The sequence below is a fragment of the Ursus americanus genome, chromosome 32 (assembly GCF_024610735.1).
Source record: "Ursus americanus isolate L20-20 chromosome 32, mUrsAme1.1.p, whole genome shotgun sequence".
NCBI classification, from domain to species: domain Eukaryota; kingdom Metazoa; phylum Chordata; class Mammalia; order Carnivora; family Ursidae; genus Ursus; species Ursus americanus.
The window spans coordinates 23,091,929-24,198,676 of NC_142158.1; the positions used below are offsets into that span (position 1 = coordinate 23,091,929).

The 1,106,748-nt window shown below is 41.1% G+C and overlaps 3 protein-coding genes, 1 long non-coding RNA gene and 4 pseudogenes across 9 annotated transcripts; 6 read left to right on the forward strand and 2 right to left on the reverse strand.

Annotated features, from left to right (window-relative positions):
* Positions 1-125,118: 125,118 nt before the first annotated feature.
* On the reverse strand, positions 125,119-169,440 carry LOC123791042 (uncharacterized). The gene is given in 6 exon segments (XM_087858098.1): positions 125,119-127,119; positions 128,118-128,235; positions 153,657-153,821; positions 168,774-168,969; positions 168,971-169,020; positions 169,023-169,440. Coding segments are annotated over 3 exon segments (540 nt in total). The 3' UTR covers positions 125,119-127,119; positions 128,118-128,235; positions 153,657-153,821; positions 168,774-168,897.
* Positions 169,441-171,022: 1,582 nt separating this feature from the next.
* Positions 171,023-243,092, forward strand: E2F3 (E2F transcription factor 3). Of its 2 annotated transcripts, none has more exons than XM_087858097.1 (7): positions 171,023-171,321; positions 231,050-231,161; positions 232,361-232,562; positions 233,832-233,990; positions 236,812-236,926; positions 238,232-238,367; positions 239,497-243,092. In XM_087858097.1, the coding sequence occupies exons 1-7, from the start codon at positions 171,304-171,306 to the stop codon at positions 239,757-239,759; spliced, it is 1,005 nt and encodes a 334-aa protein (XP_087714223.1). In that variant the 5' UTR covers positions 171,023-171,303; the 3' UTR covers positions 239,760-243,092. The 2 variants fall into 2 exon arrangements, with proteins under 2 accessions (XP_087714223.1, XP_087714222.1); XM_087858096.1 differs by having other exon boundaries at positions 171,025-171,321; positions 232,343-232,562.
* LOC148107329 (uncharacterized) lies at positions 171,331-184,051 on the forward strand. Its single transcript, XR_015722606.1, has 2 exons — positions 171,331-171,397; positions 176,204-184,051. It is a non-coding gene; the product is annotated as an uncharacterized LOC148107329 (long non-coding RNA).
* Positions 243,093-261,690: 18,598 nt separating the features above from the next.
* On the forward strand, positions 261,691-262,336 carry LOC123791082 (large ribosomal subunit protein uL13 pseudogene; annotated as a pseudogene).
* An 18,930-nt stretch (positions 262,337-281,266) lies between these two features.
* On the forward strand, positions 281,267-955,114 carry CDKAL1 (CDKAL1 threonylcarbamoyladenosine tRNA methylthiotransferase). Of its 5 annotated transcripts, none has more exons than XR_015722607.1 (18): positions 281,267-281,354; positions 282,170-282,208; positions 296,953-297,127; positions 298,660-298,772; positions 384,343-384,427; positions 448,593-448,689; positions 468,179-468,227; positions 499,825-499,945; positions 501,074-501,145; positions 568,450-568,553; positions 661,425-661,591; positions 692,535-692,680; positions 745,193-745,373; positions 784,828-784,890; positions 866,005-866,088; positions 869,050-869,214; positions 948,900-949,603; positions 950,893-955,114. XR_015722607.1 is itself a non-coding variant. In XM_087858100.1 (18 exons), the coding sequence occupies exons 1-18, from the start codon at positions 281,282-281,284 to the stop codon at positions 896,884-896,886; spliced, it is 1,959 nt and encodes a 652-aa protein (XP_087714226.1). In that variant the 5' UTR covers positions 281,267-281,281; the 3' UTR covers positions 896,887-897,784. The 5 variants fall into 5 exon arrangements, 3 of the variants coding, with proteins under 3 accessions (XP_087714226.1, XP_087714225.1, XP_045651676.2); XM_087858100.1 differs by lacking the exons at positions 501,074-501,145; positions 948,900-949,603; positions 950,893-955,114 and adding exons at positions 421,039-421,127; positions 445,007-445,022; positions 896,695-897,784; XR_006779269.2 differs by lacking the exon at positions 501,074-501,145 and having other exon boundaries at positions 950,889-955,114.
* On the forward strand, positions 411,060-421,010 carry LOC123791039 (large ribosomal subunit protein uL6 pseudogene; annotated as a pseudogene).
* Positions 471,813-472,592, reverse strand: LOC123791038 (small ribosomal subunit protein eS1 pseudogene; annotated as a pseudogene).
* Positions 955,115-1,076,785: 121,671 nt separating the features above from the next.
* LOC123791068 (large ribosomal subunit protein uL18 pseudogene) lies at positions 1,076,786-1,078,876 on the forward strand (annotated as a pseudogene).
* The last annotated feature ends 27,872 nt before the right edge of the window (positions 1,078,877-1,106,748 follow it).

A 1,106,748-nucleotide genomic window follows, 5' to 3' on the forward strand; every position in this document is an offset into this window, starting at 1 on the left:
AAAATCAGGGGAAAGGGAGCTGATGTGAACCCCCAGGATTCCAGCAGAAATGAGGCCCAAGCTTTTGCATCAGCAGTTTACCTGGGAGCTGTTACTGAGCCAAGCCGACTCCAGACAGGGGGGCAGTGACGTTCAGGACGACTTTGTATGATTATCCACGTGGCCTCCAGCTTCAGAGCCACCTGCAGGCCTGCCAGGCACTGGTTAGCAACTTCCCTTCCACAGCTCGGCCCTCAGTCTTGCTTCTGGAGGAACTCATCACCTGCAAGCTTGCCAGGCCTGAGTTTCTCAGCCTACGTTCCCCCACCGAGGGGCCAAAAATAAAAATAAAAATAAATAAATGTCCCTACCCCCACTCCCTGTCCCCAAGGAGATGTTATAGGAGGCCACCAACAGCAGATGACAATCTCTGCTCTACTCTCATCACACCCACATTCACACTTACACAGGCATGATTGCCGATCAGCGAGGCTAGACAGGCTCATTAGATATCACACAGTTCTGGAAACTGCCCAGAACGGAAGCAGCCTTCCTCTTACCCTGAGCAGGATGACAGCTGAAGTGAGGTGTCTCAGGGCAGAAGGGGCTTGAAAGCACTGTTAAAAAAAAAACCCCGAGGCCTAGGTGGCGCAGTGGGTTAAGCATGGGACTCTTGGTTTCGGTTCAGATCCTGACCTCAAGGTCATGACCTCAAGGTGGTGAGATGGAGCCTCACGTACATCCCGCTCTGCACTCAGCGCTGAGTCTGCTTGGGACTTTCTCTCCCTCTCCCTCTGCCCCTCCCCTCCACGCTTAGATGCACGTGCTCTCAATCTCTCTCTCAAATAAATAAATAAATCTTTAAAAAAATACCAACACTTTGATGTGAACTCCCAGAAAGCAAAAGTAGACCAGTTTGGGTAATATTTATGAGGAAGTACTCAGACCACTCATAATCTCCTACAAACAAATCTATGTTCTTCTGACTCCCAAAAACGGTCTTCACATTGACATAGATGTGAAGAGAAGAGTAGCCCTCTACAGACGTTCTTCTGCTCAACAAAACCAGTTCTAATCTAGTTTTAAAATTTCCCTTAAAAATGCAGTAACTATGCTCAGATCCTGAAAACAAAACGTTACAGAACTTAAACCTTACTTGTTCTGTTCTATTGATACTATAATACAATTAATGCTAAAAGAACTGTCAGATGGTACAAGCGAATGGAACAGTTCTACTATAGATTAATTCAACAGGCTTCTGAAGGAGAGGCTATGATTCTAAGACATTGAAGAGCTCCGCCATGGACACGTTGCTCTCTTTTCCTCCCATTTATCTCTGTTCCCATGTGTTGTCAACTGTAGATTCATCATAATGATTATTATATATTAGCTATAACTTCACAAAAGTTGTTTCAATAGCCCATGTTACTATAATCTCTATTTTACCGATGAGAAAACTGAGTTTACAAAGTTAAGTATCATGGTTGGTTTAGGGAGGTGAAGCAAAAACATGGCTTGATTCCAGAGCCTGGGTACTCAGTCATTACAATGCATTGCTTCCTCTAAAACCAAGCATTTCTCTATCAGGAGGCCCACCCACACATGTGACATGGGCCTGTCATCCCTGTGGACGGGAATTACATTTACCGTTCAAAAATGAGGTGGCAGGGGTATCGCCTGCTTTTTTGGTTTTTTTCTTTTTTTTTTTTTTTAAAGATTTTATTTATTTATTTAACAGAGATAGAGACAGCCAGCGAGAGGGGGAACACAAGCAGGGGGAGTGGGAGAGGAAGAAGCAGGCTCATAGCGGAGGAGACTGATGTGGGGCTCGATCCCACAATGCCGGGATCATGCCCTGAGCCGAAGGCAGATGCTTAACGGCTGTGCCACCCAGGCGCCCCTGGTTTTTTTCTTTTTAAGTCGGCTCCACCCACAGCATGGAGCCCAATGCAGGCTTTGAACTCAACACCCTGAGATCAAGACCTGACCTGAGATCAAGAATCAGACGCTTAACCGACTGGGACAGCCGGGCGCCCCTGTCTTGCCTGTTTTCTGTCTGCAGTAGAACAAGTCTTGATACCAAGATCGGTCATTTAATCTCCCTTACAGAACTGTGAACTCCTCCAGAAGATCCAGTGCTCATCCTGACGGCTGGTTTAAAATTAAAAGCCAGACAAAAAGAAATGGAAAAAATTCTGGCATATTTCAGGAAGGCAGAGTGATACTAGGGACTGATAAAAATTCAAAACCAGTCACATGCGCGCCCAGAACCAGCCAAAGATATGCCAACAAAACTGAGTTAAAACAGTCTCCAAAGTTTACAAAAGTATAACCTACCCCTTGAGAAGATAAAATTCTAGTAATCCATTCAGAAGAGATTCAACTGAAGATAATCACCGACCAAACACCATCTACAGTGATTTAACCCATGGAAAAATAAGATTGCCGTCTTAGTAATACTACATAATATTCACAAAGCATATTCATTTGTATCATCCTCCCAAAAGTTGATGAAGTTGGAAGGCCAGGCAATATCATCATTTTTATTATTATGTCACCATCATCCTCTCCGTTTTTATCCATAATACTAATTTCTGGTAATTTGCAGGTAGTTATAGAGCTAATGAACAGTGAAAGGAGGATTCAAACCTGGTTATTCCATTGTTGTTTTTATTACACAGAAATCTTTTTATTATACAAGGAGTCCACCTTCAGGAAAATAGCAGAAATTGTTGCCTGCATAGGACATGACACTCCACACTTAACGTTTGAGAGGTAATCTCCAGAATGGTCTAAACTGACCCGTGATGAGTATCGCTCTTGCTTTGAGAGCAGATTCTTTCAGCATCATCCACAAAACCTTAGGGAATTCAGATTTTGCAATCAGTGCTCCATTTTCTTCACATTTTAGCTCAGCCTGTCCGTGCTTGGAAGGTATTTTGCCACCTACCTGCCTAGCATATTTTCCAGGCTTGAGATCACAGTTAAGCATTGTTTGTATATGTGTACATGTTCAGAAAACGAAGAAATTAAAATAGCTGAGCACCTGCCAAATTTAGCTATTACTGTTGAGTATTAGCATTTTTCCCTAAGGATAGTATACCAGTTAGTCATTCGGGATAAATCGACACGTATCATTTCGTTGTGCTAACCTATGTGTGCACCAAGAAATGCTTTTATGTCTAAAGACAAAAGACACCAAAATAATATCCCAACCTCTGAAAGAAATCAGTTATGAGAAATACAAAGCAGAAATTAATCACTGATAATGGAATGCAGAAATAAAGCCTGCTAACAAAACGCCATTAACTAAAAATACTCAGAACGATATTTATAACTATGATTTTATATTTTATCCAACTTCTGAACGTCAGGACTGGAGCCTAGAACTTAGAAGAGGAACAGATTAATTAACAAATTAATTAACTCTGCTTAGCTGAAGCTTCCCCTTTACGAGCTGACATTTTATTTTTAACTTTAGTCTTTTGGGAATGAGAGCTTCCCAAAATGCATCCCCGCATACTTAAATGGAGTTAGTGATCACAACTGAATTTTTATCGGTGAGTCAGGGCATTATGGTGACTTATGCTGCAATACAGCAACGTCTTGGAGCCCACTGAGGCGTCAAGAGTTTGTCCTTGCCCTAAAATTATGCCGGAAGAGGTAAACTTTCTCAATTTCTGTGTCTGTTCTAGTTTTTCAGTCTCCTCTTCTGCTCTCATATTTCAGTTGTCGCTGCCTTGCCCGCCATTTTGGTTCTCCTATGATCTGGGCAACTCCATAGATTGCCTTCACTAGGCTTTGGCTCAGTGCCTAAGGAGTTCTTAAAGAAGTGAAGTATTTCAATCTTAAGTAAACTTCATACTGTCTATCTTGGATATTCAGAAGCTTTTCTCCCCCCTCTTACTTCCTGCTTCTTTGGCTGTGTTCCAAATACTTACACTTGCCAAAGAAGTGTTCTATGAATAATAAAGTGTGATCGAAGATAATACTTGAGAATACAGAGATAGGCAGAAACCTATCTGCTTATGCTGTCAGGATTCTCTGGTTGGCTGCAGTTTAAAAAAAAAAGAGAGATTGAGAGAGAGAGCAAGGTAGGGCCTTGCCTGATGGCCTTGGAGCCTTGGGTGTGCTGCCACCCTCAGCCCCCACTCTCTCTATCCCCCCAAGGCAGCCTCACTGTGGGTGTGGCTGCTGAGGCCACCTTCATCATAGGCTTCGGAGAACTCCACAGTATTAACTCTTTAGCCCAGTCCTTGTATTCATCTAGGAGACCACTTGGAATCTCTCTCAACTATTCTATTTTTCACCCTCCTCTTCACTTTCTGTTCTGCACCTGATCCAGTGATAATGCCAAGCACCACCATATTTTTTTAATTGTTTTGCACAACCATATTTTGGACTGAACGGGTAGATGACTCCCTAGCAATCAATGCAGCCAACGGGACTCATGACTCTCTTTTCCAATAGTTTATCCTCATGACTTGTCATGTTGTTCAGAGCCTGCGCAGCCTTTGGTCAGCACATTAGGCTGGCAAGCCCTAAATGCTGAGTGGACAGTGAAGTCCTTTATTTATAGGACTGAAGCAGGTATTTGGCCCTATTCCCTTGGATCTTTTCCTGTATTTCTGATGTGCCATTTCTGCAAATTCCATGTATTTCTGAACATTTTTCGATCCTTATTGGTCAATTCTCACAGAGTGTCCTGTGAAACAAGCTTAGGTTTTTCCCAAAAATATTACTCATGTCAATCATCAATCTCCGAGAAATGGACATCAAGCTTAGTTGACCACAGGACTTTTTTTGTATATGTGATGTATCCTTCAGAATTAGCATTCCCCAGATTCACTTGGGGAAACAGTGCTTTCACTTGTGAAGATTGATTCAACACTCAGCAAATATTCATTAAGGAGACTTTATTTATAAAGCACTATTCTAGGTGCTTGGAATACACATCAGCTACAAACAGACAAAAATCATTCCCCCAATGGAGCTTACAGAGGAAGACATAAAAAATATCAAAAGATAATATTAGTATGCCAGAAGATGAGGAGTACATAGAATAAAAGAAAAGTATGGCAAGGTAAACAATGTATGTACGTTATAGTGCTCAATAGAGTGGTCAGAGTAGGCTGCATTGAGAAAGTCACATTTGAACGAAGACTTGAAGGAAGCCAAGGATTTCTGGACACAGAACATTCCAGAAGGAGGAATTGTTAGAGCAAAGACTCTAAGACAGGAATGGGCCTGGCAGGATGGAGAAACATCAGTCTGGCCAGGAAGGCTGGAACAGAGTAAGCGAGGGGAGAGAGAAAGCAGATGGGCCAGCAAGGCGTTGGGCAGCAGGCTATGGGGACCTTGGAGACCATTATAACAATTTCTACTGTTCCTTTGATTTCAATGGGGAGCCACTGCAGGGATTTGAGCACAGGGGTGTCTATACCCTTGAAATAATCACTCCCTTCTTCCCCTTCCTCTAGTCCCTGGTAACTACCATTCTACTTTCTGTTTCTGTGAATGTAACTACTTTAGATATCCCATATAAGTGCAATCATACTGTGTGTGTCTTGTGGTAACTGGCTTATTTCATACTACATAATGTCCTCAAGGTACATGCATGTAATAGCATGTGACAGGATTTCCTTCCTTTTTAAGGCTGAACAATATTCTATTATATGCATATACCACGTTTTATCTTTTCATCCATCGATAGACACTTGTTTCCGCCTTTTTGCTAATGTGAATCGTGCAGCTATGAAAATGGGTGTGCAAATACTCCTTGAGACCCTGCTTTCAATTCTTTTGTGTATATACTCAGATACGGAATTACTGAATCATTTGATACTTCTATGTTTAATTTTTTGAGGAGCCATCATCCTGTGTTCCATAGTCGCTGTGCCATTTTACATTCCCCCAATGGTGCCCAAGACTTCCAATTTCTATACATCCTTGTCAACGCTTAGTATTTTCTGTATTTTTTTTTAAACAGTAGCCTTCCTAATGGGTATAATGTGATAGGTCTCATTGTGATTTTGATTTGCCTTTCTCTGACGATGAGTGATGTTGAGTATTCAGCGGTTGTTGGCTATCTGGATGTCTTCTTTAGAGAAATGGCTATTCAGGTCCTCTGCCCATTTTTAAGTCGGGTTGTTTGATTTTTTTTGTTTTGGAGTTGTAGGCATTCTTTATATAATAATCTGGATATGAATCCCTTCCTTATCAGATATTTGGTTTGCAATTATTTTCTCCCATTCCATAGGTTGCTTTTTCACTCTGTTGATTGTGTCCTTTGATGCCCCAAAGTGTTTAAGTTAGATGTAGTTCCACTTACGTCTTTGTACTTCGTTGTTTATGCTTTGGTATGGTATCCAAGAAAACGTGGTCAAGTTGTTTTTCTTTTCCTTTAAGATTTATTTATTTATTTATTTGAGTGAGCAACAGAGCGAGCGAGAGCACAAGCAGGACTCAGTCCCAGGACCCTGAGATCATGACCTGAGCTGAAGACAGATGCTTAACCGACTGAGCCACCCAGACACCCCCATTGCCAAGTTTAATGTCATTAAGTTTTCCCCTGTTTCCTTCTAGGAGTTTTTAGTTTAGGTCTTACGTTTGGGTCTGCAATTCTTTTGAATTAAATTTTGGATATGGTGGAAGATAAGGGTCCAACTTCATTCTTTTGCATGTGAAATGTCCAGTTTTCCCAACACCATTCACTGAAGAGACCGTCATTCCCCGTTGAGTGGTCTTGACACCCATGTGGAATACCATTTAACCATATACGCAATGGCTTATCCAAATTCCTTTATTTTTAATATAAAACTATTGAACTATCACTTGGCTTACCAAGTTCTTTAAAATCTATCCCATAAAAGGGCTTATTATTTTCCTACATAAAGACAGTTCTCTCCCTGAGATGAACTCTCCTGCCAGCTATGAAAATTTTACATTTTCCCAACTGTCACACTGTCTTGTGAACCAGACGAACACCATCTTGGACAAATCTGCTATGGCGGCCTCTCTGTGACCTAAAACCTTCTTGAGCACAGCCCCCCGCTGCACATCCTTTCCTTTTGTTTAAGCACATCCTTAAGTACTCCCTGGTGGCATAACATGCTTGTGCCTTGGAGATATGACTGTGACACACACCTATTCTCCAACGTTCTCCTGCTGGGTGGTCCCCAGCGTGTATTCCCAGCCTCTAGGACTATAAAAGCAGGTCTTAGCAGGAGGCGGGGTTGCAAAGATCTATTCCTGTTGCAGCAGGGCAAGACATATTTCTGTCCCTAAGTCCCTCTAATAAGCCATTTCTCATCAAGCTAGACTTTTCGAACTTTTCCCTCAGTCTTCCAGCTACCTTTGGCCTTTGGAGGTCATTTTGCATATAGAGCCCTTTCACATAACACCCGCCTATTGATGAAGGCAGGTCAGGTCCAGGAACGCAGAGGGGATTCCCCGCAGGACCAACCAAGAGGGTCCTTGAGGCTTTGCCCAGGATGGAAATCAAAACCGAGGCAGCAGGAGACGAAAGAGTTTATTGAATGAAGGTATAAAGAGTGTGCAGGTACAGAGTGTCTGGGAGACTCAGAAAGGAAAGGAGGGAGTCTCATCTTTGCTCAGGGTCTGGAAGTTTTCAGTGAGGACAGTAGTCTGGTGTATGTGTCCCCTCCGGCATCCAGAAACTGGTTAGAACAAACCAAAGGCCCAGGTGTTGTTCCTTGGAGCCATGGGGCCTTCGTGTCAAGGTGTCCAGTGCACTTAGTCTGGAACATGCATATGATGGCCTTAGCCGGTCATTCTCACCTGGTCCTCCCTTAGATGTTATCTATTTTAAAGAAATCGTTAACTTTTTGTCCCTTACAAGGAGGACAAACACTATCTGCATTATGAGGCATGTGTAAAGTGGGGTGAGGTGCAGGGCCCAGCAAGAATAGGAGCAAGATAAGGAGCAAAACACAGATTTTTATGGAGTCCCTCTCTTACTATGAACCCAATCTTCCTAAGCTTCAGTTCCCCTGTGTGTGTGTGTGTGTGTGTGTGTGTGTGTGTGTGTGTGTGTGATATGTGCATAGAGAGAGAGAAAGAGAGAAATAAAACTGTCTGCAAACATCATAGATTTTTTTAAACTATACTTATTGAAAGATACATAATGTATAGATGTTATTATATATTTAATTTAAATAAAAATCATAAATAGTAATAGTCATTTAAATAAAAAGAGTAAAGCGTGCATGCATGTTCCCTCAACCCATTCTAAGAAACAGAACATCAGGAAAACCATCAACGGTGCTCTTCAAAGGGGGACTCAGCCTCTCACCCCTCACCTCACCCTCCCTCCCACCGAGGGTCCATAAGGACTTTCCAGGATACCTAAGCACTTACCAGTTTCAGGAAGTCTATTTCTAGATACCCAAATTCCATCTATACTCTTCCTAAAGCCAATTTGCCTAAGGACTCTTGAGTTCACAATAACCCTTCCACTTGACCAGAGCACCCCTTGCAAATCTCACAGCGGACCACCCTCCTGGGCTGTAAACCTTCTCATCTCCAGACGGCCAGGTCTCCTGGAAGATTAAAGGTACAGTAAACCCACAGAGCTTTCTTTGTTTCTTATTTTATACATATTTCCATTAAGAGTAAAGCATGAGTTTTAAAATCGAATATTTTGGCTCCTGTGGAGATGCTATGAAATTAGATGGACGGTGATAATAAGGATGGAGGGTTAGCAACGATGATTTTCACCTCTTCCTTCCTCCGCCCATTTTCAAAGAATGGGGAAAACAAAGAGAACACGGACAAGAAATATTCAACACTCAAAATTTGGACTTTTCCCCTCATATTTTAAAAATAAGCATTTATTTTCAGCTATTCTCAATACTCTCTCCCAGGGTGTGTCATTTGCTGGAAATAAAAACATCTCGATCAGCGAAAGAAGCAGAATGATTCTGATTCTTTTCAGTGTAACTGGAATGTTTTCTGAGACAGCCAACATTTTCAGGATAACTTTGGGTAAAACCCAAAGAAAAAACTTTTATGTAATTTTGTTCCATCTTGATATGTGGCACTCAATGGAGTAATTAAAACCTATTTTAACGATTACGTTATGAATTCTTTTGTAATTACCAAGATTCCTCATCTTATTTCATCTGATAAAATGCTTATAATTTTCTGTCTCCTCATTTTTTTTCTTTCTGTTTTTTTTAGCAATCTCTGCACCCAACATGGGTCTCGAACTCACGACCCTGATATCAAGAGTCACATGCTCCCCCAACTGAGCCAGCCAGGCACCCCTCTAGCTTCTATTAATAAAAATTTTTAAATAAACTAACTGCTAGTCCTACCAGTTTTTACCAGCAGAAACCTTTCTCTTCATTAAAAGCATAGAAATAAGATCATGACTCTTACAAAGAGATGTATTTCTAGTAAATTTTAACATTAAATTATTGTTTATCAATATTTATAATATATTTGAGTTTGATCAAGTGTACAGTAATAATTATAAAAGATAACTCCTTCTAGAAGAATTTTTTTTTGAAGATATTATTTATTTATTTAAGAGAGAGACAGAGCACAAGCAGGGGGAGCAGCAGGCAGAGGGAGAAGCAGACTGTCCTCTGAGCAGGGAGCCTCACACAGGACTCGATCCCAGGACCCCAGGATCATGACCTCAGCTGAAGGCAGATGCTTAACCGATTGAGCCACGCAGGCACCCAAAAGATTTTTTTTTTTTTAATCTTATAGCCTTATGACGTCAGGAAATTAGGTGAATGTCAAGAATTACATTTACATGCATCTTGTTTTGGAAAATTTGAAAGGGTAATCAGTACAGAACTTTCAAGCATACGAACGTACATATCAAGACAAAGGTTTGTAGAGGAAGTAGAGTAGACCTATGATTCAAAGAGGAAAAGGAAAGATTTGCATATTTTTTCATAGGAAGAGCTTGTTCGTGTGTGCTTTAAATGGTTGGTGGTGACAGTATCAAATTATTACCGTTTTATATTTTATTAAATACTTTTAAGAGCAAAATATAACAGTTTTACTTTAAAATGTCAATATTTACAACATGTTGGAAATTACATTCTTTGCAACCTTTTCGACTTATAATGGAACGTTTTTGATTTTAACTTTTAAATGTTAAGGAGGAAATGCATGGTTTTTCAAAATTCTTTTGGGGAAAAAGAGAACAAAATATTTGAAAGTCAGTGCCTTATGTAGCCCTGTGTGCCCCTTCTCAGTGTATCACCACCACACAAAGGTAACAATTATTTGAATTTTATTTTTTTTAGTTTTATAGTTTTTTTTATTATTTTTTAAATTTGCATACAGTTGACACACAATATTACATTAGCTTCAGGGGCACAAAAGGTGATTCAACAACTCTATATGTTTTCTGTTGCACTTGCAAATTTTTCTTTTTTACCTTACATGTCCTGTTTGCTGCGATTTACTCTTAAAATTGATTTATCATCTTATATATAGAACCTTCTAAATTTTTATTATTAATGTATTTGTATATAGCTTCTTTTGAGTTTTCCGTGTAGAAAATCATATCATCTTCTTTTCAAAGTTACAGTTTATGGGGCGCCTGGGTGGCACAGCGGTTAAGCGTCTGCCTTCGGCTCAGGGCGTGATCCCGGTGTTATGGGATCGAGCCCCACATCAGGCTCCTCCGCTATGAGCCTGCTTCTTCCTCTCCCACTCCCCCTGCTTGTGTACCCTCTCTCGCTGGCTGTCTCTATCTCTGTTGAATAAATAAATAAAATCTTTAAAAAAATAAAAATACAAAAAATAAAAGTTACAGTTTATTTCCTCCTTTCTCATTGTTCTATTTCCATTTCTTATTCTCATCCTACTGAGCAGGCTAGAACCTCCCAGTACTTTCACATGGAGTTTGGTAAGACATAGTCCTTCTCCAAGAAGTGTTTTTTGGGGGGAAGCTTGCCCATCAATATGTATAGTATGACAGGACATAGGGATAGTTTATATAAAGTATACGGAAACTAAATGAGGCCATATTTAATTCCTCCTTAGTAGACAGAGGTCAAGTCCTGCTATGTGCTTACCATTGTAGCATAAAAGTATAAATTAATATTTTGCTAATCTAAGTCAATTATATAAATTAACAAAGTCTTAAGACGGGTAGAACATTGTTTTTGAAGTAACTCTAAAAAAACCAACAACACTTTCATTCATACATTCATTGAATATATATTATAACACTCTACCCAATATTGTCTCAGACCATACAGATATAAGGATGTACAGACAAACACAGTCTGCTTTCAGTTATTAACTGGAGGAGGGGGAGGAACTCTGTTTAAACAGTGAGAACACTTTTGTGTCAACTGGTTCTTCTAAGAAAATAACCAACATACGGGGCTCATATGTAACCCACGACAGACACAGGGGAAAGAGAATATTCTCTAAAAATTTTGCTCATATTGAGTTAAAATCTGCCTTTCTGAAACTCTTAACCACTATTCCTAGTTCTGCCAAAGGAAAAAAAATGATAAAATCAATTTTCTTCCAATTGACAGCAGTTAAAAATCTATGTAAAGATCCCTCTTTATTCCCCCCAAGCCTTCATTTTCTTGTCTAAACTTCCTTTTTTAAAAAAAAGATTTATTTATTTTAAAGGAAGAGAGAAAGAACTTGTGCACGTGAGCAAGGGGGAGCGGCATAAGGAGAGTGAGAGAGAGTCCCAAGGAGACTCCAAGCTAAGCCTGGAGCCCAATGGAGTGGGGCTTGATCTCATGACCCTGAGATCATGACGTGAGCTGAAACCAAGAGTTGGTCACTTAATAGACTGGGCCACCCTGGTGCCCCTAAACCTTTTTTTTTTTTTTTTTTTAAGAGAGGGAGGTGGAGAGGGGCAGAAGGAGATAGAGAATCTTAATCAGGTTCCACACCCAGTGCAGGGGGGCTTGATCTCACAACCCTGAGATCATGACCTGAGCCAAAATCAAGAGTTGGATGTTTAACTGACTGAACCACGCAGGTGCCCCTCTTGTCCAAACTTCTATTTCTTCAATAAGGGTGTGATTTTAAGATCCCATCCCATCCTAGCCCCCCTCTTCCTGAGACCCTCTTCTTTTTCCCCAATCTCTCTTAAAACCATTTCACAGAAATGAAAATAATCTTCCAAATGAGAAATGGCTGGTGCGGTGTAGATGGCAACTATCATCAGCTTTCTCTAGAAGTTAATAATATCCCTGACATGTAGAAGTAAATTTACATTATTTCATTTGGTTCCTCAGTATAGAACTGAGACCTAATATTATGTATTTCAGGAAATCAGATTTCAGCTAAATATGAGTTAAGAATTTCTACTAAGATCCTTTTCCACATGAATATTTATTAGGTGATGCCTCCCAATTCTATACATATCAATTGGCTTTTTGATCAAGTTTTCATTGTTTCTTTCTGTTGCAAGTGACAGAATCTCATTTCAACTGAAACAAACAAAAAAAAACAAACAACAAACAGGATATAGACTCACTGTCTCATATAACTACTTAGTCGGATAACTGCAAAGTCTAAGAGTATCCACACTTCAAAGACCTCTAGATCTAGTGTCTTCAATGTTTTCAGGATTGGTCTTCCATCATATCTAGGCTTCGTGTTTCCCTAGGATGGCCCCATTCTTGTGCAATGCTCCCCTTAAGATGGCAAGACGGCTGCCTGCAGTTCCAGGCTAAAAGTCCTACCTCGCAGTAACCAGGGTGATTCGTCCTCTTACCAGAAATCCCAGGACTGAGTCTCACGGGCCCACCTCAGGATGGATCACTGGGTCTCCCCTGACCCAAAGGAGGAATGCACCACTCTGATTGGCCAGGCCTATCCCCCCTGCCCATCCGTGGAGTTGGGGTTGAATTAACTCCATCCAACCCTCAGACTGAAAGTGGAAGGGGGAGTAAAGGAAAAAGAAAAGTGAGGGAGGAGTAATTTTCAAAGAAAAAAAAATAGTGTTCTCTTACCAAAAGAAGGAGCAATGGATATCAGACTTTTAATAAGCACAAATGTCCATGTCAGCTCTAAAATTTCAGATATATTTATCCCTGTTGAATTGAACCCATTTTTCTCTTTCCAGTGTTGATGTCCTCACCAGCTAGCTGCTCAGGTTGGTTTAATTACTCAACCCCTTTGAGTTAATTTGCTAATTGTAAAATGGAGGAGAGTAGGAGGTGAAAATAATCACCAACGCTATGTGCCCCCTCTTACTTCCCTCATTTCGTGATACATATGTTAAATGAATGGAGGAAAACAAAACTTTAAAATGTATTCTCAAATGAAAGCAATGATAAAATTAAAATTCCTGTGGCTATAAGGTTTATCAAGTATGCTGGCTCCCTGGGAATCCCTAAATTAAATTCTAAAAATCTTCATTGAGTGCCTCCTGTCAATTAATCAGCAAGGACTCCTCTAAATGGAAAAAGGCTCTTGGATGTATTCAAGACAGGAATTCTGATTTCATAATTGCAAATGATTACCAAAAGGGGTAGAGGTTAGAGGTAGGGGGTCTAAAGAAATAGTTTCAATTGCAGGCTCTGTTTAACTCAGATTTTTAAAAAGATACCCAGGAAAGGTGGAAGAAAGGAAGCAACCAAGCACAAACAAAACATGACATTGACCTGTAAGAAATAACAGGAAGTCTAAAATCCAGATGATTTGAGGCCTGCCGTGTGAGACGTGGCATGGGGTACAGAAGGAAAACACGGGCCTTTGAGTGCAGACAGAAATGGATGCAAGACCATCTCTATACTTACTACTTGTTGATTTCAGGAATTTGAACAATTTGCTAACCTATGTCCTAATCTATAAAATGGCTATAATGATTTTTTTCTCAAGAGAATGGGATTGTATCAAATAAAGCTGCTGGCACCAAGAATCCCTCAGTAGGATTCCCCTTCTTCAACCAACAGGCCTGACCTTATGAACATTTGTATCAATCACGTGTCTGAAATCATGGAGACATTCACTTGATTCACAAAGGATATGAAACTAAAGGAATAGGAATGGGATGAAAGCGGGAGGTCATGAAGGTTTCCCACCACCGTGCTCTGTGATCTCTGGCATTTGTTAGACATTTGAATCTGTTTCCCCACTTAATATAATTAGGATGATCCTATTTACCTATCTTGCAGATCAGATCGCTTTTGTGCAAACATATCTAAATGTGAAGCGTTGTATAAATCCGTGGTCGCTCAAGGTGCCACGATGGGATGTGCAACGACGCCCAGCACATAGGGCTGCATTTAAGGGGCACCGTTTGCTGTACAGACACCACGGATCTGCCCATCTAGTGCAACAATTTCTTGACCGGTGGCAGCAAAGCACCTGTTGATACAAAATTGGTACGTTGTAACGATTATCCAACAGCGGAAAGTAAAGACCCTTGAAAAGAGGTAATCTCAGGGCGCCTGGGTGGCTCGGTTGTTACATAGCTGCCTTCAGCTCAGGTCATGACCCCGGAGTCCTGGGATCGAGCCCCGAATTGGGCTCTCTGCTTGGTGGGAGGCCTGCTTCCTCCTCTCCCACTCCCTCTGCTTCCTCCTCTCCTACTCCCCCTGCTTGTGTTCTCTCTCTCGCACTCTGTCAAATAAATAAGATCTTAAAAAAAAAAGATAGTCTCTTTTCTGACTTGCACAAAAGCACTGTAGAGGCTAGCAGTGTCCACATGGCTATTTATTCCAGTTAACTCCAAAAGACGGAATAAAACTAGTACCTAGAAATGGGGGAGAAGAGTGCAATAATGATCACGTGGAAAACAAAGAGTGTGGAGTGAGCTCCATGTCACTCGGGGTATTCAAGAAAAAGGCTGACTCACCATGAATGATCTATGCTTCTCTCCTTCTCCCTCTCCCTCCGTCCCTCCCGCTTATGCTCTCTCTCTCAAATAAATACATAAATCTTAAAAAAAAAAAAAAGAAAGAAATCCCTCGATCAAGTACAAGTTAGAAATGATCATTTCTATAGGAAAGAGAATTAACATTCGCCAAGCATCAGCTACGTGTGGGTATTGTGCCAGAGGTACAGTTACTGTTATCCCCTGAATCCTGATAAAAGTCCTTCCAAGTTTGTGTCTTTCTACCTGCTTTGAAGATGAGAAGGTCATGCAGCCAGCCAAAATTCACAGAAAGCTCGAAGGTGCCAGTAAGGAAACTGGCAGACTCTATTAGTTTTCTATTGTGGCTATAACAAATTACCCTAAGCTTTGTGGCTTTAAAGATCGGATATTTTTTATAAAAGATCTTATGTATTTATTTGAGAGTGAGGGAAAGTGTGTGACTAGGGGAGGAGTAGAGGGAGAAGGTAAACATCAGATACTTTTTTTTTTTTTTTGAAGATTTCATTTATTTCTTTGACAGAGAGAGCGAGCACAGGCAGGGGGAGCGGCAGGCAGACGGAGAGGGAGAAGCAGACCATGCCGCTGAGCAGGGAGCCCAACGTGGGGCTCGATCCAAGGACCCCGGGACCATGACCTGAGCCAAAGGCAGAGGCTTAACTGACTGAGCCACCCAGGTGCCCCCATCAGATACTTTTTATCTTACAATTCTGGAGTTCAGAAGTCCAAAATGAGTTTCACTGGGCTGAAATGAAAGTGTCAGCGGGGCGGCATTCCTTTCTGGAGACTCTAGAAAATCTATCCTCTTGCCTTTTCCATCTTCCAGAGGCTGCCCACATTGGCCATGGTCTGTGGGTCCCCTCCGTCCCCAAAGCCAGCAATGGCTGGTCAGGTCTTTTTCGTATCACCTCACTTCACCGCTGATTCTTCTGCCTCTGTATTTCAACGGCTCCTCGTGATTCTCATGAGCCCACCTGGATAATACTCTCAGGTCAGCTGATGAACAACCTTAATGCCACCTGCAACCTTGATTCCCAGGTTCTGGGGATTAGGATGTGGCCAATCTTTGGGGAGGCCATTATTCTACCCACACAGACCCCAAAGCCCATGCTCTCTTCTTTTATCATCTCTCTTTTTGCTGCATCTCTGACATCCTCCTCAATTTTTTTTAAGTAAACTCTACCCCCAACGTGGGGCTCGAACTCACCACCCCAAGATCAAGAGTGGCAAGCTGCACCGACTAAGCCAGCCAGGAGCCCCCAGCCTTCTCAATTCTCAATGAAGCTTATGGCAAGTGTGGGAACAAAATAGCAGACATGGTCCCCGCTCTTCAGGATCTCCTAGTGGAGTTGGAGCAAGACTTCCTCACATAAAGGACAAGAGTCAGTTTGGGTCTGTGGTGACGAGCCCGTCACAGCACCACAGCTCTAACTCAGTTTACAAAGTCTCTCGCTGTGGAAGCCCCGGTACTGATGTTTAGTTCTATCACAGCTGTGCTCATATAAACAACTTTTAAATTCCTTGAATGCGAACGAGGAGGGCATGGAACTGATTCGGGGGGCTGGGCAGTGACATCCCAAGGCGGGGGAGGAAGGGGCCTGGCCGAGGAAGAGGCAGGGGGAAAGCCACAGAGGCAGCGAAGGCTGAGGTGGGAGGGCAGGGGGGCTGACAGAGAGAGACTGAGGCAGGAGCAGAGATACGTCAGGGGAAGAACCATTTCTTAGTAAAGACATCGCGTGGGCTGGCCAGAGCCTGGAAGCTTCCTCATGAAGCCCTCAGAATGCTTCTGTCTCATGCATTGTGAGGATAGCAAGTCTAAAAAAGGGGAACGTCTCTGGGGACCGAGGCCGTCAGTCACATTCTCGGTGAAGTCGGGAGAAATGAAAGTGGAGGATTGTTGTGGCTGCTGACAGAACAGAGAACATTCCGTAGGAGAGGCCGCTGGAGAGAGCAGACAGCTAAGAGAGCCTCTCAGCACTGTCTTTGAACTGGGGCACCAGAGATGAAAGAGGACCTGTTGCCACATACGGTGGAGACACTCAAAGCCACAGCATCTGCATGACACATTGTCACACTGGGTCACTGTGTAAAAGATTCGGGAGAAATGCCCGGTCAACAGAAGCAAATACATATATGTTGTGACTTAGGATGATGTGAACTGTAGAAGGATTTTAAATAAGACTTCAAAGAAATTTTGCTTTCCGAACATTTTGGCCTACATTACCAGATACCAAATCAAGGATTACATTTCTTTAAAAATAAAACAAAACAAAACACAGACTTGGGGGCTTTGCGTCAGGCCTTCAGAATGGCTGGAGTTGGAGACCAGGAATCCTCGTCTTGAGCAAGGTTCTCCAAGGGTGTGACAGTGAGGGCTGGGCGAGCAGGCGACACAGTTTCCCTCACTGTGACAGAGATCACCAGCAGGGAAAGGTAATGAACTGGGCAAGCGGAAGAAAACGTGAAGAAAAAGACTTCTCTTTCCTGGTTCTGTGGCCCCTGCAGAAGGCAGCCTCGAGGAATATAAATGTAGTTGCAAACAAACATTCCGCTTCCCCAAACTATGTTTTCAGACCCAAACTTTGGTGGTGCCGGCTACCTGGTACGCTTTTGAAGATAGGGAAAGGACTATAATTTGCTGAAATGGTATTATTTTAATAATTCTGTCATTTCTATACCTATGTCTGTATTAATTGCAGGGGGTGGATAGAGTACGAATAGCATTGAAAGGGAGCAGATATCCCCTCAGGCATGTATCCACGTAGCCACAAATGACTGCTCTAAATTATAGGGAAATTGTAAGAAAAATAGTAACACTGATGCTCTCCAGATATAGCTAAAAATTTTTTCAGTTAAAAAAAAGAAAAGCAAAGTGGGGCCCGTGGGTGGCTCAGTCAGCTAAGCGCCTGACTCTTGATTTCAGCTCAGGTCATGGTCTCGGGGTGGTGAGATCGAGCCCCCATCACGCTCTGTGCCCAACACAGAGGCTGCTTCTCTTCCTCTCCCTCTCTCGTGCCCCTCCCCCACTCACATACATGTGCTCTCTCTAAAATAAATAAATAAATGTTAAAAAAAAAAGAGGAAAGAAAACAACAAGAAATATATTACCATATCTGCCATTACTGATCTCATTTTCAGATAAGCTTCTGAATGTGGCTCAGGATTCAAAATACCTGGTTGAGCTGGCCCACCTTTTAAAATCCTTTAAACTTTCAGCACTTCTTTTTATCACCAGGTTCCTGGAGGAGGAAATGCTTTCACATTCTTAAATTGCGCCACACCTGTCTAGAGTATTTTGCCTCCATAGGTGTGGCCAAGACTGCGTCTAAGTCTTCCGTTTGTTCAAGCCAAGTGCGAATTGTGTGGCTGGGGAGCATTCTTTGGGGCTTCGTCAAGGTGAGTTGAGCAGGGGCCCCTGGGTGGGGCAGTTAGTTAAGCATCAGACTCTTGGTTTTGGCTCAGGTCGTGATCTCAGGGTGGTGGGATCGAGCCCCGAGTTGGGCTCTGGGTGGAGTCTGCTCAAGTTTCTCTCTCCCCACTGCTCATTCTCTTAGTTCTCTCTAAAATAAACAAATAAATCTTAAAAAAAAAAAAAAAAAAGATTAGTTGAGCTACTTTTTCAAATGTAGGCTTCCACCTCCTTGGATGAGCATTTAATAAAGACTACCTGGCCATTAAGAGATTGTTATTTCTCATCCTTTCACTTCTTTAAATTCCATTTCATGATCTGTTTTCTTAGAAGATCCCACCTATTCAAAATTTCAAGCCAGCACTTGGGTTACACATTCTCCAAAAACAATTTTGGTTTAATGGTGTCTAGCTTTAAACCAAAGTTCACAACCTTGGATAAACATCAGAATCATCAGGCAGGCGGGGAGGTGGCTTTTATAAATTACTGAGGTCAAGGCTCTATTGAAGGCCAATTAAATCAAAATTTCCTGAGATGATCCCCAGCAAGATATAGACAAGCTTATTGTAAAATTTATATGGAAAGGCAAAGAACCTTGAATCACTAAGGCAATTTTGAAAAAGAAGAATAAAGTGGAAGGAATCACTTCTACCTGATATTAAAGTTTATATAGCTACAGTAATCGAGACAGTGGTAATGATGGAGGGATAGATACACAGATCAAGGCAACAGAAAAAAGGATCTAGAAAATAGACCCGCATAAATATGCCCAACTGATTCTTGACAAAGATGGAAAGGATATTCAGTTGAGAAAGGATAGCTTTTCCAAGAAATGGTGCTGTAGCAATGGGACATGCGTGGGCAAGAAATGAATCTCAGATTAATATCCTACCTTACACAAAAACTCACTCAAGATGGATCGCAGGTGTAAATATAAAATATAAAACTCTTTATCTTTTGGGAAAAAAAATAAGAGAACATCTTCAGGACCTAGGTCTTGGTGAAGAGCTCTTAGACTTGATGCCAAAAGCACCATCTATAAAGGAAAAATTGGGTCTCATTAAAATTAAAAATTTTTGCTCTGTGAAAGACACTCAGGAGAATAAAAAGACAAGCTACAGAGAGAAAATATTTGCAAACCACATATCCGACAAAAGAAAATATCTAGACAATATAAAGGAAACCTGGAAAATATGAAGAATTCTCAAAAACTCATGATAAATTTAAAATTCAAATTTAACAATCCAATTGAAAAATGAGCAAAAGTCACGAAGGGACATTTCACCCAAGAAGATATATACAGATGGTGAATAAGGACATGAAAACATGTTCAATATCATTAGCGATTAGGGAACTGCAAATTCAAACCAGGAAATATCACTACACACCTATCAGAATGGCTAATAAAAAAAAAAATAGCAATAGCACCAAATGCTGGCAAGGATGGGGAGAAACTGGGCTACTCATACAATCCTGGTGGGAATGTACAGCCACTCTGGAAAATAGTTTGGCAGCCTCTTATAAAACCAAACACACACTCGTCATATGACCCAGCAATTCCACATTTGGTCATTTGTGCCAGAGAAATGAAAATTAAGGTTTACACAAAAACCTGTTACATGAATGTTTATAGCAGCTTTATACATAATAGGAGCAAACTGGAAACAACCCAAATATATCCTCAGTGGGTGGGTAGTTAAATAAACTGCGGTAAATCCATACCATGGACTAGAGGGAACAAAGTGTCGATACCTGCAACAATTTGTATGAATCTCAAGGGAATTATGCTAAGTGAAAAATGCCAACCTTCAAATGTTACCTACTGCATACTGTGTCATCCCCTTTACAGCACATTCTTGAAATATCAAATTATAGAAATGGAGAACAGTGGTTGCCAGGTGTTGGGGGGGGGCATGAGCGAGCCTTGTGGGGAGGGCACAGTTCTCTGTATGTTGAGTGTGGTGGTGGTCACGTGACTACACACGTGGTAAAATTGCCTAGAAACACACACATGCGTGCAAGCATATGTAAAACAGATGAAATCTGAATAAACTCAGCAGAATACCATATTCTTGGAATTAATATTGTTCTTTGGTTATGCAAGATTATCATTGGGGGAAACTGGGCGAAGGGTACATGGGACCTCCATGTACTCTTTTTTTTTTTTTTTTGCAATTTCTTGCAAATTTATAATTATTTCAAAGTAAAACTTTGAAGCAAAAAATAAATAAAAATACACTGATAAAATACTGATGCCTTGGCCCTATTCCAGACCAATTAGATAAAAATCTCCTGGGGTAGGACAGGATGTCGATATTTTTTTTTTTTAAAGATTTTATTTATTTATTCGACAGAGATAGAGACAGCCAGCGAGAGAGGGAACACAAGCAGGGGGAGTGGGAGAGGAAGAAGCAGGCTCATAGCAGAAGAGCCTGATGTGGGGCTCGATCCCAGATCGCCGGGACCATGCCCTGAGCCGAAGGCAGACGCCCAACCACTATGCCACTCAGGCGCCCCCCAGGATGTCGATATTTTTTAAACCCTTTCCAAATGATTCTAATGTGTGTTCAGGGTTGAACCGCTGTTTCAAGCAAGCATAGATTTCAAAAAAATATATGAATTAAAAAGATGCTAACTTGCTTTGTAAAGCGTCTTTGCTCTAAAATACAAAATTGATCACAAGCAGTCTTTTAAATAGAGAGCCCTGTAGATCACTCAAGAAGTCCAATTTATGCATTACCTTTTAGGAATATATATATATATATATATATATATATATATATATATATATATATATATATATATATATATATATATATTGTTTATGCCGAAGCATGTGACCAGTGATAAGGAAGTACTGCCATAAAGAAGTACTTTTTAAATAGATGTGTATCTGTGAGTGAGCCTTGTCCTTAGTGGTCATCTTTGGAAGTATTACCATTAAGACGGCAGTGCTCAAAGGAGTATTCAAACCTATTTTCTTCCAAAGTCCCTGATCACGCCCACTATTCACAGAGCCTGGAGCAAGAGTGCAAATTGAGACCCACATGCCATATGCCTAAATAATTAAAAGTTATAAATCAAACCTGCAGTTAAATAAAATATGTCCCATTTTTCTCACTTGACAAATATACCTTCATAATAAAAGGAGAAAAAAAACCCTATATGTAAAGCCTTGGATTTCATATGCTTGAAAATCAGTGATATATCAAAGGCAACGGAGTTTAATTATTATCTCATAAGCCTGGATATTTTGCTGAGGGGTTGGAAAACTTGGATGAGCAAAAAAAGGAAAACATATAATTTATAAGTTATTTATTTCAGAACATTTCTTTTATCTTCCGATCAGTAAAAAAATCACTGGTTATGTTGTACTAATCAAGATTTTCACGTCATTTGTGTTCTATCAATGGTAATGATTGGAAAGATTAAAAAATGAAGTGCATTTGTAATCAAAGTATATATAATTTAAATACATTTTCATGAGAATGTAAATTAAAGTAACAGTTAAATGAAAATTATTTATATATATACTTTCCAGAGAAGTCATTTTTCTTCCACACTTCTAAAATCATCTTTTGATATGAATGGCAGATTGCAAACTATAACTAGTGAATACTAAAATTTAAAACAAATATTTGAAATTGAAATTTTTGTTTAGTTTTTGAGATCTTCATTAAACATGATTAAATACCTGTAAAAATATAGCTCCTCACAATTCTAGTCTGGAGTGTCCATTTGTAGCTGCCATAAAGAATTAAGATCACACTTCATATGTGTTATATCTAGACTTGCATAGATATGTAAAAGTAACATGAATTGTTTCATACTTAATATTGCGAAATTGTCCTCATTCACCACGTGCAATTTTTGTGAACTGACTCTTCCATCACAAATAGTAACACGAAGAGAAGGGTGAAATTAGACACGGACACTCACGGGAAATGACAGTTCCTGAAGTAAGAAGCTATCGCATTCAGCTCTGCAAGAAAATGTATTTAATCGGTTTATTAATCTATCTCTTCTCTATTAAGTACATCTGTTCCAAACCATCTGGCTCTCCAAAGCAGTGTGGGCAGCGGCACTGACACATACCTTTTGTTTCAAAGACATCGAGGGTACTGTATAGAAACCATCGAGAAGCAGCTTCCCGCACCCTGAACGCTATAAATCACAAGGACAGACGTTTCAAGGGTATGAGTTGTACTGTACCAGGGCTGAGCCCTAGATGCCGAGTGATAGAGGTTTCATGTGTTCTTTACTTTTATTTTTTTTTTAAAGATTTTATTATTTACTTGAGAGAGAGAGTGAGCGAGAGAGAACATGAGCAGGGGAAGGGAGAGGGAGAAGCAGACACCCCGCTGAGCAGGGAGCCTGACGTGGGGCTCGATCCCAGGACCCTGGGATCATGACCTGAGCCAAAGGCAGAGGCTTAGTTGACTGAGCCACCCAGGCGCCCTGTTCTTTATTTTTAGTGTATGTGTGGCATTTGCAGGGCCCTTTATATCATGCACCCAATATCGGGGCTCCCCCTCCCCAGGACTAAGGGCAGTCCGACACACGTAGCATCATATAAGCCTCACTTTATTGTTTGTATCTCAATTGTGTGTGCGCGACCCATTTGATTACCAACTTAATTTGCCATTCTCAAAGTCATTCTCATTCTAAAAATTAGGCCTGCCCACAAACAACGGTCTTTTACCATTGAAAAGATTTCTAAAGAATATGCCAGAGGCTCAGAAGGAGAATCTAAAACAATGTGAACAAGTGGCAGCATCCCGGAATATTGGTGTAGATTCTCAAAGTAAAGCGTTACGAAATGAAAATACTGATTTATTTATTACACGCTGCAGGCGTCATTTAAAAACCCTTTCTCAAAAGCTCATGAGTGCCTGGCTACCACCCCGCAACAGCGAGACGAGGCTCAGAAAGCTTTGGAGGAGACGGAGAGATTGGAAGGTTATTACACACTGGGGCTCGAGGATAAAGAGAAGAAAGCGGAGCTCGGAGAGCTCTAGCCCCCACACTCTCAGCCCATGACAAGAGAGGCAGCTCAGAAGTAGGGGAAGGGATCTGTGTGGGGGTCGTGGTTGTGGGGGGCTTGGGAGGACCAAGTGCTGTTGTTGAGAGATGGATAAGCAGATCAGACGGATGGACCACAAGCTGAAGCGTCGAAACGTGCTGGAAAACAGCCCTCTCCACGGAAGGCAAGCTCGGGGATACGAGAGATGAAATTGGCAGAGATTAGGGCTGAGCTCGCTGAGAGACTGACAGCCACCCTGGGAAAGACAACTGATTCAGAAACTGAACTGCAAGCACCACGTAGGGCCTGTCCAAAGGCAGAACCCTGGCCCAGACTTCACCCGACCTGCCTGAGCTGTGGCGCGCCCTCACTCCTGCGCTCAGCCGCTCCCTACAGACATCGCCTGAGCCTACCTGCCAAAAACTGACCTTTGAACTGAGGCTGACCTTTACCTGGAAGGCTGCTTTCTTCTCCTCTGCCTCTGGTCCCCAGTCGTCTGTGCCGTCCTTCCTGGAGATCCTAGCTAGAGTCTGGCCGGAACGCCCCTGGGAATAACATGTAAAGGAATGAGAGCCGCAGAGACGTATCTTTAAAAGTGTGTGATAGACACATTTTGCAATTACCTTTATTGATGTTGTTTGTAAAATGTTCCAGATTGTTCTATGGTTCTCAAGCTGTCTCTAAGCACTTTCTGAATTTAAGAAGGTAACTTTTCCACCTAATGCATGTTGGCCCCTGTCTTCTTATCAGAGCTGGACACAGAAACTCCATTGTCCATACCAAACACCATCCAAACCAGAAGATAATTCCAGAAAGAGTTTGCACAACTCCACGAGTAAAATCCCCAGGCTTCAGGCATCCGAGGGCATGTTTTTTTAAGTTGTTGGTCATCCTCCAGAATGACCGTCACCTCCAAGTGACTCTGCCAAAAGCAATCCCCATAGTCTCGACTTCCTGGAAACTTATTTATTTAGTTTGGGCTCTGTTCACATTACATCAAAGGCCAGGGAATTCTGCCTGCATTATTTAGAAGGGGACAAGCCCAGTTTCTGCCCGTGCGCCAGCCAAGAACTCCCTGCCCAGAGCTCCACTGCGTAAGAACGAGAGTCACCAAACTTGGCCGCAATAATCGTGTCAGGCTCCCGCAGGTGATTGGAACAGAGAAAACAAAATAGAACACAAGTTTTCATGGTCAAATAAGTTCAGGGGACACTGGGTTCAATCGAGTTTTAAAAATTTCTTTTTTTTTCCTACCAGATATTGCAATGCTTTTACTGAGCTAAGTTACACTGTGCTTCTCCAATAAAGAAATAAAATATCCATCACCCCCAGAACTTATATGACCCCCCAACCGCCCCTTTTTTTTCTTTTTCAAACATCTCTCCTGATTAATGTTCTCTGGAAGTCATTTTAGGAAGTACTATTTAATATGATATGATGGAAACAACACACATGAATTTTTTTTTTTTCCTAACAGCTTTTTCATTTTAGCTGTGCCTCAGCTAATTGCAAGTACTAGTCCCTGTGAAATTCGGGATCTACCTCCTTCTAGCCTGCTTTTCATCACTGTTCTAGTTGTGGTTACTAGCTTCTACGGCTCTGTTCTGTGCTCTATCAGCACGATGCCTTCCTTTTAAATTTCAAGTGTTTCCATACCTACAGATCTGCCCCTTAAGATGTTCCTTTTTTTTTTTTTTTTAGATTTTCAATGTTTAATAGAGGATATAAAATATATTCACAAGTAACTATAAAGTAGACGCTAGAAAAATGACTTAAAGATATTAAAATTTTCAATAATATTTAAAGGTATTTCCCAATTAGGATGCACGTAAGTATCACTGTAACTTGGGCTCTCTGCATAAAATAGTCAAACACATTGCAGGGTTACATTGTGCATGTAAAAAGCAATTCAAACTGAATCCACCCACTGATTAGAGAGGTGACATATTTATGTGTAATATTAGATGACACATACATGCATTATATACATGCAAAACAGTCCCTTATGTGTTGCTATGATTCAGGTGAAATATAGATCAGCCAAAAATGGTGGGCTTGTATTTAACGGGAAATAGTTTACACCGCTTTGCTTTAAGTTAAAATGAAAATTAATTAAAATGAAATAAAATGAAAAATACATGTCCTCAGTTACCCTAGCCTTATGACAGGTACACACCAGCCACAGGGCTAGTAGCTACGATATTGGGTGATAGGTAAAGAGAAACGTAGGGTCCCAGGGGAGCTTCTCAAAGGATAAGGGACACCTGCACACATTGTACACTGAGGGACGCTTGTACGCTGATGTAGATGGGCAGTGCATTCTACATGGTGATGAACGATGTCCCCAAGGACATATGAGGACATAGGATCCAGAGGGACTGACTTGGAGAGTGGGAGGGACATGTTACTCTAGCCCTAAAGCAGCCCTCAAGCCCTTCTACCACATCTCCATATACCCCACCCCCCATATCTCTAAAGAAAGTACGTAAAATAAGATTAAAGTCTCCAAAGATGAGCATAAAGAAAGGGGAGGCAGTCTAGTGTATCTTAAGGGAGCAAACCCTGTGATAGCAGACAGATCTGGTTTCCAACCCTGATTCTACTGTGTACCAAGTGACTGCTGTCAGGTTACTTGAACGTCTGACCCTATCTCCTTATAATCAAAATAGGGAAGTAACTTTGTATCTTAAAGGATGGTGTGAGAGTTAAAAAAAAATAATAATAATGCACACAAGGAAAAGCTTAGCAGAGTCACCGTCTTATTAGAAGCACTCAGTCTCAGGGCACCTGGGTGGCTCAGTGGGTTAAGCATCTGACTCTTGACTTAGGTTCAGGTCATGATCTCAGGGTTGTGAGATCTGGCCCCATGTCAGCGTCCGCACTGGGCTCCGCACTGGACGTGCAGCCTGCTTAAGGTTCTCTTTCTCCCACCCCATTGGTCCTCCCCACCCTCTCAAAAGAAGAAGGAGGAGGAGGAGAAGGAGGAGGAGGAGAAGAGAAGGAGAAGGAGAAGAACCCAGTCTCTCACATCAGATATTAAGAACCCTCCTTGCCTAGTTTGCAAATTTGCCTGAAACTCTGATAGCTATGAGGACCCCCAAGCCTAGCCCATAATACATTCTATTCAGCCGAATGTCAAGTCACAGAATACTAGTGTTGGACTGAGAATATCCTGGAAGATTCAGACACTTTCTAAAGTGCTTTCCCTTAACCACCGTCCTTTTAGGTAAGGCTGTCTTCAGCTAAATCTTCTGCCTTCACACCAAAACCACACTATGAGACAGAAGGAGACAGTTATAAGTAAAAGATGGTCAAGTATCCTAGTTTGGTATCATACAGGCCTTCCTTCCCTGTATCTCTGAAAATCGAAACTCAACGAATGTGACATTTCACAGAGTAATTGACGGGTTTTGTGGGTGGGACATTTTTCCTAGACCCTTGGAAAGGCATTCTTTGGTTCTCTGGGAGCCAGATCCCCTCAGAAGGGGCCCAGCAGCCCCTCACCGAGTGGTAAGGCAACCTTCTCTGAGGGAGGAGGACCCACATCTCACCCCCCCGCCCTGCCCCCACCACACACCTGCCCACAGCACCACCGCCAAGAACAGAGAAGTTCTCACCCCTCCAAATTTTCCACTCCATCTACCAGTTGCTCTCCCTACCTCCACTAACTGGTTGGAAGTTCTAGTCACTTTATACTGCCGCTTTTGTGGTGTCATTTCCCCAGTGGTGAATCAAAACACCCATGTCAGAGTGGGTGTGCAGAATGATTTGATGACTTATAAAAATGACTGAGTCTTTCTAAAGCCTGTGGGCAGGTGTTTTATCATGAGGCATTTCAAACAGACAATAAAGGAGGGAGAACAAAATAACAGGCTCTTAGTCACCATCATCCTGATTGTTCTCATTTTCCCCATGTTTACTTGACAGCTCAAGGAAATACAGTATCACAGATATAGACAAAGTCTTCCTTACACCTTGTCCTGAAGTTGCAGTTATTATGAGTATTCTTTTAACTTTTAAAAATTTTTTATTTATTTATTTGAGAGAGAGAGAGAGAAGAAAAGCTGGGGGAGGGGAAGAGCAGAGGGGGAGGGAGAAGCAGGCTCCTTGCTCAGCAGGGAGCCCTACTCAGGGCTCGATCCCAGGACCCTGAGATCATGACCTGAGCCTAAGGCAGACACTTAACTGACTGAGCCACCCAGGCACCCCTTAACTTTTAGTTTAAATAGCAGGTTGTGAGCACAGGAGTAATACATCTGAAGACAGTATTCAAAGGCTGAGTAATAATTTTCTTCTGTTGCTATGTGGGCTTTAACCTACTTAGTCTTAGAGCATGCTTTCCTTCTCATGCATAGTGCATTTCTTTTTCATTTTTCCAAAAATCTCGAAACCAGAATTAGAATTCACCAGGCTATTGGGTTGTGAACAAAAAAGATCTAAATTTGCTTTGAAATTCTTACCTGCCTTCAGTCTAAGTAATTTAAGTTTAAAATGCCCTAACACATCATGAAGATCTTGTGTAATTTCACAAGTTAAGATATTTGATTTCATATGTATATGTATTTTTATACATATATATATTAAAGATTTTTATTTTTAAGTAATCACTATATCCAACATGGGGCTTGAACCCACAACTGTGAGATCAAGAGTCACATGCCCTGCTGACTGAGCCAGCTGGGTGCCCCGATTTTATATTTTTCCCCCATAGAATAGCCATTTAGGGTTGGAAATACCCCTGCAAAAATAACTGAGTGTGAGGGCATCTGGGTGGCTTAGCCAGTTAAGCGGCTGCCTTCAGCTCAGATCAGGATCTCAGGGTCCTGAGATTGAGCCCCATGTCAGGCTCCCTGCTCAGCCCGGAGTCTGCTTCTCCCTCTGCTTCTCCTTCTGTCCCTCTCCCAGCTCATGCTCTAGCTCTCTCTCAAATAAATAAACAAAAATCTTAAAAAACCAAAAACAAAACAACTAAGTGTGGCTCTTGCCCAATTGAATCTCTTCCTATTCAACTGAGTTTTTATTCATTTCCATAAAAATTTGAATGTTTACTTATGTATCAATTCATTCAAATTTATATAACTCAGGGTGAGAGCCCAGCAAATGTAATGACTATATATTTTTAGTTGTTAACTAAATTTTAGTTAGCATGTAAAATTTTCACATCTTAGAAGCCTGGACTGTCTAGAAATTTAGAAGCTTTTTATTTTCCAAGAACCCATTTGGAAAACCCAAATTTCCTCATCTTCCCTTAAGTTTGTTAATTCAAATTATTCTTTGATAAAGCATTACACCCTTTCTCAAAGAAGAAAATCTCCATGAGCCTGTGCCCTCCCCCTACAGGCCAAAGAGTGAAACAACTCATAATCTTTGCAAGATTTTTTTTCCCCAGAATGCTTAAACCTTCCAAACTGTATCAAATTATATTATTTTCCTCCAACACAGGAATGCCTATAACACTTTGTACTTCTGATAATTCGTTGTTACATTCTATCTTATGCCACAGTTATTTGTGAGCAAGTCCTAGATCCCCTTTTAGACACTGAATAGCTTAAGGGTCAGGTCCCTATGTTACCAATTCATCTTTCATTGCACTTGACTCAATGTGTTTATGCAGAGAAGAAGGAAGGAAGGAACAAATGACGAAGTAGACAAATATATCAAGAGACAGATTGTCATTCATCCCCATTTGGTCTTGGTTATACAAGAAAAGATGACAAGGAGAAGAAAACGCTCCTGGCAGCGTGGGGTATGGAAAAGAGGTGGAAAGTATGGTGGGAGTGTGGAAAGAATGTGACCTTGAGGGTTGGATTCTTGCTTTTCCAATTCTGGCTCCGCCACCAGATAGGACATCGTTGCCTAAGTGACTTGTTCTCTTAGCCTTGCTTTCTCTGTCTCTAAGAATGATAATGCCTATCTTACAAAGATGTGTGAATATCAGTAGTGCCGTGCTCTCATAATACATAAATAATAACTATCACGATTGTTGCTGGAGAAGGTGCTTGCACATAGAAAAATGAAATATCCAGGGGAGCCTGCGTGGCTCAGGGATTAGGCATCCAACTCTTGGTTTCAGCTCAGGTCATGGTTTCAGGGTTGTGAGATCGAGCCCCACATCAGGCTCTACACTCAGCACAGAGTTTGTTTGAGATTATCTCTCTCTCCGTCTCCCCTGCTCGTGTGTGTGCACTCTCTCTCTCTCAAATAAATAAATCTTTAAAGAAAAGAAAAGAAGAGAAAAGAAAAAAAAGAAAAGAAAAGAAAAGGAAAGGAAAGGAAAGGAAAGGAAAGGAAAGGAAAGGAAAGGAAAGAAAAGAAAAGAAAGGTGGAAGCTCCAGACTCCACAGGCTAAGCCATTCACCCTCTCTGAGACTCCCTTTTCTCATTAGTGAAATTGAAAACTTGTGCGTATCATCTTTGAGGTCTCTCTCAGCTCTGTGACTTGGAAAGTAACTGTTTAACAAACCAGCTCATTATCATAGTATATCTGGGTTAACAGAACTCTATAATTTCCTTTTTTTAAAAAAAATAGCAACACAGTTGACAAATTTATAGTAACTACAACTTCTAAGTTTTGTTGCTGTCATGAGAAAAATAAGGATCTGACTTAAAAAAAAAAACAACCTATGCCTCTCACAGAAAAGAGTATTTAATTGCCTTTATATATGACACCATCCACGGAGCATATTTTTGCCTCAACATATTTTTGCTGAATGAATGGATGAATAAGGCCTTAGTGGGTGTTCGCCAAAAGTTCCATGAATAATAACACATATTCACTACTTTATAGACAGCCAGCTTAGCTTTTTTTTTTTCCTCTCCCCAAATTGGTTTTGAGTCACTCATGGGATTCATAACTTTAAAAAACCTGAACCTGAAATTGCCCCAGCAGGAAATGAGCTAAGGAGCATAGTACAAGAGGAAGGGAGATGCCCCCTCCAAAAAAAAAAAAGATAGTTTTTCTTTTCATTTTCTAGTTCCCAAGATGAAATGAGAAAATGTCAACAAGTAGCTTTATTCTTATCTCTCTGATTGCTTTGGTTGAAGTGGCAAAATCAAATGAGAAGCACAGAGCAACCAAATCTCTAGGATCCACAAGGCACAGTTTTCCAGGTAGGGCTGGCCTCCCCCACTCCGCCCGCCCCCGGATGAATCACTCGGCAGGCGGGAGGCAGGGGGGGGGTGAATTGGCATTCTGTGGGCAAAGCGGCACATACCAGGATTCAGGAGATCTAGGTCAAGCCTTGACCCACAAAGAAACTCTCGATGGCAAACAGAGAGATACCAAGGGCAGGAGCTGAGAGAACCATGGGACAGAGGCGAAGGTGATACAGGGCCCTCAGCCCTTCTGGCATCCTTCACAAGAAGGAGCAAGACGTACAGGTCACATGGGGAAGGGGGGCCTGACAAAAGGAGTCAATGCATTTGCTTATTGTAGAAAGTTTGCCATGTTGAAGAAGCCTCCAAATGCAAGAGGAGAATTTCAGTTCCCTGCTTTCAATATCCTCTATATGGCCCAAACTTCCAGTAATATCTGGAAACTACTTTGGCTATTTTCCCCATGAATGATGGCACAGCCTAGTGTTTGTCCAGAAGTCTATAAAAATTATTCTAGGGAAATAGACAAGGCACTGTGGGAGAGTAAAACACTGTTAGATAGGAGTGGGGGTGGTTTCAGCCTTAGTTAAGTGCAAAGAAGTCACCTGGAACCCACCCTGTGTTGTAGGCAAGAGAGGCTCCCACCCTGGATCCGATACTTTAGAGAGCTCACTCTTGCTCTTCTCTGGCCACGCCCTCTCTTCATGATCAAAGAGACACACCAAACTGGCACCCATGACCTCTCTTCTAGATCAGACTCCAGGTACCCAAGACCCTGGAATACCCTCCCCCAATGACCCTGAGCCCTCCTCCAGGACCTTCACTGGTCTCTTCTCTGGGTCCGGCCCAAGGATGGACAGAAGAGCTGGAAACCCACTCCTAGACCTGCAAGTGGCCATGGACGGCTGTTGGGGAAGTGGTGAGAGGTGGACAGAGCTTGTATTTGCAAGGCTAGGGCATCCACATGGACTACGTTCCACAAGGCCCTGCAGCACAGGATGGAGCCGGTGGTGAGAAGAGGAGAGGGTGGCCTGGGAGAGGGGAATTACAGGCATACAACACTAAGGGGTCCAAGAATTCTAAATCTGAGCTTGCCTTTCTGATCATGAAAGTATATTTGTTAATACAGAAGGATAGAACACATTTTGGGGAGCAAGTTGTTAGCTTGGTTTATGACTTTTAGACCTTTGGCATGTGAGCATCTCTTTGTATTCCCTACTGGGCCCTGAAAATATTAGAAGTGGGGTGAGCACAACATGCATTTCAATCTAAGATTGATTATTTATTGCTTTTATGATGACAAGAGGGGTTTGAACTTGGTCAGTAGTGAAGGGCTGTTTCTTTGATACGTATCAATTTTTCAGTCTGTCAAAGAGATTGTTATGGTCTGTATGCTAGAGTCATTTTTAACTGCATGTCAATAATTCTTGACAATACCAGAAGAGAGGCTATAGTTTTTAGTGCAAAGGAAAATTAAGGTGTCAGATTGGATTATGGTTTCAAGAAATCACTCCAGTGACAGCTGCTCATTTTATTTAAATTTCTAAACGCTTTTTCCTAAGAGTCTTTATAAAAGGACCTTGTGAAGTCTGAGTATTTAGCAAACGAATGAATATTCTATATTTTGATATATTTTATTTTAGAGGGAGCCCTATCAAAATATTTAAACATCTTTATTTTTATTTTTTAAAAGATTTTATTTGTTTATCTGAGAGAGAGAGTGAGAGAGAGAGAGAACACGAGCAGAGGCAGAGGGAGAAGGAGAAGCAGACTCCCTTGCTGAGCAGGGAGCCCGTTGTGGGGCTCGATCCCAGGACCCTGGGATCATGACCTGAGCTGAAGGCAGACACTTAACCAACTGGGCCACCCAGGTGCCCCTAAACATCTTTAATTTTAAAAAAATGTTTGGTAGATCTCAAAATTACACTGGTTATTACTATAGTAACTATGTTGGGCTGTCAGGCTCACTTGCCTTACTGCTTTGCACATCATAAAAATACCACATAGACACTGAAGTCTTGTTAAATGCATCCTGACACAGCACAGACTTCTGTTTTATAGTCTGTTTCTAACACTGTTTAAGGCACTTAGTTGCCAAGGAACCTTGTAATCACAGGATCCTGCCTGTGCTCCAGTCTTAACGGCAATCTTGGGCAACAGCATCCTTGTAAAATGCCAACGATCACAAATACAGATGTTTTCAAAATGTCTTTAAAAAAGGGGTAGAGTATATTTGACTCTTCCTGGCTCCATCACCATATTATTTGGGCTTCGTGCATTCAATTAACTATTTGAAATAGATATTAAATTCCCTTGTCTTATTGGTTTGGACATGCAAAGTCTAACGGTAAAAGAACAACCTGAAAAGAATACAAGGTCACTCACTGTCCAGATGAGACCCTCTAAGGACAATTCCTTTCCAGTGACAAACAACCACAGTCCAATCCAAAGACTTCAGAAGACAGGGGGACAGGTCCTCCCTCATTTCTCCCCTTCCAAACAAGTGCATGGACCCCAAGTAACTCCTTTCACAAACCCGAGATATTGTTCAGGCTGCTCTTCCTTGCCCTTGGGTGCCATGTTGCTTTTATTCTTTCTGCAACCTCGCTTGGCTGCTAATGGCCTTGCCTCACCAGTGGGATGGCAAGCCGACCTTTACTTCCTGATGGATGGAACACAGTCAAGGCTGTCCCAGCTAGCCTGATAGACAGTGACATTCCTCACTCTGACCCTGCCAGCCATCACTGATTCTACCACCACTGCCTCTACTCTCTCACCATATTAGTTACTTAGAGAAGCTGCAAAAAGCAGGGACACCTGGGCTACAGACTCTCCATTGCCCAAGGCAGATCCTTGACATCACTCTTGCCCTGGAGCAAGAGGAGTCAAGGCAGCTATCTACCCGTCTACACAGATGGGCTGGACAGTTTCACTTACTTCCTCCGATCAGCAGGCTACATACGATCCTCTCCTCCTGGATAATTTTTTAGCATCTTCTAAGTCCCTTATCATAAGACTAGTCTGTATCTCCTTATATTTACTCGTCCGCAAGGGCAAGGGACTTGTTATGAGGGTGGGGATTGTATTTGTTTTGCAAACTATTATCTTTCTAGCACCTGGCCCTTTAACTAAACGGAACCTCCAAAGTTAAAGCAAAGCATCTTTCAACACTACAGTGTGTGTCTACTGATCTTCTTCCCCAGGCTTCACCCACCTTCCCAGCCCAACAACCCCAAATGATGATCAAAGGAAAATGCCTCATCACCTGGTCTATCACAAGGGCACAGGCAGCTTGTTCTGGGTGGCTAGGTTGCATTTTCATCTTTGTGGCTGAGATTTTAAAACAGCTACTCAAAATTAGGGATGTGACTAGGAGAGGAGGGGGAAGCATGTTTCTGTTCGGATTCTTGAGGGACACGGCATCAAATGCCTGCTGTGGAAGCCACTCTCTCCATCGGAAGGGCTTCAGCCTTTAAACTAAGGCCCCACAGCATCTATTCTCCACCTAGGTTGGGTGGTAAAAATGGAACCAGGAGAGATGGAAGAAAAGAACAAGACACAGAAGAGAGATGTTACCATGCTCATTCTTAACTCTTATTCCAACAAAGCCATAATTAACTAAGTTATAACTTTGTTATCCTTAAATGGAGGAGAATTCCAACTTTCCTTCTAGCATTTGGCATTTGTAGGGGATACCACTCAGAACTATTCTTATCTGAGCACAAGGGATGACTATATGGACCAAGGCAAGCCCAACCATCCTACCACGCTGAGGAGATATGGATTATGTCTTGTTGGGGACCATAGTGGCCATTTGCAAAATCATCATGACTGCTTATAAATCAGCCTCTTCGACAAAGAGCCCTTGTGGGTCAAGCTGCCCCCTCCTAATGACCTCAGGCACAGCCTTGTCTATGGTTCTTAGAACCAACAAGTAGCACTATTTAAAACTTTTCTTCAGAGGGTAAAGTCTTTCTCTTGTGTTTCAACTTGATGTACTGCTGTAGCTCTCAAGATGGAAAATAATGATCTTTTCTTCCTGACAATTCATTTCAGGACCATTCGGCATTGTGGTGACAGTAAGAGAATATGGACGAGGTTCTACCAATATCAGATGGAAAGACAGTGACTCTCAATGTATAATTCAACAGATACTTACAGAATATACGGCTGGACTGATGCTAGGTGCTAAGAATATAAAGTTACATAGAATGGAAGAAGACTTACACCTTGGTCTCCAGGGGCTAATGGTTTAATGTGGGAAAAAGACTCAAGTAAACCAGCAATTACAGCAAGTTTATTTGGCAAATATTCTGATAGAGCTATATTGGCATAGGGAGGAATATTTGCGGTAAAAAAAGCGGGCATGCAATCAGACTGGGGGAGGTGGCTCAGTGGGTTAAGCATCTGCCTTCAGCTCAGGTCATGATCTCAGGGTCCTGGATCGAGCTCCACATCAGGCTCCTTGCTCAGCAGGGAGTCTGCTTCTCCCTCTGCCTGCTGCTCCCCCTTCTTGTGCTTGCTCTCTCTCTCTCTGACAAATAAATAAAATCTTAAAAAAAAGAAAAGACTGAATCATGAAGAAATAGAAAAATCTGAAGACATGATTCCTAGTTAAGACATTGACTCAGTAATCAAAAAAACAAAACAAAACAAACAAACAAAACCAAACTCCCAACAAACAAAAGTCCAGGACCAAATGCCTTCACTGAATTCTGCCAAACATTTAATGAAGGATGGATACTAACCCTTCTCAAACTCCTCCCAAAAACTGAAGAGGGAACACTTCAGAACCCATTTACAAGACCAGCAGTTTGACCTGAACCAGTCAGTTGGGAAATGTTTCTTTCCATCACTGCCAATCATGCCACCTGGGTCCTCTCCATCCCCCAAAGAAAGATGAGGTCATCTGCATGAGAAGACACCTTGCTTTTCCCCTAGCAAGCAGCCTCCTCTGGAACAATCCTTTTCTTATACTAATAACTTTCTTTCCCCCACCGCCTGGGTCTATAAGAACCTTCCATTGTGTACAACTCCTTGGGGTGCCTCTCTACTTGCTAGATGGGGTGCTGCCCAATTCATGAATCACTTAATAAAGCCAATTAGATTGTCAAATGTACTTGTTTGAGTTCTGTTATTTAACAGAACTGGTGGCAGTGATGACATTGGAAGCAAACTTCCAGCAGCATTTGGGGACAATGAGAAACACAGGCATGTTACCTGCAAACTCTCTGAGTTCACTGTCTTTCTCATAGTTTCCAGGGTCTATGATTAAGTTTCTCTCCATCTGAACTGTCTTTTTGCATTTGAGCTCCTGGTCTACTTGGCTTTCCTTTACAGAGTGGGCGAGCTTGAGCTGGAGGACAGTTATGCCCAAAGCCAATTGAGCTGGCATATTTGCCTGGAGCCTAACTGAGCTGGCAGAAGGATCTGCCTGGAGCCAAGCCCCTAGCCCTTCAGGTCTCAATTCCTCTGGTAGAAAACCTCAGCAAGGTTCCGCGGGAATTGGTGGTGGTGTGCACAGGATCAGGGTGAAATACCGCTGATCTATTAAAGGCACATGTTTGCTTGTCTTGTTTTGTGTAAATAACAGGCTATTGCTAGTGGGATCTCAGAGGCCAAAAAGCACAAAATCAGTGGGCATGGATCAAGCATTTAATGGCTGTTATAGTGCTTACCACCTCAAGAAGACTCCCCTGATAGGATAAATGGGTCATGGAACACGTTAGATTGACACTGGGTCACCTGCCAACCTCAAGAAAACGTCCTTGCCACCAGGTACCCTGTAAAGTGCACAATCCCCAACCCCGAGGCACATCCCTTTTAGGTTATTAGTTCAGCTCCAAGAAACCCAAAGACTTAGCTAATGAGATCTTTAAGTTCTAAAGAGCACACTGCTCTCCAGCACACCTGCTTATTTTATGCCTAAGCACTTAAGCTCCAGGAGTTAAATGTATCTAGGAATATAAAAGAAATTATTTTAAAAACTTAGAATTACAGTGGCCATTGTGGGGACTGTTCTAATTAGACAAGATTATTCATTAAAGAAGTGTACTTGAAAGTAAAGACTCAAAAAAAAAAAAAAAAAAATTCCAGGGCGCCTGGGTGGCTCAGTCGGTTAAGCGTCCAAGTCTTGATTTCAGCTCAGGTCATGACCTCAGGGTTGTGAGATCGAGGCCCGCATTGGGCTCCACACTTAGTGGCGAGTCTGAGATTCTCTCTCTGCCTCTCCCTCTGCCCCACCCCCCACTCATGCACGCACATGCATGCACTCGCTCTCTCTCTCAGATAAATAAATAAATCTTAAAAAAAAAAAGCAAAGGCTCTTAAATTAAGTAAACAGAATGGGATGCCTATTTCAATTGGTATGCAGAAGCTTCCAAAAGACTTCAAGATTCCAAAATAGTTTAATCGAAAGATTTGTAACAAAAGGCTAATGAAAGAATTAAAAGCACAAGAGGTACCTAGGACAAAAGGCTATAACACTGCTGTGACTCCTACTGGTCCTCTCTGTCCTTCTTTCCTGAGTAGGAAGTCTACTATCTCTCTGAACTGCCTTTCCACTTGGAAGTGATGGTTACCTTTTAAAATAAAACCACCTGAGGTTACAGGTGACCCTCCTCAGAGATCTTTCACTCCCTGGTCAAAGACTAAGGGCCACAGTTAATTTCTTAAACCCAGGCAGAGTCCTCAAAAGTTGTTTTAAAAATAGATTACCATCTGAGCCCAGTTGAGAAAGGGAAATAAAAATTCATGGTGTTCCTTCCTTTCCAAATCCCGAACCACTGGTTATTGATCCTTTTCTCCTGGGAATAGCTGTTCCCTTCTTGACCATCTTGTTTTACATTCTGAGAACATGGCTTGGCTTTCCGCCTGCCTTGGTTCTTTCTTTGGCTTTCTTTGGGAGTGGCTCTAGATCTTATAAAAATAGCATCTTTTACACCCTCTTTGAGGATGCCTCTTAGGCCCATGAGGTTGTTATATACTGCCAGAAATCTTTACTGTTTGTCCCAGCTAAAACCTAACAAGATATTTTAAAAAGATTTTAGATAAAAACTATAATAAAAAATCTGGCCAAATTAAAAGCTGATATTCAGAGCCCAACAAAAAATTTTTAGGTCTTCTGCCCTAAGCTAAATGTACCCAGAAAAAAAGAAGACTTTCTCATAGGAAGATGGATATGTGAGTCATTCGATATGCTTTAGGCAACAGCCTGATTCCTTGAGAAACTAAAAACAGCCGTGTTTTACAAATCTAGTCTTTATAGGACCAGAGGTATAGTTCCAAAAATAATTCAAAGACCAATCCTCTTTACTAATTCCAAAAATCTTCCGTATTTATCTCAAGGAGCGTGTAAGTATTGTAAAACTTCTGTCCGTAAGAGAATAAAAGTCCTTCTAGAAAGTGCTTGCTTTTTCCCCCTGTGCCTTTACAATCTAAATATACAATGTTCTGCCTGGTCTTCTGCAGGAATTCTTTATCTAGCCCATCTCTAAAGTTCAAATTCCAGGGAGCTAAATCTTATCAAGTAAAAACAGCGGACAGGTGATTTAAAATTTGACTTGCCAAGAACAAATACAAATCTTAAGTGTTTTCTCCAAAAATATTAAAAAAAAAAAGCATTAGCCATCTAGATCAATAACCTTAACTTATTCGATCCACCAGAAAAGCAAACTCAGGTTCGACTTTCATACCTAGTAAATTCTGTAACTATTTCAAGGCAGTAATTTCAAAATAGAAGCTATTGGGGGTGCCTAGCTGGCTCAGCTGGTAGAACATGCAACTTTTGATTTGGGGGTTGTAAGTTCAAGCCTCACACTGGGTGTAGAGGTTACTTAAAAAATCAAATATTTCAATAAATAAATAAATAAAATAGAAGCTATTGGGGCGCCTGGGTGGCACGGCAGTTAAGCGTCTGCCTTCAGCTCAGGGCCTGATCCCGGAGTTCTGGGATCGAGCCCCACATCAGGCTCCTCCGCTATGAGCCTGCTTCTTCCTCTCCCACTCCCCCTGCTTGTGTTCCCTCTCTCACTGGCTGTCTCTATCTCTGTCACATAAATAAATAAAACCTTTAAAAAAAAAAGTAGCTATAAAGTCTGCATCTATCTGTATATTCACGTGTGTCTATGTGCTGTAAATGTGTTCCTACCTTGTGATGATATTGCTAAAATTAATTTGTGAAAGAATTCTATTTAGTTGTTTTGAACACAAGCATTTGCAAGGATTGGGAGTTCTAAACTTCAAAACGATAAAAACTAACCCAAATGCTTTTCAAGTTCATGTGATCTGGGAAAATATTTGATATAAAAGCTAGTCTGTGATTGATGGTTTGATCAAAATGTTGTGGAGGAAGAACTTCATCTACCTTTGAAGATTCTTCTAGCTGGACTTAGAATCAAATTGACACGAGACAGGAGACGATAAAATTTAATAGTGTATGTACAAGAAATCCAGACAGACATGAAAATTCCAAAAATAGTCAGTCAACAAGACTTATACGAGCTAAAGAGAGGGCTAGGGATCTGAGGATACCAAGGGGAGAAAGACCACTAGCAGGAGGGTGAAAGGAGGTATTTGGAAAACACAGGTGCCCTATAATGCAGATAAGCTTCTCAGGTAAAGAGGAATCTTTGTTAATAACTCTCTTCCTGGCAAAGCAGGCAGTCAAAGGGGAGGTAAGGAATTTCTCCTGAACTCCTGGGGTTTGACTGGTTTTAATTCAAATTAATCTCAATGTCAGAGTGGTCCATCTTGGGGCTGCCTTCCCTTGGCCCCCACAAATATAAATACGTCGTTGAAGCTATTGACATTAAATATAAAAAAATTTTTTCTACCTGAGTTTACTAGCCAAATCCGTTTATGTTATCTCTTATAAGACTTATCCACAAAAAAATAATAGCTTAGAATAATGACTGACTTTGTCTAATGTTTAATAAAGCTTTTGTAAGTAATCTAAACACAATTATTAAAAACAAGTAGGTTAGGGGCCTCTGGGTGGTGCAGGTGGTTAAGTGGCCAACTCTAGGTTTCAGCTCAGGTTGTGATCTTGGGGGTCATGAGATCAAGCTTCGCATCTGGCTTTATGCTCAGCATGGAGACTGCTTAAGTACTTTCTCCCTCTCCCTCTGCCCCTTCTCCCCCCACTTGTGTGCTCTTCCCCGCCCCCCCCACAAATAAATAAATAAATAAATAAATAAATAAATAGATGGATAGATAGATAGATAGATAGAACTTAAAAAAATAAAAACAAGTAGTTTAAATAAAAAATTTTAGGTAAATTTTCCAAATAGTGTAGGGACCAAGGGCAGACCACCCCAAGATGGGCCACTTTGGCATGAAGATTATTTTGAGTTAAAAGCAGTCAAAACCCAGCAGATTCAGGAAAAGCTCTTTATATACCCCCCCCCTGCCAAAACTGCCTACCTATACCAGAAAAAGACCTACTAATAGAGATTCCTCTTTATCTAAGAAACTTACCTGCATAGCAGGACAACCTTTGTTTCCAAACACCTTCTTTCTTCTTCCTGCTAATGGTCTTCCTGTATCCCCAGACTCCTCCTCTTCTCTTTAGCTCAAGTTGTCCTGTTAGTCTTATATTGCCTGACCTTAATATTTCATGTCTATGCAGAGTCTCTGCATGTTGGAAACTAAATTTGATTTTCTCCCATAAATCTGTCTCACATCAATTTGATTCTTAGTCCAGGACCTTAAAGGAAAAATAAAATTTCTTCCTCCCCAACACTTGTTTTCCCAAATCTTTTTGGTAACTTAAAAATCTTAAAAGTTTTGCTAAGTTAAATAATGAATTGAGTTAAATTCATTAAATATCTAAATCATTTCCAAATAAGACAAAATACTAGAATACTAATTACTAAGTATAGGTTTATCTACTTTTAGCTTCTTATTACAGAGAAACTAAAAATATTTAGATATGCTAGTGTTACATTAAAATTAATTAAAAAGGCATATGCTTCTAAAAATTTTTTAATGCACTCATAAATTTGCAATTTTAAAAAATGTTGATGTGACAGACTGTTCACAATTGCTTAGTTTTCACTAGAAACCAAGATTACTAAGGGTTAAAAATTCTAATTGATATGTAATTAAAACTACTAAACCTTCATATGCCAGAACATGAGATATGAGATACATAAATAATAATAATTTTGCCTTAAAATGAAGCTCGTTTAAAGTGAAAACTGAGGACAAAATGAGAATATAGAAAAAAATAGAAATTTATTAAAAAAATTTGAATTTTAATGTGTGGTCAAGCTGGCTAAGATTACAGTAAGTTTTAATATCCAAATTAAGCTGGTGCAAATGTTAGCTGGGATGCAACTGGAAGTTACTCAAATCAGAGGGTTGAAAATTACTAGCAGAAAGGAGGGGGAGGAAGGGACAAAAGCAGAGAAAGAATGTGTTTTGTCTTGCAACACCAGCAGTTCCCACCAAGGAGATGCAATGTTGTTTCTTTTGATAGTCCCTTGCTAGGTGTGTCTTGCCTGATAACCTCCTACATGAGCCAGTTTGTGTGGATTTGGAGCTGAGGACCTGTGCAGAAGCCCCCCCGAGTTATCCTGAAGTTACCTTTAGTCATTATAATACAAAGATCTCCTCCTACGGGTTGGGTTTCCTGCCATGTTTTGGACATATGACGTATGCACTAGCGTGTTGAGACACTAGACATGTACAACGAGCCAAAGTGCCCAAGTGGTAGAACACGTGTGAGTTCCTTAATGTATATGCCAGCCCCTGCCCCCGAATACCATGAATAAAGCTTCCTGTGCTAACTCCACAGGAAGACAGCGCTTTGACAGCCATCTCCCTGTCTCTTATTTGTATTAAGTAATAAAGGTTCTTGGCTTCCAATACTTCCTTGGGTTTTGCTCAATTTCATGCTTCCCAAGCAGCAACCTCCTTGCATTCAGTTACACGAAATTAAAATTTGGTCTTCTCTCTGTTTTCTTGGACTTCTGTTTGCTTGTTTTTAAAATATTTTATTTATTTATTTGACAGAGAGAGGGAGACAGCAAGAGAGGGAACACAAGCAGGGGGAGTGGGAGAGGGAGAAGCAGGCTTCCCATTGAGCAGGGAGCCCAACGTGGGCTGGATCCCAGGACCCTGCGATCACGACCTGAGCTGAAGGCAGACACTTAATGACTAAGCCACCCAGGTGCCCCAGTTTTCTTGGCCTTTTAAATACTAAGTTTTATAATGATCTATGATCCTATTTAGATAAGTGCTTTAAAACCTTTTCTGATATTTTTGACAAACTTCCCAAAATCAACTTTAAAAAAAAAAGTCTTTGGACCTGGCGTATTCCAAAAGAATTCAAACTAATTAGGCTTATTAAATATGTAAATTACACAGAAAATATTGTCAAAGAAATAATATTAAGACTTTTTTAGATTATACTTATAAAATTGTAGTACGTGTAGATAAAGCCTATTCTGCTTCTGTGAAAAACTGTCCTCTCATTGCCAGGCCTTTTTGTCCTAATGTCATTGTGACATGGCTACAGTCTGTTTGAGGAAAAACATTAATATAGACAAATAATGATTGTAAATTCAGTAAACAGGGCCATGAGAAGTCCAAGATGGCTACTTGGTTCTTCTTAGCTCCCTAACAAACCTCATTTCTTGGTTTCTGCATTCATTCACTGACCATAGTACATTTAAGATGACTCAAATTATGAATAGACATTGGTGTAGAGACTTCTAAAAAATGTTAACTACCAACTAGTATGAGTTATTAATATGTTCTTGTTATTCTGTGTGTGTTTTCTGGATAGATTAAAGTCACAAGGCTGATGCCCTCACAGTAGTAGTAGTAGTAGTATTGGTAGTAGTAGTAGTAGTAGTAGTAGTAATAATAATAATAATAATAATAATAATAAATTTGTTTCCCAACTGGGGTGCACTTTCCACTATCCCCAGTGATCAAAGCTTGAACCTCACTAGATAAATCATAGGAGTCTTAACAGAAACCTTGTGAAATTCTTGCAATTCTACCAGCATGGAACCTTCTACTGATCCCTTTTTGTCTCTTGCTAGTATGACCAGCTACTGTCTCTAAGGTTTTATGCTCGAGGTTGTCATCAACAGTTAAAGAAGCCTTCCTGGATCCTAATTCAAAGGAACCTGTAAGTCAAAGTCGAGAGCCTGGTGACCGGCATTCTAAAGCATCATCAGAGATGCCCTTAGAAGGAAGCTTCCCAAGTGCTTCTGACCACTGATACTGCTGCAAAACTAAAAGATGCTAGAGAGCTCCACCTCAAACTGACGGGGAAGAAGTCGCCTGCTTCTGTCAAGACACCAGATCAAGGGGCGCCTGGGTGGCTCAGCAGTGAAGCGTCTGCCTTCAGCTCAGGTCATGATCCCAGGGTCCTGGGATGGAGCCCTGCATTGGGCTCCCTGCTCAGCGGAAGCCTGCTTCTCCTTCTCACACTCCCCTTGCTTGTGTTCCCTCCCTCGCTGTCTCTGTCAAGTAAGTAAATAAAATCTTAAAAAAAAAAGACACCAGATAGAGACTCTATACTTTCAACATAGTCTCTTTCTTTTCCTTTCCTTTACTCTGACATTGGTCTAGAAGGATGGCTCCCATGTCTCCCAGGCCACTGCTAAGCTGGGGTAACCTTTTCTATTTTAGGCTGGGAAAAAACCTAACTGTGCCTCTAACTTTTCGCAAACAAAATAAGACATCTCATTGGTCACTCCCCTAAGTTCACATTGTTGAATTTAAAAAGGGCACTTCTTTTGGCAGGTCTTTATTTCGCTGGTTAGGGATAAATGTAAATGAGGCTATGATCAAAAACTCCTTAATTCTTGAGGCACCTGGGTGGCTCAGTTCATTGTGTCTGACTCTTGATTTTGGCTCAGGTCATGATCTCAGGGTCAGGAGATCGAGTCCCACATTGGGCTCCATGCTTGTCCACGTGAAGTCTGCTTGTCCCTCTCCTGCTGCTCCAGGCCCCACTCAGTCTTTCTCTTTTTCTCTCAAATAAATAAATTTTCAAAACCTCCTTAATTCTTAAAATCATTACAAACTACAGCAATAGCAGCCCAAAAGTCCTTTGACTCTCTGGCCAAAGTTGTCCTTGGTAATAGTATATCTCTTGATTATCTTTTAGCTGAGCAAGGAGGTGTCTGTTCTGTGTATGCCTGGATTAAGCTTCTGGGGAAGTTAAAATTCAATTACATAAGAACAAGCTGCTTGGCTTTAAAAAGTGACTCCTTCCATGGGGGCTTTCTTTGACTTATTTGATTTTGAATGATTTAGGTCTTAAGAACCGTGGTCTAAAGTGCACTCCAAATATTAGGAATTATCCTGCTTATAGTAATCATAATAATCACCCCGGTGCATTGTATTCTCTCAAAAGCCTTAAATGCATGTTTTGCAGCCACTACCCACCAAGCAAGTGATCTCCCTAACACTGGAACATCAAAGGACTGAAAAAAATAACCAATTTGAAGAATGTGAGCCAGAAGCCATGACCTATGACTATCACAGAGGCTAAGTAAAAACATTATGATCTGTAGATACCAAAGAAAGGAGCAACAAAACCTGAACTAGAGTTGTAGCTGAGAGTGGTTTTAATGCCTTAAGATTTGATCTTATCTCTCAGTAAACTGAGAGTCTGATCAAAAGGAGGGAATTGTTAAAAAAAAACAAACAAAAAACAAAAACAAAAAAACCCACACAAACCTATGGGCCCAAATTGGTGTCATTTAGACTGAATTCCCCAACTGGGACTTAATACCCAATGTAATTGCACTTTCAGCCTCCTCAGAAATGTGGCCTTAACCGGTCAGTCAGGAAATCTGTCTTTCCATCCGCGCCAATGAGTCTGTCATCTGGGTCCTCTCCATCCCCCAAAGAGAGATGAGGTCATCCGCAAGATAAGACACTTGGCTTTTTCCCTCGTAAACAGCCTCCTCTAGAACAATCCTTTCTTGTACTAATAACTTTCTTGCCCCCACCCCCGTCCATAAGAATCTTCCATTGTGTGCAACTCCTTGGGGTGCCTCTCTACCTGCTAGATGGGGTGCTGCCCGATTCATGAGTCACATAATAAAGCCAATTAGATCTTCAAATGTACTTGGTTGGATTTTGTTATTTAGCAGCAGTTAGGCAAGAAAAGAAATAAAAGGCATCAGAATTGGAAAGAAAGAAGCAAAACTGTCTCTATTTGTAGACGACATAATATTTTATATAGAAAACCCTAAAGACTCCATCAAAAAACTGTTAGAATTAATAAATGAATTCAGTAAAATTGCAGGATACAAAATTAACATTCAAAAATCAGTTGCATTTTTATACATGAACAGTGAACTATTAGAGAATTGAAGAGGAAAAAATCTCATTTATGATTGCACCAAAAAGAATAAAATACTTAGGAATAAATTTAACCAAAGAGCTGAAAGACCTGTACATAGAAAACTGTAAGACACTGATGAAAGAAATTGAAGAAGACACAAATAAATGGAAAGATATTCCATGCTCATGGATTAAAAGGATTAATACTGTTAAAATGTCCGTAGTACTCCAAGTAATCTACAGATTCAATGCAATCCCTATCAAAATTCCAATGGCATTTTTCACAGACATAGAACAGACAATGTTAAAGTTTGAATGGAGCCACAGAAGACCCTGAACAGCCAAAGCAGTCTTGAGAAAGAAGAACAAAGCTGGAGACATCAAACATCACACTTCCTGGTCTCACACTATATTATGAAACTACAGTAATCAAAATATGATGGTATTATATGATTTCACTCATAAGTAGAATCTAAAAAAAAAATGAATAAACAAAAACCAGAAACAGACCTGTAAAAATAAAGAAAACTGATGGTTGCCAGAGGAGAGGGAGTGGGAAGATGGGCAAAATGGGTGAAAAGGGGTAGAAGGCACAGGCTTCCAGTTATGGAAGGAATAAGTCACGGGAATAAAAGGTACAGCATAGGGAATATAGTCAATGGTATTGTGATAGTGTTGTATGGTGACAGATGGTAGCTACACTCGTGGTGAACATAGCATAATGTATAAACTTGCTGAATCACTATGTTGTACACGAGAAACGAACGTAACATGGGGAGTCAATTATAACTCAAAAAATTAGAAAATAAAATAGGAAAAAAAGAGTAATGATATATTTTCTATGACACTTTAGAAAACAGTATGGTATTGGCATAAGATAGACACATAAATCAATGGAACAGAATCAGAAGCCCATAAATAAATCCACGTAAATACGGTCAGTTAATCTATGATAAAGGAGACAAGAATATACAATGGAGAAATGATAGTCTCTTCAATAAATGTTGGTGGGAAAACCGGACAGCCACATGAAGAGGATAAAACTGGACCACCTACACTCTACACAAAAATTAACTCAAAACTGATAAATGATTTGAACATGAGACGTGAAACCATAAAACTCCTGGAAAAAAATATAGCCAATAAGCTCCTTGACATTGTTTTTGGTGATGCGATTTTGGATTTGGGACCAAAACAAAGGCAACAAAAGCAAAAACAAAAAACAAAAACAAGTGGGAATATATCAAACTAAAAAACGCCCAGCAAAGGAAATCACCAACAAAATGAAAAGTCAGCTTATGAAATAGCAGAAGATATTTGCAAATCTTATTATCTGTTAAGGGGTTAGTATCTAAAAATATATAAAGAATTCACACAACTCAACAGCAAAAAAATTAACAGTCTGTTTTAAAAATGGGCAGAGGATCTGAACAAACATTGTCCAAAGATGACATAGAGATGGCCAACAGGTACATGCATAGGTGATCAACATCTATAATCATCAGAGAAATAGAAGTCAAAATGACAATCAGATCACTCTACCTGTTAGAATGGCTGCTATCAGATAAGAAGTAACAAATGTTGGCTAAGATATGGAGAAAAAGATACGCTTGTGCACTTCTGCAGTGCATGTAAATTGGTCTAGCCACTATGGAAAACAGTATGGAGGTTGCTCACAAAATTAAAGATAGAACAACCATATAATCCAGTGATTTCACTTCTGGGTATTTACCAGAAGGAAAAAACACTAACTAGAACCTGCACGCCCATGTTTATTGCAGCATTATTCACAATAGCCAAGATATGGAAGCAACCTAATTGTCCACTAATGGATGAATGAATAAAGAGGATGTGGTTATATACCTACAATGGCATGTTATTCACCCACAAAAAAGAAGAAAGTCTTGCCATTTGAGACCACATGGTTGGAACTTGAGGACATTCTGCTAAGTGAAATAAGTCAGACAGAGAAAAATAAATACCATATGATTTCACTTATGTAGAAAAAAACAAAAACAAAAGCAAAACTCAAAGTTATGGATGCAGAGAACAGACTGGTGGTTGCTAGAAGTGGGGCACGGGGAGAGGGCGAGTCACCAAATGGGTGAAGGGAATCAAAAGGTACAAACTTTCAGTTCTAAAATAAATAATTCATGAGGATATAGCATACATGCAGAATGGAGACTATAGTTAATAATACTGTATTGTATATTTGAAAGTTGCCAAGAGAGTAGATTTTAAAATTTTCATCACACACATACAAAAGATAACAAATATTTAGTACCTACCACAATTCATATAAACAGGTTTAAATGTCATCAAGCAGATCTTAGGGAGGCATAGAGTTCTGGGGAGTGTAGTCTTTTTCTTGTCTCATCAGAAACACACCAGAAAATCTTTGAATTGTAAAGCACTGTTCAAGTGTCCCTTAGAATTCTGATTCCATATACCATGTCCCATGCAATATCCCTTACTTCTACTAGAAATTATTCGTTGTTCATCTGAAATCCAACTTTAAACCAGATGTCCAGTATTTCCTCTGGCAGTCATTTTAGTGCATGCAGGTTTGGGAAATTCCGAGTTAAATAAAGTAACACGAACATCTTTAATGCTGGTCTTCGTGGAGCCACTAGTAAGCTCTGGCATATAAAATTTCTCCAGGAGGAAATGGGGATGCAGTTTTTCTCAAACTTATTTGAACAAAAATTTTTAAATGAGCATCCCCAAAAAGCTACTCTGAAGGACAGTTGTTCAATTACCTCTGTAGATTCAGTGTCACTAAGCATTTCGATGATTTTCTCTTAGATTCTGATCAAATCATTTCCCCATGTAATATCATTACATCACTTCTTCCACGAGAAAGTCTGAAAGCCCCAGCATGAAATGTGGCACCTTCCCAGCATCACTCTCAGGTCCTCCTCCTGCATGATCCTACCTGTGGGTCTCATTGAGCTCCCCTTCCACTTCTGAACATCTCCACACTCGTTCAAATCACCGTGGTCTTTGCACTGTTTCCTCTTCCAGAACTGCCTTTCTCTAGCCCCCAACGTCTCAGTGAATCCCTTAAGACTCATGAATGAGGATGTTCCTGACTCCCCACGATGCACAGTGAGTCATTCCTCGCTTCCCCTTCTCACGACGATTGTCTATTAGTACTTATTCACTGCATTACTCATGTACAGGTCTGTCTCCCCCAATAGTACAGCCAACTTTGCAAGGACAAAGCTTTACTTATTCATCTTTGAGTCTTCAGCTCCTACCATGGTATTGGACACAGAGCATCTGCTCAACAGATGATTGATGAATTAATGAATGTCCAGTGAACATGATTTTTAAAAAGAAGATTCAGAGTGTGGTCCCTTCTCCTTTTCCCTCGATCATCTCTCTTCTGATTCTAAAGAAGACCTAACTTGTCATCCAAGAAAATAAATATTTAATAAATAGGTACCATTTTATAGAAATTGACTCAGCATTCTAATACTCTCTCTGAAAAGAATGAGAGGCCATGTATTTAGGTAAATGTCTGCAAACATAGTATGGTCTCTATCTGTGGCTCCTTGCCCTCCCAATGATTATGATTATGATAAATTATTTAAGTCGTGTCTTTCTTTAGTTACATAGGAACATATTCAAAGAAGTTGACTGGCATCTAACCTATCTTCCACTCATGAGGTAGTATTCTTCTCACCTTAAGAAGTCAGGAAAATGTAGGGCCCTGGCTGGCTCAGTCAGAAGAGCATGTGACTCTTGATCTGGGGGTTGCAGGTTTGAGTCCCGCACTGGGTGTAGAGCTTACTTAAAAAAATAAAATCTTAAAAAAAAAAAAAGAATCCAGGAAAGTGCAAGGAGGTGCATAGACTTTTCTGTGAGTCTGTTCCCGACTGATTTAACTACCTTCAGCAACTAATTAGAGACCCTAAATGCTGTGAGGGCCTTATCTGATTCCGACATCTCTCATTAACAGTATATGAAGAATTACTTCAAAACTCAGGACTGTATAAATGCAACCAAAAGATTAGTTGAGAATAATGAATCCATACTATGGAATTCATTAACTACAGACATATAAACAGATAGAGTCAAATATATAGAATCCCTTCCCAACTGGAATTTGCTCTCACGCCAAGTTTTAATGCATGGAGATTTATTTAGGAATGTATTTTCAACAATGGAGATAATTTTATTTCCATATTAAAATGTGTATTAAAGTTGTGATCCCCTCTACCGAGGACTCTTAGGAAGAGAGAATCAAAGGCAGAGAAAAGAAAAAGGAAGTAAAGGGCGTGAATTTAAGCACAGTAACCGGTATAGAGCAGAATCACAGACGGTATTTGTTGAGTGGGGTTGAACCAAGATTTAAGGAACCTAAAGTTCTGTGTAATGAAGCAAAGAAAAGCGTTTCTTTTTTTAAAAAATGAAAAGTCTAAGGGGAAGTAAACAGGCCATTAGGCTTTAGAAATGCACTATTAGGAATGAGAAGTCTGTGATGTGTAAAAGAGTGTCTGATGACAAATTGGTTGACATGAAGCCACAAGGAGCCATTGTTGCAAAGTAGAGGGAGGCTGCTCAGAAATATGGTGACATGACCAGGTCAAGTTAGCCAAGCACGTCACACTGCTTTGCCTACTACAGGCCGTCGTCGTCGTCTTCTCTTTTTTTTTTTAAGATTTTATTTATTTATCTGACAAAGAGAGACAGCAAGAGAGGAAACACGAGCAGGGGGAGTGGGAGAGGGAGAAGCAGGCTGCCCACTGAGCAGGGAGCCCAATGTGGGACTCGATCCCAGGACCCTGGGATCATGAGCTGAGCCAAAGGCAGACACTCAACGACTGAGCCACCCAGGAGCCCCTACTCTGGCCTTTCAAGTGAGGCTTTATCTCCGAGCCCTTATAAGGACTCTGCAGTAAAAGTTCATTTATTTGAGACAAGCTGTTTTGGATCATAAAATGAGGAAGACACTCACGCAAGGTGGAAGCCCAGAAAGACAGAGCAGCCTCAGCGCCCCACGGAGCATCTTCTAGTGAGCGAAAGATGATAAGCAGAAAGGGGCTTCACAGACCTCGTGGTCCATAAAGGGCATGAAGATATCAGGAAAAGTGTCCTTATTTACGAGGTTGTCTTTATGGTTTTATTCCAGTGAGCTATATGTTAGTAATAGTGACAACTAAGAATTCGTATTCCGGGTTTGTTCTAAGGGCTTTACATACCAGTCATGTAATTGTATTAACAAACCCATAGAGTTGGTACTCTTATTATTTTCATTTTATAAACAAGAAAACTGATACATTGAAAGATTGCTTGGCTAGTAAATGGTAGAGTAGCCATTTGAACCTAGTCGGTCTGTTTACATGTGCACACTCACATACCCCAGGGTGGGGTTCTTATAGTAAATACCCATCCCTCCTCCTCCTCGGTGAGGTATTAGGAAGGAATGAAAGTGGTATGCGTGTGGGGGGCCTGATGTAAGGGCTGTCCAATGCAAACAAATGTATCAGTGGTCATGTCTGTGCTAAGCCACCATCTGGCACAGAAGTTTCTCACTCTCGCCCAAAGAAGGGAGCATGATCCAAGATGGGTCAAAGAGAGCCCACTTCCCAACCACAGTGACAGTCTAGGAAGTGGGTATCAGAATCCTGTCTGGACCGTCTGACCTCTTTCCTAGGATCTTTCCAACTGAAATCACTTGGGATGTTGTGTTGAGGAGAGATGGGCAGGGGCTGGGAGATCAGGTGAAGGGTATGACCTAATCCAGGCACAAGATGGAACTCATTTGAAGATCTTGAGAGGTAGTCAGATTTTGGTTATATTGTGAAGGTAGAGCCCATGAGATGGGTGGATGGAAGAGAAAATCATGCATGCATTATTCTTTTTTTAAAGATTTTATTTATGTATTCCAGAAAGAGAGAGAGAGAGTGGGCAGAGGGAGAAGGAGAGAGAAAGTCCCAAGCAAACTCCCACCTGAGCATGGAGCCCCACACAGGGCTTGATCCCAGGACCCTGAGATCATGACCTGAGCTGAAACCAAGAGCTGGGTGCTTAACTGACTGTGCCACTCAGGCACCCGCATGCATGCATTATTCTGTTAAGATAATAATTACTGTGGTGAAGGTTTACAGCATACAGAAGAACCATAAGAGAATTCGTGCCTGGATCCGGCTCACATGTTGAGTTCTCCACTGAAATATAAACTCTATTCAACACTGTGTCCTAAGCTTCTAGGAAATGGCTTGGTATATAAGAGGTGCTCAATGTAAATGTATATTGAATTAAATTCAGTTGAGGAAGTTTGTAAAGGCTTCACAGGGGAGAATGCTTTTGAGCTGAGACTCAAACGGTGAAAGAATTTTCAAGGTGACAAATGGGCCACGGGCTAAATTTACTAACCATCCTGACACCTCTCCCCACTCCCAAATTAAAATGCTCTCTCCTTACATAGTAAAAACTTGGGGAAGGGGCAGAGGATTTAAATTACAGATCTCTAAAAGTAAAGATCTTTACATCAGTAAGTATCCAAGCAGGTGTTAAAAGAATATAGGAGAATATATTTTTGACTTCAGGGTTAGGAAGAAGTCCATAAACAAAACCCAAAAGTGTAACCATAAAGAAAAAAACTGATTCATCTCATGGGTATATGAAATGAAATGACATGACACAGAATGGGAAGATATTTAGAGTATAACTGAAAAGGGATATATAAAGATGTCTAATAAATCAACAAGAAAAAAACCAACTATATATAAAATGAACAAAGGATATGCACTGTTAATATCCAAGAAAAGAATTCTAAAGGGCAAATAAATGGGAACAGATGCTCGATTATTGGTAATCAGACAGATGCAAATTTACACAAAAATCAGATGCCATTTCCTACCCATCAGATAGACAAAAATTAGTTTGGTGGTACCAAGTTTTGGTAACAATGTCCTGATAATGTGTCACAGGCATTCTGGAGCCAAATTTGGCAATCTCTCAGAAAGCTAAACATGTCATCCCTGTGCTCCAACAGTCTTGCTCTTAGTCACATAACTTAGAGAAATTCCGCAAATATTTGCACAAGGAGACAAGACCCATAATGTTTACAATAGTATTAAGAAAAAATGAATTTGAAATGCCCCAAATATCCATTGGGTTAAATGTATAAATAAACTGTAGAGTTCCTATTTACAGGAGTGCAGCCATCTAGATATTCTAAAAAGTCGTCTTGCTGAAAAACGCCCAGATACTGGACTAATTATCAAAAATATTTTTCAGTGCATTGCTAAATTGTGAAACATAAAAGAAATCCCCAGGGCATTCCCTATCCAAGGAAATAAAATGTAGACATTTCCAAACCTGGAGTGGTAGGAGAATACAGAAGCTGGGGCTTCCCTGGGGGCAAATGCTAATTCCAGAAATGTAAAGCTTTGAGGATCAACAGCTGGCGGCCTGGGGACCAGGATACTAGGCTATGGTCTCTCAAAAGGTAGCTTGAAGAGTTCTAAACAAATAAATGTGGGACTTTGAATGGTCCTTGCTCTCTGTGAAAGGGTAGACCAGAAGAAACACTGTCTGCAAGGCAAGTCAACAAGAAAATCTATCTACCAAGGAAAAAAGGGGGACAAAAACTCCCATGAGAATTTGTATTACTAAGTCTATCTACGTAGATCTGAGCTTTGAATTTAAATATTTGTGCAGATGCTAAATCACAAGTTAAGGCATTCAATTAAATGGTCCCAGGTTATTAGTACCACCCAAAGTCAAACTAAACAGATGCAAATCCTCTTCGGAGAAAACAGCCTCCCATCAGGCTTCCCCACATTCCCACAGATTAAGTTCTGCCAAATATGAGTTTACAATCAAAATGCATGAAACACTTGAAGGAGGGAGTCCCACAGACAAGATTTGGCAGAAACAACAAACAAAAGGCATAGAGTTCCCAATGTCTTAAGAGGTTGGAATTATGAGATATTGTGTTATCTGAGCATAAAATAACGGCACACAATGTTCAAAGATGTAAAAGTTGGAATTTTAAAATGTGGAAGGAAGAAATACAATTAAGCATACCGAGGAAGATTTGAAAAAGAACCTCACAAAAATTCTAGAAAAGATTAATCATTGAAAGGAGAAACTGAATAGGCATTTAAGTAGCAGATAAAGTATAGACAAAAAGACAATTAACTGGTAGACAGAGCTGAAGAAATTGCCCACAATTTAGTAGAGTAAAAAGCAGCTGAAAAATATGAAAGGTTAAGAGACAATTATTTTAGAGTAAGAGAGCCTACGGTATGTGTAACGAGAGTTCTAAAGAAGAGAGTAGAAATGATAGTCTTGTCTCGAAGACATAATAGCTAAGAATTTCCTGTAAATGATAACAGGTATGTATACATTCTCATATTTGGGGAGGGAAAAAAAGAACAACCCTTGGATACAGTGTAGTAAGACTTTACAAAATCAAAGATAGGAAAGATGTCAAAAGCACTCCTTGCCGGAGGGAATGCAAACTGGTACAACCACTTAAGGAAACAGTTTGGCATCTTCTTATGGTGAGACATACCCGTACTGTAACAGCAGCAATCCCATTCCTAGCTATTTATTCAAGAGAAATTAAGATATGCATCTACGAAAGCCCTATATGTAAATAGGTATAGCAGCTTTATAATCACCCAAACTGAAAACAGCCTAAAACGTCTTTCGACAAGTGAACAGATATTGAACTTGAGGCATACCCACACGATCAAATACTATTTCACAATAAAAGGGAACAAATTAAAAATACAACAACATGGATAAATCTTAAAACGTTATGCTAAATGAAAGACACCAGACTGAAGGAATACATACAGTTGATTCCATTCACATGATATCCAGGAAAGAGCAAAACTATAGGGACAGATCAGTGTTTGCAGGGACTCTGAACGAGGGGAAAAAATTTGATTACAAAGGGGGACTAGGGAAATCTTGGGGAGGATGAAAATATTCCAGATCTAGATTGTGGTGATAGCTGATGAGTTGTACATATTTGCCAAAATTTATAGAACTTTAAATATATTGCATTTATATTATATTATGTTAAACACAACTTTATTTTTTTAAATGTTTATAGAAGGTTGGGAAAACATCCAGAGATAAAAGACAGATCACTGTAGAGCAATTAAAATTATACTGACAGCAGACTTCTTAACAATAGGAAAGTCCAGAAGACGGTAGAAAAACATATGCTGAGTGAAAATAACCAGCAACCTAGAATTATGTATCACTCCCTCAAAAAACATATATCATTCACACCTGAGGGTGAAATAATTTTCAGATTAAAAGAGAATTAAGAATTAACCTTTAGTGGGCATTGAGAGGGACCCGTGAGGAACTTTGCAGACCCACTCCCAGCTTGTGAAACTGGATAGACAGTTAAAAAGAAAAAGAAAAACAACTAACCATTTAAAGTCTCTAGAAATGGACCCAAGGATGTACAGCAAATAAAGAAACATTTTCTCAAGAAAATCTACTAAAACTCAGTAAGAACAGTGAGAGTCTGTGCTATTTGAACATAGCCTCCTTACTCTACCCCAACTCAGCAAGATGGAAACTCCACTTCGGATTGGTGCCACCAAGAATATGGGGCTCACTCTTGCCCCAGATCCCAGCCGGAGGTCTATCCTCCCAGTGGAAGCAGGATGTCAGCATTTTTCCTGCTGCCCCCTGCTACCTGTTACTGAGGCAAAGTTCTAGACAAGAGTGGCTGAGAGGTGAGGCTCTCTTCTACCCAAACTCCATTTGTGGGGTGGGGGCTCTATCTTCGATGTGGCACTGCTGATAATACCGAGACCCTGATTGCCCTTGACTCAGCTCTCATATCACAATTCCATGCTAGGACAAGCTAAGAACAATTGGGGCTACTGTCCCCCCTCTACCACCAAGAATTCAGCTCTCGAATTGGGGGTGTCATGCAGAGAGAGGTATGCTGTTGCCCCCAACCCTTTTATCCAGAACCAGGCTCAGGGATTTGCAGAGAAGCAGGCTGTAAGACAGATAGCTCCTAATCTCTTCCTAAAGGTCCTGACTTCATTTGCACCAGTGGGGAGAAGTTCAAGCCTATAGGTACTGGCAAAAACAGGGGAGTTTGTATTGATATGCAATTAGGAGGTGAGTGGTAAATACATGTGACCTATAGGCTAAACTGCAGTCTGACTGGTTTACCTGAGAGAACTGGAGAAAGAGGCAGTTGGGAGGACCTTTCCTGGATCTAGAAAAAGTTTCAAGCACTGATTCAGGAACTATCTTTTCAAAGGAACCCACATTTAATTTGTTTGGTCTATGGAGCAGTTTATGTTCCAGGGCACTGGGGGGAAGGAAATTAGAGCAATTGGCCAGCAATTAATAGAATTTAACAACGAGTTGTCAGAGAGAGAGAGTCACAGAGGGCCCACGCCACTGTCACCCCAAAATCTATGGGATGTAACAAAAGTAGTTCTAAGAGGGAAGTTCAGAGTAATACAAGCCTATCTCGAGAAACAAGAAAATTCTCAGATAAACAATCTAACTTTATACCTTAAGGAATTAGAAATAGAAGAACAAAGCCCAAAGTTAGTAGAAGGAAGGAAATAATAAAGACCAGAGCATAAATAAATGAAATAGAGACTAAAAAATCAATACAAAAAGATCAGTGATGCCAAGAGCTGATTCTTGGAAAAGATAACAAAGTCAATAAACCTCTAACCAGACTCATCAAGAAAGAAAGAGAAAAGACCAAATAAGTAAAATGAGAAATGAAAGAGAAGTTATAACAGACACTACAGAAATAAAAAGGATCATAAGAGACTAGTACAAATAACTACACCAACAAATCGACATTAAAAAATTATTAGAACTAATAAAGGAATTTAGTAAAGTCACAGGACACAAAATTAATATATAGAATTTGATTGTGTTTCTACACACCAATAATGAGCTATCAGAAAGAGAAATTTTAAAAAAGATCCTATTCACAATTGCATCAAAAAGATTAAAATACCTAGAAATAAATTCAACCAAGGAAGTGAAAGACCTGTAGTCTGAAGACTCTGAGATATTAATGAAAGAAATTGAAGAAGATACAAATAAATAGAAAGATACTTCATGCTCATGAATTGGAAGAATTAATATTGCTAAAATGCCCATGCTACCCAACGCAACTTCCAGATTCAAGGGAATCGCTACTAAAATATAAATGACATGCTTCACAGAACTAAAAGAAATAATCCTAAAATTTTTATGGAACCCCTAAAGACACTGAATAGCCAAAGCAATCTTGAGAAAGAAGAACAAAGCTGGATGTATCATAATCCCTGATTTCAAACTATATTACAAAGCTATACTAATCAAAACAGACACATAGATCGATAGAATAGAGCATAAAGCCAAGAAATAAACCTATGCAGATATGCTCAATTAACCTATGACAAAGGAGGCAAGAATATACAAAGGGGAAAGACAGTTTCTTCAATAAATGTTGGTGGGGAAACTGGACAGCCACATGCAAAAGAACAAAACTGAACCATTTATGCCATACACAAAAACAGACTCAAAATGGATTAAAGACTTGAATGTAAGACCTGAAATATAAAACTCTGAGAAGAAAACATCAGCAGTAAGCATTCTGACATCAGTCTTAGTAATATTTTTTTAGACCAGTCTCCTAGGCAAGGGCAACACAAGCTAAAACAAACAAATGAGACTATAACACACTGAAAAGCTTTTACACAGTGAAGGAAACAATCAAAACAAAAAGGCAACCTGTTGAATGGGAAAAGATAATTGCAAATCATACATCCAGTAAGGGGTTAATATCTAAAATACATAAAGAATTCACATAACTTAATATAAAAACAAACAACCCAATTAGAAAATAGACAGACGACTTAAATAGACATTTTTCCAAGGAAGATACACAGATGGACAATAGAAGCATAAAAAGATGCTCACCGTTAGGGAAATGTGAATTAAACCACAATGAGATATTAGCTCACACCTGTCAAAATGGCTACTATGAAAAAGACAAAAAATAAGCATTGGTGAGGAGATGGGACTAAGGGAGCATTTGTGCACTGCTCATGGGAATGTAAATTGGTGCAGTCACTATGGAAAACAGCATAGAGGTTCCTCAAAAAATTGAAAATAGAACTACCATATGATCTACCAAGTCCACTTGCAGGTATTTATCCAAAGAAAATAAAGACACAAATTCAAAGAGATATATGCACTCCTATGTTCACTGCAGCATTATTTCAAGAGCCAAGATGTGGAAGCAACCTAAGTGTCCAGCCATGGAGGGGTAAAGATGACCAATAGATAAAGAAGATTTTGTATATACATACAGTGGAATATTACTCAGCCGTAAAATAGAATGAAAGCTTGCCATTTGCAACAGCATGGATGGACCTAAGGGTATTATGCTAAGTGAAATAAAGCAGAGAAAGATGAATATTCTATATGGAATCTAAAAAACAAAGCAAACAAAACAGAACAGAAACAGACTCATAGATCCAGGAAACAAACCCTTGGCTATCAGAGTGGGGAGGGGTTGGGGGGTGAGCAAAATAGGTAATGGGGGTTAAGAGGTACAACCTTTCAGTTATAAAATAAGTAAGTCATAGGGATGGAAAGCATAGCATAGGGAATATAGTCAGTAATACTGTAATAACTTTGGATGGTGACGGATGGTAATAAGACTTACTGTGGGGATCATTTCATAAGGCATAAAATATTGAGTCACACCCAAAACTCATTTGGTATTGTATGAAATTATACTTCAGTTAACATAAAATCATCTTATATTTGGCAAAGTTGTCTTTCAAAGTGAAGGCTAAATAAAAACATCCCCAGATAAACAAAAAATGAGAATATTTGTTGACAACAGACCTGCTTTGCAAGAAACACTAACGGAAATTTTTCAGGCTGGAAGGAAGTGATTCCAGATGATAATCTGAATCGATGTGAAAAACAAGGAGCATTGAGAAAGCTAACTATGTAATTACAAAAGACACTAATAAATGCATTTTTTCTTTTTATAAACTTAATTGATTTATAAAGCAATCGTCTAAAACAATATTTATATAATGTATTGTTGGGTCTATAACATACAGAAATGTAATATATTTACCAATAAGAGCACAAAAAAAGTGAGTGGGAGCAAAGCGGAACTGGACTAAGAAAATGATTGCAGATGGTAATTCCACAAGAACAAATGGAAAGAACCAGAAATCATAACATGCTTATGAGAGTACAACAAATGCTAAATAAGCTTAACATGCCAAAAGCTATAGATATATACTTGTTCTCTTTGTTACTCTCAGCTTCTTTAAAAGACATACAATATAGTACATTATATAATTTGATATTTATTTCATAAAATATTATATGTTATATAATGTAATAATTATAACAATGTATCCTTGGTTTTATAACAATTATAGATGTAATATGTATAATGACAATGCCACAAAAAAAAAAAGGAAGAAAAGAGAATAGAGCTAAATGGGATTAATGTTTCTGTATCTCACTGGAATTAAGTCATGTGAATCTGAAGCTAATTCTGATAAGGTCAGAAATATATGGCAAGCTCTAGAGGAACCACTAAAAAAAAGTAACAAAAGACAATTGAATGGAAAAAAGCAAAGGCAACGCAATGGAGAAAGGATTGTCTTTTCAACAAATGATATTAAAACAACTGGACATCCACAAACAGACGAAGAATCTAGACACAGACCGTGCACCTGTTACAGAAATTTACTCAAAATGGATCACAGATCTAAAGAGTAAAATGCAACTATTAAACTTCTAGAAGATAACAAAGGAGAAAATCTAGGTGAGATCTAGGGAGCCCAAAGCAGGGCTCGATCCCAGGACGCTGGGATCATGACCAGAGCCAAAGGCAGACACTTAACAACTGAGCCACCCAGGCGCCCCATATATCAGTTTTTTTTTAAAAACTCAATAAAATAGGAAAATAAGAGAATTTCCTCTACCTGGTAAAGGGCATCTATGAAAAACTCACAGCTATAATTATACTTAATAATGAAAAACTAGGATTTCCTCTCAAGATCAGGAACAGGACAAGGATGTCTGTCCTCACCACTTCTATTCAACATTGTACTGGAAGTTCTAGCTAAGACAATTAGGCAAGAAAAAGAAAAGGCATCCAGATTTGAAAGGAAAGAATGAAACTATCTCTTTTTGGAAAATGGCACGATCTTGTACATATAAAACCCTAATTATTCCACTTAAAATTATTAGAACTAACAAATTAGTTCAGCAATGTGCACAATACATGATCAATATAAAAAGTCCATTGTATTTCTATGTTCTTGTAATGAATAATGTGAAATTTTAATTAAGAAAACAATTCCAGTTATAATAGCATCAAAAAGAATAAAACACTCAGGAATAAATTTAACAAAAGAAGTACAATACTATACTATGAAAACTACAAAACATTGTTGAAAAAAATTTTAAATATCTAAATAAATGGAAGAACACCTGATGTTCATGGATCAGAAGGCATAATATTGTTAAGATGGCAATACTCCTCAAATTGATCTACAGATTCAATGCAATTTCTAACAGAATTCCATCTGACTTGAATTCATAAGTCAATCCTAAAATTTATATGGAACTATAAATCACCCAGAATAGCCAAAACAATCTTGAAAAGTACAACAATGTTGGAAGAGTCACTAAGTGATTTCATAATGTAATACAAAGCAATGATAATCAACACAATTCATACAGCATAAGAACAGACATATAGATCAATAGAATAGAATTGAGAGTTCATGAATAAAACCATGTGTCTATGGCCAAATGATTCACAACAACAGCACCAAGACCACTCAATGGGGAAAGAATAGTTTTTTCAACAAATGATGCTGGGACTACAGGAAAGCTACATGCAAAGAAATGAAGTTGAACCTTTATCTCACAAACATACATAAACATTAACTCAAAATGAAGGGCAGACCTAAATGTAAGAGCTATGACTATAAAACTCTTAGAAAAAAATATAAGAGTAAGTCTTCATAACCTTGGATTTGGCAATGAATTCTTGGATATGACACCAAAAGCATGAGCAATGAAGAAAAAAATTGATAAATTTGAGTTCACAAAAATTAAAAATATTTGCGCTTCAAAGGACACTATCAAGAAATGAATAAGCACCCCACAGATAGGAAAAAATATCTGAAAATCATATTATCTGATAAGGGTCATTTACCTACACTATATAAAGAACATATACAACTCAAAAATAAAAAAGAAAATAAGCCAATTTAAAAAATGGGTGAAGGATCTGAATAGACATTTCTCCAAGGAAGATATACACATGGCCAATAGTTCATGAAGAGAGGCTCAACATCATTACTCATCAAAGAAACATAAATCAAAACCACAGTGAGATACACTTCACAACCACTAGGATGACTAGAGTCCAAAAGTCAGCAACACATGTTGTTGGTAAGGTTGTATAGAAATTGGAAACCTCATTCACTGCTGGTGGGAATGTAAAGTGCTGTAGCAACTTCGGGAAATAATCTGGCAGTTTTTCAAACAATTAAATGTAGACTTACCATGTGACCCAGTGATTCCACTCTTAAGTATACACCCAAGAGAAATGAAAATATGCCTACACAAAAACTTGTACGTAAATGTTTATAGGAGCATTATTCACAATAGCCAAAAAGTAGAGAGAACCCAAATGTCAATCAACTGATGAACAGGTAAGCAAAATATGGTATATCTTTAGAATGGAATATTATTTGGTCATAAAATGGAATGAAGCACTGATACAGGCTATAACATGGATGACCCTTGAAAACATTAAGTTAGAGAAGCCAGATACAAGATGCCACCTACTGTGTGATTCCATTTAGATGAAATGTCCAGAACAGTCAAATCCGTAGAGTGAGAAAATAGATTCGTGGTTGCCAAGGGCTGAGAGAAAAGAATGGGAGGTGTATTCATTTCATAACAAATTACCACAAATTGGACGGATGAAAACCACAGAAATGGTATTCTCTTACAGTTCTGGAGGCTCAGAAATCTAAGGAGCCATACTCCCTCTGAAGGCTCTAGGGAAGGATCCTTCCTTGCCTCTTCCTAGCTTCTGGTGGTTCTGGGCAATCCTATGCTTTCCTTGGCTTGTGGCCGCATCATGTAATCTGCTACCACCTTCAAATGGCCTTCTTTTCTGTTTATCGTTGTGTGCACTCTCCTTTTCTTAGAAGGGCACTAGTCATTGGATTTAGGACCCCTGCTAATTTAGTATGACCTCATCTGAACTAATTTCATGTGTAAAGATTTTCCAAATATGGCCACATTCTGAGGTTCCAGGTAGACATGAATTTTAAGGGACACCATTCAAGCCGCGATAGGGAGTGACTGTTAACAGGTGCAAGTTTTCTTTTTGATAATGCCCTAAAACTGACTGTGGTGATGGTTGCACATACGTCTGAGTGTACTAAAAACCACTTAATTATATACTTTAAGTGGGAGAACTACATGGCCCATGAATTATATCTCAGAAAGGGCTATCTAAAAAGCAAAAATAATCGATTCAACAAACCTCCAGTAAAGAACTTCTAAAAGATGTGCAGGAAGCAGGAAAATGATCCCAGGAGGAAGATGGGAGGTGTAGGAAGGGACAGTTAACCTGAGCTGGAGGTCTCTGAAAATCAGGGACTTTGTTTTCTTCACTTCTTGAGTCCCTAGACCGATAGTAAGCCTTCAAATATATGCGTTAGATAAATGATTGATGTGCAAACAAATTGGTAAATAGAGATGTAAATCAAAATAAACATTTTCATTAAAAAATAATACCTAATTTGTATGGTTTAAAACAACTAAATATCTTGTTCTGGGAAGATGGCAGAGTAGGAGGGTCCTGAACTCACCTCATCTCATGGACACACTGAAATAACAGCCATATCAGTGGCACTAACTTTGAAAATGACCCAAAGCCTGGCAGAAGAGACTTTGAATTGTAGAGAGGCCACATCAAAAAAGGGGCAGAGATGTAGTTAGGAACCAAATCCTTGGTAAAACTAACAACAAACAAGAGGGACACCATAAACACAGAGAGGCAAGAGTATCAGACCCCATATCAGGAACCCCAGGAACAGGGGCACTGGGAAGATGAGTCCCCATAATATTTTGGCATTGAAAACCATCAGGGCTTCACTTTTTAACTTTGCAAATTTTTACAATCAGTGCAGCTTAACTCCAGGTACTTTTTTTTTTTTCAGGAGAAGAATTTAGTGATTTATCACTTATATATTACCCTCAGTGCTCATCCCAACAAGTGTTCTCCTTAAGGCCCATCACCTGTTTAGCCCATCCCCCCATTCACCTCCCTTCCAGCAACCCTCAGTGTGTTCTCTATATTTAAGAGTCTCTCATGGTTTGCCTCCCTTTCTGTATTTATCTTATTTTTCTTTCCCTTCCTCTATGTTTATCTGTTTTGTTTCTTAAATTCCACATATGAGTGAAATCATATGATAGTTGTCTTTCTTTGACTGAATTGTTTTGCTTAGCATAGTACACTCTAGCTCCATCCACATTGTTGCAAATGGCAAGATTTCATTCCTTTTGATCACCAAGTAATATTCCATGATAGATGATAGATAGATAGATAGATAGATAGATAGATGATAGATAGATAGATAGATAGATAGATAGATAGATAGATAGATAGATATCTCCCACATCTTCTTTATCCATTCATCAATTGATGGACATTTGGGCTCTTTCCATAATTTGGCTATTGTTGGTAATCCTGCTATAAACACTGGGGGCATGTGCTCCTTTGAATCAGCATTTTTTTATCCTTTGGATAAATATTTTATAGTGCAATTGTTGGGTCATAGGCTGGTTCCATTTTTAACTTTTTGAGGAACCTCCATACTGTTTTCCAGAATGGCTGCACCATTTTGCACTCCCACCAACAGTGCAAAAATGTTCACCTTTCCCCATATCCTCGCCAATATCTGTTTTTCCTGAAACTCCAGGTACTTTGAAAATCAGTCGGCTTAGTTCCAGAAAAGCTGAAGGCAATAGGAAATTGAGTCTCTGCCCTTAAAGATACAGCACTGAAGCAGCAGTTTGAAAATCATCCGGGGGATACAAGAAGGGGATTTATTACTAACCTTAGAACATATGCTGGAGGAACAGAGATCTTTGGAAGACTTCTCCAATAACAGAAGAGCTGGTGGACACCATTTCTTCCCCCAACCCACCCCCAGCCTAGCTAGCCAGACACTTATGGAAACCAGAACAAACCCTCTCCACCTATCTTGTTAATACCACAAGCCCCATCCCTGTGTTCTCCTGTGGATCTACCCCATCCAAGCCACCCCGCTCTGCAAGTGTCTGTCCAAAGTGGCTCCTGCCTGACACATCTTTTAAGCAATCCCAGCAGGGACCAGAGCTGCTCCAAAGTGACTCCTGCCCTGGTGAGATGGAAAGATAACTACACACACCAGTGCACCCACAGTCCAGGCAGCTAACCTTATAGGTGGCAGTACAGAGAAAGTGCCTCAATAATCAGTGTGACTAGAGCCCCAGGGATAGGCTGGGGGCAGGCATCTGGTCTGACTGCCGGCCCCGCTCAACAATGAACGTCTCTTGGCAGACAAGGTAAGCAGAGCACCCTGCAGGCCTGTGTGACTGCAGCCCTGCCAGATGGACTAAGGGCAGGCATCTGGTCTGACTGCTAACACCACCTAAATCAAGCACATAGCCCCAGTTAGTTCCCTAAACAGCACAGGGACCAAACCCTGCCTGGCAAGTGAGCCATTGCCCCTGACTGCACTGAAGGCAAACAGAGCTCAGCCACAATGGTAGGGTGTACACAACACACATAGGAGACAACCCTGAAGCAGCAGGTTCTGGTGAACAGGGGACATTGTGCTTAAGGCACCATAGGACCTCTTCTTTAGAAGGCCACTACTTGGGATATGGCTGACTTTCCTAGTACACAAACAAACACGAGAGTTAGACAAAATGAGGAGACAGAGGACTACGTCCCAAATGAAAGGACAGGACAAAATCACATCAAAAGACCTAAAGGAAATGGAGGTCAGCAATATGCTTGATAAAGGATTCAAAGTAATGGTGATAAAGATACTCACTGGACTTGAAAAGAGAAGAGGATCTCAGCGAGACCTTCAACAAAGAGATAGAAAATGCATAAAAGAACCAGTCAGAGATGAAAAGCTCAAAAACTGAAATAAAAAATACAATAGATGGAGTCAATAGCAGGTTAGAGGCTACAGAAGACAGATCAGGATCTGGAAGACGGGATAATGGAAAGCAACCACGCTGAACAGCAAAAAGAAAAAAGAGTAACAAAAATGAAGACTAGGTTAAGAGCACTCAGGGACACCATCAAGTAAAATAATATTTGCGTTATAAGGATTCCAAAGGAGGAGAGAGAGAGAAAGAGCAGAAAATGTATTTGAAGAAATAATAGCTGAAAAATGCCCTAATCTGGGGAAGGAAACAGACATCCAGATCCAGGAGAGACATAGATCCTCCGACAGAACGAACCTAAGAAGCCCACACCAAGACACATAATAATTAAAAGGTCAACAAAAGCAGTGACAAAGAGAACTTTTAAAGTAGCAAGAGAAAATAGTTACACACAAGGGAAACCCCATTGGGGTATCAGTTGATTTTTCAGCAGACACTTTGTAGGCCATAAGAAAGTGGCATGATATATCCAAAATGCTGAAAGGAAAAAACCTGAAACCGAGAATACTCTACCCAGCAGGGTTATCATTCAGAAGAAGAGAGAGAAAGAATTTCTGAAACAAAAGTTAAAAGAGTTTATCATCACTAACTCAGCCTTTACAAAATGCTAAAGGGAATTCTTAGAGTAGAAGGAAAAGGCCATAATCAGGCATAAGAAAATTTTGAAGGAAAAAATTTCATAGGTAAAGTAGTATATTAATCACTTATAAAACCAGTCTGGAGGTTAAAAAACAACAGCAGGAAAATCAGTTATATCTACCAAAAAAATCTCTCTCCGTCAAGAGATTCACAAAATAAAAGGATGTAAATTATAACATCATGTACATAAAATGTGGGGAGGGGAGTAAAAATTTAGTGCTTTTAAAATGGGTTCAAACTTAAACAACCATCAACTTAATATAGAATGTTATGTACCTAAGATGCTATATATGAACCTAATGGTAACCACAAATCAAAAACCTATAATAGGAAAAAAAAGAGAGAGAGAGAGAGAGAGAGAGAGATGAATCTAATGAAAACACTAAGGAAAGCCATCAAAACACAAGGGAAGTGAGCAAGAGGAGAATGAAACAGAAAAGAACTATAAAAACACCTGTAAAACAAGTAACAAAATGGCAATAAGTACATACCTATCAATAATTATTTTAAGTGCAAATGAACGAAATGCTCCAAACAACTTAGGGTGGCTGAATGGACAAAAAGCAAGACCCATCTGTGTGCTTTCTACAAGAGACTCAATTCAGACATAAAGACACTTGCAGATTGAAAGTGAAGGGAGAGAAAAGCATTTACCATACAAATGGAAGCAAAAGTAAAGCTGGGGTAGCAATGCCTATATTGGAGAAAATAGACTTTAAAACAAAAACTACAACAAGAAACAAAGAAGAGCACTACACACTGATAAGGGGAACAATCCAACAAGAGAATATAACAAATGTAAATATTTATGCACCCAACATGGGAGCACCTAAATACATAAAGCAACTATTAACATGCATAAAGGAAGAAATTGATAGTAATACAATAATAGCAGGGGACGTTAACACCCCACTCACATCAATGGATGGATGATTCAGTCAGCAAATCAACAAGGAAACAGGCTTTGAATGACACGTTAGACCAGGGGGACCTCACAGATATACACAGAACACTGCATCCCAAACCAACAGAATACATGTTCTTTTCAAGTGCACATGGAACATTCTCCAGAACAGATCACATATTAGGCCACAAAACAAGTCTCAATGAATTCAAAAACACTGAAATCATATCATGCATCTTCTCTGACCACAGTGGTATAAAACTAGAAATCAATGACAAGAAAAATTCTGGAACGAACACAAATACGTGGAGGCCAAATAACATGGTACTAAACAATGAATGGGCCAACCAAGAAATCAAAAAGGAAACCAAAAAATACATGGAGACAAATGAAAATGAAAGACAATGGTCCAAAATCTCTGGGGTGCGGCAAAAGCAGTTCGAAGAGGGAAGTTTACAGCAATACAGACCTACCTCAAGAAGCAAGAAAAATCTCAAAAAACAACCTAACCATATACCTAACGGAACCAGAAAAAGAACAAACAAAGCCCAGAGATAGTAGAAGGAGGGAAATAATAAACATTGAAGCAGAAATAAATGAAATCGAGACCAAAAAACCCCAATAAAACAGATCAATGAAACTAGGAGCTGGTTGTTGGAAAAGATCAACAAAATTGGTAAACCTTTAGTCAGATTCGTCAAGAAAAAAAAGAGAAAGGACTCAAATAAATAAATCAGAAATGAAAGAAGAGAAACAACCATCAACACCATAGAAATACAAAAGATTATAAGAGAATATTATTAAAAATTACAAGCCACAAATTGAAGAGTCTAGAAAAAAATGGATAAATTCCTAGAAACATATAATCTTCCAAAACTGAAACAAGAAGAAATAGAAATTTTGAATAGACCAACTTCCACCAATGAAATTGAACCAGCAATCAAAAAAACTCCCAACAAACAAAAGTCCAGGACCAGATGGCTTCACAGATGGCTTCTACCAAACATTTAAAGACGAATTAATACCTATTCTTCTCAAACTAGACCAAAATATAGAAGAGGAAGGAAATCTCCCAAATTCATTCTACAAGACCAGCATTACTGTAATACCAAAACCAGAGAAAGATACTACAAAAAAAGAGAACTGTAGGCCAATATCTCTGTTGAATATAGATGTAAAAATCCTCAATGAAAGATTAGCAAACTGAATTCAACAATTCATTTAAAAAAATCATCTACCATGATCCAGTGGGATTTATTCTAGGGATGCAAGTGTGGTTCAATACTCTCAAATCAATCAACATGATACATCACATTAATGAGAGAAAGGATAAAAACCATATGATCATATCAGTAGATGCAGAAAAAGCATTTGACAAAGTACAACATCCATTCATGATAAAAACTCTCAACAAACTAGGTTTAGAGGGAACAAACCTCAACATAATAAAGGCCACAGAGAAAAAAAACCACAGCTAACACCATCCTCAATGGTGAAAAGTAGAGATTTTACGTAAAGATCAGGAACAAGACAAGGTTATCCACTCCCTCCACTTCTATTCAACATAGACCTTGAAGTCTTAGCCACAGCAATTAGACAATATAAAGAAATAAAAGGCATCTGAATTGGTAAGGAAGAAGTAAAACTTTCAGTCTCTGCAGATGACATGATACTCTCTATAGGAAACCCTACAGACTCGACCAAAAAACTACTAGAACTGATAAATGAATTCGGTAAGTCTCAGGATACAAGATCAATATACAGAAATTTGTTGCATTTCTATACACTAATGATGAAGTAGTAGAAAGAGAAATTAGAAAATAATCCCATTTATAATTGCACCAAAAAGAATAAAATACCTAGAAAGAAACTTAACCAAGGAGGTGAAAGACGTGTACTTGAAAAATACAAACATTGATGAAAGAAGTTGAAAATGTCCCAAACAAATGGAAATATACTCCATGCACATAGATTGGAAGAACAAATAATGTTAAAATGTCCAAACTACCCACAGCAATCTATAAATCTAATGCAGTCCCTATCAAAATACCAACAATATTTTTCACAGAACTGGAATAAATAATACTAAAATTTGTATGGAACCACAAAAGACCCCAACTAGCCAAAGCAATCTTGAGAAAGAACAAAGCTGGAGGTATCGTAAGCCCAGATTTTCAAGATACACTACAAAGCTGTAGTAATCAAAACAATATGGTACTGGCACAAAAAAACACACATAGTCAATAGAACAGAATTGAGAGCCCAGAAATAAACCCATGCGTATATGGTTAATTAACTTATAACAAAGGAACCAAGAATATATGACAGGGGAAAGACAGTCTCTTCAACAAATGATGCTGGGAAAACTGGACAGCTACATGCAGAAGAATGAAACTGGACCACTTTCTTACATGATAGAAAAAAAACAAAACTCAAAATGGATTAAAGACCTAAATGTGAGACCTGAAACCATAAAACTCCTAGAAGAAAATACAGGCAGTAATTTCTTTTACATCAGCTATAGAAACATTTTTCTAGATATGTCTCTTCAGGCAAGGGAAACAAAAGCAAAATTAAACTGGTGGGGCTACACCAAAATAAAACGGGTTTGCACAGTGAAGGAAACCATTAACAGAACAAAAAGGCAATCTACTGAATGGAAGAATATATTTGCAAATGACATCCAAATGAAGGGTTTGGGATAAAAAATATATAAAAAACTGATATAACTCAACACCCCCCCCCCAAAAAAATAATCCAATTTAAAAATGGGCAGAAGACATGAACAGACATTTCTCCAAAGAAGACATCCAGATGGCCAACAGACACATGGAAAGATGCTGAACATCACTCCTCATCAGGAATCAAAACCACACTAATATATCACCTCAGACCTGTGAGAATGGCTAAAATCAAAAGCACAAGAAACAACAAGCGTTGGCGAGGACGTGGAGAAAAAGGAACCCTCGCGCACTGTTGGTGGGAATGCGAACTGGTACAGCCGCTGTGGAAAACAGTATGGCAGTTCCTCAAAAAGTTAAAAAAATAGAACTACCTACGATCCTGCAGTAACACTACTGGGTATTTACCCAAAGAGAACAAAAACACTAATTTGAAAAGATACATGCACTCCTACATTTATTGCAGCATTATTTACAATAGCCAAATTATGTAAACAGCCCAAGGGTCCATCGACAGATGAATGGATAAAGAAGATGTGGTATGTATATACGGTGGAATATTAATTACTCAGTCCTAAAAGAGAATGAGATTTTGCCACTTGGAACAACAGGAATGGAACTGAAGGGTATTATGCTAAGTGAAATAAGTCAGTCAGAGAAAGACAGATACCATATGATTCCACTCAACTGTGGAATTTCAGAAACAAAGCAAATGGAAGAACAAAGAAGAAAAGAGACAAGCAAAAAACCAGACTCCTAATTATAGGAACAAACTGTCGCCAGAGGGCAGGTGGGTGGGGCAATGGGTGCTATCAGTGGAGGGGATTAATCGTGTACTTACTGTGGTGAGCGCTGAGTGATGCAAAGAACTGTTGAATCACTATATCCACACTTCCAACTAATGTAGCACTGCATGCTAATTACGCTTCAACAAAACAAACAAACAAGCAAGATAAAACATAGAGTAAGCTGGGAGAGTGTTCAGAGTTAAAGCAATGAAATGTTTTGGAATTTTTGAGGCATAAGCTAAAGACATTAATTTTGGACTTTGTAAATTAAATATGCATGAAATTATTTCAAAAGGAACAACTAAGAGATAAAGAGGGTATAACTTCCTAGCTAATTGAGCAAAAACTTGGAAAAAAGAGAAAGAGAAGGTCAATTAATTCAGTAGAATGCTGGAAAAGAGGAAAGTATAGATAATGTGGGACAATTAGGAAGCAAAATAAATGAGAGGACGGGAAAAAGATCCAAATACATTAGAAATAGATGGAAACAGACAAAATCTTCCACTTAAAAGACAGATTTTACTTCAAGTTGAGCACAAATCCAGCTAAATGCCACTGAAAGATATACATCCAAACCATAAGAATGCGGGAAAAAATGAACATATATAAGCAAAACCCAAAACGCATATATTAATCCAAACCCTAGAACCAAACGTGTTTCCAAATTCAGGTTAACTTTAATTTAAGAAATTAATATAGGTCACGTGTTGTATTTCATGCAACACTCTCATTGGGGTTTGAGGCATCACCTCATAATCAAACAGTAGTATTTCTGAAAGAAACATAAATATTCACAGGAAGTACAATAAGACTATAAATAGCTTCACCTCAGCATGGAGCAGATCTTGCTGTCAAATAAATTATGAGAAAAACTTTGTTTTTGGAGCTTTCCAGTTTTCAGAACTGCGGATATGTAATTATAGACTTAAACCAAGAAAATATTAGCCAAAAGAACTGGCATACCTGGGGCAGTGTCAAGCAAAATAGGTTCTAAGGAAACAACATTATTAGGGGTTACCACACAGGGATGTTTTTTAAAGCTTCAATGTACTGGGAAGATACAACAAGTCTAAATTTATACACACTGATTGAGATAGCCTCCAAACATAAAGACAAACTGATAGTACAACAAGGAAAATGTGTTGTACACATCAAATAATTTTCCATTTATTATACCCTGTCTGCCTGTTCAGTATTTTACTGTGTGTCTTGTCATCCCAACTAGACTATAATAAATCAGCCTCGAGTGGGTAAACTTCCAAGTGAAAGGCACTAGGTGAAGCCCTTTACACTCATGACCTCCTTTGACCACACAACATGGCGGCTGGTTCCCCTGGTTGCAATAAGGGAGATGAAGCAATTTGCTCAGTCATATTGCTAAGTATCAGAGTTCGGATCCAAATTTAGTTCTGTTTAACTCCAAAGACCCAGGACCTTTTCAACATATCATGAAATAAGTATAAGACATTGTCCCTTGATTTCTTGAAAGTATTGAAGTTAAAATGGCAGCCATCATATAGGAGAATTAAAATCAAGATCGATACCTACTCTCTGTTACCATTTTCCAGGAGGCATACCCTCAAGCACCCATGCATGACAGACACGTTCCAAAGGTTTACACAATCTTCACCCTCTTGCCTCTCGGCAAATCTTGCCATTTTCTCCCTGACCTTACGACAGCTTTGAAATGAGATGAACTCCCAATTCCAAAACATTCTGATATTTCTCAGGCTAACACTCATATTACGCTTTTAACACAAAAATGCAGAGTTGTTTGGGTAAAGGACGAGTTTATCATTTAAAATGTGAAGCCTTTTTAAACTTATCTCAAATGCTATTCTACTCTCATTCACCAATTACCCTCCATAAAATGGAGAAACCAATTATGACTAAAATCGGTCACAGTAACAGCAGTTGGCATACAAATACACAGTGAAAAAGTCTAGAAATAAAAACAGCGTATCTGCCCTTATGTTTAAAGCACACCAGAGACCGCTCAAGAAGTAAAATCCGACAGGGTGTACTTCCTTTTACAAGGAATACCAGAGAATCATCAAGACAAAACTCTGTTCGTGGCTCACAAAGAACCTTGAAGCTGGACCGAGACGTGCAAACTCACCACCCACCGCAAGAGGGCGCTCATCCAAAGGGAGTGAAAGGTCATCCTGCCCTATATGTGCACCGGAAGAGTAAATCCCTGTCCAAACGGGTTAAGAATATTTTTATAACCCGGGGCTGCTGCTAGAACTGGTAAAACAAGGATCCAAATTAAGATTTTTTCCAATACTATTTTTGTGTTGTCAATCCCATTTCTATACTGAATTCTTAGAGCAATGATATGCAGAATGGTAAATTTGCCTGGTCTGTATGGTAAAACAGAAACCAAATGAATTGTTCACGTAAAACAATTCCAGGCAAGTGCCAGCATTAAGGGACTCTTATTTTTGGTGGACTTTGCCAAAAATTGGCGGATAAAAGGGATTCAGGCTGCATTTCCCTTTTAGAGAGGAAGGGAGGGGGAAATGTGAATTTAAACCTTGTAGCCCTTATAAACCACTGAAGAGTGAAACTTTGGGTTCAAATTCCAGTTTTATTATCTTTCGAAAGTATGCATAGCAGCTGCCTCAGCCTCTGTCTCTCCAGGTCACTGGTACAAGGTTTCCCTTGGATAACTCATTCCTTCAAAGGGCCTCCACTGACAAATCCGTCCTTGCAGATCTGATCTGTCAACCAAGAACGTGCGGGCTTCCGAGTGCTTCCCAGTGAAGAGGTGGTGTGAGGGGTGGTGGGCCAGATGCAGGCTTTGGGGTCAGGCATTTCTGTGCTTGAACACTGGCCCCACCTCTTGCTATGTAACCTCGGATTAGTTTTGTAATCTGCCCGAGCCTCTGTGTCCTTATCTATAAAATGGGAATAGTAATAGGACCTCCCCCAGAGAGTGACTGGAAGGATTCAATGAGATAAATAATATAAAGCCCTAGGTAAAGTGCTTCATCCAAGCATATGCTCCCTAAATGTTCATTATCATAATTCATTTATTCACAGATATTTCCTGAACACCTACGGTGTGCCGGGTGCTATTCTAGGTGCTTGGGATGCATCCATGAGCCAAATTGGGAGTGATCCCTGCCTTTATGGGCTTGCATGCCAGCGAGGAAAGGCACACAGCAAACAAGAGGCATTCTAAGTACATAACATATGCTAGAAGGCAGGAGATAATAGCCCTAGGAAAAAGAAGATAAGAAAGCAGAATATAGAACTGGAGAAGGCCAGTTACAGTTTGAAATAGGGCGGTCAGGTAGGCCTCAGTTAGAGGTGGGGCTTAAGTAAAGAATTGGAGAAGGTGTGGGAGATACTGTGGGGGGGAGCATGTCAGGCCAAGGAAACAGCCAGTTCAAAGGCTCTGCAGCAGCAATGTGCCTGGCTTTTCCCACAGCAGCAAAGGAGCCCAGGGCAGGAAAAGAGAGAACATCTCCAAACCGAATGACGCATTCTCACATCAACCGACACGAGGTCCAAAACAAAACCCAGGATCCTTCTTTCCAGCCTGTCATATTTTCCCTCTTTATTAATGGCACATTCTTCCAAGATCATAACTTTGTTCATTCCTTCTCTACTTCATTCCTGACATATTGTTGTTATTATTATTATTATTATTATTATTATTAGCTGCTGCTGCTGTTGCTTTTAGTGTCTTTAGATTTACCCTTTCTTTCCATCTCTGTGGGAAAGAAACACAGAGACAGATCACAACTTGGCCCTAAGACTGAAAAATGTATGGTGCCCTTCTTTATAAGTCGCCAAGGTCTGTACAATTTTACAAAGCTGGGCATTTCTCATGTTTAGGTGCCCCTGCTTTGTCCCTGAGTGTGTCCTTGATCTGACTCTCAGGTATCCAGCACGGCCTCGCCCCTGTCTGCATGCTTATCACCCACCTTACTTCTAGGTTAGCTCGATTGTTTCTTAGGGGTCTCCCCCTTCAGTACCTCCCAGCTATAATTTATACAATGCAAAACTTTCTGATTGACCTTTCTAAGGTGGTGCATTCATTAGTCATCTTCGTACTTAAGGACTCTGTAATGACCATTTAGTACTTACCAGATAAAGTCTAAAAGCAATGCCCGTCCTCCTAACTTTAACAACTTGAGATCAGAAACCTAGTTTTAAACTTCTGTTGTAGTCCAAGAAATGCTTCGCGTGGTGAGTGATACATTACTGAATTGATTAGAAAAGAAAAGAGCATTGAAAGAAAAAGTGAAATGTACATAATGCCAAGTTCTTCCAGCTATGGCCTTCCAATATGGAGGGCCATATTGATTTTTTTTTTTTAAATCAGGTTCCTTGAAGTATAATTTACATACAGTAAGATGTGCTCTTTATAGTGTATAATTCTCTGAGTTTTGATAAATGCATATGGTTATGTAACTCCCGTCCTAACCAACACACAGAAGAGTTAGAGCACTCTGAAACATTCCCTCCTGTACCTTAGAGTCAACTCCTCCCTCCGCCCCCAGCAATTATTGATCTGTTTCTTGTTCCTGTACTTTTCTCCTTTTCTGACTGTCATATAAATGGAATCATTCAGTAGATGAGCTTTTGAGTCTGACTTCTTTCACTTAGCATCATGTAACTGAAATTAACCCATTTTGTTGCATGTATCAATAGTTTGTTCCTTTTGCCACTGTATGGATGGACCAGTTTGCTTATCCATTTACCAACTGAAGAACATTTAGATTGTTTCCAATTTGGGGCAATATGAATAAAGCTGCTATAATCATTCATGTATAGGTTTTTATGCAAACGTTTGTGTTCATTTTTCCTTAGATAAGTACATAGAAGTGGAATTGTTGGAGTATGTGACATGCTTAATTTTTATTTTGTTTTTTTTATTTTTTTAGAGAGAGAGAGCAAGTGGGGAGGGGCAGAGAGAGAGAGGATGTTAAGGAGGCTCCATGCCCATTGCAGAGCCCAACACGGGGCTTGATCTCATGACCCCGAGGCCATGACCTGAGCTGAAATCAAGAGTCCGATGCTCAACCGACTGAGCCACCCAGGTGCCCCAGCTTAATTTTTAAAGAAACACCAAACTGTTTTCTAAGGTGGCTATAACCATCTTCCATTCCCACCAGCAGGGCAGGACTGTTCCAGGTGTTCCAAATCCTCACCAGCACTTGATATTATCAGTTTTTTTCTTTTTTATTATTATTTTACCGATGGGAACAGGTATATTTCATGGCGGTTTGACTTCGCATTTCTCTAACGACAATGTTGAGCATCATTTTCACGTGCTTACTTGCCATCTGTATATTGTCTTTGGTGAAAAGTCTATTCAAATCATTTGTCATTTTTGGGGTGCCTGGGTGGCTCGGTTGGTGAAGCGTCTCCCTTCAGCTCAGGTCATGATCCCAGGGTCCTGGGATGGAGCCCCACATCGGATTCTCTGCTCAGCAGGGAGTTGGGTTCTCCTCTCTCCCTCTGCTTTCTCTCTCTCTCTGTCAAATAAATAAATAAAATCTTTAAAAAATGTTTAAAAATCGTTTGTTGGTTTTAACTGCTTTGTTTGTTTTCTTATTATTGACTTTTGAGAATTCATTATAATTCTGGGTACAAATCTTCTAAAAAATAGATGTTTTGCAAACATTTTTTCCTAGTCTGTGGTTTGTCTTTTTTAAATACTCTGCATACAATAGAATTCACATTGTGTACAATCCTACGAGGTCTTTTTTAAAGATTTTATTTATCTATTTGTCAGAGAGAGAGAGAGAGAGTGCACACAAGGAGGAGGAGTGGCAGGCAGAGGAAGGAGCCCGACGGGGGACTTGATCCCAGGACCCAGAGATCATGACTTGAGCTGAAGATGGATGCTTAACCGACTGAGCCACCCAGGCATGCCCAATCCTATGAATTTTAACACATGCACAGAGTCTTGTAACCACCTCCACACACATGACACAAAACATTCCAATACCCTAAAGAATTCGCTCATGGTTTCCCTTTGGTCAGACCCTGTCCCCACTCCAACCTCTGGCAACCTGTTCTCTGTTCCTATAGTTTTGCCTTTTTCCGAATCTTGAATAAATGCAAATCTTAAACTATATGATCTTTTGAGACTGGCTTCTTTCACTTAGTAGAACGCCAAACAGTGGTCTCTTACATGGATATACCACAATGTACGTACCCGTTTGCCCACTAACGGACATTTCAATTGCTTCCGGTTTTTGGCAATGTGAGTTTTAGGAAAATAAATGCAATTCTTACGATGAATAAACACAAAATATCAGACATTGTTGAAGCAGCTCATTTAAGCAACATTGTTAACTTTGAGAAAGCCAGTGAAGAAGGGTTACCAGACGCAGACAGAAAGAGCACCATGGGGCCAGCTCAGTCAGGGTAATGCACCCTCAGGGAATGAGAGAAACCCAAAGTGTGCGTGAGGAACACGTTGAGCCAGAAAGGCAGCCCAGGTCAACACAGGGCTTTGGCTTCCAGTTGAATGCAAGAGAATTACTGGTAATATTATGAAGCTACAATTATATTAAATATTTTACTTACATTTTTATAATTTCTCCTCCCTGCTTCTCAGAAAGCATTATAACCAATAAAAAGTGATTTGCACCAGAACGGGTAAAACCTAAATGGGAAAAAAAAGTTCAGAAGCATATTGAGGAAGAGAACAAGGAAAATATCCACTGAGAACCTCAAATGACATGCTTTTTTGTTCTCTGAGCTTCCCCTGGATATTCCAGGAGCAGGGAGCAGAGAGATAATTTTTATTCTTTTGTTGTTAGTTGGAAGAAAATCAGTTTTTCAGGAGAGGAAAACTTTTTTTCTGTCACTCAGGAAATTCTCAGATAAATTTGTCACATAAGGAATGCCTGGGTGGTGTAATTGGTTAAGCGTCTGGCCCTTGGTTTCAGCTCAGGTCATGACCTCAGGGTCGTGAGATCAAGCCCTGTATTGGGCTCTGTGCTCAGGGAGGAGTCTGCTTGGGTTTCTCTCTCTCTCTCATAAATAAATAAATCTTTGAAAAAAATTTGTCACATCATTTCTTACATAAAAGACCCGTAAGAAATATTGAATAACAACATGGAAACAACAGTTTTGCAAGAGATGCAAAATTTCTTCATAAGAAATTGCCTTGTTTTTTTAAAAAAAAATTAATTGTTTTTAAAGATTTTATTTATTTATTTGACAGAGACAGCCAGCAAGACAGGGAACCCAAGCAGGGGGAGTGGGAGAGGAAGAAGCAGTCTCTCAGCAGAGGAGCCTGATGTGGGGCTACATCCCAGGACTCCGGGATCATGCCCTGAGCCGAAGGCAGACGCTTAACAACTGAGCCACCCAGGCGCCCCCAAAATTTAATTAATTGATTAAGAAATCTCTACACCCGGGGCACCTGGGTGGCACAGCGGTTAAGCGTCTGCCTTCGGCTCAGGGCGTGATCCCGGTGTTATGGGATCGAGCCCCACATCAGGCTCCTCCGCTATGAGCCTGCTTCTTCCTCTCCCACTCCCCCTGCTTGTGTTCCCTCTTTCGCTGGCTGTCTCTCTCTCTGTCAAATAAATAAAATCTTTAAAAAAAAAAAAAAAAAGAAATCTCTACACCCAGCATGAGGCTCGAACTCGCAACCCTGAGATCAAGAGGCGCACGCTCTTCCGACTGAGCCAGCCAGGCTCCCCCACAGGAATGGCCTTGTATCCATGTGCAGCATCAGCTATCAGAACACAGCATGTAGAAAATTTTGACACGTTCATGTCCGATTTCTCAGACGTGGTCAGTGGTATCACAGAGGGGTCAAAATCGCCTAGGGCTACTTGACATGCACGCAAACTCCTAAGCCCTGTCTAGACCGACTAAATCAAAATGGGGTGGGAGGGGGTGCGGCATAGAACAGGGCCCAGGTACCTGGTACATGAAAGTTTGAGAAACACCTATATGGCAAAGTATGGCTGCTCTTAGGCCACGTAATAATGCAGAAACAGAAAATGGAGAGATTTAGGAAAATGAATAATTAACAGGTCCTTTCAACAGCTTCTGTGGATATTAATTGCTTCCACGGTGCTTTTTGGCAGCCAATTAAGAGCTGAGTTCTTTGGTAAAGTGCCTGGGGTACACACCTTCTCTTTGTTGACTAAATCTTTCTAATTTAAATACTTTGAAGTATGTTAGCATGGAAGAAGCTGTATGATGGCTCCTGTCCTCAAAAACTCTTGATAAGCATATTAATCAAGAAAAGATGTTGATCCCATTTTCATGTCCATTTGCCCAAACAATGTGCTCGGAGCGCGCGTTAGCGCTGTTCGTGTCTGCACTGCCCATCACGAGTGAGACATAAACACAGACCAGGAGGTCCTTGGCTTGCAAACACCTATCCCCCAGCCCCAGTTTACATGTGCCTGAAAGTCATAAACCGCAGTTCCTAAAAATATTCTCAGGTCTGGATTGTGCTCCCACAGGGAGTGGGGGTTCCTGAAGTGTTAGACTACATTTCATGAATCTCCTTATTCTTTCTTCGGGAAACCACTAGAGGATTTGACAATTTTGTCTTTAAAAGCAGCATAAACAGAAGAGGCTAACCAGCGAGAAATAACTGGAAGTTTCAAGTAAAAAAAAAAACATATTGCATTTATTTTATAATCATATTTATGCTTAAATCTAACACGTCCCCAGAGATCTTGATACACACATAGTTCCTGGGAGAAGATGCCAGCCTGTGTTAACAATACCCACGGTCACTCTCTGTGTCTGGTAGCAAATACCATTTGTTAGGCCTTTGTGGGCATGTGTGAAATGCTGGATGTGTTTACAAAAAGCCTCTATAAGAGTTTACATTTTAGGGGGAAAAAATAACACTAGCTTCACCTGGAAAGATATGTTCAAATAATGTGGATTTCTAAAACCCAACAGCAAATTAGGAAGAATACATTCACTGAAAGTGACACGATATGGAACTTTCAATCCATAAAATTAAAACCACCATTGTGCCTCTCGGGACGTACAGAGAAAATCAATAACCACCACCATTGTTTGCTTTGGAAAGATTAGAAAAACAAAACACGTGAACATTATAGTTGACTTACTGGTTAGATTTAACTTTCAGTTCTATTTGACTCAATCCTTTTTGTTTCATGGGCAGAAAATTTCTGATCATAAGCTTCTCATTCAATACGGCCCACTCTTTCTTTTCCCAGCCCCCACCTTCAACTCTCAAAGAATGTTATTTCCTAGAGGAAATTTATGGTCTGCATTTTCACTTTTGCATTGTACATGGTATTACATATACATAGAAATATATACTTTCTGATGTTTGCCCCTAAAGAACTTTGGTTTGGCTTGTTACCCTAAGACTTTGTATGATTCCTTTTTAATCGTGCAGTTGTTAGTAGCTGGAAGTTCCCTTAGAGTTCCCCAATTTTTAAACATTAAATCTTTTAAACTCATTCCGGGCCATTTCCTTTTCTAGTCCTTGACTCTTTCTTGAAATGACCCCTTTTAGTTCAGCCAAATGTAAACAAAACTGAATTTTAGCTCTGCTCTTCCAAGAGCCGTGTTTAGACTATGATTTGCTTCAGGCCAATCCTTTTCAAAGGGAAGATGTTGATCTCTGGAAATCCTTGAAGGTGAAAGATGCCAGGGATCAGGAAGGCAGATTGTAAAATGTATATATTTATCATTCATAACTTAGAGGAAAAAGAAAATAGATTTAGATGCAAGTATAAAGCATCTAAGCATGGCAGGCCACTTACATAATTCAAAAAGGCAAAATTGTCTTATAACTCATTGAAGTATTTATTTAGACCCCCATCTTATTTCAAAATGGATGTTATTATATGATTCCATTTATGTGACATGTCTAAAATAAGCAAATGCATTGAGACAAAATTTCAATTGGTGGTTGCCTGGGGCCAGGAGGTGGGGGTGGGAAGGAAGAGACTGGCTCCTAATGCTTATAGGACTTCTTTTTAGGGTGACAAAATGTTCTAAAATTAGACAGTGGTGATGGTGACACAACTCTGGGAATATACTAAACACCACTGGATTGTACATTTTCAAAGGCTAAGTTTTATGGTTATGGGCGTAATATCCCAAGAAAGCTGTGACTTTTAAAAACAGATTTACATAGTTCCCTTCCGTCAATAAGACGATAAACAACCCAGTAGAAAATGGGTAAATGACACCTACCAACTACACAGAAGTTCTTTATCAAAATTGATCCAACACATTTCTATTTTTTCTGCTATCGGTTTATAAGCTAATTAGAAAGTTTTGTTTCTCACATGTTTATTAAATGCATTCAAAACCCGGGGGAGGGGAGGAAGAGAATGGGCCAAGGATGTGTCCTGGAAACTCAACAAAGGAGGAAACACAATCAGGCACATAGATATGGAAACAGACACAGGATCACGAGCGGCTGAGGCAATGAGACATTTCAGCCCATTCTATTGACAGACATTGTAACAGTTCCCAGCAAGGCGGGGCGGGGCGGGGCGGGGGGTGCACAAGTGAGATGCTCAGAGGGCGCTGGTGGGGAAGTAAGCTGGGACAAGAGCGTTGGAGGGCGATTGAGCAACATCATAAAGCGAAGAGCAAGGGTAGGCTACAAGCCCGCGGTTCCATTCCCCAGTGCACTCCCAGGCACCAGCGCAAAGACAGACACCCAGGGACAGCCATTAGCTTTGTCCCTTACAGGGAAAACTGGAAACAACTCAAATGCCTATCAATCAAGGGATCGAGAAGTAAACTCTGGTGCGTATATACAATGGGATACTATACAGCACCAAATAAATACATCCGATTCACGAGGAGAAAAACATATTGACAAAACACACGTCACGGGATTTTTCTTAAGGGAGGAGCACTAGGAAAAATAAGATTCCGCTGAGGGTTTTATGCACAGAATGAGGTCTGGCTCACTTGCTAGCACTGGGTCATATTTGGCTCTTAAGGTTTAGACACGAATGCGAAGATGGAAATCTGATCAATTACCGAATTAGACTGTGATGTAGAAACCTACGACTATTCCTGACACTAAGATCAGAGAGCAATTTCCTCCAGGATTTTCAGAAAAAGGCTGCTATGTAAAGTGGGTAATAAGCAATGTCCTCAAACATCATTGTCTCATCCGTGGAACTCATTCCTGCACAATTGAGTCCCTGCACTGCAATCCCCAAGCGTCTGGCTTTATCGGATGATTCATTTTTGGGAGTGGAGTATTGAAACGAGGGTACCAAAGTATTCTGCTTGGCCAGCATGGTGTTCAACATTTCTAAACCTGAATGCCCCTGGTGGGATATACGCTCCTTAGAACAGCCCCGTTGAATAGAACTTCCTACCACAATGAGAATGTTCCATGTCTGCCCTGTGCGGTGGGGTAGCCAACACTCACATGTGGCTGCCTACTGAGTACTTGAAATGGGGCTAGTTTGGTGTAGGAACTGACTTTAAATTTTATTTCATTTTAATAAATTTTCATTTAAATAGTCATGCGTGGCTGGTGGTACCCAATTGCACAGAACTCTAGAAGAGGAGATCTGGAAAGCCACGGGTCCCCTGCCCCCATTCTCTATTTTATTATACCTCCACTCTCCACATCACACATCTGGGTTATCAGGCCCCTGGAGGTGTTTTCGTCTGTAACTCATGCTTCAAAGCACTGCATCTCGAGGAACGGACAGGTTGTTATTTTATTGTAGATCTGCCTTTGTTCATTTATTCAATAACTCCTCCTCCTACCTGGAGGTATCAGGTCTGTGTCAGACACAGCACTTACCCCCTCAAGGGCAACACGGAGCCAGGTAGGACAGCACTGTATGGATAGGCCATGCTTATGGTGGGGACAGCAAGGCCCTCGGGGAACTCGTGGGGTGGTGGCATTAGGAAACCTACCCTCAACTTGGTGGGCAGAGAAGTCCCCCATAAGGGAGAACGAAGAAGAAACACAAGTCAGCTGCGACTTGGGGGAAATTCTTTTTTTTTTTTTAAGATTTTATTTATTTATTTGAGAAAGAGAGAGAGAATGAGAGACAGAGAGCATGAGAGGAGGGACGGTCAGAGAGAGAAGGAGACTCCTTGCTGAGCAGGGAGCCTGACACAGGACTCAATCCCGGGTCTCCAGGATCATAACCTGAGCCAAAGGCAGTCGCTTAACCAACTGAGCCACCCAGGCGCCCCCTTTAAAGATTTCATTTATTTATTTATTTATTTGAGAGAGAGCAATTCTCAGAAGAAGAAACTGTGTGGCCTATTCTGGGGATTGGAAGAAATTGGCTAGAATTTAGAACGAGGTGGTGGGGACTGTGCAGGATGAGCCAGGATGAGACCGTATGGAATGTCTGAACCGTGTCCACCTGACTTTGGACTTTGTCCTGATGGCAGAGGGAAACCACTGAAAAATATTAAGCAGAGCTCTAGGTTCCTTCCATATCCGCCATTGGAAACAGACCCACAGGGATTAGCGTATGATCCTACAATTCCACTTCTGGGCGTTTACCCCAAAAAACTGAAAGCAGCGCATGGCTTGAGTAGATACTGGTCCACCGATGTTCACAGCGGCATTGTTCACGATGGCCGAAAGGTGGAAACAACCCAAGTGTCCACCAATGGATAAATGAACAAAATATATAGTCCTACAGTGGAATATTATTCAGCCTTAAAAAGGAAGGGAATCCTGACACCTGCTGCCACGTGGATGAACATTGAAGATATTATTGCTAAGTGAATGAGTCAGAGACAAGAAGACAAATATGTGATTCTGCTTATATTAGGTACCTAGAAAGGTTAAATTCATAGAGACAGAAAGTAGAATGCTGGGGGAGGTGGGGGTGGGGAGTTGCTGTTTAATGGGTATTCATGAGTAATGGGTACTTAACGAGTTCAAGTTTGAAAGATGTGAGCGTTCTGGACCCGGATGTTGGTGATGGCGCACAGCAGTGTGAATGTATATAATGTCCCTCAACTGTGCACTTAAAAGTGGTTAAAATAGTAAATTTGATGGGGCACCTGGGTGACTCAGTCAGTTAAGTGTCTGCCTTCAGCTCAGGTCATGATCCCAGAATCCCAGATCAAGCCCCAAATTGGGCTTCCTGCTCAGCAGGGAGTCTGCTATTCCCTCTCTCTCTCTGTCCCCCCCCCACCACTCATGCTCTCTCTCTCTCTCTCATTCACTCTCTCAAATAAACAAATAAATCTTTAAAAAAATAGTAAATTTTATGTTACGTTTATTCTCCCACAATAAAAAAAAAATGAAATAAATCTTCCAAAACGAGGCACCTGATCTCCTAACTGATCTCTCTGCGACCATTCCTGATCCTTTACGGTTCATTTTCTACATAGCAGAGGGAATTTTGAAACGTGAATGTGGGGACGTCACTCCCCTGCAGAAGAGCTTTCAGTAGCTGACGGGCCTCTAGTCGCTTGGTCCCTTGTCACCACCATGGGCTCATGTCCATTCTCCTCCTGGTTCCCTCCACTGCAACTCCACCGGCTTCCTTGCCGCTCTTGGAACTCACTAAGCAAGCCCCTCCTCTAGGGCTTTCTCACTCCAGAACGTTCTTTGCCCTGATGTTCACCTTGTTTGCTTCTTCGCTTCATTCTGGTCCATTATCACCCTTCAGATATCTTCCTCGGCCACCCTACCTAAAAACATTCCTACCTTGCTTTTCTTTATTGCACGTACCCCTCTCCGTCCCTTTAGTAGATAGCCATTTGTTAAGTTACTTCTCGTCTGCCTCTTCTGTGATGTAAGTTCCGCAAAGGCAAGGACTTTATTGTGTACACTGTTGAATCCCCAGTGACTGGACAGGGCCGCTCATGTAGGAAACATTCGATAAATATTTGCTGAGTGAAAGAATTACATTGGCGTTGGAAGATCGTGTGAATGGCTTGCAGGGCTGGCACAGAACAGCTGGCTGGCTGCTGTGGCAATCACACGAGGGGTGGAGATGGCCGGGGTGGTGGCAGTGGGAACACAGAGAGGCTCAGGCACACAGATAGTTAGAAGAGAGAATCAAGAGGCTGGACGGAGGGTTCATTTGCTGAGCTAGGAAACTCAGGAGGAGGAGCGGGTTTGCAAGGGAAGTAAGCTCCGTTTTAAACTCTTTCGGTGCAGACGTTCAGGGGCAGTTACATACATTCAGCAGAGAGATCCGAGCTAGAAATATCATTTCAGCAATTCACAAGTGAAATCTTGGTGAACCTTTGATAACTGTTGAGCAGGGGTTGGTTGGAGGTTACACTTTTTGAAGAAGTACTTAACCTTACATGTGCAATGCTACTGATTAATTTCAGACTCGTGCTTCGGTCAGCCAAGGTGGTCATGTTTTTAAAACTGTGTATGGAAAGCAGGAAAGTTTTTAAAAAACTATTGTTATTTTATTTTTTTAAATTTTTTAAAAACTTATTTGTCAGAGAGAGAGAGAGAAAGAGAGCACATAAGCAGGGGGAGTGGCAGGCAGAGGGAGAAGCAGGCTCCCCGCTGAGCCGGGAGCCTGACACGGGACTCGATCCCAGGACCGTGGGATCCTGACCTGAGCCAAATGCAGATGCTTAACTGACTGAGCCATCCAGGTGTCCCCAAAAAACTATTTTTAAAAGTAAAACAATGCTACTCTTTTTTCCTTTTTTTGTGTCACTATCAGTGGGTCAATTTTGATGATATCCAAACCGGAAGCCATAGATTCTGTAATCCACCTAATTCAACAATTAATTAATGTTCAGCCTTTTTGGGAACATCATTTTCCTTTTTAGTTACAAGGGATCCCCTAATCCAGCTTCCTCATTTCACATATGTGGACATAAAATTGCAGACATAAAATCCCACAGACATTACTGAGGTGCGTAAGGTCACACAGCAGGACGGTGGGAGAATCAGAACTAGACAGGATCCTCCTTTTGCATAAGTAGTTCATAATTATGCACAATTGTTTCAATTTCTGTTTTTGGTCTATCCTTGGAAGGACTCCTTCAAAATTGCTCATCACAGAAAGATAAATACCATATGATTTCACACATATGTGGAATTTAAGAAACAAAACAAATGAATGAAGGAGAAAAGAGACCAAAAAACAGACTCTTAACTGTAGAGAACACACTGAGGGTCAGCAGAGGGGAGGTGGGTGGGGGACGGGTGACGTAGGTGGAGGGGATTAAGAGAGCACTTCTCAGGAAGAGCACTGAGTAATGTCTAGAATTGCTGCATCACTATATTGTACGCCTGAAACTACTATAACATTGTATGTTAATTATACTGGAATAAAATACAAATACATACATAACATACATATATACATAAATGCAACGGAGGCACTTTAAAAACAATTGCTCATCATGACTGCACTGAAGTTGACCAAGAGCAAAGCCACCTGGATACATCGCATGTACGCTCTATTCTACCCAGTGAAGCTATTGTCAGACACTGAGTTTTCTCTCTTTTTTACATTTCAGCACAGTTTACCTCTTGGTTGAAGATGGAGGGAACTGCTTGAGAATAAAGATTTGACATCCAAGAATTCACATTCCTAAAAAGTATAGCCATTGGTGTCTCGAGACTGAAGGTCCAGGCTTTGATACCACCCACAGACTCCTCTTGGATGAGTTTCTTATTTTATAGAAAACCATTATTAGGTGGTGTCCTTAAGGACCAAAATTTAACAACCAATTCCTACGATGAAAATCTTACATTAGGGGCAGAATAAAGTATCATCTCGATGGTGATAGTCAACCAGCCGGACCTGGTAATTTTTCTCACCATCCCAGAAACCAATTGTGGTGGATTCATGGAGTGGCTACTCCCAACCCTTCCCAATGTCTTCTTCTTGTCCCCTCCTGCTATACATCCTTCCTTGCAGCCTGGTTCAGACCCAAGAGACATAAGCAGAAGTCTTCGCAGGTAGCTGCTTGAAAGTTGGCATGCCCCTCTTCCCTGTCTCCTTTCCTGCTGATGGGCTGGATGGCTCATGACAACGGTTACTTTGCATTTATGAAGGAAAAGGCCAAGGGAACCACACGGTGTAGCCCCTGCCATTGCCTAACCGCTGAACCAAATCCGCCAACTCCACATTTCTTGTGTGAGAAAATTCTTCTCTTTTTGTTTAAGCCACTGTAGATATACTTTCTGTTTCCCACATCTAAATGCAATTGTAACCAAAATACTAATGAGATAACTCAAGTTAAAAGGGTTGGGGTTTGGGATGGAACCTATCAGAATCTTTGTGGGTGGGACCCAGTCATATGTATAATTTATATATTTATATATTATATGTATAATATTCATGGGTAGGGCCCAGTTATATATATATATAATATATATTTTAATATATATTATATATATTTTAATATATATTATATATATATTTTAATACATATTATTTATATATATAAAATAGTACCCAACACCTCCTCTTCCAATTAGGAACTACTCGTATAAGGTTTTCTTAATCAATTCAGTTTTTATACAGCAACAATCAACTATGAAAAAAATAACACCTTAATACACTCATGAAAAAAACCCTCAACAAAGTGCGTTTAGAGGGAACATGCCTCAACATAATAAAGGCCGTATATGAAAAACCCACAGCTAACATCATACCCAATGGGAAAAATATTTTCCCCTAAGTTCAGGAAAAAGACAAGGATATCCGCTCTCAACACTTTTGTTCAACATAGTTTTGGAAGTCCTCACCACAGCAATCAGACAAGAGAGAGAAGTAACAGGCATCCAAAGTAGTAAGCAAGTAAGAAGTAAAGTAAGTAAGAAGTAAAATTTTCAGTATTTGCAGATGACATGATACTATATATAGAAAACCCTAAAGACTCCACCAAAAGAAAACTACTTGAACTGATCAATGGATTCAGTAAAGTCGCAGGATACAAAATCAATATATAGAAATTTGTTGCATTTCTATACACTAACAATGAAGTACCAGAAAGAGAAATGAAGAAAACAATTCCACTTAAAACTGCACCCCAAAAAATAAATAAAATACCTAGAGAAACTTAACCAAGGAGGCAAAAGACCTGTACTCTGAAAACTATAAAACATGGGTTAAAAAAACTGAAGAGGGGGGCGCCTGGGTGGCGTAGTCATTAAGCGTCTGCCTTCGGCTCAGGGCGTGATCCCGGCGTTCTGGGATCGAGCCCCACATCAGGCTCCTCCACTAGGAGCCTGCTTCTTCCTCTCCCACTCCCCCTGCTTGTGTTCCCTCTCTCGCTGGCTGTCTCTGTCAAATAAATAAATAAAATCTTAAAAAAAAAAAACAAAGACAAAAACTGAAGAGGACACAAAGAAATAGAAAGATATTCCATGGTCATGGATGGGAAGAACAAATATTGTTAAAATGTCTATACTACCCAAAGCCATCTACACATTTATTGCAATCCCTATCAACATACCAATAGGATTCTTCACAGAGCTAGAACAAATAATCTTAAAATTTGTATGGAACCACAAAAGACTCTGAAGAGCCAAAGCAATCCTGAAAAAGAAGAACAAAGCTGGAGGTATCACAATCCTAGATATCAAGATATAGCTGTAGTCATCAAAACAGTATGGCACCGACACAAAAACTGACTGATAGATCAATGGAATAGAATAGAAAACCCAGAAATGAACCCACATTTATATGGTCAATTGATCTCTGACAAAGCAGGGAAGAGCATGCACTGGGAAGAAGTCTCTTCAACAAATGGTGTTGGGAAAACTGGACAGCAACATGCCAAAGAATGAAACTGGTGGGTAATCAGAAGGGGGAATGAACCATGAGAGACTGTGGACTCTGGGAAACAAACTGAGGGCTTCAGAGGGGAGGGGGTGGGGGAATGGGATAGGCTGGTGATGGGTAGTAAGGAGGGCACGTATTGCATGGAGCACTGGGTGTTATACGCAAGTAATGAATCATGGAACTTTACATCAAAAACCAGGGATGTACTGTATGGTGACTAACATAATATAATAAAAAATATATTATTTAAAAAAAAAGAATGAAAATGGACCACTTTCTTACACCATGCACAAAAATAAACTCAAAATGGGTTAAAGACCTGAAACCATAAAAACCCTAAAAGAGAACACAGGCAGTAACTTCTTTACCATTAGCTGTAGCAACATGTTTTCTAGATATGTCTCCTGAGGCAAGAGAAATAAAAGCAAAACTAAACTAGTGGGACTACATCAAAATACAAAGCTTGTGCCCAGTGAAGGAAACAATCAACAAAACTGAAAGGCAACCGAAGGAAAGGGAGAAGATATTTACAAACAGCATGTTTGATAAAGGGTTAGTATCCAAAATATATAAAGAAATCATAAAACTCAACGCCCAAAAAACAAATAATCCAATTTAAAAATGGGCCTTAGACATGAATAGATATTTCTCCGAAGAAGACATCCAGATGGCCAAAACATATGAAAAGACGCTCAGCATCACTCATCATCTGGGAAATGCAAATCAAAACTATAATAAGATCTCTCCTCACACCTGTCAGAATGGCTAAAATCAAAAACACAGGAAACAAGTGTTGGTGAGGATGTGGAAAAGGGGACCCTCTTACACTGTTGGTGGGAATGCAAACTGGTGCAGGCACTCTGGAAAACAGTATGGAGGTTCCTCAAAAGGTTAAAAATAGAACTCCCCTATGATCCGGCAATTGCACAACTAGGTATTTACCCCCAAAATATGAAAACACTAATTCAAAGAGATACATGCACCCCTATGTTTACAGCAGCGTTATCTGCAATAGTCGAACTATGGAATCAGCCCAAGTGTCCATGGATAGAAGAATGGATAAAGAAGAATGGACTATTACTCAGCCATAAAAAGAAAGAAAGCTTGCCATTTGCAACAACATGCATGGAACTAGAGAGTATATGCTAAACGAAATAAGTCCATCAGAGAAAGGCAAATACCATAGGATCTCACTCACATGTGGAATTTAAGAAACAAAAGAACAGAGACAAACCAAGAAACGGACTCTAAACTCTAGACAACACACTGGTGGTCAGCAGAGGGGAAGGGGTGGGGGAGGGGTGAATAGGTGATGGGATTAAGAGCACACTTACTATGAGCACTGAGTCATGTATAGAGTTGTTCAATCACTAGACCGTACACCTGAATCTAATATAACACCGTATATTAACTACCCTGGAATTTAAGGGGGAAAAAAAAGAAAGATTGACATCAAAAAAAAGGGAAAAAAAACCCTAGAACGTTGGTATACAAAGACAACTTCCATCCACATGGAAACTTCTCTAATTTGGTAAGCTCCGAATATCACCAAAAGATCACAGACACTATCCTAGGAGCAGGAAATCAGACAAAGCATTAGAGATACTCTTGGAGAATTTGAACAGCTCTCTAGGGCTGCACCCCCCGTGACGACGTGCTGAGGAGATTAGGAGAAATCTGCTTAGTCCAGCCAGGACTCGGGCTCCACTCCTGTCCTCACACGACCCTGGAACAGCCCACTCCCTCGTCTGGGCGGTATGTGAAGGCCTCCGCTGACTAAGCAAGTGCCGGCGCTGGGCTCTGTTGCTATTAGCGCCTGGGCCACACCGCGGTAAACCATCTGCTGGCTTTCCCTGCCTCCATCGTTCTGCAGAGATCACGGTTCAGTCTGTGCTGCCACACGGAGGCCCGAGCTCCCTGAGTGACAATGTGAGTCAGTTCGGAAGGCAAGATCTTGCCGACAATGGGTCGTTGCTTAGATGCTTTGTGGTTTTCCTCTGCTTCTTACAAATAACAGGGCTCGCAGGCCTTTGAAATCCTCCCCAGCTTTGCAGGAAACAGCAGGGCAGATGTGTGAACAATATTTTGTCCTCGTTCTTGAATTTACCACCAGCCCGGGAAACGCTGTGACACGGGTGAAGCTGGCTTTCCCTGGCTCTGTGAGAACACCCGTTAGCACCCTCAGAGCTTCCTCTTCTCCCGGCTGCCACCTGGTGACGCTCTGCCTGCCCAGAACCACCGTCAGGAAAGTCTAGACACAGGCATCCCCAGCTGATCGTCTGCCACACCGGGGAAAGTGCGCCTCATGAGTAAGCTAGGCTCCACTGAAGGTTTTATACTGTCTGGGCACTGGTCCTTTAATAACCAACCCTGAACCCAAAGGAATGAAGCTGGGGCTACTATTCCGGGCTCCAGGGATGGGCTGCTGGGAGGCAGTTTGCGGGGACACCAACCCCATGCGTGCTGAGACCCAGCCTGCCCCTTTGAGGGAGCCTCTGTGTTCTCGCTCGTGTGAGACGTTTTTGATAACTGTGGTACATGCAAATAACAAAATAAGAAGACAACCTGTACATGTTTTGTTTGTCCTCTCCCATCTGCTAAACCAGTTGACCTGTACCATGCCACTGTAACCACCCGCAGGCACGACTTTCTGTCAAAACAAGCCAGAAAAGCAGCCCATTGGGTCACTTTCCTTCAGATCAGTGGCTCTCTCCCGGGGTCACTCAAGGTCATCCAGCTGGTCTCTCAGAGCATGGATTTTCTCTACTATGACCTAGTCTCTATTTTTGTTTCATGAATGAATTAGTCTCTTTAGTCTCATACAAATGAAAGAACACCTGGTTCTTTCCTCATTGAGTGTACCATTAGATTCCCCCAATTCTGCAAGTTATTTTTTTCAGTGGTACGTGGAAGCTGGCAGAATAAGCAATCTATTATTTGTCCTGTTGCAGTGGCTTATGAAGAGACAAGCATGACAGTGACAATAGCAATGTTTTGAGTACTTAGGACTGATGCCATAACGAATTTCAAAAAGTCCTTATAATCACAATCTCCTCTCACACCTTCTGCTAGACATTTTGGGTCCTTTAAAAGAGCCTCTAAAATCATGGGGAAGTGTATTCCAAGTAATTTAAGAAAATAAACTTTACACCTTTGCAAAAATAGCCCCTTGGGGATTACTGGTGTCAATTTCCAACCCCCCAGGGAGTGCCTGGTGTGAATTTCACCTGTGGCTTGCTAGTGCCCTGGAGCTTGATTCAGGGCAGCCTGGGAAGTAAACAGGAGACTCGCAGAAATATAATTAAAAGGGGACCCCCTTGTCCCACAAGTATTTTTTTCTATTTCTTGCTTGCTCTCTGTAGAATGGACTCTCAGCCTGAAAAAGTCTGCCTCTTAGAAGAAGCCTAACAAGGAATGGGCAAATGCACTCTTTGTGACACAAAGCAAGCCCATGCTATTCATTCTTACGGGATACAAACAAACTGACATGGAAACAAAATGCATTACCAGGCCTATGAAGTCACGGATGAAAGATTGTATCTTAGGGGCTCTTCTGTCACATGATGGCAGGTGCTCAAACACTTCAGTCCTGCCGTGTGCTCTTCTCTCCCCGAGTACTTTCCTGGTGAGGCTTCGGAGGAGGGCTCTGCTCTTCCAGATGTGAAACAAGCACAATGATAACCTCACACATCAGGTGTGCCAGTGAGGACTGGCCCCTCAGCCATGTCTCCATGTCTGTGTCACGTCATTTGCTTGTCTGCATGCAAGACCCCCTTGGAAATCTGCAAAAGGGATTTCTGTTTCTTTCTCTGTCTTTATCACATCCTCTTTTCCTATTCTGCTGCTGATCCTGTCTCTCTAGTTCTACTAACTTCCATCTGGCTGCCAATTCCTTCCCACAAAGCCAGATGGAATTACAACCCAACCCTGCACAGTTTGAGTGTGGGTACCTACTTGTCTTATGCATCCTATCGGTACTTTGATAAAACGAGAATCTTTGACCATCATAAAATGATGATTACCTTTTAGTGTTACATGTTCAAAGGTCAAAAGAAATATGGAGGGAGAATCTGATCCAGTTTCCTTTGTAAACTGTAGGCTTGCAATCAAACTCATGGGATTACATAGTGACTTTGTTTAAGGAGTAATTTTGCATTTATTGCCTGCTAATCTGGGGGAAAAATTAGGGGGGATGGTAGTGCTAGAATGTAGCAAATTAGCTCAGGTTTAGCAAGTTCCTGCAATGCCTGCTTTGTTAGGTAAATGATATCCCCACATGCTTTAAGGTTCAGAAAAACCTGGTGCTGAAGGGACAAAAATGTCAAAAAAACCATCAACCCCAGAGCACCTGGGTGGCTCAGTCGGTTAAGTGTCTGCCTTTGTCTCAGGCCATGATCCCGGGGTCCTGGGATCGAGCCCCACCTTGTGCTCTCTGCTCAGTGGGAAGCATGCTTCTCCCTCTCACTCTGCCTGCCATTCCCCTGGCTTGTGGTCTCTCTCTCTGTCAAATAAATAAAATCTTTAGGAAAAAAAAATAAACTGTCAACCCCTCTCAGCAGTTTTCCTCTTACTTCTGAAGGGACCTGGACCGTAATTTCAAGAAACAACAATTGTTGGAGAGGATGTAGAGAAAGGGGATCCCTCCTACATTGTTGGTGGGAATACAAGTTGGTACAGCCACTCTGGAAAACAGTGTGGAGGTCCCTTAAAAAGTTAAAAATTGATCTACCCTATGATCCAGCAATTGTACTACTTGGTATTTACCCCAAAGATACAGACGTAGTGAAGAGAAGGGCCATATGCACCACAATGTTCATAGCAGCATTGTCCACAATAGCTAAATCGTGGAAGGTGCCGAGATGCCCTTCAACAGATGACTGGATTAAGAAGATGTGGTCCATATATACAATGGAATATTACTCAGCTATCAAAAAGAACGATTTCTCAACATTTGCTGCAACATGGATGGCACTGGAGGAGATAATGCTAAGTGAAATAAGTCAAGCAGAGAAAGACAATTATCATATGGTTTCTCTCATCTATGGAACATAAGAACTAGGAAGATCGGTAGAAGAAAGGGATAAAGAAAGGGGGGTAGTCAGAGGGGGGAATGAAGCATGAGAGCCTATGGACTCTGAGAAACAAACTGAGGGCTTCAGAGGGGAGGGGGGTGGAGGAATGGGATAGGCTGGTGACGGGTAGTAAGGAGGGCACGTATTGCACGGTGCACTGGGTGTTATCTGCAAGTAACGAATCATGGAACTTTACATAAAAAACCAGGGATGTACTGTATGGTGACTAACATAATATAATACAAAATATTATTATAATAAAAAATAAATAAATAAGGTTAGGCTCAAATCATTGCTGCTCAGAGAATGTTTGAGAAGTAATACAATCTATCTAACAATATAATATTTAGAGGCAGCGTTGCTTGGTAGAAAGAGCAGAACCATTAGGCTGTAGACTGATGTGGGTTCAAATCTTGCCACGGCTGTTCACCAGCTCTATGAACTTGGACAAATTACTAAGCCTCAGTTTCCTCATCTGCAAAAGAGGAATGAGAGGATTTTTTTGAGATTAAAATGGCTTTATGGATGTAAAAGAGGCATAACATAAATAGCGTCCTGACTTGGGATCAGATCTGGGCGTTGCTGCTTACGAGTTCTGTGACTTTCAGCCGATGGCATAACCTCTCTCAGCTTAAACGATGCTATGCTACATACCTCTTGGGCTGCTGTGGAATTAAATTCATTACTTGAGGACAGGGGTCAGCAAGCTTTTTTTAAAGAGTCAGTATATATTTTAGCCTTTGGAGGCCATATGGTCTTTGTCACAACTGCTTAACTCTACCTTTGTGGCACAAAATGTTTACATGAATGGGTATAGCTGTGTCCCCCTAAAATTTTACTCACAAGAGCAAGTGATGAGCTGGATATTGTCCATAAGCCATTATTTGTCAATTCCTGATGATAAATGATAAAACTCTAGTAAGAAACACAAACTTTAAAAAAAATTTTTTAAAGCAATCTCTACACCCAATGTGGGGTCGAACTCACAACCCCAAGATCAAGAGTCGCACGCTCTACTGACTGAGCCAGTCGGGCACCTCAGAAATACAATCTGTTTACTTAAAGTAATTGACACTAGATGAGAGACAAAGGAAAAGAATTGAAGATTCCAATCTTGCCCTCAACATCTGTGTATTTTTACACAATTACTCCCATTAGATATCCATACAAAATCAATGAGCAATAGTGCAGGTGACTTGCTTCTGACAAAATCCTTAAAATACACACGCACACACACACAGAGTTACAATTTCTGGGGGAATAAAGAAAAATATGGAAGCAACAACAGCAACAATAACAACAAAACCAAAAAAGACAAGCTCCCAAAGCAATAAGTAAGTCTAAATATTTTAATAACAAAAATCAAATAAAAAGAATCACAAAACTGAAAGGGAGAGCAAAATCACAGAAGACGAACTATGCACAGTGGTGGGATTGGAGATCCTCCCGAAGGATTCTAAGGTGAGAAGAAATCATCTGGTACTCACTAGGCTATGAGAGATAGGGAAGAGAGTAGGGCTATAAAATAAAGAACATACATGGGACGCCTGGCGGACTCAGTCGGTTGAGTGGCTGCCTTCAGCTCACGTTGTGATCCCGGGGTCCTGGGATTGAGTCCCACATTGGGCTCCTTGCTCAGCTGGGAGTCTGCTTCTCCCTCTGCCTGCCGCTCCCCCTGCTTGTGCTCTCTCTCTCTCTCTCTCTGACAAATAGATAAAATCTTAAAAAAAAAAAAGAATATACAGCAATACAGAAAGATCTCAATAAATGTGTAAACACTGAAACAACAAAACAACTCCAGGAATTCATAAAGAATAGAACTAATGGAGCATTGATGGTCTACCTAGAAAACAAAAATCTTGGCTAAATAGCACAGCAACTGATTAGAATGAAAACAAAACAAATGGCAAACTGAAAATAAAGAATAAGAAGAACCAACTTAAGGATAATGAAACAACCTAATAGGTAAGGCCGTAATGGAAGCCACTGGGTGCCAGACACTGGTAGTGGCCAATTCAGTATCCACTCTTGTGAGCCTTGAGGGAATCACGAGACAGCCACAGGCTGAGGATAGAAGGAAAATAGATGGAGCCTGGCTACTTGTTGGGAACCATGACCGATGACATCGTAGAGTTGATAGACCAGTCCAGACTGCCTGCCTCCATGCTTCTTGACATGTGAGAATAATAAACTGTATTTGGTTATGCCAATACAGTGCAGTGTCTCATACATGCAACTGAATATAATCTCTGACTGATGTTCATATATTATCAAATCTAGGATGCTGTAGATTATAAGATGTACCATTATTTTGTGCACAACTTATTAAGAAAAAAATGTTGCCAATTATACTATAACACAATGCCATGACAGCCCTACAGATATGGGAGTCAGGCCTAATACCTCTCTTTTTTGCTTTGAAATTTCTTTCACTTGTTCTGAAGGATTTTCCAGTCTTTCCAGCTGTGCATTCCAGTATAGAGGGAGAATAAGCAATCCTTTTACACATATCTCAGTGATAACCCAAATCTACTTGTGGACATCTTTTCTTAGGTCCCACAAAGCACTTGGTTGTTGCTTTACCAGGCCACTGTGTGTGGTTGTGTGGTCTGTGCTTTGCACAAAAGTACCTAAGCAAGCAGGGCAAAGGAAGGCCCAATCTAGTCCAAGTTCTAATATTCTGGCATGTGGCTCCTGCTAAGATGAGAGAAAACCCCATTGCCTGGAGAGGGGACTTTTTCTGATTGGCACAAAGGTTCAGTGTCTTCGCTGTAGCCCTTATGCTAGGGATACTGTGGACAAAAGGAGACACGTGGTTCCTGACTTCCTAGCTCTTGCAGTCTTGTGAGGCAGAAGGACAGCAAGCAACGATGTGTGACTATGGGGGTGAAGGGGAATGTCAAGGCTCTGGGAGCACAGGCAAGAGTGCCTAGAATGGGTTCAAACATAAATGACTTAATAGAGACTGCTATACACAGAAGAGGTTATATACAAAGCTAATGGTAACCACAAATCAAAAAACCACTAATAAACATGCAAAGAATAAAGAGAAAGAAATCCAAATGTACCACTAAAGAAAACCAGCAAAACACGAAAGAGACAAAGAAAGGATCAGAGAAAACCTCCAGATACAACCCAAAACCAAATCATAAAATGGCAATAAATACATATCTATTAATAATTACTGTGATTGTAAATGGAGTAACACTCCAATCAAAAGACATAAGATGTCAGAATGGATTAAAAAAAAAAAAAAGACCCGGGGCGCCTGGGTGGCACAGCGGTTAAGCGTCTGCCTTCGGCTCAGGGCGTGATCCCGGCGTTCCGGGATCAAGCCCCACATCAGGCTCCTCCGCTATGAGCCTGCTTCTTCCTCTCCCACTCCCCCTGCTTGTGTTCCCTCTCTCGCTGGCTGTCTCTATCTCTGTCGAATAAATAAATAAAATCTTTAAAAAAAAAAAAAAAACGACCCATCCAAATGCTGCCTGTAAGAGACTCATTTGAGACCTAAAGACATGTGCAGAGTCAAAGCGAGGGGATGAAGAAACATTTATTATATAAAGGGATGTCAAAAGAAAGCCAGAGTAGCAATACTTATATCAGACAAGCTAGACTTTAAAACGAAGACTGTAGCAAGATACAGAGAAGGGCACCATATAATAGAAAAGGTGACGATCCAACAAGAAGATATAACAATTGCAAATATTTACGCGCACAACCTGGGAGCACCCGAATATATAACGATTAATAACAAGCATAAAGAGACTAATTGATAATAATACAATCATAGTAGGGGACTTTAACACCCCACTTAGATCAAGGGACAGATGATCTAACTAGAAAATCAGCAAGGAAACACTGGCTTCAAAGACACACTGGACCAGATGGACTTAACAGATATATTCAGAACATTCCAACCTAAAACAACAGAATACATGTTCTTTTCAAGTGCACATGGAACATTCTCCAGAACAGATCACATATTAGGCCACAAAACAGGCCTCAACAAACACAAGAAGACTGAAGTCATACCATCCACCTTTTCTGACCACAATGCTATGAAACTAGAAGTCAACCGCAAGAAAAAATTAGGAAAGGCCACAAATACATGGAGGTTAAATAACATCGTACTAAACAATGAATGGGTCAACCAGGAAATAAAATCAGAAATAAAAAAGGGGCACCTGGCCAGCTCAGTCAGTTAAGCATGCGGCTCTTGATCTCAGGGTCGTGGGTTCAAGCCCCACATGGACATAGAACCTACTTTAAAAAAAGGGGGGGGGGATAAAAAAATACATGGAAACAAATGAAAATGAAAGCACAATGGTCCAAAACCTTTGGGATGCAGCAAAGGCGGTCCTAAGAGGGAAGTGTATAGCAATACAGACCTTCCTCAAGAAGCAAGAAAATTCTCAAACAACCTAAATGTACTGCTAGAGGAACTAGAAAAGGAGCAATAAACAAAGACAAAGGCCAGCAGAAGGAAATAATAAAGATTAGAGCAGAAATAAATGATACAGAAACTTAAAAAAAAAAAAAAAACAGGTCAATGAAACCAGGAGCTGGTTCTTCAAAAAAAAATTAGTAAAATTGGTAAACCTCTAGCCAGACTTATCAAAAAAAAAAGGAGAAAAACCCAAAGAAATAAAATCACAAATGAGAGGAGAAATAACAACACCACAGAAATACAAATAATTCTAAGAGAATTATTATGAAAAACTATATGCCAACAAATTGGACAACCTAGAAGAAATGGATACATTCCTAGGATATATAAACTTCCAAAACTGAAATAAGAAGAAATAGAAAATTTGAACGGACTGATTACTAGCAATGAAATTGAATCAGTAATCAAATCTCCCAGCAATCAAAAGTCCAGGACCAGATGGCTTCACAGGCAAAGTCTACCAAACATTTAAAGAAGAGTTAATACCTATTCTTCTCAAACTATTCCAAAAAAATAGAAAAGGAAGGAAAACTTCCAGATTCATTCTATGAGGCCAGCATTACCCTGATACCAAAACCAGATTAAGATACCACAAAAAAAGAGAGAATTACAGGCCAATATCCCTGATGAACATAGACACAAAAATCCTCAACAAAATACTAGCAAACCAAATCCAACCATAAGTTAAAAAAAAAAAAATTCACCATGATCAAGCAGGATTTATTCCTGGGTTGCAAGGGTGGTTCAATATTCACAAATCAATCAACATGATACATCGCATTAGTAAAAGAAAGGTTAAGAACCACATGATCCTGCCAATCGATGTAGAAAAAGCATTTGACAAAGTATAGCATCCATTCATGATAAAAACCGTCAACAAAGTAGGTTTGGAGGGAACATACCTCAACATAATAAAGCCTGTGTATGAAAAATCCATAGCTAATATCATCCTCCATGGGGAAAAACAGCTTTTTCTCTATGGTCAGGAGCAAGACAGGGATGTCCTCTCTCACCACTGCTCTTTAACATAGTACTGGGAGTCCTAGTCACACCAATCAGACAACAAAAAGAAATAAAAGGTATCCAGATAGGCAAGGAAGAACTAAAACTTTTACTATTTGCAGATGACATGGTACTCTATATAGAAAACCTGAAAGACTCCACCAAGAAATGGCTAGAACTGATACATGATTTAGTAAAGTTGCAGGATACATTGGTACAGAAATCTGTTGTATTTCTATACACCAATAACAAAGCAGAAGAAAGAGAAATTAAGGAATCAATCCTGTTTATAATTGCACCAAAAACAAGATACCTACAAATAAACCCTGACCAAAAAAGTGAAAAACCTGTAATCTATAAAACAATGATGAAACTCAAGATGATGTAAAAAAATGGAAAGCCATTCCATGTTCATGGATTGGAAGGACAAATATGGTTAAAATGTATATATTACCCAAAGCAATCTACACATTTAATGCAATCCCTATCAACATACCAAAAGCATTTTTCACAGAGCTGGAACTAACAATCTTAAAATTTGTAAGGAACCACCAAAGACCCCAAATAGCCAAATCAATCTTGAGAAAGAAAAGCAAAGCTGGAGGCATCACAATTCTGGACTTGAAGTTATATTACATAGGTGTAGTAATCAAAACAGCATGATACTGACATAATAACAGACATATAGATCGATAGAATAGAAAATCCAGCAATGAACTCACATTTATACAGTTAATTTTTGACCAAGCAAGAAGAATATCCAATGGAAAAAAGACAGTGGTGTTGGGAAAACTGGACAGCAGCATGCAAAAGAATGAAACTGGACCACTTTCTTACACCATACACAAAAATAAACTCAAAATGGATTAAAAACCTAAATGTGAGACTTGAAGCCATAAAACTCCTAGAAAAGAGCACAAGCAGTAATGTCTGTGACATGGGCCATAGCAACATTTTTCTAGATAGGGCTCCAGAGGCAAAGGAAATGAAAGCAAAGATAAACTATTGGGAATATATCAAAATAAAAAGCTTGTGCACAGAGAAGAAAACAGTCAACAAAACAAAAAGCAACCTATGGAAAGGGAGAAGGTACTTGCAAATAGCATATTTAATAAAGGGTTAGCATCCAAAATATATAAAGAACTGATAAAACTCGACACCCAAAGACAAATAATCCAATTAAAAAATGGACAGAAGACATGAATTGACACTTTCCCAAAGAAGACACCCAGATGGCCAACAGACACATGAAAAGATGTTCAACATCACTCATCATCAGGGAAATGCAAATCAAAACCACAATGAGATATCACCTCACACCTGTCAGAATGGCTAAAATCAACAACATGGAAAACAACAGGTATTGGCAAGGATGTGGAGAAAGGGGAATCCTCGTGCACTGTTGGTGGCAATGCAAACCGGTGCAGCCACTCTGGAAAAGAATATGGAGGTTCCTCAAAAAGTTAAAAATAGAACTATTTACAATCCAGCAAATTGCATTACTAGGAATTTACTCAAAGGGTACAAAAATACTAATTCAAAGGGATACATGCACCCCAATGTTTATAGCAGCGTATTTACAATAGCCAAGTTATGGAAGCAGCCCAAGTGTCCATCAACAGATAAATGGATAAAGAAGATGTGGTATACATGTGCGATGTAATGTTACTCAGACATAAAAGCGAATGAAATCTTGCCATTTGCAACAGCATGGATGGAGCTAGAGAGTATAATCCTAAGCGAAATAAGTCAGTCCAAGAAGACAAATACCACAGGATTTCACTCCTATGTGGAATTTAAGAAACAAAAGAAATTAGCAAAGAAAAAAGAGAGAGAAACCAAGAAACAGACTCCTTACTATAGAGAAGAAACTGAGGGTGGCCAGAGGGGAGGGGTGTGGGGGGATGGGTGAAATAGGTAAAGGGGATGAAGGAGTGCACTTGTCATAATGAGCACCGGGTGATGTATGGAAGTGCTGAATCACTATATTGTGCACCTGAAACGAACATTACACTGTATGTTAACTAACTGGAACTTAAATCAAAACTTTAAAAAATAATTTGAAAAAAAGAGTGCCTAGCAGCAGGGTGGGCTGGTGGGTGTCAAGAGAGGCTGCAACCTGAATGCTGAGTGGGAGGGAGTCAGCCGGGTGAAGAGCGCAGGGTGAGGAGGAAGAGGGACCCACCAGTGTGGTGGAAAGACAAAGGTTGCAACTGAGGAAAAGGGGCCTTTATGAGCAGAATGTGTTGAGGGGGATTCAGTTATTGTGAAGAAAAGACATGTTAATAGGTGAGGCCAAATGAAGTGGGGTCACGTGGGTCTTGATAAGGCTCCATCCTGAGGCAAGTGGAGACCCCATAAAGGGCTTTAAGTAGGAGAAAGGCACAAACAGATTTGTGTTTCAGAAGACACTGTGGCTACAGTGTGGGGAATGGACGGGCAACGTCCGTCAGTCAGGAATCTGTCACACAGCCCAGGTACGACATGAGGGCAGCGTAGAGAGGTTTAGTAGCATCAGGGATGGAGGAAAGTGAATATATCTGAGAAATATTTAGAAGGTACAGTTGACACAGTAATGTTAGGTTGTCTTCTACGAAGAAAGAGGCAGAGTGACAGTCTGACAAGAGAAGTGAGTAGATGGTCACATCATCTACCGAACTAGGGAAGAGGAGTAGAATGACATAGGGACAAGATGTTTCTATGTCATATGTGTTGAGTTTGAGGGACCCATGATGCCCAGCAGAGACAGCTGCCCACCTGCCACCATGCTCCTCTGACCCACTTGTCTCCCTTCCTTGTTCCCTTTACTCCTGAGTCTGATGCCTCCCACCTTGGTCTTCCTTCAGAGGAAGCACATCAAAAAAAAAAAAAAAAAAAAAAAAAAAGGCATAAGAAACAAGAAGGGTTAATCTTGCAGTGCTCCCTAGAGAAGACATTTAACATCAGAGTCTGAGGCATCTGCTTCAGTTGGCTTGTGTCCCCTGGGCCAGAGGTTCTCCAAATCATGGTTGGTTTTCCTCTTATAAAGCCTGATCAAAATCCATCTCCAGGGGGATCTTTCTGAGATGACGACCAGAAAAATCACTGAAGGATGAATTTTAACCTCTTTCCTCAGAGCCCCCAGAGGTCTCATTTACCCTGGTAGATATATCATAATACAACTGAATTAGACCCATGATTTTTACATGGTGCTTAGTTGTGGAACCATTTTGTCTAAGGAATCCTTTGGTCTAGAAATGGAACCTGAGATGGACATTCTTGTGCAAATGATTTGTGGAGGAAATGCTCCTGGAGCAGAGGCTCAGGAGAAGCAGGACCTGGCAAGATGGAAACACTGAATAAGGATGTGGGCTCAGCCCGGAGCTACCTTCAGCCTCATCCCAGGGAGCCCAGGAGCCAATCCTTACTTCAGAGTCCATGACCCGCCAGGCAAAGGGCCAGCCTTGTGCATCCTGTCAGTTGGCCATTGGCTGAGGGCTGCTGAGTGGGGTTATAACCTCCAGGCAGCCCCTTGCTGAGGGCAATTCTTTGTACAAGGGGGCAGCTGGGGGTCACAAGGAGCCTATGGTCACAGCAGCTGGGGGATGGGTGCACCAGGCCTGATAAAGGGAATCTAGACAGAGAACTGATCAATGGCTTTCTTCAAATAAAATCTTACCCAGAAGACAGATGTAAAGGAAAACACATACACACACACACACACACACACACACACACACACACACACACACACAGCTGATGGATGGCACCTTCACAGAAAACTTTTTGACTTCTTATCTTCCCCAGGAGAGAAAGCTCACCAGTTTGAACGAGAAACTTATAGAAGTAAATCATAAGCACTGTGTTAAAAAATTAATTTAAAAAATGTTAGAAAAGTAACCAAATAAGATCATCATCGTCATCACCACCTCAAGAAGATACAGAGTTCCAAGCACACTTTTTAAAACCCTATGAATGAAAAAAGAATAGTAAAAATAAAAATACATTGTACAAGGAGATGCAAAAAAAAGAGTATGACTAGCTCAGTTATTGGACGCATTGCATACAGAATACTTACTAACGATTTGTTGAATCGAACAGAATTGAACTGAGTATCCCCAAAACATCATATACTGAATGTTTCACTTTTGTTTTTTTAAAAGATTTTATTTATTTATTTGACAGAGATAGAGACAGCCAGCGAGAGAGGGAACACAAGCAGGGGGAGTGGGAGAGGAAGAAGCAGGCTTATAGTGGAGGAGCCTGATGTGGGGCTCGATCCCATAACGCCGGGATCACACCCTGAGCCGAAGGCAGACGCTTAACCACTGTGCCACCCAGGTGCCCCTGAATGTTTCACTTTTTATATTCATATGTTGTAGTCCCAAAGCCTAGGACCTTAGAATGTGACCTCCCTGGAGACAGAGTCTTTACAGAGGTAATTGAGTTAAAATGGGGATAAAGATGAACCCCAATCCAATCTGACTGGTGTCCTTACAAAGAGGAGGAATTTGAACACAGAAACACACAGAGAAAGAAGACAAGATGAAGAGCCACAGGGGGAGGACAGACATCTAGAAGCCAGGGAGACAGGCATGGATCAGATTCTCCCTATAGCCCTCAGAAGAAGCCAAACCCGCCAACACTTTGACCTTGGACTTAGCCTCCAGAATCATGAGATAATAAATTTCCGCTGTTTAAGCCACGCAGCTTGTGGTACTTTGCAGCCCCAGGAAGCCAATACATAGGCCAAGGAACATGCTAGGGGCAAACACTGCGGAAGGAGTAGACATGGTTTGCCTGTTTGATCATAAGAAAAGTAAGGGTGGTTATCTCACTGTCTGATTTCAAAACGAAATGAATAAAGTCATTATGTAATAGTAAAAGTTACAATAAACAACAGAAGCCCGAGGACACCAGAGCACCATGCAAGGAAAAAATAGGCAGAAATTAGAATTGTAATTTGAAATGTCAATGTTCCACGTGACAAATTGGTAGGAACCAGATTTAATGAAGAAAGTATGGAGTTGATTAGTATAATAAAATTGGGTGGAATTAACAGACATGTAGAATCATAGAAGAAGGTAATACATTTTTACAGTGTAATGGGTCATCGGAAATATCAACCAAAGTAGGTACAAAAAATTTCTTTACGTGAAGAATAAAAGAGATTTCTACACATCACATTCCCAAACTAAAAAGGAGTGCAATTTGAAATAAAGATCAATAGAATTGATTAAAATTTTAAACTAGTCTCTTAAATAATGACCTACATCAGAGCCAAAATCTACTACATAATTTCAATATATTTTATTTATTTATTTATTTATTTTTTTAAAAGATTTTATTTATTTATTTGACAGAGATAGAGACAGCCAGCGAGAGAGGGAACACAAGCAGGGTGAGTGGGTGAGGAAGAAGCAGGCTCATAGCAGAGGAGCCTGATGTGGGGCTCGATCCCATAATGCCGGGATCACGCCCTGAGCCGAAGGCAGACGCTTAACCGCTGTGCCACCCAGGCGCCCCCATAATTTCAATATATTTTAAACAATAGATTCATACCATGTAACACACACACGATCCGCAATATGTAAAGTTGTATATATAGCTGACACGTAATTATGTAAATAATATGCAAGTAAATGCATAAAATAATCATAGTTGTCTTTGGTTTCTGGGACTGAGCCATAATTTTTCTTATTTTATGAATTTTCTAAATTTTCTGCTTTTTTAAAAAGGAAAAAATCATCAAGGGAAACTAAAGAAATGGAGAACTAATAAACTAAGCATAAATAAAGTAGGAAAAAGCTGTAAAATCAATAATAGGAGGTCTGTAGATTGATTGATTGATTGATTGATTGATTGGGTTCCACCCCCAGCAAGGAGCCTGACACAGGACTTGAACTCACAACCTTGAGATCAAGACCTGAACCGAGATCAAGAGTCAGAAGCTCAATCAACTGAGCCACCCAGGCGCCCCTGTTGACAATTTTTTAAAAACTATTAATCATGGGAATTAGAGGAAAACTCAAACTAGTAATATTCAGTGCAAGAAAAAAAAAAGCAATTATAATTTGAACCAAAATTTTCTGTTTTGCTGAAACGGAGGAATATTATTTTCAATTTTATGTTAAAATATTCAATAACCAAAATGAAATGGTTGAGTTTTCAAACACATGAAATACACAAGCAAAGAGAACAAGCAGAAATATAGGCTCTCATTCCCACTGGGGCGACCTCCTGAAGAACATCTCATGAGGTTTCCCGAGAACCCCTTTAAGAAGCATTAGCAAGATGACTTATTATAATAGACTGATCATAGTTGAGGGGGAAAAAAGCCAGCAGAACTAACTACAAAAACTAGGAAAAGCTGTCACACCATAATAAAAACAGGAGCAGGAGGAAACAAGACACCTGCCTCTGCAGATCTTTCAAATAACAAATAATTCTATCACATGCTGTTTCAGAAAACCGGGCAAGACAACACGCTTCTGAACCAACTTTATAGTGACACGTGCACGTGTTTCCCTGGCCGGAGGCCAAAATCAAAGAAGAAAATTGTAACTATCAGCACAGATGCAAAGGAAAAAAGGCAGAAAGGAGGAGAGAAAGAGAGAGAGGAAGGAAGAGGGAGGGAGGAAGTGAAGAAGCAAAGGTAAGAAGGAAGAAAAAAATGAGATCATTCCAAGCATCTAAAAACAAATTATCACTGAGGACATCCAGGAGCGAGAGGTTAATATAACACAGAAAACATCATCAGGATGATTCACGGTATTCACAGGAAAGGGTAAGGTCGCATAATGATATGAATAGATACAAATAAAGTGTTTGCTTCAATACAAAGTATTTTCTTGATCAAATGGAATTTTTCTTAACTTGATACAGACTCCGTATTTAAAGCAGACAGTAACTATCACCGAGTGCAGAACATTAGAAAAGTGTAGCTTAAACATAGGAACATGTCAGATTTCCCTGTCATTAATCTTAATACTTTACTAGGAAAGTTGTCCATCATTAGTTTATTTTAAGATTTATTTATTTTAGAGAGAGAGAGAGACAGAGCATGGGGGGAGGCGGAGGGAGAGGCAAAGGGGAGAAATAATCTCCAGAAGACTCCCCACTGAGCCCGGAGTCCGAGGCGGGGCTCAATCCCACCACCCTGAGATTGTGACCTGAGCAGAAACCAAGAATTTGACGCTTGACCAACTGAGCCACCCAGGCGCCCCATCCATTTTAAATAAAATCAAAGAGATGCAAATATAGAAAAAGGGAAAAGTAATATATCACTTCTTACAAAATATTGTAAGTTTCATGAAGAAGCAGGTTATAAGGAGAGCCATACATTTTAATGAAATTGCCATGAATTAGTGACATAGCTTAAAACCAACCAATGAAGTAGGTGTAGAAGTTTGTTCAAGAAACCAGAAAACAATGATAACTAAAGAGAAAACAAAATAGGAGAGGAGTCACTATGTAATGAATGTGATTGGCATAACTAGATAACAATATTAAGAATTATGTGAATTAACTACCTCTGTTGTACAATGAAAGAAAGTCTATCTTAAAAACTTAAGCTATGAGAGTTTTATAGCCATGGAGGGTTGGTAGTCACTATTTTCAATCGAAGATATCAAAAGAGAAGAACAAATAGCCTTAAAAAAATCTAGCCGAGGGGCGCCTGGGTGGCTCAGTCGTTAAGTGTCCGTGTCCGCCTTCGGCTCAGGGCGTGATCCCGGCGTTCTGGGATCCAGCCCCACATCAGGCTCCTCTGTTGGGAGCCTGCTTCTTCCTCTCCCACTCCCTCTGCTTGTGTTCCCTCTCTCGCTGGCTGTCTCTCTCTCTCTGTCAAATAAATAAATAAAATCTTAAAAAAAAAAAATCCAGCCGAAAATACATACAAAATCCATAGGCTTACCATTCATTACGAAAATCATAGGATCCGCCTTCTAAATTAGCTAAAACTGATCTGTATCATAAAAATCCAATACATCAGAACCATATGCCAAGAGGCATATTAACGATAGCTGGTAAGCTATAATGCAGTATGTCTTTCTAGAAATCAATCTGACAACATTTAAAAGCATTATGAAATTGTTTTGCAAGTTGACAAAATAGTCATAACTTGGAGATACCATCTCCTCAAACCTCCAAATTTAATTTAATTTAATTTAATTTAATTTAATTTAATTTAATTTTTATAAAGCAAAACCCCCAAACTTTAAAAATAAGAATTTATGTAAGAATGTTCAAGGTGCCTGGGTGGCTCAGTCCCTTAAGCATCTGTCTCTTGATTTCGGCTCAGGTCGTGATCTCAGGGTCATGAGATCCAGCCCCCAGTCCAGCTCCATGCTCGGCAAGAAGTCTGCTTGAGAGTTTCCCTCTCCCTCTGTCCCTGCTTGTGCACTCTCATTCTCTCTCTCTCAAATAAATAAATCTTTAAAAAGCAAAAAAAGAATGTTCACGGCAGTACTTTAATAGCAAGACTTTTCAAACAGCCTGAGTGCCCGACAATGGGGAGATGTTTAAGCAGATGCTGGTAAATGCCAAGCACAGCGCCTCCCTTCATTGCAAGCCCTTCTCTCCGAGCAGGACAGCACCGCCCACACAGTAACCCAACAGAGAGAAACCGAACACTTCCTTACCTTATTCCAGCCCTTCCCCCACCTTGGAGCCTCCCAACTGGTCTCTGCTTCCAATGCCCTCCTCCTCCAACTCATTTTCGCCAGTGCTGCCAGGGTGCTAATTCTGAAACTTGAATCTACTTCCCCCTCTCTGCAATTACCCATAAAAATAAAATCCAAACAGCATGGCATCCAAGTCCTCCAAGATCTGACCCAACCTACCAGTGTATTTCTTCCCTCACACACACCCCATGCTCTAACCATCTGGATGATTGTCAGGTCAAGTCCTTCATGCTGTGGACAACCGAATGCCTTTGCCTAGAATGCCCTACCCCACCCTCTTGTCCTGCTGACAAACACTGCTCATCTTTTTAAACCTAACTCAAGCTTCGCTGTCCTATAAGCCTTTCCTGACATACCAGGAAATGTTTGCACTTCAGCTTAGATACCCAAAAATACATTACTGTGTTTCTCTTCTCTGTGTTCTATTATTCCTGCTAATGACAGGAGCAGTGGAGTGGGAACACCCCAACTTGCCAGTGAAGGGTAATGCGGTCTCTTCAGGTTGAAGCTGTTGCTTTCAGGAAGATAGGGAAGGTTCCCACTCCTCATCAGTTTCTTTCCTTTCAGAGGAACGCATGCAGCGCCCAGCACTTGACAAGATGGCAGCCACATGCAAGGACACACGGCTCTTCCTTGCAGTGAGGTGACCCGCGTCCATCTCTTCGCTAGCTGTGCTGACACGTCACTTGCCTTATTAAGCTTCTGAATGTACCGAACTGGTAACTGCTGGGATAATGGCTTGTCCAACTTGGTGTTTTGGATGCTGTGATGATGCCAACTGCAGAAATCCATGACCTCTGGCAATGTCCCCACGTTCTGAAGCCTCCTCGTTCTGAGCCCAGGGGACCTTTTCAGTCCCTGGATTTTTGGCCCATTAGCAGCCCTGCTCTGAGGCGTGTGGAGCTTCTGGGTGTGCTCAGTGCTGTGTGCAGGCCGCGGACACCTGCTCACTGCCTCCCCCTCATAAATTTAGACCCATGGTCTGCCAGGGCTATTCTATTGTTCTTGCGTCATACTGGATGTAATGATGTGATGACTACCCCCAGATAATACCCGAAGAAACAAGAAATCTGCCCCGATATTCATGGTTGCCTCAATCCTGCCTGGCTGTTCCTACGCCCTCTGCCAATTCTAAAGAGAGAGTCCAACACTCACGACTAAATTCTTGTCCTTCGCCCCCTCCCCTCCGTGTCTCCTCTTAGTGCTGGAATAGGTTTCTAATTGTCCTTCCTGACTTAGAGACGTTACTGACACAGTGCTGTTCAAAAGTTGTTGTGGATACGGGGACACCTGGGTGGCTCAGTCGGTGAAGCATCTGCCTTGGGCTCAGGACATGATCTCGGGGTCCTGGGATCGAGCCCTGCATGGGGCTCCCTGCTCAGAAGGGAGTCTGCTTCTCCCTCGGCCCCTCCCTCCCTTCCCCGCTCATGCTCTCTTTCTTTCTCTCACTCATATAAATAAAATCTTTTTTAAAAAAAAAGTTGGTGTGAATATAAATCATCTGAGGATGCTATTAAAATGCAGATTCCCGAGAGTCGGCATTTCTAACAAGCTCCCCGGGTCTCGCTAGCCGGGCTGGCCAGTGACCACTCTTGGAGAAGCAAGACTGATCAGTCACCGGCTTGTATGTGCTTCCCCCGCTCCCCTTCCCTGGGACAAGAATAGCAGACAAGGTACAGGGAAAAGAAATAGGTGAGCAACGGGAAAAGATGTCAGGAGCTCAGTCCCACCAACCACCACACCTTTCCCTCTCCCACTTGAACCCCACGGCTTCTTTGAGACTCATATGCTCTACAAATTTCAGCCATTACTTCTGTATTTGATTATATGTGTTTCTCCCTAACTATACTATAATTTTCTTGAAAGTGTAGAGTAGAATTCCCAAACTGGTGGTGACAGGCTGCATATGGCCCCACAGATGTTTTGTTTTACCATCACAGTGTTTTTAAAATATATGAGTCAGTTGCCAAATGCAAAGCACTGATTCTCAACCCTAACTGCACATTACAATCGCCTGGAAAACTTTCCAAAAACGTCAGTGCTTGAGTCCTACCCTCTTAGCGATTCTGCTTTAACTTGTCTAAGAAGGGTCCTAAATATCAGAATGTATTTTTAATGAACTGTTCATTTTAGGACAGTGTGAGAGTCATAGAATTATTGCGGATAGTACTACTTTCTTCTATCACGCGGCCGGTTTTCCCTCTTAACATCTCACGTTGCTATGGTACGGTTGTTACAATTAGTGAGCCATACCGAGCCAGTATTATTCACTGATGTCATATTTTATTCAGACTTCTCTCATTTTTCCCTAGTGATTTTTTTTCTCTGTTCCAGGATCTCATCCAGGTTACCACGTTCCATTCAGCTGTCCTGTCTCCTTGGGCTCCCTTGGTCATTGCAGAAGCTCAGACTTACCTTGGTCTTGGTCATCTTGACCGTCCTGAGGAATACTGGTACGTATTTGTAGAATGTCCCTCACTTGGGATTTGTGTGATGTTTTTCTCATGGTTAGACGGGAGTATTTTTTTTTTTTTAAGATCTCTAGGTTATTCTGAAGTCCAGCTAGCGTTAAAAAAAATATTGATTTTAAGAATGTGAAGGGTTCACATGAAAGTTCAAATTCTGGCTTTCCTTGACAGTGGGGAGATGTGCAAACGTTGAGACTGCAGTCTTTCCCAGCAACAAACGACTGGCCATGAGAAGTGCTTGCCAGCACCTTCCAGGTCTCCACAAATCACTTCACTAATGGCCCTCACATCACCCCCAGTATAGACTGTAACTTCATCTTTTATGCCTAGCTCCTAGCAAGGTGCTGACACAAAGCATGCACTTGATAACGTTGATTAAGTCAATAAATAAGTGAGTAAAGGAGAGCCTAAAGGGAGGGACATGCAGTTCCTGAAAATGGCAAATTCGTGTATGATGTTAGCAGGTTAAATTATTCGGGTAAATATTGCCCGTTGATTTATTCAACATTTGTTCAAACCTACTTTCTCTCTTATAGGAAGCTGTGCTTCCTCACGGGACACTAGTCCTGACCAACTGGCTTTGCCCAATTTGGAAGGAGAAAGGATGCCACATAAGGAGGAAGCCATGCCAGGGAGAGAGGCTTTTTTCCTGTCAAGCGCACTGAGACCAGCAGCATCCTGACTGGTGCAGAGGCCGCGTGGGGTTGGGGGCCTGGAAGCAGCAGCCAACTGAGCAGGCCAGTCCTGCAGTGTGGTTCTAGGAGCAGCTCCCCAAGCATCGCCTCCCCAAACCTGCGTTTTCATCCGCCCAAGGCTTTCTCCATAAATTGCCAGGATGGATGAATTCTGTTATCCTCATTTACTCGTTTTGATACAATAATTGGTCAGAGAGTGCTAATTGCCTTGCCAGTATTCACTCTGTTCTTCACTCACTTCTATATTTGGGAAGCATAAATATGTCATGCTTTAAAAACATATGCTCTATCTCCGTGTTCCTTTGCAGAATGAATGGCCAAGGAGTGGAAATGGAAGACTTGGCACAGAGCTTCTGGGAAAACTCTTGAAAGGGGTCTTCTCATCTGGCAAGTACTCTTTGTCCTCTGTCCGTCCTCCGACTTAGATGTGATGTTTTTAGCACCCACAGCCTCTTGTGGAGATGGAAGCCACATGCTAAGGATGGCAGAGGAGAAAGCCCAACGGGGCTGGATATCGATGCGGCTGTGGTGCTGTCTTGTCAGCCCTTGACCACCTGCCTCCAGCCTTTTTCTTATTTGAGAGACAAACAAAATTGTCTTGCTTAAGCTACTATGATTTGGGAGTTCCCACTTCCTACGAGTTTAAAGCTGTCCCTGAATAACATAAATATAATAAAATAGGATATCCAGCTGGAAATTAGATGTTTTGAGGGTTTTTAGCTCTAGAAGTTCAACTCAGCCTTTTCACGTGCCCAGTCTAATCTCTTTTGAGCCACTGAAGCATCCTCCTCCACCTTTAGAGCCAGTTTAAGATCTCCAGATGCTTCTCTGGGTAGCCAAGCAGGTGAAGGATAGCCCTATAATTCGGCAAGGGGATTCCAATCAGCCCTTTCGTGTTTTTCCAGATCCAGACAGAGAGCTCTGGGGAGACACTGAGGAAGGGAAGGCAGTCCGGCTTCTGGATTCATTTTCTTCCACAGTACTTTCTAAATATTCATGGCAGGTCTCCCTTAAATGCCGTGGAACTGTCTAGGCATTGAGAGCAACCAAGGAATGAAAGCTCAGGTCTCTCTCCTCCAGGAGCGTGCACTCTAGTGGGACCCCTGCAAGGAAGCTGGGCTGTGTTACAGAATGTGACGAGCAGGGTGTGAGGCTCTCAGTCCCGTTCATGCTTCACGGAGACCAAGGGAGTGAGTTACTATTATCTTCATTGTATGAATGAGATCAGTGTTCGCAGAAGTTAATTATCTTGATTGGCACGGTAAGAAATCAAAATAGATGCATCTGACTCTAAGGTCACATTCTTTCCACTTCACTATCCTGCCTCCTCCATGCCAGCCTGCAACTACAGAGACGTTGTGTCCTAGAGAATATTGCCAGCCTTTTCAAGCAAATCTTGCCAATTCACATCATAGCCACAGCAGTCATTGCACAGGCCAAAGTAGGCTGCCCAGCTTGGAGGAGGGCACAACAACTGTATGAATCCAGGACTTTAGTGGGTTTCAGTAGTATCTCCAAGATTCTATCCCTCCAGGAAATATTTGACAGTGCCATAACTTGTAGGTTTTTTGTTGTTGTTGTTAATTTACATGACCTGTTCTTGCTCTGGATGGGGGTTTAATGCCAATCACTGCCTCCCTACAGAAAGAAAAATATTCTCTCTTGTCATTTTCACCAGCTCAGTCTTTGACTTGACCATAGGGTCTTCGGCAATATCCACCAGTTAATGGAAATGCACAGACGAGGGGAAATTGGAGAAGAAAAGGAGTTGCCAGAAATTCTTTCCAAACCACTGGGTCCTCCTAGAACTAATTAGCTTGAGGCGTGTAGGAAGAGAGAATGTATGTCTTATGGTCAGGGGGAGTGTGGGCAAATCACCAACTGTTACCCTCCCCAGGCTGAGGGAACTTACTCCCTGGCCAGAATCAGCTGCTCCCTCTGCTCTAACCCCCACACTGGGAATTTATCTCTAAATTTCCCTTCCCACAGTTCTGCAGCCTGGGTGTCAGGAATGATGTCTTTTGTCTCTATATCAAAATTCTTTCAGTGTTGGTGGCAAAGGACATAAAATCTAATTCAAACTGGCTTAAGCCAAGGAAGAGTTAAAAGAGAGAGAGAAAGAAGGAAGGGAGGGAGGGAGGGAGGAAGAAAAGAAAGAAAGAAAGAAAGAAAGAAAGAAAGAAAGAAAGAAAGAAAGAAAGAAAGAAAGAAAGAAAGAAAAGAAAAGAAAAAAAGAAAGAGAAAGAAAAGAAAAGAAAAGAAAAACCATTGGCTCACAAAATTGTCAAGTTCAGGGCTAGTGCCAGACTGATTTGGCCTGGATCCAGACGCTCTAATAATATCTTCAGAATTCCATTTTTCTTCATCTTAGCTCTGCCTCCCACGATGTAGGTTAGGCGCTACGTGGTAGGTCCTGGCAATTCCAGCTCACTTCATTCTTAACTGTTAGCAATCCCAGGAGAAAGACGCCTTCCCAGCTCTTCCATCTTAAATTCTGGCTTTATTCTGATTGGAAGAACCCGAGTGACTCAGCCATCTCAGAACCAATCACCAGCCAAGGGGACTCAGTGTGGTGATTGGCCAGCCCTGACACATCTGTTCTGTCCCCCGCGCTGGGGGTGGAGACTCTCTAAACGACGTGGGCTGAGCAAGGGCGGTGGGAGTGGTTCCCTAAAAGAAATTCATGGAGTTGTTACCCAAGAAAAAGTGGATTGGGTAGTAAGTGACCAAGAGTAACATGGGATCCTCACTACCCAACACAGCGCTTGGCCCATATAGGAGCTCAGAAGGCTTTATTCAACTTATTGTTGTAGGAGGAGGTCCTGCCTGGTGCCGAGATGTGCGTGGAGCGGTGCCCTGCCTCAGGCACCCGATGGTATGGGTGGGTAAGTGATGCCCATCTTGGATTTCTTTTCCCTTTCGCTGGTCTTCTCTGAGTTCTGACTCCGGCCCCGTAAGCTGCACTTGAGGCTTAATTTCCTCTCTCTCACGACGTGCCTTCTGTTCTCCGCATCCTGACCAGTCTACGCTCTTTCTGCTGAGGTAGAGCGCTTTAGAAGGCAACGCCCGTGTCCTCCTGGCCTGGTCCACAGAACTTAACTGGACCTGACTTGTCCTGGGTGAGACACTAATTGGGCCGGGTGCCTTGCTTCACCAGGATGGAGGACAGGAAGGAAAAGAATGCCAGAGCTGAAACCTTATCTTCTAGATGCCCCACTCCATCCTCTTCCCAAGCAGCCCGGGGCCTCTTTTCCACAGTGTATCTGGCTGATAATCCTGAGAGTAGGACCAGTGGTTTTTCAAGATGGCAGCTATTGGTGTTTCAACAACTTACAGCTGCCTTGGTAAAGTTTCATCTCAGGGTATTGTACTAGTTGACCAGAAAATGTTGTGCCCTGGAAACAAGAAGTCAGTAGCTAAGCCCTGTATGTATCTGTGAGAAGACACACGTAATCCCAGGCTGCCGTGGTTTTACAGGCAGTGTTCCACGACTCCCTGAAAGTACTTGCAACTGACTGAATCATCTAATATCATAAAACTCAGATGTCAAGGTAGCGTCACAGGATGCCAGCAATCCCCTTTGTTTTCCCAAAATAATTAATGTTTTCTTATCTTCCTAATCAATGCTCATTAAAAATTTTACATTGTACATAACAACGATCGATCTTTATCATAAAAAGTGTGCTCCACAAGATAAAATATCCAATTTCCTATTTTCACCACCCATACACTTTTAAATAAACCTGAAATGTAAGACCCTAAATGTAGACCTGTATTCCAATTCAGGCATCATACATGAACCCTGGAGTAACTAATAAACTCGTGATTTCTTAGGCATTCCAAATAAGAACCTGACAAAGAGGATGGGGAAGTCATGACCCAGGATAGGGAGATTTAAAGAGCGCCCGATGATTTGTCTTAGAATACGACTTTCGCACACTCTAGGCAGAGGAAATAGAAAGTGAAATATAGCGTTGTTTCTGATAACAGAAGTATTCTGTACCTGTGGAGTGCATTTCATCAGAGGATGTTGTAACCCTTATCTCGGTAATCTTTATAACCACAAGGGGAGTTGAGTAGGCGGTCAATGACTCCATTTTACAGATAAAGGAAATTGAGGCACAGAATAATTGAGTTTCTCAAAGTCGCATACATCAGAGAGGACGCTGGGAATCAAGTCCACTTTCAATTCTCAGTCGATCCAGAATTTCACCTACTCATATTTTTAGAGGCTAAGACCCACCCAGCTTGGCTATTAACCTTTATTCGACACACTGTTGTCCTTTGTGTCTTCCTTAAACTCCTGTTCTCATTTTCTTCCCGGATGTCAGTTCTCTTCCTGACACCAGATTTTTTTTTGTTCTAATCCTTAGTTGGATCTCAGTATAAATTGATTTCCCGTTTGTGTTCCTAAAGCTCATGAGTGCATTTATTTCACTAGCTAAAAGACATGAGCCAAAATTCTTGTGACATACATTGAAATGCAGTTAAGTTGATAAGTGGAGCGCAAAATGTTGCAAAATCAAAAAGAAAGGTTTATGGGTGCCCAGTGTACAGGTTTGATTTTTTTTTTTAAGATTTTATTTATTTATTTGACAGAGATAGAGACAGCCAGCGAGAGAGGGAACACAAGCAAGGGGAGTGGGAGAGGAAGAAGCAGGCTCCCAGCGGAGGAGCCTGACGTGGGGCTCGATCCCAGAACGCCGGGATCACACCCTGAGCCGAAGGCAGACGCTTAACCACTGGGCCACCCAGGTGCCCCTACAGGTTTGATTCTATTCAGCACGGATTTCCAGGAGGCATGTGTCTGCCCTACCTTGATGTAAGTCTAAGTTTGATAAATTTATTTATTTTTTTAGCCAGTGTTAAGTAACTATTCATTTCCCAGGAGTGTAACTTCCCTAAGGGGTTATAATGAAATGTCTTTGCAATGCCTTGTCACAGTGAGGCGAGAGAAACGTTGAATCTTTGGGGTTTAGATATGCTTTTGACGGGCAATAAAAAATGTTCGCAACAATGCCTATGGCTTGCACTAAATACCGACACTTTCTTGATCATATCATTTGTTCTTTAAACATATCACAAGTTCCAAGAGGGGAAGCATTTATTTAGCATTAATTACCTTCTAGGATGCAGGGTCTTCTAGGAGCTGTCTCCCGAATCAAAAAAGTATTGGGAAAACCAAATCCTGAGAATAAAGAGTCAATATTTGATTAAGCTGTTGATAGGAGGCTAGAGCATGTTGGTTGAGAGAGTGGGCTTCGTAGAGATGTGGATTCAGGGTTGAGCTCTGCTGACTTGAGAAAGTCATTCGATTTCCTGTGCTTGTCTCTGCACCTGTAAAACGGTGCTGATGATACCCACTTCCTCGCATCCAGGGGAAGCCAAAACAAGATGAGGTATGTAAAGTGCTTATTATACTCCATGAATAGCAACTATCTGAAGGTATGTTTAAAAATAGATAAGGCTAGGGTTGCCTGCCTGACTCAGTCAGAAAAGCATGCAGCTCCTGATCTCGGTGTTGTAAGTTCAAGCCCCATGGTGGGTGTAGAGATTACTTAAAAATAAAATCTTAAAATATAAATAAATAAGGCTATTAATTGCCCCCGTGTGTGTGAGAGAGTATTCAAGGCAATTTGTCACTAATGGTGGGCAATAACTTGACCTCTGCCGAGTGTTCTGTTTATTTTATGTATACTGGTATATATCAGGCACTAAGTAGCAAGTCACCAGGTGTCCGTTTATAATTTGAATGAGTACAGACAGTCTGGTTCTCTGGTCTGCATGTGGTAGAGCTTTATGCTTTTGTAAGAAAGGAGAGAATTGATTTCCTATCTTTACAAAGAGGAGGGAGGCAGAGTTCCTTCCCCCTCCTCCAGGGTCACAGAGAGGGAGTGGTGGATCTTTGAAGATTAGAGAACTGCACTGGTTACCTCTTCTTAAATAGAAAACCTTTGTAGATGGGATGAACTTGAACTTAACTATTTTTGCAAGTGATCTAATCTGAGGCTCCAGGGTTAAGACACATAGGAAAAAAAAAATATCTCCCACTAAAGACTGAACCAGAACTGAAGCTTATTAGGTGTCCTTTGACACCACCGTGACTCTAGGCGGCCAAGCCATAAGGACTTGGACATGACCGAAACTCAGTTTCTCTTCCATCTCCTCCTCTGTCTGGTGTAGGAAAGCCCTGTGGCCCATCTGCACTTCCTTACATCCAGCCAAGCAGCTGGAATTACTAGCAGCTGCCACTAGCCCGTCTTTGCTGTGAGCGTCCCACGCGTCCCTCCAGGCTCAGTCTGCTACAGGTGGATAGAGCCCCACGCATTCCCGGCTGAGCAGCTTGCTGGTGTCACAGCATGGAAGGAGCTCATTAGCAATGCCATTTCCTGTGTGAATGGGGCCAAGGCCATGGTGTTCTATGGGTGGGAGTCAGCTGCAATCAGACCCATAACCAGCCCTGCGTCACTGACCCCCACCAGCCCGCCTGCCTGTGGACAAGCAGTGCCATGACACCCCATCACACAGCCATCACGACCACTGGGAAGCAAGTCAACCGGATTCCTTCATGTTGGGGAAAGTGGGCACTGCTACTAGAGAAAGATCCTCAAACTATCATTCTCGGGAATAGCGATGCCCAACGTGTCTTAGGAGTAAGGTAGGAAGAGTGAGGTTGTGGAATGATTCAGGAAACAGGAATGGAAGAAAAAAATATGAGGTCATGTTGGTTAGCTATGATCAGAGTCCTTTTTTTTTTAAACCACAAAATGTGTTTGTGTGTACATGAGGCCCAAAACGTCAACTAGTATCTATTAAGCAACAGTTTTGATCACAATATCCAGTTGGATGTGGTTGGAAGTACATTAGAAGTATCTAAATTACGGGGCGCCTGGGTGGCACAGCAGTTAAGCGTCTGCCTTCGGCTCAGGGCGTGATCCCAGTGTTATGGGATCGAGCCCCACATCGGGCTCCTCCGCTATGAGCCTGCTTCTTCCTCTCCCACTCCCCCTGCTTGTGTTCCCCCTCTCGCTGGCTGTCTCTGTCTCTGTCAAATAAATAAATAAAATCTTAAAAAAAAAAAAAAGAAGTATCTAAATTACGCCCATCTTTTAAGCCCTGGCTTAAGTACCCTGGCTTCTAAAAGCCTATGGACACAAGCAGAATTTCTCCCTCCTCTGATTTGCATTCTCTGTATTGTCTACCAAAAGATTCCACGCTTTTGAAGGCCATAAAATTCATCGAGGACAAAAATCCAGCCGAAGCCAATATGGAAAGCAGATCTAAGCAGAGGGACTCTGGGAGGTAGAAGTGGGGCTGTGGCGGCCCTGTCATCCCTCTGTGGACAGCCTGAGAAGCACTGGGGTATTCTAGAACACCATCTGAAAAGTGCTTCCCTGTATCACTTACTGGCACTTAATTGACGTACATTGTCTGCTTTTTTTTTTTTTTTCTGATTCTTGTATGTTTGTTACTAGATTACAGATTTACAAAGGGCAAAGATTGAAATGAAAGACAAGAGAAACAGCAAGAGCTGGGAGGCAGGAGCCTGGCACTGCCACTCACCAGACCTTGCACACAAGCCGACTCAGTGCACTGAGCCTGCAAGTTTCTCATGATAGCCCTGGTTTGCATTTGCTGGAGACCAGTTCACTTCACTAATTATTCTTAGGACCGCTTTCATTCTTAAAAGTCTCCCCATTTGGAGGATCAATCACATGACCTCTTTATATATAAGGCCTCTTTTCTTTTCTTTTCTTTTCTTTTCTTTTCTTTTCTTTTCTTTTCTTTTCTTTTTTCTTTTTCTTTTCTGCCACAGCACTTTATTTCCCACACACAGTGACGCAGTACTGGGGCCTAATGTTCTCACATGACAGGAACGAACCAAAATTTGTTGTCATCTCTTAAGGAATTGAGAACTGTGTACAAAAACCTTACATAAATTAAAAGTATGAATACGTTTACTGTCGTAAATGCAAACCATTTTCCAGCTCCAGGCAATTAACAACCCACCATGTGCTGGCATTAAAACATGGGATAGGAAAGGAAAGTGGGTCCCAAGGCTTGGACCTTCCCAATCCTGTCAGACCGGCAAGACGAAAACGACAACTGGGTCAGGACTCTTGCTAGCCTGTGGAGCAATCCCGGAACAGGCAGCTCTTACACATTATACCCTGCACAGAGCAAGAACCTCACCGTCTCGCAGCTTCTCAAACCAATGGATCTCTCTTCCAGACACCTGTTCTCCACCTCAGCCATGAAGGGACCGAGCCACATGGATGAAGGGTTCAAATCAAAGGTACGCACAGGGTATCGAACATATACCAAGGGAACAGTTAACTTGGATACAAGGTCAAGATCAGCAGCAAGTTCTGCAGTCCAGTGCTGACCTCAGATACAAGCGTCAAGGGCAAATTTTTTTTCAAAGGCATATCCCGGTTATAAGGCTTCTTTTTGATTCATGATGCTGCACTCGCGCCCCCCCTCTACCCACTGCCCCCTACCCTGGGATTCAGCACAGGGCTAAAGACTCAATAAGGGCTCGATATCTATTACATTAGTTCAGGATAAGACACGGTTATGAACCTAAAGGAGCTCAAAACCTAATCGAGGAGATGATGTACACGTATGAAGCCTCTCGAAATCAATATAAGCCAGTGTGTGGGGAAGGGGGGGTGCTGTGAGATGAATGAGAAGAGCCATAGGCAGGTCCCAGGTGCTCTGTCCTGCAGGTTGGCCGTCCCTTCTTGGCAATTGGATTTGGACCATCAGAGCCAGGGAGAGAGGCCAGATGAGGAATGGGCCATACCAGACCCCAGACAGACCAGCGCGTGGAACCCATGACTGGAGCAACAGGGGTTATGAGGCGGTGAGTGTCAGGGAGGCAGGGGCTGAGCCTGGGTGGGTGTCTGGCCAGCTGGAAGGCCGCCAGCGGGGGAGCACGCGGCAGCAGTCCAGGCAGGCAGTTGGGGTCAGCGAGGTCCCTTATGTGGACGGACCGACAGCAGTGAGGGCATGTGGTGGGGGAGGGCTAGGCGTTGGGTCCTGGCAAGCCCACGCAGTCTCTAGCTCTAGGGAAACGAAGTCCTGAGGCGAGAACAGGGCACAGCAGTCTGAAAGTCAGGGGAAAGTGGACGCTGCGCTTTGGGCTGATTTGGCTACGGGACATGCGAGGATCTCAGCGGTAGGTGAGCACTGGAAGAATGAGCTGAACATTGGCAGCGACCACGCTAGAGGGATTCATTTGGTTTTGGGCATGGCCCCAAGGAGACGAGCCAGCTGTCCAAACCACAAACAAGGGTCTGACATGGGTCAGTGCCGGTGTTCAAATCGGCCAGCAGGAGCCCGGTCCCTGCCTCCTCTGATAGGTAGAAGCCAAGCAAAATCCACTGGGGCCAATCCCACAAGTGAGGGTAGGTCACGGGGCCCGGGAAAGCTTCCCAGCAGCGGTTACAGGATGCAAGGTTGAAGGCAGAGCCTGGGAATCATGTGAAATCTTAGCAAATCCAACCCTGGGTCATAAAACAGGAGTTTGACTGAGACTCGGTTTTGAGTTAGAGTCCAACGGGAGATCATGAAATGAGGCAAACGGGGTGAAGAGTGGAGGGTCAGGGAACACGGGACACCTCTCATAGCAATTTCATGACAAAGTGTGAGCCCCGAGGGGGGTCTCACATAGAGCAGTCCCATCATGGGCTGACATACATGGGCGTGAGCCATTTAAAGAGGAGCGGATTGTACATGGCAGCAACCATCTCCAGGTCAGGATCATGAAGCTAGTCAAGTAGGAGGGGGGGTCCACGATTCACAAGACTCCATGTAGCAGCCGGAGGGAACAGGTGCAGCCCCGGGGGACAGGAGGTAGGTGAGTCCTGGGGCAGGATGCAAGGGTCTCAACAAAGTAGACTGGGGTCCGGGTGAGCCTCGGTCCCAGGAGAAAAAGTCAGGATCCAGGACGGGAGTACAGCCACAGAGATAAGGCACATGCACGTGAGGGGAGAAGGAGAACTTGAACGTGCTGGACCTACCCCAGCCCTACCGGATATCAGCCCGGGCAGCAAGACCGTGTGGTGGTGGGATTTGCTCTGTGCTCTGGACTCAAATGAGTTGGGGTTGTCATCTTGATCCTACCATTAGCTGGCTGTGAGATCATCAGCTAGTTAATTAATATTTCTGGGTTGTGGTTGCCTCATCTTTAAGATGGGGATAACAACATGTATTTGGCACGGTTGCATGAAGATTAGGTGACGTCATGTGTGTGAAGCACCAAGCTCCCTCGGTGCCCACCGCCATTATAGATGCCCCATAAACAGAACTATTACTACCATGAAGGCTACATCCAAATCACACCTACAGGGAGGGAGGCAAGGAGGACTTTTCTTACACTGCCAGGCTGGCCCAGATTACCATGGGAGAACGGATGGTTCTCAGGCTGCCGGTTGAAACCTGGGTGGTGCTGACACAGGCAGGGACTAGGAGTGGCCTGGGTCCTATGGAAAAAAGCAAGGGCTTGACTTCTAAAAACAGGTGTTCAGGTGCAGAGAAGGACAAGCTGTGAGGTGCTGACTTACTGGCCCTCATTTTGAGCTCAAAGAACACTGAGCCTACAGGCAGGGTCCAAATACACCCCTTGCAGAAAACATGGGATTAGACAACCGAGTGGCTCATTACACTGACACCAGTGGACACTGTCATCCTAAAAATATCTCCTCTCCTTAGATTGAGGATCCATGGTACCTAAAATTCCACCATTATAAATTCATTTCTTTGAATGAAATATCCTTCTCCCCAAGCATAACTGTTTAAATGTAAGCGTTGGAGGACATGGAACACACTGGGTCACTCACTCCTAATTCATGCGTCCAGGCTTCCATCTGCTGAGAGCCTGCTACTCCCCCAGAGGACTCATGTGGGTCCTGACCTTCCCCAGACACAAGGCAACCAGCGCGAGGGAAGGAGAGGGAGCATTTTTAGGACTATGAAGACTTGGGAAAGAATCAGGAAAAGGTAGAAGCTCACACAGTGTTTGTTGTCTTCTTTCTGCTGACACTGGTGTTTCACAGGAGCTAGTTTACTACAGGCATCTAGATATGGGAAAGATGGTCTTAGAAAGGTAGGGAGAGGGACAGTGCGTGCACAATTTCCCCTCCCTGGGGCCCCAACTGCCAGGATCTTCTCCCTTTGGTCTCCAGCCTCCCCTGAAGAAGCTAATACCTGTGAGCCATGGACATAGAACTGCTAAGGCCACTTCGGCTTTCAGCACCAGTAGTGCATTGGAAATACATGTGTGTGGCTGGCTTCCCACGTGGTTGACCAGTAGTGGGCAATATATGGGAACCCCTAGCGACACATGGCTCCCGAGCCCTCGAGATGTGGCGGGTTTGAATTGAGATGTGCTGTCGGGGAAAAGAATGTGCAAAAGGGGAAAAGAATGCAAAATGTCTGGAGTGCCTGGGTGGTGCAGTCGTTAAGCGTCTGCCTTTGGCTCAGGGCGTGATCCCGGAGTTCTGGGATCGAGCCCCACATCAGGCTCCTCCGCTGGGAGCCTGCTTCTTCCTCTCCCACTCCCCCTGCTTGTGTTCCCTCTCTCGCTGGCTGTCTGTCAAATAAATAAATAAAATCTTTAAAAAAAAAAAAAAGAATGTAAAATGTCTCTTTGATACTTTGTACGTTGATTACCTACTGGAATGATCATACTTGGGATATGTTGGCTTAAATAAGATATATTATTAACACTAATTCCACTTTTTAAAAAAAAACTTTTTGATGGGACTGCTAAGCATTTTAGATTCCATACATGGCTCACATGATATTTGTATGGGACAGCATTGTTTTAGGCAAATTGATGAGTCAGTTTTGTTCGAGGGGCCCCAGCTCCTGAGGGTCTGGCCACCCGCACTATGATTTGTCAATTGGCTGGTCACAAAGGGGTCAGCTTCTGTGGCAAGAGGGAGGGTGATGGCTCTAGGCGAAGATCACTGAACATTCCCTTTCCCCTTGTTGGATTCATCAGGGAAGTGCTGTCTCTCTTCTCGTCAGACACTTACCCTCACTTAGTTGAGAAGCTCTCCTAGTCCTTCCCCCCATCACCACATTACGGTTCCTCCCTGTGTTGAGAAATGGACTCTTTTTTATTAGGACTATATTTATTGATTTGAAAGAGAGAGAGAGCATGAGCAGGGCAGAGAGGGAGAGGGAGAAGCAGACTCCCCGTTGAGCAGGGAGCCCGACATGGGGCTCCATCCCAGGACCCTGGGATCATGACCTGAGCCGAAGGCAGATGCTTAACCAATAGAACCACCCAGGCACCATCCCTGAGAAGCAGAACCTCTTAACTCCCTGTATTTTCCCCAGCTGGTGCTAGGGAGGGATAGGGTCTCCCTGAAGCATCTTGTGCTTCTCTGTCTTAGCTCAGAACTCTGTGTGAAGACCCTCTCTTCTAGATCAAAAAACCCATTTTGCCTCCACCTCTGAAACTAGAAAGTTCGTCCTTCGTTAGATTAATAAGGACACGAGCTTCAGCTCATCTCTTTATTCATTCAACGCACATTTATGTGACACTGACTACATCCCCAGCATTGGCGAGAAGAGCTAACAAAACTGATGAGTGGCTCTGTCTGCCACATTGGATGAGCCCATGGCTCCTTCCTTCTTGAAAAGCTTGCTTCACGTGGGCCTGAGACATGACTCTAGATTATTTCTTCCCATTTTACCGTCAGGTCCTTCATCCTCTTCACTAGCTCCTACTGGCCCTGATCTTTGAATATGGGCATCCCCTTTCACACCTCATCTGTTTAACTGTCGCAAAGTCCCCAGGTTACTGCTCTGTTCCAAGGGCTATAAGTACAATCCGTGTGCGGAGAACACCTCATCTTCTTGACCTGGCCTGGTCCCAACCTCTCGCTTGCACCCCAGACTCATAAACCCATCCCTCTCTCTCCAACATTTCCACTTGGCTGTCTCCCAGGCGTCTCAGATGTCACATATCCAGAGCTAAGTTCTGGTTTCTCCTCCAAAATCTGCTCCAACTTGGACTACTTAGAATGCATCCTTCCGGTTAAAAAAAAAAATTGAATCATCCTTGATTCCTCTTCCTCTCACATCCCACTTTTAATCTGTCAGCAAGTCCTATCAGCTCTCCTTCAAAATATATCCACATTCTGACCGCTCTCTGCATCCCAACCTCTCTCCCTTGGGTCAAGCCGTTGCCATCGCGTATGGGGGATTTTTGCGATAGATTCCTGATGGGTCTCCCTGCTGCAATTCTTGCCTTCCCCTACAGTCTATTCTCAGGTCAAAAGCCAGAGCAACTGTTGAAAAATGTAAGCTGTAGCCTATCATCCCACTGCTCAGAAACCTGCAACAACTTCCGTGTCTCTCCAAGCGAAATCCAAAGTATCTGCTACATCTCCCAGGCCACCATGCTCTCCCTTGGGGTCTCAGTGCAGCCACTCTGGCCTCCTTGCTTTCCTTGAGCACATGGGCCAAACTGCTCCTGTTTCAGAGGCTTTGAATTTGCTCTTGTCTCTGCAGAAAACGCGTCTCCCAGATATCTGCATGGCTTGCTCCCTTATTCCCTTCAGGTTTCTCTCTGCTCAGATGTCAAAGCCGTACTCTGGGGGCGCCTGGGTGGCTCAGTCGGTTAAGCATCCGATGTTTGGTTTCTGCTCAGGTCATGATCTCAGGGGCATGAGACTGAGCCCCTCATGGGTGTCCAGGCTTGCATGGAGTCTGCTTGAGATTCTCTCTTCCTCTCCTTCCCCTTCTGCCCTTCCCCCTGCTCATGCTAATAAATAAATAAACAAAATCTAAAAAAAAAAATTAATTAAAAAAAAAAGCAGCACTCTGCCCCAGGTCTTTGTATCCCCTTATCCTGCTGGATTTTGTTTCCTGGCGCTCATCACCACCTGGTATGTTGTAGATTCACACGTTTATTGCCTGCCCCCAGGAAGGGGAGCCCTCTGCCAACAGGGATGGTGCCTTTTTGTTCCCTGCTGTCTCCCAGTATCTGCGACAGCCCCCGACACATTGCAAGTGCTCAGTAAACACTGCTGAGTGCATGATGGCACAGCAATGGTTTTCCCTCATGAAGAGTAGGAGGCGGACATGAACCACGTACGAGAATAAATACACGCCATTACAAATGGGGATGAGAGCTGCGAGGAAGCTGACTGGGCCAGTGATGGAGAACCTACTTCAAATAGGATGGCCGGAGTGGATCTTCTGGAAACAATGGCATTGAGGGTAGGATTAGAAGGATGAGATAGGGCCAGTCCTGCACAGGGTGGGAAGACCATTTGGAAGGAGAAAAAAACAAAACAAAACCCAGCATATTCGAAAATCCTTTTGCAGGAATGAGTTAGACATCTTCAGAGAACTGAAACGGGGCCAGTGGGGCATGAGAAAAATAGGAATTGGTGTTGAAGAGGCATCCAGAGGCCAAATCATAAAGGACCAGGTAGGCTGTGGTAGAGATTAGCTTTTATTCACAGTTTTGTCTAAGGTTCCACGTGTTAGTAACATATGGAGAGGAATGTCTGAGGTCGTGTCCAGAGATGGCATTTGGGCACATGGACCATTAATTTAAGCTACTGCATACAGCTTCTCAGTTAGGAAGGGAGTGGCCTCTACAAGGAGAGAGCAGACGGGTCCTCCTACAACAAGGCTTCCAAGACGCCATTTCCCGTGCAGGAAGCAACAACGTTCTCCCTCTATCGGAAGCAGCCCCCGACTGCACCCACTCCTATGTTATTTCATCCCTCTTTAATTATATAGTCAGTCTGAGCACGCACTCTGACAAAATACACATGACATTTCTGGTACAGTTGGCCTAGTCCCTGTTCTCTTCCCTACATCCTCACAGCTGCCCCGGGGCCTTTGCTCATGCTGTTTCCCTGGAAAGAAATACCCTGTGCTTCATCCGCATTGCCAGAACCCAGCTCTGGCCCTAAAATAACCATGAGGTCAGATGTATATACCGGGATCATGATTTCAAATTTACTTTATCACTGCAGTAGGCTGAATAATGCCTTCCCCTACACCACAAAATAAATAAATAAATAAATAAATAAATAAATAAAATAAAATAAAATAAAGTTATCCACACTCTAATCTCTGGAAACTGTGGCCATTACTGTATGTGGCAAAAAAGGTCTTTGCAGATGTGACTAAATTAAGGATCTTGACATGGAGGGATTATCCTGGATTATCCGGATGGGTCCTAAATGCAACCACATGTTTCTTTATGAGAGAGAAGCAGAGGGTGAAAACACACAGAAAAGGCGAAGGCAGTGGGACCGCGGAGCCAGAGATGGGAGCGGGGCAGCTCCAAGCCAAGGAGTAGAAGCCGCTGGAAGCTGGGAGAGGGAAGACCGGATTCTGCCCTCCAGCCTCCGGACAGCGGGCGGCCCTGTTGACACTGATTTCGGATTTCTGGGTCTCCGGAACTGTGACGGAATAAATTTCTGTTGCTGTAAGCTAACAGGTTTATGGTAATTTGCTACAACAGCCACAGCAAATGAATACAGTTACGTTGCTCTTTACCTGGGCGTCTTGTCCCTGGGGTCATTGCTGCTTCCGGGCTGGCTTTCCCGGGAATTGCTAGGTACCTCCTGTCCCCTCCTGCTTCTTTATGTGGGACGCACGCACATGGACTGCATACTGGTTCCCCGGTTTGTGGAGGCGTTTTCTTCCTCCTGCCCCCTTCACCTTCAAGCCACATGATCAAGCCAGCCAGTTGCCAGGCACATATCCAGGGTGACCGTCTCGGCAAGCCCGGGCTAGCTGCTGGGCTAGGTCCGTAAGCCGCAAGCGAGGTGGTGGGGTGTGGACGAGTGGGTGGCTGGAGCTAGTTAGCTTGTTTGGGTTTTTAACTTTGACAACACCAGGTGTTTGGGATTGTGAGATGGAGAGGCAAAAAACAAAGGCTCCGGTCATTACCGTACCTAGGGCTCTGGGGACCTGAAATGCAGGAAGGACTGGCAATACCTAACAGCTGACGGCTCTTGGGGAGGGTGTGGGGGGAAAGAATACAAACACCGGTTTTAAATTTAAATCACGAGGGGAAATAAATAGTAGCACTATGTACCAAAGTGCAAAAAATTAGGAAACAATGAAAGGGTTTTTTAAAATATTTTATTTATTTATTTGAGAGAGAAAGGGAGAGAGAGAGAATGTGAGTGGGGGGGTTGCGGAGCAGAGGTAGAGGGAGAGAATCTCCAGCAGACTTCCTGCTGAGCACGGAGCCGGATGTGGGCCTCAGTGTCATGACCCCTGAGATCATGACCTGAGCCAAAATCAAGAGTCGGTCGCTCAACCAACTGAGCCACCCAGGCAGCCTGCGATGAAAGTTTTGGAGAAAGTTATGAATTCTTTATTTAAAACGTTGAGTCTTAGGTAGGTGGAAATGACCACTTGGGAGGTCGTCTCTTATGGAAAGTCCCATCCTCAACTCCGGTGCTTCTAGAATCCTCTGGCTATGGGTTTTTGTTTTATTTCGTTTTGTTCGTTTGCTTTTTGTAAGAGAAAGAGGAGGTACAGGCAGAGGGAGAGGGAGAGAGAGAACCGTAAGCAGGCTCCATGCCCAGCATGGAGCCCGCCATGGAGCTCAACCTCACCACCTGAGATCATGACCTGAGCCAAAACCAAGCAGTCAGGTGCTTAACTGAGCCACCCAGGTGCCCCTCCGGCTATGCTTTTTTTGTAGCCCTGATAACCCTATATCATGAATATGGGCTTTTCTGTCTCCCTAGGAGTCTGCAAGCTCCTTAAGGGAAGAAATCACGTCTTATTCTATCTCCAGCACCAAAGAGACTATCTGGCACCTAGGAGATGCTCAGTGAATCAACTTGGAATGAGTTACTGAATGGAATTGAGCTCAGATCAGAGGTTCAGGCTGGGGTAACAAGCTTGGAGTATGCAGGCCACTTTCAGGGGTAAGAGTTGATGCCATGGTAAAGACCCCAACAGAAGGGGGTGGCTGTCTGATCTGCCATCAGCCAGATGCCGCAAGATTAGGAGCTGGTAGCGAACCTGAGTTCTAGTGAAGCACGCTCTTAAACTTCGACCTAACATTCAGGTGCCCGGGGTCGTAACGCTCAAATAAGGAAGAAGACAGGAGTCTGAGCCATTGTCATCCACCCAGGGCTTTCTGAGAACGCAAAGTGATTTTGTATTTGCCAGCTGGTTCAAGGGTCACTCACCCTTATCATGGTTGTCATGCAACATTATAATAAGCATCCGTCAGGGGCATAAAGATATTCTGCATGTGACGTGCCTGACTTCTGGGTACTGGTAATTATATTTTATGCCATACCCAGGATCTGGTCTACAGGGAATACCCTTTTTTTGTTGGAGATTGCTACTCCTAAAAAGCAGCCAAAAGCATGGAGCATTCTTGAAAATGCATTTCAAGCATTTTAAGGCTGCCCCTTAAATTGCCAGCCAGATCCTTGTTTGACTTCCTGCAGGCACTGGTATATGGGGGTCAAGTTCTTCTGAATGCCAAAAGAGATAGATAATAATCCTGGCCATTTTAGACACTGCTCTTACCTTCAGAGCCTGGACCTGTAATTGAATTTCCCCAGGAATTTTATGATATATTGATTGAACCTAATTAAGTCAAGGACCTGCTCTCTATTATCTGCCTTAGTAGCCTCCACACAGAACTATTCAATTCAAACAACATTTACTGAGCTACTAAGTATGAAGCCATGTGCGGAGCCTCTGCTAGACACAAAGATAAATAAGACACGTCCCCGTCCACCACGAGCCCTGCAGCCCCCAGTCCTGGAACTGTGAGGGTTGATATACGGATACTCTCGCACAGGAGCACCACGATAAATACTGTAAAAGAAATGTGGAGAGCCATCATGACGTTCACCCTGAATGATTGGATTGCGATGGTAAAGATCCAAGTGATTTGTTTGGAATAGTAATGACTCTACGTATAGATTTTTAAGCCCTTGTTCTTCAAACAGAGCCTACGGAATACTGACTCACCTGGTCCTAGGTACCTCGCTTACTTCCTTCATGATTAACCCCGAGGCATCCTTCTGGTAACCATCATTCTCGTGCCTCCACTTCCAGATCCCTTGTTTGAACTTACACAGAGTGGGGATTATCTCCTAGGGAAATGCACGAACATTTTTAGGATGACCCTGGGTAGCTTTTGTTCCTTTCCTCGGCTCTGCTCGGGAGGACGCTTCCTAGCCCCTTGGCAGAGACGAGGACGTGGTGCTGAGTTAATACCCTTCACAGCTCTGTCCCACTCCTTCTTCCTGAGAGACACTATTGTTCTTACAGGTCTCCACCACTGCCAAGGCTAGAAGCCAGACATTCAAGAATTGGATGAAACCAAATTTGCAAACAGGCATCACTCTACCCTAACTTTTGAGAGAAAATTATGTTTAAGGAAAATCATAGCTATTTTTCTAGAATATCGTTTTACATAACCCTGTCAAATAACTTCAAGGTAAATGGTACTTGGTTTTATATATATTTCTATGTGCGTATGTGTGTGTGTGTGTATCCTAATGCCTATATGTATGTATATATATATATATATATATATATATATATATATATATATATATATACACACACATATATATATATTCGATGTGTGTATGTAAACTTGTAATTTTAAACTTCGTGGTTATTTTCAGAAACTGCACCGCAATTAGAGCCAACTCTAAGTAGGCAGTAAGTGCTTTGATTGCATCACACAGCCTTCCAGACTTAAACTGTATGTGTGGTTAATTTAAAAAGAGATTACCATGCTTTCCTCCACATATTAGCCTGAACAAGTCACTTAGCCTAAATCTGAGATACTTTTACAAAATGGGAATATCTGCCCTTCTGAATTTTCAAAGTGGTTATGAGAAACAAATAGGATGATGTTGGTAAAACCACTTTATATAAAACAAGGGAGGAGTATTATTATTCAAAAGTATCTTCTAGACCTTTGTGTCCTTCCTTTGTGATCTGTAAGCCACCAGGCTACTTAGCTATCATGGGTACAGGAGATGGACTTCTTTCTGTCTTTCCATTAAAACTACTCGTAATCTTCGACCCAAACCATCTGTCCGGAAGTTACTCTGTTCAGGAAATTCTAGAACCTCACCTGTCATTTCTTCAGGAAGAGTTGTATTAAATGTTCCTCTGTGCCAGGCAGAGCAATAGACCTTGGAGACGCTAAGACGAATAATTCACAGTCTGCATATAAAGGGCTTGGAATATAGCTGAAAGAAACAAATAAATAAATGCAGTAAAAATTTTATAGGTGCAATCTAGAAGCCTGTGTGAAGAACAAAGAGCAGAGAGGAGGGAGTGGTTGAAGCTGGCGTGGGCGTGAGTGTGACAGACTTGGCTGATGCCTACCTAACAATCATCCCTTCCCCTCCCCCACACCAGCTTCCACTAAGTAGACTTGAAAGTCAAATGCTCCCTTTCTCACCCTTCCCACCAACTAAGAGCCCACGTGACATAGATGGGTTCAATGAGATAAAAGTGTCACTTTGCTGGTTTCTGGGAAAGTGGCGCTTTCTTAATAAAAGGGTTTGGGGTTGATTGTATTTTTCAGTGATGGCCACAAAAGTATCTCCCACCAGCGGTGCTCTTCTAATGATGTGATTGTAGAACTCCTCCCAGGAAGAAGTAGAGTCCGTGTCCTCTTCCCTTGATCCCGGAGTGAGGTGCTTTTTAGACAGAGCCAACAGAGTGCAGTGAAGGTGACACTGTGACGTGTGAGGCTAGCTCATAAAAATGCCAGGCGTGTCCACCTCTTCCTTTGGTGTAGTTGCTTCTGGAAGCCAGTGGCCGTGCTGTGTGGAAGCCCAAACCAGCCTATGCCAGGAAACCCCGTGGGGAGACTGGGTCTAGATGTGCCGGATGACGGCACGGTGGAGGTTCCAGCCGGCAGCACCCACTACGAAGCTGGGGAGCAAGGACATGTCTCAGCGATTGCAGCCCCATGATTGAATCGAGACTGTAAGTCTTCCCAGCTGAGCCCCCAGACATGGTAGAGTAGGACGACCTCTCCCCACCGTGCTCTGTACAAACTCCCAGGCCACGGAATCTGTGAGCATAACAAAATGGTTGTTTTGAGGCCACTTAGTTTTCGGGCGGTTTGGTCTACATCTGGACTGAGGATATGGCTGGCGTTACTCCTTCTCTCTGCTTCCAGCCTTGGGTCTAGCTGAGCAGGGCGGGAGTGAGGGAAACCTTACAAGCGTGTGGCGAAAGCGCGATGTTGATCTTGACGTGGTCGGTCTGTTAAACCAACATCTGCAACTGTCTATCTCCAGACGTCCTGGAATGTGAGAAAAATTAATACACTCCTGTTGGTCTCTACGCTGAATGCCAGGTTATCTGTCACTTGTGGTGAGAAGCACCCCTACCTCACACACGCAAGCCCTACTGGTAAGATTTGGTAGATTGGTGGAGGATAAAATTTGGTTTTTAACCATCACCAACTGTCTAATCGGAATAAAAGTAGAAATAGTAACTATAGTCTGGTCTTCTGAGAAGTTTGGCTGTGAAGAAAATGAGGGAAATGAATTGGTAGCTGGGGGGCGAATTTGCCTTTGGGCAAATGTTACGGTCCATGAGGAAATACCTAGTAAACCCACAGAGATGAAAGCAGGAGAGAGAACGACCTCAGCAATTATTGTTACAGCTCAACCCACTTTGGCCCTCTCCGTCTTCAGCCAATCTCGAAGACTCTCTTGGGAATTTTTAAAACAGAGCAGGCTTCATGGCCGTACCACTTAGAGAGTGGCCTCGTGCTTAGAAGGACTCCGTGTTTGATTGAATGCTCTCCTGTTTCTGTCCTGAAATTCTTAATGATTTTTCAACAAGGGGCCTCATTTTTATTTTGCACTGATTCCTGCAAATAATACAGACAGTCCTGCTTAAAAAAGCATTCTGCTCGCATTACCCATTCATGTGCAGGGCCAAGAAACAACCTGCACTTTTATTACCCATGGATCTTCAAGGGCATTCTGTTCTGTTTTTTAAGTGACATGGCACGTGTTGTCATAACAGGGACCCATCTTCAGAGGGCCATCAAGATAGGGGCTTTCTCTGTCTGGAGAATTTTCCAGCCCTGTGGAATGACTGCAAACCCAGAGAGACTCCTACAGATCCTCATTAAAACTGTGCTGTTACATTGTCCACAACAGCCAAAGCGTGGAAGGAACCGAGATGCCCTTCAACAGATGACTGGATTAAGAAGTTGTGGTCCATATATACAATGGAATATTACTCAGCTATCAGAAAGAACGAGTTCTCAACATTTGCTGCAACATGGATGGACTGGAGGAGATAATGCTAAGGGAAATAAGTCAAGCAGAGAAAGACAATTATCACATGGTTTCTCCCATATGGAACATAAGAACTAGGAAGATCGGTAGGGGAAGAAAGGGATAAAGAAAGGGGGAGTAATCAGAAGGGGGAATGAAGCATGGGAGACTATGGACTCTGAGAAACAAACTGAGGGCTTCAGAGAGGAGGGGGGTGGGGGAATGGGATAGGCTGGTGATGGGTAGTAAGGAGGGCACATATTGCATGGTGCACTGGGTGTTATACGCAACTGATGAATCATCGAGCCTTACATCGGAAACCGGGGATGTACTGCATGGTGACTAACATAATATAATAAAAAAAAATTAAAATAAATAAATAAATAAATGTTAATCTCATAGAAAAAATAAAATAAAACCGTGCTGTTAGGGTCTGTGGGTCCTCTCCCCAGCCCCTGCGCCCTGACACTTAAGTGCATGAGCAGAGCTGGCAGTCGGTGACTCAGGACCCAGACCACATGTCACCCGGATGCCTGGGCAGGTTCGTGGCCCACCGCTGACTAATACTTTCCATATGACCTGCTGGAATATTCCTTCCACGGTAATTACGGATTCTCTCGTTCATCCTTCCGTCTCCCCCAGAACTACAATTGCACCCATAGAGTAAGCTCTGGGTCAATCTCTGGGACACCCTTCATGGAACGAAGCCTTGGTAGGAAGTCTCTAAAAAATGCAGCCAGTTAAAGGAGATCCTCTATAGATGGAATAACCTTGGTTGCCACCCTCTTTTTAAATTTTTAATCTGAGTACAGTTGACACACAATGTAGCATTCGTTTCAGGTGCACAACATAGTGATTCAACAACTCTATGTGTCAGGCTACGCTCACGACGAGGGTAGCTAGCATCTGTCACCATGCGATGCTGTTACAATATTGATTCTATTCTCTGTGCTCTGCCTTCCGTTTCTGTGACTTACTCATCCCATCACTGGAAGTCTGCAACTCCCAGTCCCCTTCACCCATGTTGCCCAGTCCCCACCTAGCTCCCCTCTGGCAACTGTCAGTTTGTTCTCTGTATTTATGGGTCTAATTCTGCTATTTGCTTACTCATTTGTGTTTTATATCTCACATGTAAGAGCAATCATAAGGCATTTGTCTTTCTCTGCCTGACTTATTTCACTTAGCGTAATACCCTCTAGGTCCATCCATGTTGTCATGAATGACAAGATCTTGTTCTTTTCTGTGGCTTTTTTAGATTCCATTGTACACGTGTGATATGTATGTATCACGTCTTTATCCATTCATCTATCGATGGACACCTGGGCTGCTTCCATACCTTGGCAAATGCAAATAATGCAGCAATAAACATAGGGGTGCGTATATCTTTTTGAATTAGTGTTTTTGTTTTCTTTGGGTAAATACCCAGTAGTGCATATAATATTTCTATTTTTAATTTTTGGGGGAACTTCCATACTGTTTTCCACAGTGGCTGTACCAATTTGCATTCCCACCAACAGTGCACAAGTGTTCCTGCCATAGTCTTTATATTCTATCTTTCTAGCTGCCCAGAAGACTTCAGAATGTCTCACTGGGGACATGGGTAGCTAAAAATAGTCAAGCAAGGGATTTAATCAACTCTCACTGACGTGGACTAACAAAACACCATTCTCTCTTTCCTTTCTCCGTTGAGATGACCAGAACCTGGGACCTCCCCCATTGCCTCTCATAGGTATTCCCTGAAGTTGGGCAAAGGGGCACCAGAATGTTCTGTGAAGCCATCATTTTCAAGCCATCAGATATGTGTCACGGCTATAGATCAAGAATTCCAGAGGCTGAGTTTATTCCTTTTCTAGAAAGAGTCATGGTGACCAGATTTCCAACAGGCTGAGTTTGAGTCCTGCCAAAAATAAAAACCAGGAATTGGAGCAGAAAGTCTGTTGGGTAGGGGGAGGATTTGGTGAGGTAGCGAGAGGGTCTACGTAGATACCCGGGACGGTGTTCATGGTCCCATCATCCCAGAAACAAAGCAGTGGACTCCTACCAAACTCCCTCATCCTCTCCACCACCGGGTGGTTAGGGAACTGTGGACATGCCCCCCCAACCCAACTCTAACCAGCCCAGGGCCTGCGGGGGAAGGCATGTGGTCAATTCCAGCAGATAGGAGTGTGTGTTGCTGAGAGATGGAGACAGGGAAGGTGGGAACTTACCTCCTCCTCTCCCCTCACCTCTCCCTGTGCTAAAGAAAAAGGACAGGATGAATTTGTGTTTCCGCTTCTATGAGCAAGGCTCAGCAACCACTTAAAAAAAGTAAATCTAAGCATTTGTTTTTAATTACAAATGGAGAAGTACTAGCAGAAAACTGAAAAGCAGAAGGTGGATTTTACTCACCCAGAGGAAAAGCTGGTTAAAAAACAAAAGCCAAAAATTTAAAACCCTGGGCGTTTGGTATATATCTTCAGGACCCATTTCTATGCCCATGATAGAGAGATCCCAGGGTTCAATGCCTGCATTTCATAGCAGCTTGAAATAATTTCAGCGCAAATACCTTGAAGAGGCATATGGTCCACAGACATACTTTTCAAAATCCTCTTTTTCTTCTCCCACCCACTGTCCCACATGCAACAGCTCACCTCTCCTTTCTCAAAACCCTTTGGAAAATATCCTCCTAGCCCTAACCAACGTGCCTCATATCTTTCTCCCCCTTTTTCTTTCCTCTCAGTTCTCAAGACAGAAGCCTGAGAAATCTCATCTGGCAAGACACGTCCTTCCACCAAGAAGGAGAGAGAGAGAGAAACCTGCGGGGCTCAGTTAGAATTCTTTGCAGGTGGAGAGAGGGAAAAGCTGAGATTATTTACACGGGCAATCATTTCCTCATCCTACCTGTGCAGGTAAAAAAAAAAATAGATGTTTTTCTACATCAATAAATATTCTTATATGTAATAATTTTGAATGGCATCCTAGTATTCCATTGTAAACTATAATAAATTATTATAAATAAAGTATCATTTCTTTAACCAAGCCACTAGTAGCTTATTTGCAACTTTCACATAAGGTCTGTGATAAATTTCACTGTTGCTTAAATCTTTACACGTATCCTCAATTATTGACTTAGGATAAATCTCCAAAAGTACGGATTCTGCTGCATTAGTTAGGATATTTTTGGCCACACGTGTGACATGCTGGGACTTAATTGATGTATGTGTATTTGTATCTGGGATAATGTCAGAGCTGGGATGGTGGGTTTTTTTCTCCATGATATCGAGGACCCAGGCTCTTTCTACCTTGCGACTTTGGAATCCCTAGATGATGCTCTTGTCCAAGCGATCTGGATTCCAGACAGCAGGACAAAGAAAAGGGGGGGAAACAAGAGACCTCACTTCTGGCCTTTCATAGCTCAACGTGGAGGTCACCACATCCCTCCTGCTGTCATCCCATTAGCCAGAACTTACTCATATGCTCATTCTCAGTTGCAGGGGAAGCTGGGAATATCATCTTGATTCTGAGTAGCTCAGCTAAAAATTCTATTACCACGCAAGAAGGGATTAATGAGCATACATGTTTTTAAGGCTTTTTCTTTTATTATTATTATTTTATTATTTTTAAAGCTTTTGATATCTGCTACCTTATCAATCTGCAGAAAGACTGTAGCAATTGACATCACTCTTGCCAGCACAGGGCCTTTAAAATATCTCGCCAAATTAATAACAGAAGAAAATGATCATTGTGCTATTTTATGTTGCATTTTCTTAATGTCTGGTGATGTCCGCACCATTTTTTTTTCTGTCGAAATACATCTCAGAAGTGGCTTCAGCCACTGCTTCTAAATGCAGAGGGAAGCGGGAAGCCCAGATTTCAAGATTACAGACGCTCAGCGGGGCACGCCAGCTTGCCCACCTTCCTCAGGTCTGTTTTGTTACAGACAGTCTTAATCCTGATTCTCAGGGGTGGTCCCTTTTTTTTCACCAGGTATGGACCTACTTTTGCCAAGTAGGTCTGCCCTTGGGTTTTACTATTTCAAAGACTGATGGCACAGGGAGGTGGCCCCTTTGAAGCAAAGGGGGAATTACTCAACTTGAAAGGACCGTTGCCTCTGGGAATTCCAGCTGGACTAATTCCAGTATCACCTTCGTTCATTTAGTGCTGCAGGTCACCTGGGACCCCCAGTCCCAACGCAGACTAGATAGCCTGCCTCAGGGCCACAAAACCTCGTGCCAGGTCTGGGAGATGTCCACTGTCTCTGTCAGGAAAGGCTAGGTTCTGCTGAGGTAATAAACACTCTCAAAGTCAGTGGCTTAAAACAACAAAGGTTTTTCATGTTTACTTAATCGTTTATCTTGGGTCCGTGTCGGGGGCTCTATTCCAAGTCACCCTTATCATGGAACTCAGGCTAATAGAGCCCTACTGTGTGGAACATGGCCAGTCACTGACAGAAAACCATGTACTTGCTCATCAAGGCTTTTTCTCAGAAGTGACACAGGTTACCTCCATTCACATCTTATTGGTCAAAGCAAGTCGCATGGCTGCTCTTAACTTCAAGACGGAGGGAAATGCAATGGTACCGTGAGCTCTAAAGGAGGAGAACCAGAAATTTTGGAACCATGAATGACTACCAGACTGCTGGAAGTGGGGGTGTGGAGCGGACTTCAGGTTTGGGGAGTCTCCAGAGTTATCCTGGTTGGCTTCCTAAGGAGTCTAGTTATGTTTCCCATGGTCCTTATGAAGCTGGAGGCTTAAGACAAAGTTTTGTCTTACTTTAGATCCCTAGCAAATAGTATATCTCTTGGCACACGGCAATTGCTCAACAAATATTTAGTGAATGGGGAATGAGAGAGGACATACTATCCCTGGAAGAGCTTTTATATAAAAAGTACTAGAGAGCATAGGACCAAATTGCTAGGAAGGGTGGCCCATTGCTTGGGGCGGTCCAAGTCACTACATGAAAGGAGCCAGAAATAATATGTTCATATAATATAACTAGCAGGTGTGGATGAAACAGTGGGTGGCTAGCTAGAATGGAAGGATATTGACCCACCATTCTCACCATCGCACACCCATGCCTGTATGACCTTGACTCACACATTCCCAGTGTGTCTGAGTTCACATAAGTTCAGCTTAAGTTCCAGTTATCATGTAACACCACACACACACAAGCATGCACACACATACACCCAGCGCTAGCTGATTATAAATGTCTTGTTCATTCTTAAATGAAATGCTAATAATCACTGCCGGCTTGAAAGAAGCAAGAATAAAAAGCCCAAAAACTTTCTGTGACTTAACACTTCATGGGCAAGAGGACAAAACCAATTTATTCTTTATGTTGTATCTTGTTAATCTTTTAAACCAAACAAGTAATACATGTTTTGTTAGTAAAAATAGTTTCATTGCAAACCCCCCAAATCAATGCAGACCAGAGATGAAACCAAAGATGAAATGAACAGGAGCACCTGGCTGCCTCAGTAGGTAGAGTATATGACTCTTGATCTTGGAGTCATGTGTTCGAGCCCTACGTTGGGCATAGAAATTACTTGAAATAAAATTAAAAAAAAAAAAACAACACAAGATGAACCGAAGAAACTGCATAACCCTAAAATTAAAGTAACTCCTAAAACCTCAAGAAAGAAGAAACCAGAGAAGTTCCCAAGGTTCTTTTTTTGACATTCCCACCAGATGATACAACTCCCCAAACCATCCAATGTGTATGTACAGACATTCAGTTTCCAGGAAAGCATGTGACTGGCCAAGTCAAGATGATATGTATTCACCTTCATGCCGGGTGGGGCAGGGAGGCAGGGAGGTGGGAAGGGAGAATTCTTAGCTCTCAGGACATCCAGAATCACATGGACCAAAGGCAGGGTATTTTTCCAAAGTAACGGACACTGATTAGAACAAAAAAGTAATAGACGCTCATGACAGGTGCTTATATTTTTTAAGTAGAAAACATACACAAAGAAAATGAAAATCACCTGTATTCCCCCTACAGTTTATATTTTTGTATATAGCCTTCCAGACATCTCTCTAATCAGATATATTTTTTTTCTTGGCAAAAACTGAGCCATACTGCATATCCTGCATTGCAATTTGCCTCCCCCCCCCCCACTGAAAATACCTTGTAAAAACTCTAAATAAATAGCGACAGGATTGAAATATAATTTTAACTCAGAGTAAGGAGATTCAAAGGAATTGTAAACAAAGATAGTGACCAGCAGACTAATTAGTCAATGTTAGAGTAGGAATTTTGGAGTCATAATTTCTAGACCTTCTTTCCTACCCATGAACAACTCCTACCAGAATATCTAAATTTTTATCTCTCTGTATATCTGTCTACATACATACACACCTACCCATCAGCTAGTTCGCTACCTATATTACCAGTCATGGTGGATTCAGTTATGCTCCAATAACAGACAATTCTGAAAGCTCAGTGGCTTCCTAAGTACATTTCTCCATCCCACTACACGTCTAATGCAGGTTGGGGAGACTCAGCTCATCCAGACACTTGGGAACCAGGGTGATAAAAGCTCCATTTCAACCCAGCAGGGGCATAAAAGGTGGCAAAGTACACCCCACTTTCCGAAGCCTCACCCAGAAGCGATACATCTTGTTACTTCTACTCACAGGTCATCAGCCAATGTAAGTCTCATGGTCAAACTATCACCAAAGCATGAATCCTGCCGTGCATCTTACCATGTCTTCAGAAGAACTAAAATATTTGTGAGTGACAAGTACCAAAGATGACACTTTGTTTGTTTGAGTGTATAAACAACTCGTAGTCGAAATTGGGTTGGAATAGAGAATAAAATCCTTCCCGATTTGCAAAGCCTTTAAGAGGATCAAGTGATTTAACCATATTAGTCAGAGTTTGCATCATAAACCATTTCCTTTTCTATCCTAAACTATATTTCGTCTCTCTCTCCCTAATCCTCTGTTCATATAATATCAAACAAACCAGAAAGTAAGGACACCGACAGCTGGTTCCGGTAACACACAGAAGACAATTTCGTGTTATGCTAAAATGCCCAGTGGTATTAATTCTAGGTGATCTAAAACAAAATATGAGTAATTTTGATTACTTAAACTGTTTTTAAAACTATCCTGAGGAATTTAATATTAAAATGAGAGCCCTATTACCAGTGAGTCCACCCAGGAGACTATGATAAAGATAATACCCATGCTAATACATCGCTTTGGAGCCAGTATAGTTCAAGTGTTGTCTACTGAATGTATTAACTGATTAAATGTTGGAGATCTTTTTAAACAAGTAATATATTATGAAGATTATGGGAAAACTACATCTGGGGCTACACTGCGTGGGGGGACTCAGGTCTATCCATCTGTTACATTTATTGATGGGTCCCAAGGGGCTGTAGCCTTGGGGAAAGAAAGATGGCATTGGTCATCACGGGAGGTTCACCTGAGCCACTGGGTACTGCTGGAACCAAGTACAGTCATCTGGGTGGAGGCTGAGATGGGAGCAAATGTAGCCGACTGAGCGTTATTGGAAGCAACAGATTTCAGGCAGACGGGTTCCAGAGATGTCCTCTGATGAGCCTAGATACAAATGTTCACTTAACAACCAATCTCATCAGCTCGCTGGCAAGTGTAACAGGCATGGCGGGAATGAAAAGAGGTGATGGTACTCTAGGGCAGACAGTTTGCAGCCCTTGGAGAGGGATGCCGAGCAGGTGCTCGGGAGAGCACAGGACTTCCTGAGGCCCAGGGAAAGGGGTAGCAGGATCTGGGCATAGAAGGACTTCTGCATGTGGGGTAGAAAGGAGGATGTGTCCTAGAAAAAAAGCCAGACTTACTGAAGAACCAGAGTTCATTGCAGAGGAAAACTCCTAGCTGGGGATGGGGGATGGGGTTTTGCTTCCTGGTCCTGTCATCTGCTCACTGAACAGATAGGGAAGGTGCAAATGTCCTGTGTCTAACACACACTCTCTTGTCAGATCTTAGCTACTCTGAGCAGAGAGGAGAACTTCTCTCAGTCCCAAAAATGGAGGGGACAGGGTGAGGGAAGAGGCCTAGATGGGGCTAAGCTGGACTCAGAAAAATGCTGCCAATACTGCTACTATTCAGTACATCCCTCCCCCTTTTGGGTCCCAGCGGGTGTATGCTTGGTGATATAAGGCAAGATTTAATCAAGTCCGCAAGTGTTTTTTCCGTTTAATATAACATGCATCATGGTTAAGAGTCACTATTATTTTTTAATGCATCCAATAAATTAGAATTTCTTTTTGTAATTACAAAAGCAATACATGCAAATTGCAGAAATTTTTGGAAAAGCAGAAAATGATAAAGAAAAAAATTTACAGTGCCCGTAATCTTACTGCTGGGAGATAGTTATCGTTAATATTTAATATGTTTCCCTCTTGCCTTTGTCTATGCAATTTTTAGCAATTTAGATTTTTAAAAACATTTTAGATTAAATGTTGTATACAGAATGAATCCTACATTCATCGTTTTAAATTAAAATATGGACACCTCCCCTATAACTATCACTATTTAAAGGTTTTATGTGATCTTTGTGGTTTGCCAACATTTATTTATTCTTTTTCTATTGTGAGTCATTAGGTTTGTTTCTAATATTTCACTATTATAAATTATACTGAAATATATATGTGTATGTGTATATATTTACACTCAAAACTTTATTCACATTTTGAATTATTTTTTTTTTAAATATTTTATTTATGTATTTGACAGAGAGAGAGAGAGAGACAGCCAGTGAGAGAGGGAACACAGGCAGGGGGAGTGGGAGAGGAACAAGCAGGCTCCCAGCGGAGGAGCCTGATGTGGGGCTCGATCCCAGGACTCTGGGATCACACCCTGAGCCAAAGGCGGATGCTTAATGACTGAGCCACCCAGGCGCCCCTTGAATTATTTCATTAAGATAAATTCCTTGAAGTGAAATCACTGGATCAGAAGACATAAACATAGAGGCAGTTTTGAAACGGTACCCCCAAATCTCTGGCACCCCTGCCAGAGAGAGCTGGAGTCTATTTCCCTCTCCTTGGGTCTGGGCAGGCTCATGACAACTTGAACCAACAGACTGAGCAGAAGTGAGGCTGTGCGACCTCTGAACTTTGATGGCCGGAGCACTCACCTTTGGAGCCCTAAGCCACCACATAACCATGCAGACAACCACAAGGCCCCCGTGCCAAGAGGAGGCCAACCCACACGGGGGTCCCGCAAGGCACTACTCTTTGGCTTACACCAGTCTAGGCACCAAACTTGTGAGTAAACATACCTTCAGAAGATTCCAGCTCAAGCTGCTGAGTCACCCTCACCCGCCGGCCTTTAGGTCTTACCCACTGAGGCCCCACATGCCATGGAACAGACTGTCCATCCCTACTGTTTGAAATCCTGATGCACAGAATCTATGAACTTCATAAAATGATACAGGTTTTTGTTTTTGTTCTTGCCTTTTTTTTTTAATAATAAAGAATTTTAATAATAAAAAATAAGATAATAAAATAAAATAATAAAAATAAAATAATAGAAAATAAAATAAAATAATAAAATAAAAATAAAGTAATAAAATAATAAAATAAAAATTTTAATAATAAAAATAAAATAATCAAAATAAAAATATTTTTAATGATAAAAATAAGATAAAACCTAAAAATAAAACAATAAAAATAAAAAAATTTCAACTCTAATTTCCGGGTAATTTTTCATGCAGCAATAGTAACTAGAACAAACATTTCTAGGGTTCTTAATATATCCTGTCCCTGTTTTCCGGGCGGCTTGTAGCAATCTGGCTTCCCACCCAGATCCTAGGAGAGCGCCCAGCTCGCTGCACTTCATCCACACTGGTACAGCTCCGAGTGCACCTCTCGTTTTGTTTGCAGGTTTTTACTATGGACAATGAATATGGACAGAAATGAGAAAATAGTATATGAACAAAACACCCGAGTGCCCATCACCCACTTTGTAATTCCCACTTTTATTCCGTCTCTTCCCCTTCCTACGCCTATCTTTATCAGCAGAGCTGTTCTATTTCGACATCACTCTTCCTCAATAAAAGTTTGTTTGCTCCTCTTGGTCAACGAAGACCAGGACTTGCCGGAAACAGCTAGGTCAGACCGTCAACAACAACGGAATAGAAAAGGAGATTGTAGCTACTACATCCCAAATGAGCTAGGAACTAGGTTATTTTATTTTTATCTTATTTATTTATTTAAGTAATCTCTACACCCAATGTGGGGCTCAAACTCATGAGAGGAAAGTCACATGCTCTTTCCACTGAGCCAGCCAAGCGCTCCATTTTCTTTCTTTCTTTCTTTCCTTCCTTTTTTTTTTTTTTTGAAGTAAGCTCTTTGCTCAATGTGGGGCTTGAACTCATGACCCCGAGATCAAGAGTCGCATGCTCTCCTGACCGAGCCAGCCAGGCGCCAGAGCTAGGCACTATTTTAAACACATCACCCGTAATCACTCATTTAAGCTTCACAGAACTCTAATAGGCAGGTATGATGAATTGCTATCATCCCATTTTACAGATGAGGAAATTGATGCCCAGGAAATGAAGTGACTTGTTGAAGTTTGCACGGCTAGCTACTAAGTGCTGGAGACGGAAGTTGAACCGAAGCTGTGTTTCTCTAAAGCCCATGGTGTCATCTCTCTACTACCTCAATGCTCTTGAGGGAGGCTAACTGCTGTGGCTGGTTATAGCAAATCTGTTTGTAGGGCACACTTGAAATGATTCTCTGTTCCACCACGACCCTGGTCACCGGGAACAGATCTGAAAGCTGGAGATAACGCACGGAGCCGTTTGACCAGATGGCTCATGCCGAAGTGTGGCTGGCTTGTGTGTGGAGCCCCGTAAAGAAAGAAGCCAGGCCAGGAAAGAGGCAAATAGGGTATAGACTGATGAGGTCAGGGTTTCTACTGCATATGCAATAGGTCTCATTCCTATTTAAAGGGAAAAATAGAACTTCTGGACGACTGGAGCAATGAAGCTGCCTCATAGCTAATGCCTAAAGAAATAATGGAAAAAAAGTAAAAGCGAGTCCTCCAGAAATTCCCCAGCAGCAGTCAAAGGAGGAGAGAAGCACACTCCCATGCCGTCAACCTCAAAAAAGGTACTTCAGAAGGACACAAGACTTGGGAGCTTACCGGGGCTGCAAGTTGTTAAGGCTCCCAACCCCAGCTCCTTCTCTCTGAGGTCACAAAATGCTAAGCATTGTCATCAACCCTCCCATCAGCAAACAGCCCATCCATGCGGTGGTCTCTCTCTTTCCTGATGGCAGGGAATGACGATCGGGTGAAACATTCAACGGGAATGGCACGGGTGGGAAAGCTTTAGGGCTGCCCCTGTAATGGCAGGAGGCATCCGAAGCCCGTGGAAATAGAATCCACCAGGTGGAATGAACTCTCTGAAATAGAAACAAACCCAGAGCTCCGGGTTTCTGTTGAAGAGCGCGCACAGCAGCCCGCTGAGCCCCCCTACCATGCCCGCGGGGCACAGAAAAACAGGAAACACCAAGCTCGCCCATTATAGCACTTTGGGGAAAACAAACTGGTCTCAGATAAGGTGGGAAGGCAGTCACGAAGTCACCCACACTCCATCAGAGCAAACAGGGGGTTTGACAGAGCTGCCCGAACTTGAGCAAGATGAAAAGAGGCACCGGGGCCTGCGGGGCTGGGGGTGGTGTGGGGGTGGAAAGAACAGAGTCTAACAAAAGCCAAACACACCGCGGCCTGCGTGAACACTTGACTCCAGTAAAAGAAAGACTTGCCCTTAGCAGAGGCTCAAGGACGAGACCGAGCCATCCAGTGATCAGGGCCTTCAAGAGAAGGGATCAAAGAGAAGAGAGTCAGTGAGAGGATACCCATCCTCTTAAGGCCCAGCTCCGGAGGTCTGGGTCCATATTCCTTCGTGTGATTCAAGCCAGGGGCCCAGCTCCAGGCTGAGGACCCTTGCCGAACCCTTCAGAGAGAAGACAGAGATTTGAGTACCACTGGGCTAGGTACCAAGTTTTTTTTAATGTATCAAGTTATTTAATCCTTACAGCAGCCCTATGAGATAGTCACTATTATCATCCCATTTTACGAACTTCGCCGGGCACACACAGCCAGCGAGGGCTCTGGGTCCAGACTCTATCCTCTTACCTATTATACTACGTGCTAGCTTTCGCTCAAAAAAAGAGAGAGAGAACGTTTTGCTCTTCTTCTAGGGCTGGAGAAGCCCCTTTTGTTTACCAGGTAGACAGGAGAACTGACCACAAACTTCCCAGCCTGGGAGAAGAATTCTTTGATTTTTGCTGTCCACGCCTCTCCCCCAGAGAGCAGCTGGGGTGGGGAGCAAAGGGCCTGCCATCTGGTTACATTTTCTTTTGCTTACAAACCTTACTTTACATGTAAATAACCAGTTGAAATTAATCTGATTTCTATTAAGTGCTCAGATCGTTCTCGCACGTAAGTGAAAATCCCTTCACCGACAGGTTTAGCTTCCCGGGCTAGACTACACCCATACATAAAACACCCACACAGGCGCACACGGCTTACAGCAGCGTTTTCACACAGACACAATTATGACTCACGAATAAGCATGGCTGGAGCAGAAAGGACTCAACCAGAAGTTACATAAGCGTGGAAGTCATCCATATTCTATCAGAGCATACTAACATGACGCATGGTGGATTGCAGATTAAATTAACAGGAGGCAGAATAGGCCGTGTATTGTAATGAATTCCTGAAGGGAGGTATCTGTCTGGTAGTCACTAGTTTACGGTGGGGAGTATAATATTCCGTCAATTAACAGTCAGCTCAATAATAAGCCCCAATATTGCTTCCAGAGGAGCCATCTGGCCTACAAACCAGTGATTTAGAAGCTTTCTATCTGGACTCAGTGTCTCGTATGCTAGAGCTGGTTGCCCTGAAGTAATCCCCACATGAGAAGGATGATGGGCTTTGAAAGCTTCAAGAAAGCACCTCCATTGTATCAAACTTCCCAAATCACGAATAGGAAAGAAGGGCAAAGGCCCCCCCTGGCCGGGGGGAAACATGAAACGTCTGCAGCATGCAGGCAGCAAAACCATTTGGCCCAAATGTGACACTCTCCCTCCCACTTCACCCCCTCTGTCTTATTTGCTCCTTGATCAACTTCTCTAAATTTTTACTGTATGCATGTATGGAAAACTTGGGAGGATAGGAGGGGTAGGACTTGATTATGGTCCTACCTCCAATGATCTATTACTTATAAATATTTATTGATCACCGTCATCATCACCATTAGTGCTTTATCTATGGCACACCCAGCTGCTGGTGCATGTAAGGGTATTAATTGTGAAGAGAAGAAAGGGGAGAGTCCAAGTGCCCTCGAATGGAGGACAGTGGCTGAAAGTTATATTGGCACAGTTAAAACGCCCTCCCCAAGGCACGTAGACTTGAGGCGGGAAATGATCTCACATCTTGGGAGCCTCTGCGGCCACGCCTGAGGCAGTCATGAGTGTTTAGATGGAATTTAGAACAAGTCAGTAAGAGCTACTGTGATTTAGAAACACGACAGGTCTCTAAGTAGTTTAGGTGTGGGCATGTTTAGAGGGCAGAAGGTGGAGGTACATCATGGGAGGAAAGAAGCAGAGGGACAAAACAAGAAAGACCAGGGGAAAACAAGTTCACGGAAGCCACGACAGTAGAGTTGCAAGAAGGAAGGGGCGAGTTAAAAGTGTCCAAGTATCAAGCCTCTTGAAACTTATATTCCTTTAGAAAAAAGGTCCCTTTGGATCCCACAGCCATCAGTCCCTGCTTGATTCCCAAATCTCTTCCTGCAGTTTAGACTCTTTCTCTGTCTTTCAATTACTTGCTAAACAATTTCACTTGGATGTCCCACGGACCCAACGCAACCCTTCCTTCTCCCCTTTATAAAGCAATGCGCTGCCGAACTCACCATCATCTGACAATTACCCAAGCTGGACACCTGTGTGTCAACTTTGATAACTCCTTGCCCTCCAACCTGCATGTCCGATCCCTGAGACTTGCCACTTTGGTTCCTCCGCGTTCCTCATGTGCACCACCCCTTTTCCAGCCTGGGTTCCTGCCACATCATCTCTCTCTTCCACCATCACTGTGGTCTTCTGTCATCGATCTCCCCATCTCTGGTCCTGCCTCCCTCAAATCCATGCTTTCCACAGTCTCAGAGTCACCTGATGGCCAAGATCACCATTTCACTGTCTTGTTGAAAACCATCCATCTGCCGCCCCTCCTCCAGGAACACTATGGAAACAACCTAAGTGTCCATCAGTGGGTGAATGGGTAAAGGAGATGTGGTATCTACGTACAATGGAATATTACTCAGCCATAAAAAAGAAGGAAAAGTTGCCATTTGTGACAACGTGGATGGATCTAGAGGGTATAATGGTAAGTGAAATGTCAGACACAGAAAGATAAATACCATCGATCTCACTTATAGGTGTAGTCCAAAAAACAAAAACAAAAAACAAGCTTATTGATACAGAGAACAGATTGGTGGTTGCCAGAAAGGGGGGAGGGCAGTCAGATGGTGAAGCAGATCAAAAGAGAGAAATTGCCAATGGTAACATAAATAAGTCATGGGGATGTAGTGTACAGCATGGTGACTATAGTAACTGCATTGCATTTTTGAAAGTTACTAAGAGAGTAGATCATAAAAGCTCTATCATAAGAAAAAGAATTTGTAGCTGTATGGTGATGGATGTTAACTAGACTTACATGGCAATCACTTCACAATATATATTAATATCAAATCATTATGTTGTACCCCTGAAACTAATACAATGCTATGTGTCAATTATATCTCAATGAAAAAAAGTTGTCCATTAGCTGCCCATCATCCACTGGATAAAATTTATGCGGGCCTTCCATCATCCAACCCTTGGTTCCCTCTTCAATATGGCCTTCATGCTCCCTTCCCCAACCTCAACAATGAACTTCATGAGGTTCCAATCACACTATTTTATTTCTCTGTGGCTCTGTTCTCGCCCCCTTCCTAAACCAAGCCCCACCCAATTATCTCACACCCATACTCTAGGACTCATTTCTACTTTGCTTCCTCCAAAAATCTTATCTGATCTTTCCAGACTAGTTTCCTTCTCCAGTACTTTGTACATTGTAGAGGTTTTTTTTAGGTCATGCAGAATAATGCCTGGCATATAGTAATCACACCAGTGTATGCTATACAGTTACTCCATCACATCCCATGCTGTATTATAAGCACCTGTTTTTATTTCTGTTAGATACTGATCTCCTTGAAGACTCACAGAATACCTTTTATTTGCTCATCCAGGTCCACTCTACCCTCCTCCTTCCTGCTCTGCTCCAGGAGGCCCATGTATAGACTGCATCAACAGGCTTCCTCTTCCACTGGCTTCCAATTGGTTGGGAAAGGGCACTGCAGGGTAAGGAGAGTGAAGTCAAGGTATTTATTCCCCAGCTCCCTCCTCGCCAGGTTGCCATCAGCTGACTGTGTCCTTGACCAAAGGCCACACTGTCGGGAAGCCCCTTTACGTAGCTTGCTGGTACTTCTTTATTTCCCATGGTCCGGCAGCTATGCCTCCCATCCTCCCCCCTTTCAGGACTAAGGATGGTAACTTCCACTATTACTAGCCTTAGGGGACTACTCTATCCCACGTGGCTTCTCTAAACTCTGTCTACGTTCTCCTCAAATGACCCAATACGAAGTGCCATCTCTCTTCTGATGGGATTCTAACCGCTACAAGCACAAACACAGCCTCTTATCTATCTCTGAAGCCTCACATCCAGCATAGCACTTGGCATACAGTAGGTGCTCAGTAACGGTCGAACCAATGAATGTGTCATCTTGCTGCAGTTTGCCAAGTCATGCCCAACTATGTCCGAGATAACAGAAACTGGTGGTAATGAATGAACTCCTTGAACATAGGCTCAAGGGGAGGTAGAAGGAGGTGCTTCCAAAAGCACAGGTGGGGGATGAGTCTCAACAGGGCGACTCATAATTGGTTAGGACTAGAGGGAAGAGGGGAGGGTCTGAATCTTCCTGGTAAATTTAGAAGTTCGCCTTTGGAATGTGAGGAAGGTTAGAACCATTGATGTGAAAGACGAGATATGGAAGATATAGAGAAAAGAACTGTGAGTCTGCAGGGAAAGTGCAGTTGATGTTAGAATTTTTTTTTTTTTTTTTGCATCTGCACATATTTATAGTATGTCAGGACAGCAATTCTCTGGCTTGGATGCAGGAACAGAATTCAAATAAACATTGTACTGAACACTCCCACGTGTCCGGCATTGTGCTAGGATCTGGAGTCCTAGGCATGAATGAGACACAGTTTCTATCCTTGTAGTACGATGGTCTTTGGAGACTGAAGACAGCCCAGGCTGGAGGAGACAATGTGAAAGAAATCCGGAAAGACTTCCTGAGGAGGTGAGCTCTGAGAGGTGTCTTGAGTAGGCCAGGGGAAGGAGGGTGGCCTGGATTTGGGTGTAAGAACAGTGAGAAGAGGAGAAGTTCAAAGGGGTGAGAAGCACAGGACCCATACACCTGACACCAGCCCCGAGATCCAAACACTGTGGCACGAATGGGAAACTGTTGTGTTTTATCATTAATTTTAATTACAAAAGAAACCTTTTTTTTTTTTTTTATTTGAGAGAGAGAGAGCATGAGAGCAGGGAGGGGCAGAGGGAAAGAGAGAAGGTTAAGTGGGCTCTACACCCAGCTTGGAACCCGACATGGGGCTCGATCCTACCACCCTGAGATCATGACCTGAGCTGAAATCAAGAGTTGGACGCTTAACCAACCGAGCCACCCAGGAGCCCCCCAAAAGATATCATCAAAATATGTCTATAAATAATCTAAAGAAACCAAAAGAAATTTTCAGAGTGAAAGTGGTCTGCTTTCACCTCACTATCAATCCCCCTCCATTCCTCACAGGTGAATCCCACTAACAGCCGGGCTGGTTTCCTGGATTTTCTTCTATGGGTGGTGAAATACTATTTTGGTATATTAATCAGTGTGGTTTTGTCCTCCATATTTGTTGTTGTTATTTCTGATGGGGTCTTTTTCGTAATTCTTGGGGGTTTTTTTGTGTTCTTTTTTTTTTTTACTCTTTTGGTCATACTCCCCATGTACACACAGCATTAAAGCAGGACAACGAGGCCAGGGCATTGCAGGAAACAAGATGACACATGGTCAAAGCTGTGAATTCCAAAAACCTGAAATAAAAGTATCCTCAATTCCCAAATCTTGGTGTTATGTGTCCAAATCAGAGCGCTGAAATATTTGCAGCAAACAGTAGTTTGGAAATAGAATGCATGAAGAGGCCAACTTCTTTGCCACCAGAGACTGGCTAGGAAGTGGGGTGACAGGAGGGACAGGATGTGACAGGGCCTCTGTGTGAGTCAGGACAAGGGCAGGACACGAAGCAAGCACATCCATACAAGAGGAGAGACTCCACCTTCCTCCCTTGGGTGCAGCAGAGCACTCCTGGGGGCTGCAGTACGGCCTGCGGATGATCCCGCAGCTATCTGAGTCAACAGAGCCACCAAACACTCTGGTTGTTCCTCTGGTTGTTCTGTGGCAAGGGCTTTCTATAAACAGCAGCCAGCTGGAGAGCCATCAGTTGTCCAGCAGATATGGTGGCTGGTCGCGCCTTACAACTTTGCCCTTTCCAAACATTCAGGCCATTTATAGACCTCCAAGATGGAGCCAGGATACATAAGGGGTGGTGATGTGGGAAGGCAAGCCCCTGCATCCATACGGGGTGGTCTGAGGAGAGCCAGCTTGAGACCTCTTCACCGCCTGGCAGAGGTGACCTCAGCCCAGGAGACATCTGCACACAGGTGCAGATAACTGTCTAACATGCATTAGTCATGCTGCGTAGACTACTCCATGATTTAATAGTTTTAACTTTCAGCACCTGGAATGGTTTGGGCGAACTTCAGTCCTCAATAAATATTTGTTGAATCAATGGACAATACATATTTCCCCCACTGAAGAACATTCTGGCAAGTGTATTTCTGTAGGTTAGATACAAAGTACAACTGCTGAGCCAAAGTACATAGACAGTTTGAAAGATACTGCCAAATTGTCCTCCAATAAGGATATACTGATTTATACTCAGCAAAGGTAAATGATATGATAGCCAGTGTTGACTGACAGTTTATTGTACCCAAGGCAAACTTGCCAAATATTCTGCACGGATTGCTTAGTTTGTTCCTTAAAACAGACCTTTAAGACAGGTACTTCTGTCTTCTTTTTACATTTTATTGAGAAATGGAAGCATAAACAAGTCCAACAGCTTGACCAAAGTCATGGATTAGTAAATTGGTCTCCAGAAAATATGTCCTTAAGCATGTGTTTCTCTAAGGAAGGGTGTCTGTTTTCCTATATCTTCAATAATAATAGAGGATTATGCATTTCTGTCCATCTCTTATGAGATAATGTGGGTGAACATACTGTATGAGCTCAAATGTGGGTGCAAAGGATAAAAGGTTAGAAAGTTGGTTCCATATGACTACTTCTCCGGTAGACCCCATTTTAAGTATTTTTGTGATGAAACGAAAAATTCTCAAGTTCTTGCTGACAGGGCGAGAGTATCAGTCAGGGATCTGAGTGGCAGACGGCAGAATCCACGTGAGCTAGTTTCAACAGATATGGATTTATCGTTTGCTATCTGGGTTTATAGAATTTCCAAGAGGGCCAGGAAGAAGTTTGGCAAGCCGCACAGCCAGGAAGAATGCAACCAGGAGAAATACCCAACCACACTAGGAGCCTGTCCGACACCAGGGAACCTCTTGGCTGCTGTTGAGAGCATATGGGACAGCAGACAGTTGTGTCAGTGGCTCTCCAAACATCTGTGTCCGCCACGGGATCCTAGCTCCCGATGGGCTGCCAGTTCATCTTGTTCATGCCACCTTCCAAGTTTCTGGTGGAAGCTACTTGCAAAGGAGCCTGAGAAATGGGTATTTAGCTTGCTTGCCTCTGCAGTACAATCCAGAAGAGTTTGGAGTACATTCCATACAAACGGCGGATTCCGCTACAAGCGCACACACTTTTTCTCCCTAGGGATTCCATAGAGTTTGGCCCTCTGTGAATAAGGGGGGAGAAAAAGATGTGATCTAGACATATCTTTATTGTTCCTGAATTTTTCCCTCTTGCAATTTGTCCTAAACATGAGAGCAGGGTGAGAACCAGAGACTCCAGCTATGAAGAGAACAAAGAGCAGAATGGGACCAGTAAAGATTCACATTCTCGGAGAGAAGTAATTGATCATCTGCTAATATCGATATAACAGTGGTAGATATCAGTGGCATCATCTCCCCCCCACCGGATTTGACTTCTCTGCTCCTGACAAGTGCACTCCCCACCAGCCCTCCTAGAGCTACCTAGAGCACCTTTCTTATTCATTTATTCTCCTTATGATTCTTTCACAACTACGTTTCTTCCTCCAAATGTGACTGATCTCGGGACAGGCATCTGACCGGAATTAAGACAAGGAGTGCCTTTAGTGGTAGTTTTGAATTTGTGTCTCAGTCCGTGGAACCCAGAAGATATGAAACGAAGAGGCTGTGGGTAGTCCTGGGTCTCGCATGTCGAGGAAGGCAGTCTGCAGCGAGAGAAAGGCAGCCCACCCAAATGAGGGAAGACAGTTGGACAGAAAGTTCCAGTAGGGTTTGAGCTTCTGGTTCAAGTAGTTCCAGAGACTCCACTGCATTGCAACCTCCTCGTGACTTCCCTATAGGATCAAGTTTAAGGCCCCGGCAAGTAAAAGAAGCACCAGTTTGTTAGCATGTATGTTATGTAAATACGCCTGCAGTTAAACCATAATGTGCTATCAAGTGTTAGACTCATTTTATTGCAGAGATATTTTTAAAAATTGTAATGCGAAGTTTAGAATCAACGAAATAGTTACTCGACTGCTCCTTGGAGTCTAAGCAAATGCAAGTTGGCTTGCTTGAGTTACAGTCACAACGAGCATAAGTGAATGCCATGGAAAGATAGGTTCTGACCTGGGAATAGGATAATGTGAAAAAGACATGGCAGTAAGTATTTCTTTTTTTCTTTTTTAAGAGAGAGAGAGAAACAGAGGGAGAGGAAGAGAGAATCTCAAGCAAGCTCCACACCCGGCACGGAGCGTGACACAGGGGCTCGATCTCACGACCCTGAGATCATGACCCAAGCTGAAATCAAGAGTCAGACGCTTAACTGACTAAGCCACCCAGGCCCCCCGGCAGTCAGTATTTCTTAAGTGAAAAAATGATAATCATGCAAGAATTATAAAGAGCATAAATTACCCTGAAAATAATTGAGGTTGCCAGTGTCTTCCTTTATTCTGTTACTCAGAAGCACTGTAGCGACCCACCTTGAGGTGAAGAGTGACTGAAAGGGACAATAGTGTCAAGCAAGTCAATCACAGTGTTTTCCTATAATTCTTATTTGTAAATACAATTTTGTATATTGGTTAATATACATGAGCATAGAAAGTCCTCAGAATTCACCCTCCTAATATAATTAAATTGTTTTCTAACTAGTGATGAATGAGCGATTCAAACGGAAGAACTTTGAAAGTCCACAAATAAGCAAACTTTTCTTAGGTAAAACAATTTGGAAGCTCAGATCTACCTTGGTCAGTACAGGGAAAGGACCTATCCAAAGGCTATGGAAATTTACACACTATTTACAAACGGTTGTCCCACCAACAAAATTTCCGGAGCTACATGAGAATTCATTCTTACAGACTGAACTGTCCTGTAGCCCACTTTTACTTTAAATTTGGCTTGTGGTATTGCTTCTGCCGTAGTGTGAGCTGTGAACTTACACAGTCTGCCAGATGGCGGTGGGAAGCCCATTAGTTATGCATCACACATCCTGATCAAAACTGAAAGAAATTATGCTCAGATTGAGGAGAGATGCTCGAGAGTAAGGCAATGATTAGAATTTTCTGTATTTTTACAGAAGATTTCACATAATCATTGTCCATAAATAAACTCATTCTTATGATCCCGCAGACCCAAATCTGGGATAACTTCCAAAGGAGCTCCTCTCGTGGTTTGGGTCAAAACGTGCACGTTCCCATGATATTCATTAGAGAACGCCATAGAGCGGATGCCCTTTCAAGGTTATCTCGAAAAGTCTGAGAAGCAGAGTGTAAGCTAATACATTAAATGTTGTGCCTTCCAGAGAAGGTCTGTTCTTTAGTAGGTGCTGGAGAGGAAATAGAGGAATTCAGTCACAAAGGAAGCTTCTTAGAATCCTGAGAGAACAGGCTTGATGAAAATAAATGGGAAATGCAGTATATAAATACTGCTGATAGGAAAAGTCTAAGTAGTATTTTGAAAGGGGCTGAGGGACCCAAAGTGAATAAAATAACATTATCTGATTGTAAAGTTTATCATCTCTGAAATAAAATATAAGATGGTGTTTGTTGCTGAACAAAATCATGAGATTGTATCATAACCATACATTACCAGCTATCTGTGGAGTAGAAGACATTTATATTAGGGCTGATTCTAATGTACTCTTGTGAGAAAAGATCTTCATTTTTATGGCTTAAGGAGAGCCAATCACTGTAAATATGTCCATGGAAGCCAGCCCCAGCTCTGCTTTGAATTGTCTTTTGGGCAAGGAGTAAATGGATACATTTTTCTAGTTGGTTTCCCTATCTATAAAATAAGGGAAAGAAATGCTTGTCTTTCCCCATCCACTGGGATGCTGTGAAGAAAAATGTCAGGAAGAGACATCTCAAAGGGAGAAAACTCTATCTGGATGAAGAGAAGAAAAAAAACCTTTTTGCCCTGTCCCCAAATTTTCCGAAGAATGCTAGACTACATCAATGGACATTCACTGAGTGTCTATGATGACGCCAACAATCCTTGGAATCCAAAATCAGCTCTGAGGGAAGCTTGGAAGACCACAGACCTGCAGCTGTGGTAGGAGAAGCAGGGAACAGAGTGTTGGCACTTCCGGTGAATGTGGCCCTTGAGTTGTGAGGGATACAAGGTGTAGACTCCCTGCTCTCGTGGGCATCCAGTCTAGTGCCCAGGGGAGCCTTGGAGCTGCACCTTCCAAACCTGGCTCTGCAACCGCCCCGCCCCCCCAACACCCAGCTCTGCCTCTCCCCAGGTCTAGTGAATTGGAGCGTCTGGAATGAAGAGGGCAGACTGGGGGAGGGGCTTGGATGACATCACTGGACATCCCATTTGAACTTGCATTCAAGTGTGGCTGTCCCATTATTTACATTCAGCAAGATGTTGTTTGAAGAGAGAATTCAACATCTAAAACAACAAAACAAAACAACCCTTTGATTTAAAAAACCATGGATCTAACGGGTTTCCTCATAACCAGGAAATTGTTTCCAGAGTTTCTTCCGCTCCTTCAACAAATATTTATTGTATGCCTGTTGTGGGCATTAGGGTCTTAGAAGGGTGTACACCCACTTCCAGTGTGGCTGGGGAGAAGGGGTTCAGTCCCACAGGGCTGCCCCTGCCCTGCCCCACCTCAGATGCCCATCACAAACCCAGGTTGTCACCTGTGCTTCTGACCAACCAGCTTCTACATTTGAGGTTCCAACAACTTCCTCCTTGGGTTTCATTAATTCGCTAGAGCGGCTCACAAAACTCAGGGAAACATTTTACTTACTAGAATATTGGTTTATTATAAAAGGATGTAACCGAGGGAGTGCCAGATGGAAGAGATGTGTAGGGCAAGGTGTAGGGGAAGGGTGCGGAACTTCCATGCCCTGTCCAGGCCCCCCACTCTCCCCAAATCCCCACATGCTCACCAACCTAGAAGCTCGCCAAACCCCATTCTTTTGGGTTTTTACAGATGCTTCGTTACTTAGTCATGCTTGATTAAATCATTGACCACTGGTGATTGATTCAACCTGCAGCCCCTCTCCCCACCCTGAGGTCAAGGGGTGGGCCTGAATGGGAGCTCTGTGACAGAAACGGGGACAAAGACCAAATACACATTTCTTGTTATAAATCATGATATCCCAGGTCTCTGCTGTGGAAAAGGACAAAGTCCCAGCTCTTATGAAGCTATCGTCAACATAAGCTGAACATCCGGGCCCCCAGGTTTTGTTTTTCTAGGTTTTATTCTTTAACTGAACCAGATGTTCCTCCCATAATTCTATGCATTCTTTCTTACTCCACCCCCTTTCCACCACCTTCTCTTCCCTCCAGAAAGTCATTTCTATTTATTTGCAAACACGGATTTCAACGTTCACTCATCTGCAGTATATTAGTCCCCACCTATCTCTGCCATTGGTCCTGAAGCAGGCGGTGCAGAACACAAGCACGTCTGTGGAACATGTGCTGGTTCCCTGGCTTTATTTCCTTCTGTTTTATATTCAATATGACATGTCAGAAATAGGTCTTAGAGCAGGATGTTTATATGGACATACCTTGGGTAGATTTGATTTGATGGGTCGTGTAGACATAATCAATCAATCCACAAATATTTCTGGAGACATTCCTGAATGTACAAAACAAGGTCCTCATTCTCAAGAAGCCTATCCAGCTTCCTGTGAGGGGCAGCTCTGTAAGGCTCACCCTCTCCCCGCAGTCAGCTGAAAAGAGAAGGAAGGATGTTAAAAGTGACAGGGAAATTATCTCCTCTTGTAGTCCACAGCCAAAATGATGACTGCCTCAGAGCGAACAGTGTGTGTGTGTGTGTGTGTGTGTGTGTGTTGCAAGAACAGGACTAGTGGGTACCTAGAGCGATCAACTTTTCACTGTTCCTGGTGGATATCTCACCAGGTTTGGGCAGGATGAAAAAGGTTAGCCCTAGATAAAACCATCTAAAGGGAAGGTGGTCCTCTGAGTGTCCTTTTCTCCTTTGTTCTTCCTGTTCTCTCTCTTCTGGGCTTGCTCATCAGCACCAACTCCCATCTTTCTGCTCCTAGAATACTGTTACTCAAGGCCCACTGCGCATCCTGCCTCCTCACTAGGGTCTGAAGGTAGTATTCTTACCCATCCCCACCTCCATTCATCAATGGCGCGGTTGCAACTGCTCCTTGGCAGGGGGACCTTCATTCTTAACTGCTCCAGAACATCACTGCTAAAGCTGGCTAGCCCAAGGGAGAGGATGACCTTCCCAGATAGTGAAGGACCACTGTCCAAGTAAGAATGTTGTCCAGGTAAGAATGTCATCCACTGAAGGACATGATCCACATAAGGACGTTGTGCACACAAGGAGCCTACTGGTCTCTCCAACAACCTTCCATGTTCTTATTACTGTGCCTTCTCCACCACCAAAATGAACCTCTCCAATCCAGATTCTTTGACATTGCTGCTAAATTTTAGCAGATCAAGTAAACTGTTCCATGCTCACCAGCCAATGGGACAAGGGTCATGGAAAATCTAAACCCTCATCTTTTGCCTCTCTCGGGTGTCTGAGTTATTACAATCTCTAAAGACAATCCCCTCACCTTTGTTCTCTAGCCCAAAGAAATGACTCTAAAGGAAGGAATGTTAGGTCAAGGTAGGAAGGATAGGAGATATATTAAAACTGGAAGGACCTTCGCCTCATACTATTACATATAGGTCATCCCCAGCACAAAACTAGCTCAATGAAAAAAATTCAGTGACCTTCTTGCAAGCCTCTTCCACAGGAGAGGAAAAAATTAATATATACTTCAAATAGCATTCATGTTTTATAAATTTCCTGCCATCGCTTAAGTTGAAAAGGTTCTCATATAACAATAATGTGTTAGTATTTCTTTTTATGTTTCCAACAAAATAACCTCAGAGTTAAAAAAAAATTTATAATAAGATGTTGAGGAAAATAACCTCGGGGATTAAATACTGACTATTTGCTCTTAAACCAAGGACATATTCTTTTTCTTTGACCTCTTAAATCCTCATTGAGTAACTGAAAGATAAAAATCATAATATTTCTGGCATTTTCTGAGCTTCTGCTTTGTTTTGAGCGACTTAAGATATAAACAGAAAATGTCACCCCGACCAAAAGCATAGGATCACTTTTTATGACTAGGTTGTTAGCAAAGGCTTTTCCCTCTGTTATGTAGAATTTACCTGGTGTAGTGGTGTCTACGGCTGCTGTAACTTTGCACCTTAAAAACAACAGAAATGTGTTGTCTCCCAGTTTTGGAGGCTGGAAGTCTGAAATCAAGATGGTGTTGGGACTGTGCTCCTCTTTAAAACAGTAGGGAAATCCTTCATTGTCTCTTCTACCTTCTGGTAGTCGGCTGGCAATCTTTGGCATTCCTTGGCTCGTAGCTACACACCCCAATCTCTGCCCTCATTACCACAGGAACATTTTCCCCGTGTCTCTGTGTCTTCATATGGCCATCTTCTTAAAAAGACACTGGTCATATTGAATTAAGGGCTCACTCTCCTCCTGTATGACCTCATCTAATTTAATTAATTATATCCGCAATGACCCTATTTCCAAATGGAGTCACATTCTGACATGTCAGGGCTTAGAACTTGGACGTGTCTTTTTTAGGGGGACACAATTCAACCCATAACATTTGGGATCTGTGATTTTACTTGAGAATGACTTGGAAACCAGGTATTGCTCTCAGGAGAAGCTGGCTACTCAGGTTAGACTCATGTTCCATCTTCAGAGCTGTGTCTATAGGCCACTGGGCTCCCCTTTAGAGGGTCAGGGCAGGTAGAAAGATCACAGAATCAAGAGTATGAACATCTGAGAAATTCAGCTTTGCCATCTGACTCGAGATGATACATCTCTCGTCTTCTGTGTTAGAGAGGGTAAAAACACCTACGTATTACACAGGGTGGAACTACATAGCCTCACTGTTTATTGTGAATGTATATTTTATATATATAAAATATTTGTTAAACTTCGAACAAGAATGTATCCATATACTACTCATAAAATTAAAATATTTTAATGTAAAAGCAGAAGGCTTCATCATCTGTAAAGTGCTCACAAACTAAGATATTTTTATATCTCGTAAATCATACCCAATGTCCTAAAAATATGAATACTCCTTCCAGAGGACCTACCGCTCCTCTTAGATTTCACATGTGCAAATAAATGGCATTTGAGGCAATTGTCCATAGCCCTGCCACAGGTCCACATTGTACCTCTCTCTTTTCTTCCACTTACCTTGCACTTTTTGCATTTGCTCTTCTTTTCCTTTCCCTGTTTGCTTCTCTTAGCACTCCTTCTCCTCCACCCAAGGGCATTCCAAAGAGCACACAGGACACTCTAATCCACCTGCTCACCCTTGACATTACGTTCCACGTGTGTGCATGCAAACCATACAAGAACAGAGCTAGTAAGTAGCCGGAGGGATAAACTTTCACTTTTCCTCATGGATATCCCGCCAGTTTGGGACAGGATGAAGGTTAAGGTCAACTCTAGGCAATACTAAATGAAGGGAAACATGGCCCTATGAGTTTCCAAGTAATAAAAGCGAAGACCTGAAAAAGACTTACTCGACAGGCCTGGATCACATTCCTCCCCCTAGAGTGGGGGTAAAAGGGCTCAGTTGCAACGAAATCACATGGTTCCTGGCAGTGAGGAATAGGGGTCAGCAAACGACAGCAGCAGATGCTTTCTGTATGTCTACACGAGAGCGTCACACCCGTGTAAATCCACATACATCTATCTCTCCAGCAAACATTTACCAAGCAAGTACAGTGGGCTAAGTACCAAAGACAAAGTTAAATGAAGAAAAAATATCTACTCTCAAGATGTTCACAGTTTAGTGGAAGGGGAAAAAAAAGAAAATAAGAAATCAATAGATTATCATTTTAAGTTACATGCTATGGAAAAGAGGAGACGTCTCGATCTGCCTGGGTTGTCTGGTCTAATTCACTATGATGTCTCACTTGGATCAGAGGTTGGCCAACCTTTTCTGTGAAGGGCCAGACAAATCTTTCCAGCTTTGTGGGTTAAACTGTGTTGCAACTACTCAACTCTGCCCTTGGAGCCCCAAAGCAGGCATAGACAGTATGAAAACAAATGCGCTTAGTGATGCTCTAATAAAACTTTATTAACAAACGGAACTTTGAATTCCATTTAATTTTTCATGTGTCATTGGATATATTCTTTTGAAATTTTTCAACCATTCAAAAATATAAAAAGCTAAAAATTATTCTTCAATTGCAGGGTGTATAAAAACAGACTATGGGCCAGATTTGACCTGGAGCCATGGTTCGCTGACCTAGATCATTCCCATTGTCCTGGTTCCCCCAATACATTCCCCATACTGCAGCCAGAGGAGTCCTTCTTAGACCAGATCTTATCATGTCACACATTGCCTCAATGACTTCTCATCGCCCTCAGGATACACTCCAAATGTCTTGATCCTGGTCTATAAAGGTCCTCCACAATCCCCTGCTGAACCACTTCCAGTTCCTTCGAGAAGCCATACATTCATGTTCCCCACTCCCATTCTATATTTCCTAAATAATTCCTACTCATTCCTCTATGTTCTCCTCCAGGAAGCCTTCCCTGAATTCTCCCCTAAGAGAGAGGTGAGGTGTCCTTCTGTGGTGTTTTGATAGCACCATGTATTGCCTCACATCGCAGACTTGTTATGTACTATCATTATATATAATTATAATTCTACCGTTATTATTCCCTATCAGCTAGCCTCTACCTTCAAGCCTGGAGAAGATACCTTTAAGTCTACCCATTTCTCACTTACAGCCACAGTCTCTAAATTGGAGTCTGGCACAAAGTAGGTGCTCGATCAACATTTATTGGATGAATGAAAACATTGGCTCTAAGGAGGCTACGCAGAGGAGGTGTTCCCTGAGCTGAGTCTTCAGAGGTGAGTAACAGTGTACAACTTTGACAGAAAGGGACAGGCATTCCTAAGCAGACAGCTGTAGCCCTCATGGAAGTGGGAGAGAGCATCTGAGGCACTCCAGGTGGTGTGGTGTGGCTGGAGTGTTGTCACCTGTGGGAAAATGATGTGAGGTGAGACTAGAAAGAGAACCTGAGACCCTGTAGGCTGAGACAAGAAATTCAGTCTTGCTTAATCCCTCAGGTCATGGGGAGCCTCAGAAAGACAAAGTTGGTTGGATTGACATTCTAGAAACTTCACTTAGATCTCATTGCCCATGTAGGTAGTCTAGATCCAATTAAAGTGTCTGAGATAGAGGAGACAAAATCATCTTGGCAGTAGAACTGACTGGAGTTTGATGCCGATTTCACATTAAGAAATAAATTTGGAGTCTGCAGCAAGAGTTCACAAAAGAGGTAAAGACCATGTGAATTGAGGATATGTTAGTGGAAATACAGTGAAAGTTTCATGCTTGAAACTTGGGAAAAATGGCTAAGCTGGAGATAGAGAATTGGGAAAAGCCACAGCCTGCAAGTATATGCTATCTGATTCACTAGCCCATGCACGGCTATTTAAATTTGGATTTAGGGGCACCTGGGTGGCTCAATGGGTTCAGCGTCTGACTCTTGATCTTAGCTCAGGTCTTGATCTCAGGGTCGTGAGTTCAAGCCCTGCATTGGGCTCCATGCTGGGTGTGGAGCCTACTTAAAAAATAATAATAAATAAATAAAAATAAATAAAAAATAAAAATAAATTTGAATTTAAATTAACTAAATGGGTGAAGGGGGTCCAAAGGTACAAATTTCAGGTATAAAATAAACAAGTCATGAGGATGCAACGTAGGGCACAGTGACTACGGTTAATAATACTGTGTTGCAAAACAAATAAATAAATCTTGAAAAGGCAGTTCATTCATCACACTAGCTACATGTCATGTGATCATTAGCCATATGTAGCTGATGGCTACCGTATCTGAGAGTACAGAAGCATAGACCATTTCCATCCTTGTAGCAGCTTCTATTGGACAACACCATCTAGTCTGAAGCTGAAGTTACAGTTAAAGTCAAGACTGTCCAGGAAGCCTCCCAAAAAGTTAAACATAGAATGACCATAAGACTCAGAAATTCCACTACTAGTTATGTATCCCAAAGAACTAAAAGCAGGGACCCGAACAGATATTTGTAGACTCAGGTCATGGCAACGTTATTTACCATATCTAAAAGGTAGAAGCAACCCAAGAGTCCATCAATAGATGAATGGATAAACAAAATATGGTCTATACATCCAATGGAATGTTATTCAGCCTACGAAAAGGAATGAGCTTTTGCTATCTCATACAAGACAGATGGACTTTGAAAACATTACACTAAGTGCAACAGGCCAGACCCAGGACAAACATTATAGAATTCCACTTATATGAGGTACTTAGAGTAGTCAAATTCACAAAGACCCTGGGGATTACCAGGCACTGGGGGATGTGGGGGATGGGGAGTTATTATTTAGCGGGTACAGAGTTTCTGTTGGTGATAATTAAAAAGCTTTGGGTATAGATAGTGGTGATGGTTACACAACATGGTATGTATTTGATGTCACTGAATTGTACACTTACAAGCGGTTAAAACAATAAATATTATGTTGTATATATTTTATTATAATAATTATTTAAAAAATATTGTCTAGGGAGAATGTATAGAATAGGAGGAGGAGAAAGTTGAAAAGAGATTTTTAAGAGAAGAATGAAGAGAAGGAAGCCATCACGGAGTTCTGGAAAGTCAGGAGGGTAGAATGGGAAACGAGAGGGAATGCTGTCAAGGAAACCAAGGTGGAAAAGAAAACGTCATTTTCTACCCACAGACCCATTTGTGATGCACTGCCAACAACGTTCCCTATTTAAAACCCACAAGAAAGAGGTACAACCAGGCTACCAAGTGTAGAAAGGTAGCTGTGTTCCTCTGCTTCCTCCTACTCTAGATCTCACTGGAGTCACTGCCTAAAATAAAATTAAGTTTCTTGACTCCACTTCTCTTCCTCAGCTTGTTTTTTCAAGTTCTATCAGATAACCTGGAAAGGAAATAGCTCTAACGTTCCTTTCCCTTCATGCTTATGGAAATGTGTGGCTGCATGGCATTGTTTTCATGACAGTCCAACGTGGTGGATTCAAAATAAATTTGATTAAAGGGAAAGCTAAGGATATTTACCCAAAGACTATCAAAAAAACTAATTCAAAGTGATACATGCACCCCTATGTTAATAGCAGCATCATCCACAATAGCCAAACTATGGAAGCAGCCCGAGTGTCCACTGATACATGAATGGATAAAGAGAATGTGGTATGGGGGCGCCTGGGTGGCTCAGTCAATTTAGCATCTGACTCCTGATTTCCGCTCGGGTCATGATCTCCAGATCGAGAGATAGACTCTGTGTCGGGCTCTATGCTCAGCAGGGAGTCTACTTCTTTTGCTCTCCCACTGCCCCTCTCCCTGCTCACACACTCTCTCTCTCTAAAATAAATAAATAAATCTTTAAAAAAAGATGCAGTATATATATATATATATAGAGAGAGAGAGAGAGAGAGAGAGAGAGAGAGATTATTCAGCCATAAAAAAGAACGAAATTTTGCCTTTTGCAACAACATGGATGGAGCTAGAGAGTATAATGCTAAGCAGAATAAGTTGGTGAGAGAAAGACAAATACCCTCTGATTGCATTCATACGTGGAATTTAAGAAACAACATGAGCAAAGAGGAAATAGAGAGACAAATTAAGAAACAGACTCTGAATCATAGAGAACAAACTGGTGGTTACCAGAGGGGTGGGGGGTGGGTGAAATGGGTGATGGGTTTTGTTGAATCATTATATTGTATAGCTGAAAGTATTATAACACTGTGTGTTAACTAAAACTGAAGTATAAACTTAAAAAAAAAAAAGGAAAGGTAAATCGGAAGATGGTGATGAGGGAGCACTGTTCTTCAATCTCTCCTTACCCCTGTATGAAACCAGAAAGGACATCTAGATAGGAAAACCAGAAACCCATGAGCAATGTTCATGACAAAATTTGGTGACAGAGTAACCCCATGAGTCCCAAAATACAAATGAGAGGGAACAGACCAATTGCCATAAGAGCTGTGTGGTATCAGCACCTGTGTCTGAGAAAGAAAGAAAGAAAGAAAGAAAGAAAGAAAGAAAGAAAGAAAGAAAGAAAGAAAGAAAGAAAGAAAAGGAAAGAGAGAGGGGGAAAGAAAGAAAGAAAGAAAGAAAGAAAGAAAGAAAGAAAGAAAGAAAAAGAAAGAAAGAAAGAAAGAAAGAAAGAAAGAAAGAGAAAGAAAGAAAGAAAGAAAGAAAGAAAGAAAGAAAGAAAGAGAGAGAAAGAAAGAAAGAAAGAAAGAAAGAAAGAAAGAAAGAAAGAAAGAAAGAAAGATAGATAGATAGATGGGGGAAGGGAGGAAGAAAGAATAGGGTAGTGTCCGTTGGACCTGTGAACAGGAGAACTCCCAAAGAGCTCACAGAGCTTCACAGAGCTGTGAGCAGAGTGATGTGGAAATGACAGCTGAAACTGTGGGGGCTTCTACCCCCGAGGAGTAAGTGAGAGCAAGGACAGTGGTAGGATGGATGGTCTGGAGGCACAGAAACAGCCTAGCCTCTGCTTCTGAAAAGCCTCAGAGTTCCCTTTTAAGATGGGGGAGACACCAAGCAGGAAGTGCTAGGACGGAATCAAAACTGACCAGGAAGGGGGCGCCTGAGTGGCTCAGTCGGTTAAGCATCCAAGTCTTGATTTTAGGTTAGGTCATGATCTCAGGGTCATGAGATTGAGCCCCAAGTTGGGCTCTGCACTGGGCGAAGAGCTTGCTTAAAATTCTCTCTCTCCCACACCGCTTCCCACCCTGCTTACATGCGCTCTCTCTCTGAAAAAAGAAAAAAACAAAAACAAAAACTGACCAGGACAGGGACAAGGCAGAAGAAGGAAAGGGAAGGTCCACACTAGACTGAGATAGGGGTGGAGGGGACACAACAAGGAAATCTCAGAAAATAAGCCTCCACCCTCAGGACAACAATGGAAGATGGAGCTCTGTGAAGACAGACAAGCTTATCTGAACCCTTCTCACTCAAGTCCAAGAAAACAAATTTCACATACAGAAAAGTATTGAGGACAAATATCATGGGAAAAAGAAAATAAGGAGCGTGAATGATTGCTAAGGTCACAGAACAAGGGACAAAGTGGCATTGCATGCCTCAGGTTTGCCAAACGAATCAAACCTGAGTCTGGCCCCTACTGTGGATGGAGCCGCAAAATCTGCAGGAAATGCGGGAGACAGAGCAGCACGGTGAACTGCACCATGGCTGTGCATTCTGCCAAATTCCGGCCATGAGGTTAAAAGGCCGAAAGTCTTTGAATGAGTTCCTGGAGCTGTTATAACAAAGGACCACAAATGAGAAGGCTTAAAACAACTGAAATTTATTCTCTCCCAGTTCCAGAGGCCAGAGTCTGAAATCAAGATGGCGGCAGGGTTGTTTCCTTCTGGAGGCTCCTGACAGAGCATCTACCCCATGTCCCTCTCCCAGCTTCTGGTGACTGTGGGCAGTCCTTGGTGTGCCTTCGTTTGTGGACACATCATTTCACTCTCTGCCTCTGCCCCCGTATCTCCTCTACGTTTCTCTTCTCTTCTCTTACAAAATAACTGACATTGGATTTAGGGCTCATCCTAATCCAAGGCCATCTCATCTTGAGATCCTTACCTTAATAATTCTGCAAAGACCATTTTTCTAAATAAAGTCAAAGGTCAAAATCAAAGGTCCCAGGGGACACATCTTGTAGAAGGGGCCACCATTCAACCCACTCCCTGCTTCGACATAAATTGTAAGAAAATAAAAGGATGGATGAGGAACCATAGATTTAAAGAGACTTATAAGGCATATCAACATTTTCTTTAAATGGGCAAGATGAAACTATAATTTCTAAAGATGCATATTTGGGTGATTAAACTTTATAAAAACATATAAGGAAGTGAAGACTAAAAATATCAGGCCAATGGTTAACTTTTGGTGGGAGGCAGGGGGCTGTGATCAGGATGGAGCATACGAAAGGGACTTCGGTCGGTGTCACAGTTGCCTAAGAAGCCAGTGTATAAGGCAGAGGTTGCTAGGTCACGGATGGATGCCTCTGGGTGTTTCTCGAGGTGGTTTCTGTGGACTGTCTGCATCACAAGTACCCTGTTTATAATAAGGCACATTCCTGGACTCCAATCAGACATGCAGATTCACTAGAAGTGACTGAGAGCCATGTTCTATGCCAGAAGTTCATCCTAGATTTATTTATTTTATTTATTTATTTGACGGGTGGGGGGGGGAGCATGAGTAGGGGGAGGGGCGGAAGGAGAGGGAGAGGCAGGCTCCCCGTTGAGCGGGGATCCCAGGGATCCGCTGGGATCACAAACTGAGCAGAAGGCAAATGCTTAACCCACTGAGCCACCCAGGTGCCCCATCCTAGGTCTATTTAAAAACACAAGAACTCTAGGGGCACCTGGGTGGCTGAATCCATCAAGCATCTGACTCTTGGTTTCATCTGAGGTCGTGATCTTCCGGTTCTGGGATCGAGCCCAGGAGTCGGGCACTGCACTCAGTGCAGAGTCTGCTTCTGCTTCTTTCTCCCTCTCCCTCTGCCCCTCCCCACTCTCACTGTCTCTCTCTGTCTCTCGAATGCTGGGAAAATTGGATAGCTACATGCAAAAGAATGAAACTTGACCACTATCTCACACCATACACAAAAATAAACTCCAAATGGATGAAAGACCTCGATGTGAGACAGGAATCCATCAAAATTCTAGAGGAGAACATAGGCAGCAACCTCTACGACATCGGCCAAAGCAAACTTTTTCATGATACATCCCCAAAGGCAAGAGAAACAAAAGATAAAATGAATTTATGGGACTTCATCAAGATTAAAAGTTTCTGCACAGCTAAGGAAACAGTCAGAAAAACTAAGAGGCAGCCCACGGAATGGGAGAATATATTTGCAAATGACACTACAGATAAAGGACTGGTATCCAAGATCTACAAAGAACTTCTCAAACTCAATACACGAGAAACAAATAAACAAATCAAAAAATGGGCAGAAGATATGAACAGACACTTTTCCAATGAAGACATACAAATGGCTAACAGACACATGAAAAAATGTTCAAAATCATTAGCCATCAAGGAAATTCAAATCAAAACCACACTGAGATACCACCTTACGCCAGTTAGAATGGCAAAAATAGACAAGGCAAGAAACAACAATTGTTGGAGAGGATGTGGAGAAAGGGGATCCCTCCTACATTGTTGGTGGGAATGCAAGTTGGTACAGCCACTCTGGAAAACAGTGTGGAGGTCCCTTAAAAAGTTAAAAATTGAGCTACCCTATGATCCAGCCATTGCACTACCGGGTGTTTACCCCAAAGATACAGACGTAGTAAAGAGAAGGGCCATATGCACCCCAATGTTCATAGCAGCAATGTCCACAATAGCTAAATCGTGGAAGGAGCCGAGATGCCCTTCAACAGATGACTGGATTAAGAAGTTGTGGTCCATATATACAATGGAATATTACTCAGCTATCAGAAAGAACGAGTTCTCAACATTTGCTGCAACATGGACGGCACTGGAGGAGATAATGCTAAGTGAAATAAGTCAAGCAGAGAAAGACAACTATCATATGATTTCTCTCATATATGGAACATAAGAACTAGGAAGATCGGTAGGAGAAGAAAGGGATAAAGAAAGGGGGGGTAATCAGAAGGGGGAATGAAACATGAGAGACTATGGACTATGAGAAACAAACTGAGGGCCTCAGAAGGGAGGGGGGTGGGGGAATGGGGTAGACTGGTGATGGGTAGTAAGGAGGGCACGTATTGCATGGTGCACTGGGTGTTATACGCAACTAATGAATCATCGAGCCTTACATCGGAAACCGGGGATGTACTGTATGGTGACTAACATAACATAATAAAAAATCATTAAAAAAAAATCTTTTAAATAAATAAATAAATAAATAAAAACCGCAAGAGCTCTATCCAAACAGTACCTTCCTGGACAAAGAGCTGAAGACAAAACTACGCTGGTATCTAAACCACCATCTATAATAACTATAATGGTCAATTTTCTAGGATAAGCACCTAGAGATTTTGTTATTAGCATGTGATGTGCTAATGGCTTAAGGACATGCTCTTCCTAACCAGGAAGATAAAACAGAGAATGTTATTTCTACGCAGGCAACTAATTGAATTGCACTACAAAAGCCTTAAATTCTTAAACTAGTCTTCTCCAGACCCTCCCATTTTAAAGCTAAAAACCAGACTTGGCTGAACTGGGATTAGAGGCACAATTTAAACTTTCGCTGCTCCAAGGACTCTCTGGGTTTATGAGCAGCCTCTTTAGTTTCCTGAACCTACAGTTTTTCTATCTGAAGATTTAATATTGAATTGCCACAAAACTGTTTAATAGTCCTGTTTCTTGGGAATTATGTATATCGGGCTGATGGACGTTGGCAAAATTGTATTTTGAAATTGAAAATGAAGACTTTTAGAGAAGATTATAACATCCAGCTTTATACATATAGTGTGTGTGTGTGTGTGTGTGTGTGTGTGTGTGTGTGTGTGTACGCGGGTGAACAGGAATGCAGAGCTTGTTATGTTAACCGGCAGGATGAGAAGGGGCAGGAGGATGAGAGACGCCCATCAAGGCATTTAGGCCCAGGAGTGGCACCACCAGTTGTAGCTAGAATAGGAAATGATGGGAAGAAGTCCAAAGTCATGCAGCTGACTCTGGCTCTTCCTCTAGTGCTTGAAGAAATCACCTGGAGGGACTTGTTAAATAAGATTCTCGGGCCCTGCCTCAAAGGATTCCGACTCATTAGGACTGGGGACAGCTCAGGAATGTGCATTTCTACAAACTCCTTGGGTAAGTCTGCAACAAGTCATACTTTGAAAAGTCTTCCACAGGGGCTCTAGCCCGAGCTGACAATTAGTGTCATTGGTGTCCAGCAAGGAATGGTCTCTTGGCAGCAGCACAAACCAAGGTGAGTAGCAGAGAAGAGGTTTGAGATTCGGGTAGGCAGGCTAACAGATGAATTAGTCCCCCAGGACTGCCATAGTAAATTACCGCAAACTGGGAAACTCCAAACAACAGAAATGTACTCTATCACAGGTCTCGAGGCCAGAAGTCCTACATCTAGAGGTTGGCAGGGCTCTGCTCCCTCCAGAGGCTCTATGGAAGATTCTACTCCTTGCCTCTTCTGGCTTCTGGTGGCTGTTGGCATTTCTTGGCTTTCAGCTGCTCATTCCAACCTCTGCCTCCACTTCACAAAGCCTCTCCTCCTCTGTGTCTTTCCTCTGGGTGTCTCTTATAAGGGTATTTGTCATTGGATTTAGGGCTCACCCAGGTAATTCAGAAGGATCGTATCTTGAGATTCTCTTCTTAGTTACATCTGCAATGATCCTTTTCCCAAATAAGTTCACACTACAGCTTCTAGGGATAAGGATAAAGACATGCCTTTTTTTTTTTTTTTTTTTGAGGGGCCACCACTCAACCCAACTATCCAGGCCCATTTTGTCACAACTAGCTGCCTGGGCCACTGTAAAAGCACGAGAAAGGGGGTGGTGATTGGCAAGAGCAGTCTGGCTCTGGGGCTAGCTCAGTCTAACCTCCAAGGGAAGGACAGGAAAGCTCAGACTTAGGAACCAGCCAGGAGCCGATAACAGTTGAGATGGGAGTGGGATGAGCAGCAGAGCTGACTTTATGTTATTACCTTGAACTTGTGAGTCAGGATTCTAGAATCCCTAAGAACCAGGACATGACGGTGCTCCTACTCTGGGACAGAGTTAAACTATCGCAGCAAGTGGACATCCAAGGGCAATAGGGAAGGTCTGAGGCTGGGAGTCAGACCGGACCACACAGACCTACAAAGCACAGTCACACAAATAAACAGAATCATAAATAGCTTCCACTTATTGAGCACCTGCTATGCTATATGCCCGCACTTCACATTTCTTATTGCCTCTTTTCATCATGACCTTGTGTTATGGGCATTGCAATGTCAGTTCCCACTGAACAGATGAGAAAACCGGCTTTTAACGATTTAAGTTATATAACTAGTAAGTGGCTCCAAAGCCCATTAGCTTTCTACTAAAACACGCTGCCTCTCCACAAATCAATAGCCTGCCTCAAATTTTAGCATCTTATTTTCTGTCACGAGACCTAAAATGTCGAAACATTTGTTTTCTACCAAATACCCTACATTAAAAACATAACTTGGCGAAAGTAGAATGAGTATGTCAGAGCTTTCTAAACCAGAATCACAGGTGTGATCTGGACTGTGAACACACTCCTTTGTGACTGTCACATTCATCTTAATATAATCACTCGCGAGGAGCTCTAGCCAGGATTTTGTACACAGTTCCAAATCCTGGGCTTGTCTCTAATTTTAAAAATGCAGGGCTGTCACGACTCCCCGACCACCATCACGGCCACCACCCAAAGCATGCTGCCAGTGATATTCTACAGGTGGTAATATCCACCTAGCAGTACTAGGGTTCGCAGTAGTGACCCACGATGAAAAGCAACATCGGAGCAACAAGATCAAGGAACCGCTTACACACTATGCCTCTAGTCCAAAGGAATCGATGCCCTCTGAGTACCACCTAATCCGCCCTAAAGAGAGTGTCAGTTTTATGACTGTCAATAAATGTTTGACCATGTGTCCTCAACTCGCTTGCATGCAAGACCAAAACATTCCTGAGCCCGGTGCCGGGTTTAACGGTACTTTTAGCTCGTCCTGTTCCAGACTAGGTAACAGGACTGAAGTATTAAGGAGTACGAGCCTCAACGGACATATCTGGCCAGGCCTTTCATAATACTGAGTATATGACTTTTTGGAAGTTATTATAATAAGTAACAATTATTAAGTTTTGCATCAGGGCATGAAGAATCGCAACCCTCATCACCCGGTGAACACCAGCTTGGCGGCTATTTTGTACAATTCTCGGTGACTGGAATTGTAAATGACGACTGACACGTACACCTTTCCCCACATTCCTGCAGGGGTCCCTTTTCCTGTTCAGCCTCACAGAAGCAATCCTCAACCCATGAACAGTTGCATCAATACAGAAGTCAATTTGACAATAATTTAATAGACTTCTGGAGACGATTTCTGGTTTACTAAAAAAAAAAAAAAAGTCGTTTAAAATGTTTTGGAATGAGTCTGGATCATCGCGTTCGCTTTCAGCCAGAGAACTTGGTAGGCAACCGAGATTGTAAAGCGGTGGTGCCTGGGCGTGCAGCGTTTGCTAGGAGCAAGACGTCATCGTGGGAAGCGTGTACTTCTTCGGATTACTGCTTGGCGGATTAGAAACCCGCAGATCAGTCCTAGGTTAGCCCTGATTAACTGCCTTGGGTGCTTCTGGGTCAGCGGGGGGTGTCCGCTGGACTCAAACCAATACTCGTGGTAAGGTTTCGCTCAAAACGTTCCAGAGTTAATTTTTACTTAAACCCCATCCAGGCTAATAATGAAGCTACCAGGAAGGATCTGGAATGCTAACTCAAGTGGTGCCCGCAATCACGTCAGTCGAACCTTCTGCCCCCACGATCCCGTCTGCCCACATGCTTCTGTCTATCAGCCTGGGCCTCGGGATCAGCTCTCGCCGCCGCATTGGTTGGATTTCAGGAAAAGAGAAACCCACGATTTAAAGGGCTCAGTTCCCACCTGCCAGGCATCGTCCGCATGGTCCAACTTGCCTTTGGAACATATTTGGGAGAATCTCCAGCTCGTGTACATCTATTACACTGACTGGCCAAAGGAAAGAGAATTCCCGCAAGTGTCCCCTTGGTCACCTTGACAATTTCCAAAAGCGAAACTTGCGCTTCAGACTAGATCCACACTGAGTCTGCGGGGCGCTGAGCGCCTGCCCAGGTCAGCAGCCCCCGCCCGGCGTGCGGGCGGGGACCGGGCGGAGCTTGGACAAGGCGTGGCTTTCCGTGGGAGAGAAGGAAAGGCTTTGCCCCACCTCCTAAAAAACTCTGCTTTCCCCCAGCCAGTCAAGGAGGCCTATGCAAATAGAGCCCCTGTCGCCCCGGTAACCGTGATGCACGATAGCCAATGGAAACCAGCAAGTCGCGGCCCTGCGCCGCGATTGGGACTTAAGTAAGGAGGCAGAGGCCCAATGGGCTGTGGGAACGGTCCTCGGCGGGTTGAAGGGCGGGGATATGCAAATATGGTTTGAAAAGCCGGCGGGAAATCTGAGTTTCGCGGGAGGACCTTGGCGCGTAAACCGTATCCCTTCATTCATTGTCAGCAGCAGCTTCCTGGAGCCATTTTTCAGCTGCCGGCCGCAGCACCCGGGCTGCCGCCGCCGCCTCGCAATCCGTTGCATCGGCCGCCCCCGACGCCTCCATCCCCCCTCGGGGCCCGATATCCGTGCGGCCGGGACCCTCCTCTCTCCAGAGCCCCGATTATTTTTGGCCCCCGGGGCCCGCGCGGTGCGGAAAAATAAAAAGAAAAGAGAGAGAAGGGGCTCGGAAGCGCCGGGAGGGGAGGAGAGAAGGAGGAGAGACTTGGAAACTCCGGCTGCAAATAATAAAGAAATTGAAAACAATACATTAATATACCATAGCAATAAAAAGAGCAGGAGCGAGAGATGAGAAAGGGGATCCAGCCCGCCCTGGAGCAGTACCTGGTGACCGCCGGGGGTGGGGAGGGGGCGGCTGTCGTCGCCGCCGCCGCTGCAGCCTCCATGGACAAAAGGGCACTGCTAGCCAGCCCCGGCTTCCCCGCCGCCGCCGCCGCCGCCGCTGCTGCCGCCCCGGGCGCGTACATCCAGATCCTCACTACGAACACTTCCACCACCTCCTGTTCCTCCTCCCTCCAAAGCGGCGCCGTCGCCGCCGGCCCCCTCCTCCCCAGTGCCCCCGGCGCGGAGCAGACCGCCGGCAGCCTCCTCTACACCACGCCGCACGGACCCTCCAGCAGAGCCGGGCTGCTGCAGCAGCCACCAGCGCTGGGACGCGGCGGCAGCGGCGGCGGCGGCGGCGGCCCTCCGGTAATGCCCTCCCGTTCCCACCGTCCCCAGCCCGGGCGGGAGGTGGGATCGCACCGCGCGGGGTGGTGGGCGCGCTGCGGGCCGCCCCGGAACAGCGCGGGGCCGAGCGTCGTGGGCCTTGGCGGCTGCCCCTCCAACACAGCTTTATTGTTAGACTAGTGCACTCCCCGCCAGCGCCCGGAGGGTCGGGGGGCTCCGCCAGGCGCGCGGGGCAGCGGGGATTGCCTTGGCGCGGACCACGTCAAACACTCTGAAACTTTTCGCGGCCCCCCCTTCTTTTCCTGCACTTTTCCCTACCCCCACCCTCCCCTCCCCTCCAACTCGAAGCTTCCTCTTTCTCGGGCGTAGGAAGGGGTCACGCCCCGGATGGAGAAGGGGGTGGGGGAGGGAGTAGTGAACTGGGGAGTGGGGGACTCCGGGGGCTGGAAACCGGGGGACTGTTGGGGTGATCGCCCCCCGCCGGCCTCCGAGGCCCGTTGGCTGCCGGGGGTCCCTAAGGCGTGCTCGGGGCGCAGGGGCTCTGCCATGCTGCGCTTGACACATTTTGGGATCTGTAACTCCCGGCAACAAAGGGGCTGGGGGAGGCGGAGAGCGGTGGCGGGGGAGGTGGGGCTGGAAGCCGAGTGCGAGCTGGGGCGTGGGCTGTCTGGGGGTGAGGGACTCGCGGGCAGGCGCCCCGGCCTGGGCGCATCCTGGCGGTGGCAGCGGCGGCGCCCGCGTGGCCCGAGCGCCCGGGCCTTCCTCGCCGGGCCCCGGGCCTGCCCTTGACCCGCCTCTCCCCTTGCCCCTTCCTTCCCCGCCCTGTCCCCCTCCCCGCCCCCCGGCGACGGAGGGCGGGGGCAGCCGTGTTCCCGTCCCGCCGCCTGGGTCTGTCCCTCTCCCCGGGACCCGCCGGTGACGTTTCGCACACGTGCGCGGAGGACGCGCCTGTGACTGGGGAGGAGGCGGCGGCGGGAGGGGGCGCTGGAGGGGGAGAGGGGGGCACCCACTTCCTCCTGCTCGCCGGCTCCCTGGCCTGGGACGGTCCCGGCGCGCTCGCACCCGCCCCCGGCACGGCCACCCTCCTTCTGCTCTCCCTAACCCCCCCTCCCGCCACGGGCGCCCGCCCTCGCCCGGCGCCGCCGGTCTGTTCGGCCCTCCGGGCCCCCTCTCCAGCCGGCCCCCCCCACCTCCCCCGGAGCCAGGCTGGTTTCGGAAATGCCCTTACAGCAGCAGGTTAGTGACCGGGACGGCTCGGGGTCTGCCGCCGCCGCGGGGACACCGGATTCTGTTGGGGGCAGAAGCCGTGGGGGTAGGCTGTTGAGCGGGGTTTTGGAGTGGGAACGGGGGGTTGGGTGCTTGAGGGAAATGAGTAAGCAAGAAAAATCTAACTAAGTAAATGCCCCGGCCTCCGGTTCTAGGAACCTCGGGCCGGGAGTGTCCGCCCCAGGGGGTGGGTATGGTGTTTACGTGTATTTTTTTCCTAGGGGGCCGATGGATGGGCGATCGAAAGGCGGAGGGGGGGCTTCTCTCCAATGGCCGAGTTGAGCTCTGTTTTCTGTCTTCCTTCCCTTGTGCTGGAGGGGGAGGGGGGCGGGTCAGAGGGTAGGGTGTCTGTAGGATTCCCAGGCCACCCGCCACCCCCTCCCTTTGTCCCTGTAATTTATAAAGCGCCTTTGAGAGATGATTTAGGTCAGTATGCGGCTTCTCTTTTTGTTGATACTAGAAAGAAGTGTGGCCCGGAGGTCTCTCCCCTTTCTCCTTTTCTCTCCCTTCCTCCATGCCTCCTGTCTTCACCCTCGTGGTGAGGCTTGGCCCCCACGAGGCTAGAAACGAACCCGAGTCAGCTGTGGTTGATAATACCAGTCGTTGACCTCACCTTGTCTCAGTTCCAAATGGGTGTATTTTTTTGGAGAATCAAGATTTTGCAGGGCTCTTTAAGAAAGTCAGCACATAGGCAGCACTTTGGGAAATGAGATGGGTTTTGGAATAATGAAAATTTTTTTATTCCCTTACTCTTTTCCAATTTCTCCCATGGTTGAATCTTAACTGCTTTCCAGCCCCAGCGATACTTGCTGAGGATGTGTGTGATAGTCTCAGAGAAGCTCATCGTTTTTAGTGACAAGGGTCTGCCAGCAGGGGGGAGATAGAGTACAGTACCTACTTACACATACTGTATTCAGGATGCTGGATCTCAGGTGCAAGAATATTCCATGCTTTTAGCATTAAATCCTGCTAACTTCATCTGACCTGAACATGTTTAGAATCTTTTTTAAGTGTATTGGCCCCTTACACAGTTCTCTTACTATATCATACACCTAATCTGAAACAACCAGCTATTGACATAATTCTTGTATTGGATTCAGATTTATGGAGAGTAGTTTTGATAATGGGAAATTATGAGACCACCAGATTGCTGGGTTGTTGTTTTTTTTAAATCCTAGCCTGCTTGTCGAGCCTCCAAAACTGTCTAGCCAAACTTACATGTAGTTCATTGTATTTAGAGTATAAAAATTATCTTCACTGTCTTCCAAGTTATTTCAAAACTTTTATCTTTCTTTCCATGAGATTATTCCAGAGTCATGAGCACTGAAGATAGTTTGGTTTTCTTATCAGAATTATATTAGACTTTCATTTAAGTCTTGAAATTTTGTTCATCTTCTTTCCCCAAGGCGGAAGGAAGATGGCTTGGGATAGCTAAATGATTGGCTGAGCAGAAAACCATTTAAACACTTTGTGTCCAAGAAGAGGTTGAGAACTCTGTTCTGGTGACCAAATATGCAGACCTACCTGGTTCCAATTCCCAAGAACATCTAACGGCTTTTAACAGGAACAGATCCTTACCTTTTTTTTTAATGGGAGAAAATAATATGAGTACTGCCTTACTAGCTATATTGCCTCTATCATTTACAAATTTCATGATCTTAGGCAAATAACTTAATTTCTCAAAAGTTTTCCTTTTCTGTAACATAGGAACAATAGCAATACTGACTTTAAGGTTCTTTTTAAGTGTCAATATGACAGTGCATGCAAAACTCTTTGCACAGTGCCAGGCAAATAGTAGATATCCAACAAAATTAGCATTCAGCAATGTTATTTCTTTCATAACTTAGAGAAATAGTGTCAGACTTCGTGCACGCTCCCTTGTTTACATATGAGAGTAAAATCTTTAAAAGTTTTCTAAAGTGATATGGAATTTATGATACCAAATTAATTTGGGTTTTTAAATCCACAGAACATGGCTGTTCCAGCAATGGGTAAAATAGGGACATGTCAGTAGGACAGGACTATATAGAGATGGTGTCGAACCGCTGTACATGATCTTGTGCCCTGAGTGGTGATAAATTTAGATCAACTCATCCTCGCTTTTTCGCCGGGGCTCTACCTCTCCCATGACTCTATGGACCTCCTCACTTTGGGCTGCAGTCTTGTCCTTCCTGGCTCTCAGCTGTCCGCAAGGCAGAGGCATGGTCTAGGTAAATTCATTTTCACCTGTGGACTGTTGGAAATGGAAGAGCTGTAGAGAACCAGAGCCAGAAGTGCTATTTTCTGAAGCCGAAAGGGCCTCATCATTTTCTGCCTCTCCTAAAAAAGGTGAAATTTATTTCATTCTCCTCCTAGAAAATTTGGGATCTATTAATGAAAGAGACAGTGGCCTTTCACATCTGATTTACTTTAATCCAGTCACAGTAGCCTCCTGATTATACTTTGGGGAAGAACCCACAGTGCTGGAAATTTCTGTGTGAGAGTGGAGGAACCATAGATGCTATGCTGGGTCTGTTTTGTTTTTTTTTTTTCTGTGTGAGTATAAAAGAAAAACGCCGGGTTCCTGTGGTTCTATACTCAATAATCTTGCTTCTGCTGAGATATATGGTTGATGCCAAGTTTAAACTAGGAGAGAATTTTTAGTCACTACATACCCCAAAATGGAAGTTTTGATATAATGCAGTGCCCAGACTCGGGCAGTACAAATAGCTGCTCTATAATCAGTACCAAGGGCGCCACTCTAATCACCCTCTGAAACAAAGCACCCTTAAATGTGGCACTGTGAGCTGAGGAATCCAAGTTTGCGAACAGGAAAGGATTTTTTTTTCTATAAGTTGTCACCTTGTGTAATGCTTGGAAGAGTAGATTCCGAGATTAATGCTGTGCGGTGTAAAGCTAACTTGAAAACAGAAAATAATACTCAAAGCTTAGGCCTGAATAAACAGCAGCACCTGGAGATTTAAAGGCTGGGGGGTGGTGGAGGCGGGGAGTTGCTTTTATTCTCATTTCTCAGAGATCTCATGCAGTAATTTTCTTTTAACTCTTCTGTTTTGGGGCACCTGGGTGGCTCAGGCAGTTAAGCGTCCCACTCGATCTCAGCTCAGGTCTTGATCTCAGGGTCATGAGTTAAAGCTCCGCGTTGTGCTCCACGCTGGGCTGGGCAGGGCATGGAACCTACTTGAAAAACAAAACAAAACCTCTTCTGTCTTGATTGCCTCCCCCAAGGTATACCACCCACACCTTCAACCCCCTTTCCACAGGACGGGGACCCATTTGGCAAAGCTTCAGATAACCATCCTTAGTTTCCGGATTTCACAGGATTTACCTTTCATTAGTCCAGTTTACGGTCAGTCATTTTGCCAGGCTCATTGGCTCCCATTTCTTTCTAACCACCTCCTTTCTCACTTACGTTGTTATACCCAAGATGAGAGAAAGCCAACGATTGCCTGTGCTCAGGGTATCGAGTCCCGCCCCGGTGCCCATGAAACCACCCCAAAGAGTGCAAGGCCCAGAAGTAGATTTCAGTTCTTATCAGATTCTCTGTTTCAATTTGGTTTTTAAAGAGAGGAACTTTCCTGAATTCTTCGAGGTACTAAGCATGTGGTTTAATGCATATTTTCGTGCTTGTTAGCAGCTTAAAAATAGTGTTTTAGGGATTGTATTTACAATTGCTAAGAAGCATTTTTTTTCTACTGATCATTTTTCATGGGACTAAGAAGGGAAGATAAACTGGGAAAGCAGTAAATAGAGGAAACCACTAATGGTATCTCCTTCCTCCTACTCTGATCCGCTCTTCGGCTTCACAGAGTGACTTGGAAAATGTATCTTACACAAAGAAAAGTTAGACGATGAGGCTTAGAAAAGCAACAACTGAGGTGGGGACAGGAAACCCAGGAGGGGGTTTAATATAGAGGGATAACACATGTAGCTTTTGCTCCAATAAGAAGGAAATTGGTTTGTTTTCTGTTGTCACTTTTGCTTCAAACACTTCCCCCACCCCCATAAAGCAGTGTGTCTTTAGAACTCAAAGAATGTACAAGTTACAAAAATGCATTCTTAGTCTTCCCCGGACCTTAACTGGGGGTCAGTCTTGTGGCCATAGCGGCCACAGTCATCTGCAGTATCACTTTGAGCAAGAAGAGATAAAGCCCACTGGTTGCCAGATTGTATCGCAAAGCCCATGCACTTTGCTTTGCTGGAGCGAACCTGAGCAAAGCAGGCCATTACTTAGATCTGTCAACTAAGGCCAGGGCTTATGTCCGCTGGAGGTTGATAGGGAGAATTGACAGCTGATGGAATAGGGAAGGGATAGAAAGAGGTACAGTTGACCCTTGAACAGCACACACACACACACACACACACACACACCCCGTCAAAAAGCTGAGGATAGCTTTTGGCTCCCCAAAAACTTAACTACCAAGAGCCTACTATTAAAACTTTCCTGGTAACACAGTGAACACAGATTCTTCCCATGTGTTATATACAGTGTGATAATCAAGTAAGCCTGAGGAAAGAAAATGTTATTAAGATCACAAGGAAGAGAAAATACACTTCTAGTACTGCAATAAATAAATAAATAAATAAATAAATAAATAAATAAAACCTCATAGAAGTGGATGCGTGTACTTCAAACCCATATTGTTCAAGGGTCAGCGAGCAGTGGCTTTGGCCCAGCTGTCTAGGGCTATCTATAGGGCCCAGGCAATATTCTTATAATTTGGCAGTCCTTAAGAATAATGCTTTAGGTTAGCACAGGCAACAGTCGATGACTGCCATGGTCTTCGTTCGACTCCTGACGTTGAGAGCTGTAAAGCAACAGTCATCATCTGACCCAATCCCCTTCATTTTGCAGGTGAAGAAATTCAGCCCCAGTGGAGTTCAGTTACTTGCCCAAGGTCACAAGCTAGCTCATGGCAAAGCCAGGACTGAAATTGGAGACTTGAATTCTTAGAGGAAGCCTCATTCACCAAGAAAAAGTTAACTATGTCTCGTGTGCCCTACATGGGAAAAATCGGATGTATAGAGTACATTTTAGATGGCCTTCAGGAGGGATTATATATATTTTTTTTCTTTTGAAATGTGCACATATGGAAGTGTCCTTTGAACAGTTGGTCTTGGAGTAACAACTCGTTGTCAACTCTTCAGAATAAGCGAAGCAACTTTAGATGTTCAATGAAAGGGAATTTTTTAAAATGGAAGGAATGACTGACTCTTACCAAAACGTGGTAGTATTTTTAAAGCTTTGTTACTTACAAGCCTGTTCTCTGTGTATATGACGTTTCTGGTGCTTAAAGGGGGAAACATGTACTTCACAGAGAAGAGAACCTCAGAGGACTTTTGAAACTTTCTTCAGGGCAGGGGCAGCACATAGCTGTGGTGCTGGAAGTTTCGTCGGGCCATCCACGTCCGGAGTTGCTGGACAGGTTTGCAGAGGTGCTCGCCGGTCACATTGGACTAGATGCTCTTCCCCCAGGAAAGACTTCTGATTTAACCAAGTGGCTGGTCAGTTAACACTTTCAGAGGAAGTCGCCATCCCCTAAAACCCAGAACACATTTCATTAAAATGCCTTCTTTTACTGGTGGGACTGAGTAAGCTTAAAAATAGAATCCCTTCAAGCCCCGAGGCCTAAAAGTGAAACCTAATCTGAGGTGTCTGTAGTTCTTCCAGGCGTTAGGGGCTCGGATCTTTGGCTTGTGTGGCTCCCACAGACCCACAAGGGGCCGTGTGTAGACACGGTCTCGCAGCTGGGGAGCGGTCAGTAGCACGAAGACAGCAGTTGTGGTTATCAGTGAAACTTGTTGTCCCAGAAGATATTTTGGTAAACGGAGTTGGGCTTCCAGGCAGGGAGAAGCCGAGTGCCCTTGATCCTCCCGGCCAGCTCATGCCTGGCTTCTCCGGCATGCCCTGCTTTTCATGACCCCAGTGGTTGTGGCTCTGGACACTGGGGTCACGGGAAGGGAACCCAGAGCCCAGAGAGCTCACCCCCTCCTTTGCCCTCTGCCATTTCTGATGCTCCGATTCTCTAGAAAAGCCAAGCTGTAGCACTGGGTCCGGCAGGCCTTAGGAGAGAGGGAGGCTCATGTGTGCCAAACGGCACCCTCACCCTGAATTCAGGCGAGAAGGGAAGGGCAGCTGGGTGTGAGGCTCAGATGGCGGAGTCCAGAGCCAGAGTGCCTGGGTGCCTCCTCGGTTCCGTGCACCAGCTGTGTGCCCTGGGGCTTAGCACGCTGAACCTCTGCGTCTTAGTTTCCTCACCGGTAAAATGGGAAGATCATAGTACCTGCCTCCCTCCCCCCCTTAGGAAGGTTGCGTGAGTTCCTATTTGTTAAGTACTTAGGGCGAGGCCTGGCCCGTGGGAGGGGTCGTGAGAGTATTGGGTAGATGGCAGAACCGCACGCCCCTTCCACGGCCATCTCTTGGGCTGTCCATGGTGGCATGTTTTCTTAACTAGCCCTGTGTTCACTTAAACGCAGTCACACCTCTACAAATGGTGGTGACTGGGAGGAGGAGTGACACACCGGGCAGTTTTCTCCTGACCTGGTCATTAGGGTCTCTGTCTCTTTATAAGCCGTGCATTGACTTAGGAGAAGGAACAGAAGAGTAAGCTTCTTATTATAATAGTACTAGCAGTAGTAATAGGTTCGTGACTAAAGTCTTTATTTCTGCGATTAAATGTGTTAATAAAGTTGCACTGCTCACATGAATTGCACTGTTAGCATGATTTCACTTCTGCACAGTAAACTATGGCTTAAGACTGAATGGCAGAAATGGGGGTGTCTGAGCACCCCGGGCCCCCGGCCAGCATGGAGGCCCTGTCCGTGTAGGGGGTGGGAGGAGAGGGCTGCCTCCCGGCCTCCCCTCCCTGTCCCCTTTCCCAGCTCCCTCCCACCCCTCACCTCTCCCTCTGCCTGGCTTCTAGAAGGACGCCAGAATTCCAGCCTTCCCTGGCTGCTCCTGGGACTTACCAAATTAATGACAACCTTTCCGCCGCCCCCCCCCCTCCGGCGTTCGAGGTCCAGTGAAATCTCGCCTTTCCCGTTCTGCCTCCCATTCCTCCCGGCTCGGCTGCTGGCCTGGCTCAGGGCTGCCCATGGCTGCAGGGTGCCCGCTGGTGTGCTCCTTTGCTCCTGGGTTCCCTCTCCTCCCACTCCACCTCCCTTCTCTTGCTGCCCTCCTTCCCACTGGCCCACCCAGTACTCCTCCTTGCAGCCTCATCATTGGTGTCCCTGCAGGGTCCAGGAAACCCATCCCCCCAGTGCCTTCTACACCCTAGACCCAGATATTCTAGAGGCGTTTTCATTCAACGTCTCCGGTGTGCTCGGCACCCTGGTCGTTCTTTTGGTGCAGAAGAAGTCGGAGGTGTGACCCGCCCACTCTCGAGTTTACAGCCTGTTTGGGGAGACAGGCTTTAAACACAAGGTGATTTCTCGAGCAAGACTAAACAGGAGTCAGGAGGAAAACAAGACTCATCTGGTCCTCAGTGGTGCGGCGTCGACAGGAGGTGCCCGCTGGGCCAGGAGAGCAGGGAGCTCTCACGGTCCTCAGTCTCCCAGCGCACGCGGGCGCACACTTGAATTGTCTGGGCACTTTCAGAAAAGGCCAACACTCGGGCCCCGCCCACATTAATTAGAATCCTTGAGGGTGGGATCCACGCATGGGGATTTTTTTTTCTTTTTTTCAAAATGTCCCAGATCATTTTGCTGTTCATTCTCAGTTGGAACTGCGGTGCTAGATGGAGAGGGAGATTGAGGACGTTGCTCATGGCTGGGGAGGCATCATAGGGCAAAAGGTGGGGAGTGGAAAATAGGTTGCCTAAGGAGAGACCAGTTAGACTGAAGTCAATATAGGGGGAATAACAGAACCTAACATTGGATATGTTGGTAAAATTGGCCTAGAATAAGGATTGGCCTTCCTACGAGGGGCAGGCAGGGAGTTAATCATAAGTGATGTGGGGGGCTATGCTTGCTGTCAGAAGGGGGCCCTGGGGCCCTGCCCTAGGCAGTGTCTGCCAGAGGGGAAGGCCGGCCCTGTGTGTTGCCATATCTTCAACCTTCTTAAAACGCCAGAAATCTACCAGTTTTAAAATGTTGGCTCGATTAAATAGGAAAATGTGCAGGCCAAACAAAATAGGTCTCTAGGACAGATTTGGCTTAAGGGCTGCCACTCAGCAGTCTCTGGTCTATGGGATAATAATAGCTCATGTTTATTGAGTGCCCGCGTGTGTGGAGGGCGCTGAACTAAGTGTTTTATGCACATTAGCGCATTATCCACATAACAACCTATGAAGTGGGTATTACCATCATGCTTGTTCTGCACAGGGAGAAACAGCGAGGGGCTAAGGGGCTGGCTCGGGTCCCCACTGATGCGTGGGGCTCGGAAATGGAACCCAAAGGGCCTGGCTACAAAGTCTCAGCATATTCCTGGCTTTTCTCCTCTGTGATCTCTGACATGGTATTCGTTATAGAGTAGAAACTCAAGCTGCCTGTCCAAAAGGAGTCACCCGGTGTTTTTCCAGGCTTACCTGGTGGAAGAATTGCCTGTAGCACTTGTTCCAGGCTCTCCCTCTACCCTCTTCAATTAGAGTGAAATACCAAGATCTGATCTTCTGGGACGTTTGGTGAATGCCGCTGGAAGTCGTTGAATGCAGGCAAAGGTTCTGGAAGCTGGAACGACCAGGCGAGGACTGAAGCTGCCCACAGAACCCGTGCACTAGTGTTAGGCTCATCTGAACTTCTTGCTCAGTTGGAGGGAATAGCCCAGCAGAGCCCGGAAACCTGGGCCAGGTACAGTGGACCCCAAGCCCACCCCTGTGGCTCCAACACCCGTATTCCAGCACATTGCTAAGGCAAACCATCTGAAGCGGGGTTACCCAAAACCCAGAGTGGGTGAAACGAGAAGGGGCTTCCAAAGCATGGAGGACCTTGGCTCAGGAGGTCCAAGTGGGTATGACTGCCACATGCCGGGTACCAACAGGCTGGGGACATATCGTATGATATGCTGGACGTCGTGCCCTCAGGATTTACTTGACCCTGTAGCAGGAAGGCTCTTCATTCTGTTGGGTGTAGGCCTGCCTGGAACAGGTTACCGAGTGAACTCAGAGCCCAGAATTTCCCTGGGAAGAGAACCACGTCACACCCTGGAGGGTATGGGCACCATAGATCTCATGAGTCTGGAAGCAGGATAGCAACATTGACCGTGTGAAAAGGCAGCATGGAAGTGAAGGAAGGGCGAAGAAAAGAAATGAAAGGACTTTAGACTGCCCCGATGTTTCACTCCCGGGCTCTCGGAATGGCGGGGGCTGAGCATGCCCTCCACCAAGGTGTGCGCTGTGGGGAGGGAACGGTTGTTTGGTAGGAGTCGGTGGCGAGTGACACCACAGGCCAGCCAGCTTCCTAAGAGGCTAGGGCCGCACGCTGGAAACGTGGCTTCGGCATAGAGGTCATACATAGTGGGCGTCTTGAAGAACAATGGCGAGCCAAGAATGGGTCTCCCTAACTTAAAAAAAAAACAAAAATTAATGTGGTGCCACCAAAACCTTTCATCGTTTTCCCTTCTGCCTGTGTAATATGAAAACAAGACAGATCCATCAGGTTGATTTGGGGGATCAATACTGTCAGGGCTCACAGAGACGAGCCATCAACGTTATTTATTATGTGCTTTACCAGGTCCAGGCCTGGCTCTGGCTGCTTTGAGGAAGCCCACGGATTGCAACCTCTCGAAGGCGAGAGCCAGCTAAAGAGTGCTGCGCGTAAAGAAAGGTCACATAATTACGTCTTGAACTAAGATGGCTCTTTGGACCGTAATTTCCTAGGCTCTCTGATTTTGCTGATTTAAAAAAAAAAAAAATCTTAAACTTTCTTAAGCTCTAGCACATTAACATTTAAAAATGAGTCTCTGAGTATTCCTCTGGAGGAAGGACTCCCGTAAATTCTAAGTATCTTTATAATTAATTTTTAAATATGTAACGTGTACATAAGCCCAAATTTGCAGCACTCTGTGAACTGACCGATTTTGTGACTATATTGGGTTGCACAACTTGTGACGATCACACTAATAATGTGAAGTTTCCAACCTTTCACGCTGCTGTTTTCCCTGTTAGCATCTCTGACGCCCTAAACCCAGGACTGTCGTGGCGGTGGGGCACCGAGGGAGCACAGGGCTGGAAGAGCTGGCCTCAGAAACAGGTTCTGTCACTTACCCGCATGTGACCTTTTACCAATTAGATGTATGAGCCGTAGGTACCTAAAATAGTGTTTCCTGTCTCCTTCAGTGGTTCGGAGGATTCAATGAGATAGCGTTTATAGGAAATGTGTGTTCCTGATTTAGCGCGTGCCCCTCCGCCACCTCCACGGGAGCAACTCTTGAGGGCTGGTGAGTCTGAATCCTCAGTATTTTTACCGCCTCCAGGGAAAGCACAGTGTTGGACAGATACTTATCAAACACCCACTTTGTGCAGAACGCAGTTCCCAGTGTTCTGAGACGTCCAAAGGCAACCAAGGCACTCCTGCCCTCATCACAGGAGAAAGGCAAGATGGAACGTGTTCTTCAGTCATTAAGACGAGATAAAAGACAGTGAAGGCCGTAAGATGGTATCGACGGAGCTTCTTAGGCATCCACACTTGGGGAAGAGGACAGAAAGCTTTAGGGCATTTGAAAATAGCAGGATTTCAGGCACCACTGATGTTTTGGGCTGAGACTGCCTCCACTCGCTCGATGCTGGTAGCCCCTCCAATTACGACTGTCCCCACTATCTCTGGACATTGCCATTGTCTCCCGGGGGCCAGATCAACCCCCCACTCCCCTTGAGAACCTCTGTTCTAGAGCTTGAAGGAAGGGCAGACACAGGGAATGCCATAGATATGTCTTCTATATCAAGTGTATATTGACATTCTAAAATATGGTAGAGATTTTCAAAGCAAATGATTTCTCGTGGCTCGGTTTTAATTTCGGCGTGCCTCCCCTCCTGTGGAACCCCGGAGCCGTGCTCCCACCCTTGGTAGATGATACAGAGAAAACTTGCTCTGCCTAGCCTCTCCGGTTTCTGGTCGGGCGTGCTGTGAATCGGCCCCTCGAAGCCTCCCTGTAAATTGGAGAAGAAAGGATCCAAGCCTGCAGCTCAGGGAAGGCCGAGGACGTTTTGCCTTTATCCTTCGCTGACCTAGGTCATTAAGGCAGACCTGGTCAGGACCTCCTCCTCAGCGTGGTTGTGGAGCCCTGTGTGACCACGCCATTCTCCCGATTATTTGGGCACATAATTTCCCCTCTCACCCCCGTCTCCCTCACCCAAATTGGGGTTCCTACCTAACGGGGCTGTAGTGAAAGTCGAATGCCATGATGTGTATCACGTGCCAGCTCAGGAGTGTTGCTGCATCATCCACGTGGTGGTTGGTAGTGGCACCATCATCGTTGAGTAGAAAGCTTCCCTTCCAGCGCAGGCCACCTGTTAGCAAATAAGGTGACGTGGACTGAGAGGTATAGACTTGCAGTTACAAAATAAGTTAGTCACAAGGATGAAGAGTACAGCATGGGGGATAGTCAGTAATATTGTAATAACTTCATACGGTGATGGTAGCTACACTTACTGGTGGTGAGCATTTCCTAGCGCAGATAATTGTTGAATCGCTGTGTTGGACACCTGAAACTAACATCATATGCGTCAACTATACATCAGTTAAAAATAATGGGACACTTGGGTGGCTCAGTGGTTAAGTATCTAACTCCTCGTTTTGGCTCAGGGCATGAGATGGAACTCCGCATCAGGCTCCGTGCTCCGCATGGAATCTGCTTGGGATTGTCTGCCCCTCCCTCTCCCCCCTCCTCCCTCCTCTCTCAAAAAATAAATAAATAAAAATAAATGCTTAGAAGAAAATAATCTTAAATGTACATATCAAAAAAGAAATTGGAAACGTAAAAATCTTTTTAAAAAGAATTGGAATTGTCTGTAGAGATTTAGGAAACATCTGTTAATGTGTTATTAATAAGCTAGCAGAAGTGAATCAATGTCAACTGAGAAATATTAATTTGCATCAGATGCTTAATAAGAAAAAATGTATAATACACGTTTTTCATCATATATAGTAATTGTGCAATCCAAACAGTTTGAAATACATCAGCCAAGCAGGAAGTTTATACATTGTTGAAGACTAGATTACATTTGTAAATGAAGAGAAAAACCTGGTGTTTTTTCTTTAACATCATGTTTATTATATTTTGCAAGTGACAGTATTAACTGCGGTACACACAGGAGCAGATAACAAAAATAAGTCAGCTCTACGTCCCCTTGAAGTGACACAATTTTCCCTTCTACTAATAAAAAAAAAAAAATACTCTCCCAACTGTAGACTTGCTCGCTGAAACACGCAAAATCTGAGTTTTGAGTTTTCGGAACTAGATGCTTAGGAGGAATATGCATGTCAGTTACTTTGCATTCTAAGGTAGTATTGGGCTGCAGGACTAGGAAGATACGAACATGCCACCAAGAGGTCAACTGGGCCGCCGTGGCATGGGCTCTGCACAACATTTAAGTGTATCCTGGGGGCGGGTGCGGAGAGTCCCCACCTGCTCAGGAGGGCAGACTGTGCTCATCCCTCCCCAGCTGCATCTAGTGATGCCACGTGGTCGGCTCATCATGGACCATAGTGGAAGGATTTACACCAGGGAACATGGCACATGCTACAAATTAGGGTGGTTTTTTTTTTTCTTTTTTCCTGGAGAGCTGGTTGTGAAATATTTAAAAATGTATTCTGTTGTGACCGTGAATAAAACGAAAAGACAAAAACTATTAGCAGCCATTCCCTTTGTAGCCGGTGCACGTACAACCACTTCCCTCACTCACCCATGCCGGCCGCTTCTCCACCAGGGAGCGTATGGATTCATCTGACTTCCCTGGTAGGTACGGACAGGGCACCTGCTATATGCCGGTCCGTCTTCTAGGCGCTAGGCTTACAGCAGCAAGCAAAATCCCCTGCCTTTGTGTGTGCCGTATCATAAATATCCTGTTCCTATCTTTGATGGATTCTGGTCTTTTTTTTTTTTTAAAGAACTGTGGTTTTTAGGTATGTGATCTCAGACCGGGGGGAAGCACTTGGGAGCATGTTAGAAATGCAGACTTTCTGGTCACACCCGAGACTTACTGAGTCAGAAACTCTGGGGTGGGACCGGCAGTGTAGGGTTAAACAGCACCCCCCTCCCCCCGCCCCCCATCATCCTGGTGCACCAAGTTTGAAAGGCACTGGTAGAGAAAAGATAGCTCTCTACAAGGAGGGATTGGGGAATGCTAAGGCCTTGCTTGTGCTGCAGTGTTGCTCGGGTTAAGTGCAGGTCTCATAGCAGCAGAGCTTACAAACGATAGTCTTGGGTGTATCAAGACAATTCAAAACTGGCAGTACCCCTTGATCTCTTCCTGGGCCTGGCATCCCTCCCTGAAACCGGAGGACTCCGGGAGGATCCTGCACGCCGCAGCCCAGAACTCAGTAACAGAAATTCTTAGCCTTCTTTGGGCTTTTCATCATCCAGCGAACAGGGAAACTGCTTCCCTCCCTTTTCTCCGGAGACTGTTGACATGTTTGCTTGACAAATATTTTCCTCCTTTTAATTCCTTCCCTCGTAATGGTCCTCTTATCTAGCACCATGAAAAATCTTTATAACCAAATTGCCAGCCAGATGTACAAGACTTATCTGGAAATGAAATGGTTGCTCTCCTTACGTGTCTGGTAATTTGGGTATTTAAAGATATTGTGAGGAGCGGATGAAATGAGAGACCACGGGAAAGCGTCCAGCCTGGAGCTGGGCACGGAGTGGCCGGGCACTCGATTACTGTCTGTGCAGTTCCTGCCCCATCCCCAATAAAGGCATTAAACAGATCACACACAGCTTTGTGTGAAAAAGCTTTTGAGTACCTTAAATTTGAATGGGTGTGACTCACCATCATATAAATTTATAATCAAAACGATGGAATCAGAAATTTTTATAGTTAAAACTTTTATATACATATATATAAATTATATATATATACATTTATATAAAATTAAACTTAGAAACTAGAAAATAAAAAAGATGTTAACCTGATTTTTTTTTCTTTATGAAGAGGGTAAAAAAAAAAAAGGCCCTAATCAGAGTGGCAGAAATCCTTTACTTCTGCACCAGCCCAAACCGTCTGCTCCTAAGTAAACTGTCTTCAGTTTATAAACTCTCATCAACTGCTACCCATGCTAAAAGGAGTGTTTGGGATGGAACGGTAGTTTCTTTTTGAGAAAAGGCTGTCTTGAAAATGCAGGTGAAGGATCATGGGGCTTGATTATGGCCCAGGTTTGTCTTGGTGGTTCTCTTTCTAAAAATGCCTCTCTAGCCATTCGGTGGGCTACTCCGCCCCCTTTCTGTCCTTCAGCCAAAACAGCTTCTGGTGACAGAGACAGTTTTAAGCTTGCCGTTTGCGGTCGATGCTGTTACAGAGGTCGAGAAAATACAGCAGGCACTACTCATTTCTTGCTTCCTGCTTTGCTCGAGAGTGTGAGGATCAGCTTTTCTGAAGCCCTCGGAGTGCTCCGTGTCACAAGGGTGGCCAAGGTGTGGCCCTTAAACGTCGGCCACTTCTGAAGGTCTAGCATGACTCAGCTGCTGCTGTCCTTCCCAAAACCAGGTCCGGGGTGTGGTCCTCCTGTCCCGCCTTGGGGAGTAAGAGAAGTTAGCCATGCTGCCTACCATAGTTGAGTTTTATAAATGTTTTTCAAATGGATCCGGGGATACGTTGTCACATTTGACAGTTACAAGTTGCCAAGTGGTGAGCTCTTTTGGGTCTTGCTTTACCTTTTGCTGTAACACAAGAATAATGGTGTTGAAATGGCCAGCTTGTTGGCTGCCCTTTTTGGGTAAGGAAGGTCTCCTGCTATTTTTGCCCCTCCTAGAAGGGATCTCAGTAGGGGAATCCCCATAGGCCCCCACTTGGCATGGTTAGAAACTCAGATCTCCTGCCCTGGGAAACTTCTTTGTGTAAATCAGACTTCTGAAGCCTGATCAACTAGCGTGTGAACTTACTCGTTTACCCTGAGACACAGAACCGCTGGTTGCTGACATTGTTGTTGCCTTGCTTGCATTCCCGATCAGGGGGTTATTAGCGGCCTCAGGTTCAAGTTGAACGATCCTGTTCGTATCCAGCTGTGATAGCTCCTCTCTGGAGCCGACCTGCAGGGGTGGGGCTCCGGCTGGCTGTTGAAGGAACATAACAGACCCTGTCATTTTTACTTAGGTGTCCACCGATGACTGCTGTGAAACATTGACTTTGTTGCCTTTTTTTTTTTTAAGAAAATACTTGTTTTTAGTACATGCTTGCTTATTTAAAGAAATCAAAGACAGTCAATGGAGTAAAACTTTAAATACCCTGTCCTCCCTCCTCGTCCTGCTTCCCTTCCTAGACGTAACCGCAATAACAGCTTGGCCTTTCCCTTTTTTGTTCATTTGCAAATATATATTTTATATGAAGGTGCAAATTGTGGTTTGCAGCGTGTGCTTAGCAAAGCAGGAGACACATTTCCACGCTGGCGTTCACCCTCCGTCATGGCTGCGCCGTTGCCCGTCATATCGATGAATGCCGTTCGCTCTTCCTCCCCATGTGATTGTGGTTTCTGTTATTTCTGGTTTTGACTGTCCTTGTGCGTATGTGTTTGTACATTTGTGTATCTCCTCCCGGGAGGTGTAGAGGGTGCCTGTTTTCCTATACTGTTTCCAGTATTGGGTAACATTAGTCTGCAGTTTTGCTAGTGATGGTTTTGCTAGTGATGCTGGCTGGTGATCTCTGATGTTTATTTTTTGTTTCTTAGTGAATACTAGTTACCACCTCCGCTACTACTGTTACTGCTCCTGGCTAGTATTTATGGAGTGTATTTATGTGCCAGGGTTGTTTTAAGCACTTTACATGGAGTTTACTAATTTCAACTTCAACATCCCTGTGAATTTGCTATGATTATCATCCTCATTTTACAGATGTAAATCGAAGCATCTCTGACCCGATTTGTGTTTCTGTGAATTGCCTCTTGGGACCCTTTACCATTTTTGTTTACAAGGCTATTTATAACTTTCTTTTTGAACTATTGGAATTTTTGATGAGTTACAGATACTGAACTTTCTCTGGTGTGTGCATGTGTGTGCGTGTGTAGTAAATATTTTTCCCTTTTTGTCATTTTCCTATTAATTTTACCTACGAAATGTTTCTCTCTACCAAAGTTTTGCTCATTTTTTTAAAACATAGAAAAAGTATACTCTCAACAGTGTATGAGTTTGGGGGCTTGTTTTGGGAAAGTCTTTCTTAATCCCTAAATTATAACAGTGTTCTGTATTTTCCTCTCCCGACTTCATAATTTTGTTATTTTGAGCTTCAACCTCCTTGGAAGGGGGCGTGCGTGTGTGTGTGCGTGTGTGTTAGAGACCTAACTTTATGTTTTTCCCAAATGCATAGCCAATCATACTAGTTAGTGCCCTTTGTTGAATGGCTCAGCCTTTCCTCATGAATTTGAAATGCCACTTCTGGGGCGCCTGGCTGGGCTTAGTTGGTAGAGCACGCAACTCTTGATCGACGTTGTGAGTTCAAGCCCCATGTTGGGAGTAGAAATTACTTAGGGAAAAGAAAGAGAAATGCCACATTTATCCTACAGAAATGTGTGTGTGTGTGTGTGTGTGTGTGTGTGTGTGTGTACACGCACATGGACCTGTATTGGTCTGCTTCTGGACCTTCTACTCTGCTCCACTGGTATCTTTGTCTGTTTCTAAGGAAATAGTACGGTGCTTTAAATACAGTAGCTTTATGGTATGTTTTGCTATAAATAGGGAAAATCGCACCCCCTCTCATCTCATACTTTTTTTTTTTCTTTCATTAAAATTACAGTTTCCAACATTATGCTTTCTTTCAGGTTCACAGACTGGGGCTCTGTCTCACTCCCCTCCCATCTACAATGAATTTAGGGTAATAAGAAAATAGTAATTGTCTGCCTTATGAAATAGTTTTGTATGCCAGCCGTGGCCGTGGCCGTGGCCGTGGCCGTGGCTGTGGCCGTGAGTATCTCGTGTATGTTATTGCACCTGACAGAGCAACCCTTCCTCATCTGTAGATGAGCAAAGGGAGGTTCAGCACTTTGTCCTCTTCTTTAACCCTGAAGCTATCCGGACATGTGCAGTCACCTCCCGAGATGTTTCCAGGGCCTTTGGGATGGGTGATGAGGTGTCTCCTTGTGCTATGGGGCAGTCAGTGCACTTCCAGAGTGTTTACTGTGTGCAGTGGAAGAGCCAACGAGAGCCCTCCTAAGGACTCCCACGTTGGGGCAGCAAGGTTGAAAAATCCAGCCTCGCTCAAGGTATTTGTTCCCATTCAGGACGTGGGTCACAGCAGGACCCCAGTGTAACACAGACAGGAGAGGGGAGGGAAGTGGTTTAGCTACATGCTTCTTCGGCCTGGAGTTGTTGAGCTGTCCCTGAGCCCGGAGCACCGGGGTGTGGAAGGCAAAGGTGAGGAGTTCGCAGCCCTGGACATTCCAGAGCATTCTGGCGGGAAAGGCCTTCGTCAAGTGCCCCCCCCCCCCCGCCCCCAGCAGCTACCTTTTCAAAGAAAAGACAACACGTGTTAGCTCTGGGAGAGGAACAAAGGTCTTGGTGGATCTGGAAACACGGTGCTGGAGAGGAGAACGTAAACTGGGGCATTTTTTCTTCCGTGTCTAAATCAGTCTACCTGCCAGGCTAAGCCTTCCTTTGCAGGCAGTTGCCCCTTGATTGGATTTCTCTCGGGTGCCTCCTGTTCTTGGGGCTGAACATCAGGGAAGTCATTTTCTTTGGAGAACTTCGAAACTGCCTGCCAGACAGGACTCCAGCTGAGCGCCCACCGGGAGCCTTAGAGAAGGAATCCGATTTATTAGTGGGAGTGTATTGATTCTGTGTGTAAAACCGACCCAGAGGCCTGTGACAATGAGTCCATCTGAAATTATAATTTAAAATATCTAACAGACTAGCTGTGCTGAAATACTACTCCAGAATATAAATGATTAGGTGCTTAGTGAATTTCTCATGTACGTGTAATTAAATTGGCAATTGGTAGGTCAAGTTTGTTTTCATATCCTAAATCATTTAATTTACTTTTTCAACAGTCACTGGTGGTAAAGAGAGAAGAATCACTATTAAATCTTATAGGCCTTTGTAAAAATAGATAATTGTGCCTTCGTCTTTCATTTATCTGTTTAATCAGTCCACATTCCCTGATATATATTATAAAACAGAAGGCACCTCATCAAAGAATTCTCCTTTTTACTGCATAACGGCAGTCTTAACTTTGTGGAAGTCTGCAAGGTTTCCTTCGCGATTGAGAGGTGAATGTATAATCATCCTATTATCTATTTAGCACATGCCGTGTGGCCTTGTTTCTTCTGTGTGCACTTGTGTCCCTGGAATCTCTCTGGTCCCCACCGAGTGTCACTCTGGGACCGTGGCCACAGGTGGGCCCGCCAGGGTCATGCTGGTGGCGAGCGCCATGTTGCAAACTGTGGCGTGTGGTCTGTGGCTTCGCCTCCAGTGGCCTGGGCTTTCTGTCCCTCCGGGGTTTAAGCTTCACCTCTGCCCGCTCAGGTAGCGGTCCTTCTCCTCATTGCCTTCATAATGTATTTTCACTTCTTCCCTCCCACCCCCCACCCCAATACAGCTGCCCTGGCATCCTGGATTTTTCCATTCTTGACAAATGATCTGTCCACTGTAACTGGAGCTCTACTGTGCTGATATCTGTTGAAATGAGACCCAGAATCTAAACGTGGCTTCATGAAACGATGGGTGGGACATTGTTCTCTCCGGATAGTCCGTGGTCTTCAGGCACCCAGAGCACCCAACCGTACCTTCTCCATTGTGACACGTGGGGGGAATGGGGTGACCGGTGCCTGAAAATGAGTTGGAGTTACAGGTTCCATCGAAGGTGCGGTGTTAGCTGGTTTTGCAGCTGTAATAAAGTAGAGAGGTGTTCCGCCGCCAGGGCTGCCTGCCTCCCCCAGCCATAGTGAACCAACTTCAAACCAATTGCCTCTCTTATCATATAAAAAGAATCCAGAGCCTCGCTAGGTTTGCTCCCCCAGCTACTTCTTAACCCTAATGAGACTTTGTAACCCAAAGAGTAAACGTTTTATTTCGCCTTCCTGGACTGAGTTACCGACACACTTTGTATTTGGTCCTTTTTCCCTTAGAAGCTCAAAACAGTAATTTGGTCCAGAAACTACTACAAAAAATAGGTACCTGACAAATGTGACGTGACTTTGTTTGTGCTGGAGGTGAGCCAGACTGCGCGGCTATCACCCACAGGGCAGGGAGGAGGTCCGCCAAGGAAAGTGGGTTTGCTATGTGGTCAGTCTCGGGGGGCCTGGTGTCTGGCAGGGGTCACAGCCTGGATGGACAAGGTCAGTCCATCTTTCCACCTCTAGGTTCCTCATCTGTCCAATGTGAGTGATCTTCAAAGCCTCCTACTCAGACTTTCCGTGGTTTGTCCACTCTAGCCACGGGCACCCAACACCATGGCCCCAGGTTCTTGGGTGCCTCGGGGAGGTTTCGCTGCCCCAGCTGGCCACTCACCTGCCCCCCGTGGATTTGGAGCACCACGGGAGGTGACTCAGACCTTGTGCAAGGGGGGAGCCCCAGAGTGCGAGTCGCCTCCCTCCCACCACTCGCCACACCCCTCCCCGCCAGACTTGATGTCTCTGACTTCTCCACTTTTCAAAGTCCTAAGGGTTAATTATGATGTTTACTATTTACATTTGCATTCCTGATAGTGCTCTTTCAAAGTGAGTGGCACTGGTTCATTTTCAAGCCGAAGTAGATGTCAGACTCAGGGCGTGGTTCTCCTGGCCTTTGAGATGGGCCCCACGCCAACGCAGCAAGCCTGGGTGAATGTTACACTCGCCCAGAAATCGCTGGATCTCATTGCTTGCTGGTTGCCAGGACTTTGGTCCCTTCCCTCCCACAACCCAGGAAACTGCCTCTGGGTTCTTACAGTGATTCTGAAAAATACTAAGAAATGTCATTTCCAGGTTCCAGGTGAGGAAACGGAATGAAGGTCAAAGACATCTAGTGACTTTCTTTTCCTCTCCAAGCTGAGATGGGATTAGATTTTGGAGTTACTTAGGTTGAAAATCTCATGAGCCCTAGGGGCTTGGGTAAGCTAGTTCACTTTTCAAGGTCCTGGGTTCCTTCCTCCATTACAAGGGACACTTAATGACCATTGGCTCAGGGCGGAGATGGAGGGATGGGCGAGAATGCATGCCTGCAATGTAGAAAGTGATCCGAAAGGTTAGCTCTTGCTCTGTGTGGTGAGGAAGTTGGAGAGACAGGCCGAAATCAGGTCTCGGGTCTAACCTCCCGTGAGCACAAGACTCCCCGTGTATACGGAGATTCACAAGCATCTTTAGATAGACCTGTTTTTTTTTTTAATTAGACCATACATATTTAGAACCATTTCAATCAGCATGGCTTTGGTGCAAATTCTGTTGTAGTCCTCTCTCTCTCTCACTTGTTATTCTAAGCTGTCCTGCAATGGTATTTTTAAAAATTGCTGAAACTCAGGACGGCACAATTGCCAAGGGAGAAGCCAGGACGCTGAAGGTTCTCCTAGGCCAGTGGTTCTCGACTAGGGACAAGTCTGCTGCCAGGTTTGGTTGTCACACCTGAGGAGAGGGAAGGTAGGGATGCTGGAGGCATCTAGAGAGTAGAGGCTGTTAAGCCCCCTCACAACAGAGAATGCTCTTAGAGCCAAATTTGGGAAGCCGTGCCCTCAGGTGATTCTCTTCCTGCTGCAGACAGGCTCCCCCGCCCTCCCCTCCCCATTGCAAAGTCCTCAGTCTTTTCAAAGAAGGTGCTTTCATTTTCTAAGATATCTTGGTTTTCCAATGAAAAATCTTCAAAATCCTAAAAATCTAGAACCATCTCTCAAACTCTAAGGGGAGGAGGAAGCTGGAGAGGAAATGGTTTAGTTCTGTCATGTAGCTCGAGGTATAGAAAGCTTTCAGATCTGCTCAGAAATTCTCGCAACAGCTTTCTTTTTTGTGTGTCCCCCCCCCCCCGCCAGTGTCTTTGATATTTTAGTTTTTGTGAGCACTAAGTAAACAGAGGCAAGCTATACAAATAAAATGTTCTTCTTACACTGTCAGTTACTCTTTTTTATACAAATAATACATGACTTTTTGTTCTTAGACAAACTGATGTCTAGGGGAACTTTAATATTTGTTTTGAAACTTTTATTTCTTTCAAATTGAACGACCCAATTGTTAGAATGAACTATCAGTTCTAGAATGAATCCTGACTATTAGAATAGCAGCCTGTTCTAACTAGTCATGCTTTGAACATTCTGCTGTAGTTTATCAAAGTGAAAACAGGAAGTTCATATTTTAAATAGAAATTCTACTTTAAAATTCTAATTTTGCTAATTTTCCATTCTGGAATATTAAGATCGGTAGGCTTGCCATATAAAACATAGGATGCCAAGTTCAATTTGAAATTCAGATAAACAACAAATGCCTTTTAGGATAAGTATGTCCTGTGCAGTATTTGAGATATACTTACACTAAAAATTATTGGTTGTTTGTCTGAAACCATAATTCCACTGAGGGTTCTGCATTTTTATTTGCTAAATCTGGCAACCCTAAAGATAGGACTCAGGATTGGAAAACACCAGGAAATACCACTCATGTCTGGCATCTTCCTGCATAACTTTATCTTGGATGTTGGACCTTATGAAAGTGTTCAATAATAAATCTGAGGCAATTATTTGCTAAAAAGAAAGAAAGAAATTTCTGAAGGGAATTTAGAAAACTTTGCTCAGCAATCACATTCCTCGGTATTTGAAGGTGGCTGGAATCCACCAGAGTTAGAAATCTCTGACCTCATGTTCAGAAGGGCCTTGTATCTGACCTAAAAACTCAGTTCCAGAGGTGGAACCCGGATGGGAGAGAGAATCCTTTTTCTGGTTTGGCTTCCAGGCATTACCTAAAACGTAGTGAGATTGTACAATATCTAAGCTCATTCTGTTCCTCATGGGCGGAATCCACGTTAGAGCCCAAAGGCCGGTTGGTTGTAAGAGAACTAGATTAGCTTTGGAAAATAGCCCCAAAGCCCAACCAGAATTCTCATTAAAAATACAGAATTTGCAAGAGTCTGCTGAAAGGGAGCATGCCCGAGTGAGTATCTCTTAACACCCCCTCCCCGTTATCTAGCGACATCCATATTTATGGGTTCGCCCCTGCCACCGAGTGTCCCTTTCTGCTTTCTCCCAAGGAGCTTCTCTAGGGCCACGGGTGCACACACTGCAACCCACAAGTCCAGAGCATTACCACCTCTGGAGGCAACCCTGTGCCCCCAGTAAACATCCCTGCCTTCCAGGACAGTTCCAGGGGGGCTGCGGCCAAATCAAGCCCCCACCATCCACAGCCGCGACAGGGTTCACACACCCTTAAGTAATACACCTGCCTCACACTCCCGGCACCCTAACCCTTGCTTCCTGGGATCACTTGCAATTAAACTGCCTGCACCCAAGTCCTTGTCTTGGACTCGGTTTTCAGAAATACCTAAATTCAGACGCCTGTCACGTGAGTTTGCTAGGGCTGCCATGACAGAACACCACCAACTGGATGGCTTAAACAGCAGATTCATTTTTCACAGTTTCAGAGGCCGGGAACTCTAAGATCGAGGTTGGGTTTAACCAAGACCAACAGAGCTGGTTTCCTCCAAGGCTGCTCTCCTTGGCTTGCAGATGGTCCCCCCACCCGCCTTGCTGCCTTTCCACATGGTCCCTTGTGCATGTGCAAGCACACGGGTCTCTTTGGACTAGAGCCTACACTAACGGCTTCATTTTAACGTCGTGCCCTCTTTAAAGAGCCTCTCTCCGAATGCGGTCCCATCGTGAGGTACTGGGGGGTTAAGGGCTTCAACATACGAATTTTGAGGAGGGAACAAATTCAGCCCCTAACACCTGTGAGGAGGAAAAACTCATAGAATACAGGCTACCCCGTCATAATGGGTCTCAAGGTTGTGGCTGTTTTCACAAAACTGTTCTGTCTTGTAGGGCTTTGGGGAGGTGGTCTGTGAGCTTGGAGGGGAATAATTACACTAGCTGGCTGTCTTCCTTTAAATTCACCTAGCAGCCTGTCTCTACGTCCACTTCGTACGCTCTGGAGAAGAAGGCAAGGCAAGGGTGCTGCTAGGCGGAAGCAGCCGAAAGGCTAAATAAGAAGACAAGGCCGTTAGTCATACATCAGCAGAGAAGAGTGTAAGTTTGTTTAAGACAAGCTATACGATACAGATCATAAACTTAGAAGTTTAGGGGGGATGTCCCGCTTCAGGGAGATTCAGTTTCCTGTCACTGAAGAAATGGTCAGATTATTAGAGGTATGATTGAATCAGGTGATGAAGTCCTCTGATGTGAGAGATCAGTGCAGCCTGGAGTTTGTGAAAACGTGAGCGATGGAGGGAAGAAGGGAAGGGTCCAGGAGAAATGAACACCACCTGCTCCGGGGTCTTAGAAGAAGCCAGAGGTTTTGTGGGAGGAAATGTTAAACAGGGTGTGGTATGGTCAGGCGTGTTGGGGAATAGGGAACTTTTTCTATATTTGAGCGAGGGCCCCAGAGCACAGAAGCGCTTAAGGAGGATGGCCTGGGCCGTGTTGTGCAGGCAGGAACACAGGGCCCGAGAGCAGAGCAGCCCTTCAGAGCACAGCCAGTGCCTCGAATGCTGCCTGACACTTACTGAGGGCTCCGTGAATATTTGCTAAGGGAATGAAGAGGTTGAAGTAAGCTGGCCATCGGTGGACCAGCTGAGATTTGGAGTTTGGAAGGTCACCCAGCAGATAATTCAGACTTACCTACTGACTCGGTTCAGGCATTCACTGAGTGTCGACTTTGTGCCGTGCCTCTCGCTCATGCGATCTCAGGAGTCGTGGATGAGTAAGACGTCAAGGAGATCTTTGTCCAGGGTATGGTTCTTCACCTGGGTCCCTGAATTGGATTCTAGATCTTACTTCTTTATACTATGACCCTCTAACTGAAGTGTCCCATTTCCTTCCACGACGAATGTGGTGCCAGCAAACCACACACACGGTGGTATTGGCAGCGCCTAGGACTTCGTCACCCGCCGAAATCACAGATCTTTTCATATTACGTTTTGATATCGCTAGTTGGCAGATAATCTCGAAATATTGTGTACACTGTGTACACTCATCACCATTTCAAAATTACAGTAATTTGGGGGCGCCTGGCTGGCTCAGTCAGTGGAGTGAGCGACTCTTGATCTCAGGGTCATGAGTTCAAGCCCCATGTTGGGCGTGGAGCCTACTTTAGAAAAAAAAAAATTACAGTACTTTCTTGACCTGCTACTGAGTCTTTTTATTTAATGCATTCATAAAAAAGTACATAGATGACTGTATCATAAATTGCTTTTTAGTATTTTGAATAGCTGTATTTTCAGTACAGAGTGTTTCCTTTATAATCCTGGGTGCTTTGTTGTAGGTATATAAAAACATTAGTCTGAGAGGGGGTAAAGGGTTCTGTAGCCTTCACCAGAATGCCAAAGGAGTCCATGGCACCAAAAAAAGGTTAGGAGCCCTCGTGGAATTAAGTAAAAATAGAGGTCCTATCACCTTGGCTTATATTATACTAGTGAAGATTCCTATCAGAGAACATCCCAGCACTGTCCTGGACTTAACTAATTCCTTTAGAATCTCCTCCTCCTCCTCCTTTTCTCCACCCCCCCCCCAGTCTTCTGTAAATCTTTCTGTGAAAGATTCTTTTTTTCACCATGTGGTTACAAGAGGCACTCGCCTGGTCAGGACTGTAGGAGAGGGTAATGCGAGCCTTGATGATGAGCCGGAAAATCGTAGGACAGCTGGTCAAAACAAGCCCGTCCTGCTTTGTGGGAGGGGACAGAGCTTTCCAAACGATCTTTCGGTGAAGACCTTAATTAAAAACAGCCTCAATTCACTTGTGGCCAGAATTTATTAAAGGAAAATAACCACGAGCCAAGCCCTGTTGTGGTTTAAAGAAAGGAGCACAGTAGTGGGAGTCAGGAGGCTTGGATTCTGGTGAGCGGGGCACCCAGCAGCCGGGAAGCCTCCAACTGGTCCCTCAGTTTGTGGTCCTTATAATTAGGGGGTGGCTTGGTCACTGGGATCTAAGAATCTCTGAACTTGAAGACACTATGATGTGTGGCATAATTAGGTACCATTTATACTATCTATCAGGGTGTCGGAAGTCAGATGTACAAGTAAGGCATCTGCCTCACTTCTCCTGTGCCCCTGAAATCTTAGACCCGCTGAAAGCATCGGAACGCATCAGTGGGTTTTTAAGCATTACCCAAAGCATGCTGCTTGCTGTTTTCTCGGGGAAGTCTGTGGAGAAACACAGGTTTCTTCCAGAATGCCTTTATTAAGTTCAGCTCTTGTACCTTGGAGCTTCACGTCTTTGTTTAAGACCAGAGGGGGTCAGGTTGCCGAATATCCGTTTCTTGTCCGAGCACTCTGTCCACTGCCGCAAGCTTGATAATGCTTGTGGTCACCCTTGGTATGAGTGAGCCCTGGTGACTGACCCACCGAGCAGCGTCTTCTGCTCTTCAAAATCATCAAAGGCACGTGCATATAAGCAGAGCGCGGCAGGTGAGGAGGGGGAGGGGAATCGGGAGAGTGACCTGTGCCCAGCGGAGGCGATGGAGGGGGGGCAGGGGGGGTACAGGAACATGGCGCCAGAGCGAGGACAGTTGGACCCGCCCTGGGTGCTCTGCACGGCATGGGTGTGCAACTGGGGGTGGCCTTGGATGAATGGGGTCAGGATGGACCAATTCAGAGTATTTCGTGCTAGTTTTTATTTGTTCTCCCCACTTCGAATTCGTTCAGTGGTGTATCCATTTTACAGAGGAAGAACTTGAGACCTGGGTCGGTTATAACTTGCCCAAAGTCAGGTATAAAATTAACAGTGACCCCCAATAGGTAGTAACTTGAGTAGTGCTTGGCCTTTGAATGGACAGTGAGCCCAGACCACTTGAGTGTAATAAAAATAGACGTTCACCAAGCCAATTTGCTAACTTTAAAAAAAATAAATAAAGGGAACAATGGACGTCACTAACCCTCACTGAACTGCTAAATACTGTCATTAAAGGGATACCGGAGGTAAGAAGAACGGGCTCCTTTTGTTATTATAGAGCCATAATAGTAATTATTATCACAGTTCTTTCGCTTGTACCTCTCAGCCTCCCCTGGGGAAAAAGAGCGCTTTACCAAACTAACATTGTATATTAAAGAATTGTCTTCATGGAAAAGGAATGTTAGAGTTTTCCCTATTATGGTCAAATGGAGATTCTAGCTCTTCCTCTTTGTCGGTGCGTGAGACGGTTTTCCTCGCTGGGAGCAGCCCCTCTTCTCCTTACACAGAAGTACTGGGCGGAAGTGAGAAAGCATGAAGGTGAAGGGGACACGCCCCCCATCATGTAAGCCCTTGAGTTCAAGTAAAGCTCCAACCCGGACTTACAAGCAAGTGTCACAGTTACGACCATTTAGGGAGAGGGAAAGTCTTCTGTGCCTTTGAAAACATCAGAAGTCAGTATTCCCAGGTGGGATGTACTCCTGGAAACAGGAGTCTCCTGGCCGGACCTGCTGTCTTTGGAAAGTAAAACATGCCACTGCCCACAACAGGGGACTGTGATTCTGAATCGCATCTCTCAGCATTTGAAACAGCATCAATTCAGAAGGAGTTTGTTTGTCTCTAGGGAAGACTGTTCTTGTCTGGGCTTCCACTACCCTCGATCTGTCTAGAGAGGATAAAACCTGGCTGGCATGCATCAAGTTTGGGAGCGCGGCTGAGGTAGTCACCTCCAGAAAACACTGAATGATTCTACACGTTTGTTCTGTCGCATTTGTATTGTGTTTACTTCTTACATTGGGCAGAAGGTGGTAGAACGCATTTTAGATGCATACCCTGTTTTCATGTCAGGGTGGGTCGCGAGCCGTTGACCTGGAGAAGCATCTATTAATCCAGAAGGAGGAAGAGCATTGGTTGACACCAAATTCTGAGTAGGCGTGAACAGAAAAAAACTGAAGCCAGTTAATGTTCTAATCAGCTTGATGTTGAAGGGACTTGGGGGCTCTCCACTCAGTCGTTTCTTTACTGATTAGGAAACCGAGTCCAGGAGCAGACCGAGCTGGCGGGAAGCAGCCTTCAGGATCCCTCCTTCCTGTTCAGTGTGTATTCTCCAGCCAGGCCTGGCCTGGTTCTAAGATTGCCCTAATGGCATGTGTTGACTCTAAGACTCTCCGTGATGGCGAATACCACAGATTTGGCCGGGTAACCTGATCACTTTTATTTGCGTGAACTTGAGCCCTTAGCAGGGCGTGACGGAAAGGGCACTCAACTTGGACCCGGAAGGCTTGGGTTCAAGTTTCAGCTTTGACATTAGCTCTGCGTCAGCAAATCCTAGGGCCCTGTTTTCTTAATCCATAAAATGGGAATAACACCATTCCCCCAATTTCCGTTACACAGTGGTGAGGATTAATGATGGAGGGCCTGGTTAAAAAAAAAAAAAAAAAGACACAAAGTGCTACATGAGTGTGAGAATTAGTCTCACACTTTGGTGATAAGCTAAAAGGCACATTTTCAAATTGGGGCTAACTCTCATTTGCATAGTCTTGTAAATTCCCTATTTTTACTCTTGGTATTTTTTTAATTAATTAATTTATGTATTTATTTTTTGATGTAAAGTTCCATGAGTCATTACTTTTTTTTGCTTTAGAATTCATGCAAGGCGTTAGAGCACCTCTCCTCCTGCAAACTTTGTCTCCAGGTGTTTTAAAGCGTTACCTCCAGTGTAATTTGTCAATCCCTTGGCCTATTGGAAATTTTTGATACTTTATTCAGTGTAGGATAACTGCGTCCTGCAAGGCCATAAGACATGTAAGCAAATGTTCAGGCTTAACGCTGTGAAAATCCAAGCCTGCTCCTCCCTGGGGAAAGGGAGGACTGAGTACGGTTTGTGATACACTCATCACCTGGGAACAACAGCCCACCTAGGCACAGCCTTGACAGCACAGATTGGAGGGAGATTTGGTCATTATACTCTTTAGTTCTACTGTGAATATGGCCAGTCTGGGCAATTTGAGCGCCAGAGTGAATTTTTAGGCATGGATTATCTGGTTAAGTTAGCCACGTAATTGCCAGCTGTCTCCTCTGCTCTCTGCTCCGGAGACCCCAGCCTGACTAATTGTCTTCTATTTACTCATGCAAGCAAGTGGCTTGTTTCCATTTTCAAACAAAAACGAACTTACATATTAGGATGGTATTTTAATTGAGCTATTTTTGCTGCTGATTCAAAAATCCTCCACCCCTTGCCAAGGGAGCTGTCTAGATCGGAACCCATGAATTTAGCCGATTTGGGGGCTTCCCTTGTTGACGTGGGGAAAGACTTACATTGACTAAAAGAAGATTTGGAAGTGGATGGTATGAGGCTTTGTGAAACATTCAAAACTTATCTCAAATTCTGACCAAACATTTTTCTACTAATTTTCCTCGCGAAATGGAGACTCCAGCTGTATAAATAATGATTTTTGTTTGGAAATATTTCTTCCCTTGTTTTTAGAACCATCGGGGGAATTAACTTATAAATAAGTAGCAGCAAAGGACTACTTTGTCAGCGTGGAACAGAATGCAAAATGGCTCAGATTTTGAACTGAGTTCTAGAATGCAGAGACCGCCCTTTAGCATGGGTTGACAAAGCAGGCTGCCCTTGGGGAAGGAGGAACAGCTTTCCTCCGATGTTCCTTTTTGTGTCTTTATTTTATAATCTTAATTTATTCGCCCATTTCTCTGTTGGATCTGATTTTAATACTGCAGTTCCTTCCGTATGCCCATAACTGATTACAAATGCAGCGACGTGTGCCTCCGCCACCATTCCCCCCCCTCCGATTTTTCCTTTTTAAAAAAAGAAAAAGAGGGAAACAAACACCAAAAAAAGAGAGTCCACATTTCATTAACCTCACAAGCCGCGTCTTACTTAAGCGTACATATTGGAAGTACTTAAGCTTCTGACCAGTACTGATACTTTTCTTGCGGTATGTTTGGGTTTGGGTTATCAGTTCCTCAGCCTAGCCAGGGTGCGCGCTACCCTAAGTCTCCTCATCTCCTGACCCCTTCACTGCACTTCCTTGAACCCCCATTCCTACAGACCAGTGATTTCTCCATGTTATTACACTGTGCGCGTCATTACATTTTGAGTTTATCTTTTGTTTAAGGGAGTCGTTTTATTATTGTCTTTAACCCACAAGTACTTACCCAGTGCGTATTTTGTGACAGGCGTATTACTACCAAAGAAATCATAATTATGTCAATGGGTTATCCAGAAGGATTGTAATAACTTAGGTTAATAGTGTCAACATTATCTTCCATCGGACATTCTTCCAGAATTACTCAATGGAAACAAATGGCCGCTGTGAATTTTTTACCTTGGCCCCTGCCTGCTTCTGATCAAGGCAGTTAGAGCTTGCGAAGCATATCCATGAGCCCGAAGAAGAGAGGAGGAGGCGCGGCCTCCGAGTTGGGGAGAGTGCATGATTCACTCACAGGCTCTTGGGAGGCTTGGCCCCTTTTCTGTCTCTCTGGCTTCTTCGTAGGAAGGCAATGATACCCGTAGAAAAATCCCACTTTTCCTCCTTAGGATTTGCTCTGTTCTCTGGAACCTACTGGAGAGACTGAAGTTTTCTTTCCAAAATAATTTTAAGTGTTGGTAGTTACCGTCTGTGTGAAAACTCATTAAGAATGATTTCTTTTCCTATGGAAGGGGAGGTCACAGGCTGGAGCTACCTGGGGAACACAGGACCGAGGATCCAAGCCTCCTGCCTTAACTCTGGTTCCCGGACTTACGGGAGCCCTACTTCTGCCAGGACTAGTTTCAGTGGACCAGGAGAAGGACGGTGATCAGAGGCAGGGGTGGGAAGACGACGTGATCCAGTGTGGACAGGCAGGGGTGAGGGCATCCCTTGGGAATCCTTGTTCTGTTTTGTTTTTTTATTGTGGTAAAATATATATAATATAAACTGATCATTTTTAGATTATAATTTGGTGACATTAAGTACCTCTATAATATTGTGCAACTATCACTGGTATCCATTTCTGGATTTTTCCCACCATCCCTAACAGACACTCTGCCCTCAGTAAGCAATCACTCCGCATGCCCCTCTCTTCCCAGTCCCTGGCAAGCACTGTTCTGCTTACCGTCTCTAGGAATTTGATTACGTTAGGTGCTTCCTCTAAGGAGTCAGAATGTTCGTCCTTTTGTGTCTGTCTTATTTCACTTAGTATCTTCGAGGGTCATCCCTGTTGTAGCACGTGTCAGAATTCCGTTCCTTTTTAACGGCTGAATACTATTCCATAGTGTATGTATACCCCTGATTGCTCATCCGTCCTTCTCTTGATGGGTCATTTTCACCGTTGGGTTACTGTAAAGAAAGCTGCCATGAACGTTGGCGTGGAAGTATCTGTTTGAGTCCCCACCTTCAATTCCTTTGGGTAAATACCCAGAAGTGAGATTGTTGGACCGTAGGCTATGTCTGTGTCTAACTTTTTGAGGAACCTCCCACCTGTTTCCCACAATGGCTGCACCGTAGTGTACGTTCCCACCAGCAGGTGCGTGAGGAGGAGACCCTCGTGTAGACCTGCTCTGACCATCGCCTAACTGATGGGCTCGCCAGGCCTCATGCGTCACTAGGTCTCCTGTAAGTGACTGCTTTTGCTCACGGTAGGTTGGCTTTGACTGGGGAGGAGGGTCATTTTTGTTTTGTCCTTTCCTGGCTGAATATGCCTGCCTGTTTCTGGGGTGCCGGAAGGCTTCCTGTGCCTGTGGGGTCCGGCACTGTGCTGCTTTGTATTCTTTGCCTGTAAAGGGAGCCAGGGTGGCAAAGTGTGCTTCCCCCGCCTTCTCCAGAAACAATCTCCCCGTGAGTCTTTTCATTATCCTGGTAACCGGCTTCTTAATAGCTGCTGGTTCATCTAAATGAAAAATTTATCTTGTGCTGCTTACCAAAGGAAAGGCTCCTCACGTGTCAGATATTATTTTACCCATTATCCTGGAAACTTCTGTACTTTTTTTATTTCTTAAAGCGAAGTTCAGAATTATTGGAGTTTCTCTAACATTCAGTTCTTTATACCTTTTTATCATTATGTGGTAACAGTAAGTCAAGCGGGGTTTAGAATTATTTGAAAAGCTGTAACACCTTCAATTATATATGTGTTTGTGTATGTGCATATTTATATCTGGACGCCATTCTTCTCGTTGACTGCCATAGATAGAGCCTTTGGTAAACATTTAGGTTTCTTGATTAATCATTTTTATAGAAACCTCAGTCTGCTTTCTATTTAACCTTTGAAACATTTGTGTGAAGCAGGTGGCTCGTGAGCTGCCATTATCTTCTGGCAGAGAAGGAAACCAGTGTGTCTGTCAACAGGGAAAGTGGGACCTGCCCAAGAATTCCCGACGGGGTACAGTGTGGGAGGGGCGATGTAGACTGGACAGCCTCGGAGCTGCCCGCAAGGGGAGGTGGGCACGCGTGGGGACAGAGACGTCTGCACTTCCCTGGAGCTCATTCTTTCTCTCGTCCTAGAGTTACTGTGTCGGATGTGTACGCGGGTACCCTGCTCCCTAACTCAGAGCTTCCCCAGACCTTCAGCTCTGCACAGCTCGTGCACTTTGTTCCTCTGAAATCCCCAGCGCGGTTATTGATCATATTGCTTGAAAACTGTAGTGCTTCATAGCCTGTCTCAGCCCATGGGAATTCCGGTAGCTTGATTGCCTATGGAAATTATTTGTTAATAACAGTTAACTGTGCCTACTGATGATACGTGCCTTCCATCCAACTAAAAATTATTTTATTTATTTTACTTCAATTTCCTATCGCTACTTTATCCTTGTTTAGCTTTTAAAATGATGGGACGCCTAGGTGCCTCAGTTGATGAAGCATCTGCCTTCGGCTCAGGTCACGATCTTGGGGTCCTGGGATTGCGTTCCGCATCAGGCTCCCTGCCAAGCGGGGAGCCTGCTTCTCTCTCTGCCCCAGCCCCCGCTCCTGCTCCCTCTCTTTCTCAAATAAATAAAATCTTTTTTAAAAATAAAATAAAATTAAAAATATATAAATAAATTATAGAACACTCTCCCCACTAGACTGTAAGCGTTCTAGAGATAAAAGCTACCTATTCTTATCCCGGTGGTTTCTCCAACAGCACAGGTCCACACCGCGTATTTATGGTCTGATACGGTGCTGATACAAGGAGACTTGTAATACTAGCCACTCATGATTCATAACAAGTTCAGTCTTGTGAAATAAACTCCCATCCTTGAGCTGTCCATTTTTTCAGTAGAGCTATGCAGTGGACACCTCGGACAGACGAAAGGCTTGTGTGTTTCTTAGTTCCTTCACAAGAGAAGAACACGCAGCATGGAGCATAATCCCGGTGGGCCCTCCCCCTCCACCTGAGGTCGAGTTAGGGAACTGTTCCTCTGTCTTCCCTTGCACATGCGTTCCTTCCTGCAGCGGTACCCGGACCTCAATGCAGGCAGGCGGCGTGCGTACTGGCCGCGCAGCGCCACGCGGCTTATTGCCCACATCCCACCCAGCAGCAAGAGTCTTGGAAATGAAAGGTTATGTCACACAAGCAAAAAAACACAAAGCAGAGAAAACACATTTTCTTAACCATTCAACACTTACATATTATACGTCTTGGGAAGTGTTGCGCAGTGAATCCAAAGTTCACAGGAAGTCTCCTGCATCCCGGGGTGGGGGGGGTAGACCTTTGACGTGAGGACCGCTTGGCTTTTGTTCTGAGGCTCAGTCCGGTCAGGAGGACAGGAGTCACACCAAGCACCAGGCTGCTCCCAGTCATGTCTCATAGGTGCTCAGTACGTGTGTTCTTAAGCTCATCGCACGTCGGGGAGGAAGTGCCGGGAAGCAGGTCACAGCAGGTGTTCCTTCTGTGTAGGCATGAGCGCGTTTTCTCCATTTTCTGAGACAGACATTTCTTCTTTTACGTCCATACCCGTCTTACCAGTGATCGCGCTACGTTTGTTTACCAAACCAGGGTACGTCTTGCAGTCAGTTGCTTCTCAGAGCCAAGGACGTCATTTTCACTTCGCTCTTAGAGGCAAATTAGGTATTAGGAGGACGGGTTCAGGTCTCCACATTGCCACTCTCCAGCTGATGCTCAGCTCCCTCATCTGTGACTCAGAAGTCTGGGGAAGATGAAATAATAGTGTCTAACACAGTGATCCGACTCTCAGCAGAGGCTCAGCGTGTAGCACCTGTGATCATTTTGCCAGAAAGGGCAGGGACTCCACATGAAGGCATGAGGAGAGGAGGGCCTCCCAGACATCTCCACAGGCATCACCGGGAGCATTGCTGAGCCCTGATGGAAAACAGCCGCTTCTGGACTAGGAAATGGACAGTGAGATTGGTAATCCTCCCTCTGTAGTGTTTTTGACTGGACAGACAACACACACGGTTAGAGGGAGACTGGAAAGTTAAAGCCGATAACTCTTAATCACGAAAAAGCAGTTTCATGTAATATCCCTGTTACGCTGCCTCTTTATGAAGAAATGCAGCCACTTTGGACCCAAAAGATGATCGTTTTCTAAACTGTCTTTCTTGGGTAATATCAGGACGCAGTGTAATAAGTTAGATTAATGTATTAGCTTGTGTCTTCTTGTCAGGCAAAAGAGGTAAGTCCGCAGAGCAGAGAGGACAGAGGCACCTCCCCGTTACCCTGTTTAATGTCATTTTGAAGGGGAGTAGCACCAGGTAGACGTGGGGGCACGGCACTGCCTCTCTTTGAGGATTCTTGCCCAAGGGACAAATGAGCTAAGCAATACTGCATTATTGTGTACGTATGGGAGAGAGAGACACACACACGCAAACACACACACACAGGCAGAGCCAATAAGTCTTGCCATTTTGCTTTGTCTCTGACAACCCACCCCTAGTCCTCAGCCCAGAAATTTAATCCTAACCCCAAGCTACTGCTTTGTCTGCTTGGGTTTCTAAACTTGAAAAGGTCCTGGAGGCAATTCACCCTTGCACCAGATTGAGAACCACAGCAATCTTCTGGGGTTTGTTTTTTTCCCCAGAATGTCCATGATTTGCACTGATCCAGTCTCCAAGGATAGGGGACAGGATGAAATAGAGAATTTATTTTTACATTATGTCATCTTGTGCAGAGACTGCTGTATAATCAGGAGCCAGAAATCTAAAGGATTGGGCTCTGAAGTCACTTCATGCACTCTTTGGGTTACAACACACCCATTCATCGTAAGCAGTCACCAGCAGAAGAACCCACAGTCACGGACTTAATTTATTCTTGCCAGTAAATCGGTATTTCAAGTGACAGAGTACGGTAGCGGAATTAAGCCACCTGAAGTTCCAGTCTCTGTTCGTGTGGCTGGAAAAGACCTTCGTGAGACCTCAGGGACCACCCCTGCCTTTTGGGGTTGAGCAACCGGAGGCCCAGAGAGGGGAAGTGACTTGCCCAGGGTCACACGCTGAGTTCTGTCGAGGACTGGAAAGCTCCTTTCCACTTACACCGCTTCCTGGTGACACAATAGTTAGGATTTTACTCAAGTGTCATTCCCTTGTCCAACTTTCCCTTGTCCAAGCCCATTCTTTTTTTCCGGTGGCTCACAGGCGGCAACATCGGAGGCCAAGCGAGGGATGCTGAAGAGCTAGTTTGTGTAGTGGGCTTTTTTGGTTTGGTTGTCAGGAGTGCTCTCCAGGCATTAGCTTGGAAACATCTCCAGAAGAATGACGATCAGCTCTCTAAGGAGCGCTAGCGGGACTGGCACGGTCCCTGCCCACTGGTATATATGCTGCTCCTGGAAATTCCTGGTGTCGGGAGTCGTCAGTCCAGGGGAGGTCAGCAGCCTTGTTTTCCTCATTGATGATATGACAGACGGTCCTAGAATTGTAACTCGGGAGCCTTGGCATGTGCTCGGGTGAGTTAAATATGTTTGTCTTTATTTTAAAAAAATTTTTTTACATAACATTTATATAAGATTTATATTAAATTTTTACATAACATTTATATAAGGTTTATATTAAATTTTTATAAATTTTATATATAACAGTCTAAATATAGGGAATGGTGTGAAAATAGGATGTTTTAGGGAATATGTAAAAGCTGGCATCTCTTCAGGGAGACACGGAGGTGGTACCCAAAACCCTCGGTTACCATGACTTATTTGTATACGCCACGTGGTGTGCTTTGTACAGTATCTAAAGGTGTTTCCTTGCTCCGAGTTAGAGAAGAGACAGGCTGGGAGGTGGGGGAAGGGTAGATCGTATTTCTTATCTGATCTGGGGAATTTTATATTCCAGAAGTCTATAATAAGGCGCCGATGTTGATTGCTTATTTATTAAGACAAAGGGGGGGGGGAGAGTGCCACAAAGTGAGAAGCATTCTAGGGCTAACATCTCAGCTTCGCTTAAAAGCATGGGCTCCAAAGAAATGTAAATTCATTGGCTTAATTGGAAGAGAGTATTTATAGAAATTGAATGATCCAGTAAAACGAAAAGCCTGGCTTCTTTCATCTTCAGAGGCCCTCGTAAATGCCGTTCTGGAAAGCTCTTGCATGGAGAGTGGACTTTGCCATCGATGTCTGGCCTCCTGGAGGTCAATAACTTTGGCCAAGCCCTATCACTTGACTGGTATTTACTAAGTACTTAGGGGTGTGTGTGCGTGTGCGTGTTTGGCTTTGAATTGTGCTGGAAGCATGTAAAGAAAAAAAAGTTCAGGTACACCAAAGTTTTCTCATTGGTTATATTATTAACAATTTGATTTCAGTAGCTATTATAAAGGAACTTGATAAGAAGGTACGCTTGAAAATCTTGCTGTCAAGCCTGTTCCCCGCCCCCCCCCCCCAAAACGGTGTCCTCCTGTGCCTTTTACGGGTCATCATTTCTCTTGGTTTGTTGTGAATTTGTCCATTGTTTATACAAAATCAAAAAATTAAGTATTTTTTACTTTCTCTCTTAGAAAAAGATAAGTATATGTTCTTCTCCGGCTCCTTCTTACATTTAGTGATGCACTTCAGTGAGCTTTCCAGAACATGCAGAACTCCCTGGTATTTTTCATCTTCCATTGTGTGGTTGTGCCGTAGTTACTAAGTCAATGTCCTGTGAGTAGACTCTTGGATTCTGTCAGCCTACAGGTGCAAGTGTATCTGTATGGTTGTTTACTGCAAGGTGCATCAGAATTCTGGCCAGAGGACGTATGCATATGATTTTGGGGTGCTGTTGATTGCCCTTCCTTAGGATTGTTTCATTTTGCACTTCTACCAACAACTTAGGAGAGCTTCACCAGCAGAGGGGGTCATCCCCCTTTTGGTTTTTTGACAATCTGATAGGCAAAATAAAATATTAATATGGTTTGACTGTGAATGCTTTCTTTTTTTAAGTGTGAGGTTGGACACCTGTTACGTGTAAAGGCCATTGGTATTTGTGTGTGTGAACTATGTTCCTATACTTAGCCTTCTATTGGTTTGTTGGTCTTTTTCTTATTGACCTATAGGGCTCTTTATATAATAGGGAGGTTAATTAGCTCTAAGTCCATGATACGATCCCCAAATACTCTTCCCAGTTCGTCATTTGTGGTTTTATGTGCCCCATACAGACAAGTGATTCTCATGTAGCAGAGTTTTTCCAGTTTCTTTCTTTTATGGCTTCCAGACTTGGAGTCTGTTAGAAAGCACTCTTCGCTATGCCCCTCCACACACACATAGAGAAATTGACCCCCCTTTTTTTTTTTTGCAAAATTTCTGTGGGTATTTTTTTACATTTAAATATTTGCTCCATTTGAGGTTTATCTTCTATTCTGTAAAATATGATTCAACATTATTTTTTTTCCAGATGTGTCAGTTTTCCCAACCCCTGAGTTAAAAAGCCCACCCTTGCCTCCCCTTAAATGCCATATTATAAAATAAACATTTATAAATGAAAAATAGCCACTATTCCCCTGTGAAACAAAGCACGCATGAACATTTTTTGGAAAGAATGTTTAGGTCCTTAAGGCATCCCTTCCACTCCCTCCTGCAAGGTGATGTTTACTCACCAGTGAATGAATGATGTTAACTGAACCCACCTGCTCCTCTCCAGGGGAATGAGACAGTTTTGCCTCCTGGCATCTCAAGATTGAACCTAAGACAATTTGTCATTTCACTCAAAGTAATTTGTCTCTTTATCACAAAGCCTGAAGCAGGGCAGAAACATTTCTTGATACCACTCAAGAATCTCGCCACTTGTGAGCCCTTAAAACAAGGCTTCTCAAAGGGTGGTTCCCAGACCGGCAGCCTTAGCGTCCCCTGGGCACTAGTCAGAAAGGCACATTCCCGTCCTCCACCTACAGACTAGAGAGCCCGGGCTGTGGCACCTGTCAACCTGCGTGTAACCAGCCCTCCAGGGGATTCCGAGCTGGCCCAGGCTTGAGACCCATGGCCTTCCAAGTTACATTTCATCTCTTGATGGAGACCTACAGTCCTGTATGCTGCCCTCCTGGTGGTTGGGGTTGGGACCTTATCTTCTTGATATGGAAACATGTAACGACCAACATCAAACAATGTCTGTTCTTCCACCGCGGTATTCTTTGAGTAGAAAACTTCCCTGGGTTTTTCCAGAAGTCACAAAGATACCTCACCTAGTGCTTTGGACTAGAACGTCTTACATCCAAAATTCTGCTATTGGGTCAGTGATTCCCTTTGTCCTATAATAAAAAACCAGCAAAACTGGTTTCCATAATATGCTAGGAAGTTTTGTAGCCTTGAAGACTTGTCTTACCTCTACAAAAGCGTCATTGTTCCTTGTCATCCTTTGCCCCTCTGCCTTTAAAAATAATTTGATATCTGAACAGAATCCCTATTTGCCTCTGATGACTGTTGGCCACACCATAATTGTGCTTATATTTGGCAGGTGAAGGCAGACTTGCCATAAACAGCAGTACTTTCTGGGCCTAACTGCCAACAGGGTTCAGCTTGGAGCAGCGGTTGGAAACTGCTGGACATTAGAATCAGCTGGGTAGCTCTTAAAAACCCTGCCACCCAGACCACACCCATGTACCTAAACCAGGATCTCCAGGGTGGGACCCAGGCTTCAGAGTTTCCCTGCTTGATTCCTGTGTGTACTCCACCCAGCTCAAGAAGCAGGACTCGTGCAGTTGTCTTAAAGTGATTTTGGTTGTAACAACAAGGACTGTTAACGGAGCAGATACCATGTGCCAGAAAGCGGTCCTGAAAACAGCAAATGCAATCAGCACGAGACCTTTGTAGCTGAAATAGCAACTGGCTTGAAACTTAAATCACCTCCTTTTTGGAAGACTTTCTCATCTTCTGAAGAACCCCAGTTGAGGCAAGGTTTCCTCTCTGCAGCCTCTGTATTTCATTATAATAGCCTTGCTGGTTTTGTTAGCTGCAAGGAAAGGGACGGGGTGGGTGGGTGGTCAGTACCGGGCTGTCCCACTGGCTCTGCTCTGATGCATTAAGCAGATAGATTCAAACCCTTTCTTGGAAACTTGACCCCCAGCAGCTTCTGCTCTCTAAGCTGCGGTCCTTGGTAGACCTTTTCCCGCGTTTTTGCTCTCAGATACTGTTTTGTCCGCAGCAACAGGTAACAACAGCCCCTCCTAGCAGACCGTGATTCTATTCTTTCCTCATAGTGAGTCCTAGTTCGCAGGAAAGGGAGAGGAGGACGGAGTACAAAACTCTGAACACCCTGCTTTCCCTGAAGACAGGGCACTGCTCGTAATTAAGTAAGCGTTCTTCCGCAGTGGCCCTGGGGCAAGGGTGTCCCAACTGCTTTGACAAGGGTGCCATTTGGTCATAAACACTGCGGTCATAGGGGTGGGGACCAAAAGAGAGTCTCTCATCCCTTTTACAACTCCAGTCAACTCTAGAACCAGACTCAGGAAGGCAAGGGAAGAGCTCAGGGAAGGATCCAGGAGGAGGTGTGCCTTGGCCACACTTCACGATGACCAGTGGACGGAGCTGGGGAAGGAGCTTCTGTGTTTGGCCACAGACTGAGTCACAAATCAAGAGACTTTGACAATGAAATTTTTCCTTGGGATTCTGCGATGGTTTTTGAAATAGATTTCCGTTACCTTATGTTGGTAACTGACCAAGTACAAATGTCGGGTGAATTTATTGCTTTCTAGGTTCTGGTCACTACATACTGGGGCAGGGCATCTTGCTCAGAGATGGTAAGCGCACGTGAACAAGAGGTAAACTTTATTGGGGGGTGAGGCTTCCCGAAACTCAGGGATATTTCTAGTCTCGTGTACGCTTGGTACAGTGGGGAAGCTAAGGCCCAGGAAGGCTCTGTGTCTTGGTCAAGGTATCTTGCCGTCCCTCCACAGCCTGACAGTTCAAAAAAGTTTTTTTTTTTAAGTTATATTTTGAAAACTGACAGAAAGAATTACATAATATGATGGAAATAACACTCATTTTAATGTATCTGTTCCTATAGTTTATTTTACTCACCTTTCTAAACCGCTCTGAGAATATCGTCAGAAAGAACGTTCTCCTAAATTGGAAAGTAATTCAAACAGTCTTCTTTTCTTCCCTGATTTTTATGAAATCACTGCCTACACGTGTGCACATTTTAGTAAGCAATACAGTCAGCGTACGAGTACAAATAAATAATTTTGTAAAAGATTGTCAGTCCATTACTTGAGGAAAGTGCCAAGGTAATTACAAGATTTATTAATCATATGATTAATAAAACTATTGAGGTTTTTTTTTGGATTGCTTAATTTTATTTTATAAAGCTAATGTTCTCAAGTAAACATCAAATGATCTGTAGAGATCTTGAAGTTTTACTTATCACACAGATAAGCATTCATTTTTTTTTTTAGTAAGTATGTACTTATTTTGCATTCGTAATGATTAACTGCAAAATAGTTAACCCTGGCAATAGAAAACTCTAGATGAATTTTCAAGTAAGACCTCCTGTGGAGTCCTTTGAGGTTCACTTGGGGTCATTCATCAAGAAAGAGATGCACTTCAGGTTTGGCAACTCCCTCTGCCCACACGTGAGCTGTCCAGGTGGAGAGCCAGCGGGAGGACCTGAGGTACGTGGGGCTTCAGAGATGAAGAGAGTTTCTCCTTGGCGCACTCCCCTTGCCGACCTCTGGAAGTAAATACAGATGAGGGAGAAACGGTTTTCCAAGGTGTCAGGTTCAAGTGGAGTACTTTTTGAGATCCTTCGCTCTCTCTCTCTAGTTACCCAGTGAACAAATACCAATTGAGGTAACATCTGATGCCTGGAATGATTCTGAAGTATATAGGCGAGAGCAGAAGAGGTAAAACGAGCAAGGAAAAATGCACCTGTAAAAAAGAAGGCAGGCCATCAGAGTGGCCACCTCGCTGGACCTGCCACTCAGTCGTGTCCCCTGACAGAGCCTCACTGGCTCCACGTGAGCATAAGACCTTTTCAGATCAACCGTTGCTTTTCCTGTGATCATGGAGCTGTTAGACTCAGGTCCTTCATAAACTTTCCAGTTTGTTACTGGTTTTTTTTTTTAAAGATTCATTTGAGAGAGAGAGAGCATGAGCAGGGGGTCGGGGAAGGAGCAGAGGGAGAGGGAGAGAGAATCTCAGGCAGACTCCCTGCAGAGCACAGAGCCCGATGTGGGGCTCGATCTTAGACCCTGAGATCATAACACGAGCCGAAGCCAAGAATCAGACGCTCAACCAACTGAGCCACCCAGGTGCCCCTGCTACTAATTTTTTATTAATAAAGGTTAGCAGTATTATCATCCCTTTTCTACAGAACACTAGTCTAGCATTTTTTTTCCAAAACTCATTTAAAGAACATCTTTGTCTACATGTTCGTTTAATTCGTTATTACACAGTTTGTGTGTCTTCAAAGCTGTTGTACCACCACTACTCCGTCCTACATTTTTCTTTTTTTTTTTAAGATTTTATTTATTTATTCGACAGAGATAGAGACAGCCAGCGAGAGAGGGAGCACAAGCAGGGGGGAGTGGGAGAGGAAGAAGCAGGCTCTCAGCGGAGGAGCCTGATGTGGGGCTCGATCCCATAACGCCGGGATCACACCCTGAGCCGAAGGCAGACGCTTAACTGCTGTGCCACCCAGGCGCCCCCCATCCTACATTTTTCATAGCATTTATTCCTGGTATGTTTTCAGGATCTTCTTACATGCATTTGGAAAATGAGCATGATTTCGTACACACATTCAGTAGCAATCACTGTCGTAGGTTTTTCTAGTCTGATTTTTCTTCTCTGCTGCCTCAAAGGTTGTGACTCAGTAAAGTAGAAAAAACCATGACCTTGTTCTGAACCTTTAGTGGGTAAGTCAGAGGCTCCCAGTCCTGATCTCTGTCAGAATGTTGGCCTAGTCCAATGGGGAGTTAATGTCCGATTCGTGTAACAGAACCTGGGGAGTCATAAAATTGCAGGATGCGAGTGGATGAATGTGACTCCTTTCAAAGAGTTGTAATGTTTCTGTTTGATGGCAGTGTTGTTTTGCCGTGTAGACCAAGAGGATCCATCTTTGAGTTCTGCCGGTTGAGGAACCTTTAACTCCAAGGTCAAGCGGAAGCAGTACCTCCTAGCCCAGGACTCCCTGAAGCCACAGCAGCCCATCTACGGCCCTGCCTACCTTCCCAGCCTGGTCTGGCTCCTCTCCAAACCCTCCTCCTAGACATTTCCTCAGCCTCAGAAAGCTCATGGGTGGCCCTGTTTGGAGGGAAATTTCTATTCCCTGGTGATAGTTTTTACAAAACTTTTACGAAAGTTAAATTCTCGTCTTAGGGCCAATCCACGTCTTTTCAATATAACTTTACTCACCTGCCCAGGATTCCATTCGATCCTTGAAACTCTAGGAATTTCTCAGGAATGGTTGTCAGCCTGTTGGTAAAACCCTGCCATGACAAAGGGGCAAAATTTGCTTCTATGTGTGGTTGGTGCTTTTTTAATATTCCTTTTCCCAGAAACAGAATTCCAGGATGCTTCTCTGGAAGTTATTGGAGGAAAAAACCCAAATAGGATAATGGAGGGCCCATCACGTACCCCATTCTGAGTGTCGTAGGGTGATTTGCCCACTTCCAGAGTTCCCTAATCCTTTATATACCATGTTGAGGATCCTATGAATTGGGGTCTAAGTCAGATTTTCCTGTTTGCTCTTCAGTGGTCTAGCTAGGAACACCCCAGTGAGAGGAATGAACCCACAGGGATTATCTGTGGGGACTGATCCCAGGACCACCAGCTGTGAAAGCCAACTATCACTCATACTGTTAGACGAAGAGACTAGTCTGCAATCCTGTTACCGACAGACTATGTTAAATATTGGTTCTGAACAATGTATCTGAGGACTGATGGCACTATGTTTACATTAATCTTTTTTTTTTTCATCAAAACTTTTCATCCCCAGGACTTACTTATTTTATACCTGGAAGTTTATACCTTTTAATCCCCTTCGGACCCATACACTGATCTTTTTAAATACAAAGAAATTTTCATCTTAACAAGTTAAAGGTTTGCTAGAGGACCCACTTTTCCTTAATTAAAATAATCTGCACTTGACCGTGTACAGGTCCACTCATAGGCGTATTTTTCTTCCATAAATACAGTACGGTACTTTTAAATGTATTTTCTCTTCCTTATGATTTTTTCTTTTCGGAACTTTATTTTCAGACTACAGTGTATAATACACATGATACACAAACTGTGTATTAATCAACTTATGGTATCGAAGGTGTCCAGTCAACAGCAGGTGGTTAGTGAAGTTTTGGAGGAGTCAGAAGTTATATGGAATCTTTGGCTGTGCGTGGAGGGGTCGGTGCCCCAGCCCCTGTGTCCAAGGGTCAACCATATACAAAAGTACACAGTAGGCATTGGATCAATTTTAGTTTCCTTCCTAAAAACTTGGGAGTTAATTGAATTATTGGGAAGTGTACAGAAGTGGTACTATAGAAACAGCCACGAATTCTAAAATCTGAAGGCTCCCACCCCCATCCCTCCCTTCCTTCCTGTCCTCCCCTCCACTCATTCTTTCACTGAACTTTGTCCTTTGCCATTCCTAGTGAGCCCCCCCCCCATGCCCTGGCCCCCAGGAGCCCACCTTTCAGTCTCAGTCTCAGAACTTCTCGTGGCCTCGCTGGCCCCCACTCTCTCCACCTTTAACTTCTGGTTCCTCGGATTGCTCATCATTTCTTTGGTGTCTAGGCAATTAATGTGTTTTCAACATGTGTTCCCTTTGTTTATATCCTTTTTTTTTTTAAGGCTTATTACTTATTTTAGAGAGAGAGCACACAAGCAGGGGGGAGGGTCAGAGGGAGAGGCAGACTCTCAAGCAGACTCCACAGTGAGCACAGAGTATGATGTGGGGCTTGATCTCACCACCCCCAGATCGTGACCTGAGCCAAAATCAAGAGTCGGCCGCTTAATGGACTGAGCCACACAGGTGCCCCTCCCTTTGTTGATATCCTATTTTCACCAACTTAAAATGAGTGACAGAGATACTTTCGGGGTTCTTTTAGGTTTTATTTATTTATTTGACCAGAGAGTGTACAAGCCACAAGCAGGGGGACAGGTAGGCAGAGAGAGAGGGAGAAGCAGACTCTCCACTGACCAGGGAGCCCAGTGTGGGGCTCGATCCCAGGACTCTGGGATCACGACCTGAGCCAAAGGCAGACGCTTAACTGACTGAGCCGACAAGATGCCCCAAGCTATGTATTCCTGCTCACCCTCCATCAGTAGAGGGCACTGACTTCCTCCACCCTTCGCTTCCCTCCTCACTGACAGACTTCCTTCTAGGCCTTCCCTGGTTTTGTTTTTCCATAAGAGATCCTACTGCAGATGCTGTTCTGACTTGCTTTTTTTTTCTCGCTAGATAAAGCTGGAGAGGGACCTCACCATCGGATAGTGCAGCTACTGGTGCGCTCCAACGCGGGTGTATAATACAGAGTGCTTTACTTAACTATCCTCCTGCTAATGGGCATTTAGGGGTTTGGGGTTTTTTAACTTCCCCCTGTTAAACAGAATGCTGTAACAAACATCCTGTACATGCCGCCCTGTGCATGTTTTTGTCGTGTTTCTGTGGATAAATTGATTTCCAGAAGTACACTTGTGGGGTCAAAAGGACGTGCATGATTAAAATACTAATAATATTGCCAGATTACCCTCCAGGTGGTTGGTCACACACCCATACTTCTCCCTTGCCAGCTGACTCCTACTCGTTTTAAATTTTTTTAATTCTACTCTGAAATATTTCAGATACAAAAGGTAGAGAGAAAGCACCATGAGATGACATCAGCAATGCAGTTGAAGATTCTTGTTTCCCTCCCCAATGGCTTTTTCTCTTTTTCCTCTCTATTTTGTGTGTTTCTAATACTTTTCTACCTATGTCTTAGGTGTGTATACTCATACTACATATGTCGTACCCTAATGCTATTTAATAAGGTTTTCGGTGTTTTCACATTTTATGTAAGGATACCATGTCCATTCTGTGGTGGTGTTTTTGTTGTTACTCAGAATTGGTGTGATTTATCCATGTTGGTAACTACAGCCTGGTACGAATTCTTGTCGTGCCTCCTTGGCATGTGTGCAAGAGTTTATGGTGCATACTGAGCAGTTGAAGGTTTTCACTAAGTATGAATAAAACTTTTGTCCAGAGGATTTACAGCCCCCAAACCCCACCCGCTAGGAAGGTATGACAATTTTGTGCGTTTGCAATACCTGGTATTTTCAGACTTCACAGTTTTTGCCAGTCTGATGAGTATGAAAAGATCCTTTTTATTTTTTTTTTAAGATTTTATTCATTTATTTGAGAGAGACAGAGATCACAAGCAGGGGGGAGGGGAAGAGGGAGAAGCAGACTCCCCGCTGAGCAGAGAGCCCATTGTGGGACTCGATCCCAGGACCCTGGGATCATGGCCTGAGCCGAAGGCAAATGCTTAACCAACTGAGCCACCCGGGCGCCCAAGATTCTTTCTATTTAATTGACATTTCCCTAATTACGTGTTCTAGTATTTCGACCATTTGGTATCCTCTTCTGGGAATTCCCTGTTCCTGTCTTTTATCTATTTTTCTCTTGAGTTGCATTCCCTTTTCTTTCCAGTTTCTACTGATTCTTTTATCTTTTTTGGATAATAATTCTTAGGAGGTTATGTGTGTCGCATGTATCTTCTCCTAACCAGTGGCTTGACTTTATTGTGGCCTTTCGATGACAAGAGTTAATTTTAATGTGGTTTTTCACATGTACAATTTGTGCATTTCTTTCTTAAAAAACTGAAGCCAGGTATTTCCTTTGTTTCTTCTCATAGCTGTAAAGTTGAGTCCCTTCATTTAGACCTGCGGTTGAATTTCGTGTGTGGTTTGAGGTAGGGATCCAGTTTTATTTACTTCTCGGATCAGTAGTCATCCTGGCACCATTTGTTAAATAGTCATTCTTTGATAGCTGCACTTGTGGTGAGCATAGAAGAACATCAAGAGTTGTTAAGTCAATATGTTGTACACCTGACTAATGTTGTGGAATGTGTCAAGTATACTGCAGTAAAAAAACAAAGATGTTGGGACGGGTGGCTCAGTCGGATAAGCCTGTGCCTTCAGCTCAGGTCATGATCCCAGAGTCCTGGGATTGAGTCCCACGTTGGGCTCCCTGTTCAGCAGGAGTCTACTTCTCCCTGTCAGTCTCCTTCTGTGTTCTCTGTCTTTCTTTCTCTCTCTCTCTCAAATAAATAAATACAATCTTAAAAAAAAAAAGACATAAACAAAAAGTAGTCATCCTTTCCAGCAGTCTGCAGTGCCTCATTTGCAATACATGACCTTTCCATGTATGTGTGGAATTGTTTCTGGGTTTTCCATTCTATTCTCTTGGTCTGTTTGCCTCTCCCTGAGCCAGTACACATTTCAGTAATGACTAGTTTTACAATACAAGTCTGGATATCCAGTAGGGCAAGTCTCTCTACCTTGTTCTTATTTCTTCAAAATTGTCTTGGTTATTCTTGGCTCTTTGTACTCACCCCTACTCATTCCTTAGGTATGCTTAAGATTATACCACTTAACTTAGGATGCTGTAGTTCCGTTTCTCCCCTTCTGGCCTTTATGCTAGTATTGTCCTGTATTTTACTTACCCGTATGTTATCACTTCCGCAATATAATTGACTATTTTTGTTTCGACAGTCCGTTGTCTTTTACAGAGATTTAAGTATAAGGGGAGAAGAAGCCACACATTTACCATGTAGTTACCATTTTTGACATTCTTAATTTCCTTGTGTAGTTCCATATTTCCAGCTGGTATCATTTCCTTCTGCTTGAAGGTCTTCCTTTAACATTTCCTTTGTCGTGGATCCACTGGTTAAAAAGAAGAAAAAAATCCTTCAGCTTTTGTATCACTGGAAAAGTCTCTATTTGCCTTTGGATTTCGAAAGGTAAGTTTGCTGAGTATGGAATTCTAGCTTGACGCTTTATTTTCCTTCACTATTGAAATGTTGCTGCTCCATTGCCTTCTGGCTACATTGCTACAAATGAGAATTCTCATTTTTGGTGGGGTTTTTTTGTAACCTATTCCCCCACTCACCCCCACGAGCTTTTGAGATTTTTCTCTTTATTACTGATTATGAGCAGTTTGATTGCGATGTGCCTTGTTACAGTTTTCTCTGTGTTTTCTGGTGTTTGGGATTCATTGAGTTCGTTGAATCTGTACGTTTAAATCACTGATCTCTCCCCTTAACATTTTGAATATATGGAATACAGTCACATTAACTTTTAACTTTTTTCTATGTCATTGTCAACTACGTCTACCATTTGTGTTCATTCTGGGTCACTTTTGATGGATTATTCTCCTGAATCTGGGTCATATTTTCATGCTTCCTTGGAAGCCAGGTAATCTTTGGTTGAATGATAGTCATTATTGGGTGCTGGACATTTTTGTATTTGGGTAAAGATTCTTCAGTTTTGTGCTGAGATGCCATTAGGTTTCTTAGAAATAGCTTGATCTTTCAGTTCCTGCTTTGTAGGATGGGACCAGAGCAGTCTTCATTGTAGGGCTAATTTTGCCTCGCCAATGTAGCAACACGCTTCAGTCCTCTACCTGTGCCTCTGAGTTATGAGGCTGCTTTTTGTTTTGGTTTCGTTTTTTGGCATTTTTCTTTCCCCCAGTCTGTCTGCTAGAAACAATTGTAGGAACAGTGTGCCTACAGTTTTATAATTCTAGGCCCCATGGGAACTCTAGGCACGCTGTCTTTATTATTTGTTTCAGGTGTTTTTCCTGGCCTTGGCTAGTTTCCTCACACACATCCACTGTATTCTGCTGGATTCTCCATAGGGACCTTCCACAGATTTCCAAGATTCTCTGTCTGACCAGTTCTCTCCTTTCAGGGCTCTATCCAAATTCTAGCTACTTTGACCTCCCTGGACTCTCCACTCCATTTTCCCCCACTCAGGGAGTTTACTGGCCTCAACCCGGGTTCCTCCTTACTGTGTTACAACCCAGAAACTCCCCAACTCTCAGAGACAGGAATTAAGTTTGCCACCAAATGAAAGTGGAGTGTGTGGGGAAGTCGCACGCTTTGGTCTTCAAGTCCGTTGTACAAGTATTGGATGTTCCTGACGTGATGCAGGACTACCGATGTCCGCTTTCCGTTCTTTGTATCTCTTAGAGTAACCCCTTCCTATGTTAAGCGGAAGTTCCTCAATTAGTTCTTTGGTTCAAAACATCTTTCAAAAGTGCTCTTACCTCGTGGAGTCCACTAGTCATGCTCCTGTACCGGGGGCAGTTTGTGAAACTGTGTCCCCCAGGACCAAGTGCCCTGTCTTTTGGAGCCACAGTAATCATTAACCCACTGCTCTTTTTCTGAGGTTTAAGGTGCTCGCACTGTGCTGCAAGCCGCTTTGGCGACTTCATTCTGAAGTCTGGTTGAGATTCAGAACAGTTACTCTAATGTTTCCACAATCACTCAATGGGAGAAAGTGTGCTGAGAGAAGATTTTTTTGATACAAGTCATGAAGCAATTAAATTAATATTCTCGAAAATTGATCTGTCAAACCCATAGTAAGAATTTGTTTATAGCTCTTCATTGCGCCTATAAATTATCTCTTTAGCTGTAAAGTTTGAGGACATAAAAAGCATCTTCATGTGTTTAATGATCATTGTGTTCTGTGGAAGGGATGGGGTTCGGCTGTTCAAACGGATAGCTCAGATTGGCTTGTTATTGTTAGTACTTCTTTGAAGGCCTCACATGTAACACAAAGCATGACAGAGACAGAAGTCCATTACCCAAAAAGATGATTGGCTTTCTTCATAAAATTTCAGTATTTGGTGTGAGCAATATAGATATCCTTTAATAAAAACATAAATCAACTTGTAGGAGGATAATGCTTTATCCCATGAGTCCACAAACTGTGGCCCGTGGGCCAAATCTGGCCCCTGGCTTATTTTGTAAATAAGTTTTCTCGGAATACAAGGAAGCCCATTTATTTACGAATTATGGCTACTTTGAACAGTGAAGGGAACTACAACAGGTCCCACAAGGTCTAAAATATTTACTACCTGGCCTTAGACAGAAAATGTCAACTCCTGGTTTATTCCATTGGTGTTGAGGTGAGGTAAAATCGTAAGACCAAAAACCAGGAGTTGGGAAGGAAAGTCGAGATCAACGGAATAGTACTCCAGTGGGAGATTCAAATACGCCGTTGCAGGGAGACATCTGAGCCTCAGAGCCCATGCTTCATAAGTGCCCATCACTAGATCTAGTTTAAATTCTCTTTGCCAACCTCCAAACTGGAAATTCAGCTGTCAGAAGAGAAGAATCCCTTAAATTCTGTTTTATGGGCAATAACTACATACTTAGGGTTAGCAATAACTTAAAAACACATTATGAATTGGGTAATATGAGTGAATTTAAAACTCTTTTTTCAGTTAGTGGTTTAATTGGACAGTTTTCCATGTTTACTTTCCTGCAAAAGCATGTCAAGTGTAGACTTCAGAGGGAATAATAAAGCTTGAGCATTGTGTGGGGAATTAAAAACCTTTTGCCCTCTCTGTTTGAGACACCACGATGGTTATGATAGAAAAGGTCATCACAGTATTTCTTATTATTAAAAATATTACTTAATTTTCACTTCATTTGCATAACATTAAATCTGATTTATTAATCAGGCCCTTCTCTTAAGCCTTTTTATTCATTTACTTTTCATTTGGGATAGATACAGAAGTAATCTGTGAAAGGTTCTCGGATATTTTGCTTTTTTACAATCCGTATTCAGTTATTGGGATGGAGACTTAAGTAGGAAGGATATCCGGGCTTCAGCGGCTCTTTCCTGCAAAAGGAGCCACTGCCTTTATCATGGGAGAGCCTAGCTGGGTGCCTTACATATGGTAAGTGGTCGGTGTCACCTGCTGATAAAGGAGAATTAAATACATAGACACTTCTGCTTCAGAAAGGCACATTGTCAAACAGAGGTATCTCCTTTCCTTGGAAGCCTGATGAAAATAATACTAAACAGTTAAAATCATTGAAAATTAGAGTGGGGCTTTTAGTGGACAAGATTACTCAGCAGATTTCTGGAACACAGAGAAAGGATAGAGGAGTAGAAGTCAGTAAAGTAGAACAGAGGGGGGCATCTGCCTTCGGCTCAGGTCATGATCTCAGGGTGCTGGGATCGAGTCTGGCGTCGGACTCCTTGCTCAGCGGGAAGTCTGCTTCTCCCTCTGCCTGCTGCTCCCCCTGCGTGTGCGTGCTTGCTCTCTCTCTCTCTCTCTCTCACTCTGTCAAATAAATAAGTAAAATCTCTAAAAAAATAATAATAATAATAATAGAGGAAGCTAGGGCAGAGAGAGCATTGGTTTGCCTTGGAGAAGCTCAGGTGTGACAAAACCAAAGTAAGAAAGGGAATTCGCAGGAAGGACTTTATGCAGAATTTGGGAGTCTTTTCCTCAGCCGGATCGGTTTTGAGAAATCTGAAAATAAATGGATTAGCTCCATTTTGGCATTTAAGGGTATCACCTCTATCTGAGTCATACCTCCCCCAGGTATCACTGGGTTGCTTTATTCTTAAATAGGGACTAGACATTTGAAAAAAGACCACAGCAATTACAGAATGGGGCCAAGATTTCCTTTTTCTTTAAGTAGGAAAAGAAGGCAGTGGAGACAATAGATTAAACGGGAAGCAAGAAAACTTGAAATAGTGAGTGGCGAAGGGAGAGACTCTCCTATTCATAAAAGAAGAACAAGATGCTACAAAAATAGATTGAGCAGAAAGCAAAAGTGAAACAAATACTCTTGGATATTAAAAATCTAGTTGCCCAAACTTAAAAAAAAAACAATTTAGTGAATGGAAGCGAAATTTGATGTAAGAATAACTAAGTAGAACAAAAGGCAAAGAAATGGAAAATAGAAAATAAGAGCTTTAGAGGATCACTCTGGGAATCCCAGGGAAATGACAGGAAGTGGGGGGGGATGATCTACAACATAAATCCTTCTCGTAGCTGAAGGCCACGCAGGTGGGTTGTAGGAGCCCGGGAGTCCCTCACGCAGTGAGAAATGATGTGCACCTGAAGAGACGTTAGGAAATTTCACAATAAATGTGAGACAGGCTGGGAGGTTTGCAGAGAGGTTAGAAGCCCAATAGCTTCAGACAAATGAGAATCGGTGGCTGCAGGTTTCTCATCATCAACTCTGGGTTTAAAAACCACTACAACGGTGGCCTCCGGGTTCAGCGAGTGTGAGGGTGAAACACACATTTCAGATACACGAGGACTCGGGTTTTCTCTTCCATACTGCTGTTCGGGTGTGTTCCGGGGAAGCCATGGGTTAACAGCACTGGCTGACTTAAGCAGACAAGGCGTTTATGGGAGTGTATTGAAGATACAGAGAACCAGGCTTGGAGAACAGGCAGGAACGAGGAAGGATCCGTAGGCAGAACCACAGCCCAAATGTCGAGCCACGGAACGAGTCTAGCAACACTAGTGATTTCTCGTGGCTCCAGCAGCCGTCACCAACCGTCCTGCTGCTTTGCCAGAGCAACTCCAGAGTCCACGCTCCAGGTCCAGGGCGGGTGTGTCTGCCCGGGCCACGCAGGCAGCGTTCTGGCAAAGCTAGGAAAGAGCGTGCGGCGTGCTTAGGGTCTGCGGTAGAAAGGCCACTATGCCTTCCACCAAGACTGATAAAGTAGGGAGTTTCCTAACCGTAGGAGGAAAGGTTCAGAGGCTGGGCAGCCAAATAAAGTGATAGGTGTCCCCCTCGGGCTTCAACACGGTACAGTGAGTGGGAAGATCAAAGAATGGCAGCTTTGCAACAGGCTTGCAGAACTGTCACGAGTCTAGACAGCTGGAGGTCCAAGAGTTTCAGGTGGGAGAAAAAGTGGGGCTTTGATAGCATACCTGATATGATGGAGAAGATCTGCCGGATGTAAACAGGTGAGGTCATCTTAGGTTGGATGATAGTCCTCTTTGGGTGCTGGACATTTTTGTCCCGAAGTAGCTATACAAGCTTATTCCTTAGAGATGCAGAGGTGACCACCAGGAGAAAGAGTAAAATTGATTCCTCTGGGGAGGTAGCCATTAGAAGCTGCCTGAGCTAAGTGGATTTTTAAAAATCATGTATATTGATTTTCTTTTATATTGTCTTAAATTATTCTTTTTCTTTATTAGTAGGCTCCACGCTCAGCGTGGGGCTTGAACTCACCACCCTGAGATCATAAGTCCCATGCTCTAGCAACTGAGCCAGCCAGGCGCCCTGTCTCAAGCTATTAAAAACAAAACAAATGTCTATAGAAAGGGATGCAGTCACCAGTTTATAAGTAAATGGCTTCCATTCCAAAGTTAGGCTTTCTTTTCCTTTGGAAGCCTTCATATGTGCGTGGTTGGGAGTCCCAAAGCAGTCCAGAAACATAAGCCATAGTGAAGTTAAGATACCCTGGGTCCGTAGTTTAAAAATGAAAAGAAAAATGGCCGAGTTTGGGGGCCGTCCTAGGTACCCAGTGGTGGGGGATTCGCTGGGGCCGGGAGGCGTGGGGAAGAGAGACGCTTGGGATGCAGGACTGAAGGGGCGATCCTCACGGAAGTAAAATGCACACTTGCTCCGCCCGTGTGCACCTGCATCCGTCGGGGCCTTCTGCATGCCCTTCGGCTCATCAGGTCTCGGAGAGAATTCGGTTTCTGATTAGGCTTCTCACCTAATAGCTCACAGAGACCCTGCTCTCGTTCGATTCTGAACGTGCCCCTGGCTGAGGAAAGCCAGACAGACAGGACGACCTTTGAGCTCGTCATCCTGGGTAACCTCATCTCAAGGAAAAGGGGACACGGAGTGTGGTTCAATAACCACACGGCATGGAAGGGACCAAGGATGCAGCTCCTTCTGCGCCCAAGCCCTCTCGCTTCCCACCAGCACCCCTGAACCACGGCCCTTCCACGTCTCTGCGCTTCTGCGCATGCTTGGACCCCGACTCCCACTCCCTTCTGTGCTGGACAGAGCCGTTGCCTTCCAGGACATGGTTCAAGCTCCGCCCCCTCTAACCACCCTCTCCCGACCTCCACCCTCTTCTCCATCCAGCCCCCCTGCCTGCCCCCAGCTATGGGCTCCTTGCTGGTTTCATCGTGCATTTTCCATTATTGGTTTGCCCGTAGCTTCTTTTATACCAGGGACCACCGTGTCGCCTTTATAATCAATTATCTGCCTGTGCGAGGCTTGGTACACAGCAGGCACTTCATAAATACTCGAATGGATGTAAAAATGGTTAGTCAGATTGAGTTACTATGCAGTCCTAACTGGAAGCTAGGTATTCCTTTCTTAAAATCCTCCTGCCCTAGCCTAAGGGCCAGTATCCGAGGGCGAGTCTGGAACTGGAGAGTGTCTCCAGTTATTTCACTAATGAACCTACCCTGGCCCTCATTCTTCTTATCTAATTTCCGTCTTCTGTTTCTCTTCCTCTATTCAGAATGCCGTCTCACCTTTAGCCGGGAGACACAATGTATCCTAGATCCTGTTCTTTCCCTTGGCTGGATCTCTTATGAACTGGGGTAAAGGGAGCTTATTTTAGGGCTCAGTTTGTGAACTACAGCAGGCCATGCCTTTTTCTTGATTTAATTTTTTCCTGTGGTTCAGTCACATGGTAGATAAGGACACCACTTCCCTCCCCATCATGAGCCTGGGATGCCTTTCTGGTAGTGTATCCATCCCATTTCTGCTGGGAACTCATACCCATACCTACTGAATGGTACATAAGATTTTCAGCAGCCTAAAAAACAAGCCAGCAGCTTTCTTTTGTCTAACCTCAAATGGCAAATGGAAGTGATTTTTGTCTTGTAATGCAAGTAACCCGTGCTCACTTTTAAATGATTTAGAAAGAAGAAAATAAAATCACTGTAATCCTACCACCCAAAGATTAATATTCTTAAACTATTTGGTGTATATCCTTAGATATCCTTTCTTTCTATGCATATAATTTCCCCACAAAAATAAAATTTTACTACTCACACCTACTTTTCTTTTAAACTTACATATATAGACGTACGTCATTATTAATTGCATAACATTGCGTTATATAAATGTACAATAACTTACTGAATTTTTCTCCTGAAATTGGGCATTTATTTATGTTGGACATATGTGGAAAAATATAAAAATATTCAAGACACTAGCTGTGCCATTCTTAATAGGCAAACTCTGGAAACAACATAAATGTTCTCTGAATATACTCCAAAGAGTTGAATTGCTAGTTCAGAAGGTATAACTTTAATATTTACACATGGCTTTGTAAAATACAATCAAATATTATAGAACTATAAACATGAAATCATTACCCTGTATTTAATTTTATTTCTCAGAGATAACCTCCATTAACATTTGATGTGGATCTTTCCAGACTTTCTTTCTCTCTGGATACTTGGAAATATTTATAGCGAAGTCTATATTTTATAGTTTTTATAGTTTTAGCCTTATAAAATCACATTATATGTATCCTTGTGCAACTTTAATTTTTCCCCTTTGTATTTCTTGAAAACCTTTCCAAATATGTAGGGATTAATCTCCAGCATATGTTTATGTGTATACACACATACATGTGTGTATATACACATGCATTACAACATACATGCTGGCCCTACAGGTGGGTAATGTTGGAGCTTTGTGATTTACCTGCCAAGAGACTTTGGGAATTTATTCCTTGGTTCATTCAAAATAAATAAATAAATTCCACTGAATGCATGCCAAGTGCAAGGCTACTTAAGACCTGAGCTCATGGTCCAGTGTGGAAACCTGGAACATAGACATAAGTTATGATGGCAAGATGATGCCGTGGTGCCCCAGAAGTTGCTATGGCAACAGAGGAGGGACATTTCCATCAGTTCAGGGACATGGGCTCAAATCCTTGTGTCTTTGACTTATTAACCAAGACGAAGTAAATTCTTACCTTCTTACCTTGCCTCAGTGCAAGGTGGATATAGTAGTGTCTACCCCAAAGTGCCATCATGAATGCTTGTTGGGAAAATGTAGTCGTTTCTAGAAGAGTGTTGAATGTCCATGAGTAGGTGTTTGCTTAAGTAAACAAATCATGGTGTCTTAATTAATCCAGTATTCTGTAGCTGTGAAAAATAAAGTCATTCTGTGTACTGACAGGTCAAACTTGGAGATGTGTTAATAGAGTAATGTGTGGTTTGCTATCATTTGTGTACTTTTTATAGGTTGCAGTGGTATATACCTGTATACATACTTGTATTTCCATAGTCTGTCTAAAAGGGTGGCTGGGTGGCTCAGTTGGTTGAGTGTCTGACTCTTGATTTCAGTTCAGGTCGTGATGTCAGGGTTGTGGGATCAAGCCTCACATCAGGCTCCCTGCCCAGTGGGGAGTCTGCTTCACCCTTTCCCTCTGCGCCCCCGCCCCCACCCGTGTGTGCACTCTCTCTCTCTTTCAAATAAATAAAATATTTAAAAAATAAAAGGTTGTCAAAGGAACTTCACAGTCTTGCCTTTGAGGAAGGGAAAGGGATCAGGAGTGGGAGAAAGATTTGCTTTCCTCATATGCGCATTTGTGCGATGTGAATTTCCATGTGCGTTTACTGTGTAAAGGAAAGTTCGTAAAAATTATGAATCAAGTAAAACGCTGCATTTATCATAGAGTAAGATGGCACCAGTTTAATGAAATTTTTCAAACATTCTTACATGGCAGTTTTTCACAATCATTTTGTAAAGCAATTAGTAGGCATGGGCTTGGGAGTAGGCATATTTATGGACTGTGGGATCTTGGAAAAGTTACCTAAGCGCTCTAAACCTCCATCTTTTCCTAGAGAATAGGAAATAATAATAACCTGGGGATGTCGTGAAAACGAGAGAGCATAATGAAATAGAAAGCAATCATGGTGCATGACATCGTACATACTCCGACGTTCCTTGTGTGCTCGCTGATGCTGGCAGGCTAGCTCTGTCTGGACACCGGGTTGCAAATGCTGGGGAATTTGTTAGTTCATACAAATGGAAGTCTTGGGTAGACCTGCCTTTGGGCGTGGCTCTGTCCAGCACCTCCCTTGAAGGCCCTGGGCCTCAGTCTCTCCCCAGCTCTTTCCTTCCGTGCTGGTTCACTTCCCAGGTTGCTCCCGGCTTACCTGATACTGGTAACTCCCAGTGAAGAGAACCCACCGTTTCTAACCAAAGTCCCAGCGCTGGCTGATTCTCTTGCCTTGGTCATAGGCCCATGAGCCAAGGGACTGGAATACAGTGTTCGGTGGGCCCAGATTACAGTCCTCTCCTTTGAACCCGTGATGGGCAGGGCCAGCCTAAGCTGTTGAGCAACGTCAGGCTTTTTGCTTATCAGGCTTAGAGACAAAAAAAAAAAAAAAAAGCGAAAAACACCTGAACCAAGAACTGTGGAGAAGTTTCTTCCCCAAAGGGAAAAATAGGGGCCAGGCAGCCAGCAACTGTGGCTGTTCCCCCTCACGGCCCACTGCTTGGCTGCCTGACAGTTATTCCTATTATTTTCATATATACATTTTCGGGAATTTAACAGTACAACTGTTTCATTACAGAAGCGCGTCATCTTAGTTTCGGCTGAACCTCTAAAATTAACACATGGTTCCTTTGTAAGAAAAGCTGCCCTTGATAACGCCTCCGGAAGATGGCAGTGTGGTCCACATAGCATCGCTCCTGCCCAGCCTTTATGCTTGCTTAGGACCAAATGGCTGGGCCTTCTGCTGAGCACTGGGTAGAGGAGTTGGCTTTACTGGAAAGGGCCCTGTAATATGAAGGTCTTTTTGTAAACAGAATAAGTCACAGTTCAGGGAGATGGTCACACTAAGAGCAAACAAAAATGGAGCTGACTGAGAGAGAGTTCCATCTGCCATGGTGTAAGCAGAGACCACCTGTACTATTTAAAACCTCCCATCTAGTGTTTCGGTGTTTTAAACCAAGCCTGCGTGCTTGCCTTTGTTAAGGTAAGCGTTGGAGTAATGTGCTCCATCAGAGACCAGAGTGTTCGGCCCTGTCCCAAAAGAGAGTCCAGTCATGTGCCCTCTGGGAGCGACAAGTAGTGAGTACTGTGTGTTCCTCTCAAGTCCAGGTCAGTCCTTGCCACTGCACAACAGAGGAATGTCACGGGATAGCCCCCCAGAAACGTCCATTGGGAGAGGGGAAGTGACACAGTGATGGCCTCCCAAAGCCCGTCGTGTCTCCCGCACAGGAAGAAATTCCAGGCACTTGGAGACTTGGTGGGGATGTGACTATTTGTGCAGCCGATAGGACTGCCTCGATTTCTACTCCCTGGGAGGATTTGCTGGGGCTGACCTTCCTCCACGGCTCTTTCTTCTTGGTGTAGACATATTGGCTTGGTGATTGATTCCCTGAGAGGCTGAACTATCATAGACCTTTGCTTTCTGGACTTGAGGATTCTCTGGCAGGAGAATTGCCTTTAAGATTTTGTAGATTTTCTATCTAGTATTTAGATTGGATCAACTATCCAAAGTCACACAGCCTGTCTAGTCCTGGTCCTTGAAGTTAGATCTCTGTTTCTTAGCAACAGATCTCTGGGAATTTCCCCAGCTTCCAGCTTACTGCTTCCATAGGCCTTTGCCTCAAAGCAATTTGGAACACTTGCCCAGATGGGAAGAGAAAAGTAATAATGCCCCTAGGCAGCTGGCCAGTGAGTGGTTCTTCATTGCGAGTGTTCAGTGGGAGTAGACAGACTTCCTGACTTAAGGGCCCCGGAGTTCTAGGTCCCAAAGCTCTTTTCCCAGTTGGCTTCCATCCGGGGACCTTTGCATGGAGGCAATACAGCTCTGTACCTCTTGGATTGCTTTCCATGGAGCGGAAAGGCCTCCATAGTAAAGCTGTTCCCCTCTGGACCTTCAGGTAAGCCTCAAATGAAGCCTATCCGAGTAATTTCCTGAAGGCCCCAAAAAGTGACCCACCCACTCTGCCGCTCTTGAATGAGGCTTGCCAGCTCCCCATTGCACCAAGGCTCAGCTTGACTCAGCCCGTTCCACAAGCTGTCACTTGCAACACCACACTTCCATTTCCCTAATTCAAAGGGCTTTAAGCAAAAAGGAGATGCTAATGCAACAGAGAAATCTGGGGCGAAGACCAGCCGTTGCCCCCGGCATTTGACCTGATTCAGGGTTTTGAATGATGGCCTCAGACCCTCTCTCTCCATTTTTCCACTTGCCCCTGTGGACCCTTTACTCTCGGATGGCTTCTGGCTCATGTCAGCCTTCCTGGGAAGGCACAACCCCTTCTTGCCAGTAGCTCCAGAAAAATCCCTGGGGTTGGCCTTGGTTCACTCCACTTTGGTCATATGCGGCTACTGTGAGGGAGGGGGAAGATAGGCGACAAAGATGGGCCAGGCCTGGGTCACCTAGGGGCACAGCGCACTTGGGCTGACACCAGGAAGGGGTGCTCCCCAAAAACAGTTAGGGAGCTTTTGCCTCATGAAGAGGGAAGGTTGGCCCGGCCAACCAAAGCAACAGGCTCACACAAGGATTTGACAGAATATTTGGGAGGGGAAAATGAAGTGCAGAAATTTGCCAAATGGCATTCCTAGGCCTTTAGAGTGAAGTTCAGCCCAGCGTTGCCCAACAGAAGGGTCATGTGTGCCACAAATGCAAGCCACGTGGTAAAAAGATATGTATAAAAGGAAACAGGTAAAATAATAATTGTAATACTATCTGATTTAATCATAGTTTATAAAGCCAAAATGGTATTGTTTTAACATGTAATCTGTATAAAAAGGACTGCCGAGCTCCCTTACCCTTTTCTCTGCTAAGTTTCCAGCCCCCAGTGTGTATGTCATACGTCGAGCACATGTTGATTTCCATGAGCCACGTGTGGCTAGGGGCTGCTGGGGTGAACAGAGCCAGATTCGCGGGTAACTTTCTATAGAGAAGCTGAGTATCTTGAATATCTGTCATCAGCCGATAAGTTATTCCTTCTGTTTCTGTGTCGTGAGGGTTTACTTTGAAATTGTGCATCTCCTCATTAGAAGACTGTGCCCACCGATGAGCCTGAAGACACGTGGCCCTGCGGGGTGTCCAGTTGGTAGCACTTCTGTCGGAACACCCATCCCACCGTACAGTTAGTTAGCACACAACAATTACCTAGTTATCTGTCTCCTCTCTGGGACCCCACGTGCTATGGAGGCAGACACCCTTACCTGTCTTGCTTTACCTTTGTTCCCTAACCCCAGTGCCAGTCCGTAGACACTAAGTGGATATTTTTTCAGTAAAATTTAAATTAAATGCAAAACTTGGATGAAGGAGCGCCTCGGCGGCTCAGTCGGTTAAGCACCCGACTCTTGATGTCAGCTCAGGTCGCGATCTCGGGGTCTGTGAGATCGAGCCCCGAGTTGGGCTCTGAGATGGACGTGGAACCTGCTTTAGATTCTCTCCCTCTGCCCCTCCCCTCCCCCAAAAAGAAGAAATTGGGATAAAGACTTCTCATTTGCCAGGTTTGATGACAAAAATGGAGACAGTAATACTAGTTGAAGCCTAAGATAGAGCATTTGCGATATTTGTTCTTCTGATGAATGACCATTTGCAGTCTGACTAGCTGTGTTACTGTTTAATCACTCTTTCGTTGAATATAAATATATATAGAGAGAGAGAGTGGTTGAATACCTACAGAAACCCAGGCTCTATGCCAAGCATTAGGTACACAGAGATAAATGGGAAACAGTCCCTGCCTTAAAGGAAATGAGAAACAGATAAGTAAAATAGCTCTTCTGTCCAATAAGTGTTACAATACACATAAGCACAGAGTGTTCAGGGGGAGCACAAGGAAAGAGGTCCAACCCAGATCAGAGATGAAGGTAGGCGGCCAAGTGTCGCAAGGGACAAGCGAATTTACGTTCCACGATGCCTGCTGGGGTCTGACTGTCTCACCTCACGCCTGGCACATATGTCGAATCAGTGAAGGAGTAAGCAGTGTGGCCCCCGAGCCTCCTCCTGGAGGACCGGTGGCTGTGTCCATCTGAGCCTGGACGGGGTAATCCATTGCAGGTGAGGAGAGTTTCCGTGCCAGCCCAGCCCCCGAGCCGGCGCCTGGCCGTAGGGCATGACAGGGTCCCGAGGGAGGCCAAGCAGAGGCACTGGGAGCTGGCACGAGCCCGCAACGTCTGGCAGGGCCGGGTCCCACGCAGCCCCACTTCTTGTGATCGCCCGCGTGACCAGTGACGAACGGTTGTACTTTCACGTTGCAGGCAAAGCGAAGGCTGGAGCTAGGAGAAAGCGGTCATCAGTACCTCTCAGATGGCTTAAAAACCCCCAAGGGCAAAGGAAGAGCCGCCCTGCGAAGTCCAGATAGTCCAAAAAGTAAGGATCCTTTCATCTCGTATTCTCCTTGGTGTGGGCTTCCCACCTTTCAAAGCTTGTGGCTGAGAGGATGCCAAAGTGTGGATAATTTTGGCATGTTGTGTCCTTTTTCATTTCTTTCTATTCCTCTCCAGAAAATAAACACAGTGTCTGCAGACACCCCACAAACGGGGCAGAGTCCCTTCGGTCCCTGAATACTGAGTCAGGAGGCCTCTTTAACTGTGCACGGTGTCATTTTACACCTAGGAATACAAGCTCTCTGGCACCATTCTATAATCAAATTTAATTTTAACTTCCCTTAATGGGCGTTACTTTTGAGACCAGGCTAACTGGGCGTAGGACTGTGCCAGATCGGGTGGGTCCGCGCCGGCCTCAATCTCGAGCTCCGCATGAGGCAGTGCCAGAACGACCGAAACCCCTACACTGCAGCTCGTTTTCCTTTCCACCGATTGTTTCTTTGGGGAGAGAGAGAGGAAAGTCGGTTGGAAACAGCGAAATCGTCCTTGATGTCTGTGGCGTTGAACATAGGTGCTAACTTAGAGTTTGTTCTCCCCTTTCGCGGAGTTTACGAATCAGGCCGTCCACAGACCCTGTGTGATGGGCACCCGCACCACAGAGCAAATACGACACCGAACGAGGACATAACATTCGAGAGGGATGGGGCGAGTCGGTGGAAAGACTGTTCAGGGATTCTGCACGCACACGAAGCATTGCCTGAAAAACTGGTCGCGAAGGCCCAGGCACACGCAGACCACGGAGCCTGCCAAGCCAGTTGCCAGGGGTCAGCGTGAGCCCCGGCCCCGTGGGGTCAGGCTCCCCACGTGCTGGTCCTCGGAGACCGTGGCACGTTCGCGTTCATTCAGCAGATCGTGTTGAGCACCTACTGCGTGTGGGATCCTTCACTAGACCCGGGGAGGAGGGTGAGGCAGCGTAGAAGCTACTGAGAAACTCACGGCAAAACGCCTTCGTCCAACAGGCATTTGTACTGTCCCTTCCTTTTCTCGTAAAGCCATTTCAGAGCTTTCTGGAACTTACCGAGAGCAAGAGCCGCGGCTTTGCTTCGACACTAATGACTTGGGCTGCAGCGGGAAAGGGGGCTTGCCTACCTGCAAAGAAACCCTTCATTTCTTTACCTCTCCCCCCTATCCCCCCCACCCGCTTGGCTTTTGTTTTTCTTTAAGCTCCAAAATCTCCCTCAGAAAAAACACGGTATGACACATCACTTGGTCTGCTCACCAAGAAGTTCATCCAGCTCCTGAGCCAGTCCCCCGACGGGGTCTTGGATTTGAACAAGGCGGCGGAGGTGCTGAAGGTGCAGAAGAGGAGAATCTACGACATCACCAACGTGCTGGAGGGCATCCACCTCATTAAGAAGAAGTCGAAAAACAACGTACAGTGGATGTGAGTAGCAGCCGCGGCCCCCAGCCCCGGAGGGCCCGCTCAGGCCCGCGCTCCGCCTCCGCGCTGTCCTCCCTGCTGCCCCGCAGCTCCTTAGCCCACAGGTCCATGTCTCTGTGCCCTCCAGATGCCGTCAGAGACATCAGATGAGCCTCAAGCTGGGGGATCCCGGGATTCGGTTGGGGGGCCCTGCGGGTGTCAAGTAGGGTGCTGTTCAGTTCACCTGCGGCCATGAGGCCCGTGTGTGCTCACGTGTGTCATCGAAAGGCCGCTGGCACTTGTCCTCGAGTGGTCTCTCACGGGTTCGGAAATGAACTGCGGCTGAACACACCGTGTATGGGTCCCATCGCCACGTGTCTTCATCCGTGGCATTCACGGCAGGTCGGCTCACTTTCTGGGGAAGTGGAGGCAAGACTTAGAGGCCTCAGTTCCTCCTGGAAAACAGGGATGATAACGCGTGGCACCCCCCCACACACACACACGTGTGAGTCCGTGTATGGTTAATCTCGGTGAATTACGGACAGAGCACCGGAACAGCCGGTGTTTGGAAGGGACGGTGAAGTGTTGTGGGAAGGAACAAATCTGTTATAGGGTGGCTTTGAAAAAACTCCCTCAACCATGAGGTGAGCGGGGAACTTTTTGTACTTTTGGGGAATTTTGTGACGATGCAGTGACCCATTTTGGCCTGTGCTTTGGGTGTTGGTCTCTGTGCTTGCATACAGCACACGCATCTGTTCCCCTAACCGCCTCTTCCTTTTCGGTGGTTGGTGGAAGACCTCAGAAACTACCTAGGTCTTTGTGCTCCCCGAATGTATTTTGTTGAATTTTGAACCACTCCTCCTCTTTTCTTTTACATTTTTCTATCTCTCAATGTCTCTCTATCCTTTCCCTGCCCCCCCTTCCTTCTCTTTCCTCCCGGGAGGCATGTGGCAGACAGGAGCTCCTCCTTTTGCCCTTTGAATTTGAGCCTTCTGAAAAAACAGGCCTCCTCTGGAGGAAAGAAACCTGAAAGTAACAGTGTTGGGGGTTTTTTGGGGTTCCCCCCCCACTTAATTTCTGTGGTGTAAAAGGTGAAGGACTATGACAAAAAGTATATACAAATGTATAAGTGTTCTGATTTTAATACTTGGCTAAACAAGCAGTGTGACCTCCTGCATCAAGAGGGGACATTTGACTCAAAAGGACCATTTCTCACTGCCCCTCCCTTGCACCCTCTCCCCCTTGCCCCCCCCCCCCCGAGCAGCCATGAACAGTATGTGTTTGGGTTTCCAGGGGCTGCAGTCTGTCTGAGGATGGGGGCATGCTGGCCCAGTGTCAAGGCCTGTCCAAGGAAGTGACCGAGCTCAGCCAGGAGGAGAAGAAATTAGATGAACTGATCCAAAGCTGCACCCTGGACCTCAAACTGCTAACCGAAGATTCAGAGAATCAAAGATATCCTTTGTGCCACCTGTTCCTTGGGGATTAGTGCCTCCTAGAACACACCCAGCGTTGACAGGCTGACTCTTACACACGGGTAGAATTTTACCCTGGTTAACGCATGTTCTTCACGTGTGTTTGGGGACATACAGATACACGCAGCGCGTAAGGCAGCACTATCCTAAGATAGGTAAGCTGTCAGTGTTAATATGAATGACACCCTCCAGCAGCTCCCTCTCTGCCTCCCCAGATTTTTGGTGGGCGTTCGCTGTCGCTGTTGGGGTTCTCACATTCTATTTTCTTTTCATCAGATATTGGGCAATTGGAATTTGTTGAATCTGTCTGAGCTGTAGCTAAAGGAATGAAGAGTCTAGAAGAATCATTCTGTGACCTCTACCATGCGTTAATGCTGAGGCACAACCCCAGAAACTGATTTCCGAAGCAGCCCCCCCCGCCCCCCCCAAAGCCTGAGACATCTCAGTTTATCCATTCATTTACAGATGTTGGAAATAAAAATTTTTTAAAGCCAGTTCTTGTCAACTGGCTGACAGTCTGTTGGCCATCATAGGAAAACTCACTGCTCATCATCTCACTCCCGACAAAAAGGGAGAAAGATGACTTCATTGTGTTGACAAGATTTTGCAATATTCTCAGTTACACGTAGATATTTTAAGACATCCCATCTCTAATTTGTGTTCCCCACTTCTGATTGTTCCACGTTACTTTTTACGTCTGATAGGCTTTCCCTTGGAAGGTATAGGGACATTTATTTTCCAATTCCGGCAGTTTTTTGAAACTGCGATTGCTCATTTTCTCTTGACCACAGGATTGATCTTGTCCGCCGATGATTAGTGCGGTGGAGAAGAGGTGTGGTGATTTGAACGCCTGGTGGCAGCCAGAGTGGGTTTACAGGGGACGAAAGAAGAATAGCTCTCGTCGGGCTGTTTCATTCAGTCTTTCGCGGGGAGCCCCGTGGAGGACGAGATGGGGTGGTTATACGTGATATATACGTTACACTGTGCTTACAGCACAGTCGCCAACCTTAGCTTTCTTTGGGGCCTTTGTTGCAGAAACCGAAAGCTTCCTTGCGGGGAGCTGCTAACCCAAAAAAAGCAAATTCAGGAGGGAGCCACAATGGAATTACTTTTAAGTTTGTAAGATCAAAAAATGTGTTTGCACAATTTATTTCAATTCGCCATTCAGTTCCGAATGTGGTACAGCTCGTTCACAAATGTGTCGAAATTTTCCTTCCTGCGGCATGTTGAGTAATTGTAGATGAGTTTTTATTTTAATAAGTTCTTGTCACGTAGCTTTTTGACAGTGGGCTGTGGGGTAAGTACCTGGTTACCAGTTTCCCCAGTGTTCTCAGTAAAAATTCAGAATTGTCAAGTCTCACATGAAGGCAACAGTTGGCTTCCTTGATGAGACACGTAGTGACCTAAGACCCAGACTCTTGCATGAGCTGTGCTGTCAAGCTCATCACTGAATTAGCTGTCGTCTCAACCATTAAGACTTAAAGAAGATAGTCAGCGGTAGATGCCCCTAAAAGTACATACAGATTTGGGGTGAATGTGCTTTTTTTCTGCGCAGTAGGTTCATAGCTTCCTTCAATTTCTAATTAAAAGCCAGTGTTCTAAGAGACGACATTTCCTCCTGACCCTCTAAACCCTATTTCTCTCTGAAACGTGTTAGATCACAGGCTCTATTTGCTAATATTATATTACCTGCAGAAATGCCTTCATTGAGTCATGTGATTTGCTGTTTTATCCTAGGCATTTTTTGTGGGCTAACGTAAAAAAAAAAAAAAACACACACAACAGGCTAAAGACCTCGGACATTAATTATGTTACTCCATGTCCCTTATAGAAGAGAGCTACGTGATTCTTAGAAGAGAGCTATGTGAGCTCTTTTAGTGCCAAGTAAAAACTCATCTCTCCAGGCAAACTTGCATGAATACTTTTATCATGTAATAAGTACCATATTCTTTCATGATATCCTCTTAGGTTTGGCTGCCAGGGCACTTAGAAGAATTGTTCAGCACTCAGAAGTCATGACCAAGGGTACTGAAATACTCTTGCGCTCTCTTTTCCTGCGGCAGTGTTTCTCAAATTGATTCAGGCTGCAGACCACTTGGAAGCTGCTCTCCCTCCTTGTGAACGCTGAAATATCGGTAGTCAGTAATATCATACAAAGGATAATTTTTCTAACAGAGAAATAATGACTCTCTTATCAGTAGGCAGTATACAATCACAACCAGCCCGGGTGCCCTTAAGAAAACAAGCTGTCTGTCTGACCCGTCTCCTGAGTTCATTCCTCCACCAATATATCTGTTCGCTACTCACGTGTTCATGTGCGTGGCTACTGACATTTGCTAATGGTCAAGCAGCAGGTAGAAGTTACTGGAGTTCCAAAAAATATATGGGCAATAGAGCTTGCTTTTTTTTTTTTTTCCTGTAAATTGGAATCTGCCATCATTCAATTTGAGTGATAGAACGCTTCACCAAAGTTCACAGAATGTCCACGCTCCAGAGGAACCGGGCTAGAAAATCCCTGACCAAACTGGGTTTGGGTTTTCTTCTGATAGTTTAACTATTCTATTTCTGTGTTTAACATTTTAAATCGCCATGGACTTTTTAGAAATGGGCAGGAGAACGCTATGCATTTGTCTTATTGTTTAGAATATCAACTAGAAAAGAAGATTGACGAGAGATCCCATATGTTTAAAGAACAAGACAGAGAGACCGATATATTCTTACAAGTCATAAAATACTTGAAATTTTTCTATGCATCTGTTCTGTCAGTCTTCTGAATGGTTACATTCCTTAACACGCACTACGTTAGCTTACGTTACATATCAAGATATTCGAAAAATTAGTGGCCTTAAAGACCAAACTGTTATAGTTGTCAAAGCCCCTCCAGAAACAAGACTTGAAGTGCCTGACCCAATAGAGGTAAGGAGATAACATCTTTGTGCATCTGCAGAGATCTTTTTGGAATGCCCGAAGTTAAAGAATCATTGACACATGGTCACAGTGTGCATCCTCCTGAACACTCAGTAGTTCTTTCCCGTCCCTGTTACCTAACCCGAACTTCAAAAACATTTCAACAGTTCGATCCGTATCGAGTGTCCCAAACGTCTAATTTTAACATCGCGGGGCATTGAACGCAGGGTATGGTGCCCTGTCCCTCTGGTACTTTTTCTTTCTCATAATTTGGTATCTGGCGGTTCTGATTGATTTGAACCATTGGGGAATTTTATGTTGATTGCCCTGGATATGATCCCCACTAGGAACAGAGACATAAATGTTGTAAAGTATTTCCCTAACTTAAAAAAAAAAAAAAAAAGTATCTCCCTACTTATCTTCACACATTTTGAGAATTTATCTTTTAGAACATGTTTACTTTTAAGAAATCACACGTGACTTTGGCTGAATCGGTAGACTAGAATATTATAAGAAAGTAGGGAGCATATTTTTGTGATTGGTTTCCAATAATCTTTGCTAAGATAGGCCTGGGCCGTAACTGTAAGATAAAGAAATGTAGCAAAAAGGAAATGCATAGAAAATAAAAAGAGTGAGATTCTCAAGCTCCCATCTAGGGTAGAGTTCTCACCTAAATGATAATAATAGCTCTATGACCCAGATGAAGAAGAATTTTAGATGTTAAACTCTGCTCCTAGCACTGAAGAATGCTATTCATCCAGTGGTTATTAAAGTTCACATAAAAAAGCCCCGCCCACAAAGGGTTGCAACATGGAAATACTGTGTTTGGAACACTTAAAAGACCTTTCCATAGTTTGCATAGAAGGAATATATTTAAAGAACACAGTTCACCTCTAGGGCAGGGGTCAGCAAACTTTTTCTTTAAAGGACCAGACAGTAAATATTTTTGGCTTTGTGAGCCCTAAGACTCTGCTGGGACTACTCAACCGCACAACTTTCCCATTGGAGCGTAAGAAAAAAAAAAAAAAAAAAACAGCCAGAGGCAATCTGTAAACAGTGGGAATGGGCATGATTCTGTGCCAATAAAGCTTTATTTACAAAGCCAGTTGATGGACTGGATTTGGCCCTCCGGCTACAGTTTGCTGGCCCCTGCTCTAGAGGATGACAGTCATCAATTGGTGGGGGGGAGGCGGAGGGCGGGTAGCAGTGAAGAAGCAAAATGAACAATGAAGATTACCCTTACTTCCCATTTCTAGATGAAAATTACTATAGCGTTCATTTCTCAGTTTGAACTTTTCTCACTTCTGTTGATAGAGCCTACAAATACATTTGGCAAGTACCCAAGGGCCCATTGAGGTTTATTTATGTCCAGAAGAGACAGAAACACACAGTCCAATGAAAACAAACAACCAAGACCACAATGGGAATATCCCGAAACCCCCTTCCAAAGGTAAAATTCCACTTTTGTCATTTGGAAACTATATTAAAAATGAAGGTGACCAGAAGGATCCGGTGTCGGAACCACATGCCTAGTCAAGAAACAAAAACTTCTGTTATTAAACGTTATTAAGGTAACTTTTTTTTTTAAGGCATTCTGACTAGTTACAGAATAAAATCATGATCTTGAGCCCATGACTCCTCCGCCCACGGCCGGAGTCCCTCAGGCTTTCGCTATGGGCAGAAATCGCTTCCCAGCAGTGTTTTGGAAAGCCGGCGGAGGTGCGGAGGGAAGCTGTGAGCTGTCTGGGTGAATCATCAGCTCACTTGGCCACACACCTTTGCATGATGCTGCAGAGATCATGTTAGCGAAAGAGAACAAGTTTGGAGCGAAGAGCCTTTTGTCAAAGAAGTTGTAACTTAATTTCCTCTCCCTCCCCGCTGCACCCCCAGGGTGATGGACAAGATACAGGAGGAAAACCCCAGGAATATCTTAAGTTCTTCCCCTTTTTCCAGTTTCAGACTGGGGATATGTATTTAATTTGTCTCCCAGTGTAGCAGCAAGAATTGGAGCAGTGTAAGTGAACCAGGTCTGATTTGTAATACTGAGCATTTGTAATTGCCACAGCGCCTCAGATGGGAAAATGAAAGATCGCTTTTCTTCACCGTAGAAATTCAAAGTGGATATGTCTTATGTCTTATTACAAGCGTTTTTAAGACGTATCTTTAAAAAGTTAGTTGTTCAAAAACGGCTAAGTTAAAATTGGTGAGTCCCTACGAGGAAGCCAGCTTTTCAGTATGTATGTTTTGTTTTGTTTTGTTTTCCTTTAAATATTGACTAGCTGATAGCAGAGAGAAGTGTTCGAGCTTGTTAGTCTCTAATCTTTGAGACAATTTGTATTCTTGTTTGCTAACAGTAGGCATCTCAAAAGTTGAGTGCGTTAGACCAGAACGGAGAAAGGCTCCCAGTCACTGTGAACGGTTAGCACAAGACGGTCTGGCTCGTAGTGGCATGTGCTCGTCCTCAGCAGAGGGCGCAGGCTTTTATAACAGCAGCGGGCATCATCTTCCAAAAAGTTGATTTGATTTTTCTCCTGACTTACTTTTCAGTGTCCTCCAATTTTTTTTTTTTCCCCTTTCAGACTTGGCTTCAACCAACTCAGGACATAGCGATTGTTCGATTTCTATGGCAAACCTTTCTCCTTTGGCCTCCCCAGCCAACCTCTTACAGCAGACTGAGGACCAAATTCCTTCCAACCTAGAAGGACCATTTGTGAACTTACTGCCTCCCCTGCTCCAAGAAGACTATCTCCTAAGCCTTGGGGAGGAAGAAGGCATCAGCGATCTCTTTGATGCTTATGATTTGGAAAAGCTCCCACTGGTGGAAGACTTCATGTGTAGTTGATTATGCTTTGTGTGACCTCCCCCTACAAACCAATATTTTTTTATTATGGAACCAGAATATCTGTCATGCAGTGTTGTCCCTTCCTACCTTCTTCCTCCGAGATAGTATCATGAAGTAAACTACAAACTTCAGAACAAAGCTGATGTTTTAATGAATTAAAAAAGGGGGGGTTCGTTTGTTTTTTGGGGTTTTTTTTTGTCTAAACGCACAGTCGCAGGCTCCCTTGGGAAAGCCTTGCTTTGCCCCAGGCTCCAAAATCTCCTGAATGAGTCAGCAAGTGAGAAAATGTGCAATCAGGTGTCTCTCACCCGTATTTTTCTTCCTTCCCTCCCGGATTGGCTTGCTGTGCCCGACGGATGGGCTGTAGAATGGGGTCTGGCCACCTGGCCCACTCGAAAACAGCAATCTTCCTTAATAGCATTTCAAGCCGTGCCTTCTCCGCAGAATGCATGTCTTTGGGGTCTTCTAATATGGAATGGAACGGCAGGAACTGTAAACTTGAAGTCATGCAAAAGTATGAAATGGATTTCTTCAGCTCTTCTTAGGAATATTTAAATTACTGTCATATTTCAGTGTAAGCTACGGACCTTGTGTCCCACTAGGAGATCAAGAGAACCTGCACAGCCTTTCGGATGAAGAACTGTTTTCCGATATTTGTTGCAGATACAGAAGAACGGTAGAGTTCTGCCACTCGAAGCTGTTGTGGATTTTCCTGTCTCCATTAACCACTCCCACTCCCCTGCCCCCAACGTATTTGTAAGTTTAAAGTTGATTTGTAGCAAATGCTTACTTAGGAGTTCTCTGTGGATTGTTTTCGCCTTTTTTTTTTTTTAGCTGCCATTTAAGCATTCCTGTGGCACCCAGCACCATTTCAATTTAATTGTTTACTTTGAAACGGTTTTTGCTAATTCACATTATTTAAGCAGAGGTAGAGGACCTCTACTGATCAGAGCATCTAAACGTGTGTGATCTAAGGTTTAACAGCCTCTGCTGGAAGCATTACCCCATCTTGCTTCCTATCCCAGGACGGGGAGCTTGGAGCAAGTCGGTCCTGGGGCTCGCTCGTGGACACGGGTGGCCCATTTGAGAGGAGAACCAGGTCAGATGACATAGCAGTCCCAAGGAGCAGCAGGTGTGGATCCCTCCGTTCTTGGGCTTCCCGACCCTGTGACCAGGGCAAGGGCTCTCTTACTCTGCACTCAGGGAGACCACTTCTCAGGATGGGGTCAGATGGAGAGGCCTCTGGGGACAAAGACATCCCCACTGTGTCAGTGGCATTTACTTAAAAGCTGGTGAGAACAGGGCGCTCCCCCTGCATCGGGGGCTGCGATCGTCCTGGCCCAGAACCCATTCCCCTTCCTCTGTGAAGGAGTAAGTTGGACCAAGGGAAGTCCTTATGTGGAAGGAGAAGCGATAGAATGCCAGGGCGTCTCCCACTTTACTCTTCAGGAACGGTGTCCCCCAGTTGGAGGCTTCGTGTCAGCTGCGGATCCTACCAGTTCGGTCCAAGAACGGCTTTCCCGTTGGCCCCGGGGAGGTGCCCTTCTCCCGCTGGGCATGTGGCATGGTACCTCAGGTCCATTGCTTGGATCCTGAAGACTGCGGGAATGAGGGAGTCAGGTTAAAAAAAAACAAACCTCAAAACGAAAACAGTTAAATTGAAATGCTATGTGCCTGACACAGTAGCACTCGATTCGTGTGTTTAATGGGATCGAAAATATCCCTTAGGAAAAACACAAAACGAAACAAAAACAAAACAAAACAAAAAAACCACGAAAGCCCCAGCCAGTTTACTCTAGGTAGATTTCCACAATATGCAAAGTGGTGGTGGGGTCAGAGCAGACGACACCAGCACTTTAAACTCTGTGTGTGGGTGTGCGTGGGTGTATGTTTGGGAAGAAAAACAAAGGTGCACATTATCCTCCTTTTTCTTCTTCGGCCTCCGTCCCCAGCCTCCTCCCTCACACACACTGGCTTCAGTACAAACAGCAGTGTGGTCTGTGATGAAGCGTCGGGGTGGGGGGGGAGGGGGGAGCTTTGTGTCAAGTGCCTACTGGAAATGCACTGTGGGGTTTTTTCCTGTATGGGAAACCGTTTATGCCAAGCTTTTCCCCATTTCCCATATTTATCTCATCTGGTTAGCTGCCTCTGCTTCCAGCTTTCTGTGATTCTCTTTGCCAGCTGCCCAAAGCTGATTTTTTCCCAAAGTCTAAAGACTGAGCTCTCACCTGGCTAGGTTGTCGTGTGTTCTGTTGAGTTTCTCGTTAAGCCTTTTCGTAATGTAATAATGCCGTATTTATTGTTTGGGAAATGAAAGGAATACTAATAAGTCTTAAAAGTTCCTTCATGCATAAGATTTTTCCAGTGAGTGGGCTGAGCTGGTGTACGTGAATTAGCAGCCCGTGCTGTGTTCTGTTTGCAGCCCCCATTTTTCTTTCTGACATAGTATCTGGCACACAAAGTGGGTTAGTACTACAGTATTTGTGTTACTTTGAGTACTAAGTATGCAGGTTTTCTGGTACCGTTGAGTTGCTGCTATTAACGCTCACACATGAAATGGCTAAAAGTTACAAGTGTGCGAATTATGACTGCGTGAGCCTTACAAAATAAAAAGTGTATAAAGGGCAACACATGAGCTGTCCAACAGTGTTAGGTGTGTGTTCATATGTACAGATCTGTGCATAGCGATCGTTTTATTTAAGTTGATATGTAGTCTCCTCACACTTTCATTATCTAGCAATTTTGTACAAAAAAAAAATAGCAATTAATTTGTAAACACTGCCAGAATATTTTCTAGCTGGTTTGTAATTTTTTAAGAGTGTTCTATTTTGTTTCTGGTTTTTGTTGTTGTAGTTGTGGTGGTTCTTGTTTCCGTTTTTGTTGTTTAAGTGTGGATCTGTAAATAAAACTGCAGTATTTAAAGCTTTACTTTCAGGAAAAAGAAAGTAAGAACTCGATGCGTGCATGACAGCCTGTGTGTGAGAGGAGGGATTTGAAGGAACATGGCTTGCAGAGTGAGTCGGGTGGCAATTGTCAGATTGTGGGAATTTCTTTTCCTACGGGGTACGTGATTCTTGTCAAAAGGAAGTATTTCTCCCAAAATTGGGAGTAGGCAAACTACTAATCGGTTTAGCTTTGTGTTGTATGCTAGTTGAAAAACGAAAATGTGTAATATAATGTAAAAAAAAAAAAAAGCTTTTATGATGGATTTTGTAAATAGATTTGTTACAGGGTAACCTGTTCTCTAGCTGTGATCTTACCACTTCAAATGGGTGTAATTTGAATAAATTTTGTATGGTAAAGGATCAATAAAATGATTTTTTTTTAAGAGTTCAGACTTGTAAATGGCTTTTCTTAATAGTGTCTTATGTTCCTGTATTAACTTCATTCTTAAAAGACATGCTTTAACATGGGGAAAGGCGGCCTCAAAGCTTAAGAACATCCCACACCCTGCCCTTAATGTGGGACGTCAGGAACGCTGGACAGGTATCTCTCGAGCACCTGTGGTGTCCTTGGCACTTCGAGAGGCAGAAGAACTTGCCACATCTCTGACCAGTAGCAAAAAACACTTTCAGATACGGAAGGATTTTTATGCTACGTGGCAAGTCAAGTTTTATTCTTCATAACTAGTTATAAAGCCAAAAAATTCTAATTTCTCACAGTGGGTAATTACCTCCCTTGTCCTGGATTCCGTGTTTCTTGTAATGCCACCTCCGAACAGTTTAGGATTTTTGGATGGCCATCTCCTACTCTTAACTCTGAGCTCATCATCTAAAATTCCAACATATTATGTATTGTACATACACACACAAGCAATCAGTCAATACACAAAGGTATAAAGTACGAAAACAAAACCGGCTCTGGCCCCCCCAACCTATTCCCCCCAAAGGAAGCCACTATCCTCATTTTTCCTATGCGCCTAGTCCAGTCCAGCTTTTTCCAGGCATATTACGCACGTGTGCCTGTGCATGTGTATTTTAACATAAATCGTACCGTGTGGACTCACCTGCAGCTCTTTTTTTCTCACCGTAGATTTGGGCATCTTTCCATGTTCGTACTTACAGACCATGTTCACTGTCTATAAAGGCTGCAGAGCGTTCCAGTGATTATATCTAATAGTTTATTTTACCTAGGTAATTTTTTTAAAGATTTAATTTATTTGAGAGAGAGCACAAGCAAGGGGAGGGGCAGAGGCAGAAGTCTCCCTGCTGAGCAGGGAGCCTGACGTAGGGCTCGATCCCAGGACCCTGAGATCGTGACCTGAGCCGAAGGCAGACACTTAACTGACTGAGCCACCCAGGTGCCCCTAGGTAATTTTCTATTTGAGACATTATTGTTCATTTTGCTATACAAAATAATATATAATTTGTATTGAATGCTTATATTATGCCAGGTACTATTTCTTTTTAATGTGGTAAAATGCCTATAAATAAAATCTACCATTAATGACATTCAGTCAGTACATTTACATACTTGTGCAATGACAACCACTATCTGGTTCCAGAACATTTTCATCATCCCAAAAGGAAACCCCATACCCATTACTAAACCCCATACCCCTTTTCCCAGCCCCTGGCAACTGTTAATCTGCTTTCTCTCCATATGGGTTGGACTGTTCTGGATATTTCCTATAAGTGGAATCATACAATAAATGACCTTTGGTATCTGCTAATGTCCTCAAGGTTCATCCATGTTCAAGCATGTATCAGTCCTTCCTTCTTTTTTTACACTTGAATAATGCTCCATGGTGTGGATAGACCACATTTTGTTTATCCATTCATCAGTTCACGGACATTTGGGTTGTTGCTACCTTTTGGCTATTGGAATGCCAGTTACCATTTTAAGTGCTTTATATAGAGTGCCCTATGTTTTCTCAAAGCTTACATCACTAGCTAATATATGTATCTGTTACTTCTCTACTTCTGGAATGGAAGCTCAGTGAGGAGAGGTACTTCATGGGGCTTGAACTCACAAACCCTGAGATCAAGACCGGAACTGAAATCAAGAGTCAGATGCTTATTCGACTGAGCCACCCAGGCATCCCTAAATATTGTTTTAGAGATGGGCTGTGCTTGAGGAAGTGTAGAAGTCAGTCTCAGTATTAAGAGAGAGAAAATCAGAGAAGCTCACTGTACTCACTCATGCAGTGAGTACATCAGAAACCTGCCTCTTCTGAGGTTTAGCCCTGGAACCATAGGCTGGCTGTCATGGTTAATTCATCATTTGGATCAACATAGCTTCTGGAAGTTGCCCGTCCAGATTGTCCACGGGCTCTGTAATTCCTTCTACTCTTCCACACCATGTTTCAGAGGTGCATGCTTCTAAACAAGGTGCTCCGTTTCCCCCTTGAAAGACTTGGGCATCTCTTCCCGTGTAGACCCCTTTTCAGCTTCAGAAGGCTTTAAGACAGTTTTTCTAAAGAATCAAAGTCAGGGGCGTTTGCCTCCGTGGAAGCCTCAACTATACTGTGTATCTTATCCCTGAATCATCCTCAGCAACATACAGGGCTTTACAGTATACAAGGTATTTTCATATGCCTCGTCTGTTTGTCTAAAACGATTTGTAACTGATGGCAACAACTGCAGAAGTAACTAATCAATCTAAAAATGACAGAACAATCTATGGGCAGTGATGTAAACGGAGGAAGAAAAGCATTTAGCTTTAAGCCATACTCTGACCCAAAGAGCAAGAAAGAACACTGTGGTTCCACAGGGGGACCTGAAATAATGACGTCAGTGAATAAAAATTAAACCACGCCAACAAAGAGATCGTGTGTACGTGGATTAGGGCTGAGAATAGAGGTTGTGTGTGTTCAGAAAATGGGTGGAGGCAGGAGACCCAAGATGCTTGAAAAGAGCCACAGCTAAATTCTGTCCTTGGCAAGAAACTAAAGAACGGGTGTTTCTTGGGTCAAAGGGAAGATACCATCATTGTCGACTCCGAGTTTGGGTATCTGTTAAGGGGAAAAAATAAGTGCTGAAGACAAGGACAGGTGTAGGGCTGTCACAAAGGAAAGGAAAAGGTAGAAAGTATAGAAATAATTCCCTCACCTGGTCCTGGGAAGGAGATAAACCAACAAGTGGGGGCCAAAATTAGTCATAATGGTAGAACAAAGAACTGGATAGGACTCCCACCCCAGCAATATAGCAGATTAGATAGCCAGGAAACCCTCCTGTTATGTAATATTGAGACTGCATAGAAAAAAATTTTGTCCAGATTACAGGACATTCCTAATGGTTAGAAGAATAAAAAAGAAAACTGAGCAGAAAAGAAAATGGAGGAGCACGCACATGGGAAAGCCAGGATTGCCTAAAGACAGTCACCAATTTAATTGCCAATATTGGTACTGAAATGGAGGGAAAGAAGTGTTGGGTCAACAAAGACTGGAGCATCGAACCCCAGACTCCCAGATTAATCCAGAGAAACTGGAAGAAGGCTCTAGTGCTCTAGGTGATAGTCACCTCCCTGGCATCCAGCAGAGCAAAATCCTCTCTGGACAGGTCCTTAACGTAGGACCACAGACATGATCTACCAAATCTGAGCTCACAATCAAAGATAATCAAATGCATAAGGAAACAATCCAACATTAGTAGCAGAAGCAGCAATATCAGATTCCAACCTCAAGAGATTTGAACAACGGAATTATTCAGGTACAGAATATAAAATAAATATATATGAAATCCATAAAGAAATAAAAGATGGTATCACAAAAATTGCTTACTCAAAGCAATAAGAGATGTTCAAAACCTGCCACATAGAAAAAGGATAACATACAGTGTTAAAAATGTTAAATATAATTGTGGAAGAAAGGGGGGCCAATGATGTCTAAATCAGGAGATTAGATACGGCTAAGGAAGTCTTAATAAACTGGAAAATAAATAACGTAGCACAGAGAAAAGGAGATTTAAAAAATATAAAGAAATATTAAGAGATAGGGAGCAGGGATTGGATTTTTTTTTCTCTGCAAAGAGCCAGATAATAAATCTTTTAGGCATTGTAGGCCCTAAGGTCTCTGTCAAAACTATTCAGCTTGCCTGTGGAGCATGAAAGTACCCATAAGCAGCATAATAAGTGGGCATGGCTGTATTCCAATAAAACTTAATGATGGGTCCTAGAGCTTGATATTCATGTAATTTTTACTAGTTGTGAAATAATACTCTCTTTTGATTCTTTTCAACCATTTAAAAAAAGGCAAAAACTGTTTCCAGCTCACAGTTGTACAAAAGAAGGTGGTGGGTGGTTTCTGGTCCGACCTGTTAAGAGTGTAGAAGTTGCCTCATAGCAAGAATAAAGCTGAACAACGTGAAAACCAACAGTTCTCCTTAGATTCATCAGAGAATTGAGATCCAGAACAAACCGCTACCCTGGAAACTGGACAGAAAGGGAAATACAGAGAACCAAAGCATACCCAGAGCAGAAATGGCCACGGAACTAGCAAATAGTATGAAAACCTAAAAGAAGATTGACTAATTGTTGGGGTCTGAGCATCGAGATAAAACCCCCTGAGGACCCAGTCTTAGGAGAACCCCTCCCACTTATACCTGTTTTTCCTTCAGGAGCCCCACCCAGTTCTCAGGTTGAAGATCTGAGAATATTTCCGTCATGCTTCTAGCAGGGGGAGGGTGAAACGAGCTATTTTGAAATATGCCCAGAGCATTCTGGTCTCTGTAACAAAGGCCTGCTCTTGAGGAAAACAGTTTTGCCAGATCTTAACCAACATGGATTTGGTCAGAGCCTAAATAATGTGGGGAAAAGGACATACCCAATTCCAGCCACTTCAAGTCTTCCTGTCCCACCTAAGGGGCAGAAAAAAAAAAATAAATGAAGAAACACACACACAACAACAACAACAACAAAAATACCTGAGATTCTTGTGGAGGTCTCAGTCCAGAGGCACTTAAAGAATGAAATCCAATCATAGGATTATAGGATGCTTTCCATCTCCCACACTTTACCACCACATCAACAGGACTGGGTATAGTAATAGGGAACTACAGTGGAAAGACCTGTAAACCTTGGATTCTATTTAAAAAGAAGGAAGTCTCTAGGAAAACCCAAAGACAACAGAGAAGACAAAAACAAGGACACAAGAGGAAATTTTAGCCACAGCTACAGCAAATAGCACACACAGCCTAACTCCTAAGCAGATAAACATAAAACCTCATGCTAAAAGCCTATCTACCTCAGTTTCTTTTATCCTATACATAACATCTGACTTCTGGCAAAAAAAAAAAAAAAAAAAAATTACAAAGCATGTTAAAAACCAAACAATAAAGTTTGAAGAGACAAAGCAAGCATCAGAACGAGACTCAGTTATGATAGAGGTTTGATAATTATGAGACTGGGATTTTAAAATAACTGTGATTAAGATGCTAAGGGCTTTAATGGAAAAAAGTGGGCTTTACACAAAAATAGATGGGCAATGTAAGCAGAGAGATAGAAACTCTAAGAGAGAATCGAAAGGAAATACCAAAGGGCTCAGTCGGTTAAGCGTTCGCCGTCAGCTCAGGTCATGATCTCAGGGTCCTGAGATTGAGCCCCGTGTCAGGCTACCTGCTCAGCCTGCTTCTCCTTCTTCCTCTGCCCCCCCTCCCCACCTCATGCTCTCATGCTCTCTCTCTCTCAAATAAATAAAATCTTTAAAAAAAAAAAGAAGTACTAGAAGTTGAAACAGAAATGAAGTACATCTTTGATGGACTCATTAGTAGACTGGACATAGTTAAGGAAAGAATCACTGAGCTTGAAGATATGTCTCTAGAGACTTCTCGAGCTGAAAAACAAAAAGAGAATGAGAAAAAGAAACGGACTATTTTAAAGTAGCGGGAGAATGTAAAAAGTTGTATCATGTACTCAATAAGAATACCAGAAGGAGAAGAAAGAGAGAATGGAGCAGAAGAAAAATCCTAAGTAATAATGTCTGAAATTAACATAACAGTGTGCCTTAATCATATGGGAATTATTTAATTAAAAAAATAATGGCTGAGAACTTTCCAAAAGTAATGACAAACACCAAACCACAATCCAGGAAGCTTATAGGACACCAAGGAGGAAAGAACATCTATATCTAGGTATTATCATCTCCAAACTGCAGAAAATCAGAGACAAAGAGGAAACCTTGAAATAAGCTGGAGAAGGGGGACCTTATTTGTAGAAGAGGAAGGGTAAGTATTACACTGGACTTTTCAGAAACCATGTGAGCAAGATGAGAGTAACTTGAAATATTTCAAGTGTTGATAAAGTGCTGAAAGAAAAAAACCTAGCAACCTAGAATTCTATATCCAGAGAAATTATCCTTCAAAAGTGAAAAAAAAGAAAGAAAAACTTCCCAGATAAATAAACATTGAAAGAATTCATTGCAAACAAATCCCAGCAAGTTATTTTGCTTATTTATTTATCAGTAAAAGTGGATAACTAAAGTTCACATGGAAAGGGGAAATTCCCAGCATCACCAACACACTAGTGAAGAACAAAGTGGGAAAATCGAGGCTATCCAGCTTGAAGACTTACCATCATGCTGTAGCAATCAAGTCAGTACGGCACTGGTGAAATAGACAAATAGATCTGGGGAGCAGGATAGAGGGTCCAGAAATAGATCCATGAAAACATAGTCAAGTGATCTTTGACAAAGGACCAAAAGCAACTCAATGAAGAAAGGACAATTTTTGCAGTCAATGGCACAAGAATACCCACATGCAAAAAAAAAAAAAAAGGAATCTAGACACGGCCTTCACATCTTTCACAAAAATTAACTCAAAAAGAATCATAGGCCTAAATATATAAAACACAAATCCTTAAGATGTGAAGATGACATAGAAGAAAATCCAGGTCGCCTGGGGTTTGGTAATGAATTTGGTGTGCAATACCAAAAGCACAATCCAGGAAGACGGTTTTGATCCCTGGAACAGTTTAGGGCAACAGTGCCAGAGCCTCGTGCTTACCTGAAGTGGTGAGTTCACAGGTCTTGTTTTATTAGTAAGTATCAAAACTTTCATGCTCCCACCTATCTTTTTTCAATGTAAAATTATTATACCATCTAAAATTCTTTTAAGTTTGGGCCCCGAAATGCCCAAGAAGAAATCAGGTAAGGGATTGACAGGTTCTTTGACAACAAACTGGTCTTTAGAATACCAAATGGGATATTTCATGGCCCATCTATTGCTAGTTAATTATAGAGGAATAACACTGCAGTTTGACGTCCTTTTTCCTTTAACTTGTTGTGTGCTGCAATAAAGGCTTCATATATATGGAGAATTAGGTAGAATTAAGTGAAAGGCAAAGCTTTATAATTCATTATTTTTTTTAAAGCCAAGAAATCAATCAGAAACATAAAACAAACGAACAAACAACAACAAAAACCCAAAAAACAAAAAAACCCAAAAAACAAAAAACCGCAGGAGAGAAGCAAGGAGACAGAAAAATTTAGTTTGACTGCACCAGGCCTAGAGAGTGCTGTGCTTAGCCCTTCTTTGAAGTGCTGATGTGTGCAGACAGAGTGCCAGGAACTCTTGATAAAAACTGCTGTTCGTCCAGGTCCCTTGTCCAGCTGTGCTCAGTTCCCTTCTCAAAGGCCCCAGGCACCACTTGCTCATGGATAGGTGCCAACAGGGGAGAGGCTGATAAGAGTGAGAAGAGTTGAGGAGCAGGGATTTGCGCTGTGTGCTCTGCTGCTTTCATAGTAATTTCTTTTTTTTTTTTCCCTAAAGATTTATTTATCTATTTGAGAGAGAGAGAGAGCACATGAGCGTGAGCAGGGAGAGGGGCAGAGGAGAGGGAGAAGCAGACTCCCCGCTGAGCACAGAGCCCAACAACGACGTGGGGTTCATCCCAGGACCCTGTTTCTCAGGTGACAGCAGACTGTGTGACCTCTGGCTGGATGCGCCTGCCCCGCACTGACCATCCCCAAGCCCAGATCCCCTCCGACCACCCAGCGTTAGGAGTTGGCATCTTGGTCCTTGCTATTCCCATTCAGGCTATTATCACAGCACGCGCTTCATGGAAGAACAGAGACAATAAAGCAATATTTTATTAAATATTTGTGGAAATACCCACCCAACTCAGTTTAAAAACTCCCTGAGGACCCTGCTCTTTTTTACCCCATTTATTGCACTTTAGAGGAAAATACATACAGCCCATATATGCTTTTTTTTTTATCCCATTTATTGTACTTTGGGGGAAAATACATACAGCCCATACATACTTTTCATCTTTTAATTATTTAGCTTCTTAAATTAAAATTGTAAAGATACTCTCTTCTGGTAAAATTACCAATGTTTTTCTCTCCTATTTCTTTTGGCAATTATTTGGCATAACTGAAATAGATAGTAGTAACCTTATAATGGAATTCATCATTATTTATGAAAGCTTCTCTTGTTTTAGGAGGACTATTTTCCTTACCAGGGCAAGGAGGTGATAGAAAAGAAAAGGAAATGGAGACCACCCTCTGGCCTCTTCCTACCACTTAAGGCTGCCACACCCAAGACTTTGCAGGATATTGTATGAACATAACTTGGAAAGCCTCAACTCTTACAGTTAAGTATAAGAATAAAGTTTCTGTTGCTTCAATTATCAAAAATAGAGGTTTCAATGTAACCGCTCACACTTAATTCTATCATGGCATAATTAAGGAGACTTTCCAGACTGTTCAGGAAACTTCTAATGCCAACCATGTCTTTTGCATAAATTCAGATACCACCCCAAAGACCCTTCTCCTGGCTCTGTTTTGGCTCTCAGCAACTCTTTCTTACTTTGTCTCACTTTTCAGCTCTGCCGCCACTGGACAAAGGGCCTCTTCTAGGAGTCAACATTTTTGAAGACCTTGAGGAAAACAGTGTAAGTTGTTTTCTTTTTTTTTTTTTTTAAGATTTTTATTTATTTATTTGAGCGAGAGGGAGAGAGTGCGTGCACACATGAGCAGGGACAGAGAGGGAGGGAGAAACAGACTCCCCACCAAGCAGGGAGTCCGATGTGGGGCTGGATCTCCCGACCCTGAGATCATGACCAGAGCTGAAGGCAGACGTTTAACCGAATAAGCCACCCAGGTGCCCCACAGCGTAACTTTTATAAGATGGTTGAAGAAGAGCATTTTAAGCTGGTTTAAAAAAAAAATGCCTAGAGGCATTTTAACAACATATTGTGGCATTGAGCGCTTGACTTACATTATGCTTTGAAAGGTAAAAGATTGATAGGTGCTGAGTTTCTTCTAAAAAACTATAAACAGAAATGCCAGAAAGGAAGGGATGTCGGGATCAGATCATATGATGATTCCTAAAAACATGTAAGTGGCTCATTTCAAAATCATCTGAAATGAAGGAAGTCGGTTTTTGCTCTAGGAGAAGTAGATCAAGAATATTGCAAGTGTTTGCTTCCTTTCTTTACTAATTCATAGTCTTTCCATACAGGGCTGTTAAAATAAATAAGCTGAAAAACAAATTAGCGAGGGGAACCGTTCTGCGCTGCTGGTGAGAAGGTAAATTGGCGCAACCGTGATAGAAAACAGTGTGGAGGTTCCTCAAACAATTAAAAATGGAATTACCACACCATCCAGCAATTCTGCCTCTAGGTATTTATCGGAAGGAAAAGAAATCACTATCTTAAATATGTATACGCATCCGGGGCGCCTGGGTGGTGCAGTCGTTAAGCGTCTGCCTTCGGCTCAGGGCGGGATCCCGGCGTTATGGGATCGAGCCCCACATTGGGCTCCTCCGCTATGTGCCTGCTTCTTCCTCTCCCACTCCCCCCACTTGTGTTCCCTCTCTCGCTGGCTGTCTCTATCTCTTCAAATATATATATATATATATATATATATATATATATATATATATATATATATATATATATATATGCATCCATGCTCAAGGTAGCATTATTCACAATAGCCAACACATGGAAATACCTAAGAGTCGATCCATCAATGGATGAATCGATAAAGAAAATGTGATATATATTTAGCCTTAAAAGTTATTCAGCCACAACAAGGAAGGAAATTCTGCCATTTGCAACAACATGGATGGAATTTGAGGGCATTTTGCTAAGTGAAATGAGTTAGACAGAGGAAGACAAATATGGTATGAGTTCATTATATGTGGAATCTGGAAAAAACCAATCTCATAGACACAGGCAGACTGGTGGTTGCCAGTGGCAGAGGTAGGGAGGTGGGTGACATGGCTGAAGGTGGTTAAAAGGTACAGATTGCCAGTTATAAAGTAAATAAGCTCTAGGGATATAATGTACAGCATGTTGACTATAGTTAAGTTAAAAAACAAGCAAACAAACAAACAAAAAATTAAGAAATGAAAAAAGAGACACCTGACCAGCTCAGTCAGTAGGGGATGCAGCTCTTGATCTTGGGGTCGTGAGTTCAAGCCCCACGTTGGGCATAGAGATTAATTTCCAAAAAAAAAAAAAGAAGGAAAAAAGTGAGAGTTGTCTTCAAGACAATATATAGATAGCAATGCAATTAGCATGCATGACGCATCTATGGAGTGCTGCGTGTTTGCTAGGAAAGAAACACGAATTCAACTCCAACATTTTTAGAACCAACACAAAGAGAGAAATACAATCAGTTCCATGGTTCGGGGTTTATGGGATAGAACAAACCAGGGCTCAGGAGACATCCTAGCTATGCCTTGGTTCTCAGATCCTGAAATCACAATTTCTCTGAGAATCTTCACAAAATAATATTGTTTAAATGTCATAAACAACAAAAATTAGTCAATTCAGCACACGTTTATTGAGTATCGATAATGTGTCATTAATTTTATGTGTTGGCTTGGCTGGGCCATAGTGCCCAGATAGGTGGTCAAATAATATTCTGGATGTTTCTGTGAAGATGTTTTTGGATGAGACTGACATCCAAACCTGTGGACTTTGAGTAAAGCAGATTGCCCTCTGCCATGTGGGTGGGCTTCATCCTATCAGTTCAAGCTTCGAATAGAGTGGAAGACTGATCCGTGTAGACATATATACACAGGCGCAGTCTGTTGGTTCTGTTTTCTGGAGAACTCTGATTAATGTAGTAGAAACCCTTTCAGGGTCTGCCCGTCCTCCAACCATCAAAACTCCCTACCAAACCATAGGGGCACAGGTAGGCCTCTTCTATACTACATGATCCTCGTTTCCGAGACTCGGCTGATTGAACCAGTCTGTTGCCCCAAAATTGGAATTGGGGTTAAGAGAATTAGTGTCTATCTCTCGAATGGAGGACATGTAACCATTCTGGAGTATTGTGCAGCCATTCTCCCCATGCAATGAGTGGCAGAGAAAGCCATGGCTATTAGAGAAGAGAGAATTCCAGGAGTTGAGAGAAGCAGGGATAAGAGGGAAAGAGAGCAATGAGTTCCACATGCTTCCTGAACCCAGCTGCCCAGGAATTCTCCTTACAATAAATTCTTCATTGCTTAATTGGGCTTAAGTTTGTCCTTTCCATTACTTGCCACCCAAAGAGCCTAATGAATATAACCTAGTGTGTCATACAATGCGCCGGCCTCTAAGGATGCAGAGATAAAATAAAAAGATATGGTTTCCATGCCACACCCCCACCCCACAAACTCCCCGCCAAAAAAAGATGTGGTCTCTTCCTGTAAGAAACCCCCGGTACCCAAGGGAGAGGTACACATGGAAACATAAATTCCATACAGTATAACAAGTGAGGAAATGTTTAGTGTTGCCAGGTTCGGAAAAGAAAAACAAAAACAGGATGCCTGGTTAAATTTGAATTTCAGATCCACAATAGACAATTTTTTAGTAGAAGTGCTCCCCAAATATTTCCTCTGGCAACCACAGAGATTTACTGTATACAGCTGTCAGAGAAAGGGGGGGAGCTTAACCCAAGGTGAGGTGTCTCAGAAATCTTATTTTATTTATTTATTTAGTTGGTTGGTTAGTTCTTTTCTGGAGAAAAGAGTGCTTTGGGTTGAGTTTTGAAAGATAGGTAAGAGTTCACCAGATCAAGAAAGGTGGAGTTTTTGAGTGAGAAAGACCAAAGGCACAGAAGCCTGGTAGGGCCTCACACGTGTGTGTGTGTGTGTGTGTGTGTGTGTGTATGTAGAAAACTCCAGTATCTTGGTACCGCTAAAGCTCACGAGCTCTAGGCAATGAGATGAAAAATGTCAGTAGCCATATTAGAATTAAAATGACATGCTAAACACAAACAATGATTCCCCTTCCTGTGCATATGCCTATTGGAATGTCAGGAAAGATATTTTAAAAGCAGTAATTCATGACCCTAGAAATCTAGAAGGGCTGTAGGCAGCAGATAAAAGAGTTAAAGAATTCCTGGAAAATAGAACATTGATAGCATCAGATTAACAAAGAAATAAGACAGAGAAACTGTAGTCAAAACACACACAGGAGAGAGTCACTTCAGTGATATTTCAAGGATAGGAACAGATTTTCCTAAGGAAACCTCAAGTTCATTGTCAATAAATAGGGGAAAAGAGAAGAGCCTGGACACGTCATGATGACAATCATTGAAAGATCTGACCTGGCACAGCAGGATCTACTGGATTTCCCTCCCCTCCCCCTGTTGCTAGCCAATAGTTTGCTTCCAGAATTGAGGCCTGAGGATGTTTTTTCCTACACTTGGCAGGGAAGAGGTTGAGTTAGTATTGTTGTGTATATTCGGGTCAGAAAACAAAGAAGGAGCCATTGGTGACTCTAGACTTTGGCCAAGACTATGGAGGGGGAAACTTCCAAACTAAAGTCATGAGCACTACTCTCTAAAGAGAGGGGGTGCCGGCTTAGTCGGTTAGACATCTGCCTTCAGCTCAGGTCATGATCGCGGGGTCCTGGGATTGAGCCCCACATGGGGCTCCCTGCTCAGCGGGGAATGTGCTTCTCTTTCTCCCTCTGCCTCTCCCCCCACTGCTGCGGGCTCTCTCTCTCTCTCAAATAAATAAATAAATAAATAAAATCTTTAAAAAAAAAACGAAACTACTCTATTTTTTTTTAAGATTTTTAAAATTTATTTGACACAGAGAGAGAGACAGCCAGCGAGAGAGGGAACACAAGCAGGGGGAGTGGGAGAGGAAGAAGCAGTCTCCCAGCAGAGGAGCCTGACACGGGGCTCGATCCTAGGACCCCGGGATCACGCCCTGAGCCGAAGGCAGACGCTTACCAACTGAGCCACCCAGGCACCCCCAAAACTACTCTTTAAAGAGAGAATTGTGTTTCAGGAGATAGATAGAGTGCCCAGGTAAGAGTAAGCTGTCTCCATAACACTTGCTCTCTCTGTACATATATTATATATGTACACATACTTGTGTATATATTATCTTTCTACCTTGTCGAATACTCCTGAACAACAAAATATTTTTTTTTAATTTCTAAAGATTTATTTATTTATTTGAGAGAGAAAGAGGTGGGGAGGGACAGATGGAGAGGGAGAGAGAAACTCAAGCCGACTCCATGCTGAGTGCAGAGCCCAACACGGGGCTGGATTCCATGACCCAAAGATCATGAACCAAGCAGAAACTAAGAGTCAGATGCTCAACCAACCGCACCTACCCAGGCGCCCTGAAAACCAAAATACTTTAAAGTATGCAAAGCCATGGTTTTGCAAAATATCAACAATGTCTGACTTTAATTATTATTGCACCTGTCTGGATACTCTGTTGATGGACCGATTATGTTTCGATGTATAAGGGGAAAAAATCTAGAGTTCATAGATTATTATATATTTATTCCCTAGCATTTCTTTTTCTTGACCGTTTCGGTGAAATCACTAACTATATTGTTACAATCAAGATTTTTACATAATTTGTATTCTATTGAAAGTAACTATCTGAGGGATCAAAAATAAAATGTAATCTTTAAGATGTACAAAATTTACATGCTTTTATCAAAATGTGTAAATTTAAGTAAATGTGATAATTATTTTTCATATGTTTTCAAAAATGCTATTTTCTTCTATACTATTTAAAATTGTCAGAATAAAATGACAAACTGCAAATTAAAGTTCATGAGTATTGAATTTTTTAATCAAATTATTTTAAATCTGAAATTTCAATTTAATTTTTAAAAATTTTATTTAACCATTATTAATTTTTAAATAAAATACACTAAAAGCTAGTTAAAAATTTAGTTTTCACTGTCCATCTAGTTGCCAGTAGAATCAGCATCATGTTACATGCCTATTATGTTATAAACATATACATACAAATTTAAAAGCAATATGAATTATTCAACATTGCAAAATTTTATTCAGCTGTCACGTACAATTGTTTCAAATATTGAGCTAATTCAAGAGAACCCCCAGATCCACAAAGGCAAGCAAGAAAACGGGCTCTCAGCCTTCTTAGAGAATAATTCTTCATTATGTAAGAAACGATGGCATTCATCTTGAGAGGAAGGATTTGTCACAATAATTAATTTGTATTTTCTCTTCCTTCAGTGATTCTGCCTCTCGGATCCTCCAAGCTGAAACCACACCTATTTCTGAACTCGATAGGGCACAACTCACAAACCTTCATGGCATTTGGACGGGATTGTTTCTTTTTGTTTCAAGGTCCCAGATGCAAGGCAAGGAAATGTGTTTCTCTGGGGTTTGAATAGGGTTAGCATGAGAGCATACATTTAAGAATACAGATTTTGCTGGGCCAGGACCAAGTGCCTAGTCTGAGTGGAAAAGTCACCACGTGTTCTTTAACCATTTATTTTTGTGTAGAGCCTTTTATGTCCAGTTCTGAGAGTGTGGGTGCCCCCACACTTCACGTTGTCGCATGATTCAACTCTCACCTACAATCATCAGAATCAGTGTTCTGTGATCAAAATTTGAACCCACCTGGGTGGGTTCAGTTGGTTAAGGGTCCAACTCTTGGTTTCAGCTCAGCTCATCGTCTCTGGGTCGCGAGATCGAGCCCCATGTCAGGCTCCTGGGTGCGGAGCCTGTTTAAGATTCTCTCTCTCCCTTTCCCTCTCTTCTCCCCATCTCTCTCTCTCTCTCTCTCTCTCTCTCTCCCTCTATAAAAAAACAAAACAAAAACAAACTTGAACCCACTGGGATAGGTGACCAGAAAGCCTCATTTGGGCATGGAAATAAGCTGTTGAATCTAGAGCCACCAGCAAATATTTACAAGAAAGAAAAAATAAAAGCAAAGACCACCAAACACTTAAGAAAAATCAACACTGTGGAAGAGAGACACCAAAGGCAACAAATAAGAGAATCGACACTTGGAAACACAATGTTAATAAGAGGAGAAGCAAGTGATGACCAGATCCTGACAGGCCTTATTGGTCATGCTGAGGAGACTGGACTTTATGGACTTGTCAGAGGGCCTGTGGAAGGTTTCCACCAGGGAATGGCTTTATCATATTAGGTTATAGATAGACCACTGGCTGCAGTGTGAGAAACAGTTTTGAGAGGAATAAGATTAGAGACAGGAAACAATTTAGGAATCTATTTAATAGTCCAGATGGGAGTTGATAGAGGCCTGAACTAAGGCATGGGATAAAGAAAATAGTCTGAAAGTGCTCAGTAGATATAATCAGTAGAACATAATGATTGATTAGAGGTAAGGAATGAGAATTAAATCAGTCAAAGATAATATCCAGGTTTCTGGTGTTTCGACTGACGAGATCATTGTGTTGCTAATTGATTTTGAAAAATGGGAGCAGAAGCAGATTTGGTTAAAATTAAAATTTAAAAAATAATAGTCATAACAAATAACAGCAAATAATAATGATGGATGACACTTACTGTGCTGCTACTATATGCTATTTATGATTCCATTTCATTCTTTAAACTAACTACACCTACTATTCCAGTTAATGCTAAACACATTTTGAAAAATGGATACTGTTAATTAGTCTCTTTCGACAGAAAAAAAACCCATGGTGTAGCAAGGTCAACTAACTTGCCAAAACTCCTAGACGATACCCTTGATAAATAGTGTTATTGTTATTCCAGCAAATAGCGTATTAGGATTGTTTCTGATAATGTCTGCTTTAATTTACTGCTGCATAACAAAATACCAAGAGGTACTGGTTTAAGCCAACAATAAACATTCATCATATCACACCTTTTCTGTGGATCAGGAATTCAGGAGCAGTTTAGTTTGATGGTTCTGGCTTGGGATATCTTGTGGTTGTAATCAAGATGTCAGCCAGGGCGATAGTCATCTGAAGGCTTGACTGGGACCGGAGGGTTCACTTCAAGATGGTGCACTCTTATGGTTGGCACATTGGTGCCATGATTGGCAGGAGGCTTCAGTTCCTTCCCACGTGGACCTCTCCATAGGGCGGCTTGAGTGTCCTCATGACATGGCCATTGACTTCCCCAGAGCGAATGATCCAAGAAAAAAAGAGATGGGAGCTACAATATCTTTTATGTCTTAGCCTCAGAAATCACATAGTGTCATTTCCCCAGTGTCCTATCAGCCAGATTCAGTGTAGGAGGAGAATAGAGAGAGATGAGCATCATTGGGGTCATCTTGGATACTGGCTGCCACATATCCCTTAACTTGGTCATGTGGCATTAAGTCACAGTACCTTCAACAGTGCAGCCTGGCTCTCAGCTCATCCGACTCAACCCATGGATAGATTTTTGGAGACAAGCATGCGCTCCATACCCTGAAGGCAATCCTTTATTAATATTGTATCTGTCAACCAAGCTTTAGTCATGGTGAGCATCAGGAAATTTGACATCGTAATCCCTGACGAGTTCCTTGAGGGCAATAAACCCCCCCTGGTGGTTAACAGTATAGAAGGCCTAGCATATCTGATCTCTGTCTATGTGGAACCCTCATCTCTGGCCACTCTCTGCCCATTCATACTTTCCACTCTCACCTGTCCTTCTCCCTGCCTTGGGGCCCTTGAAGCTGCAATTGTCTCTGCCTGGAATGCTTTTGCTTGCTTCCTCCCACTCTTTTTCTCCCTTGGTTTCTTATTCTAGACTTCAGCTTACTTGTCATTACCTCAGAGAGTGCATCCCTGCTCACACGGGACTCAAATGGAACCATGGCCTCTCATAATTGGGGGTCCTGAGCTATGTTCTGCCAGGAAGCAGGTGAAAAGAAATCTGTTGTACCTGAGGAAGGCAGCTACGTTAGTGCTCTCATGGGGGAAGAAAAGCACCATTTGTTATGGTTGTCATGAATAATAAAGGCAATTATTGCTACCATTTGTCAGTACTTAGATAACAGTTATGTCCTTGTCCTCATCTCCTTCAAGAATTTACTTGCATAAGCCGATAGTGAATAAAAGGGACTTTACTAAAGATGTCAAGGGAAGAATGAGAAGTAAACAATCTGAAAAAAAAAAAATCTCCCTTAGATATCCCTGTTGCTCTGACATAGGGATAGTTCTGGTTTTTTGGGATTTTTTTCCACTTTGTTTTTTTTTTTTCTAAATAGGCTCCATGCCCAATGTGGAGCCCCATGTGGGGCTTGAACTCACCACCCTGAGATCAAGACCTGAGCTGAGATCAAGAGTCGGACGCTTAACCAACTGAGCCACCCAGGTACCCTAATGACATGGGGATATTTCATCCAATGTTGTGCTGTAAATACTTACTAAGCAGGTCTTTGGAAGGTGGGAAGGGCTCGTTTGTAGGCTTGCCAGGTGCCATGGTATAAATATTCTCACCATGGTTAATTTCATACTACCAACACAGTATGACCAAACACAGAGCTGGAAGGAGATGCCAAGGATCAGTCCTAGGAAGCCAACAGAAGCCAGCTCCAGCACATCCTAACACCCCTTCAACACCAACATCTCTAATTCTTTTTTTCTTCCTCAGATTTACTCCATCCCTCAGCTCCTAACCATCACACGTTGTCTATCCAGACCCTCTTCAGCATTCGGAAAAGCAAAAGGCCTTCAGTGAATGGATTCCCCCTTCCTAGAAGGCAGTTTACTTTGACAGCAGAGCTTGAATCTTGGGGTCTTAGGTCAAAGAAGCCCATCAAAGTATTTCTTCTAAACTCATGTACTAGAGCCAAGAGTAATTCAAGAGAATGTTATTTCCTGCTTCTCCTTACACATACACATCATCTCGTTTATCATCTTTGTCACTGTCATTTGGGATATCATTACCCAATTTTCCAGTTAGGAAATTGACGTTGAGGAATTTTTTCTTCAGTTGTATACCTTTATTTGACAATCAGCGATTAGTTCTCATCCATTAACTAGATTTTTGAAAGTGGTGACAGGTACATAGGTAACCAATGTGTAGAGCTTGTTTGGTGAAACTTCATCCTTGTTACATTTTCTGGACAACAGCACATGAATATGGTATGGAACATTCCTTATGCCTTTGGCCCAGACAGCTTTGTTGAGCCTGGTGTCATGTGCACATCTGGAGTTCCCATCTCCTTTATGGCAAATTTCTGGATCTCTTTGAGTGCCTGAGGGGCACGCTTCTTGAAACCCACTCCATGGACGTGCTTGTGAATATCGATGGTATATTCTCTGGTCACTACCTCGTTGATGGCCCTTTTTCTTCTCGCCACCCTTCTTTGTAGAAGCTATTCTGCTGGGCCCTTTCCAGGTTGGAAAAGTTGAAGTTGAGGGACTTTAAGTGACTTGTCCAAATTCATTGCTTCAGGAAGCAGGATACTAGGATTTGCTGGGGCTGTCTGATTCCATGTCTGTGCTCTCCGTCCTTATCTTACATTATGTGCACCTGTGCATCTATGCTGGTCATAGAGACCTGACTGGGAAGCCCTGATACAGTTATTTCTCCATCAACCAAACAGCCTTCCCAGAATGTTGCTGGAGAATTACAGAATTAACACTATGACTTGAATTTAAAAAGTGAGGTTTTTTTTTTTAAAGATTTTATTTTTAAGTAGTCTCTACACCCAGCATGGGGTTTGAACTCACAACCCCGAGATCAAGAATTGCATGCTCTACCGACTGAGCCAGCCAGGTGCCCCCAAAGTGATTTCTGTTTTTTTAAAAGACTTTATTTAGCTTTCCCGGGCAGCTGCCAAAGATGGTGGAGGGGCAGGTCATGGTGCTGGATGGCCGAGGCCATCTCCTGGGCTGCCTGCAGACCATCGTGGCCAAACAGGTGCTTCTGGGCCAGAAGTCGTAGTCGTGTGCTGTGAGGGCATTAAGATTTCTGGCAATTTCTACAGAATCAAGTTGAAGTACCTGGCCTTCCTCCACAAGCACATTTACACCAACCCATCCCGCGGCCCCTACCACTTTGGAACACCCATCTTCTGGCGGACAGTGGGAGACATGCTGCTCCACAAGACCAAGCGAGGCCAGGCTGCCCTGGACCACTTCAAGGTGTTTGATGGGCTCCCGCCCCCCATGACAAGAAAAAGCGGATGGTGGTTCCTGTTGTCCTCAAGGTGGTGCACCTGAAGCCCACGTGGAAGTTTGCTTACCTGGGGCGCCTGGCTCACCAGGTTGGCTGGAAGTACCAGGCAGTAACAGCCACCCTGGAAGAGAAGAGGAAGGCGAAGACCAAGATCCATTAGCAGAAGGAAAAGCAGCTCATGAGGCTATGGAAACAGGTCGACAAGAATGTGGAGAAGAAAACTGACAAATACACAGAGGTCCTCAAGACCCACAGACTCCTGGTCTGAGCCCAATAAAATTGACTGTTTATTCTTCACAAAAAAAAAAAAGGACTTTATTTATTTATTTATTTATTTATTTATTTATTTATTTGAGAGAGAGAGAGAGAGAGAGAGGATGCGCACATGCCAGGGCTGGTCCTACGAGTGAGGGAAAGGGGAGAGGCGGAGGGAGAGAAAGAGAGAGAATCTCTTAAGCACACTCCGGGCTGAGCGCGTGGAGCCCAACTCGGGGCTCGATCTCATAATGCGGAGATGGTGACCTGAGCAGAAACCGAGAGTTGGGCACTCAACCAACTGAGCTACCTAGGCGCCCCCAAAGTGAGTTTTAAATAAGGAAATTCATAAGACTTTTTTTTTTTTAACGTGTGTCAACAATACAGGAAACACGGAGCTGGGAAGAGCTGTGGATATAAACCTGGAACCTAAGACTTTTTGAACATTTGTAGAAAAGCAATGAATAAGTTGTTTTAGGCCAAGTCTCATAGGGTGCTTCATGTGGGAAACAACCCAGGAGATAAGTGTTAACTATACAAAGCTGTAATATGTGAGATGGGATCCCTATAAAATAAGTTCACATTACTGAAACTCAGTTTTTGGTGGCCAGACTCCACTCACCCTTCTTTTAATAACAGTGCCCATTTTGTTCTGGGATATCTTGCCTCCAGAATTTTCAGTCCAGGTGCTCTAGGTGTTATTCATTCAGTGTCCTACTTCCTAAGGGTTCATGTGGGGTGAATTTTATGGTATGTGAATTATATTTCAATAAGGCTATTATTAAAAAAAATAGAATTCATGGGACTCAGTCTGGCTAATTAGAATATTACATTCTCCTGGCCAGAGTGAATTTGTTCAGGGACAGTTACGTAACCCAATCAAGCTAATAAAAAGAGATGAGGCTTTTTGCTGGGATTGTTGAAAAGCACACCTTAACAAATTTTTTTGTTATTGAATTGAACTGGGAAGGTGATTCTAGAGATAGTTCTCTCATGGGGTCAGAGAACAAGCCCAATCTTCTCAAGGCAAATATTTAGATGGTATTTCCTGATGACACTTTGGTTTAACCTTCTGCCGAACCCAGCCTTGCTTGATGCCGGATCTTTTCTTTTCTTCTTCTTCTTCTTTTTTTAAAGTTTATTTATTTAGGTAATCTCTACACCCAGTGTGGGGCTCAAACTCATGACCCCAAGATCAAGAGTTGCATGCTCTACTGACTGAGTCAGCCAGCTGCCCCTAAATGATCTTAAGACTTTTCAGTACCATAAGCCGATAGCTTATCTTTCTTTCCTTAAGCCAATTTGGGTTGTGGTTTTTGTCACTGGCAACTAGAAAGAAGTTCTAAATGATGACACAACTCATACGAAAACTGGAGTGTAAGAGACACTCAGCTGTAGAATTATCTAAGTTAAGGATAGTTTCTGTAACAATGAACACCCCTCCACCATGGGATGCCTGGGTGGCTCAGTTGGTTAAGTGTCTGCCTTCGGCTTAGGTCATGATCCCAGGGTCTTAGGATCGAGTTCTGCATCAGGCTCCTTACTCAGCGGGGAGCCTGCTTCTCCCCCTGCCTGCAGCTCTTCCTGCTTGTGCTCTCTTTCTCTCCCTGACAAATAAAGAAATAAGATCTTTAAAAAAGAAAAAAAGAGTGAACACCCCTCTTTCCTAGACTGGAAAGTTGGTCATTCTTATAGCCCTTAACTTGAAGTAGGAAAGAGCTGGTTAGATGACTACCATGTATTTTATCTTGGGACTAGGACTATTCATTGCCAAAGGATGGAATGTTAAAAGATACAGTACAACAATGGAGGAATTTGAGAGTGCGTTGGCTGTTTCCTGTGGCCTATGTGATGGTGCTCCATAAAGGAGGGCTTAGGTTGAAAGTGGCTCAATCTGATATCTAAGAGCTAGAATCAATATTTTTAAAATGCTCCTGATCCCACAGGTGCCATCCAACCAGGTCTCCTAACGTACTTCTGTCTGACAAAGTGGGCAGTTACCAATTACAAACTGTGGCAGGAACACAGGCCTGGAGCAGATTAGCCTCACCTGCCTATCTGAGAACATCATTTTGAATTTCATAAGACAGATGTAGAGATGAAGCCATTAAGCTAAGGGTTATAGAAGAAGAACAGAGCACTGGAGTTTGCTGCTAAGAAACAGAAGCCCATAGGTCCAGTTCTAGACTTGAGGAGTTGTCCGGCTTTGGTTATTAGCTCAGAGAATTGCATGGAAGCAAGAGCTAATGAAACTCCAAGTGTGGCATAAAGACTAGTGATCATTTCACCCCTAAGTCTCTTGTCATACTGTTAGTAGCTGAGGAGGTGTAACCTCAGGAAGGGAAACCCTCCCCAATGTCTATCTTAAATGTGGCCTTGGAGGAAAAGGGACTGTTTTGGTAAATTACTTTACTTCCAAGATCGGGGACCTTGCTATTAATGTCCAGCAGTATATAATGCATGCTATGGATTGGAGACAACTGTATATTTTTTTCTACTTGTCTTTTTTCCAAAGAAGTGTTGATGGGGGCTGGGTAACAAAAAACCAAGATGATGGACAGATCACTACTCTACTTTTTTTTTTTTTTAAGATTTTTTTTTTATTTTTAAGGGGCACCTGGGTGGCACAGTCGTTAAGCATCTGCCTTCGGCTCAGGGCGTGATCCCCGCGTTATGGATCGAGCCCCACATCAGGCTCCTCTGTTGTGAGCCTGCTTCTTCCTCTCCCACTCCCCCTGCTTGTGTTCCCTCTCTTGCTGGCTGTCTCTATTTCTGTCAAATAAATAAATAAAATCTTAAAAAAAAAGATTTTTTATTTTTAAGTAATCTCTATGCCCAATGTGGGGCTGGAACTTACAATCAAGAGTCACATACTTGGGGCACCTGGGTGGCTCAATCAGTTAAGCATCTGATTCTTGATTTCGGCTTAGGTCATGATCTCAGGGTCATGATCTCAAGGTCGTGAGATTGAGCTCAGCCTTGGACTCTGAGCTCAGTGGGGAGTCTGCTTCACTCCCTTTCTCTCCTTCTGCCTTTGCCCTCCCCCTGCCCCCTGCTCACATGCTCGCTCGCTCTCTCTCTCTCAAATAAATAATAAACCTTAAAAAAAAAAAGAGGGGTCACATGCTCAACTGACTGAGGCAGTCAGGTGCTCCTCAGTACTCCACTGTTATTCCTGATTCTGTTCCCCAGGTACTTTGATACTGGGAATAGTGTTGTGTCAATTCCAGTCTATTGGAAAGCAGATGGTGATGAAGTTAGAAATGCAAAAAGTTTATTAGGGGGTGGGGGGAGGATCCATAGGAAAATTGATACTCTAAAAGATACTCTGAAAAAGAGATTTATCAGGAGTAGTGTCTGTAAAGGATAAAGGGGAGCAAGTTGGAGTGGGTGGGCAAAGCCTTCGGTTGGCTACACAGATCATACAAAGCCTAAGTCAGTGCAATGGACAGCTCTACAGCAAAATTGCAGTTACAGTCATCTGCCTTGTGCAGAAGCGGCTAGATAGGAATAAGCCTGTCATGCTTAATCATTGCCTGGGAGGGATGCCCAGGAAAAGCGTGGCCTCCGGGGAGAAGCTGGGTGGGTCCTGAAGGTGCTGCTGATGAAGGCTGTTAGTTAGCTGCCCTCTTCTACAGCTGAACAGATGTCCTTTCTTGAGAGCGGACCTGATGGTTGCACTTCCATGGCCGACACAGTGTTTGGTTCTTTGTATTACCATTATTAACCATACACATTATTAACCATACACATTGTGTTGCTTTTGTCATTTAAGCTGGGCTTTGCGGGGTTAAAGGAAGTCACCCAGAGAACTTCGACAAGTATTTCAACGGAGCCACGAGACAGAACTTTGCGTTGTCCTATTTTCAGGACGAAGTGATTGTGTTTTGGTTGCATATGGTATTCCGGTATGGAAGTGTGGGCATGTTCTAAAGCATGTGTATGGAAAGAAGGGTATGTGGGAATGTCAAGAAACAAATTGAATAGTGAAAATCCATTTTGCTACCCAGCACCTGTTCATCATTCTTCTAACAAAAGTTTCCTAATTTTCCTCAATGGAACCATTCTGTCCTACGCAACCAATCCTGATGCTTTAGAGAGAAGCTCATTCCACACCTGCTTCCAGGGGTGGGCGTGGCTCAGCCTTAGCCAATCAATGCATTGCATTCTCCTTGCCATCCTGATAATACAAAGGCAGGCACAAGATCCAGTCAGAGCCAATAATACCACGCAGAGAGACTTTTTTTTAGATTGTTGAGTGAAAAGCAAATTTTTTCGTTTTCTTCTGGGCTTGAATCTGGAAATCGGCCTTGAAGCTAATGACAGCCATCTTGACACCTTGTAGAGAGTCTGACAATGAAGATGAAGTCAAGATGAATGATAGAGCCAAGAGGCTGAGAGAGATGGGTGCTGGCTGAAACTATTTGAGGCTCTAAATCCACTTTCACCTGATGCATGATCCCTCCTAAAATTTGAACATGTTTTACCTAAGAAAATTTGGTATATATACATACATTGTGTATACACACATATATACACATTTGTATTTACTTCTATATCTACTATTACATATTAAAAACAAGTTTATACTGTAATCTCCATTTCAAATCCAATACCAAAGGGTTCATTCTTATTTTCCTATTTTTTTTTAAGTCATCTCTATGCCCAATGTGGGGCCCAAACTAATGACCCCGAAATCAAGTGTCACATATTCTGCAAACTGAGCCAGTCAGGTGCCCCTTATTTTCCTCTCTCTAATTGTCTTTGACAGTAAGAAGCTTGGGTCCTGTTATGATGCATATACTAACTTATCTGCTTAATCCTCCTGTATGTAGCAAATCTTTCATTATGGCCGCCATGCCTCTTCCCTTGTCATAGAGCCCTCCTCACCCCACTTAGAATCTTACATCCTGCCCGCCTTGGCAGACACTATTCCTACTCTGCCGGAGCTCTGATACTTTGTGCCTGGCTGATACTGGTGCTATCCTACATCGATATCCTTTTCACCCACCTCTGACTTGGACATCCCACTCTGGATCACCACTACTGAGTAATATCCATAGTATGGATGTACTGTGGTTTGTTTAACCATTCACCTATGGAAGGACATGTGGGTTATTTCCAGTGTGGGGAACTACAGACAAAGCTATTGTGAATGGTTGTGTACGTGTTTTCGTATGAACACAAGTTTTGTTTCTCTGGGATGAAAGTCCAGGAATGGGATTGATGGTTCATGCGGTAAGGACATGTTTCATCTTTTAACAAATGGCCAAATTCTTTTCCGGAGTGGCTCTCTTACTTTATACTCTCAGTCTAATGACTTTTTCTCTAAGTTGTTCAGGAAGGGCAGGGCAGGGAAGGGAAGACAAAGGGAGAGATGGGGAGGAAAGGAGGAAAAGGAAGAGTTAGTAATAAGCTATTACCTATATGTCTATGTCTGGTGTCTCTAATTTTTTTCTTTTGATTTAGCTTTCTGTTTTCATACTATCAACACATTATTTAAATTTTTATTGTTATGTAATATTTTCTTATAAAAGCACTTTTTACCTGTTCTTTTTAGCATTATTCTCTAATAGTTTCTCCATTAAAAAATTTTAAAAGCCATGTTATTCAGGTATTATACACATACAATAAAATTCACCATTTTTAGTATACAGTTCTTTTTTTATGATTTTATTTATTTATTTGAGAGAGAGAGAGAGCAGGGGAGGAGCAGAGAATCTCCAGCAAACTGTACTGAGCTCAGAGCCCAGCTCGGGGAGCGACCCCAGGACCCTGAGATCATGACCTGAGATAAAACCAAGAATCAGATGCTTAACCAACTGAGCCACCCAGGGGTCGCTTTAATGTACAATTCTAACAGTTTCAACAAATGCGTAACAGCCACCACTAGCAAGGCACAAGGAAACATTTTCAAGTGTTGAAAATGTTTCCTTGTGCCTTTATTTTTTTAAAGATTTTATTTTTAAGTAATCTCTACACCCAGCATGGGACTGGAACCCATAATCCCGAGATCAAGAGTTGCGAGCTCCACTGACTGAGCCAGTCAGGCCTTTATAGCCAACTCTTCCCCCTGCCCCCAGTTCCTGTCAATCAATGATCTGTTTTCTATGGTTTTACTTTTGCAGAGTGTGATACAGATGGAATTAATTATACAATATGTAGCCACTAAAATCTGACTTTTTTCATGTAGTGTAATGTATTTGAGATTCACCCATATTGTTGTGTGCCTTAAGGGTTCATTCATTTTTCTTGCTTAATCGTATTCTATTGTATGTATGCCCCATACAGTTAATTATTTACTGGTTGAAGAACATTGGATTATTTTTCAGGTTTTTCTGGTATTTTAAAAACTGAATTAGATGAACATTTCCTGATTTCTACAAAAACTGTAATAATGTTCGTTATTTTCCTTTATAGTTTTTTTTAAAGATTTTATTTTTAAGTAATCTCTACACTCAATGTGGGGCTTGAACTCACAACCGCTAGATCAAGAGTTGCCTGCTCCACTGAGCTAGCCAGGTGCCCCTATTTTCCCTTATAATTTTCTCTTCCTTTTATTTATTTTTATTTTTTATTATTTTTTTCTTATTTATTTTTTTATCTTCCTTTTGATTTGTTTGCCATATTTGTCTTCTTATTTCTAGTAATTGTGTTTTTCTCTCTTTGCTCTATTATATGTCATTTGTTCATTACATTGATCTCTTAAAAATCAGCTTTTGTTTTTGTCAAATGCATTTCCTTTTTTTTTTTTTTTTAGTTTTTTAGAAGGGGAGGGGCAGAGGGAGAGAGTTTTTTTAAAGATGTTATTTATTTCTTTGTCAGAGAGAGAGAGAGCACAAGCAGGGGGAGCGGCAGGCAAAGGCAGAGGGAGAAGCAGTCTCCCCACTGAGCAGGGAGCCCCATACAGGACTCAATCCCAGAACCCTGGGATCATAACTTCAACTGAAGGCAGCCACTCAACCAACTGAGCCACCCAGGTGTCCCAGGGAGAGAGAATCTTAAGCAGGCTCCATGCCCCAGAGTGAGCCCGGTGTGGGACTCCATCTCAGGACTCTGAGATCAAGACCTAAGCCGAAATCAAGAGTCAGATGCTTAACCAACTGAGCCACCCAGGCACCCCATGCATTTTCAATTTCTGATTTACTTACATCTGTTTTAGTTTTACTTCATTCAGGATTTACAAATTTTCTTTCTAAGATCTTAAATTGAATGTTTATTTAGTTGTCTGTTAGTAATAAAATAATTTAAAAGCCTATAGTTTTTCTAAGAAGAGTTTTCCTGCATTTCAAAGCTTTTGAGAAGTCCTTTATTATTATTATTTTCAAGGAATTACATAATAACGTTGTGAAGAAGTGTTGATGTCCTTTTAATATTATTTTAAAACAGACTTTTATTGTGTTCTTAATTTTCTCCTTAGTAAGTCCATTATTTAGGAAAATTTAAAATTTTTTCATGTAATTACATTTTTTGTTTTATATTGGTATTATTAAGTGTTGTTTTTATCACAAGTAATGGCCTAGAGACTATTTTGTATGTACTATAAATAGAGATCTTCGACTTCATTTAATTGATTCCAGATATCTGTATTGAAGATGTCACAACCCTTTGCACAATACTTCATGCACTCCGTCTCTCATTATTGACACTGGAGAATTAAAATCTCCAATATCATGTTCATCCTGTCAATTGCCTGTATTTCTAACAAACACATACACAAAGGGCTTTGGTTCATGTTCTTCTCTACGTAACTACGGCCACTTTCCCAGGTAAATTGTATGTTATGTCTCTTACTGCCAGAGTTCCTGAACCTCTACTCCAACCCTTGCTTCCTTGCAACAGCCCCCTCTCCTAGCCACATCCTGGACCTTGTTACAATTTGGGACTTTTCTACCTTTGGTATCTCACTTTGAGACCACATCCTTCCTCTCCATTCCTGACTCTCACAAAGCAGCAAACTCATCTAACCCTGCCCTCCAGTTCCCCAGTCTTTTCCCGTCTTCTAGTTGGGTATAGCCCATTTTCGATTCTCTTTCTTCTCAAACCCAACTTGATCCTCATTTTCAGTCACTTGGACCTTGTTCTTCCTGGTACCTTCAGTTTCGTTTCCTGCTTCTCTCTGTCTCCTCTCTCTGTCCTACAAATTCCCAACCCTGGCTCGCTATAGTCATCTGCCTTCTCCTCTACTTACCTTCAGGGGCTGCAGAATTAATAAAGATTCTTGACTGAGAAGGAGAAACCAACTGGAGCTAGCTTCAAAGAAAAACTGGCATGATGATTCTAATGTGTTTTCGGAGGACCAAGGGTCAAGAATGTAGCCCGGCTGAGGTGCCTGGGTGGCTCAGTAAGTTAAGCATCTGACTCTTGATTTCGACACGGTCATGATCTCAGGGTCATTAGAGTGAGCCCTGTGTCAGGCTCTGCTCGAGGTGTGGAGCCTGCTTAAGATTCTCCCTGGCCCTCTCCCTCTGTCCCTCCTTCTGCTTGCACGCGTGTGTGAGTTTGCTCTCTTCAAAGAAAAAAAAAAAAAGGAATGCAGCCTAGCCTCAAGAGGACCAGAATCAGGACTTCTCTTTTCATTTTTCATCTCTGCTTCTCTCCACCTGACTGCTTCTTTCTTCTAGAAGGCTTTCTGTTCTCTCATAGTCACATGGGAGCTCCCTAATATACAATTCTTCTGTTAAAGACATGTCAAAACTGATACTGGATGTTCTTAGTCTAAATTTCAAAATCATGGGGAAAGAACTCTGATGGGCCCAATTTTGGCCAGAAGTCAATTCGAGATCAACCAGGGCCAAAAGTGCATAGTCGTATTTTATAAAAATGGCGGCAGGCAATGCACAGTGGTTACCATATACTCACTCATGAACCCATGGCCAGGGAGGATAGGATGTGCTGATGGACCTCGCCAGAGTTGTATGTACTCATGAAATCCAGTACTAGGGTCAGAGAAATACGAGGTTCTGATTGAACTGGTCTTACTCACTTGCCCACTAGTAGAGGCTGAGCTAGTCCAGGGCTAACTGAACCACACAGAATTAGAGTAGGCTCTTCTGGATAAGGAAAAACAATGACTCTCTGACATAGTTGCTAAATGATAGCTAAGGAAGCTGACAAATTTCTTGGTGATTAATTACCACCTATTTATTGCAAGTGTAATTTGTGTAGGGCCAGGCTATGAGCTAAATAAGGTTTTGCTCAGTATGTTTTTGCTGCTTTATCTGAAGTTTAAAAAAATATCTTAGAACATTAAAATTTTCCACACTCATTACTAAATATTGAACTTTTTTCAAAGTCAAATATAAAAGACTTTAGATTATTTTGGGTTAATCACTTTGTTGTTTCCTTCCATTAATTAAGATAAGCAACAATTAGATAAACTCATAAAAAATATAAAAAATTAAATTATAAAATAAAAATAAATTTATATGTGTCCTTGTCTAATAAACATCACGGTTATGTAAAAACAAATCAACTTCAGGGAGTATAGTTTTGCTTTGAGCAAATTCATTTAGGATGTGAATTCTGCCCATATTTATGCATAAAATAATTAACTATGCTTTGAAAATAAGTGCTGTAATTATTCACTGAGTGCCTTTTTACTAAACATTTTTTTCTGCCTCCTTACAAATTATTTATTGAGAAATCATAGAGGGTAACTATGAGAACACACAAAAAGTAAGACAAAAATAATCTTGTTTCCTTTATTTTGTCCTGGCTTAGTTTTTCTTTTTATCTGGCTCTTAACTCTCCTTGAATGAACACCACCACCAACAGGGTTTATTCGAGAAATTTAGAATAACCAAATACACCAAAACTGAATAAAATAAAATGGAATACTCCCTTTTCTTCCTCCTCTCATAGCTGTTTCGATGTAAACTTGGTGTCTCTGCAGTTTCAGAGAATAAAATTCTCATAATCTCTGGCAGAGTTTCTGAGGAGCAAAGCCCTCCGTGGCCTTCGTTATTTCTATTCTTCACTCTCAGAGACATTTGTTCCCAGTGGAATTGCAAATCTCTGAATTTCCCCTATAGATTTATCGCTGGTAGGAAAATATTTGGAAAGAAACCAGTGAGAGATATGGCTAACGGTATTAATGATGCATTTTTCTTTTTTTTAACCATAGGCCACGAATGTCCTATGATTAAAAAGAAAAAAAAGGATTTTCTTTTTTCCACATCTTCCTGGAAGTGACCACATTCTGGTACTTGCCAGGGAAATGCATTTTCAGCACAATATTTTAATTGACTCCTTTTTTCAAGGTTTTATTTATTTATTTATTTATTTATTTATTTATTTATGTCATCTCTCCACCCAACGTGGGGCTCGAACTCACAACCCTGAGATCAAGGGCATGTTCTTCTGACTGAGCCACCCAGGCACCTCTATTTTAGTTGACTTTTTTTTTTTTAAGTTTACTTATTTATATACTTATTTTTAAGTAATCTCTCCGCCTGCAATGTGGGGCTCAAACTCAGGACTCCGAGATCAAGAGTTACATGCTCTTCCAACGGAGCTGGCCAGGCACCCCTAGTTGACTTTTCTATTTTTTTTAAGATTTATTTATTTGAGAGAGAGAGAGAGAGAGAGTGAGTGCAGGCAGGGGGAGGGGCAGAGGAAGAGGGACAGGGAGAAGCAGACTCCCGGGAGACAGGGCTCTGATCCCAGGACCCTGAGATCGTGACCTGAGCCAAAATCAAGAACCCAACGCTCATCCAGCTGAGCCACCCAGCCAGCCCACCCTCATGGACTCTTAATGGTCACTGCTCAAATCTCATTAGAATGCTCTAGCTTTGTTTGTTTTTTTTAAGTCATATTTTTTAAATTTTGGCTTTTAAAATGATATCAGCCAAATGTATCAGATTTTTTAAGCTAGGTGAACAACCTTTACTTATTCCCCAAATATTTATATTTCAGGCACTGTGATACAATGCTTAGAAAAGTCACTATCTTTCCCCAGGAATATTATTTCAGTGGTTTCCACCTCTTTGTACTATATCATCAATTTCTTCATCTCCATGGCATTGTTCTTATTTAGCGTATAATGATCTCTTGTTTCCTCCTATCTTTAAAAAATAGTCCTTTTTTAAATTTTATTTTAATTCCAGTGTAGTTAACATACAGTGTTATGTAAAACAGTCAACCTTTATGAACCCACTTTCTCCACCACTACAGTCCAACATTTCTGCTCCTCTTCGCAGCAGATCTGCAGAGGTTTCTATACCTGTTGTCTCCAGTTTCCTTCTATCCTTCACCCTGGAATCCACTTCATTCAACTTCTACCCACACCACTCCACCATAACTGTCCTTCCAAGTTGCTCAATCCAATGATTAATTCTCAGTTATCTTACTTGACCTATCAGCATCATCTGACACTGTTGAGCATTCTCTCCTCTGTGATGCACCTTTATCATTTGGCTTTTGGGATACCATATTCTTAGTTTTCTTCCTACCTTGCTGATTGCTCCTTCTCAGCTTTCTTTACTGGCTCTTCCTCTTTTCCCTCATCTTTAATTTTTTTATTTTTAAAAAATTTAAAGATCTTTTCAAGTAATCTCTACACCCAAGGTGGGGCTTGAACTCATGAACCCGAAGTCAAGAGTCATATGCTCTACTGACTAAGCCAACCAGGCAACCTCTCCCTTATCTTGATATCGGAGTGCACCAGGCCTCGGTCTTTGGTTCTCTTCATTATTTACGTTCATTCCGTAGCCAATCTCATCTAGTCTTTGGGCTTCATATGTCAGCTATATGCCAGTGTCTCCCAAATTAATGTCTGCAGCCCAAACTTCTCACTTGAACTTCAGAATCATCCATCTAATTGCCAAGTTAACAATCCATTTGGATGCCTAAAAGCTATCTCGAGCTTAAGAAGTTCAAGACTGAGCTTCTGAAGCAACAACGCCTTTTAGCAATGAGCGTACCTGGTGCGCACATCTTGGTTTGTGAATATCACTTCTCACTAAAGGGACCATGACTTCTTGAAGAATTGGCTGATTCCGAGGGGCGGAGAAAGTACAAGGTGAGCCTGGAGCATCTTGTGGTTCCAAAATATAGGAAAGTGCTAAGAAAAAACAAAACACCCTCCCCCCCAAACAGACTTGTCAAAAGAACACAGAAGCCATCCCAAAGGCCAATGGCCAAATCTGGGATATTTGGAACATCAAAATAATGGTAGTAATGGATTATAAGCCATAGAATAAAATAGACATCTATGAGTTTATATTAATATAAATAAATAATTGAGCAGATAAATAAATGATGGGAAGGAACAGCTCATCTAATAATAAAAGTAGAAGGAATGATGGAAATGGAAAATTATCATTTGGCAAACACCACAGTAATAATTGTTACTTACAAGAATCATTAAGGGGTACTAAAATTAGTGGATGAGTGGATGTTGAGAAACAAGATACTTATATACTCTCAAAGTATCTTCACGCAAGGCATTTACTAATAACAAAGGGGAGGATAGTAACTTTCCATTGGAGAGATCAAGTGTTCAAAGTACATCATTACTAGTGAGACATTCCAACATCACGTGTTTCTGTGCTTGTGATGGGCTGACAGGGGCATGGCATCACTTCTATAGTAATACTGCCAATATTTCATACCTGAATTTAGTTATGAGGGAACATCAGACCAACTCAAATTGAGGGACATTGTACAAAATAATTGATCAATATTTTTCAAAGGTGTCAGGGTCAAAAAAGACAAAGAAAGAACAAGGAAGTGTCCCAGACTGGGACAGTTAATAGTATCATGTCAATGTTAATTTCTTGGTGCTGATTGTTGTACTTCATTTATATAAAATGTTAATATCTGGGGAAGCTAGGTAAAGGTTATGCATAAATTCATTATACTATTTTTTGCAACTTTAAAAAATTTTGAAATTATTTCAAAATTAAACATGGTAATAAAAGGTAAAAGAAAAAAAAAACAAATTAAAAAACCTCCTGAACTCCTGATCTCCCCCTTCAGTAATCAATTCCGAATTGTGGTAATTTCATTCTTCTTGTATTCGAGGCCAAAAACTTTATCATCTCTTATCTCTCTTTTTTCCCCCTCATAATCTAGATCCAATCTATAGGGAATTCTATAGGCTGTGTCCTCAAATATGTCCAGAATCTAACTACTTCTTATCACCTCTGCTGCTACCTGCCTGATCCAGGACACCATCTGTGCTCCCCTGGATTATTATGGTTAACTCTAACTTACCTCCTTGAGCCATTCCTCTCTTCATAACGCTCTAATGGCTCCCATTTCATTGAGAGGAAAAGCCAAGGTTCTGGCTATGGCCCATAAAGCTGTACCTGATCTGGTTCCATTGACTCTCTGATCTCTTTTCTTATTACTGATGCATTCACACACTCACTGCATTCAAACCACTCTGATCTTCCTGCTATCTCTTGAACATGGCAGGTGTGAGAGCCTTTAGAGCCTTTCCACTGGCAGGTCGCTTTTCCCTGTACCTCCCTTCCTGGACACATGCCTTGGCTAACCTCCTCATCTTTAGTCTTTGTTTAAACGTCTTTTTCTCCATTAGCCTACTCTGACAACCAGCTTTAAGAATTGCAGGACTTCACTCTTGGTTATCCTTACTTTGCTATGAATTTTTGGCCATTTTTATCACCTTTGAACATATAATTTTTATTTATGTCATATTTACTGTGTATCATCTATCTGTACCTGCTAGCATGTAAACTCTTAAGAGGGCAGAAATTGTGGTCTGTTGTTTAGTTTTGTTTTAGTCTGAGAATTCAGAACAGCTGTTGGTACATTATATACGCTGCAAGTCTATTATTCTATGACTCGGTATATTTATCATATATCGAGTCACATATTACTGAAAGACAGAAAAAACATCCTATGTCTCTTTCCCACAGACACTTATAAACAATCAGGGAGTTAGACAACAGATATAAATTATCTTTTTTTTTAATCAAGAGAATATGTAAAACCAAGGAATTTAGCTAATACTCTTTCAGTTGCAAGTGAAAGAAACCCACTCAAGTTAGCTTAAGAAATAAAAATGGGGAATTTACCTATTTACAAAACTAAAGAGCTCAGAAGTAAACCTAGCTTTGGGTGCCTGGGTGGTTCAATTGGTTAAGTGACTGCCTTCAGCTTAGGTCATGATCCTGGGGTCCTGGGATCAAGTCCCGCATGGGGCTCCTTGCTCTGTGGGGAGCTTGCTTCTCTCCCCCCCCTCTGCCTTCCACTCCCCCTGCTTCTGCTCTCTCTCTCTCTCTGTCAAATAAATAAATAAATAAATAAATAAATAAAATCTTAAAAAAAAAAAAAAGAAGTAAACTAGCTTCAAGCAAGCTGGATTGTAGGGGGCCTGATAGCTGTCCTCAGAACTTACTGATTTCTCCCCTCATCATTCACATCTACTTTCCTGTGGAATAGCTTGGGCCCCAGGCAGGTGTTCTCCACCTGGTAGTTTCAGTAACTTCCAGCTGCAGGTTCTCCTGGCAGACAGAAAGCCTGGAATTCACCCTGGCCTAGAGTGGGTTACCTACCCTGCAGCAAGGGGATGTGCGCCTCTCAGTGCTCTGGCCTGGCCCAAAGGCACAGCTCACAAACCACTCATACGAAGAGTGGAAGAATCAAAACGGAAAATTAATCACGGAATTGGGCCAAACCTATTTGCGCAAACGGATAGGAGTAGCTTCTATTACTGCAAGTATAGCACTCTGACCCCTAGTGGTTAGATGACATGGAGACAATTCAGTGTTTCAAAGCGAACAGCAGGTTAATTTATTTCACATCACGTTTTCATATAATGTTTTTTTCAGTTTACTTAAGAATATCAGTGTCCTTCCTTTTTATCCTCGCCATTGAAGCCTTCACCTATTGAGGGCAAAGTTTCTTTCTTTTTTTTTTTTTTTTAAAGATTTTATTTATTTATTTGACAGAGAGAGAGACAGCCAGCGAGAGAGGGAACACAAGCAGGGGGAGTGGGAGAGGAAGAAGCAGGCTCACAGTGGAGGAGCCTGATGTGGGGCTCGATCCTGTAACGCCGGGATCACGCCCTGAGCCGAAGGCAGACGCTTAACCGCTGTGCCACCCAGGCGCCCCGAGGGCAAAGTTTCTTTTGACATACTTTCTGTCTCCTCTATCTCAACTGTCACCATCTTTCTCCTTGGGTTTGTATTCAGATCCTGTGATAATGTCCTAACTTATTTCCTGATCTTCAGTCCTTTGTGAGAACCAACACCTGAAAAGGCTTCCTAAAAAACTGCTTTGGTTGTATAGTTTCTAGCTGGGGAGTTTACTCTGACACTTAATTAGATCCAACCCAAGACCCTGGGTCTAGAACCAATTTTCATGTGCTCCCTTCATTCTTTTTGCTTATGAAATCAGCTAGCTTTCTGTCACATGCAATGGGAACCTAATGTAAATAATAATGCATTCACGTGATATGTGTTGGCCTGCTGAGCTTAAAAAATTGAGAACACTCATCCTTTTCTGATCTCATACGAAATACATTAATACATTTAAAATTTCATTCTACTAAACTTATCTAATATTCTACACAGAAAACTTCATTATATTTCTCAGCATTTTTCAAGGGTGAATTAAGTGCATGATTTATTTCTCATAAAAAGACATCAATTGGTACAAATTTATAAGTATACTAACTAAAGGCTCAGATCATAAGCTGAAACTAAAATACATGTGCCTAAATGTTTATAATTTTCATGTTTCATTCTTTCTTTCTTGGTTAGTGGCTGAGATAGTAAGAATTCTAACTTCATTATTGTCTACATTTTCTCTTCAAGTTTCACTATCAAGACAAACAGAAAATGGAGTTGATCACTGACGGCTTACAGATTTTATTGTATATTTCCCTTATTTTTGTTTTTTCTCTCCAATGTTTATCTCTATGTGAATTTTTGCATTTTCAATGTTAGTATACAATTTCTTTCTTCTGAAGTATTCATATAAAGTTGCTAAAAAAGACCAGAGTAGGACTACCTATGCTTCAGTTTTCTTCTCTGTAAAAAGAGGATAAGAGTGGGTTCCCTGGGTGGTGCAGTTGGATAAGTGGCTGACTTTTGGTTTCGGCTCAGGTCATGATCTCAGGGTTGTGAGATCAAGCCCTGCTTCAGGCTCCAAGTGCTCACCTCAGAGTCTGCTTGAGTTTTTCTCTCCTTCTCCCTCTGCTCCTTACTCCCATTCGCTCTCATTCTCTCTCTCAAATAAAAAAATAAATCTTGTTAAGAAAAGAGGATAAAAGAATAATAATAGTACTAATTAATAGGATTATTCATAGAGTTATTGTGATGAATCCGTTTGATAATTCACACGGAGGGCTTACTGTGGTTATTGGCACACACTTAAAAGTTCTCAAAAATTGTTAGCCTTTACTATTATTTTATGGATTCACTTGCATTTTTAGTGTGTCTTTGTACACATAAATTGGTTTGTCTGCCACTAAATTAATATTATATTTAATATTATATTTGTGGGCTGAGAAAACAATAAGGTAGAGTGTCTATTCTTACAAAGTTTACAATCTAATTTGAGAATCAAAGCATAGAGATTTAAAATTTATAAACAAAATGTGATATATAGATATAACGGAATATTATTCAGCCTTAAAAAGGAAGTTCTGACACATGTGACTACATGGTTGAAGACATTATGTTAAGCAAAACAAGTTAGTTACAAAAGGACAAATATTATATGATTCCACTTATATAAGGTTCCTAGAGTCATTGAATTCACACACTCAGAAAGCAGAACTGTAGTTGCTGGTGGTGGGGGGAAGAAGAAAAGGGGAGCTATTGAATGAGTACAGATTAGTTTGGGGGGATGAAAAAATTCTGGCAATGGTTGCATGAAAATGTGAATGTACTCAATGCTACTGAATTGTACACTTAAAAATGGCAAAAATGGTAAATTTTATGCTATGTATATCTCACCAAAATAAATAAGACATATAATTTTAATATTAACATAAAGGAAAATCAGAGTTCGATACTATAAAATAAACAGATAAACCAGTAAATTACAAATTATCAAGTGCCACTTTAATTTTATTTATAAAATGTATCTTTATTTTTTAAATAATTAATTACATATGCATGGTACAAAAATAAAAGTTACAAAAGGGAATACAGGAAGAGTAAATCTTCCTGTAGCCAATATATATACTTTCCAATAGCTGTACTTGTACACTGTGAACACAATGTTGCAACTTTCTTTTTCCACTTAACCAATGTCTTGGATAGTACATTAAAAGCAACCTTATTCTTTCTTAAGAGCTGTATAGATACCATAAATATATTTAACCATTCCCTATTGAGAAGCCAGAGAGGGTTTCTGGTATTTTGTTATTACAAGCAAGGTTTCAAAGAATAACCTGGCACATATGTCATTTGGTGTAACTGTGAACATTTCTGTAAGATAAATTCCTAGAGGTAGGGTCACTGGCTTTTGAAATGATTCATATTAAAAGTGTTTTCCCTTACCATTTCCCCATCCCTCACAGCCAACAACACCATTTAGGTTTTCAATATTTATTCATGTCTGAAGTGTTGTCCTCAAACCCATCCTCCTGAAAGGATCACCTGCTCAGACACTTTCACACTACCTAATTCATCCAAGATTAGGTCTGATGTCTGTTTTAGCAAACAAGGCTCACCTTCATGTAGTCCCTGCATTTTCCCTCTCCAGCCTTGTCTACCATCACTCCCCTTTACTCTTTTCGCTTTTATAATATACAAGAGTTTATACTTCAGGCCTCTATGCATTTGCTCTTACTCTCTCCCCGCCTGGAATACCTTCCTCCATTGCTCTTACTTCCCCCCATGGGGAGTCTTGACGCCCTTATGTAAAAGGAGGAACCTCCCCTTTGCGCTCCACAAGTCCCTGTGCACTCATCTTCCACAGAGATTGCTCTTCTCTACCGAAACGATATCCTTGAAGTATCCTTGAGGGAGGAAGTTGCCTTTTTTCCCTTTCTAGCTCTGATATCCAGCATTGTGCTTGAGGTCATGTGGTGTGCACTCAGTAAAATTTCTTTAAGTGAACTCAACTAGATCTTAGGGCATGCTTATGGAGAGGCCATTTAGTGGAAGTTTATGTGCCAGGCAGCGGGATTACAGTGAAAGAGATGGGGCAACATAAAGGTACAATTCTAATTCAGCCGGGCGAGGACTGCTGTGGATTCTAGGTCACAGTTTGGATTTTTTTCTTGGATGTGGTGAGCAAAGGGTGGCACTGTAATTAGAAGGATTGCACTAGGCATAAAGCTTGTGATTTCTGTCTTCTTCTTCATGGCCAATTGTCTTCATTTCTTAAAGTGGAGATGCTCTTTCAGTAAACAAGGTCAAGCACAGTATCTTGGGTAAAAAATAATAAAGTGAGAAAACATATTGAAGGCAACTAGGTCAGAACCAGTACATTCCATGAAAATTCTTTCTGCTAAACTGCCTTACAGTTTAGTGCCTTCTAAGCATTAAAAAAATCCCTTGCTTGGTGTTAAATGATAAATACTGTTTAATGCAACTGTTCTTCGTCCTTTTCTACTCTCTTCTCCAATATGACCTCTTTTCATAAAATTTTGAGGAAGAAAGTAAAATGTAATGAAAAGAGTAGGTAATTTCAGAATTGGGCAAAACTAAATTCAGCACAGAGGACTGTCACTACTAGCAGAGTAACTTTTGGCAAGTACTCGCACTCCCTGTTTCCTCTTTTGTAAAATAATAATAATAAGGAGAAGGAGAAGAAGTTCGGAGATAATGTTTATGTTAAGCGCTTAATACGGTGGCTGACACATAGTAAGAGCTCAGCAGAAGACAGCTATTAATCGATTCTAAGAACCTGAGGTTTTGGTGTCTATATTAACTCTTGCTACCAAAGGAATTCCAAACGTAATCTTTAGCAAAATAAGTTAAACCCGAACTCGCACTTTCAGCGATGATTCAATTTGACCTCTCCGGGCCACCGTCGCGGAGCATGCGCAAATAGACGTGGCGGGACGTATATGTCATGGCGAGCTCCATATGAAGTGTTTCCCGTATCGGCAGAACGGCGTGTGGTTCTCTCACTTTGGGCTGGTATGTTATTTCCTGATCTCTAGGTAAGGGTGGCGGGTGGATCTGTATGGGGCAGAGTGTGGCTAGAGCTTCTTTAATGGTGGAGCCTTGTTTCTCCAGTTTCGGTCTTTCTCGGGCCGTTTACAGGTTTGTTTCGTAGTTGAAAGGGGACTTGCCAGCTGGGGTCTGGGAATTAATTGGGAAGCGGGTGGCGCTGCCCGAATTGAGGACAGAGTCGTTGGCGTTAGGTGCTGCAGGGCTGCAAGGAATATTTAAGGGACTTCGTTCCTTATTGTCTAACCGAATTTCATTCTTTCTCCCACTTTCTGTGCTGAATTTGTGGGCTGGGACAAGGCTTTCGCACTTATGTAGCTTTCACACAGCTGTATTTCAAGAATTTAAACTGAAGTTGGCTAGAAGGGGCAATGTCTTGTGGTTTTTCACTTTTGTTCCCTTTTTCTCATAAAACCTCTCTGTGAATCTGGGACGACACGTGTTTTTCTGGTGGAAGGTGATCTGTATACCTATCTCATTGCCTGGTTTCCGTTTTGTAGTTGGTATTACTCGAATAACGCAGACGTGTTGTAGTGCTGGTTCCTGGGTAATGTTTTTTACTGTAGTCAGACGCTCGATCACCATCTTGGCAAATAATGGTGGGTGTAAACACCTGACCCAATCAGTAAGAAGTTGGAAGTAGTAGGGAACATCATTCACCGTGCTGTATAAAGCAGTCTTTAATGAAGTCTAATCTCTTCTAGCTAGTTTTAAAGAGTTCTTACTGTGGGTTTGTGAACTTGGTCGGAGCTTGCTTTTTCTAATCAGTTTTTATTTTCCAGACTTTCCAGAGGATTTGAGACTAATTGCAGATAGTCAAGGTACTCATTTATTTCAAACCTTTTATGCTTGAAAGAAGTGTTACGCTTTAGAAAGTTCCGAAAGGCAAGCCTAGTTTCTTAGTAATGTTGCCGCCATCGTTCTGTGGAAATACCATCCTCTCCATATCATGCCATATCACTAAATCTAATTTTCATTCTCTTTCCATCTACTTAAGCAGCACTGACCTTGTTGGCCTCTGACATGTTCTCTTCCTTTGCCTTTTCTCACCCACAGATTGTCGCTATTATAGGCTGGTTCTCTTATATTTGGCAGTTAAATTTGGAGTTCCTCAAGGCTTGGTTCTTAAACCTTTTTCTTTCTGGGTAGTCTAATCTCCATCATAGTCAATGCTGTTATTTTTATTTATTTATTCATTTATTTATTTAATTTTATTTTTGCCATCCTGGTGGGTATGGAGTGGTATGTCATTGTGGTTTTGATTTGCATTTCCCTTATAGTTAATGACGTTGACATCTTTTCATGTGCTTGTTGGTCATTTGTATACCTTCTTTGGAGAAATACGTGTTCATATCTTTTGTCGTACTTTACATTGGGTTATTTGTCTTTTATTGTTGACTTGTGTGCTTATTGCATCTGGATGTTTATGAGACATATGATTTGCAAATATTTTCTCCCATTGTATGACTTGTCCTTTTACTTTCTTGATGGTGTCCTTTGAAGCATACAAATTTCTAATTTTGTTGAAGTCCAATATTTTTTTCTTTTGTTGCTTATGCTTTTGGTGTCATAACTAAGAAACCAATAATACTTAATCTAACATCATGCAGATTTACATCTATGTTTTCTTCTCAGAGTTTTATAGTGTTAACTTTCAAATTTAGGTCTATGGTCCATTTAGAATTAAATTTTTTATGTAATGTGAGGTAGGGCTTCGACTTTTTTCATTGTATGTGGCTATGCAGTCGTTCTAGCACTATGTTTTGAAAAGACTCTTCTTTCCCCCCAGTGGATTTTTTTGGTACCCTTGTTGAAATCAGCTGATGAGGTAATGCATTTTTTTAAAAGATTTTATTTATTTATTTGAGAGAGAGAGAGAGGTAGTGAGAGAGAGCATGAGAGGGGGGCACGGGGAGAGGGAGCAGGGAGCCCAATGCAGGGCCAATCCCAGGACCCTGGGATCATGACCTGAGGCAAAGGGCAGACGCTTAACTGACTGAGCCACCTAGGTCCCCTGAGGTCATGTATTTTCGAGAAATATTCTAGATGATTTTTATGAAAGAATAACTCTAGAATAATGATTTTCAAACTTTATTGCGCGTCAAGATCACCCGGAGGGCTTGTTAAATATTGCTGAGCTTTACTCAAAGTGTCTGATTCAGTAGGTCTGGAGTGGGGCCCAAGACTTTTCATTTCTACCAAATTTCCCAGTAATGCTAATCATATTGATCTGGAAACCAAGAACTATGAAAACTACTGGTGTAGGACTTTGATATACAATGTGCTACACGCATGAGAACTACTGGAAAGTTTAAAAAATAATATCAATTCCCAGGGTCTGTTCCCCAAGATTTTTTTTTTTTTTAAAGTAATATCGAGGGGCACCTGTGTGGCTCAGATGTTTAAGCATCTGCCTTCAGCTCAGGTGATGATCCCAGGATCCTGGAATCAAGGCTCACGTAGGGCTCGTGGTTCAGTGGGTAGCCTGCTTCTCCCTCTCCCTCTGCCTCTCCCCGTGCTCATGTTTTCTCTGTACCTTTCTGTCTCAAATGAATAAATAAAATCTTCAAAAAAAAAGTAATCTTGAGTCCCACACTGGGACTCATGACCCTGAGATCAAGAGTCCCACCCTCTACCCACTGAGCCTGCCAGGTGCCCCTGTTCCCTCTGATTGATTCAACTGCCCTGGAGCTGAATTGTTGGTATATTTTTAAAGATTTATTTATTTGAGAGAGAGAAAGTGCTCAAAGGTGCATGGGTGGGGGTGGGGTTTGAAGGGCAGAGGGAGAAGCACGCTCCCTACTGAGGCAGGAGCCTGACATAGGGTTCAGTCCTAGGACCCCTGGATTAGCTCTACTTGAGCTGAAGGCAGATCCCTTAACTGACTGAGCCACCCAGGCACCCCTCAATTGTTGGTAATTTTTAAAAGCTTCTCGGGTGAATACAGTGAGCACTCAAGATTGAGAACCTCTGGATGAATGGTGGATCTCAGTCAGGGATGTTTCGTAGAATCACCTGGGGAGGGTTTTGCGTTAACGTCCTTAAATTCCACTCTCGGAGATTCTAATTCAGAATGGGACCTGGATATTTGATACTGTAAAACCTCCCCAATAAATCACACATGGAAGTAACATTACTGTAGGATATTTCTCTTTTTTCTTTTCATCGTTTTCAGTATCTCCCTTTCCACTGGTGATTTTTCTTCCCTTTATCAAACTTGAATTCCTCCACCTTTTGAGAAAAAACTTTATAGTCCTCTTATTACCTTTAAATATTGTCTTGCTTTCTTTTTAGTCTCAAACTTTCGTTTCCTTATTACTCATTTATAAATTTCTGAGGGCTAGCAATTCCCTCTACCAGTTTGTTGGAAGTAAAAACTCTATTAATAGTGATGAGTGAGATTGTTCTAACGTGCTTATGATATGCAGCCGGATTTACCATCCTCTGCTTTATATTTGTCCCCTTAGTTTCTCTAAAGTGAATTTCTAGAAATGGAATTGCTGGGTCAAAGGATATATATTTTTTAAAGTTTGCTAGGTATTGCTAGAAAGCCTTCCAGAAGGGATATACCAGTCTTACCATACTTTCAGCCAACCTAGGCTTTTTGTTCGTCTTTTTTTTTTGTCAGTGGGGTACACAAAAAAATAATTATTGTTTAAACACTTGCTATTAGTGTGCTTAAGCAGTATTTCTAGTGCTTATTGGCTATTTGTATTTCTTGAGTGACTGTTTTTTTTCTTTGCCCCTTTTTTCTGCAATGTCTTTATTTCTTAGCGTCGCATTAGTCTCTTACATGGTTTAGGCTTTGCCAGTGAGGCAGAACTATAGCTGGGGGAGCTTGGTGTTGAGAGAAGGCCTGGGTTCTAATTCTAGCTCTGTCGGTGTACAAATCTTTTTCTTTCTCTGGACTTCAGTTCTGTAAAATGAGAGGCCTAGCAATGTTTTCTTCTTCCCTCACTGTGTGATATTGTATTTCTACTTCAGTGGACCCATCTCATCTTTCTCTGTGTTCTCTTTCCCTTCTTTGGGTCCATACACAATGCTGTATGGGATGTAAAAAATGTAATTAAGAAATATGGCTTTTAATGTGTCCTTCAATTCAGAATCCTTCAGTCATTCTTTTGTAACATTTGAAGGCACTACCTGGTTTTACCCTTTCTCACTCACCTTATTTATTTCATAGACTAATAGTGATAGAAGAAACACTAAGGGTTATTAGGTATTTGCTTCAACTTCACATCCAGTGTAAGAATTTCCTCCTATGTTATAGAAAGACTAGCTGAATTTACCTTAAGCATTTTATTAATTCATTGATTTGGTTAACAAATACCGTGTGCCTCCTGTATGCTGGGCATTGTCATAGGTGTCATAGATACAGTGGTGAGAAAGAGGTGATGCCTTTTCTCCTTATGGAGCTTACACTGCAGTGAGAAGGATGGAATTATGTTCTGCAGTTATGGTGTCAGCTTAGAGGTCATTGTGAGTGTGTGTGGATGCTTGGTCTCTGTGTGGTTATTTTATTTTATTTGCCTGAGAGAGAGAGCACAAGCAGGGTGAGCAACAGGCAGAGGGAGAGGCAGGCTCCCTGCTGAGTAAGGAGCCCGATGCAGAACTCGATCCCAGGACCCTGGGATCATGACCTGAGCTGAAGGCAGACACTTAACTGAGCCACACAGGCGTCCCTGTGTAGTTATTTTAGATGTGGTGGTTAGGAAAGGCCTCTCTGAGGAGGTGTCATTTGAATAGAGAAATGGGCAGCAAGCCATACCAATTTTTGGGGGATGATCTTCCAGGCAGGAAAAAAAAAACAAGTGTGAAGAGCTCTGAGTCAGAAACCAGTGTGGCATACTCAGAGAATATCTAAAAGGTTTAGTATAGTTGGGTCAGAGGGAGTAGCCAGGGGCCATATCTAGTTAGAGTGGGTCATCTACAGTAAAAAAAAGTATTTATTGAGAATCTGCAATGTGCTAAATGTAGTTTTAGACACTACTGGGATAAAGCAGTGAGCAGAACACACAAAAACCTTCACTTTCGGGGAGCCTGGGTGGCTCAGTTGATTAAACGTCCAGCTCTAAATGTCAGCTCAGGTCATGGTCTTGGGTTGTGAGATCCGGCCCTGTGTCCAGCTTTGCTGAGTGTGGAGCCTGCTTGGGAATTTCTCTCCCTTTCCCTCTGCCCCTCCCTGTTCACATGCGCCCTTGGATGGAAAAAGAAGGAAAGCTTTCTTTCAGTAAAACAGCAGCACCTTTACCTTCATGGAGTACATATTGTAGTAGAAAGAGCTTAAAAAAGTAATGAAAACCTCCAAGTGGGAAATGAAGTTGCTGTGGTACGGAAACAAGGCAGGGAAGGGGAGAGCAAGTGTGTGTGTGTGTGCGGTGAGGTGGGAGTTGCTCAGAAAGGTTTCACTGGTGACGTTTGAACAAAGTCCCAAAGTCATCCCAGACAAGACTAAGACCCTGGGATGAGTGCGTACTGGTGGGTATGAACTAGCAGGGAAGCCTGTGTGTTGAGTGGAAAGAAAAGCGGAATGGTAGGAAGGAGGGTCAGAGAGGTGACAGGAGGCTGATTATATATGTCCTCGCAGATCTTTGCAGCGATTTTGGTTTTTTTACTCTGAGACGGAATGCCGTTGGCAGTCTGAAGCTTGAGATGAAGTTAGGTTTTAAAGGAATCCCTGGCTGCTGTGCTGAAAATGTCCTTTGGGAGTTAAGGGTAGAATCGGGGAGACTAATTATGGCAGTAATCTAGGCAAGAGTTGATGTCTTGGTTCTTGGAAATAATGCTGCGATAAACACAGGGGTGCATCTACCTTTGAGTTAGTGTTTTTCTTTTCCCTGTGTAAATACCCAATAGTGGAATTATTAGATCCTGTGGTATTTCTGTTTTTTATTTTTTGAGGAACCTCCATTCTGTTTTCTGGGGTGGGTGCCCTAATTTACATTCCTGCCAACAGCGCACAAAGTTGCTTTTTCTTCACATCCTCTCCAGCACTTGTTCATTTTTGTCTTCGTTTTAGACCTTCTGACAGGTGTAAGGTAATAGCTTATTGTGATTTCAATTTGCATTTCCCTGATGACTAGTGATATTGAGCATTGCTTCATGTGTCTGTTGGCCATGCTTGTCTTTGGAAAAATGTCTGTCCAGGTCCTCTGTCCATTTTTTAATAGGATTTTTTTTTTTTGGTGTTTGAGTTTTTTATATATTTTGTATATTACCCCTTATTGGATATATCATTTGCAAATATCTTCCCCATTCAGTAGGTTGCCTTTTTGTTTTGTGGATGGTTTCCTTTGCTGTGTAAAAGCTTTTCATTTGATTTAGTTCCAGTAGTTTGTTTCTGCTTTTGTTTCTCTTGCCTTAGGGGATGTATCTAGAAACATAAACTGAACCATGTCATCTGCGAATAGTTACAGCTTAACTTCTTTTTTACCAATATGGATGCCACTTCTGTTCTTCTCTCGTCTGATTGCTGTGGCTAGGACTTGCAGTATGTGTTGAATAAAAGTGGTGAGAGTGGAGGTCCTTGTCTTGTTCCTGACCTTAGAGGGAAAGTTTTCACCACTGAGGAAGATGCTGGCTGTGGGTTTTTCATATATGGTCTTTATTATGTTTAGGTATGTTCCCTCTAAATCCATTTTGTTGAGAGTTTTTTTTTTTATCATGAATGGATGTTGAATCTTGTCGTATACTTTTCTCTGTGTTTATTGAGATGGTCATATGAATTTTATCCTTTTTGTGTTGATGTGTTCATGACATCGATTTATGAGTATTGAACCATCCTGGCATCCTAGGAATAAATCCCATCTGATCGAGGTGAATGATCTTTTTTAAAGTATTGTTGTATGAGGTTTGCTAATATTTTGTTGAGAATTTTACATCTGTGTTCATCAGGGATATTGGCCTGTAGTTTTTTATGTGTGGTGTCTTTGGTTTTGGTATGAGGGTAATGCTGGCCTCATAGAATGTATTTGGAAGCTTTCCTTCCTCTTCTGTTTTTTGGAATAGTTGGAAGAGAATAGGTATTAATTGTTTAAGTGTCTGGTAGAATTCACCCATGAACCCAGCTGGTCTTATATTTTTATTTCTTGGTTGTTTTTTGATTAGCGATTCAGTTTCACTACTTGTAATTGGTCTATTCAGATGATCTATTTCTTCTTGTTTCAGTTTTGGAAGATTATGTGTGTTTCTAGGAATATATCTATTTCTTCCAGGTTGTTCATTTTGTTGGCATATTGTTTTTCATAGTATTCTCTTATAACCCTTTGTATTTCTGTGGTATCAGTTGTTACTTCTCTCTTGTTTCTCATTTTATTTGGGTCCTTTTGCCGCCTTTCTTGATGAGTCTGCCTAAAGGTTTTTCACTTTTGTTTATTTTTTCAAAGAACCAGCTCTTGGTTTCATTGATTTTTTTTTTCTATTGTTATTTTAGTCTCTATGGCATTTATTTCTGCATTGATCTTTATTATATCCTTTTTTCTACTCATTTTGGGCTTTGTTCTTCTTTTTTAATTCCTTTAGGCATAAAGTTAGATAAAATTTTTTTCTTGTTTCTTGAGGTAGGCTGTATTGATATATACTTCCCTTTTAGAACTGTTTTTGCTATGTCCCATAGATTTTGGACTGTTGTCTTTTCATCTTCATTTGTCTTCATGTATTTAAAAAAATTTTTTTAAAAAAGATTGTATTTCTTAGAGCAGGAACACATGCACAAGCAGAGGGAGAAGCAGACTCCCTGCTGAGCAGGGAGCTCAATACAGGGCTTGATCCCAGGACCCTGGGATCATGACCTGAACCAAAGGCAGATGCTTAACTGATTGAGCCACCCAGGTGCCTCTAAATTTCTTCTCTGATTTCTTTTTTGACCCATTAGTTGTTTAGTATCATGTTGTTTAGTCTTCACGTGTTTTTCCCAGGGTTTTTTGTTGTGATTTATTTCTAGTTTTATACCATTATAGTCATAAAAGATGCATGGTATCATTTCAGCCTTCTTAAACTTGTTGAGGCTTGTTTTTTGGCCTAATATGTCATCTCTTCTGGAAAATGTTCCATGTGCATTTGGAAAGAAAGTGTATTCCGTGATTTTTGGGTGGAATATTCTTATATATCTGTATGTCCGTCTGGTCCAGTGTGTCATTCCGATACATTGTTTCCTTATTGAATTTCTGTGGATGATCTAGCCATTGATGTAAGTGTGGTGTTAAAGTCCCCTACTATTATTGTATTACCATTAATTTCTCTCTTAATGTCTGTTAATATTTGCTTTATCTGTTGAGGTGCTTTGGTGTTGGGTGCATAGATGCTTAAAATTGTTATATCGTCTTGGTGGATTGATCCCTTTATCATTTTGTAATGCCCTTTGTCTCTTATTACAATCTTTGTCTATTTTGTCTAAGTATTGCTACCCCAGCTTTTTTTTTTTTTTTTGACTTCCATATGCATGGCAAATGTTTTTTCCATCCCTTTGCTTTCAGTCTGTATATGTCTTTAGATCTGAGGAGAGTTTCTTACAGGGTCTTTTTTTTTTTTTTAAGATTTTATTTATTTATTTGAGGGGAAGGAGCAGAGGGAGAGGGACAAGCAGACCCTGCAGTGAGCACGAAGCCTGACATAGGGCCCCATCCTGTGACTACGAGATCATGACCTGAGCCAAAACCAAGAGTCGGACACTCAACCAGCTGAGTGCCCCAGGTGCCCCAGATGGGTCTTTTTTTTTTTTTTTTTTAAATACAATCTCTGTATCTTTTGATTGGAGCATTTAGGCCATTTACATTTAAAGTAATTATTGATAGGTGTGTACTTCCATTTTAAAAATTTGTTTTCTTGTTTTTATAGTTCTTCATTCTCTTACTCTTTCTTTGAGATTGATATGTATTATAGTGTTTTGTTTGGCTTTCTTTCTCTTTATTTTTTTGTGTATCTGTCATAGGTTGGGTTTGTTCATATATAACATACTAAGTAACATACTAAGTAAAGAACAGTTCATATTGATTTGATGGTCATTTAAGTTCAAACACATTCTGGGGAAAAAAAAACCCCAGAAAATCTTTTTCCTTTTTCTTTTTCTCCTTCTCTTTTTACTCCCTGCTCCACATTTTATATATATGTTGTCCTGTTCTACATCTTTTTCTTATGTCTAATTATGTCCATTTCTTTTCCACTCAAAGAAGTTCCTTTAACATTTTCATAAGGCTGGTTTAGTGGTGATAAACTCCTTTATCTTTAGTTTGTCTGGGAAACTCTTTATCTTTCCTTTAAATCTGAATGATAATCTTGCCAGGTAGAATATTCTTGGTTGTGGGCTTTTTCCTTTTAGGGCTTTGAGTATATCATGCCCTGGACTTCTGGCCTGCAAAATTTCTGCTGAACCATCAGCTGATAGCCTCTGGTGTTTCCATTTTAGGTAACTTTTTGTTTCTCTCTTGCTGCTTTTAGGACTATCTCTTTATCTTTAACCTTTGACATTTTAATTATTATTTGCTGTGGTGTGAACCTCCTTAGGTTCTTTTTGTTTGGAACTCTCTGCTTTTTGGACTTGGATGTCTATTTCCCTCCTTAGGTTAGGAAAGTTTTCAGTTATTCTTCAAATAAGTTTTCTGCATCTTTCTCTCTTTTTCCTCTGGGACCCATCTAATGTGAATGTTTGTTCACTTGATGTTATCTCTTAATCTTTCCACATTTTTTAGAATTCTTTTCTCATTGCTGTTCACCTTGTGTGCTCTCCATTACCCTGTCTTCCAGATTGCTGATATGTTCTTCAGATCCTCTAACATACTGTTGATTACATTAGTGTGTTTTTTATTTCGGTTGTTGTATTCTTCAGCTCGGATGGCTTCTTTTCAGTATTTTCTATCTCTTTATTGAAGGTTTCACTGAGTTCTCCCACTCTTTTTTTCCAGCCCAGTGAGTATCTTTATGATCATTACATTAAATTCTTCATCACGCATGTTGCATATATGTTTGGTTTAGTACTTTTACTGAGGTTTTTTTTCTTTCTTTTTTTTTTTTTTCTTTTGGAGCATATTGCTCTGTCTCCCCATTTTGCTTTATTTCTGTGTTTGTTTCTATAGATTAGGCAAAAGGGTTACTTCTCCAAAAGTTGAAAGAGTGGTCTTGTGTATGGTGATCCCTGTGCAGACTGTGTGTTCTTGTTGACTTTGCTGACTGGCTGGAGCTGTGGCTGTATGTGCTTACTTTTTTGAACTGTGGCTTTTTGCAGAAAAAATAAAATTAAAAAAAAAAAAGAAAATAATAAAAGGAGAAGAAAATAAAATAAAGAAAAAAGACAAGGAAAAGGGAATAAGAAGGGCGCCTGGGTGGCTTGGTGGGTTAAGTGTCTGCCTTCAGCTCAGGTCATGATCTCAGGATTCTGGGATCGAGGCCCACATCAGGCTCCCTGCTCAGTGGGTAGTCTGCTTCTGCCTCTCCTCCTGGTTCATGCTCTCTCTCTCTCTTTCTCCCTCTCTCTCTCTCTCTGTCAAATAAACGAATAAAATATCTAAAAAATTCTCAAATCCTAAAAAAAAATAAGAAATAACAAAACCAAAAAGAAAAAAAAAGCTAAATAAGTCAAATTTTAAAAAGTTAAACTGTAAAAATTGAAACACACACATACAAAACACAGAACTGCAGCTTTTGTTTGCTTTGTCCCAGCACCACAGGGCAGCTGGTGTGGGCTTGTGGACCCTGGGCTCGCTGAGGTCACAAGCTCTCTGTGACGACGGGACCTGCCAGTTATGGCATTGGGACTCTCTACTTATGGTGTTGGAATCCACCTCTTATGGCAGCCAGACCCTTCTTCAGTCTTGTCTTTTGAGGTGGAGAGGGAGATTTTTCTGTGCCCCAGCACATCTAGGGCTGGTGTGAACTTGTGGACCCTGGGTTTGCTGAAGTCACAGTCTGATTGGGAGGATTGGACCTGCCTGTCATGGTGTCTGGACCCTGTTCAGATCTAGGCTTTTAAGGTATGGGAGCATCAGCTGTAGTTCCCCAGTCCCTCTGACCTGGAGAGCTTTCCTGCAGGTCCTCTGCTGCGTGGCAGACTTTTAGTGTGGTCTCTTTTATATGTGAGTTGCTCTTTTTTTTTTTTTTTTTAAGATTTTATTTATTTGAGAGTGAGTGCGAGCGATAGAGCATGAACAGGAGAGGGGCAGAAGGAGTGGGAGAAGCAGACTCCTCACTGAGCAGGAAGCCCGATGCGGGGCTTAATCCCAGGACCCTGAGGTCATGACCTGAGCCAAAGGCAGATGCTTAACCAACTGAGCCACCCAGGCGCCCTTGCAAGTTGCCCTTTTATTTTATTTTATTTTATTTTTTTTTTTAAAGATTTTATTTATTTATTCGACAGAGATAGAGACAGCCAGCGAGAGAGGGAACACAAGCAGGGGGAGTGGGAGAGGACGAAGCAGGCTCTCAGCAGAGGAGCCTGATGTGGGGCTCGATCCCATAACGCTGGGACCACGCCCTGAGCCGAAGGCAGACGCTTAACCGCTGTGCCACCCAGGTGCCCCAGCTAGTTGCCCTTTTAAACCATGGTTTTTGTTTTTGTTTTCTGTGCCCAAGGACAGAGGGGTCTGTTCCTGGTCCTTTAGTTCTATCCCTTCCCACTGCAGTTCCCAGTGTTGGTGGTGGCGGTTCCCTCTGTGACCATGTTTCTGTCTCTCTTGCTGTTCTCTTGCTATTTTGTCTTCAGTTATTCGGGAGTTGCTCAGTCAGCCCTCAGTTCTTCAGGAGGAGTTTTTCTATTAATAGGTGTAATTTGGTGTGTTCTGTGGAGGAGGTGAGTTCAGAGTCTTCCTACATCACCATCTTGAATTGGAATTTGCAGGAGTTTTTCTTCTTTTTTTAAAGTTTTTATTTAAATTCCATTTAGTTAACATACAGTGTAATACTAGTTTCAGGGGTACGATATGGTGATTCAGCACTTCCGTACAACACCCAGTGCTCATCGCGGCAAGTGCCCTCCTGAATCCCCATCACCTATTCCCCCCACCCCCCCACCCGCCTCCCTTCTAGTGACCATCAGTGTGTTCTCTAGAGTTAAGAGTCTGTTTCTTGGTTTGTCTCTTTATCTTTTTAACCCCTTCGCTTGTTTCTTAAGTCCCACGTATGAGTGAAATCATATGGTATTTGTCTTTCTCGGACTGACTTATTTCACTTAGTGTAATACACTGTAGCTCATTCCACATCATTGCAAAAGGACGATGAGTTTTTCTTTAAGGGAGAGGAATATGATTGGGATAGTTAGGGGAGGAAGTAGGGTCAAGATATGGTTTTTGTTTTTTCAGTGGGAGAAATAACATCATGTTTCTATGTAGATAGTAATGGTTCAGTGGGGAGACAGTGATGATGCAGGAAGAGGAGTCATTGCTGGGAGTCTGTGTTTGAGTAAGTCAGTAGAAGGATTGTTCTTGGTGGGGGGTGGGTGGACCGTTTATTTGCAGGAACAGATTGGTAGGCAGAGTACATGGGCAGAGAATCATTTCCCTGTAAAAGAAGGAAGTCATCCATCTGTGCAGAAAGTGGGAAGGGATCTGAGGGTCTGCTTCATTCAGGCCTTCTGTTTTTGGTACCATCTTTAGCCTCATTAAGAAGAGATCTGTGAGAAATTAATTTTCAGAAAATTCCTAAGATAAATGAGTTTTAGGTTCTTTACTGCAGTTTTTCACAGTCTTTGCTCTACTAATGAATACTAGGGATCTCTAAGGAGGCAGAGTTTCCTAAATTTGTTTGACCGCAGAACCACTTTTTTTTTTCACTGATCCTTCATATTTCAAATAAATAGAACCAATTTCAGAAAGATTAACCTAGTTCATTTCTCCTCTAATTTGCTGAGTTGGCCAGAGCTCTCATTTGCAAGAGCAGAAAACCCAATTTAAACTAATTTAAGCCACAAAGGGAACTTACTGGCTCACATGACTGGGCAGAGCAGGGCTTTGATCCAGGTGCTCAAATAATGTCAGTAAGGCTTTTTCTCTCTCCAGCTCCTATTAGGCTTCATTCCCTAGGTATTTGATGCCATGTTGCCTGCCATAGGGCATTCTCAGTTTGACATCCTCCCAATTTATCCACTTCAGTGAAAAGGGAAGCCATCTTTCCTGTTAGCTCTGGCATAGAAGTCCTCTTGATGATTTTCATTGGCTAGGCTTGTCAAGTCCATCCCTGAAGCAATTATTGTGGCCAGGAGGATGGGTTGCTTTAAAGGCTTGGGTCATCTGCCCCATTCCTGTGTCTAGGGAAGGAGAGGCCTGTGATTGGCAGTCCCACCACGACTATCTGGTATACATGTAAACTACATTTTAACCAGTCTTTTTTAGATTTGATTATTTCTAGTTTTTTGCTGCTACTACCAATGTCAAACTAGCTGAGCTTTGAACACAGGTTTGTCTGATGGACTGGGCATAATTTGTCATAGTTGTAAAGAGTGCATTACAGTAAAGGGCACAAAATGATCCTGGCGGGACGCTGCTCTGTTCATTGAAAGTTGTTAGTGGAAGGGTGGGGATCTGGCGGATCGAGAGGGGAAAATTTGTCAGAGACTCTTGAGACCAACAGAGAGTATTAGGATCCTTAACACTGGTTTGGGCAACCCAGATGAGGAATAGTGGTCACTCGGTATATCTACATTAAGCAGGCAGTCGAGTGCTGCGCAGCAAACGGGCTTGGGCTCGTTTGGCGTGGTTGCTCTTTGGGTAAGTTAGCTTTTCTAACTGTGAGGATGGTTGTACCACCAAACTCATGAAATTGCAAATGGTTCATGGATGACCCTGTGAAGCACTTGCTTCATGTCTAAACATAGTGGTGGTACTCTCAGCTGGTGTGCTCGAGTATATATTCCTTTTACTTTTCAGGTAATTTTTTTCTTAATTATTTTATTTTCACGTAATTACAGATTCACTTTCAGTAATAAAAATTATGTGGAGATGCTATAAGATTTATCCAGTTTTCCCCAATGGTAACATCTTGCAAAGCTGTAATATAGTATCACAGCCAGGATACTGACATTGATAGAGTCAGGATGTAGAACATTTCCATCCCTCCAAGGATCTCTCATGTTGCCTTTGGATAGTCACATTCACTTCTCTCCTGCCTGTCCTCTGCTTAATCCTGGTAACCTCTGTTGTGTTCTCCATTTCTGTAATTTTGTTACTTCGGTCTCAAGTATGTTATATAAATGTAACCATAGAGTAGGTCACCTTTTGGGCTTGGCTCTTTTCACTCCGCATAACTCCCTGGAGATTGATTCGGGTGTGGTGCGTATCAGTAGTACATGTTTTATTGCTGAGTAGTATTCTGTGGTACGGATGTACTACGGTTTGTGTAACCATTCCACTCACTGAAGGGCATCTAGGTGTTTGCAGGTTTTGACTATTACAAAGAAAAGTGCTATAAACATTTGTGTTGAGGCTTTTGTGGAAATATATGTCTTTATTTGTCTTGGATAAATCCTCAGCGGTACAAGTTTTGTGTTTTGTGGAGTTTGTTTCGTTTTATGGAGTAGAATGGTTATTGTCTGAAAGTTTTTGGTTTCACTAGGCTGCCTCTTTTCTGGTTCTTTGCAAAGAGAACAGGCTTGTGCAGGGGGTTGGGGGGAGCTTCTATTGTCTGCATCTTTTGGGTTGCTGGCTTCCTCAGCTTCAAGTCTGAGATATAGGAGGCAAAACAAACCCCAAGCAACTCACCATTGTGTTGTTCCTTGGGTTCCCCGGTCCCTAGCCAGTTTACCTCCTTCTCTCTACTTTTCGAAGTCTTCTCGTGTTTATTTTATATATAATGTCCCTGGTTTTAGTTGTATTTAGTGGGAGGGGAGGTAAAAGTATGTCTGTTCTTTCTTCCTGGAAGCTGTATCCACATTTTCTTTTCTTAATTATAAACATTTTGAACATTCAGGAAAGTAGAGAAGCAACACCAACACACCTATTTCTTAGATTTAAGACTTGTAAATGTTTTCCTGTATGTCTTACCTATTTTTATTGTTTTAAAGTAAATTATAGGTATAATGATATTTAACCTCCGAGTATTTAATATGCATCTCTAAAAAGATTTTCTAAAAATAATAAATAAAAAGTGATATCCTGTATACAATGTTAGAAATAAGATTTTTAAACATAAGGACAGTATTTTACATCTAATGACTTAACGGTAATATCCTAATATTATCTATCACCCACTTCATATTCTGATGTTCCTAGTTGTCCCCAAAATATCTTACAGCTAGTTGGACGAAGTATGATATAATCAAGAACATGAATTACCTTTAGTTTTGTTGTGCTTTTGAGTCTCCTTAACCATGAACAGTCTCTCTCTTATTTTTTTCTCCGTGATACTGATCCGTTGAGAGGATAGATACAGGGGAACCTTGGGATGTCCCATTACCAGTAGGATTTGTCTGATTGTTTCCTTTCCTTGCATTTCTTTATCTTTTGTGTTTTCTGGAAACCTGAGGTTAAACTAAAGGCTTTATTAGACTCAAGATCAGCAAGAATGTTTCATGGGTGATACTGCATTAAATGGATTTCTCAGGGACTCATGTGCTGCTGCCTTTTATAACTTTCTTATATGATAGAGAAGATGCCTTCTGCGTCCTGCGACACACTACTGGATGACATAGAAGATATCGTGTTACAGGGAGACTTAAAGCCACAAGATAGGCATTCTGCACGAAAGCATGTAGTTCCAAAGGCACGAAAGCGAAACACCCAAAAATATTTGCAAGAGGAAAACAGTCCACCAAGTGATAGGTAAGCTCTTGTTTTGAAATTATATTCAGTATCCTACCAGGGAAGAAACTGGTACTACCGTATGTGGTATATATATATAATGTCTCTTTCTGAAAGTCTTTTGAACTTTTGAGAGCAGATATGTAGATTTATTTTTTTATTTGAATGGTTTCAAATTTAGCAAAGTAATTGCTTAAAAAAGAAAAAGATATCAGATGGCACATTTCTTGAAGACAGGGCCAAGGGCACTATTTGGCACAAGCATGGGGGGAGGGGTCGCGCCCACTGTCCCAGGATCTCTGATATTACTGCAGGTGGTATGGAATCTTGTGTTACTTCCAAATTAAAACTTTTACTGGAATTTTTAATTCTTATGAGACAGTGGTGGTTTGGTGATTTGGGTATTTCATTTTTCTTAACAAATTTACAAATACTTTTGGATCGGCTAAAGGCATTGGGCACAAATAAATTCGTGCTGTTCATTCTGTTAGGTCTGTATTTGAGTGAAATTCTAATACAGCCTAGCCAGGAAGGCTTATGCAGTTGTCTAGCTTTAATATGCCTGCATTTGTTTAGATAGTAAATTGTTGAAAGCTTTAGTACACTTGGTTATTTTGTATGAAATAGTAAGCTTTTAAAAATCTGTGAATTTAAACTTTCTTATATTTAAATGACTGAAGTTTATCAAACGTACTTTGAATATGTCTTTAAGGTAATTTCTATTTAATTTTAGATGACTGGGCAGTCCAAATTGAAAGTCTTTTTTTTTTTTTTTCCTTCCTAAAAAATATATTTTTATAACTCTACTTTTATGTGTGGAGTATTTTTAATTATGCTACAGGGTGATAGTTTTTCTGTTTTGATTCAGCTATTTGTATCTAAGTTATAAAATAAAGATAGTAACTATTGGGGCGCCTGGGTGGTACAGCGGTTAAGCAGCTGCCTTCGGCTCAGGGTGTGATCCTGGCGTTATGGGATCGAGCCCCACATCAGGCTCCTCCGCTAGGAGCCTGCTTCTTCCTCTTCCACTCCCCCTGCTTGTGTTCCCGCTCTCGCTGGCTGTCTCTATCTCTGTCAAATAAATAAATAAAATCTTAAAAAAAAAAAAAAAGATAGTAACTATTATATAGGAGTCAGTGAGCAGGTAGATGTACTTAGTTTTCCTCATTTGCTTCTCTTGCTAGAACCATTTTCTTTGTATTTACCTTTCTGTGAGTTTAACTTTGTGATAGCACATTAGTGGTACTGAATTTAAACTACAATTCAGAGCAAAAAGAGATCTTGTTATATAGAGAGTCTTAATTTAAAATGTAATTCAGAGAAGAAGGAGGTCTTTTTATGTAGAGAGTCTTAGAATTCTGTGGTTATTTTATTTTGATTATAGACTTGGTATAACAGTTGATTGTGGATTAAGTTGGTGCATTTCATGAATAGATTGTGAATGGGTTGCTGTGTGTTTTTGAATAATATGCCCAGAAATCATCTTGTGTTTTTTTGCTCTAAAAATCCTTTGGTGAGACTTAACTTTTTTTTTTTGATTGATTGTTTAATAGCACCATTCCAGGCATACAGAAAATTTGGATGAGAACGTGGGGTTGTTCTCATAATAATTCGGATGGAGAATACATGGCTGGACAACTAGCTGCTTATGGATATGAAATTACAGGTAATGAGATCTATAATGTATTTTATTGATTCAATGTTTCAGAGCTAAGTTTTTTAAAGATATGTATTTTAGCTTCAACAGTTAAAGCATATTTTAACATAATGATTTTAAGGCAAAACAAAATGATAGCCATTATACATTGTCTGGATAATTACAGATATCATATTTTAAAAATACTTCAAAAATATTTTGAAATGAATTTAGACTTACGGAAAAGTAGTAAAATTACAGTTTGCATATGTGCATTACCCAGCTTCCCCTAATATTAATATTTTACATAATTATACTGTAATTAATAAACTGGGCAGTTAACATTAGAGCAATACTCCTACCTAAACTGCGTATCTTATTTGATTTATGCCAGTTTTCCCATATACATTCTGTTGCAGGATCCAATCTAGGATCTCACTTTTCGTTTATTTGTAATGTCTCCTTAGCCTCCTTCAGTCTGTGACAGTTCCTCAATTTTTTCTTGTTTTTTATGTCTGTGGACTGTTGAGGAAAACCAGTGAGTTACTAGTTACTGTGTAGAATGCCCCTCAACTTGGGTTTGTCGGATGTTTTCTCATGATTACGGTAAGGTTATGTATGCAGTCTTGGCAAGAAGGGCACATTGAGTTCTCAATGCATCATATCAGGGAGTTTATAATGAATCAGTATGTCTTATCACCAGTGGACTGTGTCTTCCAGACTTCTCCATAGTAAAGTAAATATTTTTTCTCATTGTAATTAGTAAATATCCTATTTCTCCTCAACCTTTTCTCTACTAATTTTGGTATCTTGATAATTTTAGTTTCTGTCCATGGAACTTGTTTGCAACAGTCATTACTGTTTGTTGAGTGGTGATTATCTGTTTTCTTTTCTTCTACACTTACTCATTGGGATTCCTCTGTAAGGAAAGACTATCCTTTCTCCCCTGTTTTATTTATATGTATCCATATGGACTTACGTATTGATTTTTCTATTCTGTGGGTTATGGTCGAACACTGTCATTATTAATTCTGCTGCTCATATTGTTCTGGCTTTGGCTACAGGGCCTTGTTCAGGCTGGCTCCTGTGTCTTGTCAACGTGCCCCCATTCTTTTTGAGCACTTCCTTATTTTCTGATACTACAAGATGTTCTAGTCTTGTATTTTCCCTTCCCCAGCCTTGGAAGCAACCACTTCTCCAGGAAGTCCTGATCCCTTTCATAAGAAGAAGGGTGTTCAGAGCGAAACGAGAACCGTGGACACTAGGTGTGCTCACCGCCACCGTGAAGTGTCCATGCTCCTAGGTGCTCTCAGTGGACTGAGCTGGGAAATACGTATAGTAACCAGCATGTACACACCTCTGTGTTACTGTATCTATCAGCACGTATATTAAATGGGGCCATCATTTGAATGCTTTGCGCAGGCACTGGCCAAGTGCTTTCTATATATTAGCTTACTTAGTTTTTGGGAGATGAGGAAATATTGGCATCCGTACTTCACAAGTCAGAATGGAGGGATTGTGTCCTACCTTCTATCACCCAGCGAAGCCTCTGTCACTCCAAAACACTGCTCTTCACCACTGTTCTGGAGCTTATAGTCACCTCTGTGTGACTGGCAAAGTCCTAGCCTCAGTGTGTACCATGAGAATTTGGGAGGTTTGGAACTTCTTTCCTAGCGTCTGTCCTTCAGCAACTAAATGATCCTAATGTCTTAACTCTGTGTTTTTGATAACTTATTCCTTAGCGAAATCACCCTTAATAATTTGTTCTTTGGATAAAAGTATCAAAATGTGCTTTTAGAATTATTTCTCTAAAAAAAAAAAGCATTATTTTTCTGTATTCATTAGTAGTTTTTAGTGTAAATTAGTATAGGTTTGCCTATACATCCTGATGGTGCAGTTTGGTTACTCGGACAGTAGCCTATGAGGTAATTTCCTAAAACATTTAAAAAAACGAGCTTGACTTCTCCCTGGTGGTATTAAATATCTAACCCATTTTAACTTAAATTTTAGTCCGTTAGCAGTTTGTATTTGGTCTCATTACAATACCTTTCTAAATAATAAAGGTAAAACAGTAGTCCTGATGTGTTTATACAAGAATACTAAGTTTTGTTATGTATACTCAGTTTTAGCTGCTTATTTGGGAATAGTGGAAAAGGAAGATTAAGGGAGTGTCACTCAAATATGAAATTTATTTTTCTTATTAATGTGGTGTATTACTTTTATATAGTTGCATTACCTGTATATATTAGTATTAACATTATGTACTGCTGATTGTCCCCACTTTAGAAATTTATAGTCCGTGTTTAATTCTAGTCTGACTTGTATGCAGCTGACTGTGGAGGCACTTTTCTTACTGGTCAGGTGGTGTAGCCCAGGAAGAATGAACAATAGTAGCTTCTGTAAGACATTTAAAGGAAATCTCTATAGGTTCTATTCTTAGATTAAATATATGAGATGAATGATTTCTGGGTTATCTGTGCCAGTAGTCTCTTTCATTAGTGTGGAATGGTGGGAGTTTATAAAAATTATTATTGCTAAATAATTTAAAATGTTTTATTTATCAAATATAGACCTAAAATATTTTCTTTTAACTTTATAATTGATGTGAAGTAGGTATAAAATATAGATTATGTAAAATGTATGCAGAGATTTTTGGAAACAGTATATAAGAAATTCAGAATTAGCTCTCAATTACCAATAATAGATATTTTTACTGTTTGGGGACAAAAGAGAAATTATGTGGGTATATACTTGAAATTGCTTTTAACTATGTGAATCCAGAAATGTAATTATTCCATAGGGAAATCTCATAGAGGCTTACTCTGAGGTGTTAGCTCTTGCCCAATGTGGTTTTTTTTTTTTTTTTTAAGATTTTATTTATCCATTTGAGAGAGACAGAGAGCACAAGCTGGGGGAGCAGCAGAGGCAGAGGGAGAAGCAGACTCCCCACTGAGCAGGGAGCCTGACATGGGGCTCGATCCCAGGACGCTGAGATCATGACCTGAGCCGAAGGCAGACGCTTAACCATCTGTGCCACCCAGGTGCCCCTCCAATGCCTCTAACTGTTTCTATTTTGAGGGAAAAGGTGGTTCATAAGTTATAAAATAATGTTTGCTTGTAAAGAATGAAACCTACCAAGGAGAAATGATATCATTCCCTCAAACTCAGAACAGTTGATTGTATCATGGATACATGGATGCGTGATGCAGCAGGTGCCGTGGAAAGCAGTGAAACTGTCCCCATCAGTACCACGGCTTTATAAGGAAACACGATTTGAATGCATACATTCCATGAGTGTTGTTTCTTCAAATAAGCAATTTTTGTAGACTGAACTTTTTTTTCCCCCCAGTAATGCTGCCTTTGGGTCATTTCTTTGGAGGTGTTGGGGAAGTATTTTCAGTGTCCTCAATTGGTGTTGGTGGCTGATCTTCATCTCTTCAGGGTGCATGTAATGTTAGAGTGGTCACAGGTCATTCGAAGATGATACATAATAAATGAAATATGTGATATGATGTTGAACAATGCTATTTTAGATAAAGTAAGTAATTTTTTTAAATCTTGATTGATTCTGAAAACTGTTATAGAAGAGTCTCAGAAAATGTTTATAGCTGTGATTCTTATGGTTTTTGGGTCTCTTCAGAATCTCACAACTCACATAATTTCATCAAAGAATTCATAACCATTGCTTAGTCCAGTAGTGGAATAAAGGCATGGTCTCCTAAGGTGACTGCTTTAGGGACAACTCTCATTTAGGTAGAGATATGTTAGAGATATTTTATTTTATTTTATTATTATTTGTAAAGATTTTAATTATTTATTTGACAGCACAAGCAGGGGGAGCAGCAGAGGCAGAGGGAGAAGCAGACTCCATGCTGAGCAGGGAGCCCTACGCGGGGCTCGATCCCAGGACCCTGAGATCATGACCTGAGCTGAAGGCAGATGCTTAACCGACTGAGCCACTCAGGTGCCCCTAGAGATATTTTAGATAGAGAGATATTGGAGGGAGAAGAGATGTGGAAAGAGGTGTTTTATTTGTAGCTGTGCCTGCTGTGATTGAACATAGCATGTGCTTTTTGGTTAGGGGAAAAGAGTCCATTACAAGGCCATTGACTGAGGTTCTAGTTCATAGACATAAGAGAAAAATGTGAGTTATATACATGGAATATTTGTGATAAGCTTATGTGGGTGGGAATAGGGCATTTAGCTTGGGTGCCCCCCAGTTTCAGAGAAATCATTTTTAAATTGCTGGGCTTTGGGTGCCTGGGTGTCTTGGTTGGGCGTCTGCCTTCGGCTTTGGTTGTGATCCCGGTGTCCTGGGATCGGGTCCCGCATCAGGCTCCCTGGTCAGCGTGGAGTCTATTTCTCCCTCTACCCCTCTACCCTACTTGTGATCTCTCTCTCTTTCAAATAAATAAATAAAATCTTGAAAAAGAATTGCTGGCTTCTACAGTTCTTGATAGTTCCTTTGTATATTTGTCTATCATTTATTCATTCCACAAATGCTGTCTGAACATGATGTGTGTTACAGGGTATGTAGTGCTAGGAGGTGTGAAGACGTGAAAATGAACTAGACATGGATTCCAGCAAATGAAAAGTTTATTGGTTTTTGGCAGAGGAAAAGCCTTCATATTGTGTGTTATATCTTAGAAGTTAATAGTAAGTGGTCAAGCTCTTAATGTATTCTTTTAGGATACAGTGAAGTAGGACCTCTTTGTTAAACAAGCTTTCACAATTTATACTTTAGAAATGCTTTGTGATAATGTCAAGTCAGAAATAACATTTATTTTTTTAGCATGGTAAGTGTACTCTTTAATCCCTTATTATCTTTTTCATCCATCCCCTACCCACGTCCCCTCTGGTAGCCATCAGTTCATTCTGTCTAATTAAGAGACTGTTTCTTGGTTTGTCTCTTTATCCTTTGCTCTTTTTGTTTCTTAAATTCCACATATGAGCGAGATCATATGGTATTTGTCTTTCTCTGACTGACGTATTTCACTTGGCATGATACTCTGTGGCTCTATCCCTGTTGTTGCAAATAGCAAGATTTCATTCTCTTTTATGGCTCAATAATATTCCTGTGTGTGTGTGTGTGTATACATACACACACACACACACACACACACACACACACACACACACCCCACCTCTTTATCCATTCATCTATCAATGGACACTTGGGCTGCTTCCATAGTTTGGCTGTTGTAGATAATGCTGCTATAAACATAGGCGTGCATGTATCCCTTTGAATTAGTGTTTTCATATTTTTTGGGTAAAACCCAGTAGTGTGATTACTGAATCATAGGGTAGTTCTATTTTTAATTTTTTGAGGAACCTCCGTACTGTTTTCCACAGTGGCTGCACTAGTTTGCATGCCCACCAACAGTGCAAGAGGGTTTCTTTCTCTCCGTGTCCTTGCCAATACTAGTTGTTTCTTGTGTTTTTGGTTTTAGCCATTCTCAGAGGTGTGAGGTGATATCTTATTGTAGTTTTGATTTGCATTTCCCTGATAATCAGTGATGTTGAGCATCTTTTCATGTGTCTGTTGGCCATCTTTCTGTTGCCTTTGGACAAATGTCTGTTCATGTCTTCTGCCCATTTTTTAATTGGATTATTTGTTTTTGGGTGTTGAGTTGTATCAGTTCTTTATATATTTTGGATACTAACCCTTTTTGGATCTGTCATTTGCAAATATCTTCTTCCATTCTCTAGGTTCTCTTTCAGTTTTGTTGATTGTTTCCTTTGCTGTGCAGAAGCTTTTTATTTTGATGTAGTCCCCAGAGATTATTTTTGCTTTTATTTTCCCTGCCTCAAGGGACCTATCTAGAAAAATGTTGCTTTTACTGATATCAGAAAAATTACTGCCTGTGTTTTTTTCAAGGATTTTTATGGTTTCGGGTCTCATATTTAGGTCTTTAACCCATTTTGAGTTTATTTTTGTGTCTGGTGTAAGAAAGTGGTTCAGTTTCATTCTTTTGAATGTTGCTGTCCAGTTTTTGCAACACCACTTGTTGACGAGAGTGTCTTTTTCCCATTGGATATTTATTCTTCCTTTTTTGAAAATTGATTGACCATATAATTGTGGGTTTATTATTGGGTTTGTTCCATTGATTTATGTCTGTGTATTTATGCCAGTACCATACTGTTTTTCTTTTAAGAGTTTATTTATTTTATTTGAGAGAGAGGGAGAATAAGCAGGGGGAGGAGCAGAGGGAGAGGGACAAGCAGATTCCACGCTGAGTGTGGAGCCCATCATGGGGCTTGATCCCATGACCCTGAGACCATGCCCTGAGCTGAAACCAAGAGGCAGATGCTTGACCAGTTGAGCCACCCAGGCGCACCAGTACCATACTGTTTTAATTACTACTGCTTTGTAATGTAACTTGAAATCTGGAATTGTGATACCTCCAGTTGTATATTTCTTTTTCAAGATTGCATTGGCTATTCAGGGTCTTTTGTGGTTCCATACAAATTATAGGGTTGTTTGTTCTGCTTCTGTGAAAAATGCTGTTGATATTTTGTTAGGGATTACATTAAATCTTAGATTACTTTGGATAGTACAGACGTTTTAACAGTATTCTTCTAACCCATGAGCATGGGATGTCTTTCCATTTCTTTGATCATCTTGAATTTCTCTCATCACTGTTGTATAGTTTTTAGAGTATAGGTCTTTTACCTCTTTGGTTAAGTTTATTCTTAGATATATTATTGTCTTTGGTGCAATTGTAAATGGAATTTTTTCTTAATTTCACTTTCTGCTGCTTCATTATTAGTGCAAAGAAATACAGCAGATTTCTGTACATTGCTTTTGTATCCTGTCACTTCACTGAATTCATTTATCAGTTCTAGTAGTATTTTGTTGGAATATTTTAGGTTTTCCAAATTTAGTATCATGTCATCTACAGATAGAGTTTGACTTCTTCCTTACCAATTTGGATTTTTTTAAATTCCTTTTTGTTCTCTGATTGCTCTGGCTAGGACATCAGTACTGTGTTGAATGAAAGTGGTGAGTGTGCACATTCTTGTCTTGTTCCTGACCCTAGGGGAAAGGCTCTTAGTTTTCACCATTGAGTATCATGGCTGTGGGTTTCTCATATATGGACTTCATTATGTTGAGGTACGTTCCCTCTAGACCTACTTTGCAGAGGGTTTTTATCATGAATGGATGCTGTATTTTGTTGAATGCTTTTTCTGCATCTATTGAAATGGTCATGTGGTTTTTATCCTTTCTTTTACTGATGTGACATATCACATTGATTGTTGATTGTTTTGTGAGTATTGAACCACCCTTGCATCTGGGGAGCAAGTCCCACTTGATTGTGGTGTATGATTTTTTTTTTTAATGTATTGTTGGATTTGGTTTGCTAATATTTTGTTGAGGATTTTTGCATCTATCAGAATATAACATTTTATGTTAGAATTAAGAAAATTAATGTCCTTGTAGAAATAAGTACTAGTTTATATGGTATAGGAGATAATATTATAATTGAATGTCCAAAGTGGAGGCATGTTTCCTGGACCTGGCCATTTAATTTGAAATAGCTTTAAATTTTAAGACTGAGATTAATATATTAGATTGATATACGCAGATGTTTGTGTAAGGAATACATTCAAGGACATTTCACATTAATATCTTGAGCTTACCTGTATAATAAAAAGATACTAAGATGTGTAGACTAATTCTGTGGGAAGCTGAAAAAGCAGTGGACCTCCACCTTCTTCAAAATGAAACTAAATGAAAATGTGTATTTTGCTTCTCTTAGGTGACACTGTATTTTGTGCCAGCTAATTCTAAGTGAAATCAGGATTTTTGTATACATTTCCAGGCAAGGAAGTTGAATTAGTTGAAAGTCTATAATGTGTTAGGCATTTCACATAAGTTATTGCAAGGATCAAATGAAGTAACTTTGGCAAGAGGCTCCTGCATATTTTAAGACCAGCAGATTGAGACTGGGAGAAGGGAGACGTATGATTTACACACCTTCACCCAACTACTATGTGCTAGAGCGGACATTGAGACATAGCTGTCTGTCAGCACGGCTCTGCTCTTTGCTTTATACCGTGTAGTCACTCAAGCTTGATAATTTGAAGGCAGGTCAGCATGGAAACCTAATATTGGATAGGTTTTATTAGATAGGTTGTGTTTGTTTGTTCGTTGCTTTTTATTTTTTATTTTTTTGCTGCCCAACATTTTGAAATTTCTCCTGAAAGACTTTTAGGACTCTTACGTGCAATCCTTATTAGAAGCCTTTTTGTTGTTGTTGTTGTTTTGGAGGGGAGAATGGAGGAGGATACTTAACCACTGGAATCCATACCTCAGGAATATGCTCAGTTTCTTAATTTCAGCGCTGTGTTGGGAGTCGGAAGTAAGCTATTTCTTTAGTTATAGATAGCATTGTTGGCTGACAGCTACCGGGTCCATTTCCCCCTCCTTTATCATAACTGTAAAGTCATCTCCTGGTAGAACATAAATATAACATCTTTCTTTTTTGCTTCGATCAGCAGTAATTGCCTATGTTCATTCGGGGTTTACCATGTGCTGGGCCCCATGCCAAGGGCCTTCTCCATATTCCTTCATTTAATCTTCACAGTAATATGTGAACACTGGTACCCTATTTCTTTTTTTTTTTTTTTTTAAAGATTTTATTTATTTATTTGACAGAGAGGCAGCGAGAGAGGGAACACAAACAGGGGGAGTGGGAAAGGGAGACTCAGGCTTCCCGCTGATGCAGGGCTCGATCCCGGGACCCTGGGATTATGACCTGAGCCAAAGGCAGACGCTTAACGACTAAACCACCCAGGTGCCCCGGTACTCTATTTCTGTTAAAGTTTTTTTAAGTTTTAGTTGACACACCTGTTAATTACGTTCAGGTGTACAACATAGTGATTTGGTAGCTCTGTTATGTTCTGCTCTTCTCACTACAAGTGAAGCTGCCATCTGTCACCATACAACACTCTTACAAGACCATTGACTGTGTTCTCTATGCTGTACCTTTTATTCCTGTGACTAACTCATTCCATAACTGGAAGTCTGTATTTCCTATACTCCTTCACCCGTTTGCCCATCTCCCCAACCCCCAAGTGAAACATCTTGATTTTCGTATTCTAGAATTCTCTAGTGGAATTCAGTGAAATAATCATCAGCTGTCTTAGTGTAGGGCTTGGGCCTTCCACATAGAGCTCTTTAATCTAGCCGCCTTATTCCTTAACCATCACTGCTATTATTTACCTGTGTATAGTGTGTTACAGTTCATAAAACACGTTCATCTCTATTTCTATTTTTATATAGATTGTACCTGAAGATAGAGAACAAAGACTTTGTTTACCTAGGAATTTAAAGAATTACTGAAAAAATCCTGACATTTAGGTTTCTGACTTAAATTACACGTATTAGTAGTATTTACAGTGAGGTATTGTTATGTGGTGAATAGACGTTTTATTAAGTGTAACCCAGAGTTTTCCTTGGAGAAATTCTTCATTCTGTAGCTAAGGGTGATGCCTTCTGAAGTCCATCTGGAAATTATAGTGAAAATAAATTCTGGTGATTTGCAGAGCGTAGTATAAGGGGTCGCCATCCGCTCATGGATATAGTTGAATCTTAGTTCTGAAGCTCAGTGGTAAACATAGGAAGGTTTTATTTTTTTATTTTTTAAATTTTTATATTTCTAAAATATTTTATTTATTTGTTTATTTGAAAGAGAGTGGCAGAGGGAGAGGGAGAAGCAGGTTCCTTGCTGAGCAAGGGAGCCTGATGTGGGACTTGATCCCAGGACTCTGAAATCATGACCTGAGCTGAAGGCAGACACTTAACCGACCGAGCCACCCAGGCACCTAAAAGTACTTCCTGGGGTGCCTGGCTAGCTCAGTCAGTTAAGTGTCTGACTCTTGGTTTTGGCTCAGGTCATGATCTCAGGTTTCTGGGCTGAGTCCTGAGGCAGGGTCTGCTCTCAGCAGGGAGTCTGCTTCCCCTCTGTCTCTCCCTCTGCCTCTCCCCTTGCTCATTCTCTCTCTCTCTCTCTAAAACAAATAAGTAAAACTTAAAAAAAAAAAAAACTTCCTTACCTTGCCAGTAATTCACTTTTTTTTTTTTTTTTTTTTTTTTAAGATTTTATTATTGGGGCGCCTGGGTGGCTCACTTGTTAAGCGTCTGCCTTCGGCTAAGGGCGTAATCCCAGAGTCCTGGGATCAAGCCCTGCATTGGGCTTCGTGCTCTGCTGGAAGCCTGCTTCTTCCTCTTCCACTCCCCCTGCTTGTGTTCCCTCTCTCGCTGGCTGTTTCTCTGTCAAATAAATAAATAAAATCTTAAAAAAATTTTTTTAAATTTATTCATTTGTGTATGGTGGGGGTGGGGTAGAGGGAGAGGGACAAGCAGACTGCATGGAGCATGGAGCCTGATCCCACGACCCTGAGATCACGGACTGAGCCACCCAGGTGTCCCTGCCTGTAATTCATTTACCTTTGCTCCCTGGTTACTGTGGCCATATTCATATATTAGGTTATATGCATGAACCACTGGGAATATTCTTCATAAGTCTTAATAATGGCAAAAATAACAAGAAAAATATTATTTCACATTGAAAGTTGAGAATTTTACTATAAGGTGACTTAGTATAAGGATGTGACAGCATGGGGATGGCAGAAGCAGCCGTTTTTTTCAGGATGTGACTCAGTAAAGGTGATGGACCTGTTGTGGGAGAAATGACTGTTGTTACTGGATCACAGAGCTGTATTCTTCCGAGTCTTTCCAAAAAGTTCATCTTTCAAGGATAGAAGTCTTTTTTTTTTTTTTTTAATTTTACTGATTTGAGAGAGTGAAAGAGAGAGCGCGAGAGCGAGTGCACGCACGCGCATGAGCAGGAGTTGGGGGAGGAGCAGAGGGAGAGGGAGAAGCAGACTCCACACTGAGCAGGGAGCTTGATGTGGGGCTCGATCCCAGGACCCTGAGATCATGACCTGAGCTGAAGGCAGCCGCCCAACCGTCTGAGCCACCCAGGTGCCCCTCAAGGACAGAAGTCTTAAAGAGGTTTGGTAGTCTTCTTACCTTTTGTCTGCCCAGTTGACAAAAACAAAACAACTCGCAGTATTAGGATTTGATGCGAAAAAGTAATTTGGAGATCTCTGAATGTAAAATGAGACCTGTAGGCACATTGCATTATAGTATGTATAATAAACAGCAGCTCTTTAGTAAAACTAGACAGCCTTTTTTTGACCAGACCTCATGTTACTGGAAGATGGAATTTTGGAATCCTATACTTGGATTTCTGGAATGGCTGGCTTGAGCCAGGCAAAGTTGTTTTGTGATTGCAGAAGGAATTGAGTAAAGAAGGTCTGCTTTTGTTAGAAAGTGGATTGGGAATGCTAACAAAGTAAAAGATGCATTGGTTGAAGTTGAGGAAGAGGAAGAGCAATCTTAGGGGGTTGAAATAGGATTTTGAAAGTGGAGGATTTTGAAAGTGGGCATAGTTGAGAACAGACTTGAAAAGAATTGAGAGTGTAAGAGAATTAGCATGTGTTTGTGCATGTTTTATGTAGTATTAATGAAAGACTCCATCATCTGGAAGGATATGGACAAGTGGAAGTGGAAAACCATTTATATATAATTCAGTCTTAGAAATGCTTCAGTTTGGAAGGCCATTGATATATATAATTGATTGCCATGTATTATACATAACTTGATTTTGTGGCCCCCTTGTAGAAGGTTATGTCACCTGAAAATGAAGCCCAAATGTACACCTCTTAAGGAAAGCATTGTAGTAAAGATTCTGTGTAGCTTACTTGGTATATTGTGATCAATGTTTGTCCTTATAAGTTTTTTTTTTAGTTTTAAACAACTGTAATGAAGCATAGTTTATATTTCATTTACCCATACAATTTTACCCATTTTACCTGTAAGGTCTTGTAAGGAGGTTGTCTTTTTTTAAAAATGTGTCCAGGATGACTGAGAAGCGGAGGAAAATTGCTTTTCATTACATCAGGAATTATATTATGCCTTATATTGTAAAAACTGAATGGGAGTCTCTATTTAAGTCCCTAAAATTTGAATTTGATATGCTAGCAGTTTTGTTTAAACTTTGTGATGCTTCAGTGGAACATAACATTTTAAAAAGATGTTTTAATACATTTTAACAGGGTGTTGGGACTCATTACTGTGATATAAAATAGGAAGCATGCTCATTTTCCTGATTTCTGTATTCTAGTTTTCTTTTTCCTTCTTTAAATGGAGCATGGAAATATTTAGTTTCTGTTACTTCTGTGACTTTTCATCTGTTGGTCTAAGAGTCTCTTTTTTTTTTTGTGAGTGTGTATATGTATTTTTTTAATGTGTCTCCTTTTTTTTTTAAAAAAAAAGATTTATTTCTCTGAGAGAGAGTGATTGAGAGAGCACAAGCAGAGGGAGAAGAAGCACAGTGCCTGCTGAGCAGGGAGCCCAGTTCTGGGCTGATCCCAGGACCCGGAGATCATGACCTGAGCTGAAGGCAGATGCTTAACCTTCTGAGCCACCCAGGCACCTCAAGAATCTCCTTTATCATGTGAAGCACAAAATTACATATGTTTGAATCAACAGTTTATTAAGTGGCATAATCAGTAGTTTTGATTTTTGTACTAAATTGTGGGTTATCGGTACAAATTAATTAGTGTCAGCCTTTTTTTTTTTTAAATCCCAGGCATTATTTCCCTTCTGTTTGAGAGTAGACTTGCACGGTTGATTAGAATCTTCACCTTTTAAACAGACAAAGAGAAAGTCTAGTTCACACTTGTGAATTCTACAATGCGTTGGTTCTAAGTCATAATTTTTCTTAGCCTGGTATTACATCCAAAGTGAAATACCAGTAATAATTAATAAATTATGTGGTAATTTATTTCGAAAAAAGTTTTGAACTCTCTCAGTTTTCTTACCTAGTAGATATGGAAAAGGTTTGTCTTTTTGTCTTTGGACACTTGAATATCGTGTTTCATCCTGTTCCAGTTTTAGCCTGACCTTTCTAGGTTACTTAATTCTTGTTTGTATGTCTTGTACCATGTAGGTATTACTAATACTTCAATTCATGTGTAGTTGTATTTTTGTGAATAAATTGCTGTAGAGTGCTAAATTGTGTGAAGATGACTACTCTTTAAAATTGCTGGCATTCTGGTATCGAACAACTTATTTTCTACTTTCAATATTTTAGACTTTTAGGAGAGAAAAACCAACACAGGCCCAAAGATTTTCAGAGACTTGGTATTTGCTTAACTGCTTAATGATCCAGATTACCTTTTGAGATTTTGTTAACTTTATTTTGGATAATTTATTTAGAAATAGTCTGTTTTAATTTAAATTTTCTTTTTCTTTTTAAGGAAACGAGTAGATAATAAATTGGCGTGGAAGCTTCACTTAAAAATCTGGTTTTTGTGTTACTGTCTTTGATTTTTGGGAAAAACCTTTTTTTTTGAGATGTTGAGCCTTGAATGTGTGAACTAGTATTGGCTCTTTTTGACTTTGAACAGTTCAGTGGGTTTGATTAAAGATATGATGTATTTTTAGCTCTTGGACAATAGATGGCAGTATTCTATTGCATGATCACTGTCGCTGTACTGTTCTGTATGAAAAGTGAATTTCATGTTACAAATAGTCTTCCTATAAAATTATTAGAAGTCATGAACTTGGTTAACACCTAATTTTTTTTTCTAATTTACTACTTTTTAAATTTTGTAGTAGCGTTTATGTAAGAATTAGACAAGTTGACCTTCTCAGAGGTAGCACGGATCATGTGCAATCTGCTTGCGACATGCATGCCGGGGACCAGATGTGAAGTTACTCATTCATTGACTCACTGCTTGACATCTTCGTAGCTCTTGCCCTGACTGTATCTGTCCTAGAGTTTGGTGGCTGTCTTCTTTGCCACAGGAGCTTACTAAGGTGGGAGTTTTTGACTCTGAGGACAAACACTAGCTACCTTTACCATTGCATTGCTTGGACACTTTCTAAAAACTAACCTTTGCATAAGATGCATTTTGAGTAGCTCATTAATCCTCAAATCTGTTAACATATATTAAGGTTAAAGAAGCTTAATATTAAAAGAGGATGCTGTAAGTACAGCCCTTTAAAATTTCCTACCATTCCCACTTGACCAACATGTGTTTGATGGTTAATATAAGGGGAGGTGATTTGAAGATCCAGGCATTTGCAGAGATTTTCCTTTTGGTCCTTCCTTTACTGCAGCTTGGTGATTCTCACATTTAAGAGTCTCTACGAGTTTTTGTAGTGTTATAGATTCACGTATGTCGTATGTATATGGTGATGGGGGCTCGCGTGTGTGTGTGAGAGAGAGAGACAGTTGACTGTACATATTAGATCAGATTTCATCATTTTAGGTCCCGACTCCTTGTACGTTAACTCTGCTTGCGCTGCCGCATTCCATGTATTTGCCTGGCTTCGAGGCCGAGAGGAAGTGGTCCCTCAGCTAGTTCCTGTCTGTTTTACATGTTCTCTCCCAACATATGTGAATTCCTTCTCTCTTACCTTTGATATCTTTACCTTTGACATCTCAGAGACAAGTGTCGCTTCATTTTTAGGATCAGACTTTAGCCAGCTATTAGTATTAAGCTAGACTGTAAAACCAGCTACTGCTGCATAATAGCTGTATGACTTTGGACAAACGACAGTATCTCTGTGCCTCAGTATCCTTATTTACTTAATGAAGACAGTAGTAGTTTTTTCTAAAGATTAAATGTATACGTATATGTAAAGTGTTCAGTGTGTGTTTGGCTTATCATTATTATTATTATTATTATAACTTTAAAGATTTTATTCATTCATTTGACAACAGAGAGAGAGCACAAGCAGGGGGAGCTGCAGGCAGAGGGAGCAGGAAAACCTGGGGCTTGATCCCAGGATCATGACCTGAGCCGAAGGCAGGGGCTTAACCAACTGAGCCACCCAGGCGCCCCATGGATTATCATTATAATTAAGCACAGAACCTGGTACAGAGTAGGAATTCAATGTAAGTGCGTTAGTGAACCAGTAAAAATGTTGTTTTGACTATATCGTAGTAACTTTATTCTTATCTTTCCAGCAGAATAAAACAAAGTATATTCTAAAGGTTAAATAAATGTGGGGTGTGTGTGTGTGTGTGTGTGTGTGTGTGTGTGTGTGTGTATGTGTATGTATGTATGTATGTGTGAGAATCCCTTGAGTTTTTCAGTAGAATCCTATTTAGGTTTATGTCACGTCCAGTCTGCATAGTCTTGACAGGTCTTGAATAAGATCCTCATACTATCACTTTTCCTGACATGGACACTACAAATTATATTGAATCAGAAATCTAATTTAATCCATCCTTATTAAATGAGAGCAGTAATTGCTTTCAATTTAATGGGATTGAGTTCAGTAATAGAAATTTTGATGTTTCTTCATACCTAATAAAATTTGGTTATATATATTTCCATATATTTGTGTGTATGCCTGTGCAGTCGTAGAGAGACAGGTGATCTTGGAATGTTACTTGTATTCAAACGTTGAGTTATTTCTGACAGTTGGTAAGGCTGCATAGTGTAAGGATGGCAGTGGGAAAGGCACTTCTTCATTCTTTTTCCCTTTCTACGCAGAAACTAAAGCAGAGAGAAATAAAACTAAGGGTCTTCAAAATGGGGTTTCATCCATTCAGCAGTAGGGGAAAGCAGTTAAGCGTCTCTAGAGAAGATGCGGAATGCTGTCTGCTCTGGGGGGTGAGCATCCAGCCCTTGTAATGATGAGAAAAGAGCTATTGGGTGAAATGAAATCCTTCTAAAAAACTTAGCATGTTTTTGCTCGATCCTTCCCACTAAGTCATTTTTAGAAATAGCTCAGTTTACCAGCTTTCATGTCTTACACTGTGCCTTTTTCTTGAATATGTTATGATTAAGAGGTGAGGCTAATTCATGCACTAAATGCACTTCTGGGTTAAGGTCAAACTGTTGCATTGGTTCTTGGAGTTGTGTTTCAGGGAAGAAGCAGTGCCCGTGGCCCCTCCCTCGGGCTCCCTCTCTGGTTTGACTCTTGCAGTGTTTTCCATAACCATTTTTTTTTTTTTTAAGATTTTATTTATTTATTCGACAGAGAGACAGCCAGCGAGAGAGGGAACACAAGCAGGGGGAGTGGGAGAGGAAGAAGCAGGCTCATAGTGGAGGAGCCCGATGTGGGGCTCGATCCCAGAACGCCGGGATCACGCCCTGAGCCGAAGGCAGATGCTTAACCGCTGTGCCACCCAGGAGCCCCGTTCCACAACCATTTTTTAACTATCATTATATTAGCTGTTTTCTTTGTCAATGTCTTTTTGATTTAGTTGCTATGTCATTTAAGATGGAATCGTTACATATTAACTATGATTTTGAAGTCTCTGTAAGGAAGTACTTGAGTGCGGTTTGAGTAAAATTCATGGTAACAAGCGAATTAAAGACAAAAATCATCGGGAATATTTTGTGCTCTGTGTGTGAGAGCTGAGTTGTTAGCTAGCTGGGAAGAACAAAGGACCTGTGAGGGTGTTCTTGAACACTGTACGTTATAGGTCTTACAAAACCAGTCAGGAAATCGCTGAAAGATGTAAAAATGGAAGGCATTGAAAATGGTACACAGACTTCTAAATATGAGATCAAATTAAGGCAGAGAAGCTTTAGGGGAGAGTATTTGAAGCTTATCATTTCCATCTCTTCAGTAGCAGCTTTTAATCTTGTGACTTTGGTGAGTTGCAAATCACATGCAAGCCATAAATCTCCTGAGATGGGGCGGGGAAGGTAGCGAGAAGGCTTTGAGTTTCCAGTGAAGGTTTTTCTCTCAGCAGAGATAGGAAGAAGATGGTACTGGATGAAGAGGTGGTGGTGGTTGTGTTTGTGATGCGTGAAGTGCTCTGTGAGTGCAGTCCATGTTTGTGTAGCCTTCATGGAGGAATGTAAACATAAATGTGTTTCCATTTGCACATGTCTGCAACAAGCACTGTAAAAACAAGAACTATTTTGCAAAATCTTCCACAGGGTAGAAATGTGTGCATTAATTGCAACATAGGATAATTTTAGGATTTGACTTATTCTATAATGTTTTAGGAATTAATATGGGAATTTAAAAACTAGCAATTTTGAGCTAGTGATGGCTCAGCCATTCTCACCTGAGGGATGTTTGGATCAGTCATTAAAACTTTCTGAGCCTTGTCAGTTCTGTTTGTTCGTTCTTTTTCTTTCTTTCTTTCTTTCTTTCTTTCTTTCTTTCTTTCTTTCTTTCTTTCTTTCATGAAGTGATGTTCAAACAGCCTCATGAAATTGAAGTGAAAACATGTAAACATGTAATGTTTTAGTTTTCAAAAATATTTATAATTTAAAAGGTAAATAACTCATTTATTTATTAAGGTTTAATGTTATTAAACTGTAAACTGATGGTTTTTGAATTCCTTGCTTTACTCTTTCATCTGTGTTGCATTAAAGATGTTTTTCTACAATTTAGAAGCTCAATTTCTAAGTATACCAAAAGGTGGCACTGTTGACCTATGTTTAATATTTTAATTTGCTTTTTGATGAGAACATGTGTTGGATGTTTTATCTGCAAATGTATTAAATTGAGGTTATATTTTTTACATTTAATTTTCTGTTTTGTAAATGGATCTTTAATTCATGTAGGGTTTACTAGGACCAGGTTTCATTTTTATTTTGAAATGGTTTGGATATTCAGATATTTAACATTTTGTAGACATAAACTCCTGTATAATCAGTATAATTAATGATAAAACCTTGTATTAATGTGACAGCTAATGTTTCATGGAAAACATAGTTGCTTTTGTATAGCAAAAACCATTAATTTTTTTCAGCCTCTAAAAACAATCCAGTGATTAAAACGTAACAGCCATAAATAAATGATTTGTGTGGGCTTTTAGGTCACACCACGTAGGTTTATCCATTCTGGAATGTTATTTTATGTTAAAAGTACCTCTGAAAATTTAGAAAATCTGTCCTTGCTTGAATTTCCTACTGGCAGTAATGTGATGAAAGGAGAATCTAGGTTCTATGAATAGCTTCTCAGGTGAGAAATGCAAAAATTAGATAACAGCAATGTGACTAAAGGTGAGGGTCATTTATTTAGCAGCATGCGGTGCATATACTTCCCATACGGTCAGGCGAAAACCTCCTGATTGTTCATTCATGGAACGTAATGCATCCAACATAGTTTATGACCCGAGCAGGAGAATACAAGTAGGATGTTTTTATGTCCAGTCAAAGCTGTCTGTAGTTGGTTTTCCATATGAACAGAATTTGTCAGTAATTTTTACTGGAAGTAAAAGCATAGGACACCTCTGTTACTAATATTATAAAATGCTTGACTCTTGTTTGAGGGGCAGGGTTAAAAAACCTAAGGTAATTGCGAGTGTGCTTCCACTGTTTCCTTTATTGAAAACTAGAAAAATGTTTCAAGTTAACATAACTTGTACTTTTGAGTTTTTGTTAATTTTCCTTAAATACCATTTTCTAAGGAGCAGGACTTAGAAGTAAAGAGTTTGCCTCTTTTTTTCTTGAAAAAGTCATCCTTAGACCTCTGACGTGATCGTTTCAGTTACTGACTGTATGTAGTTTGGGGGAAGTGAGGACATACATGGCAGTTAGAGGTTGTTTTATGTTCATGAGAGTGTGTGTGCTTATATTTAAGTATTCACTCTTGTTGCTGCCTTTGTTGACGTTAGTAATAGGATACATATGTGATTTGTCTGAATTGTTTAAAAATGCATAATTAAAGAAGGATTTGATTATTCAGCAACTGTTCTAGTAGCTAAAGACTATTATTTAGATATTTTCTTCCAGTATTTGACAACTGTTCTGTGAGCTATGAATAGTATGAAAAATAGAAGGGATGTATTATGACACTTTAATACCTCAGACCCCATACTTGTAGGATACTATTATTGTAGAGATTAAAAAATAATGTTTTAATTATTTAAAACAGCGAGAAACTGATCTGCTCTCTCCCCTTTGTGTGTGTGTGTGTGTGTGTGTGTGTGTGTATGTAAAAATTCTGTGGATTTGGTAAATAATGAAGGTTTATTTTCTTAAATGACTTTGTGCTTTCAGATTTTTATAGGGAAATTAGAAAAATGCATTCAGAATTGACTTTTAAAAAACCCTCTATTCCTGCAAAAATACAAAATGGAGAAAGATACCAAGTGTCCCCAAAATGCTTTAAACAGAATTCCCCTTCTCCACCCTCCCCAACCCCCCACACACCCAGGCTCTCCCTAATTCCAAATTTCCTTCTCAGGGAAGCTGACGGAGTAAAATGTGATGTTACCCAAGCAATACTTTTACTGCAAATAATACTTGTAATTAAAAGAAAGCCAATCAAATAGCATTATATATTTGTTATGAAAAAAGATCTGTCATGGAGATTTTATCTGGCTCCTGTAGATGCCTTATAATAATGTGCTAATTTATGCTGATGTTTTTACCTTGTGACACTTCTGTGTGGCCTAGGTATGTTAATATGTTACAGCTTTTTAATTTCAGTAATCTGCGTTGGTTGAATGTGCTTGTTAGTCCATGGTACCCCTCCCCAGTCTGTGTCAGGAACTGGAAAAGAACAAGAAAATGTATCTCAGAATCCCTTTCTTTAAGCATGCATTGGTAATAGAGGCAATTATAAAATGGACATAATTTTCATAAGACTGTTATATCTGAGTATTCACTCAGAGTAGTAAGTACTCCAGATACTGTCAGCTTTTAATCAGGAAAGAGAGTTGGGTCATTGGTATTATTAAGCAAGGCCTTGTTAATACCTTTTGATTTTTAAAAAAATTTTTGAAAAATGTCAGAAAATATTACAAGAATGAGAAATAGGTGGCATAGGCAGTTTTTAAGAAGTAAACCATTTTATTATAACCCTTTTTCTATTCTGTACACTTTGAAGATTATGTGTCTAAAAATCCCCATGGTAGGAAACTGCTGTATGTGGTTGAGAATTTCAAGGCCTCATGGTAGAAAAAGGGATAAGGATGACCAAGGTCTAAAACATATGTGAAAACGAAAATATTTTTAAAAAATTTGTTACAATAAAAACTTCACAGAAGGAAAATAAAAATTTGTATTACTTAAGTATAATTAATTCACTTCTTCCCAGAAACTCCTTATAAATTATTTTTATCTTTTCCATAGAAAGTATTTATCCTAGGAGAGATTTTCTTTTTCTTTTTTTTTTTTTTTAATTAACCTCTTGTATTTAGCCCTTGATCTGCAAGTGTAATGCTCCTTTAGCTTTGCCTTGAAATTGTTGTTTCCCAATTTTGGGTCTCACTTCGATCTGAAAGACACTGACCAATTCAAATGTCTGAAAAACCTGGGATAATTTTTAAATTAGCATGCTTGGCATAACTGAGTAAGTATTACTCAGACCTCTCTGAGCTTGTGGTTCCTCGTCTCTAAAATGGGTTACAGGGTTGAGAAAATTAATATATGGTTGATAAGTGTTAGCTATTATTAACTATTAAAGAAAATTCAGTTATATAGAAATGTTTTAAATTTGAATCTCCGAAACAAACTGGAACTTTAAACGTGTTTAATTCATTTTAATCTACTTAAATGGTTTTGCGTTTCTCTCTTGCACATGGGTTTTGATGGTGAGTGTTAATTAGGAAATGAGGCTAAATAGGATATCGAGGTAACATATAATAGGTGGCTTCTTTGGGCAGCCGGCAAGGCAGAATGGAGTGATTTCACAGGAGGAAAAGGGATTAGGAGTTGGAAGATTTGAGGTTTTGCTTCAAAGATGACATTGTTAGTGAACTTATTTATCTTTTTTCAGTGAACTTATTTCCATTTTATTTTTTTACTTCTCATCTATGGAATAACCCATCTTGATTGTTCCAGAGGTATGAGGGACAGGTCATGTTTTTTCACATACGTTCTCATACTTGGAAAGAGGTAAAGCACTACATTAAGAAATGTCAGGTGTGAATCCTTTTTGGACATTTCTAACTCTGCTCCTCCCTCCTCTCTCCCCCTCCCCCCCGTCCGGCTCGTCCTTAACACACTCCTTTCACCAAGATTATCTTTATCTCTGTTTGTAGCACTTATTAGACTCTGTTGGGATTATGTGTTCACAACCCTCTCTCTGTCCTATTAGGCTGAACTTGAGTACGGCTTTTATATTCATACGACCAACTACCATGTTTGGCCTATAATAAGCTCTCAGTGTTTGCTGAATGAATTAATATCCATATTCGTGTCATTCATGAGGAACAAGTAAAATGTACTGAGCAATCATATGCAGAGTTGGTTTCTCATTTGCGTTGCTCTTCTTTTTACTCTTAGGTGGAAATCACTGACGATTTCTTGCCACCTGAAAGAATTAAATTTAGCATTTTTCTAGTTCAAATAGTTCTTTTATAGGTTTTTGGGACTCTTTTATGAGCCTGACCACAGTAAATGGCCTTATTTGTGCTTTACAAATGTTGTGATTCATGGGCACTGTGAGTATAGATTTCATGCTTAAAGTGACTAAATAAAATGGGCACATTGTTCTTTGTTAGTTTCTTCAATTGGTTCTTTTAATTTTCCTGTTCTTACTGGTGATACCTTAAGGCATCTGGCCAGTGTTGAGTATTTCTTCCTGACTCATCATTCCTTCCGCCACCTGCCAAAGAAATGCTTTTTTACTTTGGTCAAGAACATTTGGAGTTAGATTTCATTATGGGTATAGGTCATGGGCCATCTGATAAGTCTAAGCATGTCATACTAATTAGCATTGACTGCCAGCCACTCGAATGCTTTAATTCTGGTGCTGTGCTGTTTTAAACCAAAGGTATTCTAGAGGATGGAGAAATCCTTTATCTGAGTATGAAACTAGCTACCAAATTTGAAGGTTCTTCCTCCACTCCCAGTACAATTTCCCTTTGTGTGAAGTTCCAGTAGATTGTATTAAGTTGATGTTTATGTAATCTTTCAGGGTCATTAGATTTTTTTTCTTAGGTATATTTAAATCACCCCTTTTTGAGATAATTTAGAAAAGAGGATATTGAGGGTTGGGAATTCAGGAGGAAGAAAAATGGCTGATAGGTCCCACGGTAGAGGTTTTAACCTTTCAGCCTGGAAGACAGAGATACTTTTGGGCCCTAGTATTTACCATCTTGTATTTGAGAGCCAGGAGAAAGTTGAGATCTGTGTTGAAGTGTCCCTGGGACCTTGTGGGACCCCAGAAATATAGGAATCTATTATAGTATTAAAGTAATTGATTGGGCTTATAAATGTTTTAGATACAGCGAAAGCACTTTAGAATGTATTTTATCTGTTGCAAGTCAAAAAATTTTCTCATGTTTGAATGAGACTGTAGAAGGGAGATCCTGAATTTTCTCAAAAGCAAAGGATAGTTGGCCTTAAAAATGCAGTGTTCATCATTATGAACTGAAAGGGTAAAATGTCACTTAGTCTTTTCTTTTAGTGCAATATCTTTATTAAGTAGTAGCAAATTAAAAAATTTTTGATAGGGGCTTTCATGGGTTTGTTCTTCTTTCTTTCATTCTCTCTCTCTCTCTCTCTCTCTCTCTTTAAATGTATGTGGGGCCTGAACCACGACCCTGATAACAAGACCTGAGCCGAGACTAAGAGTTGCATGCCCAACTGACTGAGCCACCCAGGTGCCATGGGCTCTTTTTCTACTTATGGTCTCTCTATTCTATTCTTCCCTTAGATCTTAAAATTACCCCAAAATAGATTCTTTTGCTATGGGAAGTTTTAGAAAATTGGCTCCCTGTTTGGGAAGGGATTACTTTCCACCTTTATTTCTATAAAGGGGAAACCTATGTAAATCTCTAGAAAAGAGGGTTGTGTTGATTTTAAAGAGTAAGTGCTGTAGGTGGGAGAACGAATAAGAAAAATGTTGGTGTTAGAGAGTAGTATCCATTGAGTGAGACTCTGTGTCAGGTTGACCAACCTGCCTTGTGATCTTAGCCAAGCCATTTAATCTTTCTGGGCCTCAGTTTACTTCTGTATAAAATGAGCGAGTTCAACTCCAGTATTCTCTTGTTCTTCATAAATTCATTTTTTCATTAGAGATTGTTACCTGCTGTTAGGTGCTGTGTATTTGTCAGTGAAAAAGACAGATATGGTCTCATACTTGTGAGAAGATCCCTATTTCTCCTGTCTTTGTTGACCTATCCTTCTCCCTGTTCTTCCCCTTATCTAGTAATGGGGTGGATAATGAGGAAATGAAGCAATGCAAAATGATCAGTTACAAATTTGGGGATGATGTCTGCTTTTATGTACAAAGTGAATCAGCATTTTTTGGAGGAAAAACATACTTGCAAAGACCATAGTTTATATATGTTAAAAATGTTATTAAAATGAAGAATTATCTGTTAGTGGAAATAATTGGGTGACTTGGGAGAGAGAGGAATGAATGTCTGAGCTAGAGAACGATCTTGTTTCAGCGGACCAGGTATAAACGGGGAAGATTTATCCTTGATGCTGAAAAGTAATTAAAAAGTATTTGAGCTTTTTGGGGGTAGTTACTCATGCCGTTGTATATGCTGAAGGTCCGATGTAATTTTTTTTAATCTGGGGGAGAAACCTGTTTGGTATGTCAGCCTTTAGTCTGGAGAATTGAAATTTATTATCTCACCAAAGTGGAAAATAATTTGAATAGAGTTAATAAAAATGAAAGGAATAACATTTTACTTCATTAAGAAATACGGTGAGGCATCCAAAATGAAGAAAAGTCGCATTTGGCTTCAAGGTTTAAAATGATCCTCCAGTCTGTGTAGGTTGGTTCAAGAGCATTTAACTCTGTCGGAGGCAGCCTGGTTAGCTTCGTATAATTTAAAACTCTGACTTCTCCCAAGATACTGATGAAAGCAACTAAATTTATTGGTTATTAGGTAGAGAGAGTAAGTTCAATTTTCTCCAGACTTGTGACAATTAGAGGTTGGTTCTAGCATATCTAATGCTTAAGTTTCAAGGCTACCTCTATTTGAGAGCTGTTTTGGGGAGATAACCTTGTAACACATACATTTTAATGAGTACATTACTCTGACCACTTGCTGAAGTCGACTCGGAGTGACTGCTGACCTGAAGTGAAGGCCCGTGCTCAATATTAATACAGCCCGTCTGCATCCAGACAGCAATCTTTCATTTTGACATGCACATAGTCAAAGTAAATTAATGTTTAAAACCCGAACACTTTAAGTTCAGCCAGTGTGTGCATTCCATAATAATCCTTCAGAAGCAGTTTACATAGAAATGCTGAGTGCTTTCTTATACTTTATTTATCATATGTATGGGTCCACATTGTGGTATTTGTAACAATATTTATCCAGTGCTGTTTTTGTGACTCACTTGTCCTGTGGTGGCTGAAGAAATTGATTATTTTAGGATTTAGTTTTTGCATGTTTTAAATAAAATTACTCTTTTTATATATTCATGCCTGGCAAGACAGTAGCCTAATTTCAGTTATATTGTTTTTAGATACTTTTATTAAGCTAATTCCTTTCTTTAATTCTGCTCAAATAATCGCAAGTTTTTGAAAGCGTGGTACTAATTTTTAATAAACTAGGCTAGGAAATAGTGTGTATTTGTGACTATCTATGTAACAAGGATATTGCTGGAGGATTTTTCTTTTCTTACGTACCATTTTCTAAACTTGCTTTTATTGGTTGAAAAAACATTCATGGCAGATGTAGTAATGGGGAAATTATATTAACATTTAAGTATTAAATTAGCTTTTAGCCAGAGTCTCCTACTAATATGATGACATTCAGTGAGTTCAGGATTTTAAGGACCACGTTGCACAATTCATTGTTACACATTTCCTGTTTGCCTTTTTGAGAAAGTATGTTAGGTCTGCTTTTTCAGATTGAAAATTTCCATTGTGGATTTCAGTGGTGGTCTTATTTTACTTTGCTTGTCAATGTTGGCTCTTGACGTATTAAGAATATGTGTATAGTGACCATAATGAGAATAGTATGCTATTGTTGCTTTGTATAACAAGCCAGTTTTCATAACACTCTAACAGTTTAATTCCAAAGAAAGACCTCAAGTTGTATTTATTAGCAAACATGTTTTAGCACGGGGGTTTTCCATTCTCCAAAACAATGGCAGATGCAGGTGAACCTAATATGTGCTTAAAGAACATGTGCTGCGTTTACTTTCTATCTCCTATGTCAGCATAATGTTTTTATATTTTGTCTTAGAGGTATCATAAATGCCATACTTTTGCTTAAAAATCAAAATTAGATTCCTTCTGTGTCTGATAGAATTTATTTTCTGTTCAGAAATAAATATAATATTTGGTTTAGGTTATAGACCATCAGATAACAACTGTTAGATTATACTTAATACCTTTATAGTTTCCTGGGTCTTGGATATCCCTAACATCAGAAAAATCTGTGCTTTCCCCATGGTACAGTGGATTTAGATTGGATTTGGAAACATTGCACAGAGAACACCTATTGTTTCCACTGAATGATGTATGCCCTACAGAGGTGAACTTTTTGACCCACCGCTCTTCCAGTAGTAATGGATTTACACTGATTTGAGCATAGTCTCTCACTTGGTCCTGTTTTCAGTTCTCATGTGTGATGACTGGCTGGCAGAATTAAACATCTGCTTTGTGGCTGTGGAAGGCAGTGTAACTAGCGGGCTCATACTTTAAAATTTACAATGCAGGCTTGATTAGTGTTATGTTGTCACTACCTGAATTAACTAGCTGTGGATAAATTGTCTGTATCATGTGAACATATTCATTTTTGTTCTGCCATGTGGGGAATTTTTGTCCTCTTATGAGTTTTCATAAAGGCTTATATTAGCATGGATCAATTAGAAAATCAGCATTTTAACACCACCTCTCCCCCAGTCAGAGACTTTGTGAGTGATTTCTACAAAAAGAGATTACATGGTTGGGGCTGCTGTTTGTGATCTGATTCTAATTTGCTTGCTTTTATAATTCTCCCACAAAAACCAGCCATGTTATACCTCTAGAAAGATCAAGGAGTTTAACTGGAATGTTGTGTACACATGTAGGTTTTTATGGAGTCATCTGTACATCTGTACAAACACACTGTAAAATAAGTGCATTTTGCTGAAGTAATAAGACCTCTTGGAAAGTAAGAGTTACTATGGAGTCCTCAGGGGTCTTTGGCTATTTTGATGGAAGCTATCCCTGTACCTCCAATGACAGAAATACAACGGGCAGACATTTTCTTTGGTGAAACGTAGTGCACAGCAGACTGTGACCTCCACTTCTTGCAGTTTTATGGACTTAGTTCAGAGGGCTGGTTACTGAGAGCAAAATATGTGCATGATTACATATAATCAAGGTTAATTTTTATCAAGGGTCACCATGTTTTTGCTATGGTCTGACAATCATGACCTACATTAAAAGAGCCCTGTGGGTCTGTCTGGTATGTTTTTGCTTGATGTCTGGGTAGTTTATTTCAGATGCTTGTCAGTTTCATTGTATATTATCGTTTGGGGCTCTTGTTGGATTTTCAGGTATACCATAAACACAGTGCTCTTTGCAATTAGATTGTCGTGAGGGAGCTTCTGTTTTATGGTGTGTAAACATTCTTTAATCTTGAAGGATGAGTAATTTGGGGGACATTTTCCATTTGGTTTTGTGTTATGTTCAATTTGTGGATTATTTTGAAATAAGATACATTTTAGCCCTACAACCGAGATCCCAGATTTCGTTCAGTTAATTCATTCTTCAGTTAGTTTTTCTTGAGGAAAATGTTTTGGAGTTTTTAATTCAAATGCATTTTCCTTGCTTAAGAAAAATCCAGATGAGTAGTTTATTTCACAACATAGCAACTAAGTAGGACTCATAAGACAAATTTACAAATATTTTCCTCTTCTGCTGGTACAAAGGGAATGGTGGGTAGTGTTTAAAAAAACATGTGATTTAGGACATTTTGGTAACTCAAAGACAAAACTTAATAGCTGTTAAAACTGGGTATTTGGTTTTATAGTTTTGAAATCATATTTAATTTTGGCCATATCTGTCTTGGTAGTTTAAAGGATAAACAGTTCAAACAATAAGAAAAAAGCAGTTTGTGTTTTGTCAGTTTTCAACTTTAGATATCAGTAAATCATTGCTGTAGCCTTCTTTATCTTTTGTTTGCACAAAAAACCTGTTAGAATTATGTCTGGGGGGACCATCTGCTGTGGTTCCCAGTCTTGTCAGTGTGATAAGGGATAAGCTGTATAAACAGGGGAACCAGAAAAAAAAAAAAAAGAGAGAGAGATTGAGAGAGAGAGAAAAGCAGGCTGCTTTTAGGAAGGAAAAAGTCTGATGTGGATTTAATTTTATAATGTAGCCACAGAAAGTCATAGGATTTTGCTCACACTCTGTCAGGATTGACGCTGTCATGTATTTATTTAGAAACCACAGGTCCATGTTATTTAAATGGTTTATCCTCACGTTAGTATTATACCATTTTTTTTTTTTTATTATAGGATTCCTGTTTTGGAGGTCGAGCTTTTAAAAGTTCTTTGAAAATACATCAGTATAGCACTTGACATTGCAGTATTTTCCAGATTGTCTCTTTAGTTTTTGAATTATTTTTTTCTAACTATTAATTTTTCTCTCAGTTGAGTCCTCAGAAATCATCCTCTTCCTTTTTCATTTGCAATGAGGTCATGGTGCTTCATAAGGAACAAGCCAGTCATTTCCATGGCAACGCACTCTATCAAAACATCACAAATCTGTCTTGTCCCTTACCTTTAAACTCTCAAGTGCGAGAAGTGTGTAAGCAGCACTGTTATTCTTACAGCACATTGAATTATAGCAGGAGTGCAGAAAGGAGAGGAAAGTCAGTTAAAAAAAATTAATCTGAAAAATACCTTAAATTCCCTTAGCTACATATATGTGTATATTTGTGTGTGTATACATATAAAATTTATTTATTTTTTTATGAGAACTCCGTTTATAATTACATATAAAATTTATATTAAAATACGTTTTATATTAAACAGTTTTTTTAAGATGGAAAAATAAAGATTTCAAAAAATCGATCTGAAGAGTGATCCTTTAGCACCGGTTCAGGAATAATAAGAAACTGAGTTGTATGGTGCATATGAACGCTATACACAGTTGCTCCACTCATGAGAAGCCCACCTTTGGTTTGAGGCTCTAGCACATTCCCATCAGTCATTTTGGCTTAAGGCAGTATTATTTTGGCACGATAGTGGCACCTTGAACTTTAAATCAGTTCCAGAATTTCGTTGGTTGTTTTTTTTTTTTTTTCCTTATTAGGAGGTGCTAGTGAGATGATGTGATTACGGTCAATCTTGATCAACTTAGGTTTGAACTGTGCGGGCCCGCTTATGCTCAGGTTTATTTTGATAAATACAGTACAGCACTGTAAGTATATTTTCTCTTCTTTATGATTTTCTTAATAACCTTTTCTGTAGCTTACTTTATAGTAAGAATACAGTTTATCACAAAATATGTGTTGATTGACTGTGTTATTGATAAGGCTTCTAAAGTAGGCTATTTGTAGTTAAGTTTTTGGGGAGTCAAAAGGTAGATGCGGATTTTCAATTGTGCAGGGGCTGGGGGTTCTGACCCCTTAATTTCCACGATGTTCAAGGGTCAACTGAACTTGTTTATGGAATAGAAGAACAAGTGCTGTATCCTAATTACTGAGAACTTCATACTCCTTGAGTCAAGATGAGCTATTACAGAGTACAGTAACATTTTAATAATTAAAAATTTTTTCATTCTTTCCCCATATGTATTTTGCAAAACTTCCAAGGCTCATTGGTGTAAGCTGTGAGAATGGTATACATTGCAAGGCTTAGTGCTTGCTGGTTTCCTGTGAGCCCCATTGCGTGCCGTGTGGTGTGTCTGTGCCCGTCCTTGTTGTGGGGGCTGTCGCTTGACCTCCAGAGGCAGCCTCATCTGACCCGCTCCTCCCACATGACTGTAGGAAGTTTGGAGGCAGCCACCTTCTTGTCTCTGTCTGTAGGTGGCATGGAGCGAATGCTCAGTAAATGTCTGTTGCGAGAATAGTGATCAGAATGAATGGAGTTAGTTGTTTGTGATAAACTGTTGTTTCTGTGGCAAAGCTGTATTCTGTTTTTTTCCTGTGTGTGTTTAAAAGGAAGTTGGACTGTGTTCTACGTAACCATTTTGTATCTTTTTTTTATTCCCCAGTATAGCTGGATATCTGGGGCCCTCCTCCTTGCCCTGCCCAGGCCTTCTCCTTAGCCATCACAAGGGAACTCCTAAGCCTGGCTCTTCCCGCTTATCTTCATTTCTGATGGGCTAACCTGGCAATTCTAAGGTATCTGTTGTGGGAGAAGGAGCTGCTGGTGGTGAGGGTTTCTAAAGGCTGCAGGCAGTGTGTGGTGGACGGCACTACATTTTTTATTATGAATTATTTGGCAGAGAAAGGGACTAAGAGAATAAGCTAAGGAACAGCTACACACCCCCTACCCAAAGTCAGAAATGAAACATTATGGATATGCTGAAGCTCCCTTCTGTACGGAGTGGGGAGTAGGTGGGAGACACTTTTCATTCTCCCTTTCTGCCTCTTTGCTCCAGAAAAGCTTCAGCCTTCAAAGGAAATCTTCCTTTCCTCTGTGCTTTCTGCGTACCACCTCGGGCCCGTGTGTGTTATTGAACCTGCCAGGGCGTTGTAACCATCTGTTCAGATGTCTGCCACCTCCAGCGGGCCGTGCTGCGACTTCGTGTTCCCGACACCGTGCACAATGGCTGGGATGGAATAGGTGCTCACTAAGGGCTGGCGGCGTGAATAAGTGAGTGAATGAATAGGCATGATTCTTTTCTGACGACCCCCCTTTCAGTGTAGGATTCTGTTGAGCAAAACTATTTCCTTGTCTAGCCCCATAGTTCCACGGCCTTGCTGCTCTCATTTGAACAAATTGAATTAAACATAAAATCCTGTAGAACAGATGCATTTACAAGTCCCTGCTCACACAGCTGCTGGTCTCTTTAATAAAAACATTGCTGTTTTGATTGAGCATTCATAGGCCTTCTTTCTGTTAACTCCGTTCGTATCGTGCTGTAAGCAGAGACCACAGACTCCCGGGATGAGTGCAGGAATGAGCCAGTGAAGAGAAGTGAGACGGTAGGAGACAGTGAGATGCAAGGCAGAAGGGTGGATGGGGAGCAGGTTTTGTTCTTCGGTGTGGTTTTAATAAAAAGAATAAATACATATGTGTGTCCTCCCTGGACCATAACTTAGAAGTCTTCGTCTCCGTATTTTCTCCGGCAATTATTCTAATCTTCCCTCTCCTAAATCACCTGTGTATAACGTTCCTCCTTGAGGTTACCCAGAGCATAAACGGATGTATTTGCTTTTTAAATTTTTAAAAAGTTGAGGCATGATTTCTATCCAATAAAATGTACAGGTCCTAAGTGTTCAGTTCAGTGAATGTTTCCCCATTGTACGCATCCATGTACCCCGCGCCAGAGAAGATGGGGAATATTTCCATGTTGTACCTCTTTCCCGTCAGTCCTCCCTTCCCTTTCCCGTCTGCCAGCGGCCACTTTCTGATTGCGCCCCCTCTTACTTGTGGACACCACGTGAACAGCGTCATAGAGTGTGGCCGTTTGGCTTCTTTCACTCAGTGTTTTTGAGATTCATCCGTGTTGTTGCATGTGTAAGTTTCATTTGCTTCTGACAACAAAGATGGATAGGTTAGCAGCCAAATACATGTTTATTTTTACCTTAAAGCTGAGAAACTGAGGACTGCTTTTTCAGGAGTTTTGTTAATAGAATTGATCAGAACTCCAGTGTATGGAGCGGCAGCCCCTATGCCAGGGGCTTGGCCTGCGTTATCTTCGGTTCCTGCCGCGTCATCTCTTTGCTTAGTTCTCTGTGGCAGACATCCTTGGTGAAGGTCTTGACATCTGATGAAGGACTTGGTGTTTGCCAAAGAAACTGTCTTGTGTTGTGAAATTCTGGTTGTTTTCCTCACGACTGAGCACTCTCTGTGGCGGGTATTGGGGAACTAACTGAATGGCTGTGGAAAGACGCACTGGGTAGGAAAAGTCGTGCAGGAGTTGAGTTCCGGTTCCCCTCACGCTGGCTGCAAAGAAATCGCCTTTGTATGTAGGAAGAGTTATGTTAACTTTCTCAGAGGTGCTTCTAACAATGTGATGCCCTTGTTTGTGTTCTGAATTCTGTCAGTCCAGCTTTGAATTTTTACGCATAGGTTTGTTTTGCTTGCGCTTCCGTGATACCTACTGTGTGCCAGACACCCTCCCAAGGGCTTCACATCTGTCAGTTCTCATACTTCTGCGAAGCATGGGTTTTTTCTTTTGAATCTCTGTTTTGCACATGAGGCCGTGAGGTGCTCAGATTATAGAACTGGACCAAAGTCGCATAGGAAGCAAGAGTGGGGCTGGGATTCCTGCTCAGGCAGTCTGGTGTCAGAGCCCTGTGCCCCCCCAACCCCGAGTACCTGACCACCACGTTCCTTACTTTTTCCTGATCACCCTGCTGGGTGAGTATTGGCAGGGATGCTAGGGACTGACGATATCCAAACAGATGTAATGACTGTAGCTTACTTTTTATGACTTGTATGATTTATGAAGTAGGTCTTGACATTGGTGGGGGGGGGTGCTAGGGAGGATATTTAGGAAGGAACTATTTACATTTGGAATCTATGCAATAATACTTTAAGCCTCAACAAAACTAATCATGCATCCAACATTGTGCTTATTCAAGTCTGTATGTGTAGTGGATCGATGCTTCTCAGGGAGTTGTCTGTAGATCCTGGGGGTGGGAGACTCACCAGATTTATTGCAGGGAATGTACTGTGTGTTGTCTTAGTCATTGGCAGTTGAAAGTATGATACCACCATGAGGGGTCCTTGTACTCAGAAAGATTAGACACACATGCACTAGGTCCTTGATATTGGTGAATTTAGCATTTGGGGTTTCAGTTATTTTTGAGCATCCAGAAAGTCCATGACATTTAGTAGTTTGTCATGAGAGTATCAGTTTCATACAACTGTGGGGTTATGAGAATTAATAAATATAATGTATGTAGAAATTAGCCACCAGGAGGCTGGAGTATACGTTCTAGTCATTTGGTTCATGAATGAACTTAACAGAGGTTCCCACGTGTCTGTTTCACTTTCTGATACTCATGAATTTGGGAAGCGTCCGAATGCATCCATTACCGTGTCCAGAGGGCACGGATGTTGCCACTCCTGCTCCATGCAGGCCTATGGGGTTTCTTCCCTGGACTTGGGCCTTCAGTGTTACTTTGCTCTCTTGCCCTTTATGGAGAGGTCACTGTTTACTTCTGTTTGGTCTTTAAAGATGAACTTTTTTTTATCTTCTTGACTCCCCTCTCCAGGCTATAACATAGGCTGTCACCTTTCTTAGCTGTGGGTCAAACATGCTGGGCAGTATTCTTCCCCTTAATGCTGTGCCCGCTGCACCTGTGTCTCTCTCCTCAACTCATCGTTAGGTTGGTTTCACTGACACTTTTTCTGCCTTTTACTTTTCTCATTTTAAAATACATTATTAAAATTTCTAGGAGAATCCGAGGTGTTTTTATAGCTCAGCCTCCAGAGCCTGGGTCCACCCTTGATGCATTAGGTCTCTTTGCTTCCTAGAAACTTGGGACAGTGGATGTTGTGGAAACAAATAAACAAACAAACAAACAACCTCGAATGGGGTTATTGTCATTCACCCTTATTTTTTAAGTCAGACTTCCTTTTTACCGTGCTTTACTGTAATTTGAAAAAATGGGTTATCGCATATTTATATTTTAGCAAAGGTGCCATATATCCTCTCGTTGGTAAAGGTTGTTTTAAATACGTAGTTTTCTGGTGAAGAAGTGTTTTTCCCATATACTAATTCATAAGATATGCTGTCTGTATTTGATTTAGTAAGAAGCCTTATAATTCAGAGTTTCAAAAGGAGTCATTTTTATAGGGCCTGTTGAGTGCATACCTAACCATGTAGAAGATACTGAGGTTGATGCTCTGGGGGACACAGAGATGAAGTTCTATTCTTCTTTCTTATAAAGCATTTATCCTTTTCATATTTTTTTTAATTTTAATGTTTTTTTATTATATTATGTTAGTCACCATACAGTACACATCCCTGGTTTCTGATGTAAAGTTCGATGATTCATTAGTTGCGATGATTCATTAGTTGCAATACATGCCCTCCTTACTACCCATCACCGGTCTATCCCATTCCCCTGCCCCCCTCCCCTCTGAGGCCCTCAGTTTGTTTCTCATAGTCCATAGTCTCTCATGCTTCATTCCCCCTTCTGATTACCCCCCCTTTCTTTATCCCTTTCTTCCCCTACCGATCCTTTTCATATTCTTGAAGGTGTTAAGCTAATGTTTTGGGCAAACCAAATATAATCCCTGTTGTTATAGGTTAGGTAAATATTTGAAAAAAAATTTACATACTGTATGAAATTCTTAATTTATCTCAACTTTCATTAATCTTTATTTCTTTAATGCTGTTCCTCATGAAATGTTGATATTAAAGAGATCCAGGTAGTGTGACAGAGTCATTAATGATGGATGCTTCGGCAGCCTTCAGAATTGAGCAGCGGAAGATTTACAGCCAATACAAAGTGCCTGTGGTAATCGTTAAAGTATGATCTCCAGATTTGGTATTTTACATCTCTGTGATTTATAATAAATATCATGAAATGGCAGGTTTTGCTTTTTGCAATAAAGCACAAGTCAGTAAATAATGTTACAACCTTAACACCCAGTTTTTGGCTTAGCAATTCATGGTAATATCTAAAACGTACTTAACTTTTACTGTGTGCTAGGCATTATTCTGAATGCTTACATATATTAACTTCATGCTAAGGATTAAGCATGGTTTTCAAAAATGAGTACTAAATCCTTTTGGAAAAATCCAGCAGAGCTGCCTTGCAGAGCCTGGGTTTGGAAAGTCCAGTCCCCATCTCCACCCCTCCTTTAAAAATATGTGCATACAGATATACAGGTTAAGTATATTTTCAGAACTAAACATAGCAATTCATAGTTACTTTTTGGAGAGGAAGTATTTTCTTCATGTATCTGACCCACAAAATACTCTTTTTATTTCACAAAACATTTTACACAGACCTTTTCATGTATTTGAAGTAAATATTAGCATGTTGCTTAATATTCAGCATATCTGAGATACATTGCTATGGGCTGAAAGAAATAATTTTAAAAATGAAAAGATTTGGTCCTTGTTTTTATTTTTTCAGTTATTGCAGTGGCAAAACATGGATGATCCAAATATAAGATGATGCTGTATTTTCCCAATGAGAAGATTAAATGAACTGTTTGGATTAGCTGGAATATATGAACTTTAGGAATGAAGATGAAATTGTCGAATGAAATTGTCAGATATCCTCACCTTTAGTTAAGTTATATATGCATAGTTAAAATTGCATTATATGGAGTAATTTTAAAGTTGTTACTTTTCTTTTCCGGCTTTTCCTCTCTAGAATCACTTTTTGACTAGTCTGACACAGTTTTCTAGACTTGATTTCCATTTGACTTGTTTCAAATTCAGCATATTTAGAATCTATCTATGATGTGGTTGCTAGAAATTTCTCCCAGGCGTCTGTTCTTATAATTAAAGAAGAGTTGGTTTTGTCTTTCCTGCCGTGGAAGCATATATGTGGATCTCTACAGTGTAACCATTTATTATAATGCTTAAAAAATTAATCTTCGAAAGACTTGTTACAATGAAATCCAATACTTGCCTGTGTGAGGTTATATTCCTAGGAGTTAAATCAGGGTTAAATCTCACTGCAGCTGTTTTTACTGATTCTGGCGACTTCTAGGCTTCCGGAGATCCTGTTGCTCAGGGTAATGTCTTCTCCAAGTGATAGTCTGTTATTCAAAGTAAGGGAATGGAAAGAGTAAGAAAGAGCTCCTGATAATAAGAAAGACCTCTGCATGGATTTTATTAGAAATATAAAACAGTTCCATCTTTTCTGTGGGTAATTTTTGGAGGAAAAATAAACTGTGCCTTCCATTTGAGCATTTGTTCAGTAGCTAGCTGTCAAGTCTGGGCGAGAATAGGTAGGTGGTACTTAAGCCCATTTTTCCCCTGGGTATGCTGTCACCATTGTGTACTGCTTTTCCTTGCCATGAATTTAGCTATTTCTGCCTGTTTCTTCATTTTCACATTTCTCTGCTTCATATTATCTTGTTAGATTCCCCCCCTTTAGTCAGATGAAGACTATTTATCACTATTGATGTCTTCAGAATCATAAATATCTGTAACTTAGAGTGTGAGACTAATGTTCTGATGGCATAGAGTCTACCAAATTGACCTCCAGTACAGACTGATGTATTTCTGGAATGAATGTTTCAGTGATTCTTGCTTGCAGATTAAACTTTAATATTTGATATCAGACCTGTGTAATGTGGAAAGATAAAATACACTCTTAAAAATATTTGCATGATAATCTAAAGAACAAAAACATTTAGTAGGAGTGGTGGTAGAAATGTTTCCAGGATCAACACTTGAATGCTATGGGAGAGCAATTTTTTTTTTTTTTAATGGCTGGCAGGTGGCAGAGTTGAAAAACAGGTTTTTATAATGGAAATGCTACGAGTCTTAGCTTTAGTGGTGTGAATGGTATTGTTACAATAGATATAATAGATGTATTGCATTATCTTATCTAATCAGACACTTTTGTTAGAAAAAGCTCTCCTCCCCATTAGTTTTCAGCATGCTTGTTGCAGAAAATGGTTCTTTTGAATGATTTTAGCTACTCACAAAATTTTTGAGAGACTAAGGGTATTTTTGTTTTATCTTTGTCAAATTTTAACAGATTTAATAAGCCTAAATGTATTTTATTAAAAATACTACTTTAAGCTAGGAAAGTAAGTATAGGAAACAGCCCAGATGTATTCCGGATTAGAGGATATGACTTTGCCCCTTTAATGAATATCAGTAATGTTGGCAGTGTTCTCCTGTTTTTTTTTTTTTTTTTAAATGTTAGTACTCATATTTCACATTTGATTTGTTTTCAATATCCTTACTCGTAGAAAGGGGCTCAGGAAATTGAATTACATTTTGTATATTTAGTTCTAATCTCATTTTTATTTTAAAAATCCTTACAATTTCCAAAGGCATTTGTAAATAGGGGTCTGTAGTGTCTGTAAGTCTGGGAGGCTAGGAGGGAAATATCACACAGGAGTGGGGTTTGATCACAGTGGGGAAGGTACTCTATAGTATACTTAAAGGAAAAGGAACTCAATTGTATTCCAAGAAAGAGTAGAACCAGTTGCTCTGTTTTGAGTAAATAGACTACTGTCTGAGGGGGTCAGTCAAAGTCATAGTGGATAGTTGCCATTTGGGGACTTTAATCCAATGGGCAGGAAGCATTTTCTGCACATGTAGGCTGGAAATGGACACATCCTTCCTACCCCATCTAAGAGCAGCAGCATTGGGTGGGGAGTGGGGATGGGTGGGGCTGTGGTTGGTGAGAGCTGTGATGCCTTTTCTTCTGTGAAATGTTGAGCATCTACAGCGCAGAACTGACGAGTAAGTCCTGCACCTGTCAAGGCTTAAGCTGAGGTTCCTGGGTAGCTAGGTAGTTCTGAGAAGGTATTTGTGCAGTGGAATTCTTGAATAATTTCATGTGTGCCAGCTTGCTAGTGCTAGAGATATAAAGATGACCAAAACACAACCCATTTTTCTGAAAAGCTGTCAGTCCAGGGAAGCACACAGCCATTTAGGACCATTGGAAGAGAATACCCATACATTCTCAATACCAAATCTCCCTGCCGCATGAATTTGCTTCATGAACCACCTTCTGGTCTGTCCACTGCACTTGCTGAATGGTCCATGCTCTTGAGACCAGCTCTGTCCCTTGTGTACTCCTCCCATCTCGCTCTTTGACACCATATTCCTCTCCAACTTTTACATCTCCTTCTTCCTTTTTGTAGCAGAATTCCTCGTAAACAGTTGTTTATACCTGCTGCTTCCCCTTCTGTCTCCGATTTACTCCAGTCGGGTAACTGTTACTAGAATTGCTCTTGCCACGTTCGCCAGTCACCTCTGTCTGGCCAAGTGCAGCTGTCACTTCTGAGTCCGTGTCTTATAGTCTTTATCTGTTAGCAGTTGACGTAGCTGATCACGCTTTCCTTCTTGAAATACCTTTATTGGGCTTCCGGGACACAAGTTCCTCTTGGTTATTAGTTCTTTTCTCATTTCACTGTTTGCTCCTTCAGTCATCCTTGCTGGTTCCTGCTCAATATTATGATTATCTGAATGTTAGAGCCCCCAGGGTACTTCTTTGTATTATTTCTCCACCTGTACTAAGTTGGAATTTTATGGAGCTCCATAGCTTTGAAGTATTCTCTGTATGCAGACACGACTCAAATATATATTTCCAAATCACATCCCTCCTTTGAACCCTGGACTCTCTGCCTATGTATCATCTGAATTTAAATCTTTAATAGGCTTGTCTGTTTAACATGTCTAAAAGGCCTAATCTCCCCCACAGATCTCCTCTATAGTCTTCCTATCTCAGTAGAAGGAATCTGTGTCCTGTGAGTTGCTTAGGGCAAAAATTTTGGAATCAAGAATAACTACTCTTGTTTTCATGTCCCACTTTGAATCAGCAAATCCTGCTGGCTCCATCTTCAAGACGTATCTGGAGTCCTGTCATTTTTATCACCTGCATTTAGGCCACCACCTTGGTCTAATTCATCTTGCCTAGATTATAATAGTTGCCTGATTTATCTTTCTGCTCCTGCCCCCCAAATCTGTTTTCTACATAGCAGTCAGATTCTTTGAATACCTGCTCAGATTTCACAGTGCTGTCTAATAGAATTTTCTGCAGTGATGGAAGTGTTCTGTTTTGTACTATTATGGTAGCTATGGCCCCATGTGGTTGTTAAGCACTTAAAATCCAGTTAGTGCAAGGGGGCAACTGAATTTTAAATTGTATTTAATTTTAATTAGTTTAAATATCAATAGCTACATGCGTGGAAGCCACAGTTTTTATTCATGACATGAGAGCTGTTAAGAGAAGTGGAACTCTCTCTTCTCTGACTTCATCTCCTGCCAGCACTGTTACCCTGATTTTCTTGCTGTTCTTTGAACATACGCAAGCATGTGCTCATACATCCTGTTCCTATGCCTGGAAGGTTCTTCCTCCGAGGTATCCACTTGTTGTGTTCCTTCATTTCAGGTCTGTGCTCAGATGTCACCTTGTCAGAGAGTTTTTCCCTGAGCACCCTATCTAAAAAATAGCACCTTTCCCTCACTTTCTGTCTCTAGTCTACATTATTTCCTTTGAGTACTGATCACCACCTGATGTATTTATTTGTTCATGATCGGTTTCTTCCCCACTAGAATGTAAGTTCCAGGAGAGGAGGGGCCTCTTGTGGTGATACAGTTGTAGCCCCAGAGCTGAGAACAGTTGCCAGCCTGTAGTAGGCACTCAGTCAATATTTAGTTAATGAATAGTAATTAGAGTCAAGGTGATGTGCTTTTGTTGGTGTATGAATGAAGGCTTCTTGTAGTTACAGAGGAATTCGTAATGCCTTTAACCTCAGGACTTGGGAAGACTTCATAGAGGCAATGAAGTTGGAATGAGGCCTTCAATAAGCAATAGAAATATGTCTAATTTTAGTAGAGAGATTAAAATTATGTGACTTACTTTATTTTTAGTTTTCCCGTGTTTTAAATGATGGTGACATTTGGTATATGAGTTCTGTCATGTGGTGGGCTCTACGCTGGGCGCTGGCGATGCAAAGAGTAAGATGAATGAGATGCTCTCACTTCCTTCAGGGAACTCCGGGTACTACTGTATATGATAATACAGTAGTGTCCCCTGATTGTGACTAGAGGAAAGTGGTAAAAGGTTCAAGTCCAGCTTTATTTCTTCTAGCATTTTATTTATTTATTTATTTATTTATTTATTATTTTTTATATTTTTAAAATATTTTATTTATTTATTAGAGAGAGAGAGAGAGACAGCCAGCGAGAGAGGGAACACAAGTAGGGGGAGTGGGAGAGGGAGAAGCAGGCTCCCAGCGGAGGAGCCTGATGTGGGGCTCGATCCCAGAACACCGGGATCATGCCATGAGCCGAAGGCAGACGCTTAACAACTGAGCCACCCAGGTGCCCCTCTTCTAGCATTTTAAGTGGTATGTTTAATTATTTAATCCTGAAGAGATTGATATGTACAAATGTCAGTAGAAATGTCTGTTTCCATCAGCACCAGGTTTTTGTTAATAGGGATCAAATTTTCTTTTCTACCTCCCCCCTCTTTTTCTCATTATGGGATTGGAGCTCTACAGAAAGCTGAGACAATTAAACTTTCAAAAATTACAAATCTGGATTGTTGAGATTTTCATTTTGAAAGAGAAGCACCAACTAGGATTATATGATGATTTCGGACTGCTACAGAATAGATACTAGGTGAGTATTGATGAGTTTAATGCTGTTGAAATCCAGTAGAAACAGATTTGACACTGCGCCTTAGTTCCCTTTTCATTACCTGTTGTCGTTCATCATGATGTGTTATGGGCGATGAATGAGGTTTTCAAAAATACTCATTCTTTTCTACAACCCACAGAGTGTATTCTTCAAAGCCACCTTCTACATTCCTCCCTCATCCAAGAAAACTCATCTTTCCTCCTAGCTGCCTGTGTTACTCTTATTTCTTTGAGCCCACCTTTGAATTTAGGACTTGTAAAATTATAAACATTTATAAATGTTTGATCTCTATGTCCATGGAACAGCTTTAAAAATCTTCTTTAATCTCCGAGATGAGGCAGTCAAGAATAAGGCATCTTCGATTACAGAATCTCTTTGAAGTTTTCTATTTCAGTTTTTCCCTCTAGCGCTTCTACTTGCAGTGGCTCAGAGGTGGTTTTTTTTTCATTAAAAAAAATTTCCCCCTTTCGCTTAGGTCTTTTTGGCAGTCATTCAAAAGTTCAGAGGCAAAATTAGTAAAATTATACTTCAAGCTTTGTTTATTGTTTTCAAGCTCTGCTTTTCTACTAAGATAGTTGTTGGGGATGGAAGGAGATCTCCTTTTAAAGTATTTTCATCTATTTTACATGTTATTGCTGCTTCTTGTGGATATAATAGTCCTAAGCATGACCTGTTATTTTCCTTGAGTAGACTAGGAAGCTTAAATTAATCGAGATGTCTTGAGTGTAGTTTAGCTACTATCCATTTTTGTTTTAAAGGATTATATACTTAAGTTTTGAAATGAAAAATTTGAAATCTTATAATTTTAGACTTTTGTGGCTTTACATGAATCAAAGTCTTATTAGTTCAGGCGATAATATTAAAAATATCACTACAAAAGGGGCGCCTGGGTGGCACAGCGGTTGAGCGCCTGCCTTCGGCTCAGGGCGTGATCCTGGCGTTATGGGATCGAGCCCCATATCAGGCTCTTCTGCTATGAGCCTGCTTCTTCCTCTCCCACTCCCCCTGCTTGTGTTCCCTCTCTCACTGGCTGTCTCTATCTCTGTCGAATAAATAAATAAAGTCTTTAAAAAAAAAAAAAATCACTACAAAAAGAAGGGTATCTTTTTACTTTTTTTTGTTCAGGTTGTCCTGCCTGAAATTATTGGTGGTCTTTTTGTCTACCTGAATACCTACTCTGCTACGTTAAGAAATTTGCTTCACCTTTTGTTACGAGATTCACATACTATGAATGTTCAGGCTAGATTAGAGCATTAGAGCCAATAAAAGTACACGTATCACAGTCTGTTGTATATTTATGCTGGGCTTTTACTTCAGTGATGGCTTTACTGTTTTCTCTGTTACACTTAATATCATACACACGCATACAATTCACACACTCACGCTAAGGAGAAAGAGTTTCAGATTGCCTCCTATTTGATTTAGATGTAATTGAAACTCTTACTGAAAGCCGGTGAAATTGAAAGGCCTAACTTTATAAGTAGAATTTTTGTTTCTTTAATTCTGTAATTAATAATTATTGTTTCACAAGTTTCCTTTGGTGGGTGTTCTCATGGAACATTCTAGGATCCTGTAATACTTCTTGTTTGATTAGAAAATGATTCATTACTTGTCTCTCAGTTCTTAAGGAAAGCGGGGTCCTCCTCATTGACATCAGTGGGATTGAATTTCAGAAGAAGAATATACCATGAAAAACACTTTCTTAATTATTATTTTAGGTAGTTTTTCTCTCATTTCAATGAAATATTAAGAATAAAGTCCAGATTTATGTTTTCAAGTTTGACAGAGTCATTAATTGTATTGCTTTATTTGAAGCATTGGCGAGATGTTACAGGGAAGGAGGTAAGAGGGTGTGTGATGGTCCCAGTTTGTGTTATGTGCAAGAGCCATTTCATTACTTGCTGTGTGACCTCGAAGACATTGTTTACCCTCTCTGTACCCAGTTTTCTCATCTGTAAAGTAGGATAAGAGTACCTATTCTATATGGTTGTTATGAATAAGAAATGAATTTAAATGAGAATATTCAAGATACTTAGGAGTGTCCTGAGAAGCAGCTCAGTGTAATAGTAGTAGGCAGCGCTGCTACTGTTGTGGTGGTGTTGTGTTGTTAGGGTCGACAGCTAGGTCTGTGTTTGAATGCTTGCTTTGTCATTTTCATAGTCGAGTGACTCTCCCCGCTTGCCTTACTTGAAGTGTGATTTTTCATCTTCATAATGAAGACTGTAACATGGTACCCAATAAAGTCATCGTGAGGGTTAGCGATAGGCTATGTAAATGGCCTGCTATCAGGCAGAGTAGGTAGGGTGCCGTGACTTTACTAATCCTAGTGGTAGTTTTTATATTGTTTCCTCTTGAAACCCTGCCTGATACCCGTTTTCCTTTTTCCTTCATCTAACATTGTATTTAACCATATCCTGCTAAGTGGATATCTAGACAGTTTCTAAAAGGAGGAACTCTTTTGGGATTCTAGGGCTTTAGACATGATTGAAACAAATGTCTCTTAATTGCAGGTTGAGGGAGACATGGTGGGGATCATTAGGGTCCCACTACTGAGTGCCAAAAAAGGATGTGAGTGCTGAGCCAACATTTTCTTCCTCCTTTACCTCCTGTTATTCCCTTCTCTCTGTGCATTAATATCTGTTGTGAGGTTGTTATGGTAGCTGGAGTCATGGTGCAGACATGGTAGTGCCTGCGATAGGAATTGCAGGCCTTTTATTTTAGACTGATGGCCTGGGGGCCACAGAATGCTGTGCAGGCATTAATGCATTCAAAGAGCTTCGAAGGCATCGTTGGAAAGATGAAGTTGCATTTCCTTAAACGCTTGATTTGTAATGGGTCTAGTTACCAAAAGCATTGGCATAATTTGGAATCTAGGGAAGGCTGTGCTGGGGGCTAATTTTGTAATAAATTTGCTTTTGCTAATGTCACATACTGATTTTCTTTGCCCCAAAAGGCAAAATTGTTTCTAAACTGAAACCTCAGTTTACTGAGCCTAATATTGATTTTGAAGGCTGTATAGCAATGACAGAAAAATAGGTTAGAGCCGTTTTTGAAGAGAGAATACATTTGAACTTTTACATTAAGTACAGCATGTGCTACATGTCTGACACATCCTGCTAACGCAAGTCATTAATGACATGACCTCCTGTCATGAGCACAGACACATGTTTTAAATGCATAAATGACAGCGTACTGAGAAATGTCTGTTGTGTTCATTACAATATACATGCGAAACTGGAGTCACATTAAACATTTCAAATAGCTAATTTTATCAACTCTTAATACGTAGTTAGTTTTTAGCACTGAGAATAAAGGTAATTTAGATTAGTAAATTAGTAATCTATTAGTAAAATAGATTTACTACATGCTATACGATTTCAGCCTCAGGAAGATGAAAGGGGATGGTTATTTTTCATATACTTAAACATTGGCATTTCTATTTTTATACTCAGGGTTTGTATGTAACAAAAGAACTTAGAATTTTTGTTATTATAAAACTATAATTATAAAATATACTTAATGCTTTTTAGTCTGCATCAATTTAATTGCAGCCTGTTGGAATGTTCAAATTCCACCTTTAGCTTCTGCAGTTAAATAAAAAAGTATTTTCTGCTATTGTGGCTTATTTTCACATTATTTACATTTTTATTAATTTGATCTTTAGGATGGGTTTTATTTTCACATGGTTTAAAATACCTAGAATACAAAAAGATTTATAGGCAGGAATTTTGTTTCTATCTGAATACCTTAATTGCTCAGTTCTTCTACCCTTTCCAGGTAAAAACATTAGTTTCTAGTGTATCATTCCATAGTTTGTAAAAATGCAAACAAATAGAACCATATATCTTTATTTTCTCTCCTTTATTACATTTTATTTTTTTATTTTTCCTTTATTACATTTTAAAAAGTGGAAGTCCAGAGATAATAGATAGTAAATGCTAGATATTAGATAAGTACTTGGAAAGAACAAAGTCACAGTATTTTTATATTTGGAAATCCGTTCACTGAGTTGCGTGTATCCCTCCCTTTCCCTGTTATTTCAGGTTGAGTGTACATGTTTGCTTCATCTTCAGAAGCGAAAGTTCCTGGAGAAGACCTACCCTTTCTGGAATTGTTTCTGTTTGACCCATCCTATGCAAACTTACTCACTCATGCAAACACTGGGTGCTTTATACAAATATTACCACCTGTACTTTTTATTTGTGTTTCTCAAAGGAGTTTTTGGTAAAATTTGCATAATGACTTGGCTCATTTAGCTTTGTATATTGTTAAGAGTTCAAATGCTGTGGATATGAAAGATTATAGTGTGTACCAAATAAGAAGGTTCTGTGACAGGTGACGTTCTCAGGATAACTCTGTTTTAGGTATTTAAATCTAATTTGCATATTGAATCGACACCTATGATTATTAACCTAACTCCATTTACAGTTGATGAAAATTTGCATAAAATTGGTCTTGATAGCTTAAGGTATGGTGAGCAAATGTTAACTCCTTATGTAGTATGCGCAAGTCTCACTGTCATGGTGAAAAATTAATCTAAGCACATTTGGTATACTGATAATCTTTTCTAGAAATTAACTGTGGTATCATGTCAGAATGTCAGAAACAGGTCTGACAGTTTGCCTTTTCATACTGGAAATGGTGGATAGCATATTTCAAATCCTAGCAGCTGTGCGATATCAAATTCTTTCTATATGACTCTCATTCGTGGTAGGCCCGTCATTCAGGAGGGCCTTGTGGCTTGTGATTTGTTTGATGATTTTGAGAGAAGTTACAATAATTTTATTCCTTTTATGTTGGGTTTTGCTTTATTGCATGCTTTCTTTTATGGCTTAACTGGTAACTTCCCAATTATTTGGTCTTTTCTTTCTTTGGTTGTTTTTTTTTTTTTTTTCTTTAATTTGTTGTTTGGAGAAGATGATTCTTTTTATTAAATACTGTGTGGGTATGCATGTGTAATGGTTTACTGGGGGCAGTGCGGGTACAAATCTTTTCAGGTGAAGTTCCTGGCTGTTTACAGAGGTTGATTATTTCTTAGAACACTGATTGCTTCAGATTTGCAAAAGCAGAGGAGAATCATGCCTCTTATTTTACCTTTTTCCATCTGTGGTTAAACCTCCTGTCAGGATATTGGTAAGGGTGTTAGGCCATTGACTAGGCCTCTGTATTTGAACAGTTTGTTCTACCAGTTTCACTGAAGTCCTTACTCTTTGTTAGGACCTTGGGATGATACCACTTTCAGGGTGGTGACTGAACGAACATCAGTCCTTAAATAACACAATTTCTGTTAAAATTTTCTTCTTTTCTCAGAAGAGTGGTCTATGCCTTCTAAAATAAGATTTTAGTAAGATGGTAATTAAATAATACTCAGGGTGTTTGATTTTATTTATAAAGTTTTGGTTGTCTTGAGCAAATCTCATGATGTACAAAAAAACCTGGAGGGCGAGTATACATTTTAACCAGTATTTATAAATTATGTCTGGCTAGCAAGGACTCTTGAGTGTATTTAAAGTATTAGATTTGTAAAATTCACTTCATGTACAGTATTAGATTAGGATGTGTGTTATATAAAGTAAGGTATTCCTCTGTGAAACCTGGCATGTTTTTTCATTCCCAGATTCTGTGGTGTGCTGAAAGATAAACAGTCATGTCCTTAGTCCCATTGATCCCAGATCCCCTGAGGGAACTGGCAATTTCCCTTGGATTGCATTGCTAAATCTCCAGTTTTCTTTCTGCATTGTTCTCCCTGTGGCCCACACTTTGGTCAGATTACTGAGAAAGTCAGTGTTACTGATAAATGCTTTGTATATAATTCTAAAAGTCTCAGTACCTCTGAGAAAGAGCAGAAACACATAATTAAATGCAAATGGTGGCAACTTGTTTAATTTTGAGTTAATGTAGATTAAGCCAGTGTCATTGGTCACTTGGGGTAGTACCACTTGGGAGTCCATAATAAAGATCATAATGATGCTTATTTTTTTCTTTTAGGTAAATTAATGTTTGAGGATAATAAGTTTTTATTACGTTTTAACAAAAGATCATTTTAGAGGGAGAATAGTAAGTGGTGATTTAAGTTTTGAGTTGAATGAATGGATGGAAAAAGAATAAACTGAGAGTTGATTTAAATTTGTCCTCGGAGAATAAGAGATCAGTGCTGTCAGAGCCGCTTCTCTGGGAGTGAGCTAGTCATAGATGGGGGTGAAGAAGATGATGATGTGAGCAAAATCCGGGAGGATCAAGTACTGGCGTACTAACAGTGCAAACTTGCAAAATGTAGCATGCACTGCATTGTGGAATTGTAGTGGAGGCAAAGACTCGATGGCATTTAACTTAAGCGCGTCTTAGAGCTAACAAAACTGAGGCCCGTGTAGAGTGGGGCACCTGCACCTTGTGCCAGGTTGTGGAACTAATTAGTGGCAGCCTGGACTCTGATCTTTTTTATTCATCCCCAGCACCGTTTTCTGCACTATCGTCCTTCCAAGTTTATTGCTTCTGCAGAATTTTTACTGGGTTACTGGATGGTTGGGTATGATTGAGAAGGGAGGTGGGAACACCTAACGCGAAAGTTTATTTCACAGTTGTCAGACCAAGGCCGCTGACAGTCAGTTAATAATAGTAGCTAATGTAACAGTGAGGGCTTGCTATATAAGAGGCACATGTACTTTACATGTAACTCTCCAGAGAGATCAGTGAGGTGGATAGCATTGTTATCCTATTTCGTGGATGCAAAAGCTAATAAGTCTTAGGTGAAGTAATGTGCTAAAAATGCATACCTACTGAGTGTGGGAGCACAGATTTGAATGACCATATCCCATTTAGCTTCCCATGGTATGTCATTCCACATATAAGGGGAGACCTTTGAACAAATCCAAAGTCCTTTTCAACTCTAACACCCTGGGACCACTGAATTTTAACTCTTTCTAAAAAAATTTTTTTTCTTTTCGGTTATGATATGGAAGGTTAGCTAATTGGATTATACTCTAGCTTCCGAGGTGGGTAGACTCCTTCATGTGACAGAGTTCATGTGACAGAGTTCATTCAGGAAGGTCTGCTGACTCTTTGGAAGAATTGAAGTCAGCTTCGCTGTTATTTGGTCCTTAGGATTTCAGACTTTGCCTTATTGATTAGTGATTTCTTTCTGTACTGGTTTTAAGCCATCTTTAAAATGGTGTAATTATAGCCCTTTGAGGATTGATGGCAAATGGACAAGTTACCCACTTTACCTTAGCTTGGAAAATTGGAATACATACCTACCTCTTGTGTTTCCATATTCTTTCTCTGGGATTCCTCAGAGATTACCGATAGATTCTACAGCCTCACTTGCTTGTTCTGTCATTACTCTGGGGTATCAGTTACCTGGGCTGGTTTAGAACAGTGACACTTAATTCTTCTTACTCATCTTGGCCTCCAATTCCTTTTAACTATATTTATTGTATTCTTTTCTAATCTGAAGGAAATGGTCACATCCAGTTTCTCAAGGCAAGGAAGAGAAACTCACTGGTAATCTTTTCTCTGGGTCTCCTTTATTATTTGCGACTATAGCCCTGCCATACTGATTAAATCAAAGAGGGGTGTAGATTCAGGGAGTGGCATCCATCTGTTCCAACTGTGTTTAGAAACAAGGAGGATATTGTGAGCAAAGGTGGTATTCTATGACTTTCCCCCTCCTACTTTTTCCTTCTGCTCCCTATTATTTGCCTCTGGCAAGTACCAATAAGAGTCACAGTGCAGACCTCAGGAATTTGATGCAAATCTATGTCCTCTACTGCAGATAATGATTTTTCTTTTGAGAAACAGCTCTTGGCTTGTATTGGCCTATCAGGGACTGAATACCCAATTGTGAGAAATCAGGTGACCATGTGGCCTGAGCTTCCCTTCATGAGTTAGATGTTGTCTGACCCATTTTGCCATAGAGGGAAAATGAACAGCAGCACTCTGTTATCAAACGGAGATGGTATATGGCAGGCCAAACTTGGGTGGGTCTGGATGGTATGGCTAGCTTATATGAGCAGGTGGCTCAGAAAACTTTGAGGCCAACTTCTGTTTCATTGTTTCCTTCAGACCATGCCTATGGCCTTCTGGGAGTTCCTTATGACCAGTTGAACAAAGAAGAAAAAACCTTGAGCCTGGCTTACAAATGAGTCTGTGTGACGTGCATTCAAAAGCAAACATTGCAGCACTAAAGCCCCACTCAGGACTGACCATGAAAGACAATGATGAAGGAAAGTCCATCTAGTGGGCAGACTGAGCAGTGTGTGTGTGTGTGTGTGTGTGTGTGTGTGTGTGTGTGTGTTTCCTACTGTATTTTGAGTAGGTGAGCAGAGATAAAGATCTACATTGATTAATGGGCAGTTTCTAATGTTTTGTCTGGATGGTCAGGGACTTGGAAGGAAAAGGAGCTGAAGATGGGTGACAAGGAAGTGTAGGGAAAAGGTGTGTGCGTGGACCACTCCGAATATCCACAGACTGCAGATTGTGAATGCCCACTAAAGGGCATGTCCTGCAGAGGAGACTCTTGCTATGAGGTGGACAAAATGTGTGCTTTGTGAATGTCAGTCTCTTTCTGTAGCTACCTTAGGGCTTGCTCAGTGGGCCCATGAGAAGGTGGCTGTGTTGGCAGGGCTGGAGAGTCCATGGTTCAACAATACGGCATTTCTCTTAACAAGCTTGACCTGGCTAATGCTATTGCTAAGTGCGTAATGTGGCGACAGAGAGTCCAGCATTGAGTCCCTGGTATAGCACCATTCTTCAAGGGAACCAGCCAGCTTACCTCTTGGTAGTTGACTGCAGTGGTCCTCTTCCATCATAGAAAGGGCAAAGGTTTATTGTCACTGGAATAGCCAATATTCTTCATATGAATTTGCTTTCTCTACCTATAATGTTTCTGTTAGCATCACCATCCGTGGATTCACAGAATACTTTATCCGCTGTCCTGGCATTCTGTATTGCTTTGCTTCTTCTGAGGGAATGAATTCCACAACAAGGAAGGTGCAGAACGGGCTTATGTCCTTGGAATTTACTGGTCTCCAAGTGCCATGTATCCTGTTACCTGAAAGTGGCTGGCCTGATTGAAAGGTGAAGTTGACTACTCAGCAATTCATTACAGCACCACTTGAGGGACAAAATCATGAGCAGATGGGGTTCTGTTTTACAGGATGCAGGATGTACTTTGAATTATATGGTGCTGTGTCTCCCAGGGTCAGAATTCTTGGAATCAAGGGTTGGAAGTGACAGTGGTTTTTCTCATTGTGATACCTAATAATCCACTTGTAGAACTTTTGCTATCTGTCCTGGGAATACTGGGTTCTCCTGGTTTGGAGATCTTAGCCCGCAAGGGGAGGATGTTTCCACTATGGGGACACAACAGTGGGTATGAGGCTGCCACTTGGCCATTTTGGGGTCCTTGTATCACTGAGCTAATAGGCAAAAAAAAAAAAAAAAAAAAAAAGCAAAAAAAAAAAAAAAGCTAATTTACTTGCCGGATTGATTGATCCTGATTACCAAGGGGAAATTGGGTTACTGTTGTACAGTGGAGTCAAGGAGACAAAATTTGGAATTCAGGAGGTTTTCTGGGGTACCTTTTACTACTTCCAGTTCCAGTAGTAGAAGTTAGTGGGAACCTACAGCAGCTCATAAAGGGCAGAATGATTAATGCCTCAGATCTTTAAAGGAAAGGTTAGGGTCATGTTGCCGGGTGAAGAACCCAGAGCAGCTGATAGAGCTTAGTCTTTCTTCCTTCAATTTGGGTCTTTTTAAAAATCTTTCCAGTCTGTGCTTCATTTTTTGAACATATGTAATTTAGTTATAGTTTTTTTTATTGTGTTTCTCTTCTAATTTTAACATCTGTGTTAAATCTGGGTGCATTGTGATTTACTGATTTTTGTCTGCATTATGGAATTTGATTTTCGTTAGTTTTTATATGCTTGGCAATTTCTGATTGGATGTTTGACATTGTAAATATTACTTTGCTGGATAGTTTTGTATTCCTAAATATTCCTCATTTTTGTTCTGGGGTGCAGTTTGATCCTTTTGAGCCTGAGCAGAACCGTGCTCAGTCAAGGCTGCTACTGAGGCAAGACCCTTCTGTGTACTCTACCCTGTATTCCCTGAATCCCATTTTGCCTCCTGACTGGAAAGAACAGACATTACTTCCAGCCCTGAGTGAGCTCTGGGCACTGTTACCTCCATTCTTCTAACATCCTTCTTTCCCTAACTTTGGGTAGCTTTCTCACATGCATTGATCAAGACCCAGTGGGGTATTTCAAGAGCACCTTCTGCAGATCTCTGAAATTCTTTTGCTGTGTAGCTCTCTTCTCTCTAGTACTCTGTCCAGCAAACTGTAGCAAATCTTGGCTTCTCCGAACTCTTAGCTGTGGTGTTCTCATTGTGTAGTCCTCAGGACTGTCCTGGTCAGCTCCAGCTCAGACTTGGAAACTCTCTCAAGGCAGTAAGCTGGGGCCCACCTGATTCCTGCCCCCTCCCCATCACGTGACGTTCAGTGTCTTGAAAACTGTTGTTTTGTGTATTGGCACATTTTTTGGGTGGTTTCAGCTGGGAGTTTTTAGTATCATGCTTTAGACGACGTATTCATGTAACATTTAATAGGCTAAGATTAAAGAAAAAAACCCCATGTTGATAAGTTAAAAGGAAAGCTTTCTGCATAATGGGAGCCTGTTTTCAGCAATTTATAACCACTTCTTTATCATGACAAGATAATTTGTTTTTATTGAAGATTGTGTCTCTCCAACTTTTTCCTTATAAGTTGTAGAACACAGAGAAGAGAGAAGGCAGATAAGATTGGCCTGATTGCCTCTGCAGGTTTGTAGACACAGAGAAGCTGAATGTGTAGAATTTCAAGAAGGTAATAGAGAAGTCTGGATGTAGTTTATCTGAGCACCAAAGAATCGTTCGTAAATAAATGCAGCATGAGAAAAGCAAAGAATCAGAAGCTTTAAAGCACAGTGTTCCTCAGGTCTTGTCATAAGGATATATTTCTGTGTTTGTTATTTACTGATTTGAGGTCTGCTTAGTGTGTGTTGGAAAATTTTATCAGTCGGAAGGAGTTGATCCAACATGCTACAGAAGAGTTAGATATGAAATGGGGAAGAAAGTTAGCTTTCATGAAACTTTTCACGGAATCTGTTTCAGTTCTGGGCAAAAATAAAACTGCGTGTCTCCCACTGAGGTTTTAAAAGGTATGAGGGCTGTTTATGTGAGTTTTCTGAAGTGAGGTTTTATTTATTTGGCTTCTTTTTGCCTTGCTCTATGCCAGTGCTATACATATGTTATCGCCTCTGGTCCTCCTGACAAATCGGGGGAGGGGTGTGGTGTTAATCTGTCCTGAAGGTGAAGGTTTAGAGCCTTACAGGGTTTAGGTAGCTCACTTTGGGTCAGCGCTAGGTGGTAAGTGGGGATTGTGCCTGGGATATCGACCCCGAAGCAGATACTCTTGATACCTCATCCATGCGTGGGTTGTGTGTGTAGTTGCTTTTTCTGAAGGTAATAGACAAGTACTTCTTTCTTCAGAGAAAGAGCAGAAAATGAACTGAAAGTAGTTCTTAGGTTATCAGTTTCTTCTGATTACCAGATTAACAGAAAAAGGGAAGTATGGACCAGGCAGCCTTTCTCACTTGGGTTTTGCTTTTTCCCTATTTACTCCAACATTGTATTTGTTGAAATGGCCACATGTGTTTCTAATTAAGATTGTTACATATTTTTAAATGCATACTTTAATCACTTAAGTATGCCTTCTTATTAAATGATCCATCGGCTGTCATAGGTTTTTATATCAGGTGGCACTTGGAGTCATAACTTTAGTACTGTAGGAGAAAGATTCAGAGCCTCCCCTTTCACCAATAAAATCATCTGAGCTCAAAGCCCAATTTAAGTAACACTGTAAAAGTAGAGCTATTAATAGAGGGGGTGGTGCCTATAGGTATTTGGCCTTTTTTTCTTGGGGTGGAGGTGTTTGTCAGATTAGAATAGTGCCTGGGTGTGTGGTAGTTTTGTTTCGTTGTTTGTTTCAGCCTGTTGCTTTATTAGGAATGTCAAATAATGGTATCCTGAGATAGCTCTTCATAGATAGCTCATAGTAGTTTAAATCTGGCTGTGTTCTGTTGTTCCTGAAATAAATTAGCGTGTGTATAGGAGATTCTAACATACCACCATTTGGACAGATAGAAGTTTCCTAAGGAAAGGAAAGGTTTAAAGTCGGATTTTCTGAGTGGTATTGCTTTTAGCACTGTCAAAAGCCTGTGGCCAAAGTTGAGAAAGTTCTTGAACTAATAAAAAATAATTTGCACTGATGGTGAAATTGGCACTTTGTGTACTTTTTTTTCTTTGGTATACTCTGTATTCTTTAGGAGGTTGGAAATTTTAAGAATTTGAAGGTCTGCTCCTACTTTTAGCACTTTTTAAATTTGTTCCTGGTTCCAAGTTATATCAGTGTATACAACTGCGTTGTACAATGTTTTCGTCTATCCAAAAATAAGTAAACAAAATTCAGTGTGTTATATCCTTGATAAGAATACTATTTTGTTGCTGACATATGGTTAGTCATTAGTTGTATTCAGTACTATACTTTCCTCATCTAACAGCACCATCTGTTAAAACTTTGACTGATACCAGTAGAGAGAGGAAGCCCATTATTTTTTAGCTTGTGAACATGGACTAAATGAAAATGTGCCCGAGGTTACCTGCCGCCAAGTACTTTACAACTGGTTTAGTCAAACAATTGGAGCTGGTGCTACCTTGGGAAACCTGATCTGGAGAGAACATGATAATGCTTGTTTAGTGTCTTTATCTACTCTTAGCAAGGGTAATGTTTTATAAAAAAATAAATAATTAAGTTATTCAGAAAGATTTGCACGATATGCTTTGTTTTTAATGCTATCGAACTGCTGGTGTTTGTGGTTTGTGATTGTAGCTAGCATAATGAGAGTTGGAAAAGGTGTTTTTGCAATGAGGCAAACACCTTTACAGGAAAGATTTTTCATGGACTTTTGGATTTAGGATGATTTTGTACTAATAAAATCTTAAAATTATTAGACATCAGGGTGCGTGGGTGGCTCACTCAGTTAAGCGTCTGACTTTGGCTCAGGTCATGATCTTGGGGGTCCTGGATCAAGCCCCACATCAGGGTCCCCACTGAGTGGGATTTCTGCTTGTCCCTCTGCCTCTGCTCCTCCCCGCCATTCACTCATGCTCTCTCTCTCTCTCAAGTAAATAAAATCTTAAAATTATTAGACGTTTATAATTGATTTTTTTTCATGTGTGACTTTATCTGTGTTATGACGTAATGTTTTGCAGCATGGATGGGACTCGAGCAGAATGACTGGCCCTGCCAAGGGATGGGGGAGGCAGTTCTTCACAGCCTCTTTGTGTGCATGTGTGCGTGTGTGTATGTGTGGCAGTGGTGTGTGTGCTGTCACTGTCTTTTGCTATCTCTGTGTGGGCTCCTGAAACACTTTTATTTTTTTAAAATAGTTTCGACTTGGAAATTACGTGTGGTTTCCTCTTAACCCATCCTTCCTGCCCAAAACTCATTATAGGACCAATAACTGATACTCAGATCAGAGTTTTCCTTCCCTCTCTCACTCCCCGCTTTTCTCCCTTTCTCCCTTCTGTGAGTAAATTTTATCCACGTGATGACAACAAGAATTAGCAAAATATAAACGATCGGGAAATATGTCAACAAAATTCAACTTTGGTCTAGAATCTGTCCTGAATAATTGTTTCAGAAAAGATCTGTGGTAATAAATTCTGTGCTCATGACCAAAAATATTTCCTATCTTTTGGCATGGGTATAACTTCTTAGGTTGAAAAAAATTTTCCCTCAGATCTTTGAGGCATTCTTTTCTTTTAGAATTCAACCTAATAGATATGAAGTCTGATGGCAATCTGTTCTTCTCTCTCTGTAGTACCTTTTTGTATTTTTTCTTTTTAGAAAATATATAGGACCTTATCTTTAGCCTCAGTCTGAAATCTCGGAAGGGTATTTCCAGGTGTGGATGATTTTTCAGTTATCATGTTTAGTAGTCCGTGGGTTATCAGTCAGAAGGTTTACATCTGACCTCTAGGAAGTTTTTGTATTTTGTTTTTTATTTTCAGATCTTCTCTCTCTCTTTCTCTCTCTCAGTCCTGTTATATATGGTAGCCTTTATGGGCTGGTCCTCTATGTCTTTTAACTTTTCTATCATATTTTCTGTTTGTCTTTCTGCTTAACTTTCTGGAATTTCCTTGACAGTGGTACACTAAAATATACATGGTAGCAGTTAATTTTAGTGCATATTTAAAGATACATATGTGCGTTAACTGTACCTAAAGAAATCTGTATTCATAGCATTTCACGTTTTCATGCAGATTAATTTTTTCTTGAATTTTTATGTATACATATACATAATATTAATTGTATATATTAGGAAGACCGTGCTTTTATTTTATCAATAACTTTCTGGGCTCATCTTTCATACTTCTCTGGAATTTTCCCACATTTCTCTGCTAGAGATTGCTTTTGTTTAACCACTAAACTGCTTTTTACTTTTGTTGTCTCCTTTCTGGTGGAGAAAGTGCATTAGTTTGCATCAACCCACCCTAGACTAATTTTCTTCCAGTTGTGATCATTTCATCATCTTACTTTAGTGTAGAAAAAAATTGCTGGCAAACTACTATTTCTTGATAATCTAGACTAGTAAATATAATGGACTGTTGATTGGGCCTTCGACCTCGCTGGTTGTAGGAGGGATTCTGATAGTCTCAGTGAGAGCAAATTAGAGATGAAAGATTATTTTTGAAGCGATAATATTTTTGGGAGGCTAATTCATTAGTATATTTTGGATAGGGAAGGCTTTCTCTGTGACTCAGGACCCAACACATTTGTTATGTATTTCAGTTTAAAATTGATGGTGTATGTAATCAAGACTCTGGTGTTTACTATTGCTGTCATTCTTTTGGCTTAAACTAAGAATATTAAAATTTTTTTTAATGGATAATTTATTCACATGGTACAAAATTCTAAAGGAGCCAAAGGGTATACGCTGATAAGACTCCATCTATCTGACCCAGCTACCAACTGTTTCTGAAGAAACTTGGTATTACAATTTCTCTTTCTATGAGGAAGGATTTGGATTTATAAGAATAAATGTATATACACACAGTTGTGCACATGTGCCCACACACATTTTTTACTTTCTCCGTTTATGTAAAACCTAGCTTATAATACATGTAGTTTGGCACCATTTTCACTTAACAATATGATTTGGTGATCACTTAATACCATTTCATTACAAATTTCCTTATTCTGTTTTTTAAAGTAGTATTGTATTCTATTGTACAGATGTAGGATAACTTATTTAACCAGGTCTTTATTCTGGATATGTATGTTGTTTCTGTTCCTGTCTTTTGCTACTACCCACATCTGTGCTACAGGGAGACCCACATCTCTCTCTGTGTGTGTGTGTATCATTTTGCACGTGTGTAGATATATCTATAGAATAAATACCTGGGCTGAAAGGTGTATAAATTTGTAATTTTGATGGATATTGCCAAATTGTTTTCTCTAGTGATTGTACTAATTTATTCTTCCATTATCAGTGTTTGAGCTTGCTAGTTTCCCCAGAGCCTTGCCAACGTCGTATATTATTAGCCTTTTTTTTAAATCTTTGCTAGACTGATGAATGAAAAGTGGTATCTCAGTGTCTTTTTTAATTTGCATTTCTCACAAGAGCTATTTTTATTTCCTTTTCTGTGACCTATCCATATCTGTTTATCATTTTTCTGTTGGATGATGATTACTGATTTGTAGGCACTCTCTAATTGGTAAAGTAAACTTTCGTGATACAATTTCCAGATTGTCCTCTTTTTGTTGTATTTGTTGTTTATGGTTGTTTTGGCCTTGAGGAAAGCTAATTATTTGTTATACAGTTGACACAAATGTTTGGTTTTTACTTCAAGATGATGATTATAATTCTCTGATTATTTCTGCTGTTACTTTAATGGTTTCATTTTCTTATACTTAAATTGACCTATATTCAGTTTATTTTGCTTTATCTGTGATTTATGGACCCAACTCTTCCCCCCAACCCCATGACTAACCAGTTCTGATATTCCCCCCCCCTACTGATGATTAATCAGTTCTGATACCATTTATTGAGTCATTTACCTTTTTCCTCTGATTTGAAATGCCACCTTTACCATACACTACATTCCTATATGCATTTGTATTTTCTTTTCATATTTAAGAATTATGTTTATTTTCTTTTCATATTTAAGAGCTAAGCTCAAACATACAAATAGAGGGAATAGGCGAGTGAACTCCATGTACCTATCAACAGATTGAGTAATTAAGATTTATCTCCTTCTTTTCTCTTATTCTGTTTTTGCTAAGGATTTTAAAGCAATTCCAGGTACCATGTCATTTGACCCTTATATAACTTCTGTATACAGCTCTAAAAATATGGATATTTTAAAAGATAAGTTAAATATTTGACTTTTTATTCCAAATTAAAGTGAAAACACTTTTGGGGCTAACAGTTGGTGTCTTTGCGTTTTTTTGCTTCAGAAGGTGATACCATATTAGATTTTTAGCTGTTTAGTGTTGTGTCATTGTAAAGCTTTCTTCCTGCATTAGTTTTTAGGAGGCCTGCTTCTGTGTTACATGGGTATTGAAATGTTTCATTAGTGTAGAGGTGTCCAGGTGACTTTACTAGTAGGTCACATCATGAGCAGTCTCTTTGGGCTGCATGAATAATAAAATTGTAAGCAGTGGTTAAATATAGCCAAATGTATAGATGGGAGCAGGGCAGTGATACACAGGCAGTTCAGATACCGCTTAATCTATTTTTGACTGTGTAATAGAAGGCTTCATGCTAGAAATTAATAATGTTTTGATTAAATTAATGACTGCAGTCTTGAGAATAAGGATGTCAGGGCATATGTCCCATTTGATTGTAGAATTGTACCATTACAATTAGTGCGCAGTTTCACGTTGTCAGTTTCATGTGAGAAAATATACTTCCGTGATGCCAAATGGGCACAACATTTTGCATAATGATACTTTGTCAATTAGATTGCATGTATAATATGTTTCCTTTCAATTTAATCTTCTTAAAGCTGAGCTAACCTCATAGGGTTTGTTCTTGATAATTCGGTTATGTCCTCAGATTTGTTCTACAAAGACAGCTTCAGAAACTTAAAATATGGTTCACATTTTTGTATGTCTATTAAATTCTTTTGAAAATGAGAAATTATTTTTATTAAATAGCCATGGTATTCACCAGGATTTACCTGGTATTCACTTGCAGTGATATAAAATAAATATAGATTTAGTTACCATTTGTACAATTTATAAAACCAACTTGGAAATTTTTCATTTTTCGAACAGTTCCACAGTTCCCTGATTTTCTCCTGCATACATATACATGTGATGCATACATATACAGTGAAATATTACTCAGCCATAAAAAGAATGAAATCTTGCCATTTGCAATGATATGGATAGAGCTAGACAGTATTATGCTAAGTGAAATAAGTCAGTGAAAGAAAGACAGATACCAGATGATTTCACTCGCATATGGAATTTAAGAAACAAAACAAATGAGCCAAGGGGAAACAAAGAGGCAAACCAAGAAACAGACTCTTAACTCTAGAGAACATACTGATGGTCACCAGAGGGGAGGTGGGTGGGGGACGGGTAAAACAGGTGATGGGGATTAAGGAGGGCACTTGGGATGAGCACCGGGTGATGTATGGAAGTGTTGAATCACTGTATTGTACACCTGAAACTAATGTTACACTGTATGTTAACTAACTGGAATTTAAATAAAATCTTGAAAAAATAAATACTATAAACTGGCTTAAAAAATAAATATCTCCCTAACTTCTCTGTGTGTTCAACTGACTTGAAAGGGTTATAGCACAATCTCTTAATGAGTGACTTAGTAGAAAACTAGTCACACCTCTCTTCTTTGACTTGAATAAACTGTTAAAGAATCTTTTCTCGTGTTCGAAATAAGTAAATTATGCATGGCAAGTGTACTCAGTTTTTCCATGTTAGAATTTCTCAGTATCCTTCTAGTAGGTTTTCAGCCCTATTTTTAATTCATATGTGCTGGCTAAATAAGTAAAACAAAGTTTGGGCTGAAAATCTTATTTCTCAAATACTAAAAACCATAGTTTATATTTGAGGGAAAAAACCCCCGCAAAACTATCTCAGTCTATTAGAGGGAAATGGTAAAATCTGGGACACTATTAACCAGGCAGTGTGTATGTCACAAGATAGCTTGAAGATATTCTGATTTATAAATTTAACATCCTTTTAGAATTACTAAATTTTTAACTGTTAAAGATAATTATTCATCCAGATTGTTAAATAATTTTATTTATTTATTTAATTTTTAAAAAGATTTTATTTTTAAGTGATCTCTGCACCAAACGCGGGGCTTGAACCTACCACCTGGAGATCAAGAGTTGCTGCTCCACTGACTGAGCCAGCCAGGCGTCCCTCTTAAAGAATTTTTAAAGAATTTAAATGTATGTACCAGTTGTTAAGCTTCTGCAGTGCTGGTTCTGTCCTAGTGGCAAGTTTGCACAGATCATCTTTAATCTTGACAACAGATCCACAAATATTATCCCCACATCATAGATGAAAACAGCAAAGCTCCAGAGGTTAAGGATCTGATAATGTCGCACAGCTAGTATGTTGGTGGAGTGAAGATTTGAGGCTTAGCCCCGGCCACCAAATGTGCATGGATACTGTGTTTCCTAGTACTTACTCATGTGTTTGAAATTCTATTTTTTTTTTTAAATAAAAATTGGGTTCTATCAATGAGATGTTTATGAATTTTCTTATTTTCCTTTTCATCCTCATAGTCTTGCTTTTGGATTTTTAGATGGATAATGTGAGCAAAGGGAGTGAAGAATAGCATTGGGTTGATTATCAAAATATTTTGTTTTCAGTTTCATTTGTTACTGGGCTTCCAGGTGACATTTTTCAAAAGTTTGTAGATTAAGTTTGGCTTCTTACCAGATTAGAACACTTGCATTTCTCTTTACTAATTTTATTTTATTTCTTTTGTTTAGTTCATTGAGATTTGAAAAAGATGGGTTCAGGGGCTGGCTTAGTCTGACGAGCACGCGACTCTTGATCTCAGAATTGTAGCCCCATATTAGGTGTCGAGATTACTTAAAAAAAAATCTTTAAAAAAAGAAAGAAAAAGTTGTGTTCAGTGCTTCTGTATTATTCTTTCACTTTGGTCAGCACATTTTTCTCCCAGAGTTATTTCCACTTGTACCTTGCTGCTTCCTCAAATTTACTATTTACATTTAAGTATAATTGTAATTTGGAATTATCTTAGCTGTTATCTAGTACAGCTTTCATTTTATAAAGAAGCTATATATATATATATATATAATTTTTTTATTTTTATTTTTTTTTACTATTCTGAAATAAAAGAGACCACTTGCATTTGCTAGGCTTTTTTCAGTAAAATGTTTTTGTGCATATTTGTGGGGACTAATTATATTGGTTTTGTATGGACTTTTTGGGAAAGAAAAGTACACTATAAGGTGGGATTTTTTGTTTTGTTTTTTGTTAGTGAGGCAATGAAATATAACTCTGTACATTTCCAGGGTAAAACAGGCACATAACGTCTCTTCATATAAACTCTTGTAGTCAGGTTTCATTGCAGAAAGCCCATTCATTTTTTAGTAACATAAAGAGAGTTTAAAGTTGCAGTGAAATCTATACCCTTATTTTAGAAGAAGAATTTTTGAAAAGTCTTAAATCAGTTTATAAGCTGACTTTGTAATAAGCAAAGAAAGCAAACTAGTAAGTTAATGCAGTGATCCATTTGGAGTATGGGGGATGGGATATGATATAACATAGCTTGCCAGTTAGACTTATTTTATGCACTTAAGTTATTCAGTGTATTAATGGTTTTAAAATGGGATCCTTTACATTATACTTTCCCAAACTCATGGGGAAGGGGAAATTGCTATGTTATGTTCAAATCTTGTTAAAATAAAGTCTGTTGCTGTAGTTTACAGAAGAAGTAGTACACCTATTCCGAAACTTTTCATTCAGTGCAAGATGTTGCTATGTTCTACAAAGTAAATCAAGGTGGAGGTTAGTTATTTAATAAGAAAGGTTTTGTTGGTTTCTTAACCATGGTGCCTAATGTAAAGAAAAATAGTACTATGTAATAGACCCTTATTTTATTACTGATATATTTTGATGTGCTTTTAAATACATTTGGCAGCAGTGATGGTTAAGGTTGCAGAATCTGTTTGCAAATAACTTCTCCCATTCCGAAGGTTGCCTTTCAGTTTGTTGATTGTTTCCTTTGCTGTGCAGAAGCTTTTTATCTTGATGAAGTCCCAATAGTTTATTTTTGCTTTTGTTTCCCTTGCCTCAGGAGACCTATCTAGTAAGAAGTTGCTACAGCCCATGTCAAATAGGGTACTGTCTGTGTTCTCCGTATCTGATAAAGGGTTAGTATCCAGAATATATAAAGAAGTTATAAAACTGAACATGCAAAAAACAATCCAGTTAAAAAAATGGGCAGTAGACATGAGTAGATATTTTTCCAAAGAAGATATACAGATGGCCAACAGACACATGAAAAGATGCTCAACATCACTCATCATCAGGGAAATAAAAATCAAAAGCACAGCGAAATATCACCTCACACCTGTCAGAATGGCTAAAATCAACAACACAAGAAACAACAGGTATTGGCAAGGATGTGGAGAAAAGGGGAACCCTTGTGCACTGTCGGTAGGAATGCAAACTGGTGCAGCCACTCTGGAAAACAGTATGGAGGTGCCTCAAAGAGTTAAAAATAGAACTGCCCTACAGCCCAGCAATTGTACTATTCGGTATTTACCCAAAGGATACAAAAATACGGACTCAAAGGGATACATGCACCCAGATGCATTAGCAGCATTATCAACAATAGCCAAACTATGGAAAGAGCCCAAATGTCCATCGACTGATACATGGATAAAGAAGTGCACATGTGTGTACACACACACACACACACAGAGGAATATTAGCCATCAAAAAGGATGAAATCTTGCCATTTGCAATGACGTGGATGGAGCTTAGAGAGTATTATGCTAAGCGAAATAAGTCAGTCAGAAAGACAAACACCATATGAATGACTCCTACGTGGAATTTAAGAAACAAAACAGATGAACATGAGGGGACTAAAAAGACAAATCAGGAAACAGACTCTTAACTAGAGAACACAGTGATGGTGACCAGAGGGGAGGTGGCTGGGGGGATGGGCTAAATGGGTGATGGGGATTAAGGAGGGCACTTGTGATGAGTACTGGGTGTTGTATGTAAGTGCTGAATCCCTAAATTATATACCTGAAATTAATACTACACTGTATGTTAACTAACTGTAATTTAAATAAATACTTGAAAGAAAAAAAAAAAAGGTTCCAGAGTCTATAGCCAGACTGCTAAAGTCAGATTCCTGTTTTACCATTTGGTAATGTGTGACCTTGGTCAAGTTTACTTAAGCTCAGGTTCCTTATCTGTAAAATGAAGATAACCTGCCTCATGGAATTATTGCAAGGATTGAATGAATTTATGCAAATAAAGTTCTTATAGGTTGGCACAAAGGGACATATTTTATAATATATAAAAATAATATATATAAATTATATATAATTAATAATATATATAAATTATATATAATTAATAATATATATAATTATGTATAAATTATATATATTTATATGTATTTATAAATATAAATCATATATAGTTATAACTAATATATATATTGATTTATTTAAGGAATATTGGTTTTCCAATGTGCTTTCTTTGGGAGACCGGAGAACCTTTTACATGGTGCCTATTGTGGAATTCTTTTCTTGAGATGAGATCTTTGTAATTTGGAGAGTTCACTACCTAATTCCAGGGGTTTGTTTTCAACTTATGAATAGGTATTTGGTACCACTATGGCGTGACCACTAAGATGAGGAGCTGGCAGTCAGTGCTCAGCAGAGACCATTTTGTAGGAGCGTTTAGAGCTGAGATCACGGAGCTCCTACTGTCCCACAGGCTTTTCGTCCCCATCAGCAGTCAGTTCAGAAAACTTGTTAGAAGAGCTCATAGGTTTTCCTTTGTCTGTTTTTGCTAAGACTTTCCTCCCTCCCAAAGATGCTTCTCATTATCCTCTGACTCTGGAGCAAGCTAGGCAGATAGACACCAGGGCGTCCGGTTGCTGCTGCGTCCTGTATGGACAGTATGAAGTCCTGCCTTTGATGCAGCCTATCCCTGCTTCTCTTAACTTCCATGCTCCTAACACCTCACTACCACCCTGACTCCTGCGGACTCATGAAACTGGGCTGTGATCTCACAGATTAGATCCGAGGGCTAGAATTAATTTAAAGGCATCCATTTCCACAAGTGAAGGAAGTACTGGGGGAAAAAATGAGACACAAAAATTTGAGAAGAATTTCAAATTATAAAATGATTCAGTACTAATGTTTTTTACGTCAGCTTTTGTATTTCATTCTATATGGCATAATATTTCTCCAGAGTGTACGAAAGCCAATTTTTTGTTTAATTGAATTTATTATATTCACATCAACAAGTGGTATTACAGTAGGTTATAGAACAGAAACAGTTTTTTTTTTTACAATAATTTTGTTGGAACAAAATTTTGTCTCTTAATGCTTCTATGCTTTTTGGCATAGGTCCTATGATTATGTTTTATAAAATATTTTTACTTCCTCTCTTCCTCTGTTTTCTGAGTAGTAACATGATTTCCCGGAATACTTAACATACTTAATACAAAAAGACAATATTTGTTTTTGCTCTGGTTGCAAAAAAATACAAGTGAAGCATTCTGGATAAAGATCTTACAGATAGTTAATTCCTAGGAAAAATGATTATATTTCTATTGGGGAAGGTATAGCCTTTTGCAAGAGTAAACGATAGATGAGACTAGTATCTTTTTTTGTAACTGTAATCTAGAAATAGTTACATATTCTGTTCTATTTCAGCAAACTTCTTTTGAATATTAAATTATTTATCTGGATTCTCTTATCTGTCAAATATAAAAAAAGGCTGTTAGAGAAACATTTATTGGTGAATTAAGTTAAAGTGTTCCGTTTGTATGCATCTGTTTAACTTTTTTTTTTTTTTAAGATTTTTTATTTATTTACTTGAGAGAGTGTGCACATGAGGCTGGCGGGGGTGGGGGCTGGTGGGGAAGAGAGAGAGGGAGAAGCAGACTCCCCACTGAACTGGGAGCCCGACATGGGGCTCGATCCCAGGATTCTGGGATCATGACCTGAGCCAAAGGCAGACACTTAGCCAACTGAGCCACACAGGCACCCCTGTTTAACCTTTTCTGCATTGGTTAGTTGAAAAAGAATTCCAGAGGTGAGTATTAAGCTCGTATGTTCCCTTCCCACAGTTCTCACCAGGGAAGTATGTGAAATTCACTAAATTAATTGAAAAGTCTTTTTTTTTTTTTTAAAGATTTTATTTATTTATTTGACAGAAATAGAGACAGCCAGCGAGAGAGGGAACACAAGCAGGGGGAGTGGGAGAGGAAGAAGCAGGCTCATAGCAGAGGAGCCTGATGTGGGGCTCGATCCCATAACGCCGGGATCACGCCCTGAGCCGAAGGCAGAAGCCTTAACCGCTATGCCACCCAGGCGCCCCAAATTGAAAAGTTTTGAATGTCTTCGTGGCTTATGATAAAGCCCTGAAAATTAGGGCTGAGTCCAGTTATATAGATAGTGTGTAAAAAGTCAGTATATTGCTATAAGGTACAGTTTAATAAGCCTTTAGACATATTTGGTTCAAATGTGTTCTGTATATTTTAACCCTCTTAAGTGATTTGTAGTATTTAGATCTCTTTTCCCTATGGCATTAAGTAGAAGGAAGGCATGTAGAGTTAATGAATTGCTTCTGGGTAGAGCTCAGCACAAACAGATTTTGCTATAATGAAGATTTTGAAATAGAAGAAAATGTGGACTGCTACATTCAAAAAATTAAGTCAGATTCTATAAAATTGTAATTGGGGGACTCTATACCCCTTTGACCTATTTAAGCTTATTATCAGCCTTTCTTCCTGGTTTGGGCTTAAAACAATAGCCCTGTCTCTGAGACTTGCCTTAATTGTGTTCCCCACTTAAAGTCAGATTTAGGATCAGTGTTTTCTTTCTGCCATTACTTGGGTGGGCGGGGGGGTTGAAGATGTGGATTGAGTATGCTTTTTTCCCATACCTCTTTTATTTTGTAATTATTTAACTGTTAAATTCACAATTACTACCCTCCCCACCCCTGACTTAGAGTGGTCTCATTCAGAAGCCCCCTTCGTGGATTCTTCCCCTTCCCCCCCGCCTGTGTTATACGCCAAACCAAGGTTCATTGCCCCTTACACGTGGGTGTTAGGACAGAGCATTTCCTGTCTGTTTCATGTTGCAAATACGTTTTTTTGCTAGAAAGTCAGCTGGATGGAAGTAGAGGTCTTGACTAAATCTTGATCACTTTCTGTTTTCCTGGGTTCTAGAAGAGTGCTTAACATGTAGTAGCCACTTAAAAATACATGTCGAATGAGAGAAAGGAATTGAGGTCCTGAGAAGCTAAGTGAAATAATATGTGGGAATGTACGTTATAACACATAGTATCAAGTTAATACTCATTACGAAAGTACTCTAAAAGGCTCTAGAAATATTAGGTACAGTAATATTAGAAATATTAGTGTTCATGTGATAGTAGATCATTATTCGTATTTTAATAACCTATTATAAGGTAATGTAATACCCTAATAATATATTAGGGATGCTTTTCTTTTTTGTTGTATTTGGCACACATTGTTATATGAGTTTCAGGTGTACAACATCATGAGTTGACTTCTCTGTACATTACGTGATGCTCATCACAAGTGTGGCTCATCCCATCTGTCACCGTACAATGCTGTTTTGTATCGTTGACCCATGGTATGCATCTGTACTGTACCTTTGATTCTTGTGACTTGCTCATTCCATCACTGGAAGCCTGAACCTTCCAGTCCCCTTCACCAGTGTTGCCCATCCCTTCACCTTCCTCCCCTCTGGCAACCATCGGTTTGTTCTCTGTATTTATGGGTTTGTTTCTGCTTTTTCTTTCTTCTTTAGACTCCACATATAAATGAAATCATATAGTATTTGTGTTTCTCTGACTTATTTCATCTAGCATAATACCCTCTAAGTACATGTGTGTACACACACACACACACCCCTCACATCTTTATCCCTTCATCTGTGGATGGACACTTGGGCCGCTTCCATAGTTTGGCGATTGTAAATAATGCTGTAGTAAACATAGGGATGCTTTTCATTGCACGAAACAGAACCCCTAATCAACAGTGGCTTAAACTAATGAGGGTTTGTTTTTCTCCTGAAAAAGAGGTTTGGAGCTCAGTACCTGCTGACATTGGCTTAGCAGCTGAACAGTGTCAAGGCTGTTGTTCTGCAATTCTCTTGGCCTCCTTTGTGGTCGCAAGGTGGTTGCTCCTTCTGGAGGCTTTACCTTCCTTTTGGAGGCACCGTGGCAGGGCACGGATTCACAGCAGCATCTCTTCATTTTTCTGGGAAACCAAAAGCTTTCCTAGAATATCTCTTCATCATAGCCTTCCTGGAAGCCTTGCAGTATAGCCGACTTCCCCCTAAGTGTGAGAGACCACCTGTTTTCACATGGCCATCCCTAACTGGAAGGAAGGCTGTGAAAATGGGATTTAGCTTGTCCAGCCTCTAGCAGAGATGGGGGAAGGGAGAAGGAGTTTGAACATAGGTGCTGGGTTGGCTCACCAACAGTATCTACAAAACCCGGCACTCTGGCTGGCCAAAATCCAAATGTATGCTTTTTCTTACGACTACGTTTTACAGGGTTACAGTCACCACCTCTCCAAGGGAGAGGATACCTGTTCTTCTCCATGACTGCATCTCCCTCTGAGTCCAAGCTATCTGTTTGATGTACAGCTTTTTCCCTCAGGTCTGGTTGTAGCTTGCACTCTGGTGACCCTACAGCTAAGGGAGAAAGTCTGTGTTCCCAGTACATCCAGCAAAGTACTATGGATAAAGGAACAAGGTAACTGATAAATCCTCCCACTTAGAAAATGGGTGAAGTAGAAACTCCGCACTAGAAACTGGTCCTTAGACACATGATACGGTGGAGGGTGTGAATGTTGCAGACTTCCTGTTCTGGCAGTGGGTTAAATTCCTAGTGAGCCAGTCTGCTGTCCCTGTTTGTGTTCCCAGGAAGGGTCTCTCCAGCTCACAGTGTTGACTACCATAGCTATAGAAGTCTTGAAACCGGGTAGGCTGATTCCTTCCACTTGGTTTTTTCCTTTTGGCTATTTTTAGGGCATTTCCCTTGCCATGTAAATTTTGGAATAAGTTTGTCTATGTGTGCCAGAAACCTTCCTAGAATTTTGATAGGAATTCTGTTAAAACTTATAGGTCAGTTTGGGGAGATTCAACATCTTTACTGACTCTTCCAATCCAAGAACATGGTAAGTCTCTCCAGTGATGACCTTTTTTCATTTCTTTCGACAGATTTTATAATTTTCAGCCTACAGATCTAGCACGTATTTTGTTAGATCTATACCTAAGTCTTTCATTTTCTAGGGGCAATTGTAAGTGCTCTTGCTTTTTTGATTTTGATTTCACTTGTTGGTTGTTAGTATATACAAATACAGTTGACTTTTGTTTGTTGATCTTATATGCTGCAACCTTGAAGAATTCACTGTTATTTCTAGGTGTTTTTTTGTTTTTTGTTTTTTTTTTGCAAATAATGGGATTTTTCTACATACATATTCATATTATCTGTAGAAAGAGAGAGTATTATTTCTTTCTTTCTGATGGGTATGCATTTTGTTTCCTTTTTTTTTGCTTCACCATGCCGTCTAGACCTTCCTGTATTATGTTGAATATGATAGGTGAGATTAGACATCTTTGCTTGGTCCCTGATCTTAGGGGGAAAGAATTCAGTCTTTCACCGTTAGGTACGATGTCAGCTGTAGCATTTTTGGTAGATGCTCCCTTTGTGTTTGAGGAAAATACTATTTTTCCCTAGTTTATAAGTATTTTTATCCTGAATATGTGTTGAATGTATTATGGATATTTAAAAATACTCTGAAGGAAACTGGATTATTCTTTTTAATTGGCAGTAAGGTAGTATGTGAATAGTAAAATGTTAAAGTCTGCATGTTTCCTAATACATACAGTATTAAAGGCACCAGAGGTATTAATTTCCTCGCTCTGAATCAACTTCACTTATTTCTCTCTATATAGGGAAAGATTTAGGAAAATCATTACATGTGAATATTCTCTTTTTTTCTTGGACTTTTAAAATAAATATTCCTTTAATCTAAACATTAAAAAAACCCACTTTGTCAGTATCTTTATTGGTCCTGCCACTGACATTGTTCCCATTAAACTTACCCTTATTTTTCTACCAGGGAAAAAAATACCTCCATGAGAGTCGTGTTCCTTATTTTACACTGCTTTCCATTGTCTTGCAGTTTTTTTGGTGTCAGCTATATATTCTTAAATTGCTGAGCAGCCTGCTTCTCAAATCTCCTTGTTTCAAAAATAAAACTTTTAAAAAGATGTTTGTAGTAAAGTTACAAGAGCAGTACTGAAAATCTCTTTTTCTGAACCGTTTTCTAGGAAGCTGTTTACTCAGTGCCTTATCACCCCTAACTGCTTCAGTGTCTGCAGAGTTCCTGCAAAGTTATTCTCCTACAAAACCACAACAGAGCCATCAAGCACGGGGCATTGACAGCCACCCTTGCCACCTCATCCACAGGCCACGTTCGCATTATTCCCGAGGCGCCCTTCACAGCGAGGGGACCCACTCTGTAATCCCATTTTGCGCTGACATGTCATGTCTCTCGAGGCCAGTAATTTGAATGATTGTCCCTTGATTTGTGTTTGTCTGATGTCTCTCACATGTAGGTTCAAATTTTGCATCTCTGGCAGGAATATCTTTGAAAGTGATGCTGGCTTCCTCTCTTTGCATCCTGTCGTGTGGCACTTGACTTTGATTTGTCCCATTATTGGTGATGGTAACTTCGATCAATTTGTTAAGGCGATGTCTGTTGAGTTTTGAACTGTAAAGTTACTTTTCTCCCTTAATACATATTTTGTGAGAAGGTTTTTTGGGAGTATGTCAATTTCTTATTCCTTATCAAACTTTGACCTCTCTGGAACTCCTGTACTCTTGCACCTTCCTGCGTTTTTACAGGGAGGCCTGCTTGTGCCTCCTGGATTCCAGCACATTCTGTGCACGTTCTTCTAAAGCTGCATGGGGCCACTGTCTTGCACACGCACCTACCTCCCTCATCCTGTGTATGCTCTGAGAGCAGGCACCGTCCCACATGCATGCCCACTTCACCTCTCTTGGGTTTGACACCCCATGCCAGGCTGCCCTTGCATGCATCTGCCCATCTCCTCGGACTGTATCCTTGACAGCCCAGGGCGGGCTGTCCCCTTCAGGGATGCCTGTCTTGCTCTTCTCAGGCTCTGAGACCCTGGTGGGTGTGCTCACTCTTCTCACACTGTGATACCTCATGTCAGCCCATCTGCTTTATACCATCCCGGCCTGTTTGTTTCTCAGGCACTTCTACCCTCCTCCCACACAGCTACCTTCTGCTTGTGCTCTGACCCCTCTTCCCTGTGAATGGGCTCTGATGTTCCTCCTTGCATTGCCTCTCGCCATCCCCCAGCGCGATGGCCTGCCTCGTCCAGCCCTGCCCAAGTCACTCTAGTGACTTGGTAGAGAAGGGTGGAGAGCGTAAGGGGAACTCCAGCTTTCTCTTTGTTGTTATATTTGTCATCAGCCCCCTGTTGTTTGCTTTCTCACCTTAGCTCTTTCCATGAGGAGTAGAGGTAAGTTGTTAACATTCTAAATGGAAAATTTATTTTCCTTAGAGAAAAATAGGTGAGTATAACGTCTGAATAAATGTGCAAAGTTTTAGTTGTTTCTGAAAGAAATAATCCCCGTCCCTGGGAGTGAGGATAGCCCACATGACAGTGCCTTGCTCAGAGGGGAAATTGGTAGTGCAGAGTCAGAGTGCTTCCGTTTAGCCTTGAGAGCCAGCGATCCATCCTGGCCCTACCTCTTGCTATCCTGGTTATGAGGCCTTTTTGCAAGTCACCACATTTTTCTTCTGTTTCCTCATCCATAAGATGGAGATTATAAATACTTACCTCATGGGGCTCTCGGGGAGCTCGGATGAGATAATGTATTTAAAAATGCTTTGCAAGTGGTAAAATGCTATGCAAATGTGGTTATTTAGCTCTAATTTATTGCATAGTCAAATTGAAATCTGTAGGAAATTAAGTCAAGCATTTTAATTGCACTTGTGACTTGTAGGCAAATTCCCTCTGATTCATAAGGCGGAGAAGAGGTCAGCATAGTGTTTGTTTTGAGCTGCTGCGTTAGGGCCATTGTTCTGTCACCATGACTCAACCCGGCAAACACTCCTCTTTTGAAGCCCTGCCCACTCAGTCTGCCTGTGTGACATCTTTCCATCTTCTTGATGACTTTTACCCCTGCCCTACAATAGTCCTCCTCACCCCGTTGCCTGCTGTCTGTCATCCTTGGTGACATCAGCATCCCTGACCTTAGATGAGTTCTCTCGTGTGTTCACAGTTGCTCGTGGCACAGTTGCTTGGCGTGTGTCACTGGTTAGTCCTCATGAAGCGAACATGTCTCATGCCGGAGCTGCACTCTCCTTCTCTGACCTGCTTCTCCATGTGTTACTGGTGTCACTCTTTGGGTCAACTCTCCAGTTCAGAAACTGTAATTCCTCCCTCTGTCATTTCCTGTATCTAGGCAGCTATGAGTCCTTTTATTTTTACAAAAACCTCTTTCCTAATTGAGCCTTTGTTTTCCCATAATTAACAGTCTACCTGTGGCCCTTATTACTTAATCCCTGAACTATTGAAACAGCCTTCTTCAAGGCCAACATTAGAACCTTAGCGTGCCAGGTCTAAGCTTGGGCCGCTGCTGAATAATTGGATGAAGAAGACTTTTGGGGCCTGAGCCAGCTGTCTGAGGAGCCAGTCCTTCCAGATGAGCTAGTCAGATGATATAGAACATGTCTCTAGAGCCCTGTAAGACCCTCCAGATGGTAGAGATCGGGCTTGCGGAAGATCTGCCTTGTCAGGCCCAGACTCGTGTGAAAGCCTCTAGAATCCAGGAATACCTGATTTCTAGAACAGGAGTTCCATTATCTAAATATAGCCGCTGTTAACATTTTGGTACATTTCCTTCGAATCTATTTTTAAAGTATAGGGTTTTTTTGTTCCTTTTACTTTTTTCTATAATTATCACTGTACGTGTAAATTGCATAATATCTGTTGGATAAAAAAAGCATTTTCCATGATATTTTTGTAAGTGTAATTTTGTTATTGGTATACAGTGTTCCGTAGATTGAAAGATTCCTGTGGTCTTTGTTCTTTTTAGAACAAGATGCTCTCCTGGGAGAAATACTGAATTCTCTATCAGAGCTTGACACCAACTTCTACTGAAAGTATTTTTCTAGTGTTAACTTTTTGATTGCTGATAGGAACTAGTCTGTCTCTCTTTTGGTCTCGATGTTTATTCATTTACATGGCTTTCTGTGTCTTTGATCTTTGCTCGTTTGTTCATTCTTCCTTCCATCTCTTGTTTTTTTCCCTCGTTCCTTCCTTTCTTCCCTTGTCCATCCTTCCTTCCTTCCTTTCTTCCTTCCTTCCTTCCACCCACCCACCCACCCACCCACCAATAGTGAGGACATACTCTCTTCTAAGTTCTGAGGTTGGCTCTGGGGATTTAGGAAGAAGAGTCCGTTAAGGGTCACATACTGGGGGAGACATATCTAGGAATGTTTGCTACGGGTATGCTGCAAGCTCGTCTTTGGGCACAGAGGAAGCAGTGCCTTCCTCTTTCTGAAGAGGGTAGGGAGGGCCACTCAGGGCAGGTGACACGTAGCCAGGCTGTGAAAAGTTGAGCAGGAGCTTGCTAGGGGCAGAGCAGTGGAAGAGACATTTAGGCCTAGGGCCCAGAAATGAGAGCAATGAGGATGTGGCTCACGCTTGTCTCTAGTGGGTTTTTTGTCTTCGTATTTCTTTTTTTTTTTATTTTTTAAACAACTGTATTAATATAGGAATTGCCATATTATACACCATTTTAAGTGTACAATTTGGTAGCTTTTAGGCTACTCATAGAGTGGGCATCTGTCACCACATTCAATTTAAAACCTTCCATTACCCTAAATAGAAACTCTGCATCTTTCAACTGTCACCCTCAGTCTGCCTAGCCTTCGCAGCCCTCGGCAGCCACCAGCCCACTTTCCGTCAGTATAGATCTGCCTCTTTGGATCTCTTATTTAAGTGGAATCCTTTGACTGGTGTGCCTTTGTGACTGACCTCTCTTAGTTAGCATATTGTTGTCAGGGTCTGTCCGTGTTGTAACTAACATGTGTGAGTGCTTCCTGTCTTACTGTCATCTGCTGATGCTCCATTGTATGGATATACCACATTTGATTCATCCATCAGTGAAGGAACATTTGGGCTTTTTCCACTTTTTTGGCTATTAAGAATAATGCTGCAGTGGACATCAATGTACAAGTTTCTGTATGATCATGCAGAGGTAGAGGGAGAAGAAGGCTCCCCGCTGAGCAGAGAGCCTGACCTGGGGCTCCATCCCAGGACCCTGGGATTCTGACCTGAGCTAAAGGCAAACGCTTGACTGACTGAGCCACCCAGGCGCCCCCTGATAGTTTTTTAAGCAATATTGTTTCTTCTCTTTGTTATTACTTATTTTTGGTCTCTAATTGTTAATTCATATCTGTCATTTTAGAAAGTTTGAAATTGCTATTTGGGAAATATTATTTATGGATATCTGTTATTCAGTTGAACAATTACTGGATGCCTACTAGATATACATCCAGCTCATTTTGTTTCTCTCCCAGAGTCGTGTTCAGAATATATCCTGGTGGTATGGTGCGGACCCTGACGCATCAGAACGGACACTGACCTTGGAGTACTTGACTCAGTACATTCAGCCTCCCTGTTTTATTCAGAGATCTTTCACACTCTTCTTTGCACTCTTCTAGGTTTTCTAGCAAACCTAGGCCTAGTCTGTAGCTCTGTCTTTGATCTGGAACCTTCCTGTCTTGGCAGTTTCCTGTGGGCATTTTTCTTTTGCTTACCAAATTGGTAATTGTTTTGATCTGCTAAGTTTGCAAAGTTAAAATCCAGAGGTAGCTCTTGTATTAGAGGTAATACTCAGCATATAACCTATACTTCACTTCAAGGAGATACTTCTGTACTTAGAATTTGTCTTGGAAATTGGTCAGGGGGTGAATGGGTCCTTCCTAGCAGATGACTCAAGTTATTGATTTGTGCTGCACAATTGAGGGTTTGATTATCATTCTGAATGAAAACCAGATGTTTTGCAAATTTGCTAGTGAGTGGTTTTTCTTGGTTATGATTTGTTCCTTGGCTAAATAGAACTCTTTTTCAGCATATTACTTTTAAAATATTTGCATCAGGAAGGAAATTTTCCATAGAATACATGAATTTAAGGTTACGATTGGGCTGGTGGGTCTGGAAAGCCATCCAGGCATTGTCGCCAGGTCTGGCTCCTCGCCTGCTGCACCCCTCCCCCCCAGGCCGCCTCTGCCAACGCAGACTTGGGCAGTCCTGTCCCCATAGTCCCCAGACTCTGGCTTTCTTTCTAGTGGGCTGCACTGGACCCCCGGCATGACCCCACCACATCAGACGTGGTCATGGACACCAGCTCTGAGTCACCACCAAGGACTTACGGGACGAGAAGGAAATTGTGGAGGGGGTGGAGGGTGGAAGATATGTACCTGCTGGTGGGGACGCTAACGAGGAAAGTGGGGAGCAGAAGGCCACCAGGGAGGTAGGCCGAGTAGGGGAGGGAGCGGGAAGAGGGGAGGAGGAGGAAGAGGGTGGAGATGAAGGGGAGGAGGCAGAGGTAGACCCAGGCCAACAGGCAGCAGCAGATGTTGAGGATGATGATGTCGACACCTGGGAGCAAAGACCAATGAGGATGACCAGACAGCAAAAAAGGAAAAATTAAACTCAAAAAAAAAAAAAAAAGCCACCATGACCCATTCATGTTCCACTTCCTGTCTCAGAATCTAAACACGTGATCACATGTGAGTAGAGAGCCTGCCGTGGACCATGCCACCCGTGGGTGACGCCAGCATTCCAGCACCCAGAACTGCAACATGGATTTGCAGCAGTTGCAACATGCAAACTGCCGTGGCCCAGCTGTTTTTCTTAAAAGTACTTTAAAAAGGAAAATTTGTATTTTTAATTTACATTTTGTATTTTTGCTCATCTTGTGAGGCGTCAGATAATCCCCTCAGGTTAATAACCTCAGATGATCCAACCAGCCTTGGAGCCTTCTCTGGCCTAGTTCTTTTTTTTTTTTTAAAATTTTATTTATTTATTCGACAGAGAGAGAGACAGCCAGCAAGAGAGGGAACACAAGCAGGGGGGGTGGGAGAGGAAGAAGCAGGCTCCCAGCGGAGGAGCCCGATGTGGGGCTTGATCTCAGGACTCCGGGATCACGACCTGAGCCAAAGGCAGATGCTTAACAACTGAGCCACTCAGGCGCCCCTCTGGCCTCCTTCTGACTTGACTTGTGCTGTGACCACGTTCATTACACTCTCGAAGGAGAGAAAAATAGCAACAGATCTTACCCTGAGCATTCCAGTAGCTTTTTGTGTGCTTACGTCACTGTACTTTAAGTTGTTGGTTTTAGGAGATGGTTAAAAAGGCCAGATAAAAAGATAAAAAGTTTCTTTCTTTTTTTTCCTTTTTTTGTTGATGCAGTTGCTGTTTATTTTTTTGGTCTGCTTAAGTGTGAAATGTTGTTCAACAATAAACTGGATTTGTATTTTGCTGAGTTCTTAAAAAAAGAAGATACGATTGCATTTTTTAGCAACTGTTTTTTTTGTATGTAGTGAATTATCAATAGTGACTTATTTTCTCCCTTACCAAAATAGGGTTTCAACTCAGCTGTCTAATTAACCCAGTTTTCAGTTATCCGTATGTAGAGATTACCCAAGCCTATTATAACGAAAAGTTCTAGCTTTCCTTTGGCTCTTTGGTAGTGGTTTGTTTGTTTGTTTTTTTTTTTTTAAAGACTTTATTTATTTGACAGAGAGTGAGAGCACAAGCAGGGGAAGGGGCAGAGGGAGAGGGAGAAGCAGACTCCCCGCTGAGCAAGGAGCCCGATGCGGGACTTGATCCCAGGACCCTGGGATCATGACCTGAGCTGAAGGCAGACATTTCACCAACTGAGCCACCCAGGCATTCGGTTCTTTGATGGCTCTGCGTTGCTTCACCACAGTTGTAGGGAAGCAGGAGACTTGCAGTGGTCTGGGGGAGACACCTCGGCTCATGCAAGGGTGGTGGCAGTGGAGGGAAGTAGATGCATTCACATTATTTTGGAGGTAAAATCCTTTGGGAGTGACTGGGTATGCTGCAGGGGATGGTGATGGGAAAGGAACGGTTAAAGGTGACTCCCAGGTCTCTGGTTTCAGCATTTGGGTGGATGTGCCGATCAGGGAAATGGGAGGACTGGAAGAGGTGTGACATTCAGTCATTTGCCTGCTGGCTCTCAGATACAATCCCGATGTTCTCTGTCCTGCTCTTTACTGCATGGAACTTCCTTCTGCAGTCTTCTCCACCTTCTGGCTCTTGTGGGTAGGACTGGCTAATGAGAGGTGCTGATGGAAGACTGGAGGATAGGAATGGGAAGAAGGTAGGGTACTTTCCTCCCTCTGTTTTTGCTCTGGGTCGTGTCCGAGGACATGATAGTTTCATTCCTGTAGCTTCCACTTCGATCAGACAGCTCCTGCCTCTGCAGTCCCAGCTCCCGTTGGGCAGCTCTTGCCCTCCTTCTAGCCCCTGCCAGTGATGGCAGTTTCGGGGCTTCTAGTGTTCCACCTCTTCTACTGGGTCCTTCCAGCCTTTGGGCTGCTAGTGGTTTCTTGCTGTTACTCATCTCACAGTTGTTTCACCATTCCCTGTTTGGTGTGTTGGCTTTTCCATCGCCCCTGTAACCACATTTCTGTAGTTTTCTAAAATGTCGAGAGTGGTTTCCTAACTAGAACCTGATGAGTGAATGAATACAAGAGTGAAAATTCGAGATCCCGATTTCGGAAATGAATTTTGTCAAGTTTAATATTTCTTTGATGCATTCCAGGGGGTATGTTATGGGGTGAGTTGAGTAGTGAGCTCGGATGGTTGTCTGATCTGGAAGTATAAATTTGCGTCTCGTCTCTCAGCATAATGGTAATATTCTAGACCTTTGGAACGACTGAGATCATCTAGTGCATAGATGAGAAGAGAACCAAAATCTAGGTCTTCAGGAGCTCTATTTCATGGAGGGCTGAGGGGAATGGATAAAGTAGAGAGGTGGGGGTAAGAGGAAGACAGGAGAGCTGTGCCCTTGACACCAACCAGAAAGGGTGTTACACGGCATCATGCGGCTGCTGTATCCGGCATTTGGTATCCATTCCCTTGATGAAAGCGGTTTCAGAGAAAGGGTGAATGCTCAAGGGTCTTCACCAAAATGAAGGGAGATGACAGAAAGTGGGCACAAAGAGATCGTTCTTTTGAGATGCTGGACTGTAAAGGGAATAAAGAAATGGGAAGAGAGCCAGAAGATTAAGACATGCTAGTTTTTACAGTTGCTTTTTGTTTGTTTTGAAAATGCTTAATTTTTGAATAGGTTAAAAAATAAAAAATTATACAAGGAAGGAAGTCTTCCTCTTACCTTGTCTCCTGTAAGGAAATCCTGTTCCTGCTTCCTCCTCCCAGTTCTAGCCAGTCGCTATTTATTTCTGATACACATCCAGACACTTGGAATACAATATAAATGAAATGTGATGATGTATTCTAGATTTCCCCCTTGGACCTCCGTGGTAGCCTACTGTATGTATTCTGTAGCATCTTATTCTTTGGGTAGCTGTCCTGATGACCTCTCCGTATTAGGATTTAGAGGTTCTTCATTCCGTTTCCTCTCTTGCGGGCAGCTTGATAACAGTCTCAGTTCCAAATATACTGAAACGTCTTCCATCAGTCACCCTGTACTATTGAAAATAATGCTGCAGTGAATGGCCTTGCTCATGTGCAAGTAATGTTTTGTAACTAGGCGAACTCCTTAGGACTTCTTGGTCAGAGGATACACAATTGCCATTTCAGGAGATGTTGCCAGACTGCGTGCATGGGTGCTGTTGTAGTTTCCCTTTGGGACAGGGACACAGCCTGAGAGTGCCTGCTTCCTCACAGCTCACCAGCACGGTGTGTTAACAAGCTTTTGAGATTTTGACACTCTAGTAAGTGAAACGTGGTATAGTTGTGTTGTTTTTTTCCCTTAGTGCAGTTTTTTTTTTTTTTTTAAAGATTTTATTTATTTATTCGATAGGATAGAGACAGCCAGCGAGAGAGGGAACACAAGCAGGGGGAGTGGGAGAGGAAGAAGCAGGCTCATAGCAGAGGAGCCTGATGTGGGGCTCGATCCCACAAAGCCAGGATCACGCCCTGAGCCGAAGGCAGACGCTTAACCGCTGTGCCACCCAGGCGCCCCCCCTTAGTGCAGTTTTAATTTTCATTTATTTTAAGAATGGGATTGACCATCTTTTTGTATGTTCAAGAGCCACATGTGTTTCTTTTTTGTGTGAACTCTTAAGTTCACATTCTCTGCCTATTTATTTATTTATTTTCTGTTAGATCTTGGTCTTAGTTTTTGACTTTGACTCATTAGGCCTCATTAGGGGTAAAAGCTCCATGTGGCAGGCACGGCAGCATGCAGGATGGGCATGGTGGGCGGGGGTATTGGAGAGAGGGGTGGTGACCAGATCTTGAAGTGCCCTTACAAGTTCATTTGGTTTGTATATTGGCTCTTAGTTTATAAACCTATTTAACATGTAGAAATAGATATCCTGTTAGGGATTCCTTAGATGGAGTGACTTCTGAGCTAATTATGTGTCAGGATCAACAGAGCAATTTAATTTGGAATGAGGATGGGGAATATTAGAAGTGTTCTTTTCTACATAGTAAGTAAAAGGTCTGTCTTGAACTCGGATTTTGATTATGGCCAGCCCTACTTAGCTATGTAATTAGTTTTCAGGAGCTATTGGTAGAGTTTTGCCAACCATTATTTCTCATTTAAAAGAAAAAAAAATTGTTCTTTTCCCTTCATACACTAAACAGAGTTCAAGCTGACCCTTGGCTTCATCTTATGTCTGTGAAGCACTCAGCAGGACTGCTTTAAAAGAATAGACTTATTATACAAGTAATCTCTAGGAATAAGTGCTCCCCCATAGGAGCACCTGTGTTCTGCTTCACTCAGAAACACAGCGCACAGTCACCAACACTCTGCAGTGCAGGGTCGGTTCTTGCCCTGAGTGTTTCAGACTGGGAACTGGAGATAGTCCATCTCTCTTTCATTTCTCCTCTCCCTTAAGGGCTCCCTTCTCCCCTACTCCTTCCTCCTTTTCTTTGCCCATTTTATTCTTCCCAGCCTCCCACTCCTCCAACCCTTAGCTGGCTAAAGGCAGAATACTTTCTTATGGATGTATTTTTTAAAGCTTTTATTTATGCATATTTGAGAGAGAGAGAGAGAAAGAGAGAGAGAGAGAGAGAGAATGAACACACGGTGGTGGGGGGAAAGCGGAGGGGGAGAGGGAGAGGGAGCCCGAGGTGGGGCTGGATCCCAGCACCCTGAGATCATGACCTGAGCTAAAGGCAGGTGCTTAACCGACTGAGCCACCCAGGCTCTCCCTTATGGATCATTTTAATTGCTTTTGTAAAACAGATTTTGAAAACATGGTTCCTGCATTCTGTGCATCACCCAGTTGCTGTGGAGAACAACGAATGGGATGCAGAAGAAGAAAATGAATCCACTGACCAGAACTTTTATTTTGCCTTTTATTGGTTTTAAGAAATTATTTTTAAACGTGCACCTTAATGGTGCTTTTAAATTCTCTTGCGAAAGCACACTGTATTCTCTGACTTTGTAGTAGGCATCCAGTGATTTGTATCACATCAGTCAACTCCCTGGGCATGATTAATGATGGACATTTAAACTGTTTGGACTTGTCTTCCAGAGTTCCATGGTGAAGAGACTCCCCCAAAATGCTTCTGGGTTTAAAACATTCAGCGTCTTTCCCCCTTTTCATTTTGTTCTTAGTGAATTTTCATTTTGTATCAGCCTTCTTAACTGCCTTGCTTAAATTTACGAATAGGCTCGTGTCCCTGTTGTATGCCGCTCCTCTAGGTGACTTTCCAGTGGAACAGTTGTGTGAGATAAGTTGTGTTCTGAGCAGTGTTGATACGAACCATGGCCATCTCTTCTGTAATGGCCATTGTGCGAAAGCCTGCAGGGTGAAGGGAAGCTTGGTTGCTGTGACAGTCAGCCTGTGCTTTGGAGTAATCCTGTGCTCCGTATTAATTCTCTCTTTATTTGCATGTCTCTGACGGATTATAGAAGGCCAAGAGCTGACATGTTCAAGATCTTGGAAATTTTGGAAATAGCAAACAGTTCTTTTTGAAGCCTGATTATTAGTTGTCTTAGGAATATCGTGAGGCAACCTCAAGGCCGTGTACTACTTTATTTTGTTTTTAGATATTGTCTGTATTATTTTTGATCAGGAGGCAAAGAGCTACTAATGAGGCATTCTAATTTCCTTAACTTTATAATCTCTGGAGTCAGTTTGTCTGGATTTCTAATCCTGCCCCCCCCCCCACCCGCCCCTTGCTGTGTGATTTTAGGCAAGTGACTTTTCCTATCTAAGTCTTAGATTCCCTGTCTAAAATTAGAGTAAAAGCGAACCTACCTCAAAATGGGAAGATTAAGTGGGGAAAAAAGTGAATATGATATGCTTGGCTCATTTCTGGATGCATGATATGTACTCAGTAATGCTAGCTATTATCGTTACTGCCAATCAGATTTTTATTACTTTAGATTTAAAGGCAATTTTTCTTGTGTATATAAAGAAATAGTTTGGAAAGTAATGCATTTTGATTAAAACAAATAGTAGTTTGTTTTTCTCTCCTCACACTCAGAGTAGGTGGTGTGCCAATGACCATCATTTCCTTGGTTCAGTGAGTACAAAAGCTTTTAGCAGTGGGGAAAGAAGTCCCTCAGAAAATGTATATCAGGTCACTGTTTTCATGATGGATCTCAGCAGGGAAATAGCTTTTTATATTCTCACCTTAAAATGAAAGAACACTATTGATTCTAAGCTCTCTGGAAAAGGAAACTTAAAAAAAATTAAGAAGATTTGATCAAAAGCAATACATACTTTAGCAAAGAATGAATCATGGAACACTACATCACAAACTAATGATGTGCTGTATGGTGACTAACATAACATAAAATTAAGAAAAAAAGCAATACATACTTTAAGAAATTCAAGCACTACAGATGGATATAAATGAAATGTTAATGTGCCCCTTCTCAGGATTACACTTTACACAGTTATAAAAGTAATGCACATGCAAGTCTGAAGACAGAAAAGAGAAAGAATATAAAAGGAGCACATGAACAACTCGCCCTTCCTCTGACTCCCAAGGGCAAACACCTCAGTGTCCCGTATATGCTTCCAGAAGTTTTCTCTACTTAGAATGTAATTTCTCTTTGTAAAAAACAAATACGAGATCTCCTGTCTGTACCTTGGTTTCTTTTACCTGATGATTTAACAAAGATTATTATAAATCAGGATTTACAGATTTATCTTGCTTTTTAGACAGCTCAGTGGTATTTTAGGAGTAGTTTCATAATTTATTTAAACATTTTCCCTATAATGGATATGTGGGCTTTCTGGATTTTTTGCTTTGTCAGTAATGTTCATTGAGATTTAAAAGATTGATTATTGGTCTCTGTGTGTGTGTGTGTGTGTATGTGTGTGCATCTATAAATATGCGTGTGTGTGGTACAAGTAGCCCGACAAGCAGGTGTTAGAGAAATTCTGATGCACATTTAAATTTTTGAGAGCTATTCCCACATTGAGTTTCATGAATGTAGACTGCCGTCAGCCAAGTTACCAGTTTCTCCATTCCTTTGCTAGCACTAGATAATATCTTACCTTTTAATATTTTCCAATGTGATGTGGAATATAAGATTTTATTTCATTTTGCATTTAAAAAGTTGGATGAGATCAGTGTGTATCAGGATAAATTCCTAACAGACCAAAGATCTACACGTGAAACCGTATGTATACACATACACATGGGAGAAAACACTGGCAAACTCCTGGTAATCTGGGAATAGAAGAAACTTGCTAATTATGACTCAAAATCCAGAAGCAAAAGGAGAAGACGTTGATGAATTTGATATCCTAGAAATAAAAATATCTGAAGAAAGTCTATAAAAAATGACAAACTGGAAAAAATAATGTAATATATCATTGACAAAGAATTAATATTCCCTGTGTGTGTTTCTGTTTATTAGTAATTGAAACTTGAGGTAAAAATGACTGTTGGATCCGAGGGAAAAAAAATGGGCAAAAGACGTGAACAAATGGAAAACACTTAAAAAAATTGCACATAACCCTTAAATATATGAAACGATGTTCAACTCATTCATAATAAGAGACATGCATATTAAAACCTCACTGGATCCAATTTCTCAGCAGACTGGCCTAAGTACAGATGTTTGGTAGCACACTCTGTGGGCAAGCTCATGCACTGCTCACAGAAGTGCAAGGTGGCACACCTTTTTGGAGAGGAATTTGAAAGGGTAAGGGAATGACATAACGAATTTATCCCTTGACAACAGTCCCACCTTTTTGGACTTGATGCCAGAGGTAATCTGGGAAAAATACCAAATGATATCGGCACAGTACTATTCATTACAGCACTATTTGTCATCGTGAAAGCCTGAAAATCGTCCAGTCTTGGTTCCCAGATTCTATCTGGCTGGTCTGAAGTTTGTTCCCTTCTAGACCAGTTGTGTGGTCCCAGCTCTGACACTGGCAGAGTATTTGACTGACGTGCAGATGATTTTCAGCCGCATACTGGGGGTTATCTGTGCTGGAAGCCACATCCAAGAAAGGTAGAAATCTTTCTTGGATCTTCTTCAGGCCTCCAAGCTGGGTGTCTTCTGAGTTCCTCTCCCTTGCTTGGTTCATTCTAGCCCATCTGCATAGTGCTGCTTTCCCATAAGTGCTCTTCTCTAAGTGCTTCTCTTCCAACTCACTGGAGAACCTGACATGAAGGCTCTGATTAAAGTAAGACCATAAGGTGTTAACTTTCTCTTTGCAGATATTTAATCTGATAACCAAGTCATCCACCAGTGGTAGTCTGATTGAACAGTTATTTAATTTTGGGTGATGGGGTCCTGGGAAGGCAGGTCTTCTGGCATTTCTTGATTGTTCTAGATGGTAGACACGCTAAACTAGCATATTTCTGTTTCAGATGCCCTTCATTCCTACCCTGTTAGTGTTAATATTTGAGGTTGGGATAGAGCTTAAAATTGATAAGAACGCGACTGCAGTTTTCCACCCCTCTTGAAGAGCTGTTGCAAAGTTGATAGTGTTTCTAATGGGTGTTGGCATCTTAAAACCCAGAAAATGTGTTTGTTAGGTGGCAAAACAATAAAGAGTCTTTATTCTTTATTGGCAAATAGCCATATACAGTTTCTCCTCACTCCCCTTTTGTCGTGTTTGTTTCTGTGTAATTTCGTAAAACAGGGCCTTTGAGTGATTGTGGGTGGGCACAGAGATGCAGATATCGTTCTTGGACTCTTAGCATGTAACTCTTAGCATATTTATACCTTTTTCAAAAAATTTTTTCTGGATTTCTGTGACACCATGTTTTCCGTTTTTTTTAATCCTCTTAAGAGATGTGCTGCTCCTTTTCAGTATCCTTTTCCTATCTCACTTCTCTTCCAGATATTTGAATGTCCCCGTGTTCTGTCTTCTACCACTTTCTCTGTCCTATTTTTTTCTCCTGTAATCTCTCTTTAGGTGAGCTCCTCCATTTCCATAAGTTCAGATATCTTCTGTACGGTTTTGAGCCTCCCATTTGTTTATCCCCCTGAAAGACTCCCCTGAGTTTCAGTTTCTTTTATACCAATAGCCAACCAGTATTTCTAGTTGGACATTTAATAGGGATCTCAGCCAAAGTGTGGCCCCCCAAAAGCCCTCTTGATTCTCTTGTCACCAGATCTGTTTCTTTCCACACCTTCCCTCCCCATCTCAGTAAATGGCACCACAAACAACTGAGACTCAGGCCCAAATTCCTGCCATGTGCTTAGGAATCCTACTTGATTCCTTCTTGCACTGTTCCTCTCTAATCAGTGAATTCTCTTGATTTGGCCTCCAAAATAGGTCCCTGTTGGCCTTCTTGCTTTTGCCATTGCTATGACCCCGGTGCAGGTTACCATGCTCTTTCACATATTCCTACTCAGACCAGTGTGTCAGCTTCCAACTGGTTTAACTTGCCTTTACCTTTTCCCCCTTTGCTTTACTTTTGCCCCATCTATAGTGTTCATGGTGCTTCTAGAATGGGCTTTCCGAAGTAGAAGTTAGCTGTTTGGAACCCATGGTGACTTCCTGTAATTTTTACAATACAATAGGAAGTTCTCAACTTGCCAAATACTTTGGTTGCTGCCTGCCTCTCCAACCTTTCTATCCCGACTTTCCCTGTGTCCAGTCACACTATTCTCTCTGGTCCTAGAACACGACAAGCTCGCTCTTGTTTCCTGGCCTTTGTACTTGCGGGGGTTTCTTCTTGAAATGTTCTTCTGTTCTTTGCATGGTGTTTGCGTGATCTTTTATTACTTGAGTCTCAACTCAGATTTAAACTCCTAAGTGAGACCTATTTTGATCTATTCTTTGTCCGTTACCTCTCTTATGATCTTAATAGCTTTGAGCAGTACCTGAAATTACCTTGTTTTAATCAGACTTTCTCCTTAAGACTTAAACGCCTTGAGGGTAGAAACTCTTCTCACAGCCATATCCCCTGTGCCTAGAACAGAGCCTGGCGCACAGTAAATCCTCATTGTGTTATAGTGGTTTATTGACTGATTTGTGTTTATAAATAGAATGTTTTGACAATATTAAGTAAGATGTACTAACACAAAACATTTTTTTGTTCTTGTCGGAAATAATTGGATAAGAAACTCTTGTGTTCATTGTAAGGGACATTCTCTTTTGAGGGGTGGTCAAAAAGTTGTAGGCGTTTTGGCGTATCCATTGGATTCCTGTTGATTGCAATTAGATCGCCAAGCATAGTATTCGCTTTATTTTGAAAGTCTGTACATTCCAACATTGACAACATTTCAGACAAAGTAGAATAATTTGCCATGTTTATTGCTGGAGTTCTCCTTGAGAGGGCTTTTGTTGTAGTCTGTATGGTAAACGTTGTCTTTACTGTGAGAAGTGGCGTTAAGGTGATTGAGTAGAATGTGCCAAGCTACAAAGCTGGCATCTGGCACAGGTAGTTCTGTCTTTAGGTTTTTGTGATTTTTTTTTTAATTTTAATTTTTTAAAAGATTTTATTTTAGAGAGCACATATACACGTGTGTGCAGGGAGAGGGGCAGAGGGAGAGAGAGCATCTCAAGCAGGCTCTGAGCTGAGCTTGAAGCTCGATGCGGGGCTTGATCTCACGACCCTGAGATCATGACCTGAGCTGAAACCAAGGGTCGGATGCTTAACTGGCTGAGGCATCCAGGCGCCCCTCTTTGTTTATTTTAACTAAATGCCTAGCCTTTATTTATTTATTTTTATCATTAGCTAACAGACATCCTTGGTTCTTTCTTATCTGTGCAATACATTGCTCATAGTTTAGCTTTGTCTTTCAAAATTCAGCATTCACTCGGTACATATTTAATGGATATCTACCAGGTACCAGGTGCCGTATGTGGTAAGTACTGGGCATATAACTGTGAGCAAGATAAAGTCTCAGCTCGAAGTATTTGTGAAATAAATTGGCGACTCTCTTGAAGCTTTTTCCTGAAGATTAGTATTGCCTTCAGAGCTTTAACAGGATGGTAGAAGTGCCATATGCGTGTGGTCCACGTTAGGTATCATCTGTCTTTCTTCTTGAACCTACTTGCACCTTGTTCAGTGTACCAGGGTATTTGAATGTTTCTTCTGTGCCCACCACTGTGTTAGGCCCTGGACATTCAGAGGGCAGCAGATAAAATTTTTGTCTTCAGTATCTCTTAAATAGTAATAAAGACGGGCCGGAAAAATGAATTATTTTAATACAGAATGTGAAATGCTGGAATGGTCTATGCACAGTCTACCATGGGAGTGCAGAGAAGAGGCAGCTACGGACCTCAGGCTGCAGCTGAAGGATGAGTACGAGTGAGCAAGGTAGATAGGAAACAGAGGTATTCTAGCTGGGTTGAGTAGTGTAGGCTTCAGGAATTTCAGGTGGTTTAGTGTAGCTGGAGGGACAGATGACTGTAGGGAGAAATGAATATTGAAGTGGGGGAGGTGGCTGAATCTGGAAAGGCCTTGAATACCACTGAAAATCATCAGAAGATTGATATTAGAGGAATGTCTTCAGGTGGCATTGTAGAGAATAATTGGGAGGGAACTAGGGGAGGTACGTAAGTACCCATCATTTCTGAGTTTCAGCAGGGAAGTGACGTAACCAGATTTCTTAAGTAAAAGGTCACTCTGGCTTTTTTTTGGGAGGGCAAATAGACCATGGGGTGTGGGTGGGGGACAGGAATGGAAGGAGTGAGACAGGTTAGGAGGGATACATAGTAATTAGCACGTTCCCTTGCCTTTAATCAATTCAAGGATTTTTTGTTCTTGTCTGTATAAAAATATTTCATCATTTTTATAATCAAATGTTTGGGAAAAAAAGTTTTTGCCAGTTTACCAGAAGCTTTGATGTGCTCGCCATCCGTTTGGCGTAATGCTCTCACTTGAAGTTCCCTTCCCAGGTGGAGAATGTGCACACAGACATCTGTTTGTCCTCCTGGTTCTTCATGTCATTGTACCTTAGCCACTGTTACTACATTAGTATACATGGAAGGTGCTGTGGTTTTCAGTTTTGGTTTTCTTTTCATTGTGGTGGTCCTGTTTTAATGAGTACGTCCCGTTAGGCGACAAGGTAGTCGGAATAGCAGTAAACACGTTAGGCATTTACAAATTCCTTTCATAAATTGGATGGTTTTGGGTTATTGGTTGCATTCCCAGGGTGTTTATCACAGTACGGTAGTTCTTCTCCCTTATCTGCGGTTACTTACCCGTGGTCAACCACAGTCCAGAAACAGATGACCCTCTTTATGACGTATTGTTAGAAGGTCAAGTAGTAGTCTACGGCTGCGTCCCAATGCCTGTGTGTTCACCTCACTTCATCTCCTCACCATAGACATTTTGTCATCTCATCATGTAGGCATTTATCATCTCACAGCATCACAAGAAGAGGGGTGAGCATAGTACAATGGAATATTTTTACAGAGAGAGAGACCTGTTAACAGAAGTTTTTTTTTTTTTTTACAGTACGTGGTTATAATTGTTCTGTTTTATTATTATTGTTATTTTCTTACTGTGCCAATTTATAAAAGAAACTTCATCACAGATATGTATGTGTAGGAAAAACGATAGCATCTATAGGGTTCAGTATTATCTGCGGTTTCAGGCAATCCCTGGGGGTGTTGCAATGTGTCCCTGCAGATGAGGGGGACCACATATATAACAATATTTGATCAAATTGGTGAGAGGAGTGAAAGGCTCACTTTGTGGTAAATCATTAGCGTTTTCAGGGAAGACCAGTTCTATTCTTAATAACTTCTTAAGCTGCAGAATATTCAGCATATGATAATACCTGTGCCTGAAACTTACTGACACTGTCCGAAAGGGGGCAATGGATTTGCATATTCAGAAGGAGGATTAGGCCGTTCTGCTGCAGTTTTTGGAAGTTTTCAAATAGTCTCAAGTGTTGAAAATAAAGGAAGAAAATGCTTCTTTCCTTTATATTTTCAGTGAAGAGATCCAGCACAGGTTATCCATTTTTGTATGTATTTCTCACACGTATTTCCACTGGCTGTATAGCGGTTACCTCGTGTATGCGGTTCCGTGGTCATGTGAGCGCCCACTGCCTCTGTCTGTCTCAGTGCCATCGGTGTGAGCTCGCGCGTGCTTCTCAGTGATTAAATGTGATACTGAAATTTCTTTGTTATATTTGTTTTTTAATAGAAAATGCATCAGACGCAGATTTATGGCTCCTGAATAGTTGTACTGTAAAAAACCCAGCCGAAGACCACTTTAGAAACTCAATTAAGTAAGTGGAAGTTGTTTTTTTCCTGTTTTTTTTTTTTTTTTAAATAAGTGAAGTGAAGAAGTTCAGGAAATCCACTTTAAAAAATTCCCTAATCATATAAATATTTAGTGTGTATCAAAGAGAGTGGGAGTTGGACTTGTAAGATGATACTGTTTTGACTTTATCTGATAAAGAATGGAACTTCACTGTGGACTTTCCGGATAGGTGATTTGAATATCTGTGAAGTTAGCTAATTGAAGGTGATTTGAATATTTGTTGAGTCCTCTTTTCAGGGAATCCAGGCCACACTTTTTGGACCGACTTGAAACAGCCCTTCCCTCTTTTCTCTTTCCTGCCCTTTAGCACTTTGCTCCATGCTAGTAATGCCCGGCCTTCAAGGGCATCACAGTTCACAGGGGGGAGAGTGGCGTACGAGTCCTTGCTTCTTACTGTGTTCCCTCAGGTTCAAGTGAAAGAAGTATCCTTTTTCACGTGTGCTCTAAATCTTCTCCCACTCACCTTCTCAGAAACTGCACTTTATAAATTATGTCCTCATTTTCCTGTGTTTTCAACCTCTCTTAACCCCACGGATGCCTTTTCCTGGGTATTGAAACCTGCTCCAGGGCCCCCTTTCAGCTGTCGTCCTGTTTTACTTCTCACCTTCCCAGCCAGACTCCTCTTCGCTTCACGCTCAAGCTCAGCCCCCATGGGTTTTATTGTGAAATACATCAAGCCAAATATCAAAAGTTTATGAAACTTGTACAGTTTATATAGTAATATTAAACTTAACACCTGTATATCCACCACCCAGCCCAAGAAATATAACATTGCCAAGACTTTAGAAACCACCATATGTCCCTGTTTGAATCATATCCCCACGAAGTCACTATCTTTACCTTGATTTTCATGCATCATTCCCTAGCTTTTATTAGTAAGTTTATCATTTGTGGAGAGTATCTCTAAACAACATATGGTTTAGTTTTGCCCTGTTTTGGACTTTATTTATTGGTCTTGCTCTGAGATTTGCTTCTTTTACTCATTAAGATTTTAGATTTATCCTTTGATGGACGTGAAATAACTGGCCATTCTTACATTTCACTGAATGAATTTGTCACCATTTATTTATCTTACTATTGATAATAGTTTTCCCAGCATTTTGCTTTTACGGACACTGCTGCTGTGAATATTTTGAACGTGTTTTCTGGTGCGCATGTGCAAGAGTTATTTTAGGATATGTACCTAGGAGTTGAATTATTGGATCACAGCTCTGTGTGTGTGTGTGTGTGTGTGTGTGTGTGTGTGTGTGTTCAGACTTTAGTAATGTCAGCCTCTTTTTCCTGAATGGGAGTACCAGCGTTCACCCTGAGCAGTAAGGGATGTGTGTAGTTGTTCTGCATTCTTGCCGATTCTTCATATAGTTAGATTTCTAAATTTTTGCCAATCATGTGGTACAGATGATATCTTACTGTGGTTTTAATTTGCATTTCCGTGATTCCTAATGATGTTAAGCATCTTTTTATATGTTTATTGGCCATTCGGATTTATCTTTTTTGTGAAATGGCTTTTAAAATATTTTTTCCTGCTGAGTTGTCTTTTTATTATTTGTGGGATTATATTACATGTATTCCGTCTACTAATCTTTCCATGTTATACAGACTGCAAACATCAATTGTGGCTTATCATTTCACTTTCTTTAATGGTATCTTATGATGAAGAGAAAGTCTGGGTTAAAATTTATTTTTTTTCTTTTGGGTCTGTGCTCTTACTATTTAAGAAGTCTTTCTTTATTTTGAAGGTAAGATACTCTTCAGTGTTGTCTTCTAAATGTCTTATGGTTTTTACTTATTACATTTAAGTTTATAATCCATCTGGAGTTAATTTTTGTGGTATGGTACCAGGAGGGAGGTCCAATTTTATTTTATTTCCATGTAATCACTGTTTTTTTCAGTATCATTTATTGTTTCTTAAGAATACATTCTTTTCCTTTTTGTCTATTACCCACTCTGTCATAGTGTCCATAGATGTTTGGGTCTGTCCCTGGGCTCTCTCTGTGGTTCCATTGACATCTTTCTTCGTTCTGGCATGGTTCTACACAGTCAGTGATATAGATTCATATTAAGTTGAAATATTTGTTAGATATCAAGAGTGTCTTGACTTTTCTTGGTCCTTTGTCCTTCCATATAAATTTAATATCAGGCTCCAAGTTCAACAAGAATACTGTTGTGATTCTGATTGTGATTAGAGCGAATATCTTCACGACTTTGAGGGGAGAATTGGCATCTTTCTACATTTGTAGTTTTCCAGTTCATGAATAAGGTATTTAGGTCTTCTTTCACCCTCCAGGAATGTATAACTTCTTCATATAGCATCTGTACATGTTTCACATCTTCTCTCCTAACAATGTAGGGACAGCTGCATTGTTCTAGTACCATTTATTATTATTATTATTATTATTTTTAAATCTGTCCTTTCTCCTTTTACCTATGCAGTATTTTTTTTTTATTGTTATGCTACCATACAAGGTAATTTAAAAGAAACACTCATTTTCTAGCTGTGCTTGCTCCCTTGGTCTCTCAGGTTTAATTCCTGTAGCAGTGCGAATGATGGTTGGGTGCAAGGAAAAGTACAGCTCAGGACACATGTTGGGCGAGAGCTGTAGTAGTTTGGGAGCTGATGGCCTCATCTCACATGGAGGTGCTTGGATATGGAAGGAAGGACTTGGATTTGGACTTAAGAAGGAAGAATTTTTTATACTTTCAACATTGTCGTGTATGACTTCGAGACCCATGGCTCCAAGGCAGTGGGGAATGCCCGACAGGGAGTTCAGTTGGAGGGAAGACATGTTTTTGTTTTGAAACAGGCCGGTATTTGAAGTCACACCTAAATACTCTAATAAAGCGATGATCCTGTTTGATCCTTATCGAGGGCCTTCTGTGTGCTGGGCGCTGTTCGAAGTGCTTTACTTCAGTTGGATGTCACCTAGCTTAGTTCTTGCAGCCTGTCACTGAGTTGGAGGTTACAGTTCTGTTCTGCTTTTACAGATGAAGCGTCTGTTTTCCAGAGGAAGTTCCCTAAGGCTGTTCATAAATGGTGGAGTTGGGATTTTAACCTAGGCAGTCTGACCAGAGTCACTGTGTTTAACCGTTTTATTACTGTGCTTCCCAGGTGAAGCTGTCAGGTAAGCAGTTATCAGAGACCAACACGAAGAGATAGAGATTTTGTATTTTTTTGCATAGAAGTGGTCGCTGAATGCGATGGCATCCTCAAGGCAGAAACAACAGAAGGAACAGAGAAGAGGTCTTACTTGCACTATGGTGGGAGGCCTAGGAGGTGGCAGTGATGTAGGGCGGGCACAGGGAGTTGAGTCGTGGTCAGGAGGACGAGGAGGAGGAGTTACAGCGAGCCGAAAACGATGATTACCAGATGCTGCTCGTTTTCAAAGAATGCTTTTCATTTTTTGAGAAGTCTGTCATGTCCCCAGGTTATCTACTCTTTCCCTCTAGGAGAGGTAAATAAGATGTAAAGATATTTTCGTGCTGCTGATAACCCCTCACTACAGAATCCAGAGAATTTAGTTTCTGTGATTCTCAATTTTGTAACGTTACTAATGGCTGTGCTGCTAGACTGTTTGTAAAAGTTTATTTAAAACCTCAAATATAACTTGTGTCAGTGGGTTTTGTTATCTACATGAACTGTGTAGTGTATGTGGTTCTCAGTAATGATACGGTGTCTGAATGATTAAATGAAGTAATCCCATAAGAAAACTGTCATTTGAATGCTGGGGAGCTGGTGCTAGCAAGCATAGGTTCCTTTAATGCACTCTTCTGCTTGATTGAAAGAAAGTGTAAAAGCAGTATTACAGGTGATTAAATGTTTTTTTTTTTTAATGGTTTTGAAGGCTTTTGATAATCACAACTAGTTCTTGTTAACAAAACACCAGTGCTACCATTTGTTTCGTTTCTAGAATAAGTATAATCTGGTAAAAGACACAATAACAATTAATACTGAGAAAATGTCAAATTCAAGTGACATGTATACATTTAGGGACGTTCAGTGATAGATTACCTACTCTTGTCAGGCATTTCGCTTCATTTCGATGCCTTCTCCTTTGTCATCACCATCCCCTAACAAAGAAAAATGAAGAGGGGTACTTCATAAACTCAAGTGTACCTTACGTCATGCTGCATCCTTTCCCTTCAGCCTCCTCTCTCACGTGTTTTCCTTTTAACGACAGTGAGGCAACATTTAAATTCAAGGACAGTCTGATGGACTGTTTCCCTTCTCCTCGTTCTGCTTCACCTCATCCCGTAGGTTCGCAAAGATGAGTTTAGATCTCACACAGATAATGATGGCTTCACTTTGCCGCTCCTTCCTGAGTGTCATCATTTCTGATCTTCTGCTTTTGTGTCTCTTCCGGTGTATATTTCTGGTATTTAATAATTGTTTTTCTTTACTTACTTATCACCTCATTTTTCTCTCTCTCAAGCCACCAGGCAGTTAACCATCTCGTTTTAACAGGAATGAAGAAAGATAACTCTAAGGGATTGACCATCTTTTTATGTGATTAATACCATTGATATTAAGATTCATGAATCATTGATCTCATTGATTAAGATCCATGACTTGTGTAATCCTGACAAGATAGCCGTGGACCTATCCCTCCTCTGGTGGTGGTGGTCAAACTTCATGCTGCATACAATGTTGTGCGGAGTGTTAATTAACGTTGGTCAGAGAGAATATTGGCTTAAAATGATTTGGAAGTCTTCATTTTATAAACTAGTGCTGATAATAAAATGTTCGGTCTTTAAATAATTCCCTAATCTAGGCAAAGTAATGTACTGATAGGAAAATGGCTGTATTAATCTGTAGGCTGTACTGCTCAATGCTTTATACTGGCTCTCTTCTAGCTGATCTGATTATGAGGGTTTTTACAGTGTTTGTGTTACTAGTATTCAGATTGATAAAAGAGTACGAGTTTTAGTAGCAAAAATGGAGTTAAGTGATTTTTTTGGGGGGGGGAGGGGCTGCCTTTTGAACTTTTGAAATCTTAAATGCTGTTACCTTCACTAATTTTGAAAAAAATCGCTATGAGCCCCATATTTTGTGATGGCAGCCTATTAGATGTGTACTCTTTCTTCTTGAGCCTTTGCTGGTTGCCCTGTCCTTGTTTTACTCATTACACCAATTTGATTTAGACAATATGTCCTTTAACTTGAGGGGCTCTTGAATAAATGAAAAAGATCAAAAGTTTCAAAAAAATAAAATTTGCTCTTAATGAGAGTATCAAATAAGAAAACTCCTTTGGTTAATGCTTTATAGAAATGTGGGATCTTTCCTGTGCCACCTAAAGGAGGTCATTCAGAGGCCGGTGAAAATAAACACATCTTGTGTGTTCTATATAAATGGCAGAAAGAATAGCCAGCTTGCTTTGATCATGGACTGTCAACCTCTGTTTGACCTTGTGCATTATTAACCCAAACGGGCAGTGTGGTTTGGCCATACTGATAGTGGATAGACAAGAATCACTAGTTTTTTGAACCACCTTTGCTGTAGAAATAAATGGTAATGTTGAAGGGATGCTTTAGACATCTGAGTGAAATTACTTGAAAGAACAATTAGAATATAAGGAGAAGGGAACAAAGAGGAAAAGTTTGTGTTGAGACAGAGAGTATTTGCTTTGTATAACATCTTTTGTCTATAGGAGAGCACCTTATATGACGTCCCGTTGACAGAACATAGAAGTTAATGGACGGTCGTTCTTCTTATGAAATGATTTTTTTGCTTTATGTCGATTTAACTTGGAGTTCTTCGTTGTGGTAGTAGTTTTTCAACTTGAATTTGTGAAATGTTTTCAAAAAAGCTAACTTACGAAGAACAGAGAAGTGCTTGGCCTTTCAGTTAGTAATTATCCAGTTTATAAGGAAATAAAAAACTTAACTGATTCTTTTGTTAACCTAGATTCACTAGCAGTCAGGTTATCTTTTTCTTTTTCTAATAGAAATAATTGGCATGAAAGAGAAAAATGACGGTAGGCTTTAGTTTTGGTCTTTTGCAAAACACGGGTCAGATAACACAAGTTGTTCTTTAAACTTAGTTTTTAATACAGTATATTGTCGATTTTTTTTTTTAGCTTAGATGTTTTAATTTTGGCTTTTCTAGTTGTAGGAGATGGCTTTGGTTCATTGTGCTTTTGGATCCTTGCTTAAACTGTCCGTGGCAGCCACCTGAGTCCTGTATGATGTTACCACTCCCAGCCTCGTGGGTTCAGCTTTTCCTGCTCACCAGAAAGTTTCCCTCCATGTGGAATGTTAAGAGTTTTGGACCGTTCGACTGCGTGTGTGTCGTAGACCAGGTGTGAGTCTCCGAACAGTGCTGCGCTGAACATGAATTTATATTTCCTCCTACCATTTTTTTTTTCCATCTCCATCACTTGTTTAGATACTGTCTATGTGCTGATTACTCGCACATTTCTGTTTCTGACCCTCATCTCCCGGTCCAAGATCCAGACCTGTGCATCCCACTGCTTCCTGGCCTTCTCTATTCAGGTTCTAGTCGTCATGCGGAACCTTTTCCCCAGCTGCTGTGTCCCCTCCTGTTGCCTGTCCTGTTGGCTTGCACTGTCCTCTTCCAGAGAGTCTGTGAGTTTTCTTTGATTCCTTTACTTCTAAAACATCTTTTCCTTCCTCCTTTTGACCCCTCTTCTTCCTCTTTTCTTTTGCTCGATGTTATTAGTGTTGTGGTCCTAATGTGGTAGTAAATGTTCCTCTTGGAACTTGCAGTAAACCCCTGGGTTGTCATGTTTTCTCAGATTGCCACGGATTAGACACACATCTTCTGACTGTAATCCTTTCCCTCCATTCCTGTTGTTATTGCTGTAGTTACGGGTCCTCATTATCTCTTGCCCTTCATTTCACAGCAGAACTTCGGCTTGTTCTCAGCTGCTTTTCTGGGCCAGTCCGTTCTCTGCCCTCCTTCACACCCTGGGAAGGCTGGGTCCCTCCCAGCCACAGGAGGAAGATAAAATTTCTTAGTGTAACAAGGTCTTCTTACAAAATCTCTTTCTTGCCTCCCTCTCTAACTTGTTTTCTTGCCACTCCTTCGTAGAATTCTACTTCTCCCAGACGTGATATGATTTTGTGTTTGCGTATATTTTTCCTTTTCCCTGAAATAGGCTCCCCTTTCTCCCAAATGCATGCATGTGTGCCTGTGCATGCACTTGTGCGTACACACACACACACACACACACACACACACACACACACACACCCATGTAGTCCTGCCTGGCAACCTGTGCATCTTTTGGAACTCCTTTCAAAAGTAATATCATCTGTAAGGTCATCTCCCTTCTAATTCCCACCCTTTACCTCTAAGGTCCACAGAGTTAATCACCCTCTATTCTCTGCTGCTTCTTGATCCCATGCAAACATCTATTGTTGAACATTACATTTTATTGTTTGTTTACGTGTTTGGCATTCTACTAGATTGTGAGTCTTGGGGTCAGGTTACTGACCTCAGGAAAATTCTTTTTTATGGAGTTTTTGACCCTCTGACTCTACTATGTAACGATCTCCCTTTTCTTGGGAAACAGAAACCATTAATAGACTGTCAACTCTTCTAAGAACGGCCCCCCAAGGCCCTTGTGAATCCCTTGTTGGAAACAGCCTGTGTATTTGCAAAGAGGAGAGACAAAACTCTAATTTTCAGATATCATATTAAAGGACCCTCTTTTTAAGAAATCATGCTGTTTTCTTTTTATGTTTTCCTTATAAACTAGGAAGAAACCTGCCCCTTGTCCTAATAAGTGAGGCAGGAAACTTTTTATCACTGTTACTCTGCATTTTCTTTCTAGAGGGAAGGGGGTAAGAAATCTTTTTTTTTTTCCCTTCAAGTTTTTATTTAAAGTCCAGTTAACATATAGTGTACTGTTAGTTTCAAAAGTACAATTTAGTGATTCATCACTTACATACAACACCCAGTGCTCATCACAAGCGCCCTCCATAATCCCCATCACACATTTAACCCATCTACCTGTCCACCTTCCCTCCAGCAACTTTCAGTTTGTTCTCTGTAGTTAAGAGACTATTTTATGGGGGCGCCTGGGTGGCTCAGTCGTTAAGCGTCTGCCTTCGGCTCAGAGCGTGATCCCAGAGTCCTGGAATCGACATCAGGCTCCTCCGCTGGGAGCCTGCTTCTTCCTCTCCCACTCCCCCTGCCTCTGTTCCCTCTCGCTGGCTGTCTCTTTCTGTCAAATAAATAAATAAAATCTTTAAAAAAGAAAAGAAGAGTCTGTTTTATGGTTTACCTTTCTCTCCCCACCACCAAGTTCATCTGTTTGGTTCTTAAATTCCATGATGAGTGAAATCATATGGTATTTGTCTTTCTCTGACTTATATGGCTTAGTGTAATGCACTCTGGCTCCAGCCACATCATTGCAAATGGCAAGATTTCATTCTTTTTGACGGCTGACTAATATTCCATTGTATGTATATGTGTTTATATATATATATACACATACACACACACACACACACACACCCATGTAGTCCTGCCTGGCAACCTGTGCATCTTTTGGAACTCCTTTATATATATATATATATATATAAACATATCACCTCTTTTTTATCCATTCATCACTTGGTGGACATTTGGGCTCTTTCCATAATTTGGCTGTTGTTGATAATGCTGCTGTGAACAACAGGTTGTATGTATCCCTTTGAATCAGTAGTTTTGTATCCTTGGGGTGTATACCTAGTTGTGCAGTTGCTGGATTGTGGAGTAGGAATTCTTGTCCCTTCTTGGAGTGGTCACTTGGTCAAGCTGGCAGAAGTCCAGCTGTGAATGGCAAGACCTTGTTCTCCCTGCCAAACTCAGTGAGCTGGGCCAGCTTCAGGACCTTGACCCTTGGCTCAATTGAGGCAACTCATCTTGAGTCAGAGGAGAGGAAAGAAAAGTGTAGGTAAAAACCTGGTAGTGTTTGGCTTTGAGTTTGACACACAACTGTAATTACTCAACACATGTTTGTACAGTTAGGTTGAACTGATTCTTCCTTTTTGGGGAAGAGAGTTTAGTATTATTCTATCTGTACATCAGCATGTCATTGTGAATGTATTATTCTGTGTTAGGTATATAAATTTTGTAATATAGCTGTGTTACTATCCTAGCATTTCTTTTACATTTGAGTAACATTGTTCTGTTTCACCAAATGAGCAAAAAACATCAGATAAACCATCAAATTAAAAAAAAATCAACATGGCTGTTGCAGGGGAGGAAGCAGAAGCGTTGGGAAGGTTAACTTGAGAAAGGATGTTGTGAAGGAGTCCAATAGTAATATCTGTGCAGACAGCGATACTGCTGAAGACCACATTTCTCTGCAGAAGTTGTTGTTGAGGCGTTAGGTCTTATCATCCCATGTGTGAATTCGTATTATTCAAGTCTTGAGTCATGGTTCTGTTTAGTCTGTTTTCTGTTGTTGCAAGGACTTTGTATTGTTTTCTTCCCCATCAGCTAGTCTGGGATTAATAATGGTGTTGGAGAAACATGCTTTCTGGAAACATAAGTGAAGAGCTCTCTCTTGATTCCTAAAACGAAAGGTGAGAGTTATATAGTTTAGAGCAGATTTTGACTAATTCCTTGTTACAGGCTTCAGATTGCTCGTCCCCTAACCAAGGAAAAACACAAAGATGAGGGGGAGTGCAAGGAGATTATTATATAGTGTATCCCAGTGAGAAACTTGACTAGAAATAAAGGAGAAAGTGTATTTTGGGGTTGAACTTCTGGTTGACTTAAATAAAACCAAGTGAGGGAATGGCTAAATTCACAGGTGAAGGATTAGTAACTTATTCTGGAAATCAGGAACAGAAAAAGCAGCTCAGATGTAGTAAGTCATTTTAAAATGCAAAACTGAGTTTTGTAGTTATCTAAAATCTTTTTGGTGAATAGTATTTTGCATATTTCATGATTACTGTTACATAAACAGTTGCTTTGTTTTTGCCATTTTAAGCAAGAGAGTAAGTGAAAGAGGTCAGTGTATTATGTACTGGCAACAGCTGGCTGATAGCGTTGAATACTTACGTAATTAAATATATGCGTTGGCTGTTGTCCTAACAGCTCTGTAGGTGGAGGCCCAGAAAGCATGCAGAAACTTGCTATAGCAGGATTAAAGAAGAAATCAACATGATCTGAGCCTTTGCTTTCAGCCAAGAGTGATTTCCTATTGTTTTGGTTTCAAAGACATTCTACTTATTCTTGGTGTGTGTGTTTATACAACAGAGAAAAAGACTCTTGTGTTTTTTTTCCTCCCCTTATTGTATGTGCTAAGGGTAAGCAGCATAATCTTCTTTAATTTTTAGTCACTTGGCGGTATTGTTTAATAACTGATAATAAATGAAATAAAAAACCATCTGACCTTTAAACTTATAGAACATGATACCAAGATATTACATGTTAACTGTTTCTGTTCCTTGCTGATGGGTGTACTTAGGGGTTCCCTGGGCCATTTTAAAGGGTTATTTTGATTTTAGACCACCTTAAGGCATGGTTGTCTGTGATCATGGAAAATTGGGTTGTGTGGCTGTGAAGGATAAACAGAATCCACAGGTAAAATGCAACTGTGCTTTTGGCTAGTAGCCTTATCTATGGAGTCAAATCCTATTCAAAGTACCCTATGTTTATTTCTATTATTGTTTTTTATAGCTCAAGGGCTGAGGCCAGTCCTTAAGGCACCTTTGAATACAGGCTTTGATGACTGGATAGCACCTTTATAGGTATTAGAAAAAGATGGCACTCCTTGTAGACACAATCCTGCATGGCTATGTATGGCTGCCCCATATAAATAACCCTGTATTTAACCATCTCTTTATGTGTCTGTACCCCATTTCAAAGTGCCCCTCAGAAACTAGCGCCTGGTTACAGCGGTTGACCGTGATGGTTGAACAAATGAATGAACCAAGTCATGTGTTTGCTTTCTGTCTCTGTTTATACTTCGGACGCCCACCATCTCCTCCCTCTGTCAGAGCAAGTGTCTTCCTCTGTAGCTTTTCTTAGAAATTTTTCTGTACTCCTGTTTTCTATTCGATTACGTCATTTAGAAATTAAGTTAGGCTGCATGTCCTAGAAAACTCAGAAAGTAGAGGCTTAAATAAGATGGGGGTTTATTTTTCTCATATGACGTGAAGTCCATAGTTAGGAAGTCGCTGGCTTTCGTTTACCAATTCGAGGATGTGGTCTTTCGATTATGGTGTAAAGTGAATGTTACTCTCTAGCCATTATACGTATTTTCTAAAAAGGAGAAAGTACCAAATGGGACAAAGCCCCTTGACTTTGTGCCTCCTTTAAAGGAGCTTTACAGGAAGTCCCACTCAAAACTGTGTGGTGTATGCCAGTGGCTGGAACCATCTCATATGACTACTCTGTAAGGGAAGCTAGGAAGTATATTTTTGTTTCGAACTGGTCACATTGTTGCCCCTAACTGAATTGGGGTTCTGTTGGTAAGGGAGAAAGGGAGAACTTTATCAGGGGATTAACTCGATGTCTTTGCTGTAGATTATAGTCTTTGGGGCAAAATACATATTATATTTCTTATTTGTCAGGATTCGTGTATTGGATTAGTTTCTCGTACTTTTAGACAAATGACCCTTCTTTCTCCTGTTTTCTTTATTAAGAACATCTAAGAAACAGTATAGATGCCACTTGAGAACTTTTTCTCTTTTTGGTTACCCTGACCTGGCTCTGATGAAGTAATAACAAAATACAGGAAGAGTTCATGGCTTAGATGTTGCACACACTAATACTGATGCTACTACTAATGATGATGATGATAGTGATAATAAGGAGTAATTGGGTTTTTCAACATACTTTCTGCTCCTAAGACCTGCTGTTAGCATATTTGAAACGGAATCTTTAAGGAAAGCATGTCGTTGTTTCTGAGATTCAGCTTTATGTTACAATAATTACAAGCCTGGTTTAGAAACTAGAAATTTTAAAAGAATTTAGATAGAAAACAAAAGTAGAGTTTAAAATTGAATATCGTGAAATTCAGTGACCATTCGGAAGACAGGTTGAGACTTAAAATCATTCTATAGTTAAACGTTAGAAAACACTATTTTATGTAGTTCTAAAAAGTTTGTTTTAGCTGAGAACAATGCTGTTTTTCACTTAAATGGAAATTTAGTGTTGTACATCTAACGTGAAAAAAATGGAGAATTAGAAGTAACCACTGAAAATCTAAACAGTGGAGGGCACCCGGGTGGCTCAGTTGGTTAAGCCTTCGGCTCAGGTCATGATCCCAGGGTCCTGGGATTGAGTCCTGCATTGGGCCTCCTGGACAATGAGGAGTCTGCTTCTCCTGTTACCCCTCTCCCCTGCTCATGATCTCTCTCTCTCTCTCTCTCTCTCTCTCTCGCTCGCTCTCAGATAAATAAAATCTTAAAAAAAAAAAAAAAGAAAATCTAACCAATGGTAAGAGTCCTATAAAACTTGCTGTAGATTTTCTGTGGGTTGTTGCCATTGGATATAATTATAGGAAAGTTAAGGATATCAAATTCTCATCCTGGAATGTACCCTGTGCATTCAGCAACAGTGTCTTTTGTGTCCTTGCGAAGATATACTGTTGAACCATTGTTATGAACTACCAGACAAATTTATGTTCTAATGACCCATTCTTTAGTAGTAGTTTTCTTCTTTTGTTGGATGTCTCTGTGTGCTCACACTTGTCTGCTTTTCTCAGTGTAGGTGCATCAAGAAAGAAACTGACAGAATCACGTGATAGAAACTGTTCTGGGAAAAGTACAAATTAATGTGTTTGTCAAGGATCTCTTTTACAGTATGTTTTAGAATGAACAGCTCATCCTCTGTGCCAGGCAGTGACGTGTTTTCTAGCTCATAAATTTCTTTTCGTTTATAAGGGGTCAGATAAGAAGAGTTTATGGCAAAACTAAAAAGTTTAATTTGATGCTCTCCTTAAACACATGCCAATATTTTATGATAGTTACTGAAAGACTTATTTTTTTTTTGAATGAGAAAATGTCAACATATTTCATAGTTTTTTTTGGTCATCTGTGGTTGAAGCATAGATTAATTTACTGTTTTGATTTTTTTTTTAAAGATTTTATTTATTTATTTAACAGAAAGAGACAGCCAGCGAGAGAGGGAACGCAAACAGGGAGAGTGGGAGAGGAAGAAGCAGGCTCCCAGCAGAGGAGCCTGACGTGGGCCTCAATCCCAGGACTCTGGGATCATGCCCTGAGCCGAAGGCAGATGCTCAATGACTGAGCCACCCACGCGCCCCTACTGTTTTGATGTTTTTACCATTTTAATAAATAACAAAGACTTTAGTATACTTGATGAAGTAAATTTTAAAATGGTAGTTAAAAAAATTAAAATAGAACTGATGGATATTCATTGAGCAAATCCTGGGCACATGGCGCTTTGAGTTTATATTGCTGATGCCCTTCTTGTCCTTCTGCCTAAGTAACTTCAGGTCAGCGGTTGAGCCTTAGAACTGGATGTGTGAGGAGAGCACTGACGTTGCTGAGACACTGGGTCTTGGGAAGAAGGTTCACTGGGTAGGGGGGATTAGAGGAGGAGCCTTATCTGTATTCCTAGTGGAGGAGAGGAAGGTCAAAGACCTGAAATTAGAGAAATCTTTCCTCTCCTGTAATCCAAGGGTGGTAGTTCTGATCTTAGTGGGCTCAGCGATCCTTTTGTGTAACAAGTGCATTGTTCTGAGGTGAAATTCATAAATAATATGATCTACCTGTACACATAATAACAAATAACACTGCTCTGAATAGAATTAATGTAAGAGGGAAACCCAAAACTTGATAAGGTAATATATGTTTCAAAATGTAAATGTTCAGGCATAGATACAGTAGGAAACGTAAGGAATGTGTTTATATAGAATCACACTGAATGTGAGAGGAGTGAAGGCGGTCTAGTATGTGTGTGGCCTTATTAGCTTAAATACCAGGAATGCGCTTGCCCTAGTGATGAGCCTTTCTCTCAAGCAGATGACATCTCTTTGGAAAGTTCTCAGTGCAACAAAATGTGATTTTTTTTTTCCCCCTCCACTTTCTTAAAAGTTGGATTCCTGAAACTGTTTAAAAAATGCATTGTGTTTATATGTGAAATAGAGTTAGATTCTAGATATTGTAAATAATATTTTTTACCTACATGAATGTTCAGTGGGACATTCAAAATTCATACAGGACATGTGGAATTCTTTGTACAGGACAGACCTATGGATTAGAAGACGTCTAGCACCTCTGACTTCTGTCCACTAAATGGCAGTTGCAGTCTCCGTTATCATAATCAAAAAGATTCAATCGATTTAATGACCTAATGTTTTAAATTTTTGTATGGCCTGAAGCACCCAAATCTATATTTAAAAAAAACCACAGATTTTTAAAATATATAAAATTTATATGTATGTATGTACGATTTATACTTATATAAATATATAAAATCATATATAAAAATCATATATATATATGCACATATATATATGAATGAATAATGATGTCAAAGGGCTCCTTGAATGAAACAGCTTAATTGGACAATTTCCAAAGGGTATGAACAAGCAGTTTATGGAGGAGGAAATGCAAGTAAACATGAAAGAGTTTCATCCTTCCTGGTGGTCAGAGAAATACAATTAAAATGAGATACTGTATTTTGCTGAGTATGTTGTATTTTTTTTCCCAGGAGATCCTGTGCTCCTAAGATTGTGGAGAAATGTTTACTCTGATACATTGCTGGTACATTCAAATGTATTTGAATTACTGCCATCTTCTGGGAAAGTAATTTTTTGATAGGTATAAAAATAAAAAATATGTATGCCCCTTGACTTAGCAATTCTGTGTTTTATGACCCTCTCCCCTACAGATAAGAAAAGACTCGTCTGCAAGGATAGGGATATAATCATCTATTGCATAATTGTTGATAGCAGCCAAAAGGGTTACAACAGCTCTTCCTGCACTCTCTGCTTCCCTTCCATTCTCTCACCTCTCTCTCTGTTCTTCCCTCCCTTCTTTCAGCTGTACATTCTGAAATAATTCCATACAGGTATAGATAAAGCTTCCTTATCCTTTCATTTATGGCTTTATAGGATACTTCTGTGTGCTTTTACTTATTCATGGATTCATAGAAATAATGTTCTATCTTATGTACATGATATTTTATTTAACCACTTACCTTCTGATGGACATTTAGGGTTTTTTCCCCCTAATAATTGGCTATTATAAATATTATCTATGAACATGTTTTGACTGGGACTTCATAGAGCCTTAAAATTTTTTTAATTTGCATCTTGAAATGATATCATACTTATGGAAAAGATGCAAGAGTAGTGCAGAGACGTCCCCTAGACCCCTCCCTGCAGTTCTGTAATGCTCAGATGTCTTACATCACCATAATGCAATTACCAAAGCAGGAAATGCATATTGATCCGGTACAATGAACTGTTATACAGATCTTACTCACACATTGTCTTTTTTTCTAGTTCAGGGTCTCGTTTTGGATCTCACAATGCATTTAGTTGTCGTGCCAGTTTCTTTCAATCTGGGCCAATTTCTCTGTCTTTGTCTTTTATGACATTGACACTTTTGGAGACTACTGGTCAGTTATGTCGTAAAACGTTGCCTAATTGGGGCTTTTCTGGATTTCCTCATGATCAGCTTCAGCTGTGCATTTTATCAAGACTACAGGAATGATTACGTGTCCTCAGTGGGTCAGTCATACCAAGGAGATTCTGGGTTTTGTAACATCTCCTTATGGTTTAACTTTAACATATAGTAACTAGCTGTTAAATTTATTTCATTAAGTGGGTGGCTTTTGCCTTTCCCCACTGTAAAGTTATTATCTTCCCCTTTGGAATTAATAAGTATTTGGTGATACTTTGGGATTATGCAAATACTCTGTTTATCCTCATGCTTTCACCATAAAATTTAGCCACTGGTTATTCTTGCCTGCAACAGTTAATACTATAGGGTTTATCAAGTGATTTTTCTATTTCCATCATGCTGTCTACATTAATTAATTGGAATCTTTCTGTAAGGAAGAGAGCGGGACTCCTATTTATTCATTTATTTCATTATAGAGTCCGGGTTTATTTATTCTGTGGAGCATAATAGTCCCTTACTATCATTATTTTATTCCTCAGATTGGTCTGGAGTTGACCAGTGGAAACTCCTTTAGGTTGATTCCTTTCTGGTACATTAGTTAGTCCAGGCTCATCTTGTCCTCTCCTTGCTTCAGTCCTGAATGGAGCCATTTCTCCACAGAAGCCTGGTTCCTTTCATTGGTGACTGGTGTAAAGACACCTAATCTGAGCACTTTTATGCTCTTCCCAGTGCTTCTAGGCAATGTTAGTGGACAGAGTTAGGAAATGTGTATATGTATACAAATATCTGTATCTGTTTATCTGTATCTGTATTAAAAAGCATGAGGTCATACTACTCTCTCTGATTCTGTTTCAACTGCATGGGATTTATTTCTAGCCTACCCTCCTTTCTTAACTTCATTGTATAGCTGCAAGAAACATAGCTCTCATTTCCTACCGTGTACATGCTATTTGTTTAAACCCATTAAGCATTATAGAGTAGCTTCAGAATTACTAACCCATTCTCCTGTGAAGAAGACATTTTACTAACTAGAATAAAATGTGTAAGTCCTTTTTGTCTTTCATCTTACAATATGTAGCCAAAATGTTGCTTTCCAAAGCTAGATTGAATGTGGTTATGTTATTAATTTGTTATTCCATTAAGTTAATTTGAAGCCACTTGTATTCCATTATGGATTCTGCCCACTTCCTGTCTGGTTTTAATTTTTTTTGTATTTTTGTTTTTTTAGTATGTGAAATATTAGCATGATTTTCAACATCAGAACTATGCTAAGTAGTTTATCAAGGGAAGGATCATTGCCACGTCACCCTTCCCGCCCTCCCCATTACTCTTCTTTTCATCTTCATCCCCCCATCTTCCAGTAGCTTCTGGCTCATTCTTCCTTTTATCCACATACAAGCACAAGACCAGTTGTGATTTTCCTGTTTCTATCATGCCTTTTATATTTATTAATTGGACTTTTACTGTGAGGAACTGTTCTTTCTCCCTACTTATTTATTCAACTATTTATATCTGTATGGACTCATGGTTATTTATGTGGGTCATAATCCCACAGAATAAATTGTACCAAATACTGTATACAGAATCCGTGTAATTTTCAAAAATTTCCCTTTGTTTTTTACTTAATTCTTTTATTCTGTGATATAGCCTATGAACTTTGTATCCGGTGATAAGAGGTCATCCTCGTTCTTTCTTATGGCTGCACCATACTGCACTGTGGCCATATCAGGGTTCATTCTACTGGTTTCCTGTGTGTGGACACTTAGATTGTTTCCATTATTTTGTAGTTCCAGATAGTGCTGCAGTAAGTAAACTCTGGCACATAGATTTTTATACTGTTGGAGGTGTGTCTTCAGGATACATTTCTAGAGTGGAGATTGCTAGGTTGAAAGGTAAGTGCATATAGAGATAGTGCCAAAATACTCTTCAAAAGGGTTGTGCTGATTTGCATTCTTAATGGGCAGTGTATGAAAATTGGACATTTCCGCAGCCCCTCAAAAACAGTGTTGTTGTTGTCCTGCTATATAATTCCACCATTTTTCAGTAGGGGAGCATGGTGTCTCAGGGTTATCACTTTCGTTTCTCTCCTTCTCTGGTTCTTTTTATATGTTTGGCCATTTTTATATCTTTGTTAATTGTTCATGTCTTTTTCTTATTTCTTAAAGTTTTTTACGTATTACAGATATTTGTCTGTAATATATGTCACAACAGACACATTCTCCCAGTTTTTTTAGTTGCCTTTTGACTGTGCTTATGGTGTTTTAGTGACACATAAAATACTTCATTAAATTTATAAAATGTTTTTCCCCAATTTCTCCTGGATATTGAGTCCTAGTTAAGCCATAGCCTTTCTGTACACTGAACGTAAAGAGAAGCTCACTCGTGGTTTCTTCTAGTACTTGTTTGGGTTATTCTTTCACATTTGCATCCCTGATCCATTTGGAGTGTGTGTTTATGTACGGTGTCAAGGTATCGCTCTACTTGCATCCTGTTCAAATAGCTACTTAATTGTCCCAGGGCTCTTTATTAAGCATTTTATCTTTACTCCAGTGTTTTGAGATGCCATCTTTATCATACATTACATTTCCAAATTTACCTACGTCTAATCTGAGCTTCTTGCTTTATTCCATGGGTCTGTTTATTTATGTTCCGTCTGCTCTGTGTTTATGGAAGTTTTATTTATGAGTTGATATCTGGTAGAGTTAATCTCTCCTTGTGGTTTTTCATTTTTTATGTTTTTTTTTCTCACTATTCTTGCACATCAGTTTCTTCAGGTGAACTTAACTATCACCTTTCTAACTCCATGACCAAAGTAGTTGGTACTTTTCCTGGTAAATAAAAATTAATCATAAATTAACTTGGGGAGAACCAACATTTTTATGATGTTGATTCATCCTATCCAAGAATAGGAGATGGTATGTTTATTCAGGTCTAGTTTTCTTACTCTCAGGGGTGTTTTAATCTTTTTCACAATATAGGTTTAGGGTATATCTTGTTAAGTTTATCCCTAAGAATTTTATGGTTTTTGTTTGCTATCTTAAGTGCTTTCTCTACCTCTGATGTTCTATTTTTTTGTCTTCAAATTGGTTATTGTTTGTGTCTTCAAAGGCTATTGTTACTTAATTTTGTATTTTAACTTAATTTTTTATTGTTAATTTTTATCAGTAATTTTTGTAGGATTTTCTAGATACACTGCCGTTTCAACTGCAAATAGAGTTTAATTTTTCTTTACCAAATTTTATCCTTTAATTTATTTCTCTTGCCTAATTACGTTGGCAGTAAGCTCATTGGCTTGAAATAGGGAGAGCTTCTTGGAGGCTATCCACTGGACAGGAGATAAGTCTCTGTCTTCTGTAAATCAGCATTTACTGGAAATGCCTCAGCTCCCTTTTTTTGAGGGTTCTTTTGGAATATTTTCCATTTCATATCATCTGGCTCTATTTTAGACTGAAATCCTTTCACACTTGCAACTTCTGTTTAGTTTTATAAGGGTGGTTACAGCATTATTTCATTTATGGATATTTATGAGTTACAATTTTGTTGTCAGTTGTGGCTTTAGAATTAAAGTGCTCTTTTCATGTTTAAATCTTTTGGCTTGAATTCTACTTTGCTCTCTTTTGCTTGTTACACCTTTGTATATCCTTTAATTTTAGCCATTCTGAACTATGCTTAAGATGTGTCTCTTAATATGTAGAACAGAGTTGGGTCTTGCTTTGTGAGCCAAATTTGAAATCTTGTTTTGTTGATATGACTGATAAATGTGGTCTGAAGTCTCTGGTGATATTTTGTAATTATACGTTATTTTCTATTTGCTGTGTTTCTCTATGAGATTTTTTTTTTTTTAATTAATGACATGTCATTTAGGAACATTTGTATTATTCTGTGGTTACTTTTGTCTCTGTACCTTTTAAATGCCTGTAACCCCGTTACCCATTTAATCGTTTACCATCTGTTGTGTTGGAGTTAAATGGTACCCTTTAACTTCTGGCTTTTGCCAACCAAAGAACTTATTTTACTTTCTCACCTTTTCCTTTTCTTCACGTTGTTTTTGCATTACTTCTGTTTTGTTACGACATATAACATTTGCATATTAATCTTCAACTTTCAAAGGTTAATGTCTCCACCTTTATTTTAATCTTAGATTTACAGTTGTGTGTATGAATGGCCTCATCACTCTTTTTCCTGTCATTAGGTGCATTAAGCTAGAATCTTGGAGAAGGGAGAGTGATTCTTCTCTGTTTAGAAGTGTTTTTACAAGGCATTGATACTTGAAGGACAGCTTGGTTGGTTATAAAATCCATTATTCATACTTTCTTTCATTGAATTTCTAAACGGTGCTGTTCCGTTGTTGCCTTGCATTGTATTTTGTTTTAGACAGCTCTGATGCCAGTCAAATTTGTTTGCCTTTGTTCATTGTTTTATCTTTTTTTGCCTAGAGGCCTTGAGCTTTTCTTTATCTTTGAAGCCTATGAGTTTTCTAAGATGCATTTGGGAGTTGATTGTTTCAGGTAAATTCTTCCAAGTATTGGTTGGCACTTTCAATGTGTAGATTCAGATCTTTTATATCTGTGAAGTTTTCTTGGATTCTAGTTTTAAATATTGGTTTTACCCCCCTCCATGTTTTTTTTTTTTTTTTTTTTTTGGTTTTTTGCTCTTCCGTTGGGACTCCAGTTTTATGAATGTTATCCCTTCTTTCCTGTTTTCTAATTTTACTGCTTCTCTCTGACATTATTTTTAACTTCTTTTTATCTCATTTTTATTATCTTAATTGTTTTACTGCATTTCTTCAATACTCTCTATTAAATTTTTATTAGCATTTTAGAATGCATCTTTAATTTAGATGGCATCATTTTTGGGTGGGCTAGTCAGGAAGGCCCTTTGAAGGCATAAGTCTAAATATACATCTCAGGTGAATTCTGTAATATTTATTCATAGTAAGAGAAGAACATTCCAGACAGAGCAGAAAAACACTAAAAAAAACCCAAAAAACCAAAAAAAACCCCAAAACCTTTTTTTTTCTTTTTTCTGTTCTTACTGCTACAATTCTGGTTCCACCCTCTTCAGGCAAGACCTAGCTTATTACGAGGAATGGAAATTATATGTGGGTAGTGTTCTGTTCTGTTTGGAACAAATTGACAAAGGGTTCATTATGATCAGTAGTGGTGGATAAAATGAATGAACGATTTCCCCACTAGTAACTTGTGGATATGAAGTAGAGTGAGAATGAGTGGCATTGTTATCCATGGCATAGGCCACCTCGTAGAATAGACTACCATGTGGGGAGATCCTTCTAGCTATTTCTTGAACAAATGCTGTCACTCATCTCTCTCGTGTTGGACACTGTAAGAGGCACTGAGGACATGGACCCTGTCTGAAGAAGAGCTGAAAATAAGCCTCTTTAGAGAAGATCTTTAAATATGGTTCTGTTCTGTGTTGAATGGCTTATAGAGAGAGTCAGGTGTAATTAAATTTTGTAGTTCTCTAAAGATGAATGATTATTGCTTTTGAAATTTATTGGAAGAACATCTTTTAGAATACAATTATGTTGAATTTTAAGAACTTTTTATTGTAATAATTCTAGTCTCCCAAGTGTTGACTTTTTTTTTTTTTTTTTTTAAAATATAACATTAGGGGCTTCTGGCTGGCTCAGTCAGTAGAGCATATGACTCTTGATCTCACGGTCATGAGTTCAAGCCCCACGTTGGGTATAGAGATTACTTAGAAAAAAAATGCCATTGTATTTGAAGTTAGTTTTCTTATAAATATGAGCCAAATCAAGAAAAACTGAGGATGAATTTCCTGCCAGAAAGCACTGTTAGCAGTGTTTGATTCTTTACATTCATTGCTTAAACCACAACTATTCTAGGACTAGTCTTTTTTTAAAGATGGTTAAAACTAGGACAGGTTGTCACTTCTCTGGAATTGTTCTTTCAAGAAGCAAGACTTTATGAAGACTGAATGTTGTCTGTCACTGTCTACATCTGTGATTCTCTTTATTCTGATTGAAAGAAAATCTTTACGTCCTGCAAGTAGCTTTATATAGAAAGTTGGCACCGCAGAGAACTTTTGGATCGACCCTTGTGCCTTAAAAAACATTGAGAGATGTAATTTAACACTGATTTTTCTGTTCAGCAAGGTGAGGCTGTTCGTAACAGGGCAACGTTGAAAGCTGTGTTTCTTGTTTGCTAACCTGCAGAGAGGTATCTTGTTTTATCATCAAAGTTTTCCAACATCAGGATGTAATTTTAGGAAAATAACAGTTTTTGATACCGAGGATACTATTTAGTGCCCGAGATGAACAATCAGAAATGAAAAAGCAGGTTAGGAAGCGTGCGTGGCTTCAGCTGTGTGTGTTGCGTCACAGTAGTTGGGAATATTTAGCTCCAGCGTCTTTCCTGTTGGCCCGCCTTAGCTCGCTTGTTTTCATTGTCATGAATGCATTTACAGTTCCGCGAAAAGATGGCGTCTCGAGGTAGATGAATCCCTGTATGGACATTAGAGAACACTGTTGAAGTGTGATCTAGAGTCTGAAATATTTCTAGGTAGAAAAGTCCTGTGCATGCCGGCTTTTAGGAAATCCATTTTTTTCCTGCTGCTTATTTTTGTATCCTCTAACCCCTACTGCCCCTACCCCGTGACTGAACAGGCTTGACCCAGTATCTGCCTGCATCTAAATTCTGTGTTCTTTCCATTTTACCCTGCTTTGCAAATTTATTGAATTCCTACTCTATGGCAGACATTGTGTTAGAGCCCAAAGATTAAAAAAAAAACAAAAACCAGAAGAAGGCTGAGTCTTTTACTTGAGAGGAAAGGCAGTATGCCAGTTACCAATTTAAAGTTTCTCAGCCCCCAGTATGGTCTTCTTTATGGGACCAAAAGCCCACCCTGAAGTAATTCTCCCTTGTTAGCCACTGCATTACTAGCATTGTCAATAGAGGGCGTTGGAGAGAGATTGCAAGGTGGGAGTGGCCGGAAGGCTCTTCTCTGGGTGGCAGCCTCCTTCCTTCTCCTTCCCTGCAGGAGCCGCCTGTGGCTCAGTGGAAGGTGCGGTGTGGCTGTGGTGACAGCATCCATCCCGCCTCCTCTGTGATCTTGCAGGCCACATCCCTTAAGAAACTCTGGTTCTAGGGATGCCTGGGTGGCTCAGTTGGTGAAGTGTCTGCTTTCGGCTCAGGTCATGATCCCAGGGTCCTGGGATCAAGTCCTGCATTGGGCTCCATGATCAGTGGGGAGTCTGCTTCTCCCCCTGTCTGCTGCTCCCCCTGCTTGTGGTCTCTCTCTGATAAAGTCTTAAAAAAAAAGAAACTCCGGTTCTAGCTGTACCATTTGTACTTAGCTGATGTTCTGTTCTTCCTCTGACTGGGTAATGTTTATTTTTCTATTGTCCAGATCTAACAGCACTTCTCTCTAAAAGTCTTCCTTCAGTTCCAGCCCCAGTTATGTTTCCTAACTTGTACTTCTTTAAAGCAGTCTGGACTTACCATAGCTATATTGTAACTTTTCGTTGGCCTGTATTTTTTCTCTCCCTGAAAACTGCCCACTCTTGTTTATTTCAGTATACCCGGTGTCTTGCAGAGACTCTCAAATGCTTACTAAATCGATTTAAATCTTCTGTTATGCACTTTACTCCTTGCTTCTACATAGTAAACATTGCTTCTGAGGGAAAATAGTAGCTATCTTTTATTGAGTTATGTGTGAGGTACTTCTGCATACTCCGTCTTATTTAGCCTGATTTTAAACTCGAGGAAACAGGCATGTTTTGAGGGGCTAAGTATCTTGCCCCCTGGTTGTTTTTTTTAAAACCTGGATCTGTCCCACTTCAAAGACCCATACATGTTCAGAAGGTGTTAAAACTTAAATGAGTTTTTATGTTTCTATCTCTCACTTTTTAAAAATTTGATATGTTTCTCATGCGTATTTTCATTATAGATCCAGTAGAGAGACATACAATCCAGCATTTGGTTAAAAATTCCTAGTTGTATTTATACTTAGAGATTTATCTGTTAGCAGAAAGTTGCTTATGAATAGTGTCTTGTCCTCTTCAAAGTTGGAATTAATAAAATGGTTCTTTCATCTCTCACAGTTATTTCTAGGGAAAGAAAATCACAGGGAAAAACCATAATGTCCGTTTTAGGACTATTATATAATTCCACCTGGAGATAAATTGTGCTTTCTTTGTAACTGATTATTTTTTGTTAAAGGTTTATGTTGTGACATTGATTTTCAAAGTCAAAGATGCTTTATCTGGGAATCATTCAGAATTGAATGATAAGAAATGCTGTTTTTATTGTAAAAGGCTTGTTTTATACAGCTGGTCTTAGTGTTTAAAATAGCTGATTTTTTCAAAATACCATTGGTTGTTGATCCATAGACTTTTGAAACTATTTACTTGCCAATTATAAAAGTGTAGCTTGCAGATTGTAGACCGTTTGGGAAATACAATTTAAAAGTCACCTGTACCCCCTTATGTAGTGGTTACCGTGGTTAAGATGCTGGTATATGACTTTTCCAATCTTTTTTCTGTATTGGTTTCTCTTTTACATAGATGAAATTGTTTTGTTGTATTTTTGTATCTTACTTGAAAAAAACAATTGAGTTTAATATATGGTATATTAATTTTAAATGGCTGCATAATGTTTCATTTTATAGATCTGTAATTTATGTACATTCTTTGGCCAAGTACTTAGATTTATTTATTTATTTATTTATTTACTTATTAATGTTTTTTTAATTACATTATGTTAGTCACCATACAGTACATCCCTGGTTTCCGATGTAAAGTTCGATGATTCATCAGTTGCGTATAACACCTAGTGCACCATGCAATACGTGCCCTCCTTACTACCCATCACCAGTCTGTCCCATTCCCCCACCCCCCTCCCCTCTGAAGCCCTCAGTTTGTTTCTCAGAGTCCATAGTCTCCCATGCTTCACTCCCCCTTCTGATTACCCCTCTTTCTTTATCCCTTTCTTCCCCTACCGATCTTCCTAGTTCTTATGTTCCATAGATGAGAGAAATCATATGATAATTGTCTTTCTCTGCTTGACTTATTTCACTTAGCATTATCTCCTCCAGTGCCGTCCATGTTGCAGCAAATGTTGAGAACTCGTTCTTTCTGATAGCTGAGTAATATTCCATTGTATATATGGACCACAGCTTCTTAATCCAGTCATCTGTTGAAGGGCATCTCGGCTCCTTCCACGATTTAGCTATTGTGGATAATGCTGCTATGAACATTGGGGTGCATATGGCCCTTCTCTTCACTATGTCTGTATCTTTGGAGTAAATACCCAGTAGTGCAATGGCTGGATCATAGGGTAGCTCAATTTTTAACTTTTTAAGGGACTTCCCTTGCATTCCCACCAACAATGTAGGAGGGATCCCCTTTCTCCACATCCTCTCCAGCAATTGCTGTTTCCTGCCTTGTCCATTTTTGCCATTCTAACTGGCGCAAGTACTTAGATTTTATCCAATGTGTCACTTACTACAATAAGTATATTATAACCATCAAATAAATCAGCATGTTTGGATATAAGTCTTTGTGTTCATTTCTGGTTATTATGTATTAAGCAGATCAGATTCCCAAAGGTGGAACTTGGGGTCAAAGAGTGAGCATTTTAAGAACTCTAGGTACATTTTGTCTCATTGTTCTCTAGACAAAAAGTATCCATCAGCCTCCTTACCAGTAGTGTATGAGAGTGAGGGGGAGACGCTTTTCTCTCCTGTGCTTTTGGAATTACCAATTTTGTCTTTGCTAATTTGGGATGATAGCTCATTGTTTTAATATGTTTAATTACCAATGAAATCAGTATTTTTAAATTTATTTGGGTTTCTTACCATTTGTATTGTGTTTATTTTAGACTTCATGTTTTTCAAGTATATTCATATGAGCTTGTATATTGAGAAACAGCTATAAGAACTTTCAGAGTTAGGACTTCTTTATCATGCTCATGCAAACGGTTATAAGAGTAAATTTTACTTTCAAATTTTGAGAAAAGCTTTTGCAGATCTAATATGAATTCATTTAATAATATTCCTATGTACCCACCATTGTCTGCTTGAGTATTTTCATGAGCATTAAAAAAAAAAAGAGGAAATTGAGATTGTGGTATGCTGTAATTATTTTGCTCCTAAATAATGACAAATATATTTTTAAAATAAGATGAAATATTTATCCAAGGGACTAGACAGTAATGACTTTCAAATTCTTAGGAGCTATGGGTGAGTTAGATGCTTTGTGACTGCTGCCCTAGAGGTTTTGTGGTTCACATTTGTAAGCTACCATTTGTTGTCCTGTCCCTTGTCTTTGGCTCTCTCCAGCTTTTCTTTCTGAATCCTTGGACTAGTTCCTGCGGAAACTATGAGTTCACAGTGGTGCCCTCTGGGCCAGGGCATCTCTGGGCCAGCAGATCGCGAGCAGCCGCTGCTGGCTGAGTGCAGGTGCATGTGCAGATGGCCTGGTGGGGCCAGCCTGCCTTCTGCTTGGTGGTGCCGGAGAGGTGATGGATAATGCAGCTCACTCCGCATAATGGTCTGAGGCCAGGGGAGCAGGAGGACCAGGCGAAGTGAAAGGCCGAGCTGGCAGAAGAAACATACACACTTAATTCACTCCGTAGTTTTATTAAACACCCTTATTAGTGCTCTTCACCAGCGGCCTCAGCACTTGCTAGTTTGTCTCCTTGCCTCCTCTCTTGCCTGTGTCTTCAGAGGGAGGTGAGAATCATAGATGAGGAGGAAAGGGCTGAAGGCAGCCATCCTGAGTTGGAGTGGGTATTTAGTAGTCAGTGCTTATTACATACTGTAGCGTGGACTCCAAGGCAGTGTAAGGGCAGCTCATTACGTGCCTCGATCCATTTTTTTGTTCTTTCTTTCTTCCTAGTTGTCTCCGAAATGGGGAGTAGAGGAACCAGGGCACTGCTTTCGCTTGTTGTTAATACTAGGACACTGGGACATTTACATAGATTTCTGTCTGCCTATTACGAGTTTTTCCTTTTTTAAAGATTTTTTTTTAAAAAAGATTTATTTATTTATTTGAGAGATAGAGTGCGCATGAGAGAGCAAGTGCATGAGAGGGGAAGGGACAAAGGGAGAGGGAGAGATGCTCTCTAGCAGACTCCCCACTGAGAGCAGAGTCTGTCATGGGGCTTGATCCCACGACCCCAAGTCATGACCCGACCCAAAATCAAGAGTCAGATGCTCAACCGACTGAACCACCCAGGTGCCCTGAGTTTTTCCTTTTTTAGAAATTTTTCTTCTAAGTCAGACTTCATAGAGTACGTACGATGACATGAAGTCGAGGACCGTTCACACTCTCTCTTTGCCAGGATTTTACTCTGAATTTAAAAATGTCAAAATGACTAAAGACTTCAGAAATGGCTAGCATGGAAATATTCTCAGTTTGTTTTTTAACCTCAGGGTTCACCTGGAGTGTCATAACTTTCAAGGTAGTTTTCTGTTTGGAGTCCCAAGCATCAGGGGATCTTGTGAATTCTGTCTACAACTAATAAATAAGTGTAATTTGTCTCTGGTTTTCTTCATCTTTACTTCTTTTAAATGCTTATCTATAATGTTCAAAACAGCTCTGGGCTTTTGATTTGGTATTCCACAGAATTTCTGTCTGTGTCACAGAGGAGTTAGTTTTTGGAACTCTGAAATTTCATTATCCTTAGAGTTTGAAAGTTGTGAAGCCTAAAGTGAAAGCCAGTGTAGAAAGCTCACTGCTAGGGAATATAGCTCTGAAACTTTACAGTAATTATCAGTTTGTGTTTTTTCCCTTAGGACAAGTTACTTTTTGAGGCTTCATTTTTCGGGGATTGTTGTTGTTGGTGGTGTTTATAGCAGGCCAGAACGTAAATCTATCTTTAACAAAACCTTCTGGATAAATTTGGAAAACCAGTATTTTGAGGGGTCACAATTAAGAGAAGGTGGGAGCTGCCCACAGTGTTAAGGGAAAGTCAGAACTTGCAGCAGAGCTAGGCGTGAGATCTCAGCTGCCATCGGAAGGGGTGGCCCTTCAGGCTCTAAGACAGCCTCTCACTTGTCATCCTCTGTTCTCATTTCCATAACATATATTTTAAGTGTGAAAATATTTATGCCTTTTCTGGTTAGTCAGACACCATTTCTGATACTTTATCCACTTGAGATAAGGTGATTCTTGTTACTCAGATCAGGTCACTGAAATCCCTCAAAGTCTAAACTTGTAGAACTCTCACTTAGCTCTTTGCCACATCAACTGCAAGAATGAAGACCATTCTCAGCCCTGAGACTGTTGATATTCCAGAAAATGTCCACATCACTCTGAAAGGACACACTGTTACTCTGAAGGGCCCCAGAGGAACCCTGTGAAGGGACGTCAGTCCATCAATGTAGAACTGAGTCTCCTTGGAAAGAAGAATGGGCTCCGAGTTGACAAATGGCAGGACTGGAACAGAACTGGCTACAGTCCGCACTATCTGCAGTCAAGTACAGAACATGGTCAAGGGCGTTGCACTGCGTTTCCGCTACAAGATGAGGTCCGTGTATGCTCGCTTCCCCATCAACGTTGTTCAGGAGAAGGGTTCTCCTGTTGAAATCTGGAATCTCTTGGGTGAACAGTACATCTGCGGGGTTTGGATGAAGCCAGGTGTTGCTTATTCAGTATTGCAAGCCCAGAAAGAGGAGTTGGTGCATGAAGGAAATGACATCGAACTCGTATCAAACTCAGCTGCTTTGGTTCAGCAAGCCACAACAGCTAAAAACAAGGATATCAGAAGAATTTTGGATGGTGTCTATGTTTCTGAAAAGGAGCAGTTGAGCAGGCTGATGAGTAAGATCTAAGCCGTCTGGAATCAGCAAGATGCCGGATGATTTTTCAGACTTATTTGTGATATTCGAAAGATACAATGAAAGCTGTATTGATTTCAGGCTTTTTCTTAAAACAACAACAACAACAGCAACAACAGCAGAACTCTCAGCTGTTTGAACTCTGTGTTTTATCAAGACAAAGAAGAACAGCCACTTTTCCTCTTTCTCAGAAACACAGAGTGAGGAACAGGACAAATGGCCAAATCTCTTTCCAGATAGATGTGTTTCTTTCACGACAGGCGTTCCGTACGTAATTCCTTGTAGTTAATGTGCCTCTGGTTGATGTACCTGTAGCACTACATGCAATAGCGGCCTTACTCTCCACCTGTGACTTCCCGAAAGGGCAAGACCACGGACGTACTATCACCTTCTCTTGTCACGTCTCATCCATTTAATGAGGGCGCTTGAAGTCTAAACTAAAAGCTTTTCTTAAGACCTACTTATACTTCAACTTGGAGGTCCTTACCTCAGAACAGTTCCTTGTTTCATTAACTTGTAAATAGTCATGCTTGGCACGAGTCTTATTCGAGAGCCTATAGCTACGTTCCTAGGAGTCACAGTTTTAATTCTGGATGCAGGAAGAATCCCTTGAGTTCCACAGAAAGAGAAGAGTGGACCTCTCTACCTGTGCGTCAGGATGCTGTCTTTGCAGTTGTGCAGAGAAGGTTCTGCTCCCACATCGTCTGCATATTCTCCATGTTTATGTTAATTTTGTGATGAAGCATCAGCTGGGCAGAGATCATAGGAACCGGAGTTACTTTGATGCCAGGGCGAGAGATGTCCCTTTGCCCTTTCTCCAAACAGCCCATGAAGGTAATGAAATATGTCCTGACCCCTTATGGTGAAATGCATAAGAACCAGAATGAAGGCCTTTTCCAGTGCTTTTCACCTCTAGCAAAAAAGTGGAAAATCTTTTTAAGTCCCTGTGTAATGCAGAGCTGCTTCTTTCCTAACCAGTAATTTTGAGACAGAGATACATAGTATGTGTTTTTAAGGACTGTGTCTGGGAAAAAAATCAAGTTGTCCAGTGCCTTCAGAACTGGATGTTCTTATGCTTCTAGACAAAATTTGATACTGATAGGAATATCCGGAATTATTTCTTAGAAGATGTCTAGGACATTTGGCCTACCATCCAGTGGCCCTTTATCATCAGTTGGATCTCTTCTCTATAATGTTCCTTTTTGTTCCAGCTGGGTGAAGGGCTTGCTATAAAAATCATCCTCTAAGACTGCTCAGGTTAGAGGTTCATCCAGATGTCCATAAATACACACCGTTTTCTTGAGCTGAGCTCAGTTGTCAGGGCATAGTTGGAGAAGGTGGTATTTCTACACCATAGGGAGCTTTGGTTTTTTTCCTTTCTGCTAACTCAGTTGCACCACCACGTTTCTCGATTGTCGATCCTGCTACTTCCATCATTCTTTTGCTCCCCTTTTCTCTGGCCATGCAGGTGTTATCAGGATTGCCACCCATTCTGCTCGAGTTGTGTGCAAGCCCTCCTGGTTTTCACTGATACTTTCTTGTGGTACAATACACATAACATATAATTTACCATTTTAAGCATTTTAAAAAATTCATTAAGCACATTCCCATTGTGGTGTAAGCATCACAACTACCCATCCCTAGAGCTTTTTCATCTTCCCAGACTGAAACCCCATCCCCTTTAAACAATAACTTTCCATTCCCCCTTCCTCCCAGTCCCTGGTAATCCCTGTTCTACTTCCTGTTTTGTCAGTTTGATAGTTCCACATACCTCCTATAAGTGGATTCACTGATACTTTTAAAGTAGATCTGAAAAAGCCACTGCCATGTTTCTGGAATCTGTGGCTTATCTCACCAGTGCAGTACACATTTTTTCTTGCAGCTCTGGGCCCACAGGCGTTCCTCCTGGACTGACCAGCCAGGAGCGAGGCAGAAGCACATGGGGAGACCCCAGAAATGATGGGCCTTCCTCCTTTAAATAAATACTGATCCTGAGAAGTCATCTAAAAATGAAATAGCCTTCTTCCCCATAGTTGTACAACCCTCGTGGCTCCAGTGTTGTCCTTACAAAAGAGGGAGAGTTTTAGGTTACTCAGCCTTTACCTGGGCTCCAAGGCAAGGCTCCAAGGATTTTTCAGGGTAGACTGGGAATTCTTCAGGGAATCACATAGCTAAAGGCATCTGAAATTAGTGAAGAAAATAAAACCCATTCTTGAGAAAACAAAAATTGGAAGTTAGCTGAACAGGAGGACCTTTTCCTCTGGCTGTCTCTAAAGCTAGTAGACAGACATTTTTGCTTTGAAACCCCTCCCCCCCATTTTTTTTTTTTTTAAATCTCCGTCGTTTCATGCTTGGATTAAAGGGAAGAAAAAGATGTTTTATGTTTAAAAGTTTTTAAATGTTTTAACAAAATTATTTACATTTTGACCAGGTAGCTCTAAAATTATTTCCAGTGGAAGGTCTATGAAGTTGAAAGATATTGTCACGGAATAAGAACTTCTATCTCATGTGAGTCAGTGCTGTGTGACCCTCTTACTACTTTTGATAAGTAATCCATGACCCTGTCTGCTGCCCATTTTCTTTCCAGCATTCTCCAGTTAGGACCTGACTCAACCACTATGTGATGAACAATATTTTGTATGATGTGAGGACTCAGCAGCCATTTTTCATAATGTTCATTTGTAATTCATTACAACATTTTCCATGTCTGCTCATGAGGGTTAAAAACAATTACTGTGCATTGCTTTATCAGAAGATTGACTACTGAGATGGTACTCTAACCTTTCTCGGCATTGCTGGTGACTCTGTAGAATGTTATTTTCTTGTACCAGTTCATTCAAGATGAAAAAATATTCACCAAATACAAAAAGGAGGAAAATCGGTCATTCTTTTCCAGGGCTGGATGAACTGGAAACTATACTAGTGTGAAGAAGCTGTAAAAACATGGCTGAAATAACAGACTTCGTTTAAAAAATAAAGCAAAATCTAACTGTACTGAGGTGTACAGATGATTCACATTTTTAGGTAAAATGGTTTGATATAAAAAAAATGCACCATGCATCACTGTGTGCAAATAACGGCTCCTCGAAGAAAGTTTTGGTTTCTGCTTTGGGTCAGATGTTTGAAATGTCAACTGAATTGTATTTCCTGATAGTTACCTTTCTAAAACAGATAAAATTGGATGTGGTATTTAGAAGAAACTAGAAGGCCGGTTTTTTGGGGGGGGGAAATACAAATTGTGTGACTTAAGGGAAAACTAACTTTTAATAGAAAAAAACAATAGTTGCTTGACTGTTGATTACTCAGGGCTATGGTTGTTAATAATTTTAGGGTCATAGACTATTTTAATAATCTGATAAGACCTAAGGCCATTCTCCTCCTACCAAAAAGAAACCCATTCACAAACGTGAAGTTTTCATACAATTTCATTCACAGTTTTGGAAGGCCACACTTGAATGTCAAGTTTGAAACTCTTTCTGTAACATGACTTGATGTGAATGAGCTTTGTCATTCACAACACTTAGTTTTTGCCAAACAAGTTCAACGTGGGGAAGTTCTTCTTTGCAAGACTCAAATCACATTTGTCCACATAAAGATATTTATTAATCGTTCATCAGTGAAGCAGGCTCAAAACAATTAATACAGTTTGTTACATAAGCTTGATGAGGGTTCAGATCGCTGTCCTCATAGGTGCCTTGACTACCGCTTTGTAGGAAAGGTTCGGCCAGGCAGACCCAGTGACCTTTTAGAAGTAGGATTCTCTTACCTTTATACTTGACATTAGGCAGCAGAGAATCCTCCTAAACCCATAACAGGACTTTTAGAGCTTAAGTTTTGAGAGTCGTCTTTAAGGGTAAAGGCTGCAGGCCTCACTAATTCTTAAGCCCTGTTCACTGAGAAGTGTGTAGTGTCTCTGAATATTTTAGTCCGTCTACATTTCTTGAATACTGTAACTTTCAATAAATGACCGTCCCTTTTTAGCAAGAATCCCACCAGCCAACACACTACGGTTTTTCCCCATAAGAACTCACTTCTGACATTTAGTATACTAATTAGCGAATGTAAGCTGTTATTTGAGATATTTATAATGAAGTATTTATAGTAGCTGCTTCTGGAACGGGGATTCTGATTAGATTGCTCCAGGCTTTGCATTCTTGAGTAGGGCAACTGAGTGCCCTTAGACTTGAGTTTGAGCTACAGAAACATCTCCTCCTTTATGCTCAAGTATTTTAAAGGAACTGACGTTGTGACAGCAGATAATAATTTGTATTCTTTATGTCAGTGAGGCAGCTTGTTCCATGCATACCTGCTTGTAATCATTTCCTGTCAGTCTCAGTTTTGTGGTGGTCCAGTGTGTTCGCATTGACCCTGTCTCCTGGTGGGGCCCCCAGTGCATTGTATTGTACGTGGTTTCGGTATAGTGACTGATCAGTGAATTTTGGTTGAATGAATGAATATTCAGAGTCCCCAGTGAGCAAGTTTTTAAACAATCTTTTTATTTGATATTAATTTTCACTTTACAGAGAGGTTGCAGAGATCGAATTCATGTATTCGCATCACCCAGTTTCCCCTCTTGGTACCTGTTCATCACTACAGCGCATTTGTTGCAAGTGAGAAATTACCACTGGTGCATTACTGTTAACTAAACACCACACTGTATTCAGATTTCACTAGTTTTCCCTAATGTCCCTTTTCTGCCCCAGGATGTCATCTAGGGTGCTCCACTGCATTTAATTATCTTGCCCTCCTAGTGTCCTCTGGTCTGCAGCGGCCTCTCAGACTACCCTTGTTTTTGACAGTTTTGAGGAGCACTGTTTTGTTAGAAGGTCAGCAGCTTTGTAGAATGCCCTTCAATTTGGGTTTGTCTGATGTCTTTCTCCTATTTAGAGTGGGGTCGTAGGTTTTTGGGAGGAGGACCACAGAGGTGAAGTGCCGCTCTCATTACATCACATCAGAGGTACACTCTAAACAATTTTATTTCTCATGTTTCAATCTCAGAATGGAGAGGTGGGGAAAGCAGGAAGGTGGAATTTAAATCAGTCAGTTTTGCCCTGGTAGAAATTGTGGTAAAGACAACTAAGGGAACTGAATCTGAAAGAAAAATGTAAATGTATCTGGGGGAATTCAGCCCTTGGTATTCCTGTCATGCCTCACTTTGGATGTTGGTGAGATGGTAATATTTACTTTATTTAAATGCTTGACTGATATAAATCAGACAAATGAAAAGGCCAGTGGTTTATAGATACACATTAAGGCAGAATTGCAATAATTTTTACAAGTCTCTCAAATAACCAGTTTTTTGAAGTGGGAAAAATCTTTAATTGGATTTTTTTTCTTCTTTTCCTCTGCTGCTATGTTTTTTCTTTTCCTGTGTTCTTTTGCATTTGGGTTTATGTTTTTCAAGCTGAGCTAATGTTATTGAGAAACATTTCAAAGCATTTGTCACTGGAGTAGTTTATCCCTTAATTAGTGGTGAGGTGGTTTTGCAGACAGGTGACATACTCTAATGCCTTACAGAGACTAGTCTTGTTAGTTATTGATTACTGATGAATAAATTACTGCCATTTTTAATCATAAGAAAATTTCTTTTGAGGATAATTAATCAGATTCATGCATTTCTTAACCAGAGTAGGATTATCATCTTTTTTAGTTACAAGAATGAACCTGCCTGCCTCTGCCCTGGGTAAATTCAGGAGAGAGGAGACAGGTTTCTAGGTTTGTATTTTGATCTTTACTTTTATTAGGCAGATGAAAAGTATACTTGCTTAAAAATTACTTCAAACTGCCTTTCTTGTTGAGTAGGTTTTGAACTACCTGCCTGACAGATGGTGTTGGAAGTAATTACCGAAATCATGTGTTTACCTGTACGTGGACATGTGTTCACCAGATGCACTCTGTTTACCCAGTGCTGCTGATTTCTTAAAGAAATACACACCTTCTGGATAGAGTTGCATAACTCTGGAGAAGAGAAGCTGCTCCAGCCAGAGCTCTGTCTCTCTTGGTTGCAGGATCGGCTCTAGTCAGAGTGGTTGGTTAGGAAGGCCAAAGAAGCACTTTCACAACATTATTTACCCTTACATTTTTTGATTTATTAGCACTTTAATTTTACCCATCTACGGCATGATTTAAGAAACAGCCCCCCAGATTGTATATTCAACAGCAGTAACAGTGATCACTCTTTTATTATGATATATTGTATTTGTTTGTTTGTTATATTGTATTTTTTCTACTCAATATTTTTAGAAACGTGTTTTCCTGATTGCATGTTAAAGATGTACCCATCCTCCCCATTTCTATAGTGTGATTTTGGAAGTCTGGCTTTTGGATTAAGTGTTGATTATTATTTTTTTTCAACAACTCATGGGTAATTCCTGTACTCACAAAGATTGGAAATAGCTGCTTTATTTTATTTATTAACATCAAAACCTAATTTATGCTTTCCACCTCATTTCTATTTCACTTTAAAAAAAATAAAAAAAACCCCAACAAAACCTCAATGATAGTGACCCCTTTCGCATGTATGCCTTAAGTGTTCAGTTTTGAAACAGTACATTTAGCAGTCTGTAAACCCTGAGGAACAAGGAAAGTCATTGTTGCAAGATTTTGACAGGTGCAAAACTGTAAATAATTACAGGCCTGGGCAGAAGCTAGAACAGAAGTTGCACAGCAGCTGGCAGGCCTGACCTGTGACAGGTCTGACCTGAGTTAAGTAGCCTAAATTTCATGGCAAGCTCAGATTTGTTTTATAGTATGAAATTCACCTTCTGCCACAGAACGTTGCTAGTGATTCAGACTAGATACCAGCTGCAAAGGGAGGAATACATGCAGAATATGGAGAAAGAAAAATGCCCATTGAGCTACCTTTTGTACGACTTTGGGGCCAGATGGAACTTGTATAGATGAATTCTAAAATTGATTTACACTCTGACTGAAATAAATCACTCAGCACCAAATGGTGGTCTGGCTTTTTTTTTTTTTTACTTTTTATGTTACCTATTTTCAAAATATTAAATTTTTTAGTCGTATGAGCATATCCGAGTTCTGTATGAAGTTGTGTCTGGGAATACCTGAGTTGTAATTTTTTTAGGTCTTCACAGAGAACAAAGCAAATTTTTAATGAGATTTGATCGCCGTCGGGTTCCATCAGGCAGTTGCCTACCTTAAAAATACCAGATTCATTGCTGATCCATAAAGAGCCCTGCTCATTGCCAGCGGCTTCCCCCACCACACACCGTGTTTTCACCCCGGAAAGCTGCAGTGTGGAAAGGACAGGATTCTGCTAGAGCAGAAATAAAAAGCTGATGACTTGTGGGTCCAATCGAACCTATAGACGCGTTTTCTTTGGCTTGCACAGTGTTTTAAAAATTTGACAAATTCACATGTCAGAATCTGTATTTCTAGCTTCCTCAGAAACACTGATGATACAGTACTGGGCCTGCACTCCTGCAGTTGGGGGGGCTGGACAGTGGGCGCCCCTTTTCCGTCCTTCGGTTTGCTGTGGCCCTTATCATCCTGCTGTTCATTTGCTTCTGTTATCTACCAACAGACATTTGAGTTGATGCCCCTTGGACTGGAAACTGTGTGGGTTTACAAATGGACCACCTGAAGAGAAAGGACCACATTAGGAGAGATTGGTGGAGCGTTGATCCGGTTAGGGGTGGTTTGCCTTGTGCTCTCTTCCGTCCATGCTCTTCGCTTTTTATTCGATGTAATACACTTGCATTGTTTTCCTCTTCACTGTAAACTACTAAGAACTTTGAGTTGTGACATTCCCCCAACCACCCGTGATGAAGGAAATGTCCCAGGTATCCGGAGGAGGAGTTTTCTGAATGATTACCCGTCCTTTAAGTCACATGTTAGTATGATTTAGTTTAATCAGCTAGTTTGTGTCCTTGTTTTTGGTAGTGATCAGCTTTATTGAAGGATGAGAGTTAAATTAGAAAAGGAATATAGACGTTTTTAAAGCTCTGGGTGTATTGAGAGTTAGGGCAAGTCATGGCATAATGCCATGGTGGGTGACTTCAGTGAGACTGACAGCACTGAGACCCTTTACAAAGTGGACAAGAAGAAGTGGAAAGATTCCAGAGATTAAAATTTTCCTAGAAAGGAGAGTAGAAAGTGTCTTTTACTTCTTTCCTCGTACCCTTATACTGTTTGGTGTTCCAACTCTATGCTTTCTCCTTTGTTTCTAATTAGAAAGAGAGAGGAGAAATGGGGAAGAGTTGAGTTTCATTTGCCTAAGAATCTCACTACTAAAATATATGGGAAAAAACCCCACCTCTATTGTAGGTTGACTAGGCACATAGTGAACTCAGAAGCTCGGTGGTTCTGAGGTTTGTTGAGTAAAGTTGGTACAGAAGGAGTGGTGTAGACCAGGAGTTGGGAAACTGTGGACTGCAGACAAATCTAGCTTACTGTCCGTTTTTGTAAATAAAGTTTTATTGGAACACAGTCACACCCATTAATTTATATACCGTCTATGGCTGCTTTGACATCATAAGGGCACAGTTGAAAAGTTGTGACAGAGACCATATGGTTTGCAAAATCTAAAGTATTTATTATCTGGCACTGCACAGGAAAGAAAATGTGATATTTTGGTGCAGAAGGTTCTGTCCAAAAAGAAAAAAATACCCAGCTCTTTTATGTGGTCTAAGTTATTTTTGTTGGAAACAAAGGGAATTAGATGTGTGATTGATTTTCACAATTTATATGGCTTTTTGATGATTTTGCAAATATTTTATATAGAGTTATTGTTCCATTTGAATGAAATGAAAATTTTATAATGCCTAGGACTTCAATGGGGCTATGATTTTATTATGTCATTTACAACAGCTGTTTCTGGAGAAGATTATAATAGCTAATGGGAAAACATGAAGTAATATAGTTAAAACATGATATAATTTTAGCAAAAATTAGTAAAATAAAAAATGGGTTGTGTTTGGGCTACAGCTTTTTTGGAGGGAAGCGTATAATGACAGTAAGTATAAAAACAACGATGTTACTTAATTAGCTTTAAACACAATATTTTCAGGAATATATTTAATGCACAGATGTGCACATATGGTCCATTATGGTGTTAATTTAAACTTTGAAAACTACCAAAAGTTTTAGTTATTAGGGAAATAGTGGACTTTCATCTAATGATCACATTAAACATTAATAACCTTACGTTTTTATTGTTGTTTTCATTTTGGAGAACATTTAAAAATAGCAGGCCTGTATTTGGGATTCATTTAACATGATTATTGACTGTCTCAAGAATAAGCACTGTTGTAGGCACTGGGATTTAAGCACCAAATAAAATAAAATAGGAAATAAGAACTTCCCATTGCTGTTGCTGCAGGAGAAAAAAAACTCAAAATACTTTTGAGCTTCCATGGGCTGGGGGCAGGGGGGGTGTGTGTGGACAAATAAACACTCCTCCATTCAGTTATTTATTGAGCTGTACCAAGTGCTCTTTTAAGTCCTGAGGATATCACAGTTAGTAAAGCAAATTTTTGACTTTTAAAAATTGCTTACTTACTTTCTAGTTGGAGAAGAGATGTCCCGTGTAAGTTGGGTAACAAAAGCCATGAAGAAAAGGAAAGAAAGGTCTTGGGAGAGATATGGACGTAATTTTGGATAGGTGGTCAGGAAAGATTTCTCTCCTAAGGTGATGTATGAGCAGACACCTGAATGAAATAAGGTCATGAGCAGTGGGGATATGTGAGGGAAGAACATTCCATGCAGAGGTAATAGCAGTATAAAAACACTGGGATAGGTGTGTGCTTGGCAGTTCAGGGGAAAACAAAGAGGAGCCAACGTGGTTAGTGTCGAAGGAGCCAGAGGGAAATGGTGGGAGATGTGTTTGTTTTCTACTTAATGCACAGCCCTGAATATAGATCAGAAGTAAAGTCACATGGGACCAAGCTAAATTCTGTATGAAGTGACAGCAGTATAAAGGTAGAGAGTAAGGGTCTATGGGAGATGCCCTAGACCAGAAGTCAGGAAATAATAGTCAATTTGCTCATTGTTCCTCAAATTAAATCTCACTTCTGTGAATCTCTTAGTGATTTACTCTTTCAAAATGGAATTCTGCACGGTATAGTCCAATACCCTGAGGCCTGGATAAATTGTTGAATTTATGGTGTGCCAATACCCATTACAGGGTGGCCATCCAGTGAATTTGTAACAAAGAGTATAAGGTTTGGAATAAATGGGTCAGAAAGTCTGACTAAAATGAGAATAACAATTCACATTCAATTAAAATGTGCATAGCCTACAATAAATTTTCATTGTATTAGGGTTAAGGGGAGAGTAGAAGTAGGATGATAATTAATAGTTGTAAATTTAAAAGTCAGCTTTATTCCAAGTGTTAATTTTTCCTGGAAGTGTTTTACAAAACGGTCAAGTTCCTGAAATTGTAGGAACACTGATCATGGTATTTATAACTGCGAGGCATGCTAGGTAGCTGACCTCAAGTGTGAACTAATTAACTTAGGGCTTGTGTAGTATGCTTTAGCAAAAGTAGATATTTAAAAATAATTGACTCGTTTTTTTTCGTTTCATAAATGGCAGTATTTATGGTGTTTTAATTTATTTTAATATCACCAAGCACATTTTTATGGTGATTCTTTCAACTTTAACACAGGTGGGTATCAATAAGTGAAATTTTTTTCCGGCATAAGAGGATGATTAAGCTTATTCACCAAATATATATTTTATAAAGAACACCATCAATCACAACTATCATAAGGTTACTGTACTGGAAACAGTACAGGTTTCTGAAACTCAACAGTTAGTAATGATTATTGAAACGCCATACGAAGACAAGAAACGTGTAGCATTCGGAGCAGTATTTCGCTTGGAAGGCATGTGCCTGCATGGAAACAGGTTGGAATAAAAAAGTTCTTTTGCAAAGACTTGCTGGAGTTGAGGATGCATTTTTCCTTAGGAGTAATAATAGATATGGTAATTCGATTTTCAGGCAAACCCAAAATGTATTAGGAATCTCTATATTTCATGGATTTCTAGAGGGCTCTGGTACTGGTTTTCAGCAGATCCATTTCCAGGAGAAAGCTATAGCTCTGCTTTTCCTTGGTGTACCTGTATCAGCAGCGCACTCCTTCTCGAGTCTGTTCGGGGTCACTGTTCCATCGCTCTCTGTGTTGCTGTATCCGTGCAGTGGGTAAAGTAGTTTGTGTCATAGATGAGTTGCTTTATGAGTTGGGTCTACAGGTGAGGCCATTATCGACATCATCAAACATTTAATTCTGTCACTAGCTCTTCCAAGGGCAGCAAGTCTTACCCGTGGGTCCCCATGGCCATGATTATCAGCCACAAGATAAATGAGGTGATGGGGAGGGCGCGTCCCTGACCACCCATTTGTTCCCCATTTTATAGGACAGTAGGAGGTGGTGAAGGCCGGGCACAGTGGGCTGGGACAGGTGGGCCTTCTCTACTTAGAGCTCTATGGCGTGTCCTGTGAAGATTCCTTTGCCTTAATTTTGCTGCTTTATCAAGGGACCCCCCCCTCCCCCGCCCAGGAGCCATGCCTGGTATGGGGAGGCAAAGCTGGACGTTGCCTGGAATGTTGTGTGGTGGGGGAGAAGGGGAGGAAAGGAAAAAAAATCATGCAGCCTAACTTCTTTTCCTTTATTACGTTATGTTTTTCTTTTTTTTTAAACCCTTTTCTGGTGAATTTGAGGTAGTTTTCAGATGCCAAATCGGCATCTGCCTACTTTTCACTGTCACGTTTCTGTGAAAAATATCCTACAATTCAAATTTTAGTGAAACTAGACACACTTTTCTCCTTACTCCTGACTTTATTTCAGATTTGCAACATTTTACGTTTATTTTCTCGGACTTAAGTATTCATTAAATTCAGCCCCATCATTTTACAACAAACGGAATACCCTCAAGTAAATAACTATATTTAAATATATATGTGTATATCTGTGTTTATGTATATTATTGATATATGTGATACAAAGTAATAAATAATCCAGGAGTACAGCATCTGTCTCACCTGCTGTTCTCTTTATGATGTGAAGCGATGAGTCACATGAGTAATTGTATTACTTGGATAAAGTACTGGGAAGACAGTTTCACTTGCATAAGTCCTGTGCTGCATGTCATAAAGATGAAAAGTTTGAGCCATCTGTTACTTAGAAAAAAAAAAAATTTACCCTGGTATACCACCTGGTGTTTAACTAGGCCTCGGGATTTGTACCAGTTACAGTACTGCTTCAGTGAACAAATATTGGGGTGAAGAGTGGTAGGGTTTGGTGATTACTTCTGTGACTTGGGAGGGGCCTTTCCACTGAGTCTTGAACAATGTTATTTGGATCATTGTTACTTCCTATTGTGGCTTGCCTGTCATTAAAAACAATTTTGTCTTAATTTTGAAAATTGGATGTGAGGAGTAACATTACACAAAAACAACATTATACAATGATGGAGATAATGTTCTGTGCAGCATGATTTAATTTGGAGCAGTGGATGGCCACCTGCTAGGCCTTTGTTCTGTGGCAGTCTGGCAAGTGGCCCCAGTGTTTTGGTTCTTTCATTGGTCACATGGCTGTTGAGATCCGCCTGGGTTAGTTGCAAGCCATTATTCTGGTAGCACAGAACGATGGAATATTTGACTGCTGGGTTTTTGAATTAAGAAAACAAATCCCTTTTAAAGTTATTATTCAGCAATCACAGACTGCTTTTAATGTGTTGATATAACATCTGAGTCTTTAGATTTTATCTAGGGGTAGCCTAGTGTTATCTGCAACATAAAAAAAAATCTAGTAGTATTTGGCATTATGGTAACTAGCTACCATATAGCACCTGTCTGCTTACCCACTGTGGTGGGGTAACCCTGTAATTCAGTGACTAACCTGGGACACTTTTGAGAGTGACAGCCACTAATAATAATGCTGGGATAAGAGGCCTAGATGAAGACACATGGTCATTCTGTTTATAAGGCATGGTCATTTTTACCATCCTCTGTGATCAAGAATAACCAAATATTTCATACATATTTAAGGATAATTCCTATATTTAAATTGCGTTAATTGTGGCTGATACAGTCCTTTTTATAAATTAGGTGCTCAAATCAATATTTGCAAACAGAATAAATGTTTACATTAAAAAAAAAAACCCCTGCCAAATATCTTAAAAAGTATACATTTTAAAACAGCTTTGAATTAAAACTCTTCTCTGTTTTCCTGATATTCAGGATCGGTCTCAGGCTTCCCCATAGGGATGCTGCCTATTGATCCATGATTTGAACTCTGAAATCATCTCAGTATGTGCAGTATTATAAGGGTAGGGAAAATTGCAGTTGCCTATCGTTCTGTCTAAAATGATTTAAACTGACTACTAGTAGAGGGGGACATTTAGTCAACTGCTCATTATGACTTACCCTGGTAACTTAATTTACTTTTCCTTATTACTTGAAGTTGTTAAGCGATTCATTGGCTAACTAGCAATTCCTTAAATTTCTTCTGAGGAAATCAGGAAGCCAAGTCAATCAATTTAGTTGTTTAATAGTACTTCGAGATTTTCATAGTATGGAAGGATTGAGACTTTGGATAATTTTTTAGGCTAAGTTTTAATCTTGTGTTTGTCAGTTTGAAACTTTCAACAATTTTCTCTCTCTATACAAGCCCTCATTTATTACCTATAAGACATAGAAAAGGTTGCAGGAATCTCTCTCCTTTTCTAGCTGAGGTAATAAAAAGGGTATTTGTTGCCCATCTGGCCATCTCATGAGATGAGTTGGATTTAGCTCAACCCTGGAATGTGGGTTATGGTGTGGGGGGTTTTGGAAAGTCAGTTGTGGTTTAGAAGGACTGTATGATGTGGGCTGGGAACTTTGGTGTTTTCTTCTGGTCCGAGGTAGGTGTTTTTAAAAGAGAGGTGTCAGAAGATCTTGGGTTCTAGACCGTGTTGACTGATTGGTCTACATCCCGTTTGTCCTGATCTCCCTGTTTCTGATACATAAGATTTGAAACATGTGCTGTTTACTCTTCTGTTTCTTTATCTTTTGTGTGTGTGTGTGTGTGTGTGTTTTGGTGATTTCATAGCTTGCTCTTTTTGCATCTTTCCCTGTTGCTTTTCTACCATTCTGGTCTGGTTTCTTTCTCTTGATCACCTTTTTCTTCGTGTTCTAGCCCCTGCCTGTTTCACCTGAGTGAAAGAGTCCACGAAGTCTTCTTGTGTCTCTACCCTAATTGTTCATGATATTCAGATACTGGTCATGAGGGAACTTCCTTGGGTGCTTCATGACTTTTATACAGTAGAACTAAATTCATGAGTAAGAGATTTATTTACTGGTTAATTATCTTTCCTTGGCTACTGCAGGTAAGGTCCAAGGGCAGGCATTTTGCTTTGTTTATAACTATATCCCCAGAGCCTGGAAGTATGCTAGGTGCCCAGGAACTTTTTTTTTTTTTTTTTTAAAGACTAGATTAAAATAAATTTTGAAAAAGCGGGGAGAATCTGGCTGGCTCAGTCTGCAGAGCACGCGACTCGTGATCTTGGGGTTGTGAGTTCGAACCCCATGTTAAGGGGTAGATTGTATTTAAAATAAAAAAATTTTTTTTAAAAAACGAATAGAAATGCCATAGCTTTCTGATAGTTTACCAAATCAGATATTATTTAGGGAGAGTCAAGGAACTACTTTGCTTTACAGAAAACCTTTTGAACCTTGGCTGGTATTTGAACCATTTAATGAGGAAGGAAGTACTTTGGAGTGATTCTTCTTGTAATGATGTAAGTTTATAGTCTCTTTCCTTTCTAGCACTTGTAGTCCCTAGACTTGATTTTACTACTTTTATGAGTTAAGATCCTTTTTGTTGCAAGTAATAGAAATCTGAACTGAAACTTGCTTAAGCAATAAAGAAGTGGCTTATTCTCACAACGAGTCCAAGAAGGCTTTGGGAGTGGATTGGCTGAACTCAGTCTTGTCCTGAGAGACCCAGGTTTGTTTGTTCTTTCTCTTCCCTTTGCTTTCGTGGCTTCATCCTTATAGCTTCTTCTTTCTGTGATTATGAAGACAGGAGGAACAGTCAGGTCCATATATTTCTTGTTGATATCTAGTGGGAAAAAGACTGGCTTTCCTTTCCTTGAAGACTCAAGCGAGACTTCTTCACGTGTCATTGGTCCAGACTGACTTGAGACTGCTCTCCCCCGAACATTGGCAAAGGACGTGGAAGCTTGGGCTAATAATCATCTCAGGTGAAATAGATGTTGGGATCAACTGCACTACTCACTAGAGTCCCATGTGAATTAACCTTTATAAATACATTTTTAAAGACTGTTGATTTCCTGAACTCCAAGATAAGACTTCCCAGAGTAATTAGGTTCATAACCAAGAGGATGCTAGGTGAAGTCAACATTATCATCATAATTACTTCATTAGGGAAATTACAGCATTTAAATAAAAAAAGTGACAATTTTTGTTCTGTCTTCCCAAGTTTATTAAATAGACATGCTGCATTGTTTTTGTAAAGTAGAAAGTAGATATGTAGCAATTGGTTGGAACTATGACTCCCCCTTAAGTGTGTTTGCACTGATAACAATTGATGTGTTTAAATTATTTAAATAAAATGAAATCTTGTTGACTAGATAAGTGGAAAAAGATAACTAGGACTTAGGGAGGCTTACTTAAAAAAATAAGTCAATATGGAAGGTAATGTGCATCTGTCACCTTAACTTACTAAAAGGTTTCTGATTTACTTCAATATACAGTAATGGATTATTTTGTTTGTCGAAGAATTCTTAGTAAATATTTAATAAGCGGCATGGAAGCATTATGATATTGTGAAGAAAGCACTGAATTACGAACTGAAATCCAAATTTCTCTAATTTTTTCACTGACATAGTAGGAAAGGATGGTTTCATTCAGGTTAGTATGCTCGTTTGCTCGTTCTGTAGTGTCCAGCTGCTTCCAGGACTTGAGAGTTGTTGACTGCTCATTCACTATACAGTGGAATGTTTCACCTGGTGAAAGTCTACTGGCCGACCTCTCCAACAAAGACCTGAGTGGAGACACTTTTCTGGTTCAGGTTTTAAAGATAAGTAATCATTTTTCTCCTTCAGAAGGTAGAGATCTTCTATGTACATTCTGTTTTCTGTGAGCACTCCCAAGTGCTTCTTTTTGCTTTAAGTAGTAGACACCAACATAAATTCATCTCTTATTTGTGTATTCCATTTTCCAGCTCACTTCTCTGAACCTCATTTTCCTAGTTTGTAAAGTAAGCATCTCTCCTGCAACACTCAGATTCTTCACGAGGATTGATGGCACGAGGCAGCACGTGCTGTGTGTGAAAGTTGCTCTGGAAAAATCTAAAGCAGAATGTTCTCTAGAAACACGGACAGTTGCACAGGACCACCCCTGAGACTCCTGTCTGTCATCTTACAGAGACATTTGTTTCTTTATTCTTTCCTTTTTGTTTGTTTCTTTGTTTTCTTGTTTTGGTTTTTTCCCTGTTGGAGGCTTAGTTGTAGTGACCTGGGTGTTCAGGACCTTGATGTGGGGGGTTGAAATTTGAACACTACAAACTGGAGGAGAAAGAAAGGAAAGCTGAATGTATTGCTTGTTTTTTAGTGGTCTGTTATTTTAACTTGTAAAAACCACAAGCTTTCCCTCTTATCACAGTTTTACAAGTGAATATACGAACGAACCAGAATTTAAAATATTACAATGAAACTTTTTCTTACATTTTTATTTGCTAATTTTCAAATCTACTAAAGAAAGTTTCTCCTTGTATCAGCTGGATGTAAAAAAAAACACATAGATTGCAGCTTTTTGGGGGGTTTTCAAAGAAATTTTATATTTTTCTAATAAAAAATGTAAATATTTGGAAATGAAAATAATTTCTAATGATGTCATTTGCTACCATGGTATTTTATATTAGCCTTGTTGAATTTTGGTGGGAAGTACTCCTTTTGGGGACAGATATTCCCTATCATAATCACAGATTTTTAGGGCTAGAATCAGCCTCAGAGTTGATCTTCTTCTACCCTTTCCATGTATGTGTGAGGAAATACGGCTCAGAGAGGAAGATTTGTCTTACTGTGCATTCATGGTGCAGCCATGACCCGAGTTCAGGTCTCTGGGCCAGGAGGGGTGTGCCTCCTTGGACCTTCTGAAGCTTACAGTTGTTCTCTCAGAAAGTACCAGTGAAGCCGCACATACACAGGGCAGCAGAGCAGACAGACGTGTGTTCTGTGCTGTCTTCATGCTTTTACTCTTCCTGTCCTTTCTGGGGTAAAGCTGTTCATCAGTCCCCACAAAATACAGTAAATACACACGTGCCCTTTGAAATCTCCTCCTGAATAATTCTGAATTATTTGGTCTTTGCATTGTCACTGTAGTGACCTCTGGCGAGGTTGGTCAGAAGCCAGAATACAGTTTTGTTTCTACAAGCGTGCATCGGGGTTCCTCCCGCTAACTGTGACATCCTGTTTACACACCATGGGTTAAAACCACTTTTAGGTGGCTTCTAAGATATATAGGAAGGTTCAAAGACTTTAGAGACAGCTACCACAGTGTTACTTTCCTTCCCCTTTTTGTTGACTGGGGAATTTCTGGTTATTTCTACAGGTTTTTTTTTTTTTTATTATTATTAGATATTCATTTTATTTTTAACTCCTTTAGTATAAAATACACTAAGAGATTTAAAAATCACAGAAACGTATAGAGGGCAGTGAATTATTTTCAGGCAGACGTCCTTGTAGCCACCAGCCAGTGTAAGAACGAGTGTTGCTGAGCCACACTGGCGACCCTGCCCTATGTCCGCAGGTGCGGCTCTCTCCCGGCCTCCACAAGGGACCGAGCGCTGTCTTGACTTTTGTAGTCATCCCGTCTTAACGGCTTTGTCACCCACATCTTCTTTTTAGACAGTGAAGTTCAGTCCTGCCCCTGTTTAAAAACCTGATGCCTGTTTTAAATTTCTCTTAATCTACCTCTGTCCTCCTCAGTTTGCCTGGTGAAGAACCTGGGCCATTTGACATGTGGGCGTGGCAAAGCGTGGGTTGTGCTGCTGGCATATTCAGAGTGTAGCTCACCTGGTCTTCTGTCCTCTCTTCTTCCTGCAGCCTGGCCGCGGGCAGTGGGGCCTGGGCAGGGCTTTAGGATGTATTGTATTCTGTCCGTGTGTGTTGTTTCTTGTTTCTTGATGCGACCAGCCATAGATGCTTAATGTCCAGATTCATTCTTTCTTTGGGGTTTGGAAAACAGTGATATTTTATTTTATCACCTTATTTGTCATAAATTGGCTGTAATAATTTTATAAGATGATTCCCCCTCATCTACTGTTTATTCATTAGTACAGTTCACAGAGAAAGGCACAATACATTTTAGAGTCTTTTATTTACCCGATTTCCAAGATAATGAATTAGTTTCCTGTCATTCTCAGAAGGTGACTGATAACTGCTTTAAAAATTTTTTTTAAATATATGATTAGAGACTCATGAATCAGGCTTCAGTTAATTGCAGTTCTTATCCAGGTTCAAATTGTCCCATCTTTGGCTACCATGCCCCTTTCAGGTTGGCTTTTGAGTCCTTTTGACTGTCCCTGGTACTCTTTGATAGCTTCCTTGTTCTTGGGCAGTATGATAAGATGTTCCAAGCTCATCACGTACATTTCCTGTCCCAGACCTGGGATCAGCCATTTCTCTAAGAAGCCCTGGTTTCTTTTCTTTTCTTTTTTTTTTTTTAGAGATTTTATTTATTTATTTGACAGAGATAGAGACAGCCAGCGAGAGAGGGAACACAAGCAGGGGGAGTGGGAGAGGAAGAAGCAGGCTCATAGCGGAGGAGCCTGATGTGGGGCTTGATCCCAGAACGCTGGGATCACGCCCTGAGCCGAAGGCAGACGCTTAACCGCTGTGCCACCCAGGCGCCCCGAAGCCCTGGTTTCTTTGATGGAAAATGGCATTTCATAACCACCCCTTAGTACTTTGTTTCTTGTGTTAATCTTTGTCTCTAGGCCTTTTCAGCCTTTTCAGTGGAGAGACACACACACACACACACACACACAGAGTCACACACAGATTTTACGATAAAGTACCTCATGAGCTCATATTGATATTTCCAGTTTACATTTAGGACTACAGGGTTTTGTTTTATTTTAATCTCCTTCCTTCTTGATCCAGAATTGGAGTTCTTCAGGACATTGGGGATGATAGAACTGGAATTGTCCTATAGTCTTCCTGAGTTTTATCCCACTTCACCATACAGTTTCAGAATAATAATACATTCGCATATACCACAATTATTACGGAAAAAATTAAAAAGACTTTTCTCAAATCCTCATTCTCCCCCTAAATATTTATAATGGGTGTTTCTATCTACATTGTCAAATCATATAGTCATTACATACTCACTCTTCTGTCTTAACACTTATTTGGTATTTATTCCATAAATAACCATATGTTAATGCTTGCCACTAGACAATATGTAAATATCCTTTTAGTTAATTTTTTGGTTGTTTGAAGTGCATTCCTTTTAGGTTCTTCAGGAAGGGTGTCTGGGAACCACAGTCCCTTAGTTTGGCATGTTGATGATAGTGCTCTTTATGCTTGAAAGTTAGTTTTGCTGGGTACAAAACCCTTGGGTCACGTTTTCTTTTTCTCAAGGAGCACTCCTTTCGAAGTCCAGTGGCAGCGTAATATTTTTCCCTCTTAAAAGTCATGTGCTCTTTTTGCCTAGTTGTTCAAAGGAATTTTTTATTTTTCTTCAGGGTCCAGTGATTTTATTAGAATTTGTCTTGATGTTGGTTGTTCTGGGGCAATATTCTCAGATATATAGTATAATCTTACAATAGTAAAATCTCTTAAATCTCCTAAAATCTCTTTTAATTTTTCTATGCAAGTGAAATCTCTTAAAAGTTTTCTATTTAAGTTTTCTTGAATTATAATTTTTAGTATTTATTCTTTGCCTTTGCCTTAGGTTGGTTTGTTGTTGTTTTTGTCCCTCTAGGAGCTTTTCTTATTCCTATGATGGCTTGTCTTTGCCTGTCTTCAGTAATTGCTACTTTCTCTTGAGTGCTGTGGTCTTGCCAAACAATTATAAGGTCTAGTAACTTTTTAGTAAATTCCTTTAGAATTTTATATATACTCAATAATTTCATTTGTGAAGAAGCTCTTTTAGTGCCCCCCTCCCCCCGCCTTCCTGGATTGTATCCCTTTTCTTTCCTTACTGCACTAGCCAGGGCCCCTAGGACAATATTGAATATAAGTGGTAAGAGTGGGCATCCTTGCCTTGTTTCTCGTATTAGGGAGAAAACCTGTTAGCTGTTGGTTTATTCTAGGTATTCTCTCTCAAGTTGAGGAAATTCTCCTCTGATTTTAGTTTGCAGTTTTTTTCATGAATGGATGGGGAATTTTGTCATATGCTTTTTCTGCTGGTATTGAGATGATAATTTGATTTTTCTTTGTCAGTATGCTAATATGTTAAATGTGGTTGTATTTTAGGAGCTTTGACTCTAGTTGTTTAGGAGGTGATAGAAGTGATGATAGGATCATGAGTGGCTTCCTTTTGGGAGTAGGGGAGATGCTGGTCTTTTAGGTGTGATTTGGGGCCCTGTGGTGGCTTGAAGTCCTTTGGTCTCACATTTCTGCTTGGTTGCAGTGCTAATATGGGCGCACCTCTAAGAGCTGCTTTATACTGAGAGCTGAGCTGTGGCCTTACTTCTAGTTTGCTCTGGAACCCAGTTGCTGGGAAGGCAGGGGGATTTAAATCATTGTGCATCTTTTATTAGGGAGGTTAGCTTTTCTCAGCTCCTTTCACCTTTGACTTGCAGATTTTCTTTGGAGAAGTCACCTTTTCTTTTTGAAGTTTTATACAGTTTGCTCCATGATTTGGGTTACTCACAGTCTCTTTCCCCAGTCTTCCATCAATGCTGTGGATTTACTCTGTGTGTGTGTGTGTGTGTGTGTGTGTGTGTGTGTGTGTGTGTGTGTTTTTTATCTTCTCTGTAGAGTTTTGCAGGAAGGTGCTTCTGTTCATTTGGTTATCTCAGCCCTGGGATCAAACTACGTAATTTGGCTTTATCTTTTAGAAAGACTCAGAAGATAGTAATTCACACCCCTCTTGACAGCAGCTGTCCTTCCCGTTAGAACTTGCTTTTCTGCAAGTCATTTGTCTGCAGTCATTCTGAATATAATTTTCTTATTTTTTTTCAGGTCCCATTTCTTTTGTTTCTAACTTGAAATTAACAGATTTTAAATGTTATTTATGTCACCATAACAATCTAATTTTCTGTATGTGTAAAAATACAGCTAATATGTAGTGCTTTGTTTATTAGTTCTGAGATTGAAAGGAGGTGACCTCAGTATAATGGACTTTTGGTTCTCTCTCTCTCATATGTGTGTGTGTGTGTGTGTGTGTGTGTGTGTAAATGTTCACTTCTACATCAGTAAAATATGCAGTTACTTAAAGGAGAAATTAATTGACTAATTTCAGTAGAATTCAGAGAAAAATCTCCAGAGGAATATGGAACTTCAAAATTAACCACAGATGTTGCCTCGAGCCTTAATAATTAAAAAAGCATCCTAAGAACTGACGTGCTTTGTTTGTACCGGTAAAGAGAAATGGATAATTAATGGAATTATGCAGTTAAAGTAAACCAGAGCTTTTCTTCCTTAGCATATATAACTTTGTATCCCAAATATTTCGTACTTGCTCCATTGTGATTGTTCAATAGCTATTAGTTGATTGTATAAAAACTTAATTGTGGCAGTCCTATGTATTGTTTTCTTGTCTCAGCCTTTTTATTGTTACTGCTGTCCCTCCTAGTGACATGGAACCTAGAAGAGGCAGTCTGAACATGTTCTTCTCTCTTAGGTGCCTGAGAGGTAGCACGTAGTCCCTTTTTACATGACTCCGAGCTTTAGTTTCTTCATACTAGACAGCAGTGTTAATGAAGAAAACCTGTTTTTTAAATTTTTTATTATAGTATGTTTTCATTTTTTTAAGTCATGCTACTAAATGGTGAGTGACATTTGCTTGGTCATTTCAGTTGATAATTTGAATGGATGTTAGTGTGAGTGCTGCAACGTTTGTCTTTTGGCTGGAATTGCAAACAGTGGAAGTTTGATGGTACCCCCCCTGCTCCCCAGTGATGTTTTGTCCTTTTACGTTGGTGTTAGGGCATTTTCACATAGAATAGAGGGCAGTGTCTGTTTCACTGAAATTGCTTTTCTTTCTGGAACTAGAAGTGAGCCGGTCGCCCCAAGATTTGTCTGACCAGCTACGTTAGGTGCTGCTGTAAAAATTGTTTTTTCCTCGTGAAGTTAAAAAAATAGTTGCATTTGTTATCAATAGCTTTCTTATCTGAGGTCAGATTAATTACAAGTAATAGCTGTATTACTTTACTGAAGATGTAAAATACTTTTTTTTTTTGAAGGAGTAATGGAGAGGACAAAGTAGAGAGTTAAGGAGAAAATCGTGCTGTTTATAAACACTAAGAAAATAATTCTTAAGAATATGATAGTAATTCTTATAAACTGTTTATTTGATCTGTGAGAGTGAAACTCCTGTTAGGATTTACCATAAAATTCAAATTTAGATAGATGGTGTTGACACTAATCATATGTAGTTAGTTCATCTGATTGGATCATCTGTTTTTGTTGATGAAAAAGATACATCCCAATTTAATGGTGGCTTCATTAAATTTTAAGAGACCTAAGCATGGCTTATTAATCACAACTTTAGTTAATGATTGACCCTAGCATTATTTCCTAGTCTTAGCTTTTCTTTCACTTATTAAATTGCAAGAAGTCTTTTGAAAATGTATTCTGTGGTGTGTTGTAATGTGAATCCCATCCTGGCATTGCCCTCAAGGAGCTCATGGTTCTGCACGGGCAGCGATCTCTGTTGCAAGAACTACAGTACGGGAAATCGGTGCTGAACGTTATGAATCGTTTGTCATAGGAACAGGACAGAGAATTTAGGGCAATGATTTTTCTTTTTTTCTTTCTTTTTTTTTTAAATTTTATTTATTTATTTGACAGAGGGACAGCCAGTGAGAGAGGGAACACAAGCAGGGGGAGTGGGAGAGGAAGAAGCAGGCTCCCAGTGGAGGAGCCCGATGTGGGGCTCGATCCCAGGACCCCGGGATCACGCCCTGAGCCAAAGGCAGATGCTTAAGGACTGAGCCACCCAGGCGCCCCATGGGCAATGATTTTTCTGAATTAGGTAGTTCACCTAGAATATGTTAAAAATGGGTTGTCGATAGTGCCCAGAGGTACTCCTTTCTTTGCCTCTTGCCCCTCCAGTGAAACTTCTTGATCATGTGGGAATTAAAGCTTGCCAAAGCCCACCCAGTTAAGGCAGTTTTGAAGGAAGTTTCTCTCCTGTTGCCGGGATTTCATGGCTGTAGGAGTCAGTGGAGGAGACAGCTCTTACTTGGGAGCCCTTTTTATTTATGATTTTAAATAACAAAGTGCTTTTCTGTTACCCCCTCCAGGGGATCAGGTTTATATTAACACCTCTTTGGAAAAGTGGCTTTGAAAAAGGCATAAAGAACGCAGAAATCTTGTTTAGGAACTCTTTGTAAGTTTCTAATAACTTTTTATTCAGACCTTATAAGCCAATTCTAAATGCAGGTGGGTCCCCCCCCCCCCCCCCAAACCAGGTGGGGATCTAATGGTACTCCAGCTCAAGTGGTATTCAGGGTGCATTAGAAATAAACCCAACTGCGCATTTTCCTTCCAAACTTTGAACCCTTTAATTCAATTTGTAGTTGGAACCCTATGTGTATGTTTCCCTCATTCCTTCCTCAAAATATGTAGATTCCTGTTGTAATTTAATTTTCGTCTTTCTTGGTAAATGTGATAATTAGAGTGAAGTACAGTGATATGTGCAAATTGGATAGTGAATTGAATGAATGTAAGAGCTGATCAGGGTGTCTCTTCTCAATGTCACTTTATTAAGGTCTTCTGATATATTCATAGACTCTTGAGATTCCTTTCTTTCCCTTTTTCCTTCCTCTCTTTGTTTCTTTGCTCTGTCCACGGATATTACCATCTAAAGTGTTTGCTATGAACAGAGTGTCAGGATATTGATCTTAGAGGAGGTGAACTAATTACACATTTGCTTTTCATTTTATGAAATGAATTCTCCATAATAGGAATATATCTGTCAGAAACTTGGGTTATTTTTTGTGTTAATCCTTTTAAGGAAGGAGTGTTTTACTTACTTTAATTAGCTTAACAAGAAGGAAATGATTGATTCAAATGGTAAGTGCTGGGCAAGTCTTATATGCAGTTTTAAAGGTGGTGAGGTATCCTCTATCCAGTGGTCAGATTTTCATGGGGCTCATGCCTCTTACTTTTCCTTGGATCCAGAAGTTACACAGAAAGTTACACAGAACCTTAAACTTCCTAATGTAGGGGAGGAAAAAAAATCCCCTTATCGTATGTACTTTCTTAGGTTCATCGACCAGGGCCTGGGAATCAATCTGATAAAAGATGCATTAACGGGGAAAAAAAGCATATTTAGGTATATAGGGTTATTCATAAAGAAATAGGACTCAGGAGGCCAGAATTTGGAGATTATATACCATCTTAACAAAGGTGATAAGGAGTAGAGAAGAGTTCAGATAAGGAGAAAGGGTTTGGGGTTTCTTGGGGAGAGGGAAATGATGGTAATGTGATTAGGAAATGCATGGTATGGGGCGCCTGGGTGGCGCAGTCCTTAAGCGTCTGCCTTCGGCTCAGGGCGTGATCCCGGCGTTCTGGGATCGAGCCCCGCTTCGGGCTCCTCTCCTGGGAGCCTGCTTCTTCCTCTCCCACTCCCCCTGCTTGTGTTCCCTGTCTCGCTGGCTATCTCTCTCTCTGTCAAATAAATAAATAAAATCTTTAAAAAAAAAAAAAAGGAAATGCATGGTAAATCAGGGTTGTGTAGTAGGGTTGGTGGTGCATGAAGAGTCAGGCAGTCTGAGTTGTCTCTGGAGTAGTTCTCTTTTCCTGGTACTGGAGGGGGGAATGCCTTTAAGTGGAAATTTACATCCTTCTCTTAGCCTAATTGGGGAGGGGGAGGGTCTCTTTTCCTGAGCCTGCTGTTTCTTAATTGCCTTCAGCTCAAAATAATCTTCTTGCCAAAGTGCTGTGTTTTGTGGTGGCATGTACTGGTCCTCTTCAATGAGTAAAGTGGGTTCTAGGTGAGTGTTAGCATTACACCAGATTTTAGGAGGTTTTCTAATCCTTTGTGCCTGCAGTAACTTCTCCCTGTTTGAACTCAGAACACTAATTTTCTTTCCCAGTAATTCATTACAAAAATCCTAAGACTAAGGTATGTTTTATAATGTATGCAACATACTAGTATAGTGCTACATGCGTATGGTTTATATACTGTTGTTTATATTTATAATCTGGATTCTCCCCCCCTTTTTTATTGGTGAGTTCTTTGATTAAAAGTTTTGGTGGCCATTTTTTTAAGATTATAAAAAGTCAGTAAATTTATTCGTACTTATTAATATACCAACCTTGTACTTAAATGTCCATTTGTATTTGTGTTCAGTTTGCATATTTCAGGGTTTTTTTGTTCTTTTCAACTTCATGTGTATTTCTTGAAGCACAAATTCCTCTTGATATCTGACAAGCTTCTAAGCATATACTGTACATATAATAGGCACAAAATATTTCACTAATGAATTTGTGAAAATCATGTATAAAAAGAGGTTGTTGATTGGTCCTCATTTACTCCAGAAGTTTTATAAATTCGTTGCATGGCAGTTAGAAGTGGCGGTGGGAGAGTTGGATAGACAAGTTAGAAATGACATGTTGAGAGGTAAGAGCCGACAAAAGAGAAGAATCCATCTGTATGGCTTCCTGTGGTTATTTATGATGGGGCCACACAGCCTTACAGATCTCGGTATCCCCTGGTGTGGACGTCATTATATTGAAGCAAAGGGCAGTGATGGATGACTGTCAGGTCTGTCTTTACTTTGACCTTGGGCAAGCTATTTCATCTTTCTGATCCTCCATTTTGTCTTTTATGACATGAAATCACAAGGCTAGGAAGCTTTGGGTGTCTTTTAGAGATGTGAAATTCTGTACCTCCAGTGATTAAGGCAATCAGCTACCGGTTCAGTTAGATTCACCGTATTTTGTGCAATAGGAAATGTGAGCCTGCCGTACAAATATTTTAGAGACATTTCCTTTACAATGGTTACATATTGTTTTGACCAAACATGGTTTGGGATGTAGGCCAGTGGAGGGGATAAGGCTTTGAGGGTAAAAGAAGGCGAATTTGGGTGAATAAGTAGAAGCTATCTGAAGATGAACTTAACAAATAAGAACTAACGGGCAAAAGCAAGTGTTCTGTGATTAAACAGGAAACTGAAGTACTGAGCTCCGTATCTCCGGGGAAGTAAAGTAGAAGCCACGTGACCACTTGTAAGTGATACTGTAGGAAATATGGACCATTTGGGTAAAATCTGTTCGACTGGGCAACCGTCCCATCTAGGAGGAGCTCTACAAATGTTGGGAGCTCTTTGAGGTGACCCAGGGTGAGTTAGGAAAGTATATAAGGAGGAACATGCCATGAATGGTCTCCTCGACAGGAGTTAATCCTGGGATGACGCCTTTCCAGGAGTGGTCTGGATGCTGGGAATCCTTCCCCTGGCCTGTTGTAGTGGCAAGCTTTTAACACAGTGTCTGTTTTCTTCATTCTTTCTCCAACAGAGGTGGTGGTTGTTTACAAGTTGGAACGTTTCCTTGCAGGATTTTCTATGCATATGCCTTCTTAATACCTTCTTTGTATAAATGAGACATAGTTTCCATCCTGTTCTCTAACTTGATGTTTTCTCATAACCATGTAATATCGCTATCTATCCATGTCAGGCCTTGTAGTTCTCAATATAATAACGTTTATAATGTTCTTACTGTGTGCTAGCACTTTCTAAAGTGCTTTTTATATATTATCACATTAAGTCTCACAACTTCATGGTAAGAACTTCTATTACAAGTGAAGAAACTATAGCTCAGAGAGGTTAAGTAATTCATCTGTGGTTACACAGTAAACCGAGCCACCATTGCAACCTAGGCCATCTGGCTTCAGAGTCTGTGCTCTCAGTCACTTCGCCACTGTGTTTCTCAGGTGACTGTCCTGTTCCTTTATATGCCTCTGTCACAGTTCATGGACGACTCTGTGGTTGGACTTCTAGTGTCCCCCTCCCCCTTCTTGCTACTACAGTATACCAGGTTCTGGTCTAAGTCTCAAGATACTTCTGTAAGAAAACGTACACCCAAATCCCTGTGTTTTTGAAAGCACACTCTTGAGGCGGGGGGGAGGCAGAAGGGGGGCACACTATTTAAAAATTTTGAAAATTGTGTAGGAGAGGAGAAGATGAGAGGTGCTGTGAGGAGGCAAGCAGTGAAGGGAGCGGTGGTGCTGCCGTGGCGTGCCACAGCTTCAGTGAAGATGGTCCACGAGCCGGGACCGGCAGGAGGAAGGGAGGCGACCACATGGACTTCTGCGTAACAGTGGGTCAGCACGGGGAACGGCCTAACGTGGGTGTGTGTGTGGCATTTTCCAGGAAGACTTGGAAGGCCTGCGTAGCTGGAACAGATGGAGTGGAGAAAGAGTAGTAGGCGTCCCAGGAGATGAGGGGAAGGAGGGAAGGGAGGAGGGGCGCTGGGGTGGGGGGGCAGAGCCTTGTAGGGCATTTTGAAAACCTTTGCCTTTTAATCTTTGTGAGATAATGAACCATAAGAAGATTTTGAGGAGAGGGGTGCTTTGTTCTGGCTTACATTTTACAGAGATCCCTCTGACTGCTGTGTTGAGTCAGAGTAAACGATAAGGGGACAAAGGTAGAAGGACGCAGGGCAGAAATGTTTCTGGCTTTGACTAGGGCGGTAGCCGTGAGGGGGTGAAATGTGGTTGGAACCTGGGCATCCTCCCGAGGTCCAGTGAGCGGGGTTTGCCGATGGACTCGGTATTAGAGAACAGGATGTAGTAAGAATAATTCTGTGAGTTTTGGAAAAACAACTGGGAGGATGGACTTGCTATTCACTGACTTACCATTAACTTGGCCAGGTGTCTTGGTGCTGAATTTCTGAATCAGAGAAGAAACCTGTGGCTTTCAGTCCTTCTGATACAACCTTTAAGCCACTAGCGTTCGAAACCAGATAGTATGGCTGCTTAATTGTCTTGCAGGATTGAGGTTCCAGTTTTAGAGCAGTGGAATGTATGTCATGTCAAGCTGCCTTTCCATGTGGCATAACTAGCTGTTGTCAGTATATTTCAGGGTATGACCCTTAGTTTTGCAGATTCAGAAACTTGATTTTTTGTAGACTGGCCTAGAGTTAAATGGGCCCGGGGACCGAATTCATAATAATCAGTCTCACTAATTCAGTTTCTTATGTAGGCATTTCTGACCATGGTCAATAGCAGAATTAGAAGGATTCCCCCCATAGCCCCCCATTTCTGAGGAAATGCTAATTTCCTGACTTGCAGAGAGAGTGACTTTTAGCAGCTAGCCAGGCAGGATTCAGAGAGAAACCTCTTGGTTCTGTTTGGAGCCATGAGGCTGGTTAGGCCTCCCTGGTGCTTTCTTACGGTGCTTCTTTCTTGGCTTCTGCCCAGTGTGTGAGCACATCACCCATTTTCTGATTTCCTTCTGCTGCTTCTCATCCCTCCTGTCTTTGGTCTCACCCGCTTTCCCCAATGACTTTTCTCTTGTAGCTTCTTTTTGAAACTTGTTTGCAATTCTAATTGAAATTCCATTTTTCTATAATGATCCAATTTTCTTTATGCCCTTAGCCTCTTAACAAAAGTCCATGCCGTTGGTAGTTATACCTCAGTGGAGCTGGGAAAAAGTCTGTGTCCTATGCTCACCTTTCTCCCCCCTTAATTTAAAGTCTCGGGACACTTTGTTCAAACAAATCTGTCACAGATCTTTGATACATGAAGCCACACACAAGCACAGTAACAGGTTGTAGTGGACGAGGAGGAGGAAGACCATGGTCCCCTTTGCTCAGCCTCCTCTGTATCCCTGACTGCATCCCTCAGGGACCTCGTTGGATGTCAGGGTTACATAGCACTGCTCGTGGAGAAGACTGTCTGGCCTTCACAGCTGGGTGCCCTGGAGTCTCTTCGCGGGGATGCATGCTGATTCACCCGCAGCTCTCCTTGCCACCGCCAGACCTCCGTTCTTCCCCTTCATGCAAAACAACCTGAGTGCTAAAGCCCATTTTCTCCTCTTCTCACCAGACTGTGAACTGCTGGAGAGCCGGGACTATCTTTTATCTTTCTTTGTCCTTGTCTCTGGCATGTGGTGAGCGAAGGAGTGATAGAGTGAAGCAGTGAAATGTTGCATTATTGACTTTATTGATGAACAAAAGTTCTTATCAGTGAACCCAGGAACTTGTACTGGCGGTAAGCGTAAGAAAGGGAAACTCATTGGAGCTGAACTCAAGTGGGAATTTCTTGCCTGGTTTTGTCTGGCCAGTTCATCAGGGTGTGGTAGTTGGTTGTGCCTCGATTCACTTTGAGAAATGACTGCTCTGTCTGTGGTCATCTGCCCCGGTGCCTAGTCTGCTTGTCACTGTTACAGATGTTGAGAAATTTTTACCCTTTGGACTCTTTTGGGTGCAATGAGGACTACTGCCCTTTCAATAACATTCTTTCTTATGGGGCATAAAATGTGCAGTTATATTCTAGTTTTTGTTTAGTTAAAATTGAGTCTTGAGATCCCAAGACGATACCCCAGTTACTTTGGATTTGAATGTCTGCAGGGATCTCCAGTTACATAATTGAATACATGTTTGGATTTTTTTTTCAGATTGATAAATCCCATCAAGTCTTAGAGTAACTTTATTTTCAGCTTTTGGCAGCCCCTAGCCCAACTCTCCACATCCTGATAGTAGTTATGTAGGTAGACAGTGGCATTGCTATAGACCACTTCTTCCTCAACTGCTTGTTCCAAAATTAGAAAAGGCGTCATGTTATGGAAGTTTGTCACACACATAGATCCTAATTTGCTGATATATTTTTATGTGTTTCACATGGCTACTTGCCTAACTATGAATACTTACCATAGATGTTCTCTTCCTTGAATATTTTAGTGCAGAAAATACTCACATGCAGAGTAATGAAGATGGTACTTGCTTTGTACAGAAACAGATTAATTTGACTCTTTTTAGCGCTGTTGTGAGGAAGAGATTTTATGATTATAGCAGTATGAGTTTAGAAATGTAAAAATTAAGGGCTCCTGGGTGGCTCAGTTGGTTAAGCGTCCAACTCTTAATTTCAGCTCAGGTCATGATCTCAGGATTCTGAGCTCAACCCCTGCATCAAGCTCCATGCTGGGCATGGAGTCTGCTTAAGGTACTCCCTCCCCCTCCCCTTCTCTTTCTGCCCCTCTTCCCCCAAAGAAATGTAGAAGTCGGATATATATTTAAGAAATATTTTTTCATGAAAGAAAACTTTAGATGAAGACCTAGTCATTATTATGAGTATTTATATTGACTAAGCATCAAGTTGCAGGAAGGATGTAAGGAATAGGAGAAAAGAACATGGAGAGAGGAGCAGCATTTCCTCCCTACCCACTACTTGTAGAGAACTGTGTTTTTCTTGATATATACAGGAGTTTATTACTCTGCTAATATTAGATTGTGCACAAAACTCAGGAAAACAGGAACTGTCAAATACTGTGTTTCTACTTTGAAGACATTCGATATATTATAATCCCTATAAATTTCTGTGTGGTTTTAATCAAGAAGTGATTGCTCTAATTTTTATTACATGGTCAAAACCCAAGTTTGATTTATGTCCTGAGATCTGATCTTCAAGGGAGAGAGAATCTTGGGCGCCCATCCCAGCTCCAGCACTAACTCAAAGTGTGGACTTTGGGCCACAATTATTACATCTTCTTGAATCTCAATTTTCTCTCTCTCTCTTTTTAAAGACTTTATTTATTTGAAAGTGAGAGCAGGTGGGGGGGGGGGAGAGAAAGAGAGAACGAGTGGGGTGGGGAGGAGCAGAGGGAGAAGCCGACTCCCCGGTGAGCAGGGAGCCCTACGTGGGGCTCCATCCCAGGACCCCGAAATCATGACCTGAGCTGAAGGCAGATGCTTAACCACCTGAGTCATCCAGGTGCTCCTCAACTTTCTCTTTTGTGAAATAAAGCAAATGATACTATACCATCTTTATTGTATATGCTTCTGTGAATTTTAAGATTCTGTACAAAATATTTCTTGTATTTAGTAGTTGGCAGAAAAGAGGGAAAGGTTTCCTTATGTTTTCTGCATTACTCGAGTCAGTGCTCTAGTCAAGGATATGTCTCTAATTTAGAAATATGTTTCAAGAAAATAATGATTATATTGAATTAACTTTACATGTAATTTTTGTTTTAATTAACATTTCAAGGCTATCTAAAATGAGGACATAGAAATTCATGCTACTTTAAAGTTTCTTAAGGTATTTTTGTTACCAACATTCATTTTGAAGGATAAAAGCTTTTAAAAATGTGTCTTTGCTGGGTTTGTTTCTAAAGAAATTGTTTTACAGACTTTTATTAGCCTGAACAAAGCTCACTATACAAAAAGAACAGGATGTAAGAAGGGAATGTTTAGAACAAGAAGACTCAGAGAAATTGTGTTAAAACTTTGCCACTGTATTTGGTCACATATAAAATGTGGCATTAATATTCCATAACGGGGCTATGATTTTTGCTTTGTTTATAGTTCTGGTCCACTCTAGCATTTTAAATCCAAATTCAGTAAAAGCATGAAATAGTATTTTAAATAAATTACCTACTAAAGCATCTCTATTTTGAACTTTTCCTCTTAATTTTCTGGTGTTCTGCCTACTCTCTTAAAATCAGCCTTGGACTGTTTTATGACTTGATTTAGTGTTTATAATGTCACCAGAACACTTTTCCTGGATTGTTACACATATTGGCTGCACTGTTTTCAAATATAGCTAACGATATAATGGTTAACTTGATGAAGTGCCGTGTAAGTGCTAGCCGTGATTATTACTGTTGTTAGAGTATGGTTGGCGGTGGTGATATTACCTCCTTTTTGTTTTCCACACGGACATTCTTATTCTGTGGACATGTTTCTACATCTCCAAAGAGCCTTAACATTTTGTACTCAAGTGGATTCTCTCCACACCTTTAGGGTCTGTTCTATCCACTGTTTTCAGCTGTCATGTTAGCATACATTTGGAAAGTCTCCCCCCCAGCTTCGTTCCCAGCTGGTGACTTGAATTTCCAGAAACTTGATGGGCATTAATGGAACCTCAGATTTAGTGTGTCCTTTGTGAATTTGTTGCCTTCTATCTCAGTACTCAGCCAGCTGCTTCTTTGAGCCAAATCTGACCTGGTGCCTATTTTTGTGAATGAAGCTTTATTGGAACACACACACACACACACACACACACACACACACACACACACACGTGAGTATTATGTATGATTGATTTTGCATTAAGGTGGCAGAGCTAAGACTCTTCCAACAGAGGACCTGTGAGTAAAAACCTAAACTATTTACTGTGTAGCTCTTTATATAAGATGTTTGCTGATCCCCCTTAGACCTTTGATTCCTCCTTGGGGTTGCCCTCAAGTATATTCTAGCAAGAAAGCTAATTTCCTTTCCTTTAATCTTTCATTTTTTTGATCTTCCACATGCATTCAGGCGTCACATCTTTTTGCCTAGAGTATTAAATAAATTTCCTCACCTCTTGCTTTCTTTACCCCTTGTGTTTCATTTTATATCTTGCCGCCAGTGTCATATTCTTAAAATTTGGTTCCACTCTGTGTCCACACTGCCACCAAACACTTCCCCGTTGCCCACTAACGTAAATAGAAACTCTCCAGCCTCTTTCTTAAGTCTCCTTCCATAATAGAAGCTTTACCAGTCTCCCTAATATAGGAATTCTGTAGTGTAATACTTTCCTCGTACTTTTTACCTTCTTCTCTTTGTCCATGCTGGAACAGCTGCCTGGTGCTTTCTCTGCCTCCAGTCCCACCTTCTCCTGCCACGGTCTGCCCTTAAAATCCCCGCAGGTTTGTTTGGAAGCCTTGTACTATCTTTCGATGTTTGCATATTCCTTTCTTCTCCATGATACAAATGCTGCCTGTGTATCTTTCTGACACTAGGGGCATTTTATTTGCTGCTGGGTTGTTGATGTTCTTTTACATCTCATCCATCATAAACCAGAAGCTTGTGGAGTACAAAGTGCGTGTCTTCTTCTTTACTGTGTTCCCTTAAACTTCCAGCATCATGTCTTAGATGAGCTTCATAATTAAGTAATTGAGTCACATTGTAGGAGGCAGGCCTTTTAATTTGAATGTAATTATTGGTGACCTTATAGTCTCCCTGGGGTGTTTGCTGTGATTTTAGTGTTGTAGCTAAAATGTTTGAGGAAACCAGATGTCACTTTCTCATATAGATTGTTAATGTAAATGGAAAAATGTTTTGTTGTTGTTGTTTGAATAAGGTATTTCACATTTACCAGAAGAAAACTATTTGTGTGCGGTGATGTGCATGGTACTGATAAAAAAGTAAAACCAGGTGGTAGATCGAGGCAGTAATTCTCTTGGATCTGTTAAGCAATGTATCAGACTCAGGGTTTTTATTGATTCCATTAACAAGTCCCTCCCCCCCAGGATTCCAAATGGAAAAATTATACCAAAGCTCTCTAATAAGTTATTGAAATGAAACACTTACAGATGATGTTCACATGGTATTTTCTTCTCTACTTATTCATTTAATCACTTTTTGCATACTTTCCAAAAGGTTTTGATGTGGCTGTCGATCACAAACAGCTATTTCTGTTAATCCCAGGGGTTTTTTTTGGCCTCCAGTTCTGAGTTTGTACTCTTGAGAAGCTTGAAAAAGACAAGAGTGCCAGGTGTAGAGACTTTTCACTTCATAGTGGTGTATTCTAAAAGTTACATGTCCCGAAACTGGGCTGCTGATACCCTTAACTTCCTCAGTTGGTTTTAGAAAGGTAAAGATTGCCAGTGGGGCCAGGAACACAGTTTGGTGCATGAAGCCTAGTACCCGAGCATCCAGAAAAACAAACAAAAAAAGGAAACAAAGCATGACTATACTTCAAAACCCATATACTTGAAAAAGAATTGAAGACTTGAAAATTTCATTTTTAAAATGGCAAAGGATGTGGATACTTTCTAGAAAAAGATACCAGTTCTGCTTGGTTGACCACTGTCTTCTAGCACACAGTCAGTGTTTGCTGTATACACGTATGCCAGATGAATGAGTAATGCCTAAAATATACCCCAGCCCCTCCTAAGTAAAGGCATGCTAAATAACCACACCTGTATACCTTTGAACCAGCATTTCTACTAATTAGCATTTATGCTGGGGAAATAATTTGATGTCTTAGCATGGATTTCACATCTAGGTTTCCATAATCCAGAAACACTTTCTCAAATATTCAAAGATACCTATCCATGTATATATGTACATAGGTATGTATATACATATGTGTATGGTGTGTATATGTTGTATGTATATGCATGCTCATTGTAAAATAATTTATAATAGTGAAGGATTGGAAACAACCTAAATGCCGATCAGAACAAGAATAGTTAAGCTATAGTATATCCATATTGTAATGGATAAAAAGGATGAGATTGATCTTTAGGTAAAGATGTGAAAGGAAAGATACAAGATGTATTTGTAAGGAAAATATAGTTTCATCTTTATGTGTAAGTACTGAACACAGGTCTAGTTACACATTAGACTTGCACATGTGAGGGCTGGGCTAGAAGTTAGCATAAGCACCCTGTAAGCTTAAGTGTAAGTCTCTGGGGAGCAGAACTAGGCAGATGTGGGAATTCCCAGGATAGAAGGGATATTATACCTTCTATTTTTAAAATTTCTGTTCAATTTTTTAAAAAAGTATATTTTACTTTTATATTGGTCAAAACACTGGGAAGTCATAGAATGAATTTTAGGAACATTTTCATTAATATTTAAAATAATCTGTTTGAATGGATAACTTGTCTGTCTAGAAAGTGGCTTTTCTTTTTATTGTGTTTAATTAGCCAGCATATAGGACATCATTAGTTTTTGATGCAGTGTTCAGTGATTCATTAGTTGTGTTTAATACCCAGTGCTCATCACCACACGTGCCCTCCTTAATACCCGTTGCCGGGTTACCCCATCCCCCTCCCTTTTGTAACCCTCAGTTTGTTTCCTGGAGTCCAGAGTCCCTCATGGTTCGTCTCCCTCTCTGATTTATTCCCATTCAGTTTCTCTCCCTTCCCCTGTGGTCCTCCACGCTATTCCTTATGTTCCACATATGAGTGAAACCGTCTGATAATTGTCTTTCTCTGCTTGACTTATTTCGCTTAGCATAATCACCTCCAGTTACATCCATGTGGATACAAATGGTGGGTATTCATCCTTTCTGATGGCTGAATAATAGACCACATCTTCTCTATCTACAGTAGCCAAACTGTGGAAGGAGCTGAGATGTTCTTCAGTAGAAAGTGGCTTTTAAGCATGATTTATGTCCTTGAGAATTCTGTATAAGTAAATTTTTTGGTTTTGTAATGGGATGATAACGAAGGACATCAGGTTGGATGGCTGTCGTATTCTCTAATGGTATGATCGATAGATGCGTAGTGCAGGAGTCTTATTATAATATGTTTTCTTTCAGCAGTTGTAAGAAAGTCTGGTTTCATGGTAGAAGGGCTTGTTAGGATTTGGACAACTTACATGCACTAACGTCAGTTTCCAAGGGTACACTCGTGAGCAAAAGAATCACACTGTTTTCCATCTTTCAGAAAAGCTCAAGAGGAGAATAAGAAGATAGTGCTAGCTGGATGTGTTCCTCAAGCCCAGCCTCGACAGGACTACCTTAAAGGACTGAGTATCATAGGGGTAAGCTCGTACCTGAGGGGGACAAAAGAACATCTTAGGCCGTTGAGACATGTACTAGGTCCACATTTGATTTGCTCTTTCTGCGTCACTCACAAGCTGTGTTACACTTCCGACTCTCTCTCCTCAACATACTGACCCCATTGCTGTTGAAATTTCGTCATGTCTTTGTAACTTTTTCACCTTAGGGCAAAAACATGTTCTTGATTCTCTCGTAAAGAAAAAAAAAAAATTACCAAACACAATAAGAAGCCATACGGAATTTAAGTCGCCTCCTACTGCCTGGCCTTTGTCTGCCTGTCCGGTACCATTTCTTGCCATATCATTATAATTTTCCCATCCCACTGAACTCCTTGGCATCCCCGCAGTACACAGATGCGTGTTTTTGGAACGTGTCCCTTCCCTTACACTCATCCTCCGAGCCATACTCCACTGTTACCCACTCTGTAAAGCGTCCTCTGACCACTCAGTGCGGTCTGACCGTCATCCCGTGCCTCGGTTCTCTTTGCCGACTATGCTTACCTGTCCTCTGCCCTCTCAGCATCGCACAGGGTGGTGATTTTACATTCACTTGTCTAATTTTTTGATAAAGGCCACCTTTCTACTTAAATTACTAACTTCACAGGGACCGCTTTCCCATCTTTTTTCAACGCTGACCATGTTTCCCCAACTTTTCCGTGATGCCTGACATACAGTAAGCACTAAGTGTTTGGTGACTGACTGAAAGGATCTTCGTGCTCTTAGCATCATGACGTCAGGAGACTTGCTGTCTGTTATCGGTCTTATTCTGTGTGGCCATCACTATTCACGAAATGCCCGAAGGTAGTTGGCATTCAGTCAGTGTTTGTTGACCACGTGGTGGTGCTTCATCCTTCCCACCATTCTTCTATGGCTGCACTCAGTATGCTCAGGAATCCTGTTTAAAAAATGGCTTTATTAATTAAAAAACATAATATAGAGTACACTCATAGAAAAAGTATATGAATAATTGGCATCTGGAATGAGATTTATTAGATTTTTCCTTACAACAGTACTGTTGACAACTTTTGTTTTTTTATTTTATTTTATTTTTTTTTTAAAGTAATCTCTGTATCCAACATGAGGCTCGAACTTACATCCCCGAGATCAGGAGTCCTATGCTCTACCAACTGACCCAGCCAGATGCCCTGCTATTGACAACTTTTAATACTGTATTCTCAGTGTAATGAACTTGTTTTCTGCTGTCAAATCCTTGCCCCACTAGCAAATTTAATAATCTTTGAACAGTCTCGTGTTAAACAGAACCTGAATGTTTGAGAAGTTTAGTTTGTTTTCACCATTTGTCCGTTTACTTTTTGATTTCTCTTGGTTTAAGGAATGACATGAATATGGACTCCTGAGTTATCTATTCATGTGAGACTAACTTTCCCCATAAACATAGTCCTGCTGTGTCAGGGAAATAGGAAACTCGTTAGAATTTCGTTTTAGGATGGAATGCAGTAAAAGCATAGGTTTCATCTTAGATTTCATCTCTAAGAGTTAAGTTGCTGAATAATTTCTTTAGTATAATTAGTATAGTATAGTACAAGGATAATTTCTTTAGTATGACAAAGCCTCTTCTCTGTGTGTATTATGGTAACATTTTCCTGAACTCCACTGTGTGCAGTGAAGAGCTCAGTGTATGTTAGGATGTAGGGGAGATTCTAAAGGAGCATGCCCCGTGCTGCTAATGGGGAAGATGATTTTCAGGGATGATATAAACTTGTGGCTTTGGCAAATAATATCACCCCCCTCCCCATTTAGTCTTGCACCCTTTTAGTTCTGTCATCGAATCTCATTTAATTACCACTGAAATTCTTTAGATTTATGTATTTTGCTTCTTTATAATTAGAGAAGTAACTTAAGATCACATATTTAAAAATGGAACTGGAACCCAAAAGACTCCACCCCCAAACTATTAGAAGTTATAGAACAATTCAGTAATGTGGCGGGATACAAAATCAATGCTCAGAAATCAGTTGCATTTCTATACATGAACAATGAGACTGAAGAAAGAGAAATTAGGGAATCCATTCCATTTACAATAGCACCAAAAATCATACGTTATCTTGGAATTAACTTAACCAGAGACCTAAAGGATCTATAGTCTAGAAACTACAAATCACTCTTGAAAGACATTGAAGAAGACACAAAAAGATGGAAAAATATTCCATGCTCATGGATCGGAAGAATAAACATAGTTAAAATGTCTATGCTACCCAGAGCAATCTACACTTTCAGTGCCATCCTGATCAAAATACCAATGACATTTTTCAAAGAACTGGAACAAACAGCCCTTAAATTTGTGTGGAACCAGAAAAGACCCCAAATCTCCAAGGAATTGTTGAAAAGGAAAAACAAAGCTGGGGGCATCACGTTGCCGGACTTCAAGCTATACTACAAAGCTGTGATCACAAAGACAGCATGGTACTGGCACAAAAAGAGACACACAGACCAATGGAACAGAATAGAGAACCCAGAAATGGACCCTCGGCTCTTTGGGCAACTAATCTTTGACAAAGCAGGAAAAAACATCCAGTGGAAAAAAGACAGTCTCTTCAATAAATGGTGCTGGGAAAATTGGACAGCCGTATGCAAAAGAATGAAACTTGACCACTCTCTCACACCACATACAAAGATAAACTCCAAATGATTGAAAGGCCTCGATGTGAGACACGAATCCATCAAAATCCTAGAGCAGAACATAGGCTGCACCCTCTTTGACATCGGCCACAGCAACTTTTTTCATGACACATCTCCAAAGGCAAGAGAAACAAAAGAAAAAATGAACTTGTGGGACTTCATCAAGATAAAAAGCTTCTGCACAGCCAAGGAAACAGTCAAAAAAAGTAAGAGGCAGCCCACAGAATGGGAGAAGATATTTGCAAATGACACTACAGATAAAAGACTGGTATCCAAGATCTACAAAGAACTTCTCAAACTCAATACAGGTGAAACAAATAATCAAATCAATAAATGGGCAGAAGATATGAACAGACACTTTTCCAATGAAGACATAGAAATGGCTAACAGACACATGAAAAATGTTCAAAATCATTAGCCATCAGGGAAATTCAAATCAAAACCACACTAAGATACCACCTAACACCAGTTAGAATGGCAAAAATGGACAAGGCAGGAAACAACAAATGTTGGAGAGGATGTGGAGAAAGGGGATCCCTCTTACACTGTTGGTGGGAATGCAAGTTGGTATAGCCACTTTAGAAAACAGTGTGGAGGTCTCTTAAAAAGTTAAAAATTGAGCTACCCTATGATCCAGCAATTGCACTACTGCGTATTTACCCCAAAGATACAGACGTAGTGAAGAGAAGGGCCATATGCACCCCAGTGTTTGTAGCAGCATTGTCCATAATAGCGAAATCGTGGAAGGAGCTGAGATGCCCTTCAGCAGATGACTGAATTAAGAAGATGTGCTCCATATATACAATGGAATATTACTCAGCCATCAGAAAGAACGATTACACAACATTTGCAGCAACATGGACGGGCCTGGAGGAGATTATGCTAAGTGAAATAAGTCAAGCAGAGAAAGACAATTATCATATGGTTTTACTCATTTATGGAACATAAGAAATAGGAAGATCGGTAGGAGAAGGAAGGAAAGAATGAAGAGGGGGTAAAGAGAAGGGGGAATGAATCATGAGAGACTGTGGACTCTGGGAAACAAACTGAGGGCTTCAGAGGGGAGGAGGGTGGAGAATTGGGATAGACCAGTGATGGGTAGTAAGGAGGGCACATATTGCATGGTGCACTGGGTGTTATATGCAAGTAATGAATCATGGAACATTGCATCAAGAACTGGGGATGTACTGTATGGTGACTAATATAACAAAATAAATATTATTTAAAAAAATAAAAAGTAAAAATGGAACTAGAAAGAATATTCATAATTCCATCACTGAAACACAATAATTATAATTTTGCTTATCCCCTTTAACTTCCTCCCCCCATTGTGGGTTGGTTTTTTAAGTTATTTTTTAAAACTTTCATTTATTTATTTATCTATCTATCTATCTATTTATTTATTTATTTATTATTTTTTTAAGAAATGTCATCTCTACACCCAATGTGGGGCTTGAACGCACAACCCTGAGACTATGAGTCACATGCTCTTTCAACTGAGCCGGCCAGGTGCCCCCCACAAAGGGCTTTTTGTTTTAACTTCAAATCAAATCAGTATGTTGTGAAAAGTTTCAAAAAGTGAAATCACACTATCAGTAACAGTGTTTGGGTTGTAATCTAATTATGTCTTCAGCAGTTAGTATTACTATTAAAATATAGGATTATTCTTTGTAAACATCATTTTATAGAGCAGTCGTTTCTTTGGCAGCTACATAACATTTATCATAACTGACTCTCTACATAAAAGCTATGTCCACAGAACCTAAAATTAAAAAAATCTGAAGTAGGAAACCAAAATCATCTATAAATGGTGTCTGAAAAGACCTGTTTCTGAAGATAATTGTTAGAATTGCTACAAAAACAGAAACCTTTTGCAATATAGTGAGTTTAACTGAAAGAAAGAAATGAAGTATATTAATTTAGACAAAAAAATTCTGAAGTGTGGAAAAAAAACCCGAAGATATTTAAATTCATCGACTTAGGAAACTAGTTTTAGGGATTGTACTTCAGTTTTTTTTTTTTTTTTCCAGACGGAGTGAAAACTGTTATTCCCTCACAAAATTCCCCTCACAGAATTACTATGACACAGGGCTTTAATAGCTCCTAGGAGGAAGAAAGAGCCCGCGTACTGCGTTCTGTGCTTCTACCGTCTGCTAGGATTTTCTGTCACCCCACAGTACAGGGAAGGTGTGTCGGTTCTTTTGACCAAGTGATTGAAACAAAAAGGTGGGGATCATTGGCTGAGAACTTGCTTAGTGCACACTCGAGTTACAAAGGCATATTGTCCGCCATGTTTGTAAGTACTCCTGAAGTAACAGTTAACAAAGACGATTCTTAATAATTAAGAAGGATATTACTACCGTTGTAACGTGTGAATTTCCATCAATATCAGCCTTTAGAGATGGGATGTTTAATTTGTTTTCCTAATCAGGAATAGCAGTGTAGTGAGGGCACATAGCAGTTATTGTCAGACCCCTGGGTATTTTATTATCATCTCTCCTACTGTCTCCTGGAACTATCTGGTGGTAATTAATATTATTTGTGTGGTGGTGAATGGAAAGAAAATAACAGAATATCAAAACCTATCAACCTCTGGGTCGAGAAGAACTGCCTTTAGTGACAGTGACCTCTACATTTTTCCCATTCTGGAGCACAAAAATATCTAATTTTTTTTTTTTTTTTACATTGGGAGGAGAGAGTGAAAAGATTTAAAAACATCCATGTCTTCGATAAAAAGACCTTTTGTAACCAAAACTTCTTTTCTAGAATGATGAAATGAAATTTTATTTGGTATCTAGGACATATATATTTATAGGTAACCAGTACAGAATCAGGATCTTTTTAATTTTTTTCAGGATCTTGAAACATTTTACCTCACAGTGAAAAATTTTATGTCTCTTGGGGCAGAGAGTCACGGTTAACCACACCCCTTGGAATGCGTTTTCATGCAATGCCATGGTTTAAAGTCACTGCTGTTACTTGTTTACTTTGGTTACTCTGTGTGTAGCTGTAGGTGGTTCCAGGATCTTGTGACTATACTTTTGAATGTTCCTTTCCTTCTCTTCAGCTCATTTTTTGGTAAGAAAGTTTCTTTTAGTCAACCAGAAAGCATCATGTTCTCTGTTAATGTCTGGTAGAAAAAAAGAAGAGTAGACTTCAGGACTCAAAAAGCCTGGCTTCAAATCCCTGGGCTGCCACATCATTTTTCCATTAATAAGTACTTACCGGAGACCCATTATGTGGTAGCTGCCATTCTAGGTGCTAGGAATGTGGCAGTTTATAAAGTCATCCAGGATGCCTGTCCTCACAGAGCTTAAATTCCAGTTCTTTTTTTTAAATGTTTTTTTATTATATTATGTTAGTCACCATACAGTACATCCCTGGTTTCTGATATAAAGGTCGATGATTCATTAGTTGCGTATAACACCCAGCGCACCATGCAATACGTGCCCTCCTTACTACCCATCACCAGCCTATCCCATTACCCCACCCCCTCCCCTCTGAAGCCCTCAGTTTGTTTCTCAGAGTCCGTAGTCTCTCATGCTTCATTCCCCCTTCTGATTAGCCCCCCTTTCTTTATCCCTTTCTTCCCCTACCGATCTTCCTAGTTCTTATGTTTCATAAATGAGAGAAATCATGATAATTGTCTTTCTCTGCTTGACTTATTTCACTTAGCATTATCTCCTCCAGTGCCGTCCATGTTGCAGCAAATGTTGAGAACTCATTCCTTCTGATAGCTGAGTAATAAAAAAGACAGTCTCTTCAATAAATGGTGCTGGGAAAATTGGACAGCTACATGCAAAAGAATGAAACTTGACCACTCTCTCACACCATACACAAAGATAAACTCCAAATGGACAAAAGACCTTGATGTGAGACAGGAATCCATCAAAATCCTAGAGGAGAACATAGGCAGCAATCTCTATGACATCGGCCAAAGCACCTTTCTCATGACACATCTCCAAAGGCAAGAAAAACAAAAGATAAAATGAACTTGTGGGACTTCATCAAGATAAATTCCAGTTCTTAATGATATCTGGTTTAAGCCTAGGACATCTCTTGTCCAAGAGAATGTGGTGGGATGGGTCCCTAAGACCATAGGAAGTTGGTTAGTTGGGAGTCTTCTCTTAAGGCCCAGATATACTTTGAGAAAATATACTTTGTGTCCTACAGTTAGAAGTTGTGTTAGGGATAGGTGGGTGAGACAGTATTTATTTGCTTCAGTTCTTCTTAGGGTAGTGTTATTTCTTCATTATTGGAGGAGCCATTATTAATACGTCTGACATTTAGTAGGAAGGTTGGTTTGTACTCTGTTTAGGAAAGCATGTTTACAATATTGTACATTTTGTGTTTATTTTCTGTGTTAATTACTAACTAAGGACTGCATTTGAACTTGATCCTGTTGTTGATTCATTAGGCTTGTCTTTGTGATTGTATACTCTAGAAATCCTAAATAAACTGAATTAATCCACAGGTTATAACATTTGAAAACATGCAATTCACAGCAGAATGTATAATTGGATGTCAAAAAATTTGTAAGTGACAGAACTTCCTGATTTTGCCAGCTGTGAGCCCTGCAGGCAGGTGCACACTTTTCTTTGGGTAGCTGAACAAAAATGTTGCCTAACACAGGTGTCCACTTATCTCAGGGACTGTTAACCAGGTTGATTTGCAGTGGTTTAAAACATCTTTTCAGACAGCCTGCCCTAATACTGAAAAGTCAAATAGCATGGTGAGTATTTCAAATGTGGACACTTTAATTTTGAAAATTACGTGTATAAATAAAGTAGCATTTCAAAGAGGCTGTATTTGAGAATATTTCTATCGTATATTGCAAAAGGTAAATGAATTCATGAAGTGGAACAATGTCACAGTAATCGTGGCATTGATATTGAGGTCAAAACTTGAGAAATTGGGTCGTCTTGTTTTTCTCTACTTTATGTCATCTTATTATATTACCCTTTTTTTTAACCTGTAATTATCAGAGAGGCACTATCTTAACAGAATGACATGTAAATTTAAAAGCCCACTGATGTCTGTACCTTCTTAGATCTGTTTTCTTTCTTTCTTTTGTGGCCTTTTCTAATTTTACCTGTATGTGTACACATTCTTCAATTATTCAAATATTTTTTTAAAAAAGTAAAAAGTAGTGTATCCTAGTAGTTAAGAGCATGGATTCAGGAGCTGGACTGCATAGGTTCATATCCCTGATGCACCACTTATTAGCTCTGTAACCTTGGACAAGTCACTTGTGCCTTAGTTTCTTCCTCTTTGGATGGGCGATGATAATAGAACCTAACTCTGAGTTTTGTAAGGGTTAAATCAGTTAATACATGTCATGTGGTTAGCTTGGTGCCTGCCATATAGTAAGTGCTCTCTCTCTATTAGCTTTATTATTATTATTATTATTATTATTGTTTTAATTTTTATTTTATTCACTTGCTGGTGGAATAAGCATTGAGCACATGTGTGTGCCTGAAACAAGAGCTATTTGCTAGAGGGGCGCCTGGGTGGCACAGCGGTTAAGCGTCTGCCTTTGGCTCAGGGCGTGATCCCGGCGTTCTGGGATGGAGCCCCACATCAGGCTCCTCTGCTATGAGCCTGCTTCTTCCTCTCCCACTCCCCCTGCTTGTGTTCCCTCTCTTGCTGGCTGTCTCTATCTCTGTTGAATAAATAAATAAAATCTTAAAAAAAAAAAAGAGCTATTTGCTAGAGACACAGAGATGAATAAACTGTCTTTCCCCTAAAAACTGTGAAGTCTGAAGAGAGGCACAAATCATGATAAATGTGCAGAGGGATAAACTCCTATGGGCACACAGTGGATGAAGCCGTCCTTGACTTGGGCTCGAAAGCCTGAATAGTGGTTTGATGGAGAGAGGAGGAAAGGCTTTCATCAGAAGCAAAAACATACCTAAAGAAAAGCATGTGTGCATAAGGGCACCTGGAAGGGAGAGAAATGGCAAGTAGTGGGCCTTGACCCGAGTGTAATTTGCGGGGGGCGGTAAGTTTAAGAAGCATAGCTTGGAGCAATGCAGATGAATGATAAATAGGCTAGGGTGAGAGGAGAGAAGGAGTTTGCAGTGCAAGCTCCTTACGCCAGACCCAGTAGGACGGGGTGAAAGACTGGGGAGTCGTGTAGCCTGGAAAAGTGACGATTAGAAGCAGTGTGATCTGGTGGTTGCTTCTCTATGCCCTGTATTCATTATTTGTTAATTATTTTCTTGTATGTTCTTTGTACTGATTTTTTTCTTACTTTAAGTCAGATTTATTGAGGCATAATTAATAAAGAAATTTACTTTGATTAATTTTGACAAATGTACGCTGTTGTATGAGCACGATAACATTACAATACAGAACATTTCCATTGTACCAGAAAGTTCCCTTGTGTCCTTTTGTAGTTGAGCCTCCCATCCCCTCCCCCCACCAAACACACATACCCACAGTCCTTGGCAACTGTTGTTCTGACTTCTGTCCTTATGGTTTTGCCATTTTCAGAATGTCATAGAAATGGAATTATATGTACTCTTGATTTTTTCACTTAGCTTAATGCATTCAGTTTTCATCCCTGTTGTTGTAATTATTAATGGTTTGTTACTGTTTATTGCCTAGAATTATTTCACTTTAAGGATGTGCCACAGTTTATTCACCAACTGATAGAAATTTGTGTTATCATCGTGGCTCTTAAGAGTCAAGCTCCTGTAAGCATTCATGCATACGTGTCTGCATTCTCTTGGATCAGTACCCGGGAGTGGTACTGCCTCTAGTCATACGGTAAACATCTGCTCAACCTTTTAAGAAACTGCCGGAGTATTTTCCAGAACTGCTATACCATTTTGTTTTGCACCAGCTGTTCCATTTGCTTCGCATCCTCACCGAAAGTTGGTACGGCCCGTATTTTAACCTTAGCAATTGCACTAGCTGTGTAGTGATATCTCTCTCTGGTTTTTAATTTGCTTTTCTCTGTTGACTGATGATGTTCAGTGTATTTTCATGTGCCTCTTTGCCGTCGGTAGATCTTTGGCAAGGTGTTCAAATCTTTTACCACCTTCCCCTCTCTTTTGGTGCAGTTGAGTTAGGAAACTATTTCTTAGGAGACTGCATACACACACACACACACACACACACACACACACACACACACACACACACAACTGTTTCTTAGGATGTGAAAGAAAAGAAGTTGATAAGTTGGACTTCATCAAAATTAAGTATTTTTGCTTCTCAAAAGATACTGTTAAGGAAATGAAAAGGCAAGCCACAGACTGGGGGCAAATAGTTGCAAAATACCTTATCTCCTAAATAGTTTATATCCAGGATATGTAAACGACTCCTACAACTGAACAGTAGGAAACCAATCTATTTTAACACAGGGGAAGATTTGTCTGTCTTTTTATCATTTTTCATTGCCTTTTAAAATTTTGGATATGTTAGAAACTCAGAAATTTGGGGCGGGGGAGTGATGAGTCAGCAATGAGATTCTTCTGTGGTTTCCAAACTTAAAATTTATATTCCCAGGAACTCAGAACAGGTCTGATAAAATATGCATTTCTCTCTCTGTGTTTTAAACTTTTTTTTTTTAAGTTTAAAAAGGATTTATTCAACTTTTCAGTTTATTTGTACTTTACTCTGATGGACACTCCTTTAAAGCCAGGGACTTTGTTTATTATTATTTTATATTTTAAGCTATTTTACACTACTTTCAGTGCTTAGTACAGTGTCTGGCTCAATAAGTATTTGTTGAGTGAATGTTAAATATAAGGTATGCGTCTAACTTAATTTTTCCCGTATTGTTCTGGTTCTCCCCACAGCATTTGTTTTTAAATTTTTCTTTCCCTGTTTCATGATGCTGACACTCTTTTTAATTAATGCATCAGTTTTGTATGCCACATATATAACGAATTGCACAAATATAGTTGCTTATACACCATACACAATAAATACACAGCGTTTATTTCTTATTTTACATTTCTGGAGACCAGAAGTTGGACACGGTTTTACTGGACTAAAATCAAGGTGTTGATAGGGCTGCGTTCTCTTCTGGAGGCGCTGTGAGAAAGTCTTTCTTGTTGCCTTTTGCAGCTTTTTTAGGCCACACACATTCCGTGACTTGGGGCCTATTCTTCCATGTTTCAAGCCAGCAGTGCTCACGCGCTCTCTCTCTCTCTCTCACTCACCTTTTTTTCAGTGTCTCTCTCTCTATCCCAGGCAGGGAAGAAAGGACTTATGTGAGTAGATGGGGCCCATCTAGAGAATCCAGGTTAATGTCATCCCATCAGCGAGGCCTGTGTGCCAGGGAAGGGACATATTCATAGGTTCTGGGGTTTCGGACTTGAACATCTTGCCTGAGACAGATGGCAGTATTTATTACTTGATGTTCTACATCTCTCATGTGCATTTGTGCTTTGGTTCTGTTATTACTCTCTCTTTAACTTTAGTATCACTTTAAAAGTCATTTTTTTTTACTTTGTAATACTGTCCTATTACTTAATCTGATTATAATATTCTAATGTCTGAAAGTATCTCTGTACTTAGTGCTTAGCGTGTTGAGTTTTGTGGTGATTGCTGAAAGAGCTGATTTTTTTCCACTACAGGAAGTTTTATAGGTATTTTAATTGGATTTAAGAGGAAGAAGTTTCTGGTACAGATACTCATTTTGCTTGGCATCCATCTAGCCTGGCCTTATCTGTCAATTAGTAAATTTTATCTCTTACTGAGTGTTAGTCACTAACTGGTACCGTTCAGGTAGCAAATTAGCTTTTAGTGATGCGTGGAATGTGCGCCATATAATTTTTGATGAAAGGGCTGTTCTACCATTGGGGAAGAATTTTTCTCAGTGAAGAGATGAAAGAAGATAAAACTATACTGGGAAATGAGAAACTTTTGTTCAAGAAGTTAAACCACACGTAACATCTAGTATTCTTTTGTGTACCTCACGAGCAAACTCGCTCACAGGCTTGTGAATTTGGTGTTTTTTCTAGTAGGGTTAGCTTAGTGACTGCTATGGACTTCCCCAAATTTTAGAGATTGGGACATTGAGTTCTCTTACAACACCATGTATAGAGGTAGGGACTTTCCTTCACAGCTTGAAGAAAAATTTTTAGAGAGAAAAATGTTTTATTTTTTTTTACAGAGAAGTCAGTATTGAACTTTAACCTATCAGGTGCCGATTATTGAATTAAACTCCCATATGGTAAAAGTGAAAAGTTCGGACCTACATTTGATGGACAGACTTTATATAGTATAGTTCTTCACAGAGATAGAAAGAAAGGCATTTTTTTTTTTTAAGGCTGGTAGAGTTTTTAGGTGGTTTTGAGGTTTTAGTCTGATATTTCTTAATTAGATTGGTAATGACAGGTTGTCCTATTTACATACAATCAAAATTAAGAGAACCCATGAGAGAATTCCTTTGGATCTGTGTTAATGTGTACCTATAATATATTAACCTCTCTTCTAAAAGGATTTGAGGTGTCTTGGGATAAAGTCTAGAAATAGTAAAATCCCAGCCAGATCTGTGCAAGTAAGAAAAAGACTCAGACCAAATAATAGAGAAATGTAGGTGAACGGTAGTCTTTAATGTGTTTTCTATAGAGTTACCCTGAGCAGTGCTGTTGAAATAGTTCTGTTAACCCCACAGCAACTTCCTTGTGCAGGTAGAATAGGATCTGAACTACACAGCGTGAGGTACAATGACTCACCTAACCTTCCTCCTCTCATTACCTGACCTCCTCTCCTGTCGCTCTGCCCCTCAGTCACCATCACTTCTGTCTCAGCCCTTGGAAGTTCACATTGATGCTTCTGTCTTAGGGTTCAGGTCCCAGGATTAATGCTGCCTGTTCAGAGGTTTACGTGGGCCTCTGCAGCAAAATGGCTCTCTCCACCTCCGGCCACTCCCAGATTTGATTTTCCTCATAGCATCTGTCTTGACCAGAAATGAACATTTTCAGTTATTTCCATGGTTTGCCCCCGCACCCACCATTAGAATGTAAGGCCCATGAACTAGGGACTTTGTATTTTCCACTGTTATATCCCCAGAACAGTGCTTTGCGCTTTGTTGGTGCTTAATAGATATTTGTCAAGGGAATGCATGTATGCCAGTGGTGATTTGTGGGGGAAGGTTTGGGGGAGTAGTTGTTATGGGGGCCTCCTGAAAGTCCAGGTTTAGTTGAATAGCATTCTGTGATCATTTAGTAATGACCTCCATGTGTATAGGCAAAGGAAAATTCATGAAATGTGCCACCCTCGATAAGATCTACTAAAAATCCTTGGCAAGACTTCAGGTGGATATCCTTGTCTCTTGGTTCCCTTAGCCTCAGAAATAGCAATAGTACCTACTGCCTAGGAATGTGGTGAGGATTAAATGTAATAATGCAGGTGACTTGTTAGCACAGAGCCTGGGACATAGTAATGGCTCAAGAAATGTTAGCTATCACTGTGGTACTACTAGTCATTATGGTATCTAGCTGCTGGTTGTTCAAAAAAAAAAAAAAAAAAAAGATACTACCAAGTGTATCCTAAAGCAGAACCTCTGACTATAGAACAGTATCAGCTTGCTCCCTGACTGGACTTTTTCTTTTTTTTAGCCTAGTTGGCCAAATTGTGTCTGAGATATGCCTAAGTTTCCTAGAGCTGCCGTAACAAATTGCCGCAAACTGGGTAGCTGTCTTAGCCATACCCTAAACCTGCACTTGCTGGTACGGCTGCCAGTAGCCGCGTGTGACTGTCTAAAGTAATTAAAATTAGACGTTAGCTTCTCAGTCCCAGTAGCCACATTTCAGGTACGCAGTAGCTACAGGGAGCCCGTGGCTGCCATGTTGGACGGCACAGCATACGAACATTTCCATCGTTGCAGAAAGTTCTGTTGAGTAGCACTGCTCTGAACAATTAGGGAATTTCAGAAGAGCACTTTTATTTGCTTTAGGTGACTTGGTACAGGTTTGTTTCTTCAATATGTGTTCAGTTATAAATTTGGAGTAGTTCATGATAGCCGAATAAAATATTTTTATGGATTTCTTTTAAAAGTTCTGCAGCAGAGTGACTCATTAATGTTATTTATGAATTGTTTGTTCACTAACTCCTTTCTTCATTGCCGAGAACATATGGAGTCAGTAATAGAATATACTGCATGTCTTTTTTTTTTCTGTATATTTATAACTAAGTGCCTGAAGGACACAAGATACTGTTTTATTTATTTTATTTGAATTATATGCCAGAAACTAAGCTCTTGTGTATTCAGGGCTGCAATTTATAGTATTAATTAAGAACAGCTTTCCTTTTCTCTCCAGAATGAATTCAATATATTCTTCATTACTGTGTGTGAATCTTGAGTTTGTTCTCTTGTGATTGTTTTTTCTTCTCTCCCTGCCTCCCACGTGTGCTTTTTTTTTTTTGCTTTCTAACTCCCCTCTTCCTCTAACTCCCCCTCTCCTGACTCCTCTCTCCCTTCCTTCTCTGCTTCCCTTGCTTTCTTTTTCTCCCACCACTTCCTCCAATATCCTCCTCACTAAAAGTGGACACAGCACAGTATTTTCTTTTAAGTCATTCACTGAGCTTTCCCCTTGTGCGTTTGTAATCCAATGCTGTTTTTTTCTTTGTCTTAATATTTAGGAAACCCTCCTTCTTAAAGTCCTAGAAGTCCTCCACACCACTCTGCAGAGATCAAATTATGTATAGGGAACATTGATTTTTCTACCATAAAGCAAACCGTAAAGTATTTTATAAAGTACCATAAAGCATTGCCATAAAGTAATCAAGTACTTTAAAAAAAATCAGAGAATATATTTTTTTGTTGCATACTTTCAAGCAAATTCTGTGTGACCATCAGTGTAAAAGAAAATGTATTTCTTCAACACACACACACGCACACACACCACACACCACACACACACACACACATATTTTTAAGCTTTTGTTTTGATGTAATTTCACATCATAGGAAAGTTGCAAACAAAAGGAATTACCATATACCCTTTACCCTGATTCCTCATATGTTAGTATTTTACCAAATTTGCTTATAATTCTTATACACACACACACACACACACACACACACACACACACACACATTTCTGATCCTTTGGAGAATAAGGTGCAAACATATGCCCCTTTACTTCAGAATTCACATATATTTCAAAAACAAGGATATTTTCATATACTATTGTAGTATAATTACAAAAGTCAGGAAATTACCATAGATACACTACTATAAGTTAGCATGCAGACCTTATTCAGCTCTTGCCAATTGTCTTAATAATGTCCTTTAAAGGGAAAGAAAGAACCCAGATGCAAAGTTGGATTCAGTTGTCAGGTTTCTTTAGGCTCTTTTAATCTGGAATATTTCCTCAGTTTTTCCTTGAGTTTCATGACCTCAGCATTAGAATGTTTGACCACCCTCAACCTGTATTATTACTATTATTTTTAAAAGATTTATTTTAGAGAGAACGCGCAGGGGCCGGGGGGAGAGAGAGAGAGGGTGAAGGAGTCTTAAGCAGACTCTGAGCTGAGCGTGGAGCCTGACACAGGGCTCGATCTCACAACCCTGAGATCAGGACCTGAGCCAAAACCAAGAGTCAGAGGCTTAACTGACTGCACCACCTTGGTGGCCCATATTGCTACTTTTGTAATAACAGCTTTTTTGAGCTATAATTTACACACTATACAGTGCTCTCATGTGATGTATGTAATTTAATGGTTTTTAATATATTCAGAATTATGCCACAATCACCACAATCAATCTTAGAATTTTTTTCATCCCTCCAAAAAGAAACTCAGCACTCCCTGGCAGTTTGTCTCCTTTCTTTTACTGCCAGCCGTAGGCAGTCACTAATCTACTTTGTTGCTGAAGATTGACCTATTCCGGCCATTTCATATACATGGAATCATACGGTATTGGACTTTTTTTTAGTCTGGCTTCTTTCAGTACTGTTTTACATATAGTAGCCCCCCCCCCCCTTTATCTTTGGGGGATGTGTTCCAAGATCCCCAGTGCACGCTAGAAACAGTGGATTGTACTGAACCCTCTATATACTCTGTTTTTTTCCTATATGTACATACCTATGGTAAAGTTTAATTTATAAATTGGTGAAGTAAGAGATTAACAATTTCTACTAATAAAATAGAACAGTTGTAATCGCGGCTATAATAAAAGTATTATGCAAGGCAGTGTGTCACGTAATGTACTATGTGATGTGGTGTGTCTCTCAAAGTATCTTCATGTACCGGAGTCATCCTACTGTACTCATCCTTCTCGTTGTGATGATGTGAGATGATACTATGCCTACGTGATGAGATGAAGATGAATGATATAGGCAGTGTGACCTAGTGTTAGGTTCCTCTTGACCTTCTGAGGATATGCCAGAGGGAGGACCATCTGCTTCTGGTTGGCAGGTAAATGAAACCATGGATAAGGGGGGGGGCGCTACTGTATATTATCTTTCCCTTTATGGTGTAATGATATTTCGTTGTATGGGTTTACCACGTTTTGTTTATTCATCAGTTGATGAGAATTGAGTAGGTTCTACCTTTTGCTTATTTTGAATAATGCTGCTATGAACATTTGTGTATAAGGTTTTATGTAGACATATGTTTTTATTTCTCTTGGGTGTATACTTAGAACTAGGATTGCTGGATCCTGTTGTAACTCTGCTGAGCTATTTGAGGCTCCGCCAGACTATTTTCCAAAGCAACTGCACTGTTTTACTACATTCCCACTAACAATGTAGGAGGGTTCCAGTTTCTCTGTATTTGTCTATGCTTGTTGTTGTCTGTCCTTTTGATGTAGCCATCCTAGTGGGTATGAAGTAGTATCTCATTATGGTAAAATATATGTAACATAAAAGTGACTACTTTGATTAATTTTAGGTGTGTTTCAGTGGCTTTAAGTGCATTCACACTGTTGTGCAACCATCACCACCATTAACCTCCAGAATGTTTTCATTTTAACAAACTGAAAATCTAGACCCATTAAACAATAGCTCCCTATTCCTCCATTGTGATTTTGATTTGCATTCCCTGATTGGCTAATGATATTGAACATTTTTTTCATATGCTTATTGGCCATTTGTACGTCTTCCTTGGCGAAGTGTCTATTCAGATCTTTTGCCCATTTTTATTTTTTTAAAAAAATATTTATTTATTTCAGAGACAGAAAGAGAGTTAAGAGCATGTGAGTAGGGGGAGGGGCAGAAGGAGAGAGAGAGAGTCTCATGTGGACTCTGTGCTGAGCCTGGATCCTGATGCGGGGCTCAATCCCACAACCCTGAGATCATGACCTGAGCTGAAATCAAGAGTCAGGTGCTTAACTGACTGAGCCACCCAGGCGCCCCTGCCCATTTTAATTTTAATTTTTATTTTATCATTTTTTTAAAAGTAGGCTCCATGCCCAGTATGGAGCCCAATGCAGGGCTTGAACTCACAACCTTGAGATTAAGACCTGAGCTAAAATCAAGAGTCAGATGCTTAACCGACTGAATCGCTCATTTTCCCCCATTTTTAAATGATTTGTCTTTTTATTATTGAGTTGTGTATTTTAGATACAAATCTGAATCATACTATGTTTATGATTTGCAAAAAGGTCTTCCATTTTCTGTGTTGTCTTGTTACTTTCTTGGTGGTGTCTTTGATGTATCAAGAGGTTTTAATTTTGATGGTGTTCAGTTTACCTTTTTCCTTTCATTTGTGTTTTTGGTGTAATATCTGAAATATTACCATCTAACCTAAGGTTCACCTACATTTATGAATATGTTTTCTTCCAAGAATATTATAGTTTTAGCGAACCCTCAACTTTGTAATTTTTTAACTGCTCCTCCTCCAAGTAATTCTGACCCTTTTTTAGGGATCCTGCTTCTTTCTCAGTCTGTGTGCTAAAAGACTGGATGCAGTGATCCCTTTGAGCTAATAGATATCCAGCTGCCTAGAATACTTTGATGTTTTCGTTCCACCGTTGGGTTTTCTCCTATTCTACTACTTTTATTCACCGTCTTGTATCCTCAGCTGGTATCTTGGTCATTCATCCCCATTCACTGGGAAATTTGGCCAAATCTTCTTTCCTTGTCCTACCCGTGTCTCCTTTTTCCCCCCTTCTGTCTATAGAAATAGTCTCTGTTTGCTGTATTTTCTTAGTTATGATTCATTACTATGAACTCACTGCTTCCCCTAAGTTCATTAACTCCCTTATTGTTAAGTCAGGCATATATATTCCAGTCTTTATGTTAACTTATTATTTCTGTAGCATTTGACCCTATTGGGTACTTTCCTCCTCTTTGAACTCTGTTATTCTGGCTTTGATCACATTCTATAAGGAAGCCACAGGAATTCTCTTCATAAAACTAGAAACTAGTGGTTCCAGTGAGGTGAGTTTGTTTGGGACCTAAGATCCAACAGAGATTTACTTTGCCTTTGGTGATTTCTCAAGTTAGTGCAACTACTACCATTATGCTGGGCTTGAGTGGTCAGAGGCAGAGCCGAATCCAGTTGTGTTCTCACAAGTCTTTCCTTAATTCCCATAACATACTGAGGCCAAAGTAATATTTAAAAGAGATTTGCCACTGCACTTTTTAAAAGGTTCTTACTCAGTTGAGTTCATTGCAGCACCATTGTATAATAATGAAAGATTAAAAATAACATAAGGGTCCATCAGTTGGGGAATGGGTGAATGCGTTATGGTATATCTATACATGAGATACTAGGCAGCTAGTAAAATAAATGAAGTAGACCTATGAGTACTGATGCTGTATAGAAGAAAAAATAAAGACACAGGTCTGTTATTTTCTCTCTCATCTATCTGTTTACCTATTTATCTCATAATTTGTAAGAAAAAAGGACAGAACAGAGGTATATATAAATGTTCTGCATTGGGAAATGTCTTGGTATCTACTTATTGAGCTATTATGAGGTTATCTTAGGAGTGGAAATGGAGGATGTAGGATAATATGGGTTACTTTATTTCCTTTTTATATTTCTAATTTCTTTGAATTTTTTCAGTGAGCATATCTTTCTTCTGTAATAAAGCAATGATTCGAAGATTTTAAGGCATAAGTAATATCAACTTATGACTCATTCTTTTTTGACTTTCTCTCTTCCCTTAGCTTCTTGCACTATATCTTTGCTTTTTTCATTTTCCTTCTATACTCTAGCCACTGTAACTCAGTCTCCTTAGTGGGCTTCTCCTATCTTAATCCAGTTTAGCCCTGAAAAGTCACCTTTAGTTCCCTGAGAAGCATTCCTGGGTTACTCAGTCACAATTTATTACCTTTCCTCTGTGTTCCATGGCACCCCATGGTGTCTAGGGTAGGAGCTGTTATTATTTGATTTTGTATCCCATCGACCTGAGCACAGTGCCCAGCACACGGTAGACATCCATTAAAAAGGGGCTTCCATGTTAGAATAATAAAGCATAGAATTTGGGGTAGATCTCCTTAATACCAGCATGTCCTTTTGTGTAGGTTGTCATTTCATGCCATTTTTCTTGAAGAATGCAAAGAAGAGAATGTGTGTGTGAAGAGACATGTTTTAATTAAACGTCAGTTTATATCTCAGTATGTGTTGAGTTTATGTTGATAGGGTATGCTAACAGAACTCCAGGCAGTTTATTTAAATGTATTACGATTTCTTCAGTTATCATTGGAGGACAGGAGAGTGGTAATTTCATACTTCACTGTAACACAAAACATTAATACAGAATATTTTTTATAGTATCTCCCAATGCATTAATTAAAGAAAACCTATATTTGTGTGCTTGGAAAATGTGATACACTGACTCAAGCAGAAGGGTAAACACAAATTAATGTTTCTTATCCATGTAAATTGCTTGTCTAACAATTTGTTTTCTTTTTAGGTTCAACAGATAGATCGAGTGGTAGAAGTTGTGGAAGAAACAATTAAAGGTAATTGTTGAAAGTGGGATAAGCAAATGTATATAGTGGTCCCCCCTTCCTTACCTACAGTTTTGCTTTCTGGATACAGTTAGCCACAGTCATCCTATGTCCAGAAGCAGATGATCCTCCTTCTAACTTATCATCAGAAGGTCAATAGTGGCCTAATCCTACATCACAATGCCTACCTTGGTCACCTGGCTTCCCATCATATCATCACAAGAAGGGTGAATATAGGACAGTAAGACACTAAGAGAGAGAGACACACACACATTCACATAACTTTTATTGCAGTCTGTACTTTTAATTTTTCTAGTTTATTATTAGTTATTGCTGCTAATTTCTTACTGGGCCTCATTTATAAATTAAACTTCATTGTAGCTATGTATGTATAGGGAAAAACACAGTACATACAGGGTTTGATACTATCTGTGCATAGTTTCAGGCATCCCCTGGGGGTCTTGGACTGTATCCTCTGGCTGATAAGAAGGGGGAACTGTTGTATTGTTTGAACTATATTATAAAAATATCACTTAACATTTATTTACATATAAAATTATAGCATTTTGTCCTTGACTGATTCATGCATTGACCAATCTAATACAGGAGGCATATATTTGATTGGCTTATAAATGAATCAGGTCATAGTCCCTTTTTTTTAATCTCATTTTTATTTTTGTGTGAAATAGACTTCATTTGAGTTTCAGATCAGGAAGACATAATTTAATCAGTTTTAAAATAAGGAAATGAGAGACGCCTGGGTTACTCAGTTGGTTAAGTGTCCGACTCGATATTGGCTCGGGTCTTGATCTCATGGTTGTAAGTTTGAGCCCCATGTTGGGTTCCACACCGGGCATGGAGCTGACTTAAAAAAAAAAAAAAAAGTAATTTAAAAATAAAGAAAGGAAGGAAGGAAAGAAAGAAATGATTTTATTTATGTGGGTTTTTTTGCAACCTTATTGAGATACAGTTGACATTATGTGCATTTTTTTTAAATCACCTAATTAGTTGCAGTTACCCTATTTAAAATTACATTAAAAAAATTTTTTTTTTACTTTTAAGTAATCTGTATACCCAGCATGGGGCTCAAACTCACAACCCTGAGCTCAAGGGTTGCATGCTTTTCCAACTGAGTCAGCCAACTGCCCCTATAAGTACTTTTAAAAGTAGTATTCAGTTTTGATATTCTTCTGAATATAATTTTTGTAGTTAACACTAGAAAAATAGAACTATGCTTTGTTTCGTTAGCCATGGTTCTTCGAACCAGATTCTTATTGAAGTGACTGAGAAATAAATTATCCTCAGTGCTGTGGTTTAATTTTTAAATACTCATGGTCCATTTTCCTCCGTTAGATTAGTACAAATAAAAACCAGTAATGGAATGTTGACATATTACATGAATTGAGCTGCTCACTTAAAATTTTGTTTTGTTATAAGTGGGAATTGTGTGTTTAAAAAAAAGAAAACGGACTGCTGTCACCACGTTGAGATTCCAACCACACACTTTCCTGCTAGCTTGTGTCTGCCACCTTCCACATGCTGTTCATTTATTTCGACTCCTTGATTTATTGGATGATCGTAGAATGTGAGAATTAGACTATACTTTAATCGTCTTTGAAATTTCAAAATAAAATGAAATACAGTGATTAAAAATGTAAAGCAGTGATCGTTTTGAATAGTTTGTCAAACTGGGTACCGGAGTCCCCACCTTGGAGAGCGTGTGAGTGCTGGCGTTTCTTGTGCAGCTCTGGTGTGACAGGCACGATGTTGAGCCTTTCGCCGGGATTACGTTGTTTAATCTTCACAAGAGCACTGTGAGGTGAAGTGGGTGTTAATATTTTCCTCATGCTTCAGACGAGGAAGTTGAGACGTGGGGCGTTCAGCTAGCGAGTGGCAGGGTCGGGACTGGCATCCCGCAGGCGCACTCCAGGCCTGTGCTTGTGAGTCTGGTGCTGCATTCGTGCCGCGGTGCTGTACCTTCTCTCATCTCTCCCACCCGACAGTCACTGTGTTAGTGGTTGACTGAGTTTCTGGAAGTAGTGCTCCAGGATGCTTGCGGGTTGTTGTCTTACTCCTCTTTTGTCTTAAGTACCAGCACCAGGATGGGCACTCAGTATATACATATATATTAAATTAATGGTGATGAAGTTAGCACAGGAGAAAATCTAGGCGACCTGGGGTATGGTGATGACTTTTTAGATGCAACACTAAAGGCTTGATCTATAAAAGAAATAATGGGCAAGGTGGACTTATAAAAATTAAAAATGTCTCCTCTGCAAAAGACACTGTCCAGAGAGTGAGAAGACAAGCCATGAACTGGGAGAAGATGTTGGCAAAAGATGTATCTGATGAAGGACTGTTATCCGGAATATATAAAGAACTCTTAAAACTCAATGACAAGAAAATAAATAAGCCAGTTAAAAAATGGACTAAATACCTCATCAGACACCTCACCAGAGAAGATACATAGATGGAGAATAAGCATATGAAAAGATGCTCCACGTCCTGTGGCATCAAGGAAATGCAATTAAGACAAGATACCACTGCACACTCATATGTATGGCTAAAATTGGATCACTGATAACCGCAAATGCTGGTGAGGATATGGAGCAGCAGGAACTCCCATTCACTGCTGGTAGTAGTTCGAAACGGTACAGCCATTTTGGAAAACAGTTTGGCAGTTTCTTACAAGACTAATATATTTTTACCATACGATCCAGCAGCCATGCTCCTCGGCATATACCCAGAGGGGCTGAAAATTTGTGTCCACACAAAAACCTGCACAAAGATGTTTATTCAATAGTTACCAAAAGTTGGAAAGAACTAAGATGCCCTTCAGTAAGTGAATGGGTGAACTGTGGTCCATGCAGGCAATGGGATATTGTTCAGTGCTGAAAAGAAATGAGCTATCTGGTCATGAGAAGACATAGGGGAAACTTAAATGCACATTACTAAGTGAACGAAGCCAATCAGAAATGGCTACACACGGTGTGGTTCCAACTCTGTGACTTCTGCAAAAGGAAGAGCCAGTAAAAAGATCAGTGTTGCCAGTGTTGGGGCAAGGAGAGGAAGATGAATCAGCAGAGTACAAAGGAATGTTTTAGGGCGGTGATACTATTCTATATGATACTGTAATGGTGGGTACATGTCGTTATATATTTTCCCAAACCCATAGAATGTTCAACACCATGAGTGAATTGTAATATAGTCTTTGGGTGACTGTGATGTGTCAGCATGGGTTCATTGATGTTACAAAGGTACCATTCTGGTGGAGGATGTTGATAATAGGGACAACTAGGGGGGTGGTATATGGGAAGCTCTGTACTTTTCTGTGCTGTTTTGCTGTGGACCTAAAACTGATCTAAAAAATAAAGTCTAATAAAAAACAGCCAGTAGTAATATTGTTCTCTGAAGGCTGCCAAATTGCTTGCAGAGGGATTTCTATAGGAAATCATGGAAGGTTTAAAGGTAAACTACATTTTTCTATACTGACCATACTTCTGACACCAAATGTGTAGGTTTTTGATACCAAGCAATTTTTAAAATTTAAACATCACAAATAAGATTTTTTATTTGTCACCATTAAATGTCTGAATTTTAAACAGATTCTTGGACTAGAGGCTCATATCCGTCCGTTCGTTCAACTTTATACTGGTCTCATCCCTGGTAGCTTTTCCAGACCTACTGCCTTCATCATGAAGCTTCATGAGCTTTCCTTTCCCAGTTCAAACTTGGGCTTCTTTAGCATGTTTACTCTTCTAACAAAGACATCATGGAGTGGATGAATAGATGGGCAGCCCTTTTGTATGTCTTTTCCGATGCTGCCTGGAATCTGCTTATTGACCATTCCTTTCAAGTCATTTGTGTGCACGTCTCGGTCATGATTTCTGTCATCTTTTTCTGAATTTGGACCTGTTGGTGCTGAGCTTAAGAGGTCTTCTGAATATGATTGTTGCATTTTTAACTAAAATCAACACAAAATAGATGACATGGTAGTTTTGACATGAACATGTGCTTCAGTCAAAGTCTGTCATTTTTTGACCATGGAGCACATTTTGTCACTGGTAAGATCCACGCCATGCTAATTTACCAGTTTTTGCCCTGAACATCCTCAATAATTAGCTTGAATTTTCTAAATGCAACTTCTTCATTATGCAGATCAGCAAGGCTTACTTCAAAAACGCAACTCTTGGGGCCAACAGATGCAATTTTGGTTCCTTGAGTTCTCGTGACTAGTGTTTTTTCCAGTATTTCTTATACTGAACATAGCTGGTGCTTTCACATCATACAAATCTTTCTTAGAAAATGGATCAACCACTTTCTTCTTGCCTCCCTTTTGCTGCCTTTTGTAAGGTGTTTGTTCTTCCGAATTGCCATGGTGCTGCTCAGGGAGCCAAAGGGGCTATACCAAGCAATTTTGACTCTATCTGGAGTGAGTGCAGACCTCACTGGTTAAAGGCTCAGTTCCATTTGAATACCCGCCACTTCAGATGCCAACTGCAAGTCCAGACTGTCACCTGTACTTCTGATAGACCAACTCTAAGTTGGGTTCTCACAACCCTTTACTTAGGTTTGATAATTTGCTAGAGTAGGTCATAGAACTCAGGAAAACTGCAACTCAGGAACACGCAAATGGAAGAAATGCACAGGGCAAGCTATGTGGTAATGGAAGTGGAGCTCCCATGCCTCTCTGGTTATGCCATCCTCCCAGCGCCTCAATACATTCACTAACCTGGAAGCTCACCAAACCCCATCATTAGGGGTTTTTTGTAGAGTCTACATTATGTAGGCATGATTGATGAAATCATTGACCATTGGTGATTGAACTCCCAAAGGTGGGGGCTGGGGCTGAAAGATCCAACCCTCTAATTACATCTTTGGTTCCTTCGGCAACCAGCCCCCATCCTCTAAGAGTTATCTCATTAGCATAAATTCAGATATGATTGAAAGGGGCTTATGATGAGTAACCAAAAATGCTCCTTTTACCCTTGTCACTCAGGGAATTATATGAGTTTTAGGGGCCCTGTATCAGGAACTGAAGATGAAGACCAAATATATATTTCCTGTTATATTACAATATCACAGAAGGCCTATCACCTCTGGGTTGAGTTGATTGGGGATGGCTTCTCACCGAAGAGTTTTTGCCTGAGTGGTTTTACTGGGGAGATTGAAATTGTATTTAATGTGAGAGCCCACAATGAGGATGAGTTAAAGATGAAGTTGATGGGGTTGTTCCCTGGCAGATTGGCTTGACGGTGGCAAGGCTGATGAATTAAGTATTAGTAATGCAGCAGGAGAACTTTGGAGGTGGAAGAAATAATTTTGGTAGGTGCTCTTAGTTGCAGATAAGGAAGCTGAGGTAGGGAAGCTGTCAAGTGAGTCATCATAGATCTCCTGGTTCGTGGGGATCTAGGCCTGCCCGTGAACTTCTGTTCTTCACTTTCTATTGCCAATATTTCATTTAGTGAAATAATGTGGCATTTGTAGCAGTTGATTAGTCCTTGGTTGACTTTCAGCAGGTTGCTTTTCTGAGGCTCAGTTTCCTTAGTTCGAAGTGGAGAGGATTAAATGGATATGACTTTTGAGATACCTGGGACATACTACAGGATCAGTTTTTGTTACTCTTTATTTCTTACTACCTCCTTAATACCCAGACTGCTGAAATAATCTAGCAGGTAGAAGTGACTCTTCTTCCCATCTGACTTCGCTGCTACCATTTTCCTGGGGTTATGTACACTCCTGCACGTGTTCCTTCAGTGGTTACCAGTTCCTGCCGAATGAAAGTGTGACTTCTTAGTGTGATCTTAATGATATTTTCCTCTATCCTGTCCTTTTCACTCTTTCGTCCACTGATTCCGTATGTACACCTTTTGCTCCAGCCAAATGTGCTATTTGATGTTTCTTGTGTGGTATTTGCAGCTTGCTCTGTGTTTCCCTGAGGGTCCTGCCCATGAGTGGATGCGTTCTGTTTACTCTTACAGACCCATTCTCCACCCTGACGTGTGTCCATGGATGCTGATCTGTGTGTATTGAGTCAGTAGGACCCTTGCTTTTTGGTGTCTGAGAGGATTTTTCCAGCTGGAGGTTGGAGGTGTGACTTGAGTGTGAGATAGCAGTATTTGTCACGCTTTCTCACTCTCTTCTTCCCAGCGTCTGCTGGTTTTGTGCTTCCCTCAGCGGGGGGCCACAGAGCCTGTCAGGTGGCCCACTCTATTCAGCTGTTTCTCCAGGTTCTTCTAACCGTTCCCTTCCTTTGCTTTCTCAGGCCCAGGGGTGGAAACAGCACCCTATTGTTGTCAGCCTGAGAGTATTGCATTGTCTCTTGTTGGTTTTCCTAACCTTGCCAAACCTTAGTAAATAGTCCCTTTATTAAAACCTCTTCAATTATGCAGTGTGCCATCTGCTTTGCTGGGACCCTGATTGATAAATGCTCCGTGGAGAAGCGAGTCTTTGCCCAGAAGGGCCAGATGGAATACAGCCTGACAAGAGGATTTTGCCACCACTGTCTTGTTTCCACATTTGATTCCTGTTGGGCTCTCTTCATATGTCTTCTTTGAAGGGGGTTTGGACATACAGCTTCTGCCACGGCCTCTCTGCATTTTTCTTACTGTTTATGGTATATCAAATGATGTTTTAAAAATGTATTAATAAGCTACATTGATGCCCAAAGCATTTAACTATTGCAATTAACATAAAACCATATAAAGTGTATTCCATTTGTGTCTGTCTTGATTGGAACAAAATGGAAAGTTCCAAGTTATTCTGAATGAATCTTCCCTATTTTAATAGTGGCCTGAAAATTCCATCCATTCATAGCATTTGCTTTAGGAGAGAACAGATTATAATGAATTTAGGATTTTCTTCTGTATCATCTTGATAATTCAACAAGGCAAATAACTGATTCTGAGGGAAGATGTATGGAGTTTAAAAGATTTACATTTCTTTCTTTCTTTTAAAATATTCATGCACCTTAGTCTTGGTTTACATGGTCACTAGAACCTTTTTTTTTTTGTATGAAAGCTCTGAAGGGAATATCAATCTGTATTTCTTCTGCTATGTGTACATTATGTCCTCCAAACCCCTCCCCCAAAAAATCCTTTAAAAAAATTCTTGTCTTTGTAAAAATAATCTACTGGATAACTTAAGACAAATGATTGCAAGTAAATATTGCCTATTGAAATTAGAAGAATGTTTTTACTATTAAGTCATATTTCTTCCCCACTCCACCTCTAATAAAAGAGGTCTTCATTGTTATTAATGTGTTTGCTGGTATTTCATTCAGTCTAATTCCAAATGCCTCCAGTGTCGGTAATTCAAGACTTTCCCAATATGGCACAATCTGCAAGTTTAATTGATTTTCTGTTCCCTTTAACTTCTTAGTAATTGATGCAGTCTTGGATTAGACTGACCTAAATTCCCAGGGTACTTCACCAAATAGCTCCTTCTAACTTAACACATTGCTGTTCATCTTCACTCTGTCGAATTTTGTACTTTGCATTTGGTACGAATTCAGAGTATAAACTTTTTGTGAATTGAGACTGGAAGGCAAAACTATTTCCAGCGTGGTTTTCATACGTGTTAATAACTGAGCGACCTCCCAAACGGCCCGTGGAGATTTCCTTGAGGCTGCTTTCCAAACTGAATGAGTAAGTGAACTGAGCTTGGCTACGTCACGTGGTCCGTCTGGGACGGTATTGGACTGCAAAAGCACGTCTACTTTTTCAGGATTTGTTTTTCAGTAAAATAATGTTATTGATTTTCAAAATATGCTTTGAAGGGACTCTTCTCTGCATCCTCTCAATATGTGTAATCACCGCCACAGTTATATAGTCTGAATATGCTGGGAGGTGTTGCACATTGGTTTTACATATTGGGAATACTTCCCGGTCTCACTGGTGTAATTAAATAAGTGATAACTTCTATCTCGTAATAACTAAAGAAGCCAGGAATTTATGGCTGTGGTTTATTTAGTTTTTAACAATGAGCCTGTTTTATGTACCATGTTAATACATGATTATAGTGTCGCAAACACTGCATTTTGCCACCTTCTTAAATGTGTCAGTTTGTCTTTTCCTCTTCCTTTGCCTCATTCTCCCCTCCTGACGGTTCCCCCAGATTAGCAGTAGGATTCTAACTTTACTTATTTGCCCTCTATACTTCAATGTACATTATTTCTAGAATGAATTTTTTAATCCGTTGTATCTTTTATTTTGTCTAATATTTTTCTTCCTCTAAAGGTTTTAAAACTAAAATAAACACTTAAGTGTGCCCCCCCCAGGTGGATTCTGCTGCTTTATGATTCAGAATTGTTTTATATGTTTTTGGTTTGTCTTTAATTATACTGCTTTAGTATGCTCATCACTTACATTTCCTTTTTTGTTCAAAGATGCATTTTCTTAATGGGTTTGAAGCCACCTTTTATTATTAATGGAATTAATTTTTTATGAAGTCCTGGTCTTTCATTAACTTCTGTTTCTTCATTCTGGGATGGGGCTACAAGGGGGAGGGTACAAGGTGTCGAATAGTTTGTTAGTTTGACGATCTTACTGGAGTTTTCACATAACACACTGTTATAATGGTTCACTGGATTTGATTGTTCAAAACAAGGTAAGGAAATTACTTTCAGCTTGAACCTCTTGGGCTTCCCATGACCCAACCTTCCTATTAGTGGTCCCACTGATCTATCTGGAAATGTAGCCCCATCCTTCCTTGTTTAAATATTAACGAGGAATTGCCTACTGTGAAAATTGGACGTTCATGTTAACTCTTGCATTTTTTTTTTTTTTAAACACAGGTGGGACCATGTCCTTCCTTTACTCTGACTTCTGTGGTGCCCCCCCCTCCAACCCCTCCCCCCAACTCAGAGTAAAAGGCAAACTTGTACAGTGACCTCTGGGGATCGGTATGGGCTGCTTCCTCTGCAGTTTCCACTACTTTCCTCTCCTCCAGCTCTGCCCCCTTTTCATTCTGCTTTGGATGCATTGATCTCTTTGATGTTTCTCTCCCCTCCAGTTTAATGGAGAAATAATTGACATACATCACTCTATAAGTTTAAGAGATACAGCACGATGGTTAGATTTATATGTATTGTGAAATGATTACCAAAGTAGGTTCAGCCAACCTGTACCTTCTCATATAGGAACAATCAAAAGGAAAGAAGGAAGAAAAATTTTCTCTTTGTGGTGGGAACTCTTAGGATTAACTCTCCTAACAGCTTTCGGGTATGCCATACAGCAGTGTTAGCTGTGGTCATCAGGTTGTACATTACATCCCTAGTACTTACTTATCTTATAACTGGAAGTTTGTACCTTTTGACCACCTTCCTCCAGTTGCCTCTTCTCTCCTCCACTGCCCCCCTGCCCATGGTAACCACAAATCTGATCTCTTTTATTATGAGTTGTTTTTTTTTTTTCCCTCTTCTTCCTCTTCTCAATCCCCTCATATAAGTGAGATCATACAGTATTTGTCTTTCGTAGTTCACTCAGCAGAATGCCTTCAGGGTCCACCCATGTAATTGCAAATGGTAGGATTTCCTTATTTTTTTGTGGCTGAATAATATTCCATTGTGAATATATACCACAACTTCTTTATCCATTCATCCATTGATGGATACTTAACATAGTTTCTGTGTCTTAGCTCTTGTAAATAATACTGCTTAAAATATGGGAGTGCAGATATCTTTGTGAGTCAGTGTTTTTAATCACCTTTGGATGTATTTTTAGAAGTGGAATATGCTAGATCCTATGGTAGTTCTAGTTTTAATTTTTTGAGGATCCTCCATAGTGTTTTCCATACCATTTATAATCCTACCAGCAGTGCACAAGGGTTGCCTTTTTTCCACATGCTTACCATCATTTATCTCTTGTGTATTTTGATGATGGTCATTCTAATAGGTGTGAGGTGGTATCTCATTGTGTCTTTAATTTGCATTTCCCTAATGACGAGGGATGAAAGGTAGTATAGACATTTTTTTCCCCAATGGCTTTCTTTTTTTTATTATAATATTTTTTTATTATGTTAGTCACCATACAGTACATCCCTGCTTTCCGATGTAAAGTTCGATGATTCATTAGTTGCGTGTAACACCCAGCGCACCATGCAATACGTGCCCTCCTTACTACCCATCACCAGTCTGTCCCATTCCCCCACCCCCTCCCCTCTGAAGCCCTCAGTTTGTTTCTCAGAGTCCATAGTCTCTCATGCTTCATTCCCCCTTCTGATTACCCCCCTTTCTTTATCCCTTTCTTCCCCTACTGATCTTCCTAGTTCTTATGTTCCATAGATGAGAGAAACCATATGATATTGTCTTTCTCTGCTTGACTTATTTCACTTAGCATTATCTCCTCCAGTGCCATCCATGTTGCAGCAAATGTTGAGAAATCGTTCTTTTTGATAGCTGAGTAATATTCCATTGGTAGTATAGACATTTTAACAACATTTGTTCTTCCAAACCATGAGCATGGAATGTCTTTCCATTTCTTTGTGTCATCTTGAATTTCTTTCATTAGTGTTTTATAGTTTTCAGAGTACAGATCTTTCACCTCTTTGACTAAGTTTATTTCTAGATATTTTATTGTTTTTGATGCAATTATAAATGGGATTGTTTTCTTTTTCTTTTTTCTTTCTTTTTTCCTTTTTTTTTTTTTTTTTAACTGGTTCAGGATTGTTTTTATTTTCAGAGCCTGCAACAGTTGGTCAGCAATGCTAGCTAAGCTGGTACGATCTGAAGGCCATCCCACTTCCCTTTCCAGGTGTTCACCAACAGAATCCCTACAAACAAGATTAGAGATCAATTGAGATGTATCTCCATGTGTGGTGAGAGGGAGAAGAGGCCTTCCTCTCTCCTCATGTTCCCCTTCTCCCCAATTACTTTTTCTAACAAGATTGTTTTCTAGCCAAGTGCAACTCAAACTCATAACAGCTACCAGCCATCTTCAATACCACTGCTTCTAGAATGAGGAAGCAAAGTAAGACAAGAGTGGGATTGTTTTCTTAATTTCAATTTCTGTACATTGATTTTGTATCCTGTGACTTTACTGAATTCATTTATCAGTTCTAGTAGTTTTTTGGTGAAGGTTTTTTGGTTTTCTGTATCTAGTATCATGTTATCTGCAAATAGAGTTTACTTCTTCCTTAACCAGTTTTTGGATGCCTTTCATTTTTTTAAGTTGTCTAATTGCTGTGGCTAGGACTTCTGGTTCTGTGTTGAATGAAAGAAGTAAGAGTGGACATTCTTTTCTTGTTCCTGACCTTGAGGGTAAAGCTGTCAGTTTTTCAGCATTGTGTATGATGTTGGCTGTGGGTTTGTTATATGTGGCCTTTATTAGGTTGAGATATGTTCCCTCTAGACCTGCTTTGCAGAGGGTTTCTATCATGAATGGATGCTGTCCTTTGTTGAATGCTTTTTCTGCATCTATTGAAATGATCATATGGTTTTTTTCCTTTCTCTTATTGATGTGATGTATCACGTTGATTGTTTTGCAAATATTAAACCACCCTTGTATCTGGGAATAAATCTCCCTAAATAAATCATGATATATGATTTTTTAAATATATTGTTGGTTTTGACTGGCTAATATTTTGCTGATGATTTTTGCATCCATATTAATGAGAGGTATTGGCCTGTAGTTCTCTTTTTTATGGTGTCTATCTGATTTTGGTATTAGGGTGATATTGGCCTTATAGAATGAATTTGGAAGCTTTCCTTTCTCAAGTTTTTTGGAACAGTTTGAGAAGAATAGCTATTAAAATAGCTATTTCTTCTTGAAATATTTGGTAGAATTTGCCTGTGAAACTCTCTGGTCCTGGACTTCTGCTTTTTGGGAGTTTTTTGATTACTGGTTCAGTTTCATTGCTGGTCATTGGTCTGTTAAAATTTTCTATTTTTTCCTGCTTTAGTTTTGGTAGGTTGTATGTTTCTAAGAATTTAGCCATTTCTTCTAGGTTGTCCAATTTGTTGGCATATAGGTTTTCATAATATTCTGTCACAGTTGTTTGTATTTCTCCTCTTTAGTAATTTTATTTGGGTCCTTTCTCTTTCATTTTTTAAATGAGTCTTGCTATAGGTTTATCAATTTTGTTGATCTTTTCAGAGAACCAGCTTCTTGTTTCATTGATCTGTTGTTTTTTTAGTTTCTGTATTATTTATTTCTGCTCTAATCTTTATTGTTTCCTTCCTTTTGATGGGTTTGAATTTTGTTTGTTCTTTTTCTAGCTCCTTGAGGTATAAGGTTAGGTCATTGGAGATTTTTCTTCTTTAAGTAGGCCTGTGTTGCTGTAAACTCTTAGAATGACTTTTGCTGCATCCCGAATATTTTGGACCATTTCGTTTTCATGTAATTTTTGATTTCTTGATTAACCTATTCATTGTTTAATAGCATGTTATTTAACCTCCATGTATTGTGCTCATCCAGATTTTTTCTTAGAGTTGATTTCTAGTTTCATAGCCTTGTCAAAAAGATGCATGGTATGACTTCAGTCTTTTTGTATTTGTTGAGACTTGTTTTTTGGCCTAATATGTGATCTATTCTGGAAAATGTTTCATGTGCACTTGCTGTTTTAGGATGGAGTGTTCTGAATATATCTGTTATATCCATTTGGGCCAATGTGTGTTTCAAAGCCACTGTCCTTGTTGATTTTCTGTTTGGATGATCTGTCCATTGAGGTAAGTGGTGTTAAAAGTCCTCTACTATTATTGTGTTATTATCGATCAGTTCCTTTATGTTCGTTATTAGCTGTTTTATATATTTGGGTGCTCCCATTCTGGGTGCACAAATATTTACAATTGTTATATCCTGTTGTTGGATGGTCCTCTTTATGATTATATAGTGTCCTTCTTTGTCTCTTGTTATAGTCTGTTTTAAAGTCTGTTTTGTCTGATGTAAGTATTGCTCCCCTGCTTTCTTTGAGCATCCATTTGCATGATAAATGTTTCTCCATCCCCTCACTTTCAATCTGCAGATGTTTTTCAGTCTGAGATGTGTCTATTGTAGGCAGCTTATAGGTGGGTACTGGTTTCTTAATCTTCTCTGTCACCCTATGCCTTTTGATTGGAGCATTTAGTCCATTCAGAGTAATTATTGATAAATAGATATTTATTGCCATTTTGGTACTTGCTTTGTGGTTGTTTCTGTAGATTTTCTCTGACCCTTCTCTTGCTCTGTTTCATGATTTGTTGGCTTTCTTTAGTGGTATATTTGGGTACCTTTCTTTACATTCTTTGCATATCTATTACTGGGTTTTGATTTATAGTTACCATTGGTTTGTATATAACATCTTCTGCATATAGTAGTCTGCATTAAGTTGATGGTCACTTAAGTTTGAACCCATTCTTTACTCCTCTCCCCACCCCCACATTTTAGGTATATGGTACCATATTTTGCATACTTTTATTTTATGAATCCCTTGACTGATTTTTATAGAAATATTTATTTTTACTACTCTTGTGGTTTCTTTATTTTTCTTTTTTTACTTTTCATACTCTTACTTATGGCCTTCCTTTTCACTCAGAGTCCCCTTTAATATTTCTTGCAGGGCTGGGTTAGTGCTCATGAAGTCCTTCAGTTTTTGTTTGTCTGAGAAACACTTTCTCTCTCTTCTGTTCTGAATGGTAGCCTTGTTGGATAGAGCATTTTTGGTTGTAGATTTTTCCCTTTTAACATTTTGAATTTATCATGTCACTCCCTAATGATCTGCAAAATTTCTCCTGAAAAATTGGCTGATAGGCTTATGTGGTTTCCCTTTTATGTAACTGTCTTCTTTACTCTTGTTGCCTTAAAATTTTTTTCTTTATTACTGCTTTTTACCATTTTAATTACTATGTGTCTTTGCGTGAACCTCCTTGTGTGAATTTGGGGGGATATCTCTGTGCCTCCTAGATCTGGATATCTGTTTCCTTCCCCACATTGGGGAGATTTTCAGCTATTATTTCTTCAAATAAATTTTCTGCCCCCTTTCTCTCTTCTTTTCAAGTCCATATAATGTGGATGTTATTACGCTTGATGAAGCCACTGAGTTCCCTAAGGCTATTCTCAGTTTGCATAATTTTCTGTCCTCTCCTTTGCTCAGTTTGGTTTCTTTTCATTACTCTGTCTTCCAGGTCATTAATTCTGTGCTTCATCTAGCCTGCTATTTATTCCATGGAGTGTATTTTTAATTTCATTTATTGCATTCTTGGTCTCTGATTGGTTCTTCTTTTTATCTTTGTGTTAAGGGTCTCACTAATGTCATCCACTCTTTTCTTCAGTCCAGTGAGTATCTTTATGATGATTACTTGAAGTTCTCAGTCACATGTATTACTTAACATCCATTTCACTTTGGTCTCTTGCCGTGGCTTGGACCTGTTCTTTCATTTGGGAGATGTTTCTGTCTCCTCACTTTGTCTGGCTTTCTGTGTCTGTTTCTCTGTGTTAGGAAAGTCAGCTACTTCTCTTGCTCTCAATGATAATAGGCTTATAGAGAAGAGAAGAGGTCCCATAGTACAGTGTCCCCTGTTCCCCAGGGCCTGACTCTACAGGGAGTGTCTCCTATGTGTATTGCATGTGCCTTGCTGTTGAGTCTTCAGCCTCTTTTTCCTTCAGTCCAGTTATCTGCAGATGCTCTCTTTGCCTGTCGTGCGGTAGTCTGCTTGTGAAATGAGAACTGCTCCCGCCACTGCTGGAACAGAGATCCTGCAAAATGCGCAGGTCAGGAGATGTGGTGCCGGCAGGGTTTGTGCCAGTCTTCTAGAGGAAGGACCTGCAGTGCTGGGACTAACTGGAGGGTGACTGGGAAGGGTGGACCATCGAAGTGGGGTGGGGGTGGGGGATGCTTTTCGCAAATAAGTTGGGTAAAGAGTACTAGTTCTGCACTGCTTCCCACAGGTGGCCCTTGTTTATATGCCGATGAGGCTGGGTTGGGAGATGGCTCCTGCCAGCTCCTTTGTTCCTCGAGGGGTCTCCCTGCCATGCTCCGAGATGATACATTCTTCCTCCCATGTACGGCCCTCCCGCCCCCCACCAATTTTAAACCGCTGGCTCCACACTCTGTCTGCTCAGGCTGTTTGTTGTGCTGTTTCTTTAAAGGTGGGGACTCTGTTTCCTAAAGTCCTCCAGACTCTGCCAGAGCCGAGCCCACCAATTTTTAAAATTTCAGGCTTTAAGGCCAAATGGTTTCAAGAATTCATGATATTCAGCCCCTCTCACTTTGAAGGAAGAATGTTACAGAGACTCGTCCTTCCCATTCCTGGGCTTCCGTGTGAGAGTCTGTTTTCTGCCCTTCCTCAAGCCCCACCAGTCCCCTCCCCATTGCGGATGGCCACATTCACTTTTGCTCCCAGACCATAGTCTTTGCCCTTCTTACATTCTTTGATGTGGCCGCTTGCCTGCCTTTAGTTGTGGAGTTCTTTCTGCCAATCTTTGGGTCCTTTCCTGAGTTATTTATGTTAATACGGGTGTTATCTAGTGGTGTCAGTGGGATGAGGTGAGCTTAGGGTCTTCCTGCGCCATCTTCTCAGCTGACTTTCTGAAATAATTGTTGATAGGTAAGTATGTACTATTGCCATTCTGTTCATTGTTTTCTGGTTGCTTTGTAGACCTTTTTTTTCTTATTCTGTCCTTTTCTGTGTTTTGATGTTCTTTGTATTCGTATGCTTTGCCTTGCATATCATGTTTTTTGTGTGTAATTCATTTTTCCCTTATGGTTACCATGAAGCTTATATAAAATATTTTAAGCTTTCAAGGCTTCCTCTGAACTCAATGACTTACTGTCTATACTTAATAGGTCTCCTTTGGCGGAGATAGTTCTTTACCAGTGAGCTCAGTTTGGGTTTCTGGGTGTGTTTGTTGATTATGTCTTTGGCAGTTGTGGGGCCTGCTATTATGATCTTTTGTGGATGAGGCAAGTCTGAGGATGGGTTGGGGTCGTGTGCCCCTGCTGAGAACAATTGGATAGGACTGCTGACTTGGTTACCTACCCTAGTGAGGCATCTGTTGGATGGGCTCTGTTTGTTGCCTCAGGTCTCCGGTAAGGCTTCCTACATGGTCTGGATTTGGATCTATATTCAGCAATGGGTGGGGCTATGAATTAGCTTCTCTGCTCTGGCAGAGGGCAGAGAAGGACCTAGGAACTATACAGCTCATTATTTGGGGCCTGGATCAGGCCTGAGTATGCACTGAATTTGTTGATCAGGTAAGTCCACCGGTTTTGCTCTGCAGGTGGGGAAAGCCATGTGCTGCATTGTCTGTGAGTGTCATTTTACATAAGACTGTTGAATGGGCTACCCAGCTTCCTGTGTGGCCCAGGTAGTTTCCGTGGCTGGACAGGTTGAAACTGTATTCAGCCATGAGCGGGGCTCTGAATTAGATTCCTTGCCCCGAGTCCATAGTTCAGGCACAGCAGGAGAAGCAGCTCTAAAACCAGTAAAGCTCTTTGTTTTTTTGTCTTAATTCAAGCTGATTTGCAGGTTCCGTGGCTGAGTAGGGCACTGGCTCTGCCCTGTGGTCTATCAGCTCTTCCTAGCCTTCTCTTGGCTCATGTGCTACTGGCCTCGTAGCTTCCAGGTCTTGTCGCCAGCCCTTCTGTTCAGATGGGACTGGAAGGTACTTCATACTGAGTGGGGCTTTGAGTCAGTACCGTGCCTGGGCAGGGACCACCATGGTTCTAGGGCCAGCGGAATTCTTCATCTGAGTATGAGAATCAGGCAGATTTACACCCAGCCTGGTTCCCTTGCATAGTGTGCTGCCAACTTGTTCTGCAGGTGAGCGTAGCTGCTGTTTGGAAATACTGCTTGGGCACTGTGTGTGCTGGTTGTTGCAAGCCTGCCCCCCTTCTCTGTCATAGTCAAGATTCCCAGTGACTGGGCCCCACAGATTGTTCGGCAACCCCTGTGGTGTGAGATCAGAGTAGGGGCTCCCACAAATGACCCACAATATGGGGGAGGTGAGTTGAACCCTGTGGGGTTTTCTTTTTGCCCCGGAGAGACCAGTGGCTCGGGAAACCTCTCGTCTTGGTGCTGTGCTGACTGGAGGAGGGGCAATGCCGTCAGCGTGCAGCTCCTTCTCTTGCCCTTCTAATGTAGTCTGTCTTGGTCTCTGAAGTGCAGTGGGGTGCTTTAGCCTCACCCCATGTTCTAGGATTCTCTCTGTGATTTCGTATTCTTGAATAGTTGTTGTTCTTGTGAGGGGAAGTGAAGTCAGGACCAACCTGTCGCCATCTTGGTGACATCCTGTTCCCACTCTCGCAGATCTTTGACATGTCTTAGCAGATTGCGTGAAGCTGAAACTACAGATATTGTCGAGTTCTCTGAAAGTGTATATAGTATTGTAGTCTGGATTTTGTGAAACAATTTTTAAGTTTGAACATCCTGATTTTTAAATTTGAATATTTTCATTTCAACTATTTGAAACTATTTAGTTTCTGAATCCCAAGGTTCTGATTTCTGTTTACTGTGATAGGATTATTTAGCAAAACATGCCAAGTGGATGAGTTAATCTTCTTCTGAAGTTCTCATAGAAACATGAAAACAAATATGATTTTTAAAAACTTTATGTAAAAAAATCTTCATACAATGGTCTTCCTTTATTATGACCACCTTTGAAGAGAATCAGCACGTGGTACAGTGCTTTTATACTCTGCACACATCTCATATATGTGCTTTATATTCATCAGGAAAAATTTTAATCTCCATTTAAAGAATGCAGTTTTTGTTTGGCAAAATGTAGTAAGAATCGTTGAGACTATAAACTTAAATAATACTAACAGCTGCATCACACTTTTAAAATGGAGGATGAAGTTGTAGGTTACTTGTGCTATTTTTCTGTTTTCCTAACACAATAGTAAATTGTATTGGTAATTCTCCATTAGTACTTTATTGCTGGCTTCCATAAAAACAGAGTTAGAAAGTGGAAGCCAGTAGAAATATAAAATGGAAGCCAGGTCATGTTAAAGGTGTACTGGAACTTCAATATCAAAGTAAAATATGCATAAAAATCATGATCGTCCTTGAGAAATATATTAAAAACAAGTATTTTTTTACCAGTTAAATCATGTGTTCTATCATAGCCACATGAAAAACCTGGCAATATAGAGTAAGTTAACAAGTCCGAGTACACAAAAAAATTTAAATCGGATTTTCTCTTTTTCTTGTAGATTTTGTTTGACAGGAAAGTTTATTTAGACAGTTGTAAGATGTTGCTTATTAGGTGACGCTATCAACCTTTCCTTAGAAAACCTAATATTGGTAATAATTAGCATAGAGAAAGAATGCTTCTTGATTTTAACATTTTGTATATGATGTTTGGGGATACACATTTTTTCTTTTCTTTTCTTTTCTTTTCTTTTTAAAGATTTTATTTATTTATTCGACAGAGCTAGAGACAGCCAGCGAGAGAGGGAACACAAGCAGGGGGAGTGGGAGAGGAAGAAGCAGGCTCATAGCGGAGGAGCCCGATGTGGGGCTCGATCCCATAACGCCGGGATCACGCCCTGAGCTGAAGGCAGACGCTTAACCGCTGTGCCACCCAGGCGCCCCCACATTTTTTCTTTTAAAAGTTCATTCTGTAACACTCCACAAAGCATGTAGCATACACATAGCAATTACTTCTGAGACTGAGAGAATAAATTATCAGTTTCCTGTAATTAGTATTTCGAGGGGGGAGAAAACTCATTTGCAAAATCTCCAGTTAGAATAGCAACTATGGATGGATTTTTAAGTAGAAGTTTTTCAGAACTACTGTTTTATAACAAAACATGTATTTTATAGAGTAGTAAAGATGTAGTAATTGAAATGTCTTTCTAAGGTAGTTTCTAATACATGAAATCTTTATTGTAACTCCCATCATTTAAATGTACTGTTTCTTTAAACTGTGCTGAAGTCTGCTGCTCTGAGGGGTAAGAATCCTGGATTCAGAGTTTGAAGAGCCACGTGGAAATATCTGGTTCTTCTAACAATGTCCTGTTCAGCAACCCATACAACCTCATTGGTTCTGTTGCTGGAGTTGTAAATTGTATGACATGGACGATCCCTTCGGCTCTGAAATTCCAGAAGTCTTTGAGTCTGCAATGTAACACTGACTTTCAGAGTCTGTCATTGGAATGAGATGTTGACATTTTGGACAGTGATCTCTAGCCAAAGTTATTAGAATGGGAGAAGCTTTTTCTCACACCCTAATCTCCTTCTGCCAGATTTTACTTTTTCTTTCCTTTTGCCTTCCTACTTAAAAAATGAAGTTGAAAATGTTTGTAAAGGACATACCATGCATTTTTCTTTTGTCTATTTCTGTATTCTCCAGTGAAGAGGGTCTCGAAGTCATAAATCAGCATTTCCGTGACCCATTACCCTTTACTTCATTCAGTCGTAATGCCATCCTGGGTGCTGATGGGCAGTGGACTTCCCGGTGTTGCTTAAGAGCTTTATGCTTCTTTGAAGCAACTTTCATTTCTGCCCTGGGGCATGTTTATTTCTGCGACTTCGAGACAGGCCATTTTCGTCTTGGTGACTAGGATTGCTGGAGAAAAAAAGCAGCTCGAGAGGATTTAATGTAAGGTGAGAACATTACCCGGAGCAGGGACTCTCAAGCATGTTTGCGGAGAAAGAAATGGTAGCTGAGAGGGGCTCCTAGCCAGAGAGGGAGTGGGCAGGGTGGTTTATCAGAACTTAGGGAAACTGAGGCTTGCGGGGTCTGCCATGTGGCCCTTCACCTAGACTCACTGCCATAGGGGCCAGTGTTGCAGCCTGATAAGGACCCTGTACTCAGGTATCCTGGGTTGGGGAAGCAGCCGCTGATCCCTAGGTGTTGAAGCTTAGACTTACCCAGGATCCTGTGGGGTTCCTGGCACACTGTTTATGCTTTCTCCGTCTTCCCTCATGTTCAGGAAATTGTATCAGGATGCAAGTGAGTGATTTAATAGGAATGACCTTGAATCTACTTTAATTTATATATTTAAAAAATTATTCGCAAATTTGATTATCATCATCAGTGCAATTATTTCTGACCTACTTCTTAGCCCTCCAGAGCTGAAAAAATAAATGAGATCTGACTTTAACTTCCAGTGTTTGAAAGTTCTGAAAATCTCCTTTCCTCCTTGCTTTTGAAAAACGTCATTAGTGCTATAGATCTTGATAGGATTACAATTGCATTAATTATAGTAGCAACTGTAATTAACTTCTGTCTAGCTCTTTGTAACTCACCCTTTCTGTATACATTAATTCATTTGTGCTCCACAGGAACCCTGGTCTTACTGATTACACAGCGAGGCAGCAGTGTGGTATAATTTGAAACCTAGTTCTCTAATCTTGTGTTCTTTACTTTTGTTAAGCTGCTTACCTTGACTGGAGGGGAGCGAGAAAGTGAGGCCTGTTCATTCTTTCCTTTCCTCATGCCTGTTGTTGAATGTCACTGCTCCCCCATTTCTAGTTCCCTTTCACGTCCTGGCTTACACATTTCCTTCCTTCACATTTCTTGTTTCCTCTGTGATCTGTTTTTCCCCTCTCCTCCCTCAGTTTTACTAGCCATCCCCATTTTGTGCCAAAGTAATTTTTTGTGAAGAGTCAGTAAAGATTTGTTTCATTTAAAAAAAGAGAAATTGTGACTAGAATATTTGAGTCTTACCTCACTGTAAAGGTGCTTAATTTAGGAAATGAGAGAATGAAAGTCTACCTTGACTGTAAGCAACCAATAAAAAGCCAATTTAACCAATAAAAAGCTAAAGAAAAGTTTTTACAGAGAAAATTCTCTTGGGTGTGTGTGTATTAGGGGTAATTTTTGAAGGTTTATTTGAAATGCACTTTATATAGTTTTTATTCTCAAATGGGTAAGTCAGGAAAATCCTTCCATATTTTTAAGGATATGGACTATGTTTTCTATCTCAGTTTTGTATTTAGGCTAGATAAATAATGAAGCTGTAGGGAGGGGAATTTTGATGTAGATAACTTTTGGTCTTTAGCATTTCATAATGAACATTAGTTGTAATTTCTCAGAATTAAGTTTTAAAAATAATGTTTGATCACTCTTTAGATTAGAATTAAGAATGTGTCTCAAACTCACATAATTTCTATTTCATAAACCATATTTAGAAATATTGTCAATTTTGAAGGTGTGGTTTTTCACAGTAGGGCTCCTTCATGCCAAGTCTTAATAAATCTTTTCAGTGAAATCTGGTTTTCGCGATAGGCTCTTAACTAGATTGGTTTTAAGAAGTGGAAAATGAGCAACAAGCAGGAATTCCAGCAAAGAATTCTGCTTGCTGTGTTAGTAGTATTGTGTCCAAATGTACTGTGAAATACATATAATCATGTATTTAAATTGTATCCGGCTCGCCCAGTAGGGTCAGCTCTCCGTGAAGCCTTCCGTGATCTTTCCCGGGAGAGTTGACCCCTCTCTCACGGTGTCCCACCGCTCCTAGAAACACTGATCAGACCATCTCTGACACTTCATTCCAGTTATGGGGAAGGTATATTTTGGAAGTCTTTATGTTGTGTTTCAATATTGATAAAATAAGATTTCATACATCTTTTTTAAAGCTCATCTATACTACCATGGAACTTTTGTTTCTGTTATGCATATATATTACTGTATTATGTTATGATATAAAATGCATATCTTTGTTTTCCTTACATTTCTACGCTTACCCTATTGTCATTTTATAGAAAGGCAGTGATAACACCTATCCCAAGGGGTTGAGGACTAAGAGAGTGTGAATTTCAAGCTAGTAAGTAAGCTCCGGGTGCCCCGTTTCCTACCTCCTCCCATATTGCCTTCACACAGCCACAGTACAAGTGTGTTCAGCTCATGATGAGAGAGGAAATGAAGTGCAGACGAGGTATGTTTCAAGGTCCGTAGATGGGACACCTCTCCAACTTCCTCCCCTTCCTGTCTCTCTTCTGTCACCCTTCATGCGTGCTTGAGTTGAGTAATAACAGGAGGAAACTTGAAATTTTCATTCGTGATTGAAAGTGGGAATTTGAACTTCAGTTTTTGAAAGTTCAGTTTGTGAAAGTTCATAAGGAGCTTGTGGCTTACAGGTTCCTTATGTCTGTATTTTAATGTTCTCGTTTCCTAGCAGCCTGAATGCCATGTATTGTAAGGTCTATTATTTCTGCTTTCATCACCTGGTGCAGTAATTTTCTGAATGTAGGTTTGAGCATGAGCCGTGATTAAGTTCTGTGTCTCGGGCATGGATGCCCTACATACCGAAACTGAAGCAGACATTGCTTTATTGCTGTAAACACTAAAGCCTTGGAGCTATTTTGCAAATTCAGAAGAGCCTATTATAGCAAGACAGCCAGTGACCTAAGGAGTTCTTTTAAGGGTCCTGCTAATGTGGAGTTATTGACATGTGACTGCCTTTAACTCTTGAGCGTTTTGACGTACACTTAATTTACACTTGGAAAAATAAATTGGCACCACAGAAATCTCCCACTGTCATAAAAGGTACATCCGCTTGTAAAAGATGTAATTAAAACACAAAATTCAGGGCTTATGGTAACTTGCTCCCAGAAGGTGTCTCCTTTAGGGTAAGAAGACATTTTACTTACCTGGACTGCTTGTTATGTGTGTCTTTTATTTAATGTGATGACCTTAAACGGATAGTCATTACCAGTTGTGCCAGCAATGCTGGGCAAATGGAAGAAAATGTTGTCTTAAATGTTCCATTGCAGTGAATGCTTTCATCTGTCTTCATAGTTTAGGATCATATGTAAATTTCACATCCTTACGATTGTAACGTAGGTACTCTTTTTGTGCACCAAGAGTTTTGATATTAAACGATCCTCAAACTGCTAGGGATTTGGACTTTGTCTTCCGACCTTATCTTAGCTTCCTCTCCAGCCCAGCTGCCCATCAGGTAAGGTGTCGGCTTCCATCATGCTTCGTTCACCTCTGGAGATCCATGTCAGTGACGTCAGCACCTCAGTCAGGCTCTCCCCCCCGACACTTGGATTCACGCTTCTAATTCTGTCTCTTTGGGCGGTTGAGTCTTACCGTTCTTTCCTTATTTTAACATCTTTTCCTAGGTGTCATTGTTCTAGTCCACATTGAAAGTCTTCATACTTGTTTGAAATCTTAAAAGCTGAAATTGGTGCTTGAATTGGAACAATTTTGTGTGTTTGAGTCCATTCTGGCCCTTCATGTGAAGTTTTCCAGCTTTAACTTGTGCCAAAGCTGCTACTTCCACTTAATCCACCTTCCTAGCTTTACTTAGCTTTCTCCTTTTAAAATGAAATTGTTACAAGGGAAGCTCACACTTGAGTGTGACTATCAGAGAATTCTTTCTTGCTTGAGAGGAATGTCTCAATGCCGCCTATGAGGAATGACATTGGATTGAGCAGAGACACATTTTTGGCCACATTTTTGGTTTTCTTTGTAATTAAGCAGTTAAAAGTGCCTGTGGAGGCTATGTCATGTAATAACTCCAAACATTTTGTAGAAGAACAGATTAAATTGAGCATTCCTGGGGCGCCTGGGTGGCTCAGGCAGTGAAGCATCTGATCCTGAGGTCCTGGGATCAAGTCCTGCATCAGGCTCCAAGCTCTGTGGGGATCCTCCTTCTCCCTCTGCCTGCTGCTCCCCCTGCTTGTGCACGCTCTCTCTCTCTCTCTCTCATGAATAAATAAAATCTTTTTTTTTTTTTTTTTAAAGATTTTATTTATGTATTTGACAGAGATAGAGACAGCCAGTGAGAGAGGGAACACAAGCAGGGGGAGTGGGAGAGGAAGAAGCAGGCTCATAGCAGAGGAGCCTGATGTGGGGCTCGATCCCGGAACTCCAGGATTACGCCCTGAGCCGAAGGCAGACGCTTTAACCGCTGCGCCACCCAGGCGCCCCAATAAAATCTTAAAAAAATAAATAAATTGAGCATTCCTTTCTAATATTCTTAAGTAATATTCAAATTGATGTGACTACATTTACTTAAGTGAGAATTGGTGTCTACAGTACATTTATCCTTTTTTCTTTTTCCTTGAATTTTCTGCCAGTCCCCTACCCTCCACCCATTGCATCTTGTTGGGTTGCTTCACGAGGAAGTTTTCCAGTAGCCAGACCCAGAGTTTGGGGTTCAGACAGGCCTGTTGACTGGGTAGCTAATAGGACTGAGCTTGTGTGCAGTGAGAGCAGTTAGTAAGATACCAAGAAAACTTGGCATGAAACCTCGCTGGTGGTGGTGGAAGGTGGGTGGTCACATATGAAGGAAACAATGGCCTTTGAAATTAGGTGCGATGAATAAAGTATTGAAGCAAAATATGACTGTTTAACGAGTGTTTAGAGAACAGGAAAAATTAAAGACAGGAAAATAAATAACCAGAGTCCAAGTCACCGGATCACTGGTACTTCTGTGATGTGTGACGATATTCGAAAGCTAATTTGTACAACCCACTTTAGCTGTGAGAATCAGAGGAGGGAAGGTTGGTTTGTGAGTTGAAACATAATTTAATTAATAAATACGTATTTTGTAGGTAATCCCGTTTCTATCACTCAGTTGACATATGTGCTTATATTCCAGAGGCTGATTCTTTTCTGTTTGTGAATGACCGCTGTAATTGTCTTCCAGACATGTTGACAGACTGTCTTTCTAGGAGACATGGGTGGAATGTTTCCCCTTGATTTCAGTAATGTTCCCACTGTGGGATTTGGAAAAGAGATTTTGCTCTCAAAGATCCATAAACAGCATTAATATTGATTCAGCTAATTTAGCGGTTATTGTACAAAACAGGCCCATTTTTTACCCCACAGTTTTTTTTCAGTATTATGCATTTACAAATATGCATATAATAGTGGATTATATTTAAAAATTAGTTTCTGGTTCAAAATTTTGTAATACATAATAATTTTAGCTCATAAAATGGTTTAGTAACATTCTTTAGTGGATTGGATCAAATGTAAAAACCAGCACAGAATCAAGGTTTTGTAGCTGATTGAAAAATAACTGCTGAAAGCCTCAGGCTTAAAATTAAATTTGGTTTTAACAGGGCTGAATTTTATGTGACATTGGTAAGTAATAACTTAGGGAGATGTTTATTAAAGATGGTTAATAAACCTACCAAGACACATTTGACCATTATTTATAGAAGATGAAACGTAGATTTACATTTAAAATGGAAAAGATAAAAGATCTCAGAAATACTAAGTTTGAGTGTGTCCCATTCTGCATATGAAGGCAATCTGCTTTTTTTTTAAAAATATTCATATTAAAATTGCTTATCTCTGTTTTAATCGCTGTGCATCTTTATCACCATCTCCTCGGTGGTCTCCTGTTATTATCAGCTGATCTGGTCGCACTGAGCATCATTCTTCCCATCTGTTCCTATTAATACTTCCTCCTTTAATTTCTTCCTCAGTGTGATTGAAATGATGTCAAAACTGGTATTTTCTCTCCATTTTTCTTTCAGACTCTGTTGTCCTGATTTCTACCCCCCTCCTTTCTCTTCAATCTAGCCACGAAGGGTGATGAAATTCACAGTAGTCACAAAATAAATCAGTATTCATGGAGCTGCATGGTTTCCCCATTGCGGTGCGAGGCATCAGTGGCCAGAAGGGATCAAACAAAGAAGCAGTGTGTGAGTGTATAATCGTGCTCCTTGCTTCATGGTCCCTTCGTAAGGATGGCATGTTCATTTGCAGCACAAATTGCTCCAGAAATTTCCTTTTTTACTTTTCACATCTTTATTCCTTGAGCATGTTTCCCTGTTCCAGAGTCCTTGTTCCTCTCCTTTTCTTCCCAAAGACATCTCCTCATTCTCATTCTTTAGCCTGTCAAATTTCAGTTCATTTTAGATGGTTACAGTATTGATAACTGCACATAGAAGAGGTAATGATTTGCAGTGTATGTTTTTATTCTGTGGTCTGTACATTTAAGGAATTAATTTGAAACAGAAGTTCTGTTGGCAAAAGGATTCTTAAAAGAGTTGGTTTATAGCAAATAAAAGTTTTATTCCTGTAGTCCATTAAAAAAAAAACTGTTCTGTGGTTGAATTTTCTTCATCTTTGGCTAGATATAATGAGGGACTTTTATGTTATTTCCTACTTTGTCTTCAGCGTACTATATTTTTCAATTAAAAAAAAACAGACTATTGTTAGTTCTCCTGCTCTTTAATGAATCATTGGATTGGAAAATAACTCATTATATCATCAGGCAGAGATATGTTCCTTTATTTGCATGTAGATAGTGAAGATGAATAATTTATCAAATGTTATTAGTGCAGGCTGCGTATTACTGAAATCTCAGCAGGATATAATGAAATTTGCCTCATGCTCGTGTGAAGATAGCATGCCTTTGCATAGTCATTATTGAACTTTTGGCATCTCTCAGAGAACTATTATGTTAGCACGCCAGTCTTGCTCACCTCTTCATTAACTGGACTTTTGATTGAAGAGTTGAACTTATCTTGAAGATCTGTGAAATCTGGTGTGCCAAATGCCTGCTTGACTCTAGCTGTGTTTCTACAGCAGAGCAAGAATTTTTAGAATGAATGAAGGACTTAATGTTTCTTATTAAAGTGATTAGTGCAAATACGCTATGACTGATGGTTTTATTACTTCTGGTCATGAAAAGCTGTCTGTACGAGAGACATGGAAGCAGTACATCTTTCTGAAACGACGGATGATGAAACATGTATATAATTGCCTTAGAATCTTACACTTGTACCAGTTACGTATTGATGTTATTTTAAATAATTGCTTTGAAAAAGTTGGCTTTGATTTGCTTATGGCATGATTGTGTAAGGATCTCCTCATGAGCAGCAGTAAAGCTGGACAGTCAAAAACAAGCAACCCATGCACCCTGAAAATTGACTAAAGATATTCAGCAAACTGAGAAGTGTTTATTCGTGAAAACAACTGAACTTTGGGTGAGAACAGCCTGAGTCTCTGCCGTCTGCACCTGAGCCTACTCCCATCCTCCTTCGTCAGATCTGTGGGCAGGGTTGTTCAACCAGGGCAGAGCAGGCTGTGAAAACTGGGGGCTTTGCTGCGCCTCCCAAGACAGCCTGGTTGATTTGAAGAACTGTCCGTTAAAGCGGAGATTTTGATGGCAAGTGTCAGGGAGGGTCTGTGGCTCTACCTGGTTGAGACTGTGGGACTGTTTGGTGTGAAGAGTGGACAAGCGGACTAGCCAGGGATTGAACACGGACTTCTTAAAGGTGAGGCAGTGATAGGAGGCCTGCTAAGTCTCCACAGACCATTAGTTGACTGGAGGTTCTGCACGTGCACAGCAGAGACTGGAGTGGGCCCAAGCCACCCACACTCACCTACCTGCTGGAGCCTGCGTGCATTTCCTGGGCAGGTGGGCAGGACTCGAAAATGGCCCTAACTCTGAGTGACCTCACTGGCTCATAACACAGTTCCATTGGCAGATAGAAATCTTACTGGCTCATGGTGTTTGAACAAACATGTGACCAGTCTTTCCTAAATAAAAAACTATGCAAACGCAGAGTTGACCCCTAGGAAGTCATGCTTGGTGGTGGGGGGTGGGGATGAAGAGCTAAGAAGGGACATCAACAACCTTTCATTGTAGAGAGACAGACTTCATGGATGTAGTCCAGGTAAGCTAGTAAAGAAAAACAACAGTCCTTGGTGGGGCAGCAATCTGAACTGAGAGTTGCTACAATATATTATCTACAGTGTTCTATATTGAGCAAAATGTTATGATACATGCAAAGAAACCAAGTATCCCCATATGCAGGAAGAGAAACAAACCAATCAGTACAGATTGTCTTTGACCAAAATGTTGGAGTTAGCAAAGACTCCCAAGTACTAAATAAAACCATGTAAAAAGCCTTTAAGGAAAGGATGATGGCAGTGACTTGTACAGAATCACAAAAAGATAGAAATGATAAAAAAAGAGCCAAGGGGACATCTATAGTTGAAAAGTACAGTAAGTGAAATTAAATGTTCATTCAAGGGGCTCAATTGCAGATTTGAGATGGCAAATAAAAAAAACTCAGTAAATTTGAGGGTAGATCAATAGAAATGATCCACTCTGAATAACAAGAAAAATCAGCAAGGACTCAGAGACCTGTGGGACAGCATCCAACACACCAGCAAGTGTGTCATGGAGCCACAGAAGAAGATCCAGAAAAAGTGCCCCCCCCCCATTTTTTAAAAAAAAAGTTCTGTATGAAAACTTCCCAAACTTGATAAAAAAAAAAACAAAAACAAAACACATTACTTTATAGAGCCAAAAAGCCACATGAATCGCATGTAGGAAAATCACAGAGATCCACACTTAGAGAAAATCTGGAAAGCGTAAGAAAAAAGTGACACATTATGTACAAGGGGAACATCATTAAGATCGATAACTGACTTATCAGAAGCAACAGAGTCAAAGGTAGTGACCTTTGACAGTTGACATGGTTTTTGAACTGTGCGGTCCCCTTCTCCATGGATTTGTTTTCAATCCAGTGCTGTAAGTGTTATTTTCCTCATGCTTTTCATAACTTTTTCTTTAGCTTATTTTATTGTAAGAATATGTAATACATATGACATTTAAAATAATTGTTAATCAACTGTGTATGTTATTGGTAAACGGTGTAAGCCATTAGTAGGTAAGTTTTTGGGGCGTCAAAAAAGTTATACATGGATTTTCAACTGTATGGGGTTTGGTGGAGCTCACTTCTGTTTAAGGATCAACTGTATTCAGTGCTCAAAGAAAACTGTCAACTAATAATTCTATATCCAGCAAAGGTATCTTTCACAAATTAAACAAAATAAAGACTCTCCCAGATAAGCAAACGCTCTGTTGCTAGCAGATTTCCTCTATAAGAAATAGTACAGAAAGTTCTTCAGGCAGGAAGGAAGTAGTATCAAATGATAAGTTGAATTCTCAGGAGGGAATGAGTGTTAGAAATGGTTAAATATATGGGTAAATATGAAGTCATCTGTAAATGTATGTTTTTCCTCTTTTTAAAAACTATATAGTTGTGGGGCGCCTGGGTGGCTCGGTCAGTTAAAAGTCTAACTCTTGATGTCGGCTCAGGTCATGAGGGTTGTGAGATCGAGCCCCATGTTGGGCTCTGTGCTGGTTGTGGAGCCTGGTTAAGATTCTGTCTCTCCCTCTGCCTCCCCCCCACCAAACAACAACAACTATACAGTTGTATAGAACAATAATTATGGCACTATCTTTTTGGAGTTTATGCAGCTGTCTGTTAATATGTGTGACAACAATAGCACAAAGAGGGAGGAGGGAAAAGAAATGGCACTTGGACAATTGTATATCCATATGCAAAAAATGAACTTAGACCCTTATACACAAAAAGTAACAAAACGGATCCTAGATCTAAAGATAAAACCTAAAACAGCGAGACTTCGAGAAGAAAATACAGGAGAAATCTCTTTGCTCTTGGGCTAGGCAAAGAGCTCTTAGCTAGAAGAGCAAAAGCATGAGCTATAAAAGAAATAAATTGAGAAGGTGCACTTCATTAAATTGAAAAACATTTACTTTTAAAAAGATACCATCATGAAAGTGAAACTATAAGCTGCAGACTGCGAGAAAATATTTACAGATCACATACCTGAAAAAGATTGTGTAAGCAGAATTAAGAATTCTTATAACTCTGTTATAAGGCAGTTACTCCAGTTAAAATACTGGGAGACTCCTAGAGTAGACATTTATATTAGTGAGGGTTCTCCAGAGAAACAGCTAGTAGGGTGTGTGTGTGTGTGTGTGTGTGTGTGTGTTGAAAAGAAATGTATGATAAGGAATTGGTGCACACCATTATGGAGGCATTATGGGGATTGAGAATTCCCAAGACTGTAGTCCACGAGCTAAAGATCAAAGAGAGCTGATGTGTCCATCCAGTCCAAGTCCAAAGGCCCGAGAATCAGTAGAGCTGGTGGTGTAAGTTTCAGTCTGCAATTGGGCAGAAAGAAGACGCAGGAAGAGCCTGTATTTCGGTCAGAATCGAAGGCTGGAAAAAGCAGTGACGTGGCTCCTCAGTCCAGCAGAAGTTGTTCTCTCTTACCGTTTTTGTTCTATTCAGGTCTTTGATTGATTGGATAAGGCCCACTAGTGTCAGTCAGTCTCCTGATTCAAATGTCAGTCTTACCCAAGAACACCATTGCAGAAACACCCAAGATAAAGTGTGGTTGAATGTCTGAGCACCCTGTGGCGTAGTCAAATTGACACACAAAAATTAACGATCACAACATTTTACCAAACAAGGCATGCAGTTGGCTAATAAACACATAGAAAGGTGCTCAGCATCATTAGTCATTATGGAAATGCATATTCATTCAAACCACACTAGAATGGCTATTATCAAAAAAGTCACAACATGAGGTCTTTGTTGACATTGTGGGGGAACTCAAACCCTCATACGTTGCTGCTAGGATATAAAATGGTACCATCACTTTGGAAAACAGCTGTTTCTTACAAAGTTAAATATAAATTGACCCTAGGATCAGCAGTTCCATTCCTAGGAGTATGTCCAAGAGAAATGAAAACGTATGTCCACATGAAGACTTGAATTCATAGAAGCATTACTCTAATAGGCATTAATTGGAAACAATCCAAAGGTTTACCAGCCGGTAACAGATGAACAGAATGTGATGTATTTTGGAATGGGAGCAAGGGTGGACTGTAAATAAGTTTGAGGGAATTTTTAGGGGGTGATGGAAATGTTCTAAAACTGGGTTGTTGTGATGATTGTACAACTGCATGTGTTTACTTAAAATCATTAAATTGGGGGCGCCTGGGTGGCTCAGTTGGTTAAGCATCTGCCTTCGGCTCAGGTTATGATCCCAGGGTCCTAGGATCAAGCCCCGGGTCGGGCTCCCTGCTTAGTGGAGAGCCTGCTTCTCCCCCTCCCTCTGCTGTTCCCCCTGCTTGTGCTCTCTCTCTCTCTCTGTCAAAGAAATAAGTCTTTAAAAAAAAATCATTAAATCGTATACTCACAAGGAGTGAATTTTACAGAATGTACCTCAGTAAAGTTATAAAAAAGTACTATGTATATAATGAACAAAGGACAAAGTAAACATGGAAAAAATAATAATTGGAAATCTGAAGGTATGGGAAGTCTTAGTACTGTTTTGCATATTTTCTACCATTGCAATTAATTCATAATTTCAAAGTTACAAAACTTTTTATGGCTCTTGGAAATAGTCTGATTTTCTTTTGTAATATTTTTAAAAAATGTTTAAAAGCTTTTGTTTTTAAAAATCCGACCCTAAAGTGTCGTCTTATCTCAGCTTTTTAATTCTTTATTTCTTTGATTTGCTGTTTGCTTTGAGCAGATAGTCTGCTTTTGCTTTTTTTTTTTTAATCTGCCAACAGTGAGTTGGCTGGCAGGCCCAGTGCCCAAGTGAACCCTTCCTGCTTCATATATGTATCTGGTCAATGCTTGAGAGCAAGCATACCTTATGGAATGACGTTCTGAGGATATTTCTGTTTCTGTCATCTGTGGAGTAGAAATGTGTAAATATTATAAGCAAAGCAGTTTTGACTGCAGGACGCACACACAGCTTTGGCAGTATTTCTTAGGTCAATGATCACATCTTCTCATATATATACATATATGTGTGTACGTATATATATTGTTTGTTTCATAAGAGAAGAAGGTAAATGAAAATATTAACACATTTGAGAGCAGTAAATTAAAGTTCTGTGGCTGATGTTAATGTGTATTTATATGCTTTATTTGAAGGTCACTCTGTGAGACTGCTGGGTCAGAAAAAGGATAATGGAAAGCGCTTGGGTGGAGCGCGATTGGATTTGCCAAAGATCAGGAAGAATCCCCTGATAGAAATCATTTCCATCAATACTGGGTAAGTGTCTCTCAAACTTACTCATACAATATTCAGTATAGTCCATGAATTCAGGTTTTCCCTCTGGACATGTGACAGAGTAAAGCAGTTGAACATTTTCTTGGGAAAGAAAAATCAAAAAGCTCTAAATCACATGAATATAGTTTCCTCTTAAATGTTCCCTGTGTACAAATTACATGTATATTTGCAGCAAGGTTTTAGGTCTTCGATTAATATTATTGTAATATCTTTTTGGTAATAAACATGGATTTCATTTTCCAGCTGTGCCCTTGGGTTAAAATATTTTTAAGAAGAGTGTTTTGTTGTTGGAATGGTTAACATACTCATCTTTTTTGTTTTTTCAATAGAGTTATAGTAAATAATGCCCGAGATACTAACCATGTTTTGATTATTAACTATCTGAAATACATGTTTTAAAATGTTGCCCGTGGGGCTCCTGGGTGGCTCAGTTGATTAAGCGTCTGCCTTCGGCTCAGGTCATGATCCTGGGGTCCTGGGATCGAGCCCTGCATCGGGCTCCCTGCTCAGCGGGGTGTCTGCTTCTCCCTCTCTTTCTGCCCCTCCCCTGCTTGCGCTCTCTTTCTCTCTCCCTCAAATAAATAAAATCTTAAAAAAAAAAATATTGCCCTTATGAGCTTTGAACTAAAAAGAAGCATCGTTCACTGAATATTAAGTACTCTTAATTTCACATCTTAGTCTGAAGTTCCTGACCCTTACTACTGATTTTTGGTGTGCTCATTTGTACTTCATTTTATTTGCATTTATGGAATTTGTCGTCAACATTAGTGTGGTCTGAAAGTCTGAAGAGGCCAGGGCCTTCTGTTCTTTAAATCATGGGAGTCACTCCATTCACAAAACTGCCTTGAACGGTTTAAGCTATCCTGCTGCTTCTTTTTTTTTTTTTTTAAGATTTTATTTAAGAGAGGAAGAGAGAGAACATGAGCGGGAGGAGGGGTAGAGACAAAGGGAGAAGGAAAGACTCTCAAGCAGACTCCAGGGTGAGCACGGAGCCCAATGCGGGGCTCGATCTCACGATCCCGAGATCATGACCTGAGCCAAAATCAAGAGTTAGGTGCTCAACCAACTGAGTCACCGAGGCACTCCTGTCCTGTGTCTTTTTGATTTCAGCCTCCTTCCTCTTTTCTGGAATTGTTTTCCTCTGTCCTTTGCTTCCTTCATGCTGTTTCCTGTGGAGAGCAGGTGAGCTTGTCTTTCTCCTTCTCCAGCATCGTTCTCCCTCTCTCTAAGCAGTGCCTCCATTTCCTCCCACATATTTGCAGCTCTGTTGTCACTGGTCATCTTTTCTCTAGTTTTATCACCTTCTGGTTAATCCTTCTCACCGCTGCCAAAGATCAAGGAAGGTTGAAGAAGTCATTTGGTTTTTCCCTAAAAGCCGCCTGGGGTAACTTTCGTTTGCCTTGGTGAATTTGTCCAGGACCAACGTCTGGCCTTCAGCGTTGAAGATTCAGAAACCTGCACTCATCAAGCTCAGAGGCTAGTAATTAAATCAGAATATAGCAGTGAGGAATGGAGTTATCACATTGACTGGAGCATCTAATATATTCTCTCTTTTGAGCCTGAGCCAAGTTAGAAGCATAAGGCTGTTTGCTTTTCCCTCTGTCTCCATTCTCCTCCCTCCTTCAGTTTTACTGCAGTTTTTCTTTTTACTCCTGATTTCCTACCTAAAATTGCCATATCCCTACATTCCCCATCCTCCATGTTTGCTTTATTTTCTTCTGTAACGCTTCTCATTATTGAAATATATATGACTTCTTTATATTTTAATTCTGTCTCCTCATTGGCATTTAATAACCTCCAAGATGGCAGGGAATTTCGACTCTCTCGCCTACCACTGTATCCTTAGAATATGGAAGAACGTACACAGCAGGGATTTAATAAATATTTACTTACTGAATGAATGAATGATTGATTTTTATAATTTGAAATTTTAATGGGTTTATGCTAAATTCTCTTCACAGTACAGATTGCCTTACCAGTTGGACAGTAATACTTGGAGTTTGGCTAAGATGCTTTCTCCTGAACAATGCGTTTAGGAGGGCAAAGTCAAGTGGTTCTGAGAATCTCTCTCTCTTTTGTTTTTCAATATAGGATTGATCATCCCCTTTTTGCCAAGATACGTTTCTTTAAGCATGTTAATATTTTGGGGTTTATCAAATGCTATTATATTTAGATCCATTTGGTTTCTTCAAGGTGACTTTGCAGCTCTTGTTGACCTCTGGAGTGTTGTTTTTAATTGTTGGTTTTCAAAAATGCATTATTTTTCTCGTTTCTCTGTACTTCTTCATGTGGTCACTTCCTGCCTGACCTTCCAGTGTTCAGTCACACTGAACAGCTTGAGATTCCCAGACTCAAGGTTCTCCTCTGCCTTGACTGCAGGCCCCTGGGCACGCCATCAGGTATCCCTGGCACGTCTTATCCTTTCCCCATTCAGCGTGCTGGTAATCCTTCCCTGTGCAGTTATGTGCTCTTTTTGGGTGACTGCCTATTCTTCTGTCCGTGATTGGGCTGAATGCATCCCTCCTTCCATGTCCATTTACCACATTCCCTACTTATCTTCGTTATGGCACTTCGAGACTGCATAATTTATATTTTAAATTGTAAGCTTGGGCTCTGAAAGTATTTCAAGTATTATTTCTGAGTTCAGTGTCTAGTACAAAGTTGAGCATATAGTAAATATTTGTTGAATACATGTTTCATTTTAAAGCCATCACTGTCTTTTGTTGCCATAAGAAATGTTAAGAAATTTGCTTTAGGTAGCCATTTTAAATGGCATTAAGTTAAAATCTTTCACATTATTTTATTTGGGTTTCCCTTCTCTTGGATTTAGCATTTCTTAAAATGAGGCTACAGTATAAACTTTTTGCTTTTTAAATTTTCAAAAAAGATTTATTTATTTTAGAGGGAGAGGGCACGTGCACCTGTGAGTGTGATCGCAGGGGGAGTGGCAGAGGGAGAGGGAGAGAGACAGTCCTCAAGCAGACTCCCCACTGAGTGTGGAGCCTGACACAGGGCTCGATCTCATGACCCTGAGATTATGACCTGAGCTGAAATCAGGCATCGGACACTTGACTGACTGAGCCACCCAGGCGCCCCTACAGTATAAACCTTTTAAAGCTCACTGGATGTTTGCTATCATTCTCTCATATTACCATGTAGAACTGACCCTTAGTAAGTAAATTAGCAAATATGCTTTTGATGTTAAGATAATTTAGTTGATACTGTCTCTAAATTGAGATTGGAGTTTCTAACCTTCTCTGACTACTGATCACTTTCCTGAATCAGTTGTAGCCTTATCATCAGCCTTCAGGTGAGAGCATCCTCGTAGGCATCTGTCACGGTGTCTCTCTTAACATCTTAGCTTGGATTTTATTTTTTACCTCTGGTGGAGCTTATTGCTTTTTTTTTTTTTTCTTTTTTAAACTTACATTCAAATGTTTTAAAAGAGGTATATCCATAATTATTTCTTTCAAGAGAAAATGATCCTTTCCATCAAAATCTTGACAAAGTCTTATTGCTTTCACATTAAAAATGGACATCTTAAATTTCATATAAATTTTCCATTCTCCATTTGGGAAAAGGCTCACATTTGCAGCGTTTTATTGTATATGTTAGTAAATTGTTGAAGTTACTATTAGAATTCACAAAGTTGTTACGCTTTGTTACATTTCTAAAGGAGTAAAAGGAATGTATTAATTGCTTTACCAATGAAGAAGTAAAAATTTCAGGTCATCCTAGATTCTGGAGGAGCTGAGAGAATTACTGACTTGATCACAGTGTCTTTAATGAGGGTGCCTTTCATTTCCTAACTAACATTTATCTTTTCTCCTAAACCCTCTCCGTGGCATTCAGTTATCCATCTTTATTTATATTTGCTGTAGTGAGTATATAAATTTTGGTCCACTTGATTCATTGCTCCAGTTTCCAGCGCTCTCTCGTCTTCTGAGGTGAGCTTTTTGAGGTTAGCTGCCACTCACCTAGTACACCTAGACTGTTTCTAGACTGTCTCTCGTGCAGTAGAGACGCCCTGCAGAGGAAGCGTGGGGAGGCACATGTCTGGGATGGTGATAAGACCGTGATGTGGCCATGACTCTGAAAAACAGGTGAGAATAAAGTTAATGATGATTGCTAATGCGAACGGAGTGCTTACTGTGTGCCAGACACAATTCTTTGAAATGTATATTCTTTCCTGTATTTAATCCTCACAACAGCCTCATGAGATTGTTTTTTGATAGATGACGAAAGTAAAGTACAGAGAGGTTAAGGGACTTCACACTGTCATGTAGCTGGTAAGTGGCTAAGACCAAGACTTACCTATTATGTCCATCAGATACTTTTGTGGGTTCAAAGGAGCAAGGAAGCCTCTCCAGTGTGGTTGGCAGAGAAGGATCTTGTGGGAGCTGAATAATCTTTGCGTTATAGAGACTTTTGAAATGGGCCCTGAAAGATAGGTAGAATTGTGATAATTATATATGGAGGTATATTCAGTTTCAAATGACCACAAGCTGGGTGGCTTAAAACTATACAAATTTCTTATGTTACAGTTCCGAGAGTCAGAAGTCTAACACAGGTCTTGCAATGCTAACATCCTGGTATAGGCAGGGCTGTTCTGTAGGCTGTTGGGGAGAATCTGTTTATTCCCTTTCTTCAACCTCGAAAGGGCACCCACGTGGATTCCTTCCTTATGGTCCCTTCTTCCATCTTCAGAGCCTGCAGTATTGCCTTTCTCCTCACACTCTCTCTCCTGCTTTTAATTGATGATATTGGAGCCACCTGGATAATCCAGGGTACTCTCTCTGTTTTAATATCAGCTGACTAGAAGCCTTAATATCATCTGCAGCTTTAATTCCCATTTGGCATGCATAGTTCCAGGGAGCAAGATGGTATGATGAGAAAATTGTAGGTAGAGAAAAGAATGAGCAAAGGCGTATGAGTGGACCATGTGAGTTGTTTGTAAAGAAGGTAAGTTTTTCTGGGCAGTCTAGTGTTTCCAACATATGCAAGGAAAAGTGGGATAAATCATCTTTTCTGTGAAGAATGTAATTGCCCCAGGGTGAGAAATTACACTTAATTCAGTTAGTGAGGGACAAGGAGAGCCACTGATGTCTGGAGCAGAGGTGAGAAATACTCAGTTGAGCAGTAGGAAGATTATTCTGGTACCAGCTTGTAATGTGAGTTGGTGTTGGAAGATAGGTACAGGGAGGTCACTTATGAGGTCATTATAGCAACCCCACCAGGAAAGACTGAGGGCTCGAGCGGTAGTTTGGGGAATGAAAAGTAAGGATGGCAGAACTGTGTCATGATTAAGAAAATGGGCTTTGGCATACTCCGGTAGAGTTACTTGTAACCATTGATTTGGAAGTTCCAAAGAATGGTGAGGGATGGAAATACAAGGCCCCAAAGAGCTTTAGTTGGAGAGATGTGAATGAGTGAGGTCACTGAAGGTGAGTGCTCGTGGCCTATGCATAGGAAATGGGAGGAGTCATCTATGAACTAGAAGTAGTCAGAGGAAGGTGTGTGAATAGGGAGTGTCATCCCATCAATTGCTTTTGACCCCTTTAGGAAAAATAGTGCTGGGATAAGTGAACCATTTCAGGAGAGTGGGAAAATTAAAAACCAGATTCAAAATTAGTAAGTTTTGCTCCAGGAAGATTACTCTTTTGAGGAGTTTAACTATAAAGGAAGAGAAGTGGTCTCTAGAGAACGGAAAGATGCTTCTGTCTGAGCCTGTTAAGAGGCAGGGGGGTAAGGAGTAGAAATGTATTGACAGCAGGAACTGTTTCAATAGGATCCTGTATACAGATGGAAAGGTAAGCCTGGGCAAGGAAGAAGGACACTTTTGTGCCCCCGTAGGTATAGGAGTAAAGGACATGAGTAAGCCCAAGTGTAGGACTTAAAGCTCTTAAATGATTGAGTGCACAGAAAGTGTTTCCATTCTTTCGTGCTAGCAGGTGAAAGAGAGGGTAGTGTTTCCATGTTTTGTCCCTTTATGTTTTAGTTAATAAACTTCAATCTTCTGATGGCCCTGACTCGAGATAGGGTGAGTTCTTGATTGAAATACCAGCCTCCCTCCCCAGGATTTGTCAGCACTCTTTCGCCTCTCTTCCTCCCATTGGTGTTGGTGTTCAGTTGTTACTCTACGCTGCGTATTTTCTGTAAGCTGGAAGTGACACCACATGTTAGATTCGAATTAAATATTTGGCCAGAAATAAGCTAGTTTCTGAGGTAAAGACAAAAATTTGAAGATTCATGCCAGAGTGTTTCATTTTTCTCATTAAATTGGTAGAATGGGGTTGTAGTTCTGAAGTAGAGTATATGTGAGTGTTTATGTAGATTTTAAAATAAAGTGTCAATCCAACAGTGTGGTCCATGTAATAAGGAGTCATCCTGGGCACAGACAAAGGAAGTGTGCCGAGGTTGGAAAGCTCGGGTTTTGTTAGGGGCCCCATGTGTGTGATTGCCTTGTTTTTTCTAGTAGAGGAGACAGAAAGTCGTAGGAAGCATAGAGACAAAGAGTAAAAAGTTGGAAATTGGGCCATCAAGAAAATCTGTGCCTCATTTTTGCCTTTTCTGTCACTATTAAAGTCATCAGTTTTGACAATCTCTTGGCAATTTTTGTTCTCCCAAAGCCAAGAGTTGGTTGCTGCTTTGCCGTTCTGATAGAAGTTGTATCGCTTTTTAGGTCCTACTCTCAGATTATCCCTAGTTGAAAGGGATAATCCTCCCCTGGGCTGAGCACATCTCAGAAAATACTGTCTGACCCTGTAATATTTTACTAATACTTTCTCTTTTAAGATTTATCTCATTTTTCTTATTACTTGCCATCTGTCAGACATAAAATGATGGTATATGGGAACCTTTAAGGGGGAATCTAATTTTCTTTGAGATTACATAGTTGAATTTATTATCGTTTTTTGCTAACTTGGATGTTTTCACTTTCTTTCTGTAGTATCTAGAATTTACCATCTCTATCCCAGTGCTGGATTCATAGGTGCTCTCTAAACATTTGAATGGATGAATGAATGTATGAGCGATAATTTATTTTATATAAGTAGAGTTGTTTTTAGAGAAATACAATCACAACTAACAACATTTTGTTACCTTCTGGTTCTAATGGTTACAACATGAAATAGTTAATAACTAGACATCATGACAGTACATATGAAAATACAATTATTATGTGCTTACACATTACCAGGTATTGTGTTAGGTATTATGATATATGCAAAGGTAAACATTTCCCAAGTCAACAGGTAACTAACATGGAATGAATTAATCCAAAACACACAGCTCTAAACACAGACTTAATTGCAGCTCCTGGATGGGGAGGATTTGGGTCTCCTTCTATTCTGTATTCTGGGGAATGCTTTTAGATCGCAGCGTGACTATCTTTCTAGGGGCCAAGGGTGCACAGCAGGGACCGCAGACCTCGAATTTGAGAGCTGTGAGATACTCAGACATTTCCTCACTGTCCCTCTGTGAGACACAGTGACAGCCGCACAGTAAAATGGTTTCCCTGACCTTTGACATCAAACAGGACTACCATCATCGTCAGTACACGTGCGGAAAATAGAAGCCTCAAATGCCATCCTTTTCTGTTACTCTTAAGTTACAGCTTTCAGAAGATTACACTGTATAAAAAATTTTTTCAGAGGTATTTAATTAGAAGCATCTAAAAAGCTTTTAATTAAGGTTCCAAGGAAAGCCTGTCAGACGGTTAAATATATGTGGGATCACACTCCTACTAGGGTGAATCCTTTTAATATTGTGCGAGGATAGTTTGGAAAATCTTATAATGTCTTTGAAATGGACTGCATATTTTAGTATATTCAGTAACAATTTATTGAGTTTTTATATGTTAGCATCGTGTGAAGAAATGAAAAATTTTTTTTAGTTCATGCTAGACTGTGGTTCCAGTGTCCTGTTGATGTAAATCATGGCCTTCATCTGAATATGCTCTCTTGAGAGCAGCTCCTTCAGCTTCGGGGCCATCCTTAGACACAGCCGTTGGAAGGCCACAACACGTCTCTCCAAGGGACAGAATCTCAAGATAAGACATTTCCCAGAAGGATTTGGAAGACTATATAGTCATTCTCTTCTTTAAACATTGTGGGTCAGTATTGACTTTTTATATATCAGGCACTGATGACTGCAGAGTAGCCCAAGCCAATTTCATTATGGGGGTTTTTGATAGACAGTAGCCTATCAGTGGGGGTCAGTTGCTTCCTTATAACCGAGCTGTCAGGTTATAATGAAAGCAAGTCCCAGTCCAGAATCTGTAATAAGAACTTATCAAGCAAGCTGGCACAGTCCAGCTGTTCTTGTAAGCCTGGTGAAGTCCTGATTCTCACTCCTTTTAGGTGATTAAATCACAGCTTGCATGAAAGGTTCACTTGAGCCCAGTGAGACGGTATGGTCAGCCTCCGTCAGCCAGAATCCTCTACCAGTGTCTGGAGTGATGGTCAAGTAGGGACTAAGCCAGAATAATATCCTTAATGTCCAAACCAAAGTGTGGTTCACAGCCCAGTGCTGGGTCATTGACTACTGGTGGCTGTTCTACGATAAGTGGAGACGTTAAGAGCAAACATTTTAGAAACTTTTAAGATAGTTTACCATTGCTGCAATATCTTGGAATTAAAAAGTAATGATTTACAAGAGGTTGGAAATCAAAATCCTGGTCTGTCACTATAGTTTGAGAAACACTGGTCTCAGCTAGTGTGTTAAAAGATCCTTTACCCTGTTGTGGAGAATATTTTAGCCAGTCCACTTACCTCGAGTGCCACTGATTTCACTATTTAGATCTTGTTTCTAATACCTTTTATGCTAGTAGTTAACCACTTGTCCTTAGCAGCTAACTACTACTTTCACAAGTGAAAACATCGGTCATTTATTGTGCTAATTTGCAAAAAGCCTCTGCTGTTGACCAAAGGTAATCTCTGGAAGACAGTCTTCCTGATTAATTACTAGAAAACAGAGACTGTTCTTTAGAGTTGTAGCTTAAAGTGACTTGCACATTTTATATTATGCTCTCTACATTAAATTCTTTCAAAAGTAAACTGTAGAAGTCCTAACATGGTTTTTGTGAGGCCTGAATCGAGAGGTTGTAACTGTTCTTTCAGCACGTCCCTAAGATGAGCAGAAAGCTGTTATTACTCTTGTTCTACTATAAATTTATGGAGGCCAAGAACCTTATTTCCTGATCACGAGCCTGGCTTATTCCTGGAGAAGGCGCTGGAGTCCGTGGCGCGTTGGAGAGAGCTCTGCGTTTGAGTTTGGAGTCACAGGCACTGTTGTTTTCTGGCGTGGTGAGTCAGATAAATTAGTTCCCTCTTAGAGCTGATCTCTTTTCCGACGTAGACACAACTACCTATTATGTGTCGTCCAACACAGTATGAGTACTTGAGTAAGTGTTTTCCTTAGAATTTTGATGTTGCTGTATCCTCCACTCTGCCAGTATTCTCCGAGCCTCCTCCCCCCTTCCTTTCTCTTCATCCTTTGTACCATCTGGGCAAGGAAGTTTCTAGTACTGCAGTTTAAAGTTAGGAGTTCATTCAGTTCATCATCAACTTATCAATCTCCCGGTTCACTTGTCCAGTGTTAAGTGAACGACAGACTTAAAAAAAAAATTAAGCTTAGTTTCTCCCATAGCTTTCGGTACAGTGTCTTTTCACAGTATTCACTTCATAAAGATTTTAGTATTTTAGTGACAGCAGTGTTACTCAAATGCAGAAAATTTCTTCTGGCTGAACTGGAGTGTAATTCTAATTACTTTTCTCTTGCTCTAGACAATTGTTTTATAGAAAAAGAGAATATGATAATTTGGACTATGAATGAAGTGAAACTTATCTCCAACAATTAAATGTGTGAAATTGAAGTATTTATGGCAATTTTGAACTTGTTACATTTTTACTTTTATCCAAAAACTAGTTGTTCTGAAATTTGCAGTTTTTTTGATATCTTCAATGAAATCCCCAAATACCCTATTTTCACTTAAATACTGTTGACATGAAATTTTAAAGTAATCTTATTTTTAGTGCCTTATAAAACTGGATTTGGGAAAGATCATTCGTAAGAACAGTGGATGGCACTATTGGTTCATACCTGAGAAATAATTATCATGAAGTAGAACTTCTAATGCTGGTGTAATAAATGCCTTGGAATAAGAGGCCCAGCTAGAAATTTCAGGCAGTAGTAGGATGGGGATTTAATCTTAAATTTTGTAAATTCTTCTTTATGTAATCATTGTTTTATATAAATTTTGAAATGAATATACAACTGTTTTAGTAACTGTATATAAAGAAATGGTTTTAAAAAAGCATTTCAAATTCTAGCATGTTAGAGGATATACCATTGCCCTAACTAAAAAGTACAACTTGCTTACCACTTTTCTTATTAAACAAAACCATGTAGTTTGAGGAAGGGATGATAAAAAACTGAAAATTTAAAAATACTTAAATTTAGGCAGAGCATTAAGGAAACCTTAGATTATGGTTAATTGAGTAGAATGGTTAACACTTTCTTCAGGTTAGTTCATAGATTATATGGTGAGGAGGTACATTAATTATAAATAGTTACAGATGTGCTTACAGTTTAGAAAGTTGTTTTTTTTTTAATTCTATTGCAGAAGTCTTTTACGCTTGTTCATTAAGGAAACTAAAGAGCCCCCGTCTGGACATTTATTTACTCAACAAATGTGGTGGAACATATGTTAAGTGCTGAGGATAGATAGATGTGTCCATTTGGTGTTGGTGTCTGCCCTTGAGAATCCCACAGGAGAGAAAACAAGCACAAAACAATTATAACATTGTCAATACAACGTAGACAGAGTTATATTAGGACCATGATGGATTGTCGGGATGTGAGGGAGGGCTTCCATAGAAACTGGGTATTTAGATGTGTCTCAAAGTTTATCTCCTAGGTGGGTTCAAAGGCAACTTAAGCAGGTGGGAAAGCACACGCATGAACAGTGGTGTTGAATTGTCATATATAGAGAATGTATACAGGCCGTGCCCCACATGGGGAGTGATGAGTCGGTAAGTATGGTGGTGTTTTGAGTAAGGGGATGGTAGAAGAAGGAAAGAAAGAGGTGGCTTGAGATTTCTTAGGTTCAAACCTTGGCCTCCTCATTTCATCATTTGCTGTGTGACATTGTATAAATTATTCAACCCCTCGGTTCTCTTATTTGTACAATGCGGATAATCATAGTGTTGTGAGAATTGAAAGGTCATCTGTTTGAAGTAATTAACATCCTGCCTGGCATATAGCATCCATTCAATGTGATTATTATTAAGTTCACTACTTTCACAACTGTACAGAAGAGAAATCTGAGACTTAATTAGGTTGCAGTTTGCTGAGGACCATGGGGAAGTACGTGGCAGGTTTCTGACTTGAACCCCTTCGTCTGACCAGTTCTTTTTCCAGGAAACCCCGATGTCAGTGGTCTGTAGCTCAGTTTTTTATCCTTTCATTCCGACTGTGGTTGTTGATTGAAAGGAATGCCAGTGTGAGCTGAAGTTTGAGACTAAAATATAGAAGATATTGTACTAAACCTGGCGGTGATGCTGTGGGCCCCAGATTTTTAAAAAGAGAATGGGCTGTCAAAGGGAGGTGGGCGAGGATCCTTGTCAGGTGTCTCTGAAGGTGCATTCAGTTTATCCAGTGGAATGAGATTTGAGTTCTCTATTTTGATGTTTAGTGTTTGGAACCTGCTAAATCATACAGATTTAGAGGTAGAGGTCTCCTGGATGTTCCTGTCTTTTCTTTTCTTTCCTTTCCTTTTTTTTTTTTTTTTTCCTTTTTTTTCTTTTCTAACCAGTGCTTGAGTTAGGGTGCATGAAAACGGGTTGCATTGGGAAGGGCACGTTGAGACTGGATGATTGGCTATATTCAAAGAGCTACCATCTGTCAATTTTCCTGTTGCTTCAAGAAAACTTATTTTCTAACCCTTATCAGGAAGGGAAAAAAAACCCTCCAAAACTTGTCTAGCCCAACTTTAATTAAGGATAATTGGATTACACATATGATTGTGGATAAAGGCTTGTCAGTTTCTTCAACACAAAAATAGTACATATCTCATATTTATTTCAGAAACCACTTTAATTTTTTTTTTTTTTTTTTGCTGCATCTCAGCATGGTAGCACCAGTTTTATTTTTTGTAACCCTGACAAAGCAGAATGTTTTGTTTGACTTTTTAAAAAGGCAATAGTCCATGTAGTTACGACCTCATTTACTTTATCTGATGAAGCAGTCTGTGAGGAATGTCTGTTTTTCTGTAAATTCACTAAGGAACCTGGGTTTAAGGCAAGGTCATTTTTTAAAATCCTGCTCTGTGTTTTCAAACAACATGTGTAGCTTTGTGATTTGTAATGTATATTTTATGGTTCTTTTTAGGTTCTCCTTGAAATAGCTATTAATTGTGAGAGGTAATAGGGGTTTAGGAAGATCTTTCTACCCTGTAAAGTACCTTTTATGTGTTGTTCCATTACAGTTCTTGAGGAAAACGTAAACTGTCTGATCCGGGATTTTAAGTCTGCTCTCTTCCTCCCCCACCCCCCCTTCCCATCTCTGTTGTTCTTTTCCCCATGTGCCTCTACAAATTTATGAGAATGGTGTGTAAGGATGGATTTATTTATTTAGGACAGGTAGCACCTTGTGCCTGGAAGATATCAAGATTGGTGGTCTGCTCAATTCATTGGTTTGTCCATATATTTGGTGGTTCTGTACTACGTCAGTCATTTATTCCACAAATATTTGCAGACTCTCTATATGTATCAAGTACTCCAAGTGCAGTGAAAGAAACCAGGCTTGCCTAGTTTATCCCTGCCCCCTGAGAGTTCCAGTCTAGCATAGCTGACTGGTAAATAATTGTTTTAGTCTTCATGGAGTATAGTAATCGTCAGTTCCTTTTATATGTGTGTGACTTAGGGTCATGTACCTAGAAGTGACCACAAATATAGAGAAGAATAACGTAGGATAGCCTAAAATAGGCTTGTCCGATAATAGTGTCCACCACGTGGAACATGTGAGCTGGTGGGACCTTCTTGGGTAGTTGATTACCTTTGAGAATTCAGTCACTGGGGTCACATACTGTTCTCACTCTGGAGTTCAGACAACCCATGATCCTTTGAATGTTGATTCTGTGTTCACTCTGTTGAACTAAGCGCCTCTGATTTTATTTCCAAAGAGTGAAACTGTTAAGACCCCTTTCTGCCTACCCCAACTTCTTTCTCCTATTAGGTTTACTTGTTTATTTTCCTGCCTTAATTTTACAATTATATGCAAAGTAAGAAGCAGAGCAATAAAGACAAAGACACTGTGTCAGTAGCAGCGCTGATGTTGACATGTTGAACTGATTTTCGAAAGAGACATCTGTCTGCGTCAGGTGTCCTTGAGGACAGAGTGGGGCTCTGGGTGCTGTCTGCCGCCTCGAGGTTCAGTGGTGTTCAGTGACACCCACTAATGGCTCCTTGGAAACATAATGTGACTCTGTTACCTTTAATTCTAGTGGTAGATTATCATTAAGTGGATGACAGAGGAGAGAATAGTATAGGCGTTTCCAGGTTTGTTTCGTGTTTGATTTTTAAGTTATCTTATTCTTGCATCCCTGATTCATAATTCAGCATTCACAGTATGACTGTTCTACGACTCCTACCTAGGATATTTCCTGGGACCACTCCACAGTGCTTATTGGAGGCCGCGTCGCTGTGGCTTGCTCATTTCTTAGTTCCCTTTCTTTAACCCAGCACTGCTTTGCTTATATCCTAATGGTTCCTGGACCACTTGGGTTGACTGATCCTGCCATATCCGTATTCTCTGATTTCTCTTATCTTGCAGTCTCTTCGTCTCTAAATTATTGCGTAGTTCCCTTACCATTCTTCCAACTTTGTGTTTCCTATCCATCCACGAGGGGCCATTATCATTTAAGATATTTTGATTACTTGGGCATTTTGGTCTTCAGTACCACCAGTATACTGTTTTCTTCTTTACATTTAATAAAGAATGATTAGTTGTGTGGTTATTTTTTTTTAAGAGTGGACATTTGGAAGAGCTCTTTTCCTGAATTTAGATATATTGCTGACAGCCAAAAAGTAACTTTAATAAAGCTAGACTTAGAGTATTTTTTTTTTTTTAGAATACAGTACTTCATAAATTTATCTTTGTCTTCTTATTTTCTTTCTTTTCTGATGGTTTTTAACTGCAATTAACTTTAGCATGTTTAACACTACAGTTAACCCTTGAATAAAACAGGTTTGAACTGCATGGGTCCACTTACATGTGGATTTTTTAAATAAGTATTCATACAGCCCTGTATGAGAAGTATTTTTCTTTTGATTTTCTTAGTAACATTTTCTTTTCTCTAGCTTACTTTATTATAAGAATACAGTATATAATATACATAACAAGCAAAATATGTGTTTATAGACAATTTATGTTACCAGTAAGTCTTCTCTGGTCAACAGTAGTTAAGGTAAAGTAGTCAGTAACAGTAAGTAAGGTAAGGCTCCCAGCTAACAGTAAAGTTTTGGGGGAGTCAAAAGTTTTATGAGGATTTTTGATTGTGCAGGGGGTTGGCACCCTAACCCTCTGTGTTGTTCAAGGGTCAACTCTACTGCGTATTAAAAAGCATCGATTTTCAAATATATTTTATTAGGATGAGTTAACAGAAGTGTAATTATGTCAAAGTTAAGAACCGTTTTATGGCTCTTGGAATATAAACTCAAAGTGCTTTCTACAGGCATTTTTTTTAAAACTTTATTATTTTAATTTAAAAAAATTCTTTTTTTAAGTAAGCTCCAAGCCCAACAAGGGGATTGAACTCACAACCCTGAGATCAAGAGTCGCAGGCTCTACTGACTGAACCAGCCGGGCGCCCCTCAAATTGCTTTCTAAAACATTACCATTTACAGTGCTAACAGTTAAGAGGATACATACTCTATTCCACTACAAAGTCTTCATTATTATCCCCATTTTAGGGAAACTGAGGTTGAAGACATTAAATAATGTGCCCAGAGTTACCATCTTAGCATAAATGTAGCTAAAAATTGCAGCCTCATATACCGAATATGAGGGGCTGTTTGGCGTAGCTTAAGGAGCGTAATTCTGGAGCCAGACGGTGTGGGTCTGAATCTGGCTCCAGTGCTCAGTGTGTAACTCTGAGCAAGTTGGTTTGTGCATCGGGGTTTTCATCTCTAAAGTGGGAACATTCATGATATAATAATAACTGTTTCGTAGGCTTCTCGTGAGGATTAAGTATATCTGTGCATAGTTTAGGATATCATCTGGCAAATAATAATTACTGTATAAGTGATTGCTATCGTCATCATCATCATTAATTAGACTGCGTTCTCTTTCTTTTTTCTTAACTCCATGTATGTTTATTCCTTCTTTCTAAAACAACATAGGCATTTGGGTAATCAAGTTACTAAACCATCCAGACATTTGTGTGAGTTTGTGAGTGAATGGATGAAATAATGCCTGGAACCCACATCTTTGACTTTTATATAATTAGGATGTTTTATTAAAAACCTCTTTGCTTTGGGGCGCCTGAGTGACTCAGTCAGTTGGGCGTCCTACTTTTGATTTTGGCTCGGATGGTCATCTCAGGGTCCTGCGATCAAGCCCCATATGGGGCTTTGTGCTCGGTGGGGGGGTCTGCTTGGGGTTTCTCTCCTTCTCCCCCACTCCCTCCTCTTGTGTGTGTGTACAGGTGTGTGTACTTCTCCAAAATAAATTAAAGATCTTAAAAAAAAAACAACCCACTAAAAAACCTCCTTGTTTTGGTGCAGTAGGTGAGAAAGAACTAGTTGAATTTAAATATGTCCACTGGAAATATATGGGTGTGTCCTTTGTAACACGTCTTTGCTGAATATTTACATGGATAGCAGAATAACACGGCTGTTCGCAGTGAGCAGCAGGTTGATTTAAACTCTTTGTTAATGGGTTATATTGCTTGAGATCTCTTGCCAACTAATGAGAATGGTCTGAGGCCTTTCTTACAAAGGGGGAAAAACTCCTTTTAATTAGGGATAGATTCTGCAAACTATTTAATAAGTTCCTTTATTATTTTGTAGCCCCATGGCCAAATACCAACTGCCCACACACCTTCTTAATACAACTCTATTCTTGGATAATTAAAAACCCCCTTTTGGCAGATTGATATATTCAGAGACTGTGAGAGCCGGAAAGGATTTTAGAGATTAAAAATGTTCTTTTCATAGATGATGAAACTGAGGCCCACTGGGCCACACAGCCCAGAGTTTGGCTGCCCTGCACATTGCACTAACTTGTAGAACTTGATTTGTGGCAGACAGAAGAGGTTACTCTGACGTGTGGTACACCTTCACCTTTAGGATTTTAGAGCTTGGTGAAGGATTAGAAGCTTTTGTTGGCTGCAAGACATTGTAAAATTGTATTTTATGTTAGCTTGTATTGAAGTATATATAGGTCAAAACACCAGAAAATGGTATCACGTTGGCCATTAATGTTTGGTGAATAAACAGTGGAACACAGTGAAATTATCTTTTCTATTAAGTGACTTGAATTAAGTGGGATAATAAAGAGGCTATTGAGACTCAAGGCTTCTCTTTTGATGTGTGAGAACCCTAGATTTTATAAGGGAAGACAAAGGAACTAGAGCCACCTAAAATAGTTTTCAAAAAGAATAAAATTGGAGGAATCACACCACCCTAATTTAAAACCTATTCTAAAGCAGCAGCGATCAAGATAGAGTGGTAGTAGCGAAGGGATAGGCACATAAGTCATTGGGAACAGAACAACAAGTCCAGAAAGAGACCCCCACAGAATGGCCAGGTGATTTTTGATAAAGGTGCCAAGTCTGTCCAACAGGAAAGCAGTGAAAACATCAAATTTTGCTGGAACGCTAGTTATCCATATGGAAAAAGAAAAAAAAAACACCTTTGACTTAAACCTCACAGATAATGACAATTAGTCCTGGTATTAACCATCCAAATGTAAAATTTTAAATTGTAGAATTCTAGAAGAAAACATAGGAGAACATTCTTGTGACCTGTGGAGAGGCAAAGAGTTCTTTGACATGTTACCCAAAGCATGATGTAGAGAAGGAAAAAGGATGGACTTCATCAAAATGAACGTATTTTGCTCTGTGAATGATACTATGAAGAGTAAGCTGCAGACTAGGAGAAAATATTTAATACCATACTCAAGTGTAGGAGTAATATCCAGAAGAACTCTCAAACCTCAGTGTGAAAACCAAAAACCCACTTAAAAAATGGGCAAGAGGCATGAACAGACACTAAGCCAACGAGGATATTCCAATGGCAAATAAGCACATAGAAGGTTTTAAGCATCATTGCTATGCTAACTTACATATTAGAATAGGTAAAATTAAGAAATCCTGATAGTATCCGGTGGGGGTTGGGAGCAACTAGACCTCTTACACATTGTTGGTAGGGATGTAAAATGATACAGCCACTTTGTAAAGCAGTTTTGCAGTTTCCCTAATAAGTGTAACATCAATTTACCGTGTGATCCTTAACTTACCGTTAATCCCACTTGTGGGGATGAGAAATGAAGACTTCATAGGAAAACCTGTATACAAGTGTTTATAGCAGCTCCCTTTCAAATCGTCCAAAACCAAAAACATTTCATATGTCCTTCAGGGGTGAATGGAGAAATAAACTATGTTACATCCATTTGAGGGATGGTGAGCGGTGAAAACATGAATGAATGATTGATACCCTTAGCATCCCAGATGAATCTCAAAAGCATTGTGCCGAGTGGACAAAGCCAGCTTAAAAAGGTTATATACTGTCTGATTTATTTATATGACATTCAAGAAAAGAGAAAATGGTAATGATGGAGAAGAGATCAATGGTTTCCAGTGCTTAGAGGTGGAGGGAGGGGAGGGGGGGATAAAAGGGAGAGCAGGAAGGAGTATGTTGGGGTGATGGAACTCTTCCATATTCTTCTTGCTGTGGTGGTTCCATATATATCTATGCATGTGCTAAAATTCATAGAACTGAACTATATTCTCTCTAAGAAATTACAGAAATTACCATATGACAATTTTTTTAAAAAAATTAATTGATCCTGCAAAGGAAAAATATATTAAGAAATGTTTAGGTGGAAAACCAAAGTAGGAGATTGAAATTTTTGAAAAAAGGTTTATACCTCCTCTAAGTGGAAAGCAAAGTCATGTGGACAAAGGAGGTGGGTTTGCTTTTGTGTATTTGAGAAGAACTTCGTCTTGGAACAGCTTCTGAGGGTAAATGAAGTCTTACTGAATTTGTACTCAGTGGTGAGTGGAATATTGTCACCTCAAGGTAATATGAGATGAATAACAAGACAATTAAATGGCAGGATTATGTCATGATTTGATTTATTAAATAAAACTTTTTAATTACCTGCTGTCATTTCCCATTAAAGAAGACTCTTTTTCATTTTGGCAGTTCCTGCCAGTTGCCATTTGTTGATCGAAAGACAGCTTTCAGAAGTATTCTATTGTTGCTGGAGGTGGGAATGGGCAAGGGTGGAATTTGCTTAGAACACAAATGTCACAGCCACAGAAGAAAGGGTTTGGCTCACAGTTAAGCCAATGTCTGTATGCTTGTGTTACCTTTATCCACACATGCATACCCACCTTGCAGTTTTTCTTGCTACTCTTCGCATAAAGAAAGCAATTATTGCTTTGGAACTTGTGCCTATAAAAATTGCAAAAGTTGGGACACCTGGCTGGCTCAGTGGGAAGAAAAGCGATTTTTGATCACAGGGTTGTGAGTTCGAGCTCCATGTTAGGGGTAGAGATTACTTACATACATACATACATACCTACATACATACATACGTACATGTTGGGGGTAGAGATTACTTGCATACCTACACACATATATACATAAATACATGAATAAATAAATAAATACTTTTTAAAAAATTGGGAAAAGTTCAACAGTATATAACTACTTTGCCATAATGACTTGTTTAAATTTGAATTTTTTTTTTTGTCTGAATAAAAATCAGGTCCTCAAATTCACTGTGTAATCATATATACGGAAGAATTGCAGTCTCCTTTTTGCAGGGGCTATAAAAATATGTAATGGTGAAAAATCGACAGCATAGAGAATTCAGTATTCAGAGTCAGCAGTATCTAGGAGCATTCAGCCCTGCTGGAGCTGTTGGACGACCATGTACATACCAAACTGTTGGATATATATTTTTTAAATCAGATGATCATAGAAATATTTGTAATAACCATAAACTAGAATCAATTCACTGTCCATTGCCAGATGAAAGGACAAATTATGACACAGGCATACAATGTAATACTACCTAGCAAAATAAAGGAATTAGCTTTTGATACACGCGAAAGCATGGGTGAAACTAAGAATAACTACGCAAAAGTACTCAGACAAAACCATTACACACTGCATTATACCATCCATATAAAATTAGAGAACATGCAGACAAATCTACAGTTAAAGTTGTAGTTCCCAGAGCAGTGCTTCCCGGAGGTGAGAGGGTCCTGGAGAGGAAGCGGAGGGAACACACAGTTACACGCAGAAACTCTATCTTTATTGCAGTGATGTTTTCTTAAATATGTGAAACACTTCCCAAACTATCATGACCAGCTTCTTTAATTGTAATACTTGATAGGAATTGAAACATGGTTTAGTGATACTACTTTTTTCTTCCATTTTCCCCTAAAAAATTTTCTGTGTTCACCTACCACCTTAGTTATCTTGCTGAAAGTACAAAGGAAAGAAAAATCAGAAGGGAGGAAAAAAGGGAAAGAAAACAAGGAGAGAGTATAAGCCAGATTCCATTTTGCTAGTAACAGGCTACCAAAGAACACCTTTATTTGCTTTCCTTTTTTTAGCCCTGCGCGTGTGCACGCGCACGTGTACCTGTGCTCTTGAGGTTTGTGTATCCAAGCCTCTTGGCAGTTATTGGCGCATGATAGACACTTAGGGCTAATATCTGTGATTGTTTGTTGTGAATCACCTAACTTTACACATTACCTGACTCTTCATAAAACAGCTAGTGCTCTTATTGTTTGTCATACGGTATATGAGTAAGAGAATGGAAGATACAATGTGGAAAATTACTGTGGCAGGCAATTCAGCCCAACTGGTTGATCAACAGGGAATTACTAGTGTCATCCTTATAAATAGCTTATTATGTAATACACTTGTATCTGTGAATACAGTTCAGTCAGTGATTTCTTTGCCAGTTTTAACTGACATCTGCTGATTGCCGTAGACCCCTTTATTGGGGGAAAGGACACACACACACACACACAAACCTCTTTAAGTGTTTTTGTATAGTTTGATGAGGTTCACAGAATTCTTGAAATCTATCTATCTATCTATCATCTATCTATCTATCTATGGAGATCGATCTATCTATCTATCTATCTATCTATCTATCTATCTATCTATCTATCTATCTATCTCCTTAGAGATTCAGGGACCCTTATTAAAAACTGGCCTAGGAGTTGGTATTTATGATGTCCTTGCTCTTCCTCTTTCCTCTATCCTTTGGCTGGCCAGAGTTTCAAGCTCACAGGTTGCCCAGACTTTCCCTTCTGAGGGATTGGTTCTCTGGGTGGGCTTGTCTGTAAAAGGTCTGTAGGGTTTCCTGTTAATTTCACCACCAGACTCGGTAATACAAAAGGTGCAGGAGAGAGTCCCCAAGGCCTCCACTCCCCGTAGCAGCCCTGTCTCTGTGATGTGAGCGGTGGATCTCCCTCCGCCACACCATCCCCCTTCTCCACTCATTCCCCAGAAGCATCGGAGACTAGGCTTGACTTTCAGTTTAGTGGACATGCTTCCATGACGCCTACTGGAATGATCTTCCATAGATATTAACTCTTCCAAGTTAATTCAGACTCACCGGGACTTTAAAAAAAACAAACAAAACAGTTAAAGTGGGTCATCGTTAGGTATAATTGTGAGAGCCACTGCCCCACCCATATCGTGGGGTGTCTGGATCTTTGTTTTTGGCAGTGAGTGGAGTACAGGCCACGTCTTGCAAGATAGGCCTTTAGGCTTTGTGAAGAGGATCTGCAGACAGCACCGTAGTGGACTTGTGTACATTGTCCCAAAATTTTATTGTGAAAAATGTCAAATAACTAGCAATGTTGCAAGAATTTCACAGTGAAGAGTCTATCATTAACATTTTATTACCCTTGATGTATCACATATTTACTCATCTCTCCATTTCTAACCATCTATCAACCCGGCTTATTTTTTTCAACACATTTCACATTAAATTGCAGACATTTGAACACTTCTTTCTAAATGCTTCATCAGACATATCACTAACTAGAGGTCAGTATTTGTTTACAGTTTTTATGTAAAATTTAGAAGCAGTGGGATATGAACATCTTAAGAGCACATTTCCTGAGTTTTGACATACATACACCTCTGTAACTCATATCTGTTAAAAAACTGTGGCTTAGATATTGTTTACATAATATTCATAATGCAAATATAGTAACACCCTTGAATTATAGGGAAGTGTTCCCTATAAATATAAATTTATATAAATATAAATATAAAATGTTGGTAATTATTCTGTCCTTGCTGTGTTAAGAAAAAAAAAGGTATAAATTTCTCTCCATGGAATGATGGAGATGATAGATTACTTCAGCTAGTTTTGTGGTGTCTGTCTTAACTGTGTTATGGATTTTTAAGTGTGTTATTACACAACACACTTAGTAAGATGTTTTCTTTAAAGATATTTTCTTACCGCTGCAATACTTGCTCTCAACCCTTGAAAAGCACGAGTGAGTTATTTTTCTTTAGCAGATATTTTTTCATCTCATTTTAAAATACTGAAAACATGTTCACGTTTTATACCTGACCTCCTCTGCATCCTATACAATAAACAACCCACCAAGTAAGTAGATAGAAAAAGGAAAAAAAAAAAAAAAACTCCCAGGAAAACTGTCATGAGGAAGACAGAAGTTTTATATTCAGGAGAAATAACTGTTGGGAGAACGAGAAAACCAAATGAGAAGCAAGGCTCTTTAGGTGAGTAAGTTCATGGTGCATGTGGGATCGAGAACATCGGTGGAAGTACTGAGAAGGATAGCGTATCACCTGTGCCTCAAAGGCAGGAGGGGGCTAGAAGAAGATGAATGAATTTCAACTTTTCAGTCCTGTTCAGGGGGAAAAAGCATGACATGTGATATTTAAATCATTTGTGCAACATTTTTCCACCTTCATATTTTTTATTCTATTCTGTTTACGTTTGTTGTATTCTCTCAGATCTTTGAAAAGAACTACACTATACCATTTTATGATGACCACATTTTTGGAAAACACCGTTAAAAGTTTAGGAATCGCAGTGTAGTCATTGAGTAAGATCATCCTGAATGCGTATTAAGTGTCAGCTACAGTGCTGGGGAGAAGAATGCAGTTGTGAGTGAATTTTAACAATTCCGGAAAGAAATATGGTCATATGAACTTGGAGAGAGGCACTAGGTGAGTGGCAAGAGGAATTGGGACTAAGGATGTGGGTGATTGGTTAGTTCAAGGATCGGACAGTTATACCCTGCAGGGCAAATCGAGCCACTCGCTGTTGGTATAGCCTGTGATCCAGGAATAAGAATGGTTTTCACATTTTTAAAGAGCTTGGAGAAAAAAATCATAAGCATATTTCATGACATGAAAGTTGTATGATCTTCAAATTTCAACCCACATAAATAAAGTTTTATTGGTATATGTGCTAACAAAACAAGCAGTAAATAAAGTTTTATTGGGAAAGAGCCATAATCACTCCATTTTTGTTGTTGTTGGCTGCGACTTCATCTTGTGCAATGCTGGCTGAGTTGAGCAGTTATGCCAGAGAATTTATGTGGTGCTGTGCGGAAAAGAGTGAATATAGGAGGTCTTGGGATGCCTCGCTGGGGGTGAGGGGGTTGGAAAGTGGTGTTGACTCTTTTCTGGCACCTGGTTTTAGAATTTTACCCAAGTTAATTAAACTGGAAGTCTGTAGTTTTGATAGTTGTGACTTGTCACTGTGCCTCTGCGACCAGCCCAAAGTACAAATTCTGCAGCCTGTGTCTCCAGTGGGCTGTCGTAGGCTGAAATCTTGTACATGTCAGTTAGTCCGTCTCACTGCTGGAGAAGGCAGTGCATTCTGTATGGCTTCTCCCGAGAGGAAAAGCATAAGAAGCTTGTGCATGGTCCCCTCCAGTCCTCACCTGGTATGTCCTGTCTCTTGCTGATTGCTGGGAGAAACTATAGCCCTGAGAGCATCAGTCTCCTGAGGACTATGAGTCCTTCCAGTAAATTGCCAAATAGGTGGGTGGTCTCAGGTCCCCCGAAACAAAGGAGCCCTCAGCCATCGCAAGGCTGCTCAGCACATGACAGGCTGCAGTTACAACTTACACAGCGGTGTTTTGAGTAGATGTATAGTGCTGTTTTTTAAAATTTTACTTTATTTTTTATTACCATCATTCCAAACCAAAGAAGACAAAAGTACACTTTGAATGTCTCACTTCTAAGGCACAGCAGAGTGTGGATTATTTTGTTATCAAATTAGAAGGCAAAGCATTGTGTTTGTTTTATGCAGGGGCACTCCATGCTAGAAGAATACAGTCTGCCTTGCCATTGTTAAGACTAAGCACTCATCACAATATTCCCAGTTCACAGAAAAGTAGCAGTTAGAAAAATTAGACAGTTTAAAATGGGATACCTGTTTACAGCAGAATTGCTTTACAAAAGTAACAAATGAGAATAAGGCTGCAACCAAATTGTGTCTGATTGGTGCTTTCGAGAGGCAAGCAGGGAAAGCCCCTTGTCCATAATGATTTCATGCAGTCCTGTGTGACGGTAGCAGCTGGAGAAGTGTGTCCAGTGGAAGTACACTTGTTTATTAACACATGAGGTGAGAGCAGTTGCTCAAAGAGTGGAGGACACCAGGAGCTCCCTCCGTAGTTCATTCAGAAACTACACAGATGATTTCGGGGGGTTTCTTTTTCTCTGGATCAGTCCTCAGAGATCACTGATGAATGTGAAGTGGCGGGAGGATCAGCTTCTCTGAACAGCCCCGGGTGGGATAATTGGGTGAGGATATTCACAAGGAAGTGAAGAAAACGCTGAGTCAGTACCAGCTGAAGTAGAATCTGCTAAGATGTGTTGCAACTGATGATGGTAAAACTCCACATGTGTTAGGAGAAGTCTTAGGTTCACAGACTGGGGAAATGTAGGGGCTTTAAAATGTTGAGTCATTTATTATTAATCACCAGACATTTTGAGGAAAATACCTGAATCCGTTGTGTATTGAACCAGAAGTACAGTGGTGAATTTCCTTCTTTTTCTTTTTTTTTCTTACAGATTTAGCTTTTGTTAGTTCCCTGAATTTTTGTCGGAGACGAAAATTAAAAGTCTTGACTTGCCCTAAGACATAGCAGTTGGTGACTCAGCAGTGGCAAAGTTTTACTGTGATTTTCCTAAGGTTGTTGGGGCTGGAATTGAACTTTTTCTGAATGAGAAGAACCACTCTCAGCTGCTGTTACTGAACACTAAGTGTCTTTGGATTAGGTGTTGCTAAAGATTTGAGACTACTTCTTAATGAAGTTAAACTAAAATGTAAAGTTGGGGGCCCCTGGCCGGCCCAGTCAGTAGAGCATGTGACTTTTGATCTGAGGGCGGTGAGTTCAAGCCCCATGCCAGGTGTGTAGCCTAGTTTAAAAAAAAAATGAAAAGTTGAAATGGAACTGACAAGTGAAACTCCTAGTGTAGTAAAGTCGTTTTGATAGCAACTAATGTGTGTGTCACAAGTAACGTCAGGCTACTCTTCACACTTCACGTGCTGTCTAGACTTCAGCCGAGAAGCAAGCACTCCATTCCACCAGGTTGTAGCAGATACATTTTCTGAGCTCAAACTGCAGTTCTAGCAGCATGTTTTGGACCTCAAGGCCAGAGCTAAGGAAACTTCCATACTTAATCTAAGTGTGAAGAGTGAACTCCCGCCTACCTTCTTTGGGAGTGATTAATCTGCATTGTAATGATGTGCTCAAAGGCAAATATCAAGAGTAGAATTGGGTGGATGCCTTCCAAGTGATGAATTTGCTCAATTAAGATCATGTGCCTGTGTGTTGCTATCAGTATCTGCCATTACCCATCTGTGTGAAAAGACATTTTCAGAGATGAAATTAGTAACATCACTTCACATATCAGTATTAACAGATGAGTGTTTGTAACCAGCTCTGATGATGGGGCACATTAACTTTGAACCCAGATTAAGTAAAATGTTTTGCCCCACAAGGAAGGAATTCCATTCTACTCCTTAGGAGATCTCTGTTACAAAAAAAATTGTGCTCTGTTATTAATACATTTTGAAATTTGTTGATTAAAAGCTTAGGGAAATTTGTTGTCTCTCATTATAAAAGTACATATGTAATAGCCTTGATTCTGCCTTCTGCCTTGGAAAGCCCGGCCTGGAAAAATATTTACTATCTGTGCCTTTACAGAAGAAAATTGCCACACCTTTGTTAGTTGATTGAATGTGGAAAGGGGGTGGTGATGGAAACAGAGACATGTTGTCCACAGTTTCTGGCCGGGACATTTTGGCACTGTTCTTGCAGACAGGGCGTTCAGATGAGAACAGGTTTGGTGGTGAGACAAAGATGAGTAGTTGAATTTTGTAGTGTGTGTGTGTGTGAGAGAGAGAGAGAGAGCGCTCGCGATGCCTGTGGGAGATTTTCAGCAGCCAGTTGAAAATTTGGGTCTGGCTTTCAGGAAGGAAACTGGGGCTAGATTTGCTGTCAGTAGTATAAGTTGGTAATAGAAGCCATGGGTGTGGTTTTTAATGTAGTCTGTATTCCTTCAGAAAATTGTTTTTCTACTGTGTTTTCTATTAGGAAGCAAGGCTAATTTTTCACGGAGTTGGTGGAATACACACTGGTCACTAAGTAACTAATGTTCTTTGATTTTATACTGAGGGGAATATTTCACATTCTCTTCTTGACTACATGATAAAACTCTCTTTCACTGTGTATAACGTGAATTCTCAGCTACAGTGCTTGAAGTAGAATCTAGGAGATCTTTTTTGGAGGCAAAAAGCATACACGCATTTTGGCTCCAGCAATGTTGCTTGCAGAAACCACAGTGTTTTTATCAGGGGGAAAGCAAAAACTTGTTTACAGTGGAAAGCATAACAAAATCTGTGATCTTTTTGCCTGAGGACTCTTTCCAAAACAGCTTACTGTAACAGACATCTAAGGTCAGTATTTCCTAATTAAGACTATTCAGCTGGAGCTTCCACTCCCAGCCATCACTCAGAGGGCTCTTCCTCTCTCTCCCTCTCTCTCTCTCTTTCTCTCTCCCTCCCCCTCTCCTTTCTCTCTCCTTTCTCTTCCTTAATACACTGTGCCTTTCAAATTACTGGTTAGTATCAGGGAACCATGCCTTCTTTACCTTAATATGAGAGAGAAAGATGTTTTATTTCATATCAATAATGACTTTTAACTTTTTTTTTTTTTTTTGCCTTTTTCTGAAACCAAATTTAGAAATCCAACACGATGAATAGGCATATCTCTGTTAGCCAACCGTGAGCAGGGAATTTAATGTGCTGCTATTTTATCATATTAGTAACCATGTTGTATCTGGAGTTTGTGGGGTGAAGTGCTGGCCTGAGGAGGGACATCCTTCTCTCCTTTCGGCTCTTGCTTGTTCTCCTCAGAGGGCCTCATTCTAGTGAATGCTCAGTAAATATTTGTTCATTTGAACTCAATTAAATGAGCTAATTGGAGGGATAACAGTTGAAGAATAAATACATTTAGGAAGGAAGAGCCACTTCAGGATGACTTGCACTAGTTCTTGAAGAGTGTTATCAAGTGACAGAAAATTGGGGATTGATTGGACTCATCCTTTTTATTGTTTTTTTTTTAAAGATTTTATTTATTTATTAGGGAGATAGCAAGAGAGAGAGCACTAGCGCGGGGGAGACGGAGAAGCAGGCTCCCCGCTGAGCAAGGAGCCTGATGCAGGGCTCGTCCCAGGACCCTGAGATCATGACCTGAGCCAAAGGCAGACACTTAACTGACTGAGCCACCCAGGCGCCCCTCATCCTTTTTATTGTATTCTTAGCTGATTTTTTTCTCTTTTAAGATCTGTAACTCCCTGAAGAAAGATATTTTTAATTTTGAGGTCTTATGAATAGAGATTATTCAGGAATATACACTATGTTTCGTATCCCAATTTTATAATATGAGAAAAAGTTAATATGGAAAAGGAAGCAGCAAATCAGTTTGAAGGTGTACATGAACTTACGGGTGCACATATCCTTCCTTTTGTATCCTATTTATCTACCTTTTACTCTTTCACATTTCCTTTTTTTTTTTTTTTAATTATGGAAAACTTCAAACTGAAGAGAGTGTAGTATAAGGAACCCTCAAGTATTCTCCAGGCTGCAGTAATTATCAAATAATGGGTAATCCATATTATTTTATCTGTCTTAAACCGTCTCCTGCCCCTTTCTTGTTCCAGCACAACTGGATTGTTTTGAAGCGAATTCCACACATTGTATTATTTAATTGGTAAATACATTCATCATCTGTCTGTAAAAAAAAAAATCTTACTCTTTTTCCTTCTCTTTTTTTAAGAAAGATTTATTTATTTATTTATTGGAGAAAGAGAGAGAGCGCGTGCATGTGTGCATGGTAGGGAGAGGCAGAGGGAGAGGGAGAGAGAATCTCAGGCAGACTCTGCACGGAGCTCAGAGCCTGATGCAGGGCTCCATCTCCCCACCCTGAGATCATGACCTGAGCCAAAATCAAGAGTCAGATGCTTAACTGAGCCACCCAGGTGCCCCTTTCCTTCTCTTTATGGGCTAAAAGGAAAAGAGAGAGTAAAAGAGAAACCAACCCAAATACCATTGTCATACCTAAAATAAGATTAATAGATTTTCTTACTACCAGCAAAGACCCTGTCAGTCTCAAAACTTCCAGAGTTGATGTTCTTTTTTCTTCTCCCTCTCCTGCTCATCCCCACCATCATTGGTTCCTTTGAATCAGGACCCAAAGGAGGGCCACACATTACTTTTGGTTGACATGTCTGCACCACAGCACTCGTGATGTGTCCAGGTGGGCTATCAGACTCACAAGACTCACGGAACTTTAATACTGCTTTTATTCTGATGCATAGAAGGAGCAAGGGTGGGAGACGTAGCAGTTCCAGCATCTTCATGTATCGTAATATACAGCTTCTTTTAGCCTTCACCTGCCATGGTCCAGAGCCAAGATGTGTGGATGCCAGCCTGATACAGTGAAGGCCCAGCCTTGATTTTTCACTAATTTTTAGACCATTCTATTAAGTAGTACCAAGGCCTACATACCATTTCAGTGAAGCGGATGTTCTGAATTTATCTGAATGCTGATGTTTTGAAGGAAGCAAGTGTGAGCAGAGGGACACCAAGGTCATGCGCAGGGAAGTCTACATCAGCTCAGGCCAATGTTAACTATTCACAAGGCTCTTAAGTATTTTTTCATCTGCTGTTTGTTTTTTCTCTTTCTCTTTCTTTTCTCTTTCTTTCTCTCTCTTTTTTTTAATAATTGATCTTAGGAGACCATTTCACCTGTCCTAGAACTTCTTGTATTCCACATTTTGCTTATTGTGCCCCCACAGTGTTATTTAATATGTTTCTTTATCCTGAGTTTCTGCTGTAAAGTGGAAATTAGATCTAGAGTTCACAATTTTGGCAAGAATACTTAATAGCAGGTGGTGCGTATTACTTGTTGCATCATGTCAGAATGTTCATGTCCAGTTATCTTACTTCTGTTAACCTATGCTATTTGAGTTCATTTGGACTGCTGTAATAAAATAGCATGGACTGGCTAGTTTATACATAACAGAAATTTGTTGCTCATGGCTCACAATGTTGGGAAATCCAAGGTCAAGGCACCAACCAGCATGGTCACCTAGTAGTGGGGGCCTTCCTCCTGGGTCATGGCCGTTGGCTTCTCTCTATGTCCTCACATGGTGGAAAGCACAAAGGGATCTCTCTGGGGCCTCAATATCAGACTGATTTCAATTCTACGGGCTCCAGTTGCTTTCATTTCCTCTTTGGTAAATATCTAGGAGTGGAATGGGCTGAGCAGATTGTACCATTTTATATTTCCACTAGCATTTGTGATAGGTCCAGTTGCTCTCTATTGTTGCAAACACTTCATATAGTCACTGTTAGCTATTGTAGCATGTATATAATTATATCTCAGGGGTTTTAATTTTGATTTCTCAAATGACTGGTGATGTTGAATATGTATATATCTTTTTAGGTCAAGTGCCTACTCACATCTTCTGTCCTTTCTTACTAGCTTAGTTGGCATACTATTTAGTTTTATATATATATTTGGAGGGGTGCCTGGGTGGCTCAGTTGGTTAAGCGTCCAACTCTTGATTTCAGCTCGGGTAATGATCTCAGAGTTGTGAGATCAAACCCTGAGCTGGGCACCATGCTGGGTGTGGAGCCTGCTTAGGATTCTGTCTCTCCCTCTGCCCCTCCCCGACTGCACATGCTCTTTCTCTCTCTGTCTTAAAAAAAAAAAAAAAAAAAGTTGGAAACAAGTTCTTTATTGGATTTATATTTTGCAAACACTTTTTTCCATTATATGACTTGTCTTTTTGTTTTCTTAACCTTGGTTTTTGAAAAGCAACTATTTTAAATTTTGATGAAGTCTACCTTATATTTTAATGCTAAGTGAAATAAGTCAAGCAGAGAAAGATAATTATCATATGGTTTCACTCGTTTATGGAACATAAGAAGTAGGAAGATTGGTAGGAGAGGAAAGGGAAGAAGAAAGGGGGGGTAAACAGAAGGGGGAATGAACCATGAGAGACTGTGGACTATGAGAAACAAACTGAGGGCTTCGGGGAGGGGAAATGGGATAGGCCGGTGATGGGTATTAAGGAGGGCACGTATTGCATGGTGCACTGGGTGTTATACGCAAGTAATGAATCATGGAACTTTACATCAAAAACTAGGGATGTATTGTATGGTGACTAACATAATATAATAAAAAATATTAAAAAAATAAAATGTAATTTAAACTTTTTTATGTTATACTTAAGAAATCTGTATCCAGTTTGAGGCTGTTAACATTTTCTCTTTTCCCCTAGAAATTCCATAATTAATTAATTAATCCTTGCGTTTAGGTCTATGTATGCATTTTTGGTTAAATTTTACATGTTGTGTGAGGCAAGGGTCGAGGTTCATTCTCTTGGATGTCCAGCACCATTTGTTGAGAAGAATCCTTTCCCCTTGTCTTGGAACCTTTGTCAGTAATCAGTTGATAGTGTGTGCGTGTGTCTGTTTCTGGGTTACCTATTCCGTGTCACTGATCCGTGTGTCTACCTTAGTATCACTTCCCCATTGTGTTGATTAATGTCGCTTGAAATCTCATAGCTTGTCTTCCAGCTTCATTCTTCTTTTGAAAACTTAGTTACACCATTCTATATCATTTGCATTTCTATAAATTTTAGAATCATCCTTTTAGTTTTTACTAAAAAAGGCCTCTTTTATTATTTTCAATCAAATTTATTAAGTTTATAGATCATTTTTGGGAACACTGACATCTTTAAATATTGAGTGTTTTAATCTATGATCATGGTATATTTTTCTGTTTAATTAGATCTTTAATGCTAATAGTGTTTTGTAATTTTTATTAACAGGTATTGCACATCTTTTGTTAACCTTACCTTTAAGGTTTTTTGGGGGGGTGTTATTATAAATGGTATTTTAAAAAAATTTCAATTTCGAAATGTTCATTATTATATACACGTTTAATTGATTTTTGTATACATCCTGCCATCTTGTTAAACCTAGTTATTAGGTCTGGTAGTCTTTTGTAGATTTCTTGGAATTTTTTACATAATCACGCTGTCAGCAAACAAGATGTCTTTACTTTTTTATGATCTGTATGCCTTTAGACTTTTTTTCTTGGCTTATTGCGCTGGCCAAGACTTTCAGCCTAATGTGGAGTAGAAAGATAAGAATGCTAGTATTATGCCTGATGTCAGCTGGAAAGTACCAGTCTTTCACCTGAATTCAGGGTAGTGTTAATTGTGGGTTTTATGTGATTATGGACGTTTGATTCCATTTCTAATTTGCCAAGAATTTTTTTAAAAGATTTTATTTATTTGTCAGAGAGAGAAAGTACGCAAAAGCAGGGGGAGTGGCAGGCAGAAAGAGAAGTGGGATCCCTGCTGAGCAAGGAGTCCCATGTGGGACTTGGTCCCAGGACCCTGGGATCATGACCTGAGCTGAAGGCAGACACTTGACTAACTGAGCCACCCAGGCATCCCATAATATGCTAAGAATTTTAATCATAAATGGGTGTTTAGTTTTTTCAAATGCTTTTTATGCATTTATTGAGATGATCCTATGCATATTTCTTCTTTTTTAGTCTTTTGCACTTTATATAGTGAATTACATCAATAGATTTTTTTTTTAAAGTAGGCTCCGCACCCATTGTGGAGCCCAATGCAGGGTTGAGCTTGTGACCCTGAGATCAAGACCTGAACTGAGATCAAGAGTCAGACACTTAACTGACTGAGCCACCCAGGCACCCCGCATCAATAGATTTTTAAATGCTAAACTGCCTTTGCTTTACTGGTATAAATCCCACCTGGTTTTGGTGTACTGTCATGTATTTTTGGATTCAATATGCTAAAATTTTGCAAAGAATTTTTAAATCTGTGTTCAAGAGAAATTTTAGTCTGTAGTTTTCTTGCTGACCTTATCTTTTTGTTGGTGTGTTTGTCATTTATATTTAGTATGGTTAATGGTGTGTTGGATTTAATTGCCCCATTTTGCTGTTTCCTGTTCATCCCATGTGGTTCCCCCCCCACCCCCGGTCTCCTTTCTTCTTTCACATGAAATGTGAATTTTTATTATTTTATCTCTTTACTTTGGTTCCATATTTTTGGTAGTTGCTCTGTAGTTTACAGTATTTATATTTAAATTACTACAACTTGATTCCAAGTTATATCACTTCAGATTTGTTTAAGAACCTCATAAGTAGTATACTCTTACATCCTTCTCCTTAATTCAGTTGTCAGCCTACATTTTATTTTTTTCTGTAAACCATATAATACACACGGTTTCCTGTCACTCCATCTTGTCCAGAAGCAAAATTCTTTTTGCCAGTGTTTTATTTAGCATTTTTTTGCATTGATAGTCCTGAGAATGGTTACAGCTTCCTTTTTTGGATTCTTTGTGAAGTTTTGGAATTATTGTCATGTTTACTTAATAAGAAAAGTATTGGATAATTATCTTGTTTCTCTGTTTTTAAGAATAGTTTATATTGCACTTGTACCATCTGATTTCTTAAAGGCTCAGGAGAGGAAGGAGTACTTTAGATTCTCTATTTCTGCTCTAGTAATGGATTTTTTTGTCTTCCTGTCTTTTCTGGGGTCAGTTTTGCTAACTTGTATTTTTCTAGAAAATTATCCATTTCATCAAGATTTTCAAAATCATTTACATAAATTTGTACAAAGTAGTTTTATTTTTGAAATTGTTTTTTGTTTTGATGGTTATTTCTTCCTTGCCCTTTCTAATTTTTTTTCTTTTACGCCTTGCTATGTGATTTGTTTAAAAAACTTTAGTTTTTTATTGCCATCTTTATTGGCTTTTATTCTGATTTTAACAGTAAACATGTTTATTGAAAAAAGGCTTAGAAAATTTGAAAGAAGCACAAATAATAGGATGCAAATCAGTGAGTCCATCCACCATCCAGAGATAGGCATTGTTAACAGTTGGGTCACAGTTCATATGTTGGTGTACATATAATTGCGTGTTAATTTAACATAGTCGAAATCAGTGTTCTGTGCACATACTTGTATGTTTCTTAGGGCTACCATAACAAAGTGACCACGGACTGGGTGGCCAAATATAAATGTATTCTCTCACAGTTCCAGAGGCTAGAAATCTGCAATCAAGGTGTACATAGGTCCATGTTCCTTCTGAGCATAACTCTGACCAGTGAGTGCATTCATCTTCACATGGCCTTCTTTCCTTTGTGTCTATGTCCAAACTTCCCTGTTCTTAAGAAGGACACTAGTCACTGGATTAAGTTCACCCCAATCCATTTGACCGTGTCTTAACTTGATTATATCTACAAAGACCCTATTTTGCAATAAGAACCTTCACGGGGTTTGGGTGGACATGGATTTTGGGGGTATATACTATTCAACCAAGTACAGTATTGTTATTTTCCTTTCTCTTTATTTCAAGTCCTTTTTTGTACTGTCATTTCTGTAGGGGAATTTTGGGGTCTGCTCCTGGGCAAAATCATTACTAGAATGTATCAGCATTGTGATGTGCTAGTAGCCAGCTGCATGTATGGTTTATCCATAAACACAAATTTCCATCATTACCTAACACAGCATCATCATAGAAAAGAGAAGCAGAGCTCATTAAATTTCTTCAGAGCTTATTTCTTGGTTAATTTTAGAAGATGAGAATGCTCTTTCTTACACCGTTCTTCAAAGTTATTTAATTTCATCCTAAGTAAGTGAATAGAATGAAAGTGATGTTTTTCTAACCCAAGTTAAGAATCATAAAAAAGCAGGTAGAGTTAATCAAGTGGTATCATCAGAACATTAAAAAGAAATAGCAGTGGCTTGAATGTTTTGTTGTTGGTGGTGCTTAGTCTGATCAGCAAGCCGTTCAGGACCTTTCTCCTGGCATCCACTCTGGTTCTCATACATCTCATGGTGTGCTGTAGTCATAGTCCGTGTTTCCTTAACAAGTGTTCTGCCAGTCCCGCTGCTGTCCTTGTATATCAAGAGTCAGTCGCTATTCTTTTTTTTTTTTTTTTTAAGATTTATTTATTTGAGAGAGAGAGAATGAGAGCAAATGGGGTGAGGGGCAGAGGGAGAGCCTCTCAGGCAGACTCCCTGCTGAGCGCAAAGCCAGACACCGGACTAGATCTCACACCCCAAGATCATGACCTGACCTGAAATTAAGAGTTGGACGCTTAACTTACTGAGCCACCAGGCGCCTCCATCAGTGGCTTTTCTTTATTATGATGAATTAGTAAATCCTAAAGGCTATGGCTGTTTGACACTTTGCATTTTAATTGGTCTAGTTAGGGGATGTTGGAGGGCAGGGTGTGGGCAAGGACCCAACAGTCTTTGAGGACATTATGTGTGACCCACTGTGTGATGCTGTGTATGTTATTTTTGTTTAATCCCTTGAACTGTCTGAGAGGTAAGTATTATATGCATTTTAGTTATCAGAAAAATTAGTATACTTAGAACTAGAATTTAGACCTTAATTTGCTCTAGTTCTTTTTATTAATATATGTACTTGCAGACTCCAGTGTAAAGACATGTATATACATCCTCTACTAAGTCTTGTGTAAGGCAACCCATTTTTAAGAGTTGAAGTGGAATTCTTCTTTATTAGTTTTTTCCTTTTAATTATTTAAATTCTCAAGTCATACACAATCTATTCATAGTAATTATAAGTTAAAAATGTTCTCTGTTTTTCAGGGGGTCAGAGAAGGTAGATGTTATGCTCATTCTCAAACTGGTTTTATATAATACTCCTTATTTGTTTTATATTATTGGATTAAATAATAATGGGTCTAGCTAAAAAGAATTGACTAGTTATTGTTATTTGAAGGGTAGTAGTGATAAAAAGTTGCCCTTCATGTCCAGCGAGGACACAGACCCACTGTTTTTCTAATCAACTTGGTGTGACCCAAGAAAGCACAGATTTATTATTATTTATTTCTAAGACTATTCTATTAAGGGTTTTTATGCTTTACATCAACAAGGAACTTAACCATAGGTTTTTTGCGAAAATAACGCTTTGTGTTATTGAAAATAACGGGAGACCAGATGCACACGATTATAACGTAAAGTGCCTGGCTCTCAAGGAGGCTTCCTGTTCCTGAAAAAAGGTCTTCTTACTCTTTTTTCTGAGCCTTGCAGCCCTACTTTCCGTCCCTATAAATCCTCTTTACCAAGAAGTCATTTATGTTATTGTTCATATTGTGATGTCTGCTTTTCCCAAACGTGCTCCCCTCAAACTCATGAGTCATTTCTGTGATGATGGCTAATTTCAGAATCTTTCACAATCTCTTGTTTGGTCCTGTGGGACCAAATGTCATGCTGTCACAATCAAGGGTTAGATTATGGTTTCTGATAACATGTATCAAACTGGAGTTAACAATGTCTTCACCTGAGGAATGTTTGTGAACTGAATCCTGTAAACGGTTCTGTGATAATGATGTCATCTGTCTCTACGTTTGTACCCTAGTCATTACTCACATACGATGGAACAGTAAACTCAGATGATCTTAACATTATCAGATCGTCAGTATTATAAAGAGCAATCCAGTGTCACCTGGTTAACTTTTTTTTGCCCGAGTGTTTTGTACGTAAGAAAGGTGGTAAGGTTTTCTTCTCATTAAAATTGAACTAATGCTACTTTTCTGTCTCCTGTAAGTGAAATCAATTACTTAAAAACAATTATAGATCTATATTATGCCCCCTGAAGGTAAGCGCCATTCAGAATTCTCCATTCAGGGCATCGACTTCGTAAGGAACTTTGTTAGGAAGAGTAGGCTTTGTTAGAACAGGTGCGTGAAACGTACATAAACACTGAAGAATTCATAGTACAATTGTTAGAACTGCGTTATGCCATTCCAGTACAGGACATCCATATTTTGAACTGTCGCTGTTGCTGTGAAGTCACAGTAAAGTGGTGCTTCCCGAGGGAGTAGTGAAAGAGGTATTCGCTCACCCTCTTGTGACATATTTTGCTTATTGCATATGCTTAGAATTTCGGTTTTATAGAATGTTTTAAAAATCTCTTCATCCTCTCTCTGTTATTAACTGACACGGGAGTATGTGTTTCTTCAGTTTGTGAATGCTGCACATGCTTGGTTGATTTATGCTTCATATTAAAACAATCATTCGGTTGAATGAGTGTTTGATTTGTGTTTACAAGTTACTCACTTAATCTTGTTGTTAAGAACCATTTCTGATAGTACGGTTTTCAAGTGGTGGTTACTGTTTTTCCCCTTCTGTGTAGCTAGCATATGTTGTAGCAAAACTGATTTATAGACGTTTGCTGTCTTATTTTCCTGTGTTTTGTATATGCTTCAGTGTTTAGAATACATATTTTTTTAGCCTTTATTAATGGATAGTTTGGTCAAGATGACAGCTATAAAAGGTTTGAGATAGGTTATAAGGAAACATTTCTTTTAATTTGATAGGCAAAAGAATTAGAGTATAATTTTGTGTCTGATAGGTGTACCTTGTAGGTTTCTTCTGACTCCAAGTCTCTATGAATATAATGTATTTTAATTTTTTTAATAGATTTTTTTAAAAAGATTTTATTTATTTATTTGACAGAGATAGAGACAGACAGCGAGAGAGGGAACACAAGCAGGGGGAGTGGGAGAGGAAGAAGCAGGCTCATAGCAGAGGAGCCTGATGTGGGGCTCGATCCCATAACGCCGGGATCACACCCTGAGCCGAAGGCAGACGCTTAACCACTGTGCCACCCAGGTGCCCGTATTTTAATTTTTTTTAATAATAATTTTTTATTATGTTATGTTAGTCACCATACAGTACATCCTTAGTTTTTGATGTAGTGTTCCATGATTTATTATTTGCATATAAAACCCAGTGCACCATGCAGTAGGTGCCCTCCTTACTACTCATCACCGGCCTATCCCAATCCCCCACCCCCTTCCCGCTCTGAAGCCCTCAGTTTGTTTCCCAGAGTCCATAGTCTCTCGTGGTTCATTCCCCCTTCTTTTTATCCCCTTCATTCTTCCCTTCCTTCTCCTACCGATCTCCCTCCTATTTCTTATGTTCCATAAACGAGTAAAACCATATGATAATTGTCTTTCTCTGCTTGACTTATTTCACTTAGCATAATCTCCTCTAGTCCCGTCCACGTTGCTGCAAATGTTGGGTAATTGTTCTTTTTGATGGCTGAGTAATATTCCATTGTATATATGGAGCACATCTTCTTAATTCAGTCATCTGTCGAAGGGCATCTCGGCTCCTTCCACAATTTCACTATTGTGGACAATGCTGCTATGAACATTGGGGTGCATATGGCCCTTCTCTTCACTACGTCTGTATCTTTGGGGTAAATACCCAGTAGTGCAATTGCTGGATCATAGGGTAGCTCTATTTTTAACTTTTTAAGGGACCTCCACACTGTTTTCTAAAGTGGCTGTACCAACTTGCATCCCCACCAATAGTGTAAGAGGGATCCCCTTTCTCCACATCCTCTCCAACATTTGTTGTTTCTTGTCTTGTCCATTTTTGCCATTCTAACTGGCGTAAGGTAGTATTTCAATGTGGTTTTGATTTGAATTTCCCTGATGGCTAATGATTTTGAACATTTTTCATGTGTCTGTTAGCCATTTGTATGTCATCATTGGAAAAGTGTCTGTTCATATCTTCTGTCCATTTTTTGATTTGATTATTTGTGTCTCATGTATTGAGTTTGAAAAGTTCTTTGTAGATCTTGGATACCAGTCTTTTATCTGTAGTGTCATTTGCAAATATCTTCTTCCATTCCGTGGGCTGCCTCTTACTTTTTTTGACTGTTTCCTTGGCTGTGCAGAAGCTTTTTATCGTGATGAAGTCCCACAAGTTCATTTTTTCTTTTGTTTCTCTTGCCTTTGGAGATGTATCATGAAAAAAGTTGCAGTGGCCGATGTCAGAGAGGTTGCAGCCTATGTTCTCCTCTAGGATTTTGATGGATTCCTGTCTCACATCGAGGTCTTTCAATCATTTGGAGTTTATTTTTGTGTATGGTGTGAGAGAGTGGTCAAGTTTCATTCTTTTACATATAGCTGTCCAATTTTCCCAGCACCATTTATTGAAGAGACTGTCTTTTTTCCACTGGATGTTTTTTCCTGCTTTGTCAAAGATTAGTTGCCCATAGAGCCAAGGGTCCATTTCTGGGTTCTGTATTCTGTTCCATTGGTCTTTGTGTCTGTTTTTGAAAGACATTGAAGAAGACACAAAAAGATGGAAAAACATTCCGTGCTCATGGATCGGAAGAATAAACATAGTTAAAATGTCTGTGCTACCCAGAGCAATTTACACTTTCAATGCCATCCAGATCAAAATACCAATGACATTTTTCAAAGAGCTCGAATAAGTAGCCCTTAAATTTGTGTGGAACCAGAAAAGGCCCCGAATCACCAAGGAATTGTTGAAAAGGAAAAACAAAGCTGGGGGGATCACTTTGCCTGATTTCAAGCTATACTACAAAGCTGTGATCACAAAGACAGCATCGTACTGGCGCTAAAACAGACACATAGACCAATGTTTTTTAATTTTTTAAAGAAGTGGGAGTATATTAATTGATTGGCAAATACATTTTTGATTTTATTCATTTAAGACTTCATCTCCTGTATTCCTAATGGTGAAACTGATAATGTAAACTTTACTTCATACCTTTAGTGACAGAAAACACCAACTAACTGGATACTGTCCTAAGGTGACCAGGTATTCAGGCATGAAGTACTGTAAAAATCATGACACACATTCATCTTAATGCTGTATTGAAAGTTTTGATCACTAAACAAGTGAGACTCTTCTGTATTTGAAAATGCAAAGTGTGAAGATTTTTTTAAGTGTTTATGCATATTTTTTCTTTATATTCTGTTTTACAAATGGATTTTCATTATAGGAACAGGAAGATAGCAGTAAATACCATGCCGAAAAATTTAGTTATCCTTTTTGTTCAGTATTTAAGACGGTATCTCATGGGTCCCTCCCTCAGGCCTCACCTTCCCCTTTCAGTGATGCCTTGCACAGATATGGAGGCTGCTTAGTGCCCCTCGCTCGTTGGCCCTCCTAGAAGAGGCTTTCTCTCCCTGCGGGACAGCACTGCACAGGGTTGAAGTCTGGTGTGTAGCTTGCCATGGGGCCAGTGATTCCAAGAGCTTATGCTTACTTTCTCTTGGTGCTCCCCAGAAATCCTGAGGGTAAGCATAATGTCACCCTAATCACGTCTCCTTTTGCTGCCTGTGGTTAGGTCAGTACCTTTAATCTGGTTGAAGTCAGGTTTTCATGCCTAGAAGCCATTCTGCTCTTTAGTAATGATGATGGTGATGATGGTGATAATGGTGGTGGTGATAGGTGGTGGTGGTAGAGGAGGAGGGTCCCTTGTGCACTCTTGGTGGGAGTGTAACTTGGTGCAGCCACTGTGGAAAACAGAATGGAGGTTCCTCAGTAAATTAAAAATGGAGCTATAATCCAGCAATTTCACTTTTGGGCATACACCCCCACGTTCATTGCAGCCTTAGGTACAATAGCCAGGATATGGAACCAGACTAAGTGTTTATGGATGAATGGATAAAGAAATTGTGGTAGAGATCTACAATGGGATATGATTCAGCCATTAAAAAGGATGAAATCTTGCCATTTGTGAAGACAAGGATGGACCTTGAGGGCATTATGCTAAATGAAATAAATCAGACAAATACCGTGTGATCTCTCTTATATGTAGAAGTTTTTTAAAAAACTCATAAATGCAGAGAACAGATTGGTCGTTACCAGAGGAAGGGGAGTTGGAGGTGGTGGGGGAAATGGGTGAATGGGGCATACATTTATTTTACAGTAAAATAAATAATAATGAGTGTACCTACACTGCTCCGGGCCTTCTCTAAGGACATTACAGGTATTAACTTGTTTATTCTTCCCACCAACATTGTGAGGTAGGGACTGATATTATTCTGAATTTAAGGATGAGGCAAAGAACGGTTAAGTGATTTATTTGTTTGCGATCACGGCGTTAGTAAAACACTAGACTGGTGTCCCCAACCAGAAGGATAACTTGTTGTTAAAGTGACTTGGCCCCATCTCTATGTGTAGATTTAGTGTTCACTTCTCTATTTCCAGTCCCACCAGGACATGCCTTAAGAGGTACTGGTGAGGAGTGTGGGCTGGTCTCCAACCATCTTAGACTCAAGTTCTGGCTTGGTCGCTCTGTCACTGTGTCACTGTGTGCTTGGGAAGGCTCTGACTTCTCTTTTACAAAGTAGTCCCCATTCATGCATTCATTCCAAGATGTTGATAGTCTTCTCTGTGCCAAACACTGTTTGAGGGGTTGGCGATGTCATAAGGGGGACAAAGTCCCTGTCTTCATATGAGTTTAGTTTCTAGTGAACTAAACAGAAAAACAGGTAAACAAAAGACTATATAAGATTATCAGAGAATTAACAAGTTAATATCCGTAACTTCCTCAGAGAAGGATTGGAACATTGTAGGTACATTCATTATTATTTACTTATGAGAAGATTAAAGCAGACTGGAGATGTAGAGCTGTTACAGAGGGGGCTGTTTTGCACAGAGGAGTTTTAGGGGCAGCCTTTGAGGTGGTGCTCTTTGATCTGAGATATGAAGAAGGTGAGAGAATGAACCATACGGATGCGGGTTATCTGGGGAAGGGCGTCTCAGGCAGAGGCGGAAGGCCTTGGATGGAAGCTGCATGGCATGGAACCTCAAGGAGGCCAGTGCAGGGAGACAAAGTGGTAGGAGATGAGATTGGAGGGTCATCAGGAACCAAATCAGACTTTGGCTTTTCTTCACTCACTGTGGGAATTGGCAAGGGCAGGGGATTGGCATGACCCAATGGGCATTTCAGAAGCATTTCTGGAGTGGAGCCAGAATGGAAGAAGAAAGAACCAGAAGGTTGCTGTAATGGTCCAGGGGAGAGATGATGGAGGTGACCCTCCTAGCGTGTGCCTCTCCTGGAAGATTGCCATGACTGACCACACTGTTCGAAATTGCGGCTCTCCCTCTGCCCTGACATCCCCACCCCTGCTCCCCTCTCCTCCCACACTCTTCTCCATTGTACGCCTCACTTTCTGATATACTGTATCCTTTACTTATTTGTTAGGGTCGTTATTTATTGATACTCATCACTTGCTAGTATATAAGGTCCTCCAGGGCAAGGATTTTTCTCCGTTTTACTCTCTTAATACTTCCCTTGGCAGAAGCTGACACCGTGTGTGTGCTTGGTAGATACTGACCGAATGGATGGATTGCTCGAATGGTGATAGAGGGGTGAGAAGAGGTTGGATTTGCGGGTGTCTTTCGAAGATAGAGCTGACAGAATTTTCTTTTGGATGATTTCATGCATTTCTGGAAGTTACTCTGATAGACTGGAGGCCACAAACTTCGCTTGGTACTTGACATGCAATACAACGTCAATAGGATTGATATAATTCTATCATTTAATTCCAATGTGCAGGAAAGAGTTACATTTTACCCCTTTATGTGAAAGTAAATTAATGATAGAAAATACAGGTCCAGGTCAGCAATCCGTGGCCGCTGTGCCACACCTAGCCTGTTGTCTGTTTTTGCAAATAAAGTTTGATTACAGTACAGCCACACTCACTGACTTGCAGAAAGTCTGTGGCTACCTTCGCTGTATAGCAGCAGAGTCGAATAGCTGAGACAGAGACCATATGGCCCTCAAAGCTGAAAGTATTTAGTCTCCGGCCCTTTATAGGAAAAGTTTGTCAACTCCTGATGGAGAGCATTATAGAGAGTTTATGGTGTTCTGTATTTTACGGTATAGATCATAATGCCATTTTGAAAGTTGTTACAATGAAGCAATGTTGGTGAAAGCAAGTAGCAAATGAATCAATATTGATCTATCTCCACAAAATTGATTTCTTTACAAACCATCAAAAGGCAGAATGGAGAAGGAAGTTCTACAAGTGATTAGTGGAGCAGGACTACACCTAATATTTTGGGTCGGTGTTCAGTTCCACTGTCTGTAATCAGAAGACCCCTCAGAAATAGTCCAGCCCGAGGGATACCTCTCAGGTAACAGTTCTAGAATCACATAACACAAGGCCAGAAGGCAAAGAGCATTACTTTCTCTAACACAGCGTGCTTAAAATTTTGCTCTGCATTTCTGATAAATACAAACTTCTCAACGTGGTGTTCGGTTTTCTGCCCAGCCTGCCTCTGTCTTAACTACCCCTGCTCTCCTCTACACTCACACACTCACATTCTCATTTCCCCACCCCTCCCACTCCTCTCCCGACCCCTCTTACTCCTCCCACCATGTCTCTAGGCACTTTGCTGTTACCTCCTTCTGGAGAGAGGGTATCATTCCTCTCCCTACCATTTTACTTGCGGCCTTTCTAACATGATGTCTCCTTCATGCAGGTTTCCTGGTTCCTTGATTTGGCCTCTTTGTATTCTTTATGTGTAGTTACTTGTGCGTTTGTCTCTTGCCTCCCGCTAGTTTAAAGATTTTATTTATTTATTTGCCAGAGAAAGAGAGAGAGCGCGAGTGAGCACAAGCAGGGGGAGCAGCAGCGGAGGGAGAAGTAGGCTCCCTACCGAGCAAGAAGCCCAGTGTGGGACTCGATCCCAGGACCCTGGGATCATGACTGGAGCCGAAGGCAGATGCCAAACCAACTGAACCACCCAGGCGTCCCCCATTAGACTCTTCTGATGACACAGTGTATTATACAGAATAGGTTCTCAAGAAGTATAGCATTGATTTGATCTAACAGATGTTACATGTGATGCAGTCTAATATTTTCTGTTCTATTTTAATAATTAAAATAAATGCTGATTACAACCCACAGTTTGGAAAACTGCGCTTTAAGGTAGTTTTGTAGCCGGCTGAGATGTATGGTTATGATGTTAAGTTTTGAGATTGCCTCTGAGTCTACTCTGCAGTGGATTCAAGTGTGAAATAGGTTTACCAAATGGGTTAGTTCTGTCCATTGCTGCTGCTGCTGCTACTGCTCTTGCTAATGCTTTAGGTTGTATAGTTTGTAGTGTAGGTAAAGGTATGTGAAGCCTCTTGATCCTCGGTCACAAGGACCATGTTCTTCTGACTCTCGAGTGATCATATAAATAGATGGCTTCATAATTCTAAAGGCCCTGCATTAGCTCTTGCTGTATGACATATTCCTGCAAATGCAGCCATTTAAAACAGCATTTGTTTATTATCTCACTGCGTTGGTAGGGCAGGAGTCTGGGCCTAGTTTAGAGTCCTCTGAAAGGCTGTGATCAGGGTGGCTGTGAGGGCTGAGTTCTCATTGGAAGATTTGACCAGGGAAGGGCCCTCTTGTAAACTCACATAGTTGTTGAGAGCATTTGGTTCCTTATAGGCTGTTTGATCAAGGGCCTCAGTTTCTTGCTGGCTGTCAGTCGGAGGCCACCTTTGGATCCTTGCCATGTGGCCCTCTCCAAAGACCAGCATACAACATGGCAGCTTCCCTCTTCAGAGCCATTAAAGGAGAAGTTTCCTTGGTAGGTGTTATTTAACATAATCATTCAAGTGACATCTTAACATCTTTGCCATATTTTATGGATTAGAAGCAAGTCAGAGATCCTTCTCACTCTTAAGGGGAAGAGATTATACAGGGACATGAATACCAGAAGGCAGGGATTGTGTGGGCCACTTTACACTCTGTTAGCAGGACGCCCATATAGACGTAACACATTTTTATTGGAGCCACCCATTAGGAAGGCGTGATATGGTTTGCTGATCTCTATGTAAAAGATTCTTGGCTGTTGGATGCCTGGCTGGCTCAGTTGGTAGAGCATGCAACTCTTGATCTGGGGTTGTAAGTTTGAGCCCCACATTGGGGGTAGAGATTACTTAAAAATGAAATCTCAAAAAAAAATTATAAAAATAAAAAAAAAATCTTGCCTGTTAAAATGCTATGGATATTTGAGAATAGTAAAAAGAAGCAAGATTTTTAGCTCTTCTAGGAGATAAGTTATAACTAATTAGTAATTCTAGCTGAATTTATTTTTATATTTCTGTCTCCCAGCAGTTGTCTCATGGGTAGAGTAGAGAGCATGAGCAAATCTTGACCTCTTGATCACATCTGAAATTGTTCCTTCTTCCACTTTACATCCTGTTGTCCTTAGCCTCCAAGTAGGCCCTCTTCTGGTTCTCGTCCTTTCTTCTCCTTCATTCCTTGCCATTCTCCTCTCCTGGGTCATTTTCTTTTTTGCTGTTGTAGCTTAATCACTTTGTCTTCTCCACATACATTTTATATACTCAGTAAGTGTGTGTTGATTTTGTCACTTAAAAGGCAGGATGCTAAGTTCGAACTTAGTAAGGCCGAGGTTTTGAAGCTGGGTCTGATCGCACTGCAGGGTCCTCCGGGGCTGTAGGTAGGCAGGCAAATAGACAGAGCTCGAGTCGGAATGCAGTTCTGCCTCATGAAGGACCTGTTACCAGTCTCAGACCAGATATATACAGAAACAGAGAGACCATGCTTAGACGCTTTGGATGGGGTTTTTTTGGTTGGTTTGTTTTTCTAGTTTTGGTACTTTAGTTGTAAGTAATATTACATTGTGTCACACCCTATGCTTTTATGACAGCTCTCATGAACTTTTAAAGTATGGCTTAATTCTTCTTGGCAGGACTTGTGACATGAAAGCAGATCCCTAGTGACAGGCTGTATTTACTGTAAATACTTTAAAAACTGTTACTGACAATTCAAGGCTAATTAATGAATTTTTAGATGTCCCAGTTTACTGATACTCAAGTTGATTAGTAGTTGTGACTTAATGAAGGTGTTGCCAAATTCCAAATACGGCCGGCCAGACTATACAGACAGACCCCCTACTCCCCTGCCGTCTATTTTTATGATATTTCTTTGTTGGATTTATATCTCCTCTCCATTCTATTTTTTTAGATCCTTTTTGGAAGATTACTACATTGCATTACATTTTGGGGAGATTAACTACTTTCTCTTTACTCATAGGTAGACCTGAATTTGGTCTCAGAAGAGGTGTTCTTGCTACATGTAATTATATAATGTTCTCTTCAAACAGAATCCACATTTAAAGAGATGTAGCAGCCTTCAGTCTGCCTGTAGCCTTTCTCCCTTGAGATAGAAACCAGAGTTTTGAGTAAGAACTTCTCTAAATGGAAGCCAGTCCCTATACCAGTGGACTCAACCTTGTCAACTCGAGGAGAGAGACGTTGGCCTCCTCGAGTTCTTGTAAATAAATACAGGGAGGAGGGGTTCCCGGTGAGTGAATACAGCCAGTGTCACAAAAAGCTCATACTTTTTTTCTCCCTAAATATAGTAGTTTCTTACTGTAAGATATTTTATCCTTTGTCTTATAAAGCTTCCTTTTTGTTTTTCTTTCTTGCTTCTTTTGTGACTAGCTATTTTCAGGTGTTTTGATTTTGGGGGAAGTTATAAATGGAATTGTGTATTTCAGGGAAGGGCAGGTTTAGAAGTCCTCACTCATCACATGCCTATCTCTCTTTTTTATTTTTAAACGGCACACGCGTGTCTGACTCGCACGTGGTGTTTCTTGCTTGGCAGGCTGGTGCCAGACTCTGTGTCTTTTGTTTTTAAGAGATAAACGTCTGGTGGTTTTTGTTTTGCTGTGAGACACATGTGAGTCATGAACTAAGTCCTTCCTCCAGACCTCTAATTATTTTGGACAACTTACCTATACTTCAACATCTAGAAGTTAATGTATTAAAAATTTCAACTGTGTGTCTGTTTATGAAAGTTTGATTAGTCATCTACACTTTCCCTTGATAGATTGATGTAATTATTTCTTGGTTGAGGGAACTACCAGTCCTTTTGGCACTGACATTGTTTTTGTGCTTGAATATTGATTGCATGGTTAGGAAAAGATTAAAATGAAGAAGCAGGCCTCAGTCTCTGTGACTTCCTTCCTTCTTGGTCATGGACAGTACCAAAAATTTAGATTTTACTAGTGTGTTTAAGCCTGTGAATTATATTCTCTAGTGCAGTAGTTAGTAGTTTTTTAAAGAAAGCAAATAGTACTATGATCTAAGAGACAGCTGAAATATTTTATATTATGTTATTAAAGAACTTGTTCAGCATTATCAAAATCATCTCTATTTTCCCCATATATTGTGACAGGGGCTACGTGTGATGGTTAAGAGAATATGTGTAGAGCTGGACTGTCTGAGCTTATATATTAGCTCTACCATTTAATTGGTTCCGTGACATTTGTGGTATTTGTCAAATAACTGTATCTTTCCAAGCCTCAGTTTTGTCTTTTGTAGACTAGGGAATAATAGTAGTATTACTTCACAACGTTGCTTTCAGGATTAACTTAATTGATGTATATAAAGTGTATATATGGGGGCACCCGGGTGGCTCAGTTGGTGAAGCGTCTGCCTTCGACACGGGTCATGATCTCAGGGTCCTAGGATTGAGTCCCACGTGGGGCTCCCTGCTCAGCGGGGAGACTACTTCTCACTCTGCCTGCTTTTCCCCCTCCCACTTGCCCTCCCCCTGGCTTATGCTCTCCCGTGCTCTCTCTCTTGCAAATAAATAAATAAATAAAACCTTAAAAAAAAAGTGTACGTCTGCACAGAGCCTGGCACTGCCTAGTAGGTGCGTGTGAGTCTTAGCTCTCATTGGTCTCCTTTATGATTGTCTGGTTTTAAAAAGGTTTGTTAATAATGACAAAAATTCATTTATCATATAGTAAGAGTGTGTACTATTTAAGTTTTCAAAGCTAAAAATTTCCAGAGCGAAACCACTTCTCATCTATAACTCTTAAGAAGTGAACAGTTGAAGTGAAACATTTCATTATCAAGGGCTATGGTAAAGTAATGTTTTAAAACATTAAAAACAAACTAAAAACAAAAAGGTTGTCCATGGAGTTGTGTGGAAGACTCAATAACGGAGTTCTGCCTTTTTTTGCATTGTGTTCTTTTAACATTTCCTAAGTTCCTGATTGAAAAAATAAAGACAGGTGATTTTCAACCGAGTAGCTACCAAGTCTTCTATGTCTTATCTCTGGAACTTTAGTTTTCATTGGATTACCACTTAAGTTTTCTTGACTGTGGATACACTTCCATATTATTGTTTTAAATAGACTTTTTTTTTTTTTTTATTGGGAACATTTCCTTGAACATTCACATAGAGTATCAAAAGAAGTTTTTGTTTGTGGTTGGAAAAAATGTCTCTAACCTGCCAACAGAACTTAAAATTGCATAAGGAAACGGGTGTTGATGCTGAGAAATGGTGTGTAGGCAGCAGATCTCTTGTTCTGTCTGAAAACAGTGATGAAACACAAACAACAAATGTGGATTGCTGTTGCTCTATTTTAGTGTGGGAAAGGCAACTTCAGAGCAGGAGAGAAACTTCTGCTGTTTTAATCAACTTTCATTATATTTTAGGCATGGGATTTTGTTGGCAGTCCTTGCCGGGATCACAGAAAGTTAATGTCTGTAAAAAGTACTATGGTGCCTGTTTCATTATATTTGTGTTGAACTTTAGCAGGAGTTTACAACTTGGGATTCGTTTTTGATCTTAAAGTGATCTGGGGACTCGAAATTTTTTATAGAATTTTACTTTTTTTGGAAGCTTTTATGATGGATTGTTGTCGTGAAGCAATCTTTTTACTCTTTTGTTTTTGTTTTGTGTTTGTATTGTAGTAAAGTACACATAGCATAAAATTCACCATTTTAACTATTTTTAGGTGTCTGGTTCAGTGGCGTTAAGTACAGTCATATTTTTGTGCATCCGTCACCACCACCCACCTCTAGAGCTTTCTCGTCATCTCAGCCTGAAACTCTGTACCCATTAAACAGTAACTCCCCATGCCCCAATGCTGGCAACTTCTATTCAACTTCCCTTCTTTATGAACTTGACTCCTTGCCGGGAACTGCCAGCAGTCCCTGTACCGACGGATGAAAGATGACTCCAGCCCTGGCTATGAAAGAGAGGAGAAGGCAAGGGGGTCAACACTCAAAGAGACGAAGACCCTTTGCTCTTCTTTGCTCTCACCTTTATTTGTGCTTCAGGATAATCATAAATCTTTTCTGTTTCTCAAACAAGTGATGTGTGGCAAGGGGTCTTACAGAAGATGGAAGAGTCTGATGACGGGAAAGATACAATGTGCCGATGAGCGCGTTCTACGAGTCTGCTTCACATAGCTTTAGGGGACAGGGCGTACATCTCCTAGATCACAGCGCAGCTGTCCGGGCTAAGAAAGCTTCGGGGAAGGTAACTCCGCGCAGCATTCCTACAGCAGAGCGGTCCTCAGGCCTCAGCATTCTAAGGGCCTGCACCCTTCTCCAAAACCTTCCGTTGCCCCCCGCGGCCTCCATGTTACATTGTAGCAAGACAGGGATTATGGCTGATTTCATGCTCTACATAAACCCCAACAACTACTCCACCTTATGTAAGTGCAATCATGCACTATGTGTCCTGATTTATCCATGTTGTAGCAGTATCAGCATTTCATTTTCGAAGGCCGAGGGATGGTCTGTTGTATTTCTATACCACATTTTGTTCACGTGTTCTCTCATCGATGGATGATTGCGTTTTTCTACCCTTTGACTTTTGTGACTAATACTGCTATAAACACTGGTGTGCAAAATCTACGTCCGTGCTTTCATTCCTTTTGTGTATATATTTGGAATTGTTGGGTCACGTAGTAATTCTGTGTTTAATATTTTGAGGGACCAGCATACCATTGTCCACAGTGGCTATATCATGTTATACCCATGCTGTCTGTAGAATTTTGTGTGGTGTACTTTTTTTTTTTTTTTTAAAAGAATCAGTTATTAGATTCCATCGAAATCTCAAAGTGATCTCTTAATTTAGTCTTTAACAGATTCACTTTAATTCCTGCATACTTGATACAGTGAATAGCGTGTTACAGAGATGAGTTATGTTAGGCCTATCCACTTGTTTCCTCATTCCACCAGAACCCCTCTGGGTAGATGAAATGCAAGGAATTACCCTTCAAGTTTAGTTCTCTGGGTTAACGACCAAGTAGGTAACCATAGCATTAGCAGTAGAGTCTGATGTGCATGTGGTCTTGAACAACAGTATTATGTTTCAGGCTCACAAGAAGACTGAGATGACAGAACACAGAAAGTAGCATTAAATTCTGTACTGAGAGTATGGTAGCAGATGGGCAGTAATAATTTTGATTTCTCATCTGTGTGGAAGAGACTTGGCTTACAGGCCAGCAGACTCTACTGTGTACCTTTAGGTACTTGAACAAACTATTTTCAATGTGACTAGGATCGTGGATTTCTTTATGTAAAGAGATTTTTAAAATAGATTTGTTGTTCTTTACTTTAAAATGGATTATTGTCAACCAATAACGTTATTAATAGCTGGAATTTTCTTTCACCTAATTTTAGAATGATAACTAGCAAAATAAATTAATTGATAGTAGAAATATGGCTCCCTTTTTACTTCATTCAAATAAATAAAATAAACACAATGACAAAGAAAAGTTCAGCATTATCTTTTGACCTATATCCCCATATCACTTTAAAATTACATGAAGTTGAACATGATAACTTGAAATACTATTCAAGATTCTACTCTTTATATTTTCTTTTTTTAAAAGATTTTATTTATTTATTTGAGAGAGAGAACGAGCAGTGGGGAGGGGCAGAAGGAGAGAGAGAAGCAGCCTCCCTACTGAGCAGGGAGCCTGACGTGGGACTTGATCCCAGGACCCGGAGATCATGACCAGAGTCGAAGGCAGATGCTTAACTGACTGAGCCACCCAGGTGCCCCTTTATATTCTTAAGGCAGAGAATTTGTGCCAAAAATAATTTTTTTAATATATTTTGGGACCAAATTTAAAAATCCAAAACAAACTTAAGAAAATTGCATATAACTCTAATGTAGTAAGGTTACAATAAAAGAAGTTGTTCCTTCCAGATCGAGTGATGTTCTGGCACCCCAGCTTTCCCCTTCTCCCCTCTCATTCAGCATCACTGTTGTTGGTGGAACTGGAGCATAGGTCAACACTGTCTTTGGGCAGGACAAAAGGTGGAGAACAGCCAGTACCTAAGTATTAAGTTACATTTTAGGAAACCTGATTTTTGCTTCTTCAAATTAATTAGCCGAATCACTTGGCCTCCATTTCTTATTTGTAAAATGTTAGGATTGAACTAGAAGAATGTACCTTTTGAGGGGATTTTTTTTTTTTTTGAGGGGATATTGGGGGCGTGTATGATTCCGGAGTCTTAGCAGTACCCCAAATTCAGAAAGCTAGCAAATTACCCAAACAGCCTTTATAGAGCTTCTATAATACCCTAACCCTATAATTCTTTTCTAATTTGAAGGTAAGGACTGTTCATCTTGTAAACTTCAAAATCTCCCAATACAAGGCATTACTCACAGTTGGCACCTAGAAAGAATGCGGATGCAAAGAAAATGTTTCAGATTAAGGAAGGTACTAAACTTTTGTACAAACACTACTTGATTGGTTCTTCGATGCTCTCAATGGGTTTTGGTGGCTATATTGGTTATTTGGATCCATACATTTCAACTGCAGATTACAGATATCCTAATGATAATGAAATATAATGACTTGCATAACTCAAAGTTAAAAGCTACACCTTAATCCAGTGGTTTTGTCTCATTTCTCTGTGATTTGTCTATACCTTCCTCTGGCTTTTAGCCTCAGGGTCAGATGGTCTTTAGTTCATACTCTCTAAAAGAAAGGGGCAGTATTTTAAGAGCAAAAGAATGCTTTCTCCAAACTCTCAGTGCATTTCATTGAATTTTACTCTTGTACGTACATGAACTAATTCCAGGTTCCATGAGAAGGCCAAGTGCTCATTGGCTTAGGTTTGAGTTCTTGGACTAACCATTTATTAGAAGAGGAAAAGGAACTTCCCTTTGATTAGTCATGCCCTAGAAAACTCTAGAATTGGTGCCGTAGCTAGTTTCTCTTGAGCTTTGTGGAGGACAGGGCAGGGATCTAACAGCATGCCCTGTAGTTCACCCTTTGACTCCCAACATCCAAATACATTCTTCCTCTTATGTGTGTCCTTAATGAAACTTTGTAGACAAACACTCTCACTACCTCCCCAGAGAAGGACATTTCAATGTCTCATCTAGTTCCAAGACCAGGATCTTTAGGTGACACATAGTCTTCTTTCTCAGATCTGGTGGAGCACCTCTTGGTCCTGCAGCCCTATGGCAAAAGAATAACATTCTATTCCTAGCACTTGAGCAAGAGCAGGGTGGTCATAATACAAGTTTTCATTTGTAAAGGAGGATAATGGAAAAGGACACACAATGATCAACGATCACTCTTCCCTAGTTCAGGAGTGATGAGTACCCCTGTACTGGCAGGAGGTTCATGTCTTAGCATATTTTACAGCAAGTGATTTTTATCTCCTAGAGTGTCCCCTTTTCCCTTGTCTTCATGGCACATTTGCGATGGCTTTTGAGAAGGACCGACCATGTGGGAACTGCAGCTTCTGGTAACTCTCTTGCCTTGCCCGCGGGATTGGAAGGGAGGGACCCCAGGCTGTGTTAGAGCAGTGGTTCAGAGTGTGGTCTCAGGACCAGCAGCTTAGCAAATTCTGGGGTGTCACCCCAGACCTCATGCATCAGAATAGGGGCTCCAGCGATCCGTCCTCCTGGAGCATCACATGCACCTTCTAGTTTAAGAACCATCGACTTAGACGTTTAGCAGGTTTTATGGTTTCTTTGGCAAATCAGCTCCCTTAAAAACTAAGTGGACTGCTGGTTGATTTAGGGTCAGTTCCATGTGCAGTAACCATAGTGGGAGACCTTGCCTGGTCATCTGCTCGAAGCCTGTCTGAGCATGAAGTCTTCACCCATCCCCTGGGTTATTAAAGGCTACTGCCCTATCTTGGCCTCTGCTTCTTCCTTGCCTTTAGGCTGCATCTTAACTGCCTTTTCACAAAGAGGTCTATTGTCTTCTTTGTTAGGCAAGGCCACGCCTATTAGTGGGGGGTGCTGGGGAAAGGACCCTTGGAGCGGGGCTAGGTGTCCTCCTGGCTCCATTCTCATCTCTCCAGGAATCTCTAACTTCACAGCCTCTGCTTTCACAAGACTTAGCTTGGCTTCCACAACTTGGCTTTTGGTTGCTTGGTTGGTTTGTGTTTTAACCATACTGGAGTCCACTTTACTGAAATTTTAGCTTTTTTGGGTTTATAGAGGTGGAGAGGGCCTCTCTGTGTTTTCTCCCCTCTCTGCTTTCAGCCTAAGTTTATCTTTAGGCTACAGGAAGCAGGCAACACATTTCTTCATTCTTAATTTTTGTACCGCTTACCTTTCTTTTTCTTGAAGCAGCTATAATAAGTGCTTGGAGTAATCATGAAATTTAAGGTATTTACTCTTTGGTGAAGAGTGCTGATGTTAGACTCTCTCTTTTGGAGTTAGAAACTGGTGCCTCTAACACACAGGAAGCAAATAAGAAAAAGCAAGTCTTTTCTCTCAGGTCCAGGCTTTCGGTCTCCCTCTTTTGACCCCTGCCCTCATGGCCTTCTGAGGAGGTGGCAAAACATGGAATCCGTGGAATAATACTCAGGAATCAAAAGCAATGCAGTATTGATACACTATTGATACACTACTGATGCACTTAGATACACTGTTGATGCCCTGTTGATGTACCTTACAAGATGGATGAAAGAAGTCCGGCAAGAAAGAGTATATACCCTGTGATTCCATTTATATGAAATTCTACAAAACTAACTCATCATGAATACAAACAGAGAAAGAGCAGGTGCTGGGTACAGGGGTGCAGGGGTGACAGAGGGACTGGAGGGAAAGATGACGATGCCGCACAAGAAACCTTCGGGGTTCATGAGTTCACAGATATATTCCTGTAGCAACTGTTATCAGAGTGTACATTTATTTTTTTAGGATTTATTTCTTTATTAGAGCATGAACAAGCGGTGGGTGGGGGCAGAGGGAGAGAGTGTGTCTCAAGCAGACTCCCCACGGAGCGTGGAGCCTGAGGAGGGGCTGGATCTCAGGACCCTGAGATCAGGAGCTGAGCTGAAACCAAGAGTTGGAGGCTTAACAGGCTGAGCCCCCCAGGCGCCCCTGTAATGATGAAATTTCAATGCCTTAGGATCGACATCTGGTCATGGATATCAGGACATATCCGTGGAGGCAGTGTGTGTTCATGTAGCACATTTTGACTTTGTATATTGAAGTAGCATGACTTTGGCCTTCTGCGTTTCAAATCCCAGCCTCACCACTCATCAGTAGCCTTTAATAAATTACTTAGTCTCATTCTGCCTCAGTTTCTTCATCTGTAAAAGAAGGGCAATAGAAACACAGACCTCATGAGGTTGATGTAAGGATTAAAAGTGCTTTAATATATATAAAGTGCTTAAAACAGTGCCTTTCACACAGTAAGCATTGTGTAACTATTAGCTATTTATTATTTCAAGCAGTAAGCATTGCGCAACTATTAGCTGACTATTTATTACTCTGCCAGCCAAAGAGTGTTTTATTTTTAGGACTGGGTTCTTGGAAAGATATTTTTTATACAGTGTATACAAATTGGACATTTAAACATGAATGTTTATTAGATTGGAAATAGAGGGGAATATTGGGGAAAATACAGTAAGGGTTTTTAACACTTGTTCTGAAGGTTCTGAAGAGAAGAGTTAAGCCAATTTTCACTCCTATCGGCAATCAGGGAGCCACCCTAGAAATGGAATTATGAAGCCAAACTAGAATGTTTTTCTCTTGAAAAATCTTAAAATGAACCAGTTTTCCCTATTTAATCTAGAAAATAAAAAAGTCAAATAGGATAGGAGGTATTTGGGAATATAAGAAAGGATTTTCCTATACGATCTATTGAAAAACAGGAAATAAACATTTAAGGTTAGGGAAGGAATCTACTCTGGGAAATGCTAATAAACAGCATTTCCTGTTATTTATTTTGTACTCCTTGGGAGCTGAGGCACTTAGGTACCTGGCCTGATCTATAATATTTGGATAAACACTCTTACTGTATTGCCTTGGTTGATTCTTTGAAACAAAGGAGACATTCCATACCTTAGTGTCTGCCTGTGTGATGGGCCTTTGCCTCCTTCAGAGGGTGGCTTCCTTGGGATTATGCCCCATGCATACCACCATCTCGCGGGAAGGAAGTTCTCAGCTGGCATATTGTTCATCTCAAAAACATTATTCTTTAGTGTCCCTATTCTAGTTCTTACATTTACACTATTCATCTGAGATACAAAGTCCCTTCTCTGTCCTCATATTTCGGAAAACAGCATCATAGTTCTTTAAAAAGGATTGAATTCTCTTTTTAAAGGGGGTAGCTGGGGCGCCTCGGTGGCGCAGTCGTTAAGCGTCTGCCTTGGGCTGAGGGCGTGATCCCAGCAATCTGGGATCGAGCCCCACATCAGGCTCCTCCGCTATGAGCCTGCTTCTTCCTCTCCCACTCCCCCTGCTTGTGTTCCCTCTCTCGCTGGCTGTCTCTCTCTGTCAAATAAATAAATAAAATCTTAAAAAAAAAAAATAAAGGGGGGTAGCTTTTATCACTCCCTCTTCTTGTCCCAATAAAGAAAAAAAAAGGAGCTGTTTCTGAATCGAGAGGGAATCATTCAGTCTTTCGAGGAAATAAGGTGTGGTCTGTGTGAGCGGGAAGGTGGACTAAACCATCCTGCAAGGAGGCCTGGGTGGGAGGAGTTTTCCTCCCAGGAGGTTTGGGTAAGGCAGGCAGCTTGCAGCAGGTGACCGACTGTCCATTTAAGGACCTGCTGGCTCCCTCATTCTCTCTTTGATAACCGGTATTTGTCTTGGCCCTGCTTTAGTTCGTGATCTCCAAAAGCTAGAGATAGGCAGTTGAATTTTACTTAGATTATTTTCATGGTAATTAGAACTGAAATATTCAAATTTGGAGAATTTGTTGAAATTAAAATGGTGAGTAATTGCATAAATGCTTAGGCATTACTTTTCCATTTCAATTTAAAACACCTCCTCTCTCTTCATTATATAATTACACCATTATTTGGCCCAAACAATTTGTTATTTTCCCACACAGGTTAGACAATCATCTGAATTTAGCTTTCTAGTTTCAACACAGTTGAAATACAAGATTTTTTTTTTTCTTTTTCCAGGATGTTTTGACCCATGTTAGAACAATACCTTTTATTCCAGGCGCCAAAATGTGGTACCTGTTATACGTTATAGAATTAGCTTTAGCTAGTGTTTCCTGTGAGATTTCACCCCGGCAGACGTCAGCCTCCAGAGCCACTGAGGAAGCGAAAACAATACGCTCTTCTTGCTGATATGCCTTTACTTTTCAGTGTATTCTGAGGGCTAGTATTCAGCGTTTGCTGCTGCTGTTGTTGTTGATACGTTGAGTGTGTGCGGGTGGTGAAGCCTTCAGGAGATTGACCCCCCAGGTCAGCCTTTGGTGCAGGCCACTTCCTGTATGTTGTCCTTCAGAATATTCGGAAGTGAAGTTTTAGTGTTCCTTAGTTTAACAGCAGGTAAGTGTTAACTGTGGAGCCCCAGGAAGTAAATAAATGGTATTTCTGATATCATCATGGAAATTTGGCTTCAGCTCTGGTGGATAAGAATAGTATCGTTTTTTGTTTGTTTTTTTGTTTGTTTGTTTGTTTGTTTTACAAATACAGATTCCTTGGTTCCATGGTGGTAGGTCCTGATTCAGTAAGTTTGGTAAGGGGGCCAGGTATTTGTACCTAAAAAGAAAAAGCCCAAACAAAAAACCGAAACCCAAACCAAACCAAAACAATATCAACAAAAAAACCCTCCAAGATGGAGAGAACATTTAGCGGTGGAAGGGAAGGAAACTCTGTGTGTGTGTGTGTGGGGGGGAGGGGGTGTATGCACATGCATACATTTTTGTGTGTGCTTTATATACAAATACACATTTAGTTGGTTATATTTTTTTTAAAGGAGTATGTGTTACTGCTTTTTGACTTTGGGGTATATTGGGAATATGTCCTACATGCCAGAATTATATATGTATATTTAAAAAAGGTTTTATTTATTTATTTGAGAAAGAGAGAGAGAGATTGAGAAAACGAGTAGGGGGGGCGGGCAGAGGGAGAAGCAGGCTCCCTGCGGAGCAAGGAGCCCAATGTGGGACTTGATCCCAGGACCCTGAGATTATGACCTGAGCCAAAGGCAGACGCTTAACCGACCTAGGCACCCAGGTGCCCCAGAATTATATTTTAAAAGGATAAATCCTATATATTTATTTCTTACGAATACATAAAGCCTCGATGTGATCGCACATGGGTATACATGATTTATACACCCAGTGCGTAAATAAAGGTTACTGTGGTAAGAGATAAATAATTACCTTCAGGGGCCCTGGTTTAGTTCAGTTTTGTTTTGTTTCTTGTGTGGGTATTCATAAGTTAATTCAAGGCTGTAGCAGAGTCACTCTGTATGGGTCTCCCAGCTCTAATTGTCCGGCTGTCTTTGCTTCACTAACAGTCTCTTTGAATGGTGCAGATAATAGCTTAACATTAATCTTTTGTACTGCTATCATTGTTTTATAAAACTAAAAATAGCATTGTAGGTGGAATAGAAGAAAAGTTTTGGAAAAGTATGTGCTTTATGGTTGACAGAATTTCATCATCTTCCACCATGCTATTTTGGTAAACACATTCAGAAAACAGTTGTTGCTATTATGGGTGTGGGACTTTGTCTCCCAGGGAGTAAACCACTAGCTACAAATAGAACACACTGAAAATCTGACTGGAATTATTGTTACTTATTATATTTCTTCTATGAATCAATTGGTATGTCATCTGACCCAGGCCAGTATTCAGGGAAGCCTTTTTTTTTTTTTTTTTTTTTTGCTTTTATCTGTATATCTTCAATTCTAAAGATTATCATAGAAATGTAAGGAAACTTAGCTAGATGACATAGAATCATCTGCAGCAATGGTTTCTGTAGACCTTGATGGATTTTTGCTGGTCTCTGGTGAAATGAGAAATAAAAGGAAAATATAGTGAATTTTTCCTGAAGCTAGATGTGTGATCCTTCATCATTATATTCCTCCTATTTCTGTGTTAAAATGGGCTATTTTTAAATAAAATAATGACAGTACAGGGTAGTTTAGCATTTTTTTTAATGTCTTTACTTGGCAAAATAAAAAGTTGGCACCTGATTTGGTAGGACAGGTGTTAAGTGTGTGCATTTTAAAGTTGATGTCTCTGCAACATCTCAAGGTTTGGGAACTGCTGATGGAAAATGTACAGACAGGTAAATTGAAAATGGATGGTCTTTGATGAATACTTTGGCCCTTTGGTTTCTCTTACTGGGTCGTGTATTTGGCCTGGTGTACACATTGTGTTGTGTTTATATCCTGCATATGGTCTCTGGCCTTATAGTTCTAGTCTCCAGGCTTCCGTTTGTTCCTAGCTGCCTGACCTTGAAGACGAGGAGGGCTGGCTCATCCTTTTGCCTGGCAGGTCCATATTGTCTCCTTGCGTCTTCTCCATTCCTGATTTCCCTTTCCCTGCCTCGTTGTATCTTATTGGATTTGTTTCCAAGAAGATCCAGTTATAAATGCCAGCCGACCTTTTAGCTCAGCACTGCTCCTGGCTCTGTAACCAGGTACTGACTTGACAGCTGGTCTGGTTTATTATGAAACCAGCAATAGCTGTGGGTATAGATACTCTACTAGTGTGCACAGCACTGTGCAGGATGTGACAACACTCAGTCAGATGAGTCAAATATATGCCTGTCCCCTAAGTAAATTGTCAACCACTAAGAATATTAAACACACAATTGTGTATTCTTTTTTTTTTCACTTTTTTTTATTGTGGTAAAACACACATAACATAAATTTTACCATCTTAACTTTTTAAGTGTACAGTTCAGTGGTATTAAATACATTCACATTTTTGTGAAATCATCACAACACCCACTCCCGTAATTCTTTTCCTCTTGTAAAACTGGAACTCTGGACCCCTTAAACAGTAACTTCCCATTCTCCCCTCCCCACAGCCACTGGCAGCTTTCTGCCTCTGAATTTGGCTACTCTGAGTACCTCATACAAGTGGACTCCAAAAAGCATTTGTCTTTTTGTGACTGGCTAATTTCATTTAGTATATTGTCTTCAAAACTCATACATATATTGTAGCATATTGCAGAATTTTTGTTCTTTCTAAGAGTGAATTCACTAGCCCAGTGTATTTTCCTTGTCCATTCATCTGTCAGTGGACATTGGGTTGATTCCACATTGTAGCTATTGTAAGGAATGATGCTGCTATGAATACGGGTGTATAAATATCTCTTTGAGACCTGCTTTCAGTTCTTTCAGTTACATACCTAGAAGTGGAATTGCTAGATCCTAGAAGTAGAATTGCTGGTAAATTCTGTTTTTTAAATTTTTTGAGGAACTGCCGTATTCTTTCCACAGTGCACCATTTTACATTCTTACCAGCAGTGCATGAGGGTTCCAGTTTCTCTATTTATTTGCCAGCACTTACTGTTTCCTGTTTGTTTGTGTTTTTTTTTTTTTGATAACCAATCTAATGGGTTGAGATGGCGTTTTCTTGTAGTTTTGATTTGCATTTCCGTAATGATTAATCATGTTGAGTATCTTTTCATGTGCTTATTGGATATTTGTATATCTTTGGAGAAATGTCTGTTTAAGTCCTTTGCCCATTTTTTAATTGGGTTGTTTGTTTTGTTGTTGTTGAGTTTTAGGATTCTCTGTAATTCTGTTAATCTCTTATCAGATATATGATTTGTAATTCCCCCCTCCCCTTATTCTGTAGGTTACTTTTTTACTGTGTTGAAAGTATCTTTTGGAGAAAAAAATTTTAATTTTTCTTAAATCCAGTTTGTTTTCTTCTTTTGTTGCCTGTGCCTTTGGTGTCATATCCAAAAAATCATCGCCAAATCCAAGGTCACGAAGCTTTTATCTTATGTTTTCTTCTCAGAGTTTCATTGTTTTAGGTCTCACATTTAGCTTTTTGATGCGTTTTTGAGTAAATTTTTTTATATGGTGTCTGGAAAGTGTCCAACTTCATTATTTTGCATGTGGATATCCAGTTTTCTCAGCATCATTTGTTGAAAAGACTGTCCTTATCTCATCGAATGGCTTGGCACCCTTGAGAAAAGGATTTGACCATGTATGTGTGGGTTTACTTCTGGGTTTTCATTTTATTCCACTGGCCTATAAGTCTGTGTTTTGCTAATACCAAACTGTTTTTGGTAACTATAGCTTTGCAGTAAGTTTTGAAATCAGTAGGGTAAACTCTTTAGCTTTATTCTTTCTCAAGATTGTTTTGGCTATTTGGTGTCCCTTGAGATTCCATTTGAATTTTAGGATCCCCCCGCCCCCCCCCCCCCTGCAAAAAACATCATTGGGATTTTGATAGGGATTGCATTGGATCCGTATACCACTTTGGGTAGTATTGATACTTTAAAAATATTCATCCAATCTATGATCATGCGATGTGTTTCCTTTATGTCTTTTTCAGTTTCTTTCAGCAATGTTTTGTACTTTTTATCGTATAAGTCTTTCACTTTGATTAAGTTAATTCCTGAGTATTTTATTCTTTCTGATGTAGTTGTAAATGGAGTTGTTTTTGTAATTTCCTTTTCATATTTTTCATTGTTCATGTATAGAAATGCAACTGATTTTTGTGTATTGACTCTTGTTCATGATACTTTGCCGGATTCATTTATTCTAACAGCGTGTGTTGGTGGGTATTTTTGGAATTTTCTACAGAGAAGATCATGTCATCTGTAAACAGATAATTTTACTTCTTCCTTTCCAATTTGGATGCCTTTCGTTTCTTTAACTTGTCTAGTTGCTCAGGCTGGAACTTCCAGAACTATGTTGAATGGGTAAAAGTGAGCATCCTTTCCTTGTTCCAGATTATAAAAGAAAAGCTTTCAGTTGTTTACCTTGAGTGTGAGCCTTGCTGTGAGTTTTTCACATACGACCTTTATTTTGCTGAGGACGTTTTCTTCTATTCCTAGTTTATTGATTGTTTTCATCACAAAAGATGTTGAATTTTTCAAAGGCTTTCTCTGCATCAATTGAGATTATCATGTGTGGTTTTTTCTCCTTAATTCTGTTGATATGGCATATTACATGGATTGATTTTTTTTTTTAAAGATTTTATTTGAGAGAGAAAGCACACGCAAGTGAGAGCAAGAGAGCAGGAGTAGGGGGAGGGGCAGAGGGAGAAGCAGACTCCCTGTTGAGCAGGGAGCCCAACTCTCCGACTCTCTGGCTGAATCCCAACACCCTGGGATCATGACCTGAGCTGAAGGCAGACGTTTAACTAACTGAGCCAGGCATCCCTACGTGCATTGATTTTTGTATGCTGAACTATTCTTATATTCCAAGAATAAATCCCACTTGATTATAATGTATAATCCTTTTAATATGCTAATGAGTTCTGTTTGCTAGTATTTTGTTGAGGATTTTTGCATCCATGTATGTCATAAGGGATATTATAGGTCTGTAATTTTTCCTGTGGTGTCATTGTCTGGCTTTAGTATCAAGCTAACTCTGCCCTTATAGAATACATTAGGAAGTGTTCCCTTCTCTTCAATTTTTTGGGAAAGATTGAGAAGGATTGGTATTGCTTCTTTAAGTGTTAGGTAGAATTCACCAGTGAGGCCATCAGGTTCCAGGCTTTTCTTTGTTAGGAGATTTTTGATTACTGATCAAGCTTTTTAGTGGTGATAGACCTATTTAGATTCCCTATTGCTTCATGACTTGCTCTAGGTAGGTTTTGTGTTTTCAGGAATTTGTCTATTTCAACTAGGTTTTCCAATTTGTTGGTACACAGTTGTTCATAGTACTGTATATTTCTTTAGAATTGTTAGTAATGTCCCACTTTCATTTCTGATTGTAGTAATTTGAGTGTTTTTTTCTTAGTCCATGTAGCTAAAGGTTTGTCAATTTTGTGGATCTTTTCCTAGAACCAGCTTTTTTGTTGATTTTCTCTGGTGTTTTTCTATTCTTTATCTCATTCTTCTCTAATCTTTATTATTTCCTTCTGCTAGCTTTGGTTTTAGTTTACTCTTCTTTTTCTCTTTTCCTAAGTTATAAAGTTGGGTGTTGATATGAGATCTTTCTTTCAAAAAGAAAAACGTGTTTATAGTGATAAATTTTCTCTTTTGTACTTCTTTGTCTATCCCATAAGTTTTGGTGTGTGGTTATTTTTGTTTTCCTTCATCAGTAAGTATGTTCTCCTTTGATCCACTGGTTGTTTAAAAGTGTGCTGTTTAATTTCCACGGTTTTGTTCATTTCTGTGTCCTGATTTCCGACTTCATTTGTTGTGTTCAGAGAAGATACTTTTAAATATGGAGACTTAATCTTGTCCTAACGTGTGATCTGTCCTGGAATATGTGCCATGTGTATTCTGTTGCTGTTGGGTAGAATGTTCTGTTAGATCTAGATGGTTCGTTGTATTGCTTAGCTTCTCTGTGTCCCTACTTTCCTCCTTTCTGATTTTTCTGTTCATTATTGAGAGTGGGTATTAAAGTCTCCAACTACTATTGTAGAGCTATTTCTTTTTTGAATTCTGTCAGTTTTTGCTTCATATTTTGATGGTGTGTCATTAGTGTGTAAATGTCTATCCTTCTTATATCTTCTTGTTGTATTGAATCTTTTATCAACTTATAAATGTGCTTCTTTGTCTTGAATTCCATTTTTTGATTTAATGCCTGTTTGTGTGGTATTAGTATAGCAACCCCTGTTCTCTGTGGTTATTAAGTGCTTGGAATATCTTGTTCCATCCTTTTACTTTCAACCTGTGTGTGTCTTTGGATCTAAAGCGAGTCTCTTGTGGACAACATATAGTTGGATCATGTGTTTTTATTGGTTCTGCCAACCTCTGTCTTTTGATTGGAGAGTTTAATTCATTTGCATTTAATTACTCATAAGGAGGGACTGACTTCGGTCTTTGTGCCGTTTGTTTTCTGTATGCCTTTTGCCCCTAATTTATTGCATTATTGTTTTCCTTTGCATTTAGTTGATTTTTTATGGTGAAACTTTTAAGTAACTTTCTCATTTCCTTGTGTTTGTGTTTTGTAGCTGTTTCATTATGATTACCATGGGGATTACGTTTAACATCCTACAGTTATAGCACTAATTTGAGTGTATACCAGCCTAATGTCAATGACCTGTAAAACCTGTGCTCCTTTACAGCTCATCCCCACATCTTTTGATTGTGGAAGCTGAATCCCTCTAGCGAATTGTTCATTTTGCTTCTTGTACTCCTCAGCTCCAGAATTTCTTTTTTTTTATGCTTTCTGCTCTTTTATTTTCATTTTTCATCCTTTGTTCTCTTGATTTTTGCATATTTTTTGTTCTTTGAACATCTTTAAGACAGTTGTTTTAAAGTCTTTGTCTAGTATAATCTGCCATAGGTCTTTTTGGGGGACAGTTTCTATTGACTTACATTTTTTTCCTTTGGGCCGTACTTTCCTGTTTCTTTGTATGTCTTGTGATTTTTCCCCCCACACCTGATATTTGAATCTAATAATCTGGTAACTCGGGAAATCAGATTCTCCCCCTTCACAGGTTTTGCTGGGTTTTGTTATTGTTTATTTTAATTGTTATATGCTTTGTTTGTGGTGAGGATCAGCCTGAGGTATGAATTTAAGATCTTCTCGGGTCTTTTTTTGATCCTTTTTCTGGGCGTGTGTGGTCACTGTGTAACTTTGCTCGTATGTGCAGTTGTTTTTGAGTGTCCTAATCTTTACTATCTGGGCTCTCCAAAGGGAAGAAAGTGAAACATGAAGGGAAGAGGAGGGATGCTGGCCCTTTAAATCTTCCGACAGTCACTTCAGCTAGAGAGGTTGAGACTTTTAACAGTGTGGGGAGGTGCTACAATGGCTGTCACGTCTTTATTTTGAGCCTCTGTGTTAAGAAGCGGCACTCAGAGCATCATTCCTGATATTTTGAGGGCAGCGTTCTTTTTGCCCACCCTAGCGCCCACATGCTGTGTGTAAGCTGCTCTCAGAACACATGTACAGCTGCCTTGCTACATGGCTGGGGGTAAGGCATGGGCAGGACGGGTAGCTGCTCCTGTGTGCTAAGAGCTGAAATTACCCGAAAGTTGCCATCCAGATCTTCCCCTGGAAGTTGCAAGCTGTTAGCAGACACCAGAGTTCCAAAGCTGTTACATCAGATAGATTCTGCAGTTATTCTCAAGGTGAGGACACCCTTTCCTGGAGCTTCCCAATCCCCCCTCCGCCTAGGATCCTCCCCACCTATCATGTGTTCTTATAGAAAGTAAGTTGCATCTTAAGAGAGGTAAAGTACAATCAGTGATACAGGAGTTTCAGATAAGGTAGATTCATCTTTGGGGACTCCTGGCTGGCTCAGTTGGAAGAGCATGCGACTCTTGATCTCAGGGTCCCAAGTTCGAGCCTCATGTTGGGTAGAGTTTACTTAAAAAAAAAAAAAAAAAAAAAGATTTGGGTAAATTTCTTAATCTTTTTCAACTTCAGTTTCCTCTATGAAAATTAGTGATAGAAATACTGATATCAAGATTTCTGTGAGGATGAATGAAACCATGCAGAATGCCTGACTGAGTGTCCAGCATTGAGCAACCACCTTTTATTATTGTTAGTAACCCTCTTCCCATCCCCACCCCCACCCAAACCAGGTGATTTTAAAGGTTGTGGTGCTTTTTACATAGATTAATGGGTGGTGATGATAAGGGTAATTGTTTTAAAGGGAATGGGAAATAAGGATATACAGCTTAAATATGTGGGAACATCATTTTGAAGCAAAGGATGTCCCCCCAGTAGCTAATGGAGGTAGAATAAGAGATAATGTAGCTGCAGTTGTTTTTGAATTCAGTGTGAGTACGAGAAAGTTCAGCTGCTGCTAAGCTCCCTCCCTCCTTCCCTCCCTCCCTTTCTTTTTCAAAAGGAAAAGCAATTTCAGAAAGGTAGCAGTTGAAGAGAGAGACCATAATTATTAGAAATAGATTTTGGAGTTGGGGACAGAAGATGGAGTCAGTAACCTGGTGGAGAGATTCAGTTTAGGTGGGAGGGTTCCTGGCCGCAGGAAGCTTAGAGAATGTAAGGTTTTGGGACTGTATTTTGTGAGTTTTTAAGGGTGTCAATTTTCCTTTGCTTGTTCAGGATTTTGATCTTGGCAAATGGGTATTATCTTATCATTTGAAGATCTAATCAGATCCTGCTGATAGGAGTATCTTTTACATTTGTTTAAAAGATCAAAAGGTTTTATAATTTTCCTGGAAATACTTTTAAAACCAACATGAGGGCTCACAATAGGCTATATTTAACAGTCAAGTCTGGCACAACCTACCCTGTGGGAACCTTTTGTTTCCTGAGGTGTTTTTTTTTTTTTTTCCTTTTTTCTTTTTGGTTTGCTTCATTTTACTTCAATATGGGAGAATGTGACTGGCCCACAGCATGATTTTTGTAAGGTTTAGCTCTATAAAGGGCTTATTATTTTGTAAAGTTGAAGCTTTGAGGAGTACTGTACTTTGTCAGTTGATTAAAAGTAAATAAGGATTGAATTATATGAATGAAACTGAATATACTAGTTTGAAGTGTTAATGTCTGAGTCCACAATAATTTTTTTGCATATTAAATGTATTTTTGATCCTAAAATGCAGAGAGAAACAGAATTCTGAGTCACATAGGCTTTTTTCCCTCCCCCATAAAAGTATAACTCTGATTTTTAAATTATTTCAGAACTTGTGATATTTAAAGATGCTAATCTTTAAAAGAAAAAAACTGAATATGTTAAAACTTTTAGTTTTCGTTTGCTTTCTGTGGTTTAGGTATTAAATTTGACATTTTGTTATGCATTTGAGCCCTTTGAAATATTTTAATTTGTGAAAATTGTTATTTCATCTCTTTGGTTTCCGTAACTTAAAAATATTCTGCCACAGATGCTTTTTAAGACTTAAGAGTTCTACTGCTGAATTGAATGCCGAATCTGTCTCTGCGTTTGAGGTGTTTCGTTCCTCCTTGGCCTGTGGCCCTATGACACCCTTACACCAAGCAGCAGTAGGTGTGGCGTGCTCGCTTTATTATTCTGTCGGGACAGTTGAGGGCTCTTCAGGATTTTCCATCTTCCTTGGAGTTTCACAGGCAGCTCGTTTTTGTTTTGGCTTGCAACAGCCAGCCTTCAAAGATCTTTTGTTTTCTGACGGTTGAAGAAGTTGGCTTGATGTTCTTACTCCCAGACAATTATTTAATTGTTCACAGATAACTGAAAGTATCTAGTAAAGGTTTCTGTGATGAATCCCTTTATTTTATTGGAAGCTTGTCGTTTGGAAATGATTGGTCATTATGCTTCCCAGTGATTGAGAAAATTGTTTTTAACCCAAATATCATCAAAAACTCATTCTTTCTTCTCTGATTTTGTTGTGCACATTTTTCCTATGTATCATAACAGATCTCTCTCTTTTTAAAGTGTAAGGCATAGCAGATTTAATGCTTAAGATAGTGCTGTTATAACATGCTTGAAGAAAATAGCGCCTTATAGAAATTTTCACTTTATCAAAAGAATATATTTGGATAACTGCAGATAAGGATGATCCTATCTTATACAATAAAGAGTTTAGAACTTCAAAAACATATCACATCAGCAATCCTAATTAACCCCAGGGGAGCAGTTTAGTGAAGAATATTTTGAGTTCTTAATGTAATATTTATACTTACTGGCTTATTTTGATTATTACAAATGTTTCCAAATATCAACTTTTTTTATTAAAATGTTCTAGTGGATTTTCATGAGTGAGTTTTCCATGGGGGATACATTCCCACCTTTGTTAAGTGAGCCAGTAGGAAAATATGATTTGGTTTCCACAGTTGGTTTAAGCCAACCCATCAGCAGCACATCTGTTCCATAAAGTTAGGTACAACCTACAACATGATAATGCATAATTATTTCTTTACAGAATTGTTTAGAACAGTCACATTAAACAACCAGTGGCTGACAGTTACCAATCACTTACTAGGTATAGACGCTCTTTTAATACTTTAATACATGTGTTCATCATTGATGTTATAAATGTTTCAAATACACATTTCCCTTTACTTCTGTTTTCCTTCCCCTTCTTCAGGCTGGCGTCCCTCAAGACAGTTACTTTTAAGAAATAGCCCAAGTCAGAAATAGTAGTAGCTTTTATTAAGATTGTGCAATTAATTTATGGATCTCTCCATTGGCAATAGAAATAAGCGAAAGGGGTCAGGAGACGTGAAGTAGTTTCAGGAGGCAAAGAGAGCAGATTCTCTGCAAGAGTGCTGATTTACCCAAGAGTGCTGATTTACCCGTCATAAAGGGATATCATAGGTGAAGGAATGGTAGGGCTTGCTGCATTGAACGTTACCATGGTGCCACGTGAGAAGGGCAGAGAGAGCAGAATTTAAAAAGATACGGTATATCAAATGAAATGACGACACATTTTGCCCCAGAGCCATCAAAAAAATGAAAAGCAGAATTTGTAAAGAAGGATGAAATGGCTGGTTTGGGCTAGTGGATGGAAAAGCAGCTTAGTCTTAGATTTCCAAAGACTAAAAGAGAGATACACATGTTTCAGACAACTAACTTCATATGTAGGATGATAAGTACTGGCCATATCTTTGAATACTTGTATCTCATGTCAGATGATTGACTAATTTATTATTTGCATCTGTATGTAGGTAGGATGTTTGACACACATTTATTCTGGGGAGTCAGATTGTTAGAGAAATAGCATGAAGTTTGAAATTTGGCAGGCCTAGATTTGAATCTCAGCTACAACATAGTTGTATGTTTCTAGGAATTGGAGCATTTTTTTCTAGATTGTCCATTTCTTCTAGATTTCTTCCAGATTGTTGTATAGCAACTATATATGCTATATAGTTGTTAATAGTAGAATCTTATGTCTCATTGTATTTCTGTGGTATCAGTTGATTATCAGACATGTTTGAAGTAGATTCATCTGTAAGATGGGGATAGTAACACTGAACTCTAGAGTGATGAATGAGGAGATCCTGTGTATAAAACATCCAGGAAAGTGATGCTCAGTCAAGACTAAACAAAAGTGCGTTACTCTCCCAGGAAAAGCCAGCAACCATCTTCTCTTTTCCCTTCTCATGGAAATTGAAAAGAGAAGACCTATAGCAACTGGGAGACTAGAATTTGTGCTCATAAGAGAGAGGCCACAATCTGTGTTTTATCTTAAAAAAAAATGTTAAGGGCTTAGGAAGAAAAGAATGTTAGTTTTTTTTTTTTAATATTTTATTTATTTATTTAACAGAGATAGAAACAGCCAGCGAGAGAGGAAACACAAGCAGGGGGAGTGGGAGAGGAAGAAGCAGGCTCCTAGTGGAGGAGCCTGATGTGGGGCTCGATCCCATAACGCCGGGATCACACCCTGAGCTGAAGGCAGACGCTTAACCGCTGTGCCACCCAGGCGCCCCAAGAATGTTAGTTTTTTAAGATTATGTAGTTGGATAAATTGTAAAAATCATTTCAAAATATATGTGTTACTTAAGAGTGCCATGCAAAAATGATCAGAAATGAAGCATGGCAGGACATCCGGGTGCCTCAGTCAGTTAAGCGTCTGCCTTCAGCTCAGGTCATGATCTCAGAGTCCTGGGATTGAGCCTCTCGTTGGGCTCCCTGCTCAGCGGGGTGTCTGCTTCTCACTCTGCCTCTCCTGCTCCTGCTCTCTCTCTCACTCTCTTTCTCTCAAATGATTCAAAATCTTAAAAAAAAAAAAAAAAAAAAAGAAAGAAATTAAGCATTGCATATTTGGCCACTGAAACAGTGATTCGTATGTATCTCTTAGTCACATATTAACAAAATTACACATTGGTCAGGTTCAATTATTAAAAGTTCATTTTTTCTCCTTATTTTGAAATTTTAAAGCATTTGTATAATGATGGTGTTTTAAAATCTTGCTGTTCATTATACCAGTTGAATCAATGAAGAGTTTTTTTCTTGTTTGGTTTTGTTTGGTGTTGTTGGGACCTTTTGGCATAGGACTGTTCTGTTATGTTGTAACTATTTCTTTTATAATAAGAAAATTTGTTTAAATTATATTTTAAAATTATGAGAGTAGAGCCAGTGTTTTAGTTTTTCGAAGATAATTCTTTATCATGTCTACAGACTGTTGGGTAATCTATTTTTTTATTTTTCAAAACTAATGTCATTCTCCTTGTTTACTTTCTCTAATATAATCCTAGGGAGTATTCATTGGACTTGTTTTAATATATTTTTTCTGATTTCAGGAGTGTAAAAATGTTATCTGAAAATTTTTAAGGGTGTATATTTTTTTACGAGAATTCTATGTTGCCTATTTATTCTTATATCATTAGTTAAAAGTTAAATGAATGTGCTTTATTATTTCTAAATAATACAGTATACATAAGCAATACTAAATTTCTATTTTTACAATGGCCAAGCAATGTCAGTGGTTTAAAAAAAATGTGGATGTTGAATTTCTTCTGATTAATCATTATAAGCATTTATAAACTTTGTTCCTCATCGATAATGTTCATTTGAAGATAATACTATGTGATTTGTGCAATCATTTTTGAATAGTTGAAACTTAAAAGAATTGCGAATTTAAATTTCTGTGCCTTCTGGAAATAAAACAAGTATGAAGTATGATAGATATCGGTTTATTAGTATTTCTCATATAAAGTGGCACGTGTTACTAAAATAACATCTTGGTGTAAGTTTTAGGTTTTTTTCCATGTTAAGTGTATACTATCTTTTTTAAAAAATTTGAGCCTAGTTTATTGCTATCATTTGAACAGGTGTCTCAACGCTTGTACCTACTGCAAAACTAAACACGCCAGAGGAAATTTGGCCAGTTACCCAATTGACGAACTAGTAGAAAGAGCCAAACAGTCTTTTCAAGGTAAGAGTTTCTAGAATTATGTGCGATTTTAGTCTTCTTAATAAATTATAATAGTCTTCTAAATAACCTGTCACTTTAAATACATGCTGCTTTAGCTTTCTGAAGAGTTCATAAGTATTTTAGCCTATATAGCAGAAATGTTGCCAGATTCAGTGAACCAGGTTCTAGTATTCACATTGCTCTTCTTTTACCACTCTTCCATTTTCTTCTGATGTATTTTGAACTTTATCACCCATTTTCACTTCATAGAAAAGACAAAAAATAAAACATAAAAATGAAATCCGTGACCGTCTGATGTGTTAAGACTTTTGTGGACTGAGTGAAGTATTTTTCAAGATTTCTACCTCTTCCTTTGCTAATTTTTGGGCCATTTGGAATGTAGAGTGAATAAATGTTTCCAGGAGTCTTGAAAAAGGTAGATTTTACTATCAGTCAATACAGATAACCCTCTTTATCTGCAGAACGTTGGACCAGCAAAGAGTGGTATGGGTAGAGAGTTCTAATGAGAATTATTCCTTTGTGTGTGTGTCCAGCTACGTCTGAATCATCACTTGCTGGAAAATGTGATTGTTTAGGTATCTCTCAGCATAAGACTTATCTTTAATGTGAGTCACAGTTGTGTTGACACATAACTGCTTAAACCATAAACTTCCTCTTTTGTCTCTGTTTATAGTATGTGTGTATAACATTGGTGTGTCTTTATACCCAACATGGTATAATCTATTGTCTCATAATCTTGGGGGTTAATAGTTATTGGCGATGTACTTTTCCTTTTAGGAAGTGACTTTAAGTGCTACTTTCAGTACTTCACACCCTAGAAATGAAAGTATGAATTCTGAACACGTTTCTTTATTTAAGCTATGTAAAGCTTTTATCAACTCTTTATAATAGAAAACTACCCTTGATTGATTTATTAACACTTCCCAACAATTTTTTTCTATTTTTACATTCTTAGTTCAGTCCCTTCCTTCATTCCCATTCAACTTATATTGAACAAGAAATAAAAGGCAGCTCATTGACTCCTGCCAGTGTTCTGTTTTAGAGCCAGGTAATTATCTAATCTGAAGAACAGTCTGAGTGATTGTCTTTTGTACAACATGACTATGTTAAGGCGTGTTCAGAAAGGGCATAAATTTGCACAGAAACCTAATCTATTTGAAAAATGATGCCTTTGCTGGCATTCTAAATTGGTGTTTATTTTTCCATATATTTGTCACAAAATGGGGATATTAAAACTCTAAGATCTATCCACCAAACACTGCAGATTGGTAGGAGTATGAATTAGTTCTTTCAAAGTACTTTTCCAACGTTATGCATTTCTATCCGCAGCTAAATATAACTCTTAAAAATCTCACTTTACTGTGAAAATTTATTTTAAAGATCTAAAATTGATAAATCACCATGAAGGAAGTGAAGATATTCTCTTGGCTCCCTTATATCTATCTTCACCTATAACCTATCCTAACATTTTGATGTGATTGCTTCATGACTTAGTATGGACACAATGATTGATTGATTTTTATTTAATTTCAATTAATTAACGTATAGTGTATTATTAGTTCCAGAAGTAGAGTTCAGTGATTCAGCAGTCTTATATAACACCCAGTGCTCATTACATCACAGGCCCTCCTTAATTAGACACAATCATGTATCACATTTGACTTGAGGTAAAAACCAGAAAAGAATAATCATAGCTTTTATAAACGAATCATAGAATTTTTCTAAAGGTATCCAACTCAGTTCTCTGATTTATCTTATTTATCTTTAGAAATGCCCTCTGAGCAATAGAAGTACAGGGTGTGACTTCGGTCAGACTTTATTGTCACTTAGCATCATCATAGCCCAGTGGGTTGGGCCAGTTAAGGTGAGCCTTACAAAGAATGTATCAGAGGTTAGCAGTGATGTGGTGTTTGTCCATAGAGACAGCCTTCGAAGAGATTTATTTAGTATTGCTTTCATCATCACAAGTGTGTGTTTGTGTATGTGTGTGTAGGTAGGTGTAGTGCCTTTCTATTCCCAGCCATGAAATGTTTGCCATGTAACATCTTTCTGTTGTCTTGTTATCTGTATATTAGAGCTGAAACTGAATGCTACTTTTTGGACTGGACTGGTGAGCTCATTTGATTGATGTATGGGAGTGTTCCTAAAATATTGAGGTCATAACTTCCTAGACAAGCCAGGGTGGTTAGGAAAACTCTTAAGTCGTTAGGTATTCGATGCTCTTTGCCATAGGAGAGTTTGAAGTTGAAACAGTGTTCTGCTGCTGACCAGCCACCAGGGTCTGAAGAAGGTACTTGGCCCCCTTCAGGCCATGGTTTTCTCGTTACTGTGACATTTAGTATTGTTTGTTGTTAGAATTCGAATAACGTACAGGAAGTAATTGGCTGTGTTCTCCTAGTGAAGAAGACGTGCTGCTTAAACTGAAGGAATTTAAAGTGAATCCAAGAAGTCTAATTTTGAGTGAGAATATTGAAACATCTGTAACAGACATTAATGACTAGAGTCAAAGAACAGATTTTCTTTTGCTGCTGAAACATGTTTTAGGAAAAATGCCTCCATAGATAGAAACTATTTAGTGTGACCGTTACCTTTCATTCTCTTAGTTTGAGAAAAGCAAATTCATGCTGAGAATGGCCTTATATTCTTTTTCTACTATAGGAAGTACCCGTGGATAGCTCACATTTTAAAGACATTGAGTAGTTCATTATCTTTTTTTCTGCAAAAGACATTGGGATATTACCGATCTTACAGACTTTCTGTACGTGAGCTTTAAAATTGTGAAGAATAATTATGAAGGAAAATATAATAGAAGAATTCTCTCTTATCCCTGTGACTTTTGCATATTTGGTTCCTTAATAATTCAGGTGTTAGGAATATTCTTTGAGCTAGAACCGCTTAAATTCTGTATGACACCATTATTATTAAATGGCCCTATAATTAATAATAAACAGTATGGTTTTTTGAAAGGCTACTTTAAGATGAAAATCCTAAATATGCTGCCAATAAATTTTAGTATGAAAGCCACTCTGTCAGTGGAAGTTAAATTTCCCATCCTGAAAAGTAAATTTCCTTTCTTTTTCTTGAAGTTTTTGATGACTGTGTGTCAGAAATACCAAATGACTTTTAAAAACTCTGAACCAGGTGTAGAATGGGGATAGAACCCCGATTGCCTGTCATATGATACAATAAGAGCACAATTTCTTTCTGAATAGCATATCTATGAAACATTTTATATTCCTAAAACTTTATTTCTTAGTAGTCTAATGAATGAAGAGACTAAGGGCTGACCCAAAGGCAAGGGAGCATTCAGAAGAGATTCTGAAATAATCATGAAATCATTCTGAATGTACAGTGGATTCCCAAAGCACCAAAAATATACTGACTGTACATTCAGCTGCCAAAAAATGAGAAAAAGAGCTCATTAAATTTTGAAAGGATAGTTTTAAAGTCAAAATTATTTATATTTTTAAATAGGAACTTATTTTGCCTTTTACAAATAATACGTGTGTGTGTGTGTGTGTGTGTGTGTGTGTACATTTAGTTTATATTTAGTTGGTTTCCTAGCTTTGTTTTCATTTTTGTTTTTTTCTTTTTCTCTCAACCCAGTCCCCTTGACATTTTCACCATCTCAACGTGTTTATCATTTCTGTGGCCATTTCTGAATATAAGATTTATCAGGTAACTTGAGCTTCTCCTCTCATTGTTCTAACAGCCTGTGGGGAAACATTTCCCCTCACCTCCTCACTTCTGCTGAGATTTAGGTGTTAAAAATTCCTGGGCATCGCGGTGTTTGGGGACTGGGGTTTGACATGGTTGCATTTTAGATATCTAGAAAAACATGTCAAGTTGTGACCAGGACTTTGTTGGGGCCAGAATGAATTTACAAGCTAGTGTTTTCTAGGATATTTGTATTGATTTTTCTCTAGCGGCTAATCAATCAGTTTCAGTTGTATAAGTGATGGAGCAAACCTTTTTAAGTGTGCTGGGTGAGTGGTGTGGAAACAACACCTTTCACTGCTGTCTCTGGAATCAAAATGTAGAAATGATGGATGAGCTATTTTTATAGCGATTGTGTGCTTTTCTAGATCTCATTTGTGTGTTGCTACTTTTTCTCTCCCTCATAAATCTGAAAAACCCTAGCAGGATAAGTGGCATAAACCGGTTATGGAAAGGTAAATAAATTAAGATGAGATATTCGAAGCAGGGAGAAAATTTCTTGGTGTTTAGTGATTTTAGTATTAATGTTGAAATAAAAAAAATGATTTCCGTTTTATTTGAGACTTGTAAAGATACTGTCCGTTGTGTGTAAAATTAATTATGAAATGCAACTGGAAAACATTACCTCCTGACCTTTTGTGTAGGAAAGAATATGAGCAGCATTTGATTTTCGGAATTTTTGGATTTTGTATGAAACTTTTTTTTTTTTTAAGATTTTATTTATTTATTTGACAGAGAGAGAGACAGCCAGCGAGAGAGGGAACACAAGCAGGGGGAGTGGGAGAGGAAGAAGCAGGCTCATAGCGGAGGAGCCTGATGTGGGGCTCGATCCCATAACGCCGGGATCACGCCCTGAGCCGAAGGCAGACGCTTAACCGCTGTGCCACCCAGGCGCCCCCTGGATTTTGTATGAAATTTGATTGTTGAGTTTTACAGTTTATATCGAGGCCCATTTGACTCATCAGTGTCAGCAGTGATTGCTATATATTGATTTGGATCTGAGATTAGAAAGGAGACCAATAATTGCATCCTGTTAATTTATATGGCAGTTATTTAAATGTCTCTTTTACTCCTTTATCTTTCATTTGTGCTATGTTGATATAAAGAAATTTCTTTCTTCTATAGGATTAATAATGTTGATTTATGTGTTTATTTATACATTGTCAACTTCCAAGGAGGATTTTAGGCAGCTTATATTCAAGGATTGTGCATGTAATGGACCCTGAAAATAAAAGCTGTATAAAAAGTTGTATTGTGTTTGCAAAGAGAGAAGATAATTTTACAAACTGGTGAATCCTGGCTCTACAGAAGAATAAGGAAATATAGTGATTTATATACTTAGAGATGAGTGTGTAAAAGGAAATATATAGTTTATACTGAGGCAGGGAAATGTTTTGAGGCTGTAGACACTAAGAAAAATTATTTTCCTTTCATAAGAGACATTGAATAATACACTTAAAATGCTTTTAGCTGGTCATATATAGAAATTCAAGATATAGTCTCTACATGGCCTTTTCTTCTGTTGATTCTTTAAAAAACCCCAAATATAATGTTAAATTGTAACTTTTCAAAAAAGTTTTAATGGGAGAGCTAAATAAATGTGATGTGCATAATACATATAACTTGATAGGGGAACGTGATGCCTAAATAATTAGGTGTCAGATATTCGATTTAAATAAGCTGAGATTAATCACTTTGATTTCAGAGAATGCTAGTTAAATCTGTCCTTGGCAAAGCAGAGTATAATTTACCTGGCCTTTGCCTATTCAGATTTCTGAGTTTCTCAGACAGTGGTGTTCAAGTCTTTTTCTTTTTTCTTTTTTTCTTTTTTTTAAGTAATAAAGGAAATCCTTTCTTCAAATGAAATTTGAAAAGTAAAAGCCGAGCCACCGTGGTTTTAGTAGAGATGAGGCCCTGTTCAGTGAGCCCCTTACCTCAGAGGCCTGGCCTCAGAACCTTTAGAATCCAGCCTGCATTGGCCGGCTTACATTGGTATCTCCCTGGTGCACAGGTTTTCCCCGCTCTGCGCAAGGAGAGCGTGCCCATGAAACACTTTGTGAGCCGAGGTGGCGTAAAGCAGAGAAGCAATATGGAAGAAATTTTGAGTATTTCCCAGACCCCCAAAATAACCCCTCTTAGACTTTACTGATATCCTAGGACGGACCCATCATGCCACAGGATCCACAAAGTCAGCGGAGCTAAGCGCAGATGCTCGCAGACACAGCTCAGCGCCAGGTGGCTTGGTGCTGGGAGGCGGAGTGTGCTTTCCTGGGAAGGAGCTCTGAGGGACCACTCACTTGCAGTGAGCGGAAAACAGGTAGGAATGTAGGCCTTTCATAAAAAGCAGAGTGGCCTCACGTGAGCCTTAGGACCATGGGAGATTTCCCGTGTTCCTTAACACCAGTCCAGGTGTGGCAGACGTTTTCTCGAAAGGGCTGGATAGTAAGTGTTTTAGGCGTGGTGGACCCGAAGGCCTCTGTTGGAACTGTTCCTTTCTGCCCTCGAAGCATGAAAGCAGCCACAGACAATACATAAATGAATGGGTGTGGCCGTGTTCCATTAAAGCTGGATTTATAACAGGAATTATGGATGAAAGGGCTCATTGGTCACCTTTGGGGAAAGCTAACTTGAACAAATTAGAGCAGACTCTCTGGCAGAACTTCTGTTGTTTCCAATATGCTAATATATGTCATAAATCGTAAGAGAAGGAGGGCGTGCTTGGTCTTTAGGGCCTAATGTTGATCTCGAAGAGATTGGTGTTCTCAGTCTGGCTGTTCACTTTAGTCACTTGGCAATTATAACACCAAAACCAGACTGATGTCTGTGTCCCATTCCTGACAATCACACCACACTTTCTGTGGACGGGGAGCCCAGCACTTTCTAGAATACAGGTGACTCTGATGTACAGCCGCAGCTGAGAACTGGAGCTGAGAACCACTAGCTGAGAGAGCTTTTGGTGGAAGCTGTGAAATGAGCTGACCCTCTCCCCTCCACTGAGAGGGGTCTCGAGGAAGAGACCCTGGTTGATGAGTAAGGAATGAGCTGACTTGGGGAGGGGGGAGAGGCATCTCAAGTGCTTTCAGTTTGCCAGCACCCCCCTGCCCGAGTCAGCGGAGGGTTTCAGAATGCAAAGATGCTTAATTAAGGTAAAAGGGGCAATGATTTGTGTTATCCCCTAAGGTCTCACAAAAGGGTCAGCTGACGCTGAGTATTTACTATGCTGTCTGGGAACTAAAAAGATGAAAAATGAAAAAACAAATACATATTTCTTGTCATTAAGGAGCTCCTCCTAGTTTAGGACAGGAGAGCAAGTTGGGCTAATGAAAACTAATGTCCCCAGAACCAGGAAGCAGGTAACAAAAATCACTGAGCCTTTTGACATATATAAGTGCCTGGATTTCCAAAACGTCCATTATGTACGTGGGGCGGTGTCCACCACCTGACCACACCTGCATTACCTCTCCCCCTTCTCTCTCAGCCCTGTTACCAAATAACTAGGCTTCTCCTCATGATCCTTCTTGGTAGAGTTCTTGTCAGCCACTGCCACTGGAGTATGCTTAGTATCCTAAATAGAGTCTACTTGCCGTTCTGAATCTTGGGGTTTCTGTGATGCTAGCAGTGTGTGAGAGAGAGAAACCGAGCCATGACTCCTTCGTTGAAGTAACCGTTGCAACTAGAGAGTTATTTTTCCATTCATTTGACAACTGTTTGTTGAGCACTTGTCAGAAACAGTTCCTGTTTCTGGTAACAGGCACCTGCTTTAGAAAAGTGCGGCTAACCATACATTATCATAATCAGCCTTTGATTACTGCTGCCGATAAGATAGGGAGGCCACTGGGTGAGGCTTGCTGACCCTTGAGCGAACAGCTTATCTTCGATGTGAGAAACAAGGATGCGGTCCTGAGGCTGTTCAGCAGAATGGCATCAGTTCATAAGTGTCTGGATTTTCCTAGTTCGGAGAACATATCATCCAAAGTACAGAGAACTTGGAGCTTCTGGGAATACCTTTTTGTATCCGTCCAGAGGAAATCTGAGGTGTCATCAGTCCCCCACTGTTAGTGAGGTGATATTTTTTGGCTCCATTGTGGTCTACAAAGTGACTTGCAAATATGCAAGTATAGAATCATATTTAAAATAACGAGACCCTGGGGCGGGGGGCTGGGGGGTTGGGGAGCTGGGGCGCTGGGGTGCCTGGGTGGTGGACATTGGGGAGGGTATGTGTTGTGGTGAGCACTGTATATTGTGTAAGACTGATGAATCACAGACCTGTACCCATCAAACAACACATTATATGTTAATTTAAAATTTTTTTAACAATTAAAAATTAAAAAAATAAAATAACGAGTCCCTGGGAAAACAGTGGAGAATAGAAAAGCCAAGTGTTGATGGGAACCTGCACACTGAAAGTTGGCCATCATCACAGATGCAGTGTAGACTCTGAACTTCTGGAAAGTTTGTTGTCTATAAGGAAAAAACCCAGCTTGGCATTCAGTTTGAAAGATTTTCACGTGTGAGTTCGTGTAGCGAGTACTGAGAAATGTAGTGCTTCTCAACAGCATTCCTCAAACGCTGAAAGTCGTTTCTTAAAGTTGCATTATTTTGACATTCCTTGTTAAAACTTGTGGCCGAGCCCTTGAGAAATGTAACACTCTGAAAGGCTTTCTGGGGAGGCTAAAACAATACATCCCAACTAGGTGTGACTCTGTAGTCACCTGGTCCCACTTCTGAAGCCCTCGGGCACCACAAAGGAATCCTGCAGTAGAGACCGATAGCATAGGGGTTTGTACACCCTGGGTTATCCTGTGAGATGATGCATCCAAGTGCAGGAGGTAGATAGTAACATTTGTGTTTATTTGTATTTTCTCATCCTCGGAATTTTTCTTTTGCATGTATTTTACACTGTGCATAATACGCAAGTACAAAAATGACTGAGTGTAATTAATGATGTGCATCTATGGGGATGCATTCTGAAAGTTTTTGACTGATTTGAGAAAGTGATGGCCCACTTCCCACTATAAATGCAGCACTTTCAGCCAGGCATTTGGTCTGAGCAGGGCAGTGGAGTTCTCTGCTCTCTGTTACGGTCCGAAGGTGCCCGTATTCTGTTTTGCTTGAGTGCAAATCCTTCTGCTTGAGATCAAATAAACAAATAATGAAGTTTATGTCTTTTGCAGGAAAACTAAAGCACTTAGGGAAGACTTGCTGTGCATGTCTGCCCAGAGATAGAGACTCTTTGTCCTCAGTGGCACGTTTCCCCTCTCCTTCCATCTGTGGTTTAGGCTGGAAGACTGGGCCAGGAGGGCACGGGGTCAGCATATGCAGCAGTGTGCATATTGGTTTAGTAGGTGCTCAATAAATGTTGAATGAGTTGCTATCCTGAATTGATGGGGCCTGATGAAATTCCATATGCAACTTGGAACCGGTAATGAAAATATAGCCTGGAAAAGCTAAATTTTAAAGTGGGCAAGAGATCTTGCTTAGTTTCAGCTGTTCTTCAGGCACAGCTGAGTGCTGTGTCTCACAACACAGGCTTGATTTTATGACACCAGATATTTCGTGGTGGTGGCTCTCCAAGATTTGCAACAGAAATAATTTACTTTTGGAAACTATTTCCTGAGAGTTAACAGCTATCTATCATTTTCACTAAGTGGGTTCATCCCACTTAGGTCCACATGTGTAGTTATAAATAAATACATATTTGCTTTGATTTTTTTTTTCCTTTCACTAAACAGAATTCTGCAAAAGGTTTTTGGTGATGGGGGACAGAAGTTAACCAAAGGTTTGCTTTCAGCGTCTGAACTGAGGCTGATCTGTCTCTGGGATCATTTTGGTGAACTTTAAAGGCTGCAAGTTAGTTTTGGAAGGTTGGTTAATGGAATTTTAATAGCCCTGGAAAGATGTGAAAGTGATACTGCTACCTGGTGGTTTGTAAACCTGACCTTTGTGAGATGTTTTCTGGGCAAAAGTATTACTTTGTGATGCCAGCAGCTCTTACTGATTCTGTGCAGTCTGCAGTTTTCTACCACTGGCCGTCAGTTCATTCCAGCTGAAAAATTATTAAATCTCTTCTCCTGCTTGTGTGGATATTAAATTGCAGTAAACATACTTGCACAATGTCAGGTATGGCGAGCATAATTTTCTGCATGAAAAAAAAATTTGTTAGTAGGACCTTGGCTGTTCCGCAGAGGTTATAAATTTCTCTGCTTCTTTTTATTTGTTGCTCTCTTTTATATATTTTTTTATTTGTTGGTGAGTTCCAACACATTTCTTGTTATTTGTAATGTAAGAAAGAAAAAGTTTGATTTAGATTGCTGCCTTTAAAAAATAAGCCCCTTTAGTTCTTCATTTCTGGTGTCAGCAAAAGAAGGATGAGAACCTGGGGGTACTAAGAGGGTTTAACCTGTAAAAATATAATTGGGGAAGAATGGGCAAGATCTGATGAAAGAATGAATTGAATGAATGAGGGAAGAACGAATGATTAGATGACCATACACTCCACTTAGATTTTATTTGTTCAGGTTCAGTTAAGGAAGGGGGAAGGACAGTGCAGTAATAATCATCTGTAGAAGTGGATCTGAAGCTTTACTGTCTCTGCGAATAACCCCTAGAATAACCCCTGGGTTATGTATTTAAAATTGCACTTTCTCTCCCCCTCCTCTCTTGCCCCTCCCCACTCTCACACACTCTCTCTCTTTCTCTGTAAAATAAACAAAGTTAAAAAAAAAAAAAAAGGGTGGATCACCTGAGTGACTCCGACAGTGTTGAGCGTCCGACTCTTGATTTTGGCTCAGGTCATGATCTCAGGGTTCTGAGATTGAGCCCTGCGTTGGGATCCACGCTCAGCAAGGAGTCTGCTTGCGATGCTCCCTCTCCCTTTGCCCCTCCCCTCACTTGCACTCTCTCTCTTTCTCTCTCTAAAATAAATAAATAAATCTTGAAAAAAAGATGACAGACATGCAGCCAGATTCCCAATTCAGTTGGTCAGCCGTAGGCCCGGGTTTTGCATTTTCGAATGAATCACTCCAGATGACTCAGATGCATGCAGTAAGAACCACTTCTAGAAACTTTTGTGTAGAAAACTTTCTTCATTAAATAAATACACTGAGTCACGTAATCAGAATGTTCAGTGGAAATGGAGAAGAAGCACACCATTGATGCAAGGTGATAAACTAAAACTCTGTGCCTGTTTTTCCCACATAATAGATGCAGTGTGTGCACGGGTTCCGTTTTTCCCACTTCTGGCCTCTCATCAGATTAGTGTGCGGAGTTTCACATACAGGTTCCAAGGCTCCATCTCAAAAGATTCTGATTCTGTGAGCTAGCCTAAAGCCGCGGAATGGTTATTTTAAAAGCTGCACAGGTTTGGGAATCACCAGCCTAGGGTTTTTTTTTCTTTTTCTTTTTTTTTTTTTTTTTGGTAGTCTGGTTCTTTTTGATGTATAAATTTGTACTGATTTTTCTCTCTTTATCACTTTTTGGGCTCAGTTTGCATCAAGCCTTTCAAAGCAGAATATCACACCATCGTAATTAGAAGCACAAAGGAGGATTTCACTCTCAAATATATTTTATAAAACAAATATATGTATATTGTGGAAATAATTCCTTACTGTGTATCAACATGATTGAAGTAATTAATTAGCTGATTTGTTTTTATAGGTATAGAAAGAATATGTCCATTTGTGTAGTTTGTAAAATATCTTTAGTTCCTCGAGATAAGGTGTGCCTTTGTTTTTCTTTATTCGAGAAGAATAAATTTAAGAAATGCTAAATCTGTATTGGTAGCTGGAATCCACATTTCTCTTGTTTGGAAAGCACTTAATTTTGATATATTTGCATGATGGAGTATTACACAGTTTTGAGTATTAGTGTTTACAAAGTTTATAATAACCTGGAAAGTGTTGGTTCATAATTGGGTTAAAAAACATGCTGTAGAATCATGTGCTATACAATCACAACTATTTTTAATAAGAAGCAAGCAAAAATAATTAAATACAGGAAAAAGGAGAACTAAGGCCAATAGGTTACTTTTGTTGGACGGACAAAAAGCATATTAATATTTTTTCTGCTTTTAATATTTTTTAAATTGCTATAAGTACATATCCTTTTAGACTGCATAAACACAGTCAACTTCATTTTTAAGGAATTGCATATTTTAAATTATCAGAGTTTTTCAGCTTAGAAAATTAACTCACACCTATTCGAAATAGAGCCACTTTTTATTTCTTGACTGAGATATGGGAAACAGAAATGTGACCATTTGGAACATTTGATACACTGAAACTTATTTGTATTTAACTTGGGAATTGGTGGATTCTGAGCATAGAATAGCCTGATAGTCTGAGAATTTACTTTCTACAAATGAGAAACTGTATGTAATGAAGACTTCTTCAGGAGAAATCTGGAAGCCCCCTGGCTTAACCTCTTCTGCTTCCTGCCCAGCTGAATGGTTGACACGGCAGTTCTGTGAATAAATCAAAGAAGAGCCGGCTAGCGGGAAACTTTTGCAATGATCTTTCGCCCTTCATTTTCAGATGAGGAACCCAGGGAGGACAGGGGACGTCCCTAAGCTCCTCTTCACTCCTGCAGTTCCCTCACCACTGTCCTCAGCTTCTACTGCTCCATGGAATAGCATTAAGAACATCTGCTTTGAAAGACAGTTCAGAGGGTATGGGGGGAAAAAGATATGTGAGTAGGAGAAGCTTAGGGAAAGGAGAGCTGTGGGCTGGAAGACAGTGGTAGCTTCTTAGAAGAGCAGAGACTTGCTTGAGTCCGTGGAGGGTGGTTTGCATTTGGAGGAAAATACAATTGAACTTGGCTGCAAAGCCCAGGAGATGCCGGGTGATCCGGCTGCTTCTCCTTTCATGCTCCTCTTGTCTCGTTGCCTCTCCAACCGTTATCATCCAGCCCTTCTTCCTTAGTTCCTTGAATATAGCACTAGCTCTTTCCCTTTCTTTGAAAGGTTTACCTGTGGTCTTGGCACAGCTGTCTCTTTCATATTAAAGTATCGGCTTCAGTGTCACTTCTTCACGGGGCCCTTCTTTGACCGCCGTATTTAAGGGAATCCTTTCCTCTTATTCTCGGTCATACCATACGTTTCCTCCAAAGCACTTATGATTTGTACTTCATACCCATTTGTTTGTTCCTTTCTTGATTTTAAAAAAGTTCTGAGAAAGTAGTGAGAGTTCATGCTTTCTTCTCCCTAAAACTTGTGGATAAACTATTGAAACATCCTAGTAGACCATTAACTTGGTGGCTCTCATTTAAACACACCTCTCAATATTTGTACTTTGTATAGATAGGGCCCTTCCACGGTGACTGTCAGCTTGGCCATTGTGTCTTGCTTTGGCCAGTGTAACAGTAGGAAGCATAATGCTAGTAGATTTTGACTGTCCTGTGCACTGGGGCTTATTCTTGTGGGATGTCGAGTGGAGCCCTGAGCCACCTCGTTAGGAGGTCCGGCTACCCTACAGGCAGTATCATATGAACAGAGATGCGTAGCCAGTCCACACATCTTCCAGCTCCTCTGCTGAGACACCAGACTTGTAAATGAAGAAGCCGTGTTGAATGTTTCAGCTACCACATTGATCAAAAGAACAGCCTAACGGAGCCTAGCATGGATTGCAGGATTGTGAGGAATAATAAGTTATTGGCGTAAGTCACTAACTTTTAGTGCACTGTGTTGTACAGGCATAAGTATATTGTGTTCGATATTTGTAAGAACGTATTTTAAAATAAAAATTTTCTAATACCTTTATTATATTAACACCTTTTAAGATTAGCCAGATATATCCAGGATTGCTTTTCATTAAATGAAATATGGTGGTAATAATAGGATTATGGTTTAAACAATTACTGGCATATCACTAGGAACTGTTAAGCACAGAGAGAAGTAAAAAAAAAAACAGCGCCTTATAGTTTGCAGTCTAATATATGAGCCATTATATCCCTGGACTCAGGTAATCCTAAGGTACTGTGGCATTTTGGTTAAGAACAGAATAGGCTAACAGCTGTTTCTGTAGTTTGTTAGCTCTGTGGCCTTAAGAAAGCTCTTTGGTTTATTCTCTCTCAGCCTCAGTTTTCCCATTAGCTAATCAGCACGAATAGGAACCAAGCTAATGTAATGCTAAGTCTGTGATACTTTGAGAATACTTGGTTGCTAATATATTGTTCTTGACCATATAACAAGAGGGCAAGAAGGAGGAGGAGGAACAGGAGAAAAGAAGTCGTTGCCTAAGAAAATGCTGTTGCGACTTTAGTTGCCTTTTCTTTTTTTCTTTCCAACTGTATTCCCTGTGCCTTTGTTCACATACCCCACCTACTATCACATGCTCTTGCCTGGGCTGCTTCTCAGAAGAAACGCTGGACTCTGGATGTGCTCCTCCCGTCTCTAAATACATACCAATCACTTAGGGATTTTGTTAACCTGCAGGTTTTATCCTTGTAGGTCTTGAGTGGGGCCTGAGACTGTATTTTCAGCTCCCAGGTGATGCTGGTATTACAGATGCTCGGATCACACCGAGTAAAAAGGGTCTGTAAGATGACAGGTTATTCATGACCCTTCTTCGCCTTTTGATCTTAAATCTCCTCTTCAGCCACTAGTTCTCGCATTCTGTACCACATTATTTGTTCTGTAGTCACAGAATTTTTTCTTCATACATCCATGACAGTGCTTGCCAGGTCGAGTTAAAGTGGTTTGTTTCAATGTTTGTGTCCTCACTTTACCTGCTCTGTGGTAAGGACTGCCTGAGTCTTACTTATCTTTACCTCACAGTTCATGTTCAGTAACTGTGTTTTGCATGCATGCACACACACCCTTACGATTCTTGCTGCTTTAGACTGGAAACTGCACGTTTCGCCTTTCCAAGCGGAAGTAATGACTGCTCTCACAGTGAACCTTTTAAATGTCTGGCCATGGATGCTGGAGTTTGAGGGACTAGTCAGCCAGTGCCCTTGATTGGTAATGAGAGAAAGACGGATTGTTCACAGATGTGAGGTAATTTAGAGAGGATAATGTGGATTGAGCACAGTTAAAACTATTCTTTTTTGGTGAATATTAACGTACACCCGTCCTATATTATATTAGCAAGTAATGGCAAACTAGATAATATTTAAAATAAAGTAAGTGCTTTACATAAGAAATGTTGAAGAAAACTGGAACCAAAAAGATAATATCTGTTTTCTTTGAAAAACGGATTGCTGCATCTTGTATACAAGTGAATTCATTTCTATTTTTGCATCTATATTTACTCTGGTTACATCTAGGCTCTATTTTTCAGACGAGTTAATTTATATGTAACAGTCTGGCCTTCATTTACAGTTGTACTGACTTGAGGATATAATTCACTATGTAATTAGTTTTGGTAAGAAACTGGGGGGGGGGTGATAGGAGAAACTTGGTACTATGTTGAGAATAAATTGAATAGATTTTTTAAATAATTTCTTTCAGTTTGCTAGCCCAGCATTTGAATGTTCCCAGCAATATGATTTCTGCAGCTAAGTTTTCAGTAAGTGCTCTTTATAAAATCATAAATGCCTCAATTACATATAAATTCATAAATGCGATTACATGAAAATTATACCTACCTATGAATTTTGGAAATCTGTAATGTTTTTGCTGAGATTCACTGATGTTTTGCATTTTATTGTATATTTCTTGACTTAAAATAATATTTAAAATAGCTTACCTTGAGTAAATACAAGAGATTGGTTGAGTTTTTTTTCCCTAGCACATTGGCCAAGGTTAGTGTGAGGTTAGTGTGCAATTTAATCTTAATTGTTGTTACTATTATTTATTTAATAAACATCTGTCAAGTACCTATTAAGTGGAGGATTTGTGACAGTGAAATGCGGTATACATTTCACATTTTCCATAGTGAATGTTGGAACATTAAAAGAAGGAATTTGTAATTTGTAAGTATGGCTTGATAACAAGTTACGAAATAAATATGTGTTTTTCTTCACTAAAACACAACTTGCTGAATTATAAGGTGCCACTTAAAGTTGAGTGGCTTGTTCAGATTAATTTAGATAAAAGAACTAAGAAGAAACTTGGATCAGTGTGTTTTAGGTAAGACAAGGTATTTCTCAAGTTGGGTATCTGCTCATTGTTGACATCTAACCATGTATTCAGCTACCATATTGCTATTCATCTTAAACATGGACTCCAGGAAGCGGAATGGCTATCACCAAGAAAATAAAAATTTATTTTATATGCTGCAAAATATTTATTGTATTCTACCACCAGAAACATAAAATGGACTCTTCGCACATCAGTGGTTTTATTGTCTTACTGCTTTTATTTTCATTCTTACTTGTGACAGTGATTTTTTTCAATGAATACAGGTATGATTATAAATGTAATTCAGATGTTATACTGTTTTGTGGGCCCTTCTATTAATAAAATTGCCTAAGAAGTGGGCATCAAATAATTTTCTTTGCGCTTTTACACCTGGCTTTTCATCATTATGTTCACTCAGTGAATTGCAGCTGCCGGCATTCTTGTCCCTGTTCTGCAGACGCACAGAGAGGTTACGTCGCAAGTCTGAGCAGGAGTCCTGAAACAGACTCTCTGATTGATGGGCCAGCACCCTTGGCACTGTAGCGTGTGTGCCTCAGGGAAGGTGTTGTACTCAGATACTCGATATTGCAAATGCAGAGCTCGTGATAGCACGGTGTCGTTCATTATGATAACTGGGGTCATCTCATCAGATGTGATCATTTTGAGAGAATGCAGTCATAATGTTCCTGAATGGTGGCACTGACTCACTTCACAGGTCCTCAGTTTCATTGGCCATTATGGTTTCAAAGGATTAGGTATCTGTGAAAGACAAGAGAATGCTGAAAATCAGCTCCAAGCACTCATTTTAGGCTCTAGGAACCTTAACATACTAAGAGAAAGTGTTTTAGTATTTGTTTGTAAATAAGACTCTAAGTACATTCAGTAAGTAGTTCATTAAGGTACATTTAAAACTAACTTTGCTTAATTTGTACAAATACTTCACTCTTTTCAAGTTTGGAGATTAAAAACATTCAAAATAAAGGAAAATTCTGGGGCGCTTGGCTGGCTCAGGCAGTGGAGCTTGCGACTCTTGATCTTGGGGTCATGAGTTGGAACCCCATGTGAGGGGTAGAGTTTAGTTAATCAAAAAAATAATTAAAAGAAAAGGAAAATTCTGTATTTCATATTGTAGAAGTGTACATAAAATGGGCATAGTGATGATGTTAATGGTACAGAAAGATCTGTTCCGCCACATGTAATAAATTGTAACTTGAGGCTTGGGATGGATGAAGATACTTAAAGTTTCCAATATACCCATCAAAGTCGCTTGATTGCCTAAAATCTTTGTTCTCCTCATGCCACAGACCGTCATTAGGTGTACTGTGCATGTGAATTTGAAATGTATTTGCAAACCAATTCCTATTTAAAATTTTAAAAAGAAGGAAAGAAAATGGATTCATAGCCAAACCGGGTACTCAGAAATGCTGAGTAAATCCAGTTCTTCTTCACTTGCCAGTTGTGCCTGTTTTTAATTTTAAGCAAATTGCATTTGTGACCAGCTCTTGTTTTGCTTTACTTTCTGAGAACCAGTGCTCCAAAGAAAGAAAAAATAAACCCACTTTTGTTCCTAGTTTATTTGCAAACCAGGTCAGACGCCCTTGATTAGCTCTCAGTTGGAGGATAATTTGAACCTTGACAGATTGAACCCAAACAGCAGGGTTTCTCTAGTCTGGCCAAGAGATAGAAAAAATAAAATAAAAGCTAATTCCAGTTCACAGGCCGTACAACAGGACTGAATAAATGTGCAACTGTTAATGAATAGCTATTTCAAATATTTACAAAAGGCTCAAGAAAAAAGAAAAGATTAGCATCTTAGGCAGCTGTTCTAAGGGAAACCTATTAAAAATAAACATGATAAATGATGCTTGAGAGCTAATATATCTGTCAAATATCAAATACACTCAAAGAAAAAAAAAACACTGTTTCAGGAAAGAAAAAAAAAAAACCCCAAAGACTTTTGGGCATAGCTATCTTGCTTTGTGGTTGACACCCGAGTTTTTGTTCTTATTCTTTTTTAAATTTTTCTTTTCTAATCCTGGAATATTCACACAGATAGTATTTTATAGATTGTAAGGTCATGGGTAAGTGAATGGAATCATTTGAGTTGTGTCTGTTGTGATTAAATTGGTTAGAAACTTAAAATTCACCTATATATCATTTGAATGAAGACATACTGTTAATTGTTATTTTATGGGATTGCAGATGATATAATGGTTTGAATATGATCGTAATAACATTTTAGCATCACGGCAATTGTGCTAGGAAATGCTACATAAAAATGGAAATTATTACAGAGGCAGTGAAGTGTTGGTTCCCAGCACTGATTACAAGTACAGTTACTGTTGCCTACGGTGTTGGTACCCGTCCATCCCAGCCTCTTCATGGGAAACACTCTTTTTTCTCGCTTTAGCTAAAATTAAAGCAAACTGTTTGCCACGTATTACAGACTTGAATAGTAGACCTTTGGCATTCAAGACTTACCATTCGTGTTTTTAACTGTTTCTTGATAACTTGAAAATCTGTGGAAAGAAGCAATTTGAATTTTCTGAGGCTTGAATTTGTATTTTAATAGCTGTATTCTGAGACCAGAGTGGAGGATCAAGTCATTTGTCTGCTCAGTGAGTGTAGCCGGCACTTAGAATTCATATCTCAGTGTAATGGAGAGTGAGTCTCTTGCGGTTTCTTAGTTGTAAATTATCAAATCTTTGTTTTGTATCCAAGATGTCACCTAAAGGAAAGCCAATTATTAATGTATGACCCTTGTGAATTTGGAGATTTGTGGATGGTAAGGACCTACTGTATTAGTAATTGAGTATTTGAAAAGTTTAACAAATACTTAGTTATTTTGATTTGAGGTTGTTTCTCATTCGTAAAACTGTGATTCTTTACCAGGAGCGTGGGTCATTCTGTGAAAGTTCAGAAAGCACATTCATTGGCTCAAGTGTGTTCCGTGTGGGGAGGGGTGTCTGTGGTGCAAAGAGAAAGTGGTTTGGTCACGTCGTCAACTACAAATCAGGCAGGTCAGGCATACTGACGTATTAGTAGGCCCACTGTCTGTTCCAGGACAGTCTCAGGACCAGTGCAGGAGTGTGGCCATCCGGAGCCCCTCCGAGGGAGGGTACGGATTATTAGGGAGACCCTGGTGAAGGCTGATGGTGATGTGGAACTTGAGGGTCAGGCTCGAGCCTATTGCTCTCACTTCACATCCCGCTCCTCTCCAGGGGCACACTTGGCCTCAGCAGCCTCTTCATCGATCAGTTTTCCCTATCCCCACCCAAATGGGCATGATCAAGCACTCCATAATCACCTATCACCTGCACTCGCCTTTAATCTCCATTCATTCATTTCTGCCCACTAATGGAAAGGTTAGCAAGTGGAAGGGAAATGACTAAAAACATAAAACTGATATATAGAGGGGGCATGAATAAGTAATTAGTAAGGGGATAAGGAAGAAGGCCAGCCACATTAGTCTTTTCTTTTTAAGCCACATGTTGCTGCTGGGTAATAAACAATGTTGCACTTGTATTTCTGTTTAATTCTTTGAAATCCATGCGTGCATGCATGCACACGCACACACATGAGGGGAATCACATTATGATTTATCCTTCTAGGAAGGGCAGTATCAACACTGTTGATATTTTCAAGGATGACTTTCTATTTCTGCTGTGTTGAAAGAGCCCTAAATGTCACCCCCCATTCTAAAAGTGGTTTTAGTGAAACCTGAAAGGGTCTGTTTCTTATTTAGAAACTGCTTTGGTTCGGACTCCATTGATAACGCTAAATTTTCATGCTGTTCTGCAGTTCTATTAGACCCTTAAACTTAGACTCTCTTTGTCCTTCATCATTGTAATTTACACACTGGGCTGGTACATTCTCTTCAAGACAGTTTGTCTTGTGCCTCCAGCTGCTCCCCAATAGCCATTGTGCTGAATAAGCACTTACTTCAGTATGTCCTTGATACAATTAATGCAGGCATCTGCTCAAGCCGCGGCGGCGGCAGCTGCAGGGCCTTATGGAAGCCAACTTCTGCTTAGCATTGTGATAAAAGAAATAGTTTTGAGCTGGAAGCTAATGTTGGCTTATTTTTAGCATAAAAAGAGTTGCACCTGCCAGGGCTAGCGGAGGACTGAGGTTTGTTGATTACACGTTCTTGTTAGTGCCATTGTTATTGGTAAAATGGGGATGATGTCATCCTTATCAAACTGAATTGGCACCCTGTAGAGTGACAAATAATTTACCCTCTGTGGTTTTATCAGCACGGGCCGCATGTTAGAAGCTAGTGGAGTGCTGAGTGTTCACAGTTGAATGCTGTGGAACTGCAGAGGTGTATGAAAATGAAAAGGGATTGATACTTGTAATCAGTGCACATAGTAATGGCCAAGGTGTAATGAAACATAAGTGCACATTTAGGGTAATTATGCTGCTACCAGGTGGGGCCCTGGGGCTTTGCATGTATAGAAGCTGCTTGAGGTGGCGGATGTGCGGCGGGGAATCCTGCAGCACCATCTGGTAGATTCTCATTTTCTCATTAATTCTTCTGTCCCCTAAGTCTGGGCTACATTGACTTTGAACAGCACTTCATCTGTTCAGTATCTCATCTCATTTTAGTTGGGAGTTGCTTTCAACATTGGTACTGATATGATGTAACTCACAATCTCAGCTGTGTGAAATATATTAAAACAAACCATCAAGTTGATTTTTTTTTTCTTCCCTTTTTGGAGTAAAGCTGATGGGCCTTAGTAATGTCCACATGACCATCTGATTCTAAATGACTCACCACTTATGTTGTTATTTTTAAGTAAAATAGTCTGAGTAGCTGTTCAGTTTGGCCAAATGGACCTTGTCCTCCAAAATAATTTATAAATAACAGTATGATATATCTCCAAAAGAGTAAATGGTTACAAAAGTGCATTTTCTTTGGTAATTTTTTTAAAAAAAATGCATCTTTTATTTCTATAGGCTGATTTACTTTTTGCCTCGGATATAACAAAAACTTATTTTCTGGTCAAGCTGCAGAACATGAAATCATGGTGAGGGTTGCCAGCAATTTGAACATAGTGAATGCCACTGAGCTAGCTGTATACTAGCTGGTTACAGTGGTTTCTAGAAAAACAATCAGAAAATGACGTTCAAGGCTGTATATTTTGTAGCAAAGTAAAATGCTTTAAACCTGCTAATTTTTTATGAATATTTTCACACAGCATTAAGAATAATATATTTAAGGTACCTAGCACGATGTGTGTAATTCACATATGGCTGCCTTCTTTATTAATATGAATATTATTATCATGAAAATTTTAAACGGAATCTACAATATATATTTATATAACAAATCGTAATAAAGTCACATCCGACGGCCAACTCTTTTATGCTATGCATTTTGCAACAGAGTACAGTGTATCAATAATTTGGGCAATCTTCTGGAGCCTGTGGTTGCGTTTAGTTAACATTAGATTAGTGATTTCACAATCTCTTTAATAAATACAAAATAATATTTGTACAGTCTGAGTGGTTCTTTAAGAGCTTTGTATAAACAAAAATACCCCTATTAAAATTTTCCACCAAGAGAATCCCCATGCATTTTGTCATTTTATTTCCATGAATTTTCCTAAAATGGAAATTGAGAGGAAAAAAAAAAAACATATTAGCTTCTTCCACAAACTCCATGAATGCTCGCAGGGCTGTCCCTGCAGTCGGTCCTGCTCAGGTGGTGGCACAGAGGCTTGGAGAACTTTTCAGTCGATGGCGGGGCTGCCGTCTGACAACCTGGCGTCCACGTACCTCTAGCTCCGTGACGGGAGAGAGTAATAGGCCACTTAGAGCTTTAAGATGTCAAAGTAATTTTTTCTCGCATTTACCTTGAATACGGTTCCTCATTAAAAGATTAATAAGATGTATCTCATCTTCCCCTCCTTTCTGTTTATATAAGTTCATGTGGGGTAGCAAATGAGAAGAGGCTGGAAACTCCAAAGTTATTTCTTGCGAGATTACTGGATTGTTATTTAATACAGTGTGGTGGTAGGCAGAAAGTATGCCAGCAGTCCTTTATTTCTCTCCTGAAGTTTACTCGTATGTGTTCAGAGCATTTATATCAGGATTTTTTTTTTCTCATACATTGAACAGACATTAGTGAGATTACCTATTTTGTAGGCTGTGAGCTGAGTACAGGCCTGGGCAGTGAGGTCATACGGTTTGAATCCTGACTTGGCTGCAAGCTGGGGGTATGACTTTGAGCAAGTAATTGAACCTTTCCAAAGCCTCCATCTTCTCATTTGTAACCTGAAAGTGCTAACTCTTTGCCTGGCATGAATTGTGAGAATTCACCAGAATGTATTCCTAGCACAGGCCTGTGCAGAGACAGTCAGCGGATGGTTGCTGCTGTGGTGGTTATTTTGAGCGACAGATATGGTTGAGAATCTGTGCTTTACTGTTTCATCCACAGAAACCATTACACAGGAAAACACAAGAGTAAGTCATTATCCTGTGTTTACTAGTAGTACTGCATATTCCTCAGAGACAAGGGTGGATGTTTCCCTACACAGTTCCAAGATGGTTAATAGACAAGAAGTGCCAAATGAAAGGTGTTAATGAATTAGGAGAAATATCTTTGTATTGCTTCATGATGGTGTTTTTACATGCATAAAATAAAACACATAGGATTATAAGAAAACAAACTACACTGACATAGTGTTATCAGTATACAGAAAGGACAGTTTTGTGAAGTAAGAGTCTATGTTTATCAATACATTAAGATGCCGCTGTGTGTCTAATGATTGTCATAATTTTATAGGAGTAATATTTCAAACTATTTCAAAATATCTGGAATAACTAATGGGATACAAAACTGTAATTTCATATGGACAGAATCATAGCTGCTGCAGATACCTATAACTTGTTGCCTACATTCATAATTGGAGAAATGCCAAATTTTGGCCGAAGATTAGTGAAAACAGAGTTGCAGGGTTTTTTTCTCATCCAAGTTCTGACATTCTTCCTCCCACCCCTCATGTCTGTCCATGAACACATTCAGGGTTTCTGTACACAAGGCAAGAATCCTTGGTGGAGTGGGACACCTGAGTGGCTCAGTCGGTTAAGCATCTGCCTTTGGCTCAGGTCATCATCCCAGGGTCCTGGGATCGAGTCATGCACTGGGCTCCTTGCTCAGCAGGGAGCCTGCCTCTCCGTCTGCCTGAAGCTCCCCCCTGCTTGTGCTCTCTCTCTCTGACAAATAAATAAAATCTTTAAAAAAAAAAAAAAGGAATCCTTGGATGGAGTATAGGTAACTTTCACCTATGCCTTCTTAATGAAGGAAAAGATATAAACACCAACAGTGACAGAAGCTAATAAACACAGTATCAACACCAACAAAATAATCCAAAAATGATTCAGACCAGCAGGTTTGTGTTATGTTGGCCCTTGACCAAGACCCCTGGTTGGTGGGCCTTTCAGTTCTACCTCTATTGATCTCCTCCTGTAAGATTCGCCGTGTCTTAAAGTTTTATACAAAGTAGTTCTTTGTCACTTGATTATGATTGCAAATACACTTCGTGTTTTATTTGAATTAGAATATGAACTTTCCATAAATCAGTATTACTTCCTATTAAGTCTGTTGTGTCCCAGGCCTGTAACACTTAGTTTACAAATAGTGGATTTGTCCCTTTACCTGTGCGCAATGAGTGCTTAAGAACAATACGTTTGGAGTTCTTGAATGAAGTGGCCCAAGATGCAGTAGATGTCCAAAATAAAATCTAGAAAATCATTTTGCCCAAGCATGGAGCAACAGGAGAGACCCAAGCATATTCCTTACAGATGATGGTTGCATTGTTTTATATGTCTTTAATTATAGAAGAGAATAGCCACAAAAATATATCATGTTTTCAGGAACATATTCAGCATTTTGTATGAATGAAAATATTTTAAGATGTGCATTTTAGAGCAGCAGCACTTTATTTATTTATTTATTTTTTTTTGGTACTCTGAAAAGCTGACTTTTCCTAATACACACTTTCCTGATTATCTTTCCAAAGGCTAATTCATTACTATAGTTTTGTTTATCAAAATTGTGCTCAGAACTAAGTAAAAATAACAGCAAGAATCATCAGGGTGTAGAGAAAGATGAATTTTGGCTTTCAAGATGGTGCTGGGTTATAGAGAAGGTACCTTTAAGCCGGGGTTCTAAGGACATGTAGGATTTGGTGGATGGTAATGTAGCAAAGCGCATTCCCATTCTAGGCTGGAGAAATAACATGAGCACGTACTGAAAGAGATGGACTTGCACGTTTCCGTCGGGAACACCACACAATCTGAATCACTAGGCCCATGGCAGCATGTGATGGAGTTCATGAAGGCTGAATTGTGGAAGAACCGTCACCATTATTTTGTAATTACTGGAAAGAAATCAAGGATATTTTAGAATATGGATTTTGAAAAATTGGAAAATGAGGGAAAAAATACACACAGTCCCAGATGACTGAGATTTGTAACCTGAATGCCTGGAAAAGGTTGTGTCAGTAATGGAAATTGAGATCAAAACAGGAGCAGCTTGCTTTAGAGGAAAGGATAATTTTAGGCTTGGGCTCAGTGTAGTGTTGGAAGTCTTTGCAGAAAAATACAGCTGCCCATTCCAAATTCTCATCTGAGTCTCTCTTAAGAAGTTCAAGGTTAGGGGCGCCTGGCTGGCTCAGTCGGTAGGGCAAGTGACTTGTGTGGTCTCGGGGTTGTAAATTCAAGCCATGCTGGATGTAGAAATTACTTAAAAATAAAAAAATATATATAAAAAAGTTCAAGTTTAAATGAAAAATTTGGGAGTTAGGCATTGGAGCGGTAAAGCTGAAGAGGTGCCAGCTGTTTTTACAGAGATTGAGTAGTAGGATTAAGAAAGGATTGATCCATTGATTGAGTGATTGATTATCGTTAAAGAAGTTTCACCACAGTAGTCATTTCCAGACGTTAGTGTGCATGACAGTGACCTGGGAAGCCTCTCAAAAATGCAGATATGGGAACTCTTATCACAGATGTCTAGGACCAGGGCAGGGCCTAGAAGGCTGCTTCTGTAAGCACTGACATGATGGTGGTGGTGGTAATGAGAATAGTAATTGAGATACATATCAGAATGATTAGAGGGAGGGAGGAGGGAGAGAGAGAAAGGAGGAGAACTTATTATATGTCAGGCACAGTTTGAAGTCCATTATGTTTATAACCATGGTCTCATAAGAACCCTGTGAAGTATATACTATAATTTTTCTATTTTACAAATGAGAAAACTGAATCGGAAAGATGTTAAATAACTTGCCCAATTCACATAGCCAGGAAATTGCTACCGTGCGGCCCATGATCTCCACCACTGTGTTATTTCCAGTGGGTGCCAAGAATCAGTGATTTAGAGCAGGGCCCATCAAAGGTAGGCCCAGGCGGACCACGGACCCCGCCTCACATATACCAAGGCCCTTAGTCATTGTATTTATTTCCGTAGATGTTTTAAAAGGCATTGCTTTGTTTCATGTTACAATTCTTGTAACACCATTTTGACCTTGCTTAATTTTTAATATTGTTGGAGCCTTAAAAAATGTAAGTGACCAGGATTCTCTTAACTTCCGAGAGGCCATTGGTGCATGATTGCAGAGGAAGTTGGACTGCAGTGACATGAGTAGCTAAGGGGAAGTGAGGAAATCAAGTGGCTCGGGTTTGGAGGTTAGGGAGTAGTGGCTGGTCTAGAATTCTATGGAGAAGGGGCTTAAGGGGTGGCAGTCCCAGGTGGGGGAGCTGTGGTTTTAAAATAAACACACTGATTTCACTCAGAGTTATGTTTATTTGTACTGCCTTGAAGGGCATTGGACCCAAGATGCAGAAGGAAATAATTGGGGTTTGGAGTGGCGTCAGGGGGAGATTGCCAAAGCCCTATAAAAGCCACCCTTTGGTGCCCCTAGCCATGGAAAGGAGAACAGATATGGTGTGGTGAATGATGAAATCATGTGGTGGGAACAATATTCTTACATTGGGGGCTCTTTATTCATGTTTCTAGATGACAAGGTAAAAGGAAGTAGAGAGTTTAATCTTACTGGAGAGGTGGATCTCGTATTATGGGAGAGCGGTTTCAAGGCAGGTGGGAAAGGACTGTCAGGTTAGACACACAGAAGGCAGGACACTTCCTACTCTCACACTAAAAGGGGAAAGGAGAGTAACGGAGAAATTTTGAAGTGATGGGAGGAAGGTTAAAGACTTTCAGAATGAATGTTCCCTAGCCCCTGTAATAAGTAGGTAGCAAGGTCATTGCCCGGGAAGCACTAGGGATTTGAGGAGAACGGTTATATATCATCTGATCATTATAGATCTTTGTAGACCTTTGAAATTGATAAGAGAAAGAAATGATAGAAGCTCTTAGAATGTTTCAGTATTTAGATTTAAAATATTTCATTTTCACTATTGTTTCTGAGTTGGTGGGGGGGGGGGTTGGAAGACTGTTTCCAGGAGGGGGCAGCAGTGCTATAAGCATTTTATTTGGGTATTTCCTTTCTCTGTTCACTTTGCTCTTAAAAATCAAGTAATAATGTGTTTTCTGTCTCTATTACCTTAACTAATGAAAAAAAAAAGAAACAGGGTTTATGAAGCTGTTTAATAATCTTACAATTTATTAATTTATTGGCCTCGCATTACTAAACATAGCAATTGTGGAAAATACAAAGGTACTGAAAATTATCCTTATATATACAGTTATATTTGAAAAATTTTGGTTTGATTTGGCCTAATTTTGTCCCATCTCTGTGTGTGGCTTGTATAATAAATTCAAAAAAAGGCTTACCAGCTTAAATAGCTTTTAAAATATAAACAGTGGGACTATAGGACTAATTGGGCTTGTTGAAAGAATTTTTAACATATAAACATTAATTTTTATTGAGCACAGACTGAATTGAAAAGGCTAAACTTACATGTTAAAATAATTTGGCAATCTAACTGCAGATTCAAAATTTCTGAAAATGTAAATAAATTAAAATGTAGGCAGTGTTTTGCCATCTGTAATGAATTAGCATTCCATTTTACCAGCTGCTGCTGGGGTTTTTGCCGCTGACTCAGGATCTAAACACACTGGTGGGTAGTTGCCTATAAATATAAGGAACCTGTAGTTTCAACTGACAGGGCTGCACTGGTGGTTAGAAAAGTCGTTACAGTTTCAAGTAGCAGAGAATCTTCCACTTGGGGCAGGAAATAGGGATGTGTTTTGTGTACTGATGTTGCCAGGACAAATGAGGGGGATTTGCTGCAAAGGTGTCCGAACAGTGAGGACACCACTGCCCCTCAGCGTGGGGGTCATCCTTGGGAGGAAGAACTATCAGTCGTCTCTTCTAGCAGACATATTTTTAGGCACAATAACAATATTTGTGCATTGCTGGGAAATCTTGGGCTCTAGATTAAGTTAATGTTTTTTTCTCCTTGTATTTCATTTCCAAGGCTTTTATTTTTGAGCACAGAGGAGATAATGATTTCTTGGAAAGAATTTGAACTTGGAAGTCAGACATCCCTAGATATGATGAATTCAGACTCTGTCACTTGTTAGGTGTGTGATCCTCTCAAACAGATTGCCTCAACTCTGTGAGATGTCCTCATCTGTGAAAGAGGGATACTATCTACCTGGTAGAATTGTGAAGCCAGTTCGTACTCCATGGAAAGCCACCTCAGTCTGATACTGTTTGTCTAGCCCGGGAAATGTGTACATAAAGGGAGGAATACAACTGTATTTATGCAGGTGACCTGTTTCTTGTTAAAATCTGTGATACTTCGAATAGCAACTAAGAAATAGATGTGAAGATTTACCATTTGCTCTGTAATACTGTGTCCAAATGGCAGTGTATTCATTTCATAGGTAGGAGATGACTTTTCTGGTTAGTATGCTTTTAGTACTATTTTTTCTCTTGGTGTAGACTTATCAAAAGGAAAAATTTTTAGTGAAAGTTTGTTTGTTTTGGAGCTGAAATTTTTCGTCATTCTTACACTGTCAGGATCATGCAAACTCAATATACTCTGATTCTATAAGTAGTAGCAGAGCGATCCAGAATATCCGTGTGTGTGTGTGTGTGTGTGTGTGTGTGTGTGTCCCTCTTACCTCTTTATTGTCAGTCTTCTTATAAATTAGACTTCCAGTTACTAAAAATTTACATACTAGCCAGAGCCAGCTAAAAGTCAATATATGTATTCAGTTGACACATTTATTTAGTGTATAGTACGTGCGAGGTATCGGAAGACATGGTGTGACAGCATAGTTCTGGCTTCATAGAGCTGACATTCTGATGGGGTTGGAAGGGGGTTGCTGTGGAGTGCTGTGAATTCAGAACAAACAAGCCTAACACTGTGATGTGGTCCGTGCTGTGATAGGGCAAACTTGTGTGGTTAGGGAAGCTTTCCCACAGGCAGTGATACAAAATACGGAACACTTTACCAAAAATATATTTGTAACAGCAGTTATGACTCAGGGATATGAAAATGCCTCAGGTGTCACATGAGCGTAGCAATTTCGACTCTGACAGATTTGTGCATGTCACTTACAGACCTCTGTGATCTAAGACCTGACCAAACTTAAGGGGCTTTTACTCCAATACGATGAAAGTATCCTGGGAGTTTTCAGATCTCTCGGTGTCTAAAATCGCTGTCCTGCTCTCACCATCACAGAATTCCCAGGTGTCCTCACAGGCTGCCCAGGACCGAGATGTACCTGTCCGGCCATTATCCAGGCCAGCCTGCGCTCACTCCCTTAGGGCTAAGACCTGTGTCATTGATTTGCTAGTGACTCATCATGTATGACTCCAGCTGGCCCTGACTCTGCTTCCTCAGCTGTAGATCAGTGTGAACTCAGAGAGCTTGTTTGTGACCCTAAATTGGTCCTGTGTGCATTTCTTAGTGTTCCTCATCCACCCATGACTCATGGCTCGGTTCTCATTTTCAGTGTGTGCAGTGGGGTCACTCTTCATTGAGCCTTCCTTCTCTCAGAAGCAGAAAGTCTTACGTTGTTTTGACTCAGCCCAGGACTATTTGAAGTGTCTGTGTCTGGTCTTGTCTGATTACAACCCTAGCTCCTTAGCCTGGAGATTCAGGCCATTTGTGGTCCTTCTTTCCAGCCTTAGCCCTAACCATGTCACTTCCCGCTGTTCCTGTCAAGCTCACCTATGTATACTTCTCTGTACGTGTTTCAGACTTCTCTACTAAGATGGATCTCTTTGTTGCCCTGGCTTCCTTCATTTCTTCAGGCCAAGCTCAAGGTTGCCTCGTTGTTTTTGGGTCTTGCAGTGACTTCTAGAAATGATTTCTCCCCGTTTGACACTATTCCACTTGGCATTGTAGTTCCTAGTGTTGCTGTCTTGTCACCCCTCCTAGGCTGTTAGATGTTGGTGTCAGGATCCCATATAGTGTCTTACTCATTTAGATTCTAACTAAAGTTTTGCTAGTGGGATGCAGTGGGGGCTCACACTTCAGAGAGTAACTGAGAATGGCAAGATTGAGTGCCCTTTTTACCTGTTCATCCCTAAAGCTTCTCCCTGTTCCCCTGCAGACTCTGATACAGAGCAGCCCTCTCTGTGCTGACCGACCACAGAACCTACCCTGCCCCTGTTCCTACGTTACAACAGCTTTTCCACTAGTGTTGTGGACTCCTTCAGTGTTAGAGCAATAAATCTTTGAAGCCAACCGCAACAACCCTATCTGTTGGCTTATTTTTAAATAAAACTCTCCCATCAGTGATGGTTTCACTGCTAAGGGGATAGAGAACTGTGTGCATAGTCTTGAGACTCATGTTCCGCTGGGCTCTCTTCCCATTTCTGTGGAGCCAGAGAGCGTCTAGTACACTGACAATGCAAGGCTCCCTAAAAGCAGTGAAGAACACTAGGAGGCGGAGGGTATAGTAAGAACTTCCAGTTGGTTTTAAAGTATCGGTACTCCATGGTTAGGAAGAGCGGACTAATACACCTCTTGGGTTGAAAACTGCTCATATATGCTTAAAAAAAAAAGAAAAAAAAGCTCTCAATAAATAATATGTCCTGTCTGTGGTGTATAAGGTATTTCAACAGTTTGTAGGACATTTAACCCTCAAAACTGTTGGTTTGGGTAGAGTATAGACATTACTCCTACTTTTATAGATGAAGAACCTGAGATTCAGAGACTCACGTGGGAAGCACGAGTGGATCTCATGGGGGGCAGGTTTACTCTTGTCTCTGCTGGGGGCTTTGAAGTTTAAACTTCGTTCTCCTTCAGCACTTGATACCAGCACATCCCTTCCCAACCTTACCGGATTTCCCACACTTCTCACTCCCAGCCTCCTCCAACTTCTCTTACCTCTCTGGCTCTAAAAGTCATCCCTGATTCCCTGGACTTGTGATTCCCATTCTCTTCAGTGGTCCCTGCTGTTTGCTGCCTGCGTCCTGGAGTCATGTTCGATAAGAGAGTCACACCTACCCAAACCAAGAGGGTGAACACGTTTTTATAGAGCCTTGTCCTCACACTCAACTGAAAGGTTTACCCTGACTGTTGTCAGCATGAAAATTTGATCCTGATTATCTTTTTGTCTTTCCAGCCTTTCTTAATATTTTGTTTCCTGCATTTTAAATCCACCTGCCTCTTGTCTTCCTCAGCTTCAGACCTCTCTGGGTCTTATGAGCAGAGTTTCTGCCATGTTCTTGCCATCGTCTTCCTGTCAGAAGACGTTGTTTTGTGCACCAAGATGGTTAGTTTTAATTATTTCAGAGGTTGTGACTTTAATAGTTGAGTTATTTATATATATAAATAACTCAACTATATATATACACATATACACACATGTACATATATACACATACATATACGTACATACATGTATATGTACATATATACATGTATATACATATATACGTATACACATATACACACATATATACATATATGTGTATACGTATATATATATGTGTATATATATGTGTATATATGTGTGTGTGTATGTATTCTGAGTCTCACATATCACTCAGGCATATTCTTTTACATTGGCATTTCTGTAATTAATTCCCTTATGCATCAACATGAAGGAGCTTGCCAAGGGCTCCAGAATACTTAAGAGTGGGAATGTGAGGTAATAGTAAGTAGTTCTACATATGTTTTTTTTTAAACCCTATCAAAGAAACTAAGTTCTTTCAGTTTTTACAACATTTTAGTATAAAACTGAGATGCCATAATGTATTGTAATACTGGCTTTTCTGTTATTTATACATTTCTCTGTGACCTATAACTTATGCAGAATACATTAAGCCCCTGGATTCATATATAATGTGGGTCTGAAAACATACTTGAAAGTTGATTATTCACTGAGTGGACCAGAGGTTCTCCATCCAAGTGTGATCCCAATCCAACAACATCAGCATCTTGGTTCTCAGTCGCTAGGAGGGCTTGTAAAAAACACAGGTTGCTGGGCCCCATCCCCAGAGTTTATGAGTCAGTGGGTCTGGAGTAGAGCTTGAGTATTTGCATTTCTTTCAAGTTGTGAGATGATAATCATGCTGCTGGTTTGGGATTTTACTTCAAGAAACACTGAAAAGAGACCTTCTTTTCTCCATTGGCACATGATTCGTTCTTTACTTACATATTTACAAGCATATATTCTGTATATATGATATATAAATCTATAAGCTTCCATTTTTGACTCTCTATCCTGTACATTTCTTACTAAGAATTCATTGTTAGCATACCCTTCTTCTTGTGAATGGACTCTCTTTTTCTGTTATATTTTCTGACTTTATCACATGTAGATGGGCAGGCTATTGATTTTGCTATATTTATCTAGACATTTGATTGAACTTTCTCATTAATTATTAACCCTGTAGCTTTTTAGTTGATTCTTTTGGGCTTTCTAGGTAAGCAACCATATTATTTCTATTTTTCTCTTTGAGCTCCACTTGCTCCTAAAATGGCTCTCTAAAATGTTTTTCCTATCTGCTAGCATGTTGCTGTTACTTTGTTGTTGTTGTTGTTGTTGTTGTTATGGTTTTATTTAAGTCTCCATTCATTTTTATGTAATCTCAAGCCTCCAGTTTCTTGCCTCCAAATTAAATACTTTTTTAAAATTTAATCTTTTTGGAAATCGTAACTGCCACTACAATCAAGATACCAAACAGCTGTACCCTTTGTAAAAATGTCCTCCTTGTCCCTTTGTAGTCAAACCCTCTTCTCACTGCAAGCCTTGGGAACCACAAATTTGTTTTCTATTCTTACAGTTTTTGGAATCATATAGTATTTAGCCCTGTGAGTCTGGCTTCTTTCACTTGGCGTAAGGTGTTTGAGATTCATCCATATTGTAGCCTCTTTGTTCCTTTTTATCGCCGAGTAGTATTCCACAGTATGAATGTGCCACAATTTGCTTATCTGATCACCAGATAGGTGAAGGATCTTTGGATTGTTTCCAGGTGTTGGCAATTATGAATAAAGTCACTGTCAACATTCACATACAGATTTTTGTGAGAACATTTCCAAGGTAGTTTCTTATTTTTTTTTTTAAAGATTTTATTTATTTATTCGACAGAGTAGAGACAGCCAGTGAGAGAAGGAACACAAGCAGGGGGAGTGGGAGAGGAAGAAGCAGGCTCATAGCGGAGGAGCCTGATGTGGGGCTCGATCCCATAACGCTGGGATCACGCCCTGAGCCGAAGGCAGACGCTTAACCACTGTGCCACCCAGGCGCCCCAGTTTCTTATTTTTTTCACCAGTTTTTCATTTTCATGTAGTCTTTGTTTATTGTGCTGTATTTTCTTTTAATAATGGATTCCTCTGATTTCTAGAGTCAGTGTCCTTTTCTGTGTTCTTATTTAGAACAAGTTTCAGAACTGAAAAAAATGTTTTTGATTTACATTTCATATTGTGAGAATTAGTTTCTTCTTTCGCATTTTGATTTTTCTCTTTTCCTGCTGAATTTTTATAGGCTGTGTGTTTTCTTTGCTCGTTCTTTGTAGTAGAAAAGTCTACAGTCATTTGTGAGGCATAGACAAAATGAGATAATTTAAATATTACAAGAGTTCTGACACAAATTGTTGTAGGGCCCCACCAATGATTCTTCCAAAAGAATCTTCCTAAATCCATGCTGAAGGAAACGGCAAAACCCAAGTCTCAGTAAGTGGCTGGATGGGAAATGGAGCAGTGAGGGATGGGATTGGAGCTACAGGCATATGCCTCTTCTCATATTTCTCTGAATTCTTCTTTTTAACCAGTTGTTGGATTTTAGTCAAGACAAGTATGACTAATTCCAGGCATCTGTCTCTTCCCACATGTTGCATTGAAATGTGGTCCCCAAGATTCTCACCCTCTGCTCTACATAACTTATGTAATCCCCTCCCCTTGAATGTGGACAGAATCTGTGAATATGACAACAATGTTTTTGTAACCATTGGCCATATGTGCCTATTGAACATTGAGATGTGGCTAATGCAACTGAACAATTGAATGTTTTATTGTTAATTAATTTACAAATAAATAGCCACATGTAACTAGTGGCAGCTCAGGTTGATAATAAACTTGCTGAAATATTTGGGTGAAGTGTACTGATGTCTGCATCATACTTTGAAATTAAAAAATAAGTGTTGTAAAATGTTGATCACAATTTAGGTGGTGGTTATATGGGGTTCATTGTAAATTATTTCAACTTTTTCTGTGCATTTAGAAGTTGTATAATAACATGATGGGAGGAAATCTTTCAAAGGATTTTACTGAAAAACTATTTATACCCTGTGAAGAAAAGTCCAAGTCCAGATGACTTCCCTGGTGAATTCTACCAAACATTTAAAGAAAAATTAATACCAGTCCTTCTCAAATGTTTTTAAAAAGAAGAAGAGGAGAGAAATTCTTTTAATTCATTCTCCTAGGTCAGCATTGCCCTGATATCAAAGCCATACAAAGACATTAGAAGAAATTACACACCAGGTTTATGTAAGAATATAGTTGGCAAAATCCTTAGCAAAAATACTAGGAGTTCAAATTCCATAGCATATTCAAAGGATTATACACCACCACTAAGTGGGACCTACCCCAGGAATGCAAGGATGGTTAAACATAGAAAATTGATGAGTATAATACATCAACATATAATAAAATACCTAAGAATAAACTTAACCAAGGAGGTGTGAAAGACTTGTACTCTGAAAACTATAAAGCATCAATTAAAGAAATTGAGCATGACACAGACAAAAGGAAAGATATTCCATGTTTATGGATTGGAAGAACCAATATTGTTAAAATAGCCATAATGCCTAAAGCAACCTACAAATTTAATGCAATCCCTATGAAAATACCATCAACCTTTTTTACAGAACTAGAACAAATATACTAAAGTTTATATGGAACCACAGAAGACCCTGAATACCCCAAGCAATCTTGAGAAAGAAGAACATAGCAGGAGGTATTACAGTCCCAGATTTTAAGATATATTATAAAGCTATAGTAATGAAAGCAGTATGGTATTGGCACAAAAACAAACACATAGATCAATGGAACAGAATGGAAAGCCCAGAAATAAACCCACACATATGTTGTCAATTAATTTACAACAAAGGAGGCAAGAGTATGCAGTGGGACACAGGTAGTCTCTTCAACAAACGGTGCTGGGAAAACCAGATGGCAACAAGATGCAAAACAATAAAACTGGACCACTTTCTTAAACCAAATCCAAAAATAAGCTCAAAATGGATTAAAGGCCTGAATGTGAGACCTGAAATAATAAAATTCCTAGGAGAAAATACAGGCAGTAATTTCTTAAACATTGGCCATAGAAATATCTTTCTAAATATGTCTCCTCAGGCAAGAGAAACAAAAGCGAAGTTAAACCATTGGAACTGCACCAAATTAAAAGCTTTTGCACAGAAAGGAAACCATCAGCAAAATGACAAAGCAGTCTACTAAATGGAAGAAGATATTTGCAAATGATGTGTTTGACAAGGGGTTAATATCCAAAATACATAAAGAACTCATACAACTCAACACCAAAAAAACCTCAAATATCTGATTAAAAATAGGCAGAGAACCTGGATAGACATTTTTTTGAAAGAAGACATAACATGGTCAACAGACATGTGAGAAGATGCTCAGTCATTACTAATCATCAGGGAAATACAAATCAAAACCACAACGAGATCATCTCACATCTGTCAGAATGGCTAAAATAAAAAAGACAAGAAATAACAGGTGTTGGTGGGGATGTGGAGAAAATGGAACCCTTGTGCACTGTTGGTGCGGATGCAAACTGGGCAACCACTGTGGAGAAAAATATGGAGGTTCCTCAAAAAATTAAAAGTAGAATTACCAAGCAACCCAGTAATTTCAGTACTGGATATTTACCCAGAGAAAACAAAAACAGTAATTCAAAAAGATACATGCTTTCCTGTTTATCACAGCATTATTTATAATAGCCAAGATATGGAAGCAACTCATGTGTCCCGAGATAGATGAATAGATAAAGAAGTGATACACACACACACACACACACACACACACACACACACACACACACAGTGTTAGGTTACTTAGCCATAAAAAGGATGAGATCTTGCCACTTGCCACAACATGGATGGATCTAGAGGGTCTAATACTAAATGAAATAAGTCAGACAGAGAAAGACAAACGCCACATGATTTCACATGTGTAATTTAAGAAAAAAAACAAAGAAAAAAGAGAGAAACACAAAAACAGACTCTTTAATACAGAGAAAAACTGGTAGTTGCCAGAGGAGAGGTGAGTAGGGGGTGTGAATGAAACAGATAAAGGAGATGAAGAGTGCACTTACTGTGTTGAGCAATGAGTAATGTATAGAATTGTTGAATCATTATATTGTACACCTGAAACTAATATAATTTTGTATGTTAATTTTACTTCAATTAAAAAAATACCACATTCAATAATGATCATCTCAGTTGATGCAGAAAAGGCATTTGACAAAATCCAATACCTCTCTATGATCAAAACCACTAAAAAAACAAAAAACAAAATACCGTGCAAATAGAAAGGAACTTTCTCAAGATGATAAAGGGCATTTATGAAAACCCACAACTAACAGCATACTCAAAGCTTTCCCCCTAAGATTAGGAACAAGACAAAGATCCTTACTTCCACCACTGCTGTTTAATATTACACTGGAAGTTCTAGCCAGAGCAATTAGATAGGTTAAAAAAAGTAAAATCCATCAAAATTAGAAAGGAAGAAATAAAACTTCCTTTATTTACAGGTGAAATTGTTGTATATACAGAATAGCTCAAAGAATCTTTAAGAAAGCAACTAAAGCTAAAAAAGTTGTAGGTTACAAAGTCAACACATAAAACCAGTTGTTTTTCTGTGCACTAGTAGTGAACAATCCAAAAATGAAATTAAGAAAGCAATTTCATTTACAGTAGCATCTAAAAGAACAAAATATTTGGGAATAAATTTAACCAGAAGGTGAAAGAATTATACACTTTGAAACTTAAAACATTACTGAAAGAAACTAAAGAAGACTTAAATAATGGGAAGGTATTTGTGTTTATGTATAGTAAGACTTTTAATATTAAGATGTCAGTATTGTTCAAAGCAATCTACAGATTCAGCACAAGGCATCAGTATTCTGACAGCTGTTTTTGCAGAAATGGAAAAGCTGATTCTCAAATTCATGTGGAATTGCCAAAACAAAACAAAACAAAACAAAAAACACAAATCTCAAAGAGCTGAAACCATCTTTAAAAAGAAGGGATTTGGAAGATTCACACTTCCCAATTTTGAAAGTTACTACAGAGTTAGAGTGATCAAAAGTGTGGTATCTCCATAGGTATAGACATACAGATCAATGGGATAGAATTGGCATTCCAGAAATAAACCCATACCTTTATGGCCAACTTAATTTTTAACAAGGGTACCAAGTTCATTCAATGGGGAAAGAATAGTCTCTTCACCAAATGGTACTGGGACAACTGGATTTCCACATGCAAAGAATGAAGTTAGACCCTTGCCTCACACCATATGTAAAAAGAGTTAAAACAATAAGACCCTTTTAAAAAAGCATAAAGATAAATCCCCTTTACGTTGGATTTATCAATGGTGTCTTAGATATGTCAACAAAACACAAGCAGCAAAAGAATAAATAGATAAATTGGGCTTCATCAAAATTTGAAACTTTTATGCATCAAAGGACATTATCAGGAAACTGAAAAGATAGTCCTCAGAATGGGAGAAAATGTGTCAAATTTGTTGAATTTAATATCCAGAATATATAAAGAACTCTTGCAATTCAGCAACAAAAAGACAACCCAATTAGAAAATCGGCAAAAGATTTGAATAGACAGTTTTTGAAGAAGGTAAGTCCGTGAAAAGCTGCTTAAAAGCAGGCATTAGAAAATTGCAAATTAAAACCACACTGAGAGATGTCATTTCACACCAGCTGAGATGACTGTAGTTTACGAAATGGAAAATAACAAATGTTGGTGAGGACAGGGAGAGCTTCTAACACATTCATTGCTGGTGGGAATGTAAAACGTGGCTCTTCCTCAAAAAGTTAAATGTAGAATTACCATATGATGTAGCAGTTTTATCCCTCACTCTACACTGGAAGAATTGGAAACAGGTACTCAGGTACTTGTTTCCATGTTTACTGAAGCATTATTCACAATTGCCAAAAGATGGAAACAACCTAAATGTCTATCAGCGTACGAGTGGATAAAGAAAATGTGGTATATACATACAATTTAATATTTATTTAGCCATAAAAAGGGATGGAGTTCTGATACTTGGTACAGCATGAACCCTGAGAACTTTGTGCTGTATGAAATAAGCTAAATACAAAAGGACCAATACTGTTTGATTCTATGTATATACAGTATCTTCAGTAGACATATTCATAAAGACAATGAGTAGGTTAGAGGTTAGCAGGGACTGAGGCAAGGAGGAATAAGGAGTTTTTGTTTGGGGTGATACATAGTTTTGGACATTGATACGGGTAATAGTTGCCCAATGTTGTGATTATAATAAATGTCACTGAAATGTAAAATAAAAATTAAAAGCTGATGAAACGAATAGTCAAGCCAGATACTAGGAGAAAATATTTATAAGACATTTATTTGGGGGCACTTGGGCCACTTAGTCATTGAGAGGCCAGCTCTTGATTTTGGGTCAGATTGTGATCCTGGGCTCCATGCTCAGTGGAGAGTCTGCTTCCTCTCTCTCTTAAAACCTTAAAAAAAGGACATTTATTTGACAAACGATTGATATCCAATAATAGACAACTGAATTTTAAAATAGGCAAAAAATTTGAACAGATACTTCACAAAAGAAGACTTACAAATGCTAGTAAGTCCACTTAGAAGTGTTCAATATCATGAATCATCAGGGAAATGCAAATTCAAATGACAGTAAGATACTGCTGTACATTCAGTAAATAGCCAGGAGTTAAAGGACTGACAACACTAAGTATTGGAAAGGATGTGGAGCAACTGAAACTTCCATACATTATTGCTGGGAAATGGGGTTCCCAGCCAGTTAGGAAGAGGTCTACCAGTTTCTTACAAAAGTAAGCATGTACTTTCCTAAAGATCCAGCATTTCTACTCATTTTCCTGAAGAGAAATGAAAACAAATGGTCACAAAAGACTTAACAGGAATGTTTGTAGCCATTTTATTCATAGTAGCTAGAAAAATTGGAAATGGTGCATGTGTCCACCAACAGAGGAATGGATAAACAAAATGTAGTTTACTCACACAATGGAGTATTATTATTTTTTAAAGATTTATTATAGAGAGAGAGCAAGCCACCACAAGTGTGGGGGAAAGGCAGGAAGGGTGGAGAGAAGCAGACTCCCCACTGAGCAGGGAGCCTGACGCGGGGCTTGATCCCAGGACCCTGAGATCATGACCTGAGCTGAAGGCAAATGCACAACTGACTGAGCTACCCAGGTGCCCCACAATGGAATATTATTTAGCATTTAAAGGAATAAATAAGAAATAACAGGGATTTATCTCAAAAACATAATGAAAGGAGCATTACACAGAAAGTACCCAGGGCATGATTCCATTCATAGGAATCTCTAGAACAGGCAGAACTAATCCACAACGGGGAAATTTTCAATGTATTTGTTGCCTCTGGGATATGGCGGGAGAGGGAGTAGTGGAGATTGACGGGTGCATAAGTTCAGGTTTCAGAGGAGTGCTAATGTTCTCTGTCTTGAGAGGAGTGTAGGTTATTTTTGCCAAAAACTCACTTAGGATCTGCGCATTTCATTTTATGTAAATTTTGCATCAAATAAAAAACTCTAGTTCATGATATAAAGAAAAAAAATAATCATGGACTTCGGTGACAGTCACGCAGTGACGTACTTTATGGGCTGTCACCATTGGCCGGGGGCGGCACAGCCCGATGTTGCACAGCGCACTCACCGCATATGTGAATAGCAGGTGCTTGAAGCTACAGCTTGCTTGATGTCTCTTATTGCTTGGATATCAATTTGTAGACTCTAAGCAAGATGTACACATGGGGTTTAAGGAAGCTTTCATTTCTCCAGAATGTCCTCTCTAATGACAAAATTGTTGGTGCCCAGATTTGAACATTGTAAGTGGTTGTTTAAAAAAAAAAAAAACAAAAAAAACCCTCAGCAAAGGTAATGGAAGAAATAGTGTGCAATAGATAATCTGATATATTTTCAGGAATGAAAGAATATGCATAAAATCACATTTTTCTCTTGATGTCCGTTTAACTTCAATTATTCTTGATGGAAAATATAGTTGTGTTCAGAACCTTCTGATGACGTCCAGATTTTTCTTTCCTGAGCTCTCCAGTGATTCTTTTATATTGCTTCAAATAAGGAGCGCCTGTAGTGTTCATTCAAAATATATATTCCCTAGACTCTCCTCCTGGAGGTTCTGCCTCAGCGGGGGGGGGGGGGGAGGGGGAATGGAGGTCATGAAATTTGTCCTTTCAACAAGTACATCAAGTAAATTGTGTCAAATTGGGAAATGTTGCTTTCTGATGGTTGGTGAAGGCACTGGACGGAAAATACTCTTGTAATCCTTAGTGGTGACCAGCAATTGCTTGATTCAATGTGACGATGATAAAAACAATGTACGATTTTATCAGTTGCTGTCTTCCAATCACTGTTCTACCACTGGTTGTGGTACTTGTCTAATCCTCACCAAAGCTGGAGGTGCTGTTATGATCTCGTATTACGGATAAGGAATCCGTTTCAGAGAGGACAAATAACTTGCCCTCAGTCACAAAGATAGGCAGTGAAAGGGTCAGGCTTTAAACCCAAAGATTCTGGAGCCCATGCCTTGGCTGGGAATTTGCTTGGCTGAAGTCTGGGGGGCCGGTAGGCGTTTTCTCCAGTAAGGATGTGCAGCGGTAGCCCTGTGCCTCTGTCCTCCCTCCAGTTATCTGCTCACCAGTGGTGCAGCACTAGCGATCTTGAACTGCAGACTGGTTGGAAGGCTCTGGCCTGATGGCTCATTCGCAGCAGGCCCGTGGGCGTGCTGTAGCCTGTCCTCACCACGAGGCAGTAATCCTGCTGTGTGGACATGGAAAGTGATGCCAAGCGGTGTTATCAGGCAACCTCCGCTCCTTCACATTTCACCCTGTGCTGCTCGACCTGCTGACTTCCAGGGTGCTGATGGGGCTCGTCCCCTTTTTAATGATTGCCTGTTTTCATTTTTAAAATTGATTCTTTAACCTCCAGAGATTTTCTTCCCCCAACTCTGCTTTCACTGAATGTATCCTTCAAGTTTCTGTTGTTTTTTGTCTTTCCTCTTCTTTAGCACTTTTGTGACTTTTGTTTCTTGTTTATCTCTGTTAAAAAGAGTTGTTTCTGGGGATGCCTGGGTGGCGGAGTCGGTTAAGCATCTGCCTTCGGCTCAGGTCATGATCCCAGGGTCCTGGGATGGAGTCCTGCATCGGGCTCCCTGCTCAGTGGAGAGTCTGCTTCTTCCTCTCTCTCTGTCCCTCCCCCCTGCTTGTTTTCTCTCTTTTCTCTCTCTCTCTCTCTCAAATAAGTAAAATCTTAAAAAAAAAAAAAAAAAAAAAGAAAGAGTTGTTTCCACATCACCAGCCATGAGGAAACCTTACCAAAAAGTTGGGCTCAAATTTGATTAAGGTAATGCAGGAGACACGGGCCATGCTAAACTACACTTCCGGGGTGCTCTTAGTCAAGTCCAGACGTGAGAAACTTGACAGGAGCGAAGATACAGTTTCTTCATAAAGTAGAGGTGGGGGGGCCAGAGAGGGGGGTGGTAGGGAGAGGGAGAGATGGAAGGACAACCTCACAGATGACACAATTAAAGAGAAAATTGCAGTGTGTGGATCATACATGGATCCTTACTCAAACAGACTGCAAAAAATGGGCGGTTAAAAAACTGAATGCTGAGGAGGTGTGGTAATAATGAAGTATTTATGGATGAAATGACATAACCTGTGACTTGCCTCAAAAATCCGTGGCCGGGGTGGATGGGGTGTGCGAGAGGCCCTATGGATGGGTGGCCCTGGGTTATAGTTGTTGAAGCTGGTTCGTGAGTACGTGAGGACTCATTATCCTTTACTGTCTACTTGGGTATATAGTTGAAGTTTTCTTCTCTAATAAAAAGTTACCATATATGCTTATAACCCTTCTGCACAAACCCCCAGAATTAATAAAGCAGTTCTTACTTTAAAATTGATGTAAAGAGTTTTCATTTCCTTCATCCTGAGTTTCCGTGTCTCCCTTGGTCTGCTAAGATTTTGTCCCTGCATTTCCTGACAGGGTGTTTCTAGGCGGACCAAACTTTCAGGGAGCAGTTGCATCTGTGTTAATAGATTCTGATCAGATTGGGTAATTTGAGTGAAAGTCAGCGGAGGCAAAGTCAAGTGGATGAGAACCTCCAGGTCTTCCACTAAACATCTGCTCTCGGTGACGGGCTCACAAAGGTCAGTTTTACTGACTTACCTGCGTTGAATTTGAGGGAGCAGGTGGAGAGTCGCTTGCTGCTTTTGTCCCGCACCTGCCTCACCTCAGGTAAGGAGAAGCAGCTGTTGAAAGCAAAATAGCATTACCCTGTAGGTGGGTCTGGAATGATCCCAACTATGCAGCTCTTTGTGCAGCCTCATTTTTAATAGCTGATCTTTTTGACTTGGCATCACAAAGAAGCACATTAGGACATCTTAATCAGGTACTAAATTCTTTGGGGTTTTGACTGGAGTCAGTAAGATAATCATGATTCATTCAAGTTGCTGCACTGAATGCAGCTTATAGCTTACTGCCAATGAGGTGTTTGCTGGCCTTTTGCTTGCCTCGGAGCAAAAGAACAATAGGGTTCAATGCACCTGCCTCCACACTGTATATCTAAATGGTTCTTGGCATATTCGATTTAGATCTCATGCCTGTAGCAACTGTTTTTCAATAATTACGATAAAGAGTAAAAGATATATGGAATGTGGAGGCTGGATTATCTGAGTGGGGAGGGCCTGACCCTGAGGGAAAATAATGTCAGTTTTAAAGCGTATTTGCCATATTGCGTAATTTTCTGTTGTGTACGTAGCTGCATTTATCTATATTGTTTCCAGGCTTTTCTCTTTGGTCGTATGTAGAATGTGTAATGGTTCCAAGTACTTCTGCAGTCGGATGAATCACCGTTCTCCTATTTCCTGAATCTTTGTGACTTTGGATGAGTTATTTTAATATCTCTCTTCTCAGTTGCCTGTTTGCAAAGTGAGGATAATGACCGAACTAACTTCATGAAGCCATAGTAGGAATCAGATGAAAAGATGTATGGAGGGTGCCTGGGTGGCTCAGTCGATTGAGTGTCTGCCTTCTGCTCGGGTCATGATCTCAGGGTCCTGGGATCGAGCCCCGCAACAGGCTCGCTGCTCAGTGGGGAGTCTGCTTCTCCTTCAGCCCTTCCCTCTCCCCCTGCATGTGCCCTCTCTCTCACTCTTTCTCAAATAAATAAAATCTTAAAAAGGAAAGGAAAGAAAAAAAAAAGAAAAGACAACATGTATGGAAAGGGCTTAGCAACAGGCTAGTGCTTCAGAACTGATGATGATGATGTTGGTGAGGAGGAAGAGAAGGAGGGGGAGGGGAGAAGGACTGATATAGGAATATGTGAGCAAAAAGATGGGCTATATAACTTTGAACATTTCTTACTAGAGCAAAATGAACATTATTTCATTCTAACAGTACAGTCCTTGTCAAAGCATTCAGGTGGTGTGATTATAAATGAAATGTAAATACGTAGAAAGGAAACATGTTTCAAACTTCTTGACATGCAATTGTGTACTAAGTACATTTTAATCAAGAGGAGGATACATTTGTTGTCAAGGACAGTGGTAGTTGGTTTGCTTATTGGCTGTGTACTAAGTATCTAAAATGATATTTTGGAGTCAATCTGATGAGTAATTTCTAGTTCAGGGTATTATTGACCTTACCTATTTGATTCCTTAAAAAATCAGCTTAACTACTTCTTAGTTAGGTATTGTTTTGTAAATCAGTTTATATGCTTAACAAAAATCTTTTATTCCCACCGTACCATTCAGATGGTCTTCAATTAACAGTGATAAATTGACTAGCATTAGGAATTAGGAGAATTATCTCTGATTTTACATTTTATACTTTTTTTCTTTTCATTTTTCCTTTTTTTGCTGTGTTTTTAAACATGTAGTATATAATTCTTCAAGTAGTAAAGGGGAAAAACACATTAATGCCTTAAATTTATAAGCTGTTTTTTTTTTTTTTTTTAAGAATTTTGCATGATGACCTTCTTTGTAAAGGCTACTCTTTCTCATCAGAGATTTTCCACTTAGGATAGTTTGAAGAAGGCTCTTCTTTCATATTTGAGTGTTACGCATGTAATAACAGACCCCACATTTATAGAGAGAAACTATTGATTTATAGAGATGACCATTATTTTTATTTTTACACTAAGTTGTGTACTTTCTGATTTTAGTTTTGACAAAAATAACACATAAAATACATAATGTAATAGAGCAATACTGCTGAACATTCCACAGAAAATGATTAAATGTTAGTATTGTCACATGCTCTTTAGATTTTTTTTTTTTTTTAAGAAATAAAATATTTCTGAAAATGTGAAATTCCCTGTCATCTGCTATCTGGTTTTATTCTCCTGCTTCTCTACCCAAAGTCATTGCTGTTAAGAATTCGGTGTTTATCTTTTATGTGTGTATGTCTGTGTATGTTTTATAAGTTTCTAACATTAAAAAACAGTTTCACACTCTCAAATATTTTTCAGATATTTTTCTTCTCACTCAAAATTTTGTATTACAGATCTATTCGTGTTGGCCCATCTCTTCTTCATGCATTTTAATAGCTATGTAGTACTCCATTAAATAAGTTTACACTTCGTTTGTTCATGTGGTGATGGACATTTGGATTATTTCCAGTCTCAACAGTGGAATTACAAGGAGCTTTGCAATCGTACTTGTGTCCTTGCGTGAGCATGTGGGAGTTACTTCAGGGTATAGCTTCTCTCAGTGAAATTTTGGGTTAATGAATATGCTTATTTTCAGCTTTGCTGGATATTACTCAAATCCTCTTACTTCTTCCAGCAGTGTATAAGCCTTTCCATTTCCCCACATCCTTATTCAGCTATTCATTTTTAAAATTTAGAATTATAAAATGTCTATCAGAAGGATGAACTTGAAGCCTTTCTCTATCGTGTGTGAGACAACAGATACATCGATAACTAGACGGACAGATGGCGATGATGCATTTGGTCAGTAGGGATTTAGCAGCACCGGGTTGATCATTTCCTTGAGGATATTTCAGAGTTTTCTAGTAACATCTAACATCGGCAGTTGTGCGAGGTCTGTCAAGTCTCTTTCTCTTTAGCTTTGTTGAACTGCCACTATTTATAATCATTCCTGGAAAGAAAGGAAATGGCTTTTTCCATAGTAACCTCTCCTAGTTCAAGCACTGGGGTGCCCAAATACACACTCAGATGCAGGACTGCCTTGTGGAAATATGTGTATTTTGATAGTCACTCCTTAAAACAGTCTTCCTCTACTTTCTTTACCCAGTGGCCCTTTTGAGGAAGCTAAAAGTCTTATAACTCCCTGTTTTCACTTCAGCTTCTGGTAGGCTGCCGCTCACAGCCTGGTCCCCAGGATCACTGGAGCTCCGTCAAAGGAAAATCAGCATTCTGGGCAGCCACTGAAAGGGAACACTGACAGATCAAAATTAAGAGATTGGGACTTGGAAGTAACCTTTTTTCTTTTGAAATCATTTGATGAAATTTAACCATGGATGTGGAAGAATAGATAACGAAGTGTCGGTAAAAACAGTTAGCAAGTAAAATACTTAACATTATGTCCATTTGATATAAAAGGCATATTTTCACAATTGCTTAGATGAGTGTTTTCCACTGTTAAATAAAAGGTAAAGAATATCATAAGTCAGTAACGAAAGCCATGGATTGGGTTTTGTGGTTGAGAAATAAATGTATATAGTTGAGTTTGATTTGTGAACTCATGAAATGAACAGGATTCCTTTATTTTTCAGTTAACATTTCAATGTACTTTAGGCTTCTGTACCTTGTTGTTGGAGCCTGAGACTCCCTAGATGTTACCAAGTTGGGTATGGAGTGTGGGGAGGGAGAAATCGCCAGGATGATGATACCCTACCTTTCTCAAAATGAACCCCTCTTCTCAGAGAACTGTGGCCTTGGGAGTACCTATTATGTTCAACTCAATCAGGTTAAAATGTTCCTGAGTTCAGAGGCTGGTCTCACAAATTATTTTTTACTCAGATCTGCTACCTCCAAAGGAAAATAAAAAGGACTTTAGACTTGGAACTTGTATTGGTAGAAGTGAATTTTTTTAAAAAAAGTTCTGTTTAGCGGTACCTGGGTGGCTCAGTCGTTAAGCGTCTGCCTTCAGCTCAGGTTGTGATCCCCGAGTCCTGGGATCGAGCCCCACATCGGGCTCCCTGTTCGGTGGAAAGCCTGCTTTTCCCTGTCCCTTGCCTGCTGCTCCCCCTACTTGTGCTCTCTCTCTGTAAAAAAAAAAAAAAGTTCTGTTTAAAACTGGCATTAAAAAAAAAATATTATTTATTTTATAGAGAGTGTATGCGTTTGTGTGGCGGGGAGGGACAGAGGGAGAAGCAGACTCCCCTCTGAGCGTGGAGCCCAATGCGAGGCTTGATCTCCTGGCAGTGAGATTCAATTCAGATCATGACCTGAGCTGAAATCAAGAGTGGAGGCTTAACCGATTGAGCCACCCAGGTCCCCTGAAACGGACATTTAAAAGATGGATGAGTGTGTGATATGACCTGCTAGACAGAGTGCTGAGAAGTATGGCTGTCTTAGCTAAATGTATCTAATAATTTAGAAACTGATTTTTAAGTTCTCCTGTTTTCAGGATTGCTATACTACTTAACGTTGATTTGAAATGGTCCCAGACTATTAAAGTGTTAGACGGGCAGCTTCCGTGGGAGACATGATGCTCTTTATGGAAAAGATGACCTTCTTAGACCAAAACTAACTGAGACATAAAGGGTGGTTGAGGATGAAGCCTGGTACTGTACTTTCCATCTCCCACTGCCGTCAGTCTTGAGAAAAGAAGGGGAAGCACCATGTTGGTTACTTTATATTGTTGGCTTGAGCCTTGGTTTCCAAGAAGACCCCAGTCTATTACCCTTTCATTAAAGATGATTCAGCTGTGGGGATTTGTTCAGAAATGAGGCGAGTCAGATGGAGCACCCCAAGAAGACGAGCTGTGCTTCCTGACATCTGGTTGAAGTGAAGAACCCACACATGTGGATAGGAAGATGTAGGCTCAGATGAATAATTGATTGGCATGCCATGCCCCTCAAAGGGAAGGCTGTCATCCTTGCTCCAAACCAGACAGAGAGTGAGGCCACAAGTCATGGCCTCTTTGACCTTGGGAATCTGGTGCCACTCAGGTACCTCCAACGGCGTATATATCTGCATTACAGAAAAACTCGTATCTGTTAGGAAAGTCTTCCTAGAACTAACTCTGAATTTCGTGTCTCTTTCCTACCAAATCTTCAGTTTTATAATCAGATGATAAGTCAAATTTTATAGTAAGGGACTAACAATCTTATGCCAATTATTTAGGGAAAAATGGTGACTCTGTGTGTATATATATAAAAAAAAGACCGGATTAAAATAAAATATCTAAGTGGTTATCTCTCAGTAGTGGGATTTAGTTATTTTAATTTTACATTGTATGGAATTTTTTAATAGTGTCCATAATTTTCTTTTCCTTACAATTAACAAGAATCAACTCCTCCTCCCTCTCCGTGATAAAATAATTTTAAAAAATACCTAATTAAAGCACTTGGTGGTTTTAATGCTACACAGTAGGAGGATATGTTGGTGGCTGTTATTTTTGTGTGTGGTTTATTTATTCATTTTTCAGTTAAATGGCTTCATAACTAATACATCAGTCTGTTGAAGATTGGATTATATGACTCAGTCAAGGTCTGATGAATTGATGAAATTAAGTTTGTGAATCTACAGAGAATTCCATGAAAATGTAGCTGCTCTGTAGGGTATAGTCTTGTTAATCAACAGATTTTCCCTCATTTTCTTGCAGGTGGGAAAGAATAGCCCAGTTCCTCTTGGATATATTTTAGTTTGTGACACCTGGATTCTGCAATGGGGGACTACATGGGTTCTTTTTACTGTTTGTACTTAGTCTGGGTTTTGTTTCATTTGCTTCTGCATCTATCTCTCTGCCTTTGTCTCTTGTTGATCTGTATATGTCTTCCTATCCTGCTTGTCTTTCTCTGTACCTCTGGATGCTGTCTTGGTCCTTCATGGTGCATGCTCTCTGCGCATATCTCAGTTTCTGTCTCTGTCTCTCTTTTTTTCCTGCCTCTCCTGCTGTTCCTCGCTAGTCAGGATATTCTGAATGAGATTTTTAGGCAGATTAGACAATAATGACTAGAGCAGATTGACCTAAATGCGACTCATTTGGAGAGTGGTCTCCTGCTTAGGCTTCCCTAGGTTCTTCTCAGGAGTGAACTCATTTTTATAGAAATACTGTAATTGTTCTAAAGTGGCCTGCTCTTGACTAATGACTGTTTTCCTTGGCATCTGAGATCTAAGAGATGGAAACCCAATACCTCTAAGTACGTTGGATTCAGTAGGATTAAGAACACTTACCAAGAGTCCTGTTAAACTAAACAGTATTTAAATAATAATCATCATGAAAATTATTGAATAAAATAATGTTTTGTAAAATCAGTCATACTTAAATATTTTCTTATTCTCATAAACGATAGATTCTGTATTTAGAGTAATCCTACGATGAAACTTTTTATAAAACGATTTTCTCCTAATACGTGTTTGCTCAGAGTGACTTATACTGAGATTAAATATGGTGCCCAGAACTCCCCCTATACAAACTACTAAGCACCAAGGAGTATTTTCAACATCGCCTTACTAAATTCCACATTTTATTTGCATGGAAATTGAGAACAAGAGGGGCCCAGTGACTTGAGCATGTTCTAGACCTATTTTCAGGGAACATGACACTAACAAGACACAGTCCCCTGGAATCCTTCCTTGTCCAGTTCTTTGGCTGCTTCATCACACTACATGCTCTTAATGGGGGGTCCTTTTCAGGGCAGAGTGTATCTAGTGCCTGGTGCAGTGAATCTTGTTAACAGGATCCTGCTGCTTTTAAAAACCATTTATTGGGGATATAATTATTTACCAGGTATTGTACCCCAAGTCTTTTACATTGCACTAATTTCAGTTTTATTCTCACCATATGACCCTTTGGAGTTGTTACTAACATCAACATTTGTGGATGGAGAAACGGAAGCAAAGGCGTCCTGGGATACATGCCCAACGTAGCATGTTTGCTTTTCCTGCCGTGTTAGCTTTAAGCACTGATAAAATGCTTAGTGGCTAGAGATGCTGCCTGGACCCTCTGCTCTTAATACCCTCGGGAACAGTTTAAGTCATACTTGACCTTCCCAGTATGCTAGGCCTTAAATTTTACCTTCAAGAACTTTTATTCATAGAAGCTTAGATTTAACGGCCCTTCCCTTTTTAGTTTATACCCATAGAGAATTTGGCATGCTGCTTTGGTAGGGAGTGTTTGGCCCAGTACTCATGAAAAGTGGTGAATAAACACATACCTAGAATCACACTAGCACGGTTTTCCAAGACAAGTAGGTAAAATGGTGTTATGACAACAATTTTTTTTATATCTCCTACTATTTAAAAGATAGTCTCTAAGCCGCTGTCGTAATATACTTCTGTGCTGATCTCGCTTCTTCAGTAGATCGTGAGAAGCTCAAGGCTTACAGCCTAATCAGCACTGTCACATGGCCTCCCATGTTTTCACTTTAAATATTGCATGCTCTGATGCAGTATGCAAATTAAAGAACCAGCCCCGTAAGTAGCTATTGCTAGTGGCACATCATCTATAAGCTACTTGAGTGAGAAAGGCTGCTGTTAAGTTTAATGATGAGGCTGAGTGTCATTTACTGTCTGCTGATTCAAAGAGCTTCCCCTCCAAACATCTGCTCCCTTGTCAGGACTGTCACTTTTGAATAACACCTGTAGGGTAGAGTCCTTTTCAACTTTCTCTTCATGGAATCACCTTGTTTTTGCTAATGGCTTTCTTGGTAAAAGAGGGAAACACAGAAACTATTTCAAAGTCTTACTGTTGTATCTCTGCTCAAGTAATGTGATGTACAATGTAAGGTAAGGGGCAGCATTCCTTAAGAAAATCTTTCACAAGCGTGTGATAGAATATCTGATCATTTGTGCAGTAGTTTTTTCCTGGAAGTTAAATATTAAAATTAAATGAGAAAGCATTATCGCGAAGGGCTTGTGTTATCTACAGTAGTTTCAGTCACAGGCATGTACTGAGAATCAGTGGGCTACCCTCCACATTCATGACAAAGTAATGTCCATTTGGACTCATGTATTAAAATAGGAATGTTTAGGTTGCCTTTGACGTGCAGAGATGACAACCTCACTAGTGCTTGCTTGGCGTGGGCGTGAGGGAAGGACGGAGGGAAAGAGGGAGGACTGGTGTGCGAATGGAGGGTGGTCGGAAAGATACACATGTTAAGTAGCACTTTTATCTGCTGTACAGATATGAAGGTGGGGTTTTTATTTGTGACTCTTACCTTTATTTGCAAAGTCTGGGTTTTATTTTTCCCCATCTGGGATTTTTGTTTAATATTTTTTATTCATGGAACATATATACCAAAAAATGCACAAATCGTAAGGGTACAAGTTTCATGATTTTTACAAACTGAAACTAAGGAACATGAAACACAGAACTCACCCCCAGATTAAGAAACAGAGCATTCCGGGCCCCTCAGAAACCAGTTTCTTAGACTTCAGTCATCTACCCGGAGTAACCAACCCCTCGCGGGCCTTCTACCACCATGGATTAGTTTTACCCTCAGAAGTGATAACAGATTAAGGATTTTGACCTTTATCCTAGGAACAATGGGAAGTTTTATCAAAAGACTCCAGGCAGTGAGATGACATCATCTGATTTGCATTTCTAAAAGATCTGTAGCTGCAGTGTGGAGAACACTTTGTTGGGGGCCAGAGTTTAAGTGGAGGGATCAGATAAGAGGCTATTTGATGAGATCATGTGGTGGTTAGACCTAGTGTGATGGCAGTGAAGATGGAGAAAAGCGGACGGATTCAAGATGCACATGCACCCCTTTAATGCTGAATATCTTAATTTTTATTTCAAAGCTCTTCTGAGGATGTTAGTCTTTGAAACCCTATCTCCTTTAATCTTCCCAAGCGTCATTATTTGGAGATGGGTTCTTGAATAAAGTGCTGCTGGAATTGGTAAATGCATGCTCATTACTTTACTCAGCCTGAGTTCCTTTGAGATTTTATAATTGAGCATTAGTAATATGCATCATTTTAGAAGTCTTCAGAGATTGGTCTTGATGTTCCCTCTTTTAGCTTTGCTGCTTTTATAGTGCCCTCATATATTTATTGAAAAAGATGAGATGATTTTCTTCTCCTATATGCTTTAGTTTGATTGCTTAATCATGATTATATTTTCCATATACTTACACACAGTAACAGAGAAGAGGAGAAAATTCTGGTAACAAAGGTGCTCTTCTAAATAAAAAATGGTTTATTTGAAGGTGCTTATAACCACCCCCAAGAAACACATGAAACTCTAAAAGTCCCTGTGGATTCACATCACAGGACAGGTTGGGCTTGCTTTACTTTGTCATGAAAACATAAACCCTTTTAGGTTTGGGGAAAGTAGTCTTAGAAGTGACTATGAAGACAAAAATAGTAACTGGGGAAAAGTCCTAGGCTAATCCTCTCACAACTGTCATCTAGTTGGCATCTGTATCAGTCAAAGTTCGGGCAAGGGAACTGAACTACTGCGAGTTATGGGGTAAGGGATTCATTACGGGAATTAGGGCTTCCACGGTGTGGTGTGGGGGTGCTGGGGTCAGGGGTTGGTGGTTGGGGTCCAGCGGGGAGTCAGAGTTACAGAGTTACAGTGAGTCAGAAGCCAAGCACAGCGGATGGTGAAGGGGAGCGTCGCCTCTGTGGGTTTGCTGTCACACATTTGGTGGTGGGCCTTGGGCTCCTGTTGGTCAACAGTAGGCTCAGCTTGTAGAGAGTCTCTAGAAGCAGCATGGAGGAGAGTGAGGATAACCCGGTACCTGCTGGCATCTCTGCGTCGTCCGTCCCCCCTTCCAGTCGTGTCGACCTTCATTCAGAGAGTGGTGCTGCTCCACGTTTGCTTCCAGATCTCATGTGCTTCCTCCCTGGGCCAGCTTTAACCCAGGACCATGCTGGGAAGAACCGTCTGAGGATTCCAGCTGAGCCGTTTGAGACAGAACAAGTCCCCACCTATGGAACCTGGGTGACAGGCGCTCCTAAAAGTTGACATTTTTTCTCTACCGCTTCACATGCTAGACTTATTGAATGGAGACAAAAGAAAGGTTAATGTACTTTTCACTAGAAGACAAATGACAGACCTGATTATGTAAGATCAATTTAATAAGAATTGAGTACTGTCTATATTTATTAGATTTGGATCGGTCTAAGTATAATTACTTGAAAATATTTAGTATCGATTAAAAATGTCATATTTTCTTTAAGATACATAGAAATTATAAATGCAAATTTAATTGAATGATTATAATGGATTCCTTCTGGAATCTTCATTGGTAGGCAAATGAAAAGGCACACCAGACTAGACATCACTCGATCTAGATTTTCATACTGGCTGTGTCATAAACCAGCTATGTGACTTTATATAAATATTTAATTTTCCCATCCTTACATTCTTTATTTATGAAGATTAGAAGAAATAATGTACGTGAAAACTAAGAAGCATTCTACAATCTTCAGATATTACCATATCCTTAGGGAAAAAGGTGTCCTCCAATTAGCAAGAAGTTAACTTATATAATAAACATTTTTATCCCGAGTAACAATCTTCTAATGAATAGATTCCTTACGTTATGTATTAAGTCTGATTCCATTGAAGTCTGTCTTAGTGCAATTGTAATGTGACAGAATATTTTTATTAAAATTTAAATACTCTTAGTTCTTGGGTGTTTTTCTAAGAGGAATCTTCATTTATATTTTTGGTGATAGTGCTGGTTTAGCTGTGCTTATAAGAATATTACTCATTTTTGTCATAGAAATTATATCCTTGGATGTCTTGCTACGGTATATCTGAATGAGTTTTAGATATTGAATCTGTTCTAATAAATTTTCAAACTTTCTGGTTGTTTCTCCTTTGTTGTTGCTGCATCCTTTTTCTAACTAACAAAAGTATATTAAATAAAAAGTCAGACACTGTAAATTAAAATCTGAAGGCTAAAATCAGCTGTAGTGTGACGAAAACGTGTATGTCTGTATCTTGCGTGTGATTTGTGTGTATGATGTGATATATATATAATGCTCTCGTTGAATTTAAGCCTCCATGGGACAGAGTTCAAATTACACAGAGCTCAGAAATCATTCCCAAATATCTAATACAAGAAGAAAATTAGGATTAGGTAATCAGAGTTGGTGAAGGGATCAAAGACTATATCATAGTTCAGCACCTTTTAGCATTAAACAAATCTTACTCGCTATAATTAGGTTTTGTCGACCAATGATACTTTTCTTTCAAAGGCCTGTAGTCATACCTAAACTATATTGCATGTGTTGTCATTGAGATATGTTTAAATGCTTTAGGTGCTTCATTAAATCAACTTAAAACACAGATTGTATTTTAATGTGACATTTGCCCTGGTTTTTGCTTTTTTTTTTTCTCCCTGTTTGAAACATGTTTCAGTACTTTGAGCTGTACCTGGACCACCCACAGACTAGGTGCTGTTCTGCCCTCAGATCCTACACTTGTAGGGAGATGGAGAATTTCCCGGCACCTGGGAGGTTAAGAATCTGGAGGCAGTGGGGACCACTCCTGGGCAGGCCTCTGGTAGAGCCAAAGGTATAGTGCCGGGGGGGGGGGGGCAGAACAGCGGCTCCTCCTTTCCACCAAGAGGCAGCCTCAGTTGTGTTGTTGGGCACTCAGAGTTTAGCAGGTTTATACCTGGCAGAAAACGCCCAGGAGAAAACAGTCTGACTCATACAGTTATCATACCCACGCCCAGCTCCCCAGGAGGTAAGCATTAATTATTTGTGGTTACCTACTCCTATTTCCTACACTCTTATGTTCTGAATTAGAAGACTGTTTATTATTCTCAGCTATTTATTTAGATTTTGTTTTTGTTTTATCATTCTTCCTTGTAGCTCTTCTGCTAACAGCTCCTCAACTGTTCTTTGTCCTCATCAGAGCCAGCACTTCCCAAATGTCTTTGGTAAGAATCACGTTAAACCTGTAGCTTTCCAGACTCCTTCCATGGAAGGTCTTGATTCTCCGGGTCTGGGATGGAGCCTGGGAATCTGTGTGTGTATAACAAGCACCACAGGTAATTCTTACCAGGAAAGTTTAGGCAGTGCTGCCTGACCTTGAGAGGCAAGTTCAGTGTGGCAGTCCACCAGCAGCTTGCCAGTGGGTAGGATGCCAACATTACCAAGTGAAAGTACAAGAGGATCATGGGACATACCTGTGCTGAAAAGTTATTGTTTGTCTGAAATTCACATTTAACTGGATGTTCTGTCTGGCAATCCTGCCCATGGAGAAAATAGATTTGTGTTGCAGAAACAACTATTTGGACTTGCACATGTGTCTAGGAATTAGATTTCTCTTGGACCAAAATGTAGGTGCCACTTCGAACTCTTGTGTTCCCTGATTTCCTAGCTCTTTTGATGAAGCAAGGTATTATGGGTTAAATTGCATCATATTGAAGTCCTACGTCCCAGTACCTCAAAGTGTGACAGATTTGGTGATAATATCTTTATAGAAGTAATCAGGTTAAAACAAAGTCATTGGAATGGGCTTTAATCCAGAATGACTGCTGTCCTTATAAAAAAGGGAATTTTCATTGACAGACACATGGCAAGAATGCTATGTCAAGGTGGAAGCAGCTATTGGGGTGATGCTTCTATAAACCACAGAAACCCAAAGATTGCCAGCAACCCACCAGAAGCTAGGAGAAGTGGCATCATACTCTTCCTCACAGCTCTTGGAGGGAACCAACCCTGCCGACATCTTGGTCTTCGAGCTCTAGTCTCCAGAACAGGACCTTCTGTTGTTTAAGCCCGGTGGTGCTTTGTGGTAGTTTGCTAAGGTAACCCTACCAAACTAACGAACAAAGCCATATGGAAACTGGGCTGATGAACCCTCTCATTTGTGTGGGACATCTGTCAAATGTAGGCTGGATAAGCAGTACAGTATCTATTTTATAGATAAAGAAGCTGAAACTCAGAGTGATTTAAATGATTTACTCAAGCTGACACAGCAAGTCCCTGATTAAGAGGTTAATATTTACCAACATGTATTAACATATAAATAGAGAATATATGGAACATCAATATGGAGTATGTATGTGTATATAGTTGTAATAATGCTCCTTGTAGAGGGATTGTCATGTGCCAGGTAACCGTATGTACATTATCTAATGTAATCTTCAAGATAACCATTGAGTTTGGCCCTATTAATCAACTCCATTTTACTGAACACTGAAGCTCAGTAAGAGAAAACATCTTGGCAGAATCAAATAGTAGCTACCAAGTGGTGGAACCAAAAATCAAGGCCAAGTCATCTGGTTCCAAGCACTGTTCTTTACGACCTGACGAGAGAGATGCTAACCGGTTGGATAACTCCACAAAGAACTAGATGAGAGAAAGGAGGCTACTTATTTTGTTGGGCTATTTTTTGCTGTAGAATAATATCTTTTGGTTTACATGCTAATTTTGCATACGTGCCTATGATTCAGTAATGTTTTATGTGTACATGGTCACCCAGAATGTCTTTGTTCATGAGTTTTACCAAGAATTGAAAGAATTTGATACAAGTAAGGTTTTCACATTATTACAGACGTTTTTTATTTATGCTCTCTTTGTTTTGCCCTTAGACCAGAACAGACATAGTCAAATTTAGTTTCTGGGTTTTATAATCTTACTAATGCTTGCCAGTTTCTCTGAAGGACTGCTGGCAATACGGTCTTTCTGAAGCATGGAATATTATATTCTACCTCCCTCTTCTTCCACTTGCTCTATCATTTCCGACCCCCAAGATTTGTGGTGCGGACTTTTATCCCTTGGGGTTTTCAGTACAGCGTTTCTAGCCCCGCATTTGAACAGTTAATGTTTGCTTAGTGGATTGGAAAAGATGATTTCTCACCAGAGGTGATTTCTGGCCTGCAGAGTGTGTGGCCTCTGAGATTTATTATTTTTATGGGGTGGAGAAGTTTCTCCAGGCTATTTCTGTGAATGAGAGATCAAAGTCAGATGGATCTGACAACTTTCCTTTGAGAGGGACCACCCAATAGTTAGATAGTTCTTGTGTTTTTCTACCACATGGTGATTGATGTACCCATGATCCACTGCCATTTTATTTTGAGTGGATACAAGTGAAGAATCTCCTATTTCTAAAGTTGATTTTTACCAGGAAACTGTTGGGCAATTTATTATTATTATTATTATTATTATTTCATTCAAATGCCTAAAAATCCCAGTGCTCTTCTTCCCTCAAACCCCAACTTCCATTTCATGAGTATTTATTTGTTTTGCCTTCATCTAAAGTGGAGTTCATTTAAGTCTGTTAGACTTTCCTGGCCTGGGTGGTGAAGCAGCCGGCTTTTCTGGACTGAGTCCTTAGGTAAAGGATCAAGCTCCTCTTGGGGTGAAGTTGTTTTCTTCGTTTCAGCAGATGAGTAATTTTATGAGGGTAGTGGTCTCTTGGTCAGGTCTTCAGTTCCTAAACAAGGGTCAGGCATGCAGGAGTCCAGCCGCATGAGGAGTGGGGAGGCTGTCCTCACTGAGGGATAGCTGAATGACGCAGGTGTTCCCGAAATAAGTCAGAAGTACCTTATGAAAACCAGAGAGCCCCACAAGCAGGAAATAAGTTGGAGGCTGAGGTGGCCAAATAAGGGGAATGGAGGGTCAACCTCCCTAGAAGGATTCTGAAGATCTCTCTTTTTATCTTCTCCTGTGGGAGGTGACTCCTGGCTTTGAGTCTGAGTTTCCCCTAAATGTCAGTTTCTCAGGGACATCTTCCCTGTCCATCTTCTCTAACGTAGTATCTATTACGACCCATGCTTCCATCTTTTTTCTTACCTCGTGTTACTTTTCTTCATAAGCATTTATCACAATCTCATTTAGTGTATGTCTGTTCGTTTTCTCCTTTCACCCCAGCCCAGTGTAGATAACATGAGAGTTTGGATTGGATATTTTCTTTTTTTTTTTTTTTTAAGATTTTATTTATTTATTAGAGCATAAATGGGGTAAAGGGCAGAGGGACAAACAGACTCCCCACCAAGGAGGGAGCCTGACGTGGGACCTGATCCCGGCACTCTGGGATCACGACTGGAGCCGAAGCAGACGCTCAACCAACTGAGCCACCCAGGCGCCCCAGACTGGATATTTTCTTTATTGTTCTATCCTTAGTGCCTAGAACTTAACAGTAGGAATTTCTTGTTCTATTGAATGACTGGCTTCTTGGCAGAGATACTAACACTACCTGTCTAGTCCTGCATTATTTTCTAAAACACTGTTATTTAAGGCATGTTCTAAAAATACTCTGCTACTACTGCAAAGAACATAATAAGCTTTTCGTAGGTTCATGTAGCCCCCTGAAAGTCTGCAGTAGTCAGTTTTTTCACCTTTTTCATGTGTAGATTTTCTCATAGCTCTTGGACTACTTTGACAACATTTGCCTGCCACGTATTGCTCACCTCCACACTGACGTAATACACCTGAATGTATTAAAATTTACCACCATGAGGAAAATTGGTGATAGGACAGTCCGCTTTACTCCTGCTTACAGAATTTACTTGTTGAAATACTAATGAACTTTCTAATAAGATGTTCTTATACTGTATTTACTGAATCTCTATCAAATTCTTAATCCTAGGCTAGCCAATATGCAGATATCTGCGAAATAGACTCATTTATTGTAAACTGATTTATATTTTGAAAATCACAGGTTCTTAACTAAGGGGAAAAATTAAAAGGAAGTAATGAGGATAGACATCCCTGCTTACGTCCCATTCTTAGGGTCCTGTCTTAGAGTTCTCCAAAGAAGTAGAACCAGTTACATGCAAGCACACATATATACACACATGCATGCGCACACGTATGCAGATGGATGGATGGATGGATGGATGGATGGATGGATGGATGGATGGATGGATTCTAAGGGAATGCCTTACACGATTATGAAGACTGGCAGGTCAGGAATCTGCCAGGCAGTCTGGAAATGCCATCAGAAGTAAGTCGGTATTGCAATCTTGAGTCTGAAGGCAGTCTGGAGACACAGTTTCTTCCTCTTCTGGGAATCTTGGTCTTTTGTCTTAAGGCTTTCAACTGATTGGAAGAGATCCACCTACATTATGAAGGATAATCCACTTTACTCAAAGTATACTGATTTAAATATTAATCACATCTAAAAAATAACCTTCACAGCAACATCTAGACTGGTGTTTGACCAGACAACTGTGTACCATAGCCTCACTAAGTTGACACATAAAAATTAACCACCACAGGTAATATATGACCCAGCAGTCCCACCCCTGGGTATTTACCTTAGAGAAATGAAAATTTAAGTTTACACAAAAATCTGTACTGTTCATAGCAACTTTATTTGTAATAACTCCAAACTGGAAACAACCAAAATATCTTTCAGCAAGTGAACAAACAAAATGTGGTATATTCATACAGTGGAATACTGCTCAGCAATAAAAAGGAACAAAGTATTGATATATGAAATGATCTCAAGAGCATTATGTTGAGTTAAAAAAAAAAAATCTCAAATGATTCCATACCGTGAGAGTCTATATAGAATATTCCTGAAATGACAAAATTATAGAAATGGAGACCAGGATTGCCAGGAGTTAAGGGTGGGTGGAGTGATGATTATAAATGGATATCATGAGGGAGTTTTTTGGGTGATGAAACAGTTCTATGACTGAGTATGGTGGTGGCTACATGAATCTATACATGCAATAAAATTTATAAGGCCCCCCCTTACCCCTCCCCCTGTAAGTTCATGGAAAAACTGGTGGAATCCAAATAAGGCCCTCTAGTTCAGTTAGCAGAATTGTAATAATGGCAGTTTCCTAGTTTTGATCATTGATACTATGGTTGTATAAGATGATATTCAGGGAGTCTGGGTGAAGGGTGCAAGGGAACTCTACTCTTTTTGTAACTTCTATGTGAATCAAAAACTGTCCCCAAATTACAAGTTGTCTAAAAGGCAGAAAGAAGTGAAAGATTTTTAGATATTAGAGAAGTCACTGAAAATGGCAGATTGGTGGGCTGGGAGGCAGAAGAAATCATAAGGAAAGCCCTGAAGTTGTAGGGGACATGGTGGGGGTGATGGGCTGCGAGGAGAAAGGCTAAAGAGGAATATTTGTGGGGAAGTAGTAGGCAGGGACCCTCAGGTGCAGAGGGTATGGATCATTGTAGAAGGCGTTTGAGGCATTCGATACCTCCTCTCCAAAGGAGGAAATAGGGAGCTTTCACAGGATTTTTCATGAAGTCAAAATTAAGTGGAATTTTAAGGACATTTATGTTTTGGGTCTGAAAAATGGGAAAACATCAAGAAGCAGTGATACTGAGCTTATTTGTAAGGGTATCACTCGAGTATTCCAAGAGCATTAGTCCACTTGTGTCTTTTCTTTTCTTTTTTTAATATTTATTTTTTGACAGATGGCCAGCGAGAGAGGGAACACAAGCAGGGGGAGTGGGAGAGGAAGAAGCAGGCTCCCAGCAGAGCAGGGAGCCAATGTGGGGCTCGATCCCAGGACTCTGGGATCACGCCCTGCACCGAAGGCAGAGCCACCCAGGTGCCCCTCCACTTGTGTCTTTTTAAAAATATACTTTCTGCATACCTTTGTCCTAACATAGGTTTGCACATAGTAACATGTTTTGTTTTTGTTTTTTTTGGAAGGGAAGACTTCTGGTAATAATTAATACAGTGGTACAAGCTATACAATCAAATGCCTTTGAAGTGGTAGGCTTTGGTATACCTTTATGGAACTAAGGAATAAAATTTACAGTACTGTGTATATTCACATATAATTGCTCATTTTTACTGTACATATTTTAAAGTTTTAATACTTTTGGGACCTAAGCAACAGAAATTTCTTTCTCACAGTTCTGGAGGCTAGAGGTCCAAGATCAAAGTTGTCAACCTTGGTTGCTTCTGAGGTCTTTCTGTGTGGCTTGCAGATGGCATTTACCTTCTTTGTGTGTGTGCGCACCTTTGGTGTGTCTCTGTCTAGGTTTCCTGTAATAAGGACAGCAGTCAGGTTGGATTAGGTCCCACCCTAAAGACTTCACAGTGACACAGTCACCTTTTCAAATGCCCTCTCTCCAGGTAGTCACATTCTGAGGTGCAGGGGGTCAGGACTTCCAACATACGAATGGGGAGCTGGGTGGGGGGCAAACACAGTTCAGCCCCTAACAACCATCCTGTTGTCTGCAAATAAATACAATGTTCTTTCTTCTCTCCAATATGTGTGCCTTTTGTTTCTTTTTCTTGCCTTACTCTACTACCAATCGGTACTACCAATGAAATGTTAAATAGAAGTGGATTGAACAAATATCCTTGACTTGTTATAATTTCTTAGGTAAAAAAGTATTCAGCTGTTCCCATTAGATATGAGGTATGCTGTAATTTTTTTGTAAGAAACTTTACTTCCATTCCTAATTTGCTGAGGGTTGAGGAATGCATTTCCCCCCCCCCCAAAGCTTTTCCTGTATCATAATCTCTGGTAATACACTTTTTCTGAAATCTACTTTTTCTGATATCTTCATCCCCACTCCAGCTTTCATTTGATTAGTATTTATATATCTTTTTCCATCTTTTTACTTCTTTGAAAGGCTTCATTTTACTTTTTTTAGAGAAGTTTTAGGTTTACAAGAAAATGGAGAGGAAGTTACAGAGATTTCCCATATAACCCCTGTCCCCATACATACAGCCTGTCCCCGTAGCCGCGTCCCCACCAGAGCGGTACATTTGTTACAATTGACGAATCTCCATTGGCACATGCACCGCAAGTCCATAGTTGACATTATTATTCACCGTTGGTGTTGTGCATTCCATGGATTTGGACAAACGTCTAACAACATGTATCCATCATCATGGTATCGGAGGAGTTTTCCACTGTTCTAAAAATCCTCTTTGCTCTGCCTGTTCATCCCTTCCCCTTCTTCGCTCTTGCCCTTGGCACTTATTTTGCTGTCTCCATAGTTTTGCCTTTTCCAGAATGTCATACAGTTGGAATTATCCTTTTGAGATTGGCTTCTTCCACTTAGTAATATGCATTGAAGTTTCCCCAAGTCTTTTTATAACTTGATAGCTCATTTCTGTTTTGTGCTAAGTAACCTTCCATTGTCTGATATACCACAGTTTATTTATCCGTTCACCTGCTGAGGGACATCTGGGTTGCTTTCTGGTTTGGGCATTTATTAATAAAGCTTCTATAAATATCTGTATGCAGGTTTTTGTGTGGATACAAATTTCAACTCTTTGGGGTACCTACCAAGGAGCACCATTGCTGGTAAACGTATATTTAGCTTGTAAGAAGCGCCAAACTGACTTCCAGAGTGGCTCTCCTGTTTTCCATTCCCACCAGCAATGTATGAGAGTTGTTCCACACCCTCACCAGCATTTGGTGTTATCGTGGTCCAGATTTTGGCTATGCTAATAGATATGTAGCGGTATCTCACTTGATGTTTTAATTTGCATTTCCCTAATGACATAGGATGTGCACCATCCTTTTGTATGCTTATTTTCTATCTTTGTATCTTTTTTGGTGAAGTATTTGATAAGGTATTTGGTCCATTTATTAATTGGGTTGTTTATTTTCTTACTGTTGAATGTTGAATTCTTCATATATTTTAGATCATAGTCCTTTATCAGATAGCCTGGTGCATATATTTTCTCCCCGTCTGTGCCTTCTCGTTCTCTTGACAGTGCCTTTCACAGAGCAGAGGTTTTTAATTTTAATCAAGTCCAGCTTATCAATGGTTTCTTTTATGTTGTATCTGAAAAGTCATTGCCATATGCAAAGTCACCTAGGTTTTTTTCCTTTTTATCTCCTCGGAGTTCTATAGTTTTGCATTTTATATTTAGGTCTGTGATCCATTTTGAGTTAATTTTTGTCTAGACTGTAACGACTATATCTAGATGCATTTTTTTGCTGTGGATGTCCAGTTGTTCCAGTACCATTTGTTGACAAGACCATCTTTTCTCCATTGTACTGCCTTTGTTCCTTTGTCAAAAGTTGGTTGACTAATTAATGTGGGTCTAGGGCTCTGTATTCTTTTTTTATTGATCTTTTTTTATGTATTCTTTTACCAAGACTGCACTGTCTCGACTACTGTCACTTAAGTCTTGAAGTCCTCCAACTTTAGTCCTTCTCCTTTAGTATTGTGCTGGCTATTTATCTTTTGCCTCTCCATACAAACTTTAGAAACAGTTTGTGATAACTTGCTGGGATTTTAATTGAGATTGTAATGAATTCATAGATCAAGTTGGGAAGACCTAACATGTGAATAATATTGAGCCTTCCTATCCATGAATACAGAATAGCTATTTATTTAGCTGTTTGACTTCATTTATCAGGCTTTTAAGTTTTCCTAATATAGGTCTTGTACCTATTTTGTTATGTTTATACCTAAGTTTTTAATTTTTTTGGTTAGTAATATAAGTGGTATTCTGTTTTTAATTTTAAATTTTACTTCTTCATTGCTGTTACATAAGAAAGAAATTAACTTTTTTTTAAACCTATATCCTGAAACATAGATATAATCATTTATTAGTTTCAAGAGGGTTTTGTTGTTGTTGATATGTTTGGATTTTCTACATAGGTGATTGTGTCGTTCTGTGTTTTCTTTCCTAGTCTATATGCCTTTTATTTCCTTATCTTATTGCATTAACTAGTAATTTTAATATGATACTGAAAAGGAATGGTGAGTTTGCCTTAGTCCTCACCACACATATTTTAAAAGAGATCGATTGTGTCATTCAAATATCATAAGCTTTTGCGTGATTTAAAACTTTCTCCGGGAAACATTCTTACAAAAGGGTTATTTTTAAAAGGAAAATGAAATTCATAATCTTTTTTTGCTCTTCAAATTTTTATTTAAATTGTAGTTAGTGAACATACAGTGCAATGTTGGTTTCAGAAGCAGAATTTAGTGATTCATCACTTACAGACAACACCCAGTGCTGATCATATCAAGTGCCTTCCTTAATCCCCATCACCATGTAGCCCATTCCCCCACCCAGCTCCCTCCGTCACCCTTCAGTTTGTTCTCTAAGAGACTTTTATGGTTTGTTTCCCTCTCTCTTTTTCTCCCCCCCCATATGTTCATCTGTTTTGCTCCTTAAATTCCACATATGAGTGAAATCATATGGTATTTGTCTTTCTTTGATTTATTTCATTTAGCATTATACCCTCTAGCTCCACCCCTGTTGTTGCGAATGGGAAGATGTTGTCCTTTTGATGACTGACTAATATTCCATTGTGTATATATACCATACCTTCTTTATCCATGAGAGTCATGATCTTGATTGAATTAATATTTGAGGTAAGATATGACTATGGGTTATATTTGCGGGACTGTACTCTAATAAACAAGTCTGCCTGTTTTTCTACTTAACATGCTCATTCTTGCACATCACCAAAAAAGTGCAAAGGACATCAAATGTGCTTATTCTATAATTTTACCTAGATATAAGGCACTGTGAAATTTTGGGTGTGTCCTCATCATTTTTAAGGCATAAGAATGCATATTGTTTGTTTTGGACTCTAACTTGCAAGTGATAAGTCTCTTACTTCCACTTCTTGGTCTCTGTACTTACTCATATTCCTGTCCCTACATGTAGTTTGCATAAGGAAAGCTACATGAAGTCATGCTGTGTTATGGGGCATGAAGAAACAGCGATCCGCCCATCTTCATTGTGTTTATCCACGTGTGATGCTGTTGTAAGCAAGAACTCCAGGGCTTCGTTTTCATGAACATTCCTACAGTCTAGTATTGGCCAGTAGTGATATCTTATACGTATCAGATCCTGGAATTCTTCACTTCCTGAGTCAGATCAAAGTGTTCATATTACAGAAGTGCTTTTACTTAAATGTTTACTGATGGCAGTGATTCAATGTGAGAACTCAGCAAAAACAAAAAATGTCAGTAATCATTGAGTAGCTGAAGGTAAAAGGAAAGGGAAGAAGAAGGCGGACAGAATTAACCAAGATGCGGCAGAAGTCATTACAGAGGTCTGAAGTGTCGGCTTTGCCTCTATGACTTGGAAAGGTTAAGGACAACTGAAAGGTATTGGAAATGTTGGCAATAGACAGTTAACAATACTGTAGAGTTTTCGTTTCCATTATTCATGGTAGACTTAAATCATGATTGGAGACACTGCTGTAGCCAAATCATGTTTGTTTGCAATATTTATGATTTAATTATTTGCTTTAAAACATGTCTCTTTTCCAGGATGAAGGGATAAAGACTCTTAATTTTCTTTATGTGGGTGTTTATTTGGTTTTGGCAGTTTATAACCCTGTATGGTTGGCATTAGTTGTATTTTCTGGCTGCCCAGCGACCTTTGAACACTCTTGGAATAAGCTAGCATGTTTCCAACCTGACAGAAACCACTTCCCCAAGACAAAGCTCAGAAAACGAACCTTCTTCGCTGGAGAGCATAGAAATGTGACCTAGATTCCACCAGCACACTAAATTTGGAAGTGCACAGCTGGAGGATGGAGGGTCCACCTATAATCCCTCTCTTGCTAGCAGGAGGAGCGGTGTTGCAGTCTGCTCTCGGAAGTGGCAGGGTGGACAGGCTCTCGGGTTTGGTGCCACAGAAAAATGGATTGTTTTCTCATTAGGCCTCTTTTGCTTTGTATTGTACATCGTTCCTGGAAGCTTAATACTGAGCCTCATTCTCAGTGTCCTTTTAATAAACTCGTGTTCTGTGTGATTACTCAGAATCAGCTGCTGTTGCTTACAACTGAGTAGTTGGAGGCTGTCAATTCTCATTTGGCCCCATGGAGCATCTCCTCAGGGCGCCCAGACTGAATTTGGTCTGGCTGTGGTTCAGTGACAGGTTGGGGCAGAGGGCAAGGTCTAGGCTCAACCCTTCAATGAATGATAACATTTTTAGGACTAGCCCTAGAATGTAGGCCTGTAACTGAGGTGTGGAGACTGAACTCAAGATAAAGGTTTGAGCCCACGATGGGGAAAAGCTGAACTCCAGCGTGGGCTGAGGGTACAGATCAAAGTCAGTGAAGTGACTAGAATGGGTTAGACTTAGGCCGGATTGACATGTTAAAGTAGATGTAATTTTTGTCTTGGTTTTAGAAAATTTTAGGTTTCAATACCATTTTTTTAATTCCGACTGCCCTTTGTCCCACTTCTAAGCCTGTAAGTCGTAAAAAGTTTTAGAGAATCAGGTTCTTTGTCTACTATATACAGAAGTAACTAAATCAAAATTATTCTTATTGTTCTTGGGTTTGTGTACTCCCGTCCACAGTTCCATTTCGTTAGTATTAAAACAATGATGCTAATTTTCTAATAGTTTGTGAACAGTATTCCCAAGAAAACACTTATAATGAAAATGTGCTTCCGGAAACTATGTACCTAGGAAATTATTATTCAAATACTCTTAGATTAGCAGATTTATTCTCATATTGAGAGTCTCACTTACTCTTTATATAGAGAATTACTGACCCAGGGATTTAGGAGTGTGGCAATCAGGTGACAATGTTGCTTTAATAATAGGGTCCAAACTGCTAAATGCCTAGTTCCCTTGAGATTCAGATGGCTCTCTTAGTTGAAGCCTCTCTCATATATAACAGAAAGTTTCCCCCTTAAAATGTCTTATTAAAAAATAAAAAGGTAATCATCATAATAGCTTTCATCTGTTTGGTTCTGAGCCCAGTCATTGTGTTAGGTGTTTTGCATAGGTGATTTCTGAGCCACACAACACCCATCAAGACCCGTTGTTACCCACATCTTACAAAGAAAACATAGCTCACAGAGATTACTCGGCTAGCTCATGGCTCTCCAGGTCTATTTTTCAAGTTGATGTTTCAGAGTAATTTTAAATGAAATCAAAGGAGCGTAAGGTTCTTTTTTTAGGAATCATTAATTGTCGCTTATCCTGAACCTGATAGTGTCTAAGTAGGATAGCCCTGTGGCCCAGCCTCACTTAGGTCTTCAGAGATTGTTCTTAACCCCTGGACCGGCTTCGTGGCTTGATTTCACAGGCTGCTGAACTTTCAGCAGCTGGCAGTGACTACGAAGACTCACTTCATTTCATTCCGTATCAGGAAAGTCCTTTCTCATAGATTTGAGTTTTACCTTCTCTGGTTTCCATTCTTCACACTTGGTCACAATGGCAAATGACTAAGAGAATGCTCCGTGGAGAATTTAATCCGTCTTCGACTAGTTTCTCAATGATTGCAGATAGCTCTACGATTTTCTTGTTTTGGGAAGGAGGAATACGTCAAACCGCTCAACGTTTCCCCTCATACTGGGAGATGCTGGGCCTGATTTGCCGCCACTGGAGAAGCCCTAATAGGTTTATGTGCTGTAACTGTGAATGACGTGCTTCATATTTTCCAGAGCTGTGTCCATAAAAGCACAGAAATATTTTGAATAAAGCATAACAGGGTATTTGAACGTAATTGAAACTGGTTTTGTGATAAAAGCAGACATTCTGAGGCAGTGCCAGAGAGAAGAGTGATATCACACTTATTTAAATCCTCTGGTGCTGTTGAAGTGCAGACTTCGTTTTTGGATAAATCATTGTCCCACCAGCATTCCAAGGGTTCGCTGTCCTCGCCATAATTAATCACATATTCAAAATGCAGCCACAAAAGGAAGCACTGTAAAAACCTTTTCATGTTTGAGGCTACAAAGAGCTCCAAATTTTGAAGTTTTTCTTTCTTTACCCTATGACAGTATCCCCACCTGCCAGGAAGTTGGTGTGGGGCTGAGGGAGGACCTTAAACCCGTGACCTTACCTGAGAAATAGAGGTGAGAGGGCAGGGTCTGAATGAAGACTGTGAGTCTTCATACATGTAGTAGTGTGTGTGTGTGTGTGTGTGTGTGTGTGTGTGTGCGCGCACGCACGCACGCACACGCACACTGTTCTGTGGAAAAGGTCCGAGGCAAGCTGCTACCTTGAAAGAGGACGGGTAAACTGAGGGCTGCTTCATTTCCCTGTGTGCTGCGTCCCTAGTGGGCTGTGATCGTTTGAGTCAGATGCCTCTGTGCTTTATCACCCAGGGCAGCAGTCTGCAGTCTATAGGATTCGACGTGATGCTGGCGCGAGAATAGAGAAGTAGGCCCTGAATCTCTGAGCTCAACTTCACAAGCAGTAACTCTCACGTGGGCAGCCTTTGTTCATTATGAAAATCGGTTGTTTTAGTGAATCGAAATAATGCACAGACATTTCCAGCATTTACCAAACGGTTTGTAGTGGAAACTGCATCTGTATATCATTTAAGTTTATCTAGTAAAATGAAGGAATAGCATAATTTATGTTTAAGGTGTATGTCTTCAGTTGCACACAAGGCATTAAGAATACTTATTAGGTAGAGTGGTAGTTGACTTAAAAATGTCTTATTAAGGCAAATTAGAAGTTACAAAAGAAGACCAAGTGATTTTACAAGGTATTTGAGGGGGGAAAGCATGTACCTATAAATTCTTGGTATTTAAGATTTCAAAATTCTGATAGAGAAAATTGGTTAACATACTTACTTGTTATGTTAGGTGACTCTCTAGGTTGCCTTACCAGTACCACATTAGTGATGTACAGAAATGTGCTTACTACCGGATATAATGTTATAAGAGCAAAAAATAATACTTTGTTTAATAAATTTTAGGGTGCATTGATTTTCACAAAGAGGGCACTTTTACATCCAAATGACAATGCATCTTATACCCGAAGGAATTTTATAATTATTTGGAAGTATTTTGTGTTTTTTTCCCCTTTAGAAATACATTTTATGAAGTATATTTTATTTTTTCCAGATTTATTATGTAATTGACCTATAACAAAAAAGGTATATTTTATATTGTTGATGTCTTACATTTCATTATATACAGTAATCATCTTTTAAGTAGACATTATCTATAAATCATATAATGATAAGAATTGGGAGGGTACTAGTACTACAAACACTTGTCAAAACACCAAGCCAATGCTGTTGGTTAGCAAGTACCATGACACTTTGAGGAATACTGCCAATCAAATCAGTTTTATTTCTCTCTTTATGATGGAGTGATGGCCTACCTGAAAATGGGGAGGGAAGTTCACGTTAACTTACCTTGACATAAATGAAAAACTTGACAGTTTCCAGTATATTTTTACCAGAAGAATTTTGGGAAATGGAGTTCACATATGATGAAAGATACCCTTAGAGAGTTCCATTAATAGCCCGAGGGTGGTTTTCTATAGGTAATATCATTAGCCTGGAACAATATTGCATTTTACTTAGTAATTGGAATGAAAAACATACAAGGGGATAAATTGGTGGTGTCAGGAGAATAAAAGATTCTAAATTATCTATGGATGGTTTTGTCAAAAACAGCAATAGATATATAGTATGTTGGACTGTAGAGTTGTTTATGTAAAGAATTGAGGCTTGGCATTAACCCCTCGGGAAAAATCTGGGCAGCACCTCTCAAAAAAATTAAATCAAAATTGATTTAAATAGAAGAACCTAGAGATCAGGAGTTATGAGGAAAAGAGGTACCAGCAGAGAGTAAGAACAAATGAATATTAATGAGAGCAGAAAATATGTGCCTTGGTTGTTGTGATGGTATCAGATAGGAAAGGAGCATTTTTTCTTAGAAATTTTGAATGTGGTATATAATTGCATCTGATAATAATGATATAATAGTCTCCACATGAAGGATAGACTCCAAGATCCCCAGTGGCCGCTGAAACCGTGGATAGTACCAAACCCTATATATACTATGTTTGTCCTATGATAAAGTTTAATTTATATATTAGGCTTAGCAAGAGATTAACAACAGGAATAAAACAGAACAATCATAACAATATACTGTAATAAAAGTTGCCTGAATGTGGTTTTTCTCTCTCTCCCAAAATGTCGTTTTGTACTGCTATCCGCTCTTGTGCTTGTGATGATGTGAGAGAATAGAATGCCTGTGCGATGGGACAGAGGGAGATGAATGACGTAGGTACCATGACATAGTGTTCAGCTACTCGTGACTCTCTCACGATATGTCAGAAGGAGAACCATCTGCTTCTAGACCACAGTTGACAACAGGCCACTGAAACCACAGAGAAAGTACAGAAAGTGAAACGTTTATGTGAACTCATTTGGTAAATATGTATCGAGTGTCTTCCATAGACGAGGCTCATGTTAGGTGCTGATTAACATTTGAGTACAAGAGACCACATCAGGGAGTAGATGTAAGGTGTCCTTCCTGCTTCTGGCACGTTCAGGGAAGTAGTTAGCAGGGTAAGTGAAACTTCCTGAGAAATGGAAAACCTAAATGGTATTCTTACAGGGGGGGTAACATACCAAGATGTTATGTGGAGAGTCAAGAATAGAATGACTCTATAAACTTAGTCACCCTTTGATGTCAATTAAGCTGACCTTCATATCAAATATCTTTTGAATATTCCTTATGAAACATCAGGAGAAGCAAGAGAAGGTTAGCAATCCTGCTCATATTTTCTTTGTCATTATTTACAGTGTATTATGTACACAGTGTAATCCATCAGCCAACTTTAATTTCATAAGCTATTCATTGTGTTTAAACAGTGCCTTTCTTATATTAAATATTTATGGCAGTCTTTGAGAAGAATACATTAAAATGGCAGATGGGGGTCATTTTAAACATTTCCTTGATTGAAAGAAAGGGACCCCCTTGTGAATTTATAGTCTGCTTTCAAAGAAAGTTCACAATGTCTGATAATAACCCAAGGAGGCAAGAGTTCCACCAATTCCCAGCACTGTGATTTCAAAAAGCAGTGGCTGCAAACAGTCTTCATGCTTCAGCACCTCCCATTTTAAAACTGTTTGCAAGGGCACTGAAGAATGGTGAACAAAAACATTTACAGTTGTATTGCCTATTAATAATTCAATAGGAGTACACCACTTTTGCATTAATATTACCTTTTCATCGATTTTTAACCACAGTAGCAAAAATAAAGGGGAGAAATCAAATTTTTGACCTATGTCGAACAGGAAGATATATCCTAGACTCTAGAATTGTAGAACTTGGAAGCTACATTGGGAATCCTATCCTAGGTGTCCGGAAGGAGGGATGTGCTTTTTTGCTTTCCTGATTGCTGTTTGCCTTGGTAATGAGTAAGCCCGAACCCAGGAATGATAGCAGTTTTTTCCCCTTTGTGTCTTCTAGTTAAACTTAGAACTATACATCTTTAGTTACATTATCTTCTTTGGGAGTCATCACAAAAGCTCCTCTCTTTAATAGCTACTCCTCTTTTCCTGCATATAAAAATTAAATCTGCAAACTCTTTTTAAATTCTGGGAAGATTATTTATGAATCTTCATTGTATTGTTTGACTGTTGAGAGTCAAACAATGCTTCTTTCCTAACCAGTCCTGTTCTGTTTTTTTCTAAGTGAATGGTCTGTATTTGATGGAAAAGGGAAATGATTGTCTCTCAAAGTGCTATTTCAGAGACAGTGACTTGTCCCCCCCCCGCCTTTTCAGCATAGTTCTTTTTTTTAAAATTAAAATTTTTCTTCTAATTCCAGTAATACTAACATACACGTAATATTATATATAATATTAATTATATAATTATATGTATTTATATAAAATTATATAATTATAAATATAATTTCAGGTGTACAAGATAGTGATTCAACACTTCCATATATCACCCAGTGTCATCACAGCAAGTGCCCTCCTTCATCCCCATCACCTGTTTCTCCCATCCCCCCACTCACCTCCCCTCTAGTGACCATCAGTTTGTTCTCTACAGTGAAGTCTGTTTCTTGGTTTGTCAGACAGTTGCGTTAAGCATCTGTTTCATTCATGTTTGGGAAGAGCTTTGAAAACCTCCAGCCAGAGAAGTTGTGGCCCTTAGAGTACTTACATCACTTGCCAATCAATAGTGACCATCCTTGGCTAATAGAGTAATTATTTTACAATTATATGAAATGTATGGGTATGTGTGACTGCCGTGGGCAGCCTGATAATTTCAGAGTCCCTTTGAACTTGTATTTCTTAAGTAATTGTTCAGCAATTATTAAGTGGGAATGTGAAGAAACTGATTCTCTAGTAGTAAAAATTATAGATAATTATTACAGATCTTTATTTTCAAAATGGCTTGTTGTGGGGACACCTGGGTGGCTCGGTCGGTTGAGCGTCCAACGCTTGCTTTGGCTCAGGTCATGATCTCGTGGTCCTGAGATGGAGCCCTGCGTGGAGTCTGCTTGAGATTCTCTCTCCCCCTCTCCCTCTGCCCCTCCTCCTCCTCACACTCTCTAAATAAATAAATAAATAAAATCAAAAAGAAAAAAAAAAAAGGCTTGTTATGTGCACTGACTGTAGCAGCATATTTGAAAATGTAGTCCAGGAATTTTTCCACATATGTGCTTCTAAGAATCTCTGAAACCCCCGAAGTGTCAAGGAATATGTTGCATGTGGCTTGCTTTTAGAAGGGGATCCTTAACTTCCGTCAGCGTCAAAGGGGATCTTTAATGCAGACAAGTTGAGCTAAATAGCCTGTCCAATCTCCTTATTTTCCAGATGAAGAAAGTGAGAATTAGCAAAATCACATGACTTATTTAAAGTGAGACAGTACTGGAAGGGCTACAGTTAACATCCTCTTACTGTGGACTGTCCCTGAGGTTTCCAGTCTTTTTTTAGAATTTAGGTGTTCTGAAGCTGGAATTAAAAAAAAATTATGAACCTTTTCCATACAAAAATTTATTCAGCCTAAAGTACATATGAGCTAGTGTCCCAGATTCATAATATTTAGGGCATATTGTCTTGAGTTCCATCTTAGCTTGAGGATAATATCTACAGATGTCAGCCAGTATTCATTACTTCTTATAAGTGAAAGTGATGCCTCCTCCCCTGCCTGATTTTAACCCTATGCCTCTCCTTATTCTAGCATTTGTCAGAGTAAATCCTGGCAGTTCCAGACAACGTGGAGGGTTCCCAGTTGTCCCTGGGCAATGTTCCCCCAGGACATTGAAAGGATCCTTGCTTAAGGTCCAAACTTAGGGAGAGGACTCTCCTGAGCAGATAGTAACAGATGGCTTGAATATATGTAGCCACATACCTGCTGGTTTGCTTTGTGGGTTACTCTAGGTCTTCTCTGGGGAGGAGGGACATAAAGGTGTCCAGTTCTTCCTGGTAGTAAAGGTTAGCCTCTAGGGGAAGGATAGTGGTCTGCAGTGCAGTACAATGTAGAAGAAAATGGAATGGAGAACCCAAAAGAGCAGAGATGGTCCCCAGCAAGGGCAGAAGTGGGAAAAGTAATATCGACTCAAGAAGACAGTGAGATAGGGATATTCTAACAAGGGCAGTTATTCATCAGGAAGGAATGATGGCCGATTGGATGTTTCCTGTGAATCTTAATCTTGTTTCACCTTTTAATAATCTTTTTGTATGCTGATATTAGTCGCAGTGATTTTTGCTTTTTATTTGTGGCTTTTTCTTTTATTTCCATAATCATCAGTTGGGTGTTTCTGGTTTTGTTTTTGCTTATTTTTGTAGCAGGCATGGCCTGGGCTGATTCATTATTTTTATTTTTAAAGTTTGCTGGCAGGCACCAGCCCTGAAGATCTGCGCGTGTCCCCCTCAGAGGTCAGTGGCGGGTGTGTTCTCCCCCACTGGCAGACGGGCTCTTGAGGCCCCTCGCTGCACCTGCACGTCATCTAAGCACCAGCTCATGTCAGTGTCTCCCCTCCAGACCTCAAGAATACAAGGAAAAAAGGCCCAGATTTGGCACGTTTGTTTTCAGGTGTCAGCTCCTGGTTTATGATTTTAGTACTTGTTTAAAGACTATGAAACTGTATTTTCTTTTTTCCTTTTAATTTTGACCTATCTTCATAAAGTTGGTTTAGAAGAAAATTTCTCTGTCAAGTGGATTTGGATTTTCTGAATCAAAAGTGTAAGTGATTTCTGGACTTCTTTCTTGCCAAAAAGTGCCGAGAAAAGCTGCATTGAAACAACAAATCTAATTTTAAAAACACTTAATGAGTTAAAAAAAAAAAAACAAAAACCAGACTGAAACCCAACTAATGAAAGCTATTTAGGAGAAGTCAGTTGAAGTGGTTTTAAGCATTTATTTCATTGCTTTTTTAACTCCTTGACTGTTAACACTATAAATGTGAATCTGAGAAAAATTAACTTGTTTTTGAACTCTATAAAAAGTATTTTTTTTCTTTTAATTAACTTTATTGTTTTTAAAGCCCTGTATCAAGCTCTCTTTCTGTGCTTGGGTAGTTCCCATTTGCAAATGGGGCAATTTCTGCATATAGGTCTGAACAGGCTATGCCACAATTATCCTTTTTATTGTAACTTTACTGTCAAAGAAGTAGTTTTCTTCTCCAAATGGAAATTCCAGAGTAACTCAAATGCCTTAGTAAACATATTGTCATTTCCAATTTCCAAAGGCAATGGCCCCTGGTCCAGCAAACAAAGCCGGTGTTGAGACCTGGTATAGGTCCACATCCCCTCATTATTACTTTGTATCTCACATAATAATAACAACAGTGGCTAGCATTTGTTGTTTACTCTGTGCCTGGTGAATGGGAAGTGTTTTGTATGGATTATCTCATTTAATCTTTACAGCAACCCTGTGAGGTGTGGGTATAATTTTCTTTTTCTCATAGCTGAGGAAATCTAAGTTTAGAGACATGTAGTTAACTTACCCAAGGCTACCGAGCTAGTAAACAGTAGGGCCAGAATTCTAACCCAAGCTGACTCTAACTAAGCTCTAACATGAGTCACTGTGTCGTACTGATACATAGGGATATACATTTGTTGAGATATATGTAATGTTTTTCTAGTTATAAGTCATTTTTTGAAAGATTTATGTATGAGAGAGAGAGAGAAAAAGCAGAGGGGGCAGAGAATCTCAAGCAGACCCGCTGCCGCGTGTGGAGCCCCACGTGGGGCTGGATCCTACGACCCACAGTATCATGACCTGAGTGGAAACCAAGAGCCAGACGCTCAACGGACTGAGCCACCCAGGTGTGGCCCTAGTTACAACTCATTTTGAAGCCACTTCAGCTTAGAGGAGAAACTATAATAATTGGCCTTGCTCCAGGTATCAGGTCCTTCGCAACCTGGAAAATTTTACTGGAAAATCTGCTGTCATTGAATTTTATCAATCCCATGTAACTATGCCCATTTTACAGACACGATGTAGGAGATACTAATGTGCTCATTGTCTCTGGCTGGTGAGGTGTCTGCCCAGGGGTTGTGAGCCTGGTCTGGCAGCAGGTTGTCTCCAAGCAGTTCTTGCCGGGCAAGAACTACTCGGACCGGCCACACAAAGAGATCGAAGTGCAATTCAGTTCTTTTTTAAAAGGTGTGCTAGTATTTTTCTCTGTGGTATCTGATTATCTTTAGAACACTTTCTAGAAAGTGATTTCCTACCCACAGAAATAGGAAAAACAAATTTGTTTTAAAATTTGCTGTTGTCTAGAAAGTTACATATGTGAAATATTTCCCTCCTTTTTTACCCATCACGTTCCTTCGACTAGCAAATATTAGTTAAGTACTTAACGCGTGTGGTAGTCATTGTGTGAAGAGCTGAGGGCACCTAGATGAATACAACACACCCTGACCTGAAAGAACCTCCAAATGTTTTTTTTTTTTTTTTTTTTTTTTTTTTTTGCGTAACTACCGTGTACAGCTTTGACGTTCACAAATAAAGGAGTAAAAATTCACAAGATCTTCAGGGGATTGATTTTACAGTATAGATTGTCTCCATGTGTTTAATATGCATCTCAAACTTTGAGTCCTGACTCAGTGCTTTAGTACTCACATACCATAGAATCTTCTGTCATTGTGTCACGTACTTAGCTCTTCCGGTTTCTTTCAGATGTTACGGAATGCCTGTGCAGCATGGGAACACACAGACCATTTGCAGACTCTTTTTAAGAGTCTGGAGCCTGGGCACCTGGGTGGCTCGGTCTGTTGAGCGTCCGACTCTTGATTTCAGCTCAGATCGTGATCCTCAGGGTTGTGAGATTGAGCCCCACATTGGGCTCCACGCTCCATGTAGAGTCTGCTTCTCCCTTGCCCTCTGCTGCTCCCCCTGCTTGTGCTCTCTTTCTCTCAAATAAATAAAATGTTTTTTAAAAAATCTGGAGCTTATATTCCTTTTGGGGATTAATAATTGGGAAGTATAAAATCATAGTGTGTTAACCAAATTCAAGGAGGGAGTTTTAAATGTCTTGTGAAAGTGTAAAATCTTTTTTTTTTTCTTTTCTAGGATTGTATAACTAAATATATTTAAGTTGTTGTGTATACTCTCGTGAGCCCTAACCTAGCATTTCTCTAAATGTGGTTATCAGGATCTCCAGGGTACATGGTCTTGGACATCTCAGACATCTCAGACATACATCATTAGAATCTTGCCCATGCTTTGGGTGATTCTTAAACACAGTAGCATTGGAGACCTATTTTCTTGTCGATTTTGTTTGTATTTAAGCAGAAGCAGAAGAAACTCTGGTTTGGGGTAAAAGAGAAATTACAGAGGGATTCCTGATGCCTTGTGAGCCCTACAGGAAGCCTCCATAGATCTCTGTAAATTGAGTTGATGCAATGCCATCTGGCCTGACAACCAGCCAACCTCCTTTCCTTTCCTTTCCTTTCCTTTCCTTTCCTTTCCTTTCCTTTCCTTTCCTTTCCTTTCCTTTCCTTTCCTTTCCTCTCCTCTCCTCTCCTCTCCTCTCCTCTCCTCTCCTCTCCTCTCCTCTCCTCTCCTTCTCTCTCTCTCTTTCCTCTCCTTTCCTCTCTCTTTCCTCTCCTTTCCTCTCCTTTCCTCTCCTTTCCTCTCCTTTCCTCTCCTTTCCTCTCCTTTCCTCTCCTTTCCTCTCCTTTCCTCCCCTCCCCTCCCCTCCCCTCCCCTCCCCTCCCCTCCCCTCCCCTCCCCTCTCCTCTCCTCTCCTCTCCTCTCCTCTCCTCTCCTCTCCTCTCCTCTCCTCTCCTTTCCTTTCCTTTCCTTTCCTTTCCTTTCCTTAGCAAGAGTTTTCTTCAGTGGCTTTAGGTAGGATGAGGCTGGATTCCCCTACCTCCAAATTCCAGTCTTGAGGACTCTCACTTCTTAGAGAACCTAATTTCCCAACCAGCACTAAAAATGTTCCCTTAAAAATGGTGGGAGAGTATTTCTACTTAGTTCCAAAGAGACCCCTTCTTCTGATGAATTCTTGTAATCTTCACAATCTCCTCTTGGGGGAAGCTAGCCAACACTGTTAACTTTTATTATATATATACACACTTGCTGTGAGCCAGACCCTCTACTAGATATTTTTTATGTTACAGAATTTAAATTATTACTGAATTTAACAGTAATTTCACTTATAATAACACTGAATTTCACAATTTGTGTGAAAGGGTTATTATGTATCCTCAGGTCAACTTGCCCAAAGACACTGAGTCAAAGGAGCTAGGAATCAAACTTTGGTTGGCTGCATTCAAAACTATGTAAGTGGAAGACCATGCTTCCCGTTTCTGAATCACACACACACACAAAATCCATCCCATGAAGCCACCATCTTTCCAAACTTATAATCAGCAGAATAGCGGTGAATGAAAGGACTTTATTCATCTATCCTGAAAGAGGGTCACCTCCTTTCTGAATTTAAGTGTTTACCTTACTTAGGAGAATATAGTACCATTTGCCTTGGGGCAATAAGATAATTGTTTGGTCTTTCCTTCTGGCTCTTACAGGATTAGAATAAACAGAGGTGATGTTTATGTCAACAACGTTATTTAGCCAAAAGGTGACACTGTCAATGTGAAGGAACGCTTGATGATAGTTGACTCTAAGAAAGTGATGAGATATTTATGAACTAAAACTGGAGACTCAAAATTAAGAATGCCTCTGTAACTGTAACTTTAGCACATTTGCCTGAATGTTATAATGTATTCACTGTAAAGTCTAGAAGCCTTATAAATATATGACTGGCAGTTGCCTCAGGCAGAAATCTTTTACTGATGCAATGAGATAAAAGTAATTAAGCTACATGTAGACTGATGGGTAATTAAATCCATGTGAAGCATTTTGTAACTAATTGCTATGTTCTAATCACAGATTGCTTTCTATTTGTCAAGGTAAGTGTATATAATTACACAGTCCTTATTTTCTTTAATCTGAAATCATCCCAGTTGGGTGAATATTTTTAAGCACTCTGAGTCTTAGAATATTTGGTACATTTCTTGCATAAAGGTAATTTGCATATTTTATAATTTGAGGGCCTTTTATAGTAAAATAGCTTTTAGTGTCACAGCAATTCTGTGGTCAATAACAATTTCTACAATCTAGGTTCATTGTTCAATTTTTAATTTATGTTTTTAATAGTAAGGCCGGTTTGTTATTTATTGAATGCCAGTAATGTTCAGAGCATTATATGGACTGTGGTACTAATCACAGTAGCTTGAAAAGACCAAGGATCAGTAAGTGTGATTTAAAATAGAATATTTCAAATGACTCGGGTAAAATAAATAAATAGCTTTGGGGATGGGAGAGTCTCTGTATGGGAGAGCAGCACGGGCAAGATATGACTGTAACTACTTGGCACATCATAGCAGGTATCCCTAGGCCGTTTCTGGAATCAGGCCTGGAGGGGATTTCATCTCTTGGTGGGAGCAGAATTTTGGATGTGGATACCCACTCAAAGCTTGTTTTTTGTTTTTTTGTTTGTTTTTTTTAATACAAGTTGCCTCTGCTGCTACGTAACGCTAGACAGTGTGCTTCTGGGATGCAAGACCTGTGTCTTACTCATCCTTGTGTTCTAGGCATGGTGCTTGGCGAATGAATCTCGCTCAATTAATATTTGTAGAATTCCTGTGAGGGATCTGTTGACCGAGAGGGAATCCACGATCATTTTCTGCAGATTATCTTCATTTATGAACTTCCCTTTCTCATTCTCTATGTGGATAGATACTTAAGGCATATTATAAAGTCATTTCATTAAAAAAAAAACCTGTATTTAATTCACTTTTTATACATGCTTTTTATTAGATTAACTGTGTAACATCTTTTTTTTTATTGCTAATGACTTTTAATAGCCTTGTAATTTGTAATGAATATTCTTCAACTTTAGTCTTCCCTAAGTGATAACTATCATGAGAAGTATGGTTTCCTAAGGCGACATTGCAGTATATTTGTTAGGGGACCAGACACTTTCCCCCCTCATTCTTCCCACTTTCTTTCCTCCAGCCGTTTAAGCTGTCCTGTATGGTATGCAAAGCTGGAGTCTTCAAGCTGCACCCCAGACCTACTTTCCTGCCCTCTAACCTGGAAGAGCTTGTTGACAACCTGCCAGTGATTTGATTCTATTTCAGATATAAATGCTGTGTTGATTCCTTTACACCAATGTACCTCATCCCATGGTTTCTTTTTGTATTAGTGTATATATGTGTGTGTGTGTGTGTGTGTGTGTGTGTATAGTTATATATAAACAGTAAATATAGGTGCGATATATTTTATCTTTGTTACATTTAAGTTTAATACCTCAAGAGAATAGAATATTCTTAGCCATTGCTAAGGCTTCGCATATACAGGCTCTTGTCCTGGTAACCACTTCCTTGCCTTAGTGTTCTTCCTTTTTTACTTCTACTTTGAAAAACATTCAACCTTACAATAATGTTGCAAAAATAGTACAGAGAGTTAGCATTTACCCTCATCCATCCTCCTCAGATGTGAATTATCTTCCATGACCCTAGTACAGTGATCAATACCAGAAAACTAAAGTTGATCTACTACTGCTGTGTAATCTGCAGACGCTATTCAAATGTTACCCATTGTCCCACTAAGTTCATTTTTCTGGTCCACGTCCAGTTGAGGAGGCCATCTGATGCATAGTCATTATGTACCCCCAGTCTCTTAACCCCCCCCCCATATGGGGCAATACCCTGTCCTTCGTCGTCTTTCATAACATTGGTATTTTTGAAGGGTGTGTACTGGCCATTTATTTTATAGAACCTCTCAATTTGCTTTTGTGCGATGCTTTTGCATGATTAAATTCAGATTATGTGTTTTTGGCAAGAATACCACTGAAGTGATGTTGGGCACTCTTCAGGTCATCCTGGTACATGATGTTGAGATGTCTCACTACAGAGGGGTTCATTTTTATCGCTCAGTTAAGATGGTGTCTGCCTGGTTTCTCCTCTATGAAGTTCATTATTTTTCTCAATAAATACCTTGCAGGGATAAACTTCAAGACTATGCAATTACCTTGTTTCTCGTCAACTCTTGCCCACCAACTTTAACATGCATTGATGATTCTTACCTCCAACGATTATCACCATGGTGTTTGCCAAATGGTGATTTTTCTATCTTTCCTCTTACATTTAGGAATTGGAATTATGTTATCAGGAGAATCTGTGCTTTTTCCTAATATTATTTATGTAAGTGTGGACTCATGGGTATTTATTTTATTCTGTACTTCAAATTCCATTACTATCAGTATTTATATTACTGCTCAGATCGTCCCAGATTAGCCATTTGGCAGCGTCTCAGACACTGTTTTGTTGCAGGAGACACATCAGTGAACAAAACAGATGAAAATCTCAGTCTTAGTGTAGCTTTCATTCTAGCTGGGGATGAGGTGAAGAGACAATATACAATAAACATAATTGGAAATAAACTATATAGTATGTTAGAACGAGATACTTCTCTCCATTTTTCCTTCTGCCTTCTCCCCCTTCCTGCTGTCTTCACTGAGTAATTTTCTCTTCATGGATACTGTCGGACATCTTTAAAATAAACAATGAATGAAAGAGAGCCTCTCTGGGACCTCACCTTCATCCATCACCAGCTGAAGTCACATGAAATAACACAAAAGAATGAGGGAATTTCCGATTGAGAATAAAAAAATTTTTTCACAAGGGTTCTGTAGAATATTTAAGTGAACTCAGGTTTGAAGTATCAAAATGGTGTTTCCTGGAAGAGATTGTCAGAGTTGGTAGAGGTAAATTAAAGCATTTAAAAAACTTTACCAATATACTTATAAAAAATAACAATAATTTTGCTGTAATGGGCTGAGTTTGGGCCAGTGCAATTACTGCAAGTACTCTGTTTTCTTTCTTTCTTTTTTTTTTTTTTTTAAAGATTTTATTTATTCGACAGAGATAGAGACAGCCAACGAGAGAGGGAACACAAGCAAGGGGAGTGGGAGAGGAAGAAGCAGGCTCATAGCGGAGGAGCCTGATGTGGGGCTCGATCCCATAACGCCGGGATCACGCCCTGAGCCGAAGGCAGACGCTTAACTGCTGTGCCACCCAGGCGCCCCACTCTGTTTTCTTCTTAAATCATTTCTCCATAGTTAGACAATACCACAGTAATAGGTTGGTTGCAGGAATGGGGGGAAAGGTGGAGAGTTTTCTTATAACGGTTTCATGGAGGGCTCCTGGGGGGTTGTAAATGTTAGGTTTTCTTAAGTTAGTATGAATGGTTTGGTGATGATATTTCCCTTTTTCTCAAAGAAGAAGAATTGTGTAAATCAGACTTGGAAATTTGGAGCTTTTAAAAAATTTCCTATTCAACTCATGTCCTGAGTGACAATAAATGGGTCACATATCTTACCCATTTTCTCTGTTTGTTTTCTCATTTTAAAGTTATAAGCTAAATGATAGTTTAACAATTGGAGGCAATTTGTAGATCTTTGAATATCTCATGCTTGGGAATGCTATTTGCAGTAAAAACTACATTATTGAGTATATATTTTGGTACTGAGAATTAAGGATTCAAGGAACTGTTAAGCATAGTTTTTTGTGTGTTTGTTTTTGAAGTAGGTATCACACCCAGTGTGGAGCCCAGTGCAGGGCTTGAACTCACGACCCTGAGATCAAGACCTGAGTCGGACACTTAACCGACAGAGCCACCCGGGCACCCCTAAGTATAGTTTTACATAGATTAATGATCTTGGTATTTTTTTCAATATTGTGAACTATATAAAATGTGCAAGTCAAAGGTGACTTCAACATGATAACACAAAGTGGTTGTAGAATTGAGAGTTTCTTAATGTCATTTTTTATTTATTAACTTTAATATTTTGCTGTTTTCTTAAAATACAGCAACACAATCAAGTAGATAGAAACAAGCATAAGTAAATGAAGTATCAAATATATAAGGTATAACATCTTATCTATCAGGATATTTAATTGAAGTTTTTTTAGTTTTTTTGATTATTTAGGAGAAAGTATAATTTACTAATAAGTTAAAGTTCATATTAATTCTTTTAGTTCTTCATTGTAGACAATTTTTAATCTACATAACCATGCTGTTCAATCAAAATGTAATGTGAGCCATGTAAATAACTTAAAACTTTCTAGTAGCTGTGTTACGAAAAGTCAGAAGCGGGACGCCTGGGTGGCTCAGTCGTTAAAGCATTTCAGCTCGGGTCCTGATCCCAGAGTGCTGGGATCGAGCCTTGCGTCAGGCTCCCTGCTTAGCAGGAAGCCTGCTTCTCCCTCTCCCACTCCCCTTGATAGTGTTCCCTCTCTCGCTGTCTCTCTCTCTCTGTCAGATAGATAAAATCTTAAAAAAAAGAAAAAAAAGTAAAAAAATACAGGCCAAATTTATTTTCGAAGATAGTTTGATTAACCCAGTGTATGCATATGTAATCATTTCAACTTATAATCAGTGTAAAAATTCTTAATGTTTACATTCTTTTTTCATACTGAATCTTCAGCATTTGTACACTTACAGGACAGGTCAGTCTGGACTAATTATATTTTAAGTGCTCCTTAGCCACATATGGCTGATGGCTATCGTATTGGATAGTGCAGGCTTATACTCTTTAATGCGTCTCATTATGTTATTTATGCATTGTTTTGGTTTTCTTAGTCATTTCTTATTTCTAGTGCTACTAAAGCTTTCTTTCTTTTGAGATTTTAGTTGGTACTTGTCACGTTGTAATAATTATAGTCAAAGTTGTATAGAGGTTGTCTTTGAGTCACTGAATTGGTATAAGAAGTATTATTTTCGAGTTCCTTCCTTGGAAGTTAAGAGATTAATTCTTATTCCTGCTCTGCTACTGGTTATTGTATAACTTTGGGTAAGTCCACTTAATCTTTCTGATCTTCAGAGTCTTTGTTTATAAATGAAATGGATAAAGTCTTGCATTTTCTAACTAGACAATTGTGATTTTAAAAATTATCTTTGTGTTTGTTATTCAAATACATTGATTAATTACCCTCATATGTGTCATGTTAGGTAGGCATGGTACCTGAAACAAAAAAGATCTGATGGAATCTGTTTTCTGTGAATCATGGTTAGTGGCCAGTTGATAGATCGTGAAGAGAGAGAAAAGTGACTTTAATTCACTCTCAAGTATAGAATTGTTGAAGTCTTACATCATAGCTGGATATAATTGGCGAGCCCTGAATTGGAATAATTGGGTCAAGGAAAAAGATGAGATCATTGGGGTATTGGTTTGTTGTTCTCCTCAGTGTCACCAAACAACTGTGTTTTATCTTTCTTTGAAAAGTGGAAAAATAAGAAATTATCATTTTTACCCCTGTGAGGGTGGTTATTTTTAAACGGCATTCACATTTTCCCCTTAGGCTAGAGGAGAGTTAACATTCTATTTTTAAATACAGAATAGTAGCTATCTAGATTAGCCTCACATAGCAGAATTTAATGAAGGTCATTGCACTTAATTATGCTTATAGAACCACTTAAATTAAAACACATTGACTTCGTTCGTTGATTTAGCTTCTTTCAAGTGTTTTATGAAACAGAAAAAAAAAGATGGACTTTACTAATATTTATTTAATCACAGGGATTATTACTTGTTCACATGTTAAATTATAAAACATTTCTAAAATATATAAAACTAACAATTAGTTAGAAGCTAACACAGTTTAAAAAATTACTAGCTGTATCAAATTTTAACATTTTATCATATTCAATTCAGACTTTTTAAGAAATAATTAAAAATAATGTTGAAGCCTCCTGTGTATATCTTTCCGTGATTCCAGCAATAGTTCATTATAATTCCTGTCATTTCTTCTTTCTACTTTTCCTATCTTCTTCTGGATTGCATATTAGGATTCCTTTTTATCTCCATTAATGCCTTGTAAGCTATACCTCTGATTGATTGATTGATTGATTGTGAGTTGCTCAAGGGTTCAGATATACACATTTAACTTATCACAGTCAACTTGTAAAAATATGACACTCTTTCATTATAGCATAAGAGCCTTATAATTGTATACTTCCGTTTCCTCCTTCCTTCTCTTTTTTGTGTTACTGTCATTTTTTTGTGTGTATAGACCCCACAATATATTGGTGTTACTTTTGCTTTAAACAGTCAATTATATTTTGAACTGATAAAAAATGAGAAAAATAGCTTTTATATGTACCCCCAAATTTACAAATTTCTGGTACTGGTCTTTTCTTTGTGTATTTTCTGGTGCTTTTCTTTCCATATGGAATCATTTCTTTTCTGCTTAAAGACCTTTTTTTCTTACTCTTTAGAATAATGGTCTGCTGGTAATGAATTCCTTCAGCTCTGCCTGCAGTCTTTATTTTGCCCTCATATTAATAGCTGTTTTTTGTTGTTGTTGTATTTTCATTGAATACAAAATCCTTGGGTAATTTTTCAGAGTTTGAGGATGTCTCTCCATTGCATTCTCGTTTGCACAGTCGCTGACAAGAAGTTTTCTGTCCTATGTTCTGTCCTGTGTCCTGTCTCTGTGCAGTGTCTTCCTTATCCCCTTCACCCCCAACAGCTTTTAAAATTTTCTCTTTATTACTCTTTTTCTTTTTTTTTAAGCAATTTGTTTATAATGCACTTTGGTGTGCTTCTCTTTATGTCTATTTTACTGAGGTTGATTGAGTTTCTTGAATTTGTGGTTTATACTTTGCACCAAATTTGGAAATCATTCAGCCGTCCTTTCAGGGAACCTAATTATGTGTGTGTTATTTGGTTTGGTATTGTTCTCTGTTCATTCTTACTCTCCATTCTTTCTCTCCTTGCTTCATTTTGGATAGTTTATGTCGCTAGGTCTTCAATTTCATCTCTAGAAGTTTCAAGAGGGTCTTTTTCTAATATCTTCTATTTCTTTTCTTATCATGTTCACATTTTCTGAGCATGTGGACCACATTTATGTTTTCTGTGAAAACATAAATTTACAGTAGGTGTTTTAGTGTCCTTGTCTGCTAATTTCATCATCTCTGTAATTTATCACTCTGTATTGTTTGTTATTTCTCCAGATTATAAATGTAGTCGGTGTTTTCTTTCCTGTCTGCATGCCTGATAATTTTTGTTTGGATGCTAGACATTTTAAATTTCATGTTGTTAAACATTGGATTTTGTTTTCCTTTAAGGAGTTTTGGACTTTGTTCTTTCATAGAGTTAAGGTATTTGAAATTACTTTGATCTTTTGAGGCTTTCTTTTAAGGTCTGTTAGTATAGGTCCAGAGCAGGTGCTAGTTTAACACAAATTTTTCTCAACCAGAAAGGGGGGGTAAACAAACTGAGGGCTTCAGAGGGGAGGGGGGTGGGGGAATGGGATAGACTAGTGATGGGTAGTAAGGAGGGCACGTATTGCATGGTGCACTGGGTGTTACACGCAACTAATGAATCATCAGACTTTACATCAGAAACCAGGGATGTACTGTATGGTGACTAACATAATATAATAAAAAAAAATTAAAATAAAAATAATTAATTAAAAAAAAAAAAGAAAGGCAAAATAGCCTTCTAAGGACTCTATCCAGTCAGTAATGTATTCTAAGATCTTTCCGTCAGCTTCTAGGAACACAAATCATTCTTGGTCCTGCATGACTTCTAAGACTTGTGTGGCCCACTGCTTTGCTATGATTCTTTCCCCGGCCTTGGGATTGTTTCCTCTCATGCATGTCCAGATAGTACTCAGCCAAAAATTGAGGGGAGTCCTCTGCTGATCTTTAGAGCTCCATCTCTGCACAACTCTTTCCTCTATAATAGTTAACTCTGTGTACTGTAGCTTTCTGAGTTTCAGTCTCTTACTTCTCAACTCAGCAAGATCATTGGGCTCTGTTTGCTTTCCCCTTTTCTGCACTGTGGCCTAGAAAATGCCTTAAGGAAGTAAGATGGGTAATCATAGGACTCACCCTGTCTGCTTTTTTTCAAAAATCACAGTCCTGCCCTGCCTGTTATTACTTGACTGATGATTGTTACTTCATACATGTTGTCAAAATTTCTAGTTGTTTATAGCATTAAGGCAATTCCTGTAACAGTTAATCCTTTGTGTATAGAAATGGAAGTCCTCACTGTATTTCCTTTTAATTAAAATTTTGTGTTGTCATCAGTGTGACCAGAGACCACAATTTATATGGGATATTATACATTCTTCCACTGAAACACCCATTGGTAGATATAATTTTGATTAGCATAGCGTGGTCAAGTTACAGATTTGGTTATTGGTATGTATGTTATTTTACTGTAATAGATGGTAAAATCACCTTTTATTAATACCGCCTGCAAGTATTTGTAATGCTTCCTTTTTAGAAATTTTAAATTGATGAGGTAGCTGATCATTAAATCTTTGATATGTGGGGTATGTATCAGACCTTTCTATGCTGATTATTCTTTTTTCCTTAAGGCACGGCTACCTGCTTCTCCATAGAACTTCCAAACTTTTAAATATTTTCGTGTCTTAAAGTTGTACCTTACTCTTTCATCATGTAGGGGCATTGCTTACCACCCAACCTCCCTTTTCTTTTACATTTTATTCACCAGAAAAAAAAAAGAAAAGAAAAAGAATCTTCACATTTCAATGACATCAGACCTGGAAAGGGCACACTTAAACATTTACAGGAATATTTTAACCCACTTTTTGGTCACTTGCCAAAGTATAGTCACTGAAAAGAGCCAAACTGATCTGAATTATGCTATTTATCACTATAGTTACTTGGTGTGGGGGTAGTAGATTCTTGAGGGTGAGCCTGTTTTTTCTCTAATGAAGGAAAAAGGAATTTTTCCTTTCCTTTTCCTGACTCATAAGAAAGGATTTTATTTTCTTGTTCTTCTTTGTCCTTCCTTCTGAGATTGTAGCAGTGGCTCTAACTCTGAAGACTGTCTGAGTTTGTGGCAAATGTTGGTTTGCTGGATGTCACCTGAAGTGATGTGGAATGAGAAGCTGGGGGCTCCTTAGTAGTCCTTAGGCTCTGTTGAAGGGAAAAGAACAGAATAGATAAAAGACCGAGACCACCTCCTTTCCCTCCTTTCCCCCTAGGTGCTACCAACTAAATGGCATAAATGTGTCACTGGTCTTCGATTCCTTTTACTTGTTTCTATTTAATTTTGTGAGTCTGATTTCAGGCATTTTGGTCAATTATAATAAATTCTCCTTCCAAAAAAAAGAGCGAAAGAAAGTAATTTCTTTTAAGCAGACTGGACATTGACATTATCTGTTACTCCTTTTCCTCTTTCTTATATACCAAATATAGTGATTTGAGAATTCTGAAATGGCACCGAATATTCATGAGCTTAAACACGAAAATATCTTAAAACACGGAGTTATTGAGAGCTTTCACTAGCAAGTATAATATACATGTTGCATATTCATTGCCTATGACAGTGAGTAGGTTATCAGCATGTAATTTTTGTTCCCTTAGCTCTGCTCAGTGAGCTTGAACCTCTTGCAACCACTTATGTCACCACTGGCTCCCATCTTATAATTCTCTCCCACCACAAATTCCTCTCTTCCACCACTTCACCCCAACCACACTGACCTCATTGTGGTTGCTTGGGATCTATAAACATGCTGATGCTGGATCTTACATTCCCTCTGCCTCAAGTGCTCTTCCTTCAGCTAAATGCATATGGTGCACTTACGGCCTTGGTTCATTCAGGGTTCATTTCATCCCGAGTCTTCCTCAACTACTTGTCAAAAGTAACAACGTCCTGACCCAGCCACTTTATCACTCATTCTTTATCCCGCTTTTAAACATTTTATAGCACTTACTTATACTGGACAGTATATTATTCATCTTTTAGCTTATTGTGTCTCTCACGTGAATAAATTTCATTTAAGATCTAGCACAGTGTCTGGCGCATTCTAGTACTCAACAGATAGTTGGTAGATGAAGAATGAGTGATGAATGAGTGAATAGACCTAAACTGTCCACCTGATGCACCTTCAAACTGAGTATAAAAGTGTGATAGAAAGTAGAAAACTATATCTGCTGTGTAAACACTTGAAATTGATTCATTTGTTTTATATTCAAAGTCGAAATTCCCTAATGGTAACTACAGAATTTCTGGTCCTATTTGACTGTAGATTTGGTGGAGTTCACTGTTGAGAAAGACCTTTAGGAACATAAAACATCAGTAATAAAGATACTCTGTCCTTTTAAAACTTAAGTTCTATTTGTCCTTCATTCTGTAACTGGGTTGATTGGCCTAAATAATACAAAATGCTTTGCTTCTTTCGTTTCCTTTATGCTCTAAACTGTTCTCTAACTCTAACTTAGTCTTGGAATCTAGAGGAATTTTTATCCATCCCCACAATCACCTGATACTAATTTTTTTCTGAGCACAAGATACTGTGTTGTAGGTATCTTGTTCTTTTTTCCCTCTTCCTACTTCCTTTCGTATCTGTAATGTTTGGACTTCTGGGAGTTGAGGCTGTTGCGATATTTTTAAAGACAATATACCATCTCTCCGCATATCCTGCTAAAATACCAAAGGGCCCATTCATAGCCACTGCTGTCTGTATCCACTCTAGGGGTATTGGAAAAGCCCATATATGGCATAAAACACACTGTGGGATTAAGAAGATAAACTTAATCTGCCTCATTGAGGCTTATTGCCGATTTTGGAGCCTGGGGAGTCAGATGCCTTGTTTTCAGAAAGTGTGTCATCCTTTTGTGGCGTTTAGTTTGTTTTTAGCTTTCCATTATTTCCAGATTCTTGTAGAAGTATGAAAATAAACAGTATTCTCTCTGATTATGACCTTTCGAAAGAAATAAATTAAACAGGTTGCTTTTGTTTAGCGACAACACGATCAATTTATGTCAACAACTTCTTTTCTGTGGAACACTGTAATCACAGAGTTCAGGATGCTCTGCAAATACTCTGTTAACTCTTGCTTCTAAAGCAATAAAAAAGATAATTTTAAAGTTTAATTGTCTCTGAACTTACCCATAAGTGGAAAATCTTACTTTTAAGTAAAAAAATAGTTTGTATTCACTTGCTGTGCTGTCCAGGTGTCACTATAGGATAATGGGGAACTTTAAGCAAGACTACCAATCTTATGTAGAACTTAAGAGACCATGCAACACACTTGTGCTTATGAGAAAGAATGTTCTTGGTCTTAGAAGGTACATGCTGACATATTTAGATTTAAAGTGCCACGATGTCTGCAACTAATTCTCAGGGAAGAAAACAAACCAACCATGTGTGTTTGTCCATATGGAGAGAGAGAGAGAGAGAGCTCACGCTCACAAATGAGGCAAAATTTGGGTCCAGAGTCTGAGTGAAGGAGGTGTGGGTATTAGGTGTACTACTGTTGAAACTTTCCTGTAAATGTAACGTTCAAAATAAAAAGTTAGCAAAAAACACCTCCGTGCATCTGATAACTTTTGTTAGTTAGCGAAAGTAGTATAAACGATATAGTTGAAGAATTAGGTAATTAATATTTGTCTTTATCGGTGGTATGTCATTGTTCTATCCAGGATAGCCATGGTTGATCCTGTTACGATGCTATCTTTAGTAATACTGTCATTTCAGTTTTTTTTTTAATTGAAAAGTTTTTTATAAAATTCTTGAGCGTCCAAAAATAGGATTAGAAGGAACCAAGGAAGTTATATTGTCTAATTCACTATTAAGTGAGTAGATTAATTAGGTGGAGGACTGCCTATATATATTATTACTTCAAAACATCACCATTGTAGAAATTTCCATGACCCTTCAAATGCTTAATCAGAGAGTCGTAATTATTTATGAGTTTTCTAGGTTTTTTTTTTAAGAAGAAAAAAAACATAAAAATCTAATTAAATGTGCCCTTCTCACCCTTAAAATAGAACATCAGGAATTAAGAGCAGAGAATTGAATGCATATTAAATAAATACAACATGATGTATGTTTAATTCATATTCCTTATTGGCCTTTGAGGAAGATGGAGATTGAGCGCTGGAATGGGATGGTGGAGAAAGAGAAGGAAGGGAAGGGCAAGGACAGGAATGGAGGGAACAAGACAGGAGAAGGGGAGAGCTACCATGTTCTGAGGAAGAAAGACTTAGCAGATTTTGAGGTGACTTTTTCTTTTTTAATTCGGTGTCATGGATAAAGATTTTCTGGCTGTCTGGTGCTCTTTAACTTTCAATCCCATAAATCACTGTTTACAGTTTTCCTGTTTTCGTAATCCGTACTTTTAGAGACTCTACTCCCAGTGGAATAAATGAATCACCTTAATATGTTAGAAATTTTCCAAACGATAAAGCAAGAGCCACTGGAGGAAAAAATCAGTTCTCTGATTAGGTGAAATCAGTCTTTGCCCATATTTTCATGTATGACGGTAAAGCCCCTACGTAGGACAAGTTACAGTGAGTCCTAAGCTTTTGAAATTGAGTTTTGGCAAAGTTTGATTTTCCAAAAACAGATTTTCTTTGTTGTGAGACTTTTATTGAGGATATTATCTTTCTTTTACTGTTAACCTTTTATGTCTTCTCCTTTTTCTGTCCTCTGTCATCTCAAATTACAATGGAGCAGAGATCAGAATCCAGCTGTGAAGTTTGCTCTCCATTCGGGGAAAAATACCGTGTTTCAACTATAGGCTGATCCCTAATTACTTGGGTAAAATGATAATGGATTCTAATAACTGAACTTTTTAGAGGATTTTCCCTGGTAGGATGCATTTCATTTCTTCCTAGTATTCGCTTGTCTTTTCACCAGAATTAACAACAACAAAAGGATGGTAGATGATCTGATGAAACTTATGTTCATTAGAAGAGGCAGAATGAACAATTTCAGGAAAACAAACAAAAATCAGATGGATGAACAGTTTTAGGAAAAAGTAAAATCTCTTCTCCGATGCTTATAAAAAGCTAATTTCTGTCTCCCACTTTTCCACCTCCCACTTTCTTTTTTTGCACATATTTATTTTTACAGGCCTGGGAGTTTTTACTGGGCATTCACTCCTCTTATCTCAGTTCTTCCTGCTTGCGTCTCTTTTTTTATTTTCGTGTGGTTTTTTTTTTTTTTTTTCTGACACGTATTCATCGAAGTCCACGTTGGAGAGCAGACTGGGCCTATCTTATTGTGGCTGACATCATCCTCACTCTGAGCCAGCCCAGCTCCCCTCTCATTCTGGTTTCCAAGGCTGTGTTCTCCAGTCCCCACCCCCTCCACCTCCACCACCACTGATAGGGATGGATGTGAAGTTCCCAGGGTGTCTGTTAATGTCCCCTTGCCAGTTCCTGGATAATAGCCAGTGTTAGCTCACAGAAGCTTAATGATGAATCCATATCTGTCATGAGCTGGGATTGATGCAGGGCACATAGTAGGTAAGGGCTTAATAAATGTTTGATAGACCAATAAAGAAATGAATGTGCAAAGGAATATAGCTCATAACTGAGGTCCTTAAGGAATGAAGCTGTTTAGGCAAGCCCTTCTGTCCATAAGTATAGCCAATTAAGTGTGCAGATGGAAGCATGCATGTGTCCCAGTCTCCATTAGTGATCACAGACTGCAGCCTTCACTTTTCCCTGGTGAATTCATATGCAAGCTGACCTGACAGGAACTGCTTGCACCGTGAGTAATCACAGGACTTCCCAGAGAAAAGGATGTCAGGACAAGGATTCTGCATTTAGCTTCACCATTAGTATGAAATGACTTTCTAGATCCTAACGATTTGCAGGATCAGAACTCCTCGGAATTCTTGAGATAGAGCCTTGGAAAATCTGACTTTCTCATGTCGATTAAGAGCAAGATCATCTTGGACACATTTTGGGGTGGAATTGGCAAGGCCTAATTCTCCGAAAGTCCTGGGATTTCACATTTTGCACATGTGCTCTCATTTCATTGTGTTTTAGCCCAGGTTGCTATTATGTAGAGCATTTTAGCAGCCTTGATCTTGGAGACATCAAGACCATTATTCCCGTTGTTGCTGATTTAGTCTTACAGCTGCTTCCTCTTTATGTGATTTAATTTGAAGTTTCAGCCCACCGGGGGGCTATTGGTCCCCACCTATGCAGCTTTAAGAGCTGGCTGCTGTTTTCTGCATGGATGTTATTTCCATTCCTATTCATCGTGATTTTTCCCCCTTCTATATTCATCTAGCAACAGCAAGGCACTGTTCCAGGAACTCGCTCTCTCTACATAAGGCGTAACATGGAACCATTTGGATGGAAAAATTATAAATTAAAATTATTCTGTTCATTTTAAAATATTCATATTGTGTTGCTCAAGTGCCAGTAACTGGAAAATCATGGATAATGTCCTGTTTTTATAACCTCTTTCAGAGTGTTTTAAAATCTGTATATGTTGTTACTTAGCCATCTCTTTTCCTGGAGTGGATTTTGTGATAAGATTAAAAACAAACCAAAAAAAAAAAAAAAAAAAGGTTGTAGGAGTCCACTGTCTGATGATATATGTAATATTAAAATAAAGATGATACCACTAATTGTAACCCTTCTTTTTAAAATAGAAAAATATTTACTCCATGTGCAGAGAATACTTATAAAACTGTCAGACTAGAAAGGTGACCTATGAACATGGCAGACTATTTCTTTTGAAGAGAAAACTTTTTATTAAATGATTAAAACTAAGCAAATGTTTATTGATTCCTGGAACTACATATTTAATTGAAATAAAGAAAACCCATATATTCAAAGCACTACCGATTTGCAGATACTGAAAACATCTTCAGCTTTTTAATTCGGGCTGGTTTCTTTTGATACCTCCAGCTCTCTATGCTGTTATTGATTCTTTAATTTCAGGAAACTAAAATTTTATTTCTATCGTTGTATTTTCTGTGTTGTATGGGTGTGTGTGAGGATGTGCATGTCTCAGAAAGATAGACCAGTAGGGCAAAGTGAAACACGTTGTTATGTGGTTTGGCTGGTTTTTGGTAAAGTAAATAGATCTCTTATTCTAGAGGAAAGAATAGTTATTGGAGATCTCAGCTTCATGTATATTTTTCCACCTCTGTGGAACGCATTAAAAATAGTAAAGATCTTTACTTTTCGCTTCTCTTTTCTGTAAGTTTTTAAGTTCACATTCACACAAAAGCCATGTGTTTTATTTGTTGTCTCTCTTGGCTAGGAATATTTAAATGTATGTTTAAAATTCTTCTCTTCCATCAACTAAAGACAATTTAAAATTGTAATTTGAAGACTCTTTCTAGAAATGTATACTTTTGGGTCAGGCTGTCGTCTTTGTGGGCCTGGTGTGTGTGCTGAGGTTCTCCTGAAGCAACAAATCACTTTAGCATGAGCAAATTTCACAGGGCTATTTGATTGTTGGTCTTAGCTTTGTGTGAATCATTTGGCCTTTTAAAATAGGCTAATCCTTTAATCGAATACGCTTTCAGAAAGGTTCTGAAAACCTGGATGGCTCTTGCTAACTCTGTCTTATTCATTTTAAATAATACGAGGTTATCCAGATGTATTTCTTTTTGATTTTTGGAAGGGTGTTATTGCAGGCCATAATATTTGAAGTCAGGCTTCTTTATGATAACAGTAACAACAAAACATATGTACATTCTCGTAAAGTCTGATTGATGGAAAATAGGATGCAAGCTGTCAGTAAACAGGTTCTTGGACACAAATACTTAGTTTATACAGCAACCGACTTCTCTGAACGCAGCAATCCAGAGCAATCTATTCTTAACCGAATAAAGAAAACAAATCAGAATAGTTACTGCAGGAGAAATGGGTACCTCATAATTAATAATTTCTGAGTTAAACCTTAACTACACTTGACATTTTTCTTTGGGTTGGTGACAGGCTGATTAGTGAGTTAACTCCTGATAGTACCTCTTCTGTGCAGTGACTGTTTCAGTTCCAAGGCTTATGGTGCTCAATAAAATAGGTATTCATTGTGATGGGATTGTCGCTTTAGTCCTGATCAAAGTGCTTTGGAGGAAGCACGGTTGAACTGATTGGCTGTGAATGTTAATCACTCCATAGGACACACCGATAATTTACAGCATTGTTGTAACTCTCTGGTGTTCATAAAATGAACTTAATAACCCAGTGCCACCATGGGATAAGCTGCTTTTTCTCTGCAATTGAATACCCAGACTGCCTGCATAATGGTGGGGAGTAATACTGCATTAAAGAGGGTGAGCAGCTGTATGATGAAGGAAACAGCTCTGCAACAGATTTGTTAATTATCTCCTTTGATTCACAGAGGGTGTTTGTGAGATATGGTTGACCAGTGAAGACACAGGGGCTTACGGCAGAGACATTGGCACCAGTCTCCCCGCACTGCTGTGGAAACTGGTTGAAGTGATTCCTGAGGGAGCGATGCTGAGGCTTGGCATGACAAATCCACCCTATATTTCAGAGCATCTGGAGGTAAGGAAAAGCACCCCATTTCCCTGCTGACACAGACACGAACCAGTCCGGACAGTGTGGCAGCCTCAGCATCATCACATGGGTTACATTGACAACCTCTTGCACATTATTTTATTTATTTGTTTGTTTGTTTGTTTATTTATTGTGGTCGCACGTGACTAAGAATGAATGGAGAATTTCAAATCCTCTTTGTCAGTCTGCACGTCTTGTTTTCGCTTGTTCTCCATTAATTAACGTTGCTTGGATTTTCCAGCTCTTGCCATCTCATCACAGTTGTTTGTTTCTTCTGTGCAGCCCCTCAGACTCCCATTGCATAAATGTGCCTTGGTTCCTCCACTCAGTACCCTGGTCTGGCCTAGTTCAGACATGCTAAGACATTGCGTTCATTTTGCAACCAGGTCGTGAGTACATTATCCGAACTGCTGTTAGCCCTGTCAGTAAGATACTGGGCTGCGAGTCTGAGGATGTTTTTAGTCCCCTCCCTTTGTCTGGAGATAGTTAGGAATGAAGTGGAATCCGAGAGAGACAGAGCTTGGTACTCTTTTCCTTGATTCTCTTGTGGTCACTGTGAACATGAAGGGGTTGTGGCAGTGAGAGATGCCTGGTCTCATTTGTATCCCTTCCCCAGGTCAGATGTGTGCCCTCAAGGAGCTTCCCGTGAAACTAGAAACATGGGCATGTGAGCAGGTTACCTGGTGTCTGATGACAAATGCTCAGTAAATACGAGCAAGGAATATGGATGGACGAGCCACCATTTCAATGAAAAAGCACATGCCAGGACCCATGACAGCTCTTTCAGGAATAAAATAATTACAGTGGACCCATAGTTATGGATAAGAAATCTAATAACTGCTGTTAGAAAATTAATGCAAAGTATAGAAATAAGTCACTTATGTTTTTTATAATCAGTTGTATTCTTTACAGTTACTTTGTGCAGGAAAAAACATTCCAGAATCTAAAAGCAAGCATAGCTGCTCAAATTTAATGCACAGATCCCAGAGAAGAGTGAACAGTTGCAAAGTTTCTGTTGATTCGATTTGAGGCCTATACTTGGCTGAAGTTGTGCTGAGAAGCCTCCCTGATATTAGCAACGTGTCTTAGAAATTCTGAAAACAGGTTTGGTAGCAATCTGATTGTTAATTTTAAATATACAGTGAAGAACTTCAGCAATTTCAGTTTTGTTATTCACATATTCCTTAGCCAGATCTTTTTAGTAAAGGTATATGATTGATAGGTTAACTTTAGTACTTTGGACAGTGGGGGACAGTTAAGATTTGCTATTGAAAAATAAGTTGCAGGTGTGTCAATTTATACGTAACCCTTTGACCCAACACTTGAAAAAAGCAAGTGACTTCTCTGCAAAAATCAAACATGGTAACTCCTGCTGCATTTGAAGTAAATGGGAGGCACCCACCAGGAGATATGCTAGATGTGTGATTTGAAAAAAAAATCTCATCGAGGAACCCAGGGAACCATAGTACTAGAATCAGCGAAGTTCAAGTAGGGAGTAAACATAAGGGGGGAAATCATGCACAGGCTCTGAGATGACTGAATAAAGTACCTCTTGGAATAAATTCAGCTCTTCAATTAATTGCAAGGTTACAGAAACGAACGCTGCATTTATAGCAAATCCTGCTGCCAGTATCTAAAGAGGTACTGGAGCTGTTGACCTCCAAATGCATGCTCCAGGAGAGCTTCTGAAAATCAACAGAAGTTGCTAAACATAGCTTTACACTTTACTTGGAAAAACACCAGATGTTTAGTTCATAGATTGTGGTTGGAGTGATAACAAGTTCTGATTGTCATGACGTTACCCTTTTAAGACTCTCGCTGTCAGATACCTGTAATGTTGGCCTTGCCTCCTCCATCGTCATCTTTACAAGGCAGGGACCTTATTATCATTTTCATCTCTGGATGTACCCTACCCAGTGGAGGTTCAGCAAACGAATGAATCAAGAATGGATAAAGAAGAGCCGTCTTCAAAAAGTAAATTATAGAGCCCGCTCTATAGCCTCGAACTTTCAAGTCTAACATTCTGGTCAGAGGAGGCTGCAGAAGATGACAAAGTAAATGAACTTCAAGGATGAGAGTTTGTCCCAAAGAAAGCCACTCACTCCTCTGCCCTTGATACACTGGGAGTCATCGTACCACACCAAGGAAGAAAGCAACCCAAAGGAAAAGAGAGCAGATGAGACCAACAAGCCAAGTTATGCAAGAGGAAAAGACCCATGCCATCTGAAAGTAAGAGCTTGAAAAGTCTTCCTTTGGCACTTGGACAAGACCTTCACACCTTGACCTTGGCCGTTCTTCTCATTCTCCTTTGAGTGAGTCCATGTTCCCCAAACACGTCATTCATTGTGTTACAGGAAAGGGAACTGAGCTGCAGAGACTCCCCTGGCTCCCCCGTAAGAAACAGGACATCAGGAAAGGGAGCCCAACCCCGCTGAACCTCGGCCCGTGCTCACCAATACATTGTGCTTCCCCATTTTCCTCTCGCTAAGCCTAGGGCACTCTACTGAAATTACCTGACTTATCTAGAGAGTGCTGGAGAGAGTTCGCCAATAAGAAAAAAAGGAAACAGGAGAAAAAAAATCAAAACAAAACAAAAATAACACCAGTGAATGACAGATGGTGATGTCTTTTAAACTGTGGGGATAGAAGGAACCCACTCTTGAAATAACTACTCTGATGCTTTAATACCCTCACAGTGAGGGTTCCTTGAGAATTGTATTGGTAGGACCATGCCTCCTTAGGTTTCTGGAAGATGCTCCATGCTTCAGACTTTAATTAGAGAGCACTTCACTGGGCTCTTTTCCTTCCCTTTCTTTTCCTTGTTCTGTTTACTTCACATTCATCTGACTCTTGCAGCCTTTCTTAAAACCCTTTTACCAGTGTGCTTGCTTGCATATGTATGTATGTATTGAATTGAACAGCTTAAAGGGGAATTTTTTTTTTTTTTTTTTTTTTTTTTTTTTTTTTTTGTGAGTGAAAGAGAGTGGTGGGGGGCACAGAGGGAGAGAGAGAATCTTAAGCAGGCTCCATGCCCAGCATGGCGGGACTCAATCTCACAACCCCAACATCATGACCTAAGCTGAAGTCAAGAGTCGGATGCTTCACCAATTGAGCTACCAGGTGCTCCACAAAGAGAAAATCATTTAAAGGAAAATATCAAAGGTTCTGTCATTATTTAAAAGTATAAGGTGGAAAAATAGATCTGTTGATATTACTTTTTATTAAATCTCCATAGGAACAGAAGATACATATTATAGTTAACATAGGATGCACTTTTAAGGTTTTATCACGAGTCTAGGGGCTCCTGCCTGGCTCAGTCAGTGGAGCGTGTGACTCTTGATCTCGGGGTCATGAGTTCAAGCCCCACGTTGGGCATGGAGCCTACTTAAAAGTCTAGCATTACGTGTGGCACTTTATGTAGTAGGTATTGAATAAATGTGTGGTGAATAAAAAGGGAGGGAGGGGGAATTCTTAATCCTTAACAAGCAGGCAAATAATCACGTGTTGTTTGGAACATCTACAAACCCGAATTTTAACATACTGCTGCCTTAAAAAATTAACTTGAGATTCATTTTAAATGACGAGATAGCTGACAAAGAGATATCGCAAGCATTCATACTTATGTATACGTATTTTGGAAAAGCATCCTAGAATTGTAGAAACGTAAGTATAACCTTACACAGTACTTATTAAATATGGACATGAGGTCGAAACAATAGATAAAGCAATGGATGGAAACCTATCTTCGCGCATCTTGGAGACCTCAGCACCTGTCCATTACCCACAGGAAGAAGACATGCTCTTTAGCTTGGCATACAGTGGCCTTAAGATGCCTTTTTCCAGTGCATCCCTGTGTTCTCACCCCCTAATCCCCTGCGATGCCTCCTGTATAGTGTGGGTTTTTCATACGCCTGAAGTTTCTACTTTAACGTTTTCTCTTTCTGTTCTTACCACACAGCGGCCGTCGGTAATAATGAATGGATCAGACATACTGGCATTTGCTACTGTATGTGTTAACGAACGCATGGCCCCTATCATGGCAGATAAGAGAGATTTTCGCTGTTTTTGCTCTTCTATTGATAATACTAAGCTAATAACCTTGGCATATTGCTCTCGAATGGACTCTGACCTTACAGAAGGTGGTGGGGCTTGTGGACTTGACCACTCTTGAACCACATTGTTTAGTGTTGCCCTCCTCGTCGTAGGTAGCCCGCAGCTAAGTTACTAATTCAGACAACATGATACCCGTGAACCCCACAAGGCATCTTGAGGCCAATGGCAGTGACATAGGGGCTCCCAGACCTCAGGCGCTGGATATCACTGATATCTTTCTCAAGACTGCGTAAGAAGAGCATCAATACAGTTTATTGACTGCTCATTATTTTCAAGAAGCCACGCTGATTGCTTTCCACACATTCTCTCTTTTCCTTCTTAAAATAAGATACCTATAGAGATATTATTCTCCTCATTTTATTGATTTAGAAGCTACATCTTAGAACGCTGTAACTATTGGTCAAATTACATAACTAGTTAGCAGCCGGACTGGTTTCTTATCTCGTCTGATTCTATGACGCTTTCTACTGCACCGAGTCTCCACAGAACCTTCTCTAATGCTTCCGCGATTCCCTCCCTGCTCTGTCAGACTGTCCAGCAGACCTCTGTGGGCGCTCATCATCGGGCTCTGTGATCACTCATTTACACGCAAACCCAACCGAGCTGTTAGCATCTTTAGGGAGAGGCAATCTTGGTCACACCTTTGTGTTTCAGTGCCTGTGTTGACATGCCGAGGGAGCGTGTACGGAATCATGTGCTCGCTCCGAAGTTTGCTGTTCCTTGACTGCACGTCTCATGTCCACGTTGAAGTATCTTCCTATCTGTGCCGAGCATCTAGTTGTGGAAGACTTTGTGGATGGTTGGCACGTGTCTTTCTCACTTAGCAGTCCCACTTCTGTGAGGAGGTACAAGATGGGGAAGGAAGATCCATCTAAGGGATGCGGTTTACTTATTTCCCCCCTAAAATACCATAATGATAGATAGTATCCTTAGAACTACCTGCAGCAAATGAGCTCACTGTGTGATTATTTAACTAATAGATGATCTGGGCTCTTAGCTTCTTTCTTCTCCTTCCTGCTCCTCCTTAGCTTTCACTGTTTTATGTTTTGTTTTGTTTTGTTTTGTTTTTTTTACAATCTCCCATCAGAGCAGTCAGCAGAGGATGGTCAAGAAGGAGAAATTAAAATCAGGCAATTTGCCTTGTTTTTCATTTTATGGGTTGGCTGGTAAGGAAAAGATACTAAAGCTGTTGACTGGTAAGGGATATAGGAAGTATCTATGGATTTTATTTATCTAAGCCATTCTGGTTCTCCCTGTGTTATGAATAATTTAAAATGTTAGCTCCCTTAAGATTCCTGTATCTCTTAAAATTGTATCCGAATTTTAGTACATCACTTACGGCCTGGTCCAGAGAGGGCAAGTTGATTAATCTGGAGCACAGATTCTTGTTATTAAGTACTTAACTACATTCGAAGTTATGAGCAAATCAAATTACTTACTTTTCAATTTATATTACTCTGTAAAATATCACTAAAAATGCTATTCACATTGATATCATACTATATTTTATTTAGCTTCAGTTAAGATGTATAGTTTTTTTACAAGATTTACATTTAGTATATTTATGTTATATCATGTAAGATTGATCATAAATAGTGGTATCTAAAATGTTGCATCTGTGTTTGGTTGAGAGATCTTGTAATGACTAACAGTTTTCCGCTACCCTTGGTTTTTGTATGTTTACTTCCACTTAAATGAGCTTATATCCTAACCTAATTGGATATTTATCAAAATTAATTTATCTGGTAAAAGACAATAAATATGCCACATGGTAATTCATGAGCATTAATAATACGTTTGGCTTGGCAGACTTCTAAAAACTGCCTCACAGTTTCAAAGTAATAGCAAGTTCAGTTCTTGCTCTGCTTCTGTTGCGTCAAAGCAATACAGAATTTCCACACTGGAGTCAATAATTCACATGGGGGCCCTGAAAATTATTTTTCCTTATTGCTTATACTTTTCAGAATAACAGAAAAATATGCAAATAGACTTTGTGCTGTTGTTTACAAAATATTTCCCCCTTCTGATAAAGGGAAGGCCATGCTAGATTTATTTTAAGCAAGGAAGTGGAGAGGAGAAATCTTCTGTTTCTGCCATCCATATTTAGCTTTGGGACGTCAGTGCATGATTTGATCTGACTGTTGGCACCCATTTTCTGGCCAATTATAATCCTCAGCACTGCATTGTGAACCTGGCATTTGTGAATTTCAAGAGGTCCCTGACACCTCTAAAACTGGAAGGCAAAGTTTGTGCCTATCTGTAAATCGAGGGGAGAGAAGCCTGCATCCAATACTAAAAGGCTTGGTATCCATAATAAAAAGCTTATCAGGCTTTCCTGGGAGCCTGATGCTGAGTGCTGGGAGCAGCCCTTCTGGAAGGAGAGCGGAGGCCCCAGCTCTGTTTGCCAAATGACTTGACTACTTGTGATGAAAGATGAAATTAAAATGCTCCTCCGTCTAAGCGCGATTGCAGGCTCCTCCCCACAGTACAGTTCTGTAGCCTCGGAGGGGCCTGGGCCTGCGTGTCAGCGAAGCTTCCGTTGGGCCTTCTCACACCCTTCCATCTCTGCCCCTTCATTCCTGTGATCCTCACTTGTTCCCTCTCACGTTCCAGCCTCTGAGCTCCAGTGCTGCGCAAGGAGCCTAAGCTTTTCTCAAACCCAACAGCCCCTCAGAAAAACTTCCATAGCTTCGTGCTTCTTACTCGAGTCTCAGTTTGTAATAGTCCATCTGGGTGATGAAGCCTCGTGCTTCCGTGCAGACCCAAGGCCCCAGAAAAGAAAAGAACTCGGAAACAGACAGATGTGATCTCAGCAAATGACTCTTTGTTGCTGCCGTCACAGCCAAAAGACTCAAAAGGTTTCATCAGGGATTTTATTTATTGTCCCAAGTTTTCAGGGGAAAATGAACTATTTTGTGGATGAAGGTTCCTCATGTTGAAAATATTGGTTACCTCTGTCTTCCTGAGAAGCACAATGGAAAATGCATTGTTTAAAAATTCTATTTATTTGGCCATCAATAATTTATAGAGACGGTGGGCTTCACTGATGTTCTTAGTTCCCGTTTCTGAATTACCAGATAGCAGAGGTGGGAGTCTAGACCCAGTGTGGGAATATAAATCATCAGATCATTTTTGGTTACCATAAGATGCTTTAATCACTTTGTAGTAAAAGCTGTCTGTATTTTTCAATCTCTGATATCATTTTCCCCCCTTGCCATTGGCCTAAAATTTTGAATATTGCTCATGAAATCCCATGACATGTGTATATTCATTCTTTTGGGAATGAGAGGGTATTTCCTGAGAGGAAAAGTATGTAGGGATAAAACATGTGTCAAAATGATAAGTGAAAAGGCCCCAGCAAATGCTTTATAAAGAAACTGATACCATGGTCAAATATATGGAACTATATCTCTCTGTATAGATATCTTTTAACAAAACAGAATACTTTTGTGTATATATATGAACGTGTATGTTAGAAATTATATAATATATAATAGATATATATAATATGTAACATATATATTAGCTATATTAAGAATTATATGTAATGGAAATTATATATATGAAATACTTTCTAGAATACTTCTAGAATATTCTAGAATACTGGAGAAGCCTGGAAATTTACATATTTCAGTTGTGGCATACAAATGTTCCTGTTCCATCTTTTAGTATTCCTGTGTATATTTCCATTTATAAAGGAGGGCATTAGATATGTATGTGGTTTAATTTGCATCTTAAAAGGCATTTCACATTGCCATTCCCCTGAATCTTTAATTTCACAGGAGTAGCTGAGAAGGCTTCCATGTCACCTGTCAAAATTAGTATAGTTCAAACTCCACAATACACCATCTGTGGGCTTTATCTTCCTCATTAATTTAGGAAGTCACTTATGCTCAAACCATTGAGAAAAGCTGCCTTTGACTTTCCTTCATAAGCACAGAGAGCAGCTAACACACAAGGCAATCAACGGTCATTCCTTTACACTTTCCTTTTGATTCTAGGATCATTTCTCTATTGATTTCTTTGCTCTGATAGCCAATGAAAGGCTACCTTAGCTACTTGCTAATTCAGCACTTAGTAAAATGAAATCCTCATATTTTATATCAGGTGGGTAATGGAATTTTCAGATGATTCATGGTGTAGAACAGACAGGTTGGTAATGAAGTTAATGGTTCATGGAATAGTAAAGTGACATTCCGCATATTTTTCACAAAGTAAAGTGCAGTTTCTTAGTTTGCTTCTATTGGTGTCTAATCTACTGAATTGTTTGTCGCTTCTAGGTCCTGAATATATCTGTTCTTTTCCCCACATCTTCCTTTGGTACCACAATAATAATCGGCATGAAAATGTTAAGGTTTCAAAATTGAAGTCCCAAATTCTGTAATGTCATTTAACAGTAAATAATGATTGTGCCCTAGATTGGAAGCGTAAAGGTTTTTAAATTACTGTTATTGTTAAGAACTTCTTTATTTGCATGTCATGTAGCAAAACTGTCAGATTAAATGGGCAGGAGTAGTCCATGTGTAATCGGTCATTTTAGCGTCAGAGTTGCTGCATGTGGTCCAGAGAAAATCAAACTGTAATGTTGAAAATAATTTTGAATTATTTGTTCATTAATTTAGGGGGAAAGTCTGTTCTGTTTTTTCATTATAACGTGTGTTTTTAAAAAATCACTGAAAAGTTTGTTACATGTAAAGCAGTGTTTGATTACAGAAAAGTACTGTGGATAAGTCTATCTCTAATATACAGCAACAAAGAAAGAACTTCCTAATTACATGTTAAAATATATCTAAAAAGCAAGCTTTGTATCAACTCTTATTACCCAGTGTCATATGGAATATCAGCCTCCATTCTGATCAGTTGAAACTTCAGACATTAAGCTTTGATTAATGTATTACTATATTTTCAGCCTTCGTTTTTTTCCTACCTCAACAAATCCTTGTTTTTTGTTCCTCTTTTCTTCTATTACTATGTGTCAGTTTCCTAAGGTTGATGTAACAAAGTACCACAGACTAGGCTGCTGAAAATAACACATATTTATTCTCGCCCAGTTTTGGAGGCCAAAGGTCCAAAGTCAGAGTGTTGGCAGTCTTAGTTCCTTCCTGGAGGCTCTGAGTTGAGAATCTGTCCTATCTCCCTCTCCTAGCTTCTGGTCGCTGCTGGCAGATTTTGGCATTCCTTGCCTGGTAGACACGTCACCTCAGTTTCTATGTCAGTCTTCATGGTGTTCTCCTCTCTGTCTATGTGTCCAAATTTCCTCTTCTTATAGGAATACCAGTCATTGAATTAGGGCCCACCTTAATTAAGTTTGACCTCATTTAAACTTTATTATATCCACGGAGACCCTGTTTCCAACTGATCATATTCACGGGTACTAGGGATGATGACTCCAGTAGATCTTTTTTGAGACCAGTGCAACCCACAACAGCCTTGTTCTGTGATAAACAGACATTCTCTAGTGTGCCATTTTAATTTCCTTGTTTTATCTATATAAATATCCGTGTGTGTGTGTGTGTGTGTGTGTGTGTGTAGTTAGTTATTTTCTTAGTGGTTGTGTTAGAGATTACAGTTAATATCTTAATTTGTAGAAGTCTGCGTTGAATTATACCAATTTTATACTCGCATGCAAAAACTTTGCTTTTATGTATACCTCAGTTCCCTCTCTTCTTCTGTGCTCTTGTCATACAGATTATTTTTTTGCACAACGTATGCTCATCAACACATTTCTTTCTTTCCTTTATTTTTTTCGTTAGAAAGCATGAGAGCGTGAGCAGGGGACAGGAGGCAGAGGGAAAGGGAGAGAGAGAATCTTAAGCAGGTTCCACACTCAGCACAGAGCCTGACATGGCGCTCCATCTCACAACACTAAGATCATGACCTGAGCTGAAATCAAGAGTCAGACGCTTAACCCACTGAGCCACCCAGATGCCCCTTATCAGCGCATTTCTAATTAGTGCTTTATGCCGTTGTCTTTTAAATTAGATAAGATAAAAAACAAGTGTTACAAACAGAAACCACATTTATGCTGTCTTTTCTATTTGTATAGTTTTTGTTACTGGTGCTCTGTATTTTTTCATGCAGATTGTAGTTGCTGTCTAGGGTCCTTTTCATTTCAGCCTGAAGAACTTCATTTAGTATTTTTAACGTAGGTCTGCTAGCAACATATTCTCTCAGTTTTTGTTTATCTGGGAATGTCTTAATTTTTTTCTTTTTTTGGAGGATAACTTCTCTGGATTTAGAATTCTTCATTAACAGTCTTTTTCTTTCAGCCCCTTTTATGTCATGCCAGTGCCTTCTGGCCTCTGTGATTTCTGATTAGAAATAAACTGTTAATCTGTTGGACATCCTTGGTTCATGGTGAGTTACTCCTCTTGCTGCTATCAGGATTCTCTCTTTGTCTTTCAACCGGTTGTTTGTGAAACACCTGGGGTAGAGCTCTTTGAGTTTGTCCTACCTAGAGCTCGTAGAATGTGTAACATTTTTCTTCAAAGTTGTGAGGGTTTTTTGCCATTATTTCTTTAGATATTCTTTCTGCCTTTTTTTCCACTGCCCCCTTCTGGAATTCACATTATGTGTGTGTTGCTATGCTCTATGGTATCCCACAAATTTCTGAGGCACTGTTCATTTTTATTTGTTCTTATTTCTTTCTGTTCTTCAGACCAAATAATCTCAACTGACCTGTCTTCAGGTTGCTGACTTCTTCTTCTGCATGCTGAGATATCCCACTGAGCCTCTCTAGAGAATTTTTTATTTCCATTCTTATACTTTTCTTACCAGAATGTCTATCTGGCTCTTTTTTTATAATTTATTTCTCAGTATTGATATTCTTTATTTGGTAAGCCATTATTCTCATGCTTTCTTTTAGTTCTTTAAGCATATGTATTTTACTTCTTTGAACATATTTAAAATGATGATTTAAAGTCGTTGTCTGGTAAGTACAATCTGGGCTTTTGCCAGGATGATTCTGTTGGCTGCTTTTTTCCCTGTGTGTTTTGCATGTTTTATATTTTTTTGTTGAAAACCAGATATTTAAACAAACATTTAAATATAGTGTGGAAGCTCTGGAAATCAAATAGACCTCCTTCACCCGCGGTGTGTTGTTGTTATTGTTATTATCGTTGTTCGTTTAGTGACATTTCTTAATTTAAATCAGTAAGTCTGTATTTTTCTTATGTGTAGATAGTGAAGTCTCTACCATATTAGCTCGGTGGTCAGCTGACGGGTAGAAATTTTCTTCAGTGCCTAGAACCCAAAAGTCTCTAACTCTTCACAGAGGAGCATATTGGAGCATGTCTTAAATGCTCAGTCAGGGTGCTTACAACTATGTTTTTACCTTTATTTCCTGTTTGTGTGAAACTTCAGGTTAGGCCAGAGGTGAGAACTGAAGGCCTTGTTGGGCCTTTCATGAGCACAACCTCTGTGTACACACAGTCCTATGCATGCACGTGGCCTTCTAGATTCCCTACAATATGTCAGGGTTTTTCAAAGCCCCCTCTGGACATCACATTCCCTAGCTTTTTCTGTTAAGCTTTTTGGTTTGTTTATCATTTGCCCTAACTTATTCATAGCCCCAGGCAACCCTGATGTTAAACAATTGCAGCTGATTATTTTTGACAAATGCCCCTGGGAAAAAGGCTGTTTTCACTGTGTGAGTGCCAGGTCAGGTTAAATAAGCAAGCTGAGTGAGTAGAGTCTTCCATAGAACCACTAGACAGATCAGATAATGACAGTTTTCTTGGAATAGGGCTTTGAAGGAGCTCTGACTCTCTTTTGTCCCCTCCAGTGGCTGCCCAGCTGCTGGTTTTCACCATGATTAAAGGCTGTTGGTTTTCAAGGCTACCGCAGAACTAGGGAGTGGGAGGAGAGGAAAGGGCAGGTTTAAAATGCCTCATAGCTCACTATTCTTACCAGGATTCCTCCATTTTCCTTGAATAAAGGCTACCCAGATTGCTACAAGCCTTTAGTTAATTTCCAGAATTATGAAAAAGTTGATTTTGACCATTTTGTCACTATCTTCATTGTTTCTATGGAGGAGAGGATTTTCAGAGGTCTTTACTCTGCCATTCCTTCTGATGTCAGTAAATATTATTTATGCCTTGAAATGGGCTGCCTATATATCTGTCAGGCCATTAGTGTGTTGAGTTAGTCAATTTTCTTGCTTAATTTTTGTGTTCCATGTCAAAGGTGCCATCAGTCACTGATGGTGCCATCTGCCCTCCTAACACTTTTGAGGAGGAGCTCATGTCATTAGTAGGTTATTGACAGCGAAAGATCACTATTAATTGAGTCTCTCAGTGGCCTGTAACAAACATCACCCTCACAGAAAGCACAGAGATAAAATGTATACCTCATTAGATACTCATAGCTCTGGGCACCACATAGGAGGTAATGTGGCATACATTGACTGAATCTTGACTATGACAGTTGGTTGCTTTCACTCTCTTTTTCTAATTGATTCTCTTACTAAAAACCATATCAAATAGTGTTTTGTTATTTCTGTTCTAATAGATAATTCAACTTCTTCAATCACTATCTTTTATGTTGCTGAAGTTTCTGTTTGTCTTGACTGTTTTCTGTGTTTTCTTCATAATGATGTCCCCTTCACAAGGCTATGTTCCATCATCTGTGTAGTCTTCCAGAAAGCTTTGCACATCAATTGATTAACCATTTGTTAATCAGAATGAAGATGTTTGCTGTTGATGTCAATTTACTAAACTAAAAAGATATCAAATTGGCAAGTAATAGCTATAAACGCTAGGATTTGCAATAAACCACAGGAAAATACTGGTAATTCAGAGATATTTAATTCCAGGGATTAATGAGTCATTTTGAAATGTGCAGTACATTCTTTTACTGTCATGGACATAAGCAAAGATTTTAAAGTTTTATTACCAACATTTTTGTTAAAATATCTTTATGATGTTTTTATTTATTCTTCTATCTTGAATGGGTCATATTTGTAGTGTAGTGTTCACACAAGTATAAAACGTGAGTCTGAATCAGTTTTGTCATTAATCTGGCTGTTTAGTTGAATCTTGATCACTTCATTCATATCTGAGTGTTTCTGAAAAGGGAATACCATTTTGAAAGGATTTCACTGAATGAGACATTTAAAATTTTCTGTTTGATTTCTAATTCTGAGCCTTCTAAAATCTTTTCAAACTCATTTTTACTTGATGTGAGTTAAAACTTTAAAAGTAGCATTAAAAAGTGCCATTTCATTATCTGATATTTGGTGTGAACTAATCATCTTAGCACTTGCTTTCAAGGTTGTATCCTATTTATAGAAACCTTTGTCCATGAGCACAAAGAGTTACTGTAATGAGTGTGAGGAATCAATTCCTTGACTTGCACCTGCCATCTAAAACCTGAGAAAAAAACATTCTTTTGGATAGCATGGCCCTCCACACTTTCAGGTGCTTTTCATATTGCAAATAAGGCAGTATAAAAGTGAAATTTGCAGAAAACCATATCACAAAGATCTCTCTATTGGTCAAGAGATGATTGCTCTGCCAATGTGCTCTATTTGTTCCCCACCTATGGCCCTGGAGAGGAACTGGGGATCATTTTGGTGGCTGGCTCCCTGAGTTTTCAGACACATTCCCTCTAACATTCACTCCCAATCACACTGGGTGTGGAGCGCTCTCCATACTCAAGCCTTCGTAAGTCTCTCAAGGCACCAGCTCCTCTTCTGTTGTGTACTCTCAGATTTACCAGTGGAAGCCTATAAGTTTCTTTATATTCCTCTCCTTCTCAGAGTCCTTACTATTTCTGGAAAGAAGTTGTCAAAAGAAAACAAGATAAACATTAACCTACTTCTGTTCCTCTTGCTCTTACCACCAACCTAGCCCACTTTTACCTGTGTTGATTTCCTCAGTTTCAGGTACATTTCAGGTACATTTCCTGCTTGGAACATGTGTTATCAGTTAATACTGGGACCTCAGTGTGGGGTATCTCATGAGCCTCTGTTCTCTTCTCTTAAGCAAGCATTTTTGATTTTAGAGCTCAGAGGGAGTCCATAAAAACAGACCTGACTGTTGCTGATTGGCAGGTGTCAGGACCATTCTTTGATACAGTCTTGGATGTGCTGTTGATTTGGGTGGGACACTGGACAGATTTTCACATTTCTCCAGGTTTTAATGTTTTCAGATATCAACTAGGGCATAATAGCAGTTACCCTGTACAAAGAATATTAAATAATGTATCAACAGTGCTTTGTAGGATCCTATTAAATTTAATATTTTGTTTTAGCCTGAAATAGAGTAATATCCATAGAACAACAAATTAATATATGTAGAATGCTTAGGATAGTACCTGACACATAGAAAGTGCTCAATAGCCATCAGCTGTTGTTATTATTGTTCTCTTACAGGAATTTTGGAATGTCATCTTAACAATGCATCATATCTGAAAGTACAGAACTTGTTTCTTATTTTCCTGAACAAAGGTGTTTTATGGATCAGGTATTTCCAACTCCTAAATATTTTCTCATCAGAAATCTTGTGATTAACACAGAGCAAACTGAATTCTGAAGTCCTTCTAGGGAAGGAGAAAGATGTCCAGGGAGGGAGTAGAGCAGGACTCAGGAAGGAAGTATGAAGCTTTCTGAGGGCCGAGGGGGAAGGAGTGGCTCCCAGGTAACTAGTCACTGTAAGCAGAGAGACATATGCCAGTATTCATCTGGGCCTCTGCGTTAGTGCTGCCGTCTTGTCATTTGCCCAACAGGATGTCTTTGGGAGGCATCCATGTTGTTGTGTGTACAGGGAATTTGTCTTTCTTCCATTGTGTGCCTACACCACATTTTTTTCCCCAGTCATTCTCCCGTTGAACATTAAGATGATTCTGGATTTCAGTTATTATGAATAAAGCTTACATGAACATTATATGTGTCCTTTGGTGAACATATGTATTCATTTCTCTTGTGTATATACCTAGGAGCGGAATTGCTGGGTCACAGAGCAAGCATGTTTGGCCTTAATGAAATTGCCAGCCATGTGTGAGACTTACCACTATTCTTTTAAATAGATTTTGAATGAGACATAATAAAGACCCTTCGACAGATGAACCAGTATTTATTCCACACCCCCGCCCCCAAATGGGGAGGTGTTTGGAATTGGTCGTGAATTGGTTTTTCCCAGTGGGTGGTTGATGTAGTAATGTCTATTCAAGAGAATGAAAAAATTTGGAATATAGAGGTTTTATTTATATTAAATATATTTATATGATGGCAGACTCAATAAGTCACATACACTGTTAGAATACATTTTTTTTGTGTGTACTTTGGTTAAATTTGTAATAAAAGTGTTTTATAATGAAACCTATCATAAACTTGTAAGAGTTACATTTAAGAAGGCGCTCACTGTTCTGAAAATCTGAAGACCTTGGTTCTAACCCTTACTGCAGCCCTGTTTAACTGTGTGACCTTAGACAAGTCATATAACCTCTTTAAATTTGTATCTTTGCCTGAAAGTTGTGGTAGTGGGTGAACAGTTTGATCTATGTATCTCTTAGATTCTTCCAAGTTTTCTCATCCTATGACTTTTTACTAAGTCACCTACAGTGATTTAATGTTTTTTTCTTACATATCTAGTTAACAGATTAATAATCTAATAAATTAATCCATATTAACTCAAGGAAGAGAAAATAGTTCCAAACTCAAAGACATGAAAGTGAGTCTAAAATTTGAGACTATTAAGACAGTGTAGGTTTTGCTAAACCAAAAGTGTGTGCTCTTCAACGATGAAATACTAAAAACTTTACTGGCAACTACTTTGGTTTTGTAATGTATCACAGATGTGGCTACTCAGCTACTACATAATCAGCGTCCTAAAGGACATTCCACGTATAATGTTGCAAAGGTTCAACTTCGGACTGTGTTTTGTAAAGTCAGCTTGAAGCTGATTCAACCAGTCTGTGGCTCTTCAGATCCCCACTGATTCAGAGTTTCACATGTGGCTAGTGTTTTTCTTAACAGTTATTAGTAGGTGCCACAGTGTAGGAAAAAGGGCAATCAGCTGTTTCTGTTATGATTAAAGGTAGAGTTTTCCTTTCACAGTCCTGCCATTTCAAAAGCTGATTCCTTTATTATATCCAGATGGGACTAACGGAGGCCTTATATTGTACTTTTTCATTCTGTGGAATGTATAATTATATCTAGCAATACAGAATACTTTGTGAAAAACAGAAGCAGGAAATGTTAAGTTAGACATACAGATAACTATAAAGTGGAGCTATATTTAAAAATACCAGGTTTTTCGTATTCTCTTTGGGCTACAAGTTAACAGTTTTATTACTGAGTGAGGCAGTATGGTGCCTTTTTTTTTTTTTTTGAAGTGGACTGTGGGAATTTCTCTATCATGTTGCACATTTTAGTGTTCAGTAAAAAATTAAAATGAATTTAATTATTTTATTATTGGTTGTTGATTTAGAGAACTGAATAGTAAAATGTGCAAAATAGTGAATGTGGATTGTTTTTTCCCCTGGCATGTGGAGTTTTCATTTGTTTAAAATATCTCTTGTTTTGGACAGCAAAATTAAGATACAGTTGGACACTAGCATAGCATTTGAGCAGTATCCTCTGCTCTTCAACTGATTTGTTATGTGAATTCCTGATATCTTGATTATCTTAAAAAAGAGTTTTAGGCACCTGAAATTTAGTCATAGTCATAATTAGTCTTTTCATATTTGAAATGATGACAAATTATTTTTGGTTAACTGGTCATTAAAAACACTCCTGTATAAAAAGTAAGATATTTATGGACGAATGAATGGATAAAGAAAATGTGATGTTTATAGCTACTGTGGAATATTATTCAGGCATAAAAAAGAAAATCCTGCCACTGGCAACAATCTGGGTGGACTTTGAGGACATTATACTAAGTCAAATAAGCCCAACAGAGAAAAACAAATACTGTATGATCTCACCGAGATGTGGAATTTAAAAAAAAGGAACAACAAGCTCCTGGATACAGAGAACAGATCCGTGGTTGCCAAAGTGGGGTGAGGATAGGGGATGCAGGAGTGGGTGAAATGGGTGAAGGTGGTCAAAAGGAGCATGTACTGTACAGCGTCATACAGTGTGGTGACGGGAGTTAGCAATACTGTATCGTATGAAAGAAAGTTGCTGAGAGGACACCTGGTGGCTCAGTCGGTGAAGCGTCTGCCTTCGGCTCAGGTTGTGATCCCAGGGTCCTGGGAGCGAGTCCCACATCGGGCTCTCTGTTCAGCGGGGAGTCTGCTTCTCCTTCTGTCCTCCTCCCTGCTTGTGCTCTCTCTCTCTCAAAAATCTCTTAAATTAAGAAAAAGGAAAGTTGCTGAGAGAGTATATCTTTGCAAGTTCTTATCCTAAGAAAAAAATCTGTAATTGTGTCTGATGACGCTTGTTAACTTGATTTATTGTGGTGCTTATTTCACAATATACATAAATATCAAATCATTATGTTGTACACCTGAAACTAATATAATGTTATATGGCAATTATATCTCAATTTTTAAAAATGAGCTCAGTATTTCCTTGCCAAAAAACTACAACCTTTTCCTGCTTGGTTAGAGTTTCAAAATCCGTGAATTTCTCACACTCATCCACTATCCCCCAATAGTTGCTGTGTGTTTCTTATATTGCTCAACCCTTAGAAGTCTCTGATATTTTGCCACCTTTCTTTGCACTGTGCAGGTCACACCTTTTGTCCTAACAAACCATAGTTTAAGCGTGCATCTTCCAATGGCCGTAGTGTGTTCCTAGAGAGAAACAAACTCTCAGGCAAGGGTCATTTAAAAATGAATCCATTTCCAGGTCATCATTTTCCATTTGTACTCTTTCCTACAATTGATTTGTCTGTAGTGAAGGCTTCATGGTGGGTCTCCTGCCGCACCTCCCTCTCGCCTTTCTGGAACCCCTTCAGGTCACCAAACAAAGCACTTGTGAAGCTGCGTCTGTCAAGGCAACAGAGTTCCCAGACCTGCTGCCCTCACCATCTAGTTCATTAAAGACTGCATTTATAATAAATGTTTACATTTATGCTTAATAAGTATTTATGCTCTTTTGATGAATTGTGTACTAGTAATTCCATGACAATTCAATTTTTTAAAAAGTTTTCTTTAAAAATACTTAGAGCCTTGCAGTCACAATAATATTTTTATTTTAACATACAGAGAAGGATGGTTAGAATGATCAGTAGACTTTCAAGCTTAAAAATATATTAGATCAAAGTTTGTGGAGGAAGTAGAAAGGAAATTCAAATTGAAAGAAAAAAAGAGATGTCAATTTTCTTATTATATTTCAGTGAATACATTTAAGAGGGTGATGTAACAGTTTTGTTTTACAGTTCCATATTTGAACTTTGCAACTTATTTAAACTTTGCAAGTTAAACTTATCGTGAAAAGAATTTCAGTGTCAATAAAAAATGTATAAGGTGGCACATGGTTTTTAAAAAATTATTTTGGGGTAATACCAAGCAAAAGTTTCAGTACCACTCAATTGTCTGCAAAACAAAATCCGACACCTTAGGCTGGCACTCTACCCTGCCTTTCCCATCTCATTTTCCAATGATGACTTTCCTCCCTCCCTCTACCATATACCAACTTTCTAGTAACGTACTTCCACTTAAAAGAGACCTGCTGCTTTGCCCAGAACATGCTCTAGACTTTTCACCCTTAGTCAAATGTCACCCTTGGTCTAGAATGTAACTCCCCACCTCCAAGCTTCTCCTGCCTACTAACAATCCACCCATTCTTCGATTATCCATTCCCCTGTCTTTCCCATGTACACAAAGAATTAATCGTTTATTTTCAATTCTTACTTAGAACACTTTATACCTCTACTAGATAATTACCATATTCCACATTTTAATTAACACCCCCCCCCCGCGTTTACCTTTTACATCGCATATAAAAAATATTTGGCAGCTTTTATTGAATCAAGTTGATAGCACCTAATTTTAACCAAGAAGCAATCAATGTATTCAAGTGATTTGATATTCACAGTTCTTATTTTGGCATTTTCAAAGACCTGGTCTGTGCCTCTAAGTAAACTTTTTAAATCGTTTATACCTAAATTTCTGGATTTTAGGCTTGAAGATTATACTCTTAAGTGTACAGTTTGATGATAATTTTTAGTAGATTTGTATACTTGTACAGCCATCATCACAATCCAATTAGCAAAATCGTTTTTAAAATTGAGATGTAATTGACATATATTAGTTTCATGCATTCAACATAATGATTCAATATTTGTATGTAATGCGAAGTAATAACCCCAGTAAGTCTAGTTAACAACCCTCACCACAGATAGTTACATTATTTTTTTCTTACGAGCATTTTTAAGATCTGGCTTATTTCACTTAGCGTAATGCTCTTGAGGTCCATTCAGATTGTTGGAAATGGGAGGATTTCCTTTTTTTTTTTTTTTAAATGGCTGAATATGTTCCTCTGTGTGTGTGTGTGTGTGTATATATATATATATATATATGTACACATATAACACGGTATATACCACATTTCCTTTGTCCATTCTTCTACACAAACTTAATTTTTAAACTTCATTTATATAACCAGAGATTGTGGAAAGTTATTCAATAGTTTCTTAAGGAAAAAATAAAATTAAACATCCATTTGGTTTTAGCTTCAAATGAGTAGTTTTAATGTGTAATCCTTAAGCCTCTACGGGGTTGAACCCCTTCTTCATTTCACTCAGAAGACATTCCAGAGTGTTAATTTCACTCAGGGGATACTTGGGATAAATTTCATCTGGAATGTGTTCTCCCAGTTCTTGACACCTTTCAGAATAATTCCCAGTTCTTCCTAGATATCCTCTGAATTGTGAGGATGGGACCAGAGAAATGATCCAACATTACATAGAAAACTCTTGATGACCATTATCCTCTATCCTGGGTCATTTCAGCATATTACACATTTTGTTAGACTTATCTGTGACATAGTTCTTTCTTTTCCTTTCTGTTTTCTATATTCTCAGTCTCCAGCGAATTTTGAAATATTAAAATAAGGGCAGAGTACTTGATTTGGAAATCATTTTTCTCACCTAAGAGAGAAGGAAATCCCTAGCCTGTAATCTGGTGCATTGTATCTCCTTAATCATTGTTACTTAGACCCACGTTTATCAGGTTCTGAAGACAGGTAAACATAATTATTAATAATCTGTATTTATGACACATCTGATCTTGGCAGGATGAAGTGCATAATTTAATATCTGAAAGTACTTTTGTATCAAATGATTGCTTCTATTATCATTAGCCAGAAACTTGCAAAAAAGGTGCAGCAGATTTTTATATTTGTAGAGGCCACGGGCTTTGACAGAAAAGAGGATAATAAAAATCTTAATTTTCCCTGCTCTTTTGAAGAAATCTATTTCAATTGTGTAGAATTTTAACTTCCATTTGATTAAAAGATAACAAAACATTAAAAAATTAGCTCCAGTATTAAAAGGTAGATTTGGTGCATCAAATGGAAGTTTTTGCTGATCTTTCTTTATGTGCTAGATAATCTATCTGATCCTGTAACTTAGGAGCCACGGTACTTCAAAAAGCAGCAGGTTAGAATATCAAAATATTCTGACAAGGTGTTCTTAGACAAGCTAGCCTGCCTACCCTGCAGTAACTAGAAATGCTTTCATTTCAGCTCCAATTAAAGAACTGACGTGTGAAGCCATTTTTACCAAGTGAAAACAATTAAAGTAGAACAAGGAGGAAATATGCCCTGCCTTGTTGCCTTATAAAAATGATACACCATACCCATTTATCAGTTTGAATTCAAATTTCATACTGTTCAGTAGCAAAAGATTACAAAGATCTTGTTTATTACCATCTAATTTCAAGTAATACAGTAAGAGCTGTTTAATTAATACATTTTGAGACATTTGGAAAAAATCCATGCATTTCTGATAAATTTGTTAAAAAGAAAATGTTGCAACTTAACAAAATTTAAATCGCCTTTGATGTATCTATATAGATATTGATCTATCTCTATTTTACATCTTGTTTAAAGAGACCACTCTTCACTGCTTCTTTCTAACCCTGCTCCCAGAGAGGATTGTTAAACATCTTCATGTGAATTAGTTGATGCTCTTCCTCAAGAATAGTCTTAGATTTAGGGACGATCACACGTCATCTGCAGGGATGATGCCTTTGTGAGACACATTTGATGGAGCAGTATCTAGGGGAGGAAAAAAAAATCTTTTCCTCTACCCACCTTAGCTTCTCTAGGTGGGCTTCTATAAGTTAGACCGGCCAAAGGCAGGTTACAAAGAGTAAAACAAACTGATTAACGTGCGCGCCACTCATGTATGCATAGAAGCACCCGGCAGTCAGCGCCCCAGATGGGTGTTCAGAACTTGGGTTATCTGCCTTCCTACGCTGAAACAAAAAAGAAAGGATGGGGGCTTCAGGGTGAGGGAGACAAATTAGGAGAAGGTGATTAACAAACATTCTTTAGTAAGGTTTGCAATGCAGATCTAAGGTTGGCTTTTCATCATTGGTAAGAGGTGTTGAAAGTTCTTCTGTTCCTAGTTTGGAATGTCCATATTTACATCGTTTTCTTTTTTCCAGATTTCCATCTTTAAAAATGGAAATTTCTTTTATAAAAGGAAAACAAAGGCCCTGGTTTTTAGAGCTTTTCCTGGGTCTGCTGATTCTTCATTGCCTTTAAGTCAAAAGAATTCATAACACCAAGAGGCGTATTTTGGGGTGGCATATTCTGGTACCTTTTATGGGTCAGTGTGCCCGTGTGTACGTTCCAGCTCTACCCTTGTCCCTTTGGCAAGGTAGTTAACTTCTCTTAGTCTTAGATAGAATAAAATTACTTCCTAAGTTTGTCCAGAAGTTTAAATGCGATGAGTGTGACTCAGCACAGCGTCTAACACATGAGGATGCTAACTGCTATCTTTTCATCATCATCATCATCGTCATCATCATCACTATCCCCACTGCTGCTACACCACTCATAGCATTGTGATTTGCAGAGGGCTGGGAACATTTGTGGTTCCCCTTATAATCATTCCAGTTAAATGACTGCTTATGGTCCCTGTTTTTAAGACCAAAGGTCTCAAAGGCCTTCTAAGGTGAATTTGGGAGTGGGGAAAGAATTGCCAGTCCGTCTTCTCTCCTTTTACTTTCATTCCCATTTTTTATGTTCTGCTTGAACAAAGAAATTTCTTTCATGTCTATTTATTTTTTTCACTCTCTTATCCTAGCTCCAGGGACAACATTGCTCTAATGGTAATAACTTCTTCAGGAATGATTCTAAGATGTTTTGCTGATTCTTATCTCTGATTCTCCTTTGTTTGTTGTTTTCATATTCAGATTTCTCTCTCCTGTTATGCTAATGTGGCAGCATTATGAGCCCCTGGAGTATAAGTGCCTGGGTGATTTGGACCCTGCTTAGAAGAAAGGTTTTCTTTTTTCATTATTGAAGAAATTGAGCTCGCAGGAATGATGTATTGTTAAGAAATATTATTAAGCTTAATATTTTGGTCTTTGAAAAATCATTTCAGTTTTTCCAAACCCACTGGGTAATATCAGATATAATTTTATAATTTAATTGTTTCAAGATGATAATAAGAGCAATGTTTTTCTTTTAACAGTGATTGCTGTAACTATGGTTAATTTTTCCCATTCTGTTTTTCTGTTTTCCAGAATCTCAAAGATGAATATATATTAGTTTTATAATACAGAAAAACATTCATTTTTTTACATTCATTTTCGAAAAGAAGTATTTTTTTATTTTATATTATGCTAATTACTTTATGCATTTTTTTCCCCCAAAGGGGTGTATCAGGTTCAGCTTCATAAGATCTATAAACCCAACCCTCATGAACAATTCTCTCTTTAAAATGATTTCAGGAAACAATGTTACAGTTGGTATATTTGATAAAAGAATAAATAGGTACACTTGGTCCCCAAGTGTACTTCTTATTTTTCCCAAATGTACTTTAAAAGATATAATTGATCTTATTAGGCTAAAAAAAGCAGGTTGCTGGATTATTGTACAAAATACACAGCTTCGTATCTCAAGACCCTGGGATATGTTATGTGTTGCCTGTTGTGGTTTGCCTGGAAAATTTTTGTTTATCATTGAAAATTCAACTCCATTTGGAATGAAATCGTCTGTTGCCTGTGTTAATAGTTCATTTCTTCCTCCCCTCCCTTTATAATTGATATATACTTCCATTCCGGTGTTTATTGAAAATTGGCTCAGAAAAAGGACTTTGCAGTCTGACAGGCAAAGGAGAGGTCCTGAGTGCCATTATTCCACTTGCGACTCTTCATTGCGAACATATTATTTTAAATGTCTCCGAATGTTTGTTTCCTTCATCCATAAAATGACAGCGTGGCAGGGGGATGCATTAGGTTATGCGGTGTGACAAATGATCTCAAGAAATGTCAGTGTCTTATAACGACAAAATGTATTTCCTTGCTCATGCTAAATATTTGTCATGGACTAACTGAAGCTCTGTTCAGGCTGTCTCTGCTTCAGAACCTAGACCGCAGATGAAGGCAAAAATGAGAGACATCGAGAACCCCTGGCTTGCAACCTTCTGCCCAGAAGTAGCACCTGTCATTTCTGCCCACATTTCACTGGCCTTTCCAGTCACACAGCCGCTCCTGAGTTCCCACAGGGAAGGGAGACCAGGATATTTGGCAAATAGCGACACAGTCTACCACAGAAATAATAAAAATACCTGAGTGGTGAGCTGAGGACACAGATGAGATACACACAAACCACGCAGCAGAGCGCCTGACACAGGCACCGTGCTCCTTCGTGGGTTCTGTGTTTCCACGTGTATGAGATGCGGTGGGGCTTACTGTCTTCGCTGCATCCCCGGTCCCAGAAACAAGAGTTCGATGCTTAATAAATACTTGCTTCGCGGCATCCTTTACCTACCAAGCAGTTCTGACCAGAGCAGTTAAAACACTCAAACATTCTTTTTACTGTATACCACCTAACACTTGAAACAAAAGTTCTCTAAAGTAGCCTCATTTTGAATAATTAGACCATAAATAAATGAGTTAAATAGTTAAAAATAAGTCTTTAACATCTGCCTTTCTGGGGGTGCCGGGATGGCTCAGTCAGTTAAGTGTCTGCCCTCAGCTCAGGCTCAGATCATGATTCCGGAGTCCCGGGATCAAACCCCACGTTGGACTACATGCTCAGTGGGGAGTCTGCCTCTCCCCCTGCCCCTCCCCCTACTCATGCTCTCCCTTTCTCTCTCTTTCAGATAAATAAACAAAATCTTAAAAAAAAAAATAACATCTGCCTTTCCATCGCATTCCTTAATTATTTATATCAGGCTTGAGAGAAGCCAATAGAATTGTCTTCACTGAGTGCTCAGTCTAACTGGGATGCACTTTCCCCATTAAATTGATCAGGTATTGATTTGTTCTTTTAGCAGTTAGTAGACTCAATCTTTTTTTTTTTTAATAGAAAAAAGGTAACTGTATGTATACTATACATTTGTTTTTTAGGATATACCTGTTTATATTATATAGTATTTAAAACAACAGATTTTACTGTGTATTTTCCTGTTTGTTATTTTGTCTTAAAACTAGTACAGTAAAATTGACTTAATCTGTGTATTCAGGTTTCATGAATTCTCATATACATAGAGATTCGTGTAACCATCACCCCAGTCAGGATACAAAAACTCTCTTTTGATTTCTTGGTGATGGCAGAGCAGAATCATAATTATAAAATAGAATAATGATAATATCAGTTGAAAATAAATGTGGGTATAATTACAACTCTTAGCATTCTGACATTAGTATTAATGTATATTTTTATCTTTGTAATGTAAAGTCTGATTATTGACTGACACTTAGATGAAATGGTAATGGTAAAGGAGCATTGAAGTCCTTTTAACATTTCTGTGAAGGCTAATTAGAACAGATATTTGTCTCAACTTCTTTTAATGCAAATACAGAATATGTTAACTCTTTGCAGTTCAGAAGTGAAATCCCTGTTATAATTAAGTTACAGATCAAATGTGAATTAGAATCTATTCACAATATCTAATCCTCTTCACTTGGGACATAAGGATTGGGAATATTCTCTTCTTAGGCTCCCTCATTCACTTTCAGATGCTATTAAATGATAATTTATTTTTAGACTGCTGAGTAAATGTAGGTGCTGGTAATTCACTTAGTGGCTGTTATAGTGTCATTAATGAAGTAATGGGTGAAATAGGACTCTGGTCTTGTTTTATCTTGACTTACATGACTTTCAGAGTGTTGAAGGTGACTCCAGAAATAGGATCTCCTAGAACACAAGCATTGCTGTTTTGACCTTTAGCTAGAAGTCTTTGTAGGATTTACTGTAATATAACCACATTGACTAATTAATCGGGTCATTCAGTCATTCATTCATTCAGTCAACTATAACTTAAGTATTTAAGGACCAGACATTAGCAAGGAAATTGGGAGAGGCAGAAAAATAAGATCTATCCGTTGGGGTGTGAGCATGTATGGTAAAATTACAGGACAGGGTAACAAGTGCTAATAGGAGCCTGTACAGTGTCCCCTGGCATTGAGAGTAGAAAACACCCAACTGCCTGGAAAAGAGATATTTAGAATAATATAGTATCGCTCCAGCAGGGGTGAACTTTGAAAACGTTATGCTAAGTGAAATAAGCCAGGCACAAAAGGACAAATATTGTAGGATTTCCCTCATGTGAGGTGCCTAGAATGTCACATTCATAGAGACAGAAAGTAGTGATGACGAAAGGCAGGGGGAAGGGAAGCATGGGGAGTTATTGTTTGATGGGTATAGAGTTTCAGTTTGGGGTGATGAAAAAGTTCTAGAGATAGTTGGTGGTGATGGTTGTACAACATTGTGCAGGTACTTAATGTCATGGAATCCTACACTCAAACATCGTCGAAATGGAAAATTTTATGTCATATATATTTTACCACAATAAAACAAAAAACAATGGGAACCAAAAAAAAAAAAAAAAAAAGATCATTTATAGCCCCACCCCCAGTTCTTCTCTTTTTAAGAGAAGTTTTTTAAAAAAATTTTTGTAACATCATCCCCATCTTGTATAGTATCTGTTATAGCTATTCCTAGTAAGATCCTGTATATAAGAGCTAATCTGTTAGATTTATGCCATTAGATTGTGTTGTTAAAGTCTGTAAGTATAGACCCAACTTGCTTTACTACCTTAATGAAGCTAATAATAGAATATTTGAGATACTTTTGCATGAAGTGGCCTATTTAATAGATTCTAAATTCCTATATTTTACTTAATTGAAGAAAATGCCTACGTACTTCAACATGGATGACCCTTGCGAACATTATAAGCGAGAGAAGCCAGTTACAAAAGACTAATGATTCTGTTTATATGAAACGTGTGGAATAGGCAATTTATAGAGTTAGAAAGTAGACTACTGGCTGTTTCAGGCTGGGGGAAAAGGGTTATGGAATGGGGAAAATGGGAAGAAACTGCTAGTGGGTACAGGATTTGTTTTAGGGGGAATGAAAATATTCTAAAATTACATTTTGGTGATGGTGCGCCATCTTATGAATATACTAAAAAGCATTTAATTGCTTACTTTTTTTATAGGTCAGTTGTGTGGCATTTGAATTATATCTCAAATAAGCTATTTTTTTACAATGCTTAAAGGTAGTCTTTAAGTCATAAAAAAAAGTTTTTTTTTTTAAGTATCTTTTTGCTTCATCACATGTCTTAGTTCAGTTGCAAACATAGCATGGTGAAGGTTAGCATTTTAAATATGCATATACTTTCTAAAAAAGCTATAACTGGAGAGGGCTTTCGGATGGATAACTGTCAAAATGAACGCACAGGCGTCTGAGTGCAAGTAGTAATATATTTTACACACTCACTGAGTGACCTCGTTAAGCTGTTGAGTACATATCCAAACCCAGGTAGAATATGATGATTAATTTCATGACTGCAGAGCAACAGATGAAACTGAACATTTCTTTTAAAAATGTACCCATACAAGGGCGCCTGGGTGGCTCAGTCCGTTGGGCATCCGACTCTTGGCTTTGCCTCCAGTCATGGTCTCAGGATCGTGGGATCGAGCCCTGTGTCAGGCTCTGCCCTGGGCATGGAGCCTGCTTGAGAGTCTCACTCTCCCTCTCTCTCTCTGCCCCCTCTCTCCACCCCCTGTTCACACACAGACATGCTTTCTCTCTCTTTCAAAAATAAAAAAATAATTAAAATATACCCATATATAGAATTGTTCTTTTTTTCAAATTAATTCTGTTTTCTTCAACTCCTTATTTTTTTCTTCGCTTTTTAAGTTCATAAAAAAAATAACTAACATTGAGTTGATTACCAGCTCATGAAAGGAGAACTCCATATAAAAGCACTGGATGGAAATACTGATTTGTGGATTTGGTTAGCCGTTCTGTAGTCCGTGCCTATAAAGTAGTCACCGTCTAGATGCTAAGCAGCCTTGATACATTCGCCCTTAAACTATAAATGACCTTATATTAAAAGAGATACTATTTCCATGCTAGTTGCTACTAGACCTCCTCATACACGCACGCACGCACACACCCCTTGTGTGCACACATGCCAACTAGCACACCTGCCTGACGGCTCAGGCTCTCTCAGCCAGCTCGGAGCTCAGGCTTGCTCATGGCTGCCATTCTTTTGTTAGCCACATTTTGAACTAAGTGCCCCTTTTTCCTTTGGTTAACCTGGACCCCACATGTCATTTATAAATTACCTGTGTAAGAAAATACATTGTGATTCCAATATAAAGCTGCAGCAGACTTTTAGAAATATAACCCATGGTGGGGGGGGGTGGCTACCTATGAAATGTCTGCTTTTTATTTTGTATTTACCTGTATATTAGCATGTGATTTTTCACCTCCAGAAATTAAGGCAGGCCAATCATATGTTTGTTCACCTGCTTGAATAGGTGTTGCTTGCTTTAGTCAAACTAAAGTATTACTAATTGAAAATTTGTCTTCCTATCAAATAGCACTTTTATTTTAAATCTCTTTGTGTGTTTATGTGGTCTGAACCCAGATGTATGTGTGGTTTGGTGGTATACTTAGTACAGTACTAGCCATTGTGAGGATCCAGTGAGAGGAGTAAACCATATTCCGTGCTCCTGTCGAGCTTCCGTCTTGGAGACTGAGTCTCATATTGCAAGGCAGAACCAAGAATGCACTTGGGTAACGCCAGGAACAGTTGCTGAGGAATCAGAGAAGTAATCTCTGACACCAGCTAAACCTTGAAAATAAAACAATTTTGAAGGGTGCAGAAACCAAAAGGTCTTTAACCAACACTTTGAGTTCTCAAGAAGAGGAATAGAACTAAAGACAGAACCAAAAATACGTACTTTGTCTCTTTGGGGTACAGTAATCTATGTTGAGCCCTAACTCCTTTAGTAGGAGAAATATAGACTTTAATTAAGGAGCAAGTTTATTTTTATCTTGTTTTCTGCTGCCTACCATTCTAAAAGCCTGTAGTATGAAGCTGAAGGTCTTATTTTGAGAGCCAAAGGGAAAACCCACCAAATTTATCCTACTTTGTTGGCTACTAAATTTTAATTTGTAAACTGTCATTCTGTAACAGGGCAGTACTTCATCCAGGGCAGTCCCCTGTGTGTGGGGATGGGGGGGGGGGGCAGCCGCCCTGAGGGTTTCCCGGAGACACTGCACTCCCCTTTCTGGCCCTGGGTCCTGGTTGCTGGGAACCCCTTTCCAATGTATTATATGAAAATTAGTACAAGTTAACTGTCCTCACTTCCGAGCTAAGGGAACTAGCTCATTGAAAAGCTGTTCTTTTTAGGTTCCCTTAGGTTTCCATTAATTTGTAGGAACATGTGTGACCATGAACTTCAGATACTTTGCGAGGAAGAATAATAGTGGATAACTTGTCTGTTGAGTGCTTACAGATAAGCACATCCTGAATTATTTTATTTTCCCTATAGCCCAATAGGCCTAGGTGGTGGGTACTGCCACTGTCTCTGTTTCACAGATAAGGAAACCAAGGCACAGAGAAGGAGAGTGAAATTTCATTCCCCAGAGTGTGTTTTATGTTAAGGTGTCCTCTTTTATCACAGTTAGGTATGTTGAAAGTTAGCAAATGCAGAGTCCTGCCCCTTTAGAAAACAAGGACTTTTCTTACACTATGTTTGAATCCTGATGTTCAGGCATGAAAGAGCTGATAGGTACCGAAGCATAGCAGAACGCCAGCGTATTTACTGTGGGGCACGTAATCCTAAGTGTTGCCTTACATAGCCTCATACACAGTAGTTTAATACCTACTGTGTAAGGGTAGGACGAGCCATCTGGCTAGAAACCAGCCAAGAAATGTAACAGTTTTGTAAACAGATAATACGTTAACCAGTTATTTTTCTGTTAAATCAGAAACTCTTCAACTCCAGTTCTAATGTGTGTATCTATATCTGTATGTATCTTATCTGTCCATATACATATATATATACACACACACACACACCTATATATATATATAAAAGAAGGTATATATACCTATTAATTTCTAATAAAGAAAGTATGGATAAAACATATCCATGAGTAATATTATTGAGCTTTTGAATTTCTTAGTCCAAAGGGGTTTTTTAAAACAATGAAGGTGCTATTGAGAAGGTGACAGATCTGGGTTAATTGGTCTCTTCTTCCCCGCTGGTAAAAGCCCCAATGTTCGCAGTCGGTAGAAAGAAAGTGGAGACACACAGGGCATGGTTGATACATATGCATGACTGACCCCTGAATAACTAGGAGGTGACTATGGAATTAGCTGGCTCTCTAACTCCATAAGATCCTCAAAATACTGTTCTAAGGATGAAAATGAAGGAACAGATGTGAAAATGAGGTCCTTTAAAAACTAAAAACCACTAGTCGCTTGCAAGTTATCACAGAGCAGCTTTCTCAACATTCTTACCTCTTGGTCTCTTGGTACACATCATCTCCCCACGACCTCCCTGCCCCCCCTTTCTCTTTCCCTCCTCTCCTCTTCTCCCCCTTTCCCAACCATCCAATGGGTGGAGCCAGTTGTGAGGCAGCGGAGAAGGGCTAAATCAGTCTGTTTCCTTACTGCTTTTGTAAATGCTCACATTACCACAGCTTTCCTTCTAGTATTATTCTTCCTGCCCGCCTTTGTATGCTCTGAGGAATTTTCTAAAACACTCCGTGCGTTTCCTCATTTGTTTCACCCCAGTTTGCTCTAACTTTGCCAGCCAGGTTCTTCTCCTGTTCCTCTCTTCTTCCCTACTCTACATCTGGATGTCAGCAGGTGACCCGTGGCCAACAGGCCTGCTTCGTTGAATGACGCTGTCTCTTTTGCGTCGTAGATGCTTAAAAAATGTGTCCATTAACTAGCTGAGAAGGAAACGGGTTATACATTCCTTCTTCTCCTTCAGTATTAAAAAAGTGTTGACTGGCTTTAAGTCTGGAGATTTTATTCAAGTACATGGATTATAGAGCCTTAACTGTTTAACTATTGCTGTTTCTCCTGCTAAGGTAACGAGGCAGAATATAAAACTTCTTGGAGGCAAGCGAAGAGTGGTGGTTATTTTGAAATACTCAAAAATGTTGCTCTTTAGGCATTCCGTGTGCGTACCTTCATTTTGTCACCTAAGAGAAACGATGAGCGTGAGGAAAGAAGTCTTGCGTGGAATCCTCCAAAAGTAATGTTAAATTTCCAAACATCATCATAGAGTATTTCCTGGTAACGTTCGCTTAAAGAGCCCGGCTGATAGGTCTGTTTTCAGCCATGTTTATTTGCTTGCCCTTGTGAGTGTTGACCTGAAGGAAACCATTACCTAATTCCTTGAAATGATTAATGTTTTCTCCTTCCATTTTTTAAAGGAAATGGCAAAAATCCTTAATCATCCCAGAGTCTACGCTTTTCTGCACATCCCAGTCCAGTCTGCCTCCGACACTGTACTCATGGAAATGAAAAGGGAATACTGCGTGGCTGACTTCAAAAGAGTAGTGGATTTTCTGAAAGAGAAGTAAGTCTGTTAGTACTTAAGAAAATAATCATTCCTTTTTTTTCTTTCAAAAGCATGTGGCAAAAATGCACTTATTGTAGCCACAATTAAAGGTACCAGAGAGAAGGCGAGAGTTTTGAAGCTTTCTGAGCCTTTAAGTTTCCTTGGGGACTCTTGATGTGGTTTCTTCTTACATCCTCCTCCCATCTGTGCACGACACACCATTAATTTGTGTAAGATTGCCAGTCTCTCGAAGGTAAAGTGCATTGTGATCATTTTTATACCTGACCTAGTAGATGAAAACGGCTTTGGCTTTGCTTAAATCCCCTTTAATGTGGCTTTTTGAGGTGGTGAGCTGGTTCTGACGTGGAGATAGGCCAAATCATGTTACTACAAAATAGATAATTTTCTACCAAGTAGCATTTTTTGAAGAGTATCTGGACCGTCTTTGCTTTTACACGCTTATCCCTGAAGATTACTTGAAGAATTGTGATTTATAAGGAGGTTTTAGGATTCTGTTTTTTAAGGTTGAAATTGCTGTTGACCAAAATTAAGGCATATTTACACAATCTTAGACATGAATGATCATTTTGTTTGCACAGAAAACACTTGCAGCCCATAATTATATTCTTTAAAATCCTACTTCTCATCATCACCAAACATTGACTGCCTTCTGTGATTATACAAGGCAGGAAATAGTAGGGCTGGCCAAGGTCACACAAAACCTTCTCAAGTCTAGGGCACTGTTCTCCCCTCTGGGGATATGTCATTTATCTTGGCATATTTGTGGCATGGGTCTTCCTACTTTCCATAATTTTTTTCCTCTGTTGTTTTTCTTAATTAAGATACAACTTTTTATTTCCATCTTCTTGTTTATAATTATGTACCTTTGTACCATGTCGAAGTGCTACATGGATATGATTGCTTTATACAAATTGTAAGCAATTATTTTTTCCACCTTCAATTAGTGACTTATCCTGACTACATAGAAATCTTTTAAAATCTTTTTCTTCTTCTATTTACTTTCTCCTTCCTTCCTCATCTTTCCTGTATGTCTTTCTAATTTTTTTTTCACCTCTAGGCATTTCTTGATTATCCTAACCACTAGAAATAAAGACAGTTGTGTGCATTCAAACAAACACAGCTAATTGTCCAAATATTCAAGTCAGTGAATAGAAGGCATATTTATTCTAGGATTTCATAATTATAATCATTAAGTATATACAGCCTTCAAAGTGGAAAACAGAATAATGACAGATCTCTACCATTTATAATACTTTCTGCTCTTAAAGAGAACTGAGGTCAAGGCTAAAGAGTAAGAAGTTTTATGTTAGATGTCTGTTAAGTTGCCCGGTATCCCTCCTTTGCATTTATTCTAGCTTATTGTAGGTAAACTCGTCTCATGTGAGGGAGTCCTTTTGGGCACGTTAGCACTGGTGAATGGAATGCTTTCAAAATTGCAAACGTATTGTTGCACCTGTGAAATTTCTTGCCTCTTGCTTATTACTAGGGCAGTAGCAAACCATGTGCACAATTCATACCTGTTGCACAAGATTTTGCCAAGTGTAGACATGCATCCTATTGTGCAGAATAGACTAGAACACTTTCCAAGTACTTCGTTGCATTGATGTGATTCAGTGAGGTTAAGGAATCAACACCTCTCTTTCTCCTCCACTTGGGTGAGTGCTGACTCAGTTGTTTGGGGATTACTGTGGGTACCTAACTGGGCAACAATTTCACAATAAGTTCTAGCCTTTTATGTTGTTCCAAAGATGGACCGTTTAAATCTGTTGCGTCTTGAACAGTTTCAACAGCATCCATGAGTTATAGAGAGGTCAAAAGATGGTCACATCAGAGTGTCAGAGAATAGTCTCTTGCCTTTATTCATGGGTTAAACTCATTGTCCTTTCTTCGGATTCTGAGTTACCCTGAGGCATCTGTGTAGCTTCTCTAGAACTGTTCTACTTTCTGGAAGATCCCAGAATCAGGTACTCTACCCAAGAATCTCCAATATTTTAAGTACTGGAAATACCAAGGATCCCTGGAGAGGATATTGGAGACACCTGGAGAAGACACCCCATCCCACAACCCATCCATCCACAAAGGGCTATGAATCACTGACATGGTAGAGTAGGAGTCTAGATAGCATCTCCAAGAGGTGGTTTTTTTATTAAAACCTTGTATTGGATATGCACAGTGAGGGCAGAAGCAACCTTGGTATACAATTTCATATTTAGGTTATGACTTACAGGATGTATTGGAAAAAGGTAGAAGCGGACAATGTGATATACTTGATGAAAGTTACAGGGACTCTTTGGAAACCAAGAAGAAATCAAATTATCACTACTAACAAGGTGATCCTTGCGTGGTTTTAGACAGTTCATCAGAATCATAAAGTCGTGTCTTTTGTCCCGTCTGTCCTGTGGCTTGTGATGAATCGTGCAGCGCTCACTCACCCCTGTGTGGACAATACGGTCCACCTTTGCTCTTCAGTGAAAAAGTGTTCCTGTCCTTTCAGGGAAGTCCACCCATCCAGGGAGGAATTTTCAACGGCAACAAACATTTAGAAATAAATGAAGTCTTTTTAGCAGGCTTCTGCTCTCTTAGTTTGCTTACTTTTCCTATAAAAACCAGCACAGCTTTATGCCAAATAGATCAGCATTTATAGGAAACACCAAAGTTTCAGGAATTTCTGTAGTAGAACCGCTAGTCTGGATAACTGATCCAGCACAAAATGGTTTTGGCCCGCATTTTACCAAAATTCAGTAATATATTGTCTTTTTTAGAGGGCCTCGTACTGTCATTTTGCTTTCGTGCATTCATAAAATGACCCTGACTTAAAATGGTTTGTTTGGTGCTCTCCTCTTATATCTGCTTTTTAAGCTTCTGTATGAATGTCTTGTTTCCTCTGAAACTTTTGAAGCCCTTTTTTTTTTTTCGTAATGAGCCTTTAACAACGAAGAATCTTGATATTTTTTTTCCTCCATCCGTAGGAGACTTATATATTCATGTTACGAATTGGGGACGGGTCTTTGCCTAATCTGTTTCATCAACAAAATACAATTTTGTAAACAACCTGTCGCATTTAACACTGAAATCCAAACTGTGGGCTGCAGGCTTTTAAACTACGAATTCAGCGATGTTTGTGATGCCAGGTCTCTGAGACACTGGAGGTGAAATCTTTTTTAATTAATTTTCTTTACAGTTGAAACTGGCCCGTGTTTTAGCTGGGAGCAATAGAAGTTTCCTTACGAGCCAACTGGAAGTTGGTTCATTATTCTCCTCAGTTGTTTGAAAGCTGGCAGCTGTTACCATGACAGCAGCTGGATTGAAGTTAAGCTGGCGGTGCTGCCACAGGTTGAAGCAAACGGGACTTTATTAAATCACGGCACCTTTGCGAAGGAAAGTGTCTAAATTACTTCGTATACCAATTTAAAACAGCTGGTCATGAGCAGACCATCATATGGCTTAAATTATTCTATTCCGATTGATTAATCCAGTTGGAAAATGAGCTAAGTTGATGTCTTCATATGAACGGAGATGATGGTTGCTTGAACTATGTCCTGGGAGCTGCGGAGACATGGAGGGAACCTAGCACTGCGAAGATACAGTCCTGGTTTCAGGGAGACTTGTGTTTTTATGATTTTTAGTAAATATCTCATAAGTGGGACTACATTCAATTGTCACTGAACCGGTTTTTCTCTTATCTTTTTAAGCTATTAGTGGGATTTTTTTTTTAAAGTGTAAAACTTGAATCATTTAATTTTTTCATGTAATTTTGAAAGAGTTACTTCCCAATGAGAGGATTTTTCACTTTGCTGTTCTGAGGACGATAAAACTAGGGTTCCTAGGGTCTTGGGACCTTGGACGTAGACTTTAATTGGGCCCCCCTCATTTGAGCAGCGTTAAATTTACACAGTCACTCCCTAACATAAAACCATATATTCACATATATTCAAAAAATGACAACACGCAGAGTTGTTCTGTCAAGCATATGTTCTCGTTCTAAGTAAAAGAAACTCTGAGTCCTCAAATTCACACACTAAAGTGTGAAAGAAATACATAAGAATGTCCTGTTGATACATTTTGAGACATGAAGCAGTTTATGTATTAAAAATTCTGTTTGTTTTCGGAGATTATTTTATTGGAAGTCCAGTGGCCTTTTAGGTTTATGGTAACCAGACCTTAAACTTGGGAGGCAAGGTCCATCCCCCTCACTCAGTTCTGTTTTTACATGTAAGTTGCATAGATCTTAAGTTACGCCTTAATTGTAGCATCTTTGTGTGGACTTTTAATGCCATAATATTATCCACCTCAGAATTTGCCGTTATCTTCTGTCGACGTGCCATGTAATTCTGGATTAATTTGTCATGTTGCTTGTAGACTACTAACCCTTGTGCGTCATGAGATCCATTCACAGCCCGAGCGTCCTATACCCAGAGATTGCCCCATGAAATGCCACAACCAGTAAGTAAGGAGCACTCAGGGAAGAGGGAACCTTTTAGCAGGGAGAACTCACTGGAGGGGAGGTGGCAGCCTTGCAGAGAAAGTTCTGTCCTCTGATCTCTCCACCATATACTTATGCAGTGAAGGGGCACACGGGCCCAAAGTCGGGATGGCTTTGCCAGGGTGATTTCTGTAAGTGAATCCCAGAGTTATCTCATACTACCCAGCCTATCCTATAACCTGCTCTTCCAGTCTGTCTGGGGGGTTAAAAAAGATGCTAACTCATTAACATCCTGAGTTCTTTTTCTTCTTTTCATTAGTTTCCAGTGACTCACGTGTCCGTACTGGAACACAATCTGACGAAAGACCAAATTGTGCTAAGTTTCTATTTTATTCTGTTTTTTATATCTAGTTTTATCCCTAGTGGCTTGGAAACACAAGCAACAATATTTGTCAGAACAGAGGAAAAAGGGGTGCCTGGGTGGCTCAGTCGTTAAGCGTCTCCTGGGATCGAGCCCCACTTTGGGCTCCTCCACTGAGAGCCTGCTTCTTCCTCTCCCACTCCCCCTGCTTGTGTTCCCTCTCTCACTGGCTGTCTCTCTCTCTGTCAAATAAATAAATAAAATCTTAAAAAAAAACCAAAACAAAAAACAAAAAACAGAAGAAAAGAAATTGCAAAAAAAAAAAAAGCCCAAAAAATGGAAAAGCCACCACCAAAAAAAAAAAACAAAAAAAAAAACACAATTCGGCAAGGATTAGGTAATTAAGTTTTCCTCCAGATGCGTTCCCAGATGTGTTTCTGTTCACTGAATAACCACCTCCCAAATAATTTAGGCAAAATATTTCCCTCACAGTTGTTTCTGGCTTTATCTCATCGCTTCTAATATCTTTAACTAGGCTGTTATTTTGGGTGTCCCCTGAGGCCTTGCTCACTATTTTATCTCTTGTCAGATATTTTTCTGAAATAGTGCCATTCTCTTCTCTTTCTCTGTGTCCCTTGCTACTTTTACATTATTTCAAGAAAATGAACACCTATCATTTGAACAGTTACGTAGCAAGGAAAACATTTACTTTTTCTTTTTTTACCACAGTATTATATTTATATTTGGAAGGTACTGACGTCATGTGCTAAACACCATATTATTTTGGGATTACCCTAAATGTGATTCATTGGTTTGAAGGTAATTATATTTTCTATTGATTTAGCTTTACGTTTTCCATCTAGCCGGGTCAAGAGAGAAATCTCATCATTCCTAATCTTTTTCTACTTTATAGCTTTCCTGTATGATACGATTGTGTTATTCCCTTCAGAAACAGAGAAGCTACCTTCCCTTAATCTTTTGTACATTTTCTCTACTTAGTGTAAACATAAGGGTCAAATCATTTCTCCTTTCATTGATAGAGTGCTTTCCATATTTCACGGGGCTCATGTATTATGTCATGATGTTGTCACAGAAACCCCACCAAGTGTGGTGGATAGGTACCTTTCATCCGCACTTTTTAAAGTGAGCGTCAGGGTTCACACTGGTTAGAGAGACTTGGCGAGAGCCCAGAGTGATTCAGTGCACAATAGAACTAGATCTTCAGTTTCTGCTATGTAGCACTCTTCCAGTATACTGATTCTAATAATATTGATTTAATCACTCTTTTTTTTTTATCAGTTTTGTGCTCAGCACCATAATAAATGCAATAATACCAATAGTAATATTTAATGTGGTAATAGTAATAAAACCAGTAGCAAATATTTTTAAGTTTTATTTTTTGGCCAAGCACTGCTGTGACGGCAGTGGCATAGGTTAGTTTATTTAAGCCTTAAGTTCCAAGGGTGTTAAGTAGTTTTCCCATGATCAGGCGGTCAGTGATGGAACCTTGGTGAAAACTGAGGCCACGTGATGCCCTAACCAGAACTCAATCATTGTGCTGTACCCTTGTTCCAGTCTAAGGCGTGTCACTCTAGCAATGGAGATAATGAGGTGGACTCAACAAATATTGGTGAGGTAAAATTTACAGTGTGAACTTAGAAGGGAGGATGAGGAAGGTATCCAGGAGTGTCAAGGATGGCGTCTTGGTATTTTATCCCAAGACGTAGTAGAAGATGGTACAGTTAACCAAAAGGGGAAACGAGAAGGAGGAATTTGGGTAGAAGAGATGAGTTTGGTTTGGGACATACTGAATTTGAAATGCAGTTTAAAATAGAAATGAATTTGAAAAAATCCAGGGGAGAACCCCGAAAGGTATACAAAATACGGGCCAAAAGTTCAGGAGGGAGATGAGGATCTAGAGATAAATGTTTGGGAGTAATTAGCTTTTAAGTGGTAGGTGAAGCTGTGGGTGATGAGCTCATCCAGGAAATAGAAACTGGAAGGCTAGAAACAGAGGACTAGGGGACACCAGTATCTGAGTGATAGTAAAGGTGAGAGGATCCTGCGACAGTGGTTGAAAAGGCAGGGTCAGGCCAGGGTAGGAGGAGACCCAGGAGGAAATGACACCACGGAAACAAGGGACATAGCAGTTTTAGGAGAATGAAAATGGTGTCAGCTGTCAACTAGAGTTGCCTCTTGTAAGCAGACGGTGGCCTAGGTGCTCTGGAGGGGGAGAAAAGTATTTTTAGATTCTTTCCCCAATACCGTAAGCGTTCAAAAGCTTTTGAGGTGTAGTAATGTCTCCTGTCCGAGCAGTCTCTGTGGTCCTTTGTTGACTGCATTCCCTGTTCCTAGCACAGTGCTCACTTTGTCCTCTTCCATCCCCATATTGCTACCCTGTGCACACAGCATCCGGGGGCAGGACAGAGGGAGCAGACATACTGTGTGCTCGTTGAATGAATAGTACTCACTCTGGAACCAATGAGATTAAGACTTAGAGTAATATTTCTCAGTCTGTTTTAATTAAAGTACTCTTTTTATAAACAAGAAAATCCCCTGCGCTTTGCAGAGAAACTGGTATATTCCCTGGAGTAGAACATCATCCCCTGCATTTGTAGAGATTCTGTGTTCTGTGAACTCCTGCTGGCTAGTAGCTAACAGTAGTTATAAGGCAGTACTTATTGAGTGTTCAATATGTTGCAAGCAGTGTGCTAAGTACTTTATGTAGATTAGCTCATTTAATTTTCACAATGGCTCATACCAGATAGGAAATATTGTTACCCCCTTCGGACAGGTGAGCAACCTAAGGCACAGAGTGACTTTGCCCAAAGTCACTGTGCTAATAACTGGTAGAATTCAGATTTACGCTCTGTCCTGTGAACCTCCAAACTTTTTCTTTTATTGCTACTATGGCATCTAGCCTTTCCAAATGGGATAATTTTTAGAAACGTTAGGGACGATCATAATTTTCTCATTAAGGATTGTACTATATTATTAGATAGAAAATTTTAAATTATACATACCTTCTTTCAAAAATGTCCTCTATCTTTCCATAGTCAGTATCCCCCACTTTTTGCTTTCACTCCATGTCCAGGTGGAAAGTCACTGAGCAAAGGGATGATAACGAAACTGTGTTTGAATGTCAACACAGGGAGAAAAACTGCAAGTAGATAATGACTGGTTTATCTGTAACAATATCTTTAACTCTACACTGCAGAGTGTCGTCATAAAGTGTGTGTACAAGTGAAATAAAATGCTGTACTAATGGTTGTGTGTTGCAGAACTGTTGTCCTATGTAATCTGCTGTGTCGCAAGAACTTTATAAGTCCTCATTTTTATGTCCTGTTCTTCCTTCCTTCCTGGAACCAAATATATTCGATACCCAGCTAAAACTCCCACCCTAAATAGCCTTGGTTCCTCACACTGCTCCATTTCATCACTTGTTGCCGGCACAAGGAGAGTCTGTAATTGGCCACTCTTACCTCCCGTACTCATCCCTATCATCGTTCTCTGATGGACCTTTCCTGAGGCCTCCTGACTATCTAGGACCTTATGTTCTTATCTAGGACCTGGAAGAAATCAAGGGAGCCTATACAGTGCATGTCGTCTGGAATGTTGTATGAGACTTTGCAGTAATATCTGAGAGGCACCATAACTAAGTCAGCAGCAAACAACAGGAAAAAGGCTGGGTAATATAACCCATCATTGTTTTTAAAGATTGAATTTCAGATTATTAAGATCTGACCATAATTCTGGAAATAGGACCAAAAAAATCATTGTAAATTAACATGAATTTCAAAGGATCCAAAGTCTTGTGTTTATTCAACCAGTACTTATTGGATATAGACTATATGTCAGATGCTTGTTAGGTGTAGAATATTAAAAGCTAAGTAAAATTTGATGACTGTCTTCTCGGGACTGACATTCTTACATCATGGTTGATATTATACAAATACTTACAGCCATAATGTTTGGTAAGTGTAGTAAAACCCGAATATTAACACTAGTGTAGGGGGGCAGAGCGTAAATGTTTATTACAGGCTTTCCACAGACAAGAGGGAAATACTGAATTACGCATCTTAGAGAAAACCGGTCTCCTTTCTTTAGACAATTATACTTTATTGGTTTGATATGGTTTATGATATAAAATCTTTAGGGAAAGGTTTTACCTCAGTTACACACACGTATGTGCATATATGTATATTTGTATGTATAAAAGTTATAGTTCGGTTTGTCTCAAAGTGACAGGAAAAAAGTAACGGCATAAAGAAAGTATAGGCTTTTCAGGCATGTAAGTAAAGTGCAGAGGTACCTGTTGAGCTGTCGTAAGGCTCCAGCATGGCAGGGCTGCAGGATGCAGCTTTCATCTCTTGGTCTAAGATGGTCACTTCGGGTCCAGCCATCACCTTTGCATTCGAGTCTGTAGGCCTCTAACAATCTCTGCCACTACATTGTGCTTTTTAAAATGTTCTCATGTTATAGTTTGAGAACTGCCCCTGAAGGAATTAAATCTACTTTGATAAATAAATCTATTTTGATTAATGAAATCTGCCACTTCTTATTAACAGCCTTTAAAACGAACAGATTTCCCTTCCCTTACTATTTAGAGCAAGTCGGTTTTAGTTTAGCCGTGTAAGTAAGACCAAGCGTTAAGCTTTTTTTAGAAAATACCATTTTAGTTGAACTGTGCAATAATGACTATCATATACTTTTTCCTAATTTATTTTGATTCAGTCTTTTAATTGTGTGATTGGAAAAATACATTATTCTTTTGAGGTTTTTTCTGGAAAAAGTGTCATTGTCCAGTCTGTTCTAACTCTTACCAACTGTTCTAATTGGGTTTTATACTTTTTTCTCTCTTTTATTATTTTTTTAAAGACTATTAATTTTAAAGAGCATGCATGCATGCGTGCACAAGTCAGGGAGGGGGCAGAGGGTGAGGGAGAATCCTCAAGCACACTCTCCACAGTCAGAGCCCCACTCAGGGCTCCATCCCAGGGCTCTGGGATCATGACCGGCGACAAAGGCAGATGACTGAGCTCCCCCAGGCGCCCCTTCTCCCTTTTAAATAAGGCGTACTTTCAAGAATCATGATTTAATTAAATTTTGAAGAGCATTATTCTACTTAGAAAAAAGATTGCATCTTAAAAACTTTTACAGTATAATTCCCTGAATTGTACTTAAAATGATAAAAAGAAACTAAATTTATTGGAAAACTCTTGAGAACTCTAAGAATCCTGGTACATTGGAAAGCTTAAAAAACAACAACTATTGATTAGATTTTAATGACTTTTAAAACTGTTTTTGTACATAAAAGACATAAGAATATTTTCCATTTTCCTTGGCTAAAATAAATCTCCATATTTTTCCAAATAAAACAAAAAACAACAAAAATACACAAATTAACAGTGCTAGCATGAAAATATTTACCTTTGGAGCCATGACTCTGTGTGTGTGTGTGTGTGTGTGTGTGTGTGTGTGTGTGTACACGTGTGTGTGTGTGTGTGTGTAGAAATGCTCACTCCTTTCAAGTAATAATTATATTAATTTGTAATACTGAGCATTTAAAATATTCCAAATAAATAAATAAACATTCCAGTCACTCTTCAGATTGGTTGGTATGTAGGAAGTCATTTAACTCTTACAACACCCCCGAGAGAGGTGTTCCTGACATCCGCATTTCCCGGACGAGGACATAGCAGGCGTGAAGGGTAGAGGTGGTATAGGTGGTCGAGAGGAATTTGAGTCCAGGTTGTCTAGTACCAGACATAGTGCCTTTCGCTGCTGCGCTCTCTGATCGCACGTGCTGTGCTCTGAGTTAGTGCTGTGCAAAAAAATGGCTCACTGACCAGTGCCTGTCTGCAAACTAGTTGTCACCAGTGTACAGGATTATTATGAAATCAAAAGTAAGCACTTAGAAACTTTTCCAGTAATGTAACATTTGCAAGACATCAAATTTATGACATGTTCTCGAGTAATTCACTTCTGTCATTGTGTTTTTAAAATGTATCAGTCCATAATGAATTGGAGGGAAAGCTGGTTATTAACCACAAATAATTCAAGAAGCACTGCTCTAAGTAGGGTGCCTTTTATGGGGCGTTAGATTCTTTGAAATTCATAATTTCATTTAGCTCACACAATAACCTTGCAAAGTACATGGTGCTATTTTATGTCTTAGGTTGAGAAAACTAAAGATCAGAGAAGGTATATATGTGGTGTATCTGGAATTCAAAGCCTGATCTTTATTCTGTAAAATATAGAAACTATATTTTTCTGTCCCTGGAGACATTTGTATTAGAACTTTTTTTTTAAAGATTTTTTTAAAAAATTTTTTTAAGTAATCTCTACACCCAGTGTGTGGGGGTCAGACTCATAACCCCGTCACCAAGAGTCCCACGCTCCATGGACTGACCCAGCCAGGCACCCCCATACTGGAACATTTAATTACCCATGTAAATCAGTTAAAACCTTGCAAGACTTTTTTTTTTTTTCTTTTCTGCCGGTTATCTTTATAAAAGAGAACTTAGACTGAGTAAGTAAATTTAAAAATTTTGAAGAGTCCTTAACCCTAAAGAGAAAAATACAATGTAGTCATTTGTTGATCCTTTGTTAAGATTTTTTTTTATTGTGACTTATTAGAGGCAATTTTTTAAATGTTTATTGGCAACCCTAGTTAGTAAATATTTCTTAGAATGGACAATCCAGACCTTTTTGCTGCTATTTCTAATTGTAATGGCAGAATGGGAGTTAGCATTACCTTCAGTTTCCTCGTCTGTAAAATAAAAAAGATGAGCTGAATGATTTTAAATGCCATTCTAACTCAAACATTCTGTGGTTTATTTACCTTTTCTTAGCTTTCTCCTGATGAGTTTTATTCTTTCTGCTTCGCAGTTACTCCTGTTCCTCAGAAACCCCTCACTGAGCCTGCGTTTCCCTCTGTTACCTCGGCATTCTGTATTTTTGCCCGCGGCCCACTTTCCCTGCAGAATGATCTCCCTGCTGCCCGCCTCCGCCCTCCCCACTGTCCTTCCGTTCCTTGATACTCTGGCCTGGCTACTCCTCACGCTCCTTCATTATAGCTCCTCTGGTTAAATTCCTAACTGTGGACTCCAGCAGGCAGCCTTCCATCTTTCTTTTTCTTCTCTCTTATGTTGGCCAACCCCCTCCTCCTTGAATCACTTTTGGTCCCCATGCCTCCCTCCAACCCTCCCTCCGGCCCTCCATCCCCGTCTTCCCTCCTTCACATCCATCCATCTGTCTCTCTGGCTTCTGAATGAGAACTTTCCATTTGGGTCCCCACCTTTCATACTCGCTCTCTCTGCCATGCTCTTTATCTTAGTAAAAGGCCCCATTATTCATCCAACCCAATCAGAACCACTTTTTTATTCTTTGGACTTGCCTCTTGCCTTCTCCCACCCAATCCAGCCTGCCACCAGGTCCCATGAATTTGGTCTGCCAAATGACTCATGTCTGCCTCCCCATCCCCACTGTCACCGCGTCAGTGAGAAAGTTCTTTTGAATTGTGTTGCCTCCCAAATCCCTTCCTCAACTCCAGGCTCACTCCCTACAATCTACCCTTGTTCACGGCATGGCCAGAAATGTTCTTTCTAAAATACAAACCTTGTATTTTTTTTTTTTACAAAATTTTTTCCATAGCTTCCCCATTGCCTTCAGTATAAGAAAGAGTAACAGGGGCAATTATACCACCCACCACTGACTTATTTGTATCGCCTGCCATTTTGCAAAGTATTTTACATACATAATCTCCTTGTAGTTCATCGCCATTATGGTACTAACCACACTGTGCATGGGTGCATGGGTCTCCCCACTGGAGACCCCCCTCCCCATATAAGTTGATGAGGCTTTTCATGTGTGCGTATCTTCAGCACCTGAAACAGTGCGTATAAACCCATTACATCTTCGTTGAATGATTTCTGTTGTCATCATAGGGCTCGCTTGTAGGATGTGGGGCGTCTTGTAGAGTCTTGTAGTAGAAAAGCCTACGGGGAGCAGGCTGGCTTGGGAAGAATACGGTCACAGGTCAGGTCAAGGGAACCAAAGGTCCCATTACCCATCGCAGCCACCTCTCTCCAGTCCTTATGACGGCATTGTCACCTAAATATAGCAGGACTGTACTAGCAGCCTCACACCCACATGCGCCATATTTTCAGGCAAAATAATTGCATTGTACAGAAAATAGTGTTGGAGAGTCAATTGCCTTCCGTGCTCTGGTTTGTCTAATTCGTCACTGCTGACCCTTTACTGAAAGATAGTGATTCTTTCGTTATTATTGTAACACAGCTTGCTCTTTCAAGCCGTCCGTATTTCTTAAATTATCAACCTTCACACAGCATGGTAGCCTGTGTTTAGCAGCACCAACTATTCGTTTTAATTCCCTTTCTTGGGTGTTTAATTTAAAACATATAAAATTTAATTTAATCCCTCCACTTCTGAGATGTTTTAAAGGGTATAAACTGAGGTTACGAACACTTTTGGGTCAAGTTATCGATAGGAATTTGACATTTATATGAATAAGAATAATACCAAGACTTACAAAAGCTAATATAGAATTGCAAGGGCTATCAAGCTCTGGGCTTGAGGCCATAAATTGATTGCCCGCAGGGGTCAAACAGGAGTCTCTGCTTTCTCTGTACAATCTCCCTTGGGGAAACTGTTGCTGTATTTGGTGCACCAGCAGAAAGGGCGGAATAAATTTACACCTTCTTCAAATAAATTGCCAGAATATTCACTGCTTAAGAGATATGTGGATTAATAGAACTTCTTATTTAGACAGCTAAACATAGAGCCCACGATTATTTTTCTAGAAATAATAGCAGCCAAGAGAAATAAATCGAATAATTTAGTCAAGCATATGCGACAGCCTCTGTTTGGTCCACACTGTGTGTTTTAAGATAGGGTGTCAGAGTTCTGTTTTTTTGCTATAAGAACTGCTGAGAAAAATAAAAGATTATTCCAAATGAACTAATATGCTGCTAATTACCTAAAACAAAGTGCTAAAACCGAAGTTGATCCTCAGACTATAAATATCTATATGTTGCAATTTTGCTCATGCTTATTTATTTTATGTTGCCTTAAAAGAATGTTTTCTTATAAAAAATGGAATCCTGAATGTTATTAAGCATCGGAGTAAGCTTCTGAAAAATGGAAGCTATATTTAAATATAAAATAGAAGGATTGGCTCCCTTTTTTGTAAAGATTGTGACACTAGATGCTTTTGGTAAAGATTAACTCTTGGGTCAAGCAAACCTTTCAGGGCCTGCAGTTAAACAGTAGGTTTTTTCATTTTTATTTTGTTTTCAGGCATAATTTTTTATTATTATGGTGAGTTTTTTCTTCGTGAAGGTAGGATATGAAGTCTTTTTGTTGAACACTCCCTCGTAGGTCATTTAAATGAAGTTCCATCCTCATATAAACTGGGTGTATGTTCTTAGTGGCCAAAGGAAAGTTCTATCCAGCCCGCTTTATTTTCTCTCTTTTGCCCTGTCATCTGTCGTACGTCTTGTTTGATAGTTGTTGTTGTTTTTAACTACTTGGTGTCTGCTGTCATCATCCCGTGACTCCTTTTATCTTCTTTTCTCCCTCTTACGTTTCGAAGAGACTGTTTCTCCAGGTGCCTCTTTGTTACAGCCCCGCGGCCGCAGTACGTTTCCCTCCACATTTAGATCCTGTGTGGTGTTCTTCCTGCTGCCTTGTCCGGTGCTGCGTCTACAATTAGAGTGCCTAAAGGAGTGTTGCCCTGCATTAGAAAAACAGACTGGAGGCTAGATAGCATAAATATTAGTGATTGGGGCTATGATTACATATAGGAAATTTAAATAACATTTCAGCCAGGGGCCTCCGAAGCCCCTCGGTTATAGCCTGGCCTGCAGCTCTGCTGTTGTGAACGATGAACTGCTGTCTTGTACAGTGTGCGTTATGAAGAGCTTAAAAAATAGATTTTTTTCGTAATTAATTAGATCTAGGAATCATTATCCGTACAACAGGAAGTTGTCTATGAACTGTTAATGCCGACGTTCGAAATGGTTCATATGCCAGCAGGCCACTAGGAGATGCTAAATAACAATATGGCCCATTTAATTTACTCATTTCAACCTGCACTGAGGAAAGAATCTTAAAAGTTGCTTCTAGCTTAATTTTTACCTTCTTTCGAAGCGTTGTTATTTATAGTGCCCATTAACTCATTTTTTTCCTTCTTTACTCAGTAAATGTTTTATCTCCACAGTAAAAACAGCTCCTCCACCACCAATATCCAGATACTGTCTCACAGTTTTAGAAGTTGTGGTACTAACCTTATCAGAAACAAATAGTTTTTTCTCTTTTCTTCTTTCATTCTTCCTCGAGAAAGAAAAAAAAAAGAAGGAAAGAAAGAAAGCAGGCAGGAAGGAGAAAAAGAAGGAAGAAAAGGAAGGAAGGCAAAAAAGGAAGGAAGGAAGGAAGGAAAGAAGGAAAGAAGGAAGGAAGGAAGGAAAGAAGGAAGGAAAGAAGGAAGGAAGGAAGGACAGAAGGAAGGAAGGACAGAAGGAAGGAAAGAAGGAAGGAAGGAAAGAAGGAAGGAAGGAAGGACGTAAGGAAGGAAGGAAGGAAGGACGGAAGGAAGGAAGGAAAGAAGGAAGGAAAGAAGGAAGGAAGGAAGGAAAGAAGGAAGGAAAGAAGGAAGGAAGGAAAGAAGGAAGGAAGGAAGGACGTAAGGAAGGAAGGAAGGAAAGAAGGAAGGAAGGAAGGAAGGAAGGAAGGACGGAAGGAAGGAAGGAAGGAAGGAAAGAAGGAAGGAAGGACGGAAGGAAGGAAGGAAGGAAAGGAAGGAAAGAAGGAAGGAAGGAAGGAAAGAAGGAAGGAAAGAAGGAAGGAAGGAAAGAAGGAAGGAAGGAAGGACGGAAGGAAGGAAGGAAGGAAGGAAAGAAGGAAGGAAGGAAGGACGGAAGGAAGGAAGGAAAGAAGGAAGGAAGGACGGAAGGAAGGAAGGAAGGAAAGAAGGAAGGAAAGAAGGAAGGAAGGAAGGAAAGAAGGAAGGAAAGAAGGAAGGAAGGAAAGAAGGAAGGAAGGAAGGACGTAAGGAAGGAAGGAAGGAAAGAAAGAAGGAAGGAAGGAAGGAAGGACGGAAGGAAGGAAGGAAGGAAGGAAAGAAGGAAGGAAAGAAGGAAGGAAGGAAGGAAAGAAGGAAGGAAAGAAGGAAGGAAGGAAAGAAGGAAGGAAGGAAGGAAGGAAAGAAGGAAGGAAGGAAGGAAGGAAGGAAGGACGGAAGGAAGGAAATAAAGGGAGATGAGATATGAGAAAAAAATTAAAGGATGAAGATTTTAATTAATACAATCACAACACATGGAATTAGAAGACAGCTTAAAAATCATAGCCCTGCCTTCCCTCATTTTCACCCAAAGCCCAGGAAAGTTGATTTTCCCCCCACATGTGTTTAATAGCCACGTCGGTCTCTGGTGTTCCTTGGCACCACCGGCTGCCACGAGAGGCTCATTCTCTCAGAATGTCAGACATAAATACATAAGTTGCTTCTCTCAAAATGTCAGACAGAATTATATAAGTTGGTTGTATTGGAGATAACCCACATCTTCAACTAATTTCTGCAATTTTTGACAGAAAGGAACTCTAGCAAATTCAAAGGTACAATGATGTTTAAAAAAAAGGAGAGAGAGAAGAATGCTCAAGTTTAAGAGTTTTGTGAACTCAGCCACTTTAGTAGAGATATTAAGTGAAGTGCTGTCATAATTTTCCTCCAAGCGAGAACTTTTGTGTAGGAGTAATCAAAGTCAGAGCACTGATGATAGAGACTTTAATTTAGCCCAGTAATTGAGAGCACAGGTGTAGGGTCAGATAAACCGGGTTTAAATCCTCTCTAGTTTTGTGGTATTGACTAGGTTACTTAACCTCTCTGACCTTGGTTTTCTTATCTGTAGAATGAGGATAATAATACCCTTCTTGTTAAGGTTGGTGGGAAATTTAAATGAGATAATATGCATGAAGGTAGACATGACAGTACTTGGCACTCATTACATTAAGTGATTGCTGCTGTTTTTTTCTCCCAATAATAATAATAATAACAAAATACGCCCACAATACAGAACACGGTCATTGAACAATACTTAAAAAATAAAAGAAATTTGATACATGTTAGGTAGAAGCCAATGCACACGGCTTATACTTAGTCTAAAATATATAAAAGATCAGTGTGGAGGAAGAAAACCACACTGAAAACATTTTTCTGTTCTGTTTCCTCACAGATTTTTATAAAATGTCTCCTTAGATTAAAAGTACAGTTCAGTTGGTAGAACTCATCCAAAAGATTGGGAGAGCAGAATGAATATGCAACAGTTACACATTCGATTTATTTATTTATTTATTTGAGAGAGAGAGAGAGAGAGAGCACATGCACAAGCAAGGGGAGAGGGGCAGAGTGAGAGGCTCTCAAACCCCCTCCCTGCTGAGGGGGGAGCCCAACGTTGGCCTGGGTCCCACAACCCTGAGATCATGACCTGAGCCTACATCAAGAGTCGGTGGTTTCGCTGACTGAGCCGCCCAGGGGCCCCGGCAACAGTTACATATGAGTCAAGGTTCACTAATGTCTCTAAGGGTGATGCTATCAATTGGGGTCGTCAGGGTCGAAATTAGATATTTTTTTCCGGACCAGAGGTCTCATCACTATTTTCTAGCCCTTTCTTCCTTTATTCACTCCACACCCTAATTCAATCCCCAATAGTGCCAGTCTTCCAAACGTTTTATTTTAGTCTTTCCTCTTCCTCGTAAACCTTTGCTTTCCTGGAATTCCTCACAGTCCTCGTTTCTGGTGCTTAATCCTGCGTGAAGTCATTTCTGTTGGAGAGTCATTGGGTGACCATGCCTGTAAACTTCTTTCCTAAATAAAATTAGCATTCAGCAGGGGTCTTCGATATCTTAAAGGAAGAGAAAGAATAACAGAGAATAGGTTGGGGACTCTGAAGAGCCAGTGAGCAAGATATTTTGTGCAGAAAGAAATTTTAGCACCTGTTGCCCCTGAGCAGAAGTTGTATGTTTTCATAAGAACCCACCAACACATTTTAGAAAAGCTACTGGTGTATGGAATGGTTCTGACTCCCAGCACTGCCTCCCCTTTTCTAGGTCCCCACATACGACATTTTGTTGTGTGGAAAATCAGAATTTTCTCATCTCTGGATGGTGTAAAACATTATCTTGTTACACAATTTGTTTAAGAATAAATACATAAAAATATTGCCCGGAGTTGTTCCGCACGTTCATGCCTGTTGCCAGAGTGAATTTGGAGCATTATTCACAGGGGTGAATTATCTCTAAGACTCTCACGGCCTGGCGGCTGCCCAGAGTCCTAGCAGATGTAATCAGTTTCATTTCATTCTAAACAATAGATCGTGGCGGGAACTCAGGTAAGTGGCGGGTTGACTGCACCCCGACTGTTGACTTAAGTTGTCAAGAGAGCTTGACTCATAGTTGGACCTGACACCAGTTTGGGTCAGCTGGCGTAGCTGTAAACCTTTACCAGTAAACCAGGCTACTTTCGCGTGCGAGGAGGGAGAGGCTGACCCCTCTGATCACGTTCGCCTTCCTGCTCGCTGCAGGCTCTGCAGCCTGGCTCTGATGCTCGCTCTGACTGTGCGGAGCCTTTCGCTTCTTCCTAGCGCTCACGTCCAACCCTGGTTATCCAGCCGCGGGCCTGAGGGAAAGCCAGCAGACTGTGCGCGTTCTAGTCGCTTCTAACTTGTGTTGGTGGTATTTAGCTCTGTAGCATTTCATGATCTTCATGGGGAACTCACATCTGTCCAGTATATTTTAGGCTAGAGCAGAGCAGGAATTACATTGCATCAGCATTAATCATCCTTGTTGCCTTCTGATTAGCTCCTTCAGGTTAAATACTGCTTGAAAGAGTGATCTAAGGTTGAAAGCATGAGGATAAATGTGGGCAAAGTATTAGCAGTTGGTTTAATGTGAGTTTTTTAAAAAAAGTTTGAAGGTAAGTGCTTCTCAATACGTAATTTGAATTTTGTTTCTACCTTTAGCCTTTGAAAATAAGTAGTAGCAATTTAAAATCTAGACACACACACACGTGAAAATTTGTTACCCCTTGGATACCAGTTTAAATGTGTTTACTCTGAGGTGATTTAAAGCACTAGACAGGTATGTTTGTTTCAGTAGGTCTGATCAAACAATACCTTAATTAAATGGTGAGGTGCAATGAGGAACTGAATCTCAGGGCCATCCAAGGCGGTTGTAACCTCACACCCTCCTGTTCCTACCTGGCTCTGAGTCTCAGGAAACCTTGAGCGTCTGAGGTGTGTTTCCTTCGCTTCCTCTGTCCACCTGTAGGCTGTGATATGGACGAACACGAACATGTCCACAAAAGACTAGGAGAAGAAAGCAATCGAGTCTCCGAAACTGCAAGAGGAAGTCATTAACTATTTCGGGGGTAGGGGGCTGTAATTGGTGTGTGTCAGGGTTATAGATGGCATGGATGGCCTTAGTGTTCTTTCTGTAAATTAGTTTTTGGTGTGGAAAGCCAGAAAGCTCAAGCCTTTTAAATATATACTTCAAGTTGATTTTCTTTTCTTTTTTAAAGATTTTATTTATTCATTTGAGACAGAGAGATAGCATGAGCAGGGGCAGCAGGGAGGAGCAGAGGCAGAGGCAGAGGCAGAACAGACGCCCTGCTGACTCCCGGAGCCCAATGCGGGGCTCTCGATCCCAGGACCCTAATCATGACCTGGGCCATCCAGACGCCCCTCAAGTTGATTTTCTTCTTTCATTCCCTTATCAAACTTCATAGCCTGGTCTCTTCTCTCTTATGACTTTGAAACTCTTCAGGTCATTTCAGTGATTTGCTTCTCAGTTATGGACGGTTCCATATTCTGATGACTGGAATTTGTCATCGAGAGAATGTCTGCTAAACATTTACCTGCTCCTTATTTTACTTTCCAGTTTAGTTTTCATTTATCGTAGAGCAGAGTGCAAATTTTCACGAGAATAGAAACAATAAACAGAATGGCATGGTATATTTTTATTTACCGCGGCTCATATGCATTTCGCTTTCCCATGGCAAAATGGGAACAGAGCCATCATGACTCTTTCATCGTCCTCCCCTGTGTCATTCACGTTCATGGGGTATGTTAGTTACTCACATGGCGTGACACGGGAAAGGAAAGTTACAGTTGTTTTTCTTTGGTTTACATGGTATCTTCAAATGAGGGAAACTGTCTTCAGTTGAAGAATGTTTCATGAATTTTAGTCTGTGGCATTTCCTTTTATATTAATATGTAAGTAAAAAATAACTTGATGGTTATATTTTAACCAAGAAAATAATAAGATACATATTTTTCTTGTATTTATTATACTTGCTGGGTTTTACTTGACTTTATGAGATGAGAATAAATTTGAGAGATGAGCCATTAAAAAGCATAAACATTAGAAGCAGTCTTCTTTTCCTGGGACAATGTATGGAGCAGTTCGATATGTGACATGAGTCTGTGGTTTTAACGTATTAACACAACTCATTTTTTTATACTTGCACTCAGGAGTTGGGTAGTTTATAGACAAACGTGCAAGATGCAGGATTTTTAAAAACGCATTTGAAGAAATCAAGAGAAAGGAAATTAAAGTAGAAAAAATAAGATGGTGTCAGCGGTGAAGTTATCATCAAAGCTACATGTCCTCTAGTCATACAAGCTCATTTGACTGGCACTGCATATTTCACAAGAAGCTCTGTAGGAGCCAGTGCAAAGACAGAAACACTATCAGTTAAATGATATACACAAACTCTGTAGGATTAAAAAGTCTGTGCTCAGGAACGGAGCTGTTCCTAATATTGAGACTGCACAAAATTTCTGCTGCGACGCTTCTCATAACCTGCCAAGTGTTTCACTGTAGGCGAGAGAATGTCAGTCACAGTTCAGAAAAAGTCCAAGTACAAAGTCTTCCCACTGTCTGGTTTAATACAAGGATAAATTTAGACCATGCAGAAGGCTGGATGGACGGCACATCCTTCAACCAGTCCTCTGCCATTACAGCTATGTAATCGATAAATAATGGATTATAGAAAATTTAATATTGTATTATCTGAAGAATACATAGAATAAAGATATATTTTGTAGCCTCTTAAAGATGGATCAACAGGCTTTAAAAAGCCCACTTCTCTGATAGAACTGTAATCCTTATAAAGTTGATGTAAAGGAACATTTTAAATCACTTTAAAATTGGTTCTGGTTAATTGTCAGTTGTGCAATTAGTCACCCCATTCTTTCCCCTCCCCAAAATTCTTTTTGCTTTTTGGATTATAAAGCTGGGCGAAGATAATATCTTTTATCACTGTAATTAATAGACACACTTTTTCTCATTAAGCATACTCTTATCTATATGCTTTTCTGTGTATTTTCAGTTCAGTTTCTCTTTTTTCTTTTTTTCCAGTTCAGTTTTCTCAAAGTCGTACTTGTCTGCTTTAGTTTTTTGTTTTGGTTTGGTTTGGTTTGGTTTGGTTTTACTTGTTTTACTATAAATTTAAGTAAGTTTTAAAGAAATGGAAAGGTGGGTGAATATTCTCATTCTTCTTCCTCTAAAACTTTTAGGCCACCCCCTCTGACTTCTTTTTCCATTTGGAGACATAGGGAGTTTGGTTTGTTTGTTTATTTGGGGGATAGGAGGGTAATGAGCAATGAAATGAAGATGAACAAAAATTCAAACGCTTATTTTCACAAGAGCTTGGAAACTAAAGTTTTTAGGGCATTCTTTGAATACTTAAGGGCTCTAATCATTCTCTTTAAAATAAATAAATAGTAAAATGATTTCATAAACCCCTGCTCCTATTTCCAGCTGCAAAGAAATTTATCAAGAGAGAAAGCTTCATTCCAGGCTTTCATAACAGCTTGCTCATTTATCTGCTTGCTTCTTGTTGGTTTATATTATGGACATGGAACAACTTTATGGAAGAAAATACATATGCAATGAAGGTTAATTTTCAGCTGTTCATATTCTCTGAATTTGCTGCAGAACACCTATTAATTTATATTCACTTTCCTATCATCGTTATTCTGAACACACATTTCTGTGATTCTCTGCTGTCTACGTATTTATCATTTTTAGAGCTTATATAACCTTTCATTAAGTTTACATTCCCTTCTTTGCTCATTGTTAAACGTTTGGATTGTTTTCAATTTCTCTCATGTAAAGAGTTGGCCAAGAATGCCTTTTCCTTTCTTTGAAGTGGAGATGTAGAAGCAAGGTGTAAGATTCATTATAGCTCTTTGTAGCTAGTATTTAATGTTAGATAATACAAAACTATGATCCAGTATGGTGGCATTTTCTGTTCTATATATTCCCTGAAAGTAAATTGTATATCCTTATATTTTCAAAGTAGCCTGTATAATGTATCACCTCATGGGATTCTTTTGAAATAGGCTGTACAAACATTTATGTGAATGGGCATCAGGAAATAAGTTTGTTGTTTGAGTCTCATCTTTTGAACGAGAGGAAGAGACTACACAAAGTCTGATGTTCACTTTTGCTCTAAAATTCTCTGTTGTAATAACCTGGAACAGTTTTACTGTTTTAAATGATTATACGTGTTTATTATTATGTCTTTGCTTTTATGATTTATTTTTGGTCTTTTATCTGTAATTAATGCCAAGTCACAACCAGGAGGGTAACAACCCATGGTTTTATTGTTCTTATGAAGAAAGGGAGACTTTTATGATGCATTCTCCAGGAATTCATTTTGGGGGGAAGTGGAGACTGCCCATGTGTGAAACCAGACATATATGCAAGTCGTAATTAAGATGTTATCAGAGAAAATGGTTTCATTTCTGGACACTTCTTTATCTGTGTTGGACATGATTTTATGCATTGTTGTGTCCATTTACAATGACTGCTGGCTGCCAGACGGTGAACCATAACTCTTCAGTGCATTTCAGCCCTTTCCTATTCTCTCCTTCCTGTTCTCCGTCCTCGTCATGAACGCCCATCACTTATTTCTCCCAATTCTCAAATCCTCTGGCTTCCACCTGGCCTGGGCTTTAGGGATGTCTTCTGATAATAGCTTTGGCATTCCTTTACTTCTAATCCTACCCACCCCCCAGTGTTGGCCCTGCTGCTAGCACCCTCTCTCCCCTCCTCCACTGCTATATATGTGTCTAGAAGCTTGGCCTAAACCTGACTAAAGGTGTCTTATTATTGGATCTCTGTTGAGCCCTCTGGGGTGTCCATGTGTCTTTTCTTTTTCAGACTTTTCTGCATATTCACAATAGCCACAGCCAGTCCTTTTCATCCATCTCAAGGATTGTACCCCAGCTTAACCTAACCTGTTCAGCAGCAAGATGGGACCTCCCAACAAGGACCACCTCCACTCCCCTCCTCGCCATGCTCAGAATGTGCTTATATACTGACCATTTTCCACATCCTCCTGCCTAAGGATGTGTCTGTCCTCTCTTCAGCCAGACTGAAGGGAACCCCAACAGTCAGAGAGGTGAGAGGAGTGCCAGGTTCCAGGTTGACTATGTTCTGGAAAACACAGTCAGTGGAGGAAGAGCCTGAGCAGAGTCAGCCGAAGGTTCATGTGTCCGAGGTGGAAATCACTAGGCCTAGGGTGCTAAGCTGGGCCGGAGAGGTAGAAATACAAGTTTGGCTACACACAGGAACTGAGGATGAACTGGCGAGTCCAAGAAAGAAGCAGGTGGGCCCAGAGAGGAGGGAGTCTGAAGGAAGTGGGGTGATAGGGCAGAGTGGAGTCACTGTGAAGAAGGTAAAACCCACAGGGTCTGTCAATAAAATACGTTGTCTGGCCTGTTGAAAGAACTTCCTCATAGGTGTTCTTCCTGCTTCTGACTCACCTCCCCCATTTCCAACAGTTGTAATAGTGACCACGTAAGGGCTGGCTCGGAGCCGGGCAGTATCTTAGTACTCTGTAGTCGTTAACCAGCAGCTGTACTTCTCATGTGTAGACTAAAACATAGAGGCTTGAAGAGGCTTCAGATCACACAGCTGGGTGCCAAATACACGCTAGACTTTTTAACCTGGGTGTTGCATTGACGCTTCAAGTTCAGCTTACGACGGAACTCCTGTTCCCTTCCCCAAGCCAGCCTCACTGCTCTCAGGCTCTGGTATTTCTCTTCATTGTACTCCTGCTTTCAGAGGTACAACGACTCAAGATGTGAACACGATGCTCTTCTCCTTCTTGCTCCTGCATCCAGTGTCCAGCTCCTTGTCACAAACTCGTCTTTTTTTTTCCTAACGTTGATCACTCTCTGAATGAACAAGAGAGAAAAAGGAGAAAAGATGAAAGTAAAGTAGGGAGAGAGTGCTGGGAGTCAGAGTGTTAGAGGTGTCCTAGAGAAGCCCTGTTTCCTTGGAGATTTTCTTTGTTTAGCAATTCCTGCAGGCTACTATAGGGTACGATATGCAGGTTAATTGCTGTAACTCTATGCTCATATGTGGGTATAAGCCTCAGCTTTCAATTGAATTCCTTCTTTTGAGCCTTTCCTTAAATCATCTGATAGGTCATGATGATTTTTATTTTTATTTATTTCATAATAGGAAACATGGGGAAAATTTGAGGTACAAAGGAGATACATTAAAAAGTAGGTCTTAGTCTGGCCACTCAGTTCTTCCTTCCTCCAGGGTGTTCTTAATTGGGGGGAAGAGTTGATTTCATTACTCTTTTGGCACATTCTCTTTGCTCTGAAGCTGATAGAGGTGGATGTCTACTGCTTCCCTCATTCTGTTCTCTGTGTGTTCATTTTCTATTACCATGTAACAAATTACCACAGACTTAAGGACTTAAAATAACACAGATTTGTTGTCTCACAGTTTCTGTAGACCTAAAGTCTGGTACAGGCTCTCACCAGGCTGAAATCCAGGTGTTGGCTGTGTTCTTGTCTGGGGCTCAGGGTTCTCTTCAAGCCTTACTGGTAATTGACAGACTTCATTTCCTTGCAACTGTATGACTGAGCTCCCTGTGTTCCTGCTAGATGCCATCTGGATACCGTTCTCAGCTCTTAGAGGCCACTCACAGTTTTGTGCTGTGTGGTCCCCAGACATGGCTCATACAGTGGATATTTGCTTTCTTCCAGGCCAGCCAGAGCCTTTTCTCTTGCTTCCCTTTCGTCAACAATGGCAAAAAAAAAAATCTCTTGGTTTTTATTTCAAGGTACCCGATTAGGTCAGGCCCATTGGGATAATCTCCTTATTTTATGGTCAACTGATTGAGACCTTAATTACATCTGCAAGATCTTTCCCCAGCAACAGCTAGTTTAGTGTTTGGTTTCATAACTAGGAGCAGCTACCTGCACACTGGGCACTAGGGAATTTGGACACCACATTAGAATTCTGCCTACCAAGCTCTAGTTTATGCCTTATCTTGGGTTATAACGGCTCAGCTTGGCTAGGAGATAAAGTGGAAAAATACATCTTAGAGGGTAGAAGTCAGGATTGGAGGTGGGTGAAACCCAGTGAGGGTGATTGTTTCCATGACTGAGTCCACTCTGTACTAGAGAGATCAAACAACCCCTTTATCTCCTGTGCTTTAATAACAAGACCTAATCTCTTTCAGTGCATTATTTGCATAACTTTTGAATACTATTTGGTGAATAGTTCAATGTCCCAAGGTTTTCTGATGGTGTGGAGTCAGCTAGCCCTTTTTTCCTCCAGTACCTGGGGTCACCTTTTTCTTTGCCCAGGACCGTCATGGTTTATGCCTGCTGTCCTAGCATATTTATTAATAGCACCTCACTTTTCACTCAACAGGGTCCGTGTTTGGAGGATAAATGTAGACACACTATCCATACCATTTAGGCTCCTGCAAGTCCCATCTTTCTCAGCTGCTTCTTTCTATCATCCTAATGCTGTTTGTACCCTGACAACCCATGGACCTTAAGCTCACCCCATCACATCATTTGTCAAATGAACAATGAAAGGAAGGATGATTAATAGTGTCAAATACAGTAAATAGGTCAAGTGGAATTAGGACAGAAAATAACATTCGTGGATTTGCCAGTGATGAGATAATTTCATCACTGTGTTGGAGCAGGAGCCAGGTTATAGAGGATTTATCAGGAAGTTAATAGTGCAGAAGCATCAATGATAGAATATTCTTCCAGAAGTCTGGAAGGGAAAATATTCGGAACCAGGTAGGGAAAGAGGGAAGAGTTAGGCAAGACAAGCTGGTTGTATTGTTCCTTAGTGGAGTTGAGCCCTGGTATGGGGAAGAATATGGTAATGCTAGAGAAAGAGGTAAGTATGAAGGATAAGAAAGCCCTCCTAGAACAACGAAATGTAGAGCACAGTTATAAAAGAAAGCAGCAAATGTGTTCTTCAGAATTTGGAAAGGGAATACGGAAAATTAAACCAAACTGCAGTGAGATATGTGGATGCAGACGAAATTCTGGTTCTCCCAGATGCTCTCCACCTTCTGTGTCATCTTCTGTAACTACTTGTTGGCTCTGCAACTGTTACTCCTAATTCTGAGTTCCCCAGCTTTCCCTGTGAGCCATCACTATCTTATCTCTGGAGGTTTTTACATCCTTGACGTGTTTTTAATAAAATATATTTATAAAATAAAAATAACTGCTTGGAGTCACACCCATTTGATTTAAAAATAAGTGGTCAATTAAAGCAGCTCACGGATGAGCTAATCTGATAGGCTTTGTTTTACAGAGATGAATACAGTTTGTTAAAGAACACACGTAGCTGGGTCCCAAGGTGGGTCTGTACCTAATAAAGCTAGCAAAATCACTAAGGAAAACATCTGTTTTGTTATCAGGCCAAGACAAACTGCCTACAAGTTCAGCACATGAAAGACTTGTTCATGTGAACATAGGATTAGTTTAGTACAACTGTTCGTTCATCCAAGCAAAAAATGGATAATCTAATCTTAGGAAATTATTTTTGTTGTTTTTAAAATAACCAATTTTGGTTCAACTTGATAAACATAAATCAAATATGAGCAATTCATGAATGACATTTTCCCTATCTACACAAAAGGCACAAGGGCACACAATTTCATTTTAAGAACTTTATTTGTGAATTGTACACTCAATTACTTTCTAAATCTTTTAACCTATAAATTTTTCAATTTGATGGATTGTCTATACATCACATGTAAATACATAATGTCTTTTACTAGTGCACATTTTAATGAAATAGAACAAAATTGAAATAGCATATTAAGAACTTTTCGTATTGAAATATTCTGTTATTGTTTCTACATTTGATGTTTGTGCTTGAGATTCAATACAGATTTTATTTTAGCATCTTTCTATCAACATCAATTTTAGGCAATCACAGGAACATATAATCACAGGAACATGTCATATTTAGTTAACATTAAATATTGCCTCAAGAGTTCTCTTAATAAGCAAAATTCTGAGACCCATGCTTTGAGCTTGGGCTTGTTTTAAATCCACTGGAATTCTCTTTATAGAATTATTCAGAGTAAAACCCTATACCCTGCTGGGAATCACCTGTACTCTGATGCATTTCTTTACTATTAAAAAAATACAGCAGCCATTGGTTTTCTTTTAAGCATAACTCATATTTGAGAGGAAAACTTTACTTTTATATATCTTTTAAACTATTCAGAGTGATTAAAGAAGCATCTAGTCTAGAGGTCAGTAAGCTTTATTGGTAAAGGGCCAGATAGTATTTTCGACTTTGTAGACCAAGCCATAAAATGAAGAATAAACTATCTGTCCATCTATCTACCATCTATCTATAAGGAAAACAAATTTCCACAAATGTTTTATTGATGAAAATATAATGATGTAGTATAACATTTAAAATATAGACCTTCTGATAAGAAGAATGGAATTACTTTATTTGGATAACATTTCACTTACTGAGGTTCATGGTTCAATGTTCTCTAGTGTCAAAACCAATTGCTAGTGTTCACTTGTGAATGTTGATGTATCATGAGATTTATGTATTTTTTTGAAAATGTCTTTTCACCCAGATACGAATGCCAAATATTGATATTAGTTCATGATATCAGTTTATCATAGTTTTAATTGAACATATTTGTCACTTGAAAAGGATTTATAGAATTGCATTAGATCCTTTTCTTGATACTTGCCTTTTATCAAATCAGTCACTTCCAACTGAAGGTTAAGTCAAAGCTCCTCAATCACAGAGTTAAATGGACTTTTAAATATAGACATTTCCTTTGCACTTGTATCGAGACCTGAAAAACACTGCTGGTACTGTCGTTTGAAAAATAAATCTGCTGCAGATTTGTGTGAAAATGGAGAGTACACTTAACACTTCAAGTTTTGACAGCATGGAATGTATATAAAATGCCTTAACATTGGTTGTGATTTAAACAACTTGATTGTTAAAAATGACCTTACTGAAGTATACGTTTTGCCTGAAAACATTATTTGCCATGTAATATTAAGTTGATTTCATTACGAAACATTATCACATCTATAACAAAAGCTAATTTTCAAGACCATTCAAACTGATGAAAGTTAAGTCCACAAGAGTGAATGAAATTCCCTGTTGACACTACTGGCTCAGTGTCATGTAAAAGTCAAATATTCCCACAGAGTGCCTGCAGAATTAATGTCATAGTCTTTCATTTTCCAAAGCTCATCAGTTCGTCTAAGCCTTTGTGTGTGTGTGTGTTTCACACATAGTTTTAGCTCCCGTTAGTTGTAACACATCACAGTAGATTCCACTTCATGTTGTAATGAATTAGAGTTTCCTCAACCTGTTTGACAATGTTCCTGCTGGGAGTCGCTCCATGAAACCATTCTTAGAGGCTAAGTTTTGGTCACTTCAGTTTTAGCACTGACTCCACAAATACAAATAACAGTATTGATAACCTCTCTTGATTCGTCAGAGCCAAAGATTCCTGCTCAAAGTCATTTGCTTTGTTTCCTAATTGGCTGTTGGTATCAATCCCAATGTCCTCAACTCAGGGTGGCTAGAACATTGTAGTGGGAGGAGATGAGACCAGGGGAGTTAGATTATGATGGGCTTTACTTGCTTGCCATTCCTGAAGGCTGGAGATGTATCTTGCAGGACACTGGTTGGTTTGTTGCATTTTTTGTTTGTTTTTAGTTTTATTAAGTTTGTGTGCTTAACCTCACAGTCCTTTATTGAAAAAAATAAAAATAATTTCAAATGGAAACCCAATCTGTAGCAGTTAAATCTGAAGTCTCTTCGGTTGAAAAGTCAGGAGGTGGGGGACCTAGTGCCCCACAGGCCTGAGGTGCCACTCAGGCCCTGTCCCCTTAGCCTGCTTGCGGAACAGTCTGAAAACCACTGTTTTTAGCACAACTGGGGAACACGTGGTACGACGTACTTTGAGCAAAGGTAGGAGCCCATATGATCACCTGTTAGGTATCAGACACTGAGCTAAGTCTTTTAAATATCTCATTTAATCCTCACAGCAACGTGATCATTAGGTATCATTGCCATTTTGTAAAATGAAGAAAAGATTCAAATACATAGGGTTTTCTTAGTATTGTTATTTATAGGATCTCAACTTTCTAGAATAGTACAAAGAACTTCCTACAGGGATGGAAATGTTCTGTATCTGTGCCGTTGAATATGGTAGAAAGTGGCCATATGTGGTTATTGAACACCTGAAAGGTGGCTAGTGTAAATGAGGAACTGAATCTTAACTTTTATTTGCTTTTAATTCATTTTCATTTTAATAGCCACAAGTAGATAGCATTTACTGTATGGAAAGTTCACATCCAGATAATAGTTTCCAAGTGATTCTGGAGTGTATTTGTTCTCTAGTGACTCTGTCTTACTTTGCCACTTGCTTTGGAAGATTATTCTGTAGTTTATATTTATCTTAGAATGTTTTGTTGAGTGTATCACATTTAAGTTCACCTATTTCAACTAAGAAGTTGACGGTCAGGTCTCAATAAAAATTTTATATGGGATTTCCCTTTAAAGGGAACTGATGACTCTTTCATTGACTCATTAATATTTATTAAGTACCTAGTTTATGCCAAGCGCTACACTGGACCCTGCGAATGCAGCACACAAGACAGACGTGTGGCTGCTGTCCTGCAGGAACTTTGCAGTCCCAGTGGAGAAAACTTAGAAACAACCCGCAATTCTAATTGAATATTAGGAAATACGTGTTTGGGAGCTCGGAAAAGGCACTAAATATAGCCTGAGTTTAGGGAATGCTTCCTAGAGGAAGTGCTCATTCTACGTAGAGGCTACATGGTGAGTGGGAGCTGGCTCTGCCCAACACGTTTGCAGGAGCAGCAGGAAAAATGTCGTAGGTGTTGATGGCTACAGACTAGAGCACGTTGGGGCTTCAGAGAAGGGACTAGAAGTTCAGTGGGTCTGGACGATACTGTGTGAGACGTGGAGCCTGCATGATGTGCCCCATCAGGGTCAGCCTCTGGGGCACATAGCAGGGCAGAGAGGGCGCGAATGGCTGGCTGGGGCGGGGAGGCTGTGGGACAACAGTTGAAGAATTCGCACAAATTATAAACCTAGAAGGTATTTAGGAGTTTAATAAAAAGAAAAAAAAATCACAATGATATCACTGTACTTCTTACCAGACATGCTTACTTTCATTACTGTCCCTTGGTGAATTAATTCAAGCTTCAGAGAATTGTCTGAATCTATCAGGAAGAAGAACTCTTCATCTACACCTTGAAGATGCGCTCTGAAAAAGCTGATTTCCTTTTGCATTTCAGAGATCTTTTTGTACAGATCTGAAATTCCTTTTGAAACAGTTATTCCTCTTTTTTCTTAAACTGCCCCCACCGTATTATAGCACCTTAAGGGTTTATTTGAAAGATGGCCAGTATGTAAAGCTTTTCTCTTCTGTCGGTTTTAGATATAATCCTTACTTTCCTTATCTACAAATAAAGAAACTCCTAATTCTCTAGTATATTTGGCACTGGTTTGGGCAGTAGTACTACCTGAGAATGAATATTCACGAAGGTGTGTTACACGTTTATTCTCACATTCACCTTCCTCATTGGGAGCTGAGTCTGTGTAAAATGTATAAATCTGTTTGATGTTTGTTGGTGATATTGATAACTAGGGATTTCACTCAGCAGTTCGTCGTCTTCTCTTTATACTGATCACCTTATGGAGAAAGGGCACCACTCTCAGCAGCCCACCATGAAGCTTTATATTGATAGTTTTTGACAAGCCAGCATAGAAATTAGCACCTAGTGGAATACAGAAAACATTTAAGATATGTACCTTCACACTTGTGTTCCTCTGTGTTTAATTCCTTGCTAAACATGGATGGACTTCATAATTCCAAAAGGATTTAATTAATTGTAATTTGTGAAAGCATATCTGTAAAAAAAAAAAAAATGGGATCAGAACAGTATTATGCCTACAGAAATCACTCAGATGTTTTTCTTAGAGAAATGCAAAGTCTGGTTGAAACATGGGGGACTGAGCCATATGAACCAATGTCAGTCAATAGACGTGCCATATAATTTTCTCTATTTTGATGTCTACTTTTGCATTTTTTTCTGTCCATGCATGACAGTTTTAATGTTTTACATGGAGGAGTTGTAAAAAATTAGTTTCACTGGCTGATTTTGTGCAGCAAACATTAAGTCAGTTCCCATGAACAGCCCCCTGGTGCAACCCTTAATAAATGCAAACTTTATTTTTAGTAATGACCTTTCGTAATGTGAGCCTTGATCCATTGAGATGCTGTTCACTTTTGATGCATCTCCAAATCCCTTTTTTTATGCATTTTAAATCAACACACGCTTGCTCTGAATTTATGCATGTGGATAGACGGAGATGTAATTTAAACACATCTGTTCAAATATGCATTTCAGATCAACTTGGTGCCGGTTCTCATAATACGATGGAGTTTTTGACGGGTATTATATCCCTAAAGTACACAACAGATGGTATTTATTAGAGAATGAATAGAAATGAAGTTTAAGGATGTTGAGCTTTTTGTCTTAAGTCACTCATTTTTTAGTCATAAAACAATAATGGTCTGAAGTTCTGTGTCCCTTATGTGATAAAGCGTTGTGTGAGACTGTTTTCTTTCAGATGAGAGTCTCTCAGTCAAACTGATATTAAAAATATCTTTTTGTTGAGTAGTCACCATCATTGAGAAAATTCAGTGAGAAAGAGATAGGGCAAATAATGGGCATTAACAATGAGATACCAGCTACAATTAATACTTTATAAGTCATATAGATAATAGATTTTAAAAGATGGAGTAGCTTCACTAAAAATCTTCATTCACTTTAGGAATATGTCAATGAATAGTTTCAGATTTCTTAAAAATTATTTCTATACACTGGGGTCATTGTTTCAATGCCTAAAATAAGATTACTTTACAAAGCTAACCTTTTTCCCCCAAATACCTGTACTAAGAATGAATGGCATGATATATCCATAATAAAGTGACCTAAAATTAATATTCATCGCCTTTCAGATTTACCGTTTTCAATTATGAGCTATACTTAGGTGATTGTCATTTGAACAAATATAGAAAAATATGACAAAAACATGCACTCTTCATGCCCCCCTATCGTACTCTTTCAGGCATTGCACGCCCATGTACCTTTGTGCCCACACCCGCACACAGGAAGCTGACAGGACCATCCATTGCCCTTGTCACGATGAGCCCTTGATGGGAGACTAATACTATTGCAGTGTTCAGAGTTACAGTAACTAGCTTTTAACACTTAATTCTTTCTTCTGAATTTATAACACTGGGAACCATTTCCAAAGAGCTAGATCAAGGATAAGAAACAAAATCTATATATGCATGCCTCTTTCTTGCATTTGATAGGAGCTATATTCTCACATCCACAATCAGATGCAAGGAAACCAGACTGAGATTACTTGTGAGCTGTTATTGACTTCTGCAAACAACACCACAAGTAAGTCTTTTTCTCAGAGGTCTAGACAGAGGGAGTGCAAAAGGAAAGCGATGATTTGTGAGGGGACCTGCAGTTATGTTAGTCAGTAATAGAAAACATTTTAAAATATTTGAAATAATATAATTGCTTTGCACCGAGAACACGTACATGAATAAAAGATGTTAGCAGGTGTCCTGCTAGTATGGAATCTCATGCTGTTGTATTTATTGGAAATATGCACGCCATCAGCAGATTTAAATTTGTAAAAAGTAATCGAAACAGAAGGCTTGAATAAAAACTCAGGCTTAAAATCATGTAACTCCTTTAAACTGAATTTCCAATTTAATAAAATACGGGTTTTGCATCAAATTACCTTTCTATCTTAGATTTTTTTCACTGAAACTCTGAAAATCATGTTTTTCTTGGTATTTCGGATTTTTTGCTTTAAAATACTATAATGTACAACAAATAATACTCGCCTCTAATATTTGACTTACCCGTTGCATAATTTGATAAAGATTTTTGTAGCATTTAAACTTTTGATTGATAGCCTCTAAATGTTTAATGTATCTCCAGGTTATCTTTTTTATGGTTAGTAGCACACAGATTTGTAAACATCACAGTATTATAGTCAATGTACAAAGACACATTTCCTTATTGTTTCATGTTCATCAGTGAAATCGATTTTAATACAATCAATTGCATGGATAACAGATTCAACTTTAAATAAGGGAATAGTCACCTAGAATCCAATTTGCTTTTCAGTGAAAGTCTTTTCCCTCCTCCTGTTTTTGTTTGTTTCTTTCTTTTACGTTATTTTTATCCCTTAATGTTTTTCACTACCAGGGAAAATTTACTCTAAGCGCTCAAGTCTTAATCCATTTTGAGTCTACTGTGGCTTCCTCCTCAACATTTCTTAAAACTTGGTCATCTTGCTTATCTTTTAACTGTAAGTTTATTTCCTACCCGCCCTGCTCTACCCCCACTACCACCATATTCACCCCTATCCCTGCTCCACTGCTAATGAGCACATTTTTAGAATCTCGTGATGCATTAAGCCGTGGGAATATAAAAACCAGCTACAACCTGGCCCTGGCACTCAGATCCCATCAGTCACACCACGAACACCATTCTAGTGATGCTGGGTCCTGGGCTAGCTGTCTGAATTAATAGCCTCACACCTCGAGTCCCACTGCCTCCCTTTTTTACCATCTCTGCTTTCTTCCACCCACACATGCCTCCACCCAAGTCAGCCCTCATCGATCACCGTTTTGAGGATTATACAGTTTCCCACGCCCCTCCCCACTTCCCATGCCCACTGTCACTGGCCTAGTTGAGGCCATCGTTATCTTGTGTTCTGTCATCTGTCTTAGGAATCATTCTTCATGTATGGCTGCAGTCACCTTCCTGACACACAGTTTGAAAGTGTGGCTCTCCCAGAAGCCTTTGGTAGCGCCTTTTTGCCAAACTTCACCATGCTGGTCCTAACCTCCTTTTTAGCTAGCGGTTCCCGGACTCCTCATGCATGCCACATCCTATGTCGTTTGCTGTTTATTTCTTTTTTGCCCGAATACCTTTGCTCTTGCTTTTTCCTTCTTCACCTTCTCTGCGTGTGCTGTTCAGAATCTGAGCCACGTATGTCTTGCTGCTGAGCACAAGGAATGTAGCAAGTCCAAGCAGAAAATACCTACCAGCTTCCTAAGACTGAGTTTGACGAAAGAATCTAAGTATATCCCATTAATTTTTATATTAATTGCATGTTCAAATGACCATATTTTATGTATTTGGGGTGACATATTCTTAATTTCACCTGTTTCCTTATTTAATATGATGGTTAGAAAACTTAAAATTACACACGTCACTTGCATTCTGTTTCTGTTGGACATCGCTGCCCTCTGCCCCCTGCGCCGTGTTCCTGAAGGCTTCTCGCATCGCTCTGCCCACGGCATCGGCATCGTATTGCTGTAGCGTTTATTAACCATGCCCACGTAGCGCTTAAGCTCCGGGCCACAGATTCTAGTCATTTACGAAGGAAGAGCGTGGCACCGAATGAAGAGCTCAGACTTCGAAAGCAAGATGCCTGGAATGCACATCACAGTTCTGCCCTTTCCTAACTTCCTGTCCCGGGGAGAGTCACGCACCCTTACTGAGCTTCGGTTTCCTTTCCGTAAAACCACGATGATACTAGCACCTACTAGTAATACTAGGATTACCAGGGGATTAAATGAGTTAGTATACGGAGAGCACTTAGAGCAGTGCCTGGCACAAAATGCAATGTAAACGTTATCCATGACTCGTGTTACCGCTACTACTACCGCCACTGCTTCTGCCTGCTCTCTGACCCAGATCTTCGAAGGCAGGGATAGCAAATCCCGGTCTTTATGTAGAACAGGGCTAGGACACAGAAGGACCTCCTTCTGTGATATTGGTTAAATTGACTACTGATTACATTTCGTGTCAATTTAATTGATGCTATTGATGGAATTGAATTTTCCTTGAAAAGCCGTCAAAACCCAGAGTGACTCCTCTGCCAGCCTTAAAAAAATAACGTTGGGGCCCCTGGTGGCTCAGTCGTGTCTGCCTTCCGCTCAGGTCATGATCCCGGGGTCCTGGGATCAAGCCTTGCGTTGGGCTCCCTGCTCAGCAGGGAGTCTGCTTCTCCCTCTCCCACTGCCCCTCCTACCCCCTGCTCATGCGCTTGGTCTCTCTCTCTCTCTCTCAAATAAATAAATAAAATCTTTTTAAAAAAATGGTTTCACTGAAGAGGTGAACTCCATGAACATTTAATGTTCTTTCAGCCGCCCAAATACATGTGATAATGGTTCTTTATGTATCCATCCTATTTTACTGTCCTCAGAGGTATTTCCTAGGTAGAAATACCTCGAAGACCACCCTCCCTTCCTTCCATAAAGCATTCTGGACTCACTTCAGAATATGTCGTGTCTGAGTGTTCTCACCGTGTGTCCCTGTGCTCTCATATCTCTGGGAATTACTCTGCCCACCCTCCCTATTTTAATGCCAGTACATGCATTTTGCTCAGTGTCATTCTCTTGTGATTTTCTGTTTTAGTCAGCTTGTTTGTGGCACATTTTATAAAAATGTCATCAGGTAACTGAAGATGATTCATATCAGGGTCCTTGGAGAACGTGACTTTGTCTCGAGGAGGAGAGGGCTCTGTGCAGGAAGCCTGTTCGTGCCACCGCCGCCCTGTGTCTCGGACACTTGGCTGTGACGAGAGAGTCATTGGCTGTCTTTTACCACCTGGGGTCTCTTCATTTACTGTTTAGACCAGAAATTGATTTTGTTAAAGCTGTTTGCTAAAGGAGCTGTTTTCTGTAATTGGAGCCACATACACAGACTGAAGTGGAGTATAAATTCTAATGGTATCACACTGTTTCCGTTCGTCTCAGCGCGTTCTGCATTAGGAGGTGGCAGTCCAGGGCTCTGTATGCCTGGTCTCGCCCACAGCCCTCTGCATTTCTTCCTTGTTGCTCCCGCCTCCTACCCTGCCCCCACCCCCCACCCCATGCTGTTCCTAATTTCATCTTCTTTAAAGCTAGAAATCCCATTTATTCCACCTCCCGTCCTTGTCCCACCCTCTCTCCTTGTATTGAGCTTGACACCGTCAGTCCCGTCACTGTTCACCTCTGCTAGCGGCTGAGAATGGTGCACAGCCTTTAGTGGACTCTGCTTCTGTTTTCTCGGCCCTTTACCTGTAGGTATTCAATTAGTGTTAGTTGGATTGAATCAAATCGTCTTTAAATCAGGCTTCCGTCTTCTAAACCTTACCACAGTGGCCCCTACTAGGCAGCATCACACTTTCTGTTAACATTGGGGGTCCTGGGCAGAACTCTTCTCCTATACTGGTCTCTCTGACAGCATAGCACCAGAATCTTTTACATGGGCTGTCGTTCCTGAGAATTACTCAGTTTAACAGGTTGGAGAGGCTGTCGTTAGTGTTCAAAGCCTGATTCCTCTGTCTGAACCTCTGCAAAGTCAACATATCCCTCCTTCCTCCTCAGAAGGTTGTTTCGATGTCTGTGATGTAACATAGAAAAGAAGTATCAGCATGTGACCCTTCATGGGTCTTTATAGCCATTGGTTGGATCTGAATTATGAAAGACAGGGATCCTTTGGCTTCCGTGCCAGGCTCTGAACCTTTCAGGACTTGGTATCAAGCACACTGTAGTTGTCTAAATATTCCTCAGATTCTCTTGCCAAAAATGATGTCATCAGGATGACTTTCTAGACCCTGCATGGATTGGGACATAATGCGAAGTGTTAAAAATTAACAGGATTTCTTGTTTTCTCACTGCCTCTCAGAGCCAAAGGCTAGTTATGTCTATTAATGTTTCTAGTCTCATGGGGCCCCATCTCTTTCTCTCATTTTGGCACCACTGAAAATGTGTGTGATAAAATCTGAGCTGCCGTGGATCTTTTCATTGCTACTGGAGGTGCAGATAGGAGATCTGGTAAGCATAGTTTTTTCTACATTTCTTCTCACTGGCTAAAAGGATAAGGACATGAGTGTTTTTAAACATGGGAGTAATAATTGAGTAACTGAAGAATGAATGAGAAGATAACGTGAAGTGGGTATTTTTGTGGGTTAGTTCTTGTGAGGTCCTCTGATCGCACTCGTGCTTCTGGATGACAGTCTCAACTTACTCTGTGAGGACACCTGCTAGTTACTATTTCTGAGAAAGGAGGCCTTTTGGAATAAATGGATCTGGCACTTCTCATATTCACTGACCAGCTTCAGTGGGAGGCAGTTTATCATTCAAGATCACAGATTCTGAAAACAGTTACTTAATCTCCCTGCGCTTCCATTGGCACATCTATAAAATGGGGGATATATTACGTATCTTGTGAACTGCTCGAGGATTAAATGAGTCAATATTATGAAAAACACTTAAATGAGTGCCTGGCAACGTGCTCAATAAGGGTCAAAGAGGCTGGTGTCAAAAATGCCACCGTATCAGACCTGATATTGAGCTAGTTCGTGTGTGAGTAGTTCGTGGCTGTTTTTTTCTCTAAACGATGACTTTGGGGATCGTTGTAGTGTCTTGATGGTCCTTAATGTAGTGGCTTTGTTCTTGGGTTTTTGAATTGTTTCTTGGTTTAGGATCCAGCTACCACCAGCATCACAGCGATGCCCAGTATCCCAACGCCACGGACCCAGGTGTGGTGAGAGGCAGACTGTCCCCAGAGAGCTGTTGCGGCAAGAACTGAGTAGTTGGGTCACGCACAATCAGGAAGAGGCTCGGGGTGTTCAGGACTGGGGCACCATGTCTTAGGCAGTGCTGTGTGGCTGGGCAGGGCTAGGAGCAACCGCTGCTGACGGGCCAGCCAGGCATGGCACAAGACTGAGCGGAATTGCCCTTTCGGAGGTGGAGATTTGGCCCAAATGGGGACCCAGCAGGCAGTGTCCTAGGAAGTGACAGGCCCTTCACGTAAAAGCTGCAGTGCTAACGACCAGACACATTTCCTGCGTGTTTCGTAAGGAAAGGATGCGTGACCGCCTGCCGTCTCTGCCAGGGCAGCCCTTGTGGATCTTGACTGTCCAGAACTTTGCCAAGAATATGTCATTTAGTCAGTAAATGATGTTTGAATGATGAGATATATTACCTTCAAAAATAGAGGAGAGCAACGCAGAATTAGAATGAAGACTCCTCTTCCAAGTCTCATAGGTCTTCAACTTCTGGGATTCCAGTGTGCACCCCTTTCCACACAGTTTTAAACCGTAAATTGCAAGTAAACTCAGGTCATTTAAAATAAGCATCAAATCCCTGTCAGTATTTTAGTTATTTCTAGAAATAGAAATTTAAGGTGAAAAACAACTATTAGTTAACTAATAATTTTTTTTTAAGTACTCATTTGAGAAAAATGCCTTCACTGTAAGCAGGATAGGCCAGTTCCAACAGCCAGTATCTAGGCGGCAACTGTGTAGCCTTTACCCCAGAGAGAAGGCTGCCACTTACAAAGCCCTCTGAATTGCCTCTTGTCTTCCCCTGCCAGATAGATAAAGGCTAGAAGCTCACCTTTAGGACCTTAAAGTAAAATACCAAGATTGATGTTAGATAAAATGGGGATTAATCAGGTATGAGTAAACGTATGAGTATGGTATGAGTAACAGGTATGAATAAAGCCTGTTGCCTTGTTGAGTTCATTTATTCATCTCACTGTCTTTCTGCCCTGTTCTCCATTCCCCATCACCTTTAAGTCATTGGGCCCCGTGGTCTCTGTGTGCTGCCTCACTACTGCAGAGTATAAGAATATGAACATGACCCCATCCTTGACCAGCAGATGCTTATGGTCTGCTTGGAGGCGTAAGACAGGGATTGAAACGTGAAAGGTACCAGGCAGATCATAACAGGGCCATCCGAGGTATATAGGAAGGAGTGTGATTGTGTTGAGATGCAGAGAGAAAACCAGGCAAGACTTCATCTGAGAGGTAGGCTACAGTGATGACTCATATGAATAGGTGCTCACAGGTGATGGACCAGGATCGCTGTGGGAGGAAGCTCTGATTCGAATTGTATCAGTGCATATTTGGTGACAGTGGAAAAGGTTGACCGGGGCTGTATTTGGGAGAGCATCATATGCCCACTGTCCTCTCAAATCCACCCTGAGCATCTCTGGGAGTACTTAACAAAAATCAGAGTCATGGGCCTGATTGGCTAGAATCTCTGCAGACAATAAATATTTTTGGTTTTGTGAATCATATGGTCTCAGCTGCAACTGTCACAATTACTCAGTTCTGCTCTTGTAGCCAAAGCCGACTTAGACAACATGGAAATGAGTGGGCGTGGCTGTATGTCAGTAAAACTTTATTTACAAAAACAGGCAGTGGCTGAATTTGATCATTGAGCTGAAGTTTGTCAACTCTTGATAACGATATTTAGGGTAGACTGAATTTAAACCAAACAAAATGAGAGTTCAATTAATAAGTAATAAAGAGTATAATTGTGAATAATGCTGTACTGTGTTTTGATTTGATGGCTTCTGTCCTGTGCTCGCTTGCTCGCTCTATTTTTTCAGTATTATTTATGATGCTACTATACAAATTGCATTTTTTGCAGAAGACTTGAAATGTAATATCTCTGAGTACCATTTCTTGATGATGACAGCACTTCCATTAAAAGCAAAAATTTGCATGATTTTTACTTATAATGGGCTGGGTATTAGAGGCAACTGCATTATGACCATATAATTTTAGAAATTACTCTTTCCGAGACCTGACGTTTAGCCACCTTCCAGTCATGCTTTGCTATTAAAGAATACTATGATCTGGGTTTGAGTCTCTAAAATTTCAGTAAGTGGGTTTTTTTTCAAAGTTTAATTTTAAAAGATTTAAGAAACTTGCCTAACTTTATAGTTTTTGCCCTGTCCTGATATTCGTTTAATTGGTTCTGCTAATGTGAATGCCCTTTCAAATACGAAAAAAAATAAAGCAGGAAGGAAAAGTTGATTATTTCTGTAATTGGATTTTCTCTTGAATAAAATGATTTCACCCACGTTATCTTTCTGACTTAAGGGATGGGGGTGGGGGGACCAGTTTTCTTTCGCATTGTCATCAGAAGCAGACAGGAGAAGGGATAGTCTGTTCCAAGGTATCAGAATACCATATTGGTTTTGGTTGTAATTAATTACTGATGCTGAATATACTCTGGCCCCTGCTTTCATTCCCAAATCTAAATTTCCACTGTGTGCAAAATAATTCCATCCAGGAAGAATTCTAATTACTTTAGTAATTATCATCTTATCTCTAAATGGAATTCAGACATTTGCTGCAGTTTATGAATGTTGGAAATGTTTCATTTCCTTTTCACCTTGAATAACAGAAAAATACACATTACTGAATCTGGCTTCATTGAACCTTATAATTCATGTTACCATAGAAACAGAAAAACTCATATAAGAATTGTGTTAACAGTACCATAGATAGTAAATACCTTCACTTCCACCAGCAATATCATAAAATGATTTTAATAACAGATGTGTAAAAATTCTTTGAGATTTAATATGGTTCCCTTTAAATATTATAACAATATTATCCAGTATGCTTACTTACACTTTTTAAAGCAATATCTTTGGTCTTATGTAAGGCTTTGTGCTTATTCTAAAATATTTGCAATGGAATGCAAGCATTGTGTTACAGGATAAAAAAACTTACTTTACACAGTATTTATTTAATTTTTAGTTAGCAGTGATGATTCGTTTGTTTTTCACTTGAAGCCAAACTGTATATTCATGATTTATGCTGGGTTTAGTAATGTAATGGATGACACGAAATTCGTTGGTGTCACGTGCATCTGCGTGGCCCCCTCTCCCTTTTTCAGCCTTTGTGTTTATCATTTTTCTTTCTGAGCTTCAGAAGCACTTTCCCACATACTTGATCACTTTTTACCACTGGTATTTAATAATTTATTTTTTCCCATTTGAAATTCTGATTTCTCAGAACGTCCAACGATTTGCAGAGCATTAGCAGATTGTTTGTCCTTTTATTCATATACTTTCTCCTTGTCCTGTCTTACACATACTGCCTTTTCTTATTCCAAAAATTAAAGTATACCACATTTAAACAAAATAAGCCATCTGGATTTTTTTTTTTAGCATGTTAAAAGTGGTTTTATTGCTTTTGAAGAGAGGTAATGACTTTTTAAAAACCTAATTGCTACTACATTTTCCTCAGCGAGAGACCTTAAAAGGCTATCTTTCATGATAAATATCACTTATAATTAATATGTGAATTACCTGTAGAGTTTGGCTAATATTTGAGAGCAGTTTCTTCAACCAAATAGATGTGAACTTCTCTCTTAAGATCACAATTTTATGTGTTCTAGTTTGAAGACCACAGATACTCATTTACAGGAATACCTTTATATTCTTTGTAGTCAGTTTCCAAACAAATAGTGTTGAGGTTTTACTAACCCTGTCCTTTTACCACTTTCTTCAAATCTATTGCTTTATCCCAAGACAATGTGGTCTGTGTCAATGTCACTTCATTAAGGTCACAGAATATGGGCATTATTGAGTTTGATGTTTTTGGTCTAGGTCCATTCAAGAAGAAAAACTGTGCCAGGTGTATCTACCAGAGGATATTTAATACAGGAAATTTATGGCATGGAAGTTAGAAGATTGGCAAAGTAAAGAGAACCGGAGAGGTCTAAGCACTGCAAGCAGTCACTGCCAGGAAGGCCAGGAAACAGAAGGGAAGAGTTTGTGTTCCTGGAACCCGGGAGCACTGGCCCAGGGGTTGCTGCCTCACCAGCAGCCAGGGACCACTTTCTGAGACACCGAAGCTTGTCCCTCTCCCAGCCTCTGACCTCCTGTCATGCCTCCTTCCTCAAGGCCTAACAGGAAGCCAGCTGTCAAAGGAACCAAACGTACTTTTGGAACTTACAGCCCCAGTAATACCATTAAGAATATACAAGTATAAGGCTAAGAGATAGTAGGAGTAACACCAATTTTCATCATGTCCAAAGTAATACGATAACTGACAGAGTGGGACCCATTTTATATCACAGACTTTCTGTTAGGTTAAACTTTATAAAATTGACAACATCTTGACCATTTGTTATTTGCACACAAAACAAACAAAACAATAATATGTAACCCAGCTTCCAGATGATACTAAATATACCACTGCGAAGGTGATGATTTCACTCAGATTAGTCAGATGAACCTTCTCTGTTTGAAAAAAAGAAAAAAAAGTCTGATGCACACTGTCATTAGGTCAGAGGCTACCTATTTTCTTTTTTTTCCTAATATTTTTTGGTGGATCCAAAAGCATTCAGAGAAGTGTCTCCTAATTGTATTTGGGTCACAGAAGACTAAGAATCAGAAGAAATCCATAGTCCCTTCCCCCTGGAATATCTACATACAATTTTGCATGCACTTTTAAGGAGTCCACAGACTCCCAAGAGAATAAGCCCTAGAATAACATAAAGAAAGGACTGTCCTGGCATTGACATTTCTTTTATTTTGTCTTTCTTTAACTCTTATTCATTGTAAGCATGCCTACCCGAAATGCATACTGTCGATACACACCACCCTCTTACGAGTCTATAGTAAGAGAGTAATTCTAGGTACTTAGACGGCGAATATCATAGAAAAATAAATGGATGGATGGGTGGATGGAGAGACAGATGGATGGACAGACGGACAGATGGATGCATAGGTACACAGATATTTATTCATTTGAGCAGACTTCACCAAAAAGAAAATTATATACGGAACTGCTAACTAAGCCAATTACTCAGTAAAAACTCACCTGCACTATTTTTGTTTTATTTATTTATTCTTAGTAAGTTTTAAGTTTTCAACTAGTGTTAACCAGTTTTCATTTGTGCAGTTTTAACATGATTAAAATTCCAGCAACACACTAAGTACTAGTATAATTCCCTCGTTAGCTCTTTTAGGAATTTTGTCAGGTTGCACTACAGCCAGAATATTATTCCTATCTAGGGCAGTGGGGGATTTTTTTTTTTTTTTACACATAAGTCAGTTCACCAAATGTTGGTGTCTTCTGATTTTTCCTGTGAAAGAATATCAGACTGATTGTGTCCCGTAAAGTCTGTTTGCTGGTCTGTCACATGCTGATCGTATACTTCTTAGGTAATTCTCTCCTAGTACTTAGCCACAGCACAAAACACAAAAGAAATGTGAGCAGGAACATGGGCCATAGGGGCAGTGGAAGGTGAAGGAGTCCAGGGTCAATGTATTTGATGTGGTGTGGTCCTCACCTCTGTTAGTTCCTTAAGGAACACAAAGCAAGTTGTCATCTATTAAGCACCTCTTATGTGCCAGCTACTATTGTAAATGCTTTACAGTCCTTACTTCACTCGATCTCACAACAGTTCGGGAAAGGATGTGCCGTTATCCCCATTGTGTAGAAGAGAGGGACCTGAGGCTCAGAATGGTAACATCACTTGCGATACATAGCTGGAAACGGGGGGCTCCAATCTGTCTGGATTTAAAATCTGGTTTCTCTCTACTGACAGTATTGCTGCTTCCTCTCTCTGAGCCGCCTGGAAATAGGAATAATTTCATCTGCCTGTTTCTTGATGAGTGATGATGATGATAAAAACAAGAAGATGTCTTACGAAGAATAAATTTAGCACATAACCGTTTAGGATTTAAATGCCTCTATATTCACCGGGGTAGAGTCGCGGAAAGAGCACCAACCAGGTGGAAAGGTTTGGGTTTGAATTATGATCCCTCCAGCAATAGCTTGGTGACCTTTGATAAATCATTTAACCTTTTGAGACCACAATTACCCTCTCTTTAAAACGCAATTCCAAAGATACAGGCAAGTTTTACTTACTGTAGTAAATTGCTTTGCAAATATTATTATTACGGAGTATTTTTAATGTAAACTTATGATCAGCCAATGCTTATAGGATCTCAGTTCAGTGAGCACTTCAGTAACATGGGAAGAGATAAGACTGCCTTATCGTTTAGTGATTCTACAACTAGGGGCAATTTACCTCCCAATCTTATTTCCGTAATGGTACTTTCCCTATGTCCCAGAGAGATGAAAATAGAATCTACCATATTGGGAAGTTGGACTGAAGAACATGTAAGTTGCTAATACATCGCCTGGCACTTAGTATTATATAAGAGGTGGCAGTTACTTCTTTGACAGGATTACACTAATAGTAGCTAAAATGTGTCGGGCACTATGTGGCAGGCACCATCCGGAGCAATTAGTACACTTACTTTTACTAGCCCAGTTTTCGAGAAAAGGAAACCAAAGCATATTCAGCTAAGCAATTTGCCCTAGAGCATGCAACAGATCAGTACCAGAGCCTCTTAGTTATGTATGCAAGGGCAGATCTTTGTTACGGATGTTAAAAGATAAGGGATGGTCCGTAGCCACACTAGTCTTTCTTTGTCTTAGTGACTTTTCAGCCCTTAGAGGGCTTTTCACCCCTCATCCTAATGTTTAGGTGCTTTATCTCTTTTAGCTCAGGTCCTTTAAGAATTATTTTTTATGGGGCACCGAGGTGGCTCAGTTGGTTAAGCATCTGACTCTTGATTTTGGCTCAGATCATGACCTCAGGGTTGTGGGATCGAGCTCCGAGTGGGGCTCCACATGGGGCTCCACACTGAGTGCGGAGTCTGCATAAGACTCTCTCTCCTTCCCCCTCTGCCCTCCCCCCCACTTGCATGCACTCTCTCTCTAAAATAAATCTTAAAAAAAAAATTGGTTTTCATAAAAGCATGATGATAATTTTAAAACTGCTGAGAATTTTCTCAGACTTACTTGAAGATGTCATGTTGTTTCTCCTTAAATTTCCTCTCTCGGGATGAGCAGAATGATTCCTTGTTGTCATCTGTTGGTCGCTGGGACATGGTCCGTTGTGATATCATGCTCTGGATAATATCCTTTCCATCTTAACCTTGTCTTTTATTATCTCTGCCCTTTCCTCCTATTTGGCCATATTTAATTCTTTGACTACATCCTGTCAAAAGTTCAGCTATTAGGACTTTTTGCGAGAGAGTATATAATGGAGGATTGCTGCTATCTCTCTGTCTTCAGAAAGGGGCCCCCCGCCTTTTAACAGGTTTATTGTGGGTATGGTTCAAGTACTATGTTGTATGCACCCAACATAAGTGTATACTTGGAAGATTCTTAGTAATTTAATAATTTGTGCAGCCATCATCGCAGTTAGTTATGAGAAAAAGTTTTTAAATGTCTATTTTCTGTTTCTGTAGTTTTGCTTCCAATAGAAATTTCATATAAATAGAATCAATAAGTAATCCCTTGTGTTCTACCTCTTTTACTTAAGAATGTTTTTCAAGGTTCATCTGTGTGGTGCATGTATCAGTAGCTGGTTCTCGTTCGTTTGTAGGTAAATTTTCATTGTATGGACATGTGACATTTTGTTGATCCATTTACTGGTTGGCAGGTATTTGGACTGTTTCCAGTTTGGAGCTGTTATGAGGAATGCCGCTGTAAAACTCCACATAAAAGTCTTTGTGTGGACATGTGTTTTAATTTTTCTTGGGTAGATAACTAGGAAGTAAACTTTCTTAATCACAATAAGAATATGTTTAACTTTGTAAGAAACTGCCACACTGTTTTCCAGAGTGACTGCAACATTTTGAATTCCCACCTGCAGTGGGGAAGGGTTTCAGTTTCTCTAGCTGCACATCAGTGTCTGTTATTTTTCAGTCTTCTCAGTATAGCCATTCTCCTGGATGTGTGGCATCTTACGTGATTTTAACTTGCATTATCCTGATAACGAATGATGTGGAGCCAGCTTTTCATGCACCTATTAGCTACTCATATATCTTCTTTAGTGAAGTGTTGGTTAAAATCCTTTGCCCATTGTACGGTTGTGTTGTTTGTTTTCTTATTAGTGACCCATGAGAGTTCTTAATGTATTTTGGATACAGATATTTTTATCAGATATATGGTTTGCAAATATTTTCTTCTAGTCTATGGCTTATCTTTTTATCTTCTTTATGGTGTTTTTCTAGTAAGTCCAGTTTATCCAATTTTTTTTTATTGTGCTTTTTGTATTGGTGTTATAGCTAAGAAGTCTTTGCCTAACTCCATTGAAGTCACAAAGATTTTTTCCCCATATTTTCTTCTAGAAATTAGCAGTTCTAGCTCTTATGCTTAGATCCGAGATTGATATTGAAGTGCTTTTTTGCGTATAACATAAGGGTCCAGTAATTTCTTTTGTTTGTTCTTTTGCTTTTGCATATGGCATCCATTTGCTCTAGCATGATTTATTGAAAACATTGTCTCTTGATCTCATTGAATTCCTTTGGCAATTTTATTGAAAATTAAGTAACCATAAAGGTATAAATGTACGGGTATATTTTTGGACTCTCTCTGTTATTCCATTCCATTAATCTGTCCTTATATCAATACCACTGTTAGTGGTTCCTGTAGCTTTATAGTAAGTCTTCAAGTCAGATTCATCCATTCCACCAACTTTGTTCTTTTTCAGAATTGCTTTGGCTGCTCTACATTCTTTGCATTTCCATATAAATTTTAGAATCAGCTCGTCAATTTCTACAGAAAAACATGCTGATATTTTGATAGCGGTTGCATTGAATCTGTGTATCAATTTGAGGACACAGCAGTAAAATCCTCCAACCAATGAAAATTATATATTTTTTTCATTTATTTAGATACTATTTCTTTATTTTTAAAGATTTTATTTATTTGTTTGAGAGAGATAGAGTGCACAAGAGAAAGGGAGCACAAGTCGGTGGCCGGGGTGGGGGGGGGGGGGAAGAAGGAGAGAAAGAAGCAGTTTCCCCACTGAGCAGGGAACTCAACACAGGGCTTGATCCCAGGACCCAGGACCTGAGCCAAAGGCAGATGGTTAATGGACTGAGCCACTCAAGCACCCCCAGCTACTTTTTAATTTCAGTAAATTTTAAGAAAATCTCTTTAAGATCTCTATTTCTAGAGTATAGGTCTTCCACTTTCCAAATTTACTCAAGTATTTTTATGCTATTGTGAATGGAATTATTTACTTGATTTCATTTTCTAATTGTTCATTACTAATATAAAAAGTACAATTGATTTTTATATATTATCTTTAGCTCTGCTAAACTCGCTTATTCTAGTAGGTTCATTAGATTCCTTAGAATTTCCACATAAAAGTTCACGTGTCCTGAAAAAAAAAGTTTACTTTTACGTTTTCAACCTATATGCCTGTGATTTCTTCTTCTTCTTGCCTTTCTTGCATTGACTAGAACCTCCATAATATATTGAGTTGTAGAAGTAAGAACAGAAATCCTTGCCTTGTTACCAATCTGAGTGGAAAAGAATTCAGTCTTTCACCAATAACTATGATAGTAGCTGTAGGCTCCTTATCAGGATGAGACAGTTTTCCTTGTTTACAGAGAGTTTTTATTATGAATGGGTGTTGGATTTGTCAACTGAATTTTCTGCGTGTACTGAGATCACCATGGAGGTTTTATCCTTTTAATATGGCTTGTTGCATTAATTAAAATTTGTTTGTCAAGCCAGCCTTGCATTCCTGGGATTAAAACTTGATCATGATAAATAATCCTTTTCATATGTTTTTGGGCTCACTTTGCTAACATTTTGTTAAGTGTGTCTGTATTCATAAAAGATACTGGTCTGGGGGTGCCTGGGTGGCTCAGTCGGTTGAGTGTCTGACTCTTGGGTTTCAGCTCAGGTCATGATCTCTGGGTCGTGGGATCAAGCCCCAAGTCAGGCTCTGCACTCAGTGCAGAGTCTGTTAAAGATTATCTCCCTCCCCCTCTTCTCTTCCCCTGGTTAAGCTTATGCATATGCACTCTCTTTATCTCTCTTTTTCTAAAATAAATAAATAAAATCTTCAAAACAATTTTTTTTGGTCTGGAGTTTGTTTCTGATCTCTTTCTCATGTTTTTACATTGATTACTGCTGGACTCATACAATGAGTTCCTTTCTCATTTATCTTTGAAATAGTTTCTATAGAACTGGTTTTATTCTTTCTTAAATGTTTGATATAGTTCACCAATGATGCTTCTTTTGGTAGCAAGATTTTTAATTGCAAATTCAGTTTTTGTAAGAGATAAAAGACTATTTTCATATTCTGTTTCCTCTTGAGTCAGGTTTTATAATTTATGTCTTTTAAAGAATTTGCCTATTTTAGCTTAAATTTTTAATTTATTGACATAAAATTGTAATAAATATACCCTCAGTATTTCTTTAATATTGATTGCATCTGTAGTGCTGCCTCCTCCCTCATGCCTGAAGTTGGTCATTTGTGTCTTCTTTTCTCTTCCCAGTCTAGCTAAGTTTAGTAATTTTATTATTTTTCTCAAAAAGACAGCTTTACTTTTACTGATTTTTTCCTCTGTTTTCTATTTCATTGATGTATTTTTTAACCTTTTTTTAGTAATTTATTTTTGTCCTACTTCGGGTTTGATTTGCTCCTCTTTTTTAGCTTCCCGAGGTGGAAGCTGAGATTTTGAGTTTACCTCTTTTTAACACAGACATTTAAATCCATTAATTTCTTTCTAAGCACCTCTTTAAGCTGCCTCCCATAAATTTATGTGTGTTTTTAGTTTCATTCGAACTAAAAAAAATTTCTTTTAATCATTTGTTTATGCCTAATCATTTTAATGGATTTGATTCTTTTTCTGATTATTTTTATTTCTTTCTTTTGAAATAAATAGCACATGTATTAGTATTAATTTTTTCGCATGTGGAATTTGAAGCTCATTTATTGTTGTAAGCATGAATAAAATCATCCTTTTCACATTTTTTGCCAGTAAAACACCAAATTGCAAGTGAAAGTCTTGAGATGATTAAAGTGCAACATTTTAAGTATGTGTATGTATGTGTTTATTTTTATTCATGGTAAGTAATAAAGTCTTGAAATATTTGGGGCTCTCTTAAATCCTAGCCTGGGGCCAGTGAAGAGGTTGTACTCTCCTGATACCCCCCCGATAGATTTGTATAACTGATCACTGGTCATAGCACCACTTCTGCCAAGGCAGATGCATAATTGGAATCTTTCTCATTAATTCTATTCCCAAGTTACTTAACCCATTTTGCCAGTAAAAAGCTTGTATACATCAGAAAAGATATCGGGTTAGAATCTATGTGTTATTTAAGCTAATTGAACATTTTTATTTTCATCTTCTTTCAGAATTATTCTCCAGTACTGCTATGAAAACATAAATATAGAAGGTCTTTTAAATTTTAAAAACATAGACTACCTGGTAATTATATTCATTAGACTCTCAGCTTCAATACATGTATGGAAATGATCATTTTTAAAAAATTTTAGTATTCTGAAAATTCATTGCTTCTCAAAAACAGCATTTACTCACAATTAGCATATTAAATATTTGGATTAATGTTCTATATTACACTCCTTATAATTTCCTCATAGCCACTTAAATCATATACAGTTAATTTAGAATTGGGTCCACTTCAGACTTCCTTGATTTTCTTATGAACTGAAGAGAATTATTTACTTAGGCAAATTAACAGTGTAAATACGAGGTTTTTTTTAGTTGTTTCGCCTAAGAAGCCAAATTATTTTTAAGAAGCATCATTTGCATATATAAAAGTAATGTATAGATGAACCTTATCTAACATTAAAGTGTAGTCTTTACTTTGAAAACATTTTATAGGGAATCAGATTACATTCTTACACACTTTGAAACCAGTTAAACTGCTTTTACTTTTAAATACTGGGTAAACTAGGTCTTTCACAAATCCATAGTTTACCCTCTCCCTTGTTATCAGTCAGCTTTTTGCGTAGATTATCAAATATATTCACACATTGAACATTCCCTTTTTTAACATTTAAGATGACTTCTATAAAGTTTTGGCTTTTCTCAGTGGTGACCTTCATGCCAAAGTAAGCAGGTCTTGCATAATACTGAGCTTAGCTATCCTGGATCAAGGAGGATTGGGGCGAGGGGGAAATCAGTAAGGTACTTTCCTTCGGGAATACCCATACTCTAGTGCCAAGTTCATTGCAATTCATAGCTTAGGACAATAACCAATTGTCTTGGTTTCTATAATATTTCACAGGCAGTTTCTAAGATTTTTTTTTTTTTAATTTCCTAAGGGAGCTAGACTCTTCTCTGTCATTTCTGCTCTGATCTATTACTTATAGTTTTAGTTGTGGATTTCTTTTGTTCAGGAGTAGTTATAAGTCAAGTGTAAACATTTGCTGATTAAAGTTATTGACATACTTTTTCTATTCCTCATGCTTTAGTAAGTCCAGAAAATGGTCTTTTTATCTACAGCTTACTGCAAAGACATGTTTTTCATGATTTTCAAATGTAATTTTGATAACCACCCTTGAAGGAGAAAGAATGTTTTTGTATCAGAATAAAAAATAAAAATTTTTTTCAAATACAGTTTCATTTTTCTCTTATGCATATTACCTCTTTTTTCTGTTTACCATCACAGAGAAAAGCTCCAGCCTTTGGAACTTATCTCGCTAATTCAAGGTCAGCCAAATTAATAGCCGGATGAGACTAAGTAGAAATCAAGAAAGAAATATTTTTAAAAATGAATGTCATTCTCCTTTCACACAGGCATTAAAGTATTATCCAAACAAGGTGTGGAAAGCTGTTGTTTTTATGATGCCATTTGTATTAGGCAGCTGGTAATTTGACTTCCCTTTGTCACATTCTTTGTTCTCTTTTATGCCCCCAAATATCTAATATATAAAATGAGGTAAACTGTTTTATTCATCCATATAGAGCTACATTTAGAAGATAGAAAAATTGATATAGTTATGTATCCTATGGTTTGTGATGTTTGAGGGTATTTTTCCTGTTGTTTATGAGTTGATAATAATATTGGAGCTGTGAACACTGTTCATGTTATTTTGTTATTGTTATACTGTTAATACACAGAAGAATACTGTAGCATACTTATGGAGAAACTCCAGGGCCACAGAGAAAGGACATCCAAAATCTAACATGTGGGCTTATCAAAAACAAAGGCAACTTGTTACCCAATCAGTCTATGATGAGAAGCTTTCAGTGATTTATTCTTTAATATTAAAGGGCAGAGTCACTATTGATGGCAAGTCTCAGCCATAAATGGGAGGGACCAACATACAAAAACCTTGAGGAAATGGGCACAGTTGCAGTGAGCAGAGGAAAACTCGTGAAAAACTTTCATTGGTATCTTTAGAAAGGTGAGAAAAAATGTTGTATCTCTAAAACAAATGATTAAATGGTAACATAAGAAAATTTGCTAGACCTGAAGACCATGGGGGTCCAGGTCGTGCCCCGTACAAAGATTTCTATGCCTAATCCAAGGCCTATTATCATGAAATGTAAAATCATTGAGAATAAAATTAATATCCTAAACACTTTCAAAAAGAGAGTGGAGCACATAGAAAGAAGTTTGTTTGAGTGAATCTGGACATCTCATCAGCAACCTTTTTCTGTCTTGAAAAAAAAAAAAACAACGAAATTCTGATGGCTAATATTTTTCACTTTGGAGTGCTGTGCACAGCGACACTATCAGTCAGTGGTATGGATTAAGACATGTTCAGATATGCTAAGACAATAATAACAAAATTTCCCTGGCATTCTTTTTGGTGAAGTTTCTGAAAGAATGCTCCAACAGAATTAAGAATAATCAAGAAGTAAGAATACATAGGATTCAGGAAAAAGGGAAATGGAAAAAAAAAAAAGGAAACCAAAGAGCAGCATTCAAGGATGACACCCAGTTTGTTCTGAAAGCAACACACTTGAAGAAAGTAGGAGTGGCATTTCTAGCAGAAAAAAATAGAATCTGTGAATTACGTATGTAGTACATTGAGTGTTTAGAAAACAGTATTTGTTTTTGATCTACCTGATGGAGCTTGTGGAAAAAGTGAACATAGGTCCCTAGAATATGAAGCTGATTTTTTTTAAAAGAGACTTACTTCTTGGGAAAATTAAACGTTGTAGCAAAAGAAAACATGATGGTAGGTATACCAGTTGGCTCTGCAGCTAACACTGTCTTTGCAGTTATACTAATGGAAATGTGATTAATTTTAAAACTGCAGTGATTATATTGGGAGGGGAGGGATAGAGTAGTTTAAGGGCTAAATCTTCATTTACAAAAGTGGAGAAGTTAGTAAATATTGCCTAAAAATCAGTAAGCCTGTAAATAGCAGAATAAGCATCGGTTTTAAAATATAGAAAAAAAGAACAAAGAAGCATTCAAAGGAATTAAAAATGAGTGTCTCTGAGGATGACTGTTGCCCATAAATTTTTAGTATTTAGGACTCTATAAATACTCTTCGCAAATGCCCCTTTCCTAAAAAACAAAATTTAGTTTTAAAAGGAATTATGGCATTTAAAATGTCAGAGAAATAGAATAATTATGGATTGTATTCAACTTTCTACATTTTTGTCATGTTATTTTCTAGAGTTCCTGGAATAACTCTTGCTACAGATATCATCTGTGGTTTTCCTGGAGAAACAGATCAGGATTTTCAAGAAACAGTGAAACTTGTGGAAGAGTACAAATTTCCAAGCCTGTTTATTAACCAGTTTTACCCAAGACCAGGAACTCCTGCTGCAAAAATGGCACAAGTTCCAGCACAAGTGGTAAGATATTTCTCTTGCAAACTATTAGATTCATTAGCCAATAGCTGTCAAAATGCAGCTCTGTGGCCTGACTTAACACAACTGGCTCATAGTATCGCTTTTAAGTTAAAATAGTATGGGGAGTTTTTCAAGATGGGATCAGGGGCGGGGGGGCCTTGCATGACTTGAATAACTTTAGGGCCCTAAAATATCTCCTCTATTTTTCTTTTGAGGAGTGGGGTTCAGATGACACTAGGGAAAAAAATAATATCTGTGTTGATAAGAGAAATCCTTGGATATTTGAAAAGAAGGCAGTGTTTATCAGCAAAAGAAGCTTTATGTTTATCCTGATTTCCCTAATTTGTTACTTACTGGGGGCCCCATGTCTTCCCTCCTTTACCATGGAATAGATTTGATGCTTGCCATCTATGTGTCTATTTCAGATTTGTGTTGCTTTCACACAAATGAACCTCAATTTAATTTCATCCTTACATGTTCAGAAATGTATTAGAATAAGGTAATTTAAAATGAATGTGAAAAAGTTTGAGATCCGGTAAAGGCAACCTGTTTTCCAGAATGCCTCAGAAATTAATGTTCTTAAAGTAATTTGGTCTCTAGTTTCATTGGCTAAAGATGAAAAAATGTTAATAAGCTTTAAGAGGAAGTCATATGTTTTTAACTGAAAATTTTGTTTTGTTTCAAATAACTAAAAGAAATTATGCCCTACCATTACTTTTCCTCAAGGCTTACATGAATAAATACTAAAAGGAATAACCCAGAGCTTTATAGTTTTTTTCTATTATGCCATATGTGAATATCAAACATAAAACATACAGATTTTTTTATTTCAACATTTGGTTGAAAAACCGAATATAGTTTTAATTTGTATATAGATAGATAGACAGGTATAATATATTTTAAAGTCTGTTTTCCCCAATAAAACTAAAGTGAGTATCATTCCTTATTTTCTCAAAATCTTTGACATTTTTATTTCACAAGTTTCTGTGTATACAAAGGTAAGAAAATATTTTACAGGTAGACTATTTAATTTTAATTCTAATTTAATCAATTAAAAAATCAGATTATAGCACCATAGACAGTCAACTTTTCACAAACATAAAAATAAGTCAAATTAATTCCTTATTTTATATCTAAATTATAATTGCTTTTATTGCATATGGCAAAATTCACTTTTTTTGGTCCGCGGTTCTTTGAATTTTGATAAATGCATCCACTAGTGTAACTGCTACCGCAGTCAAGGGACAGAACAGTTCCAACAGCTCCCCAAAATGTCCTTTTTACTTTTTTGTAGTTCCCTCCACCCTCCCTCCCCAGGTCCTGGAAACTACCGATTTCTGGTCCTTACAGTTTAATCCATTCTTACTTAAACTTTATTCTTTAACAAGAAAGTTTTTTGATCTGTAACATACCTGCAGAAACATGTACGGCTGTACATTTTTCTAAAGTGAATGCTTCCGTGTCCCCCTGGGCTGATGAAGAAACAGAACATTACCAGTAGCCCAGAGCTGGCCGTCCTGCCCTTCCCACTCCCTCCGCTCCCAACCCCCACCGGAAATCGGGAACCCTTATGTGAACAGCAGACATTCGTTTGCCCTGTTCTTCAACTTGACATAAATGGAAGAATTCATCAGTGTTTGAAGGTCTGGCTTTTTTTGTTTTGTTTCTAAGGTGGTAATTCTTTTTATTGTCTTCGCTTTTCAGTAAAATTAATATTTGCCACGGAGTTCTTCCCTGAAGTCTTAAGTTCACTGTTCAGGGTTAACAAGAAATAGCTTTTCCTACTGAATTTGTAACACATTCAGTCTGGTCAATAAATAATTTTTCATCTTTTTCTTCATTGTTTATTATTACACAGTTTTTGAGGATAGTCACAGTTGTCGTGAGATTTCCCATCTGAAACATCCGTACATCTCCCTGCCCAGAGTTGAACCTAACGCTTACTGAGATTGTCGGTGTTTATTCGGGCATTGTGACAGTCTCGCTGATCTGTTCTGAAGCAGTCAGGCACTGGCTGTCCTGGAGCACCTCCCTCCAGCCCCCGGCTTCTTTTTTTTTCTTTTTTTTTTTTACAATATTACGTTGGTGAGACTAGTCTGTTTTTGCAAGTAGCTCTGGTTCGCCCGTTTTCATCGCTATATAGTACTCCGTTGCAAGCACATTTATCCTTCCTCATGTGAAAAGAGAATTGGGGATGTTCGACATTCAGGTATCAGTATAGCAGCTGATACTGCTGTCAGGCTTCTTGTTTGTACCTTTTGTTGGACTCATCTACGCAAACACTTCTGCTGGGTGCATGGTGAGGAGTGTAATCTCTAGGTCATAGGAAATACAGTGGATCTGCTTTTTATTGCCAAATAGTTTTACAAAATTGTTGAGTAAATTTACATTTCCCCCAGCGATGTATAAACATGCTGGTAGCTCTGTATTCTTGCCAACGCTTGGCATCATTATGTTTCTGTTACTGGCCATTTGGATGGGAATGTACTGTAATCTGTGGTTTTAACTAATGATATGAAATATGTTGATTGGCTATTCAGATGTAATTTTTCACCAAGTCCCTATTCAAACCTTTTGCCCATTTAGCTGTTGGTTTACCTGTTTCCTTTGTCCCCCACCCACTCCCCTTCCTCTGATTTGTAGGAATTACTTGTGTATTCGGAGTTTAAGTCCCTCGTTAATCATGGTAATTCAAATATCTTCCATTCTGTAACCAGTCTTTTCACTTTCTTACTGATGTCTGTTGAAGACCAGACATTGTCCGTTTTAATATGGTAGCACTTCTCAGTATTTTTCCTTTTGTTTTGGTGCTTTTGGGTCCTGTTTCAGGTTATTTCCCCACACCATCATGAACACACCCCTCCGTATACTTACCCAGAAATTTTATTTTTTTGCCTTTGCCTTTAGATCTTTAATCCACGTGCAGTGTACTTGTGTTTCACCATGAGGTGTGGAGGTCAAGAGTTTTGCCGTGTTTTGTTTTGTTTTCTATAAGGATATCCACTTGAGCTAATGCCACTTACTGAATCTCCTCCTTGCCCCACTCTCTACCGTCACCTTTATCATAAATCAGGTGTCTGTCTGTACATGTGCATCTGTTCTGGAACTCTACTCTGGTTTTTTTATCTGTTGGCCCATCTTCCTACCAGATCACCATGCTAATTACTGTAGCTTTATAATAACCACTGTAGTATATACACCTCTCAACTCTCTTTTTCTTGAACATCGTCCTTACTATTCTTGGCCCTTTGCCTTTCTAAATTTGTCAACTTACACCAAAATATTTTGCTGGCATTTTGATTGAGGTTGTTTTGATTCTATAGATCATTTTGGGGGAAATCGACATTATAATAATACCTGGTATTCCATCTTTGAATAAAGTATCTCTATTTTGATCTTCTCTAATTTCTCTCAGTAATGTATTACAGTTTTCTGTATACGAGCCTTTCATATCATTTATTAGTTCTGTTCCTGTATCCGTGTTCCCTGCCTACTATTGAAATGACTGATTTTCATTTTTTGATTGTTACTGCTATTTAAAAATACAGTTGATTTTAATATGTTTCTCTTTCAGCTGTCAGCTTTGCTAAATTCACTTAGTAATTCTAATAATTTTTCTATAGATTTTTCTTCAGAGTTTTCTATGTATATAATTATGTCATCTGCTGATAGTTGCAGTTTTATTTCTCTCTTTCTGATCCTCGTAACTTTTATTTCTTGTCTTACTGCACTGGCTGGGACTTACAATACGCTGTTGAATAGAATTGGCCATTTATCTCTTCTTCCAAACACAAAGGAAGAGTCTTCAAAACTTCTCCATTCAGTATAAAAGTTGACTATAGTTTTGGGATTAGGAAAGTTCCTTTCTCTTCCTAATTTCCCCAGAGTTTGTGTGTGTGTGAGCGTGTGCACACGTGTGTACGTGTGCATGTGCATGCTTCTCTGTGCTCACACACATGTGTGTGTGTTTATGTGTGTTTTAATCATGAATGTAATTGAATTTAAATCACTTTCTTTTCATCTACTGAAATAATCATATAGTTTGTTTTGTGTTAAGTCTGTTAATATTGTGAACTATACCGAATGTTTTCAGATGTTTAAATCAATTTTGCATTCCTAGGAGAAACTTCACTTGGTCATTAAGTATTACTTTTAATATACTATTTTAGTTAATTTGCTAAAATTTTATGAAGAATATTTGCAGCTTTGCTCATGGTGGATTTTGATCTATAGTTTTCTCGTGGTGTCTTCTCTAATTTTGGTACGAGAGTAAATTTGGCCTCGTGGAATGAGTTGGAAAGTGTGTCTTTCTCTACATTTTTCTGGAAGAGTTTGGGGAAGAGTTTCTGGAAGAATTTGTATTATTTCTTCCTTAAATGTTTGACAGAATTGCCTAATGTGGTAAGTAGAATTCCAAGATGGCCCCACAGACTCCCTCAACCCCTCCGCCCCTACCAGGGTACAGACTCTAAGCCCTGGGACTGTTAATTTGATATATGTTCTGCCCTTTGGTTTCTTGGTTCTGCTGAGTCATCTTTCCTTTTTTCATGGAAGATTTTCTCAAAACCTTTGTGAGTCTTTCCTAGATATCCCTAGAGTTGATTCCATTAGACTAAAATCACAGTGACAGATCTTTATGATACGAGCCCTTCTCTACTTTAGCTCCCTGCTGGGTACTTTCCTTTTTATTTATCCTACTTGGAACTCTTGGGGCTTCTTTTCCCCACCCCAGTCTCTTTCATCAACTTTGCAAAATGCCAGCCATTCCCTTTTCAGGTATTCCTTGCTCCACTCTCCATCCTTTCTTCTGGGATTTCAATTATATATGTTAGATATTTTCATTATGTTCCCCAATGTCTAAGCTCTCCTTTTTTATACTTTTCATTCTTTATTTGTGTTTCTGGGTTTTTTTCTCTTTACTTGTTTTTTAGTTTCCTGATATTCACAGCGGTCACTGAGCCAACAACAGCAGCAGTAGCATTCTGTGTCCCGTGGAGGAGGAACACTGCCAGCAGCACGGGGCTGCTGCAAATGCAGACTTCCAGCTGCCGCCCCAGACCTGCTCAGTCATACTCTGTATCTCCAGGCGATGTGTGTGTGCATTAATATTTGTGAGGTGCTCTTCTAGTTCACTAAGCCTCTCTTCTTCTGTGTTCAATTAGCTGTCCAACCCAGCTATGGAATTTATAATTTTTAGTTTATTTTCTTCTTCTAGAAGTACAGTTTGATTTTTTCTTCATGGATTCTGGTATTCTAGTGAAATTCCTCATATTTTCCTTTGTATTTTTTGAACATATTACTCAGTTACCTAAAGGCTCATTCTGAATTCTCCTATACCTGGTTCTAATATTGGTTGTTTCTCTTGTCCTTTTTCTTTTTCTTCATTTGTACCTTTCCATGTACCTGATCTTTTTTGTTAAATGGAGACCGTTGTTTGTTTAAAAAACAAAATGAAACTGTAGGTTCTAGACAGTAATGTATCTTCCTCCAGGAGGATTTGATTGTGCTTCTGCCAGGTTCTAAGGTAAGGATCGATTTGATTATTTTAATTGGTCTGAGATTGATTTTTGGACCTGTTTTTTAGCCTTTCTGAGGATTGGTTTATTTCTGTTTGCCCTTCCTTTTTGAATGCAGCCAGTGGTGTGCTGGGTATTGAATGGCTGACTCTCAGTGGAAAGGCTTCTTCCTTGTAGCATTTGCCCATTTCCATAATGTAAATAAGTCTACCACTGCCAGTTTCCAGCTACCCGTGTGGCACCCGTGAGCATGGAATTGGGAAGAGACGCACATAGTCAGCTTTCGTAAGCTGGTAGAAAGCCACATCCAGCGTACTGTCCAGTGTAGCTCTTCAGAGTCTCATCTGACATTCTGCAGTGCTTACCAGGGCCTTTTTTTCAACTCTGATTTTTGTCTCCCCAGGCTCATGAGAATGCCAAAGGCTCTGCATAGTCTAAGTCTCTTTGCTTTTGCTTGGCTCCTCAGCCTCCCGGCCGCTGCTTACAGACTGATAAATACGTAGAAGGGAAAAGTGGGTCCAAATGTTAAGCTCATGGTCTTCCCTTCTCTGGAGGTCCTCACTGTCTGGGTAGTTTTTGATGTTGAAACAGAACATATTATACATTTTTATTCACCTTTTCTAATTGTTCTTGGCAAGATCATTGGTCTGATACAAGCTAGTTTGCCTTAGCCAGAAGCAAGACTCACTGCATAAATCGGCTTTCAGATGCTTTTGCTTTTCCTCTTGTCTTTTATCTTTTCAACATAGCCCCTTAATATCTCCCTTACGTTTTTAGATCTCAGCCACCCAGTCCTGGCATAGCAGAGCCTCTTTTACTGCTTCACACTTCATGTTTTAGGGCACTTTTAGTTTTCCAGCAGAGTGGCACGGGAAGTACACGGACCTCCCATAGACCCCCTGCTCACACAGGTACAGCCGCCCCGTGTCAACAGCCCACCCCATTTGTTACACTGATGAACATACACTGACGCATCATTGTCACCCAGACCCCGTAGCTTACATTATGTTCTGTTCTCGGTGTTACACATTCTGTGGATTTGGAAAAGGTATAATGACGTGTCTCCGCTGTTACGGTATCAGGGAGACTAGTTTCACTGCTCGTCCCTGCTCTGCGTTCCACCTGTTCATCCCTCCCTTCTCCCTAACACCTAGCAGCCATTGATGTTTACCGTCTCTATCGTTTTTGCCTTTTCCAGAATGTCATAGAGTTGGAATCATACAATATGTAGCCTTTTCGGATTGGCTCATTTCACTTAGTAACATGCATGTGAGTTTGCTCCGTGTCTTTCTGTGGCTTTCATTTTAACACAACAGACATTTATTGCCTCACAGTTCTAGAAACGAGAAGTCAAGAGCAGGCCGTCTGCTCCCCCTGGACCACGTAGCAGAATCTTTCCTTCTTAGCTCTGCTCAGGTTGCCGGTAATCGCTTTCCTCCGCTTGCAGGTGTATAATTCCAGTCTCTTCTCCACTGTCACATGGTGTCCCTTTTCTAGATGTCTTCCCATGATTGTCTGCTTATAAGGACTTGGGTTGGATTTGATTAGGGACCCACCCTACTCCTCCTCTTAACTAGGTACCTCTGCAGTGACCTTCTTTTCAGATAAAGGTACATGCTGGGGTGTCAGGGGTAAAGTACTTCCAAATATCTTTTGTGGGGGGAGGTACAAGGCAACCCACAGCATTTCTCTACCTTTCTGTAATTTTGCTCCAGGTAAAAACTGCAGCCTGGAAGAGGTTCACCTTATAACATTCAGAACCTTGAATGAGGTGAATGAAGCATTAATGATGAGACTTTAGAGATCTGCAGTCCAGGAGAGGATATATGATGTGCACTGACTCTTCTTGGTTCTCTTAAATTTATCAAAAATTAATAATTGTCTACTTCTCTCAGGTACTTGATGAAACTGCTTAGCAACCAGACTTCCCTGAAGTAAAACACAGCTGCAAATGGATAGCAGTTCTTTCTTACCTAATTTATTTCCCGTTTTCCCGCCCAAAAAATCAACAGTAAAGGTAGAATCTAACCCATCATTGAAAGACAGCACAATTGTGTTGTTTTCAAGTAACAGCTTTTTATCCTTGCTTTGGAATGCCTGTCAGTGACAGTCTCTTGTTTTCTTAGACATACTTTATTTTCACTAAAATTAAGCCCCAAAAGTGTTCTCCCTCCACCATAAATGATGTAAAATAGAGAAGGGTAAATCCCCCTTTTTTCATGACTACCTTTGTACGTGAATACTGGTATTAATATAAATAAATTCCCGTTTTTAATGTTCAAGTAGAGCTCTGATAAATGAACTAAATTATATGTATTTCTTAATCATTTAAATCACCAAATGGATAAAGCCCAACTGAGTTTCGTATTTGCATAGGTGGAAGGGGAGGATTTTTCTCCAATCTTTTATTGCCTGCTGAAAAAAGAGTGTAACTCTGTTAAATTTATAGTGAAAATAAATTAGGCAGTATATTTTCATGAACAAGATAAACTAAAATTTATTTTTTTCTCAGCTTTTGCAAGATTATTAATGTATAAGAGATTTAATAGTAAGATCACCTAAGCTAAACGAGAGTGACCTTAGACTTTTAGATGAAAGGTCAAATTTGCATGTTTATGTTTTCTTTTCGATTGAGTCTTCCTTCATTAGTCTTCATTAATCTTAAGTAACTTCAATAGTATTTTCAAATTGTTGCTGAGATTCTCAGTCGGCCTAGAAAAGGTCACTTAAGTTTAAAAAGTCTTTGGATCCTTAGCTATCAATTCCAGAGTTTCTTTTTAAGAAAATTTTGATGAAAAATAATGAAGTTGGGATGAAATCTTTAAGAAGCCTGTGACTCGAAGAAAAAAATTCTTTAGGTGACAAGAGTGGCTCTCGGAATGTTCGTACTGGTTTGAAATGTTAAATTGTGATCTTAAATCCACCTGCTTGCTTGTCTCCCATCTTAGAACCAGAGAATAAGATCATGTCTTTAGATACATGTGAGCATAGAAAGAATCATAACTCATTTAGCTGCAGTTTCTAGAGTATTTACCTTAAGGATAATAAGACCTCAGCCCTGAGGAGTGTGGGTACGTGTTCCTGAGAGATCTAGAGGGCCACCTGTGGAGCTGACAGAGGCGGCCTCGCTGGAACTGTCCACCGTAGGTTTCCCTGTGAGGGACTGAGTTTTTGCTGGAGGTATTCAGATCAAGGCAAGGTGAGCCCTTGGAACAGATGTTGAATAAGGAGTTGTTCTTAAATCATATACAGAGCTTATTCAATGATATATAATGGCTCTCCCAAATACAGCTGCATGAGTCCAGGACATGCTTTATTTTAAAAAGCAAATCAGAAATGTAGCATACAGAAGGAGCTTTGTCACTTTCTCTGGATGTTCCTAAAATTCGTTGTTTGAGTACATCAGGTTGCCTTAATGGAGGAGCACTTTTACATCCCGGCTCTTCTGCCTTACTTGATCAGATAACTGCAGTGTCTACACATTCTCCTATTTTCAAACTAAACATTTTTCTTTGGGGAAGAGGTAAAAATATTTTCAGGAGTCTTTATACTCTAGATTGTCTAGTACCCTTTATTCTAAACTGATTCCCAAACATACTTGGAGGGACACTCCTTTTCTCCTGATCCTTTCCATTTTAACTTCCTTTTTTCTTTTTTAGGAGTATCTTGGGATTCTTCTGCAATTAATTGTATTCGATCCCTCCAAATACAGTATCTTTTAAATTCTTCTTTTCTGAACATATCGTTTTCTTTCTACTTCCATTTTGGATAGAGTTTTTAGCCTGACCATAGTTTTGTTGTGTGTAGACTTTAGAAGATCACTTAATAGTCTCCCACAAAGACTCCGTATAACAGCAGTAAAGAATGATCTATATTCTAATCCAGAGAGGAAGCTGGGAACCTCCTACCCTGTGTGAGTTTTTATTCAGATGCTATTCATTTTATAAATAAAAAATTGAATTTAATGATCTCTAAGGGCCCTTGAAATTCTTAATAATCTTTGATTCTCTATCATATGGTTATAAGGCCACCTTTCAAGCCACATTTAAATGTCTAGGTGCTTTCTTTTTCTAGATCATTGGCCTCAGTATGTAATCTGCATTTCCCAATTCCTTTATCTTTTACTTTATTATGACTCTGAAAACTTTATGCCTGTATAATCAGTTAATTGGCAAGGAATACTAAAACACAGTAATTAAATTGGTTGTTTATGAGGGCTCAAAATGGCAGCAGTGGGACCAGCTGTGCTAGGGAGAATAGTGGGCCCCCGAAGATAGCCACATCCTAATCCCTAAACCTGTGAATGTGTTACCGCAGTAGTAAGAAGGTCTTCGTGAATGTGATTAATACGTTTGAAATGGCAGATCTTTGTGGGTTATCTGGGTGGGCTCAATGTAGTCACAAGCGTTCTTAGAAGAGGGGGACATGAGGGTTCAAGTTCCAGGGAGGAGATGTGAGGACACAGCAGAGGATGAGAGTAATGTGCTTTGAAGATCAGGACGGGACAAGGAGTTAAGGAATGCAGGCAGCCTCTAGAAGCTGGAAAAGACAAGGAACAGATCCTTCCTTAGGTTCTCCGGAAGGACTGAGCTCTGCTAATACCTCAGTTTTAGCCTATAAGACCCATTTTGTACTTCTCACTTCCCAAAGTGTAAGATAACAAATTTGTGTTGTTTCAGGCCACTAAGTTTGATAATTTGTTACTGTAGCAATAGGAAATTAATATGCTGGCAGTGAGATAGTTTGAACTGAGGGCACTGTCTAGCTTTTTGAGACAGATAAATGAATTGCTTTCAGCTCTTTATGCTACCCAAGTTGTGCTGTATCACTGGGTGACACACGATTGTTCCGAGGTCTGTGAAAACTACCCCTCCTTGCTACCCAACAGGCACAGTCATCTATAGCCTAATCGTAATAACACCAGAGCAAAAATATTGTTAAAAGTTAACATTCATGGGACGCCTGGGTGGCACAGCGGTTAAGCGTCTGCCTTCGGCTCAGGGCGTGATCCCGGCATTATGGGATCGAGCCCCACATCAGGCTCCTCCGCTATGAGCCTGCTTCTTCCTCTCCCACTCCCCCTGCTTGTGTTCCCTCTCTTGCTGGCTGTCTCTGTCTCTGTCGAATAAATAAATAAAATCTTTAAAAAAAAAAATTAACATTCATTTAGCAATCAGCGTATGTCCACCATTGCTCTGAGCCCTCTGTGTGTATTACCTAATTCCATCCTTACAGATTATTATAGTCATTTTGCAAATGAGGAAACCCAGGCTCAGAGTAATGACCTAACCTACCCAAGATTACACAGAGATCTTCCCTCTCCACTCTTGGGTCTTGCGGTTCCTTCCAGCGCACTTTATGCTCTCACAGTGCCCGGCAGCATGGAGTTCCCAGCGTGCCCCCACGTTCCTGTCCTCTGCCCCAAACTCCCTAGAGGGAGCAGCGCATAAAGAGCCCCGGGAATGCAGAAAACATGGATCATTTAATGAGCATAAGATGCATGATATTGAGGACACTGAGGTGTGTGCAGCTTTCTGTTTTTCATGGGGTGGTTAGGAAGGTTAGTATTGTCAGTGAATTGAGCCAGGAACTACCAGCAAGCCTTAGACTAAATGGCCTTATCAGCCAGGTGACGTGGCCTTAGACTGTCCTGTGGGTCAGAGGGAGCTACTAAATAGCAGTGATCATGTATTTGGTTTTGAAAGCTCATTCTAGGTGCAGTGGATAAAGAATAAAAGAGTCAGAAAGCCCAATTAGGAAATTGCACAAGACAGGTTTGGAGACTTAATAGGTGAGTTTTAAGAAGTCTCTGGGACTTATTCCTGAGACCTTCAATAAATATTTTTCCTTTGGACTTAATAATTCCAGGTATTCGAGTTAGCTACATGTCAGCAAAGTTATTTTGTGTTCAGTGGAGAATATTAATTTGCTGTACAGAAGGTCGCTTAGTTGGCTTTTGATTGATTCCAGGCTCACAGACAAATTTTGGTAGGCCAGAACATTTTACAAGGACCCTTGAACATGCCAGAAATTTAGGGCATTATATCTTGTTTCTGCCTTTGTTCTTGCTGGCGGTATTGGTGTTGTGTTTCTTACTAGTCACAAGATTGCTTGCTAGACCAGGCCTAGGCCTCGTCTACTCAGAAGGAGAAATGCCAGACCCTCCAGACCCCTGCCCTCGTCTGTTCCCTATCCCTCCCCCAACATGGTTTTATCTCTTCCCAAACTGTTTCTACACGGCAGTTACAGGATTGGCTTTTTCCTTGTAGCCTCTTCATCTTTTTTTGTGTTTTTGTTTTAAGTGCCATAAGATAAGCTTATCAACTGTGTGTATGAGTGTGTTTGTGTGTGTTTTGAACCTGTAGAAAACTGCATTTGGGAGCGCTTGAAGAAGTTGGAGCTCTGACGGGATCATTCGTTTTTAAATCCTTTTAAAACTGAGCACTTTCCTTTTATCCCATTCTCACACTGGAAGAGCGTAGGAAAACAGGGTGATAATGTTTGGTGCTTTGAAGAATGTGAAAATAACGAGAATTGTTCAGCCTCAGTTGTGTAGAGGGAAGTCTGCCAATGTCGATAATACCTTGGCCTTGCCAGTACCGTTGAACCCTTTGGTTGTCTACCATGTTGAAATGGAAGGGTTAGAGAATTTAACAAATATGATTAATTTGGAGTAAATAAAAGCAGAATGTTTTGTCAAGAGCTCATGAAAGAAAATAAGTGCTACTTCTAAGAAGAAAGTATTCTTGGGGGTATAGAAAATGTGCATGGATATTGGCTGATGCGGTAACTCACCATCCAGGAACTTCTCCAGGCGCCCTAGCCCAGCAGCTCAGGGGAGAGATCACTGGGGACGTCTTTATTACTGTTTACCGCCACAAGTGATGTTTTAAAAACATCAGGCTCCTGATTCTTTCAGAAAACGCCAACCTTCTCTCCATGTACCCTTACTGCTCCCCCTAATTTTCTGCCCTCTGAATCTGACCTCTTGCCTGCCTACCACAGAGCACTGCCTGACTTTTTATTTAGTCTTGACTGACAGTGATGTACAGAATTTCATTATCATGCATATCAGCTTCGTGTAGTCAGACCCACAGGACTAGACCTGTACTAGACATGCGCAGACTCTAACCCCAAGATAGAGCCATGTTTCTGTGGAGTGGTGTTTTGTTTAGGATGGTAAAGAGAAGAAAAGAAAGATACAGATTTTTGTTGACGCCTGAAGTCCTTTCATATGACTCTTCTGTTAATTACAAACCATTGTAAGAAAAAAATCAGTGATGCCTAGATTTTGGAACCATGGTTTGTATAAATCAACTTTAGGACCACAAAGAGTCCAGTATGATTTGAGAGCCTTGAGTTCGATGATAGCAATCTTTTCGTACTTTGTAGTCAGCTTATAGAAAATCAGTTAAAAAGAAAACTTATGTAGAAAAAGTACACTCAACTTGTTTCTTATGTTTGTTTAATTTTCTGTTTTCCTGTTGGCATTTATTTTTATCTTGTTTCCTTTATGAATTTATAGTTACCACAAAACAGTAGGGAGATAGGTGGTTGTAAGTTTTTCTCTCAGATGCTCAATGGTGGTAGATATTAGGGTTGAGATGGACTGAATGAATTTATATTAAATCAAGTGAATATAAATTCTATCCTTTGGAAAGTCATCTTTATTATATTTTAGTCTACCTTTTTTTCGATGGTGATTACATACCTTGTTTTATGTAAGTTTCAGAAAAATTACAAGGATCTACATAATTCTTTTATGCCTTTTATATGAACTTGATTTATTAAAATCGTAATATTCAATTTGAATTCACTTTTTATTAACAACTTTAGAAGTGAGTAGACTCTTCAGAGTAACTTCTAAAGATAAAGAACCTTATAATGATCTATTTTTTGATCTTATATTATTTTTCTGTGAGAACTATGGTTCATCAATAACTTCATATTTATAACCTTCCAAAAGGATCTGTAAGTGTAGTTCCCAGTAATAGAGCTAATATTAAATGTGTATGTAGGTCAACAAAATATATTTGGCAATTTAACATGACATGCTTTTCTAACTCCTACCTCTTAGAACCATATTTATTTCATAATTAAGGACTAACATATCATATATGAGCAGATATGCATTCAAATGGATAAAATATACAGTGCTAATTATGTTCTGATATCTTACAATCTAAGATGAATGTCCTGATGCTTTCTTTTTGCTCTCATAATAAAGTATCTCCATAGACATGGTCGCTAAGATTAGAAGTTATACGAGCAGGGAAAAGAAGCCTCCATTGTTTGAATGTTAATATGTACCAGAAAGAAACATGGTCTGTGCTTTTCATGTACTTTGTCTCATGTTATTCTTCCAACCATACTTTTATGTGTCTGGTTTTTGTTTTTTTGTTTTTTTTTACTTTACAGACGAGCTGGCTGAGGCTCAAAGAAGAGTAAATTTGCTCAAGGTTTTATAATAATTAAGTGAAAATGCCTGAGACGTAGGCTCTTCTTTCTGACTCCTTGCTCCATGGTCGTATAAACCATAAAATAAATATTTATCCCAGAAATTCAAAATAATTTTAGAACATTTTGACCAAAAAAGTACTGGTTTCCACAGCTCCACTTTTCTATTATAGCAGTGAGTTTTTATTTATAGGCCCTAGAAAAATTGTAAACTCCTTAAAATGATTTTAAACTTAACAGAGAAGTTGTAAGAATAGCACATCGCCAGCATACCCTTCACTAAGCTTCAACATTTTGCTAAATTTGCCTTCTTTCAGGAGTTGGCTAGATAGACACACAGACAGACAGGCTGACATTTTTCCCCTGAACAATTTCAGAGTAGATTACAGATAACCATGCCTCGTTACTGCACAGTGTTTAGTGAGTATTTCCTAAGAACGAGAATCTTCCAGAAGCACAATGTTGTTCTCTAAATCAGGAAATTTAACAGGGTACAAGACTTTGGCCTACAGATTATATTCCAGTCTGTCAAGAGTCATTTTCCCATCTAGGACTCAGTTGAGGGTCGCGTCTTAACTTAGCTGTCACATCTCTAGGTCTTCTTGAACCGAGAAACTTCCTCGGCTTTTTTAATCTTTCATGATAATTGACCTTTTTTAAGAATACCGGCCAGGTACTTGATAGAATGTCCCTCAATTTGGGTTTCGTTTCCCTTGTGATTAGATTCCTGTTTAACTTAGTAAATGATGTTCTGGCCTTCTCAGAATGTCGCATCTGGAGGCACATGCTGTCCTCTCGTCCTTATTGGTGCTGCTAACTTTGATCACTCGGTTAAGGTGTCATCTGGCTTCTCCACTGTGTAGTTATCCATTTTTAGCATAAGAATCTTTAGCCCCAAGTATTTAATAGCTTCACAGAAGAAAGAGAAAAGTAGGTCCAGAGAACCCAGAAATCGTAGTGTGGTTCGCACTTTCCATTTTATAGTGGATGGACCTTCGTAGTTACGGAGTCTGGAAGACTTTTCGTTCCCTAGTTTTCGTTCATTCTAAATCGTGGAATTATTTCTAACAGTTTTTAATGCTTAGGCTATTCTCTTTTAAACAATGTGCTTCAAGTTGAGTGCGCCGTGACAGAGAGAAGTAAACTTGGAAAGGCGGAAATGTATTTCTTTGCGGTATCTGTATATTTACACACCAGGTAGCACATGGAGTTTTCATCCTCCAAAACTGTGCAGAGCAAAGACTTCTGTGAGTCAAGAGGAGCTAGACAAATTCATGGATGAAGTATCTTTAATTTTGAGGGGAAATTCACAGGCCACGAGTGAAATATTCCTCTCAAGATGCTATGATACTAACTCAGCAGCTCTACCACTGTCAGAGACATTCTGTTGGAATCAGAAGTACTTTCCATGCATGCTCTATCCCTTTACTGCCTTTCCTTTCAGCCTTTTTATCTGGGAAATCACAGAGTACCCTCTCCAACCACTTTCTGGGTGCTTTGAACTTGTTTTTTTAGGACAACCAAATATAAAAAGGAAAAGGAAGAATTCTGCAGGTAGATTCCGGCGGTTCTGTAATCAAGCACAAAATCGTGCGAATGGGATTACTTGGGCCGTACGGCGTTAATGCAAAGCACTAATTGGTGGTTCTCTTCCCAGCTAACTTGATATTAATTCTTAACAGAGGGCCCCAGAGAACAGCCCTCTTCATTCTTCTTACGGAGTTAACCCAGAATCACTCAAATGCTATTGAAATGAAAATCAGTGTGTTCTCCAAAGTTTTAAAAAAGTTATCCAAGTGAATAATTTGTCAGGTACCTGAAATCCTATCCCAGTGAAGAATGTAAAGACCACTGTGAAAAAAATGTAATCTGATTTTGTCTTCTGTTAGCAGCCATAGTTGTGCAAGGGCAGATGGGAGGTGGAAGGAGGCTCTCTGCCAGCACTCCTCACCCCTGAACAATAACCACAGCCGTCCCATTGACCATCATGACCGAAAACGTGGCTTTGGGAAATGGTTTAAGTATCTTGATCACTTTGGCAATCAGAACTACTGATATTTTGTTAAAGATTATAGTGAAAACTGCAGTTTGAAGAACACTAATTAATTTACCTAATGTCAAACTTCTACACCAAGGGGCTGCGCTGGGTGCTGCAGCACACATCAAGGCGACTTCTGGGTGGTTCCTTAGTCTCAAGCAGCATATAATCCAGGAAGGAGGAGGAGGATGACATAAAGGGCGATAATACAAGGCAGTGTGTCTCGAGGGCAGTTAAAACGCAGAGCTTTACGAGGGGAATGATTAAAGTCACTGTCAGGAAAAAAAGGAACTTTCAAGCTGAGGCACCAGGAGTGAGGTACCAGGTGTTTCTAGAAAATGATGAGAAGTTTAGTCCTTCTAGAATGCAAGGCTTGCAGTGAATAATGAGAAGGATCCTTTTGGGAAGCGGTTTGGAGCCAGTCAAGGGGATTTTGACTCTGTAATCACACACAGCCTTGTTAGCCCTCGAGAATGTTCCTAGATAACGATCTCAAGCTGAGCTGTCAGAAGTACATCACCTGTAGTCCACAGGCAACATCCACTGTGTTTGAGTAGAGGAGTGGCACGATTTCAGTAGTGTTGGAGGAAATGCAATTAGAAACCATATGTAGGACGCATCAAAATGGAGAAAGGCTGCAGGCAGGAATGGATTGGGTAAGGAAATCGGGTTGCCATGAGGTCAAAGAGGTTGGCGGTGGATCCAGGAGTAGGCAGAAAAAGGAACAAGAGAGACTTTGGAGGAATAATCCCTCTGACCTGTGAACTGGACGATGCTGGTGGCTCGCCCCGTGGGCGGTGCTCGCCAGGGACCAGCAGTCTTGGTGTGTTACGTAGATTGTTGCCTTTAATCTTCCCAGTAACCCTAGGTAATGACTACTCTTATGCCCCATTTTATATTTGAGGAAACTGAGGCACGGAGAGTGTTAAGTGACTTGTTCAAAGTTGCACAGCTAGTGGTGGAATTGGGATTTTAAACCAAGCAATTCTGGCTCTATTCTCGGCTTCCTAACCGCTTTGTCTAGAAGAAATTATAGTGGCCAGGGAGAAAGAAAAACAGGGCCTAAAATAAAGCTCTAAGAAACTTAATTAAAATACAGAATCCTTGATTTTCTATTTTAAATACAGGATTTTAGAGCCAAAATCTTACTCATTTAAAGGCAAAATGCTTTAACCAGAAGGGCAGCTTTAAAGATGTAGGAATCTCTGCTCCCTGAGGCTTGATGAGGGAAACCAATGACCCAGTGCTTCCTCCACGAGAAGGGAAAAATGGGTGAATGGACAGGGGGCCGTAGGCCGACACTAGGATTGTTCTGGCTGTCTAAGGGGTATCTGTAAGCACTGAGGGTCAGGCCCTGGCATTGTGTCTCACCTCTGACCTGCTCCCTTTGCCTCCCCACTGATTGCCATGTTTTCTTTCACCCCAAGACCAGCTTCAGGTAAGATCCAGGGTGTAAGCTCTCCCTTGCTATGCCCAAATGCCTTTTATACTTTGCCCTTTTTGTTAATCTCTGTGGAAAACAGGAGAAAAACAGAATGAAAATTTTGAGGAAACTTACAAAAGTTAAAAACCATCATAGTCCCTCATCTTCAGTTCTTAACTATTTCATTAAATCTAGGTGTCATGGTCAAAAGAAACATTTTTCAGGAAACAAAATATTGATGTACCAAGCACTGATTAGGATGGTTTCCTATGGCCTACCAACTCTCTTGCTTATTATCTCTTGGTGTCCTTTAATTTGACCATATCCGTCTGCTTATCCTTCGGTAGGTCTTGGGGACTCTTCCTTTTCAGCATTTAGGCCTAACAAAGTGACACAGTATAAACTGCATGGAATTATGAGCAGATATGTGCCTGGTACTCTATCAAAGACTGAGCAAGTGATGCTAGACATCATTGGAAATAGAGTGAGGTGGGGGAAATAGTTTTTTACTGAAACTCTTCTAAGGGAGATGGACTATATGTGGATTGTAACTGAAACTTGGAGAAGCCACCTAGAATGGAGCTTCAGGCTCCCAAAGGATATGCTTGTCTGACGGCCTTCTAAAGAGGCTGAGCCGGACTCACTTCAGGTCTTCTGATTTGTCAGGTGCAGTGAGCAAGCTAGGACACCTCTCCCTGTGTCACTCCTTCCCTGTAATGCCCAGCTGGTCCTTTCAGAACATCAGGTGTTTAAAGAACACTGGCTTCCATGGTCACCAAATAACTAGTTTGTAAGAGACCTTCACCTATCCCAAATTCTAGGCCAGTGGTTCTTAACATTATTTGAGAATCTGATTGTATGTAATATTTGCCATACACACACGAGGCACACACACATACATACACAGTCTTCCCACAAAAAAGCAGATTTGCCCAAAAATATTAATATATTTTTGGTGTACGTGGATGAAACCATCCATGGGCTTTCAGAGCACTGTGCATAGTGATTTGTGTCATCTGACCGGCTTGTTCCTGTCTCAGTTTATTCCCTGCCCACCGCCACCAGTCATCCATCATAGGACATTTCTCATAGACAGTAGATACCAACAGTGAATGCCCGCGGAATGAACGATGAAGTGTAGGCCGACCACGTAATTGCTGATGAGGCTGGATAAAGACATGAACTTAAAGAAATAGGTTCATTCATGAGAACAGCATCCTGGCCCTCTGGTCAGTAAATACTGTTCATGTAAGGCTCCCAGAGAGAATCAGTTCAGAAACAAAGACAGTTGCAGAATCTGGGACAGAACCAGAGACAGACCGTGATGAGATTAGCTCAGCACGGCCTGATCCTGGGAGAACATTCACAGAAACAGGTTATAAGTGGTACTGAAGTATCGTTGAAACAAGGCAAATGCTCTGCACGTTAAATAATTGTCTGGATTGTTTGTTGCCATTGCTGTTACTGTTTTGGGTTTTGGGGACGTAAAAGTTCTACCAGAATATAATCACCATTTATAATGGAAAAAGTACAGCTTGATGCCAAAAGACCAAGTTAACAAGTTATAGGGCACCACTTGTTTAAAAGTTAAGAACTGAGTTTATTTTTTGCTAATTGCTTTTATTAATACTTGGCTCTACAACATTGTTTTTGTCTTCGAATTAGAACTGTGTTACTAAGAGTCTTGCAAATCAGTATAATGTAAAGAGTGCTAAGTGATACGTCTGCATTGTCATCTGTGGGTACAAAATCATCGCCACATAGCTTTACGGTATTTCGTGTTTCCAGGAAATTAAAGCGTAGCATTTGCTTTTCTTGATTTTTTAAAAACAGAAAACAAAAAAGGCAAACTGGCATTCTTGATGAGCTTAGTAGATGGTAAGACAATAACTAAAATTCCTATGCCTTAAGAAGATTCTAGAGGGAATTAAAACCCGCAGGAGTTTCTTGACCTGGGCTACTGTATCTATAGGCTTCAGAAGCTCTGGAAACCAACCGAAGTTGTGTGGAACAGTGTAAGAGTCTATACGTACTTTTTTTCCCCTGGGGGAGGGACTCATTGGTTTTCATCAGATTCTTAAAGGAATCCTTATCCCACAAAAGGTTAAGAACCAATTGTACGGCATTAATGTCTTCAATTTAAGAAAACAAATAAAGGGACGCGTGGCTGGCTCAGTTGGTAGAACGCGCTACTCTTGCTCTCAGGGTTGTGAGTTCGAACCCCACGTTGGGTATACAGAGTACTAAAAAAGAGAGAAAGAGAGAGAGACCTATTCACTAGCAACAACTAATGGGGGACAGGGAAAAAAAAACAAAAATAGGATATATGTGTGTGTATCTACAAAACCGATGTTAAACAAAATTCACCTGGGTAAATTTTAAAGATCTTAATGGCTTTCATCAACAGTTTATGAATGGGGCGGCATCCAGTCCAGCAGCTAGAAAGGAGCTCTGAGACAAAGTGAGAGACTTACAGGCAAAAGGGAGCAGGAATGCGGGTTGGTTATATTGCAAGGTTACTTTCCTTTAGGGGATGGCAGGAGCCTTCCAGGCAGATGACCTAACCGGTGCCGATCAAGTGATTCCTGATTGACTGGCTTGAGAGCACATTTCTGGGAGAGCCAGAACTAGTTAAATCTTGGTTTGGTGATGTAGAGCTTAGTGTAAATGACTCTATTTGGGACCTGTTGTCTTGTTTTTAACACCTGTTTAATTGTTAAAATCATCAGTGCTTAGTACTCTTTTAATCTTGGCCTTAACAGTTTAAAAAAACGAACCAAAAATAAAATTTAAACTTTTACTTTCTGGTTACTAGAAAAAATAAAATATTTCATTACCTTAAAAAACTGTGTTTTCAGGCCCAGTATTCTTTGGTAGACCCCATGTCAAGGACCTTCCACGCCTGATATCAGGGACCCAAGAAACTGTACATAAGGACTTGGAAACTTAGTTTTCTCCCATATTTTTTATATGTGGATTTAAAGGTTTTTTGCCAAACCTATACAATCATGAGGACCGCCCTTATGATCTTTTGTCCCCCTGTTCATTCAGCAGATGTTTATTGAATGCTACTGTGAGCCTGACACGACAGTGTTGGGCAACATTGGTAAGGACTCTCTTCTCATGAAGCTTATATTCTAGCCAGGGAGGAAAACAGCAAACAAACAAAAATCAGCAAAATACCAGAGGGTAGGTTGCAAATTAATAGATTAATATAAAAAAAAAAAAAAGACTGGGTGGATCCTTTGTGTTGATCAGCAAAGACCTCTCTGTAGAGGTGATATGTGAACTCTGATCAGAATAAGGAGCCAACCTCGGGTTTCACCCAAAGACCTTCAGACTGGATGAGCCTGGAGAAACCAAAGGGAAGGCGTCATGGCTAAAGTCTCGTGGCTGAGGGAGAGACACTTGTAGGAAACGCAGTAAAGCACGATGAATGAGGGTCAGAACAACTTTATAAGCCAGAGTAAGTTACGTGGAACAGAATAAGCCATAAAGGCAATACTGATTCTATATGGTAAGATCGGAGGGTACTGGAGTTATTTTTTGCTTTTGAAATTTTGAAAATGTATAGATACAACCAACTGAAATGGAAATTTCCATATGAGCTGAAGCATTGGTTAGAAAACAACAACTTGATGATGTTTTCGGGTGTTGCTATACAGCACGTCAGCGTGAAAGCCATCATTGTTCCTTGACTTCATCGAGACACGCTTGTGGTCATTTATGAAGAAACTTTACAAGAAACTTTGTAACTGGCTGAATAGACATCTGTTAAATGTTAGCTTGCAATAAGATGAAAGAAGTGATGTTATTGAACTACTGCAGAGCTATGTTCATTGGAAGACTGATGAGGAAGCTTGCGTGTTGATAACAGGAGCTAACATTTATTGAATGATTACTATATTCCGACACTGAGAAGCATTTTGTTGACATTTGATCTAATCTTACGGCAGTCCCACAAAGGGTGGCATGTATATTAAGGCTGTAGGTGACGCCTGACTGTAAGTGCCAACGGGGCCAAAAGGGCCAACTTTAACACCTTTTCGTAGCTAGAGCACAGTTCCTTCTGTCTTTGAACGTAGTCTTCAGAAAGCAAAGAATCTGTTGTGTTTGGGGAAAGCAAATAAAAAAGTTGTAAATGCCACTTTCACAGGTGCCTTTTGCTGATAGAGACTGATCTTGCAGGTTATAGATTATTTTTTCTTACAGAGCCTCCAGAAGCAAGGGATGCTGCGTGTGTGTGTGTGTGTGTGTGTGTGTGTGTGTGTATGTGTGTGTCTCTTAAAGATGCATAAACGGAATACCTACAAATAACTTCAAGTGTTATCCCAAACTTCTTCACTCTTATATCAGGGGCTCTAATACTAGATCATCACTTACTTTGTTCTTTAAATTGATTCTTTTGAAAGAGGAACTTACAAATTCCAGATGTGTAATATGTGAACTAAGTGAATTAAGATATTTTTTTGAGAGCACTAAGTTTGTCCAAGAATAAGTTCGGTTTCAGGTTTGAAAAGAAAGTTCTAGATAGATGAAATTTCATTCTCTTCCAAATCCTTCTAAAACTACAGTGCAGAGGTTTTTGTTACAGGTATTAGTAACCCACAAGGCTAAAGAAGACAGGAGAGGAAACAACAACAAAATTGTGGTGGTAAGAAAATAGATGGACAGTTGACAACTAGCCTCACCAGTCTAGAGAATCCTAAATACCAGCCTGGCAACACAGAAAAGCCAAAACCAAAACCTAGAAGCAACATAACGTATATGCCACAGAATTCTTACATGGCCCAAGGATTGGCTAGCACCTCTGGAAGGAGAACGAGGCAAGAAGTGAGGGGACTAAAATAAGGAGAATTGTTCAAAAACTATGTGGAAAGCAATTAGATTTCTCCCATCATCTCCCCACCTCAGGCTTCCAGACGATAGGCCCTCACCCTCCCTGACTGAGGACTGGAGGCTTGTTCTCTGAAGGGAAGAGGTACCAGAGCTCTTCCAGAGAAAGAGGACTGGTAGGATGTGTATGTGTATACACACACACACACACACACACATATGGAGAGAGAGATGAAGAGAGAGGTTCTGAGAAGTCCCAGGATCTGCCATCAGCAAATTGGAAACGCAGGAGAGCCCACATGTCGTTCCATCCCATGTCCAAAGACCTGACAACCAGGGGAGCCAGCGGCGCAAGTGACAGTCCTAAGCTGACAGCTCTAGACCCTAAAAGAGCCAGGGGTACAGTTCGAGTCCAGAGATCAGAAAAGACCCGTGCCCCAGCTCCATCCGTCCATCAGGAGGGCTTCCTCCTTACTCAGCCTTTTTGTTCTAGTCGAGCACTGAGCAGATGAGATGAAGCTCACTCCCATTAGGAAATACCATCTGCCTTACTCAGTCTACCAGTTTAAATGTTAATCTCATCCAGAAACGTGCTCACAGATACACCCAGAATAGCATTTGGCCAAATGTCCGGTGACCCCATGGCAGAATCAAACTGACACATAAAATTAACTCACAGGAATATAGAAGGTCCCTAGCAGGAAGCCGCCGGGCACAGTTGAGGGCAGAAGGGGTTTGGTCTGCGTGTAGATGGAGATCGCATGCCCTCCTTGTTCCTTCTTGCGGCTAGGATGCTGGCACTCAAGCATGCGTTTACCTTCCCAGCAAGGGTTTGCAAGAGTTTCTTCGGGAAACCTGACCAGTCCAACACTGAGACGATGTTGGCATCAGAGGTTCCAGAATTAAACAGTCCAGCCAGGTCACTCTATGGTAAGGCTCATACTGACAAGCCCAGCGGTCGGCTCAGAACCTTCAGTCAGCGTTTCAGTCCCTATATTAGTCTCCTGGGGCAGCCATAACAAAATACCACAGACTTGGTGGCTTACACAACAGAATTTATTTCTCACCATTCTGGAGTCTGAAAATCCAAGATCAAGGTGCTGGCAGGGTTGGTTTCTGGTGAGACGTTTCTTCCTGGCTTGTAGATGGCCTCCTTTTTACTGTGTCCCATCATAGCCTTTCCTCTCTTGAGTACACAGGGGGAGAGAAAGGTCTCTGGTCTCTCTTCCTTTTTCAGTCCTATTATTGGATTTAAGGCCCCACCCTTATGACCTCATTACCCTTAATTACTTCCTTTTTTTTAAGTAGGCTTTTACACTCAGAACACGGGGCTTGAACTCACCATCCTGAGATCGAGTTGCATGCTGTACTGACTGAACCAGCCAGGCACCTCCCCCCCTTAATTACTTCCTCAAAGGCCCTTTATATCCCGTTGGGAGTTAGGGCTTCATCATAGGAATTTTGGGGGAAACAGTTTAGTTCATAACAGTCCCTTCCCCCCCCCCTTTTTAAAAGATTGATTGATTGATTGATTTTAGAGAGGGAGTAAGAGCAGGGACAGAGGGCAAGGGCAGAGGGAGAGAGAATCTCAAGTAGGCTCTGCACTGAGTGGGAAGCCCAATATGGGGCTCAGTCCCCCAACCCTGAGATTACGACCTGAAGATGCTTAACTGCCTGAGCCACCCAATCAGGGATTTCCAGACATCTGAGGAAAACCACCAACTAATAAGAAGGACAGGACCAAAACAGAGGAGTAGGATAAGAGTGGGGGAAAGAAACAGGACTATTCAGGGAGAAGAAAGCTTTAATATATATATATATATATATATATATATATATATATATATATATATATATATATATATATATATATATATATATCTTTGACATTCTCAGAGAAATGGGAAAAGGTATTACTGTATTTATGACACAAGATGAGGACGCCATAAAAAAGAGAGAGAGAGAGAACAAAAGCAATACTTAGAGATTAAAAACACAGTAGCAAAATTAAAGATTCAGGGGAGTTATGAGATAAAGTAGAGGAAGCCTCCAGGAAACAGAATAAAAAGAAATGAGGTAGAAAATAGTAGAGAAAGAAGGGAAAGTAAAGGACCAGTCTAGGAGAGCCCAACACTCAAACAGTAGGAATTCCAGAAAGTGTGAACAGGGAAGGAAGAAGCTGTCAATGGAGTAAGTCAAGGGCGTTTCCTGTGACTGAGGGACATGACGGGCCAGACTGAAAGCAGTCATCCTGGACCCAGCGTCACGGGTGAGAAATAGACATACATCAAGATGAGAGAGCCACACCAGTCACATTCAAAGGACCAGGAGTCAGAATGGCTTCAAATGTCTGCACAGCACCCAAGTGACAAATGAGCGATGCTTCTCGATTCTGGGGAGGGGGGAGTGCTTTCCATCTTATAATTTATTATCCCACCAAAGCATCAATCAGCATATCCCCTGCTCAAGAAACTTCGTCAAAACAGGAGAGGACACTCAGAAGGAAGATGTAAGAGAAAGAAAACAGAAAACAGCACAGAGAGAACAGAATCTCCAGGATGATGGGGACAGAGGGAGCCATTCATCAGAGCTTAGGAGTGGCCTAAGTCACAGTAGGCCTGAATGCTCTGGGAGAAACTTCTTCAAGAAAGTGAAAAGGATATTTAGTGGGAATTACATTCTTGAAGAGTGATTTGGGTAAGTGAAGGAGTATTCGAGGTTGAATTAGTGATACACAGAGAGACAGGCAAATAGAAAATGAGGTTTTGTTTTGTTTTTTTAACTCCCAGGAAAATAAAATATACAGGAAAGCACATGTAATCATAGTTACTACACAGGTGAGTTCTGAACGGCGTGTGTATGATGTAGTTGTATTGGGAAGTGGAGCTGGGAAACACGGGTAACTGGAGTGGGCAGGGGAGAGAAGGGAAGCCCATCTGCAGTAGTGGAAAACCAGGGGAGAATATCCAGTCCTAAAAAGTTCGGAATCACCGTGAAGACACTTTATTTAGCACATAATATGGTGACGAATACCAAAAGAATAAACTAAAAGAGTCAAAAACTTCTAAGGAAGCAGAAAGGGGAAAGGGAAGTTGGGAACTGTTGAGCAGGTTGACCCTTTCAGATTATACGCATGCATCACTGACTTTGGAAAACAACTCAAAAATTATAAGCAAATGCCTATTCCAGGGGGTTAGGATTAACCAAGTTACCAAAACCAAGGACCCCAAGACAAACACCAAGGCATGCAAGGAAGATGCTGGCATTGAAAAAGAAAAAAGTGAAAAGAACATAGAGCAATTTCCCTACAATTAATAGGTTGATAACTTCCAACAATGCTCTGAAATAAAACAAGAAAGGAAGGAGTTTCTGGTTCTTGGCTCCTGGTGATGGAGAAAGCCAGGCACTGGGTGAAGGAGGGGGGTTAATTGCTGATAAAAATGCACGGAGCAGACATTCAGTAAATCTTCGAGTACACAAGTGCGTATCATTAAAATGTAGTTGGGAGCACTTTGAAAGTAGAAAGCACTTATAAATGCCAAAAAAAATGTTTAGACTTGGGGATTGATTAAAGTTACTTTAAGCAGAACTCCTTTATAATCCTCACAGTCGGGCAGTTAGTTGATTGAGCTTTTTCCAAGGTACTGTTGTCCTTTTGCATCCCAAACATGCTCTCATGCTAAACCTATAGGCTCTTTTTTAAAAAAACAGCAACAGGGGCGCCTGGGTGGCTCAGTCAGTTAAGCGTCTGCCTGCAGCTCAGGTCATGATCTTGGGGTCCTGGGATCAAGCCCCATGTCAGGCTCTCCACTCAGTGGCGAGTCTCCTTCTCCCTCTCCCTTTGTGATCTCTCTCACTTTCACTCTCTCTCAAATAAATAAATAAAATCTTTTTAAAAAATAAAAATACAAAACACCTTAGGATCTCCTCTGCAAGTGAAAAAGCAGAAAGCATAGATATGTGCATTAAGTGGATGGTGGTGCCCTTTCACTTCTTAGCTCTCCTCTCTGAAGAGAGAAGGAAAGAGGGACAGTGATGGGGGGTGGTACCCTGAGGCTGAGTGGACCGGCCTGCAAGGACCCTGAGGATGTGTGTGCTCGGGGTGGACACAGGCCCCCTAAGGATGGGGAGCCCGGCTGATGGCCCAGCAGTGCTTTAGCGCCTCCCTCCCTATCCCCCGCAGAGTCTGTGGTGGTGGACAGAGTCCACGCATCCCATTCTGCCTGTTTTCTCATGACTAAAATGGTCAGCCCAGTCATTTGGTGCCTATACTGTCTGGGCAGCTTTTCCCCGTTTGTGTGAATAAGGGTTAATTTCATGAAAGCTGTTATACAACGTGGATTATAAATAACGAGGGTTGTTCGAGGTGTTGGAATGGGCTCAAGGGAAACCTCATACTTCATGTTCCTCCTGCCTTGCTCTTGTTCTCATTTCCTAAACCCTCAGCCAGCATCCCTTCCCCGGCCTCCACCCCCTCACATGCATACCTCTACCCTTCTTTCCTGTGGGCATGGCGCCAGCCTCAGAAATGTTCACCCCCTAGCTATCTGTGCGGTAACCTTGCTCCACACAGGAGAAAAAAGAATCCCCTGTTTTCTGAAATGGCATGAGGATGAGAGAAGGGAGAAGATGGAACTGTATATTAAATTGTCTTCTGGTCATCAAATAAAGGCTCTTTGATCATAAAGGCCAAAGATGAAAAAAGAAAATGTGTATGTTTAATATATGGAGCAGAAATCAGTCTATTTTTGACATAGGACTCGAGGAGGAGACAGGTCAAAAGCCCAGCCACCCCTGAAATGAATTTTAGACTCTTCCTATTGGTGTCGTGGGGCAGAGAGAGAGATCAGTGATGGCGCGTTGCTGATAGAAATGATTTTTTACAGTAGGTGCTGAATTAGATGTAGAAAGTAGGCGAGTCATCAGCCCTACATGGTTATGTCTGACCTGCCAGGTCCCAGTCGTGGAATCATAATAAAAGCGAGTTGTGGGCTTATCTGGAGATACGGCAGTAACTGGCACAGAACAATTTTCGAGCTTCTCTTCAAATGGGGTGACACCAGGGGTTATGCAGGGTCATGAAGGAGATGCATTGGTTTTGATCAGTTTTTAGAACTGGATGGCAGCTTATCTGTAGGTCAGAGAAATTTAGTTTCCTCCATTCTTTTTTCATCATTTTCCCCCTTGGGTGCTCTGTGGATTAGCCTCTGGAAACTGGTATGAGGCTCGGAGTGTTAATAGAGTTCGTGCACATCCAGACTGCCCAAGTCTGTATCTCATGATGTTGGGCTCTCAGGCGCATCCTCGTGGAATGTTCGAGGCAGTAAAGGCACGTTACCAGCTCTCCGCAAATAAAAAACAATGCAGAAGTACAGAGAGCTCCAGGGTGCTCATTAGAAGAACCCAGCTTCCGTGTGGTAGAGACACCTGCAAAATATTACCCTCTCAGAGTCACATCTCTAATAAAGCTTCCTGGTTTTGCTTTTTGTTTAATTGTATGGTTTGTCCCTATTAAAACAATTTAGACATTATTATTATTAAGCAGGTTTAAAAAAAAAGTTAAATAAAACCATTTGTCCCCAGCCTCTCCCTAATTTCAGATTACTTTATAACCTAGTAAAACTTGGAAGACAAAAATAAATACAGTGTAGTACATAGAAACAGATTTGTTGCCCACACTATTTGCTGGGCTGTGATGGTGGAAGGGGCTTCCGGAGTTTTAACACTGTAACTGCTAATTCTTCTAAAATATCGCTGTGAGAAAAGTTTTCTTGTCATATGTTAAAGGAATGTTTTAAATCTTAAAAATAACAGGGAAACCTCTTCGCACGTGGGTAATCTTTATACCTATGAATTGGTCTAGAAATACTAAAATTGTGTGAAGGAACATTTAAGAGGAATTCGATTAAAAACTGTTTTCTTTGCTTTGTCAAACTACTTAGATTCAAAGTAACCAGAGGGAGGAGGAGTTTGGTAGGGAGATAATATTTATTCTTATGTTATCAGGTATTTGGGTATGTGACAGACCCAGAGTCTAATACACAGACAACAAATCAGTTATCTGGCCACATTCTGAAATGTTATTGGTTGTTATATTTACTTATTTCTTTTAAGGGAGGGTAATCCATGACATAGATCTGTTGATTTTGTCCTTTCCTAATATTTTTCTACCCAGCAAAAGTTACTGAAAGTTGCCATTCCCTGATTCCTGTATATAAATTCTCAGAGAAAGGATTGAACTTTATAAGACAGTAAACGTGTTTTAAAAAAAAAAGATGTGTGTGCATAAAATATAAATGAACTGAAAGACAGAGTCCTGTGGGAGACAAATCCAAATTCTGGAGTTTCTATGATTATTGTCCTGAAGTACCATTTATAGTCATAAAAAGAATTCCATCATAAAATAAATTGATCTAATAATCTGTGTAAGAATCATAAGCAGATCATTTCATTGTCACAGCCACTGGGTGTGAGCGGTGTGAATACCAAATATTAATACCCAGAATTTTTTTTAATTCGTTCAGTAAACATTTATGTACCTACTGTGTGCTTGGGTCCTGATTAAGTGCGGTAATTGTTTCTCCCCTCTAGCTTGTTGAGTCCAGGAGCCTCGTCTGGCTTGCTTTCTGTCTCACCAGGGCCTGGTATGGTCCCTGCAGCGTGAGGGGCAGGCAGTGAAGGTGTCCAATGAACGAATGGGTCATTCAATTAGTAACTAAGTTTTAGAACTGGGAGAATGTCTTTTAGATATAGAGGGTGAGACCAGAGGCAGAAAAACTGTTTGGGAGGCTCTTAGGAGGAACAGGAAGAGCAGCAGACTGTCTCCTCACAGAGGAATGGCCAAGGAGTGGCGTGAGGGCCTCTCTCTTGCTCCGGGCGGAAGTGAGTGGTTGCGTCAATGTGAGGTGGGGACTGAGAAGTCTATAAGGAGAATAGAGGGCAAAGGATGGAGGAACAGAGGTGACTGCAGGTGACCTGTTAGGTCATGAATTGAGATCCTGGAGGAAAAGGTGACCTGAGTGTTTCATATGAGGAACTAGAAGGCTCAATGGAGGTAAAACCCACATGTTGTGAGACCAGGGGGATGGTGGTATTTGCTGAGCCACTCCCATGTGCAAAGCACTTTAATAAAATTTTGTGGACAGGAGAGAGGCCTCCCAGAAGACCAAGACATGGTACACCTAGGCTGTACCCCAGATCAGCTCAGTCAGAATCCATGGCAGGGGGATCCAGACATCAGTATTATTTCAATCCCCAGGCAGTTCCACTGTGCAGCTGGGGTCGGACACCCGAGATTTAGAGCAGGGGTTGGCAAACTCTTCCTGTAAAGCGCCATACAGTAAATGTGTTTAGGGTACAGGTCTCATGGTTTCCGTTGTACCCCTTCTGCTGTGCCCCTGAGCACGGAATCAGCCACAGACAATCCGTGTGTGGTTGACCACGCTCCGGTAAGTGTTGGTGGGGATTTGAATTTCATGTCATTTGCACATGTCACCAGGATTCTTGTTCTCTGGAGGTTTGGTGTTTGTTTGTTTGTTTTTCCAGCTACTTAAATTGTAAAAACAAATCACAGACTGTACAAAAATCAGTGGTCAGCTGAATTTTCTGCCAGCTCTTGACATGGAGGGTGAAACTTGGACCCAGAGTGTCCAGGAAAGAAAATAGTACTATAGCAATCCAGATAAGAAGTAAAGTTAGCGCTCTTTTGTGGTCGGCTGGAAAGTCACAGTGAGGATAAGCGATATTGAATTGATATTTATAGCAGCTCCTGCTCTCGTGTGCTACTTCTGAGCACCAGAAGTTACCATACAAAGGAGCTTTGAATGAACCATTGTGTGGTAGGTAGTACTTAGTACCCTTTGACTTTGTCTTTTTAACTTTACAGGGATTTGTTTTAGGTTGAAAGGCTGTTTCTTTTCTAACTGCTTGTAATGGCTACTCATTTTGGCAACACCTCCCAGGGCCGAATAGTTCGGTCTCCTTCCTTTCTCCTGTGCAGGTCATGCCTTTGTCGCCAAAGAATGACCTTTTCTTGCAAACAAACGTTCTCTTTAGAAAATAAGGTGAACCCGATATAAGAAGATATGGCTACTTATACTTTATATTATCAGCTGAATTAATGCAGAGTTCCCCATTTATTCTTTCCTCCAGCATTTGTTGCCCAGTCAGGAGCCTGCCAAGCAAATGGTGCCCCGCGCCTCTGCCACCCCCAGGGTGAAAATGAGGGACTGATTTTTGCACCTATAATTCACTAAGGTTATTTTGGAAACCATAAAGCCAAAAAAAAAAAAAAAAAAAGAGAGAGAGAGAGAAAGAAAGAAAGTGCTCCCACTGATACTCGCCGTGCTTGAGAATCAGTGGTGCATTTCCACATTTGCCTGGTTGGGCTTTTTTGGGTTTGTTTTTTAATACTGTTAACAGTGGTTGAGCAAAGTCACTTGTCTCTTTGCTAACGTGTACTCTTAGAATTGTGCTGTTTTCGTGTCCTCCTAGACATGCTCACACTGTATGCTTCCCTACACACACACACACACACACACACACACACACACACACACACACACACACACATTGTGGAGATTCCAAACCCTAAACAACCCGAAATGTTCGTTGAATTTGCCGTAACTGGAGGCTGAGAAGGAAATCCAAGAGTACTGTCAAAGCCGGCACAGCTTTATGGTTATGTCCGTTACCTTCCAGATCTTACTGGAAAGGAAGAGGTGGAAAATGTATACAGACTTAGAGCAGCCTGTGTTACTTTATTTTCCCTTCTCTCCTCACAGTACCATTTCTCACAGAACACAAAAGTATTACATGTGTCCCTTATGAAGGAAAAGCAGGTGAGATTTTGAAGTTTGTCTGTTTTGCTGAGTATTTGGGGTATTTTGACCACTAACCTTCACATCACTGTTTTGTTTTTGTTTTTGTTTTTTGACTCATTTCTGAATTTTGAGGTTCCTTGTTTTAGATGCCAGGGACCTGTTCTTTCTTCTTAGTGATTTTGAATGATTATTATCCTCTTAGGAACACCATCCAAATATGTCCAATAGAAAAGTGAGATTGTGATTGAGTGCTGATACCGTCAAGTGCTTTTAATTAAGTTTCTGATGTTTTATACATTGATAACAAAATAAAGGTTCAGGTTTATTAAGTTAGCTTCCCATTAATTTTTCAGAAGCACTCACCGAGTAGGGAACTAAATATATAATAGCAGCCTGTTCTCTGTAGCCAAAGCCTCAATGTGCCCCGGAGGAATTCCCGCACAGAGTTCATTTTTTGTAAAGGAAGAGGTTGGGAAATAAGGCAAAGCCTCAGACGTAATATGGAGATTACGAATGAAAATGCTTGATAGAATTCAGAACCCAGAATGGCGAAAGCTGAAAGACAGTGGGGAATCCACCTGGAAGACAGAAGCTACCAGCTGGAAGAAACCTCAGGGATCATTTTAGCTAGTGGTTCTCAACTTCGGCTGCACATTGGAAAACCCAAGAGCTTTTAAGTAATACCCTTGCCTGTATCCCACCATGCCAATTAGCTCAGTGCCACTGGGGAGTAAGACCAGAGCACTGGTATATTTTAAAGGTTCCTCTTTGGTTCCAACCTGCAACCAGGCTTGAGAACCACTGACCTGATCCACCTCCCTCATATCACATATGAAGTCCAGAGTGGATTCCTTGCCCAAGGTCAGAGAGTTGTGATTTGCTGGGGTATTAACCTCTATCTTCTCTCATCTTCTTGCCTCCTTTGTTCTGTGTGCTTCCCGTTTGAGCACATCCCCTCTCCTGCTTTAAATTAGACCAGCAGGCTCATGACTCCCAAATCTGTGGCCCCCATCTCTCCTCCAGCACCATACCTTATATCTAACTTCCTCTCATTATGTCCCCAAATGTCTCATGGCCAACCACTCAAATGCATTCTCTTCAAACCTGAATTTCCCTCCCCACTCTCCTCCCCCCAGAACTTACTTTTTGCCTGGATTGGTGCAGGCCACTTCTCTCCCCTTGGTTATCTGACCCCCAAATCTTAGAGTTTCTACTGTTCTCCCCTCCCTTGTACTCCTTACCCTAATGGGTCACCAAGAGCTGTCTGTCCTGCCTCTGCTCTTCGTCGATCCAGCCCACCTCCTTTCCTTGCCCTAGCTGACTCTGGGGTGGGGTGTTGTCCTTTTCTCTAGAACATTGCCACAGTCTCTCTCAGCACCTTCAGCCTCTAGCCTTGCACCCTTGCTCCATCTCTAACACCATGAGAAAGCGCTTTCTGAAACACAAGTGGGATCATTTGTCGCATTTCTTACATTATGCACTCTAACCGCTTAGGCATCTCTCTGCTTTCACAAGGCTACTTCCTTCCTCCCTCTGGGCGCCTACACTCAGCCTACTTTCCTACAGTTTATAAATGGCATCATCTATCTATAGACTCAGTTCTTTTATTTCTGCTTTTATCAAAAACTGAACTCTCCAGTAATTTATAATATTTTCCCTCCTCAACCAAATGCTGTCACATTACACACTGAGGTTAATAAGCTCAGCATCACCCACCCCCTCACAACAGGAACCTGCCCCTGCAAGAAGTGTAATCAAAGATCCCAAGGCAAACATCAGACCTACCTTATGGCCAGACCACAATTTTGGTAGATAACATCTTCACTTACTTCCTAAGGTGTCATGGCTGCTTCATTTCTTATCCCTTACTTAAGTGCCTCATTGCCTCTTGCTAAGCCCTGTCCTCACTGCAGTTCTCCTAGTTCCTGACTAGTCTCACCAAGGACCTTGCGCCCCTGAGTCATTTGTTTTTATCTCGCACCTCTTTGCTGTTTTGGCCCTTCTGCCTCAGGATGTGATTCTCTGACTTCCCTTCTAAAGGCCTGTCCCTGGCAGGTAGTAACTGACCAGTTCTTGTTCCCTCGTGTTTATTTCCTAGAATTTTGACTCGATCTCTGTTTAGAATTTGTTTAGAACCTAACTCTCCTAGACACTACCCACCCCACCCCCCGCAGTCATTGATTGCCTTGTTGTCTTAAGTGTCCCTGCATGACGCAAAGATCACCTATTCAGAACCTGCTTGCCCAGTTGAGTTGTCTTGGCTTCTTATCTTTTCACTCTTACTTTCCACTGTTACTTGCCAGTCCATTGGTTAACCACTTCTCAGGCTCCCTGCCAACAAGGGGACAAGAAAAAAATAAATGGCTTGAAACTCTTTTTTCTTAGCATATCAGTTATACTTTTATATTTAACCTGTGTTAGTGGTTGCCCTAGAGTTTGCAGTAAACAATTTAAGGCAATCCAAGCAAAAAAAAAAAAAAAAAAAAATCCACTTTCATGTAACAGCTTGACTTTAGGCATAGTGTGAGTACCTTATAATAATAACACAATCATCTTTTTTGTAATTTTTAAAATTTTTTTGAAGATTTCATTTATTTATTTGAGTGAGCACACAAGTAGGATGGGGAGGGGCAGAGGGAGAGGGAGAAACAGACTCCCCATCGAGCAGGGAGCCCAATGCAGGGCTTGATCCCAGGACCCTGAGATCATGACCCGGGCCACCCTGGTGCCCCAATAACACAATTATTTTAATTTCTTTCTCTCACCCCTAGTGTATTGTCATTCATTTCACATATTCATAAGCATACGTAATTGAATAGATTTTTGCTATTATTGTTTTGCATAAGCTCTTATCTGTTAGATCAATTAAGAATAAAACAAAAAACAAAAAACTCCTTTTACCTGCACTTATTCTTCTCTACTTATTCAGTGCTTTTCTTTCAGATCCAGATTTCTGACCTATATAATTTTCCTTCTCTCGAAAGAACTTGTTTTAATGTTTCTTGCAAACAAGGTCTGATAGAAAGGATAATTTTGAAGGATAATTTTGAAGGGTATAGAATTCTAAGTTGGTGGTTTTTTTCTCTTAACACTTTGAATATTTCTCTCTCTTCTTGCCAGCATGGTTTCTGAGAAATCAGATATGGTTCTTATCTTTGTTCCTCTATGGATAAGGCATTTCTCCCCCCTTTGGCTTCTTTTGGGAATTTTTCTTTTATCTTTGATTTACTATAATTTGAAAATAATATGCCAAAGAATAGGTTTCCTTGGCATTTGTTGTGTTTGGTATTGTCTGAGCTTCCTAGATCTGTGGTTTGGTGTCTGACATTAATTTGGGGAAATTCTCAGTCCTGATTGTTTCAAATGTGTCTTGTGTTCCTTTCTCTCTTCTCCTTCTGATATCCGCATTGTGCATATTGTACACCTTTTATAGCTGTCCTACAGTCCTTTCAGTCTTTGTTCTCTCTTCTTTTTGGTTTTTGTGGATTCTGTTGGTACATCTCTAGCTCAGAAATTCCTTCCTCAGCCATGTTCAGTCTGCTCCTTGGCCTGTCAAAGGCATTCTTCATTTCCGTTATCACTAGCATTTTGGGGAGGGAAATTTGGGGGAGGTTCATTCTTTGATTTCCATCTCTCTGCTTACATTTTTCATCTGTTCTTGCATACAGTCTACATTATCCATTAGAACCCTCAACATATTTTAAATTCCCAGTCTGATAATTCCAGCACTCCACCATGTCTGGTTCTGAAGCTTAGCCTGTCTCTTTGAATTGTATTTTTGCCTTTTGGTATGTCTTGTAATTTTCCTGGATAACCGAACATGACATAGCGGGTAAAAGGAACGCTACAAATAGGCCTTTAGTAATGTGGTGGTGAGGATTAAGGACTGGAGAAGCATTCTAGAGTCATATGACTAGATCTCAGTCTTTTAATGACCCTGTACCTCTGGACTGTAAAGAGGTTTTCTCAGTGTTTTTCCTCCCTCCCTGAGCAGAACAGGATGGTTTAGTGGTCTGAAGTTGGGTATTTCCCTTGTCAGGTTAGCTAGTTTCTGATAATACCCCAGCAGATTAGGCTCTGGTTAACCAGTTCCAACTGAGGGCAGGCCTTGTTAAGAACGGAGTACGCTCGTGTATTTCAAAATGCTTCTTTTTCCCCTCCCCATGCCAGAAGCCACAGGGGATTTTTCTCCCAAATTTATTCTGGGAACCTGGTGGAGCTCCCGGAGGTAAATCTCACAGTGTTGTAGACCACCCACTCCTGCCTCATGACTGGATCACCCTGAAGTTCTTAACAGAGTTGTCTGCACTGAGCCTCCAGCAATCCATCCATTACCATTCAGGCTTTCCTACTCATGCTCCGGAATGCTCCAGAAGCCACATTCCCCATATTGGCTCATTGGTCTCTCCCAGTTCTAGGGGCAGCAGTGTTTCCTGTCTTTCCTTTCCTTATGCATCCAAAAAAAGAGTTGATTTTTAAGTCTGTTCAGCTTGTTTCTTGTTAGGCCGGAGCGATGACTTCCGAGCTCCTTACATGGGGAACTGAAAACAGGAAGTTAGTAGTACATTGAAATTTAAACCTGCTCTTTTCGCTTCTTACCACAAAGTATCCTAAAACATTTATACTGTATTATCTATAAGTGGAGAATGAGCACAGAAAGCATTGAATTCTTTTGGGGAGCCCAGGAGAAGTTAAACTGGTGGGTATTGTTACAATTTAATTGACTATATGATCTCACCTTCAAAATACAGATTTTCATTGCACGTGGGGCCTCTTTCAGATCTAACTCCTTGTATCCCTCTGATAAAAATGGAAATGATTCCATTGTCTGGAAACCTGAACTGTTAAAAATGTTCCATTGGGGCCTTTAATTTTGTTTGGTTTTGTTTGAAAAGGAGTTTAAACTTGGATCGTAAAGGGATTGTCAGTGTTTTCTGTTCCTGGAGTGTGAAATATAAAAGCAGTCTAGGAAACACCTCATGATGGAGATTCTCTGAAATCTCAAAGTTTGACCAGATTTTCAGACTGCCTCATCTTCTAAACCCAGCTGCGCCCCACACAGACTATAGGACTCAGCGTGTTGGTCCTCTGTAATCACCTCTCATCTCTGCAGCCTGTACCCCGAGATTGACGATGAAGGGGACTTGAAGGTACCTCATCCAGCTCTGAGAGGGATGTTTGCCATATTCACTGTACTTTGGCCACCCTTGTTCCAGGTTCATCACACACCTTGTTCAACATGTTTACTTTTTAAACACTCAGAGAAGTAACAGGTGGTTGCATGACTGAGATGTTTGTTTTAACAGGCTAAAAAGTGGGAGGTAGTTTAGACACACACTATGATGCAATAGGAAAGTATCTAATTATTCCATTTTTGGCTCGGCTTTTAGTTTCAGTTAAAATTGATAGCAAGGCTCAACAAGTTTTGTAGCTGAGGACTCTTAGCGCTGTCTGCCCGTGAGAAATTGGCTCACTAGCAGTGATGGCCGTGCTTTCATCCCTTGTACATGAAAAATTCTGCTTGGCTTCAGCACTAGAATTTAGTAAAGAATCTCAGCATTTCTGTCATCAGCAGTTACGGTGTGAATACAGAAGGCTCTGAAAGTCCCATATCTACTTCAGCGTGTTCTACAAGCCGACTTATAATTGTGAACATCGAATGCCCAAAACCAAAATCCTGGAAGCAAGACAGCTCACGGTTCTTTGGCCTGGTATGGTCATCCTGATGTGTTCGGGTATAGGTTATGACCGGTCCTTGAACTGTCTCATTGAGTACAAGGAGCAAGGAATTTTGCAGGATAGTTGTTTATTTGGTTTGGGGTCAGGGGACAATTGCCAGAAGTAGTCGTGGTGCCAGATAGAGATTCGAGTTCTGGAATGGCTAACTATTTCTGTAAAGGGCCAGAGAGTAAATATTTTAGGATTAATGGGCCATATGATCTCTGTCGGAACCACTCAACTCTGCTGTTATAGCACAGAAGTGGTCATAGACATACATAAACAGATGCGCGTGGCTGTGTCTCAGTAAAATGTTACTTACAAAAACAGGTGGTAGGCTGGATCGGCCCATGGGCCATCATTTGTCATCCCCTATGATGGATCCCTGAACATACACTGCTGAGCTCTACAATTCTGACCTCACAGGAAAAACAGCAGTAGTTTTTAGTTAACTGAACTAATACATAGAACCTTCAGGATTTCTAGCCAAGACTTCCTTGTATTTGTGTATAATAAATTTGTTGTCAGAGAGAAGAGCATTTTTTCCTCGCTGGCTTCTTTGGGTGCTAATCCAAATTGTGTTATTTACTTGTCATTTAGACCCCACTTCCTTCCCAAAATAATTTGAGGTAGCTTACAGTAAAAGGCATGTATAGGTTTTAGCTGTCAAAATAGAGATATCAAACCAAAACCGCATGAAAATGTCACACAAAACAACCTCTGAATATTCCGTTTCCACCCGCCAACTCAAGCTGGTAGCTCAACCTTTTCGGGACTCAGCAGACTTTTGGACACCTCCTAAATTGAGTACTGATTTGCTCCGTATTTTATCTTTCCTAGCATAATTTCCTTTCTGAAAACAATTTCACCCCTTGTTTTATAGTGAGTCTTCTACCAAAGGAAATGTTAGTATCCGTCATTTTTCTTCTGATTGAAGTATAAGCCAAGAACTGTTATACAACTGAGTGGGTAATGGAAAGGAAAGAGAAAATTCTAAGCTAACGAAAACTTGGGTGAGCCAGTGACCTGTTCAGAACAGATTTCAGGGCTTACACTTGTAGCGTTGGGGGCCTATTTCCAGTCAGTCAGAGGCTCATCCCTGCTCTCAGGGGGAAAGGAGTATTTTGGGACTTTAGTGTTAGGATGGTCAGAAGCCCACTTTCGAGGTAGACAGAGGAGGTGGGGATTGTGGCTGGCGGCAAGGAGGGGTGATGTTTAGTGGGTGATGTGGAAACAAAGCCAGCTGGAATTGTGGCTCCAAAGACCATTCCGAAATTTGAAAACTGGTCCATGGGACGATAGTGAGTGTGTACAAATGACTCTAATATCAATCCTAGTTAATACTAGTTCCAACTTCTTAGCCAAGTGGCTGCCAACGGTCATGTAGAGCCCGGGCCAGAGGGTCTGCTTGGATCCCTGGCACTGGGGAGGTGTGACAGATACGCTCAGGCAGACACTGGAGTTTAACGGGAGGAGATACAGAAACACTCCCCTAGGAAACCTGAAGACCAGGCAAGGGTTCATTCACAAGTGAAGACAGAAGCTGCTCTGTTACCTGGTAGTTAGGTTAGCAACGGCAGAGTAGAACCAGAAGCAGGACGGGGGCTATAGTAAGGACAACAGACCACTTTTGCGCCAGGATTTATCATTTTTGAAAAAAGTGCACACTGGCAAGCTGGCAAAAATGTTTGTGCAAAGATGATCATTTTATGAAAAAATTGAAATGCAGAAAAAGCGTTCAAATTTCAGAAGTTTTTGGATTTCAGCACTCCATATAAGGGATTGCAGATCTGGTCATACGAGTCTTTAAGTTTGGCAAGGATTAGTTGTGAAGTGGAAAAAGTCAGTTTTAGGACAGTGTATACAGAATGATCCCCTTTCTTTGAAAGTAATAACTGTATGTGAAAAAAACGTGCACAGGAGATCTAGAATCACACAAAATTTCCTGTGGTGGTTATGGTGAGTGGACAGATCTCCGTGTATGAGAAAACAGGCTACTTCTTACAGTCCACCAGAAGAGAACGCCACCCTCCCTTCACTGTCACAGATACTGAGGGGGCAGAAGGTAGAGACGGTCCTCAAGTAGTGGGCTCAGCTTGAGAAAAACATATCAGCACTGAAAAGAGGCTTCTCTTTTCATCACTATATATGAGACTTATGTCATCGTTATAGATTTGCCTAAGTCGGGTAAATTCGTTTATTTCTTAAGGAAGTATGCATCGAGCCCTGTGTGTGAGACACCATGCAAGGCACTCGGGCTACACAGCAGGGACAGAACAAAGGTAGCCTCAAGCAGACAGACCCAAACTGTGACTAGGAAGCCAGATGAAGGTTTATTGTTCAACGGGACACATGTCCGTGCCCAGTCAGAGTAATAGCAGTTGGTATTACGGTGAAATCACAAGTGTCCTAAACGTTCCTGGCTGGTCTGTGACAACGACCCGCAAAACCATCAAGTAACTTAGTTTTCTAATTGCAGTCATGTATCCCAGAATGGCACTGTAGCCTCCCACGTTGCACAAGAATCCCTAAATAATATCTTAATGCAGGTGGATAGGTAGACAAAGATTAGACAGATAGATAGATACTTATGCACGTGTATATTTTTGCCACCTGTCAACTCACATGTTTGTGTTTTCTTCCACAGAAAAAGCAAAGAACGAAAGATCTTTCTCGGGTATTCCATTCTTACAATCCGTATGATCACAAGGTAAGAGAAGCATGTTATTCGTGTATTGGATAGAAGTCCTTCTGAACGTAGAGCAGATCTCACCAGCAGGTAGTGATTTTGAAGTAGTTTTCCAATTACATTTGTATTTCCATTTTAATTTGTCAACTCTCTCTCTCTTCTAAAGAAATAAAAAAAAATCTTTATTTCTGAACTAAAATAATTATATTTTATTCCCATTAAAATCCAGTTACACATTGTCACTGAAATCTCAAAGATGAGGTAAAGACAGATTGGGGGGTGTTATTTACTTGGTTGGTTTTTTTCTTTCCGAACACTGAAGCGATGGACTTGATTTTTGAATTGGTAAAGACAGTTGAGATAGTAATTGCCAACCCTTTGGTTTTCCATTGCTCCTGAGAGAGAGTTATTTTCTCTAGATAAAATCCCTAACAAAGAACAGTACATAGCGTAATATCTGGAATACCCACCGCCAAAAGATTTGCGCCACGGAGGACCAAATAGCTCCATGACTCCTATATATTTGTCCCCCAGCTTTATAGACCCGTGGCCAGTGTTGCTTCATTTATACCCCACACTCTTCAGTCCCTGTATTTGAAGAATTTCCAGACATCTTTTTACTTACAAGCATCTCACCATATATTTGTAAAAGATAACAGTTCTTTAAGAAAAAAACAAAGCACTTCTGTTTTTAAAGAAAATGCTTAACACCACATCATCGTAGGGAAATATATTACAAGATTCCCGAGACTTGTGCACAACTTCTGTATCATGTAAGGTTCCAGTAAATCTGTTAATTCGAGGTGATTTCAGAAGCGAACAAAAAATTTGCACACTTGAAATGCTAATATAAACTTAAATCTTGATCTATGAATTTACAAGGAGACATGTGGTGGGGATTTTTTAACTAGCCAAAATAAGTAGTGTGAAAACTATTTTCCTCAGTTGAGAATTATGGAGATGTCTGGATTCAGGAGGAGAAAACGGTGCCAGTTGTTCATAGAAGTTGAAAGATTTTCAATGGCTTCTAGTGTTTCTATAGTGACCAATTGACTTTAAGCACCAACAATTTTTGAGAGAGGTGTTTATGCTTCATGTGACCATGGCAATACACAGTACTAAAAATGATATCATTTCACGTTGCATTTTTCAAGCTAAACCAGCCCCTTTGCAGAATATGGCAATTTGTTTGAAAGAGATGGGGAGAGCCAGTAATGCATGACAGTAGGGAGAGAAGGTGCAGGCAGATAAGTAACACACCAGCAAAGGGAAGGAGATTGGCTGGGTTCCTGATAGGAGAGTTGCAGTTTTTTAGATGAAGCCATTTAATTAACATAAATGCAGCAGTGGCTAAAGTTAACATTCAGGAACGACAAAAGGCTGTGACAAATCAAAGGTTTTGCCTGCCTTGTCTAAATTTTGCCCACTTCTAACGTTTTTTAATTCACAGTTAAGGGAAATTCCATTATTCTTTTATTAGAACTCTTAATGGAACTTAGCCATTTGCAGCTTCTACCGGCTTCCTCTTCATATCCTTTGTGGCATTGTATCAAAGTCACCTCGGATTATTTTGGCTTCCCTTGTGAAGACTTCATTCCTCTACAAATTAGTCATTGGGCAATGAGGAATTGAATATAAGTGCTAGATGGAGTTCCTTTTGATCTTTACTTTAAGATCGGTAATAAATTATTGTAAAGAGCTAGCCTGCTTGATGAGTGATTTTTGAAGTTCCAAAGGTTTGGCCTGTTGGCATTCTGCTTCATTCTGCATGTGTAGGGACGGAAAAGGGGAAAGTTTCCAGGCTGCTCCTGCCCCTTTCTCCAGCTCCATCCAGACACGTCTCACCGGGTCACCTTCAACCTTTTCTCCCGTTGATCAGTGTCCACAAAGACTAGCATCGCAGGAGCGGTGGGACAGACACTGCTTTCTCAGTCTTAGAATATTCCTTTTCTTCCCCATAAATAAAATACAAGGGGGTTGTGATTCAAGCTACTTTGTCATTTTAAGTACCCAATTATATTCAAACAAATTAGCTTTCTAAGCAGATAGGTTTCAGCATAGAACGTTTTGTAAGATGTGGTTGGAGTTGACTGAAACATCTCATGCTCAGTGAGATTTCTGTAGTGATCTTTAGGTTAAATATATACATACATTATAAATGAAAGCTTATATAAAATAAAATATAGGCTGTCTGCGACTTGCTTTAAAAAAAAGAATGCAAGGCAGGGAGTGGGTAGGATACAGTGAAATCAGATTGGCCATGTGTCGACGATTATTGAAAATGAATGATGAGTTTATGGGGGTTCATCATGCTATTCTGCTTATTTTCTTTCTTCTTTTTTTTTTAACCTGATGGAAATTGTCCTGGGAGTGAATGTTGTGGTATTCTCTTCCTCTCTAGCTAGGTTCCTTTTATTGTTAATTTTTCCCTTGATGTAAATTTACACCAAAGAAGGAATACTCAGCATTTCAGTGGGTTCGTTATGCTGAGTAAACTCAGAGATGCAGATCCTGTTCTGAAGTTGGCATAATTTCCTGGGGCTTCATCCCAAATTATAGTGGGTCACTTAAATGATAGCCTGGCCTGCTAGAAACTGTTAAAACAGTGGTAATTACAAAGGATAGTTAGTACAACCGTTCTTTTCTCAGTGAGTCAGTTATGTTTGCTCCTCTTTCCTCCCCAACTCCCCCAACCCAACCAGGATTGCTCCAGCCTGACCCCAGGCACAGGAGAGTCACCGGGTTAAACAAACGTGTTGTTTGAGTGAGGCCAGGTGCGTTTCTTAATTGTACTCTGAAGCTGTTGTTTACGTTGCAAATGGTCAGTTGGGTTTCTCTTAAATGCTGTTGCAGAAAGCAAATAAAGCTTAGAACAAAATGTATACTCAAAATGAGTCTTAAGGAAAAAATCTGATTTATTTTTTATACTCTAAGACAAATTCTGCTGGAGATGGGAAGAATTTCATTTTGGAGCATTATCTCTAGTTCCATGACCATTTTTTTTAAAAAACTGTTTCCAGTTCTTGTAATACAGACTTACAGAGAATGGCTTGAGCAAAGCCAATTGCCGTTTTTCTGTCCTAATAAAAGGGAACATAGGTAAAGAGAATCCAGAGCAGCAGGTAATTTGATTTTATTTTGTGCACTATATGCTGTCCTCTGTTATTTTAATAAACACATAATAAACATAGCTTGTAATTTCTGAAAACACATCAGACTAACTACTAGGAAAGGTTACAGGTCCAGAGGCCTTCCATGTCACTAGAATTGAATTTTTTCTTTGGATAAGTTATGGGTGAGTACAGTAGGCTATAATTAGAACACTTTTTATTAAAACTCTGCTTATTAGCACGTGCTTTCTGTCTTTGGCCTGAAAGAAGTATTGCCATACATATAAAAGATGTTTCTATTTCCTTCCTTCCCCCCTTTTTTTCTTTCTTGTTAGATTTTTATCAGAGTTATGTGTTCAGGGGGGAAATCTCAGTTTATTAGCTAAACACAGATGTTTATAATCTGCTAACGTAAAAAGCTATTATAAAATATGAAAATGCTTGGAAGGAAGAAGTACACAGTTCTGTTTCAGTCTATAGTGGTTTTTAACATCTGCATAGTTCAGTTTCTAAACATAGTTAGTCTGCATAACTTTATATATATTCCCCCATTAAAAGTGAGTCTTTAATGGGTTATCACTATTACAGTTTCTTTGTTTTGTCAAGGGGGCATCTCATGTTCTTTTAGTGACTATTATTATTTCAATAATTTTCTACATTCTTGGACATAAATGAATGGACACACTTCAGAAGAAACGTGATTATAAAACTATGTTGGTGGAGTAAGCTTTTCTTTTTTTTTTTTTTTTTTTTTTGGTGATTAGTGTTATTTTAAGAATTTTTCTAAGGACACAGACATCCATCAGCTAAACTCTAAACTAACTCCTGTGTGCCCCCCAAAACGGCTATGTATGGATATGTGCTTGATGAGTTAGCTTAGGAGCAGAGAGAAAATGAACATTAGTGCTTTACACAGCCAGAGGCCTTTTGTGCAGGAGGTCTCTGCTGTCCGTAACCCGGCTCGAAGTCCGCCAGCCCACCAGCCAGGATCCAGCCTGTCCACATCCTTGTTGAACTCTCTCCCCACCTCGTTACTTCTTCAAGTCCCCCATCCACGAGCAGTCCACTTTTAAAAAGAATATTTCTAACAGACATACATGTCTGGTTTCCCAAAAAACAATCAAGCCTAGCAGGAGTTACAAAGAGGGTGGTTATGGTTTCGAGAAGCCAGAGCTTCATTAAAAAGTGGCGGCGTACGAAAATGAAGGCAAGGACGTGGCCATAAAGACCGCTGAGTCATCAACAAAGGGACTCCGAAAGTGCAGCTGCCCAGGACCCCTTAATTTGGACCCAAATACCCAAAGATCCCTGCACATTTTAATAGTCCCAGAGTAAAATAATTGGGCCTAAATTACATCAAGAAGGAGAGACGTGTGTAGTCTATTTTTAGAAGTATTGCTATTTTAAGGATAGATATTATTTATCTTGAAAACTCTTAGGAATAGCTGGTTTTTTAAGGTTGGATGAATGAATATTACTATAGAATGTGGTTTAATAACAGAGAACTAGTAAGAGTGGTTGAACATGTGTTGGTAGTTGGGTAAAGGACCAAAAAAAATGTGTGTGAGCGGAAAAGATGAGGAGACAATCCATGTTCCCCCCAATTACTTACTTATATAATTAGATATTGTAAAAATATTAAAGCATATGATATTTTTATCTTAAAGAGTACACTCGGTATAACTTGAGTAGGAGAACTGGAAGTAATGTATCAGTACCGTACATTTTTAAGTGCAATATCAAATATACAAAAAAATGCTGATATGTATTTGCATAACCCACACTTCCGAAGACTACCTTAAGCACCGCCATGAATGCAGACACATCTGGGAGCTCATGCCTGCCAGTGCTCAGTGAAATATGATTTAATAACAAAATGTGGACAGAAGCATACAGCAAAAATTTATTTTAAAAGTCTTGGGGAGAAAAGTCTTGGGTTATACCACCATCCTTCCTTCCCTAAGAGACTATTCGTCTCTGTGGCATCAGTTTCATATGTCCTACCTGGAGCGAAAGGGGCAGTTTCACCTTAGAAATCCCATATTGATCTACATTTCTCCATTAATCAGATTTGTCTAGTGATTTAAGATAACAAATTCAGCTCTTTCTGTTCGAAGAATAATGGCCATGTGACTCCATCCCGAGGCAGCCACGGTATTGTCAAGCCTTCATTATCCCCGTGCTTGGAGCAACACATGTCGCCAACAGAGCGCTTTGAGTGGTTCTTCTCGAGAGGGAGATGGGAATTTGGATCCCTGCCGGCTGGCCCCGTTGAGCTTCGAGCTATCTGCTGTCTGGAAATAGCACGTTCAGTTTTTAATGGATACGGCACTCTACGAGAGCCAGATTTGCACGGCACATGCGGGTAAAGAAACAAGTTATTGATTTGGTGTGTTTGTGCCGCACTTAAAACCATTCGCCATAGCAGATTGTCCAAAGCCGTGTGTGCACTTCACTCTAGTCCCCATCTTTGGCAAAGACTAAAAAATGTTTCAAAAGTAATTTTAGGGCTGTTGCTAAATATCAGGAACGATTGGATAAATGCCCGATTGGTGGCGTTGCCTTATTGTTGTAGCACATGTCATCCTAAAACCAGGCTCAGGGTCTGGCCTCGAAGCAGGGGAAGTGAGTAAATAGTAAACCCACATTCATGGGCCCCGTGAACTCTACTCCAGAGCCAAATGACGAAATCCAGTCTCAAAATAAAGGACATAACTGAAGGGCTCCCTTGGTATAAAATCTATGCTCCCATTTGTTAAAATGTCTTTCCTCTCAAGGTGATCATATAATTGTTACCAAGGGTGCAGACATGGTTCAGCTGTGTTTTACTTCAACAGTAGACGTGTTTAGCTACCCTTTTGCGTCCCGATCTGTGCCAACCTGACCCACAAGCAATTTGTTCATTTTTAACCCTCCTCAGCTTATGATTCAAGTGGAGTAACTCATGTTTCGCTGAGCCTACCTTGGCCACTGTATCTGTATATTTTTCTCTTTTCCTTCTAAAATGATGTTGATCTAAAACCTAGACATTTTTTAACACATTAGTTTATGTTGTGACTGTAGCTGGAAGGAGGGGGGGTATAGATGTATGCGTAAAGGGCCCGGTGGATACCAGCACTGTGCCTTGCCATCACCCTGAGGTCTGACAAAGAGAGTGGAATGCGAGGGGACCTTATTATTATTCAACTGTTCGATGCACATCATGGAACTGGCACTATTCTCAAAGCTTTACATACATGCATAACTCATTTACTTTGCAGACCGACCCTGTAAGATGAGAACTCTGATTATGCCCTCGTTTGCAGATGAGGAAACACACGGAGAGATTCTGTGACTGCTCAGGTCACACAGCCTAGTAAGTTACAGAACAGTCTAGCTCCAGAGTCCGGGCTCATCACCCCTGGGCCACGAGTCGCTAAAAAGCCACAGTGTAAGATGCTTTAATAAAAGGTGGATGGACAGCTTAAGCTCAGGGTCGAAGTGGGCCTTCCTACCCTGCCTCTCTCTCCCCGACTTCTGAGTCGAAATTTAAATGGGTAAACTCTATAATAGGTAATGGAAAGAGGTGTGAGAAGCAATAAAAGGGACAGAAGACAGAAGTACGGGAAGAGCGTTGAGGATTCTATTGAATGACCTCCTTGTAAAGCAGACAGTGAAGCAGCCAAGCTGACCCTAAAAACCACCAGCCTCGCCTCCACTGTCCCCGGCCCAGTCAATTGATTCACCATCGGCCTGGGGCAGTTATCTTGAATAAAGCCGGATGTCAGGGCGAATATCATCAGAGACCAACAGATCAGGCTGGTCCAGCTCTCTTCCTCAGAGAGCCCTGTCCAACTTGCTTCCCCCCGCCCCCCACTCCTCCCTGTGGGGGTGGGGCTGGGGCGGGTTAGGATGGCAGCCCAGGGCTTCCCGCCAAAGGATTGGAATTCCTTAGGACCAATGCAGGAGGTGTCCGAGCCAGAGAAATAGGGTAGGTCAGAGTCTAAAACACTGAGAAAGGTTGAGGAGAAAATCATCCAAAGCCATGACACTGGACATAGGAAAAAGGCCTCAGAGCAGCTTAGAAACAGGTAGGAGGAGGTCCTGTGCTGTTTATCCAGACGCCAGCGGCATTTGTGACTTCCTTTTATGGGTAAGTGGGATCGGGGTGCAGAAAATGGAAAGTTTCCCAGATTCTGAGTTAAGAATGTCCCGTTTATTACTCTCTCCCTTCCACCTTTCCACCCAAGCACTCTCAGAAATCTTAGTAATAGGGGAAGAAGCAAAGTTCATAGTGAAATCCTTTGCCAACATGCAGTATTAAAGTATTGATAAAAAATAATCAAAAGAAAGTCTACATAGATATGGCAATTATTCTGTTTTCAAATTATTTATCAAACCTGAAGGAATCTCCGTTTTTACTGCCATTGCTTGTTTACCGCCTCCACGAAATTCACTAGCATCGGGAAGAAGTGAGCCAAGGGCAGGGAGAGGGACTGCTTGTACCAAGAGCTTGAGCGCACCCTACAGCCACCCCAAGCTTGCCCCCCACTGTTCCACCAGTCACCCCCAGTTGTCCTCAGTCATCAGTCTCTGCACCCTGCCCCAACCCTGTCTGTGTCTCATCACCACTGTGCACGACCATTTACCAGTCTTTCCCGACCCTTGTGGGACAATGCATTTGGCTAGCACACGATCCACTCGATATGTTAGGGTTGCCAGAATTAACAAATAAAAATACAGGACACCCAGCTAAGTTTGAATTTCAGATAAACAGTACTTTTTTAATATAAATTATGACCCATGCAATAAGTGGGACATAGTTATACTACAAATTTATTCATTCATCTAAAATTCATATGCAACTAGGTGTTTCTTTTTCTCTGGCACCCCAGGCTGCACGGGTATGACATATTTCGCTTTGGCAAATTGAGAGAGAGAGGTGAAAAGAGAAGAAAATCCAAAATGGAATGAAATTTTTAAAAATGAACCTCCCCTGCATTTAGTGCGAAGGACGTGAGAATGTTCCTGTTCCTATTCCCATCCTTATTTGTATAACATGCCTGGCCTCCTCTCAAAGGCTGACAGCTAGGTCAAATATTTTAATTAAGAAGATAGAACTGGGGCACCTGGGTGGCTCAGTTGGTGAAGCCTCTGCCTTCCGCTCAGGTCATGATCTTGGGGTCCTAGGATCAAGCCCACATCAGGCTCCCTGCTCAGAGGGGAGTCTGCTTCTCCTTCTCCTCTGCTCTTCCTCCCTGCTCGTTTTCTCTTTGTCCTTCTCTCACCCCCAAATAAATAAATAAACTCTTAAAAAAAAAAAAAAAAAGAAGAAGAAGAGAGAACCTACCAGAGGGGAAGTGGGTGACGGGATGGGGAAAATAGGTGATGGGGACGAAGGAGGGCACTAGTGATGAGCACCGGTGATGTTGGCAAGTGTTGAGTCACTATGTTGTATACCTGAAGCTGGTGTTACACTGTTAATTGTATGTTAACTAACTGGAATTTAAATAAACACTTAAATAAGAAAAAGAAGATGAGGGGACACCTGGGTGACTCAGTCGTTAAGCATCTGCTTTTGGCTCAGGTCATGATCCCGGGGACCTGGGATCTAGTCCCACATCAGGCTCCCTGCTCAGCGGGGAGCCTGCTTCTCCCTCTCCGGCTCCGCACTGCTTGTGTTCCCTCTCTTGCTGTTTCTCTGTGAAATAAATAAATAAAATCTTTAAAAAAAAAAAAAAAAAGGAAGATAAAACAACTTACTCATTTGACCTTAGTTCTCTGAAATCTTATAACAACATTTTACCCTCGGAAATCTGTCTGGAAAATTGCTTGGAAGACACAAACAGAAGTTAAATTAAAACAAACCCATACCTTATTTTCAAGGAATAAGAATTTTCATTTCCCCCCTGAAAAGCACACTTTGTTTCTCGGCAATATATTTTATCATAAAGTATAATTAATGACTTCTTCATAGCCGAAGTTATTTCTGTTGAGCTGTACCGAGAAACATTAGTGCTAGTGATGCTTTCAGCGAGTAATGTAGGCAGTCACTAGAGAAATGAGGCAGCTAGTTCTGCTTTTTTCTTTTTTTTTCTCTCTCTCTCTAGTTCTGCTCAGGTTTTAAGACTGTCGAGAGTCCTGTGATTGGTGGGGTGTGGGTAGATGCAGGTTGTGGGATGGGCTCCCCAGGCCTGGCCTGTGTCTTCCTCAGCACATTATTAACAGTGGCTGAAAGGCCCCAGTCTGTGCGCCCCTCGCCTATGATTACCATCCTGAGATACAGAGTCTAACTTGCACAGTTTCCAGAATTCTGTTGACCAAAAATAGTGAAATGCAAGTATTTCCACGGGCCAATAACTCAATTCTCTCAAGGGTGTTTTGCGCAAGATGAAGAAGCCGGGATTAGAGTTGGCATGTGTGGACGGGTTTTAGTGTATACATTAACACTCTTCTCTTGAAATTGGAAAACTGGAATTTTAGCATCTGGGGGAAAAAAAAGTTAACTAGCCCCTTCTAATGACTGTTAATATTTCCCATTATTCAACACTACCTTTGGGTGCCTTTCAGAATTCCGGAGATATTTTAAATGCACATGTGTCAAATAAAAATAAAAGACTTTTAAAAACTCAAGCTCTTTTTAATTTAGCTCCGTTAATATATGGAACACACATGGGTAAGAAAGGAGCCCGTCCCATTTTTAATTACTGTAAAGTGTAATAATCCAGCTACTGTGCATTAAACACATCTCTAATTCAATTTAAGATTTTTTTCTTTTGAAGGGGGATGATTTTAAAGCTGTTTGTGTGTCTTTACTCACTTTTTATTTCTTATCAGCGCTTTCTTTTTCTGATTTAATTTAAAATTTTGAGTTGTTGTGGGTTAAGGTTTCATTTGACTTTGCCCCCCGCCCCCGGCATTCTTACACTCTCTGGTTTTCAGGTGGTTTTTTGTTTTTTGGTGTTTGGGTTTTTTTGAAGATTTTATTTATTTGACAGAGAGACAGACAGCAAGAGAGGGAACACAAGCAGGGGGAGTGGGAGAAGAAGAAGCAGGCTCCCAGCGGAGCAGGGAGCCCGATGCAGGGCTCGATCCCAGGACCCTGGGATCATGCCCTGAGCTGAAGGCAAATGCTTAACGACTGAGCCACCCAGGCGCCCCATCTTGTTTTCAGGTGCTTTTAGGTGCAGGCTGATTATCTTTCCCTGTCCATTCTTCGCATTCATATTTTCTTACCATTCCACTTTTGCATTTCTCCATACAGTTTCTTAGATATTCTTGCCTTTTGCCCTCCATAATGTTTCTCCTTAGGATCTTCAGCATGACGGATCCTGGTACTTTCCTTCCACTGCACGTAGTCATCAACATCTCAACACTGGGGTCCACCCTCCCGTTATACTGTCTTAAACCATAGAACGGGGAACGCCTTCAGAGTTCATGTAATCCCACCACACCCCCATCCCATCTCTACTGTGTAGGTAAGGAAAAGCTTCCTTTGTCCTGTTGAATTCATCCTTCAGAACCCAATTTAATTTCCCCTTCTTGACACCCACAGAAAATTGTTCTGATGCTACCACTCTGACGTGCATATGCCTTTGTTACTTGACTTGTCATGCTCTTAGAGTTCAGTTCCATTCAATAACTACGAGTTTTTCCTTGGGGGACAGGCACAATATCGGAGATAAGATGCTCGTAATCCAATGGGGCAGTAGAGGGAGATGGCAACGGATATTGCATTTAATTACGTTGCTCTGTTATGTATTTATTACTAAGTAAGATTTGTGTAAGTCCTGCATTTTAGAGTTTGCCTTTTAAAAATACGATATATTCTTTTTACAACTGATCTAGTCTTGGGCTCTCTTTATGCATCCACTACAGAAAGAATAAAGAAATAAGACCTTTTATTTTGAAAGTACCATATTTTTTTAATAGAATCTGAGCTCTTATGGGAAGCCTTTTCTTCTTCTTCCCAGCTGTACAGATGTAGACTTTAGAAAAGTCTTCAGTATTACATAAAGTGTATATCCTCTTCATTCTGCTTTTTGAATTTTTGTATTTTCTCACTTCAGACTGATTGATGCGATAGACTCTGCTTTATTTAACTTGGTTACAGGTATTAGACTATTGCCATGGTCTGTTTTGACACTTCCAGAATTTAAAATGTAATATTAATTTAGTCACTTTAAAAAGGAAGGTGTGAAATACAGGCTTTGAGTATGTGTTTTAGGAAGTGTTTGTACGTGCACGTATGTATGTTAGATATATGAAAGCACGCGGTAGAGATGCATACTACGACCAAAGTATAATTGGCTGATACTGAGATTCGCTGGCATGACCTAATTCTCCACAAATAGCCCATGTTTTCTGGCTGATACTATTTTTCCCACCTTCGTACTAGCCTTAAAATTATTTGAATGGTTTCAAGTGTACTTGGAAATTAAATGTGAATACCTTTACCTTGCATTTCGTCGTTAGTGTTCGAGTCAGAGGCTTGTTGAAAACTCAGCCTATGTGCTAAGTCAGTGTAGCATGGCTCTACTCTGGGCCCGCTGTGGAAGGAAGTGAAGCCCTCTTGCTCTCGTGCAAGCATCTTCACGTGGGGGAAGGTCACTCCCACATGTTCTAGAAGTCCACTTTTATCACAGACCCATCCGCTGGCGTGTTTATCTGAGCTCACAGTCGCTCACCTCTCACTTACTCGAAGAAGATAAGGTCAGAACCTGAAAATCCGCTCAAAGAAAAATTGAGGCGAACTTAATCTCTCCTACCGGAATACTGTCACAGTCTGCGGTGAGGTTTAGAACCACAGATGAAGGTTGCTGCTGAGCGATCACTGAATGTGTGCCCCCGCGAGGTCAGCGGCTGCCAGCACTTCGGGTCTGTCGCTGATCCCTCTCTGGGCCTCACTGGTGACTCAGCAGCCCCGCCAGTTTTCACTTCCCTTATAACACGCTGAAGTAGTCATTTTTAAATAAAGACAAACGGTTTTAACTCATGAATGAAAAAATCTTTTTCAAATTAAGTATTCCTAATAACAGCTCTTGAGTATGTAACAGACATGCAGTTAAAGCTTCCCTCGGGGATGGTGGAAACCCTGACCTGGGTGTGTAATTTCATAACAGTCAGATAATAGTCAACAATAATGCGGTAATGGTGCATCTTAGAGTTTTGATCTCTGCCGGGCTTTTCCTTCACCTTCTTGGCCTCTCCCTCCAGACTTCTCTGCATTGCTCTTTCCTCCAGCCCATGCATTGCCAGGGTTCTGTTCCTCGAGCGCGCACGGCTGCCCCCCATGCATCCCAAGCGTACGCGCCCCAGACTCCAGGCCATTTCCCTTTGGGTGGTGCCTCGACCGTGTGGACTGTGTGCAGGGCTGACCGGATGCTCTCTGTCTACGTGCCCTGTGTTTACTACCTTGATACACATGGACACATCTTCCCGGCTACTTAGCCATAAACCACGATGGCATCCTGGACTTCTCCCTCTCCCTCACCCACAACTTTTGGTTGGTCCCATTTTTCCACAGCAACGCTGTGATTCGTCTAGGTGAGACCTCATCCTCTTTGCTGTTGCCTCTTGCCGGGCCTTCGGCAGGTCGCTGCTGGATTTCTTCATCTATGTCAGACCGACTTCCCCGTTTCCACTCTCACTGTTCTCCCAAACCCCAGTCCGTTCTCTCACTGCTCTCCTGGGAATATTTATAAAATGCCGAGCACATTGTGTTAAGCCCAAGCCCGTGTGTAAAATACTTCCTAAGCCGTCGGTCACTTACAGAAGAAAAGCCCCAGCACGATGTATAAGGCCCTTAGTGGCCAGTAGCTGCTTCCCTTTTCCCTTGTACTCCAGCCCTGCCAAGTGATGTGCCTTCCCAAATACTCCGCACTCAGTCTCTGTTTTCCGTGTCTGTGTACGGGCTGCTTTCTCGCCCTAGAACCTGCTGTTACTGCCTTCACCTGTTTGCTCTTTCCCCTTCAGAGCGCAAAGCCAGCCATGTCCTCTAGGAAGCCACCCTGGTCATCTGCTCCCTACCTGCCCCAGGGCGAGCGTCCCTTCAAGGTGCTCCCCCAGCCTCCTTGTCTGTGTGCTCCCCGAGATGACTGTGGACTTTTGGAGGACAGGCATTGTGTCAGTAGGTCTGAGGCCCTGAAGGGCTAGTGCAGTGGCTGACACAGCGTAGATGTCCGATAAAAGGTAATGTAAGAATGAAGGTGATATTTTTCCAAGGTCTGATCATCGCTCACGCAGGTCCTCTTGAATACGCATCTCTGAAGCATCTTCAGTATTCCGTGCGCACATGGTACATTAGAAAGCATGCGTGAACAAGCAATGGTTCCACTGGATTTCCCTATTTCATATTGAAAAGACATCTTTTCTATTCCCAGTTATGTTCCATTTATATAACATGAAGGAGAGTGATTTGAAAGCCGGATGTGCTTTCTGCTGCTATATGAGGAATGTGTACAGGCTCCTCGTAATGGAGCAATGCCCCTTCTGTACCACAGGTTCACAAACTTAATGGCACGTTAGGATCACCTGGGGTGCTTTAAAATAAACTAATGCTTGGGTCCCACATGTCTGCACAACTTGTGTGTGTGTGTGTGTGTGTGTGTGTGTGTGCGCGCGCGCACGCGCGCATAGGTGACGTTGCTTCCAAATGCTCTAAATGAGATTATGCTAATTGGCGTCATTATAAAGTCATGCATTGCCATCTCAGCTGAGCCCTCCATCAAAATCCTTTCTTGCATCTGCACTCAGCTCCTTTTCCCAGTTCTCCTGACACTTACCCTAAACACTGATCACTCTCCTATCACACCCCTACCTGTACTGTGTGTGCGTGCATGCCCCTTGTGAATTGGTCTTTTGTTTATATAGCTCAAACGGCAGACCTGAGTCTACCATTTTGTATTTCTAGTTTTACCCATATTGTACTTAATTGGATAATGTGACGTAGCACTAAGAATCCTAATTGACTTATTGGATATTTTATTTAGGACTATGTTGTGAATAACCCAACTCATGCTGGCTTCAACAAAGAGACAATTTATATTTATAATTTATTGGCTTCCTTAATTAAAATATCAAGGTAGATTTTGCATTAAAGAAGGCTTGATTCTCAGAACTCAAAGGGAGTCACCGCCAGCAATATTTGCTATATCACTTGGCCATCTGATCTATCAGCTATTCTCAGGCTCACCTCTTCAGAGTTAGCAAAGTGACTGCTGCAGCCCCATGCATCACACCTCATGCTACATACAGAGGAGAGAGCAGGCCACTGTCCTGGGAGATCCAACCAAAGTTCCGTCAAATCTGACTGATTTGGGTTGTGTGCGTGTCCCTGAATTTGGAGTTCATGTGTTGATTGAGTTAAGCCAGTCAGGATTCTCACCCCCGCAGCCGGAGGTGCAGTTAACCCACTTAAGCCACGTTGGCTACACTGTCAGGTGGGGGGGGGGGCAGCGAATTCCCCAAGGAGTGAAGAATGAATACAGAAAAGGCAACAACGAAACTTCCCAATAATATGAATTATCATAACATGTATCATAAGGGTTTCATCAACATTTGAACAATATACTTTTAATCTGAAATGTCATACATACATGTATAGAGAAATTGCTAGATCATATTGGACCATTTTGAATTTCTAGCGAAGTGAATGCAAAAACAATAGTTATAATATGTTTTTTAAGCAACATAATTTACAAGCAATGTAAGAAATCGCTCCTGGTCATTGAATTTGTGAATTTATTTTTTTACAAATAGTTAAACTTATTCCACTAAATATTAGAAGTATAGTAACAGAGTCTGAAGAACTGACTTCAATTTGGATGTTTTGTCACTTGACTTTGGAGAAGTTATTTTCTCTAATCACTAGTTTTGTTATCTTCTAAATGCAGATATAAGTAATACCGGTCTTCTCTGACAGTCATTGTATCAAATGTGATAATATATGTAAAGCATATAATAAAAGGCACAGTTAATTGTTATCTATTATTTCACTACCTCACCAGGTTGACTTTACTGGCCAAAGGAAATATTATAATTAAAATGTAATTCTGTATCATTAACACATTGCCTTTATTACTGACAGCCTGTTTTGTTTTTATTTTTGTTTTTGTCTGAAGCCTCAAAGTAGCTTATATAAAAGTATATAATACTATATATCTTAGGGCAAAATAGGAAGAGCCGTGTTGTTCACCCACAAAATCTGAGTCATTGCTACAGTGGAGAATAAAAGCTGGGGCTTCTGGGGAGCAAAAGCGAATAGATACACAGCAAAGTGTGCAGCTTTCGTTTTGTAATAACGGAAAGTGTATCATTCAAGAGGAGTGACAACCTTTTCTTAAGGCAAATTTCTAAATAGAATGTGTCCCATCCATCTTGCTGTTAAGGGGCATTGAACAGCATAATGGACCATTGTACCATAAAATTTACAAAACCCAGTAAGCTTTGAAACTATTTTGGACAGTTTTCAATAGAGAAGCACTCCAGCCTGGATTTCAATCTGCCATTTATTAGCTGTGTAACGTAGGCAATTTGCTTCCCTTCTCTGAGCTAATCTCTAAAATGGAGATTTTAAAAAGCTGTACCTACCCCATGGGGTTATTAGAAGGAAGGAAAAAAGAGAATGTATGTGGGAGAGATGGGAACAGTGCGCTGAATGTAGTAAGTGCTTAATAAATGTTTTACAGACTCCATCAGTAAGCATTTATTGTTATAATTAGATACCAAAGACTCTTAGCAGTGAGGTGACTTTATTGTGATTACAGCACACATGTGATTGGATACTAGGACATATCCCCAGGTCCCTCAACTGCATAAGGATCTAACTGGCTGCAGATCTAAAGAAGAAGAATGAAAATCTTGTCCGGGTTCTCTCTGTGAGCTGATTAACTTTAAAGTCATTTTAGAATAGCACCGAGGCAGTTTAAGATACCGTAACAGGGAAAAGCCTGTGGGGGGAAAGGTCAGAAAGCTAACTAACATGTGTGAACCCAAAGGGAGCCTTATAATGCACACTTTCCCTGACAATACCTGCATCTTACAGTCTGCTGAGGGCTGTGTCGATCCGTCAGTGTCCCATAGCCTCATTGGCAAGGGCTGGCATTCCTTTATGTCCACAGCAGTGTCCTGCAGGATGCTGTCTCTCAACTGTCCCTCTCGCTTACCTCCCTCCCTCCAACACCCCTGACCCCCTGGAATAAGGAAGGACAGGGAGAAAACGTAGAATAGTTGTATTGATCGCTCTAGATACAACCCAAACTAAGATGACTTGGTGTACGCCAATATATTGGTAATAGATGGATTTTTATGTTTGTTCCTTAAGAAGTCAAAGTAATAGGGTCTATATTTAGACTCATTGAATGTTAGCATTGGGAGGAATTGTAAGGTCAGCTTAATACAGTGCCTCCTTTTTTTCTTTCTTTCTCATTTAGATATGGAAACCAATGCCCACAGGAGTTAAGTAGCACAGGCAGCTGGCTAGTCATAAAACTGTACCTTAAAATCAGATTTGCACCCTCCGCATCTCTTAGGCCTTTCACTTCACCACAAGATGTTTTTTGGGTTTTTAATCGTTGTTTGTTTTTGTTTGCGGCTATTGTTGATTTTCAGTATTTGCATTCTGCAGAATAAAAGCTCCTTTTATTTCCAATTATTCTGCAATTCAGAACTCCAGTGCATTCCATCTGTTGGCAAACTGGACTTAACATTTGAAGCCCCTGAGGTTGATTTAAACTTGATCTGCTCAACGAAATGTGAATTTCTAGCTTACTTGGCTTGAATCAGAGGCCAGGCGTACAGATCACAGACGTTAAAGTGGTTCAGTATAAGACAACTACTCTTGGGTTATATAGACCTATTGTGGGTTTGTATAAAAGAAAGCAACTGTAGCTTTTCCCATTTCACTTTTCTACTGGCAGAAAGCCACAGAATGGGCCAGGCTAATGGTAATTCCTTTACTCCCTGGCAGACCTCCCAGAGCCAGCCAGCACCCAAGGAATATAGTGGTGAGGGTTGGAAAACCGGGGTGTTGAGAGGAAGGTATGGCAGAAATCACCAATGCCAGGACGAGAAAGACCTGCCAGTCAGAACTGTGTTTGACTTTTTTGTCACAGTGCTGTAAGTCTCTTACCCGCGGTTTTCCCTCTGCACTGGCTGCCACGGTGGAACTTAAGAAAGTGTGTGACCGAAGACCACGTAGCAGTGCAGGGTGGTGGTTGTGAGACGCCAGAGTTCAACAAGCAGCTACACAACAGTCTATTCAGTCTGGTGCCAACATTATGTATCTGTGCTTCTGAATCGTCTGCTTTTTATATTAGGATTTACTATAATGAAAAATAACAGGAGTAAATATTCCTTTCTTTCAAAAAGGCTGCGACTGGGCCAAAGGAAATTTGGATGGCTGGTTCTTTTCAAAATCTGGTTGGCTGTGATCATTTTAAATACAACTCTCACTGGGGCACCCGACTGGCTCGGTCGGTGGAGGGTAGCACTCTGGATCTCAGGGTTGTGAGTTCAAGCTCCCTGGTGAGTGTGGAGATTAGTTAAAAATAAAGGCGTTTAAAAAAATCAATCGGTCAGTCACTGAATTTTGGAAATACCAATTTTTCATGACAGGTAATGCCTTTAGGGTGTTTACTCAATTACATCTAGTTCTAGAAAGAAACATAGTTTCTGTTATCGGTTTAATTTTGACTCTCTTGTTGAACCTTGAACCATTTAATGGTATGTTCTTCTCTGTTTTGATCACAACTACTTTTCTTTCATACCATGCATCTTCATTACTTGGTGAGGTCCGTATTATTATATGTATTTTAGGAAGTCAACATGAGCAAGTCAGAAGAACTTGATGCTGGCCACCCAATGTGCAGGTTTTGGGAGAAGTAAACCAGATACACATTTCATGGGAGGGAGTTACTGCAAAAGACAGCTGTCATTTTAGCATTCCCAACACTGGAAACAAACAAACAAAAAACATAAAAACTTGATGGGGGAATGGGATAGGCTGGTGATGGGTAGTAAGGAGGGCACGTATTGCATGGTGCGCTGGGTGTTATACGCAACTAATGAATCATCGAACTTTACATCAAAAAAAAAAAAAGGATCCTTCTTGGAAAAATAAAAACTTTATGGTTACTCTAAAATGCTATTGATCTGTTCAGAGCATTTAGTTATTTACGTTAAATTTTCACTGATTTGAACTAGTGTAGAGAGAGACCCGAAACTCCATTAATCACATCCTGAACTAAGAAGGCGCAGACCCGTCTAGTAAACGTGTACCCATAAATGAACGTAACGTTAGTTATTCGTTCAGCTTGCAAATCAGAGTCATGACGTATGCAAGGTCTGAATTAAGGAAAAGTACTTCTAAATATTTTAAAGGGGTACAGTTCATTACTTTTAAGTAATTAAACAAATTCAGTTTCCAAGGAGGAGTACGTTGTGATTCTTCTTGTGAGTAGATAAAAATGATACATTTTCTAAGACATCAGTAAGACTTTAAAAAGGAAAGTAGTTGTTAACCACAGAAAAAATTCTTAACCTAGCTGGTAATTAAAATTGTATAAATTTAATTCACAACAAAGTATTATTTTCACCTATAAAATTACTAAGGATTTTTAAATTGACTACGGACTACTGGATGAGAATATAAATTTAAGAAAGAGCCTTAAAGTTCATATCACTTAGCAACTCAGCTTCTCTTCTAAGGAAATAATCTTAAAGACCAAAATGCCACCTTTCACTATAATGTCCACTGTCTTATTAAATAACAGGAGGGAGAGAGCAAAAACGTAAGCATCCAGCATTCAGGAGACTCTATGAGTCAGTCATAGTGTATATGTGCCATGGAGTATTACCCAACCAATAAATACTATTTATACAGAATTTATAACAGTGTGGAAAATGCTCAGATTTTTAGGGAAAAGATGGTAACAAAATTTCACCTAAGTTAGGATGTCAGTCCTATTTTAAAACATAATGATAGAAAAAAAAATACCCAAATTTTTAAAATCTCAAGCTCAACCAATCCACTTAAGGTCTTATTTATATTAATATGCATAGTCACTCCTGTTTTCATTATTGCTACAAAGGTAAAAGCAAGCTGTTCTCTTTCCAAATTATCTCACATGTCAAGTTATTCAGGCCGTGATATAATTTTTATGGTAAAGCAGAAATATCTTTAGATTTGCTAAATAATTCCACTTCTATTAGCCTTTTATATTTGTGGGTTTTAATGTATTATTTATCTCATTTTGCTACATAACTCTTCTGGAAGAAGTTTGTGTTCCTTGGCGTTTTCTCCTCGCGTGCATATCTGTCTCCCTCCCCAAACTCCACAGAATCAGAATTCCAAGTGGTATTTCAGTGACTGGTAGGAATTGGAACCCATGTATTTGTTTTAATTTTTTTTTTCCCTTTTCAGATCCCACCGCGCATGGGGATTATTTAACATTTTCTAAGCACACATGATCCATTTACAAAGACAAAGCACTTTGTGTTCCTATAGTTATTTTTATGTAAAGCTATTAAAGGAACAGGAAACGTCTTTCGAGCACCTTTCTCCCTACAACTTCCCCCCAAACAGTCATTAGTCTTAAACATAACAGAGATGAAACTTGTTTCCCACAGATTTCACGGAGAAAGGCTGCAAAGTAACACTAAAGCATTTGGGGGTTATTTGTAATAAAGCGCGTGCAAGAGAAACAAGGTGCCAACTCACGTGTCAGGCAGACAGTGGCAGCTGCTTTGTTACGACATGGCACTGTCCCATCCTAAATCATATGGGAAATGGGTCCTGTTTGACAGAGACTGTCATCAGTTCAAACATTATTAAAATAATTTAAAAGCTTCTATTTTTTTTTTTTTTTTCAATTTTAAGGACAGGCTGTTTGGTTTGCTCGGGCTTCCTCAGCTCTGCTGCTCAAGGCTCCAGCCATGAATGTTCCTGTGCCAGATTTTTTATCTAGCCAAGCCTGAGCTATGACTTTTTTATCCCAGTGGGACAGTGCAGCTATGTTCTTGGCGTTTTCTGCCTATTACCAGTTAGGGTCTGTGAACAGAATCTCCATTTGTGAGAACCTCATTGTGGATAGCATGCAGTGGTCTTTTCATTTTGATTGATGGTTCTGGTTCTGCACCATCTGGCTTCTGATAGGCTGCATTAATCATATCCTGAACTAAGAAAGTGTAGACGCGTCTGTTTAATATGTACCCACACATAATGTAACATTAGTTATTCATTCAGCTTGCAAAACAGAGTCATAATGTATGCAAGGTCTTTATATAGTAAAACATAAATATTAATATGCGACCCATTAATGCTGTTTTTCACTTGTACTAACCTCCCACTAGTACATTCGTTGATGAAGATTGAGGAATTAAGAGAAGGAAGACCATGTGCACATCTCTGTGAACATAGATAATTTTGCTGCTGTCTTCTATGAATTTAGAGTGATGTATGTCTGTAATACTTATCTCACCCATATTTACTTTATGTATCGGATTGCCTCCTAAAATACAGGCTAAATGCAAGCTGCAACACAGGTTTCCTTTTTCTCATGTGAACTGCTTGCATCCAATGTAGGTCATCTGTTTGCTGAGGTCACTGGGGGTGTACGTGGCCCTGTTCTTTTGTGCTGCCCCCCGGCTGGGCCCACTTTTGACACATTCTGTCCCCTGCTGTGGAATAACATCCTGAGAAGAGAGAGAAAGAGAGAGAGAGACCAGCAGAGGCAGGGTAGGAGTTCCCAAGTCAAACAAAGTTTGCTCCAGATTTAGGACCATCATACTTATCAGTAGCTTGAATTTGGTTTCAGAAATTTTCTAGGACCTTTTCCAGTTAAGAAAGATTTAGTGTGCATTAATCATAATCCTTTCAGTACCTAGTGGAGGGAGGGTAAGGGGATTTAAAATCTCATGGGAAGTTACCTTGTGCAAAATTGCTAGAGCATATTTCTTGAGGTAGCAAATTAAAACCGTAACTTCATAAAACACATCCTATGTTTTATTAATTACGTTTCGTCGTAACAGCACTATATTCCTCTGTGGTTACATCTTCTTGTATGTGCCCCAGATTCAAAGTATGTATTTTAATGAATGATACTATTGAAGAGTGAGTGAAGATTAATGCTCGTGTGTTGCAGAATGCAAAATACAATCCACACCGTAACAGTCATCAATCGTGGAATCATGCACGGGAAGCAAGGCAGATGATCATAGTTTTTGCTGAGAAATAAGTAAACTGCAGCTTCTGTTTGACACGTAATTTCAGTGAGGCTAAATTAGTCACAAGCACGATGAGCAGTGCTGTGGCCGCTCTATAAAATCTAACACACAGGTATAAACTGACATCTTAACAGTTGAAGATATGAAGACAGCCTATATAAAGCTGGGGAAATCACTTTAGGAGTAAAATCAGTAAAATTGAATATTCAGTTCCTGCATTTCTTATTTTAAAGTTATTTTTAGTTTAGATCCCATTATTGCTTAATTCATCCTATTGTTTTTTTTTTTTTTTAAATACATTCACTGCTGAGAACACTGCACTGACAAACTGGGGAACAGAAAATCCATAAAAAACAGGCCAATGACCATGAGAACTCTGATGCAGTTCTAGGAATTTGTAAAAAGCCCCGATTTTGCTGTGAGAAGGCAGGGGTTCAAGCCTTGGCTCCGCCACTCGACTGGCTGGATGATGCTGGGAATGGCTTCAGGCTGGCTGGCCTGTCTCCAGATGAACCCTCCTTCTAAGGTATAATAGTCTTAGTGAGCTTTTTGTCTTTAAAAAAAAAGAAAAAAAAAGGAATGTCCTGAAGAACCTCAAACCTGATTTCTTATCTAAAAAACGGAGATCATCCCTGTTCTTTCAGCCTTTAGTGCTCGGGAGGGTCAGATGAGTTAGCTGCATGCGTTATAAACTGTGAAATGCTGTGAAAATGTAGGTACTGTCATTTTGGTTCGCTGAACTTCCCCGAATCTCATCTGTTCTGTTCATGAGAGTTTGTGCTAGGATGCATGCTCCTCCCATCACAGTAAATTCGAGATGCAGCGTAATGGTGAATACATGTGTTTCCTGGTGCTTAAGGTCCTCTTCTTGTATGAGTTCCTTCTAGAGTTTACAGCAGAGGCTGAACGCTCTTTTTTTTCCCCTGTAGAAGGACCACATGCTGGGGCGCCTGGGTAGCGCAGTCGTTAAGTGTCTGCCTTTGGCTCAGGGCGTGATCCCGGCGTTCCGGGATCGAGTCCCACATCGGGCTCCTCCGCTATGAGCCTGCTTCTTCCTCTCCCACTCTCCTACTGTGTTCCCTCTCTCGCTGGCTGTCTCTCTGTCACATAAATAAATAAAATCTTTAAAAAAAAAAAAAGGACCACATGCTAGAGAAATACAGCCTAATTTAATTTCCTTCTTCGGGCAACATTTAAGCTATTGGACTGTGCTTCTTTAAAATTAAGGACATTCATTCTGAAGCTCGGACAGGACTGAAATGGAGGTGGGGTACTTTTAAACCAAAACATTTTATTAGTTCGGGGAGGCAGTGCCAAAACGACAGCTTTCAAAGGCCAGTGTATCACTTCCTTGTCGGAGAACGGGGGCCACGCAGGAGGGGGGTCAGGAACAGATGGACAAGTTAGCAAGCTAGACAGCTCTCTCCTTCCACCGTGCGTCCTCATTAGACTTCCATGCAAAACACAGCGAATCCCTGGAATGAGAGATACACCTCTTTCAAATACACAGATAGCAAAGCACAAGTCGTTTTGAAATGTGTAACATTTTAGTGAATCTACGCTATTGTGTGTTTGCGTTGTCATGAATAGCTGGACATTTATGTTATCATTGAATCTGAAGCATTCGTTAACGTTCCCAGCTTGCGGGGAGGACACTCGGACATATGTATGGTTCTCCAGATCTGGGAGAAATGACTTCCTCTCTAGGCTCTATTTTGTGTTCCCTTTGACTTTAGGTGAAATCAGGTATCCTCTGTACGGTGTACCTAGTATCACGGAGCAGATTTTTATGGCTGGAAACATGTAAGTCATGCCCTGAAGTCAGCATTGTCAATGGGACTCAAGAGTTGTTATATGAAATTTGACAAAACGCTTCTTCATTTGTGTGTTCAGCCACTGTAGGCATGGCACTGGGGACACAAAGAATAAGGTCCCCTGTGATCCCATGTAGCAACACACAGTGTGTTGGGAAGAACAGAGGCGAACGGCTAATTTTACTTCTAACAGTCCTGTACAATGCCACAAATACCGCTGTTATTAATTACTGTAGTGTTACTAATAGTGTTAATAGCAATGCATAAGTAGCTTCTAAAGGAACCCCATTATAAAAGTTTAACTGAAGGTCATTGGAAACTTTGAAAGCACAAGGAACTCAGTACTATCTTGACACCTGAAAACGGTTGTGGGGACTAAGACTAATTAATTATTTGATGCAAATACATTTATTCGTCATTCCCCTAAGACCTAAAAATGCCCATCTTTTTTTCCCCCTAAGACCCATATCCAGAGGTGTGTCTACCAATTCACCAAGGACATCATGGTCCCAGCTTACCTTTTTGGGTTTCCTATCTGGCTTAAATTATAGCCCCAAAACTGAGCACACACCTGGCCAAGTAACTGTCCAGGGCTTTTTCCTTAATAACACCACGCTCTCATATGTTGTTTCTTTTGACTCGATTTCAAATCTTAAAGATAATTCTGAAGAACTGCTTCCTCGCGATCTCTCCTATACTGTCATAAATTATTTGCCCTCTACTTTTCCCGGAGGCCTCCAAGGTTATTGACAGTCCAGACTGATGGCTACCGTGGCTATCTCCTCACCACCCCACCCCTCCGTACTAATGTGTCCTGTCGCATATCCACAACCATCGAATACACTGATTGGAATAAAAGCAGGAAGCTACTGGAAGGGGCTAGAGGGCGGGACAGTCATGCATTATGCAGAGTTTGTCAGCATTAATGTGAACAAAAAGGTCACCAAGACTCATCACATTTATAATGGGGAGGGAACATTTGCTTTTTCGAATTCCTCATCTTATATTAACCTAGGACACTGCAATGATTTCAAGTTGAAGATAGTGTTCTTGCTATATATATTTTTTAAAAAAGGCTATTTATTTTTAGTAATAGTTGATCAACCTGTGTACTACCGGTTACGCATTATTTCAGTTTTACCAGCTGCACTTGACCTTCACGGCCAAAGACGGTTCCACCCTTCTTAACTTACTTTCTTTCCCACAGCCTGTTATAGTTTTCAAATGGTAGTTAAAGCATGGATGATATACTTATCATATGAAATGATATATCTATCATATATGAGATATTTTTCTAAGTATATGAGATACTTAGCTTTTGAAAGAGTCTTTATTTTTATGATGTGGGGTTTTTTTAATAAAACACATAAAAATGCTAATTGGTTTTCTTTTCTAAAGCAATAATTTCATTAGAATTCTTCATTAAGAGAACCTGTTCACGGGGTAAAATGACAACACGATTGCTGTTTAAACGCATCATTTTCAGATGGCAGAGCCATAGTATCACGAAAGGAGAGTCTCTTAAACCGCTAATGTAACTAAATGTTGGATGAGATGGGAAGATGCTTGTCAGAATCCAGGGACTTACAGCTATGGTGTCCATATTTTTCCCAAGAGCGGAAAGTCCTGATATCACAGGTGTTCAGTTTTCATTCCCCGTGTATTGTTTATAAACATCTCTAGAACCGTTCTCTAGGAGACACATACATGTGCCTGGTACTCAGCGTTTCCTCCTTCCTTCTGTCTCATTTCAGTTTTGTTCTTGGTGTTTTATTCATTTTCCCCTCCCTCCCTTGAACAGTAACATAGAAGTCTGTTCACCCTCACGTGTATAACCGGAGTCATATATATATATATATACTTTTAAAGATTTTATTTATTTATCTGACAGAGATAGAGACAGCCAGCGAGAGAGGGAACACAAGCAGGGGGAGTGGGAGAGGAAGAAGCAGGCTCATAGCGGAGGAGCCTGATGTGGGGCTCGATCCCATAACGCCAGGATCACGCCCTGAGCCAAAGGCAGGCGCTTAACCGCTGTGCCACCCAGGCGCCCCCGGAGTCATATTTTTGTTTCAAATGATGCTTGTTGCCCTCAACCCCAAAAGATCAGCCTGAATAAGTTTTTAGCCATCTACATCTTGTCATGCAAAAGAAAACAGTTCCTCCAATTAAATTCAGCAGCTCAGCCATAGAAACCGACGTTATCAGGGTATGTGTGCATGTGAGTTTGGGGGAATCGATTGTTTTGTCATTTCAGCCATAGCCAGCCACCACCCAAAGCTTTTTAAACGCCCATTCTGTAATGAACATAGTTGTATTTCTAACATTTCTGTAATCCACATTTGCGTAAACATCCAGGCAGCATGGTATCTATCAGTCCGAGTGAACCTAGGCTTGGAATGTGCATTCTCTCACTTACCAGCTGTAAAACTTTGGGCACATTTCCTAATCTGTCCGACCCTCACATTTGTCATCTGTAGGATAGGGAAGATGTATGACTTTTTGTGAGAAATAAACCTCTGAGAACAACTGATTCATTGTAAGTAAATACTCATAAAATCTCTTACCCATTTCCTTTCCCTTCCTTCTAAACAATTACTATTTAATATGCTCAGTAGTCTAGACACTTGGAAATACTGAATTATTAAATATTTTCATGTTTTATTTCTCACATCGTTCCATGGCAGTTGAGAAAAATACATTATAATGAAAACATACACACATCATGGATTAGCTCAGGCAAGCCCATTTTTACACATCAATTCCAAGTCAGATCCAACCCTGGAGAAAATTGTGAAATAAAGTTTGCCTCTTCCAGCAGTTGGTGTCTCCTTTACCCTTTTCATGACCTTTTCATTGCCTGTGACCGCCACAACCTCTTGCTGTCTCCAGGCGTCCATGGTCAAGACTGCTTTCAGGAAAGAATGTGATAAACACTTCCATTATGAGATATAAATTATTGAAAAGGGTCAATATGAGAATCTCCCTGGCTATTTTCATATTAACATAAGAGAAAAAGATTTAAGCCTAAGTATTAACTACTAATTGTTGATTCTCACATTTTAATGAACTTTCCTATTTTCTAAGAGACTTTCTGTAACTTGTCAATTATAAGTGTCCCTGAAAATTATAACTTTGAATTGGCTTTTTCCCCTTTAAGAGGTTACTTTTGATGACTTGTGACCCCAGCAAAGAGATCCACAAATCACTGGAAACTGGTCCCTTTGGGCAGAAGCTCATTATACTTTGTGACCGAGTAGTCCGGTCAAATGCATAGTGTCATCAAGGAAGGGCATTGGGAACAGAGCAGAGGCTGACACCTACCACATAGCTACTAGATGTGGGTATTTCTGGCCATCAGCGTCTCCTAAGCATGACATAATAGGGCTGGGAAAAGGAGAGAAAAATAATTTCTACCTTCAGTGCAAGATCAGTGTTATTGCGCCTTTCCTTAAAATCTTCACTTATGGAAAATACATGAAAGCAAATGAAAATCTCATCAATTTTTAGGATATTATGTTACAGGCAAGAATATTTTTGTTTCTCCCAGATAAGTTAGAATAGTATTTTTCTCCAGAATCCGTACTAAGGGGAACCCTGGGAAGACTCACAGGTTAATTGCCAGGAATCTCAGCTCGCTGTCAATTTTCTGTGTCTTTCTGTATTGTCGTCTTCTAATAGAGGATGTGGGTCAGATTACGAAAGATCAAGAAGCAGGAATAAAGAGGAATCCACTCAGTTGCTAAATGTTCCCATGAAACATATGGATAATACACTGTCAAACCCTGGATTATATACTGCCTTGTGTGTTTACTTATTGTGTCTTAGCAACTAGACTGTAAATTTCTCGTGGGTAGCGACTCCGTCTTGTGTTTTCAAATTCCCTGAAAGGAAACTCACTAGTAGTTGACATTTCATAGGTTTTAAATAAATACTTGCTGAGTGGAATTGAATTTATGGTAAAGTTCCTTGCAAATTGCTCATGTAGGTGCCAGATATAAACACTAAAGGAGTCCAATGTGATTTTCTTTGGAAATCCTTTGGGCGTGACTGATGTGATTTTCCTGGGACAGACCTTTAGGATAACACTTTAATTCAGGCAAATTGGTGCCACTGCATCTTTCTAAAAGACTTGCCCAGTTTTTGACCAAATCATCTGTCTTTCCAAGGTTCTCAACCAAGGTTGACATCACCAGCCCAGTATCCTGACATTCTGTGCCCGGGGAGCAGGGATGCTGAGTATCTTGAACGTGGCACATCACAGTCCTTCACAGCAAAAAATTGTTGTGCTCACATTACCACTAATACGTCTCACTAAGGAACACTGGACTCCTTATAACATTTGCCCTTCCCACTATTCCGCCCTCATATTCGCACTCCCTCCTTGTGCTCCACATTTAAGCTTTACTGAGCTACTTCCTGATCATGCCAAGCTCTGTCTACTTCTTTATCTTTGCAGATTTTGTTTCTTCTACTTTTGTCCTACTTTCTCCTCCAGTGAATGTCTTCTCATCCCTCAGGACTCTGCTCAGGCACCATCTCCTCCAAAAAGCTTTTGCTGGTTACAAACCCAGACTGGAATAAGAGACATTCTTAGGTGTTTTCGAAGCCCTCCACGCTCCCCCAGCCGTGACATTTAAACCAGTGCATTATGGTTGTCTGTTTACTTTCTTTCCCTAGACTGAAAACTATTCAGAAACAAGTTGGATGTCCTAGGAACTTTCCCAGTGCCTGACACATACTGAGCACTTAATGAATAATGTTTTGAATGAATCAATCAATCAGTCACATTTTCAGACAAGGGTTAGTTCATTCAGCAAATACTGACCATGCACTTTTCATAACTAGGAGGAGTCCTGGCACAGGGTGTGCTAGGATATTGGCAACACGGACATTGTGGATGGGGAGGAAGCCTTGTGAAAAAGTGGGGAAGTGCTAAGAAGAAGGGATAGAAGATTCTCCCTACAGTGGAGCTGGCTCAGACTCGAGTCCCTCAGTAGCTCTGAGACCATGAGTGGGACAGGACAACAGGTGGGCCCTGTCTGGGGCTGTTCAGAGCATGGTCCTCAGACCCAGCCAGTCTCAAATAAGGCAACTGCAGGAGTTGGAGTAAGATTAGGGAGTTAATGGAATAATTTTAGGTCTCTTGAATCTTACAACGAAAAGGCTTTTTAACTTTATTTTCTAGTCACTAATTTTTATTGTATTTTAGAAGTAAATCGGTTCCTGATGCATCTGGAATATTTTTCAGAAAGGAAAAGAACAAAAGGAGGGGACATTCTTTTCTTTTCTTTTCTTTTTTTTTAAGATTTTATTTATTTGAGCGCACACGCAAGGAGGGGGAGGGACAGAGGGAGAGAATCTCAAGCAGATCCCCAGCTGAGCGTGGAGCCCCATGCGGGGCTCAATCCCAGGACCCTGAGATCATGTCCTGAGCTTTAATCAAGAGTCAGATGATTAATCAACAGAGCCACCCAGGTACTCCGAACGTTCTTTTGCAAAGCTGGTCTTCACCTCAGGCAGTTTGAGCATCACTGGTCCAGTAGAGCGATGAGTTTCTCACCAGGTTCCATGTTGGGTGCTGAAGAAGTAGAAACGTACTGCCAATTCTCTCCTTTCTTTCTTCTGCTCCTGGGAAAGGAATGGCTAACCTGAGAGAAGGGCAAGTGGTGAGAATTCGGGTCCTCTCTGACTCTTGTGTGGAGCAAGCCTGCCCATCAGGAGTCTCAGGAGGAGCGCCCCAGAAATTGGGGTGGCCCGTGTTCACTCCTAATAGCAGGGTGTGTGGTAGCATGGCTGATTCCAGCACCTGGCTCCTGGGGAGCCCGTGGCTACCACCCAAGGACTGAGCAAGCACTCTGGCAGTGATTGGCGCAAGAACTGAGTGAGGCCGGCCGGCTTCGTAGGCTTTGGAGCCTTCTCAGCAGCACCTGAGCGGGTCCTGGGAGGCCGTCGCTGACGTGCCTAGGACGTGAGGAGCATCGTGCCGGTTATGAAGAAGACTCAGAGATGAGCAGTGGTGTTGAGAATTTGAACCAGAAGCTTAGGCAAGAATACAACTAGAACGCTTTAGGAGGAAAGGGAAGTACACGTTGTAGTAAAGCCCTCTTAAAGCATAAATATGAGCTAGTTTGTGTGCAAACTTGAGCAAGGAAATGCTATTTTTACAAAATTATTGCAAGAAGTTAGACACAGTAATGGCAGTAGTACACTTATTGACTGTTAAATGGGAAACAGAGCAACCCTCATAAAGATCGTTTATGTCCCACAGGCCTGAAGTGCCAAATGATCAAACTCATAAGCTTTACGGACTAGAGTTCTAACTAGTGTAGAAAAAATTCCTCCCAGACAGCATGTCTGCTTTGTTTGGAATAGAAGCATAAATATCTAATTTGCCTTGTTACAGAGAAGAATGCCTGATCTACGCCACATGTAGCCAGATAATCCTTCCATCAGGCTCAAAATGTAGAGAAGGAAATTAATTTGCTGATTCGGCCTAATACTCATTCTCAGGTGGTGAAACCAATCTGTAAGTTCATATTTTATTTCGTCATTTTTATTTCTCGAAGCTGAAAACACAATTTTGCTAAAAGATCAAAAATAAAAGCGCCAGTAGTACATTTGGTCAGTATACCATGATTTGGAAAGTTAGAAACACACACAGTGATAAATTTGTAGAAGTTTGTTTTTCCCTCAGCATATCTCGATTTTGTAGGCTGTTTTTTTTTCTTTCTATTTAGTGTTGTATCATCAAAGAGAGTGTGTCTGTCATGATAAATGTGTCTCATGAATGCAAGGTAGAACCGTATAAACCTTAAATATTTTCCATCACAAAAGCTCTTCTGTTAATTTCTTTGTTGGGGAAAAATGAAGATGACAGTCTCAAACAAAAGATTTTTTTTCTTTTTAAACAAAGTTGGCTTGATGTTTTTTAAATTAGAAGTTGATATTTTTTTTTTTTTAATTTGTTGGGCTTTTATGGGCTTTTATTTTTTTAGCTGGTGTCGCCTTGCCAGCCAGCTGCCATTCTGTGTGAGAGGTTTCAGTTTCCTGATGTGTTTGTCATAAACAAAAGCAAATACATTTTTATTAAACCATAAAAATGATCAACTGTGCACTCTTATAGAGAATACTCATGGGCAGCCTAATTGTTGAATACCGTTTTCTTTCCACATTAAGTCAACCCCAAAGACTATTGATTGTACCAAACACTGTTTCTTAATGCCATAATTCTCCAGACCTGTGTCTCCAGGGACCCCAGTCAGAAGGGGAATTGTGTAGCTTGCTGCCCTGTGTTGAACGCCCCATGACAGGCCGTCTGGAACAGCTCAGGTCATAGAACAGCACATCTCACCGTGGCTGAACCGCCTGCTATTCCGGGATAGAGGAGGAACATTTCCTTATTTATAGCTAACGGGAGAGGGAGTTTGAAGGTGAAAAAAAAAAAAAAAAAACACCAAAATTTTAGTAGGCACATCATATTCAGAAAGAAACTAAAATACTCTTCTATATGAAGTTTTAAATTTCGCCTTAACGCATGGAGATGTGCCCCAGTCCTATTATTTTCGTTTGTGTAGCGCTTTACATGAGACACTTTACCGGAGAATCTTCTCACCATTACGCCGTATTCTTTTTTTTTTTTTTTAAAGATTTTATTTATTTATTTGACAGAGATAGAGACAGCCAGTGAGAGAGGGAACACAGCCGGGGAGTGGGAGAGGAAGAAGCAGGCTCACAGCAGAGGAGCCTGATGTGGGGCTCGATCCCATAACGCCGGGATCACGCCCTGAGCTGAAGGCAGACGCTTAACCGCTGTGCCACCCAGGCGCCCCTACGCCGTATTCTCTTGAACAATTTCCATGATCCTCAGTTTTCCGATGGGTGAAAATGGGCATAAAATTGCAAGTTGTCCCATCAATCCCATGGATGGGACGGTCAAATGACAGCTTCCTCCAGCGAGTGTTCGGTATTTTTCCTTCGCTAGCATGAAGTCACATGTATCCCATTGACAACTATTTCTGAAACAACTACCATGTGGTAAGTTCTGTGCTGTGAGCGAGGAGCCCCGTGTCACACACTAGGAACAGATTCTGCAAAGGGGCAGTTCAGACTGATGGACCTGTTCTTAAAAATGAAGAAAGTGAGACCACGCAGGCTGGGGCTGGGGTGAGGAGGGAGGCAAGGAGGAAGCCGCGGCTTCACCAGTTTTCAAAGATTTCCTGTTGTAAGTGGTACTATTTGATTTAAACCAGAGATTTACACAGAGTGGCTTCGACTTCATCAGGTGTCCAAAATTCGTTGTGTTGCTGGGCTTGAGCGCTAGGTGGTCATGTCCCCTTAGGCCACCTGGAGCCTTAAGGACTTACTGTCCGCCCCATGTTTCTGGAGGTTTGCAGAGCCCAGAGGCATGGAGCTCATTTGCATGCATGGGATTCACAGCCTCTGTTTCTAGGCAGGCACATTTTCCTTCCCTGAACAATGTCCTGAGTGTCGAGAGTGTGCAGATTTTCATGTTTGTTCTTAATGATGAAGAGCGGAAAGTCTATAAAAATTTTAAATTAAAGTAATAACGTAAATGTCTTCATTTACTGAGCTGATCTTTTCAAATGGAGAATAAATACCTCCTCTGTAGTACCTCCTTAAAAAGAAAGGGAAAAAAAGATCCCAAAGCTTTGTAACATTATTATTAGAAAGGATATATGTGTATATATATATATATATATATATATATATATATATATATATATATATATATGTTTTTTTTTTCTCCTCCTGTGAAACTGTGTTAACAACATCCCGGAAAACTGGAATTCTCTATTAACCCCTAGGTCAAGCATCCATCTTGACACACATCTCTTTTATTCTACCTCATTTATAAAGGAGCAGTTTATTCTTAACTTAATTCCTAGCTTCTTTTTAGGGAGCGTTCAACGTTAATCTCAACAAAGAATAGTAAATCAGACTTTGCCATCTGTGGTATTAGGGAATAGAATGAAATCAAGTAATTTTAGTATTAGAAGGAATCATGGAGCTCATCTTATCTAACCACTTCATTTTGCTATGAGGCGGCCATGGCTCAGAGAAACTGAGCGTCTCTCTAAAATCATGGGCTGATTTGTGGCTGATCCTATAGCTTGGTACCAGGGACACTAGGCAGCACAGTGATATTTTCTAAAAGGTATGGAGGACTAGATGTAACATTTCTTATTAAAATAAATGCATATGAAAAGTGGCTTGAAGATTCTGCGCTTCTAACTGTTTGTATCTAGAGTTGTACCTTTCTACTTAATGGGTCTGGATGGTGTGTAATATGGTTGCCTAGTAAGAGGAAATTCATCATCCAATATTGCTTTGGGAGTCAGGGACTAGGCATTTGCCAGAGCCACAAGATTCACCTGTGGGTCTTGGGTTTTTACCTACTCTGAAATTAGAATAATAAGGGGGCTGGGCTGTCATGCTAGTGACAGCTCCATGGAGCACCATTCTTCCATTAAAATTCCCCAAAATATTGCAGTTTCGATCCCTTAGCCCAGAGGAAAAAACGTTTTTGATCTCTGACCCTAACCTTTCTAATCTATCCTATGAATTCTAAAGAAGGTTTAGTTCAAAATAAGTGTGGCAAGACCCACCTGGAGCTCATTGCCTTCACTCTTAGCCTTATGAGTTTTGGAGAGAAGAGAGAATGTGGGGAATCATTTCTAGAGCCTCTGCTGTTATTCCTGGGAGAGACTGGTGTCTCTGATGTATTCTCGAACTTATCTTCCTATCCAGGGTTCCTTCAAGTCTCAACAGTCAAATTAAACCTCCTGTCTCCTGCACCTTCCCATCTGATGATCCTGGTCCCCATCCACAGTGTGGGAGCCCACAGTCGCCCATGGCCCATAAGCAGTAAGAGCTGTGGATACCATGACCCAAGGCTCCTTCAGCACGCACAGTCAGGGAGTTGATTGGGGAAAATACCACTGCCCCACAGCCTGCCATCTAACAAATAGGTTTTTGCTGTGAGTGTATCACACGATCTAGGTGAGGACCAACTTGGGCTATTTTTAATGCATGAAGTCATTTTACTGAGATACTTCTTTTTTTTCATCTTAGTAGTTATTCAATATTTATTTTCATATTCTTTAACCACACAACAGTTGACTATAAATATGCATGCTACTATTGACCAAAATGCAGAATAAAAGTCTATAGGCAGTCCCCAACTTACAGTGGTTTGACTTAAAATTTTGTTGTTTTTTTTTTCAAGTTTTTATTTAAATTCCAGTTAGCAAACAGTGCAGTATTAGTTTCAGGGGCATGACCTGATTCATCATTTAAATACAAAACTCAGTGCTCATCACAAGTGCTGTCCTTAATACCCATCACTCATTTAACCCATCCCCCCACCCACCTCCCCTCCAATAACCCTCAGTTTGTTCTCTGTAGTTAAGAGTCTGTTTTGTGGTCTGCCTCTCTCTTCCCCCCACCCATGTTCATCTATTTTGTTACTTAAATTGCACATATGAGTGAAATCCTATAGTATTTGTCTTTCTCTGACCAACAAGTGTTCGATTAGCATACTACTCTCTAGCTCCATGCACATCGTTGCAAATGACAAGATGTCATTCGTTTTTATGGCTGAGTAATATTCCATTATATATACACACCTCTTCTTTATCCATTCATCAGTCAGTGGACATCTGGGCTCTCTCCATAACTTGGCAGTTGTTGATAATGCTGCTGTAAACATCGGGATGCTTCTTGACATATAAGAAAGGCTAATAACTTCCTTTAATACAGAGAATGTTCAACAAAATGAAAGTCTGCAAACCTTGGGTCCTCAACTTCATAGTGTATTGTTTTTCACTTGTTTAAAATGATTTTACTCTTGTTCATGTGAAAAGTAGCACCACCACACATATAACTCTCTTACCAGATTGGCAAATAGAGTTTGTTGGGGACCCGTGGAGTTAGGAGGACATTCGGGGGTGTCTGAGAGAGCAGGCCACCGCACAAAGACTTAGAGGTTAGAATAATAAGAATAACAAAGCCTAACTTGCAGCTCTGTTCCCACCGTCCGTTCACAGGAGCCTAGAAAGTTATATAAACCAAGCTTTTCATTTAGGGCAACCAAGACCACCCTCTCTTCTTTGGTCATGTGGGATTCTGTCTCTACTTTGACTTGAGAAGAAGCTAATTATGGGTTGATTTTTGGAAAGAATGATTAATAATCACTTCCATTTGGTGGAATGTAATCTGTGGAAGCAACATGAATGTTTTTACGACCTTATGAACAACATAAGGAAGAAGGAAAAAAGAAAACCCTGTGTACTCTTTTGCAACAAGCTATAAAATATTATTTAATCTTGAATAATTAAACAAAAACATTTTTGCTCACATAATGTTACAATCATACTGCTAATACCAGCTTAATACTTACTTTTAAACTAATTCATTTTCTCATTTGTGGCAATCGAGAGAGGTTTATTAAATCTAATGACTGTTTTAGGATTAAGTAGGGGAAAAGCATGTTCTAATTACAGGGATGGATAAAAGCAAATTAATTAACCAAAAACGTGTATTTCCTTCCTCAGAGATGTCTGGTCAGCCATATCCAAGATGAACTTGGATTACCTAGCTCCTGAGTTTTTTAATCATGTTTTTAGATTGCATTTTTTACACCATCTGTACCATTAACATGACTGTAATTTCTGTCACAGTTGGAAGCTTCAGTTAATAAATGTTTTGTTTTGGAGGGGGTTGGGAAGGCAGACGAGAAGATGGGAGTGTTTGTGAATGAACCAAAGGAGGACTGTGCCTTCACTGAGGGGCCATGAAGAGAAATGCTGGGCTCCACAGCTGGGAACTTCCCTGCCCCATCTTGGAAAAGTAGTCTGAGTTCATCCGTTAAAAAAAAAAAATCTGATCTAGTGGAAAGCACAGCCATCAGCTATTCAAAAGTCTGAGTAGCCTCCTTCATATATAATAGGATATATGCAGAAGAACAGGTCACTATTTTATAAAACTCAAACATTTATTGTTCAATGTTTTGTAGGTTTTCAGCAGAGCACAGATCATGGAAATAGCTTTTAGTTCCAAATACATTGTTATTTTATCCTTTTTTTGAAAAAATTACAGGTTTTCGGGATACGCTTTCCATTTTTTGCTAGTAACCACTGCTGTAAGCTTTTTAAAAGCATACTGATTATGTTTTCAAAATTTGAGAGAATGATCAGAATTTTTAAAGCGTCTGTTTGTAATTTCAAAAGAGTTGTGGTATCCTGATAAAAAGTCCATAGGAGTAGATAATAAAATGGGAGGGGGCGGGCAGGCAGGCATGACACAATGCTAGCTGCAGACTATGACCCAAAAAAGCATATACATACTTTTCAGAAAGAGAAACTATTCATGCCAAAAAATTAAAAACTATATAAGGTGAAGACTGAATTTTTAGTTAAGTCCCCGAATCCTAGGATGCACTTCTACATCTGGCATTATGAGAGACATTGGCTTGAGGATCGTGAAGGGAGTATCAGTATCTATTGTGCCTCTGCTGTAGTCTGGGTGCTTAGGGATACAAATGATCAAGACAGATTAATCTCGAGATGAAAGATTAAGCCTCTCTCAAAAAATTGAGGTGTAAGTAAGCACATGGGGGATGAGGAGTTGCGGCAAAATGGAAAACGTAGAAATATAAAACATTTTCTGAAAGGGGAACTTCCATAATAAAATTACTTTAGTAGACAATGGAAATAGGGCTCCACTTGTCTGCTTGCAATAAGTTGTATCTAGTGGCCTTTTGACGTTTGCTAGCTGTGCACCCTAAAGCCTTTGTAAATCCTCAAACTCCCATTCAACTTACAGTGGTAGCCCTAAATTATGCTAATCAAAGCAACTGAACATTTAGAGTGGCCCCTTCTGGCCTTTCTGAAGGTGACTCAACACGGACGGTAAAGCCACATGAAGATGTGAGCACTAGGTAATTCACCAGATTCACTTTTTAAATGGGTCCATCCCGGGGTGCCTGGGTGGCTCAGTCAGTTAAGCGTCTGCCTCGTCCTGGGATCGAGCCCCATGTCGGTCTCCCTGTCAGCGGGGAGTCTGATTCTCCTTCTCCCTTCCCTCTCCCTCTGTCTCTCCCCCTGCTTGTGCTTTCTCTTGCCCCTCTCTCTGTCAAATAAAAAAGATCTTTAAAAAATAAATAAATGGGTCCATCCCATGTACCAATCCTGAAATCATTTGGGAATTCCAAATTGTGCATCACTAAAATAGCAGATAGTATTCCCTGAACACCCCAGTTCAAGTGAGTAGCAAGGATCTAAGGAATTCCCGCATTCACCGCACATTTACCAAACACACGCTTCGAGGAGCAAGAAGAGAAATGGGTGTTTGGTATTCACAAGCAAGGTACACAGGTGCTCCCTACTTGCCATGCTGAAAATCAGAACTGCTGATTCCTGAGAGAGCACCTGGGGCAAGCTTGCTTCCATGGTCTTCGGTTGAGGACCATGCTTTCTGGCAGTAGGTTCTTTTTTACACAGTTCCACCACCAAAGAGAACAGCGCAGCTACGAAGTTCAGTGTACTGAACATTCTGCAACATTATACTAAGTCTTCACCTTGGGAACAAAACCTAGTCAGGGTCGTGAAGGCAGGTCTGGCCAGAGCCTCCGAAAAGTTGGCTTGAAACTTGGCTCCTCGGGTCAGTTAGCCTGGCACTCTTATCAATAAAACCAGTGACCTTGGAATTGATCAGATTAAGCATTCGAGTCCACTTAATATTTAAAATGCCTTCCGATAATTGCCACAAAGTCTTATTAAATACAGCAGCCCAATTTCAAGGTTGTCCTATCAAGTCCGTCCTGACAAGCTTTCCACATTCCACTGCCGGCTTTCTAACTTACTCTTCACCAGACTGAAATCAGAGTAATGAAAACAGTCAAACTGCTCATAAAATGTCACATTACTATGAGAGCACACATTATTTCTACAGATATTTTCTGTCAGTCACTAGATCGCTACTCGAATGACAGCAGTGCCTGCCAGGAACATGCTTTAAAAATGACAATCCCATACTGTAAAGACTGCTTCAGCAGTAAAATTTACTGATCTGTCCCTTTGATCTCAGCCCACAAAAGATACCAAATGTTACTCAGGAATAAATAAAACATTTATAGAAAAGGGGAGAAAAGGTTATATGCTTCATTTTGCTTATCAATGTCATTTCCAAGCCAACAATTTTATTAGGGGTAGGGGTAGGGTGACATGCTATTTTTAGTTTGTGGGGGAGAAATGTGACATTTAGAACAAATGTCATAGCATTTCTTCAATAAAAATCCATGCTGTCAGCCGCCTAGCTCTGGAGAATTACAGAAAAGCTGTGTTGAATCACAGGAGAAGCAACAATAACTGGACTTGTGGTTTAACCCCCTCGGACCCAGCGCCGGTGGGGATGGACAGCAGGAACCATTGTTGCTGGTTGCGTAGCTCCAGGAAGCCGGCCTGTATTTGCACAGAGTAGTTCTTAAAATAACCCACCCTGGCCACCTAAGAAATGACCCGGTGCTCAGCCAGAGCTCTGTGACCTGTTTCGTTCGGTGAACCTTGCAGACAAGCAGTTGCTTCACAAACAAAAGAAGAACTCCCGATACCTACTAAAATAACTCTTGCAGTAGGAAGACCAGAAAATGACTTAATGGACTACAAGCCACAAAAGAAACGCTGACAAGTGGTAGTGGAGAGAATGATTCGAATTTAGCATAGGAAGAAATAACGCGCCATGAATATGGTTCTTGTCGCGGGACGTCCGGTGCTTATCTGCCCCACATGTTTTGGCCTCTGTTCACATTCTACCGTGAAATCTCTCTGGGTTGTTATTTAACTTTTCAGGGACAAGAGCCGTATCTTACATTTCTCCCGATTCCCCATGGTGCCTAGCACAGTTCTTGATAAAACGACTGAACAATTAAAGCATTGGTTTGGGAAATATGGTTCATATCTTTTTTTTTTTTTTTTGAAGTTTCTAGCGCTCCCCAGCATGCCACCCACACCTCAGACACACCCGATGATTATTTTCAGCCTCGGCCTTTTTCAAGGCTCCATCCCGCTCACCCCACCCTTACTCCGGTGAAGTACTAATAACATTCTGCCGGCAATTACCAATGGGATGGCCATTTCTGTTAAGGGACAAGATGAAAACATCTGTGACCTTTTTTTTTGAAGTTCTTTCCTTCCCCTTTGCATACACGGGCAGTGCTTCATGCATGATCTTTCTCTTCCCTTCCTTTCTCAGAAGAGGTTCTTCTCTTCCTTGACAAAGCTCTTGTCTCTCTTTTTTGGGACTCCTTCCTTTTGGTTTCCACATCAGCATCGTAATAGCCTCCAATTTCACCTGCTGCCTTCTCTAACTCCCATTACATTGCTAAATATGAACGGAGCACTCAGTGGGTACCAGGCATGGAGCCAGGTCAGAAGGGTATACATTTGAATGAGGTAGTCTGTCCTCTTACAGCTCACAACTGCGTACTCAACAGGTCACCACCTCCACAGACGCGCATCCCGCAAACACTCCCTGAGTAAATCCAAGCGACACGGTGACTGCTAATGGCAGTCCTTGCTCTCATGGAGCCCATAGGGTACACTGTTCCTAGAGCCCGTACCAGCAGTACCTCTCATTTTGAACTTGTATTCATTTCCTGCTCAAAATTACGAAGTAGGTTTTGTATGTACAATGCTTAATGCAGTTTTTCTTCAATTACTGTGAAACGTTATCTTTCGTGGTCATTGCCCAACACAGTAGCCTAAACGCAGGGCCATCTCATGCAGCCACTCAGTCTGTGTGCTGCTGAGCTCCGGGGGGTATCAGGCACATCTCAATCCAGGTGGCCTTGCGTCGGTGCTCAAGAAATACTTTAGAGTCTTAGAATACCAGCAGCTTGTGAAACACCGTTTCATTTTCTGGAATTTATTTTGAACTCCGTGCTCCTACTCTTTTGAATCCCCTCTAGTATATAAAGCCATGTGAGTAATTCAGAAGTAGGTGATGTTTTGAAAATTCATTTTCGTGCGAATTAAATACACATGATTTAGTAATTTGTATATGCCCCCAATTATATTCCTAACCCATTTTTTTCTAATAGTGTTTTGACATGACTTTTTAACATTTGTTAAGTATATTGACAACCTCATTGGCAGGGTGAAGGTATGTGATTTCTTTTTATCGTCAAGCATTGTCATTTCTAACCATGGAGTCTCAAATACAAAGAAAAATAATTGCTCCCGTATGGATTTGTTTAAGGCTTTAATGAATTAACCTGATGTCATTTGAACTTGGGTCGCCTCTGTCTCTACTGTGCTGTCAGTGAACATACTCCGGATTTGTTCTGTTGTGGCAGCTGCGTCATCAGCAGCAGCAGTGTTCTCTGCTCTTACCGAGGATGTCTCACCTCGATACTAGTGTGCACATATGGGGGAAAGGGTGGCATTCATTCTCTCCGTGGGCAGCAGGATTCCTCTTAGGGAAGTCGCCTCGTTTAGGAAACCGTCTTGATGAACAGTTTAATGGACAAAGTGAGAGAACCTGAGGCTGTGAGTTAGGAGAGAACTAACTACTCTGCAGTAGAAAGATAGAGGGACTCTTTCTCTCAGTGTAGATGTGAGAAAGTGATAAAAGAGGGAGAAATAGTAGGGGAAGAACTAATACTCAATTTGAGGGCATTTTTCCCCCTGTGTGCACTTACCCACAAAACTAAGTCAGAAGACCGGAAATTGGGAGCTAGATATGACTTTGAGAATACAAGTCCCCTTCGCCTTGATGTTTGAAGTCATTTGGGGAAGTGCACTGAGCTTTTTTGCATAAGACAAAGTGCAGGAGTTTGGAGCCTAGATCTAAAGAGGCAGTGGGACCCCAGATACCATCTGAGTTTCTTACATATTCATTGTCTGGTTTTAATTCCTAACTCCGCCTTTTACTGGCTAAATACTCTTAGAGAAGATACTTATTTTTTCTGCGTCTACGTTTCATCATCCATAAAAGAGAATAATAAAAATACATTTTTCCACGGGGTTGTCTTAAGGATGAAACTAATACGTGTGAAGAGATAAGACACATGCTTTCCATTGTAAGCACCAGATCAGTGCCCTGTGTGTCACCCACACTCGTGCAGACACGCATGTGGTGGAAGACTTGGGTTTGCTTTTTATGTGTGTGCTTAAAGTTAATTACAAGGAAGTTACCACGTATAAAACCATTCTAAGGAATCACATATGATTCAGTATCCCTTCTTTCTAATCCCTCCGTTTCTCCTTTAAATGCAAAGTGTCTTATACCTCAAACAAATAAATCAAATGGTGAGTGATTTATTATCTTCGTACCAATATTATCGTGTATTTTTAAAGACCAGAATGTTATCAAAGTCGTGACATATTTTCCAATCCGAATACACTTGTTCTTTGAGAAAAAAAAAGCTGTGCTCTGTTTCTAAAACCGTGGTGTACCCAGGACTCATTAGACATCTTCTTTACAGTTTTAATTGTTTGGCTCTTATCTACATGAAATGGAAAAAAGTAGCATGCTCCGTAGAAGTTGTTAGCTTCAGTGGTTGCTAAATGCTATGCTGCGTAAAATATTAAAATGCAGGGATCATGAAGTTATTTTGAGAATAGAATTACTGTGTGTTCCGACTGCTTTCTTTTAAAACCTTTAGGCTGTTTGCTGCTGACCAGTTTTGGTAGCCACTTAACGTTCCTGAGCATTGCTTACCGTATCGATTACAATATATCTAGAAACTTGGTTCGGAAAAAGAACAATAATTCAAATCTACGTAATCTCCTAGAAAAACACTCTCCCCCAAGTAATTGCCTTATTTTGTCTACTTTTTCTCCAGAATTATTCTGTTTTTAATCAGTATGTATGTGGGAGGAGGGGCGCAGAGAGTTAAGAAGCTATTACATTTAGTAGCAATTTCTTTTATAGTCATGAGGGGACTTTGGAAATAAAATATTTTGTTTTACCTGAGCTCATGCTAGAAATAAAAATAGAAAGCATGGGGAGATGAGGGGGATAGTTGTGGCAGCAGGAACGGGGAGGAACTTGGCTTGAGGAGCTGCTGAAAAGCCTGACCCCACCCAGGACACCCCGTCCATCCCAAGACTTTCAGTTCCTCTGCCGCTCACCTTCCCAACCCAGCCCTTCTTCTCCATTTTCATGACCTGCCATTTTTGTACTCTTTATAGTTGATTGTTATTCCTTCCTTCCTTTTCTGTCTTGATGTAATGAAAGCTGTCTAAGACAAGGATGGTGTCTACTTGCTGCATCCCCAGTACTTAGAACATTTAGAAGGCCGATGCACCTTTGGTGAATGGATTAGATGATTCAGTTATAAGTCACTTTGCAAGTGGTCATTATTCATTATGTTCAAGATACCCATTTCCCATCATTAGTACTTAATACATAAAATCTGTAAGGAGGGCAACCTGACAGTATGAGAACCTTCCAAATGGGCAGAGGAACATCTTCTAAATAAACAATCCCAAATCTCAGTAAATATAAATCTGTGAGGGTGTTCACTGCAGAATTGTTTATAATAATAAAATACTATAAACAGCGTAAATACCCACTAGCTGATGAGTTAAATATGCTGCGTTCGTGTGATATAATGCCACGCACAGTCACTGAAAACCATGTTGAAAAAGAATATTGAATGATGAGGGAAATGGTCATTGATATGTCAAAAGTTGAAAAAGTGTTACAAGATAACATATATACAAGATAGCAATTTTATAAAAATAGTAATTATTATACATTTACTTAGGAAAAATAAGCTTGGTAAAACATATACCACAATGTTAACAGTAGTTATCTGTAAGAGGCATAATCCCAGGTGATTTTATTTCTGTGTGTCCACCCTTCTCTATATATATCTTTTTAATTTCTAAAACGTTGAAGGCTTTTGTAAAGAAGTGAGGAAGAAAGGGAAGTTTCCAGTGCCATTTGTAGAGTGATGGGACAAACCCATGAGGAAGGAATGTGTGGGAAGGAAGACAGAGCGAGGTCAGCAAGAGGACCAGCCACTCAAGTGTTGGTGGGGTGAGGATGACAGAATTCAAACAGCTGGAAAGGTACAAAGAGATCACGTGACCCTGAGGGGTGCAATTCATATGCCTGCCATTGTATCAAGCCACTTGTAGTCCGTAGGAAGCAGAGCCCTGAATGCCCGGTAAGCTCTGATGAGGGAAAGGGTCTGCTGTCTGCCTGGGTTTGCCTTTAGCCTAGGATTAAAGCACATTTTAGCCATGTGTTAATTTGGCTCTTAGTATGTGTTTATTGATTTCTTTTTCTGCACCTTGCTCTTTGTTTCTGTCAATGATATTTTGAAAGATGGTGGGTGCAGTGGAAAGAGATGGGCTCTTGAGGTTGGCAGAATTCAGCAGATAAGAGTTTGATCCCTGCTCTGTCACCGAGAAAGCTCTAAGACATTGGACAAATTCACTTTGATGCTCTGAGACCGAAGTGTTAAAAATGAGACTAACAACAGTCCCCTTGCAGGATTTTAGACAAAATAAATGTATATAAAGTCACTAATTCAGTTCCTTTCACAATAAGATAACAGACAGCCAGTCAGTGTTCGCTGACGTTCTTAAGATGGTCTTTTCTCATCACTCTTGATTACATCAGCACGGTGTATCTTATAATTACAAACCATATGCTTCTGTTGATGTCTTGTTTTTGTTTCTATAATTTTTTTTTACTTGAGTAATGTAAAGAAAAACGAAGTCAAAAGCTTCACCGGTAAAAAGCAAGCTGCTTTGTTAGTTCTGAGTCATCCTAACCCAAATCAGTAGTTTGGAGGTACTTCTATTTCATTATGACATCTACCAGTCACCTAAACTGGCCTTACTGAAACAAAACAGTCTTTGAAAATGCAAGCACATCACTCAGCCTTGTTATGGGAAACTGGCAGACACCTGGCTGTGCCCAGAGGGACTGTGATTTCACTTCTCACTCCAGAAGCAACATCCTTCTGTTGTGAATTAAATCTTCACAGTCAAAATCTGTGTCTGCATGTGCTTGTTTATTTGGAAAAGAAATGTTATTCAGAAGCATTTTATTTGTAATAGTTGTGTAGCCATATGATATCAAATGAGCCTAATGTCGGTATAGTACGATTTCCACGGAAAGAGCCCTTATGCGAGCATTTGATTTTCCTTCTGGTTTTACCATTGTTCTGGAGGCCAGTGGATGAGCTCTACTGTGTACGTGTGTGTCAATACGGTGTTGTCCACGCGTGTGTGACATATGTGAATATTGTACCCATTCTCTGTATGGGTAGATGCCGCTGTCTGAGGATATGCATGTGGGTGAACCGGTTTCTGTATATACAAGGAGGTGTCTTTTTTCTGGTTTCACCCAACCCGACTATTCAGGGGGGAAATGCTCTTCTCTTTTCTCGCATCCCAAGCTGAGTTCAGCATCTGGAGAAGCTTAAGGACCCAATACATCAAATTATCCTGCTCTAACTGTTGTTTATTGCGGTCCATTTTGTCCTGTCAGCCCAGTGACAGAATGTCAAAGCTCTTCTTTCTGTTGCCTTCAGCTTTCAGCATCTGCAAGGATCTGATAGGCTATTCTTGCTTTCCTGGGGTGGGTGGGGGGCGGGGGTGGGGGCGAACTCACATGATCGTGATGAAGACTATAGCCCAGATATCTGCAGGCACTGGTTAACTTCTTCACTGAAGCTTGGCACGGCTTTCTGCCCCGCCAGCTCCCTTCCTGGAGCACAAACACGCGGTCTGTTTCATGGATATGTGTTAGTTCCTTATCTCTTTCCATGTTTCTTCTGCTGAGACTTGAGTAATCACAAGCAAATCATGTATGATGATATCCATAGAAGTATTGACAGTTTAAGTCTAGAAACATAGTGTGAATTTCATTGCTAACTACAAATAACATGGTCTATAATCTGAGTGATTCAGTTTAGGTAAATAGAAATATTGCATCCTTTAAAACTCAGTCCAGAATAACTAAACATGCACATGAATTTCCCATTTAACTGTTTAAATCTTCAACCTCTAACCTTTATATTTTTCAATCAGAATCATACGTGTACCTACTTGTGTATTTTTAGCTTTCTGCAATTATAGCCGTATATATCATTGGGTCTGATTTATCTTTCCAGGATAAAGTTTAATTGTGCCCAAAAAATGCTTTCATTTCTAAGATACAGCACAACAACTCTTATCCAGATAAAGGAAAATCTGCCAATAAAAAAAAAAAAAAAGCACACTGATCACAGACCAGGACGCATTTGCACGTTTCTACTTAAAACCGTCTCAGGCCCCGGGCAACCCCTTCTCTTGCCTGATCTATAGCAATCACCTTCTGACTGTTCCCTCTGAGTTCATTCTAGTTTCCATCTCAAGCCAAAGGGAAACTAGAATGATCTTCTATGCCAGCGAATCTGATTATATCACTTTTCTGCTTAAAACTCCTCAATGGCTTTCCATTCCTTTTAGGAAAAAGTCAGAACCCCTTTGTGTGAGGCTGTATCTCTCCCCTGGCTTCCCCCGGCTCTCTTTGCTCCAGACACACCTTGCCGTCTTCTGCTCCCTCCAGCAATGGTGTTCCTTCCCACCCTGGGGCCTTTCCATGCTGTTTCCCTGCCCCAAATGCTCTTCTCATCTTTCACCCTGTTAGTTCCTGGTCACCTTGCCAGATCTCAGCCCCAGATCCTCCTCAGAGAACCTTTCCCAGACTTCTCCGAGTAGACCAGACCGTCACCTACACTCGCACAGCAACAGGTGACACTGCTCTTAGCACCCATCGGTTAGCATTCACATCTGTGTGATTGTCTGGTCACAGTCCCCTCCCTCGCTAGATTGTAAGCTCCATATGGACAAGAACCCATTCTGGTTTTACTCACCCCGCTATCCCCAAAGCCCAGCCCAGTGCCTACCATAGGGTACGTGCTTGGCAAAGACTTGTGGAAAAATTAAATGAAGATAATCATATCTGTAATATATTCTCTTTTATGAAAGCGTGTCCTCACTTGCCCCAGTCTACACATTTCTCACAGATAGCCACTCTTAACAGTGACACCTAATCCACTTAGTTACCATTCTGTTGAGATCCTGCCTCCTTTGTTTTGTGTCTGCAGTGTAGTCCCCTGCTCCAGGCCAGAGTTGGAGATGCAACAATTTCCCTCTAGTTCTACGAGCATGGACTGGGTTTGAGGATATGTTTACATTATACACAAGAGAGGGAGACTAGGGACTTCCTACCTACACTTAAAAAAGATCTTTGCAGTGAGGCCTGAGTATTTTCCCACCAGTGTATTTCCCGAGCAAGAGATGTAAAAACAAGCAAACAAACCACTGCGATGTCACATGTATAGGATTTGTCCTTTGTGATATGGGAGTACCGTTTGCTTTTGTCCAGTTGGGACAGTTTTCTGAGGAAGACTTTGCTTGCTTGGGCGGTATGTAGCCTATCCGTGGCCTGTATGTATTTTGCAGATTCACAGGAAACTAAATATACCTAGGTTTGAACATTTCAGTGAAAGATCCCTAGGAACCTTTTGGCTTTCGCATGGTGTGTGAGCCTCCTACCTTTTTGTCTTCATTCCGTCTTCTGCTTTTGAAAGGGAAGAACGATTGTTTATTCACTACAATTTTTGGACACATATATATTTTTACTTAAAGACCAATGCAGGCAAGAAAATAGCTACTGGAAATTTAGAAGATGCAAACGAAGGGAAAATAAGAGTCGGTTTTCATACAGGAAGGCCTCTTTGTTGCCTGGGGGAGGGGGGCACGGTGAAGGTACAGTCAAGGTACACAGGGAAGATGACCCGGTGACATCAGCCCCATCTTGTGTGTCAGCAGGGAGTAATTACCCTGCTCTTCCAAGTTAAAGACATTGTGTAAACCTTGTATTATATGGGCCTGTCTTCCTCGGGTACTTGACAAGGCTGTATTCCCCCCCCCCAAAGATACTGTGTAAGATCCACATTATCAGAGTAAAAATAATCTTGCTTTCAGTATTTTCCTAAACAGCAGCAGAGAAGCAAAGCCCGTTTTCTAAATAACAGTGACTTCCTGCTTCATTAAAAGATGATTTATGTCCTGTAGAAAAACAGTATTGAGACGGTAGTTCCAACAAGCAAACTGTCTCTCTCTTTGCTATCAGCGTAGCAGATAAACTGTTGGCAATAATAAGGAGATGCCCACTGAACTGGGAATATACTGTTTTGAGATAAGGAACTCTGGGGGGGTTTTAATCACTTTTTGCCTTCCAAGAGAACTTACCCACCTCATATACTTATAGGAGCGATCTGTGTTTTAGATTTACAATGTTTCTGAATATATGTTTTTAAATGTATATGTAGAAATTAAATGTAGAGGAAAGAGTCTCAAAAATCAGTCTTCTGTAAAGCTAACATATAAACTCTGCTTCTACATTGCTTTCTTTATGGGCTTGGAGTAATTAAGCAGACATAATATAACACATAAAGGAATTTATTAGGCTTTTATTAAGGCTTGATAATTTGAGTTTCAGATTTTAAATCTCAAAGGGCTCATAATTGTCATTTTCTACTAAAAGCTACATTTAGAAAGATGTTAAGCTATGGTGCTAGGGAAAGACGTGTTCAAATGGAAAGTACAAAGTGCTATTTTCATTAATCCAGCCCTTGAATTCAAATGCCTGTGTGCCTAGTGTGAGGCTTTTAGTAGTAATACAGACACAGCTTCCACTAGTCAATTTATGCTGATATTTTCTTGAAACAGTGTTAATTACAGGAAGGAGAGGTTTGAGATTGAGATATGCCTTGATAGGAAGGGAAAGATTGGTTTCAAACACCAAAAATGTGAGCGACTAATTTGCCAGACCCATTTAAATCTTACAAAGATTTTCAGTTTGATTACTGACTTAAAAAACACACTGGGACACTTCCAGGGCCTGGCAGGGTGAATTCTGGAATGGTTTGTAACATTGAGTAGCTGTCTTCTGGTCAAACACAGCATCTTTTCAGTGTTAATCTTTGTTTTTAAAATTCTGTCTGAAATGTATTAGTAAGTACGGTATCTTTGATTTTTTTTTGAAATATTAATTTGTTTGGTACTGAAATTCTGTCTGTGAATACTGTGAGGTATTGAACTTTACTGACCCCACAAAATGTCTTCAAATTTTGCCTTAAAAATAATCCCTGATAATCAAGGAACATTAATTTACAGTTCTAGAGTCTACAGAACATCCAGAAACATTGCCTAGTTGCCAGGACAACAGATAGGACACACCTCCTATCTTTTCTCCACATTGACTCCTAATTCCCCACAAGGGTTCATCTTGGGGGCAGGGGGGGTCATGAAAATGAACGTTCCTCCAACAGAGGCAGCATTTTAAATTAGACCCCAGAACTGAACTCTTGATTGAAAAAGGGCAGATGGGGCTCCTAACTGTAAGACTCATTCCACCGTTTTGACTGGAACCAGCTCTGGCCCCGTGATTAGAGTTGGAGGAAATCCCACTCAGGAGAGATTTTGCCCTAATACTGAAAATAAAAACCCAAACCACCTCACTCAGTCAGGCTTAATCACATTTGTAGCTTCTCTGCCTCGTTTCCTCTCAAGGCCCTGGAATGAGACCGTCTTGCCCTGTCCTATACCGATGGCGCCCTGAGCAGGTCTGTTGTAACCCGTCAGGGTGGCTGGGCCTCGCACACCACCCCGCACGCACACAGAACCCGCACACAGGATCCAGCCGTGAATTCGGGCCCCTGCCTGGTGCCCCGGTCCCTTCTCTGGAGTGGGCAGAAGATGCAGGGTCGTTTCTGGGCTCTGGGTTGTGGGCCCCCTTCCTGGGGTTTTGCCCTGTCACCTGTCTGCAGCGAGGGGGGCTTCACACACAGCACTAGCCGCATTAAACTGGATCCGAGCCCCCTGGTGTTGCCAGTAACACAAAGCAGACACCAGCCTGGGGGTGGCGTCGCTGGAGCGCCTTGACTTCACCTCACCGCCTCCCCTCTTGGCTTGTGCTTCCCTCCCACCCTAGTTGCCTCCCTTCCCCTCAGCAGCTCTCTGACCAACAGCCAACATTCTCATTCTGTGGAGGCTCCTAGGTCACAGGCGTTTGCTCAAGGAAACTCAGAATAAAGGTAGATGCAGATGAGTTCGAAAGCAGATAAATCCTGTCTTACACTTTGTAGTCTGAAAATGACGCTCTCTTTTTTAATGATTAATTGGGCCTCCTTGCCCAGCCTCTCTACCCGTGTCCAAATTATAGGCCCAGAAAGATCTGCCCCAGTGCTCCTCACTATTGAACTAGTAAATCCTGGTCCAGGATGATGTTTTCATCAATCTGACATAAGAAGAGTAGGGATCATGCAATACAGTCAGTTTAAATTCACTATTGAAAAGACTCTTCTTTCAAATCTAATACTAATATTTCATGTGGCATAGATACTAAAGTTTCAAAAAGTTATGTCCCTACTCGTGAAATAAAAAGTATTTAACTTTATAAAAAATACACTTTAAATAAAGACCTTTCACCTCCCCCCAACACACACAATTTTACTAGCATTTAGAATCCAAAACAGTAGGAGTCATAGATTAGCCAGAACACAGATTTAACCATGTCACCGCCATGCCTCAGACCCAACAGCACCCACCATGATGAACAAAATCAAGTCCACATGCTTGAGCACAATACTCAAAGGCCTGGCCTGGCCCCTGTCCACTTGCCGTCATCCACTCCCACCATTTCCTTCCTGAAACGACATTGGCTTGGTGGCATTGACCCCTCAAAGGACTAGCCAGGTAGAAACCCATCAGTAATGATACGGTGTAAACTGAGAAGCTTACCATCGTGGATACAGAGTCCGAGAGTTCTCACCGTCTAAGACAAGGTTGCCCTCTCCTCTTTCATGGCTTTTTCCCCCTTGAACCAGCCTTCCCAGCCTGACACGCCTTAGTACTTTTACCCATTCTTGAAACTTGACTCCCCAGTTCACCAGCAGCACGCCAGCCTCCGTGGTCCGTCCCTGCGCTTCCTGCTTTTATCGGTAGCATGACACACGCATTGCATTGCATCTCAAACTGGAAGGTTCCTCGAGGTAAGGGATCTGGCTTTTCAGTCTCCATGACCTCAGCTAACACACCCTCTGAAGACTTTTTGAACAGAAACCAACGGAATAGACAGCTGAAATGCCGTTAATCAACAGGGAGGCAAAAATTTCTTCCCTTTTTCCCCAAGTGTCTCTGCAGCAGAACGGATCTCCTCCCCGACTAAAACCTTATTGCAAAGTAACTGACCACAGCTTTGGCCCCAGCAAAGACAACCTTCCAATATCCCCTTCCTCACATTTTCTGCTTCCTGAGAGGAAAGACCATCTTGTCTTTATTTAAATTACTAGCCTTTCCTAAGAGTTTCTGAGCGGTTACTCTACTCCTAAAATCAACTGCTTTATTCCCCAACTCACCTAAAATGTGATGCCGAAATTTTCTTGTGCTACAATAAAAAATATATTTTTTATTTAATTTTATTAAAGATTATTATTATTGGGTTTTAAGGTCAGAATATAAAGAGTCGAAAGATAACTGAAATATCAGATTATTTTTATTTACTGAGAATAGTTCTGAAAAATTATAACAAACAAGTTAATAGCTTCTTTTATTTATATTAGGGGTTTTAAAAACCTACTTATTTATAAACCCATTTTCTTTATTTTGCTTCATGGGGAAGGAAATATTGAAGTTAAACACTCTGGTTTGAGAACCATCAGAAGAGCCTAGATTAGTAAAGTTTTGTGTTGACATTATTGTTCTTATTTTGTTTTATGTTTGAAAGTTTTTTATTTACTTAAGTAATCTCTAAACCCCATGTGGGACTCAAATTCACAACCCTGAGATCAAGAGTCATATGCTCTTCTGAATGAGCCAGACTTGTTCTCGTTTTAAAAAGATTTTTCAGTTTATTCAATCAAAAGGTGTTTCTTTACCATTGGCTATGCCCAAGCACGTGGCAGATGCTGAGGGTAGAGAATGAAGGAAAACTGATCACTGCCCTAGGCAGGGAGGTTAGTGGGGGGTCAGTATTATGCATTATAGAAAATTATGGGGGAACCTGGATGGCTCAGTCAGTTAAGTGTCTGACTCTTGATTTTGGCTCAGGTCGTGATCTCAGGGTCCTGGGATTGAGTCCCACATCCGGCTTCACACTCAGCAGACAGTCCGCCTGAGATTCTCTCCCTCTCCCTCCACCCTTCCCCCCACCCCGCTTGCTCACTCTCTGTCTCTCAAATAAATAAATCTTTAAAAAATAATAAAATCTTTAAAAAAATAAAAGAAGATTACGGGACAGTGGGTGGCATGCCATCAGTGTGGTAAATGGAGAACAGGGGGTGACTTACCTCCCTGAGGACGGGGATGACTTAAGTTTCATGGGGGAAGTGAAGCCTGACTAGTTCAGTGCTTGGGCGCCTGGGTGGCTCGGTTGAGTGTCCCACTCTTGCTCTCAGCTCAGGTCTTGATCTCAGGGTCGTGAGTTCAAGCCCCACATTGGGCTCCACGCTGGGCTTGGAGCCTACATAAAAACAAACGAACAAGGACTAGTTGAGTGCTTAGGAGGGAACTCTGGAAGCAGATTGCCTTGACTGGTATCCTGGCTCTTCCATTTATGACCTGTGTGACCTTCAGAAAGTAACTTCACCTGCCTGTGCTCGTAGTTTGCTCCACATTAAATGGAGGATCGAAGCAGGACTTACTTCATAGAGTGTTTGTAAGTATCACCCACATTTAGTGACACACTAACATACTCAGAACAGTGCCTGCCCCAGAATTAGCTTTTATTACAATCACGAGTTGACCTGATCATTGAATTAGGAAAAGAGGAGTAAATGTCAAGGTACAGATATATGAGAAAGCATGTCACGTTCAGAGAACTTCATGTAGCTTTTAAGCATCACTCCAAAAAGGAGGCTTTACACCCATGAGTGAAGTGAGGTGAAAAGTGTACGGGTAAATGGGATTTGAACTTGATGCTGAGGTGAGGAGACCCACTCACAGGTTTCAGATGCTTAGATTTGGACTTCGTAAAGAACATCCTCCTACCAGTTTTAAGGCTAGGAAAGGGACTGGGGCACCTGGGTGGCTCAGGCATTAAGTGTCTGCCTCCAGCTCAGGGGGTGATCCCAGAGTCCTGGGATAGAGCCCCATGTCGGGCTCCCTGCTCCATGGGAGCCTGCTTCTTCCTCTCCCACTCCCCCTGCTTGTGTTCCCTCTCTCACAGGCTGTCTGTGTCTCTTTCAAATAAATAAAATCTTTAAAAAAAAAAAAAAGGCTAGGAAAGGGACAGATAGGGAGAGACTGAGGATAACAGAAAGTGGCTGGCAGACCAAGCCAGGCAAGAAGTGGCTCAGACCTGCAGGGGTGCTGGGGAGAGGGTCGCTGCTTTAAGAGCTTCCTGATGGGCTATGTCCTTCGGTATACTAGCCTCCAGCCAAACCAAACGTCAGTACACACACATCATCCTCATCTCGAATCTGAACTGTGGAAACACTTTAGATGGACTAAGGCTTAGCTGTTAATAGATTGATCATAGATGGCATAGTGGAAGATTTTTCCTGAAAGGGAAAATTTCAAACCTACTATGCATTGTTTGGAATATGGATTTTTAAAAATAGAGGAAGAATAAAATAAGTCAGAAGAAGGAGAAGCCACCGAGTCCATCATACCCCACTCTGACTACCTCACCCGTTGCTCCAGAACGTCTTCTGATATGTGCATCAGTGTTGCTGTGTTATGAGCGAGGACAAGAAAGCTCCATCTCTGGGGGACTCTGAGTGTGTCCCTTCACTTCCGGAAGCCCCAGCTTTCTTCTCCATGTCCTGGAGGTAATAATACTTACCTCATCATCATCGTAAGGAACAGATGACACAGTGAAGGTGAGGGTACCATGAAATCAGAAGCCCAGATCATGACCTAAGCTGAAGGCAGACGCTGAACCGACTGAGCCTCCCAGGTGCCCCAGTTTTAGTGGAATTTTTGACCCAGGTGAGAAGGAATTAGAGTTGCAGTCCTGTTACATTTGAATTTTCGAGTTGCCTTTCCAAAATATTTCTGCCAAGTGTACTGTCAAATCTGACAGTTGATTGACTTAATTATTTTTCATGAAAGTGCTATCAAAAGTAACCATCATCTAGGCACAGGAACTGTGGAAGGACTATTTAGTAAATATCAAAAAAATATTTTACTCATAGAAACAAAGCAACTGATTTAAAATAGAAGGAGAATCTTAACTCGCAGTGGCTTCTCAACTCCCAACTTTATCATTTGGCCTCTGTCACCAAAAGTATTGAATAATTTTAGACCTCATTGTGCTCAAGAATATACACTCTGTTCACATCAAATTTATGGAAAGTGCAAGAGCCTCTGTATTCTATTCTGTGACCTTTCTTGGACACAATGAGAATGCCCACTCTCGGGTGACCACTGCAAAGCTTATCAACTGACCAAGTGACCAAAATTCAAAGTATGTTATAAATGATGGCCAGTTGACGACATCTTGTCTAACATATTCTTCATTGCCAGTGAAGTAAATTAAGATTGTCATAGATTCCATTCTGTTTAATTTAATAAAATGCATGTAACATGGGGCTTCAGAAGCCTTACTCAACGGAGACATAAGGAACTGCAGGCCAGTGTCAGAATATCTGTGTGAGCTTCTGAGGCCTTCTTTCATCTCACTCTACAGAAGCCCTTGAAACTGTTTTGTGTGGATAAATAGACTCTAGACGTGCATACCGAAGAAGGCAACTAGATTACAAGCAGCTTCACAGAATTGGCAGAGCATGATTGTTTGACAGGAAGCCCAAGGAATGGTGGGTGAGATTCCAGGCTGCATTTGGGACACCCTGTACGTGGCCTTGAGATTGCAGTTGACCACAGGGGGGTACGACGACTCGTGACATGAGTACAAAAGCAAAAAACGAAATCCAGTCAGTCCGTGTGTTCTTTGGGAAGGTGATAGACAACTTGTGACACCAATGAACTCAGCCTTCTACTCTTGGTGAGAAGAAGATTCCACACAGATTACATCCAGGTGCTTGAGCTAGTTCATAAATGTTCTTAGGAAGGACATTGGAGATTAAAGCAAGATGAGATCATTATCAGGGTCCTAAAATGTCAACCAACTGGAAAGACAACTCATCTGAGCAGATGCTCTACAAGTAACATATGGAAGCTACAGAGAGATTCATTTTGATTCACTCTTGGGAAGAACCTTTAATACTTAACTGACATAGCTGCACATGAGGAAAATTTTTTTGTGTAATTGTACATTTCCTTGGACTCGGAGCTATTGTCTCACAAATCGGAAAGTAATACACCACAACTGGGAAAAGTTGATGGGGTAATTTCAAAGTGAAAAGCATACCATCAGTTTCTTCAGGCTAAAGGGAATATTCAAAAAACCAGTGTAGTTTTGAAGAACTATAAAAATAATTTCTAATGTATGCATAGCCCGTGTAAATAACAGGGTTTTAGCAGTTTTCTTGTAGTTAATACATTTACCCCCAAGGCAACAGTGCTTCGATATTTTTCTGTATCTCCATCTTGCTTCTTATACCCATCTCTCTGCTTATCCCTCTCTCTTTCTCCTTTCTTCCTCTTTATAAATATCCTCCCTCACCAAAGCATAAATATGTAAGTGCCAAGGCAGCCGATTTAATGTAGGTAGACCTCTTGGGCTGTGAGACAGAGTTCCAGGTCAGTGAAGACTTGTGAGAAATGCACGTGAGAACCAATGGAGGAATTACTTATTTAGAGAAAGCAGGAACTGACGCATGATCATTTTTATCAGATGAAAGGAATGCCAGAAGAAGCAAAATAAGACGGTCTACAACTTGGACATTAAAAATATATATACAATTAGAATACTTTACAAAGGCCGCCCCATGACAGTAACAGGGATGAGCAGATACTACAAATGCTGTGCGTCCGTGTCCCCACTGAAAACCTGTATGATGTAAAAAGTGATATTTACCAACTAGCGTAACCCTCAGTGGATTTGTCAGTTTCCTGACAGGATGAAGAAAAAAAGTGATAGAAAAGCCATCAAATGTTTGATGAATGTAGATGAATTCATACCTACTAGTGAGAGAAGCAAACTAACAGTGAAGACAGCTAATGATCTGTAGAGCATACAAGCGAAGTTTAGTGTATGCTGTCTGCCGCTTTGTCTGAGAGCACACCTAAAAGCATGCCACCGCGGGGATCACCAGGACCGCGTGCTAGGTTAGAAAAGACGGCCTGGCTGACCGGAAGAACATGTAATACAGCATTAGGAGAGAAGACTGCAAAAGTAGTCTCATTTGTCATCTTATTCCGTATATATTACCTACTCGAGGACTTAGTTCACAGGTCTCCTTTCTTTATAAAGTATGGAGCGAGAAATCACGACGCTGTTTCTAAAACATTTCTGATGCCGTGAACATTTTTTCACTGATACATTATTTTTTTAAAAGATTTATTTCATTGAGAGAGAGAGTGCATGAGAGCTGGGGGAAGGGGAGAGGGAGAGAGAATCTCAAGCAGACTCCCTCATGAGCACAGAGCCCGATGCGATGCAAGGCTCAGTCTCAAGACCCTGAGATCGTGACCTGTGCCGAAGTCAAGAGTCAGAAGCTTAACCGACTGAGCCACCCAGGTGCCCCTCGTTGATATTTTTTATATGGAAGGTAGGGAAAACGTCACACCATTTACAGAAGCTGAGAAAGATAGTACCCCACTTACCAAAACTGATCACATTGCTTTTAGCCAACACTCTTCAGCTATTTAGAAGACCCATCAAGTAATAGTCTGTGTGCAGCTCTCATTAATTGTCAGAATTCTTAAATTCTCTTAATAATAAACGGAAAGTTGAAATAATATTATCAGCAAAAATTACAACATGAGGAGCAGTAGTTCTGATGATCCATTTGATTATACAACTTTATTAGTGGGATATTTTAAGATAGCTTTTTGTTTTTTAAAGATTTTGTTTTTTTTTTTTTTAAGTAATCTCTACACCCAGTGTGGGGCTTAAACCTATAACCCCAAGATTAAGAGTTGCTTGCTCCACCAACTGAGCCAGCCAGGCACCCCCTTAAAGAGCCCTTTTTTTAGAGGGGGGAGGGGCAGAATCTCAAGCAGGCTCCACACCCAGCACAGAGCCCAGTGCAGGGGTGCATCTCAGGACCCTGAGATCATGACCTGAGCTGAAGTCAAGAGTCAGATGCTTAACTGAGCCACCCAGCCTCCCCTAAAATAGCTTTTATATGATTGTTTTTAAAATGCTTATCATAGGGGCACCTGGCTGGCTTGGTCAGTGGAGCCTGTGACTCATAATCTCAGGGTCGTCAGTCCAAGCTCCATATTGGATATAGAGATGACTTAGATAAATAAATAAACTTCAAAAAAATTTTTTAAAATGCTTATTATAGAATATCTGGACATTTTTTTAAAAAAAAGAAAGAAAAAAATGTTAATCACCCTTAATCCCACCACCCAGAGTTAACTATTATGACCTTTTTGGTGTATTTTCTTCCTTTAGACTATGTTCATTTATCTTATTTATGATGCCGGCTCCTTAACTTGTTTTTAAAAATAGTATTTTGAGCATTCTTTTGTGTTACTGAAGTTCTCAAAACCCCTTTTTTAAGTGGCTATAGACTACACCATTGAATGGGTACATCTGTTTATTAACTATTCCTCTGTTGTTGGACAGATTGTTTCTAATGTTCTGTTATTATGAATTACCCCATAATACATATCTATAGACACATTTTTTGGTCTCAGTGGCCATTTTATTTAGATGCATTCCTGGTAGCACAATTATTAGGTTGAAGAGTACAGATATTATCAGGTGAAAGGGTTTTTGATAGATGCTACCAAATTGCTTTCTAGAAAAGCTGCCCTCTCACCCCAGGGTAGCCTTCAGTTTCAAAGATGATGATGATGGTGATTTTGGTATTGATGAGTGGCTCTTGTAATGTGCTGTTGTATTTATTTTGCTTATATTTATCCAGATTTTGTTCTGCATCTATACTCAGAAAAAAGATTCATGCAAGTGGGTCACAAATTGAGCGGGGTGGGTGGGGGAGATGATTCATTTAGGAATCTCATCAAAACCATGAACCTTCCTCTCAGAAAATGAGCATACTGACAGGATGCAAACTTTTACGTATTTTAAGGGGATCTGAGGTAGTCCCTATAAAATATTGTTGCCCACACGATACTAAGTGCTTTAGATGGATTATTTCATTTAACCCTTACAATCCAGGGCATCACAGAGGAAAGCACCTCACTCAAAGGGGCAAAGCTAGTAAATGGTAAAGCTGCGATTCAAAGTCCAGGACCTGTCCTTTTAACTGTGCTTTTTTACTATCTTGAGGTCTTAATGTTTGTCTTTATTATTCTTTCTTCATGTTTCTTTTTTCAGTTGTTTCCAGTCGTAGTGCTGCTGGCTTCCTCAAACCTAACGGGGTAATCAGCCATATTTTTTCTGTGCTCTGGATTTGTTTCCTACACGTAGCATTAGGTTATCAGTTTCTTGAAAGTTTGAGAGTTCACAGCCCAGAAACGTTCTTGCCCAGAGTCTTTGAAGAAGAAATTGTTTTATAACCTTTCAATTGCTTGTATGCATATCGCCTTTCTTTTTTTCTTTTTCTTTTTCAGTTTCTATAATACACTCCTACAATAACTACACATTACATCGATTTCTTTTTCACATTTTTTAGCATACAATTGTATGTAATATTCTCTTGGTCATTAGCATGCCCTCTTCATTCCCCATTTTGTCTTTTTTGGTTTTTTTCCCCCCAGGATTGGTTTTGCTAAAGTTTTGTCTGCTTCAGTATTGATTTGTTGTTGTGTTTTGTTTTTGTGAGACCCCCCACTCCCCACGTACACACACATTTATACATACACAAATATGCTTGCATGGTTAATTGTCCATATTTTTATATTTTCTATTTCTGTTTTTAATTGAACTCCTTTCTCCTGCATTTCTTGGGGGCATGGCTGTTCTTGGGATGATCACTGTTCTCATTTCTAAAGTGGAGTATTTGTTACTTGTTTTCTCTTCCATATCTTGTTCTTCTTTTTTTTTTTTAAGATTTTATTTATTTATTTGACAGAGAGAGAGATAGCCAGCGAGAGAGGGAACACAAGCAGGGGGAGTGGGAGAGGAAGAGGCAGGCTCATAGCGGAGGAGCCTGATGTGGGGCTCGATCCCAGATCACGCCCTGAGCCGAAGGCAGACGCTTAACGACTGAGCCACCCAGGTGCCCCTATTCTTCCGTATCTTGTTCTAACATATCTAGTATGTAGTGTTTTAATCTTTTTTTATTTTCAAGTTGACTTTATTTGGAATGTTTCTTTCCTCCTTTATTCAGTGATTATTTAGAAAAGTGTATTTAGTTTTCATATGTGCTTAATTGTTAAGTTTTTGGAGAGTAGAATCCTAAGTTAATTCCTTCAAGAAGTTTGACCATTGTACGGAGAAATGAACATGTATTGACACCCATATATGAGAAGAGAAACCTGAATTTACATGTTAAATTCTATTCAATTCAGCAAATATTTATTGATTGTCCACTGTGTGCCAGGAACTGTGCTAAGTAGTAGGAACATGGTAGTGTGAAAGGGTATTCTAGTAGAAAACACAAGTATACAATTATAGGAAATACAATGGAATTAATTGAAAAACTAATAAGACAATTGAATATAAGCCAGCTACAAGATCCCATCAAAACCAAAATTAACAGAAAAGGACATTTTTAAAAGACACGTAGGTCCATGGAACAGACTAGAGAACCCAGAAATAACCCTTACACATATATGGTCAATTAACTTACAACAAAGGAGCCAAGAATATGCAATGGGGAAAGATCAGCCTGTTCAATAAGTGGTGTTGGGAAGAGGCACCTGGGTGGCTCAGTTGGTTAAGCATCTGCCTTCAGTTCAGGTCATGATCCCAAGATCCTGGGATCGAGTCCTGCATCGGGCTCCCTGTTCAGTGGGGAGTCTGCTTCTCCCGTTCCCTCTGCCCCCCCATGCTCTCTCTCTCTCACTCAAAGAAATAAATAAAAATCTTTAAAAAGAATGTTTACAAAAAATAGGGTTAGGAAAACTGAACAGCCACGTGCAAAAGAATGAAACTAGGCCACTGTCTTATACCATACACAAAAATTAACTTAAAATGGATTAAAGACCTGAAACCATAAAACTCCAGGAAGAAAATATAGGCGGTAAGCTGCTTGTCATAGATCTTGGGGATGATTTTTTAAATCTGACACCAAAAACAAAAGCAATTAAAGCAAAAATAAGTATGACTATATCAAACTTAAAAAGCTTCTACACAGCAAAGGAAACCAACAAAATGAGAAGCGACCTATTGAATGGAAGAAAATATTTGCAAATCATATAGGGGATAATGGGCTAATATCCAAAATATATAAAAAAACTTCTATAACTTAAGAGTAAAAAGATAAAGAATTCAACTTAAAAATGGGAAGATCTATTTTTCCAAAGAAGATATACAGGTGGCCAACAGGTACATGAAAAGATATTTAGCATTATCAGTCATCAAGAAAATGCAAATCAAAACCATATTGAGATGCCACCTCAGACCTGTTATAATAGTTATTATCAAAAAGACAAGAAATAACAAGTATTGGCAAGGATGTAGAGAAAAAGCAGCCCTTGTGTGGTGTTAGGGGAGATGTGAACTAGTTCAGCCACTCTGGAAAACAGAATGGCGCTTCCTCAAAAGTTAAAAGCAGAATTACTCTATGATCCAGCAATTCCACTTCTAGGTATTTATCTGAAGAAGATGAGAACACTAACTCAGAAAGCAGTTTGCATCCCCCTATTTATGGCAGCATTATTTATAATAGCCAAGATATGGAAACAACCTAAATTTATAAATGTCCATCAGTGGGTGAACAGATAAAGAAGCGGTGTGTGTGTGTGTGTGTGTGTGTGTGTGTGTGTACATATATACATACATACATATACACACATACAATGGAATTTTATGCAGCCATAAAAAAGAATGCGATCTTAACACTTGCAACAACGTGGATAGACCTTGAAAACATTATGTGAAGCAAAATAAGTTAGAGAAAGATCCATAAGCTCTCTCTTATATGTGGAATTTTAAAAAATACCCACACGGGCTCAGAGGTACAGAAAACATTGGTGTTTTGAGGGAGGTAGACGAAGGGCGTCGAAAGGTAAAAAGAAGTCTGGGGAGGTAACAGGTGGTAATACATGAAACAGGACTTGTCATGAGTTAATTGGTGAAGCTGAGTGATGATAAATTGGATTCATTATACCTTCTTAAACCAGAAAAACAACTACAGGAGTTCCCCCTCATATCTGCAGGGGATACATTCCAGAGCCCCACTGGTGCCTGATACCACAGGTAGTACCAACTTATATATGAAGCTTTTCCCCATATAGACAGACCTGTGACAAAACTGAATTTATAAATTAGGCACCGTAAGAGATTAAGAACAGTAACTAGTAATAAAACAGAACTGTCTGCCCCATACTGACCTGGCAATTCAGGAGAGCTGGAGAACTGCCTGTCTTTTTTAAGAGTCTGCAAAAGACGTGGGTGACTTAAGTGAAGTTAGACCTGGAAACACCCTCCGGTGACTTTCCAGGAGACTGTTTTCTCTAAAAAATAGACACTGTCATTTTCTGGAATTTTTAAAATCAAAATTATAAATTAGTTTTTCTTAACTCTAGTTTCCCTTCTTTCCTCGTCAGTATAATGCTTTAGTAATCAAAAAATCAAAAGCATTTCTAACTTGGCTGTCTTCCACCATCACTCACTGATTCTTTAATACATGATACATTTGTTTGCCTGCCTTAGAGATATTTAAAGTAAACAAGTTTTAAGAAAAATAGGTAGATAGGTAGATAGATGTAATAGAAAAAGACCTCATTCCCAAAAAAAACTAAGCAAATGCATAATTTCCTACAGAAATGTAGGAACCTAACAAGGAATGTACAGGATCTTCATGATGAAAACTAATGTTGTTTCAAAGAATATAGAATATATTTTATTCAAGTTTCACAAAATTACCTCAAAAATATAAAATAATATTTAAGTTATGAAACAGCACATTCCTGGATAGGGCAATTTAAAATAATGTAATGTCAACTCTCCCCGTATTATTCTATAGAGCCAATATAATTTTAATCAAGGCCCACCAGGGTTTCTTCATAAATTTTACCTACAAAGCAGCAAATGCTCCTATATAATGAATGACATGATTAAAGATAAGTGGTGGAGACAGATGGTAACTACACTTAATCATGGTATGCATGTCGTAATGTACATAACTGCCAAATCACTGTGCTGTACGCCTGAAACTAATATAATATCGTATGTCAACTATCCTTCAATTAAAATTTAAAAATTGTTTGAAAGTTAAAAGATAAGCAACAAACCAGGAAAAAAATATATGCAGTAATTGTAATTCAGTAATTATAGCTCAACAGAAAAATGGGTGAGGAGTTCAAGAATACATATGAAAGGTGTTCGTTCTATCTCACTGGCAACTAGGAAAATGAAAATCACAACAAAAGTATTTGTTTGCCTTTTATGCAGGCAAAGTTGGTTTTTTTCATTTAATTGATAATAGACAATGTGCTGGGGTTGGGAAAGGAAGCCCGTCTATACAGAGTGGGAACGTAGAAATTGACAAAGCCATCTGCAGGCCAGTTTAGTTGTATATATGAAAATCGTCAGTTTAAATATTCTTCTTTCCACCTAGTAATCCCACCTCTACAGAAACGCTCACCCGTGTGTCCAAGGAGGCATGTGTTGTTGCTGGTAATAGCCAAAAATTGGAAACAAGCCAAACGTCTATTAATAGGAAAGTAGTTAAATAAATTATGACATCTTCATTATATGGCCTCCTGTGCACTAATTTAAAAAAAAAAAAATTAAGTAGGGCTTTACGTGGTAACTTTCTCCCAAGAGCAATGAGGAGCCATTGTAGCATTTTAAGTGGAGACGCGACACGACCAGACTTGAGTGTTTAAAATATCTCTCTAGGTGGATTATGGGGAATGGATCAGAGAGCTATAAGATAGAGGCCAAGTTCCCATTACAAGGCTGTTAATCTAGTCACACAGTAATAGTGGCCCCATGATATGGCAGAGCTGAAACTGTTGTCACACAGCCAAAAATATTCTCATGTTGCAGTACATTTTTGTCTTCTATTTAATGTGCTTTTGTGGCGCAGCTCCTTTGTACGAAGTACTTTCCTAGTCAAGGAATACAGAGAATACACACGGAATACATAAAAGAGGTTTCCCGGTTATAAAATCTATTTACCGATAGGTTAAAAGTATAAATGATTTGGTTTTATTAAGTTTGCTTTCCAAATGAGGCCACCGCCCCCCTGTTTGGAAACAGTGGAGCTCATGTCGGTGAGCATGCTAGTGTTTTGGTTTTGATTGTCAGGAAGCTCAGAGACAAATTCAGTGCTCAGCTGCAGTGACCATAGAGCTTAGGTTTAGGGTATAATTAGCTTTCACTTTTACCTTCAAAGATTGAATCTGTTATTTTCATTTCCAAAGGGTGCATGGTTATATGTATCTTTTATTGTACACTGATTATCCATTTAAAAAAAAAAACCAGACCTATTTAAATTACTACTAAATAAATGAGCATTAAAGTCACCACTTGAGCTGCATCGTCATTTTGATCCCTTGGTGACTTTAAAGCCATCATTTGACTTTTATCTCCTAAGGTTGTGAATATTCTATGTTGGTTCAGCAAAGGCCTTTTAATAAGAAAGGGACCATTTTAATTCCAGAGCAGGCCACATTGTAGTTACCAGCTCCCCAGGATTAATTAAGCATCGGTAAAATCATTTTAAAATTGTAACTTGACTGTAAAATTGAAGAGGTAGCAGAGCAGCACCTGGGTGGCTTAGTCAGTTAGGCGTCCGACACTTGATTTAGGCTCAGGTCATGATCTCAGGGTCGTGAGATCGAGCCCTGTGTTGGACTCCACACTGGATGTGGAGCCTGCTTAAGATTTCCTCTCTCGGGGCGCCTGGGTGGCTCAGTCGTTAAGCGTCTGCCTTTGGCTCAGGGCGTGATCCCGGCATTCTGGGATCGAGCCCCACATCAGGCTCCTCTGCTGGGAGCTTGCCTCTTCCTCTCCCACTCCCCCTGCTTGTGTTCCCTCTCTCGCTGGCTGTCTCTCTCTCTGTCAAATAAATAAATAAAATCTAAAAAAAAAAAAAAAAAGATTTCCTCTCTCTCCCTCTGCCTACTTTCACTCTTTAAAAAAAAAAAAATTGAAGAGGTAACAAAACATGGTAGTTATGAGCTCAGACTCTGGAGCCAGACCTCCAGGTTTGAACACAGCCTGTGCCTGTCACTTACCAGCAAGGGACTTGGTGCCTTTGGGCTTCAGATGCCATATGAGGAAGTCCCTGCAGCATGAGGGTATTTCGAGCATTGAACTAGCTAACATTTGTAAAGTGCTTGCTATAGGTATTTGTTAAGGAAAAAAACAAAACAAAGATTGTTTCCTAGCAAACATCTTCAGATGGAATAGACATTTATTTTATTTAAGACTATGTGATAAAAGAAGCATGAAAGTCTGAAAGCTTTGGTTTTGATTTTTCTTGTGAGTATACAGCTGAAGGAAAATAACCTTTTTCTGTACCTTAACCAGCCGAAAGCCATAGATTGTTTACGAGTGTTCATGCTGATTAATTTAGCGTGGCTGTTGCAGGGCCAAATAGCAAAACACAAAGAAATGAAACGCCGTTCTCTAAGTGTTGTGTGAGTAAGGCACGTGGGTTTGCTGAACACACAGCTCGTCTCCCCAGTGGTGAAACGTTTGATCCCCTTGCGGGTGTTTTGTAAATTACAGTCTACGTAAAGGAGTCAAAAATATTGCTTTGAATTCACGTGTACAGGTAGCCACCTATAAAGGAACGAAGGGTGACACGTATGTGCTAGAATGTGCCATCTTAGGGAGCACAGGATCCCCTTGTCCCTGTAGTCTGAAGATGTCTCCACAGGATGAGGTTCATTTTAGAAAAGCAATCCTCACCATCCCCTGCCTATTAGAGAAGAATTACGATTTTAAAACCCACAACTCTGCTGTTCATTTGAATTATTGATGTAAGCAAGGCTTCTCCTTCTTAAATTAAAATCATACTGAAATATGCTATTTTAGACTTTGGGTATTCTCAGTTAATTTAAGCAGGCTTGAACAGAATGCAAATCTATAAAATACTGCATTGTTGTTAAAGCTAGGCCTATTCCCTTTTACTTTAGAAGGGTTCCCCCCCCCCACTTTAATACACTGGTTAATTCCATTTTTATGATACTTCGTTTTTATATATCATGATAATTATAGTTTTGATAAAGTGAACATCACCCTCCCCCCACCTCCACACACACTTCATTTTGTAGAGGGCATGCCTGTTATCAAATACAAGGAAAAGCTGTTCTAGTTTGTAATGATTATGAATTTTTCATAGATTGGATTTAACTGCCTAATTCTGTTTGGAAACTATGTGATTTTTTTTTTCCTACCCTCTTTTCATTAACTACCAAAAAGGTTACATGAGAAAAAGTAGGTGTTTTGAACAAAACCAGAACACTTTATTTATAAAACCAAAGGCTTGATTTCAAGAGTGTGATAGGATCTTTAACCTGGCTAGGTAATATTTAAGGTTTTCATCTGATCTTATTTTTTTTTTAGTAGCAGGGAGATACATTATCTCAAAAATGACTACTGTATCTATTCAAACATTTGTTCTGTAAGGAAATTGAAGAATCATCACTTACTGATCCTATTTGATGATTTCCCAAAAAGATAATGAAAGCAAACACATAGAGAAATAGTTTATTTTTGATAAAAATGTTCTCAAAGCCGAACAACCTATCCAGAAATGTTGAATAAATCAGTAGAAGTGAAATTTATATTCTGTTGTGTTTTCACTGATGTTTTCCTGTGCTTTCTAACTCAAAGGTAGTTAGATTCAAGCTTTCCCCATTTTATGGATGGCAAAGATGAATCACTCGTCCAAACGAAAGTCAGAATCTCACTTGAACTCGACCTGTTTTATCACCCCTTGATGCTTTGGTCAGTCAGCTAAAAAGGAAAACACGACTTAAAAAAGAAAGTAGCAGCCAATGTTGGAAGCATTGGGCAGTGATGAGAAGTGGAGATTCAAGAGGCAATCATATAGTGTCCAAGGCAAGGACGGTGAACTGGGGAGAGGGTAAGGCGGGAGAGAAAAGGAAACAGTCATGAAATTAAATTTCTTACCATCATTCTAAGCTACATGGCAGGGGCTGTATTTTAAGGATCTTTATAAAACAAAATTACTTCACAAAGCCAGTGCTCCCTGTCTCTCTGTAAATGCTTCACCATTTATGTGGTAATCCCACTGATACATCTGTGGCCAGAACTTGGGCGTGCTGTTAATACGATGTGTGCCCTGTGTAATTCCAAACTCAGATAATGAAGGGAAGGCCCTATTTTTTTACCTTTTTCTTTTTTTTTTTTAAGAAACTTGTTTTTAATTTTAATTTTAACTTGCACATAAGGCCTTTCAATTGGAGGAAAGAAGGGATCACGTTATGAAAGATGATCTTATTAAAGTCATTGTGAAAGGAATTAATTTGATGGAAAATGGTGCTGAGGGAAGTTGCCAGATGATAACTTAGCTGCATGGACAGTCCCCGGGCCTCTGCAGTGGTATCTCCGACGCCCTGTGTTCCTGTGGCAGTTGTCAGTGTCCCAAGGGGTGGCGCCTGCTCTCCTGTGTTCAGTGAGCCAGCTGTACTCGCCTCTGACCGGGGACCCAGGAGGACTCACCACACCCGAGAGCCAGTGTCCAGGCTGTGTGCTCGCCATGTTCTTTGTATAGCACCTTCCTTGCCAACGAGCCCAGCACACAGCCTAGGGAATGATTCCAGCCTGCTGGGATTTCAGCCTGCTGGATTCCTCTTAATATTATTATTATTTTTAACCAAACGTGTCAACTCTAAAATTGTGACAGGATTACCGCCACGGTTGTGTTACAAGTTCAAAAACTCTCATTTGCCAGGATCCCTGTTACCTTTTAACCGAGGGCAACAGCCATTGATAGACTCATTAGAAGGGAGGTAATGTCTCTGCCATGAGCCTGGCACCGCTGGTCTTCCCTTACCTCTTCTCCGGGCGAGGGAAGACCAAAATACCTTTGCAAAGAAGGTCTGGGATTTTCCGAGAGAGAAGAGGGTGCAGAGAGCTTGCATTGGTTGGTGGGGAGGTGATGAGGAAGCAGAGGGCAGTGAGGAGAATGAGGGACAATGAGAAGAGAATAGAAACATTACCTGAAAGAGGCTTATAAAACGAATGGCCCCGAATCAACAATTCATTATCATGGGTTTGCTTCTTAATAATGAGATGCGTCCTTCATTTATCAGCCCGGGCCTTATGTAACCTCAGGACTAATGCTCAGCAAAGTCAGGTGCTGAAGGTGAAGATGCTCACTTAGGGGCAAGCAAGTAGTTCATCGGGGGCGTTTCCTCTGTGTTTCCTAGGAAATGCTGCGATGGGGGTCGAGGGGGTGAATAATTAGCATTAAATCCATGTAATTTTTCTTTCTTTCTTTTCTTTTTTTTTTTTTTTTTGGCCTACTAGCTTTCTGGCAAGCTGCAGAATTTGAAAATCATCATTTATTTATAATATATCTTCATATTTTTTTAAAATTAGGAATAAAATTTTTATGACAGAATATTCTAAGCTATTAACTTTCACCTTCATACAACATTTTCATTTGCTGTATAATTATGTTTATGTGTACTCCAAGTAATAGATTACTATCGCTTTGAATCTTAGAACATTCAAAAAAAAGATCGTTCAGCTTCACCATTATAAACCCTGACTTCAGCAAGAACACATCAGGGGGCCTTAGTTTCCCAGTCTATAGAGCGAGGGTATTCGGTGAAGAAAGAAGGGAAAGCATCTCAGCACTGGAACGGAAGGAGTGGTAGGGATGATATCTGTGCCCATCATCATGGTTGTGAGTAGAAGTAGTAGAATGAGATTGTCCTCGCCTGTTTGAACTTTATCATGAGTCCTTCCTCCCTCCCTCCCCAGCCCCACCACCATTATTTGAAACAGTAAATCTGAGACCTTTAAGTTTTATATCACTTGCCTGTCCTCGTGATCCCAAAGAAGCTATCAACAGTAATTCACCAGGGGGCTTGGTAAAATCCTCTATTACAGCTCCAGGGGTTTTAGAACCCCTCAGCCAGTCTGAAATAACTCTTAATGGAAACTGGATTAACATTTTGAATTTTTAAACTTCTACCCAAGTACATTTTTGCCTAGGTGTGAATGATCTGTGGGGCGCCCGATTTGCCTTGTTAATTTGTACTCATCTTGGGGCGCCTGGGTAGCGCAGTCATTGGGCGCCTGCCTTCAGCTCAGGGCGTGATTCCGGCATTATGGGATCGAGCCCCACATCGGGCTCCTCCGCTATGAGCCTGCTTCTTCCTCTCCCACTCCCCCTGCTTGTGTTCCCTATCTGGCTGGCTGTGTCTCTAAAAAAAAAAAAAAAATTTGTACTCATCTTGTCTGTCCCCTAAAAAGGGGGGGAACAAGTACATCTTCTGAAGAACCTTTTGTGGTTTTGTCTTCTGCTTATGATCTGCTATGTGAGAAACTCCCCGATCTGACTTTCCTTTTCCCCACGTCTCTCGTCGCTGACTGGTGAAAGTCCAGTGAATCTTAGATTTTGCTGAAGTCCGTCCTTAAATGCAGTTTTCTTGGTGGGCCTTTTGACGTTAACAGTTCTATATTTGATATGTTGTAACCAAAACAAGGAACTCTTGGTGACTGTTTTGAGAAAATATTTTGATTATGTTCTAGCTTTCTCTATGGAGGGAATGGAATGATGGCAAAAATTACTTTTCCATTTCTCGTCTTTTTCTGCTTTACTCTGTTGTGTATGCTTATTTATAGTGCCTCTTTTTTTCTTTTTTTTTTCTTTTTTTTTTGGTAAGTGTGCTTTGTTGTGGACACAAAATAAGTAGCAAAGAGAGAGTGTAGCCTTGTGTACTTGGGAAAACACAGGACCTGGAAGCGTGGCTCCTAGGATCTGTAGCTCCACAGAGTAGCCTTGAGCAAGTTACTTAACTTCTCTGTTTCTTCATTTATGAGTTGGAAACAACAAAAGTATACGTGAAGATGAGAAGTAAGGGACTGTTATCGCTGCCCCTCCCCTGAGTGGTACCCTCGTTCTAGGCAGCAAATCTACAAAGACACATCAGTTGTGGGGGTGGGGGGTGCCGTGCACGTCAGAGATGCTGGGGAATCTCCCCTACCCTCCTCTCAGTTTTGCTCTTAAAAAAATCAAGTCTTTAAGAGAAACAAATGAGGCACTATGTGAAATAAGATTATTACAGCTGTTATTTGTTATGAAGGTGGTAACTGAAAAATGCATTTCTTCGATGGCCCTTCAAATACATTACAGAATTAAATCCTTTGAGAATAACCTCACAGATGATCTGTTTGCCGTTTAGCAATGTTATAGAAAAGTATCGGCGCATGACCATATAGCTGCGAAAATATAACTATATACTCCTTAAGAGAGCTGGCTCTTTCATTCATTCATTCAACAGATAATTATCGAGAACTTGCCATATATGACCCAGGTGTGGATAAGGCTGCAAATAAAAGAAAAAAAATCTCCAACCTCATAACATTTTGAATCTTGTGAGCTTTCACCAAGGTCATTTATTTCCCTTAAAATTTTTTAACTGATGGGCGTGCCCGAGGCAAGGAGGTTATTTGGCGCTGCTGTAATGCCATATGTATGTACTGTTCTTAAACTTCACACTGTTCTGTGTGCTGTTTTGTAGCAGAGAATTGTTTATTATTATGATTCTGATATGTTAATGAAGAGGTACTCATTTGCAAATAACTGTTTAATCTGTAATTAAAATCTGGCAGCTCTCTTAAAAATAAAGACAGTTAAAATGCGTAGTCACTGGCCTGCTATATTGAATATGCAATTGCAAAACATTAAGAAAAGCATATCCTATTTATCACTTTTAATGAATCTTTCACCCCGGTCCCACTGTAAGCCCTTGATGGTATTCCTGTCATCCCATCCATATGCTTCTGAGAGCATTAACTGTTCTCAGGTCTGTGCATGCCTAAGTATAAAATCAAAATCTCTAGGTTTTTTTGGATCACATATAAGCAAGCCATACCAAAAAAAAAAAAAAAAAAAAACCCACACATTATCATTACCATATCCTCATTAAGATGATGGGCCTCTGACCATATCCTAATGTTTGCTTAGCAATCTGAAATTCATGTATGCGAAAGGAATTTTTCTTATCCTTTTGAAAGAAGAATGATAAATATTTATACAGCCTTAACTCTTTCAGGCAGGCATCGGATCGTGTTTTAGAAATGACGAGAGGCTGCTCACGATCTCTCTCGGCATAATTCATCTTTCCAATAGCTCCTGAGAAATGAATTGTAGATTTATCAGTATTGGACAGTTTTCTGCCTCTCTCCCCATTAAATATGCTTTGTCTTCCTTCTCTGAAATCCTTCTGAGTCATGGCTTTGAAAAGGGAGCCCCAAGAATTATGTCTGCTGTTCAGGCAAGGCTGCTCCAGAGGGATGCAGGAGGCCCCGCAGGACTGCCGACCTGTGCTGCTCAAGCCTGGGGTCCTGACTCGCCTGTAGCCTCCACCTCGTTAGCAGGCTTGGCAACAGTCTAGACTCTAAGCGGTCGTATATCTGAAGTGTCGCTTTCTAAAAGTCATTCCTGTTCTGAAGCAGTAATTGGATAGAGCCTCAAGACACTTCTCTACTTGAAATTAAAACTGTCTCCCAACTGCTTGAACCAACATCTCTAGTAGTAATGGTGAGCTTAGGAACGTGTCTCAGCTCACAGAGCTATCTTCTTACAGTAAATGGAAAATGCAGGAAATTTCCGAATTCACTCCCGGCGGTAGCAGGAATGCTATCAGCTGTATTGCCAATAGTAATCAAACTTCTCCAGCATATACACCGACTCTCAGAAGCTGGGTTATTGATCTGAGAACTCAAGGCTTGAGCCAGGTGATGGTCTTCATTTTTTCTTTCACATAGGTGAACCGCATCCCCAGATTGTTAACTCCTGTTCATTCATTCTTCATTCACCCTTTTCCTTTGGCAAACACGAAGCCCAGACTGTGTATCCACTCTGGAAGAGAAAGGAAGGAGCAGTGGTGTTGAGACAGTCCGCGCTGTCATGCTAAGGCTGGTCGCTGGTCCCAGCTGTGGGTGCTCCTGCCCCTGCCCCCGATGCCGCCACCACAGCCACTGCCAAAAACACCTTGCTGTCCATCGCAGGCCCTCTGCATCGGGACTCCTTGGGTCCTGCCTTCTCCGTGGAACTCCTCATTTAGAAACACAGGGTATGTGAGCCAGAAAGGGTCTTACAGATCACTGATTTTAAATCCCCCGGCTTTGTTTTTAGATGGGGAAACTGAGGCCCCCAAGGGAAATGATTTGCTCAAACAGCTAGTAAGTAGCAGAGGTGAAGCCGAAGGCGTCCCGATGCCCCGATTAGTACTCCTCAAGCTCATCTCTTGTTGGCTAGGGCCTGTCTTAGAAGGAAGGAAGGAGATTGTACCAAGGTACCCAGAAACGTTTGGTGAGATGCAGGGCCCTAGACTGGGACTCTGGTTGTTAGCAGAAATCTAGTCACCGACTGGGGATTAAAATACACAGTGCTTATGCTTTAAAAGGTGAAGCAGTATAGACTTCATAATGCATTACATTTGCATATGCCCTTTTAGGCAACACTTAAGGTGGAAATGGCAAGTGAAAAGTAAAATACAGCGCGATCTCTGAAACAGGAGAAATTCAGTGGGAGAGAGGATGTTTAAAAATCTACGCTACCAGCAGGATGGAGGATGGAAACCAGCTCGTGAATGCTGAGTAGATCACCACATAGAGAAAGGCCTCTTAGGATTTAAGTGCTTTCCCGGGGTTTATTTTAACTGTACGCTGACACGTGCAGTACCGTGTAGCATTAAAATGTCTTACATTTAAATAACAGCAGTCTGCGCTGTTATTAATGGCTTGACTCTTCAGGGTCTCTCGGTTCCTGCAATACAGTAACTTCGCATCAGTTCGGAAGATCCAAACAGACCAGATAGGTTCAGTGGGGTTTTCTCAGCTACTCGGCCGGTTGGCTTGGTTTCCGCTATGTCGTCTTGGTAGCGATCATCTACATATGTGTAAACAGCTTTTCCTAGAGGCCCGCACAGACCTGGCAATGCTCAGGTTTCAGTAGACTGTACAATATTGTGTTTGGCAAGAGAGGCCATTAAAAAAGAAATCAAAGCAGCCCTCAGAACTAGATTCCTTTTTGAAAGGTGTTCCTGATAAAAATACAGCTCAGAATTGGACATTGTTTGGATTGAGTAACTGTGTCGTTTTCTCTGTCCTCCCCGCTCAGTCCTTCCCCCACAGTAGCTTGATAGCAGAGAGTGCATAGGATTACTGGAAGCTTTCATCTTTCTTGGTGATCACCGTGGAAGGATACTTTTTTGTTCTTGGTTTATGTAGGATCTTTTATTTCTGGTGTAAATGTCATATAAAAACGGTAGCTACCGTGTTCACCTGTAACCTCAGTTTTTTCGGGTTGGTTTATACATATTTTCTCAGTGGTCTTTCATCGAGAGGAAATAGGGACGGGGAAAACCAGACCACTCCCATTTAAATTCCCCGACCCTGTATGCAGGCGTGTGCACGCGCCCATGCTCACAGCTAACTACCGATTGCAGTAACCTTGGGTAGAATTTCAGCTTAGCTTCATTAACTCTGAGACAGTGAAGTAATATTAAAAGGGGAAAAGAGACTAGGTGAAGAGAAACAAATAGATCAGTTTTCTTTAAATAAAGACGTTTTAGGGGGAACTAGTCTCATTTTTTTAGGTTATTCATTTCCATTCCTCAGTATTATATACCTATAAACTGCATAGCAGGACTTGTATGTGCTTGAAGAAGCTACATTTTCACGGCAGGAGAGGAAATCAGAAAAAAATCACTGAGAGGCAGGTGCGCAGTAATACGAGGAGGCTCTTTCCCTGCAGCCTGAATGCCTCGCCAAGAAAGCCGAACCGCTGGGGCCGAGCTCTCGGGGTCTCCCGGAGCTAAGCCAGGAAGGGGGGGTGTGGGGGAGGGGGAGCCGGGGAGAAGAATTGTTACTCAGTCTTCTTTAATGAGATGTATTGCCCACTGCTGAAAGATTGTGGCAGTGTCTTTTGTTATGCTAATTAGACACCATTAGAGCTTGGCTGTCTTTGATTTCTGTTTAATCCTTTCTGCTTCCCTCAGCCTCAATCCTGGCTGGCAAATGGTTGAAAGATGGTGGGGTGTAGTGCATGTGTTATTTATTGCTCACATCTATGCTGAGTTCTTTGGTAACAGGGTTGGTAACAACAAGATGTCTCTTACCAAAGGCAGTATGTGTGGGGGGGACATTCATTTTTGGCTTTTTAAAAAATGAGTTTGAGAATAGCTCGATCTCTGCCTTTTTCGTCCAAACACCATTGTTTGTTTGACACAAAGTGGAAAAGGACAGAGTGGAAAATTAAGACGGCCTCCCCTTGGTTGCCTGGATTTCTCTAAAAACAACAAGCTTTTGCGGAGACTGTGATGGACCAGAAAAACGGAAGCAAGAATAATGCAAAGGTCAAAAAGAGGAATTTACCAGTTCAACATTCCCACCTTTATAAGTTATAGTTATGTGTGCGTTCTTTCGTAAAATTAAATTGTTGTATTTATGTGACTACCAAAATTATGAGTGTTTGTGGGGAGTTAAAAAAAAATTGTTTTTTTGAAAAATGACCAGGATGGTCCTTTCTGAAACAGTAAAATGGAGAATTTCTGTGAAATCCTTAAAAACTAGATACTACTGGTTTAGAGCAGCCCTGTCCAATAAAAATGTCCTATGAACCACAGATACTATATTAAGTTTTCTGGGTAGCAACACTAAAAAAGAAAGAAAAAAAAACAACAGGTGAAGTTTATTTTAATAATATATTTAACTCAGTATGTCAAAAGTATTTCAGCATGTAGTCAATATAAGATTCATGAAATAGTTTACATTCTTTTATTCTTGTTAAGTTTCTGAAATCCGGTGTGTGTTTTGTACTGGCGTGTGTTTTATGGCACCTCTCACTTGGGACTCGCCACATTTTAAGGGCTCCACAGCCTCGGGCCAGTAGCCACTGCCCGGGATGGTGCGGGTTTAGTGTAATTCAGTAATTCACTTCCCTAAAAACAATTGTCAGAATAAAATCCATTTTTCATGTTATGGATAAATATTATGAGCTGTAGGACTTTGGCCATGACACTTAGTCTCTAATGAGCCCTAGTTTTCTCATCTATAAAATGATGTATTTGGACTAAATGATCTATTAATTGTTCCACCCATGCCAGCTCTGAAATTCATGATTTCATTCACATCTAGAGTCTGGGTGTACTAGAACTTATCCGTCCTTCCCTCTAATTTAGTATTTGAGAAGAAGCCTTCTTTCACCACAGGGAAAACTGGAAGGTGTCCCGCATACCATACCCATACCTTTCTTCCTCCCAATGTCTGGACCTTTCTTTGAATTCTTCTGAGGCTTGTACTGTTTTAATAAAGCGTTTGGTAGTGTTTAGGCTCTCTGCAATCTTTGCTTCGTACTTTTGGAATGAGGTTTTTGAGCAAAGATGTGAGGGGGATTGGCAAGTAATTACTGCACATTACTAGAATCACATAAACACCAAATCTCTAAAGCCCAATGGCCTTCCTTCTTTCTTTTTTTCTCTTTGTAATCTAGCTAATTTACTGTGTCATCAGTGAAACATAAATCCTAAAGACACTTTCCAGGAAGGTTGTCCATTCCATGGTCCTGAGCTATAAGTGTGGTCACTTTCTGTGCCTTTAAGAGAAGCCCATCAAACAAGAGTGGCCCAGACATGCGGGGTCAAGATTGGCAGAGACCAATGTGAAAAGATCTGGAAGGTGGAAGGGCGTGGAGATTATCATTAAATCTTGGAATCAAACTTTAAATAAAAAAGGGTTCCGCGCGTGTATCTCGTAGTGGTCCCCTTTAGTCATCCCATTAATAAGATCTCGTGGATAGATATTACTGGCTATATCTGGCCTTAGGACTTGAGATAGCTTTGAATGTTGAGCACTTCGCTCCATTGCCTGGGCATTGTTGAGCTTACCTGGTGTGGGGAAAACAGGTTTAAAATACCTTGTGTCGGTCATGTGATAAGAAGAGGCAACTCATGGGGCGCCTGGGTGGCGCAGTCATTAAGCATCTGCCTTTGGCCCAGGACGTGGTCCCGGTGCTCTGGGATCGAGCCCCACATCAGGCTCCTCCGCTAGGAGCCTGCTCCTTCCTCTCCCACTCCCCCTGCTTGTGTTCCTTCTCTTCGCTGGCTGTCTCTCTCTGTCAAATAAATAAAATCTTAAAAAAAAAAAAAGAAAGAAAAGGCAACTCATTTTGGTTTGTTAAGAGAATAGATCTCATTTCTGTGTTCTTAATACAGTTTTAAAAAAAAATTCCATAAAAGTTTTGTAGGTAACACCTTAGAATGTTCTAGAATACTGAAAATGTACAGGCAAGTGGTTAAAACTTGGCTGTTTCTTGAATTGGCAGTTCAGTAAGCACCCAGGTATACATTTCTAATGCTGAAAAGGATTGGGTTGGCATTTGTGATCTGTTTGCTGTTGAGAATTATTTTAACCAGACCAGATCAATAAAGCACGGTTACTGTACTATTATTGTTGGCTCTCAACCAGCAGATGAAAACAGCTCTGTTATTAAGAATGGGATTTTACCTCTAAGTGAGAAGAGACTCCCTTTTCTCTCCTTTTTCTCTTGCTGGAGTGGGCACATGTCTGGAAGAAAACCAGCCAGCGATTGAAGAAGACAGGACACAGGGCTGTTGTTAGAAGAAATGTCATAGTGTGTTTTGATTCCAGAGATACCTTGCATCTGGTCTTTGTATATTGCATCACTGCTTTTGCAAAAAGTCTTTCTCCCCCCCCCCACCCCCCAATTTTCTTCATGTTTCTTCTGAAATGTGAGGAAGGAACAGTAGGGCCACTAAGGGACTCGTGGCAATTAACTGATAGGCATAGGTCAACTACTTCAAGGTATGGCTATTCTACCTCAAAGGTGCAGTCTTTCCCTTTTGAATATATTTAGTCCTGTTAATAAGGAGAGCTAAAGAGTATAGGTTTTTTCACCCAGAAGATATTCCTTTTCAAAAGTCTAATAAAATGTATTTTCAGCCATTGTCTAAGAGTCAGGTACGAATCAGCCCCTTTGAGAATCAACCGTCCATCCTCTCTCAAGAATCTTTAAGTAGACCAGCAAACTGAGGGCGAGCATTTTGAATTCGACGGACTTTGAGTCTCATTACTTGTTTTCTGCGCCATCATCATTTTTGACACACATTCCTGTGTCATGGCCCTTTGATTACAGAATGGAATTGTCGAGTAAGGATGATATTAAATTTTAATGTTATTGCTATTATTACTGTTGACTGTTTTTAGCATTAGTATGCGTGGTTCTTTCATCCCAGCTTCTGCAAGGCTGGAGAACAGAAGTGTACATAAACAGTCAGGAAAATTACCGTATACCCTGCAGACCCAGCATCGCATGCTCTGCCTGTTGTGAATGATGAATCAAAATGGAAAGGTTATCATTTTCATTAGCTAGGAAAGAACAAGACCATACTTTTCTCCAAGTGTAATTACAGTGGTTCACGGGCAACATTACACTGCAGTAATTAGTCTAAAGGTGTATGTGAGGGCAGGCATTCGCACAGACACTAGAAATATTATTTCAGAGTTTAAGGTCACAGCCTTGTGTTTAACATGTTCCAGGCAGCTTAGGGAAAAAAAAAAAACAACTAATTTGACTGGAGCTAAAGAAAGACATTTGACATTTCCCAGAGTCATGCATTCAGAAACCAGTCAGGTAGAAAAATTGTATTTTATTATCTACAAAAACCAAGAAAACGAAGAAAAACAATAAAAAAAAAAAGAAAAAGAAACCTTCAACAACATAGCTGCAGAAATCGCATGTCAGAATATTTTGTAGGATAAACGAAGATAATATTCAAGTTTATTAGGAATATGATATAAATAATTATGAGAGCTTTTGATATATGTGTTTTAATCTCCTTTTTTTTTCTAAGACAATTGGACAGAAAAATTAATTTCTGGGAACTCTTCAGGGAAAGCAAAATAATTTCTTTACCTTCCTGTAACTGTTGCAAGAAATAAATATTTCTCTTATACAGGTACTCAAATATATATCTGTCCTTTGTGAATGTTTTTTGGACACTAAGCTGTTATACGGAAATACTGAGATCTTTCTAACTAACCCTCCAGTAGAGATTGAATTGGAATTGTTTTCCAAAGCCTTATCTCAAGCTCCCTGTATAAATAAAACAGAAGTGAGACGTGGTGGGGTGGGGAGCGGGGTGGACTAATAAAAGATAAACTTTGTGTGAAGTTTATATTTAAAGTCATATATAGGAGTTCTACTTCTTGTAGCGCAAGGAGTCTTATACAAGTAACGTTTCTTCCCGAGGTAAAGGTAAAGGCCCACATACTCGAATGTCTTTGGTTAGTGTTGTGTTGTGTGCCTGCCTTAAAGCAGTTCTGCTCGGGGTCTCTCTTCCCGTCCTTACACAGCCAGGTAGGAACTTTCTGAGGACAAATGCAGAAATAGAGTGTACTCGAATGAGCATTCATTCAGCCACCAAATCCTGCTGGAAACCGCTGCTTTGTTAATGCAGGAGTGTTTCATGTGTGTTATTTGGCCATATGGTTAGAACTGATGTTTCTCACAACTTTGGGCACTTGGGAAATTTTAAGCATAGATGCAACACAAATAACACAGCTAGCTGATTATGTAATGTACTGAAAATTCTACCCAAAACTTGAATTTAAAAACATTCGTTTTTGTTTGTCACAGATGTTTCTGTACTCGAGGAAAAGTCATGCACTGCAGACTCAGATCTGTGATGTTGTACGTCTTCTCCAGTCAGCACTTAAGTAGGAGGCGCCAGGTAGTGGGAATGGCTCCAAGACTTCCTCCTTTTCCTTCCACCCGTTCCTCTGAGCAAATCACATCTTGCTGGGCCTCAGTTTCCTCTCTGTGAAATCTGAGATTGCCATACTTCCTGGTCTGTGTACAGGACTCGTGCGTTTATTTCCAGCCTTTATGGATAAATGAATAGATAACTAACCATGAGACCCTTTGTCCTGTCTTTCCAACAAGGCCTGGAAAATTGTACCAGGTGCGTTCTTTCGTATCCAGCTCCATGAGGTCACCAGTAATGCAGGATCTCGTGAGCCCTTTTTTCTACACCTTGCCTCACTTTGGTGATGCAGTCTGTGAAATGGAAGAAGAATGGTTTTACAAGACTTTTTATAATTCATTTTTCATAAAACATCCTTTTTTTTTTTAAGTTTCATTTATCTAAGTAAACTCTACGCCCAGCGTGGGCCTTGAACCCACGACCCCAAGATCAAGAGTGGCGTGCTCTTCCAACTGAGTCAGCCAGGTGCCCTTCATAGAACATCTTTTTAAAGCTAGGTTCAAATGGACTAACTGAAGTTCTGCATGCCCTGGGAAAAACAGCTTTCTCCGTGGACCTTTGATGAATAAATGACGAAGTAGGACTACCTTGTGAGAGCGGTATCAGGACCAACTGCCAGTTGCAGAAGTCCTGACGAATGTCCGAAAGGTCAAACTTCGTAAAAGGAAACGGAGTTTCCCCCAGAAGTTCTTAACTCCCCATCCCAGGTTCCTTCAAAAATGTTGAAGAAATTAAATGAGCATTTAGTTAACCAACTATAAATTAAACACCTGTAAAACAAGTCAGAAAGAAAAGGGTTGCCTTTTTTATGATTCTAAAACAAGGGCTTTGTTGGGAAGATTTTGACAAGTTTCTTTAGGTTCAGGTCGCTTGACAGCTTTTTGAGAGACTTTGTAAATATTTCCTTGGTGGGTATTAGAGATCACATTACTTTTAAGTACAGCCGGAAAGTAGCTGTAATTTGCAGAGGGCTCGAAGCATCCATTAACTTGAAGGAAAGTGAGCCTGGATTTAGAGTACGTACTTCCTTCATTGGGAATCTTGTGGGCAGACCGGTCCTGAGCCTACCCATCTACCGCGAAGGATGACCTAGAACTTTGGAACTGAGAGGTCCTTTAAATATTATAACCCACTTCCTCTTCAGCCCAACTCTCCTCTTCCCACGGCCTGCCATTTATATTGACCTCCCCTTTTTGTGATGAGGAATGTGAAGCCCCAAAAAGTAGTCACATCTCTTTTATCTTAAAAATAATCTACTCAGTAGACCCTGTGTCCTCCCGCCTAGCATCCACTTCAGACACGTGGTGGCCAGTGTTTTCAAATATCCCTCCTTGAGTTCTGCTGGAACTCCACACCCCTGCTTCTGACCATCCGTCCTCCCTCCAAGCCTCGCCTTCCCTCCTGTCCTTGAATGTTCCAGCTCTCTTGAAGCTGCCTCTAGACCATTCTTTGGGTTTACAATTCCACTAGCATCTTAATTTGTGCTACTGGTCACGATCTTTATGAAACACTTCATTTTCAGCCTCTTACGTATTCTTCGGAGTTTGTCCGTTTCTTAAATTACACAAGCCATCTTTGTGTTGACTTCTGCAAAGGGCTTGTCTAAAGCCAGTGATGTCACCTTGTACTCCTCTGAGAGAAGACTATCAGAATGTCCGACGACTGTAGATGTCACAGAATATCAGATGAGACATAGCAAACTCTTCCAGCATTTTCTGTTGGTAAGACAAACTGACCCCTACTAGTGGATTCTCTCTGCCTTTAGCACAATAGATAGCTGGGCCGTGGTTGTTCCTGTAGCTTTGCCCTTTTTCTCCGGGTGCCCTGCTTTCTGCTTCCAGACCGGGATGTCCTTGCTGGTTAGCAGAGGCATTCTTAGGCAAATCAGGATGGTTACCCTAAATCTTGTTTGTTATATGTGGGTCCTTAACCATGCTGGGTTATCCTGTGAGGTCGGGGAGAAAATAGTTGGAAAGTATAGGACGAGGTGGCTCGTTTAGAAAAAGATGTAAATACTACTGGGTATTTACCCCAAAGATACAGACGTAGTGAAGAGAAGGGCCATATGCACCCCAATGTTCATAGCAGCTCTGTCCACAATAGCTAAATCGTGGAAGGAGCCGAGATGCCCTTCAACAGATGACTGGATTAAGAAGTTGTGGTCCATATATACAATGGAATATTACTCAGCTATCAGAAAGAACGAGTTCTTAACATTTGCTGCAACATGGACGGCACTGGAGGAGATAATGCTAAGTGAAATAAGTCAAGCAGAGAAAGACAATTATCATATGATTTCTCTCATCTATGGAACATAAGAACTAGGAAGATTGGTAGGAGAAGAAAGGGATAAAGAAAGGGGGGGTAATCAGAAGGGGGAATGAAGCATGAGAGACTATGGACTATGAGAAACAAACTGAGGGCCTCAGAGGGGAGGGGGGCGGGGGAGTGGGATAGACCGGTGATGGGTAGTAAGGAGGGCACGTATTGCATGGTGCACTGGGTGTTATACGCAACTAATGAATCATCGAACTTTACATCGGAAACCAGGGATGTACTGTATGGTGACTAAAATAATATAATAAAAAAATATTAAAAAAAAAAAAGATGTGAGGCTTAGACACAAACCCTTGGCCCCTGAGGTTCCTCACTATCACCAAGGCAGAGTTGCTCTCCCCACCCAGTTCTAATTGAACCCCCCCCTTCCTTAATGTCATCGGTGTTTCTAAGGTTACTGGAAATAGTTGATTCTCTTAAAGGGTGTATTTGATAGTCACGTCATTGCAACTTCACTCTTTTAAAACAAATATTGAGGAGGGCATTTTTAATTTGTTTTTGGTGTTTTAAGGGGACTGGAACAGATTGCCGCAGCTTTGGATCAAAGGCCCAGCTTCCTTATATCTCTTTTTGGCTTCCTGTCTTTCGGGGAACTTTTAAGAGCCTCACAGTGAGACAGAGTGCTTGGCTGAAGGGCCAGAAGAGGTGACGGGAGAGGTGTTTGCCACCGTAAATCACTGCACGTAGCTCTTTTCCTGCATCCCTGCAGCAGATTAATAGTTAAGTGCTCACTGACAAATAGTTCTCTGGTGGTTGATCAAGAGCCCCGCCCTCTAGTGCACAGCCTTCTCAAGGCTCTCGAACTCTGTGTCTACACGAGCTCTCACGGCTGCGACCTCCAGGGCCAGTGCTGACTACCGCTGTCCACTTTCATTCCAACAACACGGAAGAAGCAGCCTGCCTTTTCAGTGGCTCCACCATCTCGTATTGTTGCTAGATTCATTTCCCGAAAACTTAATGTGAGATGAAGTGTAATTGCAGATTTCCTTAAGAACCATCGACAGACACTTATCCTAAGTTATAAGCAACTCACACTGTGACATGTGTACAAACATGCTAAGTTTTCCTCCAGAAGAATATACTTCAGTAAAAACCAATATTCATCAGTCTTTTTAAATAAACAGAGTCGTTCCCGTTCAGAGGAGAAGTTGGGGAGACTTTCTTTGGTTGCTACTCGATTTTTAAAAGGGATGAATGTTGCAGGAACGTTCATTAGTTTTCAGGTAGTGAAGGAAGTCTTTGATAAGTATCATCCTAGAGACCTTACAACCTTTGGCCAAGGGGGCTACGTTTTGAACAAGATAGTAAAAAAGATAGTAAATCATGGTGTGTTTAGGTATTGGCATCGTATGATGGAGCGGGGAGTTTGGTGTTGTTTTGTTTTTAATTGTTAGGTGGTCTGTTAAGTGCAGCTCTGTTTACGTTTCCTAAATGCTAACTGCCCGAACATGGTGACAAGTCCCTATATATGAGAATAGGGACTACTTTTTTGAAATCTTCTTGTCGGTGTGCTTTAATACACAGAGTTGTATTTATCACGTAGCGAAGGCAAAAATAATTCTAGGCGCAATCATTCAGCACAGCTAGTTGCTAGTACATCAGACATTTTGACAACCTTGTTAAAAAGAAGTAATTGGTACTTTAAATGTTGCATTTCACTGTGGACAAAACTTGGAAATGGTAGAATTTTGTCGACTAGTCACATTTCTTTAACCCGTGTTTTGGTTGATTTGAACTTCTTGGTTATTAAACATGCACACTTAGATCATAAACCTAGATCAATCCCGTGGAGAATGAGCGGTCCCGTATCTCTGCTGTCTTTCCTCTAAAAAAAAAAAAAAAAATGAATACGGGGTCATGGCTGCCACAAAGAAGACACAGTTGCTTATGAGAGAGTAAATGTAGATAGTAAGTAAATAGCTATAGGAATTAATCAGTAATTTCAGAGTTATATGCAATGTGTGAAATGTTTAGATGCAAGGACTTAATGACTAGTTTTTGAGGCATTTTCTTTAGTGTTACATCCCTCATATCTCAAATTAATGTTTATTACTCCTCTTTCCTATTGCCAAAATATTTTCTTGAATTTGGATTAGAAGCAGCTTGTTCTGGCTTGTTTTGCAACGTTGCTTCAAGAAACCAAGTGATACTTAGAAGATTTTTGTATGTCTTAGAAGCCTTAATTATCTTACGTATGTTGAAGGAGGAAGAGAAGTTTTGTTTCACAGTTATGTAATTACGAAAATAAGATTTCATGCTATGCTCATTTTATATTAGTGCGTAGATAATAATGTCTTTCAGGAAATTTGAAGTAGTGGTTGTTATATTAGCTGCTCAGTAACTAGCAATCGAGAGTCTACTTTAAATCCAAGAGGCCACTGCTGACTGATCCAGAACTCTTTGGGTCAGCATTTTGTTTTGGATTCTTAGGTGTTTGCCCTTATCTTTCCTTTTTTTCTCCCCTTCTCTCCACAGATTGGCGAAAGACAACAAGTGTTAGTGACAGAAGAATCTTTTGATTCCAAGTTTTATGTTGCCCACAATCGATTCTACGAGCAGGTGAGAGACACTTCCTCGTTCTTACACTTTCTCTGAAGTGAGAAAGGGCTGTGAGTAAATCACTTTAAGCAAAAGGAACTTGAAGGAGGGGAAGGTTGTAGAGTCTTGTCGCAGCAAGGCTGTTTTATAGCGTCGAGCCAGCTAGACGGACAGGGGGCTTATCTCTGTGGCTTAGTCTACCAAACATCCTATACACAGGAGTAAGTGCGTGTTCGTCCTCATTGATCTGATAGACCGGGACCAGCCTTAGGCTTTGGGAGTTTAGAACAGGCAGTTATCGCTGCCAGAATGCCCCCAGCCTGGCCGAGGAGAGGGGAAAGCCCTGTCCAGGGGCAGGAAGGATGTCTGCGACATCGGCGTGGAAGGGCGGGGATTTCCTCTCACTGTCCCGGCGGTCGCTCAGGTGGTCGGCCCGTCGGTTGTTTTTTTTAGTTTTGTTTAGTTGGATTTTTTTTTTTTTCCAACTTCCACCTTGATAAGAATGCTGGGGGCAAAGGGAAAAGAGTCTATTCCATGGATTCAACCCAAACCATGTGGCCAACTCTGGAGACCATCAAGAGGATCCAAGCAGCTTCACTCTGAGAATCCTCTTCGTGGGCCGGCGCGAAGGGCCCCGCACTCGCCAGCCGCCTTGCCCTCCCTTATCAGCTGGCCTTCCTTGCCACACCACTGGCCAGCCCGGCTTCTCTTTCAACGTTTGGGATTCTCCCCGGGTAGGGGAGTGGTTCGGAAGCCACTGAAGAAAACAGAGGGCTTGCTCCAGGGGCCGTGGCCCTGGAAAAGGCCCTGGAAGAGATGGGCTCTCCCTTCCTCCACAGAAACTCTCCCATGGCCATAGGGATTTCGTCGGTCACTCCTGGACTCTCTTCGTGTCACTTAATACCAAATGTGTTTTCCTGCTTTTTTGTTCCTTTCTCATCAAATGAAAAGTGAAATTATTTTTCTGTGGATCATGGCTGAAATTAGAGCTCGGGAAGCCTCTTTAGGCCAGTGTGGGCAAGTCAGGGTAGGGGAGGGCAAGGGAAGCCCCCGGCCCACGTCAGAGGGCTGGAGAGACTTCCCGCACTGATGCTCCCCGGGGAATAATCCCAAAACCGGGCCCCGGGGTCCTCAGGAAATGTGGGAGGAACTTCTCAAGGCCCAGACTAAACATGCCCTATTCCGTACCCAGCAGAAACTACAGTTGAGGAGGGGTTCCCAACATTCCATGCTGGAGCTGAGTTCCCCATTTTCCATCTCATTAGTTGGCTCCAGAGCGCCATTTTCCTATTCAGGCTAACCTGCTCAGCCCTGGGGAGGAACTCGATTGTATTTTGGTCGCCTCTTCCCTCTCTTTTCCCTGCCATCTGGGTTTCTGCCTCAGCGGGGAACTTTTTTCCCCTTCATTTTAAAGGCAATGGCATGCCTCATTAGCTGTTTCCTCCAATTTAAAGCAGTCGGGCTTTTTCCAATTATTAAAACTGGAGGGGGAAAAAAACACTGAGCCCTTCATTCAGATCAAGGCAGCAGATCAAGGAGAGTTATTTTTCCCCAGAATAGTACCACATCTCCCAGGGACAGTTTACTCTAGAGATTTTCTTGTTTTATAAAAACCGATTTAAAAGGGCTTTCATATTCTGATACTAAAGCTCTTTTAGTTCATGTGCTTGCTGTGAGTAATTCACCACCCGGGTGACCTTTTTCCTATACTTTGATGAGGCTGTGGACTCCGTGGTCATAAAAAAATCAAACTCCGAAAGACCAAGATCTGGCTTCGCCTCCCAGAGAAATCGGCTGTGGGGCCCTGGCTCGCATCCGACTTGTTTGTCTCTACGACAAAGCCTATCAAAGATTTCAGAGTGATAATTTTTCTAAATGAGATGAGCTCCAGAAGTGAAGATCGTATCTAGATATCAAAGTATTACTGGATTGGCATTAGTCTGTTTGTTTTGGATCCTAACTTGACAAGAGTGGCCAGCGGCTGAGGCGCTGAAATGGGAGTGTGAGGGAGACACACGGCGTGCAAACGTCCTCCGGGTCTCCGAGGAGGGGCCATTTGCTCGAGGTAAACAAGTGCTTTTATCAGAAATCTCGAGTGGAGAGAGACCATCTGACCGTTTCCTGTGAACTAGCCCAAGTAGCCTTCGGAGCCGCCGAGCCCATGTGGAGGTAGACGTGACAAACGTACGCATTTCATAACAGGGCGAAAGAAGTGAACGGGAGCTGTTCGTTAAAGGAGTCACTTCGCTCCAAACACCAACATTTGGGCAATCAAAAAGGTCGCTTTAAATATTCTTCCTCCCCCCTCCCCCCGCCCCAAATCTCAAGCCCACGCTTACACACGCACACGCGCACACACACACGCGTGCTCGTATGCACAAACATGCAGGCCTTTATTGGAAGTGTCTACTCAAACCATTATTCTGACAGCTGACTTGGCAGGTACTAAAAGTATAAGGCTTTCATCAGTGCTGTCTCAGCTTTCTTCACCGCACGGGACAGCCAGGAGCAGACTATCAAAGGCCTGTCCAAAAGTGACCGGCTGATTGCTGGGGGCTCTCTGGGGTCTGCCTGCCACATGCCTTAGGACAGCAGGCGTCCTGCAGTGAAAGAGCATTGTCTCCAGCCTGGGAGCTCCTCCCACAAATGCCTTCCTTGCCTACAAGATCTCCAGATCCTCGAGCAGCTGGAAGATGGAGCCTACTCGGGATAGGACCTCAGGACAGAAGGAAAGATATTTGGGGGCAACTGGGGAAGTCTGAATAAAGGATGGATGTTGGTAAATAGTAATACACGAGTGTTGGTTCATTCATTGTGACAAATGTATTGTACTCGTGGTAGGATAGTCATAATAGGAAAACCAGGTATGAGGTATCCAGGAATCCTCTCCTTTCTTTGCAGTAATTCTATAATTTAAAACTGTGTTCTAAAATTGAAAGTTTATTTTTTTTTTAATTAAGCCTTCTGAAATTTTCTTTAAAGGTTTTAGTGCCAAAGAACCCCACATTCATGGGGAAAATGATCGAAGTGGACATTTATGAATCAGGCAAACATTTTATGAAAGGGCAGCCAGTATCAGATGCCAAAGTATACACGCCGTCCATCAACAAACCATTAGCAAAGGGAGAAGTCTCAGGTTTAACGGAGGTGAGTAGAAGACGCTTTTCTCTCTATCTTGCTGGTAAAACAGCAGCTGATTCCAGCCCGTGTTTCTGTTATCGTTTACAGTTCCCTTTTTATGTATGCATGAGGCTCTACTCCTTCCTGACAGATTGGAATGTGAATTAGAAAGATGCGTGTTTGCGGATGCCTTCAGCTTTGCTTCTCGGCCTGTAGAGGGAATAAGCCATTGCTGCTTCTAGGCTAGACGCGGAGGGCAAAAGGCATCATTTTCAGGGGGAAGATGGAACACTGAAGACCATCTGATCCAGTGTGTTTCTGTGTCAGGAGACCCCGAGTGGAAGGGGGTGAGGAGAGGAAGGTTTTCTTGCTTTACAAAGCTGTTGGTAATACAGTAAAAGCCTACGGTTAGACAGGCACTAAAGCGTGTCAGTGTGTGTGGTGAGGGTGCCTTTCTCCAGGGTGTTCGTTGAATATCTGCTTTAGTCATGTGGAGTGAAAATTAAACAATTTTTTTTTCCTTTCTATAAAAAAGTAACCTGACCCCTCTTTTATACCTTGGTGTAAATATGGCTGTTTGCCAATCTCTCTCTTACATTTCATTGAGCTACAGTTGTAAAAGCTGATGGGGTGTGAAATGAAAATGTGTATCACATTTCTAAGCATCATTTGATGTCCTTTCTCCAACACAATTGTTAAGCACTCCAAAAAAAGTCGGCAGCAATGACTTCACATACGGAAAAATGAGAAGTGATATTTATCTGGCCATCCAGTTCCATGAGTGTTTGAATTTATGTATTATCTTTCCCCTCAAAATAAATTGCCAGGGCATGTTAATTAAGCGTCGGGCATAGTGACAAAGAGGGTCCTGTTATCTGTATTCTCACTTACTGTGGTGATGGACTCTGGTGTCCAAACATGAGCGACGCCTCTCGTGAGCCTGACAGGTGCATGTGAAGGATCTGCGGGCACAGCCATCTGACTGATAATGGGGTGACGCAGGCTAGCCTTTGTCAAGGCCCTGCCAGCTGTGTGTCATCCCGCTCAACCAGGAGTGAACTCTAATACTTGATAAGCATAGCCATTCATGGTTGCTGCTGTTTAAAAAAAAAAATCCTTGGGGTTTGGGATGGATGACCAGGAAGGAACCATAGATTCCAGAATTTAAATTCTGTTGCTTAGAGATTTGGCTTCTGATGTGTTAGCTAATACTTCGAAATTTTTAAAGGAAGTTGGCTTCTTGTTGTTGTTGTTGTTGTTTGTTTTTCTACAGAGCGTGTATTATAAGGTTGACTTTAAACCACCACAGTGAAAAGGATTTCACAGCAAATGGCAGTAGTGGGCAAACGATCGTTTCACAGATTTCATTCCTTCAATGCACGTCTATTGGAAAGGATAGCATTTTGAAACATTATCCTCAACAAAGAAAAGTAATACCCTTTTGTTAGTTCCTTGACTATCCTGTTACTTGCTACAAGGGCAGCGCCGCTTAAATTCTGGGGGGCAGCCTTTTCCCCTCCCCCTTCCTCCCTCCCTCCAGCCTGGAAAACATGTTGTCATCTGTTCTACCAGCAGCCCTTCTCCGCCCCGGGCTGTCCCAGCAACTGGTTGAAATGAGGAGGTCACTTGTGGACTGGTCCTCCCCGGTTTCTAGGAAGAGGCATGGCCACATGCATGAGGCCAAAGGGTTAGGACTGTCGATTCGGATTTTTGCATCAAGTGAAAATCAGGCAAGTCTTCCATCACCATTTGTGACTTCCGCTGCATTACTGAGCATAGCTTTACACTTCATCACTTGTCAGCTCTTAAAGATATGCCAAGCTCAGGGTCGAAAAGACTTCTTCAATGAATTTGTCCTTTGGTTAGCAATGTTTTTGCTGATGATATAAGCCAAAATAAATTAAGCAGGAAGAGAACAGCTTCCATTTTTATAGAGTGGAGCAGTGGATGGTAGAGGTTGTAATCATGTTTCAGACACTTTGAGGTCTTTGAGCACCGACAAAGGTACTGGAACTCTTGAGTGCAAAAGACCAGCTTACCTCCTTCATGGATGAAGCATGACCCTGGGGTCCGACAGACCTGAGTTGCATCTGGACTTGCCAATTTACCCTCGCCATGCAACTCCTGAGCTTAATACTAATGTCTAGCTCACAGGATCGTTGAAAGGAGTCCATTGGTAGTATATGTAAGCCACCGGATACTATTCCTGGAACATTGTAAACAGCTACCAAGGGATTGTTTCCCCTTTCCCATAAATCTGGTTGCATCTAGAAAGAGCAAGCTCTGAAGATGACCTGGTACTAATAATTGTTGTTGTGTTCGTTGTTTTAGCCCTCATCATGCAGTACACGCTGTATGGGGCTAAGCGAGGGGGGGTGGATTTCTGTATTACGATCATCTGTTCAGGACCAGAGGACCCATCCCATGGGAATGTGTTTCTGCGTTTTGTAGGCTTTTCCTTAGTTTTTCTAGAATGGTGACCTCCCCTGTACACTTTGTAAAGAAGTCTGAAAAGGTCAAAGCATCTAAAGCAAAATATGGTGTTAAAAGATTATTGTCCATAGTAAATACATTTACCCTCACTGAGAATTTTATGGTTCTTCTATAAGTATTTAGACCGATGCTACTTTAGAGTCATTTTGTCTCACTTTAGGCCCTGTTGGCATCTTCTGATAAAACTGGTGAGAGGTAGAATAGACTGGGGGAAGAAGCACAAGCTGGGTGGGCACCATGAGATCCAGATTAGAGCATTCTGGCATTTGCGGTAACAGACTTTGTGACCTTCTGTATATCACTTAGGTTCCCTGGACCTCAGTTGTCTCTGAGATTCTGTGATTGAAATATTCTATTTGACAAAAGTGGATTGATTGCCTACCCTGTGGCAGTGCTTTGAATTCTATAAATATTAATAGATATCAGGCCTTGTTATTTTCAGATAATAATAAGTAAATGCCCACAACATGATGGAAAAGGAAAGCAATAATAAAGTTAAAAGGTTACTGTCCTCGGAGCGCCTGGGTGGCTCAGTCAGTTAAGCGTCTACCTTCAGCTCAGGTCGTGATCCCAGGGTCCTGGGATCAAGTCCTGCATCCGTCAGGCTCAGCAAGGAGACTCCTCCTCCCTCTCCCTCTGTTGCTCCCCTGCTTGTGCTCTCTCTCTGCCAAATAAATAAATGAAATCTTAAAAAAAAAAAAGTTACTGTTCTCTAAGAAATTATATGCTAGTGGAAACAGCATATAGTAACATCTTTTTATGATCATTCCTGTCTTCTTTTCAGTTTGGTTAGAGGAATAGAGAATTCGAAGGCGGGGGAGATAAGAAAGAGCCAAAATTAGTCTGTTTTTAGGGAAGATGGGAGGGAGCAGAATGCCACCTGTAACCTAATAGGGAACATTTCTAAGTAAGTACCGTTTTAAGGATAATTAATTTCAGAAAAAGGTTATATAATAATTAAACAGTGGAAGGCATCATGGAGTTCAAAGGGATCAATATAAATCAAAGAAAGGGGAGATCATGAACTTTTATATGGAAAGTATCAGGGGGCTTTGTTCTTAGGAGGAAGAAAGGGACACATAACGTTTTCATAGATGTTCTCGGATAATAATTCTCAAGTGTGGTCTCCAGACTTGCAGCATCAACAAGTCTGAGAACTTGTTAAAAAGGCAAATTCTCAGGCTTCAAACTGGACCTGGATCAGAAACTCTAAGAGCAAGGCCAAGTAACCTGTTTTCTTAATAAGCTCTCTGGGTAATACTGATGCATGCTCAAGTTTAAAAACCCCTCTTCCAAGAAAATGATTCTCAAGGGGAAAAGAGTGTTTGCTATTTATAAAAGCAGTTTTAATTTTGTAATGTAATAATGCCAAATTTCTACACTTCCAACATCCCCTTGGGTGGGATGGCATCCCCTTGGATGGTGGAGATTGTCTCATCTGTGTATTAATAATTCTTCAAAAGTGGGTGTAAAAATAATTGTGGGGACACGCAAAAGTTGCATGTGTGTGGGAAGGGGGTATTCAGTGGGAGGGGCCAGAGGCATAGGAACTGTGAGAAAAAGCACAATTTTAAGATGTTGGCGAGCAGTGATGTTTTTGCCACGCTCCCTCATAGAGCCTAAATTTGTGGTAACATAACCTGTGCAATGTGATGATCATTTTATACCATTGAAGTTTCCTTCAAAAATTGCTCTGCCGTCCAGTCATGTCACCTGAAGAAAACCTGCAGGGAAACAGGGCCTGCTATCAAATGATAATATGAATATTGATAATATGAAAAATTACCCGAGAGCCATCATCAAAAGTATGATGAGGAGTTGTTTTGTTTTAACTTGGTTATGGAAAATTTGCATTATAGCAAATTTCAAGCATAATATAAAAGTAGAGAGAATAGTATAATCATTTCACATACCCCTCACCCACCTTTAACATGTGTAACTTCTTTCTTCCACGCTGAAAATTCCAGCTCCCGATCACCCAACATAAGCACTCACGTGCTTTATCCTGTAATACTCACGTAACTGTCTAACAGTGACCATACCAGTGCCATCACCAGCACTGTGATTACTGAGCACAGAGTTTAGTTGTGGTGGTGGTGGTGGTGGTGGTGGCTTTGCAGTTGTTTTCATTGCTGGATATTTCCCTTGAGGGATGTACAGGCGGATAGTGGTTTTAAAGTGAGCTGAAATCATTCCTCTCCATACAGCTATACCAGCCAATAAATATACTCTGTTAGGAGCATTTGTTCCACTTGGTTTTCAGTTTTTTGGAATTTTAAAAATTTAATTTTGTTTCAAAATTATGTAAAATATTTTACAAAATCAAATCTACGGAAGTATGTTCTGAGAAGTTCACCTTCTGTCTTCTCCACCCTGTTTCTTCTCTTACCTATTTAAGGAATTTTGTTTGTTTTAGTTTTCAGCTTATTCTTCCAATGGTTTGCTTTAACAATATAAACAAATACATGTACATGTAGATAAACTGTAGACACTTTTGCTGTTTTTCACTTGACAGTGTATCTTGACAGTTACTGCCTAGCAGTATATAAAAATTCAATGAATGTTTTTAATGATTTTTGTTAGGCTTTTAAACAAAATACATGAGCGTCTGTATTGTTCTAGTATCTAAGTTGAATAATATTACCCTGTATGAAACCCAACATCTTTTAGTCAAAGAAAAGATAGGCGGAATTACCTCAAAGTATTTAGGTAGCCAGAGAAACAGTAGGCCAGTCAGAGGTGAGGAGTGGTCAGCCACGAGCTCAACACCGTCTAGAAGCCAACAGTGGCTGTGGACACCTGCATCCAGAAGAGAGGATGCTTTGGCCATTGGAGTTCCAAAACTCTGAAAACCGTCCCTATTTGGGAATGAATGCTGCTAGTTACCTTAGCCTGGTACCATTACACATTTTCTTCATTTATTTCCCCTTATTGTGCCCATGCTTACCAGTCAACCTTGTGATTATAATTTGCCTTCCTATGCAATTCTGCCCACAGGAGGAAAATAGATTTATTCAGCCCTCTGTAAGGATGCTGTTAATAAATTGGCATCCTAATTTTATATACTGGTCTCCTTTGTCCTGTCCTTGTGGTCTTTTCTGTAGGTGAAGGACAGTTTCTGAGCTTTCAAGGTTGTGAGCCAAAAGCTCTGGGCCCCGTGAAATTCCCCCAGGTACCAAATGCCACCTCATGTGACCTCTCAACAGGCAGCAAGGGATTTTTTCCTCTCTTGGTACCCACTCGGCCATTGGCTAAATATCCCATGCCTACTGCTGTGACCCAAAGCCAACGTTCACGGAGTGCTTATTATAGGCCGAGTACCGTGCCAAATACCTTACACGCGTTGACTCCTAACCTTAGGAGGAGGAAGGTACGGGTACTCTTCTTCTCTCACAGATAAGGGGTCTGAGCATCCGTAACTCAATAAAGAACTGAAGTCACAAAATTAGAAGGTGGGAGAGGCGAGCCAGGATTCATATGCAGTTCTTCCCAACTTGCAAGCCTATGTTCTTGTTTTTGAATTGTGGTAAAACATACATGTACATAAATCTGACTATCTTTACCATTTTTAAGTGTCCAGTTCAGAAGCGTTACGTACTATACATTCACACTGACGTGCAACAAATCTCCATGACTTCTTTCATCTTGTAAAACTGAAACTCCATTCCTGTTAAGCAGCTCTCCCCCCACCCCTCCCCCAGCCCTTGGCAACCACCGTTTTATTTTCTGTCTCAATGAATTTGACTACTCTGGGTACCTTAGATAGGAGGAGTCATACAGTATTTGTCTTTTCCTGACTGACTTATTTCACCCAGCAGAGTGTCCTCAAGGTTCTTCCACATTGTACCATGTGTCAGAGTTCCCTTCCTTTCAGAGGCTGAACAATATTCCAGTATATGTGTCTCTGTCCGGTTACCTGTCAGTGAATACTGGGGTTGCTTCCACGTTTGGGCTATTGTGAATAATGCTGGTATGAATACGTTTGTACAAATACGTCTTTGAGACCTTGCTTTCTGTTCTTTTAAGTATATACCCAGAAGTGGAACGACCATAGCATATGGGAGTTCCATTTTTAATATTTTTAGGAGTCACCAGACTGGTTTCCACAGCAGCTGCACCATTTTACATTCCCACCGCCACTGCACAAGGCTTCCCATTTCACCACATCTTCATCAACACTTAGTATTTTCTGGTTTTTTGGTAGTGGCCACGCTGATAGGTGCGAGGTCAGGCCTGGTTTTTTTCAGCCCAGGCTCATAACACCTTTCCCTTTGGAGTTGCAAGAGTCTTACTGATTACTTCAGGTTGTTAGTTTTCTTCTTTATACCAGTGCGGGCTTACGCTGGATCCAGAGAGAGAGAATGGTGAGAAAATGGACAATATTAACCATCTTCTCTGTGTTCTGTGGAAGGTGGTATTCAAGTTATCAGTCTGTGTTAGGAAGGCAGGAGAATATGAACACTACCACTGCTTGATCAAGGCCAACTAGTTTTATTCCTGATGTTCTTCTTTTGTGGCCTATGTTCTAACAAATCACTTGAATCCTACCATTTCTAAGATCGATACTTAAGAAGTCAGAGCCATTTTGTGCCCGAATCAGAAGAAAATTCTCTCTGATTCCAGACTTATTAAGTAGTGAGTTTTATTCCAAAGTTTTTCTCTTTTTGAGTTTATTCCTAGTAGGAAGGGATTGCTTTAAAGAAAGTAGAGGTAGGGAGGCTTTGTGAAAAGAGCTCGAGATTTGAAGTCTCTCTCGTTTTGGGGTTCAAATTGGAATTACACGCTCCTCTGCTCCCGTACAACTTCCTCGAATCACAGTTTCTTCATTTGTAAAATGGACACTATTGATCCGCAGAGGATTAAATTAGATAATGTGGACAAAGGACCTGGTGCATCATAGGTATATTAATATTTGATAGAGGGATTCAGTAAGTATAGTTTTAAAAATCAGTGATTTCCTGGGTCTTGATTTTTTTTTTTACTTCAGTTTCTTTTTCTTCATTTTTTTCTTTAAAGGTACTTTACTTCCATTGGCTTTCTCTCTACAGTATTGTACATCAGTTAGGAACACTGATGCTGGATTCTGATTATGTGGGTCTGAATCTTTTTCACCACTTATAAGAAATATGACCTTGGGTAAACTACTCTTCCTCTCTCCACCTCCGCTGTCTGCTCTGTAAATGTGGATAGCAGTAGTACCTGCTTCATGGGATTACATGGAAATGGCTTAACGGTCAATAAAGGTTGGCTACTCTTAATATTATCGTTATTAATCTGTGATGCATACCAAGCAATGAAGCAGAGAAGGTAAAAATTGCCCAGCCTTTATCATTTGAAAAATTGTCATTGGGGCACCTGGGTGGCACAGTAAGTTGAGCGTCCAGCTCTTGGTTTTCGCGCAGTTCGTGATCTCAGAGTCATGAGATCGAGCCCTGCCTCAGGCTCTGTGCTCAGCGTGGAGTCCGCTTAAGACTCTCTCTCCCTCTCCCAATGTCCCTCCCCCCTGTGCGACATGCGCATGCGCTCTCTCAAATAAATCTTTAAAAAAAAGTTGTAATCATCAGCTGTTGATTTCCTACAAAATGGCAGATGAAAACAGACAAACTTGGCGGCTCCCCCACATAATGAGAATAACAAATCAGCAGAGACTCCATAGCAATTTAATAGCTTTGGCTGTTCTTCCTGACAGACATTTCTTTCTCTTTATGCCTCTTTTTAAAGGAGAATATTCTAGAATGGAGGGCTGGACCTACCATTCTGTTTCTCACAAGTGATGGGAAGGCTGCCCCAGGGTGCCTGGCTGCCACCTGTTTCTCATCTGTTGCGACTTTGATCCCACTAATGGATTCACTTGAGCAGTTAGATAGCTCAGCACCAGCACAGCCGACTGCACATGGAAAGGAAGCAGAAGTTTTAAAGGGTGGCATGGTTTGCCTTCATTACCAGACAAAGGGCCAGCAGGATATTCAGGTGTACTGAGTTTTATGTACAAACCATACTAAATTTTCAGAGCTCTGACCCTTACAAAAGTACCATTAAAGTGCTTTCCTCTTCATCTAACATTCATTTCCAAAACCACTGAAGTGAAAGGGTCTATTAGTTCAGGGCCAGATTTGAAAGCACATGAAAACTGCATTCATGAGGTTAAGAAATGGCTTAATAATTAAGTTAAAACAGTTGAAAGTGGGTCTAATTTCAAACAGATCAGCTAACCGTGTTAGAAGCAAATGAGGGTGTGTTCCTTCCTATTTTCTTTCCCACCCCTAAGATATTGGCTCCAACCCCATGCGGTTTTTCTCGTTTCTTTTTTTTTTCCTTTTAAACTTTATATAAGATTGACTTCTTCATTGCCCGTATGTTAAATCGGTGTCACACACCATGAAAACCATAGTACATTTGATATTTTGTCCATTTCTTTCATTCTGCACCCAATTCGTGTCTTTGCCCACCCATTAGGACGTAGTTGGGTGTCGCCGTCTAGATACATAGATTTTATTCCGTGCTGCTGAGCTATATAACTTATTGGACATTACAGCTGAACTCATGTGATGACGTCAGTTCAGGATGCGCTTAGTATGTTTGCAGTACCTCTTGTGCACGTACTTGGTTACCGTCCAGAGTATCATCGGAGCGACCCGCCGTTCAACAGTTAGCTTTCATTCCTCTTGCATCACTACTTGTGCAGCCACTGATGGTAATTTCCTCTTCCGGAGGCTTGGCGCTGGGGCATGGTGAGGGGAACTGCATGCGTCGAGGAACTGATTGGGCTGTCGTCGTAATAATAGCTCCCAGTCAGCGAGCCCCTCCTGTGTGAGTGACATTAAGGGTTTTTACCTCTATTACCCCAGTGTATTCTTGAAGCCTGGGCCAGGGCAGCTAAAGCACAGGATCTAGAAGACATGAGCACTGCTATGCTTACTCACAAAGAGGCATCAGAGGGAGGACTGGGGCAGGCGTGGACCCGTCGTCCACACTGCAGGAGGGAGTAGAAGGCACAGCGAACTGGAGGTTAGAGGCCTGGGCAGACTCCCAGAGCAAGGAAGGAAAAAGACTAGGCCCCTGAGACTGGACTGTTCGCGCATACGTCATGCGGTGGTGCCTGGTGTTTTAGGGTGGGTTTCAACAGTTACCCACCATAATGTTATCTAGGCACCGGCCCAAATATTGGCGATAGAAATCCCAAGTGTGATCTGGCCTTGGAGGAGGTTTTAGTCTGGGTGTTCTGGTAATACTGCTCTTCCACCGGGACCCTGGTAGGCTGGGATTGGAGTGAGGGAGGGGTCTTACGTAGGTACATTAGCTGCCCCGTGCAACATAATCGATTTCGGGGTGAAAGTTTTATGGGTGACTTCTACCAAGTCTAAAATGAATTCATTAAGAACAAAAGGTATTCATCATAAAAGCACCAAAAAGAGAAAGCTTTCTTACGAAAACCAAAGTGCTATGTCAGCAACACCCAAACATGAACGGTCAGCTAGGCCCAATCTCCTGTCCCCACCGGCTGGGAGGAGGGAGACTCCAGGAGAGGATTACCGCCTGTGAGGATCCAAACTCCGGTGTCCTGAACGGGCTTTCCTGCTCTCGCTTGGACTCCGCTACTCTTCCTTCAGAGGTCTTTCGTGTTTTCCTCCGTCGGCAGTGACCCATGCCAGGCATGGCCGTGTGCCTCAGTTTGCCTGGGACAGTCTTGCTTTACACCTGGTGTCCTGATGTAACTAATCGTGGTGCCCCCCTCCTCACTCCCCACCATGTCCTGGTTCGGAAGGTGAATTATGCAGCCATCCCGTCAATTTCTAAAGTGGACCCAGCACTTCGCTAAGCACTGCTTGGGACGCAGGCGTCTAGGACGTGGTCCTTGCCCTCAGGGAGAAGAAAGTCTAGTTGGGAAGACAAGATCCATGTGTTTGAAACAAAATACATAATATAGAAAGTGCTCAATAACAAATTGGAAGCTAGGAAACCTCTGAAGACTGGAGGTACCGGGGGATGTGTGGGTCAGTGCTCTTTGTGGACAACAGAAAAGTGTTCATGTAGCTTACAAAGGAAGGGGTTTACGAGGGACACAGTTCACAGACTTGTTGGAAGGGCCGGCGAGCGGACGCTGCGGGAGCAACAGGAACAACACCCAGAACCACGTCGAAGCTGCAGCAGGAAGTGTTCGGCCGCCCCGTCCCTCCTCACGAAGCTCAGTGCACAGCCAGTGCCTCCCTGCGTGGCGTCGGAGAGTGGAACCCGGGTCTCAAGCTTGCGCCCGGGGAAGGAGGAGGATGGGAGACGGCCCCCGGCGTCTGGGCGGTAAGAATTCTCGGCGCGGGGCCCCGGCCCCGGGAAGGCGCTGTTGGGTTTCCGCCGCGGAGGCCGTGCTGGGGTTAGCGCTGGCCGCGGAGGGTGGCGAGGCCGATCAGGAACGCGAAGGACGCTCCTCTCAGGGTGAAAGGAACACGAGTCAGGTGGCAGAAAGCACGGGACGTGGGCATCCATACACAGATGGGGCAGGTGGGAGGCGGGGGGAACGATGTCCGCTGTGAGGGGGAGACTCCGGGTTTGGAAGGCAGGTAGCGCGACACAGAAGTTAGGCTTTGCTGCAGGAATGCGTGAGCTCTGGAACCTCGGGCTTCACCCCACCAAGTTCTGTTTGCTGCACACACTGCAACGCACCTGGTACCTGGTGGTGGGCAGTTTGGAATCAGGGGTGGTTCGTTCCATGCAGTCCCTCAGGGACCCAGGCTGACAGCGAGCGGAGAATTGCTGGAGAGCCAGCTCTTCCCTCCCTCAGCACTGGAGTGGCAGGTGGCATTTCTGTTCACAGCCATTGACTGGAATATTCACATGGCCCCACCTACTTCAAGAGCTTGGGAAATACATACTGAATAAGTCAGGAGAAGATACGAGTAACTGCTAGAAGCATCTGCCATGGCCGTTTGGAAAGTCTTTGAGCACGAGCATACCCGTGAAAGTCATCTGTGGGAAGAAAAACTCGGGACCACCGGGCCACCCAGTCTGTCCTGCTCACCCCCAGTGCTCCCAGGCCTAGCACAGCGCCTGGCTCGTAGTTGGCACTTGGTACCTATTTGTTGAATGAACTTGGCTCTCGGTGACATGCAGGGTGGAATGGATAGTTTCTCCACCAGAGACAGGGAAGTTGAGAATAAATCTATAACTTCAACTTGGGATATTAGTATACTCTTCCATGGCTAAAAAAGAAAAATAATAGGCAAGCTACCCAACCTGTTCTTGGAAGTCATTTGACGTCTTGATAAGCAGATTGCAAAAGGCCCTTTTTAAATTGATAGTAATCTTGCAATTTAAATTCTTTTCATTGAAACTGTAAGGATGAGTACTTTAGAGCTGGGATGCTTCTAACCATAAATTTGCGTTTTCTTCCCTTTGCCTTTCTAATGATGAATCTGACAGTCCGTTTCTCCCGTCATACTCACAGTATTGACTTTGAGATGTGCCTCAAATAATAGAACTATGGATAGTTTTGTTTTCTAACGTAGTTTGCAGCATTTTACATTTAAAGAGTTTTGGAGAAACAAATTGTCTCCTGCCCCTCTGTCTCCCCAGTGCAATTCTATAAAATTCCTGAGAAACATAAATATTCAAGCCATAGGCCAAGTCAACAATTACCTGGTAGGAAGTCAACCTGTAAAAATGGGATGCAGCGCCCTGCAGATTTGCCACCGCTTGCGAGAGGAAGCTAAAGGGCCACAAAGGCAAGGAACCACTGCAGGTGTACTTTATGAAGATTCACATTTTCCTTCCAGAAGCTCCTGGCTCCCAGGGCTTCTCTCTTGCAGACATCCGTTCTGAAAGATAGAGTATCTCTTAAGCGCCTGAGCTTTGGAGTCATACTGTGTGGATTTGGACTTTTGCCTCTATTCCTTATTAACTGTATGATCCTTGGCTGAGCACTTACCCTCTCTAGGTATGTTTCCTCTTTTATAAATTGGGAGTAATAGAATCTATCTGACAGGGTGATTTGACGAATGCGATAATGCATGGGAAGCACTCAGAGCATTACCTGGCACATAGGAAGTGATCGATGAATATGTGGTGTGAAATTGGGGGCATGGTGAAGTCAGTGAAGATTTATCTGAGCCTAGATAATCAAGATGCTAATGATACTGTGTCCATGGGCATGGGGTATGTTTTGCCCGAATCACACCGTGAGAAGAGGACTTGGTCATTGGTTTTTTCAGGTACATATATCACCAGCAAGAGTGTTTGTAAAGTCTAGTTGCCTTAAAAAAATATTCATGATCATGATTTAAGTTCCCCTTTTTCACTGACTTTGAGTGGCTATTTCTTTTCTGTGATCCCTTTAGATGAGGTCAGTTCCTCTGAACAATCACAGAACATCTATGGTACAGGATAGTGTTATTTGCTACTAGATCTTTTTCTTGTAGACATTCTTGTAGGAGGTAATTTCCTCTTCTGTGTTGTACTATATTATCTGAAAATAAACACAATCTGCCTAATTGGTCTCCCTGTTTCTACCCTCTATATAAATCAGATCTTGTCTCCCTTATGTTTAAAACCATCAAGGATTCCATATGACCCAGCATATGTACCCAAAAACTGAAAGCAGACACTTAAGCCAATACTCGTACACCAGTATTCATAGCAGCATTATTCACAATGACCAAAAAGGGGAAAGAACCCAAGTGTCAACCAGCAAATGAGTGCACACACAAAATGCGATATATACATATAATGGAATTTGACTCACCCATAGGAAGAAAGGAATTTTGACACATACTGCCATACCTGTCATATGAATGAACCTTAAAAACATTATGCTAACTGAAATAAGCCAGGCACAAAAGGAGAAATGTTATATGATCCCACTTATATGAAAGATCCAGAATAGGCAAATTTTATAGAAGCAGAAAGTAGATTAGAGGTTATCCAGAGCTAGAGGTAGAGATGGGAGTTATTTCATACCTGTTATAGAGTCTCTGGAGTGATGAAAAAGTTTTAGAAATAGTGGTGATGGTTGTACAACATGACATATGATTAATGCCACTGAGCTGTGCACTTGAGAATGATTAAAATAGTGAATTTTATGTTATATGTATCTTACCATAAGAAAAACATTTTTTAAAAATGTTGAATTTCCTCATGCTCACAGTCAAAACAAAAGTCCCAGCCTACAAGGCCTAGTGTCTTGGCCCCGCCATTGCCCTTCTGATGTCATCACTGACCTTTCTAGCCCTTGAATGTGCGGGACCAGCCACACTGGTCTCGGTGCTGCTCCTTGAATGTGAACACACCAGCCATACTCCCTCAGGAGGGCCCTTCCACCTGCCAGTCCCTCTGCTTGGAACCTGCTTCTCTTAGATGCCTACATGACACATTTGTCATCTCCTTCACTCAAGTGTCTGCTGAAATTCTGCCTTAATCAGCGAGTCCTTCCTGAGTAGCTCTCTGTAAAACAGCCACCCCACCACAACCGAGAACCACCCCCCCATTCTTACTCCATTTTTCTTCATGGAAAATCTCCCTGTCAGACACACCACGGATTGATGTGTTTCTTTGTCTCCAGTCACTAAAATGGAAACTCCGTACGTGCTGGGATATTTTGCTTCATTGCTTTCTTTGTCTTTAATGTCTAGAACGGTGCCTGGCATGCAGAGCAAATGCTTAGGAAATGTCTGTTGAATGAATGAATGAATGTATTTGTGTTGGAGGTAGGTAGGTAGATAGACAGATAGACAGACAGATAGATAGATATCCCTTACTAAAAAGGATTGCAGGACCAAATATCTGGTCATCTTATATATCAGTTAACTATTGCCACTATAAATGCCTCATGACACAACCACAGAACTTAGAGCAGTCCAGCTAATCTCAACCGTTGGATGGCTTTTTACCTTTTGACAACCTGGTGTCTGTGAATTGGTGTCTCATTGTGGTTTTGTTTTGTTTTGTTTTGTTTTGTTTTGTTTTTAAAGATTTTATTTATTTATTTGACAGAGATAGAGACAGCCAGCGAGAGAGGGAACACAAGCAGGGGGAGTGGGAGAGGAAGAAGCAGGCTCCCAGCGGAGGAGCCTGATGTGGGGCTCGATCCCACAACGCTGGGATCACGCCCTGAGCTGAAGGCAGGCGCTTAACCGCTGTGCCACCCAGGTGCCCCTCATTGTGTTTTTAACTTGTATTTCTCTAATTCCAAATGAGGTTGGCATATATGTATGCATTTGTTGGATTCCTTTGATATCATTTATTTAGATTTCCTTTTCGATAAAGAGTCTGTGTAAGTCTGTTGCCCATTTTCTTCTGTTGAATTGATACCTTTTTGATTTTTAGGATTTCTTTGTATTATAAAAGTCTGCAGTCAGCTGTATGTGAAGCACGTGTCTTCTCTCCGTTCGTGGTTTGTCTTTTAACCTCCTCGTTGGTGCCTTTAAAATGTCATGTATTTTTGTGATTTAAGAACTGTTTCCCTACCTTGTGCGTTAGAAAGGTTTTCTGCCCATGTTACCTAAAATTTTTCCAGTTCTGCCTTTCCCAGGTTAAATAATCAATCTACCCGGAATTAATTTTTAAGGATGGTGGGTAGGGGTCCAATTTCATTGTTTTATGTGTCTACAGTGAATTGTTCCAGAAAATTGTATTGAAAGTCCACCTTTCCTAGTGGTCTGAAATGACTCTGTTATAAAAATCATGTCTCAACATATATGTGAATCAGTTTCCAGCCCTCTTCCTGGCATCTTCTTGTATTAGTTGTCTTGCTGTGTAACAAAGCTGTGTAACAAATTACCTCAAAATTCAGCAGCTTGAAACAAAAAACATTCATTATCTCAAAGCTTCTTTGGGTCAGAAATCTGGGCACAGCATAGCTAGGGTTCCTCTGACCCCGTGCCTGTTAGGAGGCTGCAGTTGGGGTGTTGACCAGGAGTGTAGTCTCACCTGAAGGGTTAGCTGGGGTAAGAGCTGCCTCCAAGTTCACTTTTGTGGTGATGTTGGGATTCCATTTCCCATGGGTTATCAGATTGAGGTCTTGGTCCTTCCTGGCCATTGGTCAGAGGTCTCCTTCAGTCTCTTCGCATGTGGGCTTCTGCGTAAGACACCTCACAACATGGCAGCTGGCTTTCCTCAGAGCAAGCAAGCAGAGAGAGTGAGAAACAGGGAAGCCACGGTTTTTTGTGACCTAATTTCAGAAGTGGCATCCCATCATTTATGTTGAGTGTTATTAATTAGAAGCAAGGCCAATCAACTCATAGTCAGGGGGAGAGGGAAGTTATTACACAAGGATGTGAATCCCAGCAGGCAAAGATCACTGGGAGCCATCTTGGTGGTTGTCCACCACACTTTTATAGTGATACAAACAGTTAAATCTCCTGGTATTAATCTTCTCTGTCATTTTCAGTGACATTTGGTAGGGTTGTTTATTTTTTTACTTTTTAAAAACTATCCATATTCAAAATGGAAATAGGGGAAATGAGCATGCCTTGGGATGGAGTTTTAGAAGAACACATAATGGAACTTTGGAAATGAGAGGAAAATACAGATGTGAACTTGGTTCAGATGGCCGATTTTAATGTAATCATGGTAAGTGCGTACCATGTAATTTTATTTAACTGGTTTCTCTGAATTTTTCCTAGCTGAATAACTATCACAATGATCTATAGGAAACATTTCACATGTTAGCTCATCATTTATGAGATTCTTTGGACAGAACAAAGCACCTGCCATCTCCTTTATTCATTTTATGCAGTTCATGGAGCTCAATGATGCTAGAACCATATTCCCAGTGTCACTGAAAATGATGCTTAGAACAGGATGGGAGGGTTGCATTGTAATAGTGGTTAGCATCACTCATGGCTTCTTTTTCATTTAAAACACAAACATCTGCCAACACACTCTCATGGTTACCTAGTGGGAAGAAATCCTTGGGAGTAATTATTTTGAGTTGAATTGCTTGCTTAACGATTAACTTTCATACACCTGATTGTTCCATTTGTCGACATCCTTGTTCAAAGCTTCCCGTGTACACTCCATGGAATGAGGGTGGTTTCAGTTGGAGCTTAAGAGATTATCGAAAAGACTTCATCATCAGGAAAGCATCTGGACCCAATTCACCTTTCCTTTCTTCACACCTGTGGTGCCACATTGGTTTGTACAGATGCGTACTTCCACCCAGTGTTTTGGGATAGAGTTCAGATTTCTGCCATCATCATGAACATGGTGATTACCAACTTCACAGTTCTCAGGGAGCCTTATGGTACTGTCTTTATTTCTAGTCCCGTGTGTGTGTGTGTGTGTCTGTCTGTCTGTCTGTCTGTGTACTTGTGTATACATCCATAGCTGATATTGAGGTAACAAAAGAGAGACCTAGTTTTGACACAGTAGATAAATAACTTGGGTTTTAAGTGCAGCTAGTAAGAAAATCTATGTGCCTTCTCTTTGAAGAAGAAAAATTTAAATCACAATGAATAAGAAGTAAAAATAAATGCATCTCCAGCAAGATGTGAGACCTCTGATGACATACCTTTTAGCAAAGCTCACAAGCTCTTGGTTTTTGTAGAACCAAGGAGGTGACGTATAAGCAGATGGCGACACCCCCTGTGGGCAGAGATCTTACACTGTGATATGAACTCTAGATCCTCTTCTTCTACCCTGCACTCCACACACTTCTTTGGTAAATGTAACAAGCCAGGAACTAGGCCAATGTGTAAGGCATTTGAATGGACTCTTGGTGCTGAGTTAAAGAAAGATTAGGAACTTCAAAGAAGGTGACAGAATTCAGGTAGGAGCCCACAACTGGAGGGCTTGAGGAGGCCTTATGAAGGCTGGACCACCACTGTTGTTCATTCCTGATTATCAGGGACTGAGGCAACAGTTTACATTAAGAGGTGCTTCCTTAAGTATATTTTTTGGGAATTAAAATGCAGTCATGAAAGAGATAACTTTCAGATGTGAAGATGATTTTGTATTTAAATGTATTAAATTTTGTATTTAAATTTAAATTAAATTAAAAGAGCAGACTCTACATTCAGGAGAGTTTGAGGATCTTTTCTGATAGCATACTGCACTGCATAGTGTATATTTTAACATAATTTCCTTGCATCAATCCCATATTTGGTGTTGATAGATTTTCTGCATAGGCCATATGTGTAGGCTCGGCTGACAAAAACCAAGAAGGTGATGCTGAACTCTAATTGATCTTGAGTTATGAGTTATTTTCTTGTTCATCCCTCGTAGCTTCCCCTTCAAGCTCTAACAATGCCTTTGAGCCATGAGAAAAATTTACACATAATATTTTGAATCCATTAAAAGAAGTTCAGAGCTTAAGAGTTGTTTTTTGTATCTCTTGAGTCGGATGAATTACCATCTCACAGAAAATAATAATTAGGTGATGGGTTGATGCCGAGCTTTGATTTTTGGTATGATTATCTTATTCTTTCATTTGGCTCAGTTCAAGTCAGAGGGTTGGGCGTCCTGCAAGAGAGGGACCACCCAGACCACGTGCAGGCACATCAGAGCTCTTCCTTTGGTGAATGTCAAGGCAAAATTATTCAGAATATAATCTGAAATGCATTTGATCCTATGGCAGATAGTTTAATAATTTATTTTTGGCCTTATTAGCAAAGCCTTGTATTTACTCTGCTGTCACTAAAACAAGATCATAGTGATTTTGTGTGTGCGGGTATGTTCTGGTTTAAAATTTTTTTCTTTGCGGTTTTAATGACCTAAGAGCAATTACACATTTGAGGTGAGAGGATGTGGGGGGAAATTACATACAAATAATGTCTAATTTACAGTTGCCTGTGCCCAAAAGTGACACAGAAAGGCTGACAGTACTGTGCTCTCATCACGTAACTCTGTGACAGAGGTTTTATCATGTAAATATTCTCCCCAAATAAATGAAAAGGTGTAATTGATTCCAGGTTTGATTTGTGGAGCTCGTTACATGCCAGTGTACCTACAAGACTGATGGATGACACATAGAACATTCTTCGCAGAGACTTGAAGAACTAGAAACTACTGAGATCTTTGGTTCGGAGAGAATCAGGCACTCCTAATTATATGGTATTAAGATGCTCCCAGTTGGAGGAATTGCCTGGAAAAGTAGCAGAGAAAGGTAGCTTGGCACCCTCACCCCCGTGTGTCCTCATAGCTGGTAATGACATGAAGTGCGGGGACAAGGGTGTCTGTCAATCCGAGGAAGGGAGCTGGCACGTGGACCGAGATCGCAGGGCCCTGGCAACACCTGCAGGTGTCCGGGACAGAAGAGCTCATTTAGACGCCGCACGGCAAGATGGGAAGACAGGTGGCGACTCTCTTCCAGGGATATCTTTTATTTGAGCAGAACCAGACCAACTGTTCCTCATTAAAACACATTTTGCAACATGTTCTGATGTGAGCAGATCACGTGTGTGTGTGTGTGTGTGTGTGTGTGTGTGTGTGTGTGTGTGTGTGTGTTCAGAGAAAATTCAGCAGTGCGCCAAAGTCTCGGCATGGCTCAGAACTGCAGGACAGGTGGAGTGCAGTGCCCCCGCAGGACCTGACCTGGCTTTCCTGGAATGGCCTTCTGTAGAGAAACACAAACACCACCATTGCATCCGTGAGATGCAGCAGCAAGTAAAGTGGGTGAAGCTGCTTTGGAAGGAATCTCGATCCTGATAGTCATTTGGGATGCTGTGTCTTGGTTTTTCTCATTTCTTTATATTGCGTTAGAAATGTACCTCTGATGTGTTATTACCGAGGTTGAGCTTAGTGTGACTGAAGCCAAGCCTCTCATCAGCTTTGCCACAGATTACCTGCTCTAGGGGATTGGAATTACGTAGATCGGGAAGGTTGGGATTAAGTCATGTTAACAGCTTCCCTGGGAGTTTGGGGGGAACAAAAGAATGCATATGGAGTACTTAGAATCGTGCCAGGCACGTGGTGACCAGTGCCTAAATGCTTCTCGTCTACTTAGTGTTTTTATATAGAGGCTGTCATCCACCTGTCCTCCTGGATCCTTAGGCTTCTGATTCTGGGGCCATATTACATGCTGCAAGCTATAAATATTTTTCAGGGAGGAAGAACTGCAGGAGAGGCCTCAAAAAGGCAAGACTTTCTCCATTGGAAGGCCAAGCCCATCCAGCTCCCAGGAAAAGGAGAGGATGTTTGCACCTGTATAAAAATATAAATATAGAAGGCAAAGGAACACATAGAAGTACCAATACTCCTTCAGAGAGCATTAATTGACCACCTCCTTCAGATCCTTATCTCTTTCGGCTGAAAAAGCCAGGAGTAGGACACACATGGTGGCTTAGCAGGTCTGCGTGAGCAGAGGCTGAGCCCTGGAGACCCCGTCTTCCTCCACCAGGAAGCTTCATGGCCGACTAGTCATACAGTCACTGGGAGGTGCCCTGTGCCCCTTTACCCTGTAACGTGGAGAACATCAGGCTTCTGTTGGAGTGCATTCTCCCCTGCAGCTGGTTAGCTCCACGTGGACTGAGCACACCCTCTGGTGGGACAACGATGACATGGGGAAGTCACATATGCCAGGAGTGGTAAGGGCAATAACGTGCTCGTACACACACACACACACACGCACACACGCATGCACGCACACACACACGCGCGCACACACACACATGCACGCACACACACACACACACACACAAGATAACCCACGTCCTAATCCCAGCAACCTGTGAATGTGCTGCCTCACATGGCAAAGGGAACTTCAGGTATGTGATTCAATTAAAGGTCGAGATGGAGAAATTATCCTGGGTTATTCCCCGTGGGCCCAGCGTAAATCACAAGGATCCTCACTGAGAAGCCTGTACTACTGGCTTTGAAACTGGAGAGAAAAGGCCACAAGCCAGCGGATACAGGCAGCCTCTAGAAGCTAGATAAAGAGCAAGGAGACTAATTCTCCCCTCAAACTGGCAGAAAGACTGGAGCTCTGCCGACACTTCGACTTTCAAATTTCCGACCTCCGGAATTACAAGAGAATGAATTTGTATTAAAGCCTGAGGTTTGCGGTAATTTATTAGAGTAGCAATAGAAAACTAATACACCATGCTCCTTCTCTGCTGGCAATTTTTTCCCTGTTGGTACGATTGTATTTTTATACTGTGTAGTGTTGATGATGTTCGACCCTACGTTCCATCTACCTAACAATCTTAACAAAAAATCCAGGAGTAGGTAAATGGCAATTTATATGGAAAGCCTATCTGCATCTGTATAAAATGTGCATCTGAAGTACTAAGGAGCAGGTGGAAAGGCAAATAGCCTTTCAGCCAGCACTGCCCAGCCCCCTCAGCGCTGGGCCCTGGGCATGCACTGGTGAGGCTCCTCTCGAGGAGTGCGCACAGATTCACACAGGAGTAGACAGGCCATTTACTACCACTGACAAGTGCCATGATGAAGGCCAGCCAGCAGGATGCCCAGCCCCACAGAGGGGAAGCACCTCACTCATCGGGGCTGTGTGCTGGTTGAGAGAGTTTTTCCTACAGGAGGTCCCGTCTGACTGAGCCCTGGGAAAACAATCATAAGAGGAAGCAGGGGGCAGACAGAGCGTGAAGGGGAGCTGGCTGGGTCAGGCTGGGCACAGAACATAAAACCTTTGTGGGACGGAGAGTGACCTCTTTCCTTCCCTTTTTAGTTTCCTTGAAAAAGATTTTATGACTAAATATCAAAGGAAAAAGCAGATGTAAAAATGAGCCCCTGGCACACATGACCAGTGAAATTGTGGAGTTCAGGTTTCCCTTCATGTATGAGATGGTTTTAGTTAAGAGCCGTTCCAGAAGGCTCGCTCCACAGGGAGAGGCATAGCTTCTTCGTCATGGGTTAGCACTTGCAAGGATAGTACCCAGGACAGGACATCTTCGTCTCAGTGCTGGTGGTAAGTGCTGTGGGAACCTCTGGTCTTCCCCATGTTCTGGGTCACACTCCTGGAATGTAATATAATAGCCCTTCGTGTAGACTTTCTGTATTCCAGGCACCCCACCCAGGGACTGGGTGTATTGCTTCGAACCCTCTTGAAATCATCTTAAGGTGGATATTGACATCTCCGCTTCATAGAAGAGCTAACTAGGCTTCGGGAGTTTAAACCACTTGCCCAGGGTCACACAGCTGCCAAATGTCAGACCCTGGATTCAGTTTCTGCCCTGCCAGAATCTGAAACCCGTGCTCATTCGTTATATACCGTGTGTCCCCTGATGGTGCGGAAGGGACAAAAATGGCCTAAATCAATTAGTCATATTTGAGAAGCAAATAAAATAGTGACTTTATAATTTTACCAAAAGAATATCTGAGGCAGTTTGCCAATTCCATTAGAACCGCAAAACACCATGGAATGTGTTAATCTTCAGTTTTACATGCTCGAAAAACTTAATATGCGTATCTCACTCGATCCTCCTAACAGCCCTATGATGTGAGAATACTAACAGTATCTCCATTTCTTAGGTGATTTTTATGTAGAAACAGAGATCATTTGCCCCAAAATCCTAAAGTGGAGGTGGGATTAGCCCAGAACCAGTGCACTTCCTGGCCCCAGCACTGGTCTCATTTGACCTCAGTGTTCCGAATGGGCTCGGGTGTAGTAAGGCTCCTCTTCCCGTTCCCCAGCCGTGCACGGGCAGCTGCTCAAGGGAGGCGTCATTCAGGATGGACTGTTGTTACCATCCAGCCAGACGGAGTTCTTCTTTCTGAAGTCTTCATTTATCTCCACCTGATTGAAATCTGATCCGTAGACTTCCCGAACAGCAAAGTGGTTTTTGTTTGGTTTTGTTTTCGGTGTAGGTACTTGGTTCTACTTTAACAGATTTATTACTTGAGTAGATTTGATAAGCTATACTTTTGAAAATTAGTAGGATGTGTTAAGAATTAGCAAGAATGTTTAGAAATTAATCAAGGAAACAGTGGGATTTACAAGGTGGGGTAGAGCCCGTGTTAATTAAAGTGAACACTTTCTCAATGTTGCCCTCAGTTTACTCTAACTGGATAAATACAGGGATCTTTTTATTGAACAAAGGTCCTGGCCTGCCTCGTTTCACATTTCTGTTTTGAAAAAGGCATCTCTAAGTGGGGTTTGATTTCTTAAAAAGTGTAAGTTTGAGAGTTGGTGTTTACTTAGTCTTAGCAAGCAATAACATGTCTCATCCTGGGTGTGTTACAATATGAGAGATGGAAGCGCATCTTGAATTTCAAGAATTAACAACCTTTGGTAATAATGTTTAAGAAGTTTAGGGAAGGTTTGAGCCTTCTGTTTAGTTTCTAGAACTATTGGCCATACTAAGTTTTTCTCTAAGTCAGTTATATACAGTGTTCTCCGTGTGTGTGTGTGTGTGTGTGTGTGTGTGTGTGTGTGTAGAAACTTTTACCTTAGCATTGGTTATTTATCATCACCTCATGTAAAAGTACTTTTTGTTTAAATTGTGCCGTAGAAGTGCTGCATTATTTTGTATTCACAAATGCTGCTGCTGACTGGGTAGAGCCCTTTCATAGTTGTATGTTTAGATGTTGGAGTGTCTTGGACTTTAGGAGAAAGTCTTTCTGTTTCCTATATATTTTTTGAAGATTGTATTTATTTATTTGTCAGAGAGAGAGAAAGAGCACAAGCAGAAGGAGAAGCAGGCTCCCTGCTGAGCAAGGAGCCCGATGCAGGGCTCGATCCCAGGACCCTGGGATCATGACCTGAGCCTGAGGCAGATGCTTAACCGACTGAGCCACCCGGCATCCCTCTTATTTTTTTAAGATACTTTCCCTTCAGTATCACAGTGGTGGTGACAATTGAAATGTACAAAGCTAGCTGCCTGCTGAGTACTGTCAGCTGAGAAACCTTTTTTTCCAATCTTTAAAAATATATCATCGGACTCTTTTAATCAAGATCTCAGATCAGTAAAAGGTGAAGATATAAAAGAAGCACAGTGTGGTAGAACAGGCTACATTTTCCCTCTCCTGCTGTGGTGTTTGTCGAGTGCCCACCGTGATCTTAGGGAGAGCGGCCGGTCCGGTGGGTGCGGCTGCCCGTGCACGCTGCTGCTCTCCGTGAGATCCTGCGGTGCACACCTGGCTACGGGGATGGGGGGGTCCGTTATGTCCAGATGTGTTAGGTGTTTGCTGGGAGCACGTGGGGGCAGGGGTGTGAAAGGGAATAAAGTAACACCCGAGGAAGAATGCATACGTTGAATACAACTACAGGTAATCCACTATGGTAATTCAATAAGTCACTTTCATATTTGGAGCAAAATTTTATGGCATATGAGTTAGAAGAAGGAGAAGAAATTTTGTGGAACGGTCATCAAAAGTCCAGGGTTTCTTCAGGCCGAGAGCACAAACACCATAGCTGCATTGCAGCCTTGCGAAGCAGAAGGTGTTCCAAACTCAACCAGGTGCTTAATGCTTCAAGACGTAGCCTGGTCCTGCCCAGGTCAGCCTGACCCCTGACCTGGCACCAGTGGTCACCAAGTGGCAGCTTGGAATTGCAGGTGTGCAACCAAGGTCCAGCATTCAGAATGACGGGTGGAACGGGGGGGAATTCCCCTGCAGCTGGGAGAGATTGCGTTTTACCGGCTACTCTTGGAGGGCCCCCTTCCAAGGCCCTGTACTTAATTCTGTATTCATACTTTTTCCTAAAAAGAGAGCTCCAGTCCCCATGCTATCTGGATCTACTCCTTGGTGAGGAGTCTGTGAACTTACTAAAGTCACGCATGGAAATGTGAGCTGTGCTGTGTGCACGTGGACATAGGCACCTGCCCATTTTTCTGGGGAACGGTCAGTCCGTAGCCTTCACTGGCTTCTCAGAGCCATGTGTGACTCAAAATGTCAAACTCGGGCCAAGGAGACCTCAATCAGCCTCTCAGTTATGGTCTTGTAAACCCAAATTTAAGAAGCGATGGTTTAATTTCTAGAGGCAGTGACTTAGGATTCATGTAGGTTCGTAGCCTGAATCCATCACAGGACACATGGGTCACCAGGGACATGGAGAGGCACGTTTTTGATCATTTGCACCTCTTCTGGAATACACACCCCCATTCACTCATCCACATCTGAACACTTCCTGAGTACCCACTCTATCCCCGTAACTGCGCAGGTCCAAGAACCTGGAGGTGAAGTAGACAGCCTCGCTGCATTTGAAGAGTTCACATTGCTTATGTCATTGTAGCAAAGAAGGACTGCGTTCTCTCCCAAGGCTGCCGGGTCCAGATGAGTGCTGTCCTTGAGACAGTGAGACTACTTTTAGTCAAACTAAAAGTTTGTCAACATATTCTCAGCTCCAAAATATCACACAGAAAGCCAATCTCACAGAGAACAGTCTCCTGGGGCAGGGACAGCTTTGGGTGCACCTCTGAGCTCTCGTCATGCCCCCCCCCTTGCAGGGAAGAAAGCTCCATCTGTTCTGCTGCATGCCCCCTTGTCGAGGGACAGACACCAGCAGGGTGTCGATCCAAACACTTGTGGAGTGCAGAAGTGAATCATGATTCAACTGCCATTGGGTTGGGAGATTTATCCTTGTGGTTAGCAAGGTTTTTAACTTTGCAATTAGTCTCCTAGAGTCAAAGCAAGAATTCTTTCATGTCTATCACATGGAAGTATTAGCCAGTGGAAACTAGATTCTGAAAGTTCCTGTGGGTTCTCCATCAAAAGTCCGTTGTCCCTCCTTCCCAAGCCTTCTGCCATCATTCTAACATAGGTGCTCATCACCACCCACCTCAACTCACCACTGGATCCTCTACTTCCATGCTCTTCCCTCCCCTCAGCCTACCCTGCACATTCCTGCCACTGTCGCCTTCTGGAAAGAACCGTTTCCGCCCTTCTACTGTGCATTGTGAGCTGCAGCTCCCATCTCCCACACAGAGGACGCAGCTGTCAACAAGAGATTCTTAGGGAGCGTGGAAGGGAAGAATAAGCAAAATAAAATGGTCATTGAAACACATTTTGTGCTGCTGTGGATTTCTTGTTCTTCCACAGACATGTCTTATCCTGTCCTGCTCCGGGTCGCCCCCTCGGCCCCCCACATTGTTCTTTGCATCTGTGCTCCCCTGCCCCCCCCACCTCCATCTCTCAAAGCGGAGTTTCAGGTCTCAGCAGGGGAGGCACCAATTCTAAAGCCTCTACATAAGATGGAGATCTTTTATAATAGAATTAAAGTTGTACTTTGGAACGCTAGAACCATCTCGAGAACAGCAGGTGCCCCCTCCCCACTCCTCTGCACACCCCCCAGTAAAAAGTATCAGGGAACCCAGACCTCCTGAAAAGTAGTGTGGTGAGAACTCCTAGCTCTTCATGCTCCTTCCAAGCAGGACTTTCCAGCCTTCTCCATGTCTGATGCACAGAGAAAGTGGTCGTGGCTAGACAGCATACCAGAAGGAGCTGCATGTGGGGGGCCTATCCCTCTGGCCACCCAGACCTTTCAGCTCCCTCTTCGAGTTTGGGGCCGCCCTCTGCAGCAGCACCCCAGCCGGGAATCTCCACCCAGAGGGGTGTGTTTGTGGAATAAAATGGCTTCCATAGTTTTTCCTCTGTCATTTTTTTTTTTCCTGAGTAAATGTGTTTGCATCCCTAAAAGGTAACATTTTTTATATGATTCCATGCTACATAAATGTTATGCTTCATGAATTCTGCCTTGATTCTCCATAAACCAACTCTCACTCTCTCATATATTTTGTGTGTAATCTGGAAAATCATGAGCTTGGCCTAACACTTCAAGGAAAGGAAATGTGATTTATTCATACCTAACTTGAGGCCACCCGGCCCATGGTGGGTGTTTGAACGTGTCTGTGTTGAAGGGGTAACTAAGTGATCGCTGCTTCTTACGTCAGACTAAAAAGCTTCTACACAGCAAAGAAAACCATCAACAAAACAAAAAGGCAACCTACTTGAATGGAGAAAATGTTTACAAATCATATATCTGATATCTGATAAGTAATATCCAAAATATATAAAGAACTCCTATAACTCACTAGCAAAAAAACCAATCTGATTTTAAAAAATGAGCAGAGGATCTGAGTAGATATTTTTCCAGAGAAGACATCCAGATGGCCAACAGGTACATGAAACATGCTAAACACCACTCATCATCAGGGACATGCAAATCAAAACCCCAGTGAGCTGTCACCTCACACCTGTCAGAATGGCTGTTATCAGAAGGACAAGAAGTAACAAGTGTTGGCAAAGAAGCAGAGAAAAGGGCATGTTCTGAGGGAATGTAAATGGGTGCAGCCACTGTGGAAAACAGTATGGAGGTTCCTCAAAAAATTAAAAACAGAAATACCATATGATCCAGCAATTCGTCTTCTGTGCGTTTATCTGAAGAAAAGGAAAACACTCACCCTTGTGTTCCTTGTGGCATGATTTACAGTGTCCAAAATACAGAAACAGCCTAAATGTTCGGTGTCTTTATCCAAAGAAGATGTGGGATATATATCGTGTGTATGTGTATATGTAGATATGAATATTACTGAGCCATAAAAAAGAGGGAAATCTTACCATTTGCAACAACATGGATGGACCTTTAGGGAATTATGCTAAGTGAATTAAGTCCGAGAAGGACAAATACCATATGGGCTCAATTATATGTGGAATCTTTAAAAAAAAAAAAAAAAAAAGAGCTCATAGATCCAGAGTATAGATGGGTGGTTGGTAGGGATGGGGGTGGGTGAGATGGCTGAAGGGGGTTAAAAGGTGGAAACTTCCAGTTACAGCAGGAATAAGCCCTGGGGTGTCATGCGCAGCAGGGTGACTGTAGTTAACAATACTATGTTGCATATTAGAAACAATACTATGTTGCATATTTGAAAGTTACCAAGAGAGGAGATCTTAAAAAAATTCTCATCACAAGAAAAAAAACTGTAAGTGTGCATGGCAGTGGATGTTAACCAGACTCGTTGTGGTCATTATGCTGCACACCAGAACAAATAACTATGTTACGTGTCAATTACATCACGGTAAAGAGAAAAAAAAAGACAGCTTCTTCTAGGGACTCATGACTTGTCTGATAGTCACAGTAGGGCTGTTTTGTATCTTAAAATCACTTTTTTCCCCTCTATGTTTCCGTCTTCATAGGAATTCAGAAATAGGCTTGGGAATCACCCGAGCTCGGTGCCCCACACTTCTGCTGCGGCTCGGCGGGACCCCGCGAGCTCCCGAACGGCGCCCCGCTTGCAAAGGCTCCATCAAGACTGCGCACTGAGGGTGTCTGTGGGCCTGGCTCTGTGTGCTCTCCTTCTGGCTTTTTTGGTCAAAGTCTATAATTAAAGCACAACTAAATGAAGCATTTGTGAAGACTGAATTTCTAATTAAAATCTGCAATGAACAGAAAAGCAACCACATCAGTCCTCCAAGAGCTGGAATTGATACTGGTCTCACCGCCCCCGCGTCAGCCATACTTTTTAATGAGGCTTACTGTGTCTCTCATTGAGTTGGGTCATCGGTTATTTGACCTAACACCTACTAACTGTTGCCATAGCATATCTTTTAAATTAAGTTCCTTTTGGTTTATTTGCAGCAGGAAATGCAAGTGGTTGCATTTTTCTTTAAGCCTCCAGTCTTCAAGTCAGAACTTAATTGTACGGTGGATCTGGTCATCTTTTCCTGATGTGGGAAGAATTTTGAGTCTTCAATAAACATTTAAAAATGTATCTTTCTCTTTATGCTTTGTTTGGAGTCCCAATGCTACAGATATCTTATTTTTCACAGCAGATGTGTTCCTGGAAAGTTTATATGGAAACCCATGTTTGGAACAAGACTTCTCTTGGAATGCGCGGGGAGAGTCGCCAAGTAAAGGACTCTCGGTGACATTTTTGAGAAGTGTAAGGAGTCACCCACTTCTTCGTCACCCACAAACTTTCAGAAACTGGATTTGTTTAAAACCAGCTGTGCCCCTTCTCTGACAGTTTTGATCAATGGCACCAAATGTTTATTTCTGCCTGACATCATTGGCCTTTACTAAGTACAATGACTTATTTCGCAATAGAAGGAATTGATGTACTAAGCGATCTTACGAACATCAGAATTTAAATGTTACTTGGATTGTACAGGCACAGGGAAATCAGGTGCCCCCTGGTTACCATAGGACATTTCATTTTTAAACCCACACCCTGTTCATCTTCTCCTTTTATGTGTCTTTTAAGGAATCCAAATTAAAATTTATTTATGTCATCAGTTGGTGAGCTAACAAAACAAGCAAAGCAAAACTAGTGTTAATACATTTCTCCAGAACCTGGTATGTGCTTCTAAGAAGAAATCCCATTTCTAACGCAGAAGACCTGCCAGGCTGCTCCCAGAGCCCCCCAGGGGAACATGCATTTGGGATGCTAGTGAGTCAAGACAAGAAGGATGTTTATACTTCCCATCTCACCCGTTCCCCACTCTTTCCCTCTTACCCCTCCCGTTTCTTTCCCCACCTCCTGCTCTTTCCTCCACTCTGTTCCCTTCAGCTGTCCTTCCTGTGAAAGAAGGGCACACCCAGGCATCCAGCAGTCCCACTGCCCCTCCCCCACTGTGATGGGACTTCTCAAGGATTGTTTCAGCCCAGCCGTATGGGGTCCCCCCACTCCACCTGTCCTGTTTCTGATCCCCAGTTGGGCGGCAACTTCATTTTGCTCAGAGGTTCAGAAGGTATAAAAGCCCTGCACCAGGGCCCAGGTCATGTGTGATATTTACCATCCTGGTGAGCAGTTGGCTGGACCGGCAGCTATGGTCTGAAAACCCAGCTTGCTTTTCTCCGTGACCTCTGCTGGAGGGAGAGAGGGGGAAAGGGTGTGCTGGTTGCTGACAGCGCAGTTCTTGTGGACAGGATGAGCAGCCGGGAGCCCTCGGAGCCAGTGTGGTCATCAGGAAAGCCGTCCCCTTTCCAGCTCCTCTCCTCCCTGCTCACCGTGCTCCTGCACATCTCTCACCCCTTTGGAGTTGGGCCTGGCCTCGTGACCTTTGCCGGCCCATGCGGTGGGAGAGGAAGCATCAGATCTTCGAGGCAGACGTGTTCAGAACGGGGGTACAGTCGCCATATGCTCTTCCCGCCACGAGGGTGATGATGGGCACACACGTCAGGATGAAGCTTTCCTGGGCCTGAGTCCCCGAGGGAGCGCGAGGAGCAGAGCCCCCTACCAGCCCGTGCCGGACGTCGTGTGACGCCGCCGAGATGGGGAGCTGTCAGCACAGAATGACCAGACCGTCCTGATTCATACGGAGTCAGCCGTGGTGGGACGGTTCACTTCTTTGTGAATACAGCCCCGGACGTGCCTCCTGTTTTCTTTTCGTGTTTTCCCTTAGTGCCAAAGTCTTTTTTTTTTTCTTTCCTTTCTTTTTTTTTTTAATAGCGATTTTTCCTGCTGAAAAGAAAACTGTCCTGGCTCATTCAGGCTGCTCTAACAACACCATCGACCGGACGGCTTATAACCAGCAGCAATCTATCTCTCATAGTTCTGGAGACTGGACGGTCCAAGGTCAAGGTGCTGGCAGATTTAGTATCTTGGGAGGACTCACTTCCTGCTGCGCAGATGGCCGTCGCTTATGCCCCTCCCGTGGGGGGGGGGGCTCTCTGCCTCGTGAGCGCACTGATCCCATTGCCGGCGCGCCGCCCTCATCCCCCAGTCCCTCTCAAAGGCCCCACCTCCCACTGTCACATTTTTAAATAAAGATTTATTAATCAAGTTTCTTTTCTCTCTTCCTCCTCCTCTCTCCCTCTTTCATTCTGTCTTCCTTGGTTCATCAAGTGTGAGATAGTCAGTTGGAGAACGTGAAAAAATTCTTTGGTGAAAACTTTGCTTTGTTGCTGGGGAAATGTGTCTAAACATCAGATTTCCATATGTCTTTCAGTCAAAACATACGCTTTTCTGTTGACTTCGGTCCAGGTTGAAGATTTCAGTCACGGGGGGAGAATTGGAGTTACAGATGAACTTCAAGAAGTCTTATCATGATAGCACAAACATAGAGGAAAGGAAAGGAAGGGCAAGAGGGAGGGGAGGGAGGAAAAGAAAGAAAGAAAAATGAAAGAGGGGTAAAGATACTCTTAAGATTTGCCTGGCCCCTGAGGCACCCCAGGGTATTTTAAATGTTTGCGGGAAACAGTGACATCTGTCAGATACCGTGCAAGCTAGTCGCTCAGAATGGTTCCATTTCAACATTGGAATGCACACTTTTCCACGATGCCGTGTCTAAGACTGGATTTTAGGCAGTCGCTGTGACAAAAAAGCAAGTATCGAGTGAAAATGTGGAACAGGAACTGAAGACAATCTTATTTCATGGTTTGAGAAGTTGTGCAGTGCGCAACAGATGCACGTGTTCCATTAATAAGTAATTACGGTAATTTTTGAATAAAATAAAACTATATTTATTTCAATTTACTCATATTACTTTTTCACATAGATTTTGTAAGATGTTTAAGACACAAGTATTAAGTTGTTAGTACCCAGCTACTCAGTAAACAGGATGGTTGGCTGTTTCTGTTTTTTAGAGGATCCATGCCAAATTTATATTTAACCTGGGGTCCTAATTCTTTCCCAAAGTATGTTTTTTAGTTTTTAATTTATTAATAGCACGTGTTTAATAAATTTGCACCTGTCTAACCATTGAGCTAGAGTTTATGATGTTGAAACTATACAATCTGGGGCACCTGGGTGGCTCAGTCAATTGAGTGTCTGGCTCTTGGTTTCAGCTCAGATCATGATCTTGGGGTCCTGGGATCGAGCCCCATCTTGGGCTCTGTGCTCAGTAGGGAGTCTGCTTAGGATTCTCTCTCTCTCTCTGTGCCCCTCCCACTTCCCGCTTGCTCATGTGTATGCGATCTCTCTCTGAAATAAATAAATAAATAAATAAATAAATAAATAAATAAATAAATAAATAAATAAGAAACTATAAAATTTGAGTTAAGGAACTATAAAGGAGTCAAGGATCTGAACCAACTGGAGTCAGACCTCAGTAGTTTCCTCAGACCTCAGTACAAACTGGAGTCAGGTAGTTTAGGGAAAGAGCATGAGGTTTTTGACATCAGCAAAAGTTTGGTTTAAGTTGTAGCCGGACCGCTTTCTGAGCCTCATCTGTAAAACAGAGAGACAATTCTACAACAGGGTCACTGAAAGATGAAATGGGATCACATATATCAAGTAGTATGTCCTTGGCACATGTAATTTTTTCCCCTTTCATGATTTACTTTAGCCATTTAAACGTGAAAACCAATTTTATAAATAAGGTTCGGTGGTTTTAAATTCTGATATTAACCCACGACCACCCAAAAGAATTATATGTGGAATAAAAAGATTCCTGCCTCAAGGGACTTAGAGTCTAATTCTAACAAATGCAGCAAAGGAAGAAAAATTCAAAGAAAATGGATTGCAGCTGTATTTGAGGAGATCAAATTAATGAATGATGTGGTGCACAGATTTGGGTGGCCGATCCAAGATCAAGAAGGAGATTTTCCATGACCAAAGATGAAAAGAGCAAGCAGATTAATAGGAGACCTAGAAGTCATGCCCTTCCCCCACCCTGCCTTGGGGGTGAAAGGAAATGTAGACACTATTATTCTTCATTAGTTTTCTGTCAATTATTTCCTACTAGTACTGTTTCTTGGGGTTCCATAGCCAAAATATCCCAACTGTGTAGAGCTTGAAGCAAAGAGTTTCATTTGGTCTCTTATGGTCTTCCTAGTTAATGGACATCTGAATACACTTATGAATACCGATGAGGCAAGTGGCCAGAAAAAAATAATTTAAAAAAATGTTTATGTAAATATGCGTATTTATATATTTCATATATATACGCATGTATTTTTAAACCCAACCTTGGATCAAGATAAGAGAAAACTTGAAATTCAGAAAAGCCTAAAGAACTAGAAGTTTTAAATGTTAGGTTTATCTAATCTGCTTTTAATATGCCTACTTAATCATAGTAACTACAGATGTTATTCCAGTCTGTCTGATTCCAAGGTCCAAGCTTTTAACTTCTGCTTTTACCCACAGTTTACATAAAGAGGAATAAAACATGTGGTTTTTAAATAGACCTAGAGATTTTCAAATAGATACAAAGTATGTTGTTGACGTGTTATACTTGGGTCCAGCCTTTGTGAACTAAAGTATACCGTCCACATACTGTATGCATAAGTAATGAGGCTACTTACAAACTACAGCTTACTTTTACATGGAGTGTTATCTCCCTTGAAGAGTCACTTTGGAATGACTCTGATAGCACTCAGTCCTGAATGTAGTTCCTAGTGCTATCTTATGAGCCTCTACCCTTGCGGAGGAATATGTTGGCTCAGGTCATGATCTTAGGGTCCTGGGATCAAGTTCCGAATCAGGTTCTTTGCTCTGTAGGGAGTCTGCTTCTCTCTCTCCCTCTGCCCCTCCCCCCACTTGTGTGCTCACTGTCTGTCTCTGTGAAACAAATAAAATCTAAAAAAAAAATTAACGTATCTGGTGAGTGACGATTAGATTGAACTAGTTGTATTAGTAGGGGTCCCTGGGAAAATTCTTTTGTGGACCTTGGCCCTTTTAAGACAATGCCTTGCAGTAGTACGCCTTTCTTCCTTAAACACTAGACTTTCCCCTGAATAGCATGAACAAAGAAAAGTTCAGGAGCAAATGGCTTCACAAACATATAAAGGATAATTAACACAAGTCCTTTTCATACATTTTCAAGAAATGAAAAAGGATGAAACATTTTCTAACTCATTCTATGAGGCCAGCATTACCTTGATATTAGAGCCAAATAAAGAAATCCACAAGAAAAGAAAATGGAAAACCGAGGTCCCTTATGAATGTAAGTGTAAAAATACTTAAAGTATTAGCAAGTTGATTTCAACAGCATATTAAAAGGATTATTTATCATGACCTAATGGGATTTACCCCAGGAATGCAAGGGTGGTTCAACATAAAAATCAACATTACAGATCACACTTATAAATTAAAAAGGAAATAAAAACATTTGATCATCTCAACTTACACAGCAAAAGCATTTGACAAAATCCAACACCCTTTGATGACAAAAACTTCTTAGAAAACTAGGAATGGAAGGAAAATTCTTCAACATGATAAAGGGTATTAATGAAAACCCACAGCTCACACCATACTCAGTGGTAAAAGACTTTAAGTTTTAGGGGTGCCTGGGTAGTGCAGTTGTTAAGCGTCTGCCTTCGGCTCAGGGCGTGATCCCAGCGTTCTGGGATCGAGCCCCACATCAGGCTCCTCCGCTGGGAGCCTGCTTCTTCCTCTCCCACTCCCCCTGCTTGTGTTCCCTCCCTCGCTGGCTGTCTCTATGTCAAATAAATAAATAAAATCTTTAAAAAAAAAAAAGTTTTACCCCCAAGATCAGGAACATGACAAGGATGCCCACTATCACTGGCTGCTATAAAACATTGTACTGGAGTTCTAGTGAGAGCTATTTGCAGAGAAAAATAAAAAGCATCCAAATTGAAAAGGAAGAGGTAAAACTATATTTGTAGATTACATGATCCTATGTATAGAAAATCCCAAAGAATTCACAAGAAAGCTGTTAGACCTAATAAATACGGCATAGTTGTAGATTATAAGATAAACACATATAAATCAGTTGTTTTTCTATACACTAGCAATGAACCATTAAAAAAAAAAAGGCAATTCCATTTACGATAGCATCTAGAGAATTAAATACTGAAGACTAAATTTAACAAGGGCAGCAAAAGACTTGTATGCTGAAAACTATAAACCATTGGTGAAAGAAAATTTTAAGTATCTAAATAAATGTAAAGATACCCCATGTTCACGGAAAAGAAGACTTAACCATTGTTTAAAAAGTACCTAATGCAAGCTACAGATTCAATGCAATACCTATCAAAAGAGCTTTTTTTTTTTTTTTTTTGCATAAATGGAAAAGCCAACCCAAATTCATATGGAATTGCAAGTGGTCCCTAATTGCCAAAACAATCTTGAAAAAGAATAACAAAGTTTGGGGCGCCTGGATGGCTCAGTAGGTTGAGCATCTGACTTGATTTCGGCTCGGGTCATGATCTCAGGGTCATGAGATCGAGCCTCACATCGGGCACTGTGCTCAGCATGGAGTCTGCTTAGAATTCTCTTTCCCTCTGCCCCTCCCCTGACTTTCACACACCATCTATCTGAATAAATAAAATCTTTAAAAAAAATCATAAGTTCAAAGACTGACAAATACTTCTCAACTTCAAAACTCACAACATGACTGCAGTAATTAAAACAATATGGTACTGGCATAGAACAGACATATAGACCAATGGAATAGAGTAGAAATCCCAGAAAAAAAAATTTTCACATATATAGTCAATTGATTTTTGAAAAGAGAGCCAAAACCATTCAATAAAAAACGACAGTCTTTTCAACAAATGGTATTGGGAAAACTGGGTATCTATATACAAGAAAGTAAAGTTTGTCTTCTACCTTGCTGCATATATGAAAATGAATTTAAAATGGGTAAAAGACCAAAATAAAAGCTTAATTTATAGAACTTCTAGAAGAAAACAAAACATTGGGGAAAATCTTCCTGACTTTCAATTTGTTAATAATTTCATAGATGTGATACCAAAATGCAGGAAACAAAAGAAAGATTTTGGACTTCATCAAAATTAACTTTTGTATATCAAAGGACTCTATCAAGAAAGCAAAAAGACAACCTACAGAATGGGAGAAAAATATTTGCAAAACCTATCTCTGGCAAGAGATTAATATCCAGAATACATAAAGAAGTCCTGTAACTCAACAACCCACTACTGAACAACCCAATTAAAAAAATGCGTAGGGGCGCCTGAGTGGCTCAGTCAGTAGAGCATCCGACTCTTGATTTTGGCTGAGGTCATGATCTCCTGGGTCATGGGATTGAGCTCTCAGTCAGCCTCCGCACTCAGCGAGGAGTCTGCTTGAGGATTCTCTCCCTCTACTCCTCCTCCCACCTACACAGGTGCGATAAGTTTGTTTTTTGTGTTTTTTTTTTTAATGTGTAAGGGACTTAAGTAGACATTTCTCCAAAGAAGATACACACATGGCCAATAAGCACATGAAAAGATGCTCAATATCATTACTCATTAGGAAACTGCAAATCAGGGCACCTGGGTGGCTCAGTCAGTTAAGCATCTGACTCTTGATTTTAGGTCAGATCATGATTTCAGGGTCCTGGGATCGAGCCATGTGTCAGGCTCCATGCTCAGTGGGGAGTTTGCTTGAGATTCTTTCTCTCCCTCTCCCTCTGCCCCCCCTCAAATAAATCTTTGTTAAAAAAGGAAAATGCAAATCAAAATCACAGTGAGGTATAACTTCATACCCATTAAGATGGCTGCCATTAACAGGAAAAATAATGTTGACAGTATAGAGAAATTGGAACCCTTATATATTACTGGTGAAAATGTAAAACGGGTCAGCCACGGTGGGAAATAGCTTGGCAGTTCTTCAAAATTTAAACCTAGGATTACCTTATGACCCAACAATTCTATTCTAGATGTCTGTGTGTGTGTGGGGGGGGGGGACTCTAACAGATGCCTGTATACCTGTATGTTCATAGCAACATTATTCATAATAGCAAAAGGTGGAAACAACCCAAATGTCCATTGATAGATGAATGTATAAACACAATGTAGTAAACAAAGGAGTATCAGCCTTAAAAATGAAGTGAAATTCTGACATCATGGATGAACCTCGAAAACATGATGCTTAGTGAAATAAGCCAGACACAGGGCAAATATTGTATGGTACCACTCACAGGAGGCACTCAGACTAGACAAATACCTAGATGCAGAAAGTAGAATGGAAGTGACCAGGAGCTGAGGGGGGTAGGAAAGAGGGAGTAATTGTTTAATGGGTACAGAATTTATGTTGGGTGTGATGAAAGAGTTTTATAAATAGATCATGCTGGTGGTTATACATACGACACTTTATTTAGTAGATTTATTTAATGCCACTGAATTATACACTTAGAAATTGTTACAATGGTCACTGTTCCGTTATGCATATTTCACCAAAATTAGAAAGGTGTTGAAGTATAAAAGTTCATGGTGAATTTGAGGCAGAGCGTAGTTAGAGCAAAAGATGTATAAGGGAAGTGACTGGAAATTAAGAAATAAGCTCAGGTCACATTTGTGAAGTTTTTTGATGCCATTTTTGATGCAGTTCTAAGGAATCTAGACTTTATCCGATAGTCAAGGAAGAGCCACTCCAGCCTTCTAAACAGACTTCTAAACACTGCAGGCTCCAAAGAGATCCTGTTTGGAAACATAAGCTTTGACAACGCGGAGGATGGCTGGTTCTCCTGTTGATGCTCCAAGCCAGTGGCTTCCTCTTAACCTGACGCAGGATGACACCTTTGGGAACATACAAAGTAATAACCACTCTTTCAGGACCATGAAGGAAGGCTTAGGTGGAGTTAAATCTCTGCACTTCATCTTGAATTTTCCACCTGCTGCTAAGCTTTTAATTTGTCCGTTTCTAGGAGAACCGTGAGCAGACCTCCGCTTAGCCAAGTTAGTTCGCGATGGTTCTTGTCATTGCTGTTACTGACACTGGTGTTGCTGATACGGGGGTTGCTTTGTTTTACATCTGCTGCTGTAACACCCAACACAACCTGGTGTGTGGATCCCGTAGTTATTTTCATTAAGAAAGTGCTTCACTAAGAGTCAAGCTCCTATCTTTGTAGCTGAGCATCTTTGGTCCGTCATCTTTGCTTTGGCACTCCCACGCCGAGTCGCGTCTGGGAACCTAGCAATCCTCTGTCCCTCCAGCACCGGCTACCTTCTCTGGGTATCTACTGCGATTCGAGTGAGTGACTCCTGCTCTCTGGTTTTGATTCTGTTAGTACATCTGCTAGTTAAGGATTCAAATGCTGTCTTCTCAAGAAATGGATGTGAAGATTTAACCGAAAAGCCACCTGTGATAACCATCTCAGGCTGTGATCCTTAGAGAACAAATGCTCCTGGCTTTTTGTCTCATTTTTTTGTTTTTAGCCAGCATGACGTCTGCTATCTTACTTGGCGTCATTTGAGATGTCGGGGAAGGGCTTCTACTGCCCACAGACACCAAGTCATGGCGCACTACCCTTGATTCCAACCTTCACAGGAAAAGTCTAAATTCCTCATTATTGGCCCATTGACATATTAAAACTTGTCACATCTATAAGGCCAGAAAAACTAGACTATAATTTGGTCTCCACTCCCTGTTTTGGGTGTGACTAAGTAAACCCGACTCTAGCCCAGTCTCTCACCCAGGAAACAGTGGTGAATCGTCAATCTCATGTCTCATTTGGTTCCAAGAGTGAAATCGGAAGTCAAACAGAAAATGAACCAGGAGACCGGGCTTAGAGAGTCCGGGTCCCACCTGGAGGAAGTAAAGGATCTTCTGAAATTTACTTTTACATTTTTACATGGAGAAACAATCAAGATAGGTTGGGTTTTGTCTCATTTAAGAGAATGATCTGCAAACCTTCAAAGGAAGGTGTGTTGTGTCTGTCATCCTTGACCACTCCCCACCTTTCCTGTTTTTATATCATTTTTTGTCTCTGATTCTCCAATAGATTTTATACTCATACATTCCTTCCATGTGGAAGCTCTCTAATCCCATCTGGGCAAAATAAGATTCTAACGTCTTCAATTAAGGTCCCTCTTCTCTCTTTCCTTCTTAACACAGCATCCACCAAGATTTCTGAAGTTAGAAAGGTCAAAAGTTCCAAAGCAATCTTACAAAAAGCAGCAGTTGGCTGGATAGCAGTCTCAAAAATGTAATCTCATCAACCAGATTGCCTTGGGCAATCAGAATTATACAAGCTACAAGAGAATTCAGTAGCTAAAAATGTTGTATTTCGGGTCGAAGAATATCTGTAATGCCTTTAGACATACAAATCAAAAGGAGAGTGAGGGGGAGCAATTTAACACCAGCTTTTCCTCACGCTATGTGGCAAAGTCAAGGTGACTGAGGAGCCGCAGTAACTTCAATTAATATTAAAAGCAACACCTGTGGCTACCCAACAGCGAAGTCACAAATAGAAACTCCCAGAGAGTCACTACTGGCTGCCTTCTGCTAAACAGCCCTAAACAGCCTGTTTCTCCTAATGCGTCAGGGAGTTAAACTTTCTCACAGAAATATTTGAAATTTGAGTTGAGATTTGAATAGGTTGCATGGAAAGACTGCTCTTTCTCAATGCTTGACAGAAAGAGGTCAGTGTGTTTCTCTTTGCTTCACCTAGGACCTGGTTTTGCTTGAAAAGGCAGGTGTGGTAACCCTAAGCCTAGAATAAGAAGAGGGGCTCATGGAACCCATGGAGTTAGACCCCCTTATTTTATAGATGGACAAACTTAAGTTTAGGACATGTTTAAGGGACTTGTCTGTGCCGTCCCTCTAGTTGGGAGCATTTCTAAACAGAGATCAGAAGTGTTCTCTTTGGTGTCGAGATGGAACTCTACACCTACCTGCGTCCAGACATGTATCTTAACTGAGCACGTCTCTTGAGGCTCCCCTCACAGCTAAGAGAGTATCTATGCAGCCCAGTGTCAGCTTGGGCCAGAGGTGTCCCCTACAACTGTCTTCATCCCCCGAGTTCTTAGTCCCAAGAGAGAAGGCAGCAAGAAAAGGTGGGTGGGGGTGGGGGTAGGGGAGCTGTGCTGAATTGACCCACATTGACTTTTGTCTCTCCACTGGAATGGGGTTCTAGAAAGTTGAGTTATATGGGGTGCCTGGGTGGCTCAGTCGGCTAAGCGTCTGATTTCAGCTCAGGTCGTGATCTTGGGGTCCTCGGATTGGCCTGCATCAGGCTCTTGTGTTCAGCAGGAGCCCGCTTCTCCCTCTCCCTCTGGCCCTCCCCACCGCGTGTGTTCTCTCTCTCTCTCAAATAAATAAAATCTTTTTTAAAAAGTCGAGTTATAAAAAGAAACGAGTGGAGTTATAAAAAGAATTTATATTCGTTATACTCTGAGTTTATAGACTGTTACAGCTGTGTTATATTTTATAATACGCTGATCACTATTCTTGATTTTTAGCCCCAGATCTGAAATCTCTGCCTTCGCCACACCCAGACCAGTGCAGACCTTCACCCTTTCCTCCTAAAACTGACCCAGTGGCCCCACTTACTCTCTGCCAGGTTTGGTCTGTTGGATTGGGCCAGATTCCCTGCAGTGCCTAACTGTTCGTTGCCCACAGGTTACAGGCCATCCGCTAGAGTCACTTACCGCCCATGGTCCCAGGACAACCCAGTGTGTCAGGGGCTGGTTATCTCACTCCATGACTCTGGACCATAAGCACTGCCTCTCACTGTGTACGACTTTAAGAGAGAAGACATCCTCTATCAGTACGGAAATTTCTCAATCCTTAGTTGTTGGGGTTAAGAATCATGGGCGTTGCGACCGGAGCTCATGAGCACTCTCCGAGGCGATGGCACAGTGAGTCTGAGCCATAGTCACTGGACCTTCTGTACTATGGTTAGAGCAGGGACAGGAAGCCAGTGCCGAAATCCAGGAATGGATATGGCAGGAGGACCTGGAATGGAATAAGGAGATGGGTCCTGGGTGACCACTTGGGAGGAAGCTGAAGTCACTGTAATTTGCCACTGTTGGTTTTAGAAATCATGTTCAAGAGTTGGTTGGCACAGAGTCAAGACAAATAGAAGCAGTAGCCAAAAATACCTTTGATGCCTGTAGCAGTAATAGTAATAGTAACATCCCCGTCCTCTCCTCCCTTCTCTTCATCATCGTAATAGTAGCTACCATTTACATACAGCCAGGCCCTTTCCCAAGCACTGTAAATATATTCATATATTTAATCCTATGGCCACCCTGGAGAAGAAACAATTATTCTAGATGAGGAAACTGAGGCACAGAGAGATGACTTGTCAAGGTCATTGGCTGGTAAATGGCAGAGCCAGTCTGGTTCTGGAGTCCTGTTGTTAAGCAGTGTGCTTGACCACTCTCAAGCTGGAGTCTGTGGGGCTGCAGTGTACCTCAGCTGGTGTCACACTGGGCGGGGGATTGGGCACAAGAGGCACTGAGACCATGAACACAGGTGGCTCAGCATTCAGGTAAAGTGAGGACATGGGGAGAAAAGGAATCCCTTCTGGAAGCGGGGTGGAGCTCCTGAGGGGGAAAGACCACTTGGCACATGGTTGGTGAGTACTTGGTCTATGCCAGACACTGTGCTTGGCACGGGGACAAAAGCCTTGAACAAGACAGACACTGTCCCTACCTCTGTGAAGCTTGGAGGCAGTTGTGATCCAGCTACTTGAAGTAGAAGGTACAGGGAACTGTCCGAGCCCAGGAGGGACATCTAACCCAGGCGGGAAAGGTCCACAAAAGCTCCCTAAAGGAAGAGTGAGCACCATGAAGATGGTGTAAAGAATGCCAAGTACATTGAAAGGGGCAGGGGCAGGTGCCTTGAAATTGGGGGACAAGCAAGGAGTATATCTGCAGATTGCTGCAGGGGATGGATTTCGCCAGGCAGAGAGGCAGGAAGAGTCCTGGGGAGACAGGAGTGGAGAGTTGAGGGAGACATGACTGGGGTGGGGCCATCTTTAAGAGGAGCTATCCCGTGCAGAAGGACCTCCTAAGGGCAAATTTTCTCTAATCGAAAAAGTGAAACCGAATACATGAAATTTGCCCTAAAAACCATGAAATGAGGAAAAGTAAAGCCTACGTGTGAATTTGCTGTCATGACTAAAACAAAACAGCAACGCCACGGACTGTATTGGTTTCCCTAAGCAATTACATTCAGCCCCCTTTTCCCTCTCTGACCTTCGGGAGAAAAAAGAAAAAAAAATTAATTTCAGAACAGCTTAATACTCTTCAGAACTTGCAGGTGGTGGGGAACTAGGCCTTCCCTTTGCAGATAATTTTCTCCGTCTCTAAATGTTTTGTAATCAGATGTGGTGGCTCCGAATTTTCTTTATTCCAACATAGCCAGGATTTCTCAGACAGTTTAACTTTGATAGCGGGTCATTTTCATCCATTGCAAACATCACCTTGACACGGACTTGCTATCTTCATTATTTTAATTACTCTTCGGGGCCACTTCCCTCCCCAACCCCACCCCACCGCACTCTTTCCAGGAAGGAGTGAGTAGAAATTGGTAGCTGTAATCTTATCACGGGCGGACCACAGCATTTTTTGCTTAGCAATGACATCATTTAGCTGCACACCTTAAGTAATGAAAATTTGTTTGTGAAACTCTTTATCTTCACCAAAAGAAGAGAAAAAAGTTACCTTTTTTTGATGGGCGCTCACCCACCTCTGTCTTGCAGCTGCCTGTGCTGTTCTAACCAGCTGACAGTTCCTGTTAATTTACTTGCGCTCCCCAGTTCTACTTCCCATATGGAAAGCTGGAGTGATTTTTGAATAACAGCAAGTAATATCTGATGTGGCAGCAACTGGCAACTCTGACATTGAGCTTGGCTGTGGCCATTACCCAGGATTCCTTGCTTCTCCTTGAGAAGCAATTACGATTTCACAGGCTGGAATTAAAACTCCCTGTGGTATGCAGTGGAGCAACTGACTGCTGTCAAAGAGATTTCAAGCTGCTAATCTCTTGCTGGGGTATGAGCGAAAATAGAGTTCCTCCTCGTGGAAGCGGAGGTCCGACAACTTGAAAACTCGGCATCTCTGATACGTTTTAATTCGCACCGAGGTCAGCAGGCATGGCCCACTCCTGGCAGGGCGGGTTATGGCCCTAGATTGTGGAAGATGGGTGTTTTCATCATGACAGAGCTGAAGTTCAGAGTTCTGGGGAGAAAGGAGAAGTGTTCAAACCGGGAATGAAAAAAAAATAATGCAAAAGGGCCCCAGCTCCCCTATGAGCCAAAGGGGGAAGGAAGGAAGTAGGGGACGGCTTCTGAGATGGGAGCTGGGGAAGGACACAGGGCAGGTGCCCTTCAGAGGGGACAACCCCTCCCACCTGCTCCCTGGGAGGCCTGCTTACAGATCAGAGGGGACAGCCCCCACTGTGCAAGGAGGAACCCGGGAGTAGGGCGTAAAAACTGGTGTTTAAGTAAGCTCTTAGCCCAGCATGGGGCTTGAACTCACAGCCCCAAGATCAATAGTAGGCTGCTCCACTGACCGAGCCTGCCAGGCACCCTTGAGAGTTATAACTTTTTTATAGAGCTTTGGTCATTACCCTGGTTCAGATGTTGGCTTCTCTTACTATGTCATCTTACACAACGAAATTTAACCTCAGGGACTCAACTTCCTTCTGTCCTTTGGGGCTCATAATACCCACCTCTAGGGTAGTGATGGGGCCAGATATGAAAAGTGCTCTTCACAGCAGCCTGTCGTGAACACTGAATATTTGCTGTCATCAGCAACAAAAGGCTTTGTCCGACCTAGAACCTTCATGAGTTTGGCACAGCCAAGAACCATCGGCAGAATTGTTTACTCAGTAGTTTGCCTTCAGTCAATTACTTTGGAAACTTAAATTTGTCTATTTTATGTATTTATCTATTTCTGTATCTATTTTTTAAAAGATTTTATTTATTTATTTATTTATTTATTTGAGAGAGAAAGAGAGGGAGAGACAGAACACAAGCAGGGAGGGGTAGAGGGAGAGGGAGAAGCACACTCCCCGCTGAGCAGGGAGCCTGACGCAGGGCTTGATCCCAGGACCCTAAGATAATGACCTGAGCCAAAGGCAGCCGCTTAACTGACTGAGCCACCAGGCGCCCCTATGCATCTATTTTAAAGAAAAACTTTTAGGGGCACCTGGCTGACTCAGTTGGTAGATTGTGTGACTCTTGATCTCAGTGTCATGAGTTCAGGCCCCATGTTGGGTGTAGAGATTATGTAAAAATAAAATCTTTAAAGAAAGCAGGGGCACCAGTGTGGCTCAGTCAGTTAAGCATTGACTTTTGATTTCAGCTCGAGTCGTGATCTCAGGGTCATGAGATAGAGCCCCGAGTTGGGCTCTGTGGTCAGCGGGGAGTCTGCTTGAGATTCTCTCTCCCTCTGCACCTCCCACTGTTCATGCTCTCTCTTGCGCACATGTCCTCTCTCAAATAAATAAATAAATCTTAAAAAAAAAGCAATGAAAAAAAGTGTCAGATTCTACTTAGCGTTGCTTGGCAAAGGCTGTGGACTGAGGCTTGCAGCGGTCAGTTAAAAAAACAAAACACAGAAGAGGAGACAGAATCGATGGAAAGGTGTCAAGGTCACACCTGTCCAGGGAAAGTCTTCCTCACCAGCTATGCCCCGCACCCCATATTAGGGACCTGGTCAGTTTCAGTGAGGATACTTACTCTGTTTCCTGTAGCCTCACTCTTGCATTTGAAAATAGGGAAAGAAGTATCTGGCGGAGAAATTCATCAACCTCTCCGAGTTTTCTTTCCCTGGACTCTGATACGAGCTTATGAGTGAAAACACAGAGTAAAGCTCATTTTCTTTGTTTCTGATGAAGAAATGTGCAACCCCTATGAATGAGAGTTGGTAGTCATGCAGCAACACCTATTTCACTCCTAAATTTCTTGGTGGGCGGGGGCTTTGACCAGGTGGAGCTGGGAGACGGTTGACCCAGGCCCCCAGTGTCCTCCCCGCTTCCTGAGTGTCCAGCTCTGCAATCCAGGCAGGAGCACTAAAGCTTTGCGTTCATTTTCTCCTTCTTACTTTTGCTCTGGCCAATTTGGGGGAGGAAATTAGGAAGCAGGACTTTCCTCTACATCTACCAAATCCCACCGTGTGAGTTTATCAACCTCTGGTTTAATATTTGGAAAGAATTCTTCCCAGTTTTTCCCTGCTCAGCACGTATCCCCTCTGGGAGTAATGAGTCCTGTTCCAGCTACATTTAAAACACTGTAGTGAAATGATCGTCTACAGGCAGAAGTCCAAGGCTAGCCTGAGGCTTGCTACATCAGTAGTATTCCTGGGACGAAAGAGGATTCAGATGATGACAAATTTACATTTCTACCCCAGCCTCTCCCTCCCCCTCTCTCTCGCCCCCCCACCCCGTCACCTCTTGGATACTCCAGCAGCTCCCACGCCCCGGGTTCCCAACTGAGGACCACCCCTCGGAGAGCATCATCTGCTCATTTCTGATCGTACTGTCCACAGTCCGACCCCAAAGTGAACCCAGGAGGAGATAATCATGCAGAGGGATCAAAGTATTCACAACTTGGAATAAAAATTAATTTTAGGATGAGAAGAAAAGGTAATAAGGTTGTCCTGCAAGAAGGTGTACAAAGACAAAGAAGTTACTGAGATTGAGTAGGGAGTGGAATACAATCCTTGGATTCATCTTCTGTGTACAATGATCACTTGACCGTCAGGTGGTATCTTGGGCCAGTGGTTTCAGTAAGTACAGAGGTAGAACACCTTTTATTTTTCAACCTTTATTTATTTATTTATTTATTTATTTATTTATTTATTTATTTTTTGTACTAACTTAGTGTCAAGACATTCTCCGGACTTCGAAGAAGGCTTATTTGTACCAGGGAAGGCATTTATGCTGATGGTTATTACCACCCTTACTCCACTATCGGACAGATGTAATCGTTAACCAGAATAACGATCTCAATGATGATCTATAATGTATTAAAATTCAGTCTGAGTCTGTGGATTTAATTTAATTAAACCTCAACAGGAGTTTTTCCTAAGTAAGGACTCCAGACCCGAGTGAATATAATCACATGAAAAAGTCCCCCCCAAGGAATCACAGAAGCAAATGTCAATAAAATGTTGTGTAGGCTTATAACATATAGAGTCCTGTAAATGTTAGGGGTCATTTGTTACATTTTCCCTTGATCACACATCATTTCTGTTGGTCAGGGAGAAAATGGCTAAAGGTAGCGCTGCAGTTCTCTGATGCTCGCGGGAGGTCGTTCGAGGCACCTAACCTTGCCCTCCAGAATCCTTCCTCCCAATGGTCAGAATTCCACCTTGTATTTTTAAATGGAGGTGAAAGTCACATAATATAAAATTTACCATTTTGAAGTGAGCATTTCCGTGGCATTTAGTACATCGACAATGCTACACAGCTTCCACTTCTATTTCCAAAACGTCTTCATCCCAGAGATAGAAGCTGTACCCGTGAAACAATAACTCTTCATTCTCTCTTCCCCCTAGCCCCTGGTGACCTCTATTCGACCTCTGTCTCTGTGGATTCGTCCATTCTACATGCCTCCTCTAAGTGGAATCATGCAACGTTTGTCCTTTTTGTGTCTGGCTTCATTCACCTGGAATAATGATTGTCACATGTATCAGAACTTCATAACTTTTTATGGCTGAATAATACGTGTGTGTGTGTGTGTGTGTGTGTGTGCAGCTCATTTTGCTTTTCCGTTCATTCCATTCATCCCATGGATATTCGAGCTGTTTCTCTCTTTTGGCTACTGTGACTCGTGCTGCTAAGAACGCGCATGTACACGTATTTGGTGGTGTCTCTGTTTTCAGTTCTTTGGGGGTATGTACGTAGCGTGGAATCGCTGGGTCGTATGGTAATTCTATGTTTAACTTTCTGAGGAGCCGCCAAACTGTTTTCCTAGAAGTCCATCTTTGGCAACTCATCCCGTTGGATTATGCATTCCTGTTTCCTTAGATGTTTTAACAATTTACTATAAAAATCTCCAAACATATCTGCAACTGTGGAGTACAACAAATCCCGTGTATCTACTACTCATCTTCGATAGCCGTCAACCATGTGGCCATACCTGTGTTGTCGATTTCCCCGACCCACTGCCTCACTTTTACATTTAGTCAGGACATTTTATTTATTTTATTTTATTTTATTTTATTTTATTTTATTTTATTATTATTTTTTATTACACAGAGAGAGGGATGGGCATAAGGAGAGAGAGAATCTCAATCAGGGTCCACACCCAGCACGGGGCCCAGCACAGCACTCAATCCCATGACCCCAAGATCACAACCCCGGCTGAAATCAAGAGTCGGCACTCAAACGACTCCACCACCCAAGTGCCCCTGCCAGAGCATATTAAAACGCGTACTAGACATCATGTAATTTACCCCCAAGAAACTTAAGTAAACTACTAAAAATAGGGACCAGTAGCTTCTTACATAACCACCACAACAAAATTAACACTAATCCACATAGCCTATATTTACATTTCCCTCATAGTCTTAAAATACTGCCTTGCTTTTGATTTGTTTGAATCAGAATCCAAACAAGATCCACTGCATTTGATTAGCTTATGTCTGAAGTGTCCACTAAGTAGAGTTTAATCACTTTCCTTTTTATCTACGTCACTGACTTGTGAAAGAAACCAGGCTAGGTGTCTTACGAATGTCCCCATTCTGAAATGGACGGATTTCTTCCTTGTGGTATTGCTTCCATCCTCTCTCAAAGTAAACATTCTGTTTCTGCAATAGTGGTATGGTTGATTCCTATAGATTTCGTTCTCAAGCGTTAATACCAGACGTAGGAATCACCTCATGTACTTTTTTTTTTAAAGGTTGTATTTATTTATCTGAGAGAGACAGAGAGAAAGAGTGAGCACAAGCGGGGGAGATGGGGAGAGGGGCAGAGGGAGAGGGAGAAGCAGACTCCCTGCTGACTGGGAAGCCTGACATGGGACTCGATCCCAGGACCCCGGGATCAAAACCTGAGCCAAAGGCAGACGGTTCACCAACTGAGCCACCCAGGCACCCCCACCTCATGTACTTTTTTAAAGACAGAAATTCCTGGCCCTTGTGCCACTCACTCTTTCCCAACCTCCCCTCCACCCTCCCCACCCCCGCAACCCAAGAGTCTGATTAAAGATGTCTGGGCTGCAGCCCGGACATGTGTGTCTTTAGCAAGCTGCTCAGGCAGTTGGATGCAGGCGGTCCTGAAATACAAGGTCGGAGCACCGCCCTTATGGTGATGGAGTTTTATCAGATCAGCTTTGCTCCACAATGAGAAAAACAGGGCTGTTCTACTGAAGGAGATTCCAAAATGTGTCCTGGAGCCCAGTAGGGAAGAGGAAAAGAGATTTTACCCTCTTCACAATTTGGCCAACTTTGGCCAACTCAGCCAGGCATCGTTCTGATGGTGCGTTAACCAGAGCCTGCCGACTCTGGGAGGAAGTCACTACGTGCAGCCCACGCTTCAGGAGTGGACGGGGGTCGTCATGTTCCAGCTGCCTGAGAGCAGAGTAGTATCTATATGAATAATTTCGAATTCTTCTGGAATTATTTCTTCCCGATTTACTTATTTATTCAATCATTTACTTATATCAGTTATGCCTCATGGATACTTATTTTATACTTTGGCCTATAATCCAGTACAATTTTATTTATTTTGTTGCTCAAAGCTTTGGCCATTAAGAGGTCTTCCCATTGGCTCCTGAATGCCTTTGATATATCCCCATCGATGTGGTAGGTTTTTGTTTTGCTTTTTGTTTTGTTTTGAGCACTTCCTTCCTTCATGGCACTGTAAGATGCTCCGGGATCATCTTGTATATTTCCTGCCCCAGTCTTAGAATCAGGCATTTCTCCAAGAAACCCTGGTTCCTTTGATTAGGAAATGGGATTAGAAACCAAGATCTGGATGCGAGGTGTGCTCGTTGTTATGGGGGTGTCATAGCTTTTAGGCCCCCTCATTGACAAGAGCAAGAAAATGTGTGTGTCAACCAATAAACCCTATATATAGGAAATGTTTCTATATATAACCATCTGTATCTATATTTAGCTAAAAACTGTCAGTTCATTCTGATGTCGTCAACTGTAAATTATTACCACATCTGTCATTCTAGCCTCCTCTCCTTGCTTATCTGTAAATTGTTGCTCCAACAGTGAGAAACCTGGCTCCCACCATTCACTGTCCATTAACTTAACTGATCCGTTCCAGTGTCAGCTATAGCGTTATCACCTGGATCCCTGCAGAAAGCCACTTTATCAGCCAGAGTACAGTTCTTTGGTAGAGTTTCCATAGTCTTTAGTTTTACAGACTCTACTTATTTCCAAGGTTAATTAGGTAGATACCTCTTGACTGCTCCACTACCCCCTTCAGTGAGATTGTTTCACACATTTAGGATACATTCAGATTCTTTTGCCACATTTTGCGTTTCTTCCTGGGATCCTCTGACCTCCGAGTGATTTTTCAAAATTTGCCCACATTTAGGTTTTAATCTTTTGTGCTGTTTCTACAGGTTTGGATGATGCATAATGTCCTACATTCATCATTACAGTATCATACAGAGTACTTTCGCTGACCTAAAAAATCCCTGGGCTTCACCCATTCATCTCCTGATTCCCTGACAACACTGATCTGTTTGTCATCCCTATGTTTTTGACTCTTCTGGAATGTTACATGGTCGGAATCATATACTTCGTGGCCTTTTCAGACTGGCTTCTCTCAATTTGCAATAGGCTTTTATGATTCATCCATGTCTCTTTTGGTTTGATAGCTCCATTCTTTTTAAGATTTTCCATTGTATGGATATACCACAGTTTATCAATTTACTTATGAAAGAACATCTTGGTTGCTTCCAGGTTTTGGCAATCACATATAAAGCTGCAGTAAATATTTGCAGATAGGTTTTAACATGGGCTTAAGTTTTCAACTTATTTGGTGACTACCAAGAAGCGCAATTGCTGGAATGTATTTTGAGTATGCTTAGTTTTATAAGAAACTGCCAAACTATCTTCTAATAGTTTCTTCTGCTCCTCCAATGGCTACACCACTTGGCAGTTCTACCAGCTGTGCAAGATCTCACTGCTGCACATTCTCACCAGCAGTGGTAGTAGCAGGGCTTTGTTTTGGATTTTAGCCATTCTAATAGTTATATAGTGGCATCTTGTTCCTGTTTAATATATGTTTTCTTTTCTTTTTTTTTTTTAAAGAAACAACGCAGAATTGTTTCTTTTTCATAGAGCACACCATAGTTCATGAGTTCTGGAAACTGAATCGATATGAATATGACCCCCCCCAAAGCCCTCCTTCTCTCACATCTCACACCCCTAAACAGCACCAAGGGAGGACTCTCATCTCTAAAGAAAACTTATTACTGAAACTTATTATTAAATATGTCTAGGCAGTGGCACGTATTTAATATAAAAATGTCCGAAGACGTTTTATTAGTAAATATCAGAATAACCAGAGGAAGAAGATAGTCCTATAGCACAGACCACACCAGACTCACAGGAGAACCCCCCCACACACCATGGCCCCTTTAGCATGTCTAGCAGTTCCCATTATAATAGTCTCTTGTGCTATGATGAACAACAAATCACAAAGAAAAGCTATTGGAAAATGAACCACTCTGCAGACAGCTACTGTTCTCTCAGCCCTGCACAAGTTTCTCCAGAGTGTGCACACCCTGGGAAGTTACAGTACAGATCATTCTATCATCTGCACACTGTGTGAAACACGTAAACATCAAAAGAGAAGGAAAAGTAGTAGACAATGTCCACAAACAATAAGCACCATCAATGAAAACACACATATCCAAACTAGGATGTTCAGGAGCTGCTCTCACAGCAAGCCATGACTTAGGGCACAGCTCTCCTTCCCTTGAAAGCCATGAAAGGGCTCTGGGAGCTTCTGTGCACTATGCTGGGATCTTTACTCCCAAGAGGTGGGTAGGCTGTTCCCAAAAATGACATTTCACTTACCATAGCTCTGTAATTTCTTTAAATCTTATTACGAACATGAAATGTGAGTTTGAAAAGGAGACTTGTGGTCATGATTTCCTTGGAAACTACGTTGAAAGCTTTGTAAAGACATGATATACGTAAGTGACAAGATATGTAGGTTACTAATAGAAATGGTGAGTAAGAAACCTAGAATTGGGGGCGCCTGGGTGGCTCAGTCGTTAAGCGTCTGCCTTTGGCTCAGGATGTGATCCCAGCGTTCTGGGATCGAGCCCCACATCAGGCTCCTCCGCTGGGAGCCTGCTTCTTCCTCTCCCACTCCCCCTGCTTGTGTTCCCTCTCTCTCTAGCTTTCTCTTTCTCTGTCAAATAAATAAATAAAATCTTTAAAAAAAAAAAAAAAAAAGAAACCTAGAATCGAGGGGAAGACTGTGCAAGGGCAGGAGGACCTTGCCCCCAGATTTCTTCACCAGTGACCAAAGTCTCACTCGTCTTTGAAGAAATAGAAGCTGGACATTGAAGGTGGTGCTTATGGAAGTGGTTTGTACAAGAGAGATGATTCCAGTTAGTAGGCTCATCATCAAAGAGAATGCTCTGGTTCTACAGGATAAGATTCAAATGAATGGACATTTATAGATTCCAAAGTCATTTTTTTTATTCCTCAACTTTAACAATTAGCAACCACCTGCCAGAGTGCAAGAACACTGCTTCTGTGATGCTACCCTAGATTCACCAGAAATAAGCACCCAACATTCCCTGCTCTGATGCAGCACCGTAAGTTGCCCACACACTTCACTGTCCACTAAAATGGCTACCCTCGGGTTCCCACCTGAGCCTGCCCAAGTAGTGATTTCCTCACCTTGCAGGGTATAGGGCAGGCCTGGGATAGAAGCATGGGCTTCCCTGGCTTCTCAAGATACCCCCTCGGCTGTATCAATATCATCATCTTTGCATATGCTGGTGTGAAATCGATCAGAAAGCACTGGAAAGGGTGCTAAGTCAACAGGTGCCTGACCAAGGTTGCTAACGAATTTTCACCCTCATACCTCATTAAAAGAAATAGTAGTCCATAGATAGGTTATGTTAATCAGTGGACAACGGATGCCTTATTTTAGACATTGATATATAGTCAGTGTTCTTGTCTGCGTGTTTGTAACTAACAAGGGTAAGTGTTCAGTGGTTTGGGGGAGACTTACATCTTTGGTTAACAATGTAATGTATACAGTTGACCCTAGAATGATAAAGGAGTCAGGGGGACTGACCTCCCACATAGTTGAAAATTGGGTCTAACTTTTTTTTAAGATTTCATTTATTCATTTTAGAGAGAGAGAGAATGTGAGTGAGAAAACATGTGGGGGGAGGGGCAGACAGAGAGGGAGAGACAGAATCTCAAGGAGACACCGTGCTGAGCATGGAGCCTGATGCGGGGCTTGATCTCACAACCCTGAGACCGTGACCTGAGCTGAGATCAAGAGTCAGATGCTTAACTGACTGAGCCACCCAAGTGCTCCTGAAAATTGGGTATAACTTTAAAGGCCCAAAGACTTACCTGGCTTACTATTGACCAGAAACCCTACCATAAATAAGCAGTACATTAAGACATATTTTGTATGTTATATATATTACATATTGTATTCTTACAATAAAGTAAGAAGGAGGAAAGAAAATGTTACTAAGAAAGACATAAAGAAGACAAAACACATGGGGCGCCTGGGTGGCACAGCGGTTAAGCGTCTGCCTTCGGCTCAGGGCGTGATCCCGGCGTTCTGGGATCGAGCCCCACATCAGGCTCCTATGCTATGAGCCTGCTTCTTCCTCTCCCACTCCCCCTGCTTGTGTTCCCTCTCTCGCTGGCTGTGTCTCTCTGTCAAATAAATAAATAAAATCTTTAAAAAAAAAAAGAAGAAGAGAAAATACATTTACAAAGGTAACTGTATCTATTGAAAAGAATCCATGGGTGAGTGGACCCACACAGTTCAAACCTGTGTTGGTCAAGGGCCAACTGTATTTGGAGTATCTTAAAAAAACCATGTCCATTATTATAAAGCTGTAGTGTTAATTGCCTAGCAACTATTGTTCCTTTCTTAATTTATTAAATCACTGCCTCATCCCAAATTACCCAGTGAAATAACTTTACTTAACAAACACTAATCTTATTTTTCATCATCTGTGAATGAATGCCGTATTTGAACTGATGAAAGCTTTAAAATAGCTTTGGGGAGAACTTTGAAATTACCAGTGGAGATTTGCTTTGAATTGCGATTCACTTCTCTGAGCAGAAAATTTATTTTGATAAGCTCTTAAAATTAATCAGATTCTCTAAAGTAAGTTTCCTTAGACATCAGTATTTGTATTTTATATTTATATAGAAAAAGACCGAGGTTGGCATTTGCTATTACTGTCCAACTATGATTTTTGAGAGGAGAATTATCTGTGAGATCATTTATTTAAGAGTAATTCTTCTACCTACTTCCTACAAGGATCTGAGGTTCTTGGGTCTTCATATCCTTCCAGCCTTTTACAGAATAATGGATTTACTTCTCTTCATCATCAACTTTTTCCTAAGAGGTTTCAATATCAGCACATTTCGAATGTCATGAGCCACAAAACATTAATTAAGAGAAAACAAGGCTGTAAGTTCACTGCCCATTCACATGAGCAAATCACAGGAGAGTGAGACCCAGGCTCACTGTCATTCAGGAAATCACACCAGGACTGTCCCCACCTCCCCACCATCAGCCACTCCCTTCTCCCTATGCCTGTCACTTACTGTAACTGGTCATCTTGTTGTCAGAAAGGCTTAGAGAAAAGGAAAGGACTGGAGGTAAAGCGGGGGGAAAGGAAAATATTGGAAAATCGGGGGGGGGGAATTCCAATTTATTATTTAATTTCAACAATTGCTTTTGATAATTTTTCAAAGAATGTAAAATAACACATGGCAAGAATAGCAGAGTATCTTATTATGTCTCAGTCCTTATCATTAACTAGAACCGACACTTACGATACTGCTGCAGAGCGCATGTATTGATCTTAATCAAAGGAAGGTGGAAAGAAACCAACATATGCTTTTTCCTTTATCCAGGCATGAGAGCAGGCACTTTACAGGAGTCTTCTTTCCAAATATAATTAATAGTCTTTAGAGTTATCAAAATTTGGAAATAATTTGCTATACCGAGTTGAGACAGGACCTGCCAAAACTGAGACAAAGAAAATTGAAGATGCCCGCATTTTCTTTAAGGAAGTCCGTGAGTGGGAGTAGCAGTAGTTGTGGGAGCCACCACTCCCTCGAGTGGCCGGGCCAGGTCAGGTGCAGGGGAGACAGTGGCGCCTGGTGGTTAACGATGCTGCTCTGTGGCTGAGAACCCCTGGACCCTGAATCCAGCTCTATTGTTTGCTGCCGGCCTGACCTAGGGTTCAGGCGTCTCCTTCCCAAACACTGTTTCCCATCTATAAAGTGGGAGTGGTTGTAACCTTCTTCTTGGGACACCTGTGAGAGCAGAAGGAGATGGTGCGTCCCAAGCACTTAGCACAGGGCTCGGCATACAGTAGGTGCTCAGTAAAGCTCCCTGTGTACCCTGCCGGAGGAGGGTAAGGTTTCTGCGTGGAGATTGAGGCAGAGCCCATCCCCACTGATGCAGGGGCTCTTCTCGCCTCCCAGGACAGCAGTCCCCGGGCCCCAGGCAGGTACCCCGAGTCCCACGTGCTCCCCTCTGGTTGCTGTGCAGGTCGGCCACCTGGAGGGGTGCTTGAGAAAGGTTGGAGAGGAAACCTCGGAGTGGAGAGAAGCTGAACTCCACAATGAATCATACTATTTCCAAAGAGCCCACGTTTAAAATGCCCCATGTGTAATAAATCATTTTATACACAATCTGAGTAACCAGACTCTCTTAAGCCCGCTTCACAACCTAGTGGCTAGCCCAGGAAGTTGTTTACAGACTGTTCTTCATTAAAATGTCCCCCCAAGCAAGGTTCCTGTCCTCCTCCTGACAGATCTGTCCTTTCGCCTTCCTTTCCTCCATTTAATGCTGTCTGTTACGTGCTGAGCTCTGCTAAGTGATGGCGCTATGAGACGGGAGAGTCCCAGTGTCGTCTGCGAGGAGCAGGAAAGAAACTCATGTAAACAATTAAAAAAAGAAAAAAGAAAAGAAAAGAGAAAAGAAAAGAAACGAAACCCGTGTGAACATACCATTGGGGGGTGGGGCAGGGTAAAGAAGTGTTCTGTGTTTGAAATGCTAGCAAAATAATAGTTTCACTTTGTTTTAAATATATATGTTTATATGGAAATATATATGTTTATATGGAAATATATATGTTTATATGGAAATATATATTTTATATATGTGTGTAAATATATTAAATATATATTTAAATATGTATGTATATATGTTTATACATATATAAACATATAAGGAATATATATGTATGTGTGATATAATTATATGCAAATATATAAATACATATTTCATATATATATGCATATATATATATGGAGCTTTCTAGAATCTCCTAACTCTGTGACTTTCCCTATATCTCATTGGTCAGAGATATATCACACGTCTGCTCCTATTTCCAAGAAGCAGGGGAATGTGGTGTTTTAAGCTGGGCGCAGTATCACCAGAACAACACTGGTGTTTCTTGGTAAAGAACGGGAATGAACTTGTATAGACAGCTAGCCGTGAATGCCAGCAGTGAGTTCGCCGTATATCACGGAAGTCATAGGGAGAATTCTCTCCACTTTGCCGTATTCCTTCACACGAGTGTGTCTTGATCTGCACCATCACCTTCCTCCTCCTTTGATCCCATTACTCAGGGCTCCCAGGGGGTCCGGGCTCTGTCCATGAGCATCTCCCAGGGCGCTGTGACCACTGCCAGGTCACACGCCAGACCACTCCCATCAGAACCTCTAGCCCACTGGGTCTCAACCTTGGCCGCACACAGAACCACGTGAGAAGTTTTAGGAACTGTGGCTACGTGATGCCAGCCGTGGAGAAGATCACGTAGTTGCTCTGGCGTGGGGCCTGGGCACTGGGGGTTTCACAAGCTCTCCAGGTGGTTCCAGTGTGCAACCAGGACTGAGAAAACCGCTAAAGGCAGAGTCTTTTTTCATGGGAAGCTCGTCGGTGCAGGGATGGGAACTTCTGTGGGCTGCCTGGCCGGTTCTTAACAGCTGGAACTTTGGAGTCCTTATCACTTGGGCCTCTAGACAGACAGCAAAGAAGCCATTCAGGGACAGTAGTTAAGAAAAAGAAATAATTCCAGGGCGCCTGGGTGGTACAGCAGTTAAGCGTCTGCCTTCGGCTCAGGGCGTGATCCCGGCGTTATGGGATCGAGCCCCACATCAGGCTCCTCCGCTATGAGCCTGCTTCTTCCTCTCCCACTCCCCCTGCTTGTGTTCCCTCTCTCGCTGGCTGTCTCTATCTCTGTCGAATAAATAAAAATAAAATCTTTAAAAAAAAAAAAGAAAGAATTCCATCTCTACAGGCTTGTGAAACACCAGTAATTGACATATAGGTCTGTGAAGGACTAGTAAGAGATGTTCTGTCCTTGGACATTTTTACAGCTTCCAGCCCTTCCTCCCCACAGCTGGGTGAGATGTCACCTTTTAATTGTGGGGAGTGGGGCCTGAGGGGGCTGGGCTAGGAGGAGGGAGCAGCCCTTCTGCATTCAATCCATTTCCTTCCTGGGGCTGGCCTGTGAGTTGACCATAGTCTTACGGGGGATTTTGTTTTCAGTGAGTCCTTGTCTGTGTTCATACTATCCTGCTTATTCCGGAAGGGTGAAGAGAACGTGTTGTGTTCATGATCTGCGTGCTTTGAATTTAAAAAGAGGTCAGAGCAAATATGAGATTATTTTTTCCCACTCATTTATAATTAATGCCAATTAATAATTTAACATGATTGCTTCATTTAAGTTTGAACTGGATGGTTTCACCTATGGCAGAATATATCATTTCAGAGGACTTGTTAGGGATTTTTAAAAGGCTTTTAAAGCATTTGCAGAGCTCAACCATTGACCCAGAAGCTTGCTTATGGATAGGCTAGGCTAAGGCCACTTTGGGAAACAGTGAGTTTTACGGCAAGGACAAAAGAGATAAGACTGGAGACTCACTGATAATTACTGTGAAAGGAAGTTCTGAAATTGAGAACCTTGATCTGAGCGTCAGAGTCCAGTGGAGCCAAATGCAAGGAGGGAGTTGTCTGGGTAATCTCCCGCTTGTCACCCGGACGCATTCTGTATCCTCTGGTCCTTCTTGGAATTCATCCAGAGGCTTTGGAGAATGGAACATCAAAAGGAGTTTGTTATAATATAATAAAAGGTACCATATATTAAGCACCTGTTTTGTAACAGGTGCTGTTCTCGGCCCTTTGAGCACATTATCTTATGTCGCCCCATACAACAGCCCACTTTACGGAAAAGTAATTGAGGCTTGGAGGAGTAAACTGACTTGACCGAAGTCATATAGCTAGTAAGTGACAGAGCTGGGACTTGAAACCAGGGCTCACCCTAGGGATTCCTTTAACTTCATTCTTTCTTTAAGAAAGAGGAGGAGGAGGAGGGAACAGAGAAGGAGGAGAAGAAATCCGAGAAAATGTTGCAGAAACACCCAACCATCTGTACCTAATGTTTCAAAATATCTTTTTAAATATTTATTTATCTATTTGGGGTGGGGAGGATAGAGGAAGAGGGAGGATCTCAAGCAGACTCCCCACTGAGCATGGAGCCCAGTATGGGGGTCCATCCCAGGACTCTGAGATCATGACTTGAGCCGAAATCAGGAGTAGGCTGCTTCACTGATTGAGCCACCCGGGCACCCCTGTTTCAAAATATATTTATCTGATATCTCCCCCTCCACACCGATGTCTGGGTACAGGAGAGCATTTCACTAGCCACGAGGAGATGGGCACCATGACAGCCCTCAAAGGGTTGGATGTGAGTGCGTGAGTGCGGCTCCGCATGTCCCCCTTGCCAACGAGGGGAGAGCTAGGGGCCAGAGCAGACGTGCTCAACCCTGGGCCGCCCCAGGTGCTCAGCCTTCACAGTGATGACTAAGGAATCGGCAGCGCCTGGAAGCACAGAGTTGTTCTTTTTGAGAAAAATAGCTTCTCTCTGTGGCATTGCGGGGCCTCCTGTCTTTGGTGGAATGAGCAATGGCAGCTGAGATTTGGAAAAGTGATAAATGTGGCCTCATCCTCTCTTTCCGTGGTTCCTCCCTACTGACTCTCTTTGAACTCATATTCAGTGGGAATGTATTTAATGCCTTCTGTGTGTCTACCGTTATCTTGGGCATTGTGCATATCCTGACTATAATTTTCAAAGCAGAAATTTATTCTAAGTGTATTTCTATTAAAAAATAAAATCTTAGGGGCACCTGGGTGATTCAGTTGGTTAAGTGTCTGCTTTCAGCTCAGGTCAAGATCCCAGGGTCCTGGGATCGAGCCCCACATCAGACTCCCTGCTCAGCAGGGCGTCTGCTTCTCCCTCTCCCTCTGTCCCTCCCCCTGCTTGTGCTCTCTCCCTCTCTCTCTGTCAAATAAATAAATAAAATCTTTAAAAACATCTTGGAGCTAAAGGTGGTTTTATGAATCACTACTGGTTGCTGGTTTCTGAGCACGTAATGTCTAAACCCCTTTGCTTAGCATACAAAGTTCTCACTGCTGCCACCAGGCTGCCTTGCCAAACTAGTAATCCTTTGCCAGTCATCTCCATGTAAACTCATTCTCGCTCCTTGGAGAGTTTCATCATTTTCTGGGTCAAACTTGGACGACTAATGATTCTATGCCTTTGCACATATAATGGCTTCTGTTCAGAATACATTTTCCTCTAATCTTCGTGACACACTCCTGTTGATCCCTCAAAACCCTACTCACATTTCCCCCCTATCCCACCCCACTCCCCTTTAAGGCCTTCCTGACTCTTTCTCAGGCAAAGTGAGTTGCTCTGTCTTCTGTTTTCACAACTTCTGTGAAAGTATTTCCTACTGGAACTTCTGTCCCAATGGAATTTGAAATCCTCAAAGGCTGGGACTGTGTTCCATTTATCTTTGTCTCTTTTGTGCCTGCCTGTTGTAGGAGTTTAGCAAGAGTTTTGCTGAATAAGTTAATAAAATTACACAAGATTAAAGCTGTGTCTGATAACCCCGGTAGTGAGGCTGTTTATAAGGGGCTGGAGAGGTATGCCTGGGTGGCTCAGATGGTTAAGCGTCTGCCATTGACTCAGGTCATGATCCCGGGGTCCTGGGATCGAGTCCCGTCTTGGGCTCTCTGCTCAGCAGGGAGCTTCTGCCTGCTTCTCCCTCTGCCTGCCACTCCTCCTGCTTGTGCTCGCTCGCTCTCTGTCAAATACATAAATTCTTAAAAAAATCTTTAAAAGGGGGGGCAGGAGAGATGTTGGAAAAAATACCATTTCTAAACATGTACTCGTGTATTTAACCATATTTAAAATGAGTGTGTTACATAGCATTTATAAACATAAGGAAATTCTAAGTAGAGATGTAATATCTTTTGACCTGAAATTATTTCTGGAGGCTTCATGGAGGAGGTCAGTTTGAAACCCATGCTTGAGAGATGGGAAGAAGGCGTCTCTTTGGTTGTTGGGGAAATCATCTCAGCCATTTGCACTGAGGAAAAAGCATAAGATCGAAAGTGTGGCTAAGCTGAGTGCCTGGCCGTTGGCAGGTCCTCAGTAAATGCATGATGTTGCTGGAGTGTTCAAAGTGTCCACTACACATCCCACATCTACTGCAACGTTCAGCTAATTAAGAACAAACACTGTGGGTCAAATGAGGAACAGAGATAACAGCTTTATTACCCAAAGCATGCCTTTCCTGAAAAACTGGGGGCAATGTGCATTCCACTTCCTAAACCAAATGGACTTCCTGCTCCCTAAGCTTCAAAGATGGAGGCTGGTCCCCCTCTTGGAGAGCCTGCAGCTGAGGTGCTCAGCCAGCACAGAGTCACCCTGTCCGTGGCACAGCATAGCGAGCTGGAGAGTAGAGGAGAGAGCTATGGGCTCCCAAGGCTGCTTCTAGACACCAGACGCAGGGCCCTGCACCAGCGGGAGAACCACACAGCCTGGAAGAAAGGCAGGTTCTCTGCTGTCCTCACCAGTTGTGGGAGGACTTGGGGTAAAGAGTAGACAGGGACATACGGTACAAATTTGTGAAAGATTTGGGAATCCCATGTAACATTGCCACAGGCCCTCCCATATTAGCAGAATTACTGTATTAAGAGCTGTAAGGGACTCAGAGACCAATTATTCCAACCCTCTTATTTGACAGATGAGAAAACAGAAGCTGAGAGGGATTCCATATCAGCCTAATGGTTTGATTACACTCACCAAAAACATCACGTATCTCCACATTTGTTCGGTGGTGATGCTCAAAAAGGCTGTCCTTGTCATTTTCTAAAGATGTCAGGTTTCGGACATGGGACACAAATCTTTGATTTACAAGCACACCTCTTCATGTCATAATCCTCTTGTGGGTTCATCACTGGCTGTGGAAAATTTAATATCACCATGCTGTGAAAGAAGTGCTAAACTCTACAGTTAATGGAAGGAGGTTGTGCAAAATGGAGTATCTACAAGGAGCTTTAGGAGCCCTAAGAGTCAACATCTTTCTTAAATTACCTTGAAAAGCTGTTGACATAAAAGATAAGAGAAGATCCAACTCAGGGTATCCCTTGAAAATTAGTGGGAGGGTCTAGCAGGAAGGAAGAATGGGAAGGGGGGCAGACTGTTGAGACAAGGGGCCTATGGACAGAAGAATTGGTGCTTTATTTCTCCTGGAACTAAATCATTATGTTAATGTGGGACCAGGCTTAAGATGGAGGACCCAGTGAGGAAAGCCTATCATGGCCGGCACCTCCTTCCCATCTCCAGGTGGTATCCACAGGTTGGCACCATCAACTCTCAGACAAAACTGCAAAACCGGCCCGTTCCTATGCCCCACATATTTTCAGGGTCTTCATTAAGCTCTCCATGTTTTTGGCCTTGCTCCCTGCTTTGGTCCGAACAAAACTCATGTGTTGAATCTTTACCCCCAAAGGTGATGGTATTTGCAGTTAGGGCTCCACCCTCATGAATGGGATTAGTGGGTTTTTACAATAGCTTTACTGAGATATGATTGACATAGAACATTGTATAAGCTTAAGGTATACAACGTGATTATTTGATACATGTATATGTTTACAAAGTCTTGACCATAATAAGGTAGTTAACACAACCTTCCTCTCACGTAATTACCATTTTGTTGCTTTTGTTATGGTGAGAGCACTGAAACTATACTTTCATAGCAGCTGTCAAGTATACAATATTCAACTTACAACTGAAGTTTGTACCCTCTGCCCAACGTCTCCCCATTTCCTTCACTCCATGAGCCCCACTCTATTCTGCTTCCATGAGTCCAGTGCATTTAGATTCCACGTCTAAGTGATTTCACACAGTGTTTGTCTTTTTCTGACTTATTTCACTTTAGTATATCGCCCTCAACCCATCCACCTTGTCGCAAGTGGCAAGGTTTCCCTCTTTTTATGGCTGAGTAATATCTCATTGTGTGTATACACCTTCTCTTTATCCGTGCATCCGTTGGTGGGTGTTTAGGTTGTTCCCATACCTTGGCTGTTGTGAATAATGCTGCAGTGAATATGAGCGTGAAGATATCTCTTTAAGATCGTGATTTCACTTCTTTCAGATATATACCCAGAGCGGGATTTCTAGATCATATGGTAGTTCCACTTTTTATTTTGTGAGGAACGTCCATACTGTTTTCCACAGTGGCTGCACCGATTTGCATTCCCACCAGCAGAGCATGAGGGTCCTTTTCTCTGCATCCTCACCAACACTTGTTAATTCTTGTCTTTTTGGTGATAGCCCTTCTAACTCCTGGGAGGTGGTCTCTCACTGCGGCTCTGATTTGCACTGCCCTGGCGGTTAATGACATTGAGCGCCCTTTCATGTACCTGTTGGCCGTCAGTTTGTCTTCTTCGGGAAATGCCTGTTCAAATCCTCAGCCTATTTTTTAACGGGTCGTTTTGTTGTTTTTTGCTCTTCGGTTGTATGAGATCTTTATGGATTTTGGACCCTTTATTAGATATATGATTTTCAAATATTATTTCCCATTTGGTAGCTTGCCTTTTCGTGTTGTTGGTGGTTTCTTCTGATGTACGGAAGCTTTTTAGTTTGTTGTAGTCCCACTTGTTTATTTTTGCTTTTGTTGCCTTTGCCTTTGGTGTCAAATTCAAAACAATCATCACAAAGACCAGTGTCAAAGAGTTTACTACTACTGTTTTCTTCTTGGAGTTTTATTCTTTCAAGGCTTATGTGCAGGTCTTTAATCCATTTTGAGTTAATGTCTATGTACAGTGTAAGACAGTTTCTTTCTTTTGCATGTGGTTGTTCAGTTTTCCCAACATTTATTGAAGAGACTATCCTTTCCTCACTATATATTCTCATCTCCTTTGTTGTGAATTAATTGACCATATATGAATAGGTTTATTCTTGGGCTCTCCATTCTGTTCTTTTGGCCTACGTGTTTGTTTTTATGCCAGTACCTACTGTTTTCTTAATATATCTTTGTAATATAGTCTGAACTAAGGAGATGTGATGCCTCCAATTTCATTCTGCCTGGCTGTTTGGGGTCTTTTGTGGTTCCATACAAATTTTAGGATTGTTTGTTTCTATGAAGAACCGAAGAACACCATTGGAATTGTGATAGGGATTGCATTGAATCCATAGATGGTTTGGGGCAGTGTGGACATTTTAACAATATTAACTCTTCTGATCCATGAGCATGGGATATGTTTCCATTTATTTGTGTCTTCTTTAATTTCTTTTATCAATATCTAATAGTTTTTAGCATATAGGTCTATCACTTCCTTGGTTAAATTTATCCCTAAATATTTTATTGTTTTTGATGCTACTATAAAGGCGATTGCTTTCTTTACTTCTTTATCAGATACTTTGCTGTTAGTGCATAGAAATGCTAATGATATTTGTTTGTTTGTTTACTATTTATTTTCTATTAGAGAGAGAGGGAGGGGCAGAGGGAGAAGGGGGAAGAGAATCCCAAGCAGGCTTCATACCCGATACACAGCCTGATACAGGGCTTGATCTCGTGACCCTGAGATCATGACCTGAGCTGAAATCAAGAGTCAGATGCTTAACCAACTGAGCTACCCAGGTGCCCCACAACTGATTATCGTATATTGATTTTATATCCTACAGCTTTACTAAATTTGTTTATTAGTTCAACAGTCTTTTGGGGTTTTTTGTTTGTTTGTTTTTTTGCTGGAGCATTTAGGATTTTCATATTCAAGATCATGTCATCAGCAAACAGAGGCAGTTTTACTTCTTTCTTTCCCATGTGGATACCTTTTATTTCTCTTTATTACCTAGTTGCTCTGGCTAGGACTCCCAATACTATGTTGAATAGAATGATGAGAGTAGCAAACCTGCCTTTTTCCTGACCTTAAAGAAAAAGCTTTCAACCTTTCACCACTGAGTATGATGTTACCTGTGGGCTTGTCATATATGGCCTTTATGATGTTGAGGTATGTTTCTTCTATATCCAGTTTGTTGAGTTTTGATCAAGAACGGATGTTGAATTTTATCAAATGCTTTTTCTGCATCTATTGAGATAATTGTATGATTTTTATCATTCATTCTATTATGTGATGTAGCACATTAATTGATTTGAACATGTTGAACCATCCTTGCATTGCAGAGATAAGTCACACTAGATCATGGTATATGATCCTTTAAATATTCTGTTGAATTTGGTTTGCTGGTATTTTGTTGAAGATTTTTGCATCTCTATTTATCAGGGATATTGGCTGTAGTTTTCCCCTCTGGTAGTTTCCTTATCTGACTTTAGTATCAGTAATGCTGACCTTGTAATGCTGAGTTTGGTAGTGTTTCTTCCTCTTCAATTTCTTTGAAAGAGTTTGAGAAGAATTGGTATTATTTCTTCTTTAAATGTTTGGTAGGATTCACCCATGAAACCCTCTGTTTGGGAGTTTTTTGTTGTTGTTGGGAGGTTTTTAATTACTGATTCAATCCTCTAACTTGTTATTGATCAATTCAGATTTTCTATTTCTTCAGGATTCAGACTTAGTAGTTTGCATATTTCTAGGAATTCATCCTTTTGTTCTAGGTTGCTCAGTTTGTTTTTGTATAATTTTTCATAGCAGTCTCTTATGATCCTTTGTATTTCTATTTATTTATTTATTTATTTATTTATTTATTTATTTATTTATTTATTTTAAAGATTTATTTATTTTATTTTAGAGAGAGTGAGCGTGGAAGCAGTGGGAAGGGGCAGAAGGGGAAGGAGAGAGAATCCCAAACAGACCGCCGCCCCCGAGTGTAGCCCAGTGCAGGGCTCCATACCATGACACCAAGATCATGACCTGAGCCAAAACCAAGAGTCAGATGCTCAACCGACTGAGCCACCCAGATGCCCCTGATCCTTTGTGTTTCTATGCTGTCAGTTGTAGTGTGTCCTCTTGCATTTATATTTATTGGAGTCTTCTCTCTTTTTTCTTGGTAATTATAGCTAAAGGTCTGTCGATTTTGTTGATCTTTTCAAAAAGCAACACAGTTTTGTTGATCCTTTTGATTATTTTTCTATTCTCTATTTCTTTTTTTCTGCTCTGGTCTTTGTTGTCTCTCTCCTTTTATTAACTTTAGGCTTAGTTTTATTCTTGTTTTCCTAGTTCCTTGAGGTATAAAGTCAGGTTGTTTATGTGAGATCTATGTTTTGTCTTAATGTAGGCACACATTTGTCACTCTAAATTTCCTTTTTAGCACTGCTTTTGCTGCATCCTGTAAGTTTTGGTATGTTGTGTTTCCATTTTCATTTGTTTCAAGATACTTTTTTATTTCTCTTTTGATTTTATCTTTGATCCATTTGTTATTCAAGAATGTGTTGCTTAATTTTCACATGCTTGGAATTTTCCAGTTTTCCTCTTGTTAGTGATTTCTAGTTTCATATCATTGTGCTTGGAAAAGATACTTGGTGTGATTTCAGTCTTTTGAAATTTGCTGAGACTTGTTTCGTGACTTTACATATGATCTATACTGGAGAATGTTTTGTGTACACATGGGAAGAATTACATTCTGCTTGCTATTGAATGGAATGTTCTATATACATCTAAAAGGTCCTTTTGGTCTAAAGTACAGTTCAAGTCAAGTATTTTCTTATTGATTTTCTCTCTGGATGATCTATCCACTGTTGAATGTGGTGTATTGATATTTCCCATTATTATTGTATTGTCATCCTTTACTCCCTTCAGATCTGTTAGTTTTTGCTTAATATATTTAGTGCTCCGGTATTGGGTGCATATATATTTTTAGTTGTTATATTCTCCTGATGAATTGACCCCTTTCTCAATATATAATGACCTTTGTTGTCTCTCTCTTTTTTTCAAAGATTTATTTATTTATTTTAGAGAGATTGGGGAGGGGCAGAGAGAGAAAGAGACAAGCAAACTCCGTGCCGAGTGGGGAGCCTGATGTGGGGCTCAATCCCAGGACTCTGAGATCATGACCTGAGCCACCCAAGAGTCAGGTGCTTAACCAACTGAGCCAACCTTCATTGTCTCTTGTTACAGTTTTTGACTTAAGTCTATTTGTCTGATATAAGTATAGCTACACCTGCTTTCTTCGGTTTCCATTTTTGTAGGATATCTTTTCCATCCCTTCACTTTTAGCCTGTGTGTGTCATTGAAGCCAAAGTGACTCTTTTGTGGATAGCATATAATTAGGTTTTGCTTTTTATCGATTCAGCCACTCTGTGCCTTTTGAGTGGAGAAATTAATCCATTTACATTTAAAATAATTGTTGATAGGTAAAGATTTACTGTTTGTTGCCTTCTTTTTTAAAAGAATTATTTATTTATTTTAAAAATTCCAATATAATTAACATATGGTGTTATATTAGTTTCTGGTGTACAATACAGTGATTCAGCAATTCTATACATGACTCATTGCTCATCATGATATGTGTACTCTTCATCCCCTTCACCTCTTTCACCCATTCCCCTACCCCCTCCCAACTATTGCCTTCTTGTTAATTGTTTTCTGGCTGTTTTTCAGTTTCTTTATGTCTTTCTTCCTTTCTTTCTGTCTTCCATTGTGAGCTGTTAGTGGTATACTTTGATTCCCTTCTTTTTACTTTATGTTATCTACTATAGGTTGTAGACTACTTGAAACATCTTGTGGATAAACAATCTATTTTAAACTGATAACAATTTAACTGTGATCTACCCTTTCACTTCCCTGACCCACATTTATGTTTTTCATGTCATGATTTATATCTTTTTAAATTGTGTATCCATTGTGAAATTATTGTAGCTGTAGCTGCTTTTGATATTTTTGTCCTTTAATCTTTTTGCTAAATTTAAGTGGTTAGCACACCTCCATATTACAGTATTAGAGTATTCTGAATCTGACTGTATACTCAGCTTTACCAGTGTATTGTCTCTTCGTATTGTATTTTTTATGTTTTCAAGTTACTAGTTAATGCCCTTTTGTTTCAGCTTACAGAACTCCTTTTGGCATTTCTTACAAGGCAAGTATGGCTGTGTTGAACTCCCTCAGCTTTTGGTTATTAAGGAATGTCCTTATCTCTCCTTCATTTCTGGAGGACAACTTTTCTGGGTAAAGTATTCTTCATTGGCAGGGTTTTTTTCCCTTAGCTCTTTAAATATATCATCCCATTCCCTCCTGGCCTGCAGGATTTCTGCTGAGTATTCTGCTGATAGTGTTGTGGGTTTCCCTTATATCAGAGAAGTGTTTTTCTCTTGCTGCTTTTACAATTTTTCTTTGCCTTTGATTTTAGACAGTTTTATTATAATGTGTCTTGTTGAAAATCATTTTTAATTGAAATTTTGGGGTGACCTTTCAGCTGCACAAACTTGGGTATCCAAATCTTCCAGGTTTGGGAAGTTCTCAGCCATTATTTATTTTTAATTTTTTAAATTTTTATTTATATTTTTTGGTCATCTCTACACCCAACACAGGGCTTGAACTCACAATCCTGAGATCAAGAGTCCCATGCTCTTCTGACTGAACCAGCAGGTGCCCCAGCCATTATTTCTTTAAATATGCTTTTTACTCTTTTCTTCTTCTCTTATTTTGGGACTCCAGTGATGCACAAATTGTTTCCCTTAATAGTATCCACTAAGTTCCATAGGTTTTCTTCATTCCTGTTCTTTTTTTTTTTCTTTTTTTTCTTTTTGCTTCTCTGATTAGTTCATTTCAAATGATCTGTCTTTGAGCTCACTGGCTCTTTATTCAGCTTGGTACTGTCTGTGGTTAAAGCTCTCTATTGAGTTCTTCAGTTTAGTCATTGAATTCTTCAGCTCCAAAATTTCTGTTTGGCTCTTTTTAATGTTTTCTATCCCTGTGGAACCTCTCATTTTGTTCCTGTGTTGTTTTCCTGATTTCATTAAATTGTTTATCTATGTTCTCCTATATTTCTCTGAGCATCTTTAAAAGAATTATTTTGAATTCTTTGTTGGGTAATTCCTGAATCTCCATTTCCTTGGGATCCATTACTGGAAGTTCACAGTGTTCCTTTGATGAAGTCATGTTTTTCTGATTCTTTGTGATCCTGTAGCCTTGAGTAGGTATCTGCACATTTGAAGAAACAGACATCTCTAACAGACTTTATGGACGAACTTTATGGACCAAGATGTTTACCTGTGGGTGGCAGCTTGATGGAATGTGCCATAACACAAGTTCTAGTGGGTCAAAGCACCAAGTGCAGGGATATATGACAGCTCTGGGCCTAGAGGGTGTCGTACCTCATCAGCTCAGGACACTGGGATCCACAGCATTGACAACCGCATTGTCCTTGTTGAGTGCTGGGAGGGTTCAAAGGGGCTGAAAAGACTCAGCAACACCTTTAGGTCCAACAGGTAGGGATCAGAGCAGGCAGTAGTGGTGGCCAGAGCTGGCAGTGTGCACACACTTGGCTCTAGGGGTCAGCCATGGTGCCTGTGTGTGGCAGGGGCTGGTGTACAGACACACACATAGTGGTGGGCACCAGGGCAGACAGCAAGGGCACAGTGATGGCTGTGGGGGTGGCTCTGACTCTCAGCATATACTACTATGGCTGCTGGTTCTTGCCACAGGTGCACAACAGTAGAGTCCAGTGTTGGGAGTCTAGGCAGAAGCACGCGGATACACAGCTGGCAGGACTAGTTGCAAGTAAGGCCAATGGTACAGGCCGTGACAGAAAACAGGCTAGAACAGGGCCCATACGCTGCTGCAGGGGCCCTGGCTGTCAGTATTTCCTCCTGTGGCTACATGGTCTCCCCATGGGTATGTACGTGGCAGTGGAGGCCAGTGACAGAGGTTGGGTCAAGGGTGTGCAAGTAGTGGCTTGGGGTGGGGGGGAGGATAACTAGTTAACGTTGAGCTCAGTGGTATAGGCCAGTGACAGGAGACAGGGCTGAATCTGGGCCCTCAAGCAGCTATAGGGGCCTTGGCTATTGGTGTGCACTTCTGTGGCTGTAAGATGTTGCCATGAGTGCACACGTGGCAGTGGAGGCTGGTGATAGGAGTCAGGCTGGTGGAGTGCAAGTGCAGAGTTGGAAGGGTTAGCCCCGGCATGCACATGGTGGTGGAGGTCAGCCATGGGGATCTGGGCTGGTGTCTTGTACTTCTGCAGCTGCAGAGGCCTGGGGTGGCTGCTGGTCTTCATTGGCGCTGGTGGAAACAGAGGGGATGGTAGGGAGTGAGGAGGAACTCAGGGGGCTGGTGTCAGCCAAAGCAAATACCTTTCAGGTGAAAACCAGTGAAATCTGTGGGGTTTATTCATTGGGTAACTGGGGAAGGGGGTGGGAGAGGGGAAAGGATAGGAGGTTGGCTCTAATCCAGCCCAAACTAGTAACCTAATAATAATGAAATGATAGCTAATGTGTGCTGAGAACTAAGTATGTGTAAGACGCTCTTCTAAGCATTTCACAAATGTCAACTCATTTCATAATTATAACACAGTGATGTAGGTACCACTATTAACCCATTATTGCAAATGGGGAAACCAAGGCACAGAGCAGTTATGTGGTGAGCCAAGGCTGTGCATCAAGTAATTGATAGAGTGGGAACCTCTTCGATGATGCAGAGAAGTGATCATTCTTTGAGAGTTCCAACCCTTCCCTTGCTCTTTTCAAATGTGACATCTAGGAAGATCTAGGGCAGGGCTGTCAGGGCAGAGAAGGGACTGGTTGCTATATTCCCATGGTGGTCTCTGTGTTCTCCATGGTCGGAAATGCTACCTGGCCTGGGACCATCTGCCTGGCATAAAAATGTACTTTAATCTTTCAACAGAAATTAAGGACTGTCTTTAAAAATTAAGATGACATGCAAGTGTTATATGCTCATAAGATCTGTAGAATGTGTTTGGGGGAAATATGGACACCCCCCCCCCAAAACCTCTATTTCAGGCCATGCTTAGGTAATAGAGAACTTTTCATTTGAATTTAAGGATGAGGAATATAGCCTCCCTGTTGTAGATTGCACCATAAGAGACATGCCATTAATAATCCATTAAAGCAACTTGAGGGGTTGGAAGTTCAGGGAACAATGTCTTAGAATACTGAAGTATTTGCCAATGAATGTCTGCCAGTAAAAGATGGAAATCAATTTCAGTTCAGGTATGTAATTAACAAGACCCTTTGGCAAAGAGGCTACGTGCATTCTTCATGACCAAACAAGAATACAACTGTTAAAAATTGTTTCATCAATGTGCAGTGGGGTTCCCTTGGGTGAATTTTTGGATAAAAGAGGAACCCCTTGAGAAAGATTGGTTTACACCTCCAGGAATCTCTTCGGGGTCATTCATAACTACCAATTACATTGTGTATTGTAGTTCTAAATGAAATATGAAAATATGCAAAGAAAAGCACTAGAATTTTAGCCACAAATGAAAATGTAAACAGATCTAATTAATTTGTGCATCTACATGTAGAAGCAACCCAATGTCCATCATTGGATAAACAGATAAGCAAAATGTTGTCTGCCCACGCAATAGAATATTATTTAGCCTTAAAAAGGAAGGTAATCGTATCACATGCTATAACATGGATGAACCTTGAAGGCGTTATGCTGAAGGAAAGAAACCAGACACAAAAGGACAGATACTGTGTGATTCCACTTATATGAGGTGCCTAGAGCAAATTCATTGTGACAGAAAGTAGAATGGTGATTGCCAGGGGCTGGAGGGAGGGGAGAATAGGGAGGTAGGAACAGAGTTTCAGTTTTATGACATGAAAACATTCTGGAGACAAGTTGCATAGCACTGTGAATATCCTAAAGGTTACTAAACTTTATACTTATAAATGGTTAAGATGGTAAATTTTATAGTATGTGTATTTTACCACAATTAAAAATAAAAATGGGTGCCTGGGTAGTGCAGTCAGTTAAGCGTCTGACTCTTGGTTTTGGCTCAGGTTGTGATCTTCGGGTCATGAGATGGAGCCCTGTGTCGGGCTCTGTGCTCAGTGTGGAGTCTGCTTATGATTCTCTCTCTCCCTCTGCCACTCCTCACTGTGCTCACGCACTCTCTGTCTTTCTAAAATAAATGAATAAATCTTTCTTAAAAATTTTTAAAAAGGGACACCTGGGTGGCTCAGTTGGTTAAGCATCTGCCTTTAGCTCAGGTCATGATTTCTTGGTCCTGGGATCGAGCCCCACGTCAGGCTCCCAGCTCAGCGAAGAGTCTGCTTCTCCCTCTTCCTCTGCTCCTCCTCCTGCTTGTGTTCTCTCTCTTCTCTCTCTCTCAAATAAAATCTTAAAAAAAATTTTTTAAATAAACAAAAACAAAAGATTTAACCCATCAAAACTGAAATGTGCAGTTTGAATTTTAATAACTTGTTTCTGTGGGAAGGAGAATGCCTCCTAGTGCATTTCTTTCGCTCCCCTTTTTAAAACCACTTCCATTCACTTAAACTGTGAAGTGCATCTGACTCCTCTCAATGTTCTCTCCCAAGAACTTAAATAAAAGGTATTCTACTGAATGAAGTTGTGTGTGGAAGTTCTTTTGGTTCTGGCAGAGAAGTAGTGAATTCAGTAACGAAAACCTTGAGGGTACTGTAAATCAGTAATCATCTCAGCTTTCTTGACCAATGGAACATTTTTTTGTTGTTGTTGCATCTTTGTCCTGCAGTCTCTCTCTTTCTCTCTCTCTCTCTCTCTCTCTCCCTCCCTCCCTCCCTCCCCCCCCCCCCCCGCCCTTGGCTTGCTGGTCAACCAGTTAGCTTCAAGTTATTCTAGGGCACACCCATCCCTCTACTTACTTCTGCATACTTGCCACTCTTTTTGTATGTCATGTCATGGGTCAATGGGCAGTTGGGTGGGCATGTGGGGTGGCCAGCCCACTGTCAGGGTTCAGAATGCATTTGTCCTATTAGTGAGACAGAGAAGGAACAAGACCTGAGAATGAAGAGCACAACCATGTGAAGGGTGGGGGGTAGCACTGGCATGTACGGAGGCCTGTCATGTCAGGGAGTGTACGCGGGCGTGTGCTCACTGAGCACCACACTCTCACCCAGAAACACTCACACCGGAAATGACCGGCGCCAGCAACTCCTCATTGGCCATTCTGTGCTGTCAACCTACCTTGTCTTCTCTCAGCAAGCACTTGTGGAACAGGTGTCTCCTCCAGACCACCTCACCAGACAGCTTGAAGGACCTCTACCACTTTGGTGTTCATCTCAGAGTTGAATTAAAGCAGTGAATTCTCCTCTTTCTAGGAATAGCTTGGTGTTCAGTAGGGTTAGAGAGATGAATTACTACCCCCAGCTTGTGTTTAAGTCGGGGCTTGGGGCTGGTTTGGATGAACATTTCTGAGACCCAAGGCAGGTAAGGAAGTATTTTTAAGAGATGCTAGGCTACTGTGGTCACAGGGGTCTTGTTAGAGCCGCTCTAACACATTACTCCAAATTGTGTGGCTTAAAACAACAGAAGCTTAGTCCCTCTCAGTTCTTGTGGCCAGAGGTCTGAAGTCAAGGTGTTGGCAGAGCCTCACCCCCTCTGAAGTCTCTACGGGGGACCCTTTCGTGCCTCTCCCAACTTCCAGTGACTCCAGGTGTCTCTGACTGGGGGCTGTAGAATCCTTTCTCTGCCTTGGCTTCACATGGCCTCCCCTGTGTGTCCAAGTCCCTCAATCTTCCCTCTGTGTTTCTCTTGTAAGGACACTTGTCATTGGATTTAGGGCTCACCCCAAATCCAGAATGATCTGATCTTGAGATCCTTAATTATGATGCAGATATCTTCCAAACAAGATCACATTCACAAGTTCTGATGCTCAGGACTTGGACATTCTTCAGCGCACTACTGATGGAAATATTTCCATCGTGAGGGTGGGTGAAAGCTAAAACCTCTTTAGAGCAGTGTTGACCACATCCTGTTTTGCGTCTCTGTTCTCTGGGCCCTGGGTCTGCCCAACCTAGGCCCAGAAACCCAGGAACCAAGTCTCATCCCTCCCCACCACCCCTCCACCCAGTCTCCTGCCTCCATCCTCTCCCCTCCAAACTAAAAATACACTTTGAAACACATGGGCCCGAGAGAGTGAAGCATTTTGTCAAGGTTATACATCCAGTTAGCAGAGGCAGGGCTGGAGTTGAGAGTTCCCGATTCCTAATCCAATGTCCTTTCTGAAATGGTTATTTTGAAATCATATTCCTACAGTTACAAAGCATGGGGAGTAGAGCTGTTGAATTAGAACATTAAGCCTCCTGCATTCCTGGCAGGCTTTCTAGGCTGTTTCCAAAGAAACTTATCGGCCTGTCAACATTCTCACCAGCCCCTCTTACCTTCCGAGCGTCACAGGCCCGACAAAGTGCAGGCAGACGCACTTTTCACAGCCTCCTCAGCCAATAGCTATAGAGGCAATTTTTCATGTCTCGTCTCCAAGGCAAATGATGGCAGCAACTTTCAGGCAGCCGAGCCACACACTAGCTCTGTGAACTGTGCTGTCAATTTTTATTTTAATCCTCCTTTATTCACAGTTTGATTTCATTTAGGATTGGCCCCACTTCCTGTTCAAATGCCAGGCCTGCGGCCCCACAGTAACTGACAGAGCTATCTAGTCATCACTACAAAGGAAGAACTCTGCCCCTAGACTGTCGTAGGGGAGTTTGGCTGCTATGTTAACTCAATCTTCCTGGGCAGCTCCCAGTCCTGGAGCAACAGTCAGGAGAGAGCAACAAGGAATTCCTTCTTCACTTTCTGTTTCTTGGAACCATACCAGCTTGGAAATGCTTCCCCGCCCTTCTAATATCCAGTTTGCTTTCTCATGTTCTTGAGTAGGAATAAATAGACCACATTGTCAAACTCTGGAGTGATAGCCCCCTTGAAAAGATTTTAAAAGGGAGATGAATGAAGTATTCTAAATCTGGCCTTTGAGTGCTTATGATGTCGGGAAATGCATTCTTTGGTAAAAGGATTCATCTGAAGTTGAACACAAAGGCTTGGAGCTGATCCTTGAGCAAACACTAGGTAGAAATACAGTATAAAATGCCAAAAGGGGCAAGAGGAGCTCACTTCCATTGCGTGTTCAGGTCGGCTTCCGTGGTGACTGGCAGGAGCTCCACCATAGCAAGGAAGGGTCAGGGTGTGGCTTGGCCACTACCACCTAAGTGAACACCTCTGCAAACCATCCCTTGTGTCTAGCCCGTGTTCCCTGATCGACTTGACATAAGCCCACCTCAAATGCCTGCCTCTTTGTAGAGCTCATTTACAGTTCGCTTCTGTTGCCTTCATCATCCATGTGATTTTCTAAATCAAGGAAGTCAAAGCCTAAGAAAAGGACATGCAAACCTGAGATCAAATTTGAGCTGACCTGAAAGCCCAGATTTCAGCCATAGCCAGAGAGTAAGGTGAGCTGGACAGAGAGCAATCAGTACAGGCCCTACACAGCAGAGCTGAGGTCAGAACCTGGTTGGAACCAAGCAAGTATGAAATGAAGCTTAGAGCAGGGTCCAGAAACAAAAATGGTGTTCAGATCTTCTGCTTCCTGACGGGGGCTGAAAGCCAGAGTATGGTTGTCTTAGGTCATGATCTCAGGGTCCTGGGATCTAGCCCCACATAGGGCTCCATGCTCAGTGCAGAGTCCACTTGTCCCTCTCCCTCCCCTCTGCTCCTCTCCCACTCGTGCACACACATGCAATCTTTCTCTCACTCTCTCAATCTCTCTCTCTCAAATAAATAAATAAAATCTTTTAGAAAAAAAAAAGGACATTTGCTAAATCTCACACAGCTAGGAATACTTAAAACCAGGACTCAAAACAAGTAATTCTGACTCTACAGCCAGTGTTTTTTCTCTGTTTGGAGGGAGATGAGTAAATATTTTAGATACACAGAGTTTGAGTGCCAACATGGCACCTATTTGGGGATGTTCAATGTGTAACAATGGGTCAAGTTGAAAAGAAAAGTCTAGGCTAGGAATGTCAACTTGGAAGTCATTTGCTTAAAAGTTATGAGGCCAATGTGAATGTTCAAGGGAAAGAATATTGAGTGTAGCATAAACATGGGATGATAAACCCCAAAAGAATCTCCCAATTTAGGAAGTGAAGGACAAAATGTGGGCAGACAAAGGAGATAAAAGAAGCAGCCAGAGAGGTGGGCAGAGAACCAAGAAAGGCCAGTTCTGCAGAAACTGAGTTAAGAGGGAGTCATAAGAAGGAAGTGGTGGTTAAGAGGATTTAATTGGAGATACCGGTTTGCAGCAGATAAGATCCAAGAAGCATCCTTTGAATTAAAGTTAAAGATCTAGACCTCTCTATGGAGTTCTACACTTGTATATTGACATGTTTACTTGACTTCCCAAAAGTACCTCAAATCATAGATTCGTATGTCCTGAAATTCTGTCTTCCTCCCTATACTCCAGTCCCCAAATCTGATGCTCTTCCATCATTCGTCTTTCAGTGAATGTGTCTATCATCTATTCTGTTATCCCAGAGTAGCGACTGGTAGTGACTTCTTCCTTGCCTACTGCATACAATCCAACATCCTCCTAGCTGCAAGGGATGCTGGGACATTGACCGGGGTTGGCTTTGACCAGGGCTTGGGAAATGTTTCCATCCAGGGCCAGGTGGTAAATATTGGAGACTTTGCAGGTCATATGTTTTCTGTTGCAGCTACTCAAATCCTTGGAGTGTGAAAACAGCCATAGACAATAAGTAAATGAATGGGCGTGTCTGTGTTCCAGTAGTTTTATTTACAAAACCAGGTGGTGGACTGGATTTGGCCCAGGGGTAGTTTGCCAACCTCTGGCTTAGATGAAACACAGCCTACTTCTAAGAGATGGGCACATTGTTGCTTCAAACAGTCCTCATTCTATAAGCAGGAATTTGGCGGGGGGCGGGGGGCATTAACAGTGTCCACAATGCCTGGTCCACGATCTTCATTGCCCTTCCTGATGACTTGCACCTACAAACTATTGGAAGTCTTTGTTGAATTATGGAAGGTGTATTTTTGGTTTGTAATGAAGAGTGCAGTTGATTTTTTTTTTCCCCTGACTACTGCTGGTTGTAGATAGTCACTGATCAGAGACTTTGGCAAAGGGACTTGCTAATTCTACAAAACACCAAATTATGAAATTTCTAAGCTGATGCTCTGGCTCTTGAAACTTGATGGAAGGAAAAGTAGGGTTGAAGTAGCTGGGGGGAGTTGTGCGGCCAGAGCACCTGTGCTCGGGTGTATGTTAATTTGTTTGGAAATATTTATCTATGCATACAGAGATGGTGCACTTGATGACTAACTATATTTATGCTGCACTTACATGCTTTTTCTCCGCCTTTAATGCAATCAGTGCACATTATGGAGGCATGAATATGCAAATGTTGAATAAAGCTTGAATTTTTTAATTAAAAAAGCTAAATCAGGGGAATTATAAGCACCCAATTTAACATTTTTAAATATGAAATGAAATGTTCTCCTTCATTCCCATTCATTGCCATGGATTTTGTTGATATTCAGCATGGAACTTGATTATTTTATGCCTATCTGTTTTTAAAGGAGTTGGCTTGGATTTTGGTGAGATCAAGGAGTGTGGGGGAAGGGCACAAGTGAGAGGAAAATGATTGACTGAAGAGTGACTTTTTTCCTGTCCTGGTTGATGTTGCTGGCACATGAAGCAGCTTATGGCTTGTGTACTTGCAAAGAGTATCAGCGTATAAATAGTCGGGAATTGCATTTCCAAAAGGAAGCATTTTCCCCACTCAATCTTCTCTTAATTCAGAAAAATTACTTTTAAATTGATGTAACACAGCAGCTTATAGCAGTTACATTATTCTCCCCCATGAATAAATGCAGACTTCTTTCTGCTCCTGGTACAAACCAACAGACAAATGCACTCTCTTCCGGCTTCACTCTTTCTGAGAAGGAAAGGTACTCTCTCTACTGGCTTGGGTTGAGAGCCCGCTTTGCAATCAGTTGATTATTTATTAAACACTTCCTCATGTGGGATTCAGAACTGTCCATAATTAAATTACAAAAACTCATGCCAAGCTCCTTGGCGTTTAGAATCTTCCATGGTCAAACAGCTGGGTGATCTTGGCCAAGTGGCTGGTCATGATATCGATAGTAATTATACCTTATAATTATGCCGCAGTTTATTCAAAGGACTTCCACCTGTGTGCCCTCGTTTAATTTGAAAACAACCTCTGGGCCTCAAGCGAAGAATGGGTCAGGCCATTTTCAAGACCCTTTCGGAGCTACCATTTTGAGTTCCATAAGGTGTTTAAGTGGGGACAAAAAAAGAAAGGGCTAGACTAATGATAACCACATTTAACCCTAATTGATCTGCTTGCATGAACAAATAGCAGAAAATCTAGTCTGTGGTGACAGAACGATGCTTGGTCCATGCTTGCCAGTAAACAGTCTCTCAGACTTTGTAAAGCTTTGCACTTAGGTTTCCTGGTTTGGTCATTTTATAGGAGAAATTCCTCCTGTAGTTTATCTCATCCCTAGCATATTCTACCAAATCTGCCTTCACAGTTTCAGGCATGCAGTCTGGAATTCTCCAAAGAATGTGAAATTCTTCAAAAGCTGAGGTTCTCCTTACAACAGCAGAGAGAATAAAGTGCTCAGGGAGTGATTGAAACATCGAATGAGTACTGACATCAAGCTTGTGGCTACATCAAAATTTGAACCCATGTCTCTTTCTTACCTTGTCTTTTCTGATGGAGGTGTAGCAAGATGCTACTTTGTAATACACAGTTTAAACTGTATGTGGCTTTTATTTATACTCAATGGAGGGAAATATATATATTTTTATTATGTTTTGTTAAAAACATAATATATATATTAATGGTTTTAAATAAATGTTTTATTTTGAAACAATTCTAGATTTACAGAAAAGTTGCAAAGGTAACACAGAGAGTCCCTACACCCTTTACGCAGTTCCCCCCAATGTTAACATCTTCCATTATCATGATACATTTGTCAAACCTAAGAAACCCTCATTGATACATTACTTTTTTTTTTAAGATTTTATTTATTTATTTGAGAGAGTGAGGGAGAGAGAGAGTACAAGCAGGGGGAGCAGCAGAGGGAGAGGGAGAAGCAGGCTCCCCAGTCAGTGGAGAGCCCGACCTAGGGCTCAATCCCAGGACCCTGGCATCATGACCTGAGCCGAAGACAGATGCTTAACCAGCTGAGCCATCTAGGCGCCCCAATACATTACTTTCAACTAAACCCTAGACTTTATTTGGATTTTACCAGTTTTAGGAAAATACTTCTAAGTCCCAGATGTCTGAGTTTGTGTCTGAGGTCAGCTCAGCGGCTTCAAATTCTATGAACCTGAGTTTAAGGGATCAATGTTATTGGATCACAGAATGGCACATTAGTCAAGCATTTTAGGATCCGCACAGTGCTAACACATTTTTATAAATAAGACAAATAAGCTCTTTGGGGAAATGAACATCACACGGGGCCAGCATAACTTCAGTTGCCCAGCATGTTCTCCCCAGTGGCTCCAAAGAGCGGTCACTTGAGTTTGGCTGGCCTTTTCTTAGATTCTTAGAGAAAAGAATCCTGCGTACACTGACATACACTCATGCCACATGGAAATGGAAAGTTGTGATGTGTAGAAAGATCCCAATTCTCATGGTCTTTTCAATCTAGGAAACGAGGCATTTTATGGCGTAAGCCTTTGCAGAATGGGTAGGTGGACTTTAAGAAAGGGGGCTGATTGAGGTTTACTTCCAGCTGGAAACGCTAGAGCGTAGAAATGAGTCATCCCCAAACCATCCGGGTTTCCTGGGGGTAGGCATTTCATTTGGGCTGTCGGTGTGGCTGTGGGTTAATCCCAGGTACATGTAAGGTGGTGTGATCTTGCATGTCAACACAGCGAGGCGCGCAGGAAACGCTCTGTCAACACGCATAACCATTAGTCTATCTGCAGCTGATGCCTTTGAGCCATCTTACTGAGAATGAGGGCGACCCGAATACATTTCTCTCTCGCAGTACAGATGGATAGCAGGAAGCCGAGCAGATGCATTGTGGCTAATCGGGCAGAGGCGCAGCGGGGTAACGAAAAGCTAGGATTCTCATGCCTTCATGAACCTTAATTAAAGAGCTCGGTGCCTCCTTTTGTTTTATCTGTTGCCAGTGTTTGGTCTCCTATTGTGACAGGGTTTTTTTGGGTTTTTTTGTTTTTTTGAGTAACCATCAATTTGCTGTGAGAAACTGATGGGGAGACAGAGGAGTGCTATGTCTGCGAACGAGCAGGATGGTTGTGGCTGCCCAGGAGTTAAGGAGGTGCTGCTCTTGCAGCTGCAAACCAAGCCTTGCAAGAGCCAAGCACAGAGGAGGCAGGAGAGAGGGTGGGAGGAATCCAGGGTACCTGCGAATTCATCCCGCACCGTCTTACGCAACAGCCGACAGAAACCAAACATCGTTAAGGGAGAGAGAGCTAAATTATTGAGTAGACTCTTCAACAGCAGGCGAGTGGAAAAGACATCTGCAGATTTGTGTTTCACGCCCCAGTAATAAATACAGTGTTGAGAGGAGAAATCTGTCCTAGCAAACGCGTGGGGATGGGGACAGACTGCTAACAGGCTGGCTCTTCCTCTTGACAAGATCTGAGGCAAACGTTGTTGGCTGGGTCCAGTGCCCTTCCGTGTGAGCTGGAGGAGGGAAAGGAGGGGGAAGAGATACCTGAGCTTGGAAATAACTAGGTGTCCGATGGCTGAGCGATTAACCCCATGGCAGTTCAAGAGAAGCCAAGAAAAAGCTGGATCCTGTGGGGAATGTGTCTCCGAGCAGGGTCTGGATGAAGGGATGACCCTTCAGGGCAAGCTCCTTGAGGGCAAGAACGATCTCAGTAAATATTTCTTGGGCCTAGTTTTGTAGGTGCTTCTATTTTTTTTTTTTTTAAGATTTTATTTATTTGACAGAGAGACAGACAGCGAGAGAGGGAACACAAGCAGGGGGAGTGGGAGAGGAAGAAGCAGGCTCCCAGTGGAGGAGCCTGATGCGGGGCTCGATCCCAGAATGCTGGGATCACGCCCTGGGCTGAAGGCAGACGCTTAACGACTAAGCCACCCAGGTGCCCCTTGTAGTTGCTTCTAAATAGCACCTCTCACATCTATTGCTGGAAGGCCACAGAAAGAAGCATATCCTCCTGATACTTTGCACGTAAAGATAGTTGGGTCCACTTGGAAAGGGCATCAAGTTAGGAATCAGACGTCCTGAGGTCTATCTGCAGTCCACCTTTTAAATTCAGAAGAGCCTTGGCAAAGACACTTAACCTCTCCCTGTGCCAATTACTCAGGACAATTTGTGGTGACAAATGATGACAATGAGCTAGTCAAACTGCCAGAGACTGTTGTCTCCTTACATCTTCGTCATGCCTACATGTAGACATTCACATTTTTAGAAAACTGTCTCATTCCATCACTCGCCTTCCCTCATCCCCCAAAGCAGTGAGCTCCAGTTATGGGGATTAGACCAGAGGCATCCAGAAATGAAGATATTCAGATGGTTTGGGCAGTGGGCCATCTAAGTGTGAGATCAGCCCTGTTTAGAAAACCCCCAGTGCAGTGCCCCTTCAGAGGGACTGTGCTCACTCACTTATCACTAGGAGCATACAAATCCCAGCGACTCAGGCTCAGCGGCTTCGTTCCTGCCTCCTGCAGCGCCTGCTTGACCTCAGATCCCTGCTCCTATCCCCAGGCTCACAGACCAGCTGGCTTCCTATTCTGGATCGGGATATCGACCTGAGGTCTGCCATGTTCTGGTGACCCACTGGACTCTTCCTCGCATGCTTCTCTGTAATATACAGTAAATCCAAAATGGTGATAGAAATGAGTCTTGACATGTGTGGGTTGAAGCCTAGTGTTTCATCAATTATAATTAGTAAGTTATTAAGTCAGGCCAGAGACAGAAGCACGGAGTGGTCTCATTGTAATCGCCAGTCTCACCAGAGGCCAGCTGACAGGCCATGTGGGAGATTCATGCAGCCCATGTTTGGAGAGCCCCACCTTGCGTTTTCTTCTAGTAGAAGAAGATTGGGGAAGAAACCACTCCATGGCCCCCTTCTCCTCAACTGGTAACAGGTTTTTCTTTAAAGCACTTACCTTTCAGAAGTACAAACTGCTGTAGAAGCCTTAGCTCAATTACCTGTGAACCACAGAGTATGATGTTCCTACAAGAGACACCAACCTTGTAGCAGATGAAGATTGATCAGTTGTGGGTCAGACTGGTAGAAGGCGCCTTCATTTTCCTTTCAATTAAATCTCAAAACATAGAATTTCCTATTCTTGATTTTTTTGACCTGTATTGCAGGTGTGCGATACAGAGTGGAAAGTATGGATGCGGATTGCTCATTTTGACTGGAGATACCTCGTTGACTGGCCTGGAGGCTCTTTGGATTCTGAAGCCTCGTTCTGCAGTTCGTATGTCTATTTAGGTTTGTTCTGTCCCTGCACACATCACTTATGTATCTCTAGAGGGCCAGCGCCGACTGGAGCTCAGCAGAACAACTTGGAGAAATGCACCCGTGCACTCCCATCAGCTTCGTGAGGATGTTTCTTACGTTGTTTGGGATTTGTGTTCGTCTTATGGTGACTCCGCATCTGAGGCTGAGTGGGCACCTTGAACTGGCTCCAGGGCATGATGAGAAGCACTAGAGTTAGAGAGTTGATGCAGCCCTCGCACTTTTTTGCTTCTTGTCCTTCTGATTCGGCCAAAGACAAAAATTGAACCCCCACTGGGTGGGTGCCGACGATCATCTGGGAGGCTGTGAACAACCACGTGGAGAGGTCGTGGATCATTTCTAGGAAGAGTGGCGAAGAGAGCAGTGAAAAAGTGAAAGTGACAGAAGCAAGTTAGCATGCCCACCACCAAGGATCTTACCGTTGTGCTAATTAGAAATAACCTTCCCAGCAGATTGATTCAGGGGCGTTTTCCCTGCGCCCAGGGTACACGTACTGCGGCTTTCCACTGGCAAACATGTCTATCTGACGCTCGGCTTTCTGGTTCATTTGATGGTTGGTTTTTGGTTTTTTGGTTCTTTTTTTTTTAAGTTGGTGAGTTAGATTTTAGCTATAAATACTCTAAGTTCGTGAATAACGCTACTGTCCCCCAGTTTAGGCCTCAGGATGCAGTCACGGAACTTTAGAAGACATGAAGGTGGTGGGATAAGGAATTAGACCCCTGATGCATTTCCCTTCACTCCTCCCTCTCACACCTACCCCATCCAGCTCCCACATGTATTCCTTGCTTTAAATGTGGCATTTTGGCATTATGGCAAAAAGGATGAATGGAACCAACTAGGACATGGGGCCTCTGACCCCCTTGCCCTTCCTACTTGCCTACCCCAGTCCACATTTGTGTCTGTCTCACCCTTATTGAGCAGACGCAACCCCATCTCTTGGGAAATCAGGACCTCTGAGGCTTTTGATGTGACTTTGTCCTCGGGGTGATGGTCCTTTGGCTCTTTTCTTTCCTGATTGACTGGAAAGCCTTTCCTACTTATCACCAGAGCTGTCTCACTGCCCCCACCCCTCTTACAGATTGCTCTGGGGTGCTTCAGAACCCAGGCAACTGTTTTTGGCAGCATGCCTTTGAATCTCGATAAGGACACCACTGTCCAGAGTTGTTTTGAACAACCCCTAATAGCTTTAAGGGCAAGCAGACCAAATTGTATGCATCTCCAAAATGATTTGGAAAACCCAGGATGGGGCTGATTAGGGGGAACTAGGCCAAGGGTTGCTCATGGTTTTTGGCTTTCCCTGACACAGCTGGCCTGTAATACCTCTGATGCTTGAGATTGCCCTAAATAGTGTGTTAAAGGTTCCCCTAATAATAACTACACTATTGCATTTCCCAGATCTTGTCACACGAGCAGAGTTTCCAATCTAAATGTTCCCTTTACAAACATCTTGAATTCAAGGGTCTCGTAAGAGTTTCTGGGTATTTAACAGAATCTCAGGGATCAAAACAGTAGCAGGTGTGTCAGCCATGAGAACTGTTTAAGTAGTTAGGGTTCTGAAATGACTGTGAGTTAGCACCTCATGGCAGAAGGAGTTAGAGCAGAAGCTGGCGAAGAGTCTCTGGAGAAGATAAAAATGTTTAATGGGCACAGGTGGCAGGCAGCCTCTGAGATGGCCCACCTCCTGGTATTCAAGCCCTTGTGTAATCCCCTCTCTTAAGTGTGGGTTGAACCTAGTGACTTGCTTCTAATAAATAGAAGACATGATGTGATATCACTTCTGATATTCGTTTATTGTGACCTCTGTTTTGTTTGTTCTCTCCATTGTTTGCTTGATGAAGTCAGCCGCCATATTGTGAGCTGCCATATGGAGAGAGTCACATGGGGAGGAACAGAGCGAGGGCCCTGACCAACAGCTCATGAGGAGCTGACTCTAGCCAACAATCGCTTGAGTGGACTTGGAGGCAGATCCTTCCCCAGTCCAGCCTTCAGATGACTGTGGCCCCTGCCAACACCAGGATTGCAGCCTGTCAGCAGCCTGTCAGCTGCCTTCTGAGGCAGAAGACCCAGGTAAGCTGCACCCAGATTCCTGAAGGTTAGAAACTGTGCGATAATAAATGTAATTGTTTCGAGACACTAAACTTTGGAGTAGTATGTTATGTGGCAGTAGATAACGAAACCAGCATGTTGAATAGTTGACCTCTGGTATCCCTCCCAGACCGGGGATTTGTGAATTTTCAGGAGTTAAAAAAATAAGACTCAAAGATATCAACTATATTGATATCAAAGCTCTTCTTTCTTTTTCTTTCTCCTCTCTTCTTATTAAGCCCAATAAATAGTTGTGCGTATCTGTTGGGATTCATTTTTCCCTGTATTGCAGGCTTGTCAGCTAGCTGAAATCTTATTAGGCTAGCCAGAGAAACTGAACTAATTCAGGCAAGAGTCTTTGGGAATTCTAGGAAGTCCACCAGGAAAAGGAAGATACCATCTGGTGGCTAATGTAGTGTGCTTTGCATGTGAAATAAGAGCGATCCCCGCTCAAATAAGCGATTCTGAGGTATCATTGATTGCTTGGGGTCTCAGCAGTTCTTTCTAATCTAAGCTATTATTTTCACCTTTAGCACCAGGACTCATCAGCCCTGGTACTGAATGGCTGCTTCGGCCATCTCTTTAAGGAGCTGCCACAATTGCTTTCTGCATAGATAGATCTGTGACTTAAATGCTATTGGTTCAATGAAAGAACTACAGTGCTTCATTCTGACTTGAGGAAGCCCAGGCAGGGTTTTGCCACTGCAGTTCCAAAGATCTATTACTCTGCTGGACCAGCCCACCAAGTTAATGTTTTGTATTAAGATTTCTAGTCTTCATTCCTAGGAACAGAGAGGCAAGTGGCATGCTAACGCTTGATGTTGTTGAAAGAAATAAAAGATGTAGCTTGAAATTTAAGCAATTTGCATAAAAGAAAAATCTCAGCACGGTGAACCGAATTGCCCTTCTTTTCCCCACCAGGCACATGGGCAGACTTCACAATGCTTGAGCAATGGTGTATTTTAAACCAACAAAATGATCTAGAAGACAGACCCTAAGGAGTTCAATCGTGTGAAAAAATTGTCTTGTGCTCTCCGCATATCAAGTACCTAGAATACATTAGGAACAAGTGCTCTACTGCCTGCTTATGCTTCTAAATAGCGTTCTGATTGTAAATTGTGACTAGCAATTTATCTTAGGAGCAGTTTTGCTCCAGGGGCGGAGGTGGAGAGACAATAAGGGACGTTGCAGGATTGCAATGTGTGGGGAGTACAGTTCTCACCTGTACCGTCTCGTCCCAGTGGCCTGGTGTCATGAACAATGTCGGCCACTGAGTGGTTCTTGAATGTCACTTATGTGTCAGGATGGTGGTTCTTGAATTGCACTTAACGTACAAGTTTCCGTCTGCTAAGATTTTCACAAGACAGTGTATCTCTCTAGTTCCTGTGACATACCAAAGAAAATATATCAGTGGATGTAGCTCAGGAAATGGAAACCCGGAGTTTAAATCCTTTTTTAAAACAGTTGTCATAGGAGCACATGGGTGGTGCAGTCGGTTGAGCATCCGACTCTTGGTTTCGGTTCAGGTCGTGATCTCAGGGTCGTGGGATCAAACCTCATGTCATGTCAGGTTCTGTGCTGCGCTGGGGAGTCTGCTTGAGATTCTGTCTCCCTCTGCCCCTCCCGCTTGTGTGCACTCGCTCTCTCAAATAAATCAACACATAAATAAATAAATATCATAAAGTGTACATAACATAAAATTGACTTCTTGCGACTATCTTGAACTGTGCGATTTAGCAGCTCTAAGTACGCTCACCATGTTGTGTATTCATTAACACCATCTAGTTTTAGAACTTTTCGTCACCCCAAGAGGAAACCCCTTACCTATTAACTAAGAACTCCCTGTCTTCTCTCCTCCTCACTCCGGGCAGCCACTCATCTGCTGTCTCTCCAGATTTGCCTGTTTTGTATAGTTCATACATATGGGATCATAGAACATGTGGCTTTTGTGTCTGCTTCTATCAGTGTCAAGCTCTTTTGTGGCTTTTATCCATTGCGTGGATATACTGCATTTCGGTTATCCATTCGTCAGTTGATGGACACAGGTTAAACGCTTTGAACATTAACTAGAAGCAACATGCACTAAAACTACTGTATCTATGACCAATTAATAGATGGGCATATTGGTAGTAATCATTCAGGACTAAACTTCAGAAATGGGCTACTTTTTTTAGCCAGCAGATCACAGGAATGGACTCCTTTTTCTGAAAGCAAGATTTGTGGTTCATCTTTATCCTTTAAAATGGTGACAAACAGAAAAGTATTTGAAAGATGTGATTATCCTGGGGCGCCTGGGTGGCTCAGTCGGTGAAGCATCTGTCTCCAGCCCAGGTCATGATCCTAGGGTCCCAGGATCAAGTCCCACGTCGCAGGGAGCCTGCTTCTCCCTCTGCCTGCCACTCCCCCTGTTTGTACGCTCTATCTCTCTGTGTCTGACAAATAAAGAAAATCTAGGAAGGAAGGAAGGAAGGGAGGGAGGAAGGAAGGGAGAGATAAGGGAAGAAAGGAAGGGAAAGAGAAAAAAGATGTGGTTATCCTGAGAAAACTGGTCTGCTGAATGCTAGAGGACTTATTTTACAGGTTCTGGCATTTGCAGGCTGAAGTTATTATGAGGAAGAGTTGGTCCCAGTGGCATGGTTGTGGAGAGCTTTCTGGGAGGTTCTAGGAGGGAGGTCTAGGAGCTGTCTCCTGGGTGATGTGTGTGTGTGGAGGCGCTTTTCCTCAGCCTTTCCGGCTAGAGTTTTGTCAATGCTCATGAATGATTCTACCTCAGGCATGCAAGCGATCATCCCCTATCAAAGACACTCCATGGGGCTGGGGTTTCTGTTACTGCAACATTTCCCTGTTACTCCCAGTGTTACTGCTGCACGTGGCAGTGTTGAGCTTGGAGGCCGGGATAGAATAGAGCCGGGCAGCGGGTCTGACATGAGGAAATTGGGTTTGTGTGGATAGAGGCATCTTTAACCCATATTCATGTGGGGATGAGGGCTATTCTGGGGTGTAACCAGAAACCTTGTGTTTGAAAGTGAGCTGGTTTAGAAACTGCTGAGGGTTGGTAGGTGTCACAGACGAGAGGAGTGGGGGCACATTTAGTTCTATAGTTTACACAGGTCTTGACCAGTTTTAACCAACTGTGCGTTGTGTATTTGGAGACTTGCATCAGAGTCTTCTTTCAAGATACTTCTCAAACTCTGGTAGCTCCATCATAGGAGGAAAAAAAATGCCAGCTTCTTAAACTGGGGATGTGGGAAGGTAGGTGTTAATTGTTGCGTGGTAGTCTTTATGCCTTCCATAGATTTTTTTGAAAAACTCATATGTGTTTTCTGATTTTATAACAGATTCTTAAAATGTTCTGCACAAGCTAAGTGGTTACAATTAAAATGAATAATAATTGCTTTTCCTTTAGAAAAAAAAATTAGCCCATACCTTTAATTAGATCGCTGTGTGTACCACCCAGCGTCTGTTTGTGTGGTGCTTGCCGGAAAGTCTAAATGTGTGACACTGAATAATAATGTCCTGACTCTTCTATGCTGCAGACCCCAGATGTGGTCTGCCACTTCCACTCCAATTACTGGTATTGGAACTTCTCCCTGGCCCACTTCTGTAGCTGTTAGGACAAGATCCCAGACTGGTTCACGTCTGCAAGTGAACATCGTGTGGGTAAGAGTTGAAGTGATTCACGAACCGTGAGCATGGCTTAGCTCCCTCTGGAGCATGGGTTTTGAGGGAAGCTGCGTTGTCTTTCCAGAAGGGTGTCATCAGCGTACCTTAGCCATGCTAATGCAGCACATCCTAGAGTAACTGCACATGGTTAAGCATGACTCTAAGTGTAAAAGAAAACTAACATAGAATTTGGGATATGGTTAGTGCTCACTACACGATCCTTCATTTGAAAGCATTAGGAAAAGATAGAAACAACTAAGGCATATTCCAGGCTTTTTGGCACAACCTGCAAAACATTTTTATTCTTTTTTTTTTTAAGATTTTATTTATTTATTCGACAGAGATAGAGACAGCCAGCGAGAGAGGGAACACAGCAGGGGGAGTGGGAGAGGAAGAAGCAGGCTCATAGCGGAGGAGCCTGATGTGGGGCTCGATCCCATAACGCCGGGATCACGCCCTGAGCCGAAGGCAGACGCTCAACCGCTGTGCCACCCAGGCGCCCCAAAAGGTTTTTATTCTTGACTGAGACAGGATCAAAAGGATTCTGTGTGATTCCGTGTGTATTCTGTATACCTCTCGTGGGGGAGCTTCTGGATGGAGGCATTGCATTTGGTTTTTTTTCTAGAGTCCAGATCTTCATATAGAAAACTACATTTTTTCCCACCATCTCCGATGAGTGGGCATCCCATCTGTGTTTGGTTATCTTCACCAGCACGATCTCACTACTCTAATTTCTAACCTTGAAACACGTGCCTCATTTGTACTTTGTGCACAGGAAGCTCACCAACTGCCATCAGTCCCCGTGATTCTCAACCAGACCGACTGCACTCTGGATCAGCTGCATGAATTGCAAATTGTTGGGGGAAGGTTGCCGGAAACGTCTTACCACTTCTAGTAGGCTGCCATAACTAAGTCTCACAAATTGGGTGGCTTAACACAACAGAAATGTGTTTTCTTACAGCGCTAGAGGTCAGACATCTGAATCAGGTGTTGGCAAGGCCGTATCTGTCTGCAGGCTCGGGGAGGGTTCTTCCCTGGCTTCTGGTCGGCTCTAGCTTCCCTTGGCTTATAGATGGGTCACTTCAACCTCTGCCTTTAATGTCACGTGGCTTTCGCACTTCTGTGTCTCTATCTCTTCTCTTCTTACAAGGAGACAATAGTCATACTGGATTAAGGGCCCATGCTACCCCAGTATGACTTTATCCTGACCTAACTAATTCTATTGTCAGCAACTCTATTTTCAAAGATTTTCTATTCTGAGGTACCAGGGATTAGGACTTCAACATATATTTTGGGAGGACACAATTCAACCCATAACACCACTAATCTGTGTTTCTGTGTTCAAAAAAGGAACTCAGCCCTGCTGAGTCTCTAGAGAAAAGATGTCTCAAGACTTGTTAAGCACGGGAGAGCTGTAAGGGTGTCACCTCGAGTTGTCCTCTGATACCCAACTGTATTACAGAAGGTTTGGCAAAAAGATACAACATTGCTGATTAAATGAGTGCTCACTGAGTGGTCTGATTTTATTCCCCGCCATCTTGAGACTCACTGAAGTAAATATGTACTGCTGTGCTGTAGGGGGCGGTCAGAGCAGAGCTCACTGAAGGACCGCCCACGTCCCCCTTTCTGCACCCCAGCACAGCATTCCTTCCTGTGCGGGGGCCAGGTGCACTGCCACAAGTTCAGTTAAGGTTGCTGCTTCGGAAGAGACGAATGATGGCAGGAGAGGAAGAGGGGGAGTTAGGCGGGAAATGGGGCGAGGAGAGGGGTAGACTGCCTTAGTCATCGGGATTATCTGGATGACCCCTGGGGGCCCCTGGGAGGAGACATGTGGGTCGCTTCTACATCCCAATCACCTGAGTTATCTGCCAGGCCATTCTGTGGTGGGATTCCGGGGGGAGCACAAGGAGTCCCAGATGGGGGTGGCGTGGGATGCTGGTGAGCGAGAAGGTCTGGAGCAAAGACATCGTTCATTTGGTGGGTCAGAAGCTTGAGAGGAACACTGATGATGGTATATCCACCTCCCTTGTTTGTGAGAGGAAAAGCACCCCCGCCAGTTCGCTTCAGGCTTATCGTCTACACCATTCCCGTTCCTTCCTTAACGGAAATGGTTCATTTTTTAAAACAATTTTGTGACTTACTGAGTCAAATCTGTAGTTATTGGAATACTTTCAGCTACCGCTGGTGAGGGAAAATTAAAACAAATTGATTATTATCCCATAGTTCCATAGTTTTACCAACTCCTGCGAGCGTCTGCTGCCCTGAAGAGGGCTCTGCCCACACAGTTCTCAGCCCTACATGGAGTGGTGGTTCACCCGCTGCTTGGAGAGTCAGGTGTCTCCCTCTTTCAGTGAAGTGAGGTTTTTTTGCCATAATAGGAGAAGGAACTGAAGAAGGGGAATGAGAGAGGCAGAAAAGCTAGGTGAACTGAGGTATACTTTTCGCTTCTCCTTTGGAAACTCCATTTAAATCTTGGGGAGAAAGCATCGCCCAAAGCCCTAGAGCCCCTAGAAGAACAGCGAAAGTTGGCACCAGAAGAATTTGCTGCATTCTAACCACACTTCCCGGTCTTGGAAGCGATGCACTGCAGGGTGGACACGGTGGGCAGCCCGGTGCAGGAGGAGCTGCAAAGCCCCAGGATGGATCCCTACACTGTCCACTGCATTGCTGGTGGCTGCAACGTCCTTTGATTTGTGATTAGCAAGATTTGGGGCATTCCACTGGCATTTCTCATCTACTAGAAGAGAGTGTGCTGGATAAAACTGTGAATTCAGACTTGATCTGCTGCATTAAAATATAGGAACCAAGCTGTCAAATTCTCTAAGAGCTAATGAAAGGAAAATTATCATAATGTGGTCTGCAAATAAAAAAATATATGCATATATATAGTACAAAGGCAAGCAGTGCTTATTGCAGAATATTTAAAACATGTAGAAAAGCTCTAAAATGAAAATAAAACTATTTCTACTCCGACCAGCTAGTGATAACTATTGGCGTGTTGACAGAGATCATTGACAAATATAAACATACTCCCAATTTGACTGTATTGCTCATACTGCTTTGTAACATTTCCCCCTAAACAGTATTGTTAATGATTTCTTAAGGTGTTAATTATTCCCGTAGAACTGATTTTAAATGACGAAATAATATTTCATCAGATGGCAGCGACATAATTTATCTAGCTGATGTTCTAATTATCGGTCATTTAGCTTGTCTCCAGCTCTTCGCTGGGGCAGGTGGGGCTACAGGAAGCATCCTTGTGTGAAACTACTAGTGCACTTCCTCATCAGGTCATTGCTTTGTTGTGTTCTTTTCGGTATTTTTGCTGCTTTCTCCATACATCCGTATTCACGTAGCAATAGCAATTTCAGGTTGTACCTGTGTATTGTGTTAAGGAAGCTCTTGTTTTATTTGCTCCCACCCATGAAGCAAGAGTATTTTCCATTTTATTATTTTTTTTAAAGATTTTATTTATTTATGTGACAGAGAGACAGCCAGCGAGGGAGGGAACACAGCAGGGGAGAGGGAGAGGAAGAAGCAGGCTCCCAGCCGAGGAGCCCAATGTGGGACTCGATCCCGGAACGCTGGGATCACGCCCTGAGCCGAAGGCAGACGCTTAACGACTGTGCTACCCAGGCGCCCCTATTTTCCATTTTAAATGTGCTTCTTGGGGCACCTGGGTTGCTCATTCAGTTAAGCCTCTGCCTTCAGCTCAGGTCATGATCTTGGGGTCCTGGGATCGAGCCCTACATCGGGCTCCCTGCTCAGGAGGGAGTTCCCTCTTCCTTTCCCTTTCCCCCTCTCCCCCGCTAGTGCTCTCTCTCTCTCAAATAAATAAAATCTTTTTAAAAATCTACTTCTTAAATAACTAGAATGAACTTAAAAATCGTTATATTCATCTACAAAACACGCTGGAACATGGGACTGTGTATTAGTCTGCTCAGGCTGCTGTAACAACATACCCCAGACTGTGCAGCTTAAAGAACGGGTATTTATTTTCTCCAAGTTCTGGAGGCTAGAAGTTGAAGATCAAGGCTCTGGCCCTTTCCGATTCTGGCGAGAGCTCTTTTCCTGGCTCGCAGACAGCCTCTTTCTCACTGTGTCCTCACATAGCCTCTTCTTGCTGCACACGCTCATGGAGAGGAGGGAGTTCTCTGGCATTTCTTCTAATAAGGACCCTACTCCTGTTGGATCAGGGCCGCACTGTTATAACCTCACTTAACCTTAATTATTTCCTTAGTGACTCCATCTCCAAATAGAGTCACACTGAGGGTTAGGGCTTTGAAATAGGAATTGTGGGGGGCACAAGAATTCACGCCATAGCATTCTGCCTCTGGGTCCCATGAATTCATGTCCTTCTCACATGCAAAGTACATTCATTCCATCCCGACAACCCCCAGAGTCTTAATTTATTCCAGAATCAATTCTAAAGTCTAAAACCCTAAGTCTCATCTAAATATCACTTAAATCAAAACAACAATTGTTGGAGAGGATGTGGAGAAAGGGGATCCCTCCTACATTGTTGGTGGGAATGCAAGTTGGTACAGCCACGCTGGAAAACAGTGTGGAGGTCCCTTAAAAAGTTAAAAATTGAGCTACCCTATGATCCAGCCATTGCACTACTGGGTGTTTACCCCAAAGATGCAGACGTAGTAAAGAGAAGGGCCATATGCACCCCTATGTTCATAGCAGCAATGTCCACAATAGCTAAATCGTGGAAGGAGCCGAGATGCCCTTCAACAGATGACTGGATTAAGAAGTTGTGGTCCATATATACAATGGAATATTACTCAGCTATCAGAAAGAACGAGTTCTCAACATTTGCTGCAACATGGACGGCACTGGAGGAGATAATGCTAAGTGAAATAAGTCAAGCAGAGAAAGACAACTATCATATGATTTCTCTCATCTATGGAACATAAGAACTAGGATGATCAGTAGGGGAAGAAAGGGATAAAGAAAGGGGGGGCGGTAATCAGAAGGGGGAATGAAACATGAGAGACTATGGACTATGAGAAACAAACTGAGGGCCTCAGAGGGTAGGGTGGTGGGGGAATGGGATAGACCGGTGATGGGTAGTAAGGAGGGCACATATTGCATGGTGCACTGGGTGTTATACGCAACTAATGAATCATCGAGCCTTACATTGGAAACCGGGGATGTACTGTATGGTGACTAACATAATATAATAAAAAATCATTAAAAAAATAAATAAATAAATATCACTTAAATCAGATATAGGGGAGACTAGAGGTAGGATTGGTCCTGAGGCAGAACTCTGCAGCTGCGAACCTGTGAAACAAAAGTTATGTGACTCCAAACTGCAATGTTGGCCCCGGAGAGGGATAGACATTCCCATTCCCAAAGGGAGAAATCTGAAGGAAGAATGGGGCGACAAGCCCCAAGAGAGTCCAAAACCTAGATAAGCAAATTCCGTTAGATCTTAAGGTTCAAGAATGATCCTCTCTGGTTCAGCGCTGTGCCCCCCAGGCCCACTGGGGAGGTGGTAGCACCCCTAGGCTCTTCAGGGTGGCCTGTATCTTCCCTCCTTCCCTGACTCTCTGCCAGCGCCCCACCTACACAGCTCTCTCCGGCCCCCCGAAGCTGAAGAGGGGGCCCAGTCTTCTGAATCTGAAGGGGAAGCAGTCTTACCTTCTGGGGCAGTGGTGGGAATGGCAACCCTGAGGATCTCTGAATCACCTCTGGGGCCATTCTTCCTTTCTCTTGAATGATAATGTATGCTTGCCGCCTTCCTTCATTCTGTTGCTTTTTTTCTGTTTCTTTTTGTCCCAGCCGGCAGTGTTCCTGCTGGTATAATCCTGGTTTCGTCTGAGATGGTGGAGTAAATGTGTGGTTCACACCCATCCTAATAGCTTCATCAGATGGTTGTTCAGCCACATCCTTAGTGTTTTCAGAACATGCTTCCTCAAGTTTTGCAATGTGGGTAGGCTTAGAATTTTCTAAATCTTCAGAGTCTGATTCCTTTTTTTTTTTTTAACAATTCTTTCGATTTATCTCTCTCCCCTTGCATTTTTTCTGTAAGCAGTAAGGAGAAACCAAGCCACCTCTTCAACACTTTGCCTAGCTGTCTCCTCAGCTAAATATCCAGTTTGTTCATTTGCAGTCTACCTTCCAGAAAGCACTAGGACACAATTCAGCTAAGTTCTTTGCCACCTTGTAACAAAGATCACCTTTCCTCCAGTTACCCATGACCTATTACTCATTTCTGTCTGAGATCTCGTCAGAATGGCCTCAAATATCCCTATTTCTCCTATCCTTCAGTTTGTGATGATGTATGTATTCTTCAGGAAGATGGAGGCTTTCTGTGTTTTCTCCTCTTTTCTTTCTGCATCCTGACCAGAGTCCCCTCTAACAGCTGTAACTCTAGCAGTAGTCCCTTCACGGCAGTCTAGGTTTTTCTGGTGTGCACCTCAAAGCCCTTCCAACCACCACTCATTACCCAGTTCCAAAACCATCCACATTTTTAGGTGTTTCTTACAGCAGCCTGCTTCTTGGTACCAAATTCTGCATTAGTCTGCTTGGGTTGCTGTAAAAAAGACCATAGATTGGGTGGCTGCAACAAGACATTTATTTTCTCACAGGTCTGGAGGCTGGAAGTCCAAGATCAAGGTTCCAGCTGGTTCATTTTCTGGTGGGGACTCTCCTTCTGGCTCACAGACACCCACCTTCTCACTGTGCCCTCACATGGACTTTCTTCCGTGTGTGCATGGTGACAGAGAGAGAGGGCATTCTAGCAAGCTCTCCGGTGTCGCTTCTCTTGGGACACTAATCCTATTGGATCAGGACCCCTCCTTTATGACCACCCTTAAACTTAATTACTTCTGCAGAGGCCCTGTCTCCAAATACAGCCACACCGGAGGTTAGGGTTTCAGCATATGAATGTTTTGGAGGAACACAAATATTCAGTTAATAACAGACTGAGATTTTGAAACTTAATTATAAGTCCTTATCTTTGTACAGTACTTTTTAATTTTTAAAGCACTTTTACATATATTATCCCATTTCATTTGAAAGGCATCCTGTAATCTTCAAATTTCCCTCAGGTTAGCTTCTATGAAAATTAGCATGTTTTTTTTTTCAAAGTAATACATGGATATAGTTTTCAAAGTCAAATAATAATAATAAAAGCCTTATGACAACAACTGAAATAGTCCTTCTCTACCAACCATCCACCCCACCCCACCCCTCTTGGGTCCAGCATTTCAAAGGTAGCCATATTAATGCCTTTTGGCACGTTTGTTCATATTTCTAAATAATATTCCTGTGTATTAATTATTCTGCATAAAAAGTTGCTGCAAACTTAGTGGCTTAACATGATATACATTTCTCCGCTCATTATTTCTGTAGGTCAGGAGTTCAAGCACAGCTTCATGGTGTCCCCTGCTCAGGGTCTCACAGAACTGCAACCAGGATGTCTGCTGAGCTGTGTTACATTCCTGAGCTCGGAATCCTCTTCTAACCTCACATGCTTGCTGGCAGAAGTTGTAGGACCGAGATCCTCGTTTTCCTGCTAGCTGTTAGCTGTGACCTGCCCTCAGCTCCTCGAGGCACCCAGTGTTCTCTGCCGCCTGGGCCTCTCACTTCTTTCAACAACAACAAAAATCTCCTTTTAAAGACTTCACCTGATTAATTCAGGTCCACCAAGGATAATCTCCCTTTCATTTACCTTGAAGTCAACTGATTTGGGACCTTACTTGCACCTGCAAAATTTGTTCACCTTCGTCATATTCTGTTGGCTGGAAAAAGTCAGCTTCCACTTTCACTTAAGGGGAGGAGGTATCCAAGGGCATCACACATTGGGGTCACCGTAGAATATCTCTGGCACGGCCTATAAGGCTGTATCTGATCAATCAGTTTTAGATAGCACCAAGTTCCTTTTTTGATCCATAGTATTTTAGCTCTTATACCTCCCTTCTTCTCCTTTCTCTTCCCCTTTCAGTTTAGTTATATCACTTTAAATTAAATCCATATATGAAACTTTAGTCACTGTATCATGTAAATTGTTGATGGACATTTGTCATATTTTGTACCTGCAGGGTCTCCTTTGAACACTGCTGCTCTTTTTGAAGAATTATCTGCCTAATGATTCCACCCTCTGCCCTGCACCTTGCGTTTGGCCATTATCTTCTAGATTCTTTTTTTTTTTTTTTAGAGATTTTACTTATTTATTTGAGAGAGTGAGAGAAAGAGAGCATGAGTAGGGGGAAGGGGCAGAGAGAGAGAGACAAGCAGACTGCCCACTGAGCAGAGAGCCTGGCGTGGGGCTCTATTCCAGGACCCTGAGATCATGACCTGAGTCGAAGGCAGATGCTTAACTGACTGAGCCACCCAGGCAGCTCTCTTCTAGCTTCTAATGTTGCTGTGGAGATGCCTGCTATGGATTGAATTGTCCAATATTCGTATGTAGAAGTCCTAACCCCCAATGTGACTCTATTGGGAGATATGGCCTTCAGGAGGTAATTAAGATTAAAGGAAGTCATAAGGATGGGGTCCTAATCTGATAGGATTGGTGTCCTAATAAGAAGAGGAAGAGAGGGATCTCCTTTTCTCTACATGTACAGAAGAACGTGAGGGCCCAGCAAGATGGTAGCCATCTGCAAGCCAGGAAGAGAGCTGTCACCAGAACCTGACCATGCTTCCACTCCGATCTTGGACTTCCAGCCTCCAGAACTGTGACAAAATAGCTTTCTGTTGTTTAAGCCCCCAGTCAACACGATTTTATTATGGCAGCCTGAGCAGACTAACACAATGCCCCATGCTGTTCAGACTCCTGCTCTTTTGTATGTAACCTAGGTTCTCTTTCTAGAAGTGTTTAGGATCTGTTCTTTGTTTCTAGAGCTTTGAAATATGATCATGTATCTTGATGTGCGTCATTTAAAAAAAATATTCACTCCATGGACATTTTCAATTTGGAGATGAAGTTTCACTTATTTCAGTTGTAGATTATTTTTTCTTGCATTATTATTATGTTTTTCCCTAATGTTTGCTCTGTTCGCGCTTCCTGGGACTTTTGTTATTTGGTTGTTGGACATTCTCATCTAACCCTTTATTTTCTTGCCTTTTTTTCTCTTCTTGTCCATCTTTATCATTTTTTTAAAGTGGGCTTTATCGTCTAGTTGCTTTTTTGAACTTCCAAGTGTGGCTCTCATATTTTCAACTTCTGGGAGCTCTTAAATGCTGATTATTGTTGTTGTTATTATTATTATTATTAAATAGTATCTTTTTCTTGTTTCATGAAGGTATTATCTTGAAGTTTTCTTCTGCTTTCTGCATTGTCTTAATTTCCTCTGAGTTTTTTGGGGGGAGGGGTGTTTATTTACAGTTTTCTTGATTTTGGGAGTTTTCCTCAATAAAGGTTGAGAAGGGGACCAGGGTCAACTTGTTTCCCATACAGAATTCCAAACAATGTCCCTGTTTTATCTCCTACTGCACAGTACCTCCTTCATGTTGAAAATGGTATCTCCAGTACCTTTTCTGGACTTCTGAAATAGAGAATGGCTTATTTCTCAGCATTGCCGTCCCTACCAACACTTAAGTTTGAACTTCGCCTCCTCTGCTATTTACCGTTTCTCTGTTTTCTTTCTGTCTTTATGTGTTATTGTTTCAGTTATAGATATCTTCTAGATTCATTAAACAGACTTTGATTTCCTACATCTTTGTTGTTTTGGGTGTTTCTAAGGATTACTTTCAAGAGAAAAGGGCCATAAATACGTTTACTCTACCATCTTGAATCCCAAAGCACCCCAGATCATTTTAGAATGTTTTTTTCTACTTCTCTGGTAAGGGGCAAGTATTTTGAGTCCCTTGTCAAGATAATGGAATTTGAAGCCAGGAGAAGGATGTTGCACGTCACACATCAGATCAATGGATATAGAAGAAAACTGGAAAAACTCAAATTCCATCAAGGATTTTTCTGAAATGCAAAAAATAGATAAATGGTCTATTTGGATTATGGAATTTCCTGTTTGATAATGCCCATTGCCTGTAACTAGTTGGTCAAAATTAGATTTCACAGAAACATGATGTTTTGATTACAATGTTAGAATTCTACAGCAGGACATACCATGTGATTCAAACTCCCTGTCAGACTGAATTTTTGTAAGCCATATTTGTTCAGCCTTTACAAAAACAAAGAACTTGGCTATGTGCTACTGGCCAGGACAGAGCAGAGTGAAAATGACCACATCAGATTTACATGGGGGATGGTAGAACGCTACCACTTTTCTCAAAAAAATCAAAATGAAGGCTAGTGTTCCCCAGTGACCAAAGGGAAAGATCTGGAAGTTGGCTTTGGGCTTCAAAATGATGTTCTGGTTCCTCTCTCAAGGCTAGCAAAGGAATAATATCTTTAAAAAGGCTTAGTCATTTTGTGTTTGCTATTTACTGAACTCAAAACAGTATGGTTTGCATTAGCAGGACTTCTGCAAATAAAATTGTGTGGAAGGGATTTAAAACAATTCTCTGGCTTGTATGAAAAATGAGCCCACAATTCCTGGCCCCTCAGAGTTCCTTGTGGGAGTCCTGGTGTCAAGTGATCTTCTACATGCCGGGGTGGAACGGTGAGCCAAGCAACATCTGCATCTTTTTAAAAATAAACATTTGCATGTAGAACTGAAAATTTCTTCTTCTTCAGCCCCCCCCCTTTTAGTGCTAAATAGATTGATTCATCATATATGCACACTAGTACTTAGAGAAGAATTGTCAACAGATTTTAAATACATGTTTGAGGAAATTCTGTGGTGATTTCTGTGTAACTATTTTGGAGCCAGGGTTCTTCACTTTCCTTCCAAACATTGTTTTGTGTTCAAGGAAAATTTCCAGTAGCCCAGCTTACAGGTGCATATGGGCAAGACAGCTTTTGCCTAGGAACAGGACTCTCTGGTAGGATTTTAGGCACTCAGAAAACGTTCCCACCTCTCCAAATAGATTTTTGACAGTATTACTCCCTGTTAAAGCCTTTTATTCTACATCTAGAAATAAATATATACTTCAGCAGCTTTGGGAAAGGTAGCACAATGATTTAAATTTCCAAAGGTACAGATGTCCCAGACCCAATTGTGAATCTATGCCTTAGCATGGCAGTGACAGAGAGGAGGAGCCGAAGATGTCAATAAAACAGGAGGAAAGAGCTTGGTTAAAAGGAGGATTTTATGGCGAGACAGGCAATATGATTTGAAAACCACAAAGTACTTAGCTGTCAGACTCAATTTTTAGAAGCCCAAAGCCAGAAGGGTTGCAGAGACTAATGAAGGCAAACTTTTCCCACTTTTCAGTTTTGCTGAGGGCAATCCCTGCAGATGGACTGGGAACAGGAAACTCTCCCATCACGCATGGTGAAAAGGCAGAATGACAGAGTAGCAAACCAGACCCTGACGTATGGTTTCCCGGAACACTGGGTGAACGCTGGGTTAGACTGGGTAACTCTCCTTTCTCCTCTGTCTGCCCAGAACAAGTTCCTTGGCATACTCAGACCTATGAACAGGATTCCTCGTCTTGACAACGTGGCTCCAGTCAGGAAGAATGGGAGTAACATTCCTGGAAGTATTTGCTCACAAAGAGTTTCTAACAGTGAAGAAATATATTTTTTTGAGAGGGTATAAGGGACAGAACAAAAATCTTACTTTCTTTAAAAGTAAGGATGGTTGTTGAAAATAATACTTTATAAGTAGAATCCCAATTTCTTTATAATCCGGGAGAAAAGATTCTAGGTCATGACATTCTCCAGCTTAACTCCCTTTTATCTACAACAGTGGCTCCTTACCTACATGATGATGTTTTTGTTTAAAAAAAAAAAAAAAAGCTCTTTGTAGGAAAATGCGTGAGTGCATGTGCGCATCTTTACTTAACTTTCAGGAGCCTTAATTTTCACATGAAGAAACTTGACCTGTAGGAAAATCCAACTCCATCAGCTTGCATTCTAGACTTCAGTAATTTGGCCCCCCAGTGTACTTCTCCATTAAGGAATTATTTCTTTGAGATAAGACTGTGCCTGGATAGTATGCTGAGATCTAAGCCAAAATGATGTGTAATTGTCTCCAGACACTGTGTAAGGGAAGAAGATAGCATGGGGTAGCCAGCAAAGCACTGACGTGGGCATTAAGTTTTGTAACTTAACAAGTTTTGTAACTCCTTAGTGGTGTAACCTTGGGGAGAAAATATCATTTAGTCTTTTGGGGTCTCAATTTCCTCATCTGCACAATTAAGGGGTGGTTCACTGATCTCTCTTGTTTCTCTTACCTCTGAGTTCCTAGACTTTATGATTCCAGGCTATCACCACCTCATGTGGGGCCAGTCCCACTTCCAGGAATCACTTACTAGGCTCCTTATGATGGGAGGGCATTACAGAGGAGCCAAAGCTATAGAGCATAGGGACCCTGACCGCCTGGTAGGGAGGCAGATCCAGGATGTATCTGCAGCCCTGTTCTGAGCACAGAACATCTTCTGCCCCAAGTCAATGTCTGTCTCCAATTCTCCCCTTTTCACGTTCTCTCTCTGCTTCTCTGGCTCTTGGCCAAAGAGTACCCAGTGACTTATTACCAGGTACAGCCAGCATTTGCATACTCCCTGCTACATTTGATTCCTTTGAGAAGTGGAGTTCCTGCCTCTGCCTCATTTATCTCCCTGGCCCTTCCAGTCACAAGCACTGTTGCCAGAGATGTCTTGCCTGCCTGACTCATGTTGCCCTGTTCCTCTTGGCTGCTGGCTCCTATGGCCATCCATATTTCAATGTGACACAGAGATGTGGCCTAAGGGCAGCCATCCCTTTTTAAGGACATCTCCCTTTCTCAGTCTGCTTGGACTGCCATAACCAAATACCATAGTCTGGGTGACTTAAACAACAGACATTTATTTCTCATAGTTCTAAAGTCTGGAAGTCTGAGATCAGGGTGCCAGCGTGGCTGAGTTCTGGTGAGAAATCTCTTCCTGGCTTGCAAATGGCCACCTCCTCACTGTGTCCTCATATGGTGAAGAGAGAAGGGGCTCTGGCCTCTTCCTTTTTTTTATAAGAATACTACTCCCATCATGGGGGCACCACGCTCATAATCTCATGTAAGCATAATTACCTCCCAAAGGCTCCATCTCCAAACACCATCAAATTGGGGATTAGGGTTCCAACATGCAGATCCGAGGTGACACAAACATTTAGTCCATAACACTCTCCTTTCTGGCCATAGACTGAAATGGGATAAGAAGTGACTTCCAATGGAAAAAGAGAATTTGGGGCAAGGGTAGAAAATGAGGAGAAGTGCATTCACCTAATATTTAAACTGTTTCTAATTTTAGCTTTAGAGAACCTTTTGTTCTCTAAACACCCTGATGAATGTACAACTTTCATCGTGCAGTATCTTCTAAGCTGAGAGGGGAGGTTCTCTGGGGGAAATGCTGGACTTCATTTTGAAACAAATGGAGTGGAGATGGTGGCAGTAATTGAAATAGAAATGTTTACATTATCCTCCTCCAGGTTCTGTAGACCTTCTTTTTTCTCGAAGAATCACATACAAATTTCATGCATCCTCTGGCAGTATTCTGGCTGGAGACTAGAGTCTGTCATAAATGACAAGAATGTAATCTCTAAATAATTTTATCCTTGGCCTCAGCAGAGCACAGTGTTTCCATGTGGTCGCCTTTTTGACGAAGGTCAAGATGAGCAGAGACCACCAAGCACATTTCAAGAAGGATATTAGATTTCACTGGGTCCAGGAGCTCAGAAGTGAGTTATTAGGGTTTTGTTTACGATACCCTCTGGCTCTATCCTTAATTAGGTGGAACTGATAAGCTTGATAAATTTTGAACTATTGCTTTCTGTTTGCCAATAACAAAATATGACTGTGTAGGATGTTAGTTATTTTCCGCATCAAACCCTTTCTATTTTCCTGAAGATCTCACTACTTTCCATTTCAATGGGCCTTTTGTTTAGAGGGAGAAGAATGTCCTTTTTACCTTTTTTAATTAAAGCATGTTGGTGACTAATATACAGTTTCTTTAGACTTTCCTCTGAGCCTCATTCTCCATTCTTCCTTCTTTTCAGACAGCCAAGGTTTTGCTCTCTGGTAGTAATTAGATCAAGCAAAGGACTCAGACACAGATGACTTTTTCCCAATTCTCACCAGCATTTCTTAGCTTATATTTTCTTTTTCTTTCTTTTTTTTTCTTCTTTCGTTTTTTTTTCCCATTTCACTGAATTAAAAGCAGACCCTACTGTCAGGGACCTCATATCTAACCTTATATTCCTATTTTGAAATGGTGAGAAGCTCTATTGGCAATATTTTAACCACCAGCAGGAACAGCAAGAACAACAACAAAGTAGAAAGCAAATATGTATTTATGTTTACGAAGCAATTGGATACATAGGTTTATACATACAATCAAAGAGATAAGACACGTTGGAGTATTTCCTCAGTGATGTCCTGAAACCGTAATTATATCTTAGTGAAATATTTAGTCAAGTTTTAATAGGTCCAAGAATAATTATTTTACTGTTCTTTTGGGAATGCAAACTTAGAAGTCTAAGAGTTCTAATTATCCTAGAGTTGAAAAGTTGAAACAGTTTGCATGTCAAAGGACTTCTTTTTTCCAGGGTGGTGTTTAATATAGATTTAAGTCTGGGTTCGGTTGCTGGAGGTCAGAAAGATATCCTCCTACTAACCCCCTCGTTCAAAAATACTGAGGAAGACTATTCCAAGTAATCACACCAAGGAAATGAACCAGCTCATTGAGAAGTAAAGGGAAACACCTGGATTCTAGAACTGTACAGCAAATGAGATTGCAAGGAATATCTGTGGGAAGGAATAAATCAGCAACTATTCAAGAATGAGGATTGTGTTGGGGCACCTGGGTGGCGCAGTCGTTAAGCATCTGCCTTCAGCTCAGGGTATGATCCCGGCGTTCCGGGATCAAGCCCCACATCAGGTTCCTCCACTGGAAGCCTGCTTCTTCCTCTCCCACTCCCCCTGTTTGTGTTCTCTCTTGCTGGCTGTCTGTCTGTGTCAAATAAATAAATAAAATCTTAAAAAAAAAAAAAAGAATGAGGATTGTGAGTCATAGTAAGTTACCCTTAAAACTGAAAAATGTGAAACAATAGGCTGAAATACTCTTGTTTTATACAGGAATATTTCTTCTAAGAGGCTATTTAAGAAGATGGCATTTGACTCATTTTTGGAAAAGTTTCTTCCTTTCAGTATTTATCGCAGAAATCTGACTTCTGGACAGCCTTTAGTTTCAGGATGTTTTCTGTGATTATCACCATGTTTTCCTATGGCTGGGCCACTTTGTGGGAAGTAAAAGAGAAGATTGAGGTAGAGAACACATGGGAAGAAAATAAAACCAAGGGTTAGAAGGGCGCCTGGGCGACTCAGTTGATTAAGCCTCCTACTCTTGATTTCAGCTCAGGTCATGATCTCAGGGTCTGGAGATCATGCTCCGTGTTGGGCTCCACTCTGAGCATGGAGCCTGCTTAAGGTTCTCTCCCTCTCCTTCTGTCCTTCCACTCACAGTCTCTCTAAACAAACAAACAAACAAAAACCCAAGGGTTAGAAATAGCAAATGTATGGATAAAAAGACTGACTGAATTAATTTTTCTCTTTTCTTAAGTTCCTTAAAAGACATTTAAAATTGTGTAAAGTGATCATTGTAGTACTGTATTGCTGGGTTTATGATATATATATAATATATATATATATTATATATATATGTAATATGTGTGGCAATAATAACATAAAGAAGGGAGAATTATATTGAAGTCAACTTTCTGTATTTTACTAGAATTTGGTCAGAATCAAACTGGAGTAGACTGTTATAATTTGAGATTGTGAGATGTGTACTGTGATTCCTTAGGGCAGCCACTAAGAAAATAGCCCAAAAAGAGAATTAAACAGTTTAAAAAGGAATTAAATGGCCCTCGACAAAATAACTATTTAACGCAAAATAGTCAAAGAGAAACAAAGAAACATAAGAAGACTTGAACGTGGGAAACAAATAGCAAAATGGCAAATGTAAATCCAATCCAGTCAATGATTTCATTAAATGAGTGGACTAACCAGCCCAATCAAAAGGCAGAGATTGCCAAAATGGATGAATAAGCAAGGTCTAACAATGCTGTGTGCAAAAAATCAGAGGCACAAATAAAGTGAATGTAAAAATGTAGAAAAAGATATACCATGCAAATAGCAACCTTAAGAGAGCTTGAGTAATTATGTTAATATTAGACAAAATAGACTCTAGTCAAAAATTATTAGTGTGTAGAAGAGAATGAGAAGAGAATTATAAATGATAAAAATAATGATTAAATGATAAAAGAATCAATACATGAATCTGATATGACAGTAGATAAATGTATACGTATCTAACAACAGTGCCCCAAACTCCATGACCCAAAAACTGACAGAAGGAAAGAAGAAATGTCAAATTCAACAACCAGAGTTAGAGATTTCAATACTCCCATTGCAATAATTGATAGAATAGCTAAACAGAGACTCAGCAAAGATATAGAAAAGTTGAATAATACTATCAAATTTGACCTAAATGGTCTAAAATGGCATTTACAGAACATTCCACCCAACAACAGCACAATATATATTCCTTTCAAGTGCAAAAGAAATATTTTCCAGATAGACCATATGCTATGTCAGAAGGCAAGTTTAATAAATTTAAAAGGATTGAAACCATTCAACCATAACAGACTTAAAGTAGAAATCTGTAGCAGAAAGAAATTTAGGATTACCCCCCAAATTATTGGGAATTAACACAATTATAAATAATACTATGGATCTAAGAAGATATCAAAAGGGCAACTAGAAAATATTTGAACTGGGTGAAAACGAGAACACAACATATCAAAAAAATCACAGATGCAGCTGGAGTAATACTTAAAGGAAAATTTGTAGGTTTAAATAACTATGTTAGAAAAAAGGTTCTCCAATCAATAAGCTAAGCTTCCAGTGTAAACCAGCAAAAAAAGACCAAATTAAATCCAAAGCAAGGAAAATAAAGGAAACAGAAAGAGTAGAAATCAATGAAATAGAAAGCAAAAATATAGTAAAGAAAATCAATAAAGTCAAAGTTGATTCTTTGAAGAGATGAAGAAAATTGATAAACCTTTAGCTAGACTGACCAAGAAAAAAAGACAGAAGATACAAATCATCGAAATTGGAAATAAGAGAAGGGACATCACTGACCCTACATAAATAAAAATTATAAATGGAATATTATATGATTTCATGCCAATAAATTAGACAACTTAGATAATACAGACAAATTCTCAGGCATTAACTATCAAAATTAACTTAAGAAAACAGTAGAAAATCTGAATAGAAATACAACAAGTAAAGAGATTGAAATAGTAACAAAAATCCTCCCACAAAGAAAATCCCAGTCCCAAGTGGCTTCACTGGTGAATTTTATTAACTATTTAAAGATGAAATAGTAACAATTCTAGACATAATCTTTCGTAATATGGAATAGAAAGGAACACTTACCAACACATTCTTTGAAGCCACTATTGCCCTGATATCAAAGCCAAACAAAGACATTACAAGAAAAGAAAACCACAGGCCAATATTCATCATTAGCATAGATACAAAAATCTTTTAAGAAAATATTAGTAAAGTGAATCTAGCAACATATAAAAAAAAATGATACAGCATGACCAAATGAGATTCATCCCCCAAATGCAAGGTTGGTTTAACTTCCAAAAACCAAGCAATGTTCATATCATATTAATAGAATAAAGGACAAAAAAAACCCTCATATGATTAGTTAATGATAATCTCATTAAATGCAGAAAAAGCATTTGACAAAATTGATCACCCACTTATTAGAAAAACTCATATTAAGCAAGGAACAAAAGGGAACTTCCTCAACCTGACAAATGGCAGGTATGAAAAATTTACAGTTGCCAGAATACTTAATAGTAACATAATACTTTCACCACTTCTGTTTAACATCATATGGGGGTTCTAGCTAGTGAAATAAAGCAAGAAAAAGAAATTAAAGGTATCTGGAATGGAAAGGAAGAAGTAAGTGTTTGTAGGCAATTTGATCCTATATAGAGAATACTAAGGAAATTACAAAAAAGCTACCAAAATTAGTAAGAGTGTTTAGCAAGATTCCAGGATAAAAGATCATTATACACAAATCAATTATTTTTCTATGTATTAGCAAAAACAATCCCAGAATGAAATTGGGAAACAGTTAACAGTAACTTCCAAAAGAATAAAATACTTAGGAAAAAAATTAATAAAAGAAGAACAAATCTTTTATGCTGAAAGTTTGAAATATGCAGAAATGTAAGAAGATCTAAATAAAGTGAGAGATATTCCATGTTCATGGATTGGAATAATCAATATTGTTAAGATGGCAGTTCTCCCCAAATTGATCTGTAGATTCAACACTCTCCATATCAAAATCTCAGCAAGTTTTGTTTTTGTGTTTGTGTTTTTGGTAGGAATTGGCAAACTGATCTTCAAAGTGTGTGAAATGCAAAGGCCTAGAATAACCAAAACAATTTTGAAAAAGAACAAAGGTAGTTTAGACACACACCACCCAATTTAAAAACTCACTATAGAGATACTGCAACTAAGACTATACAGTTGGCATAGGAAGCACATACAGACCAATGGAACAAAATTTAGTATCCAGAAATAATCTCTTACATTTATTATGTACTGATTTTGACAGGAGTACAGAGGCACCTCGGTGGGAGAAGGGACAGTCTTTTCAACAAAGTATGTAAGAACGGTTGGCATTTTTTTTTCCGTAGGAAAAAAGAAACCTCCACCTAAACCTTACACCGTACACAAAAATGAACTTCCAATAGATGATAAACTTATATTTAAGATGTAAAGCTCTAAAACTTCTAGAAAAAGTAGGAAAAGGTATTTTTGCATTAGCCAATGATTTCTTAAATAAACACCAAAATTACCTTCCATAAAAAAAATTGATAAATTAGACTTCATCAAAATTAAAAATCTTTGCTTTTCAAAACACACTTTTGAGAAAATTAAAAGACAAGCCACAGATGAGAATATGTTTGCAAATCTGATAGAGCACTTGTACCTAGAATACATATACACACACACACAGAGGGTATATATTCTATATTACAAATCCTGTATTTGCAAATCCAATCGAGAGCTTTTATAGGGAGTATATATTTTAAAACTCTCCTACAGCCAAATAATAAACCCAATTAAAAATCAGCAGATTTAAGTAGTCACTCACCGAAGAAGATATAGCCTTGTGCACTACTGTTGAAGGGAATATAAGCTAGTTCAGCCACCGTGGCAAACAATTTGGAGGTTCCTTAAAAAATTAAAAACAGATCTACCATATGATCCGACAATTCCACTTCTGGGTATATATCCAAAGGAAATGAAAACAGGATCTTGAAGAGATATCTGTACTTCTGTGTGCACTGCGGCATTATTCACAATAGCCAAGATATGGGAAAAAATTAAGTATCTGTCAATAGATGAATGATAAAGATAACACAGTACACAGACACACACACTCACACACACACACACACACACACACACAGGAATATTGTTCAATCATGAGAAAGAAGGAAATCCTGCCATTTGCAACAACATGCATAGACCTTGAGGACATTATGCTAAGTGAAATAAGTCAGCCAAGAAAGGCAAATAAGGTGTGATCTCACTTAAATTAAGTGGACCCTAAAAAAAGCTGACCTCGTATAAACAGAGTATAGTGGTGGTTACCAGGAGTTTTTTTGGTTTGGGTTTCGTTTTTGTTTGGGTGGGGGTGAGGATGGGGAGATGTTGGTTAAAAGGTACAAAACTTCCAGTTACAAGATGAGCACATTGTGAAGATCTAACGTACAGCATGGTGATTAGAGTTACTACGACTCTGTTGTATACTGTCAAGTTGCTGAGAGTAGATCTTAAATGGTCTCACCACAAAAGACTGGGTAGCTGTGCAATGTGATGCAGGTGTTAGCTAGTGCTCTGGTGGTAGTCGTTTTGTAATACCTATCAAATCAACACGTTGTACGCCTCAAAGTAACACAGTGCTGAGTGTCAGTTCTATCTCGGTAAAGCTGGAAAAAGGAAATCTCTTGGATGGTTTTTAAAACACTGAACATATCTGAGGTTTGTTCTGGCATCAACCCTTATCCTGAAGTAAGAGGTACAGCTGGCCAACAGTGTTTCAAAATGTATTGTGTAACTGGGTAATTGGTACTGACGCTGATGAAATATATTTAGTTCCAACAATAAATTTTCTTACAGATTATTTATCACCTACCCCCAATATTTTATGAATTTCACTGCAGATTTTTAGAAATGACCTTTTGCAACTTTACAGGAGAATATATTGAGAGGAGGAGAGGAGAATTAGCTCTGTAGACTGTAACTATTATCTTGTCCTTCTCTGAATTGGTGGAAGCCAGTGTGGGCTAGCCAGGAAGAGATGTGTTGTCAGAAACAAAAGTAATTGGCCTTCCTCTGTGACTGTCTAATGGGATCTTGCATAAATGTGTATTAGCGTATCCAAATTAGTGTCATTTTTTAAGCAACAGAAGTTTAGAAACCGAACCAAAGGCATTCTATTACTTCCTTTGTTTTGTAAAAGAGAAACTGAACAGAATGGCTGATGATAATATAGCCAGTTTGCATGTGTTGTAATTACATTTTGTTTGGCCCATCTTGAGAATAATGAGATTCTAGGAGCATTCCATTAGAATCTTGACAAAGCCTCTAATGTATGAAATATATACACATGTCCTCTGCCTTGTCTTCTGTCACTCCGATGCACACCAATATATGATATAAAATCATAAGTCTGATTTTTAAAAAATACACATGCTAGAAATTATATCCCAGTTACCTCTCCCACCTTATCACTTTCTGAGACTATAAGCTTATTAAAACAATGTTGCCTAGGGGCGCCTGGGTGGCACAGCGGTTGGGCACCTGCCTTCGGCTCAGGGCGTGATCCCGGCGTTACGGGATCGAGCCCCACATCAGGCTCCTCCGCTATGAGCCTGCTTCTTCCTCTCCCGCTCCCCCTGCTTGTGTTCCCTCTCTCGCTGGCTGTCTCTATCTCTGTCGAATAAATACATAAAATCTTTAAAACAAAAAACAATGTTGCCTAAACATTTCTGTTGCCGAAACCAGTTTTGACTTTTCAAAATAAACGCGGCCAGGACCTGCCTCAGGATTTTTTTTCCATAGTAAAATTGACAAATCTTTGCCCTAAGAGGGATGGTTTGATGTTCAGGAACAATTGGGAGTCTTTCAGGGCCAAATTTGATGATTAAGGTGGTTTATCAGGTTGGAAAATATAATTTTTAATTAAAAGCAGACTATCCTAATTAAGTATTGAGATTTTTACTTACGTGATTTACACACTTTTAACAAATGGCCAGTATCTGTAGATATCAGAGCACTGTGTTCTTTCAGGGAGACGGGAATTCTAGTGACGTTGAACGGGAGAAATCTTTCAGTCTAGCAATTAATTACCATGCAGTTCTTTGAAATCATAAAACTCATATTGTCAAGCTGAGTTGAAATTTAGACACCCCAAAGAGTTTTTCAGAATTGTTGGAGAGTTAGAGGGGTCAGAGCTCTCCATCTACGTGGAGCTCTAGCTCCCGCTTCTCTTCCCTGCAATCCGTCTCCTGTTTGGTAGCAAGAATGATCTTTTAAAATGGTGTGTTAGTGTTATTCCCACTTTGACATATTCATTGGTTCCCCCAAGTCTAAAAGCTTAAACCTGTTGGCTTTCTGAACTTGAGTGTTCAGTAGGGCCATTTTTCCAAGCATTTCCAGTCTTCCATTTCTCCCCGTCATCGGCAGGAGGAAGATAGCTTCATGTGGACCCAGCACCGCCACCCTGCCCTCCTCCCTTCCAGCTGTGACTCTGTCCTGGTCAACCCTTTCTCAGTTGACATCCCCAGGTCTCTGCGAAGGGCTGTCAGGGCTCAGCTTCACTCCCCATTGCTGAGGGATTTCTTTTTCCCCACAAATGACATCTGTCTCTCATCTCTTGCCTTCAGTCTCCTTCTCCCACTGAAAGTGCGCATCTCTTTGAGAGGAAAGGGCCACTGGAGTGGGACCAGGCCCTTAGTGAGAAAATTTTGCCACTTTCCCTTAAGGCCTCTTCCCCTCCATGGCACCAGGTACTCTGGGAGAGGTGGGGATGGATGCAGATATGAACCTTATACTGGATCCTGACCATCTCTGCCTTTTGTCACTTGAGATCAGTCACGTGCTTCCACCCATTCTTCCAGGATCATTCTTGGCTTGGTGATTTCCACTCAGTGGCTGTCTGTTCCTATGTCATCTGCCAGTTCCATCCCTGACTCACCCCACCCCCAGGGTCCATCAGTCATGTTAGTGAGTGTTGATCCCCAATTGTGGACAAGATTTGGGTCCTTTCTCATGGGGTTCCTTAGCTCCCTTACAAAGCAGAGTCTGTGACTACATAACCATTCAATTGTCTCTAAATATTCTGTAGCAATTGAGGAAACATTGACTGGAATGTACAGCAGATGTCAGGTGTGAGTGGGTGGGTATCACTTCTACTCAGCCATGATATTATTGGCAGGTAAGACGCTTTGTGTCCTGCTCTTTCCGATCTGCTCATGTAAGATGCTTTATGTCCTGACTCCTGTCTGCCTCTCCGGGCCCCTCCCTTTCCATCCTCCTTGAGCTACCTGCCAACCTGAACTACCTGCATTTCTCGAATAGATCATGCACCCTGCTCTTGTTCATTCATCCAGAACAACATCTGAGCATCTACTGTGTTGTGAGCTCCAGAGACAGAACGTGACCGATACTAGTTCCGGAGGTAGGACGGAGGAGCTTACATTTCAGTAGGGAGGCACAGAAATAAACCATGACACACACAAGAAACTACCAGGTAGTGACGGATACTATGAAGAAAATACAGCACATTTCCTGGTGGGCTCTTTACAATGGGGACCAGGGAAAGCCTCTGTGAGGAAATGATATTTAATCTGAAATTGGAAGGACTTCAGCTCACCCAGAGCACCTCTTGAACCAGGAGAAAGGGTTTGTATTTTATTCTAAACATAGGGGAAGCCGCTGGAAGTTTTTAAACAGGGTGGTGGTGTGGTCTGGTTTAACTGCTGGACGGGTGGGTTTAGAGGGCCTGAGTGGACGCAGGAAGACAGGTGCGTCAGTCTGCTCCGGCAGCGATAATGAGATACACACACTGAGGGGCTTAAACAAGAGAATGTATATCTCACAGTTCTGGAGGCTGGAAGTCCAAGACCAAGGTACCTGCAGGGGTGGTTTCTCCTGAGTCTTCTCCCTGCCTTGGAGATGGCCACCTTCTCCCTGGGTCTTCACATGGTCTTTCCTATCTCCTGGTGTCTCTTTGTGTGTCTTAATCTCTTCTTGTGAAGACACCAGTCAGATTGGATTAGGGGCCCCATAAATGGCCTCATTTAACTTCATCACTTAATTAAGGCTTTATCTCTAAATGTAGTTACATTCTGATGTATGGGGAGGTAGAGTTCCAATATATGAGTTGAAGCATGGGGGCAGGGGACACAGTTCAGCCCAGCACAAGTTGGGAGGCCATTGCAGAGTCCAGAGGAGAAAGGACAGGGCTTCTGCTAGGAAGTAGCATGAAGAAGGAACTAGATGGATTTGGGACATATTTTGGAGTAAAAGTCAGCAGAACTCAGTGAGTAGATGTGGACAGTGAGGGAAAGAAAGGATCAAGGGTGACTGCCGGGTTTTAGCTTGAGCCACTGGGTGGATAGTGGTGCCCTTTGTTGAGAGGCGGGCTTTGTGCAGTGTCTCCCCGTCGTGGGAGTTCCCCCTGGGGCGCCCCCACACCCACTCAGACATCCCCCCTTCCTCCTCATTCGGGCCAACTCCTGTTCCTTCTGCAAAACTTCAGCTCAAGAGTTACCTCCTCCGAGAACTCCTATGACTCCTTCTCCCACACAGAGACATAGTGGGCGAGGGTTGCTCCTCCACACCCCCAGCCCTCGGTGGTGATGCCTGCGCCGCTGCTCCATGGAATGTTTGTCGAAATGAGATGAAGCTACTTGTGAGGTTTTAGTGGTGTCCGTGATAGCTCCCACCTGCCTCTCGGCAATGGCAAATTTTGACATTTAGAGACTTTTTTCCCCTTACATCTTTCAAAACGGCCATGAGTGTGCTTTTCGAGGTGCTGGTGACGTGCGTTTAAAGTATGCTTATTGGGGGGGCGCCTGGGTGGCACAGCGGTTAAGCGTCTGCCTTCAGCTCAGGGCGTGATCCCGGCGTTACGGGATTGAGCCCCACATCAGGCTCCTCCGCTGTGAGCCTGCTTCTTCCTCTCCCACTCCCCCTGCTTGTGTTCCCTCTCTCGCTGGCTGTCTCTATCTCTGTTAAATAAATAAATAAAATCTTTAAAAAAAAAAATAAAGTATGCTTATTGGGGGTGCCTCGGTGGCTCAGGTCCTGATCTCTGGGTGCTGGGATCAAGCCCCACGTCAGGCCCCCTGCTCAGCGGGGAGCCTGCTTCTCCCTCTGCCTGCCCCTCCCCCACACACATGCTCTCGCTCTCTCTCAAATAAATAAATAAAATCTTTAAATAAATAAAGCATGCTTACTGAAGACCTGAGCAACACCGAGGGGGTTGGATTGCATAGAATGCACTGCAGTTACTGCCATGCCTTCCAAGTCTTCTTGGGCCCTCCTGTTGGCTGTATTGATCCAGTGGGATTTTCTACCACCATTTCCTCAGCCTGAGTGAGATTTCACAAGCACGTTACTCTGATTTGTTTTCCCAGGTACCTGGGATACAACCTAAGAAATGCTTACGGGATTCCTTGCCGAACAGTGCCTCTCTCAACTTCCCTGGAACAATGATTTGGGAGGATGCTAAGGGCCTGCGCGGTGAGGCAGACGGCACAGAGCCTTCCTTTGGCCTCCATGGCTTTTGTGCGTGGACTGTCTTGATCCGGGCACCACCGTAGAGATCTAGTGGCGCTCAGGCCGCCCTGGCGAGTCTGGGAGAGCAAGACTTCCCACCAGACAGTCCGCTCCCAGGTCCCAGGGAGCTGATCAGGAGCTGTCAAAAGCACCCTTGCTGTACTAGGAGATGACAGAAGCCCCTATAGGTGGGCCTCTGTCCTTTGTGCTCGCTCTTCCCCCTCCCCTGCCTCTCACCTCCTTGCCTTTTCTTTTTTTTTTTTTTAAAGATTTTATTTATTTATTTATTTGACAGAGATAGAGACAGCCAGCGAGAGAGGGAACACAAGCAGGGGGAGTGGGAGAGGAAGAAGCAGGCTCATAGCGGAGGAGCCTGATGTGGGGCTCGATCCCATAACGCCAGGATCACGCCCTGAGCCGAAGGCAGACGCTTAACCGCTGTGCCACCCAGGCGCCCCGCCTCCTTGCCTTTTCTTACCTCACTACCTCTCATCGGTCCTTGGGGGGGGGGGTTAAAATGGAGGAAATCATTGCTTTACATATATTATACATCATAGACATATATGTCGTGTGTACGTATGTGCGAAGTGTGATGCACAGCTTCGTACTTATAGTGTTTCATTCCAGAATGGAAATATTTTATAGTTCTCCCTCGAAAGCCTTTTCCCCCTTAATATGTTTTTAATTTACCTATGAGTCTTTCTTATTTATTTTTCTTTCTAAGAATCAAGCCCTTCCCCCACCCCTATCCCCATCCCACATTCCTGCTCCAGTTGAGCAAGAAGAGGGGGCAGGGAGAGATGACATGTCCTGCGGTGGGCAGAAGTGAGGGGGGAAGGGTGAGGGAAGCCCTGGTCCCCAAGGGGGGGCTTCCTCTTCACCTTTGCACTTCTCCCAGCTAGAGCTTTGGACCAAAAGCTTTCTTTAAAACAGGAGCTTGCGTTTTTCTCCACAAATATAGAAAGATCTTTCCCATTAGGTCCTTTGCTGTCACCCAGAGTCTCATTTTTCAGGGGCCGCTTGAGTTGCCAGCTCAGGGCTCTGTGCCGGGGGAGCCTTCCCGGAGCCGCACTCTCTTGTCACTGCAAATGAACCAGAAAATTCTCTGAAGCGACAGGACCCGGCAGATAGAGGCTTGATTTCTTTTGTGTGCACATGTGTATTATGCATAAGAAATCATTATCTTTCCTGAGATGGGGGTCATTTTCTTCCCTTTTTACTACAGACCTATAAATTTAATTATTTGGTCACTGCTGCTTTAATTAAAAAGTCTTCCTTATCTTTAGAGGTTTCCTTTTTAAATTCCTAGAGATTAGGATTATCCACAGCATGTCAGCTCTTTTTATGTCCACTTACTCTACGGTTTCTATAATGATATAAAAATGAATTACCGAGATACTAGAAGCTAATCATATTCTGCATTTCTCCCCTAATAATCCCAGATTACATTAATCATAAATGTCAGCAGCGTCTCTAGATGACTTCTTGACTTTTGACAAAAAGCCTTCATCTTGGCCCTTTAAATTCCAAGGTCAAGGGGAATGTAACATTCAGAATAATTATCAGCATTATTTTACCTTGACATTTCATCCCTGCTTCCAGTTTAACATTCCACCCAGGCAATGAAGACGAATGTCATCTTTCGATTCACTGGAGGGAATTGCCCCAATTAAACCTGACTTAAAGGCTATTGGAAATGCTGTATTAATTTGCTGTTCTTCTTTAAAATAGAAAATATTTCATGAAGGAGAAGAATTTTCATTAAAAGCATTAAGGATTTACCATGACGTGAACGAGCAGTTTTTGAATTGACTTTCTTCTCCCCAGGCTGGAATAATGTAATCACTGTGCGCCTCGGCCAGGCCAGGGTCTCCCTGGCAGCGGGCATTCCGTCGGGAAGGGCCTCCTTCTCCCCCTCTCAGCTCAAAGGTCATCGTTAGAGTTCTGTCACATCAAAAACGATTAGAAGTATCTTTTAGAAATCCTGGCCTTTCCGTGTAGCAGGACCTTTGATGGCACTCCCTCCCTCACACCCCCCTCCTCCCCCACTTTAAAAAAAAAGTCAGACCAAGGTTATTGGGGCATGTTCTAAAAAAGCCTCTGATCCTGCATTTGCTACTTAAGGTGGGGGTGGTCAGCTACTTTCCAGAACATAAGTGCGGCGAACACAGAGACCTTATCTGACTGCCTCAGTGCCGGACCTCCAGCCTGACACGGAGTCAGGTGAGCATTTTTAATGTGAATGACGGGAGACCACAAAACACAGGGAATGAGATGGCGAGCTCTGGATCCGACAGACGGGGACTGGATCCCGGTTGTGCTGTCTACTGGCTGTGGGTCCCTGGCAAGCTGCACCCCTGGCCTCAGTGTCTTCATCTATAAAATGGAAATAGCAGTACCACTTTCACGGGGTTGTTGTAAAGATGAAGTGAGATCATCCTTGTCAGGTGCCTAGCTCCTGGCCTGGAAAACACTCACTCTTCCGAGTTAGGCAGACAGGGGTCAAGGCTAAGACCCTGCCCTTCCCCCCCCAACACCTGTCTTCTCTGAATTGCATGGAGAACCAAACCACCTGGTTCCCCGTTGTTTGGGGGCCTCTGCTAAATTATAGGCATTCGCTTCTCAAGCTTCAGTTGTGAGGCTGTAGAATTCTCTCTCTAGAATTCTACGGCAAAATGTCGAATCCAGCCCTGCTCCCCAGAATAGAGTTCCTGGTGCTGCACCAGTCCTAGCTTCCTGCCTGCGGCACGTTTGAATCTTGGATGCTTCTCTGTGTGGATGGCAGCTCCAGACCTGGCTCACCTGCCTGTCACCTTCAGCTACAGGGCAGCTTCGCCTCCCCCGCTGACCTTGGCAGTGTCGCCTGGATTTCGCCTGTGTGACCTGCCCCATTCCCCGCCTCCTGTGACTCGCCCCATTCACCGCCTCCTGCGACTCACTTTCTGACATGGGACATGTCCACCCTCCTGCGGTCTGGCCTGGATCTTGGTTTAAAGCCCTTGCATTTGTCCCCGCAAGTCTTCTTCACCTGCACAAAGTTGATTTTGCCTTGTATTTCAGTTTGTCCTACTGTCCTCTTCCTCCCAGCGATGGATGCTTCTTCCCCGATGCTACTTTCTCAAACAAACAAACACTTTGAAATATTTCAGGGGCACCTGGGTGGCTCGGTCAGTTAAGCATCCGACTCTTGATTTCAGCTCAGGTCATGATCTCAGGGTCATGAGATCGAGCCCCGAGTCAGGCTCTGTACTGGGCGTGGAACCTGCTTGGGATTCTCTCTCTCCCTCTCCCTCTGCCCATCCCACCCCCCCACCTGCTCACACTCACTCACTCTCTCTCTGAAAAAATAAAATAAATCTTGAAATATTTCAGATATGCAAAAAACACTGAGAAGAAAATAATACCCCCCATCGACATTTAGCAAACGTAAACTTGAACTGTATTTGAACTCACTGGTGCTGATACAGTCAAATCCCCTTTCCAGATCCCTCATAGGTACCATTTCCTTCTTTTTCTCCCTCCATGGAGGGAAGCACTGGGCTAAAGTTGGTCATTTTTCTCCCATACATGTTTTTCTACTTTTGCTAAGCATTTATATGCCCATAGCCCCATTGCTTTGTATTTCAAAATTAGTGTATCATTTAAAATTGTATGGATTATACTGGCTATACCTGTGATGGGTTGAATTTTGTCCCCCTAAATTCATATGTTGAAGTCCTAACCCTCAGTTCCTCACCATGTGACCGTCTTTGAGAAGAGGGCCATTGTTGGTGTAATTAGTTGTCACAAGGCTATCGTACTGGAGCAGGGTGAGTCCCCATGACTGGTGTCCTTACAAAAAGAATGCCATGGGAAGAGACAGAAACACATGAAGAGGGAAAATGATGTGAAGACATAGGGGGAATATCTGCAGGAAGCCAAGGGACCCCTGAGGTACCAGGGGCTGGGAGAGAGGCCTGGAACAAATTCTCCCCCGCAGCCTTCCCAAGAAAACAGCTCTGCTGACACCTTGATCTTGGACTTCCGGTCTCCGGAGCTCTGAGCTAGTACATTTCTGTCACGAAGCCCCCCAGCCTGTGGGACTTTGTTAGGGCCGCCCTAGCAGATCCAAAGGATCCTTCTGCAAAGTCAGCTTTCTTTGCCCCACAAACATGCTCTCTCCATTCGGCCATGTTGGAGGTAGCAGCCTACCACCCTTATTTTATTTATTTTTTTTTATTTTTAAGATTTTATTTATTTATTTGCCAGAGAGAGAGAGCACAAGCAGGGGGAGCAACAGAGGGAGAGGGAGAAGCAGACTCCCCATGAGCAGGGAGCTCGACATGGGGTTCGATCCCAGGAGCCCGGGATCATGACCTGAGCCAAAGGCAGATGCTTAACTGACTGAGCCACCCAGGCACCCACCGCCACCCCTATTTTAAACATAAAGTGTAGGTTTTGAGGGTTGGTTTGTTTTGTAAGGAACATAGTCCAGTGACACCTGCGGCTCTCGTTAATTCTTTCATTCAATAAAAATGTACCGAGTACCAACTATGCTCCAAGCCCTGAGGAGAGCACGGGGACAAACAGCAAGCTTTCTTAAGCTTCCTCCCTGCGTCTCTGAGCCTACATAGAGCTTTTGTCAGCCCCTGTTATGGACTCAGTTGTGTTGCCCAAAACTCACATGTTGAAACCCTGACTCCAGCACCCCCCCCCAGTACCACTGAGTATGTTTGGAGATAAGGCCTCAAAGAAGCAGTAGAGGTTAAATGCGGTCTTAAGAGTGGGACCCTAATCCAATAAGAGTGGTGTCCTCATAAGAAGAGATACCAGGGATGCAGCACATGGAGGAAAGGCCACGTGACGACACGGGAGAGTGGCCTCAGGGGACACCAGATCTGCCAGTACCTTGATCTCTGACTCAGCTTCCAGAACTACGAGAAAATAAATTCCCCACAAGCCACCCGGGCAGTGGTATTCTGGACACACGAATACAGCCCTTCGAAAGGCAGCGGTGGCCCCTCACTCAGGACGTGATCCTGTCCTCACCCTCCACACCTTCTGTGGGCAGAGGCTCTACCTCTTACCTCATGGGCACTGGAACCCCCGGGGCTGCATCTCCTCAGCCCCTACTCACTCCGCAGGCTCCGCTTTCCTTTGTCTCAGGCTCCCGACGGCTTCCCAACTTTCCCTCTACATTTTTAGATGTTCTATTTTATCCACCATTTGGGCGGTGGCGTCACTGGAGGAATCCAGGCGACACCGGGTTCATCTTCTACGCCGCCGAAGCTTGAGAGGACGTTCTTAAATCCTTGTAACACTCTCTGGCATCCGATTTGACCCATATCCCTCCTGATGATTTCCATAAGACACTATCATCACCCTCAGGTGACAGATGGAAAACTGAAGGTTGGACAGTTTGAGTGGTTTTCCCGACGTCGCATCGCTAATCGATAACGGAACTCGTCCCCGGACCTCCCACAGGTGCGTCCTCTCCACTCTGGAACCTACGACGGCCAAAACGGAACTGTTGCATTTTTTTTTTTTACAAGGCTTAACAGTCATATTCTAGTTCTACAGAATATAGCTTTATAAAAAAAAAAAAAAGCCATAGACTATAACTGAAAATCCTCCAAACTTCGGGAAACATTGCTAACATTTCTCCAAGTAAAGCTGTGAGAAGCTGTCAGGAGCATCCGCATTTGACTGTTTCTCTGTGGTTCTAAAAGCATCTTTCGAGAATCTGAGAAAACCTTCTCTCCACACCATCCCTGCCATCCATCCTAAGAGACAGATTTTCATCTCTGTTTATGCCTGAAATTTAGCAGACATTTTCTTTATTTTCTTCTAGTAGATCCCAGTGCCAGCACCCAAAGGATTTTCCTCTTTAGGGTATAATCTTGGAAGGCTTTAAAGTTGCGATATATAGCATAGAGTGAGGAATACGGAAGTATAAGTTATCCGTTGGGATATGGATTCGGGGCACTCAGCTTAGAAATAGATTTTAGGGTGAGTCTTGCTCTGACAACCATTGGCTTGGGTATAAAGTAGGTCCTTTCTGGAGAGGAGCTTCCCTACGTTGACACAGCATTCTCTCCTGACCTCATGTTGAGTTAGCTCACTGTTTGCTGCTCTGAAGTCTGTAACTAGGATCTTTTGTTCTGTTTTCATCCCTCACCCTGAGCCTGGGTCAAACACCTTGCGTGTTGTCTTTCTGCTCATGGAATCTAGAAGGATCCTCTGGTTTCATTTAGGCTTCTCTTAGCTCCCACCCCGGGTTCTTCCCATTTCCATTGACCTCCCACCTGGTCTGAATCTCATGGGTGCTCCTTGCCCACACCCCTCTCTCACTGCCCTTTCCTGAAACTCGTTTCCTGGCTGGTGCCAAGAGAGTAGCAGTGGATTTGCTCCTGGTTCCTGCGACTGCTCAATTTTTTCTCTCCACGTCTGCTGCCAGAGGGCCGTTAGGGAGGTCTATGGCCTGGTTCTTGCAAAGCACTGAGCCTCTCCACGCGTCCTGTATGCACTCAAGTTATAGATCTCATTCTCCTGCTGTCTACGCTCACGTAAGTCTGTTCTGATTTCCTTACCAGCCTTTCCGAGTCCGTCAAGAGGAATTGCCAGATTGGTAAGCAACATGACTCCAAGTCAAAGGTTCTCTTTGATCACGATATGTATTTAAAAAGACTGGAGAATTCTTTGGACCCACATGCATTATGGTGCTGCTTCTTTGTCAACCGGTCAGGGCGTCAAAGTAACCCTGTCCAGAAGATGTCAGTGCTCAGGGACCTGACAGCTCATCTGTTCTCCTTGGTCCCAGGACAATCACATTCCGGGAGCACCCGCCATCTATGTCCTCAGGCACCCGCTCTGCTGTAGACAATTGTGGAAAAGAAAGTGCGTGTCTTTGAAGCAGTGTCTTCTTGCTCTGTTTTCTCCTTTATTAAATGTGAGAAAACAGGGGGTGGGTCAAAGCCCACGTGGTCTTGTCAGCACAAAAGGCGTTTCTCAACAAAATTGTCCTGGAAGCATCATGCTGACAGGAAGTCACGGGGACGTTGTCAGTGTTCCCTGGAGATACTGTCTCTTCTTGGGGGAAGAAACGGCACTGTTTCCACCTGCCGCACGTGCTCCTGTCATTCCCCCCGGCACCCCTCCGTTGCTTGCGGGAGACCCACACACGCAGATGGCCTGAGCGAAGCCAGGGATCTGTTTCATTGTCTAACACGAGTGAAAGCTTCTCGGAAGAGTCAGGTGATTATTTCAAATGGCAGGAATTACTTTTAAACGGGTTGGAGGGAGGCGAGGATTCAAAATCAGAAACATCACAACTGTTGGATTGGTTTTGAAATGCATCTATTTTTGTTTTCTGCCTGAGACCAAAATACTCTTGGCAAAGCCCGCCCCAACATGATAAATATCTGAAGTCATCGAGTCCAAGAGAAGGCGGGGGCCAAGTGCTCTCGGAAGTAACGCGGGGAAACAGGAATCCAGACTTGACTCTCCGCTCGTGACTGCCAGGTGAGCAAAGCCTGGGACAAAATGAAGCCCCAGATGTGTCCAGGGACCCACACACCTCACGGCAACACCGGGCTCCAGCAGCAGCTCTGAAAACCCACGTGAGAAGTCAGTTGCGTCTGCAAATGAAGTGCTCCGGGAGTTTGTTCTGAACGCAGCGACGACACCACGCGAATGATCGCTGTGGAGGGATTTGGCTTCTCAGATGGACTTTGAAAGTCTGTCAGCTAAGCAAGGTTCCCGACTCTCCATCCCTGCAGGTGTGTGTCGGCGGGCCAGTCAGCCAAAGAAGTACCACACTCATGGTGTGTTTTGAACAACTACCTCCTCCCCCTCTTGCCTGCCTGATGAGTCCTTGAAAAGTTCTGGCACCTACATGTCTTCAAGTAGCCAGCCGCACTTGAACCCTGGAACGGGTGTGTTAAGCCTTTAGGTTTGTTGTGGGGGTGGGGAGAGGTGTATTTGATTTTTAATCAGTCTTAATCCATTCTGTGTCCTCAAGTATTAAAAAATAGGTATTCATGGAAAATGCACTGGGCCAGGCATCATTCCTAGCATTTTAAATAAATGATGAACTCCTATGGTAAGTCCTTCCATAGGCTCGGTCCTGGTCTTCCAGAGAAGCAAACAGAGGCGCAGGGAGGCTGGGGCCACCCCGGTGTTTTCCAGACAGCGCGTGGAAGAGCCAGGAGGGGACCCAGGCCTCCCCTCGCCCGACACCTGGGAATGTTTTGACAACCCGTTCTCAAGCAACCCAGAAAAGAGCCCTTGTGAGCAGCCAATGTTGCTGGTTTCCATGGCTCGGTGCCCCCTCTCTGGCGGGTTCAGACTGCCGAAGGGGAACTCGGCTGGCTCCCGAACTCGCCGGAAAGCTGAATCGTGCGCTTTCACGAGCCGATGTGAGCCGGCTGCAGACGCAGTCTCTGTATTGTGCAGCCACTGAAGGCGGCTCTGTGTGCTGGGTGCCGCCACCTTGACAGATGTCCCCCGTGGCTGGGCTGGCTGCTGCTGCGCCGGCCTCCTCGGCCCCTTCCTGACTTCTGGCACTTTGTGCCGGTGCTGCGCCCAGACAGTCAGGACCGGGCAAGGCCCACTCTCGGCTCAGGTGTAGAAGGACAGACGGCAGCTTGCTTAGGCAAAGGAGCACACATGGGGTGAGGAGCAGAGTCTTTGCGGAGGAAGGGTAGAGAGAGAAGGGCTCAGCCACCAAGGAGAAGAGATGACAGCCGTTCAGAGCTTATGGAGACCAGACACCGGCAGGGCTCTGTCCCCCCTTCTGCAGGTGAAGACCTGCCTCTGTGGGGATAACGGTCTGTGTCGAGGGAGCTGCAGTTAGTTTGGGGCACATCTGGGTCTTTTGAGAAAAGGACATTTATTTTCAGACTATTAATGAGGACGTGGATTAATACCTCCACCCCCAGGCTGATTTTCACTGGCACCTGACCTTAGTTCACAGAAGGGGCGGGTGGTATCTTAGTGTTGAACTGTCAGAGAGATGCCCAGCAGGATGGGACGGTGGGCCCCAGGGACCTAGAGACCATGGAGGAGGACATGGTTTGGCCAGTTTCCAATCTCACGTGACGGCTTTTACTTTGATTCTTTGGGGAGTAACCTGTGGCATTTGCACTGTGTCTTCATACGGGCTTCCTGGAGCCTCTGGACTGGTCCGGGCTTTGCTTCGTGTCCACAGGGTCCGTAGGAATAGCCTCAATCAACAGAAATGAAAGCACCCCCTGAGTATTCTGGGGACGGGGAATGGGAGGACTTCCCCTGAGGTCACTGACGCACAGAGAGGGAGTTCGGGGTGAAACACTTGAGACAACCAGACAGAGTAGGGTTTGTTTGTTTTTAATTTCTGATTTATTTATCTGTTTGGGTTTTGGGTGTCTTTGCCGCTAAGAGGAAATATTCTTTGTGTTTTCCTGTCCTTAGCGTCGTCGTTTTCATGTTCTACTGCTCACTATACCACATTTCAGCCCTGCTGTCTGGATCCCAGCCTTGATTTCCACTGGGAGGAAAACCTCATTCAGTTTTCACATGACATGAGGGGCTAGAACTGCTTTCGAGGGTGTGAGTGGGGTGGGGGTGGGGCCTCACCTGCAGCGCAGGCCAGTAAGGCAGGAAATGACCCTCTTCATCATTACTTTCGGGCCTGTGCCCAGTTCCGTCCCAGCGGCTGGGCACCTTCATCACTGCCGCTGAGCCTGGACGGGCCTGTTAGCCCTCTCCCTATTTCCAGAGGGTTCTCTCTGAGCTCCAGACAGAATGATTAATGGCCCTTTGGGCCAACCCTAAAAGACCGAGGAGACAAATATACCTCATTCATGGGGAAGCAAGCCCCGGGACATATATTATCTAGGAAAAATGAGATGGCCAATGAGCTATTTCATTGGGTGTTCATATCAGCTTTAGTTTTTATTATAGGACTTTATTTGGTTTTTATACCCATATATATTTATATATGTGTAAAGAGAGGTCTCTCTCTATATAGATATAGTTAGAATATATCTATATATACACTTTATTATATGTAATCTATTATTTTATTCATGTATATATACTTATTACATATAAAAAATCATATTACATATATGTATGTATACACATATACATACATGCAGTTTATTAAAAAGAATAAGAAAGCTCTACATACTGGAATATTATTAAGAGAAAGCTTTTCTTACATGCTTTTTCTTATTACAAGAGGTGGAGAAGACTTAGATAAAAGTAGATATAGGCAAAAAAAATAAAAATAATCCGTATTTTTTTAATCACACAAATAAACTGCCGTCAAAGTGGTATGTATCTTTCCAGTTATTTATGCATACAGAAACATTTCTTTAAACAATTAGGATTTTATTGTGCATGCTGTGTTTTAGTAGCTTTTTAAAATGTAATATATTGTGAGGATTAAGCAGGATAAATTATTTTTTAAAAATACTTTTAACACACTTCCTAAGAGTTTCCACTAAATAAAAGTTAGTTATTGTCATAATTATTTTCCTTCTGCATCAAATATCATGACCTGTTTTATTTCCAGCGATAAACGATCCTATAGTGAATGTTTTCGTGGGCACTGTCTTACAAATGGACGTAATTATTCCTATATTGGTCCTAGGAGAAGAAATGCTAGGTTGAAAGATGTCCGCTTACTCATTAAGCAACTCTTTATTTTGTGTTTACTGTTTGCCAGGAGCTAGAAGGAAGCATCAGAATAAGAAGGCATACGTGGTACTTGCACAAGCAGAGCTCACACCCCGGGGAGAGAGGGAAAACAATTGAACAATCAGAGGGAACTCAGAGGAAGCAAATGCGCATGGTCAATAAACCTGTGAAAAGATGCTCAGTCTTCCCGAGTAGGGAACAAAAGGCAAATTGAAATAACAATGAGGTGCCACCGTACATCCATGAGGTCCACAGAAGGAAGGGACACCCCCCAAGACCAGCTAGGACGGGAGAGATGGGTGCTCGTGGAGTCACACTGCTGTGTCGGCGTGAGTTATTGTTACCATCTCTTTGGAACGTAATCTGGCCACATCTATGAACAATAAAATGCACATATATTTTTCGCTCAGCACTCTGGGGAATGTATCCCACAGAAACAGTATTAAAAAACACACTTTTGAGGAGGATTGATGTAGGCCACCCCAAAAATATGCCACTTTGGCAGAAGGATAATTTTGAGTGGGAGGAGTCAGAGGAGGGACTCTGCCCTCCCCTCTTTTGCCTAAAACAGGGCACACGTTCCCGTTGTAAAGGTCTCTGTAGTCCCCCCTCAAAGCAGGAGGAGGAAACGACTTGTCACCGGAGACCACATTTACTTGATTCTGCATAAACGAGCCCAACCACTGTCTTCCACTAGGCTCCACAGATACGTACCTTTCTACAACTTACTACTCCTAGAAGAGCCCAGGAGTAGCTTTTTAAAATGTAATATATTGTGAGGATTAAGCAGGATAAATTATTTTTATCCTTTGTCTTGTCATTTTTCCACACTTCATCACCCTTTGTTAAAATAGTATATACACTCTCAGGCCTCAGCACTCCTTGGGGTCTCACTTCTTTCCCGTAAAACTCCTGTGTGTATGTGAAGTAAACTTCTTCTCCTGCTAATCTGTCTTTTATCAGCTTTATCAGCGGGGCTTGGTAACAGAACCTAAGTGGGTAGAGGAAAAGTCTGGGCTTTTATTCCTCCCCTACACCTTCAACAGTCTTTATTGTGACTTTGCTCGTAGGGGCAAAAACCAGAACAAAGAGATCAAAAGGGGAGTTACGGTATAGCCAATACATGGGAGTTTTTGTACTATCATTACTTCTGGTATGATATTCCATTGTGTGTGTGTGTGTGTGTGTGTGTGTGTGTGTGTGTGTGTATAATTAGGGAAGAACTAGATTTAGGAATATCCATGAGATATTATTAACCAAAAAAAAGAAAAGAAGAAGAAGAAAGAAAAAAAGAGTTTCTCAATAAGGAAAAGGGTATGAGTTTCTTTCCGTGAAAGACAAACCAGCAAACTCAAGTATAAGTATAAGCTTGTGTCTGTATATGATCAAGGAGAAACGCGTGCACGGAGACCTAGCATAGGATTAATATTGGCCACTGCGGGGAGATGGGATTGGGTAGATGATTAGCTTCTTTCTTTAACACCTTATATTGTATTTCTTCTGTAAAATATGAAACACCGAGAATTTTATCATTAGCAGCTTTATTCCTAATAAAATACTGCAGGGAAGATTGACAGTGGTCCAGGAGCTCGGAGCAGAGGCACGCAGCTCCTGCAACACGGAGAAGCATTATCCACCCGGCGGGCTGGACAGAGGCCAGTGCCTTGTGCAGGAATACAGAGGCCACGAGCTGCGGTCATGGTGTTGAAGTCGAAGATGAACGCACACCTGTGCCAGTAACATATCACTCCGTCCACAGGGGCCACTTCTTCGGCTCACCATCGTTAGTGGAGGAATTGTAACAGGCACAGAATTTAAAACAGGTTATATGTAGTACAGGAAAGGGTGAGCTTTCAGCCCTCGGGCATCCCACTCCTGGTGGGAACCTGGCCTTGGCCTGCCTTGTAGGATTGTCAGCGGGATCACATGAGATAGAATGCGTGAAAATGCATCGCACAGAGCCTGGCACAAGGTCAACTCTGCAGACGTGTCCCCTGATCTGAACGTGCCCATGCCGTCTTACAGAACTGTCCTAAAGAACAAAGGAAGATCCGATGTGAGGGCACTCTGGAAAGTGTGAAGCATGATACAAAAAAAAAAAAAAAAAAAAAAGGAGTGAGGCAATAAGAAAGGCAGTGTGAGAGCCAGTGTTAGAACCCCAGGACCTTGGCACCCACTTCAGATCTTGGATGTGCTCCTTGCACATTGTCACTGCAAAAAGTTTAACCAAGTTCAAGACATGGGTTACTTGTCTAATGGCTGGCAGAATGAGGGACTGGCTGAGGTGAAGTGCTCCAAAGGAATGTCTGGCACAGAGTCCTTATTTCCAGAACTTTCCAGCACTGGCAGGTGTGAGATTGTGCAGTCACCAAGAGCCTTGCCAGGGAGATTCAGTGCTAACTGCTGAACACGGAGGGGAAAGTCCCTTGGTGGGCCGTGTGTCCTGTGAAAGGAAAGTCACAGAAGAGGGTACAATAAATAATTCCAGAAACACTTTGCAGGCATTGGGACTTGGCCAATTACAGAGCTGGAGTGTTCTGGCCAGCGCTAAAGTGGGGGTGGGGGGGGGGAAGCAATGAGACAAAGCTTGTCTCCTAGCGTCCTTTTTATAATGCTCTCTGCGTACAAGTGTCTCATAGCACAAGGTGAAAATACTTGAAAAGAAAAGGAAAAAAGAAAAAGTACTGGTTTGTATTCATGAAATTGAAGCCTTGGAGTATTATCTCTATTCCCTCGTATCCACCTAAAACACGGTAAGCGTTCCAGCCTTCTTTCAAACCCAGCTTTAATTTTGCCATGTGGGTTTTTTGTTGTTGTTGCGTGCTTCAGCCTTGTGGTAGAAATCTGTGTGCAAACATTTCCCAGTCCTGGTCCTTCTTAGAGAAGAAATGGAGCCCCTCTGATGGATGGACATCCCCCCCCCCCCAGGTGCCCCAGCTGTGGAAGGGGGACGAGGCGAGGGCATCCTTGGGGCTGTAGGTACGTCAGCGTCAACGGACAGAGGTCAAAAGGGTGAGACTGTGACCAAACATACATACTGGGATTCTGAGGTCGAAGTGTGTTCCTGGTCGGCCTCTCTCTCAGCCCTCTTTAATCTGCCCCTTCCTGGCTTGATGACCTAATTATCTCAAGTCAGGTCGGGGTGGAAATCCTGTGAAATCACCGACCTCAGACAGAGGCCCCTCCTGTTCTTACATCCTGTGGTCAGTGGAGGTAGGTGGAGAGAGTCATTAATTAACCTTTTAGGGCTGGCTGTTTCTGTTGGCCGCAAGCACACAAAGGCTTGGGTATAAAAACAGCAACCACTAATCACGGCTCAATAGTTTCCTGGGTTTATGGGAACAGACTTTCAGAAAAAGTGAGGGTAGTGTGTATTCAATGGCTTTTTTGGAAAAAAAAAAAAAAAGTCCTAACATTGCTATCAGTAGAAAGTCAGCTCTTTGGGGCAATTCTAGGCCTGCTTCTGCTGCTGTTTGTGGGGACAAGCAGCTTCATTCCTCAGGGCCGCCTCTTTCGTGTACATGAAATGAGGAAACTGAGTTGGAGGATTGCCGTGGTGCTTCAGGCAACGGTTCAGGATTGCCAGATTTAGCAATCTTTGGGACAGACTTACTCTAAAAAAAAACTATTTGTTGTTTAGCTGAAACTCAGATGTAACTGGATGTTCCGTGTTATATCTGGTAACCCTACAACAGTTCAAATATTGGGGGGAAGGGAGCGGCTAACCCGGTTCCACTGGCCTGCTGGCGGCACGGGGAAACCGAGAGAAGGTTCCCCTGGGCACGTGGCTCCCCCCTCCACCCCCCTGTCTCCCTGGCTCACCCTGGCTGCAGGGCGCGAAAGGGCCCCACTGTCCCACTCAGCTCGTCTCTGATCAGGAACACTGCAAACTACAATTCTCTCCAGTTCTTTTTAGGCAGAAATCTCAAACTCATATTTGATTTGGCTTCATTTCCAATCTGTATTGTTGTTTAAAAAAAAAAAAAAAACTCCCTTTCACAAGGAGGAGGCAATTTTTTTTTCTTTCTCTCTGGAATTCAATTCTCACACGTGACCGAGGATGTAGGTCACTTCCTCAGCAGAACATTGGAGGAAAATTCACTCCGAGAGGGTGACATGAAGAGCACCTTGGTGAAAATAAAAAGTACTCTGAATCGAGAAGCAGGATTTGCCTTAAAAAAGGGGCGGGAAGGAATGACATCTGTATGGCATTTGGTAGCTTATAAATTTTCTTTCTGACATCCTTTAACTCTTAGGGATAACCCCATGAGAGAGTTAATGCATTCGTTCCTTTTTAGGGGTAAGGAAGTTGGCCTGGAAATGTTAAGTTTCTTACCCCAGTCACCCAGCTAGGACATAGTGACAGCCCCAAATGACCCAGCTAGTCAGTGGGTCAGCCAGGCTCTTGACCAGTCACCTTGCCCTCTGTGTTCCGCTGCCCTGCTGTTCGAGGTCTCTTCTCGAATGGACTCACATTTAGAGGGTCCCTGTGGACTTTAGAAAGTTCCGGCACCTTCCGATGCTTCTGACAGCATGGTAACACGCCAGTCTCTACTCAGGCCCCCTTTTTGCTTCCCTGCTCGGCTCTCCTCTCCCTCAAGCCACGACACGGAGGCTGTGAGAGCTGGCTGGTAAAAACCAACCAGTTGGAGAAGGAGTAATTGAGCACAAGAGGAGACTGGATGGCTCGGATTGTTGAGATGAGACCCTAGCCATCCAGGCAAGCCCTTGCTCTCTTCCTCCCCTTCCAGTGATTAGGCTGTGCTCCGCCTAGGCCACTGGGGGGAAACACTCCGAAAAGCTGAATTCAGGGTAGGTAATGAGCACAGGACACACACTTTTCTCTCTCTCTCCTGTTGCTGATAATGGGAACATAGCTCACGTGTGTTTGATCCGTGACCAGCAGTACTTCAACTGCCATTGATCAAATTCACTTCTGTGGTCAGTCTCTGGTCCGACAGACTAGGCTGGGTTCCGGGGGCGGTGCCCACGAACTAGAAAACTGACCGGGACTGTTAGGATACAAGCGAGCTTCGCCATCCTGCTCTACAAAAGATCAGCGAGTTTTAGGGTTTTGAACACTAAATACCACTGTTAGCTTGTATACGGAGAGCCCCCGATGCCTTCCTGTTGCATTCGAAAGTGTGTGCTCCTCGTTTATCCTATTTAACTTAAATTCTAAAACATACTTCTTTATTTAGCCCCTGGAAAACAAATCACTCTCATCCCCTGTATTCTGTGTATAGAACATTTGATTCATTCATTTATCCATTCATTTATATTTTTTATATATTTATATTGTTTTCGATCACCTATGAGGAAGAAGAAGTACAACTACTGAAACCACATTGGACAAATGACTTTAAGAAAATGCCTACTCGCCGAGTTTATGAGTCATTTTTTAGTTTCTTCTTTTACACTCATCAGGATAAAATCCTTTTTTTTAAAAGTCGAGAAAACGTAACAGCGAGGAAACCCTCCTTGCCCAGACTGCCGTCTACAAACCCATCTCTCCCACTGTCCCACTGCCTACAGGTCTCGTCTCTTTCTAGCTGTTGACAAACAACAGGCATTAGCATAATTGAGATAATTTAGGGCAGTGCCAGGTACCGTCATCATACAGGCTTCTGTGGTTTGGGGACTGCCAGTATCCGCTCCCTCGTCACAGCCTGAAGGCGTGGGGATTAACACCTACAAAGTGTGGGGCTTGAATATAGATGAGGGGAGGGAGACAGGCTGCTTCCTTTGATTAAAACATTACCAGAATAATTATTACAATAGCGAAATGGCTCCAGCCTTCTGTTCAGCTTTTTTTTTCCCCTTCTCCAGTTTACTCTGTATCTCTGAAACTTTTTTTCATTCCTCCATATGGCAAATGACTGCCATTGAAAATCTTACGGTACTTGAAGTCGAGAACATTTTGTGTAGATTGAGTCAGTGGTCCCCAAGACGGGGTAGTTTTCCTTGGTGCTGAGGAGAGGAGAATATGACTTCGGGAGACCCAGCCGGAGGTTTATTAAACAATTGTACCGGCTGAAAACAAAACACGGTCTTTCTTCGAAACTGCCGTTTAGGCGTCGTATGCTTTCATTTCAGTGGGAAGTAAGCGTCGGCACTGGCTGCGGTTCTCACGTTGGTGGATTTCTTAGCAGGACACCCTGGACCCAAATCGTGACCAACGCTGAGACTATCGGCTGCTGTTTTTACATCCAGGCTGTAATTGCTTTTAACTTAGAAACCAATTCCACTGGCCCTCTTTTCTCTAAGGGCCCAGAATACTTATAATTGGTGGAATCTCATCTGGCATAAATCGAGGGACACGCCCACATTGGGCAAGATCCAAATACGGTATTAATGCACCCCTTCTTCCTCTGTGATTCCTTCAAAACGGTTATGTATGGACTCTCGCTGTGGCCTCTGGGTCCCATCTGTGGTATGCTAGACGTGACAGGCCCCACAGTTTTGCAAAAAAAAAAAAACAAAAAAAAAAAAAACAGGGAAATACTGGCCTTAATCTCTAAAGGCCTTGTGATCCAGAACCTGGTTGTACCCTTGGAAAAAAAAAAAAATACAACATACATGTTCTGCCAAAAGTAGCACAGGCCACGTTATCAGCTAATATCTCCATTCTGTATATTTAGTGGGAAAATAAAGTATATCAGGACAGTGTAATTTAGAAGGGTGGAGAGAGCCACATAATTTCCAGGGCAGGGAAAAGAGTGCTCGTTGGTGCATTTTTGGTGGAACTGATCTGTTTTGGCAGTAACTTCTAGTTTCCTTTTCTTTTTTCTATGCATAGTATTTTTTTTTTTTTTTTTTTTTTGGTAATGGAAAAATACAGCACCAGACCCTAAAAACTTGAAAAGTGACTGGTGAGAACACTGCCTATTGCTTTCTGCTAGAATTTGCTTATCTTCTTGCTGGATATCTGTTTATTAGAAAAATTAAGTGCCTTCCTGTCAAAAACTTAATTGAAATGGGCTTATTCAAATCCTGGCAGGGGAAGAGCCTTTTGGTCATTTCAGTCCTTCAAAATCTGCTATGCCTTTTGACCTAATTGATTAAAACAAAAAAACCCTTCCATGTAATTGTGCAAGTCGGGAACCCAGATAATTTTCTCCACTCGACCATCCTCCTGGGTGCTCCCCCAAGGTCTACCGTTGCCCTTGTAGTTTCTCATGGGAGACAAAAATCAACTCTGGGTAAACAGTGAGCCGAGACCAAATTAAAACCCTGCCCTGGATTAAATGGGAGGGGGGATAAGGAAGTTTGCACTATGGATTGCAGACCCAGGAAGTCAGCCAGGTGGAATCCCATCTCGGCAGCTCCGAAGGAAGCTGTCAAAGAGCTGTCCCCAACGTTCCGAGCAGAGCGAGAGGGCGGATCTGAGTTTGGAGGCATTACCTTAATTTTTTCTCTGAAATACAAGTCAAGTCCCTGGTGAAAGTTTGCGACCACTTCCAACTCCATTGGTTGGTCCAATGAGAAGGTTCCTGTCCTCTCCACCTGCAGTTCCTCCTCCCACCTAAGCAGTGCTCCACTCTATCACCAAGGGAGATGCTTCTTGCCTGTTCCAGAACCAAGAGAGGAGCTGAGACCAGGTCTGTGTGATGGGCCACCTGTGAGGTCTTGGTACTTGGGGGTACGGACTTGCAGAAGCTCAGTGTGAGCTGTATCTCTGCGTGTGTATGTGTGTGGGCACATTTGAAATTTAACAACAAAGTACATTTAAAGGCTGAGTACCTTTATTCCTTTCCAGTGGATGCTATAACACATCACCAGACTCCAGAGACTTAAAACCACAGAAATTCCTTCTTTCACAGTTCTGGAGGCTGGAAGTCCGAAAGCAAGGTGTCACCAGGGCTGTGCTCCCTCCAAGGCTCTAACTTCTGGGACGGCTGGCGTGCCGTAGTCAGAGTCACATCACTCTCTTCTCTGCCCCGATCTTCACCCCACCTTTTCATCTGTGTCTTCACTGAGAACACTTGTCATTGGATTTAGGGCCCACTCAGATAATCCATAACCATCTGCTCATCTGAAGGTCCACCACTTACTTCTATCTGCAAAGACCTTTTTCTCAAATAAGATCGCAGGTTCTGGGGATTAGGACCTGGACCTCTCTTTTGGGGGGCACCATCTAGCCCACGGCAGTTCCCGAAACTGTTCGATGGCTCACAGGAAATGTCTGGCAATGGGCACATCGTTACAAGTCGGTGGACTGAATTGCACAAATGTAGTTATTTCTTCTGGATACTTGACTTCACTCCAGAAAAGTTTTAAGGTGGATGCATGAGATCACACATTGTTTATGAAGAGAAGTAATTTATATTCTAGATCTGCATGTGTCTTGCAGGTGCACCCTGTGGTCTCTGGGACTTGCAAGGCCTTCTCGGGTGCCCCTGAGCGTGAGTAGCACCCATTCCCAAAAGGAAGGGGAGGATTGTTTTGCTACTGTCTTGCCCGTGTTCTAGCAAGGACCTTGTCGTCCCCTCCTGGCACGCTTCTCCCACACACTCCGCCAGAGGCAGTGACTGTCTGCTTCTTACAGTTGTAGACACTCACCGACTGCTTGTTGAATCACACTCTTTAACGACTTAAGGGGAGAAGTGTCCTCAACATCCCAGAATACCCCCTGGTTTGGTGACCACAGATGACGAGACAGAGGACACCAAGTGACAAGTAGTAACTTCTTTGGCTTGCAGCAGGCAGTGCAGCCAGCGAGCTCCGTGGGACTTGGGGCCTAGGCTCGAACACGAAAGCCATCCCCTGCTTTTCCGTGTCTTCTGTCCCTGTCCTGTGACGCTCACAAGCTCTTCCTCCCTTGCATGTCTTCTTCACTACGTATAGTATCATTAGTAAACTGAGGCAGGATCCCAGTTAGGGCCCTGCCATATTTGAAACTCTGGCTCCTCACAAACACGCCTGAGCATGCTGGGTTCTTGGGTTTGATGATAAAGGGTGAGCAGCGCCTTCACTCAGACTTCGAGCCTCAGCTATGAGCTCCAGTCCTGGTCTGACCAGAAGGAGCCAGCGTTGGGAGCGTTCGTGCCATGATTAAGAATGCGCATTTGGATTCATCTCCTGTGTCTGTTCCTTTAATTCACTTCTTTCAGAATCCTGGAGGGCGATGGGGTGTTTGTAGATGGGGTTCAGACATCCCTGGGTTTCTAGTCAAAATGCCTTTAAAACATCATCGAAACCTGTCTCAGGGGACAGTCACGTCTACGATTGGCTCTATGAAACGTTGTATTCACCGTAACTGGCATCTGGCGTCATAAAAAGGAGCACTTCTGAGGCAACTAGGGACTGTAACCGAACCCCAGGCTGCATCTGGGCTAGGCCTGTGCCCTCCACTCACGAGACTGCAAGGGAAAGAGGCCCAATCCTCAACTTGTATTGTGATGAATCAGATTAGTAATTCCTCCCAGCAAGGAAAAGAGGCAGAAGCACATAACGTGTGGGCAAAGTGAAATGCATTTCCCTCCTCGCTTTTTTTGGTCACCTGGGTTGCACTGAATTTGGGTCTACGGTCCAGTGGTCCCTGTCCATTCAGTTATCGCTCTGCTGTGCGAAGGTCTGGTCAAAACGCGCGGTCTGTCTCAAGTGGGCTGCCATGGGGCCTCAACCTGTCCGACTTCCCAATCTGACATTTCTTCTCTGTAGCTTGCATTTATGCTTTGTAAAGGATTTCCTAGACTCTGATCCAAGAAGCATGGGGTCCTGAAAGCTGCTTTGACAGCAAAATAAAAGGGGTCTGGAGTCTAATATGTTTCGAAAACTCAGCATGCTGTAATCCCCACTTGGAAATTCATAATAAACATTAAAAGCCTTCTTAACCTCGATTAACGTGGAGTTTCCCAAACTTACACGACTCTGGAACTCCTCTTTCACATAATTTCCTATTAATAGGGGGAGACACATTCTGGAAAATACTGGCATGGTGGAAGACATGTTGGAACCTTGAAACAATAGGCCTGGGCCTGCATCCGCACTCTGTGATCTCCTAATTGTTGGCATCAGATAAATTATTAGGGAGCCTCAACTGCCTTATATATAAAATGGGTATGCACAACCCTGGCCTCCCTGACTGCCAGTGTCAGAAGAAAAAAAGATGCCCCTGAACGCACTTCTAAAATTATAACAGGCTGCTCCAAAAGACTTATATACGTGTACATCTGTCACAGGAGCATGGCCCGCAGACAAATCTGTCTCACGGCCCTTTGTAAATAAAGTTTTATTGGGACACAGCCATACTCATTTGTTTATTATCGTCTGTGGCTGCTGTTGCCCTCCAGTGGGGAGCTCAGTAGTTGGGACAGAGACCACGAGGCTCACAAAGCCTCAAATGTTTATTATTTAACCCTTTACAGAAGAAAGTTTGCTGACCCCTTTTCTATGGTAAAAAACCATTTCTTCACAGACACATTATGTCTGTGGGAGGGAAGATGACAGGGAAACTGGGAAGTGGGCAGTAGGGTGAGGCCCCGGCCTGGATTCTTTTCCCTGTCTCAGGGGGCCCCGGTGGTTCCTTCCAGTCTCTCCAGGTTGATCAATGGTGCAGTCTCCAGACCTAGCAGGAAGGGGGCAAAACAACTACATACAGACTGTCTCCAGATAATCACTTGGGTGATGAACCTGTCTGGACACTGGCAGCAAATCCTAGAAGATTGCCCAGTGCACCCCAAGTAGGAGGAAGGGCAAAGAGCACACAGCTTGGCACAAATGCATCATTGCAAGTTGCAGCTGAGGGCAGTGTTTCCAGAATCCTTAGGGACCAGAAATAGGTACTCACTTGCAAGAGCAATTCCCAAAAGCTAAATAGAGCACTGAAACCTCTCAGTGACCCTTCCGAACATTTCATCCTGAGGTCCTGTTGGTGTGGGAGCTAGTGTTTACGACCACTGGGTTTTCATCCGTAGATGGTCTGGAACATTCAGTGAGACCAGCATCCTGCAAGTCCATCTCAACGACTTTCTGGAGCTCAGCACCCTCAGCTCAGCTGCCTGGTGTCATAGACCAAGCATGCAAACAGCAAAGCACAAAAGCAAGAGAGCCATTCCTGGAAAGAAGAATGTGCCCCACTTAGTAGGTGGGTACGTGTGATCGGAGCCTTACCACCAGGAGCTAGATTATGGTGGTATCGCGAAGGCCCCTGTTTCTGGTCTTCACAGTCTCAAGCTGCTAACAGCATCTGGCATCCACAACTCTTGGCCGAGGAATGCTTGCAGAGCTATTCGTGGAGCCTGTCTCTGAGAGCTCACTTAAGACACCTCGTACATTCCCAGCCTTCCCACCACGTGCAGCCGCGAAGGCTGTGATTCTGTTTATGACAGGCAGGGACGAAATGTTTTGGAGAGTCTCCGTGACATTTCAGTGCCCTCTTAATCTTCTGGGAACTGCTCTTGCAAGTGAATACTTACATCTAGTCCCTAAGGATTTTCAGAAACTCTTAGAAACAGAGAGTAAAAAATCACAACTCAGGGTCAGACTAGCTAATTATCATTCTGCCCGATTTACCCTGCAGAGCCGTCAACTTCCCTTAGCAATTTAAAGGCAAATGGGCTTCCCCCCTGCTTAGATTTCAAGGCCCTCTGCAATCCTGGGAACGTTTTGTTGTTCACGACTCTCTGGTCTTCCATGGCAGGCCGATGGGCACATTACTGTCCTCCAATATTCTGCCCCCTCCTGCTGCGGCCTTCCCGCTCCTCCAGCCCGTCTGCCTAGAGCCCCTCCTGGTATCTCGGGGGCTTGTTCTCAGAACCTAAGCTCTGCACTACATTTTACATTGAATTAGATGCTATTAGTTAGAGCCCACTTAAACATATACACACATATCTATATACTCTCTTCTCTCTAGCAAGAACATCAGCTCTCCAAGGCAGAGACCATCTACTTCATTGAAACCTCCCCCACTGATCTACAATAGTAGCTGGTGTGCGATAGTTAGACAGTAATTGCTGTTGGAAATGAGAATTTTAGGGGCACCTGGGTGGCTCAGTGGGTTGAGCGTTGGACTCTTGGTTTGGGCTCAGGTCATGATCTCGCAGTGGTGGGACGGAGCCCAGTGTCGGGCTTGGCGCTCAACACGGAGTCTGCTTCAGGCTCTTTCTCTCTCCCTCCTTCCCTGCCCTTTTCCACTCACGCTTTCTTAAAGAAAGAAAGAAAATGAGAATTTTAGGGGCACCTGGGGTGGCTCAGTCAGTTGAGCATCTGACTCTTGATTTCAGCTCAGGTCATGAACTCAGGGTCATGAGTTCGAGCCCCACATCAGGCTTGCTGCTCAGCTCAGAGTCTGCTCATCCCTCTCCCTCTGCTGATCCCCCTGGCTTGTTCTCTCTCTCTCTCTCTTAAATGAATAAATAAAATTAAAAAAAAAAAAAGAATATGAGAATTTTGAGGATAGGTTTTGAGGGGACCTTTCTGTCTACAACATTTAGGGAGAAAAACCATGTTTCTGAGAAAAATAGCAGAAGCTCCAGCTGGAGAGGGTGAACTGTGTTCATTCTAGGAATCAGGTGTATCTGGAAGGCCAGGGGTGGCCCCACCAAGACTCATGTGCATTTGACCCAAGGAGTCTCTGGGAAGGAGCTCACCCTCAGGGAACAGTAAAGGGTCATGATGTTCGGGCAAGGCGTATAGGCCAGTGCAGGATGGAGGGCTTCATTCGTCTCCTGGGGCTGCCTATAGCAAAGTATCACTAACTGCTTGATGTGAAACAACAGAAACTGGTTCTCTCACAACCAGAAGTCCCAAACCAAGATGTCGGCAAGTCTGTGCTCCCTCCGAAGCCTCTCAGGGAGGATCCTTCCTTGCTCCTTCTAGATTCTGGGAGCCCCATAGCCACCATCCCCACTCTGTCCGTGTCTTCACGTGTCCTTCCCTCTCTTAGAAGGACACCAGTAACGTCGGATTGAGGGCCCAGCCTAATGACCTCATCTTAACTCAGTCACATCCGCAAAGACCCTATTTCCAAACACAGTCGCGTTCACAGGAACGGGCGTCAGCACTTTCGTACATCTCTTTGAGGGACACAGTTCAAACCATAACAAGAGGCATCTTTAATAGAGAGTTACGTGTTAGTCTTCAGTATCATTCCTTTCTTTGGGGGCTGAGCTAAATAAAGCCTTTGAGGAGAGAAGTCATTAAAAGTAGGGTTTTCTTTTTTTAAAGATTATTTAGTTATTTGAGAGAGAGAGCGTGCACACATGTGCAGGAGGAGGGGGCAGAGGGAGAGAATGTCAACCAGACTCTGCACTGAGCGCAGAGCCAGTCACAGGGCTTGATCCCACGACCCTGAGACCGTGACCGCAGCAGAAACCAAGAGTCAGATGCTCAACTGACTGAGCCGCCCAGACGCCCCAGTAAGAGTAGATTTTTTATAGAACCACCGGCTTATATGCTTTTATTGTATATATATATTTAGATATATTTATGGTCTGTATGTGCTTCTGACGCCGTCTTGGGGCTGTACGTGAGGTACAAGGAGGTGACGGGGATTTTCTCCCCTGCAGCCTGGGAACCTGACTGGCAGCCGCATCTGAACAGAGGGAGACCCCCTACACCTGGGACAGGAGCACGGCAGGAGGGGGGGCTTGAACAGGGGAAGGAGGCCAAGGGGACTGCCCCTGAGTGCGTAGACGGGAAGTCAGACCTCCCTGGGGACCATAAGGAACTCTCCCCTCCTTTCCCCCCTGCTTCAAAGCTCTCCTCCCGCCCCACGCCTGCAGCGCTTTCTTCTGCAGAACACGTCCCTTGGTGCTTCATGCATCCCACCCTGTCTGTGCTTCCCTTCACCCCTTCTTCCTCATTCCTGGAGCTGGTCAAGTCATTCTATTTAAGGGGGAGAAAAGGATATTTTTCCTTTAGAGAGTGTCATCTATGGATTTATAGTTCTACTGACTCAGTCTTTAATTGTGCAAAAAAAAAATTTTTTTGGGGGGGGAAACAGGGAGAGAGTGGGGTAGGGGCAGAGGGAGAGGGAAAGAAAGAATCTTAAGCAGGCTCCACGGCCAGCACAGAGCCCAACATGGGCTCAATCTCACGACCCTGAGATCATGACCTGAGTCGAAATCAAGAGCTGGACGCTTAACCGACTGAGCCACCCTGGCGCCCCTAATCATGCAGCTCCTAAGGAGAGTACCTTTGCCTCTAAAAATGAAGCACCATTGTGTGTGCTTGGAGATGAACTTCTGCAGGGTGCATGGCTCTGCTCCCCTCCATATTCAGGGCATTCTCGAATCTGACCCCCCTTCTGGCCATGGAGGGCATCCTGTCGTAGCTCTAGGTGGAGTAGGAATCCCTGCTGCCCTCTCGCTTTCCCTTTCCCTCTCCCACCAATGGGCAGAGGGTGGAGATTCTAAGATGCTTCCAGGGGAACACAAATGCCGTCTGGCTGTAACAGCTCTGAACCCTGCGCAGAACTGTGTGGGTTAGGGCCATAGGCACCTGCCACTGGCCCAGCTGACTATTCAGTATCCCCCCTGAGGAGTCTCATACCTTCTTTATTTGGTCCGGGCATCATCTTTTCTGACATAAAATAGGAATTAGACTGATATCTGCCTCTCAGTCTTTAGACCCTAATATGGTGCCTTGGGGAAAAGCTGGGGTGGAAGGCTGTCTCTGGTGACACTTGGACCAGCCCATCACTCCGGAGGGTCTGCCGGGGGGCTGCCCCTGAGGAAGGGCACACAGGCAAGGCTGCATCTGTAGCAAACACAGCCTTCTCCTAAGGGGCAGACGCAGCAGAGAAGCAATGAGCTCACACCTCCCCTCCCTGACCGTCCCGCCTCTGTGCTGTGCCCTTGCTCACTCCTTGTCACTCAGGCCCTCAGCTGGTGCTGATGGGGTAGAAGGACACTGCGGTCACGGGGCTGCCAGCCAGACCCCACTTGACGCTTTTGCAGCGTGTGTGATCAGGGCATTAGAGGGAACTAGACCAATGGAAAGAACAAAGCAAAGTCTTGAGATTTGGGCCAGTTTCTCAGAACTGAAAAATCTTTGTGAACATGAGAGTGTCTGTGGATGACACGTTCTTGCATATGTTTGTGCTTACATATTTACTTACAGAGGCTTAATCATTAAATCATGTTATCCCCCAAAGATGTTCTCAGCAGCAACACATCTCTCTGCATGACATATCATGGCAATAAAAACTACTCATGACAGGCGGGATGCTTCTGGAGTGCGTAAAAGAAATTTTAAAAGCCAGGTAAAAACAGTAGGAGGCATGATAGTCAAGCAGAAATAAAAAGGACAATCTGAGATTGTCAAATCTAGATCTTCTTTTCCCGAATAATCGATGAACTGTTTTTAGCTTTTAGTTTTTTAGTGTGTAAAAATGATGGTAACGTTGCCTTTTCTCCCAGTTCCTGCCCAGAGCCTCCCCATCGTTCTCAAGTCTGGGATCAATATAATATTAAAAAAAAAAAAAAAGGAAGAAGACAAAGACGAAGAAGAAGAAGGAGAAACAAAATAAAGGAGATCATTAATTGATAGATTGATAAATTGATTCAAGAAATCGGATTCAGAATAAATGCTAGGAAGGAGGAAGGAGCAAACTGGAGGGATATAAAGCCCGGTTCCATCCCCTCAGAGAGTTTCTTGTCACATGATATCGCTACGGTTTTTCAGCCTGACGTCAGTGAGTCAAGAGTCCTGATAATATTAAAAAATTTGAGTGGCCCGGGCGCCTGGGTGGCTCAGTTGTTGGGGCATCTGACTCTTGGTTTCAGCTCTGGGCATGATCTCAGGGTCGTGAGATCAAGCCCCGCATCGGGCTCCACACTCAGCATGGCAGAGTCTGCTTGAGATTCTCGCCCTCTCCCTTGGTCCCTCTCCCCACTCATGCATGTGCTCTCTGTCTTTCTCTCTCTTCACATAAACAAATCTTAAAAGGAAAAGTTTAACGAAAACGTGAGGGGCCTGCAATGTCTGCGGCAGCACCGTAGACGCTCTTTTTCATTTACTACTTAATCACACCATCTCCGTTTTATAAATGAGGAAACAAGAGGCTCCGAAGAGTAGAAGACTTGCCTGAGGTCAGTGGCCGGTGGCTGTGGACGTTGTCACGAAGTGAGCTGGCACAGACACCCTGTATTGTAATGCTGACGTTCAGCTCTCGGTGTTCTGTGGGCTGCTCCGCTCTCTCAGGTCTTTATGACCTCCCTCCCCGGAGTAACCTGCCAAAGCCGTGCTATGGACCCGAGCCCGTGGGAATAGGCTCCAAACAAATAGAGTTATGCTCCAGGCAAATCTGGAGACCAGGACATTAGGTCAGCCTGGCCATCAGACCCGGCAGTGGTCCGGTTGCCCAAAGGCCTTCATCCCGGCTACCCCTTCCCACGCAGAGGCAGGCCGGAAGTGGGACGGGAGGGGTGCCACCTCAGCTGGCAGCCCCTGGGGAGTGTGTGGGACCAGGCTGGCACCAGCTTTACTTAGCCCTAGAAGACTGCGTGTTCCAAGAGTACAGCTGTGAGATGGACAGACGTGGGGTTTTTTTGTTTTGTTTTATTGTTTTGTTTATTTGACAGTGAGAGACAGTGAAAAAGGGAACACAAGCAGGGGGAGTTGGAGAGGGAGAAGCAGGCTCCCCGCTGAGCAGGGAGCCTGATGCGGGGCTCGATCCTAGGATGCTGGGATCGTGACCTGAGCCGAAGGCAGACGCTTAACGGCTGAGCCACCCAGGCGCCCCCAGATGTGGGTTTTTATTTATTTATTTATTTATTTATTTATTTATTTATTAAAGATTATTTATTTATTTATTTGACAGAGATAGAGACAGCCAGCGAGAGAGGGAACACAAGCAGGGGGAGTGGGAGAGGAAGAAGCAGGCTCATAGTGGAAGAGCCTGATGTGGGGCTCGATCCCATAACGCCGGGATCACGCCCTGAGCCGAAGGCAGACGCTTAACCGCTGTGCCACCCAGTCGCCCCAAGATGTGGGTTTTTAATCTCCACTCTGGAGTGGGCAGTACATACTCTGGCCAGGAACACCTGCCCAGAGGTGGTTCGCTGCCATCGGTAGTCCTCCGTCCTGGCTGTCTCCAGCTGCAGGAGCAGCAGCTCTGCGACCTAGCGCAGGAGATGTGAGAACGCGTTTGTCATTGTTGAGCCAAGTGGTGTTCAGGATGCACGGCTGGCTGGGAACAGCCTCCTGGCCCCTCTGTGCTCATACGGACGGGGTTTAAGGTTGCAGCAAGCCTGGTCACTTGTGTTCCTCGGAATACCGTCGTGTTTGGCCCTGATTCTGTTACCTGATAGCCTCTAGAAAGTAAACTGAGTCCTGCTGCTAGGGTTTGGGGACATGTGCCTCAAACGAGTCTTTCTCAGAAAGCGCCTGTTGGAGTGCTTGGAGAGCAGAGACCTGGGACTTGACTTACCTTCCAAGAACATGTGCTGTAGCTTTGCCTGTTTGCTGGTGTTTGCAGAGTCCGTCTGAGATGGACTTGCATTATAACACACGCGTGGTGGTGAGCGTGCGTGCCTGCACGTGCACCCGCCATCCCGCTGCTGTGCTGGGGCACGCACTTGGCCCGTAGGGGCTCGGAAGAGGTCCGTGTGCACCTTGCTTCTCAACTCTGCCTTCATGACATCACAAAGTAGCTTGAACTCCACCATGAAAATAAACAGTGCCACACATCGGGGCTTTTTCCTGCCCGTGGGAAAGCTGGTCATTACACATGTACCCACACACCACTGCCTCCAGCCCCTGGGGGTGTACAGGGAAGGGCCAAATTGGTCTCAGGTAGTTCGCTATATCATTAAAATAAGTCAACTGACTTACCCCTATTTTTAGTCCATAATGTTGCTCAAGAAAGATTTAATTTGTCTTATAAGAACCGTAGGGTTTTTCAATATGTATGTATTTACAAACATACAAAACATTAGGTTTAAAAACGATAAAAAGCAACACATTTATTATGGGATATTAAGACACTGCAGAGAAGTAAAACGGCTGAAAGTTAACCCTTAGTGTAACCCTCCAAAGAAGATAATTTTTAAAATAGAATTTTACAAAGTTAAGTTGCTTGACCAAGCTTTATTTTTAAGAAAGCAAGCCACAGGGGCACCTGGGTGGCTCAGTTGGTTGGGCGACTGACTGTTGGTTTCAGCTCAGGTCATGATCTCGGGGTTATGAGATCGAGCGTTGTGTCAGGCTCCGTGCTTAGCGCAGAGTCTCTCTCCCTCGGCCGTCTACCCCCGTGCTCTCTAAAATAAATAAATAAATCTTTAAAAGAAAGGAAGGAAGGAGAAGGAAGGCAGGCAAGCCACAAAAGGGAAGCACTCCTCTTGATTAGGTTAAAATGACCCTTCTTCCTTGTGGAAAAAGCCAATTGGAAAGGTTAATTTTCATTCTTTTACGAGCACTTCAATTAGCCATGATTCAAAAAAAAAAAAAAAAAAAAAGCTGCTTTTCCACAAACTGAGAACAAGTGCCAGTTTCCCTCCTCCTGTCCCGGATCCTAAGGTCCAAAAAATTATGATTATTTTCTGACTTCGTGTGTTAGCAGGAATTTTAGGGGTTACAAAATCATAAGCTACACTGTCCTCGCAGTTCTCCCTTTGTGATATCTGAGCTCCCTGAGAAAGGATCCTCTAACATGAGTTCAGCCTTTGGCATCACTTAAAAACGAAGGCCCCTTCCAACTGCACGATGGGAAAGTCAGCGGTAACTGTGGCGTGTTCGAGGACCCACAACGTGCAGCTGTCGGGGCCTGGTTGAGTTAAGGGGCACACATCGGGGCATATTCGCTGAGATGTGTTTGCTTTGGAACTAAGACTGTTTTAGAAATAAACTGAGGATCCCAGTGTGATAAAAGAAGTGGGACAAGGCTCTCCTTTTTAAACAGCACTTGTAACTTGGTAGCCTGCATGTCGATGCTGTCACACTGCGGGTTTGGTTTGAACACCCGGCTCCTGGCACGGGTTAAGCCTCATGACCTTGTAGGGCACCACCGTCATCCCTGTCCCGAAAGCTCACACACATGATGTCATTGGAACAGCCCCCGATGGCTTGTCGAAAATCACTCTAGTGACTATTCCAGAACTTGAAGATACATTAATTTCTCCGTTTAAGACGAGCCCATAGCAACAGCTATGCAGAATAGTGAAGGCAGTTGGGATTACACTCAGACTTGAGGTCCCTGCCTTTAGACTGTCTGCCCTCTGATGGGGGATGCTAGGTACGCATTAGTTCATGAGACCTAACAGAGCTCAAATCGCAGAGCAGCTATCATAAAACCCTATGCTAAAAATGCTTCCATTCGGGCCCCTGGGTGGCCCAGTTGTTTAAGAGTTTGCATCCTGGGATCGAGCCCCCTGTCGGGCTCCCTGCTCAGCAGCGAGAGTCTGCTTCTCCCTCTCCCTCTGTCCCTCCCTCTGCTCATGCACTCTCTCTTACTCCTTCTCTCTCAAATAAATCAATCTTTTTAAAAATGCTTCCATTCACCAAGAGTAAGCCTAATGTCAACTACGGACTCTGGGTAGTAGTGATGTGTCAGTGTGGGTTCATCGCTTGAAACAAATGTACCCCTCTGGTGTGGGACGTGGATAGTGGCAGAGGCTGTGCATATGTGGGGCAGAGGATGTATAGGAATTGTCTGTGCTTTCTGCTTCATTTTGCTGTGAACTGCTCTTTAAAACAAAGTCTGTTACAAAAACAAAAACAAAACAAAACAAAAACCCATCCATGGTCTAAAGAAGCCATTCCCGGGGTGGGAAATGTCTACTGCCCAGCTGTGACATTTCTCATAGGTACCATGAAAGCCAGACTGTGTATTTGGGGAGGCCCTGGACCTTGAGTGGTTAGAAACAAGTTTTTTTAAAGATAAGAAAGAAAGAAAAATTTAGGGGCACCTGGGTGGCTCAGTCATTAAGCATCTGCCTTCAGCTCAGGTCATGATCCCAGGGTGCTGGGATCGAGCCCCACATTGGGCCCCTTACTCAGCGGGGAACCTGCTTCTCCCTCTGCCTGCTGCTCCCCCTGCTTGTGCTGTCTCTCTGACAAATAAATAAATAAAATCTTTTTTTTTAAAGAAAAATTTATTTGGAAGACTTTGTTTCCAATAAACACAGCAAACATTGGTTTGTAAAAGTTTTTATGTAAAAGTGATGAGAGGGAGAGGCTGCATTTTCATTATGGTTCCTTGGAGAGCGTTGTTTTTGGAAGATTTTGTTTATTCTTTTCAGCACGGTGCAGTAGGGAAGAGGAATAAGGGCCGAGCAAGGGAGGTAGTCAGAGGCCGAGTGGTCTGTAGTGTGACTCCTTCCTGCAAATCCACAAATCTCCAGTAAAATCTGTAAAGAAAAAAAACATCAGACATGCCTACTTTGAGTGGCTTTCTTAAAGTAATGGGAGAACAGGCTGAGTTTTGTGTTCTGGGCATCTTAGGGTGTAACGGGGATAACTCTTGAGGGTTTAAGAGAGTAAAAGCAAGAGGGAAGCATGAAAGAGAATATGATTGTCAAAGGAAAAATAATTCTATTAGTGCCAGTCTTCTTAACTGCAGTGGTCAATTTTGGGAATATCGTTACAGCCAGAAGGATCCCTCTGGTGGATATATTATACCCCCTAACCTAGAAATTGCTGACATCAACACTAGAAACAGATGGTGGTTTCTAAATTGGTTTTATAATAGAACCCAGAGTTATCACACAGAAGAATTTCAGCTACTAACCCGGTTTACTCTAAAATGATGCTCAGAAGGTATGATGATAAAAGACAGCATAGTTAGTCGCATGGGAAAGTACTCACAATCTGTTAATCCTGGAAGATTATTATGAAACAGAGAAATCACCTGGGGATTGACCATGTTTATTGTTAGAAGGTAGATTGAGGGGCGCCAGGGTGGCTCAGTTCCTTGAGCATCTGACTCTTGATTTGGGTTAAGGTAATGATCTTGGGGTCCTGGTATCGAGCCCCGTGTTGGGCTCCCTGCTCAGCGGGGAGTCTTCTCCTCTCCCTCTCCCTCTGTCCCTTCCCCTGCTCACACTCTCACTCTCTCTCGCTCTCTCTCTAAAATAAAAAAAATAAATCTTTAAAAAAAAAGAAGAAGAAGAAGAAGAAGAAGAAGAAGGTACATTGAGCCACCGTGGGAGGAAGTCATGACATCTTTGAACTTGGCCAGAAACTCATATATCTCTTCTCAGTGACCGACTTCTCCAAGATGGCTTTGATAGGACTCAGTGCTTTTCATGTATGTGTAATCAGACAAGAAAAAGGTGACAAGATTTTTAACACAGGGCTCAAAGATACCTTTAGAAGAAATGTATGTGTGGTAACTTTCTTTCCTGCGAGGTATGGGGCAGATCTGAAATGTCTTTCTGTTGGATCCATGGAGACTGGGAAGGATGGTGGGGGAATGCAGGTACTTCCGGGACTGAATAATTGCACTCCCACACATACAGGGCCTCTGAGGTAGCAGGACCTCGGGAGTGTGGGGGTTTAGTTGGAGACTACGGTGCCAAGATCCCGATTGATAGACCTGGCACTGAGGGAGTGGAGCCAACAACAGGGCCACTTGACTTTGAAGGGATTAGGTATGTAGACCTGGGGAATGATAGCGAGTTGACTACCACAGACGGAGGATCGGACACTCTTTTATGTCCCTGGGCCCAGACATGTTTTCTAACCAGGCTAGTTACAGCTGCCCCAGCATCTGTATCTGGTCCCACTGCATTTCCAGCCAGGTGTGATCTATTCCTGTCCTCACACAGGATTAAGCTCTTTTTTTTTTTTAAAGATTTTTATTTATTTGAGAGAGAGAGCACAAGCGAGAGAGCATGAGCAGCGGGGAGGGACAGAGGGAGTGGGAGATTCCCCGCTGAGCGGGGAGCCCAACATGGGGCTTGTACCCAGGACCCTGAGATCATGACCAGAGCCGAAGGCAGACATTTAACTGAGTCACTCAGGTGCCCCAGGATTAAGCTGTTATTGTTCACAACATGAGACCACTATCTGCCCCAGCTTCACTTTTTAAGAAATCTTTAGCATGGTACTTCTCGATTCTACCTATTTTAAACATAAAAATACCCATGTTCCAACTGTAGATCAGTTGGTATGGAGAGGGGTGGGGTACTGAATTTGGATTAACACATAGCCCCGTTGGTTCCAATGTCGAGCCAGAGCTGAGAACCATTGCTCAGCTGAATCTCCATCTGGGTTCCGTGTAGGGTTTATCTTATGCTTTTATTGCATTAACTTTCATTGAGTTGGCCTTGCATTGACTCTCCAGTTTGCCTGGGTTCTGAACTTTGGTGACTTTTTGTCTTGTCTCCCAACTTCATGCCTACTTGGCCTCTGAAACTTGCATTTTCTTATGCAGGCCTTCATGAATATGGCTTTTCCTAGAGAAAAACCCAGGTGTGTTGGAAGTGTTTTAGTGGAACCTTTGATTCTAATGACTAGGACAAGTTTCTGGTTCCTTCTTCAGTGTCTGGCTCTGAGACTTTAAACTAAGAGGACATATGGTCATGGGAGCATCTGGGATCACAACCCCAAAGCTATAAAAACATGTCTTCAGGGTTCTTGCCATCTTCATGGCTTCTTGAGCTTCAGACCCAAGAAGGAGCTGGAAGGTGGTGTGTTTGTATGGTGTCTCCCACTCAGAGACATCACTCCACTTGTAGAACTTTATGCCCCTTGGAATAGGTGGATAGATGATGTGCTCAAAGTGCACACTTTGCCTGAAATGTACTGCCATATGAGGTAAATTTTCCATATGAGGCAAGAAATACCTAGCCTCTACCGTGGGGCGCCTGTGTGTTGTCTAAAATCCTCATTTGGCTCTTGAGAAAACAGAAAGGACAATGTTATGGCTTCCAGAATTTGGAAATAAGGTGGAATGCTTATAAACTTTTATTAGGCCTTACAAATACCTTCTCCACCTTGTGTCTATTATCCTGAGGCACGGCCATCCAGTGTGACCATTAAAAAAAATGGGGGGAGAACTTTCCACATCTCAGCAGCTTTGGTTAAAACCTCCAGGAGTTCTGGTCTCTTTCAAGTGAGAGGTTAAAAAAAAAAAAAGTTTGCAAGTTGTGGGCTCTTCCTTTGAAATTCTTATTTGCCTTCGAACCTACTCTTTTGCCTTAAAGAGCAGAGTCACCTATGTCACCGAAAGCTGGAGCTGACTAGAAGAGATTTTCAGTTCTGCAAAGCTGACTCATTGTTTCATAGGAGTATTTCTTCTTTCTTAAGTATTTTTGATGTGACAGTTTCAAGTGATGGTTTTCCCAAGCTCAGATTCTATGATCTGACACACCACCCCTAGGTTATCAATCTGCAGTATAACTTTCAAAACCGGCATAAGCATGAGGGTATTTAAAACAAAAACAAAAACAAAACCCAGCTCCCGAGTAGACTTATAAGTTGTCCTCAAGAGTTACTGAATCGTATATTTGCTAAGTGAGGAAGATATTGTTTAAAGCAGCTTTATCCATTAAATTACTCTTTATTCATTATGTGAAGGACCCATACAATTTAACAATAGTGTTCTAAGGCTTGCCCCCCTTTGTAGTTACCTGGAGGTAGTGGTGCTAATTTTTCAAGAAACTGGAACGGAGATTTAAAATGAAATATGGGTGTAGGCTGCCTAGTGAAATTCAATGAAATCAATACGAAGCTCCTACATTTGCATTCTTTGCATTGGAGCTAAGGAGATGTCAACACACATACATTTCCCAGTAATGAAACTTCAAGAGGAGCTTCTTAATGGAAGATAATCAACTGCACTGCAACTTTAATGAACTCTGATTTTGAAATGCAAACCAAATCCAATATCCTGCAGAAAATTAACCTAGTCAATAATGTAATTTGAAGTGTTACACTGTGAGAACAATCCACGGCACTGACCAAATATGCCTCTTCGGAGGCTTCACCCCGCGGAGGTGACCGTTCTTCTCAGGTGTCCCTGCCTACCATACTATTGGCTACATGCTACCACTCTTATCCTCAAGGAGGGTGCCCTCAGACTTAGAGTTCCCACCCATGAAATGTCAGCCTCCGTAAGACTTTGTGGAAAGAACAAAACAAAACAAAAACTCACCTGTCTTCATCCGTAGAAAAGAAGGGAGGACAAGCTCCTTCCCAGGGAGACTCAGCCCCAGCTCAGTGCAGAGGACGCATCCTCTCCTCTGCCGAACGGCCCCCTCTCTCTCCCTCAGTCCTCCATCAAGCCTTGGGGGAGCTTCTCTCTCTTTCCTGGAACCACAGAGACTCTCCCTCGGCCCTTCTGGTTCAGAAAATGGGGCTATTGCCCCGCATCTACCCTTCAAAGTGGAACTCCCTTCCATGAATCCGTGGCCTTTTATCCTTCAAAGGGCCCCTGGAGCAGGCCACCTGCAGAGCATTCTTCTTTCCGGTGTAAAACCACTTCCTGTGATTATCTCCAGTCATGCCTTTTTAGGAGTGGCCCGCAATCCGTGGGTGCAAGAGGTGGTTCTGGCTCTTCTGAGGAAGCACCCTGGTACCAGGTGGGGCAGGCAGATCAATCTGTAGGTCTGGAACTTGGGAAGGAGATCACAGCTGGAGACAGGTTTTGATCATCCCCGCAGAGCTATGAGTTGACGTCACGGCAGAGGGTAAGATTGTCAGGTGAGGAGATGGACGATGGAAACTAAATTCCACAGCCCCCCTGAATCCTCTGGAAGGTGTGGGCAAGCTCCATAGGGCCCAGTCTCCTGAATATGAGAGAAAGAGAAAGGAAGAAAAAAAACACGGAAAAACATATAGCAACTGGGAAGCTGCACCATGTAGAGAATGGTGATGGCACGAAAAAGGATGCTTTGCCATTCTGTGCAGCTTTTCCTGAGTTAATGAGGAATACAGGTCATGAAGCCTTTTGAAGCATATTTTGGAGGCAAACAAAGCCTTCCGTAGAAGTGAATTTACAATGATTTATAGGCTCGGTACTGAACAACCGTACTTAGAGTAAATGCAAGGGAGTTGGAGACTTAGCAGTAAGGGCCTGGGGACTATAAGGGGCCACCAGAGCTCAGTTGGTGTGACTTGTGGGCCACAAACCACGTGTGGTATATACAGTGGCACGAAGGCCTGAGATCAAGAGAGACTGTTTCCGAAGCCACGTTATGGTAAAGGTTATCCCCCTCCTCACCCCCGAGTTGCTTGGAGGAAAAAGAATTGGAGGTGTGTGCGAAGCCCACTGCATAAACTTTGTAGTTCATTTTGCACAAATAATCACAGTGTGCATTGTGCATTGAATCCGGGTCACCAGATTTAGCAAATTAAAATACAGGATGCCTAGCTCAAGTTGAGTTTCAGATACACCGTCCTGTGTTTCCGTCCCACGCAATATCTATCCTGTATTTTACAGGACAACTGTAAGCTGAATCTAATTCTCATTAGAGAGTCATCATATCCAATGTTCTCAACAAAACCTCCTGTTGTCCTGAGAAGAACTCGAGTTAAAGGCCCCTCCATGTATCGCTGTTGTCCTCTGAACTGACTTGTCCTCAGTGGCCTCACCACATGTCTCTCCAATTTCTCTGTAAAATCTCCCTTCCCTTGAATACCAAAGGCTTCAAGAAACACTCCAGATTCTCACCTTCCACACCCACTAGGTCCTTCATGTGGCTCTCTATTCTTAACCTTTTCTTCTAGTTTTTTCTCTTCCTTCAACCCATTCTCCCACCATTTGGCTTTTCAGATGGCTTCTTGTGCCCCGAGGTGACCCTTTCCTCTCATCTGTAGATTCCCTCCGCTTCACACCCCACAGTTGGGAGCCGGCCTTGCCCCCTTCCAAGCAGCGGCTGATTTAGGATTGTGGTCCAGACGGTTCTCGTCTTACCCTTCTTACCCCAGTTAGCAAGATAGATCGGAGAGAGCCTCCCTAAAGTATTCAAGTCAAGAATTTCATGCCCACAGTGGCCAAGACGAAGGAGAGAAGTCCCTTGTACAGAGGGTCATCTCTTTAAGACTGAGCTCTGCGGGGTTTTCAGCGATGGGTGTTCGACGGGCCCTGCGGGAGTGAGGAGCCAGCTCTTAGCAATCACGTGGTTAAAGCACAGGCACATCTGAGAGTATTTTTACACTGTTTCATGTCATCATACAGGACTAGGATTTGGGGGGGTGGGGTGTCACATAATTTCCTTAGAATCTTTAGACTCCAGCTCAAAGCCTAATTTCAAAGAACACTTTCATATTTATTCACCCAGAAATAAAAAGATTTTAATTCGAGCTGACGATCTCGACATTTCATTAGCACTGAAATCATGTAAAATCAATTCATGTCACCAGGATTGTTTATTACAGAGAATGAATAAAAAATGTATATAGAGAGATAGAACCGAATAGTGGCAGATTCCACCCAAACGGTTATGGGAAGAAGATGCTTTTCTTTGCTTACAGATGTACTTGCCCCACCGAGTCCTCTGAACTGGGCTCTCTGGTTCTATCTCTGTTGTGACATCTGAGCCTTTCTCGTGACCCAGAGCCCTGAGAGTTCTCTTCTTGGCCCTCGGAGGCATCTTTAGCCCTGCCTGGGATGACAGTGATAAATGCCACGTCTCTTTCTACTGGAAGTCATTTCTACCAGCGTCCTGCGCAACGAGTCCTACCAGCCCAGTACCTGAGGACGTTTTCTGCAGTGACCCAGGGTCTGGGTGAGATCTGGGCAGAACTGGGGGCAAGTACCAGGAACCACTCCCAGATAGTTAAAACATTATTTCCGTGTGAGCTCATGCCATTCCTGCCGCTTTTTATGGAAACAGCTCAGCACTATCTAGCAACATCTGGAATGACTCTCTCTCTCCCTGTGTCTTTTCCCCTCAAAACGCGAACACTTGTCAGAGGCTTTTCCTTCTTGGGACGATTTGCCCCGTCCACGTGATCGTCATCGTGACCGCCTTCGTCCACCTGGACAGAATGAGTGGGTACACGTAAAAATCTTTGAGGCTGAAGCCAAGCAAGGTCCCTTTCAGAAACACAGACCTTTACCACCCTTCGCTCCTCCTAGCTATTTTTACAGCAGCCTGAGAGTCTGGAGCTTTGGGAACGAGCCAGATGTGTCGGGTGTGTCTGTGCAACCTCGAAGATCTTTGGGGGGGGGGGGAACAGTGAAAGAAAGCAATGTTCCTCCTTTCCTCGGCTTCTAAGCCCTTCTGTTAATCTGCATCATGTATGTGCATGGTGGGCTAAACTGTTTTACATTCGGGGGAGTAGACTGTACTTTAATTCTCTCTGTGATCTTACTTTTGGGTCCCTCCCGAGCCCTTTATTCTCCTGCCAAATCGCTGACCTGTCTAACCCTCTGTTGCAGGGATCAACCCTGACCTTCATGGAAATTCCAACCGACTCAGGAAAGGAAAATTTTAGCTCCAGCCAGGCCTAGAATCTCGCAATGAAGGGAAGCTGAAATGAGATTTTTATTTGAAATAAGGCACTGTCGAATGGTTGTGACTCAAAAATGGTCACTTTAAAGAATTTCTTTTGTAAAAGCGTTATTATTTTGAAAAACATAGCTTTCGATGGTGCCTGGAAGTTAGACTATAAAAAAATTAAAATAAATGAACTCAATGTTTTTGATAGTGCACAGATCCTGAATTCAAACCCTTAAACTTTATAATAAGGACTACAGTTCTTATACAGCTAATATGAAAAACTACTTCTGAATTATTGAGTCCTTTTTCCTATCTTCCCATATCCTGCCCCCATCCTGAAGGGTGTTTTCAGCCACCAAACACATTGTGACATTGCTTTTCCAAACTTAATTCCATCGGCTATGGAGGGTTAACTAAAATGAGAGTGATTACAACTACCACTGACAAAATAAGCCCTTTCTCTGGTGGGGCCGGGGGTGGACAGCATCAGACCATCCTCTTACACTTACCTGACCAAGTGTTTGATTTCTAGAAAGGATTTCCTGCTAGTCTGAGGTCAGCGTGTCTTTCGCCAATATGAAAAGTGACATAGAAGTTTGCAGTACCGAAGTTCAGACGAAAGTTTATGTTCAGGGTAGAGTTGTCTGCTCCTGGTCCAACGATGGTGGAACTAGCCCGTGGAGGAGCAAAATGGGACTATCCTTCCATCCCAAGACTGAGGGGCTCTGGAAAATGGAGTGGACATCACTCCGAGCTGGCCAACAAAATAGGAGTCAACAGGTGAAATGCTATTAGTATGAGGCCCTTCGCCTGCCCGTTCTTTACTGGCATTTCATGACCCTCTTCTCTCCATCAACAGCAGCAGAAACAGGGAGGTGCATATCCATATGGAGCACCTTGTAGGTGCTGTGAGATATTTCCAGAGGGGAAGACGGGGCTCTTGCCTTCTACCCAGCCATGCCAGACAACTAAGGCACTTTCTTAGCCTGGCAGGATCACGTCTGCCTTCCAAGGAGAGGTTTGTGATACTTATGCTCTGGAATAGGACATCACAACCGTCTCCCGGGGAGCCTGTTCAAAATGCAGACTACATGCATGTCGCCCCCCGAGATTCTGATTTAATTAGTAGGATTCAGGGCCCAGGAATCTGCATTTTCACGAGCACCCATGGTTTCTGGATGCAACCAGTCAAAGCTGTCAGGCAGGAGGGGCGCCTGGGTGGCTCAGTCAGCTGAGTGTCCCGCTCTTGGTCTCAGCTCAGGTCATGATCTCAGGATCGCGGGATGGAGCCCCATGTCAAGCCCGAGTTGGGCTCCGGGCTAGGTATGGAGTCTGCTTGCGATTCTCTCCCTCTGCCCCTCCCCCTGCTCATGCACATGTGTGCTCTCACTCTCCCTCTAAAATAGATAAACAAATCTTTTTCAAGAAAATGTTAGGCAGGAGAGATGGGCCCCAGCTAAGATTTTCCACGCTCCATGCCCTGAAAGATAGCCTCCAGGATTAATATATATATAATATTCTTTGTATATAATATATTTGTATGTACCTTATTTTACATTTAAAATATATATATATGTGTGTGTGTGTGTGTGTGTAAAATTAAGGTACACACAGACCCAACTTTCACTTAAGGCTGGAAAATATTAATGTTCCTTAGTAAAGAGAAGTATTTTTGTATCATATGTGAATTATTTTTGGAAAAGAAAATGCAGCATGGGGCTGTTCCACGAACTCTTTTAGCTGGATTCTAAAAATCACTCAAGTCTGTCGTGAAGGCTCCTTGCGGCAGAACGTCCCCATGTTGTGTGCGGATGGGGGTGTGTATTGGTTGTATGCATGTAAGGGAGAGGAGAGGGAGCAGAGCTCTGAATAGTTTTAATTTGGCCATTCGTTCCTCCCGCAGGGCACGAAGTACAATTGTTATAACCGAAGGTGGGAAGAAGTTCAAACCCCTGAAAGAGGGGTGTCACATTCGTGACACCAGCAGCTCATTTCAAAAGCTCAGCGGCAGAACTATTTTCAGAATTTCTAAACTGGCACAGAGTTGAGGTGCCAGCTAGTTAGAGAAGAGAGAATATATGAATAGAGTCAGGTGGTGTGACCCGAAGGCAGTGTGACTTTACCATTATAAATAAGACCCCCGGTTTTCAAAATGTACCCCCCCACACCCATCTCCAGCCTCCCATGCCCTGTGCACTGACTAGTCATAAATCCCCAGGTTCCCATAGTTGAGAACAGTGCCTTCCACCAAAAAATCCCCGAGGTTTGGTAGCACGTGGACTGAAATGCATGCTAAGCCCAAGAAACAGACCTCAAACAGCACTCCCTAATCTTCTTATTCTGTGTGTCTGGGTGAGGCCCTGGGTTTGCACTGTAACAAGCACCCAATGGCTTCCTGATCGGAATTCACCTGGACTCCACTTGAGCCAGACTGCATTCAGGTGTGCGTGCCCGAAGTCGGATCCTTTCTCCAGAAGACGAGGGCTGCTGGGCCAGTACATCGTGAGAAGGACATGCAAACACAGGCCATGCTACCCCTTCCTTCATTCTTTCTCTCGGGATTAGCCCTTGAGAGTCATCGGTACAAGGCAGCCATTTAAAATATAAGAACAAATGACAAGGAATAGAAAAAGCTCTTCTCCTTCTTATGGACAGTGTAGGTAAGATCATATTCTGGAATGGCTTTTTCCTGATCGAGGAGGTTTGAAACCTTTACATTTGCAACCCGCTGAATAAATAGCAGCAGCGTTTGATCTGGAGAATGTTCCCCTGAACAACCTGTAGGAAAGTTGGGGGGGGGAGCACACACCCTCTCATCCGTTCTTCCTCAGGACCGAGCACCCTGGGAGGTCTGAGGGCACAGGTGCTTCCCTGTGAGGAAGAGTGGGACTGAAGATGTGGCCAAGAGTTTGGGAAGTCTGCGAGGAGACTGGGAACCAGATTTATACTCCATCAGGCTTTGCAGGAGTGACGAGGGCCTCAGAAAGACTGAGTCTGTGCCAATGGGGAGGCCTGGTCCTCCCTGGCCAAGTTGAGGCACCCAGGAAGACCTGAACGCGGACTGATCTCCAGTGAGGAGCCCCCTGGGAGAAGATGGGGAGGGGGCCCCTCCCTCAAAAGCAGAAGGGGCACCTTGCCAGAAGGGCCATGCGCCCTGGCACAGGGAGCCTCTCTGATCTGCATGGGACCTGGGCTGATACCCATAAATGTTTTTAGCTGCCTGGTGAGGTGCTCAAGTTGAGCAAAACTCACTCCCAACCCTGAATGCCGATGGTTTGCATGATGCGTGGATTATAGCTGTAGTCCAGACTGCACGTAAACATCTCTATTTGTGCGCATAACATACTTTATTCATTTATTTATTTTTATTGTTTTATTTTTAGAGAGGGAGAGAGCATGAGTGGAGGGAGGGGCAGAGGGAGAGGGAGAGAGAGAGTCCTCAAGCAGACTCCCCGCTAAGCACAGAGGCTACACAGGGCTCTATCCCACAGCCCTGAGATCAAGGCCTGAGCCGAAATCTAGAGTCAGATGCTTAACCCACTGAGTCACTCAGGTACCCCTATAACTTATTTTAGAGTACACAGTTGATTATATGTTTGAAATCAGAGTTGTGGCCAGTTATTAAAAAAAGAAAAAAAGTGGGGGAAAATACACTTCTCTTTTTGAAAAAGACTATCACGTCCCGGAAGTAATTTTTTTTTGGGGGGGGTGGTTAGGAGGTAAACAACATTATTGGTGAAAACAGTTAACTTGTTCTGTAGCAGCAGGCATGGTCTTGGGTGTTGGGAGACACAGGAGTTAAAAGATCTTAATCGAAATCATCAGTTTCATCGATGAAGTGAAGTCTCAGTAGGTCAAATGATCGGTTCCTATGGAACAGCTGGTGGGTCTCAGGTGCTTTGACTCCATTCCATTGTTGTTGGTACTGTGCCAGGCCTTCCCCCCACTGCTGAAACCACAAGCTCAGAGATGGTGGGTGGGAGGACAAGGGAGAAGTCATTGAGGCTTCCGGTCATAATTTTACCAACAGGACAAGATGGTTTGGAGAAGAGAATGGAGGGAAAGACTAACATCAGGCAGAGCAACTAAGAACAGGATCAGCGTCAACAGGAAAGTTGCCACAAGGTGCTATAAGGAGGAACCACTTTGGATAGAGAGCATCGGAGCAGGATTAGGAAGGAAAAGCATCGGCTGAAGGAACTTGAAGACAGGCCTCTAGAGTCAGGTGGGCTAGCATGGGAAGGGGCTGCAGAATGCTCGAAGTCTTGCGGTCCATTCTGGTGTCCTAGGTAAGACTCAGGGCGGGCTGGCAAGGGTTGGATGTCAGGCCAAAGGTGTATCAGTGTGTGTGTTGCCGATGTGTTTGAACAGGTGAGCACTACAACTGAGCCCAGGTGTGAAGAGGATGAATCTGGAAGCAGCAGAAAGGGTGGATTTCTGCAGGGCAAGAACATAGTCAGACATAAGGGAGATTCTCGCCAGAGTAAAGGGAAGCGTTCACCAGGGCCTGAACTAAGGCAGTGGCAATTATGACCTTTGGGACACGTGAACTAGAAGCTGGACCTGGTTGGGGGGAAATTATGGGTTTCGTTTGGGACCTATCACATTTGAGACACTGGCCAGCTGTCCCTGGGGAAATGTCCAGCTGGCAGCTGGAAACCTGAGCCCGATGATAGAAGCACTGAGCTGGGAGCAGAAGCGAGGCTGCCTATGTTTTGGGACAGGAGGAGGGAGAGGACGTAAATGGGAGGCATTCCGTATGTGAGGGGCTGCTCCGATGCAGCAGGACAGAAGCCAAGGCACCAAAGAAGTTCACAGCGGAAGGGGTGGTGGACAGTGTCGCCTGTGGCAGCAAGGCCAGGGAATGACCCCTGGGGCTGGGGGTGCCAGTGGTGTTAGCCCTACAGGCAGAGTACAGAATAACTAGGAACCTAGGCATTGAAGTGAAGGAGCAATTTAGTCTCACCTCAAGGGAGGATATAATTGAAGGAAGGATGTATAAATGAGTGAATGAATGAATGAATGAATGAGGCACCTGGGTGGCTCAGCTGGTTGAGCTTTGATGCTTGATTTCCGCTCAGGTCATGGTCTCGGGGTCATGAGATCAAGCGTGGGGTGGGCTCCATGCTCAGTGCAGAGTCTGCTTGAGATTCTCCCTCTCCCTCTGCCCCTCCCCCCACTCATGTTCCCTCTCTCTGTCTTTCATGTAAATAAATAAATCTTAAATATATATATAATTATATTTAAATATATATATATATATAGAGAGAGAGAGAGAGAGAGAGAGAGGCATTCATTCATTCGTTCATTCATTCACATTAATGTTGGAAGGACAGGCCCTGGCACAGGCGAGGCCCCGTGTCCCTTTAGAGGCAGTGCGGAAGCTGATGGCACAGAGGAGAGAAGTTAACAGAAAGGAAGTTTAGTGGGTACAGTGGGTGGCAGTTGCACGAGACGGCGAGTGAGTGCAATGCCACTGAGCTGTGCACTGAAATATGGTGGAAAGCTTACATTGTATGCTGGTCTGCTTTACCACAATGAGACAGGGAGAGAATGACAGTCTTCCAGTTGCGTAGATGCAGAGGGGGAGTGCTGGGAGGGACCCGAAGTGGGCTTCTGAGGGTGAAGCTTTAGCCATCGAGGCAGGACCAGCAGAAGCCCACAGGCCCAGGTGCCAGAATGGCCCTGTTTCAGGGGTGATGTGACAGAGTCTTGGTAAGTCTCAATCCTCTCATGTCCGTTCTCTACTTGAAATCTGTCAGGGCTTCCCCATTTCTCTGAGGATAAAATTCTGAGTGTGCCCGGACCTCCAGGCCTGGCGTGAGCTGAACCCTGTGTGCTTCCCCAACTGTGTCATAGCTCCCGTCACACTCCTCAGTGCCGCCACCCAGGCCTCCTCGGGTCCCCCAGAGCACCAGGCACATTCCCTCTGAGCGGCCCCACTCATCCTTCGGGTTTCAGCCTCGACGTCCCTCCTGACGAAGGCCTTCGTGGGCCCCTTTGGCGAAGTGGTCTCCCTCTTCCTCCGTTACCCTCAGTCACCGCAGCCGGCCGTTTCCTCCGTAGCCCCTGTCACGTTGTGGAATGACGCACTCACCATCTCCCACTAGTCCGTGAGTGTATAGGGATGACACCACCACGACTGTCCTGTCCCTCCCCACAAAGCTCCCTCCGCACGTCGAAGGAGCTCAGTAAGCACGCGCTGAATGGAGGAATGACCCATCTCTTGACTTTTCGCAACAGTGCCCGGCAGCCTGGGCTCCGGAGAAAGACAGCAGAGGCCGGTGGGGCCATAGGCCTGGGAATGACATTTGGGACCGTGTGCGAGAAGCTGTGGGCAGCAGAGACCCACGAGCTCTGAGGAAAATGCACGGATGACCACAGGACGTTGAATAGACCGCGGGTGACGAAAGTACCCAAACAAGGAAGAGATGCAAAACTTGGTGCTCAGGTCCTATTTGCGCTCCACACAGCAACTGGAGACGGGTCGAGCCGAAGAGCCCATTCACACCCCCACCCCTGTTTCCCGCGAGCTCAGCACAGCCTGAAACACGGCGGCCTAGAAGCCCCCCACTGGGCACTTGCTCCCCATCATCGTTTGCGTTCTACACACTAGCTCACTTGATTCTCACAGCCATCCTCTAGAGTCGGTCATTCCTGGGGATCGGGCAGTGAGCAAGGTGGCAGAGCCCCCGTTAGACCCGGGCCTCTCTCTCCTCGCAGACGCTGGGCTCTCCTCACTCGCATACTGTTCCCCAGCGTGTGCGGCTTCGCATTGACCGGACTAACTCCAAAGCAGTCGCGGAGGATCGAAAGGCAGGCAACACGCTCAGAAGGTTTACCGCAGAGGCATCTTCCATGTGCCCGTGTGACACAAATAGTTGGTCCCTCGCACAGCGTTTAATTGCCACATCACTTCCATTTGGACCTAAAATCTTCTCTTTTTGCAAACGACTGCTTAAAATGACCTTGCCCAGAAACCAACCCCTGCGTGTTGCTGACTCGATTGGAGAGCGCTCACGGATGCCCCACATATTGGATCCCATTTGGGGTCATCCTTTCTCTCCTTTTAAGCACCAAATGCTGTCTTTGGCACTTTGCAGATTGGACATAAGGTGTTCCCTTCAGGGGCGTAGAGGGAACACCATAATTTTCTGCCCTGCTTCATGCTCTACTCGGCTTCAGTTTTTGCTGTTTATAAAAATTAATACGACCGGTTATATAGGGAACCGGGAGCCGCTTTTGGGGTGGAGTTTTGTTGAAATTCCAGCTTGGGAGCTTGGAAGGAAAAAGCCAGATCGAAGTGAGGTAATGCAAGGAAAAGTAAATATAAGGAGACAGGCTGGAGAGGATGATGAAGTGCCAGTCCCCCCTCACAGCACATTTCCAAGAAGAAACGTATTTTCGTGACCGGCTCACATGTCAGTAGTCAACCGGATGGATTATTTTGGCAAGAGTGAGTTCAGAAAATCTGCTTGATAATGTTCACCCAACCTGTATGGCCTTCCTGTTGATGTCAGTGTTTTCCAGAGAAGTGAGTGCCCCTGAGCCACAAGGAGGGTGCGACCCCAGGCAGGAAACCTTCCCAAACCGGCCTGCTTTGGGTAACGTCGAGACGGTTCCATTTAATGCAGAATGACCGTTGCACGGCAGAGGGAATGTTGATGTCAAGGCCCCAGGAATTATTTTTCCTTAGTTGCACATACATCTGCTCCGCTGTTAGAGTGGCGACAGCACGTGTGGGACAGATTAAAGTGACACAGAGTACAGTGAGATGGTCTTACGGCAAGTGCTAGAAACAGTGGTAAGGGTCCGTCTCGTCTTCATCAGACCACAGCTGTGGAACTAAATTAACCTGCTAATAACCTCTTGTGGACAAGATTTACCCAGGGGCGAATGACTGAAAAACAATACATTTCGCTTTTAATCATGATGAAGATTCCTGTTCATGCGATGAGAACCTCACACGTCACCCCGCAGATACAAAGAGGGTTGTGAAACCTTCAGGAAGCCGTGTGCAGTGTACGTGGGTACCCACCCTCTTCGCCATCAGAGGGCCCTGTTTATAAATCACAGCGTTTTTAAATACAAGGATGTATTGAGTTCTCTAGGGCTGTGGTACAAAGAACCCCACTGACTGGGGGGCTTACACAGCAGAAAGGGATTGTCCCAGATCTGGAGGCTGGAAGTCCAAGATCAAGGTGTCGGTAGGGTTGATTCCTTCTGAGGCCGGGAGGGAGAACCTGTCCCAGGCCCCTCCTCTGGTTTCTGCTGGTTGTTGGAGTTCTCGGGTGCTCCTTGGTTTTGAGAAGCACCACCCTGACCTTGGCCTTTGCTTTTCACAGTGCGTTCTCCTTGGTGAATGTGTCTGGATCCAAATTTCTCCTTTTGTAAGAACGCCAGTCATACAGAATGAGCGCCCACCCTGCTCCAGTAACTAATTACCTTTACAGTGACCCTCTTCCCACATAAGGCCACATTCTGAGGTGCTGTGGGTTAGAACTTCAACATATGAACTGGGGGGCGGGGGGCATAATTCAAGCCATAACAAAAGAGTTGGTCCTATATCTTAGGAGGTTATTAACTGGTTTATAGACAATACAGGCTCTTCATTTCTCTTTTCTGCGTTGTTGTTGTTGTTGTTGTTATTTTTGTGTGTTTTTTGCTTCCCAGCTTCTTATAATAGAAATTACTAAAGAAAGAGGCTGGGGCGCCTAGATGGTTCAGTAGGTTAAGCGTCTGCCTTCCGCTTGGGTCATGGTGCCAGGGTCCGGGAATAGAGCACTACGTTGGGCTCCTTGCTCAGCGGGGAGTCTGCTTCTCCCTCTCCCTCTGCCTCCCGCCCCCTACCACTTGTACTCTCTCTCTCTGTCTCTCTTTCTTTTTCAAATAAATAAAATCTTAAAAAAAAAAAAAACCAAAAGGGGGAAGAAAATAAAGTTCAAGCCAGTGTATCTCACTTTGTTGCACTAAAGCTTTGGTAACTGGTTGGGGGTCAAAACAAGGCTTTTAGTTCATAGTGGGTATAGGTGGCTTCCCGTCGCAATGATAAATAACAGGGCAGTGGCCGAGGCCAGAAGGGCCAGAACTAATTATAAATGACAATGATGAAGTAAGGACTGTCATCTAGCCTGAAGTCAGGAGGCACAGCGTTTGTGTGTCTTGTTCTTACGATGCTCTTTGACACCTGCGGGGACGTACGGGTGGCAGCTTCCGCTCCAGGTTGACCTGAGGGTGTCTGCACCACACAGCAGAGCTGGGGCGTCGCTGTCTAGACTCCCAGGACGCAGGATGGGCCACGCTTGAGACATGCTCTCAGAGCTGGTAGGCTTTCACACCCACACACAGGCCTGTTTGCGGGTCAAAACATGATGCAGCCCTTATTTAAAAAAAAAAACAAAAAACAAAAAAAAAAAACCTCTTCCTTCCCCTACTTCCCTGCCTCGTTTTCTTTTGAACCCATTCCCAAGACCTCATGTGAGACATGCTGTTTTGCCCCATCTTTCTATCTTATTAACTGATTTTTAGGGGAAAGGGTTTTAACAGCTTTCTCCTAGGGAAATTATTCCGGCATTTCAACCACCAGAGTTTTTCCAGAACATTTCAAACCTCAGCAGAGAGTTTTTAAGGTACCCAGGAGAAGATGTTTAGAAAATGAAATTTCATTTTACTGATTGCCGCACTGCCCAGCTTTGAGAGGGCTGTGGTCAGGGTTACGGGAGAGCGGCACCAGGGCAGATTACAACACAGCGCTGACCTTTTCCTGCCCAGCCCAAGCTCCAAAACAAAACCAGCCCCATCTTACTAAACCATACCTGCGTCTTTTCTGGGAAATGCCCCAGAATGCAAACTTGTTTGTTTTTTAAGATGGTTTTCCTTGCCTCAGAGAACAATCCCGAAACTTAAGTCAATAAGGTTCTCATGGTACAGAAGCATTTTGCCTCCTCGGGTTGAGCTGGGGCTTTTTTTCCCCTTCCTTTTTTTAACGCACGTCAAATGCTGCACATCCCAGTTTGTTCTGGGCAGCTCACGCAGTCTTAATCTTAAAAATATGAAAATTAAAAGGCATAATTAGAGCTAAAACGGGACACTTTATTTTTAAACCAAAAGAAGCAAAAACAGCAACAGAGAAGAAAAGAGTCTAATTAGGGCCGTCTCTGGGGCAAACACACACGTTAGACCCTGTCCCTTCTGCTTTCCCTTAGTGCCCTTCGCCTCCTACCCTGCTCCCAGCCTCCTCTCCCCTCCCCTGCTGTAGCTCTTGGGTTCTCATTCCATCCCAGCTCCATCCACTGAAATAACGAACCTTTAGGAACAAATTTAATCTGTCTTTGTAACAATGCACTTTTCCCTCTCCAGAATAAAGGGGGTTTAGGGATGAGGATGTGCTCAGCCCAGGGAATGAATTGTTGGCTTTGGGTAAGGTTGGCTCTAGGTGGCACAGCTCTATTTGCCTACTGGTGTAAACCCGAAACATAATGGCCCGTAGTCATTAAGTACGTGTTATGTGAGCGCCTGGGTGGCTTAGTCCGTTAAGTGTCTGCCTTCATCTCAGGTCCTGATCTCAGGGTACTGGGATTGAGTCCCGAGTTGGGCTCCCTGCTCAGTGGGGAGTCTGCTTCTCCCTCTCTCTCTGCTCCTCCCCGCACTCATGCGCGCCCTCTCTCTCTCAAATAAATAAATAAAAATCTGTAAAAAAAAAAATGTATTATGCACTTAGATGTTGACTCATTTGTGTTTTTTAACAACCTGTGATGACATGTGCCGTGATTTCATCTTACAAGCGAAGAATTTGAGGGTCACAAGTTACCTGGCAGTCCTGGCAAAGAGGGGAGAGGAACCCGGGTCTTTCTGACTGAAACTTGAACCATAAAAATGTAATAACCAGGGGGAAAGAACCAAGAGAACATCGAGGCAGAGGCCACAGAGTGTTCTTGAAGCAGAGTTACTCAAGATTCAGGACTTAAGAGGGTCAGGGAAAGTCACCGAGTTCCAGTATTTTCCATCTTCCTTTCACCACAGGGAAGGCTGGGTGTGTTCCTGGCCGCAGATGAGGCCTGGGGGGAAAACTTAAACTGGTTAAAAGATCAGATGTGTGCGTACAGTGGAATATCAGTCAGCCTTTAAGAAAAGAAGGAAATCCTGCCCCATGTGACAGTATGGAGGAACCCCAAGGATGTTATGCTAAGTGAAATAAGCCAGTCACTGAGGAACAAGCACCGCATGATTCCACTTACAGGAGGAATCGAAAATCGTCAGCCTCCTAGAAACAGGGGAACGGCGGTTGCTGGGCCTGGGGTCGGGGGGTGAGTCTCTGTTCAGAAGACAAAATGTCAGAGTTAATATAAGATAACTGCGTTCCAGAGTCTGCTGTGCAGCTGTGTCTCCCGTTAACGGTACTGTGTCCTACGCTTAACGATCTGTTACAAGGATGGGGCCTGACTGGTAGATTGGTGGGGTGAAGGGTCAGGGGAGGACTCAGTGAATGGAGGGATCCCAGGTCCCAGACAGGAGGCGAGGGAAGCAGGGCAGTGGATGTTTTTCCTGACTCTCTCGCCCTTTCCATCTTGCTGGCTGCAGCATTCTGTCCTCACCTCCAGCTGCCAGGCCTGCTTCCAGGCTGGAAGGATTTCAGAAGGTGTCCGCTGCGTCTGTCCCCTTCTGTCAGGATATCACTCTCAAAGACACCCCCAGTGGTCCTGGGCTTGTGTCTCGCTAACTCGGGGTCTCCCTGGGCTGAAAAGGAGGCTGGAAAAACAAGTCATCCACCGGAATTATAGCTCCAAGAGAGAGGGGCATGGTGAGCAAGGAACGATGTCCGTGGCCGCTGTTGCTGTTCACACTTGAGTGTAAATAACTGATCGGTTTGCTTCTCACCTGAAGTTGGTTATGCTGGGAGAAAGGAACTGGGAGAGGTACACAGATTGGAAGTAGATCCACGGTGAGGAAAAGGACGGATCGTTTCAACAGACAGTGTGCTTTAGGGAAATTTCTGAGCAGTTCAAAGTGCAGATTGCCGTGGAGACAGAAAACAGCCGGACAGTGGAGGGCACCCAGGGTGGGCGCAGGGCCCCAGGATCCAGTGGGGGGGATGGCAGCAGGAAGGGATGGCAGCAGTGATGAACCCGATCGATTGTGTCATGTTCCTAGAATTGACAGTTTTTGTGGTGCACCAGCTGCTAAACCTCTTCCCCGGTGCCCTTCTTCGCTGCGCACACTGACCCTCGCAGACCCCTGCTCTGAGAAACACACAGCCAGGACCCTTGCCAGGTGACCAAGAAGGATGCTCCTGTCGTGCGGCTGCAGGGGGAGGAGCCTAAGGAACCGACTGGCCCCCGGGGCTCCTGGCCCGTGTGCCCTCTGGAAGGCTGCCTGGTCCTCACGCAGCTGCACGGTCTGGGATGAAGCCTCGATACACCCTGGCAACTGCCTTCACTCCACCAAAGACCATTGGGGCCAATCTTGAATTCCTTTATCAGGAACATGACCAATCATGAATTAATTCAGTGCAAGGAGCCAAAAGGAGAGGAGATCCTAAATCGTTCCACTGGATTTCTTCTCCCTCATTTTCTTCCAGTTGATTTTATTTCGGTTTCATCTCGACGTTTCCTGAGCTGCAAAGGCGTGGGTTCCCTCCACACACACCCGCCCCATGATGAGGTCAAGGCGATGGGCTTGGGGAGGATTCTCACCTCCTTGGTCTCCCGATGGACAGAGCTGCAGGCGGCTCTCAAAGGCAGACACTGATTCTTTGTGGGCACCGCGGTGGGTGACTCACCAGAGGTCATCCGTGGAGCCAGAGGAAAGCTGCCATCCTTCTCGGGACTTCCAGCTGACCTCACAGGCGGCACGACGCCCAGAGAAGGGTTTGCCCTGTGGTGTAAAGTCTCTCGTTTCTACTTTACGCCTTTGGCATCAATTGCTGGAAGATGATTTTTTCAAACTTGCCTTATTTAAAGAGATTCTATTGATTTGTTGCTGTACTGCACTTTCAAATTACAAGGGGCGCCTGGGGGGCCCTGTTGTTAAGTGTCTGCCTTTGGCTCAGGTCATGATCTCAGGGTCCTGGGATCGAGTTCCGCATCGGGCTCCCTGGTCAGCAGGGGAGTCTGTTTCTCTCTCTGTCTGCTGCTCCCCCTGCTTGTGCTCTCTCTCCCTCTGACAAATAAATAAAATATTTTTTTAAAAAAATCAAATAAAATATTAGTTATTTGGGGCAAGTCAGATAATGAAGACTGTTCTATTTATTTTAGAATTTTGATAACCTAGTGAAATTAATAGGCGAAAACAGTTTAATTAATCCTCTCAATTACGAAAATATATTTATCAAGTGCTAGTGCTAGAGAGGCTCCATGAAGCATTGTATAAAGACAAAAAAATCCGTAATCTTCTGGGAAGTCATTTTCAATCTAGGGAATGAATTGATATTTTCTATTCAAGCCCACAAATTAATTGCAATGCGATTTGAAAATTAATTGCTGTACAATTGACTGTAGGTTCAACTTTCTTTTTTCCGTGGCCTCACAGGTCCTTGTAGATGCTCGCACTGTTTTGCTACATTAAATTCCAACTCCCCATTTATTTGCTTGTCTCCTCTACCAGCCAGGAAGCTCCAAAATGATTTGGGGCGAATAAATACGTGTCTGGCAAGCAGGAGGAGAGCAAAACCGAACCGCGAGCACTGAGTTAAAGCAGTTGTATGAAGGGTGGTAATTCCTGGAATAGAAGTGCTCAGTTGATGAGGGCTTCAGAGGGGAGAGGGGTGGGGGAATGGGATAGACTGGTGATGGGTAGTAAGGAGGGCACGTATTGCATGGTGCGCTGGGTGTTATACGCAACTAATGAATTATCGAACTTTACATCAAAAACTAGGGATGTACTGTATGGTGACTAACATAATATAATAAAAAATTATTATAAAAAAATAAAAAAAATTAAAAGAAGTGCTCAGTTGAAGGCACACACTTACTCCGAGAGCAGTATAAAAACCCACAGAAACATGCGCATCTTAGTCCCTCAAACTTAGCTAGGATCCTTCTGGCGGTGGAGATGAGCAGGAGCGGACGTGAAAAGTTCATTTTCAGACCTTCAGTCTTTGCTTCTCCATCCAGCTCTGACAGCTCCCCCATTCATTCACACCCTCAACTGCCTCTGAGTTGGACACCCCTGACCCCACCAACTCGCAGGCCTGAATGGCATCCCTTCCCTTTATAGAGACCAACCAGTGCCTCGTCATCATCATCTCAAAAGAAAAGACACCAAGCACCTCGTCGTGGTCAGCCTGCTGGGCTCCGCCCTCCCCACCCACCTTCCACCTGCCGCCAAGTTCGCCATATGCATTAGTCATGATACATTTCTTGCAGCTCTTGACCTTGCTGTGTTGTTTCCCACCTCTGCGCTTTGGTGCCTGCTGTTCCCTCTGCGCGGACTGTCTCTCCTCCCTTTGTCTTCCTGCAACCCCATGTTCAGAGGTTCAAACTCAGCCCAAGGGCTAAGTCCATCGAGAATCCTCCCTTCCTCTTGTCTCTTCCTTCGTGACCAGCTTTCTCTGCTTCGGTGTTAACACCTCTCATTCCATCTTCGTCACTTTGTTTCCGTGACTGTCTCCCAACGCCGGCAGAAACTGGGTCTAGTTCGTCTGCCCGCTCTGAGGTTCCACGTGATATCTGCTACGTTGTGGGCACCCAAGTCATATCTGTGGGGATGACTGAGTGAAGGAATGGATGTGGGCTTCATTGAAGAGGGTGGACTGCAGGGGACTCTCAACAGGTGGGATGACAGGTGTTGAATGGCCTTGAATTCCAACGTGTACGTGGATTTAAGCACAAATACTGTATCCAGGTTTCCCCCATCCGAAAGTAGACCATTCCTGTGAAACGTTTTGTAAGCCGAAAATGGTAAAACAAAGAGGCAGTCATTAATTTTTAAGGAAAGGGTTTTTTTGAGCATTCTCAGACCTCCACCTGTTAGGTGCTTCGGATACCATCTGACACCTCGCTAACAGATGCACAAAATAAATGGAGATAAAACACGGATGCTCACAGACATGGTTCAGAGCTCTCGGGGCCTGACGTTGAGTGTAGTTCTCGGGGGAAGGAGCTCCATGGGGACAATCTCACTTCTCGGGGTGCACTTCCTCTGTGAGGGATCACTGCAAAACACACACTGAACACAATTTCCACTTTTTGCCTTTTTGCATAAAAGCAAAAATCCTCTTAGGATTTCTTTCAATTCATGAAAACAGGGAAGAATGTAGATCTTAACGGGGGCACCTGGGTAGCTCAGTCGTTTAGCGTCTGCCTTCGGCTCAGGTCATGATCCCAGGGTGCTGGGATCGAGCCCCGCATTGGGCTCCCTGCTCAGCGGGAAGCCTGCTTCTCCCTCTCCCACTCTGCCTGCTTGTGTTCCCTCTCTCACTGTATCTCTCTCTGTCAAATAAATAAAATCTTTAAAAAAGAATGTAGGTCTTAACGTAAAAGCGAAATGATGTCATGCACACTTGTGAAAGGTAGAGGCCACCTGTATTCTTTCTGTCCTAGAGCAGTGGTTTTCAGAGGAGGACCCCCCAGACCAGCAACATCGGAGTTAGCTGCAAACCTGTCAGAAATGTCAAGTCCTGGGCCTCCCCCTGGACCAACTGAGGCAGCAACTCTGGGGACTGGACCCAGCAATTAGTGTTTTCGAAGCCCTCTGAAGTTTGGGTCCTACTGCCCTAGGGAATAAGGAAGTCAGAACTTCACACTATGTGGGTGTCCTAGCTTGAATTCAGTACAGATTAATGAGTTTTCACAGGCTCACCGGAGTGAGGACAATCGCTGGTGACTGTCTTCCATTTACTCACGTATCTAAGACCCCGCTGCTTCAGATCAGCTTCTCTCTCTTACATGGGATTTCCCACACCTCTCGGTTTCTAATGCCAGGACAGAAAGTTCTAGAGGATAAGATCTAGAACTTTTGATTAACATGAAGAGATATATCTGGAATGAAAAAAGGCCTGTTTATGTTGAAACAAGTCCATTAGCCTCAGGGTCTGTAGCGCCTTATTGGGGAGAGAGAAGGCGGGTAGTAGGCAGATCACAGATTTGAAGTTAGAGGTGCCTGGGTTAGAATCCTACCTGCAATAATTTGAGCTGACAAACCCCTTGACCTTCGTGGGCTTTCGTTCCATCAAAGTGAAAGGGGAATAACAGTCCCTATCCTCTGGGGGTGTTGAGGGGATCACATGGGTAAAAGGCCTCTCCTGGCCACACTCACGAGAAGGTATCCGGGTGGGGCAAAATCAATCTTTGTTGCACTCTGAGGCCAGGCTACCCCGAGATGTTCTAGCAAGGTTTGGTGACAGAGGGACCCTAGTAGGGTTGCCAGATAAAATAGAAGGCATTCAGTTAAATTTGAATTTCAGATAAAGGAGGAATAATTTTTTAGTTACTATTAATGTGTCCCATGCAATATTTAGAACATTCTCATGCTAAAAAAAAAAAAAAAATCATCATCATCCTGTATCTGAAATTCAATTTAACTGGCTGTCTTATATTTTTATTTGCTAAACCTGGCAACCTCAGATTATTTTATGGTAGGTGCGAGTTCCATGGTATGGGTTTTCTCCTCCCTCCCTAATGTTTTATTAAAGGCCATTTTTTAAAAAAGACTTATTTGTTTATTTGAGAGAGAGAGAGAGCGAGCAGTGGGGAGGAGCAGAGGGAAAAGGAGAGAGAGTCTGAAGCAGACTCCTCGATGAGCACGGAGCCTGACACAAGGCTCGATCTCATGACCCTGAGATCATGACCTGAGAATAAAGGCCATTTCTTTTTTTTTTTTAATGTTTTTTTTATTATATTATGTTAGTCACCATACAATACATCCCTGGTTTCTGATGTAAAGTTCGATGATTCTTTAGTTGCGTATAACACCCAGTGCACCATGCAATATGTGCCCTCCTTACTACCCATCACCAGCCTATCCCATTCCCCCACCCCCCTCCCCTCTGAAGCCCTCAGTTTGTTTCTCAGAGTCCGTAGTCTCTCATGCTTCATTCCCCTTCTGATTACCCCCCCCCCCTTATAAAGGCCATTTCAGAGCTGCACAGGCTGGGCACACCTGGTGAGGGCACCCAGCACAGAAAGGCACTGGATGATGTGGGGCCCAACGGGGGAGACCCGTCTGCTTGTCTTGGGGATTGGGGGGAGGGAAGAAAGGAGAGGCGAGGAATGACATGATGGGGGATGCACCTAACATTCTTGCCTCCACTGGCAGAAGGACCAGGAACCACCTCTTGCCCTTCCTGCCACACCAGGTACCTCTGGAGGTGAGGTTGTGGTCATCGCCCCATTTCTGGGCACTCACTGCACAGCTGGGAGTCAGATAAAATATTAAAAGCGATAACCATCCTTTTCTCGGATTCTGCAATGCTTATTTTTAATTCTCCAATCTGGTGTTGGTACAGTAACGAGGCTTTCCTAAATCTAGCAAACGAGCTGGATCTTAAAGCACTTGCTTATTTCCACCCCTTTGAAAATGTTTAGCAGCTGAATTATTTAAACTAGAAAAAGATGAGGGAGTTAGAAGGGAGGGCTGCTTGCCCCAGGCACAGCCAGGGGAGGGTGCTAAAATGTGGTTATCAAGAGATCAAAGAACTAAGGAGAGACTCCTTTGATCTGATGCTTGTCAGAGTTGCAATTAGATCTTTGAGACTCTCCACTTGTCCACACCCCACACCCCACTCCACCCCCACCCCCACCCTTTGCTTCGCTTTTCTTCTCTTTCATGGACACCTGGAAGTGTTAGACCAAGGCGTGCCCTAGAAAAAGCCCGTGTGGCTATGGGAAATGAGTGTGCCCTAGGACACCAGAGACATCATCTCTCCCGGAGGAAAACCCCTTCTCTAAATACAGTTGCTTTCATTCATTATTTTTGAGGGGAAAGGGGGTAAATGTGGAATCCCCCCACCCCCCACCCCCCCATTAGACCAGCAGAGGCATGTCCCAGTGTGTGAGCTGATATTAACCATCCTGTGGTTTCAATGCTTTTCCTTTGATACAAACAGGAAAGGTACCAATTGGCTGGGACTAGTTTTTGGTTGCCTGGATTTTCCAAATGTTTGGGGCACGGGGTCCCCAGGGGAGGTCTGTCAAATCTGAGCAAAGGCCACTGCATACCCAAGCCAAATTCTACCTCTTTTGATTTCTGTGACCTTTATTTTCCAAATAACATAGGACTCTACAACTGTATTTAGAGCCCTGCCCTGTCTCCCCTTTACCCCGAAAAGCTGTTTATCAGGGGCTTTAAGATCTTATTTTGGCAGACCTCGAAGCAACCTCGGTCTCATTCTGAGACTTTTTTACACAACTTGTACTCGTCGAGAGAGTACAAGTATAATGGGGTACATTTCTACAGATGAGTCAAACACTTTGTCCCTATCAGCCCATGCAAGATACAGAATGTCTGTGGGTTTAACGTTTGTTTCCTTAATGGACAAGATTTGATATGTGTGTTTCCTAATCCTGAGCTATTGAAATATTGATTCTCATCCTGACCTGGCCTCCTGGGATCGGAGCCAGTGTGTATCTGCTCTCCACATTTAGACTGTCTTCCTGCTGGCCTAGCCTGTGAACACCAGGATGAGATTAGATTTGTTTGGGGTGGAGGATCTAACTCCCAGTGACATGGCTGTCTGGCCTCATTTCTATTTGACAGAATGAGGCAGCCATTCCCAACATTTTTGGCCAGTGTTATCATGTGTTTACCCTAATACCCTCTTTGCTCCTTTTTCCCGTTTGATTTAAATGTATGTAGGCTGTCTGGTGAAAATAAAAGAAATCCTAGTTAAAGATTCTTTAGAACTACTGAGTAGGATTGTCTGAAAAATGTAAAATATCTTACCAGGAATTCCAGAAAGGTGAATAATTCACACCAGGTCAAAAATGTTTCCTGACATGGAAGATATTAGAAGCCCTTCCATTACTTGTGTGCTCTTTGAACATAGATCGAAGGTGGTTTGGAATCATTCCATCACAACCTGGTGCTGGGCACAGTGTCTGATCGGCGGTAATTCCGTCCCATTTGAAGATGGAGGGGTGGGGAATGTGTGTGCCCAGTGACTTTATCATCATCGGCTCAACCCCTTTGCACCGTGGCAAAGCAGAACAAAGGTGAACCCTGAGGTTCAGAACTTCCCATAACATGTTTAATGTCTTCTGAACCCTGCTTGAGGGCACATGGGTGGCTCAGTCGGTTAAGTGTCTGCCTTCAGCTCAGGTCATGATCTCAGGGTCCAGAGATCAAGCTGCATCGGGCTCCCCACTCAGCGGAGAGCCTGCTTTTCCCTCTGCCCCCCACCCCCGCTCATGCTCTCACGTTCTCGCTCTCTCAAATAAATAAATAAAATATTTTTTAAAGTAAATAAATAAACCTTCCTTGACTTCCTTCCTCATCTCTGACCCTTCCACCATTTCCTTGGTTTGGACCCACAGAGTCATTCACCTGAACCAGGGATGATGGCTCCTCTCTCAGTCTCTTGGCTTCCAATATTTATCCTCCATACTGTTGCCAGACTGAGATTTTAAAAATACCTGCTTGTTGGGATGCCTGGGTGGCTCAGTCGGTTAAGCATCTGAGTCTTGATTTTAGCTCAGGTCTTGATCTCAAGGTCATGGGACTGAGCCCCGCGGTGGGCTCCATGCTGGGCGTGGAGCCTAAGATTCTCTCTCTCCCTCCCCTCTCCCCCACCACCGCTCACACTTGCTCTAAATAGATAAGAATACCTACTTGTTTACAATCCTCTAGAAGCTCCCTATCAACTAGTCTCATGCCCCTTTCCTAACGGACATGGTCACCGTGATCTGACCCACCTCCCCCTGCAGACTTGGCTTCCATGTTTGCCTTTGCCCCTGTAGTTTTTTTTCTTAGAGGTCCATTCCTTTTTCTTTCCCCAGCTTTCCTTCTCAGAGACTCCCCTCAAGAACACCTCCAGGAATCCTTCCACTTGTGCCATCTCTTCATCCATCCGCTACCCTTCCTCATACTTCCCTAGCAGTACCCATGTCTGTCGCCATCACCATGTTTACCAGGTTTTTTGGTCCATCCATCTCCTTAACTACATCGTAAACTCCTTGAGACTAGGAGCACCCCTTCCTCAACTTTGTATCTACAGTGACTTACTCAGTGGTGGACCAGAGACAGGGCTCATGAGGGTTTTTGAACTAAATTTAGGAGACGGTGCTGAGAATATAAACAGGAACAGTAAAGGCACGAAGAAATGAGCACCAATACTGTTTTGATTTTGGTAACAACCCTCCGTGGAAGGATTATTATTTCCATTTGGCTGGAGAGGAAAGCAAGGGTCATAGAGATTAAGTTGGGGATTCATCTCTTGAAATTAAACTTTAGAGCTAGTTTGAGCAGGAACACCTAGAATAGTTCCAAGAAAGGATGCGTAAGGATCAATAACCATTTGTGGAATTGAACCAGTTGCTAGAATACCTGGAGGCATTACTCTTGAGTAGGTTCATCATCAAATCACATGTGGGAAGAGGTTCTTTTTTTTTTTTCAAGATTTATTTATTTGAGAGAAAGAAAAGCAGCATGCAGGGAGGGGCAGAGGGAGAGGGAGTGAAGCAGATTCGCCTAAGTGCAGAGCCCAACACAGGGCTCAATCTCATGACCCCGAGATCACAACCTAAGCCTAAATCAAGAGTCAGACGCTTAACTAACTGAGCCTCTCAGGTGCCCGGAAAAGAGGTTCTTTAAAGGCCATCTTTGTTGCTTCTTTCTGTAGGGTTTTACCTTCACAGAACCAAATTTGATATAGTAAAATGAGTCTCTTGGATTTGAAATAGTCATTCACTAGTTCGTTTAGCAAGTATTTATCAAGTACTTAATATATGCCAGGCACTGTGCTAACCCAAAGGAGTGTGATTTAGGGCAAGAAAAACTGCCCCGTGGAAGCTTTACTAGCAAATAGTCTGCCTGGAAAAATCTCTCTAATAACATGGAATGAATTAACTATTGACTCACCAGTGGATGAGATATTTTATCAGCCAGACTCATATAAATCATGCAACTGGTAGACCCAAATCCTTGAAGCCAGAAGCATTTATGAATCACCAAAGAGTTATGGACGTTTTGGGTTTGTTAGTTGCAACAGAAAAGACTATAAGCAGAAAAGGAATTTATTGAAAAGATGAGTTGGCTCCCAGAACCACTAGGACAGCTGGAGGACCAAATTTGGAAATTGGACAGAAACAGAAGAAGCTAATAGCTCAGACCCTTGGCTACCGTCTGTCAGCAGACTGTGCCAGTGGAGACACTGCTCCAGACCCCCTCCCTCTATCCCAAAGTCACTATGGTCCATGTGGCTGCTGGTGCTGAACTCCGATGATGCTGGTGCCGTGACTGCCATCAGAAAGAATCATCCTCTTGTTTCCATACCTTACTGTCAGCGGCTCCTGTTCCTTATGGGTACACGGAATGAGTGGGCCCTGTGCACACCTGAGTCTGTGCCCTGGCCAGAAAGGATGCTGAGAATGGGGGTAGCCCACCTCTGCAGCTACTGTAGACAGTCAAGGGCTCTGCCTCCCCAAAAGACACACAGGGCAGTTCTCCAAACATAGGAAGGGCATCTGGACAGCCAAAAGCATGACCAATGTCCACTATAGTCACTAAGATTAATTTTAAATCTTGAGATGGAGGTATCTCGAGGTGCCTGGGTGGCTCAGTCAGTTAAGTATCCGACTCTTGATTTTGGCTCAGGTCATGATCTCTGGGTCATGAGATCAAGCCATGCATCGGGCTCCACACTGAGCATGGAACCTACTTGAGATTCTCTCTCTCCCTCGCCCTCTATCCCTCCCCCCACGCACACCCACTCTCTCTCTCTCTCTCAAAACAAAACAACAACAACAAAAACCCAAAAAGATTGAGGTATCTCACCAATGGCCACATAGTACAATATGAAAATGAATAATATTTATCTTTTCCTAACACCACTATTTGAATTCCTGAACTGCCTTGGGTAATTAACTTTGGTGTATTATAAAAATAGTGGTCAAAGTTTTACCATGTGCCCTTTTTCTGGAAATAAAAAAACAGAATGGTATTCTATTGTGACATATGTTTTTTTCCCTCCCTCCCTTCCCTCCTTCCTTCCTTTCTCCTTTCTGAAAACAGAGTCAAGTGCCTACTGTATGCCAGGAACTGTGCTTGGTCCTAGAAAATCAATGATAGATAAGATACGCTCTTTACCATCAAGTTGTCCCCACTATCCTCAAGGAGAGACACATGGTCCAAATAATGGCCTGCAGTGTCAGAGGGGTCAGGATCGACATGCAAACAGGGCTCAGTTGGGACACGCAAGGTGGAGTGTTCATCTTCACCCTGTGGGACTGAGAGGTTAGAAAATCTCCACAAAGATGGTGGAATTGAGTCTTCAAAGATGTAAGGGGTCACCAGGCTAAAGGGTAGAGGGACATTCCCAGGTTGGAGGGAACAGGGCCATGGAAAAGATGGCCAGAGGAGCTCTGAGAGCTTGGAGTGGCCAGGACGTGGCATCTTGGGTGGACGGTAAAGGGGGAGGCTGAGGGACCAGATGGAAGAAAGTTTAGATGAAATGAAGAGGAAGGCAGGTCACGGGGGCCCTTGGCGCATGCAAAGGGGTTTGGAGCTTATCTTAATGGATTACAGAGCCATGGAAAGAATAATACAATCAGACTCAGGTTTGTGAAAAATCGCTTTGGTGGCAGTAAGAAAAGATCTGAAATGGGATCAAGACACGCAGGGGACCAGTTAGAAATTACCACAGTTGAGGTGGAAGATGGTTAGATCCTGCTAGGTACCACAGCAGCGGTGGGAAGGGAAAAGAGGAGATAGAACCACTTTTGAGGAGCCAGGATGTGTGGGACTTTGTGTGGCTGAAGGGGAAGGCTGGTGGGTGCTCTTCTCCAAAAAGAGAACTCAGGAGGAGGAACGGGTTTTATTTGGGGGGAGAAGGAGCTGGTTGGGTGGCACTTACGATACACATTAGCCTTTAACCATGCTGAGTATCTAGGTGGTTGCCTGTAAAGGACCGGAGCTCCAGGATTAGGGTAAAAATAAGAGGTTCGTGTCTGTAGTTACCTTACCCACAAACCTCTAGGCCATCCTTGTGACTAGAGGAAACCTAATAACATCTGTACCAATGTGTGAAACTGGAAGATTCAGTCGTCCCTAAATTCCAGAATAGGAGCGAAGGTTTGCACCCTCCTGAAGCAAACCATACTGCATTTAGGGAGCGTCACAAGTTTTGACCATGGAAACGACCCTGGGGTGGCAGTCCGCTCTGTGTCTTCTGTGCACATTCTGCGCATTAATTGCTTTGTGATGGGGAAATGTGGATCTGCACTTGATCAGGTCTTGTCTGCAAAATGAGAACTCCGTGATCTCTGTGGTCCCTTTCGGTTCTAAATTAGCCTGAATGACTGGAGTCCCACGTTGGGTATCTATGAAGCCACATCCTTTTGTCTTTTCTAATTAAATCTAGCTTGGGTCTCCAGAGCTTGGCAGGATATCCAGCCCCTCTATCTACATGGTCCAGACTCCTCAGCTCTGGAAATAAAGCCCTTTTGGAGAGAGAACTGCCATGGATGGCTCCGTCCCGGCTTCACTATAGACCCACAGGGTCACACCTCAATGCCCTCATCCTCTCCTGTGATGAAGCCATTGCTGGCCCAGATCTTTGTACTGAGGGGTCTTTAAAGCAGGATGATGACCACACTATCAAGGTCCGCAGGTCTTGATTTGCATTTCCTTGCTCATCTGCACCCCTGCACCTCAGCACAACCACCTTGTCCCCCCTACAGCAAAACCACCCCTTCATCACTCCCTGGTGTGAAGTTGGGGTTACATTTCTAGACCTTTCGTTTGCCTTCATGCTGAGTCCCTCTTGGTGGCCCTTGGTGTTTTCCTGCCAGCAGATCTCGGTCAGTCTACTTCGATCCACCAGAGACTCATGTACAGACTTTCCCATTTACATTAAACTTATCCTCAGAGCAAGGGGACCCCCAAGAGGACTTGCCATCTCTAGGATAGAGAAGTGGCTGGCAAATTTTAAATAACTACCTACTTGCATTGAGAAATTAACATGAACCATTCTGACTAACCAGGCACCCATTTACCATTATATGTCTCTCTAAATGATGAACAAGAGAAGGAGACAGGGAGTCAAAGAAGGAGGGACCAGGAAAGAGCTCTGAGAAGTGAAACTTTTGTCAGTCAGCATCCCATTAAAGAGATACAGTCCCTGGTTGGAACACATCTGCCAGGATCCAGCTTTTCAACTGAGGCTGCGGGAAATTCTTGTGGTGTGTGGGTAGGGAGGGTTGTCCATCATCACGACAGAAAGGATGCGTAGTACACCACCACCCACCCAGCCATCAGCCGTCCACATATGGCGGCCACATGCCCTGAACCACCCTTCCTGCTTCTCCCAATTTGGATATGACAGCGAGGGGGGCGGAGGTCGGGCTGGGGGTGAGAAGCACCACCCCCAGCATTACAGAAAAGTGGGTGGGGCTGCATCAGCAAGTGGGAGGGCCTCTGGGACTGCCGAGTGATTCTCAAGAGAAAGGTCAGCTTTGCAGGGCAGCACAGGGACGTGCAAGTTGAATTGGTGCATCAGGAGGCAAAAACAAACTGGAAAAACAGCACCATTTCTTGCACAATCAACCACTGAATATGTGTCATCAAACACGAGACCATCCTTACCTGGCCGTAACGCAGCTGAAATAGATCATTAAAGTAGTTTCTCGTCCTTACTGAACCCAGCATGGCCTTTGCCTGATAACCGTCCCGTAACAAGAATACTGGCATAATAGCCCGAAGTGCAGGAAAAGTTTATTTTCTTCATAATCAGATGAAAATGTTGTGGGTACAGAGCCAGAGAACGGGCTTATATTGGATGTGTTCTGGTGCCTTTAAGTTAAACAGCTGTATTGTTTTTTAAACAATAACCGCGCCATCCTAGTAAACTTTTTGAGATAAAATGAGGGCTTTGGGTTCTATTGGGAAATCTACATTCGTCTTAAAGCTGGTGCACAATATCCTCAACTTTGTTATTCTCTAAAAATGAGTTCTTCGAGAATCAGGATCCTGGTTTTGCTTCATACTCATCCCGTGGATCGGGCAAATCTCAAAGACCGAACCCAGCAGACTGACTTCAGCTGCAACAGGCCCATGTCCAGAACGTGAAACATGCAATGTGAAGAGTTCCGGGACCCTGCATCCCATCGAATGAAAACCCAGGAAAGTGACTTGCTGATCTCTGGTTTCATAATTAGAAGTCTGCAGGAACAGACCAAGTCAAGAGAAAAGGTACACTTTTATAACTAGTGGTTGCTATAATTAAAGTTATTAGTTAAGGAAGGGCTGTTACTCCGGGCAAAACAATCAGAAGGAAGTTTGAGCAATTAAGTCAAATTCACTGTGGTTGCAAGGATTTTTTCCCCTTGCTTTCTTTCTTTCTGGAAAACAAAACAACCTCAGGCAAGTATTCTGTACCTTCTTAAAGAGCGTCTTGACTCTGTAGTGGCTGGAGAGCAAACAGCAAACAGCGAACTCTGCTGTTGACTCCATCGGCAGGTTAATTAAGCAAGCTGTTAGGGATGATAAAAAAAAAAAAAAAAAAGGCCGGCACATTTTCAGTTTGTATTGACAAAATCCATGACCTAGGCAGAAGTGATGTTTGTTCAATACTAGGAAGACATGCCAGAGGCATTTAGAGGAAAAGGCTGACAAAGAACACTTAAAGCTCAGTACAGGATGTCCCTTATTTACACTGTGAGCAGAGCCGATCGTTTGAAATCCCACCTACTTTTTCCTTTCATATAAATTATGTAAGCAGAAGTGTTCAGGGCCTCAGATGTGCCCGGGAAAGCCCAGTTCGTTCCTAATGGAGCAATTACAAGGGAGTGCTGGGTTCTACTCCTGGAACTTTTGTGCCCTGTGGTTTGGGACAATGGGTTTGACTCTCTGGATTTCCCTTTCTAGATTGTACCATCAGTACAGGCCTGTCTCCAGAGCGCAACAAACCTACTTTTCCCAGGTCACATCTTCCACTGGGGGCACTCTGTTCAAAACCCTAATAGGAGGGCAGTGGCCCTGAGTGGGACCATCTTTCTTCGAAACAGAGTTCCCCCTGTTCTGTCTGTTGCTGGTTGGCTAGCCAAAGCCTCATGAGGAGCTTGCGAGGGGGCGGCATTGGGGGTTGTCCTACATTTGCAAATCCTGAAGTCGCACCTTGACCAGGGAAAGCTCCCAGTTCCGTCGTTAGGCTTCTGTTTCACTGACCTGCTTCTCTTCCATGGCCCTCACTCGTTCCCAGTCTCCCAGAACGTGGCCCCTTGGAAACACCGCGAACCATCTCCTCATGCTGCTTCTACGTGTTACCAACAAGCACACAAATGCTCGTGGAATTGCTTTGGGGACATGGAAGCGGGGTAAAGAGGGTTCCTGCTGGACCTGGCATTGGCCTTCACTCCCCGAGCCCTTTCGACTTTAGTCAAGACACCACGGTGAGCTCCCACCAGAGACTGGCCCAGAGGCGAGCCACTAGAGAAAGAGAATGCGTGACAGAAGGGACTTCTGTGTGTCTCTAGGACGTAAGAGAGATCTAACTGACAAAACTTGCACTGCAAATAAGAAAGCCAGATGCAGGGGCGCCTGGGTGGCTCAGTCGTTAAGCATCTGCCTTCGGCTCAGGGCGTGATCCCGGCGTTCTGGGATCGAGCCCCACATCAGGCTCCTCTGCTGGGAGCCTGCTTCTTCCTCTCCCACTCCCCCTGCCTGTGTTCCCTCTCTTGCTGGCTGTCTCTCTGAAAAATAAATAAATAAATCTTAAAAAAAAAAGAAAGAAAGCCAGATGCACTCAAGATATTATTTGAACAGTTGCTCACCACCTCAAAGAGGAGTTACCAACATCATTTCTTGAGGCCTTTTTTTGTCTGTTAATATTTGAACATCTTTCGTGACCTGAGCTCTAAATTTTATTTATTTTGGACCCTTTGAAAGTCTGGTGGTAACAAGATAAAAATATTGGGGCGCCTGGGTGGCTCCATTGGTTAAGCTCCTGACCCTTGAGTTCGGCTGGGGTTATGATCTGAGGGTTGTGAGCTGGAGCCCTGCTCTGCAGGGAGTCTGCTTCTCCCTCTCCCTCTGCCCCTACCCCAGCTCGTGCTCTCTTTCTCTCTCTCAAATAAATTAAATAATCTTTTTTTTTTTTAAAAAAAGAGGAAGTATAAATACATTTAAATAGCCTCACTCCCTCTGGTGCAAGGGAACAAGGATGTTGTGTGTCTGGATGCAGTAGCAAGATGGCATACAGAAAACCCCAGATGGAAAGAAGGGGCGAGACCATACCCGCCGGGACCACAGGCCGTCCCTGAGAAAGTCTTCACAGCAAGAGCAGAAGAGGGGGATGATGAGAAGTGGAGCGAATGGCGCGCTTGGAAGAACTGAGCTCAGGAGCTGTGGAGGGACAGGGAAGCTGAAACGGAGCGGGGGGAACTGAACACACCACGAAGTAGATAAAAGCAGAATCTCAGAACCAGAATCTATAGCAGAGGCACAGAAAGGTACTGGTTTTGCTTGGAAACAGTGCCCATCAGAGTAGCACGGGACTTCACTGGTTATTATTACTGCGTTCCATCCTGTGTGCCCCCGGGATTCACTTCATAGGGCAGGAAAGCTGAACGTGCACAGTTGAACAGACCAGAGGCCAGACAGAAGGATGTAGGATGGGGGTGCTCCTTGAAATGGAGAGTGAAAGGTAGACGTTGTAGTTTTGACAAGTTGCTGTGCAACGTTTGGGTACATGGGCATTTTCTCCATCTTCACAAATTCTTTCTTCTCCGTCTCTAAATAGTGCACTGCGGCTATTTCATTCCCCTGCTCAGTCTGTGGACTGATGTCCAGATATCTCAGCCTGGCCCTTGGAAAAGCTCTTCATGGTCTAGCTCCACACATGGGGTACAGGGATATGTATAGCAAGCCCCGTGCCGGTACATAGATGACATGTGACAACTCTTGGTCCCCACAGTGGACGTTACTGGTTTCCATCCAAATGCCGTCTTTTCCTCCTTCCTTTATCCTAAGAGAACCCTTAGTGCGCTCAGATCTCCCACTCAGCCCACACTTAGGATGCGTCTCAGGAGAAGAGGGAGGCCCTGATTGGTCTAAGAATAATCGCTTTTGCGATGCGCTGGTAACTCGGTTTTGGCCAATGAGATGGGAGCAGAAGTGCGTTGGCAGCCTCGCGAAAAGATTCCCTTGCTTATCAGAGAGTGTCAGGGAGAGGCAAAGTCTGTGTTTGGATGTTGCATGTTTGGCTATGATTCCTGGGAATAAGCCAACCCCAAGGATGGAAGAACACAGAGATGGAAAGAACCTGGGTCCGTAACACATTCCCAAGCCACTGAAGCAAGGAACTCCCAAGCTGGCTCTGCCTCTGGAGATCCTGTGACATGATTCTATATGATGATATGACATGATATATGATATGATATGATGTGATATATGATAAGATATATATAACATTTCATCTCAAATCAGTGTCAGCATTTCCACCACTGGCCGCTAACAGCATTGCACACAATCTTGTTCTGCTCTCATTTTCTGTTCTAGCTAATTCCAGCCTGAATCTTTACACCTCAGGAGCCCCAGCAGAGGCATCTATGCTTCCCTATCCATGGCCCCCATAACTCCCTTCCTCTGCCCAGCTACTGAAATCCTAGCTCTTTATTTTATTTTTTTTTAAGATTTTATATATTTATTTGACAGAGATAGAGACGGCCAGCGAGAGAGGGAACACAAGCAGGGGAAGTGGGAGAGGAAGAAGCAGGCTCATAGTGGAGGAGCCTGATGTGGGGCTCGATCCCATAACACCGGGATCACGCCCTGAGCTGAAGGCAGACGCTTAACGACTGCGCCACCCAGGAGCCCCCTGAAATCCTAGCTCTTAAAAACCTTATTGAAACGTCTTTCTTGATAACCCACACCTCCCTTCCCGGGTGCCAGAAAGTTTTCGATCCTTTGAATTCCAGAAGACCTTTACTTGTACCTTTCTTCAGGCGTTTCTCATTTCCAGACATCCTAGTTATTGGTGTGAACCACATGTTTTTTTCTAATTGGAAAGTCCTGGAGAATAGTGGCTATATCATACATATCTTTGTATTCACCTCCCACATGGAATAGAGTCTGTGTTCAACAAAAAGCACTGAGACTTGTTGAAGAAATCGGATCTTGCTAGACTGATTTGCCACCCACCCTCTGAGAACAAACACTAATTGGTGTAGTAATAAAATAACACTAATTACACAGTTGATTTTTTTTTTAATGTCACCTCCATGTGCGAAATGTACAAAAATGAAATCTTACAGATACGGTCCCTCTGGTAGGTCAGATTGAGTGAAATTTAATGATAACAGTTGAATGGCATTGTAAACAATAGTATCAATTCACTTGGAAAGCTCTTTGCATTTAAAATGCAAGCGTAAATCACCTAGAGGGCTTGGTTTTGGTTTTCCAGTTGAGTGAGACAATCAAATGCCCAAATTTCCAGAGCGCATTGATAGCAAAAAACAAAAGACAGGCAGAAATCGTTTTTATCAACCCATCTGATGAAACATTGGCTCATAAGATTTATAATACTACGATAAGCCTAACAAATTAGGAAATTGCCGTCTTCAGTTGAGACAAAGGTTATATTCCATGCTGTGACGTGGCAATAGAATAATGACTCTTTACTTGCAGAAATCAGGGGTCATGAAGCTTGAATTTCTCTTTTCTGGGTCTTTTAAAACAATGGCATCATTTGCTGATCTCTGACTCAAGCCTCACTATAAACATACAACAAAGGTTGGAGAGACATTTTAAATGTTATCATATTTTATTTATTTTTATTTAATTTGAAATATTTTATACGTGCAGAAAATTCACAGAAGATGAAATTGAGACACCCCATATACCCAGCATCCTGACATGATAACATTTTGCCACATTTGCAATATTTATTTTGTATTTTACATCTCATCCTTTTATGTGATACTCAGAATAAAATTTGTGCTCAAGCTCTGAATTCACTAAATCATTATGATTTTTTGAATTTTATTTTTAACGTAGGCAAAATTTGTAGAGTGAAATGTACAGTCAGTGAGTGTAAGTCCAATGACTTCTGACAGACATTTACACCTGTGTAAACAACATCCTAATAGAAATGTACATTTTCCTCACCCTATAAAGTTCGTTTGGGCCCTGTTGCAGTCAATCGCCCTTCGAAAAGCAGATCCTGTTCTATCCCAATAGATTATTTTTGCATGTTCTTAAATGTCATTTAAATGAATTCATATGGTGTGCAGTGATTTGTGTCTGACAACATAATGGGTTTAAGACTTATCCATGTTGTTGCGTGTTAGGAGTGTTCTTTATGTTACTTGGTAGTACTCAGTTGTATGACTATGACACAACTACTTGTTGTGTCATACCCATTCTCCTGCTGGTGGACTGTAGAATTGTTTCCAGCTTGAGATTGCTATGAATAACGTTGTGATGAGCATTCTTGGGCAAGTCTTTCTGTGGGTACATATTTTAAATTTTTTTTTTAATTTAAGTGTAGTTGGCACACAACGTTACATTAGTTTCAGGTGTACACCTTAGTGATTTGACAAGTGTATACATTATGCTATGTTCACACAAGTGTAACCATGTGTCCGCTACATCACTATGACAATATCATTGACCCCATTCCTTATGCCTTTTATTCCTGCGACTTACTCATTTAATAACTGGAAGGCTGTATCACCCACCCCCCTTCACCCATTTTGCCCACCCCTCTGGCCCCCTCCTCTCTGGCAGCCGTTAGTGTGTTCTCTGTATTAATAGGTCTGATTCTGTTTTTTGCTTGATTTGTTTTGTTTTAGATTCCATTTATGAATGGAATCGTATGGTCTTTGTCCTTCTTAGTCTGACTTATTTCACTTAGCATAACTCTCCAGGTTCATCCATGTTGTCTCAGATGGCACCATCTCACCCTTTTTTGTGGCTATATTCCATAATATTCCAGTGTGTGTGTGTGTGTGTGTGTGTGTGTGTGTGTGTGTGTGTGTGTCACATTTTCCTGATCCATTCGTCTACTGATGGACACTTAGGTTGCTTCCACATCTTGGCTATTATAAACAATACTGCAATAAACATAGGGGTGCATGTATCTTTTCAAAATAGCGTTTTTATTTTCTTTGGGCAAATATCCAGTAGTGGAATTATTGGATTATATGGTATTTCTATTTTTAACTTTTTGAGGAACTTCCATACTATCCCACCAACAGTGCAAGAGGGTTCCTTTTTCTCCACATCCTCACGCGCACTTTCTTGTCATTTTGATTTTAGCCATTCTGCTGGTGTAAGGTGATATCTTGCTGTGCTTTTGATGTGCATGTCCCTGATGCTGAGTGATGTTGAGCATCTGTCCATGTGTCTGTTGGCCATCTTCTTTGGACAAATGTCTATTCAGGTCCTCTGCGCATTTTTAAATCAAATTGTTTGGGGTTTTTTGGTGTTGTATAAATTCTTTATATGTTTTGGATATTAACTCATTATCAGATATACCATTTGCAAATATCTTCTCCCATTTGGTAGGTTGCCTTTTTGTTTTGTTGATGGTTCCTTCAGTGAGCAAACGCTTTTTATTTTGGCGTAGTCCCAGTACTTTATTTTTCGCTTTCCTGGGAAGACATATCTAGAAAAATGTTACTAAGGCCAATGTCAAAGAAATTTACTGGGGTGCCTCGGTGGCTCAGTCAGTTAAGCCTCTGACTCCTGGTTTCAGCTGAGGTTATGATCTCAGGATCCCGGGACTAAGCCCCATGTCACACTCCATGCTCATTAGGGAGTCGGCTTCTCTGCCTCTGTCTCCCTCTCCCTCTGCCCCTCCCCCTGCTTACACACCCTCTCTCTCTCAAATAAATAAATAAATAAATAAATCTTTTTTCAAAAAAAGAAATTACTGCTTATGTTTTCTTCCAAGAGTCTTATGGTTTCAGCCTCACATTGGTTCCTTAATACATTTTGAACTTATTTTTGTTTATGATGTTAAGAAGTGATCCAGTTTCATCCTTCTATATGTAGCCGTCCAGTTTTCCTACCACCGTTTATTAAAAAGACTATCTTTTTCCCAGTGTTTATTCTTACCTCCTTTGTCATAGATTAATTGACCATAAAAGTGTGGGTTTATTTCTGGGGTCTGTATTCTGTTCTATTGATCTGTGTCTCTTTGGGGGCCAGTACCATATTGTTTTGATGACTACTGCTCTGTAGTATATCTTAAAACCTGTCTCCACCGCTGTTCTTTCTCAGGATTGCTTTGGCTATGTGGGGACTTCTGTGTTTCCATACACATTTTAGTATTATTTGTTCTAGCTTTGCAGAAAATGCTATTGGTCTTTTGATAGAGACTGTGTTGAATCTGTAGATTGTTTTGGGTAATATGAACATTTAACAAGATTAATTCTTCCAATTCATGAGCATGGAATATCTTTCCATTTGTTTGTCATCTTCAATTTCTTTTATCAGTGTTTTGTGTTTTTTGGAATATAGGTCTTTCACCTCTTTGGTTAAATTTATTTCTAGGTATTTCATTCTTTTTAGTACAATTGTAAATGGTGTTCTTTTTTTTTTTTTTAAAGATTTTATTTATTTATTCGACAGAGAGAGAGACAGCCAGCGAGAGAGGGAACACAAGCAGGGGGAGTGGGAGAGGAAGAAGCAGGCTCATAGCGGAGGAGCCTGATGTGGGGCTCGATCCCAGAACGCCGGGATCACGCCCTGAGCCGAAGGCAAACGCTTAACCGCTGTGCCACCCAGGCGCCCCTAGTGTTGTTTTCTTAAATTCTCTTTCTACTACTTCATAATTAGTGTGTAGAAACACTACAAATTTCTGGGTATTAATTTTGTATTCTGACACTTTACTGAATTTTTTTTTTTTACTTCTAATAGTTTTTTGGTATTCTATTTATAGTATCATGTCATCTACAAATAGTGACAGTTTAACTTCTTTACCAGTATGGATGCTTCTCATTTCTTTTTCTTGTCTGCTTGCTATGACTGGGACTTCCAGTACTATGTTGAATAAAAGTGGTGAGAGTGAATGTCCTCATCTTGTTCCTGACATCAGAGGGAAACCTCTAAGATTTTTACCATTGAGTATGATGTTAGCTGTGGGTTTGTCATATATGGCCTTTGTTATGGTGAAGTATGTTCCCTGTTTTTATCATGAATAGGTGTTGAATCTTGTCAAATGCTTTTTCTGCACCTGTTGAGATGATCATATGATTTTTATCCTGTTTTGTTATGTGGTTCATGAACTTGATTGACTTGCAAATATTGAACCATCCTTGCATCCTCAGAATAAATCCTATCTGATTGAGGTGAATGATCTTTTTAATATACTGTCGTATGAAGTTTCCTAATATTTTGTTGACGGTTTTTGCATCTGTATTCATCAGGGATCATGGCCTGTAGTTTTAATTTTATGCAGGTTTTTGTCTGGTTTTGGTATCAGGGTAATGCTGGCCGTGTTGAATGTATTTGGAAGCTTTCTGTCGTCTTCTATTTTTTGGACTAGTTTGAGGAGAATAGGTATTAACTCTTCTTTAAATATCTGGTAGAATTCACCTGTGAATCCACCTGGTCCTGGACTTTTATTTTTTGGTAGTTTTTTGATTACTGATTCAATTTTGTTACTTATAATTTGGTCTGTTCAGGTTTTCTATTTCTTCCTGTTTGAGTTTTTGAAGATTGTGTATTTCTAGGAATTTAATCATTTCTTCTAGGTTGTCTAGTTTGTTGGCCTATAATTTTTTGTAGTATTCTCTTATAATCCTTTGTATTTCTGTGGTGTTGGTTGTTACTTCTCCTCTCTCATTTCTGATTTTATCTATTTGGGTTCTTTTTCTTTTTTTTTTTTTTTTTTTAGGATTTTATTTATTTATTTGGCAGAGATAGAGACAGCCAGTGAGAGAGGGAACACAGGCAGGGGGAGTGGGAGAGGAAGAAGCAGGCTCCCAGTGGAGGAGCCCGATGTGGGGCTCGATCCCATAACGCCGGGATCACGCCCTGAGCCGAAGGCAGATGCTTAACTGCTGTGCCACCCAGGCGCCCCTCTTTTTCTTTTTTCTTGATGGGTCTGGCTAAGGTTTTTTCAATTTTGTTTATCTTTTCAAAGAACTGGCTCTTGGTTTCACTGATTTTTTTTCTCTTTCTTCTTTCTTTCTTTCTTTCTTTCTTTCTTTCTTTCTTCTTCCTTCCTTCCTTTCTTTCTTGTTTTTATGTCATTTATTTCTGCTATGTTTATTATTTCCTTTCTTCTACTCACTTTGGGCTTTGTTCCTCTTTTTCTGGTTCCTTTAGGTGTGAGGTTAGATTGTTTATTTGAGCTTTTTCTTGTTTCTTTTAGAATGGCTTTCACTGTGTCCCAAAGATTTTGGACCATTGTGTTTTCATTTTCATTTTCCTCCATGTATTCTTTTTTTTTTTTTAATTTCTTCTCCGATTGCTTTGTTGACTCATTGGTTGTTAAGTAACATTTTTTTTAGTCTCCACTTGTTTATGTTTTTCCAGTTTTTTTTCTTCTGATTCATTTCTTGTTTCATACTGCTGTCATAAGAAAAGATGCATGGTATGATTCTCATCTTCTTACATGTATCGAGGCTTCTTTTATCACCTAATATGAGTGTATTCTGGAGACTGTTTCCTATGCACTTGAAAAGATTTTGTATTCTTTTGCTTTGGAAGTAATGTTCTGTATATATCTGTTATGTCCATCAGATCCAATGTATCATTCAAAGATATTGTTTCCTTATTGATTTTCTCTCTGGATGATCTACCCACTAATGTAAGTGAGGTGTTGAAGTCCTCTACTATTATTGTATTACCATCACTTTCTCTCTTTGTGTCTATTAATATTTGCTTTATGTACTTAAGTGCTCCAGTGTTGGGTGCATAGATATGTATAATTATTATATCCTCTTGTTGGATTGATCCCTTTTTCATTATGTAATGCCTTCCTTTGTCTCTTGTTGCAGTCTTTGTTTTAAAGTCTATTGTGTCTGATATAAACATTGCTACCCTAGCTTTTTTTCACTGCCATTTGCATAGTGAATGTTTTTCTATCTCTCCACTTTCAGTCGGTATGTGTCTTTAGGTCTAAGGTGAGTCTCCTGTAAGCAGCAGATAGATGAGTATTGTTTTTTATGCATTCTGCCACCTTACGTTATTTGACTAGAGCACTTAGGCCACTTATATTTAATGTAATTATTGATAGGTATGTACTTATTACCATTAAAAGTTTTTTTTTTCTGGTTGTTTTCATAGTTCTTCTTTGTTCCTTTCTCCCCTTCTCTTGCTCTCTTTCTTTGTGACTGATGCGTTTCTATAGTGTTATGTGTGACTTTCTTTCTCCTTATTTTTTGGTATTTGTCATAGGTTTTGGGTTTGTGGTTACCCTGATGTTCATATAGCATCCTAAATGAAGAGAACTCTATATTAATTTCATGATTATTTAAGTTCAAAGACATTCTAAAAAAAGAGAGAGAGAAAAGACTTCTTTTTCTTTTTCCCCTTCTCTTCCCTTTCTACTCCTTTCTCCAGATTTTATGTGTATGTTGTCATATTTTACATCTTTTTATTCATAATTTTTTAATGTCTAATTATGGCCATTTCTTTTCCACTTGAAGAAGTCCCTTTAACATTTCTTGTAAGCCTGGTTTTGTGGTGATAAACTCCTTTATCTTTTGTTGTCTGGGAAACTCTTTACCTCTTCTTTAAATCCAAATGATAATCTTGCCAGGTAGAATATTCTTGGTTGTAGGTTTTTCTCCTTTCGGCACTTTGAATGTATCATGCCCTGTCTTTCTAGCTTACAAAATTTCCGCTGAAAAATCAGGCTTAAGGGGTTTCCCTTTTAGGTAACTTTTTGTTTCTCTTGATGCTTTTAGGATTCTCTCTTTATCTTTAACCTTTGACATTTTAATTATTATGTGCTGTCATGTGGACCTCCTTGTGTTCATCTTGTTTGGAACTCTCTGTGCTTCCTAGATGTGGATGTGTATTTCCTTCCCTACTTTAGGGAAGTTTTTAATCATTATTTCAAGTAAGTTTTCTACACCTTTCTCTTCTTCTAATCCTGGGACCCCTATAATGTGAATATTTGTTTGCTTGGTGTTGTCCGAAAGATCTCTTAATCTATCCTTATTTTTCTTATTCTTTTCTCTTTTTGCTTTTCATCTTGTGTGCTATACATTACCATGTCTTCTGGATCGCTGATATATTCTTCAGGATCATCTAATCTACTGTTCATTCCTCTGGAGTGTTTTTTATTTTATTTATTGTATTCCTCAACTGCGATTGGCTCATTTTAATATTTTCTATCTCCTTATTGAAGGCCTCGTTGAGTTCTTCACTCTCTAGTCCAGTGAATACCCTTATAATCATTACTTTAAATTCTTTATCAGGCATATTGCTATCTCTGTGCCATTTAGTTCCTTTAATGAGCTTTTTTCCCTATTCTTTCTTTTGGTGCCTATTTCTGTCTCTCCATTTTGCTTGACTTTCTGTGTTTGTTTCTATGGATTAGGCAGAATGGCTACTTCTCCTAAATTGAAGAAACGATCTTGTGTATGGTGTCCCCTATGTAGACAATGTGTGCTTGGGACTTTTGCCGGCTGGCTAGAGTTGTGGATGTATATGCTAGTTACTCTTCTAAACCACAGTTGTTGTTGTTGTTAAGAGAGAAAAGAAAATAATACTAATAATAGAAAAAATGGAATAAAAGAGGAAAAGAGAAAAGTAAAAAAGAGAAAAAAAATAAAGAAAAAAGGAGAAGAAAAAGAGAGAAAAACAAAGAAAAGGGGGGGGGAGAACAAAACCAAAAAGAACAAAATAAAACAAGACAAATTAAGAAAGTTTTTTAAATTAAGTTTAAAAATTCAAGTATTTTAAAATTAAAAAAGAGGGGCAGCTTGTTTTCTGTGTCCTAGCACCCCTAGGGCTGGTGTGGGCTTGCTAACCCTGGGCTTGCTGAAGTCACAATCTCACTGTGAAGACCAGACCCACCTGTTGTGGTATCCAGATCCTGCTCTGGTCTAGGCTTTTAAGGAGGGTTGGGAGCATTAACTGTGTAGTTCTCCAGTCCCTCTGATCTGGAGGGTTTTCCTGCCACTCCTCTGCTGTGTGGCAGAGTTCTAGTGTTGTCTCTTTTATATGTGAGTTGCTCTTTTAAACTGGCTTTTTTTTTTTTTTTCTGTGTCCAAGGACAGAGGAATCCATTCCCAGTCCCTCAGTACTATCCTTCCCAACTGAAGCTCACGGTGTCAGAGATGAGGGTTCCCTTTGTCATTGTGTCTCCGTCTCTCTTGCTGTTCTATCTTTGGGTGTTCAGAAGCTTTTCAATCAGCCCTCAGTTCTTCTGGAGGAATTGTTCTATAATAGGTATAATTTGGTGTGTTCTGTGGAGGAGGTGAGTTCAGAGTCTTCCTACCTTGCCAATTTGGAACAGAGCTGTGGATATATGTTTTTGCGGGGTTTTTTGTTTTTCATTTTTTGGGTTTGTTTGTTGTTGGTTTTAGTTAAATACCTAGAATGGAATTGCTGAGTCATAGGGAGGTATACTTTTAACTTTATGGGACACTGACAGATGCTTGGTGGCACCTCGTTGTGGTTTTGATTTGCATTTCCCTGATGACTAAGAGTGAGCATTTAAAAAAATCTGTTTATTTTCCATCTGTATATCTTCTTTGGTGACGTGAATGTTCAAATTTCGACCATTTAAGAAAATCAGGTTGTTGTTTTCATATTGAAATCCATATTGAATTGTGAATATTTGAATTTGAATTCTTATTGAATTTGTATTTTCTGGACACTGGTCTTTTATCAGATATATGATTTGCAAGTGCTTTCTCCCAGGCTGTAGCCAGTCTTTTTAGCCTCTTCATTTGCTTCTTGTAAATGGCAGAAGTTTCTAATTCTGATTAAGTCTAATTTATCAGTTCGTTCTTTTATGGGTCTTGCTTTTAGTGTCTTAAGAAACCTTTGCCTTATTCAAGGTCACAGAGATTTTCCTCCTGTTTTCTTCTATAAGTTTTAGAGCTTTTGGTTTTATTTTTAAGTCTATGATCCACTTTGAGTTAATTCTGTGTATGTGTGAGGTATTGACTGAAGTTCATTTTTTTGCATATGGATATCCAATTGCAAAAGCAACATTTATTGAACATCTGTTAATATTATAGGTATTCCTCTCTGTATTTTTTTTAAATTGTTGCCCTAGGGTTCATATTATGCATTCTTAATTTATCACAGTCCATTTAAATTAATATTATACCACTTCACATAAACTATGAAAGTCTTACAATAGTATAATTCCATACACCCCCATTCCATCCTTTATGAATTGCCATATATTTTACTTCTATATATATTATAAAATTCACAACCCTATGTTATTATAAAGAGTCAATTTTCTTTTAAAGAAATTTTTAAAATTTCAAAAGGCAGGTTTTTTTTTTTTTTTAACTTACCCACATAGTTACTCTGCCTGGTAGTATTGATTTCTGTCTGTATAACTAAGTTTCCATCAGTTATCATTTCCCTTTAGTCTGAAGAACTTCCTTTAGCATTTCTTGGAGTGAAGATCTGCTGGTTATGAATTCTCTCAACTTTCTTTTTTCTAGCAATTTTTTAAACCTCATTTATGAAAGGCTCTTTTCCCTGACTATAGAATTCGAGGTTGCCTGTGTTTTATAGATCTCATTCCATTGTTTTCTGGCTTTCATTGTTTTCTAGGAGTAATCATCATACATAATTCTTACCTCTGTTCCCTGATAGACAATGTGTCTTTCTTTCCCCTCTGAATGTTTTACAGCTTTATCTTTGATTTTTACTTCTTTGACTATGATATACCTAGGTATGATTTTCTTGATGATTGATGTCTTTTATCAGTTTTCAAAAATTCTCAGCTACTGTTGCTCTATTTTTTTTCCTATTGTCTCCCCTCTCCTGCTATATCATCATTTACACTACGTTAGATGACTTTATATTGTCCCACAGGTCACTGAGGCTTTGCTTATTTTTATTTCAATCTTCTTTCTCTGTTCATCAGTTTGGAAAATTTCTCTTGAACTTTCTTCAAAGTCATTGGCACTTTTTTCTCTAGTGTCCAATCTGCTGTTAAGCTTATCCCAGGGATCTTTTATTTCAGATATTGTATTTTTCAGCTTAGTATTTCCATTGGTTCTTTTTTATAGTTTTTATATCTTGACTGAGATTCCCCATCGCTTACTTCACATTTATTCATGTTTTCTTTCACATCCTTAAACATATTATAATAGGTTTTTTAAAATCCACTTCTGCTAATCCTAACATCTGAGCCATTTTGGGATCTGTTCCCATTTTTTCCCCTTGATTACAGATCATACCATCTACTTCCTTGAAAGTCTAGTAATCTTTGATTGCATGCTAGACATTGTAGATGATGCCTCGTAGGGAGAATTGATTATATGTTTCTTCTTTTAAAGGGTGTTGAGTTTTGTTTTGGTAGCAGTTCCATAATTAGTTAGTCTTGATCTAGTCAGACTTTGTTTGAGTTTTCTCAGGGTGGTCTATTGTTCTGTGTCCTAGGGTATGGCCCTTACTCTAGGATATAGATTTTATTCATAAGATATGGCTTTATAGGGTCTTGATCTAATGCCTTCTGTTTTCATTGAGGATTCTCCACTCTGACTGGGCCACAATCCCAGTGTCTTCAAGCTCTGTGTGATATTTGATATCTCTCTTCAGTCCTCAGCCTCCCACCAACAGGATTCACAGAGTCAAGACCAGTCCATGCACCTCTCAGGGGAATCTCCATGCAGATTTCTTGGGCCCAACTCTGTGTAGCTCCTTCCTTTCGCTGGCTGTGCCCCTACCAGTTCTAGCTGCCTCCAAAACACTTTTTGAATAATAGCAGTAATATTGGGTAGCTCTTTCTTGTTTCTGATTTTAATGAGAATTTCTTTAATATTTCATTATTTGTTACTTTCCAATAAATACTCTATCTTGTTTAGGAATTCCCTTCCATTTTCATTTTACTTAGAGATTTTACTATGAATGCCTACTACTGAATTGTATCAATTACTCTCCTATCATGCAACGGTATAATCCTATATTTTCCCCTTACTTTATTAATGGAATATGTTATGTTGATAAAAGTCCTAATGCTCAGTCATTCCTTGATTTCTGTAATAAATTCTTATTTTATATACTATTAGGTATGCTTTTCAATGTTCAGGCCCTTAGCATTCAACTTGTTGAAGTAGAATAATAAGCCTTAAAATTTAGGATGCTTTTAGGGGTGCCTGAGTGGCTCAGTCAGTTAAGCATCTGACTCTTGATCTCAGCTCAGGTCTTGATCTCAGGGTCATGAGTTCAAGCCCCATGTTCAGCTCCACACTGGGCATGGAGCCTCCTATATATATATACACATATGTATAGATATATATGCACACATATGTATATATGATGCTTTTTAAAAAAAAAAAAGAAAACACTTATTAAGTTTCATTCACTTTCTTTTACTTAAATGTACAAAGGCAAGTTGATTATTAACAGTGAAAAGAAGTTTGTACTGCATTTCTGTACTTACGCTTTTAAGGAGATTACGTATTTGTGTCAGCTTTATTGAAGCATAATTGATGACAGCTGCACATTAGAGACTGAGCTGATACTATGACGTGAACAGCATTTAGAATCCTAAGCTCTGCCACTTAAGAACCAAGTGACCTTGTTTAAGTCATTGCTTCAGTTGCCTTCTTTCTGAAAGGGAGGCGAAGTCATATCTACCCTGCAAGGTTTGGGTTATTGTACAATGTTAGCAGCATTTTTTTTTCCAGAATCACTCCACTGTATTTCTTCCTCCTCCCCCTTTTTTATCCTTTTTTAAAAAATTAAGATTATAATTTTTGGTGAAGCAGTCTAAGGTTCACTGCAAAGTTGAGAAAAAGGTACAGAGATTTCCCATACACCCCCTGTCCCCACACATGCACAGCCTTCCCCATTATCATCATCCCCCACCAGAGTGGTTCAGTCGTTACAACTGATGAACCTTCATTGACATATTATGACCACCCAAAGTCCATAGTTTATATTAGGGTTCTTTCATGGTATGGTACCTTCTGTGAATTTGGACAAATGTTTAATGACATGTACCCACCATTATGATATCATACGGAGTATTTTTACTGATCTTTGCTCTGTCTTTTCATCCCTCCCCCCCAAAAAAACCCTGACAACCACTGGTCTTTTTACTGTCTCCATAGTTTTGCCACGGCTGTCCTTTATTACCAGTGGTCCCTAAGGCCTACACAGCTAACATCAGACATTCCCTCTTTAGGAATGGACTGTGGGAACATTCTCTCTTGACCCTGTTGTCACTGTTCACTCTTGGATTCACTGTTCTGGCTGCTAGGCAGTACCCCTGAGGGTCCTGTTGTTACTTGAGGAGACATGAACGGGAAGAAGAAATCCACTCTAATTCCCTGGGAAAGAGTTAAAAAGGCAGAGGGAAGAGAGAACTCATCTGTCCTTGAGTGGAAAAGGAGGAGAGAAATATAAAGGAAATTCAACTCTGGAGACTGAAACTGTATTTAGGGCAGAGTTCTCACCCTGCTTTCAAAATTCATTAGGCCTAGTTCATTGTTTTTCCCAAAGAAACAATTGGAAATGACTTTAACACTCCAATTCACCTGCCTTAAAGTTTAACTAAATTTGCAGAGGACTGACCTGGAAACCTAACTACCTAAAGAAGTCCGTTTTGCAGAAAAAGCAAATGCAATCTGGTTTTAAAACAAAAACAGAGAAAAACCTTACAAAGATATTTCTACTCAGATCCTTTATATCCATCTCATTAGCTTAAGCACAAAATGCCTAAACACATGACAACAATACTTAGGACGGGCTTTATGTGGAAAGGGAGCTTTCGAATGGCTGAAAAATGATCAAACCTCAAGATACATAGCAGAAGAAAGCATTCATTCTGTTTTGGAAAGCCATGGAAATGCTTTGGCATGGTCTTTTAGGAATGGTCACCGAACCTCCAGGTGGGTATTAAACAGTCAAAGCTTCCCTGGCACCAGACAATATGAATAATGGAAAGCTGCATGCAATTTCTGAGAATTCAGGGTGCCTTTAAAGAAAATCCCAATAAGCCCGTTCTTGGCTAAGTGGCCAAAGTTTTACATGCACCCAGACATAGTAATTAAACAAATGTGCACATATGCCCTCAACTTGTGATTCTGGACAATAGAACTATTAAGTTGCAATATTAAGACTTAAGTACATTCACTTGAACTAATTTAACTTCGGTTTCAGATAATGGGGCAGCCAAGTTCCTGGAATTCGCCTCTCCTTATTATTATTTTTCTTTCTTCTGAATTTAAATTCCAGTTCACCTAGAGGTTTCAGGATTCTGGGAGCTTGTATTTGCCTTAAAAAGAGGTCAAGAGAAGCTCTCTCTATTTATACCCAGAAAGACCATGTTCAGTGTGAAAGAAATATCCCCACAGAGTTCAGCTCTAAAACTCCAACGGCAGAGAAAAGAGAAGTTGGTGGCATGATGCACTTAGAGATCTGCTTTGCATTTGTAATATTATCTGTTTGGTTGGTAGCCTAGTTTGTGGTTTTTCAGGAAAAATACTGCAAAGATTAATATCTGCTTCCATGTTGCTATTCCTTTGGTTTCCACAATCCAAGATGTAGGCCTGCCTGCTTTTCCATTTGTCTCCTTTGGGAGACTCAGAATTGATGTATTAAATTGGATTAGCTTGGGTTAATGCAGAGAGATGTCAAAGACTCCTCAAACATAGTGATGGCAAAGGGACTAAAGAAACCAGTCAACCAAAATAGTGGGAAAAAAGAAAAAATAAATAAGGAAGGAGGGAAAATGGTAATTAATGTCAATATGCTGTTTTAACTGAGAATTTTGAAGGCTGCAAAACATTGGGAATGCAAAGTAACGACCTGGAAGATAAACTCAGATTAAGAAATGTCAGATTGGAGGATAATCTTGATGGGGTGGATGAGAAACAGTGACCTTCCCCCACCCTCCCCACCCCTCACATAGAGCACTGCAAATTCTTTGGATAAATATTTTTTTCTTAAAGATTTTATTTATTTATTAGAGAGAAAGCACAAGCAGGGGGAGGGGCAGAGAGAGAGGTAGATTCAGACTCTCCGCTGAGGAGGGAGCCCAACGCGGGACTCAATCCCAGGACTCTGGGATCATGACCCGAGTCGAAAGCAGATGCTTAACCTACTGAGCCACCCAGGAGCTCCAGATAAATATTTGTAATTCCTTCCACAAGCCATATCTTAATTTCCTTAAAGCTTGAAGCATTGACAGTAATCAGCTGTGTTTTATATGTAAGATGAGAAATTCTTGCAGGAAAAAGACAAATGTCTTAACTTCCTCTGGCCTCTGAGGATTTTTTGTTTCTGTGGAGAAGCTGACAGAGCCACCACCTCGATGGCTTTCAGTGACATAGGGCTTAAACCAGAGTTGTTAAGAATTCCAAATATTACGAGTCAAATGCTTATCTGGCTGGCTCCAGTTATCATATTTAAAGAACACGCTTCCTTGAACTATTATCTTGATAAGTATCTTTTCGAGACTGTGCTGAATCAAAAGAATTTTTATTAATAAAGAGGAAAATGCCTCAGAGAAGAAATAAGCTGCAAAACATTTTCTTTGGTTGTGATCTTACTCGGAGATTCCCAGAATCGTCCTGCAGTTACAGTGGGTGATTGGCCTTCTATTAATGGGATCATTCATGGACTATTTATATCATGTGAATAACAGATAACAGTAATTGAGCATTTGTTCTATGCCAGGCACCATTCTAAGCGCTTTCTATGTACGAATTGTTAGTCTTCACTACAATCAAAGGTGGAGGTATTATCATCCCTGTTTTAAAGATGAGAAAAGCAAGGTTAGGTCATTGTCTGAGGTCACAGAGCTCTTACAAGTGGCAGGATTCATATCTGAGTTATAATCCACACTTACAACCACAATACTATGGTGTTGTCATCATATTAAGACACTGAGGGTTTTTTTTTAAAGATTTTATTTATTTGAGAGAAAGTGTACATGCACGTGCTTAGCGGGGGGAGGGGCAGTGAAAGAGGGAGAGGGAATCTCAAGCAGACCGTCCCCCCCCCCTCAACCGTGCGGAGTGCAGAGCCTGATGCAGGGCTGGATCCAGGACCCTGAGATCATGACCATGAGCCAAAACCATGAGTCAGACGCTCAACTGACTGAGCCACCGAGATGCCCCTGGACACTGAGGTTTTTTTAAATAATCTATTTCTGGCCATCGATGGGAAGATATGTTCATTTATCCTGAGAGTAATTATGCTGGCAGTCTCTTTTCTGTGACCTATTCATTTCATAAAGTGAGTTTAAATACAAATACAAAACAAGTCCAAGTCTTCACACTGCCAGCAAGATGCCAGGAAGGTGTGGAGAGAGTATGGGAGACAAGCCTGTGTTCAGAAGAGATCGCTACTATCTCCCTGGCCTGACAGGGATCAAGTATGATAAGTTCTTTTAAGGAAAAAAAAAATGGAGATAAAACTCAAGGAACTTTTATTTTTCTAAATTTCATTTTCTTTCCTTTGACATCATGGCTGGTTTAAGTTACCCAGCAGCGGGGAATGATAAAAGAAATATTTTAATTAAGAGCGTGGAAGAAACATGTTTTTATTTTTAATGTTTTTTTATTATATTATGTTAGTCACCATACAGTACATCCCTGGTTTCTGATGTAAAGTTCGGTGATTCATTACTTGCATATAACACCCACTGCACCATGCAATACGTGCCCTCCTTAATGCCCATCACCAGCCTATCCCATTCCCCCACCCCTCTGAAGCCCTCAGTTTGTAAGAAACATGTTTTGAACCATGAAGTCAGAAGGTGTGAGAAGCTCCTGTTTACCAAGGGCACGCTGCTCCTCCAGGAGAGCGGGCTGGCTGCTGCACGCATCAGAGCAAGAGGAAGCACAAGGGTCTCGCAACATGATGTTAAGATGTCTCAGCACCACAGGATTAGAAGTAGCGTCTGCTTCTTCCACCCAAAGAATAATTTGCACAGCCTCTCAACATGGCTGAAGTGGCTGCGAGCCAGCCAGTGTTCCTGGAAGGGTAGAGAGGGCGTGGGGGGCAACCTAGAGAGGACGTGGAAGCCAAGTGGAAGAGATTAGCCCCCCAAATAAAATGGAGGGTTGTGCAGAATCAGGAACTCAGGAGAGGGATGAAAGGAGAAGCCCAGGGCTGGTCGCTTCCAACCCAGCTACTATCAACACTTGTCCCATTTTTCTTCCTGCTTTGCAAGGTATGACGTTGGCCACAAAAATGGAAGAAAATGCCCCTGTGAGTCTGAAACCTCTAACTGGTGAGGGGGAAGGGACCTGAAGGAACAGTGGTAAGAACTGAGAAAAAAATATTAAAAACCATGGAAATTCCATAAAAACTCAACAGCAATAGCTGTGCATCCTGGATACCATTGCTTAGGGTCCAAGGAAAGCCTAGCTTAGATCTCTACTTTCTACATGGATATTAGGGGGAAAAATATCTTTTTTTCTCTTTTTACAGTATTTCCGGGCTATGTGAAAAAAGACTCCTCACAATATTGCATGAGGAGAAATGGCTAAAATAACTTCAGATGTTCTCTCTGCTGTGCGAAGATAGTGTGCTTGCCATTTTATTAATTTATTTCTTTCTGAGGTCCCAGGTTAAGCCCATATTTGCTGAGAATCCTGAGGGAGGAAAATATGGCCGTGCTGTGATTTAATAATACAGTGGGCTAAGAAGCCAGAATTTGTACTCGGAGACACGGGCACAGCGGTACAAGGTCACTCTGCAGATATTTCTGTTGGTGAAATGGAACAGCATTTGCGGACGCTTCTCAGTCATGGGGATTCCTGAGACAGCGGTGGTGAACGTTCCTTCAGCACCGACACAGCGCCAGGCTCGACAGCCTGCGCATAGAGATTCGAGACTTTAGAGGCTGCAAAGCACAAGCCATTGTTACCCCTTGTCATTTTTTTTAAATTATGGAAGTCCATGTCACAGCCCTTATTGCAGATTGCACAAGAAGCCTCTCAACGCCATTTTACTTCATCCTTTATGGTGTGGTACGTTTATGATCCACTCTGTGCAAATCCGAAGGAAGAGGAGAACTGTTCCATGTGAGACATGAGGTTGCCTCTCATTTCTGCTGTAGCTGACACAATGCCAACGTACTGCAGGGGGCGAAGAATTAAAATTCTACTAACGATCTCTATTTTTTTTTTTAAGATTTTATTTATTTATTCGACAGAGATAGAGACAGCCAGCAAGAGAGGGAACACAGCAGGGGGAGTGGGAGAGGAAGAAGCAGGCTTATAGCAGAAGAGCCTGATGTGGGGCTCGATCCCATAACGCCAGAATCACGCCCTGAGCCAAAGGCAGACGCTTAACCGCTGTGCCACCCAGGCGCCCCTAAAGATCTCTATTTTTGCAAGGTAGGCTCCCTCTGTAGTTTCCAAAATTATGTGTTTTATGATTTTATAAAATTAACACCATGCATTTAAATATAGAAAAAAAATAGAAAAAATGTAAATCGCTCTTCAAGAGTCAAGGACCTTGACCAGTTCCACATGTAGTCAGAGGTGGAAGCCAAGTTAGTAATCCAAAGACTCTTATTTCGAAGCTAAGGTCATTTTTACTATATCACAGCTTAGAGTTTAGCTATTTTAATTTTTTGTTTTTTTCACGTAACATTGTGCCAAAAGGGTATTTGAGTCAAACTTCCTTAGAGGGAGGCATAACATTCTATCAAGTGCTCCAGAAGTGTTTTTTGAACATTTAAAAATAATATTTTGTGGAATATCATTGTCAAGGTTGAAGATCAAGGATGCGGGCAACTCTGTACTGTGGCATCTGGATGCTGCTGGAAACAGCTTTTGTGCAAGGACCTGCTCTCCTCCACCTGGGCTGGGGTTTTGCCGAGTCAGTAGGAGGGGCAATGACTACAACTATCTTTCTTTCTAGGAAGTCAGAGGTTTAACAGGTCTGGGTTGGGTGGGAGACAGCATTCTTGAAGGAATGTTTAAATAATTAGAGAAAGAAATGGAAACTCATTTCCTGGGGATCTCCAAAGAAAGACAGGAGAAGGTCTCATCCATCTAGCAAGGTTGATGTGTGTCTTTGCATGAAGAAAAGTAGAGAAGGGTGTCAATTCGTTGTTCTAAGCTTTAGATCTGTAAGGACTGGAAAAAAGAAAAAAAAACAAAACAAAAGAAAGCAAAGCAAAGAGGGTAACTCAGTATAATACTCTGGAGAGCCAAAGTTGAGTACCGCTAGCATCAGGGGTATTCTGGGACGTGGAGTTTAGGGTGGCAGGATGGGAAACCCTCCATCCCTCCTAGGTATCTGTCCTCCTTCTCCTCAGATGGACGTCTTCCCCTCCTGGTGCTTTACTCTCCCCCAGGAGGCTGTTGGCTCTTCCTTCACCTGCTGTTTCTGTCCTCCCGTTTCCTTCCAGGAAATCACTCCTCTCCAACAAAGATACACGTGTTCCTTGTCATCGATATACCTCATATGTAGATTAACTCAATGGTTACTGAAGTAGCAGACTCATTTTACAGTTGGTAAATTAATTTCAAATTCAGTCTCAGCCTTTCTGGCAAAGCTTTTGCAGCCAAGAGCTGCAGCTCAGATCGTGTGCCCGAGTAGCCCCCGCCTCTGCTCCCATCAGCCAGATCTCTTCTCTCTACAGAAGCGCACGCCTTGCCCCATGCTGACAGTCACTTGTTTCAGCATTGGCTAATCACCAATATGTTCTGTTAAGTGAGATTCATAGATGCTGATTGCATTTAGTGCATAAATTACTTCATTATTAAAATCAGGTCATTTGAGCCCCCAAACCATTAACATGAAGGTTATTAACATAATTTCATAAGCTAATAAATCAAGCACAGGAAAGGAATTAAAGGGTTCTTAGTGATAAGTGTTTCTTCAGAGATTAAGGAACACAATTTTCTTATGCATATATTAACATTTTATGAGTGGATTCATGCAAGAGTAGTTTTTTTCTCTCTGCACACATGACTCACACTTCGTCTTCATGCTCACCCTCTGAAGCTCATTTTCAAAATTAAGGGTTCTTTTTTTCTTTTCAAATAACTGTAAAGCAGTTTTCAACTGAATCCATTAGCCTTCTGTAATATGCGCTACCTATAAAATTCTTATCTTTTCACACGCCTTAGACTGCGAAATCTTTGGAGTAGGGGGAGGAGGTAAGGTAAAGGTGGAAGGAAAAATACCTCGGATTGGTCTTAGATGGTGCAATTTTCATTCTAGGTGAATTTCAAATGTATTCCTGGTCTTAAAAGGTTCTAGTGAAGTTCTAATTATCTCTCTAATTACAACACATACTGAGGTTAAGTGTTCTTATCAAATGGTGCATTAAAAATGGGTTTTATTCCCAGGCTGGATCTAATAGGTTGTGATACTGGCCTGAACACACAGAAATTGGTTCCCTCGTTCATTCCACTTACCAGATTGTGAAAGATTCTGAGGGTCGGAGCCATCATTATCCAGTGCAATGGTGTTGCCTAGAAACGGAGATAAGTTCCAATGTAAATTAGACTATAACAACTTTATCCTTTGTGCAATTTGTGTAATGTTTTTAGCAAATAGCGACTGATGGGTCATAATTGAAATATGTGGAATGTTAGCAAGCAGTGAGTGTGACTTTACAGGAGAATTTGGGAGACGGGTGGGACCTGACAGTTCTTTCTAAGAACAAATGTAGTGACCACACCATACTTTTCCTCTCAATCTTCAGTGACTGCGAATATTCCCTTGAACAAGGTGCAAACTTCCCTGGACCTCCTCCTACCTCCCTGCTTTTAAACACCTCATTGCTCTTAGGATAGAAAGACATTTCTCAGCATGGTTTACAAGCCTCACATGGTCTGGCCTGCCCAGCCTATTGGCTTGCTATACTGCTTACTTTTACTTCTTCCTCAGTACCATGGCCTCCCCACCACAAGGCCTTTGAACAGGCTTCCCTCTCTGATTGCAGTGCTCTTCTCCGTGCTTTGAACCCACTGACTCCTGTTCATTCTTCAGATCTCAACTCAACAGCCACTTCCTCCAGGAAGCCTTCCCTGACCTCTCTGATTAGGGCAAATCCTTCCTAGCTGGGACAATACCATGAATGTCTCATTTAAGTATTTGTCACAGTTGACATTTTTAATTAAAAAAATTTTTAATTGTGAACATGTCTTCATGGTTTAAAAAAATTAAAATGAAATAAAATGTTATATACTGGGCTGTCTAGTCTTGGTTCCCATTCTCATACATTCCATTCTGTCTCCCACTAGAAATACACTTTTTTAGTAGTTTCTTGTTTATCTTTCCAGTATTTTTTGCAAGGACAAACGCAAATATATGTCCTAAATATATCTTGTTTTCCCCCTTTTTAACACAAAAGATAATGTACCTTATACATGGTCTGCATCATGGTTTTTCCTCCCTGACAAGGTACTCTAGAGCTTATTCTGTATTGAGACATAAAGAACCTTTCTCCTTCTTTTTATAGCTGCATACAGTTCCCCTGCGTAACTCTTCCTTTGTTTACGGAACCAGTTCCTTATGCTGGCAGTTAAATTGCTTTCAGTCTTTTACAAGTAAAGCTGCAAATTAATAACCCCATGTGAGCATGCGTGTCTCTGTTATTTATGCGTGTGCAGGTTATTTGTAGAGTGAATGCCCACCAGTAGGATTTCTGAGTCAAAGAATGAATGATGCATCAGTAGTTTTGGTAGATTTCGCCATACTACCCTCCCTGCGAGCTGTATCATCTTGCAGCTTCATCAGCAAAACATGATTGTCCATTGTCCCCGGCTTCACAGCAGTGCTGTCCAACTTTGTGACTGGGAGGTGACAAATGATCCTCGGTGCAGTTTGAACGTGCATCTTTCTTATTTTGATTAAGGTTGACTATCTTTTCACGTGCTTGAAGACCGTTTATAGTTTTTGTGTGTATAAAGTGTATGTCCATGTTCCTTGCCCGTTTTCTATTGCCTGCTTAATCTCTTCCTCCCTGTTATCTAGGTGCTTTTTATTACAGAGATTAGCCATTTATCTGTGATATGTATTGCGAATATTTCCCCCAGCCTGTCATTCTTATGACTTTCCATGTGGTGATTTTGGATGGTCAGTATCTATCGCTCCTGCTAAGACACTAATAATACTAGGGAGGGCAAGTCCCACATCTCTTTTGGCACTGTTGTGGTCCCAAAACCTTTTCTTCAATCTGTAAAAAAAAAGTGAGCTGTGTTATAGATGATCTCCAGGGCCCCCTCATCTCTGAAAGTCTAGAGTACTGTTTTCTTACATTCTGGTTTATTAAGTTTCCCTCTGCCTCTCTAAGCTCAGGGGCACACGGATCATTGGGAAATGTGGAGCCTCACGTAATGTCACCTGGGAAGTGCCTGGAAAAGCTCCCTCCCCCAAGGATTCAACCTAATTCTCATTTGAAATTTCACCATCAGTGATACATCCTGTCTTAATTCCCACTGACTTTGTTCAAGTCCTTGTTACCTCTTGTCTGGGCTTAAGCCCTTCTCCACGTTTGTCTGCCTGGATCCTGTCTCTTCAGCCTCCAGCCTATATGCTGTCTCCCAATAACATTTCTTATATAGAATCATCTTGATGGGGCCACTTCTCATCCAACTTTCTTGTACTGCCCATTTCATACAATATTAAGCTTTCTGGTCCCCTCCTGTTAAGGTCCCAAATGATGTGTTCAGCTTCATGTCTCACTAATGCTCTCGCTGGTCCCTTCTGTTCCCTCACGTAGGCTCCTTGCCTCATCCACCTCAACGCCCTTCTCAGGCTGCACCTTCCACCTGGCATGTCCTCCTTTTATCTGTCTAATTCTTCCTACAGAATATTTCCCATTTCTCACCATCCTCCGAAGCTGGGCTTGAACTCTGTTTTCCCAGGGAACTCACGAGACTTCATTTTTTTAAAAGATTTTATTTATTTATTTGACAGAGAGAAAGCAGAAGCAGGGGCAGCGGCAGAGGGAGAGGAAGAAGCAGGCTCCTCAGTGAGCAGGGAGCCCGACGTGGAGCTCGATCCCAGGACCCTGGGATCATGACCTGAGCCGAAGGCAGATGCTTAACCGACTGAGCCACCCAGGTGCCCCCACTCACAATACTTTAAAAAGATAAAAGATCAGGGGTTCCTGGATGGCTCAGTCGATTGAGCATCTGACTCTTGATTTCGGCTCAGGTTGTGATCTCAGGGCCCTGAGATGGAGCCCTGTGTTGGGCTCCATGCTGAGCATGGAGCCTGCTTGAGATTCTCTCTCCTCCTCTGTCCTTCCCCTACTGGTCAAGCACATGCATTCTCTCTGTCTTCAAAAAAAAGGTAAAAGATCATATTCTCTGGTTTTCTTGGAAGGTACGTGCATGGCTCTCTATCTCCCAGAGTATGATCTCTTTGAGGGCAGAAATATATTCCTTTTCATCCTTATAGGGTTCCATAAGAAGCAGTCTCTAAGGCATTTGCTCACTAGAATTGAAGCAACACTCACTTCTGGGAACTTTAATTTTAAATTAATTTGCACAACACTCCTGGGATGGATAGCAACTTAAGACTTACATGGGTAAAAGTTAGTTTAGCAGAGTTGGTTTTTTTCTTAAATTATGATTCGTGAAAACATCAGTGTCTGTGTGTGTGTGTCTGTGAGTGTGTGTGTGTGAGAGAGAGAGAGAGAACACATTCATAGGAGGAGAATGGTGTTAAGAGGGGGGGAAGGTATGTGTAAAGGTTAGAAGTGAAGGGCACTGAGGAGAACATTCTACTTTGCATTGTGCCAAAGAGCACCTCTGCTCATTCCTGAAGTAGCCTGTCTCATCATCGTACCAAGCATATCCTTCCCGTCTTTTTGATCTTGGATGAAATTTATGCACAAAACTTTTCTAGTTAAGAGGGTACATTCCTCAATTTCATAAAAACCATCTATGAAAAGCCTACAGCAAATATCATTCTCAATGGGGAAAAGCTGGAAGCCTTTCCCTTAAGATCAGCAACACGACAAGGATGCCCACTCTCGCCATTATTGTTCAACATAGTACTAGAAGTCCTTGCAACAGCAGACAACAAAAAAGAATAAAAGGTATCCAAATCGGCAAAGAAGAAGTCAAACTCTCTTTCTTCACAGATAACATGATACTTTATATGGAAAACCCAAAAGACTCCACCCCCAAATTACTAGAACTCACACAGCAATTCAGAAATGTGGCAGGATACAAAATCAATGCTCAGAAATTAGTTTCATTTCTATATACGAACAATGAGATGGAAGAAAGAGAAATTAGGGAATAGATTCCATTTACTATAGCACCAAAAATCGTACAATATCTCGGAATTAACTTAACCAGAGAGGTGAAGGATCTATACTCTAGAAACTATAGAACACTAATGAAAGACATTGAAGAAGACACAAAAAGATGGAAAAACATTCCATGCTCATGGATCGGAAGAATAAACATAGTTAAAATGTCTATGCTACCCAGAGCAATCTACATGTTCAATGCCATCCCTATCAAAATACCAATGACATTTTTCAAAGAGCTGTAACAAACAATCCTAAAATTTGTGTGGAACCAGAAAAGACCCCAAATCACCAAGGAAATGTTGAAAAAGAAAAACAAAGCTGGGGGTATCATGTTGGCTGATTTCAAGCTATACTACAAAGATGTGATCACCAAGACAGCATGGTACTGGCACAAAAGAAAAACAGACACATAGACCAATGGAACAGAATAGAGACTCCAGAAATGGACCCTTGGCTCTATGGTCAACTAATCTTTGACAAAGCAGGAAAAAAACATCCAGTGGAAAAAAGACAGTCTTCAATAAAAGGTGCTGGGAAAATTGGACAGCCTATGTACAAAAGAATGAAACTTGACCACTCTCTTACACCATACACAAAGATAAACTCCAAATGGATGAAAGACCTCGATATGAGACAGGAATCCATCAAAATCCTAGAGGAGAACATAGGCTGCAACCTCTTTGACATCGGCCACAGCAACTTCCTTCATGACACATCTCCAAAGGCAAAAGAAACAAAAGAAAAAATGAACTTTGGGGACTTCATCAAGATAAAAAGTTTCTGCAGAACAGAAGAGGCAACCCACAGAATGGAAGAAGATATTTGCAAATGAAACTACAGATAAAAGGCTGGTATCCAAGATCTATAAAGAACTTCTCAAACTCAATACGTGAGACACAAATAATCAAATCAAAAAATGGGCAGAAGATATGAACAGACACTTTTCCAATGAAGACCTACAAATGGCTAACAGACACATGAAAAAATGTTCAAAATCATTAGGCATCAAGGAAATTCAGATCAAAACCACATTGAGATACCACCTTACACCAGTTAGAATGGCAAAAATTGACAAGGCAGGAAACAACAAATGTTGGAGAGGATGTGGAGAAAGGGGATCCCTCTTACACTGTTGGTGGGAATGCAAGTTGGTACAGCCACTTTGGAAAACAGTGTGGAGGTCCCTCAAAAAGTTAAAAATAGAGCTACCCTATGACCCAGCAATTGCACTGCTGGGTATTTACCCCAAAGATACAGACTTAGGGGCGCCTGGGTAGCGCAGTCATTAAGCATCTGCCTTCAGCTCAGGGCGTGATCCCAGCGTTCTGGGATCGAGCCCCACATCAGGCTCCTCTGCTGGGAGCCTACTTCTTCCTCTCCCACTCCCCCTGCTTGTGTTCCCTCTCTCACTGGCTGTCTCTCTGTCAAATAAAAAATAAAATCTTAAAAAAAAAAAAAGATACAGACGTAGTGAAGAGAAGGGCCATATGCACATCAATGTTCATAGCAGCATTGTCCACAATAGCTAAATTGTGGAAGGAGCTGAGATGCCCTTCAACAGATGACTGAATTAAGAAGATGTGGTCCATATATACAATGGAATATTACTCAGCCATCAGAAAGAACAATTACCCAATATTTGCAGCAACATGGACGGGACTAGAGGAGATTATGCTAAGTGAATAAGTCAAGCAGAGAAAGACAATTATCATATGGCTTCACTCATTTATGGAACATAAGAAATAGCAGGGAGATGGTAGGAGAAGGAAGGGAAGAATGAAGGGGGGGGATAAACAGAAGGGGGAATGAACCACAAGAGAGTATAGACTCTGGGAAACAAACTGAGGGCTTCAGAGGGGGGGTGGGGGATTGAGATAGGCTGGTGATGGGTATTAAGGAGGCACGTATTGCATGGAGCACTGGGTGTTACATGCAAACAACGAATCATGGAACACTACATCAAAAACCAATGATGTACTGTATGGTGACTCACATAACATAATAAAAAAAAATTTTTTAAAAACCTTTCTAGTTAACTCACAACAACCAGCCACCTTGTATTACTCTGATAGATTAATGCATTCTGCATGGACATGTCAAGACATTATTGACACGGTCTAATGTATCTTGAGGCTGTCCTTTGTCCATCTTATCTCCTCTTTGGATTGTCCTTCCTGATAGTATTTCCTATTTAATCTCGTAGCCTTTCTAGAGAAATAGCTCATGAATATTTGATAGTGGAAGAATTCTTCAGGATTTGTGAGTGGTTCAGAGCCAGCCTCCCCCATGACTCCCTGGAATGAAGATTACGTTTTCCTAGGCTTCCTTACTTCTCGGTGTGGCCATGTGACTGAGTTCTGGTCAATGAGATGTAACCAGAAATGCCACATCTAACTTCCAGAACTGTCTTTTGAAGTAAGAAGTCTCCCCCTGTTGGGCCCTTTCTCCTTCCAGGTGAGAGGGATGACAAGGTAATGAGTGAAGCTTGAGCAACCGTCTTAGACTCTGAGGGGCAATCTCTAATGCTAAAAATGGCCGTGTAGCGAGATACAAGGAGCCTGCGTCTGTGATGACGTTCTGAAGACGCGCTTCTAGACTGCCTACCTCCAGACTCCTTATACCCGAGAAATAAGGCTTCTGTCTCGTGTAGGTCTTTGTGATTCAGGATTTCACTGTTCACAGCCAAACCTAATCTCAGTTGAATATGGTCATAGGAAAGAGCAGAGCGTAGAGATTTACAAAGAGCCCTCAAGCAAGACCCAAACTGGTGTTCTGGCCTTATAATAATAACTTACAGATCATTAAAAGGGAGGGGAAGAAGATCAAAATTGTATGCTAAAGGGCACATTCCCTTTTCCTGGGTGAGAGCAGAAAATGTGCCCGTGATGCAGGTCAAACAGTCTGGAAGGGCAAGAAGTACCAGACCACTGAAGCGTGAGCAAGACGAAAACCATAAAGTGCTAAGGAACACGGAATGTAATGCATACTGGCCTTTCAGGCTATCAGTAGCTGGCTTCAGAACGTACGAGATGTAGAATTTGGTCACATGGTACCTTCATTCCTCTACTACGGAACTAATTTTTGTTTATGGCAACTAACATATTAAAATAAAATTTTAGTAATAATACCTCCTTATTTAAGCTATTCCCAGGAGTTTGAAAGAAGAGAGCAAAAAAATCCCAGTCTGATGTTATTCCACAGAGCAAACTTCTCAAGGAAATTCTTGCCAACAATGCAGTGACATGGGCATTACGTTCCAGGAGAGAAACCGAGGTCCAGACAGGAGAGTGATTCACCCAAAACCCCCCACCTACTTGGCTAATCACAGGATCAGGCTTTGAGCTCTCCTGGAGGCTCCTAGGCCAGTTCTCTCCCCTCAGCACCATTTTGTCAGCCCCCTTCATCCCCTGTCCATCAGGAATATCGGCTGTGCCATGGGAAAGGGGGGGAAGTGGGATGGAATATTCCTACCACTCTGCTGTAGGGTCATGGGTAACCAAACATCGCGCTTTCATCTATCACCCACAGGGAGAACTTTAGCTTTCGAAAGATCTGTTTAAAAAAACATTCTTTCACATTGTGTGTCTCTCCGACCATAAGAAATGGTTTTTGGGGGCGCCTGGGTGGCACAGCGGTTAAGCGTCTGCCTTCGGCTCAGGGCGTGATCCCAGCGTTATGGGATCGAGCCCCACATCAGGCTCCTCCGCTATGAGCCTGCTTCTTCCTCTCCCACTCCCCCTGCTGTGTTCCCTCTCTTGCTGGCTGTCTCTATCTCTGTCAAATAAATAAATAAAATCTTTAAAAAAAAAAAAAAAGAAATGGTTTTTGCGTGAGATAAGAAGGAAGAGCAGTGCCAGGCAACACCGATGTCTTTCCACAGGGTCTGGAAATCTCCAGGTCTGGAGCTGACAGGTGGGCTGGTCAGTGACAGTTTACAAAGTTGTGCTTGGGATAATGAAATGAAAAAAATTAATATGAGGGCACCTGGGTGGCTCAGTGGGTTGAGCATCTGACACTTGGTTTCGGCTCAGGTCATGATCTCTGGGTTGTGAGATGGAGCCCTGCGTCGGGCTCCGCACTCAGCGGGGAATCTGCTTAGGACCCTCTCTCCCTCTCTGTCTGCCCTTCCCTCCCTCTCAAATAAAGAAATAAATCTTAAAAGAAAGAAGAAGAAGAAGAAGAAGAAGAAGAAGAAGAAGAAGAAGAAGAAAAGAAAGAAAGAAAGAAAGAAAGAAAGAAAGAAAGAAAGAAAGAAAGAAGAAAGAAAGAAAGAAAGACTAACATGTCCTTTGGTACTAGATGGCAATTTCCCAAAGCACAGAGCTCTTCAAACAATAACATTGCTATTAAAAAAAAAAACCAACAAAAAAATGAAACAGTGCATTGTCCCTTTCTATTAAAGCTTTCAGCATATTTCTTACTTGTTACCAATTTCTGACACCTGTATGTGTATAAGGGTGCTAAATCCGAGTTGGCTCTGACAAATCCTAATGTAATGGGATGTGCTTTTTCACAGATTCTCTTCAGGGAAAGTGGCCCAGCTTAGAATCTCAGGTTTTTAACATTGAAAGAAACCTCTTAGTTCAATATATAAGTAATCCAGTTCCCTCGTTTATAAATGAGAAACTTAGAGGTCTTAAGAGAAGCAAGATTGTGCCCAAGGTCACAAAGCTCGTTGAGGTTTTAATAAGTATTTCTTCCATTCCTTTCATATCTTTGCAGAACAGATTAAAAAAATATTTTTCCTCCCCTTCTGTTTTCTCAGCCACCAGCCTTCCAGCTGCGGCCCCACGTTTGGCATCATAAATATGGCACAACAAAGCACTACTATATACAGTTTATCAAATGATGATGATGATTTTTTTGTGCTCTGGAGGAACAAAACGTATCCTCACCGCTCACTCTCACTTTTGTTGTCAGCTTTTCATGCATGGGTTGAACTGGCTGTTCTTTGCACTGAGGTGTGTGGAGGGGGATGTCATGTGTTAACAGCTAATTAGTAGCATTGCCGAGCAGAAGGAGACCTTGCTAACACAACCGAGTCTCTGTGTCACAGTGATGCTGGATGCAGCTGCTGCTCTTAGACGTCAGCAAACCCCAGCCCAGTGGAGACATTACCCAGGGCTAGGAGGAGTCTGCTGAGAGCAGCCGACGACCTCATTTGGAGCCTTCAAGGAGATGTGTTGGCCACGGGTCTGAGCAAAGTGCTAGATGCCTGAAGGCCCCTGGTCACCCAGCACTAGCTCTCCACACCTCTTCCAGACATGCACACGGAACGGACCGCCGGCACCAAAAAGAAACAGCACATACTTGTGAAAAGAGCCACAGGGCTAAGGGAAAGAAACTGAATTGTAGCCACCAGTCTACCTCCAGCTGGCTGAGGTGCCCACCCCCCACCTGCACGGTCAGCATGGATTCGGCCAAACTTTCATTCCTGGGACAGAAGTTACCAGAAATCCCATGCTTCCGGGGGAGAAGGAGAGAGAATGCCCTTTGAATGAAAGATAACTCGGAGGTGATGAAATCCACATCGTGGATGCATAATTTAGCTGATCTCCTGTGACTTCTAGCATCACTAGGGCCTAAAATAGCAAAGTGCTAGCTGATGATTCCAGGGAGTTCCATATTTCACCTTCATGGAAATCGATTCGGATGTGGTGCTTTCACGTTTCATTTTCGACATCTAGAATGGGAAGTGAGCTTGCTTTCCCAGCTCTGACGGGGAAAAACAGCTCATGAATTCACCGAGTATTTATTCAGCCCCAGCTCAATAGGCACGGGCCTGTGCTCAGACGCCGGGATGAAAGCTCGGGCCTGCACCATTCTGGGAGGACGTTGAAGGCATCATGCACTTCATACAAATGCCCTGTTGAGTACCAGCTCCGGCCCAGGCGGAGAAGCCTGTTTTGACATTCCTATTTTGAGATTGCCCCATGGTGATTGCCACCTTCACTGCATTATTTTTTTTTTTTCCCTTCACAGGGAATACAAAAATTTCTGAACTCTTGTCACTGGTGTTTAATGAAAACTAATAGAAACTGACTGTCATGCAGAAAACAAAGAACATAATTGGTTTCACAATTACTTAATGCTCCTAAAAAAAAAACAAACCATAGGGACTTCTAGTTAAACATGGCAGATTAAAAAAAAAAAAAAATGACTGTACCTCCAATCCCTCTCAAACTCCCACTAAGATGACAGGAAGAGAAAGAAAAAGCACCCATCAATAAGGACTTGGAGAACAAAAGAGGAAATAGCAATATTTTGAAAGGCAGAGAGCAGATGGATGGGCGAGCACTGACTTAGGAGGGCAAGACAGAGCTGATGGCAAGCGCCTAGGAGATGTGAAGCCAGCAGCCCGGATGAATGGAGCCACGGAAGTCTGGAGAGTCTCAGCAGTAGTGGCACCAGCTGCCTCTGCGGGGGTGTGGGCAGCACGGGAACCGGGACGAGGGTTCAAAGTCTGTGGAAGTGGTAGCGCCCCGAGACCTCCTACAGCGTCCCTTCCCCCCCCCCCCCCCCCCCCCCAGTACAAGACAGGAGGTTTATGTTCAGAAGAGGGTGAGCAAGAAGATCCTGGACTTGGGACCCCGGGGCCCAGCTGAGGGCACCTGTGACATACGGCAGCCGGGGAGCCTGGGGGGGAGAGGTGTCTGCACACCCGGCCGTGGCACCAGCAGCCCCGTTGTACGCTTGCTCCTAGAATGCTCGCAGCCCGGCTTGCAAGTGCACCGGCAGGAGAGCGGAGGCTTCCTTGGCGAACTGATCTGCCCAAGAGAAAGTATCTACAGCTACGCGGTAACCGTGATAAGCAGAATAGTGTCCGCGTCCTAATCCCTGAAACCTGTGACTATGTTAGGTTACACGGCACGGCAGAGTGACGGGGCAGATGGAGCGGAGATTGCTAATCAGCTGCCTTTGACCTACGGAGAGCGTCCTGGGTCATCCAGGTGCACCCAACGTGATCGCCAGGGTTCCGAACAGAAGACAGAGGCAGACGAGGTCAGAGATATGTGCCGGGAAAGGAGCCGACCCACTGCTGATGGCTTCGAAGATGGAGGAAGGGAGCCAAAACACCAAGAGGAGGAGTGGCTTCTAGAAGCTGGGAAAAGGAAGAAAAGGAATCCTTCCTGAGAGGCTCCAGAAAGGCATGCAGCCAGCCCTCCCCAAACCCTAGTTTTAGCCCAGCGAGACTGTACCAAACTTCTGACCTCCAGAGCTGGAAGATAAAATGTGTTGTTTTCGGGGGGCTGAGTTTGTGGTCGTTTGTTGCTGCTTCGATAGAAAACTCCTGCAGATACTATGGGGGAGGGAGACCCGACCCCTGATCAGTGAATCCCATCAGTTGCAAATCCCACCCATACTCTCTGGGCTGCCATGAGCTCTTTACAGCATCCAAGGAGTAACGGGTATTTGTAGGAAATATCTAACATAAAAGGCAAAGTTCAAAATTAATAAACATCACAGAGGGAAGAGACCATGAAGGGACCAGAAGAAAATGTAAAGAATAAGCAAACCAACCAACCCTCAGAGAAATAAGAGAGAATATTATATCCATGAAAACAGATCAAGAACAGCGTGCCCTTAAAAAGGAACACTCAGCAGATTTAAAGAGCTCTTTGAATCTAAAAATATAATAGAAGAAATAAATACTAAATTAGAAATACAGTGGAATAAGTTTAAAAACCTCCAAAAAAGAGATCTGCGGCAAGCCGTGGACATGGGTCTGTATTAAAGGTATCAAGAATAAGTCCCACTGTAAGAGATACCAAGTGAAATTTAGAAGAAAACAAGAGGATAAAACTGATTCCTGTGCTCAGAAACACTTACTAATCCAGGACAAAAAGAAGTACAATATACCCCAAACAGTCATGTAACCAACAGAGAGGTTATTTGTCAGATTGTTCATGTCCGTACAGAAGGGGATATGGTAGTCTACGCAGCGAAGGCTCATGAGCTTCCAGAGTGTGGAGTGAAGACCGGCCTGACAGAGCGTGCTGCCCCATATTGTACCAACCTGCTGCTGGCCTGCGGGCTTCTCAGTAGGTTTGGCAGAGACAAGATCTACAAAGGCCGAGTGGGGGTGACCAGACACAAATATGAAGAGGAAAGTATTGTCAGCCGGGTGCTTCCACGTGCTATTTGAATGCAAGTCTTGTCAAAACGACCACTGGAAATAGTTTTGGGGGCCCTCTCAGAACCATATGAGTCCCTGGTTGTGATTCCAAAAGGAACGAATTCAACGCAGACATACACTGGAGGCACACCGTGGGTCAGATCATTGCAGACGACGTGTGTTACCTCATGGAAGGGAAGAGAGATGCTTACCGGAAACAATTCTCTTGCTCCGTAAAGAACAACATAAATTCCAGACATGACAGGAGAGATGTCCAAGAAAACTCCTACTACTGTATGGGAGAATCCAATTTATAAGAAGAAGCCTAAGAAAGAACTTCAAAAGAAGGGACATAACTGTTTCAAAATCTCTCTTGCTCAGTAGAGAAATCATGTAACTCAGAAGAGGGCAAACCAACTCAGAGCCAGTTCCTGAGAGCTAAGCCAAACCACAATTTTCTGTGAGAGTTTTTCAGGTAAAGACAAACTTATTGGCCAGGCAGCTAAAGAAGGAAGGAAGGAAGGAAGGAAGGAAGGAAGGAAGGAAGGAAGGAAGGAAAGAAGGAAGGGAGGGGGAGGGAAGGAAGGAAGAGGGAGGGGGAGGGAAGGAAGGAAGGAGAAAGAGAAAGAAAGAAAGAAAAAGAAAAAAAAAGGAAAGGAAGAAAGAAAAGAAGGAAGCGGAAGCCTTCATAAAAGCAAAACAAAACAAATAGTTTCAAAACAAGAGAAAAATGAGAAAATAAGAATCTCTATAAAGGATACCCAACAGGTGTCCCAGAACAAGGTGGAAAAGTTACTGGACCCAGAGTCAACAAGCCTATAGTACAAATGGAAGAAGACCCCCCAATGAGATACGTCAGTGTGTTTTTTTCAGAAGTCTGGTAATAGAGGTGACTCTTAAAGAAACTTCTAAAGAAGAAAACCTGATGATGGACAAAGGATCAGGCATCAGAATGATCTCCAAGGTCTTAAAAGTAATCCTGGGAGGTAGAAGAACCGTGCCTGAACAACTCTGGAGAAAGCAGTTTCCCCCACAGAATTTCCCAGCGAGCAAACAAGTCTGCAAGTGGGTTAGCATCTTCAGCCATTCGAAGTCTCAGAAAGTTGCCTCCCATGCACTGTTTTTCAGGAATTTACTAGAGGGTATGTTCCTCCAAAACGAGGAGAAAACTCAGAAGGTGCTTTTAGCCAAGAAACAGGGCATTCTACAGAAGAAAGCAGCCAAGAGAACCTCAGAATGATTACTTTGTGACAGGTGCAAAGATCACCATGTCAAGATTGGAACAGAAGCACAGGGGGATCGGAAGGGGGTGGGGGAAGCAACCGACAATACACCTGTTGCATTGGTCCTTAGGCAATGCCTGCTCACTGCAGAGCTTCACTGGAGCTGAATGAGTGCAGAGTACGTTTGAAAAACTAAGCAAACAACTAACAAGACAATAACCTACTCTGAGGATCGGAGCAGAAATCCGTATAAATAAAAGAAAATATAATCCTAGCATGGTATGAGCTCTGGTGGAGCTCATGGACACATACATGTCCATCACTATCATAGGGCAAATACTGAAAACTGACTTAACTCTGGTGGATGATAGAGGCTATGTTGATGGCTGTATGAAGAGAACGGTGGGGAGGAGGAGTGCAGACGCGTCTATACGCTGTTTGTTGTGCTAAATTGCAAAAGCGGCCACAGTCCTCTTCTCCCTGTATCCTTCACAAGGTGAAGCATAGCATCTCCCACCAGGAGCTGGAGTTTGTTCCCCCCCACCCCAAACCCAGCTGGCCTGCGAGAATGGGAACACCAGAAAGCTGGTTCTGAACCTGGTCCTCAAGAAGCTTCACATGCTCCCACGTGCACCCTTGAACCCTGACTATCCCCGTGTGTGAGCCAGGCCCGGTCTGCTGGAGGATGAAAGAATCCATGGAGTGTGGGCACCTGGGTGGCTCCGTCGGTGAAGCGTCTGCCTTCAGCTGAAGTCATGATCCCAGAGTCCAGGGATTGAGTCCCGTGTCGGGCTCCCTGCTCAGCGGGGAGCCTGCTTCTCCCTCTGACCCTCCCCCTCTTGCACTCTTTCTCTCTCAAAAAATAAATGACATTAAAAAAAAAAAAAAGAATCCATGGAGTGTGGAGGAGCCACTGCAGCTGAGGCCACTTAGGCCGGCCAGCCCCCAGCCGACCCAGTAACCGACCACAGCTGCATGAATGAGCTCAGCCAAGTCCAGAAGGATTGCCCAGCCCAGCGCAGCCCAGCTCCGTTCAACTGCTGATCCACAGAACTGTGAGTAAATAAACGGATGCTTTAAGCCAGTATGTTTGGGAGTGCTTGGTTACACAGTAAAAACTAATCGACACTGTGTGTTAAGTGCACGTGTGTCCACAGGAAGATGTTCATGCAAACCCTGTTTTTGTGTTCTCTCGTGGGGACTCAACACGTCTCCCTAAGTCTGGAAAAATCAAGCCATACAGTAGAAGCAGGTTATTCAGAAACATGGGGACAAAACAGTGAATAGATTTTAAAGTGAATATCCGCAGAGTGCAAATAAGGGGTCCGCAGGGACAGACTGGAGGACCAGGCTTTTTTTCATTATAGACTTTTTTAGAATTGTTGGTTTTTTTTTTTTTTAACCATGGACACATTTCGCTTTGTTAAAATTGCAAATTAAGTGGAAAGAAAAATAACTCATCTTCCAAGTTAGTGACAGTCAGTCAGGTGGTGTAGAGCGCTTGCCACTGCCAGCAAGAGTCATGTGTTCAACACAAGCCCCGGTGGCTGGAGGACTGTCCCGCTAAGACATTGCCACAACCAACCCCGTTTTCCCTTTTGATTAGTATTCAGTCTTCATGCTCGCATGCTTGTGGTTAGTGCACAGTGGGAGGATTGAAAACAGCACATGGAAAAGTTGGATGCAGGGTCTCAGACACCGCAGGTGTTCTCCAAGTTGGTAGTCTCCATGCTAATGGAGTCAACTAAGGACCGCAAACATCCACAATAATGGAATGCTGGCCGCCGCCAAAATCAGGGCATGGAAAAATCGGTCATTAAAAATTATTCTGTGGTTAAAAAAAATTATTCTGTGGTAACATTGTTGAATTGGCATGAATAAAAAGTGGAGCAAATCACCATTATTCAGCAGTGTGCAGTGGCGGTGTAAAAACCACACATGCACAGATACACACGTACACACACATACACACACGCGTGCACGCACACACATGCATGCACATGATGACAGCAGAAATGGCTATTGTCGGATGATCACTCTGTTCCCTGATACGACTCTCCGTGCTTTAGAGAGTCTGTATTTTTCTCTTTGTAATTATTATTTTCACGTGTGTTTATTAAATTCCCTCTCCCGGGTGAGGTTGGGAAGAAGCAAGCCACACTTAGAAAAGGCACAGAAGGTAAAAGCAAGATACTGGGTACTAAGCTGATGTGTTTATCCGTCAAAGGAGGTTAGGGCATGCCATAACAGGAAAGCCCCAGATCTCTGTGACTCCACCTCTCAAGTTGAGTCTCGGGGAGTCTGGTTACCCTAGTCACTCAAACACCCATGCCTCCGTGCCGACACGGGCTGCCCTCCCTCGCTTCCCTCCACGCCGACCAGAGCTGAGACTCATCCTTTCGCATGGCTCTGTCTGTATTCGAAAGGGTGGGGAAGTGCCATTCTGCTGGGTACCCACAAGGGGAACTGGAGTATTCGGGACACAGTCCAGCTCAGTCTGGTGTTCTCCCCGCCATTCACCGTTGTCATACGTCCCCTAGAATATAAACTAGTTGCGTTTACTTTTATCCAAAGCATAGGATCTTTTCCTAGACATGTTTTACCCCCGAACATGATTGTGCTTTAAAGGCAGACCCTGAATCCAGCTAAAGAGGGAGGGCCTGGGAGGTTACATGAGGTCCGAAAGTTATGTAAAGTACTGTGGTTTCCTTTTTTTCTTCCTGCGGTTTAATGGTGCAGCACAGTATTTGCAGACCAATCCTGGTCCTCCTTAAGTGGTTTCTATAACAAGATAATTTTATTTCACCTCATCACTAACCAATTTGTTTTTGCTTCCAAGTAGAACGTTATTTTTGCCTAAATTTTGAAGATTGTGAGTTTAAGCGAACACCACTTCCGGCCTGTTTAGGAAATGACCCAAGGTGGCCTGGAAATAGCCATGCTAATGCACAAATGAGAAAATGTCATTTACGTAAATCTCAGAGCAACAGTTGTGCTGGGAGAAGGAGAGGTTAAAGTGGGCAGGCCCTGTCGATCTGACGATCAAAGGACAGTTTTCACATAACACGTGGCGTGGGGAAGGAGCGGGGTACGTTTTGGTCTCTGGGGACCAAGGAAGGAAACTTACTTTCCTGCACTTATTTGTGAAGAACTTCAGTGATAAGCGCTGGGCTTTTCTCTTGCAGAAAGATGGAAATAGAGAAGCAGGGGTTCCAAATCTTTAGCCAAAGTCTCCAAACGCTTTGATCCTGCAGCTTCCAATGCGTCGTGCGTCACATCCCAGGATGGTCACACCTCCTTGCTGCAGTCCAAACAAGCAGAAGGCTGAAGTAATCAGAACTCTTTATTGCGTTGGAGTAAGAAAAAGCACATGGCAAGGAGACCAGTTGAAATCAGGCACACCTTCAAAAGAAAAGCAGGGCCAGAATTACGGGGTTAGGACCGAATTCAGCCCATTTCTTAACTTCTCTAAATCACATGGCACATTGAGGCAGGAATAAACTTCACTAGGATGAACCACTTACCTAATAACTTTGCTCATTATTATACCTTATTATAGAAGGTTCCAACTGGTCTGAATTATAAGCAACGTGGTCTTCAACATGGGCTCTAATGAAACCTGTTGTGCCTATTTGTTGTGAATATTCACACCGTGAGTATATGCCATCAGCTTCACACCATCTATTACAGGTCATGAGAGCCCTCTTCAGTTCTTCCTAACTAATGTGCTGATGACATAGGACAACCAGGGGTCAGAAGGGATAATGTGAGCTGGTCCGTTCTTTTGTCCCATGCTGCATGCATGGGTTGCTTCTGGCCTCAGTCCCCTTAGTTTGTTTTTTTTTTTTTTAATTAATTCATTAATTTATTTATTTGATTTTTAAGTTTTTGAATTTTATTTTAATTCCAGTGTAGTTAACATACAGTGTTATAATAGTTTCAGGTATACAATATAGTGATTCGATAATTCCATGTCTTATTCAGTACTCAAGGTAAGTATACTCTTCATCCCCTTCACCTATTTCACCCATCCCCCATCTACCTCCCCTCTGGGAACCATCTCTTTGTTCTCTAGAGTTAAGATACTTCTGGCCACAGGCCCTTTATATTGCAAATGGTAGTTTACTGGTTGTAGATTATTGTATCATTTATCTTCCATCATATAGACATAGATTTGTCGATGTTTCACTTGTTCACTTTAGGCTCCTTTTATACTCTATTAATTGATTTTTCTAGATCAGGGTTTGTCAACCCTGGTGCTGGACATTGTGGATGGGTAATTTCTTGTTATGGGGCGGAGGCTGTCCTGAGTTATAAGATGTTCAGCAGCATCCCAGGCCTCTCCCAGGTAGATAGCAATAGCACCTAAACCCTCCAGTTGTAACAAAAATGTCTCCGGACATTGCCAATGTCCCTTGGAGGCCAAAATCACTCCCCCTTGAGAACCACCAGGCTAGACCACTTCTGTTTAACAGAAACAGAATGCAATTCATAAGTGTGAGCCTCAGAAGTAATTTTAAATTTTCTAGTAGTTACATTAAACAAAAGTAAAAAGAAATTAGCAAAATAAATTGTAATGATTTTTAATTTAACCATATATACTCCAAATGTTATCTTAACATGTAACAAGATAGAAATTATTCATGAGATATTTTCAGTACTTGTTTTGCTCTATTTTCTTACTAAATCTTCGAACTCTTGGTGTGTATTTTGCACTCACATCACATCTCAACTTGGACAAGGGCTCAGTTGCCACATGTGGCCAGTGGCTACCTTGTGGGACAGCACGAGACTAGATGGCTGTTGTGACTGGGAGTCTGTGTCCCTCTGAAATTCGTATGTTGAAGAGGCAGTTGACAACGGCTGCATAGGAGGGTCCCCAACTCACTTCCTCCCGTGGACACAGCAAGGTCTACACGTGGAACATTTCCTTCTCAAAAGAACCTGAGAACTAGCCGAACAGCTACTCCATGACAAAGGCTAAAAGGCCGACCTCAAGACCAGTAGGAGAGGGAGAGAGGTAGTTTCACCAAAAGCCCAACCCCTAGTGTGGCAACCCACCATCAGAGGGGGCTTACAAATACAGAACTCCCACTTGAGGAGTGAAGGGTTTGTGCCCCACAGCAAGCATCCCAACCCTTGGGACATGCACTAGAGAGGCAAATCCCCAAAGTCTGGCTTTGAAAACCAATGGGGCTTGTATCCAGGAGAGCCACAGAGCTATAGGAAATAAGGAGTCTGCTCTTAGCTCACATGCAGACTCATTTGTCCAGTGCAAATGCAGCAGTTTGAAATGGACCCAGTGCAAAAGCAGCAGTTTGAAAAGAGCCCAGACCATATGAGGAGATTCATTGATAATCTTAAAGCATCTATGAGAGGAGCAAAAGCCTATTGAAGTCTCTTCAGGTTTGGATGGCTGGCAGGAACCACTTTTACATTCTGTCTCTACTTTACTAGTGCCTGTGCTGGTGGGCACAATTTCTGTACTCTCACACTAATGTGCTAACACCTGCTCGTCAGAGGTGGTTGGCGAGTGCCCCCTCCCACACTGCTACCCAGGCCCCTGGAAGTGGTGGGCAAGCAGCCCACCTTCCCAGAGCCAGCAGGTACATGAAGCCCACACACAGGATGCCTGTTGATCGCAGGAGTCTGGGAGCTATGGGGGATTGTGTTTCTGGGCCCCATAGGTCTGAAACAATTAGAGAGACAATATGAGAGACAATCAAGAACTAGGGCAAGTTCAAATGATAAGGTTCGTCACCTATACAGGGCCACCCCTTTAAGACTGGGAAAGATAGGGCACCTGTGTGGCTCAGTCAGTTAAGCGTCTACCTTCAGCTCAGGTCATGATCCCAGGGTCCTGGGATCAAGCTCCACATCTGGCTCCTGCTTCTCCCTCTCCCTCTGCCTGCCACTCCCCCTGCTTGTGTTCTCTCTCTCTCTCTGTCAAATAAATAAAATCTGAAAAAAAAAAAAAGACTAGGAAAGATAGCTGCTTTGCCTAACATATACAATAAGCACAGAGTGTCAAGCAAAATGAGGAAACAAAGAAATACATTCCAAATGAAAGAATAAGATAACCCCCTCGGGGGGTGGGGACTTGATGAAACAGACTATAAAGTAATGGTCATAAAGATGCTCGCTGAAATGGGGGAAAGAATGGACAGACACAGAGAGAACTTCAACAAAGAGATAGAAAATCTGGGGCGCCTGGGTGGCACAGCGGTTGGGCGTCTGCCTTCAGCTCAGGGCGTGATCCCAGCGTTGTGGGATCGAGCCCCACATCAGGCTCCTCCGCTGTGAGCCTGCTTCTTCCTCTCCCACTCCCCCTGCTTGTGTTCCCTCTCTCGCTGGCTGTCTCTCTCTCTGTCGAATAAATAAATAAAATCTTTAAAAAAAAAAGAGAGAGATAGAAAATCTAAGAACGTACCAAAGAACTGAAAAATACAATAACTAAACTGAAATATACACGAGAGGAGTTCAACAGCAGACTAGATGAAATAGAAGAATCAATGATCTGAAAGACAAGGCAGTGGAAAAATAGAGCAACAACAACAAAAGAATTTTTAAAAGTTCAGATAGCTTAAAGGACCTTCAGGACAACATCAAGCAGGGGTAACATTTGCATTATAGAAGTCCCAGAGGAGAAGGGTTGGGGGGGGGCAGAAAACATACTTGAAGAAATAATGGCTGAAACCTTCCTTAACCTGCGGAAGGAAACAGACATTCAGATTCAGGAATCCTAGAGAGTTCCAAGCAAGATGAACCCAAAAAGATCCACACTAAGACATACTACAATTAAAATGTCCAAAGATAGGGGCCCCTCAGTGACTCAGTCGGTTGGGTGTCTGACTGTTAATTTCAGCTCAGGTTGTGATCTCATGGGTCATGGGATTGAGCCCCATCTTTGGCTCCCCCGTCAGTGGGTCTGCTTGACATTCTCCCCCTCTGCCCCAACCCCTGCTTACACTCTCTCTCTAAGATAGATAAATAAATCATTAAAAAATAAAGTAAAAGGTACAAAGATAAAGAGAAAATATTAAAAGCAAGAGAAAAACAACTTATTAGATACAGGGGAACCCCTATAAGACTACCAGATTTTTCAGCAGAAACTTTGCAGGCCAGAAGAGAGTAGCATGATATATTTAAAGTGCTGAAAGGAAAAAACTTCTAAACAAGAAAACTCTATCTGGCAAGGTTATCATTCAGAAGCGAAGGAGAAAGAAAGAGTTTTCCAGACAAGCAAAAGCTAAAGGAGTTCATTACCACTAAACCAGGTTTACAAGAAATGTTAAAAGGACTTCCTGAAAATAAAGGTCACTAGTTGGTAATTAGAAAACATGTGAAAGTAAAAATCTCATTGGTAAAGGTACATATATAGTAAGTAAGTAAGTTAATCACTTATAAAGTGACTATGAAAGTTAAAGGACAAAGTAGTAAAAATAACTAGTTATAGGTGAGGGATACACAAAATAAAAAAGATGGAAAATGTGAAATCAAAAACATAGAATGTGGGATGGAGAGGATAAAAATGCAGAGTTTTAAAATACATTCAAACTTGCTATCGACTTAAAATAGACTGATCTATCTATATATTATACATATTGCATATATATAAACATATAAATATACTTATATAAAAATATAAGTAAATATATATATAGGCTATTATATGTGAGCCTCATGGTACACAAAGCCAAAACCTATAATAGATACACAAAAGATAATGAGAAAGAACTTAAGCATAACACTATAGAAAGTCATCAAACCACAAAGGAAAAAAGCAAGAGAAGAAAAAAAGAACAGAGTACAACCACAAAATACCCAGAAAACAACTAACAAAATGGCAATAAGTACATACTTATCAATAATTATTTTAAATGTAAATGGACTAAATTCTCCAATCAAAATGTTAGAGTGGCTAAATAGAAAAAAAAAATACTAGACCCATCTATATTTTGTCTACAAGAGATTCACATCAGATGGAAGGACACAGAGGCTGAAAGTGAAGGGATGGAAAGATGTTTCATGCAAATGGAAACCAAAAGAAAGCTGGGGTAACTAAACCTATATCAGACAAAATAAACTTTAAAACAAAGGCTGTAACAAAAGACAGAGATGGGCATTACATAACAAAAGGGGTTAATTCAACAAGAAGATATAACATTTGTAAATACTTATTTATCCAAAGCAAGTATTAACAGACCTAAAGGGGAAAATGGACAGCAATACAATAATAGTAGGAGACTTTAATACCCCACTTACATTAATGTATAGATCACCCAAATAGGAAATAGAAAATCAATAAGGAAGCATCAGCCTTAAATGACACATTAGACCAGATGGACTTAATAGATATATGTAAAACATTCCATCCAAAGCAGCAGAATACACATTCTTCTCAAGTGCACATGTAATATTCTCCAGGATAGATATATACTAGGCCACAAAACAAGTCTCAATAAGTTTAAGAAGACTTAAATCATATTAAACATCTTTTCTGACCACAGTGGTATGAAACTAGAAATCAATCATAAGAAGAAAACTGGAAAAATCATGAATGTGTGGCGATTAAACAACATGCTACTGAACAATCAGTAGGTCAACCAAGAAATCAAAAGAGAAGGAGAAAAAAAAAACCAAAAACCTTGAGACAAATGAAAATGGAAATACAACATACCAAAATCTATGAGGTGAAACAAAAGCAATTCTAAGAGGGAAGTTCATAGTGATATAGGCCTACTTCAAGAAACAAGAGAAATCTCAAAGAAACAATCTAACGTTACACCTGAAGGAATTAGAAAAAGAGATATAAATGAATGACCACGCTAGTAGAAGGAAGGAAATAATAAAGATCAGAGTGGAAATAAAGGAATGAGAGACTAAAAAGACAATTAAAAAGATCAATGAAACTAAGAGCTGAGAAGATAAACAACATTGGAAAACCTTTGCCAGACTTACTAAGAAAAAGAGAGAGGGCTTGAATAAAATCAGAAACAAAAGAGGAGAAATTATAACTGATACTACCGAAGTACAGAGATCATAAGAGACCTATGAAAAATTAAAGGCCAATGAATTGGACAACCTAGAAGAAATGGATAAATTCCTAGAAACATACAGTCTTCCAAGACTGAATCATAAAGAAATAGAAAATTTAAATAGACCAATTACTAGTAAGGAGATTGAACCTGTAATCAATATACTCTCAACAAACAAAAGTCCAGGACCAAGACACTTCACCAGTGAATTCTACCAAACATTCAAAGAAGGTTAATACCTATCCTTCTGAAACTCTTCTAAAAAACTGAAGAGGTAGAAATGCTCCCAAACTCATTTGTGAGGCCAGCATTACATGGATACCAAAACCAGACAAGGACACCACAGTAAGAGAAAAAGGCCAATATCCCTTAGAAACATAGATATAAAAATCCTCAACAAAATATTAGCAAACCAAATTCAACAATACATTAGAAGGATTGTACAGCATGACTAAGTCCGATTTATTTCAGGGATGCAAGGATGGTTCAACATCTGCAAGTCAATCAACATGATATACCTCATTAGCAAAAGAAAAGAAAAAAATTCTAGGATCATCTCAATTGATGCACAAAATTCACACATTGAAACTCTAACCCACAATGTGGGTGCAGGTGAGTTTAGGAGGAAATTACATTTAATGAGGTCATGAGGATGGAGGCCCCATAATGGGATTAGTGTCCTTATAGAAAGAGACTGGAGCTTGCTCTCTAAGCCATATGAAGTTACAACCAGAAGCCTGTTATTTGCAAACTAGGAAGAGTGCTCTTACCAGACATCAGATCTGCCAAAGCATTAACCTTGGACTTCAGCCTCCAGCACTGTGAGAAATAAATGTTTATTGTTTAAGCCACCCAGTGGCTTAAATGAATATGGGTGCACCCATGCACCCATGCATGAGGCCTTGTCCCTGTCGACTGTGTCTTCTTGCATGTTGTGGTGATGGAAAGGCAGATAGAACACAGACATTCCCATTTAGTCATGTCATGCCAATTTTTTGCGGGTGCATTTTCTCCTAAAGAATTGCACAATGAGCACTAAAGTCATGACTGACCGTCCACCATGCTCTTTGGTTTATCATAAAAAATTATATTCAGGGATGGCTACTGTTAAATACATTACATGAAACGGTAAACATCCTAATTACAGTGTATCACAATGCTGGATTAATTAAAATTCTCTACCAAGCATTCTGGAGGAATAGTAAGTTGTAATTTTTTGTTTTGTTTCATTGTATTCGGATTTTGGGTGAATCCTACTATAACATTGGCTAATAGAATTGTGTGCAGCAAAGAGGATAAAAGAAACTTCACTGATGGCCATTCTTCCCTGTAGAGAGTGTTTTTTTCATTCAAGACTACCATTTAGAGAAGTCAAACAGGTCTCCGAGTAAGACTTGAATATTGAACTAGTATAGCTGGGTCTGTTTCTTCCTGGGTAAGAATGATCTCTTCCTCATTCTGTATATTTCCCTTTGTGTTGTTTCACTCACGAATCTTTTTGCCCTGACAACCATCTGCAGAAATGCTACCAAGATGATGTGTAAGACACCCTCAGTGCAAATTATTTCCCTTTAAGTTTTTCATTCTAAAACTGAATGTTCTGGAGATCTTCTAATCCTATCTGCCTTCCAAACCTGCGAGATTATCAAAATCCTTTGGGGGGAGCTTTTTAAAAGCTAAGGGCCCAGAAAATATAGAAAATGGACATGACAAAAATACATAAAGAGGATTATGAGAATCAGGACACTTCCAAACAGGAAATAAAAAGCAGTACGGAAGTATGTCAGGCAGTTGATTAATAAACATATGTTATTTTTCTGGAAAAAAAGAAGTCTCAAAAGACTCCACCTCCAGAGATTTTATTTTATTAGCTCTGGTGTGGGTCCTGACTGTTGCATGTTTTTAAGCCTCGTGGGTGATTTTGATGGTCAACCATATTTGAGAACCAGTGGTTTAATTTCCTGTATGAATTAAAAGAGGCGGTAAATGCTAGGGAGACTTATCCTAAGATCCTTTGTTTTCCTTTTGTGAGCCCTTCTCTGGGCTAAGATCCTGTCCAGTGGTAAGCATACGTAAATGAGGTTAATGAGAAGTACTTTGAGCTTAAAGTGAAAACAGCCAGATGTGATTTTATCTGTTACTAACGGTCTATCTTCAAACAAGTCGTTTATTCTTGCAATCAGTTTTTTCTACCGGCAAAATGGATTTTGTAAGCAGTGACCCTTACTTTATGTTTGTTGGAAATGTGATTTGAAATGTATTTAGGCTGCAGGAGGTACATTAATTAAAACTGCTATGATTATTCATTGGCATATAAAACAAAAGATCAAACCTTGCTTCTCAGTATTTTTCCCCAAACATTTTTTTGCCTAGTTTATTCATTGGTAGAAGATCCCTTTTATTGTTCACATAAGAAATCATCCTGAGATTTCAGTCTAATGGAGATACAGACAAATGCAGTAGGGCTACAGATATGTAACATAATATAATATAACATAATATATAATATATACAGTAAAGATAGGCAGGCACAGGGGCCTCTGGGTATCTCAGTAGGTTAAGTGTCTGCCTTCAGCTCGGGTCATGATCCCAGAGTCCCAGGATCGAGCCCCGTGTCAGGCTCCCCGCTCAGCCTGCTTCTCCCTCTGACCTTCCCCTGTCTCTCACTCACTCTTTCTCTCAAATAAATAAATAAAATCTTAAAAAAAAAGATAGGCACAAATATACATGGTTTCTCTGATCTCAAGTGAAATCTCAAATTAACATAAAATATGTTGCATAAAATTATTTCTTATTGTTTTCAAACATGTCTTTTTTTCTTATTTGGATAATATTTCATATTTAATGCATAGATATTTAAAGCATATAAAGCATTCTTTTGTTAATATTTTCTAAATAATAGGGCTAATTTCAATAAGACATAAAAAGAAAACTGTGGTTAATAACTAAGTATGAAAACATGGCTAGTTAGAATTAATCTGCATATATAAACTTAATTAACATTTATTTTATTCAAATCAAGTAATTTGCATAAAATTTGAAGGGTATTTACTTTATGGCATGTTTTCATTTTGTGAAAGCTCAGATACTTTATGAATATCACAATGGCTTCAAACAGTTTTTCTGAGATAATCAGGATGTTATAATGATCGCTCAATTTTTGTGGTGAATTTATTTTCACGGATAGCCGTTATTCTGTAATCCAACAAGTGTGTGTGGGTTTGGTCTTCAGAGACAACTTTTCTATCTATACAAAGTCCTGATGATCTAGAAAGGTGGAAGGTGGTATCACCCAGCGCTGAACTGTTTTGCCAAGGGGATACTTCTCGGATGAGTTTCTTATCTGTCATGAGAAGTGGCACCCATGTGGAAACCATCTCAGATCTAAGCCAGCACCATATGCATCTTGTAAAATACCACCCTCTGAGGCAATGGAGAAAAACTCTCTCTTCCCATCTCCACCCCATTTCCTGCAACTTCTGTGAAGTCACAGCACTTGGGGGAACAGGGGTGCTTCCTGGCCTAGATTTATCACCATCTGGGAACCAGAATGAGATGCCTGGTGATGCCACCGCCACTTTCATCTGCCACATTCTCGGAAATTCACCACCCACAGGGTCATTCTGGCCAACGCAAGTCACCTCATCCACTGGAAGAGGAAGAGAAAGAGTGGGGAAGGAGTCCTGCTGGTAAACCTCCCAGCCTGCTTCTTTTTGCTACCACATCCTGTGTTAAAATTCCTGAGGCTGACTTCCAAGGCCATTGCTGATTCGGCCCCACCCTGCCAGTTTCTCTCCCGAGCCAAACCGGCCTCCATGATCCACAAACAGACTGCTCTCAGCCTCTGTCTTCATTGCCATGGTTGCTTTTCCTCGTGATCCTTCCAGGCAGCAGCCCAAGTCCCAAATCTCATAGACATCTTAACTGATTCCTCCAGCTCATACTACCGTTCCTCCCCTCTGACCTCACAATTACATCTGTAACAAGTAATTTAGAACCTAATTATGGGCTAGCATGGACTGTCCTTTGATTGTTTCATGTTTTAACTTTAATTCCCCAATTAAATTATAAGCTCTTTAGAATAACTTTTGTGACTAATGTCTATTTGCTAAACTCTCCTCACTATCCTTTTCCTCCAGTAACCATCAGAGTGCTAAGTCCACTAATAGGTGTTCAATAATTCATAGAATCTTAGAGTTGGAACTTCTAAATCCAGCTAATAGATGGGCAAATAAACTATACTAGAGAGAGAACCACTTTCATAGCCCTTCCTTCTTTCCTTCCTTCCTTCTTCCCCTACTCCTTCCTTTCTTCTTTCCATCCTCTCCCTCTTCCTCCATTCATTCTTTTCTTCCTCTCTTCCCCCTTCCCTCCCTCTATCCCTCCTTCCTTCCCTCACTTCCATATTCGTGGAGAGTTGAAATCTCTTCCCGATGACAGTGATACAATGTGCAAAGATTGTGCTGGGGAAAAATTTTAAAGTGCTGAGAGAGCACCTGCCTCCCTCTGAAGGTCCAGCTTTGCAGTCCCGTAAGTTCAAAGCAGATTGTTACTAAGGCTTATCCATCATTGATTCAATTGCCACGATTTGCTCCAAATTCTTAGGAAGAAAATGACTAAGGTTGACTTAAAATCATACATGGAGTTTGCAGATTATACCACTTATGTCCTAATGGCTCATTGCTAAGAATATTCTTTGGAACTTTGGGACACCTTTTTGAATTCAAGCAGTTTTGCATAGTGATTATGTCCCTGGGCTAGCACATGAAAGCCTGTTATATCTACTATATACCTAAAGTTTAGCACAGCATAATATTAATGCTATGAAATCTAGCCAGATGTAAATAGATTTTTTTTTTCAGAAAGCAGTGGAGCTGTAAATCTGCACATTGGGACCATGGCAACCTGCCCCCTCTCACCTGCTTCCCTGTGTTCCCCGTACCCTACCATTCAGGAAGGAGGGGACACCCTCTTTCCCTATGCCCTCCATGCAAACTGTATTGGGATAAGTGATCATCCCGCCTCTCCCATGGTAACTGGGAGTGAAATTTCAAGGAAGAGCGAGGAGAACATGAGGGAAGGTTAAGAGAGCTCCGTGTACCATAGACACATTTTCTCATTTTGAAATGGGGATAAGTTGTGTAACAAAAGGTTTTTGGACTGCTCTCTTGCTAGGAGAGGCAATCTGAGAGATGATGCTTTGTCACCAACTTCTGGAATTTCTCAAACATTCTGCCCCTTCCTGGGTTGTCGAGAGGATTAGAGATAGTATATGTTGGGGCACCTGGTTGGCTCAGTTGGTTAAGTTTCCGACTCTTGGTTTCGGCTTAGGTCATGCTCTCAGGGGTGTGAGATGGAGATCTGCATCGGGCTCTGCACTGGGCGTGGAGCCCGCACGAGATTCTTTCTCGCTCTCCCTCCCCCTCCCCACTCTCTCTCTCTAAAATAAGTAAAATAAAATCTTTAAAAAAAGGGAGAGATAGTGTACGGCAAGTGTCTCCTTGTGCAGTAATGACAATTATGAGTAAAATAAGTTTAGTATTTATTGAGTGCTTACTATTACTATGCGAGACTAATTAGATACTGTTTGGTATTAGCATAGATGGATACTATGCTAAGCTATTTCTTCTATTGTCACTTCTAATTCTCATAGCAATCCAATGGGCTGTTCTGGCCAATTTACGGATGAGTCATGAAATGGAGACAGAAGGTTAAAGAAGGCCACTCGGTAAATAAGTGACAAAGCTGAGATTCAGAACTGCGCAGTCTGATGTCAGCACCCTGGCTTTCCCTATTACTGCTCGTAGGGCCAGGAGAACGGACACTTAGGACAGAGACTGTCTCTGAAAGTTCCGGACACATGCTCTGGTAGTTTCCAGTGGGTGGGCGAAGGAGAAGGAATGGAGGATCACATGCGAAAGTGTACGAAAGGGGGTGGGAGGAATAGGAGAGCTGGGGGGCCAGCCCACCTGACTAGTCTGCTCGCCCCCACCCACCTACCCACACACCTGCTTGGAGCCACGTGAACTCCAAGGCAGCTCCTTCTCTCCTGCCCATCTGACCCGATCTCTGAGTTCCAGTTTTCACTTGCACACTTTCTAGAAACCAGGGCTCCTATCTGCCTTGATCGCACAGTTCTCCTGTCTTGCTGTCCTCATAGCAAACATACCAGCTCAGGCTCCACATCCTTCCCCTTCGTCTTCAGCCTCAACCGGGGACAGAGCTAGAGGCATGAGATCATTAAAGCCAACAGCAGGTTATTCCCACATACCATTGGCCACAGTAAAAATCACTGTTTGTTTTAGCAAAATCCCAGCCTCAGAGCACCATTGAGGACTGGCTTCTGGAACAGAGAAAAAGAAGCCTCAGGGGCTTTTGGAAAGTGAGGCTGTGGGGTGGGTGCTGGGTAAAGCTGAGGAGGCCATCACAGGTGGGGTGAAAGAGAAAGGAGTGTTCTCTCTGCCTTCTCTCTCACTCTCCTCCCTTTGCCACGTCACGTACCGTGGTGACGTAAGGGGCATGCCAGTCAGCAGCAGCGGTGAGGGGAAGGGGCTGGAGCGGGGGCTCTAGGTCTGCTTATGTGTGAGGAATAGACCTAAACCCCCAGTGAACCGCATCTCACAGAATTCAAATGCCCCACCGAACTTCTGACAATGAGACACACAGTGCAGAATCACTACAGGAAAAGCAGGATGACGGTTAATCTGGAAGGCACTTCTTCTAATCTCTTTTTATCCCATCCAAATAATGGGATCTGTGGTCATCTCAGCTGCCCGCTGCTCATTTGTGGTTTTATGATAACTTCATATTTGAGGGATCATCTTAGATTTAGATTGCCCTGGGTCCATGAATATAAAGAACCTCAGTCACTCCTCTACTTCTAGGCCAGAGAACATAAGTAGAATAAAATCTGTAAAAAAATAAAAATAATAAGGCAAGACAAGCTTTATGAGCGAGGATTTTAATATTTCCAGTTCAGTGTAGTCACAGACCAGATTCTTTCTTTCCTCCTTCCCTCCTTCCATCCCTCCCTCTCTTTCCTCCTCTCCTTCTCTCCTTCTCTCCTTTCTTTTTCTCTCTTCCTTCCTCTTTCTTTCTCTTTCTTTCTTTCTTTCTTTCTTTCTTTCTTTCTCTCTTCCCACCCCCCTCCTTTCTGTCTTTCTTGTGGACAGTGGTTTTGCCAACCTGTAGAGAGAGATAAATTGAAATAATTTGTCACAGAAACATTAAATATTATAGCCGATAACAGTGAAAAACGAACCGGGAATTGGAGCAGAATTTTATACAGCTGCAAAATAATTCCACTGAGGGCTAGATAACACGAAGACAGGAATTCTGGAGTAATAGTGGGAATTGTTTTCAGGTAACCTTCAACTCCCGGAGAGCATATTACAAAGAGAATGTAAAGTTGATGACCTCCTTTTGTGTGGGGAGTGTTGATTTCCTGCACAAGAATGACTCACTCCCTGGCTGGCCATTGGGCAGAGTTTTGGGACACAAGACACCTCGGGACTGAAGTTTTGGGGATTCCACATCCCACATCTATAAAAGGTGGGCAAGAGTTTGAAAAGCATTATGATAAATAGGAATCAAAGCCGTCCCTCCCCTTACCCGGAAAAGTGTGTGACCTGTGGGAGCAAGCTTTTATCGCTTTCCCGCTTGGGAAGCTTCCTGGCTGTGGCGTGGAACACACAGAGGTGCTCTAGGTTTGTCCACACACATACAGTGTAGTCATAGGGGTTTCACAGCCATATCCAAACCCAAATAGTGAAAACTGTAGAATCCCTGCAATAAACGTATGTTTTTTCTTCAACTGATATTTACCAGCGGGCTGTTCCGTGTAACACATTGTGCTGGGTGCCGTGGCGAATTAAACCTGGAGCTTGCCTCCTCCTCAAGGAATCACAGCCCTACAAAGTGCCTCCTGGGTCTCGCTTTGCCAGGGAAATGTGTAGGACTGTGTCCCACGAACGTGAAGACGGGGAGGGATATCAACAAGGAACCTGAACACTAAGCCCAGAGGAAATGATCTTCCTAGAGGTAAACACTCTGTTTGTAATTGAAACCGAACCAACGGCAAGCCTGTACTTTGCTTCTTGACTAATGGTAACCTTTTTAAAAAATAAGATAATTAATGGAAGTGGAATGGTACAAAATCAACAATCACAGGGACCACTTTATGGGAAACTTCCTCCCTGGGCTCCTTGATTTGTGTATTCCACAGCTGCTTTCCCATTGCCCAAAAGGTAATTAAGAGGTGATAATGATATGTATCTTCCCTTATCAAAGTCATTAACACGTTATTATTGTTGTAAGGAGGCTAGCTATTGCCTGGTTGTGGAGATGGCGCTTTAGGCGAAAAGTCTTTATTAGTCTACCAGGGATTTCTGCTGTGATGAAGAAATTGCAGTTTGGGGATGAATTAGCAGGTTACATTCTCTGTGACTCTTGAGTGTCTTATTTCTCCAAACCTTGCAGGTTTCTGAGAACACCCCCAGGGCCATTGTGACTCTTGATTTGACCTACAACTTTATTCCTTTCCAAGCTGTTCTATTCGAATCAGGTACACAACTATCTCCTATTCATCAAATTGCGCATCTATTATACTTGAAGATTTGGCTCAGACCCCATCTATCCATGGTGACTTCTCTGAACTTAGACTCAGATAAAAAGACACCACAAATTCTCCCAACATCAATTGGTTTCTCTGCCCTGGCTAACAAGTGGTATGGTGCACAGATATTCACTCCAGATTGTGGTGAAGGTTTCGCAATTAATCTCTTAAACATCTTGGAAAAATATGGGAGTATCTACTCATGCAACTTTTTAACAGTTCAAGGATTTCTACAGATGGACGAAGAGAGAAAGGAACAAATGCATTCAGATTGGTTCTGAACTCTCCTAGGCTTCTTTAGGTTAGAAAATAGTCTGTATGATTTTTCTGAGGTTTGTATCTAAATTGTACGATCCATGAGGGCAAAAATGTATCTAATTTGTTGACCATAAGCCTCATTAGAATCAGAGTTATGACAGCTTATTGTTTTTAAAAACTATCCAAATAAATATATACATTTTAAGAATCAAATATTACTAAAGGGCTTTTTAAAATAAAGGAAAAAATCCACAGCAATTCTCCTGTTCTACCCCCTTCAACCATCAGTTCCTGCAGGCAGCTACTTTTAATTAATTATAGCAGTTTCTTCTGGCATTTACCTACATATTTCTAAGTAATATATATGTCCTACTAGGTCATTATTTAGTGACCGACAGTTGGGGAGGATTTAAGTCTGCTGTCCCATTACACTGCTTCCTCTTGTTCCCCTTTTTGGTTAAATCAATATTCAGGGTTTATATTATTTTAACTATATAAATAATGTTCTCTACTGAGCTAACACTACACTATAATTACCTTTCCTTTCTTGTACAGCTTTTTGTTTTTCTTGGAGTTAATAATTGCCTTGTTTTCATCAGCCTAGTTTTGTATATTACTATCCTTAAGTTTTGCCACAACTTCCAAGTCTCCCCAAAACTTTCCTCATAGTAATACAGAACAGATAATCTAATAGAATCTAGATACGTCCTTCTTGGGGCCCTTTTCTTCCTTTTTCCAACATGGACCAGTGTTTCTTTTGGGCTACTGTATCACTGTTATCCCAGAACTTCTGTCATCATCTTGGTGGTTGTCTTCCACCTCCTTCTTGTGTTGGAGGCTCTCCTTCCTGGTTTTCATGTTTTCCTCTTTCTTGCTTTATTCCCTCATTTTGGTGGCACACCCTTCCTGAGAAAGGGTGCATGTGAGGTAAATTTACTGAGAACTTTCCTGCCTGAAAATGTCTATTCTACCCTTGCATTTTTTTTTTTTTTGGTATTTTGGCTGAAATTTGAATTCTAGGTTAAAAATAATTCTTGTTCTGAATTTAAAATATCAAAATGATATTTCTTGGTTGAGTCTTTTCCTACTTATTTTGTTGGGCATTAAGTGGTTCCTTTCATCTAAAGATCCACATCCTTCTGTCTTTGAAATTTTCCTGTGTTGTTTCTCCAATAGTTGGTTTTCTTCTCCCTTCCCCAAACCCAGTTTCTCTTCTAGAACTTGTATTGGGCAACTATTGCCTCCTTTAGATTAATCTCACATTTTCTTTTCTCTTCTCTCCTATTGCCTGTGTTATCATTTTGTTTTACTTTCTGGAAGATTTTATCTACTTTAACTCCCAAACTTTCTATTGACTTTTTTAAGTGCCAGAGCTCATATTTTTAATTTCCAAAGACTCTTTCAGGTTCTAAGATTGCTGTTGCAAGGATGCAATATGTTTTTTAACTTCTCTGTGAAAATTCATCATATTTTGTTGGAAGTAGTCTTCTAATCCCTGTATTGTCTTTCTTTCCTCTGATTTCTTTGTTTTCTGTTGCTTGTTTTGTCTCTGTCTTTCATGCTGGAGGCTGTCCCTCAAATCTTGTGATCTTTGGCTGTGAGAGAATCACATGCTAAATGAATATTCTGTGTGCATGTGTAAGGCCCACTGACTGAGGGATTCACTATAGAATTATAGGGCAGTGAACAAACATTTTTATTAGAATACTCCGGAATTCTACAGGGTTTTTCCTTAATACCTTTTAATTTCTCCACAGAAAGATCTTCCAAATATCTCCCTAGGGAGTACAAGCCTGGCTGTAGAAGGTGGGAAAAGGAGGTTAAAGAGTTTGATGATTGGACTCTTGCTAGTAGCCCCTGTTGCTCTGTCTTCTGTGCCTTGGGTCCCTGGTGCTGAGCCTGTCTTGTTTAGAATAAGTCAACTGTCTTTGGGGGTTAGAGGTGATGGTGACAGGTAGACCTAAGGAGCGAACTGCTTTACATGGACTTTCAGTCCACTGCTGACTTCATGCCAGTACCTTCTGTGGGCCCCATGCCTCCAGTTCCTGAGCCCTCCAAGTTCTGAAGGATGACTGGCTTGTTTCTTATTGGGTTGCCTCTATGGGAGGCATAGAATCCAGCCTTTTGTGTTCTGCTTAAACTGTTACCATTACTCTAAAAGCTTGGATAAGGTAGGCATTTGTTGACTTTCTTGTCCACCATTGTCCTCTTTGCTGTTCTGTTCATTCTTGTAGGTTTATATTTTTGCATTCTTTCTTTTTTTTAAGATTTTATTTTTTAAGTAATCTCTACACCCAACATAGGGCTTGAACTCACGACCCTGAGATCAAGAGTCATATACTCCTTAGCTGAGCCAGTCAGACACCCCCTGCATTCTTTTACTGACACTTAAGTGGGTTTCCAGGAGGGAGTGGAGTTGAATATATATATAAAATGAACATGAACTGTGTCATTTAATTGATGATTATTTCTGAGTTATAGATTTTTCCCCCTTAAGTAGGGGAGCCCATTGTGGGGCCTGAACTCAGGACCAAGAGTCGGATGCTTAACCGACTGAGCTACCCAGGCACCCCGAGTTATAGTTTAGTTTTTAAGGAATGTTGGACTGTAATGTATTGATAAATAAAACCATATTAACATATCATTTATTCCAGTATGCTATATCTTAGATATATAGTTATATGCTATCGCTAGATTCATAGAGAGATAGGCAGACAGATGCTATATTTTAGCAGGCCCTGTACCTTACAGAAACATCACTGGAAATAGACAGAAGCTCTAAATATGTCTTTTCATCAGGAGACTCCCCAAGCTTTCCCCTTCAGAACTGATCCAGTAGGGGCGCCTGGGTGGCGCAGTCATTAAGCGTCTGCCTTCGGCTCAGGGCGTGATCCCGGCATTCTGGGATCGAGCCCCGCATCAGGCTCCTCGGCTGGGAGCCTGCTTCTTCATCTCCCACTCCCCGTGCTTGTGTTCCATCTCTCACTGACTGTCTTTCTCTCCCTCTGTCAAATAAATAAATAAAATCTTAAAAAAAAAAAAAAAAAGAACTGATCCAGTAGCATGTCTGGGTTCAAAAATGCTTCTCAATGCTGAAAAGAGTCCTGGGTAAGCCTTGAATGTGATTCTCTTATTATAATAATCATGTCGTTATTGTTTTAAACATGTCTGCATAATCTTTGAGGGCAGGTTGAAGGTCTTATTCATTTCAAGGAGGTCTCGTGGTGCATTGCAAAGAGCATGAACTTTGAAGTCGGGGGAGCCAGGTTTGACTTCCCTGTATTAGCTGCTTGACGTCGGTCAGGTGACCTGATCTTGCTATACGGAAATCTCCTACCATGTCAGACTGAGATAATACCGAACCTACAGATTTGTCGTATTAAATCACCAACACCAGACAAAGGGCCAAGGGCAGTGCCTGGTGGGTAGTAGGTGCAGAATAAATGGTAGATCTTTTTTTTTTTTTTTTTTAATTCCTTCCCCACCAGACAGGGACCCTCTTGAATGCAGAGAACATGCGCTATTCTTATGTGTAATCCCACCCTCGTGCAATGCCGGGCATGAAGTTGGCACTTAATGCATATTTATTCAATGAGTGAATAAATAAAAGGATGTTTGGATTCCACAGGCTGAGGTATTTTCCTGCTCTATGAATCATTATTTGCCACTTTCTTCCTTTAGACTGCACTTCCTTCACCATTTGCTGATCCTAATAAACCACCATTCTTTTCTGAGCTCCTGGATTACGTGTTCTGCACTGCTGCAAATAGAGCTAGGGAACATTAACGTGATTTTTAAACACCCAAACAGCACTTGAAATCCAACCCTGCTTATGTACACTGTGGTACAGGATAGAAAGAGGTACCTCTGAAATAAAAGAGGTGTCTGAAGCAACCGATTGTGTCCATTCCTAGTTTAAAAGGCCGTTTGGCAATCACGTCTCTTGGCAGCCCCACAGATAAGACAGCCTTTGGCGGCGAGGGTCTGCAACGAGAGAGGAAGAAGCGGGAGGAAATGGTGAGGTGAGGAGTGCACGTGGGCTTCCCTGTGTGCAGAGCAGGGGGGCGGCACCTTCCACCCAGGTCTACCATCCACTCTTCTAGTCGTGAAAGCCAGAGCGGGGTTTGGCTAAACCATCCTTCGTCACCTTCTAGCATGGGCAGTCATATCATATCAGGGCTATTTATTAAAAAAATCAAAACAAAACAAACAAAAAAACAAGTCCTAGCCTCAGTGGCATCCTTACCGTGAGCAGTGTGAGCAGCACGCACCTCTGTTCCCTGTGGGGTCAAAGCCCCATTGGCGGCAGACCCCTTGGACCAGGACAGAACGCCCCCTGCTCCTGGAATCGGCATCGTGCAGTTTAGCCCTGAGTTTTAATACCACTGTTCCGGTCAGGCTGTCCTCCCCTCAGCTATGCTGGAAGTCCGTCGTGTGCTGAGACCATGCCTTCCTCACGTATGGGCACACACCTTGCTCGGAAGGGACCTGCCTGTCACCGGGCTCCTATCTGACAGTGTCTCCTGGGCTCCGTGCCACACTGGGCTCTCTGAAACCTCTCTGGATTACATTCTCCTACGAGGATTTCTTGGAGCTTATTCTGCTTTTTGATTCTCCTTCACATTCTCCAATATTATGGCTGATCATGTCTTTTTCTTTCATTCCTCCCTCCCCCCACCGGGGGGGACACCTCATCTACTCCGAGGGCTCTGGTGATGACTTCTGTGCCAATGACAACCAGTCTGCACACTCATTTCCACCGCTTAGGAAATTCATAATCAATAGACCAAAAAGGAAATCTATCATCTTTTTGCACATATCGGTTTTCTTCTCTTTTGGAATTTTTCTAAAATTCTATCTTGTGTTTGTTATTTTATTATCTTTTTAAGACTTTATTTATTTGTCAGAGCAAGTGGGAGCACAAGTAGGCAGAGAGGCAGGCAGAGGGAGAAGCAGACACCCCACTATGGAGGGAGCCCAATGCCGGGCTCGATCCCGGACGCTGGGATCATGACCTGAGCTGAAGGCAGATGCTTAACTGACTGAGCCCCCCAGGTGCCCATGTTTCTCTTGATTTTAAACTATCTAACTATACCTATAAATCGAAATACATATCAATATTGGTATTTCCGTGTGTATTTATACCCATACCCCCCATCACCTGGCCTGTGTAGGTGCCTAATGAACGTTTGATGGTGTATCTTGGTTCACTGTTTCGGCCTTGACAATTAAATAAAGTCAGGTCGGGAGGGCAATGCTTTCAGCTGATGGTCCTTCCAGTCCCAAAGGAACGGATCCAGTGTGTTCTCCAGAGAAGATTATAGGGCTTAAGACAAAACAAATGTAAAATAAGATTTTAAGGACATAAATACACAACATTTAAAAGTTGATTTTATAAGGGAAAATATCAGGCCATTACGTCACCGTAATCAGCTTAAGTGAAGTGTCTAAATTAGCTCCAGTTCGGATTTTTGAGGCATCTGGTGCAGAGAGCTGAACAATTCTGTGCAGTCTTAGAGGGAGCATGAGTTAAATCATCTCTTTCAAAATAGCCTTGAAGAATGCAAGTTTTCGTTACCTCTAAGAGTTTTCAGGTGTGGCTCTTGAAACACAAGGCTAGATGAGGCTTTTTCAGTTCAAGAGTTACACAGGCTCCCATTAGCAGAAGCCCAGGGTGGCAAGACCACAGAGCACATCAGCGTCGGGGGGCTGCTGTCCGTCCCCGCCTGCATCAGACGAGGAAAGTCTGCCCAACTGGCTGGGCAGAGGCCAACGGACCACTCATGCAGAAGCTTCCCGGCCAATCTCTTCTCTTGCCTGCCCTTCGGCTTCACCCGTGTTTGACAGCAACGCCCAAACAGCCCAGCCGTGCAGACTTAGCAGGGAGGGGACTGGAACCCGCAGTTTCAGCTCTGAGGTGTCTCCCTGGAGCCTCTGTTCGGGTCTCTGTTCAGACTGGACCTGGAAAGGCCATCTGTGGTGCTTTTTCTCTCCACTGGACCCCGGGGAAAGGGGCAGTGAGATTTATAGAGCAGTTCAGAGCACAGCACAGCAAAGGGTATTTGAAAACAGTGGTTGATAGCGTTCAAGCAGGCCGATTAGCCAGCAAGGATTTCTGCGGATGGTCCTCGGGATAGAGAGTTGAGACTAGGGGCTGAGTGGCTTTGTTTTGGGTTTTAAAGCCGTTTCGTTTCTCAGGCCACATGATCGCAGACTTCACTGCATTTTCAAACAATGCACGTCATAAACGACTTCTCCAAGAACCACTCTAAGTCCTACCTGGATCCCTCCCTCCTTGTCTTGCACTAGTAACCGTTGCTTACATTTAAAAGTCTACCGGAGACTGTTTTTCGTCTCGCTTACTAGAGAGATGCCGTCTTTTCATGAGGAACTGGGTTGTGGAAGTGACTGTAATTCTTCCAGAAATCTTGGCAGCTGGAGTCCATTGACGAATGTCCACGTTTGGTGGGGTGACCCTGGCTGGCCCTCTTTATGATGCTGGGTTTGGGTTGAAGTCTCAGGCCAGAGCCCAGACGTTCACATGTCCCCCATGCTTTTTATTAAACTCGCATTTCTATCTGCAAAGTCTCCAGTGAGTCCCAGAATATTTAATTTAGTGGAGAGATGACACACAGCAAAACTTTAGAGATGACATTGAAATCGGAGTCTATTAAGATTCTAGTCTTCTGGTGGCATTTTTGAAAACGGCTCCACCTGACACCAGCAATGCCAGGTGGTTAAGTAAAAAAGCATCTAGATCTCTTGAGCTCCGTCAGCACGGAGCGCAGCTCTCCCCTTCTTTGAGACTCCTGCCGGCTGTAACCAGACATAATTAAAAGATTAAAGAGACATTTGGAAACGGGAAGCTGGTCACTTTTTAATCAGGGTGATTGATTTTCCAATCCCAGTGTGAAGGTGGAATTTTAAATAATTTATAGGGTAGAAATCAGTGGCTTGTCACAACTTGGCCAAAGGAATACAAGCTAGGGGGGAAAGAGGGACTTAATTTTTTGTTTTCTTCTTCTCGAAGTGTTTTATGGAAAGGAGCGTGAAAGGGAGCGAGCCATGGCCGGTTGTTACAGAGGAGATGTTTCCCAGCCTCTGTATCTCTGCTAGAAGAATGAAGATTAGTTCGGTTCCCTCCCGCCCCCTTTCCTCTTTTCCCTCTGGCTGGAGGCCTGGACATATTCTCTTCACTACTCAGCAACATTTCTCTTTTATCCTACAGATATCAGTCGGGTTCCAATCAGGTTAAAACCAGAGTCTCCTGAAAAGGGATCGTGACTGCAGAAAATGGTGCCTCCATTAGCCAAGAGGGTGCATTCCAGGGACTCAGATTATCAGAAAGCACATAATCAGAGTCAGAATAGAGGAGGGAGGATGGCGGGCTCCGTGGTGCTCTATCGGGACGCTTCTGGCACCAAAGGAGAAACAGCCTTCCAGTACTAACGTAGCTTCCAGCAGCTATGTGCGAGAAGATACAAAAGAGGGGTCTAGAAGCCTTGATGTGAAGGGGAAGAATCAACTGATTGATTGACAGAAACCAGAGAAAAACCTGCAGGGAGAGGATTGCCCAGCTGAGGCTGATTTTTTAAGGGTATGTTTGGGTTGGGGTCAGGAAAGACTGCAACACATGTCTTCTCTCCCCAGGTGGGCCAAGTTGGCGGGTCCTCCCTAAGTCAGAGAGAATCAGGTGACGGAGGCTTACCAGGCTGGGTCCCTCCCGAGCGGAGCCTCTGCGAACACCTCTCCCCTTTCCCAGGTAAGCTTTCAGGACGGACACAGACTTACCGGCACACAAAGCAGTGCGCTTAGTGAAGTTTCCAGACTGGGTTTGCCCTCACCCGAGAGCTCGCTGCTACTTTTCACGTCTGGAGTGGCTTTGCCAGAGTGGAGAGTGGAACGGGGAAACCCTTTTATTCCACAAATGTCCTACGAGGTCATATGTTTCCTGAGCATGGGTTGCCATTAACGGGTATCGATCAGTAGAGGCAAGTAAGTGGCGAGCAGGCCCTCTCTACCCGTTCGCAGGGCCCTGGCTCTTGGGAAGGAGGGAGTGGGATGGAGGAGAAGGTGAACAGGGGAGGGCTGAAGAGTGCCCACCGCTGGAGGGGAGGGAGAGGCAATCAGGCCTGGGAGAAGATGGCCTCCCCGGGCACCTGTCCGCCGTGAATTGGGCTGCAACAATTCGAAGCGGGAACTGAAGTATTTGGGCCACTCTTCAAGATGCGTGGACCGAGTGATTTATGTATAGGACATTTTCTCCCATAAAACTCACTGATTAGAGGTATCACTGTCACAGGGGCCCAGCGCCTCCTAAAATGAATTGGCTCAGAGTCACACCCTTCTGGCTGCTGAAATGGTGATGAACAATCAACTATAGGGACCGAAACCCAACTCTCAAATCGCAGATCACGGGGCCGAACATACCAACGGCTTTCTGAAGGTGAACAACATTTAAGGGCCATTGTTTGCATTCATGCGTCACGTCCGTGCACGCCTGTTCCTCTGTAAGACATAAGCAGAAAATACTACATTACGGTCCTGTCATTTCCATGACCCTGGCCACTTGCCTACAACCCTAAAGCAGGGTTTCTAGCCGTTTGGGGCTAGAGTGTTCTTTTCTGGGAGAGGCTGTCCTGCCCTGGTCTCCACCCACTGGATGCCAGGAGCACCTCCCCTCCCCCGATCATGACAACCAAAACTATCTCCAGTTATTGCCAATAACCCCTGGGAGAGCGGGGCAGGACTGACCACAGTTGACAGTCACTCTCCTAAAGAAACTTACTGTTTACTTTGCGTTAGTAGGCCAATTACAAATCAGGTTGAATCAGCACTTATGTATTAAGCTTCCTATAAATAATCAGTAAGACTACTTTCGGCATAAGCCGGTAGCTTTGAGCCATACCAGAACCAGTCTCTCATACTTGCTACCTACTCTGTTTTCACTGATGTTGCAATGCAGCCCTGGATAAAACTCTCAGCACACAAAGTCTTAGGTTACCACCTTAATTTGGGTTCTCTTCCTTTTTCCTCTCCTTGCTGTCTCTCCTCCCACCCCCTTGACCACCAACTGACTTAAATATGATACCTCTTTGAAGATGTTTTCCAGAAGGCAGTGCTTAATGCAGAGCCATGGTTCGCTAGTGGTGGAGTCTCACGTGGGCTGGGAGAGAATTCTGCAAGGGAGCCTCTCCACTGAACTTAAATCATCCCAGGCAGAGGCTACCAGATGCCTCCATTTCTGTGCTTGGCTCTGTCAGAG

Excerpts from the sequence above, each read along its gene's own strand:
- E2F3 (XM_087858096.1), top strand. Across the intron at positions 232,563-233,831 it reads AAAAACAACGTACAGTGGAT|GGGCTGCAGTCTGTCTGAGG; the intron begins GTGAGTAGCAGC and ends TTGGGTTTCCAG. Across the intron at positions 233,991-236,811 it reads GAAGATTCAGAGAATCAAAG|GTTAGCTTACGTTACATATC; the intron begins ATATCCTTTGTG and ends AACACGCACTAC.
- CDKAL1 (XM_087858100.1), top strand. The coding sequence starts at position 281,282 with ATGTCATGGCGAGCTCCATATGAAGTGTTTCCCGTATCGGCAGAACGG. Across the intron at positions 281,355-282,169 it reads GGTTCTCTCACTTTGGGCTG|ACTTTCCAGAGGATTTGAGA; the intron begins GTATGTTATTTC and ends TTTATTTTCCAG. Across the intron at positions 468,228-499,824 it reads TGTGGAAGAAACAATTAAAG|GTCACTCTGTGAGACTGCTG; the intron begins GTAATTGTTGAA and ends CTTTATTTGAAG.